The sequence below is a fragment of the Diabrotica virgifera genome, chromosome 6, assembly GCF_917563875.1.
Source record: "Diabrotica virgifera virgifera chromosome 6, PGI_DIABVI_V3a".
NCBI classification, from domain to species: domain Eukaryota; kingdom Metazoa; phylum Arthropoda; class Insecta; order Coleoptera; family Chrysomelidae; genus Diabrotica; species Diabrotica virgifera.
The window spans coordinates 246,174,631-247,254,279 of record NC_065448.1 but is presented as its reverse complement, the minus strand read 5'-3'; the positions used below and the strand labels follow the sequence as shown (position 1 = coordinate 247,254,279).

The 1,079,649-nt window shown below is 32.4% G+C and overlaps 2 protein-coding genes across 6 annotated transcripts; both read left to right on the top strand.

The window, feature by feature from the left end:
* The first annotated feature begins 113,329 nt into the window (after positions 1-113,329).
* LOC126887501 (gamma-sarcoglycan) lies at positions 113,330-876,172 on the top strand. 4 transcript variants are annotated; one of them, XM_050655124.1, is made up of 7 exons: positions 113,330-113,347; positions 252,409-252,657; positions 744,528-744,574; positions 840,067-840,295; positions 865,400-865,589; positions 868,338-868,530; positions 873,095-876,172. In XM_050655124.1, exons 2-7 carry the CDS (start codon positions 252,481-252,483, stop codon positions 873,399-873,401), a joined length of 1,143 nt encoding a protein of 380 aa, XP_050511081.1. In that variant the 5' UTR covers positions 113,330-113,347; positions 252,409-252,480; the 3' UTR covers positions 873,402-876,172. The 4 variants fall into 4 exon arrangements, with proteins under 4 accessions (XP_050511081.1, XP_050511080.1, XP_050511079.1 ...); XM_050655123.1 differs by lacking the exon at positions 113,330-113,347 and adding an exon at positions 221,289-221,398; XM_050655122.1 differs by lacking the exon at positions 113,330-113,347 and adding an exon at positions 221,300-221,519.
* Positions 876,173-913,202: 37,030 nt separating this feature from the next.
* LOC126887487 (calmodulin-like) lies at positions 913,203-928,259 on the top strand. Of its 2 annotated transcripts, none has more exons than XM_050655055.1 (3): positions 913,203-913,414; positions 922,101-922,258; positions 928,048-928,259. In XM_050655055.1, the coding sequence occupies exons 1-3, from the start codon at positions 913,347-913,349 to the stop codon at positions 928,212-928,214; spliced, it is 393 nt and encodes a 130-aa protein (XP_050511012.1). In that variant the 5' UTR covers positions 913,203-913,346; the 3' UTR covers positions 928,215-928,259. The 2 variants fall into 2 exon arrangements, with proteins under 2 accessions (XP_050511012.1, XP_050511014.1); XM_050655057.1 differs by having other exon boundaries at positions 913,209-913,419.
* The last annotated feature ends 151,390 nt before the right edge of the window (positions 928,260-1,079,649 follow it).

Here is a 1,079,649-nt window from a genome sequence, read left to right as displayed (position 1 = left end):
TTATTGATGCATATTTCCATTATACTGTGTTACGTGTCTCAGGCATGTTTACATATCTGGGGTTTCTCGAAATCTCTGTTCTTGATGTATGTTTTATGTTACTGCATTGCTGCACTGATGAAGCATAAGATGCAGAAATAGCTATCTGTAGATGGTGGTCTAACTCTGAATCAAATTAAAACAAAACTGCCTTTCCCCCTTGCTCTTCTTTACTCAGATTTTTGAGTACTCGAAACTGTCTTTTGGCACTTTTTCCTAGACGAAAAGGGAGTAGATACGTGGCCGTTGTCCTTTATACTTTCTTCTATATTCGTCGTCTCCGTTCTTATAAAGCCGGAGATTCAGGATGTAACCAGAAAGCAGTTTCTTTCGACGAAAAGTCTTGGATTTAAAATATTGTTTATCGTTTTATTTCAATTATTTTAATTGTTTTATTGCAGTAAACTTTGCATCTGGGTCTTTTCGTCGCCTTCCTAGTTTTATTAGGGATGTCGCTGTTTTGCGTCTCAAAGGTGGAATTACTGCATCGCGGTGATTTCCCTTAAAAATCCAGGATTGTTGATTTTTGTTTCAGAGTTGGGACTGCATAGCTACACTGATGAAGCATAAGATGCAGAATTAGCTATCTGTAGATGGTCTAATTAAAATTATCCAATTAAAACAAAACTGCCTTTCCCCCCTATGTTTTATGCTTGTGTATCCTGACACTTAGTGGTCTTGTAGTTTATTCCACATAAAAATTGCCGCATTCATAGGGTATTTTGTAGATGCCGTTTTTGGATCTTTCTTGTGTGTTGGTGGGTTTGGTTTTGGACATGATAGATCCTCGAGTGTTAGTTGTTTTGAATGTTGTGATGTACTTGTTTCCTCTCCTTTTCAATTTTTCTGATAAGCCCTTTACATAATATGGAATTGTTGTCACCTTTAAATCCATTCTTGTGCATATCTCTGGCGTTCTTGAGGTGTTTTGTTCTTTATTTTCTTCAAACTCGTGGAGTTCCTTGATTTGAAGAGATAACAGGCAGTTATTTTCGTCAAAACTTTTTTTTTGTTTTTTCTTCCTGAACGAATTTTCATTGGGCAGGTGCTTCGCGGTCTTCCATAAAGAGATTTGATTATTTCGTTCATGATGTTTAAGTTTTCGTTAATTAATATAAACATAATACTAAATTAGCTTCCAATGATATAGCTAGTGACTCCACTCCTGGTTTTGATATTGTTACGGAAGGTATTTGGCAATGTGTATTTCGATGTAATCTTAAACGAATTTCTGTTAACAAACAGCATAGGGAAACGCAACATTTATTAAACATTCAATTCCAGCAGAAAATTCTTAAACCAGCGTTTAATCTAAATCTCAACCATCACTCGATTTAGTATTAAGTACTTAAATGAGCTTTTCATGTGATAAAATTAATCATGAGCATTTTCTGTTATGACAGACATTAAGATCATACAAAATGATAAATGCAGCAGTTAACTGGAGTTATAATTGTGAGAAAACATCTAATTCCCACAAATGTTCTCGTAGATTATTACTTGAAAACATGATTAATGCAAATGGGTGCATGTCATTTATTCATTAATACGTACACCCTAGAGTAGAGTCAGCAGCAGTCCGAGTGAGCGGTGATAAAAGATACGAAAAATCCACTACCACTACGACGGATACGGAATAGGTCGCGAGTTCATTTTCTTTGTGTTCCCCGAAAATGAAAACAAATCGATTTGGTGTGTGCTTAGACGGAAACTTTGTTATTAAGTTTTTGTCTGTCTGGAAAATATTACACTATAGCCTGATCGAGGAACAATATGGCCCAATAAAAATAAATCAAGGATGAAAATTTGGAAGAAGGCAGATGAAGGTGTCTATTAACTAAAAAATTAGTTACAATTCTTTAAAATAGAGGGTATATTTAATTTAAAATCCTTTAAGCGGCTACACCGCACCGGGAAAGCAAACGTCAGGGCTGTTTCACATTATACGAATTTTGAACGTGCGAGGGTTTTCTTGTGCGGTAGTTTTGACGCACTTGCCCTTTTCTGTACATGAAAAACATAGATTGTAATTTTGTTCTGAAGCTATTTCCTCGTGGCATTTTTGTAATAAACTATTCTAAATGGGAAATAAGCCACTATTTAACTAAAAAAAAATGATTTTATTAACGTTTCAACATCCGATTTGGGTGTGAGGGTTTCTTTCACCAATTTCACCAAGTTAATTGGGATATTGAATTCTACTATGGACTTGTATAGTACGTTGCTGCCTATACTATCATAGGCACCTCTAAAATTCACAAACCAAATTGTGTATATCAATTCCATACTCATACGTTTTTCCAATGCTTGTCTTAGGAGGAATATTTGATTGATAGTTGACTTTTTCTTGCGAAATCCGCACCTGTATTTGCCTATTATGTTTTAACAGTATTCTGATAGTAGATCGTAAAGAATGTAGGCCAATATTTTGTAGACCATGTTTAGCAAGGTAATGGCTCTGTAGTTATAACAAACTGTTTGGCATCCTTTCCTGTGAATAGGTACAATTATACCTATGTTCCAGTCTTCTAGTAGTTTTACCTGCTTCCAAATCAGTTATATTGTTCGTTCGCTATAACTTTTCCCATGCGTCACGATTAATTTTCAAACAAATTAAGTCAAAACTTAAAGTGAAGCGTACGCCGATGTGTGTGGATAATATACAGTATACAAAATGTATATGCACATCGACGTTCGTTTCGCTTTATGTTTTGACTTAATTTGTTTGAAAATGAATCGTGACGCATGGGAACAGTTATAGCGGACGAACAATACTAGCCTACTTCTAGTCTAGATAATAGTTTTCTAAAAAATTTCATTTTTTTTCATTACTTTACGAAATTAGAGACCAATATATGTATATGTTACAGTTCAAGTTGATTCTCAGTTAGAGTTGACTCCAACTAGTTGGAGTCAACTCCAACTGAAACGACCAGTAAAAGTTGATTTTAAAAATTTAAATCAACTTTTACTAGTTGGAGTTGACTCTTCCTGGATCGATTCAGTAAATGTTGATTATACGAGAATCTCAAGTGCATTTTTGATGAGTGTGCGTTTCTTTGTTTTTACCGTTTCAACTACTTATTAGTATAGTCTGTAACGTCGCCCCCGTTAGGTAAATTATTCTGATTCGATTTTTTGCACAAACTTACTCAAAGAAATATGTACATCCGTATAACAATCCTTATAACAGATACACAGGGTGTCACGCGGTACCGCGGTCGAAAAATTGTTTAACCAATTTTTGTTAACCAAATTCACAAAAATAATTTTTATCTACTCTATCTCATATTATGTAAAATGTAAAGGTTTTATTGTGTAAAAATTGTAAATATAGATAGCAGTACATGAAGGGTTTAAAGTGTGTCTGAAGTAACAATGTATTTTAAATAGGTTTTACTTTTTCGCACTGTTTTTTAGCACACTTTCATATAATTAAACATCCTTAACTTTCGCCTTCGGGAGGAAATCAGACACGCCCCTGCAACGGCAACTGAAATGCTCACAAAACAGCCACCACGGAAGCAAAGATGGATGACAGAGGAAATATTGGATTGAATGGACGTCAAATAAAAAACAACAAATCTGTAGGAAACGATGAAATACCAGCTGAACTATTGAAGTTAATCAACGAGGAAAACTTAGACCTTCTTGGACTATTTAATAATGTTTACAATACAGGGACTATCCCTAAAATATGGCTTCAATCAGTCTTCATACCACTGCCTAAAAAGAAGAACGCCAAATTATGCCAGGACTTCCGCCTTATAAGTCTATTAAATAACATTCTGAAGCTTTTCTTGCGTATCATACAGAACAGAATATATTATAAAAAATGTGATGAGGTCACCGGTCAAGAACAATTTGGCTTCAGGAAAGGTATGGGGACAAGAGAAGCAATATTCTGTCTTTAAACTCTGGCACAAAGATACAAAGATCAGCAAGCAGACCTTTTTATCTGTTTCATAGATTTTGAGAAAGCGTTCGATAGGGTGAAGCACAAGACCTTGATAGAAAGATTGAGCGACATCGGAGTCGACAAAAGAGATTCTAAAATTATAGAGGCTATTTATTGGAATCAGACAGCAATCATAAAGACCAATGGTAATACGTCAAGGCCAATTGAAATACAACGAGGTGTTAGACAGGGTTGTGTGCTATCACCCATACTTTTAACGTCTACTCTGAGGTAATATTTGCGAACTCTTTATCGCACTCTTCAGAAGGAATCAGGATAAACGGGCAGAGAGTAAATAACATCCGGTATGCAGATGACACAGTATTAATGACTGATTCGGACCATAGTCTGCAGATACTGTTGGATAGGGTTACTGAGAGTTGTGAAAAAATGGGGATGAAGATCAATACTGCGAAAACCAAAGTTATAAGAATATCAAGGAACAAAAATTTACCTCTTCCAATAAATATGTGAAACACCAACAGCTTGAATACATAAGCCAGTACAAATATCTTGGTTGCTGGTTCAACAATCAACTTGACTATAAACAAGAAGTCAAGAGCGAGAATAGAGGTAGCAGGACAGAGGTTTATCAAAATGAAAAGCTTATTTTGTAACAGTAGCATTAATATCAGCCTTAGATGTCGTTTTCTGCATTGCTATGTGTGGTCAATACTTTTGTATGGAATACACCTGGACACAACACAACACTGATGAACAAGTTGGACGGCTTTGGACTCTGGCTTTATAGAAGAGACTTGAAAATACCTTGGACAACCCACACCACTAACGAATATGTTCTGAGGAGAATAGGTACAAATAGGGAACTGCTAAAAATCATTAAAGTCAGAAAAGTTAGCTACCTGGGACACATAATGAGAAAAAAAAGTACCGCTTCACGCAACTGATCATCCAGGGTAAGATTGAAGGAAAACGGGGTCCCGGTAGGCGCCAGATTTCATGGCTTAGAAATATCAGAGACTGGACCGGCCTTGATTCAACATCTTTGTTTAGAGCCGCATTGGACAGAGACAGATTTGCAAGTGTAGTCGCTAACCTCCACTAAAGGAGAAAGCACCGCAAGAAGAAGAACTTTCGCCTTGTCATGGTGATGACATGTGAGCAATAAATTACAAAAAAAGTTTTGACAGTTTTGTGGTTTGACAGAAGTTTGAATTTTTAAATGTCAAAATGATGCAATGGTGCATCTCACTCGCACTCACATTGATAGCTGCGTCAATACGCTCCTAGCGCTCATTGTTAATAATTAAAAATAACCGCTTAGTAATAAAATAATAACAAAAATTTCTTCAGTATCTTGTAGGGGAGTCGTTAAAATTCGTATGACAGTAATGACAGATGACTTTTGCATATTGTATACCTACCTAATTACTAAATCTGTAAAGTTTTGATTTATTTTGTATGAATATAATTGCGAAACACTACAGAATTTTACTTTTTGACATAAAATTTATTAATAATCAGATAAATTTTGTACAATATTTTTAATAATTAAAGTAAATAAATTTTAATTTCACTCAAATAAATAATCGATTGCTGCCGTTGACCACTTACATTCAATCTCGGTTAATTTGATTAATAATCGCGGCAGGTAAAGTAACATTCTTCTTTCAATACAACAAAGTGTTACTTTACTGCCGAAAATTAGGGCAAATAAGTACAATAATGGATCATTTTAGTGACGTTTGGCGATAAACAATGATTTTAAACAAATTCGCAAAAATAATTTTTTCACTTCGTACAAATTTTTTTAGAGCCTTTGGGCCTTTGTTCTCTAAAATTCACTGTTGTCGAGTTATTAGCGACTTAAATTTTGAAAAACGCCAAAATAACCATATTTTAGGTTTAATAACTCGGTCAAAGATAATTATTGTGAAAGTCGGGCGAGCGGCCGTGGAGTGACGGCATAATCGCTGGCCTCATACGCCAGTGCACGTGGGTTCGAGCCCTGCCAAAGACAAACCATTTTCTTTTCCAATAATGACACGAGCCGTCTCACCGTGCCTCGGAGAGAACGTTAAGCCGTCGGTCCCCCTGGGCTAGTGTACATCGACACTAGTTACTTAAAACAGGGTTAAAGATGTAATTGGCGCCGGAACTGTCCGAAAGGCAAAAATGCCATACGATATTATATATTATCAAAGTCAGAAACTAAAAAAAATCAAAGATTAAAGCTACCTCTATAAGATCCTGAAGAAATTTTTGTCATTATTTCATTAATAAGATATTATTTTTAATTATCAACAATGAGCGCTAAGCGTGTATTGAGGCGGCCGTCAATGTGAGTGCGAGTGAGATTCACCATTGGACGGCCGGAATGGTGAATCTCTTTAGCACTCACCATTGACGGCCGTCTAATACGCACTTGGCGCTCATTGTTAATAATTAAAGATAAAGCTTAGTAATAAAATAGTGACAAAAATTTCTGCTGGATCTTGTAGAGGGGGCTATAAACTTTGATTTGGTCACTTTCTGACTTTCATAATAATGGATTTTAACCGAGTTATTAAGCCTTGAAAATGGCTTTTTTGGCATTTTTAAAATTTTAAATCGCGTATAACTCGACAACAATCAATTTTAGAGAAAAATCACAAAATACCTTTTTTGGCTCAGAATAACCCAAATGATCTAAAAAAAATTGTTCGAAGTGAAAAAATTATTTTTGTGAATTTGTCTAAAAAAAATTGTTTAAACAATTTATCGATCAAGGTACTGCCCGGCACCCAGTAGATTTGTTATAAAGACTTCTTTTTGAGTAAGTTTGTGCAAAAAATTCGAATCGGAGTAATTTACCTAACGGGCGACGATACAGACTAGACTAATTTGAACATATTCAGTAACATTTAATTTCTAGAATCGGCTGTTTGTGTGAATCAGAATCAACTTTTACTAAACGGCATTGGGAAGAGTATACTTTTCCTAGATGGAGTCTACTTTTACTAGTAAATGTTGAATATATATCTTCATTTTATATTTATAATCAACTTTTACTGAAACCAGCCGTTAGAGTTGACTCCAACTAATTGGAGTCAACTCCAACTGGATAATCAACTTGAACTGTAACATATATAAAAACAAAATACATCCATTTTGCTTATAATTTTATTTTACAAAATAATAAACATATTCAACAATATTTCCAAATTTTCATCCTTGATTTATTTTTGTTTTGGTTTTGGCAACATTTTGTGTTCACTGATCGGGCTACTGTAAGTTGGTCGATTTTAAATGATCATAAATGTATTATCGATATGGAGGATAATACATTTTATGTTCTGGTTAGACCTCCTTAATATTTTATAATAAAGGGATCTATTATTTTGTTGAAAAGTAAAAACGCATAAGGAATAGATAGGATCATAATTGTAGGTATATCAGGATCAGGATATGATAACTTTATCACCAGGAAATGGAAACTAGTATTTTGTGAATTTAAATATTTAAATACACGCTATACGAAACTAATCATATTTTTCAAATATTTTAAAACTTTAAAATATGTCTTTTCTTTTTAGACAATTATTATTAAAAAAATCCCAGAGCCATACTCACCTACAGAGATGAGTAAGTTTACCAAAATGAAAATTTTTTTTACTCTTTTTGCTTCCAAAAAGCACAGTTAATTTTAATTTAATATATTTACGTTAACTCATTGTTACTAGATATTTTTCAATATTAGTTTGAAAGGAAGACATCCCAAATGTTCAAGTGCTTATTTCGGTTGTGCTACAGAATATTTCTCTAAACAGATATTTAAGTGTGAAGGACGCCTATCCTGATATTTTCATGTAACTATTCTGTTTAGTATCAATAAATTTTCATTAGTATCATTTAGTATCTTTCACACTAGTGTTTTTATCAAACTAAAGCAGCAATGATGCATAATATATTAAGTTAAGGTAGACTTCCGCACCAAGCGACCGAGACAGGAGACCGCGACAGGCGACAGATAGGCGAGGTCTCCCCACGACTGCTCTCAATGCAGTTATATCAGGGTAGTTCTGCAGCCCGCGACCGAGACCAGCGACCAACTATCGTCTATTCGCGACCTATCTGTCGCCTGTCGCGGTCTCCTGTCTCGGTCGCTTGGTGCGGAAGTCTACCTTTACAATCCACATTAAGCCAAAACCATCCACCCATCCACAGACAATAATATACTAACAGCACTACAGGCATTAGAGGCCCTTGGCTTCGATAGTCTTGACTAATTTCTTCCACTTTTTGCGGTCCTGTACTTGTCCTCTCCAGTCTCTTGTACCCATTTCTTCTAGATCAGTACGGACGGCATCAAACCACTTCCTTCGTGGTCTCCCTCTTCTTTTCTTCCCTTGTTCTCCTGCTGATAAAACTCTTAGGATGTTTCTTTCTTGTGGCATTCGTAAAACATGACCCAACCATCTAACTCTCTGTGCCTTGATTTTCTGAGTTATTTTAAGTTTCTTATATATTTCCATTAGCTCCTGGTTTTTTCTTCTGCGCCATTCCCCGTTAGCCTCCTTTATACCACCAAAAATTTTTCTCAATAGTTTTCTCTCCCAAATCTCTAGCTTTTTTCTTCTTTCTGGTTCATTGTCCAAGTTTCACAGGCATACAACACCGTTGGTGTCACTATTCTTTCATATGATCGGATCTTGTTTGCCCTGGACACGTTTTTTGCCTTGACAGTGCGTTTAATGAACCTACTGCTTTGTTACCTTTCAACAACCGTTTATCTATCTCTCTTTCTCTTCGTCTCCTCTATTTGTAACTGTTACTCCGAGGTACTTAAATTCAGTTACTTTCTCAAATTTATAATCTTTGTCATTTGCCATTAGAGTAATCCACTTACTTTCTTTAGCATTTTCTCCTCTCATTTCCATATACTTGGTTTTTCCTTGGTTTATAGTCGGGCCATATTTTTTTGCGTCTTCTTCAAATTGCTTGAACATTTTTTGAAGTTCTACTCTTGAACGTGCCAGAAACACCAGGTCATCTGCAAAACCTATACAAACTGTTGTCTTCTGTTAAGAATCGTGCCGCTTGTCTGGATATTGGTTCCTCTAATTATATTTTCTAGACAGAAAATAATAACAATAATAATACCCTTACTACTACTACTGGATTAAAACGTTCTCCGACGCCATCCTACTCCTAACCGCCATTTTTCTCTGTTTAACCATATTGGAGGGATTTCTCTTTCCTCTAAATCTTTCTCAATTCCCTTCCTCCAGCTTCTTCTCGACCTTCCTCTTTTCTTTCTCGCTTGTGGTGTCCACGTCCAAATCTGTTTAGGGATCATGCCATATGGCATTCTATGTACATAACCGTACCATATTCTCTCATTTGGTATCCCATCTCTTCTTGATTTGCTTGCTGCTCTTTTCCAGAACTCCATTTCTGTTCCTAGTAACATTTTCTCTGTTCTTTGTTTCATTGGATAAACTTCACTGCCATATGCAATTACACATTTAGGCATGGTATTATATACGAGCTGTTTGTTAGCTTTAGATATTGCTTAGTCCCACAGAATGCCGTTCATCATGGGTATGGCTTTTCTACCCTGCATGTTTCTGTCTTTTATAGCAGCATTGAGTGGTAAATAGAGTACAAGTGGTCTACTGTGGACCGCCCAGCTGTAAAGCCAGCTTGCTTCTCTGCTTCGTAATCTCTAGACATTTTCTATTTTGTTCTTAATAAATTCCCTATACATCCTACTTATTGTCCTGTTTACCGTCATTTCCTTATAATTTTTACACTGATCCTTGCCAGGGCCACCGAGAGGGATGAACGGGCCCGGTAAAAAGTGAAGGGCGGGCCCCTGGCAAAAAATGAAGAGCGAAAAAAATTGTTTAATTTTTATAGAAATAAAATTATTAATAAGAAATATTTTCAATATAAATTTTATTAAATTTTGATTATATTTATAATAGTGAAAATATTTATAATACAAGTGTTTTTCGAGTTTTCTGATCGACAAAAATGTCTCTAATTTTCGAAAAATCGCATGATTTTACTAAATCATTCTCAATTCACAACGTTGATAGGTAGCTAACCGATCCTGTTTCATTGTAGCTATCATTACCTCATAGCATTTTTATGCGAAAAAGAAACCTAAAGGATCTTTCTGCTTTGACTGTCAACGGTAATGTGCAAAATATTCTTAACGCAATAACGATTCAAATTTGAGATTTTTATTTTATTAAGCAATCTATTGGGGAAAGTTGAGATTCACCAATATTATCCGTGTATATCGCTCTCAAATAAAAAATTTCATCTATCAATTCTTCACTGATGTCTTCTTTATAAAACTCGCGCAATACATATATAATTTTTTTTTAATATTGTCTTCATCTTCATCTCAGAATAGCCATAAAATTTTAAAGAGCGAATGAATTTTATTTTCCGCATTAAATCTTGTGGTTAAATTGCTTATTATATGACAATATTAAATATTTCCCAGCGAAATATTGCGTTGCTGGTAACTACTTTGGATTCTTCAACATAGATTCTTCAGATTTTTTGTAATTCTTCTAAAAGCCCTGATATATTTTTAATCTCCATATCAATACCATAGTTTTATCTGACTGCACACTGCACTGTAGTACTTGACTCCTGTGATTTATTGCTGTTAAAATTTTAAACGAAATCGATAAAAGGTCATAATATTAAATATAGCCGAGTATTAATTAAACGCATTATGGACATGAGAAGGGAAGAGCAAAAAACTGGAAAAATTACGTCTTTGGTCTGGTCGACGCCGGGCCCCTTATATCGCCGGGCCCCGGTAAAATGTACCGGCTGTACCGCCCTCTTGGCGGCCCTGATCCTTGCTATCCTTTTGTGGATAGTTAACATGATAGATAATTTCCATTGTTTTGGTAATACGGCACCATTTAAGCAGTCTCGAAGGAGTTTTCCTGGAAAATGATAATAAAACCGGTGAAAAATTTGATTTCTTCGGTAGAAACATTGCCGAATTGGTTGAGCTGGCATTGAACGTTAAGGGCTAGGCATAATACTCTCTTCGCTATTCCTTCCTCAGATGCATTGCTATTCTGACATATATCCAATGTCGATTATTGCCAAATATGACACAAAGTGTATAAGTGTTATAATGAAAATCCAAAGACGTTTATTCAACAATAATTTACACTATTTTAGTAACTCAAACGATGCATATCTATTCAATTTATGCGTTCCACATTAAATAAGACGTTCAGCGTTCAGTGTTCAGTAATACTGTGAAACGTTCAAGAGATAATCTCGACAAAAAAGACGGCGTACAGTGTTAAAACGCGCACGTCTCTTCCAGCATCCCTGTGACTAAATTCCCAAATCCGATTACTTATGTTTATATTACTTCACAAGCATCTCAAGTGTCCCGCATAAAAAAGATACGCTTTTTTATAGCCGAGATTCAATTTCGAGATACCTTCTTTAAGTCGAGGTGAAGGAGACTCAATCCTGGTGTCTAAAAAAACCAAAACGTTATACCCAGAGAACCTATCCGTAACCAATAACATCGACTGCGGAAGAGCGAATCAGATTTATGGCTTATACCAGGGAAATGGGCAAAATATAACTCATATTTTCCTCAAAGAGCATTAAATCCAAAAGTGACTTCCTAAAATAAGTACGTAGATATGCTTGGGAAGGAGTGAACTGGTGGTGATAGTTCTCAAGACTTATTTTATTACTTAGTTTAAATCATAATATAATATAAAGTACAGTCCGTCTAATTTACTTACCGTTGCACGTCAAGTTGGCATTGTTGCCCAATTACAAAAAATTCTTGAATTCATTTTAAATCAAATACATCACATAATTTTTGCGGAAGTGGATTATACATTATACAGCAAAACAAATTAATATTCAATGTAAATAAATAAACATTTTAGAAATTGAAAACAAGAACTAAGTTATAATCTTACGTTACAGTACATAATAAAAACAGTAAATATAAAGAAACAAATACTTATACGCTCTGAGCTTCGCTGGTGTCGCTCCTAGCGGACTACTAATTCAACTTTCACCGGTAATTTTTAAATTTATTATTTAATTGTTATCGCTGAATATTTACAACGCAAAAAAGTAATTAAATTTTAATCGATTTTTTTAAGATTTTGCTAATCATTTTGACGTTCTTTTGATAAAATATGAATTTATTACTTCGGATACTTTCACAATTATCGTGTAGATGGCGCTAGATTAATTTATAATTACATATTACGGAACATTAAAAAAACTTAAATTCAGTATTTAAAACGTAAGTATATTTAAGGTAAAAATATATGCCACAGCTTTGACCAACTAATATTTTTTATAATTAATGTTTTTAATTTTAATTTTAAATTAATCACTTTGACATTTATGTCAAATTTCCGGTAAACGTTTACAGACTTGCCACTACTGGCGCTCGCGAATTTGTAAATATACCCTCTACGTACGAGCTCACAGCGTATAGTAAAGAATAAAAACAAATATGAAGTGTCATCACCGCAACTGTCAAATAAATGTTACCAATTTATGCCAAAATATCACCTTCGTTCGATTACAGTTAATGTGTGTTCCCAAATGGGCTTCATAAAAATGATTTTTGATCCATTTATACAAATTAAATTAAACATATTATTGTGTATTTCTTTAAGTTAACATTAATAGAAATCTTTAAGTATTATTTCTACGCGTACATAATAAAATATGTCTAGTTTCTGTAATGCCAATGTACTCGGCAAAATGATTCTAAAAAAGAACACACCTACCGCCTAAATATTTCGTGTTGGTATCATGTGACGTCACGGGTTATGACGCGGATGACGTGCAATGGTAAGTAAATTAGACGTATAGATAAAAGTATACATAAAATTTTTCTATTTTTATATAAAAAAGGAATAATGATATTTTTAAATCCAAATTAACGAACATTTTATAATATTTTATTAATAATCCGAATATATGAACACGTCATTATCATCACGTAGCGCTACAACCTAGGGTGGGTCTTGGCCTGTACAACTTTTTTAAAATTTGTTTGGTCTTTCATCAATCAAGGGCCAAATGGAATGTTCATTTTCCGGAGATCTGCTTGTATGTTATCTCTCCATCGCATTCTGGGACGTCCGACTGGTCTTTTGCCTGTGGAAATCTCCTCCCATACCAGTCTTACAAGTATCTAGTTATGAAGTCTGTGCACATGGCCTTCCCATCTTAGTCGCTGTGATTTAATTTCTTGGACAATATCGACGTCATTGTAGAGTGCTTTTAATTCGATATTGGTTTTGATCCTATGTGACTATGGTTTGTGATGTGGTGAGGTCCAAATATAGGCGTACCAGGGGGTGGTTTTGGGGGTTACACTCCCCCATTGGTATGTACTTTGAGCTCTATACGCTTAGGACTATTATGTGATGCTGACAAATCAAGCCCGTTTGAAGTTGTAACCCTCCCCCCTTAGGATCATCCTGGTTGCGCCGTTGGGTCCAAAAAGTGTTTTTCGTTCAAAACGTCCGAGATTTTCTTCGTTTGCTTTGGTCATGGTCCACGTTTCGCACCCATATATGTTAGTACAGGTCTGCCTGTGGATTTTGATCTTTGAACTTGTAAGATTTTTTGATTTTATAAGCTATCCAATGCGAATAGACAGCGATTTGCCGATTAGATTCTGTCTTTTATTTCTTCATAGTAACATCTTTTTCAGCTGTGATTACAGGCCCCCAGATACTTAAAACGTTGTACTCTTTCGAAATTGAAGTTGTTAACTGTCACAGTTTGTCCTATTCTGTCTCTTCGTGTCGCTCTATTTCATATATTTCGTCTTCTCTTTATGAATCTTTAGCCCTACTTCACTTGTTGCTCCTTCCACCTTGTTGAAAATGTCTTTTATGGATAGGACGGAGTCTCCAACGATATCAATGACATCTGCATATTTTAGTAATAGCTTGAGACCTTGAACCGATAGTAATTCTTATACAGGGTGTTTCATTGGGAAAGTAACATACGTTAACTGTAGAAAGAGGACACTCGGGCGGTGTCAAAAATACCACACTTAATGGGTCTTACTCAATTAATAACAAAGATACTGGGTGTTTTATCTATTTTGCCATTTTCTTAATTGGTTCATAACTTTTTAACCACACTGTATATTTATTTTATATTTGGCACGCAAATATCATTTAAGGTGTACAATAAATTAATTTATTTACAATTGTAAAAGATCCAGGTCCGGATTAAAAAATATTGAAAAAATATTCCGACTCCAAAACAACACCCTGTACATTAAATTTTTTTAAAATGTATTTTTCAGTTGAAAAGAGGATAAAATACTAAATTTAGTGGTATACTTTGAATTTTCGGCAAAATGATTTTTCTGGTAAAAAATTGAATTTGAATTCTGAAATTAAGTGAAATGCGAGAGCTCTAAGTAGAAAAAAATTGAAATATAGCTTACATCTTGTCATCCACACTGTATATTGATTTTATTTTTAACACGCGAATATTCTTTTAGGTGTCCAATCAATTAATTTATTTACAATTATAAAAAATCCAGGTCCGGATTAAAAAATATTGTGTAAATGTTCCGACCCAAAAAAACACCTTGTGTATTAAATTTTTTTAAAATGGATTTTGCATTTGAAAAGAGGATGAAAAACAAAATTAGTGGTATACTTTGAATTTTCGGCAAAATGATTTTTCTGATAAAATTTTGAATTTGAATTCTGAAATTATGTGAATTGCGAAGCTCAAAGTAAAATAAATTAAAATATGACTTACTTTTAATTAATACCATTATTTAATCTAAATTGGTAAAGTATTAACATTTGCACACATAACAATAATTTTTGATGAACCTCTCTGTGGCTCAGTGGTAAGAGCGCCTACCTTTGGATTGAAAGGTCTGAATGGTCGTGAGTTCGAATCTCACCAGGGTCAGAAATTTTTCGTTTATTATAAATTAATAAATGAAAATAGTTTATGTCCTTGTGAGATCGGTACTCACCGGAGGGACCGCAGACGTTCGGATACAATTAGCGTCTCTTTGCAAAGACAATGACGTTGCCTTTGCAAAGTAACAAGACACTTACTCAACACACACAGTACACATGACACTAGGTATCTAACTACAAAAATTTACCGTACCTACGTATAAAAACAATAATTTTTGATGGTGGTAATTTTGAATAAGTAGTTTAGTTTTGAATAGTTATTATGCTGGAAATTTTCGCTGTATCATAACTTTTAGCTATTTTGTCGATTAAAGTGATGTATTCTTTATTGACCCTTTATTATTTATTCATTATTTAAAGATGCATATTCGCCAAAAACTATTTTTCACACATAATAAAAAACACTAAAATATTAACATTTTACCAATTTAGATTAAATAATGGTATTAATTAAAATTAAGTCGCATTTTAATTTTTTCTACTTAGAGCTCTCGCAATTGACATAATTTCAGAATTCAAATTCAAAATTTTACCAGAAAAATCATTTTGCCGAAAATTCAAAGTATATCACTCATTTTGGTTTTCATCCTCTTTTCAAATGCAAAATCCATTTAAAAAAATTAATATGTGTTTTTTTGGGTCGGAACATTTACACAATATTTTTTAATCCAGACCTGGATTGTTTATAATTGTAAATAAATTAATTGATTGGACACCTAAAAGAATATTCGGGTGTTAAATATAAAATCAATATACAGTGTGTTTGACAAGTTGTAAGTTGTATTTCAATTTTTTTCTACTTAGAGCTCTCGCAATTCACTTAATTTCAGAATTCAAATTCAAAATTTCACCAGAAAAATCATTTTGTCGAAAATTCAAAGTACACCACTGAATTTAGTTTTTTATCCTCTTTTCAACTGAAAAATCCATTTTAAAAAAATTTAATGTACCGGGTGTCCCAATAAGAATGGCTCTCGGCCATATCTCAGGAACCTTTTATAGTAGAGCTTTGAAATAAAAATTTTTATAACAAAAGTTGCTTCAGGAAAAGCCTGGAAATTATTTTCATAATTGTGGGACCACCGCTAGAGGGCGTAATTGAATAACAAAAATTAAAAAATCTAAATTTTACAGAATTTTCCTAATGAAGGGGCACTGGAAATCTGATCGTCGTATTCTTCATAAAATTCTACGCATATTTGATTTGACAAGTTTAGGTCTACCTTTGGAAATAAGAGGTGGGGGTGAGTGGGAACCTTGTTATGAAAAACTGGCTGTGAGTCCGGTTCTGCTTAATCAAATTTTGCAAACTTGGTCTTGTTGAAGACAGATCTTTTTCGTCAATGTAAAAGTTATGATTTCGAACCAACTTACTGAGTAATATGCCAGCTAGAAGGCGTTATTTAATTTTTTTCAGAAATCTAGTGTTCCTTGGAAAATATTAAATACAAACATGCATTTTTAATACCATATTACAAAATTAGCCAAATTAGCAACAGAATAGCGAAAACCGCATGTTAATACCTTTTTTCTATCTCGAGATATCTTACAAAACGTGTAAATTTAAAAACATAACTGTTACTGTCACCGGTAAACGAAATAATTCATTAAAAGTAGTGTGCTATGGAGACAACAAAGAAACATTTTCCAGCTGTCAACGTATATTAGGTCTTTTCAACGCTTCTCATTTGTTTCGAGCCTCGTTCATATCTCGTATATTAATATTATACATGGATTATACGGCATATGACAGAGGCTCGAAACAAATGAGAAGCGTTGAAAAGCCCTATTACAAAGAAATAAAAACAACTATTTAGTGATGACATAAACGTTCAAATTTTTGCCCATCATTTTCGTTGCAAACATTTACTCTTTCAAGAGTAGATTGAACAGCAGTCTCAATTTCTGCTCTCGATATGCTTTGAATGGCGTTTAGTATTCTCTGGATAATGTATTCAAGAGTAGTGTATGATGGGCAACAATTTGAATATTTAGGTCGTCACTAAGTAGTTCTTTTTGTTCTGTGTTATATTTAATTTTAATAGTATTGTTTCTCTTTATATTGTTGTTTTAATTAATTATATTTTCATACGTTGACATCTGGAAAATGTTATTTTGTTTTTTTCCACAGCACACTACTTTTCATTAACTTAGTTTACCGGTGATGGTAACAGTTATGTATAAAATTTACACGTTTCTCGAGATATCTTGAGATAGACAAAAGGTATCGACATGCGGTTTTCGCTATTCTATTGCTAATTTAATCTAATTTTATAAAGTATGATTAAAAATGCATACTTGTATTTAATATTTTCCAAAGAAAACTAGATTTCTGAAAAAAATTAAATAACGCCTCCCAGCTGGCTTATTACTTATTAGGATGGTTCAAAACTATCACGCTTACATTGAAGAAAAAGATCTGTCTTCAACAAGACCCAGTTTTCAAAATTTGATTTAGCAGAACCGGACTTACAGCCATTTTTTCATAACAAGGTTCCCACTCACCCCCACCTCTTATTTGCAAAGGTAGAGTTAAACTTGTTAAATCAAATATGCGCAGAATTTGATGAAAAATACAATAATCGGATTTCCGGTGCCCCTTCATTGGGAAAATTTTGTAAAATTTAGATTTTTTTATTTTTGATATTCAATTACGCCCTCTAGCGGTGGACCCACAATTATGAAAATAATTTCCAGGCTTTTCCTGAGGCAACTTTTGTTATAAAATTTTTTATTTCAAAGCTCTACTATAAACCGTTCCTGAGATATGGCCGAGAGCCATTCTTATTGGGACACCCGGACATTGGGTACAGGGTGTTGTTTTGGGGTCGGAATATTTTCCCAATATTTTTTAATCCGGACCTGGATTTTTTACAATTGTAAATAAATTAGTTTATTGTACACCTTAAATGATATTTGCGTGCCAAGTATAAAATAAATATACAGTGTGGTTAAAAAGTTATGAACCAATTAAGAAAATGGCAAAATAGATAAAACATCCAGTATCTTTGTTATTAATGGAGTAAGACCCATTAAGTATGGTATTTTTGAGACCGCCTAAGTGTCCTCTTTCTACAGTTAACGTATGTTACTTTCCCAATGAAACACCCTGTATTAGGACTTAATTCAATGTACATGTCATAGTAACCTGAAAGTCAGAGAAGCGAAAGTAAAAGAAGCAATGGAGAGATGCGAAAAAATTGAGACTCTACAGTCTACAGTCGAAGTACGATAGTCACAATGTACATAGGAAAGTTAAACAACTCACAGGTGGACTAAGGCGGAAACAGAAAGGAAACCTAACTGATTCTGGTAGAAACATTAACTTAGACAAACAGAGTAAAATAAGAACGTGGAAAAGATACCTAGAAAACTATTTGAGGACCAAAGAGATAATATCTTTGAGCTAGAAGAAGAGTTAAAATGATGGACCAAAAATATTACAACAAGAAGTTTATTCTCCAATAACACAGCTAAAAGATGACAAAGCAGCAGGTACCGATAGTATAGTGTTATATAATTTTTATGGGAGAAATTAAGAGAATTCATTTTATGTCAAAGACCATGAGATCGTAAAGTTTCATCGCCCTGTATATAGCCAAAATTTGTAAATAAAATAATTAGTCGTAAGCAGTGTTTCGTGGTAAAGAGAAAAAGTGTAGTGATAAAGATTCTACGAACGGACTTAACAATTCAAAACAATGGAACTAAATTACGATCGGTTTTAGAAAGTGGATGTATTAGCGGTTGGAGTGAACAATAGAACGTTTCTAAATGGTTTCCTCGAAAGCAACGACGGTAAACAGATTTCTTTAATTTTAAAATAGAGGTTTTTTTTAGGATATAAGAAAGAAGTTAATTTTAATATCTCCTGGAAATTTGACAAGATGGAAAATTTGTATACAACATTATTTGTTCTTAAGAAATGAAAGTAGGGAGGATAATGTTAAGAGAATGCTTGTGATTGGCGCAAGAGACCGATGGAGGGAGAATAGAATGGTTGAGTCTGAGTTTGATGAGGGAAAATTTTTTACTGTGTAATTAAGATCTGAAAATCTTTCTAAAATTATTCCTAAGAATACTCCGTAAGAGAATTGATAAGCTGTGTGAAAGCTAAATTTACCCCAACCAGCTTGGATTCATAAATGCTGTTGGCACGAGAGAGACTTTGTTCTCAATACAAGTCCTATTCTAAAGATGCAGAAACGTCAATTGAGACGTATACGCATATCTGGTTGATTACGAGAAAGCGTTTGGTCAAGTACAGCACGGCAAGATGATGCAAATTCTAAAATAAACAGGAATTAACAACAAAGACGTGAAAATAATTAGAAACCTTTACTGGAATCTAACCACAAACCTCAGAGTTGAAGGTGAACACACCGAATATGTGAAAATCATTTGTGGAGTGAGTCAAGGCAGTATTTTGTCTCCTCTAATCTTTAATCTCTACTGTGAAAGAATCGAAGCTTTGTACGAAACTGAAAAAGGTATTCTAGTAAATGGGTACCGGCTAAACAATGTCAGGTAGCAGATGAATCCTTACGAAAAAATCACGTATTACAGTCAAAAATACGGACTAAATATAAACGTAAAGAAGGCAAAGCTTATAATCATTAGCAAAAAAAAAAGATAACAGAAGGTCAACTCTACATCAACCAAACCCCTGTATAAAGAGTGACGTAGTACAACTACCTTGGCACCATTATAAATGAAGAACGGATCAACACCAAGAGATAAGAGGGCGCATCGGAAAAGCTAGATTCACCTTCAATCGGATGGGGCTCTTCTTCAACAGCCACAACCTGTCTCTTGGCATCAAAGTAAGAATGCTGTGATGCTACGTCTTCTCTGCCCCTTTTTTATGATGTTGAATCGTGGATCTTGAATGAAGATATGCGCAGAAAATTTTAAGCAGTTGAAATGTGGCTATATCGAAGAATACCTAAAATCCCATGGACTGATCGGGTTACAAATGAGGAGGTCCTCAGAAGAATGAAGAAGAACCGAGAGGTATTGACCACCATCAATACAAACAAGTTAGAACCCTTTGGACACATTATGTGAAATTAATTCAGATATGCCCTCCTAAAAGGCATCCTGTAAGAAAATATTTGAAAAGGGATCTCCTGGAAGAAGAATAACATCCTGGTTAAAGAATCTCAGAAGCTGGTACAGTACAACATCTGTGTAGCTTTTCCGCGCTGCTGCTGATAAGATAAAGATTACCATGAGGATCGCCAATATTCGTCACGAATTAGCATATCGAGAAAAAGAATAGTATACCTACAATCCATTTTAAAACATAATATATTTAACTTATTGGAGCCTTAAAACTGTGCAACCAAAGATTGTTGTATAAACAATTATTGTAGGTGTATGGTGCTGTTTGACATGTGTTCGTGTAAAAAAGCATAGTGTATCGGTGACCTCATATATCTGCACATCTATAGGAACCAGAAGCACATTTTCTGTAAGATATACCACTACGTGATATACCACATTGAAGCACCATTCTTTAAAACGTTTATCAATACTCTTTTGGTTGCATTATCATCACGCTGGGTATCGGTCTTAAAGACAGGAAAATAAACTCATAGATCAGAGAAAAACAAAGGTGAACTACGTATCAAGACATGTTGCAAAACTTAATGGAACTTCGCCTTCCAAACTCTGCGGCAAAAAGATGAAAGATAGAATAAGCGAATTCTACACTGGCGACCATGAGAACCGAAAAGAAAAAGAGGAAGACCACAGATGAGACGGACGGACGACCTTAAGAAAACGGCAAGAAAGGACTGGCTGCAGATCGCCCAGAATAGAGACCAATGGAGATCAACAGAGGAGGTCTATGCCCAGGAATATGCGTTTAGGGTTGATTAGATAGATAGATAGATCATCACGCTGGTTTCAAAATCGTATCTCATGTCTTCTTTGATGGTATGAAGTAATTTTATCCTATTTACTTTCCCAAATTAGTGTATCAAGGACCGTTCTCTTACTTCTTACTGAGCCATCTTACTCCATCCGCGATACCTATCCTACTCACCCTACGCCTTCTATTTTATTGTGAGTAACGATATCTGGTTCCTGGTATAGTTGTAAAGTTGTGTTGGGTTCACTATACACCGTTGTTATTTATCTTCTTCTTCTTCTTTTTGTGTAGACATGACTCTGTCTGTTTTTCAATGTGCCTCTAGTAAGTTGTTATTCCATCTTTTTCGCGGTCTTTCCACTGATCGTCTTCCTATTGGGGAACCGTCTCCTCTTGCCGTCCTCACTACTTTATTGGTTGTCATTCGGTTTAAATGGTCGTTCCCTTCTACTCTTCTGTTTTCACCCAGTTATTAATATTATCCACCTTGTATCTCCTTCGTGTATCTGCACTTCTAGCTCTATCCCACGCACAGTGTCTTACCATCGATTTTTCGCAGTGTTTTCATCTTTGCTGTTTCTAGCATTCTTTTTGTCTTTTCTGTATCAGGTCGTGTTTCTGCCGAGTATGTCATTATTGGTCTGATGACTGTTTTGTAAATTCTGCCTCTCACTTCTTTTCCGATGTTTTTATTTCTCCATATTGTTTCATTCAGGACACCTTCAGCTCTGTTTGATTTATACACCTGATCTTCCACTTCTGATTCGAGCTTTCCGTAGCTAGATAGTGATTGTCATTTATCTTTTCGTAAATTATGGTCAGTCATTTATTCTTCACATATCAATATTAGGTTTTGATGAATTTTTGTTAGAGTGCAATTCACTGAGCTTTATAAGCAAGTTATTGCACATTAATCCTTGTATTACTGCCCACATCGACGAGTATCTTTGTTCTTTTAGACGACCAATTAAATAATTCGTTATTCTAGTAATTATGATCGGCTCTGTAATAATCTAATTAATTTGCTATTGGTCGTTTGACCGCGTATCCCAGATCCGTAAGAATTGCTCCCACCACTTTCTGAGCTTGACTCAAAACTATAAACTATGGACATTTTTAATGCATCCGTATCAGTTCTTCTTTAGACTCGATCACTAGGAGACTCTGAGCAAGTCTCGGTATATATATTCTTGTTTGTGAATTAGAATTAGCCTATAATTACACTTGTGAAATACATTCCATCTATTATACCTATCCAGAATGCAAATAGAACAGTAAAGCAAGAACTTCTTAGACATCCCTGGTAAATCGTGAAGCCATGCTTTCGGAATGACGGTGTAGCATCTGTTCTGATTCCCAATAATGTGCAGCGCAGAGAGGCAACCGGGAGAAATCATATTAAAATACCTAAAGTGTACCCCGAGGTGTATTTGCCGTCCACATACCTGCTTTATGTTCTGTTTCGGGGTCCAGGATCGATTCCTCCTGCTCCTGCTCCTGCTCCTGCTCCCGACGCGTCAACTTCGACACGACTAATTCAGTGACATTCTTTCCGGAAACTTATGCTCATACACAGCAGGAAAATACCCCGCAGTATGTGCCTTCTTGTGTCAAGGAATTTTCTTATAGCTGGATGTGAGCTAAAATAGAATAAAAAGGGATCTATAGAATGGATATTGAATTTTAAAATGTGACGGTCTTAAAATATATTTAATATATTTAATTACATAATATATGTATATTATGTAATTACATAATATATTATATCGTTCCGACAGTTCCGTAAGATTGATCCCATATAGAAAAAGTCCCTTGAAGAAAAAGAAGAAGTAGTCAAGCATTAGCATATTTGAGGTGTCATGGAGTAGCCCAGAAATGTCTAGTGACGTCTAGAACGTTAGAAAATCTATAAAAACATGTATAGATTACATAACACCATCTGGGGGACAAACAACCATATTGTAAACCTAACTAAAAGACTCATTATTGAGTCAATGGAAGCAGGATTTAATATAATTTTAGCTTGGATCCCAGGCCATACTGGAGTAAAGGGGAATACAGAGGCTGATAAATTGGCAAATATAGGCAAGACTTTAAATGTTCCTGCAGACATTAAAATAGATAAATTTAACTTTTTGCCTTTTATTAAACAAAAAATTGTAAATGAGTTTAAAGTTGAATGGATAAAGCAGTTTAAAACTAAAGAGAAATGGTATCAACAATGCCAAAGTGATTTTTCTATAAACCCTTGGTTCCACAAATTCACATTTGTGGATCGAAGGCGCTTGACATCAATTATTAGAATGCGAACGGGCCATTGTCACACACCAGACCATTTGTTTAAAATTAATTGTAGTGATACTCCTTTTTGTGAATGTGGACAAATAGGAAGTATAACTCATATGTTACTTGAATGCCCAATTAACAAAACAAATCAATTTGACCTGTATCAGGAACTTGTTAATATAGGAAGTCCAACCCCCATTTCAATACAAAATCTCCTAGATAATATTAATGACCAAACCTTAAGAAAGATCAATCAATTTTTAACAATATTTCAAATTAAAATATAAAATAAAAATAGTTATTTGAAAATCATATCACAATGAATTTAAAGAAGGGAATATGGAAAAATCCAGACCCTTTGAAAAGAGAATTCCCTTCCAGTTAGTCTAAATACGAGGACTGGCCAAGTACCTAAGAGGTGGAGGCCATGAAACTACAAGAAGAAGAAGAAGAAGAAAACATGTATCATTGACATTTCTAGAACAGTTGTATTTGAGTTTAGATACATAGATAGAAGGAATTTGACATAGATTATTGACGTATTACCATGTATTATATAGATAGAAGGCATTTGACAAATATAATAAGAATGAGAACAGGAAATTGTTACACAAGCTCACATCTATATACTTAGATTAAAAATAAAAGAACATCCTTACTGTGAATGCGGAAAAATTGAGGATCTAGACCACATTCTTCTACAGTGTCCAATAAGAGTATCCAAGCAGTTTAATCTGAGAACCGAACTTACAAAATTAGAAGTACCAAAGAATTCCAATGTTCAAAATATATTGCAACATCTTACTCATGAACAACTAGAGGCAGTGATTATTCATTTAAATATTAACAAAATGAATTTATGAATTTAAAATACTTCGACCCGCAGTTACGTCCCCCAATATTCCCCTGGTTACTTAGTAAATCAAGGCAACATTTTTAGGTTTTCATTTCAGTGTTGCAGCATTGCTTAGAGCAGGAGCGTCATTTGAAATTTTGTTTGGGGGGGGGGGGGGCAAGCACTATATATACAATACATTATATATGATTTTATGATGAATATTGATGTATTTTCTGTAAATTTCAGTCATTTTCAGGGCCAGGGGGGGGCAAATGCCCCCCCCTCTGGACGCCCAAATGACGCCCCTGGCTTAGAACAAGACGAGCTGCAATATAATCAAATGTACTGGCAGATGCACAAGTATGCAAGCCAAGAAAGAGAGTAAGAAGAAGAAGTATTTGAGTTTGAAGTTAAAAGTTGTCATTTATATAAAAGATATTGTGTAACATTTTAATTAGCTCTAGCTTCTGATCATTTTCTTTGATTATGTAAAGTAATGTTAAAATCAGTTAGGCCACTCTGGCTTTCATGACCTCAATTAACAATGAGATAAAGAATGCTAAAATTGGCTTTTTTAAAAAGTCATTAAAAAAATAAAAGAATAACGTTCGTCTTAAAATAATCCAAATTATTACAAAAAGCAGATGTGATGCAAAAAAGCAGTTTTTTATAATGGGTTTAAAAATTGATATAACCAGTTGAGTCCGCGAATCTTTACCCGTGCGTCATCATTTAAAGCATACGAAATAAGTCGATGATAAGCATAAGTAGGAAATTGAAATTTACTAAACGCAACAGCAAGTGACAGTAAGTGACTTGCTGTTGCGTTTAGTAAATTTCAATTTCCGACTTAGCATCGACTTATTTCGTATGCTTTAAATGATGACGCACGGGTAAAGATTCCCGGACTCAACTGTAAATAAATAGGTAGTCATGGAAAATCTTCTTTTTCATGGTTCTTACTGGCATCAGAATCATTACAACACGTTTCAGCTTGTGGGTATGAAATCGACCGTTTTCGAGAAAAGCCATCCGTCTATTATAACATGCGTCCACACACGTATATGTTAAGAAATGAAGCTATCTTTTAATTAATAATCACAGTTTAAAAAGGCCTTTTTATGAGGAAATAAACATAAATATTTTAGAATTACCTACTCAAGTGAAATTTGCTTTTTTATTGTAGAAAGGTATTATGTTTATCGCGGCACCATTTCTATGAATATTCAATCTTTGAAAACGTTTTCGGCTGCACGCACTTGTTCGCAGCAGCCACCCTTAATGGATCTTATGCGGTAAGTTCTCTTTGATGTTTTTTGATCAAGTAGAGTTGGCTAGAAGCTAAAATATCATTCAGAATTCAGAAGCTCTGCGGTAAAACATGGGGTACATCGGCATCCACACTCAGGTCTTCAGGCTTAGCTCTTGTTTATTCTGTAGCTGAATATTGTGCACCAATATGGTCAAAAATGCTCACGTTTAAAAGGTTGAAGACTAGCTAAATAACCTCATGGAATGATCGCTGAAGTAATCAAATTCACACCAACCCAATGGTACCAGTGCTGAGCGACATTCCACCACCACACCTTCGTCGACTAAATCTGCTAACCAAAGAATATAAAAAGATCCGTAGCAACAAGGTGCTGCCGATCCATAACAATAGAGAAGATGCAACCAAAAATCGACTGCGCTCCAGAAAATTTCCCATAAAAACTGCAGAATCTGCCGCAGTTATTGGGTTTAACATGACCACCAAATAGATCCATGAATAGTCGGAAGCTGAACTAAACATAATTATACCTTGCATAACAGATACATCTCCTGGATTTGACCAACCTAGTAATGCTTGGTGCACACTTAACTGCATCCAGTGAATTCCAAACTATCAAGCACATAACGGAGAAGTGCCACAAGCGAGCCTACGAGGGCAGTTCCTAAGATTTCCTGTGCGACGCCTGAGTCAATTAACTAAAATAACAATCTCAACGTTTGCCTATAAATTATTTATGATTAACTATTTTTCTATACAGTCAATTTTGATTTAACTTCTTTATTGTTTATTGTAACCTTCTAAATGTGTCGAAATGTGATACGCTAAATAAATAAATAATAAATGAACTTGTGGGTATGAAATCGACCTTTTTCGACAAAAGCCACCCGTCTACAGCCTGAGTCGTGACATACGTACATTTAAGAAATTAAGCTTTCTTTTAATTTATAATCACAGTTTAAAAAGGCCTTTTATGAGGAAATAAACATATTTTAAGGTTATTCCAGTGAACTTTGCTTTTTTTATTGTAGAAAGGACTTATGTTTATCGCGGCACCATTTTTATGAATATTCAATCCTTTGAAAAAGTTCTCGACTGCAAGCAAGAAGATCACTCTTTCCTGACTTGTTCGCAGCATCCACCCTTAATGGATCTTACGCGGTAAGTTCTCTTTGATGTTTTTTGATTAAGTTGTGTTGCCGGATTCGTAATTGAAATCGAAACTATGGCTCGGTTGGCAAATACGTAATCTGTATGCAAGGTGGGCGTCTCCGTTATCTGAAATACCTACCACGTTTTAGACTCAATGAGTGCGAATTCCCTATTTCACTAGAAGTGTCTATTACTCCAAATTGAGACATGCTTGGTGCCATTTTCAATTAGAATACTAGCGAAAAGCTTAGTATTTAAAGAACATGCCTACACTTGGTTGAGTGCATTATACTCAAAAACTGCCTGTCTTTTTAGGTAGGTAGTTGATTCTAGAATTAACCAGTAGGCAGCTTTAATACCTATTATACAGAGTCTGTTTTATACAGGGTGTTTCATTGGGAAACGGAAATACTTTGATGGTGAATACAGGTCACCGAGGCGGTTCTAGATGTACTATATTTTGTCTTACCGACTTGTATAACCGAGTTACAAGGTGTTTTATCGATTTTGCTCATTTCTTTTCTAAGCCATAACTTTAGATCCACCCTGTATATTTTTTTGATATTTGGTACACATATGTCTCATTCAAAACCCAAACGACCGACATACTAATCACTGGAAAAATCCAGGTCCGGATTAACAAAAAATTATAAAGTAATTGTGACCTTAAAACAACACCCTGTATATTGAAATTTTGAAAATCTGTTTTCATATTTGAAAAGAGCACAAAAAAACTAAGTTTATTGGTTCGCCTCAATTTTTCGGCCAGACAATTTTTTGACTTTAATTTTGAAATTATATTGATTTTTTTAAAGAACTCTGACATTAAAAAGCAGGTAATATTACTATCTTTTAATTATAAATTATAAAAGTTAATAAATAAATAGATACTCATTTTAAAAATAATCAATAATTATTTACTACATTGGAACGACCCAATTACTAACGACAAGAAAAATCCAGGTCCGGATTAACAAAAAAATATAAAGCAATTTTGACCTTGAACCAACACCCTGTATATTGAAATTTTGAAAATTTTTCTGCGCATTTTAAAAGAGCATAAAAACTGTGATTAAAGGTTCATTTTATTTTTTTTGCCCAGATGATTTAATTACATCAATTTTGAAATTATGTTGAAAATTTAAAGAACTCTGAGATTAAAAACCAGGTATTATTAACTTTTATTAATTTAATGTTAATGAATCAATACTCATTTTAAAAATACTTAATACTTATTTACTACGCTGGCTTCATGGATTCTCTGGATTTGAAGCTATATGCACATCATTAAAAATTAGAATTGCGAGAATTGGGATATTTTAATGATTTAGTAAAGAACTAAAAAAACAGCTCTATCTAATAAAAAAAAAATCGTTTAAACAATTCAATAATTTAACAGAAATTAAAAATATTTGAACTATAGCAGTTGCTCATAATGTCCGTCATTTTGTTAGATGCATTTCCTTGCTCGTTTTTAAAGATTTCGAATCGATTTTCTAATTACCTTAATTTTTTTTGGCAGCTTCTTGTCACCGTTACAGAATGAATCAATAGATATGATTTCAAAATTGCCGTAATTAAATTATCTGCGCAAAAATTTGACATGCACCTTTTAACCCAGTTGTTTATTCTCTTTTAAAATAAGCAAACAAATTTTCAAAATTTCAATATACAGAGTGTTGTTTCAAGGTCACAATTACTTTATATTTTTTTTGTTAATCAGGACCTGGATTTTTCTTGTGATTAGTAATTGGGTCGTTCCAATGTGGTAAATAAGTATTGATTATTTTTAAACTGAGTATTTATTCATTAACTTTAATAATTTATAACTAAAAGTTAATAATACCAGCTTTTTAATGTCAGAGTTCTTAAAAAATTCAATATAATTTCAAAATTAAAGTTATAAAATTGTCTGGCCGAAAAATTGAAGAGAACCAATAAATTGAGTTTTTCGTGCTCTTTTTAAATATGCAAACAGATTTTCAAAATTTCAATATACAGGGTATTGTTTTAAGTTCACAATTACTTTATAATTTTTTGTTAATCCGAACCTGGATTTTCCTCATGGTTATTATGTTGGTCGTTTGGGTTTTGAATGAGACATAGTGTACCAAATATCAAAAAACTATACAAGGTGGTTCCAAAGTTATGACTTAGGAAAGAAATGGGCAAAATCGATAAAACACCCTGTAACTCGGTTATAAAAGTAGGTTGGGCAAAAAATGTAGTATATCTAGAACCGACTCGGTGACCTCTATTCACGATTAAAGTGTTTCCGTTTCCCAATGAAACACCCTGTATATATAGAACGCATCAGTTATCTCGGAAACGGTTTGAACTATTTTTTTGTATAGGTTTGAGTGAGTAAAAGTCTTGTAATGCGGCTGATATCATGGTGGTATTTTTTATTGTAATCAGAGCTTCACTCTTTCTGAAAACCTAAAGAACTTTCTTATTTCAAATGGAAGACCCTCTATATTTTTGCGTTTTGAAATACTTAAGAAATACTGATTATTTTTATGTAATGTTCCATAATACATCAAAATGCCATAATATCGGAGTTATTGCTACATTTATTTAAACAGTATTTAAATCAACTTTTCGGCGCGGTCACATAATATTTTAGATTTTTTGGAGCATTCGAAATATAGAAAGGATCTCTTGTATTTTTTCTCTAAAGTTGATCGTTTTCGAGTCATAAACATATTAAAACTGAAAAAAAAATGAATGTGTGTGCTTTGTACGCACGTAAGAAGATATTTTTTTTATTATATAGGTAATTTAAACGAAGTAAATATACTTAACAGGTTATTTGTATTTTATTTAAAAATTAAACTAACTTTCTTATCTACCACTTTCAAAAATTTTTTATTAAAACAACCAAAAATAAAAAAAAATATGAATCGTCCAGGATTCGAACCCGCGTCCTTCCAATCTCGGAGCTAACGCCCTACCAACTACTCCAGCGAGGTCCTTGTAATTGACATGTAAGTTTCGGATATAATTACACAACACGGCGACAAAGTGTAAAAATGTTATGCTTATATATTTTATTATTTTACTACAGAGAAACACAAATCCAAAAACACAAGAATTATAATAAATAATACATTTACTAAAAACACTAATATATTCTTTTAATGACTTATTTGCACGGTTACAGATACATACATACCTATATTGAAAGATTAGCAATGAACTACATGCTGTCTGTGTGCGCAGGTGCGCAGATTTATGTACAATTTTACCCTCAATCGAATCGCCGCTAAAGAAGAATATCTTCAAAAATGAAAAACAACACCATCGTCATCATCATCATCAATGTCGTTCCAACTCCTCGTGAGTCTTTGTCGCGTTTACTATTACCTTCCATGTTTGCCGGTCCCATTGTCTTACCTCCATTTTCTCCAGATCTTCTCTAACTGCATCTTTCTTAAAAACACAAGTTAAAAATAAATTTCTTTGAAATTACAAAGTGTCTAAATTCAAGTTCAAACCTTCTTCTACCAGCTCTGGATAAAAATTTTTGGCATGTTTGTTCGGACTGCATTAACAACTAAAAAAAAAAAAATGTGCTTTCTTAAAAATAAATATACTTTAAACAGTTTGTTTTAATTTTTTTAAACACCAAACTAATTTTGTGCTTACCGCTTTCAAAAAAATAAAAAAAGGTATGGGATTGTTTCGGACTCGAACTCAAGACCTCTCGATCTCTGGCCGAATGCTATACCAAATACGCTACGAGGACTGTGTCTGTATCAGTTCGGACGTACCTAATGACACTTCACGGTAACAAACAGACAAGTATAATAAATATACAATAAAATGTTTTAATAATACTCATCTTACTCCTGAGGAAGACAAATCCAAAGACACAAAAATTATATAATAAATATATTTACTAAAAACACTAATATATTTAACACTAATATATATTATGGAGTGGAATCATGGACTTTAAATGTAGAGACAATGAGACGACTTAACGCCTTTGAAATGTGGACCTATAGAAGAATTATGAGAGTTTTCTGGGTAGATAGAGTTACGAACAATGAAATACTGAGAAGGATAGGTAAAGAGAAGGAAGTTGAACTTCCAATTAAAGGAAGAAAGCTACAGTATCTCGGACATGTGATGCGGGGCGAGAAGTATGGCATCCTACGACTCATAATGCAAGGAAAGATAGATGGCAAACGAAGCATCGGAAGAAGACGAATTTCATGGCTGAAGAACCTGAGAGAATGGTTTGGATGTAGCTCAAAACAACTATTTAGAGCTACTGCCTCAAAAATTAAAATAGCTATGATGATTGCCAACCTCCGTAGAGGAGAAGGCACCTGAAGAAGAAGACTAATATATTCTTTTCACACCTTTTCTTGAACTGATATATTTATAAATAACTTGAAAGATTCAGCAACTAAACGCCACACTGTCTGTGTGCGCACGCGCGCATTATTATGAAATTTTACTCTCAATCGCACCTAAAGAAGTATAACTTCAAAAATTCTCTAAACTCTCCTAGTCGACTGATTTAAATTTTTCAAAATGTGTTTAAAAGCTTTAGCCATTTTTATATAGGGTGTTTCATTGGGAATCGGAAATACTTGAATAGTGAATAGAGGTCACTGAGCCGGTTCTAGATATACACTTATTGCCTCACCGATTTTTATAACCGAGTTACAGGGTGTTTTATCGATTATGCACATCTTTCTGAATACATAACTTTAGAACCACTTGTATATTTTTTGATATTTGGTACACATACACATTTTGAACCCAAACCAACCAACTACTAATTACAAGAAAAATTCAGTTCCGGACTAAAAAAATTATAAATTCGTTGCGACCCTAAAACAACACCTTGTATATTGGAATTTTCAAAATCCGTTTGCATATTTGAAAAGAGCACAATAAACTAAGTTTAACGTTTTACTTCAACTTTTTGTCCAGACATTAATTTACTTTAATTTTGAAATTACATAAATATTGAAATTTTTAAGATGTCTGAGATTAAAATGCAGGTATCATTAACTTTTAATAATAAATTATTAAAGTTAATGAAAAATACTAATTTTAAAAATAGTCTGTACTCATTTACTACATTGGAACGACCCCTTTAGTAATCACAAGAAAAATACAAAAATAATTGTGAACTTGAAACAACACCGTGTATAATGAAATTTTCAAAATCCGTTCTCACATTTGAAAGGAGCACACAAAAACTGAGGTTATAGGTTCGCTTTTTTTTAAACTCTGAGAACTCTAAAAAAGTGATGCAATTGCACCCCCTTGCACCCCGATAACTGCGCCCATTTTTGCAAATATAATTATTTCAAAAATTATAAAGTATCTTGCATTAATTGACCTAAACATAACCCTTTAAATACAACCAAACATTTATATAGAGCGATTTTTCCAGCTTTCCAATTTCCCAAATAAACCAACCACCCCAATTACACCATTTCAATAAACATCCCTCTTGCGGTTTACCAGTCACTTCCATTCCGTTACCCCGTTTGATTCGAATAAATTTGCCAACAAAAACACTATTACCGCAGGTCTCGTACTGATGGCTGATAGCAATAGAAACTTGTGTTCTATGTTCAAAGGGTTTCTGCTCACTCTACTACCTCTACCTGCTACTTCAATTGCTGAATATAAAATAGTTGCAAACAGTTAGTATCCCAAGTATGTGTATGGGTCCGTATTGCTACTAGTTAAAGGCATATTATAAGATCAATTAGTAGGTAATAGGTATATTAAATAATATATTAACTGTTATATGTAGTTTAATTTTAGATCGCAGATCAAATATTATATACATACAGTGGCGTAGCTAGCATGGGTGACACCCGGGGCGGTAATCGATGGTGTCACCCCAAATCCAAAAAATTAAGATTGTGAAAATCAACGAAAATCCGATAAATGTATGTTTTGAATAATGGAAAAAAAAAAGAATGTGTGTGTACTTTTTACGCACGTAAGAAGATATTCTTCTATTATATAATAGGTAATTTAAACGAAGTAAATATACTTAAAAGGTTATTTGTACTTATTTTATTTAAAAATCAAACTAACTTTCTTATCTACCACTTTCAAAAAAGAAGAATATCTTCAAAAATTATATAATAATATACTTACAATCATAAAATCTATAAAAAAAAATAAAAAAAATAATAACTTGCTTGGGGCTTGAACCCACTTCAGGTCTACCGCGCCGTACGAAAGTTGACGGCATTTCAAACTGCACCACATTCGCGTATACGTCATGTGGGAATATACACAAACTAAACGTTTACACCATAGATTTATATGAATTTAATAAAATTATTAGTTTGATTTTTATCGAAATAAAATACAACAAAATATAGAGTAAGAAAACGATATATGAGATGAAGATTTGTAGAAAGTTTGTTCGTAATCAGATTATGTAAATTAAAGCATTGCCTACTAATAAGTAACTACATTATTTTGTTTACATTTTCCAAATAGATAGGTATTGAAACTATTAGGTATTTCCAACTGAAACATTTAGAATTACGTACCAGCGGCTTTTCAAAACTATTTAAAAAGTCACTATAATTCTAAATTTGATTTTATTTCTGTCCACACATCAATAAAAACTAATATTATACACTATTTTTGTTTACCGATAACCTCCATATTGAACAATTATTCACAGATCATTTCAAAATTTCAACACCCAATCAGAGCCCGTATAACCACTAATACCATACTGTCGGTGTGCGCATGCGCGCGGATCAATCAAATTTTACCCTCAATCGATTCGCCGCTAAAGAAGAATATCTTCAAAAATAAGAATTATGTATAGCTAACCAGGGAGCAGTCGCACTCACTTCTGTCACGTAATTAGTCGCGCGTAAGGAAAACATCTCACAATATAGATAGATTAAAATACGAATTTAAATCAAAGTTCTATTTTATAATATTTTTAGTTACTTACTTTGTTAAAAATATGTATTTATAATAATTTTAAAGCTAATTGGTTCTCACCAAAGGCATAAATTCCACAAAAAAAAAAAAATAAAAAAATAAAAATAATTTCAAAAAAAATTCCACGCATTACTAGGATCTCCCTCGAGGCACTTACGAGTGGAAAGCAATGTTGAAAATTTTTTTATCAAGTTATCACGGAAGAATAAAATGTGAGATTTTTTCTAATGGCGCGACTGCTCCCGGGTTAATGAAATTACACCGAGGGCATTTAGACTTGTTTGAGTTATTGTTGCTGGCAAGTAATTCTTGATTAATTTTAGTTACTGAAACTTCTCTCACATGAAGCAACCAATACAAAAATGGCCATAAACAATTTTATTGCGATCATTAAGTATGGGAGGGATTCCATGAAATCCCATTCCGCAATGAATTTTAAAAAATCTACAGATAACCATTTAGTTTAGAGGCTGTAATATGAGCCGCTTGTAGATAAATGTCTTCATAAATGCTTCTAGCAGGAAGCCTGCTTCTAATACTTCTTCATGGTAAAGGTCACAATATGTTGAAACAGCTAGTTTCAACTATTCACTGTTTGTGAAAAGAAAAGTGTGCGTCTGCACAACCTCGAAAAATGAAGCCACATCTTGAATGGACTTTGATCTGGTTTCGAGTTCAACATTGTATAGGTCAAAACATTTCAACATATCCTTTTGATTGTGAGTTGTGGCTTGAAGTGTGAGTTTTTCATATGTGAGTGGTCAAAAAATTGTTATAAACAATTTAATTCTTTATAAGGCTCAGGCTCATAAACTTAAAGAGATACAAAAAAAAGGTTTCGAATAAAATTTGTTCCTTAATAAAAAACGAAGAAAAAACGTTTACTTAACTCAAATCCAATAATTAGAACTCAAGATATTGTAAAATTAGTACACAATGCAAATTTCAAATTGCAAAATAAGTATTTTTCGAAGCTTTATCGATCGTAACTCGGCTTCTACGTAAGAAAATGAGCATTAGAGGGTCGAATTTTAAAGCTTAATTAATAGGTTTACAAAAACAGTTTGTAAAATTATTTTGTCTTCATTTGTTTTAAAGTTATACCCGTTTGAATTTTTAATTAAAAAAAAAATTTGACATTAATTTGTTTATAAGAATTTCAAGCAAATTTGAGCCATAAACATTTATACTTTAATTACCAATAATGATAGAAGAACTCAAAAGGAACAATTTGAGCTTATGAAAGTGTTCGTAAGTTTATTTTTGGCCAAGATATCGATATTTTAATGGGGCCCTATGAGGTGCAAGATCGGCTCACAGTCAAGTAATATCACGGTAAAGACACCGATCGACTGCTCTTGTGTTACATTATTTTGCTCAGGAGGACTTGCCTATTCTTAATATATAACATCAGCTGACTTTTTAGTTAAATTTCTGAAATATATTAATTTTTAATTTTTTTTTCTCATTTAGTACAAAAAATAGAAGACAAAGTAAATAGAATGAAAGGTTATACGAGGTACAGTATGATGATTTAATATAAGAATTGTAAAAAATTTTGTTAGGATCTTCAAAAATAAAAAATGAAGATAACGTTATAATTTCAAACGGGTATAACTTTAAAACAAATGAAGACGAAGTAATTTAACAAATTTTGTTTGGAAGTCTATTAATTATTATGCTTTAAAATGAGAGCTTCTAAGGATCATTTGCATGCGTAGAAGCCGAGTTATGATCGATAAAGCTTCGAAAAATACTTTTTTGCAATTTCCAATTTGCATTGTGCACTAATATTCCAATATCTTGAGTTCTAATTATTAGATTTGAGTTTAGTAAACGATTTTTTGTTCGTTTTTTATTAACAAACAAATTTTATTTGAAACATTTTTTTGTATCTCTTTTAGTTTATGAACCAGAGCCTTATAAACAATTAAATTGTTTATAAAAATTTTTCGACCACTTGGATCGAAATCCACCCTCAAAATTCGTAATCAGCAGCCAACAATCCATAAGAAACCGTTGAGTTTGTCCATTAGAATTGAAAAGGACACGGTGACCTCTGTTTGGCGCCTAGACTACAATACATCCAACGAAAATAGCCTTTTTGTTTTTTTTTCTTTAATAATAGCTTGTATTGTTGTAATGCTTCTAACAGGTGCATTATCGTATATCTGTGAACGGTACTTTACATATCTAAATAATCAATTTCAAGCTTCTTGACAATTTCGTTACTTAGATCAACTACATTTTTGCTTTTAACGTAAAAAATTGAAAAAATGCTCATTGACCTCGAGTTCTCTCGGTTTCGTGTGTTCACAAAATAATATCGAATTGTATTTTGATTGTAAAGTGAGTAAAGTTACAAATTACCGATTCATTATTTTGTGATCGTGTCTCCCGGGTGTCACCCCCGAACGGGTGACACCCTGGGCGGACCGCCCCCTCCGCCCCACCCTAGCTACGCCACTGTATACATAACAGATTTATTATCATTATCATTATTTCCAAATGAAAAACAAGGAAAAATTTGGGAAAATAATAAATATATTGAAAATTTGGATATACCATTACAGTTACAGTTAAAGCAATAATTAAATTATAGGGTCAAGAAAAGGCAAGTATCACTCATTTCAATAATGTGTGTTGCCACCATCGTCGTTCTGGATGACACCATTCGATTTGGCATAGAATCGATGACGTTTTGGATGTCTCTTTGGGGAAAAGTAGTCCATCTCTCAATGAGAGCTATTCGAAGCTCCTTACAGGTTGTTAGAGCAGGTATACAAGGTCCTACACGCTTTTTGAGAAGGCTCCATACATGCTCAATAGGATTAAAGTCTGGACTTTCAGAAGGCCAGTCCGTTCTTGAGATATAATTATCTGCTAAAGTTTTGCTTTAATAGAATAATTAAATAATATTAAAAAAAACTTTATTGGAACAAATTTTCAGGTAACACTTTTTCATTGGTTTGAAAATTTTAAAAACCATGAAGGTGTTACCAGGAAATTAGTCCCAATAAAGATTTGTTTTTAATATTACCTATTTAATTATTTTATTAAAGCAAAACTTTCGGTTTGCTTGTTAACCTATTTCATTCTTATTCTAATGTTAAAATATATCCTTTTAAATTAAAAATACAGAAATATCTCAATATGTCGACCTACATACTTTATTTAACATTGTGACAACTGCCCTTTAGAATTTTTTCAACCGTAAAAAACATCTTATTTATTATGAGATCTTATTTGAAACTGAATATGGCGCGGCGCAAAGAAAATAACGCATTGCATATACAAAAGAAATCTTTTCTTTAGTAACTTAAAAGACATCTTTCCAATTAAAATAATAAGATTTTCGATACGGCAATTTAGAATTTCAGCAAACAGAAATAATGACAAACCACCGCTATTCTTCAGGAGAGACTTTTTTTTATAGAACTCGTCAAGCATTTACGGTCTATAAGGCAGAAAATGTTAATATAAAACATAATTTATATTTTCTTGATTCAGGTTTTTTATTACATTTATAAATATAGACGCTGGAATTTTCAGATATTTTTATAACATGTCACTAAGCAATGATATACAGTATTGAAAATCTTTTTTCCAACTACCTCTACTGAAAGTATACTTTTCCGGACCTGATTGTAGAGAGCAAAGTTGTACTTTTCCTCCCTAGGGAGGAAAAGTAAAAGTGACATCATGGTATTTTATTCATGAAATATAACTTATTGACGCCATGTACAATATCTATTTTCTATTACGTAAGTATTTATACATTTTAACGTTTATTTATAAAACACCCTGTATTTTGCAGAATGGTCAAAAACCGTAAATTGTTATTTTGATTTAATAATGTTTACATTAATAATTTGACTTATGTTTGACAGTTGACAGTTATATTGTACTTACTTGTTAGTTTTAGTTCTAATAAATTTTGATGGTTAGTTACATAAATAAATTAAGTAAAAATGACTTATTTGAGGAAGGTGGAAAAACATATGTATAACATGGGAGTAAACTGCCTTTTCCTCCCTTGAATGATTACTGCTCTTGCCACGCGTCGGGCAGTAAATTTCATTCTCGGGAGGAAAAGTAGCACTTTCCTCCCTTGTTATACAAATAGATATTTCGGAACATAGGCGCTATCAATGCAATCAGTTAGATTCTTGATTTGCAATTAACTAGTGTACAGTAAGGGAAAAACTCTTACTGCATAATATAATATGTATCTAAAAAATGTATATAATTTAAGCAATTAGGTTGTTACAAAAATGTTGTTTCTACATACGCAAACAAAACGAAGGTTGATTGACGGAGTTTGTTTTGTGTAACCTCGCAGAGACTCACGTATCGTTTACTTTTCAAAGTCCGAATTATAAGAAGATATAAATAGCCCACAGAGGGATTAATATTGGCATTATAGTATTGTTATTATTCATATTAAGATTAAGATCGTTACTATGCTAGTTAGCAGTCATGTGAGAAGGGTGTCCTGAAGGACTACCCCGCGAAACAACATCTTAGTAACCTTATGTTGATGGATGTTGTAAATCATAAATAAAGTTATAAGTTAGAGTCAGTGTTTCAACTCGACATACCAACCTTGCAACGTATCATGGCAATCTACCAACTTAACATGGCGACCCTAGCCCTTTAAACCTGGGCAGCTGAGACGACAGGACGCTGAGAAGAAATAGTTATGGGAAATAGCCAAAACAAGGAGAAGGAGGAGCAAATATTTATAAACCAGGCGGGAAACAGCGGAGGCACCACAGCTACTAAAGAAAAGGGATACGATATATCTATCTATTCCAGAAATATTGGGAATAGTAGCGTTTGCCCTAGTATTCATATTCGTCGTATGGTTAATGTATTCGCTCTGAGCGTTAACAAAATGTCAAAGCAAAATCGACCGACCTGCTCATGGTGGCGGTTTTTTGAAATTTTATCAGGACGCTTTGTGTATGTTTAAATGAGACATTTAAAAAAATGCCGTGTCACGCTAGTGATATTATGTATTAATATAAACAGAAAATAAAAACGCACTTCATCTAATATAAATTCTTCTATTTCCAATATTGATTATCAGTTTGATTTTGTATACATAACCTCACTATCGCAGTTTATGTCAATAAATCTTTATTGACGAAAAAGAAAATATTTTTGTTGCACTATAAATTACAGTATAAATTAATAACTAATGAATTCTAACAATTGTATTCGGTTATTATCACTACAAAATAAAATATTCAAGTTTAATAAAATAATCCCATAAGACTCAATGTTAAAACGTAATGACAAAATCTGACAGCGTGTCACGTGACTGTAAATAGAGGGGAGACGCACGGAGCCAATAGACAATGGAGAAGACAGCTGGAACGACGGATTCGACGAGAGGTGACTAGATCAACGGAGCTGTTGAGAATGGATACCCAGTTTCCAGGAACAGCCACGAACCAATGAGAGGGATAAAAGACAAAAGTGAGTACATTGGTTTACCTTTTTATATGTGTATATTTAATCATTATACAGCTGGCTATATAGATTTAATTTTTTTTTTAATTTTATTATTATTAAACAACCTTTCGTTTCGTTTCGTTTGTTTAAATAAAAATTACAATCTCTAAAACTAAAAATAAAAGTATTTCATTGTTTTAAATACATAAGCTAAATGCATCTAAACATAAGACAGGTCATGAATTTTTTTTTGATTAATAAGCTAAACGATTATTTATTAATACTTCCTATTGCATAGTGAACTTAAACTGAATACGTGAATTATATTGCATAATTTCTACATTTTTGTTAGGTGCTACATCTATTTATAGGTTTTATTTTATTTACTTTGATGATATATACGGAAATATTTATGTATTAGTTGACCGATTAAAAAGACCATCGGGAAATATTTTATTTACATTCGAAGAAAAATTTCAATAAATTTTGGAGGAAATAAGACTAAGACTAATTTTGTAAATTTCAAGACAACGTCGCGATGTTTCATATTTAATTCATTTGTTCGACTACACCGAACTGAGATCTCTGATTTATAATTAATCAGTGCAAATTTCAATATAACGTCGAGATGTTTTAAAATTAATTCATTTGTTCGACTGTAATCCTTTTACCGCTGGGCATTACACGTTCGCGTGTCTTCGCAAGCAAACGATGCAATCCGGTGGGGCACCTCAATTCAGTGCAGTCGAACAAATGAATTAAATACGAAACATCGCGACGTTGTCTTGAAGTCTACACTGGTTAATTGAAAATCAAGGGTTTAACTTATTGCATTGAAAGTTCCTATGTCCCGAAAAAGGTTTCCAATACTGTATATGTAAATCATACAAAACTTGAGCAAGCTGATAAAATTGTTTACCTTGGACAGCAATTAAATTGTAACACAGAAAGTCACGGCGAAATTATATCTAGGATAGAGCAGGCCAGAGCCCCTTTTAGAAGGACGTTTAAGGTATTTTGTAACAGAGACCTAAAATTTGCATTGAGGATCCGTCTGTTGAGATGTTACGTGTTCTCGGTCTTACTTTGTGGTTTTGACTGCTGGACTGTGAATAAAATCGATCTATATCGCCTAAAAGGCGATTTAGGTTTAGGCGGAGGCTAAAGAAACCTACTTCTCTGAAAAATGCAAAGAAATAGAAGAACTGCAAAACAGATATGACAACTTCAATCTACATAAAAAAGTCAAAGAACTAGCCGGAATAGGAAATAGAAGAACCTCAAATATATTGCTCGACAAAAATGGAAATATTATAATTGAGACAAAACGAAAACTACGACAATGAAAAGAGTACATCGAGGAACTATTTCATGACCAGAGAGAAGCTAGTACATCCGTAGATAGCCAAACCGGAGATGTGGGCCCAGAGATAACCAAATCAGAGGTTAGTCAGGCAATAGACTCTATGAAAACTAATAAATCTTTTGGTCCAGATGAATTACTAGCTAGCTGATAAAGTTGGTCACCGCGAAAAACCTGGACATAATAGTAGAACTGTTTAACGCTATCTATACTACGGCAATCATCCCTAGAGAAATGTTGACATCAGCATTTGTGTGTTTGCCAAAGAAAGTGAATGCCAAAGAATGCAGTGACTACCGAATCATAAGCTTAATGTCACATACCTTGAAAATTCTGCTGAAAATTATCCACACCAGAATACACACTAAACTGGAGCTGGATATTAGTGACACTCATAATGGGTTCCGCAATGGTATGGGTACCAGAGAGGCATTATTCTCCTTCAACGTGCTGACACAGAGATGTTTGGATGTTAACCGTCCTCTTTACGTCTGTTTTATAGACTACAATAAGGTGTTTGATAATGTAAAATATGATCGACTCATGGAAATTCTGAAAACTAAAAACCTAGATGAAAGAGATTTGAGACTAATAACACACCTCTATTACAATCAGCAAGCAATAGTAAGAATTGAAAAAGAAACATCTGAAGAAATTAAAATAAACAGAGGAGTCAGGCAAGGCTGCATACTATCACCTCTATTATTTAACGCTTATTCTGAAGAGGTAATGCGAGAAACTCTGGAAGATGAAACAGTCGGCATAAGAGTAAATGTAGTCTTAGTTAACAACATCAGATATGCAGATGATACAGTAATTATAGCCGATAGTTTTACAAGACCTGCAAAGACTCATGAGTAAAATAGTAAGGTGTAGCAGGGAGTACGGACGCTCTCTCAATATCAAAAAGACGAAGTTTATGAAAATTAGTAAAAACAACCATAATACTAACGAAATCTTAATAGTAAAAGGCCAGCAGATTGAAAGAGTAAAAAAGTACACTTACCTAGGAACACTTAAAACAGAAAATAATGACTACCCTGCAGAAGTCAATGTCAGAATCGAAAAAGCACGTTCTAATATTATGAAAATGAAAAAGGTGCTATATAGCAAAGATTTAACATTAGCTCTTAAAGTACGCCTAACAAAATGTTACGTATAGAATGTACTATACTATGGAGTGGAATCATGGACGTTAAAGAAGAATAAGGTAAAGAGAAGGAAGTTGAACTTACAATTAAAGAAAGAAAACTACAGTATCTCTAGTAAGGCTAAAAGTTAAAGCCTGAAGAAAATAGTAAGGGTGTTGTTGAACTACAGTACTTTTATTAACATGGTTATAAAAATAATAACTAAAAAACTACCCGTACAGACCTTCTGGATAGCAATAACGGTATATATCTGGGTCGTAAACGCTTTGACGTTTCATGACAATCGGTAAAGTTGGTAGAGTGAAAATAACGTTATAATAATGTCATATCCTTATTAAGTAATATATAAAAACGACGACAATTTGATGCCCCGTTGAAGCCAAAATGAGGCGTTAAAGTGTTTTACCGCCCGTAATCCAAACATTTTACTGAGCTTTTCCTAACATAATTACCACACGATATCCTCTCTCTTTATAAGTGTTATGCTTGTGTAACTATTGCACTATTAAAGAAATTTATGAACTATGGAAGTCGGTCGAAGTTATATACGAGTAGAGGTAGAGAGACTAGTACTAGAAGATTTAATATGTCAGTGAAATTATGAATTGCTTTATTTCTCTCGGGGGAAATAGCACTCAGTGCTCATCAGTGTTGGCTCCAAACTAAATGGTTTACAACATAAGACTTTATTATAATTTATTACCATTGGCTATTCCTGTAGCTACCGACCGCAAATTAATTGGAGATTTTCCGCTTGTTCCATTTTAAAATGACGATGCTAGAATACAGTATATTGTAAAATGGGTTAAATATACAATTTATACTTCATTGTAATAGTTTGTGACGGGTAGCTCCATTAGACACCAGAGTAAAACACAGGTTTAATTTAAATACAAATATATTCTTATGAATCAACAATAAAATAAAAACAACAAAATAATATTTAATTCCCGGTATAGGTTCGAATAAGTCAAGACTCATGTGTGGTTATCTGTAACCAAAATAATTACGGTTAATAGATGTGAGAAACACGACGATTTATCAGTTATACACACATAAACTAGGATATATAGTTGGTGCAAGGATAGATATGGACCGCTCAATACGCGGTCGGAAATTAAGGGGTCAGCGATTTATAATTCCAAATGGCTGGACGGTTTGGTTTTTAATTTAATACGTAAAGAGTTTAAACTAGTTTAGTTCAGGAGCCTAGTTCAGGATTTACAAGACTATAATAAGACCAACAGCGATATAAGAATGAGTTATTCTTATATCGCTATTTAAGCTATTCAATCAGCCCACCTTTTCTACTCACATCATCAGGTTTGTTTGGTTGTTGGGTCTCTTGAGTTCCCAGTCTCTCAATAATAATTATCATTAATTGTCATAATTGTGATATTAAAATTTTTTCATCCACAACTTCAATTATCTATCCACCGTTCTTTTATTCTGTTTTACCTTTTAATTTTATTAAATAAACACATTTATAAAAAAATTTTCCCCATTCACTCAATAATTTTACTCAACACTTAACTTCATCTGACCTCACTTTATACATAGCTTAGATACTTTTATCCAATTTTATTGATTTTTATTTGCCCTAGATGTTATTTTACATAAAAGGACAGAATAAAGAAATTTGGACTAAGCTTTAAAACAACCTTTTCAGTCATTTAAATTGGTGTTGATGAATCCATCTATATCCTATTAACTACAAACAAGTTTTTTTTGCACTACACAACCCCTATTCACTTGTCTCATCTTCATGCAGCCTTTTTATCAACCATCATTTGTGTTGCTTCACAAATAGTAATTATCTAATTTTAACACAAACCACAAAACACGCCTCCTGTATTTTGGTTTGCCTATCTTTACTTCATCAATTTATATACACCTCATTGATGATATGGAATTTCAAATTCGCCCATTATTTTATATGTAAATCTTAGATCATTTATTCTCACTAAGTTCTTGTAAATTTATGTTAGCTGTTATCATTGCTTGTACCATAAATAATTTTAATTTGAGTAGTTGCTTAACCAACATTTCATAAAACTTCAATCATTGACAATTGTCGTCCTGACATCAGACAGATTCGCTTTTGAAGTCTCATCTCTTAGTTGCCTGCCACCTCTTATAACATAATGACCTAGTTACCTTTTGACCCACTTACCACGTGTGGGAGTCATATGTTGCCCTAGAGCCGTATCCTTAGGAATTTTATCCATCCTTTGGATTTTTCGATTTATTCATTTATATGAGACTTTTGTCTGTTTTTTGAAAGGCTTTGACCTTGTATTTTTTGGTTGGCTCATCATGTTCTTGTAAGTATAACCAAACTTTGCTTTTATCTTGGTCATCATTTTAACTTTAACATTTTGCTTTAATTAATATGGTTATACTTACTTTAGGTAACACTGCTGATGCTCTTGTTACAGAGCGAAAACGTTTTGTCTATATGTTTGTAGCCCTTTAGGGCTTTTTAAACTAATATACCTTTTACCAAGAGGAAAATTTTTTATTAAATTTCACTTATAATTAATGGTATACAGCCAACTACAAGAAGTTCTTCCTTGTGGATTTCGATATAAGAATGTGAGACGTGGATACTCAACCAAACAACAAAAGAAACAGTAAGAAGATGGGAAAGGAAAATACTCAAAAGAATATTAGGAGGAAAAAGAACAGATGAAGGGTATATAAGAAGGAAAAATGAGGAAGTTTATAATATTTACAAAGAACCACCAAATAAAATCAAGAAGGCTGCAGTGGCTGGGTCATATAGAAAGAATGAACAATGACAGAGTGGTCAAGAAAATAGGATGGAGAGTACCAGATTACAAATGAAATAGAGAAAGACCATGAAAGCGATGGAGAGAGGCAGTAGTAGCAGAACTAAAAGAAAAGAGAATAACAGACTGGAAAAAGCTGACAAATAACAGAAAGCTATGGAAAAGAACAACAAAGCTCTGGGCCTAAAAGGACTGTAAAAAAGCTACATATTCCTAAAGAGCCTGGTTGGTTTCCAAGCAATAATTCTTGGCCAGTCGAGTCTAAATATCAATTCTCCGTAGACTGACTTTTTTGTTACCGCGTGCGGCTTTTATATATTATTCGGTCAGCCTTCTCCTAGCTTTTGTTGGTAATAGTTTGGTAAGTTGAAGCACTAAGAAGGGGTAGACACATGAGATGTAAAAACAAGGAATATGTATCTATCTCGGTATAACAGAGAAAGTAGACTATAAACAACTGAAATAACATTTGCAAATAGAAAAATAAAAAAAAGTATCCTCGATTCAAACACATTCTCTTTCAATATATTTATACTAAAGGTATTAACAAAACATAGGATATTTCAGTGTGGTTTCAAAAGAACACTGTAAATTACTTTATGGATTCTAAATTCCGGAAAGAGAAGACTTTTTCCACTCTTGTATCTTGTCCCAGTGATAACGACTAGCTCAACAAAAATAGTACTGCGAAGCTCGATGATTCCGTCAATAGTGATTACCAAACGTTTTTTTTCCTTACGAACTAGTTTAAAATTCATAGTGACGTGTACATAAGTATCCGCGAAAAACAGACACACAAAACATCCCGGTTTTAACCGCGATAAACCACCGCGTGTGAAACTTGCCTATGTGATGATTATCGACGCGCGAGTGAAATAACAATTATATTGGTAAGCCTTTTTATAAACTGTATTTAGATATTGCTTGTGTAACATAATTACCTCTTCTAATTTATTTGAACCACACCTATAATATAGTCCACACAACTCTGAAATTCTCATAATAATTTCGCAAATGTACATGCCTTAATTATTATAAATGACCCTTTCTGTACATTTTAGTTCCAATTTACTTGTATATATCAAATAACATATAACAGTACATAGACCAAGACCAAAATATGTCAACAAAACCCCAACTCCTTTTAAAGTTTGCACAAAGTATTCAAAAAAGTGTAACAAATCATAAAAGAAACTCAATAAAAGAACATCATGGCAATGCATTTAGTTCCAAATCGCCTCTAGTGTATAAAAGTTGAATGATATTCCAGAAAATAACATTTGTAATGTACATCCTGCATGGAAAGGTAATGATGTGGCGAACTTAAATGTGTTTTCACAAGAATACTGTAAATTGCTTTATTGTATTCAAGCAGGTCTCCCAACTCCCTTAAGGTACATTTTACGAACAGTTATTATTATGTAATTTATTTTATATTTACGTATATCCAGAGTTCTGTTTTTTTTCTTTTTTGGCGGGATAAATAAGTGTCGGAAACTAGTCCGATATTAATGAGTAATTAGTGATAACACTATTCATGAATAAACAATTGATTATTCTACAATTATTAAAATAAATAACCAAATGTTTATAAACACGATATTCTACCCAAATCTATAGAATTAACCAAACATGCTCATGATTAGTAACGTAAGTGTATCAATTACTACAAATGAAGATATAGAACCTATATAGAGCTTAAGAAGACAGATGGCCTCAAAAATACCTAGAAAAATTAAATTGACTGTCTACAAAACACTAATAAGACCAATGCTAACATATGGTTCACAAACTTGGCCACTTATACAGAATGAACAAGAACTGCCAAAAAGTTTTGAGCAAAAAATCCTCAGAATATATGGAGGGATAAAAGCATAAAGTTTGGGCGCAAGCGTTACAACTTTGATTTGTATAGAAGTTTTGGAGAACCTGACGTTGTAAAATTTATTAAGGTAGAACGCCTTAGATGGATTGGGCATGTAATCAGGCGAAAGAAAGATGCCATAGCGGAAAAGTTTTCGACCGAATAAGACCGATAGGACAACGAGCAAGAGAAAGACCGAGACTTAGGTACCAAAACAATTTAGAGAACGATTTTAAATCTATTGGAAGATTGGAGAATGGCGAAGAGTTGCCACCGACAAGGGTAAATGGAGGATTGTTCTGAAGAAGGCTTTGGCTCATAAAGAGCTGTAACGCCACTGATGATGAAGATATAAAGCCATTTCTGTAAACCATCAGTATGACTTCCCAATTGATACCACACAACATGCCACAATTTACACCACGAATGATAACCCGAATATAACAAAAATATTTCCTTATCCTCCGTTGGTTATCCCAACATCAAACCCTCATACATCTTAAGTTATTCTTGTTGTTGCACTTCGCTTAAATAAATTTAGAAATACCAATTTGTTTACTACTATAACTTCAACTATGACCTTCAAAACTCCACGCTGGAAAAACTGGATTACTACTGATACCTGAAATGTCAATTCTCTATGTTTATATACATTTTCTGACATTCCAGATTTCACTATAGTCCAGAAAGCCACTGCGCATCCGCTAGGAAAAATATTCTAATTCGGATTTTTTGCACAATCTTCCTCAAAAAGGACCCCTTTTAACAAATTTGCATGTTGCCAGAACCAAAAGTGGGTCAAAAATTTTTTAAACGTTTTTTTTTGTTTTTTTCTTAAAATTATTATTTTTTGGATGGAACAAGGTTTTTTTTAGGTTTTTTGGATCATTCCAAACAGAAAAGGTCTTTAGTGCCTTTTCTCTAAAGTTGATAGTTTTTGACATATAAGCGATTAAAAATTGAAAAATAGCGAAACCAGCCATTTTTAACCTTTAAAAACTATGTAAAAAACTGAAAATTTGAATTTTGCCAAGGTAGGTAGATATTCTTCAAACATCTATTGATGAAATCCCGAAGAGTTTTTTGCATTACAACATTCAAAATTCCTTTGTTTTTTAATTGCTAATCAAGCGTGCGCGACACTATTTTCCACCGTTGCATGTGTATACAGTATGGTGCAAATGAATGGAATAAATTCGTTATTTCGTAAACGGGCGACTTTAAGGAAAAATCCCGAAACAGGTCGATTTTTATTTTTAAGTTATGATATTGTGGTATATATGGTATACTAGTGACGTCATCCATCTTGGCGTGATGACGTAACCGATGATTTTTTTAAATAAGAATAGGGGTAGTGTGCTAGCTCATTTGAAAGGTTCTTCAATTCTCTATTCAGTCATATAAACAATTACATAATTATTTATACAAGGTGTCCAAAAATTTTTTATTAAATTAAATTATTTGACAAAAAAAAAGAAATAGAAGGACACCCTGTATAACAATTATGTAAATGTTTATATTACTAAATAGAGAATTGAAGAACCTTTCAAATGAGCTAGCACACGACCCCTATTCTCATTTAAAAAATCATCGATTACGTCATCACGCCCAGATGGATGACGTCACAAGTATACCATATAAAATATGCCACAATATCATAACTTAAAAATCGACCTGTTTCGGGATTTGTCGTTATAATCGCCGCTTTACGAAATAACGAATTTATTCCTTTCATTTGCGCCATACTGTCAGTATAAAATAGTGTCCGCGCACGCTTGATTAGCAATTAAAAAACAAAGGAGTTTTGAATATTGTATTGCAAAAAACTCTTCGGGATTTCATCAATCGATGTTTAAAGAATATCTGTCTATCTTGGCAACATTCAAATTGTCAGTTTATCACATAGTTTTTAAGGGTTAAAAATGGCCGATTTCGCAATTTTTCAAATTTTAATCGCTTATATGTCAAAAGCAATCAACTTTAGAGAAATGTCACTAAAAACCTTTTCTGTTTGGAATAATCCAAGAAACCTAAAAAAACTTTGTACCATGCAAAAAAAATAATTTTAGGAAAAAAACAAAAAAAAACGTTAAAAAAATTTTTGACCCACTTTTGGACCTGGCAACATGCAAATTTGTTAAAAGGGGTCCTTTTTGAGTAAGATTGTGCGAAAATCCGAATCGGAATATTTTTCCTAGCGAATGCGCAGTGGCTTTCTGGACTATTAGACATTTCGACATCTCGAATATTCTCGAACCTTAATCCTTCTTCTTTTTCGTCAAGGGGATTGTTTTTCTATGTGGGATCAATCTTTCGGAACTGTCGTAACACTGCTTCCTCTTTTATAGTTTTGGCCTTAAATAATTGGTACATCAGGGATCGGTTGAAGCCAACAGGGTGGATCAGTTCCCTGGTACGGGCTAATCTCTCTATATGAACTACCTTGGGTGTGCTTCTAGCTGAAACCTGGGTGCGATAGATTAGATCCTTTTATTTTCTGCAGGATAAAGTCCTTTCTTACGTGTGGGATTGTATAACCATGCTGTAGCGTGCACATCGAGTCTGGACTTGGCTTTATCAAGTTGAAGCTTTAAACTTTTACGAGTAAATCCGTAGACTTTTTATATGTGGAATCAATTTTACACAACTGTCGAGGAAAATGAGAAGAGTAGGCAAGAAAAGTCCCATGGACTGATTGGGTCACAAATGAGAAGGTCCTTAGAAGAATGGGGAAGAACCGAGAGGTACTAACCACAAGGAAGGAATACTTTGGACACATTATGCGAAATGAATCCAGATATGGCCTCTTGCAAGCCACCTTGCAAGGAAATATATTTGGAAAGCGAGGTCCAGGCAGAAGAAAATCTTTCTGGTTAAAAGAACCTCAGAACCTGGTTTAACACAACATCTCTGCAGCTTTTCCGCGTTGCTGCAGATAAAGTGAAGATTGTCATGATGATCGCTAACATTCTCCAGGGATAGGCACATCAACAAGAATACAAGAAAAGAAAGAGAGAAAGAAGCAGAAGTAAGATCAACAGATACTTAAATTTTACTAGTGAGGGCCACTCTTTTCTGCCGAAATTAAGACGTTCATAAATTCGAATATCTTAAGGCGCATATTTGTACGAATAAGGTGTTCGCCATAGCAAAGTTTGCTGGTTCGATGGAAGTTTTCTTTTCTTACCGCACACAGCTTTTGAGGTACTCCTTGCTTCGAAGGACCAGTTGGGCAATCCAGCACCTGAAAGGTTTTCCCTTGACAAGGGATAGGGGTGAAAATTAAATTGGTAAATCAATATTGACTAATAAGAGCCAAAAATGTAAATTTATTAAATGGCATAATAACTTATAACACTGTGGTAAATATAAGCTAGAAGTTTTTAAGTTCATGGATGAGAACATTAATAGTTTATGCAATATTCAACCCTTGTTGGAGCGGTAAACTGTTTTCTATACACTCGCAAAAAGTGATGGCAACACCGCGACTTTGCATAATTTAGAAGTCAAATTTTAGATATATGTTTGATTCTTACTTACAAGAACATCATCTAATTATTGATAGAACAATCACCAGCTGCCAACAATACTGGCCACTGAACATAGGTAGTAGATAGTAGTTAAATGAAATATGACGAGAAATGAACTAACTGGTCGCAAGCTCTTGATGGCGAATCTTTCTTTTCGATAGTTGCTTGCCGACTACACAATTTATGAGAAACTTGTTGCTGTCTTTCGTTGTTGATCGTTCAGGGTCGAGAAGGGTCTTGTTTGAAGGGACTGATCCAAGGTTGGAAATATGGTGAATATTTAAATATAAGTTAGAAGTTTTTACAACGTATAAATACAATATTAACCTTACATTGAGAATAGTACTTAAATTACATGAATTAGGAATTTAGGATATTTACAAATTTTATGATAATTTTAATATTTTAAAAATTTCACTTCCTGTCTACCTGAAAAATTTGATTTTTTCTGAAGATATTAATACATTAAAAACAATTTACGAACATATCAAAAACTGTAAATATAAATTGTATCAATATAATTAATCCTGAATTTAAGTAATTTTGTTAAAACAAAACAGGCATGTTTGTTAAAACAAAACAAACATGTTTGTTTTGCTGTTATTTTTTTAACCCTGTAGATTTAAGTAATTATTGGTATATTATAATTGAAAAAAAAGGAGCAAGAAAAAAAAAGAAAAAAGAAGAGAAAAAAAAAACAAAAAAAAAGAGAAAAAAAAAACCAAAAAAAAAACAATTAATAAAAAAAAATTAAAAATTTAATAAAAAAAATATACAAAAAAAATAAATATATAAAAATAGCTATTTGTATAACAAGGGAGGAAAGTGCTACTTTTCCTCCCGAGAATGAAGTTTACTGCCCGACGCGTAGCGGAGGGCAGTAATCATTCAAGGGAGGAAAAGGCACTTTACTCCAATGTTATACATATGGTTTTTACACCTTCCTCAAATAACAAGTCATTTTTTCATTTTTACTTAATTTATTTATGTAACTAACCAACAAAATTTATTAGAACTAAAACTAACAAGTAGGTACAATATAACTGTCAACTGTCAAATATAATTGTATAATGCAGAGTGTTTTTAAATAAACGTTAAAGTGTATAGATACTTACGTAATAGAAAATAGATATTGTACAGGGCGTCAATAAGTTATATTTCATGAATGAAATACAATGACGTCACTTTTACTTTTCCTCCCTAGGGAGGAAAAATATTTTCCTCCCTAGGGGGACAAGTACAACTTTGCTCCCTACAATCAGGTCCGGAAAAGTATACTTTCGGTAGAGGTAGGGGGAAAAAATATTTACATCCAAAACAGTGTATTTTTTTAGATAGTAGTATGTTAGTTTTTTATGCACATATATGTATTTAGAGTTAGAAATACAGAAAAAATTCCTCTGATTGAAAAAAATCTTTCTTTTTAAAATAAAATGTTTGGCTAATTAGCTCATCCAAAGCCATCAAATTTACACACAAAAAAAGGAATTTAGGATTTTTTAATCGTTACATCATAGTAGGTATTACTTTTTTAACAGAATGGCAATATCTAGTGTCATGGATGAGGGATGGTCACACATTTGAAATTATAGCAATTTTCATTAATTCTACCTTACTAATCCTTTTAAATAAAAAAATTAACGATACGAAAAAAGTTCGTAATTTGAGTAAGCAGTATATTTATTTTTTGGTAAAACATTAATACTAAAATATGGATAAAATGCCATTAAATTTATGCAGTTAAAGCTCGTCGTTAAAGCTTTGGCTGCGGAAGTTAAAAAACAAAACTAATTAAAGTGCTAATTACCTGCAACACTGTTTCACCTTCTAATTGGTCGCAGAAGAACTACGAACACGACAAATGTCTAACGACATTTTCGTTTAGAGAAAAGATTCGTGTTCTGAATTTGCCGTGTTTATTTTTGAATTACCGGTTTCGGTGTGTTAGTGTTAGCATGTCGGTGGTTCAAGAGTTTAATGTGATCGGTTGGATAGGAGACTGCAAAACTAAATTAGTTTCGGCTATATTCTACCACATTTGATTTGAGAGTTTTCTCCTAAGCTGGGATCCAACGGAATGTGGCGTGGCACGCCTTGAGATATAGAAAATATGTAATAGAAGAGGATAAAAACTATAGACGGGAATCAACGCAACGTGAAATAGCGGTATTTTCCTCAAAATTTATAATGTACGATCCTTGGGTTAAGACGAGTTGATACGAAGTCGTCCATCGTTTGTCGGTAAATGCATACGGATCAAAGGAAGTCACAAGCTGATACATATCAACTCGACTAGGGACTGGTACGGTCAGTACAGTGGTAATTTTACTATGGAGAGGTCTAACGACGTTGTGTTGGCATTTTTATCACTGTATGAATTAACCAACTTACTAAAATTCTACCGCCAACACTGGTGGTGTACCTTAAATACTCCAGGGTGCAAGATTCCTCGGAATGGTTCGACCGAATTTATCAAAAACATTTATTAATTTCGCAGTAACGTGAGATGCCAAGCGTGCTCTCTTTTCTTTTCACTATTATATATTTTCTATCTCTCCTGCTGCGATGTTATTCCTTCTCTGTCCTTTTTTTGGTGTTAAATTGTGGACCTTGAACGAAGATATGTGCAGATAAGTGAGATGAGGTAAGTACACTCCTGGCCAAAAAATCGGGACACCTTAAAAATGGGTAACTTTTAATGTCTCGTATTTCCTAAACCTGTTGACTGATTTAAGTGATTTTTTCAATATTTTATAGCCTTATTCTTTGACAATATTATTGTAATAATACGGTTGCTAGACAGGTAAATTGTCATTGTATACCGGACCGATGATACTGTTTTTCTCTCAAACTTCACCACGCTCTGTGGAATATTCTAGCATTTATAAAATACTGAAATTAAAACCCAACTATAGCATCAGGTTTTCTTAACATTCTGTTTTTGATTCATTCGCTTATGTTGGATAATAAAAAAGTTAAGTACTTTAACAACTAGCCATGTTTTTCTACAATACAAGGTATTTTTAAATAAGTATGACAAACCTTAAGGTGATACAGTAGCGATCAACAGGTAGCCAAAACGCGTTCCAAGATTGCGGCTATAATTTTGAATATTTTTTCGAGATATTTGGCACACGTATTCGTAATATAATAAAGAATGGCGGTACAGAGCCCAATTTGAAAAATATATTAATATGTGGAAATTACTCTGTAATTAAATACAATATTAAAAAAACGAGCCTGTACCGCCATTAAGAAGAACAAAAAAATACACTTTCTTCAAATAAACTTTTTTATCCGATGCCTAGATTTTGTGTCATTTTGGAACTACTAATGAAATAAAAAATTTTAGTAGTTCCAAAATGACACAAAATTTAGGCATCGGATAAAAAAGTTTATTTGTAGAAAGTGTATTTTTTTGTTCTTCTTAATGGCGGTACAGGCTCGTTTTTTTAATATTGTATTTAATTACAGAGTAATTTCCACATACTAATATATTTTTCAAATTGGGCTCTGTACCGCCATTCTTTATTATATTACGAATACGTGTGCCAAATATCTCGAAAAAATATTCAAAATTACAGCCGCAATCTTGGAACGCGTTTTCGCTACCTGTTGATTGCTACTGTTTCCTCTTAAGGAGTAATTCTACATGAAAAAATAATGATAGTTTGCTTTATAAACGTATGTTCGAAAATGCTTTGTTTCCGAGATACGGGGTGTTGAATTTTTTCATACAAAATGACGATTTATGTATTGCTCTAAAATAGGTTGAGATATGTAAATGAAATTTGATGAGTTTTAAGTGGTAGTTATTGTGCATTCATTTTTTGACATACAACAAAGAATTTTATATTCACCATTGGCGCGCATACGGGTAATACCTATGGGTAATGGTCTGAATTTTTATTTAAAAAATTGGTGCGCTACTGAGATATTTCAAATCAAAATCATTTTTGAATTCCTCGTTAAATTTTTAACAAAAAAATTTTCCTGCCTTTTTTTCATAGGAGGCGCTGTTTAAAAAAAAAAAATATTTTAACGTTTATAACATAAATAAGTTTCTATGCATATGGAAACTACCTAGAATACTTTGTAAGCGTTAAGATGTTTTATTTTTTTGCATAAAAACTTCGCCTCCTATGAAAAAATGACAAGAATAATTTTTTTGTCGAAAATTGAACGGGGAATGCAAAAATGATTTTTGATTTGAAATATCTCAGTAGCGTACCAATTTTCTTTATAAAAATTCAGACCATTACCCGTACGGGTCACATTACCCGTATGTGCGTCAATGGTGAATATAAAATTCTTTGATGTATGTCAAAAATGAATGCGCAATAACTACCACTCAAAATTAACCAAATGTCATTTGCATATCTCAACCCGTTTTAGAGCAATACATAAATCGTCAATTTTTATGAAAAATTTCAACACCTCGTATCTCGGAAACAAAGCATTTTCGAACATACGTTTATAAAGCAAACTGTTATTATTTTTTCATGCAGAACTACCCCTTAAAGTTTGTCATACTTATTTAAAAACACCCTGTATTGATGAAAAACATGGCTAGTTGTTAAAGTACCTAACTTTTTTATTATCCAACATAAGCGAATGAATCAAAAAACAGAATGTTAAGAAAACATGAGGCTACAGTTGAGTTTTAATTTCAATATTTTATAAATGCTAGAATATTCCACAGGGCGTAATGACCTTTGAGAAAAAACACGTTTGATTGGTACACTTCGCGTAAAAAAAAACTGGTACAACTCTTATAACCGAAAATCGCGTTTTTCAAGTTGTGTAAGTTGATCTTGTCAAATGTGTCATTCTAATTTTTAGGGCAACGTTGCCAGTCGTCTCAATTAAGCACCCATACATTGATTCGTGTTTTATTATAATTTATGAAAATATTTCAATTCAAAAATAATGATAGTTAATAAATCTAGACATAACATCGAGAAGCGTGATTGGTTTCTCGTAAATTGTACTGTAAATACAAAAATCTATTGAGTAATGGGATACTATAATAAACACACGGGAAAAGTAAAAAAATTGATTTGAAATTAAAATACAATATGAATAACTTTTACAGTGAACAAGTGTGGAATTTAAATATATGTATTACAATTCGAAATTGCTGAAATATTAATATTTTGTCATAGCTTCATTATTATTAATCAATTTCTTGTAATCTTCTGGCCACTGAGAAATAAATTTAGTTATAAATTTTCATATTCGTCCAAGCTTTCCCAGGTTTCTTCAATGATGGTCAATTGGTAGTGATAAAAATAATACCTATCTAAAACCTTTATAAATTTTTTAATGTCATTTTTTTGTATTTAGGTTTAGTGCAATTCCGTTATCTGTTATGGCAACAACGAAGTGATTCACGAACTATTGTATCCAGTCTGAACACAGGTTTACATTGGGAAAAAAAAGGGTACCATTTTTTTATGGAGGCAAGTGTACATCCGGTAAACAATGACAATTTACCTGTAAAAAATGACAAAGCCATGAGACTGGATGGAATACCTACAGAACGAAAAGAAAGCTAGCGCGCAGCGCCAGTTGCGTTGCGCTCTAGCTTTCTTCCACTTTATCTACGATACTTCACGTTTTTAACAGCTGGCAACCCTAATTTGCACCTATTTTTTCATAGGCCACTTTAGATCATTGTATTAGAATAACTTAACTTTAATTTGATATAAAAAACATGCATCTACGTCATGCAAGATTTTTTTTTAAAATGAATTACTATTAGGGCAATTAAAACTATTTGCGGCCTCTTTTTGACTGGCAAAATGTTATCAATATATTCTTTTACTCTTAAGTTTATATAAACATGTGATTTTAATTAATTAACTCATGAACGTAATGATTCTGCAGTGGGATCTCATACTAATCTTGTGTGTGAAATTAGAACAAGATCCGCACACCTATGCATTTACCTACATATTATAATCTTAATTTGATACCTTGCCTTAAGTTTAAATACGGACGCCACTGAGCTTAATACTTAAATGAGATGATTTCATGCTTAGGTCCGGCGTGGCACAGTTGATGTAATCGTAAAACTGATGACAGAACTTGCAAGAAACTGACGTCATCTGGACTACATAGACATTTGCTCTTATTTCTGAGCATCTGAGAAGATAATTTGAGTTATTCCGCATCCTTGAAAATATTTGTATAAAGAACAATTTTGGGTGGATCTTGTTTAACTTGTTTTAGAGGAAGGATTTAAGATTATATTATTAAAAGCAAAGATGCTTAGCGTTATTAGTGATTTTACTTTCTGTTTAGCTGTAAAATGTTGATGAAAGATTTTATAATAAACATAACTTTAATATTAAGCAATTAAGTTGGCTAACTTGTTAATTTCCTGTTTCGTGACAATGATTTTATCACTTTAACAAATTATACAGGGTGTGCCAACGAAAACAGTCCACCTTGATATTTGGCAGTAGTTATTAGATCTTAAGGAAATTCCGAAACAAGTTGATTTTTATTTTTAATGTTGCAATTATTCGGCACATACTTTATCCTAGTGACTTCATCCGTCTGGACGTAATGACGTAATCGATAATATTTTTAAATGGGAATAGGGGTCGCGTAGTAGCTCATTTGAAAGGGTGTTCAATTCCCTATTCAGTAATATAAACAATAATATCATTATTTACACACAAGGACAATGTATGTAATTTAGTTAACCCAAAATCCATTGTACTGCTGTCAGAAAATAAAAACTAAGTTTATTTCACAAATAAACGCAAATTTTGCTTAAATTAAATCACAAACAGCCTCCCACCTACCTTTTTACAGTTTGAACATTAAAAACAGAAAATAAACAGAAAAGCAATGTTTATTTGGCAAATGAACATTTTTTTTATATTTTCTGATAGCAATGGAACTTATTTTGTGTTAAATAAATTACATACATTCTTCTTTTTGCGTCAATTAATTGAATTCAAAAATTATTTTTTTGGCCACCCTGTATAAATAATCATATTATTGTTTATATTACTGAATATAGAATTGAACACCCTCTTAAATGAGCTACCACACGACCCCTATTCTCATTTAAAAAATCATCGATTACGTCATCACACCTAGATGAATAACAAATTCGACCTATTTCGGCATTTTCTTAAAATATAATAAATACTGCCATATATCGAGGTGAACTCTTTCCTTTGGCCCACCGTGTACACGGAATATGGAATAAGAGTAATTTAGCAGTTATAAAAATATATTTTATCGCCAACCTTCACTAAAGTCATTCATTATTGTACTCATTTGTCCTCATTTGCGGCAGTAAAGTAACACTTTATTCTACTGAAAGAAGAATTTTACTTTATCTGCCGCGATTAATCAAATTAACCCAGATTGAATGTAAGTGGTCGATGGCAGTAATCGAATGCCGAGAATTTGAGTGAACTTAAAATTTATTTACTTTAATTATTAAAAATATTGTACACAATTTGCGTTATTATCAATTAAATTTATGTCAAAAGTGAAATTCTGTAGTATTTTGTAAATATATTTATATAATAGTTATTTAACCAATAGGTGTATTAATAAGGGCGATTAACAATTGAGATATTTCGAGATTGTTAATCGTCATTTTAATTCACGAGTTCGTTACAAAACTTTTCCGTCGACCGTACTTTTCAGAAATAAAGATATCAACAATATATCAACAATACAGATTCTGAATATCGTATTATTTTTCTCTCGTCACACCATGCAATAAATTCAGCGTATGTTTTTTCGTACAACACTCTGCTTTTTTCAGGCAGTAAACGTAAAGATATTTCATTTGCAGTTTCTGCCACTTCTGGTGGAGTTAAATTAAACTCTTCGTCAATATTCTTTTGATTTTTCAAATATACAGAATTTTAAACAATAAAGTAAATAATGACATACAATGACAGATAGTACTAACAGCAGCTACTTGATTTTAAATTTTTTAGTGGGAATATAAATAGGTATATGTTTGGTTGCCTACACTACAGATCACTGCCAATCACGAAGCGTTTAATTAATTTATGCAAGCAATGTATGTTGTGTGTTCATTAATAGAAAATCATTCATTAATAGGGGTCATTGATCAATGATTTTGAGGGTGTTAAAATTGATCATAAATGGACGGTCGACGGAAAAATAAATTAAAACTTTACCTATTTAATAGTTATTCAATATTGATAACTATCGATTAAAAATCGAAAGCGGCCATCTTGCAAAAGTTATCTGTCATCACTGTCACTGTCATGAAATTATTATGACGTCTAAAATTTAAAAAGTCCTTAAATTGTAAATTGCAAGTAGGTAAGTTTTAAGACCAATATCAAATTATTGTAGAAAGTGAAATTGTAGATAAAATATATTTTGGCGTTATCCAAGCTGTCAGGCTTTCAGTACATACTTCATTTTCCAGTTTTTCACTCAGGGATTATTAAAATTAAAGATGAAAATTTTATGAAATAATGAACATAATCAAATTAAAAAAAATGTCTAGTGTTATAATGAGATTTTAAAGAAGTTAAATAAACGATTCAATTTATTTTATAAATTTTATATTATTTTTAAATAATTACAGAGCCCAAACTCGTACGTAGACAACTTTAAGGTGCGAATCATCGGAATGCAAATTCCAAGTTGATTTCCAATCAAATTATGTTGGCGATAAAATTTTGTATGCACCACGTCAGTAAAGACTCTTTATCGAACTCGTCTGTTACTCCACTCGCTCGCTATGCTCGCTCTTCTCGTAATATCAAGACTCGTTCGATAAAGAGTCACTTTACTGACGGTACATAAATAACTATTATTATCTACTCTATGTCATATTTTGTATAAGTTTTTAGTTTGTGAAAACTGTCATTATAGATAGCAGTGCGTGAAGGATTTAAAGCGTGAGTGAAGTAATAATGTATTTTAAATGAGATTTACTTTTTCGCACTGTTTTTTTGGCACACTTTTATACAGGGTGTCCCGAAAAGATTGGTCATAAATTATACCAGGTCAGTATAATTGGTCATTAATTATACATTCTGGGGTCAAAAACAGTTCGATTGAACCTAACTTACCTTAGTAAAATGTGCTCATAAAAAAAGTTACAGCCCTTTGAAGTTACAAAATAAAAATGGATTTTTTTCAATATATCGAAAACTATTAGAGATTGTTTATTGAAAATAGACATGTATCATTGTTATGGCAGGAACATATTAAAACAAAATTATAGTGAAATTTGTCCATCTTATAAAAATTTTATGGGGGTTTTGTTCCCTTAAACCCCCCCAAACTTTTATGTACGTTCCAATTATTTCATTATTGTGGTACCATTAGTTAAACACAACGTTTTAAAAACTTTTTTGCCTCTTTTTTAATATATTTACATAAAATTTTTATGGGGGTTTTGTTCCTTTTAATCCCCCAAATGTTTGTGTACGTTCCAATGGAACTATTATTGTGGTACCATTAGTTAAACACAGTGTTTTTAAAACTTTTTTGTCTCTTAGTCTTTTTTTGATAAGTCACCTTTTATCGAGATGTTGCTTCTTTTTCAAAATATACCTAAAAATGTAAATTACCTATAAATAAATTTTCAGATTACTAACAGGTCTCTATAATCGTACTTAACCATATACAAAATATGTGGTGGATTCGACAAATACTCAAAATATCTCGATAAACGCTGGCTTATCGAAAAAGTACTAAGAGGCCAAAAAGTTTTAAAAACAATGTGTTTAACTAAAGGTGCCACAATAATAATTTAATTGGAACGTACACAAAAGTTTGGGGTGGTTTAAGGGAACAAAACCCCCATAAAATTTTTATGGGGTTCACAAATTTAATTTTATTTTTTTTTAAGATAAAGCTGCCACAAAAATGCCACATCTCCATTTTCAATAAAAAATCTTTTAAAAATTTTTAAATGTCAAAGTTCTAAAAATTGTAGAATAGAAATGAATTCCAGTGAAGAAGTGTTACGTTTTTTTTTTGTTTATCGTAGATAAAATATTGTATGAAACTGTTCGTGAAGTACTTTTTGCGAACTTACGCGATGTATAGCACTCGCCCCGCTAGCACTCTCTCCGCTGTCGCTCGTGCTCTAAACATTGCGTGCGTTCGCAAAAAGCATACTTCACGAACTGTTTCATAAATAACTATTTTATTTTTAAAATCAATTCTTAAAAAAAAATTGTGTCCCCTATAAAGTAGGGAGCTCACCGGGTCTAACAGCCTCACAAATGAAGAGATCCTCAGAAGAATGAAGAAGAACCGAGAGGTACTGACCACCATCAAATCTCGAAAGGTACAATAATTCGGATACAGTATGCAAAACGAATCCAAATATGAACTCTTACAAGCCATTTTGCACTGAAAAATATTTGGAAAGTGAAGTCCACGAGGAAGAAGAATATCCTAGAACTTCAGAAACTGGTTTAGCAAAATACCCGTGCAGCTTTTCCGCGCTGCTAAATATAAAATAAAGATTGCCGTGATGATCGCCCACATTCGTCATGGATAGGCACATCAAGAAGAAGACTTTTTATAATAGAACCTTGAATTTTGATGGAGGTGCCAATGTTAATTCTTACGGGACATTCACCAAATCATAGTCTTTGATCCCGTAAGCTAAGCACATAACATAATTATTACTACACTCTTTAGCCAACATAACAATAGGTAATTTGAATAAAATTTTAAATTAAAAGGAAGTAATTTTTGTCTTTCATTTGGCCCCTAGACGAATAAAATCGAGAGAAAATTAAAATTATAGCAGCCAGCTAAAACGTGCCCTCGTTGGTCGTGACGTCATATCATTATAATGTTTGAGGTCCGCGCCGTTAATTCATTACGTTAGATATTCGTTTACTCGTTGTAATCATTTTATGGCGTATCTCAGATTTATAAATCTTTAGATAGTTGCTGTGAACTATATATTTTATAATACTTAAGTGTTTTTGTTAAGACAATTTTTTTAAAAATGACCGAAGAGGATTTTTCTAAAGGGCAGTATGATAACTTACCCATTATGAACATAAATCTTGATTATTATATTTAGTTTATTTTAACTTTATACACTGACCGGGACGAAAAACGGGCACCCCAAAAAATGGGTCATTTTTGATGTCTCGTATCTCCTGAACCTGTTGTCCGATTTAAGTAATTTTTTTAACATGTTACAACCTTATTCTTTAACAATATCACTGTGATTGTTAGGTATTATTGTTACTAAACAGGTAAATTTTCATTGTATACCGGTTGTACGAATCAAACTGTGATTTTTTTCTCAGAGTTCGCAACAGCCTGTGAAATATTCTAGCATTTATAAAATACTAAAATTAAAACCCAACTATAGCCTCAGGTTTTCTTAATATTCCGTTTTTTGATTTATTCGCTTATGTTGGATAGTACAACAGTTAGGTACTTTAACAACTAGCCATGTTCTTCATCAGTACAGGGTCATTATAAATAAGTGCGACAAACTTTAAGGGGTAATTCTGCATTAAGAAATAATGAAAGTTTGCTTTATAATCGTATGTCCGCAAATTCTTTGTTTCCGAAATACGGGATGTTGAATATTTTTTTACAAACCGATGATTTCTTTATTGCTTTAAAAGCGGTTGTGATATGTAAATGAAATTTGATGGGTTTTAAGACGTAGTTATTGCACATTTTTGACATACAATTGAGAATGTTATATTCACCATTGGCGTGCATACGGGTCATATAATCGGTCGTATTACCCGTATGCACGCCAATGGTGAATATAACATTCTCAATTGTATGTCAAAAATGTGCAATAACTACGTCTTAAAACCCATCAAATTTCATTTGCATATCACAACCGCTTTTAAAGCAATAAAGAAATCATCAGTTTGTAAAAAAATATTCAACATCCCGTATCTCGGAAACGAAGCATTTGCGGACATATGTTTATCAAGCAAACGGTCATTATTTTTTCATGCTGAATTACCCCTTAAAGCTTGTCGTACTTATCTAGGAACATCCTATACTGATGAAGAACATGGCTAGTTATTAAGGTACCTAACTTTTGTATTACCCAACATAAGCGAATGAATAGAAAAGCAGAATGTTAAGAAAACCTGAGGCTATAGTTAAGTTTTAAATTTTAATATTTTATAAATGATAGAATATTTCACAGGGTGTTGCGAACTTTGAGAAAAAACATAGTTTGATTCGTACACCCGGTATATACTGACACTTTACATGTTTAGCAACAATGTTATTACAGCGATATTGTTAAAGAATAAGGCTATAACATACTAAAAAATTACCTAAATCGGGTTAAAGGTTTAGGAGATATGAGACACCAAATTGACCCATCTTATGTCTACAGTGAAGCGGTATTTCAAGAAGCGCTCTCAGATTCACTAGAAGGTATATCTATCAATGGAGAAGTTTTGAACAACTTACGTTTTGCAGACGATACAATAATAATAACGGATAAAAACAATGATTTACAGAACGTAATGCAACGCCTTAACAAACGCTGTCATGAGTACGGACTGAAGATGAATTTGAAGAAAACTAAATGCATGATCATGACTAAATCAGCACACGCAAACATCCAATTAACTATTGAAGATACTGTAATTGAGAGTGTGGATAACTAAAAATAATTAGGAACATGGATAACATCAAATGTAGACCAAACTAAAGAAATTAAAACACGTATTGAAATAGCACGTGCATCATTCATTAAACTTATAATGTTTCTTTGTTGTCGGGATATAACGTTAGAACTACGCCTAAGGATGCTTCGATATTACGTGTTCTCTACTCTTCTTTATGGCTTGGAAGAGTGGACATTGAAATAAGTCCATTTGAATAAGTTGGCCGCCTTTGAATTTTGGTGTTACAGAAGAATTCTACGAATATCATGAATTCAAAGAATGTCAAACCTGTTAGTAACTAGAAGGATACCAAATCAACCGGAAATAATTCTAACTATCAAAAAAAGAAAACTTGAGTACTTGGGACATGTGATGAGAAGGCAAAAATACTCATTATTAAAACTTATTATGCAAGGCAAAATCCGGGGAAAGCGAAATGTAGGAAGACGAAAAACATCCTGGCTTAAGAACTTACGGGAATGGTTCGAATGCAGTAGTGCAGAACTATTTAGAGCAGCAGACAACAGGGTCCGCATTGCCATGATGATTTCCAACCTTCGATAGGGGGCCGTTTAAGTATTACGTAACGCAGGTTGGGGGAAGGGGGGTCAAAAATCTTCGAAAATTCGTTACGTAATACGTGAACGCCCCATTACGGTGCGTTACATAGGGGGGAGGGGGGTCAAAAATCTTAAAAAATCGCGTTACGTAATACTTGAACGCCCCCTAGAAGATGGAACTTAAAGAAGAAGAAGAAGTAAAAGCAGTTCCAGAAAAATATTGTATAGGTAAATATAATTAAATCTGTAATCTACAGTCACAATCACTGAATAGTTTACACCTTTATTTTTATATTGTAATACTGTAAAATCACAGTGTCGTACGGATTTACTAAATGTCAAATTTCTTGTCAAAAATTTTAGTGCGTATTGAAAATAAAATGAGAAGTTATTAAAAGTGTCCAAATGCCGTTTATATCACGCGCAAAACAAAATTTTAACTCAATTTTATTTAAAAAAATGCCTTTCTATAGTTTCCGTTTTGTTAAATTTTGTAAAATAGATTTATTTTATTTTGATTTTTTAATTTTAATCAATCTATTCTGGGTCCGCCACTGGTAACGTCACTTTGACGTAAAAGGTGCGTTTAAACGTGGTAAAAATTCAAAAAATTGGCCACTGGATATTAAAGGGTGTAAACTATTCAGTATAGAATAGAATAGAAATATGCTTTATTGTCACTGAAAATTATACAAATTTTATGGACACAATATAAGTTAATAAAGTAAAGAAAAGAAAAAAAAACAAAATCGATATATTGCAACAATTAATAGAAATTGCAAAGTGAACATACAACAAAGTAAACTATAGACATACATAGGAACTAATAAGTTTAAGCTGCTGCATGTGACACCCAAATATAGATAAGTTTGGTTACTTGTACATTACTGTAATTTCTTTGTTAGTCATTAAGAAACTCTTCTACTGAATAATAATGGTCTTTTAGACAGATGTGCTTTTGTCATTTTACGGAACTTGGGGAAAGATGTTGCAGATTTGAGTTGTAAAGGAAGATGGTTGTATAGTTTTTTTGCGGAATATAATATAGATTTCTTTACTAACTCAGAGGACGGGATCGGTAAATAGACATCAAAAGTTGAATTTCTGGTGGAGTAGTCATGAAGAGGCCTTGCTGGAGAGACATGCATGTGTTTACGAATTAAGCAAACAGTTTCTAAAATATATATAGATGGAAGGGATAAAATTCCGTGATCTTTGAAGTAACTTCTGCAATGTGTTGTTCTTCTGAGGCCAAACAGATACCTTATTGCTCTTTTTTGTAGTTTAAAAATTACATCTAATTGGGCAGCTGTACTAGAACCCCAAAAAGGAAGACCATATCTAAGATGAGACTCGAACAAGGAAACATATGTTAGTTTAGAAGATGCTAAATTGAGTTCTTTCGAAGCATATCTTATACCATAGCAGGCTGAGGCGAGTTTCTTACTTAACAAATCGATATGAAGGGACCATTTAAGGTCACTGTCTAAAAAATATCAAGAAATTTTACAGAATCAACGGTAGAGATCTGGCTGTTATTAACAAGTAGGGGTTGAAGAGCACTTTTATAGGATAATGCTACTGTCTCATCAACGTTAAAAGAGAGTAAATTAGAGTCAGACCAGGTTTTTATCGTAAGCAAATCAGAAGTTATAGTTGCATGAAAAGATGCAATAGTAGAGTTGCTCCAAGTGATAATGGTATCATCAGCAAAAAAGAACGATTTTTCCATCGATTTTTAAATTATTGATGTCATTTATAAAGATAAGGAACAGTATAGCACCCAATAATGAACCTTGTGGTACTCCAGATACAATGTTTTTGAGACTAGAGTCAGTATCATTTGCTCTAACTACAGTATTTCTCATGATCATCTTTCAGTGCGTCACAGTTTTTCGATTTCTTTCTAACGCATTAAATTGTATGTGACAGAAAAAAATGCACGTCGGTGATTACATTTCGTCGGTGACATTTTTATAACATTTATTCTAGTTATTCTAGTTGTCGATAGATGGCGCCATAATAAAAAAATATTTATTTTAATTAGATAATAATATTAAAAATATAATCTGTATAATTTATAAGACTATACAAATCAAAGAAAATACCATCTTATAAATGCAAGAAACACTTTTGATTTGTTTTTATTCCAAATTGAAAATAAAATGTGACAACTGTCAGATTTAACTAAAATGTCATGTTAGAATAAATGTCATAAATGTGTATTATCACGGACTTACCCTTTTTCCTAACATTTGTTACGCACTGAAAAATGATCATGAGAAATACTTTAGCTGTTTCCTATTATTCAAGTAAGATTGTAACCAATTCGAAGAAATACCTCGAATTTCATAAAAATTTAGTTTTTTAATCAAAATGTCGTGATTTGCACAATCAAAAGCTTTGGCATAGTCACAGAAAACAGTGGTAGTATAAAGATTAGGCAGTGATTGTGACTGTACATCTATCAAAATATACCTACCAAAATTGAATCAGTCATTTTGAAAAGGGGTCATCTCCACTTTTTTTAATTTTACAGGAGAGGTAAAAAACTTTTATCCTTATGACTATTAGGAAAATAACTGTTTTTATGTATTTTTGGTTTTAATATTTACTGATGAATACTACACAAAGTGATGAATATTTTAAAAATATTTTTTTAAATTTTAAAAGATCTAAAAACGGCAATTTTTTCAAAAAGACATGACCCGTTTTCAAAATGAACAGATCACGTTGTAGAATGAGTATCTCTAGGAGATGACCCCTTTTCAAACTAAACTGATTTGCGGGGTATGCTGTACTTACGGTAATAATATTCAAAGTTGACCCGTTTTCATGTGGAATAGACGTGTCTATGAGTATTGAAAACAAATTCGACAGGTGGAAATGTCAAAAAAGTGGAGATGGTCCCTTTTCATAATGACCGATTCAATTATATTATTCAAAATACACTTAATTTATGATTTATTAAAAAAACTATTAAGTAGAAAACAGATATTAAATACTTACAGTAAAGTATTCCCATAAAGGAAGACGTTGAGAATTAATTGAATTTTTTTTATGTCTGTGATACCATTAGCTATTGCGTTTTAATGCGGGGAAAAGATAATTGAAAATATAAGAACATAATATTTAGCTGATAAAAAACTGGGAACTTAAAACAAAACAGAAAGTTAAGAAATGAATAAAATCAATAGAAATAGGAACAAAATATTTATTTAAATATAAATGAATAAACATGTGACGTTTATAATGTTACAAGCACCTAACACTAATTTCAATCTTTTTTAAAATTTTTATATTTTTTTATAAAGAAAGGAACAACATTTGTAGTTTTTATTATAGGTAGGTTATTTGATCGAATTTTAGAATGGCGCGAGATTATCTGTAGTCAATTTCCTCCAGCAACCTGAATATCAAAAACTATCTAACATAAAACAGTCCTTAGCTGCTGAACCATTACGATCGTGCCGATATATTTTATTCCGTAAGACGTAAGTCGAAATTGTATTTCAGTAATGTTCTATAGATTTATCTGTCAAAATTTTATTGCGGACTCCTAATTCCCCATTTCCATTTTACTCGTAAAATGGATTTCATGGGTTTAGTCGACCACCAACATTGATATACCAAGTAAATGTAGTTTGAGGGCTGCTTAGACTCTGATAGAGCAATTGTCCGGTTATGCAATTTAAGAGAATCTTGTTACAAAACTATTTTATTTAATAAGAATAAGAATATTTTCTTAAACTGGAGCTACTAAAATCGTTTTTATAGTGATATTACATAGAATAATGGGCAATCTTTCATGCATTAGATAACGCCAGGATAGACTCCCGATATAAAAAGCTCTTAGAAAACATTTACAAGAAAGCAACATTTAAAGTTAAAATAACTGAAAACTTAGAAACCAATGCAATAATAATGAGAAAAGGAGTCAGACCAGGCGACACGATATTACCCAAGTTATTTACGCTTGCTTTCGAGAATATTTTTAAAGATATGAAACAGGAACAAAAAGGTAGTAACATTGATGGATGCTACTTAAATTTCTTGCGATTTTCAGATAATATTGTCAAGGCTGGATTTACATATGGGCTGAATGGGCTATAGCTCAGGGCGACAGAATTCAGGGGGCGACACATTTTGGTACAAAAGTAAACAATGTCGGGGGAGGGCGGAAAATTGTGGATAGCCCAGGAGCGGCAAACCTTTAAATCCGGCTCTGGATATTGTACTAATTAGCACATCTGCACAAGAAATGTTAACAGATTCAAAATACGTATCGAAAAGGGGCAGGACTAAAAGTGAATATTGAGAACACTAAGATATGTTATCATTTTTCCTGTTTAAATGATTAATAAAGAAATTGGATAACTATTCTCAAGAACACGATTATCAGTTGAAATATGAGTAGTACACAGAGACTTTAATGTTGTTCTATTTTTAAAATTTCAAGTTTACTTGAGGCGCCAAAGATCCAGTTGAAATTTTGGTCTAGCGAAATTATACCTAATATAATTATTTACTGCAATTATTTAAGAATTTGCTTTTTTCGTTTTTGGTACCGAAACCTAGCATTGCATTTAAATGGCTTCTTCTCATTGTTTGATTTGCGTGTATAGAATAAATTGCTATGTAGAAATGCGATCAATGAGTGTCCCCGTTTAGGATTTTGTCCTCTTCAGGGTTTGTAGTGAATGTAAAATGTGGCCGCAAAAGCAAACAGTCCGAAAAACACACTGGGGCAAGTGTCGTGTCCTGGTGTTTCTGGTGTTCCTGGGTTATGCCGGACGGTGGTGTCCAGAAGGCTAAAAAGACGACAGAGAAGAAAGTTTGATGGAGTTGTTGTTGGTTCCATAGACATTTACGTGTACTGTCCGTGCTTTGATCTCGACCAGTTTCCCTAGAAACCCTTGTACAACGACAGGAGAACCTGCGTCCCTCGTCGGCGGTCAGGAGGTGGCTTTTGAGCGCAGCGTGGACAGTGAGCGTTCGAGTGATGAAAATAGTTGCGGCTATTTTCTTGGGACGAACAGGTATAATTGTGCAATGAAGTTGGGAAACCGCAAAAAACCAACTTCTCCCTGTTCGGGGTAGGGAAGAGGATGTGTTATAGGTGGGTACGGAAGGCTAACGGGGTAGCCTCGAGGATGTTTTCGTATTCTACTGGGAGTTCGTCAATGCATGTTTGCATTAGAGCAGACGGTAGATGAATCTTTTTGCGTTTGGGCTTTCGGTAGAATACGTGGCCGGAAGATGAACAGGAACATTTGAGAGATTCTTGTGTGTCGGAGGGGGGACCGTTGATTACTTTGATTGTGAAGTTCCTGTTCAGAGAGTTTATTCTTTCAGTGATTTTGGGGATGTTTGAGATGTTATGGATTTCGTTTGAGGGATACCTCCAGTTCTCGTAGTTGCATCTACGCAAGATTCTACGTTCCACTCGCAACAACCTCTCTTGTTTTGCTCTAGCGCAAAGAGAGTAGAGGCATGATTTGTACTCAATGACGGGTCGAATAAAGGTCTTGTAAGTGTGTATGAGAGTCTTCTTGTGTGTCTTGCCAATTCGTCCAGAGAGAGAGTTGAGAAGTCTGGCCCTGTTCCTTACCCTATCTAAAGTTGCCTTTAGATCTGCGTCCCAGTTAAGAGTCCTGGTGAACAGTACTCCCAAGTAGGTCGCAGTCGGGCTAACAACAAGCCTTTCTCCCAGAAATCTCAATGGATATTGGTCGTCTTCATTTTTTATGATTCTTTGTGACACAGAAGGGGCGCGAAACACAATTGTTGTTGTTTTGTTCGCGTTCAGCGTGACTCTCCACTTACAACACCAGTCCCCGACCACGTCCAACAGAGCCTGGGCTCTTCTGTGGATGAGTTGTGGGTTGTATCGAGAGGTTGTCGTGAGTAGAGCCGTGTCGTCTGCATAGAGAAACAGCCGAGTGCCTGGGATATTTTGGTTTGTGATATTGCTGTTGTAGATGATGTACAACAGAGGTGCTAGGACTGAACCCTGGGGAACTCCAGCTTGTGGAGTGAAGGGGGTAGACTTTTGATCGCTTACTTTCACTCTGACAGTTCGGTTGTGGAGGTATGAGTGTACAATTTTGGTAAATTGTAGTGGTAGCCCGATGTCCAGGAGTTTCCGAACAAGTCCGTCGTGTCAGACCTGATCGAAAGCCTTCTGCACATCCAGGAATGTGGCTATGGCGAATGAACCATCGTTGATGGTTTGAGTAACTTTAGTTGTGAGATCTATTAATGCATGTTGAGTAGATTTATCTGACTGGAATCCGTATTGGAATTTTGGTATGATGTTGTGGTTTTCGAGAAAGTTATTGAGCCTCTCTTTTAGGATTAGCTCAAGAACTTTACCCAGAGTGTTGATTAAAGGGATTGGTCTGTAGGATTCCACGTCGGTTGGGGGTTTGCCTTTTTTCAAAAGCATGATCGTATTGGCCACTTTCCAAGGAGTAGGGAAGTGGCTGTTTTTGAGACATGCATTGAATATTTTAGTTAGAAGAGGGATGATACTCTCTGGAAGTTTTTTGAGGCACCTTCGGTTGATGCCATCAGGTCCGGGAGCGCTGCTTTTACCTATTTGGCAAAAGCTCTCCATTTCACTGTTTGTGAGGGGGTCCATGATAGGATTTAAATGGCCAGTAGCGAAAGAATTTAACTCGTTTTGAGACCATTTTCGTATTGCCCCCCTTAACAATCAAAATGCCCACCTGCTGTGGGCCGTGGGCCTCACGTTATGAAACACTGTTCTAGACCTTTGCCGAATGTACTAGTAAATTATTTTTTACCTGATAAAGTTGGTTGTTTACTGTTGATGAATTTTCTGGACCTATTCGTTTAGGTGTATATAAAACGCGTTTGAATTAGTATAGGCAGTCAGTGTTGTATACTCTCGAGGTCGGTCTAACAAGTAAATTGTAATTTGAGATTATAAATAAATTAGATGTGTTTAGTTATTTCTTTTTAGTATTAGTAGTTTTGTGTTTGTAAATAAAATAATATGAATTAAGTCTTTTTATTTAAATAAATAAATCGTTTTTATTTAAAATAAATAAAGTCAAGTCGTGTAACACTTGTGTTACAAGTCTTTTAATTCATCATCAAGGGCTACTACATATTATATTCGTCTACCAGATAAAAACAAACGAATGTAATTATTGTCAAATTATCTTTTAATACAGTCAGATTATACAGTAAAGTAAAATTGACATGCTGCAATATGTATTAATATTTAGTAAATTAGCACATTATTAGTTAAAACTAGAAAAATATCTTTAATAAATATTTTTAATGCACCGTATTTTCTGGTAATTACTGGTTTGTTAATGACAGAAATTAAAATGTCTCATAGCGGGGAAATGGGATATAGTGAAAATGAAGAGCTAAGCGAATATTGCATGCATAATTTTGTGGTTTCATTTTGTTAATATTAGCTAAAGCGGTATATTGGTCATAATAAACTAAGCCTTTTAGTTGATAATTTTATATTAAAAATTAATTGTTACCTAACGACCTGGACGAGCGTTAAATATACCTACCTAAAAGTGGTTTATGTGAAAATTCCTGCTTTTTAATCCATTAAAGTTATTTTGGATAACAGCTTTGTGCTACGAAATTAATTTAAATTTTAAAGGTATACTGATAGATATAACGTTAAATATACTATGCGACAGAAGATATACAGGGTGTATCAAAAAAAGGTAACACCGTCTCTAGGATAGGTCAAAAACTGAAAAACAATTGAGGTTTGCTTAGTAAAAAAATTTAGTACGCCATCCGTTTTCAAGGTACAGGGCGTTGAAAAAAAAATTATACATTTTTTACGATTTTGCCGAAACTACTGACAACAATGTAATGAAATTTGGTGAATTTTAAGAGGTAGTTATTGCACATTTTTTGACATACAATTAAGAATTTTGTATTCATCATTGGTGCGCATATGGGTAATGTTCTGCATTTCTTAAAGAAAAGAAATGTTATGCCACTGAAATATTTCAAGCTAAAAATCATTTATGAATTCTTCGTTCAATTTGGCACAAAAAATCTTTCCTCCCTTTTTGCATACGACGCGCCGTTTTCATGTAAAAAATAAAATATCTTAACGCTTCCAAACTATTCCAATTAAGTGGATGATAAACCATCTGACACGGTCTTTAATTTCTTAGTACCCTTGGCTTTGTCCATAGACGTACTCAACGGCGATTTGAAAATCGGAAAATCTGAACGTTTGTGAACAATGTTGAATGCCGTTCTCTAATTTAAATGTGCTCTAGACTGTTCTAATCTTTGACCCCGACATCGTAAGACCAATGGTACACGCTTCAAAGGACGCTTTAGGGACGTTCCATACGTGGGTGCTACGTACTCGGTGTAACTGTTCAAATGGATACGGTATGTGCTCACCTACATACAGTTGAGTCCCTGATTCTTTACCCGTGCGTCATCATTTAAAGCATACGAAATACGTCGATGATAAGTCGGAAATTGAAATTTACTAAACGCAACAGCCAGTGGCAGTAAGTGACTTGCTGTTGCGTTTAGTAAATTTCAATTTCCGAATTATCATCGACTTATTTCGTATGCTTTAAATGATGACGCACGGGTAAATATTCAGGGACTCAACTGTATAAAGCGCAAATTGGTTGAATCGAAGAGGATGAGCGCCGAGCGGCGAGCATTAACGTATCCGCGGAGCTGCTACACCGATCATGGCGCACCCACGTATGGATACGTACCTTTAAATACCAAATCAAGTGTTTTTAAACGTCTTCGAATATTTCGAGGAGGAAAGAAGGCTACCAGAGGTATCTTGCGCTGTGGCAGTGTCCGTGCAGTAAAGAAGTCTTGCTTTTAGCAATTAGTGTAACATATCGGTCATCTCAAACCGGGCAATTCTATGCCAACTTGTTCTTTGTGGTTCAGCAATATTTCGGGTGTTCTGAAATGTAGACGTAAGTCTATGGGCCGGTTGTTCGAACGTTAATCAACAATGATCACTATCAAATATTTAATTACTGTCACCAACTGTCAATGTCACCTTTGATTGGGTTGCTGGAAACATAATTGATTATAATTATGAGATTAATTAATCAATTAACATAACAGTTATTAACATAATTGATTAACTAATTTCATAATTGTAATCAATAATTATGTTTTCAGCAACCCAATCAAAGTTGACATTGACAGTTTGTCACAGTAATTAAATATTTGATAATGATTATTTTTGATTAGCGTTCGAACAACCGGCCCTTACTAACACTTTGCGAAAGATTAAATATATTGTCAACTTCGAGTTATAGAGCACCATTTTGAAGCATCCCCACATCTCTGTTGGCTTCATCTTGTTCTTTATGACGAGGCACATTATTATGTGACTAAATCAGTTACGTGGTTTATGGTTCATACAGCGAGGCACAATTTTATTGAAGTATTATGTATTATTTATTAAATTAGCTATATTCCTAACTTACCGTCACAGTTTAGTATGTTGAATGTAGACAATTAACATTTATATTAGGTGTGTAATTGTATTCAAAAAGTGTGACCGTCTGCAATTTTAAACAGGCCTTAAAATTACTTTTTATTAGTTCTTTATATATTAAACTTTTTTTTTTTACTTTTAGAATAAATATTTTATGTAGATAGGCCATAGTGAAACTCAACCATAACGTCGATGCATTTTAATTGATTTGAGCGAGGAAATTACGTTATATTTAAAAAAGAACACAAATTTTTTTTATACTTGATTTACACTAAAAAAAGTAGAAAAATCACTAAATATTTCTTTTTGTCACAAGTAAGCAAAGTGAAGTGACCTTTAAGTCGCCTTCTATTCCAGCGGGCTTACACAGAGTATTAGTTCTGATAATATTACAAATATTCTTTAACTAGTAGGTAGATAATAAAACTGTACAAATTAATAATACTACTGAACCTAATATCATTGTAGCACGCTCTGGTAGGACTGAAGAAAGACCTTCCAGGTTTAGGGATTATGTTATCGTAAAGTGACATTTAATAAGAAGTTTAAGAACAGTGTGTCTGTAAGTTTCAACAGACGCATCCGGATTCCTGAGAAACGCCACTTGTCATGCAACCAGGAATACTTTAACTGAAACTTCTGAAATGTATAACATTTGTAATATAATTATTAGAGATTAGGCGACCTTTCAAATGAGGTATCCCATGAACTTGGTTTGTTACGCTGAATACACACACACACACACACATCGGTTTTTAACGGGCGATTTTTATAGCCCGTCCAAATTCCAATAGTGAACTACATGCGAGACCATTGGCTAGTTATTGCCACTTAATGCATTGGAGTGTAACGCCAATATCAAGTACGGTGGTCTACCTACTTTTGTCTGCCGTGCGAGTGTGAGCGTATCTACCAAGAGGTGGGAGTAATGGAACGACACAAACACAGAGGCGGCGGACATCATATGCTAGAGAGAGAAAGCTAAGCGCCGATAGAGAGAGATAGATAGACCACCGACCCGAACTGCTCCGCGTTACGCTATTTTTCGGAACTAGCCTAATCTACTTGTTATTATATCTATGCATTTCACACATTTTATGACGGTTCTCGCTTGTGGTTCACTATAGGAATTTGGACGGGCGATAAAAATCGCCCGTTAAAAATCGATGTGTGTGTATTTAGCGTTAGACGTAGCCTGCCACTGACGGTACTGCGGTGTCGTTCGACAAGATAGTCGATGATATCAATTCTGCAGTACTGCAGCAAACATGCCAGTATCTCTGTGATAAAATTGTAACGATTTTGTTGGATGCACGGTCACACACGATTAAAATTTTTGCCAATTAGTCGAGTTCCGGAAATAATAAGTTTTTTCTATTCTTTAGCGACATACTGTATACAAGCCAGACGTTTCTATAGTTTTTATAATTAAAGGATGTTATTAATTTATAAACTACATAAAAAACCTAATTGCTGTCTTGTCCCTTAATTGGTTTTAAATTTGCAAATCTCACATTACAGCGATTTAACTTGCAATTTAGGTCACTAGGTACACAGCGGTAATAATTCATCCCCGGAAAACATGAGGAACATATGTATTTTATGAAAGTTTGTACACTCCAAACTACTGTTGTATTCTTAAAACGTCTTACATTTGTACAAGAAATATTGTGTAGATGTTCTTATAATTCCACTTGTTAAATTTATGACTTCCTTGCTTTAGTGCAGCGGTTAAAAGGAAGCATCTTAAGTTTTACTAATACATTGCCGACAAATCCTTTGATACTCCCTTTGATGCATGCTTCTGATCAATATTAACGTTTTACTTGAATTACTACAAGGCTCTAAAGACAGTTATCGATTTCAGATTAAGTGTTAACTTTAATAAAGGTTTGACTTGTTTTTAAATTTTTACTTGAGATATTTCTAAATTATATAGGGTGAGGCAGATAACTGGCCTATTAGAAATATATCGAGAACTAAAGGCAATAGAATCATCAAAATTGGAATAAAGGGGTTTTGAAGGATAATCTATTATATTAAAATATTTTCATCTCTTTGCAACATCCGGTTATACCGGAAGTTGCTTATAACTTCGTTTTTTAAATGGGACACCCTGTATATTTTTACATTTTTGGATTCTCCTCAATATCTTCTTTTTTAAAATATGAGGTTTTATGATATTATACAGGGTATTTTAAAAGGTTTTTTTATTAATTTCGTAGCAATATTCACACCCTGTAGAATTGTAATAGTTTGACATTAAAAACTCTGCTTACTTTCAAGTGATTTTTAATATAGTATATTATTGTTAAGAATCATTAGTATAGCTAATTTAGAAATCTTAGTATACAGGGTTGGTCGAAACTCGGAATGAACTCCCAAACCAGGTAAAAACCCTAATGAAATATGCTCGTACAGACCCATCAGTCTCTTGCCAATCTTATCAAAAATATTTGAGAAACTTCTACTCAAGCGAATGTAGCCAATATTAACGGAAAAAAGCTCATACCACATCATCAGTTTGGCTTTAGAGCAAAACATGGCACAATAGAAAAAGTCCACAGAGTCGTTAAACAAATTAGCAATGACTTAGAAAAGAAAAGGTATTGTTCAGCCGCATTCATAGATATTAGCCAAGCTTTTGATAAGGTGTGGCATCCTGGACTATTGTATAAAATAAAAAAAGGTTTACCTCACAACTTCTATCCATTATTAAAATCAAACATAACTAACAGATTTTTCTTAGTAAAACAGCAGTCTGAATATACTAACATCTACCACATAGAATCTGGAGTACCACAGGGTAGTACCTTGGGTCCAATATTATATTTATTGTACACGGCAGACATTCCCACTACAGAACAAACAACAGTATCAACATTTGCTGATGATACAGCAATACTAGCCTCCCATCACAATCCTGCAGGAGCTACAAGAAACCTACAAACAAACTTGAACAAAATAGGACTATGGCTAAAAAAGTGGAAAATAAAAGCGAATGAATCCAAATCAATACACGTTACTTTCACGATGAAAAGAGATCAGTGTCCACCAGTGAAACTAAATAACAGCCAATTAGCACAAGCTGATAGTGTGAAATACTTAGGCATGCACCTAGACAAACGCCTCACATGGCGGACACATATATTCAACAAGCGAAAACAACTAGGACTTAGACTGCAACAACTATACTGGATTATCGGCAGGAAATCTAAACTGACCATTCAAAACAAAATACTTGTATATACATCAATTCTAAAACCAATGTGGACATATGGAATCCAGCTATGGGGCACAGCGTCACATTCAAACTTAGAAATACTTCAAATGTTCCAAAATAAGGTTTTAAGAATAATAGTTAATGCCCCCTGGTACGTGCCAATAGAAAGAGACTTAGAAATCCCCACCATCAAAAGTGAAATAAAACGACATAGTGAAAAATATCGGGATAGAGTGAATACGCATGTGAACCGCGCCGCCTAAAAAAATTTAAACCAACGGACCTGATAAGCAGGTTTAACTAAGTGTACTCAGAATAACAAACAAAAAACGGTTTTAAATAAATAGGTTAATTATGTAAAGGAAATAATTCACTGGAAATATTTCCTACATGTCCAATGTAAATATCCGATCATTTACTTATTTTCCTTTAATATTATAAATGATATGTGACAGATTGTAAATATACTGGGATTTAATAAAAAAAATATGAGGTTTTATGATATTATACAGGGTATTTTAAGAGATATTTACGTTTTTTTTATTAATTTCGTAGCAATATTCACACCCTGTAGAATTGTAATAGTTTGACATTAAAAACTCTGCTTACTTTCAAGTGATTTTTAATATAGTCTATTATTGTTAAGAATCATTAGTATAGCTAATTTTGAAATCTTAGTATACAGGGTTGGTCGAAACTCGGAATGAATATTTTCTGAGTTTTCTTAAATGGAACACCCTGTATTTTAGTATTGTAATGAAATATTTCATGGTACTTTTATTTTATAAGTATTCCCTATACCTAACTGCTTTAATGTGTGAGTTATTGGTGATTCAAGCTAAACATTAATTGCAACAAAAAATACGTAAAATTTTATTAGATTGGTCGTGAAAATATTCAGTCACAAATAATTTTTCAGAAATAAATACATATTAATCCAGACTCATCCTTAAAATTACCAATAATGGTTTAGCTATCAAAATACCTACGTAATTAAGATTGTTGGCGCGATTAACAATTAAGCACAAATTAAAGCACTTAGGTATAGGGAATGCTTAAAAAATAAAAAAGTACCATAAAATATCATTTCATTACAATACTAAAATACGGGGTGTTCCATTTAAGAAAACTCAGAAAATACTCATTCCGAGTTTCGACCAACCCTGTATACTAAAATTAAAAATTTAGCTATACTAATGATTCTTAACAATAGTAGACTATATTAAAAACCATTTGAACGTACAGTTGAGTCCGCGAGTCTTTACCCGTGCGTCATTAATACCTGGCAAGATAAAACACATACTTTTTATCTAGCATCATTCTCTTCCACGCATGAAACTCATGACAAACCAGCTGCCGTTTGTTATTAAGTAAAAACACATGTTATTTTTATGAACCATCTAGACTCAGTGCATTGAAAAGAGATAGGTACAAAAAAAGACGATTCGGTATGTTTTCATATTTTAAGCACAATTTGTTTGACGTTTCTGCTTTGTTTACTTTTGTGGCTGTCAGTCAGTTGAATTTTTTGCGGTTTTTGTCGAATTTTTGCGTTTTGAAGTTTCTTTATATTACACAAACAGTTGTTTTCACAACTAATTTTATATTGGGCTTTGAAATTTTAAGGTAAATAATTATATTTTGGCAATTAATATTTAAAACTTACAAAGCTAACGTCATTCACACAGTAAAGAAATGATTGTGTTTAGATTTCCGTCAAAGTGAATAAAATAACAAAAATAAAATATGTTATTGAATTTTTTTATAAATTGTTTATTTATTTATTAATCAATAATAATAAAAGAATTTATTAAGCTACTTCAAATATAGCTGTAATTCTGCACAAAAATTTTGAAGCAAAACTTACATTTGACATTCTATATATTTGATAACGTCAAATTTTATAATAAAACCCGTAATCGGAACAGTAACCACTTTCTGTCAGTTGTTGTTGCGTGAAATAGATTTCCGACTTATTTCGCATGCTTTAAATGATGACGCACGGGTAAAGACTCGCGGACTCAACTGTAAGTAGAGTTTTAGACGTCAAACTACTACAATTCTACAGGGTGTGAATATTGCTACGAAATTAATAAATAAACGTAATTATCTTTTAAAATAGCCTGTATAACATTACAAAATCTCATATTTTAAGAAAGAAGACATCGAAGAGAATCCAAAAATGTAAAAATATACAGTGTGTCCGATTTAAAAAACTAAGTTATAAGCAACTTTCTGTATAACCGGAAGTACCAAAGAGATGAAAATATTTTCATTAAACAGATGAGTCTCTAAACCCATTAATTCAAATTTCCATGATTCTGTTACCTTTAGTTCTCGAGATATTTCTAATAGGCCCTTTATCTGCCTCACCCTGTATAGAGTCATCGAAAAATATCGTATTTAAGAGAGGTAATCGAATATGCATTTCTTTTTTCACATTGGCGCCCAACGTGAGGCGCTAATGTGTGACGATGAACTACCCAGAGAAAATTGAAGTATTTACTTTTGTTAAATAATATTTCAATTAACTATGGGACCCATCTTTTATGCTTTGGTAGCTCTAAGTGTGAGAACGTATTGTCTTAATCAGAAACGTGAGCAATGAAGATTTAGATTGGGACACATAAAACAATAATTTATTTAACCATTTTTATTTTTCACTAAAATTATAAGTGATACTCAATGGGCAAATCTTGTCTACAACTTTACAAGGTAAATAAATACTTATGGTATTTATTTTATTTATTTGTGGCCTCTTTATGTTGGATTAGAGTTGACGTGGATGCTCTTTTGGCGTGGATGGTATAGTTGTTGATTTCAGACCTGGGTTTAGATGTTGGCCATCAGGTCTACTGCAGCTGGAGATGGTGAATGGCCGGCGATGTGGTTATGGAGGCTTCAGGAAGTTCTCCCGAAAGGAGAAGCGGTTAATTAATATGTATACCCAAAAACTAGAATACAAATTCTGTATTAGAAAGACGTTAAAATGGGTTAACTTGCTTGACATGTTTTCTTCAAAATCACAATCAAACAATTAGTTAAGTTTTGTAAGATTCCTACAAACATAATATAAGCGTTGATTGATAAATATAGAGGGGTATATCATCAACCAACGATAAAAGTATATAAAGTACTAAAAATTATACAGGGTGTCCCGAAAATATTGGTCATAAATTATACCACAGATTCTGGGGTCAAAAACAGGTTGATTGAACCTCACTTACCTATATACAATAGTGCACACAAAAAAGATACAGCTCTTTGAAGTTACAAAATGAAAATTAATTTTTTTTTCATATATTGAAAACTCTTAAGAGATTTTTCATTGAAAATGGACATGTGGCATTCTTATAGCAGCAGCATCTTAAATAAAAATTAAAGCGAAATTTGTGTACCCCATAATAATTTTATGGGGGTTCTGTTCCCTTAAACCCCCCAAACTTTTGTGTACATTCAAATTTAATTATTATTGTGGCACCATTAGTTAAACACACTGTTTTTAAAACATTTTTGCCTCTTAGGACTTTTTCGATAAGCCAGTGTTTATAGAGATATTTTGAATATTTATCAAATCCACTACATATTTGTATAATATGGTTAAGTACTATTATAGAGACCTGTTATAATCTGAAAATGTATTTAAAATTTACATTTTTAGTTATATTTTGAAAAAAAAACACATCTCGATAAAAGGTGACTTAACAAAAAAAGGCTAAGAGGCAAAAAGGTTTTAAAAACACTGTGTTTAACTAATGGCACCACAATAATCGTGCACGTTGGAACGTACACAAACATTTGGGGGGTTTAAAAGAACAAAACTCCCATAAAATTTTTATGTAAATATATTTAAAAAGAAGCAGCATCTCGATAAACACTCGCTTATCGAAAAAAGCGCCTATCGAAAAAAAAAATTCCACGAACACACGCCTGTTTTGGATTACTTCGACAACGAATATTTTACTGTGCAACATAAGAAGTACGAAAGTAAATGGCGCTAATAACTATTCCAATAAACAACAATGTAATTTGAAATTTATTTTCGTTTTTCTTATTTTGCACAGTAAAATATTCGTTGTCGAAGTAATCCAAAACAGGCGTATGTTCGTGGAATAGGGTATAAAACGTTGTGTTTCTAATGGTACCACAATAATGAATTAATTGGAACGTACACAAAAGTTTAGGAGGGGAGGTTTAAGGAATCAAAACCCCCATAAAATTTTGATGGGGTGAACAAATCTCACTATAATTTTGTTTTAAGATGATCCTGCCATAAGAATGATACATGTCCATTTTCAATAAAAAATCTCTAATAGTTTTCGATATATTGAAAAAATTGATTTTCATTTTGTAACTTCAAAGGGCTGTAACTTTTTTTATGAGCACATTTGTACAAAGGTAAGTTAGGTTCGATCGAACTATTTTTGACTCCAGAATGTGTGGTATAATTTATGACTATGACCAATCTTTTCGGGACACCCTGTATAATTAAAACGTATTTGCCTACAAAAAAGAAAGAGAGAGGGCGCCAACTAATTTTTAATGAAAATTAGTAAATATACAATAGCAGATGATGTTAAAAAATTAATAAACTATTATTTCAAAATACACTAATAAAGATGCGAACTTTATAACGTTACATTATTTTAATTCGCATTAGAAAAAGTATAAAAAGTAAGTATACGAGCTTTCAAGCTCTGATTCTCCCAGACCCAGACCGTTCCTGCTACAAACGACAAGGAAAATTAATTGAAACCCGTGACATTTTATTTGTGAAGTTCAATCATAAATTTGACACTGAATTATTCATAGATGTCGCGCAAAACGGAACATCTGCTTTTTTCTCATATGGATGGGAAGCTTAATATACAGTTAAATAAAAGATACGTTTCAAGTTTTTTGTTGTGAAGAAAACATTTAAAACATCTTAAAAACGAGTTTAAAAATATGTTGGAGTCTTTAAATCTTTTATAAATTCTTTTCCGAGTACTGTTTGAATAACAATCTGATTTTGGTTGTGACTTGGTACATTTTTTATGATAAAACAGTTTTTATCATTGAATACAATTTTCTTAGAGACAATAAATACTACGGCATTGAGAAAGGTGGGCTTATTAAGATTATTAACCTTTAATAATTGGAGGAGAACAAAAAGATCTCATATTGTCACGACATGACCACGATAAAGTACTGCTATGACCACAAATATCTATACTAAAATCCCAATAAACATGCAATAGGAATAAACAAACCAAGACACTTTGAATGCATAAATATTCAAGTGTATTGGTTTGTTTATTTCTAGTGAATCTTAATTGTGATTTTAGTATAGGTATCAATATTTCGCACGACGGAATTTAAACAGCATTAATCGCATTTAAACAGCATTTTATGGAACCACTCCATAAGCAAAGAAAATAGAAAGAGGATAAATATATGAGACTATAGAGAAAAGTATCATTCTCCACAGCTGTCAGGTATGAACACTGAAAGAAAGAACACCGGGAACGCTGAGAGCAACGAAAATGGATTTTTGGAGAAGAACAATAGGAAGATCTAGAAGAGAAAGGATTACCAACGAACACATTAGACCAATAATGGGAATCAAACGAACAGTCATTGATGATTTATTAACAAAACAACTTATCTGGTTCGGGCTTATACAAAGAATGGATGAACAACAAAGAATGGATACCAAAGGAAATACTGAAATGGCAACCAGAAGGAAAGAGGAAACGGGCTAGACCGAGAAAAAGTTGGAGTGAAGGAACAGCCAAAGAGCTGAAAGAAAGAAACATAGAAGATGACACATGTAACAACCGAACGAATTGGCGATTGGAAGTCGCAAAATGGAGGAAAACGTTATAAACCGACATATAATAGTAGTAGTATTCATAGATGGGAAGCTTAATATACAGTTAAATAAAAGATACTTTTCAAGTTTTTCGTTGTGGCGGAAACATTTAAAACGACTTAAAAACGAGTTTAAAAATATGTTGGAGTCTTTAAATGCTTTTTTCTACAACCGTGTTAAAAATGTAATTTTTAGCACTCCATACGAGCGTTAAAAATGCTACTTTAAGGCATTAGTGCTTTAAACATTTTTTAAGGCACTGCAGTTTGTATTGACCGTATAGACAATTTTAATGTTATGTCAAAAAAATATAAAAATGGAATGTCAGTCAAGTTCAAGTAAAAGTTTTTGTAGATATTGTCCTGTAATTACGTTTGTAGAAAAAATATTGTATGATATGTGTGTTAAAAAGTACATTTTTAAGGCACTTATGTGAATTGCAGAACTCGCTATCGCTCATTCTGCAAACTTTCACATGCGTGCCTTAAACGTGTACTTTTAACACTTATATCATAAATAACTATTACAAATCTCTTAAAAATTTTTTCCTGAGTATTGTTTGAATAAGAATCTGATTTTCTTTGTGACTTGATACATTTTTTATGATAAAATAGTTTTTATCATTGAATACAATTTTCTTAGAGACAATAAAAGCTACAACGTTGAAAAAAATGGACCTATTAAGGTTGTTAACCCTTATTAATCATTGGAGGACTATTTACCTATCTTGGAACGATAGTAAACCAACAATGGGATCACTCACAAAATGTAACATGTAGAATAGAGAAGGCTAGAAGTGCATGCAACAACATGGCCAAATTTTTTAGCCACAACCTTATCTGGAGATAAAAGTAAGGCTCCTACGATGTTATGTCTTCTCAATATTATACTAAGTACCGAGTTGAATCTTAGACACTCATTTAAGCGATGGAGAAAAAACTTGAAGCCTTCGAGACGTGGCTATACAGGCGAATCATATGAATATCATAAACTGACAAGATAACCAACAAGAATGTATTCGTACTACGAAGAATACGGAAAGAAATAGAAGTGATGTATACGAATAAAAGGAGAAAGTTAGAATATCTCGGACACATAATGAGAAACGGCCTTAAATACAGATTATTGAAAATAATCGTTCAAGGCAAAGTATTAGCAAACCGAGGAATTGGGAGAAGAATAATATTTATCATGGTTAAAAAACCTGAAAAAATGGTTCTCCACAACAATAACTAATCTATTTAAAGCATCAGTTTAATAAAATAATTATAGCCAGAATGATCGATAATATTCGAAACGACCAAAAGAAGAAGAATACTAATAAGAACCTAAAATAATGATTTTTTTGCACGATTGATCATTTTTGACTGTTTACCGTGACATATTTTACGTCAGTAGGTGACATTTACTAGCAACTCGACGGTAAGTAATCCAAATCGACGGTAAGTACTCCAACTCGACGGTAAGTAATTCACTTACCGTCGAGTTAAAAAATCTCTTAATTTTAATTTATTTTTTGAAAGAATAAAGAAAACGAACGAATTATTTATTAATAATGAAACTTATGGTACAATTTGTTAATTTTTCTCTTCAAATACGCGATCAAAGTTGAAAACTTGGAAATATCATTGCCATCATAAAGAAAAACGGTGGATTTAATCATTGAATATTCTGCCCAGAGGCTTTCAGGAGCTTTTAACTGCATATGTCTTTGAACGAAATATGCGAATAGAGTCTTTTCTTCGATTCTTAAATTCTTGCCTTCGCACCATTTTTTAAAACTTTGGTAGGTATTTTGATAACGGATTTTGGATTTTTCAGGCATAATTGCGGAACACCCTTCTTCCCAAGCCCGTTCAATTTCTTCAAATTCACTTTCGCTCATATTTTAATTTATAATAATCAAAATTGTACTTAAAATTATTGACAACTAAATAAAAACTCAATTCTCCATTGTTGTTATGCACCCTAGTTACTACCTAACAACCAAAGTATCTATCTTGATAAAATGAATGAAACTAGTCAATATGACGAAAATGTTTAATTTTATAATTTATAATGGTATCAATCGTGCAAAAAACGTTATAGCATGTCGAACGTTAAAAGTAACCGATCTTAGACAATAATTGGAGTCGTCGCTCCGCTCCTCCTCCAAACAATTGTCTTCGATCGGTATAAAACCCTTACCGTTCTTCATACTTAATATACTATTAATGATTCTTTTGAAAACCATTTAAGGTGATGGGTACGTAGTTTCGGCTCCAATGATGTTTAAATGGAATTCATTTTTTTCGAATCCTGAGAAAACTAATAAGTATTTTTGAAAAATTTAAACGCAGAATAAAATACTACGTTCTTACCGAGGGTCGAAAGTCCCTGAAAACTTCTGTAATGTTTATTTTAATAAGTTACAGGGGTGACAAACTAATAAAGAATGTAGTGTGATTTTAATTTCAAATATCTCATTCAAAAAAAACTTTTAATTTATTATAAGAAACTTTTGGCCCTCGATAATAATTTAGTCTTTCATTCTGCGTTTATTTTTTTTTAAATATTTTAGTTTTTTCAGGATTCGAAAAAAAAAATGGACACCATGTCCGTGGTGATATTTTCCAAATCGAACATTCGCTATCTTTGTCATAAAACGCACCGGGTCGAATAGAATATGGTGACAAGACAGTGACAATTTTAAATATTTGACATGGCATCGGGAATATTTTGAGTTGTAGATTAAATAATATTGATAGTGTATTTGATAAATAATTGATCGACGTGAACTTAATAAAAAGTTATTTATGGTTTATTATTTATGGAACATCCAAGCAGAGAATACAGCAGGATATATTCTGTGATCCAAGTACTTTGTTGTTAAAGATGTTAAAAATTGTAATCGTTCCATAGTAACAATATACTATTAAAAAATCACTTTATCACTTTTCCTCTTTTCTCGATTGAGTATAATTTTTTGTTGTACAGTATAGAAATTATTTCAATCACTGAATACATAATTAGTTAAAAAATTATCGGGTATATTATCACAAGAGAGTGAGAATAAATTGAAAATAATGCGACAATTTTTCGAAAATTTGTTGTCTGGCAATAGACACGAGAGCCCGCAGGGCTCGAGTAGCTATTGCCCAATGACAACAAATTTGAGTAAAAATGAAGCATTATTTTCTTATTTATTCTTACTGTCGTGTGATATTCGTAAGATTATTTTTTAATACGTATATTATGGATATTTTCTTAAATGTGACAGTTGTCAAAACTAGGAAACTGGTTGCCATTAAACAGAAACAATCTACTTAAAAAAATTCTATCGGTAATTTTCTACAGTAGACAATTCTGAGTATAATTTTAATCTGATTGGACAGAATTAAACACGTGATCAAATATCTTACTATACGATTGGAAGTTAAAATCATTAAAAAATAATCATATTAATTAACTGAATTAATGATGCCATTATACAAGTAACAGTTGTTAAAGAAGATTCAAAAGCCATCTTTTTAAAGTTAATGATGACATTTGTCAAGTAATGATTACATATCCATACCAGTGAGAATTTTACTACACGTAATTTGCCGTGTAAAGACAGAAAAAGTAGGGATAGCCGTAGAATATTTGCGCCCATGCCCTTAAGCAAATTAAATTGAAACTAATAGCAAAAACGCATTCACTGTAACATTTTAAGCAAATAATGTATAATAAATTTAAAGTGACCCTTATAATTTATTTAATTTCGCTATTTTTAAACTGGCAAACTAAATAACAAATATATTAGCACAAATTTTGCGTTCCGAATAAATGACGTTGTGGTCTTGTTGTTGAATAAACAATGAAGCCGCATATATGCGAAACATTCGAAAATAGAAGTATGTTCGCTTTTAGGTATTTATTTGAATAAGTTCATTTAGATATTGATAATGTTTATGTCATATAATTGCACGAATTTTGAAATTATGGTTAAGGGTGGATAAACTATTGTTCATTTTTTATTTGTAGTTGTTAGTAGAAACACTAAGTCAACAATTTGCAAAAGTGTGCTTTCATCGATTGTAACATGAATACACAAATTTACAACAAATTCTCACTGGGGTGCCCCAAGGGAGCGTACTATGACCCATCATCATCATCATCATCATCATCATCATCATCATCATCATCATCATCATCATCATCATCATCATCATCATCATCATCATCATCATCATCATCATCATCATCATCATCATCATCATCATCATCATCATCATCATCATCATCTTCATCATCATCATCATCATCCAGCCTTCTGCATCCAAAGTTGAACATATGCCTCCCCTAATTCCTTCCAGTTTTGTCGATCTTGGGCTTTCTGCAACCAATTCCCAGCAATCCTTTTGACGTCGTGTGTCCATCGTGTAGGTGGTCTACCTCTACTTCTTCTGTCTTCTCTTGGTCTCCACACTGTAATTTTTTAAATCCACCTCCCGTCCTTCATTCTGGCTACATGGCCCGCCCAATTCTACTTCAGCCATGTTACTCGCTCTATGACATCTGTGACGCCTGTCCTTCTTCTGATTTCTTCGTTTCTGACCCTGTCTCTGAGAGTCAGTCCAAGTAGTGACCGTTCCATTCTTCTTTGGGCCACTCTAAGTTTCGTTGCTGTAACCTGGGTTAACGATAATGTTTCGGCGCCGTAAGTCATGACTGGAAGCACACATTGGTTGATCGTCTTCCTTTTCATATATTTTGGCAAGTTGCTCTTGAAGATGTCTGATAGAGCTCCATATGCGGCACGTGCTAAGGTGATCCTTCTCTGTAATTCGGCAGTTTGATTGTACCTGGCAATTTGGATTTCATGCCCTAAGTATTTATATTTATGGACCAATGCTATTTCGTTGACGTCGACTTTTGGATTTTCGCTTGGAACCAGATTTGTCATGTATTTTGTTTTTCCAAAATTTATGTTTAAGCCAACTTTTTTACAGGCGGCATTTAACTCAGTAAGCATATAGGTCTGAATCACGCGTATGAAAAAAAAAAGAATGTGTGTGTACTTTGTACGCACGTAAGAAGTTATACTTCTATTATATGATTATATGATTATAAACGAAATTAATATACTTTTTATTTATATTTTATTTAAATATTAAATTAATTTATACTTACTACTTCTCAAACATTTTTATTAAAACAGTGCCAAAAATTAAAATAATAAAAAAATAAAACACACACAAACACACTAAAAATTCCACAAATGATTTCTGAACATTAATTGTCGGAAAATTTTTTAACTAAATACGTATTTTCTGAAAATAAAATTATATAATAAATATACTTACAATCATAAAATGTATAAAAAAAAATAAAAAAATAAAAGTTTCTATTGGGATTCGAACCAACTTACCACGCGGCTGGTATTTGCGTTGTATTGGGATCCTCTCGCATTAAAACTGCGCCACAGAGACAGCTTGTCATTATGTGCGAAGATCGTCTAACTAAACAGATTAACCTTTTGACATTTTTAACTTATGTAAATTAAATTATTTTGATTTTGAATTGAAATGATTTAGAATTGAAAAAATACAACAAAACATAGAGTAAGAAGACAATATATTATGTAAATATAAATATAAATTATGTAAATAAAAGTATTACATACTACTTATGTATTTTGGTAGGTTCAAGGTAGGTATCGGAGCCCGTATAACGACTAATAAATTTCGCAATCACTTGCGTCGTGCAAAGTGGCTATGTTCAAATATCATAACAAAATTTGATCAACTATTTATAAAACACTTACCAGTGAAAGATTCTTTAGCTTTGAATAAGCGAGATCTGCGGCACTCATACTAGGCACAGTTTGATGAGCTTTCACATTGGCATGAAACAATCATCTCTTCTATGTAAATAAGTCCAAAAATATAATATGAAAACTATTTAAAAAGGCAGTATAACCATTAACTAACTTTTTGTTTGTTGTTTCTCTTCCTACAAATTTTAAAACGCAACAAGCATACATTATAACCAAACGCAGTCCCACAGCTGTGCCACAGCTGCCATATTGGATAATTTTTGTCATGTCATTTGAACATCCAATCAGAACAAAGTTATAATGCGCATGCGCCCGGCCGCTAGGTTTTCCCATATAAAATTTCACCGTCATTACGCCCGTAAAGAAGTATAACTTCAAAAAGTTGATTAATAGCAAGCTGAAAATTTGTTAATAGCTTAAGGGTGTCTAGTCGGATAAACTTTGATACATGGGAACACTGCAACAGGGGCAGTTTTAATTGTGGAACAGGTTAAAAATTTGGAACGGTCACACCACGAAAACGGCACATTTATTTTGTCCGACAGAACAGACTTAAACTCTACGAACAGAGATTAAACTCTCATGCAAAAATCAGACTGCTATTTATCACCTGTCATAATTCCTGTCATTTGACATATTCCATATGTTCCACTCATTAAAACGCCCATTTGGTGATAAATAGCAGTCTGATTTTTGCATGAGAGTTTAATCTCTGTTCGAAGAGTTTAAGTCTGTTCTGTCGGACAAAATAAATGTGCCGTTTTCGTGGTCTGGTTCGTACAAATTCCTTTATGTTGTTTAAAAGTCTGTCTCCTCCAATCTTTACGGCTTTTATAATGATATTGTCTTCTCCCGGACCTTTATTTCTTTTCATTTTTCTCAATACGTTTTTGATTTCGTCTGTAGATACCCATATTATACCTTATATTCACTGCTGGCCTACCGACAGAAACAAATATCATCACAGCAACATTTGCGGATGATACGGCAATACCACAATCTAACTAAAATTATAAAATAGCCTCAGAAATTTTATGTAATAACTTAATAACAAACATTATCCGGGAAACATGTCCGACTGTATACCTAAACGGTAAAGTAATCCCTCAAGGGAATTAAGTCAAAAACCTAGGTATGTACATGGACAGAAGATTAAACTGGAAGAAGCATATATTTACTAAGCGAAAACAACTGGGTCATAAATTAGGGACTATGTTTTGCCCAGAGTAGATGGGCAACATAATAAGACAGGGGGACTCATTGAGCCCTTTGCTCTTCAATTTAACCATGGATGAAATCATCAAAAGTGTCAACAAAGGAACAGGATACAGAATAAAAAAAAATAAGTAAAAATACTCTGCTACGCAGACGACGCAACTCTGTTACTGATAGCTCAAGATGAAGATATTCTGCAAAGATAAGTCCAGAGTTTTAACATAAGAGCAAAATAATTAAATAGGTATGACAATTTCATATCAGAAAACTAAAACAATAGTAACCAGTAAAGGACCCATCAGCCGGACAATAGAAATGGATGGCATTCTTATTGAACAAGTAATGAAAAAAAAATACCTTGGTATTACACTGGACAAAGAAGTGAGAAATCAAGTACAAAAAGCAAATAGACTGGAAAATATACTGCCTTAATAACAATATATGGCAAAACCGACATATTAATACAGATACGAAGTCAATAATTTATAAAGCTAGTGTAGGACGTAGGACCAATAATGACATTTGTATTGGAAACAAGGCCATAAAACAAAAACTATTAGAAACGACACAAATGAAAGTTCCTACTGAGAAGAATTACAGAAAATACGCTGAGAAATCGAAAGAGGAGTGAAGAAGTTAGAACAACATGTAACGTACAGTGTATAAACGAATGCACCTATACTAAATTTGCAATCAAGATGCAGTAGAAATAAACAAACCAAGACACGTTAAATGCTACTAGGAGCACTCAATGTATAAACATTGTAAATTATGATTCGGGAGTGCTCCTAGTAGCATTTAAAGTGTCTTGGTTTGTTTATTTCTACTGCATATTGATTGCAAATAAGCATAAGTAGAAAAAAGAATGGAATAACCACATAAGCAGAATGACGGAGACAGGTGTGGTCAAAATAGCAAGATATAAACAACCAGTCAGCAGAAGAAGTACCTATCGAAAGACCACACAAAATATGGAGAGACGACCTTCCATAGAGGTATCAATCCGCCAATGAACAATCATAATTGCTTTTAAAAGAGGAAAAAGAAGAAAAAAAAAGGATTAATAACACAAGTCTATGTATTATTGTCCATAGAATATTTACATTGTTATATCTACTTAATGTAAAAATGTTCAATACCACGCAAAAATTGTATTATACCTATATCTTTGTATAAAGTCTCGTAGAATCTGGATCGCTTTCGTTGGTTCATCTCCAAGATTTTTTCTTATTATGGCTGATTGGTTCTAGTATAAATTTTGTATTATAATATGTCGGTCTTTATCATACATTATTATCCATACCGTGAACACTCTGAGTTCACGGCAATATTATCAGTAGTAATTGCACAAGAGCTCTAAAATTCTATATTAATTTTAGAGATAGAGTGCAATTTGTTGCAATTATTTCATGAATAAAACTGTTCAAAACCAAAATTTTATTGTAATTTATTTATGTAAGTACAAATTAGTACAATTAAACAAACAGTTGTTATAAATATTAATTTGACGGTTGAAAGTCATCACTTTTATAATTTTTAAAACATTAATTGCCATTAATGTCACTGAATGTATTTTTTCGTAGCAACGAAGGGCATCTGACGTAATATACTTGACGACGGGAAATTATCAAAAATTATCGATTTAATTTAGATTTATGTAGCTTTCTATTGGTCAGAATCTCCTATGAATGAAATAATCATTATCATTGCCGTCTTTGAAGGAACAATTATCGGAGAAAAAAGCAATAATAAAAATGTTATATCTAAGAATAAAACACTGAAAACGTTTGTTTTGTATACTTCCACAAAATTTATTATAACTGTGTGACTACAGCTGTTCGACAGAGTGCCTTTCTCAAGTGATTTAGTTTACAATGTATTTGACTTTTTAAAGTCTTTAACTGAAGAGGTTGAGGAGTGGGGACCTGTATGTCTCGAGTTGGTCATTCAGAATTATATCTGCATTTTTTAATTTATTAATTTCCCTAGATTCTAATAAAGTTAGCATAAGGCTATCCTTCCATAAAATAGATCCTATTCCATAGAATCTATGGAAATTAATAAATTAAAAAATACAGATATAATTCTGCATGACCAACTCGAGACAAACAGCTCCACACTCCTCAACCTCTTCAGTTAAAGACTTTAAAAAGGCAAACACATTGTAAACTAAATCACTTGAGAAAGGCACTCTGCCGAAACGGCTGTAGTCAGATAGTTATAATAAATTTTGTGAAAGTATAGAAAACAAACGTTTTCAGTGTTTTATTGTTAGATAAAATCAACTTCCATCAAGTAGCGGTCGAATCCATCAAATAAAAATGTTACACACTGTATTTTGATTTTGATGATATTTGTTCTACTTGCTCTTTATCTGGTGTTTGGTTTTAATTTAGCCAATTTAGTTAGTGAATTTTATTGCATTTTTTTATATATTTAATTATATGTTAAGTAAAAAGTGACAATATAATTAGTATAAGTATTCGTAATAAGATACGAAACTAATAAGGGCATCAAATTGTTAGGAATGACTTTTTTAATGTTCCAAGAGAGATATTTGCATAACATCGAATGTTGTCCCAGTTTTCCACCGCGAATGTCATTAAAATTCTAGTTCCCGTTAAATCTTTCATCACAAACGAACATCTATAGTGGTGCCATAACATTTTATGGATTTAATATTTCATAAAAGTTAACTTTAACATTAATGTCTCGGCCACTTTTCTTAACTTCGGCGTGTATAATGGTATATGAAGAGCTGAGCTAGGAGAGGAACAATCATCAAATTGTAATCAGAGAGCTCAGAAAGCGCAGTAAATCATAGTCGACGTCGAGGAAGAAAATGTCGGGCGACTCAGACCAGCTGTTGTCGAACAGGGAGTTGGAGGAGTTAGAGGAGGGGCGGGTGGAAGACGCATCTCGAGCGGGAAATGATATTATCTGCTTGCCTACTTTCGACAATGTTTTTATAATTCCCTTTATTTTAATTCCGACAATCATTTTTCCGACTTCAGAAATTAATTGTTCTGACTACTAGACAAAGAAATTTAAAGTTGTCTCAGATTTTTGAGCCTTCAGTTTTAAGATATATTAAAAATATTTCAACGTTTTATCGAAATTGTGATTTAAAAAACCATTTGAAAAAGAGCTGACTTTTTAGCTTATAGACATTTATAATAACTTTGACATTTTTTATGTCACGCGCTTAAAAGTAGGCTCACTAAGAATATTGTGAAAAAACCAGAGACACGTTAACAATAGACCAGGCTAAGGATATGCCACTCAATGCATCGGGGTGTAACGCCAATATCAAGTATAGTGGTCTAGCTATCTTTGTCTGTTGTGCGAGTGAGAGCGTATCTACCAAGAGGTGGGAGTAATGGAACGACACAGACACAGAGGCGGCGGCCATCATATGCTAGAGAGAGAAAGCCAAGCGCCGGTAGAGAGAGAGATAGATAGATCACCGACCCTAACTGCTCCGCGTTACGCTATTTTTTGGACCTGGTCTAATCTATGTGTTATTATATCTATGGAAAAAAACACTGTCTTTTAAAAAAGCTTTCTATATCAATAGAAACCAAGATAGCATTTTCTCAATGTTAATTAACATTTGTGATAAGCAGTGCTTCTAAGATGACAGACTCAGTAAAACACAGGTTAAAACAAAATAAATATATTCGGTGTAATTATTTACAGATCAAAAGGAAATAAAAATAAAACATAATTCTATTTGTCGCTGAGTCGTAGCGAAGTCCTCCCCCGGATAGACGTCTGTAAAAGAAGAGCAAAACTAACAATAATATGAAATATTTTTACACCTCCAGTGCCGGATTTAGAATCCTGAGGCCACTAGGCAACCCAAGCTATTAAGAAACCTAGGTTTCTAAGTTTTTAATAATTTTTATTATTGAAAATAAACTGTTTTCCCTACAAGTTTGAAGCTGGGCTACAAAATATTTGAACTGTGCTAGTTCATTTTCAAGTTCAGATTCAATATTATCAGGATAGTTTTGATGTAGTTTTGAAGCACACGTTTATTTGAGTATCACTCAATTTTGGAAAAACACAAAAGACCAAACACTGAGTTCATTGACCCGTACACTGTCAACCGACGACTCAGCTCAGTAATTAGAGTATAGTACTTAGAGAATGTTCAGAGTATTGTAGGTCGCAGGCCCTCTGCTCGTAATAAGCAAAATTATCTTTTTGGAATTTTAAGAACTCCAAAAGTGAATTTAGAAGCTGAACTGCAGTTTGAAGTTGAATCTCTTCTCTCCGCAATGATTTACCGACAGCGTTGATGCGTTCTAAAATTGTTACCCAAAACTCATTCACTATGAATGTTTCTTTTTTGACATTTCTTTCAACAAATACTGTTGAATAACAAATACCCTATGAACTGTTTCAGCTTGCTGAATAGTGTCTTCAGCAAGAGTAAGAAGAGCAGATTTGAAAGCGTTTTAACCTTTAGGCAAAGGTCTTATGGCATGTGCTGCTTGTTCTTATAAGGACTAGATCGTGGCGAATGAGATCGCTTAGTGGGTTTCATTTGCATCTGATCATAACTTCCCAACGGTTGGTAGAGGCTGAAAAAAAGTTGTACACAGACTGAACAAACACAAAATACGGTATTCTGTTTAAGGGAAAATACGTCAGCCAATCTCTTTTAATTTTTGTTCAACTGATTTGTTTTCGAAAAACCATAGATTGTATAAAAATCTTGTAATGCCTTCAAAATTTCTTTTCGACGTTGAAACACTTCCATCAAGGTTTTTACATTCTGAAGAGCTTTCCCAATCCAAAATGTCCTTACTTCTTTAGTTACTGTATTCTGTAATCCTAGGCCGTTTTCCGAATTTAGGACCCAATTTATCTTTAACTCAAATTTTTAACTTAGTTTCGGTTTCTGGTTCTTTAACTTCTTGAACTGGAATAGAACTGTCGTTCATGTTTTTTCATCTTCTTCAGTTAGGGAAGCTATGTTTCCGTCAGTTATTTCTATTCCATCACGTGTATTTTCATTGGTTGCTTCTTCACTAGCTATGGATTTCCGTGTGAAACTGAGTTTAAATAAGTTTTGCTTCTGTTTTGGATTTTTATTAAGGATCTTTTCTTTCTCCTGATTTTTCTTGTGTTTTTTTACTCACTTTCGATTCTTGTTTCCATCTGTAGTACTAGTCCTTCTACCAAAGGGCATTCATTAGCGATGTATTCCCACAGCATATGCTTTATATGTGAACAAAAGTATGCATTGTAATGTAGCTTTATACGTCCACCCTAACTTTTATGGTATTGCGCGATATTTGGATCTTTCAACATTTTTTCGTTTTGGTCCCCGCGAGGCCTCCTTTGAGTCCGAGGCCCCAAGGCAACTGCCTACTTTACCTAATGGTTAATCCGGCACTGTACACCTCAGTGCAGTGTAAGTTTGCAAAACAGTCAAGTGATTAAAATATATAAATTTATCGGGAGCTCGCTTTCTTCGCTTGCCGCCGTTTAATTATGAGCCGCAAATTACCTCAGCACGGTACACCTTGCTGCTCAAGTTGGCCTGCCTTAGCTTGCGAGATCACGTCACCACGGTGCCTCGGTACTCAGGTCTGCCTGCCTTATGGAAGCCCAGAACTCATGGAGGTTTTGTTTGGGCGTGGAATACTATTGCGTGTTAGAATTTTGAAGCCCTGTGTAGTCAAATATGCTCAAGTTTTAATAATATTTGGATTCCCCGATCTGGTTTTGTTCCAGCTTTTGTCCTGTTCCCATGGCCTAAGGTTTTCGTCATAAGAAGTCCCATCCGCCCACCTGCAGAATGAAAAGTTTTGATTATGTAGCGTGACAAGGTGTTTTTTTGAATAAGGTACAGTACAAATTATGTTTTTAAAAGAGATTTACTTTCAAGTGAATATGAAAATTGCAGTTGGTTTAAAGTTTAAAGTTTTGTGTACTGTAAGTCATGTAAAGGTTATAGTTTTTTTTATTTGTCATTCCTGTAGTCAAGTCGGTATTTTTTTGAGACTATGTTTTTTCCAAAAAATAGAAATAAAGTTTTGAGGTTTAAGTAAACATTTTAACAATGTACCCATTTTTATTTGTGTAAACCTTTTGAAAAATTATTAACTAGATTTCTAATAGAACTAAAATTGAGTTTTAGTATAAAAGAAAAAGGAAAATGGCATAGAAGCCAAGAATGAAGTTAAAAGTAGCCCGATTAGACCCAAAAGAGGAATTTCACATGAATGTCCCCCTATTTGGTATCCGTAAGTACAGTGATATGTACAGTAAGTACCCAATAGTTAATCGGAGGATTTTTTTCCAAACGGCGTCATATTTTAAACAGTAGGAAGGTCCTCCCATCTGTGTAAGTATCCTTTTCTTATTTGGTAATGGTAGTTAGTCTTCTTAAAACCCTCTCATCTCCCTAACGATTCCATGACCCGCCACCGAACAGCCCCTGAGCTGCCGTTCGCAAAGACTGTTTGAGTACCTGCTCCTTCTACTTTAGCCCCATTTCGACCCCCCAGTATTCATGTAGTTACTTATATCCCTGACCCCATCAGAGCAGATAATTTAAAACGCATCAATATCCGAAAATATAAAACTCCTATCGTAACAAACTTTCTGGATAGATGTTTCACATTTTCAGATTGTGTTAAATAGATGTCGCTACTGAGTCTAAAAGCAAAATATTTTGTATAATCTTGCTTACTGAGACACTTGTTTTCGTTTTAACTCTGAAATTATTGTATGTACAGATCTTCACTGTAAAACAATTTTATTTTACTCTGAAATAAAATGACTTTAGAGATACACAAAATCCACTACAGCAAAATATCAACAAGCACGACACTGCATTATATCCGTCACGACTGAAAGCCTCCACAACTGGTCAGACACATCATGATGACTACAGCTATTATGTTCGGATCGTGAATTTCGATCTTTTTTGATATTCTCCAACCCAACATAATATCCCATTGCCGTTTTCGGGACCGTCTTAGAGGCACAGATATGCACTTCATAAGATTGCGATAGGAGAAGAGGCTGAGGTGCAAGTGGATCGTTCTCAAGATATCGACAGTGGCAACGTTTTTACACTTATGGATATTCCACTCGGGTTTTAATATTTCTTTGAAAAATATTGAGCGAATAAAGGAAGTGGAAGGTACTTTGTAAAACGGCATGCTTCACGGATTTTATTGCGAACGATATTCCTTACCATGCGGTTTACGGCAATATTTATAATTTTTTATGTTGTGATCGATGCAGCATTGTTTTTATAGTCGTAAATTATTTTATGATATAATATCATAGGTTTTAACTTTCTTATAACTTACTAATGCAATTGTAGCCCAAGAAAATAAAATAAAATCAAATTGTAATTCCGTACAGGTTGGAATACATTTTTTATTAAAGTTTAGGTCAAAACAAAAGATATTTTCAAGAAACTATATGATTCATGTGAGGGGATCATTGTTTAAATAATTAAAAATTGGTAATTTTCGCACAAAACTTACCTTTTTAACTGCTGCGACAATTCTTGTTTTTATTAAGGATTTTACAATTTTTTCCTGCGAAGATGAAGACACAGTCTTTTACATGAGACTAAATTAAATTTGACCCTTAATTTATTTAAATGATTGTAAATCAAAATTAAAAAACAAATTTCTAATAAAATATTATTTGCAATATAAATAAGCCTTATAAAATATTTTGATTTGCACAAAAGTTGCGCTAAGATATCACTATAAATTGTCAAAAAAATTGGTTGATAAATATTGAGTAGTATATGAGATATTAATTTGTTTATAAAAAATTACCATTTTTTCAAATGCAAAAACGCGGTTGTTTCCGATAGAGTATACAAGTTTTTAAGGTCTCATTTTTTTACTTTTATGTATATTTTCGACAAATGTATTGACAAATTAAAATTTTAATTAAAAACCCCTTCAAAATGGCGTTTTAAAATTGGTGTAATTTGTTTAGAATTTGTTTTTTTAATAATATCACCGGGATTAAACATTTTGAAATTATTTTTCGATATTCGTGTTCCTGGTAGTTTTTGACACATTTACAAAAGAAAAAATTTTCTAGATCCATTTTTTGCCAAGCTTTTCTAGATAACTTTTCCAAGTTTAATAATTCATAATTTGTTTATTTATCAATATTAACATTTAAGTGCATGAGTACATCTATCAACCCTACTACTTAACAATGCCATTTATACATAGAGTTAAAATTTTAAAATATTTTAAAAAATAATGTTTTTCGTAGCGACCTTAACTGAAAACATTTTACATGAAGAGTGGTGCAGTAGTACTTTGCAATACCTTCGTTAATAATGGACCAATTTCAATGTTTTTTTTTAATTTATGGTAGCTTATACAAATAGTAACTTTGTACAGAGTAGACACAGTAAATTACACTTTTAACAATAAAAATATTCGTCAATTTGTTATAAACATTTTTTTCATTTTTGAAGTTATACTTCTTTACCGGCGATAGAGGGTGATTTTTTTATATGTTAAAACCTATCAGCCCGGCGCATGCGCAATATAACTTTGTTCTGATTGGATGTTCAAATGACATGTCAAAAATTATCCGATATGGCAGCTGTGGTTTGGAGGTAAAGGTAAAGGTAAACAAATGTATAATATATTAGTTTTATTGTTGTGAGGACAGAAACAAAAAAGTTTATAATATTGTAGTGACTTTTAAATAGTTTTTAAAAGCAACAGGTACGTAATAATTGTTAATGTATCATGGGTATAAATCTACCTATTTGATCTGCCAAAATACATAGTATGTAATACTTTTATTTATATAATTTGATTACCATCAAAATTTCTATCAATATTCACCTAATATATTGTTTTTTTACTCTATGTTTTGTTGTATTTTTTCAATTCTAAATCATTTCAATTCGAAATTAACATAATTTGATCAATTTTCAAAATATCAAAATATCATAAGTTTAATCCGTTTAGTTAGTCGATCTTCGTAAATAATGCACATAGTGTCCGTGGCTAAGCGGAGAAGGCGAATGAATTCCAATATCAACCGCTCTTATCAGCGCTGGTTCGAGTCCCAATAGAAACTTTCTTTTTTGTTTTTTTTTAATACATTTTATGATTGTAAGTATATTTATTATATAATTGTATTTTCAGAAAATACGTATTTAGTTAAAAAAATTTTCGACAATTAATGTTCAGCCATCATTTGTGGCTTGTTTAATGTGTTTGTGTGTGTTTTATTCTTTTATTATTTTAATTTTTGGCACTGTTCTAATAAAAATGTTTGAGAAGCAGTAAGTATAAATTAGTTTAATATTTAAACAAAATATAAATAAAAAGTATATTAATTTCGTTTAAATCATATAATAGAAGTATAACTTCTTACGTGCGTACAAAGTACACACACATTCTTTTTTTTTTCTCTAGATGTGATTGATATAAATAAAAATTGAAACAAAAGATTTTTTATAAAAAAAATAAAAAAATATTACTGAATTAGCATTAAAAATTTGTTAAAGACTTTTTTCTGTGTAGAATATTAAAATATATACAGTGTGAGCCAAAGAAAACAATCCACCTTAATATTTGGCAGTATTTATTAGATTTTAAGGAAATGACGAAATAGGTCGATTTTTGATCTAAGCGGGACATATTTTTACGGTACATACATCTGTCATTTGTCAACCCCTCCCTTCCACATCCCCACCCCTCATTTTTAAATAGGGAATAGGGATCGTGTGCTAGCTCATTTGAAAGGTTATTCAATTCTCTATTCAGTAATATTGACATTGACATAATTATTTATACAGGGTGTCCAAGAAAAATAATTTTGGATTAAATTAATTGACACAAAAAGAAGAATGTATGTAATTTATTTAACTCAAAATACATTCTACTACTGACAGAAAATAGAAAAAATCGTTAAAAATATTGAAATTGGCCCATTATTAACGGAGATATTGGAAACTACTCGTCCGCCAATTTTCAGACAAAAAGTTTTAATTTAAGATGCTACGAAAATCATCATTTTTCAAAATATTCTCCAATTTTTATTATGTGTATAAATGACATTGTTAAGTAGTAAGAATAATAGATGTACTCACGTACTTTTAAATGTCAATATTGATAAATAAACAAATTATGAATTTTTAAACTGGGAAAAGCTATCTCAACCAAAAATGCTTCTAGAAAATTTTTATGCTTTTGTGAATATGTCAAAAATTACCAAGAATACGAATATCGAAAAATAATTTCAAAATTTGTAATCCCGGCCATGTATTAAAAAAATAAATTTTAAACAAATTACACCAATTTTTAAACGCCATTTTGGAGGGGTGTTTAATTGAAATTTTGATTTGTCAATACATTTATCAAAAATATAAATAAAAGAAAAACAAACGAGATTTTAAAAACTTGTATACTCTATCGGCAAAAACCGCGTTTTTGCAATTTAAAATATGGTAATTTTTTATAAACAAACTTAATATTTCATAAACTACTCAATATTTATTAACCAATTTTTTTGTCAATTTATAGTAATATCATAGCGCAACTTTCTGTGCAAAATATAATATTTTATAGTGCTTATTTATATTGCAAATAATATTTTTTTGGAAATATGTTTTTCAATTTTAATTTACAATTATTTAAATAAATTAATGGTCAAAATTAATTTAGTAAGTCTCATATAAAAGACTGTTTCATCACCTTTGCAAAAATAAACTGTAAAATCCTTAATAAAAACACGAATTACCGCAGCAGCTAAAAAAATAAATTTTGGGCAAAAATTACCTATTTTGAAGTATTTAAACAATGATCCCCTCATATGAATCATATACTTTCTTGAAAATATCTTTTGCTTGGACCTAAACTTTGATAAAAAAATGATTCCAACCTGGACGGAATTACATTTTGATTTACATGTATTGTAATTTTATTTGATCGGTCTATTGGTGTTATAATTATTTTAACATCCTGCATTTGCCTTGAAAATTAACCAATCTTTATTTCTAATTAATTTCTAAAATACTCAATTCCGTAGCAGTAGATACTGCCGTTCTGTGTAGGATTAAACTTCTCGTTCGTCGATGCCGCTTAAAAATTCTCTGCTGGTCATTTTGTGCTAGTTCAGTTCCGTTTTGTGGTTGGAGGAATTTAGCCGTGTAAATATTATAGCCTTGAATTTCTTTTTTGATTGCGGTAATGAGTTTTCGTTTGTACTGTTATAAAAACATCGCCAACTGGATTAGAGCCTAGGCCTCATGTATTGAGGTTTTTCTTAAGGGTGTTTTAAGTTGTTATGCCTTTTCTGTATAATTTGGTGGATTTTCAGCTGTTACTGGTGATACTACATATATTGGAAATTTGAGCGACGAATGATCCCCGTTTGTATTGGAGAATTTGAGACTCCTCTCTGAGGACATCTTTGTATGGTTTGTTCCCGGCGTTCTATATCGAGGAGGACGTTCCGTAGGATTTGAGTTGGGTTTGGAATGCAATTTGCTTGGAGTTTTATGGTTTTTTCCCGGCGTTGTGCACAGTTTTTATGGTTGGTTTTTCACCTCTGGACGTATTTTGTTTAATAGTGACCCATAAACTGTAAATATTCTGATTTTTTTTGTTTGCGTTTGTGCTATTTAGTCTTCTTTAAGTACCGGATAGTATTACCATGGTAACAAGTGAATATCTGGCACCCCTACAGAATATTCCTCGGTGAATGAATTCATTTTTTTTAATATCTGAAAGAAGATACTCCCCTTGGAGATTCAGGGTTCTCAGCAAAAGTCCTAAAAATAAATTAGAGCTGGAGAGTCAATAGAACAAGTGATGGAGTTTAAAAATCTAAGCATCACAATATATAGCAATGGAAAGTTCGAAACAAAAGTGGAGGATCAAGTGATAGAGTAAACGGAGCCGCAGGTTGCCTAAATGAAGCCATATGGAGATATAAAAATATCGGAAAAGAAATGAAAGGTAGAATTTACAAAACCGTCATCAGGCCAGCAATGACATACGCAGCAGCAACACAACCTAACACAGAGAAAAACAAAAAGAATGCTAGATAAAGCAGCTATAAAAACCTTTTCTAAATATTGATGTGATGCAGGGCGAGAAGTATGGCATCCGGCGGATCATAATGCATGGAAAGATAGATGGAAGAGCAAGTATCGGGAGAAGAAGAATTTTATGGCTGACGAACCTGAGAGAATCGTTTGGATGCAGCTCAAAACAACCATTTAGAGCTACTGCCTCAAAAATTAAAATAGCTATTATGATTTCCAATCTCCGTAGAGGAGATGGCACCTAAAGAAGAAGTAGAATCTACGGTAAGACACTATGGGACAGAGCCAGAAGTACAGATATACGACGTAACTGCAAGGTGGAAAACATTAATAACTGGATAAGAAACAGAAGAGTAGAATCAACCATGGAACGACCATGGTCGACGATCAGTGGGAAGACCACGAAAACGATGGAACGACAACTTACTGAAGGCAGATTAAAAAAACATACAAAGTATATTTGAGAGAAAGAGAAAGTCGATTATTATTATTGAAATTCATTCATTGAAGTATCACACATTCTTTTCTGCAAAAATCAGAACGCCTCTCATATCACAACTCGCCAAAGTAGTTGTTTTTTAACAGATTTGCCTTGGCCTATATTATATCGCACCTTGAAAACCATAAGGCAGTAACTGCAAAAATCATAATATTGAGTTATGAGCATTTTAAGTTTTTGTAAAGTTAATTTTATTTACTGTAATTCCAAAAATTAAGCTGCAAACCTGGTATTTGGCACAATTGTCTTTAATTTTACATATTTTTATATGAATTAAAAAGTACGTAAAATTTCTCCCAGGAAATAGGTATTTTAGCACATACGGCCATATGGTTTTAAAAAATATATCAATTTTCGCACATGATACAGTAAAAATTCATATAAAATAACAGTTTTTTTATTGATTGTACTTATTTATTACAACTTTTTAGTGTTAACACTTAATCAAAGTCTTGCATATTATAATCTGTCGCTTATATAATGTCTGTCGGTTATAATTCGCTTTTCTTTTGGGGTAAACCCATCTGCAGTACGACGTTGTATATCAATTTGTTATAGTCTTGTCGCTTAATTCCAGTGTTGCAATCAAATCACTATGCAGCACTCTATGTTTTGTTGCATTCAAAGGATGTTTCCTTAGTAGATCTTGCTTTCATTTTACGAGCGTGGGTCACATTTTGCACATATTGTCATATAGATCTGGGGTTTTGTTCCAATTTTAGAACCGTAGAGCATCAACTACTGCAGATAATGCCTGATGGTATAAAAAGAAGAATCGATTTTTGACAAAAGCCATAGAGATGTATCTTTCTGGTGCCGAACTTAAATTTTTTTGCAGACTCTGCTATATAGCATTAAAAAATATATTTTTTTTCCTATTAGACTGCATTCAAAGGTCATTTCATGAAAAAATTGCAGATATTGCCATATGGTTTTCAAGGTGCGATATGTATTATTATCTGTATAATATGTGTATAATATGCAAGTAGCTAAAATCTCAACCCGCGTTATTTTTATTTTTTTTTCTGTGGCTCCATATTACCACAAAAACGACATCAAAGTAAAAGTGGGGAGAAACTGGCACCAAATAGCACAAAAGAGAGAAGAGTGGAGAACTCATGGGGAGGCCTTTGTACAAGAGTAGATGCAAACAGGGTGGAGGAGAAGAAGAAAAAAAGCTTCTTAAAATAAAATAATATACCCATCGTCCTTATATTATACTTCAAAGAAGCATTCCACGTGCCTTGTGGGGGGGGGGGGGGGGTTATGCGATGCCAAAGCGATGGCCACAAAAAGTTTCTCCATCATTTGGATTTATTGAGAATAATGTTACGCAAACATATTTTTAAAACACTTTTAACACATGGGTTTTTACCCATGTTTTTGGTGGATCTGCATGTAATTAGCCTGAATGAGGACTGATGATGATCTATGTAAATCGAAAACGTTTTGTGATTTAGAGATAGCCCTTTTATAAAGATTTTTCAATAAATTCATTGTGATTAATGGTATATATATATTAAAGTTTTTCCTTGAAGATTTTACAAAATATTTATGTAATCGTTATTGTCTAACTGAAATTAGTACAGGAACGCTAAGGATTAGTAATAATTCCTACTTCTGGCGAACACATGTTTTAATTCCAGCTAAAATTGCTTCTTATTTCCAGCCCAACAAATAAGTGGTTCTTATCTTCATCATGAAGTGCCATAATTCAACGTGGAAAGTGGAAAGACGCAAGCTACAAAAGCCGTGGAGAATATCACTATTGCCGTTCGAATTCACAAAAACAATAGACAAGTAGCTGTATATTACAGTAAATAGGAGGACACTTAAACAGTCCTCGCGGATTGAACGTTTCGAATCTTAAGGCCGAGACAAAAACTTCCCCTGCTAAAAGAGAGAAGACAAAGTATCTTTAATAGAACGGAGAATTAAGGTGGGGCGAAAGGAACATTTATTTTCTTTTAAATGTTAGAAACGGTACTCGAACGGTGAGTATAGTCATAAACAATAACGTCACGACTACTAATTATTATGATTTATGATTATTCCTTTTCATCAGAGATTCTGTTTATATATGTACACATTTTTATACAATAACAATGCCTGCCATTTCAATGTTACTTGAGGTTACTGAATCCGAGAGTTTATAATACAATATATTACTTGTGTTTTGTGCGATACTTCTTTTCAATTACTAAGGGTTAAATACCTTACTACACTTAGGGCCGGTTTTTCAGTGCTGGGTTAACCTATTTATTTTTTGTTCACCGAAATATTCATGTTTAATCAGTTTTTCAGTACTAGGTTAGAGCTTAAACTCGTTTAAGTTAACCACGATTTTAACCGATCCTCGTTAGATGGTTAACTCCGAATTTTGCGGTTACGCTTGCGCATTGGTGCAGTGAATGCATCATGCTTATTTTTTTGAGTACCTGCCTGATAGAAGGGATTAGTTGGGTTATGTTATTTTCTTTCATCGCGGGAAGTATTCTAATACCTCCTTATTATTATAAGGAAATTATTATTATTGAAATTATAAATTATTACCGTTATTATATACGAAGGAATTATAAGGAAATATATTAATATATAATTGTAACAGGTACCTAAGTTTACACTTACTGTAATAGGATTTAATGCATGATTCCTAGTAATATTTTAAAAAGAATATTTTATATATGTATACACAGCAAAATACTTAATTATTTACCAAAGAGTCTGACTTCTTATTTCTTGGTCAATCTGTTCAAATAGTGATAAGACCGTGGTCTTTGACGAACAAAATCGGAAGAAAAGTCTAAATCGTCCCAGTAATTCTAATTCTCTTCTGTTATGAAACCGAGGTAGACATTATGAACTAAACGAGTAGGGTCATTCCAAAGTGAGTCTTATCCATTTTTTATAAAAATTAAGTTGGCCCTAAATATCGCTGTAACATTGATTTTGACATACTATTATAACAAAATACTGTTGCAAATCGCTTCTTGTTCTATATAAAATAAGTCTAAATATTGCGTATCTTTCCAAAATGCGCGTTATCCACGAGCAGTGTCATCTCAAAGCGAACCTTATCCTTTCCAGCCAATGGCTGCCTCCGATTTTTAGCCACGTGATCGTTTTGACGTTTTAACTTGCGTGATTAGGTTAGGTTATTTTACTGTTTATTATTGAAAGAGTGTAAAGTCTTTATACTTAATTAGTGAAGTAAAACCTAATTATTGTTCTTACCGACAAAGTATGTGTTTAATATTTTAAACTGTTATGGAAGAATCACTTAAAGAAGTACTAAAAGGTTGTGGTAGAAAGAAGGTTTCTAATCCAAAACTGTGGGCAAAAATACAAAAAAAAATAACAGGTAAAGATGCTTTATTAATTTACTGTCAAATATGTGCTATAAATAACTAGTAATTCGATAAAACTCTTTATTTAAGTATTATTTTTTTCTGTATTGCTTATATCAATCCAATCGATCGTTTGTTTCAGATACGCAGCAAAAAAGGTTACTGCGAAAGTTATTTTCCAGAACCTGCTGAATTAAGGATTTAATAATTAAAAAATGTGTTTAGTGTTTTTGTTTTTTAGCTTATGTGACCATAACATTATTGTTATTTTAGCCAAAATCTGTTTTAGCTATAAGATTATTGTTTCGAATAAAAATATTCGTTCACACTACTTCCTTTGTCTACATTATTGTTATTTCAAAAAGCGTCTTATCCACTGCGTTGTTCCAAAGTGCGTCTTATCCAAATTTTATTTAGTTTTTTTGAGCTAATCACGCAAAAACGATTTGAAAAACCTTAACGTATACTAATGTTATGAATTATTAATGAACACTAAAAAGTTTCATACAAAAAGAACCATCGGATAATAAAAAAATGGTTTTTTCTAATTCTTCAACATTTTTCTCGAAGGGATAAGATTCACTTTGGAATGACCCTACTCAACAAAGATTCCGAACTTGATATTGCATTGCATTAATAATTTTTTTAAATTTGGTTATGAAATTGTCTTTTATTTATTTTTCTGCCAAATTGATCATTATTTCTCGAATTGCACATGCACACGTACAGTTACTGCTGCCAACAGAAGACAAAAGTGGTTAGCTAACCGAGATTTTCTTAACTTGATTTAAAGCACTGAAAGACGTTATGAGGGTTAAAATATTGGTTAAAATTTAAACTAGGTTAGCCAACCAAAATTTTAACCGCTCGTTCAAGTTCGGTATGTCCTTTTCAATTCCAAGCAATACCGCTCCATAGCACTATGCCACCACCAAAACTAACGCTATGTATGAGGTTACAACTGGCGTACCGTTCGTCAACTCTTCTGTAGACGAAGCTTCGTCAATTTCGCTTCCACATGGCGAACTGTATGCCAGCTGACCTCATACAGAGCGTTAGTTTTGGTGGTTGCTGCCACCAAAACTTTTGAACGTGCTAGAAATCCATGATTTCAAATTAGCAGACCACAAACTGAAAGTGCCCGAGAAAGCTGAGACAATAGGCATCTAAAAAACCGCATGGGTCATATTCTGCTACGTTTGCTCTATTCCGCACAACAAGCGCAACCGCAAGACCACTTCAGAGCAGTGTCTGTGGCTGTTTAAGTTAATCTGAAGGGGTTTCTACGCCGTTTCGTAACTGTCGACCAAACATGAATCTACTGGTATACACCAGAGACCAAGGAATAATCAAAACAGTAAACGGTACCCCGGCGAACATGTTCCGAGGGAGAACACTATCCTTCCAGCCGGAAAGGTGATGGTCACCATTTTCTGGGACGCACAAGGTGTAATCTACTACCTAGAAAATAGTAAAACAGTTACAGGGCCGAAATATTGACGATCTTCCACGCCGAATTACAGAAAAATTGACCTTATTTGAGGAAGAAAAAAGTGCCCTTCCACTATGACAACGCACCGGATCATACCTCCCCCGTCGCCGTCGCCCTAACGAAATTGGTCGAATTTGGCTACGACCTATTGCCCCATCCACCATATTCTCCGGATTTGACCGTGCGATTTCTTTTTGTTTCCAAACGTGAAAAAGGCAATCCCCGGGCAAAAATTTAAGTCAAATGAGGAGGTCATGACTGTCACGCAAGCCTCGCGAAACCGTATTTTCCAGATAAGCGAGCGGGAGATACCCCTAAAATGACCAGGTACTGACCACGGAGAGGTGAATGGCTAATTTTATTCATACTTTATATTTTTAAAGGTGCTGAAAACGAAAATAAGGTTTATTTTGAATTTCATGTGGGGAAACATTGTTAAAATCGCAATTTTAACCTAAAAATAAAAAAGAAATCACGTTTTCTTGCGTTTATCTCGCTACAACTCTGTTCAATTTTAACATCTTTTTCTGAAATTTTTACAGTATATATTTCTTACCTTTTTTAAGAAAATGGTACTTACTTCAAGCTTTCAGTCTTATTCTAATAAAAATTATGAATTTTTTAAAGTGAAAGATGCAGACTTGTGAATTGCAAAGTTTAATCGCCAAAGTTGAGCGACGAAGTTTGAAATTTAGCTTTTTAATCACATGTATGTTAAAGTATAGAGTACAAAGAAGTTTTTTGGAAAGTTTTAGATGAAAATGTTTCATAGAACAAAAAAATATGCAACTTTTATTATCGGCATTAGAAATCCCAATATAACGGTTATTTTTCGAAATACTGACCATATGTGGTGAATGGCTAATTTTGGTCTTAGATCATGTTTCTGATGGCGCTGAAAACGAAAATGAAATTTATTTTAAATTTTAGGTGGGGGAATATTGTCAAAATCGCAATTTTAGCATAAAAATAGAAAAAAGTGAAATCACGATTTTTTGCGTTTAACTCGCTACAACTCGGGTCGATTTTAATATTTTTTTCTAAGGTTTGTACACTATATGTTGCTCACTTTTTTGAAGACAACGGTATCTGTTTTAAGATTTTAGTCTTATTCCAGTAAAAGTTATGAATTTTTTAAAGTACAAGGTTCAGATTCGTGAATTACAAAGTTTCATCGCAAAAGTTGAGAGGCAAAATTAAAAATTTATATTATTAATCACGTTTATGTTAAAACATAGAGTACAAAGAAGTTTTCTGGAAGGTTTTAGTTACAAATGTTTATCAGAAAAAAAATGGCGTAACTTTTAATATAGACGTTATACATTCCCAAAATAACACTTATTTTTCGAGATACTGACCATGGGGGTGAATGGCTAATTTTGGTCTTATTTTATGTTTTCGATTGTGCTGACAATGAAAAAGTGGTTTATTTTGAATTTTATGTGAGGAAACATTGTCAAAATCGCAATTTTAACCTAACAATGAAAAAAAAGTGAAGCCACGAATTTTTACGTTTAACTCACTACAACTCTGTTCCATTTTAATATTTTGTTCTAAAATTGCTACAGCATATATTTCTCACCTTTTTAAAGACTATGAAAGTAACTGTAGTCTTTCAGTCTTTTTTTTATAAAAGTTATGAATTTTTAAAAATAAAAGTACATATTCGTGAATTGCAGAGTTAAATCGCAAAAATTAAGTGACAAAATTTAAAATTTATCTATTTAATTTCGTTCATGTTAAACCATAGAGTTCAAAGAAGTTTTATGGGGAGTTTTAGGTCTAGATGTGTTATAGAAAAAATATGGTGTAACTTTTAATTTTAAGAAAAACGTGGTTTAACTTTTTTTTATTTTTAGAGCAAAATTGCGATTTTGACAATATTCCCCCACCTAAAATTTAAAATAAATTTAATTTTCGTTTTTGTCACAGTCAAAAACATAATCTGAGACCAACATTAGCCATTCACCACCCTTGGTCAGTATCTCGAAGAATAAGCGTTATATTGGGGATTTCTAACGTCGACATTAAAAGTTGTACTATTTTTTTTCTATAAAACATTTTGATCTAAAACTTACCAGAAAACTTCTCTGTACTCTATACTTTAACATAAACGTGATTAGGAAGCTAAATTTTAAACTTCGTTACACAACTTTTGCGATTAAACTTTGCAATGCACAAATCCGCACCTTTTCCTTTGAAAAATGCATAACCTTTATCAGGATAAGAATAAGAGCTTGAAACAGGTACCGTTGTCTTCAAAAATGTTAGGGCTATATACTGTAAAAATTTCAGAAAAAAATATTAAAATGGAACAGAGTTTGCAGCGAGGTAAACGCAATAAAACGTGATTTATTTTTTTTTATTTTTAGGTTAAAATTGCGATTTTGACAATGTTCCCCCACATAAAATTCAAAATAAACTTCATTTCCGTGTTCAGCACCCTCGAAAATATAAAGTATGAATAAAATTAGCGATTCACCCCTCCGTGGTCAGTATCTCGAAAACTAAGCGCTTTTTTAAGGGTGTCCCGCTCATGTAAGATAAGTTAACGACGTTCTATACCTTCGTTGCGGTGTATGATCTCAGAGGAAAGGGGGGGAACTTATATGCAAGCGAAAGTTGGTAACAATGCATTTATAGCAGAATACTCAAATCATAAGTTTCAGTATTGAATACTTTATAAAAATAAATTATAATGAATTACGGAAATTACGGAATAAATTACGGAATTAATTATAATAAATAAATTAAAAATAAATGGTACGGTAAACAATCCTCATTTTTTAATATGTTATTCCTGACAAAAAAACCTTTAATTTAAGCACAAATAATTAAAAATCGTAAATTTGGGTCAAAAGTTATTAACTTTTTAAAAATTCCCATAAGAGCCCATGTGAAAACTTAACTTTGACCCTTAATACTAATTAAACGGCACGGTAAAACAATTTTTAAAAAATCATGTCTTAGTTTTTTGAAGTAAACTATGTATAACATACTAAAATTTCATGCAAATCCTTAATTGTTTACCGAAGGTGTAGAACGTCGTTAAAGTAGTTTGAGCATCGCTGTCGCATAGGGTCGGTTTTAGTCCTTTTCTACATAGTCTTCATATTTGATGGAGATCGGTTTATTTCTAACTTTAATCTGTTTTGGTATACTATTTTTGCTTTTGCAAAATTCTGGTCTGCAAATTCTCTGTTTCAGCGGAATGAAAATAAAAGACAGCTTATGTTTCATTTTTAAAATGAAATGAGCAAAAATATCCAAATACTGAAAGCAAAGTCAAAATATATAAAACAACAATAAGACCTATTATAACATATGCGGCTAAAACAAGATCAGACACAAATAGAACGTTACAAATGATTAGAACAGTTGAAATGAGAACAGAAGTATACAAGACAAAACTCTACGTGACAGAATAAGAAGTGAAGACATCAGACAAAACTGTGGAATACAGGACATATGAAGGTGGGTCAGACAGAGACGATGATATTGGAACAAACATATTAAAGAGAACTGAGGACAGCAGACTCGTTAAAAGTGCAAAAACGAATAACCCAGCAGGTAAAGACAACAGGGTAGACCACCAAAACAATGGCGAGAATGATGGACCTCATTGTCCGGGGAAGATTTAATGGCAATGAACAGGCAGTAGCTTACTAGCATGATGGATTAGGCTAGAAAGAAAAAAAAAAAGAAGAAGAAGAAGAAGAAGAAGAAGAAGAAGAAGAAGAGTAATTCCCTGATCAATACGATTATTAAGCAAGGTTGTTCTTACCTAACGTTTATACATTTGTTAAAGGTCATACCTACTAGTATAGAGCAAGAACCGTACAAAACTCCTTTAAAAAATAAATTGCAGTATTATCTCGATTTTATGAAAATAGGAATTTATAATAGTTATTGCAGTAGAATATTAGATTTTCTTTAGAATTAGAAGATAGATTAAGTGAAAAATGTCTCCCCGCCAATGGTACCCCTGAATGGAAAAGCTGTCGCATTATACGCAGTTAAATTTGTTTGGTGGGTAATAATACGGGCGACAGAGTAAAAAGGCCAGAAAATTCAAAAGAAACGAATTATTTTATTCAGAACTTTTTGAACTAAGTCGATCTGTTGACGTCACTTAGGGATCGAGGGGGATTCTTTACATTTTTTGTTTGAATGTGAAGTTGAAACTTATGTGTATGTTGCAAAAACTTTTAGTCTGACAATTTATTTGCGTGCTTTATCTACCGTTCGATGTATTTATTGAACTATAGGATTAACAAAAATTGGGTCAATACGACAGTTCATTAGAGATGCATCATTAGTAGGCACTTCTTCTTCTTGTAGTTCCATGACCGCTATCGATCGTTGGATATCCTGTTGGCCACCATATTTGACAACAGCTCTGAATACCGATGTAGTCGATTGTCCATACCATTGCCTTAGATTTTTCAGCCATAATGTTCTTCTTCTACAAAGACTAAATAAAAGTAAATAGAAAAAGACAAAATGAATGGGAAAATTCAACAAAATCTAGACGTTTATACAATTTTATACCAATATTAGAAAACATTCAAAATTATTTTAATCCAAAACAGGGATTAGTACACTTTTTAACAGGACATGGACCGTACCCAACATATTTGGAAAGATTTAACTTAAAAGATGATGCATATTGTGAATGTGGAGAACTAGGTACACCAGAATATATAGTGTTACATTGTGAAAATACTATAGAAAATGAAGAACATAGAGAAATGAGAAGAAGATTAGAAAGAATTGAAATAAAAGATATATTACAAAATGAAGAATATTTTGGAATATTAAACAATCTAACAGAAATAATATCTAAAAAACAACAAGAAATCTATAATAATAGAAGAAGGCAACAAATAATCCAACCCTGATGAAGTTGAGTAAGATAAAGTTAAAATAAATAAAATAAAATATAAATTCAAAAATAGATATTTACAATAATAATAATAATAATTCAATATAAAATCTATATAAATAAAAATAATAATTCAATAAATAATTCATTAAATTAAAAAAAGACTACCAACTCTATTCTGAAAATAGAGGGACTGTCTTTATAACTTAGAAGGGAGTTGATAGTACCAAAAATATTTTAACAAATGTATATTGTTTATTTAAATTTGTTAAATGTATTTGTTAAATGTAATTAATAGATTATGGCAAACTAATTAGTAAATTGTAAAAATAGATTAAGTAGTTTAGTAAAAAATGTAAAAAATTTAAAAAAATGTCTGTAATCCCATCAGAAAAAAACGACCTGGATTAGTCACTAGAGGCCAGGTCATATGTATAAACAATAAATAAATAAAAATAAATAAATCTACCAAGACTACGTTTATCTTTGATCTTTCCCTGAATGATCAGATATAAAAGATCACATTATGATGAACTAGCTGCTGGTATGAGCACATTGTGAAATGTTATGAAATAAGGAGTCTAATGCTCATAATCTTTTTGAAGGTTTTATTAACTACAGTTTGTGGGCGACCGGTTTCGACGTTTACAATTGGTACGCCATCATCAGGCCGTTAGAAACTGAAGAAAGCTAAAAAAATAATTTATTTATTTATTATTTATTTATTTTTTAGCTTTGTTCTGTTTCTAAGGGCTTGACGATGGCATACAAATTGTAAACGCCGAAACCGGTCGCCCACAAACTGAGTTAATAAAACCTTCAAAAAGATTATGAGCATTAGACTCCTTATTTCCTAACATTTTGCACCCTCAGTAATATAGAGCCACAATTCAAAAAAGTAGAATTTTGGGAAATCGCGTTTAAAGATTCTGATTTCCAACATTGCCGTTATTTTTTCAAATAACATGCTTATTATTTAAGTTATAAATGTGAAATTTGTCAGATTTGTTATTTGATAATTGCACTATAAATAGCAGTGAGAAAAATATTAATATAAATAAATTCCACTAACTACATGTAATTGAAAAAAATCAAAACAAAAATACAAAACAGAAAAAAAGAACTGTTTAGGTTTGATACCTTATATTATTAATGCGCTGTCGCTGTTTATGTAAAATAGCGATCTATTATGAATTAGACCCATTTATTTATTATATTTTGCATAATATAACGGCTCAACTAAAAACTGTATAATACAAAACTATATATTACAAAATGTTAAAACACAAATTCACCAGGATTTTCGTAATAGAAAGACCTGTTACTGATTGCTCCGTTGTAGCAGTAAAAACCAGAGGTGGCAAAGGAGAGTGAGAGAGAGGCACAAATATATTTACCGAACCATTCATGTTCTTTTTTCTCCCTCTGTAAATGTTAACCGGTAGAGAATTCCATTTTGTGCACTTATCATTTAAAATCACAGTTAACACAAATTTTGAGTTGAGCCCTTATATTACTGAGGGTGCGATTTGTAAAAGATCATATTTTTCAGTGTGTCTCATAATATGACCGAAGTTTTCCAGCTTGCTTTATTATACTGATTTATTATACTGACCAGTCTTGTCGTTTATTTCAGCCATCTAAGGACTTCCTCATTTATAACACTATCGACCCAGCTTATTTCTAGTAGTCGTCTGAAGAGACCCACATCTCAAAAGGCTGTCAAGCGTTGAAACATAGCCCCTGTAATATAGACTATTAAACAATAAGTATTTTTGGCCACCCTGTATATATCATCATGTTAATGTTTATATCACTGAATAGAGATTTAAATAGAATTATAAATGGGCTAGCACGCGAGCCCTTTTTCTATTTAAAAAAATCATCAATTACTTCATCACGCCCAGATGGATGATATATTGTATGCAAAAAATCATAATTCGCCCAAATCGCCCATTCTCGAAAAAATGAATATATCCCATAATTTTGCCCCTCACTATATATAAATAAAACAAAACTCTGTCGTTAAATGACAATTTCGTTAAACACATTTTAAAATAAGTTTTAAAATGTAAACCAAAAAATTGGCAATATTAAACGGTCTGAGGAAAAATGTTTATAGACTAAGAAAAGCCAGTTTTTTTTTATAAAAAAGATTAACGTCAGCACACGCAATTTCCTTTCAATATTAGTTGCGCTTTTAAAATATAGACGTTACAAATAAGCCCTAAATTTCGTTGGTGTTAAAATATACTTTTACACTTTAAAAATATACTATCTTTTCTTTTTTTTAGATTTTTATCCAAATGATTGCTATTCAACCTAGACCCCCGAACCATTTAGTGTAATGCTTTGTACAATATTTTTTCTCTGATCTTTAGCTCTTTATCTCTTCCTAAGTTAGGACGTTATTGATATAGATTGGATCGTCTCCTTTTATCTTTAGTTTTCTTTTTGTTAACCATTATTTTCTAATTTTCTTTATGATTTTTTGACTTTTACAACCTCTACCGTTAGACTGTTGTGGTCTAATGGTTTATTTTTTCCTTTTCCTATTTCACTATTTGGATTATTTTTCTTTGTCTTTTATTACTGTACCTTCTGAATCACTGAGTTCATGAATATTTTTGTTTATGAATATCTACTCATTTTTTATATTAGGTACTAATTTTTAATTATTGTATTACTGTATGTTCTAAGAAATCTTCTTTTTGTTACAGCATCCAGTACGGTATCGTTAATGTCGGGTCGTTATTATCGGTGAAGGTAAGAGTTTATTTATATCTGGTTAAGATATGGGATATAAAATGAAATACAAAATTATTGATATAATTTATTATTTAAGATCAAATATTGAAATATTATTAAAGGTATAGTGTAGGAAACAGAGGTTGAACCTTGCAAAATGGACACAAGTCCGGTTTTATTTTTTTTCCGTTATATCAAGGGGTACTTATTATAAGACTAACATTTTCTGAAAAAAATTCGCCCCGGAACCCCCTTTTTACCCCTTTAAATGGGGTAATTTGTGGTAACGTAGCCCTTCCTGTACCTTTCAAAAAAATTTTTTTTTATAGAAATATGAAGAGGACTATATTTTCTACGATTTATTTCCCGACAGCATATGTCTATCATCCACCGTTTAGCGGGGGTAGCACCCCAAAGTTGACAAGTTTTTAAAAAAGATGTTTTAAAAAAAATATATTTTTCCCTAACTCTAAAGGAAATTAAGAAAAAAGCCTGCGGCAATTATTCACAAATAAGTGACTGATTTTTTAGTATAGGTTTTACTTAAGGGTAATTGCCCTATTTTTAATTACAGGGTGTTACATTTTAAAAAACCCCTTTTTATACCATCTGAACAGTTTATGCTAGAGTAAAAAGACTTTCAACGATTACCCTTGTACTTGTGCTATTTAAAAATTTGTATAATGCACCCCCATTTTTTCCCCGGAACAACCCCAAAAAAAAGAAAATAAAGTGATTTTCTTGGAATCCTTCACACACAATGCCCTTTATTAATATGCTTCATATATCATTTTGTGCACGTTATTATTACCCATGCACGGACACCAAAAGCGATTTCGTAGTGCAACCCCTGTAGCAAAAAAAAAAATAAATAAAATGGGGGATTGAAATTTTTTTTTGTTTTTTGCTTTTTGATCCATATGGTCATATGCTTCATCAATAGTGCTTTTCAAAAATATACATGGTTATTGCAACATCCCTGCGGAAACCACCTCTATCCTTGAAAATATACTGCAGAAACTACCCCTATCCCTTGGCGAGGATGTTTTTACGATTTTCTCATCACCTATGCATTCTTTTTAAACAAAACTTATACAAGGTTAAAGACCACTATTTACTCTAAAAATTAGGTCCTATTCATTTTTTTCGTTTAAACAACCGTTACGGCACAGTGGCGCCGTAAACCTCATATATACTTTGGCGGGCTCCAGTTTTTGTTTTTTTTTTTCGTCATCTGTTCGTTTTATTGATAAAGTACTTATGTAAAATAAAACAACACAGTGTAACCTACAAATTAAGACCTATGCACATTTTACAATATTTGCGCCCCAAAGCCACAGTGGTGGCCCAAAATCAATTTTTGCATATTTTCGCCACCTACACGCATTTTATTGCATTAATGCTACTTTAATAGCACAATATTTATCCTTAAGTGGTCGCTAAGCAGTGGCGAATCCAGGGAGGGGTGATGGGGGTGGTCACCTCACCCCTCTCAAACCAAGTGATATTATATTCAAAGATTATAAAAATATTCATTTATTTTTTTAGAAATACTTATATTATATTATTATTTTTATAAGAATATCGTACTTTTTATGCTTTACCGACAGTGGAGGATCCAGCATCGTTAAGAGGGGGGTGCCAATTGGCTAAATTGTAGTGGCCGAACATTGGCTGAGAGTGGGTGAAGAAACATATTTTAATGTGAATGGTTATAGTTCAGTTTTTGTTTGTAGGGATAAAGAAGGTGGTGGTGTAGGGTTATTTGTTAAAAGCTGTTACGAGTACTCAGAAGTCTACAGATATAATAAAAAGTGTTCAATGTTATTTTTACAGATCGATAGAAGTATTATAGTGGGTGGAGTATATCGACCTCAAGATTTCTACTGCAATGAACTTTTTGATGCACTGGATACAGCACTAAACATATTTGTGAATAAAAAAATTCCAGTTTGGATACTAGGTGACTTTAACATAGACCTTATTCAAGAGAGTATCCCACAAAAATTAGTTTGTCAAACAATTGTGTCCAACGGTTTTAGTATATTAAATAAAACTAACCCTACCAGAATCACCAATCATTCGGCTACATGTATTGATTATGTGATGACAAACACTTTAAACTTTGATGCAACGTTATATATAGTAGATGAAGGTTTCGGTGATCATCAACTGCAGCTATTAAAGGTAAAAAACACATCATTTATAACCACTGACAAGTATTATACAGTAACAACTTTAAACAAACTGAAATTCAAAAATGAAATATACAGCTTGCAAAATCAGATTTGGAATGAACCTGATTCTTTATGTGATGAAATATTACGTGTTTATTTAAATAATCTTAATACAAAAACAATTAAAAATCGATTTCGACAAAAAAGTGCACCATGGTTTAATGTCACATTACATAACCTTGTTTTAAAAAGAGATTTTCATTATAGAAGGCATAGACAATTCCCTAATAGTAAGTTCTTACAAGATGTTTATAAGTCCGTGCAAAATGAACTACTGAAAGCAGTAGGCAAAGCAAAAAAAGACTATTTCACGAATAAATTATCCGATGCACAAGGCAATAGTAAAAAATTATGGGCAACTATCAATCACCTTATTCATAATGCCGAAAATACAAAAAAAACAATAACAATACATGAACTACACTATCAGAACTCGATATATAATAAATCTGAGGAGCTATCAAACCAATTAAACAAATATTTTTCACAAGTAGGAAAATCTCTGTCAAAAAACATAACACCTTCAACAAGCACTCCAATAAATGTATCACCAAAAGAATATATATTTGAATGGCAACAAGTCTTAGAAATTAATGTTCAAGAGGTTGTAAGAAAACTAAAAAAAGGCAAATCTCCTGGCTGGGATGGCTTTGGTGTTGATATTATCAGGGAGTTTGAAGAGGAGCTTCTACCGATTATAACTAAATTAGTTAACCTTTCTCTTGTCACTGGAACAATCCCGAGCTCTATGAAAATGGCAATAGTGATACCACTTTATAAGGGAGGAGACTCAAAACAGCCAGGAAGTTATCGGCCAATATCTCTCTTAACAGCTATGTCAAAGATATTAGAATCATGTGTAAATCTTCAAATCGTAAACTTCTTGAATACAACTGGTGCCTGGTTTAATCGACAATATGGTTTCAGACATAATTCCAGCACAGTGTCAGCAGCTACCGATTTGATTACAGATATATATAGTAACTTAGACAAAGGATTAAGCTGTGTATTTGTATCACTAGATTTACAAAAAGCTTTTGATACAGTTAACCATGAGTTACTTATCTCAGTGCTTGAACAATATGGTATAACTGGTATGTCCTTAGTATGGCTCAGGGATTATTTGACTGGCAGAATACAAAAAGTGCTCTGTAATAATGTACTTAGTACAGCAGAAGACATCACATGTGGAGTTCCTCAAGGGTCTATATTGGGACCAACATTGTTCCTTATTTATATAAACTCCATCTCCAATCTGCCTTTAAAATCAACGCTATTTTTATATGCTGATGATACGGGACTCTTGTATGCTGACAAAGATCCCAAAAAGCTAGAATATGTTGTAGAAAAAGATCTGACAGATATAGATGACTGGCTCAGATACCACAAGCTCTCACTCAATATGAATAAATGTAGTTACACAATAATTTCAAATATTGAAGAACACAGAGAGTTACAGTTAAATTTTGGAAAATTCAAATTCGTTAAAAAAAATGTTACCAAATACCTTGGCTTACACATAGATAATCGACTAACATGGGAACAGCATATATTGAACACGTGTCAAAAAATAGCTCCAGCAGTGGGTATGCTTGGAAGAATTGCTAAATTTATAAGTATCCCACAGCGTAAAATGATCTATCACTCTTTAATAAATTCACATTTGTCATATCTAACTATTGTTTGGGGTAATACAAATCAAAAACAGCTACATCCTCTCATGGTGTTACAGAACAAGGCTGTGAAATATATATTTCAACTGTCAAGACTTCATCCAACTGACGACCTGTACTATCAGAGAGGAATTCTAAACATTGAGTCGCTATACATTTTACAAGTTTGTATATTCATTCATCAAATTAAGCTTTCTCAAACACTTACAAATATTACTCTAAGACGTATAGAAGATGTGCATGACCATAATACCAGACAGGGAGGTAGTTTTCAAACCGTAAGAATGCGAACTACTGGTGCACAAAGAAGTATATACTCAAGTGGTCTGATTTTGTATAATAAGTTACCCACAAAGATCAAAGACTGCAGGCTAGAAAGATTTAAAACTGAATTAAAAGAGTTACTTCTTACTAACTACTACAACAGATAGCTTTAATTGAATATAATTCTATAACAATTTAATAATAAATAATAATTTAATCATTTACTTTAATACAATTTCTTTAATGAATCTATATAGGAAAACTTAACCTTCAGTGTAAAGTAGTCTAAAAAGTTTTATGTTATGTAATCTGTTACCATTATATTTATGTTTATTATGTTACCACAAAACCAGCATAGCTACGGCTCTTGGTTTTTTAATGTATTTTTTTTTGTATATTGTTATTACGTATTTTAATAAATGGAATAAAAAAAAAAAAAAAAAAATTTCTATAAAAATAAAAGAATATTTTTATAATCTTTGAATATAATATCACTGGGTTTGAGAGGGGGGGAGGTGATCACCCCGGCACCCCTCCCTGGATCTGCCACTGCTTAGCGACCACCTAAGGGTAAATATTCTGCTATTAACGTAGCATTAATGCAATAAAATGCGTGTAGGTGGCGAAAATATGCAAAAATTGATTTTGGGCCACCACTGTGGCTTTGGGGCGCAAAGATTGAAAAATGTGGGTAAGTCATAATTTGTAGGTTACACTGTGTTGATTTATTTTACATAAGTACTTTATCAATAAAACGAACAGATGACGAAAAAAAAAAATACAAAACTGGAACCCGCCAAAGCATATATGAGGTTTACGGCGCCACTGTGCCGTAACGGTTGCTTATACGAAAAAAGTGAATAGGGCCTAATTGTTAGAGTAAATAGTGGTCTTTAACCTTGTATAAGTTTTGTTTAAAAAGAATGCATAGGTAATGAGAAAATCGTAAAAATATCCTCGCCAAGGGATAGGGGTAGTTTCTGCAGTATATTTTTAAGGATAGGGGTAGTTTCCGCAGGGATGCTGCAATAACCATATATATTTTTGAAAAAAGGCATATTTTTGAAATTATTTTTGAAAGGTAGAAAGCAGGCCTCTTGGTTGAAGAATATCCGGGAGTGGACAGGAATAAAGAAAGCAGAACACCTATTTAGAATAGCTCGAGACAGAGACAGTTTCGCCATGTTAATCGCCAACGTCAAGGGGACTTGATAGGGCACGTTAAGAAGAAGAATTTTTGAAAAGCACTATTGATGAAGCATATGCCCATATGGATCAAAAAGCAAAAAACAAAAAAAAACATTCCAACCCCCCATTTTATTTATTTTTTTTTGGCTACAGGGGTTGCACTAGGAAATCGGTGTTGGTGTCCGTGCATGGGTAATAATAACGTGCACAAAATGATATATGACGCATATTAATAAAGGGCATTCTGTGTGAAGGATTCCAAGAAAATCACTTTATTTATTAATTCTTCTTTTTTTTTTGGGGGGGGGGGGGTTCCGGGAAAAATTGGGGTGCATTATACAAATTTGTAAATAGCACCAGTACATGGGTAATCGCTAAAAGTCTTTTTACTCTAGCATAAACGGTTCAGATGGTATAAAAAGGGTTTTTTTTTAAAATATAACACCCTGTAATTAAAAAAGGGCAATTACCCTTAAGTGAGACCTATACCAAAAAATCAATCAATTATTTGTGAATAATTGCCGCAGGATTACTTTTTTATTTCCGTTACAGTTAGGGAAAAATATATTTTTAAAAACATCTTTTTTAAAAACTTGTCAACTTTAGGGCGCCACCCTCGCTAAACGGTGGATGATAGAGAGATGGTGTTGGAAATAAATCGTAGAAAATATAGTCCTCTTCATATTCCTAAAAAATAAATTTTTTGTAAAAGGTACAGGAAGGGCTACGTTCCGCAAAAACCACAAATCACCCCCTTTAAAGGGGTGAAAAGGGGGGGTACCGGGGCGAAATTTTTTCAGAGAAAGTATAATAAGAGAACGTATAATAAGCACCCCTTGATATACCAGAAAAAAAATAAAACCGGACTTGTGTCCATTTTGCAAGGTTCAACCTTTGTTTCCTACACTAGTAGGGACCCCACAGTGTAAGAGTGAGGGCGAGATTTTGATAACTGTGAGATATAAGAGTGGATAATTGACGGTTTCCAAGTGATCAATAAGCGTAACTAATCTGTGAGTCTTTAGAGACCGGGGTAAGTTGTTAAAGGCTGATCCAGGTGCTACCAAAAAGTTGTCTAAAAGAGGGCTTTTGATATGAAGAAAGAAGGAAGACAAAACAAGATCAACGAAGAGGAGCAAGATGGAATTGCTCTAGTGTAATAAACTTACATTAACAGCAGCGCAAGTGCTGTAAATTTAAGAGGAATCATCAAAATCTCTTCTTTAGATTTCTTGATGGCCAACTAATAGCAACTGTTTGGTGATGGTATGAATATATGTCAGAATGAGTTGGTCGCCGCCGGGATCAGAAGATGCCTGGAGTGATTCACGCTAACACGAACTATGGTTGAGTAGCTAAATGATTAATGGATGTTGATACAGACCAGGAGAATAGGAGACGTAGTCGTACGTAAATTTTGGTCCAAAGGTAAGTTTTAGCATTCTTTTTATTGCGGTTAAGGTAGATCTTTTCAGTATCTCATTTAAAATATTTAATAGTTTTCATTATATTGGAAACAAAAGTTCTCAATATTTTTTTTGTTGCACAAAAGAATAATGGTAGTAGAGGAGTCCAAGCGGGGATTTTTGCAGTTACTCGAGCGCTTCAGATTATCACATGAAGAGAAATCTTGTACCCTCTAAATGTACCCCTACCATATATTGGTGACGTATACATGTGTATCCGCGAAAGATAGACAGATAAGACAATATATTCCGGTTTTAGCCCGATACACCACCGCGTGTGAAATCTGCGTGTTTGACGTTGATCGATGGGCGAATGAAAAAGTGACGTTGGTAAGATTTTTTATAAACTTATTGTGTTACTTAAATATTGTCTATATAACATAATTCCTCTCTCCCAATTTACCTTTAACCTCTAATATAGTCCACAGAGCTCTAAAATTATATTAGTAATTTCACATGTATATGCCTTACTTGTACACACGTTATACACTTTCATCCTACAGAAACGATCCGAACATCACCAACATTTTTTGGTTAATATTAACATAAACGATACGGTTTACTGAAAAACAGTTTGTTAAACTTTTGTTTATAAATTTCGAGTTAAAGCCTGCATTTTGCAGGCTTATACTTCTTTTTACGTCTAACATATCTCAAATCAAAGCAATTAAAGTTAATTTAGTAGCGGTATATATTCGAATTTTAAAAGTGTAGCGGTCTAATAAAATTAATTAAGCGTCGAGTCAGTACTTATAATGGTAGTTGCTTATCACGTCAGAACATATTAAACATGAACATGAACATGAACATTCAAAAGGTGGTAAGGTACATGCAACCGTGCTCAATTCGGTGGCTTTTCCAGTTTACGTTGATCGTTGCTTTGGCGTTGCTGTTGCCGTTGGAGTCGGCCGGTGTGAATGAAACGTCGTTCTGGCACGACATAATCTGATCACTTTACCGATTATGTACTTACAAGTTATTTTACCTTGGTTATTGCGATATTGAGTTTGAGTATGTAGAGAGCAGACTAGCGACAATATGAAAAGTGCGGATCGATAGAATTAGTTCCGAATTAACAAAAGGAGGGATTCAAATATTAACGATCCAAATTATCAGTAGCAATTGCACAAGAGCTCTAAAATTATCGAATTTTTCCCAAGTGACACTTTGACAGTTTTAATTTCACGGCCCGAAGGGGAGTGAAATTATGTCAAAGTGTCACGAGGGCAAAAAATCGATAATAATTTTAGAGATCGAGTGCAATTTGTTGCGATTATTTCATGAATAAAACTGTTCAAAACCAAAATTTTATTGTAATTTATTTATGTAAGTACAAATTAGTACAATTAAACACACAGTTGTTATAAATATTTGACGGTTGAAAGTCATCGCTTTTATAATTTTTAAAACATTAATTGTCATTAATGTCACTGAATGTATTTTTTCGTAGCAACGAAGGGCATCTGACGTAATACACTTGACGACGGGATATTATCAAAAATTATCAGTTAAATTTTTATTTCTGTAGCTTTCTATTGGTCAGAATCTCCTATGAATGAAATAATCATTATTACCAAATTATTAGGTATAATACATGGTATAAAATATATTACCAGTTATTCTACACATCTTATATTGTACACATACATATTTATTTTACCAGAGTTTTTTGGGCTTATGTTCATAAAAATGTTGTCTACGATCTTATTAAGTACATTTTATTCACTTTTTTCGAATTCTCGGCAGGATATCCATGCATTTTTTAAGAAATATTATTGACTAAAAAGCAATTTATTAAAAGATATACTGACATTTAAGAAGAACTTTGACTTACCAAGCATGTAAGAGTTCGTTGTGAACAAATACACAAATAAACGTCACAATTAAAAGCATGTTAACATAGGAGCAGACCCACTAAGTCATAACTTTTAAAATATACTTAATATGTCAAAATTAATATTATGATGTTAAATGGTATTTGATTTTTCATTTAAAAAATTAATTGCTTCCACATTATAGGTGTGCTGAAATTATTCTTTTGTTTATTTTAGATTAAACTCAAATATATTTTTTAAAATTTTTGACATCTTTATTATCATATGCATTTTTATTTTTTTTTTAATTTCTGTGGACTCCAGGAGCTCCCTCTTTTTTCTGTTGTGTTTACTTTTTAGGAATTTAGTTTTGTTAAAATAATATTTGTTTCTTTTCGGTTTCATGTTTTGTTAGGGATGTTGAATTTTTTTTTGGTCATGTTTGTGTCAACGTATTCTTAAGTTAGGTAGCCGGCTGGTTTGTCCAATACATACCCATCGTAATTTAAACAAAGAATTTCATATACAACATGAGATTTTTTTAATTCAAGTGTTTTCGTTTTTGGTTTTGTAAAATTCCTTTTCAAAAAATTGTACCCTTTATAAGCAACTACAATGTTATGTTTAGACAGGAGATTTGTAAGTTGTTCTTATAATCCTTTTATATATGGAAGAGGCATATAATTCTTCTTTACCTTATTATTTTTATTGTAATTATTCTTATTGTGAAAGGTATGTAACTAAACTTAAGGGGATGGGTACGTAATTTCTGCTCCAATGCTATTCAAATGGGATTCTTTTTTTCGAATCCTGAGAAAAATAATAAGTATTTTTGAAAAATTTAAACGCAGAATGAAAGATTACGTTATTAGCGAGGGCCGAAAGTCCCTGAGAACTTCTATAATATTTATTTTAATAAGTTACAGGGGTAAAAAACTAAGAGAAAATTTAGTGTGATTTTTAATTTCAAATATTTCATTCAAAATAAACTTTTTATTTATTCTAAGGGACTTTATTTCAAAAATATTTATTGGTTTTTTCACGATTTGAAAAAAATATGTACACAATGTCCGTGGTAATATTTTCCAAATCTATCTTTGTCATACAACACACTCAGTCGAATAGAATATTGTCAGCATATTGTCAGTCAGACCGTGACAATTTTAAATATTTGACATGGCATCGGGAATATTTTAAGTTGTTGATTAAATAATATTGATAGTGTATTTTTGATAAATAATTGATTTAAGACGTGAACTTAATACAAACTTATTTATTGTTTATTATTTATGGAAGATCCAAGCAGAGAATACACCAGGATATATTCAGTGATCCAAGTATTTTGTTGTTAAAGATGTTCAAAATTTTAAGCGTTTCATGGTAACAATATAATATTAAAAAATCACTTTATCACTTTTCCTCTTTTCTCGACTGATTATTAGTTTTTGTTGTACAGTAGATAAATTATTATAATCACTGAATACTTAGTTAGTTAAAAAATGATCATATTAATTAACTGAATTAATAATTAAGACAACTAATTATAGAAGTAACAGTTATCCAAGAACATTGAAAAGCCATCTTTAAAGTTAATGATGACATTGTCAAGTAAAGTTTACATATCCATACCAGTGAGAATTTTACTACACGTAATTTGCCGTGTGAAGACAGAAAAAGTAGGGATAGCCGTAAAATATTTATGAATTATATACCGATGGCCTTAAGGCTTTTACATTATTTTAAGCAGCTTACTTACATTAATTTTAAACTGATTGTTTTCATCAACCATCAACAAAAGGAGTGTTTTACAGACATGGTGTAATCTAAAATCTTTCAATACCGTAATTCTGATCACAATTTCAATAGTAGGAATTACATATTAGAACTGACGGGTGTGGAATGCATATCTTGAATTCCCCATGTCTATTATTTTTTCGTCCTATCGCCGTGTAAATATCAGAAGGCTGGGATAGAATTTTGGTTCCAACGTAAGAAGTATTTTGGTTTTCGGATCTTAGACTTCTCGTTGTTTTAAATAAATGTCGCTATTTGCAAACTATTTCGTGTTAATTTGCTTACTAGACAGTTGAGTTCAGTTTTGATTAAGATTACAAGAGGAATAAACGTACATAAACGGATGGTGGTTAGCTCTGAACACAGAATTTAGTAACAGAAGTAACAGAATTAAATTTTAACTGTCTTTCAATTTATATAAAGTCGGAAAAATGAAAGAATATCCATGAACAATCACATCAATCACTTTTGTATTTACTATCTTTTTCTATAAATAACAAACGTTTGTTATAGAAAAAGATAGCAAATACAAAATATCTGATTGATGTGATCGTTCATGGGTATTCTTTCATTTTTTCGACTGTCTAGTAGTGTTTAGAGAACTTAATATTTATTTTGTAAATATTGAGAATAAAATAGTGACCACTTTTTATTTCTTTTATTTCTAACATAGATATTCCATTAGTTCGGTCGATTTCATCAGCCACATTATTTTATTCCATTTTTGTTTTGTATTATTACAGCAAAATAAAGGTTTTTTTAATATTTAAAGCAGCTAATTCCTATTTTGTATAAAGCATAATACGGAGTACAAAGAGATACTGGGGTAAACTGAACTGTTGTTGAATGAAAAGCATCATCTCTTTCAATCGACTTACATGTGTTTTTAAAAGGTCTATATCTTTTGAAGTTATAAATATCTAGTAATGTCACAAAGCGAACAATACAGAAAACATGTTGTAAATACCTCACGTTAAAACAAAAGAAGAAGCAAAATATTATTAAAGTGTACACTAAATAGCTGAGAGAGCTTTTGGTAATCTCTTACATAAAAATCAATTTTAAAATTTGGTATTATCCTTTTTGTTGAAGGACACTGACTAAAGTCAAGTTCACAACATATCCAGAAATGGAACATGAGTCCATTATAGTGACTTTTCTGAGTGATTGTGGTAGGGAGCCCAAGCGGGGATTTTTGCAGTTACCCGAGCGCGTCAGATTATCATATGGGGAGAAATCTGGTACCCTGGTTTCTCCCCATATAATAATTCGGGTAAGGGGGCCCGAAAAAAAAATCTATCCTTAAAAATACTCGACATTGTCAGGTTAAGATAGGGTAAGCTAAGTACATGCAATAGAGTGTATATTCCAAAAATCTGACGATTTGAGCGTGGCGTAAGGAAATGGGTGACTCAAAAAGTTTCACAAAAAAAGCGAATATTTCGCGAAATGAATGTCAGATCGAAAAACTAAAAAATACGTCTTCAATATTTTAAATTTAAAATTTTAAATACACACCCCGCGATATTTCGCAAAATAACGTCAGATCGAATAAACTATAAAATACACTTTTAAATTTTTTTTCAAAAATCTATCGAATGGTACCGAACACGACCCATCACGGACGTGGTGTGGGGGGTTACTTTAAAATCTTAAATGGGACCCCCATATTTTTATTGCAGATGTGGATTCTTTACGTAAAAATAAGCAACTTTTATTCGAGACATTTTTTCGAATTTCCACTATAATCGGAAAAAACGAATGTTGGAAATGGAAAATTAAATTAAAAAATGGAATGCGCCCACTAAAATGGAAAATTTTACAACTTTTTTTGATTTTAGGACCTAATAATTCACAACCCAATAGGTCTCCATAACGCTCGAGTGACTTTTAGCATACTTCGCTCCCGTACCATTGGCTCTGTTTCCTTTTTTCCAGGGAGGTTGTTTTCGTTGCTTTGTGTTACCTTTGATCCCATGCTTTTTTTGCTTTATAATTTATTTAAACTACATTATTTGTTGTAACTTTTTTCACTTGAGTTGCTGAGGTGTGAATTTTCAAAATTTTATTATATATTAAAAATAAAATCATCAATGTTACAAAGGTAATGAGTCCTTATATGATTAGCCAAAATTACTTATTCTAGCTAAAATTCATTATTAGAAGATAAATATGTTTTAGCACCTGTTTTATTAAAAAATGGTTATCCTTCGTCGTTTATAAATAAGAAATTTTTGAAATTATACTTCTTTAGGCGCGATTAAGAGTGAATTTTTATTATTCTGCGCGCATGCGCACACAGACAGTATGTAGTTCGTTGCTAAATGTTTTAAGTTACATAATATGTATGTATTAGTCCAAAAAAGGTGTGGAAAGAATATATTAGTGTTTTTAGTAGATACATTTATTATAATTTTTGTGTCTTTGGATTTGTCTTCCTCGGAAATAAGATAGTAATATTAAAAGTATTTTTATACTTCACTTGATCTATTTGTCACTATGTCTGGAAATCTTGTAATCCGTAAAAACAAAGGGAGCATAGCTCAGTGGTAGAGCGTTCGAATGAAGATCAAGAGGTCCCCGGTTCGTATCCGTGTGTTTTCTATTTTTTTTTATTTTTGGTATTGTTTTAATAAACATTTTTGGAAAGTAGTAAGTAAAAATTAGTTTAATCTTTAAATAAAATACAAATAACCTGTTGAAAGTACATATATTTCTTTCGTCAAAATCATATTACAGAAGTATACTTTCTTACGTGCGTACAAAGTACACACATTCTTTTTTTTTAAGAATATACCAAGTAGAACAAAACAACATCCCCAAAAGGGGATCCTGTAAGTGTTTAGACACCGCGATAAATCCGAGTAATTTATCGATATCGATCGAATTCTTTCAATTTATTTTTGTGTGTAAACGGTACATCGCAGCGATTTATCGGAATTGTAGTTGGTATCGGATTGCATCAATTTATTGTAACGATAGAGTTGATTCAGTTTATAATCAATTGCAAAGATATATCGCAGCGTCTAAACGGCTTTAAAAAAATCAATAAATCGTAGCAATTTATCTTCACAATAAATTTCTCGCATTTATCGCGGCGTCCAAATGCCACTTTAGCGAAGCAATAAAGTATTAAAATAGGCCTTACCTTCGAAAAAAAAAAAAAAACGACAAGACGGATCTTAATAATTCTTATTGCATTCGATTCGTGAATGCGCCAGGAAACTTTGTGACCCAAAGCCATCATATTATAATATTAAAAAACTGCATACAAAAAATGCATTCTTAAAGTGCATCTCAAACAGACTATAAGAAAAATTCAGAACTCGACATTTATCGGCGAAAATTTTGTTACTCGGGGGTTTTTGAGGCCGCTGAAAACGAATATGACGTCAAAAGTGATCTCCGGAGTACCTGGTGCCCAGGGTACCTATTGTTTACCTCGTCTTATGGAGTTTCCGGCAAATTCATTAATAAATTAGTTAAAAATCATTACTCTGTGGTTTTTGGGATCGCTAACGACGCATATGACATCGGAAGTGATTTCTGGAATACCTGGTGCCAGGGTACCTACTATTTACCTCGGCTTGTGGAGTTTTCGGCAAAAAAAATTATTAAAACACCAGTCAAAAATAATTACTTGGGGGGGGTTTTTGGGGTCGCTAACGACGAATATGACATCGGAAGTGATCTACGGAGTACTTGGTACCCAGGGTACCTACTGCTTACCTCGTTTTATGGAGTTTTTGGCAAATTCATTAAAAAATTAGTCAAAATTCATTACTCAGGGGTTTTTGTGGTCTCTGACGACGAATATGACATCGGAAATGATCTCCGGAATACCTGGTGCCCAGAGTACCTACTGTTTACCTCGTCTTCTGGAGTTTTAGGCAAATTCATTAAACAATTAGTCAACAATTATTAGTCACGAGATAAACACCCTGGGTACTGGTACCCTCGGCACCACGTAGCAGAGACCGGGGCAGAACGGGATACTTAAGAAAGAAAACATCATAGAAAGAAAACTAAACTGTGTATTAAAAAATAACAAAGTCAGATAGAGACACTTGCTATTAAAGTTCATATAACTTACTTTATTTATAATCCAAATTGCTTAGTTATTTGGTTATAAGGAACTTAACTTATCAGTCCGAAATTCCCATGTATTTTATGTACGGGAATTCCCATGTATGGGAATGTATTTTAGTCAGGCTGGCAGAGTTCACAAATATGAGCACCTTCGTCTTTATCATCAACACCTATCCAGCCACTTATGGAGCCCATCCATGGCAGACACTACACACTACCCATCCTTCCGTTGACTTTAAATATAAGTATCCACAGTAAATGCAACCACAATCTTTCTCATCTTCTTCTGACGAGTCGGTGTCCATCTCGTGTTTCTCTTTAGTTTTCTTCGATTTTTTTTATTAGTTTCAGTTTTAGTTAGGTTCTTACAAAGTTTAAATGCTGTAAAGTAGTGGCAATATAGGATGGGATAGTCCCGTCTTTCCCCGACTGCTTTGCCCCAACAGACATTTTTCAAATAAAATTAGTCATTTCTAACGTAACAGATATAAAACGGTTCACAGTAACCAATATTAAAATTCATTAACGTATCTATCATATTTGAATGAAAAACGTGATAAAAGTTGCTTACTGACCTTATAGAATTTCTATAAATATCACTAAATTTTTTAAGAAAACAAAAGAAACCGGATTTTATGTCTGTAAAGAAGCACACTACGTGACTATAAAGTTTCTTTCTAATGAATGAAGTGAGCCAACCCACGTTAATTCGAATGGCGCTATTACCGATATTATGACGACTATAAGTTATGCACACCGATGCATTTCCCGTTCTGCCCCGAGCTTCGTTTTGCCCCGGTCTCCCCTACTCCCGATATCACTTTCGATATCATATTCGTCGTCAGAGACCCCAACAACCCCCGAGTAATGAATCTTGACTAATTTTTTAATGAATTTGCCGAAAACTCCAGAAAACGAGGTAAACAGTTGGTACTTTGGATACCGGGTACTCCGTAGATCACTTCCGATGTCATATTCGTCGTCAGCGTCCCAAAAACCTCCGAGTAATGATTTTTGGCTAATTTTTTAATGAATTTTCCGGAAATTCCAGAAAAAGTAGGTACCCTGGGCACCAGGTATTCCGTAGAACACTTCCGATGTCATATTCGTCGTTTTGACTAATTTTCTAAAAATTCTTTGCCGAAAACTCCACAAGACAAGGCAAACAGCAGATACCCTGGGTACCAGGTACTCCAGAAATCACTTACGATGTCATATCCGTCGTTAGCGACCCCAAATACCCCCCGAGTAATGATTTTTGACTAATTTTTTAATAAATTTGCCGAAAACTCCACAAGGCGAGGTAAACACTAGGTACCCTGGGCACCAGGTACTTCGGAGATCACTTTCGACGTCATATTCGTTTTTAGCGACCTCAAAAACCTCTCGAGTAACAAAATTGAACTCATTTCCGCCGATATTTGAGGAGTTCTGAATTTTTTTTATTGTCTGTTTGAGATGCACTTTAAGAATGCATTTTTGTATGCAGTTTTTCAATATTATATCATGACTAGGGGTCACAAAGTTTCCTGGCGCATTCACGAATCGAATACAAAAAGAAATATTAAGATCCGTCTTGTCCGTTTTTTTTTCGGAGGTTCAGTGCTTTATTGCTTCGACTACTTAGACGGCTCTTATTTCGTCTTACAACGAAATGATTATTTATTTTAATTTCTTACTTCTTGTTTTATATCTGGACATACCATTTTTTTACTTCCTTAAATTCCCGAGTTAACATAATGGCTACAATAAATACAGCACCCTAGGTAACAATTTGGTTTAATACAAAATTCCTACTATACCGACCGTTTATACGATGGGATGGCGTTTTAATATCAAAAAGAAAATGAAATAATGTAAAAGTCGTGCAGGCCTTATAAAATATGACACTTTAGGAAGAGTAAAGTACCGCGATATTTCTTAAATATTTGAATGTCTGGCTGTAACAAATTTTATTCTACATTCATTCTATTTTGTAATAACATCATTATAACGTACGAACTGGAGTGGTTGGGATGAAATATGGATTCGATATTTGTATACGGAGCCTCTTCCGTGGAGATAAATACTCTGGATTGTCGTTTAAAAAAATACGAGACATTTTACAATTTGGAGCAATAAAAGATTTGAATATATATATCTTCTTTTATAATGCGAATTTTAAAGCAGTAAATCTGGTTGAAAAAGAGAACGAAAAATTTTTGAAGCCACTTAATATCGACTAACAGTAACATTGCAACAGTTAATTTTACAAGATTTTTTAATAAATAAAAAAAAACATGAAATCCTTTATAAAAGGTATATTTGTTAAAATCTCTATACAGGGCTACATCATAAAACAAACAGAACTAGTTTTCAATCGGTTGACCGATCATCATTAGTGTTTTCTTGAATCGAACATGCTAACCACCAAAGTAAAAAATATTTGGGTACAAACTGTTTAAAATTAATTTGTCATAGTAGTCCATTCTTTCACGGTTTTTGCTCTAAATTTTAAAGAACCGCTTGGATTAACATGAAATTTTGCATACGTATAGCTTACATGTCAAAGAAAAAAGTGATATTGTGCCGATGTGTGCTTTTGCCCTGGGGGTGACTTTCACCCCCTATTGGGGGTGAAAAAATATATGTAAAAAATAAGTCCGGAAATGGGTAAACTGACTAATTTAAAGTAACTTTTGTTCCATAGAGCTTTTTCGCCAAGTCAACACTTTTCGAGTTATTTGCGAGTGAATATGTTCATTTTTCAACGAAATAACCACATTTTTAGACGTTTTTCGCAAATAATTCAAAAAGTAAGTATTTTGTCGAAAAAAACGTTCTTAGCAAAAATATAGCCTATCAAAAAGTAAAAAAATTGGTGGACGCGTTAGGTCTCTGGATCTCGTAGAACCAGGCTTATAGCCAATTAAAAATAGATTCATATTCACCAAATCTCAAATAGAATATTTCGACGTGAAATATCTAAAAAATTAAGCACTTTTTGGGGAAAACCCATTATAACTTTTTTAAAGTGTTTAAAAAAAGATTTATTTCTGATTTCACAAAAAGTTTCTAGCATTAAATTTAAGCAAGTTACGCTCAAAATAAAGTTGGTCCCTTTTGTTTTTGCAAAAAAAATCGGGAAGACCACCCCCTAATTAGCAACTTAAATGAAATTAATCGTTACCGCTCCACAAATTATTTTACTTATGTTGTGTTTATATGATCTGTAAGTTTCATCCATTCAAAGTGCTTATTTTTGAAAAAACTTGGTTTCAAAATAAAATTTTAAAAATTTAAAATTCGAAAAATATGCTTTTTTTTAAAATAACTTAAAAATTGTTAGAGATACCAAAGATCTCGAAAAACAAAAAAGTCAGATTTGCTTTTCTGAATATCATGTATTTTTTTGTTTTTCTGTTAGACAAAAATTGATTAATATTTGGTGTTTCTAAATTTGCATACATTCGTGATCAGTGACTCGTTCAACCCCTTTTAACTACAGCCCTTTCAATAATAAGGACTTTGAACCGATGAAACTTACAGATCATATAAACAATACATACACGAGTCAAGAAACTTGTGAAGTCGTAACGATTAAGTTCATTTCAGATACTAATTAGGGGGTGATTTTCTCGATTTTTTTCCCAAAACCAAAAGGGACTAACTTTATTTTGAGCGTAACTTGTTTAATTTTGATGCTAGAAATTTTTTTTATAAAGCAAAAATGAAACTTTTTTTAAACACTTTAAATAAGTTGTAATGAGTTTTCCCCGAAATGTGCTTCAATTTTGGTTATTTCACGTTAAAGTATTCCATTTGGAATTTGACGAATATGAACCTATATTTTATTAGCTATAACTCTGCTTCTACTAGGTGTAGAGACGTGGTATATACACCATTTTTTTAAATTTTTTACAGGCTATAATTTTACTACGAATGTTTTTTCGACAAAATACTTATAGACCAGGGCGCATCTGTAAAAATATTAGTACATTTGGACGTTGAGAGGTAACTCAAATTTTTTTGCAGAAATTGTTTGAAAATAAATCAAATAATAATATTTGAGTTATCCTCCCTCTCAAAAATGTCCGGAACATTGTTTAAATAATCAAAATGTCAAAAAATTAAGGAAAAATTCGATTTTTTTCTTGGTTTTTTTATTATAACTTTAAAAGTATTCATTTCCGAGAAAATTTGTACTAACATAAAAATTGCGTTATTAAATTTCCTACAATATAGAATTCGTTAAAGATTTAAAAAATAGTCACCCTTGTTGCAAAATAGCAATAATTGCGAAAAAACTATACAAAAACAAGTATTCGCATTTTACGTTTTTCAACCATTTATGCTACACTTAGAACCTTAATATTTCACTCAGAAAAACTTTATGATACAGTTAAACAATATTGTAAATTTTATTAAGATCGGTTTAATAGATTTTGCAAAATAAATTTTGCAATCCAGCTTTCGCAAAAAAAAATCATTTTTTCAAAATGTTACAGGACTGAAAGTAAAGCAGATAGCAATATGAATTTTTTTTGCGTATAGAAGTGTACTGTACCTTTCATTTGCAATTTTGCAAAATTAAAATTGATTAACACCACGGCGTCAGGAATTTTTTAAATAAACATTAATTATTGGTGCTACGCGCAGGACAGCGGATAGTTTGCTCTAATTGGGCATTCCAATGACCTTTGATAATGATTGATAACTTTAATTTTTATTACATTTCGATATAAATAAATAAATTTGTTTATTGCAAAATAAAAACGCATACTCTATCCTTTGAAATAACACTTTTATTAGCAAAAACTTTCTTTGTTCATATATTTTAACTTAGAGAATAAAAGTTTATTATTTTTAAACCTATGCAATTGTTTAAACAATATTTCACAAACAATAATAAATTAGTTTGGTTTTTGTGGAATTAAAATATTAAAATACAACAAAATATAGAGTAAGAAAATATTATATTAGATAAAGATTGGAAGAAATTTTGGTGGAAATCAACTTGTGTGAATCGAACACCACTGTCCTGCGCGTAGCACCAAAAATTAATGTTTATTTAAAAAATTTCCTGACGCTGTGGCAATTAATCGATTTTAATTTTGCAAATTGTAAATAAAAGTTACAGTACACTTCTATAATCAAAAAAAAATTTCAACTTGCTATCTGCTTTATTTTCAGTCCTGTAACATTTTGAAAAAATGAATTTTTTTGCGAAAGCTGGATTGCAAAATTTATTTTGCAAAATCTATTGAACCGATCGTAATGAATATTACAGTATTGTTTTACTGTATCATAAAGTTTTTCTGAGTGAAATATAAAGGTCCTAAGTTTAGCATAAATGGTTGAAAAACGTAAAATGAGAATACTTATTTTTGTATGGTTTTTTCGCAATTATTTCTATTTTGCAACTAGGGTGACTATTTTTTAAATTTTTAACCAATTATGTGTTGTAGGAAATTTAATTATGCAACTTTTTTGTTAGTACAACTTTTCTCGGAAATGAATACTTTTAAAGTTATAATCAAAAAACCAAGAAAAAAATCGAATTTTTCCTTCATTTTTTGACATTTTGATTATTTAAACAATGTTCCGGACCTTCTTGAGAGGGAGGATAACTCAATATTATTTGATTTATTTTCAAGCATTTTCTGCAAAAAAATTTGAGTCACCTCTCAACGTCCATCTCAAAACAGATGCGCCCTAGTCTATTACTATTTGAGTTATTTGCTAAAAACCGTCTAAAAGCGTGGTTATTTTGTTGAAAAAATGAACATATTCACTGCCAAATAACTCGAAATGTATTGACTTAGGGAGAAAACTCTATAGAACAAAAGTTTCTTAAAATTAGCCAGTTTATCCATTTCCAGACTTTCTTTGGACGAATATTTTTTCACCCCCAAGAGGGGGTGAAAACCACCCCCAGGGCAAAAGCACATATCGGCACAATATCACTTTTTTCTTTGACTTGTTAACTATGTGTATGCCAAATTTCATGTCAATCCAACCGGTTCTTTAAAATTTAGAGGTTTTGCAATATTTTACCGTTAAAGAATGGATATTTGAAATATCCCGTGTTTTACGCTCGAGGTAACATTGAGCTAAATTTGACTTGTTCCTGAACATGGTTTGTTTGATTTCATGGGTTTTTGTAATAAATGGTATACAACGAACTACAGGAAAAATTTTTCCCTCGTGGATTTTTTAATAAATAGTCACTACTAACATTTGATGAATTTACCTTCTAATATAATTCGGAGTTATTCATACAGTCTAGCAGACAAGAAGACAGCAAACAAGTTTAAAAACTACGTGGATAACTATCTAACAGAGCACACTGAACTTAGACCAAGCTTGGCAAAAGCTGAAAGAAGCACTCCTAAACGGTTGTAAACAAGCATGCGGAATAACAAGAAATAATGGAAGTAAGAAGTGTACAAACTGGTAAAACAATGAACTAAAAGCAGAAGGCAAGTTCAAGAAGATAGCTTGGAATAATTATCTAAGAATCGAAAAGTCTCCACAAACACCGAACCAGATAAGAGACAAAGAAAGATTTGTCCTAGATAAATAGAAGCAACATATCGAGGATCTACTGAACAGCCAAAGCGATGTAGACAGCAACCAAGAATATCCGGAAGAAGTAGAGCAAGAAGACCAAAATATAGGCGACATAGCTATAACAGAAATAAAAGAAATTATAGAAAACTTATCTTTGGTCTGGCGGCTGGATTTGATAAATTTACAGCGGAAATGCTAAAAAACATGGACGACAAGGGCATTGAAATAAGGCAGTTAGTGAACATGTTAAGTTTCAACCAATTATGAAGAAAATTGAAGAAGCTCAACCGAGGTGACATGATTAGAATGAATCAAGAGAGATCAAGAAGACGACGAAAAGACCCAGATGCAAAGTTTACTGAAATAAAACAATTAAAATAATTGAAATAAAACTAGAAACAATATTTTAAATCCAAGACTTCTCGCCGAAAGAAACTGCTTTCTGGTTACATCCTGAACCTCCGGCTTTATGAGCACGGAGACGACGAATATAGAAGAAAGTAGAAAGGACAACGGTCACGTATCAACTCCCTTTTCGTCTAGGAAAAATTGCCGAAAAACAATTTCGAGTACTAAAAAATCTGAGTAAAGGAGAACAAGGAGGAGAGGTAGTTTTGTTTTAATTTGATTCAAAGCTCGACCACCATCTACAGATAGCTATTTCTGCATTTTATGCTTCATCAGTGTAGCGCAGTCCCAACTCTGAAACAAAAATCAACAATCCTGACTTTTTAAGGGAAATCACCGCGATACAGTAAATCCACCTTTGAGACAAGAGATTTTTACCAGAGATGTCGCTGTTTTGCGTATCAAAGGTAGAATTACTTCATCGCGGCGATTTACCTTAAAAAGGCAGGATTGTTGATTTTTGTTTCAGATTTGGGACTGCATAGCTACACTGATGAAGCATACGATGCAGAAATAGCTATCTGTAGATGGTGGTCCAGCTCTGAATCGAATTAAAAGAAAACTGCCTTTCCCCCAAGAGAGATTAGTTAAATAAATATGGGAAGCGAGAAGACAAATTAAGAGACCATGGGGTATGTCAACGAAGACATGGGACAATAATGGAACCTCAATGCTAGAAACCAAGGGAGTCATCCAAGAAACTAAATCGATCGTTGGATATCATGTTGGATACCATATTCGCTATGGTGACTTTGTTGACAGCAACTTTCAATAACCTTGTTCGATTTTCCGTAACATTCTCTTAGATTTTTCAACCACGATCTTCTTATACCAGGACCACCTTTATCTTGGATCTTGCTCTGAATAACTAGATGTAAAATAATATATTTTCCAGGCTGTCTCATACTGTAACCTAAGTATTCCAGCTTGCGTCTCTTAATTTTATTAACCATTTGTGTTGGTTGATTCAGCCTTCTAAGGACTTGCTCATTTCTAACTCTGTCGAGCCAGCTTACTTTTAGTAGTTGTCTATATACCCACGTATCATGTTGCTCTGACCAACAAGGTTAACTTAGTATGGGTACCGGGACACAGGTGTAAAATGAAACAAACTGGCTAACGTCCGGACAAAACGGGGCTCATATATTCTGCCTGTGGGACCCGAACCTGTGATTGGGGTGCCCTTCAGTACTAGTCGGGTAAATCTCAAGAAGCTTCTTCTGTTGATGTTTGAGCAATCCTTGGCCATTTGTGGAGATTTGGAAACAGGCTAAGTTCCACATAGTTAGGCCATCCAAAAATCTCACAGCCCAACTTCTTGTAGACCGTAGAAGATGCTCGCTGGTGGTCAGTATACTCATCGGCCACTGTACATTCTGGCAGCATTCTCATCTGCTTGGATTGCCGGATGGCCCACGGTTCCATCTATGTGATGAGGAGGAGGAAGACTCCTCCCATGTCCTCTGGAGTTGCCCGGAGCAGCCGAGTCAGGTGCGGGAGTTGCATTTAAAGAGACTTTCGAGGCGGCAGGAGTAGCTCAAATTTGCAGCTCCTGCTGATTCTGACAGACATGGGAGTTTGGTGCAACCTGAGCTCCAGACCAGGTTATTATGGAACTGGTCCGTATGATAGGGATGATATAATGAACCCGCCTTAGGAGGTCTTAGTGTCTGAAGGGCCCACAAGTGGGTCCTACTCCGATGTGATATACCATACCATATCATACCCACATCTCAAAGGCTTCCAAGTGTTTAAGCAAAGCCGCACTTAGGTACAGTCCACGCTTCCGCTTTATACAGTAGGACTGGAACGAAATAGCAATATACCATGTGAACGCGAAGGTTATTAGTAAGATCGTAGCTGCAAAGTACGTTTCTCATTTTTACAAAGGTAGCTCGGGCTTGTTATATTCTGCTTTTAACTTCTGCGATCCAAATGGCAATTGTAGGTATGAAAATTGCTGTACGAAAGATTATTACGGATAAGCTGTCAAACCATCTCATCAGGTCCTTCAGACTTAAGTTCTATCGTCCTTTTACTGATCTGACGCCTGCACTTTCATCATTATCAGCCTCTCTTGATCCGCTGCTGGACATAGGCCTCCCCTGTTTGTCTTCAAAATGTTCTATCTTGTGTTTTCTATATTCAGCTTTTTGTTGCCTTTCGTAAGTCGTCTTGTCATCGTGTTGGTGGTCTTCCTCTGCTACACTTGTCGGCTCTTTGTCTCCATTCAACTAGTTTGCGACTCCATCTTCCGTCATTTATTCTGGCAACGCGTCCTGCCCACTTCCATTTTAAGTTATAGTTTTTTTTCAATGGCGTCTATGACTTTGGTCTTAACTCGTAGATCTTCGTTTCTAATCCTGTCTCGTAGAGTGGCCCCTATCAATTTATATCTTTTACCTCTCAAGACATGACACAAATATTGTATTTTCCTCTCTTTGGTCAGACATAGCATTTCTTTCTTTTTCTTTCGGATTTCTTTAGTATCCATGGAATTCTCAACATCTTTTTCCTGTTTCAGGGACCATTATCCAACTTTTACAAAACAAAAGCAAAACAGAAAAATTGTAACATCGGATTCTGAGCTCGAGACTAAGGTCTGATCTTATCAGACTTAATTCGCTTATCAATGTTAGTGGTGAATTATTGCTTATTGTGGTGGTGGCTTATTTAAATAAACATCTCAAAACACTTTTTTATTTATGTTAAATATTTTTTAAGTACTTTTTCTGAGCATTACATGCATTTACGTTATATTATATCATAACAAGAGATCTCTTCTCACAATCAAAAATAGTAACCCTAGGTATACATAAAGTTTATTATCTAATAACATTATAATGTAAGAGGTGAAGCTTCAGCTAGCAGCTTCAGCAGCGTTGATGCGTTCACGTAATATTAGACTGAGCGATAACAAAAATTAACAGCCATTTTTACGTCCCGTATTTCATGGGTTTAAATCCTTCTTATATCACATGAGCTTCTCAGAAGGAGGTATATTTTTGTTGGCTCTTAAGAAAAACGAGTGTTCGCCTAGATACGGGGATAGCAGCTTTAGTTGAAAGCAAACGCAGGATCTGGTCTTTTTTCTCTAAGTTAAAAGCCAACAATATTAGAGGGAATACGAAAGGCATTTTATATAAAGGTGTAATTGACAAAGTTGTAGGGCAACATCAAGAAATTGTTTTATGAGGTTTGCACAGTCTGTTATAAACTCATTTCTAATTACAAACTAAAGTTTTTTTATTCTTTTTTCCAAAACAACCAATCTCTAAAATAAACCAATTAATATTAGTACAAGATCCCACTGCAGAATCACTAGGTTCATAAGTTAAAGAAAATCACATTTTTATATAAATTTAAAAATAGGAGAATTTATTGATAACATATTGCCAGTCAAAAATTGGCCGCAAATAGTTTAAATTAATAGTAATTTATTTTTGGAACAAAATTTCGTTTATAACGTAGGTGCATATTTTTTTTGGATCAAATTTTAATTTTTTTAATACGATGATATAAGATTGCATGTGAAAAATTCTGCAAAATAGGGTTGCCAGCTGTTAAGAACGCCAGGTATCAGAGATAAAGTGAAAGAGAGCTAGCGCGCAATGCCATTGGTTTGACAAGATAGAGAAGCTTTAACAACTCACATTGTCAATCTTATCAAATCAGTGACGTTGCGCGCTAGCTTTCTTTCACTTTATCTCTAATACCTCGCGTTGTTAACAGCTGGAAATCTGCCGGAACTAAGAAAGAAACAGGAAAATAAAACTACTAGTGATAAAAATTCTACAAACAATAAAGGGGCCACACTTAATGATAGGATACGTAGCGAAGACAATTTAAAATAAGTGCAGGAGTATGTGCCTAAATACTAAGTGCAGGACGCTGTCAGATAAGAAAGAGCAAGGTGGCCAAAACACAAAAAACAGAATCAAGACATCCAGTCTGTGTGTTTCCAAAACGTTGGTATAATAGCTGGATATGGATATTAACGTTGCAAAAAGGCAGATTGAAGAAATGACAGCACCTCGTCCTATTGCAAGAAGAAGAAGAAGAAGAACAAGAAGCCAAACGATCACTAGTAGTTATAACTTAAAAATAAATATTAAAGTAAATTACACCATTCTAATAAATTTGATGACGATACTTTTTTTGATATTTTATAGAAATCTACAAACTAATGTATTAAACTATAAACGTAGTTCAGTCTTTTGTATGAATTACAGGTATTAAATTGGGTTTTCTAGCTTGCTTTTTGATTGATTATGAGCTCTAATAACTATATATTGGGTATTATATTGGGCAACTATATTGCCAAATTTTACGGTCAATATCCAAACATTATAAAGCGCCTGCGTATAAACATCATAAAGAGGAGAAAAACAGAATACTTCGGCCATATAATTAGGGGACCTAAATACCAGTTACTTCGCCATATAATACAAGGAAAGATACAGAGAAAGAGATGGATTGGTCGAAAGAAACTTTTATGGCTGCGTAATATTAGGCAATGGTGTGGTTCCAGCAGCTGATAGACAAAGGTTTCAGGAAATTGTAAATATGATGACGGCCAAAGTCTGAACACGGCATCTAAAGAAGAAGACGATTTATATATTTACTAAAATATACATTTAATTAATATACCAAAGGCATATTTATATAGGCGTATATAATATACCAAACAATCTTCTTCTTCTTATTTTTTTCCTTCTTTTTGTATAGACATGACTCTGTCTGTTTTTTCAATGTGCCTCTAGTAAGTTGTCGTTCCATCGTTTTCGTGGTCTTCCCACTGATCGTCTTCCTATTGCGGAACCGTCTCTCGCTGTCCTGATTACCCTATTTGTTGCTATTCGGCTTATGTGGTCATTCCATTCTATTCTTCTGTTTCTTACCCAGTTATTAATGTTATCCACCTTGCATCTCCGTCGCATATATGTACTTCTAGCTCTCTCCCATAGTCTTGCCATCGATTTTTCGAAGAGTTTTCATCTCCGCTGTTTCGAGCAACCTTTTTGTCCTCTCTGTGCCGGGTCGTGTTTCTGCCGTGTATGTCATTATTGGTCTGATGATTGTTTTTTAAATTCTGCTTTTCATTTCTTTTCCGATATTTTTATTTCTCCATATTGTGCCATTCAGGCAACCTGCGGCTCTGTTTGCTCTATTCACTTGATCTTACACTTCTGTTTCGAGCCTTCCATATCTAGATAGTGTGATGCCTAGGTATTTAAACTACATCACTTGTTCTATATTATCTGACCTTAAAAGCTCCAATTTACATATTATTGGATCTGCTGTTATAACCATGATTTCGTCTTTTTTGAGGAAATTATTATGTTACATTTTCTGGCAATTATGTTAAAACCAAACAATCTTTATGTTGTTCTGAAGCTATTTTCTTGTGGCATTTTGATAATCAAGTATATTCAAATGGGAAATAAGCCACAATTTTACCTAAAAATGATTTTATTAACGTTTCGACGCCCAAGTCGGGTGTCGTTGTCAAAATACAAAATAATACTAAATAAACAAAAATGTTGTTGCTTAGTAAAAAATTCTTCTAATAATTTATTTAATCTGACTCATTTATATCGGCAATTCAGACACGTATTATACATTTTAAAGTAGACGACTTTAAAATGATATTGCCAATATTAATGAGTTGCGTTCCTGGGACGACTTTACTAAAAGATAGTTCATTCGATTACATGAAATCAATCCCAACTCAAGAATATCCGCCATAAAAAATCATAGCATGTGATCTGTCTTTAAAAAGACAACCAAATGCAACGGTGGAAATGAATTTAAATAATAAAAATAAAAATATGGAATCTCTAACGCGAGAATTTCATTGCCACCGTTGCATTTGGTTGTCTTTTTAAAGACAGATCACATGCTATGATTTTTTATGGCGGATATTCTTGAGTTGGGATTGATTTCATGTAATCGAATGAACTATCTTTTAGTAAAGTCGTCCCAGGAACGCAACTCATCAATATTGGCAATATCATTTTAAAGTCGTCTACTGTAAAATGTATAATACGTGTCTGAATTGCCGATATAAATGAGTCAGATTAAATAAATTATTAGAAGAATTTTTTACTAAGCAACAACATTTTTGTTTATTTGGTATTATTTTGTATTTTGACAACGACACCCGACTTAAGCGTCGAAACGTTAATAAAATCATTTTTAGGTAAAATTGTGGCTTATTTCCCATTTGAATATACTTGATTACAAACAATCTTTGGTAACTATATTAAATTTTTTATACTTTTGACGATAGAATGTTGTCATGTAATCTTTTTACATTCAAGAGAATACACAATTTTCGCTTGAAGGTTAATTCTTTGGGGCTTTGTCGATACTTTATATAACTTTTTTTGAATCTGTGCCAAATACCGCGGCGGCGGCAATTTGATAAGAATGCATTCAGAGCTGAATCGTTTAACACTTTAATGTAAATAGGAGTAGATTAGAGCTAAATAGCCAGCATACATATACAGAATAGCTGTGGCTGGATAGCTAATCGCAAGGGGAAGCCTTTATGGTACGTCGCCGTGGGGTCTACGACGGTATTAGGAGACGACAGCGTCGCCGACATAGATCCAGAGTCGAACTTGGATAATATCGTTAGTGCAAACGGTTAAGACGAAATTATCTCTTAAGGTAATTCGTACTAATTCTTTTGTTAGATAGCAAGGTTTTTCCAGCTAAATTGGTCTGCAGAACACAATTTAGAATATAACAGGTTGGATGAAAAGTTCGTAGGCTGACACATAGATCGCACTACGGTATTAAATCTATATAATTTTTAGTCAAACCTAATAGTATGGTATAACTAGACCCAAACCCAGACATCCAAAGTGAAAGTTATCCTCCAACACCAAATTGTTCTATATGGTCCACATAATGTTCAAAAAAAAGTCACACCATTTTGAGCGTAGGGTTTGAGGGGGTGGGGGGGCGGAGAGGGGGAGAAATCGGTAAATTCGTAGTTTTTTAGGTTTTTTTGTCAATATTTCTAAAACTATACGATTTAGAATAAACAACCTTCTATACAAAAATGTTCTACATTAAATTTGAAATAAAAAAGGTCCTATGCATAATCCTTCTAAAATGAACGGTTTCAAAGTTACGGAGGTAGTATAGTATAATTGGTCCAAGAAAAGGCCTCACCTAAACATCCAAAGTAAGAGTTTCCTCCAACACCAAATTCTTCTATTTGGTCCACATACTGTTCAGTAAAAAGTTACACCATTTTGAGCGTCCGGTTTGGGGGGGGGGGGGGGAGATGGGGGAGAAGTCGGTAAATTAATAATTTTTTTAAGTTTTTCTTCAATATTTCTAAAACTATGCTTTAGCGTAAACAACTTTCTATACAAAAATGTTCTACATAAAATTTAAAACAAAAAAGGTCCTGTACATAATTGTTATAAAATCAACGGCTCCAGAGTTACGGAGGGTGAAAAGTGGAGGTTTTCGATACTTTTTATATTTTTGGAAAATTTCCTACTGATTTTCTTTAAGAGGATTGGGTTTTATAAATCAAATTTGCTATTTCGGTGGCCGATGGTATGTTAGTGATAACCCCTTAAAGAAACGTCAACCTCACCACCCAAAATCATCATCAATTGCCCAAAAAATATAAAATGTATCGAAAACCTCCACTTTTCACCCTCCGTAACTCTGGAACCGTTGATTTTATAACAATTATGTATAGGACCTTTTTTGTTTTAAATTTTATGTAGAACATTTTTCTATAGAATATTATTTACCCTCAAGCCTAGTTTTAGAAATATTGACGAAAAACGTAAAAAACTACTAATCTACCGACTTCTCCCCCCCCCCCCAAACCGGGCGCTCAAAACGGTGTAACTTTTTACTGAACCATATGTGGACCATATAGAACAATTTGGTGTTGGAGGAAAACTTTTATTTTTGATGTCTGGGTTAGGCCTTTTTTGGACCAATTATACTATACTACCTCTGTAACTTTGGAACCGTTCATTTTAGAAGGATTATGCATTGGACCTTTTTTATTTCAAATTTAATGTAGAACATTTTTGTATAGAAGTTTGTTCATGCTAAACCGCGTAGTCTTAGAAATATTGACGAAAAACGCAAAAAACTACGAATTTACCGATTTCTCCCCTCTCTCCCCCCCAAACCCGACGCTCAAAATAGTGTGACTTTTTTCTGAAGATTATGTGGATCATATAGAACAATTTGGTGTTGGAGGATAACTTTCACTTTGGATTTCTGGGTTATGCCATCTTTTGGATCAATCTTATCATACTATAACCTTCAAAAGATGTGTGTATAAATTTGACAGCTGTCGAACTATTAGTTTATGAGATATATCATTTTAAGTGAACCCACTTCTGTTAAATAGTTAAAAAAAATGGATAAAAAGGAATTTCGTGTCATAAAAAAGCATTGCTTTTTAAAGAAAAAAAAACTGTTGAAATCAAAGCTTGGCTTAATAAACATTATTCAAACTCAACAACAAAAAAAATCAACCATTGAGAAATGATTTGCTAAGTTTAAACGAGGTGAAATAAGTACTACAGACGATGCACGCAGTGGACGCTCCAAAGAGGCTGTTTTCGACGAAATTATCAAAAAAGTCCACAAAATAAAAGACAAAGCACCGTGTCACAAATCAATGAAAACGATGGCAAAATTGCTTTCGCAGCCACCGTATTCACCAGATACACACAATATATTACTCTGGGGTTTTGGGATTGCTAAACAAGAATACACCAGCAGATCAGACCCCGGTCCACCTGGTGCCCAAAAACAGTCCAAACTCCAGAAGATAACATTTAGCAGTGACCTTGGGCACCAGGTTGTCAGATCGTCAGTTTTGATGACGTATTCGTATTCAGCTACTCCAAACAATAACTAGTCTTCTATTTCTATGCTTTCAGAGTTATTTGCGAAAAACCGTCTAAAAACGTGGTAATTTTGTTTAAAAATGAACAAATTTACTCGAAAATAACTCGAAAAGTATTGACTTGGTAAAAAAACTCTATAGAACAAAAGTTGCTTAGAATTAGTCAGTTTATAGAATTCCGAACTTATTTTGGACATATAACTTTTCATCCCCGAGAAGGGGTCAAACTCACCCCCAGGGCAAAAGCACACATTGGCACAATATCATTTTTTTTGACTTGTTAGCTATGTGTATGCCAAATTTCATGTCAATCCAAGCGGTTCTTCAAAATTTAGAGGTTTTGCAATATTTTACCGTTAAAGAACGTACTATTTGGATGTATTTAAAATGCAATTTTCTATACTAGACTTTTTTTCTGACATTCTCCCGAATACAATGCAAAAAGTTACAAGCCTTTAGGTGCTTTATTTAAAAATCCATTTATTCGGCTGTTTTTATTGCTAAATATCCCGGTCTCTAGGTACTCAAATGGTCTTCATTTATTTCTTGAGTCAACATTGTATATGTCTTGTATATTATGTTTTAGTCCCGTTTTAGTATATTATGTTGTCCCGTAAGATATGCTTTTACTATAAAATAACACGTAGATTATTTTTCCATCTTTTACGGTTTTTATAGGACCTAAAATTTAGCTCAGAGTCCCGCTCTGGAATACATTTTCACGGTGGCACACCGCCTCTTATAAAAAGATGCAGCTCTCATAAAATATGTATTATCTTGAACAAAAATCTCCGACGTGCTGAAATATTCACGAGAGTTTGAAATGATAATACCGTGAACGTAGAAAACTGGACAGCTTGATCTTATACAGCGCCGCCCTGCGGTCGAATAACTTACTACCTTATTCGCTTGGTCTAACTTCAACGAGCGATCTTATCGTGCAATTTTTGAAAATGATGCCTTCTTATAACAGAGTGTAATTGAAAAACGACCTTCTCATTTCCGTTATTTAAGGGTTGTAATTTAGTGATTCTTTCAGGAATTTACAATTTTTACATATTTTCAGGAAAGGAGTTGAGAATAAATGTCTATAAGAGTAGTAATTCGTTGATTCATTTAAGGTATTTTTTGAAAAGGAAAAAACCATGCAAAAATGAATTTTGCTGAAAATAGTTCATACATTTATCATACAAAATAACCGTTCTTTACAATTACGTCTTAAAAATATATTTTTTAAACGGACACGCTTCAGATGTAGACACATCTTCTTATGGAGTAAGTGACTTCATATGCAGTCGTGCCCGTGAATGTGTTAAGATGGTCCATTTTGGAGTTCTAATCATAGATAAATTAACCTGTAGATTAAACTCTAGCTATGGACCGCTCTGTGCATCGAGATGTAACCAGTGTAACGCGGATATCAAGGACGCCATTGGTCAATATTATTTTGAGTGGTCTAGCTATCTTTGTCAGTCATATGAGCGGTATCGCTTAGTAAAAAGAGATAGATAGACCACCGATCGACTGCCGCGCGTTACGCTTTTTTGCTCAGTATGCCTTGTCTACGGTTAACATTTGTCTCTAGTTCGAATTCTCGATGAAGCGTTTTTGCATTTCGATTTTTATTTGACCAATGACTCGAGTAATATTGGCGTCCAATGCCTCAATCGTAGCCGGTTTATTCATGTAGACTTTGGACTTTAGGTATCCCCCATAGGAACAAGTCTAGAGGATATAGGAGGGCAATTCACTAGTCCCAAGCGTGAAATAAATTGTTCACCAAATCGTTCTTGTAGTAAAACCATCCTTACATGGGCTTCTATGGCAAGCAGCGTCTTTTTGTTGGAACCAAATGTCGTCGAGCTTCAATTTAAGTCATAAAAAAGACCGCATGATAACCGTTTCTATGTACAGTAATATTCTGACCGGCCTCTGTTTTAAAGAAATATGCACCGACGATTCTACTGGTCCATACATTACATCAAACAGTTGTTTTTTCTGAATGTAATGGCAACTTTTGAACCTTTTTGGCTTGTTCATCACCATGAGACTTTATAAGAAATTTGTTTCTAAGAAGTTTAGATCAGAAGATAATAGAAGTTCGTTTTGATGCAAATAACAACAGTACATACGAATATATTATAAGAGACAGTATGATATGATGAAAGCAGGTCTGGAAGTGCTAGGATAAATAAAAAAAGAATGTGTGTGTACTTTGTACGCACGTAAGAAGTTATACTTCTATTATATGATTTCAACGAAATCAATATTCTTTCAACAGGTTATTTGTATTTTATTTAAGGATTAAACTAATTTTTACTTACTACTTTCCAAAAATTTTTATTAAAACAATATCTACCAAAAATAAAAAAAAAAGTTAGATAACACACGGATTTGAACCGGGGATCTCTCGATCTCCGAACGAACGCTCTTCTACTGAGCTATACTCCCTTTGCTTTCACAGGTTACAAGATTTCTCATACATACTGACAAATTTAATAGTGAAGTATAAAAATACTTTAAAATTTAAAGTAAATATACTTACTATTATTACAAAATATTTTATTCCCGATGAAGACAAATCCCAAGACACAAAAATTATAATAAGTAATACATTTACTAAAAACACTAATAATATATTCTTTTAATGACTTATTTGCGCTGATACATACATAATTTGAAAGATTTAATTTGTTGATTTAATTTTTTTTGTTTTTTGAGCGGGCTGGTAGAAGGCTCAAATAGTGACGAAAAAAATTTAAAAAAATTTGTACAAGATAATTTTACCAATAGCAACTTTTTCAACTACAGGCGTCTTGAAATAAAAAAAAGAATGTGTGTGTACTTTGTACGCACGTAAGAAGTTATACTTCTACTACATATTATGTAATTTTTAAGACAATACCAAAAATTTAAAAAAATAAAAGAATAAAACGCACACAAACACATTGAAAAATGCCACAAAGAAAAAATGATTTCTGAACGATAATAATAATTGTTGGCAAAAATTTTAAATACGCATTTTCTGAAAAAAAAATTATATAACAAATATACTTACAATCATAAAATGCATAAAAAAATAAAAAAATAAAAACTTGCATCGGGAATCGAACCCGTGAATTTCGTGGCGCTTTGATTCGTAATCGAAGCCTAGACTCACTCGTCCAATTCCACATTATTTGTCATGTGGAAAAATAGGGTAACTGAACGTTTTACCGTTTGACAGTTGTTTTGAATATAATTAAATTATGTAGTTTAAATTTTGTGGAAGAAAATATTAAAATATAACAAAACAGTAAGAAAACAATATATAGGGTGAGGCAGATAAAGGGCCTATTAGAAATATCTAGAAAACTAAAGGCAACAGAATCAAGAAAATTGGAATAAAGGGGTTTTAAAGAGTGATCTATTTAATGAAAATATTTTCATCTATTTTCTACTTCCGGTTATACCGGAAGCTGCTTATAACTTGGTTTTTTTAAATGGGACACCCTGTATATTTTTACATTTTTGTATTCTCCTCGACGTCTCCTTTCTTAAAATATGAGGTTTTATATTATTATACAGGGTAGTTTACAAGATAATTACGTGTTTTTATTAATTTCGTAGCAACTTTCACACCCTGTAGAATTATAGTACTTTGACATAAAAAACTCTATTTACGTTCAGAGGATTTTTAATATAGTCTACTATTGTTAAACATTATTAATATAGCTATATATTGAATTTTAGTATACAGGGTTGGTCAAAACACGGAATGAATATTTTCTGAGTTTTCTTAAATGGCACACCCTGTATTTTAGTATTCTAATGAAATGATATTTCATGGTATTTTTATTTTATAAGTATTCCCTATACCTAACTGCTTTAATTTGTGAGTTATTGGTGATTCAAGCCAAACATTAATTGCAACAAAAAATACGTGAAATTTTATTAGGTTGGCCTTGAAAATATTCAGTCACAAATAATTTTTCGGAAATAAATACATATTAATCTAGACTGATCCTTAAAATTCCCAATAATGGTTGAGCTATCAAAATGCTTATGTAGTTAAGATTGTTGGCGCGATTAACAATTAAGCACAAATTAAAGCAGTTAGGTATAGGGAATGCTTAAGAAATAAAAAAAGTAACATAAATATCATTTCATTACAATACTAAAATACAGGGTGTTCCATTTAAGAAAACTCAGAAAATACTCATTACGAGTTTCGACCAACCCTGTATACTAAAATTCAACAATTAGCTATTCTAATAATTTATGACAATAGTAGACTATATTAAAAATCATTTGAACATAAATAAAGTTTTTGATGTTAAACTACTCCAATTCTACAGGGTGTTAAAGTTGCTACGAAATTAATAAAAAAACGTAATTATCTTTTAAACTACCATGTACAACAATACAAAACCCGATATTTTATGAAAGAAGACTTCGAGTAGAATCCAAAAATGTAAAAATATATAGGGTGTCCCATTTAAAAAAATGAAGTTATAAGCAACTTCCGGTATAACCGGAAGTAGCAAATAGATGAAAATATTTTCATTAAATAGATCACTCTTCAAAACCCCTTCATGCCAATTTTCATGAGTCTGTTGCCTTTAGTTCTCGAGATATTTCTAATAAATAGGCCCTTTATCTGCCTCACCCTTAGATGAAGATTGGTATAACTTTTGTTGGTAATCAAATTAAGTATGTAAATCAAAGCATTACATACCTACTAGATAAATAAATCTACGCCAAAAAATCATAATTTCAAAATAAAAATCGGACCTAATTTCGGATTTCTCTCTAAGATATCCATTCTTGAGAAAATAAATGTACAGTAGAGCGTCGATTATCCGAACGTCGATCAACCGAACGACCGCTTATTCGAACTATCGACTCCCGCGTCCCGCACTCGAATACCGAGCAAGCGTTAGTAATTGACGCTTAAAATATGTTCAATTTTCTTCAATATTGTATCCAAAAATAATTATGTTGTTGCAAAGACTGCACTTTTTTGTTTAGTTGCTAGTTGTCATTATCAAGATATAAATAAATATGTAGGTATATAAATATGGCTTTTATTCACTTGTGGATAAATATGTATGACTATAAATATGTATCAATATATTGTAGTTCGATTATCCGAACAAATCGGTTTTCCGAACACCTATGTCCCCCAATTAGTTCGGATAATCGACGCTCTACTGTATTTCAACCTAATCCAAATGTATAATTACAATATGATTATAATAAAAACTACTTACCAAATTAGAATGAGTTTTCCTTGTCCAAAATAGTCCAAAAGTCCAAAAATATAGGTATATGAAAACTATTTAAAAAGGCAGTATAACTAATAACTAACTTTTGTTTGTTGTTTCTTTTCACACAAATTTTAAAACTCAACAACCATTAATAATCTAACTACAGCTGTGCCACAGCCGCCATATTGAATAATTTTTGACATGTCATTTGAACATCCAATCAGAACAAAGTTATAATGCGCATGCGCCGGGATCATGGGTTTTAACATATAAAAATTCACCCTCATATCGCCGGTAAAGAAGTATAACTTCAAAAAAGTATAAAGACGACCCACTCTAATATAAATATGTAGACAATATTTTATTTTATTTTTCTATCCAAAATAAAAGCAGGGCCCTCGTATCCCAGAAAATTGTTCGCTAATGACGATATTAGTCTTTAATTAGCTAGTAAGTATTTAAGGAAATGTCCCTTTTAAAATGTGTGCCCTCTTTTTCTTGCCAAATAAATTCGATGGAATTTTCTAACCTTAAATTTGTTCGGTATTCACGTTTAAAACACCTCTTACAAATTTAATTTGACGTAGAAAATGTAATATTACCTACTTTGACCAAACTGTTCCTATTACACCACCATTCCTCTTTCCAACAATTTTATGAAATTGAAATTTACTGTCATATTATACCCCTAAATCTTACTACTCATAATGAAATTTAATATTGAAGAGTTGGCTTCCTGGAATTTTCTCCAGAGGGAAACTAAATAGGATTGTAAGAGGATTGTGATTAAGTGTATTTTCGATTGAAGTATTCCAAGACTCGATTTATTTCGAGAACATTGAAATTGCTCACTTGGTTGCCTCTATTTTAGTTGGTCTGTATTATTTAATTAGAATTGTTTCACTACAGGAATTTGCTAATATATTATACATAATATGTGCAATATTTTTATTTTTCGGGGGGAGTCCGCGAATATTACTTCTTCTTTCTCTGGTTCCTATCTGTTTCGGATGTTGGAAATCACATTGGCAATCATAACGTTGCTCGCTACGGCTCGAAACAGTTCCGTTGAAGTTTTCTTAAACCACGTTCTGAAATTTCGCAGTCATGATATTCTCCTTCTACCGGGTCATCGCTTACCTTTGACTGTACCTTGCAATAAGGACTGCAGTAGGAAGTAACGGTGCTGATTTCTCATAACGTGTCACAGATACTGCAATTTTATGCGTTTGATGGTAAACAAAATCTCCGATTCGTTCTTCATTCTTCCTAGATCTTCCTTGTTCGTGATCCTTGCTGTACATGATATTCTCAGCATTACTGTATAAGGCCACATCTCACAGAGTCTATTTTACTTCAAATCGGGCCCGAGGCACTACACAGTTTTCAGGCCCCTAAATATAATGTAATAATACTTTTTTTAAATGTATTAATTATTTAGTTTTATTAATAGTAATATAGTTCCACCAGAAATTTAAATTTTAATTAGGAATAAATAAAATTTATATTTAAACAATTGAAAATTCTTTGATTGTTTAAATACAAATTTTTAAACTTGAGTAAAATTTGAATAGGTATAGAGCACATTTGGTACATTATAGATAAACTAACAATAAAATTTGAATAACGTGCCAATTGATGAAATATATTCAGGAGATCGCTCATGTTGTTTAACAGTTTATAAACGTAACAATAAACACGGCTATATTTAGAACAACTGTACCTACACTAACTTCTCGCGAATAATTTTTCCCCATTAGCTTTCATTTTATAAAAAATCGCACTTTACAAATTTCTGGTTTTATTATCATCCAGTTGTGTAAATCATCCAGTTGTGTAAAACTTAATAGTTTAATAAATTGTTAATAGATGAATAGATTAGTTGAACTTAAGAAGCACAGGACTGAAAACTTATAGAAGCAATCAAGACCTTACAGAAATCAGTGCATTTTAAATAACAATTTTATTTTTTAAATAAAAAGTGCGTAGTATATTTGTTAATTAATTCTCTTGTTAATTCTACCTCTTGTTAATCCTTTGAAGTGGTGTCTAAAAATTTTGTTTATTGCTATTGATGCCGACAAGGCCATCTAATCTTATTGTTATTATTTATCATTTGCTGTTCGTGGAATGAAAAAATTTTAAAAATTTATTTTGTTATTGCAATAAAAAATTTTTGGTGATCTTACCGGGTCCCATTAAAATGCGGGCCCGAGGTAGGTGCCTCACGGGCCTAGTAGTAAAATAGGCCCTGCATCTCAAATACTTCAAGTTTTTAATAGTGGTGTCTGTAAGCGTCCATGCCTCGGCTCTGTAAAATAATACAGAGAAAACATAACATCTCAAATGTCTCATGTTTGTATCTAGGGATACGTTGTGGCTTTTGAAGATGGTGCTCGTTTTGTTGACGACCGTTCTTGCCTTTTCTATGCGGCACTTTATTTCCTGTATATTTCTCCAATGCTTATTTATAATAGTTCCCAGGTAACAATACTGTTTTAAACGCTCTATCTGCGTTCCATTAATGTATAGATGTATTGTTTATAGTTAAATTTTATATTTATATATGTTTTATTTTATATTTTATAGTTAAATTTTATATTTCATATTTAATTAATAGCAACTTGTCAAAAATATTACCTAATTTGGAATGGTCTATTCCTTAGAACATCAAATTCTATTCTGTAACTGGTGCACAAGGTCAAATATTTCGGTCCCAACAAAATTAATGGAAACGACAGTCAGATTCGCTTCTGTGTGGTTATACTACGGAGGATGAACACATCCGCAGATTTAGTCAACATCGTGAAGGGTCATAAGCTTCAGTACTTGGGGCATATAATGAGAAATCAAGGCAGATACGGGCTGCTCCAGTGCATTTTACAAGGTAAAATTGAAGGAAAATGGCTCCAGGACGAAGAAGAATATCCTGGCTTGCTAACCTGAGAGCATGGTATAGAAAGACCTCAACACAACTATTCCGTATAGCAACTAACAGAGTCATCTTAGCCAGAATGATCGCCAACGTTCGGAACGGACAGGTACCCTAAGAAGAAGAAGAAATGGTTATATATTCTTTGGCTCCGTTTATATTCTCCTGGCTGATAATAATTTGTTTAATTTTTTTAGGTATTAATATTTAGTCCGTACTGTTGACTGAACTGGTTGATTCTGTCCATTAGCCTCTGAAGTCCCTCTAAACTATCTGCTATCACCATGGTGTCGTCGGCATATCTAAAATTGTTTACTCTTTCTCCACGTAGGAGGATGTCTTCGTCTACTCTGTATAGAGCTTCGTTAGAAATTTTCTCTGAGTACATATTAAATATCAGCGGCAATAGGATACATCCCTGTCTAACTCCACGTATTATTTTTATATGATTTGTTAATTTTTATATATGCGTTCTGATTCTAGTAGAGTTCTGAAATTATTCTGAATGTTTGTCATTCAAGTCTGCTTCTCTTAAAATGTTAATTATCTTTTGGTGTTAAACTCCGTCAAATTCCTGTTCATAGTCGATCAAGCACGCGTATACGTCGCAGTTAACGTCCCTGCATCTTTGAATCAGGACATGTACTCCCTAAAGTGCCTCTCTGGTACGAATTGCATTAATGAACCCGGATTTTCTGTCCGATTTTGTTCCTCGCATTTGTTATAAATTCTTCCTTGGATGACTTTAAGAAACAGTTTCATACGGCTTATACATTACTTAACATTTATTAAAATTTTATAACATATTATTAACAGAGTTTGTTTTAATAGGTTATTCATTTATTTAATTGTTTATTGCTAATGTGCTAATTAAATACGTCAATCATATAGTGCGACATAGACTCACCATACAGTGCGACACGTGGCGTGTATAATATGTATAAGTCCGCCACAAAAGGCGCGGCCGCTTAATAGTCGAGTGGACGCGCATAATTAACAATTAAAAATAACGGTATATATTGAAATAAGCCTCGATTACTCATCAGAATTTTGAAATTAAATGTTTAAACTTCAATTTAGGTATTTGGTAGCCTCAAATATATTAATTTACATAAGAATTTTCGAGCTTCGAAAATACGCATTATCGCATCTTTCAGATTTTATATTGCTTATACCTCGAAAATGGTCAACTGTTAAGAAAAATGACAACAGACCTTTTTTGTTTAGAATGAACAAAAGCAATTTTTTACCAGATTGAAAACAATGGAAACCTTTTCGGGTTACACCATCCGAGGCTTATAAAAATGCAAGCCATACGGATGCTAAGACCAAAGGAAGATGAGGGAATTTTACAATTTACAATTCACATCCCATCTGCTCAGCGCGATAAATTTCCAGCGATAATGGTTCCCTTCTTACATCAAATAGAGATAGAGTAAATATATAAATTAAAAATGAATAAACATTTTCAATTTCGTGCAATCCGAAACTGCAGCCGTATCATATTCTAGTTCAATCAGAGAGTACAGCAAATATCTCTACCGGTTTCGCGGCTTTTTAGCCCCTTATCAGGAAATACATATGCTCTTCTCTCTGACCGAACCAGGTTAAAACTCTGCGTGCAGTCACGGATACCAACGAACGAAATGACAGAAATCTGTATGGCTTTCATTTTTAGAAGCCTCGGATGGTGTAACCAGAAAAAGTTTACATTGTTTTCAATCTGGTAGAACGTAGAATAATATTTTAAATATTGTTTTATGTGCTTTTAGATTGAAAACTTTATTAACATTTTAAAATTTGCGAATACTTGGTTAATGGCTATTTGTTATTCCTCATGGTGACCTCCTCACGAGGTAGGAATATGTACAGGTTTATTCACTATATTTTGACCCCCCTGTAAACTGCTTCATTTACAGAATTAGAAAAAACAATGTAAAATACAAAAGTTATTCGATGTTAAAATTATGGTTTTTTGACATATATATCGTACTAGTGGCGTCATCCATTTGGGTGTGATGACGTAATCGACTATTTTTTTAAATGGGAATAGGGGTCGAGTGCTAGCTTATTTGAAAGGTTATTTAATTCCCTATTCAGTAATATAAACATTAACGTGATTAATTATACAGGGTGTCAAATAATTGGCACAAAAGAAGAATGTATATAATTTATTTATTTTAAAACACATTTTACTGCTGCTAGAAAACAGAAATAAAAGTTTATTGCACAAATAAACCTTTATTTTTGCTTAAATTGAATGTTCAAACTGCCAAGTTGAACATTGAATTTAAGTAAAAAGTAATTTTTATTTGTTCAATAAACATTTATTTTTGTTTTCTGACAGTAGTAGAATGTATTTTGAATTAAATAAATTAAATTTACATTCTTCTTTTTGTGTCAATTAATTTAATTAAAATTTTTTTTTGGACACTCTGTATAATTAATCATGTTAATGTTGACATTACTGAATAGGGAATTGAATAACCTTTCAAATGAGCTAGCACTCGACCCCTATTCCCATTTTAAAAAAATAGTCGATTATTCTGTAAATAAAGTAGTTTACAGAGGGTTCAAAATATAGTGAAAAACCCTGTACAGTTCCTCATGAATCACCCTTTATAGTTAAATATTTTTTAAATTGTTTTAAGAACTGACTTGAATTTTGGATTAGCATTGTTATCTAATCTCATCCGTGAATATTAGTGTGTGCCGTTTATGAAAGGATGTCACAATATCCAAGCTATTTCCCTTAATCCTCTTAGCATGACTTATTCAAATGTTGAGCAATTCACGCCCATTCTGCGGAAATCTTAATTCATCCTTATAAATTCATCAGAAGAGAACTGAGAAGGCCCCTTCAGACACACTTTGGGGCATCTCTCTATTTCCCTTAGATTGTCTTTTTCCGTCACGTGGCTATATTGTTACGTATTTAAAATACAGCGATGTTTTATTCTGAGAACATATATTGAAATATAAAATTTCATTTTAATTTCAAGTTATTTTTGTGTATTTTGTGTCTTTTTTTTTTAGACGTGTTTAGTATTTCCAATATGCTCTATTGTCTGTTTTACTCTTGTTTGAGCTATCTATTCTCTTTCAAAGTCACAGTGTCGTGTATTTTGTTTATTTGTGTAGAGCTTGTTTGTAAGTATTTGGTCTTACATTTAGTTTACTCTCAAACATTATCACCAAACTCTGATTTTATGTATATGCATGTTATTTTAAATTAAAAATGATGTATCCTCAATAGGTTATTGACTTGATAATCGTGGTATTTCTTTCTATTGATTTCCTATTTTAATATGGGTAACCATATTAAAAGAAAAAAATACCTTCTCAGGTATAGAAAAATAGTTTCATTTCATTAGAGCCGCTCCTTTGATTTTTCTCTTGTAACCATCTGTTTCTTTTAGGACTGACTGTACTTGAATCATTCCACTTATTAGGCCTGGATACCGCGTAACAAAACAATTTTATTAATAGCAAGCTGAAAATTTGTTAATCGCTTAACGGTGTCTAGTCGAACAAAATTTGATGTATGGGAATACTGGAACAGGGAAAGTTTTAATTGTGGAACAGGTTACAGGTTTCAAACGTCAGACTACGAAAATGTCCCATATATTGTGTCGGACAGAACTTCCGATTGATTTGTTACCCTTTCATTAAACTCTCATGTCAAAATCAGACTGACATTTACCACCAACATAAATCCTGACATTTGACATGTTCTACGTGTCGGACTTATTAAAATGCCCAAAATATTTGTCGGACAAACATTTTTTCATATTGTATATAAAGTTTGCTATTGAATAAATTTAAAAAACAATCTGCTAGTTTTCACAATCACAAACTTGTCAGGATGACACGTTCCACAATTAAAATCACGTTCCACAATTAAAACTTCCCCTGTTCCAGTATTCCCATACATCACAGTTTGTCCGACTAGATACCGTTGAGCTATTAACAAAATTTCAGCTTGTTATTAATAAACTTTTTTTTGGTACGCGTTATCCAGGCCTATATGTTCATTGTGGCAAGTGTGTTTACATATCTGAGTTCTATTAAATTGCCTACTTTCAATATAATATTGATGTTCACATATTCTAACGTTTAATGGTCTTGATGTTTCACCTAAATAAAAATGTTCGCATTCACAAGATATTTTATAAATACAATTCTTTGTTCTTCCTTGTTCATTGTTAGGTTTAGTTTTAGATACAATAGATCTATATTTATTGGTTGAAGTGAATGTTGGCCTTCTTCTTCTTCTTCGTGCGACTAGGATTACTCCTGTTTGTCTGCCTCTTATTCTGTTTCAGTTGTTGTCGACTGTACATTGTCTTTCCACCTTTTCGGCGGCCTTCCAACGGGTCTTCTGCTGAAAATTTGTTGGTTTTACAGATGGTCGCTAATCTATCTGGCTCCATTCGGTTGACATGTTCGTTCCAGTTTTTCTTTATTGTTTTTATCCACTTGTCAATCTTTTGAATTTTGCATCGTATACTTCTGTTGCTTTGTATATCTCTTAATGATATGCCCGGTATTAATCTTAATACTTTCATTTCGATATTGGTGATTTGTTTTTCGTCTAAATGTATCGGTCCTTGTCTCCGCTGCATATGTTAGGATAAGTCTTACTGTCGCCTTGTATACTTTTATTGAATGTTGCTGAAATGTTGAATTTATTTCCTATCGTTTTAAGTTTGTCGGACAATAAAATAGCGATCGAGGTAAGACTCAACTAGTTCAAACTGGAGGACTGATCTGGCAAGCACTCAACTGGTCACTGAAAATTGCCTAGTGGCCAACTAGGCACAGGAGTCTATGGAGAAGCGATTTGAAGACACAACTGATTTGACCCGTAGAACTGATCTGACCAGAATCGGGCTTTAACGTATTGAGTTAAAGCTAATTTGTGTAGTGATTCAGAAGTGATGAATCGCTGGGGGTTTGTTACTCTCCGAACCGTGAATTGAACGGTTACACCCATCTTCATCCTGATGCTAACTGCCTGTCCTTTGAGATACTAAAGTAGCGTCTTATTTTTCACATCTAGTAAATATATTTATCGCCAACCGTCACTAAAGTCATTCATTATTGTACTCATTTGCGGCAGTAAAATAACACTTTATTGTACTGAAAGAAGAATTTTACTTTACCTGCCGCGATTAATCAAATTAACCGATATTGAATGTAAGTGATAGATGGCAGTAATCGAATGGCGAGTATTTGAGTAAACTTAAAATTTATTTACCTTAATTATTACAAATATTGTACACAATCGGCGATATTATCAATTAAGATTATGTCAAAAAGGAGGAGTCTGTAGTATTTTATAATTATATTCATATAAAATTAATTAAAACTTTACCAATTTAGTAATTAGTTAATATTAATAACTGTCGATTAAAAATCGAAAGCGGCCATCTTGCAAAAGTTATCTGTCATCACTGTCATGAAATTATGACGTCTAAAATTTAAAAAGTTTTTAAATTGTAAATTGTAAGTAAGTGTTAAAACCAATATCAAATTGTTGGCGATAAAATTTTGTATGCACCACGTCAGTAAAGTCTCATTATCGAACTCGTCTCTTATTCGCCTCGCTCGCTATGCTCGCTCTGCTCATAATATCAGACTCGTTTCATAAAGACTAACTTTACTGACTTGGTACATAAATAACTATTTTTTTTATTTACATATAGCCGCAGCCGCCTGTGGACCTCAATCAAACCTGCGCGGAGGATTAAATACTATTTTGGTATGTTGGGGTTGGGTTATAAAAATGTATTTTTATTTAAATTATACCTGTGTTTTACTGAGATAGAGTGTTGTCTGATAGAGCTACCCGTCACAAATTGGAATTAAAATGGGAATTAAACTTTCGTCTCTACATATAGTTTGCATTCCAAGAGGGAAACATCTTGTCCCATCTTCTTCTTGGAGTTATGCTATGCAAAAGGCCCGTTATTAGTCAACGGCTCCCCGGAAATTAGACTGTGAGATATGTGCGGCCTCGCTAGCCATGTTTCACAAGATATACGACATCGATAATGCCGAAGCTCAGTTTTAGAGACGTTCGTGAGCTTAATATCGTAGAATGACATCTCTCCTATAAATTATATAACAGCATAATAGATTTTAAGTCCTCTATGTATGTATGTGTGTGAGAGGAGAGTCGTTCAGCAATGTGGAATAGTCAGTGTCGGTATAAATAATTTTAGTGCTTACAGGGATCTAGCTACAGGTAGTTGGACCCTAAGTTCCTTACTTTTGCTGAAAAATATGATATTAAAAAGCAACTTACTAGATTGACGCCATTGAAAGATGTTACATTTATACAAAATACAAGCAACATTTACAAAAAGATGAATGAAATGAATGTTACTAAATCAAAAATATAAATAATACAAAAAATGGAAATATTTACATATAAAGAAATATGCTAAAAACTATTAAATGTTAAAATATTTTAAAATGTATGCATTCAGAAAGTTTTTAGAGGCAACTATGTCAATTTGTTGTCAATATTTTGACAGAAAAGGATAGATTATTGTGAGGTAGTATCTAGACTAAAATTATTATTGACATACAAGTTTTTGTCAGTTTCAAGAATAAACGAATATTTCCCTATTAATTGCTTAATATCTGTTCTTTTATTAATTGTCAGTTCATTTTGATAAATAAATGCCATTTCAAGAAAAGCTCTTTTGTGATAGTTCTTTACATTTGCTAAAATTTTTACAGACCCAAAGTTCATAGTATGGCTTTCATTCACACTGTCTGGATATAGTCTACAATCACTTTTATGAGAGGTAATACGAGTTTTAACGTCTAGTGGTTTGGCCAATTTATTATTTGTCACAATCAATACATGGTCCACTGTAAATTACATCAGACAACATCTCCTTTGGTGGTCTACCTTTCATCCTTGAAAATAGGTTATAATAGTTAACACTGGATTACTAGCTATTTTGATGTTTAACTTTTACAATTCGTGTGAGACTTTCGTGAGCTTAATATCTTAGAATGACATCTCATCCTATAAATTATATATCTGTGTAATTGTGTATACCTGCGTATAAATGAATGGAAACTACCCACGCCTAAAATTTGGGCACGGTATTTAAAGAAGAAGAACCCAAGAATAGGCCATCTGCTCAAACTAGCAGGTATGCATAACGCATACACTTAAAAATATATATAGCGGAAAATAACATATGGGTAACCGTTGGAAGGGGTTTTGGATGTACTTTGAGAACCCCCCCCCCCATTGGGATGTACTTTGAGATCTATAAGCTTAACACCATTATGAGTCTTCAAAGGTGTTGCTGACAAACCAGTTTGAAGTTGTAACTCGCTCCCCTCTTAGGATCTTCCTGTTTACGCCTTTGGAAAATAAGGTTGGTGGTTAAGGTACTGTGCGTTTTTGGTCCATGTTAAATAGTTCGTAAAAAACTATTTAATTTCTACATTTTGTATTTATAATATCAACGGTACTCGAACCGTAAGTATAAATAAATACAATGAATCATTAACGTGTACGTACAAACGTGTTACCAAATTATGAAGGCCATACTGAACTCTGTTTTGTTATTGTTGGCTTTATTTACACACATAGTTAAAAAGCAAAATTAATGAAAAAACGAAATATCCTTACACCTCACTCTAGTGTAAGATACAAAACAGTCACGCGATTAAAATAATAATAATTTATCGGAAGCTCGTTCACTTCAAGGCGGTCGTTTAATTATGAGCCTGCGAATCACTTCAACACGGTGCACCTCGCTGCACAAGTTGGCCTGCCTCGCTCACTTCGCTTGGCTGGTGTTGGAGTCCAGAGCTGTCGCTTCAAGACTGGAGAGTCTCCGTTCAGTGGCGTCCTTAAGTACCTCTCTACCTGGGCTGTTTCGGAGAAGTGGAAATGAGTGGGGTATCATGCTGCGCGGATGGTGGAACTCCCACGATTATTGCTGTCGGTGCGTGCTCGCGGTGTATCATTACAGTATGTGACAGGAGTATTTTATAAAATTCTTCTGTCACAGTGACAGTTGTCATACTCCTCAGACTCCAATATGTCTAAAGGTGGGAAACTATATAATGCAATATTAATTTATACGTTTATATCGATAATTTCCACCTCTAGTAGTTTCATCTCTTTTTACTTCAAAATGTTTTATGTTTTCCATTTTTTGAGTTATTTTGCCGGTTATTAGCGCGCTGATTACTGTATACTAATACTATATTATTCTTATTATAAGGAACGTCTTGCAGTCCTGGAATCTTGGATTATGAGCTGCTGCTACAAAGATATTTATTTACTTAAAATGCTTTGTCGACGTAGCTAAGCGGTAGTGTGCTTGGCTCGCGTGCCGGTGGTCCGGAGATCAAATCCTACCGCCGCGCCGGCAAGAACAACTAGACATTTTTAAAATGTTTATAGACCCCAGGTCGACTCAGCCTGAATAAAATGAGTACCTAGGGTAAAACCAGGGGTAATAGGCGGTTGAAGCGTAGCACTGGCCTTGTTAACTTCCATGTATACCGTAGGCCCTAGATATAGCAGATTACCCTGCTAAACTCCCAAAACCACGCGAGCGGTATAAAACGGGAGACTATTATTAATAAAATGCTTTGTAAGGGGTCGTGGAGTGCATATCAAAATATTGTATTTAATTATTACCGAGCCTACGTTACTCTAGTAGCAGTAATCTAATATAGATTATTGCTTTTTAGGATATGGGTCAGCATAAATAGTTGACGTAAACTTGATAGAATCCAATTTAAAGCTTTGAAAATTGGATTAGGGTTGATGAAAAGCACTCCAAATGAAGCCACAATGTTTCTAGTCTCTAAAATTCGACTCTCATTCCGCAGTGAATATCAGACAAGCAAACATTTCCTATGACACAAAATAATAATAATAACACAGAATAACAAAATTGCCGCTGCACAAAAATAATCACTCAAATAAGAAGCTGATTCTTTCTATATACATATGTACTTCTATATCTATCCGTAAACTTCTTAAAAGAGAATTCTTCATCACTTTATTTTTTATATTTTAGTCTAAAATTAAGTTGTAGAATAACTACTAGATTAGGCTTGTAACCTTCAGTGTCTTTCCTTATGTTTATATACCTACCTTACCGTGTGGTCGTGGTCTACCTAGTATTTGTTAAAAAAAAAATGCTCAGAACAATCCCTGAGCGAGAAAAGTGTGACCTTTGCCCTAATACCAAAATGCTTATTATGATTAATCTTCCAAAAAAAAAGGTTAGGTACGTTGAAAACATTGTTTGGTATCATAGAAATGGCTGTCGGTCTGATATAACCAGACACTAAAAATTAAGAGCAAAAAAGCTACACTTAATATTTCCTTCATTTCTGGCTGCATGGACTAATCCTATAAAGCAAAAAAAAATTAATTCAATGCAGAGTGTTTCAAAAAAAGGTAACACCGTCTTTAGGATAGCTAAAACACTGAAAAATAAATGGAGATAATTAGGACCTAACTTCAGGCTGTTGCTTTTTTCTGTCGGTGTGCGCGCGCATCGTAAAAATTCACTCAATATTTTTCCCAATTGCACCAAATGAAGCATAACTTCAAAAATATAGGTGGGTATATTATCAAAAATGAATAACCATTTTCAATTTCGTTGCAACACGAAATTACAGCCGCACCATCATTCCAGTTCAATCAGAGAGTGCAGCAAGTACCTCTACCGGTTTCGAAACTTATTAGTCTCTCATCAGGAGGCACATATTCTGCTCTCTCTGATCCAGCCAAAACAGACCCCGGCGTACAGTCACGGATTGCAACGAACGAAATGGCATATATGCCCTAGTGGCAACTGCTAGCAAAAGACTAAGTTTTCAATCTAATGGCATATAAAACAACATAACAAAACTTTCGTTTTGCAACGAAATTTAAAATGGTTATTTATTTTTGATTTACATGTTTACTTTGATTGGAGTACGAAGGGAACCATTCTCGTTGGAACTTTACCGCGTTGAGCAGATGGGACGCGAATTATAAATTGTAAAATTCCCTCATCTTCCTTAGTCTCAGCATCCGTTATGGCATGCCAATTGTAGAAGCTAGGAGGTGTTACCAGAGAAGGTTCATATTGTTTTCAGTATGGTGGGATGTAGAGTAACATTATGTTGTTTTATATGCCATTAGATTGAAAACTTAGTCTTTTGCTAGCAGTTGTCGCTAGGACATCTATGCCATTTCGTTGGTTGCAATCCGTGACTGCACGCCGGGGTTTGTTTTGGTTGGACCAGAGGTGCAAGCACCTCCACCGGTTTCGAAACTATTAGTATCTCATTAGGAGGCACATATGCTGCTCTCTCTGACCCAACTAGGACAAATCCCGGCGTGCAGTTACGTATTGCAACGAAAGAAATGGCAGGGATGACCTAGCGGCAACTGCTAGCAAAAAAACTAAGTTTTCAATCTAATAGCACATAAAACAACAACCAAAAATGTTATTCTACATCCTACCAGACTGAAAACAATGGGAACCTTCTCTGGTAACACATCCGAGGCTTCTACAATTTGCAAGCCATAACGGATGCTGAGACTAAGGAAGATGAGGGAATTTTACAATTTATAATTCACGTCCCATCTACTCAGCGCGGTAAATTTCCAACGAGAATGGTTCCCTTCGTACTCCAATCAGAGTAAACATGTTAATCAAAAATGAATAACCATTTTTAATTTCGTTGCAAAACGAAACTACAGCCGCATCATCATTCCAGTTCAATTAGATAGTGCAGCAAGCACCTCTACCGGTTTCGAAACTTGTTTACCGGTTGAGAAACTAATAAGTTTCGAAACCGGTAGAGGTGATTGCTGCACTCTCTGATTGAACTGGAATGATGATGCGGCTGTAGTTTCGTGTTGCAACGAAATTGAAAATGGTTATTCATTTTTGATTTATATGTTTACTCTGATTGGAGTACGAAGGGAATAATTCTGGTTGGAACTTTACCGCGCTGAGCAGATGGGATGTGAATTATAAATTGTAAAATTCCCTCATATTCCTTAGACTTAGCATCCGTTATGGCTTGCAAATTGTAGAAGCCTCGGAGGTGTTACCAGAGAAGGTTCCCACAATTTTATTTTTTTCAATTCCTTGGTTGAAAAAATCAAAGGAAAACGGTGCCTCATTACACACGTTAACTATTTTACACGAAATCCATAAATGAAACAAAAGTAAATTTCGGAGACTCATACAGCTACTTATTCCTAAAAGCTTCACCAATACTTCCATTTCTTTTGAATTGCGGAAAACTCCATCTCACTGAACGTTCAGCCTCACTGATACGTAAGTTATGAAAGATTTAGCAACTAACTTCAGACTGTTGCTTTTTTCTGTCGATGTGGGCGCGCATCGTAGCATCGTAAAAAACCACTCTCAATTTTTTTTTCTAATCATTCCATAACACGTATAGCTTCAAAAGTTTTAAAAATAAAATAAAAATTCCATTTTTATTCAGTTGCAATGCGAAGGCCAAACAATTTTATTTTTCACTTAGAATACGGAGCGCAGTCCAGCACTCTGAATCGACGATTTTCGACTCTTGTTGGAGTCTCATCGGAGAGAACGTAGGTCTGCTGCTCCATACTCGAAGTGACCAACACCGAAAGTTTATCCCGCACACCGCAACTGACGTAAATGGACTAGGTAACTAGCGTCATCTGGCAATTGAAATATGAAGTAGTTTGAATCCTAATAGCAATATTAATAATATTTAAAAATATTAAAATATTACTAAAAGATTTTTAAATTGAAAACTTATTGGTCCATTTTCTTGGTAACACCTAATAAGGGTTCTACAATTTGCAGGCCAGATGGATACTGAAGCGAAGAAGACAAGAGGGAATTCAAAAAATTACAATTCACGACCCTGTCTGTTCAGCTGGTAAATTCCAACAGAAAATGGACCTAGTTACTCAAAGAAGTAACGTCCAATATAAAAATAAAATAAAAATTCCATTTTTATTCAGTTGCAATGCGAAGGCAAACCAATCTTATTTTTCACTTAGAATACGGAGTACAGAAATGAACTCACGACGGGGTCGTGAATTGCAAGTTTTTTGAATTCGCTCTTGTTTTCTTCGCTTCAGCATCCATCTGGCTTGCAAATTTTAGAAGCCTTGAAGGTTTTACCAAGAAAATGGACCAATAAGTTTTCAATTTAAAAATCTTTTAGTAACATTTTAATATTTTTAAATATTATTAATATTGCTATTAGGATTCAAACTACTTCATATTTCAATTGCCAGATGACGCTAGTCACCTAGTCCATTCACGTCAGTTGCGGTGTGCGGGATAAACTCTCGGTGTTGGTCACTTAGAGTATGGAGCATCAAGCCTACGTTCTCTCCGATGAGACTCAAACAAGAGTCGAAAATCGTCGATTCAGAGTGCTGTACTTCGCATTGCAACTGAATAAAAATGGAATTTTTATTTTATTTTTATATTGGTCATTACTTCTTTGAGTAACTAGGTCCATTTTCTGTTGGAATTTACCAGCTGAACAGATGGGGTCGTGAATTGTAAGTTTTTTGAATTCCCTCTTGTCTTCTTCGCTTCAGCATCCATCTGGTTTGCAAATTTTAGAAGCCTTGGAGGTGTTACAACAAAGAAAATGGACCAATAAGTTTTCAATTTAAAATCTTTTAGTAATATTTTAATATTTTTAAATATTATTAATATTGCTATTAGGATTGAAAACTACTTCATCTTTCAAAAGTTTTAAATTTTAATATCTAAAAAGTTACTTGTAACTAAATTATCATTAAGACAAAAATTATCGAGAACTTTACAAGGCTGTTGCATAGCAATCCAGTCGACACTCGACATATTTTTTAATTTGTTACCTACACATACGCGACACCCTTTACAAAGCGCCTGCCACGCTAGGCCAGTTACGAAAGAAAAACTCTTTCTGTCTCAAAGAAGCGTCGTGTGCAGAACACCATCAACCACAATTTTATTTTTTTTCAGTTCCTTGGTGGAAAAAATCAAAGGAAAACGGTGTCGGTGTTGATCCCAAGTTGCAGTGGCATGATTGCAGCCGCTGTACGTGAAGCATTGTGAGTGGAAAGTGCATAGAGTCATTCCCAAACAAAGCGGCTACCATTGGGGCCACTAACGAGCGCCAGCAAGGCCCAAAAGACTTCAAAGAAGGTTTTATTAAAAACGGTCTCAAAGTAAGAATTTTCGTATCGGATATAATGCAAGAAGAATGAAAAATTTAAGTACGTTATTTATGCATTAGACTTTGCCGTGATTGTGCCCTCTCTCAAGATTTAATAAAACTGTAGTTTTGGTGCAATTATATAATTGGAGTTTTACGTCTCTGTTGTTTATTCGAAAATTTAATTTTAAAATATTTTTTAATATGCTTCATACCGACTAACGCTGACGAGGGCTTATTATTATTTCAACTTTTTATCACTGCTGGAACTTGTTTAAGAGGAAACAGTAGCGATCAACAGGTAGCAAAAACGCGTTCCAAGATTGCGGCTGTAATTTTGAATATTTTTTCGAGATATTTGGCACACGTGTTCGTAATATTATAAAGAATGGCGGTACAGAGCCCAATTTTAAAAATATATTAATTTGTGGAAATTACTCTGTAATTAAATACAATATTAAAAAAACGAGCCTGTACCGCCATTAAGAAGAACAAAAAAATACACTTTCTTCAAATAAACTTTTTTATCCGATGCCTAGATTTTGTGTCGTTTTGGAACTACTAAAATTTTTTATTTCATTAGTAGTTCCAAAATGACACAAAATCTAGGCATCGGATAAAAAATTTATTTGAAGAAAGTGTATTTCTTTGTTCTTCTTAATGGCGGTACAGGCTCGTTTTTTTAATATTGTATTTAATTACAGAGTAATTTCCACATATTAATATATTTTTCAAATTGGGCTCTGTGCCGCCATTCTTTATTATATTACGGATACGTGTGCCAAATATCTCGAAAAAATATTCAAAATTACAGCCGCAATCTTGGAACGCGTTTTTGCTACCTGTTGATCGCTACTGTTTCACCTTAATGAGGAGTTCAGTAAATGAGGGTATTTGGATCCGATTTCCGTCCTACTCATGTAAGATACATTTTTGTAGCATCTGAAAAAATAAATAGACTAGTTCTTTCAAAAATCTTCTAGTTGCAACACAAGGCGAGATATGGTAAGTGAAAGAACTTCTTTTTGTGAATGCCCAAATCGGTACATTCAATTTGAAATAACAGAAAAATGATCGATTTTACGGGTATATAATGCTATATACAAGAGACTTTCACAATGAGTACTATTAAATGTCGATTACATCCAAACTAAGCGGTGAAAAAAGATTGGTCACTCATATATTTTAAGAAAAAATGACCAGTATATTGAACTTGGCATCCATCACAATTTAAATACTGGTGGATGCGAGGTGGATGCGTTATTTCTATGTTCAAAAAGTTTGACTGTTTTATTTTTTTAAATGTACCTTTTTCTCCGTGTAACTCGAAAATGATAAGACATACGAAAAAAATGAGCATTATGAGGAGCATTACAGAGTCCTAATTGCATAATGTGTTAACGAGAATGGTTGCCTTGAGAATGGTTCCAACGAGAAGGGAACCATTCTCGTTGGAATTTTACCGCGCTGAGCAGATGGGACATGAATTATAAATTGTAAAATTTCCTCATCTTCCTTAGTATCAGCATCCGTTATGGCTTGCAAATTGTAGAAGCCTCGGAGGTGTTACCAGAGAATGTTCTTATTGTTTTCAGTCTGGTAGGATGCAAGATAACATTTTTGGATGTTGTTTTATGTGCTATTAGATTGAAAACTTAGTCTTTTGATAGCAGTTGCCGCTAGGGCATCCCTGACATTGCGTTCGTTGCAATCCGTGACTGCACGCCGGGGTTTGTTTTGATTGGATCAGAGAGAGCAGCATATGTGCCTCCTAATGAGAGACTAATAAGTTTAGAAACCGGTAGAGGTGCTTGCTGCACTCTCTGATTGAACTGGAATAATGATGCGGCTGTAGTTTCGTGTTGCAACGAAATTGAAAATGGTTATTCATGTTTGACTTTACTACCTTTAAATATCCTTTAGCAACTGACATGATGCATTCTTCCATCCAACATGCCGTTTCACTGTTGTCAGACTGGTTCCAGCGTCTGCAGAAGAGTTGCCGATGATCGACCTGTACATCAGTCAGTGACCTGTATTTTACTTATTACATACTTGTCAGGATATATATTATATACTATCAGGATCGCAAAAACACAGTTATTTTGAAGAATATTAGGTTCACTATAAATCGCAATTAATTGTAGTAAACACTTTCAAAACTTCTTTAAAATCTACATTATGAAAAAGAAACGAAAAAAAAAAAACAGTTCTAAACTATTCTTTACTATAAAAATAAATTTTATTAAAAAGTACGTTACTTTTGATGCATTCCAAAAAGTTATATAAATTTCAAAAAAATATTAAAATCATTGACGTAGAGTCACGCGAATTAATAAAGGCACCACGTCAAATTTTAATTTCGCTCGAGAAGTTCGTAACATTGATTCGGAGACTACTCTAATATTCAGCAGTAAGTGAGCGACGCTGCTTGAGGGGGGCGGCATGGGGAGGCTTCAGGCGGCCTGCCAGGTTGAAAGGCGGGCCTTAAAGGGCGCCAAAATCGGCGGGAATGGGGGAGAGCAAAGATGCTTCTGCATAGTTATGTGACACTTAGAGATATCAGCCGTGGAAAATATTTAATTAAGATTCAGCTAATGGCACGAAAATGAATGTTTGCTCCTCAAAAGAAAATACTGCTTAAATTACGTACCTTCCCAGACATCTATTAGTTTCTTCTTGTCAGGCACGTTTTACTACCTACCTGATTTAAGCCCACATTTACGAAATTCATCTTAGGTTAAATTTAACGTGCAGATATTTTTATGCTTTTAGAAAAAATTTTAGTAAAATAAAATTGTTGAATCTGTCTTCATTAAAATTCTTTTTCTTAACCCATTAAGGCTCATATTATTTTTTCACATTTCACATTTTTTTACACAATAAATATGTTGGTTAGAGTGGTTCAGAATAATTCGACACATTTTTTCCTTTTGCCCAATCATTGTTTCACTTTCTTGAGATGAAAAAAAAAAAATAAAATTTTGAAAGTTTCCCCAAAATAAGGACGCTTAACAATTTTGCATTATTTTTCGATTTCTTGACCAAAAGATTCATATTCTGCGAACGTTCGCTTCGCTGGTATCGCTAACTAGCGGATACTAATGTAACTTTTGCCGGAAATTGATTATTGAACTTTTATCGCGTAATATTTACAACGCAAAAAAGTAATTAAATTGTAATCGATTTTTTTAAGATTTTGCTAATCATTTTGATGTTCTACTGATGAAATATTAATATCTTACTTAGGATACTTTCACAATTATCGTGTAGATGGCGTTTAGATCAATAGATTAATTTATAATTATTGTTAGGCTCGGTATTTTTCTCTTTTATGAGATTGATGAGCAAATTCTTAATTTAATTAATTACTCAATTATCTAAATTACTGCTTATATAAAACAAAACCTTTAAATTAAATTTTCTAATAAACTTTATTCTCAGGGCTCTTTTATTTTTGATGCTTTACCTTTGGTTTGTGGCTTCTTGTATTAGTGGAGTCATTGAAGGTTTTCACCTCCGATTTCGTTATACCTCTATCGATTTTCGTGAAAATTGGTGAGTAATTAGAGGATACCTCAAGGAACAAAGGTAACATGATGCCAACTTGCGCTTTTACCCTGGGGGTGGATGCCACCCCTTCTCGGGGGTAAAAATTATTTTATTGAAAATAATACCATAAATCGATAGAGGGACAAATTATAAGCAAAATTTGTTATATAAAGTTATTAATATAAATCAAGACTTTTTGAGTTATTAAAGACTACAGATTTTATTTTTTCGTAAAAAATGCATGTTTTAAATCGGTTTTTCACGTATAACTCAAAAACTATAAGCTTTTACAAAATAGCTATTATTACTGAAATTGATGATAATAAAAAACTAAATACATTACTCACTTAAAGAACTAAACTAATGTTAGTTCAAAGTGAGTTATTGGCAATTGAATGTGTATTTTTTTCGACGAGTACTCAAATCTACGTATTCAAGCTTAAATAACGGGAAAACGATGCAATGTATAAAAAATACCTGCTAATCATTTGCCAACGTACTTCGGAAGACCTATTAAATGAGCTTCAGAACAAGTTAATAGCGTCAAAATTAAGCAAGTTATGATGAAAATAAAAGGACCCTTTTAAATTTTTTAGGAAAAAGTGAAAAATTAAACATACGCCATTTGCACAAAAATTAAAATTTATAGTAATCCTTACAAGAACTTGTTTATATTAGCATAAGTAATGATTTCAATAATTATGACCGGTTTAGAATGCATATTTTTGAAAAAAAGGATAATTTAAAAAAATTATAATTTTTAAAATTATTGTAATTTTCATATTCTTTTAATAATAACTTCAAAAATACTCAATATACGTAAAAAATGACATATATCTAAATTTTAGTTTTATCTATGTTAAACATTTTACCTGTTTTACTATTTCCATGGGGGTAAAAAATAACCGAGATAGAAACGTTTAAATCTTAAATTTTGCTGTGAAAACCATGCAACCGGGGCCATTTAAGGTTGATCTGAACCCCCCCAAAAAAAAATTTGAAGTTCAAAAATTTTGAAAAAATTTGAGAAGGTGTATGTGATTACTAGAAGTATTTTGACAAATTTTGAGCGAACTTCATGTTTTCGTTTTCGAAAAAACTCAAAAATACTCTTTTTTTACAAGTACAAAGCGGGAAAACCAAACATACAATTTTGTTAATTTTCTTACAGCATAAAGATATAATCCTAAGAAATACTTATGAATTTTTTGAAAATTTTTGATCTTACAGTTTTGCCATAATAGGAAAAAATAATATGTTTTGGCTTATAATAAAGCTACCGGCAAGAAATCGGACAAAATTTTAATAACAACATATATAAAACTGTAAGAGTGGAAAATATTTGCAATAAAATGTTGAATATTTTTTTCTAAACATATGAAAAATCTCGTTAAACAAGAATTATATCTTGAATTGCCGCTGTGAATTTGTGCCGCCATGAAGTGACTCCATCTACAACATCGGTAATATTTATGTTCGATAGATAGCAGTACCTTCTGCTAGAATCGCGTCAAACAGAACTTTATCCTAGCAGCGTTGCCATATCAATTACTTTGTACAACAAAACGTGTTATTGTATTATAGTTAGTAGGTAATATAATACAGATATATATACTACTATAACGTCTATTTATAACGCATCAACGTGACCTTCTGAAATTAATTTAACTACTTTTCTTGAAATATTGTCAGTCCCCTTGGCCGTATTAGATTTTGATATATTTAGGGCCGGTACTTTTTGTCTCGATTAAACCCGAGTTGGCTTTTTAATGTTTTTAAGTAACATAAAGTTGTCTTTTTTATTTGTATTTTTTCATGTATCTCTGAAGCTTTGACTATATTTTGAATTGGAGCATAAATAGTCTACTTTTGTCAAATAGTTTTTCGAATAACTACCATCCATGGTGTTTCTCTTTTGTCGCACTTATGTTTATTAAAGATTTTAATTGAAATCATTATTTTATCTTTAAAATTTTCATTGTTCATTACTTTTTGCATTTGTGGTGAGCTAAATTTAAAGGAAACCAATTGGACGATATTTAAATAGATATGGAGTAAGAGTACCTAAATAAATAACCACTTTTGAAATTAATTCAGGATAGGTTAAAAAATATTTTCACCTTCATATTAAAAATAAAAAAAGGATCAATATAAAAGAAATAATAACAATCAATTTTAAAAATCTTACATCTATATTGATTTCTTCTATGTACAAAAACAACAGAAATAAATAAATATTAGCGAAGACAAAAGAAAAAATTTGTTGACACTTAATAATATGTTAAATAAACGTATTGATTAGTCTGATGCAAGTAGAACTAGAACTGTTATATGGAGCTAATCTGGATCGGTATAAATTAGATGAGAAAGAAAAAAATCTAATAAACAGTTTCTTTGAGAGAAGAAAGAGAAAGAGTATAGAATATTAGAAAATGAAAACGGCGCGGCAGAATAATCATCGATAAAGAAGTAAAAAAGGAAACGCGATAACGATATCTGGAACAATTGTTTTATCTGATAAGACACGAAGAAAAGCCAGAAATTGCTATCAAAACTGTTTCTTTTAGCTGTAACCTTTCTGATGTTTTTGTGTCCAGCATGCCTACTACGATACGGTCTCGGATCAATTCCTCCTTCAGTTGCCCATAATTACAATGTTCTGCTAAGGTATGTAGGCTAGTAATAAATAAGTCAATGGTTTCACCTGGTTTTTGTACTGTAGAATTGAATTTGAAACGTTCATATATAATATTACGTCTAGGGATAAAATATTTGTCAAAAACCTTTAGAACTTCCTCGTAAGTATCTGGAATTTTTTGAAATTGTATCAAAATATCTTCGGATTCTTCTCCCATAAGGTACACTAGGATATCTATTTTTTGTTTTTCTGTCTTTTGGAGCTGCCCTGATACCGACATGTAGCGTTCCAGCCTCTTCCTCCATGCAGGCCAAATTGCTGGGGCCAAAAAATTGAATTTATCCGGAGGGTTAACATTCAATGGTGCTGGACTTACTATACCTTGAGTATTTGCATCAGGAGTAGTATTAGTAGACATTTTCAGTGTTACTTTATGTCGGGTATGATTTCAACCACAATTGACCACAATGCAGAATATTTTCTTGACCCTTAACGTTGCTTTGCTACTCTTGGCATGTGCTAGTGGTTAATGGGTAATATAGTTTTATACTTAAAATATACGTGCTGCACTCAACACCGCTGCCACCATGTTTAGTTGGGTTCTTTAATAATGACTATTAAGTACTCTTGATTAAGATATCTTTATTTAGTTTGATCATCTTACACCGCTTGTCCCGGTACCGGTTCCCCGGATCAGACCTAACCTAACTTAATCCTAATCCTTGTTCACCTATATGACATCTATATAGGCAACCAAAGATACACTAACAGAACAAAAACAAAAATATAGTAAAGCAATGTGGATTGTTTGTGTGCTTGGAAAAAGGTTATCGGTATTCAGCCCGAGAATATACACCTCTAGAGACAGCCAAATCCATAAAAACATGTAGCTTGTTAAGTGAATGTCCCTAAAGAAAACAATAACTTCTTCTTTAGCCTGTTTGCATCCACTCCTGGACAAAGGCCTCCCATGAGTTTTCCACTCTTCTCTGTTTTGTGCTCTTTGGTACCAGTTTCTCCCCACTTTTGCTTTGAAGTCATCTAACCATCGTTTTTGTGGTCTTCCTCTGCTACTACTATGCTCGCGTGGTCTCCAATGTACAATGTTCTCGTCCACCTTTCGTTGTTTTGCCGTGCCACGTGTCCTATCCAGTTCCATTTCATTTGCGCAATTCTTCCAGTTACATATTCCACCTTCGTCCTGTTTCGTACGTCCCATTTCAAATATATTCTCTCAGAGATACTCCTAACATAGCTCGTTCGATGGCCCTCTGTGTTCTTAATCTATTGGCTGATAACCCTGTAAGTGTCACGGTATCCACTCCATCAGTCATAACTGGTAGAATACAACTGTTGAATACCCTTTTTTCTAGGTTTATTGGTATATTTTTGTTTTTCAACACATCACTGAGTCTTGCAACTGCTGCCCAAGTAATTCGGATTCTTCTAGTGATCTCTGCCGTTTGATTCTGTTTGCCTAGCTTGATCGTGTGACTCTTCGACACGTTCGATCTGACTTCCATCTAAGTCGATTCTGATATTTTGATTTGTCATCACTTTTGTTTTATTTAAATTTATTTTTAAACCGCTTTTCTTCTCAGATTCCTGTTTAAGCATCTTTAGTATGTAGATTAGTTCTTCTGTATTGTTGCTTATGAGCACTATGTCATCGGCAAATCTTAGATGACTTAAAAATTTAAGTGACAATTTAACTTTTTCTTCTAAGACATAAGGCATCTTCTAATTCAATAGTAAATAATTCTATATTCTATATCTGGAATCAATCCTTGCGTTATTCATTCCGTCTAATACGGCCCAGAGTTCTATGGAATCGAATGCCCTATTGTAATCAACAAATGCTGAATGAAGAGGGTTATTGTATTCGTTACACTTTTCGAGAAATGTCCTTATTGTCTGTAGGAGTAGGTGTTCTACGGTACTATAACCTTTGCGATATCCCGCTTGTTCAACAGGCTGGTAACTATCGAATTTATCTGATAGTCTGTTGGTCATTATTGTGGTAAGCAGTTTGTACGGATGTGGTAACAGACTTATTGGTCTGTAATTTTCGAGTTTGTGTTTGCCTCCTTTATTTTGTAGTAGAAGTAGCTGCGCATTTTGCCAAGTGGTTGGAATAGCAATATCAAAGAGGCACTTCTTCATTAGGATTTTAACTGCTTCCAAGGTAGTTTGACCTCCATCTCTAATCATCTCTTTTGTTATTCCGTCGTCTCTATATTTTCCATTTTTCATTTGATTTAAGGCATTTATAACTTCCTCGTTAGTAATAAACCATACCATAATAATAACTTTAGTAATAAACTATACCATTTATACTACAGCCAACGATCAAATGTGTAATTTGGAGAAGTGTCAGAACAAATGGAGAAAAGGAGAGGGGCCAGGCAAGGTTACATACTGTCGCCGTTATTGTTTAGTTCTTATTCTGAAGAAATCACACAAGAAGCTTTGGTAAACGAGACAGTCGGCATAAAAGTAAATGGAAATTTAATTAATAACATTAGGTATACCGACGATACAGTCATAATATCAGACAACTTGGAAGACTTAGAAAGAATAATGAACAAAATATTAAGATATATGTAATGGAGAATACGGACTCTCCCTTAACCTCAAAAAACCAAAATTTATGAAAAATAGCAAGAACAACAATATAAATGAAATATTAACGGTAGGCGGCCAGCAGTCTGAGAGAGTAAAAAAATATACTTACTTGGGAACGATAATCACAGAAAATAACGATTAGACTGCAGAAATAAGAGAGAGAATTGAAAAAGCACGTGCCAACTTCGTGAAAATGAAAAAGATTTTATGCAGCAAAGATCTGATATTGGCCCTCAAAATAAGGCTAATTAAATGTTATGTACACAGTGTGCTTTACTATGGAACTGAATCATGGACATTAAATCGAAATGCAATAAATCGACGGTTCTCTTAGCAAGACAGAGACGAACTAGTTTTGGTGTTAGTGAAATAGTTTTCAGTATCTTTTCTGTTAAGTCATTTTTAATATCTTTATTATAACCTTTTTTGTCTTATTCTGAGGTATCTCATGAAACTGATTACGCAAAAAGATCTCATGGGAATATTTTTCTCAAGAAACGCGAGGTTTTCGCCTTGCTTAAACATATTTTGCGGAATTTAAAATCAAAATCCTGTTATTACATCTACAGGATGCATATAAAATATGATACATCCATGGCCGTCGTCCACATGTTTACAAAAAACATATTGTTTCCATAATCTATAAGCGCTAAAACAAATTTAGCAATTTCCCTATTCTACTTTGCAAAATTCATATAGTATCACAACACTTGATTATACATTTGAGGCATTCGCACTGTCCGTCAACGTGTTAAAAGGTTTATGTGTATAAACAAAATTTGTGCAATGTAATACACTTTTAGATGATTTGTCGACAGTGAATGGAAGAGGTCGTAAAATTTTATTACCATCTTTCAGTGTCAGTGTGAGATAAGATGAATTCCTTACTAACTGGAATATTTAGTTACGGAGAAACATAATATGTAATTAGTCTATGTTGTGAGGCCGCTCCCGTCTAAAAAAATTCTGATTTGGTTTCTTTGCGGATTCCTATTCAAAAATGTCCCCTTTAAATAAATCAGAAGAGTGCCAGCGAAATTTTTGGGCAAAAATTGTTAAAAAAAATGTTTCTAAACAAATTCACAAGATTACCATTTTTTGTCCAGGAAAATATTTTTTCTTGTTTTTTTGGTCATTCTAAGCAAGAAAAATATCTTGTCATTTTTTTCAAAAGTTGATAATTTTCGAGTTAGAGGTGAACTAAAATATGAAAAATGCGAAGATAGACATTTTCGAGGCGTAAAAACTCATATTTAAATTATTATATTTAAGGTTGGCAAGTCCTTAAAGTGAAGTTTAAACATTCATTTTTGAAATTCTGAGTAGTAATCGGGTCTAACTTCAATTTAGACCGTTGTTTTTTAATTGTTAATTATGCGCGTCGATCCGATTTTAATGCCAATGCAGCAGGGTCTATTTCAACAATCTCCTATTTTGCACTGTAACTCTTTAGGTTTTTTGGCTTCTTCTAAACAAAAAAGATATCTTCTCATTTTTCTGAGAAGTTAACAGTTTTCGAGTTACAAGGGATTTAAAATCTGAAGATTGCGAGAATACACGTCGCTTGCTGAGAACATTAGTGACGTAACTTCAAAAACGTAGTTTGTAGCGCCTTAACTGTATCATGTATGGATATTGCACGTAGAATATAATATGTTTTAATGTAATACCGCCACATGTTGCGAGTGCTAGGGGTATTTTACAGAAACGTTTGCACAATATTCCGAAGTATGGGAGAGTTGTAGAAGGAAGTAATAGGACAAACAATTTATGTTTTTATTTAACTATAAACAAATTAAGGAGAAGAGCATGCAAAATATTTTTATTAATACCCTTAATATTGGAGATCGATTTATTCGAACAAGTTGGGCTAAGTCAAAAGAGTATAACATCGTTCAGAAAGATAATAGAGGAAATCATCAAAACGCACAACTATAAACGAGAAACTTAAGGAAACCGTAAGAAAACACATAAATAGCTTTGAGCGCGTAGAGTCTCACTATTTAAGAGCTCAAACTCGTAGAGAATTCCTTGATGGATCATTAACCTTAGCTTAGATGTATAGATACTACAAAGAGTAACGAGAAGAAAAGCAGTTGCCATCTGTCAAAAGATGTACATATGAAACATTTTTTAACACAGAATGTAATATTTCTTTTTTAAACCGACGAAAGATCATTGCGCAACTTATGAGGTGTATAAACAATGCAATCAAGAAGAAAAATAAAAAGGCCAAGAACAATACACACGTCACATTCGTAGTAAAGAAAGAAGCCGAGAAGAAAAAGCAAAAAATATTACAAATCCTACATAAAAAATAATAAACTCATAGTAGCTTGCTTCGATTTGCAAGCAGTATTACCTACACATTGCGGAGATATTTCTACATTTTTTTATAAGTCCTGTCTCAATTGCTTTAATTTTACGATTTTCGAAGTAGCATCGCAAACAGTTCCTGCTGTTTTTGGTACGAGGCCGTTGCTATGCGAGGAGCAAATTAAATTGCAACATGCCTCTCTAGCTATCTATCTACTTTACCTGCAGGAAAAGATATTATTTTTTATTCCGACAACTGCGTTGGCAAGAATAAGAATAAGGCGGTTTTGGTGGTACTTATGTACTTATATGCAGTTACGCATGCTGAAATAAATAACATTACTCACAAATTTTTTACTGTTTGTCATACCCAAAATGAGGGTGATTCGATGCATGCAGTAATCGAGAAAGCAAAAACACAGTTTAACTCAATTCATGTCAGTGGCCACCTCTAATAAGTGCTGCAAAAAGAAAAACGGTAGGCCCTATAAAGGGAATGAAATGGACGCTGAAGACTTTTTGACTCCAAATACCTTTCAAAAATTTTTGGGCAAAAATTCACCAAAAATTCGGATAACGAGAAAGTAATATGGAATAATATAGAAATTCTTAAAGTAGAAAAGTGTTTTCCTACAAAATTTTTTTACAAAGTTAACTTTGACTATACAACCTATAAAACTATTGACCTTTCTACTCGTCATTTTTCTGATAATAATAATATTTTAGAGCAATATAACTCAAAACCAGCCTACGAAAAGCCTCCTACTGTAGGAGAGAAAACAAAAGAGCATTTACTGGAATTATGCAAAAAAAAATCTTATTGCAAATGTACATCAATCATTTTATTTCAATTTGTTGAGTTAATTTCACTTTGTTGTGATTTATAATATACAATAATTATAATTATTAGATAAATTTATCTAGTAAACTACCATTTATAACTTTGTCTGGTTTTTCATTGTTAATCTGTATAATCGTAGCAGTTATGGTTGATGAGTTATTTAAAAATATAATGCAATACCGCCATATCTTACAAATATTTATAATGGTTAAATATTGCTTGTTTTTCAAAAAAGATATCCATTCGTGTGCTATTGAATTACTAATATTCTAATATTCAATTACTTGTCTTAAAATATCTATTTTGTAGAAGAAGAAAACCGCAGTTGTATCGGTATTGAATGGGATGTGCGATATATTAAGATAAATGAGCTTTTAAGCTTCGAAAATGCGTATTTTCGCATTTTTCAGATTTTAAATCGCCCCTAACTCGAAAACTATCAACTTTTGAGAAAAATGACAAGATACCTTTCTTTCCAATTTCTGGCCAAAAATTTCGCCCTCAGATTTCCTTCCGCAAAGAAACCGAAACATAATTTTCTTTCAGACGGGAGCGGCCTCACAACATGGACTAAATGTTTCTTGCTATTAACATTGTTATTAGGCGTTGATAAAATTACTGTTTAAACAATTTGGCATCATAGCCAATTGAGCCGATGGGTGTAACGATAAAAAAGTGTTCAGGTTTCTACATATTACTGAGTCATCATGTAGAAATCTACAATTAAGTTGAAAATGTTACCACAATGGCATGCTACAGTAGAGCCATCTCTAGGATCAGAAACAAATTAATTGAGGGTTCATATCAACCTTAACCTTTTATTTTTAAAAAAGTAAGGGGTCTAAAAGATTAAATTTAATATGGTCAAATATTCCGTAAAACAGGACACTTTTAAACAGTTTTTAGACAAACCTGATATCTTAAAAATAAATGGAGGCATTAAAAAAACAATAACTTTTTTGGAAAAATTCTTAAAAGATAAATTTTGAAAAAATTTTGGTGCATAAATTTTAATGCTATGAACATGTTCGGGGGCTCATTTGATAGATATTTTTAAGTACTTTGAAAAATGTTTGATAAGTTTATGTTATAAAATGCATAATTTTCCCGTTATTTCAGCTTGAATGCTTAGCTTTTTTACTCGCCGAAAAAAATATATATTCAATTACCTATAACTCACTTTTATTTAACACTAAAAGGTTTTTCTAGTAAAAGGTTTATTTCATTTTTTATTAGCTTTAATTTTGGTAATATTAACTTTTTTGTAAAAACTTATAGTTTTTGAGTTATTGATGAAAAATCGGTTAAAAACATGCATTTTTCTCAAGAAAAATTAAAGTTTTTGATCTTCAATAACTCAAAAAGTTTTGATTTATTTTAATAACTTTATATAACCAATTTTGCTTAAAATTTGTCCCTCTATCGAATTATGGGGTTATTTTCAATAAAATAATTTTCACCCCCGAGAAGGGGTGGCATCCACCCCCAAGGTAAAAGCTCAAGTTGGCACCATGTCACCTTTGTTCCTTGAGATATCCTCTAACCACTCACCAATTTTCATGTAAATCTATGGAGGTTCAACGAAATCGGAGGTAATAGCTCATATCCACCTTCAGTGACTGCACTATATCTCTAGTTGCTTACTCCATCCAGGACAAAACAGGGAAATTAAACATACTCAATGTCATATAAATGTTAAAAATATTATTGGATATGGTAATTGAGTCAATACTCGCAATCTATAGTTTGTATTTTTTATTAGTTGTTATGTAATCATGGGGCAACCGGTTTCGAGTCTTACAATATATGACTCATCATCAGGCCCAGTACAAAAAGTCTTCTCTATACAAACTACAAGCTAAAAAACACAAGACGAGAGACATGTACACATATATATATATATAAAACATGAAAAACAACTTTGTCTTGGTTTCAATCACATACAATAAAGCCAAGCAACTGTTTAGTATTGAACTCAACAGTCCGTATCATGTAAAATGAGACATTATATCATTGGGAGCGACCAATCTGATGAAAAGTGCTTGGTATATAATTTGATATATATGCTACCATCAATCCTTAACTAGTCAAGGGTCGATGGAGTCTTGGTAAAATAGTATGCGATCAAAAGACATAATACAAATTTTCTTTAGTAAACGGTATCTACTTACATAACAGCCATAGAAACTGTTCCACAGCTAAAGATGTACCTGGAAGTCACCAGCCCCATAAGAAAAGTTGACCAATCAAACAGCCCTTAGTCTCTTATTGTTAGTTAGTTAAGTGCAATTTGGAACCGTTCAAGAAATTATTTTATACTGTAATAACACACACCACTTGGAACACAGTATAAAATAATTTCTTGAACGGTTCCAAATTGCACTTAACTAACTAACAATAAGAGACTAAGGGATGTTTGATTGGTCAACTTTTCTTATGGGGCTGGTGACTTCCAGGTACATCTTTAGCTGTGGAACAGTTTCTATGGCTGTTATGTAAGTAGATACCGTTTACTAAAGAAAATTTGTATTATGTCTTTTGATCGCATACTATTTTACCAAGACTCCATCGACCCTTGACTAGTTAAGGATTGATGGTAGCATATATATCAAATTATATACCAAGCACTTTTCATCAGATTGGTCGCTCCCAATGATATAATGTCTCATTTTACATGATACGGACTGTTGAGTTCAATACTAAACAGTTGCTTGGCTTTATTGTATGTGATTGAAACCAAGACAAAGTTGTTTTTCATGTTTTATATATATGTGTACATGTCTCTCGTTTTGTGTTTTTTAGCTTGTAGTTTGTATAGAGAAGACTTTTTGTACTGGGCCTGATGATGAGTCATATATTGTAAGACTCGAAACCGGTTGCCCCATGATTACATAACAACTAATAAAAAATACAAACTATAGATTGCGAGTATTGACTCAATTACCATATCCGATTGTATAATGGACTCGCATTGGCAACCCTTTCATCAGTTAAAAATATTATTTATCGCTAACCGTCACTAAAGTCATTCATTATTGTACTCATTTGACGCCATTTGCGGCAGTAAAGTAATACTTTATTGTACTGAAGGACGAATTTTACTTTACCTGCCGCTGTTAATCGAGATTGAATGTAAGTGGTCGATGGCAGTAATTGATTATTTATTTGAGTTAACTTACAATTTATTTACTTTAATTATTAAAAATATTGTACAAAATTTACGACATTGTTAATTAAATTTATGACAAAAAGAGAAATTCTGTAGTATAATTTGTAATTATATTCATATAAAATAAATCAAAACTTAACCGATTTAGTAATTATTAAATATTGATAACTATCGATTAAAAATTGAAAGCGGCCATCATGCAAAAGTTATCTGTCATCACTGTCATGCAATAATTATGATGTCTAAAATTTAAAAAAATCTTAAATTGTAAATTGTAAGTAAGTGTTAAAACCAATATCAAATTGTTGACGATTAAATTTTGTATGCACAACGTCAGTAAAGACTCTTTATTTATCGAACTCGTCTGTTATTCGCCTCGCTCGCTACGCTCGCTCTGCTCATAATATCAAACTCGTCCGATAAAGAGTAACTTTACTGACTTGGTACATAAATAACTTTTATTTATCCAATATACCATAAACATAAGATTTTAAAATATGCTAAAAATTTAGATTTGTTGGAACTATTTTTCATCTAATAAATTAAGCTTTAAATCTGACATCTCCTCTGTTTTAACAAAAAAATATTTAAATATGTCGTTATCTATTCTTACAAAATTTAATAAAATTTACTTTTCTCCTTTTGAATTGATTACTTATTTCTTCTTTAAAATTTGGAATGACTACTTATGTTATAGAACTGTTCAATACAAAAATTAAGCGTGGATATAAACAAACTCTCTCCATTTCACAAATGATTTGACTAACCTTTTTGATTCTTCTCTACCGGATTGCGTCTTCCTCGATTCTCCCACACGTACTCTTAGGATGTTGCGAAAGGCCCCTCTCGTCCAAACTGCTTCTCAAAACAAACAAACAGGACTCGCTCGAATTCTTGACTCAGTTTTCTCTCTGCTCGATATCTTGTCATCACTTATCATTATTTTCTAAAGTTTATATAGGCAATTGATTATGTACTATAGAAAGGAACTACAACGTTAACGGGGTTTTATTATTTCATATGGTCAATGAATCTCTATATATGAGAAAACCGCGGAGTGCTACCATTTAAAGGGGTGCGTTTTTGAGAAATGGGTGAATTAGTCCCTGGGCACAGGTTACATTAGGGTGAGTTCTATGCAATTTTGGTACAAACACGTTTACATAAAAATTGTTCCTGGTTAAATTTCCTGTCGAAATATGACTTTTTAAAGTCAAAGATACTTTTTTTTTACAAAAATATAATCAAAAAAAAAGCACGAAGGAACCGAAAAGAAAGAAATTTTGTTTTTTGTCCCATAACTTTTGTCCACGGGGATATGGGTATAGACATTGCTTTACAGAAAAAATCTTACATATTTTCTCTTTAAAATGATGTTTGGTAGAGGTCATTAGGATTTATCGAAATTTGATTTTTCAAAGTTCGCCACTCACAGCAATTTTGGGCAATTTTCCTTGTTATTTCGCAAATATTGTTCTGTAACTTTTTTTCTACGTAACTTTAGGCATATGCAATGGTATATGTAAGACGAATAAAAATCAATTACCTTTAAAATGTTCTACTTTATAATGTTGTACGACTTCTTTTAAAGAAGTTATCTTTTTCAAGACTTTATACTTTTAACGAGTATTTATATTTTTTACGATTATTTTTAATTTCCCATTATAACTTTTTTTTCTACTTTTAGGTATATATTACACAATAAAAAAGAAAGCTTATTCTGTTTACTTTAACATGGCGTATTATAAAAAATTCTAGGACTATTTTTGAATAAGATATGCTTTTTCAAAATGCTTGCAACGATTTTTGATTTTAGGATTATTTTTTAAATTCCTCAATATAATTTTTTATGTGATTGTGTGCTATGATTGAATCTTATTTTTTATGTAATACTTTGTATCCACTTGACTCGGCCGGGCAAACTTCAAAATATGGATTAATTGCAATATTTACTGTCAAAGCTCCTGCACTACAAGCTTTGCTTGAAAAAATAGCATGTAAATGTACCAAAGGATGTACAAAAAACTACGGTTGTAGGAAGATAGGAATTAGTTGTTCAATATTCTGCAAAGGGTGCATGTGCATGGGTACTAATTGTGGGAACTCTAAGATAACTGAAGTGTCAGAGGAACATATTGAAGCTAATACTAACGAAGAGATGGACTTTGATTTTGAAATTTTTTTAAATTTAAATATAGATGATACACCATTTTAAAGAACAGAAAGTAAACCCTCTTTATTGAGCAATATATCGTATATTCATGTACAAGAAAAAAAAGTTATAATGAGAAATTTCAAAAATAATCATAAAAAATGTAAAAAATATTATTTTTTATATTAGGTATTATACAATATACAATATATAATATAATATTATACAATATATACTATATAATATAATATTATATTATATATACTATATATAATGTAATATTCTTATATATTTAATATATAATATATTATATAAAAATATTATTTTATTTTTATATTATATTATAAAAAATCGTTAAAAGTATAAAATTTTGAAAAACCATAATCTCTTAAAAAAAAGTCGTACAACGTTATACAGTAGACCATTTTAAAGCTAATTGATTTCTATTCCTATTACGTGTACCATTGCATATACCTAAAGTTACGTAGAAAAAAGTTACAGAGCAATATTTGCGAAATAACAAGGAAAATTGCCCAAAATTGCTGTGAGAGGCGAACTTTGAAAAATCATATTTCGAAAACTATAAATCCCAATTACCTCTACTAAACAACATTTTAAAGAAGAAATATGTAGGTTTTTTTCTTTGTAAAGCGATGTCTACATCTATATCTTCGTGGACAAAAGTTATGGGACAAAAAACAAAATTTCTTTCTTATGGGTCTCTTTGTGCTTTTTCTTTTGAATATATTTTTGTAAAAAAAAGTACCATTGACTTTAAAAAGTGATATTTAGATAGGAAATTTAACCAGGAACAATTTTTATGTAGATATGTTTGTATATGCAGATATGATAAGCCAATGGCCTCTAAGGCCTGTATGGCTGTTATATATATGTTTGTACCAAAAGTGCATAGAACTCACCCTAATGTAACCTGTGCCCAGGGAATAATTTACCCATTTCTCAAAAACGCACCCCTTTAAATGGTAGCACTCCGCGGTTTTTTCATATATAGATGTCCATTGACCATATGAAATAATAAAACCCCATCATCTCATTGTTTGATTTGCGTGTATAGATTAAATGCTATGTGGAAATAATATCAATGAGAGTCCCCGTTTAGGATTTTGTCCTCTTCAGGGTTTGTAGTGAATGCATTGAGTTGAACAACGAAAAAGTGGCCGCAAAAGCAAACAGTCCGAAAAACACACTGGGGCATGTGTCGTATCCTGGTGTTCCTGGTGATCCTGGGTTATGCCGGACGGTGGTGTCCAGAAGGCCAAAAATACAACAGAGAAGAAAGTTTGATGGAGTTGTCGTTGGTTCCATAGACATTTACGTGTACTGTCCGTGCTTTGCCCTCGACCACCCCTCTAGAAACCATTGTACGCCAACTGGTAGAACCAGCGGCTCTCGTCGGCGGTCAAGGGGTGGCTTTTGAGTGCAGCGTGGACAGTGAGCGTTCGAGTGGTGAAAATAGTTGCGGCTATTTTCTTGGGAAGAACAGGTATAATTGTGCAATGAAGTTGGGAAACCGCAAAAAACCAACTTCTCCCTGTTCGGGATAAAACCCCGTTAACGTTGTAGTTCCTTTTAGCTATCTTATTTTGAATGTAATCAATAGTCTAATATTTTAGGTAGGATAGACGCTAAAATATTTTTTTGTATAAATCAAAAACATATTATGTAAACATCCGTAAAATATTCCTGTGGATATAAATTATGAAACAAAAAGGATTAAATTAAGTATTTACTTGTACCAGTAATTATTGTACCTTGTAATTATTATTATTATTATTTTGCCTTAACTCAAAGAAATGACTGTATTTCAAATCCCAAAATAAAATCAAGACTACAACGACAATCGCATCTGAATCAGATTTTAGGTAAAACAGCAAATAGAAGCAGGAAATAATTATTATGAAGTAATTACTAACATGAAAATATCCCCACAGATTATATTATGGGGGGGGGGCAAGAAGGAAAATGGAGAAGGGGAGCTCGTGAGGGCTTCGTTCTGAAAATTGGCATATAAATACGTTAGGAACATTTAATGTAAAATTAGAAGCACGGCTCACAGGGGAAATTGTGAAATTTGAATTCAACGTTGGAAAGTGATTTCCGTTTGGTCACGTGACATCTGCGTTTATGAACGAATATTACTTCTAGCGAGTCGTTTTTTAGGGTGCGTGATTAATGAATGCCGAACTTCGAGTTATTGTAGATATAATAGTTTGCTTATGATCGACGTTTTGCTGTCCGTTTTGGGTATTATGTTAACAGGAAATACAGTGTATGATCGAATATTTAAAGATCGTCGCAGAAAATTTGTTTTTTTTTTTATATAAAAATGGCAGATTGTAACCCTTACAAAGGTTATTGGCTAGCTCAGCCTGGCGAAGGTCCTGTGCTGTGCAACAATAAATCACTTTTCCAAGGATCTAAGGGAGGTTAATCAAAAAAATTCAAAAGTAACTTTACGTATTCGTTTATTGACCCAGGTGAAACAATCACATATGCATTATTGCTATTTTAATATACCGAAGAAAGACAATTGAGGATTATTAACAAAGGAAATTTATTGTCAAGGAACCTACTTTTTTCAGTAGCACTTTGCTAACGCGTTACTGCAAGAGGGCTACTTATCTTTTGCGTCCGTCGAGGGATCTTCGCTGCCGCCCTCAGATCTTGGAGGGACCTTGCAGGATGCGGGCCCTTGTTGCAGTTTGTGACAATAATATAATTTTATGACTGGGACTTCACCAGAGACAAAAAGATACAAAAACAAAAGAAAATATTAAGTATAATGGTATAAGTCGATAGGAAAACGGAAAAAAGGAAGGCTCAAAAACGAGATTATTGGATGACGTGTGATGAAACAAAGTTCAAAGAAAAATAAAGGCGAGGTGAAAACTATTTAAACAATGGTAAGAGGGTACGCGTACGTCGCGTCGGACAAATATGAAAACTATAGGTTAACCAAGATGGAAGCGAAAGCAGTAGTAGCAAACCAATCTCAGTATCTTGAGTCGTCAGACACTAACCTGCTCACTGAATACTGCACTACTACAGTACTACAATAATACAAGTAGTTCAATATTTCCCCAAAATACTAGCTTACAAGTTTGTCCACTGGTTATTCTTAAGAAAGCCACAAATATTTATAGTAAGGAGTTTATGAATACATTTTAAAAAACTTGAAGTATGTATTGACAGCGTTTGTGTCATTTTATTTATTAAACACATCTCCTTGAGGGAGTAGGCGCAAAATATTGTCCAATGCTATTTAAATGCATGAATTTTTTTCCAACCCTGAGAAAACTAGATTTTAAAAAAATTTAAACGAAGAATAAAAAATTACATTATTACCGAGGGTTGAAAGTCCCTGAAAACTTCTATAATGTTGATTTGAATAAGTTGCAGGGCTGAAAAAAAGAGAACATTTAGTGTGATTTTTAATTTCAAACATTTCATTCAAAAGAAACTTTCTGTTTATTCTAAGGTACTTTTGGCCCTCGGTAATAATGTAATCTTTCATTATTATGCGTTTAAATGTTTCAAAAATATTTATTAGTTTTCTCAGGATTCGAAAAAATTTAATGCATTTAAATAACATTGGGCACAGATTATGCGCCTACCCCCTTAACATACAGCCAAACATTTTATATCTTTTTATAAAAGTTTTATTCGAATTTATCTGAAATAAAAATAGAAAGTTATTTTTATTTTGCAATTGGTTTATACGATATCTATAATTTAAGTTGTGCTAGTTACAGCACTGAGGGCATTCTAATGCCTCAATGAAGTCACGAAACGCAAAAGGAATTTTTAAATGAATTTCAAAAGCATAAAGCCTTCTCGCAAGAAGGAAAACCCAATAATAAGAGAGCAAGAGCCAAAGAAAATACCAAGACCGATACGAAATAAGGCACAAGGCATCAAAGTATACTCTAAGTCTGCGGGAAAGGGAGAGACTCGTGGTTAGCGAAATGACAGGCTTATGTCCGATATAGTCAAATAAGGAGAAGAAGAGGACTCGATGTCTGTGAAATATCGTTGTTAAATTGGCGGAAAAGGCGGTCGGAGTTCAGTGGGACCTTCCTTTTCAATTTTCATAATTTTACGCTCTACAGACACGGTCACAACTCACGGAAAACAATTTAAAGGTATTTTTCGGAAAATAAGACAACTCTTTAATGGATATTCAACTGGTTTGTTATATTTAGTCTCAATTATTTAATCTTTAATTAATTTTACTTTAATTCAAAGTGCAGTATTAGCTTTTTAAACAAGCAAATAAGTAAAAAAAAATACATTATAATGTGTAATTGCCAATACACAATACAACTATGAAATAAGAAAAAAATATAAAACAGTTAAAATCCAAATTTAATATTAGATAATTTAGCTATTGTATATTCAAATAATAAAAATTATATTAATATTAACCGTTTATCATTGTGGTATGTCGCTATTTTGTATTTTTTATTTATGTACATTAAGCTAATTTTCCAAAATCATATTGTCACTTAATAGTTATTTATGATATAAGTGTTGAAAGTACAATTTTAAGGCACGCATGTGAAAGTTTGCAGAATGAGCGAATCGAATTCTGCAATTCACATGAGCGCCTTAAAAATGTACTTTTTAACAAGTACATTATACAATATTTTTTCTACAAACGTCTTATATATCAACAATTATAATTTACTCATTCTCAATTACAGGACAATATCTACAAAAACTTGACCTTGACTGACATTCCATTTTTATATTTTTCTTGACATTACATCAAAACTGCCTATACTGTCAATACGTAAATCATAACAACTATAAAATAACATCTTACTTTTATTGTTGTATATTCTAACAAATTTTAATAGTTTTTTTCTACAAACGTGTTAAAAATGCAATAATACAGTTTAAAATTAAAATTTAAAAAACCTTTTAAACCACCTTTTTCAAATTGCGCAAGTTTTACTATTAATATTAATGTTAATAAATGAAATATAAATATTTTGACGTTTCACAATTTGACAACTCACTTTTAACTGCAGTGCCTTAAAACTTTTAAAGCACTAGTGCTTCAAAGTAGCATTTTTAACGCTCCTATGGAGTGCTAAAAATTGCATTTTTAACACGGTTGTAGAAAAGAGTTATTTATGATGTAAGTGTTAAAAGTACAATTTTAAGGCACGCATGTAAAAGTTTGCAGAATGAGCGAAGAGAAAACCTATATAAAGATGATCAACGCCAAGAACCTGTTAACCAAATCTCTGACGAGGTGGAAGAAGAACTTGATATACTTGAAAATGAAGTACGGCTCGCGATCAGTAAGCTCAAATATAATAAAGCACCAGGTCCAGATATGATAACAGCCGAAATGCTCAAAGCCACAGAAGAAACTGGCGTAAAATTAGTTCATCTACTCTGTAACCAAATATGGCATTCTAAACAATGGCCTGAAGACTGGACAAAATCTACAATAACGACAATTCATAAAAAAGGCAGCTTCCATTAATGCGACAATTAGAGAACTATTTCTCTTATATCACATGCCAGTAAAAGAATGCTACATAATATAATCAATGAGAGACTAAAAACATTTCATCAAAGAGAAATTCGACAAGAGCAAACTGGATTTATTAAAGGTAGAGGTACTCGAGAACACCTGTTGAATATAAGATAGATAATCGAAAAATCTAGGGAATTCAATATTCCACTGTACATATGCTTTATATATTATCGTAAGGCGTTCGACAGGGTCAAGTGGAGACACTTATGGCGAATACTAAAAGAAGTAGGCGTACCTCAACACCTTATTTCGCTTATAACTGAACTATACGAACACACTACTGGATCAGTTAAAGTGCTTGACACGAATTTCATATAGAACGGGGTGTCAGACAGGGATGTATACTATCTCCACAATTATTCAATATATATATATATATATATATATATATATATATATATATATATATGGAGAGCATATTCTGAGAAAAGCACTTGAAGGATGGGAAAAAGGCATCTCAATAAATGGGCATAAAATAAACAACCTACGTTTCGCAGATGACACAGCCCTTCTTGCAAATAGTCAAGCAGATCTGATTGATCTTATACGTCTGGTTGAAAACGAAAGTCAAATATTTGGTCTGCAATTAAACATATCAAAGACAAAGATCATGATAGTAGATAGACTACATAACAATCATCCACACATAACCACAATTGATCGGTTTGAGGTTGTGAGCTCATACTTATATCTGGGATCATTAATCACAAACACAGGGTCACTACAGGAAGAAATAAAAAGTAGATATGATCTAGCAAACGTCGCCACAGCAAAAATGACCACAATATGGAAGGACTGTCAAATTTCAAGAGCGTTAAAGATGAGGTTGATCAACTGCTTAATATTCCCAATACTGACCTACGGATGTGAATCTTGGACCCTGAGAAATTCGGAAAGAAGAAAGATAGACGCCACTGAAATGTTCTGTTGGAGACGAATGCTACGAATTCCTTGGACCAACCATAGAACAAATAATTCAATTTTAAGAGAGCTAAAAGTTAGCCAACGACTCTCCAGTAAAGTCCATCTCCAATAATTAAAATACTTTGGACATGTTATGAGAGCCAACACAGAAAACATGGAAAAACTCATTATACAAGGAAAGGAGGAAGGCCGAAGATCACGAGGAAGATCCCTAACAAGATGGATCGATCAAATTACAGGAGTATGCAAAAGACCTATGCATGAGTTAAAAGAAATGACCAGATGCAGAGATCTTTGGAGACGGACAATACACTACAACACGTCGACCACTACACTACACCACTACACTCACGTCTCTGGAGTAATGTCGCGTGAGTAATGAACTATTACTCTCGGATATAGTAAAGGGCATTAATAGTGACAGGGCAAAAATAGTGAGTAATTATTAAATGGCCATAGAAAAAAATACCTATGAATATACTCTGAAACTATGTAGACTTTAATCGGCCATAAAGCAACCCTAACCCCTAGACAAGTGTTTTTTTTTCATTTAGTTAATTGTAATTATTAAACACTAATTTTCTTATTAACTTGAATGACAATACAAGACTTTACAACATTTTAATACAATATTTTATTTGATTAACATTTAGAAATAATAAACTGTCATGAAATTCGAGGATTTTAGTTTAGAGCGGTCAGTTGAGAGATGATAACACGAGATATGACACATTCTGCTCTCCCTTAAATGTCTTTGTATCGTCCGAATACGACAAGATTAAAGCACCATCAGTCGGAAAATAAGAAAACCCCATCGTTATCTAACGCCCGCAGGCTACCAACTTTGGCAGTGAATCTTCTCACTTGTCTTATTACAACAACTCAACTCGCCCAATACTGAGTCTGAGTATACCCGGAGTCCCGTAATGCTATGTTAGTGCGTACTTGGCACGTTATGCCGTATGATTAGACAGATTTATGCGCGGATTTCCGGCATTATGTCAAAGGAAGCGCTTGGAGGCCCGCTTTATGAAAGTCGTTTTGTCTTTAATGAGATTTTCCCTTGTCAGCAATTACAATAATTTCCTACTTATTACATAATTTACATATGTTCGCTCTGGGTAGATGACGCAAATTCTAGCCCGATGCTATTTTCTACCCGTGGTAGTTACATTTCCATTAAACTACTATCTTGTTGCAAGCAAGTTATTTCGAGTAATCTAAGGTACGAAACTTAGTTTGAAGATACTTTAAGTAAAATACGCGATTAAAAAAAGATAAAGTAACATATTTTAACAACTAAAATTAGTAAGATTCTGAAACGGTTGTCTTATTGCATGTCTTAATTAAATATTGTGTTTATTTGGGTATTGTGTGTTGCTTATGTATAGTATATGATTGAGTCTTGCATTTCTGTCTCTCTGTATCTGTAGAGTAGGGAGGGTGAGTCAAGTCCCACAGCACTTAGGCCAAAATTGACCCATTGTGCATCCTCCCAGGGGGTTATCGTCCATACCCAAGTAGCACCGAACGGCTTTATTAAGTATTTTAAGGATGCTTTAAAACTGTAGAATAAAACTAAAATTAAAACCACTTGGTTTTTAAGTAAACCTTAAGGTTGCAGTAAAACCGCTTTCAGCATAAAAGGGCCCACTCTGAAAGAGGTGAATAAAACCAAAAATAAAAACCTTCTTAAAACTTTGTTTTCTTAAGCAACTGGTTTTAAAGCTGCTGTGTTGGTCCTTTTAAAACCAAGTTAGAAGACATTTTGAGTGCAGGCAGTTTTATAGCAAACTTAAAAAGGTTTCTTAAATGGACACTTTTAAAGACAATTTACCATATTAAATGATTCTTTAAACCCATATAGGTACTCCGTATAGGCCAACAAATTTTTACATGAGTTATGATAAGTAGATACGTATTTGTAACCATAAAATAATAAAAAGTACTTGGTTATTTCCATAGGCCTAACCAGGGGGTGGTTTTGGGGGTTATAACCCCCCTTTTGGATGCACTTTGAGCTCTATACTCTTAAAACCATTATTATTCCATACTCCCCAGAGACCTTCAAGTAAATGTAACCCCCCCTTAGGATTATCCTAGTTACACCTCTGGTTATTTCGGACTGTCAACGTAGAAAAACACTTTATTGATAATGTTAACAAAAATAGGTCTAAATAACTCACGCGCACTACAATTTCTGACTTTTGGCGATTAAAAAATAAAAATACTTAATAAAGAAATTTAAATCCGAAAAATATTAATTTGAAAGAAAAATAATTTTATTTACAATTTTATTGTTTTAATGTTAAATAAATTAAATTTATGTCTTCAAGTCGCTTATTTATAATTTTTATGCAAGCCTTATATTGTAATCTATCATGGCGTTCAGCATCTCCAGAAAGCAATATGGCTGAAATCCAAATAAAACTATTTAGTCTATCGACAGCGAATTGTTAAGATCAAATGGTTTTATTTTATATCTTTCCAAGAGCATATCCTACATAAAAGCAAGGTTGCCTTGAAATTAAAACCGTTTAGTTTTAATGCTGCTGTCAATAATGCCACTAGGTTTTAATGTGAATCTAACCTAAAATAGAGGCGTCGTAGTGCTATGTGTGTTGTATTTTGAACGGCGTTCCGGCACTGGTTAAGAAAAGAAAAAAAAAATAGAGAATTTAGGTTTTGTAAATAAAATAGTTTGAATTAAGCAAATGCATATACATTTTAAAATATGCAAACGTAACTTGTATTAAAAAAAAATAGAGTAATATTTTACTTGTAAAAGAGTTAAGGAAAGTGCATTCCGGCACTGCTAATTTTGCCATGACACCACTGACTAGTTCGTTTATATTTTAAGTACTTGCGACTTATTTCTTCCATACTAACTGTTCTTTCACTTTTTACAACACACTACACCACTGCTTAACTATAAAACAAATGGCCGACCCTTTTGGACATGAAAGAAGAGGGGATGAGTTTATTTTTATTGTTTCTAACAAGAAGCATAGTCCAGTCTTTACAATAACCAAATTGATTTAGTTAAGAGCGTTTGGTTTTAATATAGCCTAATAATTGCTTTTAATAAAGCAATTTTAAAGAAAACTAAAAAATAGTTTTAAGGCATAGGTTTTACTGACATAATAGTCTTGAGATCAAGCAGTTTTAATAAAAGGTTTTATTAGTCATATTAGAAGAATCTTTAAAACTGCTATTAAACTAAAAGGTCACAAACTAGAATCTAATAAAACCAAACAGTCCGGAAGTTCTCCATAAAACTGATTAGCTTTAAAGTGAACTGAGAATAAACCATTTTAAAACTACAATAAAACAAATTACTATTAAGATTAATTAGTCTTATTTCATACTCTTATTAGATACTTTAAAACTAGTGACAAATGCTTAACAGTTTTAAAATTCTGGCAGTACATCTACAAGATAACTTCAAAACCATTATCATCTTATTTACCACAATAAAACCTTTATAAACCTTAAATAAAACAAAAATATTTTTATTGTGCTACTTGGGTAGTTCATTATCCATCCTGCCATTTCCAGGAAGGCGGACAAATCGCCAGGGGACATCTCCCCTATGTCGGCAGGTGTAGGCCAAGGCTCGCCGAACACATACTCTTGTATTGACCATAACTCCGGACATTCACATAGAGCATGCTCTACAGTTTCGTCATCTCGTTCACACTACCTGCACAGAGGTGTGTCTATTAGCCCCAGTGTGTGGAGGTGTTTTCTTAGTTGACAATGACCAGTTTAAAAAGCGTAGGTTTTTCCTGGTCATTCTCAAGTACTTTTCTGATGCTGACTTCCCAAGATTTCTTTGTGTTACCTTGGCAAGTCTACATCCTGGCCCTTCTTCCCATATTTTCACGGTTTGCTTGTGGGAGTGATATCTGGCAATTTCCCCGATTGTTGCCGTTGACCAGCCAAAAAGATCAGCAGGTCCTAAGAGTCTTAGAAATGCTGCCTTCCTAGCTAGTTGGTGAGCAATGCGATTGCTTTTATTTCCGTTGTGTCTTTTAACTCACCTCAAGATAAAGTTGTTACCATCCGAAGCTTGGGCTAGTGATTCATGACATTCTATTACTAGCCCTGATATGACACGTGGTCTATTCAGGGTTAGTAGCGCTTGTCTGCTGTCTGTGCAGATTATTATGATTTAACCGGCTACACCTTTCCGGGTTATCTCTTTTGCGGCTATGGAGATACCAGCCAGTTCAGTCTGAACTACGCTGGCATTTTTGCCCAGACCCCATTTTACACTAAGGTTCAGTGATCTGGAGTATATCCCGCATCCTGAGCTTTCTTCCATTTTGGTGCCATCGGTGTAGATGCAATAGGCAATTGCCACGATTGACTCACTATGTTGTCTTGTTTCGATTTGAGTCCTGCGTTTTACATTTTCCTATCAGCTATTGTTGGTATATTCGTGTTGTTCACTTCTTTAAGTATTAGCAACCAAAGCTTGCTGCATTCTACTGATGGATTTGCTACACATTTTTCTTCATTTAGCAGGACAAGAGCTGCTTCTTTGATTTTTCTCTTTTTCATGTCTGTTAACTTCATGATTATTCATGCATCTTTCCACTTTGATCTGTGTTTATTGTATCAGGTATGTTTGCATGTGTTTCCAGCTCATTTATTCTGACGCTTAATACTCTTGCAGTTTCTCCTACATAGAAAATTTTTGCACTCACATGGTGTTTTGTATATGCAGTTCTTTGACCTCTCCTGTGTGTTAGAGAGTTTGGTTTTGGGCAGAATAGATCAGAGTGTGTTGGTTGTTTTAAATATTGTTATGATCTTATATTTATTTACCACCGTTTTTAAATTTTCCGACAAGCCCTTTATATATGGCACTGTTGTCATCTTTAAGTCCTTTTTTTTTGGCATTGCTGGATTTAGTCCTGTCGCCAGGGGGGGTACAACGGCCTCGTTAATTCAGATGGACTTACTCAAGTTTTTTTTATGTATTTTGACCCGTAGAACACGAATTTTTTGGGTAACAGTTGATCCGGATGTCGATAAGATTGTTATAGACCAAGAACTTGAGGAATCAAATAACAGCGATTTTTGGCAAAACAAAACAATATTTTGTATTTTTTGGGCCATTTTAAGTAAAAAATATTTCTACAAGTTTTTTCGTAGGATGCACAGTTTTCGAGATAAACGCGGTTGAACTTTAAAAAAATCGAAAAATTGCAATTTTTGAACCCGAATAACTTTTGATTAAAAAATAAAATAGCAAGTCTGCTTACCGCATTTGAAAGTTTAAGTCAAATTATATCGGTTTTGATTATTTGCGTTGGTAAAAATTTATTTTTTTATTGTTTAACAAAGCTATAAACACGTAGGGTTTCCCGTGCTTTTACATGCGTTTTAACGCATGTAACGTAGAAATAGTCTTGATTGCACTAGTACCTATTCTACCTACTCGTTCGATTTTAAATGAGAAATCATAGAAACATCACTCACGCACTAGTTGTTTGTAGCTTTGTTTAACAATAACACAATAAATTTTTAGCAATGCAAATAATCAAAACCGACATAATTTGACTTGAACTTTCAAAGGCGCTAAGCAGAATTGCTATTTTATTTTTTAATCAAAAGTTATTCGGGTTTAAAAATTGCAGTTTTTCGATTTTTTGAAAGTTCAACCGCGCTTATCTCGAAAACTGTGCATCCTACTAAAAAACTTGTAGAAATATTTTTTGCTTAAAATGACCCAAAAAATACAAAATATTGTTTTGTTTTGCCAAAAATCGCTGTTATTTGATTCCTCAAGTTCTTGGTCTATAACAATCTTATCGACATCCGGATCAACTGTTACCCAAAAAATTCGGGTTCTACGGGTCAAAATACATAAAAAAAACTTGGGTAAGTCCATCTGAATTAACGAGGCCGTTGTACCCCCCCTGGCGACAGGACTAATTGTTTGTGTTGTGTTGTTTTCTTTTTTCTATGTGGTGGAATACCTTTTTTTATAAATGGCAATGGGTAGTGATTTTTTAGCAGATTTGTTAGCAGGTTTTTTCTTCTTGAAATGACTTTTAAGTCATACAATGATTTAATGATTCCTTTTTTGAGTGGAATTCCGTTGTGGTGTGAGCGGAAATTTAAATATCGGAGCAACATTCCTTTCCTCCAAATGACGTAAAATTAAACGTTGTAAAATCATTTCAAGTTATTAATAATTTATTTTATTTGAAAATGGTTACCTCTTTTTATTATTGAACGCTTTTATTTAGTTCAATAGTTTGCGTCAAATCTTTAGACGTTAATTTGAGTGCCTTTTCTCCAATGCAAATAAATGAAAATTTGCAGACGTATGCATTCGCGGGAACAATACACGAATAATCCATAAAAATTTTTTATGTTTCTTAATTGTTTAAATAGAAAAAAAACGATTTTAATGGAAAATGCTTAAATTCTCTTGTTTTTTACAATGTAAAAACTTGAAACTTTTACGTGTTGTAGCTAATGATATGAATTATAAATAGTTTCACTTTTTACGTTAATTGTTTACGTTATGCTTCATGAATAAACTATAAGTTTCAATTTTTTTGCCGATTCCGACTACTTTTCATGTTAGTACATCATATGTTTTATTTTAAGAAACATGACGATATATTTTAATGTTTGAAAAGTGTAAGACTAAAAAGTAAAAAATAAAAAATATGAAAATTTTTTTTTTAAGAAACGCTTTTCTTTAGTTACGAGTGACTAAAATTAAAAATATTATAAAAAAAATCAACTAAAAAGCAAAAAATAAAAAAAAATTGAAAAAATCGAACACATTCGGTAAAGAAAAGCGTGGTGCGAAAACCGTTTATTCGATAAAGACGCGCCACGCTTTTGTTTGACGAATGTGTTAGATTTTTTCATTTTTTTTTTATTTTTTGCTTTTTAGTTGATTTTTTTTATAATATTTTTAATTTTAGTCACTCGTAACTAAAGAAAAGCGTTTCTTAAAAAATGTTTTCATTAATGTTCATAAAAAATGTTCTTATTTTTTTATTAACGTTTATTATTAAATAAATACACAAACAATTTTTACCACAGCTCATTTTAAAGTTTTCCAATAAACTAACCGATTGTTTTTTTTTAGTTTTGACAAAACATAATGGTTTTAACTTACAGACAAAATTCTAAAAATCGGCAATTTTTCATTTAAGTTTTAAAAATATATAAATTTGAGTTAATGTCGCATTAATTATTTGAAGCTATAAATAAATTATTGCTGTTTTTTTACAATTTTGGATTTAATCAGTCTGTTCCAACGAAAATTTGACCCACCCAGAAACTCAAAAACCAAGAGCTTCTTCAATATTAAAAAAAAGACGTCAATATATAATGGGAGGGGGACGAATTTTCATGCCAAATTCATGCCCTTAATTGTGACCCCCTACTGTCCCGCATCAACCCCCACTTTTTTTTTTAAATAGCAATGTGGTCTAGTGGCACATCATTTGAAAGTTAATTTTTTCTCTACACGACACCCTATTTTGTTTAATTTGCGTTATAAGTTTGAAGATAACTTTAGACTTAACAAATTTATTATAAATTATTTAAATCCAAAATTATCTTTAAAGTTATTCCGAAAATAAAAAAAAATTAGATGATAGTGTAAAGAAAAAAAATACCTTTCAAATGATGTGCCACGCGAGTACATTTGCCATTTAAAAAAACTGGGGTTTTATATTTTATAATTAATTAGTTCCAAGTTGCTACTAATACCAGTTAAAACACATTTGATTCATACTTCTTTTGTCTAATTTGTGGCGGTAATTGTTTTATTAATTGATGAAAGATTTTTTGGAACAGAAAATTTCTGATACAACGAATCTCATTTTATAAAACCTTTGTGTAAACCTTAGTAAAATGTAATTTGTATGTTAATCAACAAAATTATATTAAATGTAACCCCTTTGTAAAAAAGTCAAGCAATTCAATTTAAAAAAAAAAAGAATATTTTAAGTATATTCTGGATTTCACCTCAAAAATGTGCTCGCTGCTTATAGTATAAATTCGATATGATCCTGAGGTCATTTTATCATATTTTCTTGGATTTCAGGACATTATTAATGTTCATGTCGTACTTTATCGAATGCTGTATTATCTATTTATTATTTATTTATGCAATTTCCCAAATATGAAAATTACTGAAATTACGGCATTTTAATTTAAAAGAAAATACCGCAACCCCTCTTCTTAAATATTTATTAGATTTGCCAATATCATTCGGAAAGCTCATATTTGAAAACAATTATTCGGAGGCGTCGAGATATTCGTTGTGTGTACACAGATCCAATAATTTGGTTTTTATCGGGTTAATCTTGAATCCGGCTGGTGGCAAAAAAGTGGAAGCTCATCCGCATCATTGGCAGTTTCCAAACGGCCCGATCACAGCGGCAGATTCAAAAGAGAGAGAATGGCTTACGCGCTAGCTTGAAAAATACTCAATTATGCCGGCTTTTGACTCCCCATTTTCGAACATCTACATACACATACACGTTGGTCCAATGAACTCTCTCTTCGGATTGGAAATTTGATGCTTCGATTCGATAAAAGTAATACATAGAAGAGTGAAATTGTTGATTTTCAGTTTGCCATGTTAGTTTTTATTAGAGAATTTACCGTTTATTCAGGCATCTTTAAATGCAGGGGCGCAACAGAGGCCCCCGCAGCGTGAAACTTGCGGGGGGCCCCATCTTGTCATCCGATATTATGTAAAAATCTGTTATTGTTACAGTCGAACCCGCTTATTAAAATATCTGTTAAAGGAATATCCCGGTTTAAGGAATATAAATTTGAGGACCCGAAACGTTTCTAGTAGCCATTAATGAATGGTTATTAGAATATCCCGGTTATAAGAATATTTTTGCTTGGCACGATGGCTATTCCAATAAGCGGGTTTGACTGTATATTATTTTACGTTGTGTGTTTAAAATTAAAATTGTTGATTTCTAAATAGACGTATTTGCCAAGTGAATCATCTCATAATATCTAGAAATTTAATCCCTTCCGGCCTACCAAAATTTTATGGTAACGACAATAAACTATAATGCTTTGTACGTGACGATTGAAAGATTTGAGAATTGCAATTTGCCGAAATGGGTTTTCCCTTTAATGTTTACCTACGTTTAGTATTTCGATACAATTACCCAGAGGCGTAACAGAGGCCCCCGCAACATGAAGCCCCAATATGTCAAGGGCCCCATCTTGTTGTCTAATATAATATGTAAAAATGTGTTTTTATATTATTTGCATACATACGTTTTTTAAGCAGTACAGTATTGAAAAATTGTCCACCCGAATTAATAAAATTGTAGATATATTCGCTGATAGCAGATAGTGCACGAAGAAAGTTGTTCATCTCGTAGAATAATACTAATGTAATCATTTAGTAATTTTTGTTCTATTTAATTCTACACCAATAAAGATGAAAAATGTAAGTCGTCATCAACAATGCATGAATACACCAATAACTTAGTAAATGACAGTTTTGGAGTGAAATTAGCAGCGTCACGACGGACGTATTTGCTTGACAATTTGGATTTAGGTTCTAGTTACACTCCACTTCAAAGTTGGATTTATGACGTTGATTGCTTTTTATCCGGGGGTGACACCCCTCCTTGGGGTGAAAAAAATACGTTTAAAATAAGTCCGGAAATGTATAAATTGACTAATTGTAAGCAACTATTGTTGTTCTATAGAGTTTCTTTATCTATGCTAATATTTTTCAAGTCATTTGCGAGTGAAAATGTTTATTAAAAAAAACAACGTTTTCAGACGGGGTTTTCTCAAATAACTCAAAAATAAGTATTTATCGAATTAAATATTAGATAAAGAAAAAATATTTGTAGCAAAAATATAGCTTATAAGTTTCAGAAAATGGTGTACTTATTCATGAAGTCTATCGACACAGTAAAAGCACAGTTGAAGCTCATGAAAAATTATTCTTATTTGTCCAATTTCAACCTGAAATAACCAAAAAATGAAGCAATTTTCGGGAAAAACTCTTAAAACTTTTTTTTAAATGTTTCAAAAAAAATCTTTATTTTTATTTTTTATAAAAGTTTCTGGCACCAAAACTATATGAGTTACGCTCAAAAAGTTGGCCCCTTTTTTGGTAAAAAAAAATCGTGAAAATCTGCCCCTATTTCGCACCCCAAATAAAATTTATCTTTAACGCTTTACTATTTACTTTAAATATTTATTGTTTGTATGATCTGTAAGTTTGACAGGTTCAAAGTTCTTATTTTTGAAAAAATTTAAAAGTTTTTTTATTTTGGAAAAGTGTCTTTTTTTTTCAAAATAACTTAAAAAGTATTAGTGATACGAAAAACCTCAAAGAGTAAAGAAATGTAGGTAGGTCTGGCTTTTATAAATATTTTGGCTTTATTTTGTTTTTCTGTAAGACAAAAATTGGTTGAGACATGGCTGTTTAAAATTTGCATATATGTACTCGTGATTAGTGACAAGGCCTTAAACTAGAACCCATTTAAAAATAAGCACTTTGAACCGGTAAAACTTACAGGTCGTAAAAAAGTTAGGTAATTTGTAAGGCGATAATGATTAGTTTCAGTTGGGGTGCTAAATAGTGGGACATTTTCACAATTTTTTACCAAAAAATGGGATTAAGTGTATTTTGAGCGTAACTGGCTTAGTTTTTATGCTAGAAACTTTTGTAAAAAATAAAGCTTCTTTTAAACACTTTAAAAGAATTCTAATGAGTTTCCCCGAACATTATTTCATTTTTTGGTTATTTCACGTTGAAATATTCAATTTGGAATTTGACGAATAAGAAAAGCTTTTCATGAGCTACAAGTTTTCTTTTACTGACTCGATAGACTTCATTTTTGTTTTACTTTTTTTTTATAAGCTAGATACATTTTTGCTGACAGTATTCTTTTCGATCGAATACTTACTCTTTGAACTATTTGCGAAAAATCGCCTAAAAACGTGTTTTTTTTTGTTGAACAATAAACATTTTTACTCATAAATAACTCGAAAAGTCTTGAGTTGACCACTTCGGTGGTGACACTGAAAATTACACGGTATCGCCATATTTTACGTTGATTTACTGGACTGTAACACATATAGGTATTTGCTACACATGTCGCATTGGGTAATTTTTTAAAGGGGGCCCCATTTTCAATTTTGCGCAGGGGCCCCGACGGAGTTTGTTACGCAACTGTTTAAATATAAGAGAAATGAATCCAGTGATTTATTTTTAAAAGTTTTTATATACTTCACTTGTTCTTTGTCTCTTTTTACTGTGTCCAGAAAAATCTTGTGATCGATTTTAAACATACTTTCCGACTAGACATATGAAATTTTCAAAATAGCTCAAAACTCAATGACAATGCATCATTCAACAGCTTTTACATGGATGCATTGAGTTTTTTAATTTGAAGCCATCTTAAATGCAAATACTTCAATGACATTTAGATCTCGTTGTAAATAAGTACGTTAGTCAATAGCGGATATAGCTCAGTGGTAGAGAGTTTGACTGCAAATCGAGAGGTCCCCGGTTCAAACCGGGGTTTTATATATTTTTAGTTTACTTTAATTAGATTATTAATATTTTACATCTTATTAGGTTAATATAATTGTTATGCTCTGTCTTTCTCTCTTTTATAAGATTGACGAGCAAATTCTAAATTTAATTAATTACTCAATTATTTTAATTACTGCTTATGTAAAACAAAACCAAATTTAAATTAACTTTTCTAATAAACTTTATTCTCAGAGCTATTTTATTTTTGATGCTTTACCTTTGGTTTGTGGCTTCTGGTATCTCTAGTTGCTTACTCCATCCAGGAAAAAAACAGGGAAATTAAACATACTCAATGTCATATAAATGTTAAAAATATTGTTTATTTATCCAATATACCATAAACATAGGATTTAAAAAATATGTTAAAATCTAAATTTGTTGCATCTATTTCTCATCTACTAAATTAAGCTTTAATTCTGATATCTCCTCTGTTTTAACAAAAAAAAAATTTAAATAAATCGTTATTTATTCTTACAAAATTTAATAAAGTTTATTTTTCTCTTTTTTTTTTGAATTGATTACTTATTTCTTCTTTAAAATTTGGAATGACTAATGTTATAGAACTGTTCAATACAAAAATTACGCAAATATGGTGTGAATATAAACAAACTCTCTCCGTTTCACAAATGATTTGACTAACCTTTTTGTTTCTTCTCCCACACGTACTTTTAGATGTTGCGAAAGGTCCCTCTCGTCCAAACTGCTTCACACACAAACAAACAGGACTCGCTCGAATTCTCGACTCAGTTTTCTCTCTGCTCGATATCTTGTGCAAATAGATACCAATCGGCTACTCGTTCTAGAGAAAAACAGGAATCTTCTTCGAGCACAGGAAAATTAACTTCTCAAACCGGTCAACGATTTCGTTTCAATTTGATTCTGCTCGCAAATGCCAATTTCACCACTTTACACTGACTTCTCACTTTTCAAAAAAAACTGGACTGCTGTCTCCAGATATTTTTTACACAGTGCCGCTTTTTTCTCTCCTCAAAATCAGACCCAACACTCTCATCCCTTCCATCCATAATTTTCCACCAATCACAAAACATCCTTTCTACCCAATACACCCATATTATCATTTCTTAAGAATCGATTTAATTTGTATACAACTTTCCAATTTGTTAAATTCTGGGAGACATCAAATTACTTTCGTTGCTAAACAAAAAGCCTTACATTCTAAACTCAATAAATTTGTTTACCACTTAACCTTCTTCGAATTTTTTTATAAAATATCTTATTGTCCATTGCAAAGCGAATTAAAACTGTATTGTCTAATCTGACCGCAACATTGTTTTAGTCCGTTCAAAAACCCATTAAGAAAAACCACCTTAACGATTTCACTTTTCCGCGAAAACACTGATTACCAACTAAATAATGCTATTACAATTTTTGGTCATATACAAGGCGATGAAAATCTATAATTTAGTGGTCCCTGATATAAATTTATTTACTAAATTGTTCCCAAAAAAAATTATAAAACAATAATATTAGCTATATTAAGGTATATCACAATTATTCTTTCGAAACATATATCATTAATTTTTACCCTTTTGAACATTTTCTTTAATTTATATGAGTTTAATATCGATTGCCAAATTCTTTTATACGATAGGAATAATTGAAACAACAAAACATATTGTGTTCTATAAATAATAAAAACGTCGTATTATAAAAAGCTCTGTTTTAAAAAAGTGTAATTATTTTTCTTTATCATATCACAGCATCAAGCGATTATTTATCGCACCAGTAACTAAAATCTTTATTATAAATAAGAAAATATGAAAAAAAATTTTTAAGAAACGCTTTTCTTTAGTTACGCGTGACTAAAATTAAAAATATTATAAAAAAATCAAATAAAAAGCAAAAAATAAAAAAAATTAATCTAACACATTCGTCAAAGAAAAGCGTGGCGCGTCTTCATCGAATAAACGGTTTTCGCCCCACGCTTTTCCTTAACGAATGTAATAGATTTTTTAATTTTTTTTAATTTTTTGCTTTTTAGTTGATTTTTTTATAATATTTTTAATTTTAGTCACGCGTAACTAACGAAAAGCGTTTCTTAAAAATTTTCTTTCATATTTTGTTATTTTTTACTTTTTAGTCTTACACTTTTCAAACATTAAAGTATATCGTCATATTTCTTAAAATATGTATAAAACATATGAAGTACTAACATGAAAAGTAGTCGGAATCGGCAAAAAATTTTAAACTTTATTGTTTATTTATGAAGCATAACGTAAACAATTAACGTAAAAAGTGAAATTATGTATAGTTCATATCATTAGCTACAATCCGTAAAAGTTTCAAGTTTTTACATTTTAAAAAACAAGAGAATTTAAGCAATTTCCATTAAAATCGTTTTTTTATTTAAACAATTAATAAACATAAAATATTTATTTTATTGATTATTCCTGTATTGTTCCCGCGAATGCATATGTCTGCAAATTTTCATTCATTTGAATTGGAGAAAAGGCGCTCAAATTAACGTCTAAAAATTTGACGCAAACTAGTGAACTAAATAAAAGCGTTTAAAAAACACAAAAATTATTGTCTGAAATTTTTAGAAATATAAACATTCCACTATAGTTTATGATCCCTTTGCAGAATCACGACTTTCATAGGCTGGTTAATTCAAACTATGTTTTTATATAAATTTAAGAATAGGAGACATTAATTACATCTTGCCAGTCAAAAAGTGGCCGCAAATAATTTTAATTAAATTAATAGTAATTAATTGTTGAAAATAAATTTTGTTATGACGTAGGTGCATGTATTTTTTATCAAATTAAAGCTATTTTTTTCTAATACGATGATATAAGGTTGCCTATAAAAAATGGCCGCAACTTAGGGTTGCCAGCAGTTGAAAACGGGAGTTATCCAAAACAAAGTGAAAGAAATCTAGCTCGCAATGCCACCGGTTTGACAATGTTTGAAGGAGAATAGTTCTTTTTTATTTTAGCTCTGATACCTCGCGTTTTTAACAGCTAACAACTCTCCCCATTTTCGAACATCTAATTACACATACACGTTGGTCGAATGAACTCTCTTAGGATTGGAAATTTGATGCTTCGATTCGATAAAAGTAATACATGGAAGAGTGAAATTGTTGATTTCCAATTTGCCATGTTAGTTTTTATTAGCGAATTTGCCAGTTATTCAGAAGTCTTTAGATGTAAGAGAAATGAATCCACTGATTTATTATTAAGATTGTTGAAATAAATTTGCATGCATAGACCTCGGCCCACTTAAAAATTTGGTCATTTTTGATGTCTTGAATTTTCTAAACTTGTTCGATTTAAGTGATTTTTGTAATATGTTATAGTCTTATTCTTTAACAATATCGCTATAATAATATTGCTGCTAACATGGTAAATTTTCATTGTATACGGGGTGTACAACTCAAACTGTATTTTTTTTCAAAGTTCGCATCACCCTGTAGAATATTTATGCATTTATAAAATACTGAAATTAAAACACAACTATAGCCTCAGGTTTTCTTAACATTCTGCTTTTTGATTCATTCGCTTATATTGGACCATAAAAAAGTTAGGTACTTTAACAATGAGCCATGTTTTTCATCAGTACAGGGTGTTTCTAAATAAGAGCGACAAACTTTAAGGGGTTTAAACTCTTACAAACTGACAATCTATTTATTGCTTTAAAACCGGTTGAGTTATGCAAATGCAATTTGGTGGATTTTAAGACGTGGTTATTGCACATTTTTTGACGTACAATTAAGAATTTAATATTCACCATTGGCGCGCAAACGGGTAATATGACCGATCATATTACTACTAATATACTACTAACTTTACCCAACTCCCTACCTAACTACAGCGATTATGCTCAGCCATCGCAGCGTGCAATTCAATCTCTTTGTCTATTGGATGTCACTCGCTGCCGGGGACACATCAAGCTCAGTACGTGAACCTTTCTTTCTGGGTTCAACTTCAATATTCTATCTCTCTGGTACTACAAGCCCAAGGGTTAATATTATTCTTTTGTGTATCAGCTTTGTGGCGACATACTTATATCAGTTGGACTTTTCTCTGGGTCCAACTATTATCTCAACCTATCTATGGGTTGCCGTTATCGCTGAACAAACGATTAAGATTCGTGCATGAACCAGTTAATCCGCGTGTGAAACCGGCATATGTGTTTGATCAAAACGCAAACAGTGAACAGTGACCGAACAGGACTGTGGGTGAAATTTTTTACGAACGTATTATCTGTATATCATAATTCCTCTCTAAATTTCCACTTGAACCAACAACCTAAAACATGAAATCCACACAACTGAAATTATGTAAATAAATTCATATTTTTAAACAATTTTTTAACAAACATTAAAATTTAAACAAATAAATAACCTAAAAAAATCTAGTTATCACATCTCAGAATTTTTCAGAATAATTTCTTTTCTTTTTTGAGAACGATTTCCGAAGTTGAAATCGAAACGTCACACACGGTAAATAAAATATATAACTTTCATTACACCAATAATTCTGGCTCAATCCAGTACTTAAGTAAAACTATTCAGTATTGTTAACAGAAAAATTAAAACATCCGTTGCGTAAAATTGTGTGTAGTTTCTCTATTATATCTCCCTTCAAGACGCTACCAAAGCCAGGAAGAAAAATCAACCCCCGTTTAATATAAAGTTATAACAAGTTTAGAGTCTCTGGGAACTAAACAGAAGTTGACACTGATATGGATATTTGATGGAGCTCTGCTGAGTACTATTAAATATTCAGAATACTTAAAAGGGTTGCCGATGTAGATCATACCAAGAGCATTCTGTTAATGTATGTTTAAACATTTTAGTTATGCTCAAGTTCTAACAAACTCGATTATTTTATATGCATATAGTTGTCGATACTTAATATAATCTGAGTGTTGCTTTAGCCACTGCGGATATGCTTAAAATTTAATTCTACTAAAATAGGGATTATGAGAGCTTCTTCACCCCTGATTTATTATACTGAATCCGCACCACCATAACGTAATTAATTATAGCAAGAAAAATGTATATGTAATAAAATTAGGCGAGCGGCACACCCCTAATTTGAGGCTTAGAAATCGAAAAAGCGACCATGATACTGCCGTGCTAAGCCCAAAGGCGGTAACTGATTTTTTATCGAAAATGAGATTTTTGTATTTTTAGGTAGAATAGGGTATTTAGTATATATTTATAAAGTCTTTGGAGTTGTAAAAGCATTATATTTTAAATAAAATTGCAATTTTGTTAGCGGTATCTACACTTTTCAGTTAAAATACTAAGCCATTTGGCGGTAAATGTTAAATACTATGGCGTTTTGACGGTATCTGCTACAGTTGCCGTCCATATACCTTAGCATATTGCACTTACCGCTAATCTACTTTAAAGAATGCTACGCCTACATTTAGAAACCGCCAAATCGCCTTAGTATTACGAAGTAAATTCGGCCTAACTTTACAAGGTTAAATTATTGTGTTAGTTAAAACAGTTTTGTTAGTAAAAGAAATAATTAGCGAGGATGATGAGAACTTTTCGAGATTATTATATCTATTGAAATGTATTTTCATTTTTGTTTATAGCGTTTCAAGGATTAACCAATCATGTTGTCCTAAACAATATGACTCTGCTCCAAGTGGATGATTTATATCTTGAATTAGGCAGTAAGAGATTTTCACATTTAAAAATATTCCTTTTTTTTTAATTAGGTTTTAAAAACTTAATAATATGTCCACACGCTGTCCACAAGCATTTTTAGAAAAAGAGACTTAAAATATTTTGTTTTTTTAGAAAATCAAGTAGAGTCGAGTAAGAGTTGTGAAACCACTGTAGACAATATTATAGAAAGGAGGATTCGAAACTGGTTTCTTAACTAGTAAACAGTGTTTCCGATTAGCTCTTAGTTTTTATCAAAATTAAGGTGGTTTTACTTGTTAGAAAATTATCAAAGTTGGTATAATAGTGTATTATATAGTGCTTAATCCGATTTTGGGATCAAACTGTAAGTTAGATCATCTTTATTACTATTTTTTAATCAACAAACAGTAAACAACGGTTATAAATACCAGTAACGAGGTAATTAAGTAGCTTAATTACTAATGAACCTGTCCAAGCACAAGGGCCGTAATCAGGCAACATAGGCCCAATATGCAGGAAATTTCAGAGGAGAGATCTTCTGAACTTCAAAATTCTCAAGATGTCATTAATCCATCCAATCAATCAAAATTATATTCAACCGCTCTGACTCAACCTAACAAAAAATTCGCAAGCAAAAACCAAGCCATTTTATTCAATTCACTTCCAAATACAAAAATTGAAGATTATTTAAATGCCATAGCAACTAAAGTCGATCCCAATAAAATTCTCGCCATTTCCAGGATTGTAAATGATCGTATTTGCGTATATTTTACTACTGAAGAAACAGTCACCGAATTTTTAAGAACAGATAATGGAACAATAGTAATCAATCAGGAACGTATCCAAGCCAGGAAGTTAGTCACACCAAGCGAAAAACTGATAATTTCTAATGTCCCCACATCAATACCTCACAGTATTATAGAGACTCAACTACAAAATTTTGCAATTCATCAAATAACTCCATTGGATTTTCTAAGAATAGGTACAACTAACTCTTTATTTAAGCATATCTTGAGTTTCCGACGCTATACTTACATTTCTCCTAAAAATCTGGAAAATATTCCTGAGTCTATATTAATTAACTATGAACAAATCAATTATCGAATTTATTTTTCACTTGAAAAACAGTCTTGTTACATTTGTAAAGAACAAGGTCATCTAGCCTCTCAGTGCAAAAAAAATACAAACACTCAAACATCTATCGAAAATTCATCACCTACTGCTCAACCAAATTATATCCAAAATTGCCACCCTATCATAACAGATGCTCAGCCAACTATCCATCCTTCACAATCTTCGCAACAATCCACCAGTCCACAATCAAAAGAAACAACCAATACTTCTCTATTTGATTCAAATCCCATTCAAACACCTATCCAGCCAGATAATGTTGAAATGAATAATCACAGTCAAAATCAACCTCCTACACCCTCTGACACTCAATCGTCTAAACGAGCGGTGTCAGAAATAACGTCTCCTTCAACATCAGTAGACCAGAACCCATTTAAAGAACCTCTGCGTAAATCTAAGAAAGCAAAAACTATTCCTGAAGATAATAAGACTTTAGCAGAAGATCTTATTAAATGCACTAGTTCTTTTTTCCAAGATAATTCTGACAACGGATATTTAACCCAGGAAGAACTAATTGATTTCTTTGAAAATGCATACGGCTCTGCAGATCCTCTCAGCATTGCAAAAACGTATACAGAAGATATCGAAGGACTACTCAATTTTTTAACTAAAATCCATCCAGCATTAACTCCCAAGTATCTGAAAAGTCGCTGTACAAGATTAAAAACTAAGATTAATAAACAGCTATTATTATCCGCTTTCTCTACTGATCACAGTGAATACAGCAGCGACGCCTCTGCTGAAATTTAATACAACATTCAACTGTATACTGCAATGGAACCTAAATGGGTATTACACCCATTTAGAAGAACTTAAATTAATTATAGCTAAGTTTAAACCATCTGTAATATGCCTACAAGAAACCCACTTCAAAGAAGATAACTGTCATAATTTAAGAAACTATACCCCGTATTATAAGAACAGAATAACTGCTAGCCATGCTAGTGGGGGAGTAGTAATATATGTCCATAACTCATTTAATACCGAAGTAATACGTTTAAGAACTGAGTTGGAGGCAACAGCAGTATCTATAAAAGGCCCCCACAAAGTCAATATATGTAATATTTATTTTCCTCCGAACTTAGACCCGTCCATAAAAGAAATAACTGAACTCTTCAATCAAATTCCAGAACCGCGTATTATATTAGGCGATTTTAATGCCCACAATATACTTTGGGGAGGTAAAAAAACAGATTCCTTGGGACGTAAAATCGAACAAATTGTTACAGATTCTAATATGAATATCCTTAACGATGGAAGAATCACAAGGTTCAATATTTCCACCGGCAATGGATCCCCAATAGATTTATCCCTCTGTGACCCTGTCTTACAACCAACTCTGTCGTGGGATGTGACATCCCATTTGCATGGAAGCGATCATTTTCCTATCCTAATTACGAACAATAACCATATCTCCTCATCAATTCCATCCAATAAATGGTGTCTGAAAAATGCAGATTGGTCTCTATATTCCTCTTTAATTTCACAAAAAATTTCTCAGTTGGTTCAGCCCTTTGATACAGACATTGATATTAACTCCAAAGTACTCCATCTCGTACAGTTTTTAACGTCAATAGCTCACGAGTCCATAGGTTATTCAAAATTTCCAAAAAAACGTGCTCCAGTCCCGTGGTGGAATTCCCACTGCGAAGCAGCAATTAAAGAGTCAAAAAAGGCGTTTTATAAATTAAGAAGGCACCCAACTTTAAATAACCAGCTAGAATTCAAAAGATTAAGGGCGTATTGTAGATACACCTTAAAGAAGAGTAAGAGAGAAGCCTGGAAAAATTATGTATCATCTTTAAATTCATCTACCCCGACTTCTGAGGTTTGGCAAATGATAAGCAGAATGTACGGGAAAAAATCATTTAACACCATTCATTACCTAGAACATCATAACCATATTTATTCAACTAAGCAAGAAATAGCCTCCGTACTAGCAAACGTATACCAACAACATAGCAGTGACGAAAATCTATCTACAAGTTTCCTAGCCCATAAAAATAAATTTAATAATGCATGTATAAATCTTGATGACCACAATAATTTACCTCTAAATGCCATATTTACGATGGATGAACTGTTAGAAACTTTAAACAAAGTTAAAGACACTAGCCCAGGGCCTGACAACATCCCTACGACATTTTTAAAAGCTATGCCAACGGAAGGAAAACAATATCTTTTGGATCTTTATAATTTCATTTGGACAAATAATATTTTCCCCATTGATTGGTACGATTCCATTATTGTACCAGTTCTTAAACAGGGCAAGAATAAATCGGACCCAGAGTCTTACCGACCAATCTCCCTAACATCTAATATGTGCAAAGTACTTGAAAAAATGGCAAGCAACCGACTAATGTGGTACCTAGAAGATCGACAGCTACTTAGCCCTATACAAAGTGGATTTAGAAAGTCCAGATCTACATTAGACAACATAGTGGATATTGAATCTGTAATTCATGAGTCATTTGGATGTGGTCAAGAATGTCTGGCTGTATTTTTTGATATAACGCGTGCATATGATACAATCTGGAGATCAGATATCATAAGAATCCTGTCAAGTTGGTTGATTAAAGGAAATATTATCAAGTTTATTAATAATTTTTTATATAGGCGAAACTTCAAAGTTCGAATAGACAACTTTCTTTCAGACTCTAAAATCCAATTAAACGGTATTCCTCAAGGGTCTACTCTTAGTGTTGCACTTTTCCTTATTGCCATCAATGACATCGCTAAGTCACTTAGCCCATTAGTCAAAGCCCGTCTATTTGCTGATGATCTTGTTATATTCTGTCGTGGTAAAAATATATCAACAATGACGACCCATATACAGCAAGCCATTTACAAACTAGAGAATTGGTCGAATACTACTGGCCTAGAATTTTCACCCACTAAAACGAAAGCAATGATCTTCAGTAAAACTCCAAAGAAACAAGTAAATCCACCGAAACTCTTCCTAAAAAATTTACCAATAAAGTATTCAGAATCGATCAACTTCTTGGGAGTAAAACTGGATAGCCGACTATCTTGGCAAAACCACATCCACTCTCTCCGTCTGTCAGTTCAAAACGGCCTTAACTTAATGAAAAGTATCTCTCATAAACAATGGGGTGCCGATTTCCAAACTCTTATGACTGTATACAAAACCCTAATTCGTTCAAAACTAGATTATGCTGCTGTTGCCTACAACTCAGCCAAAGGTTCACTATTGAAAGTGCTAGACACAGTTCATAATTCAGCAATTAGAATTGCACTGGGAGCACACTACACAAGCTCAGTTGAGTGTATGTATGTTGAATCAGGCGAACCATCCCTTCAACTCAGGAGAGAATACCTTAGCCTCATGTATGCCTTAAGAGTATCAACTAACCCACATGTACCTGTTTATAAAAACACATTTACAGATAGATTTCCATCGACATTTAATTGTGGGAAAAGATTGGATCCTCCGTTTTATCATCGAGTGAGAGCAACGTTACAGAGCTTAGACACAATAATCCCACACACTTACAATACTTTTAAAGTCAGCCAACACATATTACCATGGACAATTGCTCTTCCTGCTTGTAATACAAACCTATCTGCATTCAAGAAAGGTGACACACCAGCAAAAATCTTCAATCAGAGATTATTAGAGATATTAAATGGTTTTAATGATCACATCCATATTTATACCGATGCATCCAGATCTGCAAATGGAGTAGGAGCGGCTTTCACAACAGATAACTATAACAGTTCCTACCAGCTCCCTCCCCAAACCTCCATATTCTCAGCTGAACTCTTTGCTATCCTCCAGTCATTAAAGTTTGTTAACACACATGACATCAAATTCTCAATAATCATTAGCGATTCCCTAAGTGCATTAACGGCCTTGAGGCGGGTATACCCCAAACATCCTATCCTCCTCTTAATTAAGGCGGAACTCTTGATATGCCAACAAAATCAAAGATTAGTTCAGTTCCTCTGGGTACCATCACATTGCGAGATAAGTGGAAATGATAAAGCTGACACATTAGCAAAAAATGCGAGTGAGAATCCCTTAACAGACATCATAACTACTTGCGTTCATACTGATCTAAAGCAATATTTTAAAAACAAGATCATGACAAAATGGCAAACAAACTGGAACGAATCAAACTCTACATTAAGAACAATCAAACAAAGTATATCACCGTCGAAACATCCTACAAAGAGAAGAGACCAAGTGCTCATGTCCAGATTGCGACTTGGTCATACGAAGATCACCCACGACTTTTTATTAAAGAAGGAAGCCCCTCCGATGTGTTATGTGTGTGATAGTGAACTAACAGTGCAACATATAATAATAGACTGTCCCCTCTACGTTATAGAACGGCAACATCAGCAGTTACCAACTACAATTAAAGATTGTTTAAGTGAAAGTAATTCATGTAAGACTCTTAATTTTTTACGTACTATAGGACTCATTAACCAAATTTAATATACCTAAATTTTGTAATTTGATGTAAATACAGTTCATTGCTAATAACCCTTGTGGTTGAAGCAAATTGTAAATAATAAAAAAAAAATATTATAGAAAGATGACAATTTATTGTAAAGTAATTACAAGAGGTGAAAAAAAATTATGTTCAGCCTTTACAGGCGCAAGGTTTGTTTCATACTTAAAGTTTTCTGTAATTAACCCTTTGTTGGTCGTACATGGGATTAGCAGTCCCATTGATTGCATTTTTTTTGTTTAAATACAAGCTATTATCATTGTTTAACTAGACAATATCTAGTAGTCTAGTTATACAATGCTATTATAAATAGGTAAAAGACAATGTGATCATATTTTAATCATAACATATAAATAGTTTGTACAATACAACGATACAACTAATAAAATGTTAAAATTTGCCCTAATTACATTAAGTAATGGTATTTTAATACCCAATATGATATTGTGAAATACCCAATAATATAACAATGCATAATAATATTAGGGTAGGTGTCGGCTATCATAAAAATGTTAAAGCTCTATAATAACATGTCGTAAATAAATATAGCGAACCTTTGTCGCTAAGAATATAATGGCTGAAAATAGAAAGTGAAAAGTATGGTTTACAATCACATTCACAGTTCAAGAATTCTTTAAAACGCTTAACATCAGCAGATATCAATCTGAAGGGATTCTGTTTTTTCCTAGTATAAGTACAGTTTCGCCTAAAATATTAGACGCACTAAAAAGATTTTATAAAAAATGTTAATTATGAGGTAATACCATTGTAATACTAAATAGGTTTTTCGGTATGTACCAGACACAAGGTATGTTGTTCGGTTGTCTATTTAATTGTCTATATTGAATCACAAATGGAACATTATTATTAATGAACCAATATGTATTTATTGACTCTTGAAAGAAAACAGATATAACGACAACTAAATATTGTCAATTTGTTGTTGCCATATCGTGGCTCAACAAAATAATAACATTTAATAGTACTTTAATTCTTTCAATTTAATAAACTTTAATACACAGAAAAGCTTTTTATTTCATATCAATCACAACTGTAAACCACATACCGCTAATAGGCTTAGTATTATAGTAAGTTTTGATAAAACGTTTTAGCGGTATCTACCTCTTTTTATATAAAACTTTGTTTTAAAATATAATTAATGGTTCCCTTAATAAACTGGGGCATATATCCATGCACTAAATCTATCAGCTAGTCCATAAATCCCTAACGGGCCAAAATTGTAGCATTCAATTTTGAAATCGATTTTGCCACCATTTTTTCAAATGTTAGTTACCGCCTTTGGGCCTAGCACGGCAGGATAGGTGAATGGCAAATTTTAGTCATTCTTTATATTTTAGAGGTCGCTGAATCGAATACGAAGTTTATTTTTATCTAGAATTGGTGAAACAAATCAAATTTTATGCAAAAATGCGAAAAATCAATTTTGATGATTTTTCATATTTACCTCGCTGTACCTTTGGTCGCTGTAAATATTTCCTTTTGAAAATTTTAGTATGTCATCTTTAAAGAATTTTTATAACAATGAGATTTGTCATAAATGTTTAAACAAATTAAAAGAGAAGTTGTTAATTTTTAAAGAATTTGTCGTCAGGTTTCGTTAGTTTCATGTTTACTTAAAAAAGTTGGTCGACAAACTTTTTAGTTTATAATTTTAATCAACACAGCATTAAAATATAAGTCATGAGGAAGATTTCTGGAAAATTTCAAGTGAAACTATGCAATAGGAAAAAAGTTATGTGACTTTATAAATGAGTGGAACTCCCCCAAAAAACGCTCATTTCTCGAGATACTGACCACGGTGTGGTGAATGGCTAATTTTGATCATACTTTATGTTTTTGATGGTACTGAAAACGAAAATGAGGTCTATTTTGAATTTTAGATTGTCAAATTCGCAATTTTACCCTAAAAATTAAAAAAATGAAATATGTTTTTTTAATATTAAAAGTTGCACAATTTTTTTTCTATAAAAAATTTTGTTCTTTGTATTTTGTATGTTAATATAAACTTATAAATAATAACTATAAGACTAAAAAGCTAAATTTCAAATTTGGTCCCTCTACTTTTGCGATTAATCTTTGCAATTCAGGAATCTGCACCTTTTACTTTAAACAATTCAGAACTTTTATTATCATAAGACGGAAATATTGAAACAGGTCCCATTATCTTCAGAAAGGCAAGAGATATATACTATAAAATTTTTAGAAAATATTATTAAAACGGAATAGAGTTGTAGCGAGTTACACGCAAAAAACGTGATTTCATTTTATTTTTAGGGTAAAATTGCGATTTTGACAATGTTTTTCTGCGTAAAATTTAAAACAAACCTAATTTTCGTTTTCAGCACCATCAAAAACTTAAATTTTGATCAAAATTAGCCATTCACCGCACCGTGGTCATTATCTCGAGAAATAAGCGTTTTTTTGGAGTGTGCCGCTCATCTATAAAGTCATATAACTTTTTTCCCATGGCATATTTTGACATCATTTTTAACATTTTACTGCTTCATGAATTATGTTTTATTGCTGTGTTGGTTAAAATTATAAAATAAAAAGTTTGTCACTTAACTTCTTCAAGTAATATTGTTCTGAAGCTATTTCCTTGTGGCATTTTTATAATCAACTATTTTTAATGGGAAACAAGCCACAATTTTACCAAAAATGATTTTATTAACGTTTCGAAGCCCAAATCGGGTTTCGTTGTCAAAATACTACTAAAATAAACAAAAATGTTGTTGCTACGTAAAAAAATTCTTCTAATAATTTATTTAATCTGACTCATTTATATTGGCAATTCAGACGTATATTATACATTTTAAAGTAGAAGACTTTAAAATTATATCGCCAATATTTATGAGTTGCGTTCCTGGGACGACTTTACTAAAAGATAGTTCAGTCGATTACATAAAATCAATCCCAACTTAAGAATATCCGTCACAAAAAAATCATAGCATGTGATCTGTCTTTAAAAAGACAACCAAATGCAACGATGACAGTAAAATTCTGGCGTTAGAGATTCCATAGTAAATCACGAGGGAAAACCAGGAAAAAACCTCGTGATACTATCCCGACATCGTAAGTATTTGGTCTTACATTTAATTTACTTTCAAAAAACTAATACCAAATTCTGACTTTAATATGTTTCAATTATAAATAATATTAATAATACATAGATATACATTAAATATAACATATAACAAATAAAATATAACATTTGTACTCGATATGTTATTGACTTACTAATCGTGGTATTTTCTTTCCATTGACTTTCTCTTTTAGTATGGGTAACCACATCCAACTGCATTCTACCGAGGAATTTGCGACACAATTGGTTTTATTTAGCATAATTAGAGCCGCTTCTTTGATTTTTCTCTTTTTACTATCTGATTCTTTCAGGACTATACTTGAATCTCTCCACTGAACTCTATGTTCATTATCCCAGGCGTGTTGACATATTTGAGATCTATCAAATTCTCTATTTTTAATATAAGACTGATGTTCACTTATTCTAACGTTTAATGGTCTTGATGTTTCACCTAAATAAAATTGTTCGCATTCACAAGGTATTTTATAAATGCAATTCTTTGTTTTTACTTGTACATTGTTAGGTTTAGTTTTAGATAGAAATAAGAAATAAGAAACGTTAATAAAATCATTTTTGGTAAAATTGTGGCTTGTTTCCCATTAAAAAAGGTTGATTCTTCAAGTAAATAAGAAACTAACGAAATCTGAAAACAAAATGTTTAAAAATTAACAACTTCTCTCTTAATGAGTTCAAACATTTTGAACTAATATCATTGTTATCTAAATACTTCAAAGATGACAGAGTAATTTACAGCAACCAAAGATAGAGCGAGGTAAATACGAAAAATCATCAAAATTTATTTTTCGCATTTTTGCATAAAATTTAGTTTTTGAACATGTTCCACCAATTCTAGGTAAAAATAAACTTTACATTCGGATTCAGCGACCTCAAATACATAAAGAATAATCAAATTGGTCATTCACCTTAAAGTTGATTTTCGTGGTCGGTATAACGTAATTTTAGGGGTTGCTGCCGCTCGCCTAAATTGGTTAACATGCAAAGTGTTAATTGTTTACCATTAGTTACATTTAGACTTAACCTTTAGTGAAAAATCACAGATATTTAATACTTTAAATAAACTTGCGCGCATAGAAATCGGCCCACTTAAAAATTTGGTCATTTTAGATGTCTCGAATTTTCTAAACCTGTTGTCCGATTTAAATGTTTTTTTATTTATGTCATAGTCTTATTCTTTAAAAATACCACTGTAATAATACTGTCTAAGTAAATTTTCATTGTATACCGGGTGTACGAATCACACTTTCTTTTTTTCTCGAAGTTCGCATCACCCTGTGGAATATTCTAGCATTGATAAAATACTGAAATTAAAACCCAACTATAGACCAAGGTTTTCTTAATATTTTGTTTTTTGATTCATTTGCTTATGTTGGATAATAAAAAAGTTAGGTACTTTAACAACTAGCCATGTTCTTCATCAGTACAGGGTGTTTCTAAATAAGTGCGACAATTTTTAAGGAACAATTCTGCATGAAAAAATAATGGCAGTTTGCTTTATAATCGTATGTTTGCAAATGCTTCGTTTCCAAGATACGGGATGTTGAATTATTTCTTACAAACTGACAAATTATTTATTGCTTTAAAACCGGTTAAGACATGCAAATGAAATTTTGTTGGACGTTGGACTTAGTTTAGAAGGACGTTTTTATTGAACATTTTTGACATAAAATTAAAAATTTAATATTCACCATTGGCGTGCATACGGGTAATATGACCGATAATATTTTGGTGCACGTGATGCGGTCTAAGTTAATATTGGAACGCGGAAAGAGACGATTCTGAAAGTCCGTGCTAAAATCCCTGGAGAACCAATAAATAACAGTAACAAACGTAGGATACATAACAAAATTGTAAAAAGTATAATCACCTGTGAAGCATGGCAGATCATGGAACGACACAAGAGAAAATTTGAAGCAACGGAAATGGATTTCTGGAGACGCTCAGATGGGAAATTTGAGATTGGGAGAGTTAATAACAGTAAAATAACAGAAATCATAAAAGTAGATCATGCGATAGTAGAATATATTAACAACTAAGTTAGTATGCACAAGTCCAAATAATGCCAGAAAATCGACTTCCAAAACAAATCCTAATATGGCAACCTTATGGTAGAAGGAAAGGAGGAAGACTTCGCCTTAGTTGAAGATAGGCATAAATCGAGAAGTGAGAGATAAATACTTAGAGGAAAACCTATGGACGGACCCAAAAGTGGTCATACCATTTCTAGGTTCAATTATTACAGCAATGGAACGAATATGGAGGTTTGAAAGGTTCTAGGAGAGGAAGGGGTTGATATTTTGTGGAAAATGATGAGAAGAGTATATCAGGAAGAAATAATGCTCAATCCATGGTGAGAGAGTGTAATTTTCCATTGTATAAAGATAAAGGTGACCTTCAGGACTATACTGGACTGTCAGATAAAGAACAGATACAGAGCTATTTATGGATCTTGAGAAGTCGTACCACACAGTTCCTAACCAGGAGCTATGTAGAGGTGTGTGTGAGAAATGGGATCCACAGCAGTATGTAAGGCTGGTGAAAGATATGTAGAAGGGACCAACAAAGTAAGGACGTGAGTCAGATTGACCGAAAGTTTTCTAGTGATGGTTGATTTACATCAAGGCTCTTTACTAAATTAATCTTGTTATCGATGTACTCACAGAAAAGGTAAGGGAGCAGGCTCATTGGTCAATACTTTTTGGCGAACATATCGTATATTCGATGAGAAGTAATCATGTATCGTGAATAGTAAGGAACAGCGACCTCTGAAAAGGGAAACGTTGAGGAAGAAGAAGCAAATGAAAAGCAAAACACGTTAATTTCACAATCAGTCCATTAAAATGTTACATTTAGGTTGCATTTCTTAGAGGAGTCAATTTTATTTTTTTAATGTGTAGGGGGGTTCAGTAGAAAATTAAGTTCAAGTTTTTGGGGTCGCCACCCTTGTCCCCCGGCCGCCATATTTAAAAAAGGGGTGCAAGGGGTTTTCGCGCTGTATCTTCTAAACTAGCAATCCTACAGAAAAGTTAACGACACATAAAATGTAGCAAATGAAATTTTATACAATTTTATATCTATTACTTTTTATCATCAAGTGACCAACAAAAAAGTTGTAAACAAAAATAAGAGAAAATTTTGTAAGAAGTTTCCTTTTGGAAGTTATAACTTTTTCCGTTCATTTCACAATAAAATAACATCATAGCGATTTTGTAGAGGATTTTTCAATGAACAATTTTCGCTATAAAGTTGTTTAATTTTGGAGAACAAGCCTACGTTCTTTCCGATGAGGCTCCAATAAGAGCCGAAAATCGCGATTCAAGGGACTGGACTGCGCTCCGTATTCTAATTGAAAAGTAAGATTGTTTTGCCTTCGCATTGCAACTGAATTAAAAATAAAATTTTTATTTTATTTTTTGTTTAATTTTATTTATTATCTAGGTTTTACAGCACTCCAATCTTGACCAGATTCTCGAATTCTCATAGGAATACAATAAAAAAAAATACTTTTCTATCTATATATTAGTCGGGCGGCAGCAATCTTTATGCCGACCACAAAAATCAAATTTAAGGTGAATGACCAATTTTGGTCTATTTTTATGTTTTCGAGGTCGCTGAATCCGAATATGAAGTTTATTTTAGTCTAGATTTGGTGGAACATGTTCAAAAATCAAATTTTATACAAAAATGCCGAAAATCAATTTTGATGATTTTTCAAATTTACCTCGCTGTATCTTTGGTTTCTGTACATATTTCCTTTTGAAAATTTTACTGTTTAATCTCTGACGCCCGGTTCCACCAACGTGATCTAAGTAAAATCTTAGGTAAGTTTTGCTTAGTCAAAAAAATTTCTTAGTAAAAATTTGCGTTCCACCATACAAGTTTTTACTTAACTTAGCCAAGAAAAAACTTAAGTTATCAGAGATACCAACTTTGCAAAATTGTCAAAAATTCTTAACCTTTTGACTCGTTTTTAATGAAAAAACACCAAAAAAGAAGAAAATTTGTGTCATTTTTGACATTAATGTCATTAGACATAAGAAAATGTCATTTCAATATTTATTGTAAATTGTTATTAGGTATATGATTCTTGTCATCTTCTTGTGTATTTTGCGAAATTATTTGCTCATTTAAAATTAATCTAGTTGAGAATTATTAATTAGCTTAGCAATAATTTAGTTGCAAGTTTTAAAATATAACGGTTTAAAAATGTAGAGAGAGTTTTAAAAATTAAGGTATGTTAGTTCTGATTTGTCAGAGTATGGAAATACTTTATAAGAATAAGAAAAAAATTTAAAAAAAGAGTAAATTTTCTAATCAAAAAACGGGGAATTGGTTTCCTTGGTGTCCAAATACAAGGACATCATTGAAAATAAAAAAACCAATGGTGTGCATACCAAAGATAAAGAGACTACGTACACTACACTATATTATATTTACTATAAACTATTATATACTACTTTATACTATCTATTACGGTAGAATTTACAAAAAATAGGAATATATAAATGAAAATAAATCGCAAAAATGCGAGTTATCCTAACGTAAAATCAACAGCAGAAATTTAACCTCACTTATTTGTCAATATATGACAGAAGATGAATTTCAATGCATGCGTCAAGTTAAAATTTTTTACTTAAGTCGTCATAATAGGTGACTTAAGCTTAAGCAAAAATATTTGTTCTTAAGTAAATATTCTTCGTTGGTGGAACGAAACTGAACGGGACTTAAGTAAAAATTGTTTCTTAAGATCAAATTTTCACTTAAGTCACGTTGGTGGAACTGGGCGTGAAGTATGTAGATAACAATAGGATTTGTCCTAAATATTTAAACACATTAAAAAGGAGTTGTTAGTTTTTAAACATTTTGTCATCATATTTCGTTAGTTTCATGTTTACTTAAAAAAGTTGAGTGACAAACTTTTTAGTTTATAATTTTAACCAACACAACAATAAAACATAATTCATGAAGAAGTTTTTTGGAAAATTTTAAGTCAAAATATACAATAGGAAAAAAGTTATGTTACTTCATAAACAAGCGGCACACCTCAAAAAACGCTTATATCTCGAGATCCTGACCACGGTGTGGTGAATGGCTAATTTTGATCATACTTTATGATTTTGATAACAAAAATTCGTTTTTTGCTCTTCTTAAGAATTTTGCAATATGCGGTTGCGTCATTCTTCTTCTGAACCGGCGAATTTGTCCTCAAACAACTTCTTGGGCCGTTTCTATATATGCTTCGGGTTATAAGTTTTATAGTGGGGAGAAAGGTCAAAAACAGATTAATAATAGTATAGGAATGTTAAAATCATAATAAATTGTATGAATAAAAAATGTATATAGATAGATAAGTAAGCCTAACTTTTGTTTTTATTATATCCCTATGAGCATTCGAGAATCTGGTCAAGTTTGGAGCGCTGTAACACCTATATAAATAAATATAATTAAACAAATTTATAGTGGAAATTGTTCGCTGAAAACTCCTCTACAAAGTTGCTATAATGTTATTTCATTTTAAAATGAACTGACAAAAAGTTATAACCTCCAAAAGGAATCTTGTTAAAATTTTTTTACATATGTTTGTTTATATCTTTTTTGTTGGTTACTTGACGATAAAAAGTAATATAAATAAAATTGTAGAAAATTTAATTTGCTATATTTTATGTTTAATTAGATTTTCCGTAGGGTTGGTAGTTTACGAGATATAGCGCGAAACCATTTTGCACACCATTTCCAAGATAGCGGCCGGGGGACAAGGCTGGCGACCCCAAAAACTTGAACTTAAGCTTCTACTGATCCCCCCTGCACATTAAAGAAATAAAATTGACTCCTCTAACAAATGCACGGTACGGCTTAAAAAATGTAACATTTTAATGGGGTAAATAGAGTTATCCATTTTTAAATTCACTTTACATACAGTCTGTTCTATTGGTAATACGTTTTATTTGTAACAGAAAATCACCAGGACTTAGCTGCTGAAACATTAGCTTAAACAGAAACAACAACAGTTTTTTTGCAGTTTCATCTTTGATTATAAGCTCCTGATTATTTATGTGTAGCAAAAGAACACAAATTTATTTTCGTATCCAAAATTGGATTACTCCTACAACTCTTTTATTTTTACCTTATTTATCTTATTCATGAAAGCCACGATCAATTAACTCTTATAATAAATAACGCAAAGGGAAACTTTTCCCAACTTAAAAACTTGTCTTACCAAACAATTAAATTTTCTTAATCCATAAATTTGTCTCTGGTAATTCAAGAAGATAGTAATGAAAATATATTATCAGTCAAACCATCCAACAGAAAAAAATCTTTTGCGGTTTAGCGAGCAGCGTGTATTCTCCTTCGAGTTGACTGGTCAGTCCTGCTCATGCGCTTTTCCACGTTCAGCAGGAAAATATTTTGGTGCACGTGATGCGGTCTCAGTTTATATTGGAACGCGGAAAGAGGCGACTCTGAAAGTCCCTGCTGCTATCACGAAAGCACGTGAGCTTTTTGCGAGTCGGGATTTGAACAGTTTATGTCTTGATAAACAACTCAAAAGAGTAAGTTTATTTGAGCATTGTGTTTAAGGACGTGCAATATAACTATAAAAACATTATCACAGAAACTCTAAACATTAATAATTAAAAAATCGTTAATAAATTACTAATAGACACAAATAAGGTAAATATGGACCAAAAAAATGAAATAATTATTTATTGACACTTAAGATAAAATGGTTTATTTGAGAAAAGCGAAGTGAAATATACTTTTACATAATAAATTCTTCAACTAATTAGTCATTTATGGATTTATTTTTTAATAATTTCGGTTCTTTAATAGTAAAAGCTTTTTTAAAGTTAATTTTTTTTAAATACTTGCACTTTTATCACCTAGCTTCAAATTTTGTACTTGATTATATTTGCCAGTTAAGAACTTTATCAATTTCTTTAAGTAAAGTAGAAAAAACATGTTGTCAAATACTTTTATTCTCTAAAAAAACATTTATTCATCATAATCTGATACCAGGTCTAGTTCAGTTTTCTTCATCTTCCAAGGAAATATCCACTTCCAATTCTTAGGTTCTTAGATTCATGTTGAGGAAGTTAGATGACTGATGGAATTGCTGGAGTCTTTTCACCAATTTAGTTTGTCCCCCATCAACAGTGCTAAAGGAAAGTTCATTCGAGAGTGCATTCTTACAAATAAATATGCAAGAAATCTGATTTTCAAAATGACGCCATTGCATTTTAAATAAGCCCTTCACATTGTCGTTTATTAGCTCGTTTAAAGAAGCTATATTTTTAAAACCCATTTAGAGTGGAACCTCAATAAGTCCGGCCGCGGCCGATCCGGATTTTCGAAAATCCGGGTTAGCCGAAGTATATGATAAAAATTAATAAAATATGGTATACTTACAGATAAAGTCCAATATAATTGCAAAAACATGTAACACATATTTGTACAGTACTTCTAAACTACGTACAGTTGTACACAGTATTGTTTATTTCTTGGTAAAAAACTCAGTCAAAGTGAAAAAAATGATTGTTTGGTCTGATAAAAATCGGTCCAGGTTAGCTGGACTTCCGGGTTATCGGGGGCCGACTTAACGGGGTTCCACTGTACATCCATTTTGTTGATCCAGAACTTTTTACCAGATGGCTACAATATCCATTCAATTACTGGGAAAAATTAAATAAGATGTTTTTGTTTTTAATTTTTTTGACATGACATCAAACGTCTTGGTCACATTCCATAAAACAATGAACAGATACTGAAGTTTACAATCTATAGATTCAATTATTTGTGTATATATGTATTGCATGATTTCAAAATTTAATACTTAACATATTTATTTTGCCCCTGAATTTCCACTAAATGCTCTAATGTGTTTAATAATAGACGGCAAGATTAAAATGAACTTCAGAAGAAATAAAATTATCTCCGTAGTCCTTCTCAATGTCTCTTCTTCATGACATATTTTTGCTGTACTTTTAGCAAAGTCATGAATATGAAAATTATAGGTCCAAAATTATACCATACTTTGCTATTAGTTAATAGAGACATCAACAGGAGGCTTTAGAGATCGATTCAAATAGAGGCACTTTCTAAATAGATCCCAAAACATCAGCTTTTGCTTTATTTTTCGCTTGTCGAGCTTTATCTGCTTTTTAAGATGAACTTCTTTCTTACTGTTTTTCTTCTTCTCTAAAAGTGCCTATCATCTGGAGATGTTGGCGACCACATTGACCCATCTTATTCTATTTACGGCAGCTCGAAATAAATCAGTTGCTCTCCTCCCCTCAATCTTGCCTTGTAGAATCAACTGTAGCACTCGGTATTTATCGTTAAGCATAATGTGGCCGAAGTAAGCCAATTTTCTGTTCTTTACGGTGTTATATATTTCTTTGTCTTTTCTTCGCCTCTGGAGAATAGTTATATTAGTTGTGTGGTGTATATATGAGACCCTCAACATACGTCGGTAGCACCACATTTCAAACGCCTCTAACCGTCTTATGGCATCTTCTGTCAGGCTCCAGCTTTCAACTTCGTAGAGGACACTAAAGACGTAACATCTAAGAATTCTTATGAGTATATTGACACTTAAAGACAAGTTGCACAGAATTTTCCTAAGACTGTTAAAAGAGCTTCTGGCTTTTTCAATACGAGTTTTTATTTCGTAGCTATGATCCCAAGTATCCTTAATATTGCAGCCCAGATAGCATATTTTCTGTACTCCCTCTAGGGGTGTATTGTTTACGGTAATTTGGGCGTTTATGTTGGTGTTTTTACTAATGATCATTATTTTTGTCTTCTTACAATTTAGTTTTAGGCCGTATTTGTTACATGCTTTTACAACATTATCCATGATCCTTTGAAGCCCCTTCGCACTATCTGCCAGCAATACTGTATTGTCTGCATATCTAATATTATTATTTATAAGTTGTCCATTTACTGCAATACCATCTTATGATTCGTCCAAAGCCTCTCTAAAGATGCTTTCAGAGTATATGTTAAATAATGCTGGTGACAGTATGCAACCCTGTCTAACTCCTTTTTCGACTGTGAAGATTTCGGACAGTTCATATTCGAATCAAGCTGTTGCTTTTTGTTGGAGATATAAGTTTAAGACGAGTCTAATATCCTTACCATCGAGTCCTGATGTTTTTAGGATATCGATTAGTTTTCCATGTGCGACTTTATCAAATGCCTTCTCGAAATCTATGAAATTTGCATACACATCGCATATTGTTTTTGGCAACTGCAAACCTTGGGCTTCTGGTGTTTTGTGTTATCAAGCTAGTCACTTACTGCACATGTATCTGTATAAGAACTATGGAGCAGTATTTAAAAGAAGTTTAAAGCGGTTTATGAAACTATGACAATTTGATAGGTTGTATAATGACTTCTGAATTTTAGGTGTAACTTGATATGTTTTTTTCACTTTCTCTTTGCCACTAACTTTTAAGTGCCATCTGGTATTATGTTGTGCGCTTAACTCATTTCATATTATTTTGTCAGTTGTACCCCATAGCTTCTAATCCCCTTATTTATTATCACCTTTAATATATTCTTCTATGCTTTTTTTAACTATACTCCTATTTTTTAACAATCGTATAAAAATGGGTAAAACTTTTTCATATTTCAACATGTACGAAATTGCACACCAACTTTGAAATTAGATTTGCAAAGTTCTTTAAATCTGTAGAATTCGGTTAGATCTGTATGAGTAGGTACAATTTTTAGATTGTTGCGGTGATTGTTAGATTTTTTCATGGGTTTACCATGAGAATAGGTAACTAACTATTCAATTAGATCAGGAACGATCTGTTTTTAGGTGGATGTGAGAGGTGGCATTCGGATTTTTGCGGATTAAGTTAGGTGATAACTTCGGTAATAATAATTGACTTATGCTCCTTCTCAAATATGCCCGAAACATTAATAAAAAAATAAAATTTCAAAAATTTTTGTTTTTTCCTACTTTCTTTGCTTATAAATTTAAAACGATTCATTTTGGAACAAAGTCGTATAGGAATAAAACAAAGATAATTAAATTTTCTATCAGATACGATTAGTCAAAAACGTCTTAATTTAACACCCTTGCTTCAAAATAGCAATAAATATAAAATAAGGGGACAAAACAAGCCTGTCCTTATTCAATGTTTTTCCATCACTTAGGTTACACTTGGAACCTTCCTAATTTGCTTAGAAAATTTTTGTAATGTGCTAAAACCGTCCACCAAATTTCATTAAAATTGACTAGATTTTTCATAATAATTTTGCAATCTAAACTTTTTTTAAAAAATTAAATTTTTTTAAAATCTTACACACAAAAAAAAATAGAACATACAAAGATTTGTCAATTTTTTTACATGAAAAGAAGTACTCCACTTATCTAATGCACTTTACAGCATTGAAATCGGATTATTTAAGCAGCATCAGCAATGTTTTAAAGTTATGAACAATTTTTTGGCTTATAAACAAATTAGTGCTGTGTCCAGGAGGGGCTGATACGAGCTCCTTTATTTAGATAGGCTTACCCAAGATGTCGATAAGATTGTTATAAACAAATAACTTGAGGAATTACATAACATCGATTTCTCGCAAAATAAAACATTTTTTTTGTATTTCTTGGGTAATTCTAAGCAAAAAATGTCCTTATAAGTTTTTTCGTAGGATGCATAGTTTTCGAGATAAACGCGGTGGAACATTCAAAAAATCGAAAAATTGTAATTTTTGAAGGAGAATAACTTTTGATTAAAAAATAAAATAGCAATTCTGCTGTCAGCATTTGAAAGTTTATGTCAAATTTACCGGTTTTAATTATTTGCATTGCTAAAAATTAATTTTTTTATTATTAAACAAAGCTATTTTTTTATAAGCCTCACAAATTGTTTGTAATTTTAAAACATTGCTGAGGCCCCTTAAATAATCCGATTTTAATTCTGTAAAGTGTATTAGATAGGCAGAGCACCTCTTTATATGTAAAAAATTGGCCAAATTCTATATGGTCTACTTTTTGTTTAGTCTGTGTTTAGAAAGTGGTTTGTCTCAAGTTGGCCATTCAGAATTATATCTGTATTTCTTAATTTATTTATTTCCATATTTTGAATATGGACAGTTTGCAATTGGTCATTAAAAGCATGATTGTGAAGGTGAAAAGCGTACGCAGGATCCGTTTTGGGTTCTGCTATACGTTTGTGGAAATTTCGGCCAGTTCGACCGATGTAAGTTTTTGTACAATCATCGCATGTCAGTTTGTATACATCACAGTTTTTTTCTTTTCGCTCTTGTTGTTCTCAATTATATTTTTGCTAAGTAAAGTTGTTGTTTGTTCTAAAAGCTGGGGTTATTCCTTCCTTTTTTCTGTGTTTATCTATTTTTTATGTATTACCTACATTGTAATTGGGCAGAATGTACTGTTTTTTCTCTGGTGATGGAAAGACTAGTTTCAGATCTGTCTTATTTTTCTGACAATTTTTAAATCTAGAAAACTTGTGGACTGATTCAGTTCTGTTTTGCTTTGTAAATTCGTATTTCCCTAATTCGTATTTTTAGAGACCTATGCGTTTTAAATATCTTAATTTATCTTTATTAATATCAATGGAAATTAAAAAATTAAAAAATACAGCTGATATAACTCTGAATGACCAACTTGAGACAAGTTGCTCTCCTCTTCTCAACTTAAATCATAGCAATATTTTTATTACAATAATTTCATAATTATTATTCATTGATAGTTAAAGTTATATGTTATGTATCGATAGTCAATGTCACTTTAATTCAGTGACCTCTCTGTACTGTTTCACCGGGACAAACCCCGGCATGCAGTCACGGATTGCAACGAACGAAATGGCAGGGATACCCTAGCGGCAACTACTAGCAAAAAACTAATTTTTCTATCTAATAGCACATAAAACAACATCCAAAAATGTTACTCTACATCCTACCAGATTGAATATTTTTACAGTTTTTTGAAATTTTAACTGTTTACTTATTCAATTAGTAATTTTTCTTTCACTTAAACATTCAATAATATTTCAAACTTTTTTTATAGCAATCGCTAATTTGTAGAATTATTATAATTTATATTTGTTATTATGTTTTATAGTAATACCTACAAGAAGTTATATTAAAGGGGGTTTCATTTTCATATTTTTTGGTGTACCTTTCATATTCTCTATACAGTCAAACCCACTTATTGGAATAGCCTTTGTGCCAAGTAAAAGTATTCCTATAACCAGGCTATTCTAATAACCGATCATTGGTTGCTACTATATATGTTTCGGGACCTCAAATTTCTATTCCTTAAACCGGGATATTCCTTTAAGAGGTATTCTAATAAGCGGGTTCGACTGTATCTGCCTTTTTTATTTGGACCTATTAAACCTGTACACAATTCAGGATTACACTTTAAATATGCAAATATGCCCATAAAAATGTCTACATAAAAAAAAGAATGTACTGTACTTTGCACGCACGTAAGAAGTTATACTTCTATTATATGATTTCAACGAAATCAATATACTTTAAACAGTTTTTCTACTTTCCAAAATTTTTTATTAAAACAATACCAAAAATTAAAAAATAAAAGAATAAAACACACACAAACACATTGAAAAATGCCACAAATGGTTTCTGAACAATAATTGTTGCCAAAAATTTTAATTAAATACGTATTTTCTGAAAAAAATTATATAATAATATACTTACAATCATAAAATCTATAAAAAAAATAAAACAATAATAACTTGCTTGGGGCTTGAACCCACTTCACGTCTATCGCGCCGTACAAATGTCGAAGCGATTTCCCACTGCACCACCTTCGCGTACACGTCATGTGGGAATATACACAAACTAAACCTTTACACCATAAACTTTTTGACATTTTGTTTATTTATATGAATTTAATCAAATTATTAGTTTGATTTTTGTCGAATTAAAATACAACAAAATATAGAGTAAGAAAACAATATATTAGATTAAGATTTGTAGAAAGTTTGTTCATAATCAGATTATGTAAACTAAAGCATTGCCTACTAATAGGTATCTACCTACATTATTTTTTTTACATTTTCCAAATAGATAGGTATGAAGATAATTTTTTATTGGAATACAACTGAAACATTTAGAATTACGTACCTGCGGCTTTTCAAAACTATTTAAAAAGTCACTATAATTATAAATTTGTTTTTATTTCTGTCCTCACAACAATAAAAATTAATATATACAATATTTTTGTTTACCGATAACCTCCATATTGAACAATTATTGACAGATCATTTCAACACACAATCAGAGCCCGTATAACGACTAATACCATACGGTCGGTGTGCGCATGCGCGCAGATTAATAAAATTTCACCCTCAATGAAATCGTACCTAAAGAAGTATAACTTCAAAAACATTTAAAAAAGTGCACGAGTATTTATGTGATTGGAGGGAAGAGGCTCATTAAAATTGCAGGAATTCCAATAAAAGTTCGCTTAGAAATGTAATGACAAGGTTATACAACTTCAAGTTTATAATTATTACAATTCAACGAATGTTAGAGATAAGAATATGCACTCTATATGTTGGTTCTTGATCCTTTGATTTAATGCCACTTTTTAAAGAAATAGCATACATTTTTATGTGCACGAAGAATTAAATTTACTTCCTGCAATTTTTATGATTCCATCATCTGTAGGTATATTTAATTTTTATATCGTTTTTATTGTGAATAAATGGGATTTGTAGTTCAGTACAGTATTTAAATAATTTTATCTCCTTCGTAAGGATGTATTGGCGTCATGTAATTTGTTTAACTATTTCTGTCTAATTATCTTCCTGTGCGTGTTGTTTTGCTTCGGAGAATGAACAACCAGTCTTGTTCTTTATTTGGTTCGACCATCGTACTATTGATCTTCCTCTGGATCTTTTGCCCGCTACGTTGCCTTCAACTACAATTCGGTCCATGACTTCTCTTCTTCTAGTTATATATCCAAAATATCTTTTTGGTTGATAGTTGTGGTGATTCTAGTTTTATCTGAAGTTCTGTCAGTATGGAATTACTTGTGCGATGTTAAGTCCACGGTATACGCAACATTCTATGGTAGATCCATATTTCAAGTGCCATTATACGCTTCGAATCGGCTCTTTTGACGATCCAAGTTTCTGAAGTGTAGGTGGCGATATGAACCTCAGCGTTTCTCCACATTTTTGTGAGTTGTGCTGTTGCTGATCTGGCCATTGTGATGCGTTGACGGATCTTGCCTTTCATTTTCCACTGTTAGTGATAAGGGAGCCTAAGTAGTTAAATTGTCTGACCATTTCTTAACCTGTCATGTTTCTTATCTCTGTTTGGCTGTTTCTGATTATATCAATGATCATGACTTTGGTTTTCTGTATAGTTATTTTCAAAAAATATTCGGTACTCACCATGTCTAGCCTATTCATAAATTCACCCCATCTATTCACCCCTTCGTTCTTTGTTCCTTTCTTCCTTCTACCTTTCCACTCCTAATGTCTTTTTAATTATCGTTTTAATAATTATTATATTTATTGTTAGCTATGCTCTCGTTTCACTAAATACGTATTTTAATATGGTAGGCACTGGTGGAAGAACAGAAGTGGACTGGGTAACTGGTCCACGACTGAACCAGTTGTAGCCTTTTATCCACTAACTCAATGTATGTAATTTATTGTAAGAATGTACTATGTTATTGTGGATAATAAATGTATTATTATCAGATTTAGCCATACGGCTCACACTCCCTCTAAGGGGAAAATTGACTCATCCCAGATACCTACGGTATCAAAAGGATTGAGCTCTGGTGGGACTCTTTCCGTGTTATCGAGCCCTAGGTGACTTGGTATGCAGGTGTATCGCCCAAAAATTTTCGTACACATCTGGCCGTTGCGAGTAGTACTGCTTTCTGCATGGTCTTATAAAGGTGTTCATTAAGACCCAGCTTTTTTATGCTTTCGAGGAGGGTCTTCGGAATGACTCCAGTAGTAGACATAATCGGTATTGTCTGGGTACGTTGCATTCTCCATTGTCTCCGTATTTGAATTTCCAGATCTCTGTACTTGGCGATCTTTTCAGTAAATTTAGTACGTAGATTATTGTTGTTAGGAATCGCCACATCAATGAGGGTTGTTTGTCTCGTTAATTTATTGACTAATACGAGATCTGTTCTATTATGCGCCACTGTTTGGTCTGTGAGCACAGTGCGGTCCCAGTATAGCTTGTAGTTGCCATCCTCAAGTATGTATCCATCCTTGTATGTTGCCATCCTCAATGTATTATTATTATTATTAGTCATACTATAACTAAATCTAATAGTCTCACTACTCTTTCTGGGTCCCGTTGATGTCACATTTTCATTATAATCTCATAAACCTCTTACATTCCACCCTCTCCCCCATGGTTAACTATATCATATGACGGTTTGTTTTGTCGAATCCTTAGAGTTCTGAGTAGCCTGCAGGGTCCTTGGGAATTAGTCGCATGGATCTGAGCTTGTCTTTTACATCCCTTCCAGATTATGAGACAATTTTACACCTCTGTCACCCCCATTGTGATCTTTTATTGAACTTCCACATACTCTAACAACTCCCAATCATAGAATAACATCGATAATTTAAAATCAACATAAAATTTGCTTTTCTAGACCCTAGATGTTCACATGAAAGGGCTTAATAACGGTTATCAAGTTTTCGATCTAACGTGTAATGTGGTTTGCCTATCTTTCATTGCAAACATGCTAACTATTACATCAAGTTTATTTTCATTTTAACAGATTATTTACCAATGTGGGAGCGCCTGTTTTTATTGTTCGTATTTTAACAAACTTTACAATAAATTTCACAAAACTAACAGGGAAATTTTACCTTCCTGTGGAACTGTCATGTCATCATTCAGAAGTTCCGCTCTACCATAAAGTCATGATGTGAACAAGTCAAATACGAGCTCAATGGTACCTAGAGCATGAAACATTGGATATTATAAACATCGATGTTTAAATTCACATCTTATTTCTATGTTCCTCTTCTTCTTCTTAAGGTGCCGAGACCGCTTGTCGATCGTTGGCTCTCATGTTGTGCAGCATATTAACAATCATTGTCTTATTTACAGCCGCACGAAATAGTTCAGTGCTAGTTTTCCCAAACCATTGGCGTAGGTTTTTAAGCCAAGAAGTTGTACGGCGGCCCACACTTCTTTTTCCCATTATTTTACCTTGCATGACAAGGTGAAGTATGTCTATGTTCCTATGAGGGATTAATTGTAAAGGGTTTTTACCCAAATATTTTTTACTTTGGTGGTTAGCATGTTAGATTCAAGTGAGTATAACCTATAATTTTTAAGATCGCAGTCAAAATTTTAAATACTTTGAATTATTTTATCAGGTTATATACATTTTACTCAAAACACTGATGATGATCGGTCAACCGATTGAAAACTAGTTATATCTTTGATGTAGCCCTGTATAGGGATTTTAACAAATATACCTTTTATAAATGATTTTATGGTTTTTTGTAATAAATGGTATACAGCCAACTATAGGAAAATTTTTTTGAAGTTATACTTCTTTAGGCGCGATTTCATTGAGGGGGAAATTTTATTGATCTGCGAGCATGCGCACACCGACAGTATGGTATTAGTCGTTATACGGGCTCTGATTGGGTGTTGAAATAATCTGTCAATAATTGTTCAATATGGAGGTTATCGTTAAACAAAAATAATGTATATATATTAGTTTTTATTGTTGTGAGGACTGAAATAAAATCAAATTTATAATTATAGTGACTTTCTAAATAGTTTTGAAAAGCCGCAGGTACGTAATTCTAAATGTTTCAGTTGTATTCCAATAAAAAATTATCTTCATACCTATCTATTTGGAAAATTTAAAAAAATAATGTAGTTACCTATTAGTAGGCAATGCTTTAATTTACATAATCTGATTACGAACAAACTTTCTACAAATCTTCATCTAATATATCGTTTTCTTACTCTATATTTTGTTGTATTTTAATTCGACAAAAATCAAACTAATAATTTAATTCATATAAATAAACAAAATGTCAAAAAGTTTATGTGGTGTAAAAGTTTAGGTTGTGTATATTCCCACATGACGTATACGCGAATGTGGTGTAGTGGGAAATCGCTTCAACTGTCGTACGGCGCGGTAGACGTGAAGTGGGTTCAAGCTCGAAGCAAGTTGTTATTTTTTTTTTATAGATTTTATGATTGTAAGTATATTATTATATATTTTTTCAGAAAATACGTATTTAATTAAAATTTTTGGCAACAATTATTGTTCAGAAATCATTTGTGGCATTTTTCAATGTGTTTGTGTGTGTTTTATTCTTTAATTTTTTTAATTTTTGGTATTGTTTTAATAACAATTTTTGGAAAGTAGTAGAGAAACTGTTTAAAGTATATTGATTTCGTTGAAATCATATAATAGAAGTATAACTTCTTACGTGCTTACAAAGTACACACACATTCTTTATTTCCTCGTGGATTTTTATTCATAATTTGTTCCAGTTTTCTGGTGAATACCTAATATAACAGTGCCATCAGCATAACGTAGAATTTTGATTTTGTCTTCCTCCTACAGTTTCTCCACCCTGCCATTCCTCAAAAACTGACTCCTAATCTGTTCACCATATATGTATGTATTGAATATAATGGGGGTATTATACATCCCTGTTGAACTCCAGATTTTAATTTGAAGTTTTTTGAAACCACATTATTAACTCTTACATTAGCAGTATTATTATTTGTATACAGTTCTGGTAATACATATATTAGATGTTCTGACGTATCCATTTCTTAACTATATGCCACATTTTATCCTATTTTACGTTATCGAAGGCCTTGGAGTATTCAACAAAGCACAAAGATGTTCCTATGTTAAACTCTCGAGCTTTTTAATATTGTGTAATACATATTATATAAGAAATTACAAAAAAGAAATATGAATCAAATAATACGATAGTTCAGGTACCTACATTAAAGAAATATTAAAAAATATTTATAATAATAAACCCTCCGAAATTTAAAATGGCAAACTCTCCCATTTTCCTAGAAAAGACTGCGGAAGTTTAAAAACTCCTGCGGCCGTTCTAATACTGCCAAAGTAGAATGTGACCTCACACGGTGAAAATATTCTCGTGTTTTGATGTAGTTTAACTAGCCGTAAATCCACAGAATTTTTAGAGATAATTTTCTCTTTCGTGATCCCTAGTTTTATTGCTCTATTGTCTTTCTCTTTAATTTTTAAGTATATTTAAAATATACATATACAGTGTGCCTACGTAAGTTACAACCATATGGGAAACTTTTTTATTTTTAATTTTACGAAAAAAGATTATTATTCATAAAAAGTAACAAAATAGTACAAAGGAAAGATTTAACAGTAAACATTAATAAAATGGTATATAAAAGGTAACTGTTATTAAAATCCCTTAAAGAGCTAGATCACAGAATGTTTTCTGAATATTAATTCCATCACCAGTAATTTTTACAGGTCAAAGAGGTGATTGAGCCACCATGATACGCGGGAAAACCCTTTATATAACATATAGTTAAAGAATGTTTACATTATTGTATTAAAATTAAAGTGATGTTTAAAATATTCCTGGATTTAATATCAGACGTAACTTAAAATCATTTATAGACTATGTCATTCTTAAACAAAAAAGTCGACTGAAAACCACAGATGTGAGAGCATGTAGAGGACCAATTTGCGGCAGTGACAATAGAAAAAGAAACGCCGCAAGGTAATCATTCAAATGAACACCTCCAAAAAGTACGATACAATTTGAATAGTTTACACCAATAAAGTGTTAAAAACCTATATAAACGTAGACTGGAAGAAAAACTAATTGAAACGGAAGATAATACCAGAAATGTGAATCAGTCATACGAAAACATCAAAGAATGTATACACGCCGCTGCCTTAGAAGCACTAGGGCGATATGAAAAAACCGTACATCGAAAACCGTATTGGTGGGATCAAGATATTTCGCAGGAAATAACAAAGAAAAGAGAATTGTATCAAAAATATCTGAACACAAAAAACGTGGAAGACAGAATACATTATAAAACAATGCAAGCAAGGGTCAGAAGAAAAATATGTCAAAAGAAAAACGAATCCTGGAGAAAAAAGTGTACCATGCTAAATACACACATAGGCGGAAGCCAAAATTCAGAAAGTTGGACACTATTAAAAAATTTAAGAAACGACAGAAAGAAAGACATTATTCAGTCCATAGTACCACAAATTTGGGAAGGATACTTTGAAGATTTACTAACAGAGACAAGAGAGCCCTTCAAACTGATACAATCCAACGGTATACAAGGCGTCAGGTTGATAGGATCACCAATCAGAGTAAATGAAAGAGAAGTCGAAACCATATGCAAACAGTTGAAGAATGGCAAATCACCTGGCCCAGGAAATATAGCTCCGGAACTCATCAAATATGGACCTAAAGTTCTAATTAAGCGGCTAAGACAACTTTTCCAGCAATGCTTGAATAACCATGAAATACCTGAAGAATGGAAAGAGTCACATCTGAGCACTATCCACAAAAAGGGAGATAAATCACAACCTGAAAACTATAGAGGAATTGCAGTCACTAGTAGTATTAGCAGAATATCTGGAAAACTTATTAAAAATCGAATAGAAGAAGAATACCAAAATATGGAAGCTGAAGAACAGGCTGGTTTTCGCGCAGGTCGATCTACAATAGATCATGTTTTCTCCATTACTCAGATAATTGAAAAGAAAGTTACTCGTGGCCAAGAAGTCCATCTGATGTTTGTAGACCTTAGAAAAGCGTATGATAGTGTCCCGCTGGTTAAATTATGGGAGGCACTGGAGAAAACAAATGTAAATATAGAATTGGTTGAATCCGTAAAAACGTTGTACTACCAACAAACAACAAGAATTAAAACGGGAAATCTCATAACACCTGGATTCACAGTAACTAAAGGACTAAGGCAAGGATGCTGTATGTCACCAACACTATTCAAAATATACCTCGAAGCAGCACTCAACAAATGGAAGAAAAAATGTACGAATATGGGCATACCACTAACGGACTAAACTTTGTACACGCTGTGCTTTGCGGATGACCAGGTGATCATCGCACAGTACTCTGAAAATCTTAGTTACATGATGCGAAAACTATTAGAAAAGTTTACAGAGTGGGGCCCAGAAGCGAATATGGAAAAAACTAAATACATGAGTATGGGAGGAGACCAACATAGCCTCCGAGTAGAGGAAAATCAAGAAATAAAGTTATGTGAAGACTACAAATACCTGGGAGTGAAGATCACTCAAGACGGAAAATTAGATGCAGCTATTAAGGAACGAAATATACAGGGAAGGAAAAGCATATTCTTACTGAACAGCGTAATGTGGGATAAAAATATTTCTAAGGAAAATAATAAAAAAGAATATATAACACTATAATAAAAAGCATCACAACATATGGATGCGAAGTTTAGACCCTAAAAGACAGAACAGAGAAAATGCTTAGAGTCTTAGAGCAACAGAAATGGACTTTGGCGCCGTTCGGTGGGAATATCTAGACGCGACAGAATCACAAACGAGAGAGTCTGAGAAATCATGGGGGTTACACATACTATTGTTGACGACATCAGGACGAAACAACTTAGCTGGTACGGACACGTAAGGAGAATGCCGGAGAATAGAATACCAAGACAAATCCTCGAATGGCAACCAAGAGGAAGGCGCAGACCAGGAAGGCCTAGAAGAAATTAGAGAGAAGGAGTTGATAGAGAAATCAGGGACTGAGAACTCGAGGACGATTTATGAAATGACAGAACGAGATGGAGATTGGAAATCGGAAGAGGTCGAAGAACGTTGGAAATCAATATTATATATATATATATGTATATATATATATAAATCCTACTATCAATTTGGCATCGATACATTATGCATTTACCATCAATTTGGCATCGTCTTGCAAAGTGGCATCTGTATATCGATGCCACTTTACACTACCTTAATAACTTTTTTCCTGTACTTGTTAGCAGAAGTCTAATCAACTCTGTAGTTAGAGATTTGATTCCTTGATGTTACTTTAATATATCAGCTTTCTTTGTTTATTCCTTACTGACTTATATAAGTTTATTCCATAAAATGTTTGAGTTCAAAATGATGGCACAGTGAAAATATTATATACATTTAGTTCAGTGCTTTACCGTTTTGTCGCTGCCGCTATATACATGAAAACGTATATCCCACTTTCATTATCAATCATTTTGGCATCAGAAATTTGGCATCACTGTTGAATACAATATTATCCACAACGAAAAATAGGCAATTTGAGAATGTATATATTATTTTCATCAACAAATCATTCTGGCATCAAGTTGTTTTCACCCAATTTTGAAAAAATGTGAAAGCTTATAATCCAAGGATGGTACTAAAGGTGAGAAATTTGACCTAAACTATCTGTCCGTCGGTCTGTCCGACCGCGAATATAACTCTTACGTCATTATACCAGGTAGAATGACAAATGAGGTGTCAAATGAAAGCGTATAATCCAAGGATGGTACTAAAGGTGAGATATTTGACTTAAACTTTCTGTCCTTCGGTCTGTCCGACCGCAAATATAACTCCTCCGTCATTATACCAGGTAGAATGACAAATGAGGTGTCAAATGAAAGCTTATAATCCAAGGATGGTACTAAAGGTGAGAAATTTGACTTAGGCTGTCTGTCCGTCGGTCCGACCGACCGCGAATATAGCTCCTCCGTCATTATACCAGGTAGAATGACAAATGAGGTGTCAAATAGAAGCTTATAATCCAAGGATGGTACTAAAGGTGAGACATTTGACTTAGGCTGTCGGTCCGTCCGACCGCGAATATAACTCCTCCGTCATTATACCAGGTAGAATGACAAATGAGGTGTCAAATGAAAGCTTATAACCAAAGATGGTACTAAAGGTGAGAAATTTGACTTAGGCTGTCTGTCCGTCGCGTCGGTCAGTCCGACCCCGAATATAGCTCCTCCGTCATTATACCAGGTAGAATGACAAATGAGATGTCAAATGAAAGCTTATAATCGAAGTATGGTACTAAAGGTGAGACGTCGGTCCGTCCGACCGCGAATATAACTCCTCCGTCATTATACCAGGTAGAATGAAAAATGAGGTGTCAAAAGAAAGCTTATAATCCAAGGATGGTACTAAAAGTGAGAAATTTGACTTAGGCTGTCTGTCCGTCTGTCCGTCCGACCGCGAATATAGCTCCTCCGTCATTATACCAGGTAGAATGACAAATGAGATGTCAAATGAAAGCTTATAATCCAAGGATGGTATTAAAGGTGAGAAATTTAACTTGGGCTGTCTGTCCGTCGGTCCGTCCGACCGCGAATATAACTCCTCTACTATACCAGGTAGAATGACAAAAGAGGTGTCAAATGAAAGCTTATAATCCAAGGATGGTACTAAAGGTGAGAAATTTGACTTACGCTGTCTGACCGTCGGTCCGTCCGACCGCGAATATAGCTCCTCCGTCAATATACCAGGTAGAATGACAAATGAGGTGTCAAATGAAAGCTTATAATCCAAAGATGGTACTAAAGGTGAGAAATTTGACTTACGCTGTCTGACCGTCGGTCCGTCCGACCGCGAATATAGCTCCTCCGTCAATATACCAGGTAGAATGACAAATGAGGTGTCAAATGAAAGCTTATAATCCAAGGATGATACTAAAGGTGAAAAATTTGACCTAGGCTGTCTGTCCGTCGATCCCTCCGACCGCGAGTATAAATCCTCCGTCATTATACCAGGTATAATGGCAAATGAGGTGCCAAATGATAGCTTATAGTTCAAGCATGGTATTAAAGATGAAAAATTTTACCTAGGCTGTCTGTCCGTATGTCTGTCCATCCGCGAATACAACTCCTCCGTTATTAATACAGATAGAATGACAAATCGGGTGTCGAATGAAAGCTTTTAACTTAAGGATGGTATTATTAAAGATGAGAAATTTGACGTCGGAGTTCCGGTTTTAGAGTTGCAACCGTAAGTATTTACTATTTTAAAGTTGCCGAAAGAGAATAAGTGATATATTATTCAACGTGGCTTAGCAAGATGAGAACAAATGTAAAATTTTGGTTTTTACGTAATTTCCGCTTAAAAAGTTATAACCGGAAATGCCATTATTCGCGGTGTGCAAGTACTTGGAACGGATACGAGAAACGATCGTGCGCGAATAGCGGAGAAATATTGCAACTTTCTTAAATAATTCATATTGTCCATTGAAATTGTCAAATTGACGTACATTTCATACCTACTGTCATTGAAGAAGAAAAATTATATGTTGCTCTGCAATATTGATATTATATGCAATTATTATATGAAGGCAAATTAAATTAATTGTATTTTGCTTGCAGTACTGCATTTTAATAACTAATTTTATTTACTACATACAATTGTTTACGTTTTAATAACATAACCTGAATCTTATTTTTTCTTCTTATTATTTTTTTGGATTATGGCCTTGACAATTATCCAGTAACCAGGACTAATATAATTGGCCAATATAATTAAAAGTGCGAATAAAGTTGCAGAGCGTAGAAACCAGGTGTCGTTTTGCCGAACTTGCACGGTCCCAATAGACTCAGAAATAGTATACGAACACATAAATCGAAGCGTATTGAAAGGTTTGAATCTTTAGAGTTATTTCTGTGTAAACAGTTTAGTAAAAATGACTCAAAATTAGTAAATTTGTATATCAATCCACGCAAAGTTACACGAAGAATTCAAATATCGACTTCCAATTCTACTTTCGATTACTTTGGGTGAAAACCTAGGACTTACGAAGTCCAATTACTTGTTTTCTTTAAAAATAAGACATGTCATAAATATGCCTTAGGCATCATAGAAGACAATGACACAGAAAAATCAAACAAGCAGCAGGTCAAAAGGGCCTTAGTTATGTATCTTCGGTCCTATTGGTTCAATCGTGACGTACAGCGCCTGAAACGATGGGATTTAACTGGCAGAATACGATGGTGTAGACAAATGAAAATGACGGCATGTAATAACACTTTAAAATTGTAGAAATAAAATGGATTAACGCACATGGTATGACATATTATGTGAGAGTATTTAACAAATAGAATACGATTACATACGTCCAGTTTTTGACAAGCGACTTCTCTACATATGATAAACGCGAAAGGGCCCCAACGTTCACTGTTCGACATAGGCCTCCCGTTCACTGCATATACCCACTGCTTTCTGACGCTGTGACTTAAGAGGATAGGATTTAACGAATAAAACGACAAAGAAGACTAAACAAGGCAGATCACGGGAAAAACACAACTGTCCGTTTTATACTCCACAGGGAAGCATCAAATATTCAACGTAAGGATATATTATAGTATAACGGTATGATAAATCTTTTTCTTTTTTTTTTTTTTTCATTTAGTGCATTCCGTACGTTTTTTAAACATAATCAGGAGAAGTTGTTGAATTTCTGAAGTCTATAAAAGAATTTCTTAACAAACCTTTTTTTAATTGTGTTATGGATTATTTTTAAGAATGTGTTTAAAAGGTAGCTCACAGGCTTATTGTTCAATGGTCTTATCACTTTTAAACGCCTGTCTTTTTTGTAGGACTATTAATTGTGATTTCAAACATTCTAGCGGGACAATGCCTTTTGTGTAACTGAAATAAATATTGTTATCCATTTAATTTTTTTCCTCAATTAATTGAATGCCTCCTACTGGTGTTTGGTCTAAGCTTACCGCTTTTCCCCATTTAAGCTAAACTGCTCGTCAAAAGTTAGGGATATAGAAAATTATGCTCATTTTCATAGCTAATTTTTTCGAGAACAGATTAACGGATTCCACTAATTTTTTTTAATATTTTAGATTTTTCGTTAGTATTTACACAGTTGTGCAAAAGTTTACCCAAACTTTTTTTTGTACTTTTACCGAGTGGTATAAGTACAAAAAAGAAGTTTGAGTAAACCTCTTGTTAGGTATTAGTTACGTATCTTCACTCCCATTGGTCCAAACGTGTCGTACGGCGGCTCAAATGATAGGAATCAGTCAACAGAATACAATGACACAGAAAAATCAATTACAGTAAAATATTGAAAGGGCCTTAGTTACGTATATTCGCTGCTATTTTTCCAATCATGACGTACGGTGGCTAAAATGGTAGGAATTAACCAACAGAATACAATGACACCCAAATCCGGTGTCGGAAAGCTGGTCGAGAACACTTCGTCGACGGAAAATTGGTCGACAACAGTTGGTCGACAAACAGTTGGTCGAATGCACAATTCATCGAATGGACAATTCATCGACGAACATTTGATCGAATGGAATTTTCGTCGACAAACTGTTATTTATCTTTAGGATAAAGGGATTAATGGTGACAAACGACGGGTAACCGGAATATTGTATTATATATTTTTTTTTGGGTTTTGTTAATTTTGTACCTAAATCTTACCGGAGGTATTGCGCCTTTTATAAATGTGTAGTTGTGAATTAAGTTTTTGATAATAAAATCAAGAGGGTAAGAATCGCTTTACTTTTAAACTCTTCACTTTTGGCGCATCATGGACGGCTCGTTTTTAAAAGAATCGTTTTAATTTTTTTTTGTATAAACATGCTCTTTCATTCGTTTAAATGTTGCTTTTCAAATTTTCTAATATTTATAAACAAAGCCCCGGTGAATTTTTGAAAAAAGTGGCTAACTCGGGTTTTAAGGGTTGTAGGGCATTAAATTTTTGTTTCAGTTTCTATAAGAATACCAACATGTCGAATAAAAAAAATTAACTTCCTACGTGTTGTTGTTCTGAAGCTATTTTCTTGTGGCATTTTTGGAATTAACTAGTTTTGATGGGAAATAAGCCACAATTTTACTAAAAAAACTGATTTTATTAACGTTTCGACGCTCAAATCGGGTGTCGTTGTCAAAATAAAACCATTTTTTTTAGTAAAATTGTGGCTTATTTCCCATCAAAATTAGTTAATTCCCACATGTTAATGCGGTTGTTATTTTAATTGTTTATTCGCGAACTCAATCGACTATAGGTGGCAGTGCAGTTGCATGAAAATGGCCGATGTAATTGGGATAATGCATTTTGATATAATTAATATTTTTATTGATGTAATTAATTAATATAAATAAATCATTCATTAAATGAACACACCAGACAAGCATTCAATCGACATTGATATATAGGTTAACGTATGTTTTGTTTAAATCTTCATCCCAATTCCTCTAGTTCAAAATAAGCGGCAGCACCCTCGCTTGAGTTCGCGAATAAGCTTAAAATAACACTACTTTTTCAAAATTATTTTATAATTATTTATAATATTTATTATAAACTTTTTATTCAAGACTTGATCTAATTTGATAAATTGAACCTTTCTCTTTGGTTTGATGTCTTTAGAATTTATGTTGACCTAATAGTTTATGCATAATAACGCTGTAGATAGAAGCTTTTTGGGATAAACAATTTCAATTTTGCAATAACTATTAGGTAAAACTTCTTGAAATTTTAACGGCTGAATACTTCTAATATTGTTCCTTTACTTACGCGAAAATAAAGCTTTTAGTGTATTTTTAGAAAAGTTATTAATTATTTTCAAAAAATCGACTTTTGAAGCTATTTTCCCAATAACTAAGCAACAAATTAACAAAAAGAACTTTCCAAACACTCATTTTAAAGAATTTTCTATGCTCTTCAGTAAAATTGTATCACCTTTCCATACAGCATACCGGTCTCCACCTTTAATATTTACAATCAAATAGCGATCTTTAATTGTTTATATATTGTTTATAAGTTAAAAAGTACGTTTGATTTTTTGCATAATTTTTATATTGGATACTGTTGTAACTAAATTTACCCTAATGCCAGAAGCAGTTCTTAGATACCTGTATCAACGGATGTCACGAAAGAGGCCATTTATTTGCTAATTTCTCTGGTCTATCACACCCTTTCTTATCTGTGTTTACAATCCAAATCATTAAGCCACATAAAGAGGTAGGGCAATAAACTCACTATAGGTGTAGAAATGCTTTTACTACAAAATTTTAAAAGATAAGAGTTATAACGGAACAAGTATGCATACCTGCATTTTAAGACCCAGGTAGATTTTTGGGGATGACACAATGACACTAAAAGATGGCTTTGCCGATGATTGCATTCAATTGAGATGGTAAGTAGGTATGAATCACCTCTAGTTATATTTTAATGGCTTTGTAATTTAACTTCATGGGGTACGAAAGAATTAAGAAACTTTTAAGAATTTGAAAAAACATAGTTTTTGGGGGGTTTAGGTGTTTTACACAATTTTTGAATATCCCTAAAAACTCAGTTATTTCAAATTATATATACGTAACCTATAAAAAACCTTGAGTTAGTCTATTTTGAAGTATATAAAATGGAGAAAATCCCAAAAAACTACCGAAAAAACCAGTTTTCCGGATTTTTGAAGATGGCGCACCTTACGAATAAATCTGAAAAAAGTCAGAAATACAGATTTTGATAAAATTCACAAAACGCAAAAAAATTAGACATGCAGCCATCGCCAAAAAAAGTTATACGTACCTATTAAAAAAACAAAAAACATTGAGGTTATGTACACTCGACCTTCGGGTCCATAAAAATATATGTTTTGTAAAAGCCTCAGCTGTGCGTGTGAATTTTTTGTAATTTATAATTTAATTGCAAACCAACTTAAAAAAAAAATAAAATCGAAAAATTGACATTTTTTGATGTGGGGAAAGGGGAAGGGGGTGGTGGGCTAAAATTGCGGTGATTCTTAATTTTTTTAATCACATAGAACGTAAAAAAATAAAAAAAAATATTCAGGCTGTATCGACTTCAAAATAATACAGCATCATGCCAAAAGGGCCTTAGTTATGTATGTTCGGCCCTATTGATCCAATCGTGACGTACGTCGGCTGAAATGATAGGAACTAACCAATAGCATACAATGACATAGAGAAATCAAATACAGCCTCATGTCAAAAAGAATAGAATAAACAAAAATTTCTTTTGAATTAAATATTTGAAATAAAAAATCACACTAAATTTTCTTTTTTTTTTCACCCTTTCACTTATCAATATAAACATAAAAGTTTTTAGAGAGTTTCGCCCTCGGTTATAATGTAATCTTTCATTCTGCGTTTAAATTTTTCCAAAATTCTTATTAGTTTTCTCAGGATTCGAATAAACTGAATGCATTTAAATAGCATTGGTCATAATTTTGCGCCTACTCCCTCAAGGCTTAAAAAATGTAACATTTCAAAGGAATGGAGATATTTCAAAGATTCGCTGAGACTATAATTTTTATCTAATATACATATATCTGTAGTCCATCCACTCACGGTAAATATTGCAAAACCTCCGAATTTTAAACAACCGCTTGGATTGACATGAAATTGGGTATGCACATAGCTGACAGGTCAAAGAAAAAGTGATATTGTGCCGACGTGTGCTTTTGCCTTGGGAGTTAGTACAACCACTTTTATAATGTGAAAAGACATACATTCAAAATAAGTCCTAAAGTGGATAAACTGAGTAATTCTAAGCTAGTTTTTGTTCTATAGATTTTTTCTTAACATACTGTTTGAGTTATTTGCAAGTGAATATATTATGTTCGTTTTTCAACAAAAAAGTCACGTTTTTAGACGGTTTTAGAAAAAAACTCAAAAAGTATTTTAACGAAAAATATTCTTAGCAAAAATATAGCGTATAAAAAAGTGAAAACAATGGTGTATGTATGAAGTCTGTAGACCCTGTAAAAGTAGAGTTGTAGTTAAGAGGAAACAGTAGCGATCAACAGGTAGCGAAAACGCGTTCCAAGATTGCGGCTGTAATTTTGAATATTTTTTCGAGATATTTGGCACACGTATTCGTAATATAATAAAGAATGGCGGTACAGAGCCCAATTTGAAAAATATATGAATATGTGGAAATTACTCTGTAATTAAATACAATATTTAAAAAACGAGCCTGTACCGCCATTAAGAAGAACAAAAAAATACACTTTCTTCAAATGAACTTTTTTATCCGATGCCTAGATTTTGTGTCATTTTGGAACTACTAAAATTTTGTATTTCATTAGTAGTTCCAAAATGACACAAAATCTAGGCATCGGATAAAAAGTTTATTTGAAGAAAGTGTATTTTTTTGTTCTTCTTAATGGCGGTACAGGCTCGTTTTTTTAATATTATATTTAATTACAGAGTAATTTCCACATATTAATATATTTTTCAAATTCGGCTCTGTACCGCCATTCTTTATTATATTACGAATACGTGTGCCAAATATCTCGAAAAAATATTCAAAATTACAGCCGCAATCTTGGAACGCGTTTTGGCTACCTGTTGATCGCTACTGTATCACCTTAATGAAAAGCAGGTTCTACTTCGTCAAAATACAAATCGAATATTTTAACATGAAATAACCATAAAACGAAGCACTTTTCGGGAAAAACTCATGACTTACAACTGTTATAAAATGTCTAAAAAGTTTTATTTGTATTTTTATAAACGTTTCTAGCATCAAAAGTTAGTTAGCATCAAAATGAAGTCTCTTTTTTGTTAAAAAAATGTAAAAATCACCGCCTAATTTACTTATGTATTGTTTATGTGATATGTACATTTTTTACTCTTTGAGATATTTAGTATCACTAATGTTTAAGTTATTTTAAACCAAGGCATTTTTTTTCAAAATTAAAATTTTTTTATTTTAAAACCAATTTTTTTTAATAAGCATTTCTTGCCAATAAATCTTATAGATCATATAAACAGTATAATATAAGTAAATTAACTAGGGCGGTAACTATTAATTTCATATGGAATGCTAATTAGGTGGTGATTTTCACGATTTCTTTTAGCAAAAAAAGGGACATATTTTATTTAAAGCGTAACTTACTTTTGATGCTGATGGTGATAGAATAGATACTTTTTAAATAACAAAAATAAAACTTTTTTAAACACTTTAAAAAATTTGTGGCGAGTTTTCCCCGAAAAGTGCGTTATTTTTTGGATATTTTACGTTGAACTAGTCGATTTGGAATTCGACGAATAAGAACCAACTGTTGTTCAGCTCCAACTCTGTTTTTATTGTGTGTCCAGACTTCATACATACATAATTTTTTTTACTGTTTTATAAGCTTTATATTTGCTAAGAATAGTTTTTTCGATCAAATACTTACTTTTTGATTTATTTACGAAAAACCATCTAAAAACAAAAAATACAAGGAATTTAATTAGTTTATCCACTTACGGACATATTTTTACCTATATTTTTTCACACTCGAGAAGGGGGTGGTACTCATCCCCAGAAAAAAGCACACACTGGCACAATATCACTTTTTTCTTTGACATGTTAGCTATGCTTATGTCAAATTTCATGCCAATCCAAGCGATTTTGTAAAATCCAAAAACAGTGAGTAAATTGTCCAATGATATCTTTAAAAAAGACTAGTGCATTTTACAAAAACTTAGGTCAATAAATAATATGAAAACAGCGGAATATCAACCAATGTTGAATGTTTTTACAAAGTATTGTTTATTTTTCGCTACTCGAAGGGGACAACTATTAAACTGGTTTCTTCCACTTCCAGACAATTTTTTAACCGCATATGACATCAAAACCAGAATTAAAAAAATTCGGTTTCGACCTCTTAATACACGTAAATTGATCAAGTATATTTTTCTGTGACTATGTGTGTCACTTCCGGGTACACCATTTTAACCGGAAGTGGTGTAAAACTAAAAAAAGTATTTCTTTGTTCTCATTTTTCTAATGCGCGTCAAATTTCTAATCGCTAGTACCATCTATGGGTTATAATCTTTCATTCAACCTCTGTGATTATATCTGACAGACGGACGGACAGACAGGCATAAAACCGGACAGGCATAAATATTTGTTCTCGTCTTTCTAAGGCGCGTCGAGTAATACATAGTTTGTACTATTTCTGCGAATTTAGAACAATACTTCGGGTTGCAACTCTTTATCCTGAAGTCGGAGGCCAAATTTCTCACCTTTAGTACCATCTTTGGGTTATAAGCTTTCATTCCACATCTAATTTGTCATGTTTTAACCCGGCATCCGACAGGTGAACTTTTTTGCCACTAACAGACAGGTGGGATGTGACAAACCCCAGCATTGAAAGAGTTAAAGAATCTCAAAAAATATCTCTACGTTTAGATTAGTTAACAGAAACAGTAAAGATGCAGTAGAAATAAACAAACCAAGACACGTTAAATGATACTAGGAGCACTCCCGAATCATAATTTACAATGTGTAAACTTTGGAAATCATGACTTGGAATTTACAATGTATATACTGATGTGATCTTGATTATTGATATGAGATAATATTCTTATATGTCACTTAATTTAATCAATGTATTAATACTAATCTAATTAATTAACCAGATCACATATCAATATGTTTTCAATCTCAGGGCGAATTATAAATTAATTACTTACTTTCGTGGCTTCTGAATATTTCTTAATGGTTCCTAATCGGGATAGAAAAGAAAAGAGTAAAAAAAAAATACAAATATGGGTTACAATTATAATCAAAATATTTTTTATTTTATTCAAAAGGCAATCAATGCTTAATATTTGCTATTTCTTATTATTCTTAAACATAACATTTACAACTAGGAATTTTATTTCCTTTTGGTTTTCTATTGAAAGTTTTTATTAACATTTAACTATTAGGAGTTATTAGGGACAACTCTATTTAAGTTTGATGAAGCTTTTCTGATATTATTGATTATGTTATTCAATTTTTTATGTGGAATTTAATACGAAAAACCCATACATTCATGTCCAAACAAATGAGACTGACCTTTTCCTGGTGAACTGAAAATGTCCTCACACAAAACCCTTTCCTGCTATCCTTGGCTGCGATCAAACCTCGTCCTGGCTTCCAGTGATGTTCTCCTTTGAAAAACTAGCTCGAATAGCTCTCGTTCCTGCTTTTGTCGTGATGCTGTGTTCTACCTTTTTCGAAACTGCTATCAGCTACCGGGACACTCTGGGCTCAAGGAGGTTCTTTTACTCTCGACCTGGCCTACTTCTCGTTCCACGATAGATACTCCACACTCACGGAACTACCGGCTTTCTCACTCCTCGAACACTACCGTCTACTACTCGACTTCACTTCTCGACAGCTCAAAACATTCTGATCCCACTTTGTCATTCATTCACCTACTTTCTCAATATCCCTTCCAGATTCACAAATCAACCTTCCACCACCAACTCTCATTCTCAGTATTCCTCAAAAACCAATTTTTAATCTTTCTAAATATGCTTAATGGATTTCAAAAGAAAATATTTAATTCCCATTCTAAAATCACTTTCTACTATTTACAAATTTTAATGACCTATTCTCTCTTTCAAATGAGTCTTATTTAGCATAGGCTAATGATCGAAACCTTCCGCGAAAAACGATAATGAACTATCATCTATTTCACTGAGTTTTATTTAGCATAGGCTAATGATCGACCTTCCGAGAAGAACGATAATGGTACGCGTCATTCACTTTGTTTATTTTAAGCGCACTGTCCCGAGTTCCGTCTAATCACTTCTTAAAATTAAATATAACAATTTGTTGTATACAGGGTGTTCTAAATTTATATGCCCGTGGTTGAGAAAATTGAAAATATTTTATATTAAATTGAATCCTGTTTACAACCATCAAAATTTAATTTTCATATCAAATAGAAATATAACAATACATTGTAAATAATTATGATTCGGGAGTGCTCCTAGTAGCATTTAACGTGTCTTGGTTTGTTTATTTCTACTGAATCTGGATTTTAAATTTAGTATAAATTTCTACGTATTATGACTGTTTCTTGTTGAGAATAAAGAAAAAACTTCACCAATTATGGTTTCATTTCGAAAACAACGCACACATCTTATGGAAAATATAATGTCACTCAAATTCAATAAAATTTATACGAATAGATCCGTTTTAATTTACCGATCAAATCTTATCATTGCGCCAACTCTCTATTTTCAAAAATAAGAGCAGAAATTGATACAAATAAATCTGAAATCAAATGGGTAGGTACATAAGTTAGAGAGAGAAAAAATATTTTAAACTACCCAGATTTTCGGTACTCCATAAATCAGCGGATTAGTTTCACTAATCCGCTTAGGCCCAGCGGGATTTAAGCTCTTATGAATAGCACTCGGAGCAATAATGATTGTAACTTTAACACTTTTAACACTTTATGGACTCCAAAAATGTGATTTCGATAAACTTTAATTGCAATTTGCGCCGTAATTAATCATAATTAAGAGTTGGCGCAATGATAAGATTTGATCGGTAAATTAAAACGGATCTATTCGTATAAATTTTATTGAATTTGAGTGACATTATATTTTCCATAAGATGTGTGCGTTGTCCGTATTATGACTGTTTCTTGTTGAGAATAAAGAAAAAACTTTACCAATTATGGTTTCATTTCGAAAACAACATAAGTCCACAAACTTTAAAACATAATATCAAAAAAATAAGCAACATTTAAACTTTTTTGGTCTTTCAGATATAGGTCTGGATCCCGCGTATGAAAAAAAAGTTGATTAATAGCAAGCTGAAAATTTGTTAATAGCTTAAGGGTGTCTAGTCGGATAAACTTTGATATATGGGAACACTGGAACAGGGGCAGTTTTAATTTTGGAACAGGTTAAAAATTTGAAACGGTCACACCACGAAAACGGCACATGTATTTTGTCCGACAGAACAGACTTAAACTCTTCGAACAGAGATTAAACTCTCATGCAAAAATTAGACTGCTATTTATCACCAAATGGGCCTTTTAATGAGTAGAGCATGTAGAATATGTCAAATGACAGGAATTATGACAGGTGATAAATAGCAGTCTAATTTTTGCATGAGAGTTTAATCTCTATTCGGAGAGTTTAAGTCTGTTATGTCGGACAAAATAAATGTGCCGTTTTCGTGGTGTGACCGTTCCAAATTTTCAACCTGTTTCACAATTAAAACTGCCCCTGTTCCAGTGTTCCCATATATAAAAGTTTATCCGACTAAACACCCTTAAGCTATTAACAAATTTTCAGCTTGCTATTAATCAACTTTTTTTTCATACGCGGGATCCAGACCTAATAGATGCATTTATAACCCATAATACTTATATAAAATATAGTATTACTATCAGAATCTCTAACTACTAATGGAAAGATTTTTACGTTTCCTGAAAAATTTACACATTGTAACATACAGTGCTTCCATAAAGTAACGCATAATTTCATTATTTCGTAAACCGGCGACTTTAAGGAAAATTTTCGAAACAGGTCGATTTTTATTTTTAAATTACAATTTTTTGGCATATTACATATCATACTAGTGATGTCATCCATCTGGGCTTGATAACGTAATCGATGAATTTTTTAAATGAGAATAGGGGTCATGTGATAGCTCATTTGAAAGGGTATTTAATTCTCTATTTACTAATACAAACAATAACATAATTATATATACAGGGTGTCCAAAAAGAATTCTTTAATTAAATTAATTGAGACAAAAAGAAAAATGTATGTAACTTATTTAATTCAAAATTCGTTTTACTTTTGTCAGAAAATTAAATGTTAGAGCTGCCATCCACCTGCCTCTTGGAAGTTTAAGATTACGCTTAAGCGAAAATCAATATTTAGGTTTTAAATAAAACATTTTTATGTTTGCTGGCACCAATAAAATATATTTAGAATTAAACAAATTACATACATTCATCTTTTTATACCAATTAATTTAATTTAAATAACATTTTTTGGACACCCTGTATAAATAATTATATTAACAATTATATTATTGAATAGAGAATTACATACCCTTTCAAATGAGCTATTACATGCCCTTTATTCTTATTTAAAAAAATCAACGATTACGTCATCACGCCCAGATGGATGACGTCACTAGTATGATATGTATGCCAATAAATTGTAATTTAAAAATAAAAATCGACCTGTTTCGGTATTTTTCCTGAAAGTGTCCGGTTTGTGAAATAATGAATTTATGCGTTACTTTATGGACGCACTGTATATTGTTTCGCAATGACCCATTAAATTATTATAAATGCAATTAACCATTGACCATGTCATGAAAATGGCAATATAAAATTAATTTTTCAAATGTCAAACTTTAAAATTTGTTTTTGTTAACAAAAAAATAATTTAAATATCTATTATGAAATTCGTTACAAACAAAATCTGATATTTCAACTAAACGAAACAAAATACACAATAAAAGTGAATTATTAAACTCATTCAGGGACCCGTTCAGACAAAAGAGCCTACAACTGGTTTTTACCTGAGTGCGAGTGGAAGACTTGTAACGTGAAGCGATCGATATTATGTATCTAACTAGGTACTGTCTTTTCCGTAAAAATGTATATCTTGGCAACATCCTGTTGTTGCCAAAGTGATGTTTAAGCAATGTTTTTGACCTACGGGGGTCAAATTGTCGTTATAGTGTAAGGAATAAAATATATAAATAAATCGGATTACTGAAAATCCGACAACGGTGCCAAGCTTAAAGAAGTGTACTAAGCGAACATTCACGGATTATACCTAGAAAATGATAGCATTTCTAGGTGATGCCAAATGACTGCAACGTGAAAAGATGCCAATTTAATAGCGGGATGTATATATATATATATATTTAATATCACACTACCTCCTGGAGGAAGCTAAGATAGACTCGAGAGAGTAGGAGGCCTCTAGTAGTACAAAAACAGTTGTCCCTTTTCTTGGTGTTCTCTGTGACTTATCAAGAGACCCTCTAAAAATCAATAATGAAACCTTAAAAGGAGTGGTCGAAAAAGAACCGATAACTAAGAGACTGATGCTTTTTATAGCTTACGAGTTTAGAGTATATTCAACACTGTTGATTTTACCTGTCCAGTATCTCTATTCCCCAAACTGTTGAGAATGAGATGGCTGATGAATTTCGTAAATGGGTTCAGAAGAATGATTATACGGCCGCAGTATTTTTGAGAGTTCTTCGAAATGATAAGGTTTCGATTTTCTTTTAGCATCTAAGAGTCATGTATCGGAGACCACAATACTCCCTGCGACACGTGGGTTGCTTTTGTCCGGAGGATAGATCCTCACATCACGGACAGTAACTAGCAACTGAGTTACTAGTTTTACAGCACTATAAGACGCATTCTTATAATATTTCATAATGTTTTGCCGTTGAAGCTCCTATAGAAATAGAGAATAAATGGTCTCACTTTATACCAAATGTTATTTAATAAAAATATACAGTTAACTGTGTATAGACCTGGATCCCGCGTACCAAAAAAAGTTTATTAATGCAAGCTGAAAATTTGTTAATAGCTTAACGGTGTCTAGTCGGACAAAATTTGATCTACGGGAATATTGGCAGAGGGAAAGTTTTAATTGTAGTAAAGCCGGGTCCTGAAAGAAACATCCAAAAACAAACTCGACACATTCGAAAGGAAAGTACTGAGAAGAATACTAGGACCTGTGAGAGAAAACGGAATCTTCAGAAGTCGATACAACAACGAACTTTATCAACTTTATAAGGAAGCACCCCCGTCAGACTTCATTAGAATAAAAAGATTGCAATGGGCCGGACATGTGATAAGAATGGGAGAGGATATGCTACCAAAAAGATCACTGAATGCTAGAATGCAGGGAAAGAGACCGGTTGGAAAGTCAAGAAAGCGCTGGGAAGACACAGTAAACAGCGACGCATAAGCCCTTTTAGGAGTCCGTGTATGGAGAAGAGCAGCCACAGACAAGCAAGGGTGGAAGCAAAAAATAAAGGAGGCCAAGGCTCAACTTGGGCTGTAGTGCCGTAGAAGAAGAAGTTTCAATTGTGGAACAGGTAATAGGTTCCGTACGTCACACTACGAAAAGGTCCCATGTATTTTGTCGGACAGAATTTCCTATTGATTTTTTACCCTTCCATTAAACTCTCATGCAAAAATTAGACTGCTATATATCACCAGTCATAATTCCTGTCATTTGAGATGTTCTACGGGTCGGATTAAAATGCCCAATATACATTGTATTTGTATTTGTCAGATTGTATTGGTCGGACAAACATTCTTTCATATATAATATAAATTTTGCTATTGAATAAACTTAAAAACAACCTGCCAGTTTTCACAATCATAAACTTGTCAGGATGTCACTTGTTTCACAATTAAAATCACGTTCCACAATTAAAACTTCCCCTGTTACAGTGTTCCCATACATCAAAGTTTGTCCGACTAGACACCGTTAAGCTATTAATAAATTTTTCGCTTGCTATTATTAAACTTTTTTTTGGTACGCGGGTTCCAGGCCTAGTATAAATATGTTTATTATTTTATTATTATTCTAAAACTTTTTCACATATGACAGAAGCGTTACATTTACCAACTTTAAGGTGAAACAAAAGAATGTACTTATAAATGTAGAATTTCCAAATAAATATTTAAAATGATATCATCCACACCATTATTTTACTATGACTGCGACTATCTCATTTCTTGTTTCATATTTCAGATCTCGATGTGACAGATTATGTGAAGATACGAAAATAAACAATTGTATATATAGTATCTAGGTGTATATAAAATGTCGGCTGATGAGGATTTATTCTTGAACGGCACCGGCAAAACGAAAAGCATTTATCAACAATCCTCCACGGGCGAAAAACACGTCCTTTTTTATCCTACGAGTTCTCTACCATCCGTGGATACTGACGATCAGAAGGCCAATAGAGAGACGGCGACGAGAAGACAGCAAAAACAGGTAGATAGCCAATTATCTTAACTTATGTTATATCTACATTAATTAATACACAATTAACGGAATTCCTTAAAAACGGGACATGTTAGATGTCTCAAATTTCCTAAACCTGTTGTCCGATTTGAGTGATATTTTCAGTATGTTATAGCCTTATTATTTAAAAAGATCGATGTAATGATATTAGTCCATTCCTTAACGGCAAAATATTGCAAAACCTCTAAATTTTAAAGGACCGCTTGGATTGACATGAAATTTGGCATACACATAGCTAACAAATCAAAGAAAAAAAGTGATATTATGCCGATATGTGCTTTTGCCCTGGGGGTGGTTTTCACCCCCTCTTGGGGGTAAAAAATATTCGTCCAAATAAAGTCAGGAAATGGATAAACTGGCTAATTTTAAGTAACTTTTGTTCTATAGAGTTTTTTCACTAAGTCAATACTTTTCGAGTTATTTGGCAGTGAATATTTGGCATTTTTTCAACAAAATAACCACGCTTTTAGACGGTTTTTCGCAAATAACTCAAATAGTAAGTATTTTGACGAAAAAGCATTCTTAGCAAAAATATAGCCTATAAAAATTTTTAAACAATGGTGTATATATTACGTCTTTTTATTTAATAGAGCAGAGTTATAGCTAACGAAAAATAGGTTCATATTCGTCAAATTCCAAATGGAATACTTTAACGTGAAATAACCAAAAATGAAGGACATTTCGGGGAAAACTCATTACAACTTATTTAAAGTGTTTAAAAAAAGCTTCATTTTTGTTTTATAAAAAAAATTTCTAGCATCAAAATTAAACAAGTTACGCTTAAAATAAAGTTAGTCCCTTTTGGTTTTGGTAAAAAAATCGAGAAAATCACCCCCTAATTAGTATCTTAAATGAACTTAATCGTAACGACTTCAGAAGTTTCTTGACTCGTGTATATATTGTTTATATGATCTGTAAGTTTCATCGGTTCAAAGTCCTTATTATTGAAAGGGCTGTACTTAAAAGGGGTTGAACGAGTCACTGATCACGAATGTATGCAAATTTTGAAACACCAAATCTTGATCAATTTTTGTCTAACAGAAAAACAAAAAAATACTTACATGATATTCAGAAAAGCAAATCTGACTTTTTTTGTTTCTCAAGATTTTTGGTATCTCTAACAATTTTTAAGTTATTTTGAAAAAAAGCATATTTTTCAAAATTTAAATTTTTAAAAATTTTACTTTGAAACCAAATTTTTTCAAAAATAAGCACTTTGAATCGATGAAATTTACAGATCATATAAACACAATATAAGTAAAATAATTTGTGAAGCGGCAACGATTAATTTCATTTAAGTTGCTAATTATGGGGTGGTCTTCCCGATTTTTTTTGCAAAAACAAAAGGGACCAACTTTATTTTGAGCGTAACTTGCTTAAATTTAATGCTAGAAACTTTTTGTACAAACAAAAATAAAGCTTTTTTCAAATAATTTAAAAAAGTTATAATTGGTTTCCCCCAAAAAGTGCTTAATTTTTTGGATATTTCACGTCGAATATTCTATTTGAAATTTGGTGAATATGAATCTATTTTTCATTGGCTATAACTCTGGTTCTACGAGATCCAGAGACCTAACGCGTACATCATTTTTTTTTTACTTTTTTATAGGCTATATTTTTGCTAAGAACGTTTTTTTCGACAAAATACTTACTTTTTGAATTATTTGCGAAAAACCGTCTAAAAATGTGGTTATTTTGTTGAAAAATGAACATATTCACTCGCAAATAACTCGAAAAGTGTTGACTTGGCGAAAAAGCTCTATAGAACAAAAGTTACTTAAATTTAGTCAGTTTACCCATTTCCGGACTTGTTTTGGACATATATTTTTTCACCCCCAAGAGGGGGTGAAAGTCATCCCCAGGGCAAAAGCACACATCGGCACAATATCACTTTTTTTCTTTGACGTGTAAGCTATACGTATGCCAAATTTCATGTCAATCCAAGCGGTTCTTTAAAATTTAGAGCAAAAACCGTGAAACAATGGACTATATTGTTGCTAGACAGGTAAGTATCATTTTATACCAGGTGTAAGAATCATACTGTGTTTTTTCCTAAAAGTTCTGGACACCCTGTGGAATATTCTAGCATATATAAAATATTTAAATTAAAACTCATAGCTTTTGGCTTTCTTAATATTCTGTTTTTTGATTAATTTGCTTATGTTGGATAACAAAAGAGATATGTACTTTTATATTACAAATGAGGGATGCTATTAGGTCTTGATCAATATCTTTCCAAAACTTGAGAGCTACTATTTCTACCTCTTGTAGGTTCTAGGAGGTGGCAAACGCTGTCGTAGTCTTCTGCCAATTATGTCGCACAAATATTCGATCGGGTTAAGATCTGGACTATGCAATGGTCAATTCAAAGTCCGAAGATTTACCTGTTGTAAATATTCGATTACAGTTTGTGAACGTGAGGTCTTGCATTATCGTGAATTTGCAATAAATTGTTACCAATAAAAGGAGCCGACAGCATGGTAGCTAAGTCCTTCGCTATGTAAGATCACTGCTTGAACACACTCATCGCGGGTCAAATCCTTGTAACGCGTTCCATTTCCACCAAACAACAAAAAAAATATGGACTAACTGAAACTAATAAATCTACAAATTTTCACAACGAACCAGACACTTTTTTACTGTTAACAATTTGACATCTATTAAATTGGTAATTTCTCATTGCCTACTTTAGGCTTGTCTAATAAACTACGCAAAAGTTAGTATTTATGGATGAAAAACATGGCTAGTTGTTAACGTACCTAACTTTTTTATTATCCGAAGTAAGCAAATGAACTAAAAAAATATTAATAAAGTCTAGGACTACAATTGGGTTTTAATTTTAATATTTTATATGCTAGAATATTCCACAGGGTGTTCCGAACATTAAGGAAAAAACACAGTATGATTGTTACACCCGGTATAAAATGACATTTATCTGTCTAGCAATAATATTATTACATCGATTTTCTTAAACAATAAGGCTATAACATACTAAAAAATCACTCAAATCGGACAACAGGTTTCGGAAATTCGAGACATCTAACATGTAGAATTTTTAAAAGCAAACAACAGCGTATCATCAATATAACTTCGAGAGATAGTACCATACCTGTTTTCGTAAGGTCTGCGAAACTTTGGCAACAGTGGTACTCTTTGACAAAATCTAAGATCAATATTTTGACAATTTAACTCTTAGGCGCCCTAAATGGAAGTAATAGAAAACAATTTTGTTATTAGTAAATAAATATTTATAAAAATAAACCAAAATGGGTGAAAATTTTTAAATTTTATTTTTTATTAAACAAATCAACTACGAAATTAGATGTTTTTTTTAAATAACTCCGAAAATATAAATTTTAGAAAAAAACTGAAAACCATTGAAACATTCCGAAAATTTTACAAAAAAAGCCTATATAAAGAATTTTCTAAAATTAAATCTGTATCTTCTATAATTTTTTATTTATAACGCTAAAGTCACCCTTCTCACAAACATTGGCGCACTGTAAACTAACGTGCGGTGAAGTGCACGGTTGAGTTATTTTAATGTAATTCTTTAAATAATGGATCAAATGAAATTCTACAAATTGAACATGAAAGAAGAATAATTAAGCTATCTTATGGTTATAATAGAAAGAAAAAAAATATATGGGCATAATTACGGTGTGGGCGGAAAGTGAGCCTTACATGAACTTTGTTTAAAAATGATTTAAAAATGTGTAACTAATAAAATTTTTCTTATAAAACTCTCAATTTTACACACCCTATCTTTCACTTATCTTACTAAATGATGTTTTATTAAAAAAAATCTCAAAAATTTAATTCAAATAATATGACGTCTCAAATAATGTAATTTTTGAAATCTTCGTCGTTTTATAGGATTACCACCATTTTAAGACGGTATTACTAAAGTTTGAACAGATCTATTACAGTTTTATAACTGCTCTTTTAAATATTAGGAAGTAATCTTTAAAATGCACTAAATTATTTTACTTTAGAAATGAAATTCACTATTTTTTTAAGAAAATTAAGAAAGATAACGAAAATGTAATAAAAAAACCGAAAATTACCAGCTAAAAAAATGTTTATACAAAGTGATCAAAACTTTTTTCTGTAAAACTTACCTAAAATACATTTAATAATAAGCTTCAACAACAATAAATGCTCAGCAAAAAATTTTTTTTAGCTCTTATGCAGTACCCATGTCTGCGTAACTTGGAACCTATTGATAACTTTTTTATTATCAGTTTTACGAAAAAAAGTTATTCTTTATAAAATACTCTGCATCGTATATAATCTAAGATGCAATCATCAAATATCAAATTGAATTAATTTTATACCAGGTTTGTCAAAAAATATGAATTTCACTCAAGAGTAAACTACCTTTACATTTCACGATATCGAAAATTTTTGTCAAGAAAAGTTGTTTGGAATTAAAAAATTTATTTTAGTGTTCAATTATATCTTTTTAATTAAAATATTGCGAATAATAAAGGCACTTAACTTTTAAGAAAAATTCATATTTATTACATACCTCGTATAAAATTAAAAAAGTTTAATATCTGATAGTTGTCTCTTAGATTTTAGACCAGGGAGAGCATTTTATGAAGAATAACTTTTTTTCGTAAAAGTGATAATAAAATAGTTATCATAATTGTAATAAAATGATTATGAGTATCGGTAATTTGAGAAAAATTGAATTTTTTTAGATTAGAATGATATAATTGTATATTTAGACATAATTTCTAATTTCAAACAACTTTTCATAATAGCGTTTTTTGATATTCTGGGATATAAAGGTACTTTACTCTTTAACGAAATTCATATTTTTGACATAACTCGTATAAAATTGATAAAATTTGATATCTGATGATTGCGTTTTAGATTTTTGACTATCCAGAGCATTTTATTAAGAATACCTTTTTTTCGTAAAATTGATAATAAAAATTGATAATAATACCCACCTGGATGATTACTTAGCTCTCTGCCCAGGTATATGAAGCTTTGGGAACTCCGAAGGGTGATATCATTATTTGTATATTGGGTGTATTTTGTTCATTTTGGTTTCGTGTGGAATACCATGATTTTGGTTTTAGAGAAGCTAACGTCTAATCCCCGCCTCTGACTTTCGGCTGATAATCTGTTCTTCAATATTTTTAGTTGGTCTTTTTTTTCCGGTAATATTATGGTGTTATCGGCATATTTTACTTTGTTAATGATAATTCCATTGACTCTGGCACCTTCACGGCGATCTTAAATAGAAGCTCTGATTATAATATGTTCGGCATAAACATTAAATAATAGAGTGGATACAATGCACCCTTGACGCACTCCTAGTTCTATGTTTATTTATGTAACTGGTGTTCCACTGTCTATTCTAACGCATCCTATGTGATTTTAGTATATATTGCCTATGATAGCTATGCCTCTGTGTCCGTCCAACCCCAGCCCTACTTCTTTTAGCACCTCAATCAATTTTTCGTGTGTGATGCGGTCGAAGGCCGTTCTATAGAAAGTTGTAGACTTACTTTGTCAATAAAGGAGGAAAATATCCCAGAATGTCGTAGATATCTTTTGGGATGTCTTTCTACTTTTTTGACAAAATAAATCGCAATGCTATTATAATATTTTATTATACACCGTCGAAGTTTTTCCACTTTGTTCTATCTCTACAATGTCGTTTTTGGCTTATTTCAGATGTCATTAAAGATGCTCTGAGAGCGAAACTCCTTGGGCAAGAATTAACAAATAACTGTGTTCCATATCTGCTCTTTATTTGTAAAATTCATATATAGTATTTTTACTACAAAAGCGATATTACGTAGGTCAAAATTTTTGACGTACGAGAACTGTCAAAACATTAGAATGTGACTTTTCATTATTGCCCAATAGTGAAAAGTCACATTCTAATGTTTTGACAGTTCTCGTACGTCAAAAATTTTGACCTACGTAATATCGCTTTTGTAGTAAAAATACTATATTCGAACATTCAACCATATCTTATTAATAGTCCGTTCTTTAACGGTAAAATATTGCAAAATCTCTAAATTTTAAAGAACCGCTTGGATTGACATGAAATTTGGCATACGCATAGTTAACAAGTCAAAGAAAAAAAGTGATATTGTGCCGATATGTACTTTTGCCCTGGGGGTGGCTTTCATCCCCTTTTGGGGGTGAAAAAATATTCGTCGAAAGAAAGTCAGGAAATGGATAAACTGGCTAATTTTAAGTAACTTTTGTTCTATAGAGTTTTTTCACTAAGTCAATACTTTTCGAGTTATTTGGTAGTGAATATGTTCATTTTTTCAACAAAATAACCACGCTTTTAGACGGTTTTTCTCAAATAACTCAAATAGTAAGTATTTTGTTGAAAAACATTCTTAGCAAAAATATAGCCTGTAAAATTTCTTAAAAAATGGTGTATATATCACGTCTCTACACCTAGTAGAAGCAGAGTTATAGCTAATGAAAAATAAGTTCATATTCGTCAAATTCCAAATGGAATACTTTAACGTGAAATAACCAAAAATGAACCACATTTCGGGGAAAACTCATTACAACTTATTTAAAGTGTTTAAAAAAGCTTCATTTTTGTTTTATAAAAAAAATTTCTAGCATCAAAATTAAACAAGTTACGCTCAAAATAAAGTTAGGCCCTTTTGGTTTTGGTAAAAAAATCAAGAAAATCACCCCCTAATTAGTATCTTAAATGAACTTAATCGTTACGACTTCACAAGTTTCTTGACTCGTGTATATATTGTTTATATGATCTGTAAGTTTCATCGGTTCAAAGTCCTTATTATTGAAAGGGCTGTAGTTAAAAGGGGTTGAACGAGTCACTGATAACGAATGTATGCAAATTTAGAAACACCAAATCTTAATCAATTTTTGTCTAACAGAAAAACAAAAGAATACATGATATGCAGAAAAGTAAATCTGACTTTTTTTTGTTTTTCGAGATTTTTGATCTCTAACCCTTTTTAAGTTATTTTGAAAAAAACATATTTTTTAAAATTTAAATTTTACTTTAAAACCAAATTTTTTCAAAAATAAGCACTTTGAACCGATGAAACTTAGAGATCATATAAACACAACATAAGTAAAATAATTTGTGGAGCGGTAACGATTAATTTCATTTAAGTTGCTAATTAGGGGGTGGTCTTCCCGATTTTTTTTTTGCAAAAACAAAAGGGACCAACTTTATTTTGAGCGTAACTTGTTCAAATTTAATGCTAGAAACTTTTTGTAAAAACAGAAATAAAGCTTTTTTAAAACACTTTAAAAAAGTTATAATGGGTTTTCTCGAAAAAGTGCTTAATTTTTTTGGATATTTCACGTCGAAATATTCTAATTGAAATTTAGTGAATATGAATCTATATTTCATTGGCTATAACTCTGGTTCTACGAGATCCAGAGACCTAACGCGTACACCATTTTTTTTTACTTTTTTATAAGCTATATTTTTGCTAAGGACATTTTTTTCGACAAAATACTTACTTTTTGAGTTATTTGCGAAAAACCGTCTAAAAATGTGGTTATTTTGTTGAAAAATGAACATATTCACTCGCAAATAACTCGAAAAGTGTTGACTTGGCGAAAAAGCTCTATAGAACAAAAGTTACTTAAAATTAATCAGTTTACCCATTTCCGGACTTACTTTGGACATATATTTTTTCACCCCCAATAGGGGGTGAAAGTCACCCCAGGGCAAAAGCACACATCGGCACAATATCACTTTTTTTCTTTGACATGTAAGCTATACGTATGTCCAATCTCATGTCAATCCAAGCGGTTCTTTAAAATTTAGAGCAAAAACCGTGAAAGAATGGACTATAAACAAACATTAAACTTAAATAATTAACTTTTAAAAAATTTTACAATTGTGCAGTACATCAGTGTTGTAAATATCAGCTGAAAACTTTATAAGTCTTTGATCATTAAAAACTCATTATCGAGACATTTGAATATTCCCACAAAAACAGTAAAAACCGGATAATCAATTACTTATTAACAATAACAACTGTAAAGAGGAAACGGAACCGACTTTATAAATATTCAGACATTAAGGCGGGTTGACACGATCCAAGTTGCATCCAAGTGTACTTAGTCCAAGTCCACTTGGATGCAGCGCGCGCAATACTTGGATGCTACTTTGATCGTATGAGCTGGTTGACACGTTTCAAGTGTTCTTCATCTTCATCCAATACAAGTCCACCCTCCTAGTCTACTAGGACGCTGCGCGCGCAACGTGTGGAAGCTCCTTTGATCGTGTCACCACCCTTGTCCAAGTATATTTATATGAACAGGTTCTAGGTTCTATCCAAGTTACATCCAAGTCGACATTAGGACGGTGCCCAACTTTCTTCCAAGTAGCGTCAAAGTATAGTTACAATGGCGTGGCATCGAAAAATATAAAACGGGATATACGTAGAAGAAGAATAGAGGAATATAGAAGAATATATATCTAGAAGAATATAGAATAAAGCACCTAGAGACTTGCAGTTTTTTGCATTATGTTCAGGATGACGCCAGGAAAAAATTCTACTATTCAAAAATTAGTGGAAATGCATAATTGCACCGTAAAGTGCATAAAATTCATCCAAAATTGCATAAACATAAAAATAAAGTCAAAATCAGTATACTAAGGAGCAAAATTTATTATTTGGGAGGTTTTTGGGGTCACCGAATACGATTACGCCATCAGAACTGACACCCCGGATCATCCGATGCCCAACGTCACGGCAAGAGACGTCATCTTCTGGAGTTTCGAAGGTATTCGGCATTTAATTGATATAAATGGATTACTGAAAGGTTTTTGAGGTCGCTAAATACGAATATTCCATCAGAACCGACCCCTGGTGCACCTGATGCCAAGGATTACTACAAGGGACGTCATCTTCTGGAGTTTCGAGTGTCTTTGGTACTACATTGACTCAAATGGATTAATCATACGTTTTTAGCTTTGCTGAATACGAATACCCCATCAGAACAGACACTGGTGTACCTGGTGCCTAAGACACGTCATTATTCGCTAGTTATTTCTAAATGGTTTTAATATGTATCTTAATGTTCATTTTTACTACTTCACTTATCAAAGGATCCAATTAAGAATCCAAATTTTCCTTTTTTGCTTTCTTATTTCTTTTTTCTGGATCTCAAGATCATGTATTAACATATCATCAGTCAGCAACCACTTGAATGCCCTCCATAATTACTTTCGTCATCTTTGCAATGGTTATTTGTTATTTTATTTGGCGTCCAAGTTGACTTGGATTAAGTACACTTGGATGCAACTTGGATCGTGTCACCCCGCCTTTAGTTAACTTCTTTTTGTGTAGACATCATGACTCTGTTGGTTTTTCAATGTAGGTACCTCCAGTAAAATCATTTTGTTCCAATTTTTTGTCATTCGGCTAATGTGGTCGCTCCATTCTACTTTTCTGTTTCTTACCCATTTATTACTGTTCTCAATTCTCAACCTTGCATATCCGTCGTATATCTGTACATCTACCTCTGTTCCATAGTGTGTTACCATCGATTTTTTGAAGGGGTTTCATCCCTTCTGTTGATACCTACGTTTAATTTGTTATTCACACTATTATACCGCAAATGTAAATCGTTAAAATTTTAAATTTATAACATAAAATTAATGCAAGAGTGCTTTTATTAATTTTGCCAGCACAAAGGGTTTAATCGTTTATTACTAATTTTAGACGTCAAGGTTGTATTGATCTCGATTGCAAATATTATGCTATTATAAACCCTCTTGTGTTCATGTAGTCGACGTAGATAAATAAAGGTTTTAATTGACCGATTACTTAATTTTATATCCCTTATAAAAAAATAAACTTTTTTAATTCCTGGGTTTGTCGGCCTGTAATAAATAAAAAATTATATTATTGCTTAAGGGCATAGGCGCAAAATATCGTATGTCAAAATGTTCAATGCAATTGAAATCTATTCATTTTATTTGAATCCTGAGAAAACTAAAAGTATTTTTGAACAATTTAAACGCGGAATGAAAGACTGCATTATTACTGAGGGCCGAAAGTCTCTTATAATAACCAAAAAGTTTCTTTTGAATGAGATATTTGAAATTAAATGTCACACTAAATTTTCTCTGTTTTTCTTTCACCCCTGTAACTTATTAAAATAATCATTATAAAAGTTCTTAGGAACTTTCAGCCCTCAGTACTAATCTAATCTTTCATTCTGCGTTTAAATTTTGTCAAAAATATTTATTAGTTTTTTCGAGATTCCAAAAAAATGAATACATTTAAAACACATTGAACACTTTGACAGGCGACATTTTGCGCCTATACCTTTAAACGTTTAGGTTATTTGCCATTTTTAATATACACTTTAATAGTTATATAAACGCACTTGATATCTGACCCTAACACACAAGGTAGATGCATAACAATCTACGACTGGTTAAGGGTCGTATTAAAAGTATCTGCCGATGGCACATTCAAAAAACAAAGTCAATTTATTAAGTTGTGATTTACAGGGAAAAGATTTACAGGGTCCCGAAAAGATTGGTCATAATTATACCACAGATTCTGGGGTCAAAAATAGGTTGATTGAACCTCACCTACCTATTTACAATAGTGCGCACAAAAAAAGTTACAGCCCTTTGAAGTTACAAAATGAAAATATTTTTTTTTCATATATCGAAAACTCGATTATGAAAAAACTCGAAAATTATGGCAGCAGCATCTTAAATAAAAATTAAAGTGAAATTTGTGTAATGTATGGGGATTTTGTTCCCTTAAAGCCCCTCCCCAAATTTTTGTGTACGTTCCAATTTAATTATTAGTGTGGTACCATTAGTTAAACACACTGTTTTTAAAACATTTTTGCCTCTTAGGACTTTTTCGATAAGCTAATGTTTATCGAGATATTTTGAATATTTGTCGAATCCACCACATATTTGTATATGGTTAAGTACGATTATAGAGACCTGTTAATAATCTGAACATGTATTTATAATTTATATTTTTAGATATATTTTGAAAAAGAAGCCGCATCACGGTAAAAACGTGACTTATCAAAAAAATACTTAAAAGAGGCAAAAAAAATTTAAAACACTGTGTTTAACTAATGGTACCACAATAATAGTTTAATTGGAACGTCCAAAAACATTTGGGGGGTTTAAAGGAACAAAAAATCTCCTATAAAATTTATATGTAAATATATTAAAAGAGAAGCCGCATCTCTATAAAAACTTGCATATCGAAAAAATATTAACAGGAAAAAAAGTTTTAAAAACGTTGTGTTTAACTAATGGTACCACAATAATAAAACCCCCATAAAATTTTTATGTGGTAGACACATTTCACTATAATTTTGTTTTAGGATGTTCCTCTCATAAGAATGATACATGTTCATTTTCAATAAAAAATCTCTAATAGTTTTCGATATATTGAAAAAAATCGATTTTCATTTTGCAACTTCAAAGGGGTGTAATTTTTTTATGAGCACATTTGTACTAAAGTAAGTTAGGTTCAATCGAACTATTTTTGACTCCAGAATGTGTGGTATAATTTATGACAAATCATTTCGGAACACCCGCATATTGGAGAGATCATTGATATCGGTTTTGTTACTGATACGATTTTGATCTTTTATGCAAATCATCTCCAATATACATATTTTGTTGTAGTTCTGTTTTTTATAAAATCTCTACATTTTCAATGTAGATGTCGTTCAATGTCGTGTCTCTATCAAATGCTTTTTTGAAGTATAGCACATAAATATATCTTTCTCGTAGCATTTCTGAGCCAGGACTAGTAAATTGAACAGAGTAATAATTTTAAATAGATACTAATAGTAATTTTAGCTAGAGACTAAATTTAACTGTATATTTTAATATATCTTTTTATTGGTCTAAAATGTTTGGTTAATTTACTGAATGAACCGTTTTACTATTGTTCCAAAATACGATTTGATTATATGAATACACACAAAAGGGTAACTTTATTTCTAATATTCTTTCATCGTATATTTTCTAGTGGACATACACATACGGGATATCAGTTAAGCAAATGAAAAACTCTTTTTTGTAAAACCAATTCAATAGAGTGGTGTTTTGTTTATCTAACCATCAAAGGTACAATACAAATTAAATGCGTGTTTAGATAAAAATGAGAAAACATGTGTGATTGTTAATAGCAAAAGGTATTTTTTACATACATTAAATTTGTATATGCGGGGAACATTTTCAATAATTAAGTACCTACACATAATAGTCCAAGAGGCAGCGCTGAAAAATCTATTTGAATTTACTAAAGCTAGATTTTTTACAGTTGATTACTGTGATTGTGTAGAGAAACATACTGCGGTCGGTAAAGCGAAACGTAGAACAGGGGTTACTGAGAGGGTATCAAAGTTGCTTTCCTACGAAGGTAATTAAATCCATTTACTAAGGCTGAAAATCAGTCAGTCATTGGAAATGAAAAGCCATAACATTATTAAATAAAATGATGTTGGATAATCGAGTACAAATATAAAAATAAATAAGCAAAATCATTGGCTAATACTCGTAAAGTGAATGTGAATTTAGTTGGAAATATATAAAATGATGAAGGGTCATCATTCCATACATTTCTGTGCAACTATATACACCGGTGTTTCGGCCTATTTGGGCTTCGTCAGTATAGTGTAGCAAGTTAAAAAAGTTGTTTGTTAACTTGTAAAAGGATTACTACAGGAGCAAGGTTACCAATTTTGGTCAGGTTGTTAGAAGACCCGCAGTCGCAAGGTTACAACTAACATTGGCAAGGAGGTAAAGCTACCTGAGGAAATGAAAAGCCATAACATTATTAAATAAAATGATGTTGGATAATCGAGTACAAATATAAAAATAAATAAGCAAAATCATTGGCTAATACTCGTAAAGTGAATGTGAATTTAGTTGGAAATATATAAAATGATGAAGGGCCATCATCATTGCGACTGCGGGTCTTCTAACAACCTGACCAAAATTGGTAACCTTGCTCCTGTAGTAATCCTTTTACAAGTTAACAAACAACTTTTTTAACTTGCTACACTATACTGACGAAGCCCAAATAGGCCGAAACACCGGTGTATATAGTTGCACAGAAATGTATGGAATGATGACCCTTCATCATTTTATATATTTCCAACTAAATTCACATTCATTTTACGAGTATTAGCCAATGATTTTGCTTATTTATTTTTATATTTGTACTCGATTATCCAACATCATTTTATTTAATAATGTTATGGCTTTTCATTTCCTCAGGTAGCTTTACCTCCTTGGCAATGTTAGTTGTAGCCTTGCGACTGCGGGTCTTCTAACAACCTGACCAAAATTGGTAACCTTGCTCCTGTAGTAATCCTTTTACAAGTTAACAAACAACTTTTTTAACTTGCTACACTATACTGACGAAGCCCAAATAGGCCGAAACACCGGTGTATATAGTTGCACAGAAATGTATGAAATGATGACCCTTCATCATTTTATATATTTCCAACTAAATTCACATTCACTTTACGAGTATTAGCCAATGATTTTGCTTATTTATTTTTATATTTGTACTCGATTATCCAACATCATTTTATTTAATAATGTTACGGCTTTTCATTTCCTCAGGTAGCTTTACCTCCTTACCAGGGTGGTAGCAACCACCCTATGGTAAAAGTGCTTTTCGGCATCATATAGATTTTGATCCTTAGACTATCCACTACTTATTCTCAAATTTTCAAGCAAATCGATCTATTCTGTAAAAATTGCTAGGTGAAAAGCTTCGGTTCCCGGACTATATCCAATCCTACCAAATTTTATGTAGACCAGGGGAGAAAAATAAATATGAGCGATTTCAGGGTAAAAATCAATACAGATATTTTAAGGTGCTAAATGGTAGGATGGATATAGTTAATTAAAAATACAGAGGTACTCGTAAATCGACCTCATTTTTTTATAAAAAAATGCCAAAATCAGAAAATATGGTTTTTTGCCTATGGCATTTTTAGTACCATATTTACAGCAAAAGTTGTTTTACGAAAGTTGTGTATTATGAAAAAAACGATTAATTTGAATTTTTATAAGTTAAAATACATAAAGGATTAACCGAGATAATTACAAAAAACCACGTTTTTTGCACTATTTTGTAACTGTTAATAACTTTTACCAAAAGGGCCCTAAGGAAATTATTGTACCTTGATCACGAGGCAATTAAGTGCCTTTATTAGTTTACAAAATTTTAAGAAGATCTATTTGTTAGTTTACGAGTTATGTTAAATGTTTTTCCCAGACATCGAATGTTTAAACAAACATTGTTGCCCTAGGAGTATTTTCAGAGCTTTTTGGCAAAGTGCAATGAGTTCGTAAAGACTCAAGGTACTAAGAAAGTTAAAAAAAAAGAATATATTTGTTTTTTAAATGTTGTTAAACAAGTCGCTAAAAAATAGTGAGTTTTTTCCTTAAAAACAAGTAGAATATTTTTGTTATTTTTTCTAATAAATAATTATAATTAATTGTATCAAAAAGCTGCTAAAAAACACACATTAAAAAAGAAAAACTAACTTAAGTTATACTTTTTTTTTTAAATCACATCTTTATTGTTTATAAATATTAAGAGTTTAAATTTTTACAGAATGATAATAAATATCTACATTTTATATTTCACTTGATAAGTACGGAATATCTTCTATTTAAAATGAGTAATAACCATTTAAAGTGAAGTTACACACGCTGACTGAGCTGGGACCTTGTGATGGGGAAGATTGTCGGAGTCCAGTTTCGCGCGTCGAGATTTTACTATAGAAAGTTCAATTTGGAGCGCTTGAAAAATTTTACAATATCTCAGCTTCCAGAGAACGTAGAGCCTTCATTTTTTTTAATTGAAATAACTCGACGAATGAATAGCAACTAGCTAATTTTCATTTACCGGAAAAATCGGAAAATTCTGGAAAATGCACTTTCTTATTCAACATGCATTTACAACGTTAACACATATAACTTCATCAATATTGTCATGAAATATTATAAATTTGTGAATAAATATTAAAATAAAATTATAGTATATACCTTTTTATATACAGGGTGGTTCAGTTTATTCGCCTCGGTGTCTGTACGGAAAACTACTTGATTTAAAAAAAATTCTTCATAGAAATATACCGGGCTATTAACACTGCAATCTAAACATAATGTGAATTATACAGGGTACTTCAAAAAAGAGTGGTATATCAAAGATATATTTTTTTATGGAACACCCTATATCTGATGAAATTTTTAAATTGCCCTTAAAAAATAAGCTAGACTATACCTAAGTACAGGGTGATTTGATTTATTTCAATTTTTAGAAAAATGTAAAGATTGAGAAAAAAAAAATAAATATTTACAAATCCAAGAATCAGTGACAATTTTTTTCTTGTATCTTCTAGTCTAAGAGCTAGTGAACCTTTTGACTAACGGTCGTCCTGTAAGGCTAGAAATTTGTAGAGTGATAATTCATAGCACACCAAAGCTAAAAACCATGACCTGGCAGGCCTCAGCGGTGCACGTGTATCTACCAGGTGAATCGAAAAGTGCAAATTTAGGGGGTAAAATAAACTTTCTCCTGTAAGGTTTAAATTTAAGTATGTGTTTGAGTAAGTCATTTAAAAGAAATGTGTAAAATGACAGGCGATTCTGAAGAGCATAAGACCTTGCCAGGCGAGGGGAAAGATTAGGGGTTTTTCCTAAATTTATTTTTTTTGCATCGAACAAATTTTTTTTAAGTTTTTTGAATCATTCCAAACAGAAAAGGTCTTTGGTGATTTTTCTCTTAAGTTAATAGTTTTTGTTATATAAGCGATTGAAAATTTTGAAAATTGCGAAATCGACCATTTTTAACCCCAAATCGGATATTTATCTAAAAATCTCAAAGTTGCCAAGGTAGGTAGATATTCTTTAAACATTGATTGATGAAATCCCAAAGAGTTTTTTGCAATACAATATCGGAAACCCCTTTGTTTTTTAATTGCTAATCAAGCGGACGCTTCACTGTAGTATAAGTGAGGACGTTTGAGTTGGCATAAATTCATTATCTCGAGAATTGGCAAATTTCAAGAGCAATCTTCAGACAGGTCGATTTTTATTTTTAAATTAGGACTTTTTGGCATATATATAATACTAGTGACGTCATCCATCTGAGCGTGATGACGTAATCGATGATTTTTTTAAATGAGAGTAGGGGTTGTGTGATAGCTCATTTGAAAGGTTATTTAATTCTCTATTCACTAATATAAACAATAACATAATTATTTATACAGGGTGTACAAAAAAATTTTTTTTATTAAATTAACTTTGATTAAATTTGACAAATAGAAGAAAACATTTTTTTTGTACACCCTGTATAAATAATTATGTTAATGTTTATATTACTGAATAGAGAATTAAATAACCTTTCAAATGAGCTATCACACAACACCTACTCTTATTTAAAAAAATAATCGATTACGTCATCACGCCCAGATGGATGACGTCACTAGTATTATATATATACCAAAAAGTCCTAATTCAAAAATAAAAATCGACCTGTCTGAGGATTTCTCTTCAAATTTGCCCATTCTCGAGATAATGAATTTATGCAAGCTCAAACGTCCTCAATTATACTACAGTGTAGCGCCCGCTTGATTAGCAATTAAAAAAACAAAGCGGTTTTCGTTATTTTATTGCAAAAAACTCTTCGGGATTTCATCAATCAATGTTTAAGGAATATCTGCGTACCTTGCCAATATTGAAATTTTTAGATAAATGTCCGATTTGGGTTAAAAATGGCCGATTTCGCAATTTTCAAAATTTTCAATCGCTTATATAACAAAAACTATTAACTTAAGAGAAAAATAACTAAGGACCTTTTCTGTTTGGAATGATTCAAAAAGCCTAAAAAAAATTTGTTCGATGCAAAAAGAATAATTTTAATAAAAACCCCTAATCTTTCCCCTCGCCCGGCAAGGTCTTATGCTCTTCAGAATCGCCTGTCATTGTACACATTTCTTCTAAATGACTTACTCAAACACATACTTAAATTTAAACCTTACAGGAGAAAGTTTATTTTACCCCCTAAATTTGCACTTTTCGATTCACCTGGTAGATACACGTGCACCGCTGAGGCCTGCCAGGTCATGGTTTTTAGCTTTGGTGTGCTATGAATTATCACTCTACAAATTTTTAGCCTTACAGGACGACCGTTAGTCAAAAGGTTCACTAGCTCTTAGACTAACTATTCAGCATATTTAAACAGATGTTTATTGTAACAAAATTTATAATTACTTAATCGTACATTTTTAGATTTAAAAATTAGTTAAAAACAAAAACGTTCTCAAATTAAAAAAAAATTATGCGTAGATTATAATTATTCATCTTCGTTAATTCTACACAGTTTTTGTACAGGTTGAATAATTTCTTCCACATTGTCCATAATTTCTTGAAATAAATCAATTGTACCGAGCTTTGCATAAATTGCAAAGATGACACTGGCGAAAAAAGATGCTACAACCTTTTGACAGTTAATAAAGATGACGAAAGTGGAAGAAGATTTGTTTCAAAAAATTAGGGATACTGTTGAATAAATAAGAAATTAATGAACCTGTACATAAACTGTGTAGAATTAACGAAGATCAATAATTATAATCTATACACACATTTTTTTTTTTCAATTTGAAAAGGATTTTGTTTTCAATTAGTTTTTAAATCTAAAAATGTACTATTAAGTAATCATATATTTTGTTACAATAAACATCTGTTTAAAAATGCTGAATAGTCTATTATGAAGATCTAAGAAAAAATTTGTCACCGACTCTTAGATTTTGTTCTGAAGCTATTTTCTTGTGGCATTTTTATAATCAAGTACATTCAAATGGGAAATAAGCCACAATTTTACCTAAAAATGATTTTATTAACGTTTCGACGCCCAAGTCGGGTGTCGTTGTCAAAATACAAAATAATACTAATCAGTATTATTAGTCGGGTGTCGTTGTCAAAATACAAAATAATACTAATCAGTATTATTTTGTATTTTGACAACGACACCCGACTTGGGCGTCGAAACGTTAATAAAATCATTTTTAGGTAAAATTGTGGCTTATTTCCCATTTGAATGTACTTGACTCTTAGATTTGTAAGTATTTATTTTTGTCTAAAATTTTATATTTTTGTAAAAATTTAAATAAATCAAAATACCCTGTACTTAGGTATAGTCTAGCTTATTTTTCAAGGGCAATTTAAAAATTTCATCAGTTGTAGGATGTTGCATAAAATAAAAAAATATATCTTTGATATACCACTCTATTCTGTAGCACCCTGTACAATTCACATTATTTTTAGATTGTAGTATTAATTGCCCTGTATATGAAGAAATTTTTTAAATCAAGTCGTTTTCCGTACAAACACCGAGGCGAATAAAATGAACCACCCTGTATATAAATAGATATACACTATAATTATATTTTAATATTTATTTACAAATTTATAATATTTTATGAAAATATTTTTCAAAATATATTAGTGTTAACATTGTAAATGAATGTTGAATAAAAAAGTCCATATTCCAGAATTTTCAGATTTTTCCGGAAAATGAAAATGTGCTAGTTGTTATTCTTTCATCGAGTTAACCAAATTTAAAAAAAAATGAAGGCTCTACGTTCTCTGGAAGCTGAGATATTATAAAATGGTTCAAGCGCTTCAAATTGAACTTTCTATAGCAAAATCTCGACGCGCGGAACTGGACTCCGACAATCTTCCCAATCACATGGTCCCAGCTGAGTCAGCGTGAGTCATTTTAAAGGGTTATTACTCGTTTTAAATAGAAGATATTCCGTACTTATCAATTGCAATATAAAATGTAGATATCTATTATCACTCTGTAAAAATTTCAACTCTTAATATTTATAAACAATCGAGATGTGATTAAAAAAAAGTATAACTTGGCTATTATTGGTCCTAGAAAGTTGTTTTTATTTTTTATTATATATTTTTTTACCAGATTTTTGATACAACCAATTATAATTACTTATCAGAAAAAATAACAAAGATTTTGTAATTGTTTATAATGAAAAAACTCACCATTTTTCTATCGACCTGTTCAACGACAATTTAGAAACAAATATATTCTTTTTCAACTTTCTTAGTACTTTTAGTCTTTATCAACTCATTGCACTTTGCCAAAAAGCTCTGAAAATACTCCTAGGGCAACAATGATTGTTTAAACATTCGATGTCTGGGAAAAACATTTAACATAACTCGTAAACTGACAGACAGATCTTCTTGAAATTTTGTACACTAATAAAGGAACTTAATTTCCTCATGACCAAGGTATAATAAGTTCCTTACGACCTATTTGGTAAAAGTTATTAACATTTACAAAATAGTGCAAAAAACGTGGATTTTTGCAATTATCTCGGTTAATTCTTTATGGATTTTAACTTGTAAAAATTCAAAATAATCGTTTTTTATGATACACAAGTTTTGTAAAACAACTTTTGCTGTAAATATGATACTAAAAACGCTATAGGCAAAAAACAATATTTTCTGAATTTGGCATTTTTTTATAAAAAAAAATGAGGTCGATTTACGAGTACCTCTGTATGTATTTTTAATTATTATGACAATGTACAATAAATACAACATTATTTACAATTATTGAGATCATTTAATATGTCGTTATTGAATATCTACGATACCTGTGTTAAATTAAATTATACAGAATATATAATTATAAATTACAATGATAAAATATTAATATTGTAACCTTCAATACAATTTTTTTCTTTCTCTCTCCCCTTCCTTTTACCCTCTTAGGGTGCCCGATTTGGGCTAGCTATTTTAATTTCCATTTACTCATCTATTCCATTCTTTTCTATTCCCTGCTATTATTTTCAATTCCTCAAGTGATTTTTGTTTAGCTTTTCCCGCCTTCACCATTAGGGCAGTCAATGGGAGCAAGGATAGGATAATAACTCCAAATTCCATCCTACTGCATGGATTTTAATGAAATTTTGGGCCTAGTCTCTATTTATCTCCTAATTCAAAATCTGCCCTATGCCGATGTGTGCTGTTATCTTGGGGGTGGTTCCCACCCCTTCTCAGGGGTGGAAAGTTTTTTGGTTAAAATTACCACGGAATTCGCTAGAGAACCTAATTCTAAGCAAAAACTGTTCGATACTTTTTTTTTGAAAACTCGATACTTTTTGAGTTATTCGTGGTTGAAAATTGGCCATTTTCATTGAAACATAATACCTTTTCGAACGGTTTTTTGCGAATACCTTAAAAACTATGCATCCAACTAAAAAACTATATTAAACATTTTTGTAGGTTATAAAAAAAAACAAATAGACACTTGCCTTCATAAATCTTCTAGTTATAACACAAAAAGAGTTGTGGTAGGTGAAAATAGTTTGTTTTTTGGTACATTCTCAAATTGGTGTATTCAACTTGAAATTACAGAGAAACGGTCGATTTTGGTGTATAATGCTTCCAATACCTTTTGTAGTGATTGAAAAGACCTTTAAAATGAGCTATAGTAAAGGTCCATTACATTAAATCTAAGTGAGATATGCTGCAAACAAAATTGGTAACTAATGTATTTTAAGAAAAAATGAGAAGTAATTTTCACCCCCATCCACCAAAATGTAAATGCATCGTTTTCCTTTTAAAATACCTTTTATTATAGTGTTTTTTCTATGTTAAAGAAGTTGGACGGGTGTAAAAGGCATGGTTTTTGAAAAAATAAGATCAAATTATAGAGCGCATTTTTAAATTTTCTTAAAAATCTTTTTTTTCCATGTATCTTGAAAATCATAAAAGATACAGTAATGAATAATAATAAGGAAATTTTTGTCTGAAAAAACCCTACATTTTTGTTTGATACTTTTTTTTCGTATCACTTATCATTTTCGAGTTACATGGAAAAAAGGGAGATTTTTAAGAAAATTTAAAAATGCGCTCTATAATTTGATGTTATTTTTTTTTTCAAAAACCATGCATTTTGAACCCGTTCAACTTTTTAAACATAGAAATAACACTATAATAAAAGGTATTGTATAAGAAAAACGATGCATTTACATTTTGGTGAATGGGGGTTAAAATTACTTCTCATTTTTTCTTAAAATACATTAGTTATCAATTTTGTTTGCAGCATAATATCTCGCTTAGTTTTAATGTAATGGACTTTTACTATAGCTCATTTTAAAGGTCTTTTTAATCACTATAAAAGGTATTGTTGGCATTATACACCTAAAATCGACCGTTTCTCTGTAATTCCAAGTTGAATACACCAATTTGAGAATGTACCAAAAAACAAACTATTTTCACCTACCACATCTCTTTTTGTATTATAACTAGAAGATTTATGAAGGCAAGTGTCTCTTTGTTTTTTTATAACCTACAAAAATGTTTTAAATAGTTTTTTAGTTAGATGCACAGTTTTTAAGGTATTCGCAAAAAACCGTTCGAAAGGTATTATGTTTTAATGAAAATGGCCAATTTTCAACCACGAATAACTCAAAAAGTATTGAATTAAAAAAAAATTATCTAACAGTTTTTGCTTAGAATTAGGTTCTCTAGCGAATTCCGTAGCTATTTTAACCAAAACATTTTTCACCCACGAGAAGGGGTGGGAACCACCCCAAGATAAAAGCACAAATCGGCATAGGGTAGACTTTGTTTCTTGAGCTATTGCCTACTTACTGTGAAAATATCAAGTAAATCGATGTAGTATCTTTTTTTACGATGTTCTTTGCTTCATTGGCTTTTCTTGTAGTTCTGTTGGGTTGATATGGGCATCCTCATCAGATGCTCATACCAGTTTATTTGCCCCTTTTTTATTGTATTGTAAATAACGGAATGCCATTATAACATTAGTAGAAGAACAACAAGGTATTAAGTCGGGAAGATCATGCACCGACTCAATATTTATAATGAGGCAAGTTCAAGAAAAATCATTAGAATTCAACAAACGGGCATATTTATGTTTCGTGGATCCTAAGAGAGCATTTGACAGGGTAAAATTAAAGAACGTTATCCATTTGTTATACTCAAGAGAGGTACCTCTAAGAATAACTAAAACGATCGAAAACATCTACCAGAACAACACAATGCAAGTAAACGTAGAAGATGAACTCACTGACCCAATTGAAGCTGGCAATGGGATAAGACAGGGGGATTCCCTGTAAGTTCTGTATTGTTCCTAATGTTCCTTAGTTAATTCAATTTGGGAATTAAATCCAAAGCATTCTGTTGGAATTGCAGAATTGTTTTGGAATTTTATCTAGAAAAGCGGGCAGCAGGTGATGAATGTATCGCACCCTCAGTAATATAGAGGCACAATTCAAAATAGCAGATTGTTGGGAAATCGCGGTTAAAGATTCTGGTTTCCAATATTACAGCTATTTTTTTTTAAATAACATGCTTCTTATTTAAGTTATAAATGTGAAATTTGGCAGATTTGTTACTAGATAATTACACAATAAATAGCCATGATAAAAAATAATAATATAAATAAATTACATTAATTACATGTAATGGAAAAAATACTTTTAAGTTAGTCACATATACAAAAAAACATAAGAAACGCTTTAAGTTTGATCCCTTATATTAAGAATGCTCTGTTACTGTTTATGAAAAATAGCGATCTATTATGAATTATACCCATTTATTTATTATATTTTCTATAATATAACGGCTCAACTAAAAACTGTTCTACATGATACAAAATGTTAAAACACAAACTCACCAGGATATTCGTTATAGAAAGACATGTTACCGATTGCTACCTTGTAGCAGGAAAAACAAGAGGTGGGCGGGAGAGTAAGAGAGAGGCACAAATATAGTTACTGAACCGTTTAATGTTCTTTTTATCTCTCTGTCAGCGCTAACCGGTAGAGAATTTCATTTTGTGCCCATATCATTTAAAATCACAGTTTACACAAATTTTGAGTTAGGACCTTATATTACTGAGGGTGCGGTATATTGTACATTCTCCCATTTTCCGTTATTTATCGGTCTGTGTCTTTATAAATTTGAAAAAAACTCCGGCAATAGATAGTCTCTAATGATTTTGCATTCCTACCTATAGAGAATTTTCCTGCCCCTTTATTTACTTTAGTTTTTAAACTGTTATTTTAGTTACGCCAAAGAATTATATTCATCTATTTTTACAACAAATTTATTAAAAATGAACAATGCACGATACTTGGATATTACGCGCGAGAAAAACTAATATTTATAGCATGCCAAAACAAGTTAGATGAAAATTTTGATGATAAATGTTACCTCGCAAGTTTATTAATAAAGTAGTTTAAAAGTGGCGCTTTAGGGATCATTTAATGTGCTCTCCAGATGATTCCTGATGAAAACTTTACTTCCTCGGATGAAGGAAGCTAGCTAGTTCTTTTGGAAGTTTTAATAAGTTCAATATTTATTCCTTTTTGGTCGGTTTTATGCACAATGGTTAAAACAAACTCGTGTTTAAGAGATGCTCGCTGGTAATATTGCAGGAATAAATCAGTTTATCCTCAACTTAGGGCAGTGTTTAAAAAGTGAGCAGCTTGTTTTACACCACAGCAATTCTAACTTTTCTTTATTAATTTTGAATAATGTTTAGCCGAATTTTTACGCTATCTACCACATAAATTTTGTATAATGTTAATGCTCTAACAGAGGAAACCTTTGTAAGCGCAAATACACACCCCCAAATTTATATGGAATCACCATGTATTTCAAAGTAATATCTATTTCTTTTGAAAAAACTTGTTATTGTTGCGACGAATAATGGTTTGTATTGAAAATAAACAAATATATAAGACAATCGGATAGTACAGCTCGGTACGGTAGAGGTTATTTGCTTGAGTCGCAAATTAAACGAAAATAAATAAACTAACTTTTGCGTCCAAAAACGAAAATATGCCTGATGTGGGGTTATAGAACTTACAACGAGGAAATATTTATTGGTCTTGTGGAGAAAGTAATGTTCTCAGAGGGACATAGCTGTAGACCTAAGCGTAATAACAAAAGCGTTCTGTCCAAAACCTATGGTAGATAACAGGAACTAGGAAAGCTCAAAGATAAAGCAAGGGAAAGTAGCCAAAAGTAATAACAGCTCTCCACGATCGTTTAATTGTCCAATCAGCTGGAAAACAGCCAACCATTTCTCATCTGCAGCTCTAAAGGCAGCTTTCGGAAGCTACAGGTGTTACTGTTTCAGTTAAAACGATAAGAAAAAGAGTTCGTACCAAGAAGTATACAGCAGGAGACAGTTATGGGTTCCCGAGTTATCCAGGCAGCACAAGATTGATCGCCTAATTTAGTGTCTTCACCACCAAAACTGGAACATTGGGAATTGACAAAATGTGCTATTTAAAAAAAAACAGGATTTGTGTAAAATTAGATGATCCATGAAATCGTGTACTAAGAGGTCGAGGAAGACAAGCAAGAACGAAAACTGTCAGATCTGTTCACAAATATACAAGGGGAAGTGTAATGTTCTGGAGAGGAATTGTGATCCGTAAAAAAACTCCTTTAATTTTCATCTAATCAACTTTAACTGCTCACAGGTATATTAATAACCTGTAGTCAGTGGAGAGGTACAAAAGAAGAAAATATAATTTTATTGCATGATAATGGACCTCTACATACCATTAGAGTGACTACAGACATCATTGAAGCAGAAGGTATCCCTTGTTTCGAGTGGCCTGCTTGCTCACCCGAACTTAATCCTATAGAGTATTTGTGAGATATGCTTGAAAGAAAAATTAGAGCTCGCCGGGATAATCCACAAAACACCGCACGGTTAGTACAAGCTTCTCTTACAGGATGAGAAACCTACCACAACAAAATGTTGATAATTTGATTAGGAGCGTGCCCACGCAAACTGAAGCTTGCATAAGGACTAGAGGTAATAACACGGACTACCACAAAATACAAAAAAAAAATAAAAACAATTTTAACATTATTCGTTTTACATTGAAATTTTGTATGCTATTTACTTTAAAACAACTACTTTCAATTTGTTTGTTAAATACTTTATTGTTTTATTTAATTGTTATTTAGTTGTTATGAAATTGCTTTGAAATAAATATTGTTTGACTTTGTGTGTTTGTTTTTTAAAATTCGCACGAAATAGTAAGAAATATCAGATGAACCCATATTTTGGGTGTGTGTATTTTACGGCTATTCCTAGTTTTCTTTCTTTACACGGCAAATTACGTGTACGAAAATTCTCACTGGTATGGATTTGTAAACATTAGTTGACAATGACATTGTCATCATTAACTTAGAGATGGCTTTTGAATGTTCTTGGATAATTGCACCGAGAGAACAATTTCTTTTCTCCTAAAACACTGATTTCTTTGAGCTATCTTTCTTAAAAGTTACCATATCATATTAACTTAAACATACCACTTCAGATATAAAGAAACTGGTTTTTTAAGCACAACTCAATAATTTCTTACAGATAATTTCTTCAATACTAAGAAATGCATTAACGGTTACATTTTAATTTTCTTGTCCTAAAGTTTTTGTTTCTTAAATTGAAAACTACACATATTTTGCAGTAAAAGAAATATATGTTAAGTTAATCCATATTTATATTTGTGAACAATAAATTTTCTTGCAGTCAAATAAATATTTTAGACCACAAGAAATAATTCTTCAGAATTACCCTCTGTAGTAACTGTGGTTATTAAATAATAACTTTATCATTAATGCCGAAATGCTACTTGCAAAGAGATTTTCTTCCACAAAAGAATTGCGCAGTAACCATTATTCACTATATATTTGTGATTTAATCTCAGTGTTTGGCAAGATAAGATGGCGTGCATGGCATTAGTTCCTTTTCATAGATGGATTTTGGATTTGTTATTTGTTGGTTTTCTTTAAAATCTAAGGGATAGTTTGAAGGTACGTACATAGGTATATAAAAGTAAATTTATTACCTAATTTAAGATGTAATAATAATATTGTTGCATATCCGAATATGTAGTTCTAAAAGAATCATAAATAGTATCTTTATATTCATTTTAGATATCTATAATGATGGACAACTCTGAAAGAAAGAATCTTATTCTAACTGGGAAATAAGCCACAATTTAACTTAAAAAATGGATTTCATTGAAGTTTCGACTTCCATCTCGGAGAAAATAATAGAATATCCATAATATAAAGCTTCAGAACAATATTGAAAGGAGCTATTAACCAACTAGGGGCTTCTATAAATGGTAGAACTGTATACAGGTAAGTTCCTTTATAAAAATGTCTATACTTATGTATAAACTATAATATGTTTCTTGAATGTATCGTCTTCTATATACAATCCTACAATTCAAGGTTATATCAAATATGGCGTGTGCTATATTTTTCATAAAGAAATATTAGTTAGCCTAAAAGAAACATCTTAACGGTTAAGAACTTTTATTGCCGAAAACCGTAAATTAGTTAATATGTATTAAATGACTTAAGATGTAACATAATAATACTTTCCCGTAATAAAATTTCTTAATGATTAGGTTTGCTGTATCTTTTGGAATATATAAATAAATAAAATTACAATATATGTCTGCTTCAGTGTTTTACATTGGTTGTATTTTTCTTCTTGTTTTAGCTAAACAATGTCTATTGTGTGACTTAATATTATACAGATAAATAATTAATATTTCATATACAAAAAGAAAGAAATTAACAAAGATGCTAGGATAAATAAAGCCATGTTTGAACTAAATATGATTGATTATTATTTATTGAAATGCCAAGAAATGTTTTTGGATTGTAGACTGTTTTACTGATACCTACCGTTCTTATACCAAAAAATTAATAGTTTTTATGTGGGCCCGTGTATTTGTTCTTTTTTTGTATTTCCTTTTGTCAAAATAAGTATGTACTTATATCCTTATAAAATTTTTTTTATTAAAATAAGTTTACTCTTTCTACATAACGGTTTTGTTTTAGGTAATTGCTGATATACAAAGTGGTATTAACAAAAAGAAGGAACAATTAAGGAAGTTGGATTTGCCTCTTCATCCTTTTATTATTGTATAGAAGCCAGTGGTTTAAGAGTGGAGAAATTATTTGTATGTATTAATATCTAAAGTTTTACATCCTGTTTTTATTATCTAATAAAGAATAATTTTACCTTAACAGAATGATTTATTTCGCCATATGTAATAACACTTTATTTTTAAGAAATGTAACTTAATTCTAAATATACAATTATTTTTGCTAAATATATTTCTTAACATTAAATACATTAATTAATAATGGTAAGATAACAATATTCCTTACTAAGAAATATTATTTCTCAGAAAGAAGAGTTTTGTAATGCCAAGAAAATATATTCTTATGACAAGTATAATTTCTTTCTGACAAATTAGGTCTGGATCCCGCGTATGAAAAAAAAGTTGATTAATAGCAAGCTGAAAATTTGTTAATAGCTTAAGGGTGTCTAGTCGGATAAACTTTGATATATGGGAATACTGGAACAGGGGCAGTTTTAATTGTGGAACAGGTTAAAAATTTGGAACCGTCAGACTACGAAAACGGCACATTTATTTTGTCCGACAGAATAGACTTAAACTCTCCGAACAGAGATTAAACTCTCATGCAAAAATCAGACTGCTATTTATCACCTGTCATAATTCCTGTCATTTGACATATTCTACATGTTCCACTCATTAAAACGCCCATTTGGTGATAAATAGCAGTCTGATTTTTGAATGAGAGTTTAATCTCTGTTCGGAGAGTTTAAGTCTGTTCTGTCGGACAAAATACATGTGCCGTTTTCGTGGTCTGACCGTTCCAAATTTTTAACCTGTTCCACAATTAAAACTTCCCCTGTTCCAGTGTTCCCATATATCAAAGTTTGTCCGACTAGACACCCTTAAGCTATTAACAAATTTTCAGCTTGCTATTAATCAACTTTTTTTTCATACGCGGGATCCAGACCTAAATGGGTTTGCAGTTTGCAAGAAAGTGATAGTTCAATCATGTTTAAGATATATTTCTTTAGGTTAATTAAAATTTATTTGAAATATTTTAGAAAATTATATCTTACATACAAAGATATATTTCTTGGGCAATATGCCAAGTCGATCTTTCTTAAATATTAATAAAGTTTCTTTATGTCAAGAACTTTTTTCTCTCGGTGTGTGTAATTATATTATACCTGCAGCTCGGCGTTTGATAGATCAACAGCAGAGGACCGAATGCGCTTCCATATTCGCGCAACCCACGTACATACGAAGCTAGGACAAATAATCCCCGGACAAATAATCCCGGACAAAAAATCCCCACAAATTATCCCTGGACAAAAAATCCCCAGACAAAAAATCCCCACAAAAAATCCCCACAAATAATCCCCACAAATAATCCCCGGACAAATAATCCCCGGACAAAAAATCCCCACAAAAAATCCCGGACAAATAATCCCCACAATTTTTTTGGACAAAATATCCCCACAAATAATCCCGGACAAAAAATCCCCAAGAAATATTTGCTGCCGAATAGTTCTCTAAAAGTTTTCCCGTGAATGCAATCGACGCAAATGTTTTTCAGCCTCAGTGCATGAGAGTTATAGCAATCGCCATGAAACCTCTTTTCGGCACGAAAAAAGTGATAGCAATTAAAATTAAACATGAATTTTAATTTATCACAACATTGTGAGTTTTTTGGCTGTGGGAATTATATTGTAATAATTATTTGCTTAAATCTATTGCTCACTCTGGTTTGAATAACTTTGTTCAAAACATTGCCTACTCGTGATGATAACTGCTTGTCCTGAAAACGATAATCTTGGTTGTAATGCAAAAAAACCCTGTTCTTTTTTGTAAATTTAACGTCAAAAATATTTAGTCATCGTCATCATCATTGGCGTTATAACTCTTCAAGAGTCTTTGCCGCGTTTACTATTGCCTTCCATGTTTGTCGGTCATGTGCCACTATTTCCCATTGCCTAACTCGCATTTTCTCCACCACTTCTCTGACGGCATCTTTCCACCTTTTTCTAAGCCGTTCTACAGACCTTGCCTATCTGGCCTCTCCCCGAGCAGCTAATTTTAAAAGTTTCTTTATGGATGCACACAGATGCTTAATTACGTTTTTTTAAAAACCGGATATCCAATAGTTATGCCCAATTTGTTCCCAAAAGCACCAAAAAAGTCAAAATAATCGTTAAGTTTTGTATAGCTTCAGGGCTGCTTTATCCATTAGGCAATATAGGCAGTTGCCTAGGGCGGCACATTATGAGAGGGCGGCACAAATACTGTACAAAAAATATTTTTATATAAATATTATGGATCTGGGTTCTGTCATTAAAGAGTATGAAGCTCTTACAAATTACTTTACCGCAAGGAAGCCAAAAAATTGTGCCCAAATAAAACATATAAAGAAATAAGAAAGAGAAAAAGAAAAATTCGATTTGACGAGGGGGCCGATGATGAACTAAACTTTTCAGCTAATGATGAGATGAAAATCCACACATTCTATATTATAATCGACACTCTGATAAGAGACCTGAATAGACGTCTGGAATCTTATCGACTTATTTATCAACGTTTTCGTGTTATTAACAGATTTGAAAAAATTAAGCAATGAAGAAATTATTAAAGAAGCTAAAAATTCGGTACAAAATAAAGACGACCAAGATATAATTCATGCATGAATGCATTCCGAATGTATGTATTTGGATACCACAATAAAATCACCAATTGACATATCTTAATATTTAAAGAGAGTTAGTGCAGTCACTGAGGGTGGATAATATGAGCTATTACCTCCGATTTCGTTGAACCTCCATCGATTTGCATGAAAATTGGTGAGTGGTTAGAGGATATCTCAAGGAACAAAGGTGACATGGTGTCAACTTGCGCTTTTACCCTGGGGGTGGATGCCACCCCTTCTCGAGAGTGAAAATTATTTTATTAAAAATATCCCCAGAATTCGATATAGGGGCAAATTCTAAGCAAAATTTGTTACATAAAGTTATTAAAATAAATTAAAACTTTTTGAGTTATTAAAGATCAAAGATTTTAATTTTTTGTGAGAAAAATGCATGTTTTTAACCGATTTTTCATAAATAACTTAAAAACTATAAGATTTTACAAAAAGGTTATTACCTACTACCAAAATTGAATCTAATAAAAAATGAAATAAACTCCTTATTGAAAAGTCCTTTTAATGTTAACTAAAAGTGAGTTATAGGTGATTGAATGTATATTTTTTTTCGGCGTGTACCCAAATCTAAGTATTCAAGCTTAAATAACGGGAAAATGATGCATTTTATAACATAACCTTATTAAACATTAATTTGCCAAAGTACTTAGAAATATCAATTAAATGAGCCCCCGAACAAGTTGATAGCATTAAAATTTATGCACCAAATATTTTTCGAAATTTATCTTTTAAGAATTTTTCCAAAAAAGTTATTCTTTTTTTTAAATAACTCCGTTAATTTTTAAGATATCAGGTTTGCCTTAAGAGGATCGGAACGTATTTTCGGCTGCAATGCTATTCAAATGGGGATTCATTTTTTTCAAATCCTGAGAAAACTAATAAGTATTTTGGAAAAATTTAAACGCAGAATGAAAGATTACGTTATTAGCGAGGGCCGAAAGTCCCTGAGAACTTCTACAATGTTTATTTTAATAAGTTACAGGGGTGAAAAAACTAAGAGAAAATTTAGTGTGATTTTTAAATTCAAATATCTCATTCAAAATAAACTTTTTATTTATTCTAAGGGACTTTCGGCCCTCGGTAATAATTTAGTCTTTCATTCTGCGTTTAAATTTTTCAAAAATATTTATTGGTTTTTTCAGGATTTGAAAAAAATGAACACAATGCCGTGGTAATATTTTCCAAATCTGTCTTTGTCTTACAACGCACTCAACCAAATATAATATTGTCAGCATATATTGTCAGTCAGACACTGACAATCAGTGACAATTTTAAATATTTGACATTGCATCGGAAATATTTTTGATATTTTTGTATTTGATAAATAATTGATTTAAGACGTGAACTTAATAAAAAGTTATTTATTGTGTATTATTTGTGAAAGATCCAAGCAGAGAATACATCAGATATATCCTGTGATCCAAGTATTTTGTTGTTAGAGATGTTCAAAATTGTAAGCGTTCCAAAATAACAACATATTATTAAAAAATCACTTTAACACTTTTCCTCTTTTCTCGATTGATTATTAGTTTTTGTTGTACAAATAAATTATTACAATCACTGAAAACATAGTTAGTGAAAAAATTATCACATTTATTAACTGAATTAATAATTTGCAATTATAAAAATAACAGTTATCCAAGAACATTCAAAAGCCATCTCTTTAAATTAATTATGACATTTTCAAGTAGAATGACATTCTAGTAATGTTTACATATCCACACCAGTGTGAATTTTACTACACGTAATTTGCCGTGTAAAGACAGAAAAAGTAGGGATACACTTAAAATATTTGCGAATTATGTACCCATAGCCTTAACATCATTTGAAAGTTAATTTTATTGACTATTAAACCACGTTAAATTTAATCTTTTAAACCCCTTACTTTTTTAAAAATAAAAGGTTAAATGGCCCCGGTTAAATGGTTCTCTTAGCAAAATTTAAGCTTTAGACGTTTCTATCTCGTTTTACCCTATAGTTATATACCCTATAGTTTTATATAGTTATATAAAGTTAAAATATTTGATACAGAGAAAACTAAAATTTGGTTATACATAATATATCACTTTTTAAGTATATTGAGTACTTTTGGAGTTAATATCAAAATAAAATGAAAATTACGATGATTTTAAAAAATTTGATTTTTTTAAATTATACCTTTTTTTTAATATGCATTCTAAACCAGTCAAAATTGTTGAAATCATTATTTATGCTAATGTAAAGAAATTCTTCTACAGATAACTATAAATTAAAATTTTTGTGGAAATGGCGTATGTTTTATTTTTTATTTTTTCATAAAAAGTTCTAAAGGGTTCTCTTATTTTCATCATAACTTGCTTAATTGTGATGATATTGACCTCCACTGGAGCTCATTTGATAGGTACTCCGAAGTACTTTGACAAGTGTTTAGTAGGTATGTTTTATAAAATGCATCTGTTTCCCGTTATTTAAGCTTGAATACTTAGATTTGAGTACTCGTCGAAAACCAATATACATTAAATTAACCATAACTCACTTTGAATTACAATTAGTTTAGTTTTTTAAGCAAGGAGTGTATTCAACTTTTTATTGTCTTCAATTTTGATAATAATAACTTTTTTGTAAAAGCTTATAGTTATTGAGTTCTACGTGAAAAACAAATTTAAAATATGCATTTTTTTACGAAAAAATAAAATCTTTGATTTTTAATAACTCAAAAGTATTGATTTATATTAATAACTTTATATAACAAATTTTGCTTAGAATTTGTCTCTCTATCGATTTATGGAATTATTAATTAAAAATAATTTTCATCCTCGAGAAGGGGTGGCATTGACCACCACGGTAAAAGAGCAAGTTGGCATCATGTCACCTTTGTTCCTTGAAGTATTCTCTAACTACTCACCAATATCTACTCACGATATCGAAGGTGGAAACCTTCAGTGACTGCACTAAGTGGATTAAAAGATATTTTCCCTAATTTTGACATTGCTTTGCACATTTACTTAAGCATACCAGGTGCCAACGTGTCCGTTGAAAGGTCATTTTCGAAAATGTTAAGAATTAAAAATAATTTCTCATCAAGTATGATGCAAGAACGTTCAATTTGTCGATTTTGTCAAGAAAATTTTTTTTGAAAAGTCTTTTTTGAAAATAAGTCTCTGATGTGATCAAACTTGAATGACAATTTTTTTCTGTTATAGATATATACACATCGTAGTTTAAATTCATTTTTAGTGTTTTTGCAAATCTCTGCAATTTTTTTTCGGGCATGGTTGAAGGGCGGCTGCTAGAGAATTGCCTAGGGCGTCAATTGACCTAAACGCGGCCCTGTATAGCTTTCCTCGTGATGCGTGGCATTGGAATTAAAACATTACATAACAGCTTACGATAACAGCCTTACGAACAGCTAGGTCTGGTTTGATATTTGAATAAATTTTTTAAAGCTTTTTTATGGACGCACTCATATCCTTAATTACGTTTTTTTAAAACCGGCCATCGAATAGTAATGCCTACAAATTTGTTCCCAAAAGCACCAAAAAAGTCAAAAGGATCGAAAATCTGTATAACTTTCCTTGTGATGCGTGGTTCTGGCATTGGAATTGGTATTAGTGGAAATTTCAATGGTTTTGATACATACAAAATCTTACACTAATACGTTATCTACTCTCGTGCACTGAGGCTGAAAAACATTTGTGTCGATTGCATTCGGGGAAAAACTTTTAGAGAACTATTCGGCAGAAAATGTTTCTTGGGGATTTTTTGTCCGGGGATTTTTTGTGGGAATACTTGGTCCAAAAAATGTGTGGGGATTATTTGTCTGGGATTTTTTGTGGAGATTTTTTTCCGGGAGTTATTTGTCCAGGGATTATTTGTGGGGATTTTTGTCTGGAGATTTATTGTCCAGGGATAATTTGTGGGGGTTTTTGTCCGGGATTATTTGTCCGGGGATTATTTGTCCGATGATGGCTACCGACAGTGTATTTATGACGAGCAAGGAGAATCATGAAGATCTTCTATCAACTTCTAAAAGTTCTATCCTTCGTTCCACATAGTTTTCATTTCTACGTCTATCCTGATAACAACATTACAGTCTTTGTCCTTGAATCTTTTAGACACGCAGGTCTCACCATACTATTTTATACTTTTTCTTGCAGCCCTGATTTTTGGGACACAGAGTATCCCATTCATTCACTTTCTGTCAATTCAACCAGCCTATATCTAAGGTATTTAAAATATCCTACTCGTCCTAGATTTTCTGCAAGCAATTATGTGCCTCCAAATAGACAATATTTGATATCCAGTGAGCATATTCTCCTCTAGTCTCTTTAAGAAGTTATTTGTACATTTATATTGAAGCCCAAATTTAAAAATCTGAGTTTGCTAGTGAATGCTCGATGAATTTCAAAGTTTAGTCTGTTTAAGTATTCACTTACAACTTTTTTTACTAAGGATTTGTTTATATAACTAAGTTTTGGCTGTTTTTTCAGTAGTAAATATTATTTGTGGGATGTTAGATAAAGTTTATTTCTCTGAATGATATAATGCTCTCCAGGTTAATCCTTTTTCCAGATTCATTCCTATGTAACTAACGCCGTTAGAATTTTATTTTATTTACTGTAAATCAAGCATTTGTAAAAGCAAAAATAAATAATTACCTAAAATGATAATCATAAACAGCATAATCCTATCGAGATAGTTTTGACGGTTAATTCCAAAATAATTGAAATAAAACCGCAATAAGTTGTTCAAATTTAGCAATTTCCGTATCTGCAATTATTAATAATTAATATACCTATATAATATACATTTATTTTATAATATATTAATTAACTTAAATGATATTACTTCTAATAATACACATTTTATTATATTATTGACTAGTTTGCCATCACTACGAATTATACAGTGGTGAGTGCGCTTAGAACCGGAAAAATTACGCAAAAGGTGGAAAACAATATACGTTGTGAAATAAAAAGAGATGAAATTAGTAGAGGTGAGAAATTATAGAAACCTATAAATTTACATTACCACTATCGATAGTTTCCCACCTTTAGACGTTAGCTTAACAGTTAGTTGACGTCCATTAAAATTTTTTAAATTTCGCATAAAGTAAAAACTGATTGAAGGCAATAAAGCAATAGTGTAAATAAAATCAGAATACTTTTTAATCCAAAATTAAATTATTGATTAATAATACCTAATTTTTATTATGATTTGACACGTCGCATACACCCGTGTCAAGATGACATAGGGAATTACAATAAAATGTTTTTTACATTACATCAAAAGTATACCTACTAATTTACGGAGCAGAAACATGGAAGCAAAAAGAAAATATTTATAATTCAAAAACTGCAAACTTTTGTAAACAAATTTTTAAGAAAAATCCTGGAAATATACTGGCTCAACAAATTAAGTAATAGAGAACTATGGGAAAAACAAAGCATACTGACATATCTACCATAGTCAAGAAAAATAAAAATGGATTGGCCACACTTTGAGGAATATCACCGCAACATAACAAGACAAAACGTGAATACCAACCGACTGAGAAAGAAAGAGAGGAAGACCAGACAACAGTTGAAAAAAAAAAACAACGACAAGAGAACATGAAAAAAACTAAGACGGGCTGAAGTCAAAAACAGAGCAACAATAGAAGAGAATGGAAGGAACTAGTACAGAGTTTATCCAGAGAATAAAAACAAAAAAAGGTGCGCTGTCCCGGCCAGACATCAATCTTACACTTTTGGCCAAAAAACGCATAAGCGCCCAGTACTCCACAAGGAGGGACAGAACTAGAGAGAGACGGACAATAATTATGACTGAAGTTAACTAGCCACGTATAAGAATTAACATTATCTTCTACTATCAAAACTTAATATTATGTTTTCCATCTTTTGCGTTATTTTGCCGGTTCTTAGCACGCTAATCAATATATCCCTGTTTCTTTTAATATACTTAAATTTTTGCTTATATTTAGTAATAACGTTTATACAGGGTGTCCCACACTAATTTATCCAGGCTATATCTTTTAAACGAATAGAGATTTTCGAATGGGACAAAAACTGATATATTCTATTTTTAATACACTTTAATATGGCATAGAAAAAGTCACCCTCTAAATATTCATCCCTTAGTTACAACTCCTAACTTTAATTTTTTTAAAAGCACCCTGTACATTTTTTTATAGTTTTGGATGTGGTCTTCTATTATCTATTCAACAGATTTTTTAAAAATAAAATCGGTTCGTAAGTAATCAAGAAAATATCAGTTTATTTTTTATTTTTGTTATTTTAACCAGACTAATTTATCCAGGCTATATCTCTTAAACGAATAGAGATTTTCGAATCGGACAAAAACTGATATATTATGTATTCCATTTGTAATACACTTTAATATGGCTTAGAAAAAATCATCCCCTAAATAATCGCCCCTTAGTTACAACCTCTTTAAACTCAAACTTTATTTTTTTAATAGCACCCTGTATATTTTTTTATAGTTTTAGATGTGGTCTTTTATCGTTTATTCAACAGATTTTTTAAAAATAAAATCGGTTTCTAAATAGTCGAGAAAATATCAGTTTATTTTTTAGTTTTGTTAATTATGGTATAGCTATTAAAAATTAAAGTTAGGGGTTGTAACTAAGGGATGAATATTTAGGGGCTGATTTTTTCTACGCCATATTAAAGTGTATTGCAAATGGAATATATCAGTTTTTGTCTCATTTGAAAATCTCTATTAGTTTAAGACATATAGCCTGGATAAATTAGTCTGGGACACAGAACAAAAATAAAAAATAAACTAATATTTTCTTGATTATTTACAAACCCATATTATTTTTTGAAAAATCTGTTAAGTAGACGATAGAAGACCATCTCCAAAATTATAAAAAAATATACAGGTTGCTATTAAAACAAGAATGTGTGTGTACTTTGTACGCACGTAAGAAGTTATACTTCTACTACATATTATCTGATTTTTAAGACAATACCAAAAATTTAAAAAAATAAAAGAATAAAACGCACACAAACACATTGAAAAATGCCACAAAGAAAAAATGATTTCTGAACGATAATAATTGTTGGCAAAAATTTTAAATGCGCATTTTCTGAAAAAAAAAATTATATAATAAATATAATTTTATATATTTAAACAATCAAGACATGCATAAAAAAATAAAAAAATAAAACTTACATCGGGAATTGAACCCGTGAATTTCGTGGCGCTTTGATTCGTAATCGAAGCGTAGACTCACTCGTCCAATCCCACATTATTTATCATGTGGAAAAATACGGTAACTGAACGTTTTACTGTTTGACAGTTGTTTTGAAAATTAAATTATGTAGCTTAAATTTTGTGGAAGAAAATATAAAAATATAAGAAAACAGTAAGAAAACAATATATTAGATGAAGATTGGTAGAACTTTTGTTGGTAATCAAATTAAGTATGTAAATCAAAGCATTACATACCTACTAGATAAATAAATCTAAGCCAAAAAATCATTATTTAAAAATAAAAATCGAACCTAATTTGGGATTTCTCTCTAAAATCCGCATTCTTAAGAAAATAAATGTATGTATTTCAAGCTAATCCAAATGTATAATTACAATATGATTATAATAAAAACTAGTTACCAAATTAAAATGAGTTTTTCTTGTCCAAAATAGTCCAAAAGTCCAAAAATATAGGTATATGAAAACTATTTAAAAAGGCAGTATAACTATTAACTAACTTTTGTTTGTTGTTTCTTTTCACACAAATTTTAAAACGCAACAACCATAAATAATCTAACTACAGCTGTGCCACAGCCACCATATTGAATAATTTTTGACATGTCATTTGAACATCCAATCAGAACAAAGTTATAATGCGCATGCGCCCGGTCGCTAGGTTTTACCATATAAAAATTCACCCTCTATCACCGGTAAAGAAGTATAACTTCAAAAATTAAAGTTAAAGGTTCTAACTAAAAGATGAATATTTAGGGGATGATTTTTTCTACGCCATATTAAAGTGTATTACAAATGGAATAGACCAGTTTTTGTCCTATTCGAAAATCTCTATTCGTTTAAGAGATATAGCCTGGATAAATTAGTCTGGGACACAACATATAGTTTAGAGAAGAAGAAGAAGATTAAGAATTTTCTGCATTAATATAGGGTTATAATTGAGAAATAGTTTCACATACTCCAAATTATCAGAATATGAAATTCTCTTTTTCCGATTTAATTATTACCGAACAATGGCATAAGAAAATATAATACTTAAAATATAATATAACTCATTTATTTAAAACCGATATGAATTCTTAACACAAACATTTTTTCCCTCTCGTAAATTACCCAAATCTTCTGTAATTGTGACAGCCGTAGATTTCGTGCACCTGGCATTTTACCAGTTATTTCCACTCGAGCACCGTTTTCCAATGAAGAAAAACCGATTTTATTGCTGGATATACTACACATTCGCTGTTCAATTTCGTAGCCACAATTCTTTTATTAATCTGCCATAACGTTTGCGAACATATAAATATGGTTCAACGACGCCGCAGCCCGACGTATATAATTGTTTCAAAACTGGGCTTTTTATGAAAGTGTGGTTTGTATTAAAAAATGAAAACTGTTCCCTCTTGTCGCCCTTTCGATAAAAATAAAGTAATATATTTTTTTAAATATATGATGGATTCGAACATTACTTGATGGGAGTTCATTTGATCCAAAAATAAAAGACTGAAAACTTTTATTTTCAAATTTATTTAAAATTTATTACAAGTTAATGTCACTTTTTTAACTTAATTTCTGTAGATTCTACTTAAGGACTTTATTTTGAATACGGAGAATTTCAAATTGGTCATTAAAAGAATGATTAGGGTGTAGAAGGTAAAATGCGTCAGTAGAATATGTTTTTCTAGTACTTAAAGCCCTTTTATGTTCTGCTATACGATTGTTAAAGGTTCTACCAGTTTGACCGATGTAAGTTTTGGCGCAATCACCACATCTGTAAGTTTGTTTAGACAAAGTTGTTGTTTGCACTGAAACTTGGTGTTATTACTTTCTTTTTTATTGTTGTTCTCAAGCTATTTCCTTATGGCATTTTTATGATTAACTATTTAGATGGGAAATAAGCCACAATTAAATTTAAAAAATAATTTTATTAACGTTTCGACGCGCAAATCGGGTGTCGTTGTCAAAATACTACTAAATTAAACAAAATTGTTGTTGCTAAGTAAAAAAAAAATCTTCTAATAATTTATTTAATCTGTCTCATTTATATTGGCAATTCAGACATAATATATTATACATTTAATAGAAGACTTTAAAATGATATCGCCAATATTTGTGAGTTGCGTTGCTGGGACGATTTTACTAAAAGATAGTTCATTCGATTATATGAAATCAATCCCAACTCAAGAATATCCGTCACAAAAAAAATCATAGCATGTGATCTGTCTTTAAAAAGACAACCAAATGCAACGATGACAGTAAAATTCTCGCGTTAGAGATTCCATAGTAAATTTTCTTTTTTATGTTTGGCTATTTTATGCAGTTTTTTGTTTAAATTTTAATTTATTGTTTGTTCTTTGTATTCATAGAATTTAATATAATTAGAAAGCAACATTAAACAATGGATACATAAACAACATTTTACACTAAAAACTGTATAAAAAAGCTCTGATATTCGTCTTTCTACTAGTGAACATTAGTTTGGAATAAATTTTGTGGAAATATTGAAAACAGCAAATTTCAGTGGTTTATTGTTAGATAATATTTTTTTAATTTAGATCAAGGTTTATCGTCAACAAAGGCCATCGCGATGAGAAAACAACAAATGATTACAACATATTTAATCCAATTTGCAAATTCAATATGAAAATAGACAAATTAATGACACAAAATAATTGACAGTATTTGAAGCATTTATACCATCACTTTATCATAATAGGGCTTTTCATTCACAGTCATTTGTTCGAGCTTCTGTCATGTGTCACATAATAATAATATATCCACGTCATACGTTATTATATATACCTACCAATGATACAAACCAAAGACATATGACGTAGATATATTAATATTATGTGGCACATGACAGAAGCTCGAAACAAATGACAATCGATGAAAAGCTCTATAGTTTATCGAAACTGATGACGAATTTGATCGAGAGTATGTACAGCGCACAGATTCTATAGGTGCCGATGGGGGATGCATCTATGCGTAGTATTATAGTCAGTGTATGGGAGAGAAAGTATTAGAGTAGTGTATGAGAGAGAGTCAGTGTATGAGAGAGAGTCAGTGTATGAGAGAGAGAGTCAGTGTATGAGAGACAGTCAGTGTTGTTACGGTTTTTTAAACCGTATTCATTTATATGTGTTGGACTGAAAGATGTTTAAATGCTTTAAAACCCCCTGGTTACGCCTATGGTAGTGACTATAAAATCGTTAGTTTTGCAAAATGGGTCTGTTGAGTTGTTTTAGGAATGTCTGAGAACAAAGAACTGTGTGTATCTTTTTCTGGCTCACGGTCTTTGTGTAGGTTCTTGTCGCGTAACTGAGTCAACCATGGTGTACTTCGATGTTCGTTTGGGGATCGAATGACGTGGAGGCATGGAGGTAAGACGGATGATATTCCTATCATCCGTCTATCTTGGTTTTGGTATTGACGACAGCGCTCGGGATTGTAAAATTAAGCTGTGTTTGCTAATCCTTTTTCCATCGGTGAGAAAATACGGTCCAAGTTTATGAAAACTTATCGTCTGGAAGAGTTTTTGCCAGTGACGGATTTGGGCCCGTATATTTTGTAGTGCCGGTGGAAATTTTAGTTGATCTTCGAGCATAACCTCAACAACCCTTCTCTGTTGGCCACATAAAATCCTCAGGCCAACTTCCTGAGGACACACTTGGAGGTTTTAAAGCATTTAAACATCTTTCAGTCCAACACATATAAATGAATTGTAAAGGTTTAAAAAAACCGTAACAACACCACCCCACCTAAAAAAAAAGACTTTTGAAAGAAAGTTGAGAACATCATTGTGTTCAGACGTGTATAGGTGAACACTCACAATATGGGTATACACAATCAAACTGATACAACCTGAAGGACATATGGGTTCACCATTATCCATACATCATAAAAAAAACGGCGACTTATGACAGGTTGTTCTTCAACTCAGTACTGTCCAACATCAAACACCATCACACCTGCAGAGGGCTCAACCAGCACCAGTAACCAGCACCAGTAATAAACCCTAGTGGACATCTAGTACCAGAGTAAGCAAGGACAGAGAAAGTCAGTACCCTTAAAATGTCTTTTTTTTATATATACCATATTTTTTATACTCCATAGTGTGTCTGTACCTACCATTTTTGTACAGATCTAGGTCCTCCCTCTACCCTCATTGTACACCTGGATATAGCTATAACCAAGTAATTACAGGGTGTATATTGAATTGTACTTAGTTAATTCCACGGGTAGACTTACAGATCTAGGTATTTGACACTGGATGGTATCAATTATTCACATTATTTTGGTATAATAGTATACATATAGTATGGTACGGTACATATGAGTCTTGCTGAACGTAGGTACATTTTACTATTCAGGGTATAGTGTATATTTATATTGACCATATTCCTAGGTATTCAGTTGTATACATATGTGATAAGTTAGGGTTTTTAAGCCTTAACAGTACTTTATATTTATTTTATAGTTAATAGTTTCAATAGTCATTATACATGTTTTTATATTTTTGATTTAATTCTGTTATGTTTTATTCTATAGTTTATGTTAAATAAATATTCGTAGCTATGGGTTGTTTTAATGCTCAGAAATATCCGGATCACCTTCTACTAACCCATAATAAATTCTTGAGATGAGATAGAGAGATTAACTGAATTTTGTGTTATATATTGTGGAATATATTGATATTCATTTAATTTATTCAATAACATCTCTCGATCTTTATTTTTTGTAACAGTGTATGAGAGAGAGAGAGAGAGAGAGAGAGAGAGATAGAGAGAGAGAGAGAGAGAGATAGAGAGAGAGAGTCAGTGTATGAACCGAGCGATTCTCTCAATTCGCGCAGATGCCCCCACCGAGTTCCACCTGTCCGAGACAACACCGGCACACGGATATTTAAGAAGGTCGCAAGCAGAAATCAAGCAGTCCTGAACGACCGTTCTGGGCTCCATAACCAGCCAAGCGAAGTGAGCGAGGCCGGCTGACCTGAGTCGCGACGTGCATTGTTTTGAGGTGATTCGTAAACTTAGGCATTCCAACTCGAGACGAGACGCAAGGTGTACCGAAGTGAGGTAATTTTCGACTCGTAATTCAACGGAGGCAAGCGTAGTGAGCGAGCCCTGATAAATATATATTTGAATATCGCTGTTAATTTTGTTCTTCTGTTACAGACGCCCATCCGGAGGAGGACTTCGCTGGGACAAAATAGAATATTGAATTATTATTTTGACTTATTTTGTACATAATTTAGAATTAATAGATTTGCTTTGTTTTCAACCTGTGTTTTACTGAGTCTGTCGTCCATAAAAGAACTACCCGTTACAAATTTGGCGCCCGAGCAAAAGTTAGAAATACGCAAGTAAAAGTCGTTACTCGACGCCCGGATAATACCAAAAATGCCGACATATAAAGACACAGACTCAGTATCAGGTGCCACGACGGGTACGTCATGGATAAATCGTTTTTCCAAAGAGGAATTACAGCGCGACGCCGAAAGGTGCGGATTGGATTCCAAAGGAACCGTCGATGAGTTAAGGTTAAAACTCAGAACCTTTTATAAGGATCGCGGGGAAGCGACAGGAACAATTCCAAAAATCAATACTTCCAAGGAAGCCGAACCAGACACACTGACCCAAGAAATTTCATTAATCAGAAACCAATTACAAGACTTAAAAATGACAAAACAAATGAGGCAGTCAGATTTGCTAAATCAAGTACGGAGGTGGAACACACACTTCGACAAGAAACATTCGGATGCAGTAGACTTCATAGAGAGGATAGACGAATTAAACCTAGCCTACGAGGTCGATAAGCAAGATCTGCTAAAAGCATTACCAGAATTGTTAGGAGACCACGCATTATTATGGTACCGAAACAACAACAGAAATTGGGATTCATGGACGGACTTCATAATAGATTTTAAGAAAGCTTTCTATCCCAGAGAATATTTACTACAGCTAGAAGAGCAGATCAGAAACAGGAAGCAAAGGAAAAATGAACCAGTGGATAGATACATTACGGATATTCAAACATTAATCAGACGAGAAGGATATTTTTCAAGAAACCAAGAACTCGACAGGATATATAAAAATATGCTGCCAGAATATAAGCTTTATGCTCGCCGCCGGGATTTCGAACACTTGCCGGGATTGCAAGACTTGGCCCAAGAATACGAAACTTTGGAAGACGAAGGGACCCGAGAAAATCAAAATTTTCACGGAAATTGGAGACGTACAGACCCTACAGAATACGACGCCAAAAGGACATGCTTACGGTGCAAGATGCCAGGTCACTTCCGGATGAATTGTAAAAACCCATGGAAAAAGGTTTGCTCGCGATGCGGCAAAGAAGGGGTCTACAGTAGTGACTGCTGTTCCAGACGTCAGGAAACGAATAACAGACTGGAGAAACACGGAGTCGTCCCAGTCTGAGGAGCAAGATTCGACTCCGGTCGTTCTAGCCGTTACACAACAAGCAAGCAACGACATGCGACTCTTCGCATCACTGAAAATCGGACAAAGTTCCTACAAAGCATTAATTGACACAGGGACCACCAAAAATTACGCCGGAGATAGAATAGCGAAGATATTCAAACACTCCCTACATAGCTATAACGGAAGAACTAGACTAGCAAACGGATCTTCAATGGAGCTCAACCAGAAGTTAACAATTGACTGCGAGATCGATAATTTACAAACAAGACAAACATTTATAATAATGCCAGGGTTAACGGAAGATGCAATACTAGGAGTGGAATTCCTCAGGGAACATTCGATCGAACTTAAGTTCGATAGGGATACATCCAAACAGTACGAACAACATCAAGAGGAAACATGTAACACTTTAAAAGACTCCACTCAAAATACAGAGCTGGAAAGGTTCCTAAGAAAAGAACTTAGGCAACTCGAGAAATTAGCAGGTCCCACCAACTTAATAAAGCACGAAATAAAATTGAAGTCAGTGTATGAGAGAGAGAGAGTCAGTGTATGAGAGAGAGAGAGAGAGAGAGAGAGAGAGAGAGAGAGAGAGAGAGAGAGAGAGAGAGAGAGTCAGTGTATGAGAGAGAGAGAGTTGGTGTATGAGAGAGAGAGAGAGAGAGTCAGTGTATGAGAGAGATAATGCGGAATCCCAAGTGAGGATTTAATACCAGGGGTAGCGAGAGAATAGGTTGTCGAGGTATTAAGTAGGATGAAGAATTATAGGTTAATATGGTCTCATGGAATACCTGTGGAGATTTGGAAGGTTCTAGACGAAGAAGAGGCTGATATTTTGTAGCAAATGATGTGTAGATTATATATGAGGAAGAAACAAGGTACAATACATCGACAGAGAGAGTCTAACAGCATTATCATATTGTATATATATACAATGGACACGCCGGACTGTAAGAATTATAGAGGGGTAAAGTTAATATCGCAAACGATGAATATTTAGGAGAAAGATAGGCTATAAATTTATAGAACTATAAGGCGAGATATCGATATAAAAGAACGAAAGTGAAAAAAAAACAGGACTTTTTTAATTAAAGTTGTCAATTAATTCAAACCATATTTATCAAAAAATCGTAAATATTTTAGTATGTACTTGGAATAAAACCAGCAATCAAACTAAAATTAAAGTAGGATTATTAAACCTATTTTTTCTCAAGGTAAAATATATTAAGCTTAGCACACGTTATCTCGGAAAAATCAACTTTGTGGCACCCAAACAACGCTAATAGTCCTTGTATAGGTTTTCACGTGACAAATAATAATATTGCGTGCTCCAACTTTGCTCTGGTGCAAAATTTAAGGAAAAACATTTTTATTTCGCGATCTAAATAGCAGGTAGAGCAGCCCTTTCGTTAAAATTTAATTTAATGTTTCGAAACCGAACTCCAATTACTTCAAATTACCCTTTGGGTATGTACATTATTATTAAAATTATAACACGACCAGTTGATCGATATGCATAGGTGGTTTTTCAGATAAACAAATCTGCGTGAAATAATTAGTACACTATATATTAGGAAAATGGCTATTTTATGTAGGTACTTTCGTAAAACTACTTTTAATGAAAAAGAAAACATAAAAATAAAGCAGAACAAAGACTAGTAAACTAATAATTATTGTAATTTATGAGGGAGCTATACATGGTGGTGAATTGGAAAACGGGCCATAGGAAACTCAATGTAAAATTCTAAACTGTTGAATTCCTGCTTCCCTAATTATTCTACATCAAAAGACATGAGAAACTATTTGTAGAGGATTGAAATCTTTATTGAAAACAATTGTTAAAATTGTTCTACGAATTAAACACATTCCAAAATTTTGTAAAATATTATAAATTTTATCAAAGTATTTGCCAAATTTAGGCCACACACAGTACAAGAATGTGTATAAGGTTGCCTTCGGTTACAATGAAATTATTATACTAACAAAATTGTGAACTGTCAGTATTTCTATTTTATCGTTTTTATTGTTTAAAAAACAATAAAGTCGAAAAGATGTCCTCAGTTGAGGAGAAAGTAGTAATAATAAAGATGTTTTATTTAGTCAATAGTTTGCGTACTGTCAGAAATAGTAACGTGTGGCCTTACTTTTACGCACTTACTTAGGTATGGCAAATGTATTCTATTGTTCAAAATTTTGGACTCTGTTTAAATCTTAGAACAATTTTAACTTTTGTTTTTAATACAGATTTTAATCCCCTACAAAAATAGTTTTTCATGACTTTTGATGTAAAATAATTAGGGAAGCAGGAATTCAACAATTTAGAATTTTACATTGAGTTTCCTATGACCCGTTTTACAATTCACCACCCGGTATATGCTTTCTGTGGTTTTCCATGTTTGACTTCACCTTGAATAATTTTCATTTTTAGAGAAATAATTATTTTGACGATGTTTCGGGAAGGTCGCACTTGCCATTGTCAAATCAGGGAGTTCCGTTTCTCGGTGTAGCTTGAAGTAAATATTTTTTATTTTTGGAACATATAAAAGCAAAAGGAATCTATGAATGACCATTCTATGTGTATAAGGACCCTTCGTATTCAATTATTATAGTATACAGATTGATTGCTGAATTCAAACGTGGTAATGCAAGCTTTGAAGACGATACACGTCAAGAACGTCCATAAGTGGCGTCCACAAGTCGCATGAACCTTTTGCGGCAAGGGATAAGAGCTTGCGTCTCAGTGATACTCCCCCATAGATCCCTACCGGAAGGGCTTTGACGCCTAAATACCGGTATAGATACGTAAAATGTCTCTTCATTCCGAAAAATGCTTAAAGTGTCATCATAAGCCTTTCTTCAACAGGAATATTTTTTATCATATTTATGTCGGTTCTTTCAATATGTTCTTATAGATAACTATAAAACTCGAAGGTAACTTTGCACATTCTACAGTAATTAAAGTACTTTTCAGCGTCTGATTTTAATTCATTATTAATGTATATACATATAGTATTGACCAGTTAATAATCTGTCCGATGTAATCGCATGCATCCATAGTGATCGAGGTCTACGACGTTTACTTCGACGCCGTAATTGAAGCACTAAAAGGAAACTTTTCTCGTGTGAATCCATCATTGGACTGAACAAACTAAATATTTCTTCTCACTGATTACATTAAACTCCAAGCTCTTCCACAGGAGTCACTTTGCTTATCAGTCTATCTATTTCTGTCCACTTATCAGTTCATCTATTTCTGCATGTTATCATTTTCCCTCTACAAATATGACTGCAAAAGTAGTATTTTGTTACTTCCGCTTCTCAACGGAGAAGTCCTTTTCATTTTTGTTACTTTAGCTATTCTAGATAAACGTTCTTTTCCTTTGTCTACTTCTGTTGAAGTTTATCTTTCTCTTTACTTTATTCAGGTTCCAAGAGGAGTTGCGTTACACACAGGTTTCCTTACTCCAGACAACCATTGGTGGTAATTTTTCACTTTAAAATTGCTTGATGTTGAATAAAATAATTTAAATTGAAATCATCTGCCACTTTATGGTACCAACCTCACTTACAGCCACGAGTCAAGTGTCTATCATTCCTCTTTCGTCCAAAGAAGAGAACGTCAAACGACCACGGAACACGATTTAAACGTCAAGGAACGATTCAACAAGTATGTTCCGTAGACGCCGAAGTGTGACGTCACGTAAATGGTTATTTACGAGAAACTTGGAGAATTTAAAAGAGATTAACAAAAATAAATTATAAAAATAATTTAAGAGTTCAAAAATACTCTCGTAACGTATCAAACCGTTACAGCAGCCTTAGTCATCGGCCCTACAAAATTGCATGTCTAAGCCACTTTATGGTGCCACTTTATGGTGCCACTCAGTATCAGTGCAGAGTGGCTATTGTGTTTCTACACTTTCTAACATTGGTATTAAAGGTTAATTTAATAGCAAGTCATGAATAATGTATCCCCGATATGTTATTGATTTAATAATAATATTCTCATTAAATACAATTAAAACAATTAAAATGCAACAAGAAAATAAAAAATAAATAAACCATAATAAAATCTTGGAAGAATTCAAGATTTTATTCTTAAAAACGGAAAGAAATAAAAGGGCTATTTATGTATTGCCGCAAGTTACACATATTCGTTACTGTCGTAAGAAAAACTAATAATTTAAACCAAATATTACATTTACATCCGCTTCATATTCGTTTTTTCCTTGCTTATATCATAATCCCAACGATCGGTACAAGCTGTGCCACAGCCACTATATTACATCGTATTTTTCGGCAGTGGTGAGCGTGTCATTTGTATACAAGGGAATAGACTAGGGAGCAAAGTTAATCCCGATTTTCCGTTCACGTGTAATATAGGTATTTATAAATTGTTGAAAAACAAATATGAAAATTAATTTCTAATTTTAATCCAATTTTTTATCTGTTTTGTGTATTATCCCGTTGGCTCCCATATAATTCACCGCTGATACATCAGCTTCAGTCGCTTTTATACCGGCATAAATTTGTATAGACTTCTTTCTGGTACCAAGCAAACTGCTGCTATAAATTTATTCTCCGATTCATAGGTAAGGCGGGATGTGCTTGTGATCACCGGTGATTCACATGGTACATGAATGAACCAGAAGAGTATATTTTTCGTATTTTTCGCCTCGTACCCTTCTGATTTGTTTAAAGGGGCCATTTTTGAATAGGAATCCGCAAAGAAACCGAATCAGAAAATTTTTCATATCGAGGCGACCTCACAGCATGGACTAAATAGTTGCCCAAATGCTCCGGTGCTATGTTTGGAATGTTTTTAAAAAAGACACTAAGATAATATTTTTTTATCTGTTAAATATCTTATTTTTCTTTAACTTTTTATAATAAAATATCCAACAAACAATGCCTGACTGTTTTAATAATAGTCATCTTAATTTTGCAACCTGACTAAGATGAATCACCCCTGATGTCCATTTGTACGAAATGCTATTATATTCACTTACATTCCATCGTCATACTCTGTTTGCCCGATTTTATATACAAACGATATTAATAGTCATTTAAACTACAGTGCTAGTCAAAAGTCCGTACCCCCCCCTCTTATCTTTTGAACGGTTATACCTACAAAAGTGAAATTTGGAGGGAGGAAATAAACGGACATAAGCTTCTTAACTAGTCATGACAGGTGACGTAATAGTGAGAGACGACGATACAGAGCCACTGTGACCGATAATTTTAAATAGGACCTTATGGCAAGTGATACCTCGTTTAAACGGTATTTAAAATACCTATTCAGCCATACTAAAATTCAAATGTCCGCCTATGGTTTTTTTGTCAAAAAATTTGACGTTTTTCAATTTTCTAGTAGTTTTTACGTCAAATTCAACCTTTTTGACAAGTAATCATAGGCGGAATTTTGAATTTTTATTAATTAAATGCCAAACTACAATTTTATATTTATTTAATTTTTTCATCAAACTTAGCTTAAACTCAAACAAAATTAGTATAAATGAATAGGTATTTTCAATACCTTTCAAAGGAGTTATCACTTGTCATAAGGTCCCATTTAAAATTATCTGTCACAGTGGTGCTGTAAAGTCACCTGTCATAATTACATCACCTGTCATGACTAGTTAAGAAGCTTACATCCGTTTATTTGCTCTCTCCCAATTTCACTATTATAGGTATAACCGTTCAAAATATATGAGGGGGGGGGGGTACGGACTTTTGACTAGCACTGTATACTCAAACTAATATAATATATTCAATAATCAAACCAGTTTGTCCTGAAATCGGGTTTGGCCGGTAACATATATATACTCTTCAGTTAATTTTCGGACCATATAGTAAATCGTCATAATCTTGAGCCATTATTAATTATTGATGGTCTTCAAAGTTTAGTATATATACCATAGTGTTGGTGAGTAGTATCCCCATTGTTCCAATTTTTTTTCCATCATTTAAAATGTTCATTTTTCTAAAGCACTTTCTTGGTATATTTTGAATAAAGTGGGCTACGGGCAACATCATTGCTTCAATAACTTGGATGTTACAAATCCTTCTGTTATTTGTTTCCCTGTTGTGACGGGTAGTCCTTTCAAGACGACAGACTCAGTAAAACACAGGTTAAAACAAAATACGTATATTGAGTAGTAATTGCACAAGAGCTCTAAAATTATTGAATTTTTCCCGAGTGTCACTTTGACAGTTTTAATTTCACGACCCGAAGGCGAGTGAAATTATTTCAAAGTGTCACGAGGGCAAAAATTCTATATTAATTTTAGAGTTCGAGTTCAATTTGTTGCGACTGTTTCATGAATAAAACTGTTCAAAACCAAAATTTTATTGTAATTTATTTATGTAAGTGCAAATTAGTACAATTAAACACAAAGTTTTTATGAAAATTTGACGATTGAAAGTCATCACTTTTATAATTTTTAAAACATTAATTGTCATTAATGTCACTGAATATATTTTTTCGTAGCAACGAAGGGCATCTGACGTAATATACTTAACGACGGGCAATTATCAATTTAATTCAGATTTCTGTAGCTTTCTATTGGTCAGAATCTCCTATGAATGAAATCATCAATGTAATTATGTACAGGTCAATAAGAAATAAAAAAGATACAATTCTATTTGTCGTCGCGTTGCAGCGAAGTCCTCCCCCGGATAGACGTCTGTGAAAGAAAAGCAAAATTAATAACAATCCGAAATATTCTTACACCTCAGTGCAGTGTAAGTTGCAAAACAGTCACGCGATTAAAATATATAAATTTATCAGGAGCTCGCTCACTTCGCTTGCTACCGTTTAATTATGAGCCGCAAATTACCTCAACACTGTACACCTTGCTGCTCAAGTTGGCCTGCCTTAGCTTGCGAGAGCACGTCACTACGGTGACTCGCTACTCAGGTAGGCTTGCCTCGCTCACTTCGCTTGAAGAGTGGACTGGAGAATCTCGGTTCGATGGCCTCCTTAAGTATTCCTCTGCCTGTGCTGTTTCGGAGAAGTGGAAATGAATGGGGCTTCTGCGCGGATTGTGGAACTTGTACGGTTCTAACTGCCGCTGTCGGTGAGTGCTCGCGGCGTATCATTACATTGTTTTAATTTTTTGTTGATTATACAGTAAGCGCCACCCTACTAGATACATAGAAACATTGAGCTATTACAGTCCTGGACCCTTCACTTGTTGCAATGTTTATTTTTATGTCTAGTGACGTTTAGAACGTCATAAAATGTATAGAAGCTGAATACTAACATAGAAAGTTAACAAATAATAGATCAGCTGTATTAAATACAACCGATCTATTTTTGACGTTTATATGTAGTTGTCATTTTGTTAATGTGTTAAAAGTTTTAAAGTATTGTAATATTCTTGGTGGTTGAATAATAGTTATCTATGATATAAGTGTTAAAAGTACACGTTTAAGGCACGCATGTGAAAGTTTGCAGAATGAGCGAAAGCAAGTTCGGCAATTCACATGAGTGCCTTAAAAATGTCCTTTTTAACACGCATATCATACAATACTTTTTCTACAAAAACTTTTACTTGAACTTGACTGACATTCTATTTTTATATTTTTTTGACATTACATCAAAATTGCCTATACGGTCAATACGAACTGCAGTGCCTTAAAAATATTTTTTCTACAACCACTATTCAAAGTGCACTTTTCTGCACGGTTTTATGTTAGCAAACTTGATATTTTCTCACAGTATAAGATATTTGACATTAGTGTGCAGAAAAGTGACGTTTCTGTGCCGCAAAGTTCTTTTCTGCACAGTTGACTACCTCATTCTGAGTAACGTTATATTCTGTTTACATCCGTGGACTACCGCATTCTGAGTAACGTTATATTCTGTTTACATCCGTGGTTAAACTTTAGACAAATATATAACCTATAAGACAATTATTATATTTAACTATAGCATAGAAACTAAATTATGGATGTTACAACTGTTTTATTTTACAATTTTATTCTTATTAAACATTTTATAATTATCAAATAACCAATAAGGATTTAGCAACCTGTGCAAGAGACGTCGAATGAAGTAGGTTTTGTGTAAATCCGTGACTGCATAAATATAATGTCAATAATGTGTAATAATTGTTTAAATTTAAAAAAATTAAGGCAGTGCATTAATTTTTTAACTGATTTCTGTGCAATTTATTTAGGTATAAGGAATTTAAATTGATTAGTAGGTATTAATTAAATACAGTTTAAAATTGATCACATAGGTACCTATTATAATTAATCGTCGTTTGGAAATTGTGATTTTTATTTTTAGGAAAAACTGTGCTTGTAGAAAAAGTATAGTGTGAAACACGTGCAGAAAGGTAATTTCTCACTCGTTTGAATTGCGGCACTCGCTTGTGCTCGTACCGCAACTTTTCAAACTCGTGAGAAATTAGTACCTTTCTGCACTTGTTGCACAATATACTATTAAAGCACTGGTGTCTTAAAGTAGCATTTTTAACGCTCGTATGGAGTGCTAAAAATTGCATTTTTAACACGGTTGTAGAAAAAGTTATTTTAAGGCAGAGTAATAATACTATTAATTAATGTATTTTTTGTATGGAAAAACAATTATTTTGAACAGTTTCTAGACAGTAACATGACAGGGAAAAGACACATCTGAGAACCGGACCGGATTAGGCCATAAGCATAGCAATTAGATACCTACCCATGTATCTAGTAGGGTAGCGCTTACTGTATAATACCTTGACGGCTTTTGTTGATTCTATATTAATATTCATTCTTTCCATTAATTGGCACAGCTCCTTCAGTGGAGCACTATCGTAAGCTTTCCGTAGCTCGACGAACAACATATGAATTTCTTGATTCCGTGCCATCTTTTTTTCTATTATCTGGATATAACTTATTTGTACACTCCTGGTCAAAAAATCGGGACATTTTAAAAATGGGTCATTTTTGATGTCTCAAATTTCCTAAACCTGTTCGATTTAAGTGATTTTTTAAATCTGTTTTAGCCTTATTCTTTAACAATATTGCTGTAATAATATTGTTGCTAAACAAGTAAATTTTCATTGTATTCCGGGTGTACGAATCAAACTCTGTTTTTTATCAAAGTTTGCCACACCCTGTGGAATATTCTAGCATTTATAAAATACTGAAATTAAAACCTGACTATAGCCTCAGATTTTCTTAACATTCTGTTTTTTGATTTATTCGCTTATGTTAGATAATAAAAAAGTTAGGTACTTTAACAACTAGCCATGTTTTTCATCAATTTTAAATAACTATGACAACCTTTAAGGGGTAATTGTGCATGAAAAATAATGACAGTTTACTTTATAAACGTATTTTTGCAAATGCTTCATTTCCGAGATACTGGGAGTTGAAATTTTTCTTCCAAACTGACGATTTAGGTAATACTTTAAAAGAGGTTGAGATATGCAAATGAAATTTGGTGGGTTTGAAGGAAACGTTATTGCGCATTTTTTACATACAATTAAGAATTTTATATTCACCATTGGCGCGCATACAGGTAATATGACTCGTACGGGTAATCGTCTGATTTTTTTAAAGAAAAAATGAGTACACCACTGAGACATTTCAAATTAAAAATCATTTTTAAATTCATTATTCAATTTAAAACAAAAAATCTTTCTTGCCTTTTTTCATATGAGGCGACATTGTTATACAAAAGAAATAAAACGCCTAAAGTATTCGAGGTATTCCATATGCATAGAAACTTTCATATTTTAAATAAACATTCAGATGTTTTATTTTTTTGCATGAAAACGGCGCCTCATATGAAAAAAGATAACAAAGATTTTTTGTTACGAATTGAACGAGGAATTCAAAAATGATTTTTAATTTGAAATATCTCAGTGGAGTACTAATTTTTTCTATAACAAATTTAGAAAATTACCCGTACGGGTAATATTACCTTTATGCGCGCCAATGGTGAATGTAAAATTCTTAATTTTATGTCAAAAATTGCGCAATAACTATCTGTTCAAACCCATCAAATTTGATTTGCATATCTCAACCGGTTTTAGAGCAATACATAAATCGTCAGTTTGTAAGTAACATTTAACACCCCCTATCTCGGTAACGAAGCATTTGCGAACATACGTTTATAAATCAAACTGTCTTAATTTTTTCATGCAAAATTACCCCTTTAAGTTTGTCATACTTATTTAAAAACACCCTGTATTGATGAAAAAACATGGCTAGTTGTTAAAGTACCTAACTTTTTTTATTATCCACCATAAGCGAATGAATAAAAAAACAGAATGTTAAGAAAACCTGGGGCTGTAGTTGGGTTTTAATTTCAGTATTTTATAAATGTTAGAATATTCCACAAAGTGTGGGGAACTTTGAGAAAAAAACACAGTTTGATTGGTCCACCCGGTATACAATGGAAATTTACCTGTTTAGCAACAATATTATTACAGCGATATTTTTAAAGAATAAGGCTATAACATGTTAAAACATCACTTAAATCGGACAACAGGTTTAGGAAATTCGAGACATCAAAATGACCCATTTTTAAGGTGTCCCGGTTTTTTTGACCAGGAGTGTATATATATTTTAATTGTCTCTCTATTATACATATATAACGATAATATTTCAACAAATTTTGTACTTTTAAACAATTTTTTAAACGGTTGTAGTGTCAGCCTACGAGCGAGTCTCAGCTCAATTTTCGGTGTTTATAACTCATTCTGTATAGTTCCTGTAAATTAGTAGGCGCTACCCAATTTTCGCGACAGGCAGTTAACTGTACCTATATACTCGTACACCCTCGAAAGGTATAAAACTCCAGGTAACACGGAGAAGTTGAGGCTGAGTGCATAAATCAGCTGTCTTCATGCTGTTAATTTCATGTCTCCGCGTGTGAATAAGTTAAGCTGAGCTTAGTGTAATATAGTATGGGTTACATCAACCTGCCGCCTGCAAGTAATTACACTTTACAACGATATTAATGCTATTTCGTAAATATATTCCGTTAGATTTTCCTGAGACAAGCACAAGAGCGAATTATAAATAAGTATGTAATTACCAACGAAATAAAACTGAAATATCGTAAAGGTTTTTAAACAGTTCCATAATACAAGAAAATATACCAACACTCAAACAAATTTAAATTTCAACCATCAAACAAGTTATCAGTCGAAGTAGCACATAAAACAACAATAAATATCGTTCCCATACCACCAGATTGACAACAGGTGGAATACTTTCTTTGGTTACAACCTCCCGAGATTTTCAAAATTTATAAATCAAACAGGATGCCGAGGAAATTAAGATGAGAGAATTTTTAATAATTCACAACCTATCTGCTCAGCGTGGTAAAAGTTCCAACAAGAAAGATTCCTTAAGGTACTAGTACACTTTAGAAGATAAAAAATAAGCATTTTTTGAAGATTTTTTTTTCTCAGAACCTTTATTAGAAATGAACATAAAACTTTTTACATATTAATATCTAACTCTTAGAGGATACAAAAAATATATCTTTTTTCATTTATGCACATACACTAAAATTATTGTAGCGGGCGCCAAAGTCGAGGCCTTGAAAAAAAGTAGTTCCGACGGCGGACAGTTAATCTCAGGATTGGGATCTCTGAAACAAAAAAACCGTACGGCATTTGAAAAAGGAAGGTTTCTTACGTGGCAATTTACCACCGTTAGTGAAAAATTCAACAAAAAAAAAAAAGATTTTACGGAAATTTGAAAAATTTTTGCGAAAAAATCACCCTTTTTTCTTTAGTTTTTCATGGTTAAAAAATATTTATTTTTTATTTTTTGGTCAAATTGTCGTAAATTGTTACGTAAGAAACCTTCCTTTTTCAAATGCAGTACGATTTTTTTGCTTCAGATATCCCAATCCTGAGATAAACTGTTCGCCATCATTTTTCGAGGCCTCGACTTTTGCGCCCTCTACAATATTAGTGTACGTGCATAGATGAAATGGAATATATTTTTTGTACTCTCTAAGGGTTAGGTATTATTATTTAAAAAGTTTTATGTTCATTTCTAATAAACGTTCTAAGAAAAAAGTTCTTGAAAGAAATGATTATTTTTGGTCTTCTAAAGTGTACTAGTACCTAATACTCCTACAAAAGAGTAAATGAATTAAAAATGTATAAACATTTTCAATTTTTTTGCAACACAAAAATGCAGCAGCTGCATAATACTCTGGTTAAATCGGAGAGTGCAGGAAGAGTCTATACCGCTTTCGGAGGTCTTATCTCCCTCATCAGTAGTCCCATATCCTATTCTCTCCGATTTCTCCAGGTATCACACTTTGAGCTTTTGCAAGCTTTGAGGTATTATTATTTAAAAAGTTTTATGTTCATTTCTAATAAACGTTCTAAGAAAAAAGTTCTTGAAAAAAATGTTTTTTTTTTGTCTTCTAAAGTGTACTAGTACCTAATACTCCTACAAAAGAGTAAATGAATTAAAAATGTATAAACATTTTCAATTTCTTTGCAACACAAAAATGCAGCAGCTGCATAATACTGTGGTTGAATCGGAGAGTGCAGGAAGAGTCTATACCGCTTTCGGAGGTCTTATCTCCCTCATCAGTAGTCCCATATCCTATTCTCTCCGATTTCTCCAGGTATCACACTTTGAGCTTTTGCAGCTTTGAGCAAATGTCACGGATGAACTAGAGCCATCTACCGAAAAACAGGTTGTTTGTTGTTTGTTGTTTTTCGGTAGATGGCTCTAGTTCATCCGTGACATTACTTTCTTTGCAATTCGGAAAGGCCCAAAGTGTGATACCTGGAGAAATCGGAGAGAAGAGGATATGGGAATACTGATGAGGGAGAAAGGACCTTCGAAACTGGTATAGACTCTTCCTGCACTCTCCGATTTAACCAGAGTATTATGCAGCTGCTGCATTTTTGTGTTGCAAAGAAATTGAAAATGTTTATACATTTTTAAATTTAAAGGGCCTAGCCGGGTAAGATGATGAAAAGTGCCCCCAACTTGATTCGAATTCCATATAGGTCACCGTTTAGCATATATAGTGAAACTAACTTTCTGAAATTTTTAGCCCCCTAGGTGGTCATGTGACCCACCTAGAGCATAATTAGGCTTTTTATGTTTTTATTTTTTATCTCAGCCGCATCGAGAACTAGCGAAAAACTTTAAATAGAAAATTTGTAAGATTTAAAAAGTTCTGTGCGAAAAATTTTTTTTTTTTAATTTTTGGCGGGAAATTTAAATTTTAAAACGATTTTAAAATTTTAAATGAGTATAAATAAATAACTAACCGCATTTTTTCGGTTTTTTTTTTCGTTTTTTGATACAATTTTATACATTTTTTCAAAAAAGGTAACACTGTCACTGGAGCAGGTAAACAATTTAGAAAGAATTGGGGTTTGCTTAATAAAAATTTTTGTAACACCATCAATTTTCAAGATACAGGGCGTTGAAGAAAACAAAATTTTACACATTTTTTACGATTTGGCCGAAACTACTGGCAACATTGTAATAAAACTTAAGGTATTAAGTTTTTAAGGTTTTTAAGAGGTAGGTATTGTGCATGTTTTGACATACAATTAAGGATTTGATATTCATCATTGGCGCGCTTAGGGGTAATGGTCTGAACTTTTCAAACAAAAAAAGATAGTACGCCACTGACATATTTCAAATTAACAATCATTTTAAAATTCCACATTCAATTTGCGATAAAAAAACTATCTTATCATTTTTTTCATACGAATTGCCGTTTTGCTGCAAAAAATAAAATATCTTAACGCTTCCAAAGTATTCGAATTAGTTTTTATAATGGACGTACGAGTTTACGTATGTAGATGTAGAAACTACTAATATAAGTTCGAATACTTTGTAAGGGTTAAGATGTTTTATTTTTTGAATAAAAATGGCGCGTCGTATAAAAAAATAGGAAGATAGATTTTTTGTCACAAATTAAACGAGGAATTCAAAAAGGATTGTTAATTTGAAATATGTCAGTGGCGTACTATCTTTTTTCTTTAAAAAGTTTAGACTATTACCCGTATACGCGCCAATGATAAATATAAAATTCTTAATTGTATGTCAAAAAATGCACTACCTCTTAAAACTCGCCAAATTTTATTACAATGTTGCCAGTAGTTTCGGCAAAATCGTAAAAAATGTGTAAAATTTTGTTTTCTTCAACGCCCTGTATATTGAAAATGGATGGGATTACAAAAAATTTTTATTAAGCAAACGAATTATTTTTCAGTTTTTTACCTATTCTAGTGACGGTATTACCTTTTTTGAAAAATATGTATAAAATTGTATCAAAAAACGAAAACGAAAAACCGAAAAAATGCGGTTTTTTATTTTTAAAGGTGCGTTTCACCAATTTTAAAAATTTGAAAAAATTCAGGGTGAAATATTATGCAAAAATGCACGTTATATATTTGTTTCGTGAAAACGAATGTCTTAGTTATTTTTTTATACTCACTTAAAATTTTAAAATCGTTATAAAATTTAAACTTCCCGCCAAAAATTAAAAAAGAAAATTTTTTCGGACAGAACTTTTTAAAGCTTACAATTTTTTTATTTAAACTTTTTCGCTGGTTCTCGATGCGGCTGAGATAAAAAATAAAAACTTAAAAAGCCTAATAGGCTCTAGGTGGGTCACCTAGGGGGCTAAAAATTTCAGAAAGTTAGTTTCACTATATATGCTAAACGGTGACCTATATGGAATTCGAATCGAGTTGGGGGCACTTTTCATCATCTTACCCGGCTAGGCCCTTTCATTTTCTTTCTTTCCTCGCCTTTTCTTTCCCTTCCCAATTATTGAGAGTTTTAAACCCTCGTATAAGTACTATAATTATTAATTTCTATGCATTTGTGACGATATACTCTTATAGTCTACTCTAATATGAGGCCATAAGAGCCAGAGTGGCCTAACTGATTTTAGCATTACTTTACATAATCAAAGAAAATGTTCAGAAGCTATTAATGTCCGATTGTTTTAGTAATTGTATGTTGACCAATAATCGGTTCAGCAAAGAAAATAAAAAGAGGATATATGAGACTATAGTAAAAAGTATCACTTTATACAGCTGTGAGGTATGGCCACTGAAAGAAAGAACACTGGCAACGCTGAGAGCAACGAAAATTGATTTTTGGAGAAGAGCCGCAGGAAGATCTAGAAGAGAAGTGATTACAAACGAACGCATTAGAAAAATAATGGGAATCAAACGAACAATCACGGATAACAGAAAAACTTATCTGGTTCGGACATATACAAAGAATGGATGGACAACGAATACCAAAAGAAATATTAAAATGGCAACCAGAAGGAAAGAGAAAACGAGGTAGACCGAGAAAAAGTTGGAGCGAAGGAATAAATAAAGAGCTGAGAGAAAGGGTCATAGAAGAGGACCTATGGAATAACCAGACTAAGTGGCGATTGGAAGTCGGAAAACGGCGGAGAACCTTATAAACCGACAAGTAGTAGTAGTAGTAGTATGTTGACCAGTAATGATCAACATAAAACTACTAAAACAATCAGACATTGTTAACTTCTGATTTGCCAAGGGTGACGTGGAACATTTAAGAAAAATCGAACAACCGGCCGCTGCGCCACTGTCCAATCGGAACATGTTGACTATTTGTACTTGATTATTCTCGATGGCGACCGAGAAACAAACAGCCGAATTCGACCGACGCCGACGCCACTGCTCCTACATTCATTCCACACTTTAATTCTTGCAGCCGATAAGTGAGTTTTGTAAAAATTAGAGTTAGATTTAAAAGTGGAAGTTTTATATATAACTGCAGAAGAAAAGTGACGACCTAAGTGATTATATTCATTGGAACTAAAATGTATATTATGTACTTTTGTTGCTATTTTTTCCGTAAAATATGTCTTGCACTATTACAATTGGAAAATACCTTTCATTGTTGGCAATGTCTTGCTCTCCTTTATTTGGGACTTTTTTTTCATTCCAGAATAATAGAAAATTGGTTGAAATCTGGGTCTTTGAAAAGGAAATGTAGTGAACTCACTGAAGCATCTGAATCAACTGACTCAGTGACAACTAGCAGACAAGGAGAATATGCAAATATCCACGAGATCCATTCCAGTCCAGCACATCCAAGTTGTTCTCCCTCAATTCGTGGAAAGAATGTTCCGTACCAAAAAGAGATTCAGGAAAAAATAAGAAGGTATGATCCTTGCTATCTCACGTTATATGGCTTTATTCAAGTTGGCAACGAACAGGCTCCAGAAGGCCAATGCGTAAATTGTCACAAAATTGGTGCTAATGGATGCTTTGTTCCATCTAAATTAAAAAGACATTTGAAAAATAATCATCCTGGTTTAGCCGATAAGGCCGAAGAAACCTTCAAACGTCGAGCTTCACCTCTAGGGCAGGGTCATGCATGATGGAAAGAGTCTGCAGAAATGAAAACGAAAACGCCACTGAAGCATCATTTATTGTTGGTTTGTACATTGCAAAAGCTGGAAAACCCCATACCATCGCCAAGGAACTGATTAAACCTTGAGTGAAGGATTATTAAAACAGAAAAGATTAAAGTAACAGAACAAAAGATATATTTTAACAGATAAAAATAATATCTTGTGACTTTTTTGAAAACATTCCAAACATAGCGCCGGTGTATTTGGGCAACTATTAGTCCATGCTGTGAGGCCGCCCCGATATGAAACATTTTCTTATTCGGGTTCTTTGCCGATTTCTGTTCAAAAATGGCCCCTTTAAACAAATCAGAAGGGTAAAAGGGGAAAAATACGAAAACTGTACTCTTCTGGTTCATTCATATACCATGTGAATCACCGGTGATCAAAAGCAAACCCCGCCTAAAAGTTATTCCGGTATGATATTTAAGTCGTCCAGAGCGACACCTATGAATCGGAGAATAAATTTATAACCGCAGTGTGCTTGGTAAATACCAGGCAAAAGTCTATTTTATACCGGTGTAACAGCGACTGAAGCTGATGTATCACCGGTGATTGATATGGGAGCCAAAATGTTAAGACGTAATTATAAAGAATGTTTTTTCTTTGTATGACAATAAATATTTTCAAATAAAGTTCATTTTTTTTATTGTTTTTTTTTTTGAAAAAGTACCTCTAAATGAATCACCCTTTATTATTAAAAATAAAAATTAACTATTTAGATGGGAGACAAGCCATAAGTAAAGTGAAAAAATAATTTTATTAACGTTTTGACGCCCAAATCGGGTGTCGTTATCAAAATACAAAATACTATTAAATGAAACAAAACTGTTGTTGCTTAGTAAAAACTCTAATAATTTATTTATTCTGACTCATTTATATCGGCAATTCAGACATATATTATACATTTTAAAGTAGAAGACTTTAAAGTGATATTGCTAATATTTATGAGTTGCGTTCCTGGGACGACTTTACTGAAAGACAGTTCATTCGATTACATGAAATCAACCTCAACTCAAGAATATCCACCACATACAAATCATAGTATGTGATCTGTCTTTAAAAAGACAACCAAGTGCAACGGTGACAGTAAAATTCTCGCGTTAGAGATTCCATAGTAAATCATGAGAGAAAACCAGGAAAAAACCTCGTGATACTATCCCGACATCGTTAGTATTTGGTCTTACATTTAGTTTACTCTCAAAACAAATACCAAATCCTGACTTTAATATACAATATATATGTTGTTTAAATTATAAATAATATTAATAATACATAGATATACAGTGATGAGCGTGCTAATAACCGGAAAAATAGCGCAAAAGATGGAAAACATAATACATTGCGACACAAAAAGAGATGAAACAGTGGAGATGGAAATGATCGTTGTAAACGTATAAATTAACATTTCATTACCTAGTTTCCCACCTTTAGATATATCCGAGGAGGATGACAACTGTCACTATGACAATAGAATTTTATAAAATACTACCGTCACAGACATCTAAAGGTGGGAAACATCTAAAGGTGGGTTAATTTATACGTTTATAACGATCATTTCCACCTCCACTAGTTTCATCTCCTTTTGTTTCGCAATGTATATGTTTTCCATCTTTTGCGCTATTTTGCCGGTTATTAGCACGCTCATCACTGTATAAGTAATACTAAAATATAAAATATTTACTAACTCAATATGTTCTCTAATTTCGTTTTGATTATGTTTAAAGTTTTATCTAATGGCACATTTGTAAATAAACTGTTTTAACTTCAATGTCAAAACTTATTAAAATATTATTTGGATTAAATTCATTATTTGATATTTTGTTTAAAAAATGTTCTCTATTTTTTATAAATATGTCAATATTATTTGCAAATGGTTTTATAATATTTAATAAAAATTTTGATAGTTCACTACAAGGAGAAGTGATGGTATTACAAATGGGTCTAAGTGGTATATTCGCTTTATGAATTTTTTGCACTCTATAAAAATGTGGTGTCTTACTGTAATGAGGTGTCATTCATTTTCTTTGATAATATGTTCATTTTTAAATTTGAATAAAGTTCTATATATTTTGTTTTCCAGTGTCTTCGTTTGATCCTTCGTTAATTTGGTATAAGGCCCATTTGTAATTAGATCTGTAATTTTGTCCTAATATTGTATTTTATTCATATTATATTTTACCCATACTGAAAGCGGAAGTCAATAGAAAGAAAATACCACGAGTAGTAAGTCAATAACATATTTAGTTAGTAAACATTTTATATTTTAGTATTACTTATGTATCTGTGTATTATTAATATTATTTATAATTTAAACAACATATATATTGTATATTAAAGTCAGAATTTGGTACTAGTTTTAAGAGTAAATTAAATGTAAAACCAAATACTTACGATGTCGGGATAGTATCACGAGGTTTTTCCTGGTTTTCCCTCGTGATTTACTATGGAATCTCTAACGCGAGAATTTTACTGTCGCCGTTGCATTTGGTTGTCTTTTTAAAGACAGATCACATGCTATGATTTTTTTGTGGCGGATATTTTTGAGTTGGGGTTGATTTCATGTAATCGAATGAACTATCTTTCAATAAAGTCGTCCCATGAACGCAACTCATAAATATTGGCAATATCATTTTAAAGTTTTCTACTTTAAAATATATAATATATGTCTGAATTGCCGATATAAATGAGTCAGATTAAATAAATTATTAGAAGAATTTTTATTAAGCAGCAACATTTTTGTTTAATTTAGTAATATTTTGTATTTTAACGACACCCGATTCGGGCGTCGAAACGTTAATAAAATAATTTTTTTCAAGTTAATTGTGGCTTATTTCCCATCTAAATAGTTAATTATAAAAATGCCACATGGAAATAGCTTTAGAACAACATTAAAAATAAAAATAAATAATAAATTTTTTTTATTGAAAACTACAAAAGGTACCCAGTTACCTTTCTTTCCAGTCACATAAGGGTTAATATCTGTGTTATCTGATGCTATGACCAACGTGTTTACTATTTAATCACAATAATATTATTCGTGTAGTTATGTTTGATTATTGGATTAATTGATTTTATTCCTACGGCACACAAATTTTTCTAGAACATTAAAAATAATCACTCCTACGACATCCTTATTTGTATTCACGCTAAAGCAGGGCTTTGCGTTTCAATATACATCGACGTTCCCCATTTACCCATACTCGTTTATTCCCGATCTCATTATGCACGGCTCCATTTTAATAAAAGGGATAAATCCACATGGGACCAAATACACGATTTCTGAAGTATGTGTGTGTACAGAGCTCTATCTGATCCTAGTACGCGTATACCTTGGTTTCTATTATATGAAGCATATTTCAGGTGAATTATCTCTTTACTCATCGAGGAAATTTATGAAATTATAATAAATTACTCTGATTAACTCGGCTTTAACGTGAGGTTGAAACAACACAAATAGTTTGGAATAAATATAAATATCTAAAAAATTTATTGGAAATACTGAAACGAAATAGGCGATAGCCTACCTACCCCAGCTAATTGAAACAATATTCGAAAATATTACTCCAATCATCCAAGATAGCTATCGTTCACCCCAGCCTAAAGGCGCGTTTCCACGATACACTTTGGATGATCATCCCGGATGAATCATCCAAAGTGAAAAATAAATGAATCGTGTAAACTATTCATCATCATCATCATACAACCTCTTCTGTCCACTGCTGGACATAGGTCTCTCCCATTCTTCGCCACTCTTCACGGTTCTGTGCTTCTTGTTGCCATTTCTTGGATATTCGTTTAATGTCGTCCATCCAGCGTGTTGGTGGTCGTCCTCTGCTGCGTTTGTCTTCTCTTGGGCGCCAGTCAATTAGTTTTCTGGTCCATCGTGAGTCTTTCAGTCGCGCTATGTGACCTGCCCAATGTGTAAACTATTAATCATCGAAAATGATTATCCAAAATGAATATTGAACGAAGTTGAACCGAGTTCTACTTTTGTTCACTTTAGGGGATGCATCGCGGATGAATCATCCAAAGTGAACCATGTAAACATGCATTTGTTGCCGTGATTCATCGGCAGTGACTAATGAACGGCCGCAACAGGTCCACGTGGTTGTTTATTGTCGCATTTAAAGTGCGTAGTTGTTGTGTTTGTACGTTGTGTTTTGTTCTTAGATGGTTTTTTTAACATGGCTTGATCTTCTGTAGACCATTCCTTTAACAAACACGTTGATGCCCCCATTTTGTAGTGTCGAATTATCCACGGCGTTACCCACCAACGTCGTTTTTTTCTAATTTTTTGTTTTTCAAGTACATGTCTAAGTTCATTTAAAAGATATTCACTTATTATGCCAATTCCAGCACGTACAACTTCAGTCGGCGCCATTTGTAAGTGAACAGACTATTTCAGTCTTGGTGATCCATGTAAACGATAATTACTTTACTTTCATCGTCGTAATCACTTTAGATGATTCATCCGGGATGATCATCCAAAGTGTACCGTGAAAACGGGCCTTTAGCTCAGTCACTCAGGTGTGTGTTCGTCTTGTCCTAATCTTAGAAAAGAACTATTAACATTCGGAATGAAGCAAACAAAACAATATTTTTAACTAATCATGTTTATTGTTCATAAAAATATAATAAAAATGTGACTTATTAAGAGCGAACAGTAGCGATCAACAGGTAGCAGTAAACGCGTTCCAAGATTGCGGATCTAATTTTGAATATTTTGTCGAGGTATTTGGCACACATATTCGTAATATAATAAAGAATGGCGGTACAGAGCCCAATTTCAGAAATATGTTAGTATGTGGAAATTACTCTATAACTAAATAAAATATTGAAAAAGGAGCCTGTACCGCCATTAAGAAAGACAAAAAAATACACTTTCTTCAAACAAACTTTTTTATCCCGTGCCTAGATTTTTTATCCCGTGCCTAGATTTTGTGTCACATTGGAAGTACTAAAAATCGATTTTTTTATAACAAAAAATCGAACGCCACTGACTTGGCAACATTTCGCGCCTATGTGTATAAAAATTATTGTTTTTGATAGTATAAACGTCACTGTCAGTGTCGAATTACCCACGCACTGTTGCCTCAAAGTGCATAGTGCTCTCCCTATCAGGGAGCAGCATATGTGCCTCCTGATGAGAGACTAATAAGTTTCGAAACCGGTAGAGGTGCTTGCAGCACTCTCTGATTGGACTAGAATATGGTTCGGCTGTATTTTCGTTTGCAACGAAATTGAAAATGGTTATTCATCTTTTATTTACATTTACTCTGTGTGGAGTATGAAGGGAACCATTCTCGTTGGAACTTTACCGCGCTGAGCAGATGGGACGTGAATTGTAAATTGTAGAATTCCCTCATCTTCCTTAGTCTCAGCATCCGTATGGCTTGCAAATTGTAGAAGCCTCGGAGGTGTAACCAGAAAAGGTTCCCATTGTTTTCATTCTGGTGGGATGTAGAATAGCATTATGTTGTTTTATATGCCATTAGAGTGAAAACTTAGTCTTTTTAAATTTTAAATGTTTATAGCTCAAAGGGCGTAGCCGGGTAAGATGATGAAAAATGCCCCCAACTCGATTCGAATGCCATATAGGTCACCGTTTAGCATATATAGTGAAACTAACTTTCTGGAAATTTTTAGCCCCCTAGGTTGTCATGTGACCCACCTAGAGCCTAATTAGGCTTTTTATGTTTTTATTTTTTATCTCAGCCGCATCGAGAACTAGCGAAAAACTTTAAATAAAAAATTTGTAAGATTTAAAAAGTTCTGTGCGAAAATTTTTTTTTTAATTTTTGGCGGGAAATTTAAATTTTAGAACGATTTTAAAATTTTAAATGAGTATAAAAAAATAACTAAGACATTCGTTCTCACGAAAAAAATATATACCGTGTATTTTTGCATAATATTTCATCCTGAATTTTTTCAAATTTTTAAAATCGGTGAAACGCACCTTCAAAAATAAAAAACCGCATTTTTTCGGTTTTTTTTTTTTGGTTTTTTGATACAATTTTATACATATTTTTCAAAACAGGTAACACCGTCACTGAAGCAGGTAAAAAATTTAAAAATAATTGGGGTTTGCTTAATAAAATTTTTTTGTAACACCATCCATTTTCAAGTTGAAGAAAACAAAATTTTACACATTTTTTATGATTTTGCCGAAACTGCTGGCAACATTGTAATAAAACTTGGCGGGTTTTAAGAGGTAGTTATTGTGCATGTTTTGACATACAATTAAGGATTTGATATTCATCATTGGCGCGCTTAGGAGTAATGGTCTGAAATTTTCAAAGAAAAAAAGATAGTACGCCACTGACATATTTCAAATTAACAATCATTTTTAAATTCCTCATTCAATTTGAGATAAAAAACTATCTTATCATTTTTTCATACGAGGCGCCGTTTTGCTGCAAAAAATAAAATATCTTAACGCTTCCAAAGTATTCGAATTAGTTTTTATAATGGACGTACGAGTTTACGTATGTAGATGTAGAAACTACTAATAGAAGTTCGAATACTTTGTAAGGGTTAAGATGTTTTATTTTTTGAATAAAAATGGCGCGTCGTATGAAAACATAGGAAGATAGATTTTTGTCACAAATTAAACGAGGAATTCAAAAAGGATTGTTAATTTGAAATATGTCAGTGGCGTACTATCTTTTTTCTTTAAAAAGTTCAGACTATTACCCGTATACGCGCCAATGATAAATATAAAATTCTTAATTATATGTCAAAAAATGCACAACAACTACCTCTTAAAACTCGCCAAATTTTATTACAATGTTGCCAGTAGTTACGGCAAAATCGTAAAAAAAGTGTAAAATTTTGTTTTCTTCAACGCCCTGTATATTGAAAAAAGATGGGATTAAAAAAAATTTTTATTAAGCAAACCCCAATTATTTTTCAGTTTTTTACCTATTCTAGTGACGGTATTACCTTTTTTGAAAAATATGTACAAAATTATATCAAAAAACGAAAAAAAAAAACCGAAAAAATGCGGTTTTTTATTTTTAAAGGTGCGTTTCACCAATTTTAAAAATTTGAAAAAATTCAGGGTGAAATATTATGCAAAAATACACGTTATATATTTTTTTCGTGAAAACGAATGTCTTAGTTATTTTTTTATACTCATTTAAAATTTTAAAATCATTCCAAAATTTAATTTTCCCGCCAAAAATAAAAAAAAAAAATTTCGGACAGAACTTTTTAAAGATTACAACTTTTTTATTTAAAGTTTTTCGCTAGTTCTCGATGCGGCTGAGATAAAAAATAAAAACTTAAAAAGCCTAATTAGGCTCTAGGTGGGTCACATGACCACCTAGGGGGCTAAAAATTTCAGAAAGTTAGTTTCACTATATATGCTAAACGGTGACCTATATGGAATTCGAATCGAGTTGGGGGCACTTTTCATCATCTTACCCGGCTAGGCCCTTTGCTTGAAACCCTTATAAACAAATTAATGTACAATTTTTTTAAGAAAATTATAACTTGAAACGGGTATAACTTTAAAACAAATGAAGATAAAGTAATTTAACAAACTTTGTTTGCAACCCTATTAATTAAGCTTTAAAATGAGGCTCATGTGCATGCGTAGAAGCCGAATTACGATCGATAAAGTTTCGAAAAATACTTATGTTGCAATTTGCATTGTGCACTTATTTTACAATATCTTTAGTTCTAATTGTTGGATTTAAGTTTAGTAAACGTTTTTTCTTCGTTTTTTATTAAGAAACACATTTTATTTGAAACATCTTTTTATCTCTTATAGTTTAAACCAGAGCCCTATAAACAATTAAATTGTTTATAACAATTTTTTGACCACGCGGATCGAAATCTACCCTCGAAATTCGTAATCAGCAGCCAAAAATTTATAAGAAACCGTTGAGTCTGTCCATCAGAATTGAAAAGAACACGGTGACCTCTATTTGGCGCCTAGACTAAAAGATTTATTGAATATTTTTTTATATAAAATACAACGTAAAGAAAGTTTACCACAATCTTAGTTCGATTACACTTCCATCACTTATACCAACCAACCCGGTCCCCAGTGAATTTTCTGAAAGGTAAGGGCGAACTATTCCCGAGCTGAAATATCCTTCACTTAATTAAATAGTAATATAATCCAAACAGACGCATATTTGAAACACAACAAATCTCCCTAATTTCTCTGTTAACAGACAGCTCATGATATTACACTTTGCTATAATTCAGTATGAAGATAGGCATTCGCGAATTACCCTGGCTATATATTCAGCTAATTTTGGACATATATGTCACAAGAAGTTCCTCTTATGAAAGATTTACACAAGTTTAAATTATGTGAATACTTGCTAATGTTGGTGTTGTTTCATTTCATTTAAAGTTACGAATTAATGAGAAATTTTAAACAGTAAATAACACAAAAAAATAAAATGCAAAATCCCAATGGTTTGTGCTGCATAGTTTAAAAAAAATTCAATGTATTGTTATGATCTGCTTCTTATTAATTTTATATTAATTATTATTTATTTGATTAATTATTTAGTTGTCGCAAATCATACATAAAAAAATGAATAAAAAAATCTCAGGGTGTCTTTTTATAATATTAAAAAATGTCTAAATTATCTTACGTTATACTTATCTTCTCTCGTGGTTTCAGTATCTCTTAGTTGATCCTAATCGGGATAAAATAGGAAAAAGAAATAAAGCAAAAATATAAAATAAACATACAGAATTGTCTTTTATTTATCAAAATCAATACTCTAAAAATCTATCAAATCTAAAACCTGTGGACACAGATGTCCGAATAAAATTTTTACCACTTAAATTTATTATAGTTAAAAAAAAACAATTTATCGGTTTGTTCCCGATGACTTTGGTAAAATAAACTAAACAAAACAAATTTATGTATTCGCAAGATTAGCTATACTTCCTATTTACTTTTATTAGAAATATTGGAATTTTAATTCATATGCTTTTTACTCAAAATTTTAGTTTCCGAACATAAAAATATCTTTCACTTACTCTGATGTCTTCTCGTGACCCAAAAACAGCTCTCCCTCATTGACTATGTTAAAGGCTACTCATCAAAGCCCTCTCCGTTCTCCAGCTTCAAAACTATCAGCATACCAGCACCAATTCTCCAACGAGCCAAAGCCTCTTTTGACCAGTACTCGATTCACACAAACTCCAAAAATTCTCTGCTCTCCTTCTCACAATAATACAGAACCAAAGAGGTATTTCGTCTCAATTTGATCTGTCTCTCGTTCCACTTTTCAGCACTATTCTCCACTATCAAACAACCACTGGTACTTGCTAACTACTTATCCACGAAAACGTCGAACTGCTCCTCAGCGATGCCAAAAACATAATAACTTCTTTTTCAAACTCACTCAACATTCAAACCACTTTTCCCCTTCCAACTTGCCAAGAATCAGAAACATTTCTCTTTTCCATTCGACAAACAAACAGTTATTTTCAAAATTATTCCGACCATCCTAATTACTTTCGGGGAACCCTACAATATTTACTCGGGTTGAAACAAAGATATTAAAATTCCAAACTTTCTTTTAAACCATTTTTCTAGAAAATGATAATTACCTCTACCTGTGGATTCTATAGTTCCCGTAATAAACAATCTTTTTCCATTTTAAATCTAAATACATCATCATTTTCACTTTAATTATTCACAAAAGTCTTTAATGGTTCATCGGAAAGCTCATTAAAAAAGAAATCCACTTACATCCAAACTAAATTCTAATAAATATTTACAGATCAATATACAGGGTATATTAAATTTATGTGCCCTCGTTATTTAAAAAAATTTTAATTTAATTTTCATTTTGCCTTTGATTGATAAATTGAAAACACAATAGTATAAACTTCTAATGTACGATATCATATATTTATTATAAGTAATATTCTATTCAGAATACCAGCAAGCAAAGTTAGGATAGCAATGCTGATCGCCAACATCCAGAACGAATAGGCAATATTTTTTTAAAATATTTTTTTAAAGAAGTAAATGAAAAATATTTAACATGGAGAACAAGCCTACGTTCTTTCCGATGAGGCTCCAATAAGAGCCGAAAATCGCGATTCAAGGGACTGGACTGCGCTCCGTATTCTAATTGAAAAGTAAGATTGTTTTGCCTTCGCATTGCAACTGAATTAAAAATAAAATTTTTATTTTATTTTTATATTGGTCTTTACTCCTTCGAGTAACTAGGTCCATTTTCTGTTGGAATTTACCAGCTGAACAGACGGGGTCGTGAATTGTAAGTTTTTTAAATTCCCTCTTGTCATCTTCGCTTCAGCATCCATTTGGCTTGCAAATTTTAGAAGCCTTGGAGGTGTTACTAAGGAAATGGACCAATAAGTTTTCGATTTAAAATTTTTTTAAAAAAAATGCTATTAGGATCGAAAACTTTCAACTTCATTCCTCAGAAAAATATTTTTTTAAAGTTTCAATCAGAAGAGAATTGCAATCTGTATACCGATAGAACAATGACAAACTTACATAATTCTAACATAGTCTAACTATTTTTTTCTAAGCTCAAGTCTTACTCAGCAGTATTTCTTTATAGATCATTTAGCATTTACCCCAGCCTGTGGGTGAAAAAACGTGATATAATTCAGGAATTTTTGAAACCTACCAGGTGTTGTAAAGGATGATGGCAGGAATAACTTGTACTAAAATGTAACCAAAAATTTTGTGCGGTTTTTTATTTATGACGTTTTTCATTTGTTAAATTTGCAATTATTAAATATTTTTAATTTGGCAGCTTAGGATATTCATTTTAGAGAAACTCTTTTAAATAGAAAATTGTAGTACATTAAAAAACCTAAAATTTGAGCTATGGCAAGTTTAATTTTGTTAATACGTTATTGCAAAACAGCCTGCGAAAGGTCCAAAATGGCCGTTTTTTGCAATTGCATTATATATTGTAAAAATAACTTAAGACTTTGAAATGAAGATCTTTCAAAGCAAAAACCTAAAAAAAATTTGCAGGGCCCGATTGGTGAACTTGTTGCTTAGATATTATAATTTGTTGATCCCAAGGGGTCAAATGTCAAAGGCTACAACTTTTTAAAAAAAAATTGTGTTAATCCACGATCCAATCTCCTTCTAAAGACTTATATTTTCATATTCTGATGTACATAAATGCGTATAACATTTTTCAACCTCGTATTTTGAGTTTGAAAATAAGGGGGCAATTTTGGTTATAAACATTTAGAACTGAAGCCGGCCCTGTTGTACATCCTATGAGTTTCTCACTTGCAGTTTATTGTTGCTGAAGACAAAGAAAAGATTTAAAACAAAATTAATGTTGCTTACTTTTGATGCTATAAACATTTTTAAAAAACAGGTACCTCTACATATTTTTTTAAACATTTTAAAAGATTTTCTCCAAAAAGTGCCTGATTTTTTGGTTATTTCAAGTTGAAATAATTCATTTTGAAATATGACGGATATGAACCTATTTTTCATTAGCTAGAACTTTGTTTCTACTGGGTCTTGGGTTTTTCAATTTTTAATTTACTATATTTTTGATAACAATGTTTTTTCAATAAAATACTTTTTGAGTTATTTGTCAAAACCGCCTAAAAACGTGTTTTATTTTTTTGTTGAAAAATGAAGGTATTTACTCGAAAATAACTCAAATAGTAGGTATTAACTTGGTGCAAAATGCTATAGAACAAAAGGTACAAAAGGTACGTTTTATCCATTTCCGAATTTATTGTGAACATATATTTTCCCACTTATAAGGGGTGAAACTCAACCCCAGGACAAAAGCACACAGAGGCCCAATATCATTTTTATTCTTTGACATGTTATCTATGTGTTTGCCAAATTTCATGTCAATCCAAGGGGTGATGTAAAATTCAAAGCAAAAACCGTGATTCAATGTATTATAAGTTGCTAACCGTTGCTAAGGGCAACCGACACAATAAATTACATTCGTAACGACAAATAAATCTACACTACATTTTAAATATCATTTTTAATAACTAAATGTAATTTTAGGTTAAAATAATTTTATTTTAAGATAATATAAGTCTTTCTTTAGTCAATGAATGTGAAATAATTTCTGAATTGTTATAAATAAAGTCACTACGATAAAAGAAAAAAATATTATCTTGGCTTCAGTTGGTCGTAGAAAATTTTTATTTTGTTTTTTATTTTTATTTTGTCTTCAGCAACAATAACCTGCAAGTTAGAAACTCATAAGATGTACAGGGGCGGCTTCAGTTCTAAATGTTTATAACGAAATTTGCCCCCTTATTTTCAAACCCGAAATAAGAGTATATAAGTCTTTAGAAGGAGAGTGGATCTTGGATTAACTCTCTACGATTTTTTTTGAGAAAGTTATAACCTTGGACATTTGACCCCTTGGGATAAACAAGTTATAATATCTAAGTAACAAGTTCACCAATCGGGCTCTATAAATTTTCTTTTTATGTTTGGTATTAGAAGATCTTCATTTTAGAGCATTAAAAAATTCATAAAAGTTATTTTTGCAAGATATAATGCAATTAAAAAAAAGGGCCATTTTGGATATTTTGCCTGCTGTTTTGCAATAAGGTATAAACGAAATAAAACTTGCGATAGCTCAAATTGTAGGTTTTATAATTTACTACAATGTTCTATCTAAAAGGTTTTCTCTAAAATGAATATCCTGAGCTGCAAAATTAAAAATCTTTAAAAATTGCAAATTAAAGAAATGAAAACGTCACAAACAAAAAGCCGCACAAAATTTTTGGTTACATTTTAGTAGAAGTTATTCCTGCCATCGTCCTTTACAGCACCTGGTAGGTTTCAAAAATTCCTGAATTATATCCTGAATTAACAACCGCAAAGACTCCCGAGTAATCTGTTTGCATTAATGCAGTGCAGAAAACCCTCGGAACTTCAGATGACGTGCCTTAGCAGTAAATCTAGGCACCAGGTGCTTCGGTTGTCGCTTCAAAAACTCCCCGAGTTACAAAATCTGGCCCTTGTACACTTACTTTGATGTGTTTATGCACCTTTGGATGCATCTTATGCATTTTAAAATGCAACTATGCATTTCCACCCATTTTCTATTGTAGACTTTGTTCCTGACACCATCCTGAATATAATGCAAAAAGTTGCAAGTCTCTAGGTGCTGTATTTAAAAATCGATTTATTTTGTGCTAAATGCCCTGATCTATTAGTTTATACAGTGCACTGGAATAAGTGTTAACCCCCTTAATAACTTATTTATTTTTAGCACATAAGCAAAACGCTCGGACAGGTCAATTTTTAAAATAATCATAGTATAATATAGCATCATTGTTTCGAACTTTACGCGATCCCTCTTCAGGTGACAGGCATAATTTTGATTTTTTTTAATGGGAAAGTACATCGTGCGACAATTCATTTAAAAGCTTTTGAAATACTGATTACAAAAATGTATAATACTTTAATCCAATATGAGAGCGTAGGCGCGAAATTTCAGTCAAATTATTTTTAAATGCAATCATTTTTTTCGAATCCTGTGAAAACTAATAAGTATTTTTGAAAAATTTAAACGCAGAATGAAATATTAGAGTAATACAGAGGGTATAAAGTCCCTGAGAACTTCTATAATGGTTATGTTAATTACACACAGGGGTGAAAAAAAGAGAAAATATAGTCTAATTTTTAATTTCTAATATATCATTCAAAAGAAATTTTTTGTTTATTCTAAGAGAGTTACAGCCCTCCGTAATAATGTAATCTTTCATTCTGCGTTTAAATTTTTCAAAAATACTTATTAGTGTTATCAGGTTTCGAACAAAATGAATGCAGATAAAAAAAATTCGACCGGAATTTTGCACCTACGCTCTCAGATATAATTAAAGTACAGTAAGGTCTCTTTTTATGCGGATTTTTTTATGCGATTTTGAAGTTATGCGGTTTTTGTTTCATCCAAAAATTTCTATTATTAATAACTAGTATAATTAATAATAATTATTCCCATTAAGGTGTCATTATTCTGAGGTTTTGCAATTCGGGTATTCCCCTTGTTCCATGATGTAGCATGTAGCTATTACATCAATCTGAGTTTCGCATTGAAAGGTGTAATTATTTTGAAATTAAATTGAAATGTTTAAGTATTTAAGAGTTTAACGCTCGGTTTCTTAATCAGTTAAAGTGGACTTTAAATTTTAAGGTGGTACCTTTATCAATGCAATTATGGGTAAATGTCAACGTTAAAGTAAACTTTAGTTAATGTTCACTTTAACTTGATTATGAAACCGGGCGTAAATGTTGCTGATTTCAAGTTGCAGTATAACAAATAGCACATTTTGATTTCTGGATCGGAACATTTATTCAAGTTTCATAAAGTTTTATATTTCATTAGAAGAGGTTTTTGCAATCTCAATATCGTTAGTTTGTGTTTTTAGTTCCTTCTTTAAGATTTCATTTGGCTTAATGGAGAAAAAAAACATCAAACACATACAATTTTTGGTGGACAAACGTCCACCATTTTATGTGATTTTAGAAAACTACGGAACGTATTCCTACTTTTTCAATGGAAATAAAGTCTTTTCCGCATAAAACGAGACCTTACTGTATTATACATGCTTGTTGTCAGTATTGGAAAATATTTTAAATGAGGTGTCACATGATGTACATCTCTATTTAAAAAAATCAAGGTTATGCCTTTCATCTGAAGAGGGATCGCGTAAAGTTCGAAACGTTGATGCTATAATATACTATGATTATTTTAAAAATCGACCTGTCCGAGCGTTTTGATTATGTGCTAAAAATAAGTAAATTAATAAGGGGGGGGGTTATACTTATTCCAACGTACTCTATGAGAATATTATATCGCCTACTTACACTACGTGTACACTACTGCACTATGTGCGCCATACTAGCTCATATGATTTCGTTATATTGAGACGTCTTATCTGGTTTGTGTTGCAAATTAGCTGGTGGGCCTCAACATTAACATGACCATGGAACCTGTCTTCGTGGTTCCGGGCTAGTTCCGGTCTAAGGGTTTCGATCCCCAGATCTTTGAGGATGTTACCGTTGCTAATGAACCGAGGGGCATCCACGATGTTCCTTAGTTCCTTGTTCTGGAAGCGTTGAATTATTTGTACATTACTTTCGCTGGAACAACTCCATAGTTTTATTGCATAACTCCAAACAGGCTTGAGGATTTGATTGTAGAGTAGCAACTTATTATGAATTGATAATTTGGAGTCACGTCCAAGCAATCAATACATTTTTCTATACCTGATTACAAGCTCTTATCTTTTTTTTAAGGTATGCATTCAATTTGTGTCTTACATCAAGAGTGATACTCAGATATTTTGCAGTATTCTCGGGCCAGAGGCCCTCGTGTTTGTAAGATAGTCGCCCTCATGAATAAACATCCACATAATGCCCTTGGTATATACTTACATAAATAACTATTATAAAATTAAAAATAATTTTTGCAGTAAAGTATACTGCACTAATTGTTGTATATAGTTTCTCGTAAATATTCCAGAGTAAAATCATAATAAAACTTTCTTTTAGATGCTACCCTACCATTCACATAAAAATAATATAACGACAGACTTACATAAAATTTGTATATTGAGATAATTACCACCTTGAATTACCGGATAAGTACACTTTACGAGGTAAAAGCACTGGTGTTAATAAAGACATCACTGTATTTTAGTACCTTTATTACTTGCATAACTATTATTGATATGCCTATAATTTACAAATAAGCAGAAATAGTTAAAAATTTAAATGATGAAAGGGTTGCCAATGCGAATCCATTATACAATTGGATATAGTAATCGAGTCAATACTCATGAATCCTGGGATTCAATTATTTTATCCAATTGTTTAAAAATTTAAATTTCCAAATTATATTTATTGTTATAAAAATGTGATTACAATGATTATTTGTAATTTCGATATTATAGGTTTAAAATAATTATTAACAGGAATCTCTAGAAACACGACCTGACACAGAGAATACAACAATAATGCTAGGAACAGCAGAGATGACAAAACCCTTAGAAAAATCGATAGTAAGACACTATGAGACATAGCTAGATGTACGTATATACGACGGTGTTGCAAGGCGGAGGAATTTAGCACTGTGTAAGAAACAGAAGAACAAATCGAGTAGTAAGGACGGCGAGAGGGTTCCCCAATAGGAAGACGATCAGAGGAAAGACCACGAAAACAATGGAACGACAACTTACTAGAGGCACATTGAAAAAACAGACAGTCATGTCTATACAAAAAGAAGAAGAATAAGAAGAGACAGACTTATCGTGAAAATCATCAAAATAAACCACCTAAGGTGGATGGGGCACGTTATGCGGATGGATGAAAGTGATCCTGCTAAAATAACAATGTTAAATAGGCCGGTGCGGTACACAGAAGAAGAAGGGGGCAACCTAAACTGAAATATCTGGACGATGTACAGGAAGATTTAAGGAAAATTGGAGTAAGGAGATGGAGAATACAGAAACTCAACAGGGAAGGATGGAAGAATGTTTTGAGGCAAGCCAAGGCCATAGCCACCTTTACTTTACAAGCCATGAAGAGAAAAAGGCAACGTCGCCATTGATGACGTCCGTAGTCCGACTTTCGGACTACCGCTTTCGAAACTACGATTTTAAAGTACAAATTCTGGTAAAATTTATAGTATTTTTTGAGTCGAACAAGAAAATATTATTAATTAGAAGTTTGTACAAAATAATATTAAAAGAAATTCCTTGTAAGTAACGTTTATTATACAAAAAAAAAACAATAACAAGAATATAAACGGGATTCATTTTTTTTCGAATCCTAAGAAAACTAATAAGTATTTTTCAAAAATTTAAACTCGGAGTGAAAGATTACGTTAGGACCGAGGGCCCAAAGTACCTGAAAACTTCTATGTTTATTTTAATAAGTTACAGGGGTGAAAAACTAAGAAAATTTAGTGTGATTTTTAGTTTCAAATAAGTCATTAAAAAAACTTTTTATTCATTCTATGGGACTTTTGGCCCTCGGTAATAAAGTAATCTTTTATTTTGCGTTTAAATTTTTCAAAATTTATTAGTTTTCTCAGAATTCGAAAAAAATGATTACATTTAAAATACAGGTGTCAAAATTTTGCATTTTGTTCCTTTCCCCTTAAAGTTTGTCGCACTTATTTAGAAACACCCTGAATTGATAAAAAATCTAGTTGTTAAACATAAGCGAATTAATCAAAAAACAGAATGTTAAGAAAACCGGAGTGTATATAGTTATGCCCGGTACACCATAAAAATTTAACTGGTTAGCAACAATATTATTACAGCGGTATTGTTAAAAAATTAGGCTATAACATATTAAAAAAATCACTTAAATCTGCCAACAGGTTTAGGAAATATAACACATTAAAAATGACAAATTTTTTAAGTGGACGGATTTCTATATGCACGCAAGTTTATATAAAAATATATTTTATTGAACTGAAATCATCTTAATAACATACCTACTTACTAAGTAAGTGAAACCAGAAATATAATAATGAATGAACTTGACATTAAAAAAGCACCAGGATATGATCTTATCACAGGAAAAGTGCTTCAGGAATCAACACCCAAATGCTTTAAATTACTAACATATATCTTCAATGCCGTCCTCAAACTAGGGTACTACCCAAAGATCTGGAAAGTAGCACAAATAATAATGATCACTAAACCAGGCAAAAAATTAGAAGAAGTTACCTCTTATCGACCTATTAGCTTGCTACCAACTATCTCCAAAATTTTCGAGAAAATATACGTCAAAAAGCTGAAGTCGATAACAGAAATGATGCACTTAATTCCAGAATACCAATTTGGATTCCGAAACAAACATGGCACTATCGAACAAGTACATAGAATAGTTAACAAGATTAAAGATGACTTCCAACAAAAACGTTATTGTTCTGCTGCATTTATTGATATGTCACAAGCATTCGATAAAGTTTGGCATATTGGACTCTTCTACAAAATTAAGAAGCTACTTCCATATCCCCACTTCCTGTTACTAAAATCATACCTAACCAATAGACACTTCCTTGTCAGACAAAACCAAGAATACTCTTCTCTGAACGCCATAAAATCAGGGGTACCACAGGGCAGTGTACTCGGACCTATCCTGTATTTGTTGTACACAAGTGATCTTCCTACTACACCGATGGTTACAATAGCCACATTTGCGGACGATACAGCTTCTCTTTCTTCACACGAAGACCCAAAGATGGCATCAAGACAACTTCAAATCTGCCTTAACAAGATACAAAAATGGCTGTTAACGAACTAAAATCTACACATGTAACATTTACACTCCGTAAAGAAACTTGCCCACCAGTACAACTTAACAACAACAATTTACCTCAAGCCAAAGATGTAAAATACTTGGGAATCCACCTAGACAGAAGACTAACATGGCGAAAACATATTTTCACTAAACGCAAACAGTTAGGACTAAAACTAAGCCGTCTATATTGGATTATCGGCAGAAACTCGAAGTTGTCTCTAGAAAACAAACTACTGGTCTACAAAGCCATTATAAAGCCCATTTGGACCTACGGTATCCAGCTCTGGGGAGCAGCTTCTAATAGCAACCTAAATATAATACAGAGGTTCCAAAACAAGACGATAAGGCTGATTCTTGATGCTCCATACTACGTACCCAACTACGTGATCCAACGAGACTTAGCAGTTCCAACAGTGCAAGAGGTGATAAGTGAATATAGTGCAACATATCGTGAAAGAGTGTCTGAACATCCTAACGAGTTAGCCAAGCGGTTGTTTGAAGACTTACATGAACATGAAGAAAAAAGATTAAAAAAATTCAAACCAAGAGACTTAATTAATAGGTTTAAGTAATTAGGAATGTACATATCTTTGTAAATAATAACGTATTGTAAATATTAGAGGTAATGCCACAAAGTTAGCAATAGCTACATTATAAAACAGGGTGCTTAATGGAGCATCCTGTACATGTCATAATCATTTATCAACAAAGACGCTTATTGTCATTACTGATAGATTGCAGAATAAAGGAGTTAAAAAAAAATAACATAGCTTTTAATGTGCTTTATAATTGGTAGCACGAAATATTGTAAAATATTTCAGTTTCTCTGTAAATACAGTGAAAATTATTTAAAAGCAAATGAGAACTGTCAGAATTAATCGGTCTACCAATAGATGTTGCCAAGTTTCAACTTCATGGCTTGTTAAGTAAAGGTGGCTATGCCAAGGCTCACGAAGAGCAGTAGCGTCAACTGATGATGATTAGTATATGTGAATAAAACTTAATAATCTTACTTACACGCTTCAATTATTATTTGGTCTAATTCTGACCGAGACGCTACGTACATTTCGCGTAAACAATTGTTTTTCTAAGCGCCCCTAATAGAAAAGTCTCGATGAAGTTGTTTACTAAAATAATTTTTCTTTTGTTATTTTAAACCGTTTTCCCGAATGTTTGGGAAGTATTTATGTTTCTGTTAGTATAAAGAAGACGCGATTTTATATTAGAGGACAGTCTAATAAATCCGCGATATAGTCGAAGCAATAAAGCACTGAACCTCCGAAAAAAAAAAATGGACAAGACGGATCTTAATAATTTTTTTGCATTCGATTCGTGAATGCGCCAGGAAACTTTGTGACCCCGAGCCATGATACAATATTGAAAAACTGCATACAAAATAGTTATTTATGAAACAGTTCGTGAACTATGCTTTTGCGAACGCACGCGATTTTTAGAGCACGAGCGACAACGAAGCGAGTGCTATAAATCGCGTAAGTTCGTAAAAAGTACTTCACGCACAGTTTCATACAATATTTTATCTACGATAAACAAATAGAAAAAGCTGCAACTCTTCGTCACTGGAATTAATTTCTATTTTACAATTTTTAGAACTTTGACATTTAAAAACTATTCTAACTTCTTTCAAACCACTAAACTGTTAAAACTTTTGTTGTAATTCATTGCTCATAATGTCATCATCATGACAACGCGAAAGTTGAGGATTGTCACCATGACAACTCGAAAGTTACAAACAGTGCGAAAAAGTAAATCCTATTTAAAATACATTGTTACTTCACGCAAACTTTAAATCCCTCACGCACTGCTATCTATAATGACAGTTTTCACAAACTAAAAACTTATACATAATATGAAATAGAGTAGATAAAATGCATTCTTAAAGTGCATCTTAAACAGATAAAAAAATCTGAACTCGTCAATTATCGGCAAAAATGAGTTCAGTTTTGTTACTCAGGGGTTTTTGGGGTCGCTGAAAACGAATATGACGTCAAAAGTGATCTCCGGAGTACGTGGTGCCCAGGGTACCTACTGTGTACCTCGTCTTGTGGAGTTTTCGGCAAATTCCTTAAAAATTAGTCAAAAATCATTACTCGGGGGTTTTTGGGGCCGCTAACGACGAATATGACATCGGAAATAATTTCCGGAGTACCTGATGCACAGGGTACCTATTGTTTACCTCGTCTTGTGGAGTTTTCAGCAAAAAATTTATTAAAAAATTAGTCAAAAATAATTACTCGGGTGTTTTTAAGGTCGCTAACGACGAATACGATATCGGAAGCGATCTCCGGAATACCTTGTGCCCAGGGTACCTACTTCTTATGGAGTTTTCGGCAAATTCATTAAAAAATTAGCAAATAAGCATGATATAAAGAACTATCGTCCTATATCTATATTAAGCACCATTCCCAAACTGTTTGAAGCCATATTAACAGAACATCTATCATTAGTATTTAGGCACAAAATGGCGTCTCAACAATATGGATTTTGCAGTGGCAGATCTACAGAAGTCAACCTTCGATATTTTATTAGTTATACAGTGTGTCCACGGATGGGGTGCCCAAGAGGAAAAACTTTTTTTATTTTCAATTTTAGCGAAAAATGTCATTCTTGATAAAAAGTTTTGCTTGTTCTAAAACCCCATAGAACGAAATAAAATTTAAGTTTTTCAAATCCTGCTTAATTTTGTAGCCAATTTTATGTAAATCCCTATAAATTTTTGCACGAAGTTCCAAATCGCAACAATTTTCTAGTGTTGCCAAGCCACAATGTAGCTCAGTAACTGTCAACTCCGATAAATAATTTGCGAATTGTCATTTTTTTCGACATTGTTAAGCGTTCACTAAAGAATTTACCTTGTGATAAATTTCATTATTGAAATTATTGGATTGATAATTATTTAATTATTAAATAATTTGATGTTTCAAGAAGAACGGCAAAGTCTGGCTTCATAATCCAAAGAGGCAAAAGGGTTGATCTCCCAAGTTATTATTGATACAATTTCAAACATTGGTGCAAAAAATTTATAGGGATTTACATAAAATTGGCTACAAAATTTAGCAGGATTTGAAAAACTCGAATTTTATTTCGTTTTATGGGGTTTTAGAACAAGCAAAACTTTTTATCAAGAATGACATTTTTCGCTAAAACTGAAAATAAAAAAGTTTTTCCTCTTCGGCACTACATCCGTGGACACACTGTATAACACAAGCAATGGAGGCAGGTCATCAAGTTGATGCTATTTATACAGACTTATCAAAAGCATTTAACAGAGTTAATCATGAGCTCCTATTAACTAAACTTGAAAGTTTTGGTATCACTGGATCGTTACTAAAATAGTCTGCAGATTATAGTTCCACTAGAAAACAAATTGTACGTTTTAACAGTATTAAATCCAATGAAATTTCTGTAACTTCTGGCATGCCACAAGGATCCCACTTGGGACCTTTATTGTTTAATCTGTTTATTAATGATATAGTTAAAAGTTTTCACCATGGTGTGGTACTCCTATTTGCTGATGATTTAAAGGTATTTTCTGTAATAAGGTCAAGTGAAGATGCTGAAAAATTACAAGACGACTTGACTAAACTTCAAAGTTGGTGCATCAATAATGGTATGAAACTGAATACAAGTAAGTGTCATGTCATGCGTTTTTATCGAACTAATAACCCTTTACTATATGATTACAGTATTAATACATCTGTTCTTTCATCACAAACTGTAATCAAAGATCTTGGAATATGGCTAGATACCTCACTAAGTTTTCATGAGCACTTTAAAACCATCATTAACAAATCTTTGAGGCTTCTTGGATATATCAAACGAGTTACTTCTGATTTTACGTCCATCCAACCATTAAATATTCTATATTGTTCGTCGGTTAGACCTCATCTGGAATATTGCTCTTCGGTGTGGTCTCCCTATTATCAGTTGTATAGTGATAAAATTGAGAATGTGTAACATAAATTCCTTAGACATGTTGCGTTTAAAATTGGCCAGTATATGCATTATGATGATATTTTACAGATGCTAAATATTACTACAATAAAAAGCCGTCGATTACATCACGACTTAATTTTATTATTTAAGCTGGTTAACTCACAAATCGACTGCCCAGATATGTTAGCCAAAATTAATTTCGCAGTTCCCAACCGCCAGACAAGACAATTGGTTTTATTTTTTGTACCAATGCATAGAACAAATTATGCTCATTATTCGTTCTTATCTCGAAGCCAAAGAATTGCAAATCAATTTCAGGAACTCGACTTTTCCTCAAGCTTAAATAGATTCAATGCCGTATTGTCAAATATCACTTGACGACGGTTATTATCAGTTATTATCAGATGTAGGTACCTACTTTTTATGTTTATTATTTATTTTATTTGTCTGTGTACTTTATTGTTTAATTGTCTTGTAATTTTTAGCTTATAAATGTTTTATTTTGTTTTAAACCTTTAACAAGTTAAATGTATTTTTTAAATTATCGTACTTGTTTTGAAATTGTACCTACTTATTTTGTAAAATGGGTTCGCCCGTAAATAAATAAATAACTAAAAATCATTACTAAGAGTTTTTTGGGTCGCTGACGACGAATATGGCATCGGAAGTGCTCTACGGAGTACTTGGTACCCAGGGTATGTACTGTTTACCTCGTTTTCAGGAGTTGTTGGCAAATTTATTAAAAAATTAGTTAAAATTCGTTACTTTGGGGTTTTGGGGTCTCTGACGACGAATATGACATCGGAAGTGATCTCCAGTGTACCTGGTGCCCAGGGTACCTACTGTTTATCTCGTAACTAATGATGTTTGACTAATTTTTTAATGAATTTGCCGAAAACTCTAGAAAACGAGGTAAAGAGTAGGTACCCTGGGTACCAGGTACTCCGTAGATCACTTCCGATGCCATATTCGTAATCAGAGATCCAAAAACCCCCAAGTAAGGATTTTTGGCTAATTTTTTAATGACTTTGCCGAACAATCCATAAGAAGTAGGTACCCTGGGCACCAGGTATTCCAGAGATCGCTTCCGATGTCATATTCGTCGTTAGCGACCCCAAAAATCCCGAATAATTATTTTTGACTGATCTTTTAACACATTTTTTGCCCAAAACTCCACAAGAGAGCTAAACAGTAGGTACCCTGGGCACCAAGTACTCCGAAAATCACTTCCGATATCATATTCGTCATTAGCGGCCCCAAAACCCCCCGAGTAATAATTTTTGACTAATTTTTTAATGAATTTTAATGACGAGGTAAACAGTAGGTACCTTTGGCACCAGATACTCCGGAAATTACTTTTGACATCATATTCGTTTTCAGCGACCCCAAAAACGTCCCGAGTAACAAAATTGAACTCATTTCCGCCGATAATTGAAGAGTTCTGAATTTTTTAAGTTATACTTCTTTAGGCGCGATTGAGATTGAGGGTGAATTTATATTAATATGCGCGCATGCGGACACCGACAGTATGGTATTAGTCGTTATACGGGCTCTGATTGGGTGTTGAAATGATCTGTCAATAATAAATAATTGTTCAATATGAAGGAAAAGAAATGTATAATATATTAGTTTTATTGTTGTGAGGGCAGAAACAAAAAGTTTATAATTGTAGTGACTTTTAAATAGTTTTTAAAAGCAACAGGTACGTAATAATTGTAAATGTATCATAGGTACCTACCTATTTGAACCTACCAAAATACATAGTATGTAATACTTTTATTTACATAATTTGATTACCATCAAAATTTCTATCAATATTCACCTAATATATTGTTTTCTTACTCTATGTTTTGTTGTATTTTTCAATTCTAAATCATTTCAATTCAAAATCAAAATAATTTGATTTAATTCAAAAATGTCAAAAGTTTAATCAGTTTAGTTAGTCGATCTTCGCACATAATGACACATTATCTCCGTGGCGAAGCGTTTAAGGCGAATGAACTCCAATACTAACCGCACTGATAAGCTGGTTCGAACCCCAATAGAAACTTTTATTTTTTTTATTTTTTTTTATACATTTTATGATTGTAAGTATATTTATTATATAATTTTATTTTCAGAAAATACGTATATATTTAGTTAAAAAATTTTCCGACAATTAATGTTCAGAAATCATTTGTGGCATTTTTAATGTGTTTGTGTGTGTTTTATTCTTTTATTATTTTAATTTTTGGCACTAATAAACATGTTTGAGAAGTAGTAAGTATAAATTAGTTTAATATTTAAATAAAATATAAATAGAAAGTATATTAATTTCGTTTATAATCATATAATCATATAATAGAAGTATAACTTCTTACGTGCGTACAAAGTACACACACATTATTTTTTTATTGTCTGTTTAACATGCACTTTTTCAATATTATATCATGGCTCTGGTTCACGAAGTTTTCTGGCGCATTCACGAATCGAATGCAAAAAGAATTATTAAGATCCGTCTTGTCCTGTTTTTTTCGGAGGTAAGGCCGATTTTAATGCTTTATTGTTTCGTCTAATCAGGTAGGTATTGTTTTCAAACGTATGTTTAAGCGATGTTTTGGAAAAGATTTGTAAATAGATAGTTTTGTAACATATAATATAAATTAAAGACTTTAGGGCCGGTTGTTCGAAAACTAATCAACAATGATCATTATCAAACATTTAATTACTGTCACCAACTGTCAATGTCAACTTTGTTTGGGTTGCTGAAAACATAATATGAAATTACTTAATCAATTATGTTAATAATTGTTATGTTAATTGATTAACTAGTCTCATAATTTCAATCAATTATGTTTTCAGCAACCCAATAAAAGTTGACATTGACAGTTTTGGTGACAGTAATTAAATATTTGATAGTGATCATTGTTGATTAGCGTTCGAACAACCGGCCCTTGTTCTATATTTCTAATAAATTAGTGTTAAGCGTTTATTGTTTTTGTTAAGTTAGTGTTCGTAATAAAATGACATTAATTAAGTCTTTTTATTTAAGTATAAGTTAGTGTCTAAATATACATCAGTACAAATAAAGTAGAAAAGTCTGGATAATAAATTATTCTCGCGTAACAATAACTAGAAAATTATTTAAGATTTAAATAAATATTTTTTGTCGCCAACCGTCACTAAAGTCATTCATTATTGTACTCATTTGACGCCATTTGCGGCAGTAAAATAACACTTTATTTTACTGAAAGAAGAATTTTACTTTACCTGCCGCGAATAATCAAATTAACCAAGATTTAATGTAAGTGGTCGATGGCAGCTATCGAATGGCGAGTATTTGAGTGATTTTAAAATTTATTTATTTAATTTTTTAAAATATTGTACACAATTGGCGATATTATCAGTAAAATTTATGACAAAAAGGAAATGTCTGTAGTATTTTGTAATTATATTCATATAAAATAAATTAAAACTTTACCGATTTAGTAATTATTCAATATTGATAACTATCGATTAAAAATCGAAAGCGGCCATCTTGAAAAAGTTATCTGTCATCACTGTCATGAACTTATTATGTCTAAAATTTAAAAATTGTTAAATTTTAAATTGTAAGTAAGTGTTAAAACAAATATCAAATTGTTGGCGATAAAATTTTGTATGCACCACGTCAGTAAAAACTCTTTATCGAACTCGTCTGTTATTCGCCTCGCTCGGTAAGCTCGCTCTGCTCATAATATCAGACTCGTTCCATAAAGAGTAACTTTACTGACTTGGTACATAAATAACTATTTTTATAATTTATTTGTTTTTACTTTTTCTGAAAATAGTTGATAAGTATTTTTACATGTTCTATTTTATGTCGTACTTAAACATAAAGTTACTTTTAGAACACATTTACCAACGTTTACCATCCTCGATTAATGTACAACGATTGTTTAAATAGGAAAAAGTGTCAAGTGGAGAACGATAAATGGGAATATTATTCTTAAGTAGCAATTAAGGCCGGGTATAATTGCTGTCCCCAAAAGTCCTTTGATACGTTTGATATGAATTATCGTTTCATGATACTGCAAGAATTATAACCGGAATCGTGTCGGCCGAGATAATTACGATCTATCGATTTTTTTAAAATAGTTAAAAAATTCAACATAATAGACATGTTTCATTATTGCCGTGTATACATAGACTGATTAAAATTTCCTATTCATCTTTAAGTCATTCGTCATTAATTCGTTAACCGTTACAATTTATAGGGATTACACCTAACCATGGGGTTCAAAATACTATTCGTGAGTGAGGTGATTATTACCCTAAGTATGTCATTTGTAACGAGATTTAACTCATTATTCAGATCTTCTAAAAATCCCAAATGAATCCGTTAGATATTTACTTATAAATCAATAAATATCAAGTACACGTTTAATTTCGCAAGTAGAACACCTTGGGTGAAGTAAATAACTCATGCATGCATTTCTGAAGACCTCAGCAAGGTTGTTTATGATAACGAGAACCTTGACATAGTGATGAAAAAACATAGACATAAAACATATTTATTTACCCAACGATGTGTTGATAAATAAGGGAATATGAACATATTGGGGAGGTAGTCGAGTTTGGAGTTTGCTATCGTTTAGGTTTAGAGCAAAATGAGGTAATCATCTATCAGCTGAGTACACTTATATTAACTGAATAAACAGGATATGGGTATTTGAGTGTATTTCTGCTATCCAACCTCACGTGAGGGTAAACCAACCCCAAAAACCGCCATACGTTTATAGCTTGCTGCAGTCTTGACTATTTCTCATTTCTTCCTGTCCTTGCACTGAACCTCTTTAACATTAATTATTATATGTTCTTGTACATCATCCATTCATTTTTTTTCTAGACTTTTCTCTACATTTGGGCCATAATGGTGTCCAGTTAGTTATCCTTCAGCATATCTCAGTGTGGACGTCTCTGTGTATGGTCTATCTATTCTAAACCAAGAAATTTTATGTAGATATCTGATTATATTTTTTCCCTTTAAACACTGTACAAAAACACTGTACTACAAAATGTTAGTTCGAAATTGTCTTAACAAAAACACTCAAATATTAGTCAGAAATACAATATATAGTTCACAGCAACCATCTAAAGATTTATAAAACTGAATGTTGTTCTGAAGCTATTTCCTTGTGGCATTTTTATGATTAATTATTTATATGGGAAATAAGCCACAATTAAAATGAAAAAAATAATTTTATTAACGTTTCGACGCCCAAATCGGGTGCCGTTGTCAAAATACAAAATATTACTAAAATAAACTAAAGTGTTGTTGCTAAGCAAAAAAATTCTTCTAATAATTTATTTAATCTCACTCATTTATATTGGCAATTCAGACATATATTATACATTTTAAAGTAGAAGACTTTAAAATGATATTGCCAATATTTATGAGTTGCGTTCCTGGGACGACTTACTGAAAGATAGTTCATTCGATTACATGAAATTAACCCCAACTCAAGAATATCCGTCATAAAAAAATTATAGTATGTGATATGTCTTTAAAAAGACAACCAAATGCAACGACAGTAAAATTCTCGCGTTAGAGACTTCATAGTAAATCACAAGGGAAAACCAGGAAAAACCCTGTGATACTATCCCGACATCGTAAGTATTTGGTCTTACATTAATTTACTCTCAAAAAATAATACCAAATTCTGACTTGTAACATGTTTAAATTATAAATAATATTAATAATACTAGATATATAAGTAATACTAAAATATAAAATATGTACTAGCTCGATATTATTGACTTACTAATCTTGGTATTTTCTTTCTATTGACTTCCTCTTTCAGTATGGGTAACCACATCCTACTGCATTCTACCGAGGAATTTGCGACACAATTGGTTTCATTTAGCATAATTAGAGCCGCTTCTTTGATTTTTCTCTTTTTACTATCTGATTCTTTCAGGACTATACTTGAATCTCTCCACTGAACTCTATGTTCATTATCCCATGCGTGTTGACATATTTGAGATCTCTCAAATTCTCTATTTTTAATATAAGATTGATGTTCACTTATTCTAACGTCTAATGGTCTTGATGTCTCACCTAAATAAAATTGTTCGCATTCACAAGGTATTTTATAAATGCAATTCTTTGTTCTTTCTTGATCATTGTTAGGTTTAGTTTTAGATAGAATAGATCTCAATGTGTTTGTTGTTTTGAATGTTGTTGAAATGTTGAATTTATTTCCTATTGTTTTAAGTTTCTCGGATAGTCCTTTTATATATGGTATTGATATTTTCCTCGTATTATTTCTGGTGAATGTTGTAGGATCCCGTTCTAAGTTGTTCTGTTCCATTCGATCCAATCTTGACAATTCCTTATTTATAAACGATAAAGGATAATCATTTTTTAATAAAACAGATGTTAACAATTGTTTTTCTGCTAAAAAGGAATTTTCGTTAGAACAAGTAATTTTGGCTCTATCATATAAGGATTTAATGATTCCCTTTTTAACGTTGATGTTGTGATTTGACTTGTAATTGAGATATCTGTTGGTGTGTGTTGGTTTTCTATACACTTGAGTCTCATATCCAATATCCTTCTTTGAGATCAAAACATCGAGGAAAGGTAGGCTGTTATCTCCACCATATCTCGATATGGTGGAGATATGTAGATGATGTGTTTTCAATATGGCCTCATAGATCAGAATTGTTGGATACGTTCCTGAATATTATAAACGATCAAGAAGAGACAATAAAATTTACAATGGAAAAGGAATACAATAACAGCCTACTTTTCCTCGATGTTTTGATCTCAAAGAAGGATATTGGATATGAGACTCAAGTGTATAGAAAACCAACACACACCAACAGATATCTCAATTACAAGTCAAATCACAACATCAACGTTAAAAAGGGAATCATTAAATCCTTATATGATAGAGCCAAAATTACTTGTTCTAACGAAAATTCCTTTTTAGCAGAAAAACAATTGTTAACATCTGTTTTATTAAAAAATGATTATCCTTTATCGTTTATAAATAAGGAATTGTCAAGATTGGATCGAATGGAACAGAACAACTTAGAACGGGATCCTACAACATTCACCAGAAATAATACGAGGAAAATATCAATACCATATATAAAAGGACTATCCGAGAAACTTAAAACAATAGGAAATAAATTCAACATTTCAACAACATTCAAAACAACAAACACATTGAGATCTATTCTATCTAAAACTAAACCTAACAATGATCAAGAAAGAACAAAGAATTGCATTTATAAAATACCTTGTGAATGCGAACAATTTTATTTAGGTGAGACATCAAGACCATTAGACGTTAGAATAAGTGAACATCAATCTTATATTAAAAATAGAGAATTTGAGAGATCTCAAATATGTCAACACGCATGGGATAATGAACATAGAGTTCAGTGGAGAGATTCAAGTATAGTCCTGAAAGAATCAGATAGTAAAAAGAGAAAAATCAAAGAAGCGGCTCTAATTATGCTAAATGAAACCAATTGTGTCGCAAATTCCTCGGTAGAATGCAGTAGGATGTGGTTACCCATACTGAAAGAGGAAGTCAATAGAAAGAAAATACCAAGATTAGTAAGTCAATAATATCGAGCTAGTACATATTTTATATTTTAGTATTACTTATATATCTAGTATTATTAATATTATTTATAATTTAAACATGTTACAAGTCAGAATTTGGTATTATTTTTTGAGAGTAAATTAATGTAAGACCAAATACTTACGATGTCGGGATAGTATCACAGGGTTTTTCCTGGTTTTCCCTTGTGATTTACTATGAAGTCTCTAACGCGAGAATTTTACTGTCGTTGCATTTGGTTGTCTTTTTAAAGACATATCACATGCTATAATTTTTTTATGACGGATATTCTTGAGTTGGGGTTAATTTCATGTAATCGAATGAACTATCTTTCAGTAAGTCGTCCCAGGAACGCAACTCATAAATATTGGCAATATCATTTTAAAGTCTTCTACTTTAAAATGTATAATATATGTCTGAATTGCCAATATAAATGAGTGAGATTAAATAAATTATTAGAAGAATTTTTTTGCTTAGCAACAACACTTTAGTTTATTTTAGTAATATTTTGTATTTTGACAACGGCACCCGATTTGGGCGTCGAAACGTTAATAAAATTATTTTTTTCATTTTAATTGTGGCTTATTTCCCATATAAATAATTAATAAAACTGAATGTCAAAACGAATGCCAAACGTAGCTAATTAATATCGCGGATTTCAAATATTGTAATGATATGACGTCACGACCAATGCGGGCGCGTTTTGGGCTGGCTGCTATAATTGGGATTTTATCTCGATTTAAATCGTCTTTAGGTGCCAAACAAAAGACAAAAACAACTTTTTTTTTCTATGATATATATTTTAAATTATGTTCTGTTGTGATTTATTGCATTTTTTTCGAATTTAAAGTTTTATGCAAGTCCCCTATTGAAGCTGGATGTCTATTGACTTTAAGATAATAAAAAAATACATAGCCAGTGTAAGACCAATAATGACATATGCATCATTAACAAGACCCGATACAGCCACAACACAAAGACTACTGGAAACGGCAGAGATGAGAGTACTGAGAAGAATTACAGGAAATACACTGAGAGATCGAAAGAGGAGCGAAGATATTAGAAGACAATGTAACATACAGTGTATAAACGAATGGACACTAAATAGAAAAAAAGAATGGAACAACCACATAACCAGAATCGGGGAGACACGTGTGATCAAAATAGCACGAAATAAATCACCAATCGGTAGAAGAAGTATCGGCCGACCGCGCAAAAGATGAAGTGACAACCTTCCATAGAGGTATCAATCCGCCAATCAACAAGCAGAATTGCTTATAAAGAGGAAGAACAAGAAGAAGTAGAAGAAAAAAATACATAATTTTGACCTAAATTTGGAATCCGTAAAATCGATTTTGGAGAACCGAGGATACTACCAAATGATTTACAGTGACAATTAATAGTGTTTGTATTAATTATTGGTGATAAGGTCTTTGTACTATTTGGACACGTTCTCATAACATATCCCAAAGGTAACTTCACTCCGCAAATACCGACGCAAAGAGTCCTCATAATTATGTCATTTAGTTTTCACCAATTTTTAAATAAGTGGAAAATTGGAAATAGAGCTATGAAATTTCAATTCAATCTCAAAATTTCAAACTCATCCAAACAAACATGTTACAAGATAAGAGAAACTTTTTGTTAATATCGAGCTTTTACAAAATTTATTTGCATCATCAGGATGTGCTAAAATAATTTTTTTCAGTAAGTAATAGTTATTTATGTACCAAGTCAGTAAAGTAACTTTTTATCGAACGAGTCTGATATTACGAGAGGAGCGAGCGTAGCGAGCGAGGCGAGTAACAAACGAGTTCGATAAAGAGTCTTTACTGACGTGGTGCATAAAAAATTTGATCGCCAATATATATTTTTTTTAAATTTAATATCGTCCGAACCACTGGGGTTATAAACGACAACAATGGAAAATACATATAAAAATAAAAAGAGATTGTAATATTAAGTAAATACATATATGTACTAACAAAAAGACCTGAAAAATTTGTGATACAATTAAATGTCTTTTATTCCTATTTCCGTTAAAAACTGTATGATATTTTTGATATGTGTATTGTCTCTAAGAAGCTCAGATATGTCCCTGGGAAGGTTGAGTTTACTTCTCGTTTGCTGGTATATTTGACAATCGGTTAAGACATGTTTTATTGATATAAAATAATATTTGCAAACATAATTTGATACTGGTTTTAACACTTACTTGCAATTTACAATTTAAGAACTTTTTAAATTTTAGACGTCATAATAATTTCATGACAGCGATGACAGATAACTTGCAAGATGGCCGCTTTCGATTTTTAATCGATAGTTATCAATATTATCAAATACTACAGAATTTCACTTTTTGACATAAATTTAATTGATAATATCGCAAATTGCGTACAATATTTTTAATAATTAAAGTAAATAAATTGTAAGTCCACTCAAATACATTCGACTACTGCCATCGACCACTTACATTCAATCTCGATTAATCGCGGCAGGTAAAGTAAAATTCTTCTTTCAGTACAATAAAGTGTTACTTTACTGCCGCAAATGGCGGCAAATGAGTACAATAATGAATGACTTTAGTGACGGTTGGCGATAAAATAAATATTCAAGTTTCTTCTGCCTTTTGCAAGTAATACCATTTTGAAAAGAGATAAAAAATTAGTGAAAAAAGGCAATGACGCAATGACGCAGTTTCTTTTAGGATTCATCGCACCTTTTTCTTTAAGTCTTCTAATCGGAGATTGGATATCATCATCACTTTCCTTACTCTATCTATCGCTGTTCTGACGAGTTCTATTCAACTGCATTTAAACAGGTGCGGGAGCACGCCAAATAGAATTCTATTTTAGTGACGTCACGTTGCCTAGCAACCGTCGATTTTCCCATTACAAAATTCTATTTTGTGACGTCAGCAAAATAGAATTCTATTTGGCGTGCTCTGGGCCCCAGGTCCTTTAAATCTTTCATCATGACACTTTCTTTCTTCATATACTCATTCCTGCTCTTATTTTCCCCTCTTTTGTCATCCTTAGCGTATCATATCGCGGATATTGTAACATTTCCTTATTTTTATTGTGTTTATTATTGCATATTATTTGCCCATTTTCTCGCTATGCTTCCGTATTCTTTCCCTTCTGTGTCCATGCTATTCTAAGCATCCTTCTGTAGTACCACATTTTAAATGACTTTAGCTTATTTATGTGTGCTTTCTTCAATGTCCATCTTTCAAATCCATATTGTAGTATTGAAAACACGTAGCATTTCAGAACTCTTACTCTCAGTTCTAGTAAGTTCTTTGTTGCAGAGAATTGTTTTTATATTTACAAACGCATGTTTTGCTATTTCTATACTGGCCCTCCTTTCTGTTGTTTGATTATTATTTTCTGAAGTCCAGGTTTCCAGGTATTTATATTTATCAACCCTTTCAGCAGAGTTTGCCATAATCACAGTGTCGTCTGCATATATTATGTTGTAAATAGTTTTCCGTTAATTATTATTCATTCACTTTCAGATAGTAATGCTTTTTGAAAAATGGATTCACTAAATATGTACACTAGACATTAATGGAGGCATAATGCATCCCTGCCTAACTCCTCTTCTGATTTCAATTCCTGAACTGGGTGCATTATACAGGATGTCCCGAAAAGATAGGTTATAAATTATACCACAGATTATGAGGTCAAAAATAGGTTGATTGAATCTCACATACCTATATATACAAATAGAACACACAAAAAAAGTTACAGCCCTTTGAAATTACAAAATGAAAATCGATTTTTTTTTCATATAACGAAAACTCTTAGAGATTTTTTATTGAAAATGGACATGTGGCATTCTTACGACAGCAGCATCTTAAAAAAAATTAAAGTGAAATTTGTGCACCCCATAAAAATTTTATGGGGGTTTTGTTCCCTTAAACCACCCAAACTTTTGTGTACGTTCCAATTAAATTAATAATGTGGTACCATTAGTTAAACAAAATGTTTTTAAAACTTTTTTGCCTCCAAGTACTTTTTCGATGAGCCTGTGTTTATCGAGATATTTTGAATATTTGTCGAATTCACCACATATTTGTATAAATATGGTTAAGGACGATTATAGAGACCTGTTAGTTGATAATTTATAATTTACATTTTTATCAAAAACTTTTTTATCAAGACTTATCAAAAAAAGACTAAGAGACAAAAAGTTTTAAAAACACTGTGTTTAACTAATGGTACCACAATAATAGTTTAATTGGAACGTACACATACATTTGGGGGGTTTAAAGAAGCAAAATCCACAGAAAATTTTTATGTAAATAAATGAAAAAAGAAGCCGCACCTCGATAAAAACTAACTTATCGAAAATGACAAAAAAGTTTTAAAAACGTTGTGTTTAACTAATGGTACCACAATAATGAATTAATTTGAACGTAAACAAAAGTTTGGGGGGTTTAAGGGACAAAACCCCCATTAAATTTTTATGGGGTGGACAAATTTCACTATAATTTTGTTTTAAGATGTTTCTGACACAAGAATGATACATGTCCGTTTTCAATAAAAAATCTCTAATAGTTTTCGATATATTGAAAAAAATCGATTTTCATTTTGTAACTTCAAAGGGCTGTAACTTTCTTTATGAGCACATTTGTACTAAGGTAAGTTAGGTTCAATCGAACTATTTTTGACTCCAGAATGTGCGGTATAATATACCCCCGTATATTACAATTTGTGCACTTTTATTTCATTAAGAGTTTGTTATTATTTAGTTTGTTAAAAATGAGTTACAACTGTGGTATAATGCTTTTTTACTATTTATGCTTCATTGTGGTATTTTACTATTAATGCTTCATTTAAAGCACACCATTACGAACAACCTGTATAATAAACATATACGCCAATTGTGTTTACTTTAAAGTATATTGAATTGTTTTATCTAGTTTATTTATAAAAATAATCGATTAAATAATAAATTTAGCTTTAATTTGATATATTTAAATTCAGAATTACGTTTTAGTACAAAGCAAATAAAGTTCGTATATTTTATTTTAAATTAATTTTTATCAATAAATCTAATTTTACCATTCATTGTACGATTTATAACATTTTAAAATTTTGCGAATTAATTTTTAAACTAATGATTTACCAAGAAATATTTTCGATATATTATTTTATAGAATTATAATAATTATATGTAATAAATATATAGTGAGGTTCAAAATTATGGAATAAATTAATTTTTTCGAGGACACAAAGCTTTGGACAAAAATCCCGAGACAGGTCGATTTTCATTTTTAAATTATAATTTTTTGACAGATATGCCATAATAGTGACGTCATCCATTTGAGTGTGATCACATAATCGATAAATTATTTAAATGAGAATAGGGGTCGTGTGTTAGCTCATTTGAAAGATTATTCAATTTTCTCTCGGACTTTCAACCCTCGGTAATGACGAAACCTTTCATTATGTGTAAATTTTTTAAAAATACGTATTAGTTTTCTCAGGATTTGACAAAAATAAATGCATTTAAAACGCATCGGCGCGAAATTTTACGCCTACGCCCTTAATACGAGAAACACAAAAACTAACTACCGTGTTAATTAAAAACGAATTGAATGCAGGTATAAAGACAAATGATGCAATAAAGCTAGAAGAGAAGACACGCTTAGATAGGCAGACTAAATAAAGAAAAGCTGCAAGAAACCAACTGGTATGCAGAATAAAAAACTGAAACATATAAACGGCCACAGAATTTTAATATTCACAGACAATGATTTAACAAAACAGAAATTTCATCATGGAAAATAACACAACTACTTGTAAAGAATTAAGAAACGAAAAAAAAGTGAGATGCAAAATTAAAATTAACCAGGGAAAATGACAGAAAGGCAAGCAAAGGAAAAATATACAATGTCACAGTTGTTATAAAAAAATATTTCAAATATTTTCACTATTATAAATAATCATATACTTTAATATATTGTTAATTCAATTTAGTTGAATTTATTATTTTAATTTGTAACGTTTTTGATAAATTTTTTATTTGTACGAACAGTTAGTTTGTAGGGCTCGTAATACTGTGGATGGGATATAGTGCTCTAATACAAACAACAACATCATACAGCCCGAAAACAGCAGACAATTAAGAGATTAAATCTCTTTTAAAGGCTCAAATACTAATTATATTAGGTTATATATAGCTACACAGGGTGTCACAAAAATATTGTAATTTACTTTAGATATAAGCCACAATTTAACTTGAAAAATGATTTTATTGAAGCGAAATCCCTGTGATATATTAAAAAAACACCTATACAATCTGCAATTATATGGATTTGAAGCCTTGACAATTACGGACGTTACTAAAGAAGCAATTTCCAGCTTTAAGATGTGATGTTTTAGAAAAATGTGGAGTATATCGTGGATACAATACGTAATAAATACTGAAACATTCTTCTTCTTCAGGTGCCATCTCCGCTACGGAGGTTGGCAATCATCATAGCTATTTTAATTTTTGAGGCAGTAGCTCTAAATAGTTGATTTGAGCTGCATCCAAACCATTCTCTCAGGTTCTTCAGCCATGAAATTCTTCTTCTTCCGATGCTTCTTCTGCCATCTATCTTTCCTTGCATTATGAGTTGCAGGATGCCAGGTATGATATGAAAATCATTCTAGGAGAGGCTAATGCCAAAATAGGCAGAGAAGAAATATTAATGCCCACTATAGGCAAGCACAGTTTACATCCAGAGACTAACGAAAATGGATATTTCCTGGTAGATTTTGCCAAAGAAAAGAACATTTATAAGGGAACATGGAAATCTCCAGACGGCCGTACAGTCAACCAGATCGACCATGTTTTAATTGAGAAAAACGAAGAACACTGCATAACAAAGGTGAGAACATATAGAGGACCCGATATGGACTCAGACCATAATTTCGTCGGAATATGAATGAAACAATTAGTAACAACTCTTCGAAACAAAAAGAGATTAAAATACGAAAGAAACAAACCAATCAGATTACAGACAGAATGTGAGCAAACGTTGTATGGACAAATTATTAACAACAAATTAGAGAGCATAGTGGATGAAAGGAATGTAGAATGCATGTGGGGAATATTAAAAGATGTATTTAAAGAAGCAGCAAATATTTCCAGCACCAATGACAACACAAAGAAAAAACAATAAGAATGGTTTGATGAAGAATATGAACAATCATTGGAAGAACGGGCCAAGCTACGATTAAAAATGATAATTCAAGGAACAAAACAAGTGCAAGAAAATTACACTAAACAAAGAAATATAACCAAAAAAATACTATGAGAAAAAAAAAGGAAACATGAAGCTAAACTGCAAAATATAGAGGAAAGCTACAAAAATAATCAAATTAGGAACCTGTACCAAGGGATAAAAAATGAGAAACGAGAACACCAACCGAAAACTGTACATTATAAAGACAAAAATGGAGAAGTGATTATGGGTGAACCAGAGATATTAGAACGCTGGGAGCAGTAACTTGATGAGCTTCTAAATGGACCCGAAGAGACAGACGATAATAACGAGGAAACAGAGGATCTAGTAAATGAAATACAAAATCAATAGTGTGAAGAGCAGGCTCCGACTATAAGCGAAATTGAGAATATCGTCGATAAATTAACAATGAATAAAAGCCCAAGAAGCGACGGCATAACGGCTGAAATGATTAAATTTGGAGGAAATCAGTTAGTAGATAAAATCCATAAACTAATTAATAATATATGGGAACAAAAAATACTACCTGAGGAATGGACAGAAGCAATACTGTGTCCTAATCACAAAAAAGGAAATATGGCTGACTGTCAGAATTATCGAGGCATAGCGCTGCTAAACATAACGTATAAAATATTGGCTATGCATATTAAAAACAGATTAACAACGAAGGTTGATAAAAGCATAGGAGAATATCAATGTGGGTTCAGAAAAGGCAGAAGTACTGTGGATCAGGTCTTCACACTACGAGAAATACAGGCTGAAAGTTACGAATATAATAAAGTTACCATGGTTCTTTTCATTGACTTTAAACAGGCTTTCGGTCGAGTGAAAAGAAGCGAATTGTTCACATCATTGCAAGACATGGACGTTTCTAGAAAGATTGTTAGAATTATAAATTTAACTCTCCAAAGAACAATGAATAAAGTCGAGATAAACAATACTATAACAGAAAGCTTTGAGGTCAAACAAGGAATGCGGCAGGGTGATCCATTATCGTCTATAATGTTTAGCATATTACTAGAAAAGGTTCTACAGGAAGCAAACATTAATAGAACAGGTCTGATCTACCACAAAAAACATCAGTGCTTGGCATTCGCAGACGATTTGGTAATCTTGTCTAGGAGCAAAATAGAACTTATAGAAACAGTCATGAAACTCGAGGAGAGGGCAGCAACCAAAGAGAATTGTATATAAATGAAGCAAAAACAAAGTATATGGAATGGACCAATAAGCAATTCGTTCGGGAGCAATACATAACAATGACAACAGCGAAGAGAACACAGTATAAATTCGAAGAAGTTGAGAGATTTGAGTACTTAGGAACTATCTTCACAAGAGATCCTAACTGCGAAGAAGAAATACAAAAGAGAATTATGTCGGGCAACCGCGCTATATTTGCTCTTAATGGGTTGTTAAGAAGTAAAAATATATCACGAAGAGCAAAACTAAGAACTTACAAGACCGTATTAACGGCCGATAGTAACGTATGCTTCTGAAACATGGGTCACAACAAAAAAACACGAAGAGTTGTTATTAGTTTGGGACAGGAAAATACTGCGCAAACTCTTCGGTGGGAAAAACTTATATGGACAATGGGTAAGAAGAAAAAATAAGGAACTAACTGAGCTCTATCAGGATCCTAACATACTAGCAGTAATTAAGGAGCAAAGACTTAGATGGTTGGGCCATGTGCAGAGGACGATTCCATCTAGAATTCCCAGAATGGTACTATCTAGTGCATTGGTAGGGAAAAGGCGAAGAGAAAGACCGAGGTCATGATGGAGTAATGGAGTTAGAGAAGATATGAGAAGAATTAACGTAAGGAACTGGGAAAGAAAAGCGACTGACAAAAGGGAGTGGAAAAGAATAGTACATTAAGTCATGGGTCTACTAGGCTCGTAGTGCTTATATATTATTTATATTATTATATTGAAGAAACACCTATACAATCTGCAATTATATGGATTTGAAGCCTGGACAATTACGAACGCTACTAAAGAAGCAATTTCTAGCTTTGAGATGTGATGTTTTCGAATTATGTAATTTATTTAATTCAAAATACGTTTTCCTTTTGTCAGAAAACTGGAAAAAATGTTTATTACGTCAAAATAAACATTGAAACATTGATTTTTGCTTAAAGAATATGTTTAAACTGCAATGAGGCAGGTGGGTGGCAGCTTTAATATTGAATTTAAGTAAAAAAGAATATTTATTTGTCAAATAAACATTTTTTCCCAGTTTTCTAACAACAGGAAAACGTGAATTACATACATTACGTGAATTACATACAAATAATCTAATTAAAATTTTTTTTAACGTTTTGTATGAATAAATAGGTTAAGGTTTTTATTTTTGAATAGAGAATTGAATATCCTTTCAGTTGAGCTATCACGTGACCATATGCTCATTTAAAAAAATCATCGATTACGTCATCACGCCCAGATGGATGACGTCACTAGTAAAATATATATGCCAAAAAATCGTATTTTAAAAATAAAAATCGACCTCTTCCGGGATTTTTCCTCAAAGTCGCCTGTTTACGAAATAATGAATTTATGCTTTACTTTATGGACGCACTGTATATCGATTAACAGATAATATAACTAACAGAATTTTGGTTGATGAGGTTGAATAGTTCTGTACGGATTTCGTTATGCCCCGTTGCTGTTCTATCATATTTTTTACTGCGTTTTGATTTCTTTTAATACATCAGAAGGAGTTACATTCTTTGTTTATAGACTGTTGCTTCTATTGTTAGAAAACAAATACATATTCAGTCCATCTCTGTAGTGTATTTTAGAAAATTTTATACATAACTGGTACATAGCATCTACCAAAGCAAACATTTTGATTTCGTAACGTGACGGTTTGTTTGACGTGCATTTTCGGAATGAGCATCTGCCCCGAGAATAATACAACTGTTCACTGTTCATCTACCGTTAAATACTAGCTAGGGCTGTATGTTTGTCGAAAATTTAAAGCAAATTTTCAAAATACTCTTATGGTTGTAAATTTATCTATTTTTGTACTCTCGTGACTATTGTCTTGACTATAGAAATGCAATAATGTCAAAAGGAAAATCTTTGAGGAAACATAACTCGTCTAAAATTAATAACATATTAATTTTTTATATCTAGATACACAAATCTTCGAAATCTAAGTGACTATATTTAACTTGAGAAGAAAATATACCGGTATGGGAATATAACTTGAAAACAAGTTCATAACAAGTTTATGGAAAGTATTGGATAATCTAAAAATTATGCTAAAATAGCAGTTCCGTCAGTGGCGTAGAATTTAGGAATGTTCAACCATTCACTATCCCGTGTCGTACACCTCTGGTAATAGCCAGAAAGGATTTTTTAGCATAATTTAGTAGGGTGTATACTACCTACACTTTCTGCCAAGCATGAAAAGGGTATGTCTAATACATAGTTTTAATAATTGATGGATTCGACCGTTACTTGATGGAATTTCATTTTATCTAACAATAAAACACTGAAAACGTTTGTTTTCTATACTTTCACAAAATTTATCACAACTATGTGACTGCAGCTGTTTCGGCAGAGTGCCTTTCTCAAGTGATTTAGTTTACTATGGGTTTGCCTTTTTAAAGTCTTTAACTGAAGAGGTTAACATATTTTTAAAGTATAGCCCGATCAGGGAACAAAAAATTTTACGAAAACATCCAAAAAAATAAAGCAAGGATGAAAATTTGGGAATGGGTAGTATAAGACAATAGTAAATTGTCTTTTATTATATAAGAAAAAGTTTACAACTCTACATCCCCTCCATTTTACTAAAATTGGAGTGAAAAATACGGGGTGAAAAATGTTTTCTCGGTGGTGAAAAAATATACTTTCAAAATAATTCCGAAATTGTATAATATGACTAATTCTAAGTAACTTATGTTCCATAGAGTTTTTTTACTAAGTTAATACTTTTCGAGTTTTTGCGAATGAATATGTTCATTTTTTAACAAAAAAATGTTTTTGGACGGTTTTTCGCAGATAACTCAAAAAGTAAGTATTTTAGCCAAAAAAATATTATTAGCAAAAATATAGCTTATAAAAAACTGAAAAAAGTGGTATATGCATGAGGTCTGTAGACCTAGTAGAAGCAGAGTTCTAGCTAATGAAAATGAGGCTCTTCTTAGTCAAATTCGAAATCGAATATTTCAATTTGAAATAACCCAAAAACTGAGCTCTTTTCGGGGAAAATTCATTTCAACTTTTTTAAACTGTTTAAAAAAAGGTTTATTTTTTGTTTTTTAAAAACACTTCTAACATTAAAAGTAAGTGAGTTACGCTTAAAATATTGCTGGTCTTTTTTATTTTTTGCTAAAAAAATCGCGAAAATCACACCCTAATTGACTTTGCAAATAAAATTAATCGTTACCGCTTCACAAGTTACTTTACCTATGTATTGTTTATATTATCTATAAGTTTCATTGGTCAAAGTGCTCATTTAAAAAAAAATGGGTTTAAAAAACCTTTCTTTTTAATATTGAAAAAAATGGATTTTTTATGGAATTAACTTAAAAATTATTAGTAACACCAAAAATCACAAAAAACAATAAAATGTTCGTTTTGCTTTTCTGAATATTTTTGATTTTTTGTTTTCTTGTTAGACAAAAATTGGTTATGCTATGGCTGTTCAAAATTTGCCTAAACTCGTGATTATTTACTCGTTCAAGCCATTTTAACTACAGCTTTTTCAAAAATAAGCACTTTGAACCGATGAAACTTACAGATCATATAAATAATACGTAAGCAAATTAAGTTGTCAAGTGGTAATGATAAAATTTATTTGTGATGCTAATTAGAGGGTGATTTTCAAGATTTTTATTACCAAAAAATAAAAGGGGCCAACAATATTTTGAGCGTAACTCACTTACTTTTAAGGTTGATTTTTTTTTTTTAAAACGAAAATAAACCTTTTTTTAAAAATCCACGAGGAAAAATTTCCTGTAGTTGGCTGTATACCATTACAAAAACATAAAATCCTTTATAAAAGGTATATTTGTTAAAATCCCTATACAGGGCTACATCAAAGACAGAACTAGTTTTCGATCGGTTGACCGATCATCATCAGTGCAATCTTAGAATCTACATGCAAGCCACCAAAGTAAAAATAACAGGGTAAAAACCCTTTACAATTGATCCGTCATCGGAACATATGACAAAGATGTGAATTGTAATATGGATGATTAAGATAGCCAATGTTTTTCGCCCGAGGTACCAATGAGCTCTATCTGACAAGTTCACATCATGACAGTCATGATGTGAACTTGTCAGATAGAGCTCATTGTTACCTCGGGCGAAAAACATTGGATATCTTAATCATCCATATTATAATTCACATCTTTGTCATATGTTCCGATGACGGATCAATTGTAAAGGGTTTTTACCCTGTTATTTTTACTTTGGTGGCTTGCATGTAGATTCTAAGATTGCACTGATGATGATCGGTCAACCGATCGAAAACTAGTTCTGTCTTTGATGTAGCTCTGTATAGGGATTTTAACAAATATACCTTTTATAAAGGATTTTATGCTTTTTTTAAACACTTTAAAAAAGTTGAAATGAATTTTTCCCGAAGAGTGCTCCGTTTTTGGGTTATTTCACATTGAAATATTCGATTTGGAATTTGACGAAGAAGAACCTACTTTTCATTATCTACAAACCTGCTTCTAATGGGTCTACAGACCTCATACATACACAATTTTTTTCAATTTTTTATAGGCTATATTTTTGCTAAGAATATTTTTTTGAATTAAATACTTACTTTTTGAGTTATCTCCGAAAAAATGTCCAAAAACATGTTTTTTTTTTGTTAAAAATGAACATATTCACTCGCAAATAACTCGAAAAGTAATGACTTAGCAAAAAAACTCTATAGATAGAACAAAAGTTGTTTAGAATCAGTCATATTATCCAATTCCGGTCTTATTTTAAATGTATATCTTTCACCTTCGAGAGGGGGTATTTCCCTCCATTTTTGTAAAATGGAGGGGATGTAGAATTGTAAACTTTTTCTTATATAATAATAGACAATTTCAACTACCTACTCCCAAATTTTCATCCTTCCTTTATTGTTTTTTTTGGGGTCAGATTGTTCTTTGATCGGGCTAGTAGGGGTACAAATACTTCTTATAGTTTTAAATAAACAAAAATTATTTAAAAAAATAATACTTTTTCAAAAACAGATTAAAAATAGAGAAAATCGAAAAAACTTACACACAGATTTATCTAGAGTAGGAAAAAAGATAATTAATTAATAGTTAGTCTCAATTTTATTAAAAATTAAAATCGTTAAATTTTTAACTAATTCGGAAATAAAAAAGTAGTTTTGAATTATTCCAAATAATACTAATAGTATAATTAAAAGTTACGACTGGTGGCAAACCGACCGATCGAAAAACTTTGGATTTCCGCTCTATCAAGTTAATGCTCCATCTTTTAAGGGAAACTTTGGTTCACTAAATCAAACCGAAATTACCCGAATCATTATTTCTTTCACTTCTTCGCAATAAGTATTAATGCCGCTATTTATGAAAGTTTATAAAGAGAAAATCGGGAGAATCTGTTGGAGCGAGTTGCCAGCTCCCATGCAACTTAACAAACTTTTGATTTCATCTTGTTTCATTATGTCGAAACTAGTTATTTATAATTTAACTTAAATTCGGATACTCGAACACAACGACTTACTTTCCGAACTAAGTAGTTAATTAAGGAGAAATTTGTAGGTATTAAACGTGTGTTGGGAGTTGAAATACTGAATAAGTATTGATTAATTGCAGAAGGTAATCTACAGCGTATGATAGGACAGGTGATTTTGAAAATATTTGCAAAAAATTTGGAATATCTAAGGTAAAGTATCGCATAAGCACATATTGAAATTTCAGAGAGATTCAAATTAAATTCGTTTTACATGCAATCAAAACGTGATATTAGGAAACTAATTGTTAAACACTAGAAGATAGATGTTATCAGATAACAATAGATATTTGGAAGATAAAGTTTTTCAATCCTAATAGCAACATTAATAATATTGAAAAATATTAAAAATATTACTAAAAGATTTTTAAATTGAAAAATTATTGGTACATTTCCCTGGTGACACCTCCAAGGCTTCTACAATTTGCAAGCCAAATGGATGCTGCAGCGAAGACAAAAGTCACAACCCCCGTCTGCAGCTTGGTAAAGTTCCAACTGAAAATGCACCTAGTTACTCCACGGAGTAATACTACTATAAAATAAAAATGTATACCATTTTTATTAAGTTGCAATGCGAGGCCAAAAATATCTTAATTCTTTACTTAGATTAGAGAGCGCAACCAGCACTCTTACTCTTATCGACGATTTCACCTCTTGTTAGAGGCTCTTCAGAGAATGCACAGGTTGCTTTTCTCTAATCCAGTAAATTTTTCGACATATATTAGTCCCACACTTCCATTTTGGGCTTACAGCATCCATTTGGCTTACAAATTGTAGAAGCCTTGGAGGTGTCACCAGGGAAATGTACCAATAATTTTTCAATTTAAAAATCTTTTAGTAATATTTTTAACATTTTTCAATATTATTAATGTTGCTATTAGGATTGAAATACTTTATCTTTCAATTGCCAGATGACGCTAGTCACCTAATCCATTCACCTCAGTTGCAGTATGGGACTATGTCGAAAAATTTACTGGATTAGAAAAAAGCAACCTATGCATTCTATGAAGAGCCTCTAACAAGAGATGAAATCGTCGATAAGAGTGCTGGTTGCGCTCTCTAATCTAAGTAAAAATTAAGACATTTTTGGCCTCGTATTACAACTGAATAAAAATGGTATACATTTTTATTTAATGGATATTTGATTGATTGGTTCAACCGTTACTTGATGGAAGTTCATTTTATCTAACAATAAAACACTGAAAACGTTTGTTTTCTATACTTCCACAAAATTTATTATAACTATGTGACTACAGCTGTTTCAAATCCGATCACTGCATCTGAAATTTTGCACTTTCTTGAAAATTGCATAGATCAAGACTATTTTGAATTCAATAATCAAATATACACAAACAATAGTGCAGGACTTATTATGGGTAATCCTCTAAGCCCATTGCTATTAGATATATTTATGAACCTGCTTGAAACAATAATTTCTAAAGATCTTGTATTTAAACATTTCTTATATTGGTAGAGATACGTGGATGATATACTAGTATGCTTTACAAGAACTAACAGGCAACTTGACCAATTTCTATCATACATTAATTCACTTTATCATCATCATCAGCAGAACAGAATAAGTCCATAAACTTTCTAGATGTAACAATTACCAGACTACACAACAAACATGAGTTCTCCGTATATCATGAACCTATTCATACTGATACAACTATACACAATTCATCATCCCATCCTACACAACACAAATTAGCAGCCTAACATAGCATGATACATAGACTGACAGAAATTCCCATGTCAAAAAATAACTTCGAAATAGAACTGAACATCATTAAACAAATAGCAGTAAACAATGGCTATAACGAACAAACAATTAATAAAATTTTAAACCAAAAGCTCCATAAGAAGGCCCTGAAATTAGTCTATCCATTACCACAGAAAGAACCCAGTACTTTCTGCTCTATCACATATACTGGCAAGATAACAACAAAAATAGCCAGATACATAAAAAAGAAAGGAATAACACCAGCTTTTAGAACTAATAACAACTTAAGCAAATATATTAAGAACAATAAGATCCGAAAGAGAAAACAACTACAGAGTGGTGTCTACAAACTAACTTGTGGTGACTGTCCGAAAACTTACATCGGTCAAACTGGCAGAACCTTTGGCAAACGGATAGCAGAACACAAAAGGGCTTTCAACAATAGAAAAACAGACACTTCTACATACGCACTTCACCTTCTAGATCATAATCATTCTTTTAATTAAAAGTTTCAAATTCTGCATATTCAAAATAAAGGCCTTAAGCTATCTTTATTAGAATCTATGGAAATTAATAAATTAAAAAACACAGTTATAATAAATTTTGTGGAAGTATAGAAAACAAACGTTTTCAGTGTTTTATTGTTTCAGATATTTGCTATAATCATTTTAAAAAATTGACATAAAAGAAATTTTAAGTTTTATACCATCGGTTCTTATACAAGTTATTTTTTTCAGGTAATTAGCTGATACTTTTTTTTGAACTAAGACTGCAATCTTATCTGCAATATAATGCGTAAGTAGAGATTTTTTAACTTTAATAAAAATACATTCCACGTTTCTTTGTTAATAATAACTTCTTCAACATGGCCAAAATATTCAAGTTTGCGACTTTTAACTGTTCTGACGACTTCCGTACCTTTTCCCATCTGATGCAAAACAACTTCGTTACGAATCTACCCATCCAACTTATTCGTAGGACTCTCCGATACACCCAGATTTCAAAGGCTTCCAGTTTCTTGAGAAGTGTATCCGTTAAAGTCAAATCTTGGACACCATACAAAAACAGTACACGTAAAATGTCACTAATCTAATTTTCAGACTAAATAATATTGTAGCATTGAACATTTCATAATATAACTTACAATATTACATGATTTCCATACTACTACTGATGAATTTGTATGGTTGAATAGGGAATAGCTTAAAAAAATTAATTTTTACAACACTAAAAGAACGTATTGTATTTATACAGCGCAAACCCTTTAAAAGTGTTTCATTTACTCTTTGATGAAAAATATCGATAAGTAATTTCATGCGTTTATTCCAAACTTAAATAACAACGTCGCCGATTTTCCCATCCACCGTTTCCTAGTTCCATTCGGTGGAAATCAACAAACTTCCAATAAAACCAACCGACACAATAAAATGTTAGGCTCAGGTGTAGAATCCTTTTGATTTTATGCATTCCTCCACTACCACAAACAACCTTCTATGATTTGTTCCTTCGTAGCGATTTGATGTTCGCATTAGGCGCAATCTGCGGCAGCTGCCGCATGCCGCCTCCGGAATCAGATATGTACAGCCAAAAATGAATTACTAGATTTGAATGCCCAAAACTGCGACAGATTTCGAGAGATTTCAGTTATTTTATTACTACAATCCTAATAATTTACTGTGAAACTTGCTATTATTTGATTTAAAAAATAATACATATTATAAACAATTGGTTTTCACCTAACTTGATCGGAAGTGGAACTTAAAGTTATTTTTGCCAAATTTCCGGTCATAACTTTTTAACCGGAAATTACATCAAAACCGGAACTAAATAAATTCGAGCTCGACTTTTAAATACGCGTCGAGTGATATATCACGGATCAAAAACCATGGATGAAACCATTAGATATAGATAGTTTTCAGCAATGTATTTCAGACATACTTAGCAGTCCTGAGGCAGAAAGTAATATAAACGACTTACATAATAAATTAACAAATACCTTACTAGAAAGTCCAAACAAATTTTGTCCTAGAACTCAAAAAGAAGAGAAGATCAGCCAAAATACCAGGCAACTAATGCAGAAAAGAAGAGAAATGAGAAGCAACACGGTGTCATAAATATGTGTGTTGTTACTGCCTTCTGGTCCCAATTAATTAAAACTCTTATTTCTATTCAAATACATATATTTTTAGTTTACCATATCGATGACTAAATCATAATAACTTGTTTATAATCACGACCTATCTTAAACGTGGTTACTGCTAACTATTACAATAATCATAACAATAATAATAATAATGGTATCATATCATCGGGCGTTTACTTATATATTAGAATGAACTTTGCAACCTCACGCGTCGGCCTTGGTCAAGGGCGGACAATTTACTTTCAATAAAACATCTTTTGTACAGGGTGATATTATAATACCACAACGGAAACTAAAGGTAACGAACTACAAATATGAAATAAATAAAAATTCAAAGCTATTAGACAATTCCATTGAGAACAATAGAAGTATGAAAGTATTGAGAAGAAGACTAAGAACGGGGACAAGGCAGATAATAAAAATTATAGATAGAAATGGTCATCTTACAACCAACAGAAAGGAAAGCCTTAAAATAGTTGAAAACATCTACAAATTGCTGCACTCAAGCCAACAAAAAATAAATAGCAAATAAGATAGGGTACCAGAAATATTAACAAGGAAAAAGGGCATTGTCAACCAATGATCAGAACTGCTACCGGAAATCACAATAGTCGAAATAAAACTAGCCCTAAAAAAAGCTAAGAATAACAAATCTCCAGGCGAAGATTGTGTAGTTATTGATGCAATCAAAATCGGAGGCACTTGTCTTCTTAAGAAAATAAAAACCTTTTTTAACATGGTCCTTTTAGATAGTAATATATCCGACAAATGGCACAATGCTGAAGTAATTCTATTGTACAAAAAAGGAGATCCCCATGAATTAGAAAATAACAGACCTATAAGCCTTCTTAGTCACTTATACAAACACCTTACAGGAATAGTAACGAATCGTCTTGAGAAAAAACTTGATTTCTACCAACCAATGGAGCAAGCGTGATTTCGTACCGGAATTGGAACAAATGATCACCTTCTTCTTCTTTAGGTGCCGTGTCTGTATTTGTTGTAGACGTTGGCCGTCATCATATTTACAATTTCTTGAAATCTCTCTCTATCGGCTGCTGCGCGAAATAATTCTTCTACTGTGCAGCCACACCATTGTCTAATATTACGCAGCCATGAAAGTTTCTTTCGGCCAATCCACCTCTTTCCCTCCACTTTTCCTTGTATTATAAGGCGAAGCAGATGGTATTTAGGTCCTCTAATTATATGGCCGAAGTATTCTGTTTTTCTCCTCTTTATGATGCTTATGAGCAGACGTTCTGAATTCAGCATTTGAAGAACATCTTCATTGGAAGTGTGCGAAACCCACGATATCTTTAGGATTCGTCGATAGCACCACAATTAGATTGCTTCTATTTTGTTTAGCATTGTGGTTTTTAACGTCCATGTATAGGATAGACCACACATAACATTTCAGCACCTTCTTTCGAATATTCATCGACAGGTTTCTGTTACATAAAACTGGTTTCCAGGTCATAAAAGCCTTCCGTGATGTTTCGATCCTAGTTATTATCTCTTCATCAGAGTCACAATTTACATTTTACCAGCTGCCAAGGTACTTGAAATGATTTACCCGTTCTAACTCTTCTCCATCAAGAGAAAGCTGACCTTGATCTATATTAATCATTCCAACTGCCATCCAGTTTGTCTTGGAAATGTTGATTTTAAGACGTCTCTGATAACTTGCTGAAATGATCACCTACAGAGCATTAAAAGGGTAATAGAAAATCGACCACTCGTTTTGACTTTTGTAGATTCCAATTAAGCTTTTGAGAGAGGAGTCCTACAGGGCGATACCTTATCGCCTAAACTGTTTACCGCAGTACTAGAATATGCTTGTAAAAAACTTAACTGGGAAGAGCGAGGCCTGAATATTGACAATAGAAGATTAACCAATTTGAAATTCGCAGACGACATAGTTTTATTCTCTGACAACCTCAAGGAGATATCTACAATGCTACATGAACTTCAGTTAGTGTGTGCCAGTGTAGGTCTTAAAATAAGCATCTCCAAAACAAAATTCATAACAAACCTAGTATCTAGCGGAAATATCAATATTGGAGACAACGAAGTAGAACAACTGGAAAAATTCATATACCTTGGACACGAAATAAAGATCACAAGAGATAACCAAACATGCGAACTACAAAGAAGAATAAACCTAGCGTGGTGGACAGCCTATGGAAAACTCGAAGACATCTTTAAAAGCGATATACCAATTTCGTTAAAACGTAAAAAATTTGACCAATGTGTGTTGCCTGTGATGACTTATGGTGCCAAAACTTTGACATTGACAGCTACAACTTCTAAAACGCTGCAAATAGCCCAGAGGAAAATGGAAAGGTCAATGCTGAGTATATCGCTTCGTGACCGAGTTAGAAGTGAAGACTTAAGACGAAGAACAGGAGTTACCGATGTAATTTCCCGAATTGCCACCCTGAAATGGAACTAGGCCGGACACGTCGCCCGAATCAGTGATGGGAGGTGGACGAAGAGATTACTTGAGTGGAGGCCGAGATTAGACAAAAGAAGTAGAGGAAGACCACCTACTCGTTGGACTGACGATCTCAAGAAAATGCCAAGAAATTGGATGCAAAGTGCTCAAAATAGAGCACAATGGACAAAAAATGAGGGAGGCCTATGTCCAGTAGTGGACGAAAAGGGTTGGATGGTGATGATGATGGTAATATCACGTGTACTATTTCTGTGACTATAATGTGGCACATCCGATTCAAAAGTTTTAACCGGAAGTGATATAAAAACCAAAAGTATATATTAGACCTCTTGTTGCTAAGGCACGTCGAATAATAAATCGCTTGTATTATTTCGGCCACTTTAAAACAGTACTGCTGGCTGCAACTCTGGAACCGGAAGTCTGAGGTCAAATTTGTCAGCTATAATACCATCTTTGGGTTATAAGCTCTCATTCGACATCTCATTTGTAAGTATATCTGTTTTAATAACAGAGGATATATACTCGCGGTCTAAGACGGATGGAAAGACAGGCATAAAACCGGAAGTATATATTTGTTCTGGTTCTGCTAAGGAGCGCTGAATAATTTATCGCTTGTACTAATTCGGCGACTTTAAAATAGTACTTTCTGTCTGTGTTCGGTGTTCTCTCCAGGACACACGTAGAAATAAACTTTTAAGAGCAGCTATCTCTGTCAGAATTTCTGGTTGCTGACCTTCGCTCGTCGAAAAGATGACACTAGAAGAAGAAAATAGCTTATTTGCATTAAGAATATCACATAACTACATATTTAAAAGAACACACATTATTATTGTGCACTGTATTTTTTTATAATGTGAACATTTAGCATGTAAATAAAATATGTTATTATTACCAGATTATTCTTGTCTTATATAATAACCCTTTAAAACTAAAGTAAATAATATGCATGCTAGGACGTATATAAATTTTGAATATATTAAGTCTGCAGTCAATATAATACATAATCAGATTATGACCTAAAATATCACCCTGAAGATGTGATGACGAATATCAGAGGGATTATATTTAACCATTTTAGGATTGATAAAATGCATATCCCGTATAGTTGGCTTATGTCTATTATTCTAACAGTTATGACACATTTACTTTGTAATAATAATTATTACAATTTTATAGTATTAAATTTAGCTACAATAAAGTATTACAAATACGTCAGGTTGTTAATGTAATTGTTACGTAAAAACGTAAATCAACTTTATTAGAATTCATGTAGTTTTCTGCAACAAATTAGTAAATTAAAAAGTCATGAAAGCCATTTTAAATCTTTAAAAGTGTTTTGACAGATAGTTGACTGCAATTTCGTTTAAAACGCTTTGCTTGTTACTTGTAGACGAATATACTTCATTTGGGTGCTTTTTTGGCCTCAAATTGTTAATAATTTTAAAACATCCACCGATCTCACTGCAGGAAACATAGAGGTTTCAGTTATTCAGTCCATAAAGCTCAAAAAATTTGTCAGATAGCTGGACGGATCATAGTCCTGGAAATACCTTTTTACTCTGTAATATAACAAGGGTGTCACGGTTTTTTTTTTTTTTTGTTAAACCTCTACAATTCATTTATATGTGTTGGACTGAAAGATATTGAAATGCTTTAAAACCCCTGGTTACGCCTATGGTAGATCTTTTAAAACAGTTGCTTCGTTCGCAACAGGTTGTGTTCTGTTGAGTTGTTTTAGGAATGTCTGAGAACATAGAACTGTGTGTGTCTTTTTCTGGCTCACATGGCTTTTTGTGTAGGTTCTTGTCTCTTAACTGAGTCAACCATGGTGTACTTCGATGTTCGTTTGGGAATCGAATGACATTGAGGTAAGACGGATGACATTCGGTCTGTCCATCTTGGTTTTTGGTCTTGACGACAGTGCTCGGGGTGTTGGCTAATTCTTTTTCCATCGGTTAGAAAATACGGTCCAAGTTTGTGAAAACTTAGCGTCTGGAAGAGTTTTGCCAGTGACGGATTTGGGGCCGTATATTTTCTAGTGCCGGTGGAAATTGTGACCTGTTACGAGCATAACCTCAACAACCTTCTCTGTTGGCCGCAAAACAACCTCAGGCCAACTTCCTGGGGACACACTGGGGGGACAGTGGCTGTCCAAGTATCAGTACCCAGCATCAGTAACCAGCGCCAGTAACCAGCACCAGTAACCGACATCTAGTACCAGAGTAAGCAAGGACAGAGAAAGTCAGTACCCTAAAAATATCTTTCTTTTTATACATACCATATTTTTTTATACTCCATAGTGTGTCTGTACCTACCATCTTTGTACAGATCTAGGTCCTCCCCCTACCCTCATTGTACACCTGGATATAGCTATAACCAAGTAATTATAGGGTGTATATTAAATTGTATTTTGTTAATTCCACGGGTAGACCTAAGAAGTAGGTATTTGACACTAGAGGGTATAAATTATTATTCACATTATTTTTGTATAAGAATATACATATAGTATCCCTAATAGCACACGACGTCCTTTGGACGTCCAAAATAGGTCCATTTTTGGTCCTTACGTCCATGGACTATAATCGGACGTCCTTTGGACGTCCCATTTTGGACGTCCTTCGGAAGGAATAAATATGGACGTCCGACGTTGGACGTCCTTCGGACGGAATAAATATGGACGTCCTTTGGACGTCCGACGTTGAACGTCCTTTGGACGTCCATACTGGACGAAATACGGACGTTTTATGAACGCTTATATATTATATTGGACACATTATACCAATTACGGGATCAAATAGCAAAATAATTCAATAAAATATTAACTTACGCGTTAACTTTACTTTAGTGAAATACAGTCAAACCTGTCAGTAACGGCCACTAAAATGAAAGAACTATTGGCCGATATAGAAAGGTGGCCGTTATTGCCAGTTTTTGTAGTCTAGATATACAGTAAAACTTGTGTTACTGGCCACCTGATAAAATCGGCCACCTGTACTAACGGCCAGTTTAAATATTCCCCAAACCAATTATATCTAGACTACAAAAACTGGCAATACCGGTCACCTTTCTATATCGGCCAATAGCTTTTTCATTTTTAGTGGCCGTTACTGACAGGTTTTACTGTAATTGGTTTGGGGAATTTTTAAACTGACCGTTAGTACAGGTGGCCGGTGTTTGCAGGGGGCCGGTAACACAGGTTTTACTGTAGTTTAAATCGAAAAGATTAAATCTTAATTCAAAATTGTATATACAATTATTACAATTATAAACAAACTATATAGTTTAATATCCAAAAAATGTTTTTGATTTTATGTAATGTAATGAAAATCTTATTTGTAAATTATTGGTTACAATGTTTAACAATAGGAAATATTCAAGAATAAATAAAATAAAAGTTTAATCCTAACAACACAAAACATTCCAGAAATGTAGGTACTACCGTTCTATTCCGTGAACATCTATCTGATTAAATTATGGGTGGAAAGTTACCACAAGATATTCTATGAACATAGTACAATGTCTTCCTGGAGGGGTAAAATTTTCCATTACAAGATTTTAAGAGAGGCCATTTATTGTACTGTTCAATTTGCGTTCATTTTCAAATTTGCCGCGCGAGTATATGTAGCGTCTCGTGGTCATCACATTTCATTTTCATAACAACCGATAACCTAAAAATTTAGTAAAGTAAAAATTTTGATTGGAAAAAAATGCATCGATAAGGGGGTGTGGGAAATGGAAATTAGTGGCTTTTTTGCTGTACTGTCTGCTAGTTTTTGCTCTGGGCTGTGGCTAGATCTCTTGTTTAAACAATTTTGTAAGTATTATAAAATCCGTTTTCAATTTTCTTTATTCTTTATGAAACGAATCATTTATACATGCATATTATTACCTGTAAATAGGTACCTATTTCTTTTGATTTTTAATTGTAAAGAATAGAAAAATTACCGTTCATTTTAATTTTTTTTAGAATCAGCTGAAAGTGGCCTACAAAAAAAAACCAAGAAGGAAATGTATAGCCTTGTGGCTATGAAAGGCAAAAGAGAGATATAAAAAGTGTATTGGCTAGTTGGAAGAAAGTCCACATTGTCCATGCATAATAAGTTATTACTTTATCAACAATTATCAAGAAGATAGCAGGGTCAGGAGCATCAACTTCATAAGTTCAAGAATATCGAGGAAATCCAGCTCCTCGATACTACTGGGCAAACTAGAAGATTGAAGAGGACAAATCCTTTTGAACTAGTTTGAGTGATAGGTGATAGTGAAAAACGGAGCATAGTGCTTGTGTGCTGTGCCTGTGTATGTTAGAATAGTGCACGATCTTGTTAGATTAGATAAGAGACGCTATGGGGTAAGCTCTTCATTTTAAGAAACAGTAGTAATTTAGGTTAAATTAAAATTGCTCATTGGTCAGTTATGACCAGATTGTTTTTTTATGTTTGGCAAAAAGGACTTAAGTCAGAATTGCACATTGATAATGTTTTGATGATTTCTGGACCAGAAAAAAACTGTTGTAGATGTAAACTGTATGTACAGTAGAATCTACTACAGTACTGTAGAAATCATCAAAACATTATCGATGTGCAATTCTGACTTAAGCCCTTTTTCCCAAACATCAGAGAATTGTAATGTACAATAATTCTCCTATATCTGCTTTTTCATGAATTTTGTAGGAGACGAAAAACCATTTTTAGGATCATCTGCTTTCACATGTAAATTTTGACATGTTTTGTAGTAAATAGATAGTTGAATTTACTACAAAACATGTCAAAAAATATATGAAAACAGGAGGTGACTATAAAAAAAGTTTTTAGTCTCTCTTACAAAACTCATGAAAAAACAAATCGGAGGTATGTCACATCAGTGACTAAGAATGTCTAAAAAATATACTTTGATGTCCCAAGAACCAAATATAACCTACAGTCCATCTAATTTACTTACTGTTGCACGCCATTATCTACGCCAGAGATCTAAGTTGACATAGTTGCCAAAGTATAAAAAGATCCTGAATCCATTTTAAATCAAATATGTCACATAATTATTGTAAACGTGGATTATACAACAAAACAAATTAATATTCAATGTAAATAAGTAAAAACTTAAGAAATAGAGAACAAGAATTAAGTTATAATCTTTTAAGATTTGCAGTGCAAGAGTTTTTGCACTGCATTGTTAATAATTAAAAAACGGCTCCGAACTCTTGGCAAAAAGCCGGTAGGTTTCTTTGTATAAGTATGTCTACAACAACTAAAAAAGTTGTCAGATACCTCGATTATTCCAAGTCGTTATAAAATTAGGTGAAATTTATATTTTTATAGTAGAGGATCTTTTTATAGTAAAGTAAATAATAAAAACAGTAAATATAATAAATAAAACAGATACTTATAGTAAAGAATATAAACAAATATGAAGTGTCATCACCGTAACTGTCAAATAAATGTTACCAATTTATTCTAAAATGTCACCTTCGTTCGATTACAGTTACAGTGTGATCCGAACAAATCTGCTTCATAAAAACGCTTTATAATCCATTTATACAAATTAAATGAAACATATTATTGTGTATTTCTTTAGGTTAACATTAATAGAAATCTTCAAATATTATTTCTACGCGTATATAATAAAATATGTCTCATGGCTGTAATTCCAGTGTACTCAGCAAAGTGATTCTAAAAAAGAACACACCTACCGCCTAAATATTTCGTGTTGGTGTCATGCGACCTCACAGGCTACGACGCGGATGACGCGCAACAGTTAGTAAATTAGACGAAGTATGTAGATATATACAGGGTGTAACAAAAATACAGGTCATAAATTTAATCACATATTCTGGGACCAAAAATAGTTTGATTGGACCTAACTTACCTTAGTACAAATGTGCACACAAGAAAAGTTACAGCCCTTTGAAGTTATATATATATAATAGCACCAAGGGTCTTAGAGGCCCATGGCTTGAAAAGTTTGTTTTTTTTCTTCATTTTCACGTTTCTTTATGTACTGAGATCTTCTCTGGCTTGATATGTGATTTTTCTCCATTCCTTCCTGTTATTCATTTTTCTTTTCTGACCCTGTAGCACCATTTTTCCAAATCTTTTTCGACCTCTTGCTTCCATCTATTTTTCGGCCTTCCTCTTCTTTTTCTTGAAGCTGTAGTGTAGTTTAGTACCATTTTTGGAGTCCTCGTGTTTGGCATCCTTTCAATGTGACCTCGCCATCTAAGTCTCTGTGCCTTTATCACTCATTTGAAGTTACAAGATGAAGTGATTTTTTCCAATATATCGAAAACTATTAGAAATTTTTTATTGAAAATGGACATGTGGCATTATTATGGCAGCAGTATCTTACGAAAAAACTATAGTAAAATTTGGACACCCCATAAAAATTGTATGGGGGTTTTGTTCCTTTAAACCCCCCCCCCAAACTTTTGTGCACGTTTCAATTTAATTATTATTGTAGTACCATTTAAACACAACGTTTTAAAAACTTTTTTGCCTCTTATTGCTTTTTCGAAAAGTCAATTTTTATCGAAATATTTTGAATATTTGTCAAATCCACCACATATTTGTATATGGTTAAGTACAATTATGGAGACTTGGTAATAATATGCAGACTTATTTATGCTTTACATTTTTAGGGATATTTTGAACCATATTAAAAAAGAAGCCAGATCTCGATAAAATGTGCCTTATCGAAAAAATACAAAGAGGCAAAAAAGTTTTAAAAACATTCTGTTTAACTAATGGTACCTCAGTAATAGTTTAATTGGAACGTACACAAACATTTGGGGGGTTTAAAGGAACAAAACCCCCATAAAATTTTTATGTAGACATGTTAAAAAAGAAGTTGCAACTCGATAAAAACTGCCTTATCTGAAAAATACTAAGAAACAAAAATATTGAATTTAACTAATGGTACCACAATAATAAAATTGAATTGGAACATACACAAAAGTTTGGGAGGATCTAAGGGATCAAAACCCCCATAAAATTTTTATGGGGTGCACAAATTTCACCATAATTTTTCTTTAAGATATTCCTGCCATAATACTGCCACATGTCCATTTTCAATAAAAAATCGCTAATAGTTTTCGATATAATCGAAAAAATCGATTTTCATTTTGTAATTTCAAAGGGCTGTAACTTTTTTTATGTGCATATTTGTACTAAGTTAGGTTCATTCAAACTATTTTTGGTCCCAGAATATGTGATTTAATTTATGACGTGTATTTTTGTTACACCCTGTATATACAGCCGATTACGCACCACCTTAAAAATTGGGCATTTTTGATGTCTCGAATTTCCTAAACCTGTTGTTGCATCTAAGTGATTTTTTTATAATATTCTAGCCTAGGCCCTAGGCTATAGGTTAAGTACCTCCTTATGCTTGTCATGCACGGGGAGCTATACTGTAATATATATTATATCACATCGCACTCTATAGTAATGAGTGAGCCTGCACATATGGAACCATTTGTTTTCTGTCTGCAGGCTCACTCATTACTATAGAGAGCGATATGATATAATGTACATATATTACAGCATAGCTCCCTGTGCATGACAAGCTTAAGGAGGTAACCTATAGCCTAGGCTATAATATTATAAAAAAATCACTTAGATGAAACAACAGGTTTAGGAAATACGAGACATCAAAAATACCCCATATTTAAGGTGGTGCGTTAATTTCTTGGAGAAGTGTATTGTAATTTAATGTAAATAATGTAATATCCAATAATTGTAATTTAATATAAGATGTAATATAAGTTCCTTAAAAAATATATTTTTTATTTCCCACGACATTAGATGGATTTTCGGCAGCAAGACATTGGACCAAACTGGGACGTCCTATGAAGGCCCAATTGACGTCCACCGAACGTCCCTTCGGATGTTAAGTGGACCTCCATTGGGCGTTTGGCAACGTGGCATTTGGACCAAAATTGGACGTCCTGTTAAGGTCCAATTCACGTCCCCTAGAACGTCCGGTTAAGGTCCAATTTACTTCCGATTAAGGTCCAATTTACGTCCGATTAAGGTCCCATTTACGTCCGATTAAGGTCCAATTTACGTCCTATTAAGGTCCAATTTACGTCCGATTAAGGTCCAATTTACGTCCGATTAAGGTCCAATTTACGTCCGATTAAGGTCCCATTTACGTCCGATTAAGGTCCAATTTACGTCCTATTAAAGTCCAATTTACGTCCGGTTAAGGTCCAATTTACGTCCGATTAAGGTCCCATTTACGTCCCATTAAGGTCCAATTTACGTCCTATTAAGGTCCAATTTACGTCCGATTAAGGTCCAATTTATGTCCGATTAAGGTCCAATTTACGTCCGATTAAGGTCCAATTTATGTCCGATTAAGGTCCAATTTACGTCCGATTAAGGTCCAATTTACGTCCCCTAGGACGTCCGATCAAGGTCCAAATTACGTCCGATTAAGGTCCAATATACGTCCCCTCGTACCTTAGATGGACGTCCAATGGACGTTCGGTAGCGCGACATTTGGACCAAAATAGGACGTATAAAGGACGTTCCTCGGACGAAAACGGACGTCCAATGGACGTCCCTAAAGTCCGTGAAGGACGTCCAATGGACGTCCATTGGACGTCCTTGTGCTATTAGGGATGGTACGGTACATATCTGATTCTTGCTGAACGTGGGTAGATTTCATTAATCAGGTTATATTGTATGTGATAAGTTAGGGTTTTTTTTTTGAAGTTATAGCAATATTTTTTATTTAATATTTAGTTTCAATAGTCAATACATTTTCCATATATTTCTGAATCAATTTTCCACTTTCTGTTTTATTTTATAGTTTATGTTAAATAAATCTTTGTAGCTATTAGGTCGTTCTAATGCTCAGAAATAACCGGATCACCTTCTACTAACCCATAATAAATCCCTGAGATGAGATAGAGAGATTAACTGAATTTTGTATTGTATATCTATTGTGAAATATATTGATATTCATTTTACTTATTCAGTAACATCTCTCGATCTTTATTTTCTGTAACAAGGGTCTATCCTAGTGTAAAAGTACGAAATTCATATACTTTTTTGGGAATTTCTAAAATAAAAAGCAGGCACTGTACCAATTGTTTTGAAAATTTGCATGAGGATTTACTATAAAATTAAATACATGTAAAACAATTTTCATAAAAAAATATTGAAAATTAAACGATTTATGCGCCATCTACTGACGCCGTGAAAATAAAAACATAGCTCCACAGTGCAGTGATTGGGACTAATAGAGATCCTGAAACATAAAATTTCAAAGTTATTATTGAATTACAAGTTATTTTCTATACCATCAACTAGAAGTTTTTTGATCGGATATAAAATGTCAATTTGGCGATTTTTCCAAATTTTAATATTTTTCAAAAATTCTAGTTGATGGTATAGGAAAATTTCCATATTCATTTTGAAATTTTATGTTTCAGGATCTCTATTATTTCCAATCACTGCAGCAGTGGAGCCATGTATTTATTTTCACGGTGCCAGTAGATGGCGCATAAATCGTTTAATTTTCAATTTTATTGTATGAAACTTGTTTTACTTTACATGTATTTCTTTTTATCCTTAATGCTCATGCAAATTTTTAAAACAATTTGTACAGTACTTTTTATTTTAGAAATTATCAAAATAAGTATATGAATTTCGTACTTTTAACTAGGATAGCCCCTTAAAATTGTGGGAAGCATAATTCTTTCTATTTTAGGTGCATTTATGCGGCAATGCTAATAATAATTAACGCGATAAAGCATTATTATCCTTTGTCACTTTTTTCTTCCTTAACTCGGAAAATATCAACAGCACGAAGAAATTTACAAAAAAGAAATTGTAGGAATTCGTATTTGTAAATATTTCAGTTTCCTTCCATTTTAATCGAAAACGTGAATATGGATGTTCACAAAAATGGTTCTCCTTTAAAATCAACATGGCGGCTAACGCGGCGATGAGATTCAGTCGCGATTTAGAATTTACACTACTACTATTCACCCCTAAAGGTTAGAACAGTAACTTTTAAGGTAGTTTGCCATGCAAGGTCAAATGAAATTGCGACTGGACTAAGAAGATTACAGGAAAAACTGATTACTGAAGAAAGTTAGCAAAAATGTGTGCAAGGAATAGCTGAAAACAGAGTAGAAAAACTGGGAGCCAAAAAATAAAATTTTAAATAAATAAAACAATTAGCGATAGCGAAGGATCTTAAGAGGAAATAGTAGCGATCAACAGGTAGCAAAAACGCGTTCCAAGATTGCGGCTGTAATTTTGAATATCTTTTCGAGATATTTGGCACACGTATTCGTAATATAATAAAGAATGGCGGTACAGAGCCCAATTTGAAAAATATATTAATATGTGGAAGTTACTCTGTAATTAAATACAATATTAAAAAAACGAGCCTGTACCGCCATTAAGAAGAACAAAAAAGTACACTTTCTTCAAATAAACTATTTTATCCGAGGCCTAGATTTTGTGTCATTTTGGAACTACTCATGAAATAAAAAATTTTAGTAGTTCCAAAATGACACAAAATCTAGGCATCGGATAAAAAAGTTTATTTGAAGAAAGTGTATTTTTTTGTTCTTCTTAATGGCGGTACAGGCTCGTTTTTTTAATACTGTATTTAATTACAGAGTAATTTCCAGATATTAATATATTTTTCAAATTAGGCTCTGCACCGCCATTCTTTATTATATTACGAATGCGTGTGCCAAATATCTCGAAAAAATATTCAAAATTACAGCCGCAATCTTGGAACGCGTTTTTGCTACCTGTTGATCGCTACTGTATCACCCATACCAGAATATATGTAGAAAAAAATTAAGAACATAAAAAACATACAAGATTAAGACAGTGAAGTTATTACTACTTTTTTTATGAATACATATTTTATTTTGCCAAAGAAGCTACCAACCTCAATAATACTGGAATAATCACAATTCAACGGGCTAGCGATCTCAGACCCGTTTTCACAAAGTCAGTAAATGACGCCTGGCAAAACTTATAGCAACAGAGTAAAACAACTCTACATGAACTCCAACCATATATTGGTCATTTCTCCTTGGACTTTTTAACTAGAAGAGAAGCATCGATTATTAGAAGACTCCGAATTAACCACACCAAACTTACTCATGGTTTCTTGATGTCCTCAGAAACTCATCCAACTTGCCTCCATTGCAATGTTTTCCTGACTGTGAAACACATCCTCACCGACTGTAATTCATTCACCAGCCTGTATAGATAACTTGGCTACCTGATACTGTTAAAGAAATGCTCAACAACCCTACAGAGATCATGAAAACTATATCGTTTTTAAAAACCGCTCAGCTCTACAAGAAGATTTAATATCATAGACATTAGTTAAGTTATATTATTATTATATGTTTTCGTTATTTAATAATGTATCTAATAATGTTAGTGTTTTTGTACCAATGGCCATATAGTTGTCGAGGTACTTTATGTAAATAAAATTTTTTTTATTATTCTGTACCAATTATATAAATTACCAATTTAATGGTTCCGATACAGACAAAAACAATTTGTTGGGGTTATTAAAACATGCATTTTAAAAGTGGCTTTCTACCTGGAAGTTTAGTGTTAATAAAATAGTTTTAACTATAGGATTGTGATTAATTCCCGTTAGATTTTAATTACAAAAGGATGTCCTATCATAAATATTTTTGAATGGCTTCCAAATAAATAAAACTAGATAGGACAATTCAACGTTGGATATTTAAAATAATAAAATAATAGGTTAGGGAATATTTTAAAAATGTAGAGATTGCACTATTAAATATATATCTATAGTTATATTTATTTTTATTACTTTTAGGGCATTGCAACTGCTTCACCAGAAACTTTATTCTTTCCTTTTCGTTTAACACTGACAACGGAAGAGAAACGGAATGTTCATGCCAATTTTGAACAGAATAGAGCTGGCTATTACCTTTTTTCATGCTGGTAGAAGTTGGCCTTTATCGTTGGTAACAAAGATCGGAAGTGCCTGTATAGAACGATCAAAGAACAATCTGACTCCAAAAAAAAATAAAGGAAGGATAAAAATTTGGGAATAGTTAGTCGAAATTGTCTATTATTATATAAGAAAAAGTATACAATTCTACATCCCCTCCATTTTACAAAAACTCCCCCAATACCCCCCAATACTCCCCAATACCCCCCAATACTCCCCAATACTCCTCCAATACTCCCCAAATACCCCCCTCTCGAAGATGAAAAAAATACATTCAAAACAAGACCGGAATTGGATAAAATGACTAATTATAATCAAATTTTCTGCTATAGAGCTTTTTCAGTAAGTCAATACTTTTCGAGTTATTTGCGAGTGAATATGTTCATGTTTTACAAAATAAAACATGTTTTTGGACGGTTTTTCGGAGATAACTCAAAAAGTAAGTATTTTAGCGAAAAAAATATTCTTAGCAAAAATATAGCCCATCAAAAATTGAAAAAAATGGTGTATACATGAGGTCTGTAGACCTAGTTGAGGCAGAGTTGCAGCTAATGAAAAGTAGGTTCTTCTTCGTCAAATTCCAAATCGAATATTTCAGTGTAAAATAACCCAAAAACTGAGCACTTTTAGGGGAAAATTCATTTTAACTTTTTTAAAGTGTTTTAAAAAAGGTTTATTTTTGTTTAAAAAAAACTTTTAATATTAAAAGTAAGTGAATTATGCTCCAAATATTGTTGTTCCCTTTTATTTTTCGGTAAAAAAATCGCGAAAATACCCCCCTAATTAGCATCACATATACGTTTTAACATTACCTCTTCACAAGTTACTTTGTCTATGTATTATTTATATGATCTGTAAGTTTCATCGGTTCAAAGTGCTTCGTTCTGAAAAAACTGTAGTTAAAATGGCTTGCACGAGTAACTAATCACGAGTTTAGGCAAATTTTTAACAGCCATAGCATAACCAATTTTTGTCTAACAAGAAAACAAAAAATCAAAAATATTCAGAAAAGCAAAACGTACATTTTATTACTCGTTGAGATTTTTGGTATTCCTAATTGTTTTTAAGTTAATTCCATAAACAATTACTATTTTTTTCAAAATTAAAAAAAATGTTTTATTTTAAACCCATTTTTTTTCAAAACTGAGCACTTTGAACCAATGAAACTTATAGATAATATAAACAATACATAAGAAAAGTAACTTGTAAAGCGGGTAACGAATAATTTTATTTGAGAAGCTAATTAAGGGGTGATTTTCGCCACTTTTTTACGAAAAAATAAAAAGGACCTAAAAAAATAAACCTTTTTTTAAACACTTTAAAAAAGTTGTAATGAATTTTCCCCGAAAAGTGCTCCGTTTTTTGGTTATTTCACATTGAAATATTCGATTTGGAATTTGACGAAGAAGAACCTACATTTCATTAGCTGCAACTCTGCTTCTACTGGGTCTGCAGACCTCACGCATACACCTTTTTTTTTTAATTTTTTATAAGCTATATTTTTACTAAGAATGTTTCTTCGCTAAAATACTTACTTCTTGAGTTATCTCCGAAAAACCGCCCAAAAACATTTTTTTTTGGTTAAAAATGAACACATTCACTCGCAAATAACTCGAAAAGTATTGACTTAATAAAAAACTCTATAGAACAAAAGTTACTTAGAATTAGTAATTTTATCCAATTCCGGACTTATTTTGAACGTCTATTTTTTCACCCCCAAAAACAATTTTCAACTCGTATTTTCCAATTTTTGTAAAATGGAGGGGATGTAGAATTGTAAACTTTTTCTAATATAATAATACTAATAATAGGCAATTTCAACTACCTATTGCCAAATTTTCATCCTTCCTTTATTTTTTTGGAGGTTTTCGTAAAATTTTGCGTTACGTGATCGGGCTAGTATTATTGACGAATCGGAGGTGGATACTGTGTTATTCTGACCACTCCAAAAGAGACGAGCCATTTTTGTCATTGTTAGAATAAATTCACATCTTATGGTGACTGCTAAAATCACCCTAAGAATATGGCTGGGTGTGTGTAGGGATTAAGTACATGTGTAGGCCAGATGAGACGAGGGGGGTTGTAAATCTTAGCTATTGTGATATCGCCGAAAAGTTATCTCATGGATGTTGTTCTTGGTAAAAGTGGATATTAAGGCTGCATTTTCTATCTTTGTGCCTACGTATGTTTCTGTTTTAATAGATAGATATTCTGGGATTTTTCTTCTTGAGCTCAATTGGAATTCGTTTTCTAGTGTTCCTTATATTGCGATCACGTCAATATCGTTTTTTTAATGGCCTATGCAGAATTTGTCGTTTAACTCTACTTATGCTTTCTATGTTAAGTTGGAAGACTGTCAATTGGTCCTTAAAAGGTAAATTTTTGGCGGTGTCATCTGTAATGCCTTTTAATCCTGTGATTTTATTCGTGAAATGTGAAAGATTGTCTAGCGCCTCTTGTGCTAGTGGATTAGATTTGCATACACCCCTCAAAACCGTAAATAATTATAATAAAATTATATAGTGATGAGCGCGCTAATAAACGGCAACGATACGATCCTATTCATAATACCCCAACTCGCATACATATTAAGAAAAATAAATATATATGAAAGAATAGATTTAGAAATTTAATTAATGATGTCATGCTATTACATAGCTATAATATATATTATGTATAGTAGCATGACATCATTAATTAAATTTCTAAATATATTCTTCCATATATATTTATTTTTCTTAATATGTATGCGAGTTGGGGTGTTATGAATAGGATTGTATCCAACTTGGTGTCTATGCATTTTGACGTTGCGACCCTGACAGAAATTGTGAGGACATCTGGTGACTGTCTCAATTTGAATCAAACATATTTACCTATTAGGCTGACCAACTATCTCCCTATATAAACAATGTTTATACGTTTATAACGATTATTTCCATCACCACTGGTTTCATCTCTTTTTGTTTCGCAATATATTATGTTTTCCATCTTTTGCGCTATTTTGCCGATTATTAGCGCGCTCATCACTGTATATTCTCGTTTGTGAATTAGAATTACCTATAATTACACTTGTGAAATATATTCCATCTATTATACCTGGTTCGTGGTTTAAAATTACTGGAGAAAGGAGACTCTGAATTACCGTAGCACGTGATATTGGTGCTTCAAGAGGGGCTATTTATCAACTGAAACGTTGCAGCCGAACGTTCAGTTGATAAATAGCCCCTCTTGAAGCACCAATATCAGGTGCTACGGTAATTCAGAGTCTCCTTTCTTCAGTAATGTTAAAGCACGGACCTTCTCCTCTTTTCTGAGTTTCTTTCGACCCATATTTGTCAGTTCAATTTAGAATTTGACGATCTGAAAGTTTACGCGGTAAATGAGAAGAAGTTTAACACTAACTACTTGCACAAAGCCAACTGTTTACAGTGCAAACGCGCAGAATACTACAGATAATTGCCGTCGCAAGTACGCTATCCCCTTCCCCTACCCTGCCCTCCAAGCGCAGATAGAACGCATGCAAATTGTCTTCAAATTTGGTGATTTATTTGACAACGTAAAGATTTTTTTGCCGGCACTGTGTAGGTATACAGCATATACAGGTTAGTACACAGTTTTTTGTTATAAAAATGACCTTGGGTCGGTTTAAGAGATAATTGTAAGCAAAAATTAAAAGCTGCATAAAGATGAAGACACATCTTCTGAGTTATAAAACCCTCTGTATTTATTTTTGATTAGGAAAGCTAATCATCTATTGTTAGTTTTTTAATCAAGAGAAGTGATTCAAATTTTCCGTGCCGTAATGCTTGTTTCTAATTGGTCCAACCGCAGGCAAGTTTACTCCACTGTTATTAAATTTTGACACTAATGACATTTATGAAATTTTGGCACTTCTGTCATTTTATAGGTTAATTAAGTATATCGGCGATTGTGTTTTCTGCATTATTCCTTTAATTTTTAGATTTTTAGTTAAACTTTACTTTTATATAAAAATAGTTGTTTTTAGGACTTTTTAGCGATGTGCTAGTATAATATAATATGTATGGATGATCATCGAAAGCTGATATGATTAACGAAAAAAGAAGATGAATTTGTTGACTTTTCTAGTAACTTTCTTGGGTGTGAATCTATCTTTTTAGTTTACTCCTCTTGGTTAGAAAATCAACTATAGTTATTAATTTGTTAAATTAAATGCTAAATTATTATATTGTATATTATTACGTTATGGATACTATTTTATAGATCTGCGTCAATCAAAATATTTTTGACCCCTATTATTGACAAATAATTTAGTTAATGAATTATTTTAATGTAATAACGATTTTAATTCATGCAGTTATTTCGGCTAAATATTAAAATATGTTTTTGTTGCAAGTTTTTTTTTAATGCAAACAAATGATTAAAATTTGCATAAATATAGTTAGTCATTGTTTGTTCATCATTAATGTTCATTTCTAATTTACATTTTGTACAAATTTTCGTTTATAATGTTTAAAATTTTATTGCTTGCGTACAGGACACTAATAAATGGTTTATTTCTTTTAATTTTATTTAAAATGTTGTTTAGCCAATTGTTGGCAATTATAATCGATTTGGTTTATAGTTCGGTAGCTTAACTATTATTTTTTAATTATCACAAAATAATTTATTTAGCGAAGAGCTCTAAAATTACCGATGTATGTCCCAAGTGACACTTTCTTCTTCTTCAGGTGCCATATCCGCTACGGAGGTTGGCAATCATCATAGCTATTTTAATTTTTGAGGCAGTAGCTCTAAATAGTTGTGTTGAGCTGCATCCAAACCATTCTCTCAGGTTCTTCAGCCATGAAATTCGTCTTCTTCCGATGCTTCTTCTGCCATCTATCTTTTATTGCATTATGAGTCGCAGGATGCCATACTTGTCGCCCCGCATCACATGTCCGAGATACTGTAGTTTTGTTTCTTTAATTGTAAGTTCAACTTCTTTCTCTTTACCTATTTTCCACAGTAGGTACTTCGTTGTTCGTAACTCTATTCCACTCCATAGTATAGTACACTGTATACATAACATTTTATTAGGCGTACTTTAAGAGATAATGTTAAATCTTTGCTACATAGGACATTTTTTTGTGATTTTACTACTACTATAATACTCCGTGGCGTTACAACCCTTCGTGGGTTTTAGCCGACTTGATAACATGCATTCATTCTTCTCTGTCTTGAGCAATCTCTATATAATTCTCCACGCCCATAGCTTTCAGGTCCCCTACCATATTATCTCGCCACCGGAGTCGAGAGCGTCCGCTTGGTCTTCTTCCAGTTGGGACTTCCACCCACACCAGCCTTACTCTCCTTTGGTCAGAATGTCTTTTGAGGTGTACTGCCTATTGGAGTCTTCTGGACTTTATTTATTTTATGTTGGCGTCTGGGTAAAATTCTTCAAGCTCTTTGTTAGTTCTTATCCTATATTATGGTCCTGCTGCTTCATCAAGCACAGGCCCAAAGATCTTGCTTAGCATTTTTCTTCCAGTAGTCTCTCTTCTTTTGCCTTTGTTATTGTCCACGTTTCACTTTCATACGTCAGAGCTTTTCGTATTATCCTTTTATATACTTGTGTCTTTGTACGTCTTGTTAGTTGTTTCGATTTTATAAGATTTTGAAGGGCATAGAGAAATCTGTTACCGGTTTGTATGATATTGTTTATTTCTTGTGATCCGCTATTGTCTTTAGTTATCGTTGTTCCAAGATACTTAAATTCTTTAACGTGCTCAAAGTTAAAGTCACCGATGGGGATGTTTTGATCGATTCTGTCTCTGCTTTGGTTATTGCGGCTTATATACATATATTTCGTTTTATTTTCATTGATCAGGAGCCCCATCTTCTCTACTTTCTTCTCGAACCTGACGAAAGTCCCCTTCATCCTTAATTTTCTTCTTTTTAAAGTTCCCTCTCCTATCGGAGGTTGGATATCATAATGGCTATGGTCACTTTGTTGGCTGCTGCTCTGAATAGTTGTAATGAACTACAGTTAAACCATTCTCTAAGGTTCCTCAGCCAGGAGATGCGTCTTCTTTCTATGCTTCTTCTTCCTTGGATCATTCCTTGCATAATAATTCTCAGCAACTCATATTTTTCTCCTTTGATAATGGGACCCAAATATTCCAGTTATCTAGTTTTTATACTTTTCATAATTTCTAACTCCTTATTTAAACGTCGTAGCACTTCAACATTGGTAATCCTTTGAACCCACTGAATTTTCTATATTCTTCTGTAACACCACATTTCGAACGCTTCTGTCCTTCTTATGTGTTGTCTCTTCAATGTCCAAGCTTCCATTCCGTAATCCGTAATCTGGTGTTTCCTATTAAATCGATATCTTCTGCAAATGCCAACAGCAGGTTTGGTCCTTCTCGATGAAATACTGTAGTTGGTTTTTCGATTTGTGCATTTCTGATTATATGTTCCAGATCTAGGTTGAAGAGTTGTGATGTCCATTTTTTATTTTGAATGTCTCCGAGTATCGTTGTTTAACTATCACGTTACATCGTAACCGTTCCACACACATCCGTATCAAACTGACTATACTTTTTTTGGAAAGCCAAGTTCCTGCAACGCTGTCCACAATCTAGCCCTGCATACTCTATCAAATGCTTGTTTAAAATCTATGAATATCTGACGAAGCTCACGATCAAACTCTCAGCATTTTTAGATTATATCTGTTTTATTGTGAATATCTGGTCAATAGTAGAACAGCCCGGTCTAAATCCGCATTGATAATCCCCAACGATTTCTTCTGTGCATGTTTTGATTCTTTCTAGAAGGACGTTTTCAAGGACTTTGTAGCTGGTATTTAGGAGTGGTTCCCTGGTAGTTAGTACATTGCTTTTTGTTTCCGTTTTTGTGGTTTGGTTAAATAACCATTTCTTTCCATTCATCTGGCATTGTTTCTTCTCGCCAAATGCCTTGAATTAGCTTGTTTACAGAACTGTACAACGATTCTCCTCCGTGTTTTAAGCACTGCGTGTATACCATCGCTACCTGGTGCGAACAAGGATATACCTACTACAATAAAGACCAAACGAATACAAAAGAAGTAGTAAAAGACCACAGATGAGATGGGTTGATGAATTGAATAGGCGAGCTGGTCCCAGATGGATGAACTTAGCTCAGGACAGACACAAATGGAGACAAGAATGGGTAGCATATATCCCAAAATGGATAAAATGGGCTACATAGATAGGAAAACGAAAGACAAATACCGCACCACTTGACGGAGGGAATTTATCACAAATTTAATATCGCTGAATTTTTTATTTTTATATGTTTTTATTGGTCGAAATCTCTATGAATGAAATAATCGCTGAAAGTTTGATTTTTGTTGCTTTCTATTGGTCAAAATCTGTATAAATGAAATAATCACTTATAATTACACAAGAGCTCTAAAATTATCGATTTGTATCCCGAGTAGTGTTGCCCAAAATCGGTCTTGGTCTTGCAGTCTTGGTCTTGTTCTTGAGTTTTAGCAAGACCAAGACCGCCTTATTTTAGCAAGACCAAGACCAAGACTGACCGTGCAAGACTTGAGCAAGAACAAGACCAAGCCTGCGAGACTCTTGCGTCTTGCAGTTTGAGTGTCGTTTTATGGAATAATACAGGGTGTAACAAAAATACAGGTCATAAATTTAATCACATATTTTGGGATCAAAAATAGTTCGATTAAACCTAACTTACCTTAGTACAAATGTGCACATAAAAAAAGTTACAGCCCTTTGAAGTTACAAAATGAAAATCGATTTTTTCCAATATATCGAAAACTGTTGGTGATTTTTTATTCAAAATGAACATGTGGCATTTTTAAAGCAGTAGTATCTTAAGAAAAAATTATAGTGAAATTTAGACACCCGATAAAAATTTTATGGGGGTTTGGTTCCTTTAAACCCTTCCCAAACTTTTGTGTACGTTTCAATTTGATTATATTATTGTAGTACCATTAGTTAAACACAATGCTTTAAAAGCTTCTTTGCCTCTTGGTACTTTTTCGAAAAGTCAGTATTTGTCGAAATATTTTGCATATTACTTGTCAAATCCACCACACATTTGTATATGGCCACATATATGTTATGTTCATCTGTGATACGGTTAAGTGCGATTATGGAGACTTGATAATAATAGGAAAATTTATTTACGATTTACATATTTAGGTATATTTTAAACCATATTAAAAAAGAAGTCACATCTCGATACAATGTGCCTTATCGAAAAAATACACAGAAGCAAAAACGTTTTAAAAACACTGTGTTTAACTAATGGTATCGCAGTAATAGTTTAATTGGAACGTACACAACCATTTGGGAGGTTTAAAGGAACAAAACCCCCATAAAATCTGTACGTAAACATATTAGAAAAGAAGCCGCAACTCGATAAAAACTGCCTTGTCGAAAAAATACTAAGAACCAAAAAAGTTTTAAAAATATTGAATTTAACTAATAGTATCACAATAATAATTTAATTGGAACGTACACAAAAGTTTGGGTGGGTTTAAGGGAATAAAACCCCCATAACATTTTTATGGGGTGCACAAATTTCACTATAATTTTTCTTTAAGATATTCCTGCCATAAAAATGCCACATGTCCATTTTCAATAAAAAATCTCTAATAGTTTTCGATATATTGGAAAAAATCGATTTTCATTTTGTAACTTCAAAGTGCTGTAACTTTTTTATATGCATATTTGTACTAAGGTAAGTTAGGTTCATTAGAACTATTTTTGGTCTTAGAATAGGTGATTTAATTTATGACCTGTATTTTTGTTACACCCTGTATATTAGTTCGGGTATATGCTTAGAGACTATGAGATACAAAAAAGTATGTAACAAAAATTTGGAAAAATGGATTTATCCGCATTATGAACAATACGATGAACATACATACCGAATTAAAAATATGAACACTTATTTATTGGATACGTACTCAGAGGTCATAATAAATTATTATACAATGTAAAAATAAAATATTTCATTCTTTTCTAATATCAGACGACGCCTTCGCTCCGAAATTAATTACAATTGAGGAATTGTCTAGATTTTGAGAATAGCAACCTTTCATAAAATAATCTTCTTGTGTTGTGTGTATAACAATATCGCATTGAAACTTTTAAAGAAGTATGTCTCCTATAAGGTGATAAAAATATAATACGAATACCATATTCACTGTTACGGACTCAATTGTTTTTCCTTATCCATATCGTAAAGACTAAACATCCTACTTTTTGCAGGGTGTGCAATTAGATATTAGATCAATCGGCCCAACAAAATTTTTTGCTGAAAAAGCACTAGATAAGATAATGCCTGGCTACCATGTATAGTCCATTGGCGCACGGTAAAATGATAAAAAACCTTCAAATTTCAAAAAAAGAGATATTTATTATTATATAAAAAGAGATATTGGCCGATGTGTGATTTTGCCATTGTTTTTTTTTATTGTTAATGAAGAACTTATGAGAGGATGGGTGATCGGGCTGCATTAAAAACTAAAAAACAATGTTTTTTAAAATGAAATAAACAAATTACTTATCGACAACTGATAAATAAAGTTTAAACTTCAGTTTAGGCACTTCGAGGTTTCGAAAATAATATTTTTTTTCACCTACCTCTACCGAAAGTATACTTTTCCGGACCTGATTGTAGGGAGCAAAGTTGTGCTTTTCCTCCCTAGGGAGGAAAAGTAAAAGTAACGTCATATGCCATTCCTGAAATATAACTTATTGACGCCCTGTATAATATCTATTTTCTATTACGTAAGTATCTATACATTTTAACATTTATATATAAAACACTCTGTATTTTGCAGAATGGTAAAAAACAGTAAATTGTTATTTTGATTTAACAATGTTTACATTAATAATTTGACTTAAATTTGACAGTTGAGAGTTATATTGTATCTACTTGTTCGATTTAGTTCCAATAAATTTTGTTGGTTAGTTACATAAAATAAATTAAGTAAAAATGAAAAAATGACTTGTTATTTGAGGAAGGTGGGAAAACCATATGTATAACATGGGAGTAAAGTGCCTTTTCCACCCTTGGATGATTACTGCCCTCCACTACGCATCGGGCAGTAAACTTCATTATCGGGAGCAAAAGTAGCACTTTCCTCCCTTGTTATACAAATAGCTATTACTTGTAATTTTGAGCCTTGAACATCGTCATTTTTCGATTTTTTCCAGTTTTAAATTGTTTATAACTCGGAAACGAATAACTTTAGACAAAAACTACAAAAGACCTTTTTTTGTTCCATATAATTCAAAGAACCTAAAATAAGTCTGCCAGGGCTGAAACAATTGATTTTTATAATTTGTTTAATTTTTTTTTTAAATAAATATAGAAATAACTAATATATAAATTACGGCATTTCGGTATATAGGAAATATTACATGAAAATTAATTAGTAGTTATTATGGTTCAAAATGCAAAAATATACAGGGTGTTCTATTCGAAATACTAAAGTTCATTATATTTTCAAAAAAACGCAAGATCTGGTAACAATCTGTAATTACCACTATAATATCGGCCGCATTAGAAGACCTTTATTCACCAAATTCTATAAAAATCGTTCAAGTCGTTTCCGAGATATTTGAGGGGTTCCATACATAAATCTCACTCTGTATAAATGTTATATAATTAAACTGCGTGTATTACTTTGTATTAATTCTTGTTAAAAAAAAGTCAATCTTAAAATTTTCAACTAATAGCAAACAAAAATTTTCAACTAATAATAGTGTCAAAGCTATTGCGTACTGTGCTGTAATTTAATTTGTATTTTTTTTATTTTTTATTTGAATAAATGGCAAATTGTAGAACTCTTCTATTCCATTTCATTTCATATACCTAATGTGAGAGTCCATCAATCCCTTTCTAGACAGATAATGTTCTTTAAAATACAGTCTAGATAAGTTTATCTCATTTGTTTGATTTTTTGTGTTTTCATCATGTTTTAGCACATGTCAGGTTATTTAATGCAACGTTTATTAAGAAAAAGACTGACTCCCGTAGGACACTGTAGATAGCCCAGTTAGTTAGAGTATAGGCAAGGATAGTTTAGATCGTGGGTTCAAACCCACCTAATGTGAGTTGTTTATTAATAAATAGCAATATGCTAGTGGGTAACTGCGAGACTTGCAAGACTCTTGCTGCAAGACCAAGACCAAGACCAAGACTGGGAGTGCAATACCAAGACCAAGACCAAGACCAGGTGTACTGGTGCAAGACCAAGACCAAGACTGTCCAAGTCTCGTCTTGGTCTTGCATTTGGGCAACACTAATCCCGAGTGACACAGTATTAACGGTCTTAATACCTAATAGGTATACCGCCGTCTATACAAAATACAGAGCAAAAACTGAATTTGATAAACACAAATTGATCACTTTGCTAAAGTGAATATTAAATTATTGTACAACTTCATTGTGGCATTCGTAAATGTATTAAGTACAGTAGCATTGAATAACTAATTATAACATTATAACTAAATAATATAAGCTCCTCGCCTACTTTGCGGTGAACAAAATAAACTTCAATAGTGTTTTATTTGCTGAAAATAATTTCAGATCGATAGCCACTTGTAAACAGGTATTACGGTAAAATAATTGAAATTCAAAAATCGCTCGTCGATATTTATAACCGTACTAACAACTAAATCATGAATATATATTTGAAAAACCATTATTTGGGCGACGTTTTGATAACGTCACACTTGCCATTGTCAATTCAGGTAGTCACGATTCTGGCTGTTGCTGAAAGTAAACATTACTCTAGTTTTAGCCACATAATTGGAATAAGCCACAATATAATTAAGTTGCTGAGTGGACTTCAAATTAGTTAAATACAAAAGATTATTTCTCGAAATGTACTACATCAATAAAAACAAAAATGCAATCAATTATAAGACAGACACAAGCAAGTTAAACGACATCTCCTGCAATATTTTAAAATTCTGTGAAACTAAACATATGTGGTTCGAAAACATAACTATTTGACTTTAAGAGCTCATGTGCAAAAATAAAAGACCGAAATTAAATTATTACCACTGTAATAACGTCATGTGTGTTGCCGCTGACAGAATTAGCTTCACAAAATTGTAGCTAAATTTTGTAGTAAATCCCTGAAGAAAAAATATACTTTCAACGAAATATTGAATTCTGAAATAAATGTAGTTTAATTTCAAGCTACAGATCGCTGTCCTGATATTTTAATACTATTCTTTACTGTTTTACTACATTCTTGCAAGTTTGATAATTACAAATATGAATATATTTATTATAATGCATTCGTAAAGCTATTTTGGAACGACTCGTCAACTTCTTCCACGCCAGAAACTCTATACTTACTTTAAATAAAATATACTGTTATATAATTGAATATACTGCATACTATATGGAGAGTTGTGTCTTAGCTTCGTAACAAACGTTGCATGTCTCCATGATTTAATGGTTAACTTCCGGGAATCCATCATCTCCTGACGGATAAATTTACTAAGAGAATCCCTAGAGAAACATATAATACAAATTTCGGGTATTGTCCTTGTGCCGCCGCCGTCTTACGCCAAAGAGGAGTCGTCTGAGCAATCTGATGTCTCTTTCTCCCTTCGGGTTTGTCGTCTCCCGCAATAACGTTTTACGAAGTGGTTCTAAAAGAAAAATATAATTGTTCCTAACTAAGTTTTATTTTAGTTTGTATCGTGTTTCAAATGTAGGAGAAAGTTAGTAGAGAAAGAATAATGCAATTTAAAAAATTTTCCGGCTGTTCCTACCTCAATAGGGAACTTGACATTTTTTTTATTTAATTATATTTGTCTACATATAGAAACAACACGTACCAAATATCAACCCTCAAATCGGAATATTTAATTTACAATGAACATTTAAAGTTGTGATCGCCAGCTATCCAACACGTAAAGCGCAGCACGCTATGTGACGTCACGCTGCTCGTTTCAGGATAAGAGAACAAAGAACTGGCAACACTGGAAGATTGTTTGTATTTAAAATTGACAGTTATTTGAAGGTTAGATTTTTTCGTGTGTAATTTCTTTTTATCTGTGCTTTAATAATATTGGTAATAATAATGGAAGCAACACAAAAACAATATTACAAAAAATATTGTATACTTTCCATGTGTTCCAATACCACTTATATAACGCCCTGAATACTATTTATTCGCGGAGCTCAAGATCAAAAATGTCGTTTAAAATGGTCAAAGGCATGCAAAAGAAATGAGAAAGATATTCGCTGTGTCTAGGTACACGCTAACGTGTACGCAAATAAAAAAGTTAGGTACACGCTTAAACGTCATCAAGTCAATTACGTCATTATGTAGCGTGTACGGTTTTTTGGTACACGCTAATTTGAGCCGCGTGTATGCTAAATATGTATGTATGGTATTAAGTATCTGTGTAAGTATCGCGAATCGCGAGTGTCAGAGTGTGGTTAGAATTTGTCTAATCACGTTATGTTTACACTTTAATATTGATTTGTAAAGAGTTTTTAAATTAACTATGAAGTGTGGACAATTATTTAGTTCTTTTAATGAGTTTAACAACATTCTAAAACAGTATGAAAAAGATAAGGGACAAAAATTCAGAAGTAGCAGAAGTAATAAGATAAAATATACAGGACAATTGATTAGTGTGATAAAGCTCATTAGATCCGCTGCAGTAATAGATAGCAATAAAAGTTAGTAACAAAAATTGTAGCAAACTTTGAGCTTCATATTATAAAATTAGTTAGAATGTTACAGGGCGTTCGATAACATATAGTGGCAGACCAAACTTATGTTTTTTAAATGGAACACACTATATTTTATTTTATGTTCGAAATCTTCTTAACTTCTCCATCACAAAAATATAAAGGTTTATTATGTTATACAGGGTATTCACAAAGTTATAACCAATTTTCTATGAAAATCGTAACAAGTTCAACTCCCTGTATAAAGAAAAATAAAACAGCATTGGTTTATAAATTGGTATAATTAACTTATGTATAAGAATTATTTTAACAGTGTTTTGTACATGTCATGTCAACTAATTATTTATTTTGCCTACCTGAATACATACTTTTATATACACATTGATTTAATATTACAATAATTAAAAAATGAATAACCATTTTCAATTTCGTTGCAAAACGAAAATACAGCCGAACCATATTCCAGTCCAATCAGAGAGTGCTGCAAGCACCTCTACCGGTTTCGAAACTTATTAGTCTCTCATCAGGAGGCACATATGCTGCTCTCCCTGATCCAACCAAAACACACCCCAGCGTGCAGTCCCGAATTGCAACGAACGAAATGGCATAGATGCCCTAGCGGCAACTGCTAGCAAAAGACTAAGTTTTCACTCTAATGGCATACAACATATCCCACCAGAATGAAAACAATGGGAACCTTCTCTGGTTACACCTCCGAGGCTTCTACAATTTGCAAGCCATACGGATGCTGAGACTAAGGAAGATGAGGGAATTCTACAATTTACAATTCACGTCACATCTGCTCAGCGCGGTAAAGTTCCAACGAGACTGGTTCCCTTCATACTCCACACAGAGTAAATGTAAATAAAAAATGAATAACCATTTTCAATTTCGTTGCAAAACGAAAATACAGCCGAACCATATTCCAGTCCAATCAGAGAGTGCTGCAAGCACCTCTACCGGTTTCGAAACTTATTAGTCTCTCATCAGGAGGCACATATGCTGCTCTCCCTGATCCAACCAAAACACACCCCAGCGTGCAGTCCCGAATTGCAACGAACGAAATGGCATAGATGCCCTAGCGGCAACTGCTAGCAAAAGACTAAGTTTTCACTCTAATGGCATACAACATATCCCACCAGAATGAAAACAATGGGAACCTTCTCTGGTTACACCTCCGAGGCTTCTACAATTTGCAAGCCATACGGATGCTGAGACTAAGGAAGATGAGGGAATTCTACAATTTACAATTCACGTCACATCTGCTCAGCGCGGTAAAGTTCCAACGAGACTGGTTCCCTTCATACTCCACACAGAGTAAATGTAAATAAAAAATGAATAACCATTTTCAATTTCGTTGCAAAACGAAAATACAGCCGAACCATATTCCAGTCCAATCAGAGAGTGCTGCAAGCACCTCTACCGGTTTCGAAACTTATTAGTCTCTCATCAGGAGGCACATATGCTGCTCTCCCTGATCCAACCAAAACACACCCCAGCGTGCAGTCCCGAATTGCAACGAACGAAATGGCATAGATGCCCTAGCGGCAACTGCTAGCAAAAGACTAAGTTTTCACTCTAATGGCATACAACATATCCCACCAGAATGAAAATTCGTTCGTTGCAATTCGGGACTGCACGCTGGGGTGTGTTTTGGTTGGATCAGGGAGAGCAGCATATGTGCCTCCTGATGAGAGACTAATAAGTTTCGAAACCGGTAGAGGTGCTTGCAGCACTCTCTGATTGGACTGGAATATGGTTCGGCTGTATTTTCGTTTTGCAACGAAATTGAAAATGGTTATTCATTTTTTATTTACATTTACTCTGTGTGGAGTATGAAGGGAACCAGTCTCGTTGGAACTTTACCGCGCTGAGCAGATGTGACGTGAATTGTAAATTGTAGAATTCCCTCATCTTCCTTAGTCTCAGCATCCGTATGGCTTGCAAATTGTAGAAGCCTCGGAGGTGTAACCAGAGAAGGTTCCCATTGTTTTCATTCTGGTGGGATATGTTGTATGCCATTAGAGTGAAAACTTAGTCTTTTGCTAGCAGTTGCCGCTAGGGCATCTATGCCATTTCGTTCGTTGCAATTCGGGACTGCACGCTGGGGTGTGTTTTGGTTGGATCAGGGAGAGCAGCATATGTGCCTCCTGATGAGAGACTAATAAGTTTCGAAACCGGTAGAGGTGCTTGCAGCACTCTCTGATTGGACTGGAATATGGTTCGGCTGTATTTTCGTTTTGCAACGAAATTGAAAATGGTTATTCATTTTTTATTTACATTTACTCTGTGTGGAGTATGAAGGGAACCAGTCTCGTTGGAACTTTACCGCGCTGAGCAGATGTGACGTGAATTGTAAATTGTAGAATTCCCTCATCTTCCTTAGTCTCAGCATCCGTATGGCTTGCAAATTGTAGAAGCCTCGGAGGTGTAACCAGAGAAGGTTCCCATTGTTTTCATTCTGGTGGGATATGTTGTATGCCATTAGAGTGAAAACTTAGTCTTTTGCTAGCAGTTGCCGCTAGGGCATCTATGCCATTTCGTTCGTTGCAATTCGGGACTGCACGCTGGGGTGTGTTTTGGTTGGATCAGGGAGAGCAGCATATGTGCCTCCTGATGAGAGACTAATAAGTTTCGAAACCGGTAGAGGTGCTTGCAGCACTCTCTGATTGGACTGGAATATGGTTCGGCTGTATTTTCGTTTTGCAACGAAATTGAAAATGGTTATTCATTTTTTATTTACATTTACTCTGTGTGGAGTATGAAGGGAACCAGTCTCGTTGGAACTTTACCGCGCTGAGCAGATGTGACGTGAATTGTAAATTGTAGAATTCCCTCATCTTCCTTAGTCTCAGCATCCGTATGGCTTGCAAATTGTAGAAGCCTCGGAGGTGTAACCAGAGAAGGTTCCCATTGTTTTCATTCTGGTGGGATATGTTGTATGCCATTAGAGTGAAAACTTAGTCTTTTACAATAATTAAGTTTGAACATCTGAATAGTTCTGCTTCCCTTCCCCTAATAACAAATATTTTTCTATCAAACAAACACTAAACACATCAAAATAGCGTGTACCAAAATATACAGTCACTGTGCACGCTAAATAATAACATCACTTGCTTGATGAAGTTTAATTCGCGTGTACCTAACTTTTTTATTTGCGTACACGTTAGCGTGTACCTAGACACAGCGGTATCCGCTAGTATATATTCAGGTTAGCAAAATAAATAGCTATCGTTAACATGATATATACAAAATACTGCTAAAATAATTTTTATACGTAAGTTAATTATACCAGTTTATATTGGTGTTCATTTTTGCTGTGGTGTTTATTTTTATTTATACAGGGAGTTGAACTTGTTACGATTTTCTTAAAAAATTGGTTATAACTTTGTAAATACCCTGTATAACATAATAAACTTTTATATTTTTGTGATATGGAAGTTAAGAAGATTTCGAACATAAAATAAAATATAGGGTGTTCCATTTAAAAAACATAAGTTTCGTATCGAACGCCCTGTAACATTCTAACTAATTTTAGTAATTTTGTAATATGAAGCTCAAAGTTTGCTAAAATTTTGTTACTAACTTTTATTGCTATCTATTACTATAGCGAATCTACTGAGCTTTATCACACTAATCAATCACCCCGTATATTTTATCTTATTACTTCTGCTACCCTTAATCACGACTTTTTGTCTCTTATCTTATTCATACTGTTTTAGAATGTTGTTAAACTCATTAAAAGAACTAAATAATTGTCCATACTCCATAGTTAATTAACAAAAAAAACACTAAACAAGTACAAATAAGGAAACTCTTTACAAATTAATATTAAAGTGTAAACATAACGCGATTAGACAAATTCTAACCACACTCGCGATACTTACAGATACTTAATACCACAGCATACACGCGGCTCAAATTAGCGTGTACCAAAAAACCCAGTCATAGTACACGCTAAATAATGACGTCACTGACTTGATGACGTTTAAGCGTGTACCTAACTTTTTTATTTGCGTACACGTTAGCGTGTACCTAGACACAGCGAAAGATATTTCACAGAAGACATGTGAGGATCTTTTTAATGTGAGTATAAAAACCAGACTCTATTTTCATCTACATATCAGTTCAATAAGTACTTATTTTATGTTCACTTCTTTGCTACACAATGCAATAATAATATAATGCAATTATATGATACCTAATAAAATATATTATATTATTGTAATATACAATATACAGGGTGTCCCGAAAAGAATGGTCATAAATTATACCACACATTCTGGGGTCAAAAATAGTTCGGTTGAACCTAACTTACCTTAGTACAAATGTGCTCATAAAAAAAGTTACAGCCCTTTGAAGTTACAAAATGAAAATCGATTTTTTTCAATATATCGAAAACTCTCAAAGATTTTTTATTGAAAACGGGCATGTATCATTCTTATGACAGGCCCACCTTAAAACCAAATTATAGTGAAATTTGTCCACCCCATAAAAAATGTATGGGGATTTTGTTCCCTTGAACCCCCCCAAACTTTTGTGTACGTTCCAACTAATTCATTATTGTGGTACCGTTAGTTGAACACAACGTTTTTAAAACTTTTTTGCCTCTTAGTATTTTTTCGATAAGCCAGTTTTTATCGAGATGCGGCTACTTTTTGACTATATTTACATAAAAAAATTATGGGGGTTTTGTTCCTTTAAACCCCCCAAATGTTTGTGTACGTTCCAATTAAACTATTATTGTGGTACCATTAGTTAAACACAGTGTTTTTAAAACTTTTTTGTCTCTTAGTCTTTTTTTGACAAGTCAACTTTGATCGAGATATGGCTTCTTTTTCAAAATATACCAAAAAATTTAAGTTATAAATAAATTTTCAGATTATTAACAGGTGTCTATAATCATACTTAACCATATACAAATAGGTGGTGAATTCGACAAATATTCAAAATATCTCGATAAACACTGGCTTATCAAAAAAGTACTAAGAGGCAAAAAAGTTTTAAAAATATTGTGTTTAACTAATGGTGCCACAATAATAATTTACTTGGAACGTACATAAAAGTTTGGGGGGGTTTAAGGGAACAAAACCCCCATAAAATTTTTATGGGGTACACAAATTTCACTATTTTTTTTTAAGATGTTGGTACAATAAAGATTCCTCATGTCCATTTTCAATAAAAAAACCTCTAGGAGTTTTCGATATATTAAAAAAAATCGATTTTCATTTTGTAACTTCAAAGGGCTGTAACTTTTTTTGTGTGCACTATTGTATATAGGTAAGTGAGGTTTAATCGACCTATTTTTGGCCCCAGAATCTGTGGTATAATTTATGACCAATCTTTTCGGGACACCCTGTATAATAGGTATTTACTAGAGTAATTATTACAAAGAATCTTACGTTTTAAAAATAATTAGTATTAAAAATTCTTTAGGATTTTATGATTCCTGTGGAACCAAGTCTGACTTGAGTCCATACAGCCATGACGTGAACAAGTCAAAGGTTTGAAGGAGTGAAGGATTTCATGGTTTTTGTAATAAATGGTATACAACCAACTACAGGAAATTTTTTCCTCGTGGATTAGTTTAAAAGTTATTTAATTTGTTTATCCCAAACTCATTTCTTTTGCAACACTATAAGTCAGAAAATTATGAGGTTACAGTAATATTTCTGACAGTTTATGAAAGAAGAACATTCATACTATTAACTTAAAAAAAATGACAAAAAGTAATTTTAAACAGTGTAAAATTATTTTGCAAAACGTGTCGAATTTTTGCTTACTTATAAACAATTAGAATAACTTTTTAACCGTTACCCGCAGAAAAATTATTTTTTCATACTTAGAAAGACTGAATTTTTCACATTTAGAAAGAAAAACAATTGTCTTAGGAGAACTAGGGACTAAGTTAGCCCCCCTGTTTTATTGTTCACATGTCCTTGCAAAATAATTTTGCAATATTTAGAATTATTTTTTGTCATTTTTTAAATTAAATTAATAGTGTAAATCTTCTTCTTTCATAAGCTATCCAAAGTATTACTGTAACTTCATAATTTTCTAACTTATAGTGTTGCAAAAAAATTAATTTGGGATAAACAAATTAAATAACTTTTAAACTATTTGACCAATTGCTTTTGCAATTTAGGGTATGATTTAAGCACCCGAAGTCTCAGCATTTCATGTAATAAGAAGGTTTTAAGTTAATTTTTACATAAGTTATGAATATTTTGGAATTTTCTAAGCAACCAATACGCATAGATATATTCAGCGACCGCCATATTGAAACTTTTTATACGATTTGAGTTTCTTACTCTCAAAGGACATCGCACACATCTTATGGAAGATATAATGTCACTCAAATTCAATAAAATTTATAAGAATAGATTCGTTTTAAATTAACGGTCAAATCTTATCATTGCGCCAACTCTGTATTTTCAATAATTAGAGCAGAAATTGATATAAATAAATCTGAAATCAAATGGGTACGTACATAAGTTAGAGAGAGAAAAAATATTTTAAAATACCCAGATTATCGGTACTCCATAAATCAGCGGATTAGTTTTGTAACAAATAGAAGAAAACTTCTGTTGGAGTGAAAGTAAAAAGAAAGATATACTCCAACAGAAGTAAGGAAAAAAAAAGAAAGAAAAGAACTGGTATAAAAATGAAGAGAGAGTGGGGTGTGTAAAGAAAAGGGTGAAGTGACTTCTACGTTGAGAAGCCGCAATAGGGAAAATAAAAAATACTACTAAAGTGCAGTAGTACTGAAGAAAGGGGAATTAGAAGGGATAGAAGTAAAAGTGGGAAGAGACAGAGGCAAACTGAATAGAATTGGCTAGCAAGAGATGCAAGAAAACCACTTGACACTCAAGGATGGATACGGCTCGTTTGCATGCCTGTCGAAGAACAGTAGCTCTATATAGATAGTAATGATGACTAAAAGATGAAATAATAAAATAAGAGTAATGTACTGAAACTGAATGAAGATGGATAATTGTTAAAGACGAACAAGATAAATAAAACTAACTAATCCTGGGCGCCATGAAAATGATCTTCGATCATTTTCACAGGTACCTTATACTGCTGTCAAATAGTAAATATATTAAATCAGTACTAATCAACATAAAGGAGTAATAAAATAATTGATATACAAAATAAATAAATATTTATTAAAAATAACTGCTAGATCTTTGACAATCTCTGAGTTACATAAAGTGCATATCATGTGACTCTAAAATGACATAAGTTATACAAAAAGTTATATTTGAGATAATAATAATGTTACCTGTTACAAAACTTAAAGGTATAAGTACCTCTTACTAACATATAGGGTACAACTCACATGAGTCTTCTACCAAATGGTTATAGTACGCCCGCTACGTACAACTAAATGAAACTGACAAAGATGAAAATACTACAAATAAATAGGCCCAAGCCTCACTAAGAGAAAATACCATAATGAATAAATAAAGTTAAATATACAAATGAATAAAGTTATAGTAATGAAGTAATTAATACCGAAACGATGACCTAAATTAACCAAGAAAATGCAATGAACTAAAGTAACGACGAATTAACCGAACAATCGAAATAAAGCGAATAACAAGAAAATATTTGGGCAACAAGCAAGTAATATTACAAAATAAATTTAACCGAATTACATAAACCAATATCAAAGCAATAATAAAATATTAAAAACCTAATTTTCTCTAGGCTTATTCCTGTGCACAAGAAGTTACCGTAGATACAAAGTTCGGGAACCAAATACAATAATATACAAATATGTCATATTAAAAAGAAAACCAGAGGTAAACTAAATCTGGAAAAAAATTAATTAACATAGTGCATTAAATCAAATGTCTGAAATATAAAAACCAAAGTTACTTAATGCACAACACTAAATGTTCCCAAACGAGATTGTGGTTGCATCCTAGAAAATGAGCATCACGATGATGCGCCTCCATGCCCCCCGTAGGCCCAGGTGGCAGGACGAAAAGGAGCTGGAATGTTCCCCAAAAAGCTTGTTCCCAAAACCCCAATAGTGACTTGGCTGTGGTCGTGGCTGGAATCGACGCCTTCCAGGTGGTTGAAGGATTTACATGGGAGGTTCTAATATTTCTCCCCAAATGGCTAAAAAACATTCCCAGTTTTAGTTTATTTTTTTCACTCGAGCATGTGTGAATAAAAACAACAGAAGAAGTAATGAAGAAGAGGTTTTTAGAATGAACAGCAATAAAAAACATCAATTAGCAAGGCTTATCAGATGTAAGAAGATACTGTGTGTGACCTTGATGTAGTATTTAAATACAGAATATGATATTGAGAACAAAAGATTATAGGATAATTATATTGCCAGTGTGATATGAGCATAGCATTATATTTTTTTATTCACAATTTATGAAATATTGGGTGTGGACTAACTTTAAACTTTACTACCCCAAAAAATTACGACTATGAGAATTTTCTCCGAACACATATTACATACAGTGGAGTGATTAAGAGAAACCAAATTAAGAAAGAATATTTTAAAAGAAAATTTATGTAATATCCCCTAACCTTTATATGTTAAAAAGTTATTTACCGGATAGGTCAGTTGTTCATTTACTGTCCCTCTAGAAACTCTGGATGGATTCTGGGAAAACCACGGGATACCATTTTACTTCAGAGGGACTGCATTTTTTTTTCCAAATAGAATGGCTTAAGAAATGAAACCTTCCGCCATTATGGAACCAAGTTCGTCGACCGAATCCTAGCACACTTCACAGCCAAGTAACGGAAAACGGAAGATCGCTTTGTCAAATTTTCAGAACGATCAGAACGTCAACGACCACGGAACACGAATTAAATTCACCAACAGAGGCGTAGAATGTTCCGTATAGAATGTGACGTCACGTAAATATTTAAAAAAAATAATTAAAGCGCTAAAAATGATATTATAACGGGTGGACCGTTACAGTTTCACTAATCCGCTTAGGCCCAGCGGGGTTTAAGCTGTTTTGAATAGCAGTCAGAGCAATAATGATTGTAACTAACATTTTATGGACTTCAAAAATGTGATTTCGATAAACTTTAATTGCAATTTAGGCCGTAATTAATCATAATTAAGAGTTGGCGCAATGATAAGAATTGACCGTCATTTTAAAACAAATCTAATCGTATAATTTTTATTGAATTTGAGTGACATTATATTTTCCATAAGATGTGTGCGATGTCTTTTGTTTAAAATGCTTAACTTTTTGGTAATAGACGAAAAAAGCGAAAATTTACCGTTTTTCGATTTTCATTTGTTTATAACTATGTATATCATCAAAATTGGCTACAGAAAACATATAGGTTTCATACATCTATGGACACATAGATGTCCATACTACTCAAAAAATTTGGTTTCAACCTGGAGGGGGTTGTGTCACCAACAGGATAATTTTTTTCCTTATTTCTCTGAACTATAGGTCTTCCTACTGGCTGATGTCTCATCATATTTCCGCTTAGTGTTCTACTAGGTGTTCTGTCATTATAAATTCTTATAAGATGACCTGTCCAGCGCAATCTTTGTATTTTTGTACTTTTGTTATGGTATATTTCGCACAATTTGTGCATTTCTCTCACAAATTGTCCAAGTATTAGTTTTAGACAAGATCACTTAGTTAAAAAAGTAAAACGTATTAGGATAATAATATTAAAACCATTTGTATATATTTCTTTCTATCTGTCTTGATATTGCAATGTCTAACATAATCTATACTAAGACAGTAAATATAAATTCCCACCGTACTATACTTGAATTCTTTTTCTATTCAATCGCACGAAAATATCTTGAAATTCCCTGACATTTAAGAATAATAGAATATCCAACTTTCAGCGTACATGTTAGCATCTTGACAGCAGTAAAATGAAAAATTGGTGTTATCCCATTCGTCAACATAACTTTTAAAACTTTCGCAAGTTTGTGTTAGAAGAATACTTTTTTATGTTAAAAGAACATTTGCATAAATGGTTTGGCTGCAGCTCTGCTTAATATAAACATGTAAAATACCAGAAAGAAATATAAAGGAATATTTTTTTGATAAATATAAATATTATATTGTATAAAAGTTAAAACGTTTCTAACTTTAAATAGGTTAAGAACCTGTTCTTTAATCGCATGTTTCAGTTGAATGTCGTATTAGTGCGGCAGATTCGTGCAAATATTATAAGAATTGTGCATTTAATGATAGAAGCATATAATTTGGACCACAAAATTTGTACTATTTGTATTTAATACTACACATAAAGGTTCAAAACTAGATATAAGACCATCTCAGATTTTATCTTTTACAAAAAGGCGGGCATTCAAAATGACGACGATACATATATGACTAATAGCCCGATAACTTTTAAACGAAAAGACTGACTTCAACCAAATTTGGCATATGGGTTCTTTTTTTAATGTATAAGTTTGAGCTCCTGGACCAGAAGGATCGGTTTACCAAAAGTTGTGGTTTTCCTGAATATGTAAGAATATGTTGTTTTTTTTTTCAATTCTTTCACCCTGTATGTATTAATTTTTCAAAAATGTAATACCGGCATTAAAAACAGCGTAAAAATATTAGAAAATATTTTGAACTTTTTAGTTATGTTAATTACCTTTTAATAAATGCATAAAACTTATCTTCACATGTACCTATGTGCGGCAGATTCGTGCAAATATTATAAGAATTATTATGCATTTAGTGGTAGAAGCATATAATTTAGACCACATATACTACATATGCAAAGGTTCAAAATTAGATATGAGGCCATCTTAGATTTTGACTTTTACGAAAATGGCGGGCGTTCACAATGGCGACTATACATATGTGACTAATAGCACGATAACTTTTGAACGAAAAGTCCAGTTTCAACCAAATTGAGTATACAGGGTGTTAAATAATGCCCATGCACTTGGAAACACAAAAACGTGCATGTAGATATTGGCAAAGTAAAGAAAATTATGAAAAAAAATAATACAATTAATGGGAATAGAAATCACAACAAAAAGAGAATTAGAAGAAATATTAAATAGAAAATGGCAAAACGAATGGGATAATTCCCCTAAAGCAAGACTTCTCTATAATTTTATTCCAAATTTAAATAATATACCAAATTATTTTAACCCAAAAAAAGGATTAATCCATTTTCTTACAGGGCACGGTCCGTACCCTACATACCTACATAGATTTAACTTAAAAGACAATCAATATTGTGAATGTGGAGAAATAGGCACACCAGAACACATAGTATTTATTTGCGAAAGACAAACAAATACACAAGAACTACAAAGAATGAGAAGGGACCTTGTTGGCATAAATATAGTAAATATAATACAAAATGAAGAATTATTTAATACACTAAATAATTTAGCGGACATAATATCAAAGAAACAATTAGAATTATATAATAGTAGACGAAGAAGAAATCAAGTAAATAATATCCAACCTCTATGAATTTTAATAAGAAATTATACAAAAAAAATTAAAATTACATATAAAAATATAAAATAAAATATTGGAATAATTAAATAAATATTTATATAATAAATAATTAAAAATTAATATCAAATATAAAATAAAATAAATCAAAAATCAAAAAAAAAATATTAATCAAACAAAAAAAAATTAAACTAAAAACCTGAAATTTTAAAACTCAATGGTCTGAAGCTCACCGAAATACCATTGAGAATATCATAAAGTCGATTAGACCTGCTCTTAAAATTATTCGTGACTATTTTTAGATGAATAGTGCTGGCATTTCTCATCTGAGAATGAGAAATGGGAGCACTTTTATAAAAATTATATGTTAAAAAAAAGTAATAATTTATCTTTTGTTTATTAGTTTTTGTTTAGTTGCTGTTATTTGTTTATTAGAATTGTTTACAATTTGTAGTTTTCATAATTAGTAGTAGATTAGGGCTATTGTTAATTAGTCAAATAGAAAAAATTCTTAAAATAATAATATTGTAATAAACTACTGTAATCCCATCAGGAAACGATCTGGATTAGTCACAAGAGGCCAGGTCAATTGTATAGTACTATAAATAAATAAATAAATAAATAAATAAATAAAAATACAGGGTGTTAGTAAATAAGTATGAAAAATTTTAAGGGCTAATTCTACATGAAAAATTAATGCCAGTTTGCTCTATAAACATATCACAAATGCTTAGTTTCGAAGATACGGGGTGTTGAAATTTTTATTTCAAACTGCCAATTTATTTATTGCTCTAAGACCAGTTGAGCTATGAAAATGAAATTTGGTGAGTTTTAGGAGATAGTTATTACAAATTTTATGACATACAATTAAGAATTTTGTATTCATCATTGGCGCGCCTACGGGCAATGGTCTGAATTATTTTAAAGAAAAAAATAGTACGCCACTGAGATATTTCGAATTAGAAATTATTTTTGAATTCCACGTCTAATTTATGATAAAAAACTTTTCTTGCCTTTTTTTCATATGATGCACCGTTTTTATGCAGAAAAATAAAACATCTTGGCGCATATTTTTCATTTCTTAATACATCATCAAGAACTATACAATATAATAATACTAAACTAGAACAATAACAGAAAATATTACTAATACCATTTCAACTAGGTGCAAAGCTGCAAGAAATGTTTAAAATTATCTCTTTTACAGGTAACAGAAGAATTTTATATTCATCATTGGCGCGCGTACGGGTAATGGTCTGAATTTTTTGAAGAAAAAAATAGTACGCCACTGAGATATGTCAAACTAAAAATTATTTTTGAATTCCTCCTTCAATTGACGACAAAAAATCTTTCTTGTCTTTTTTTCATATGCGGCGCCGTTTTTATGCAAAAAATTAAACATCTTAACGTTTACAAAGTATTTGAACTAAGTTTCTATGCATACGGAAACTACCTCAAATACTTGGTAAGCGTTAAGATGTTTTATTTTTTTGTATAAAAACGGCGCCTCGTATGAAAAAAAGGAAAGAGAGATTTTTTGTCGTAAATTGAACGAGGAATTCAAAAATGATTTTTAGTTTGACATATCTCAGTGGCGTACTATTTTTTTCTTCAAAAATTCAGACCATTACCCGTACGCGCGCCAATGATGAATATAAAATTCTTCTGTTACCTGTAAAGGAGATAATTTTAAACATTTCTTGCAGCTTTGCATCTAGTTGAAATGGTATTAGTAATATTTTCTGTTATTGTTCTAATTTAGTATTATTATATTGTATAGTTCTTGATGATGTATTAAGAAATGAAAAATATGCGCCAAGATGTTTTATTTTTCTGCATAAAAACGGTGCATCATATGAAAAAAAGGCAAGAAAGGTTTTTTATCATAAATTAGACGTGAAATTTAAAAATAATTTCTAATTCGAAATATCTCAGTGGCGTACTATTTTTTTCTTTAAAATAATTCAGACCATTGCCCGTAGGCGCGCCAATGATGAATACAAAATTCTAACTTGTATGTCAAAAAATTTGCAATAACTACCTCCTAAAACTCACCAAATTTTATTTTCATAGCTCAACTGGTCTTAGAGCAATAAATAAATTGGCAGTTTGAAATAAAAATTTCAACACCCCGTATCTCCGAAACTAAGCATTTGCGGACATATGTTTATAGAGCAAACTGGTATTAATTTTTCATGTAGAATTAGCCCTTAAAATTTTTCATACTTATTTACTAACACCCTGTATAGGTTCTTTTTTGATGTATAAGATCGAGCTGTTGAACCGGAAGATCGGTTTACCAGAAGTTGTGCTTTTCCTGATTTTTTATGTAAAAATATGTTGTTTCTTTCTTCAATTCTTTCACCCTGTATATATTAATTTTTTCTATCTATCTATCAGCGAGGTTCCTACAGCCTCTGCCGCTTCTCGCATTTCGACCGCCATCGTTTTCTGTCCATCCATTCGTCTTCTTTGATGGCTCTATCTTTCATGATGTGCCGTACATTTTCTTCCCAGGCAACTGAAGGTCTTCCCCTTCTTCTTCTTTGGTGTGGTATGTAATTTAAAGCTTTCTTTGGCCATCTATCTTCATTCATTCGTTTCACGTGACCATACCACACTAGTTGTCTAGTTTCAATTTTATCTACACTGGAATATACAGTATGTGTCCTCCTTCTAATATCTTCATTCCTGATGTGATCTTTTTTAGATATACCACACGCTCTCCTTAGATAATCCATTTCTACTACTTCTATTCTTTTCCTATCTTTTTTTGTCATCTGCCAAACTTCTGCCCCATAAGTCATAATAGGCTCTACCAAGGTACGATAGATTGTCAATTTCGTTTCTTGCCTTATATCTTTAGACCACAGTAGAGAGCTCAGAATGTTTACTGCTTTTTTGCCCTGCTGCGTTCTCTTTTCGATGTCTCTTTTGGTAGTGCCTTCTTTAGATATTATAGATCCGAGATATTTAGATTCATTACATCTTTTCGTGGTTCTAATTTCTAACTCTGGATCTTCTTCATCATCCCCTATTTTAAGATACTCTGTCTTTGACATATTCATATTGAGGCCCCATTTTTCATATTCTTTCTTTAGTTTTCTAAACATGTAGTCCATGTCTTCCTCATCATTCGCTACGACTACCTGATCATCTGCAAAAAACAAAGTTGTTAGACATTTACCACTGCCTATGTCTATTCCCATTCCGGATACTTGTTTCCTCCACTGCTCTAGCGATGATTGAATATATATTTTAAATAAAGTCGGAGACAGACAACATCCTTGTTTAAGCCCCTTTGATATAGGGAATGATTCAGATATAAAGTTTCCTTCTTTAACGACACTTCTTGCATTTTTGTATATATTTGCGATAGCATCCACATACTCTCTACTGAGACCTACCTTCGTCAATGTTTGAAACAGTTTTTTCAAAGGTACCGTATCGTATGCCTTCTCCAAATCTACAAACAATAGGTGGGTAGATAGATTCCTTGCCTTCCGTTTTTCTATTACCTGCTGTAGAACGAATATATTATCAGTGCACGATCTTCCTGCACGAAATCCACTTTGTTCTTCCATGTCTTCGTATTCTGATTCTATTCTTTTCTTTATTATTCGACCGTACAACCTCCCTACTGAGCTGGTAACAGTTATTCCTCTATAATTAGAGCATATGAATTTATCCCCTTTCTTGAATACTGAGCTGATGTATCCAACATTCCAATCATCAGGGATATTTTGTCCTTTTAAGCATTTATTAAATAGTTGAACCAACATCTCATGTAATATGTTTGGTCCGTACTTTACCAACTCAATTGGGATGTCTCCAGGTCCTGCTGCTTTACCGTTTTTAGATCTTTTGAGGGCTTCGCTTAACTCTCCGGTTGTTATCTCAACTATTTGTGTATGTTCGGCTAGTTCTTCCATTTCGATCTCTTGGAATTTACATCTATCTTCTGTCAGTAAAATCTCATAATGGTGTTTCCACTGTTTAAGATCTATTAACTTTATGTTAGATTTTTCCTTTCCTTCCCTCTGGAGAGACTTTATTACCTTCCACGCTTGCCCAACTCTTGTTCCACCCATATACCTATCCACTTCTGCGCATTTTCGGTCCCACATCTCATTTTTACTTTTCACTACTTCTCTTTTTACATCTCGATTTAATGCTGCATATCTCTTGTGATCTTCCTCCTTTCTTGTTGACATCAATTTCTGATAAGCAGTTTTCTTCTTGTTTACTAACGTTTGCATATTCTCCGACCACCATTCTGTATTTTTTATTTCATGTTTGTATTTATACCCCAAAGCTTCACTTGCAGCCTCATGAATGTATTTTTTAATTTGCTGGTATAATTCTTGCGATGTTATATTTTCTCGTCCCACATTTTGTAATTTTGTGGCCAGTCGTAATTTATATAGAAATTTCGTTGAGTCTTCTTTCAAGCTTTCTAGGTTATATTTATGAGATCTTACTTCTTGTCCCTTTTCTATATTCTGTACCTGAGTATTATTGTTTTTGCGATAGTTAACTATCACGTTGGCCATAAGTAAACGATGATCGGATCCACATTCTGATCCACGGTATACCCTTACGTCAGTGGTTTTCAGCTGGGAAGTTTGACGTTGAATTACATAGTCGATTATCGAGCGCAGATTCCTAATTTTTAATTAAAATTAAATTTAAAATTAATTTTTTAAAAAGGTAATACTGGCGTTGAAAAAAGCGTAAAAATATTTTTTAGAAAATGTTTTGAACTTTTTAGTTATGTTAATTACCATTTAATAAATGCATAACGTATCTTCACATGTAGGTACCTAGGTGCGGCAAATTCGTGCAAATACTATTATAAGAATTATTGTACATTTAATGGTAGAAGCATATAATTTGGACCACACATACTACACATAGAAAGATTCGAATTTAAATATGAAGCCATCTCAGATTTTGTCTTTTACAAAAATGGCGGGCATGGCGGAATTCATCAAAATGAATCTGCCGCCCATAGGTAGATGTGAATATACGTTATGCATTTATTAAATGGTAATTAACATAACTAAAGAGTTTAAAATATTTTCTAAAAAATATTTTTACACTCTTTTCAATGGCGGTGTTTACCTTTTTGAAAAATTAATATATACAGGGTGAAAGAATTGAAGAAGAAAAAGCATATTTTTAGAAACAAAAAAGCTAAAGACACAACTTTTGGTAAACCGATCCTTTCGATTCAAGACCTCGATCTTATTCATCAAAAAAAGAACCTTGATGCAAAATTTGGCTGAAATCGGACTTATCGTTCAAAAGTTATCGTGCTATTAGTCATATATGTATAGTCGCCATTTTGAACGCTCTCCATTTTTGTAAAAGGAAACAAAACTGCGATGGCTTTATATCTAAATTTGACCCTTTATATGTGTAGTATATGTCGTCCAAATAATATGCTTCGACCATTAAATGTATAATAATTCTTATAATATTTGCACGAGTTTGCCGCACGTAGGTACATGCATTTATTAAATGGTCATTAACATACCTAAAAAGTTCCAAGTATTTCCTAAAAAATATTTTTACTCTCTTTCCAATGGCGGTATTAACTTTTTGGAAAATTTATACATACAGGCTGAAAGTATTGAAAAAAACAATATATCTTTACATAAAACAAGGAAAAATACACCTTTTAGATTCTTCCTGTTCAAGACCTCCATCTTATACAACAAAAAAGGAAATTACATATATACCAAATTTGGTTGAAATCTGACGTCTCGTTCAACAGTTATCGTGCTATTAGTCACATATGTATAGTCGCCAATTTGAATGCCCGCCATTTTTGTAAAAGGCAAAATCTGGGATGGTCTCATATTTAAGTTTGAACCTTAATATATGTAGTAGTGTGGTCCAAATTATATTATACTTCTATTATTAAATGCACAATTGTTTTACATATCGGCTCCACTATATTTATATGGAGTGAAATTACAAATGATTGTAGGTAATAAAAATTATATTTTTTCTATAACTGACATGAAATTTTATAATTTGCTACCTCTTGTTAGTTGCTGAAACCTCACATTTTTCCATGGGGTAAAAGCTATTTTTAACCCTCTCGCGTCTGAGCTGGGTAGGAAATTTTTCTTAATTACTCACACACTACACCTTACTCCTTTGAGCTGGAAAATTTATTTTATTATTTTATTCAATTTCTAGGATATCCAATTGCACTTTACATCGCATCAATAACACAAATAAAATTATGTAGTTCACAAAAGAAACATGGTCTTCACGATATCTCAACTAACTAAAGATCCCATCATCCATTCTCCCATAAGAAGTCTGTAATTATAGGTCTTGCTGATAAATCTATAAAACTAACAGATTCAAAATACAGATCAACCGGAATAAAAAAGCAAAAAACGCCCTGCTAAGTAATGCATATCCAAAACATCTAATCGAAACGGTATTTAAATCCAGACTAAACAAATTTTAAAACAACACCAATAACAACAAAATTAACAATACCAAGACTCCGTATACAACCCTTCAATGTATAAACGGTTTATCCGAACAACTAATGCACCTTGTAGCCAAACACAACATAACAGAGGCTCACAAAGACAACAATATTTTAAATAAAACTGAATAAACTTAGAATAAAGCTGAAAACAAAGACTTCAAAACTTAAAAAATCACATGTGGTTTATAAAACACCATGTACTAATTGTCAAGGTGTTTATATTGGGCAAACTAGTCAACTGCTTCAATCCAGAATTCGTTCCCACAAATACGACAAGAACAACACCACTGCCCTACAAAGCATGATAGCATAAATACTTCGGAAATATCAAGATTTTAAAAACCAAGAAAATCAAAAAGAAGAGGTAGGTGTAATAATCGATAAACATAAACAGAAACACGAACGTAATCCATAACAAAAAAAATACGAACAACCTAAATAAATATATTTCAATCTCAAGTAAATAATAAATATAACACCCTTTATGCAGATGTTTTGCCTTAAAAGAGGCAGAATGTTTATGTTCCCTTCAGAGTTGTGACTGCATAATCTTCACTGATGATGCATAAGGATGCTGAGATAGTTGCTATATGGAGATGGTAGTCCAACTCTGAATCGAATATAAACAAAACCTGCCTTGAACCCTTTTTAATCTTTTTCATTTTACTCAGTTTTTGAGTATTTAGAAACTGTCTTTCGGTCCTTTTCCTAGACGAGGAGAAGGTAAATGCGTGGCCTAAGTGTCCTCTATTTGCTTTCTCCTATTTTCGTCGTCTCTACGTGATTATATATTGTAAAATCCGGAGATATGGGATGCAGCCAGAAAGCAGTTTATTAACGAAAAGTCTTAGATTTAAAACATTGTTTATTATATTTTTATTTCAATTATTCTAATTGTTTAAAAAGTAGTAAACTTTGTATCTGGGGCTTTTCGTTGTTTTCCTCGTAATACGAGAGATGTCGCTGATTTGCGTCTCAAAAGGTGGGTTCATTGCATCGCGATGTTTTGCCTTAAAAGAGGCAGAATGTTTATGTTCCCTTCAGAGTTGTGACTGCATAATCTTCACTGATGATGCATAAGGATGCTGAAATAGTTGCTATATGGAGATGGTAGTCTAACTCTGAATCGAATATAAACAAAACCTGCCTTGAACCCTTTTTAATCTTAAATATAACACCATATTATAAAAAACTGTTAAAGTTGTAACATATCTCCACTTTGTAACCTTTTACAACAGCATAAATTTTCAATTTTTATTCTATATCTGTCCATTATTCTTAGTGTCTCGCTTTACGTACGGGTAAGTTTTTTATATTATGTTCTACAATACTATATTGTCTTCATTTGTATGTATATTTTTAGATTCTTGACAAAGGCAAGGATTACCTGCCGAAACGTTGATTTCTATTAATCTTGAACATTTCCTGACAAGAGTGGGATAACAACACGAAATTTGCTAAGCGGAAGTTTTTTGGGACGACAAATCTACATTCACCACCAGAGGGCGCCACATATGTCTTTCGGCGCTCATTCGTTAAATTTTTTTTATTACCCACTCTACACACTTTTTGAATCAAAACTTTTATTCTTTGAATATTTATACTTAAAAATGGTATACTACATTCATTTCGCTAAACTCAACCGTTTTCGAGATAAACGTATTTTAAATCTGCGATGCAACATAATTTTTTTGTACTATACCATTGTAGTTACACCCGAAAAATAAACTTGAAACAATAATAATTGTGTAAGATCTCATATTTATGTGACTGCATCACAAGTTCCATTTGAAAAGGAATTTGCGATACATTTTTGAAAATTATTATGGTTTTAAATTTATTTTTGGGTGTAACTACAATGATATTATGCAAAAAATTATGTTGTATCGCAGATTTAAAATGTGTTTATCTCGAAAACGGTTGAATTTAGCGAGATGAATGTAATATACTTACCGATTTTAACAGGGCCCCCGCTACCATATGTGCAAAGTGTGCAATGCACACGGGCGCCATCCTTTATAGGCGCCAAAACCCAGGGTCACAAATTGAAAAATAATTTGCAAAAAAAAATAAAAATTAATTTTAAAATAAAAGTTGAGAAATTAAAATAAATACACAAGAAACATATTTAAATTAAGTGACAGCTATCTTTTAAAACATTGTTTTGTTCTTGAAGAATGACTGACAGATCAGGATAATAAGGATAGGTATAGACTCCAATGATTTGTTTAATGCAATTAAGAAGTTAATTTCATTACCTGATGATACTGACCCCTTAAGTATTTTACAATATATATTTAAAAACAATTTAATCTTCAACCTTCCAAACGTAAGCACTTCACCAAGAATTCTTTTGACATTACCTGGATCTTTAGCTGCTGACGAGAGATATTTTTCAAAGTTAAAAAACATTTAGACAATGCCTCAAGAACAATTGTATGGACTAGCAACAACAGCAATTGAACAAGAAATTGTTGATGGTATAAATGTTAAGAGATGTAATTGATGAATTTGCAACAGCAATGTCTCAAAAAATATCGCTAATACAATAGTATTATATAATATAATATATAATATTATATAATATATAATACAATAATAATAATAATAATTTTTTATTTTTCTATTGTACCTATAGCCCAGTAAATGGACGTGAAATACGGCGATACCGTGTAATTTTCGGGGTGACCAACAAATTGCACGAAAATTTGGATGTAGGTTCTACCCTTATCCTCCACTTCAAAGTTGGACTTTGTCGTTGGTTGCTTTTGCTTGGGAGGTGAATAAAACCCCTTCTCGGTGGTGAAAAAATATAGGTTTAAAAGTTATTTGGTGAGTTATTTGCGAGTAACAATGTTTATTTCTCAACAAAAAAAAACATGTTATTAGACGGTTTTTTGTACATAACTCAAAAACTAAGTATTTTATCGAAAAATATTATTATCAAAAATGTAGCTTATAAAAAAAACGAAAAAAATGGTGTATTCATGAAGTCTATAGACCTAGTAAAAGCAAAATTGGAGCTGATGAGAAAAACGTTCTTATTTGTCAAATTCCAAATCGAATATTTCAACGTGAAATAACCAAAAAAATGAAGCACTTTCGGGAAAAACTCATTATGACTTCTAAACTTCAGTTTTTTGGTTTATTTCAAGCACCTATCGACCTACCTTCTAAAAAATAAATAAATACACATGAACTAAAATGCCTAAGGGGCGCCAAAATCCTTTTTTGCACTCAGGCGCCATCAACCCTTACGGGGGCCTTGGATTTTAAGTAAAAATATTAAGAGAATAAAAGTTTTGATTCAAAAAGTTTGTAGAGTGGGTAATAAAAAAATTGAACGTATTAAATGAGCGCTGAAAGGCGTATGTGGCGCCCTTTGGGTAATATAAAATTTTTGGTGTTAAATTTCTCGTCCCAAAAACCCCGCTTACCAAATCCCGTGTTGATATCCCCTGCCTGTCAGGAAATATTCAAGATAAATAAAATAAAAATTTAACTTTGACACCCTGTATTTCGGTTATTATCAACTTTCGGACTAAAGTAACAGCTTATATCAACCTATTTTAATCTCAGGAATCTGAGGTTAAGTTATGGCCCATTCGTTACCAAACACCCTGTATATGAGATAGATAAATGGATAGTTGGTTTAAAAGTATGTCAACTGAAATGATCTAAATTTCATTAATAGGAAAATTATGTCAGCTTACAAATTTAATGCAAACAATTTTAGTCGACATAGACCTGGATCCCTTTTAACAGATTTAATGAAATTCCATTTTAGTTGGACGGTATAATCTTCCCAAATACACTTAATTAATGGAATTATTTTGGATGTGATCACAGGATACATTTCAAATGTAACGCAATACCTCAACAAACTTGTTAAATAAACCTGATGACTGGTGATGGTGAATGGTTTAAATATTTGATTTTTTTAGAATAAACTACAAAGTACTCGGGCGTCAGTAATTTTAATTGAAAAGCCATGTCGAAGGCCCAATGTGTATCCACCTATTTGATTTAGCAACCCTAAAAAGTACCTGGTTTATATAAAGTTTTAATCAGAGTCACGTCAGGCGTTTTTGTCAAATTTCAAATTACACTCAACAATTAAAAACGACTGGATGACATTTAAACTGGAAATTTATATAGTTAAAAAGGTTTGCTATTTGTATTGTTTTTTACGAAAATAACCTGACGCGTAATGTTATTATATAAATAAAACGGAATAAATTATTAACTGCTCAAAACGATTGGAAAAAATACTCAAAATTATTTAGTAACAATGATTTTTATTCACAGGATATCCCAAAATAATATTGTTACAAGGGACAAAACGCAGTTACACATTTTTCATGAAAATTTATACAGTATATTTGACAAAGTTCATTAAAAACTTATCTTTTCAAAAATGTATAAGGGTGGTTCGCCAAAATAAGCGGCATATTGTGTAACTTGCTTTCCTCATAAGTCCTTTACATACTGTGTTTCAAATTGTGTTGCCAAAGTTAAGTTATACAATAGATGAATGTACGCCACTTAACATTAATTAAAAAAAAAGTATTTTTACAAGCATTCTATGCAATTTTATTGTCAAAATATCAACTCCGAGGCTGTAACCCACCTTGGTTTTTGATCTGTTTTATAGTATTACACACTGAAAAGTTACAAAAGTGCAGATTATTTTATCAATAATTAATTAAAAGCCCAATGTAATTAAATGTCCCAAATTGTGGAAGAAAGTGGACGAACATAATATCGTTAAGCGATAGAAAATTTATCAAGGTGTCTTAAGCTAAGCGTATGTTTTTATACAGTCAACACCGAAGCCTTCGTAAAAGCTTAATTTTTCTAATTTTTTAATTTGTTTTTCTTCTGAGTATGCGCTATAAAGTTTTTTTGACACACGATGAATAGAGCAGAATTATTTTTAATATTTTGTAGAAAGTAGAATTAAAAATGTATGAAATCATCAACACCGAAGCAATCAACTCCGAAGCCCAGTCGTTCCTAGGAGTTGACGAACGTGCCTCGGAGTTGTTTAAAGTGTGTGAATGGTCATTCTTAAACTAAAAAAATACAATTTAAATTTAGTCTGATATAGGAAAAGGGTTACTGGGTAAGCTGTCAAGATGTTTCGGTCGGTTTGGTAATTATCTTCTTTTTATAGAAAATGGCTCGTATACACTGGAGTACGACGGAAAAATGAAGGCGAAAGCCCCCAAAATCGTTAAATAAAGATTTTATGAAAGAAAGTAATTTTTTATGCAGCTATGCTTATTTCTGTAAGAATATACCATTTTGGGTAGTCTTCTCTAATGTTGATAAAAGAGACATCTGCTGTCTATGTAGGCACATTATGTGAAAACATGGAACTCATGTGTGAAAGCGGATAACAAATAATTATGTTGACATGGAGAAAATGGAGAAAAGACAGAAGAATGTGTAGAAAGGAAATGGCAAGATTGTGTTCAAAAGCAGATTAGATTTTTGAAGTTTAACGGAAAAGACACGGCTACATATTGAAAAGTTTTGTCAACACGAAGGCCAGTCTAAATCAACTCCGACGCAATTGATATTTTACCTATTTTTCATGTTTTTCTGTAGGACTTTATATCAAAATGGAAGTGTTTTGTATAGTTTTATTACATACCAGTTTTTATTTAATTGGTACGATGATAAATTTCAATTAACAGAGAATTACGTATTACGTCAACACCGTGGACACTTGTCAACTCCGAAGTCACAACATTTCCGTTTTTCGGAAAATATTTAAAAATGATCTCTGCTGGTATCATGGCTAAGTTGAATAGCTCATTTTATAAAAAATATATAAAAATGATCTAATTCTAAACAATGTTTTAAATTAAATTTCTCTACCTCGAAATTGCCGTCTATTTTGGCGAATCACCCATAAACATTCTCAATTTCTTTGCAACACGAAAATGCAGCAGCTGCATAATACTATGGTCAAATCTGAGAGTGCAGGAAGAGTCTACACCGGTTTCGTGGGTTGTTTCCCCCTCATCAGTAGTCCCATATCCTCCTCTCCCAGATTCTTCCACGTACCACACTTTGGGCCTTTCCGAATTGCAAAGAAAGAAATGTTACGGATGAACTAGGGCCATCTACCGAAAAACAAAGTAAGTTATCAATCGAAGTAGCCCAGAAAACGACAATAAATATCGTCCCCATACCACCAGATTGACAACAGGTGGAATACTCTCTTTGGTTACACCTCCTGAGATTTTCAAAATTTATAAATCATACAGGATGCCGAGAAAATTAAGATGAGAGAATTTTAAATAATTCACAACTCATCTGCTCAGCGTGGTAAAAGTTCCAACAAGAAAGATTCCTTAATACTAAACAAAAGAGTAAATGAATTAAAAATGTATAAACATTCTCAATTTCTTTGCACCACGAAAATGCAGCAGCTGCATAATACTATGGTCAAATATGAGAGTGCAGGAAGAGTCTATACCGGTTTAGGGGGTTGTTTCCCCCTCATCAGTAGTACCATATCCTCCTCAGCACCGGTTTCGGGGGTTGTTTCCCCCTCATGGTGTAGACTCTTCCTGCACTCTCATATTTGACCATAGTATTATGCAGCTGCTGCATTTTCGGGTTGCAAAGAAATTGAGAATGTTTATACATTTTTAATTCATTTACTCTTTTGTTTGAATATTAAGGAATCTTTCTTGTTGGAGCTTTTACCACGCTGAGCAGATGAGTTGTGAATTATTTAAAATTCTCTCATCTTAATTTCCTCGGATCCTGTATGATTTATAAATTTTGAAAATCTCAGGAGGTTGTAACCAAAGAAAGTATTCCACCTGTTGTCAATTTGGTGGTATGGGAACGATATGTATTGTTGTTTTCTGTGCTACTTCGATTGATAACTTACTTTATTTTGTTACCCATCTTTTCCTTTACCTATTTTTTTTTTCGTTTTTGTTGGCTTTTAAAGTATATCACTAATCCTCTACTACACAATATTTTTTAAATAAAACTTTAATTAACTTTTTTTAATAAATACAATGAACAAAAAGCAAAAGATGGTTGATATTTGGTTTCAGAATAGTGCATATGCGCATTTCTATTTCATAAATCTCGTCAGAGCACATCCGTAGAAGCAATGAACTGGAAACATATATCTCTCATCTTTCGGTGTAATTATTAAAATAATTACAAAAAGGTACTACTAGCACCATCTATGAATCATAAGTCAAAAACGTTGGAAACTAAAAATTAAACTAAAAACTATAAAATCCAATGAAGTAAACATCCACCCATGTAACTTTCACCATGAAAAAACAAACATGTCCGACTCTGAACAGAACATAGCTCCCACAAACCGATACTGTCAAGTACTTAAGAATCCACCTTGATATGAGATTAACTTGACAAAATCATATTTTCACAAAAAGAAAAAAACTAGGAAAAATATTCCGAAAAAATTACTGGATCATTGCTAGAAAATCTCAACTATCTTTGAAACAAACTACTCATATACAGAGAGGGGCAACATTATGGAGTGAATTAATTTTTTCGAGAATGGCAGCTTTTGGAGAAAAATCCCAAAACAGGTCGATTTTTATTTTTCAATTATGATTTTTTGGCATTTGTATCATACTAGTGACTTCGTCCATCTATCTATGACTACGTATATATGGAACAAATGAATTTATTCCATAATTTTGCTCCTCACTATATAAGGTCATACTAAAACCAGTGTGGACCTATGGTATCCAACTGTGGGAGACACGGGGGCAGCCACTAAAACAAACCTAGAAATACTGCAAAGATTCCAGAACAAAGCCCTTAGAACAGGAATTAGAATTAGAATTTGGTACAGCTAAGGGGCGAATGTCTATCTTGAAGCAAGATCTCAATGTGCCATAAAAATAGTAATATAATATTACAGAAAATATTCTTAGATACTAGAACCTCATCCAAACGAGTTAGCAAGCAACCTCACTAATGATCATAATGATGTACGGCGCTTAAAAAGATTTAAAATGACAGACCTTGCAAGAAGATTCGAATAACCTACGATATAGTCCTGTCGCCAGGGGGGGTACAACGGCCTCCTTAATTCAGATGGACTTACCCAAGTTTTTTTTATATATTTTGACCCGTAGAATACGAATTTTTTGGGTAACAGTTGATCCGGATGTCGATAAGATTGTTATAGACAAAGAACTTGAGGAATTACATAACAGTGATTTCTCGCAAAACAAAACATATTTTTGTATTTTTTGGGTCATTATAAGCAAAAAATATTCCTACAAGTTTTTTCGTAGAATGCATAGTTTTCGAGATAACCGCGGTTGAACTTTCAAAAAATCGAAAAATTGCAATTTTTGAACCCGAATAACTTTTGATTAAAAAATAAAGTAGCAATTCTGCTTACCGCATTTGAAAGTTTAAGTCAAATTATATCGGTTTTGATTATTTGCATTGCTACAAATTAATTTTTTTATTGTTAAACTAATCTATAAACACATAGGTTTCCCGTGCCTAATACTTGCGTTTTAACGCATGCTACGTAGAAATTGCCTCGCTTGCACTTGTAGCTACTCTACCTACTCGTTCGATTTTAAATGAGAAATCATAGAAAACATCACTCACATACTAGGTGTTTACTACAGTTTACAGCTTTGTTTAACAATAAAATAATAAATTTTTAGCAATGCAAATAATCAAAACCGATATAATTTGACTTCAACTTTCAAATGCGGTAAGCAGAATTGCTACTTTATTTTTTAATCAAAAGTTATTCGGGTTTAAAATTTACAATTTTTCGATTTTTTGAAAGTTCAACCGCGGTTATCTCGAAAACTATGCATTCTACGAAAAAACTTGTAGTAATATTTTTTGCTTAAAATGACCCAAAAAATACAAAAAGATGTTTTGTTTTGCGAGAAATCGCTGTTATGTAATTCCTCAAGTTCTTTGTCTATAACAATCTTATCGACATCCGGATCAACTGTTACCCAAAAAATTCGTATTCTGCGGGTCAAAATATATAAAAAAAACTTGAGTAAGTCCATCTGAATTAAGGAGGCCGTTGTACCCCCCCTGGCGACAGGACTAATAATTAAACTTGTTTTAACTTATTTTAATATAATTTATGTAAAGAGAGTGATCATCACTAGAGGGAGATGGATTTCACTTTACTGATAAAATTTTCAATGTTTAGTCAAATAATTTATCTATTGTTCTTAGTTTAGAACATTATTAAATATTAAATATTTTATATATTATTATGGCCATAATTTTTTACCTTAAAGACCGTTCACCTAAATTATGTTGCTATAATATATATCCGGAATCATGAACAGAATATGTTGCCATAGTTGTTGAGCCTCACGTACGTACAGTGATTTCTTGCGCCATATAAGACGAAAATGCTTACCAAGAAGGATTTTAAGCTTACGATATATCTCATTTGATAGAGATGGATTTCTAATAAAAACAAAAACGAAAGTCGAAGGAATATTTCAAGAATTTTAAAATGCGATATGGACTACCTCCGTACGGTAGGATACATGATACATTTTAAAATGTTTGAATAAAATACTGGCTACTAAGCATTTTTTAACAGATCGGTATATGAAATTTTAACAATATGTAGAACACGGCATTATGCAGAAAATAAATGTTTTGTTTTATTACTAATTAGTATGCTTGGAAGCATAATACAGTTATGGCGCAAATGAGTAGATGAAAAATTGAAAGTTAGAATACTGAAGGTATTCATTATTATTACCAGAGGTCGGATGTATAGACTATAGACAACTAAAACTGAGGAAAAAGGCGCCGATAAGGCAAATATTTTTATTGAAAAAGGCAAAAATCATAAGAAATAGGTGACATATGGCTTCTTCTTCTTCTTCTTCGTCTAGCCATTCTCGTCCTCATCTGAACATAAGCCTCTTCAAGTCTTCCTTTCCATTGCTTTTTGTTGTAGGCTACTTGTAGAAAATTTTTCCCGGCAGTTCGTTTCAGATTATCTGTCCATCTCATAGGAGGTCTGCCTCTGGGTCTTTTGTGTTGGTATGGTCTCCAGGTTAGAATTGTTCTGTGCCACTTGTTTAGATCGCTCCTAGCTACACGTCCAGCGTATTCAAATTTTAATTTTAATGATTTTTGTACCACATCGGTGACTTTGGTTTTCTGTCTTATCCATGTGTTTGTTTTCCTGTCCTTAAGTGATATGCCAAGCATTGCTCTTTCCATCGCGTGTTGAATGACTCTGAGTATGTTCATATTCTTTTTTGCGATTGTCCATGTTTGTGCCCCATGTGTTAATATCGGAATCGTTTCTTCAAAACTTTAGAAGATTTAGTTGAATTTGCTGATTTCTGAGTATATAGTTCAGTTTGCCGAATGCTGCCCATGCTAACTTTCTTCTTCTTTTCAGTTCTTCCGTTTGAATTTCCCTATTTAGTACTATATTTTTTTCTAAGTATATATCAACTTTTTCTATAACTTTGTCGTTTACTATTGTCACGCTTTCTTCGGAGTGCATGACTTTTGTTTTGTTTAATTTCATTTTCAGTCCTACTTTAGAAGATTCTGTGTGTAGTTCTGAAAGCATGGTTTGCAGTTCTTGTAGGTCAGTAGATAATATCAGGATTATGTCATCCGCAAATCATAGATTACTGAGGTAGAGGCCATTGATGTTTATTCCTTTATATTTCCAATTAAGATTTTTAAACACGTCCTCCAAAACTAAGGTGAATAGTTTGGGTGATAGAGTGTCTCCCTGTTTGACTCCCCTGTTTAATGGTACAGGGTTCGTGTATTCATTTTCATTTAGGTAGTATGTAGCTGTAGCTTGGTTCATAGTCTCTTTTATTAAGGTAATATATCTGCTGTATATTCTACAATTTTGCATTGCGTTTATTACGGCCATGTGTTCTATAGTGTCGAAAGCTTTTTCGTAGTCTACAAATGCTATAAAAACTGGAAACTTGTATTCGTTACATTTTTCTATTAATATTTTTTGTGGTTAACAGGGGATCGGAAGTTGAATAGCCTTTTCTAAAACCTGTCTGTTCATATGTTTGGTATTCATCTAATTTCCTTGTTAGACGGGTAGTTATGACTTTGGTGAGTATTTTAAACAGGTGTGACAGTAGACTGATGGGTCTGTAGTTTTCCAACTTTCTATTATCACCTATCTTGTGTAATAAGATTACTTTAGAGTTGTTCCAGCTCTTAGGAACTTTTCCCTGGTGTAAACAACTGTCTATAAGCTTAGTTACAATTGCAATGAGTTCCTTACCTCCTTCTAATATCATATCTGTGGTAATCCTATCTTCTCCTGCAGCTTTATTTCTCTTCATGTTTTCCAATGCTGTAGCTACCTCTGAAATTGTTACTTTTGGCATTATTTCCGATACAACATTTTTTATTAATTTCCGTGCTGGTCTCATTTCATCGTCTTGTTGATGTGTTCTGTAGAGTTCCGTGTAACATTTTTCTATTCGTTTCAGTATGTTTTCTCTAGTTGTGATTTAAGTTGTGAGACTTAGGTATAGCTAATATTGGCAAGTAACTTATTGTTAATTATACAAACACAAAACTTCATACAATTAACTTATCACAAATATATTTAGACAACATAACATTAGTAACATAATAAATTACTAACTAAATAAATATTGTAGTCTCTTTCCTTCTATAATATAAAAAATGACTGTATGATTTGTCTGATTGCATGGTGCCTCTGTCAATATGCAGGCGATTTGTTATTTTTCATTTCTAAAAGTGTCGTTTTCACGTGGTATGATGTTATTTCTGACATTAATTCTGGCTATTTAACAATCTTTCCATCTTTGTTTCTTCATCTGTCTTCTTTTACCTATTAGCTCTTCGGTATTTTGGCTTAGTTTTTCTGTATGGGTCACGATCGTCGGGCAGCACTCTATTTTTGTTTCGTTTAGTGCGTCAGTTATCCGATTGTTTGGTTGTTTAGTATCTTCTATTTCGTTTCGTTTATTAAGTTATGTTCTTGTTCTAGTTACTTCCACGTTTGACATTCTTTAAATCCATGATATTCGTAGGATTCTTCTGTGATACCAAAGGCGACCAACCTATTCAGATACATTTGTTTTAGTGTCCACACTTTCAAACGATAAAGAAGAGTAGAGAACACATAACAGAAGCATCCTTAGACGTAGTTTTAACCTTAGATCGAGACAACAAAGAAATGTTTTAAGTTTAATGAATGATGCACATACTATTTCAATATGTGTCTACAGTTTGGTCTACAGTCTTTAGTTTGGTCTACATTTGTTTTCCATGTTGCTATTTGTAGCTTTTTTTAATAGATTTGTAGTAACAATATCTTTAATGTTCAATTGGATGTTTGCATCTGCTGATTTTGTTATGATCATGCATTTATTATTTTTTAAATTTATCTTCAGTCCGTATTAAGTTATTTTTCTGCTTCTTCTTAGCCTTCTATCGTCCTTTTTTTTTTTTTTTTTTTTTTCGACAGCCGGAGCACTTGGTATCTATGGTCACATCATCTGGAATTTCGAGGTTTTTCGACACTAAATTTATGTAAACAGATTCCACGAGGAGTTTTTGAGGTTACTGAACACGAAAACGGCATCAGAATTGACCCACGGAGGACTTGGTGCTCACGATAACTGCTAAGGCACGCCATATTCTGGAGTTTCAAAGGTTTTGGGCATTGATTGCATGCAAATAGATTACTCGACGGATTTTGTGCTCGCTTGGACCTGTGGACCAAGGTCATTGCTAAATCATATTATTTTCTGGATTTTGAAGGGTTTTTGGGCATCAGGTACACCGGAGGTCGGATTTGATGGCATATTACTGTTTAACAACCGCAAAGACTCCCGAGTAATCTGTTTGCATTAATGCAGTGCAGAAAACCCTCGGAACTTCAGATGACGTGCCTTAGCAGTAAATCTAGGCACCAGGTGCTTCGGTTGTCGCTTCAAAAACTCCCCGAGTTACAAAATCTGGCCCTTGTACACTTAATTTGATGTGTTTATGCACCTTTGGATGCATCTTATGCATTTTAAAATGCAACTATGCATTTCCACCCATTTTCTATTCTGCCGTGCTAAGCCCAAAGGCGGTAACTGATTTTTTATCGAAAATGAGATTTTTGTATTTTTAGGTAGAATAGGGTATTTAGTATATATTTATAAAGTCTTTGGAGTTGTAAAAGCATTATATTTTAAATAAAATTGCAATTTTGTTAGCGGTATCTACACTTTTCAGTTAAAATACTAAGCCATTTGGCGGTAAATGTTAAATACTATGGCGTTTTGACGGTATCTGCTACAGTTGCCGTCCATATACCTTAGCATATTGCACTTACCGCTAATCTACTTTAAAGAATGCTACGCCTACATTTAGAAACCGCCAAATCGCCTTATTATTACGAAGTAGGTAAATTCGGCCTAACTTTACAAGGTTCAATTATTGTGTTAGTTAAAATAGTTGTGTTAGTAAAAGAAATAATTAGCGAGGATGATGAGAACTTTTCGAGATTATTATATCTATTGAAATGTATTTTCATTTTTGTTTATAGTGTTTCAAGGATTAACCAATTATTATGTTGTCCTAAACAATATGACTCTGCTCCAAGTGGATGATTTATAATATCTTGAATTAGGCAGTAAGAGATTTTCACATTTAAAAATATTCCTTTTTTTAATTAGGTTTTAAAAACTTAATAATATATCCACACGCTGTCCACAAGCATTTTTAGAAAAAGAGACTTAAAATATTTTGTTTTTTTAGAAAATCAAGTAGAGTCGAGTAAGAGTTGTGAAACACGAGGTGAAACCAATGAAGACAATATTATAGAAAGAGGACAATTTATTGTAAAGTAATTACAAGAGGTGAAAAAGAATTATGTTCATCCTGTACAGGCGCAAGGTTTGTTTCATACTTAAAGTTTTCTGTAATTAACCCTTTGTTGGTCGTACATGGGATTAGCAGTCCCATTGATTGCATTTTTTTTTGTTTAAATACAAGTTATTATCATTGTTTAACTAGACAATATCTAGTAGTCTAGTTATACAATGCTATTATAAATAGGTAAAAGACAATGTGATCATATTTTAATCATAACATATACATAACTAGTTTGTACAATACAACTAATAAAATGTTAAAATTTGCCCTAATTACATTAAGTAATGGTATTTTAATACCCAATATAATATTGTGAAATACCCAATAATATAACAATGCATAATAATATTAGAGTAGGTGTCGGCTATCATAAAAATGTTAAAGCTCTATAATAACATGTCGTAAATAAATAGCGAACCTTTGTCGCTAAGAATATAATGCTGAAAATAGAAAGTGAAAAGTATGGTTTACAATCACATTCACAGGTCAAGAAGTCTTTAAAACGCTTAACATCAGCAAATAACAATCTGAAGGGATTCTGTTTTTTCCTAGTATAAGTACAGTTTCGCCTAAATTATTAGACGCACTATAAAAGATTTTATAAAAAATGTTAATTATGAGGTAATACCATTGTAAAACTACATAGGTTTTTCGGTATATACCAGACACAAGGTATGTTGTTCGGTTGGCTATTTAATTGTCTATATTGAATCACAAATGGAACATTATTATTAATGAACCAATATGTATTTATTGACTCTTGAAAGAAAACAGATATAACGACAACTAAATATTGTCAATTTGTTGTTGTCATATCGTGGCTCAACAAAATAATAACATTTAATAGTACTTCAATTCTTTCAATTTAATAAACTTTAATACACAGAAAAGCTTTTTATTTCATATCAATCATAACTGTAAACCACATACCGCTAATAGGCTTAGTATTATAGTAAGTTTTGATAAAACGTTTTAGCGATATCTACCTCTTTTTATATAAAACTTTGTTTTAAAATATAATTAATGGTACCCTTAATAAACCGGGGCATATATCCATGCATTAAATCTATTAGCTAGTCCATAAATCCCTAACGGGCCAAAATTGTAGCATTCAATTTTGAAATCGATTTTGCCACCATTTTTTCAAATGTTAGTTACCGCCTTTGGGCCTAGCACGGTAGTATTATGGACTATGTTCCTGACACCATCCTGAATATAATGCAAAAAGTTGCATGTCTCTAGGTGCTGTATTTAAAAATCGATTTATTTTGTGCTGAATGCCCTGATCTATTAGTTTATACAGTGCACTGGAATAAGTGTTAACCCCCTTAATAACTTATTTATTATTTTTAGCACATAAGCAAAACAGGTCGATTTTTAAAATAATCATAGTATAATATAGCATCATTGTTTCGAACTTTACGGGATCCCTCTTCAGGTGACAGGCATAACTTTGATTTTTTTTAATGGGAAAGTACATCGTGCGACTCTTCATTTAAAAGCTTTTGAAATACTGATTACAAAAATGTATAATACTTTAATCCTATATGAGAGCGTAGGCGCGAAATTTCAGTCAAATTATTTTTAAATGAATTCTTTTTTTCGAATCTTGAGAAAACTAATAAGTATTTTTGAAAAATTTAAACGCAGAATGAAATATTAGAGTAATACAGAGGGTATAAAGTCCCTGAGAACTTCTATAATGGTTATTTTAATTACACACAGGGGTGAAAAAAAAAGAGAAAATATAGTCTAATTTTTAATTTCTAATATATCATTCAAAAGAAAATTTTTGTTTATTCTAAGAGAGTTACAGCCCTCCGTAATAATGTAATCTTTCATTCTGCGTTTAAATTTTTCAAAAATACTTATTAGTTTTATCAGGTTTCGAACAAAATTAATGCGGTTAAAAAAAATCGACCGGAATTTTGCACCTACGCTCTTAGATATAATTAAAGTACAGTAAGGTCTCTTTTTATGCAGATTTCATCCAAAAATTTCTATTATTAATAACTAGTATAATTAATATTAACTATTCCCATTAAGATGTCATTAATCTGAGGGTTTGCAATTCGGGTATTCCCCTTGTTCCATGATGTAGCATGTAGCTATTACATCAATCTGAGTTTCGTATAGAAAGGTGTAATTATTTTGAAATTAAATTTAAATGTTTAAGTATTTAAGAGTTTAACGCTCGGTTTCTTAATCAGTTAAAGTGGACTTTAAATTTTAAGGTGGTACCTTTATCAATGCAATTATGGGTGAATGTCAACGTTAAAGTAAACTTTAGTTAATGTTCACTTTAACTTGATTATGAAACCGGGCGTAAATGTTGCTGATTTCAAGTTGCAGTATAATAAATAGCACATTTTGATTTCTGGATCGAAACATTTATTTAAGTTTCATAAAATTTTATGTTCCATTAGAAGAGGTTTTTGCAATCTCAATATCGTTAGTTTGTGTCTTTAATTCCTTCTTTAAGATTTTATTTGGCTTAATGGAGAAAAAAACATCAAACACAAAATTTTTGGTGGACAAACGTCCACCATTTTATGTGATTTTAGAAAACTACGGCACGTATCTCTACTTTTTCAATGGAAATAAAGTCTTTTCCGCATAAAACGAGACCTTACTGTATTATACATGCTTGTTGTCAGTATTGGAAGATATTTTAAATGAGGTATCACATGATGTACATCTGTATTTAAAAAATCAAAGTTGTGCCTTTCATCTGAAGAGGGATCGCGTAAAGTTCGAAACATTGATGCTATAATATACTATGATTATTTTAAAAATCGACCTGTCCGAGCGTCTTGTTTATGTGCTAAAAATAAGTAAGTTAATAAGGGGGGGGTAATACTTATTCCAACGTACTGTATGAGAATATTATATCGCCTACTTACACTATGTGTACACTACCGCATTATGTGCGCTATACTAGCTCATATGATTTCGTTATATTGAGACATCTTATCTGGTTTGTGTTGCCAATTAGCTGGTGGGCCTCAACATTAACATGACGATGGAACCTGTCTTCGTGGTTCCAGGCTAGTTCCGGTCTAAGGGTTTCGATCCCCAGATCTTTGAGGATGTTACCGTTGCTAATGAACCGAGGGGCATCCATGATGTTCCTTAGTTCCTTGTTCTGGAAGCGTTGAATTATTTGTACATTACTTTCGCTGGAACAACTCCATAGTTTTATTGCATAACTCCAAACCGGCTTGAGGATTTGATTGTAGAGTAGCAACTTAGTATGAATTGATAATTTGGAGTCACGTCCAAGCAACCAATACATTTTTCTATACCTGATTACAAGCTCTTATCTTTTTTTAAGGTATGCATTCAATTTGTGTCTTACATCAAGAGTGATACTCAGATATTTTGCAGTATTCTCGGGCCAGAGGCCCTCGTGTTTGTAAGATAGTCGCCCTCATGAATAAACATCCATATAATGCCCTTGGTATATACTTACATAAATAACTATTATAAAAATGAAAATAATTTTTGCAGTAAAGTATATTGCACTAATTGTTGTATATAGTTTCTCGTAAATATTCCAGAGTAAAATCATAATAAAACTTGCTTTTAGATGCTACCCTACCATTCACATAAAAATAATATAACGACAGACTTACATAAAATTTGTATATTGAGATAATTACCACCTTGAATTACCGGATAAGTACACTTTACGAGGTAAAAGCACTGGTGTTAATAAAGACATCACTGTATTTTAGTACCTTTATTACTTACATAACTATTATTGATATGCCTATAATTTACAAATAAGCAGAAATAGTTAAAAATTTAAATAACCAAAGGGTTGCCAATGCGAGTCCATTATACAATTGGATATAGTAATCGAGTCAATACTCGCAATCTTAAGTTTGTATTTTGTTAGTTGTTATATAATCATGGGACTCAATTATTTTATCCAATTGTTTAAATATTTAAATTTCCAAATTATATTTATTATTATAAAAATGTGATTACAATGATTATTTGTAATTTCGATATTATAGGTTTAAAATTATTAACAGGAAACTCTAGAAACACGACCTGACACAGAGAATACAACAATAATGCTAGGAACAGCAGAGATGACAAAACCCTTCGAAAAATCGATAGTAAGACACTATGAGACATAGCTAGATGTACATATACGACGGTGATGCAAGGTGGAGGAATTTAGCACTGGGTAAGAAACAGAAGAACAAATCGAGGAGTAAGGACGGCGAGAGGGTTCCCCAATAGGAAGACGATCAGAGGAAAGACCACGAAAACAATGGAACGACAACTTACTAGAGGTACATCGAAAAGAAAAAACAGACAGAGTTATGTCTATACAAAAAGAAGAAGAATAAGAAGAGACAGACTTATCGTGAAAATCATCAAAATAAACCACCTAAGATGGATGGGGCACGTTATGTGGATGGATGAAAGTGATCCTGCTAAAATAACAATGTTAAATAGGCCGGTGCGGTACACAGAAGAAGAAGGGGGCAACCTAAACTGAAATATCTGGACGATGTACAGGAAGATTTAAGGAAAATTGGAGTAAGGGGATGGAGAATACATAAACTCAACAGGGAAGGATGGAAGAATGTTTTGAGGCAGGCCAAGGCTCACGAAGAGCAGCAGCGTCAACTGATGATGATTAGTATATGTGAATAAAACTTAATAATGTTACTTACACGCTTCAATTATTTGGTCTAATTCTGACCGAGAAGCTACGTACATTTCGCGTAAACAATTGTTTTTCTAAGCGCCCCTAATAGAAAAGTCTCAATGAAGTTGTTTACTAAAATAATTGTTCTTTTGTTATTTTAAATCGTTTTCCCGAGTGTTTGGGAAGTATTTATGTTTCTGTTAGTATAAATAAGACGCGATTTTATATTAGAGGACAGTCTAATAAATCCGCAATCTAGTCGAAGCAATAAAGTACTGAACCTCCGAAAAAAAAGAGGACAAGACGGATCTTAATAATTTTTTTGTATTCGATTCGTGAATGCGCCAGGAAACTTTGTGACCCCGAGCCATGATACAATATTGAAAAACTGCATACAAAATAGTTATTTATGAAACAGTTCGTGAAGTATGCTTTTTGCGAACGCACGCGATTTTTAGAGCACGAGCGACAACGGAGCGAGTGCTATAAATCGCGTAAGTTCGTAAAAAGTACTTCACGCACAGTTTCATACAATATTTTATCTACGATAAACAAATAGAAAAAGCTGCAACTCTTCGTCACTAGAATTAATTTCTATTTTACAATTTTTAGAACTTTGACATTTAAAAATTCTAACTACTTTCAAACCACTAAACTGTCAAAACTTTTGTTGTAATTCATTGCTCATATTGTCATCATCATGACAACGCGAAAGTTGAGGATTGTCACCATGACAACTCGAACGTTACAAACAGTGCGAAAAAGTAAATCCCATTTAAAATACATTGTTACTTCACGCAAACTCTAAATCCCTCACGCACTGCTATCTATAGTGACAGTTTTCACAAACTAAAAACTTATACATAATATGAAATAGAGTAGATAAAATGCATTCTTAAAGTGCATCTTAAACAGATAAAAAAATCTGAACTCGTCAATTATCGGCGGAAATGAGTTCAATTTTGTTACTCAGGGGTTTTTGGGGTCGCTGAAAACGAATATGACGTCAAAAGTGATCTCCGGAGTACATGGTGCCCAGGGTACCTACTGTGTACCTCGTCTTGTGGAGTTTTCGGCAAATTCCTTAAAAATTAGTCAAAAATCATTACTCGGGGGTTTTTGGGGCCGCTAACGACGAATATGACATCGGAAATAATTTCCGGAGTACCTGATGCACAGGGTACCTACTGTTTACCTCGTCTTGTGGAGTTTTCAGCAAAAAAATTATTAAAAAATCAGTCAAAAATAATTACTCGGGTGTTTTTAAGGTCGCTAACGACGAATACGATATCGGAAGCGATCTCCGGAATACCTGGTGCCCAGGGTACCTACTTCTTATGGAGTTTTCGGCAAATTCATTAAAAAATTAGCCAATAAGCATGATATAAAGAACTGTCGTCCTATATCTATATTAAGCACCATTCCCAAACCGTTTGAAGCCATATTAACAAAACATATATCATTAGTATTTAGGCACAAAATAGCGTCTCAACAATATGGATTTTGCGGTGGCAGATCTACAGAAGTCAACTTTCGATATTTTATTAGTTATATAATATAACACAAGCAATGGAGGCAGGTCATCAAGTTGATGCTATTTATGCAGACTTATCAAAAGCATTTAACAGAGTTAATCATGAGCTCCTATTAACTAAACTTGAAAGTTTTGGTATCACTGGATCGTTACTAAAATGGTTTGCAGATTATAGTTCCAATAGAAAACAAATTGTACCTTTTAACAGTATTAAATCCAATGAAATTTCTGTAATTTCTGGCGTGCCACAAGGATCCCACTTGGGACCTTTATTGTTTAATCTGTTTATTAATGATATAGTTAAAAGTTTTCACCATGGTGTGGTACTCCTATTTGCTGATGATTTAAAGGTATTTTCTGTAATAAGGTCAAGTGAAGATGCTGAAAAATTACAAGGCGACTTGACTAAACTTCAAAGTTGGTGCATCAATAATGGTATGAAACTGAATACAAGTAAGTGTCATGTCATGCGTTTTTATCGAACTAATAACCCTTTACTATATAATTACAGTATTAATACATCTGTTCTTTCATCACAAACTGTAATCAAAGATCTTGGAATATGGCTAGATACCTCACTAAGTTTTCATAAGCACTTTAAAACCATCATTAACAAATATTTGAGGCTTCTTGGATATATCAAACGAGTTACTTCTGATTTTACGTCCATCCAACCATTAAATACAGTAGGAAAAATGAAAGAATACCCATGAACGAACATATAAAACACGCTGTATTTTCCTGTCACCGTGCCACACAAAAAATTGGCCAGCGCACGTACATGTAATAATTATTGCTACATGTACTTGCACTGGACAATTTTCCTTGTGACACGGTGACAGGAAAATACAGCGTGTTTTATATGTTCGTTCATGGGTATTCTTTCATTTTTCCGACTGTATTCTATATTGTTCGTCGGTTAGACCTCATCTGGAATATTGCTCTTCGGTGTGGTTTCCCTATTATCAGTTGTATAGTGATAAAATTGAGAATGTGTAACATAAATTCCTTAGACATGTTGCGTTTAAACTTGGCCAGTATATGCATTATGATGATATTTTACAGATGCTAAATATTACTACAATAAAAAGCCGTCGATTACATCACGACTTAATTTTCTTATTTAAGCTTTTTAACTCACAAATCGACTGCCCAGATATGTTAGCCAAAATTAATTTCGCAGTTCCCAACCGCCAGACAAGACAATTGGTTTTATTTTTTGTACCAATGCATAGAACAAATTATGCTCATTATTCGTTCTTATCTCGAAGCCAAAGAATTGCAAATCAATTTCAGGAACTCGACTTTTCCTCAAGCTTAAATAGATTCAAGGCCGTATTGTCAAATATCACTTGACGACGGTTATTATCAGTTATTATCAGATGTACTTTTTATGTTTATTATTTATTTTATTTGTCTGTGTACTTTAATGTTTAATTGTCTTGTAATTTTTAGCTTATAAATGTTTTATTTTGTTTTAAACATTTAATAAGTTAAATGGATTTTTTTAAATTATCGTACTTGTTTTGAAATTTTACCTACTTATTTTGTAAAATGGGTTCGCTCGTAAATAAATAAATAACTAAAAATCATTACTAAGGGTTTTTTGGGTCGCTGACGACGAATATGACATCGGAAGTGCTCTACAGAGTACTTGGTACCCAGGGTACGTACTGTTTACCTCGTTTTCTGGAGTTGTTGGCAAATTCATTAAAAAATTAGTTAAAATTCGTTACTTTGGGGTTTTTGGGGTCTCTGACGACGAATATGACATCGGAAGTGATCTCCGTTGTACCTGGTGCCCAGGGTACCTACTGTTTATCTCGTAGCTAATGATGTTTGACTAATTTTTTAATGAATTTGCCGAAAACTCTAGAAAACGAGGTAAACAGTAGGTACCCTGGGTACCAGGTACTTCGTAGATCACTTCCAATGTCATATTCGTCGTCAGAAACCCAAAAACTCCCAAGTAATGATTTTTGGCTAACTTTTAATGCCTTTGCCGAAAGCTCCATAAGAAGTAGGTACCCTCGGCACCAGGTATTCCGGAGATCGCTTCCGATGTCATATTCGTCGTTAGAGACCCCACAAATCCCGATTAATTATTTTTGACTAATCTTTTAATACATTTTTTGCCCAAAACTCCACAAGAGAGTTAAACAGTAGGTACCCTGGGCACCAAGTACTCCGAAAATCACTTCCGAAATCATATTCGTCATTAGCGGCCCCAAAAAACCCTCCAAATAATGATTTTTGACTAATTTTTTAACGAATTTTAATGACGAGGTAAACAGTAGGTACTCTTGGCACCAGGTACTCCGGAGATTACTTTTGACACCATATTCGTTTTCAGCGACCCCAAAAACCCCCGAGTAACAAAATTGAACTCATTTCCGCCGATAATTGACGAGTTCTGAATTTTTTTTATTGTCTGTTTGAGATGCACTTTAAGACTGCATTTTTTGTATGCAGTTTTTCAATATTATATCATGGCTTCGGTTCACGAAGTTTCCTGACGTATTCACGAATCGAATGCAGAAAAGAATTATTAAGATCCGTCTTGTCCTGTTTTTTTCGGAGGTAAGGTCGATTTTAATGCTTTATTGTTTCGTCTAATCAGGTAGGTATTGTTTTCAAACGTATGTTTAAGCGATGTTTTGGAAATGATTTGTAAATAGATAGTTTTGTAACATATAATATAAATTAAAGACTTAAGGGCCGGTTGTTCGAAAGCTAATCAACAATAATCATTATCAAACATTTAATTACTGTCACCAACTGTCAATGTCAACTTTGTTTGGGTTGCTGAAAACATAATATGAAATTAAAGTTGACCAATAAAAGTTCACATTGACAGTTTTGGTGACAGTAATTAAATATTTGATAGTGATCATTGTTGATTAGCGTTCGAACAACCGGACCTTGTTCTAGTATTTCTAATAAATTAGTGTTAAGCGTTTATTGTTTTTGTAAAGTTAGTGTTCGTAATAAAATGACATCAATTAAGTCTTTTTATTTAAATATAAGTTAGTGTCTAAATATACATCAGTACAAATAAAGTAGAAAAGTCTGGATAATAAATTATTCTCGCGTAACAATAAATAGAAAATTATTTAAGATTTATATAAATAATTTTGTGGCAAACCGTCACTAAAGTCATTCATTATTATACTCATTTGTACTCATTTGTGGCAGTAAAGTAACACTTTATTGTACTGAAAGAAGAATTTTACTTTACCTGCCGCGAATAATCAAATCAACCGAAATTTAATGTAAGTGGTCGATGGCAGTTATCAAATGGCGAGTATTTGAGTGATTTTAAAATTTATTTACTTTAATTATTTAAAATATTGTACACAATTGGCGATATTATCAATAAAATTTATGACAAAAAGGAAATGTCTATAGTATTTTGTAATTATATTCATATAAAATAAATTAAAACTTTACCGATTTAGTAATTATTCAATATTGATAACTATCGATTAAAAATCGAAAGCGGCCATCTTGAAAAAGTTATCTGTCATCACTGTCATGAACTTATTATGTCTAAAATTTAAAAATTGTTAAATTTTAAATTGTAAGTAAGTGTTAAAACAAATATCAAATTGTTGGCGATAAAATTTTGTATGCACCACGTCAGTAAAGACTCTTTATCGAACTCGTCTGTTATTCGCCTCGCTCGGTAAGCTCGCTCTGCTCATAATATCAGACTCGTTCCATAAAGAGTAACTTTACTGACTTTGTACATAAATAAATATTTTTATAATAAATTTGTTTTTACTTTCTCTGAAAATATTTGATAAGAAGTATTTTTACATGTTCTATTTTATGTCGTACTTAAACATAAAGTTACTTTTAGAACACATTTACCAACGTTTACCATCCTCGATTAATATACAACGATTGTTTAAATAGGAAAAAGTGTCAAGTGGAGAACGATAAATGGGAATATTATTCTTAAGTAGCAATTAAGGCCGGGTATAATTGCTGTCCCCAAAAGTCCTTTGATACGTTTGATATGAATTATCGTTTCATGATACTGCAAGAATTATAACCGGAATCGTGTCGGCCGAGATAATTACGATCTATCGATTTTTTTAAAATAGTTAAAAAATTCAACATAATAGACATGTTTCATTATTGCCGTGTATATATAGACTGATTAAAATTTCCTATTCATCTTTAAGTCATTCGTCATTCATTCGTTAACCGTTACAATTTATAGGGATTACACCTAACCATGGGGTTCAAAATACTATTCGTGAGTGAGGTGATTATTACCCTAAGTATGTCATTTGTAACGAGATTTAACTCATTATTCAGATCTTCTAAAAATCCCAAATGAATCCGTTAGATATTTACTTATAAATCAATAAATATCAAGTACACGTTTAATTTCGCAAGTAGAACACTTTGAGTGAAGTAAATAACTCACGCATGCATTTCTGAAGACCTCAGCAAGGTTGTTTATGATAACGATAACCTTGACATAGTAATAAAAAAACATAGACATAAAACATATTTACCCAACGATGGGTTGATAAATAAGGGAACATGAATATATTGGGGAGGTAGTCGAGTTTAAAGCTTGCTATCGTTTAGGTTTAGAGCAAAATGAGATAATCATCTATCAGCTGAGTACACTTATATTAACTGAATAAACAAGATAATATGGGTATTTGAGTGTATTCCTGATATCCAACCTCACGTGAGGGTAAACCAACCCTAAAAACCACCATACGTTTATAGCTTGCTACAGTCTTGACTATTTCTCATTTCTTCCTGTCCTTGCACTGAACCTCCCGTCTTTAACATTAATTATTATATTATGTTCTTCTACATCATCCATTCATTTTTTTTCTAGACTTTTCTCTACACTTGGGCCATAATGGTGTCCAGTTAGTTATCCTTCAGCATATCTCAGTGTGGACGTCTCTGTGTATGATAAATCTATTCTAAACCAAGAGATTTTATGTAGATATCTGACTATATTTTTTCCCTTTAAACACTGTACAAAAACACTGTACTACAAAATGTTAGTTCGGAATTGTCTTAACAAAGACACTTAAATATTAGTCAGAAATATACAGGGTAAAGCAAATAAAGGCCCTATTAGAAATATCTCGAGAACTAAAGGCAACAGAATCATGAAAATTTGAATTAAGGGGTTTTGAAGAGTCGTCTATTTAATGAAAATATTTTGATCTATTTGCTACTTCCGGTTATACCGGAAGTTGCTTATAACTTCGTTTTTTTAAATAAGACACCCTGTATATTTTTACAATTTTGGATTCTCTTCGATGTCTTCTTTCTTAAAATATGAGGTTTTGTAATGTTATACAGGGTATTTTAAAAGATAAAATTACGTTTTTTTATTAATTTCGTAGCAATATTCACACCCTGTAGAATTGTAGTAGTTTGACATTTAAAACTCTACTTACGTTCAAATGATTTTTAATATAGTCTACTATTGTTAAGATTCATTAGTATAGCTAAATTTTTAATTTTAGTATACAGGGTTGGTCGAAACTCGTAATGAGTATTTTCTGAGTTTTCTTAAATAGAACACCCTGTATTTTAGTATTGTAATGAAATGATATTTTATGGTACTTTTTTATTTCTCAAGCATTCCCTATACCTAACTGCTTTAATTTGTGCTTAATTGTTAATCGCACCAACAATCTTAACTACGTAGGTATTTTGATAGCTAAACCATTATTGGTAATTTTAAGGATCAGTCTGGATTAATATGTATTTATTTCTGAAAAATTATTTGTAATTGAATTTTTTCACGGCCAACCTAATAAAATTTTACGTATTTTTTGTTGCAATTAATGTTTAGCTTGAATCACCAATAACTCACAAATTAAAGCAATTAGGTATAGGGAATACTTATAAAATAAAAAAGTAATATGAAATATCATTTAATTACAATATTAAATAGAGGGTGTTCCATTTAAGAAAACTCAGAAAATATTCATTTCGAGTTTCGACTAACCCTGTATACTAAAATTTCAAAATTAGCTATACTAATGATTCTTAACAATAGTAGACTATATTAAAAATCACTTGAACGTAAGCAGATTTTTTAATGTCAAACTATTACAATTCTACAGGGTGTGAATATTGCTACGAAATTAATAAAAAAACGTAAATATCTTTTAAACTACCCTGTATAATATTACAAAAGCTCATATTTTAAGAAAGAAGATATTGAGGAGAATCCAAAAATGTAAAAATATCCAGGGTGTCCTATTAAAAAAAAACGAAGTTATAAGCAACTTCTGGTATAACCGGAAGTTGCAAAGAAAGGCAAATATTTTCATTTAATAGATCATCTTTCAAAACCCCTTCAGTCCAATTTTCATGATTCTGTTGCCTTTAGTTCTCGAGATATTTCTAATAGGCCAGTTATCTGCCTCACCCTATATAGTTCACAGCAACCATCTAAAGATTTATAAAACTGAATGTCAAAACGAGTGCCAAACGTAGCTAATTAATATCGCGGATTTGAAATATTGTAATGATATGACGTCACAATCAATGCGGGCGCGTTTTGGGCTGGCTGCTATAATTGGGATTTTTATCTCGATTTAAATCGTTTTTAGGGGCCAAACAAAAGACAAAAACAACTTATTCTTTTCTTTGATATATATTTTAAATCATGTTCTGTTGTGATTTATTGCATTTTTTTCGAATTTAAAATTTTTTGTAAGTTCTCCATTGAAGCTGGATGTCTATTGACTTTAAGATAATAATAAAAAAATACATAGCCAGTGTAAGACCAATAATGACATATGCATCAGAAACAAGACCCGATACAGCCACGACACAAAGACTACTAGAAACGGCAGAGATGAGAAGAATTACAGGAAATACACTGAGAGATCGAAAGAGGAGCGAAGATATTAGAAGACAATGTAACGTACAGTGTATAAACGAATGGACACTAAATAGAAAAAAAGAATGGAACAACCACACAACCAGAATGGGGGAGACACGTGTGGTCAAAATAGCACGAGATAAATCACCAATCGGCAGAAGAAGTATCGGCCGACCGCGCAAAAGATGGAGTCACAACCTCCCATAGAGGTATCAATCCGCCAATGAACAAGCAGAATTGCTTATAAAGAGGAAGAAGAAGAAGAAGAAGAGGAAAAATATACATAATTTTGACCTAAATTTGGAATCCGGAAAATCGATTTTGGAGAACCGAGGATACTACCAAATGATTCACAATGACAACTAATAGTGTTTGTATTAATTATTGGTGATAAGGTCTTTGTACTATTTGGACACGTTCTCATAACATATCCCAAAGGTACATAACTTCACTCCGCAAATATCGTCGCAAAGAGTCCTCATAATGATGTCATTTAGTTTTCACCAATTTTTAAATAAGTGGAAAATTTCAAATAGAGCTATGAAATTTCAACTCAATCTCAAAATTTCAAACTCATCCAAACAAACATGTTACAAGATAAGAGAAACTTTTTGTTAATATCGAGCTTTTACAAAATTTATTTGCATCATCAGGATGTGCTAAAATAATTTTTTTCAGTAAATAATAGTTATTTATGAACTAAGTCAGTAAAGTGACTTTTTATCGAACGAGTGTGATATTACGAGAAGAGCGAGCGCAGCGAGCGAGGCGAGTAACAGACGAGTTCGATAAGGAGTCTTTACTGACGTGGTGCATACAAAATTTTATCGCCAATATATATTTTTTAATTTAATGTCGTCCGAACCACTGGGGTTATAAACGACAACAATGGAAAATACATATTAATATAAAAAGAGATTGTAATATTAATAAATACATATTATATGTACTAACAAAAAGTATACCTGAAAAATTTGTGATACAATTAAATGTATTTATTCCTATTTCCGTTATAAACTGTATGATATTGTTGATATGTGTATTGTCTCTAAGAAGCTCAGATATGTCCCTGGGAAGGTTGAGTTTACTTCTCGTTTGCTGGTATATTTGACAATCGGTTAAGATATGTTTTATTGATATAAAATAATATTTGCCAACATAATTTGATACTGGTTTTAACACTTACTTGCAATTTACAATTTAAGAATTTTTTAAATTTTAGACGTCATAATAATTTCATGACAGCGATGACAGATAACTTGCAAGATGGCCGCTTTCGATTTTTAATCGATAGTTATCAATATTATCAAATACAACAGAATTTCACTTTTTGACATAAATTTAATTGATAATATCGCAAATTGAGTACAATATTTTTAATAACTAAAGTAAATAAATTGTAAGTCCACTCAAATACTTGCCATTCGATTACTGCCATCGACCACTTACATTCAATCTCGGTTAATTTGATTATTCGCGGCAGGTAAAGTAAAATTCTTCTTTCAGTACAATAAAGTGTTACTTTACTGCCGCAAATGAGGACAAATGAGTACAATAATGAATGACTTTAGTGACTGTTGGCGATAAAATAAATATTCAAGTTTCTTCTGCCTTTTGCAAGTAATACCATTTTCAAAAGAGATAAAAAATTAGTGAAAAAAGGCAATGACGCAATGACGCAATTCCTTTTAGGATTCATCGCACCTTCTTCTTTAAGTCTTCTAATCGGAGATTGGATATCATCATCACTTTGCTTACTCTATCTATCGCTGTTCCGACTAGTTCTATTCAACTGCATTTAAACAGCCTTTAAATATTTCATCATGACACTTTCTTTCTTCATATACTCATTCCTGCTCTTATTTTTCCCTCTTTTTTCATCCTTAGCGTATCATATCGCAGATATTGTAACATTTTCTTATTTTTATTGTGTTTATTATGGCATATTATTTGCCCATTTTCTCGCTATGCTTCCGTATTCTTTCTCTTCTGTGTCCATGCTATTCTAAGCATCCTTCTGTAGTACCACATTTTAAATGACTTTAGCTTATTTATGTGTGCTTTCTTCAATGTCCATCTTTCAAATCCATATTGTAGTACTGAAAACACGTAGCATTTCAGAATTCTTACTCTAAGTTCTAGTAAGTTCTTTGTTGCAGATAATTGTTTTTATATTTACAAACGCATGTTTTGCTATTTCTATACTGGCCCTCCTTTCTGTTGTTTGATTATTATTTTCTGAAGTCCAGGTTTCCAGGTATTTATATTTATCAACCCTTTCAGCAGAGTTTGCCATAATCACGGTGTCGTCTGCATATCTTATGTTGTTAATAGTTTTCCGTTAATTATTATTCATTCACTTTCAGATAGTAATGCTTTTTGAAAAATGGATTCACTAAATAATATGTACACTAGAGATTAATGGAGGCATAATGCATCCCTGCCTAACTCCTCTTCTGATTTCAATTTCTGAACTGGGTGCATTATACAGGATGTCCCGAAAAGATTGGTTATAAATTAAACCACAGATTCTGAGGTCAAAAATAGCTTGATTGAACCTCACATACCTATATACAAATAGAGCACACAAAAAAAGTTACAACCCTTTGAAATTACAAAATGAAAATCGATTTTTTTTTCATATAACGAAAACTCTTAGAGATTTTTTATTGAAAATGGACATGTGGCATTCTTACGACAGCAGCATCTTAAAAAAAATTAAAGTGAAATTTGTGCACCCCATAAAAATTTTATGGGGGTTTTGTTCCCTTAAACCACCCAAACTTTTGTGTACGTTCCAATTAAATTAATAATGTGTCACCATTAGTTAAACAAAATGTTTTTAAAAGTTTTTTGCCTCCAAGTACTTTTTCGATGAGCATGTGTTTATCGACATATTTTGAATATTTGTCGAATTCACCACATATTTGTATAAATATGGTTAAGGACGATTATAGAGACCTGTTAGTTAATAATTTATAATTTACATTTGTGTCAAAAACTTTTTTATCAAGACTTATCACAAAAAGACTAAGAGACAAAAAGTTTTAAAAACACTGTGTTTAACTAATGGTACCACAATAATAGTTTAATTGGAACGTACACATACATTTGGGGGGTTTAAAGAAGCAAAACCCACAGAAAATTTTTATGTAAATAAATGAAAAAAGAAGCCGCATCTCGATAAAAACTAACTTATCGAAAATGACAAAAAAGTTTTAAAAACGTTGTGTTTAACTAATGGTACCACAATTATGAATTAAGTTGAACGTAAACAAAAGTTTGGGGGGTTTAAGGGAACAAAACCCCCATTAAATTTTTATGGGGTGGACAAATTTCACTATAATATTGTTTTAAGATGTTTCTGACACAAGAATGATATATGTCCGTTTTCAATAAAAAATCTCTAATAGTTTTCGATATATTGAAAAAAATCGATTTTCATTTTGTAACTTCAAAGAGCTGTAACTTTCTTTATGAGCACATTTGTACTAAGGTAAGTTAGGTTCAATCGAACTATTTTTGACCCCAAAATGTGCGGTATAATATACCCCCGTATATTACAATTTGTGCTCTTTTATTTCATTAAGAGTTTGTTATTATTTAGTTTGTTAAAAATGAGTTACAACTGTGGTATAATGCTTTTTTACTATTAATGCTTCATTGTGGTATTTTACTATTAATGCTTCATTTAAAGCACACCATTACGAACAACCTGTATAATAAACATGTACGCCAATTTTGTTCACTTTAAAGTTTATTGAATTGTTTTATCTAGTTTATTTATAAAAATAATCGATTAAATAATAAATTTAGCTTTAATTTGATATATTTAAATTCAGAATTACGTTTTAGTACAAAGCAAATAAAGTTCGTATATTTTATTTTAAATTAATTTTTATCAATAAATCTAATTTTACAATTCATTGTACGATTTGTAACATTTTAAAATTTTGCGAATTAATTTTTAAAATAATGATTTACCAAGAAATATTTTCGATATATTATTTTATAGAATTATAGTAATTATATGTAATAAATATATAGTGAGGTTCAAAATTATGGAATAAATTAATTTTTTCGAGGACACAAAACTTTGGACAAAAATCCCGAGCAGGTCGATTTTCATTTTTAAATTATAATTTTTTGACAGATATGCCATAATAGTGACGTCATCCATTTGAGTGTGATCACATAATCGATAAATTATTTAAATGAGAATAGGGGTCGTGTGTTAGCTCATTTATTGAAAGATTATTCAATTTTCTCTCGGACTTTCAACCCTCGGTAATAACGAAATCTTTCATTATGTGTAAATTTTTTAAAAATACGTATTAGTTTTCTCAGGATTTGACAAAAATAAATGCATTTAAAACGCATCGGCGCGAAATTTTACGCCTACGCCCTTAATACGAGAAACACAAAAACTAACTACCGTGTTAATTAAAAACGAATTGAATGCAGGTATAAAGACAAATGATGCAATAAAGCTAGAAGAGAAGACACGCTTAGATAGGCAGACTAAATAAAGAAAAGCTGCAAGAAACCAACTGGTATGCAGAATAAAAAACTGAAACATATAAACGCCCACAGAATTTTAATATTCACAGACAATGATTTAACACAACAGAAATTTCATCATGGAAAAATAACACAACTACTTGTAAAGAATTAAGAAACGAAAAAAAAGTGAGATGCAAAATTAAAATTAACCAGGGAAAATGACAGAAAGGCAAGCAAAGGAAAAATATACAATGTCACAGTTGTTATAAAAAAGTATTTCAAATATTTTCACTATTATAAATAATCATATGCTTTAATATATTGTTAATTCAATTTAGTTTAATTTATTATTTTAATTTGTGTTAGTAACGTTTTTGATAAATTTTTTATTTGTACGAACAGTTAGTTTGTAGGGCTCGTAATACTGTGGATGGAATATAGTGCTCTAATACAAACAACAGCATCATACAGCCCGAAAACAACAGACAATTAAGAGATTAAATCTCTTTTAAAGGCTCAAATACTAATTATATTAGGTTATATATAGCTACACAGGGTGTCACAAAAATATTGTAATTTACTTTAGATATAAGCCACAATTTAACTTGAAAAATGATTTTATTGAAGCGAAATCCCTGTGATATATTAAAAAAACACCTATACAATCTGCAATTATATGGATTTGAAGCCTTGACAATTACGGACGTTACTAAAGAAGCAATTTCCAGCTTTAAGATGTGATGTTTTCGAAAAATGTGGAGTATATCGTGGATACAATACGTAATAAATACTGAAAAATTCTTCTTCTTCAGGTGCCATCTCCGCTACGGAGGTTGGCAATCATCATAGCTATTTTAATTTTTGAGGCAGTAGCTCTAAATAGTTGATTTGAGCTGCATCCAAACCATTCTCTCAGGTTCTTCAGCCATGAAATTCTTCTTCTTCCGATGCTTCTTCTGCCATCTATCTTTCCTTGCATTATGAGTCGCAGGATGCCAGGTATGATATGAAGATCATTCTAGGAGAGGCTAATGCCAAAATAGGCAGAGAAGAAATATTAATGCCCACTATAGGCAAGCACAGTTTACATCAAGAGACTAACGAAAATGGATATTTCCTGGTAGAAAAAAACATTTATAAGGGAACATGGAAATCTCCAGACGGCCGTACAGTCAACCAGATCGACCATGTTTTAATTGAGAAAAACGAAGAACACTGCATAACAAAGGTGAGAACATATGGAGGACCCGATATGGACTCAGACCATAATTTGGTCGGAATATAAATGAAACAATTAGTACCAACTCTTCGAAACAAAAAGAGATTAAAATACGAAAGAAACAAAACCAATCCGATTACAGACAGAATGTAAGCAAACGTTGTATGGACAAATTATTAACAACAAATTAGAGAGCATAGTGGATGAAAGGAATGTAGAATGCATGTGGGGAATATTAAAAGATGTAATTAAAGAAGCAGCAAATATTTCCAGCACCAATGGCAACACAAAGAAAAAACAATAAGAATGGTTTGATGAAGAATGTGAACAATGATTGGAAGAACGGGCCAAGCTACGATTAAAAATGATAACTCAAGGAACAAAAGAAGTGCAGGAAAATTACACTAAACAAAGAAATAGAACCAAAAAAATACTACGAGAAAAAAAAGGAAACATTATGAAGCTAAACTGAAAAATATAGAGGAAAGCTACAAAAATAATCAAATTAGGAACCTGTACCAAGGGACAAAAAATGAGAAACGAGAACACCAACCGAAAACTGTACATTATAAAGACAAAAATGGAGAAGTGATTATGGGTGAACCAGAGATATTAGAACGCTGGAAGCAGTAATTTGGTGAGCTTCTAAATGGACCCGAAGAGACAGACGATAATAACGAGGAAACAGAGGATCTAGTAAATGAAATACAAAATCAATAGAGTGAAGAGCAGGCTCCGACTATAAGCGAAATTGAGAATATCGTCGATAAATTAAAAATGAATAAAAGCCCAGGAAGCGACGGTATAACGGCTGAAATGATTAAATTTGGATGAAATCAGTTAGTAGATAAAATCCATAAACTAATTAATAATATATGGGAACAAAAAATACTACCTGAGGAATGGATAGAAGCAATACTGTGTCCTAATCACAAAAAAGGAAATATGGCTGATTGTCAGAATTATCGAGGCATAGCGCTGCTAAACATAACGTATAAAATATTGGCTATGCATATTAAAAACAGATTAACAACGAAGGTTGATAAAAGCATAGGAGAATATCAATGTGGGTTCAGAAAAGGCAGAAGTACTGTGGATCAGGTCTTCACACTACGAGAAATACAGGCTGAAAGTTACGAATATAATAAAGTTACCATGGTTCTTTTCATTGACTTTAAACAGGCTTTCGGTCGAGTGAAAAGAAGCGAATTGTTCACAGCATTGCAAGACATGGACGTTTCTAGAAAGATTATTAGAATTATAAAATTAACTCTCCAAAGAACAATGAATAAAGTCGAGATAAACAATACTATAACAGAAAGCTTTGAGGTCAAACAAGGAATGCGGCAGGGTGATCCATTATCGTCTATAATGTTGGAAAAGAAAAGAATAAAGTGGAAAAGAATAGTACATTAAGTCATGGGTCTACTAGGCTCGTAGTGCTTGTATATTATTTATATTATTATATTGAAGAAACACCTATAAAATCTGCAATTATATGGATTTGAAGCCTGGACAATTACGAACGCTACTAAAGAAGCAATTTCTAGCTTTGAGATGTGATGTTTTCGAATTATGTAATTTATTTAATTCAAAATACGTTTTCCTTTTGTCAGAAAACTGGAAAAAATGTTTATTACGTCAAAATAAACATTGAAACATTGATTTTTGCTTAAAGAATATGTTTAAACTGCAATGAGGCAGGTGGGTGGCAGCTTTAATATTGAATTTAAGTAAAAAAGAATATTTATTTGTCAAATAAACATTTTCTCCCAGTTTTCTAACAACAGGAAAACGTGAATTACATACATTACGTGAATTTTTAAATTACATAAAATATATTCTTCTTTTTGTCTCAAATAATCTAATTAAATTTTTTTTAACGTTTTGTATGAATAAATAGGTTAAGGTTTTTATTTTTGAATAGAGAATTGAATATCCTTTCAATTGAGCTATCACGTGACCATATGCTCATTTAAAAAAATCATCGATTACGTCATCACGCCCAGATGGATGACGTCACTAGTAAAATATATATGCCAAAAAATCGTATTTTAAACATAAAAATCGACCTCTTTCGGGATTTTTCCTCAAAGTCGCCTGTTTACGAAATAATGAATTTATGCGTTACTTTATGGACGCACTGTATATCGATTAACAGATAATATAACTAACAGAATTTTGGTTGATGAGGTTGAATAGTTCTGTACGGATTTCGTTATGCCCCGTTGCTGTTCTATCATATTTTTTACTGCGTTTTGATTTCTTTTAATACATCAGAAGGAGTTACATTCTTTGTTTATAGACTGTTGCTTCTATTGTTAGAAAACAAATACATATTCAGTCCATCTCTGTAGTGTATTTTAGAAAATTTTATACATAACTGGTACATAGCATCTACCAAAGCAAACATTTTGATTTCGTAACGTGACGGTTTGTTTGACGTGCATTTTCGGAATGAGCATCGACCCCGAGAATAATACAACTGTTCACTGTTCATCTACCGTTAAATACTAGCTAGGGCTGTATGTTTGTCCGAAATTTAAAGCAAATTTTCAAAATATTCTTATGGTTGTAAATTTATCTATTTTTGTACTATCGTGACTATTGTCTTGACTATAGAAATGCAATAATGTCAAAAGGAAAATCTTTGAGGAAACATAACTCGTCTAAAATTAATAACATATTAATTTTTTATATCTAGATACACAAATCTTCGAAATCTAAGTGACTATATTTAACTTGAGAAGAAAATATACCGGTATGGGAATATAACTTGAAAACAAGTTCATAACAAGTTTATAGAAAGTATTGGATAATCTAAAAATTATGCTAAAATAGCAGTTCCGTCAGTGGCGTAGAATTTAGGAATGTTCAACCATTCACTATCCCGTGTCGTACGCCTCTGGTAATAGCCAGAAAGGATTTTTTAGCATAATTTAGTAGGGTGTATAGTACCTACACTTTCTGCCAAGCATGAAAAGGGTATGTCTAATACATAGTTTTAATAATTGATGGATTCGACCGTTACTTGATGGAAGTTCATTTTATCTAACAATAAAACACTGAAAACGTTTGTTTTCTATACTTTCACAAAATTTATTACAACTATGTGACTGTAGCTGTTTCGGCAGAGTGCCTTTCTCAAGTGATTTAGTTTACTATGGGTTTGCCTTTTTAAAGTCTTTAACTGAAGAGGTTAACCTTTTTTTAAAGTATAGCCCCATCAGGGAACACAAAATTTTACGGAAACCTCCAAAAAAAATAAAGGAAGGATGAAAATTTGGGAATGGGTAGTAAAAGACAATAGTAAATTGTCTTTTATTATATAAGAAAAAGTTTACAATTCTACATCCCCTCCATTTTACTAAAATTGGGAAATACGGGGTGAAAAATGTTTTCTCGGGGGTGAAAAAATATACTTTCAAAATAATTCCGAAATTGTATAATATGACTAATTCTAAGTAACTTATGTTCCATAGAGTTTTTTTACTAATTTAATACTTTTCGAGTTATTTGCGAATGAATATGTTCATTTTTTTAACAAAAAAAAAATGTTTTTGGACGGGTTTTCGCAGATAACTCAAAAAGTAAGTATTTCAGCCAAAAAAATATTATTAGCAAAAATATAGCTTATAAAAAACTGAAAAAAGTGGTATATGCATGAGGTCTGTAGACCTAGTAGAAGCAGAGTTCTAGCTAATGAAAATGAGGTTTTTCTTAGTCAAATTCGAAATCGAATATTTCAATTTGAAATAACCCAAAAACTGAGCTCTTTTCGGGGAAAATTCATTTCAACTTTTTTAAAGTGTTTAAAAAAGGTTTATTTTTGTTTTTTAAAAACACTTCTAACATTAAAAGTAAGTGAGTTACGCTCAACATATTGCTGCTCTTTTTTATTTTTTGCTAAAAAAATCGCGAAAATCACACCCTAATTGACTTTGCAAATAAAATTAATCGTTACCGCTTCACAAGTTACTTTATCTATGTATTGTTTATATTATCTATAAGTTTCATTGGTCAAAGTGCTCATTTAAAAAAAGGGTTTAAAAAACATTTTTTTTTAATTTTCAAAAAAATGGATTTTTTATGGAATTAACTTAAAAATTATTAGTAACACCAAAAATCACAAAAAACAATAAAATGTTCGTTTTGCTTTTCTGAATATTTTTGATGTTTTGTTTTCTTGTTAGACAAAAATTGATTATGCTATGGCTGTTCAAAATTTGCCTAAACTCGTGATTAGTTACTCGTTCAAGCCATTTTAACTACAGCTTTTTCAAAAATAAGCACTTTGAACCGATGAAACTTACAGATTATATAAATAATACATAAGGAAAATAAGTTGTCAAGCGGTAATGATAAAATTTATTTGTGATGCTAATTAGAGGGTGATTTTCAAGATTTTTTTTACCAAAAAATAAAAGGGGCCAACAATATTTGAGCGCAACTCACTTACTTTTAAGGTTGCAGTTTTTTAAAAAAACAAAAATAAACCTTTTTTTAAACACTTTAAAAAAGTTGAAATGAATTTTTCCCGAAGAGTGCTCCGTTTTTGGGTTATTTCACATTGAAATATTCGATTTGGAATTTGACGAAGAAGAACCTACTTTTCACTATCTACAACTCTGCTTCTAATGGGTCTACAGACCTCATACATACACTATTTTTTTCAATTTTTTATAGGTTATATTTTTGCTAAGAATATTTTTTTAAATTAAATACTTACTTTTTGAGTTATCTATGAAAAAATGTCCAAAAACATGTTTTTTTTGTTAAAAATGAACATATTCACTCGCAAATAACTCGAAAAGTAATGACAGCAAAAAAACTCTATAGATAGAACAAAAGTTGTTTAGAATCAGTCATATTATCCAATTCCGGTCTTATTTTAAATGTATATCTTTCACCTTCGAGAGGGGGTATTTCCCTCCATTTTTGTAAAATGGAGGGGATGTAGAATTGTAAACTTTTTCTTATATAATAATAGACAATTTCAACTATTTACTCCCAAATTTTCATCCTTCCTTTATTTTTTTTGGGGGTCAGATTGTTCTTTGATCGGGCTAGTAGGGGTACAAATACTTCTTAAAGTTTTAAATAAACAATAAATTATTTAAAAAAATAATACTTTTTCAAAAACAGATAAAAAAATAGAGAAAATCGAAAGAACTTACACACAGATTTATCTAGAGTAGGAAAAAAGATAATTAATTAATAGTTAGTCTCAATTTTATTAAAAATTAAAATCGTTAAATTTTTAACTAATTCGGAAATAAAAAACTAGTTTTGAATTATTCCAAATAATACTAATAGTATAATTAAAAGTTACGACTGGTGGCAAACCGACCGATCGAAAAACTTTGGATTTCCGCTCTATCAAGTTAATGCTCCATCTTTTAAAGGAAACTTTGGTTCACTAAATCAAACCGAAATTACCGGAATCATTATTTCTTTCACTTCTTCGCAATAAGTATTAATGCCGCTATTTATGAAAGTTTATAAAGAGAAAATCGGGAGAATCTGTTGGAGCGAGTTGCCAGCTCCCATGCAACTTAACAAACTTTTGATTTCATCTTGTTTCATTATGTCGAAACTAGTTATTTATAATTTAACTTAAATTCGGATACTCGAACACAACGACTTACTTTCCGAACTAAGTAGTTAATTAAGGAGAAATTTGTAGGTATTAAACGTGTGTTGGAAGTTGAAATACTGAATAAGTATTGATTAATTGCAGAAGGTAATCTACAGCGTATGATAGGACAGGTGATTTTGAAAATATTTGCAAACATTTTGGAATATCTAAGGTAAAGCATAAGCACATATTGAAATTTCAGAGAGATTCAAATTAAATTCGTTTTACATGCATTCAAAACGTGATATTAGGAAACTAATTGTTAAACACTAGAAGAAAAATGTTATCAGATAACAATAGATATTTGGAAGATAAAGTTTTTCAATCCTAATAGCAACATTAATAATATTGAAAAATATTAAAAATATTACTAAAAGATTTTTAAATTGAAAACTTATTGGTACATTTCCCTGGTCACACCTCCAAGGCTTCTACAATTTGCAAGCCAAATGGATGCTGCAGCGAAGACAAAAGTCACAACCCCCGTCTGCAGCTTGGTAAAGTTCCAACTGAAAATGCACCTAGTTACTCCACGGAGTAATACTACTATAAAATAAAAATGTATGCCATTTTTATCAAGTTGCAATGCGAGGCCAAAAATGTCTTAATTCTTTACTTAGATTAGAGAGCGCAACCAGCACTCTTACTCTTATCGACGATTTCACCTCTTGTTAGAGGCTCTTCAGAGAATGCACAGGTTGCTTTTCTCTAATCCAGTAAATTTTTCGACATATATTAGTCCCACACTTGTCTTCACTGCAGCATCCATTTGGCTTACAAATTGTAGAAGCCTTGGAGGTGTCACCAGGGAAATGTACCAATAAGTTTTCAATTTAAAAATCTTTTAGTAATATTTTTAACATTTTTCAATATTATTAATGTTGCTATTAGGATTGAAATACTTTATATTTCAATTGCCAGATGACGCTAGTCACCTAATCCATTCACCTCAGTTGCAGTGTGGGACTATGTCGAAAAATTTACTGGATTAGAAAAAAGCAACCTATGCATTCTATGAAGAGCCTCTAACAAGAGATGAAATCGTCGATAAGAGTGCTGGTTGCGCTCTCTAATCTAAGTAAAAATTAAGACATTTTTGGCCTCGCATTACAACTGAATAAAAATGGTATACATTTTTATTTAATAGATATTTGATTCATTGATTCGACCGTTACTTGATGGAAGTTCATTTTATCTAACAATAAAACACTGAAAAAGTTTATTTTCTATACTTCCACAAAATTTATTATAACTATGTGACTATTTTGAATTCAGTAATCAAATATACACAAACAACAGTGCAGGACTTATTATGGGTAAACCTCTAAGCCCATTGCTATTAGACATATTTATGAACCAGCTTGAAACAATAATTTCTAAATAACTTGTATTTAAACAGTTCTTATATTGGTAGAGATACGTGGATGATATACTAGTATGCTTTACAAGAACTAACAGGCAACTTGACCAATTTCTATCATACATTAATTCACTTCATCATCATCATCAACAGAACAGAATAAGTCCATAAACTTTCTAGATGTAACAATTACCAGACTACACAACAAACATGAGTTCTCCGTATATCATAAACCTATTCATACTGACACAACTATACACAATTCATCATCCCATCCTACACAACACAAATTAGCAGCCTAACATAGCATGATACATAGACTGACAGAAATTCCCATGTCAAAAAATAACTTCGAAATAGAACTGAACATCATTAAACAAATAGCAGTAAACAATGGCTATAACGAACAAACAATTAACAAAATTTTAAACCAAAAACTCCATAAGAAAGCCCTGAAATTCGTCTAACCACCACCGCAGAAAGAACCCAGTACCTTCTGCTCTATCACATATACTGGCAAGATAACAACAAAAATAGCCAGATACATAAAAAAGAAAGGAATAACACCAGCTTTCAGAACTAGTAACAACTTAAGCAAATATACTAAGAACAATAAGAGCCGAAAGAGAAAACAACTACAGAGTGGTGTCTACAAACTAACTTGTGGTGACTGTCCGAAAACTTACATCGGTCAAACTGGCAGAACCTTTGACAAACGGATAGCAGAACACAAAAGGGCTTTCAACAATAGAAAAACAGACACTTCTACATACGCACTTCACCTTTTAGATCATAATCATTCTTTTAATTAAGAGTTTCAAATTCTGCATATTTAAAATAAAGGCCTTAAGCTATCTTTATTAAAATCTATGGAAATTAATAAATTAAAAAACACAGTTATAATAAATTTTTTGGAAGTATAGAAAACAAACGTTTTCAGTGTTTTATTGTTAAATAGATATTTGCTATAATCATTTTAAAAAATTGACATAAAAGAAATTTTAAGTTTTATACCATCGGTTCTTATACAAGTTATTTTTTTCAGGTAATTAGCTGATACTTTTTTTTGAACTAAGACTGCAATCTTATCTGCAATATAATGCGTAAGTAGAGATTTTTTAACTTTAATAAAAATACATTCCACGTTTCTTTGTTAATAATAACTTCTTCAACATGGCCAAAATATTCAAGTTTGCGACTTTTAACTGTTCTGACAACTTCCGTACCTTTTCCCATCTGATGCAAAACAACTTCGTTACGAATCTACCCATCCAACTTATTCGTAGGACTCTCCGATACACCCAGATTTCAAAGGCTTCCAGTTTCTTGAGAAGTGTATCCGTTAAAGTCAAATCTTGGACACCATACAAAACAGTACACGTAAAATGTCACTAATCTAATTTTCAGACTCAATAATATTGTAGCATTGAACATTTCATAATATAACTTACCATATTACATGATTTCCATACTACTACTGATGAGTTTGTATGGTTGAATAGGGAATAGCTTAAAAAAATAATTTTTACAACACTAAAAGAACGTATTGTATTTATACAGCGCAAACCCTTTAAAAGTGTTTCATTTATTCTTTGATGAAAAATATCGATAAGTAATTTCATGCATTTATTCCAAACTTAAATAACAACGTCGCCGATTTTCCAATCCACCGTTTCCTAGTTCCATTCGGTGGAAATCAACAAACTTCCAATAAAACCAACCGACACAATAAAATGTTAGGCTCAGGTGTAGAATCCTTTTGATTTTATGCATTCCTCCACTACCACAAACAACCTTCTATGATTTGTTCCTTCGTAGCGATTTGATGTTCGCATTAGGCGCAATCTGCGGCAGCTGTTGCCTCCGGAATCAGATATGTACAGCCAAAAATGAATTACTAGATTTGAATGCCCAAAACTGCGACAGATTTCGAGAGATTTCAGTTATTTTATTACTACAATCCTAATAATTTACTGTGAAACTTGCTATTATTTGATTTAAAAAATAATACATATTATAAACCATTGGTTTTCACCTAACTTGATCGGAAGTGGAACTTAGTTATTTTTGCCAAATTTCCGGTCATAACTTTTTAACCGGAAATTACATCAAAACCGGAACTAAATAAATTCGAGCTCGACTTTTAAATACGCGTCGAGTTATATATCACGGATCAAAAACCATGGATGAAACCATTAGATATAGATAGTTTTCAGCAATGTATTTCAGATATACTTAGCAGTCCTGAAGCAGAAAGTAATATAAACGACTTACATAATAAATTAACAAATACCTTACTAGAAAGTCCAAACAAATTTTGTCCTAGAACTCAAAAAGAAGAGAAGATCAGCCAAAATACCAGGCAACTAATGCAGAAAAGAAGAGAAATGAGAAGCAACACGGTGTCATAAATATGTGTGTTGTTACTGCCTTCTGGTCCCAATTAATTAAAACTCTTATTTCTATTCAAATACATATATTTTTAGTTTACCATATCGATGACTAAATCATAATAACTTGTTTATAATCACGACCTATCTTAAACGTGGTTACTGCTAACTATTACAATAATCATAACAATAATAATAATAATGGTATCATATCATCGGGCGTTTACTTATATATTAAAATGAACTTTGCAACCTCACGCGTCGGCCTTGGTCAAGGGCGGACAATTTACTTTCAATAAAACATCTTTTGTACAGGGTGATATTATAATACCACAACGGAAACTAAAGGTAACGAACTACAAATATGAAATAAATAAAAATTCAAAGCTATTAGACAATTCCATTGAGAACAATAGAAGTATGAAAGTATTGAGAAGAAGACTAAGAACGGGGACAAGGCAGATAATAAAAATTAAAGATAGAAATGGTCATCTTACAACCAACAGAGAGGAAAGCCTTAAAATAGTTGAAAACATCTACAAATTGCTGCACTCAAGCCAACAAAAAATAAATAGCAAATAAGATAGAGTACCAGAAATATTAACAAGGAAAAAGGGCATTGTCAACCAATGATCAGAACTGCTACCGGAAATCACAATAGTCGAAATAAAACTAGCCCTAAAAAAAGCTAAGAATAACAAATCTCCAGGCGAAGATTGTGTAGTTATTGATGCAATCAAAATCGGAGGCACTTGTCTTCTTAAGAAAATAAAAACCTTTTTTAACATGGTCCTTTTAGATAGTAATATATCCGACAAATGGCACAATGCTGAAGTAATTCTATTGTACAAAAAAGGAGATCCCCATGAATTAGAAAATAACAGACCTATAAGCTTTCTTAGTCACTTATACAAACACCTTACAGGAATAGTAACGAATCGTCTTGAGAAAAAACTTGATTTCTACCAACCAATGGAGCAAGCGTGATTTCGTACCGGAATTGGAACAAATGATCACCTTCTTCTTCTTTAGGTGCCGTGTCTGTATTCAGACGTTGGCCGTCATCATATTTACAATTTCTTGAAATCTCTCTCTATCGGCTGCTGCGCGAAATAATTCTTCTACTGTGCAGCCACACCATTGTCTAATATTACGCAGCCATGAAAGTTTCTTTCGGCCAATCCACCTCTTTCCCTCCACTTTTCCTTGTATTATAAGGCGAAGCAGATGGTATTTAGGTCCTCTAATTATATGGCCGAAGTATTCTGTTTTTCTCCTCTTTATGATGCTTATGAGCAGACGTTCTGAATTCAGCATTTGAAGAACATCTTCATTGGAAGTGTGCGAAACCCACGATATCTTTAGGATTCGTCGATAGCACCACAATTAGATTGCTTCTATTTTGTTTAGCATTGTGGTTTTTAACGTCCATGTCTCACAACCATACAATAGGATAGACCACACATAACATTTCAGCACCTTTTTTCGAATATTAATCGACAGGTTTATGTTACATAAAACTGGTTTCCAGGTCATAAAAGCCTTCCGTGATGTTTCGATCCTAGTTATTATCTCTTCATCAGAGTCACAATTTACATTTAACCAGCTGCCAAGGTACTTGAAATGATTTACCCGTTCTAACTCCTCTCCATCAAGAGAAAGCTGACCTTGATCTATATTAATCATTCCAACTGCCATCCAGTTTGTCTTGGAAATGTTGATTTTAAGACGTCTCTGATAACTTGCTGAAATGATCACCTACAGAGCATTAAAAGGGTAATAGAAAATCGACCACTCGTTTTGACTTTTGTAGATTCCAATTAAGCTTTTGAGAGAGGAGTCCTACAGGGCGATACCTTATCGCCTAAACTGTTTACCGCAGTACTAGAATATGCTTGTAAAAAACTTAACTGGGAAGAGCGAGGCCTGAATATTGACAATAGAAGATTAACCAATTTGAAATTCGCAGACGACATAGTTTTATTCTCTGACAACCTCAAGGAGATATCTACAATGCTACATGAACTTCAGTTAGTGTGTGCCAGTGTAGGTCTTAAAATAAGCATCTCCAAAACAAAATTCATAACAAACCTAGTATCTAGCGGAAATATCAATATTGGAGACAACGAAGTAGAACAACTGGAAAAATTCATATACCTTGGACACGAAATAAAGATCACAAGAGATAACCAAACATGCGAACTACAAAGAAGAATAAACCTAGCGTGGTGGACAGCCTATGGAAAACTCGAAGACATCTTTAAAAGCGATATACCAATTTCGTTAAAACGTAAAAAATTTGACCAATGTGTGTTGCCTGTGATGACTTATGGTGCCAAAACTTTGACATTGACAGCTACAACTTCTAAAACGCTGCAAATAGCCCAGAGGAAAATGGAAAGGTCAATGCTGAGTATATCGCTTCGTGACCGAGTTAGAAGTGAAGACTTAAGACGAAGAACAGGAGTTACCGATGTAATTTCCCGAATTGCCACCCTGAAATGGAACTAGGCCGGACACGTCGCCCGAATCAGTGATGGGAGGTGGACGAAGAGATTACTTGAGTGGAGGCCGAGATTAGATAAAAGAAGTAGAGGAAGACCACCTACTCGTTGGACTGACGATCTCAAGAAAATGCCAAGAAATTGGATGCAAAGTGCTCAAAATAGAGCACAATGGACAAAAAATGAGGGAGGCCTATGTCCAGTAGTGGACGAAAAGGGTTGGATGGTGATGATGATGATAATATCACGTGTACTATTTCTGTGACTATAATGTGGCACATCCGATTCAAAAGTTTTAACCGGAAGTGATATAAAAACCAAAAGTATATATTAGACCTCTTGTTGCTAAGGCACGTCGAATAATAAATCGCTTGTATTATTTCGGCCACTTTAAAACAGTACTGCTGGCTGCAACTCTGGAACCGGAAGTCTGAGGTCAAATTTGTCAGCTATAATACCATCTTTGGGTTATAAGCTCTCATTCGACATCTCATTTGTAAGTATATCTGTTTTAATAACAGAGGATATATACTCGCGGTCTAAGACGGATGGAAAGACAGGCATAAAACCGGAAGTATATATTTGTTCTGGTTCTGCTAAGGAGCGCTGAATAATTTATCGCTTGTACTAATTCGGCGACTTTAAAATAGTACTTTCTGTCTGTGTTCGGTGTTCTCTCCAGGACACACGTAGAAATAAACTTTTAAGAGCAGCTATCTCTGTCAGAATTTCTGGTTGCTGACCTTCGCTCGTCGAAAAGATGACACTAGAAGAAGAAAATAGCTTATTTGCATTAAGAATATCACATAACTACATATTTAAAAGAACACACATTATTATTGTGCACTGTATTTTTTTATAATGTGAACATTTAGCATGTAAATATGTTATTATTAGCAGATTATTCTTGTCTTATATAATAACCCTTTAAAACTAAAGTAAATAATATGCATGCTAGGACGTATATAAATTTTGAATATATTAAGCCTGCAGTCAATATAATACATAATCAGATTATGACCTAAAATATCACCCTGAAGATGTGATGACGAATATCAGAGGGATTATATTTAACCATTTTAGAATTGATAAAATGCATATCCCGTATAGTTGGCTTATGTCTATTATTCTAACAGTTATGACACATTTACTTTGTAATAATAATTATTACAATTTTATAATATTAAATTTAGCTAGAATAAAGTATTACAAATACGTCAGGTTGTTAATGTAATTGTTACGTAAAAACGTAAATCAACTTTATTATCATTCATGTAGTTTTCTGCAACAAATTAGTAAATTAAAAAGTCATGAAAGCCATTTTAAATCTTTAAAAGTGTTTTGACAGATAGTTGACTGCAATTTTTGGTCTCAAATTGTTAATAATTTTAAAACATCCACCGATCTCACTGCAGGAAACATAGAGGTTTCAGTTATTCAGTCCATAAAGCTCAAAAAATTTGTCAGATAGCTGGACGGATCATAGTCCTGGAAATACCTTTTTACTCTGTAATATAACAAGGGTGTCACGGTTTTTTTTTTTGTTAAACCTCTACAATTCATTTATATGTGTTGGACTGAAAGATATTTAATTGCTTTAAAACCGCTGGTTACGCCTATGGTAGATCTTTTAAAACAGTTGCTTCGATCGCAACAGGTTGTGTTCTGTTGAGTTGTTTTAGGAATGTCTGAAAACATAGAACTGTGTGTGTCTTTTTCTGGCTCACGGTCTTTGTGTAGGTTCTTGTCTCGTAACTGAGTCAACCATGGTGTACTTCGATGTTCGTTTGGGGATCGAATGACATTGAGGTAAGACGGATGACATTCGGTCTGTCCATCTTGGTATTTGGTCTTGACGACAGTGCTCGGGGTGTTGGCTAATTCTTTTTCCATCGGTTAGAAAATACGGTCCAAGTTTGTGAAAACTTGGCGTCTGGAAGAGTTTTGCCAGTGACGGATTTGGGGCCGTATATTTTGTAGTGCCGGTGGAAATTGTGACCTGTTACGAGCATAACCTCAACAACCTTCTCTGTTGGCCGCATAACAACCTCAGGCCAACTTCCTGGGGACACACTTAAGGGACCAGTGGCTGTCCGCTGTCCAAGCACCAGTACCCAGCATCAGTAACCAGCGCCAGTAACCAGCATCAGTAACCAGCGCCAGTAACCAGCACCAGTAACCAGCCTAGTAATCGACATCTAGTACCAGAGTAAGCAAGGACAGAGAAAGTCAGTACCCTTAGAATATCTTACTCTGTTAATATCTGTTATGTTACTTACTCATTTTCTCTCATCTCCGCTTACAATAATAAAATAAAAAAAAAAAAAACACCATACATCCAATCACTCTGGTCTGTCATATATATCACTTTCCTTACTTAGTAACATTCTACACTTCTTTCTTTTTAGATTCTTAGACTTTACTTAACAATAGGATACTGCACACCTATATCCATTACGACCCATTCAGTCAAACTTCTTTCAGACTATATCATTTAAGTTTTATTGCATTCACTATTCTTCTTTTTCATCTATCTTTTCATTTCCATTCATATCAGGCAACTTCCAATATCCATTTATCCCAATTTAAAATAAATTTTTTCACATTTTTCATTTGTTTGATTTCAGTTGCAATCACATACGTTCATAAAGTTCTGCACTTAAATATATTTCATTTAGTTCAGTCTGTTCACTCCACTATCACCAATAGAAATCAATCTCATACTTTTCTATTTCATATACTCATTGAATTTAGATTCTTCTTTACATACTGACACCAACCCACAATTTGACCTATATTGGTAGCTCTCATTCTAATTATTTTATTCACTATTCTACGTTGGTAGACTATCAAGATACATTACTTCCAATTCATTCAGTCCTTTCAAAACTACATAAAGATGAATTAGACTTTATGTCACATAGTTTAATTTTATTATATTATTACATACTTTTATTCATTTCACAATACTATATACAATCATATCCTTCACACATATATCTACCTCACTAACAGTAATCTTTAGTTATTTAATTTTGTTAACAACTATTTTCCAACTTTTAACAGACATAATTATTCATTACAATAGTATAATAATCATGCCCCGCTAACTCTAATAAAAAACATGTAATCGTATTTATTTTCCTTCCGTTTAGTCAGAGGCGCTGATGTCGGCATTGTGATTGGTGGAACATGACTTTTGACAAATCCTGCGCTATCTGTGAATCTGTGTTCAGTGTTCGTGTTCGTTCGTTCGTTGTCGTTCAGTTATTTTATATGGTCGGTTATGTGATGTGTTTGGTGTTTGTGTTTAGTTTGTGTCACCATAAAAAGCTGATATTCAGTCGTGTTTTTTGATATTTTTGTTATTTCATAATCGAGTACCTTTTTAAAGGTAAGTTTTTCTGATTGTAGGTACTGTGTATCCAACAGTTTTAAAATACACATTTTATTTCGCGTTTTGTTGTTGGGTCTAATGGCCGATCAGCTGTTGTGTGCAGCCGATAAATTCAACAAGTAAACATATATTTAATCGAAATTAAATACTCATATTTCTATGTAAAATGTCACATTATTGTATAAATAAATAATTAAGAAACAAAAGTTGTTTGTGTTTTACCTTTATTGTCCACTTGAATAAAATAATATTAAATATTGGAAGTACAAGTACCGTATGGAGGCTATGGTGTACCTAGCGTGGAGGCTAGATAACGCTACCCTTCCTATCCAATCAACAGCAAGAACGTTTAAAATTTCACACCTATCATGTCGAAGCTACAGACCACTTATGTGGAGGCCAGATTTGTAGTATCCTTCCAATTTTCCAGGTGCTGACTGAAATACGTGACATATTTTTTGAAGGGTAAGATCGCATTCTACCAAATCACACAACACTTTTTTCTATGATAATAATAAATTTAACACAATAAATAGCCACCTTTTGTATATATACTGTTTTCTCGCAATATTCTACCGTTTACCTTCAACCTGTTGCCTGCTTGCCTTGTTAGGCAACCAACATTTCATCACATAAAAATACTCTTAAATTCTGGTTTTTTCGGCTTGTTTAGCTTTGTTTTCCCACGCAAGTCTAATTATCTTTTATTATGTAGTGTATTTCCTTGTTTCAACAAAATTCAACTTTCATCTCGTCATTTCACATCCGATGACGTCACAATTTAAACCATGTAATATATCTGCATTAAATTTAATGAATCTATAAGTTATTCTGAAATAGAGAGTTGCTAATTTAAACTTTACAGTAGATTTTATTATTCAAATAACTTAAATTATTTTTGCAGACAAACCTTCGCATTTTATTAAAATATCCAAAATCAAATGAAACTTTAACCAAAAATTGGCTTTATCTTGTCATGTCATGTCACCCTTGTCAAATTGTATATCCACTTCATAATTTCTCAGTTGGTCTGTGCCCATTGAATTGGCAAGTACCTAGCATCTTCGAGCAGGGAACCATGGCACCCTTTTAGCATGTGTTCCACTTTATCCATTAACATCGACTTGTAGTCATAACATTTTAACATATTACATTATGTAAACCATATATGATGATGTTAACACTATTTACAGTGTGCTAGTTTCAAAATACTCGGCAGGATGAAAGTATTCCCACATTTTTCATTTTAACAGTCACATTTTTAACCTTTTGCTTTAAACTAACGTGGAAATACTTCATTCTAGGCACTGAAGATGTTCTGTTTAGTACGAAAACGTTCTGCAATCGATGACATTTTATAGTTTTAAATAAACGATTTTATACCAGAATACATCTCGAAGTTTTTACTTCTGTATTGGTTTTTTAAACTATGGTATACAGCCAACTATTGGGATTTTCCCATTGATTTTTTTTAAAATATCTTTCTTTTTATACATACCATATTTTTTTTATACTACATAGTGTGTCTGTACCTACCATCTTTGTACAGATCTAGGTCCTCCCTCTACCCTCATTGTACACCTGGATATATCTATAACCAAGTAATTATAGGGTGTATATTAAATTGTACTTTGTTAATTCCACGGGTAGACCTACAGAAATAGGTATTTGACACTAGAGGGTATAAATTATTATTCATATTATTTTGGTATAAGAATATAAATATAGTATGGTACGGTACATTTCTGATTCTTGCTGAACGTGGGTAGATTTCATTAATCAGGTTATATTGTATGTGATAAGTTAGGGTTTTTTTGAAGTTATAGCAATACATTTTCCATATATTTCTGAATCAATTTTCCACTTTCTGTTTTATTTTATAGTTTATGTTAAATAAATCTTTGTAGCTATTAAGTCGTTTTAATGCTCAGAAATAACCGGATCACCTTCTACTAACCCATAATAAATCCCTGAGATGAGATAGAGAGATTAACTAATTTTGAATTGTATATCTATTGTGAAATATATTGGTATTCATTTTACTTATTCAGTAACATCTCTCGATCTTTATTTTCTGTAACAAGGGTCTATCCTAGTGTAAAAGTACGAAATTCATGTACTTTTTTGGGAATTTCGAAAATAAAAAGTAGGTACTGTACCAATTGTTCTGAAAATTTGCATGAGCATTTACTATAAAAATTAATACATGTAAGAAAATTTTCATAAAAAAATATTGAAAATTAAACGATTTATGCGCCATCTACTGACGCCGTGCAAATAAAAACATAGCTCCACTGCTGCAGTGATTGGGACTAATAGAGATCCTGAAACATAAAATTTCAAAGTTATTATTGAAATACAAGTTATTTTCTATACCATCAACTAGGAGTTTTTTGATCGGATATAAAATGTCAATTTGGCGATTTTTCCAAATTTTAATATTTTTCAAAAATTCTAGTTGATGGTATAGGAAAATTTCCATATTCACTTTGAAATCTTATGTTTCAGGATCTCTATTATTTCAAATCACTGCAGCAGTGGAGCCATGTATTTATTTTCACGGTGCCAGTAGATGGCGCATAAATCGTTTAATTTTCAATTTTATTGTATGAAACTTGTTTTACTTTACATGTATTTCTTTTTATCCTTAATGCTCATGCAAATTTTTAAAGCAATTGGTATTACAGTACTTTTTATTTTAGAAATTATCAAAATAAGTATATGAATTTCATACTTTTAACTAGGATAGCCCCTTAAAATTGTAGGAAGCATAATTCTTTCTATTTTAGGTGCATTTATGCTGCAATGCTAATAATAATTAACGCGATAAAGCATTATTATCCTTTGTCACTTTTTTCTTCCTTAACTCGGAAAATATCAACAGCACGAAGAAATTTACAAAAAAGAAATTGTAGGAATTCGTATTTGTAAATATTTCAGTTTCCTTCCATTTTAATCGAAGACGTGAATATGGATGTTCACAAAAATGGTTCTCCTTTAAAATCAACATGGCGGCTAACGCGGCGATGAGATTCAGTCGCGATTTAGAATTTACACTACTACTATTCACCCCTAAAGGTTAGAACAGTAACTTTTAAGGTAGTTTGCCATGCAAGGTCAAATGAAATTACGACTGGACTAAAAAGATTACAGGAAAAACTGATTACTGAAGAAAGTTAGCAAAAATGTGTGCAAGGAATAGCTGAAAACAGAGTAGAAAAACTGGGAGCCAAAAAAATAAAATCTTAAATAAATAAAACAATTAGCGAAGGATCTTAAATCATGGATCCTACGCCTAGATAAATACACACCAGAATATATGTAGAAAAAATTTAAGAACATAAAAAACATACAAGATTAAGACAGTGAAGTTATTAATACTTTTTTTATGAATACATATTTTATTTTGCCAAAGAAGCTACCAACCTCAATAATACTGGAATAATCACAATTCAACGGGCTAGCGATCTCAGACCCGTTTTCATAAAGTCAGTAAATGACGCCTGGCAAAACTTATAGCAACAGAGTAAAACAACTCTACATGAACTCCAACCATATATTGGTCATTTCTCCTTGGACTTTCTAACTAGAAGAGAAGCATCGATTATTAGAAGACTCCGCATTAACCACACCAAACTTACTCATGGTTTCTTGATGTCCTCAGAAACTCATCCAACTTGCCCCCATTGCAATGTTTTCCTGACTGTGAAACACATCCTCACCGACTGTAATTCATTCACCAGCCTGTATAGATAACTTGGCTACCTGATACTGTTAAAGAAATGCTCAACAACCCTACAGAGATCATGAAAACTATATCGTTTTTAAAAACCGCTCAGCTCTACAAGAAGATTTAATATCATAGACATTAGTTAAGTTATATTATTATTATATGTTTTCGTTATTTAATAATGTATCTAATAATGTTAGTGTTTTTGTACCAATGGCCATATAGTTGTCGAGGTACTTTATGTAAATAAAATTTTTTTTATTATTCTGTACCAATTATATAAATTACCAATTTAATGATTCCGATACAGACAAAAACAATTTGTTGGGGTTATTAAAACATGCATTTTAAAAGTGGCTTTCTACCTGGAAGTTTAGTGTTAATAAAATAGTTTTAACTATAGGATTGTGATTAATTACCGTTAGATTTTAATTACAAAAGGATGTCCTATCATAAATATTTTTGAATGGCTTCCAAATAAATAAAACTAGATAGGACGAATTCAACGTTGGATATTTAAAATAATAAAATAATAGGTTAGGGAATATTTTAAAAATGTAGAGATTGCACTATTAAATATATATCTATAGTTATATTTATTTTTATTACTTTTAGGGCATTGCAACTGCTTCACCAGAAACTTTATTCTTTCCTTTTCGTTTAACACTGACAACGGAAGAGAAACGGAATGTTCATGCCAATTTTGAACAGAATAGAGCTGGCTATTATCTTTTTTCATGCTGGTAGAAGTTGGCCTTTATCGTTGGTAACAAAGATCGGAAGTGCCTGTATAGAACGATCAAAGAACAATCTGACTCCAAAAAAAAAATAAAGGAAGGATAAAAATTTGGGAATAGTTAGTCGAAATTGTCTATTATTATATAAGAAAAAGTATACAATTCTACATCCCCTCCATTTTACAAAAACTCCCCCAATACCCCCCAATACTCCCCAATACCCCCCAATACTCCCCAATACTCCTCCAATACTCCCCAAATACCCCCCTCTCGAAGATGAAAAAAATACATTCAAAACAAGACCGGAATTGGATAAAATGACTAATTATAATCAAATTTTCTGCTATAGAGCTTTTTCAGTAAGTCAATACTTTTCGAGTTATTTGCGAGTGAATATGTTCATGTTTTACAAAATAAAACATGTTTTTGGACGGTTTTTCGGAGATAACTCAAAAAGTAAGTATTTTAGCGAAAAAAATATTCTTAGCAAAAATATAGCCCATCAAAAATTGAAAAAAATGGTGTATACATGAGGTCTGTAGACCTAGTTGAGGCAGAGTTGCAGCTAATGAAAAGTAGGTTCTTCTTCGTCAAATTCCAAATCGAATATTTCAGTGTAAAATAACCCAAAAACTGAGCACTTTTAGGGGAAAATTCATTTTAACTTTTTTAAAGTGTTTTAAAAAAGGTTTATTTTTGTTTAAAAAAAACTTGTAATATTAAAAGTAAGTGAATTATGCTCCAAATATTGTTGTTCCCTTTTATTTTTCGGTAAAAAAATCGCGAAAATACCCCCCTAATTAGCATCACATATACGTTTTAACATTACCTCTTCACAAGTTACTTTGTCTATGTATTATTTATATGATCTGTAAGTTTCATCGGTTCAAAGTGCTTCGTTCTGAAAAAACTGTAGTTAAAATGGCTTGCACGAGTAACTAATCACGAGTTTAGGTAAATTTTTAACAGCCATAGCATAACCAATTTTTGTCTAACAAGAAAACAAAAAATCAAAAATATTCAGAAAAGCAAAACGTACATTTTATTACTCGTTGAGATTTTTGGTATTCCTAATTGTTTTTAAGTTAATTCCATAAACAATTACTATTTTTTTCAAAATTAAAAAAAATGTTTTATTTTAAACCCATTTTTTTTCAAAACTGAGCACTTTGAACCAATGAAACTTATAGATAATATAAACAATACATAAAGAAGAAAAGTAACTTGTAAAGCGGTAACGAATAATTTTATTTGAGAAGCTAATTAAGGGGTGATTTTCGCCACTTTTTTACGAAAAAATAAAAAGGACCTAAAAAAATAAACCTTTTTTTAAACACTTTAAAAAAGTTGTAATGAATTTTCCCCGAAAAGTGCTCCGTTTTTTGGTTATTTCACATTGAAATATTCGATTTGGAATTTGACGAAGAAGAACCTACATTTCATTAGCTGCAACTCTGCTTCTACTGGGTCTGCAGACCTCACGCATACACCTTTTTTTTTCAATTTTTTATAAGCTATATTTTTACTAAGAATGTTTCTTCGCTAAAATACTTACTTCTTGAGTTATCTCCGAAAAACCGCCCAAAAACATTTTTTTTTGGTTAAAAATGAACACATTCACTCGCAAATAACTAGAAAAGTATTGACTTAATAAAAAACTCTATAGAACAAAAGTTACTTAGAATTAGTCATTTTATCCAATTCCGGACTTATTTTGAACGTCTATTTTTTCACCCCCAAAAAAAAATTTCAACTCGTATTTTCCAATTTTTGTAAAATGGAGGGGATGTAGAATTGTAAACTTTTTCTAATATAATAATAGACAATTTCAACTACCTATTGCCAAATTTTCATCCTTCCTTTATTTTTTTGGAGGTTTTCGTAAAATTTTGCGTTCCGTGATAGGGCTAGTATTCTTGACGAATCGGAGGTGGATACTGTGTTATTCTGACCACTCCAAAAGAGACGAGCCATTTTTGTCATTGTTAGAATAAATTCACATCTTATGGTGACTGCTAAAATCACCGTAAGAATATGGCTGGGTGTTTGTAGGGATTAAGTACATGTGTAGGCCAGATGAGACGAGGGGGGTTATAAATCTTAGCTATTGTGATATCGCCGAAAAGTTACCTCATGGATGTTGTTCTTGGTAAAAGTGGATATTAAGGCTGCATTTTCTACTTTGTGCCTACGTATGTTGCTGCATAGATAGGCTCTATTGTAGGTAGCACCCAATAGATAGATATTCTGGGATTTTTCTTCTTGAGCTCAATTGGAATTCGTTTTCTAGTGTTCCTTGTATTGCGATCACGTCAATATCGTTTTTTTAATGGCCTATGCAGAATTTGTCGTTTAACTCTACTTATGCTTTCTATGTTAAGTTGGAAGACTGTCAATTGGTCCTTAAAAGGTAAATTTTTGGCGGTGTCATCTGTAATGCCTTTTAATCCTGTGATTTTATTCGTGAAATGTGAAAGATTGTCTAGCGCCTCTTGTGCTAGTGGATTAGATTTGCATACACCCCTCAAAACCGTAAATAATTATAATAAAATTATATAGTGATGAGCGCGCTAATAAACGGCAACGATACGATCCTATTCATAACACCCCAACTCGCATACGTATTAAGAAAAATAAATATATATGAAAGAATAGATTTAGAAATTGAATTAATGATGTCATGCTATTACATAGCTATAATATATATTATGTATAGTAGCATGACATCATTAATTCAATTTCTAAATATATTCTTCCATATATATTTATTTTTCTTAATATGTATGCGAGTTGGGGTGTTATGAATAGGATTGTATCCAACTTGGTGTCTATGCATTTTGACGTTGCGACCCTGACAGAAATTGTGAGGACATCTGGTGACTGTCTCAATTTGAATCAAACATATTTACCTATTAGGCTGACCAACTATCTCCCTATATAAACAATGTTTATACGTTTATAACGATTATTTCTATCACCACTGGTTTCATCTCTTTTTGTTTCGCAATACATTATGTTTTCCATCTTTTGCGCTATTTTGCCGATTATTAGCGCGCTCATCACTGTATATTCTCGTTTGTGAATTAGAATTACCTATAATTACACTTGTGAAATATATTCCATCTATTATACCTGGTTCGTGGTTTAAAATTACTGGAGAAAGGAGACTCTGAATTACCGTAGCACGTGATATTGGTGCTTCAAGAGGGGCTATTTATCAACTGAAACGTTGCAGCCGAACGTTCAGTTGATAAATAGCCCCTCTTGAAGCACCAATATCACGTGCTACGGTAATTCAGAGTCTCCTTTCTTCAGTAATGTTAAAGCACGAACCTTCTCCTCTTTTCTGAGTTTCTTTCGACCCATATTTGTCAGTTCAATTTAGAATTTGACGATCTGAAAGTTTACGCGGTAAATGAGAAGAAGTTTAACACTAACTACTTGCACAAAGCCAACGTTTGCAGTGCAAACGCGCAGAATACTACAGATAATTGCCGTCGCAAGTACGCTATCCCCTTCCCCTACCCTGCCCTCCAAGCGCAGATAGAACGCATGCAAATTGTCTTCAAATTTGGTGATTTATTTGACAACGTAAAGATTTTTTTGCCGGCACTGTGTAGGTATACAGCATATACAGGTTAGTACCACGGTTCTTAGACATTACTACGGTAGCCTAAATCGACTAACCAATGAACATTAAGGGTGAGATTACGTCACGAGAGTTTACTGTCATTTGAATCGTAATATGATTTTTTTCGAATCCTGAGAAAACCAAGATTACATTATTACCGAGGGCGGAAAGCCCCTTAGAATAAACAAGCAGATTCTATTGAATGAAATATTTAAAATTAAATATCGCACTTCTCTTTTATGTTCAGCCCTGTAACTTATTAAAATAAACATTATAGACGTTTTCAGGGACTTTCAGCCCTCGGTAATAATGTAGTCTTTCATTCGGAGTTTATATTTTTCAAAAATATTTATTAGTTTTCTCAGGATTCGAAAAAAATGAGTACAATTAAAACACATTGAGAATTTTGACATGCGTCAAAATTTTGCATTAACTCAATGTAAAATTCTGAACTGTTGAATTCCAGCTTCCCTAATAATTATTGTACATCAAAAGGCATTAGAAACTATTTGTAGAGAATTGAAATCTGTATTGGAAATAACTGTTAAAATTGGTCTACGTAATTAAACATATTCCAAAATTTTGTAAAAATGTAATACATTTTAGTTTTCAGCCCAAACTTAGGCCACACACAATGCAATATTATTCACATTTTTGAACTGTCAATATTTTTATTTTATTATTTATTGTTTAAAAACAATACAGTTGATAAGATACCCTCAGTTGCGGAGAAAGGATTAATAATAAAGATTTTTTTATTCAGTCAATGGTGTGAGCACTGTCAGTTAAATAGTAACGTGTGGCCCTACTTTTACACGCATACCTATTGTGGCAAATGTATCATATTTTTCAAAATTTTGGAATGCATTTAAATCGTAGAACAATTTTAACTTTTGATTTTAATACAGATTTTAATTCTCTACAAGTATTCTCTCATGACTTTTGATGTAAAATAATTAGGGAACCAGGAATTCAACAACTCAGAATTTTACATTGAGTTTCCTATGGACCTTTTTACGATTCACCACCCGGTATAAGATAAAATGTGTACTATTTGTCTAATTATTTCATAATAACACAAATAATACACATATATACACAATAACACACATTCAATGATCGAAAATCATTTAAAAATATGGGAATGTAAACTCTTGTGACGTAAAGTCAAAAATATAAGTCTCCCCACCACCGTCGGACAAGACAACCGTAATAAAGTCTAATAACCGTGGGTTAGTACACAGTTTTTTGTTATAAAAATGACCTTCGGTCGGTTTAAGAGATAATTGTAAGCAAAAATTAAAAGCTGCATAAAGATGAAGACACATCTTCTGAGTTATAAAACCCTCTGTATTTATTTTTGATTAGGAAAGCTAATCATCGTATTGTTAGTTTTTTAATCAAGAGAAGTGATTCAAATTTTCCGTGCCGTAATGCTTGTTTCTAATTGGTCCAACCGCAGGCAAGTTTACTCCACTGTTATTAAATTTTGACACTAATGACATTTATGAAATTTTGGCACTTCTGTCATTTTATAGGTTAATTAAGTATATCGGCGATTGTGTTTTCTGCATTATTCCTTTAATTTTTAGATTTTTAGTTAAACTTTACTTTTATATAAAAATAGTTGTTTTAGGACTTTTTAGCGATGTGCTAGTATAATATAATATGTATGGATGATCATCGAAAGCTGATATGATTAACGAAAAAAGAAGATGAATTTGTTGACTTTTCTAGTAACTTTCTTGGGTGTGAATCTATCTTTTTAGTTTACTGCTCTTGGTTAGAAAATCAACTATAGTTATTAATTTGTTAAATTAAATGCTAAATTATTATATTGTATATTATTACGTTATGGATACTATTTTATAGATCTGCGTCAATCAAAATATTTTTGACCCCTATTATTGACAAATAATTTAGTTAATGAATTATTTTAATGTAATAACGATTTTAATTCATGCAGTTATTTCGGCTAAATATTAAAATATGTTTTTGTTGCAAGTTTTTTTTTAATGCAAACAAATGATTAAAATTTGCATAAATATAGTTAGTCATTGTTTGTTCATCATTAATGTTCATTTCTAATTTACATTTTGTACAAATTTTCGTTTATAATGTTTAAAATTTTATTGCTTGCGTACAGGACACTAATAAATAGTTTATTTCTTTTAATTTTATTTAAAATGTTGTTTAGCCAATTGTTGGCAATTATAATCGATTTGGTTTATAGTTCGGTAGCTTAACTATTATTTTTTAATTATCACAAAATAATTTATTTAGCAAAGAGCTCTAAAATTACCGATGTATGTCCCAAGTGACACTTTCTTCTTCTTCAGGTGCCATATCCGCTACGGAGGTTGGCAATCATCATAGCTATTTTAATTTTTGAGGCAGTAGCTCTAAATAGTTGTTTTGAGCTGCATCCAAACCATTCTCTCAGGTTCTTCAGCCATGAAATTCGTCTTCTTCCGATGCTTCTTCTGCCACCTATCTTTTATTGCATTATGAGTCGCAGGATGCCATACTTGTCGCCCCGCATCACATGTCCGAGATACTGTAGTTTTGTTTCTTTAATTGTAAGTTCAACTTCCTTCTCTTTACCTATTTTCCACAGTACTTCGTTGTTCGTAACTCTATTCCACTCCATAGTATAGTACACTGTATATATAACATTTTATTAGGCGTACTTTAAGAGCTAATGTTAAATCTTTGCTACATAGGACATTTTTTTGTGATTTTACTACTACTATAATACTCCGTGGCGTTACAACCCTTCGTGGGTTTTAGCCCACTTGATAACATGCATTCATTCTTCTCTGTCTTGAGCAATCTCTATATAATTCTCCACGCCCATAGCTTTCAGGTCCCCTACCATATTATCTCGCCACCGGAGTCGAGAGCGTCCGCTTGGTCTTCTTCCAGTTGGGACTTCCTCCCACACCAGCCTTACTCTCCTTTGGTCAGAATGTCTTTTGAGGTGTACTGCCTATTGGAGTCTTCTGGACTTTATTTCTTTTATGTTGGCGTCTGGGTAAAATTCTTCAAGCTCTTTGTTAGTTCTTATCCTATATTATGGTCCTGCTGCTTCATCAAGCACAGGCCCAAAGATCTTGCTTAGCATTTTTCTTCCAGTAGTCTCTCTTCTTTTGCCTTTGTTATTGTCCACGTTTCGCTTTCATACGTCAGAGCTTTTCGTATTATCCTTTTATATACTTGTGTCTTTGTACGTCTTGTTAGTTGTTTCGATTTTATAAGATTTTGAAGGGCATAGAGAAATCTGTTACCGGTTTGTATGATATTGTTTATTTCTTGTGATCCGCTATTGTCTTCAGTTATCGTTGTTCCAAGATACTTAAATTCTTTAACGTGCTTAAAGTTAAAGTCATCGATGGGGATGTTTTGATCGATTCTGTCTCTGCTTTGGTTATTGCGGCTTATATACATATATTTCGTTTTATTTTCATTGATCAGGAGCCCCATCTTCTCTACTTTCTTCTCGAACCTGACGAAAGTCCCCTTCATCCTTAATTTTCTTCTTTTTAAAATTCCCTCTCCTATCGGAGGTTGGATATCATAATGGCTATGGTCACTTTGTTGGCTGCTGCTCTGAATAGTTGTAATGAACTACAGTTAAACCATTCTCTAAGGTTCCTCAGCCAGGAGATGCGTCTTCTTTCTATGCTTCTTCTTCCTTGGATCATTCCTTGCATAATAATTCTCAGCAACTCATATTTTTCTCCTTTGATAATGGGACCCAAATATTCCAGTTTTCTAGTTTTTATACTTTTCATAATTTCTAACTCCTTATTTAAACGTCGTAGCACTTCAACATTGGTAATCCTTTGAACCCACTGAATTTTCTATATTCTTCTGTAACACCACATTTCGAACGCTTCTGTTCTTCTTATGTGTTGTCTCTTCAATGTCCAAGCTTCCATTCCGTAATCCGTAATCTGGTGTTTCCTATTAAATCGATATCTTCTGCAAATGCCAACAGCAGGTTTGGTCCTTCTCGATGAAATACTGTAGTTGGTTTTTCGATTTGTGCATTTCTGATTATATGTTCCAGATCTAGGTTGAAGAGTTGTGATGTCCATTTTTTATTTTGAATGTCTCCGAGTATCGTTGTTTAACTATCACGTTACATCGTAACCGTTCCACACACATCCGTATCAAACTGACTATACTTTTTTTGGAAAGCCAAGTTCCTGCAACGCTGTCCACAATCTAGCCCTGCATACTCTATCAAATGCTTGTTTAAAATCTATAAATATCTGACGAAGCTCACGATCAAACTCTCAGCATTTTTAGATTATCTGTTTTATTGTGAATATCTGGTCAATAGTAGAACAGCCCGGTCTAAATCCGCATTGATAATCCCCAACGATTTCTTCTGTGCATGTTTTGATTCTTTCTAGAAGGACGTTTTCAAGGACTTTGTAGTTGGTATTTAGGAGTGTTATTCCCTGGTAGTTAGTACATTGCTTTTTGTTTCCGTTTTTGTGGTTTGGTTAAATAACCATTTCTTTCCATTCATCTGGCATTGTTTCTTCTCGCCAAATGCCTTGAATTAGCTTGTATACAGAACTGTACAACGATTCTCCTTCGTGTTTTAAGCACTGCGTGTATACCATCGCTACCTGGTGCGAACAAGGATATACCTACTACAATAAAGACCAAACGAATACAAAAGAAGTAGTAAAAGACCACAGATGAGATAAGTTGATGAATTGAAGAGGCGAGCTGGTCCCAGATGGATGAACTTAGCTCAGGACAGACACAAATGGAGACAAGAATGGGTAGCATACATCCCAAAATGGATAAAATGAGCTACATAGATAGAAAAACGAAGGACATATACCGCACCACTTGACGGAGGGAATTTATCACAAATTTAATATCGCTGAATTTTTTATTTTTATATGTTTTTATTGGTCGAAATCTCTATGAATGAAATAATCGCTGAAAGTTTGATTTTTGTTGCTTTCTATTGGTCAAAATCTGTATGAATGAAATAATCACTTATAATTACACAAGAGCTCTAAAATAAACGATTTGTATCCCGAGTGACACAGTATTAACGGTCTTAATACCTAATAGGTATACCGCCGTCTATACAAAATACAGAGCAAAAACTGAATTTGATAAACACAAATTGATCACATTGCTAAAGTGAATATTAAATTATTGTACAACTTCATTGTGGCATTCGTAAATGTATTAAGTACAGTAGCATTGAATAACTAATTATAACATTATAACTAAATAATATAAGCTCCTCGCCTACTTTGCGGTGAACAAAATAAACTTCAATAGTGTTTTATTTGCTGAAAATAATTTCAGATCGATAGCCACTTGTAAACAGGTATTACGGTAAAATAATTGAAATTCAAAAATCGCTCGTCGATATTTATAACCGTACTAACAACTAAATCATGAATATATATTTGCAAAACCATTATTTGGGCGACCGACGTTTTGATAAGGTCACACTTGCCATTGTCAAGTCAGGTAGTCACGATTCTGGCTGTTGCTGAAAGTAAACATTACTCTAGTTTTAGCCACATAATTGGAATAAGCCACAATATAATTAAGTTGCTGAGTGGACTTCAAAATAGTTAAATACAACAGCAGATATAATTACAGCATGTTCTCGAAGCTTAAAGACTAGACACAGAATCTAAATAAGAGTCACCTCATTTACCAACTTTCTTGTCTCGAAGATGATGGACAGTATAGGGCAAACATCGCAGTGGTTAAAACAAAGGATGACGCATTTTTTGTGCAGTAGTATACCATTCTAACACAGTAAGCGACGCATTCGATTAATTATCTGATGCCAAGAAAATAATTGTAAAAAAGATTATTTCTCGAAATGTACTACATCAATAAAAACAAAAATGCAATCAATTATAAGACAGATACAAGCAAGTTAAACGACATCTCCTGCAATATTTTAAAATTCTGTGAAACTAAACATATGTGGTTCGAAAACATAACTATTTGACTTTAAGAGCTCATGTGCAAAAATAAAAGACCGAAATGAAATTATTACCACTGTAATAACGTCATGTGTGTTGCCGCTGACAGAATTAGCTTCACAAAATTGTAGCTAAATTTTGTAGTAAATCCCTGAAGAAAAAATATACTTTCAACGAAATATTGAATTCTGAAATAAATGTAGTTTAATTTCAAGCTACAGATCGCTGTCCTGATATTTTAATACTATTCTTTACTGTTTTACTACATTCTTGCAAGTTTGATAATTACAAATATGAATATATTTATTATAATGCATTCGTAAAGCTATTTTGGAACGACTCGTCAACTTCTTCCACGCCAGAAACTCTATACTTACTTTAAATAAAATATACTGTTATATAATTGAATATACTGCATACTATATGGAGAGTTGTGTCTTAGCTTCGTAACAAACGTTGCATGTCTCCATGATTTAATGGCCAACTTCCGGGAATCCATCATCTCCTGACGGATAAATTTACTAAGAGAATCCCTAGAGAAACATATAATACAAATTTCGGGTATTGTCCTTGTGCCGCCGCCGTCTTACGCCAAAGAGGAGTCGTCTGAGCAATCTGATGTCTCTTTCTCCCTTCGGGTTTGTCGTCTCCCGCAATAACGTTTTACGAAGTGGTTCTAAAAGAAAAATATAATTGTTCCTAACTAAGTTTTATTTTAGTTTGTATCGTGTTTCAAATGTAGGAGAAAGTTAGTAGAGAAAGAATAATGCAATTTAAAATTTTTTCCGGCTGTTCCTACCTCAATAGGGAACTTGACATTTTTTTTATTTAATTATATTTGTCTACATATAGAAACAACACATACCAAATATCAACCCTCAAATCGGAATATTTAATTTACAATGAACATTTAAAGTTGTGATCGCCAGCTATCCAACACGTAAAGCGCAGCACGCTATGTGACGTCACGCTGCTCGTTTCAGGATAAGAGAACAAAGAACTGGCAACACTGGAAGATTGTTTGTATTTAAAATTGACAGTTATTTGAAGGTTAGATTTTTTCGTGTGTAATTTCTTTTTATCTGTGCTTTAATAATATTGGTAATAATAATGGAAGCAACACAAAAATAATATTACAAAAAATATTGTATACTTTCCATGTGTTCCAATACCACTTATAAAACGCCCTGAATACTATTTATTCGCGTAACTCAAGATCAAAAACGTCGTTTAAAATGGTCAAAGGCATGCAAAAGAAATGAGAAAGATATTTCACAGAAGACATGTGAGGATCTTTTTAATGTGAGTATAAAAACCAGACTCTATTTTCATCTACATATCAGTTCAATAAGTACTTATTTTATGTTCACTTCTTTGCTACACAATGCAATAATAATATAATGCAATTATATGATACCTAATAAAATATATTATATTATTGTAATATACAATATATAATAGGTATTTACTAGAGTAATTATTACAAAGAATCTTAGGTTTTAAAAATAATTAGTATTAAAAATTCTTTAGGATTTTATGATTACTGTGGAAGCAAGTCTGACTTGAGTCCATACAGCCATGACGTGAACAAGTCAAAGGATTGAAGGAGTGAAGGATTTCATGGTTTTTGTAATAAATGGTATACAACCAACTACAGGAAATTTTTTCCTCGTGGATTAGTTTAAAAGTTATTTAATTTGTTTATCCCAAACTCATTTCTTTTGCAACACTATAAGTCAGAAAATTATGAGGTTACAGTAATATTTCTGACAGTTTATGAAAGAAGAACATTCATACTATTAACTTAATTAAAAAAAAAATGACAAAAAGTAATTTTAAACAGTGTAAAATTATTTTGCAAAAACGTGTCGAATTTTTGCTTACTTATAAACAATTAGAATAACTTTTTAACCGTTACCCGCAGAAAAATTATTTTTTCATACTTAGAAAGACTGAATTTTTCACATTTAGAAAGAAAAACAATTGTCTTAGGAGAACTAGGGTCTAAGTTAGCCCCCCCCCTTTTTATTGTTCACGTGTCCTTGCAAAATAATTTTGCAATATTTAGAATTATTTTTGGTCATTTTTTTAATTAAATTAATAGTGTAAATCTTCTTTCATAAGCTATCCAAAGTATTACTGTAACTTCATAATTTTTTAACTTATAGTGTTGCAAAAAAAATTAATTTAGGATAAATAAATTAAATAACTTTTAAACTGTTTGACCAATTGCTTTGCCATTTAGGGTATGATTTAAGCACCCGAAGTCTCAGCATTTCATGTTATAAGAAGGTTTTAAGTTAATTTTTACATAAGTTATGAATATTTTGGAATTTTCTAAGCAACCAATACGCATAGACATATTCAGCGAACGCCATATTGAAACTTTTTATACGATTTATTTCTTACTCTCAAATTTGTTTAAAATGCTTAACTTTTTGGTAATAGACGAAAAAAGCGAAAATTTACCGTTTTTCGATTTTCATTTGTTTATAACTATATCATCAAAATTGGCTACAGGAAACATATAGGTTTCATACATCTATGGACACATAGATGTCCATACTACTAAAAAAATTTGGTTTGGGCCTGGAGGGGGTTGTGTCACCAACAGGATAATTTTTTTCCTTATTTCTCTGAACTATTGGCCTTCCTACTGGCTGATGTCTCATCATATTTCCGCTTAGTGTTCTACTAGGTGTTCTGTCATTATAAATTCTTATAAGATGACCTGGCCAGCGCAATCTTTGTATTTTTGTACTTTTGTTATGGTATATTTCGCACAATTTGTGCATTTCTCTCACAAATTGCCCAAGTATTAGTTTTAGACAAGATCACTTAATTAAAAAAGTATAACGTATTAGGATAATAACATTAAAACCATTTGTATATATTTCTTTCTATCTGTCTTGATATTGCAATGCCTAACATAATCTATACTAAGACAGTAAATATAAATTCCCACCGTACTATACTTGAATTCTTTTTCTATTCAATCGCACGAAAATATCTTGAAATTCCCTGACATTTAAGAATAATAGAATATCCAACTTTCAGCGTACATGTTAGCATCTTGACAGCAGTAAAATGAAAAATTGGTGTTATCCCATTCGTCAACATAACTTTTAAAACTTTCGCAAGTTTGTGTTAGAAGAATACTTTTTTATGTTAAAAGAACATTTGCATAAATGGTTTGGCTGCAGCTCTGCTTAATATAAACATGTAAAGTATCAGAAAGAAATATAAAGGAATATTTTTTTGATAAATATAAATATTATATTGTATAAAAGTTAAAACGTTTCTAACTTTAAATAGGTTAAGAACCTGTTCTTTAATCGCATGTTTCAGTTGAATGTCGTATTAATGCGGCAGATTCGTGCAAATATTATAAGAATTGTGCATTTAATGATAGAAGCATATAATTTGGACCACAAATGAAGACCTTGGGACCAGAAGGGGACAAGCCACAATTTCGTCAAAAATGATTTAAAGTAGAAATCGTACACTTTGAGACCATATTAATGTCCCAAACAGAAAATTTCAGCAGTTTTCTCATAGATGGCGCCGCTGTAGTTAAGTCCCGTTGTGTCACTATTACTTTATATTGCAACAGAAGGAGACAAGCCACAGTAGAAATCAACATGGCGGCGGAACATTCCCGTGCATGTAAACGGAAAATATACTTTCCTAAGTTTGATTCTGAACACAGTGACCAAGATCCGTTTTTAAATAAAAGCGAAGATGACAAAGACTATACAGTATCCGGAAGTAGCAGCGATTGGGAAAATATAAACTCAGGAACAGGAAGTTTATTAAATGTGTGGCTTGTCCCCTTACGTTATATTTTTCAAACCTCAAAATATTAGGGTTGTTCTAAAGGTTTTTTGTGGCTTATTCCTTTTTAGTAAAATACCTATTTTACTGTAAGAAAATGAATAGGTTTATACCCCACAGACTTCTCGAGTTCTCTTATCAACTCCAGAAAAGAAGGTGCCTTCTAGACGGAGACACAAGGATACCCAACGACATAAAAAATTAAGAGCAAGACTAAAAAAAATCTAGTTTACGAATTTGTATATAAATACAAAAGGAAAGAAAATAGAACCAACAAAGTTAGGTGCACCTTGCGGTTGCAAAAAACAGTGTAGGCAGAAATTGGTATTTGCCAACAGATTCTACCAGATATTGAGAATAATGAACCACTGGAAGACATTGAACACTTGGACGACTTTTCAGATATTGAAAATTTTGACAACTGAATTATTTTATTGTTGCATTTTATGTTCATATTTTAGAATATAATTTTTTATACAAAAGGGGATAAGCCTCATATTTTTTCAAAAAATGTTCCAAAACTCAAAAACCGTTAAATAAACATCTGTGTTACTTTTATTGTGTATTTAATATCATATTTCCAAGCGATTATTGGCCTTACTATCAAGAAAAATTTAAAAATTGGATTTTAGGATTTGAAAATAAGTTTAAAATGATGTTTTTTCCAACATATTGTTTGGTGGCATGCCCCCTTCTGGTCCCAAGGTCTTCAAATACTACACATAAAGGTTCAAAACTAGATATAAGACCATCTCAGATTTTATCTTTTACAAAAAGCCGGGCATTCAAAATAGCGACGATACATATATGACTAATAGCCCGATAACTTTTAAACGAAAAGACTGACTTCAACCAAATTTGGCATATGGGTTCTTTTTTTAATGTATAAGTTTGAGCTCCTGGACCAGAAGGATCGGTTTACCAAAAGTTGTGTTTTTCCTGAATATGTAAGAATATGTTGTTTTTTTTTCAATTCTTTCACCCTGTATGTATTAATTTTTCAAAAAGGTAATACCGGCGTTGAAAAGAGCGTAAAAATATTTTTTAGGAAATATTTTGAACCTTTTAGTTATGTTAATTACCTTTTAATAAATGCATAAAACTTATCTTCACATGTACCTATGTGCGGCAGATTCCTGTAAATATTATAAGAATTATTATGCATTTAATGGTAGACGCATATAATTTGGACCACATATACTACATATGCAAAGGTTCAAAATTAGATATGAGCCCATCTCAGATTTTGACTTTTACGAAAATGGCGGGCGTTCACAATGGCGACTATACATATGTGACTAATAGCACGATAACTTTTGAACGAAAAGTCCAGTTTCAATCAAATTGAGTATATAGGTTCTTTTTTTGATGTATAAGATCGAGCTGTTGAACCGGAAGATCGGTTTACCGGAAATTGTGGTTTTCCTGATTTTTTATGTAAAAATATGTTGTTTCTTTCTTCAATTCTTTCACCCTGTATATATTAATTTTTTAAAAAGGTAATACTGGCGTTGAAAAAAGCGTAAAAATATATTTTAGAAAATGTTTTGAACTTTTTAGTTATACAGGGTGTTTCATTAATAATTGTCCATATAGTAACTGGAGAAACCTTAGCACAAAATACGAAGATTTAACCTAAAACACTTAAATAAAATGTGGTTCCTTACTGAGTTACAGGGTGTTTTACCTAAAAATTTAAAAAAAAATTTTTGCTCGGCATTTTAAAACTACTCGACGTATCCTTTTCATACTTGGCAGTAAGTATAGGTACTGTACAAACTACTAAATCATGTTAGACAAACGTTTATGGCTCTTACCAGAGGCGTACGACGGGGGAAAGTGAATGGTTAACCCTTTCCAAATTCTACGCCACTGGCGAAATTGCTATTTTAGTTTAATTTTTGGATTCTTCAATACATTCTATGAAAATAATATATTCTTCATTCGTAACGATAAAGTTATTAGTTTTCGAGATATTTGAAGTTAAAAATGAAACGACACGGTTATTTTGATCAGTGTATTGTGTCGCTTCATTTTTAATTTCAAATATCTCGAAAACTAATCATTTTATCGTTACGAATGAAGAGTATATTGTTTACATAAAAAGTATTGCAAAATCAAAAAATAACACTAAAATAGCAATTTCGTCAGTGGCGTAGAATTGGGGAAGGGTCAACCAGCCACTATCCCCTGTCGTACGCCTCTGGTAGTAGCTAGAAACGTTTATTTATCTTAGTTTAGTAGGGTGTACAGTACATACACTTTCTACCAAGTATGATAAGGATACTCCAAATAGTTTTAAAGTACTGGGTAAAAATAATTTTTAAATTTTAATCATATGAATCATATCATAAATTAATCAAAATAACTGTGCCGTTTCATATTTAACTTCAAATATCTCGAAAACTAATGGCTTTATCGTTACCAATGAAGAGTATATTATTTACGTAGAAAATATTGTAGAATCTAAAAATGGCACTAAAATAGTAATTCCTCCAGTGGCGTAGAATTTGAGAAGGGTCAACCATTCACCATCCCCTGTCGTACGCCTCTGGTAGTAGCTAGAAACGTTTGTTTACCATAATTTAGTAAGGTGTCTAGTAGTCCGCACTTTCTGCCAAGTATGAAAAGGATACGTCAAATAATTTTAAAATGCTGAGCAAAAATTGTTTTTAAATTTTTAGATAAAACACCCTGTAACTTAGTAAGCAACCACATTTTATTTAAGTGTTTTAGGTTAAATCTTCGTATTTTGTGCTAAGGTTTCTCCAGTTACTATATGGACAATTATTAATGAAACACCTTGTATTAATTACCATTTAATAAATGCCTAACGTATCTTCACATGTAGGTACCTAGGTGCGGCAAATTCGTGCAAATACTATTATAAGAATTATTGTACATTTAATGGTAGAAGCATATAATTTGGACCACACATACTATACATAGAAAGATTCGAATTTAAATATGAAGCCATCTCAGATTTTGTCTTTTACAAAAATGGCGGGCATGGCGGAATTCATCAAAATGAATCTGCCGCCCATAGGTAGATGTGAATATACGTTATGCATTTATTAAATGGTAATTAACATAACTAAAGAGTTTAAAATATTTTTACACTCTTTTCAATGGCGGTGTTTACCTTTTTGAAAAATTAATATATACAGGGTGAAAGAATTGAAAAAGAAAAAGCATATTTTTAGAAACAAAAAAGCTAAAAACACAACTTTTGGTAAACCGATCCTTTTGATTCAAGACCTCGATCTTATTCATCAAAAAAAGAACCTTGATGCAAAATTTGGCTGAAATCGGACTTATCGTTCAAAAGTTATCGTGCTATTAGTCATATATGTATAGTCGCCATTTTGAACGCTCTCCATTTTTGTAAAAGCGATGATAAAACTGCGATGGCTTTATATCTAAATTTGACCCTTTATATGTGTAGTATATGTCGTCCAAATAATATGCTTCTACCATTAAATGTACAATAATTCTTATAATATTTGCACGAGTTTGCCGCACGTAGGTACATGCATTTATTAAATGGTCATTAACATACCTAAAAAGTTCCAAGTATTTCCTAAAAAATATTTTTACTCTCTTTCCAATGGCGGTATTAACTTTTTGGAAAATTTATACATACAGGCTGAAAGTATTGAAAAAAACAATATATATTTACATAAAAACAAGGCAAAATACAACTTTTAGATTCTTCCTGTTCAAGACCTCCATCTTATACAACGAAAAGGGAAATTACATATATACCAAATTTGGTTGAAATCTGACGTCTCGTTCAACAGTTATCGTGCTATTAGTCACATATGTATAGTCGCCAATTTGAATGCCCGCCATTTTTGTAAAAGGCAAAATCTGGGATGGTCTCATATTTAAATTTGAACCTTAATATATGTAGTAATGTGGTCCAAATTATATTATACTTCTATTATTAAATGCACAATTGTTTTACATATCGGCTCCACTATATTTATATGGAGTGAAATTACAAATGATTGTAGGTAATAAAAATTATATTTTTTCTATAACTGACATGAAATTTTATAATTTGCTACCTCTTGTTAGTTGCTGAAACCTCACATTTTTTTACATGGGGTAAAAGCTATTTTTAACCCTCTCGCGTCTGAGCTGGGTAGGAAATTTTTCTTAATTACACACTACACCTCACTCCTTTGAGCTAGAAAATTTATTTTATTATTTTATTCAATTTCTAGGATATCCAATTGCACTTTACATACACTGTAGTTCACAAAAGAAACATGGTCTTCACGATATCTCAACTAACTAAAGATCCCATCATCCATTCTCCCATAAGGAGTCTGTAATTATAGGTCTTGCTGATAAATCTATAAAAGTAACAGATTCAAAATACAGATCAACCGGAATAAAAAAGCAAAAAACGCCCTGCTAAGTAATGCATATCCAAAACATCTAATCGAAACGGTATTTAAATCCAGACTAAACAAATTTTAAAACAACACCAATAACAACAAAATTAACAATACCAAGACTCCGTATACAACCCTTCAATGTATAAACGGTTTATCCGAACAACTAATGCACCTTGTAGCCAAACACAACATAACAGAGGCTCACAAAGACAACAATATTTTAAATAAAACTGAATAATCTTAAATAAAACTGAATAAACTTAGAATAAAGCTGAAAACAAAGACTCCAAAACTTAAAAAATCACATGTGGTTTATAAAACACCATGTACTAATTGTCAAGGTGTTTATATTGGGCAAACTAGTCAACTGCTTCAATCCAGAATTCGTTCCCACAAATACGACAAGAACAACACCACTGCCCTACAAAGCATGATAGCATAAATACTTCGGAAACATCAAGATTTTAAAAACCAAGAAAATCAAAAAGAAGAGGGAGGTATAATAATCGATAAACATAAACAGAAACACGAACGTAATCAATAACAAAAAAAATACGAACAACCTAAATAAATATATTTCAATCTCAAGTAAATAATAAATATAACACCATATTATAAAAAACTGTTAAAGTTGTAACATATCTCCACTTTGCAACCTTTTACAACAGCATAAATTTTCAATTTTTATTCTGTATCTGTCCATTATTGTTAGTGTCTCGCTTTACGTACGGGTAAGTTTTTTATATTATATTCTACAATACTATATTGTCTTAATTTGTATGTATATTTTTAGATTCTTGAGAAAGGCAAGGATTGCCTGCCGAAACGTTGATTTTTATTTATTCTTGAACATTTCCTGACAAGAGTGAGATAACAACACGAAATTTGCTAAGCGGAAGTTTTTTGGGACGACAAATCTACATTCACCACCAGAGGGCGCCACATATGTCTTTCGGCGCTCATTCGTTAAATTTTTTTTATTACCCACTCTACACACTTTTTGAATCAAAACTTTTATTCTTTGAATATTTATACTTAAAAATGGTATACTACATTCATTTCGCTAAACTCAACCGTTTTCGATATAAACGTATTTTAAATCTGCGATGCAACATAAGTTTTTTGCACAATACCATTGTAGTTACACCCGAAAAATAAACTTGAAACAATAATAATTGTGTAAGATCTCATATTTATGTGATTGCATCACAAATTCCATTTGAAAAGGAATTTGCGATACATTTTTGAAAATTATTATGGTTTTAAATTTATTTTTGGGTGTAACTACAATGATATTATGCAAAAAATTATGTTGTATCGCAGATTTAAAATGTGTTTATCTCGAAAACGGTTGAATTTAGCGAGATGAATGTAATATACTTACCGATTTTAACAGGGCCCCCGCTACCATATGTGCAAAGTGTGCAATGCACACGGGCGCCATCCTTTATAGGCGCCAAAACCCAGGGTCACAAATTGAAAAATAATTTGCAAAAAAAAATAAAAATTAATTTTAAAATAAAAGTTGAGAAATTAAAATAAATACACAAGAAACATATTTAAATTAAGTGACAGCTATCTTTTAAAACATTGTTTTGTTCTTGAAGAATGACTGACAGATCAGGATAATAAGGATAGGTATAGACTCCAATGATTTGTTTAATGCAATTAAGAAGTTAATTTCATTACCTGATGATACTGACCCCTTAAGTATTTTACAATATATATTTAAAAACAATTTAATCTTCAACCTTCCAAACGTAAGCACTTCACCAAGAATTCTTTTGACATTACCTGGATCTCTTTAGCTGCTGACGAGAGATATTTTTCAAAGTTAAAAAACATTTAGACAATGCCTCAAGAACAATTGTATGGACTAGCAACAACAGCAATTGAACAAGAAATTGTTGATGGTATAAATGTTAAGAGATGTAATTGATGAATTTGCAACAGCAATGTCTCAAAAAATATCGCTAATACAATAGTATTATATAATATAATATATAATATTATATAATATATAATACAATAATAATAATAATAATTTTTTATTTTTCTATTGTACCTATAGCCCAGTAAATGGACGTGAAATACGGCGATACCGTGTAATTTTCGGGGTGACCAACAAATTGCACGAAAATTTGGATGTAGGTTCTACCCTTATCCTCCACTTCAAAGTTGGACTTTGTCGTTGGTTGCTTTTGCTTGGGAGGTGAATAAAACCCCTTCTCGGTGGTGAAAAAATATAGGTTTAAAAGTTATTTGGTGAGTTATTTGCGAGTAACAATGTTTATTTCTCAACAAAAAAAAACATGTTATTAGACGGTTTTTTGTACATAACTCAAAAACTAAGTATTTTATCGAAAAATATTATTATCAAAAATGTAGCTTATAAAAAAAAACGAAAAAAATGGTGTATTCATGAAGTCTATAGACCTAGTAAAAGCAAAATTGGAGCTGATGAGAAAAACGTTCTTATTTGTCAAATTCCAAATCGAATATTTCAACGTGAAATAACCAAAAAAATGAAGCATTTTCGGGAAAAACTCATTATGACTTCTAAACTTCAGTTTTTTGCTTTATTTCAAGCACCTATCGACCTACCTTCTAAAAAATAAATAAATACACATGAACTAAAATGCCTAAGGGGCGCCAAAATCCTTTTTTGCACTCAGGCGCCATCAACCCTTACGGGGGCCTTGGATTTTAAGTAAAAATATTAAGAGAATAAAAGTTTTGATTCAAAAAGTTTGTAGAGTGGGTAATAAAAAAATTGAACGTATTAAATGAGCGCTGAAAGGCGTATGTGGCGCCCTCTGGGTAATATAAAATTTTTGGTGTTAAATTTCTCGTCCCAAAAACCCCGCTTACCAAATCCCGTGTTGATATCCCCTGCCTGTCAGGAAATATTCAAGATAAATAAAATAAAAATTTAACTTTGACACCCTGTATTTCGGTTATTATCAACTTTCGGACTAAAGTAACAGCTTATATCAACCTATTTTAATCTCAGGAATCTGAGGTTAAGTTATGGCCCATTCGTTACCAAACACCCTGTATATGAGATAGATAAATGGATAGTTGGTTTAAAAGTATGTCAACTGAAATGATCTAAATTTCATTAATAGGAAAATTATGTCAGCTTACAAATTTAATGCAAACAATTTTAGTCGACATAGACCTGGATCCCTTTTAACAGATTTAATGAAATTCCATTTTAGTTGGACGGTATAATCTTCCCAAATACACTTAATTAATGGAATTATTTTGGATGTGATCACAGGATACATTTCAAATGTAACGCAATACCTCAACAAACTTGTTAAATAAACCTGATGACTGGTGATGGTGAATGGTTTAAATATTTGATTTTTTTAGAATAAACTACAAAGTACTCGGGCGTCAGTAATTTTAATTGAAAAGCCATGTCGAAGGCCCAATGTGTATCCACCTATTTGATTTAGCAACCCTAAAAAGTACCTGGTTTATATAAAGTTTTAATCAGAGTCACGTCAGGCGTTTTTGTCAAATTTCAAATTACACTCAACAATTAAAAACGACTGGATGACATTTAAACTGGAAATTTATATAGTTAAAAAGGTTTGCTATTTGTATTGTTTTTTACGAAAATAACCTGACGCGTAATGTTATTATATAAATAAAACGGAATAAATTATTAACTGCCCAAAACGATTAGAAAAAATACTCAAAATTATTTAGTAACAATGCTTTTTATTCACAGGATATCCCAAAATAATATTGTTACAAGGGACAAAACGCAGTTACACATTTTTCATGAAAATTTATACAGTATATTTGACAAAGTTCATTAAAAACTTATCTTTTCAAAAATGTATAAACATTCTCAATTTCTTTGCAACACGAAAATGCAGCAGCTGCATAATACTATGGTCAAATCTGAGAGTGCAGGAAGAGTCTACACCGGTTTCGTGGGTTGTTTCCCCCTCATCAGTAGTCCCATATCCTCCCCTCCCAGATTCTTCCACGTACCACACTTTGGGCCTTTCCGAATTGCAAAGAAAGAAATGTCACGGATGAACTAGGGCCATCTACCGAAAAACAAAGTAAGTTATCAATCGAAGTAGCACAGAAAACGACAATAAATATCGTTCCCATACCACCAGATTGACAACAGGTGGAATACTCTTTTTGGTTACACCTCCTGAGATTTTCAAAATTTATAAATCATACAGGATGCCGAGAAAATTAAGATGAGAGAATTTTAAATAATTCACAACTCATCTGCTCAGCGTGGTAAAAGTTCCAACAAGAAAGATTCCTTAATACTAAACAAAAGAGTACACCGAGAGAAAAAAATTCTTGACATAAAGAAACTTTATTAATATTTAAGAAAGATCGACTTGGTATATTGCCTAAGAAATATATCTTTGTATGTAAGATATAATTTTCTAAAATATTTCAAATAAATTCTACTATAGCCAAAGAAATATATCTTAAACATGATTGAACTATCACTTTCTGGCAAACTTTAAACCCATTTATCAGAAAGAAATTACACTTGATGTTAATTAATTTTATTAGTCATAAAAATATATTTTCTACACATTAGAAAACTATTCTTTCTGAGCAATAATATTTCTTAGTAAGGAATATTATTATTTTACTATTAACAATTAATTTATTTAATGTTAAGAAATATATTTCGCAGAGATAAACGTATATTTAGAGTTAAGTTAATATTTCTTGAAAATAAAGTGATATTACATACGGCGAAATAAATCATTGTATTGAGGTAAAATCATTATTTATTAATAAAACAAGATATAAAACGTTATTATTACATACAAATATTTTCTCCACTCTTAAACCACTGGCTCCTACACAACAATAAAAGGATGGAGAGGCAAATCCAACTTCCTCAAATTTTCCTTCATTTGTTAATAGCACTTTGTATATCAGCAATTCACTAAAACAAAATCGTTATGAAGAAAGAGTAAACTTAATTTAATAAAATTTTTTTTATAAAGATATAGATATTTATTTTGACAAATTTAGGAAATACAAAAAAAAAACAAATACACGGCCCCACATAAGAACTATTAATACTAATAATAATCAATCATATTTAGTTCAAACATGGCATTATTTAACCTACACATCTTTGTTTATTTTTTCTTTTTGTTAATGAAATATTAATTATTTATCTGTATAATATTAAGTCACACAATAAACATTGTTTAGCTAAAACAAGAGGGAAAATACAACCAATGTAAAACATTGAAGCAGACATAATAATATGTAATTTTCTTAATTTTTATAATCTAAAAGAGATAGCATACCTAATCATTAAGAAATTTTATTACGTGAAAGTATTATTAGTTTACATCTAAGTCATTTAATACATATTAACTAATTCACGGTTTTCGGCAATAACATTTCTTAACCATAAACATATATTTCTTTTAGACTAACCGATTTCTTTATCTCAAATAAATTAACAGAAATAATCCTCAGCGTTGCACCCGCCATGTTTGATATAGCGTTGTATTGTATATTTTTATAGAAGACGATACATTCAAGAAACCTATTATGGTTGATACATAAGTATACACATTTTTAAAAAGGTACTTACATGTATGAAGTTCTACTATTTCTGGAAGGCCCCGCAGTTGGTTAATAACTCCTTTCTTAATATTGTTCTGAAGCTATATATTATATCATTCTGTCCCAGCTTTAAATTGTGGCATATTTCCCAGTTAGAATAATAAGCTCCTTTATTTCAGAGTCGTCCATCATTATACCTAAAAAGCATATAAAGATACTATTATGTTTCTTTTTTAACCATTCGGATACGCAACAATATTATTATTACATCTTAAATTACTCAATTTACTTTTATTTAATACCTATATATGTACGTACCTTCAAAATATCCGTTAATTTTTAAAGTACACCAATAAATCCAACATCCATCTATATGAACATGAACATATCACGCCATCTTGACAAACACTGACGACTAAATCATAAATAGTTAATCTGCGCAATTGTTTTGTGGAAGAAAATCTCTTTGCAAGTAACATTTCGGCATTAATGACAAAGTTTTTATTTTATAACCACAGTTACTACAGAGGGTATTTCTGAAGAATTATTTCTTGTGGTTTAAAATATTTATTTGATTGCAAGAAAATTTCTTGTTCACAAATATAAATATGGATTAACTTAACATTATATTTCTTATACTGCAAAATATTTATAGTTTTCAATTTAAGAAATAAAAACTTTAGTATAAGAAAATTAAATTTAACCATTAATGTATTTCTTAGTATTGAAGAAATTATCTGTAAGAAATTATTGAGTTGTGTTTAAAAAACTCGTTTCTTTATATGTGAACCGGTATGTTTAAGTTAATAGGATATGTTAACTTTTAAGAAATATTGCTCAAAGAAATCGGTGTTTTAGGAGAAAAGAAATTGTTCTCTCGGTGTAAATGAATTAAAAATGTATAAACATTCTCAATTTCTTTGCACCACGAAAATGCAGCAGCTGTATAATACTATGGTCAAATATGAGAGTGCAGGAAAAGTCTATACCGGTTTCGGGGGTTGTTTCCCCCTCATGGTGTAGACTCTTCCTGCACTCTCAGATTTGACCATAGTATTATGCAGCTGCTGCATTTTCGTGTTGCAAAGAAATTGAGAATGTTTATACATTTTTAATTAATTTACTATATTGTTTGAGTATCAAGGAATCTTTCTTGTTGGAGCTTTTACCACGCTGAGCAGATGAGTTGTGAATTATTTAAAATTCTCTCATCTTAATTTCCTCGGCATCCTGTACGATTTATAAATTTTGAAAATCTCAGGAGGTGTAACCAAAGAAAGTATTCCACCTGTTGTCAATCTGGTGGTATGGAGACGATATTTATTGTCGTTTTCTGTGCTACTTCGATTGATAACTTACTTTACTTTGTTACTTATCTTTTCCTTTACCTAATTTTTTTTTCGTTTTTGTTGGCTTTTAAAGTATATCACTAATCTTCTATTACACAATATTTTTTAAATAAAACTTTAATTAATTTTTTTTAATAAATACCAGTAACAAAAAGCAAAAGATGGTTGATATTTGGTTTCAGAATAGTGCATATGCGCATTTCTATTTCATAAATCTCGTCAGAGCACATTCGTAGAAGCAATGAACTGGAAACATATATCTCTCATCTTTCGGTGTAATTATTAAAATAATTACAAAAAGGTACTACTAGCACCATCTATGAATCATAAGTCAAAAACGTTGGAAACTAAAAATTTAACTAAAAACTATAAAATCCAATGAAGTAAACATCCACCCATGTAACTTTCACCATGAAAAAAACAAACATGTCCAACTCTGAACAGAACATAGCTCCCACAAACCGATACTGTCAAGTACTTAAGAATCCACCTTGATATGAGATTAACTTGACAAAATCACATTTTCACAAAAAGGAAAAGACTAGGAAAAATATTCCGAAAAAATTACTGGATCATTGGTAGAAAATCTCAACTATCTTTGAAACAAACTATTGATATACAGAGAGGGGCAACATTATGGAATGAATTAATTTTTTCGAGAATGGGAGCTTTTGGAGAAAAATCCCAAAACAGGTCGATTTTTATTTTTCAATTATGATTTTTTGTCATTTGTATCATACTAGTGACTTCGTCCATCTATCTTTGACTACGTATATATGGAACAAATGAATTTATTCCATAATTTTGCTCCTCACTATATAAGGTCATACTAAAACCAGTTTGGACCTATGGTATCCAACTGTGGGAGACACGGGGGCAGCCACTAAAACAAACCTAGAAATACTGCAAAGATTCCAGAACAAAGCCCTTAGAACAGGAATTAGAATTAGAATTTGGTACAGCTAAGGGGCGAATGTCTATCTTGAAGCAAGATCTCAATGTGCCATAAAAATAGTAATATAATATTACAGAAAATATTCTTAGATACTAGAACCTCATCCAAACGAGTTAGCAAGCAACCTCACTAATGATCATAATGATGTACGGCGCTTAAAAAGATTTAAAATAACAGACCTTGCAAGAAGATTCGAATAACCTACGATAATTAAACTTGTTTTAACTTATTTTAATATAATTTATGTAAAGAGAGTGATCATGACTAGAGGGAGATGGATTTCACTCTACTGATAAAATTTTCAATGTTTAGTCAAATAATTTATCTATTGTTCTTAGTTTAGAACATTATTAAATATTTTATATATTATTATGGCCATAATTTTTTACCTTAAAGACCGTTCACCTAAATTATGTTGCTATAATATATATCCGGAATCATGAACAGAATATGTTGCCATAGTTGTTGAGCCTCACGTACGTACAGTGATTTCTTGCGCCATATAAGACGAAAATGCTTACCAAGAAGGATTTTAAGCTTACGATATATCTCATTTGATAGAGATGGATCTCTAATAAAAACAAAAACGAAAGTCGAAGGAATATTTCAAGAATTTTAAAATGCGATATGGACTACCTCCGTACGGTAGGATACATGATACATTTTAAAATGTTTGAATAAAATACTGGCTACTAAGCATTTTTTAACAGATCGGTATATGAAATTTTAACAATATGTAGGACACGGCATTATGCAGAAAATAAATGTTTTGTTTTATTACTAATTAGTATGCTTGGAAGCATAACACAGTTATGGCGCAAATGAGTAGATGAAAAATTGAAAGTTAGAATACTGAAGGTATTCATTATTATTACCAGAGGTCGGATGTATAGACAACTAAAACTGAGGAAAAAGGCGCCGATAAGGCAAATATTTTTATTGAAAAAGGCAAAAATCATAAGATATAGGTGACATATGGCTTCTTCTTCTTCTTCTTCGTCTAGCCATTCTCGTCCTCATCTGAACATAAGCCTCTTCAAGTCTTCCTTTCCTTTTTGTTGTACGCTACTTTTAGAAAATTTTTCCCGGCAGTTCGTTTCAGATTATCTGTCCATCTCATAGGAGGTCTGCCTCTGGGTCTTTTGTGTTGGTATGGTCTCCAGGTTAGAATTGTGCTGTGCCACTTGTTTAGATCGCTCCTAGCTACACGTCCAGCGTATTCAAATTTTAATTTTAATGATTTTTGTACCACATCTGTGACTTTGGTTTTCTGTCTTATCCATGTGTTTGTTTTCCTGTCCTTAAGTGATATGCCAATCATTGCTCTTTCCATCGCGTGTTGAATGACTCTGAGTATGTTCATATTATTTTTTGCGATTGTCCATGTTTGTGCCCCATGTGTTAATATCGGAATAATGCATGCATCAAAAACTTTAGAAGATTTAGTTGACTTTGCTGATTTCTGAGTATATAGTTCAGTTTGCCGAATGCTGCCCATGCTAACTTTCTTCTTCTTTTCAGTTCTTCCGTTTGAATTTCCCTATTTAGTACTATTTTTTTTTCTAAGTATATATCAACTTTTTCTATAACTTTGTCGTTTACTATTGTCACGCTTTCTTCGGAGTGCATGACTTTTGTTTTGTTTAAATTCATTTTCAGTCCTACTTTAGAAGATTCTGTGTGTAGTTCTGAAAGCATGGTTTGCAGTTCTTGTAGGTCAGTAGATAATATCAGGATTATGTCATCCGCAAATCATAGATTACTGAGGTAGAGTCCATTGATGCTTATTCCTTTATATTTTCAATTAAGATTTTTAAACACGTCCTCCAAAACTAAGGTGAATAGTTTGGGTGATAGAGTGTCTCCCTGTTTGACTCCCCTGTTTAATGGTACAGGGTTCGTGTATTCATTTTCATTTAGGTAGTATGTAGCTGTAGCTTGGTTCATAGTCTCTTTTATTAAGGTAATATATCTGCTGTATATTCTACAATTTTGCATTGCGTTTATTACGGCCATGTGTTCTATAGTGTCGAAAGCTTTTTCGTAGTCTACAAATGCTATAAAAACTGGAAACTTGTATTCGTTACATTTTTCTATTAATATTTTTTGTGGTTAACAGGGGATCGGAAGTTGAATAGCCTTTTCTAAAACCTGTCTGTTCATATGTTTGGTATTCATCTAATTTCCTTGTTAGACGGGTAGTTATGACTTTGGTGAGTATTTTAAACAGGTGTGACAGTAGACTGATGGGTCTGTAGTTTTCCAACTTTCTATTATCACCTATCTTGTGTAATAAGATTACTTTAGAGTTGTTCCAGCTCTTAGGAACTTTTCCCTGGTGTAAACAACTGTCTATAAGCTTAGTTACAATTGCAATGAGTTCCTTACCTCCTTCTAATATCATATCTGTGGTAATCCTATCTTCTCCTGCAGCTTTATTTCTCTTCATGTTTTCCAATGCTGTAGCTACCTCTGAAATTGTTACTTTTGGCATTATTTCCGATACAACATTTTTTATTAATTTCCGTGCTGGTCTCATTTCATCGTCTTGTTGATGTGTTCTGTAGAGTTCCGTGTAACATTTTTCTATTCGTTTCAGTATGTTTTCTCTAGTTGTGATTTAAGTTGTGAGACTTAGGTATAGCTAATATTGGCAAGTAACTTATTGTTAATTATACAAACACAAAACTTCATACAATTAACTTATCACAAATATATTTAGACAACATAACATTAGTAACATAATAAATTACTAACTAAATAAATATTGTAGTCTCTTTCCTTCTATAATATAAAAAATGACTGTATGATTTGTCTGATTGCATGGTGCCTCTGTCAATATGCAGGCGATTTGTTATTTTTCATTTCTAAAAGTGTCGTTTTCACGTGGTATGATGTTATTTCTGACATTAATTCTGGCTATTTAACAATCTTTCCATCTTTGTTTCTTCATCTGTCTTCTTTTACCTATTAGCTCTTCGGTATTTTGGCTTAGTTTTTCTGTATGGGTCACGATCGTCGGGCAGCACTCTATTTTTGTTTCGTTTAGTGCGTCAGTTATCCGATTGTTTGGTTGTTTAGTATCTTCTATTTCGTTTCGTTTATTAAGTTATGTTCTTGTTCTAGTTACTTCCACGTTTGACATTCTTTAAATCCATGATATTCGTAGGATTCTTCTGTGATACCAAAGGCGACCAACCTATTCAGATACATTTGTTTTAGTGTCCACACTTTCAAACGATAAAGAAGAGTAGAGAACACATAACAGAAGCATCCTTAGACGTAGTTTTAACCTTAGATCGAGACAACAAAGAAATGTTTTAAGTTTAATGAATGATGCACATACTATTTCAATATGTGTCTACAGTTTGGTCTACAGTCTTTAGTTTGGTCTACATTTGTTTTCCATGTTGCTATTTGTAGCTTTTTTTAATAGATTTGTAGTAACAATATCTTTAATGTTCAATTGGATGTTTGCATCTGCTGATTTTGTTATGATCATGCATTTATTATTTTTTAAATTTATCTTCAGTCCGTATTAAGTTATTTTTCTGCTTCTTCTTAGCCTTCTATCGTCCTTGTATAGACATAGGCCTCTACCAACTTCTTCCATTGATCTCTCTCCTGAGCAGCATACTTCCAATTTGATCGGGCTTTTTATGTCATCTACCCATCTCATCTGTGGCCTTCACCTTGGTCATCTACCTTCGTAAGGTCTACAATGTTGTATTGTTGCAGTTTTTTGTTTTTGCCTAGCAGTGTGACCTGAGGAGCTCTATTTAAGTTTGACAATTTTTGTTGTTATATCCTCGACTTTTCTTTTTGATCTTACCCAGACGTCCCTCTTTTTATCTGACAGTCGTATGCTTAGCGTTGCTCTTTCCACTGCCCTTCCTGTTGTGGCTAATTTATTCATATTGACCTTGGTTAGGGTCCATGTTTGACATCCATATATCATGATACGAAGATTGCACTAGTTAAACACTTTGATTCTCAAGTATTGGGCTATTTTGCGGTTCTTAAGTATCTAACTAAGTTCTCCAAATCCTGCCCATGCTAGCCTTGCTCTTCTAGTGATTTCCGCACTTTGGTCCTCTTTGTCAAGTCTCCGAATCTGGCCTAGGTAGATATATTCATCGACTTCTATCTCACTGCCATTTATAGATAAACGTTGGGGTCGGCTGTGTTTTTCAGTATCAAGTCAGCTCGTTATAATACTAAAAGTTTGTATACTTTTTACGCGCGTAAGAAGTTATACTTCTTTAATATAATTTCAACGAAATAAATATACTTAACAGTTTATTTGTATTTTATTTAAATATTAAACTGACATAACAATACCAAAAATAATAAAAAGGATATGAATCGTCCGGATTCGAACCCAGGACCTCTTGATCTGTGGTCGAATACTCTACCAACGAAGCCATCATCGCTCTATTTACGTGACATCTCGAACATAATTACAAATTACGGTGACAAATAGATCAAGTGAAGTATAAATATGTTATAATAGATACTTATTATCTTACTCCCGACGAAGACAAATGCAAAGACACAAAAATTATCAGTAGTAATTGCACAAGAGCTCTGAAATTATTGAATTTTTCCCGAGTGACACTTTGACAGTTTTAATTATGTCAAAGTGTCACGAGAGCAAAAATTCTATATTAATTTCAGAGGTCGAGTGCAATTTGTTGCGATTATTTCATGAATAAAACTGTTCAAAACCAAAATTTTATTGTAATTTATTTATGTAAGTACCATTAAACACACAGTTTTTATAAATATTTGACGATTGAAAATCATCACTTTTATAATTTTTAAAACATTAATTGTCATTAATGTCACTGAATGTATTTTTTCGTAGCAACGAAGGGCATCTGACTAATATACTTAACGACGGGAGATTATCAAAAATTATCGATTTAATTCAGATTTCTGTAGCTGTCTATTGGTCAGAATCTCCTATGAATGAAATAATCATAAATAATGTATTTACTAAAAACACTAATATATTCTTTTCATACCTTATTTGCGCTGATACATACATATCTTGAAAGATTAGCAACGAACTCCATACTGTCTGTGTGCGCATGCGGCCAAAATAATAAAAATTCACTCTCAATCGCGCCTAAAGAAGTATATCTTAAAAAAAAAAACAAATTTAGAAGCGAAAATATAGATGAACTTTTGTAAATACATTTCCGAAAACCTGTCGTGCTACCGTGACTAAACTATTATGTGCGTGTACTTATAGATAGCAGATAGCAGGGTCGGGGTCGTGTATCAAAATCGTTCGTTGTATCTCGATGCAGGCACGTACGAATTCTCCTGAAATCTGGTAACGACGACTCGAAGAGTACAATTATGATTAATGCCGGAGATGTTTCAAAAATAACGTCTCATTAAAGTCTCACCCCTCGGCAAGGACCAAGAAATAGCGATTTATGAGTCGGGACTCACTTTGCAGCCTGTTCATAAATCAAGGAGCACCCTTACGTCCTCGACGAAGCTGACGTCTCACTTGTCACAACAACTACACATAAATAATAAGATTTTTTAAAATTTTCTTGGCGTCGTTTCTTTTAGTCAAGTAGCTTACTACTTAGTTAATGAAATTCGCCAAAGAGCTTTCAAAAAAGCTTGCGTCTGAAATAAAATATGCTAATTAGATTAAAAATATATTATTTCAATGAGAAAACTTAATAAAAAACCTCTTTTATAGAAAACGTAACTAGAAGAAGTAATATAAAATTCAAATGATTGCAGTGACTTTGATTGCTAATATGGCTTAAACATGAAAAGGATTCATTAATAAAAACATAAAAGAAAGTGAATATTTTAAAACACCCTCATTAAATTACTGTTTGAGTCAACCCTGATTATTCGGTCTAGTATCTAGTTGTATCCGTACAAAATTTACAGACATTTTTGAACTACAAATGAACATCCTCACTCTCATGGTGACCGCCGCTGGCGACAAACCTGCACAGATCACTCTCTCTACTCTTCACTATTGACAGAAGAAAATACACGTGTTGTTCGCTACTCTCTTTTGAGCTATGAGCAGGAGAAATTTGTTTGATATGGCGCTATCTCCAATTTTAAGTTTTAAGATGGAGGTAGAGGTTTTGCCTTTCCTTACTCCATTCTTGTATAATATATTGCTTACAATGGCTTCTAGGAATGTATTTATTTGCTGCAGAAATTACCGAGTATCTCATATTTTTTGTATACTAGTGCAATCCATCGCAAGATTTTATTAAGTTTGTTGGTAAAGGAGAGCCTTCTTCTCTTTAAGCTCCATCTTCTGTCGAAGGTTGGAAATCCTCAAGGCTAAGCGGACCCTGTTGACTGTTCTGATGGCTATTCGAACCATTTTCATAAGTTCTTAAGACAGGATATTCTTCGTCTTCCCACATTTCGCTTTCCTCGGATTTGGTCTTGCATAATAAGTTGCAATAATGAGTATTTTTGCCCTCTCATCACATATGTCCCAAGTCCTCAAGTTTTTGTCTTTTGATAGTTAATATTACTTCCGCTTGATTTCCTATCCTTCTAGTTACTTCCACGTTTGACATTTTTTGAATCCATGATATTCGTAGGATTCTTCTGTAACTGTAACACCAAAATTCAAAGGCGACCAACTTATTCTGATGGACTTGGTTTATTGCCCACGCTTCCAAGCCATAAAGAAAAGTAGAGAATACGTAACACCGAAACATCCTTAGGCGTAGTTCTAACCTTAGATCCCGACAACATAAAAACTTTTTAAGTTTAATGAATGATGCACGAGCTATTTCACGAAGAGCCACTTAGCATTATCATAGTTCCAGCGTGGTCTGGCAATCTACGGGATTTGCATACAAATAATAATTTAAAAGTAAATAGTTGGTTTTGCTTGTTTTCGATTCAGAGGGTTGCATAATCGCTGGCCAGCTTTTTCCACCATTTCAGGCTTCCTCAACAGCGCTAGCATGCACTCCTCTGAATCGAAAAATAGCTCAACCATCAATTTAAGAGGAACTAAAAAAATCATTGAATTTCCCATTGGGACACGATACAGCGACATCTCTAAACAGTGTCGCAAATTAAGGAGTCGCAGATTAAGGGCCAATTTCTCATATCGAGTTCAACTCCAGTTTAACCTGAACTTCTAGTAAACGTCAGTTTAAAGTCAAAATCGTCTTTCTCAATTCCCGTTCAACCGATGGCAGTTTAAACTTGAACGATGCTTGAACGGTGGAATTCGGCCGTTCAAAGATTTCAGAACTCAGTTCAGATGATTTCATGGACTACGCATGCGTTGTATTAACACGAAACGCTGTCATAATATAATTATATCCTATTTTATTATATTAAGCCTAACGATAAACGATAACATTATTTGTGTTTTTATAATATTTATTTATAATTATTAAAATGACTATTTGACTATAAATACTTAAATTTAACTTTATTCAAAAACAGCATAAAAAAGGTAGTTCAAAATGGCGACAGTTTTTTACCTTTTGCCATCTATTGGCATTTCTCGAAAGCTGTAGAACGAGCACTGACATGAACGCGCAATGAGAAATGCATTTCAAACAGAACCGGAGATCACCCGTGAACCCGGTTCAACTGAACCATAGATTAACGCAGGTATGAGAAATCGACCCTAAGGGTCGATTTCTCATACCTGCGTTAATCTATGGTTCAGTTGAACCAGGTTCACCCGTGATCTGTGTTAAAATCTTTATAATAATAAGGTCTAAAATAAGGTCTTTCGCCAATATTGTTAAAATTAAATTGTTAATATAAAAACATGTAGCAAGCAAGAGACTATAGTATGTATTAATAATTACCCCAGGAAGCAAATCATTTAAAAATCGAACAATTATTGGCCGCTGAAATGCTAAACGCATTTAAGTACATCATATAAATTCATATCTGTAATTAATAATTTACGTGTATACACTCTGTCCTGTCAATAAAACGAAATTAGGTTAGGATAACCTCTGGTTAAGAGCTTAACCATCACTCCAAGCTCTGGTTAAAAATTCTGTCGGTTAACCACAACTTCGCCGTTGACCTGATATTGTGAAACACATATTTCGGGGTAACTTCTGGTTATCTCTTAACCACAAGTTAACTTCGACTTGTGAAACCGGCCGTAAGGATGTACCAGAAAGAACTTTCAACACGAAGAGTCTCAGATTTAAATAACTATTTACCATTTCAATGGTGAATTCTCCATTTGAGACTCTTGAATTTGTTAAGAGATGTCGCTGTATCGCGTCCCAATGGTAAATTCAATGATTTTTGAAGTTCCCCTTAAATTGATGGTTGAGCTATTTTTCGATTCAGACGAGTGCATGCTAGCGCTGTTGAGGAAAACTGAAATGGTGGAAACAGCTGTCCAGCGATTATGCAACCCTCTGAATCGAAAACAAGCAAAACCATCTATTTACTTTTCTATATTTACTCAGATTTGAGTACTAGAAAGTTCCTCTTCTGTCCTTTTCCTAGACGAATGAAAACGGAATGTGATTGCAAGGAGTCCTTTTTGTTTTCTATATTCGTCGTCTGCGGTCTTATAAATTATAAAAGTCGTAGATTAACCCTCGTAAGGCGGTGCTTAGATTCTTACGTAAACAACGGTGCGGGGTGCATTTGCACCCCATCTGTGTATCAATTTTTTTATATTGTCGAAAATATTTGTACAAATAATCAATTTTTTTATATATGAACGTCGGGAAAATTAATTTGAAAGATAATTAGGACTTATTTATTAAAGTACGAAACATAACTTTACAAAAAAGTACTCATTTCTTCTTAAAAAAAATTATTATCGTCGCAAGACAAACACATGAAATTTTTCACAGAATGAGCAACACAAAGTTTTTACACACAATGCAGTTATACCGGAACTTTCAGTCTTTTTTCTCTGACATAAGTAACACCGATCTTGTCCCTTAGCCCTCTTAGCTCCAGGTGGAACATCAAAAATGTCCAATTCAGGATATTAAATTTTCATCATTTGCACCCAAAAGTCATTATTTCAAAAAAGCAAGTAAACACAAAGAGTTTTAAATGCTGTAATGGGTGGAGTACGTTTAGAATTGAATTTAATACGAATAAAAAAATGGACAAAAATCAAAAAAAATTATTAAAAAAGATGGGTGAGAAAAACAAGGCCTTACGAGGGTTAATGATGTACCAGAAAGAACTTTCAACACGAAGAGTATCAGATTTAAATAACTATTTACCATTTTAATGGTGAATTCTGCATTTGAGACTCTTCGAATACTAATTTATTTCAGCATACTTTTTCAATTTCAGAAATATAAAATTGAGCCATTCCTTTTAATTAATTGAAAATATTGAGAGGCAGTAAACTCTTGACAAATGACAAACTTGGCACACATAAATAACTGATTTTATTTACTAGCTTCAAACGTTTTCGTTCCAAGCTTCTCGACTAACACGATTTTTCAGATTTATCTCTTTTTCCAACTGCCCGTGTTTCATTCTTGAGGATAATTCTTGTATATTTATGTAAACAATTTCACGGTTGACATGATAACGAGTTTAAAGAACGGAAATGTACTAACTTTTAGATAATTTTGTCTTTCGCGAAGATTTATTGTAATAACCTTTTTATTTTTGAAGTTTCTGTTTATGGGACTCGATTAAGATTTTTTGGTTTTACTACTTGCTCAAAAATGTTTGGGTATAGGTACTGACCATTAGTATTAACGGTAATTTAACAGTACTACAATAGGCCACTTTAGTAGAAGACACTACATGTTTGTCACTTAATTTAAGTTACTGTAGCGATAAACTATCACAGAGAATTTTGAAATACTATTGTAAAATAATATTTCAATCAACTATGATAGTTATCGTTAATGCCAGCCTAGCTCAATCTATCAAGTTGTGAGTACGCCTTGTCTTAATCAATAATATGAATACTGAAAACATAGATGGGGCAAATAAAACAAACAATAATTTAACTAATCATTGTCTTGTGTTTGTGTGTCAAGCCAGTGATTAGGTGTCTTGGGTACACTATAGTCCGTCCCACCTTGAGTTTACAGTATATGGAACATATGCAATGCAGGCCTTATAAGTTTTTAGAGCGGGAATGCCGATTTTATCAAAAATAATTTGTAATCTATTACAAACATTAGAGAGATTAAATTAAAAATATTTTAGAAAAGCAATCTACAATTTTAGGATTCATAATATGCGTAATAACTATAGTATATCAAATATACTTAACGCAAACGAATCCTAAAATTGCAGATTGTCTTTCTAAAACAGTTTGTTCTAATTTAATCTCTCTAATGTTCGATTACAAATCCTTTTTGATAAAATCGGCATCACCGCGCTAAAAGCTCTCATAAGGACTGTATTGCCTATGTTCTCTATATTGTAAAGTCAAGGTGGGACGGACTCTAGTTGATTGCAGATCTGGGCTTGGATGTTGTGGCCTCTGGTCTAGTGTGCAGCTACAGTTGTTTGTTGGTGTTCAGTATGAATGGTGGTTGGATCCTAGTTGTATCGCCGGCGATGTTTGACGGTTTGTTATTGCATCCAAAAAAACTAGAATACATAAATTGTATAAGACACCAAGAAAATAGAAACCAAAGTGGTCTTGCTATTTTTCAAAAAATAACCGAAAAGTAGCAGAAGTCAAGGATAAAATAAAATTAATAGTAATAATTAAAAGTTAAATATTTTTTAGATTTCTACATGCATATGGATAAAGATAATATAAAAATATCGACCACGTGCTATGAAAAATAAAAAGTATAAAAAGTGAGGTTAAATAAAAAAAAATGAAATGAAGTGTTAAAAGAATTATGAAGATATGCTTAGAAAAAATTGTACAGTAGTATTTAAACACTTACCCCAATTAAGAACGTCTGTTTGAAATAAAATGAAGACTTTTGAAATAAAATATCCGGGCTTTATAACTATAGTATTTTTACTACAAAAGCGATATTACGTAGTATATTTTCCATTTTACAAAGGATTTCTTTCCAATTTTGTGATTGATGGTATACAGCCAACTACAGGAAAACCTTTTTCTTTTCCTTGTGGATTTTATTAGAATGTGACTTTTCATTATTGCCTTGTTTATTACCATAGAGTTATATATTAGCATAGAGAGAGTGTCATTCAGAGCTAAGTGACGACACCATCTTTTTTATTTGGATTAGTGCTGTTTCATTCTTACGCATAGTAAAGCTGCTACAGTTGTCCTCCTCTTCCGTGCCTATATTCACACTGAATGTCATCATAGATTTTCGATACAATGTGTTAGAAAGAGATGCAGCAAACCAGTCCATGAGATCTTGTCGTCAGGAAGCGCGGAAGGTAGGCTCCCTCTATGTTAATATATACCTCTATGTTTATTACAAACATCGCAATAATGAAAAGTCACATTCTAATGTTTTGACAGTTCTCTTACGTCAAAAATTTTGACCTACGTAATATCGCTTTTTTAGTAAAAATACTATAGAAAAATTATATAAAAATCATTAATGTTGAGTGGGACTGAACAAGGACTGGCAAATTGACTTGACAGAATTAGCAGGGGTCATGGAACATGTCTAGTCTTAGCATAGAACGATGATATGAAAATAGGAAATAACGAAAGAGGGCTCCAAACAAGTTTTTAACGAAAAACGAGTAAACAAATACAAGGAGATTGGTATTAATGAATTATCAAAGAAAATAGAATAAAATAGTTATTTAAAAATAAAATAATAACAATGTAACGTGTATAACATTACGCAGTAATATACGATGTCCAGGTGGTGAACGTGTTATTAGTCTATATCTGCAAATGGCGGTGAACAAAATTACCGAATGCATAAAAATTCAAAAACGCCATACATTGTGTAACAAATCCCTAAGTCTCGGTCCGCTGAGGAAAAAATCTGTACATCCAGAGTAAAAAGAGTGTACAAAGAATTGTAAAAAGCAAGTTTAAAATTCGAATTCAGCGGGTCAAAATACGCAAGACTGCATTATGAAACACCATGGACTTTGATATGCTACTAAACAACGCTGGCCTCTAAGATAGGTCTGATAGGCAGATTTATAAATTGGAAAAAAACTGAATGACTTGTACATGTACAATGTACTGTTATATTTCTATTTGATCTGAAAATTAAAATTTGATAATTATAAGCAGAATTCAATTTAATATAAAATATTTTCAATTTTCTCAACCACGGGCATATAAATTTAGAACAACCTGTATACAACAAATTGTTATATTTAATTTTAAGAAGTGATTAGAAGAAGCTTACGAAACTCGGGACAATGCGACTAGAATAAACAAAGTGAATGGCGCGCACCATTATCGTTGTTCGCGGAAGGTTCGATCATTAGCCTATGCTAAATAAGACTCAGTTGAAATAGATAATAGGTCATTATCGTTGTTCGCGGAAGGTTCGATCATTAGCCTATGCTAAATAAGACTCAGTTGAAATAGATAATAGGTCATTAAATTTTGTAAATAGTAGAAAGTAATTTTAGAATGGGAATTAACTATTTTTTTTTGAAATCCATTAAGCATATTTAGAAAGATTAAAAATTGGTTTTGAGGAATACTGCGAATGAGAGTTGGTGGTGGAAGGTTGATTTGTGAATCTGGAAGGGATATTTAGAAAGTAGGGGAATGAATGAAAAAGCTAGATCAGAATGTTTTGAGCTGTCGAGAGGTGAAGTCCAGTAGTAGACGGTAGTGTACGGAGAGTGAGAAAGCCGGTGTAGTTCCGTGAGTGTGGAGATCTATCGTGGAACGAGAGGTAGGCCAGGTTGAGAGTAAAGAACCTCCTTGAGCCAAGAGTGTCCCGGTAGCTGATTGCAGTTTCGAAAAAGGTAGAACACAGCATCACGACAGAAGCAGGAACGAGAGCTATACGAGCTAATCTTCAAAGGAGAACATTACTGAAAGCCAGGACGAGGTTTTGATCGCAGCCAAGGATAGCAGGAAACGGGTCTTGTGTGAAGACATTCTCAGTTCACCAGAAAAAGGTCAGTCTCATTTGTTTGGACATGAATGTATGGGTTTTTCGTATTAAATACCACATTATAAATTGAAGAACATAATCAATAATATCAGAAAAGCTTCATCAAACTTAAATAGAATTGTTGCTAATAAATCCTAATAGTTAAATGTTAATAAAAACTTTAAGAAATCTTTAAAAAATGTTTAAGAATAATAAGATCTAGCACATATTAAGCAGTGATTGCCATTTAAATAAAATAAACAATATTTTGATTATAATTGTAACCCATATGTGTGTATTATTTTACTCTTTTCTTTCCTATCCCGATTAGGAACCATTGAGAAATACTGAGAAGCCACGTAAGTAAGTAATTAATTTTATAATTCGCCCTGAGATTGAAAACATATTGATATGTGATCTGGTTAATTAATTAAATTATTATTAATGCATTGATTAAATTAAATGACAAATAAGAATATTATCTCATATCAATAATCGAGATCACATCAGTACATACTTCTAAAATACAGGTCACACTGGCAACATGTGTATGACAGTATGTAGTAAAATTAATAATGTGTAATTTTACACAATATCTACTTATTTTTTGAGAACATACAACTGTTGCCAGTTTGATCTAGATTTATAATGCCTCGTTCCCACGTAGCCAGGAAATGTTCTTGAGGGGGGCCCAAACACAACTCAAATTTTTTGTTAGAGTAGACGGTAAGGTATTGAAAAAATATTCAGAATAAATTTTAGATCCATATGCAAAATTTGAAAAAACCATCTTAATATTTTAAAAATTGCAATAACAAGTGTTTATTACTTTACTAAGATGTAACATCTATATGACGACAATCTCACCCTAGTAAAGTAAGTTGTTTTTAATAGCTGATTTCACCATTGTATCTTTAATATCATTTTAGCGTCCCTGATGATGTTAGTGACTACTACCGAAATATAGGATTGCGTAGAAAAGAGTACACCTGGTCTTCTATTCAACTGCAGACCCAATAATTTTTGGTTATTTGATATATCACCATCATCTAGCCTTATGCATTTAAAGTTGAACATAGGCCTCCCCTAATTTCTTCTAGTTCTGTCGGTCTTGGGCTTTTAGCAAAGAATTACCAGCATTCCTTTTAACGTTGTCTGTCCATCGTGTAGGTGGTCTACCTCTACTTCTTCTGTAATTACCACTTCTGTAATTACCTCCTTGTGTAATACCACACTGTAATTTTTTGGATCCACCACCGTTCTCCATTCTGGCTACATGGCCCGCCCAATTTCACTTCAGCTATGCTATTAGCTCTATGACATCTGTGATGATGATTTGATATCTATATATTTGGCTTTCGACGTTCCAATGACCGGAACAAAGAATCAATGAACTGAGTCTTTTGTTTCCCATCTTGTTTCTGGGTAAAGTTTTTACTTGCTTCATTGTTGAGAACGAAGATTCTACACTGGCCGTTGTGACAGGTAAAGTTGCCAAAATTGTAAGGAATTTGTCGATGTTTAGAGAACAAATCTTTATTACAATGTTCTAATAGTACGTAGAGAATTTCGGTATTTGGTTCCAAAGATGATATTGTATTACAGTTACACCATAACATACTATATTCAGCTTTTATTGCAGTAAGGGAAGTGTCGTGGGAGTAATAGGCATCCAAATTGTCTAGCAATCTTGCTTTTTGTGTAGAGGCAAATGCAGTTAAAAGAATTTGAAATGCTGATAGAATACTTTCGGTTTCGCTAAATCTGATTTTTAAATTGGATATAAGTTGATCCGTACACTGAATAAAAACAGAAATAATCCTGGTAAATAATACTAATAGTTACGTTCACTTCTTCAAAAATATTAATTATAACTTGGAGATAAATTTGCTGCCTTGGTACTAAATCCGGACCTTGGACCCTTCCCTTGGCTACGTGCCTGCCTCCAGGAAGTTCTGATGACTCTAAAAAGAAGAAACATTTATTTCAATTGATGGCAGTGGCCCCTGAATCGAATTGAATCTAAAGCTGTGTTTCCTTATTTCATTTTACTCATATTTGAGTACTAAGGAAAGGGAATTCTGTTGGATTTTTATCTACGTAAGCGAATATGTGATGAACGCAAATTGTAGATTCTTTCATATCCGCTATTTATCGGTCTGTTTACTTTATAAATTTTAAAAAGATCATACTATAAATTATCACCAATAGTCCATTCTTTTACGGTTTTTGCTCTAAATTTTAAAGAACCGGTTGGATTGGCATAAAATTTGGCATACGAATAGCTTACATGTCAAAGAAAAAAAGTGATATTGTGCCGATGTGTGCTTTTGCCCTGGGGGTGACTTTCACCCCCTATTGGGGGTGAAAAAATATAAATCCAAAATAAGTCCGGAAATGGATAAACTGACTAATTTTAAGTAACTTTTGTTCTATGGAGCTTTTCCGCCAAGTCAACACTTTTCGAGTTATTTGCGAGTGAATATGTTAATTTTTCAACAAAATAATACATTTTTAGACGGTTTTTCGCAAATAACTCAAAAAGTAAGTATTTTGCCGAAAAACGTTGTTAGCAAAAATATAGCCTGTAAAAAGTAAAAAAAAAAAATGGTGTACGCATTAGGTCTCTGAACCTCGTAAAACCATAGTTATAGCCAATGAAAAATAGATTCATATTCACCAAATTTCAAATAGAATACTTCGAAGTGAAATATCCAAAAAATTAAGCACTTTTTGGGGAAAACCCATTTTAACTTTTTTAAAGGGTTTAAAAAAGCTTTATTTGTGTTTTTATAAAAAGTTTCTAGCATTAAATTTAAGCAACTTACACTCAAAATAAAGTTGGTCCCTTTTGTTTTGTCAAAAAAATCGGAAAGTCCACCCCCTAATTAGCAACTTAAATGAAATTAATCGTTACCGCTCCACAAATTATTTTACTTATGTTGTGTTTATATGATCTGCAAGTTTCATCGATTCAAAGGGCTTATTTTGGAAAAAATTTGGTTTTAATGTAAAATTTTTAAAAATTTTAATTTTGAAAAATATGCTTTTTTCAAAATAACTTAAAAATTGATAGAGGTACCAAAATCTCAAAAAACAAAAAAAGTCAGCATTGCTTTTCTAAATATAATGTATTTTTTTGTTTTTCTGTTAGGCAAAAATTTATTAAGATTTGGTGTTTCTAAATTTGCATACATTCGTGATCAGTGAGTCGTTCAACCCCTTTTAACTACAACCCTTTCAAAAATAAGGACTTTGAACCGACGAAACTTACAGATCATATAAACAATACATACACGAGTCAAGAAACTTGTGAAGTCAAAATGATTAAGTTCATTTGAGATACTAATTAGGGGGTGATTTTGCCGATTTTTTTCCAAAAAAAGGGACTAACTTTATTTTGAGCGTAACTTGTTTACTTTTGATGCTAGAAATTTTTTTTATAAAACAAAACTTAAGATTTTCTAAAACACTTTAAATAAGTTTTAATGAGTTTTCCCCGAAATTTCATTTTTGGATATTTCACGTTAAAGTATTCCATTTGGAATTTGACGAATATGAACCTATTTTTAATTAGCTATAACTCTGCTTCTACTAGGTATAGAAACGTGATATATACACCATTTTTTTTAAATTTTTTACAGGCTATATTTTTGCTACGAATGTTTTTTCGACAAAATACTTAATATATGAGTTATTTGCAAAAAACTGTCTAAAAATGTGGTTATTTTGTTGAAAAAATGAACATATTCACTGGCAAATAACTCGAAAAGTATTGACTTAGTGAAAAAACTCTATATAACAAAAGTTGCTTAAAATTAGTCAGTCTATCAATTTCCGGACTTACTTTGGACGAATACTTTTTCACACCCAAGAGGGGGTGAAAACCACTATATCACTTTTTTTCTTTGACTTGTTAGCTATGTGTATGCCAAATTTCATGTCAATCCAAGCGGTTCTTTAAAATTTAGAGGTTTTGCAATATTTTACCTTTAAAGAAGTACCGTACTACAAGGCTTCTGTACTCCGACCCAATAGATAATTTTCTCTTTTGTATTTCGTTCAAATAATTTTATTGTTAGTATTCCTTTAACAACTCATTACAGATTAGTAGATTACCTTGTTATCTACGTAAAAATACTAAAATTATTATTACCTTTTATTTAGATAATTGTAATAATTATTGTAAATTCAATAGATTTAATAAAAATGTGTGTTACTTTCATTCAGAAATTTAATCACAGTTTATCAAATTCACCTTTAAATAATTTCTTTGGTCCTTCGAGCAATTATAAATCTTAGTTAAAAAAGAAAATTTTCCCGCTACAACTTCTGTAATCAAAAGCAGTAATATACGATGCCCAGGTGGTGCACCTATGTCTGCAAATGGCGGAGGACAAAATTACCGAAAGCACAAAAATTCAAAAACAAAGCCATAAATTGTGTATCAAGTCCCTCAGTCTCGGTCCGGCGAGGGAAATATCTGTACATCGAGAGAGTAAAAAGATCGCCGGCGGGAAATATTTTTGTAAACGCCATTAATTTCCATTAACGATACTGCAAGTGGCTCTGTACAAGTTGGATCATAAGTTAGACGGGAGGTTGGTTGGCACACTCAGAAACAGCTTCGAACTTACCGAGCGTTACGTGATTCTCAGACAAAGGTGCAGTGAACCATAAATTCTCAAGAGGGACTGGATTGCCCAACAGGTTAAAGATACAATTTAGCTCTAGAGCTACTAAAAGTTACAGTGGTGATAATCTAAAATGTATGTGAAATTGGACGTGAAATATACACACAACCAATCTTATATGAAATCATATTAGTACATTCTTTCACGGTTTTTGCTCTAAATTTTAAAGAACCGCTTGGATTGACATGAACTTTGGCATACGCATAGCTTACATGTCAAAGAAAAAAGTGATATTGTGCCGATGTGTGTTTTTGCCCTGGGGGTGACTTTCACCCCCTCGTGGGGGTGAAAAAATATAAGTCCAAAATAAGTCCGGAAATCGATAAACTGACTAATTTTAAGTAACTTTTGTTCTATAGAGCTTTTTCGCCAAGTCAACACTTTTCGAGTTATTTGCGAGTGAATATGTTCATTTTCCAACAAAATAATTACATTTTTAAACGGTTTTTTGCAAATAACTCAAAAAGTAAGTATTTTGTCGAAAAAAACGTTCTTAGCAAAAATATAGCCTGTAAAAAAGTAAAAAAAATGGTGTACGCGTTAGGTCTCTGGACCTCGTAAAACCAGAGTTATAGCCAATGAAAAATAGATTCATATTCACCAAATTTCAAATAGAATACTTCGAAGTCAAATATCCAAAAAATTAAGCACTTTTTGGGGAAAATCCATTACAACTTTTTAAAGTGTTTAAAAAGAGCTTTTTCTACGAACGTTTAATAATATGCTCATTATTCGCTATTTTTTCATAGATAATAGCACCCATTACTGTACCCGTGAGTAATAATTCATTACTCATGGGTTGAAGTTACTCACGGGTCATTACTCACGGGCTGAAGTTATATTTGAGTGGCGCATGCCACTTTTAATATTAATCGTATATAAACTGCAAATAAAATTACTTAAACTTGTTTATTTAATACAATAATTATTGTAATTTATACCAATAATTAACTTCGAAATATTTTTAAAGGAGTTTTAACTGTAACAATGTCAGTATATTTTTTACGTTTATATCTTGTTTACTAAAAATTTTGACGTTAATCATTTAATTTAGTGACAGTGACATTAGCGCATTTTGTTTATGTTAATTGGAATTTATAACTAATATTGTGTTTGTTTTTCAAGTTATATTGTGTTATATATGTTATAACATATTATGTATAGATATATTATATTATATTATTTATAGTTAAATGTAAATATACATTATAACTATATATATGAAATACGTCCACCGACAACAACCATTTGCTATTTATTAGATTCACTTACAGTAGGTACAAATTTAAGCTTATAATTTTTTGGAAACGAATAGAACTTATATTGACTATTTCTAGTTGTATTTTTACAATAAATAAGAATTAAGTAATAGTAGGCAACCAGTTATTCAGTCACGTACTAGGGGTAAATAGCATTTAGGTATTCTTGTAAATTATTATAATTTAAATCTCGAGTAGTTGATAATTAAATTTTTTACTAATTAAAATAAAAAAGGTCGTAGAAAAAGTATAGTATTCTACTCGCATGTAATGGCTATTACTCACTCTGATGAATTACGACACTCGCCTACGGCTCGTGTCGCAAACTTCATCTTCGTGAGTAATAGCCATCATTACATGCTCGTTTTATAATATACTATTTTATAATATAAATTTAAGCAAGTTACGCTCAAAACAAAGTTGGTCTCTTTTGTTTTGGCAAAAAAAATCGGGAATCCCACCCCCTAATTAGCAACTTAAATGAAATAAATCGTTACCGCTCCACAAATTATTTTACTTATGTTGTGTTTATATGATGTGTAAGTTTCATCGATTCAAAGTGCTTCTTTTTGAAAAAATTTGGTTTTAAAGAGAAATTTTAAAAAGTTTAATTTTGAAAAATATGATTTTTTTCAAAATAACTTAAAAATTATTAGAGATACCAAAAAACTCGAAGAATAAAAAAGTCAGCATTGCTTTTCTGAATATCATGTATTTTTTTGTTTTTCTGTTAAACAAAAATTGATTAAGATTTGGTGTTTCTAAATTTGCATACATTTGTGATCAGTGACTCGTTCAACCCCTTTTAACTACAGTCCTTTCAAAAATAAAGACTTTGAACCGATGAAACTTACAGATCATATAAAAAATACATACACGAATCAAGAAACTTGTGAAGTCGTAACGATTAAGTTCATTTGAGATACTAATTAGGAGGTGATTTTTCCGATTTTTTTACCAAAAAAAGGGACCAACTTTATTTTGAGCGTAACTTGTTTACTTTTGATGCTAGAATTTTTTTTATAAAACAAAAATGAAGCTTTTTTGAACACTTTAAGTAAGTCTTATTAAGTTTTCCCCGAAATGTGCTTCATTTTTGGTTATTTCACGTTAAAATATTCCATTTGGAATTTTACGCATATGAACCTATTTTTAATTAGCTATAACTCTGCTTCTACTAGGTATACAGACGTGGTATATACAACAGTTTTTTAAATTTTTTACAGGCTATATTTTTGCTAATGTTTTTGCTATGTTTTTTCGACGAAATATGTACTTACTATTTGAGTTATTTGCAAAAAACCATCTAAAAGCGTGGTTATTTTGTTGAAAAAATGAACTTATTCACTGGCAAATAACTCGAAAAATATTGACTTAATGAAAAAACTCTATAGAACAAAGGTTACTTAGAATTAGTCAATTTATCCATTTCCGGACTTACTTTGGACGAATATTTTTTCACCCCCAACAGGGGGTGAAAACCACCCCCGGGGCAAAAGCACATATCGGCACAATATCACTTTTTTTCTTTGACTTGTTAGCTATGTGTATGCCAAATTTCATGTCAATCCAAGCGGTTCTTTAAAATTTAGATGTTTTGTAATATTTTACCGTTAAAGAACGGACTATATGATATTTGTTATTATTTGAAGCAAATTTAAAAAACCAATATACGAAGTTAAATGCCATTTATTTTGAAGCCACTTAATCGCAAATACATAAAAATTCAGACAAGAATAACGTCTTGAAATAACAAATTGAAACCATTCGTTTTAAATCTGTCTAATACCATCTATTAAACAATGGATTTTATTGTCCTGTGTAAAGAAACGCTAATTCTTTCAAATATTATTATTGCATGTGTAGCCTACATTTATTTGTTTGCTACATGCTGTTAACTGTAAGTATTACTTATTTTATCTAATTTTAATAAAGTTTGAAGCGTGGAGCTTGACCTCGTAATTCATTTATAAAAGCATGTAATAGATCAGCGATGGAGACGAGTAATAGTTAGTAGTCAACAAAAGTCTAGCCAGAGGTCCTCACGCTTCATGTCATTTAAACCGGGTTAGTGTCAATAAAACGGTGAATATTGGGTTTGGTGGTTTTACTTACATCCAGAACTTCATCTCTTTCCTGTATAATCAGAACTTCATTTTGCTACTGATCAAAGATTCAATTTAAAGTCAATAGCATAAAAAATTTCAATGTGAAACGAATAATGGTTAGGATGTTCTTATTTATTTTTTTTAGTTGTCAGTGTTCCACCCCTAGCCCTCATTAAGCTTCAATTTGCGTGGGCATGCTAATAATGAAATTGTCAACATTTCGTTGTGTTAGGATGGTAGGATGTTCCATTCTTCAAGAGCAACATGCATAAGCCGTGCGCTGTTTTGTGGATTATCCTGGCGAGCTGCATTCTTTCTTTTAAGCATATCTCACAAATGCTCTGTAGGGTTAAGCTCGGTTGACAAAGCAAACCACTCCAGAACAGTGACATCTGCTTCAAGTTAGTCTAGAGTCACTCCGCTGGTATTTGGAGATGCATTATCATGCATGACAATGACATTTTCTCCTATTGCTCCTATTTCCATTAAAAAAAACTGCAAGTGGCTCTGTACAAGTTAGATCATAAGTTAGACGGAAGTTGGTTGGCACACAAGATTATATAATCAGAGGCAGTACAAAAATTTGAACAAATATTTAAAGCTAACTATTTTAATAAATTCTAGAATGATGTATAAAATCCAATACCAGAACCAGTACTTAGTCTGAAAAAAGAATATAACGAATTTGATTTAGATTTAGAAAACTGATAATGATAAATTACGATCTTAGAAGAATGAAATTAAAAAATACTTAAATTGAGCCTAGGTCAGAAGATTCTGAGAATATACATACTTGATTGGCAGAGAAGACACGAAAATATCTATCTATCTGTCACTATCGAAAATGGCCAAGGATTTTCTCGGAACGCCAGCAACATCTATATCTGCGGAAAGGCTATTTTCAAGAGCAGCTTTAACAATAACAAAGCCAAGAAATCGGCTAGGCGTTGACTCCATGAGAAGTGTTATCTGCCTTAATTCATGGCTTATCAATTCCAATTTAAAAATGTGCTAAATTTGATATTTAGAATAAAATCTAGTTTTTATTATTATGTAGTCAAGATATTTCAAGATTTCTTGTTTCCTTGACAATAAATCTTGGTATTATTATAAAATTTCCTGTCTTGTCTTGAAATCTAAAATTACTTCTTGTCTTGATCTTGTCTTGATCTTGTCTTGAAATCAAGACAAGATCAAGACAAGATCTTAAAATTTTCAAGAAGTTGGCGACCCCTAGTACGAATAGCAAGATATAAGTCACCAAATGGACGAAGAAGTATTGGCAGACCAAGAAAAAGATGGTGCGATAACTTAAATAATTTAGGAGGCTAATATTAAAGAAGAAACAGGCTTTCAAGCCTACATACAAGAAGGAAGAAGAAAACAAAAGTAAAATTGGAAATAATAACCAAGTGAAAAAATTATTATCACCTTACAGACCCCAATAAAAGAGATACCTATTATTTAAATTTTTAGGATCCTGTACATAAAAATTTATTCATTTACCTGAAAAATATTCTATTAAGATTAAAACTTATTCCAATAAACGAATATATTTATTAAGGAGTAAAACGTTTCGGGACCACAAATTTATATTCTATAAACCAGGATATTTCCATAACCGGTATTCTAATAAGCCGGTTCGACTATATCTCGAATTTAGTTTTTATACCTAATGTCAACTTAACTAATTCAACTTTAAATCAATATTATTTAATTTATATTTGCATTTATAGTTGAAGAGACGAGCATTCACCCTTCACCTATTTTAGTATTTCAAAAAGTTGCTTGCGCAAACTGACTTGCTCTGGTGCCAGAGATATAAATTAATGAAAACGTTTCCAACTGGAATTTATATTAAAATGCTAGAAATATCTACTGGTATTGTTTCTTTTGTTAAAATTAACTAGAAATTTTACTGTAAGTAGATATTTAATTGAAATACGGGAATGTTTCAAAGCTAGCAGCTGTTAAAACTTTTAACTTAACGGTCGATAGATTGTTGCTTGTTTCTAACGATATAGCTATAATACTCTTAGCAAATCAAACAATTCTAAGTAGTTTATATTTTTATTAAGTCTAATAAAGTTACTTTTTAAACAATATGATAGACAATAGATTTTAGACAATGTGATTATAACGTGATTTACGGCTTTGGACTTGAAGATTCTCATTCTTTTCTACATACAGTTAGTTTAGAAATTAGTAAAACCAAGTTACCATGTTTAGTGATATTAGCTCTAGCATCTTGAGAACATTCTTAGAGAATTGGCCAGACTTTATAAATATATGTATATACAGATGCATCTAAGACGTTAGTTGGCCCTGGATATGCCTTTTACATATCTGCTACTAAAACAGAAAAAATGTTTAAGTTAGACCATGATTTTTCTATCTTCAGTGCTGAAGCCATAGCAATTTATGAGGCCCTGCAATATTTTAAACAATCAGAAGATATATCTGAAACAATTATTTCCGATTCACTCTCTGTTTTTCTTGCTACTCAAACTATAGATTTTCCCAATAACAATTCAAATATTTATATCCTACTAATTAAGAAAATCCTTTTTGAAATTCATAAAAATAAAAGAAGAGTGAACTTTTTATGGGTTAAGGCTCATATAGGACTAATAGGCCAGGAACCGAAGCTTTTCACCTCGCAATTTTTACAGAATGGATCGATTTGCTTGAAAATTTGAGAGTAAGTAGTGGATAGTCCAAGGATCAAAATCTATATGATTCCGAAAGGGGCTTTTACCGTGGGGGTGGTTGTCACCCCATCTCGGGGTTGGAAATTTTTTATTATATTTTGACCGCAAAAGTTAATAAAAACGTTCATTCTAAGCAAAAAATGTTCTATACATTTTTTTGATAAAATTAATAGTTTTCGATTTATTCGCTATCGAAAGTGTTCGTTTTGTACCTATAGAAAAATTCAATGTTTTTCGATATACTCATATACGATTCACTCAATTCTTGCCGTAGAAAAAAAATTTTTCAAACCAATTTCTTGGAAATTAAATAGCCTACAATTTTATATTGAAACATTTTTTCGTATCTCTGATGCTAATCTTTCTATTCTGAAGAAAATGGAATTTTTTACCAAACTACAAAAATTTGTTAGTCGCTTTTAACACCAGTTTTTTAAAAACTAATCATTCTAAGGTAGTCACACTTCTAGAATCTATTAATAGTACATAAATAAATAAAAATTAATAAGGCCAATGACTAAAAACACCGCTAACTTACATTATTATGCTTCCAATTGGATTTCTCCTTTTTTTCTTCAAAAAATATATTGATTTTTTAACCGTAACTTTTTTATTTTTTATCTTAGAAAGTTTGTTAAAAAACAGTTTTGTAGGTGTTTATGAGGTCTATAAGTCTATTAATATTAAATGTTTTTAGAGACCTCATTCGCAAAAAGAGGTGACTTTGAAAGGGTTGGTAAAGGTGGTTTTTGCATGTTATTACAAGTTTTAATTGTCAATAGCTCACTCAATTTTTGCCGTAGAAAACATTTTTTTAGACCAGGTTCTTGGAAATTAAATAGGCTAAAATTTCATATGGAAACATTTTTTCGTATCTTTGATACTAATCTTGCTATTCTGAAGAAAATGCCATTTTTTTCCAAACTACAAAAATTCGTTATTCGATTTTAACTCCATTTTTTTTTAAACTAATCATTCTAAGCCGGTCAAACTTTTAGAACCTATTAATAATATTTAAATAAAAAAAGAGCAAATAAGGTGAATGACTAATTTTAATTAGGGTGGTGATTAGGGAGTTGCTTGCCATCACTTTTTCGCTGAAAAAAATAGGGACTGACATTCTATTCATTATAAGTCACTTAATTTTTGAGCTAGAGACTTTTTTTGATTTTAGGAGATAGATATTTTTAAGTACTTTAAATTAGTTTAAAGGAGTTGTCCTCGAAAAATGCGTAGTTTTCCCGGCTTTTGACTTTAAAACTACAATATTAACATTTGACGAAGAAGAGCCAACATATAATAAAGTATACCTAGATTAATATTGGTCATAAAGAACATTTTTAAAGAAATTGTTTTGTGTATTTTTTTAAAAGGAACATTTTTGTTAAGTAAAGTTATTTTAATAAAACGAAAACTTTTGGAGTTATTAGCAGAAAACTTATTAAAAACATTGATTTTTTCTATATAAAGCTAACACTTTCGATAGCGAATAAATCTAAAACTATCAATTTTATTAAAAAAATGTATAGAACGTTTTTTGCTTAGAATGAACGTTTTTAATAATTTTTGCGATTAAAATATAATAAAAAATTTCCACCTCCGAGATGGGGTGGCAACCACCCCCATGGTAAAAGCGCCTTTCGGCATGATATAGATTTTGATCCTTGGACTATCTACTACTAATTCTCAAATTTTCAAGTAAATCTATCCATTCTGTAAAAATTGCGAGGTTTTGTCCTATTTTAAGCTTAATTACTTGGACTATAACGTATAATGAATATGTTGATAGTTTGGCTAAGAAACCTAATGAGTATGACACTTCAAATAATCGTAAGTTTTGCATATCTGATTTAGTTAACACTATTAAGTATCGAGTTAAAAATCAAATCTCAGTATTCACTGATTCAACCTTCTGTTCCAAATATATATTTGTTTAAAAATTATGTAGTACCTCGAAGATATATAACAACATTAATTAGAATGAAGTTTGGACATGCATGTTTCCCTCTACATCTAGCAAGAATTAAAGTTTTTGATTCAAATCTTTGTACTGAATGTCAGAAAGTGGTGATTTGAATCACACTTTCTTTGAGTGCACAAAATACATTCCATACACCTACAATTTAATCGAAGGTTTAATAAAATGTAACGTTTTTCCACCTTTCAATATATCCTATATATTGTCTCTGAACAGCAAAAATTATCAGGATTAATAAATTTAGAGGTTAATTTTAGTTTCACAGATAAATTTCATTAAACAATCATTATGATTGTTTGATGAAATTTATCTGTGAAACTAAAATTAACCTCTAAATTTATTAATCCTGATAATTTGATATGTTATGTACATGTGAAAAAAGAAGAAGAAGAGGAAGAAGATGTATAATGGAAAAATGAGGTGAGCAACTTGGATAGTCCATAGCGGCCAGCTGCAGCTTTTGAACTCAGTAGAGAGCTGTGGAAAAGTTTGCTATGGAACTCTAAGGACCTCATTGCCTTCTTTATGTATGAATAGATACCAAAAAAGTTATGACTGGCTAACTGACACCCAAGTATATGCCATAAAACAAAAAAAATCTGTAGCACCTCTCCGGATGCTGGGAAGGAGTAAGTAAGCTTCATGAAGGTTCAAATGACTGATCTAAATGATGTTTTCTTAGACCTGAACTTACTCATTGTTATACTCTATCTTACTCAATTTTAAAATTTTTCCATCATTTGGTAGATATAAAGACCCACCAAAATCGCATGAGCTTTTTGCTTACAAGGAAAGGAAAGGAAAGCTTAAAGGAAACGTATTATTTTTTCTATAATTTCGGTTAGAAGACAATGAACCAAATCCCACTATATATATTTTATCTTCGTGTTTGTTTTTATTCGAATGTAAACTCAAAACGTAAATTTAACCGTGTCGGACCTATGGGCATTATAAATAAATTGTATATGTATAAATTTCGGACACAAACTCCGAAAGACTATTACAAGTTTTTCAGGGTAGCAGATGGTCGCACAAATCGCAGAAGTGTTGAAATTCGAAAAACTACTTGGTTTCGATGAATTATTTACATTTTCAGATGGGAGGCTTAGTAGAATGCATATTTTTGCTTGTTTTCTGCTTCCTGTGAAATGTACGTGGATAAAATATTATCTGAAAATGTTCCTGACCGTCGGATTATCAAAAAATATTGTTTTTATTTTTAATAAAGTGATCATATTGATATACAAAGATCTGAATTATTTGAACTTTATCAATAAATTGCAATTAATTTTGCCTATATTAGTCACATGTGCAATTTTCATTATTGATTAATTTCAATATACTGCCATTAATAAGGAAATAATGAATATACTCTTTGATTTATATTGTATTCGTTGATTTTTAGAAAGCATGTAATAGTTTATATAAAATAAATAAGAGTATAGGGGTGTTATTCACAAAGGACGGAAATAGCCACGAAGAAATAAACATCAGAATAATAATGAAAGTAAAAATATTACTAGATATAGAATAAAAAAAACCAAAAGGACGACGTCCTAGAGGAAATACAAAAGAAGCAAGATGAGTTACACTCGTGAAGAGAGCTACACGCGAGAGATGCCCAAAAAGGTTTAACAGTGGATGCCAAAGAAATTAAAGCCAAAAACAGCGACCAAGATGAAGGTAGTGAGACGATGTAGACAAAGTTATGGAAGAAAGATCATTAAAAAAGCAGACACGCAAGAGAGGAAACGTTGGCAAATAGGACAATTAGGATATCTTCTTCTTCTTCTTCCTTCTTATATGTAGGCGTAAAAGCCTGTTTCTTCTTCAATATTAGCCTTCTAAATTGGTTAAATTATCACACCATCTTTTTCTTGGTCTGACAATACTTCTTCGTCCATTTGGTGACTTATCTCGTGATATTCGTACTATCCTATCCTCTGCCATTCTACTAATCTGTTCATTCCACTTCTGTTTCCGTTTTGTCATTTATCCATTTATGTCTTCTACATTGCATGATCTTATGTTTTCGCTTCTCTCACTATCCAACAGACTTTTCCCTGATATTCGTCGAAGTATTTTCATCTCTGTTGTTTCTAGTAGTCGTCTCGTTTTAGATGTGTCAGGTCTTGTCTCTGCCGTCTATGTCAATATAGGTCTAATTGCTGCTTTATAGATTCTTGCTTTTGTGTCTTGCCTTAGGTGTTTGTTCTTCCAGATTGTGTCATTAAGAAATACCGCCGCTTTACTTGCTTTTAAGCTTGGTTGTCGTACTTCCTCTTCGACATATCCTTAACTTGTTACGTCTATTCCCAGATATCTAAATCTTGCTCTGAACTAGGATATCAAAGGGAGGAATTAGGAAGATGTACAAGAAACATACTTTGAAGAGCAATGCAAAAAGATTGAGGACCTTCAAAAAAATACGATCTATTTATACAAGAAAGTTAAAGAAATGTAAAGATATAAAACAAAATCTCACTGAAAAATTTCTGCATATACACGGGATTAAGATGGATGAGAAAGTATAATGCTAGGCAGAATACACCAACGAACTGTTCTATGATGAAAGAAGAGACCTGGAACACAGAAAAAGGGGGATCTGGAACACAGAGTATGGAAAAGGATATGGTCTAGCAATGAATATCAAGAAGACAAAATTTTTATAATATCGACACTCAAAGAAATAACGAAAAATTTTATTAACGAAAACAATATCAAACCAGCGGACAAATATGCATATCTTGAAACAATGATGAACTTCACAAATGATTCCCTTTAGGAAAAGTAAAAATAGGGAAAGCTATAGCAAATTTCATCACAATGTGCTCTGCACAAGAAATTTGAAATTCGAGTTAAGAGTCAGGTTGGCTAGGTGCTACGTTTTCTCGACTTTGTTTTATGAAATGGAAGCTTGGACTTTGAATGCGACATCAATGAAGAAACTGCAATCATTCAAGTTGTGGGTATATAGAAGAATTCTTAAAACATCGAGGACAGAACACAAAAGGTTCTACGAAGAATGATTAAAGAAATAGAAATTTTAAAAATACAATCAAAACAAGAAAAATGAAATATCTCGAATATACTACACGTGGAGAGAAATACAGTTTGCTCCAATTTATTATGCAGAGAAAGATCCAAGGAAAAAGAGGCATAGGGAGACGTAGCATAGCATGGTACTTAAAGAAGAAGACTGCAACTAAATAGATAAGCTAGGATTACAGCTTATATAATAGGATTGAGACCATATGAATCTCTATCTTATGGCCTGCAACAATTCCCAGCAATACTTTTGACGTCGTTTGTCCATCATGTAGGTGGTCTACCGCTATTTCTTCTGTTTGCTCGTGGTCTCCACATTGTAATTTTTTGGGTCCACCTTCCGTCCTTCATTCTGGCTACATGGCCCGCCCAATTCCATTTCAACCATGCTACTCGCTCTACGACATCTGTGACGCCTGTCCTTCTTCTGATTTCTTCGTTTCTGACCCTGTCTCTGAGAGTCAGTCCAAGTAGTGACCGTTCCATTCTTCTTTGGGCCACTCTAAGTTTCGTTGCTGTGGCCTGGGTTAACAATAATGTTTCAGCGCCGTAAGTCATGACTGGAAGTACACATTGGTCGAACGTCTCCCTTTTCAAATAATTAAGCATAATGCTCTTGAAGATGTCTGATAGAGCTCCATATGCGACCCATGATAAGGTGATCCTTTTTTGTAATTCGACAGTTTGATTGTCCTTGGCAATTTGGATTTCATGCCCTAAGTATTTATATTTATCGGCCAATGCTATTCCCTTGAAGCTATTTCGTGGCCTCGTTACAGGCTTGAAATAAACATGATACAGTCACATGAAATAGTAAATATCAAATAATTTAAAATATCTGACTTGTATAAATGTGTCAACCAGCCTTATTAGTGCTTTTTCTCATCAACATTTAACTATTTTCTATTCCATCTTGGTAGGTGTTATACATTATTTCTTCTAATGTAGTGTACAAATCATCCAAGATATTAAGTCACCTATACCAATATTTTAACCAAACTGTGTATATATTTTAACATAACGTACCCCATTATTCTTCGTGTCGCAGAAATTTTCCTAAATTCCAATTTTAAAATATACGATTCAGTATTGTAGAACTTTAAAGTTGTAAATCATCGTGAGAAGTAAAAAGGTGGAGAAAAGGATTTAATTCTGAAGTTTATTAGGGTCAGAATCAAGGAAGATTGGCCACGCGTTTTAATTTTGTTTATTGTGTAAATTCAGTGGGGCACGACGTAATTAAACTTGTTGAATCTTTCATTTCTAATTAAATCTCTGGTGTTGCTGTCCGACTCCTGTCTTCAAGACGAAAGTCAATACTTGGGACAAAACACAAACATCACCGTGAAAGCTGAACTTTTACAATACAATACGTCGCCGTCGTCAGAAGATCATCTTCATAATAGTTACTTTGTAAAATTTGCAAATGATTGTCAGTTTATATGCACTGTATTGTATATAGATTTGTATAACAAGGGAGCAAAGTGCTACTTTCCCTCCCGAGAATGAAGTTTACTGCCCGACACGTAGCAGAGGGCAGTAATCATTCAAGGAAGGAAAAGGCACTTTACTCCTATGTTATACATATGATTTTTCCACCTCCCTCAAAGAACATGTCATTTTTTCCTTTTTAAATAATGTATTTATGTAACTAACAAAATTTATTAGAGAACTAAAACTAACAAGTAGGTGCAGTATAACTGTCGACTATCAAATAAAAGTCAAATTTTTATTGTAAACATTGTTAAAAAAATTAACAATTTACTGTTTTTTATCATTCTGCAAAATACAGGGTGTTCTATAAATAAACATTAAAATGCATAGATACTTACGTAATAGAAAATAAAATATAATATACGGCATTAATATCAAACCGATTAAGTTATTTCATCGATGACATGCCATGACGTCACTCCCTAGGGAGTAAAATGTATACTTTGGGTAGAGGTAGGTGGAAATAGTAAATGGTATAATAAATGTATTGTACTTTCTAATTAGCCTCTATTTTTGATAACTGTATAATAATTTTAAAAGCGTACCTACCATCTATTATAGTTGACCATTATTAGTTGTTCCGTTTTTCCGCACATATTTTGTTATTATTGCTTATTAAGTATTTTTATTATTCTCTTTTATACTTAGTTTAATTAGCGTGTGTGTATGTTTTACTGTATGTATGCTTCTAACTACCACCATTCGGCTTGTATTCGCGGGGTGCAAGTACTCGGAAGGTATACGCGAAACGATTGTGCGCGAATAGCGGAGAAATATTGCAACTTTCTTAAATAATTCATATTGTCAATTGAAATTGTCAAATTGACGTACATTTCATACCTATTGTCATTTAAGAAGAAAAATTATATATTGCTTCACAATATTGATATGATATGCAATTATTATATAAAGGTAAATTTAATTAATTGTATTTTGCTTGCCGTACTGCATTTTAATAATTAATTTTATTTACTACATACAATTGTTTACGTTTTAATAACATAACCTAAATCTTATTTTTTCTTATTATTATTTTTTTTTGGACTATGGCCTTGACAATTATCCAGTAACCAGGACCATATGATTGGCCAATATAATAAAAGTGCGAATAAAAGTGCAGAGCGAAGAAACCAGGTGTCGCTATTCCGAACTTGCACGGTCCCAATCGGGACCGTACAAGTTGGGCAAAGCGACATCTATTTCTACGCTCTGCAACTTTATTCGCAATTTTAATTATATTAGTCCTGGTTATTGGATAATTGTAAAGGCCATAGTCCAAAAAAATAATAAGAAAACATAAGATTCAGGTTATGTTATTAAAACGTAAACAATTGTATGTAGTAAATAAAATTAGTTATTAAAATGCAGTACTGCAAGCAAAATACAATTAATTAAATTTACCTTTATATAATAATTGCATATCATATTCAATGACAGTAGATATGAAATGTACGTCAATTTGACAATTTCAATTGAAAATATGAATTATTTAAGAAAGTTGCAATATTTCTCCGCTATTCGCGCACGATCGTTTCTCAATTCCATTCCTAGTACTTGCGAATACCCATATGTCAGTAATCGTATAACCATCTCCATCACAGTGTTACGTATAACCTCGTGGGAGTAACATATAGTTCCGTATATCCGCCACAAGTGTGAGAAAAAAGAGCGAGATTCCAGACAATCCAGTACAATCGAAAAAGAACAGAAATACACATTATAAAGGTGGAATAACATTTAAATTTCCGAATAAGGTTCAACCACGAGTTGTATCAATATTACAAAGAAACTTATGTAAAAATACGAAGATTGCGCTGGGCAGGCCCAGATGAATGAAATACCATGACGTCACTTTTACTTTTCCTTCCTAGGGAGGAAAAGTACATACAACTTTGCTCCCTACAATCAAGTCCGGAAGAGTATACTTTCGGTAGAGGTAGGTGGAAAAATTCTTAAATGGTTTTAGATTTTTTTAAAGCTGTGATATTACATATTTTGTTTTTGTTTGCGGTATGCACTTTACATTTTACGAACTCAAAAAACCACGGTATATTCATAAATTATACTATTTATCATATTATACAATTATATTTCTATTTTATTTCTAATCTGTAAAAGTTTTGAAAAGTTCGAATATTATTAGGATTAATTGAAAATTAATGCATCAAATAGGCACAAGCAAATTCATTCATTCAGACCCAATGCGCCTTTTCCTGTTAGTTTTTGTCACACGTCTTCTGCAAGGTTAAAATATATTATTTGATTACCTACTTTATCCCAACCTTGTATAACAACTGATAGAACGAGTTACAAATAATAATGTGCAACTAAACAAAAATAAGTGCTTAATTTTCGAAACTTGTTTAGTTTAAAATAAAAACCTTTTCTTAATCTGAAACTTTTCTCCCTACACATACCAATAATTTTAACTTCCGAAACTTTCAAAATGGGCAATTTCCGCTGGAGCAAACTCCCCAGATGGCGGAATTCAACTAAATAATATTTTTTTGAGTGAATCAAATTTTAAAAGAAGCTAATGTCCTATACTTTTTATTTTGCTGCAAATCAATCATAAAAATTTTTGAATGGTTTTAGATTTTTTTAAAGCTGTGATATTACATATTTTGTTTTTGTTTCAGGTATGCACTTTACATTCTACGAACTCAAAAAACCATGGTATGTTCATAAATTATATTATTTATTATATTATACAATTATTATATTTATATTTTATTTCTAATCTGTAAAAGTTTTGAAAAGTTCGAATATTATTAGGATTAATTGAAAATTAATGCATCAAATAGGCACAAACAAATTCATTCATTCAGACCCAACGCGCCTTTTTCTGTAAGTTTTTGTCACACGTCTTTTGCAAGGTTAAAATATGTTATTTGGTTACCTACTTTATCCCAACCTTGTATAACAACTGATAGAACGAGTACCAAATAGTAATGTGCAACTCAAGAAAAATAAGTGCTTAATTTTCGAAACTTGTTTACTTTAAAATAAAAATCTTTTCTTAATCTGAAAATTTTCTCCCTACACATACCAATAATTTTAACTTCCGAAACTTTCAAAATGGGCAATTTCCGCTGGAGCAAACTCCCCAGATGGTGGAATTCAACTAAATAATATTTTTTGAGTGAATCCAATTTTAAAAGAAGCTTTCCTTGTCTTATTACCGCATCCCAAAGGTACAAAAACAACTATCAGGAACTTTCATCTGCGGCACACTCAGTGGAAGTGTAATTTTATGTTAAGTGATCTTGAGGGAAATTATACGCCATTCTCACCTCTGGTTCACACGTTAAGTATAAATAAAATTACAAGTCAAGCCCGCTTGTAAATTAGTACCTACGCTAAAAGTTAATTTGATTATATTGTAATTTGCTGAATGCAATCTGGACCACTCTACAGAGCTCGACCCTTTTTAACAATGAAATATGGCCATCTACTTTTGGTGTTCTCTCATTGTTTCTCTGAAAAACACCCGTTGTAATTGTACGTAGCATAACACGGTTAGAGTTAAATACATTTAGGAATATAAAGGTGGTTTTAGGATAGGATTATATTTTTGAATACATTTTTTTTAATTCAGTGATACTATCGGATAATGTAATTACTCTAATATTTATTACTGGGTTTTTGTTGATGTTAAAAAATATTTTTCATGTTCCCCGTTTTTGCAGACTGATTGAAAGTTATGTTTTTATGGATTAAAACTAGGAAAAAATACGTAATGCATATATGACGATACAAAACACAGTTTTTAATAAATTTTATAAAAATACTACAACAAAATGTAATGTTTTGAAAATATACATCAAAAATTTAATATAACAGAAAAATTTATTAACGTTTCGACGCCCAAGTCGGGTGTCGTTGTCAAAATACAAAATAATATTAAATTAAACAAAAAGGTTGTTCCTTAGTAAAAAATTCTTCTAATAATTTATTTAATCTGACTCATTTCTATTGGCAATTCAGACATGTAGAAGTCGGCATTTTAAAGTAGAAAACTTTAAAATGATATTGCCAATATTGATGAGTTGCGTTCCTGGGACGACTTTATTAAAAGATAGTTCATTTTAAAAAGTCAACCAAATGCAACGGTGGCAGTAAAATTCTCGCGCTAGTAATGTTTTGAAAATATACATCAAAAATTTAATATAACAGAAAAATGTTGAAGGTAAGGGCAATTTATTTATGTATTTATTTAGTGCTGCGTACATCGCAGATAAGTTTTGGCGTATAAGCAGTATAAGTAAAGATGATAATACATCACAAACATTAAATAACAAGAATTAATTTTTACAAGAATTTGAAAAAAAAAGACAAAAAGAAAAAGAGCCATTTTTATCATGTCAGATATGTTTACTACACCTCTTTTCTGAGCGTGTGCTGATCTACTCCAGACAGGGCATGCTTAATCGCCCATGGAAAAGCTGAGACCCTTGGCTGTAGTTAAGAGAAGTGTAGCGGAGTTTGTGAAGTATGTTATTACGGGAAGCTTCTTTCAGAGCGATCTTTTACAAGCGGTCTTTATAAGTAAGTGTTCTGGCTATCTTTACTCCTATGTATATGGGATGTTCAGCGTGTTCCAATGGGCGTGCGCTCCATCTGATCTTCAGCCTTTTTTTAGTCTCTCTTGGTCTGAGAAGAAGAAAGAAAACTTGTGTTTTGGTGGGATTAGGCTTTAGATAGTTCTTGTCATGGTAAAGTGTAAGATCTGCAGGTGCTGCCTCAAGTCCAGTTTCGACCACCTCAAAGGTTTTGTCCTACACGATCAAAGCAAGTTAGTCAGCATAAAGGAAGTGCTCAGTAGTTTCAATTATTAGTTGGTCGTTAGTGTATACATTAGATATCACCGGTGATAGCACATCACCCTGCGCTAAACCATTCTAGCGGTTCTGCCAACGGATTTTCTTCTCCTATAAAAAGACATAGAATATCCTGTTTTTAAGCACTGATTTTAAAATGCCTGTAGACTTTTGATCAGCTGGTCTTTGTGCTCTGAGATTTTCAAAGAGAAGTTTATGGCTGACTAGCTAATACGTTGTGGTTAGGTTATTAGTTTGTGTTGGTAACCCTGCTCTATGTATTCAGTGAGATGCATGACTTGCAGTCCTTTCCAATATGAACCCAGCATGTTCGGGAATCAGGCGAGATTCGGAAATTGACTTTGCCCTCACCAGTAGAGTTCTTTAGTAAAGTATTTCAAACTGGCCTACTAAAGGAATTGGTTTGTAAGTACTGTGCACGTAGACAGATTTTCCTGGTTTTAGTAGGACAATAACTTTTGCTTTTCTTCAGGTTTTCTTCCGACTGAAGAGATATACCTACCGATTAAGCAGTTCTAGAAACCAGAATTTCTTACGCGTGTCAAACTTCTTGATCTACTATAGGTGTTGTTTTTACAACAGAAAGGATAATGGAAAGAGTAATGTTGCTATATATGGAACATCGTGAGATACATAAAAGCCAGCAGACTAAAATGGTCAGGCCACGTGGTACGAAGTGATGACGATATACTGATTAGAAATGTTTTTTGGGAAAGGCCAGATGGTAGAAGATCGGCATAACTGCCTAGAAAAGGAGAAACGATGCAGTCAGCGAAGACCTGGAAAAGATTGAAGTGAGACCTTATGTAAGATAAACCGGGAGATATTAACAGAAGTTCAACCACGATTTTCTAAGTCCTGCCCTTTGCAATACTGGAAGGTCAGAGAAGGTACTTACAATTTGTGAAAAAATCCACGGGTTTCCTGTGACATTTTCCTGTGAAAATTAGATTTTCCATGAAAAGAAAAATTGGGAGTTGCGATGAATTTTTAAGTCCTACCATATCCATAGAATAACAGGATACTATCTATTTTATGAAGAAAATTTTTTGGGCAGGACGGTCGCAAAAGGACTAAGGGAGTATACATATATACAAACATGTAATGAAAATAATGAAATTTTCATAAAGCCTAATAAATTAATCATATTTATTTCAAAATGACCAAAAAAAAATGTTGGCATGACGTCACCTAATGTTTAACTGCACTTGTTTCTTGGAAAATTCTGTATAAAATTTTCACTCTGGTTCCGTGATTTTCTAAGTCATAAAATAAAATTTTGTTATAAAATAAATAATTTCAGTAGACATTATTCAAAATGGCAGGATGTTTAGTTACACCTTTTTTACTATATATAGTTAAAAAATTTGTAAGAAAATTCGTGGAAAATTACACGATTTTCTAAGTCATGCCATTTCTCACATATCTCAAGAAGGTTAATATAAATCTATTTTCAAAGAGGCAGGATGGTTGTATAGTTATTTCGTATAAAAAAATTAAATTGTGTGTCTGTAAAATTATTTCAGGGTGTTATACAAACATGTTCATATCACCACAATTTTCTGAGTCATACCATGTCGAGTATGCTTAAAAAACACTAATCTAAAACCCTTTACAACTTGGCAGGATAACCGCAAAGATGAATAATACAAAAAATTAATTTGTATATCATTAAAACAATCGTATCCTATTAAATATTATTTTCCTGAATAATGTATTGGAATTTTTACACACTTTTCAAATCTAATAGCAAACTGTAACATCTTTATTTCAAGTGATTAGATCATATTTTTATCTAAGTAAACGCAATAAAAGTAAATAAACAATTTTAACAATTTATTGGTTATAGTAGGGAATTTACCTACCCATTATATTATACAGGGTGTCCAGAAGCTCTCATAACAAAAGAAAACCGGAGATTGCTCAGATAATTTTAAGAAAATTTAACTCAATTCACCTAGTTCAAAAATGCTTCCGTAGAAAGCTAGAGCTCTTTAAGGGTGGCGTCTTGTAATTCATCATCGTCATAATTCAACCCGGATCTATCCAATGCTGGATATAGGTCTCCCTCAGTCTTCTCCATGCATTTCTGTCCTGTGCTGTCTGCATCAAGTTTCTGTCGATCCGTTTGATGTCATCAGACCATCTGGTTGGCGGACGACCTCTACTTCGATATGCTTCGTCTAGAAGAAGCATATCGAAGTCTTGTAATTAGTTTCTTTAAAATAGCTGCAGAACGCTTTTATCTGGAAAAACGAAAACTGGTAACAGGCGCTAAGTTGCCGCACTCAACTGGTTTTCCTGATATTGTAGGATTGTAGATATTGGCCTGATATTATTTCCTATATTTGATAGCAAAATGTACTAACACTAACAACACTAGAATAAATCGATTTTTAAATACAGCATCTATCTACTTGCAACTTTTTGCATTGTGTTCAGGATAACGTCAGGAAAAGGTGTACAATATAAAAATGGGTGGAAATTGCATTTTAGTGCATAACATGCATCCAAAAGTGCATAAACCTGTCAAAATCAGTGTATTAAGGGCAAAATTTTGTTATTTTGGAGGTTTATGGAGTTACGAATACGCAAGCAGAACCGACCTCCGAATCACCTAGTGCCCAGAGTTGCTGCTAAGGAACGTCATCTGGAGTTTCGTGGGATATCGGCAATAAATTAAAGAAAACAGATTATTCGAGGGTTTTTGGGATGGCCGAACACGAATATGACATTACAACCGACCCTCGGAGCACCTGCTGCCCAGGGTAACTGATCTCGAATTTAGAGAGTTTTTGGAGGTCGATTCTGATGGCGTATTCATGTTCAGCAACCACAAAACTCCTCGAGTAATCTACTTGCATCATTTTAGTGTCTGAAAGCCTCGAAATTTAAGAATATGGCGTGTATATTAGTCACCCCGAGCACTAGGTAAAGATCTGTTCTAATGTGACATTCTTTTTCAGAAACACCAAAAACCACCTGAGTAATCTGTCTGTATCAATTTACTGCTTAACAAATAAAAAGGTACCATAAAATATAATTTTATTATAATACTAAAATACAGGGTGTCCCATTTAAAAAAACTCAGAAAATACTCATTCCGAGTTTCAACCAACCCCGTATACTAAAATTAAACATTTTGGTATACTATTAATAACTGACAAGAGTAGACTATATTAAAAATCGTTTAAACATAAATTAATAGAAGTTTGGATATCAAATCACTAACAATATATATAGGGTGTGAATGTTCCTACAAAATTAACAAAAAAACGCAATTATATTTTAAACTACCTCGTATAATATTTCAAAACACTATATTTTATTAAAGAGAACATCGAGTAGAATCCAAAAATGTAAAAATAAACAGGGTATTCCATTTAAAAAAACATAAATTTGTGTCACCCTCTGAAAACGGGTAGCCCTGTATATTAGAAGATACTGTTAAATCATAGTCCTATCTGTGGCCCATGTTTTACCTAAATAACTTTTTTCGTATATCTTACGATAGACGAGTAATTGGACTTTGTCACACTAATGCCCCACCCTGTATACAAAATAACCATAAAACCATCCTGCCTCTTTGTAAATAGACTTATATTAAGATTCTTGAAACATGTGCAAAATGGCATGACTCAGAAAATCGTTGACTTTTTCACGAATTTTCTTACAAATCTAGGACTCCTGCCGTCTTACAAGAACCGTTTAACCTTCCTGCCGAGTACCGAAAAGGTATTGATTGTATTTGAGTATTATAACTTTTTAAAGGCAGGACTAAGAATATCACGGAATCAGGCTGTAAATTTTCCGCAGAATTTTGCAAGGGACAAGTATACTTAAACATTAGGAGACGTCATGCCAATTTTTTTTTTGATCATTTTGAAATAAAATGTTTAGTTTATTTAGTTGGCAGGACCTAGAAAATCATGAAAATTTCATTATTTTCCTTACATGTTTGCATACATATATACTCCGTTACCCCGTTTGCAACCCTCCGGCCCAAAAAATTTTCTTCATAAAATCGATAGTATCCTGTCTATCTACGTATATGGCAGGACTTAGAAATTCATCGCAAAACCCTATTTTTATTTTTTGGGAAAATCTAATTTTTACAGGAAAATGTCACAGGAAATTTGTGAATGTTTCCACAGATTGTAAGTACATCGTCTACCCTTCCAATATTGCAAAAGACAAGACTTAGAAAATCGTGGCTGAACTTCTGTATAATATCTCCCGGTCTAAGAGTAGCATAGGATCGGAACCAATGGAGGCAATAGTAAAAGCGGCAAAGACTTACGAAGAGTTGAAAAAGCCAAAGATGATGAATATGAATGTTAGGTAGGTATACGACTATCAGATAAAAAGAGGAATGACTGGATAAAAAAAAAGAAGATATTAAAAAAAATTCCCAAACTCAAATGGAGCCTTTATAGACAAAAATACCAATGGATGCCACATTTATAGACAAAAATAATAATACTGGAATAAATAATAAATAATAATAAATAAATATGGAGTTTATTCGTAGCAAATAAATTGTACATAACAAAATAATCTCAGTTTCTCACTGAAGTGAGATTGTATTAAATTTTGATTGTATTAAACACTAATTAATTTTAAAATTTACAAAAAGGAATCGAATAAATAAAGTCTTTTTCGTTCATTGGTCTCCAAATTTGGGCTCCTCTTCTTACTAATTTAGTTACTTTTAGATGTTGTTTATCGGACCTACGAAAATATCTCATAAAATTCAGGAAAGTATGGTAAAACATTTCCTATGGGATTCTTTTGGTGGAACTTCGTTTTCTAAGAGAATTATCATTACTTTTTGAATGTTTTTATCCATTTTTACAATAATTTTTACAATTTAAATACTTATATGTGACATTTCATGTATTACACTCATATATTATAATTTATATATGAATACCACAAAACAACATTGGAGACCTTATAAAGGTAGAGGAAGACTACAGCTGAGATGGGTAGACGATATAAAAAGAATAGTCGAAACAAATGGGAAATATGTTGCTCAGGATAGAGAACGATTCGGGGAGGCCTATGTCCAAAAATGGATGATAGAAGCCTAAGAAGTATTATTATTTTTTTTATAACGACTTTTATATTTTTCAAATACGTCTATTATTTTGAATTTAAATGTTTTTCGATGGCATTGCCAATTTTGCCAGTTCTATTCTGATAATAATCTGCGGTCCTATATTTTTTTTTGCTAAATTTAAAATGAAATATGAATTACAAATTTAATTAACTAAAGCTTAAGTTTATAACCTCAACCCTGATTCGTATTTTACGATCCAACAAGTAGAATACCTGTAAAATTCCCAAATACGTCTTCCAGTCATTTCGCTGTCTCGTCAACATTTTGTTCAAGCTGCGTGAAACGATGTTAGTAAAGTTGGTAAGTTTCTTATCCAAACTCATAAATGTATATCTTTTGCTTAACTATTATTCGTAGTATCGAGTTTCTCTATGTTTTGGCGGCTGCCGCCGAGAGCGAAATATTATTCTTTTAGTGCAGGCAAATTCCTCTAAATTTAAATTTACGCATTAATTAATATTAGTAACAAAAAGACGTCTAAAAAACCGAATATCTAAAGACTTCTAACGTTGGAAACAAAATTCTGGTGACAACCTGAACCCGAGCCATCTACATACGATTTACAAGGCAAACGGACAATAAATAAATAGACAGGGGGAATCTACAATATCCATTCCACAACATTTATCTAGGCAGATGTTCAACGAATTTTGATTTCTGGTAGGGGAGAGTTGGACAAAACCGGGTACCAGTCCAAAAACCGCCTGTATCTTGTGCTATGTTAGAGTAGCAAATGTTTGCTGCAGATTGAAATATTCTCAAATGACTTAAGTTTGATATGCCAATGTCAATTTTTGTAAATATTCCTAAATTTTTATTTTTTTAATTTTTATCAAATTCCACGAGGAAAATAAACTTCCTGTAGCTGGCTGTAATAAATAAATCACAAAAATACCAGGTTTTTTTGTAAAAGGTATATTTTAAAATACCCTAAATAAGGGTCAAAATACAAACCGTTTTCGGATTAAGAAATCCATCATCAGTGTTCTAAAAGCCAAAAAATTGCATGCCTGAGCCACCAAAATGTATTGGGTAAAAACCCTTTAAATGTAAACGATTTAGTTGTTTTACATATTTATATAAAATTCATTTGATGTCAAAGATATGCCTGGATGTTACCAGTGCAACACAGGACTCTTCCCACGTGGTTGGAATTTTCTTGGAGAAAACCTCACATATTGGATTTCAATGGCTAATTGCAGTTGGCAGTTAAAGGGTTTTTACCCAATACATTTTGGTGGCTCAGACATGCAATTTTTGGCTTTTAAACACTGATGATGGATTTCTTAAAACGTATTGTGACCGTCACTTAGGGTATTTTAAAATATTCCTTTTACAAAAAACCTGGTATTTTTTTTTTCAAAATATTGCAAAATACCCGGTTTTGTCCAACCGGTATGATAAAACCGGGTACCTAGTAACTTAATTACCATGTATACAGACTAATGGGCAAAAAATAAAATATTTATTGAAAGTATGTGAACAAAAATCGAAAATCTATGAACAGAAGTCACAAATAAAAACTTCATATACATCATCATAGGCACTACAGGCTTCATGAGCCCATTCGGTTCAAGACACACATAAAGCCTTCCTTCGCCTTAGAATTTGAAAATAGTTCATTGTAATATAGACACGCATCGTCATTATTATCATTCTTCTACACACTGTCAGAATCTGCAATGGGTAATTTCGGAACCAATTTTGTTTTTGGTGCAGCCATTTTTACTACGTTTCTCGTTTTTTTTTGTCCAGTTCATTTAGTATTATTTTTTTTACGACTGGAGTTTTTTTTAATTTTTGCCACCAGCTTTTTTACTAACTTGTTCAACAGAAGAAGCCTGTTGTAATTAACTAAAAGCAAAAAAAAAATCACTGCAGAAACTGGAAGTAACAACAGGTCTGATAAAAGCGGGTACCCGGTTTTGTCGATTTTCGAACTACCCGGTTTTGTCAAACTCGTAAAAAAGACATTAAATATTTTTTAAATTTCTAAGTTATGAAATAATATTCAAAATTTTTGGCCAAATTAAAGGTTACCGAAACAGGTCGACTTTTGATTTTAATTTATGATATTTGGCATATATATCATACTAGTGACGTCATCGGTCTGGACGTGATGACGTAATCGATGATTTTTAAGGGAGAATAGGGGTCGTGTACTAGCTCATTTGAAAGGTAATTCAATCCTCTATTCAATAATATAACATTAAGGCCATCGGTACAATATTTTATGGGTATCCCTACTTTTTCTGTCTTTACACGGCAAATTACGTTTAGTAAAATTCACACTGGTATGGATATGTAAACATTACTAGAATGTCATTCTACTTGAAAATGTCATCATTAATTTAAAGAGATGGCTTTTGAATATTCTTGGATAACTGTTATTTTATAATTGCAAATTATTAATTCAGTTAATAAATGTGATAATTTTTTCACTAAACATGTATTCAGTAGTGATTGTAATAATTTATATGTACAACAGAAACTAATACTCAATCGAGAAAACAGGAAAAGTGTTTAAGTGATTTTTTAATAATATATTGTTACTATGGAACGCTTAGATAAATTTTAAACATCTTTAACAACAAAATACTTGGATCACAGAATATATTATCCTGATGTATTCTCTGCTTGGATCTTCCACAAATAATACACAATAAATAACTTATTAAGTTCACGTCTTTATTTATCAAATAAATCAATCAATTATTTATCAAATAAACTATATATTAATATTATTTAATCAACAACTCAAAATATTCCCGATGCCATGTCAAATATTTAAAATTGTCACTGATTGTCACTGTCTGACTGACAGTATGCTGACAATATTCTATTCGACTGAGTGCGTTGTATGACAAAGATAGGTTTGGAAATATTACCACGGACATTGTGTTCATTTTTTTCGAATCCTGAAAAAACCAATAAATATTTTTGAAAAATTTAAACGCAGAATGAAAGACTATATTATTACCGAGGGCCGAAAGTCCCTTAGAATGGATAAGAAGTTTATTTTGAATGAGATATTTTAAATTAAATATCACACTAAATTTTCTCTTAGTTTTTCACCCCTGTAACGTATTAAAATAAACATAGAAGTTCTCAGGGACTTTCGGCCCTCGAAAATACCGTAATCTTTCATTCTGCGTTTAAATTTTTCAAAAATACTTATTAGTTTTCTCAGGATTAGAAAAAAAATCCCTATTTGAATAGTATTGCAACCGAAAATACGTACCCATCCTCTTAACATAATTTTTTAAACAGGGTGTTCTATTTTTTTATATTAAATTAATTAACACACAAAGACGAATGTGCGTAATTTATTTAATTAAAAATACATTTTACTGCTGTCATAAAACAGAAATAAATTTTTTTATTTGGCAAATAAACATTGCCTTTCGCTTAAATTAAATGTTCAAATTGTCAAGAGGCAGGTGGGTGTCAGCTTCTTTTTGTGTCAATCAATTTAATTAAAAAATTGTTTTTGAATACCCTGTATAAATAATTATGTTAATGTTTATATTACTGAATAGAGAATTGAATTGCCTTTCAAATGAGCTATCACACGATCCCTATTCTTATTGAAAAAAACATCGATTACGTCATCAGGTCCAGACGGATGACGTCACTAGTATGATATACATATATGCCAAAAAATCATAAATTAAAATCGACCTGTTTTGGTAATTTCTAATAATGTTGTTTATTTAGTTAATGATGAATTTATGCGTTACTTTATGGACGCACTGTATACGAGTATTTATATCTGTACTTATAAATAAATAAAAATAAAAAATATTTATTTGTTTTTTATTCATTGGCGTTATTTTTTTAATTTTTGTTTTATTTGTTTCTCGGGTTAGGGTCAAAAAACACATTCTTAAGTATGCTAGGTTTATTGCAATTTCGATATTTATATTTGAATACAGTAAATTAAAGTACACAATACTTACAATAATATTAATTGCAATAAAAACTTGGGCACCATAATTTAATAGATGTCTTATAATTTAATAGGTGCCTAAATCGATGAGGGTTTGTAGTGTAATAGTGTATTTCAAAGGCTAACCGATTTCGGCACTCTGGTGCCGTAGTATAGGAGCATTTCTAAATATGCTACCCGGTTTTATCAACCTACCCGGTTTTGTCCAACTCTCCCCTACTCAAAATGTGCGTAGAACTAAGGTAATGAAAGACAGTTAAGACTTAATTTTATTTTAGAGACCACCACCATCCGGTTACGTGCGTATCTTTCTCTTGGAATCGTCAGAAAAAATAATTTTCTAATAAAAATTCAAATACTTAAGATTCATACTCTCAAAGAATGGAACCACCTAGCAAGAGATAACCAGCAGATTAGCACAGACAAGAACATGTATTAAACAAGCGAACGGGGTATTGTGGGATAGACAGATTACCAGAAATACAAATAAGAGAATATTTAACACCCTGGTACGTAGTATAATGACTAGACTTAGGCAAATATGCAAATTGCATATTTTGCATATAATGCATAAAAAATTCAAAACTGTCAAATTTTGCATATTTTTATAAAAGTGAGCATAAAGTACATATAATTTGAACATTTGGTGTTAACTGTATATTTTTATATTCAAACTTACAGACAGCATGAAAATCACTTGGTATTCAAATTCTTGGTATAGTAACTAATAAAAGACAGCGGCTTATAGTTTTGTCACGTTTTGTCCTGGAATTAAGGGTTTGTGTTTGCCAGTTTATGTCTCTAGGTAAAAATTTTTATGTTGACCGTCAGTTTCACTTGGTTTCACTTTTTTTGTAAAATTGGAGGCGTAAACAACGTGTATTTCTAATTGTGAATAATTATTGTGCTTTGAAAATGCCGAAAATAAGCAATGTTTCAACTTGGATAAAACCTTACAAAGAGCTATCTATGGATATGGATAAAGTTTATTGCTCATGTTGTGGCAAAACCGTAAGTACATACGTATTATTTTTTATTTTATTTTAAAAATTTACACGGTGGTACAAACAAAGATTTTAAAATTGGAGATTATGTTTAAAAAAAGTACCGACACAAGGCTAGTTCGCAATAAATCGATGTATTTTTTTCTTTCAAGCATTTTTTAAATTCCTTGCGATAAAAAATAGGATACCTATTTAAAATTCAAATCACTCAATACAATCGTCTACTGAAAGGTCGCTAACGTTTTTTTTTTCTAACAATAGCATAGTTTCCTTTAATTTTGCTAAAAACAAAAACATATCATATATTGGACTTAATTAATTAAGTGCTTATGATTTATGCTCACAGTATTTTACCTTTAAATGTAAACAGAAAAGACCAAGAGCTTCTTGTAAATATTTGGGGGTTCTTCCTTCTTGCACAGTCATTTCTTGACATTTTCAAGATTACTACACCGATTTTTATTTGATTTAATTTAAATATTTTAATTGTTATGCAAAAACGGTTCATTTTAGTTTATTTCTACAATCTTAGATTTTAAAAATGGGTACAACTGTAGAATATTTATATTCTTTTTTAGATTTAATCCGAAAAAAAATTTCAAATAGATCAGCATGTCAGAACCACGAAACATTTAGCAAAAAAAGTAAAAACCACATCCGGTGAAAAATATCAACCTTCAATGTCCAAGTGCTTTCAGTCAAGTTCCAAAAAACAAACCGAACAAGAAACTTTTAACGAAGACTTGTGTCGTGCATTAGTATCTTATAATATACCGCTTTAAAAATTATATAATGAAAACTTTAGTTCTTTTTTAAAAAAATATTGCAAACAAAACATTCCCAGTGAACGAACTCTTAAAGAGAAATAATGTCAATTTGTTATACTCCTCAGTTATCCACAACATAAAAGCCGAAAAAGGTAATAATTACTTTTACATATGTGTGGACGAGACCACTGACTCGTCAGGAAGATACATTGTGCACTTATTGATTGGTGTACTTAGCGATGAAATCTTTCCAAAATCGTATTTAATTTTCTGTAAGCAAGTGGAAAAACCAACGCTCTAACTATATCACGGTTTCTACAAGAAGCATTAACAAACTTTTTTCTTCCTGTTGCTGTGCCTAATGATAAATTATTGCTTATTTTATCTGATGCCGCACCACATATGGTGAAAGCAGGACAAAATTTAAAAATATCTTATCCAAACTTAATACATGTCACTTGTTTAGCGCATTGAATAAACAGAGTTGCGGAGGAAGTAAGAAAAAAATTTCCACTAGTTAACAGTTTAATAGCGAGCGTCAAAAAGGTATTCCTGAAATCACCTGTAAGAATACACTGTTACAGAGATATGCTTCCTGCTGTTCCACTGCCACCGCAAGACATTTTAACACGTTGGGGAATATGGTTGGAAGCAGCTAATTTCTATGCTGCTCATTTTGTTGATTTAAAAAAATAATTAATCTTTTAACGGACGATAGTTGCTAATCTTTATTGGAAGCTAAGCAAGCCTTCCAAAAAAATATCCTCCAACAGCAACTGTCATTCAAAAAATCAAATTATAGTTTTGTCCAGAAAACTATAACTCGATTAGAATCCTCCAAATTATCATTGTTAGAGAGTACAGTTTTAATAAAAGAATCTGAGTCATTGTGTCAAAACGTTAAAGGTACTGTTGGAAAAGTACTTTTTTAAAAATTTAAAGTAACCATGGAAAAAATAGTGGTTTCCCAGTTCTTTCTGAAGTGGTTCAAGTACTAGCTGGGACATTTTCCGAACCACTTAATTTAGAACCATCTATTATAGTAAATTTGAAAAATGCCCAAGTTACATCAGTTGATGTCGAAAGAAGTTTTTCTATTTACAAATATATGTATTCAGATAGAAGCCATAAGTTTTTATTAGAAAATTTTTTGAAGATCATTTGATAATCTATTGTTACCACAATTCAAAATAATATTTATATGATAAAATAATTGTATATGTTATGTATTTATAATATTGTAAGTATTTTTGTAAATAAAAAAATATTGTAAATATTTTTTATTACATGCATATTTTCTAGATAAATATGCATATTTTGTATAAAATACTGCATATTTTTGCATAAAATACTGCATATTTATGCGCATATTTCATACTTTTTTATGTGCATATTTGCCTAAGTCTAATAATGACCTATGGAACAGAGAATTGGGTAATAAACAAACTAAACAGGTCCAAAATTACAGCAACTGAAATGAAGTTTATGAGAAGAAGCTATAGAGTAACAAGAATAGATCCCATTAGAAATGAGGAGATAAAACAAAGAATGTCGAAGAAAAACTTTTAATTTGGTATGGACATGTGAGAACAGCAGATTGTACAAGGTGGATATCCAAGATTTCGGATTGGAGCCCAATAGGACAGAGAAGAAGAGGTAGACCCGAAGATAATGGAGGAATGAAGTGGACGAGGTCATGGAAAGACGAGGCCTTAGAGACGGAGAATGGAAGAACAGAAACGACTGGAGACGTTGGTTGAAAGAAGGAAGGCAGCGACATGACAGCTGTAAAAATCCTTATATAGATAGATAATTTGCTAATAGACACAATAGTGATATCTATTTAAAACAACTAGAAATCTAAAGAATCTAAGATCTTGGTAGTCTCTGAAATAGATTAAATATGACTAAACCTTAACTGTGTTTTATTACACTCTTAGTTCTGCTCACATTTTAAGTACTAGGAATCAAAATTCGTTAGATTTTTATACAGATAAATTGACGGGTTGTAAAATGCCTATTGTAGATTCCCCATGTCTATTCATGTATCGTCTGTTTGCTTTGTAAATTGTAGAAGGCACGAAACTCAGGTTGTCCAGAATTTTGTTTCTAACATTAGAAATGTTTAGATATTCGGTTCTTGAGGGTGAAACAGCTAGCATAAATATAAATTGCGATACCATTAACAACATTAGATATGCAGATGGCACTATCATCAAAGCCGAAAAGATTGAGGATCTTCAGAGGCTGGTGACCTCTGTCAGTTGGCTGTCAGTTGCCATTAAGTCATTGTAATGTAAACAACTCAATTTGTGTCCCACGTGTTGGGAAATTCAATACCTTACCTAATAGTATAGTATAGTTGATCCAAAAGATGGCATAACCCAGACATCCAAAGTGAAAGTTATCCTTCAACACCAAATTGTTCTATATGGTCCAAACACTGTCTAGAAAAAAGGCACACCATTTTGAACGTCGGGTTTGGGTCCCTATGCATAATCTTTCTAAAATGAATGGTTCCAAAGTTACGGAGGTAGTATATTAAACCTGGTCCAAAAAAAGGCCTAACCCAAACATTCAAAGTAAAAGTTTTCATCCAACACCAAAATGTTCTATATGGTCCACATATTGTTCAGTAAAAAGTTACACCATTTTGAGCGTCCGGTTTGGGAGGGAGATGGGAGAGAAGCCGGTAAATTAGTAGTTTTTTTACGTTTTTCGTCAATATTTCTAAAACTATGCTTTAGCGTAAACAATGTTATATACAAAAATATTCTACATGAAATTTAAAACAAAAAATGTTCTATACATATTTGTTAAAAATCAACGGTTCCAGAGTTACAGAGGGTGAAAAGTCGAAGTTTTCGATACTTTTTATATTTTTTGGGCAATATTTATGATATAACTATACCAAAAACCGAGACATCCAAAGTGAAAGTTATCCTCCAACACCAAATTGTTCTATATGGTCCACATAATGTTCAGAAAAAAGTCACACCATTTTGAGCGTCGGGTTTGGGTGGGAGAGGGGGGAGAAATCGGTAAATATAAAAAGTATCGAAAACCTCCACTTTTCACCCTCTGTAACTCTGGAACCGTTAATTCTTTAACAATTATGTATAGAACCTTTTTTGTTTTAAATTTTATGTAGAACATTTTTCTATAGAATATTCCTTACGCTAAAGCATAGTTTTAGAAATATTGACGAAAAACTTAAAAAAACTACTAATTTACCGACTTCTCCCCCATCTGACCCCCCCCCCCCCAAACCGGACGCTAAAAATGGTGTAACTTTTTACTGAACAATATGTGGACCATATAGAACAATTTGGTGTTGAAGGAAAACTTTTACTTTGGATGTCTGGGTTAGGCCTTTTTTTGGACCAATTATACTATACTACCTCCGTAACTTTGGAACCGTTCATTTTAGAAGGGTTATGCATAGGGCCTTTTTTTATTTCAAATTTAATGTAGAACAATTTTGTGTAGACGGTTGTTCATGCTAGACCGCTTAGTTTTAGAAATATTGACGAAAAACTTAAAAAACTACGAATTTGCAAATTTCTCCCCCCTCTCCCCCCCAAACCCGACGCTCAAAATGGTGTGACTTTTTTCTGAACATTATGTGGACCATATAGAACAATTTGGTGTTGGAGGATAACTTTCACTTCGGATGTCTGGGTTTGGGTCTAACTATACCATACTATAAGGGCATTATTCTTGTTGCTATGTATCCATCCTAAGGCATTTTTTATTTAAGTATGCACCTCTAATGCATCCATATAATATTTAAAGGGTTTTTACCCGAATATTTCTTTGGTGGATCAGCTGGTATCCAATCTGTCTAACACTGATGATGATTTTTTATAAAATCGAAAACGTTTTGTTGTGATGTAGCTGTATGAAAACTTCAGAAAATATGAAAACTAAGTTGACCAAAAATTGATTTTAAAATAAAAATCGTTCCACAAGCTCTGCGCAAATCGCTTACCTGAAAATTGGTGTTCTTTAGGACTTGGTAAACTTGCAAACCCAAGGGTGACCCTTTTAATGGACTCCTTCCATGGAACTCACGATGCACGTGCGACGCCGACGGTACCGTCAAAAAATCACGTTAAGTGCGGAATTCGGGAGTACTTTCACCATTGAAGGTTTTAAGCGAAGACGTACCTTTTGTCCTAAAGGTACTCAACGGAGCATGTACATTTGGATACGATGCGCAAAGCGAATTTTGCACTTGTGGGTTAGTAAAAATTGACATTGATCATTTATTTAAATTAGAACACACACAAGGTTATTCTGCATCATTTTTACAGAGGCAGACCAAAGCAACTAAATATAATCACTAAATTATCAAAACTTATTCTACCCGAAAATAAATAAATATTAGAATGATAGTCAATATAAAATAAAGAAATAATAATTCCCGAGCAGTAGCCCTTAAAGTGATTTTTAATAAAAATTTTATACCTTTTACAAAGGATTTTTTCCAATTTCTATAAATCTGTTCGTATGGTCCACCAAGATATACCTAAATTCGAATTTTCTCGCACTAATCTGAGTCGGAGTTAGCTGTGGCATAGCGGAATCATCGGAGGCGGCATCGGCCTAAGCACCGAGATTACGCGGCGGTTAAGTCTAGTAAGTAATTTGATTGGACGCGCCGGCGGTTTGTTGGCTAATTATCGGCTCGCCTCGAGCATCTCTCAGATTTCATTAGCTTAATGTCGGTATAAAGTTATTTTAAGTGCGCTTTCCGAATGTGCATCGTTTATTGTTACATTGTCTTGTTTCGTTTCGCCGCCCCACCGCCACCGCCACCGCCCCGCCGCCAGTACTGGTGTCTGTATAATTTAGCAGTTTCTAGTCAATTTTATCTGCCTGCGGATGGAACAATAGCACACGCCATGTTGATTTCTATCTCAACGAGAACTAATTTGAGGATTAGCGTAAACTTTATCACGTTGCTAACCGCATCTGCTATGAAACTGAAGGAAAATATATTTTTGAGAAGAACATTCATACAATTAGTTGTTACAATTATTAATGTAGCACTCTCTGAAATAGATTTTTAGATTTGTTTCGTTGCGATAATGAGTTTTCGTTTTTCCTCTTATAGAAAAAACTTAGATAGGGTTTAATGTCTGTATCACAGACAAGGACAGGAACTATTCAGGACATAGGAAGAATGGAAGACAACCGCTTGACAAAGCGAATTCTCCAGTGGCGACCAAAGGCAAACAAAAGAAGTAGAGGCAGACCTCAAACAAGATGGACTGATGACATCTATTGAATGGCTGACCACGAATGGATGCAGAAATCAGCAAAGAGGATATGAATGGACACACCTAAGGGAGCCTTACATCCAACTATGGATGGAGTATCTGTTGATGATGAATGTTTGTAACTTAACTTTTCATGTAGGCCTTTTAAGTTGGCTCAATGTATTTTGTGGATTTTGGCTGCTACCAGATGTTAAAAGTTTGAGCGACGAATGCGTCTATTGAAGGTTCCTCTCTGAGGGCATTCTTGTGATTTCTGCCTGGTATTCCTGTATCAAGGACGTTTTATAGGATTTGGTTTGGGATGAAATTTGGATTTGTCTCGAGAATCTCTGAGCTTTTATTAGCTTAAGGGGCTATCCTAATGTAAAAGTATGAAATTCATATATACTCTGGGCTAATTAGCAAAATACAAGGAAAAGTTATTTACCAGCAATTGTATTGCTGGAATCGAATCTTATTATTGTATGTATTAATAATATAGGTATGCAAAGTCCGCAGATAGTGTGCTACTTTTTTTATAAACAAAATGGCACCCGAAAATCGTGTTTTTTTTCAATTTTTGCTCTATAACTCCAAAGATTTTAACTTTACACCAAAAACACTTGAATAAAAATTCACCGCAATTAAATTCTGCATAGAAACGTGTTTTTCCCGATTCACTTCGATGAAAACTTTCCCCGGAAAAAGCGGGTTTTTCCAACAAAATCTTTAATTTTCAACTAAAATTTTAGATAAGTAATTGTTAATCAATAATTAAATAACTTGGTAATGTAAAAGCCCTTTTTGTATAGATTATAATTCCAGAAGCTGATGGAAATTGAATCAACAGTTTAGCAACAATTGAATTGTTAATTAAAAATTTACGGTCACTATAATAACGACAATAATTATGATGATAAGAATAACTATGATTTTTTCATAAAATGACACTATACCTATCTAATGTACTTTATAGAATTGAAATTGGAATATCTATTTAAACGGCCTCAGGAATATTTAAAATTATAAACAGTTTTTTGGCTTATAAACAAATAGAATATCTCGGGAAATATTAAACTAAATTAAATTGAGAAAACGGTATTCAAAAAACAGCGGCAGGACGCTTCTTTTAAAAGAAAAAACGTTTTAATTATGATCAGTGGTTCCTGAGATACAACCGGTAAAAGTTGACCGGAATTTACTTCAAAGATATAAACAATAGGATCATAATTTTCAAACCATCACCTTTTTGTTTTTGTCCTCTTTCTCCACACCAATTTTCATAACTTTAAAATACTCATAACATATATTATTATAATAAACACTATCGATAATACGTGTGAAAATTGCCAAAAATAGCAAAATTACAATCAAAAATTAGGTTGGAGAAAATGTAACCTTCAAGGTTCAAAATCGGTATACGTTAAAAAATGCATTTTCTCGGCTTCCCATGCAGCAATTTACTTCATTCTTTTTTGTTCCCTAATGACTCGAGCAGAGCCATCGAACTAACGCATTATTAAATATCAAGCTTGCTTTTGTTTTGTTATAATAGACTAATTTATTTATAAGAACAGAAAACTACATATTTTTCCAGTTGTAGGTTTTTTTTTAGATAAACCTAGTTTTAAAGTTAAAAACATAAATATTCTCGTTTGACAGCTGTATAATTATTTAAACACTTTTTATTTAAACAAATTAAAATTTTGTGTTATAATAAATAAATTAATTTAGTATATTCAAATGGGAAATAAGCCACAATTTTACCTAAAAATGATTTAACGTTTCGACGCCCAAGTCGGGTGTCGTTGTCAAAATACAAAATAATACTAAATAAACAAAAATGTTGTTGCTTAGTAAAAAATTCTTCTAATAATTTATTTAATCTGACTCATTTATATCGGCAATTCAGACACATATTATACATTTTAAAGTAGACGACTTTAAAATGATATTGCCAATATTGATGAGTTGCGTTCCTGGGACGACTTTACTAAAAGATAGTTCATTCGATTACATGAAATCAATCCCAACTCAAGAATATCCGCCACAAAAAATCATAGCATGTGATCTGTCTTTAAAAAGACAACCAAATGCAACGGTGGCACTGAAATTCTTGCGTTAGAGATTCCATAGTAAATCACGAGGGAAAACCAGGAAAAACCTCGTGATACTATCCCGACATCGTAAGTATTTGGGTTTACATTTAGTTTACTCTCAAAACTAATACCAAATTCTGACTTGATATTTTAAATTTTAAATAATACTAAAATACTAAATATGTACTAACTCTATATGTTACTGATTTACTAATTGTGGTATTTTCTTTCTAGTGACTTCCTCCTTTAATATGGGTAACCACATCCTACTGCATTCTACCGAGGAATTTGCGACACAATTGGTTTCATTTAGCATAATTAGAGCCGCTTCTTTGATTTTTCTCTTTTTACTATCTGCTTCTTTTAGGACTATACTTGAATCTCTCCACTAAACTCTATGTTCATTATCCCATGCGTGTTGACATATTTGAGATCTATCAAATTCTCTATTTTTTATATAAGACTGATGTTCATTTAGTCTAACGTCTAATGGTCTTGACGTTTCACTTATATAAAATTGTTCGCATTCACAAGGTATTTTATAAATACAATTCTTTTTTCTTTCTTGGTCACTGTTAGGTTTAGTTTTAGATAGAATAGATCTCAATGTGTTTGTTGTTTTGAATGTTGTTGATATGTTGAATTTATTTCCTATTGTTTTAAGTTTCTCGGATAGTCCTTTTACATATGGTATTGATATTTTCCTCGTATTATTTCTTGTGAATGTTGTAGGATCCCGTTCTAAGTTGTTCTGTTCCATTCGATCCAATCTTGACAATTCCTTATTTATAAACGATATGGGATAATCATTTTTTAATAAAACATATGTTAACAATTGTTTTTCTTCTAAAAATGAATTTTCGTTAGAACAAGTAATTTTGGCTCTATCATATAAGGATTTAATGATTCCCTTTTTAACGTTGATGTTATGATTTGATTTGTAATTGAGATATCTGTTGGTGTGTGTTGGTTTTCTATACACTTGAGTCTCATATCCAGTATCCTTCTTTGAGACCAAAACATCGAGGAAAGGTAGGGTGTTATTGTATTCCTTTTCCATTGTAAACTTTATTGTCTCTTCTTGATCGTTTATAATATTCAGGAACGTATCCAACAATTCCGATCTATGAGGCCATATGGAAAACACATCATCTACATATCTCCACCATACTGTGGTTTTTAAATTTTGTTTAGAAATGATATTAGTTTCGAAATCCTCCATAAATATATTAGCCAATAATGGAGATAAAGAAGAGCCCATTGCGAGACCAAAATTTTGTTTATAGAATTCATTATTTAGTTGAAAATAGGTATTATTAGTACATAATGTCAATAACTCCATTATAGCTGATACATTTAGTCTTGTCCTAGTTGTTAATGTATTATCATTTTCTAATTTCGTTTTGATTATGTTTAAAGTTTTATCTAATGGCACATTTGTAAATAAACTGTTTATGTCAAAACTTACTAAAATATTATTTGGATTAAATTCAATATTTGGTAATTTGTTTAAAAAACATTGTGTATTTTTTATAAATGTGTCATTATTATTTGCAAATGGTTTTATAATATTTAATAAAAATTTTGATAGTTGACTACAAGGAGAATTGATGGTACTACAAATAGGTCTAAGTGGAATATTTGCTTTGTGAATTTTCGGTACTCCTTAAAAATGTGGTGTCTTACTGTAATGAGGTGTCATTAATTTTCTTTGATAGTACGTTAGGTCATTTTTAAATTTGAATAAAGTTCTATAGATTTTGTTTTCCAGTGTCTTCGTTGGATCCTTCGTTAATTTGGTATAAGGTCCATTTGTAATTGGATCTGTAATTTTGTCCATAGTAAATCGTGATTTACTATGGAATCTCTAACGCGAGAATTTCAGTGCCACCGTTGCATTTGGTTGTCTTTTTAAAGACAGATCACATGCTATGATTTTTTGTGGCGGATATTCTTGAGTTGGGATTGATTTCATGTAATCGAATGAACTATCTTTTAGTAAAGTCGTCCCAGGAACGCAACTCATCAATATTGGCAATATCATTTTAAAGTCGTCTACTTTAAAATGTATAATATGTGTCTGAATTGCCGATATAAATGAGTCAGATTAAATAAATTATTAGAAGAATTTTTTACTAAGCAACAACATTTTTGTTTATTTAGTATTATTTTGTATTTTGACAACGACACCCGACTTGGGCGTAAAATTGTGGCTTATTTCCCATTTGAATATACTTGATTATAAAAATGCCACAAGAATATAGATTCAGAACAATAAATTAATTTATTATAACAAAACAAAAGCAAGTTTGACATTTAGTAATGCGTTAGTTCGATGGCTCTACTAGAGTTACTTGGGAACAAAAAAAAAAAAACTTGGGAACACGCTAGTCAAATTCGACGTCGAAACACCCTTTGAACTGGTGATAAAAAACCAACAAATAGGTGAAGACGTTGAAGAAGATTTACTAGTATGGTACTCGGATGTATCTAGCATAGATGAAAGAACAGAGCGGGACCAATTTTAGGCTATCCAAAATTTTTGAAAACCCTTGGTTTATACCCTTGACTGAACAACGATATACATAGCTCTTCAAGTTTAACTCTTTAAGAGCATTTGCCCTCATTTTTTTGTAAGAATATTGTCCCTTTGAATTGTTAGCAGACCTCCGATCAAAAATACTAGTATCCGTCCGTCCTCACCGATTTTCCCATTTTTTAATAAACATTCTTCCGTCATAAGGTCTTAAATAAACTACTACAGTCCACAGAATGTAGATTTTAATGTAAAAGAATGAATAGAACTGTACTATATTTATTCTTATTAATTTTATTTAATGTCTATCAAATAAATATTAAACTTTAGGTGCATTTATCAAAGTTCTTTGTAAAAATAAATAAGCTCTATTGATTGCCTATAAGCAGGAGTAGTAATGACAAGTAATTAAATGGATATTAAAATAAGTCTTGCCATTATTTGTGTTCAAGAAAACTTATGCTTGCCTGGCTTCGTCATTTAATAGACAAATACGTCGCTACTTAGATTCTAATAAATAAACTATTAATTTTAACGACTAATGATATGATAATAATAATTTTATTCTACCACTGCAGACACTATTAAAAAATAGTTCATTTTGCAGATATTAAACCAAATCTGTGAGTGAATATCTTATTATTAATTAAATCATTAGAGTAACCAAAAAAAAAATAAACATAACCTTTTATTTGTACAGGATTTTGGCCACAAACTTCACAAAAAGTTGCCATCCTAAATACAACTCAGGTTTTGAATATGTCTTGTTTATTATCTGACGTGGTTAAATATCCACATGCAGAAATTCATTCTTTTAGACACAAATGAACTTAGACCTTAGTAAACAAACCTTAAAGATTTTGTACAAAAATATTTTCTCTTTCACTACGTTTAACTCAGAGTTTCTATTCTTGATTGTGCAAGTAAAGATATTTTAAAGAAAAATTTCCACTTAGGCACTTTAAAAGTCATTCATTTCCTCTTCATTTAATTCGATCTTTCTCTTGCAGATGCCGGCTTACAAGCGTGATAAATTTCATCGCTAATCCCCAAATTAGTTCTTGTCGTCTTCGAGATAAGAATCAAGCTTTCTCTCTACTTAAAAATAAACTAAATGGAAACTGTTTTTAAAATAAGCAGTTATTAAATATCTCGTGAACAACGAAATTGTTTTATATAGTTCGGAGATTCGTAATATTTTAGATTCTGTTTTTTCAAAGATAATTTTTACATCATGTACACTTTGAGTGGTTGAGCCTTGGATTCTAAATTTACAGTTACTAAAGTGTTACGGGGACCTATTGGGTTGTGAAAATTTGGACCTAAATCCAAAAAACAAAAGTTTTTCATTTCAGTGCGGGGGAGAGCAGGTTTCTCAATTTTCAAAAGTTTTTTTTTTCGATTACAGTCCCATCTATCCACAATTTGCAAAATGTCTCGAATAAACGTTACTTACTTTTACGTAAGGAATCCAACTCTGCAATAAAAATTAGGGGTTCCGATTTAAGGTGTTAATGTTACTCCCACCCCACCTCCATGGAGGGTCGTGTTTGATATCATTAGACAGATTTTTGAGAAATATTGAACAAGTATTTTTCGGTTTTTCGATCTGATGTTTATTTCGCGAAATATTCTCTTTTTTTTGTAAAACTTTGTGACTCACTCATTTCCTTACGCCCCGCTCAAACCGTCACATTTTTTTAAATATATACTGTTCTTCATATACTTAACTTACCTTGTCTAAATCAGACATTTTCTAGTTTTTTAGGGATATATTTTTTTACAGACTGCCCCCACCACACGCTCCTGTATTAAGTGTTCATATATGGTAGGGGTACGTTTATATGGTACAAGGTTTCTCCTCATATGATTTTCTGACGCGCTCGAGTGTCGCGCAAAATTCCCCCTTGGGCTCCCCTGCCATTAGAGAAAACGTTCAAAAATGTATTAATGTCAGACTGGTATATTATTTGACAAATAATAACAGCATTCCGAAGTCAGTTAAGTATGATATAATGCCCTAGGGCGTTATTTTGAAAAATAACGCCCTAGGGCATTAAATTTAAATAACTAGTTAAATACTGTTAAGTTGTCAAATAATAAGTAAAACTATGGTTACCACAATTACGTTACGACTATGCGTATCAGTTGCTGGTAAATGTACTTATTTGAAACTAATTAATTCAAAATTCATTCAAATTTTTTGCATATAAAGAATAATATAGTCGGACATTAAACATTGAAGGCATCACGGGTATTATAGATAATAACGGTCTCGGTCAACGTATATCCCTCGGGCCAAAGGCCCTCAGTATATACACCATTGACCTCAAGCGTTATTATCCTTATGCTTAATACCCTTGATACCTTACCTTACCTTAACCTTTAACTATTGTTATAAAAATCACAAAAGTCAACAGCGTAACGTCGAGTTTAATCAAATCCATTCTAACATCTTTCATAACAGAGTATGAAACTTACCGTCTCATATCATCATTAATAACGACTCATCGTAATGTTTCACAACCCAATTATAATTTCCAAACAAATTATGACGAACCTGAAACCGCTAAAAATTATTTTTAACCTAATATGTAATTGCGATAATAATGAATCTGATATCCTGACTTAATAATGAATTTAACATCCTTTTCGTGAACTAATAAAATACTAGTTCACGAAAAGGATATCAAAAAGAGATGGAGAAAGTACTTTGACAGCTTATTAAATGAAGAATTTGACAGACAGCCTGTAGAGTCAACGGAGACAGTAGCAGCAATGGTCACCAAAATAACAAACGAGGAAGTGGCTCAAGCGCTTCAAAAAACAAAGAAAGGAAAAGAGGTAGAACCCGATGATATTCCTGGGGAAGTGTGGAGAGCATTGGGAGAGACAGGAACAAGGTGGCTAGCAGGTTTATTTAATAGAATTATGGAAGTTGGACAAATGCCAGAAGAATGGAGAAGCAGTATACTAGTACCTGTCTACAAAAACAAGGGAGATATACAACAATGTACAAACTACAGGGCTATAAAACTGCTTAGCCACACCATGAAAATATAGGAAAGAGTAATTGATAGACGGATACGTGAGGAGACCGAAATATCCGAGAATCAGTTTGGCTTTATGCAGTAAAGAAACAAACGCTCCTATGGTATTCATTGATCTTGAGAAAGCATGTGATACAGTTCCTCGAGAGATTCTGTGGTGGGCACTCAATAAGAAAGGAGTCTCTGGTGAATATGTAAAGATTGTGAGGGATATGTATGAGGGAGTACCGACTAGTGTTAGGACAGGTGTGGGAGAGACTGATATATTTCATGTGCAGGTAGGATTGCACCAGGGCTCGGTGCTTAGTCCGTACTTATTCTCATTAGTTTTGGACCAGATAACAGCGAAACTACGAGATAACATTTCATGGTGCTTAATGTATGCTGATGATGTCGTGTTAGTAGGAAATAGTGAAAGATACTTAGAACAAAAACTGGAACAGTGGTGACAAGCTATGGAGGAAAAAGGTTTAAAAAGTAGGACAAAGACAGAGTATTTGCAATGTTCATTTAAAGATGGAGTTACTACAAATAACATGGTATCCTTGGATGGTGAACTGGAATTGTAAAAAGCAATAGTTTTAGGTACCTGGGATCGGTATTACAGAGTAATGGAGTAATAGATGGAGATGCATGCAGTAGAGTTAGGGCTGGATGGATGAAGTGGAAGGAAGCGAGTGGTGTGCTGTGTGACAGGAAAATTCCAATGAAATTGAAGTGAAAATTCTATAAAACATCCACAAGACCGGCTATGACGTATGGAACTGAATGTTGGGCAGTGAAAAAGAAAGAGGAACAACGAATGCATGTAGCGGAAATGAGAATGCTTAGATGGATGAGTGGAGTGACAAAAAAGGATAAAATTAAAAATGAGTATATTAGGGGAAGTCTAAGTGTGGCACCAATTGATACCAAAATGAGAGAGCATAGGTTGAGATGGTTTGGTCATGTTCAATGTCGAGACGCTAATCACCCAATACGAAGAGTTGCTGAAGTGCAGATTCCTGGAAGGAGTAGGAGAGGAAGACCAAAGAAGACGTGGGGGGAGACGATTAGGCAGGATATGTTGGTAAAGGGGATTAATATTGATATGACTCAAGATAGAATTGTATGGAGAAATGCAATTAGGGAAGCCGACCCCGCATAGGGATAAGGCAAAGACAATGATGAATTCCGATAATAATGAATATTTTAATGAACAACCTCCTTTCAGAAATTTATAGAACTGTAAAAATATTTCAAAACAATATTATTCTGAAACTACTTTATTGAGAATAAGCCAATGACTCTAATAAGGTCAAATTGCCCTTTCCTTGTCGGATCTTTGAAAGTCTTTGCGAAAACATATGTCTTTTAGGCACACACATTGAGAGGAAAGGAACATTTTGACGCCTGTCAAAATTTTCAATGTATTTTAAATGTAATCATTTTTTTTAATCCTGAGAAAACTAAGTAATAAGTATTTTTGAAAAATTTAAACGCAGAATGAAAGATTACTTTATTACCGAAAGCCGAAAGTCCCTTAGAATGAATAAAAAGTTTCTTTTGAATGAGATATTTGAAATTAGAAATCACACTACATTTTATGTTAGTTTTTCACCCCTGTAACTTATTAAAATAAACATTATAGTAGTTTTCAGGGACTTTCGGCCCTCGGTAATAACGTAATATTTCATTCTGCGTTTAAATTTTTCAAAAACACTTATTAGTTTTCTCAGGATTCGAAAAAAAATGAATCCCATTTAAATAGCATTGAAGCCGAAAGTTCGTACCCATCCCCTTAAAACTAAAACACTCTTGTCCGTACATATTTACACTCTTGACAGCGTTGCATTCAAAGATGGAGTTACATTTTTTATGAATTAAAAATATTTTAAATAGTTTTTCAAGGCTCATCATCATCATTAATTCTATTCGTTGCACTGGAACTCTTCTACGGTATTGCAAAGGGTGGAGAGAGATACAACTTTCTCCAACTCATTATGCAGGGAAATATTCAAGGGAAAAGAAGCATAGGGAGACACAGAATATCGTGGCTGCACAACCTGAAAGAATGGTACCGATGTACATCAAATGAACTTTTCAGAGCAGCCGTCTCCAAAGTCCGAATAGCTATGATGATTGCCGACCCCCGTCGCGGAGATGGCACTTGAAGAAGAGTGCTACATTGCCTCGTCTCTACGTTCGATAACAGGAGTTATCGAAATTAAGTTGATCACCCTCTATATTCAATTACCTAAACTATAGTATTTGTTAATGTTTCACATAAAATAATTATGTCATATTACTACTTCAACAATACCAAATCCTATGTTAATCCTAAAATTTATTTTAGGATATATTCAACCAATATAAAATATTCAAATTCCATTAATTAAATAATTTTTAAATTTTTGTCTTCTTTACGAATTATATTTGTTGGAAGGGATGTAAAATTTTATTGCAGGCTCCGACATACATAATAAACAACAGCACTGTTATATTCAGGAAAATAGAAGAAGATTCGCGCTGCTAAATTTTACTATCCGCTTTTGAGAGCTAGTGTATTGCACATTTTTATTTGTTTCCTGCAAAGAATACTTCCTGGTTAAATTGCAAAGGTAAGATTTTATTGTTTTTAACAAAAGAGTATGATGTATGTGTTAATTAAATTTTAGTTGGGTTTCAGAAACTTTATATCTATGCATTATGTACAGAAAAGGTTAACTGCGGAAGATAAATAAAAAATTTAATGGGACACATGTATTGTTAGAGAAAAAACTACACCTTATTTAAAATTTAAAAATAATTATATTCACAATAACACAACAATACAAAGATATGTAAGCAATAAACGTCAAACCAGAAGTCAGTATCTCAAAGTACCTCCGAAAAATTATTAAGTTATAACGATTTTTTGAAGTTATACTTCTTTAGGTGCGTTGGGAGTAAATGCATATGTGCGCGAATTCATCAAAAGTCTTGGACCTGGGCGCAGCTGAAGTGTTATACGTGCTCTGATTGGGTAATTACAATGACCTGTCAACAATTGTTCAATATGTCGGTTATTTTATTAATACGTCAATGGTTACGGGCATGGGTAAACAAATGTTGTGTATATTAGTTTTTATTGTTGTGAGGATACAGACAAAAGCAAGTTTATAATTGTAGTGACTTTTTAAATAGTTTTTACATAGGTACTTACCTATTTGTAAAATATGTACGTACCTATCTAGTAGATAATTGGATTTAGTAGGGATTTACAACAAAATTTCTACCAATTTTCATCTAATATATTGTTTTCTTACTCTATGCTTTGTTGCATTTTAATATTTTAATTCCACAAAAATCAAACGATGTAATTTGATTAGATTCAGAACTATCAAACAGTAAAACGTTCAGTTGACCTATTTTCCCATATGACGGATATGTGTAAATGGGTAAATGAGTAGAGGCTTCGATTACAAATCTAAGCACCCTAATATGTGTGGGTTCGATCCCCAATATATATATATATATATATATATATATATATATATATATATACATCCTACTATCAATTTGGCATCGATACATTATGCATTTACCATCGATTTGGCATCGTCTTGCAAAGTGGCATCTGTATATCGATGCCACTTTACACTACCTTAATAACTTTATTCCTGTACTTGCTACCAGAAGTCTAATCAGCTCGGTAGTTAGAGATTTGATTCCTTGATGTTACTTTAATATATCAGCTTTCCTTGTTTACCTCTTACTAAGTTATATAAGTTTATTCCATAAAATGTTGGAGTCCAAAATGATCGTACAGTGAAAATATTATATACATTTAGTTCAGTGTTTTACCGTTTTGTCGCTGCCGTTATATACATGAAAACGTATATCCCACTTTCATTATCAATCATTTTGGCATCAGAAATTTGGCATCACTGTTGAATACAATATTATTCACAACGAAAAATAGACAATTTGAGAATGTATATATTATTTTCATAAAGAAATCAGTCTGGCATCATGTTTTATTGTTTTCACCCAATTTTGAAAAAATGTGAAAACTTTGTATTATCCACGTCCGTCTGTCCGTCTGTCTGTAACCACAACTCCTCCGTCAATATACCAGCTAGAATGACAAATGAGGTATCAAATGAAAGCTGATAATCCAAGGATCGTACTAAAGGTGAGATATTTGACCTTGGCGGTCTGTCCGTCGGTCTTTACGACCGCGAATATAACTCCTCCATCATTATACCAGGTAGAATGACAAATGAGGTGTCAAATGAAAGCATATAATCCAAGGATGGTACTGACGGTGAGATATTTGACCTAGGCTGTTTTTCCGTCGGTCCCTCCGACCGCAAATATAACTCCTCCGTCATTATACCAGGTAGAATGACAAATGAGGTGTCAAAAGAAAGCTTATAATACAAGGATGGTACTAAAGTTGAGATATTTGACTTAGGCGGTCTGTGACTCGGTCCCTCCGACCGCGAATATAACTTATCCGTCATTATACCAGGTAGAATGACAAATGAGGTGTCAAATGAAAGCTGATAATCCTAGGATGGTACTAAAGGTGAGATATTTGACCTAGGCTGTCTTTCCGTCGGTCCCTCCGACCGCGAATATAACTCCTCCGTCATTATACCAGGTAGAATGACAAATGAGGTGTCAAAAGAAAGCTTATAATACAAGGATGGTACTAAAGGTGAGATATTTAACTTAGGCGATCTGTGCGCCGGTCCCTCCGACCGCCAATATAACTCCTCCATTATTATACCAGGTAGAATGACAAATGAGGTGTCAAATGAAAGCTTATATTCCAAGGATGGTAATAAAGGTGAGATATTTGACCTAGGCTGTCTTTCCGACGGTCCGTACGACCGGGAATATAACTCCTCCGTCATTATACCATGTAGAATGAGAAATGAGGTGTCAAATGAAGGCTGATATTCCAAGGATGGTACTAAAGGTGAGATATTTGACCTACATGGTCTGTCCGTCGGTCCGTCCGACCGCGAGTATAACTCCTCAATCATTATACCAGGTAGAATGATAAATGAGGTGTCAAATTAAAGCTTATAATCCAAGGATGGTACTAAAGGTGAGATATTTGGCCTAGGCAATCTTTCTGTCGGTCCGTACGACCGCGAATATAACTTCTCCGTCATTATACCAGGTAGAATGACAAATGAGGTGTCAAATGAAAGCTTATATTCCAAGGATGGTACTAAAGGTGAGATATTTGACCCAGGCTGTCTTTCTGTCGGTCCGTACGACCGCGCATATAACCCCTCCGTCGTTATACCAGGTAGAATGACAAATGAGGTGTCAAATGAAAGCTGATAATCCAATGATACTACTACAGGTGAGCGATTTGACCTAGGCTGTCTTTCCGCCGGTCCGTACGACCGCGACTATAACTTCTGCGTCTTTATACCAAGTAGAATGACAAATGATGTGTCAAATGAAAGCTGATAATCCAATGATGGTACTACAGGTGAGCGATTTGACCTAAGCTGTCTTTCCGCCGGTCCGTACGACCGCGACTATAACTTCTGCGTCTTTATACCAAGTAGAATGATAAATAAGGTGTCAAATGAAAGCTTATAATCCAAGGATGGTACTAAAAGTGAGATATTTGGCCTAGACAATCTTTCTGTCGGTCCGTACGACCGCGAATATAACTTCTCCGTCATTATACCAGGTAGAATGACAAATAAGGTGTCAAATGTAAGCTGGTAATACAAGGATGGTACTAAAGGTGAGATATTTGACCTAGGCGGTCTGTCGGTGGGTCCGTCCGACCGCGAATGTAACTCATCTATCATTATACCAGCTATAATAATAAATGAGGTGTCAAATGAAAGCTTATAATCCAAGGATGGTACTAAAGGTGAGATATTTGAGCTGGGTACTCTTTCTGTCGGTCCGTACGACCGCCAATATAACTCCTCCGCCATTATACCGGGTAGAATGACAAATGAGGTGTCAAATAAAAGCTTGTGGGTGAAAACCTAGGACTAAGGACTAGGACCAATTTAAAAATAGGGCATATCAGAGATATGCCTTAGACATCATAGAAGACAATGACACAGAAAAATCAAACAAGCAATATGTCAAAAGGGCCTTAGTTATGTATCTTCGGTCCTGTTGGTCCAATCGTGATGTATAGCACCTCAAATGATAGGATTTGACAAACAGAATACAATGAGAGAAAAATCAAATACAACCTCATGTCAAAAGGGCCTTAGTCGCGTATCTTCGGTCCTATAAGACCAATCGTGACGTACGGCATCTCAAATAATAGGACTTGACAAATAAAATACAATGACACAGAAAAATCAAATACAGCAACAAGTCAAAAGGGCCCTAGTTATGTATATCTAGTCCTATTGGTCCAATTGTGACGTACAGCAGCTCAAATGGTAGGGTTTAATGAACAGAATACAATGACACAGAAAAATCAAATACAGCAATATGTCAAAAGGGCCTTATTTACGTATCTTCGCTCCTATTGGTCCAATCGTGGCGTACAGCACCTAAAATAACTGGATTTGACTAATATAATACAATGACGTATGAAAATCAATTACAGCATCATGTCAAAAGGGCCTTAGTCTTGTATCTACGGTTCTATTGGTTCAATCGTGACGTACAGCGTCTGAAATGATGGGATTTAACTGGCAGAATAAGATGGTGTAGACAAATGAAAATGACGGCATGTAATAACACTTTAAAATTGTAGAAATAAAATGGATTAACACACATGGTATGACATATTAGGTGAGAGTATTTAACAAATAGAATACGATTACATACGTCCAGTTTTTGACAAGCGACTTCTCTACATATGATAAACGCGAAAGGGCCCCAACGTTCACTGCTCGACATAGGCCTCCCGTTCACTGCATATACCCACTGCTTTCTGACGCTGTGACTTGAGAGGATAGGATTTAACGAATAGAACGACAAAGAAGACTAAACAAGGCAGCTCACGGGAAAAACACAACTGTCCGTTTATACTCTACAGGGAAGCATCAAATATTCAACGTAAGAATATATTAGAGTATAAGGGTATGATAAATCTTTTTCTTCTTTTTTTCATTTAGTGCATTCCGTACGTTTTTTAAACATAATCAGGAGAAGTTGTTGAATTTCTGAAGTCTATAAAAGAATTTCTTAACAAACCTTTTTTTAATTGTGTTATGGATTATTTTTAAGAATGTGTTTAAAAGGCAGTTCGCAGGCTTATTGTTCAATGGTCTTATCACTTTCAAGCGCCTGTCTTTTTTGTAGGACTATTAATTGTTACTTGTGATTTCAACCATTCTAGCGGGGCAATGCCTTTTCTATAACTGAAATGAATATTGTTATCCATTTAATTTTTTTCCTCAATTAATTGAATGCCTCCTACTGGTGTTTGGTCTAAGCTTACCGCTTTTCCCCATTTAAGCTAAACTGCTCGTCAAAAGTTAGGGATATAGAAAATTATGCTCATTTTCATAGCTAATTTTTTCGAGAACAGATTAACGGATTCCACTATTTTTTTTAATATTTTAGATTTTTCTTTAGTATTTACACAGTTGTGCAAAGGTTTACACAAACTTCTTTTTTGTACTTATACCGAGTGGTAGGTATAAGTACAGAAAAGAAGTTTGAGTAAACCTCTTGATAGGTATTAGTTACGTATCTTCACTCCCATTGGTCCCAACGTGTCGTACGGCGGGTCAAATCATTGGAATCAGCCAACAGAATACAATGACTAGGGAGCGGATTTATATGCGATCAATTTTGATGAAATATTCGCATATATATGCGGTAAAAAATTACGAAATATGCGCAAGATATGCACAAAAATTCAAAAAATGCGCATTTCGGGAAACCACAAATTTTCTGTCTTATTTAGTAATCTTATTTATTATTTTTCAAATAAAATCATTTTTTATATATGCAATTTATTCACAGTTTTTACAAAAACTGCTACCAATAGTTACCTATTTAAAATAAAACAACAATATCACTATAAATATATCTTCGATTATAATTCACTACAATGTGTTTTTCCAAATTCTTTACGAGGAAACATATTCTTTGATCAGACAAAATATTTTTATAACTTGAAAAACTCCTTTTAACATCGATAATTGGTGCGTATTTAAAATAACTTGTTAATTTCCGTTAGAAAATCGTAAAACTTTGGCTAAAGGTGTAAATTCTCTTAACAATAGAGGATTTAAAAAATCACCAGAATTATAGGTAGGTACCTACCCTAATAGCACAAGGACGTCCAATGGACGTCCTTCACGGACTTTAGGGACGTCCATTGGACGTCCGTTTTCGTCCGAGGAACGTCCTTTATACGTCCTATTTTGGTCCAAATGTCGCGCTACCGAACGTCCATTGGACGTCCATCTAATGTCCGAGGGGACATATATTGGATCTTAATCGGACGTAAATTGGACCTTAATCGGACGTCCTAGGGGACGTAAATTGGACCCTAATCGGACGTAAATTGGACCTTAATCGGACGTAAATTGAACCTTAATCGGACGTAAATTGGACCTTAATCGGACGTAAATTGAACCTTAATCGGACGTAAATTGGACTTTAATCGGACGTAAATTGGACCTTAATCGGACGTAAATGGGACCTTAATTGGACGTAAATTGGACCTTAATCGGAGTAAATTGGATCTTAATCGGACGTCTTAGGGGACGTGAATTGGACCTTAACAGGACGTCCAATTTTGGTCCAAATTCCACGTTGCCAAACGCCCAATGGGGGTCCACCTAACGTCCGAAGGGACGTTCGGTGGACGTCAATTGGGCCTTCATAGGACGTCCCAGTTTGGTCCAATGTATTGCTGCCGATCATCCATCTAACGTCCTGGGAGGACGTTCGGTGGACGTCTAGAGACGATATTTATACCTGTGGAGAATGTATTGTGGGAAATAAAAAATATATTTTTTAAGGAACTTATATTACATCTTATATTAATTTACAATTATTGGATATTAGATTATTTACATTAAATTATAATTACATTTCTCCAAGAAATTAACGCACCACCTTAAAAATGGGCCATTTTTGATGTCTCGAATTTCCTAAAGCCATTGTCCCATCTAAGTGATTTTTTTAATAATATTATAGCCTAGGCTATATGGGCTACCTCCATAAGCTTGTCATGCACGGGGAGCTATACTGTAATAATATTATATCACATCGCTGAGGGAACTCTACATTACATATACTTTTCGAATCAAAACTTTTATTCTCTTAATATTATTACTTAAAAAATATATACTACATTCGTCTCGCTAAACTCGAAAAATAACTTATAAACCATAAAAATCTCCAAAAATATAAATGACATAAATGAGAATTGGCACAATTATTATTATGGTTTTAAGTTGATTTTTCGGATTTAACTACAATATTATGCAAAAAATTATGTTATATCGCAGATTTAAAATGGGTTTATCTCGAAAACAGTTATATTAAGTTTAGCGAGATGATTGTAGTACACTTTTTTTAAGTAAAAATATTAAGAGAATAAAAGTAGACTGGTACGCAGTCTGATTTTTGCATAAGAGTTTAATGAAATGGTAACAAATCAATTGGAAGTTCTGTCCGACAAAATACATGGAACGTTTTCGGTAGTCTGATGTTGCAAGTTTTTAACCTGTTCCACAATTAAAACTTCCCCGGTTCCAGTATTCCCGTACATCAAAGTTTGTCCGACTAGACACCGTGAAGCTATTAACAAATTTTCAGCTTGCTGTTAATCAACTTTTTTTATTACGCGGGATCCAGGTCTATAAATGAATACAATAAATAAGTAGGTAGGTACATATTATACACTTATTTATACGAGTACAATTAATAGTAGAGCTGGTTTTTGGGATGTTACAAGCAGCATTTGCATTTCCACAGAGATACTTATGACAGAAATAATAAAATACCGAGACGGACTATTATTATAATAATTTACAATAGGACCCGACGCCGACGACCGACGCTATAGGGACAGGTAAAATTTATGACTGAACAATGCACCGAGCATCGATACAAGCAATATGTACCGGTCGAAGGTTATTTTTTATTGTGCCAAATGGACGTATATAGTACCTACCTTTAAAAATCGAATACACAAATTAAAAGATATTTAACAACCATAAAGATTTGTCAAACTCTATCACCGACTTCATGAAAACAAGTATTACTACATTCTTTGATGGTTTTTGCGTAAATTTTAAACGATTGACATGAAATTTGGCATACGCATAGCTAACATGCCAAAGAAAAAAAGTGATATTGTGCCAATGTGTGCTATTGCCCTGGGGTGAGTTTCACTCTTTCCCTGGGGTGAAAAACGTTCAAAATAAGTCCGGACTTCGATAAACTGATTAATATTAAGCAACCTTTATTCCATACTTACAAAGTATGTGTACTTACAAATTAGTATGTGAATTTGGGGGGTGAGTTTCACCCCGAGGAGGGGTGATATACAAAATATAGATAGATATACAAAAGATATACAAAAATGTTTCAAAACATCGAAAAAATGTGGTAAAATGCAAATATACATATCATATTATGATAAAATTGCGATTTTGGCGATTTGCCTTTTTGGATAGAATGATGATGATGTTGATTAGGATAAAACTGCGAAGAATTTTTTTATCGAAATATAGTAAAAAATATGAAAAATATACCAAAAAGCTTGAAAAAATATGTAAGTATGTAAGGAAAAACATAAATAATTAAATAAACTTTTGACAACACAACACAAAAGTTTGAAACACTCACTATTTGGATTGGTTGTCCTGGCTTGTGATTTTCTTCTTTGCAGATGACGCTCACGGATCGATGTCAATGTCCAACGGACGTCCGAGCACGGACGTCCAATGGACGTCCAAAGGACGTTCATATTTATTCAACACGTAAGTACGTCCAACGTCGGACGTCCGAAGGACGTTCATTTATAGTCCATCCGCATTAGGACTAAAACTGGACCTATTTTGGGCACACGTACGCTCAACTTCAAAAAGATGCTCTCAATATTCATCTGTAGTAAGGATACATTGATAAAAATTATATTTTTGCTTATTAGAATTAACCACCAAACTTCTATCATCTTGGTAACGGGAATAATAAAACATTATAAAGTCCACTTTACATCAACAATAATTGAACAAGAAATTGACGACAAGTTATTCAAGGTCAAATTTGGCTTATACAAAACACAATTCTACTTCCAATTTTGCCGTGAATAAACAGAAAATAAAGAAATTTGACAAAATAAAACATATCCAATTGTTCTATTTCATCAAATTCCTTCATTTTCTTTTACAAATCATACATTTTGTACTCGTCAAATTTGGCCTTGAATAACTTATTTCAATTTCTTGTACAATTTATTGTTGATGTAGAGTGGACATAACGAATAATTTACCGATCAGATTTTCACACTTTACATAAAAACAAAAACATGTATTAGATATTAAACTACATATACAGTTTTGAATTAAATATGATTTATAATCTTTTCCATTTAAACTATTTTATTAACATAATTAAGTTAATATTTTATTAAATAATTTTGCTGTTTAATCCCCTTATTGGTAGAATATGTCCAATATGGACGATTGGAAAAGGTCCGTATTTCGTCCGAGTACGGACGTCCAAAGGACGTTCATATTTATTCCACCCGAAGGACGTCCAACACCGGACGTCCGAAGGACGTACATATTTAGTCCACCCGAAGGACGTCCAACGCCGGACGTCCAAAGGACGTACATATTTAGTCCACCTGAAGGACGTCCAACGCCGGACGTGCAAAGGACGTACATATTTAGTACACCCGAAGTACGTCCAGCGTCGGACGTCCAAAGGACGTCCGTTTATGGTCCATGGACGTTAGGACCAAAAATTGACCTATTTTGGACGTCCAAAGGACGTCGTGTGCTATTAGGGTATTAAATATAACAAAAGTATATAAAATTCGGATTTCCGGGTAAAACATCCTTCGTCATTTTAACATCCTACAATCATTTCATAACGGCGGCGTATTATCCTATAAGTACTTTGTGTAGAGATCGTTTATTTTCTAAGAAAAAATGAAAGGCGGTTAATGAGCTGTCTCTCTTGGTTCTCGAATTAATACAGACCACAGCCTGTGCGTGGAAATATTTTGTCGAATTAAAAAATTTAAATTTTGTTTTGGACTAATGAAATAAAACATTTTAGTAGTTCCAAAATGACACAAAATCTAGGCATCGGATAAAAAAGTTTATTTTAAGAAAGTGTATTTTTTTGTTCTTCTTAATGGCGGTACAGGCTCGTTTTTTTAATATTGTATTTAATTACAGAATAATTTTCAAATATTACCTAATATATTTTTCAAATTGGGCTCTGTACCGCCATTCTTTATTATATTACGGATACGTGTGCCAAATATCTTGAAAAAATATTCAAAATTACAGCCGCAATCTTGGAACGCGTTTTGGCTACCTGTTGATCGCTACTGTATCACCTTAAACAATTTTTTAAACAAATTCACAAAAATAATTTTTTCATTACGAACGATTTTTTAGATAAGTTGGGTTATTCTGAGCAAAAAAGGTATCTTGAGATTTTTCTCTAAAATTGATTTTTGTCTAGTTATATGGCCATTTTCGCATTTTTCAGGTTTTAAATCGCGTATAAATCGACAACAATCAATTTTAGAGAAAATTGACAAGAGACCTTTTTTGTTCAGAATGTCCAAAATTATCTAAAAAAAAATTGTTCAAAGTGAAAAAATTATTTTTGTGGATTTGTTTAAAAAATTGTTTAAACAATTTTTCGACCACGGCACCTTGTGAATATGTTATAAGGACCTCTTTTTGAGTAAGTTTGTGCAAAAAAATCGAATCGGAATAATTTCACTAACAGGGGCGACGATAAATCCGGGACTATAGCGCTAATTATTAATAATTAAAAATAACAGCTTTGTAATAAAATAATGACAAAAATCTCTTAAGGACCTTGAAGCAAGGGTTTGAAACTTGATCTGCTCACTTTTTAATTTCATAATAATAACTTTTAATCGAGTTATTAAGACTTAAAAATGGCCATTTTCGCATTTTTCAAATTTTTAATCGCATATAACTCGACAACAATCAATTTTAAACAAAAATGGCAAGACACCTTTTTTGCCCAGAATGACACAAGTTATCTAAAAAAAATTGTTCGAAATGAAAAAATTGTTTTTGTGAATTTGTTTCAAAAAAATTTTTTAAACAATTTTTCGACCAATGCACCGCCCGGCACCCTTTGGATATGTTATAAGGACCTCTTTTTGAGTAAGTTTGTGCAAAAAAATCGAATCGGAATAATTTCGCTAGCGGGGGCGACGATACTGCCCGGTCTACTTTTGATGCTGATGGTGATAGAATAGATACTTTTTATATAACAAAAATAAAACTTTTTTTAAACTCTTTAAAAAATTTGTGGCGGGTTTTCCCCGAAAAGTGCGTTATTTTTTGGACATTTTACGTTGAACTAGTCGATTTGGAATTTGACGAATAAGAACCAACTTTTGATTAGCTCCAACTCTGTTTTTATTCTGTGTCCAGACTTCATACATACATCATTTTTTTTACTGTTTTATAAGCTTTATATTTGCTAGGAATAGTTTTTCGATCAAATACTTACTTTTTGATTTATTTGCGAAAAACCATCTAAAAACAAAAGTTACAAGGAATTTAATTAGTTTATCCACTTACGGACTTATTTGGACCTATATTTTTTCACACTCGAGAAGGGGGTGGTACTCATCCCCAGAAAAAAAGCACACACTGGCACTCTGATGTTCATTTCGCGAAATATCGCAGGGTTCGTATTTAAAATTTTTAATTTACTCCTCACCCCTTTCCGTGGGGGTTCGTTTTTGGTATCATTCGATAGACTTTTGAAAAATATTGAACACGCATTTTTTAGTTTTTCGATCTGACGTTCATTTCGCGAAATATTCGCTTTTTTGTGAAACTTTGTGACTCGCCCATCATTTCTTCAGATTTGGGAACACTTAATAATCGGAGGGGGCCAAGTCAGGAGAGTAAGCCGCATGAGAAAGTAATTAGAACCCCAACTCGAATTTTTGCTACTGTCACAACGCTCTTGTGAGTCGATGTATTGTCTTAGGTCTTGAGAACACTTTTTTCTTCTGCTTATGGAGTCGTTTTTCATTCATCACATACCGGAACTCACCACATAAATTTTGAAGACCCTGACATCAAAACTGTATTAAATTATATGTGATCTAAGTAAGTTAATGAAAAGTCAGAATAGATAGAGTAGAACACTTATAAAAAAATTGTAACAAGCAATTGGACATCGTAAGTTCTAATTTTTCACAAAAAGTGACCGGAAGTTGAACCGGCAGTCGATATTTGAACCCTTCGTGTAACTTTCTGTCAGCTGATATGACGGATGAATTTTGTTCACCTACAGATATGGACGAACAGACAGGCATGAAACCGGAAGTATGTATTTGTTCTGGTCTTTCTTAGTCGTGTTGACCAATAGTTTGTACTATTTCGACGAATTTAAAACAGTACTTTCGGTTGCAACTCTGGAACAGGCAGTCCGAGGTCAAACTTCTCACATGTAATATCATATTTTGGTTATAGGCTTTCATTTGACACCTTATTTGTCATTCTTTCTGTCCTACTAATAGACGAGTTGTGTTTATTGACGGACAGACATGGATAATTCTAGGTTTTCACATTTAATGATAAAAACAATAATTATACAATTCAGTTAACCTGACTATATCATTGTGATAATGACTTCTTATCTAAAAGTGACAACGGCAATAATTGCCGTTGTAATAATTATTATTCCATTCACTCACGATAAAATATCGCAAAACCTCCAGATTTTAAAGAACCGCTTGGATTGACATAAAATTTGGCACACACGTAGCTAAAATGCCAAAGAAAAAAGTGAGATTATGCCGATATGTTCTCTTGTCCTGGATGTGACTTTCACCCCTTCTTGGAGGTGAAAAAACATACGTGCAAAATAAGTCCGGAAGTGGATAAACTGACTAATTCTAATTCTAAGCAAATTTTGTTCTATAAAAGTTTTAGGTCAATACTTTTCGAGGTATGTGCGAGTGAATATGTTTATTTTTCATAGAAAAACACGCTTTGGACGGATTTTCGCAAATAACTCAAAAAGTAAGTATGTACATATTTTATCGAAGAAAATATTCCTAGCAATAATATAGCTTATGAAAAAGAGGTGTCAGTATAAGGTCTGTAGACCCAGTAGAAGCAGGGTTGCAGCTAATGAAAAATAGGTTCTTATTCGTCAAATACCAAATCGAATATTTCAACGTAAAATAACCAAAAAAATAAAGCACTTTTCGGGAAACACTCATCATAACTCTTTTAAAGTGTTTAAAAAAAATTTTTTTTGGTGTTTTTAAAACAGTTTCTAGCGTGAAAAGTAAGCAAGTTACGCTGAAAATAAAATCGTTCCCTTTTTTTTTTGGCAAAAGAAAGTCATGAAAATTAATTGTTACCGCTTCACACGTTACTTTAGATAAATGTATTGTTTATACAGGGTGTCTCCGAAAATAGTGCGTTCCTTTAAGGTGTGGATATAATACACAAGTTAGAACAAAAAGGTGTTGTAACATTTTTTCCTAAAGTTAACCGTTTCAACAAAAATTACGTTGTTCTCCATAAGAGTAAATTTTTATTTTCATAAATTTATATGACCTGGCAACATGGCGTAGAAGAACCTGTGACTGTGAAATTTAATCTAATGGGACCCCTTGTTTATTTACTAATTGAGTATCAATTTGCATATCAAAATGTATTTTCGTTTTTTGGTCAAACGGCTGAATTTAGAATAAAATGTTATAAGACTTTTTTGCTCTACATTGTGCTTTCTATCTATACCTTTAAGGAACGCACTATTTTCGGGGAAACCCTGTATATGATCTGTAAGTTGCATTGGTTCAAAATGCTTATTTTTGAAAGGGGTTTTGTTGAAAGGCCTCGAACGAATCACTAGTCACGAGTATGTATATGCAAATTTTGAACAGCCATATCTTAACCAATTTTTGTCTTCCAGAAAATCAAAAAATTCCAAATATTTAAAAAAGCAACACCTACATTTTTTACTCTTTAAGATATTTGGTATCACTAATAATTTTTAAGTTATTTTGACAAAAGTCTTTTTTTCAAAATTAAAGATTTAAAAAAATTTACTTTAAAACCAAATTTTTCCACAAATAAGCACTTTGAACTGATGAAACTTACAAACACAAACAATACATAAAGTTACTTGTGAAGTGGTAACGATTAATTCCATTTGGGCTGTTAATTAGAGGGAGTTTTTAGAATATTTTTAACCAAAAAAAAAGGAACAACTGTATTTTGAGCGTAACCTGCTTACTCTTGCTGCTGGAAACTTAAAAAACAAATAAAAATAAACGTTTTCTTAAACACTTTAAGAAAGTTGTAATAAGTTTTCCCAGAAAAGTGTTTCATTTTTTTTATTTCACGTTAAAATATTCGATTTGGAATTTGAGATATAAGAGCTTATTTTTCACTATAGTCTGTTTTTAAACAAGAGGAGTCATTCAAATTTCCCGCGCCGTACACCTTGTTTGTAATTGGTACAACCTCAGGCAATTTTACTCATATCAAATTTTGACACTATTGGCATTTCATAGGTTAGTTTATTTATTTTATCAGCAATTTTTGTATTTTCTGCGTTCTTCCTTTTATTTTTAGATTTTTAGTCAAGATTACCGTCAAAGGCCGATATGATCAACCAAAAAAGAAGATTTATCTGATGATATTTCTAGTGACTTTCTTGGGTGTGAATCTGCCATTTAGTTTACCTACTCCTCTTGGTTTTAAAACAAAGCTTAGCAATAACTCTGCTTCTACTGGGTCTACAGACCTGACACATATACCATTTTTTCACTTTTTTATAAGCTATATTTACTATTTGCTAATTTTTTTTCAATAAAGTACCTACTTTTTGAGTTATTTGCGAAAAACCGTATAAAAACGTTTTTTTTTTTGTTGAAAAATGAACATATTCACTCGCAAATATCTCTAAAAGTATTGACTTAGTGAAAAACGCTATAAAATAGAAGTTGCTTAGAATTAGTCAGTTTATCCAATTCCGGACTTATTTGAACGTATTTGTTTTCATACCCTATAACCGACGAAACTCACCTCCAGATCAAAAGCACATATCGGCACAATATCACTTTTTTTCTTTAACATATTAGCTATAGGTACGTGTCCCAAATTTTATGTCAAACCAAGCGTTTCTTCAAAATTCTGACCAAAAACCCTAAGTAAATTAAACGAAAATATAAAATGAATTTTTCAAACAAATATTTTAAGTCGGTATGAGAAATTTTAATTTAACAGATGAAATCAAATAAACACAATTCAACTCGTAAAATATTTAGACCCTTGCTTGGTAATCCAGCTGAACAGGTAAAGAACCTACCTTTTATGTAGTTTATAATCTGAGAGGATGGAATATTTTACCAAAATATTCCATCCTCTAAGTTTACAATAGACCTTTTCTACCTGTCCTCAAAAGATCGGTATTTTTAACTCGTGGCAACGTCGAAAAGCGGCAAAATGATGGGAAATACACATTTTTATGTGGTGGAAGTCAAAATGGTTATGAAGTGTAAAAATTTTTGTATATAATTTAAATTTTTAAAATTAAAATTTTAGAAAACTGAGAACGATACAGGGCGTTAAAAAATGCACTCAACAAACATACACGAATTAAAATTCGAAAATGATAGTATTTCTTGGTGATGCCAAATGACTGCAACATGAAAAGATGACATAATGATAGCGGGATGTATATATATATATATATATATAAATGGGGTTGAAGTTTATTGGGTATCCAGCTGAATAAAACCAAGTGGTACTCTGTTTAACAAAAATATATATATATATATATATATATATATATATATATATATATATATATATATATATATATATATATATATATATATATATATATATATATATATATGATCGGTTTAGAACGTCTTGCAGCGTTGTCCGATTCCCAAATTCCATTACTTCCTATTTTGCCACAGGTCATCCCTGAGGTCTCGCGCGCTCATCGCTTTCCGGATGCCGGTGGTCCAATTAACTTTCGGTCTCCCTCGCTTCCGATGTTCAGGAGGTTGCCATTCCAGACATTGTTTTGGAAGTCTCTCGTCATTCATTCTGTTTACGTGTCCATACCAGATCAGTTGTCTTCTCTCTATATCTTTCATTATTGTTCCTTCTATTCCCATTCGATTTTTAATGTCTTCATTTCTGATATGTTCTTTTCTGGATATACGTAATGACCTTCTGATTGCATCCATTTCCACTACTTCAATTTTGTTTTTGTTTTTTTCTGTAAGCCCCCAAGTTTCAGCATCATATAATAAACTACTCTTAATCATAGTCTCGTAGATATTAAATTTTCTCTTATTCGATATTTGAGTACTCCTAAGATTATTATTGAGACATCGTATTGCTCTTTTTGCTTGTATAATTCTGGAAGTAATTTCTTTGTCATCAGTTCCAGTTTTATCAAATGTTACTCCTAGATATTTATAATCTTGGCAGGCTTTAATTTTTTGATTATTTTCCATAGTAAGATGAATATCCCCAATACAAATTTTTATTTTTTTTTATTTTTTTTATACATTTTATGATTGTAAGTTTATTTGTTATATAATTTTTTTTTTCAGAAAATGTGTATTTAGTTAAAATTTTTGCCAACAATTATTGTTCAGAAATCATATCTTTGTGGCATTTTTCAATGTGTTTGTGTGTGTTTTATTTTTTTTAATTTTTGGAAAGTAGTAAGTATTAAAAAAGTAGTTTTGGAGTATTATTTTAATAAAATTTTTTGGAAAGGAGTCAGTATTAAAATTTGTTTAATATTTAAACAAAATATAAATAAACTGTTTAAAATACATATATTGATTTCGTTGAAATTACATAATAGAAGTATAACTTCTTACGTGCGTACAAAGTACATACACACATTCTTTTTTTATTTTTTATGTCTCAACTTCAAATGGTTATTGGCGCAGTACAATTTAAAGTTTTACATTTACTTAGTACATTTGTAGAATATAAGTACAATGACAAATTGTTGATATCAGTTCCGTCACTTAATATTGTTTGTAAGGTGTCCTTGTATATCATAATTGTAGATATAAATTATATATTTTAGTACTGTAAGTAATAGCTGTAATAAATTAAAATAAATACTAATAAATTAATTGTTTAAAATAAAGTAAAGTAAATTTAGTTAAGATCATTTCCATGGTGAAAAATGATGATTTATTAAATTATATTTCCAATTTATATTTCCCTTCTTTTACCTCGCATTTCTGTACTTTTGTTATAAAAATCAATACTAAACATTCTAACTTACAAGATAACAAAAAACTTCTACATTATATTGCATAGCTTCGGGTATAAGATTCGTATCAAATTCACTACACACGTATATACCCACATCATGCTGAATACAGAATGTTTACAGTTTTATATCTTCGTCGATATCGCATTAATATTTATGCCCTTTCAGTCAATCCATTTTGTTTATAAAGATTTCAGGCAACTTGTTTGCTTTTTATAAAGTCCCATTAAACCAACAAATCGACGTTAATATTTTTGTCAAAACAACGGTTACTGGTAATGGAGTTATGATTGAACAGTTTGGATGAAGGGCATTATATTTTGGAAAAGTCTCTGTTTTATATAAAAATATGTGGCGCTATAAAATTTGTTTAACTTTTTATTTCGTTGTAAATAATATCGTTCTAAACAAAAAAAAAACAGATATTTCAAATTTGTAATTTTAATATTAACGGAATTAGAAACTTAGACACCCATCCCAAATGATATTGAATGGTATTAAATGCACTATGAGTAACTCAATTACTACAAAAAAGTAATTAATTCGACCAATCAAATAAAAAAATGTAAAATTTACGTATTTACTGTTTAATTGTTTATTTATTATTTATTATATACCGGGTGGTGAATCGTAAAACGAGCCATAGGAAACTCAATGTAAAATTCTAAACTGTTGAATTCCTGCTTCCCTAATTATTTTATATCAAAAGTCATGAGAGAATATTTGTCATGAGAGAATATATGAGAGTTGAAATCTGTATTAAAATTAAAAATTAAAATTATTGTTCTACGATCTAAACGCATTCTAAAATTTTGAAAAATATAGTATAGTATAGTGATCCAAAAGATGGCATAACCCAGACATCCAAAGTGAAAGTTATCCTTCAACACCAAATTGTTCTATATGGTCCACACAATGTCCTGAAAAAGTCACACCATTTTGAGCGTCGGATTTGGAGGGGAGAGGGGGGAGAAATCGGTAAATTCGTAGTTTTTTAAGTTTGTCGCCAATATTTCTAAAACTATGCTGTTTAGCATGAACAACCCTCTATACAAAATTATTTTACATTAAATTTTAAATAAAAAAGGTCCTATGCATAATCATATAAAATCAATGGTTCAAAAGTTACGGAGGTAGTATAATATAACTGGTCCAAAAAAAGGCCTAACCCAAACATCCAAAGTAAAAGTTTTCCTCCAACACCAAAATGTTCTACATGGTCCACATATTGTTCAGTAAAAAGTTACACCATTTTGAGCGTCCGGTTTGAGAGGGAGATTGGAGAGAAGCCGGTAAATTAGTAGTTTTTTTACATTTTTCGTCAATATTTCTAAAACTATGCTTTAGCGTAAACAATGTTATATACAAAAATATTCTACATGGAATTTAAAACAAAAAATGTTCGGTACATAATTGTTATAAAGTCAACGGTTCCAGAGTTACGGAGGGTGAAATGTCGAGGTTTTCGATACTTTTTATATTTTTTGGGCAATATTTATGATATAACTATACCAAAAACCCAGACATCCAAAGTGAAAGTTATCCTCCAACACCAAATTGTTCTATATGGTCCACATAATGTTCAGAAAAAAGTCAAACCATTTTGAGCGTCGGGTTTGGGGGGAGAGGGGGAGAAATCGGTAAATATAAAAAGTATCGAAAACCTCCACTTTTCACCCTCCGTAACTCTGGAACCGATGATTTTATAACAATTATGTATAGAACCTTTTTTGTTTTAAATTTTATGTAGAACATTTTTCTGTAGAACATTTCTTACGCTAAAGCATAGTTTTAGAAATATTGACGAAAAACGTAAAAAAAACTACTAATTTACCGACTTCTCCCCCATCTCCCCCCCCCCCAACCGGACCTTCAAAATGGTGTAACTTTTTACTGAATAATATGTGGACCATATAGAACAATTTGGTGTTAAAGGAAAACTTTTACTTTGGATGTCTGGGTTAGGCCTTTTTTTGGACCAATTATACTATACTACATCCGTAACTTTGGAACCGTTCATTTTAGAAGGGTTATACATAGGACCTTTTTTATTTCAAATTTAATGTAGAACAATTTTGTGTAGAGGGCTGTTCATGCTAAACCGATTAGTTTTAGAAATATTGACGAAAAACGTAAAAAACTACGAATTTGCAGATTTCTCCCCCATCTCCCCCCCCAAACCCGACGGTCAAAATGGTGTGACTTTTTTCTGAACATTATGTGGACCATATAGAACAATTTGGTGTTGGAGGATAACTTTCACTTTGGATGTCTGGGTTTGGGTCTAATTATACCATACTAATATAATACATTTGCCACAGTAGGTATGTGTGTAAAAGTTAGACCACACGTTACTAAATAATATTTAACTGACAGTGCTCACACCATTGACAATAAAAAAAACTTTATTATTAATACTTTCTCCTAATATCTTAATAACTGTATTGTTTTTAAATGATAAAAATCAAAATATTGACAGTTCAAAAATGTGAAAATAAAAACTTCACTGTGACACATTATTGCACTGTGTGTGGCCTAATTTTGGGCTGAAAAATTGAAAAAATGTATTACATTTTTACAAAATTTTGGAATATGTTTAATTCGTAGAACAATTTTAACAGTTGTTTTCAATACAGATTTCAATCCTCTACAAATAGTTTCTAACGTCTTTGAGCTATAGAAGGAGATCCATTGATCACTCTCTTTATCAAAATTAAATTAAAACAAGTTAAAACAAATTTAATTACTATAGGTTATTTGAATCTTATTGCTAGGTCTACTACATTGAATCTCTTTAAGCGTCGTACATCATCAAGATCATCAGTTAGGTTGCTTAGTAACACGTTTGGATGAGATTCTAGTCAATTGAAATATTTTTTTAATATTTTGTTATTACTGTTTTTATAGATTACTCTATTAAATAATTTGGTACATACCAAGAGGCATTAAAAAATCACAAAAATGTGGTACAAAAATCATTAAAATTTAAATGGAAATAAGCTGGACATGTAACTAGGAGCGATTTAAAAAATGACACAGTGCAATTCTAACCTGGAGACCATACCAACACAAAAGACCCAGAGGCAGACCTCCTATGAGATGGACAGATGATCTGAAACGAATTGCCGGGAAAAATTGGCTACAAGTAGCGTACAACAAAAAACAATGGAAAGGAAGACTTGAAGAGGCTTATGTTCAGATGTGGACGTGAATGGCTAAACGAAGAAGAAGAAGGGCATTTACCATTGTTCTAAGGACTTTTTCTGGAATTTCTGCAGTATTTCTAGGTTTGTTTGACTGGCAGTCCCCCACAGTTGGATACCATAGGCCCACTTTGGTTTTCATATGCCTTAATAATACATCAATACTTTGTTTTTAAGAGATAGTTGAAATTTACGACCAATGATCCAGTACATTTCTCGGAATTTTATACCTAGTTGTTTGATTTTTACGAAAATGTAGGTACTTTTGCCAAGCTAATTTCCTATCAAGATGAATTCTGATGAGTTACAGTTGGATATGTTTGCTTCTTTATGGTGACAGTAACATGGGTGGGTAAGGTAAAGTTTTCATCCTAATAGCAACATTAATCATATTAAAAAATATTAAAAATATTAGTAAAATATTTTTAAATGAAAATTTTTGGTACATTTCCTTGGTAACACCTCCATGGTTTCTACAATTTGCAAGCCAGTTGGATGCTGAAACGAAGAAGACAAGAGGGAATTCAAAAACTTACAATTCACGACCCCGTCTGTTCAGCTTTTTTCAGTTTTTATTTTATTTTTAGCATGGGTGGGTTTACTCTCATTCGCCTGTATCTTCCATTTTTTAAGGCAACGTTAGATATTGTTAAGGTCTTTTTGAAGGGTTCTGGATGCTGTGGTTGGATCGTGATGAGAAGCTAGTACAGCGGTACAATCAGGAAAAGTTGTACACCTTGTTCTGTTAGTCGGTAGGTCTGCAGTGTAGAGCAAGTACAAAATTAGTCCCAGGACACTTCCTTGTGGTACTCCGGATTTTATCTGGCTTTTGTATTTATTATACTGCTTGACTAGAAATTCTCGTTGGGAAATATAGCATTTTAGGATTTGATAGAAAGAAAGGGGAGGGTTTTTTCTTTAGCTTAAATAGGAGACCAGCATACCATATCTTGTCGAAACCCTGACCAATATCCAGGAATGCAGCAGAACAACAATACCTTTTATATTCTAAATCATTTCTGATGTTCCCTACTAGTCTATTGCGGCATCTAAAGCAAGGACATATATCTTCCATCGGTATTTTAAAAGATTAACTGTTTTAATGCCCCAATTTTTATGAACGAGTGAAAATCCTGTTAAGAAAGATATATCGCAGATTATTACAGAATGAGAGGAATATAATGAAAAGTCTCCCAGACCATAAAAATAAAATAGCATAATTCGGAGAAAATAAAGGCTAACAGATTCTCGGGAAGCAAAATCCCCGAAGTGGAAAGTATTTATTACAAGTGCCCCAATCTTTAGAACGCCCCAATGTAATCCGCTGCCAGATCCTCGAAATGGTTTAATGGCTAGCCGTAATCAATTTTGTCTTTTTAATTATTAAATTGAAAGTAAATACAATTATCCATGTTTAACTGTTTTGTTTCTTAAATTAGATCGGGCAAATTTTAGACAGGGAAGAAGCTAAAGGGCATGTTTTGGTTTGGACAGATATTTAAATATATTGTTTTCGCCCATTTTGAAATAGTTATTTTCCTAACTAGTGCGGAACGTAATACTTTCACGCACGAGACTGCCGTTGACCCGAACGACGCGATAGCGGAGTTCGGGCAAGCAGACTAGTGCGGGGAAGACACTTTCCGCATGAGTTAGGAACAATATTTCTTCTAGGGCCGTACGTTTGGAAAAATGCCACAAAAAATAGAGTTATATCAATTTTTATTTAGAAGTGAAAATACACAAATTAATTCTTTGACAAGGTTGTCAAAACCAAACTTTCAATATAATGGGTTACCACGACGACGATATTGGTTTCCATGACGACGATTCAAAACCATTGTAATTTTCTACTGGATCTGATTTTTAAATATTATGTCAAAATCATTTTAGTTCATTGAATAATCAGTAGTAATTGCACAAAAGCTCTGAAATTATTGAATTTTTCCCGAGTGACACTTTGACAGTTTTAATTTCACGAGCCTAAGGCGAGTGAAATAAATTATGTCAAAGTGTCACGAGAGCAAAAATTCTATATTAATTTCAGAGGTCGAGTGCAATTTGTTGCGATTATTTCATGAATAAAACTGTTCAAAACCAAAATTTTATTGTAATTTATTTATGTAAGTACCATTAAACACACAGTTTTTATAAATATTTGACGATTGAAAGTCATCACTTTTATAATTTTTAAAACATTAATTGTCATTAATGTCACTGAATGTATTTTTTCGTAGCAACGAAGGGCATCTGACGTAATATACTTATCGACGGGAGATTATCAAAAATTATCGATTTAATTCAGATTTCTGTAGCTTTCTATTGGTCAGAATCTCCTATGAATTAAATAATCGCGCTAATTTCATTAAAACATAAACACAATAAGATAAATTTGAAATAAATCAGTAAATAATATCCGAATATTAGTTTATTGCATGTATTATAATATATTTTTTCTATTCTCATATTATAATATATCAATTATGATGTCACTACCTGTATCATAATGAACTTCATTATGATACAGATTTTCATTAAAATACAGATTTTTAACCAATAAAATCACGATATGGCATTGGCGATAAAAGTGGTACACGCGCAGAGACCAATGGCGAGTTAAATACATACGCTTTGACAGTTCCCAATATGTAAACAAACCGTCAAACTGACAAACTACTCAATTTATTTGTGTTACAAAATTAATAAATTTGAATATATTTTTTGTTGTGAATGATCATAGAAAAAATAGTGTATACAACTTGCATTTAATTATCATTATGAAGCTCGTACTCTATACGAAACTCGCCGCATACGGCTCGTTTCGTATCCCTCATACTCGCTTCATAATGACCATCATTAAATGCTCGTTGCGTAATATACTAATAATGCCATATTACAAGGTATTTTACTTTCCCGCACGCCGTGCGGGATTTACTGTCACGCACGCCGTGCGGGATTTACTGTCACGCACGCCATGCGGGAAAGTGCAACTTTTGGAATCGAAATGCGTGCGTGAAAGACGCTCTTTTAGCACGACCGTAGAAAAAAATGTTTTTTCCACCTACCTCTACCGAAAGTATACTTTTCCAGACCTGATTATAGGGAGCAAAGTTGTACTTTTCCTCCCTAAGGAGGAAAAATAAAAGTGACGTTATGGTATTTCATTCATGAAATATAAAATATTGACGCCCTGCAAAATATCTATTTTCTATTACCTAAGTATCTATACATTTTAACGTTTATTTATAAAACACCCTATATTTTGCAGAATGGTACAAAACACTAAATTGTTATTCTGATTTAACAATGTTTACATTAATAATTTGACTTATACTTGACAGTTGACAGTTACATTGTACCTACTTGTTAGTTTCAGTTCTAATAAATTTTTTCTACAACCACTATTCAAAGTCCACTTTTCTGCACGGTTTTATGTTAGAAAACTTGATATTTTCTCACAGTATAAGATATTTGACATTAGTGTGCAAAAAAGTGACGTTTCTGTGCCGCAAAGTGACGTTTCTGTACCGCAAAGTTCTTTTCTGCACAGTTGACTACCTCATTCTGAGTAACGTTATATTCTGTTTACATCCGTGGTTAAACTTTAGACAAATATATAACCTGTAAGACAATTATTATATTTAACTATAGCATAGAAACTAAATTATGGATGTTACAACTGTTTTATTTTACAATTTTATTCTTATTAAACATTTTATAATTATCAAATAACCAATAAGGATTTAGCAACCTGTGCAAGAGACGTCGAATGAAGTAGGTTTTGTGTAAATCCGTGACTGCATAAATATAATGTCAATAATGTGTAATAATTGTTTAAATTTAAACAAATTAAGGCAGTGCATTAATTTTTTGTGCAATTTATTTCTGTGCAATTTATTTGGGTATAAGGAATTTCAATTGATTAGTAGGTATTAATTAAATACAGTTTAAAATTTATCACATAGGTACCTATTATAATTAATCGTCGTTTGGAAATTGTGATTTTTATTTTTAGGAAAAACTGTGCTTGTAGAAAAAGTATAGTGTGAAACACGTGCAGAAAGATAATTTCTCACTAGTTTGAATTGCGGCACTCGCTTGCGCTCGTACCGCAACTTTTCAAACTCGTGAGAAATTAGTACCTTTCTGCACTTGTTGCACAATATACTATTGTTGGTTAGTTACATAAATAAATTCAGTAAAATAAAAATGAAAAAATGACTTGTTATTTGAGAAAGGTGAAAAAACCATATGTATAAGATGGGAGTAAAGTGCCTTTTCCTCCCTTGAATGATTACTGCCCTCCGCTACGCGTCGGGCAGTAAACTTTATTCTCGGGAGGAAAAGTAGCACTTTCCTCTCTTGTTATACAAATAGCTATTAATTATCTATGTCTGTCTATCCGTGTGTAAACAAAACTCCTCCGTCATTAGACAAGATAGAATTACAAATGAGGTGTCCAATGAAAGCTTACACCCCCAAGATGAGCAATTTGACCTCGGACTTCCGTTTTCAGAGTTGCAATCAAAAAATTGTTTTAAAGTCACCGAAATAGTACAAGCGATATATTATTCGACGTGTCTTAGAAATACGGTTTTTATATCACATCCGGTAAAAATTTATAGTCGGGTTGGGCAAAAAAGATTGTAACTGACTATAAAATGACTATATATGTTCTAATCTCTCGTTCTCCTGTATTGTTACTGGTAATTGCTGTTCCTAGGTATTTGAATTCTTTGAACACCTCAAAATTATGATCGTTTATGGTAATATTTTGTCTTGATCGTTGTCGTTCTTTTCTTGACACGACCATGTATTTAATTTTTTCTTCGGATTATCAATGCTACCAATATTAATTAAATAAAATGAAAATGTAGTCATTAGGATATTCCATCCTTTGTATCGAAGCTGCACACAACACGGTAAGTGGGGACTCTCTATCAGCTTAATCGATTTCTTAATCCTTTCCTTAATATAGAACCAAACCCTGGATTATTACATCATATTAAAGCTGAACAATATAGAACTTTGCTAATTATTAACTGAACACTCTTAGTAATCTGTAAAGAGTGGTGTATAGCCGATGTAAAGTGAATAAATCATTAATACAAGATATAATTGATTGAAGGATCCTCTTTGTTCTCGTCCATTTCGAAATTTGGACATTTTTATATCGTTTTTATCATAGGTCGCATTTTATTTCGTTTATAAATAAAAAAAGGTGATTTTATACAAAATTAAATGAACTGTATTAACACAAATGTATTAGAAAAGAACATATTTATTGTAATTTACCCTTAAAAGGATGGGTACGTATTTTCGGCTGCAATGCTATTCAAATGGTGATTCATTTTTTCGAATACTGAAAAAACTAATAAGTATTTTTGAAAAAAAAAACAGACGCAGAATGAAAGATTACGTTATTAGCAAGGGCAGAAAGTCCCTGAGAAGTTCTATAATGTTTATTTTAATAAGTTACAGGGGTGAAAAGCTAAGAGAAAATTTAGTATAATTTTTAATTTCAAATATCTTATTCAAAATAAACTTTTTATTTATTCTAAGGGACTTTCAGTCCTCGGTAATAATTTAGTCTTTCATTCTGCGTTTAAATTTTTCAAAAACATTTATTGGTTTTTTCAGGATTCGAAAAAAATGAACACAATGTCCGTGGTCATATTTTCCAAATCTATCTTTGCCTTACAACGCACTCAGTCGAATATAATATTTTCAGCATATTGTCAGTCGGACAGTGACAATCAGTGACAATTTTAAATATTTAACATGGCATCGAGAATATTTTGAGTTGTTAATTAAATAATATTGATATACATATAGTGTATTTGATAAATAATTTATTTAAGACGTAAACTTAATAAAAAGTTATTTATTGTGTATTATTTGTGGAAGATCCAAGCGGAGAATACATCAGGATAATATATTCTGTGATCGAAATATTCTGTTGTTAAATATGTTCAAAATTGTAAGAGTTCCATAGTAACAATATATTATTAAAAAATCACTTTATCACTTTTCCTCTTTTCTCGATTGAGTATTAGTTTTTGTTGTACATTTGCAATTTTTTGATTCTCCAATACTTTCTATACCAATAGCATACTCTTTATTCGTAACGATAAAGCCATTAGTTTTCGAGGTAATTGAAGCTAAAAACGAAGGAGCATAATACATAAATCAAAATAAGTGTGCCTTTTCATTTTTAACTTCAAATATCTCGAAAACTAATGACTTTATCGTTACGAATGAAGAGTGTATTATTTGCATAGAAAGTATTGGAGAATCTTAAAATTATGCTAAAATAGTAGTTTCATCAGTGGCCTAGAATTTGGGAAGGGTCAACCATTTATTTTCCCCTATTGTACGCCTCTGGTAGTAGCCAGAAACGATTATTTAACATAATTTAGTAGGGTGTACAGGGCCAACACTTTCTGCCAAGTATTACACGGATATGTCAAATGATTTTAAAGTATTCTTTTTTTTTTTAATAATTTATTCTTTATTTAAAACTTTAAGAAGTATGTGTGCCCGGTACTATAAAACTATTTGTCATATCCGTACGGTACTTGGCATAACGTGTAGGTACTGTAAACCCTACTAAATTATGTTAAATAAGCGTTTCTTGCTACTACCAGAGGCGTACGACAGGGGAAAGTGAATGGTTGACCCTTCCCAAATTCTACGCCACTGATGAAACTGCTATATTAGCATAATTTTTAGATTCTCTAATACTTTCTGTGCAAATAATGTTCTCTTCATTCGTAGCGATAAAGTCATTAGTTTTCGACATATTTGAAATTAAAAATGAAAAGGCACACTCATTTTGATTAATGTATTATGCTCCTTCGTTTTTAGCTTCAAATATCTCGAAAACTAATGGCTTGATCGTTACGAATAAAGAGTATGTTATTTACATAGAAAGTATTGGAGAATAAAAAAATTGCACTAAAATAGCAATTCCGCCAGTGGCGTACAATTTGGGAAGGGTCAACCATTCACGTTCCCCCGTCGTACGCCTGTGGTAGTGGCCAGAAACGTTTGTTTAACATAATTTAGTAGATTGTACAATACCACTTACCAAATTTCGTGTTGTTGTCCCATGCCTCTTAGGAAATATTAAAAAATAATTAAAATAAAAGTTTAACTTTGATACCCTGTATTTAGGTTATTATCAACTTTTGTACTAAGGTAAGTTAGCTTGAATCGACCCTCAGGAATCTAAGGTTAAGCTATGACCCATTATTTACCAAACACCCTGTATATGTCTGCTTTTCGGTAGATTTTGCCTAGACGATTTGTATTTACTTAGTTTATATTTATTATATAAAAATATTTTATAGAAATAGTTGTAGTTCTCTAAATATATAAAGTGTAGGTGTTTCAGCTAGTATTAAAAAGTAAAGAAATTGCCTAAAGCTCTTTTGAGAGAAAAATAGCTGAGTTGGGTTATCTATAGTAGAAAAGGTATTAGATCCTAAAGGTATGTTTGGAATTAATTTCAAATTTAACCCTTTCAAAGTTATGCTAGTCCATTTGACCGTAATAATCTCATTTCGCTGGACCCTTTTTGAGTTGTGTTTCAGCAACAAACTTTATCAAAGTGAATAATGATTAACATACTCGTCCGGATGTTCAGTAATAAATACATTTACGTAATATAAGTCATATATTCCTTAAGTAACTGTTGATTTGAAAATATACAACAATATGTAAGGTTTAGGTAGGTTAAATAAATATTATTTGGATCGTATAAATAAATAAGAAAAATCCACGAGGAAAAAGTTTTTCTCTAGTTGGCTGTATACCATATATTACAAAAAACAAGTAAAATCTTTTATAAAAGGTATATTTATTAAAATTCCCTAAAAAGGGCTACATCACAGAACTAGTTTTCGATCGGATAACCGATCGTCATCAGTGCTGACAAGATGCTGATATGCTAACCACCAAAATACAAAATTATTCTGGTAAAAACCCTTTAAACTTGATTAGTCATGGAGACATTGATTATAATTGTGAAATTAAACATGGATGCACAAAATATCACATGTATTCTGCTCGAGGTACCATTTGAGCCCAAATTGAGTTGTTCACATGTTGAATAGATGGTCGCCACCATCTATTCAACATGTGAACAATGGACGATGTACTGTGGACAAGTAGTTTATACAGGGTGTAACGAAAATACAGGTCATAAATTTAATTACATATTCTTGGACCAAAAATAGTTCGATTGAACCTAACTTACCTTAGTACAAATGTGCACAAAAAAAAAGTTACAGCCCTTTGAAGTTACAAAATGAAAATCGATTTTTTCCAATATATCGAAAACTATTAGATATTTTTTATTGAAAATAGACATGTGGCATTCTTATGGCAGCAGTATCTTAAGAAAAAATTATAGTGAAATTTACACACCCCATAAAAAATGTATGGGGGTTTTGTTCCTTTAAACCCCCCCAAACTTTTGTCTACGTTCCAATTTAATTTTTATTGTACTACCATTAGTTAAACACAATGTTTTAAAAACTTTTTTGCCTCTTAGTACTTTTTCGAAAAGTAAGTTTTTATCAAGATATTTTGAATATTTTTCAAATCCACCACATTATTTGTATATGGTTATGTACGATTATGGAGACTTGGTAATAATATGAAAATTTATTTATGATTTATATTTTTAGGTATATTTTGAACCATATTTAAAAAGAAGCCACACCTCGATAAAAGGTGCCTTCTCGAAAAAATACAAAGAATCAAAAAAGTTTTAAAAATACCGTGTTTAACTAATGGTATCGCAGTAATACTTTAATTGGAACGTACACAACCATTTGGGGGGTTTAAAGGAACAAAACCCCCATAAAATGTTTATGTAAACATATTAAAAAAGAAGCCGCAACTCGATAACAACTGCCTTATCGAAAAAATACTAAGAGCCAAAGAAGTTTTAAAAATATTGAATTTAACTAATGGTACCACAAGAATAATTTAGTTGAAATGTACACAAGAGTTAGGGGGGGTTTAAGGGAACAAAATCCCCATAAAATTTTTATGGGGTGCACAAATTTCACTATAATTTTTCTTTAAAATATTTCTGCCATAAGAATGCCACATGTCCATTTCCAATAAAAAATCTCCAATAGTTTTCGATATATTCGAAAAAATCAATTTTCATTTTGTAACTTCAAAGGGCTGTAACTTTTTTTATGAGCATATTTGTACTAAAGTAAGTTAGGTTCAATCGAACTATTTTTGGTCCCAGAATATGTGATTTCATTTATGACCTGTATTTTTGTTACACCCTGTATAATTAGGTACTTTACAATTTGGAGATTTACAATGAGAGGCAGAGATTTACAGTGGTCTTGCGAAAAAAACTAAAGCCGAAGAAGGAATTTTGTTGTTAGTATACGGAAAATTTTTACATCTGCTATTATATGGCTCTGGATATATGCACGTGAGAACAACAGATACACAACCACAAGACAAAATTTCTATGAACACATTTATACTGTCATAAACAAGACCATGACGAACACATGAATAATATAAATGATTTTAATGCCCGTGTTGACAATGATGCTGCATATAAAACCTAAATATCACAAAAGAAACGTTTGGATCAGAGGAGTAACCAAAGTGAAAGACATGTGGCAAAACTAAATTATAAATTTGGAGGTTACACCATCCGACAAGTAGGTGAAAGATGGAATAAGCAGATGATCTAGTGGCGATCATGGGAACACAAGAGAGGAAGAGAAAGCTCTGATGAGATGGAGCGACGACTTCAAAAAGGATGCCGGATCCACTTAGATAACCACAATGCTGGATAGGAACCAGTGGAAAAGAGAAGGGGAGGCCTATGTTCAAAAATAGATAGATTAAGGCTCTAACATACAAGATAGATAGTTGACAACGATATAGTTTCATGAATCGTTACAGTATGGTATAAATGTATGGAATAAATTCGTTATTTCGTAAGCAGGCGATTTTAAGGAAAAATCTTAACACAGTAACGTCTAATGCCGTTAATTAACGCGTTATTTGACTAACGCGTTAGGTGTAGCCACGACTTAGCGCGCTAATTTTTTAATGCCATTATTAATGCCTTAAACGTTAGGCGATAGGTCGGGTGGCGGTTTCTTTCGACACTCCAAAGGAGTTAGGCTACGGCTCCACGGGCGAGAAATTGACGCTAGCAGTAGCAGTAAAATGAAGAGTGATAAATGAAACCAACAGCGATAATACTGGGCGGCTCCACGATGCTGTAAAAACTATCGCTCAAGATCGGTAAAAGACGCGTCGTCAAGGTCATGTCGTAGATGGATAAGTCCAGACCTATTTTTACAGTAATTTACAGGGGCGGAGGTAAACTGAGTCCCATAAATATATATCTAAATTAAGAAGGGTCAAAATATTTAGATGGTCAAATTGAATCCTGGGATTAATCCTTCTAATTACCTTTTAATAGCTTTTAATTTGTAAGTATTTTATTGGTTATGCATTTATGATAATCAAATATAAAATGTAATACATACAGTGCGCTCGAATAAGAGTTACCCCCTTATTAACTTATTTATTTTTAGCACATAAGCAAAACATTGGGACAGGTCGATTTTTAAAATAATCATAGTATATTATAGCATCAATGTTTCGAACTTTACGCGATGCCTCTTCAGGTGACAGGCATAACTTTGATTTTTTTAAATGGGAAAGTACATCATGTGACACCTCATTTAAAAGCTTTTGAAATACTGATTACAAAAATGGATAACCTATAGCCCATTCTTTACCAAACACCCTGAATATTATCTACCTTTAAGTAGATTTGACAAATATGCAAATTGGATATTTTCTATACAAATCAACTCAAAAATGTAAAATTTTGCATATTTTACAAAAGTGTGCCCATATAACTTTGATGTATAATGACATTTCAGTTGTAACTATAGATACTCATTAAATAAATCAACAAATAGCTCAAAATTCTCAATATTTAATTTTGTTTTAAAATCTAAAGATATTATAGTTTTGTCCTTAAATATAAGGGTAGAAAACGTAGAAAACCTACCAGTTTATACCTAGTAAGATAGTTTATACCAGTAAGATTAACACGTGCCGTTGCAATTGTTAAAAAAATAGTGCATCCATCGCAGGCCCTTTATCGCCGACCCTGCATGGAACCACTACAAACCAAGATGCGGCCAGATGCGGCGCTATGCATGTTGTAAATTGTCGTTCTCGTGGAGCCAAGATTTTACAGCTGTGCTGCTGCCGTAATTTTCCCGCTACTGCTAGCGTCAATTTCTCGCCCGTGGAGCCGTACGCTTACTCCATTACTTATCGCGTTGTTGTGGCTACACTTGCACTGTTCACAGTTCTACAGTTGAGTCCGCGAGTCTTTACCCGTGCGTCATCATTTAAAGCATACGAAATAAGTCGGAAATCTATTTCACGCAACAAGTGACACAAAGTGGCTGCTGTTCCGATTACGGGTTTTATTATAAAATTTGACGTTATCAAATATATAGAATGTGAAATGTAAGTTTTGCTTCAAAATTTTTATGCAGAATTACAGCTACATTTGAAGTAGCTTAATAAATTTTTTATTATTATTGAGTAATAAATAAATAAATAATTTATAAAAAAAATCAACAACATATTTTATTTTTGTTATTTTATCCACTTTTACGGAAACCTAAACACAATTATTTCTTTACTGTGTGAATGACGTTAGCTTTGTATGTTTTAAATATTAATTGCCAAAATATAATTATTTACCTTAAAAGTTCAAAGACCAATATAAAATTAGTTGTGAAAACAACTGTTTGTGTAATATAAAGAAACTTCAAAACGCAAAAATTCGACAAAAACCGCAAAAAATTCAGCTGACTGACAGCCACAAAATTAAACAAAGCAGAAACGTCAAACAAATTGTGCTTAAAATATGAAAACATACCGAATCGTCTTTTTTTGTACCTATCTCTTTTCAATGCACTGAGTCTAGATGGTTCATAAAAATAACATGTGTTTTTACTTAATAACAAACGGCAGCTGGTTTGTCATGAGTTTCATGCGTGGAAGAGAATGATGCTAGATAAAAAGTATGTGTTTTATCTCGCCAGGTATTAATGACGCACGGGTAAAGACTCGCGGACTCAACTGTAGCTTGCAGCACAGTAGAGTATAACTTGGTTTGTGAAATAGGTTATATACAGTCGGAAAAATGAAAGAATAGCCATGCACGATCACGTCAATCACTTATTTTGTATTTGCTGTCTTTTTCTATAAATAACAAACGTTTGTTATAGAAAAAGACAGCAAATACAAAATAAGTGATTGATGTGATCGTTCATGGGTATTCTTTCATTTTTCCTACTGCAGATACAATTCTATGAAAATGAAGTCGAGTAACGATAAAATACTTAACAATTAAATAACAATAAAATATTTAATAATTTTCGAAACAAAAACTTGTGGTCCAAGAGCTGTGAGACATTTTTGAGTAGGTATTTTAGGCAACCTGAAAATTTTTCAGGTGACTCTTCCATGATAACCTAATACAAAAATGCCGGTCTGGCTGGAGGGTAGCGGTTATTTTCCCCAAAAATCCCCCCCAAAGTTAAACAAAAGGGTAAAAATTGTTATTACAAAAAACATCATTGACGTGACTTTAAAGTAAATTTAAATATTCAAATATAAAGAAAATAAACAGGCCAGGCGATTTAAGGGCGATTTTAACTCTGCAAGATACTTGCATGGGCGCCCCAGGATTATTTTCAGGGGATGCATCTGAACTTCATAAGATTTCATCTGAATCTGTACATACTATTAACGAGTATAAAATATACAACTATACATGCATAGCTATGTACATTCCTTCCGGACAGGGAGGTGCAATTGATATTTTGACGGGGTATTTTTAAATATTAAAAATAAATATTCTAAAAAAGACAGGTTTTTTTGTTGGAATTTTCCAACTGCCAGGTGATTAAACAAATTACGCGTGCATATAAATGAAAAGCGCTATAGGTAAGCAGCAGTGTGAGAAAGATCGTATATCGATAGCTGTTTGCGTCCTCTGTTGTAGCTAGAAAAATCACGTGACCTTTAGATATCCATGTTGTTCTTTCTCGAAACGTTAGAGTAATTATTATATATTATAGTTTTCTAATTTTTCTTAATTAAAGGAGAAAAAAATACGTACTATACAATATATTTTGCAAATATGATAGAAAAAAGCCAAATTTATTATTATAAATATATAGGTAGAAAAGTATAAAATTATAAACTAAATTAATTATGTTTCCGAATCTTGTACTTCTTCTTCAAAATAAACATCTGAACTTAAATCTTCATTCTCTTCTTCTTCGTCAGACTCCCCTCGAGACTAAGATTCCTCTTCTACATGATCTGTAAATAGTTGTAATATGTATGTAGAATTATCTAAAAATTAATTAGTCATTAATTAGTTGAGTTGCTACGTATTCTCCGTCCATTTATACGGAGTAGAAGCCTGGACAATCATGGGTGCATCTGAAGAAAGACTTACCATTGTTGAGATGTGGAGTTATCGAATAATGTTAAATATATCATGGACACACGTAACAAACACGGAAACATTAAGAAAGATGAGAAAGGCAAAAGAAATACTCAACACTATGAAGGAAAGAAACATGACCTACTTTGGTCATATACTAAGAAATAAAAAACGTGATGTGATTGGTTATATAAGGAAAAGTATTGAGCATTGTATGTAAGCATGTGTTGAGTATTTCTTTTGCCTTTTTCATCTTTCTTGATGTTTCCTTGTTTGTTAAGTGTTGTGTCCATGATATTTTTTACATTATTCGATAACACCACATCTCAACAATGGCAAGTCTTTCTTCAGATGCGTCCGTGATTGTCCAGGCTTCGACTCCGTAAAAGAGGACAGAGAATACTATTTACAGAGGAGAATACTATTTACCGTAAAAGAGGACAACTATTTAGAGATCATGTAGAAGAGGAATCTGAGTCTCGAGGGGAGTCTGACGAAAAAGAAGAGAATGAACATTTAAGCTCAGATGAGGAGTTTGAAGAAGAAGTACAAGATTCGGACACAGAATTAATTTAGTTTAAAAGTTTTATACTTTTTACCTATATATTTATAATAATAAACTTTCTTTTTCTATCATATTTGCAAAATCTATTGTATAGTACGTATTATTTTCCTTTTATTAAGAAAAATTACTTAAAAAACTATAATATATATAATAATTATTCTAACGTTTCGAGGCACAACAACATGGATATCGCCAGGTCACGTGATTTTCTCGAGTGAAGGGACTCGCTCAGCTACAACAGAGGACGCAAACAGCTATGGGTATACGCTCTTTCTCACACTGCTACTTACCTATAGCGGTTTCATTTATATGCACAAGTAATTTGTTTGATCACATGGCAATTGGATAATTTCACCAAAAAACCTGTCTTTTTTAAAATATTTATTTTTAAAATTAAAAAATACCCTGTCAAAATAACAATTGCACCTCCCTGTCCGGAAGGAATGTACATAGCTATGCATGTCTAGTTGTATATTTTATACTCGTTAATAGTATGTACAGATTTAGATGACATCTTCTGAAGTTCAGATGCACCCCCGAAAGTAATCCTGGGGCGCCCATGCAAGTATCTTGCAGAGTTAAAATCGCCCTCAAATCGCCTGGTCTGTTTATTTTCTTTATATTTGAATATTTAAATTTACTATTAAGTCATATCAATGATATTTTTTGTAATAACAATTTTTACCCTTTTTTTTAATTTGGGGGGGATTTTTGGGGAAAATAACCGCTACCCTCCAGCCAGACCGGCATTTTTGTATTAGGCTATCATAGAAGAGTCACCTGAAAAATTTTCAGGTTGCCTAAAATACCTACTCAAAAATGTCTCACAGCTCTTATACTATTGGTTATGGGATCCCCGACAAAAACACATAAAAATCGTGGTGTTCATGATGACGCTTGGCGCCGAATTGTGGCAACATTATCTTTTCCAGCGACGGTGGAAGATTTATATTAGTGCAACTTTTCTCGGAAATGAATAATTTTAAAGTTATAATCAAAAAACGAAGAAAAAAATCGAATTTTTCCTTCATTTTCTGACATTTTGGTTATTTAAACAATGTTCTGGAACATTTTGAGTGGGAGGATAACTCAATTATTATTATATGAGTTAATTTCAAGCAATTTCTTAAAAAAAATATGAGTCACCTCTCAATATCCAATTGTACTAATATTTTTACAGATGAGCCATAGTCTATAAATAATAAAATAATAAATTCATAAAATAATAATTATCACTCACAAAATATAACAGCGTAGCAGCTTCGACTTCCATCTTGAAATTATTGGATTAAAAAACGCGTTTTCTGTTGACTACGCGCTAAAATAAGTGTGGCCAGTCACTTTAACGCGCAGTTTATTCCATCATTTTTGGTGTGTTAATTAATGCGATAATGGACATTAGACGTTAACGTTACTGTGCCCCCAACAATCCTAAAACAGGTCGATTTTTAACGTTAAATTATTATTTTTTCACATATATATCATACTAGTGACGTCATTCAACTGGTCGTGATGACGTAATCGATGATTTTTTAAAATGATAATAGGGGTCTTGTGCTAACTCATTTGAAAGGTTATTCAATTCTCGATTCAGTAATATAAACATTGACATAATTATTTATACAGTCTGTCAAAGAAAAATTATTTTGAATTAAATTAATTGACAGAAAAAGAATGTATGTAATTTAGTTTAATTTAAAATACATTATGCTGCTGTTAGAAGACAAAGAAAAAAGTTTATTTAATAAATAAACATCGCTTTTCGCTTAAATTCAATGTTCAAACTGCCAAGAGGCAGATGGGTGGCAGCTTGAACATTGAAATTAAGCGAAAACCAATGTTTATTTTTCAAAAACAATTTTTTCTATTTTCTGAATTAAAATAAAATTACATACATTCTTCTTTTTCTGTCAATTAATTTAATTCAAAATAATTTTTCTTTGACACCCTGTATAAATAATTATGTTTATGTTTTTATTACTGAATAGAGAATTGAATAGCCTTTCAAATGAACTAGTACACGACTCTTATTCTAATTTAAAAAAATCATTGATTACGTCATCACGCAAAATTTATTGACGTCATTAGTATGATATATATGTCAAAAAATCATAATTTAAAAATAGAAATCGACCTGTTTCAGGATTTTTCCTTAAAGTCGCTGGCTTACGAAATAACGAATTTATTCCCAACATTTGCACCATACTGTATAATAAAAATATAAATGAAATACGTATATTACACTAATTAACACTTTACACTAATTCAAATGGTTTTATTCGTTTGGGTCTTCTTTCCAACACTGTATTATCCAGGAGCTGGATGCTGTCGATATTTACATGCCAATAGAGCCGTTGTTCGTGACTACCTGCCATCTTCTTGATAACTTCATCGACATTTTCTATCTCAAGGTCCTTGCGGAGGTCGGAATTTCTGATATACCAAGGAGCATCAACGATGTTCCTTAACACTTTATTCTGGAATCACTGAACGATCTGGATATAACCCAGCCCCACAGTTGGCAACCATACATCCATTAAATAGTCTCAGTATTTGTTTGTATAGCAGTTGTTTGTTGTTTGTTATCTATAGACAGTGCTGAGTTTCTTTCCATCCGCCAATACATTTTTTTGTACCGGATTTTCTTCCTAGTTCTGTCCTTTTCTTTTTAATTAGGACTTTCCAGAATTCTTGCATCAATAATTCTGGTATTCTTTCGCTGGTATCACCTACTGGTAAGAAAGCAGTATCATCTGCAAATGTTGCTATATTATTATTCTCTAGTTCAGGTATGTCGTATGTGTATAACAGGTAGAGGACTGGACCTAATACGCTTCTTTGAGGAACTCCCGCTTTGATTTTTTTTAGATCTGTGTGCATGTCTTCTTGCTTAATTCTGAAATATTTGTGAGACTGCAAAATTTCTGAATATTGTTTAGGCATAACAATTTTAAGTTTGTAGATTAAAACTTCATGCCATACTTTGTCGAAGACCTTAGCTACGTCTATAAAAATTGTATAACATAATTTCTTTCTGCTAATGATTTTAATAATTTTTTAATTGTGTAAATCTGGGTACCTACATGTTTATTTCTAAAGCCAAATTGCTTATTTGGAATCATTTTTTCTCTTCTACTATTAGTGGTTTCTTATTTTAGCAAGAAACTAATATAAGAATAAATTGCCTTATCATAGAATTACCAAAATAACAAAAGCGGTTTTTAGTAACCTGTAAGAATAAGAACGAGCACCACCGGGGCGACATTTTTTATCTATAGTATAAAATTTATAGAGCAGAAATTGCCTTAAGAGCTTTTATTCCCGGTAATTTCTTATTTGTCATCCTGTTGCGTTCCGGTGGAAAAGTTTAATGTCCCGAAAAATAAAATCACATTCGACGCTAGATTCAACCCCGAAATGAATGCAAAAAACAAACCATTTATGTGACCGATATGACAGGAAAATAAATTAGCCCTTATCTGCTATAATAGTTCATATAAAATGATAAAAATTTTTTATAGATTGTCAATTTTACATCGAATTTGACTTATGGTAGGGGATACCAAGCGGGGATTTTTGCAGTTACTCGAGCGCGTCAGATTATTACATGGGGAGAAACCTTGCACCCTGAAAATGTACCTCTATCATATATTGGCTCTTAATACAGGGGAGTTCGTTAAGGGGGGCCGAAAAAAATCTATCCTTAGAAAAACTTAAAATCGTCAGATTAAGATAAGGTAAGTTAAGTACATGCAAAACAGTGTATATTTCAAAAATCTGACGTTTTGAGCGGGTCGTAAGGAAATGGGTGAGTCCCAAAGTTTCACAAGAAAAAAGCGAATATTTCGCGAAATGAGTGACAAATCGAAAAACTAAAAAGTACGTGCTCAATATTTTTTAAACATCTATCGATGATGAAAAGCATCTTTGAGGTATATCTTTCTTAAATTTCACCCATCGCCAGGGTTTAATATATAACACGCCAATGTAAGGCTTTTAGTCGGCATTTTAAGGGTTTAACTCATGTATTTTTGGTGGCTTAGTAAAGAGAGCTTGCTTAGAACACTGATGATGCTCTCTTTAGAGCGAAAACGTTCTGTTTTTTAGAGTGGCCCTTTATTGGGGTTTTAAATAAATATACCTCTTACACAGAAGATCTTTTTCTTCAATTTTTTTAAAATACTAATAAATAATCGTCTTTAAGGTGGAATTATGCAACAATACTAATATTGTTCGTCCGCTATAACTTTTCCCATGCGTCACGAGTCATTTTCCAACAAATTAAGTCAAAACATAAAGTGAGACGTACGCCGATGTGTATAGTATAAATAGTATATAGTATACAAAATGTATCTACATATCGACGTTCGTATCATTTTATGTTTTGACTTAATTTGTTTGAAAATGAATAGTGACGCATGAGAAAAGTTATATCGGACGAACAATATCTTCTTGTTCTTCTTCTTCAGGTCCCATATCCGCTATGGAGGTTGGCAATCATCAAAGCTATTTTAATTTTTAAGGCAGTAGCTCTAAATAGTTGTTTTGAGCTGCATCCAAACCATTCTCAGGTACTTCAGCCATGAAATTCGTCCTATTCCGATGCTTCTTCTGCCATCTATCTTTCCTTGCATTATGTGTCACAGGTTGCCATACTTCTCGCCCCGCATCACATGTCCGAGATACTGTAGTTTTCTTTGTTTAATTGTAAGTTCAACTTCCTTCTCTTTACCTATTATTTTCAGTACTTCGTTGTTCGTAACTCTATCTACCCAGGAATATCTCATAATTCTTCTATAGGTCCACATTTCAAAGACGTTAAGTCGTCTCATTGTCTCTACATTTAACGTCCATGATTCTCTACATTTAACGTCCTTGTTAGCAGGGGCTGTATGCAAAAAAGGATTTTGCCGCCCCTTAAGGCATTTTGGATCATGTTTTTTATTTATTTTTTGAAGGTAGGTAGGTGCTTGAAATAAACAAAAAAACTGAACTTTAGAAGTCATATTTATAGTCCATTCACTCAAGGTAAAATATTGTAAAACCTCCGAATTTTAAAGAACCGCTTGTATTAATATGACATTTGGCATACACATAGCTCACATGTTAGAAAAAAGTGATATTGTGCCGATGTGTGTTTTTGCCCTGAATGTGAGTGTCACCCCTTCTCGGGGATTACTAATTTTAAACAACTAACTTTTGTTCTATAAAGTTTTTTCACTAAGTCAATACATTTCTTTACTTTCAAGTAAGTTACGCTCAAAATAATGTTGGACCCTTTTTTTAGTAAAAAAAAATCGTGATAATCACCCCCTAATTAGTATCCCAAATGAAATTAATCTATACCACTTCACCACAAGTTACTTTACTTATGTATTGTCTATATGATCTGAAGTTTCATCGATTCAAAGTGCTTATTTTTGAAAAGGCTGTAGTTAAAAGGGATTGACGGAGTCAATAATCACGAGTGTATGCAAATTTTAAACAGCCATATCTTAACCATTTTTTGTCTTAAAGGAAAACAAAAAATCCAAAATATTCAGAAAAGCAAAACCTACATTTTTTACTGCTTGAGATTTTTGGTATAACTAATAATTTTTAAGTTATTTGGAAAAAAGGAATTTTTTCAAGATTAAAAAAATTTTCAAGATTAAAAAATTTTTATTTTAAAACCAAATTTTCTTAAATATGAGCATTTTAAACCGATGTAACTTACAGTTCATATAAAAAATACATAGTTCATAAACTAAATGGTAAAGCTGTAACGATTAATCTCATTTGGAATGCTAATTAGGGGATGATTTTTACGATTTTTTTACCAAAAATAGGTTGATTATTGCTTGTTCTTGTTGCTAGAAACTTTTTTAAAAATCCAACATAAACCTTTTTTTAAACACTTTAAAGAAGTTATAGTTAATGAGTTATTCCCGAAAAGTACTTAATTTTTTGTCTATTTCACGTTGAAATATTCAATTTGGAATTTGACGAATAAGAACCTACTTTCTACTTTTCATTAGCTACAACTTTGCTTCTACTGGGTTTGCAGACTTCATATATAATTTTTTTTTTCACTTTTTTGTAAGCTATATTTATGCTAAGAGTATTTTTTAGATAAAATAATTAATTTTTGAGTTATTTGCGAAAACCGTATAAAAACGGGTTTTTTTGGTCGAAAAATGGACGTATTGACTCGCAAATAACTCGGAAAGTATTGACTTAGTGAAAACCTCTATACAATAAAAGTTGCTTAGAATTAGTCAGTTTATCGAATTCCGGACTTTGATCATATGTTTTTTCACCCCCGAGAATACCCCCAGGTATTCTCGGCCGCATTCCCCTAAGAATACCCCTTTTAACCCCAGGGCAAAAGCACACATCGGCACAATATCACTTATTTTCTTGTTAGCTATGTGTATGACAAATTTCATGTCAATATAAGCGGTTCTTTAAAATTCACAGCAAAAACCGTGAGTAAATGGACTATTATTTGTAGACTAAAATATCAAAATTAAACAAACAAAATAAACGCATGACAAAATAAATTAAAATGCCTGACTTCTGACATGTTCTCGCAAGTGGGAATCGGCAGTAACTGGATGATATACTAATAAAATTTTGTGTGTGTTTATAATTAATCCTATTTAATTTCTCAACTTTTATTTTAAAATAAATTTTTGTTTTTTTTGTTTGTTTGTTTTTTTGCAATTTTTGACACCGGGTTTTGGCGCCCCTAAATGATGGCGCCCGTGTGCATTACACACTTTGCATATATGGTAGCGGGGGCCCTGCTTGTTAGGCGTGAAAACTTCCGTGTTTGTTTTTTTTTGTGTCCATGCTATTCTAAGAATCTTCCTTTTACACCATATTTCAAATGACTGTAGCTTATTTATGTGTTCTTGCTTCAATGTCCAGCTGGCAAGTTCATATTTCAGAATCGAACACACGGACACACAGCATCTCAGAGCTCTTACCCTCAGTTCTAATCTAAGGTCTTTGTTGTAGAGAATTGTTTTCATTTGTACAAATGCAGTTTTTATGTCTATTCTGACCCTTATTTCTGTTGTTTGATAATAATTTTCTGAAATCCAGGTTCCTAGGCATTTCTATTTATCAATCCTTTCCTTGGGTACATTTCCCGAATGTATATTTGTTTGTATAAATGTTTTGTTAGTTATTATCGTGTATTTGGCCTTTTCTTATATTCATTGTTAGTCCATATTTTTCACAGAAACTTTTTGTCTTGTTTAGTAGCAGTTAAAGGACACTCATAATCACGGTGTCATAGGCATATCTTGAATGTTTTTAATAGATCTACTGTTAATTATGTGCAACTTTAATTAGTTATAAGACATTTGTTTTATATGCTGCTGAAAACATTTCATGAAAAATAAAATAAAAACAAATAATTTATTTATAATAAATCGGCTTCATACGCTAATATTAAGTCCTTTTTTGTTTTATATAAAAGATAAACGTTACAAAATCGACCCTCTTTTATCAAAAAACTCTTTTGCCATGATTATAAGAACGCTTTCATTTTAAAACTGTATTTTCTTATAAAGTTAAGCTGCTTTGGTGATATATGATGATGGCATAAAAAACCGGGAGACTTCAAAGGGAACGGCTTGTTTATATGATACCCATAAATATGTAAACTCCTTTTTATATATATATCTGAGATTATTGTTCAAGTTCGTTTCATCTCTAATGGTTCATACAGTTTTTTGTGTTATACTTTTGCATAAACTTACTTTGAAAGTAAATTTTACAAAAACTGAGTAAAGATTTGACAAAAAAATACATAGCGGAGTGCATATAGATTTTCACTTTGGAAAAAATCAAACAAGATAGAACTTTTTGTAATTTCATTAAGAAATGTTTAATAAACAACATATCAAAAAGTTCTACTCGAGAAGTGGGTGCTTCATTTTTTATTAAACAAATGAACTACAAAATTATATGTTTTTTTAAATAACTCCGAAAATATAAATTTTAAAACTGACTTGACCATTGAAAAATTCAGAAAATTCTACAAAAAAATCCCTATATAAAGAATTTTCTAAAAGTAAATCTGTATCTTCTATAATTTTTTATTTATAACGCTAAAGTCGCCCTTCTCACAAACATTGGCGCACTGTAAACTAGCGTACGGCGAAGTGCACGGTTGAGTTATTTTAATGTAGTTCTTTAACTAATGGATCAAATTAAATTTTACAAATTAAACCAAAAAAAAGAATAATTAAGCTCTCTTATGGTTATAATAAAGAGAAATAAAATGGATGGGCATAAGTACGGTGGGGGCGGAAATTGAGCCTTACATGAATTTTGTTTAAAAATGATTTAAAAATGTGTAACTAATACAATTTTTCTTACAAAAGCCTCAATTTTGCCAAACTTACCTTTCAAGAATCGTACTAAATGATGTTTTATTCAAAAAAAATCTCAAAAATTTAATTCAAATGATATGATGTCTTAAAAAATGTAATTTTTGAAATCTTCGTAGTTTTATAGGATTACCACCAATTTAAGACGGTATTACTCAAGTTTGAACAGATCTATTACAGTTTTACATGTGCTTTTTTAAAGCTTAGAATGTAATATTTAAAATGCACTAAATTATTTTACATTAGAAATGAATTAGACTATTTCTTCTGAGAAAATTAAGAAAGATAACAAAAATGTAATACAAAAACCGAAAATTACCAGCTAAAAAAAATGTTTATATATAGTGATTAAAGCTTTTTTCTGTAAAACTTACCTAAAATACATTTAATAATAAACTTCAACAATAATAAATGTTCAGCAAAACAATTTTTTTAAGCTCTTATACAGTATGTCTGCGTAACTTGGAAACTATTGATAACTTTTTTATTATCAGTTTTGCGAAAAAAAGTTATTCCATATAAAATACTCTGCATCGTATATAATCTAAGATACAATCATCAAATATCAAATTTAATGAATTTTGTACGAGGTATGTCAAAAAATATGAATTTCACTCAAGAGTAAAGTATCGTTAAATTTCACAATATCGAAAATTGTTATTAAGAAAAGTTGTTTGGAAATAAAAAATTTGTTTTAGTGTTCAATTACATCCTTCTAATTAAAATATTGTGAATAATAAAGGCACTTAACTCTTTATATTTTTCAAGAAAAAATTCATATTTTTTACATACCTCGTATAAAATTAAAAAAGTTTAATATCTGATGGTTGTATCTTAGATTTTAGACCAGGGAGAGCATTTTATGAAGAATAACTTCTTTTCGTAAAAGTGATAATAAAATAGTTATCATAATTGTAATAAAATTATGAGTATCCGTAATTATGAGTAATCGTAATAAAATGATGATGAGTATCCGTAATTTGAGAAAAAATTGAAAAAGTTTTTCTATTAGAATAATGTAATTGTATATTTAAACATAGTTTTTAATTTCAAACAACTTTTAATAATAATATATTAATATTTAATTTGATATTCTAAAATATAAAGGTACTTTAACGAAATTCATATTTTTGACTTAACTCGTACAAAATTGATAACATTTGATATCTGATGGTTGAGTTTCAGATTTTTGACTATCCAGAGCATTTTATGAAGAATAAATTTTTTTCGTAAAATTGATGATAAAAAAGTTTTCCATGTGGATCCTAGCTACGCAGACATACTGTATAAGAGCTTCTGTGTAAGAATTTTCAAACTGCAATGCCATATTTGGATTCAGTATAATCAAAAACAAAATAGAAACATATTTGATCAAAGTAAAATGATGAATTTAACGATATTTTTAAAGTTATTAATACAAAACAATTGTTATTGTTTAAACAATTAATAAACAATTAGCGGCCAAATCTGCGAGTAGAACTTTTTACTTTAACATGTATATAAACTAACAAAAAAAGTTTTAGAAAAATATAAGCTTGTTTGAATTTTTCCGAAACAATGCATATTTTCGTTCTAATTGCACTGCCCTAATATTGAATAACAACATTCGTCTGACGATTCACGAAAGTCATATTTTGTAAAACTATACATTGGAAGGAGAAGGGGCAAAATTATGAAATAAATAAATTTTTTCAAGAATGGCCAGCTCTGGAAAAGATCGCAAAACAAGTTGATTTGTATTTCTAAATTATATTTTTTTGGATTATATCATACTAGTTATCCATAAAGACGCATAGACATCCCTACTTACTGATCAACAACTTAGGGTGGAAGAGTCGGTAAGTGGAAGGGTATCTTCTTGTCCTAGAAATAGAAGATCATTTCTAAAGAGGGGCGAACCAGAAATGGTTATCGGCAAGGAGATGCATAAACCAACGGCCAACGGGAAAAAATGCATTAAAGATTTAAAGAACGTCCCAAGTTAAACATCATAACTACTTTACTACTATCGGTTTACAGCGTTTACCGACGACTTCTGACTTTTAACCGCCATTCTTCTTTGTTTGACCATAGACCTAGGGGGATTTTTCTTTCCTCTAGGTCTTTTTCAATTCCCTCCCTCCAGACTCTTCTCGGCCTTCCTCTTTTACTTCTCCCTTGTAGTGTCCACGTTCAAATCTGTTTACAGTCGGAAAAATGAAAGAATACCCATGAACGAACATATAAAACACACTGTATTTTCCTGTCACCGTGTCACAAAGAAAATTGTCCAGTGCAAATACATGTAACAATAATTATTACATGTACTTGCGCTGGCCAATTTTTTGTGTGACACGGTGACATGAAAATACAGCGTGTTTTATATGTTCGTTCATGGGTATTCTTTCATTTTTCCTACTGTAGGGATCCTTACATCTGACATTCTCGAGACATGGCCATACCATATTAGTTGTTTTGTTTTTATGTCATCAAATATTTTATGCGTGACTCTCATCATTTCTTCTTGATTTGCTCGCTGCTCTTCTGAAGTCCATTACTGTTTCTATAAATATTTTCTCTGTTCTTTGTTTCATTTGCCAAACGTCACTGTCATTGCGTGATTACACTTTTCTTCTCCTTCTTCTTCTTTTTCTTCCTCTTTATAAGCAATTCTGCTTGTTCATTGGCGGATTGATACCTCTATGGAAGGTTGTTACTTCATCTTTTGCGCGGTCGGCTGATACTTCTTCTGCCGATTGGTGATTTATCTCGTGTTATTTTGACCACACGTCTCTCCCCCATTCTGGTTATGTGGTTGTTCCATTCTTTTTTTATATTTAGTGTCCATTCGTTTATACACTGTACGTTACATTGTCTTCTAATATCTTCGCTCCTCTTTCGATCTATCAGTGTATTTTCTGTAATTCTTCTCAGTACTCTCATATCTGCCGTTTCCAGTAGTTTTTGTGTTGTGGCTGTATCGGGTCTTGTTTCTGATGGATATGTCATTATTGGTCTTACACTGGCTTTATAAATTCTTGAATTCATCTCAGTGTTAATATGTCGGTTTCGCCATATAGTGTTATTAAGGCATCCTGCCAATCTATTTGCTTTCTGTACTTGATTTCTCACTTCTTTGTCTAGGTCTCCGTAACTTGGCAATGTAATTCCAATGTATTTTACTTCCATTACTTGTTCAATACTGATACCATCAATTTATATTTTGCATCTGATCGGTTCTTTACTGATTACTATTGTTTTAGTTTTCTGATATGAAGTTGTCATACCTAATCCATTCTTTTGCTCTTATATTAAAACTCTGGACTATTTGCAGACTATCTTCATCTTGGGCTATCAATATTGCGTCGTCTGCGTGGCAGAGTATTTTTACTTCTTTGTTTCCCATTTTATATCCTCTTCCTTTGTTGACGTATTTGATGATTTCATCCATAATTAAATTGAAAAGCATAGGACTCAATGAGTCTCCCTGTCTTATTCCGCTGCCTATATCTATAGGTTATGTAAGTTGTTCATCTATTCTGACTTCCATTTTGTTGTTTTGGTAGATGTTCTCAACAGTTTTTATGATATCTAGAGGGACTTCTCTATTATACAGAAGATGGATTACATCTTTGAGTCTTACTCTGTCAAATGCTTTCTTTAAGTCAATCAGACATAGAAATGCTGGTCTATTATTCTCTAGTGATTTCTCAGTAATTTGCTTTATGACGAATATTGCATCTGTACACGATCTTCCAGTACGAAGGCCCTGTTTTTTATCTGCTAAACTTATCCTCTGATTCATTACGTCTTGTAAGATTTTAGTTGTAAGTTTTAGGGTAGTATTTAACAAGTTGATACCTCTGTAGTTTTCTGGCTGCTTTTTATCTCCTTTTTTGAATAGTTGAATTAGTTCGCTCGTTCTTCATTCTTCCGGTATTTGATACGATTTTGTTATGATTGTTTATGATTTTGTTAATTAATGGTGTTAATTGTTCTGTCATTGCTGCTCCACAATATTTCAGTAATTCGTTTGGTATTCCATCCTTACCTGCAGCTTTTCTGTTCTTCAGCTGTTCGAGTGTTTTTCGTACTTCCTGTGCACTTATATTAACATCTTCATTTGTGGTAATTTCTGGTGTTTCGGGTTCCAGCATCATTTGTTCTTCCTCTGCATAAAGCTTTTTTAGATAGTCAATCCATGTATCCTTTTCTATGTGTTTTGGTTCTATTAGTTTCTTTACCTCCGTTCCTTGACCTCTTATAAAGCGCCATATTTCCTTTTGGATACCATAAAAATCATGTTTCATTTCTTTCGAAAAACATTCCCAGTGGTCACTTTTTATTCTTCTTAATACTGAATACGATTCGTTTCTTATAGTCTCATAATTATCGTATGCCTCTTGTGTTTTAGTTGACATGTATTTTAGGTAAGCTTTTTTCGTCTCTTTACATTTTTCCTTGACTTCTGTACAAAACCATGGAGTTCTTCGTCGTGGAAGCGATTTATTTTTATTAATGTTTCTTTCACCAAGAACTTCCTTGGCTGAGGCTAAGATATTGGACTTAATTTTTGCCCAGCTTTCTTCGACTCCGTCACTTTTTGTGATATACATGTTGCTGCTTTTTTTCGTTAGTCTTTTTCGGAATAGGTATCTTGTGGGGTCGTCCTGTAAGCTTTCGACTTTAATCTTGGTGGTGTATTCTGCTGTTTTGTTATCACATAGGTATATGTGTTTTCATTCTAATTTTGCACAATACCAATTTATGATCGCTTCCTATTTCTGCTGTTGTTAGTGCTCTTACATCCAAGATTAGAGACGGGTGTAACTCTCTATTCGACAGAATATAGTCTATCATAGATCTTTGTCCTCTAGTGTTTTCAAATGTGTATTTGTATTGTTTTTTGTAAGGGAAAAATGTATTGTTAATTCGTATTTCATTTTTGCTGTAGAGGTCCGTCAGAAGGTCTCCGTTTTCATTTCTGATATTTTCATTATATCGCTGTTTTATTCCCGGAACTGTGTCATTGCTAACCAGGGGGGATTAAAGTCACCCCATAATGATTATATTATATTTATCATTTGGGATCTTGTTTATTACAGTCTGAAGGTGTTCATAGAAGATTTCTCTTATGGTGGCATCCCTGTTGTTCTCAGGTGCATAGATCGCTATCACGTTCAGAGATTTGACATCCAGTTTGACTTTTACACTAACTACTCTTTTGGAGATATATCGGCACTCTTTCGGATTACACTTTTAAATATGATATTTCATACCTATGAGGTGTTTGTTAGCTTTAGATATTGTTTGGTCCCACAGAATGCCGTTCATCATGGATATAGCTGTTCTTTTTTCTTTTATAGCAGCATCGTGTACTCCATCTTGAGTTATATTCATGCCCAGGTACTTGTATTTATCACAGTGTATATTTCTACCCAATCGTTTAATATAATGACTGCTTTGTCCCTCAAATACACATGGCTTCAGTTTTCTCAATGTTGAATTCGAGAACCCATTGGTTATATTCTTCTACTAGCTTCCTCATCATATGTAACTCAAGTCGTCATGATCCTGAGCAATCAGTCTGGTCATCAGTGAAACATAAAATGTATAGTGTTATCTCGTCATTGAGAGGAATTCCCATGCCATTACATTTTACATTTATCGTCATAACTAAGAAAATCATGACCAAAGACTCTAATAATCATGAAATTAGGAGAAGAAGATCTGGCAAAGGAGGAAAATCATAAGATTTTAAGCTCTCCCCGGTCGTCAACGTACGAAAACCTTGCAAAGTAGCAACTAGGAATGTTGGAAGTTTACATTTAAGCTGAAAAGAAAAGAAAAGATGCTGATAAAGAAATGGAAAAGGTGAATATACAGATATTTTAGAAATCAGCGACGTCTCCTAGCCCAATTAAGGAAAGATGAAAATCAAAAATAAAACAATATTATTATTCAGGATGTCAAGATTTTATCGCAATGGCTGAAGAAGATAAAGTAGAATAATTTACAGGAGGATATGGTCTGGGAAAAAAATATTTTCGAAAACTTGTTACATGGGAGAAAAAATTTATAAATATTCTTTATATTATTTATTGACGACATGCATTATTCTTTTATTATTTATTTACGACATGCATCAGTCAGTGTACATACATAGTTATTAGCATCAATAGATATTAAGCAATACTTAAGGATACATTAGTTAAATTACCTAATATTTTCTATTATGTTTTACTAGTAATCATTAATCATTTCTTTTTACTTAGATATACAATTGTTGAGAGCAATTTAGACTTAGCTTCATAGAATCGATTAATCTTTTTTGAATTCTTATTTTGTTAAGCAGTCTAATTGATGTAAGGAAAGTAAGCATTAGACATCATTACGCTAACTGTTCTACTCTAGGCTGTCTACGTAGAATCTGAATAAAACGTATATAATCGATAATTTGATATAATAGTAGGGTAGGCAAGTATGCTAAATTTGCATTAACAATAGCGTCATGGAGTTCCAAAGATTAGGTTCTAATACAAAAAAGTTATGTTTTCCATTTTAGAGTGGATTTTCTATTTTTTAAATATTTTTCCATTTCCAAAAACCGTTTTCTCCGATTATAGCGCCGTCCATCCATAATTCGAGAAAATGTCTCAAATAAAAGTTATTTATTTTTACGTAAGTAATCCAAATGTGCAATAATAAAGGGGGTTACTATTTAAGATTTTAAAGTAACATACACCCATATCCGTGGGGGGTTACGTTAGGTGTCATTCGAGAGTTTTGAAAAATATTAAACACCTATTTTTCATTTTTTCGATCTAATTATCATTTCGCAAAATATCGCGGAGTTCCCATTTAAAATTTTAAAATTACCCCCCACCATCCTTCGTGGAAGGTAGTGTATGGTATCATTCTATAGGGTTTTGAACAATATTGAACATGCATTTTTCAGTTATCCGATCTGATGTTCATTTCGCGAAATATCGCGGGGTTTCTATTTAAAATTTTAAAGTTAATCCCCACCCCCCTCCGTTGGGGATTATGTTTAGTACTGTTTGATACATTTTTGAAAAATATTGAACACGTATTTTTCAGTTTTTTGATCTGACGTTCATTTCGCGAAATATCGCGGGGTTCCTATTTAAAATTTTAAAGCTAACCCCGACTCCCCTCTGTGGGGGGTCGAGTTTAGTATCGTTCCATAGATTTTTGAAAAATATTGAACATGTATTTTTCGATCTGATGTTCAGTTAGCGAAATATTCGCTTTTTTCTGTGAAATTTTGTGACTCGACCATTTTCTTACGCCCTTGAGTTTTTGAAGGAGAGATTTTCTTTTACGGACTGCCCCCAACGCACACCCCTGCATTTAGAGTCTATATTTATATGGAAGGGGTTCATTCACAAAGTACAAGGTTTCTACCCGTGTGATTTTCTGACGCGCTCGAGTAACGCGCAAAATCCCCGGTTGGTCTCCCCTACCATATGACTTGTAATTCTTAAAATTATACTATGAATAGTAATAATTTTATTAACTAATAATCTCCTTTTATTTGAATACATTTATTACAATAATCATGTAATGGGTCAAAAATAGAGGACCAATTAACTGATAAAATTGCAATAGAACGAGGAGTACGACAGGTCTGTATTTTATCTCCACTACTATTCAATATTTATTCTGAATGGGTATTTAAGGAAGCTTTAGACGGTTATGCGAAAGGAGTATGAATAAACGGTGAATGGTTGAATAACATTAGATATGCAGATGATACCATAGTTTTTGCCGATAATCTGAATAATTTACAGATATTAACAAATCGTATAACAGAAGTCAACAACGGATACGGACTAGCTCTTAACATAAAGAAGACCAAATTTATGACAATTAGTAAAAAACCAATACTAAACGCTCAACTTACAATCAACCAACAAAATATCGAAAGAGTTGAGCAATATACATATACATATCTGGGCACGAATTTAAATAGCCAATGGGACTACTCAACAGAAATTAAACAGCGAATAATAAAAGCGAAAGCAGCATACCTTAGAATGAGACCCATTTAGTCCAGAAAGCCACTGCGCATCCGCTAGGAAAAATATTCTAATTCGGATTTTTTGCACAAACTTACTCAAAAAGGACTCCTTTTAACAAATTTGCATGTTGCCAGGACCAAAAGTGGTCAAAAATTTTTTAAACGTTTTTTTTTGTTTTTTCCCTAAAATTGTTTTTTTTGCATGGAAAAGTTTTTTTTAGGTTTTTTGGATCATTCCAAATAGAAAAGATCTTTAGTGAGTTTTCTCTAAAAATGATAGTTTTTGACATATAAGCGATTAAAAATTAAAAAATTGAGAAATCGGACATTTTTAACCCTCAAAAACTATGTGAAAAACTGAAAATTTGAATGTTGCCAAGGTAGGTAGATATGCTCTAAACATCGATTGATGAAATCCCGAAGAGTTTTTTCCAATACAATATTCAAAACTCCTTTGTTTTTTAATTGCTAATCAAGCGTGCGCGACACTATTTTCCACCAACAGTATGGTGCAAATGAAAGGAATAAATTAGTTATTTCGTAAACCGGCGACTTTAAGGAAAAATCCCGAAAGAGGTCGATTTTTATTTTTAAGTTATGATATTGTGGCATATATGATATACTAGTGACGTCATCCATCTGGACGTGATGACGTAATCGATGATTCTTTTAAATAAGAATAGGGGTCGTGTGCTAGCTCATTTGAAAAGTTCTTCAATTCTCTATTCAGTAATATAAACATTTGCATAATTATTTATACAGGGTGTCCAAAATTTTTTTAATAAATTAAATTATTTGACAAAAAAGAAGTAGAACGACACCCTGTATAAATAATTATGTAAATGTTTACATAAATGAATAGAGAATTGAAGAACCTTTCAAATGAGCTACCACACGACCCCTATTATTATTTAAAAAAATCATCGATTTCGTCATCACGCCCAGACGGATGACGTCACTAGTATACCATATATGCCACAATATCATAACTTAAAAATAAAAATCGACCTGTTTCGGGATTTTTTCTTAAAGTCGCCGGTTTACGAAATAACGAATTTATTCATTTCATTTGCACCATACTGTCGGTGGAAAATAGTGTCGCGCACGCTTGATTAACAATTAAAAAACAAAGTAGTTTTAAATATTGTATGGCAAAAAACTCTTCGGGATTTCATCAATCGATGTTTAAAGAATATCTACCTTCCTTGGCAACGTTCAAATTTTCAGTCTTTCACATAGTTTTTGAGGGTTAAAAATGGCCGATTTCGCAATTTTTCAATTTTTAATCGCTTATATGTCAAAAACTATCATTTTTAGAGAAAAGCCACTAAAGACCTTTTCTATTTGGAATAATCCAAAAAACCCAAAAAAACTTTTTTCCATGCAAAAAAAATAATTTTAGGAAAAAAAACAAAAAAAAAAACGTTTAAAAAATTTTTGACCACCTTTTGATCCTGGCAACATGCAAATTTGTTAAAAGGAGTCCTTTTTGAGTAAGATTGTGCAAAAAATCCGAATTAGAATATTTTTCCTAGCGGATGCGCAGTGGCTTTCTGGACTAATTCTTAACAGTCGGAACACATCATTAAAAACAAAATACCGTCTGTTGAAATGATACATATTCACAGTGCTGCTCTACGAAATGGAAGCGTGGACACTAACTGCTGCATCTATGAATCGGCTCGAAGCTTTCGAAATGTGGTGTTACAGGCGCATCTTACTTATATCCTGGGTTGACCGAATTACTAATGTGGAAGTCCTGCGTAGAATGGGGAAAGAGTGTGAAATTCTCATAACCTTCACAACAACAAAAATTAGAATATCTAGGACATGTAATGAGAAATCAAGAACGTTACGGCATTCTCCAACTGATTCTCCAAGGGAAGGTAAAAGGTAAAAGGGGACCGGGAAGAAGACGCATCTCCTGGCTTCAAAATTTACAAAAGTGGTATAACACGACTAACACTGAACTGTTCCGCGCTGCGGTAAACAGGGTCAAGATAGCCATGCTGATCGCCAACATCCGGAACGTATAGGCACTTTAAGAAGAGCAGAAGAAGATGTAATGGGTAGGTATAGACTTTTCAAAACGATTTTGTTGAAGCGAAGTATTTATAGTAAATAACTCTATTTCACCTTGATCTTGATTCCCGTCTATGATTTTTATCTTTTTTTTAAAACATTATTTTCTATTTCCCAAGGCGTGCCACGCCATGCTCCGTTGGAATCCAGTTTTAGAAAGATGAGTTAAAATCGGCACTTAAATTGACTTATTTACCGATATCTGCTTTCAGAGAGACATACCAACAAACAAAAGCAAAGTGAAGTTCGAATACTGTTCATGCACAATAACAAAAATTAGACTATTGTTTCTCTTGCGATAAAATTGGCAACAGAGTAATAAAGTGCCTACAAGGGACTGAATGTTTTTACATTCATTACTTGTTTTCATTGTTCACGGAAGATTGATTAAATTTTTGATTTGTTTTGATTAGTGAACAAAACAAGATTACCGGTGTGTCCGCACGAATGGAAAGTACAAATTAGTGCAATAAATTGCTGAAAGCGACGATGAATGAATCATCTCTATGTAATGAACACGCTCTATGTATCAAAAAATATAATTTGAGCCTTCATATACAAGGTGTCCCGATAAGATTGGTCATAAATTATACCAGACATTCTGGAGTCAAAACTCCTTGAATTCTCTTGAACCTAACTTACCTTAGTACAAATTTGCTCATAAAAAAAGTTACAGCCCCTTGAAGTTACAAAATGAAAATCGATTTTCTTCAATATATCGAAAACTATCAAAGATTTTTCATTAAAAATGAACATGTATAATTCTCATGGGAGGAGCATCTTAAAAAAAAAGAATGTGTGTGTACTTTGTACGCACGTAAGAAGTTATACTTCTATTATATGATTATATGATTATATGATTATATGATTATAAACGAAATTAATATACTTTTTATTTATATTTTATTTAAATATTAAATTAATTTATACTTAATACTTCTCAAACATTTTTATTAAAACAGTGCCAAAAATTAAAATAATAAAAAAATAAAACACACACAAACACATTAAAAATGCCACAAATGATTTCTGAACATTAATTGTCGGAAAAATTTTTAACTAAATACGTATTTTCTGAAAATAAAATTATATAATAAATATACTTACAATCATAAAATGTATAAAAAAAAATAAAAAAATAAAAGTTTCTATTGGGATTCGAACCAACTTACCACGCGGCTGGTATTTGCGTTGTAACTGCACCACAGAGGCAGCTTGTGATTATGTGCGAAGATCGTCTAACTAAACAGATTAACCTTTTGACATTTTTAACTTATGTAAATCAAATTATTTTGATTTTGAATTGAAATGATTTAGAATTGAAAAAATACAACAAAACATAGGGTAAGAAGACAATATATTAGGTGAATATTGATATAAATTTTGATGGTAATCAAATTATGTAAAAAAAAGTATTACATACTACTTATGTATTTTGGTAGGTTCAAGGTAGGTATCGGAGCCCGTATAACGACTAATACATTTCGCAATCACTTGCGTCGAGCAAAGTGGCTATGTTCAAATATCATAACAAAATTTGATCAACTATTTATAAAACACTTACCAGTGAAAGATTCTTTAGCTTTGAATAAGCGAGATCTGCGGCACTCATACTAGGCACAGTTTGATGAGCTTTCACATTGGCATGCAACAATCATCTCTTCTATGTAAATAAGTCCAAAAATATAATATGAAAACTATTTAAAAAGGCAGTATAACCATTAACTAACTTTTTGTTTGTTGTTTCTCTTCCTACAAATTTTAAAACGCAACAAGCATACATTATAACCAAACACAGTCCCACAGCTGTGCCACAGCTGCCATATTGGATAATTTTTGTCATGTCATTTGAACATCCAATCAGAACAAAGTTATAATGCGCATGCGCCCGGTCGCTAGGTTTTCCCATATAAAATTTCACCGTCATTACGCCCGTAAAGAAGTATAACTTCAAAAAATTAAAGAGAAATTTGTGCGCCCCATAAACATTTTATGGGGGTTTTGTTCCCTTAAACCCCCCAAACTTTTGTGTAGATTTCAATTAATTCATTATTGTGGTAATACCAGTAGTTAAACACAACGTTTTTAAAACTTTTTTGCCACTTAGTATTTTTTCTATAAGCGAGTTTTTATCGAAATGCGGCTTCTTTTTTAATATATTTACATACAAATTTTATGGGGGTTTTGTTCCTTTAAACCCCCCAAATGTTTGTGTACGTTCCAATTAAACTATTACTGTGGAACCATTAGTTAAACACAGTGTTTTTAAAACTTTTTTGCCTTTTAATCTTTTTTGATAAGTCACCTTTTATCGAGATGTGGCTTCTTTTTCAAAATATACATAAAAATTTACATTATAAATAAATTTTCAGATTATAACGTTTCTCTATAATCGCACTTAACGATATACAAATATGTGGTGGATTTGACAAATATTCAAAATATCTCGATAAACACTGGCTTATCGAAAAAGTAATGAGGCAAAAAAGTTTTAAAAACACTGTGTTTAACTAATGGTGCCACAATATTTATTTAATTGGAACGTACACAAAAGTTTGGGGGGTTTAAGGGAACAGAACCCCCATAAAATTTTTATGGCGTGCACAAATTTCTCTTCAATTTTTTTTAAGATGTTGCTGCCATAGGAATGCCACATGCCCATTTTCAATAAAAAGTATCGAGTTTTTGATATATGAAAAAAAAATCGATTTTCATTTTGTAACTTCAAAGGGCTGTAACTTTTTTGTGTGCACTGTTTATATAGGTAAGTAAGGTTCAATCAACCTGTTTTTGACCCCAGAATCTGTGGTATAATTTATGACCAATCTTTTCGAGACACCCTGTATATGCTACTTGTTCTAAGAAATTATTAAAAAGATAAATTAAAATAACTGATAAAGTAAACTGTTGGATATTATTGAATACTTTCTTACTTTGTGTACTTAAAAATATTTTGTTTATAACGATGGTGGACCATTTAGCACACTAGATGGTTGAAACTTCGAAACGCAAACTTTTAGAAAGAAATGACACTTAAATAGTTGAAATCTTCTTAAAGACAATCCATAAGAGAATATACCAGCTGTGTGAAAGTCAAATTTCGCCCAACTAGTTCTGCTTCAAAGATGCTGTCGATACGATAGAGGCTTTGTTCTCAATACAATTCTTATTCCAGAGATGCAGAGGCGTCAATTGCGACGTATACGCATATCTGGTTGATTACGAGAAAGCGTTTGATCGAGTACAGAACGCGAAAATGATGCAAATACTTAAAGAAGCAGGAATTTATAACCAAGACGTGAAAATAATTAGAAACCTTTACTGGAACTAGACCGCAAACCTCAGAGTTGAAGGTGAACACACCGAATATTAGCCCAATAAATGACCGTTTTGGAGTATAATTTTCAGGGACAACTCCGAATTGCATGAAAATTTGGATTTAGGTTCTACTTACCCTCCACTTCAAAGTTGAATTTGTGCCGTTGCTTTTACTTGGGTGGTGACAGTCACCTCTCCTCGGGGGTGAAAAAAAGGGTGTTTAAAATAAGTCCGAAAATAGATAAATTTACTAATTCTTAGCATATTTCGTTCTATAGAGTTTTTTATCTAAGTCAATACTTTTCGAGTTATTTGCAATTGAAATTTTTATAATTCGGCAAAAAAAACACGTTTTCGGTCGGTTTTTCGCAAATAACACAAAAAGTAAATATTTTGTTGAAATAAATATTCTTAGCCAAAGAGTAGCATAAAAAACACGAAAAAAGTGGTGTCTTAATAAAGTTTATAAACCGAGTAAAAGAAAAGTTGTAGCTCATGAAAAATACGTTCTTATTCGCCTAATTCCAAATCGAATATTTCAACGCGAAGTCACCGAAAAATTAAGCAATTTTCGGAAAAAAGTTATTAACATTTTTTATAGTGTTTTAAAAAGCTTTATTTTTATTTTTTACAGTAGTTTCTAGCATCAAAAATAAACCAGTTACGCTGAAAAAAAATTGGCCCCTTTTCTTTTTGGTAAAAAATCGTGAAAATCTCTCTCTATTTAGCACTCTAAATAAAATTAATCGTTTAACCGCTTTTCCATTTACTTTAAGGTGATACAGTAGCGATCAACAGGTAGCAAAAACGCGTTCCAAGATTGCGGCTGTAATTTTGAATATTTTTTCGAGATATTTGGCACACGTATTCGTAATATAATAAAGAATGGCGGTACAGAGCCCAATTTGAAAAATATATTAATATGTGGAAATTACTCTGTAATTAAATACAATATTAAAAAAACGAGCCTGTACCGCCATTAAGAAGAGCAAAAAAATACACTTTCTTCAAATAAACTTTTTTATCCGATGCCTAGATTTTGTGTCATTTTGGAACTACTAAAATTTTTTATTTCATTAGTAGTTCCAAAATGACACAAAATCTAGGCCTCGAATTAAAAAGGTTATTTGAAGAAAGTGTATTTTTTTTGTTTTTCTTAATGGCGGTACAGGCTCGTTTTTTTAATATTGTATTTAATTACAGAGTAATTTCCACATATTAATTAATATATTTTTCAAATTGGGCTCTGTACCGCCATTCTTTATTATATTACGAATACGTGTGCCAAATATCTCGAAAAAATATTCAAAATTACAGCCGCAATCTTGGAACGCGTTTTCGCTACCTGTTGATCGCTACTGTTTCCTCTTAAATGTATGAGTATTGTTTATATTTTTATATGATCTGTAAGCTTAACCGGTTTGATGTGTCTATTAAAAAAAATAGTTGTATATTAAAAATTGTTTTTATTACGAAAAAATCCCTTTTGTCAAAATAATTTTAAGTGTTAGTGATACGAAAAATCTCAGAGTAAAATATGTAGGTTTTTGCTTTTATAAATATGATAGTTTCATTTTGTTTTTCTATAAGACAAAAATGGGTTAAGATATGGCCGTTCAAAATTTGCATACACTCGTGATTATTGATCGTTCGAGCCTTTCAACTACAACCCTTTCAAAAATAAACCGATGAAACTTACAGATCATATCAAAATAGATAAATAAAGTAAACTTTTTGTAAAGCGGTAACAATTAATTTTATTTGGGATGCTAAACACGGGGAGATTTTTACGATTTTTTTTACAAAAAAAGGGGCTATCATAATTTTGAGCGTAACTCGCTTATTTTTAATGCTAGAAAATTTTGTAAACAATTGGAATAAATCTTTTCTAAGCTACATTTTTGCTAAGAATACTTATTTCGATAAAGTATTTACTTTTTGAGTTATTTACGAAACTCCGCCTGAAAACGTAGTTTTTTTGTCGAAAAATAAACATTTTCAATTCCAAATAGCTCGAAAAATATTGACTTATATAAAAAACTCTATAGAAGAAAAGTTGCTTATAATTAGTCAATTTATCCATTTCTGGAATTATTTTAAACGCGCATTTTTTCACCCCAGACAAGGGGTGACTGTCACCCCCCAAGTAAAAGCAACCAACGGCATAAATTCAACTTTGAAGTGGAGGGTAAGTAGAACCTAAATCCAAATTTTCATGCAATTGTGAGTTGCCCCTGAAAACTACACAGTGTCGCCGTATTTCCCGTTCATTTACTGGGCTATATGTGAAATAATATGTGAAGTAAGTAGAGTTGCACAAGTTTGACTTGAATGTTTGAACTTGACTTCAGTTTGACTTAATTTCAAGTCAAACTCAAGTCAGTCCTTCCGACAAATAATTCAAGTCAAGTCAACCTGGTCAATCATACAGGTTTGAAAATTCAAACTGTTTGTCAAACTAGTTTGAAAGAGTTTGAAAAATAATTTATTTCGTAGATATACTATTTTGTTAAGATAGACATATTAGTTGTCAATTAATATAAGAAATTTAATATTACAATGAGTGCCATACTAAAGTAACTTGATACAGGGGCGATTATAGTCAAAATAAGGTCATAAATTTCTTGAAAATAATTCCTGTACGCTTAGAATTGCTTGCTGGCAAGTTTCGTTTTATCGATATCACTTTTTGAGTGTTATTACTAGATTAAAACAAAGAATTCGTTTGATGTTTTTTTTATCACAAAAAGTGTAATTTAATCTACTTTAACAAAAATTTATGTAGGAACAACAAAATATTATATTTTTGATAGAGTAGGGTTAATGAATTTTTTGCGAATTTGCAATTTCGTTTTAAAGAATTAGTTCACTATTTGTGATTTTATAAAGCTGTTCTTTTTATTTTTTACATAATACAAGTATGCACTTTGCAATTTTCATTGTTTCACGCGACATCATGTGCCGCAACATCAAATAAATGAGTATATTTGTTTTTCTTAATTAATACAGATTAATACTGCTTCGACTACAGATTGTTTTTCTTTTTTGCCGTGGGAATACCTTCAAAATCAGACTCAATTTGTTCTGGTACCTACTTATTCTGAGCCGAAAAGTATCTAGGTTCAGATATTATCTCACAAACACACACTTCAACACGAACGTAATAAACAAGCCAAGCATAGACGTCTAAATATAAACTAAAAACTAATTTGGGGAGTAGTAGAGTGCAGTTTCAGAGGTTCATCAAGTTAGCGGAAAAAAGTCAGAAGAACACAGTTCTTATTATACCGTAATTCAGTGTTAATAAAATGCAAATTAAATGTTCCAAGAAAAAATGTATTGCTCTTTTCATTAAAAAAGTTATCGCATGTTCTGCTAACTTGATTTCAAGCTAGCAGAACAGTAGTTCAATGATTGATAAATTATTTATAATTGAATACCAGAGTATTCTCTGACTTAAATGCAAATGAAATGTTCCAATAATAAATTTAATTAATAAGTTAATAAACCGTAACAGATTTACCAATATTTACCAAAATAAGATGCGATTTGAAACTCTATATAAATCCATATTTTTTATAGATCCATTCTCCTTCACTGCAAAATTGAAGTTTTTTTACCATTATTATTCGTAAATATTGCTTTAATAATATTGACCGTGTAAATGTGACCTTTCTGACAATTCAACAAAATTCAATTGTTATCAATTTTCAACGGTACCGACTGAAAAGTTTTCAATAATAATAAAATACAGTGACTTACAATGGCTAATACCGACTAGCAATAAAAAAAGGATTTCGGTACCACTATTATTAAGAATTTGTATGTTTTTATACAAATACCAGCTTCGCATGTGCTTAAAAAATTTAAGGATTAAAATTTAATGGTCACTCGTGTCAAATGTTTTATCAATTTCTGAACTGCTGTTCTGCTTGCTTGTAATCAAGTTAGCAGAACATGCGATAACTTTTTAAAAAACAGAGCAATAAATTTTTTCTTTTTTAACATTAAATTTGCATCTAATTCAGAGAATACTCTGTTATTCAATTATAAACTATTTATCAATTTTTGAGCTACTGCTCTGCTAGCTTGAAATCAAGTTAGCAGAACGTGCAATAACTTTTAAAAAGAAAGAGCAATACATTTTTTCTTGCAACATTACATTTGCATTTAATTCAGAGAATACTTTGGCATTCAATTATAAATGATTTATCAATTTTTGAACTACTGTTCTGCTAGCTTGATTATCAAGTTAGCAGAACATGCGATGACTTAAAAAAAAGAGCAATAAATTTTTTCCTTGAGCATTAAATTTGCATTTTATTTACACTGAATTATGGTATAAGAATAACTTGTGTTCTTCTGCTGACTTTGTTCGGCTAACTTGATGGACGCCAGATTCAGACCTATCCAAATAAATCAACATCCGTACGCTCTCAATTGGAATTGGAAATAAACACGTTGTATAATATGATATTTAAACTTCAAACTGTTTGAAGAAGTTTGATTTCAAGTCAAACCCTAAAGATATCGAAATCAAGTCAAGTCAAACTTTTTTACAAAAACGTTTGGTTTTCAAGTCAAGTCAAGTTTGTTGAATCAAATCAAACTAGTTTCACTTGATACATCTCTAGAAGTGAGGCAAGGCTGTATTTTATATCCTCTAATCTTCAATCTCTACTCTGAAAAAATATTTATCGAAGCTCTGCACGAAACTGAAAAAGGTATTCTACTAAACGGGTACCGCCGAAATAACATCAGGCATGCAAATGATACGATAGAATTTGCAAGCAACCTAGAAGACCTACAAGTCCTTATGAACAAAATCACGTATTATAGCCAACAGAAATATAAATGTAAAGAGGATACAGCTTATGATCATTGGCAAGAAAAAAATAACAGAAGGTCAACTCTACGTCAACCAAACCCGTGTAGAAAGAACTACTCACTAGAATTACCTCGGCTCTATAATAAATGAAGAATGGACCAACTATCAAGTCCATAAGAGCGCGCATCGTAAAAGTTACATAGATCCACCTTCAACCGCATGGGGGCCTTCTTCAAGAGTCACAATCCCTCTTGGCATAAAGGTAGGAATACTGCGATGCCAAGTCTTCTCTGTTCTTTTTATATTTGATGATTCCCATAAACCTTCAAAATTTGGGCTATACGGTGGTGAAAAAAGCCAAGTGATATTTTTTTAAACTCAAATTATGAATTTTATTTTTATAATTGTGTAAAAAGGGTTTAATAGACCATAACCCTTTACTAACGGGTCTAAAGGTCGAATTATATGAAATGCTAAAACTGATAATACAAGGAAAGATAAAAGAAGGAAGGAGAGTGGTTGAAAAATGTTTGAGACTGGTTCCTGGATGCACTCAATAGAACTCTTCAGAGCAGCGGTGGATAGGGAAAGGGATATTTGGAACAGTCAATATATAAAAACCAAAGTTGTAGTAAAAAAAAATTTTAAAAAGAAGAACGTGTCAAATCATTTATGTTAACGTATAGTTGTTATACCTAAGTGTTTTTAGGAATAGACTACAATGTTATATTATGTATAATAATAATTAATAATGTAGTAATAATATAATAATAGTTGATAGCTTCATAACAACGTTAACAATATAAATGATTTCATTCCTTCTTCTTCTTCGTATTCTTCTTCTTCTTCTTCTTCTTCTTCTTCTTCTTCTTCTTTTGTATAGACATGACTCTGTCTGATCTTTCAATGTGCCTCTAGTAAGTAGTTAGTTAGTTAGGAAAGTAGTTAGGGGGTTGTTTTCACTGAATTTTTCGTAGAGAAAAGCAGGTACCGACATTTTTTTGATTATAAATCGCTTAATTTTCATGCTAGAAACTTTTTATTATTATTTTTGAAAGGTCTAATTGTATTCTTGAAAAAGATTCTGTAAGTTTTCCTCGAAAAATGCAAATTTTTTCCCATTATTTGGCTTTGAATAATTCAAATTATGCATTTGACGAAAAAAGCTAACATTTAACATGGTGTATCTCGGTTTGTCCTGACCGACATGGTCAGGACACGTCGCAAGACAAAGAGACAACAGATGGACAAGGAAGATCTTAGAGTGGAGGCCAAGGGCGGACAAACGAAGTCGTGGAAGACCACCTACCAGATGGACCGACGATATCAAGAGAATAGCGACAAACTGGATTGCAGCTGCCCAGGACAGAGAAGGGTGGAGACATCTTGAGGAGGCCTATGTCCGACAGTGGACAAATTTGGCTGTATGATGATAATGATTTCGGTTTGTATTGGTCTTAAAGATATTATTGGAAAAGAATTTGGTTTTTGTTACTAAAAGATATAATTTTGATATTTACAATTTTTGAAGTTATACTTCTTTACGATCGAGGGTGAAATTTTATACTTGCCTGGCGCAAGCGCAGACAGACAGTATGTAGTTCGTTGCTAATCTTTCAAATTATGTACGTATCAGCGCAAGTAAGTCATTAAAAGAATATATTAGTGTTTTTAGTAAATGCATTATTTATTATAATTTTTTGTCTTTGGATTTGCCTTCCTCGGGAATAAAATATTTTATAATAATAGTAGGTAAGAATATTTACTTTAAATTTTAAAGTATTTTTATACCTCACTTATTATATTAAATTTGTCAGTATGTATGAGAAATCTTGTAAGCTGTCAAAGCAAAGGAAATTTAGCTCGGTGGTAGCGCGTTCGGCCGGAGATCGAGAGGTCCCTGGTTCAATTCAGTGTGTTATCTAACTTTTTTTTATTTTTAGTATTGTTTTAGTAAACAGTTTTGGAAAGTAGTAGGTAAAAATTACTATAATCTTTAAATACAAATAACCTGTTGAAAGTATATTTATTTCGTTGAAATCATATAATAGAAGTATAACTTCTTACGTGCGTACAAAGTACACACACACATTCTTTTTTGATTAAATGCATATTTTTCAAGGTATTCTCAAAAAATCCTCTAAAAAAGTCAATCTTTTCGTCGAAAAACTGTTATTTTCAAGCGCGAATAACTCGAAAAATATTAGTTTTACGAAGAAAATGTAAAAAACATTTTTTTTTTGAATTAGTTTTTCCATTGAATTAAATGGTTAAAATGTAATAAAAAATTTCCAACCCCCCGAGGTGGGTGGCAACCATCCCCAAGGTTTTATCGTATGATAGCGGCATGATATAGAAAATGATCCTTGGACTATTCCCTACCTTCTGTAAAAATTTCCATAAAAAAGTCAATCCATGCTGGATGAAAAAATTGCAAGCCAAAATCCTTCATTTCCTCAATCGACTATTGGGGCCGACCGACCGGCTCTGTCCCGTCATACAGCTGACAGACTATAATAACTTTTATTTATATTTAATTTAGAATGTGTGTACTGATTTTCAGCCTTAATAAATGAATTTAATTACCTTCGTAGGAGAGCAACTTTAATACCCTCTCAGTAACCCCTGTTCTACGTTTCACTTGACCGACCGCAGTATGTTTCTCTACACACTCACCGTAATCAACTGTAAAAAATCTAGTTTTAGTAAATTCAAAGATATTTTTCAGTGCTGCCTCTCCGTCTATTACTACTTTATTTGTTGGCATTTGGGCTTATTGGTCATTCCATTCTATTCTTCTGTTTCTTACCCAGTTATTAATGTTGTCCACCTTGCATCTCCGTCGTATATCTGTACTTCTAGCTCTGTCCCATAGAGTCTTATCATCGATTTTTCGAAGGGTTTTGATCTCAGCTGTTTCGAGCAATCTTTTTGTCCTCTCTGTGTCGGGTCGTGTTTCTGCCGCGTATGTCATTATTGGTCTGATGACTGTTTGTAAATTCTGCCTTTCATTTCTTTTCCGATATTTTTATTTCTCCATATTGTGTCATTCAGACAACCTGCGGCTCTGTTTGCTCTATTCATTTGAGCATTATTTTCATCCAATTTATTTAATTTCTTTTTTTTATTTCAGGTGAGCGCAAAATGGACAAAGATAAAGAAAACACACTTCGATAACTACCCTTCGTGGTAAGTACAAAAAAGTCGTAACGTAAAGGTTCTGAAATTATGTTATCATGGCATTTTGATACCATACGAGAGTACTAACTAGACGATAGTACTAAGAATCAGAGAACTCTATGCGATTCTCTACCTTTAAATTTAGATTTAAAAAGTGCAGATCTATAATACATAAAAATCGACAGTTGTTAGCATTTTTTATTTTTTAAAACAAAAGCCTGTATATTTTCAATCTCGACAAAAACTAATCCATATTCAATTAATAGTTGTATTATAAACATAGACGGTTGCGTTTTGCGTTTTGATTCAATTCGAGTCTCTTATAATCCTCTGACACGGGTTTCTGGATCGATCAGTACAAAGTACAAAATGATAGCGATTTAGACGGGTAAACTGTTGATGCATGATGCATTACTGGAAAAGATTCCTAGCATCGCCCAATAGCTTGGTTAACAACTTATAACAGCTAAATTATTTATTTATATAACAGCTTTTTTATTCCATAAACAATACTTTTTCTCTGGTGTATGCTTAAAAAAAACTAATAGTAAACTTCTGAGGTCTCATATTATAATGTTTTCTGTAATAACACCAATTTTATTTTTTTTTATGAACAGAAACGTAGATTTCTATTCACGAACGTTTATTTACTTTTATCTGAATTACTTGACAATATTTTCTGATCTGCCCCTACCCGCAGTGGCGTAGCTAGGGTGGGGCGGAGGGGGCGAATCGCCCCGGGTGTCACTCCCGAACGGGTCGCAAAGACCCGGTCGCAAAAGAATGAGATCGCAAACATCACAAAAGAATCAAAATACAATTCGATTTTATTTTGTGAACATACGAAACCGAGAAAAGTTGAGGCCAAAGTGGCATTTCTTGGATTTTTTTCGTTAAAAGGAGCAGCTGAAAGTAGCGAAATTCTCAAGAAGCTTGAAATTGATGGTATAAATTATTATGAAGTGCCGTTCACAGGGATACGATAATGCAGCTGTTATGAGCGGGGCACATTAATGACTAAAAGCTATTAAAGCAAAAGCAAAAAGGCCATTTTCGTTGGATGTACCATTTAATTAATTTATGTGGCCAGCACTCTTTTGCACAAAATTCGATTTGTGTAACATTTTTCGGAACTATAGAGGCAATTTTTTTTCTGCTAACACTAGCTGCTGGGAAGTGCTTATTAAACACAGCAAAGCATCTGTTACATGACTTTCCACAATGCGTTGAAATGCTCACTGTGCTGCAATTAAAGTACTGGCAGAACATTTTGATAATTTTGTTGCTGCAATTGACGAATTATATCATCAATAAGAAAATTTAGACACCAGTGCTGCACATAACCATATGCCCCTAGTGTGTAATTTCACATTTATTTGTTATATTTTCTTCTGGAATGATGTACTAAGACAAATAAATTTGTGTCAGATTGAATTGCAAAGTATAAAGGCATCATCATCCACCAAAATGGGTACAGTTTATATTGAAAAAAAACGTGGTCATATTATAGCTGAAGGAATAGATATTGCCACGAAAAATATGAGGACGACGACATTCCTACCAACAAACGAATTCAGGACTCGCACTTCGAGAGCCGAACTTAAATATAATTTGACCTGTTCAATATTGAACTTGAAACCAGATCAAAGTCCATTCATGACGTCGCTTCATTGTTCCAGGTTATGTAGACACACTTTGCTTTTTACGAACAGTGAACAGTTCAAATTAGATGTTTCAACATTTTGTGACTTTGACCATGAGGAGGTATCAGAATCAGACCTCCTGCTAGAAATACCAAGGCTCAGAAGACATTTACAAGTGGCCAATATTACAGCCTCTAAATGGCTAGCTGTAGATTTTTAAAACATTCATTGTGGAATTGGATTTTATGGAATCTCTCCCATACTTATTGGTCGCATTAAAATTGTTTATGACCATTTTTGTATCGGTTGCTTCATGTGAGAGAAATTTTAGTAAGCTTAAATTAATCAAGAATTACTTGCGACCAACAATGGCACAAACAAGTCTAAATAACCTTGGTGTATTAACTGTGACTCTTATTTTTTTTCATTATTCAAAAGATTCAAAACGTCTATTGGATTTCCGTTGATTTTAACAATTTCTATTTTTTGGATTTGGGGTGATACCATCGATTACCGGCCCGGGTGTCACCCATGCTACTACGTCACTGCCTACCCGGCATTGGAGCAACTCCTTTAAAAATGAACAATACCGTTACATTCTCAGAACATAAATTTCTCATCCCGCTGAAAACAAACCACGTAACCACTTTGACAAATGCATCAAGTATTAATAAAGAGAAAACAATGGAGTGAGAACAAAGTGTGCCCGACTGCAGCCACAATGCGATGACTTAGTTCGTATCTCTGTCATTTTAGGTCCTTTGACACGACGAAATGTTGATTACGAAAGGGACTCAATTCACGCTTAATTATCTTCTAGGTAAGTTCGACGAAAACTTTTTGGACTTTCCCCCGATGGAGTGAATGAGATGATTTCGGTTCATTGTTAGGCGACGACAACTTAAGTCGGACAAATATTTTTGAACATATACAATATTTTAAGCCTAAGGCTCGCTATTGTAGTAGATGTAAAATTCGAAAACGGGCTGGAAAATGGGATTTGTTCCCATTCATTATAATTTAGTTTTTTTATAAATGGGTTAAACATTTACCAGTAAATGGTAAGAGTTCTGAAGAAAAAAACAATCATCTTCTTCTTTATTTCAGAGTTTACGTATTCGTTGCCTGTTTCGGCAGTAAAACCTGTCTGCACAGACAGCAGACAAGCGCTACTAACTCTGAATTACCACGTGTCAAATCAGAGCTAGTATTAGGCAAATATGCAAATAAAAAGGTATGAAATATGCGCATAAATATGTACTATTTTACCCAAAAATATGCACGTTTATCTAGAAAATATGCATGTAATTAAAAAAAATATTTACAGTATTTTTTTATTTACAAACGTATTTACAATATCTCCACATGCTGTATTAATTAACATGTATATAGGTATTTTACTGGGCAGTGTCTATCTCGGCCCAAGAAACAGGTAGGTCTTTTAAAAATGTCCCAAGTCGGCGCAAAGATTAAAACTGCCCGATATAAAATATACCAGCTCGGCTCATGGGATATTAATTTTTACTATCAAATAATTTTATATCTCAATGGAAAAAATACATTTATATTAAATACATATTTACCACAATAGGTACATAGAACCTAAATTAGGTATAATTTCAAGATAATAACGTAATTGCTTTTGACTACATAAGCAGTGGCGTAGCAGTCAATAGCAGCAAACACTCAATATATCTCAAACATCTAACCAACTTTATCCTATGTATCAGTAGCGAAATCGATTCCACGGCCAAGATTTCCAACCAAGAAACCAACCAAATTCCAACCTGTTTCTTAAATTCGCAAAGAATCCAATATTTTCAATAATCTATAATTCATTTTGGGAATCTCTTAGAGCAGCTGAAGATAGTGACCAATGGAAAAAAATTGTTAAGAATATTGGAAAACATGACGATCCTCAGTAATGGGGAAACGACAGAAGAGAGATAATTCTAAGATAAAATTATTATTATAGCTACTAGAGGGGTACTAATAACTACCTCTTAATCCTCGAGCCGACCTGGAGGTTTTTAAAATGTACCTGGGATATCATATAGGACTAAAGGATTATATTGAGCCGAGATGGGAATACCCCATTTTACTAACTAAGCTAATTAATTAAATATTTAAGTATTTTAACAAATAAATAATTGATATTATTTCGAATTGTGGTAACAATAAATAATTATCAAATGCTGTTCAAAATTTTCTAACAAATACTTATGGCTTCCGATTACATAGAAAAACTTCTTTCGATATTAACTGATGTAATTGGGGCATTGTTAACGGCTTATTTTACAACAAAAGCGAAATGGGCCGTCAAAATAAACATTTTTACCTAGAGATATAAACTGGCTGATTTTGGAACCGTTGTAACCAAAACGTGACAAAACTGTGTACATATGATAAGCCGCTCGTTTATTAGTTTACATTCAGGTACCCAAAATTTGAATATGTACCAAGAGATTATAAAACAAAATTAAATATTGAGATTTCCAAGCTACTTGTTACAGTAATATAAAAATATGTGTATGCACTTTATGCACACTTATATAAAAGTATGCAAAATTGTAAATTTTTGCATGTTTTATGCATTATATGCAAAATATGCAATTTGCATATTTGCCTAAGTCTAGTCATGAGTCACTAGATCAAGCTTCGGATGGTAACAACATCGTCCTGAGGTGAGTTAAAGAAGGGACACAATGAATATAAAGGTAACCGCATTGCTGAACAGCTAGCTAAACAGGCAGCAGGTCTAAGACTCTTACGGCCTGATGATCTTTTTACCTGGTCAACTACAACAATCGCGGACATTGTCAAATGTCACTCCCATAGACAGACCGTAAAAAGATGGGAAGAAGAGTCAGGAAGTAGACTTGTCAAGGTAACACTAAGGAACCTTGTGAAGTCAGCATCAAAAAAGTATTTGAGAATGACCAGGAAAAACCTAAGCAAGTCAACTAAGCACACACTGAAGCTAGTAAACACACCTCTGTACAGGAAGTGTCAATATGTCGACGAAGCTGTCGAGTATGTCCTATGCGAATCTCTGGAGTTATCGTCAATATGAGAGTATGTGTTCAGCGTGCCCTGGCCTGCACCTGCCGACATAGGGGAGATGTTTAGAGCCAAACCAGACAGGCCACTCGGCAGCGCTACTTTGTGCGAGAAACTCTGTGTACTAATGAGCGAGAAAAAAAGTAAGCTTGTTCAAGTGATTAAAAACTTGCCGGCTAATAATCTTTAAAAAATGTGTGTTCGTCAAAGTCAGTGTTTGTAATCTCCATAGTTTCAAATATTTTATAAAATTTCAACCCTTTTGAAAAAATACCAATAAACTCCATAACTGGAATTAAGAAGAACCAGACAAAAGCAGATATATCACAGAAAGAAGCACATAAAAAATTAACCAGTACATCTGGTATCCCACAGCCGGAAAATAGTTTAATACAATTTTAAACAAAAAAAAAACACACACACAAATAGTAAGATTCCCATTACAACTGAGTGAACGAGGACCTGTTTGTAAGGGGATGATGACATTAAATATATTATGTAAACATGTTAACTTCCAGCCCTCTTTTAACTGATATCTTATCGTTTTGTTTTTTACAACAAACAATAAAACCTTTTTTTGGCAGAGGATGGGACCCCACTATTTATCATAAATAATCAAACAAGATTGTGAGTATTTGTTTTGTTCAGTTCAAAGATGGATTCATTTCTCGCCAGAATGTATAATAAAATGTAAATATAAATAGAGAAAATATTGCTTACTGGATTTATTCTTTTCGATAGAATTACCTTCGTTAAAATCAGGAACAAATAATTCAAAGTTCTCGTCCCACGCTTTTCCTTTCAATGCCCTATAACTACATATACCCTCGGGTTCTTCTACCCCATATAGCCATAGTTTTGGAATTCAATTAAAAATCTTTCGGAATCAAAATTCATTTTACGTGCTCACCGTGTAAACTCTCGTCAATATTTGTGGCAGCTACAAAAGTGGTCCGTCTGAATGGGTTTTGCCACTAGTGGACGCAACTAGCGTCCACAGGACTAGGCTGGCCACAGTCGCTCGTCTAGGGTGCGACGTCCACTTCACATAAGAACCCACGGCCAATCATCGGAAGCTGCTTTGTGGATCCACAAAGTAGCGCTGCAGAGTAGTCCGTCTGGTTTGTTACTATTGTTTCTACTTAACTATAGTCTTTCTTTGTTGACTCTGAAAACTACCCTAAAACTAACAACAAAAACTGTACTTGAACTAATGAACCAGAGAAGAAGTTTAGCAGATGAACAACAAGGTTTTCGCACTGGAAGGTCGTGTACACAACACAATTGCAATATTCGTAATAAAGAAAAGGGGTGTATGAGAGGTAAATGCAGAATAATGTGTTGAAGTGCTCATAAATAATTGTGTAGATTTGATGACTTGATTAAAAATTAGTGGGAAATTAGTGGGATATGATTAATTATATTAACTAAATAATTTGTGCCAGATTGAGTTTATTTTGGGTTAAATATAATAATAAATAATTAAATATTAGTAAAGTTGAGATTTATTTAGTTCGTAAACGTGATTTAGCAGTTTTATAAATCCAGATTTTGATTAAATATGTTTAATGAAGATAAAACAAATTTATGTGCTAATATTGTAATTTGTTACAGGTGAGTTAATGTTGAATACTAAATAAATTCTGCTTTCTGACACATGATTATTTATAGCTAAATACCCAATTAAATTAAATACTTTTATTTTCCTCCTGTTTAGTAACAAATTCGGTTGTGATTTATTAAAAAGCAATATTTTAATAAAGTAACTAATTTATTTATACGATTTGTTTTAAAACTTTGATGTTTGGGGGTGATTCCATTTACAACCACTCAAATTTGGATCCAAAAATATTTGAATCTTCGATTTGTTTGAAACTTATGCGGTGTATAGCTTCTGCGGACGTAAAAATAAGCTCGAGCTCGAGCATTTAAGCCCGAACAAAAATGCTTTGATTAGAGTAGTTTAGTTAGTAACTAAGTAATGTTAGTTTCTTGTAGTGATTTCCACAATTTTGTGAAAGGAATGCTGTCGTTGCTAATTTTTTTTTCAATTAGTTGTTTTAGACAGAAGACATTTTCTGTGCAAATCCTTCCAACGTGGAAACCAGCCTATTATTTTTCTTCTTGTTCTCTATACTCCATCTCAATGAAATTTTTAAGAATGCGTCCGTACACCCGGCTTTTATGGATGGAAGAAATATAAGCTACTTTCCATAAACTGGGTGGTGTGACACCGTTTATATATTTGTTCATACACCAAGTAAGTGCTACAAAGATTTTATCTGTGTCAAATTGTATTAATTCGGCGGAAATAATTTCTGGGCCTGGAGCTCTATCATTTTTTAGTTCAGTTACAGCTTTCTTCACGATATCAACTCCCACTACTGTCTCTCTGCCTTTAACGAATATTTCCGTTGGTGATTGTGTGGCATATTCTGCTCTAGTTTCTGTTAGAAAACTCTCGTAGTGTTCTTTCCACTTTTCTGTCGGTATGAACTGAATATAATTAGTACTTCTTTCTGTGTTCCTTATTTTGTTTAAAAGTTTCCATGTCTCTGAACACTTTCTTCCGCCTATGTAAGTGTTGATCTCTTGGCATTTTCTATCCCACATTTCCTTTTTGGCTGCTATTACTACTCTTCTTGTTGTTCTTCGAAAATCCAAATATTTGTCTTTGTCTACTTCATGTTTTTGTACTTATACGCTTTCTTTTTCTCCATTATTAGGTTTTTTATGTGTTCGGTCCACCAAAGCTTTTTACTAAACATTTTCCGAATATACTTCATAAAAATATGCCCTGACTGAGAATGTATGTGACCTTAACACTATTTGTTTATATTCTTGGAACGATTCAACCCGAAACGTTGAATATACATTTTCTGGCAATGGATAAAAACGTAAACTCCATTTTAAAGTAAAAATCTTGGAACGCCGCCGATAGATGTGATATAGCGAGCTGGTTCCCAAAATGATTTATAGCATAACATAAAAACACAGAATTCCAAACAGCGAAAAGTGTCTGAAAAAGTATTTTAACATAAATTCTCGGCTCTCCCTTTTTGCAATCACGGGAAAAGTACAGAGATAAGACGGTATAATACACCTTAACTGTAAATTTCCAGCTATATTTTTGCATCTATCGCGACCGAGGAATCTCACGGTGGTATCGAATCCCACAGAAAAATAAAACCACTGATATTGTCTTTCAAAAGTAATTACACCGAACGTTAAGTATTAATTAGTTAAAAAATTCATTATTAAACAAAAATTGTGTTTGAAACATGTTTTAATATAGATTCTTAGAGATATGATATAGATACTTTAAGGATTTATATTTCTAAAAATTATTCGAATATACCAGTCGTCAAAGATTTGATCTATAAAAATCATACGAACAAGCTGAATTTAGCTGAGAATCTGAATCTTGGGATTACAAAAAAATTCAAAAAAACGTTTGCCAATTCTACCTCTCGGCTTCCCTCTAAAATCCCTATGTAGGGGTGTAATGATATTATAACACTCTGTATAAAATATGTTTTTCTACAATCACTTGATAAAGAAGACTTTTTCGCTTGTCAATAGCAACGAAAAGTTGACGTTTACTGAGTACATACCGTCACTTTATCGCTCTAGCGCGTAAAGTTTGATTTTACGCACGTCGTCCGTATCAACCGTACAACCATACAATACAAACACATTGAACATTCAAACTGAAAGATATAAAATTAATGTTATGACATTATAATGACAGATATAAAACAGTTACAATAAAGTTGATGATTTAAAAATAGTTTCATTTTATTAAGTGATTGTAGAAAAAATGTTGTATGTATTACAAGCACAAAGTGACATTAGTGCTTTCGAGTAAGTATCTTACTTACTCTCAAGCAATAATGTATCACTTTTCGCTCTTAATACATAAATAACTATTTACGCTTAATTTCGAATAACTTATCGAAAATATCGATTTAACAAGAATCTGTACGCAATAGAAAAAAAAATTTTTCAAAGAAAAAATGTAAATTAGATAATTTTGAACAGAAATGTTAATAATCAGCAAATCAGCACTTTCTGTGTACAATGAACCATTTATGCGCACGAAATCCATCTTCTATCCATCGAACTCAATGTCATAAAGTTAAAAATGTTTAAGTTTTGCACCATTAATTCATTACATTTGATATTCGTTTACTTGTTGTAATCATTTTATATTGTTGTTCTGAAGCTATTTTCTTGTGGCATTTTTCTAATCAACTATTTTAAGTGTGAAATAAGCCACAATTTTACTAAAAAAATGATTTTATTAACGTTTCGACATCCATATCGGATGCCGTTGTCAAAATACAAAATATTGATAAATTAAACTAAAATGTTGTTGCCTAGTAAAAAATTTTTCTAATAATTTATTTAATCCGACTCATTTATATCGGCAATTCAGACATATATTATACATTTCAAAGTAAAAAACTTTAAAATGATATTGCCAATATTTATGAGTTGCGTTCTTGGGACGACTTTACTGAAAGATAGTTCATTCGATTACATGAAATCAATCCCAACTCAAGAATATCGGTCACAAAAAATTCATAGAATGTGATCTGTCTTTAAAAAGACAACCACATGCAATGGTGGCAGCAAAATTCTCGTGCTAGAGATCCCATAGTAAATCACGAGGGAAAACCAGGAAAAAATAATTAAAAAAACTAAAAAACTAAGTTTTAAATCTAATATCACATAAAACAACATCCAAAAATGTTACTCTACATCCTACCAGATTGAAGACAATGGGAACCTTCTCTGGTAACACCTCCGAGGCTTCTACAATTTGCAAGCCATAACGGATGCTGAGACTAAGGAAGATGAGGGAATTTTACAATTTTTATTTCACGAATTTGAAAATGGTTATTCATTTTTGAAAAAAGAATTGTATTTATAAAATACCTTGTGAATGCGAACAATTTTATTTAGGTGAAACATTAAGACCATTAAACATTAGAATAAGTGAACATCAGTCTTATATTGAAAATAAAGAATTTGATAGATCTCAAATATGTCAACACTCATGGGATAATGAACATAGAGTTCACTGGAGAGATTCAAGTATAGTCCTGAAAGAAACAGATAGTAAAAAGAGAAAACTCAAAGAAGCTGCTCTAATTATGCTAAATGAAACCAATTGTGTGGAAAATTCCTCGGTAGAATGCAGTAGGATGTGGTTACCCATACTAAAAGTGAAAGTCAATAGAAAAAACAATACCACGATTAGTGATTAGTAAGTTAATAACATATCAAGTTAGTAGATATTTTATATTTTAGTATTATTTATATATATCTACATATTATTAATTAAAATAACATGTATTGTTATGATATGCTTTTTATTAATTTTATATTAATTATTATTTATTTGATTAATTATTTAATTATCGCAAATCATACATAAAAATGAATGAAAAATCTCAGGGTGCCTTTTTATACTATTAAAAAAAATCCAAATTATCTCACGTTATACTTATCTTCTCTCGTGGGTTCAGTATCTCTTAGTTGATCCTAATCGGGATAAAATAGGGAAAAGAAATAAAGCCAAATATAAAATAAAAATACAGAATTGTCTTTTATTTATCAAAATCGATACTCTAAAATCTATCAAATCTAAAACATGTGGACACAGATGTCCGAATGAAATTTCTACCATTTAAATTTATTCTAGTTAAAAAATTTATTTATCGGTTTGTTCCCGATGACTTTGGTAAAACAAACTAAACAAAACAAATTTATGTATTCGCAAGATTACCTATATTTACTATTTACTTTTTGAAATATTGGAATTTTAATTCATATGCTTTTTACTCAAAAATTTAGTTTCCGAACATAAAAATCTCTTTCACATAAATTGACTGACCTTTTGCTTCACTCACTCTGATGTCTTCTCGTGACCCAAAACAGCTCTCCCTCGTTGACTATGTTAAAGGCTACTCATCAAAGCCCTCTCCGTTCTCCAGCTTCAAAACTATCAGCATACCAGCACCAATTCTCCAACAAGCCGGGCCTCTTTTGACACGTACTCGATTCAAACAAAACTCCAAAAATTCTCTGCTCTCCTTCTCACAATAATACAGAATCAAAGAGGTATTCCGTCTCAATTTGATCTGTCTCTCGTTCCACTTTTCAACACTATTCTCCACTATCAAACAGCCACTGGTACTTGCTAACTATCTATCCACGAAAACGTCGAACTGCTCTTCAGCGATGCCAAAAACATAATGACCTCTTTTTCAAACTCTCTCAATCATTCAAACTACCTTTCCCCTTCCAACTTGCCAAGAATCAGAAACAATCTTTTCCATTCGACAAACAACATTCATTTTCAAAATTATTCCGACCATCCTAATTACTTTCGGGGAAACTCTACAACATTTACTCGTGTTGAACAAAGATATTAAAATTTCAAACTTTCTTTTTAAACCACTTTCCCAGAAAGTGATAATTACATCTACCTGTGGATTCTATAGTTCTCGTAATAAACAATCTATTTTCATTTTAAATCTAAATATTTATTTTATTATTATTATTATTATTAACATTCAATAAGAATAGAGGATTAGAATCCTATTATACTCTAAAAGCTAAACAAATTTTGGTACTTAGCTGTTTTACACTTATGCTGATTTACATATAATTAAATTAAAAATACAATCAATTATTATCGAGTCTATTCTTAAAACTATTTGTACTAGGAGCCATAGCGACATAAGCCGGTAATGAATTCCAAGCATAAACAACCCTATTTGATAAAAAGTTTAACCTGATGTTGGTTCTGCAGAGTTCTCTTCTTAGCTTTCTGGGATGGCCTCTTAACCGCTCATCTGTATTTATTGTAAAGAAATTTCTGAGTGAAGAAGTTTCGTAATGAAATGAATTGAATGTTGTAATTAAGTCGCCTCTAAGTCTGCGGGCGGATAATGGAACTAAATCCATGATCCTTAAACGATCTTCATATGAGGGACGCACCAATGAATACGGGATCCGTGTTACTCGTCGCTGTACATTTTCCAGCATATTTACATCACGCTGAAGAACCGGACACCACACTGAATTAGCAAATTCTAATATAGGAATATAGGTCTCACATAAGTTTTATACAATTTTGCTAAGGTTCGACTGTCACAGGACGAAAAAACTTTACTAATAAGATATACCATGCGATTGGCTTTATTACACTGTTGCAACGTTTGAGGAGTCCAGGACAATTGTGAGTCTATTAACACGCCGAGATCAGAGTGACAATCGGTCTTTTTTAAAACGGTGCCGTTAATAAAATAATTTAACCGAGGGTTATTCTTGCCGAGATGAAGAACGACACATTTTTCTATATTAAGCGGTAGCAACCAGTCAGTACACCATCGAGAAATGCTGTCCAAGTCTTTTTGCAAACACTGAGAGTTTATTTTAGGATTGTTGTACAGCTTTGTGTCATCCGCATAAACCGAAAACTTTGATGAAATGATGTATTTTAGCTCCGATGTAAATATATTAAACAGTAGTGGCCCTAAAACAGATCCTTGGGGGACTCCACTTATCACGTCATATAGGGGGCTACTTGAAGACTGTATTCTTACTGAAAATTTTCTTTCACTTAAGAAGGCTGAAATCCAGTTTAACAGTTGCCCGCGAATTCCAATCCTGTTTAATTTTTTCAAAAGCCTTTCCCTTGGAACTTTATCGAAAGCCTTGCTTAAATCTAAGTAGATAATATCAATATCCTGTCCCATATCTACTTCGGCAGTCCAGTCATTTAGGCAACATAACAAGTTGGTAACAACCGATCTTCCACTGGTAAAGCCATGTTGTTCGTTCGGGATTATTTGATGCTGGTTCAAAAATATGTGTAAATTATCCACAATAATTAATTCCATAACTTTGGATATAACTGGAGTGAGACTAACAGGCCTATAATTTTTGGGGTCGAGTTTATCTCCTTTCTTAAAGATTGGTTTCACCCGTGCTTCTTTCCAAATAAGTGGCAGAGTAGCAGAGTGGAATGATTGTTCCATAAGCAAATGGAGTGGATATTTAAGAGCATTTGCACATGATTTCAAGAAAGTAGGAGAAAGATTATCTGGTCCTGGAGATTTGTTGGTGTCAAGTTCTTTAAGTTTTTTAAAAATATCATCAGGAGAAAATTCTACTGAGGTAATAGAACTATGATTTACGGGTTCATAATGTAAGTCTGGGAGCGGGCCATCAGGTTCTACAATAAAAGATCCGTAAAAGCTCCTAGCAAAAGTTGTAGCCACTTTCAAATCATCATTTGTAATATCACCTGAGTCTGTTTTTAATTGAGGAACAGAAACTTTTGTGTTTATGGAAGTTCTAATATACTTATAAAACTTCTTTGGATTATTGCTGTCTATAATATTTTTTTCATAGTTTCTCCTAGCATTGCAAATTTTTGTTTTCAATAGATTGGCAACTTTCCTATGCGTAACAAAATCATTCTCCAAACGTGATCTTTGATACTTTTGCCAAAGAGCTTTCTTTCTCTTAATCAGTCTTTGAATATCCCAATTAATCCAGGGTTTAGAAGGAAATGTAGTTATAAGTCTTGAGCTTGTATTCTTTTTTATGATGTTGCTACATTGTTCATGAAAAATATTCCAGTTTTCCTGTACATTTGGTAACGACAGGGCGGAAGCCCAGTCAACTAGTGACACATCATGATTAATACCTCTATAATCAATAAAATATCTTGATGAGTATAGTTTTTTTGGATCAGTAACAAGAATTAACTGCATTTGGAACTGAAGAATTGCATGATCGGATTTAGCAAAAGGGGGATAGTATTCTAGATTGTTTATTAAATCATTATCAGAAGTAATAATTAAATCCAAGATGGAGGGTTGCTGCCCAGAACGGAAACGAGTTGGTTCAGTAACGATTTGTTGGAGATGTGAATCTTGTACAAAATCAAGAAGAAGTCTAGATGAAGCATTTTGAGGTACAGGATGTGGCCATTTTAAATCTCTATGATTGAAGTCACCGGCAATAATTAGGTTTTTGTAAGTTGAAGCTAGAACGGATAAAAAATTAATAAGTTGAACATAATTATTATAAGCAGTATCAGGCGGTCTGTAAACACAGCAAATCGTAAAAGATAAGTGTTTATTATGAAAGAGAAGACATATTGCCTCGAAGCCAGGAATATTGGAAGGTAAAACAGTTACTGTAAATTGAGAAAAAACAGAATCTAACACATAAATGCATACTCCACCTCCAGTCGAAAGCCGTTCGTTGCGGAATATAGTATAACCTTGTACATCTATGATAGAATTAGGTATATGTGGTTTAAGCCAGGATTCTGTTATAAGCATAATAGCAGGCTTCTCTAAATCCATATAAGGAACAAATTCATTGAGTTTTGCCATTAAAGAATCAATATTAGTATAAGATATAGAGAAATTAAGAAAATTTGACTGTTTCAGTTTTTTGATGGTACAATAGAGGGGGTTCCTCTGATGAACTTTATAGTAATATCAGTCTCGCCTTTAGCCTTTCGATCATTTAGCTCCTTTCTCAACTGATCCAAATACTCCATTTGCTTAGGTGTTTTATCATCTCTAATAATAAATTTATCAAAACGGGTTCCCGTTAATGAGTTCTTGCGTTTAAGAATATCCTTTGCAATTGATGCATTGTTAAATGAAAGTTTCATTAATTTTGGTCTATTGGGTGAAGGTTTGCCAATTCTGGTTATGCTAACAGGAATATGTGGGGTTGAATTCCCACACACTACCCCCAAAATATCGGATGCTAATTCTTCATCATGCTTTTTACGTTGATCGATAGTGCCTGTACTTTCTGGAGCACCAACAATAATTATATTCTGAGCTCGCACCATCCTCTCAGTTGCCTCCGAAACAACTTCTTCAAAAGTTTGTGGTGACATCTTTTGGTTTGTAATTTGTGTGCTTAGATCATCAAACTTTTTATTTAATTCTGACATTTTAGTTTCAAACTCATTTTTAAAGCCTTCAAAAAAAGATTTTAATTGATCAAGATTACCAATATTTCCTGAACAATTATTACAAAGAATCTTAACGCTTCGTGATTTATTTCTAGTCATTCTAACATCTTCGGCGGATTGCATTCCAACACACTTCAAATGAACAGTAGATCGACATCCGTCACACATTGTTGTTGGCGTAGACCCTAAAGCTGATCGACAATTCTGGCAATCACTCATATTTAAAGCTGTTTGACCTTGGTAACGATAAACAATTATTGACTAACCTGTTTATACGGCAGAACAGCTTCCAGATATCTTCTAATTACTCGCTTAATTTATGTTGCACAGATTTTAATTTTTCACTAATATTACCACTATAATTAAACGATTAAATTGATGCCAATTAAACAATACAAAAATAACTATTTCCTTGCAAAAATAGCAAATAACTACGAGCGATTTTAAAAACGTTCTACACAGTACCGTGTTTGGTTATAGTCTATGTATATATCCTAGTCTATGTATAAATACATCGTCCTTTTCACTTTAATTATTCACAAAAGTCTTTAATGGTTCATCGGAAAGCTCATTAAAAAGAGAAATCCACTTACATCCAAACTAAATTCTAATAAATATTTACAGCTCAATATACAGGGTGTATCAAATTTATGTGCCCGCGTTATTTAAAAAAAAAAAATTTAATTTAATTTTTATTTTGCCTTTGATTGATAAAATTGAAAACACAATAGTATATTAAGGTAATAATTTGGTATTAGTTTTGAGAGTAAACTAAATGTAAGACCTAATAGGTACTTACGATGTCGGGATAGTATCACGAGGTTTTTTCCTGGTTTTCCCTCGTGGTTTACTATGGGATCTCTAACACGAGAATTTTACTGCCACCCTTGCATGTGGTGGTCTTTTTAAAGACAGATCACATGCTATGATTTTTTGTGAGCGATATTCTTGAGTTGGGATTGATTTCATGCAATCGAATGAACTATCGTTCAACTTACTTATCAGTAAAGTCGTCCCAAGAACGCAACTCATAAATATTGGCAATATCATTTTAAAGACTTTTACTTTAAAATGTATAATATATGTCTCAATTGCCGATATAAATCAGTCGGATTAAATAAATTATTAGAAGAATTTTTTACTAGGCAACAACATTTGTGTTTAATTTATCAATATTTTGTATTTTGACAACGGCATCCGATATGGACTTCGAAACGTTAATAAAATCATTTGTTTAGTAAAATTGTGGCTTATTTCCCATTTAAAATAGTTGATTATTTTATATTGTATCTCAGTTTTATAAATCATTAGATAGTTGCTGCGAACTATATATTTCATAGTATTTGAGTGTTTTTGCTAAGACAATTTTTTTAAAATGAACAAAGAGGGTTTTTCTAAAGGGCAGTCTGTTAGCTTACCCATTATGTTCAGAAACCTTTTTTAGTTAGTATGATTAGTTTATTTTAATTTTATAGTAAAAACAGTTCCAGAAAAATATTGTATAGTTAAATATAATTCAGTCTGTAATGTACATCTACTAGAATATACCAAACCTTAACCTTATATTTTCTTTTTGTTCAAAATACACTTAATTTATTAAAAAAACTATTAAGCACACAACAGACATTAAATACTTACATTAAAATTATTTTCACATACATGAAGAAGTTGAGAATGAACTAAAATGTCTTTAATGTCCTTCCAACATTATTAAATGCTGTTTCTTATCCACTGGTAATCTAATAAATAATATGAAATATTTATATATGTACCTACATCCATATGAAATATTGAAAATAAAATGATTTTCTGAACCAGTTACTGAAAATATTTACCATTACAAATTTCTTAGCTTTACCTATATTATTTGTAATAGCATAAACAATATTGTTTGCGATATATTTATTCCTTTGTCATTTCAGACGTGTTTGTTGAAAAAGCAAAAGCAAGAACCAAGTCCGAGATAACAGGATTCAAGTTTTTCTATTCGGTAAACCGCATCGCAATAGTAGGTAGTGCGTTTGCGAAAACAAAAGATCCCAGAAAAGCATCGACATAATTTACTTTAAGAAAAATAGCGTCTTGAAATATAAAGCTTCTTTCTTCTGAGTGGATTTGTGGAGAACTAAAAGCTAAAAATAATAAGTCTCTTTTCGAGACCTGCTACAAACCAAGTAAAAATGAGGTTATAGTAAACTCCATCTTCTTTTAATAAGTGCAATCTGCTTTCTGTGAACGAGACGTTACTTTCCTTCGAGAGAAATGTAGACATCTTCTGAATTAGTAATTTGTTAGGTTCTATTTTACGGTAGGCTTATATCTTGGTATAAATAGTGACACATAATACTGTTCTTTTGAAAAAGCAATTTGCGCATGTTAATAAAACTTTTTAAATTTTACAGTAAATAATAATTATTTCTGCAAAATCAGTTCTAAGAAGTACCGGGTGTCCCAATAAGAATGGCTCTCGGCCATATCTCAGGAACCGTTTATAGTACAGCTTTGAGAAACAACATTTATAACAAAAGTTGCCTCGAGAAAAGCCTGGAAATTATTTTCATAATTTTAGATTCACCGCTAGAGGGCGTAATTGAATATCAAAAATTAAAAAATCCAAATTTTACAAAATTTACCTAATGAAAGGGCAATGGAGATCCAATCATCGTATTCTTCATAAAATTCTGCGCAAATTTGATTTCACAAGTTTAAGTCTACCTTTGCAAATAAGAGGTGGGGGTGAGTGGGAACCTTCTCATGAAAAAATGGCTGTAAGTCCGGTTCTGCTAAATCGAATTTTGCATACTTCGTCTTGTTGAAATCAGCTCTTTTTCGTCAATGTGTCTTAGTTTCTAAATAGCCTAATAAGTAATAAGCAAGCTAGGAGGCGGTTTTTAAGTATTTTCAGAAATCTAGTTTTCTTTGGAAAATATCAAATACAAGTATGCATTTTTAATGCTGTATTACAAAATTAGACCAAATTAGAAACATAATACTGAAAACCACATGTCGATACCTTTTTTCTATCTCGAGATATCATAGGAAACGTGTAAATTTTAAACAACTGTTGATGTCACCGGTAAACGAAGTTAAGGAAAAGTAGTGTGCTATGGAAAAAACAAAGAAACATTTTCCAGATGTTAACGCATATAGTTAATTAAAACAACAATAAGACAAACAACACTATAAAATATAACAAAGAAATAAAAGCAACTACTTACTTAGTGACGACCTAAATGTTCAAATTGTTGCCCATTATTTTCGATGCAAGCACTTACTCTTTCAAGAGTAGATTGAACAGCAGTCTCAATTTCTGCTTTCGCAATGCTTTGAATGGCGTTTCGTATTCTCTAGATTCTAGATCATATTTTCTCGAGTAGTGGGCCTAGCAGCAAAAATAAGGTCTTTAATCCGTCTCCGTAAATAAAAGTCTAAAACAGTTAAATCTGTTGCTATTCAATCTACTCTTGAAAGAGTAAATGCTTGAATCGACAATGATGGGCAACAATTTGAACATTTGTGCAGTCACTAAGACTAAGTAAGTGGTTACTTTTATTTCTTTGTTATATTTTATAGTGTTGTTTGTCTTATTGTTGTTTTAATTAATTATATACGTTTACATCTGGAAAATGTTTATTTGTTTTTTCCATAGCACACTACTTTTCCTTAACCTCGTTTACCGGTGACAGTAACAGTTATGTTTAGAATTTACACATTTCTTAAGATATCTCGAAATAGAAAAAAGGTATCGACATGCGGTTTTCGGTATTATGTTGCAAATTTGGTCTAATTTTGTAATACAGGATTAAAAATGCATACTTGTATTTAATATTTTCCAAAGAAAACTAGATTTCTGAAAATACTTAAATAACGCCTCCTAGCTTGCATATTACTTAGTAAACTATTTCTAAAATAAGACACTTACATTGACGGAAAAGAGCTGATTTTAACAAGACCAAAAATGCAAAATTCGACTTAGCAGAACCGGACTTACAGCCATTTTTTCATAAGAAGGTTCCCACTAACCCCCACCTATTATTTGCAAAGGTAAACTTAAACTTGTGAAATCAAATATGCGCAGAATTTTATGAAGAATACGATGATTGGATTTACAGTGCCCTTTTCATTAGGTAAATTTTGTAACATTTTGATTTTTTATTTTTGATATTCAATTACACCCTCTATCGGTGAACCTACAATTATAAAAATAATTTCCAGGCTTTTTCCGAGGCAACTTTTGTTAAAAATATTTTTTTCTCAAAGCTGTACTATAAACGGTTCCTGAGATATGGCCAAGAGCCATTCTTATTGGGACACCCGGTACTTAAGGGGGTAGGGGGGTTGAATTTTTTTAACTATGGTAGACTTATTTTACTTTTAAATTAAATATACATATTCAGCACAATTCAAATAATATTCAAAAAAAATCCAAAGCCAAAATATTAAAAAAATCGCTAAGGGTGGCAAATTTTTACAGACACCTCAAAAAAATGGATTTTGCGGAGGATATTTTGCGTTACCTCGGGAAATGTCTAATGAAAATCTATGTAAAATTTCAGGTGGATCGGTTAAGCAGTTTTTTAGTTAAAATGTCCATCGCCTTTTTAAAAAGCAGTTTTGAGAAAAACGCTTTTAAGGTTTTGACAACTTTTATATTTAATTTCTTTTTTGTCTGTCAAATTGTACAGTGATGCACACTGGAATATGTTTTTGAATCGCGGAGTAATTTACAAAAAAGATGGGGAAAAGCTGTTAAATTTTTCTCACTACGGTCAAGCGCGTTGCAAAGCGAGTCGATGGTAGGGAAACATACTGTATTTTCGGTAATTTTACTCCAATCAATGTGTAATTTTCAGAGAGTATCCTTGAAGATATTGACTTTCATTTAACCTTCCGATGACCAACCTTTTTTTGTTACACGGATGACCAAGGGGGGGGGGGAAATGACCACAAGTCAAAAATGACAAAAAAAAAAAATGAAGTTTTCTATTTTTGTTTTATGGCATGCACTTATGTCATTCAGCCAGTCAGAACATGAGTATTAGTGTCATGTGTAGTGTGTATGTTGAGTAAGTCTTTTGTTACTTTGCAAAGTCGACGTCATTAGCGTAAAACTACTTGGAATTACACATAATAGACGGTATTTTACTAAACATCAACTTCAGAATATATTTTTTATTCGTAAAATATAGGGAATTTTTTTTATTTCAAAATCTGAGGATATCTAGAATGATATTAAAGTCAAATAAAAAAATAATGAGTTAAAAATTTAAAATACTTTTGAATTTATTAAAGAAAAACATACGCTGGGGTCACAATTTCCCCGTTTGGTCATCCGAAGGTTAAAATGATAAAATACATTTTAAAATGTTTAACCAACCAAAATAGGTAAATATTGTGCAAAACTTTGATGATGATGAATATAAAAATATTAACAAGAAAAGGTGAACTTTATGTTTTTCTCTCTGTTACGTCTAAACGGTATTGATCATTGCTCAAATTTCTTCGTAATTCTGAACTTCCTATTCCATCGCGTTTTTATATGAACCGTATAATTTCTTATTCAGATTAGGTATTAAATTTCTCTGTAATTTAGTTCTCCAGGTGTGAGTATGATTTATTCTTTGATAAATGACTTTGATATATTTTATATAATTATCCTAATTGCTCGTATAATTACGCAAATTTAATCTTTCCTTTCGACTGAAATAGTTTTCGACCAAGGCTTCTCATGTTTTTCTTGTTGATTTTCTGGTAAAACGTTTATAGTCGGATTTAATATAATTTACACTTATAACTTTATTATCAAAAAAATTTTTTTAGTGGTACCTGTTTCATTTGTTTGTAACTATGCTTAACATAAAATAGTTCTTAGTAGATGTAATATACATACTACGATTTGTCAGCCTCTACGAGATAGGTATACTGTTTAAATGCATCCAAATCACAGAAAGCTTTTCTGGACGGTTTAAATTGTTGAATATTTTGTATAGCGGAATGGATAGAAACTAATAATTAATAAATTGTTTTCTTTCATGGCCACCAAAGTAAATATGACCTTTATACTCTTACCACTTAGGTGCAAAAAATTATAGAGACCTTTGTTGGTCTTCGTGTTTAAATTTGTATTGACCTATCCGTATCTGACGATACCAAACGAGATCTAAATAACGTCATAATACAGTATCTTCTTCTTCTTATCAAATTAGGCAAACTCGAGTTTAAATTTAAGAAATGCTTAAATTTATTGGCAATTTAGGTATATTTTGAGGAAAAACATGTAAAACTCAGTATTATAAAAATTGGCATTAAGTATTGGGTAGTTAAAAAGAAAGAGAAACAACGAATGCATGTGACAAAAAATGAGAAAACTTAGACGGTAAAGTTCCAGTTTAAACAAATTTGCAGCATTCACCGCCTAAGTATATAGACGAATTTTGCGAATACCTTAAAATTCAAAATATAATTGATATTAGTAACGATAAGCCCATTCGTCAAACAGCTAGACGACTACCTGGAAGTAAATTGTTTTTTACTTTAAACTTGAAGGCTGAATATTGGCAGGTAGAAATGGACCCAGTTGATAAGGAAAAGACAGCCTGTGAACAGCCACAGAGTCTGGATTATAGAAATTCAAGGTTATGCCATTTGGACTTAATGCTCCTGCAACATTTGAGAGACTTATGGAAAATCGTAGAAACGTGCCTGGTGCATTTAGAGGATATAATCGTTTTGGACACATTTGTGTGTCCAGAACGTTTCTGACCCAGAAAGAGAGGAAGAAATATTGAGGATAGGATAGGATAGGAGTCCCACTAAACTTAGGTAATAATGAATTTAGAAAACTCGTGAACCACGAAGTAAGAGGGCTTTTGAATGGAGAAGACATCGTCAGATTTACCAAGGCACAGAGACTCAGATGGATGGACTCTGGAAAAAATCCAGAAGCCGTCATCAAAAAAATTTCAAAATGAAGATCTGTATCAGGCAGACCACGAGGAAGACCCAAAACTAGATGGGAGAACCAGATAGTCGAGGAGGACCTTAAGAAAATGGGAGTCAGAGAATGGGTAACCATAAGCAAAAACAGGAACGAATGGAGAAAAATTGTAGAAGATGCCAAGTCACACAACCAATTGTAAAACAAAAATATTAATGCGGATTGATTCACCGCCACAAACGAATCGGAAGAGCCCAAAGAGGGCGACAATCACTCCGTTAGGAGTGTGTATGCCATGATGATGATAAATAATCATTTTGGAGGAGACTTTTAAACATCCTTTTAATTCCATTTCTTGCATATATTCTGCAGATATTCTGCATATATCTACTGCACATATACTGCATTATACTCACCTATACTGTGTTCAAAAATCATCGATTATGTCATCACGTCCAGATGAATAAGGTTACTAGCATGGTATAACCCAAAAAAAAATCAAAACAAACATAAAAATTGACTTGTTTCGGAATCTACAATGTCGCCTATGCAAAAAAAAATATTACATTATGTCTAGTTTTTTTCACTATATTATTTTACCATATTATCACTATATTTTCATTATATTATACTATTAAGAGCAATTATGTTGTTCGTTGGTAAAACAGATGCCTCTGTGTACACGTAAAGTGCGCAATAAAATATGAAATTTAACAGCGGCAGCAGAGCTAGAGAATACACGAATAGGTAATAAAGCCAATACACAAAGGTGTACATAATTGGTTTCGTGTGTAATGTTGTAATGCAGAAAGATGAAAGGCATGGTAAAGGAAAGCCGCTATATAATATAGGACGTGATGAGATTTCCAAAGTCGAAAACCACTGAAAAATCTACCAAGAACATCTATTACATATAATTTCCTTACAATTTAATTAGTTTCCTATCTTTTTGGGACTTCTTGGGGAACGGGAGATTTTTATTCGGGTTAAAGATTTTCGTACTACAAAAGGGATTATAATTCAAATTTTAAATAAAACCTTTCTTAAGATCACAGGAATTGGGGTAAAATCGTGGAGGGGATTTGAATAATATTACTCGCAATATGCGGTGTATTAAACAGCTTAATAATTTTATTTTAATATGACAAAATATATTAAAATTTTTGAAAAACCATAATATAAAGCAACAAATAAAAAAATTTTAAAAACAAAATAAGTTATCAATCGAAGTAGCACAGAAAACGACAATATATATCGTTCCCATACCACCAGATTGACAACAGATGGAATACTTTCTTTGGTTACAACCTCCCGAGATTTTCAAAAATTATAAATCATACAGGGTGCTAAGGAAATTAAGATGAGGGAATTTTAAATAATTCACGTCCCATCTGCTTAGCGTGGTAAAAGTTCCAACAAGAAAAATTCCTTAGTACTCAACAAAAGAGTAAATGAATTAAAAATGTATAAACATTTTCAATTTCTTTGCAACACGAAAATGCAGCAGCTGCACAATAGTCTGGTTAAATCGGAGAGCGCAGGAAGAGTCTATACCGGTTTCGGAGGTTTTTTTCTTCCTCATCAGTAGTCCCATATCCTCTTCTCTCCGATTTCCCCAGGCATCACACTTTGGGCCTTTCCGAATTGCAAAGAACGAAATGCCGCGGATAAAATAGAGCCATCTAAAATGGCATCGAAAAACAAAATATTTTGTTCTGAAAGTTACAAGAAGCTAGAAACAACTATCTATAACTAGAAAGTTACTAGAAACAAAATATTTTGTTTTTCGGTAGATGGCTCTAGTTCTAGTTCATCCGCGGCATTTCATTCTTTACAATTCAGAAAGGCCCAAAGCATGGTACCTGGGGAAATCGGAGAGAAGAGGATATGGGACTACTGATGAGGAGGGAAAAAACCTCCGAAACCGGTATAGACTCTTCCTGCACTCTCCGATTTAACTAGAGTATAATGCTGCTGCATTTTCGGACTGCCATTAAGAAGAATAAAAAAAGAATGTGTGTGTACGTTGTACGCACGTAAGAAGTTATACTTCTATTATATGATTTCTTAAAAATAAATATACTTTAAAAAACAGTTTATTTTAACTTTTTTAAGCACCAAACTAATTTTTTGCACGATTGATCATTTTTGACTGTTTACCGTGACAGGTTTTACGTCAGTAGGTGACATTTACTAGCAACTCGACGGTAAGTAATCCAACTCGACGGTAAGTACTCCAACTCGACGGTAAGTAATTTACTTACCGTCGAGTTAAAAAATCTCTTAATTTTAATTTATTTTTGCAGAATTTTTAAATATGGAATTTTATCGTCTGGTTTATTAACGACTGTAAAAGTACGCTGGATGTTCGTTTTTGTATTGGGTACTTTTACAATCATTAAACCATCGGTTTGTTGGATGTCATTCATAGTAATATTATATAATTCCTCTCTTCTACAGGCACCAGATGTTCCCAATATCATTGCGACCTGCAAATTATGAAAAAATCTTCATTAGAGTATTTCTTTTACCTAAACTAGCTTATATTACCTTGTGAACTAGAAATTTTTCATCCGGTGCTTCCATCAGAAATTTTTCAAATTGCTCCCGTGTAAAAATGCTCGCTTTCTTAGGCCTTTATCCAACATCTTTTCTCTTCAAATACGCGATCAAAGTTGAAAACTTGGAAATATCAATGCCATCATAAAGAAAAACGGTGGATTTAATCATTGAATATTCTGCCCAGAGGCTTCCAGGAGCTTTCAACTGCATGTGTCTTTGAACGAAATATGCCAATAGAGTCTTTTCTTCGATTCTTAAATTCTTGCCTTCGCACCATTTTTTAAAACTTTGGTAGGTATTTTGATAACGGATTTTGGATTTTTCGGGAATAATTGAGGAACACCCTTCTTCCCAAGCCCGTTCAATTTCTTCAAATTCACTTTCGCTCATATTTTAATTTATAATAATCAAAATTGTACTTAAAATTATTGACAACTAAATAAAAACTCAATTCTCCATTGTTGTTATGCACCCTAGTTACTACCTAACAACCAAAGTATCTTATCTTGATAAAATGAATGAAACTAGTCAATATGACGAAAATGTTTAATTTTATAACTTATAATGGTACCAATCGTGCAAAAAACGTTATAAGCATGTCGAACGTTAAGGGTAACCGATCTCAGACAATAATTGGAGTCGTCGCTCCGCTCCTCCTCCAAACAATTGTCTTCGATCGGTATAAAACCCTTACCGTTCTCCATACTTAATATACTATTGTGCTTACCGCTTTCAAAAAAATAAAAAAAAAGTATAGGATTGCTCCGGATTCGAACTCAAGACCTCTCGATCTCTGGCCGAATGCTATACCAAATACGCTACGAGGACTATGTCTGTATCGGTTCGGACGTACCTAATGACAATTCACGGTAACAAACAGACAAAAGGGGAAGTATAATAAATATTCAATAAAATGTTTTAATAATACTCATCTTACTCCTGAGGAAGACAAATCCAAAGACACAAAAATTATAATAATAGTTATTTGTATAACAAGGGAGGAAAGTGCTATTTTTCCTCCCGAGAATGAAGTTTACTGCTCGACGCGTAGCGGAGGGCAGTAATCATTCAAGGGAGGAAAAGGCACTTTACTCCCATGTTATACATATGGTTTTTCCACCTTCCTCAAATAACAAGTAATATGTAACAAGTAATGTAAGTTTATGTAACTAACCAACAAAATTTATTAGAACTAAAACTAACAAGTAGGTACAATATAACTGTCAACTGTTAAATATAAGTCAAATAATTATTAATGTAAACATTGTTAAATCAAAATAACAATTTACTGTTTTTTACCATTCTGCAAAATAGATATAATAATAGAAAATAGATATTGTACAGGGCGTCAATAAGTTATATTTCATGAACCAAATATCATGACGTCACTTTTACTTTTCCTCCCTAGGGAGGAAAAATACTTCTCCTCCCTAGGGAGGAAAAGTACAACTTCGCTCCCTACAATCAGGTCCAGAAAAATATACTTTCGGTAGAGGTAGGTGGAAAATATATTTACTAAAAACACTAATATATTTTTTTCACAACTTTTCTTGCACTGATATATTTATACATAACTTAAGGCTATGGGTACATAATTCGCAAATATTTTACGTGTATCCCTACTTTTTCTGTCTTTACACGGCAAATTACGTGTAGTAAAATTCACACTGGTGTGGATATGTAAACATTACTAGAATGTCATTCTACTTGAAAATGTCATAATTAATTTAAAGAGATGGCTTTTGAATGTTCTTGGATAACTGTTATTTTTATAATTGCAAATTATTAATTCAGTTAATAAATGTGATAATTTTTTCACTAACTATGTTTTCAGTGATTGTAATAATTTATTTGTACAACAAAAACTAATAATCAATCGAGAAAAGAGGAAAAGTGTTAAAGTGATTTTTTAATAATATGTTGTTATTTTGGAACGCTTACAATTTTGAACATCTCTAACAACAAAATACTTGGATCACAGGATATATCTGATGTATTCTCTGCTTGGATCTTTCACAAATAATACAAAATAAATAACTTTTTATTAAGTTCACGTCTTAAATCAATTATTTATCAAATACACTATATATCAATAATATTTAATCAATTTCTCAAAATATTCCCGATGCAATGTCAAATATTTAAAATTGTCACTGATTGTCAGTGTCTGACTGACAATATATGCTGACAATATTATATTCGGTTGAGTGCGTTGTAAGACAAAGACAGATTTGGAAAATATTACCACGGCATTGTGTTCATTTTTTTCAAATCCTGAAAAAACCAATAAATATTTTTGAAAAATTTAAACGCAGAATGAAAGACTAAATTATTACCGAGGGCCGAAAGTCCCTTAGAATAAATAAAAAGTTTATTTTGAATGAGATATTTGAATTTAAAAATCACACTAAATTTTCTCTTAGTTTTTTCACCCCTGTAACTTATTAAAATAAACATTGTAGAAGTTCTCAGGGACTTTCGGCCCTCGCTAATAACGTAATCTTTCATTCTGCGTTTAAATTTTTCCAAAATACTTATTAGTTTTCTCAGGATTTGAAAAAAATGAATCCCCATTTGAATAGCATTGCAGCCGAAAATACGTTCCGATCCTCTTAAAAGATTAATGCCCGGTGGCACCAACAGATGTTAAGCTTAAGTCGAGAATATCATAAGAATTAATATAATATAATTATAATATATTACAATAAGAATACCATAATATAATAATAGATATAATTGCTAATCAGGTAAGAATCTAAAATTATGGTGCAACGTAAGTGATACTCAAGGAGACCCTATCTATAAGTAGAGCTTAGCTAAGCTGGAGCTTGAGATCTGTTGGTGCAACCAGGCATTAGCAACTAAACGCCATACTGTCTGTGTGCGCATGCGCGCAGTATTATGAAATTTTACTCTCAATCGCGCCTAAAGAAGTATAACTTCAAAAATTGGCTTTCTCCAAATAAACTTTTTTATCCCATGCCTAGATTTTGTGTCACATTGGATCTACTAAAAATAGATTTTCTATAACAAGAAATCGAACGTGACTGACTCGGCAAAATTTCGCGCCTATAAGTATATAAAAATTATTGTTTTTGATAGTATAAATATGTCACTGTCAGTGTCGAATTACCGATGCACTGTTGCCTCACTGTTGAAAGTTCGCAGAACTTTCGAAAAACAAAAATATTGATGACGCGATACTGTTTATTCTTAACATAAAATCTATGCTTCACTCGTGTTTTTCTAGTCTTTAACAGAAATAGTTTTACAAAATTTATTTAGAATACTCGAAAATAATTACCCAGAGAGTTATATTAATGGTACAACATTCTAAAAATACCGCTTTACGTAATTTTGCCAAGTTAACAGGGAAACGTTATCAACTCAATATACATAAATTTCTAGGTTTGTTTGAAACTGAAAAAATAAAACAATATTGACAAAAATGTATTAAAATCTTTTTTGCCTGATAGAATCCAGATTTCTAAGCATATTTTTTATGGTAAATCATAAATAAAAGCAGCTTATTATCTTTTTAAATATTAACCAAATAAAAAAAATTAAAGATATAAAAAAGAAGAATAAACGTATACTTTAACACCCTGCATCTCTTCTACGAAGCATTTCCGGATACATATTAATTGCATTTTTTAAGCAACGAAACTGAGCAGGGAACACCCTGTATTGATTATCTAAAGTACTTTGAAGGAGCTGATTACATTGATGTTATTATTGATTACATATACAATGCGACAAAAAATACGTTAGAGTACATAAAAAACATGTTTACAATAAAAATCTCTAACAAGAATTACAAATAAATGTAAGCAACAAACAATTGCAGAATCTGGACTCTGGTATACCACAAGTAAATTGCAAAGTGAAAGTTTTTGATTATTTTTGGAAAAGTACTATCACAGACAGATTTCGGACGTAAAACAAAACATAAAATTAAAATATGAATTAAATCAATCGAAATTGGATTAAAATATTTATTTAAATGTAAATTACTAAACATGTGACGTTTATGTTAAAATATTTTTGATTAAAAATATACGTCATTTTAGTTTAATAGTTATTAATTTTAATTGGTAGTCCAAGTAATGAAGCTTTTCACCTCGCAATTTTTACAGAATGGATCGATTTGCTTGAAAATTTAAGAATAGGTAGTGGATAGTCCAAGGATCAAAATATATATGATGCCGAAAGGCGCTTTTACCATGGGGGTGGTTGCCACCCCATCTCGGGGGTGGATATTTTTCATTATATTTTGACGGTAAAAGTTGATAAAAACGTTCATTCTAAGCAAAAAATGTTCCATACATTTTTTTGATAAAATTAATAGTTTTCGATTTATTCGCTTTCGAAAGTGTTAGTTTCATATCGAAAAATCAATATTTTTCGATATACAAATTTAAGATTCATTCAATTTTTGCCGTAGAAAAAATTTTTTCAAACCAAACTCTTGGGAATTAAATAACTTACAATTTCATATTTAAATATTTTTTTGTATCTCTGATGCTAATATTTCTATTCTGAAGAAAATGGCATTTTTTATTAAACTACAAAAATTCCTTATTCGCTTTTCATTCCAGTTTTTTAAAACTAATCATTTTAAGCCAGTAAAACTTCTAGAATATATTAGTAATACATAAATAAAGAAGAATGAATAAGGTCAATGACTAAAAACACCGCTAACTTACATTATTATGCTTCCAATTGGATTTCTCCTTTTTTTTTTAAAAAAAATATATTGCTTTTTTAACAGTAACTTTTTTTTTCCACGAGCGTGCAAAAATACCTACTTTTACGCACGCGTTTTAGTTTAGAAAGTTTTACTTTTCCGCACTCGTTTTACTTTTCCGCACGCATTTTACTTTTCCGCACGTGTTTAGATATTTTAATATGGCCTTAAAATAATTATAATACATGCAATAAACTAATATTTAGATCACAATAAAACACTGAAACCTTTTGTTTGCTATACTTCCACAAAATTTATTATTTATCACTATGTGACTACAGCTGTTTCGGCAGAGTGCCTTTCTCAAGTGATATAATTTACAATGTGTTTGCCTTTTTAAGTCTCTAACTGAAGAGGTTGAGTAGTGGGGAGCTGTTTGTCTCGAGTTGGTCATTCAGAATTATATCTGTATTTTTCAGTTTATTAATTTCCATAGATTCTAAAAAAGATAGCTTAAGGCCTTTATTTTGGATATGCAGAATTTGAAACTTTTCATTGAAAGAATGATTATGATCTAGAAGGTGAAGTGCGTATGTAGAAGTGTCTGTTTTTCTATTGTTGAAAGCCCTTTTGTGTTTTGCTATCCGTTTGTCAAAAGTTCTGCCAGTTTGACCGATGTACGTTTTCGGACAGTCACCACAAGTTAGTTTGTACACACCACTCTGTAGTTGCTGTCTCTTTCGGCTTTTATTGTTCTTAATATATTTGCTTAAGTTGTTGTTAGTTCTGAAAGCTGGTATTATTCCTTTCTTTTTTATGTATCTAGCTATTTTTGTTGTTATCTTGCCAGTATATGTGAGAGAGCAGAAGGTACTGGGTTCTTTCTGTGGTGGTGGATACACTAATTTCAGGGCTTTCTTATGGAGTTTTTGATTTAAAATTTTGTTAACTGTTTGTTCGTTATAGCCGTTGTTTACTGCTATTCGTTTAATGATGTTTAGTTCTATCTCGAAGTTATTTTTTGTCATGGGAATTTCTGTCAGTCTATGCATCATGCTATGGCAGGCTGCTAATTTGTGTTGTTTAGGATGGGATGATGAATTGTGTATAGTTGTGTCAGTATGGGTAGGTTTATGATATACGGAGAACTCATGTTTTTTGTGTAGTCTGGTAATCGTTACATCTAGAAAGTTTATGGAATTATTCTGTTCTGTTTCTATTGTAAACTCAATATTACTATGAAGTGAATTGATGTATGATAGAAATTGGTCAAGTTGTCTGTTAGTTCCTGTAACTCCATAAGAAAGCCCTGAAAATAGTGTATCCACCACCACAGAAAGAACCCAGTACCTTCTCCTCTCTCACATATACTGGCAAGGTAACAACAAAATAGCCAGGTACATAAAAAAAGAAAGGAATAATACCAGCTTTCAGAACTAACAACAACTTAAGCAAATATATTAAGAACAATAAAAGCCGAAAGAGACAGCAACTACAGAGAGGTATGTACAAACTAACTTGTGGCGACTGTCCGAAAACATACATCGGTCAAACTGGCAGAACTTTTGACAAACGGATAGCAGAACACAAAAGGGCTTTCAACAATAGAAAAACAGACACTTCTACATACGCACTTCACCTTCTAGATTATAATCATTCTTTCAATGAAGAGTTTCAAATTCTGCATATCCAAAATAAAGGCCTGTCTTTTTTAGAATCTATGGAAATGAATAAACTGAAAACTACAGATATAATTCTGAATGACCAACTCGAGACAAACAGCTCCCCACTCCTCAACCTCTTCAGTTAGAGACTTAAAAAGGCAAACACATTGTAAATTATATCACTTGAGAAAGGCACTCTGCCGAAACAGCTGTAGTCACATATTTGTAAATAATAAATTTTGTGGAAGTATAGAAAACAAAAGTTTTCAGTGTTTTATTATGAGATAAAACGAACTTCCATCAAGTAACGGTCGAATCCATCAATAATATTGAGATATTATTTACTATTTTATTTCAAAAGTATCTTATTGTGTTCCTGTTTTAATGAAATTAACGCGACAATTCGATGAAATAACATTATTTTGACATAATATTCGAAAGTCAAATCGGTAGACAATAACAGTCGTTTTGAATCATCGTCATGGAAACCAAGATGCCAAGATCGTCGTCATGCTAACTAATTATATTGAAAGTTTGGTTTTGACAACCTTGTCAAAGAATTAATTTGTGTATGTATTTTCAGTAGTGATTGCACAAGAGCTCTAAAATTATTGAATTTTTCCCGAGTGACACTTTGACAGTTTTAATTTCACGAGCCGAAGGCGAGTGAAATTATGTCAAAGTGTAACGAGAGCAAAAATTCTATATTAATTTTAGAGATCGAGTGCAATTTTTTACGATTATTTCATGAATAAAACTGTTCAAAACCAAAATTTTATTGTAATTTATTTATGTAAGTACAAATTAGTACTGTTAAACACACAGTTGGTATAAAATATTTTACGGTTGAAAGTCATCACTTTTATAACTTTTAAAACATTAATTGTCATTAATGTCACTGAATGTATTTTTTCGTAGCAACGGAGGGCATCTGACGTAATATACTTGACGACGGGATATTATCAAAAATTATCACCTTAATTTGCATTTCTGTAGCTTTCTATTGTCTGAAATAATCATATTAATTAAATTAATTGATTAAGATTTGGTCATTTTTTAAAGACTCGTAGAAAAAATATGGTTCCTAACTTTTGCAGAAAGTCCCTTTTCCGCACTCGACTTTGCCGAACTCCCGCTTCGCGTCGTTCGGCAAACTGCAGTCGCGTGCGGAAAAGTATGACTGTCTGCACTTGTTAGGAAAATAGCTATATTTTTTATGTTAGAAAGTTTGGTAAAAAATAATTTTGTAGGTTCTTATAAGATCTATAAGTCTATTAATATTAAATCTTTTTAAAATCCTCAATCGCAAAAAGAGGTAACTTGGAAAGGGTTGGTAAAGGTGGTTTTTGCATGTTAATACAAGATTTAATTGTCAATAGCTCACTTAATTTTTGCCGTAGAATAATTTTTTGCAAATCAGGTTCTTCGAAATTAAATAAGCTACAATTTCATATTTAACCATTTTTTGGCATCGCTGACACTAATCTATCTATTCTGAAGAAAAGGCCATTTTTTCCAGACTACAAAAATTTGTTATTCGTTTACAACTCCATTTTTTTAAAAACTAATCACTCTAAACCGGTCAAACTTCTAGAACCTATTAATAATACATAAATAAAGAAGGCCAAGTAAGGTCAATGACTAATTTTAATTAGGATGGTGATTAGGGGGTTGCTTTCGATCACTTTTTTGCTGAAAAAAATAGGGACTGACATTCTTTTCATTACAAGTCACTTAATTTTTGAGCTAGATACTTTTTTTATTTCCTGATATAGATATTTTTATATGCTTTAAATTAGTTTGAACAAGTTATCCTCGAAAAATGCATAGTTTTCCCGTTTTTTGACTTTGAATCTACAGCATTTAGCTGTAGCTTTGAATATTTAGCATTTGACGAAGAAGAGCTAACATATAATAAAGTATAGTTCGATTACTATTGGTCTTAAAGAAAATTAAAGAAAACAGTTTTGTTTATTTTTTCAAAAGGTACATTTTTGTTAAGTAAAGTTGTTTTGATAAAACGAAAATTTTTGGAGTTAGCAGAAAACTTATTAAAAACATTGATTTTTTCGATATAAAACTAACACTTTGGCTAGCGAATAAATCGAAAAATATTAATTTTATCAAAAAAATGTACAGAACGTTTTTTGCTTAGAATGAATGTTTTTACCCACTTTGGCGGTCAAATATAATAAATAATTTCCAGCCCCGAGATGGGGTGGCAACCACCCCCATGGGAAGAGCGCCTTTCGGCATCATATAGATTTTGATCTGTTTGGACTATGAACTACTTATTCTCAAATTTTCAAGCAAATCGATCCATTCTGTAAAAATTGCGAGGTTTTGTACTATTTTAAGCTTCATTACTTGGACTATGAAGGAAACCTTCTATACGAGAAGCAACTGCATGTGAAACCGCCATATGTGATGTTGATCAATGCGCTAGTGAAACTGTGAATTGGGTACGAGTTTTTATAAACATAATTAGATAATGTCTATATATCATAATTGCTCTCTACCCTTAAACCAAACACCTAATACAGTCGACACAACTGTTTCTATTTGTTTAAATTTTTTACGGTAAATAAGAAAAGTACATATTTTATATAAATATTTTTGATTAAAAATATACGTCATTTTCGTTTAATAATTAATTTTATTTCAAGAAAACCCTCCATTCATACCTCTTCCAAGCCAGGATAGGATGAGACTCCCAGACCATTCGCAAGGGAATCGTGATAAAAAAGCCGACCGGTGACTTAACCTCTTTTACTTTTATTCGCCATGATCTCTCTCTCCACTATAAACGAATAAATCTCTCATGATCCAAAAAGGAGGAATCGAGAGATACGTCATTTTATCTACAACTCAATATAGGATTGGCGCTGCTCCGGTCAATTTACGTTAAGCCTTATTCCGCTAATCCAGGAATTAATGCCCTTAGGTCCGACGATGCTAACCTTTGCCTATTGCTACTACTGTCCCTATTTACAGTGACGTATCCACATTATTTCTTGGGAAATTTTTAAGATTATTATTTTGCTTTCGTGTATTTATCGAAAAGTTAAAGGAAAATCACTCGAGGCATTAAAAATAATGGCGGAAAACAGAAAAAAATGGAAGAGATGGGTGAATGTAAATTAAAATACCGATCTAGACCGGGCAGTATCGTCGCCCCCGCTGGCCAAATTATTCCGATTCGATTTTTTTGCACAAACTTACTCAAAAAGAGGTCCTTATAACATATCCACAGGGTCCCGGGCGGTGCCGTGGTCGAAAAATTGTTTAAACAATTTTTTTTAAACAAATTCACAAAAATAATTTTTTCATTTCGAACAAAACTTTTTTAGATAAATTGGCTTATTCTGAGCAAAAAAGGTCTCTTGTTATTTTTTTTTAAATTGATTGTTGTCGAGTTATATGCGATAAAAAATTTGAAAAATGCGAAAATGGCCATTTTCAAGGCTTAATAACTCGATTAAACATTATTATTATGAAATTCAAAAAGTCACCAAATCAAGTTTCAAATCCTTTCTTCAAGGTCCTGAAGAGATTTTTGTCATTATTTTATTAGAAAGCTGTTATTTTTAATTATTAACAATTAGCGCTATAGTCCAGGATTTATCGTCGCCCCCGTTAGTGAAATTATTCTGATTCCATTTTTTTGCAGAAACTTACTAAAAACGAAGTCCTTATAACATATCCACAGGGTGCCGGGCGGTGACGTGGTCGAAAAATTGTTTAAACAATTTTTTTTAAACAAATTCACAAAAATAATTTTTTCACTTCGAACAATTTTTTTTAGATAATTTGGGATATTCTGAGCAAACAATGTCTCTTGTATTTTTTTTCTAAAATTGATTTTTGTCGAATTATACGCGATTTATAATTTGAAAAATGCGAAAATGGCCATATAACTCGGCAACAATCAATTTTAGAGAAAAATCACAAGAGACCTTTTTTGCTCAGAATAACCCAAATTATCTAAAAAAAATCGTTTGCAATAAAAAAACAAATTTTGTGAATTTGTTTAAAAAAAATTGTTTAAACAATTTTTCGACCACGGTACCCTGTGGATATGTTATAAGGACCTCTTTTTGAGTAAGTTTGTGCAAAAAAATCGAATCGGAATAATTTCGCTAGTGGGGGCGACGATACTGCCCGGTCTAATCCTGATAGGGGAGAAAGAAAGGGGATCCTGAGGGGGAGGGAAGGGGAGAAAGAAAGAAAGAATTTATCGGTGAATATGTTAAATATTTTAACAGAATACGGCACAAAATTATGAACTAAGTAGTACAGAATATATGGAGTGTTGAATCTCAAACTCATTCCTTAATTTGTAATCTCACATTAATCTTATTTTCCTATTTTTTTATACTTTCACTATGTATAATTGTAATAGATTTCCGTAACATAGTTTAATTACGAGTTTATTCAACTTCCTGCAGAACTGAATCAATTGCTAAATTCTGGTTCAATAACTTCCTCGTTCAAATTATATTTGTGTAAGCATCAAAGTGCAAAGGTTTAGTTACTATGGAAAGTCAATAACCTTTTTGAATTATTTTGTGGGCATTATAAATTAGGGGTCGGGCTTTTGTGGGTAGCAGTCTATTTAGAATATTTAACTTATCAACAACTCTAGTACGTAAATTATATAGTGTAAAATTACGTCGAGTTTAATTATAACATAGTAGCTGTCAATAAATCAATTTTGCTCCACAACGTATTCCACATCGTCGATCGATAAGTTCGGACATAGAGCATTCGAGTCATATTCGAATTGTACACGGAGTAACGAAATAACGGCCGAAGAATGGAAGAAGGGAATTATAGTGACAATCTTAAAACAAGGAGACCACAAAATATGTAAAAAATGCAGAGCAATTAATTTACTGAATGTATCGTATAAAGTAATCACTGGTAACATTAACCTTCCGATGACCAACCTTTTTTTGTTATACGGATGACCAACGGGGGTAAAAAATAACCCCACGTCAAAAACGACAATTGACAAAAAAAAATAAGTTATTTTAAGAAATAACATACTGTATTCGTAATTTTAATATTTGTCTTGTATCAATAAAGAATAAATAAGCATTAGTAAAACATATTTTAATCACAACTGAACCAAAACAGGAATCATCATTCTGAACATAGAACTAAAGAAATTTTAAAATATACACTAATTTACGTCGCCACAGGTTTAACAAACAACTTTTTTTCACTATTGGAATGTTTCTTACTAAGAATTCTTCATAATAGACGGTATTTACTTAATATAAAATTGGAACATGGGAGGCCAAGGGAGTTCGTCTTTGACCCCAAATTCAGAAAAAAAATTTTTCGTAAAATATATGGATTTTTTTTATTACAAATTATGAGGGTATCTAGAATGATATTAAAGTTAAATAAAAAAATAATTAGTTTAAAATTGAAAATATTTCTGAATTTATTAAATAAAAACATACGTTGGGGTCCAAATTTACCCCCTTGGTCATCCGAAGGTTAAAGACGGTCTAACAATATACAGTGAGCACGTAAATGTTGGAATAAATTAATTTTTTCATGAATGGGCGATTTTGGAAAAAATCCCGAAACCGGTCAATTTTTATTTTTAAATTACGACTTTTTGGCATATATATCATACTAGTGACGTCACCCATCTGGACGTGATGACGTCATCGATTATTTTTTTAAATGAGAATAGGGGTCGTGTGATAGCTCATTTGAAAGGTAATTCAATTCTCTATTCAGTAGTATAAACATTGACATAATTATTTATACATAAATGGGTGTCACAGGGGTGTCAAAAAAAGATTTTTTTGAATAAAATTTATTGACATAAAAAGAAGAATGTATGTAATTTATTTAATTCAAAATACATTTTACTGCTCTCAGAAAACAGAAAAAAGTGTTTATTTGAAAAATATTCATTGCTTTTCGCTTAAATTAAAAGTTCAAACTGTCAAGAGGCAGGTGGGTGGCTCCTTTAATATTGAATTTAAGCAAAAAACAATATTTATTTGTCAAATACATATTTTTTCCTGTTTTCTGATAGGAGTAAAATGTGTTTTGAATTAAATAAGTGTAATTTATTAATTTAGTCGTAATTTAATAATTAGACAAAAGACAAAAAGTCATAATGTTGTTCTGAAGCTATTTCCTTGTGGTATTTTTATAATTACGTATTTTTTATGGGAAATAAGCCACAATTTTACTAAAAAATTTTTACTTAGCAACAACATGTTTGTTTATTTTAATAGTATTTTGTATTTTGACAACGAAACCCGATTTGGGCTTCGAAACGTTAATAAATTCATTTTTTAGTAAAATTGTGGCTTATTTCCCATAAAAAATACGTAATTAAAAAGTCATAATTTAAAAATAAAAATTGACCTGTTTCGGAATTTATTTAAAAATTGCCTATTCATGAAAATATGAATTTATTGCAGCCTTTACGTGCTCGCTGTACACAGAACAGCCAGTTTTGTAGGGAGACCTATGAGATTACCAGTAGGGTTTAAGAAAAGGAAGATCCACGATACATGCATATCTATCCGCTACAATAAGTGATACAGAAAACATACGAGTACGACAGATAACCACATATACTTTTCCTAGACTTTAAACAGGAGTTTGATAAACTAAATAGAAAAAAATAATCCTAGACTTACAAGATAGTAAAATACCAAATAAAATTGTAAGAATGATGAAAATGACAATGCGAGATTCCTAAGCAACAATAGACACCGGAAGAGAGAGAACAAAAATAATTAAAATAAAAAATGGAGTAAGACGAGGAGATACGCTCTCAACGGTAGTATTTATTCTATCACTAGGCAAGATAATAAAAAGTTGTCAAACACAGGAACTGTAAATAATAATGCAGTAGGTACAATAATAGGATATACCGACAATATATTCATTGTAGCAACAGATAAAAGGGCATTAAAGGAAACCCTCCAAGAACTAGAAAACGTGACCAAACAGAGAGGACTGGAAATGCATGAAAATAAAACAAAACACATAAACGTAAGCAACAAAAAAAAAACACAATTAACAGAACTGACAATAGACTCATACAGCGTAGAAAAGGTTGAAAGGTTCAAATATTTGGGAGTATTAGTCAACAGAAGAAATGAAACCGTAGAAATGAAAAGATGAATTCAAGCGGGAACAAAACCGTTCTCCAAAAATAAAAAATGTTTAGAGATAAGAAGATAAGCCGAAACACAAAAATGAAAATCTACAAAACGATAATAAGATCAACAGTGATATATGTTTTAGAGACATTTACATTAACAGAAAGAGAAGAAGAACAACTGAAAGTTTTTGAAAGGAAAATTATGAGAAAAATACTGTGACAAAGAGAGAAAACGAAGACGATGCAAGACAATGGATCAATTACGAAATACAAGGTTGCAATATACAATATAAAAAAAATGAAGTCGCCAAGTGCCTAAATTGAAGTTTAAACATTGAATTTCAAGATTATGAATAGTAATCGGGGTTTATTTTAATTTATACCGTTGTTTTTTAATTGTTAACTATGTGCGTCTACTCGACGGCGCGCCGTCGTATCATCCGTATGCGCGCCGTATGCATCCGCAGACGCGTCTGCCGATGTGTAGAGGAGGCGAAAGGAGTAGAGGTCAGCGGACACATCCACAGATCTGGTGACGTCTGCTGATGAAACTGACAACGTGTGGAGGTGGGAGTAGACACGGGTTTTATATTTTGTTTTGTTAAGTGCGCATATCCAGTCACTATTCAAAATCAGATCTTTTAGAAAAAAAATCTGAATTAATTAGATTTGTGAACTAATTATATCAACGACATGTTTTTATGTCAACACGAAAGAATAGTTCTCATAATTTATAATAGATAAAATAAATGGTCAACAAAATATCGGTCGGATTTATCAAGAATGTATTATTCCAATAAATAATGCATTGTACCAAACTAAAGGTTATTGCTTTTATGCCTTCTAAAACATTTTATGGGCCGACTGTGGCTGTCCTACTCCGTTACTACATCTCTTCCAATAACTTTTCGGCTGACTTTCATTTTCTTATACTCTGGATTCCGTCTTATAAATAATAAATCAAAGTTATTTATGACCTTCCAATTATCAGTGATAAATGATAATAGTTTTTAGTTTGTTTAACATCGCAGTGTAATTGATAAATATAGAACAAAGGTACAGCGAATCTATTTCCTTATTTAGTAGTTTACAATTTATTCTGTTATACAGGGTGTCCCGAAAAGATTGGTCATAAATTATACCACACATTCTGGGGTCAAAAATAGTTCGATTGAACCTAACTTACCTTAGTACAAATGTGCTCACAAAAAAAGTTACAGCCCTTTGAAGTTACAAAATGAAAATCGATTTTTTTCAATATATCGAAAACTATTAGAGATTTTTTACTGAAAATGGACATGTATCATTCTTATGGTAGGACCATCTTAAAATAAAATTATAGTGAAATTTGTCCACCCCATAAAGAATTTATGGGGATTTTGTTCCCTTAAACCCCCCCTAAACTTTTGTGTACGTTCCAATTAATTCATTGTTGTGGTACCATTAGTTAAACACAACGTTTTTAAAACTTTTTTGCCTCTTAGTATTTTTTCGATAAGCCAGTTTTTATCGAGATGCGGCTTCTTTTTCAATATATTTACGTAAAAATTTTATGGGGGTTTTGTTCCTTTAAACCCCCCAAATGTTTGTGTACGTTCCAATTAAACTATTATTGTGGTACCATTAGTTAAACACAGTGTTTTTAAAACTTTTGCCTCTTAGTCTTTTGTTCATAAGTCACCTTTTATCGAGATGTAGCTTCTTTTTCAAAATATACCTAAAAATGTAAATTATAAATAAATTTTCAGATTATTAACAGGTCTCTAGAACCGTACTTAACCATATACAAATATGTGGTGGATTCGACAAATATTCAAAATATCTCGATAAACACTGGCTTATCGAAAAAGTACTAAGAGACAAAAAAGTTTTAAAAATAATGTGTTTAACTAATGGTGCCACAATAATAATTTAATTGGAACGTACACAAAAGTTTGGGGGGGTTTAAGGGAACAAAACCCCCATAAAATTTTTATGGGGTGCACAAATTTTACTTAAATTTTTTTTTAAGATGTTGCTGCCGTAAAAATGCCGCATGTCCATTTTCAATAAAAAATCGCTGAAAGTTTTCGATATATGAAAAAAAAATCGATTTTCAATTTGTAACTTCAAAGGGCTGTAACTTTTTTTGTGTGCACTATTGTATATAGGTAAGTGAGGTTCAATCAACCTATTTTTGACCCCAGAATCTGTGGTATAATTTATGACCAATCTTTTCGGGACACCCTGTATATAAGTGAACTATTTCACCTATAAAAAAAAAGAATGTGTGTGTAAATACTTTGTACGTTCATAAGAAGTTATACTTCTATTATATGATTTCAACGGTATTAATATACTTTTTTGCACGATTGATCATTTTTGACTGTTTACCGTGACATATTTTACGTCAGTAGGTGACATTTACTAGCAACTCGACGGTAAGTAATCCAACTCGACGGTAAGTACTCCAACTCGACGGTAAGTAATTCACTTACCGTCGAGTTAAAAAATCTCTTAATTTTAATTTATTTCTTGAAAGAATAAAGAAAACTAACGAATTATTTATTAATATTGAAACTTATGGTACAATTTGTTAAATTATTTAATGAAATCCCACTTGTTTGGGCTGTGGTTTCACTTCTAACAGAAACTCTTGCAGAATCGCATACATTAGTAGTATCCAACATTTTTTCTCTTCAAATACGCGATCAAAGTTGAAAACTTGGAAATATCAATGCCATCATAAAGAAAAACGGTGGATTTAATCATTGAATATTCTGCCCAGAGGCTTCCAGGAGCTTTCAACTGCATGTGTCTTTGAACGAAATATGCCAATAGAGTCTTTTCTTCGATTCTTAAATTCTTGCCTTCGCACCATTTTTTAAAACTTTGGTAGGTATTTTAATAATGGATTTTGGATTTTTCGGGAATAATTGCGGAACACCCTTCTTCCCAAGCCCGTTCAATTTCTTCAAATTCACTTTCGCTTATATTTTAATTTACAATAATCAAAATTGTACTTAAAATTATTGACAACTAAATAAAAACTCAATTCTCCATTGTTGTTATGCACCCTAGTTTCTACCTAACAACCAAAGTATCTATCTTAATAAAATGAATGAAACTAGTCAATATGACGAAAATGTTTAATTTTATAATTTATAATGGTATCAATCGTGCAAAAAACGTTATATGTATGTCGAACGTTAAGGGTAACCGATCTCCATACTTAATATACTATAAACAGTTTATATTTTATTTAAATATTAAACTCATAAAATGTATATATAAAAAAAGGAAAATTTGCATCGGGAATCGAACCCGCTTATGTTAGGGTGATTTGTTTGGAAATAAAAGAGCCTTAGCATTTATAGACGGTTCGCTAAACTCAGACACAACTGGCTAGTGATTTTAGTCGGTAATTTTTTTGTTTGTTCCCAATTTTGCCAAAATTGGCAAAATTGCCAAGTATTTAGTAATTATTAGTTATTTAGTAATTCTTTTTTTGCCAATTTCACCAAATTTATTGTATTAAACAATTATTGACAGGTCATTGTAATTCCCCAATCAGAGGACGTATAACGTTTAAGCTGCGCCTAGGACCAAGAGTTTTGATGAATTCGCGCACATAAACATTTACTCCCAACGCGCCTAAAGAATTATAACTGCACAAACAAAAAAGGAAATACATATCTACTAAATTTTTTCTAAAAGAGAAAGGAAGAAATCAATGTAGATTGAATAAATAGACACCTGCCGAAATTTGTAGCTGGATAATCTTCTGAGTAATTCCTCTTAAGGATTCATCTTCTGTCGAAGGTTGAATATCAGCATGACAATTTCTGTGTTATTTACAGCAGCTCTAAATAATTATTGGTTAAAGCTCAGACTAAACCATTCTTCTTACATCTCTTTTATCTTTTTTACGCTCCATAATCACACATAGGTACTTTAACACCTAGACATGTTCTTCATCAATACAGGGTGATTCTAAATAAGTGCGACAAACTTTATCGGATAATTCTGCATGAAAAAGTAATAACAGTTGGCTTTATAAACGTATGTCCGCAAATGTTTCGGTTTCGAGATACGGGATGATGAATTTTTTCTTACAAACTGACCATTTATTTTATTGTTTTAAAAGCGGTTGAGATATGCCAATGCAATTTGGTGGGTTTTAAGACAAAGGTTTTATTCAGTCATTTTTTGACATACAATTAAGAATTTAAAATTTACCATTAGCGCGCATACGTGTAATATGACCGATCATATTACCCGTATGCACGCTAATAGTGAATAAAAAATTCCTAATTTTATGTCAAAAAATCCGCAATAACTATCTCTTAAAACCTACCAAATTTTATTTGCTTATCTCAACTGGTTTTAAAGCAATAAAAAAATCGTCAGTTTGTAAGAAAAAATTCAACAACCCGTATTTAATAAACGAAACATTTGCGGACATACGTATATAAAGCCAACTATCATTATTGTTTCATGTAGAATTACCCCTTAGGCAAGCCGCACACCAAAGAAACATGAAACGAAAAACATGTTTCATGAAAAGAAAACACTGCTAAACAAATCTCAAAGTCCGCCTATTAATGAAACGAGTGTGATTCATGCTAATGACACATTTTTATTTTCGAAGAGTCTCATAAATGGCCGGACGTATATTTGTTTAGCAGTGGTTTATTTCCATGAAACGTAATTTACGTTTCATGTTTCTTTGATGTGCGGCCTGGCTTAAAGTTTGTCGCATTTATTTAAAAACACCGTGTATTGATAAAGAACGTGTCTAGTTGTTAAAGTACCTAACTTTTTTATTATCCAACATAAACGAATGAATAAAAAAAATAATGTTAAGAAAATTGAGGCTATAGTTGGGTTTTAATTTCAGTATTTTATAAATGCCAGAATATTCCACAGGGTGATGCGAACTTTGAGAAAAAACACAGTATGATTGATACACCCGGTATACAATGAAAATTTACATGTTTTGCAACAATATTATTACAATGGTATTGCTAAAGAACCAGGCTATAACATGTTAAAAAATCGCTTAAATCGGCCAACAAGTTTAGGAAATATGAGACATAAAAAATGACCAAATTTTTAAGTGGGCCGATTTCTATGCACGTAAGTTTATATACCGAAATTTGATGTAAAAACAGAAACACATGCTTAAACCCTGAAATGAAGAAGAAGGAGCAAATACGAAACTCAATTGTTTAATTTTTCAGTTCAAAAGAGCAAACATAATTAGACTTGATATTACATGCCATTCATTCTTAGTGTTAGTAGGTATTACTCAAAAATGTATTTTTTACTAAAGTTTAACTAAAACTTCTCCTTAGTTATAAATTTCAAAATCTAGTGCATATTTAACCCATCGCCTACTAACAGCTCATTCAAACCCCTCGGGGAGCACCAGCTCGGTCAAGTGAAACGGCCCAATTGGGAATTCTCGTCTGTGACATGCTATACGTAAACACTGGCTGTCTTTATATTATTTACTTAAAACTTATAGAAAGGAGAAATCAATTTTTATAAAATTCCGAAAGATATGTGTAAGATTAATATTGTCAACTTAACGATGTAAGTAAAATTACAAATTTAAAAAATTACAAAATAAACTATTACAAATTATGGAGAAGAGGCGGATGGTAAAAAACAAAAACCTAACAAGATACAAAGAACTCAACAGGGAAATTGAGAGAAAGATAAATGTAGCTAAGGAAAAGTGTATGAAAGAAAAAAGTAAAGAGATAGAAGATCTGCAAAGGAAGCATAAATGTAGAGAATTACACAACAAGGTTAACGAAGTCGCTGGAATATGGAGACCCAAACATTTATTTATATTATCAAACAAGAAAAACCAAATGGAATTAGACCCTGAAAAACAGAAAGAAATATGGGAACAATATCTTAAAGATTTGTTTGGTGATCAGAGAACCGAAGAGCCCCCACAAATAGATGCAGATGGAAAACTAAATATTCTAACCGAAGAAGTTATGCGGGCAATAAAAGACGCAAAGAACAACAAGGCACCCGGCGAAGATCTAACAACAGCCGAACGTCTTAAACACCTAAGTGACGATTCTGTCAGGAAATTAACCTACCTCTTTAACATTATATATGAACATGACACTCTACCACATGACTGGCTAACATCCACATGTTATGTAGCTCTTCCTAAAAAACAGAAAGCAAGGAAATGTGATGACCATCGGACTGTATCCCTAATGAGTCATAACAGGTGTATGTTCTCAAAAAACTTCTGATAGTGTGTAAAAAATGTTTTATTATCAGCTAAGTACTTTCAACACATAACGTGCCATCATCAGAGCTTCCTAAAAGGACATCTAAGATAAGATTTTTTTATATAAAAATGAGTGAAAAACTTACGTCCTCTTATAAAACCTTCATAGAAGAGCAATTGCTAAACGACACAATAAAAAACATGGATACTGGGCAAAAGCCACAGATATCGGGTATAACAACCCCTTAAAATGAATAAATCACATCTAAATTCTTTTATAAATTAAAAAGACAACATGGCTGAGTCAAACCATTTTGAGCCCACGTGAGCAGCTGGCTGAGGAAGACTGTCATTTATTAAAATGATAAAGAAGGTACCACAATCTTAAGCGACCTCTATATTCGTAAATAATAATTAAAATTAATTAAAAAATGAAAATGACTAAAAAGCCATGTATAGGTTAGATGAATTTTAAGTTAAGATACTAAATTTTTAAAGTTAAATTTTCAAAAATTACTAATATTAATATTGAAGTGAATATAAGTTATCAAAATTCTTCTAAAAACAAAACTGTTATAGTTTGACCAAGTGTAGAAGAAGTTAGATGAAATCAAACCTAGGAGAAATTTCATTTGATAAGCTCAGAGGTTGAAAGCTGTTATTTTATAAATTAACAATCCAATTAATTAATTCAGACAAATCTCAAATATTTTACTTGTTTACAAATATGTAATCAAAGAAACAAAACTCAAGAATACCTAAAGTAATGTTCAAAAAACTTTCATAAATTGTTGGGTAAACTTTATACTAAACCAAAATTATTAAAGAAATTTCTTAAAAATAGGATCAAATTTACAATTTAATTGAATCTGGTTGTTAACACAGTTTTGAGGGTTTTTTTTTCATTTCTCTACTTATTTCTAGACCTTCTAGTAGATTCATTTTGGTATAGTTATTATTAGGTATGCTATGTAGGATCCTACTATCTCTTTGTGGACTAAAGCTATGTTTCGATGCATGCAAATGATGACCAAAGCTAGATTTATCGATCTTTGACAGATGTTCTTTGAAACGAGTATCTAAAGGTCGCATCGTTCTACCCACGTAGGTCACAGGGCAGTCACCACATGACAATTTATAAATGCCACTCTTTGAAGTTTTTTTAATTTTGTCTTTAGTATGAGAAAAAATAGATTTGATGTTATCTTTACATTTAAATGAAAGCTTTAAGTTAGGAATTAGACCAGTAAGGATCTGTGAAAAAACGTCTATTTTTTGATGTGAAAGGCGGCATACGGATTTTTGCAGATAAAGTTAGGTGACACCTCCAGTAATAATAATTGACTTATGCTCCTTCTCAAATATGCCCGGAACATTAATAAAAAACTTAAAATATTTAAAAATTTCGAAAAACGTCGATATTTTTCTGCTTTCTTTGCTTATACAGTCGAACCCACTTATTAGAATACCGGTTATAGGAATATCCCGGTTTAAGGAATAGAAATTTTAGGTCCCGAAACGTTTCTACTATCCACAAATAATCGGTTATTAGAATATCCTGGTCATAGGAATACTTTTGTTTCCCACGAAGGCTATTCTAATAAGCGGGTTCGACTGTAACTTTAAAACGATTCATTTTGGAACAAAGTCGTAGAGAAATAAAATAAAGATAATTGAATTTTGTATGATATACGACTGGTCAAAAATGTCTTAACGTATTACCTTTTCTGCCATATAGCAATAAATACAAAATAAGGGGGCAAAATACGCCTGTTGTTTTCCAATGTTTTTAACCACTTTGGTGGCACTTAGAACCTTAGTAATTCACTTAGAAAATTCTTTGTAACATACTTAAACCGTGTACCAAATTTCATTAAAATCACCCTAATAGATTTTGCATAATAAATTTGCAATCTAAATGTTTTTAAAAAAGTTCAAATTTTTTAAAATCTTTCTGAACAAAAAGTAGACGATTTAGAAGTTGTCTAATTTTTTTACATATAAAGAGGTGCTCTACCTATCTAACACACTTTACAGAATTACAATCGGATTATTTAAGGGGTCTCAGCAATGTTTTAAACTTATAAAAAATTTTTTGGCTTATAAACAAATAGCTTTGTTTAATAATAAAAAAATTAATTTTTAGCAATGCAAATAATTAAAACCGGTTTAATTTGACTTAAACTTTCAAATGCAGTCAGCAGAATTGCTATTTTATTTTTTAATCAAAGTTATTCGCGTTCAAAAATTGCAATTTTTCGAATTTTTGAAAGTTCCACTGCGTTTATCTCGAAAACTATGCATCCTACGAAAAAACTTGTAAGAACATTTTTTGCTTAGAATTACCCAATAAATACAGAAAAATGTTTTATTTTGCGAAAAATCAATGTTATGTAATTCCTCAAAATCTTTGTTTATAACAATCTTATCGACATCCGGATCAACTCTTACCCAAAAAAATCGTTTTCTACGGGTCAAAACTATACATAAAAATCTTGGGTAAGCCCATCTAAATAAATGAGCCCGTAGCACCCCCTCCTGGCCACAGGACTAATTTGTTTATAAGCCAAAAAATTGTTTATAATTTTAAAACATTGCTGAGGCTGCTTAAACAGTCCGATTTTAATTATGTAAAGTGCATTAGATAGGGGGAGCGCTTCTTTATATGGTAAAAAATTGACAAATCTTTGTATGTTCTAGTTTTTGTTGTGCAAGATTATAAACAATTTTAATTTTTTAAAAAAAGTTTAGATTGCAAAATTATTATTCAAAATCTAGTAAGTCAATTTTAATTAAATTTGGTATACGGTTTTAGCACATTACAAAAATCTTCTAAGCGAATTAGGAAGGCTCCAAGTGTGACCTAAGTGATAGAAAATTATTGAATAAAGACAGGCTTGTTTTGCCCCCTTATTTTATATTTATTGCTATTTTGCAGCAAGGGTGATAAATTAAGACATTTTTAACCAATCGCATCTGATACAAAATTTAATTAGCTTTGTTTTATTTCTATACGACTTTGTTCCAAAATGAATCGTTTTAAAGTTATAAGCAAAAGAATTAGAAAAAAAAAACGAAATTTTTTGAAATTTTTAAATATTTTATTTTTTTTTATTACTGTTCTGGGCATATTTGAGCAGGAGCATAAATCAATTATTATTAACGAATTTATTACCTAACTTTATCCGCAAAAATCTGAATGATCTCTCACATCCACCTAAAAACAGATCCTTACTGGTCTAAATGTTATTTAAGATTTTGCTATATTGTCTGAAGGATAACCTATGTATGATATAGATCTATACGTAACTGCTGAATTGGAATTGCCCGGGGTCGCATTATAAGCTAGAGATCTGTTCCTTTTATTCCTTAATTTGTTGAGAATGTTATCAACCGATAGTGTGTATTTTTTACACACTATCAAAAGTTTTTTGAGAACATACACCTGTTTGCCGTTTTGACCTATTTAGAAGTGTGTAAAAATTTTACAGTCTTTTCCTATTCATTTAAGTATACACCATTGGTCAGCCAAAAGAGTCGACTCTGATTGGATTCTGTCAAAATGCTAAAATACATCGATTTTTCTTCCAAAGCGTATATCTTTTGACTATTTATACACACCGTTTAGTTTTTAATTAGATATACGGCCAATAAATGGCAACCCTGTTTCCCCGCTGCTCATCTAATGCACCTGATTCGCACCGATTCATTCGTCATTCTACGGTGGCAATGCGACTCATTGTAATAAGCAATGTGGCCGATTTTGGCGCTTCCTTCAGTGGACTCTGTTCGTTGTCCCAGACCATAGTGCAATAGTTAAAAAACAAAAAAATACTCCAAAAAATAATTATTGCGAACATTTATAAACACAAAATCACATAACACACAGATTTTCTTCCTATTGACTTCCTCTTTTAGTATGGGTAACCACATCCAACTGCATTCTACTGAGAAATTTGCGACACAATTGGTTTCATTTAGCATAATTAGAGCCGCTTCTTTGATTTTTCTCTTTTTACTATCTGTTTCTTGCAGGACTATACTTGAATCTCTCCATGGAACTCTATGTTCATTATCCCATGCGTATTGGCATATTTGAGATCTATCAAATTCTCTATTTTTAAAAAAATGAATGTATGTGCGAGTCCATACTATTGTAGTAAAGAAAAGAGAGACGTTCTCACAAACAATTTATTTTACAACTGACGACCGGTTTCGCTGTCTACAATATTCACAGCATCTTCAGGTCACGGTAAAAGTAAAATTAAATGTTTCCGGTATAAGGGAAGAATAGAGTAGTATTCAATATCATACTTTTTCTCTATATTATGCTAAAGGGAGAGATGGTAGAGGGACAGATTTGAATGTAATGCATCAACAAAACAAAATAATTGGCAGGATCTTGAGGGGATTAGTAAGGAAACACGACATTAAACCGTGAATACAAAAAAATTGTTAGTTATATATAAAGTGATGTTATTTTTATATTTTTAATTATAGTGTATATTTTAATTTAGTTGGGATGATTAGATGTTGTTCTGGATGTTCAAGAACTAATAGATGTAAGATTGGTTGTGCAATTTTCCTAAACCAGAATTGGTCAGTTGTGTATTAGTTGTGGTGTGATTGTGAAAATGTTTTAATTTGATTTGTTGGAGATATTGAAATTAAATTGAACAATAGTAATTAGGTAAAAATTTGCTAAAATTTTTTTAATATTAAAAGTGTCAAACAATAAAATCATTAATAAATAATTCAGAATTAAAGTCAAGTGTAAAGGTAACTGTACATGAAATTAAATTTATAGTAAATATAAAGTTATGATTATTTGTGCAGCAATGAGATTTTATGAGATATTACTAAAAAAGTTAGAAAACGGTAGAATTCTTATGTTATGCTATATTCTTCCCTTATACCGGAAGCATTTAATTTTACTTTTACCGTGACCTGAAGATGCTGTGAATATTGTAGACAGCGAAACCGGTCGTCAGTTGTAAAATAAATTGTTTGTGAGAACGTCTCTCTTTTCTTTACTACAATCTCTATTTTTAATCTAAGACTGATGTTCACTTATTCTAACGTTTAATGGTCTTGATGTTTCACCTAAATAAAATTGTTCGCATTCACAAGGTATTTTATAAATACAATTCTTTGTTCTTTCTTGTTCATTATTAGGTTTAGTTTTAGATAAAATAGGTCTCAATGTGTTTGTTGTTTTGAATGTTGTTGAAATGTTGAATTTATTTTCTATTGTTTTAAGTTTCTCGGATAGTCCTTTTATATAAATATGGTATTGATATTTTCCTCGTATTATTTCTTGTGAATGTTATAGGATCCCGTTCTAAGTTGTTCTGTTCCATTCATCCAATATTGACAATTTCCTATTTATAAACGATAAAGGATAATCATTTTTTAATAAAACAGATGTTACCAATTGTTTTCTTCTAAAAATGAATTTTCGTTAGAGCAAGTAATTTTGGTTCTATCATATAAGGGTTTAATCATTCCCTTTTTAACGTTGATGTTGAGATTTGATTTGTAATTGAGATATTTGCTGGTGTGTGTTGGTTTTCTATACGCTTGAGTCTCATATCCAGTATCACAATGTAAATTTATTCCACATTTGAAATTTAATAAGTTATTATCTTTACGACCTTTTTAAAACCCTTGTATTTCGTCCTCCATAACAGTTATGTAAACGTTTTATTTTCTTTTGGGGTGTTTTCTTAACAATTAGGAATATACGTTTTCACATTGAACTATAATGGGAATGCAAACTATAATCTACATCTGAAAAGCAAATAAAGGTCTCCATTAATCAATTTTTTATGTAAACAAAGAAATGGTAAACAAATACTGCTAATGATTATCAAATATTTGAAACCATATTATTCGTTTTTATATGTTGTGGTTTTATATCAAACACGAAGTACTCGTGTATTACGATAGTGTACATTTTAATGCGCAAACAAATACATAATAACGTATTCGTATTCTTTAATCTAATCCTATTTTTGCGTTGTAGAATATGTGTGAAAGTAAATTGTTTTGCATCTAGGGAAGTAAGATTATTCTCAGTCGATGGTCTGCATTACACGCTGTACGCTGCCTACGGTGTCTATTGGTTACCATGCGCATCGGCTAGTCAGTGCTCACTTCAATTTAAATGTGTTTTAGAATTACATACTCTTTTTTAATTATTTTCGGTTGTAAGATAGTTTTTGCCCTTTAAAGTTTATTAAAAGTGACGAAAATGAACAATTTTCCTACGACGTGACGTTGTACGCAGCCTACAGCGTCTATTGGAGACCACCGGCTAAGGCTTTTATTTTGTTCTATTGTATTAGTTGTTTTTTTTTTAGATTTAAAGTTCCTTATATCTATTCTAATAGCTTTTGAAATAGTTTTGTTTAAAATAATAGAAAAATGTATAGCATTTTTATTCAGTTGCAATGCGAAGGCAAAACTGTCTTATTGTTCACTTAGTACAGAGAGCGCAAACCAGCACTCTAAATCGACGATTTTCGACTCTAATTGGAGCCATCATCAGAGAGGCGTAGGTTTGCTGTTTTCTGCCCCAATTGAAGAAATTCCGAGAGCTTATCCCCGCATTGCAACTGACGTTTATGAAGTAGGTGTCTAGCAACATCTGGCAACTGAAACTCGAAGTTTTCAACTTAATAGAAATATTAAAAATATTAAAAATACTCCTAAAAGATATTTAATTGAAAACTTATTGGACCGTTTTGTTTAAATTACTTCGGCTGTGGTCTCCAATAAATGCCATATTTTACGTACAACGTCAAACTAGACTCACCGGCAACTTGACGTAGTTAACACAAAACATAGGCCGTAATTATCATTAAACATCACAGGTCGTGTCCAGAGTCAGCTGTGATCACCAATAAATGCCGTAGGTAGCGTACATCGTTTTGTCAATCGCAGCCACCAACATTCTGATCGTTTTCGTTAGCAGTCAAGTACAATATTTCAATTTGTTGATATAATAGTATACATTGCAATAGTTATTTTAAGTGATGACATAAATGAATTGCAATATCTTTTAAATGCCATTGACACAGTGGGAAGATAGTTTGGCCTAAACATAAACTCAAAAACAAAATACATGGTGTTTAGCCGTTTAACACATCAATATTCATGGTTTTATGTTGATGATCATATAATTCAAAGAAGTTTAAAATAGTTTTAAATATCTTGGTTGCCATATTACTGAACCCAAGTAGCAAAGCTTAAATGGAAGTTCGCCGGACACACCCTACGGCAGAAGGATGAAAGATGGACTAAGACGATTATACATTGGAGACCGTGGAACCACAAACGAAAAAGGGGAAGCCCACAGATGCGATGGTCTGAAGAAACACACTGGGTCAAAATGGATGCAAATTGCCCAAGATAGAGAGGCATGGAAGAAGGAAGAGGAGGCCTATATCCAAGGATGGATGTTTAGGGCTGATTAGAGATATTACTAAACGTTTAGATCCAGATAAAGAGATAAAATGTAGAATGGAGATAGCCCACACAACATTTTTAAAAATGAGGTAATTATAATGATAACATATATGATAACATAATGATAATAATTTTAATGATAACTTGCAAGTTCAACTTGGAAAGCGCGTGATTAAATGTTACATTTAGTCAGTCCTCTTATACGGTGTTAAAGCATGGACATTAAAAATATCCACCATTAATCGTTTGAAGGCTTTTGAAATAAGGCTGCACAGACGTACATTAAAAATATCATGGACGGCTATGCTGACAAATGCGGCAGTCCTTAAGAGAGCAAATGCCACTCGCGAGCTGCTTGATAATATCAAATGTAGATAGATGGCCTATTTTAGACACGTAGTAAGAGGAGACCGATATAATATTCTTCGACTTATTATAATGGGTAAAATCGAAGGACGCAGAGGAATTGGTAGAAAACAGGCCTCTTGGTTGAAGAATATCAGGGAGTGGACAGGAATAAAGAAAATAGAACAACTATTTAGAATAGCTCGAGACAGAGACAGTTTTGCCATGTTAATTGCCAACGTCAAGGGGACTTGATAGGGCACGTTAAGAAGAAGATACGTTGCAATGCTCGAAAATAATTACTAAAGACTACTTTGTGACACCTTCTGTGTTTTATTACCTATTGTTAAACCTAACATCTAAAATTTAACCAAGGCAACTGTATTTTGACAAAGCTTCATTTATTTTTAGCTTTGTTCAGTTTCTAAGGGCCTAATGATGGCGTACCAATTGTAAACGCCGAAACCGGTCGCCCATAAACTGTAGTTAATAAAACCCTCAAAAAAGATTATGAGCATTAGACTCCTTATTACCTAACACCTAACATTTCAACTACTAAAGACGTTGCTTCCAATATTTCAAGTCGCTCATAGCAGATAGTGCTTTCGATATCCAATAGAGACCGTATCCATTATTTATTGTATAAAGCATACATACGCAACCTACTGCGTGACAGGGTAGGCAGCGTACGGCGTTTCTTGGTGTCCACCGCCTGTGAAGCCGTGTACAGCAGCTTGATGCTACGTTTGGAGTGTGATAACAGACCGCAACTATTATTTATTGTATTAAAGTCATAAAGACTCGACCTAAGGCCTGGTTCTGTACGCAACCTACGGCATTTATTGGAGACCACAGTCTTAGCTCTGCAATGTTCGTTGTGTGTTTATCTTTTATTTCCCTTCGTTTTTGCGTTGGATTTCTGGTGCCTTCTGTTAGTTTTTCAGTTTTCCTTGTTTGATTTTGATTGTGGATAAGAATTACATTAAATACTTATGTCACTGCCTTTATTGTCTTTTCTGAGGTATTCTGTAATTAAGTATTACATGAGAGATTTGTTTACAACTAAATTTACAAATCGGCAAAATCGATCTGATATTAAACTATACAACTATACAAAACTAACTAAAATACAAAACTACACACAGGTGCAAAAAAATCGATCCACTGAAAATTTGGTCATTTTTGATGTCTCGAATTTCCTAAACCTGTTGTCCGATTTAAGTGATTTTTTTACCATGTTATAGCCTTATTCATTAGCAATATCGCTGTAATAATATTGTTGCTAGAAAGGTAAACTGTCATTGTATACTGGGTGTACGAATCAAACTGTTTTTTTTTCTCAAAGTTCGCATCACCCTGTGAAATTAAAACCTAACTATAGCCTCAGGTTTTCTTAACATTTTGTTTTTAGATTCATTCGCTTGTGTTGGATAATAAAAAATTTAGGTACTTTAACAACTGGCCATGTTCGTCATCAGTACAGGGTGTGTCGAAATAAGTGCGGCAAACTTTAAGGGGTAATTTTACACATGAAAATAATGACAGTTTGCTTGACAATCATATGACCGCAAACGCTTTGTTTCCGAGATACGGGATGTTCAATTTTTTTTAGAAACTGACGATTTATTTATTATTTTAAATCCAGTTGAGATATGCAATTCAAATTTTTTTGGGTATTAAGACGTAGTTATTGCACATTTTTTGACATACAATTAAGAATTTTATACTCACCATTGGCGTGTATACGAGTAATATGATCGGTCATAATACCCGTTTGCGCGCTAATGGTGAATATTAAATTCTTAATTGTTTGTCAAAAAATGTGCAATAACTACGTCTTAAAACCCATCAAATTTGATTTGTATATCTCAACTGGTTTTAAAGCAATAAATAAATCTTCAGTTTGTAAAAAAATTGAATATCCCGTATCTCGGAAACAAAGCGTTTGTGAACATATGATTATAAAGCTGAAAGTATCATTATTTTCATGTGTAAAATTACCCCTTAAAGTTTGCCGCACTTATTTCGAAACACCATGTACTGATGACGAACATGGCCAGTTGTTAAAGTACCTAACTTTTTTATTATCCAACATAAGCGAATGAATCTAAAAACAGAATGTTAAGAAAACCTGAGGCTATAGTTGGTTTTTAATTTCAGTATTTTATAAACGCTAGAATAATGCACAGGGTGATGCGCACTTTGAGAAAAAACACAGTTTGATTCGTACACCCCGTATATAATAACAGTTTACCTGTCTAGTAACAATATTATTACAGCGATATTGTTAATGAATAAGGCTTTAACATGGTAAAAAATCACGTAAATCGGAAAACAGGTTTAGAAAATTCGAGACATCAAAAATGACCCAATTTTCATTGGATCGATTTTTTTGCACCTGAGTGTAATTAACTGAAAACTGAAAAAAAAATGAACATCGATAAACTTTATTATTTACTGCAACCCAGTGATTTATCATAATTGTAATTATTGTAAGTTGCAAATTGCCTGATAAATCTATATTTGTTTTGCTATGAATATGTGCCAGCATTTATTTACATAAAATCAGAAAGTGTGCGCCTCAAAAGCTATTACAAATAATATTAAACTAAATAACCGACTATTGTTCTTGTGACACTTTTGATTAAATTTTGGTTGTTAGTCAAATACTTACTAGTTAAATATGCCAATGACAAATAAATTCCTGAGTTATTTCAGTAATTATTTTTTGAAGCAGTATGTCAACGAACAAGTATTAATTTTAAATAAATAAAATAAAAATTGAAAATAGTGTCGTAAAATGCAATACAGGGTGGTGAATTGGAAAACGGGCCATAGGAAACTCAATGTAAAATTCTAAACTATTGAATTCCTGCTTCCATAGTTATTCTACGTCAAAAGACATGGGAAACTATTTGTAGAGGATTGAAATCTTTATTGAAAATAATTGTTAGAATTGTTCTACGAATTGAACACATTCCAAAATTTTGTAAAATATAATAAACTTTATCAAAGTATTTGCCAAATTTAGGCCACACACAGTGCAAGAATGTGTATAAGGTTGCCTTCCGTCACAATGAAATTATTATATTAACAATATTTTGAACTGTCAGTATTTTTATTTTATCGCTTTTATTGTTTAAAAACCAATACAGTCGAAAAGATGTCCTCAGTTGAGGATAAAGTAGTAATAATAAAAATGTTTTATTCAGTCAACAGTTTGCGTACTGTCAGAAATAGTAACGTGTGGCCTTACTTTTACGGACTTACTTGGGTATGGCAAATGTATTCTATTTTTCATAATTTTGGACTCTGTTTAAATCGTAGAACAATTTTAACTTTTGTTTTTAATACAGATTTTAATCCTCTACAAATAGTTTCTCATGACTTTTGATGTAAAATAATTAGGGATGCAGGAATTCAACAATTTAGAATTTTATATTGAGTTTCCTATGGCCCGTTTTCCAATTCACCACCCGGTGTAGTATGTATAAAGAATATTATTTCAAAATCAGTTGCAATGTAAAGAGTCTAATATTATGATACGCACAGATTTTGATTTTCATAAAAAACTTTTAATAAAAGTTATGTGCTGTTCAGTCGACTAATGCGTGATGAAGTTATAGTTTACTCATAAATTGAAGAAATTCTCTTGCAATTAAATGTAGGAGAGAGAAAACAAGATCTACATTTAAAAAATGTTATATCTTCCCTATATTGTTTTACGGAGTTGAGTCGTGGACTCTCACAGATGCTACGTACAAGACTCTTTAAATGTGGTTTTATCTTCTGATCCTGAAGATGTTTTATGTTGGCCATATGCATAACCAGGACATCTTATTAAGAATGCAAAAAAACCACATCATTGTGTTGATCACAGTAAAAACAGCCAAAATCTAATGCCACTCCCATTATGAGGAAAAGCGAAATATATGGATTGCTGCAACTAATTTTATAGTGAAAAGTAGAAGGAAAACGAGGACCAGAAAACGATGACCAGAAAGGCGAAGGATTTTTTGTTTGTTTTCCCGAATTTGGCTTTTCAAACAAATTTGCTCGTAAAGGTATTACCATACACCCTTCATGATCCGGCACCTATAACAAAACACTTTGTTTTCTTTTACCAAGTTGTTGAGAACTTTACATTTTCTCATCAGTTTTGATTTGGTGAGTAGGATCTTTACGGCTAGAATAGTCTGTTATCTAAAAATATTGGTTCTCTTTTACTTTTGGGTCTTGATTCAAGATTTAATCAACGCAGGCCATCAAAACAAAAACTTAAGCATGGGACACAGTTGTATACTAACGGGCTGGTTATTATAATCACATGTGTGCTCCAAGCCTTCTGATCAGTACCTACTATAGATAAATCCATCAGTGAACCTTACTAAGTTTCTATTAATGTTTGAGACTTTATGTTCTCTAGTACTAATATACATGTGTTCATCTTCTCAGTGAAGATTAGTTCTGGTGTCATCAAAGTTCATCTTAAAGATGCATTACTTAAGAATAGTTCCAGTAATATTTATGTGGCTATCCAATACATAATTCAGCCTCAAAGTATTGTTTACTTTAAGACTCAGGCTGGTCATAAAGGTTACCACCGAATATAGCCATTTTTATAGCCTATAACCTATAAAAATGTCGTTCCTGTACTATTTAAGTCTTGTCATGTTCAGAAGCGTTAGTAGGATGGTAGGAGAGGTAACACAAGATTGTAAAACTGGGGTTTTCCACCAAAGTATTAAACCAACTGTTGGTCGTATAGCGATACGCTTTAATTACTATTTTTGCTAATTTTAATTTTAATATTTTTTCTCAAAAACGAAACAGCGTTAGTCATTCAAATACAAAATGTTAAGAGACATGGCTTGGCCCTGTCACATCTGTTTTTCGTCTATGCGGGCAACAAACTGCACCCTCATTAATTAAGTATTTTATCAGACAGTTATTGTGTCAACAGCTCGCTATCAATTCGAAATTGTTTTTCTTAAAACTGTTAAAGTAGACGCCAGACTTAGTGATTTATTTGCTCATCTGGTCAAGGGGAAAGGAACACAAACATTATCATCGTTTGTGGTTGTTTTCTTTAGTTACTACACAACACGTGAACGGTTGACACACACACACCGATTCGACCCTCTCCGAGAGACCTAAGGAAACACATTTTCGTTACAACAATAAAATTACCGTTTGTTTTATTATATTCAGTTTTTAATTAAATTCCGCACCACACCTATCGGAATAGTCGTATAACTTATGGCCCCAGTCAGTCTTAGCCGCCAGGTTTTACCTACAACTCGTTTGCAGTTCCAGGAAGGCCACGTAGTCCTGTTGGTAACGTTATTAATATGAGTGTTCCAATTGAGTTTGGAATCTATGGTGACCCCTAGATACTTGACCTCACTGATTCTTCATACTTATAACCATTTGGAAGGATTCAACTTTTTTCAGGCATCAACTCTGTATCTAGTGAATAAAAGGCAGATTGCAAGAAATTTTTCCCTACTATCCTGTATTCATAAAACCTAGATTCAGATTCCTTGACCGCTCAGCTCAACCGCTGAGTCACCTAATCAACGACTATATTCTATAGTTTTGGTGATAATGCATTCCCTACCTGACACCTTGTAGTTACCCTCACGATTATGGCACATTTATACATATCTCTGGATATTATTCTACACTGAAGCATCTGACTAATCCACTCACATGTTGTGTGGTTGATTTTCTTCCGTATGAGTGCATTACAGATTAGTCCAGAAAGCCACTGCGCATCCGCTAGGAAAAATATTCTGATTCGGATTTTTTGCACAATCTTACTCAAAAAGGACCCCTTTTAACAAATTTGTATGTTGCCAGGTCCAAAAATGGGTCAAACATTTTTTAAACGTTTTTTTTTTGTTTTTTCCTAAAATTATCTTTTTTGCATCGAAAAAAGTTTTTTTAGGTTTTTTTGGATCATTTCAAACAGAAAAGGTCTTTAGTGACTTTTCTCTAAAGCTGATAGTTTTTGATACATAAGCGATTAAAAATTAAAAAATTGCAAAATCGGCCATTTTTAACCATCAAAAACTATGTGAAAAACTGAAAATTTTAATATTGCGGTGGTAGGTAGATATTCTTTAATCACCGATTGATAAAATCCCGAAAAGTTTTTTGCAATACAAAATCGAAAACCCCTTGGTTCTTTAATTGCTAATCAAGCGGCCGCTACACTATTTTCAAACGTTGCATGTATACATTATAATAACATACAGTCGGAAAAATGAAAGAATACCCATGAACGAACATATAAAACACGCTGTATTTTCCTGTCACCGTGTCACAAAGAAAATTGTCCAGTGCAAGTACATGTAACAATAATTATTACATGTACTTGCGTTGGCCAATTTTTTGTGTGACACGGTGACAGGAAAATACAGCGTGTTTTATATGTTCGTCCATGGGTATTCTTTCATTTTTCCTACTGTATATGCGTTCACTGCGGAGACCAAAGGATGGTATCCTAGCCTAGAGCATGGTATCGTACTCTTCATATTCGTGAATTCTCGAATTTAAAATAATGCATTTATTTTACATAGCGATTGATAATACAGTTGCTATCGCCAGGTAAAACAAATACATTATTTTAAATGCGATAATTCACGAATATAATGGTAGGGGAGCCCAAGCGGGAATTTTTGCAATTACTCGAGCGCGTCAGATTATCATATGGGGAGCAACCTGGTACCCTGCAGATGTACCTCTACCATATATTGGCTCTTCACACAGGGGAGTTCGTTAAGGGGGGCCCGAAAAAAAAATCTATCCTTAAAAAAACTCGAAATTGTCAGATTAAGATAAGGTAAGTTAAGTACATGCAAAAGAGTGTACATTTCAAAAATCTGACGATTTAAACCGGGCGTAAGGAAATGGGTGGGTCCCAAAGTTTCACAAGAAAGAAGAGAATATTTCGCTAAATGAATGACAGATCAAAAAAACTAAAAAATATATGCAAAATATTTTTTAAAAATCTATCGAATGATACCAAACACGACTTCCCACGGAGAGGGGTGGGGGTAAATTTAATATTTTAAATACGAATCCCGCGATATTTTGCGAAATGAACATCAGATCGAAAAACTGTAAAATACACTTATTCAGTATTTTTGAAAAATCTATCGGACGGCATCTAACACGACCCCCTACGGAGGTGGGGTGGGGGGTTACTTTAAAATCTTAAATAGGAGCCCTCAATTTTTATTGCAGATCTCGATTTCTTAGGTAAAAATAAGTAACTTTTATTCGATACATTTTTTCGAATTATGGATAGATGGCTTTATAATCGGAAAAAACGATTGTTGGAAATGGAAAATTAAATTAAAAAATGGCAAGCGCCCAATATAGTCCTGTCGCCAGGGGGGGTACAACGGCCTCGTTAATTCAGATGGACTTACCCAAATTTTTTTTATGTATTTTGACCCGTAGAACACGAATTTTTTGGGTAACAGTTGATCCGGATGTCGATAAGATTGTTATAGACCAAGAACTTGAGGAATCAAATAACAGCGATTTTTGGCAAAACAAAACAATATTTTGTATTTTTTGGGTCATTTTAAGTAAAAAATATTTCTACAAGTTTTTTAGTAGGATGCACAGTTTTCGAGATAAACGCGGTTGAACTTTCAAAAAATCGAAAAACTGCAATTTTTAAACCCGAATAACTTTTGATTAAAAAATAAAATAGCAATTCTGCTTAGCGCCTTTGAAAGTTCAAGTCAAATTATGTCGGTTTTGATTATTTGCATTGCTAAAAATTTATTGTGTTATTGCTAAACAAAGCTACAAACAACTAGTGCGTGAGTGATGTTTCTATGATTTCTCATTTAAAATCGAACGAGTAGGTAGAATAGGTACTAGTGCAATCAAGACTATTTCTACGTTACATGCGTTAAAACGCATGTAAAAGCACGGGAAACCCTACGTGTTTATAGCTTTGTTAAACAATAAAAAAATAAATTTTTACCAATGCAAATAATCAAAACCGATATAATTTGACTTAAACTTTCAAATGCGGTAAGCAGACTTGCTATTTTATTTTTTAATCAAAAGTTATTCGGGTTCAAAAATTGCAATTTTTCGATTTTTTTAAAGTTCAACCGCGTTTATCTCGAAAACTGTGCATCCTACGAAAAAACTTGTAGAAATATTTTTTACTTAAAATGGCCCAAAAAATACAAAATATTGTTTTGTTTTGCCAAAAATCGCTGTTATTTGATTCCTCAAGTTCTTGGTCTATAACAATCTTATCGACATCCGGATCAACTGTTACCCAAAAAATTCGTGTTCTACGGGTCAAAATACATAAAAAAAACTTGAGTAAGTCCATCTGAATTAACGAGGCCGTTGTACCCCCCCTGGCGACAGGACTAATAAAATGGAAAACTTTACATAACTTTTTTTGGTTTTAGGACCTACTTTTCACAACCCAATAGGTCCCCAAAGCGCTCGAGTGACTGCACATTTAGCATACTTTGCTCCCCTACCATAAAGAGTACGATACCATGCTCTAGACTAGGATACCATCCTTTGGTTTCCGTAGTGAACGCACCATTAGTATATGTGCGAAAAAATATTCTGATTGAATTTTTTTTACCATCTTGCTTGAAAAGGTTCCCTATTAACAAATTTGCAAGTTGCCAGGATCAAAAATGGGTCAAAAATTTTTTTACACAATTTTTTTAAACTTAAAAAATGTTTTCCGATTATATTATAAAGGTGTAACGTAATTGTTGAAAATAGTGTCGCGCCCGCTTGATTAGAAATTAAAACCGAAGGGGTTTTCGATATCGTATTGCTAAAAAACTCTTTGGGATTTCATCAATCGAAGTTCATAGAATATCTACGTAATTTGGTAACATTAAAATTTTCGGTTTTTCACATAGCTTTTTAGGGTTAAAAATGACCGATTTTGCAATTTTTAAATTTTCGATCGCTTATATTATGTCGAAAACTATCACATTTAGAGAAAAGTCACTTAAGATTTTTTCTATATGAAATAATCCAAAAAATCTAAAAAAAATTGTCCAATGTAAAAAAAAATTTAGGAGAAAAACAAAAAAAAACGTTTAAAAATTTTTTTGACTGCTTTTTGATCCGGGCAACATGCAAATTTGTTAAAAAGGGACATTTTCAAGCAAGACGGTGAAAAAAAAATTGAATCAGAATATTTTTCCGCACATATTATGGTATATTTACGCATATTACATATACATGCAACGGTTGAAAATAGTGTCCCGCTCGCTTCATTAGCAATTAAAAACAAAGGGGATTTCGATATTATATTGCAAAAAACTCTTCGGGATTTCATCAATCGATGTTTAAAAAATATCTGGCTACCTTGGATACATTGAAATTATCAAATTTTCACAGAGTTTAAAATGGCCGATTTCTCAATTTTTCAATTTTTAATCGCTTATATGTCAAAAACTATTAACTTTAGAAAAAAGTAACTAAAGACCTTTTCTGTTTGGAATGATCAAAAAAAAACTAAAAAAAACTTTGTTCGATGCAAAAAAAATAATTTTAGGAAAAAAGAAAACAAAAAAAAAACGTTTAAAAAATTTTTGACCCACTTTTGGACCTGGCAACATGCAAATTTGTGAAAAGGGATCCTTTGCTAAAAGCAAAAAATCCGAATCAGAATATTTGTCCTAGCGGATGCGCAGCGGCTTTCTGGACTAGATTACAGTAAAGTGCAACAAAATAAATTGTACGGTTACAAGTGTAGCGGCTATTGTATCAAAATTTAATTTAATTAAAACCTATTTGTTTATGCAACCTGTATGCGTGACCCTATTCCTGTAGATTAATAAGTAAAAGTGTATCTGTTCTGTTCTTTAGGTATTGTTTTAACATTAATTTGTATTATTTCATTTGTTTCCTGTTCTTGCTTTTATTCATTTATTCCAAAACCACAGAGCAATTACTTCGATATCGATTCGAATTCGTGCCTCGTTTAACAATCTTTGCAATAAAAAGTAGCTCGTTGCATAATTAGGTAGTGCCTTTCCCTCTAAAACATATTAAAAGTAATTTATTAGCAGAATTTAATTCAATTACAGTCGATTTCAGCAACGATAAACTCCATAATCTATCGGCGATCTCGAAATGAATCCAGAACTAGTGTAATTTATGACATCCCTTTTTTGATGGGCGTTAATTCATGGAATTCGGTGGAAAATGTGGCAGGAGGAAGACAGAAGGAAGGTGGTAGATCCGAAAAGGCTGATCTGACTTGAACGAAAGCCGTAAATCCCGAACGTGCCACTGCCCTGGCCCGTGTTTGCTTGAAATGCATTATGCTAGCCAGACAGCGGCTATTGTAATTGTTTTGATTATACCTCGTATGCATAACGCTTTTGATTTATTTCGTTAGTTTGTTTCCGGGGGATTTGGTATATTGTACTAATACACGAATGATTTTTTTGTTTGTGTTGTGCGAAATCGTACAAAAAATTTAACACGGTATTTCCATTAATTACCGAGATTCGTATGTATAGTCACACATTACTTCTACTTCTTTCAGTACCCTGTCCAATTATTGAATGTTAATATGATGTTAATGATCATATTGGAAATAATAACTTTCTTTACGGCAGCTCTAAACAGATAAGCGGTGGTATTCCTAATAACACCAAACATTCCATGTATGTTCCTAGAATGTAAACACAGGACATTGAAAACATTCCTGGAATGTCCTCAAAAGCACAATAAGATCCCCTAAATGTCCCAGGAAAGTCCTCTGTCAGCATTTTAAATATTCCTTGAATGTCTTATTGAAACATTCCATGAATGTCTACGAATGTTCTTTGGACATTCACAGTATATTTTTTTTGGCATTCCCTGGATATAGTTGCTGATGTGACAGAATACCTCCGATTTTTTTTCATGAGTTTTGTAAGAGAGACTAAAAACTTTTTTTACAGTCACCTCCTGTTTTCATATCATATTTTTTGACATGTTTTGTAATAAATTTAACTATGTATTTACTAAAAAGATAAAAAAAGATCAAGGCAGGTTTTGTTTATATTTGATTCAGAGTTGGACCACCATCTCCATATAGCTATTTCAGCATCCTTATGCATCATCAGTGAAGTTTATGCAGTCACAACTCTCTCTCTCTATTTACTATAAAACATGTCAAAATTTACATGTGAAAACAGGAGATGACCCTAAAAATAGTTTTTCGTCTCCTACAAAATTCATGAAAAAGCAGATAGGAGGTATTGTCACATCACCGACAATACATCAGAAGTATATGTGGCCATACCAAATAATACATCCTTGATAAATATAAACATTTTTATTGCATAAAATATTGTCATATATTATTCCATAATCATCACTACGATGATGATTAATTGTATTGAATTTTACATTACAATTACAATCTGCTCATAACTAACCAATGAGCAATTTTGCTACTGTTCTACAACCTAAATTACTACTGTTCCTTCAAATGAAGAGCTGACCCCATAGCGTCTCTTATCTAATCTAACAAGATCGTGCACTATTCTAACATACACAGGCACACAAGCACTATGCTCTGCTTTTTACTATCACCTATCACTCAAAATAGTTCAAAAGGCTTTGTCCTCTTCAATCTTCTAGTTTGCCCAGTAGTATCGAGGAGCTAAATTTCCTCAATATTCTCATACTTATGAAGTTGTTGCTCGTGACATCCTGCCATCTTTTTGATGATTATATCCAGATTCCATTCCTAGGTCCTTATGGAGATCACTGTTTGTCACATACCAAGGAGCATCTACAATATTTCTCAGTATTTTGTTCTCGAATCTTTGTATAATTTTTATATTACTTGGTCTAGTACACCACCATAGTGGGCATCTATAAGTCCATACAGGTCTTAATATTTATTTATAAAGTAATAATCGACAATGTGGAGTTTCTTTTAACTAGCCAATACACTTTCAGCTGATCCTAAAAAAATTAAAATGAATGGTAATTTTTCTATTCTTTACAATTAAAAATCAAAAGAAATAGGTAATATTTACAGGTAATAATATGCATAAATAATTCGTTTCATAAAGAATAAAGAAAATTGAAAACGGATTTTATAATAATTACATAATTGTTTAAACAAAAGGGATCCAACCAGAGCAAAACTAACTGACAGAACAGCAAAAAAGCCACTAATTTCCATTTTCCCAATATTCTTTATCTATGGTTATCATGAAATGGAAATGTGATGACGATGACCACGCGACCCTACATAGATACACGCGCGGCAAATTTGAAAATGAACGCAAATTGAATAGTAAATAGCCTCTCTTAAAATATAGGACGTATACAGACGTATAGGACGTATATAAGGACGTAATATAGGTAGAATGTTCATAGAATGTCTTGTGGTAACATTCCACCAATAATTTAATCAGATGTTCACCGAATGTTCCTTGAATGTCCAGGACGTTAAACATTAATAGAACTTTGATAGTGCATTCCTGGAATGTTTTGTGTTGTTAGGGATCTTGACACTACTCTCGGAGATTTTTGGATCCAAGAGGTTCTTCTTCGGCCTGGGCTTCTTCTTCCGGCGATCTTGCCCTACACACGATTATGAGGTGTAGAAGGTTATATCTCTCTGTATGTCTCATTACAGGGCCGGAATATTGTATCTTTCGAATTTTTATTGTTTTTCTTATTTCCGTGTTCTTTTTTATTCGATATGTAACTATTTAATTTCTTATTCGATCGACCCAACTTATCCGCAATATTTGTCGATAGATTAACATTTCAAAAGCCTTCAATTTTTCCATTGGTGTCTCTGTAAGGGTCCAGCTCTACATGCCATACAGCAATGTGCAAAATATGTAAAAGCGTATTCATCTGATTTCAAGGTTTCATGTAACTCTGGCTTTCTCAATGAGAATTCCTAGTTATTTGTTTATATCGTAGTTATCCTTAACCTTGGCGCCCAAATAGGTAGTATTGTGGACTCTTTATAACTTTATTCCATACGCTATGATGTTCATTGGTTGTAATTTTGTTTTTCTGACAACCATGAGCTTTGTTTTATAAATTTAATATAAAGTTTTAGCCCATATTCATCACAAGTTTCGGTCACCCTGTTTACAAGTCGTTGCAATTTTTTTTCACTGGATGCAATCAGTACCGTGTTGTCTGCGTATATAAGATTGTTGACATTAACTCCGTTAATTGTAATGCCTGCATCTTCATTTAAGGCTTGTTTCAAAATAAATTAGGAATATATTAAATAGTATAGGCATAGGGGATAAAATACACCCTTGCCTCACCCCCGTCGTAATTCCACTGCTTTAAATTAGAGTTATCTGTACCTAATTAGGAAAGTGATCAATTTTATTTGGATATAAAAACAAAAAACTGTTGCCTATATCTTGAAAACCTTTTTGGTTTTCTTTAGGAAAGTTATATCATTCATTAATTTAAGGGTTTTCCACTTTTTTCTGTTTTCAAAAGTTTATTATTTATAGGACTCTGTATTCACTAGAACATTGACAACTACATTACCCATTTTATTTTGTCTAGCATATAAAAATATGCTATGGGTGTTTTGTTTTGGTCCACTTTCGTATATCATTAAGCTATAATTTTCATTGCCATTCCTGCCGTCGTCTATTATCGATATTTTCTTAATGATTAATTGTAGATTTAGTTTGCCTTTTCTCATTGGTTAATCGACTAAGCTTTTAATATAGCTCCATTAAGATCCCTTTTACAGTTTCACGTTTACTTATTAAAGTTTTCTTTCACTAAAATCTGAATTAGCTTGTTTTGTAGTATACTTAAACCCACAAAAATAATTTATTTATTTTTCAGTCAATTTTTTATTTTGATTTCAAAATGTACTGCTTTAAAGAAATATTCAAATACTTGACAATACTGCAGTGAATGTAAGGTTATCGATCTCGATCTGTTCCGCTTGAGGGTCAAAGAATATTCTTCGCGCTTGATTTAAAAAAATTAAAAATCTTTGGATTTCAAATTTACTAGTTAAATTTTAGATATACACATTATAATATTTTATACGTACGCGCAATTTATTAATACAAACTTATCTTTTTTAAAGCTATCGGTGGTCGCATTTTGTCTGCATAATTAAGTCAGAAGCTCCAAACTTCATTGCGTCCATTCTCAAACTAAATCCATTTAATGCAATAGGAAGTATCTAACGGAGGAAACATTTAAAGAGAATTATTTCTTTCGAAATTCAATTAGTCGGTTTGCTTTCGAACGGAAGGAATTTCTTGAGAAATTGGAAAGGAGCTAAGCGAACTAAATGCTATTTTACATTTGATAGGATTTGATCTCTAATTGGTAATACGTGAGAAATTAATCAAAAGATTGATTAGATTCAAACTAGTGCATTTGAAATGAAAGTTGGACAAACTTTTCGTATTTATTTATCGTCTTACTATAAGGAATTACTAAAAGAATATTTCGGCCATCACGGAACGTGATGAAACGTGATCATTTAGTTTTGAAAACAAAAACCGTAGATTATGCCTGGTTGGCGAAGCATTAGGGACATCAACATAAGAATTATCATTGACTCTACATTCCAGGTGGGTCTTGGCCTGTTTTAGAATCAGCTACCTACAGTTCTTCCACTCTAACTTTTCTCATGCGTCTAACAATTTATTTTCAAACAAGTGAAATGAAAAAATAAAGTGAAACGTACGTCGATGTGTATTGATACGTACTGTCAGAGTATCAGTGGTAATAGTTAGGAAATGGCTATTATTCTGTGAACGTATTTTATAAAGTTAATGGACCGTGATAGTCGTGACGTCAAATCAATATTGTCTACTCTGAAAAGATTTCCAAACAAAGCAAAAATTCATACATGGTGTTTGTTTTCGTTTTTATAATGGGAATATTACGCTTGTAGGATGTTTAATTTTTACAAAATGGTAATGTGTTGGGTACCCGTGATTGTAATTAATGCTCATAGTATATTTTCCACCATATTTCCAAATAGGACTGGTTAAAAACCTGAAAAAACGCGGTAAGTACTATGTAGTGTGTAAATCCTTGATTTTGTGTAAGGACATTTATAAAATTAAAAGCAATTTGATTGATATGACTAACAAAGATTCTGTCTTTAGAAAAAATGTGCAGATGATTGTTAAAACAAAATAAAATTATAAATGATTACACAAATCACGTGTATAAATTGGAAACCTTTTTGACGTTTTTACGTCACACTATCACAGTACATTTATTAAAGTGTTTAATCTTTTTTCACTATTGAGAAGATTGATTGACTCAACATTAAACATCTTGAACACCAAACAGACTATTACGAATATAAAGATAAAATTATAGAACGGTAATAAATCATAAAAAAAAGTCACAACAACAAAGTTACTATTGTTAAGAAGATTTAATATTACCTAAGGTTACAAAATACAAAACTCTCGAGTAAATTACATAAAAAACAGTTAATATTTTTAATATATATCAAACCTTTGGGGAAATAGTGATACAAATGCAAATTTTTCACTATTGAGTTATCAACACTACTGTGTTAATAATACTCGTCTTTGTCTGGGGACCCAAAAGTCAGAATTGCAACTTTTCCTTTATTTAACCTTAAGTACTAACACACCGTGTCTCAGACGGCATCGTTTGTTGAAAGTGGGATATTTCCATTCCTAGAAAAATTTGAAGGTCATCCGTTTATGACTTTTCAAGTTATGTTGTTATTTACTAGTATTGAATTCGGCAATTTGCTGCAGGTTGTTATTCGAAAGATATTTAGACTCAAAGTGTGATTTCCGTCTAATAGACGGGGTGTTAGTGTTTGTGCCCAGTTCGTCATTAAACATAATGTGCCCCAGTTCGTCAAAAAGTTCAAATAAGGGGATAAAGACTATGAGGAAACTCTTTTGAAATGACTTGATGAGGTAGAAGACGACGTAAGCGAAGTGGGATCAATTTGTGATGAAAATGTTGCCACTGACTACCATTGCTACACTGTACAAATTTTAGTGCCTGTCAGTTTTTTTTTGTTTTAATATTTTTTAAAATTTTTTTATTTTCATGTTTATTACTCTTTGTTTAACTCGATTATAAATTTTTATCAAGATTCTTTAATTTGTTTCATTTTTATCACACTTTTTTTCAGGAATAAAAAGTCGCACAGACAATCCTTCCATTCTTGTTATAATGTTTTGTATTTTAATAAATACAGAAAAACTAGATCAATTACTGTGTTTTTTAGATAAGTAATACTTTCAGTAAGTCATCGAAATATTTTTTTGCATTATAATATTTAACAAAAGAAAAATAACCAGTAAAATGTGAAACCCGTCTGTCAGGCGGTTAGTTAGTGTTTGCGCCATTGATTTAAGATGTTAGTACTTAAGGGTTAACTGAAATATTATATTTATTTTTTATAAATAAAAACTAAATTAGCTTTATTGATAAATAAATAAAACTTTATTGGATTTATAAACCCAATTAAAAATGCAAATAAAAATAAACTGTCACTGCCATTGAAAATTATAAACGTCAAAATTCATACGCTATCAAAGACGTTCTTTATTGTGTATCCTTGTTTAAGTTATTGTGATTTCTATGGAAAAGTGGCTTAATTTTGCGATACTAGTTTCTGTGAGTTAAAAAGGGACCTATAGTACCTATAAAAAGTAATTCGTGAATAATTTCATGCATGGTAAAAATTAGAGTGGATGTACTATACCACAGCATATTATGTACATAGATTAACAGAAATTCCAATGTCAAAAAATCATGTACAGGGCTATTCACTACATTTTGACCCCCTGTAAACTGCTTTATTTTAAAGTTATTCCTTAAAGTTAAAAAAATGTAAAATAAAAAAGGTATTCGATTTTTAAATTATGATTTTTTGAGATATATATGTCATACTAGTGACGTCATCCATCTGGGCGTGATGACGTTCTTCTTCTTAAGGTGCCTATCCGTTCCAGATGTTGGCGATCAGCATGGCTATCCTAACTTTGCTTTCTGCTATTCTGAATAGTCCGGTTGTCGATGTATTAAACCACTTTCTCAGGTTTTGGAGCCAAGATATTCTTCTTCTCCCTGGTCCTCACTTTCCAAATACCTTGCCTTGAAGAATGAGTTGCAGCAAGCCATATCTCTGTTCATTCCTCATAACATGGCCAAGATATTCTAGTTTGCGCTCTTTGATTGTGTTAATAATCTCGCATTCCTTGCCTATTCTACGTAGAATCTCAACATTAGTCACACGATCCACCCACGAAATTCTTAAAATTCGCCTGTAACACCACATCTCGAATGCCTCGAGTTTTCTCAAAGAAGCCTCGGAAAGTGATGACGTAATCGACTATTTTTTAAATGAGAATAGGGTTGTGTTCTAGCTTATTTGAAAGGTCATTCAATTCATTCATTCAGTAATATAAACATTAACATAATTATTTATACAGGGTGTCCAAATATTTTTTTTTGAATTAAATTAATTGGACAATTCGACGTAGATCTCAGGATCGAATTGTTTTGTAATGCCCCTTTGCCCGCTTCTTCTCGATCGACGTTGGTAAATAAATTTTTGAGTGTGGAGTAAAAATTATAGTTTTATTGACAGCTACGTATAATTACACTATATATGATGTTCAGGTAACTTTCTCTGATAGACTGCCTTTAATGACAGCTACTGATAATAATTACACTCGGCGTAACTTCTATCAACGACTTACGCACTTGTTAACGAGGTAACTATTTCAATTAGACTGCAACCCAAAATAGTCCCTTTGGTTAATTTATAATCTCGTCAAAATATATAATTCATCAATAAGTTGCATGACAACCTAACTACGGACTTTGCATGTTGAAAGAATGCAACTATAGTTTCTCTTCTTCTTAAGGTGCCGAGACCGCTTGTCGATCGTTGGCTCTCATGTTGCCCAGCATATTAACAATCATTGTCTTATTTACAGCCGCACGAAATAGTTCAGTGCTAGTTTTCCCAAACCATTGGCGTAGGTTTTTAAGCCAAGAAGTTGTACGGCGGCCCACACTTCTTTTTCCCATTATTTTACCTTGCATGACAAGGTGAAGTATGTCATATTTTTCTGGGTGACGCATTATATGACCAAAGTATTCCAATTTGCGCCTTTTAACTGTGTTCACTACTTCGCAAGTTTTATTCAAACGTTGCAAAACCCTTTCGTTTGTGACTCTTTCTACCCAACTGATCTTCAGAATACGGCGATAGACCCACATTTCAAATGCTTCTAGGTTTTTTAAAAGCGATTCTGTCAGTGTCCATGCTTCAACCCCGTAAAGTAGTACTGGGAATATATAACATCGGACCATTCTTATGCGAAGTTCCAAATTTACTGCACAGGATTTTCTTAAATTTCATAAAACTTGTTCTTGCTTTGGCAATTCTACTTTTTATTTCTGTACTAGGGTTCCAGGTTTCATTAATATGAGTACCCAGATATACAAGATTAGTTACTCGTTCAATTGAGTCATTACCGATTGTTACGTTATAGTTATTATTATTTACGGCTGCCTGTTTACCAATAACCATAAACTTTGTTTTTCTTGCGTTGAGTTTGAGTCCATATATCGCGCAGAATGCCACCATTCGGTTCAATAACGCTTGAAGATGTTCAATTGATCCAGTCAGCAACAAGGTGTCATCTGCGTATCTGATATTATTCATAAGCATACCATTAATGAGTATTCCCTCTTTTGCGTTTTCCAACACTTCATTTAAGATTGTTTCAGCGTAAAGATTAAACAACATTGGTGACAATATACAGCCTTGCCGAACTCCGCGCTTGATTTTTACTTCTTCAGAGCACTGATTCGCAACCCTAATACATGCAGCCTGGCCCCAATACAAATTTGCGATTATTCTAATGTCCCTACCGTCCAGACCGGTAGTTTTGAGAATATGTAGCATTTTTTCATGGCGAACTTTATCAAAGGCCTTTTCCAAATCAATCGCGCACATGAAAACGTCATGATTTACATCTCTGCATCTTTGAATTAAAACTTGGGTTGCGAATAGTGCATCACGCGTTCCAAGGCCACAGCGAAAACCGAATTGAGTACTTGAGATTCTTTCTTCAATTTTTCTATATGTTCTTTGATGAATTATTCTGAGAAACGTTTTTAATACATGACTCTATGAACTATAGTTTAACGGAAGCTATTGCAAAACTTATAAAGTTCAATTGGAAAATATATTATTTGGCAATTTATTAAGTTTGCAGGTTGAATGGACTCTAATTATTAAAATATTACTCGATGTTTCCCAATGTTTCAATTATACACGGTGAAACTATAAAAGTTTAGGAAGTTAAGAAAAAATGTGAGATTACAAATTAAGGGAGTAATTTGAGATTAAACATTAATTGACACAAAAAGAAGAATGTATATAATTTATTTAATTCAAAATATCTTCTACTGCTGTCAGAAAACAGAAATAAATGTTTATTGAACAAAAAATAAACAATACTTTTCACTTAAATTCAATGTTCAATCTGCCACTCATCTGTCTCTTGGCAGTTTGAATATTGCATTTAAGCAAAAAGTAATGTTTATTTGTGCAATAAACTTTTATTTCTGTTTTCTAACAGCAGTAGAAGATATTTTGAATTAAATAACTTACATGCATTTTTGTGTCAATTAATTTATTAAAAATTTTTTCTTGGATACCCTGTATAAATAACTATGTTAATGACTAAGTTTTCACTCTAATGGCACATAACATATCCCACCAGAATGAAAACAATGGGAACCTTCTCTGGTTACACCTCCGAGGCTTCTACAATTTGCAAGCCATACGGATGCTGAGACTAAGGAAGATGAGGGAATTCTACAATTTACAATTCACGTCACATCTGCTCAGCGCGGTAAAGTTCCAACGAGACTGGTTCCCTTCATACTCCACACAGAGTAAATGTAAATCAAAAATGAATAACCATTTTCAATTTCGTTGCAAAACGAAAACACAGCCGAACCATATTCCAGTCCAATCAGAGATTTGTTTTGGTTGGATCAGGGAGAGCAGCATATGTGCCTCTTGATGAGAGACTAATAAGTTTCGAAACCGGTAGAGGTGCTTGCAGCACTCTCTGATTGGACTGGAATATGGTTCGGCTGTGTTTTCGTTTTGCAACGAAATTGAAAATGGTTATTCATTTTTGATTTACATTTACTCTGTGTGGAGTATGAAGGGAACCAGTCTCGTTGGAACTTTACCGCGCTGAGCAGATGTGACGTGAATTGTAAATTGTAGAATTCCCTCATCTTCCTTAGTCTCAGCATCCGTATGGCTTGCAAATTGTAGAAGCCTCGGAGGTGTAACCAGAGAAGGTTCCCATTGTTTTCATTCTGGTGGGATATGTTATGTGCCATTAGAGTGAAAACTTAGACTTTTGCTAGCAGTTGCCGCTAGGGCATCTATGCCATTTCGTTCGTTGCAATTCGGGACTGCACGCTGGGGTTTGTTTTGGTTGGATCAGGGAGAGCAGCATATGTGCCTCCTGATGAGAGACTAATAAGTTTCGAAACCGGTAGAGGTGCTTGCAGCACTCTCTGATTGGACTGGAATATGGTTCGGCTGTGTTTTTGTTTTGCAACGAAATTGAAAATGGTTATTCATTTTCAACTATGTTAATGTTTATATTACTGAATAGAGAATTGAATAACCTTTTAAATGAACTAGCACACGACCCCTATTCCCATTTAAAAAAATAGTCGATTACGTCATCACGCCCAGATGGATGACGTCACTAGTATGACATAATATGTCAAAAAATAATAATTTAAAAATCGAATACCTTCTGCACTTTACATTTTTTTCTAATTCTGTAAATAAAGCAGTTTACAGATGGGTCAAAATATAGTGAATAACCCTATACACCCCAATATTAATTTAAAAGGTGAATTTTATATTTTAAATCATCCATCAGTCATTTAAAAAAAAAATCAGAAAATCCCGATAAAATTATGTTTATTTCACACTCATCAAAACTTTTTTCTACCGTGAAAAATTGTTTTTGCTGCCCTATAATTTCCACTAATAATGCGACGCATTTATTTCTGGTTAAAACATGTTATCACGCCATTAAAACGAATCCAACAATCTATTGTAATATTAGTTGCAAGTCTCCTTGTAGATATCATCACCGCACCGCAACAAAACTATCTCTATAGCGTTTAGCGGGGGATACATTTCCGTGAAGTTGTTAACATGTGAACCATCTTTGAATCTTTGCGGGTTGCTAGAATAATGCTAATTACATTTATACGAGGACGACCGCCACTGCCATAGGAAATTATCACCATTTTGTGGTCTTTGTTCAAACTAACTCGCTGAAACATAATATTAGGCTTAAAACGGGTATAGTTTTGGTATTTTCAGCCATTTCAACACGTTTTACGCAGATCTTTAACTCTATTTTAAAGACAGAGGTTATACGATAATATAATAGAGATAATACGATAATATAATACCAATTGAAATATCTAATAGATAGTACATAAAACTCAAAATCTTTAGTTTTTGTTGTTCCTCGTAATTTCTTTAAATATTCTTTGTTGTTCTTTGTATATCACTTTATCCTCAGGTTTCTTAGTGTTCAGTCATCTTTTGTACGCTTCCTGTTTCTTATTTGTTTGCTCTTCAAACTGTGTATTGCGTAGTGTAAGTACCGTAATTTCGGGTGACTTTAGCCTGCCAGGGTGACTTTGGCTCATTTTGGGAGAAATATATTTTAGTAACTAGGGCATTTGTACAATATATTATCAAGTAAATTTCATTATACCGTACCATCAGGCCCAATTGAACTTTAGAAAAATTTTAATAAAACACAGTAATATTTGTTATTATTACAAAAAAAAAAAGAATTTTTAAAATGTAGCCATTTCACATAAGATTTCTTGACTGTAAAAATTGGTTGGCAACCAATAATACTTCTAAGGGTAAGATTATTTGCATAGTTGCATATTGAAAATCTGCGAATTCTTAACCGCCTTGTATCATTATTTCAGTCTAAACATAGACAATAAGAAAGGTCGGGTTTTATTTGCAAAGTGCTACAGAATTTAACGGTTTTCGGGTGACTTTGGCCCAGTCTGTTGATTAACGGATTTTGGTCATTTGTTGGATCTATTTAAATTAGAGTAAGTAAAGGCTGATTTTAAATTTGAATTTAGCTTTGTAACAACTGCAGAGTTTATTATAGCACTAACGACATAGGTAACCTTTTTTAGATGCCCTCAAATTACAAATATGTTGCTAGTAGTAGGAGTTAGGGAAATTACACTGCAAACACAGCAGAAAGTGCTCTAAAAGCTATCAGAAGTAATGGTACAAGTAATGGTGCAAGTAGGTACTGAGTTCAGTGGTCATTTAACTTCCAGATTTAACAGGAAAGCTTACAAATCGTTTTTATTGTTCATTTTTTGTTAAGAAATGATGTTTTTTGTGAATCTAGGGTCCTATGTAGAGTTTCATGTCAGTTTTAGGTTTTTGTTTGAAATTTAAATAAATATTTTTTATACCTAACAAAATGATTTGTTTCTGATTCAGCTCGTAGGGTGGCTTCAGCCCAAACAAGAATATTCCCAGAGTTAAATGTAAAATATAGCTTGAGATAAAGTCACCCGACACCAGCGGGTGACTTTGCACAGTACATTTTTATTTTTTTTTTATGATAAAGTAAGGACTTTTTTATTTTTTAGTGTAATTTTTGTAAAAAAGTAGTTTAAGACTCAAATAGAAATAAATTAAGAAATATACTTTTATGTATTGAGAATACTGAAATCTACATTTAAACTTCGAAAGTGAGTCAAAGTCACCCGGAATTACGGTACTGGTCTCTTCGCTAGAGCTTCTTGGGCTGCGTTGTGAATACATTCCATTATATATGTTCGTATAACTGGTTGGTTTCAGCAGTTAGGTATTCCTCGAGTAGTTTTTTGTGTGTGTGTGTGTGTGTCTGAGTGTGTGAGAGGTCGGCAATCATCATAGCTATTCGGACTTTGGAGACGGCTGCTCTGAAAAGTTCGTTTGATGTACATCCGCACCATTCTCTTAGGTTGTCTCTTTGTCTCATTATTTATAAAAAACAATTAAAGAAGGAATTAAGTCTCTTTCTAAAAATATGCTCTGTATTTTCTCTCGGTTATGAGATTAATCAGCATCTTATTAATTCAATTAATTAATTAATTATTTTAATTGCTACTCATGGAAACAAAACCAACATTCAATAAAACTTTCCAATAAAAAATATTCTCAGGGCTAATTGAGGAGTTTGCTGTAAGAAGGATGCAGCTCCATATTTAGACCGTTTTGGGTGGACACTTATGACATAATTAAAAAAATTGCCGGATTGACTGGTATAAGAACGATGCAGATCCGATAATAAATAAAGGAATTATACGTCTTTATGGATCTGCCTCCTCAGTCATTTGGTGCAAGAAGGGTGCAGCTCCGGACCTGCATCCTTTCTGCACCAAACGATTGTGAATGTTCGGTGATTTTCGTGAATTGCAAGGTCATCTTGTGTTGGCCCTTGGCCGGCAGGGCAGCTGATTTGTTTTGACTTGTTTGTAGCTATCATTACTGCGTGGCTGTAAGGTAGATGAAGGAAGGATGTGTTTGCCCGTGTGTTTAGTGTTCTATTTTTTTTCTGAATTCTCTTATTTGCCACCAACCTGTTTCTTTTTACTGATTTTTTCTTATTTGCGTAATAGGAAAACCATAGTCGTTTGATTGTTGTAACCGAATAAAAGAGTTTTTGTTGGGAATTTGTTTTTTTTTCTCAAAAATGGTGACAAAGAAGCAATATTTCACATGTTTGGTGCAGGAAAGATGCAGGTCCAACTTTTTTTCAATTGTTTTTCTTATTTTTTCAAAAATTATCTACTTCAAAATAGTTACAAGTATTGACTAAATCTGTTTGTCATCGATTGATATTATGTCTTTCGGGTTAAAATAAAAACTTATATTAAAAAACAGTTTTTTTCAATTTCCCAACAATTACCAAATATGGAGCTGCACCCTTCTTACAGCAAACTCCTCAATTGATTTTAACCTTTAACTACACGCGCTGGCGTATTTTGAACGCCAGATATAAGAATTCTACTGCAAATATATTTAAAAATTTAATTTTTGACCTTGTTTATCTCTCTAACCTATCACTGGAATGTGCTTTACAATTTGGTTTTAGTTTCGTTATAATCGGCGTTCTGGAAAGATCGTAATTTACAGTTTATTATTTGTTGTTTCCGGTGGTGGACAATATACGCCACGATTATATTAATATAAGTAGTAATATAAGTACATATTTCAATTGTTTTTAGTCATTATGGCACAAAATATATTTTTCTTTATAAACATTACTTTTTCTCCTGTAAAATATCACATTTCAAAAATTTTTTTATTATTAATTTTATTTATCATGCAATCCAGTTATTCCATGATTCCAGTTATAAATCCCAATTGGCTTACTGAGAAGGAACTCCAAGTATTCACTGATGCCGAATAAGGTTTATAACAAACAACTAAGTGTATTTTTTCAAAAAAAAAACAAATCCCCTGTTTTTAAGTGAATTTTCTTGTGGCGTATAAAGTAAGCCACGCGTGTAGTTATGTCATAACTTGATGCGCGGGTAGTTAAAGGTTAATATATCACCTTTAGTTTGTGGCTTCTAGTATTTCTCGTTGCTTACTTTATCCAGGACAAAACAGGGAAAATAAACATACTCAAATTCATATAAATTTTATAAATATTGTTTATTTATATACTATACCATAAATATAAGATTCAAAATGTATGCTAAAACTTTATCATGTTGTAAAAATTTCTTATCTATTAAAAATAATCTTTAATTCTACTATCTCCTTTTTCTTTTAACAAAATTTCATTTAAATGATTCGTTAGACTGTTCTTATTATAGAAAAAAAAAAACAATATTTAATTTACCTTTTAAATAGATTACTTATATCTTCTATGAATTTATGAATGAATAACTTATGATGTAAAACTGTTAAATTGACAAAAAACAGATATGGTATGTAATATATAACAACTCTCTCCTTTTCACAAATAATCTGACTAGCCTTTTTTATCTTCTTTACTTCTCCTCATGGATTGTGTTGTCCTCGGTTCTCCCACACGTGCTCCTCGGATGCTGCTACGGTCTTTCTCTTTCAAACTGTTTCACAAATAAAAAAAACAGCACTCACTCGAAATCTCTCCTCTATTTAGTCTCCGACTCGATACAAACAATATCAATCTTTATAATTCCAAGATTTTTTCTCTCAGCTCGATATCTTGTGCAAAATTGATACAAACCGGCTACTCGTTCCAGACGGAAAACTGGAATTTATTCGGACACGAGGAGATTGTGCTTCTCGACTCGATCACGACTTCATCTCAACAGTAATCTGCTTACACGGCCACAAAATTCACCACTTTACATAAAACTACTAATTTTTAAACTGGACTGCCTCCTTCCGATCTTAATTCCACATTAAAACTTTTTTCCTCATCAATCTAAGAATCTACCACTCTATTTTCCCTCCATCAATCTCTTCGCCAATCACCAGCATTCTCTCTACACATTACATCCCTACTTTCATTTCTTAAGAACACATAGTGTTGTATACAAATTTTCTGTCTTGTCAAATGTCCAGGAGATATTAAAATTAATGTTTTTCTTACACTTCAGAAAAACCCTATATTCTAAAGCTAAACAAAATTGTTTATCGTCGGTTTCTTTCTAGGAAACCATTTAGAAACATTCTATTGTCTACTCCAACCGCGAGTACATTCACTTTCTAATCCGACCGTCTTTTAGTTCATTGTTTAATTTGTATAAGTCCGTTCGTAGAATCTTTACCACTAAACATTTCTTCTTTCCACGAAACACTGCTTACGGCTAAATCATATTATTTACAAATTTTGGCTATATAGGGTGAGGCAGATAACTGGCCTATTAGAAATATCTCGAGAACTAAAGGCAACAGACTCATGAAAATTGGAATAAAGCGGTTTTGAAGGATGATCTATTAAATGAAAATATTTTCATCTCTTTGCAACTTCCGGTTATACCGGAAGTTGCTTATAACTTCGTTTTTTTAATGGGACACCCTGTATATTTTTACATTTTTTGATTCTCTTCGATGTCTTCTTTCTTAAAATATAAGGTTTTGTAATATTATACAGGGCATTTTAAAAGATAATTACGTTTTTTTTATTAATTTCGTAGCAACATTCACACCCTGTAGAATTGTAGTAGTTTTACATCTAAAACTCTACTTACGTTCAAATGATTTTTAATGTACTCTACTATTGTTAAGAATCATTAGTATAGCTAAATTGTTAATTTTAGTATAGAGGGTTGGTCGAAACTCGGAATGAGTATTTTCTGAGTTTTCTTAAATGGAACACCCTGTATTTTTGTATTGTAGTGAAATGATATTTTATAGTACTTTTTTATTTCTTAAGCATTCCCTATACCTAACTGCTTTAATTTGTGAGTTATTGGTGATTCAAGCTAAACATTAATTGCAACAAAAAATACGTAAAATTTTATTAGGTTGGCCGTGAAAATACTCAATCCCAAATAATTTTTCAGAAATAAATACATATTAATCCAGACTGGCCCTTAAAATTACCAATAATGGTTTAGCTATCGAAATACCTTATTAGTTAAGATTGTTGGTGCGATTAACAATTAAGCACAAATTAAAGCAGTTAGGTATAGGGAATGCTTAAGAAATAAAAAAGTACCATAAAATATCATTTCATTACAATACTAAAATACAGGGTGTTCCATTTAAGAAAACTCAGAAAATACTCATTCCGAGTTTCGACCAACCCTCTATACTAAAAAGACCAACTATACTAAAATTAAAAATTTAGCTATACTAGTGATTCCTCACAATAGTAGAGTATATTAAAAATCATTTGAACGTAAGTAGAGTTTTAGATGTCAAACTACTACAATTCTACAGGGTATTAATTTTGCTACGAAATCAATAAAAAAACGTAATTATCTTTTAAAATACCCTGTATAATATTACGAAACCTCATATTTTAGGAAAGAAGACATCGAAGAGAATCTAAAAATGTAAAAATATACAGGGTATCCCATTTAAAAAAACGAAGTTATAAGCAACTTCCGGTATAACCGGAAGTTGCAAAGAGATGAAAATATTTTCATTTAATAGATCATCCTTCAAAACCCTTTTATTCAAATTTTCATGATTCTGTTGCCTTTAGTTCTCGAGATATTTCTAATAGGCCCTTTATCTACCTCACCCTGTATACAGGGCGATGAAAATTTACGATTTCGTGGTCTTTGACATAAAATTATTTCTCTAAATTTTCTCCATAAAAATTATTTAACAGTATACATACGCGTATATTATGTACTTATACATATACATACAGATATACATATATATTGATAATCTATATTTTCATTTGTGTGCTCCAGTTCTGATTTAACTTCCTGCGACGCTATAGATATATCCTTAGAGATGGCGCAAATAATTACAAAACTACAATATATACCCACTAATAACGATAACGTAACGTATTTATACATTAAGAAGCATACGGTTGATAACAGTCATTTTCCAAGTCATCATTGTCTCCTAAATCAGCGGGTTCGATAATGTTCCGAAGCCGTAATGAAATCATGTAAATTCACATCACCCACTGAAATCGCTCATGGAATAAATTAAAGTTAACATTTCTATGCCATCAGTAATTCATTGGGTTATGCTCCATATCAAAATGTATCTCGTTTACCATTTAGATTTTGTGTATAGTATATTCTCGAACGTACCTTTTGATAGAAGGGCAAACCCGAAGTTCGGCTAAGATTATTTTGGAACGGTGGTTACGACATTTACGGTTTTTCTATTTTACTCCGTGAAAATGTTAAATTCTTTTGATAGTACACACTTTTTTTAAGTATCTGAAATTTCGTTTATTGAATAAATCTCTTAATAATGTGACTGTCTATCTATAAGCCAAAGCGGCAACGTATACAGAAAAAATGTTTTAAGTCAAGCATTATAATATGTTATATAAAAAAATATAAACGAATAGTACCTATTTTAGTCCAGGGTAATAAGGTTTTTCCCATGACACTCGAGCAGCCAGGGTACTGAAGCGTTTTTTCGACAGGTAATACCTATAAGAGCAAATTGTAACTATTTCCTGCGTAGGATCTGGCGGCCATTTTTATTTATAAACAATTAAGTGTCAAAAATGTCATTTTTCCCTTTTTTTTTCAAATCAATGGAAAACAGTGAAACTTATGGTTTTTTTAGTACAAATATCTTTGAGATTATGGAAAAGCTTTAAAATGACGTATTACACAATTTGATATACTCATTTATTGTTAATATAATTGCGAAAAAAGTCGGAATTGCAAAAAAAATTAATTTGGCAATATCTATTGTAAAAATTGTTATACAGCTTTGAAATTTTTGTCATATAAGGGTTCTTTAGTTCTTAATATGTGATAAAAATTTGAAAGCGATTCATTCAATTGTTTAAATTTTATTCAAACTGTTTATCCCAGAGAGTAGTTTTTTTGCAATAACATAAGTCAGAAAAACATGACGTTAGAACCATTCCACAGGTGTCAAATGAAAGAGCATGAGCTATATTTTCAACTTGGTTTAAAAAAAGCGAATAAAAAATGCATTTATTAGTAATAAATAATTATGCAAAAGTATCGTAAATCTTTCCTTATAAACTTTTTATTTTGTTATATAAGAAATTATATATATTTGTTACATTTTTTTATAAATTAAGATATAAATAACATTACTTGGTAGTTGTGCACTTAAAAAAAGGGTAAAAAAGTAAATTTTTTTGGAAAAAGTTATCCAAAATTTTATAAGGAAAGATTTACGATACTATTGCATAATTATTTATTACTAATAAATGCATTTTTTATTCGCTTTTTGAAGTTATACTTCTTTACGCGCGATATGAGGGTGAATTTTTATATGTTAAAACCTGCGATCCCGGCGCATGCGCATTATAACTTTGTTCTGATTGGATGTTCAAATGACATGTCAAAAATTAACCAATATGGCAGCTGTAGCGCAGCTGTGGTTTGGACGGTTGACGGTTTGGTTATGTATGGTTGTTGCGTTTTAAAATTGGTGGGAAGAGAAACAACAAAGGTTAGTTAATAGTTATACTGCCTTTTTAAATAGTTTTCATATTATATTTTTGAAGTTATACTTCAAAATGTTTTAATTTATGTATGTATCAGTCCAGAAAAGGTTTGGAAAGAATATATTAGTGTTTTTAAATATTTTTTTCTACAAACGTGTTAAAAATGCAATTTTTAGGACTCCATAGGAGCGTTAAAAATGCTACTTTAAGGCACTAGTGCTTAAAAATTTTTAAGGCACTGCAGTTAAAAGTGAATTGTCAAATTGTGAAACGCCAAAATATTTATATTTCATTTATTAACATTAATATTAATAATACAACTTGCGCAATTTGAAAAAGGTGGTTTAAAAGGTTTTTTATTATAATTTTGTGTCTTTGGATTTGTCTTCCTTGGGCGCAAAATAATAAAACATCTATTTTTATATTTCACTTGTCACCATGATGTATAATTATGTATATCTGAAAGGTAACTAGCATGCGGCTTGATGGCCTTGTCGGTAGAGCATTGGACCAGAGATCAAAAAATCGCGAGATTGCGGGTTCAAATCCCGGACGATTCATATTTTTTTTTTTAATATTTGGCATTGTTAAGTTTTGGTTCATTTTTGGTAATTATTGTTAATTTTTTGTATTGTAACTGTTAAGTAGGTATATTTATTTCGTTGAAATTAATTATAATAGAAGTATAACTTCTTACGTGTGTACAAAGTACACACACATTCTTTTTTTTTAAACCAAGTTGAAAATATAGATCATGCTCTTTCATTTGACACCTGTGGAATGGTTCTAACGTCATGTTCTTCGGACTTAGATATTGCAAAAAAATGCTCTCTGGGATAAACAATTTGAATAAAATTTAAACAATTGTATGAATCGCTTTGAAATTTTTATCACATATTAAGCACCAAAGGACTCTCATTTGACAAAAATTTCAAACCTGTACACTAATTTTTACAACAGCGAAAATATTTTTTTTTTTGCAATTATGACCTTTTTTCGCAATTATATTAACAATAAATGAGTATATCAAACTTTGTAATACGACATTTTAAAGCTTTTTCCATAATATCAAAGATATTTGTACTAAGTTTCACTGTTCTCCATTGATTTGAAAAAAAGGGAAAAATGACATTTTTGACACTTAATTGTTTATAAATAAAAATGGCCGCCAGATCCTACGCAGGAAATAGTTACAATTTGTTCTTATAGGTCAAAAAAACGCTTCAGTACCCTGGCTGCTGAAGTGTCACGAACAGGGTATATTTTTGTCTTATTACCCTGGCCTATATACCCTAAGTTTTGCTGTGTGATCGCACAAGACGAAGATGACCTCAGATTTATGATGGGAAAACTGAAACAGGAATATACAATGGAATAAAGAATGGAATGGAAATAAACCTACAGGAATCTGGAAGCCTAACAACAGACATACAACATACAAAAATAAAACAACAGGAGATAGATGAAGATCAAAGGAATAGACAAGTACAAGTATTTAGGTTTCATAATATCAAACAAATTAACAACTGAAGAATATATAAACAATTGACTAGAAAGAACAAGAGACTGCATACGAACATTTAACCTGGTACTGTGGAATAAGAACAACAGTATAAGAACAAAAATAACGAAATGTAACACAATGACAAGAAGTACCCGGATTTGTGGGTGTGAATATTGAATAATAAATACGAAATAAAAGCAAAAGAAACAAAATCAAAAAAGAATAAGAGAAACAGGATTCCTAAGGAAAAGCTGCAGAGTAACAAAAAGAGATATAATATACAGCAGAGATTAAAAAAGGAATGGGAACCAACTCAGATATAGTAGACTACATAAAACAGAAGAGATTAACTTTACGGACAGGAGCCGACAACAAACGTTGGATAGACAGAATAACAGAGTGGAGACCGATAAGTAGAAGTAAGAGAGGCACACCTCTTTGAGAGATAATGTGGACGAAGCAATGGAAAGATGCAATCTGCAGCAAGGGGTCTGCCAAAACAAAAAGAATTGGAGAGAACGATTGAGTAAAGTAATGTAGTGATAGCTGCGGAAAGCCTTAGTATATATGGGAAAAAAGTCAAATTGTAAGTTTTTACCTCCAGCCCGTTACTTTCATTAAACTTCGTTATGTAGTAATCAACTATATTTTCTTTCTTGTTTAATATTATATTCTAAAGACGAATGCATGATTTCACTTTCAGTCAATAGTATTGACGATGATGAGAGTGTTGAACATTCTTCGTTTTGGAGGGAGTTCAATCGAGAAATTCTGAAGACATTTTTAGAAAATCTATTTCTAGTGCTTTTATCCAGGGAAATAAGAAATCTTTTGATTAGTATGGACATTATAATAATAACCCTATATGTTTCCTGCAGCCGATTTTGATGATATACATAGTTATAAACAAAAGAATATCAACAATCGGTAAATTTTCGCTTTTTTCGTATAATACTAAAAAGTGGAGCATTCTAAACAAATTTGAGACTAAGAAATTCATAAATTATATAAAAAACTTCAACATAACGTTCGCAGAATATGTCTATCGTTATTTGTTGCTTAGAAAATTGCCAAATAAATCATAAATTTTGAGATTTTATAAATGTTCATAACTTATGTAAAAATTAAGTTAGGACCTTTTTATTACACGGAATGCTGAGACTTCTTCTGCTTAAATTATATTTTAAATTTTAAAAAAATTGGTCAAAAGTTTCAAAGTTATTAAATTTGTTTATCCCAAATTCATTTTTTTTTGCAACACTATAAGTCAGAAAATTATGAGGTTACAGTAATACTTCGGTTATGAAGTAGATAGTTTATGAAAGAAGAACATTCATACTATTAACTTAATTAAAAAAATGACAAAAAGTAATTTTGAACAGTGTTAAATTATTTTGCAAAAACATGTCGATGTTTTGCTGACTTATAAACAATTAGAATAACTTTTAACCGTTACCCAAAGAAAAATTATTACTGAATAGTAAAATGAAGACGACTCTATTTCCTACTATTTATTTCCCGACAGTACATGTCTATCACCCACCGTTTAGCGGGGGTGGCGCTCCAAATTTGACAAATTTTTAAGAAAGATGTTTTAAAAAAAATGTTTTTCCCTAACTGTAATGAAAATTAAGAAGAAACCCTGCGGCAATTAATCACAAATAAGTGGCTGATTTTTTGATATAGGTTTCATTTAAGTGAAATTGCAATTTTTTTATTTACAGGGTGTTACATTTTAAAAAACCCCTTTTTATACCATCTGAACCGCCCATGCTTGAGTAAAACACTTTCAGCGATTATCCATGTACTAGTTTTATTTACAAATTTGTATAATGCACCACCATATTCTTCCCGGAACTACCCCAAAAAAGGAAAATTAATAAAGAAAATAATCAAAAATTGATTTTGGGCCACCACTGTGGTTTTAGGGTGCAAAGAAAATAAAATATGCATAGGTCACCATAATTTGTAGCAGACAGTGTGTTGTTTTATTTTCGATTAGTACGTTATCCATAACATGAATAGGTGAGGAAAAAAAATAAAAAATGGAGTAGGCCAAAGCACTTCTGAGGTTTACGGCGCCACTGTGGCGTAACGGTTGCTTATACGAAAAAAATGCATAAGACCTTATTTGTAGAGAAAATAGTGTTCTTTAATTCTGTATAAGTTTTGTTAAAAAAAAATGCATACTTAATGAGAAAATCGTCAAAACATGCTCTTCATAGGGGTAGGGGTAGTTTCTTCAGTTTATTTTCAAGGATAGGGGTAGTTTACGTGGACGATAACAAAGGCAAACGAAGAAAGACTATGTGTTTGGGAAAGAAAAATCCTAAGGAAGATCTTTGGTCCTGTGCTGGATGAAGCATCAGGACAATATAGGATAAGAACTAACAAAGAGCTCGAAGAACTTTACCCAGACGCCAACATCATAAAAGAAATAAAGTCCAGAAGACTCCAATGGGCGGGACACCTTAGAAGACATTCTGACCGAAGAACGGTAAGACTGGTGTGGGAGGAAGTCCCAACTGGAAGAAGACCACGCGGACGCCCTCAACTCCGGTGGCGAGATAATATAGCAGGAGATCTAAGCACTATGGGCGTGGAGAATTGGATGGAGGTTGCTCAAGACAGAAAAGAGTGGCGGCATGTTGTCGAATCGGCTAAAACCCACGAAGGGTTGCAACGCCACGGAGTAAGTAAGGGTAGTTTCAGCAGGGATGTTGCAATAATCATATATATTTATGAAACACCCTATTGATGGAGCATATATGTCCATATGGATCAAAAAGCAAAAAATATTTTTTTTTTCAATCCCCCCTTTATTTATTTTTTTTTTGGCTGCAGGGTTTGCATTAAGAAATCGCTTTTGTTGACCATGCATGGGTAATAAGAACGTGCACAAAATGATATATGAAGCATTTTAATAAATGACATGGTGTGCGAAGGATTCCGAGAGAATCACTTTCTTTATTAATTCTTTTTTTTTGGTGGTTCGTTAAAAAATGGGGGTGCATTATAGAAATTTGTAAATACCACCAGTACATATCGGTGAAAGATTTTTTACTCTAGCATAGGCGGTTCAGATGGTATAAAAAAGGGTATTTTAAAATGTAACACCCCGTAATTAAAAAATGGGCAATTCCCCTTAAATGAAACTTAAACCAAAAAATCAGCCACTTATTTGTGATTAATTTTCCTAGGGCTTCTTTTTAATTTTCATTATAGTTAGGAAATAAAACTTAAACCAAAAAATCAGTCACTTATTTGTGATTAATTTTCCTAGGGTTTCTTTTTAATTTTCATTATAGTTAGAGAAAATATTTTTTTAAAAAAATCTTTTTTAAAAAATTGTCAAGTTTAAGGCGCCACCCCCGCTAAACGCTGGGTGATAGACATATGCTGCCGGGAAATAAATAGTAGGAAATAAAGTCCTCTTCATTTTACTATTAAGTAAATTTTTTGCAAAACGTACAGGAAGGGTTACGTTTCTCAAAAACCACAAATTACCCCCGGAACTGGATGAAAAGGGGGTACCGGGGCGAAATTTTTTAAGAAAAAGTTATTTTCATAATAAGCACCCCTTGATATACCAGAAAAAATATAAAACTATTAGAAAAATTATTAGAAAAATAATGGTATTTAAACGATCAATCACGGATAACTTATCAATAGAAAAACTTACCTGCTTCAGACATGTACAAAGAATGAATAAATAAGGAATATCAAAAGAAATACTATAAGGCAACCAGAAGGAAAGAGAAAACAAGGTAGGAATAGACAGCGAGAGGAATAGACCAAGAACTGAGAGAAAGTAACATAAGCCATATTATGGAACAACCGGACGAAGTGGCGATGGGAAGTCGGAAAATGGCGGAGAACATTATAAACCAACATGTAGCAGTAATAATTAAATTTTTAATCATTTCAGTCATTAAGTTTTGTTTCTACTACCTCAAAGTCCATTTTCTTTAATATTATAGGAGCTCCATTTCAAATCACTCAATTTTGGAGCAAAAAAAATTTTGGACCTTCGATTTGTCTGAAAATTGGTATATAGCTTCTACGGGACGTAAAAATAATATATTTAAGGTCAAAAAATTTTCTTCTTCTTTTTTTCTCAAAATGTTATTTTATGCGATTTTACAGTGATTTGGTGTTTATTTATACAAATTTGCATTTTCTATCGTAAAGTATCAATGGAAAACATAATATTTTAATAGAAAGGACTCAAAAATGTCATTATATGGCATTATAACAAGTTACTTTGATTCAAAACAAGCTTTTGATCAAATTTTATAGTGTAGAAAACGTTAAAATACCGTTTTTTACATTTTTCTCCATTCCCAAAATACATCATAACCGATTTGGCTGAAAATTTGCCCACAGAGAAACAAATATAGGACTTTAAGTGGTGAGAAGGATTTGAATTATATCACAATACCAAAAAAGTTACATGCAATATTATAGTCAAAAATATAGGAGTCTACTGTAAGTACAATTAACTCGAAAATATCGACCTCACGACAAAAATTGTTAAAAAGAAATTGTAATAATTGTAAATACGATTTATTTGGAACAATTTCAGTTCCTACCATTTTTGTCGAAAATTTAAAAATGGCGGAGATATTGAGCAAAACAGGTTCTCCTTTAAAATCAAGATGGCTACTAACGTAACGGAGGAATTCATTCGTGATTTTAAATTTAGGCTACTATTGACTCCCCTAAAGATCAGAAAAATAAAATTTTGGGCAGCTCGGCATTCAAGGTCAAATGCTATCCCGACTGGACTAATATATACTTTTGAGTCTGATATTACTGCATGTAACTTTTTTGGTATTGCAATATAATTCAAAGCCTTCTAACCACTTAAAGTCCTATCTTTTGGCTATCTGTGGGCAAATTTTTAGCCAAATCGATGATAATGTATTTTGGGAATGGAGGAAAATGCAAAAAAACGGTATTTTAACGTTTTTTACACTATAAAATTTGATCAAAAACTTGTTTTGATTCAAAATAACTTGTTATAATGCCATATAATGACATTTTTGAGTCCTTTCTATTAAAATATTATGTTTTTCATCGATACTTTACGACAAAAAATGCAAATTTGTTTAAATAAACACCAAATCACTGTAAAATCGCATAAAATAACATTTTGAGAAAAAAAGAAGAAGAAGATTTTTTGACCTTAAATATCTTATTTTTACGTCCCGCAGAAGCTATATACCAATTTTCAGACAAATCGGAGATCCAAAATTTTTTGCCTGAGTGATTTGACATGGAATGTACCTATAACATGTTGAAATATTAGAAAATACCTCCATTAGGTTGTCGTGACCTGTCGTAACTGGTTTCCAAAGAGACCTTGTTGGAAACTAAATTTAGCCATTCTGTCGCTAGTTACCGTCACATCGTCAAATGATTAGGTAGACACAAAGGTGAAATCGTACAATTCAGAAACTTCACAATAACAAGACCATTAATCCTACTTTCCATGCCATGGAAAGGGCTACTTAAACATCAAAAGTTATTTACATTGCAAATTTCGATCATCGCCAATGGAGGCCTGCCAATGCCCCGATTAATATTTATCAAAACATTAATAAGGTATTTTATCTCTGGTGTTTTCAAATCAATTATTCCTAGTATATTGATTAGATGGGGTGCATTATGGTCACCAACTATGGATTTGGGTTAGGTTATTCGATTCAAAGGGAAGAAGGTCAAAGTATTATTGAATAAGTTCCTTTGTAGAAATATATATAAACCAAAACCGATTTGTTATACAATAGATAAAAATACGGAGAGCTAATATATTTTAGATTTCAAACTTAATATTATTTTTATAATAGCTCGATCAGTGAAACCAATAATTGAATGCTATGCTGGAACAACGTTGTAAACGCCAAATCACATTTTGTTGACAAATTGAAAAAAAAAAACACTTTATAATTGATTGTATTGAAAAAAAATATTTATGAACGTAATATGATAGACTGTAGGATGCATAACACTAATATCAACAAAAATAACCTTAGGTTATACAAAACAAGCATTTATGAACGTATATGCTATATTTTAGTAAAACAACGTGTTAAATCCCCGTCGGTTAAATCGTTGTTGTGTGGAAGTAAGGCGGTTAAAACGTTGTTTTAGAAATAAAAAATGAAGTACACATGAAATTAAGAAACGTGTTTTCCCTCTATTAATTTGGGTAATCACTGACTTGGTTATACTAACATCCATTTTAGCTCGAAATGACAAATTACACGATTGAAAACGTTGATTTACAAAACACGTGCAGAAAATTTTACGTGAAAGACGACCCACTTGAACACATACAAGGTTGTTACAGCGAAAGTTGAAGGTCGACTAATTTTCAAACTACCAAAATAGGCAAGTTAAACCAATTCCCACTATTTCTTTACCTATATCCATAATAAATACCTACTCTCGCTGAGCACCAAAGTTCGACCCATTCAATCCTTTATTCATTTTCCAAATGTTTACAAACTGGTCCCCCAGCGACCTGCATGTCCAGTCCGCTGTCGACTGATCATTCCCGCATTATAGACCGGCTGCTAACTAGTAGTGCTGTGTGCGTACGCTCATTAAAATACAAGGACAGTGACTACTAAGTAACTGATTGGTAACTAAAATTACCAACTGGTTTCTTTTTAGCAGCTGTGTGTGCGAATGGCCTTAAAGTCTCATATTAAGTGCGTTCGCGGGTACAGTTGACAAATTGTCGCCGACAATTTCTAACCTCACTTAATATAAATAATACCGTTAATAGATAAATATACAAGGTATATTTACTTTTAATTAATATTAATAACTAATTATTAAATTATACTAGGTAAATATACCTTGTATATTTATTTATTAACGATATTATTTATATCATTTTAAAGTGCGCATGCGTTTTGCTGCTAATTTGTCGCAGACTAGTCGTCGACAGGCACCCGCGAACGCACTTAATATTCCCCACAGTCAACAACACACTATTTTGCACATTTAGAACGTTGTTCCATGGAAAACCCACATATAAAAGTATTGGCGGTTACAACGCTGTTCCAGCATAGCATTCAATTGTCTTATACAGGGTGTAACAAAAATACAGGTCATAAATTTAATCACATATTCTGGGACCAAAAATAATTCGAATGAACCTAACTTACCTTAGTACAAATGTGCACATAAAAACAGTTACAGCCCTTTTAAGTTAAAAAATGAAAATCGATTTTTTCGAATGTATCGAAAACTATTGGAGATTTTTTATTGAAAATGGACATGTGGCATTCTTAGGGCAGTATAATCTTAAGAGAAAATTATAGTGAAATTTGTAAACCCCATAAAAATTTTATGGGGGTTTTGTTCCTTTAAACCCTACCAAACTTTTGTGTACGTTCCAATTAAATTATTATTGTAGTACCATTAGTTAAACACAATGTTTTTAAAACTTTTTTGCCTCTTAGTACTTTTTCGGAAAGTCAGTTTTTATCGAGATATTTCGAATATTTGTCAAATCCACCACATATTTGTATATGGTTAAGTACGATTATGGAGACTTGTAATAATATGAACATTTATTTATGATTTACATTTTTAGGGATATTTTGAACCATATTAAAAAAGAAGTCACATCTCGATAAAAGGTGCCTTTTCGAAAAAATACAAAGAGGCAAAAAAGTTTTAAAAACACTGAGTTTAACTAATGGTACCGCAGTAATATTTTAATTGGAACGTACACAAACATTTGGAGGGTTTAAAAGAACAAAACCCCCATAAAATTTTTATGTAAACATATTGAAAAATAAGCCTCAACTCGATAAAAACTGCCTTATCGAAAAAATACTAAATGGCAAAAAAGTTTTAATAATATTGAATTTAACTAATGGTACCACAAGAATAATTTAATTGAGACGTACACAAATGTTTGGGGGGGTTTAAGGGAACAAAATCCCCATAACATTTTTATGGGGTACACAAATTTCACTATAATTTTTTTTAAGATGTTCCTGCCATAAGAGTGCCACATGTCCATTTTCAATAAAAAATCTCCAATAGTTTTCGATATATTCGAAAAAATCGATTTTCATTTTGTAACTTCAAAGGGCTTTAACTTTTTTTATGTGCATATTTGTACTAAGGTAAGTTAGGTTCATTCGAACTATTTTTGGTCCCAGAATATGCGATTTAATTTATGACCTGTATTTTGGTTACACCCTGTATATATTATATCGGTTTCACAGCGTTCTACGCCTTTCCGTTCCTAATCGCCACTAATTTCTCTTGTGGCAGTCTTTCTCTCTTAAATTTCTTTTCGACATCGCCTTGGAGATACCCTTTATCCATCTAGTTTTCCTCGTTTTCATTTTTCTGTGGGTGCCCATTCTAACACTTTTTTGGGGATTCTGCTTTCCTCCATTCGTCTTACGTGTCTGTACCATACTATCTGTTGTCTTTCGATGTCATCTATGATTGTTCTTTCTACTTCCATTTGTTGTGTAATGTCGTCGTTTCTTATGTGTTCTAGTCTAGATCTTTTTGCTGACCTTCTATAAAAATCCATCTCAGTGGCTAGTAATTTATCTTTGTACTTGTTGGTTAATTGCCATACATCAGCTCCATAGCTTAACACTGGTTTGAATATTGTGTTGTTAATTCGTTTTTTATTTTCTGTTCTAATATTTTTTTTGCCACAGTACCGAATTCAGGGCTCCTATCACCTGTTTTTTCTTTACTATCCTTTCTTTAATATTTTTTTAGTTTCGTCCTTTACTGGTTAGTTTTATTCCCAGATATATGCATTCATTGCAGCTTGTAATTGTCTCCTGTTCCAGGTTCAGGTTCTCCGTTTGTTCTCTTCCTACGCAAAGATATTGTGTTTTTTTAATAATTGTCAAAACTCAAAAAATAAATAAATCAATGATGAAAATAAAAAAAATGAAAGCTTATTATTAAAGAATGTTTACAATTCTAAAGTACCACACAATTTGCAAAATTTTTACATTATTTGTTTATTTTTATATATTGGTCTGTATTTCTACATAAAAAAATGGGACTAAGCCACTAATAGATCTGGATCCCGCATAAGAAAAAAAGTTGATTAATGGCAAGCTGAAAAATACTTAATAGCTTAACGGTGTCTAGTCGGATAAACTTTGATATACGGGAACACTGGAACAGGGGAAGTTTTAATTTTGGAACAGTTTGGAGTTTAATGAAAGGGTAACAAATCAAATGTAGTAAGGAAACACAGACTTACTAACAATCATTTAATTATACTTTGATGACCGGTTTCGATCTCTACATTATTCAGATCATCTTCAGGTCGGCGTTACAAGTAGTTAAATGCTACAATTAAAGAAAACCAGAGTTAGAAAATTGTCTGGTTGCACAGATGCTAATAGAAAGCCAAATTTGAAAATTTTTGAAATAAAGGTTTGCAACTGTTGACATTTCAGAAATTCGATACATACAAATGCACACCTATGAGAAACAGATACTCATAAGCATGTATAAGCACATGGATGCATGCAGTTTATGACTATTTGTTGAGAAAAGGGTAAAACTGTAAAATATTAAAAAACTAATAATAGTTATTTATGTACCAAGTCAGTAAAGTTACTCTTTATAGAACGAGTCTGATATTATGAGCAGAGCGAGTGTAGCGAGCGAGGCGAATAACAGACGAGTTCGATAAAGAGTCTTTACTGACGTGGTGCATACAAAATTTTATCGCCAACAATTTGATATTGGTTTTATACCACTTACTTACAATTTAAAATTTTTTTAAATATTAGACGTAATAAAAGTTTTATGACAGTGATGACAGATGATTTTTTCGTGGTGGCCGCTTTCGATTTTTAATCGATATATAGTTATCAATATTGAATAATTACTAAATCGGTAAAGTTGTGATTTATTTTACATGAATATAATTACAAAATACTACAGAATTTCAGTTTTTGACATAAATTTAATTAACAATGTCGTAAATTTTGTACAATATTTTTAATAATTAAAGTAAATAAATTGTAAGTTAACTCAAATAAATAATCGATTACTGCCATCGACCACTTACATTCAATCTCGATTAATCGCGGCAGGTAAAATAAAATTCTTCTTTCAGTACAATAAAGTGTTACTTTACTGCCGCAAATGAGGGCAAAAATATTAATCAAAATTACATATGCTTCCAAAATTCAAAAAATAATAATAAATAGTAATATTGCTTTGATCCACTTACATGCCGATACAAGGGATGCGTTGCCAGTTCGTTGATAACATGATTATACGTCTAACTTATGCTAATTGGTTAGCTTGGAGAGGTACAGGGCAAACAGACATGTTACGTAGGTCAAAACATAGTGAATTTTTTTGAAATTTGAATAGATCCTGAAGGAAGATGTGTGCTGAGAAACTGAGAAACAGAGGATGTTGTGGTAGAAAGGAGGTAACAAATCAATTGGATGTTCTGTTGGACAAAATACATCTGACGTTTTCGTAGTCTGACGTTCCAAATTTTTAACCTGTTCCACAATTAAAACTTCCCCTGTTCCAGTGTTCTAATATATCAAAGTTTGTCCGACTAGACACCCTTAAGCTATTAATAAATTTTCAGCTTGCTATTAATCAACTTTTTTTTGGTACGCGGGATCCAGACCTATAATGGGACTAAGCCACAAGATTAGCTTATTCCCATAAAAACATAGAAAAGTCGATATGTTAGTCGATATCAAACGACTGATATCAAATGCATTATTTATTTCAAAATATGTATAGGTACCTACCCAACAATATTATTGCATTCCCACAATGATTATCAGTTTTGAAAATTTATTTAGAATAGATATAACACCTATTGTAAGCATATCTTTGATGTTCACATCAAAGAGATGTTTACATTGTTTGCCACACGTTTATACTTTATTATTGAATTACTGGAATTATAAAAGTCGTTTAGATAATCCACAAACAACATTACCTGACTGCCAGAATAACTTCTGTAACAAAGATTTAGACTTTAGGTATAAATACAAATAGGGTCCGACGGGTCCGTGTTGCCCCTTTACGTGTCAAAATTCTTTCGACGCAATAATTTCAAAAATGATAATGAATATTTTGAATTGCTCATGACTATGTTGAAGAAACATACTTCTAAATTCTAAACAAATTCAGTGATGCATAAAATTAAATAAAACTTTTTTTATCAGTTTATGATAAAAGCATTGGCGTCTCGGGCCCGTTAGACCCACCTTGCCCGGATAAGGGTTAAAACGGAATCTAGGCAATCAGTCACCTGCTAAGTTTCATAACTTTCAGCCCTGACCTACATAACATTTTTAACCAAGGTTAAAAGATATATAAAGATCCAAACTATCTCACTCTTATTCTTGCTACACGTAGGTGTTGATTAAAAAAGCCATTCTCAGAACTTAACTGTCAAACCTCGTATCAACCTAGTTTTATACCTGAATTATGAATTTATAATTAAAAATCTCTAAACAATAGAATATAAAGTAGGTATTTATCTCTATTTCAGAATATAAAATTAAAATAAATTTCAGAACAAACTTTATCATTAATTGTAAATGCAATATTCTAGACGCTTTGAATTTACGGTGAAGGTAATTTTTAAAATCTAAAAACAAAACAAAAAGAACAGAAATATTAATAATACCGTAATGCTTTTGGAGAAGTTATAAAATAAAATATATTAAAATAAAAATGTATACCAATTTTATTCAGTTGCAATGCGAAGCCAAAACTGTCTTAATTTTTACTTAGGTTAGAGAGCGCGGCCAGCATTCTTATCGACGATTTCACCTCTTGTTAGAAGCTCTTCAGAGAATGCATCTATCTCTACTCCAGGTAAAAATTTTCGACATTTATTAGTCCCCCCATTGCAACTGACGTGAAGGTAGTAGGTGCGTAGCGGCATCTGCTAAATGAAAGTCTAAGATTTTCAATCTAATAAAAATATTTATAAAATATTTTTAAAAGATATTTAATTGAGAAACTTTTTGAACCATTTTCCTGGTGACACCTCCATGGCTTCTAAAAATTACAAGTCAGATGGATGCTGCATTGAAGACAAGAAGAAATTCTAAAAAGCTGCAATTCACAACCCCGTCTACTGATTGGTAAAGTTCCAACGGAAAATGGATCTAGTTACTCTATAGGAGTAATACTAATATAAAATAAAAATGTATACCATTTTTATTCAGTTGCAATGCGAAGCCAAAACTGTCTTAAGTTTTACTTAGGTTAGAGAGCGCGGCCAGCACTCTTATGGACGATTTCACCTCTTGTTAGAAGCTCTTCAGAGAATGCATCTATCTCTACTCCAGGTAAAAATTTTCGACATTTATTAGTCCCCCATTGCAACTGACGTGAAGGTAGTAGGTGCGTAGCGGCATCTGCTAAATGAAAGTCTAAGATTTTCAACCTAATAAAAATATTTATAAAATATTTTTAAAAGATATTTAATTGAAAAACTTTTTGAACCATTTTCCTGGTGACACCTCCATGGCTTCTAAAAATTGCAAGCCAGATGGATGCTGCATTGAAGACAAGAGGGAATTCTAAAAAGTTGCAATTCACAACCCCGTCTACAGGTTGGTAAAGTTCCAACGGAAAACGGGCCTAGTTACTCTATAGGAGTAATACTAATATAAAATAAAAATGTATACCATTTTTATTCAGTTGCAATGCGAAGCCAAAACTGTCTTAAGGTTAGAGAGCGCGGTCAGCACTCTTATCGACGATTTCACCTCTTTTTAGAGGCTCTTCAGAGAATGCATAGGCTGCTATCTCTACCCCAGGTAAAAATTTTCGACCTTTATTAGTCCCCTCATTGCAACTGACGTGAAGGTGTATGTGGGTAGCGGCATCTGCTAAATGAAAGTCGTAAGTTTTTCAACCTAATAAAAATATTTTTAAAATACCTTCCTACATTCATTGCACCTACTACCTTATACTACTATTTTATAAATATTTTTATTAGGTTGAAAAACTTAGACTTTAAAATATATTATTTTCCACTTCCTCTTTTTCATGAATATTAAAGACTATGTAACTATGTATATCTGATAATTATATACATGTAGTGATCAAAGAATACTTTGACCCAAAAAATGAAATCAATGATGAAAATTTGAGAATACGTAGATGAAAGTTATTAAATAAAAAAAAATGGATTTCTAAGGTACCTACTTTCTTTTTCCAAAGTTTTTGATTTCACATGTATATTTCATCAAATAATGAAATTTTTTTTATATAAACCTATTATTGGCATGACTTTATCTTAAAAATTTGAAAAAACCGTTATTTTATACCTTTAGTAGCTTCCGGGGTCTCAGCTTCCTGAGCTCCCAGATCTCTTCACTGCATTACTACAGTAGTGACGTGATCAGTAAAGAGTGCAGTGAATTGTGCTGTGCAGACTAGTGCAGTACTACAGAGACCAGTGACCAGTACAGTGAAGAGACCTCTGGGCTCAGAAGACTAATCTCAGGGCTAAGAAGACTGAGCCCTCTTAAATCCTAAAGAAGAATAAACAACAATAATAAACTATTTACTATCAATAACATGCAGATTGAAAATGTGGAAAATTTTACGTATCTTGGAAAGTTGGAAATAATGTGATAACAGAAACCGGAGGTACAGCAGATGGTATTCGTATGAGGAAGTCTGGTCAGTATACGATAAAGACAAAGATCCACATATTCCAGTAAAATGTCGTGTCTATTCTATTCTACAGATGTGAAACCTGGAAAGTGACAAAAACCCTTATAGACAAGGCGGAAACGGCGGGTTCGTTGGGAAAAATATTCCCATGAGATATTTTTGCAAAATCACATTCGTGAGACATCCCAGAACAAGGTTCAAGGAGTCGCCCACGAGAAAACTGGGCCAATTTTTTTTTAACAATTTTTTTTAATCAAATTGCAAAAATCAATATTTTGGCCCGGACTAATTTTTTTTTTAGGTTTTTTGGACCGTTCTGGACAAAAAAGGTCTCTTATAATTTTTCTCTAAAGTTGATCTTTTTCGAGTTATAAGCAAGTTAAAATTTGAAAAACGCGAAAATGGCCATTTTTAAGGCTTAATAACTCGGTCAAAAATTATCATTTTGAAAGTCAGAAAGTGACTAAATCAAAGTTTAAAGTCGCCGTTACATGATCCTGAAGAAATCTGTGTTATTAATTTACTACTAAGCTGTTATTTTTAATTAATAACAATGAGTGGTTGTATCGTATTGACGCTGCTGTAAATGTGAGTGCGAGTAAGATGCACAATTACTGGACTGCTGGAATAGCTTCTCTCTCGCACTCAGCATTTACAGCCCCGCACACGTGCATGGCGCTTATTATTATTACTCAAAAATAACAGCTTAGTAATAAAATAATGACAAAAATTTCTTCAGGATCTTGTAGGGGGGGCTTCAAACTTTGATTTAGTCATATATTGACTTTCGTAATAATAACTTTTAACCGAGTTATTAAGCCTTGAAAATCGCTATTTTTCGTTTTTTTCAATTTTAAATTGCTTATAAGTCGAAAACGATCAACTTTACAGAAAAATTATAAGAGACCTTTTTTGTCCAGAATGGTCCAAAAAATTAAAGAAAAAATTTTTCGGGCCAAAAATATTGATTCTTGCAATTTGATTAAAAAAAAATTGTTAAAAAAAAATTGGCCCACTTTTTACTTGGGCGACTTCTTGAACCTTATTCTGGGATATCTGACGAATGTGATTATGCAAAAAAATCTCATGGGAATATTTTTCCCTTCGAACCCGCCGTTTTCGCCTTGTCTATTACAGGCAAACTGTAGGTCTTTTGTTGACAAATGCTTACGAAGAATTGTTCGTATTTTCTGACCTAACATAATCAGAAACGAAGATCTGCTATACCTATCTGACCGAATAAAAGAGGGTAGAAATGAAATAAAGTCCAGAAAGTGGGGTTGGATTGGTCGACACACTTCGAAAAGATGGCTCCAGTATTGCAAAGACTGCCCTTGACTGGAATTCCCTAGGAAAAAGAAAAAGAAGTCGCCCTGTATAAACTTGGAAACGAGACAAGGGTTCAATCATGGACAAGATAAGAAGTCAATGAAAGTTTTGGAATAAGATGAAGACCTTAGCGCAAAATAGAACTCCATGGCACGTTTTCAGTGAAGCTCTATGCTCCTCTTATAGCCCAGTCGGGATAGCTTGCATTACGAGCTGCCCCAAATTTTATTTTTTTAATCTTTAGGGAGGGTCAATATTAGTATAAATTTAAAATCTCGACTGAATTTGACTGTTGCGTTAGCCGCCATCTTGATTTTAAACGAGAACCGTTTTTTTAGATGTTTAGTTCGCGAAATATTCGACCGTTCCACTACTTTTGGGACACCCTATATAAGTGATAAAATGATCTAGTATATTATTCAACATTTCTTAAAAAAGATGCCTAATAATAAATTTGTTGATGGAAATTGGATTACACTTAGCATAATAAAAAAGGTATAAAAACTGTCACCGCTTAGAGAGTGAGCGTTTACCGTAACTCAGTCTCTGTATTTTTCTTTCCAGTTTTAAAAGTTCCAGTAAAGAGGTAAAAAGACCATTCGTCTTTTCCATTAAGTAGGTAAAAGTCAAAAGGATCAAGAAGTCAAGATTTAGCTGGAGAGGTGTATTTTTGAAATAATTAGAAAGCGGAGTTGTTCCTTTTTAACGACGTTGTAAAAAATGAATCGAGTTTTTTCTTTGTTACTTACTCAACGTTACTTGGATGTACAGCTATTTTTTGTTTTAAGAGGTATTTATGAACTTGGAATTTGACAAAATGAAGTCACTTTTTAGTTTTAATTACTGATTTTTAGATAAAATCTTTTAACCGACTTAAATGAGAAATAAATAGGTACATCTACCCCAATAAAATAATGCGTAAATTTAATATGGGATAAATTGGTGGACAAAGATGGATAAAGGGTGGACTGCCTGTCAATTATGCAAAGACAACATTTGTCAAACTTAAAAATTTCGTATTGGCTCGCAGTATCAAGGCTATAATGGTTCATTTTACTTTATAGGGCAAATGCGTAGCCACTTAAAGTTAGATTTTTGAGTCGCATTCATGAATTTGAAATGCGGACTTTACGAAGACTTTTATGAGTGCCATCTACCGCACATGCCGCAAATGAAATAATTTGAAAAACCGCAGGTTGCCAAACACTGTAAGAAAAGCAACAGCAGTGGCGGCTGGTGGGGTAAAATTTTGGGTAGGCCAAGCCAGCAAATTACATATAGCTATGTGTAATGAGTGGCGGATCCAGAGGCAGGGGTCACGGTGTCATGACCCCCCCCCCAAATATTTGAGAACCCACTTATCCTATTGGCGGTAAGACTAAAAGTGACCTTGCATCAGAGAAAAGTAATCACCCTCAAGATCCATGACTCCCAAAAAAATAGCCGCCAGTGTGTGTAATACATATTTTTTTTTGTGTGAGAGTGGGAATCTTCTAAAGACCGTACCAGATGAATCGTACCTGGCGTGTGTTGGATTCAGAGTAAACGGAGTACATCCGAAAGCAGTTCCCCCTCTGGGGGCCTTGTCTCCGGATGCGTCCGTGTTACAATGCCTACCAACTAAACCCACTCTCGGCTTACGCGCGTGGCACGTCTTTCCAGACCGTTCTCTCGCGCGCACAGCCGCTCTTTTTCTGTTCTTTCCTTTTTCTCTCTGTTGCTTATATTGCCCTTGTTTACCCCTGTCTCTCTCTTTCTATAATCAGTAGACAGTGATGAAAGCCGATTTTGCGTCATTATATTTCGAAGAGACACCGAGAAGAGATGACTTTATTCGCTTTAAAGTGGAGAAGGTTCTTTCAACTGAAGCGCTTGTTGCAGGTATTGTAGCAAGTAACCAAAATAACTTGCAGCTTTCAAGAAGAATTTCATTGGTTTCGTTGTCAAACATACTTTTAATTAGTTCTAACAAACTCTTATCGTGAAAATTTTCACGATGAATAGCAGAAAAAATCATCTCCAGTTCAGTTTTTAATAAGGATTTATTAAAAAGTAGTTCATATGTATCCATCAATGAGTCCAAAGCTTTTGTGGAAATTTAGCGCCATATTCTGTGTGAACATTTTATTATCGCCCAATTCCAGAAATAAATTCCGTTTATTTAAAAATATGTTACAATAATTATAGATTATGTTACAGTTACATATTTTTTTATCATAACTTAAAAGAAAATTTATATTACAATTCGATAATTACGTTACAAGTGGCAACGATGGTTGGCGAAGGCCCGATCGTCTGGTGCCTAAACAGCAAGCATAACACGACAATATAAAAATCGTTGTCCGGCAAGCGACTTAACTTCAAACGCTTTTTGTACGGAGATCTTATGTGAGCGGGGTCGGCCGGCTCCGAACGGGCCTATTAATGATATTTAAAATGCCTGGATACGATTCAATGCTTTCTGTGATAATAAACGGTAGTTGTTTTAACGGAAGCTAATGTACTGAGTGATTTAGTACATTTAAAAGTTATTTACATGCATTAACATAATTTTTGAATATATGTTTTTCAATTTTAAAGCTGTTAAAATTATTGGTTAGGCCCGGCCTATCCTGCCTACCCCCAAAAGCCGCCACTGAGCAACAGTGGCACTAATTGTCGCCTCCGAGATCATCCGTAGATGACCCATCTGCAACTTCAACTCTCTACTTGTTCTTGGTTTAACGAAGAAGTCAGTCGTCTCTTTGCTCCGCGGTAGCAGCCGCAATCCTATTCCCACATCCCGCGTGGGGAGTCAAGGTTTAATTTAAACACACTATTTGTTGCTTTTGTTGTTCAATAAGCGTTTCTTTTTAATGGCAAAGAAGTCGACTTTACTAAGTAACAAGCATCATGGCAGTTGCAGTCAGTTGTTTCTTGAGCTCCGAGCGATAAGCACGTAGGTGACCTTATAGCACAGACGTTGACGCGACCTGCCGATTAGCTACAGCTATCCGCTTGTCGCAAGTTCAGCGTGCTGGGTCATACAGCGTGACTCGTTCCGTCTTATAAAACAACCCGCGAATAGTATCGTACCAGCGAAAGCAAGAGAAAAAAGCGTTGTAATCTGCTACAAAGGTTGCGAAGACGTGTACGCTGTGATTTTTATCACGGCGTATACCGATCGGTGTGGTATTTGGCTCGAATCGAACAAGTGGATATTCCCGCCCAGGGCTTTTCCACTACCGGTATTTTTCCGTTCAGCGGCACACTGTTGTTAGCGTAGGTCGGTGGACTGCTCCGTAAGAAGGCACGTCCACTTAAGCCGTTTTGCGTTCAGCAGTTGGTCGTTTCGACGGGAATTGGCCGCGGTTCGGACTCAAATAGTATATCGCGAGAATACACACATCGTGGGACCCCACAGCCTAACAAAAACAGTTTGTACAGTCCGGTGGCCCTACCTAGCTATACATTGCACCACGTATAGCTGAACAGGTGTCTTCAATAAACTCCGACCTTCGAATAGCATCATGGAGACCCGATCACTAAGGTCCGCTTCAAAATTGCCCATCGACCCAAACAAACCACCCGACCCCCCAAATATAAACGACACGGACTCACAAAACAACGATAACGAAAACAACGAACTACCCACAAATGACAACGACTCCTTTAACGACATTGCAACACACGACGATTCACATTCTAGCACTATCAACACGTCTAACATAACTGAAACATCTCAATATAGTACACAACCTACAACAGACGAAGTAATTGACACGTTTCTCAACTCTTTAGACAAAATCTCGGACGACAAGCTGGACCTCCTGATATCAGCACTGCTGAGAGTTAGGGGTTCAGCTGGCCGTTCGACGTCAACAACAAACAATCAAGTAAACAATAACAACCAAATGCTAAATCAACCTACAACCAACCAACCTTCTATCAATACATCTAACAACAATCAAACAAACAACCAAATCACACACACAATAAACAAACAAACAACGCAACCCTTAAACATCCACTCAACACAACCTCTAAACAACCAATCAACACAACCATTAAACAATCAATCAACACATCCTTTTAACAACCACCCAACACAACATTTAAACAACCATCATCCAACCAATATTACTACCACTATACCACCTAGGCACCCACTAACCTCTCAACCTAACAACAACCAACCTACCTACGCCTCTGCTACCCGTCAAACAGCCTCTACATCCAGTAACGCTATCCCTCAACCTCATCCTAACTCCTTTGAATACATCTTCAATAACATCCCTGTGGAAAAGTGCAATCAGCGTGATTTCCACAGAATAATAAACACACAAGAAATCCTCCTAAATCAAATTATCCAATGCAGAGTCCTTCCAACACAGATAGCATACCTCACCACCAGAAATCCCATCAATCACGTCGAAATACAGCGCAAAGTGCGTGATAAATTCGGCGACTCCCAAATCACACTAACCCCCAAACACAGATTATCCAACCGCACTCAAACCACCTATAAACCAACCTTCATGATCGTCTTGAAAGGCATAGCTAATTACTATACTGACGATGAAGTTAAAGTCATCCTTTCCGACTTAGATGTTCCAGTGATCCGTCTCTGGCGCATCGTATCTCGGGAAGGAGTATACACCTCGTTTATTAAACTAATCACAGATAGTGAGGAAAAATATACAGAACTGCTGACAAGAGGCTTTTATCTTGACGGCATTTCTGTACGAGGTGAACTTCCCTTAAACTCTAATCCCATCCCACCCATACCTAAATACTGCAACAGGTGTGCTCGAAATGGACACACGATCCAGGAATGCACCCTGAAACAGTTCCGCTGTCCCACATGCGGTGAAGAACATCGTTCTTCAGCATGCACAAAACAAACCTCACCCAAATGTCCTAACTGTGACGGACTTCATGCGGCTTACTCGCCAAAGTGTCCGTTACGGAAAGAGGCCCCTCCCACTCTCCAAGAAACTCAGCCCATTACTACCCAAAAAAGAATCCCACCTTACACTTTCACCTCCGATATGCAAACCACACTTGAATTCATTTCCTTACTAATGGTAAACGTCCTCCCAGACCGAAGACAGTCGGTACTGGACTGCGCCAACAACCTCACCTGCTCTATGTTTGGACACACGAGTACTATCGTGGCCCATAACAATAGAGCTACAGTCACATACACCCCACAATTCATTTAAATGGACAGTACAATGGGTGCGGTTAACTGTCAGGGTGCCGGTAGGAAAAAACCGTTCATCAAAAACTTACTTGATACCCACAATATTCAAATACTTGCCCTCACCGACACCCAATTAAAAACCTCTCCATCTTATCCCGGCTATAGCACTCACCACCGTCCAAAATGCCGAATATCTCATGGTAACGGCTTCCTTATTAAATATGGTATACCCTTTTCCCCTCATACTATCCCTATTCAAGTAGGTATTACTGATGAAGATGTCTTGGCAGTTGACATACACCTAAACAACAACACGACGCTGACAATAGTCTCTTATTACAAACATCCACAACAAACACTCTCAGATACACTTCTGGAATATGTCTCTGGGCTGAGCAAGGCGATTATTCTGGGTGACTTTAACGCCAGAAACACACAGTTTGGTGATACGTTCACAAATGTGGCGGGTAACCTGCTGTCTGATTGTCTCCTTGAACTGCCCATTCACAGAATCAGAAACACCGAACCTACGTTATTTAATCACAATGGCACCTCTATCGTCGACCATGTCATATGCACGTATGACATGATAGACGTATTGGACGATGTTTGCATCATCGGTGATTCTATAACGTCGGACCACCTACCTATACTCATAAACGAAAACATATTAAATCCTAACCAACAGGCACATATACGAGTAATGAGAGACTATAAACATGCCGACTGGAACCTATATAGACACTATCTAAATCAGAATATTCCTCAGTTAGGCAATTTAAACACGCAAGCTGACATCGATAACGATATCACGGTCCTTCAAACACTGATAGGGCAAGCAATTGACCTATCAGTCCCCAATCGGGTTATAAACCCAAAGAGACCACCACTCCCTCAACACATAGTAAATCAAATCAAACACAAAAGACGTCTCCTACGTCAATTCCAACGAACACGCGATCCACTTCTCAAGGCAGAGTATAACCGTATCTCGGCTAGGGTCAAGCTAGAGGTGAAAAACATGCAAGCGTCACAATGGCGTGATGCCACCGCTGGCTTGGACTACCGTGATGGGGCTAGATTCTGGCATAAATTTAAAGTCCTAACTAAACAAAAACAAGCAAATCCATCTCATCTAGTCATAAATAATCAAATTATAAATTCAGACCAAGAGAAAGCCGAAGCTTTCAAGACACACCTCCAAAATACATTAGTCACGCCCCACGACCAGAGGTTCGATCAAGACTACTACGAGGTGGTCGAGAGAGATATAGTACGACTGCTCGCAACCCCATTCGATCCACGGTTTCGCCGTGAGCACCCGCTTACGGCACCCGTGAGTCAACAAACATTGGAGGATTACTGCCAAATTGGCAACTCCAATGCACCAGGTCCTGACAACATCAACAGGAACTGCGTAAGACACCTCCCACCGAGCGTCGCACAATATATGACGAACATTGTCAACGCCGCTCTAACTCTCTGCTACTTTCCAAAAGCTTGGAAAGTAGCACACACCATCATGCTCCCTAAAAAGGGCAAAATAAAGACAAATCTAAACTCTTACAGGCCGATTTCTCTACTAAGTGTTCTTGGTAAGGTCTTCGAAAGGATCCTTAAGGAGAGAATCGTTGACTTTACCACCGAAAACAATATCATTCCCTCTTACCAATTCGGCTTTAGAGAAGGTCTCTCCACAAAAACGGCGTTGACAGAAATCGTCACACACATAACTCAAACTCTCAACGACAAAAATCTAGCACTTGGCATATTCCTGGACGTACAGAAGGCCTTTGATCAGGTTTGGCACGCCGGCCTGACAAAGAAACTCTGGGACGTCGGCATGCCCATTCCTTTCATAAAACTCATTCACTCGTATCTCTCGGATCGCACCGTCATGGTTAAGATCAAAACTCTGCTGTCTACCTCTTTTACTCCATCAGCAGGAGTACCTCAAGGTTCCCTGTTGGCACCCATACTATACACAATATACAACAGCGACTTTCCTAACCCTAGAAACACCAATACACTAACATTACTATATGCGGACGACACTGCACTAATAACAACATCGAGAGATATTCACGTTTTGAATAGGTGTGCTCAAAATCACCTTAACACCGTCGAAAGATGGTGTGGAAGATGGCGAGTAACACTTAATCCAAACAAAACACAAACCATACTATTCAGACACCCAAACCTAAGCGCACACACTATACGTAATGCAGAAGAAAGAGTCGTTCTGGACCTGTGGGGCGAAAGATTACAACTTCGTGACCAGATTGAGTACCTAGGCGTCATTTTTGATAGAACGCTAAACTGGGACAGAGATCTGGCTGAAACCCGCAAAAGGGTGAAACGGAGGGTTAATCTGCTCAACAGTCTCTGTGGAAGATTCGGTCGGACGCATAAACACACACTAACGCACACATACAAAACATTCATACGGCCAGTAATCGAATACAAATCAAACATCTACACATTACTAAACAAACGAAACACAGAAAGATTACTGGCCACAGAACGCAGCATACTCCGCAAAATAAACTACAAACGAAGAGACTACCCATCTAGACTCATACATCATCTAGCAAGGATCCAGCCACTAAACGAGAGAATCTCCTCTCTGAGCAGGAGTTTTACTACAAAAATCATAAACAGCCAAAACATCAGAGCTCAAAACGTCCTTAAAACTACCTGCTCATCCTTTGGTAGTGTATTCACCAGAACACCCAAACGAAAACTCCCTCACTTACCAACAAAATTGCTGACTCTTGCCAGCACAGAAGACATCCCTGGTGAATATACCGATATCCTGGAGGCAACTCCACTTTATTTTAGAATCAACCGTTAGATAAATAACTCACTTAGAGTTTTGCCTCGGACAGGGAGAGTTCGGTTTTCTGTGGTTTCCCGTACTCATTTGCAAATTATACCTGTCTTTAGGGAGGATACAGCCACAGCTGCCCTCAACGCGAATTCAATCACTCTTAAATACTTAAATATCCAAACAGTCAAATTAAATTTCAATTTATAAAACTTAAATTCAAACTTTAAAACCTTATCATACACACAAAAATTTTTTCAACTTTCATTGAAACTTAAAATTTTGCACGTATTAATAATTTGTTTTAGATCAAAAATTCTGAAAAGAACCGTAGAACCAACTTTCTCCTCTGATTGCTCCGCCCAACAACAGCCTCCAAGCAGTGCACCACCACCACCAACGGCGCAGACTACCACCAGTGGTCCCAGTGGACATAAAACAACAGTGTCTAGATAAGACATGTCCTGAAGAGGTGTTAGATCACCTAAAACAGGACAAACACACACAAGAAAAAATAGAAAAAAACAGAAAGGCATCCAAACGACCCACAACGAGAGAGAGAAGTAACAAGAGACTTTCTCAGCACACACTACACATTACTCATTACTAATTACGTGGCTAAAGGTTTAAAACCAGGGCCAGAAATAAAAAAAAGTCTCATGAACTGACTTTGGATTATGTGAAAAAATAATAAATCATCATCAGTCATCTATTTAAAAAGAGACGACTGATGTAGAAGGACAAAATATGTCCCGAAAAGATTGGTCATAAATTATACCACACATTGTGGGGTCAAAAATAGTTCGATTGAACCTAACTTACCTCAGTACAAATGTGTTCATAAAAAAGTTACAGCCCTTTGAAATTACAAAATGAAAATCGAATTTTTTTATATCGAAAACTATTAGAGATTTTTTATTGACAATGGACACGTGTCTTTCTTATGACAGGAACATCTTAAAACAAAATTATAGTGAAATTTGCCAACCTATAAAAAATTTATGGGGGTTTTGTTCCTTTAAACCCCCCAAATTTTTGTGTTCGTTCCAATTAAACTATTATTGTGGTACCATCAGTTAAACACAGTGTTTTTAAAACTTTTTTGTCCCTAAGGGCCGGTTGTTCGAACGCTAATCAAAACTGATCATTATCAAATATTTAATTACAATTATATTTAATTAAGCGTACTTCTGACATATGTCGCATTTTGAGGTTATGTTGACTGATTTATTTTATTATTTTGGTTTTAATTTAAAATAAAACATAATTAAACTCGTTCTGATGTTAATTTCTTGTTTTTACTTAAAAATCAATAATAATAATAAGCAATTTTTAATAATTTAAGAGCTGCGGCTATATTTTAATTACTGTTTTACCTACAATCAATAACTGATTAGTGTTTTACATGTATTTTTCATGTCGCGATTTGATTCCCATCAAGAAAATTGATTACAATAAATGATTGATTATAATCAACTTCTTGATTAGCGTTCGAACAACCGGCCCTTAGTCTTTTTTTTGATAAGTTACCTTTTATCGAGATGTGGCTTCTTTTTTAAAATATACCTGAAAATGTAAATTACAAATAAATTTTCAGATTATTAACAGGTCTCTATAAATAATCGTACTTAACCATATACAAATGTGGTGGATTCGAAAAATATGCAAAATATCTCGATAAATACTGGCTTATCGAAAAAGTACTAAGAAGCAAAAAAGTTTTAAAATCATTGTATTAAACTAATGGTGCCACAATAATATTTATTTAATTGGAACGTACACAAAAGTTTGGGGGTTAAAGGGGTTAAAGAGGTTAGGTAGAGGAGTTAAAGAGGGGGTTAAAGGAACAAAACCCAATAAAATTTTTAGGTGTGCCCAAATTTTACTATAATTTTTTCTTAAGGTGATACTGCCATAAGAATGCCAAATTTTTATGGGGTGCACAAATTTCACTTTATTTTTTTTTAAATACTGTTGCCATGAGAAATCCACGTGTCTATTTTCAATAAAAAATCTCTAAATGTTTTCGATATATGAAAAAAAAAATCGATTTTCACTTTGTAACTTCAAAGGGCTGTAACTTTTTTTGTGTGCATTATTGTACATAGGTAAGTAAGATTCAATCAACCTATTTTTAATCACAGCATCTGTATTATAATTTATGACCAATCTTTTCGGGACACCCTTTATATTATAGTCCAAGTAATGAAGCTTAAAATAGGACAAAACCTCGCAATTTTTACAGAATGGATCGATTTGCTTGAAAATTTGAGAATAAGTAGTGGATAGTCTAAAGATCAAAATAGATATGATGTCGGAAGGCGCTTTTACCATGGGGGTGGTTGCACCCATGTCGGGGGTGGAAACTTTTTATTATATTTTGTCCGCAAAAGTTGGTAAAAACATTCATTCTAAGCAAAAAATGTTTTATACATTTTTTTGATAAAATTAATAGTTTTCGATTTATTCGCTATCGAAAGTGTTAGCTTTATATCGAAAAATTCAATGTTTTTAATCAGTTTTCTGCAAATAACTCAAAAAGTTTTCGTTTTACCAAAACAACTTTCCTTAACAAAAATGTACATACCTTGTGAAAAAAATCAACAAAACCGTTTTTTTAATTTTTCTTTAAGAATAATAATAGTCGAGCTATACTTTATTATTATACAGTGTGTCAATTTAAAAACTTACAATGGCTATATCTCACGAACAAAAGCTGATATCAAAAAATGCTTGAAACCGTTTCTAGGATACTAAGGGGGAACTAAAATGACATGAAAGAGAACTCACCCCCATCAACCCCCTAGGCCCCACCCATCACAACCAAAAAAGTTTAAATTGCAAACCCCTACTTGTGATGCATCATTGAAAAGGCTATAAAAAATGCTATCCAATGGTATAAATAATAATTATACAGGGTGAAGCAATAATGGTGAAACTTTTGCTTAAATGAAAAATTTACTAAGGTTTTGTTGAATTACAAATTGATTAAAAATGTTAATGAAGTAAATATTTAATGTGAATTCCGTTGTAAACAATAATTCAGCCTATTTTCAAATTCTGCACGAAATTTGGCAAATGTTCTAGTAATAGGGCGACATGCTTGAGTAATTCTTTCTCGCAATCCCCCAAGTGATGCAAGTTGAGTTTTATAAACAACTGATTTAAGATAACCCCATAGAAAAAAGTAATATACTATCCTACTATAAAAAGTACCATCCAATGGTATAAATAATAATTATACAGGGTGTTAATATCAGCTGGCTTACTATGACTTTTGTATTTGTAATGCTACCTCCCGGACTATTATTTTAAATGGTAAATGTCCGCTCGAACTTTTTTTTGTTGAATTAAAACTTAATTTGCTATTTTTGCCTTAAATCAGTTGTTTATAAAACTTAACTTTTGTCACTTGGGAAATTGCGAGAAATAATTACTCAAGCATGTCGCCCTATTACTAGAAAACATTTGCCAAATTTCGTGCAGAATTTGAAAATAGACTGTATTATTGTTTACAAAACAACGGAACCCACTTTGCACATTTACTTAATTGACATTTTTATCAAATTTGCAATTCAACAAAACCTCATTAAATTTTCTTCACCCTGTATAATTATTGTTTATACCATTGGATAGCATTTTTTATAGCCTTTTAAATGATGTATCACAAGTAGGGGTTTGCAATTTAAACTTTTTTGGTTGTGGTGGGTGGGGCCTAGGGGGTTGATGGGGGTGCGTTCTCTTTCATGTCATTTTAGTTCCCCCTTACTATCGTAGAAACGGTTCCAAGCATTTTTCGTTTTCAGCTTTTGTTCGTGAGATATAGCCATTGTAAGTTTTAAAATTGACACACTGTATGTTAGCTCTTCTTCGTCAAATGCTAAATATTGTAGTATCAAAGTCAAAACACGGGAAAACTATGCATTTTTCGAGGATCACTTGTTTAAACTATTTTAAAGTACATGTTTAAAAATATCTATCTCCAGAAACAAAAAACAAGTCTTTAGCTCAAAAATTAAGTGGCTTATAATGAATAGAATGTCAGTCCCTATTTTTTTCAGCGAAAAAGTGATGAGAAAGCAAACCCGTAATCACCACCCCAATTATAATTAGTCATTGACCTTATGTGGTCTTCGTTATTTATATATTATTAATGGGTTCTAGAAGTTTAACCGGCTTAGAATAATTAGTTTTTAAAAATATGAAGTCAAAAGCGAATAACGAATTGTTGGAGTTTGGTAAAAAATTTCCTTTTCTTTAGAATAGAAAGATTAGCATCAGAGAAACGAAAAAATGTTTAAATATGAAATTGTAGGTTATTTATTTCCCAAGAAATTGTTTTGAAAACATTTTTTCTGCTGTAAAAACTAAGTGAGCTATTGACCATTAAAACTGGTAATAACATGCAAAAACCACCTTTACCAACCCTTTCAAAGTCACCACTTTTTACGACTGAGGACTCTAAAAGGATTTAATAATAATAACCTTATAGACTTTGTAAAAACCTACAAAATCCTTTTTCACCAAACTTTTTAAGATAAAAATTAAAAAGGTTACGGTTAAAAAATCAATATATTTTTTTGAAAAGAAAAAAAAAAGGAGAAATCCAATAATTGGAAGCATAATAATGTAAGTTAACGGTGTTTTTAGTCATTGAACTTATTCATTCTTCTTTATTTATGTATTATTAATATATTCTAGAAGTTTGACTGGCTTAGAATTAGTTTTTAAAAAATTGGAGTTAAAAGCAAATAACGACTTTTTGTAGTTTGGTAAAAAAATGGTTATATGAAAAATGGTTTAATAAAAAACTGTAGGTTATTTAATTCCTAAGAACTTGGTTTCAAAAGAATTCTTCTACGGCAAAAAATGAGTGAATGGCAAATGAGTATATATCGAAAAACATTGATTTTTTGATAACAAACATTTTCATAGTGAATAAATCGAAAAGTATTAATTTTATCAAAAAAATGTATAGAACATTTTTTGCTTAGAATGAATATTTTTATCAATTTTTGCAGTCAAAATATAACAAAATATTTCCACCCCCGAGGTGGGGTGGCAATCACCCCCATGATAAAAGCGCATTTCAGCATCATATAGATTTTGATCCTTGGACTACATACTGCTTATTCACAAATTTTCAAGCAAATCGATCAATTCTGTAAAAATTGCGAGGTGAAAAGCTTCGGTTCCTGGACTATTATTACAGTTTGCTACTTTTTTGTCTTTTCCTCGCAGTTTAAAATTTCAAGAATATGTTTTACCTTCCGGTTCTCCTATTAAATTAGTAACTCTAATCCCCAACACTTAATTCGATTCAACATAGTTCTAGCTATTTGACGGAAAGTGTGAAATATATCGAACATTTTCGCAAAAAGTATTTATAACTAAGTGGCTAAGTGGCTCAGACTTGGTCCCGACGGCTTCAAACTTGTGGAACTTCTGACTTGTTATTTCGGTCAGTTAATTTTCAGGTTCTCGCTAATCCCGTTCGGTGTGCGGTAATTTATAGGATTTTCACTGTGAAAACTACGGACTCGCTTAATTTTATTAGTGCTAAAAATAAAATTCAATGTGTGAGTGTTTGGGAGGACGGAGAAAGAAAGAAAGATGAATTAAGGAGGTGTTTTTGTGTAAAAAGGTGTGTTGCTGCTTGTATTAATGGAATGACAACGAATAACCAGAAGTAGTGCATCCCATTCTAAAGAGTAACAACTTAAAATAATAAAATTTCACAGGAGAGCGAAAACAAAATACATATATGCTTTGATTTTTCCTAATATTTTTTTATTATAGTTGGTATACATTTAATTTTTATATCAATAATTTATCTGTTACAACTGGGCTAGAGTAAGATAGGAAATAGTTAATTTCCTAACAAGTGCAGAAAGTCATACTTTACCGCACGCGACTGCAGTTTGCCGAAGTTCGGCAAGCAGTCGAGTGCGGAAAAGAGACTTTCTGCAAGAGTTAGGAACAATATTTTTTCTACGAGTCTTTAAAAAATGACCAAATCTTAATCAATTAATTTAATTAATATGAAAATACATACACAAATTAATTCTTTGACAAGGTTGTCAAACTGTTCAAAACCAAAATTTTATTGTAATTTATTTATGTAAGTACAAATTAGTACAATTAAACACACAGTTGTCATAAATATTTGACGGTTGAAAGTCATTACTTTTATAATTTTTAAAACATTAATTGTCATTAATGTCACTGAATGTATTTTTTCATAGCAACGAAGGGCATCTGACGTAATATACTTGACGACCGGAAATTATAAAAAATTATCAATTTAATTTTTATTTCTCTAGCTTTCTATTGGTCAGAATCTCCTATGAATGAAATAATCAATATAATTAGTTAGCATGACGTCGATCTTGGTTTCCACGACGATGAGTCAAAACGACTGTTATTGTCTACCGATTTGACTTTCGAATATTATGTCAAAATAATTTTATTTTATCGAATTGTCGCGTTAATTTCATTAAAACAGGAACACAATAAGATACATTTGAAATAAAATAGTAAATAATATCTAAATATTAGTTTATTGCATGTATTATAATTATTTTAAGGCCATATTAAAATATCTAAACGCGTGCGGAAAAGTAAAACTTTCTAAACTAAAACGCGTGCGCGAAAGTAGACATTTTTGCACGCTCGTAGAAAAAATATTTTGTTAAAAGAAAATAACAACTAAGAAACGACATGTTAGTTCGATATACAATTTTTCCCCAGAAATTTGATTTATGACTATTTTTCCCGAAAGAAACGTCAAAACACATTGGTGTTGTATGGTCGCTTTTTAATTAATACTTTTTTAATGCGTTTCTCACCGGAAACTAGCCCACCGACTTGTCATAAGTTCGATGGATACTGCTTTTACCGAACCATGAGGTTTAATTTTTAATTATTGTGACATATCGGTTCACTCCATCTATTGAAAAATTTTTTAATTTGGCGGTATTATAGTTTTTTGAGGAAAAATATGAGGCATAATGGATTTTGTTGGTGAAATAAACACAAAAATGAAATTTTGTGAAATGAGTTTTCAAACACAATTTTGAACGGAATGTGAGAAATAAAGTAATTGTGAAAACACGATTATATTACCTACCAATTAAACACTTTTATTTTCAAGAAAGCTATATGCACTTACAATACTTCGATAGGATTGAGCTTTGTGCGTACTGTATGGATAGCTTTATGTACTTACAATATTTCGATAGGATTGAGAACCTATTAGCTAATTAATACTCTTTAACACAGTGTGCATTTAACTAAAGTTCTTCAATCACACATATGTTTTTCTTCAAGTCCCATCTCCGTGATGGAGGTCGACAATCAGCATAGCTATTCGGACTTCAGAGACGATTGCTCTGAAAAGTTCACTATTTGACGTACATCCATACTAGTCTCTCAGGTTGCGCAGCCACGATCCTTACGCTTGTTTTTCCTTGAATCATTCCCTGCATAATCAATTGGATTAAGTTGTATCCCTTTCGACGTGTAATATGTCCGAGATATTCCAATTTTCTTGTTTTGATGGTATTTATGATTTTCATTTCTTTATTCATCTTCCCCAGATCCTGTTTGTTTGTGATGTGTTCTGTCCGAATCCTTCTGCACATCCACGGCTCGAATGATTCCAGTTTTTCATTAGTGCCACATTCAACTTCCAAGCTTCCATTCCATTCATCTAACCTAACTCAGCTCCAACTTCAATCTCTTGTGTAGAGTACTCTTCTTATTTACTTTAAAATTACTCTATCCCTTTCTATTCTGATTTTGTTCGGTAACAAATACAAGACTCATAATATACATTCAATATAACAAGCCCATACTTATCGTTTGCGTTATGTTTTACAACGTGTATACACAAAAATAAAATAAACATACTTTACAACGTGCCAACAAAATTTTACCGGGCTGATATTTTGAACGACTATCGGCTGGAACAACTTTCTAACGTTCAGTTAATTATCTGGAAGAACATCTTGAAATATTTTGAATTTTAAAATATTTAAAATGTAGTGGAAGATTTAAAATAGGTTTTTTACTATAAATTTTCTGTAAACAAAGTTTATAACCTCAAAACCTGCATTTCAAAAACAACATTGTACGTTTTAGATAATATAAACACATACCAATATTTTTCCTTAATGTAAGAAGAATATAAAGTAGTTTTAGTATTTCAACAAACATTTCTCAAAGCAAAAACAATACGGTTGTCTTAACTGAAAATTGTTTAATTGAGGTTTTTTGAATTTAAATTTGAATTTGAAAAATAATTTATCAGTAAAAACTTTTACAAAAAAATCCATGAACACAAAATACAACATTTTTGAAACAATTAAAAGCAACTTTTAGTAAAATATTTTAATAATTTAATTACATCAGGTGTTGAAAATGAGTTAAGTGAATGAGTTATTTACACTACGAAGCATTTGTAAATTAACACTTCAAAATACACTTTGTATTCTATTTTTCATATCAGCCCTTGTTGTTGGAGGCATTTTATAACCTTTATTATAACATAATATACCTTTATATTTTTGTAATGGGGAAGTTAAGAAGATTTTGAATATAAGATAAAATATAGGGTCTTCCATTTAAAAAAACTAATTAATTTTAAAATGTGAAGTTCAAAGTTGGGTACAATTTTTGTTATTAACTTTTATTGCTATCTATTACTATAGCGGATACATTAAGCTTTACCCCACTAATCAATCACCCTGTAGAGAAAATGACTGAGAAAATTATTTATAGGTAGTAGGGAAGTGCATATAGATTTTCAATTCGGAAAAAATCAAACAAGATAGGACTTTTTGTAATTTCATTAAGAAATGTTTAATAAACAACATATCAAAAAGTTCTACTCGAGAAGTGGGTTTACCCGGGATAAAAATTATTCAACGCAGAGTCACCATTACGTATTCCTTTATGTATTCCTTTAATCTTTTTTTTTATAAAGTGAATAATGTCGGGATTTTAGAAAAACTTTACGAAAAATGTTCAAGTTATTCAAATGTTTAAGTTCATCAATGTTTTCCAACAATGTTTTTGTTTTCGTCAGCCTCAAAGTCCTAAAGCTTAAGCAGCAACTTTATGTATTAAGAATATATTAATTGTCACATATACTGGCTTTCAAAAGTCTTGCATGTATGTATGCAGACTAAAAATAAATATACGAAGTCCAACCGCAGCTGTAATGAAACTCTCTTTCCGGAGTAAATATTTTATAAATAGTGTTGGTTTATTTTATTTTGTAATTTTCGTCCCGCCCGCCAGAACGGAGCAGTGGTTTCTCCTCATTGCGGCCTATGAATTTGTTTCGTAATTTTCCCCGTTTTATGACCCACTCAGCAAAAAGAGGGTCCACAAATGCTCTGAAACATATTAAATTCATAATTTTCATCACTAGCTCATTCGCATCATTTCTGGTATAACATCGGCGTTTTTGTATTTTTCACTCAATTTTCACTGGCTATAAAATTAGTTTTGCGAATAGAAATGAATGTACAGGTCTAAAAATTACTTTATACTATTGAGCTAAATAATAAACAGTAATTGTCTGGTTTTAAGTAATCAAAGGCTGTTTACATTAAAACATGAATCCCTCTATACAGAATAAGTCGTAAGTAATGAGCCCAAGTCGATATGTACGTTCAGAGGCCAAAAGTTATTAGTGCAGTCACTGAAGGTGGATATTATTACCTCCGATTTCGTTGAACCTCCATCGATATGCTGGAAAATTGGTGAGTGGTTAGAGAATATACCAAGGAACAAAGTTGACATGGTGCGAACTTGCGCTTTTACCCTGGGGGTGGGTGCCACCCCTTCTCGAGGGTGAAAATTATTTCATTAAAAATAATCCCATAATTCGATAAAGGGACAAATTATAAGCAAAATTCGTTATATAAAGTTATTAAAATAAATCAAAACTTTTTGAGTTATTAAAGATCAAATATTTTAATGTTTAGTGAGAAAAATGCATGTTTTAATCGATTTTTCACAAATAACTCAAAAACTATAAGTTTTAACAAAAAAGTTATTATTACCAAAATTGAAGCTAATAATAATGAAATAAACCTCTTACTAAAAAATCTTTTAATGCTAACTGAAAATGAGTTATAGGTAATTGAATGTATAGTTTTTTCGGCGAGTACCCAAATATAAGTATTCAAGCTTAAATAACTGTAAAATGATGCATTTTATAACATAAACTTATTAAGCATTTGTCAAAATACTTAGAAATATCTATCAAATGAGTCCTAAAACAAGTTAATAGTATTAAAATTTATGCTCCAAACATTTTTCAAAATTTATCTTTTAAAATTTTTTCCAAAAAAATGTTATGTTTTTTTTTAATAACTCCGTTAATAATTAGGATATCATGTTCGTTTAAAATCCATTTGAAAGTAAATTCCAAAGAGAATTAAACGACGTCAAATTTAATCTTTTAAACCTCTTACTTTTTTAAAAATAAAAGGTTAAATGGCCCCGGTTACATGGTTCTCGTAGAAAAATTTAAGTTTTAAACGTTTCTATCTCGGTTATTTTTTACAAAACTTTTTTAAGAAAGGTAAAATATGTGATACAGAAAAACTAAACTTTGGATATATATCATTTTTTACGAATGTTGAGTATTTTTGGAGTTATTATCAAAAGAAAATGAAAATTACGATCATTTTAAAAATTCTGATTTTTTAAATTATACATTTTTTTTTTTCATTCTAAACCGGTCAAAATTGTTGATATCATTAAGTATTTATGCTAAAAAGAAATTATTGTAAGGAATACTATAAATTTTAATTTTTGTGGAAATGGCGTATTATGTTTTATTTTTCACTTTCTCCTAAAAAATTCGAAAGGGTTCTCTTATTTTCATCATAACTTGTTTAATTTTAATGCCTAATGTTTTTAATTTTAATGTTTAATTATTAACTTCTTCTGAAGCTCAAGTGATAGTTAATTCGCAGTGATTTGACAAGTGCAGGTACAGTAGGAAAAATAAAAGAATACCCATGAACGAACATATAAAACACGCTGTATTTTCCTGTCACCGTGTCATATAAAAAATTGGCCAGCGCAAGTACATGTAATAATTATTATTACATGTACTTGCGCTGGGCAATTTTCTTTGTGACACGGTGACAGGAAAATACAGCGTGTTTTATATGTTCGTTCATGGGTATTCTTTCATTTTTCCGACTGTATATTTTATAAAATGCATTGTTTTCTCGTTATTTAAGCTTGAATACTTAGATTTGAGTACTCGTCGAAAAAAATTTACATTAAATTTCCCATAACTCACTTTGACTTAACATTAGTTTAGTTTTTTAAGTGAGGAGTGTATTCAGTTTTTTATTATCTTCAATTTTGGTAAGAATAACTTATTTTAAAAAGCATATAGGTTTTGAGTTTCACGTGAAAAACAGTTTTAAAGCATGCATTTTTTTACGAAAAAATTAAATCTTTGATTCTCAATAACTCAAAAAGCATTGATTTATATTAATAAATTTATATGACAAATTTTCCTTAGAATTTGTCCTTATATCGATTTATGGTATTATTTTTGATAAAATAATTTTCACCCTCGACAAGGGGTGGCTTCCATCCCCAGGGTAAAAGCGCAAGTTGGCATCATATCACCTTTGTTCCTTGAGGTATCCTCTAATTACTCAACAATTTTCATGAAAATCAATGAAGGTTCAACGAAATCGGAGGTGAAAACCTTCAGTGACTCCACTATATGTATATACATCAGTGCTAGGACCGACAGTTATTCATTGTTCAGAACATTGGTGGAGAAAGACGGGTTTGCAATCTTTTGTGACGTCTTTCACCATCGTACAAAACAAGCGCTTCCAAATATAAGAAGAGCCTTTAATAGTAAAGAAACGGCTTAACTAGAAGCTTTCACAGGTCTCTCTCCGCTAGTATCATATATTTCGGCGGTACCCTTTATAATTATAACCATCTTGAGACTCAAAGCAAACAGTATTTGGAGGCCGAATTATGTATTGAACACAAACACTACTGAGACTATACTTGAAGGATCCATCTTTATGATGAACTCAGATATTAGGACACCAGAACTAATCTTCACTAAAAAGATTAACACAACTGTACCATCTAGAGAACAAGCTGTCCTAAATATTACTGGATACTTAATATGGTTCATTAATGTAATTAAAACTGCCCATGGTATTGGATCAGGAGTCTTTGGGCTAACATGTAACTATAATAAATAATATTACAACCTAGGCCAACATACAGCTACTTTTTTTCAGGCTGAAATTTTTGCTTTAATGGCCTGCATTGATGAAATCATAGATGGGGAGCCTAAAGCTAAGTCCCCCCTCCTCATAGACCCGCCACTGGTTCTTTTGAAAAATTATAGTAAATCGTAACTTCTACAATTTCAGTCCTTACACTTTTTGTCAAAAAGTTGAAAATGGCGGAGATATTGAACAAAAACCATTGCTATAAAATCAATCAGGTCTACGCTCGCGCCTTTACCGCATACGTACTACCTTAAATATTGATTTGATCAACAAAATGAAACAGATCAAATTTGTTCAAAATTTAATTCTATTTATTTTTGTATATGTTTAGCTTTGTTGTAAAACTAATAATAAACGAGATAATTCAATAAATCAATAATTATGCTCTAATTGTCACTATCCCCCTACCTCGAAAAATATTGACCGCATGAAAAACATTATAATAAACTAAATTATAGAAAATCGCATTTTCAAAAATTTCAGTTTCTACACTTTTTGTCGAAAAGTTAAAAATGGCGGAGATATTGAACAAAAACCGTTCTCGTTTAAAATCAAGATGGCAGCTAACGCAACGGTGGAATTCAGTCGAAATTTTAAATGTACACTACTATTAACCCCCTCTAAAGATTAGAAAAATAAAATTTGGGGCAGCTCCTAATGCAAGGTCAAATGCTATCCCTAATGGGCTACTAGCACATTGACATCGTTTGCTCATCATTTCTGGTATAACACCGCATCGGTTTTTTGTCTTTTTCACTACATTTTCACTGGCTATAAAATTAGTTTTGCGAATAGAAATAAATAATGTACAGGTCTGAAAATTACTTTATACTATTGAGCAAAATATAACTTGCCATAATTAACATATTTACGTTGTCGGGCTAAAGAAACGAGGCTGTAAATTTGTAAAAGAGATCGACAATCTTTTGTAATTTGTAATTAATTATAAGTACATTCAATTGAAAATTAAAAATTTATTCAACAAATTTAGGTGTTGTCCAACCTGAATTTTGAAAATTTTCAGAAACCGGTAGAATCGCTCAAACGAAGCAGTTAAAACCACTTTTAAGACTATTTTAATTTACGATTAAAGTCACTCAGCATAAATAAACAAGGTTGTGGGTATCATTAATTTGATGAGTAAGTACATTCTGGATATAAATGCAACTGTTTTTATTTAAAGCTGATACTAAAACCGTTGGAAACATTTGCCTGAGTATAAATAGGATTTTTTTTAAATTTAATCTTTTTTAATTCTATGTTCTGGTATGCACTTCAGTTTACTGAGTTTAAATAAACTTTTTTAGAATCTATTTGCAGTAAATAAATAATACACTTTATATGTGATATACCAACATAAAAAGGATATTTGTCTACTTCTTTTAAAGTAGATACAGTAATAAAGCTATTGAAAAAAAAACAGAATATTTGAATATACCTTAATCATGACACCTCAAAGGTTATGGTAGGGGAGCCCAAGCGGGGATTTTTGCAGTAACTCGAGCGCGTCAGATTATCATATGGGAAGAAACCTGGTACCCTGTAGATGTACCTCTACCATATATTGGCTCTAAACACAGGGGAGTTCGTTAAGGGGGGGCCGAAAAAAAAATGTATCCTTAGAAAAACTCGAAATCGTCAGATTAATATAAAGTAAGTTAACTGCATGCAAAGTAGTGTACATTAAAAATCTGACGATTTGGGCGGGGCGTAAGGAAATGGGTGAGTCACAAAGGTTCACAAGAAAAAAGCGAATATTTCGCGAAATGAACAATAAATCTAAAAACTAAAAAATACGTGCTCAATATTTATCAAAAATCTAACGAATGATACCAAACACGACTCCCCTCTCCGTGGGGGGTAAATTTTAAATTTTAAATACGAATCCCGCGATATTCCGCGAAATGAACATCAGATCGAAAAACTGAAAAATACAATTATTCAATATATTTCAAAAATCTATGGTATGGCACCAAACACAACCCCCACGGAGGTGGGGTGGGGGGTTACTTTAAAATTTTTAATAAGAGCCCCCATTTTTTATTGCAGATTCGGATTCCTTACGTAAAAAGAAGTCACTTTTAATTGAAACATTTTTTCGAATTATAAATAAATAAATAATCGGAAAAAACGATTGTTGGAAATGGAAAATTAAATTAAAAATGAAAAGTCCCCACTAAATTGGAAAACTTTGCTTAACTTTTTTTGGTTTTAGAACCTACTCTTCACTACCCAATAGGTCCCCAAAGCGCTCGAGTGACTGCACATTTGGCATACTTTCCTCCCCTACTATCATTAACAAGTAGTTTAATGTATACAGTCAAATGATTTGCAAGCATACCTATAATTATTTGAAAGACTCTTTCGAATTTTGTACGGCTGCCGTCACTAATAGTTTACACTTCAATTTTATATTGTAATACATACCTACTGAAAAACATACAAGCATTGAAGTAGGTTGGTCTCTAAAGGCAGGTTGCTGCAGATTTGAACGGGAGCTATCGTAGGAAAAATGAAAGATTGCCCATGAGCGATTATATTAAACACATCTTTTCTATGTTCCAGAAAATAATGAACTAGTACCAGTACTACTTATAAGAACAGCTTATATAAATATTACATGTACTTGCGTGGGCCAATTTCTTTTGTGACACGATGACAGAAAAATACAGCGTGTTTTATACAGCCTGTTCGTTCATGGGTAATCTTTAATTTTTCCTACTGTACATGTGTGTATAGAAAATCAGAAAAATACGGGATCATTTTCACTCTATAGCACGGCAGTGTGGACAGAATATATTCACAGGATGACTGAATATCTTCACAAAGCAACAAGATGAGTCGTCATTAGATTATCTGAGAGAATGTCCTTTTGCCACAACTCAAAAAGCTAGCGAAGAGACAGTTTTTCCGGGCAGGATATACACTGCGCCTAACAGAATTAAAGCAAATGAAATTGATAAAATGTGAAACAGCAAAGAAACCTTTTCTGACTGAGCATCACAAGAGGAGACGGGTTGCATTTTGTAATGAACTCATATAGGTACACTGAAGGTAACTTTTGATATAACGTTGCATTTTCCGGTGGTATTTTCAGAAAGTGGTAGACTCACTCAAACAAAGCAGCTAAAACAATTTTTAAGACTTTTGTAATCATTAAAAAAAAAGATGATCTATTGACGACTACTATTACTATTAACAATATTAAGTCTTCATTATAATATTAAAATAAACTTAAAAAAGCAAAATCCGTGTTCGTTACAAACCATCCAAAAGACAACGAGGCATTCAATATTAATAATATCGAGATAGAAAGGGCAGGCAAATACAAATAACTAGGAACATTGGTTAGTCAAAACGCAGAACAAACACAAGAGAGTAAAAGCCCTATAGAAACAGCAAGGGCAACATTTGTGAAAATTAAACATCTATTTTGTAGTAGAGACCTAAAAATGGCTCTAAGGATAAGGTTGTTGCGCTGTTACGTTTTTACAACTTTGCTCTACGGATCTGAGGCCTGGACATTGAAACAATAATTAGAGACTAAGAAATTGGAAGATTTTGAGCATTGGTATTTTCTATTTTATCCTTTAGTGTCTCCTTCTCATTCATTAGACCTCTAATTCGTTAATTTCTCACTTTATTCATTAGTACTAATCTGCAGCTTATTCTTCAAAACATCATTTCCATTGCACTTGTTCTGCGTTTAATTCTTTTATTTGTCACCTACGTCTCTGAGCCATATATAGTAAGCAGCTTTCCACTGTTGTCTTAAGAGGATGGGTACGTATTTCCGTATATTCAAATGGGGATTCATTTTTTTCGAATCCTGAGAAAACTAATAACTATTTTTGAAAAATTTAAACGCAGAATGAAAGATTACGTTATTAGCGAGGGCCGAAAGTCCCTGAGAACTTCTATAATGTTTATTTTAATAAGTTACAGGGGTGAAAAACTAAGAGAAAATTTAGTGTGATATTTAATTTAAAATATCTCATTCAAAATAAACTTTTTATTTATTCTAAAGAACTTTCTGCCCTCGGTAATAATATAATCTTTCATTCTGCGTTTAAACTTTTCAAAAATATTAATTGAGTTTTTCAGGATTCGAAAAAAATGAACACAATGTCCGTGGTAATATTTCCAAATCTATCTTTGTCATACAACTTACTCAGATATTGTCAGCATACTGTCAGTCAGACAGTGACAATCAGTGACAATTTTAAATATTTGACATGGCATCGGGAATATTTGGAGTTGTTGATTAAATAATATTGATATATAGTGTATTTGATAAATAATTGATTTAAGACGTGAACTTAATAAAAAGTTTATTTTTTGTGTATTATTTGTAGAAGACCCAAGCAGAGAATAAATCAGGATAATATATTCTGTGATCCAAGAATTTTGTTGTTAAAAATGTTCAAAATTATAAGCGTTCCATAGTAACAATATATTATTAAAAAATCACTTTTCTTTGAGTATTAGTTTTTGTTGTACATATAAATTATTACAATCACTGAATACATAGTTAGTGAAAAAATTATGACATTTATTAACTGAATTCATAATTTGCAATTATAAAAATAACAGTTATTCAAGAACATTCAAAAGCCATCTCTTTAAATTAATTTTACTACACGTAATTTGCCGTGTAAAGACAGAAAAAGTAGGGATACTCGTAAAATATTTGCGAATTATGTACCGATGGCCTTAAAGATTATTTGTATAAAGACTCCACGAGGACAATTATTTTCCTGTAGCTGGCTGTATACCATTAATCACAAAAAATTTATCAAAATCCTTTATAAAAGGTATATATTTATTAAAGTCTTTTAAAGGGCTACATCGAAGTCACAGAACGTTTTCGATTGAAAATATCATCATCAGTGCTTCTACCTAATATATTGTCGGTCCATACAATCGTGTATAATAATTGCCGGGTTCTTCTTTTCCTTTTTTATTTTATTTATTTTATTTGAGTTTGTTTCCAAGTATTTACATTAATTTGTATGTTTTGTGAAGTTGTCATTTATCTCCAGGACTTCTGCAGTGATGCCAATGCGCAATGCGCATGTATTGCATTTTATCATGGTATTTATGTTAATACACCAATTATGTTAAACCGACAATAAGTGTATTATTTTCAAAAAATTGATAGTGTCTTAAAATTATTTATTAAAATCAGCTAAGTACTTTCGACAATAGAACATGCCATCATCAGAGCTTCGTCCCACAGGTTATAAATGCCTAAAAGAAGAGTAACAATTATAGAAATACAACATATTAAAACCTTTTAAAAATTGGATACAAGGCTATGCCTCTGATATAGGGTGAAAAACCCTTTTAAATATTAAAATCTTTCACATCTGCTGTGATTAGACTACAATGGCTGCCACATAGTTACGGAATCACCTGTTACACTAGCATTTTATGTTCAATTAAATACACCAATTGACTATATTCTTTCAAAAAAGTGGTGTGAGTGTCATTCATCTTTAGAAATGCAACTTTAAAATGATTGTAAAAATAGAACCGCATAAATAAATTGTTTTTGTGAAATCATAAACAGATTTAATGCGGCTAATTTTTGATTGCAAAGTAAAGTGTATTGAAAGAACCAATTTTTGGAAACTTGCCAGCAATACAATAACCGTGATAATTTTCAAAATCTAAGAATAGATAAATATAACAGCCGGTAACAGTTTATTACTCATAAGATAAATCATATAAAGCTGTTCTAAGTGAGTAAGTCAATCATAAACTATAAAATTTAAGCAGTACATAAAAATTTACTACCCATATAATAATAAACCTACTAGTTTTCAAGTAAACATTCTTAAAATGAATACAATAAAGAAAAAATGTTTGATGTTACTTGATGGAAGTTCATTTTATCTAAAAATAAAACAGTGAAAACTTTTGTTTTCAATATTGCTACAAAATTTATTCTCACTACAGCTGTTTCGCCAGTGTGCCCTTCTCATGTGATGTACTATGTTACTATGTCCGTGGAGGAGTATTGGCCAAGTGACACTTAAGTTGGTCATTTAGAATTAATATGTATTTTTAAAAAACGAGGCGGACAAGAATTACAACGGAAAATATACGAGCCAATAACAAGGATTTGGGAAGAAGAAAGAATGCCCGAAGAATGGAAAACTGGATATATATTTCCGATTCTAAAAAACGGGACACTACAAAATGCAACAAGTATAGAGGAGGAACACTGTTACACAGTTGCTACAAAATATTGACAGCACTAATCAGACAAAAACTCTCAAAATACATTGAAACTAAAGTAGGAGACTACCAGCACGGATTTAGAGAGGGAAGGTCAACAATAAACGCAGTTCACATAATCACACAGTCAATTGAAAAATGTTACGAACATGATATCGACTTACACATCCTCTTCATAGATTTAAAGCAAGCCTTTGACAGCTTAACAAGACCGGACCTAATAGAAGACATGAAAAACCTAGATATACCAATGAAACTTATAAAACTTACCAAAATGACAATGGAAGGATCGACTGCAGCTATAGTTACAGATAACGATATCACCAAAAATATGGAAGTAGCAAGTGGAGTACGACAGGATGACTCTCTATCAACGTCATTATTTAATGTCTCAATAGATGGAACAATAAGAGGTACAAAAATATAAGGTACAATTATAGCATCGACGTCGCAACTTGTGGCGTATACTGACGACGTAGCATTAATTAGCAGAAACCTGAACAGTTTAAAGGAAGAATTTACGAACTTGTGAAAGGAAGCATGCAAAAGGGGTTTAGAAATAAATCAAAACCAAACAAAATACCTAATATGCTCTAGAAAAAATCCAGTTAATGTGACAAGTTTAAATATTGGTCAATATGAGTTTGAAAAGGTAGAACACTTTAAATATCTTGGAGTCTCAGTTAATGGAACTAATGACAGAAGCATCGTAATCAGTGAAATAATCCAGGCAGGAAGCAGAGCCTACTGGAAATACAATAACTTCCTCAAAGATAAGAAGCTTACTCAGAATACTAAACAGAAAATTTACAAAGCAGCAATTAGACCAGTAATCACATATGGTGCTGAATTAATGTGTCTGACCCAGAAAGAGAAAGAAAAATTAAGGATCCTAGAGAGGAAAATTATTCGGAGGATAGCAGGCCCACTAAACTTAGGTAATAATGAATTTAGAAAACTCATGAACCACGAAGTAAGAGGACTTCTGAAAGGAGAAGACATCGTCATGTTTATCAAGGCACAGAGACTTAGGTGGATGGGACCTATAGAAAGGAGAAATCCAGAAGCCGTCATCAAGAAAATTACCAAATAGAGACCTATATCAGGCACACCACGAGGAAGACCCAAAACTAGATGGGAGAACCAGATATGTAGTCGAGGACCTTAAGAAGATGGGAGTCAGAGAATGGGTAACCATAAGCAAAAACAGGAACGAACGAAGAAAAATTGTAGAAGATGCCAAGTCACACAACCAATTGTAAAACCAAAATGTTAATGCGGATTGATTCACCGCGACAAACGAATCGGAAGGGCTCAAAGAGGGCGGCAATCACTCCTCTAGGAGTGTGTTTTTGTGGATGCCATGATGATGTATTTTTTAATTTATTAATTTCCATAGATTCTAATTAAGATAGCTTAAGGTCTTTATTTTGAATATGGAGAATTTGAAATTCATCATTAAAAGACTATTATGATTTATAAGGTGTGTGCTTACATAAAATCTTTTTTCTATTACTAAATGCTCTTTTTGTGTCCTGCTATGTGTTTGTCAAAGTTTTTGCTAGTTTGATCGATGTAAGTCCGCCTTCAAAGCCACCACATGTCAGTTTCTCTACACCACTCTGTGATTTCTTTTTCTTTTGCTTGTTATTGTTCTTAAAGTATTTGCCAAAGTGGTTGTTTGTTATGAAAGCTGGTGTTATTCCTTTCTTTTATGCATTTGGCTATTTCTGTTAATATATTGCCTATATATTATGTAATAGAGCGGAAGATATTGAGTTTTTTATGTAGGTAGTCGTGGGAGACCAATTTCAGGGCTTTTTTATGCAGTTTGGTTTGTTGGTTGTACCAGTTGTTTACTACTACTTGCTTAATGATGTTTAATTCTATCTTGAAGTTATTTTTTGACATGGAAATTTCTGTCAATTTGTGTTATATGCTATGAATGGTAGGCTGCTAATATAAGAGATCTATAGGATAGGCTGATGAATTGTATATAAATAGTTGTGTCACTACGAATAGGTTTATAAACTATGATTTCGCAAAATGATTTACCAATATAATCTATTGGAGCAATTATATTATTTGTTGTATTTTACCAAATTTTATAAATTATCAGTGTTGACATTGTCTACACTAAAAAATAACTGAAACATTTCTATAGCTTTGATAAACCCAGATAGACTTATTTATAGAAAAGGGTTTTATTAAATTTAACTTTGAAATCATCTCACTTTTAACAAAATTATGAAACAGTTCATTTATAGAATTAATAGTAATATTTTACACCAAATTTTTAAGCCAGTGAACTAATTTCTGCATTGTTTTTGTAAATTTTTGTTCGTTTTTCATTAAAAATGTAATGTTAATATTGCACGGATCTCAAATGAAACAACCGTGTTGCAGGTATTTGCTTTTACACCGAAATATGTAAATAGGATTTTCTACAAAATATTTACATATTAATATGACAGTGCACCCGCAATATTGTGTGTTCCATGTTTGGCTTTTTTAATATTAGGTCTCGATTCGTATTGCTTTAATACTAAAATCTTATATAGAAATCCTCATTTTTATTGCAGATTTGGATTCTGTATCCAGAACCATAAAAATTTCCATCCCATCCCCACTCACCTCAGGGTTATCTTTGTAGTTAAGAGAAATAAGGAAAAATATCCTGTTGGTGACACAACCCCCTATAGGCCAAAACCAAATTTTTTGAGTAGTATAGACATTTATAATAATAACTTATATGTTTCCTGCAGCCGATTTTGATGATATACATAGTTATAAACAAATGAAGATCAAAAAACGGTAAATTTTCGCTCTTTTTGTCTATTACCACAAAGTTAAGCATTTTAAACAAATTTGAGAGTAAGAAACTCATAAATCGTATAAAAAACTTCAATACGGCGTTCGCTGAATACGTCTATCCGTATTGGTTGCTTAGAAAATTGCAAAATAATTAATAAATTTTGAGTTTTTATAAATATTCATAACTTATGTCAAAATTAACTTAGAACCTTCTTATTAGACAAAATGCTGAGACTTCTGGTGCTTAAATCATACCCTAAATTTTAAAGCAATTGGTCAAATAGTTTTCAAAAGTTATTTAATTTGTTTATCACAAATTATTTTTTTATGCAACACTATAAGTCAGAAAATGATGAAGTTACAGTGATACTTTGAAAAGTTTATGAAAGAAGAAAATGTACACTATTAATTTAATTGATAAAAAATAACAAAAAATAATTCTAAATATTGCAAAAATTATTTTGCAAGAACATGTGAAATAAAAATGAGGGGGGGGGGGGAACTTCGTCCCTAATTGTTCTAGGACAATTATTTTTCCTTCTAAATGTGTATAAAAATTTAGTCTTTCTAAATATGAAAAACTAATTTTTCTACCGGTAGCGGTTAGAAAGTTATTATAATTGTTTTTAAGAAAGCAAAAAATCGACATATTTTTGCAAAATAATTTTACACTGTTTAAAATTACTTTTTGTCATTTTTTTTAATTAAGTTAATACTATAAATGTTCTTCTTTCATAAACTATCCGAAGTATTACTGTAACCTCATTATTTTCTGACTTATAGTGTTGCAAAAAAAATAATTTGGGAAAAACAAATTAAATAACTTTTAAACTATTTGACCAATTGCTTTCAAATTTAGGTTGTGATTTAAGTATTAGAAGTCTCTGCATTCCGTGTGATAAAAAGGTTCTAAGTTAATTTTTATATAAGTTATGAATATTTATAAAAACTCAAAATTTATGATTTATTTTGCAATTTTCTAAGCAACGAATAAGGATAGACATATTCAGCGAACGTCATATTGAAGTTTTTTTATACTGTTTATAAGTTTCTTACTCTCAAATTTGTTTAAAATGCCTAACTTTTTGGTAATAGACGAATAAAGCGAAAATTTACCTTTTTTTTGATCTTAATTTGTTTATAACTATGTATATCATCAAAATCGGCTGCAGGAAACATATGTTATTATTATAGATGTCTATACTACTCAACAAATTTGGTTTCGGTCTGGAGGGGGATGTGTCACGAGAAAAATCTTATTTCTCTGGACTATTAATTAAGAAAAGTTACTAGTACATTTTAGAAGACCAAAAATAAGCATGTTTTCAAGTTTTTTTTTCTCAGAACCTTTATTAAAAATGAACATAAATCTTTTTACATATTAATATCTAACTCTTAGAGAATACAAAAAATATATCTTTTTTCATTTATGAACGTACACTATTATTGTAGAAGGCGCCAAAGTCGAGGCACCAAAAAAAGTAATTCCAATGGCGGACAGTTAATCTCAAGATTGGGATCTCTGAAATAAAAAAATCGTACGGCATTTGAAAAAGAAAGGTTTTTTACGTGACAATTTACCACCGCTAGTGAAAAATTCCGCAAAAAAATATTTTACGGAAATTTGAAAAATATATGTGAAAAAATCGCCAGTTTTTCATTGTTAAAAAATATTAATTTTTTATTTTTTGCCCAAATTGTGATAAATTGTCACGTAAGGAACCTACCTTTTTCAAATGCAGTACGATTTTTTTGTCAGATATCCCAATCCTGAGATTAACCGTCCGCCATCATTTTTGGAGGTCTCGACTTTTGCGCCCTCTACAATATTAGTGCACGTGCATAAATGAAAAAAGTGTTCATTTTTAATAAAGATTCTGAGAAAAAAATTCTTGAAATAAATAATTATTTATCTACTCTATGTCATATTATGTTTTTAGTTTGTGAAAACTGTCATTATAGATAGCAGTGCGTGAAGGATTTAAAGTGTGCGTGAAGTAACAATGTATTTTAAATGGGACTTACTTTTTCGCACTGTTTTTAACTTTCGCGTTGTCATGGTGATGACAATATGAGCAATGAATTACAACAAAACTTTTGACAGTTTTGTGGTTTAAAAATAGTTAGAATTTTTAAATGTCAAAGTTCTAAAAATTTTAGAATAAAAATGAATTCCAGTGACGAAAAGTTACAGCTTTTTTTATTTGTTTATCATAGATAAAATATTGTATGAAACTCTGCGTGAAGTACTTTTTGCGAACTTACGCAATTTATATACTCGCTCCGTTGTCTCTCGTGTCCTAAAAATCGCGTGCGTTCGCAAAAAGCATACTTCACGAACTGTTTCATAAATAACTATTTTGGTCTTCTAAAGTGTACTAGTACCTTAAAAAAATTAAACTAATTAAAATTATCTATATTTTGTAATGCAATTTGGCTTTAAAAAATACCTTGACTTTAAAAAGATAAGATTTTTCTTTAACCACCATTCTCATCATTTTTTTACTTATTTATTCGCGAATACTTTTGCTTTCGATCTTCGCCGCAAGGTATAGCCTGGTTTTCTCTCCACCAAAAGAATAAAGAAATTGGCTTGGTAAATATTTAAGTACATTCAGGGTACGTAAATAACGTATAAGGTTTCCACGGGTTGCAGGATTTTGCTCGCCAGCGCAAATCTGATATCCTGTTTAAGATTAAAATACAAGCGTTTAAATGCCCGAGTACCTATTGAGGATTTATCGCTATTATGAAGTGTATGTACAGAAGACTGATATATACATACAGAGCGCTGGGATAAGTGTTACCCCCCACCTCCATATTAACTTATTAATTTTTAGCACATAAGAAAACCGCTCGGACAGGTCGATTTTTAAAATAATCATGCTATATTATAGCATCAATGTTTCGAACTTTACGCAATCCCTCTTCAGGTGACAGGCATAACTTTGATTTTTTTGAATGAGAAAGTACATCATGTGACACCTCATTTAATGTATATTACCTGTGCAAAATTTCGGTGCAATGCTCTTTTTTTGAATCCTGAGAAAACTAATAAATTTTTTTGAAAAATTTAAACGCAGAATTAATGATTACATTATTACCGAGGGCCTAAAGTCCCTAAAAACTTATATAATGTTTATTTTAATAAGTTATAGGGGTAAAAACGAAGAGAAAATTTAGTATGCTTTTTAATTTCAAATATACACTCACCGGCACAAAAAACGGGCACCCCAAAAAATGGATTTAAGTAATTTTCTAATATGTTATAGCCTCATTCTTTATCAATATCGCTGTAATAATACTGTTGCTAGACAGATACATTGCCATTGTATACAGGGTGTACGAATCAAACTGTGTTTTTTTCTCAAATTTTGGAACACCCTGTGGAATGTTCTAGCTTATATAAAATACTGGAATTAAAACCAAACTATAGCCTTAGGTTTTCTTAACATTCTGTTTTTTGATTCATTCGCTTATGTTGGATAATAAAGAAGTTAGGCACTTTAACAACTACCCCTGTTTTTCGTCAATACAGGGTGTTTTTAAATAAGTACGGCAAATTTTAAGGGGTAATTCTGCATGATAAAATAATGACAGTTTGCTTTATAAACGTATGCCCGCAAATGCTTCGTTTCCGATATAGGGGGTGTTGAAATTGTTCTTACAAACTGACGATTTATTTATTGCTCTAAAACTGTTTGTGATATACAAACGAAATTTGGTAGATTTTAAGAGGTAATTATTGCGCATTTTTTGGCATACAAGTAACAATTTTATATTCACCATTGGCGTGCATACGGGATATATCTTAAATGTTTATACCCGTATGCACGCCAATAGTGAATATAAAATTCTTATTTGTATTCCAAAAAATGCGCAATAACTAGCTCTTAAAATTTGCATGATTTGATGAATTTGCAAATTGCAAAATAAGTACTTTTCGAAGCTTTACCCATCGTAACTCGGCTTATACGCATGCAAATGAGCCTTATAAGGTGTCCTTTTAAAGCTTAATTAAGAGGCTTCCAAACAAAGTTTGTTAAATTATTTGATCTTCATTTGTTTTAAAGTTATACCCGTTTGAAGTTATAATGTTCTTAAAAAAATTGTACATTGATTTGTTCATAAAGGTTTCAAGCAAACTTGACCTATAAACATTTATACTTTAATTAACAATAATGATAAAACAACTCAAAAGGAATAATTTGAGCTTACGAAAATGTTCGTAAGTTTATTTTTGGCTAAGATGTCGATATTTTAAAGGCGCGCTATGAGGCGCAAGATTGGCTCACAGTCAAGTAAGTATGTATTCTTCGACGCTTTATCGATCGTAACTCGGCTTCTACGCATGAAAATGAGCCAATATGTGATATACATATAAAAATGGATCGAGCTCTTTTGCAGCATCATCACTGCATATAAAACGAGCATTTATGATGTGGCGGCATACACACAATTGACGGGACTTGATGATGCTGCAAAAGAACTAGATCCACTTTATATGGATATCATATAGATAATTAGAGTCTAAAGCCTCAAAAAGTTTTAGTTTTACTGCCTACAAGAACAGACTTGTACTACCATGTAACTGTTAAATTTTCGCTAAGAAGTTATGCAGATGTAAAAAAGCTGATATTCCCTGTATATCTCTATGCAGATTTGCAGATGCATGAAACAAATGTTGGTAAAAATAGTATTAATAAATAATGTCAACTTACTTTTTAGTTATACTTCTGAAATATTAGTTTTTAATGTTTTTTTCTCATTTAGTGCAAAAAATAGAAGACAATGTAAATAGAATGAAAGGTGATCCGAGGTACAGTATTATCATTTAATTATAAGAATTATATGATAAAATTTTATTAGGATCTTCAAAAATGAAAAATGAAGATAACGTATCTATACATAGAAATTATAATTTGCATCGAGAAGTTAGCGCGTGAACCTTTACGCGGTGAGCCGATCTTGCGCCTCATAGCGCGTCATTAAAATATCGACATCTTGGCCAAAAATAAACTTATGAACATTTTCATAACATCAAATTGTTCCTTTTGAGTTTTTCTATCATTATTGTTTATTAAAGTATAAATGTTTGTAGTTCAAATTTGCTTGAAACCCTTATAAACAAATGAATATACAATATTTTTAAGAAAATTGTAACTTCAAACAGGTATAACTTTAAAACAAATGAAGATCAAGTAATTTAACAAACTTTGTTTGGAAGCCTGTTAATTAAGCTTTAAAATGACACCTTATAAGACTTATTTGCATGCGTAGAAGCCGAGTTACGGTCTATAAAGCTTCGAAAAATACTTATTTTGCAATTTGCAATTTGCATTGTGCACTAATTTTACAATATCTTGAGTTCTAATTGTTAGATTTAAGTTTAGTAAACGGTTTTTTCTTCGTTTTTTATTAAGGAACAAATTTTATTTGAAACATTTTTTTTATCTCTTTTAGTTTATGAGCCAGAGCCTTATAAAGAATTTATAAACAATTGAATTGTTTATAACAATTTTTTGACCACTCGGATCGAAATCCCCCCTCGAAATTCGTAATCGGCAGCCAAAAATCCATAAGAAACCGTTGAGTTTGTCCATCAGAATTGAATATGACACGGTGACCCCTCTGGTGCCTAGACTATATTCATTAGTAATTGAATGACCTCAGCAGTTAAAAAAGTAATTTTTTTGCAAAAATGACCCCTTTTTAATTATTTAAACAATGATCCCCTTGTATGATTTGGATACTTTTTTGAAAATATCTTTTGTACCCACCTAAACTTTGATATAAAATTTGTTTCAACCTGTACGAATTTACATTTTGATTTACATGTAGTGTAATTTTATTTTACTAGACTACAAGAGAAGAGAGAAGAAGTAGAGGTAGACCACCTACACGATGGACAGACGACGTCAAAATAATTGCTGGGAATTGGTTGCAGAAAGCCCAAGATCGAAAAAACTAGAAGAAATTAGGGGAGGCCTATGTTCAACTTTGGACGTTGAAGGCTGGATGATGATGATGACGATCTACTTAAGAATCGCGGTTAATTCCGCAGAAAGAAGCCTCTTATAAAAAAGAATACAAGTTCATTAAATGAATGGAAGAGCAAACGGTAACAGACACAGATGAACGAGTTGTACTTGCTAACCTTCAGAATATGTCGAAACAGTTGTACAAGCCGTCGACTAATTCGAAATTGCAAAGTATGTTGAGGATAAACAAAACGGTCGATTTAAAATCATTTGTGAAAATGCATGCATGCATGAAGGTGATTAGCAAGAATGCCATGTCCAAAAAGGCGTATGTATTCAAGGAAGACGATTTGCGGAAGTTTTTCACAGATGCACAGGACATAACGTATTTATTTTTGAAGGTGGTAGCCATTTGCGGAATCTTTCAATCTTGCAGATGATTTGAATTATGCTGAGAAATACACGGGACATGCGTTTTGACGTACGTCCGCCTGTCCGTCACAATTATGGCGAACGGTGGCATGACAATACAGTACCTAGCCAAATTATTAGGCCAAGCAAAGAAAAATTTACTATATGAAGTTATTTCTCTCATGATTATGAATATTTGAAAAAATAGCGTTTTGTTCCTTTTTTGTGAATATGTATTAACTTTAAGATGCGTATCCATTAGTTTGCTGCTCCGCGCTCCCTGCAACTGCTCTAATTGATACGGCATGCGCTCCTCTACATATAAACCGCCACCGATTGGAGCGCCGGGGCGGAGCGCGCATTGTTGCATGGTCCAGGAGCGCCAACGTATCCACTATGTGGATCAGTAGTTGCAGATGCGCGGAGCGGCGAACCTCATGAGTACGCACCTTTATATGTAAAGAAGCGCATGCCGTATCGATTGGAATAGTTGCAGCGAGCGCGGAGCAGCGAACCTAATGGATACGCACCTTAAGAGTTAATATTCACAAAAAAGGAACAAAACAATATTTTTCAAATATATTCATAATCGTGAGAGAAATAACTTCATATAGTAAATTTTTACTTGGTTGGCCTAATAATTTGGCCAGGTACTGTAGATCAAGTCCAACGACAAGTAGAATGGAAATCGTCAGCTGTGGAAATTGGTTAGAGTACGAGAGTTTTGCCAATGAGAAGAATGTTTCAATCATTATTGGGAGTACCATTAATGGAAGTACAACCTTATTGGCTTCCAAGAATGTTTTTAGTATTAATTTGAACAGCATTTCCTCTGATTTAAAAAACGATAGCATAAATATTTCAAATAATACTAACCGTATTTTTCACATTCATTTAAAATATTAGGATGTTCAAATATTTGAATAAAGCTTTTGAAACGGTTGTTAGTAATATTTTATTCATATTTTAATAATTTGAATTTACAAGGTCTGTACACCTATCTGTTGAGATCAATATTTAAAACTGTTGATGTTGTCCTGGTAACTTTTAAACACGAGCGTTTTTGAAAGTTGATTTTAGACACGCTGAGGCATACTTTAAAAAATAAGCAAAGTGGGGGTAATGGCGTAAGTAACATAACATTAATTTATTATATATGTCTATCATATAGAATAATTTATAGAATACAGCGTGGAGGGTACGCAATTTCTATGAAATTAAGTGTATTTTCCGCAAAACTTGGTTTTTAATCTGATTTTATTTTGTTGTTACAGATATCGGGCACTCAAAATTATAAGAATACATTTAACAGTATAATCGGGTAAGTAATTTTTTCTAAATTATAAGTTAAATTGTAATTAAATATAATCTCCATATCTCCAAAATCCTCCATTGTCGAAAGAAATGAGTATATTCCATAATTTTGCACATCACTGTATAGACACATTTTAATATCAACATCAAAGACAATACCCCACACACCCTTATCAAAGTACAATTGCATGTCACTAATGTCTATTTCTAGTTTGCAATGGATTCTGGAATTTATTTTATAATTATTTAGAAGTCTTTTAGCGTATGTAACGTGTGACCAATTTTTCGATAGTATTTGCATTCTTTTGAATGTGCTCCCTTGATACAGTGATGTGATCCCTTGTAGGTACATAAACGTCGATTTTTAAAATATTTGAAGGATTGTTGCACTCATAAACAAAAAAAACAAGAATGTGTGTGTACTTTGTACGCACGTAAGAAGTTATATTTCTATTATATGATTATATGATTATAAACGAAATTAATATACTTTTTATTTATATTTTATTTAAATATTAAACTAATTTATACTTACTACTTCTCAAACATTTTTATTAAAACAGTGCCAAAAATTAAAATAATAAAAGAATAAAACACACACAAACACATTAAAAATGCCACAAATGATTTCTGAACATTAATTGTCGGAAAATTTTTTAACTAAATACGTATTTTCTGAAAATAAAATTATATAATAAATATACTTACAATCATAAAATGTATAAAAAAAAATAAAAAAATAAAAGTTTCTATTGGGATTCGAACCAACTTACCACGCGGCTGGTATTTGCGTTGTATTGGGGTTCACTCGCATTAAAAGCTCCGCCACAGAGACAGTTTGTCATTATGTGCGAAGATCGACTAACTAAACGAATTAAACTTTCGACATTTTTAACTTATGTAAATCAAATTATTTTGATTTTGAATTGAAATGATTTAGAATTGAAAAAATACAACAAAACATAGAGTAAGAAAACAATATATTAGGTGAATATTGATAGAAATTTTGATGGTAATCAAATTATGTAAATAAAAGTATTACATACTACTTATGTATTTTGTTAGGTTCAAATAGGTAGGTATCGGAGCCCGTATAACGACTAATAAATTTCGCAATCACTTGCATCGTACAAAGTGGCTATGTTCAAATATCATAACAAAATTTGATCAACTATTTATAAAACACTTACCAGTGTAAGATTCTTTAGCTTTGAATAAGCGAGATCTGCGGCACTCATACTAGTCACAGTTTGATGGGCTTTCACATTGGCATGCAACAATCATCTCTTCTATGTAAATAAGTCCAAAAATATAATATGAAAACTATTTAAAAAGGCAGTATAACCATTAACTAACTTTTTGTTTGTTGTTTCTCTTCCTACAAATTTTAAAACGCAACAACCATACATTATAACCAAACCACAGTCCCACAGCTGTGCCACAGCTGCCATATTGGATAATTTTTTTCATGTCATTTGAACATCCAATCAGAACAAAGTTATAATGCGCATGCGCCCGGTCGCTAGGTTTTACCATATAAAAATTCACCGTCATTACGCCCGTAAAGAAGTATAACTTCAAAAATCTGTTTTTAGGTGGATGTGAGAGGTGGCATTCGGATTTTTGCGGAGAAAGTTAGGTGATAACTTCGTTAGTAATAATTAACTTATGCTCCTTCTCAGATAGGCCCGGAACATTAATAAAAAAAATAAAATATTTAAAAATTTTGTTTTTTTTTTTCTACTTTCTTTGCTTATAACTTTAAAACGATTTATTTTGTAACAAAGTCGTGTAGGAATAAAACAAAGATGATTAAATTTTCTATTAGATACGATTGGTTAAAAATGTTTTAATTTAACACCCTTGCTGCAAAATAGCAATAAATATAAAATAAGGGAGCAAAACAAGCCTGTCTTTATTCAATGTTTTTCCATCACTTAGGTTACACTCGGAACCTTTCTAATTCGCTTAGAAAATTTTTATAATGTACTAAAACCCTCCACCAAATTTTATTAAAATTGACTTACTAGATTTTGCATAATAATTTTGCAATATAAACTTTTTTTCAAAAATTAAAATTTTTTAAAATATTGCACAACAAAAACTAGAACATACAAAGATTTGTCAATTTTTTTACATGTAAAGAAGTACTACACCTATCTAATACACTTTACAGAATTGAAATCGGATTATTTAAGCAGCCTCAGCAATGTTTTAAAATTATAAACAATTTTTTGGCTTATAAACAAATTAGTCCTGTCTCCAGGAGGGGGTGCTACGGGCTTCTTTATTTAGATGGACTTACCCAAGTTTTTTTTATATATTTTGACCCATACAACACGAATTTTTTGGGTAACAGTTGATCCGGATGTCGATAAGATTGTTGTACACAAAGAACTTGAGGAATTACATAACATCGATTTTTCGCAAAATAAAACATTTTTTTGTATTTCTTTGGTAATTTTAAGCAAAAAATGTTCTTACAAGTGTTTTCGTAGGATGCATAGTTTTCGTGATAAACGCGGTGAAACATTCAAAAAATCGAAAAATTGCAATTTTTGAACGAGAATAACTTTTGATTAAAAAATAAAATAGCAATTCTGGTGACAGCATTTGAAAGTTTAAGGGCCGGTTGTTCGAACGCTAATCAACATTGATCACTATCAGATACTTATTTACTGTCACAACTGTCAATGTCAACTTTATTTGGGTTGCCGAAAACATAATTATTGATGACAATTATTAAATTAGTTAATCAATTATGTTAATAATTGTTATGTTAATTGACTAACTAATCTCATAATTATAATTAACTATGTTTTCAGCAACCCAACCAAAGTTGACATTGACAGTTGTGACAGTAATTAAATATTTGATAGTGATCAATGATGATTAGCGTTCGAACAACCGGTCCTCAGTCAAATTATACCGGTTTTAATTATTTGCATTGCTAAAAATTAATTTATCTATTATTAAACAAAGCTATTTGTTTATAAGCCAAAAAATTGTTTATAATTTTAAAACATTTCTGAGGCCCCTTAAATAATCCCATTTTAATTCTGTAAAGTGTATTAGATAGGTAGAGCACCTCCTTATATATAAAAAAATTAGCCAACTTCTAAATGGTCTACTTTTTGTCCAGAAAGATTTTAAAAAATTTGAACTTTTTTAAAAACATTTTAATTGCAAATTTATTATGCAAAATCTATTAGGTCGATTTTAATGAAATTTGGTAGACCATTTAAGTAAGTTATACGAATTTTCTAAGCGAATTACTAAGGTTCTAAGTACCACCAAAGTGGTTAAGAAACATTGAATAACAATAGGCGTATTTTGCCCACTTATTTTGTATTTATTGCTATATTGCAGAAAAGATAATACCTTAAGACATTTTTATCAGTCGTATGTCATACAAAATTCAATTATCTTTATTTTATTTCTCTACGACTTTGTTGCAAAACGAACGGTTTTAAAGTTATAAGCAAAGAAAGCAGAAAAATTTTTTTTTCGAAATTTTTAAATATTTTAATTTTTTTATTAATGTTCCGGGCATATTTCAGAAGGAGCATAAGTCAGTTATTATTACTGAAGGTGTAACCTAACTTTATCTGGAAAAATCCGAATGCCACCTCTCACATCCAAAAATACACGATTTTTTGACAGATTACCCCTGGTCGACAATCAGAATTTACCTTTCAGTTTTGGTATTTCACTACAATAATTTTTTAGTAGTTTTAGTAGTAGTTTTTTAGTAGTAGTTTTTAGCAAAACTTTATTTTTAAGTTTCTCTTTGAGTGTGAGGTGTTTTCCGTTCGTAAGGCAGTAACATAGAATTCTTAAGGATGTATTTTTCCCCTTTCTGATATCACATATTCTGAATAATTCAGAAAAGACAGACTTTTTACAATACACCGTAGGCACACCCACGTTTTGCATAAAAAGTATACTACAAAGATAAACATTTCCGATTTTTGTGTGACTACAAAATGGCAATTAAATATGAATATTGTGAAAGCAAGATGGAAGAATATATTTTCTGCCCCAGTTGTTTATTTGATGAAGCTGACAAATGTGATCCAACTCTCAATATCAATTATTTAAAAATGGGTGAATCGATACTCTTTAAAGATGTATGAGTTTATTCAGGAATAAATTGATGTTGATAAATCAATTGTGGCTAAACACTGAATTTGTGTTAATTAAAGTCAACGTAATTTGTGTGTGTCTATATGAAATGTCATTAATGGAAACTCTCAGAGTTAAAGTATTTAATATTAGTAATGCATGTATGTATATGTTTATCTATAAAACATTTTACTAATATAAAAATATTACCAGAGAAGGGCAGTTCTCGCCAGTGGCGCACACCCACACCCCCTACACGCGACACTATATATACACGAAATTTTCGATTTTCTAAATCTGATATTGAGTTGAAAATTGGGGAACTCCCATATTAAAGCTCAGGAAAAGACTCACCCATTTATATATCAACCATCCATTTCAGTCCAAGGGTGTGGATTTTACGGCCCTTCTTATTTAGGGTATGTTTTTCGTTCTCGTCCCCAAAACTCCCAAAAACTTCGAAAATTTAAGTCCGACGTTTGCGGCTTCTAATAGTACTGATTATTACCTTTTTAACGCATGTCTAATTTTAAAAATCGGTTATACCATTCAAAAGTTACCGAGCTCAGAAATATGACTAAATTTCTAGTTCAAAAAGGGAAAATATTTGTTGATATGTATGTATGTATGTGTGTGGAAAAGTTAAACCGTTCTGAATTATTTTTTCTGTGATTGAAGAGGGGGTCAGGGCCGATTTAGAACCGGTGTGGTTTGTGACTTTTGACCACCTATAAACCAGCTATATATAGGACTTGGTAGGTACAAAACGGCATATTTTTTGGGGATATCTTCGGTTCAAGAAGAGACAAAACCGCAAATACACCAAATCAACAGCGTTGAGTTAAGCTTTCAAATGGTGTGTAAGCCGTTAGGATCAGACATACACACGGCTCAGTATAGCCGAAAAACTGAAAAACTAAACTTTGAAAATTTTGGTTTTTCGATAACTGTTCAAAATATCAACCTACGAATTGCGCCAATAACTGAGCGTTTGTAGAAAGACTCTATGGTGTATACCTCATATCTGGGAAAATTCGAATTTTTAATTTATAGGCTTCATAGGTATGAAAATCTATTATCTATGGGAAAAAACGGTTTTTCAAGCTCAATAATTCCTGTAATAGCTTCAGTTATTATACTTGATCTTGGATGCATTAGATACTACTTGTCAATACGTTTCAAACTCATGTTTAGTGATCAAAATCGGTTAGGCCATTTAGAAGTTATTAAGCTACAAGAGTATAATCCAATTAACGATGATTCCCGAAATGGTTTATGTAGTTGTATTGGTTCCGACGCTAAATTTGATCTGGCAACGGGCAATCCGAGTTTATTTACCGGCCATCCCAATATTTTTTTTTAATCTATTTCAAATAGAAAAAAAAATCTAATGTCCATTCAATGGACACTATTATCTGGAAGGTAATGCTACAAAGGCGACCATTTATAAAGCTTAACGTGTAATCGAGAAACATTGCATTCAACTTCATACATGTAATTTATAAATAACTTTGAAAAACTCCTGATACATGAATAAAAAACCGCTAAACGCTGTAAAAATGAGTGGCGCATACAATATTCCAGCTACAAAAGATGTGATATGAATATTACGTGGCGCGAAAATGTATTTTCATTTTAATGCAAAACAAAATCTGGTTTTATTTTAAAAGATTTTTCCATAACATTTGCTAAATTTGATGTAAACGCGCCACAAAAGAGTTTCAAGATTCAAACTGTATCAAAGTTACTCTTTTGCGGCGCGTTTTTCCAGCCAACAGGAAGATGCGACGGTCCATTCCATTGGCATTGGCATCGGCATGGAGAGGAAGGCAAAAGGAAACATTCGAGTAATGATTAGAAAGATTACGAGACGTACCTGAGAAGGTACGTCCTTGCGGATAGACAGAACGATAATGGTGGTGAGATGAATTTCTAACTGAGCTATTTAGTTAGGCGATCAAAAAAACTTTTAACAAAATAACGATACTTCTAATGGCACGTTAAATGAATTAGAAAAATAACTACAACTTACCACAGAGTGGGCTTTTGTCACTACTCAATAAACTTAGATTAACATCACCAAGCACCATGATAGTAAACTATGAAATGTCATGAAATCGTGGGTGTTTGGTTATTTATAGCTTCAGCGATTAATCGAAGAGAAAAGAAAGTATTGCATCGTCATAATTACATCCAAATTTTTTTAATTACCGGAAGGGAGTAAAAAATAATGTGTCGTCTAGGCAATAAAAACTATATACTTGAAGGAAAAGTGGTTATGGGGTGTATGTACCTATGCACATATGCAAGTTAACGATATAAAACTCAATGTGTATATTCTTCGGGCTCAGCTGTAGATCTATCGCTTTTTAGTGAAACACCAAATGCAAGTAGATAAGTTATTTATGTAAACTGACACTAGGTTCCCGGGAGGGGTTACTTTACTGATACGCTTCGTATGAAATTTAAACTGAGACTTCTATGATGATGATACATGTTGAATGTATAAGATGACTCGAAGGAATGTATTTAAAGGCACATCTTGCCTCGTTGAGTTGACTCTAGTGAATGATTCTAATGAATGCTCTCTCTTAGCTGCAGGATAAATTGGGTCATAGCCCACACGACTTTCAAACAAAAGTTTTTATTTAGTCAGCAAAATTAGTGTCAAATGCCAAAAATATTGTTTATGATTTGCAACAATTAAACAAAATTAGTAGCCCGCATATGTGTAAATATAATAACGAATTGGTTCATCTGATTTACGGGGTGATAAATATATACTGTTTAATATCGGATATGAATGATGAATATTTGAGATTAAACACAAGGCTGTATACAAATCGGACTAATATTTTTAAATATAAGGAAAATTTAATGCTACAACGATAACATATTTTATAAGATATTTTTGCCTCAAGAAAAGTATCAAAAGTCACTTCCAGTTAAATTAAATTTAATACAGGCACTCCGAAAATTGTGTAGTTCACAAGATCAAACCAAATATTTCTCTTTTATGGAATAAAAATAATGTGATCGATGAAACTGCAAGCGAATCATATAATTTTTATAAGTATTTGTAAACAGGCCGAAATTTGGAAACGAAATTGGTTTGTTATCCCAGCCAGCAGAAAGATGCGACGGTCCATTCCATTGGCATCGGCATGGCATGGAGATGGAGAGGAAAGCAAAGGAAAACATTCGAGTAAGGATTAAAGAGATTACGAGACGTGCCTGAGCGACCCGCCACTATTTGCGCATCGATGTTTGCCGAGCAAGAAAAATATGGCTGGAGAGAGAGCTATTACTTTGAAATATTCATGTTCGTGTCTATGCGGGATATCCGATGGATGTAAAGTGGTTGTTCAGTAAATTCCGTAATGGGTGGATCGGTGAGAAGAACGAACGTTATGGACGCCTCTGACGCTGTTTTCTACACTCAACGAAATCCCGTGCGCGTGTCTACGCTTTCCATCATTTGCTGTCGTCACGCATCACTTTTTCCACTTTCCACATTTTTTGAATTTAAAAAAAATTGACGATTTACGCAGATTATCTGAATGAATTAGTTTGTGATCGTTAGTGTTTGAATATGTTATAGAGTAATCATAAATTAAGGGAAATAAAATATTTAAAGTTCAAAATTACATTTAAATATTATGTTGCATTATCAACAGAAATATGTAAAATTCAAAGAGGTGTAAGACAGGATTGTATACTGTAACTGTAGTAATGTTAGACACGCTGTATAAAATATGCTTAAACCTCACTCAAAGTCAATAATCGAAGTAAATATAAACTCGATTGCCGTGACCGAAGTAGTGTGTGATTTAGCAATAATTTAAACTGTATATAAGTAAACCTCTCGTGATATACAGGGTGTGACAAAAAAACGGGTCATAAATTTAATCGCATATTTTGGGACAAAAAATAGTTCGATTGAACCTAACTTACCTTAGTACAAATATTCACAGAAAAGAAGTTACAGCCCTTTGAAGTTACACGATAAAAATTGGATTTTTTCCGATATATGGAAAACTATTAGAGATTTTTTATTGAAAATGGGCACGTGGCATTTTTATGGCAGCATTATCTTAAAAAAATATAGTAAAATTTGGACTCCCCATAAACATTTTATGGGGGTTTTGTCCCTTTAAACCTCCCAAACTTTTGTGTACGTTCCAGTTAAATTATTATTGTGGTACCATCAGTTAAGCACAATGTTTTTAAAATTTTTCTGCCTCTTAGTACTTTTTCGAAAAGTCAGTTTTTATCGAGATAATTTGAATATTTGTCAAATCCACCACATATTTATATTTAAGTACTAGGGCATTCCGAAAAGTACTTAGCCCCTCCGCCCGGTGGCGCCACTATCGCAAATGCCGTGTACTGTGATTTAATGCGTTCTAGTAGACGGCCAATGTCAAAATGTATTGTTGTGATTGCGTGTGAAAGTCAGCGTGTCCGCAGATTTTAATAAAATGGAAAAAGAGCAATATCAGTCGGTGATTCGATTCTTGTTTTTGGAAGGGAAATCACGCAGCGAAATCAAAGAGCGCTTGGATGCTGTGTACGGTGACTCTTCCCCTTCGATGGCAACTGTCAAAAATTGGTTTAATGAGTTTCAACGTGGACGAACGTCGGTTTTTGATGAGCCACGCGTAGGTGCATCGAAACTGGCTACCACGGAGAATAACGTGACAAAAATCCATGATCTCGTATTGGCAGACCGTCACGTCACATTTACAATGATACTTACTATTTCTCAAATATTTTTATTAAAACAGTGCCAAAAGTTAAAATAATAAAAGAGTAAAACACACACAAACACATTGAAAAATGCCACAAATGATTTCTGAACAATAATTGTCGGAAAAATTTTTAACTAAATACTTACGTATTTTCTGAAAAAGAATGTGTGTGTACTTTGTACGCACGTAAGAAGTTATTCTTCTATTATATAATTTCAACGAAGTATATATACTTAACAGGTTATTTGTATTTTATTTAAATATTAAACTAACTTTCTTATCTACCACTTTCAAAATTTTTTTATTAAAACAACCAAAAATTAAAAAAAAATATGAATCGTCCAGGATTGGAACCCGCAACTTTCCAATCATTGGCCCAACGCTCTACCAACTACGCCACCGAGCTTTTAAGTGACACGTAAGTTTCGGATATAATTACACAACACGGTGACAAATAGACATATAAAAATGTTATACCTACATACAATACATAATATTTTATTATCTTACTACAGAGAAAGACAAATCCAAAAATTATAATATATAATACATTTACTAAAAACACTAATATATTCTTTTAATGACTTATTTGCGCTGATACAGATACATACATATCTATCTTGAAAGATTAGCAACCAACTATTACTGTCTGTGTGCGCATGCGCGCAGATTTATGAAATTTTACTCTCAATCGCGCCTAAAAAAGAGTAACTTAAAAAAAATTATATAATAAATATACTTACAATCATAAAATGTATAAAAAAAATAAAAAAAAAGAATGTGTGTGTACTTTGTACGCACGTAAGAAGTTATACTTGCATTATATGATTTCAACGAAATTAATATAAAAAAGATAAAAAAGATCTAATTAATATACTCTAAACAGTTTATTTATATTTTATTTAAATATTAAACTAATTTTAATACTTACTACTTCTCAAAAATTTTTATTAAAACGGTGCCAAAAATTAAGATAATAAAAGAATAAAACAACAACCACATTGAAAAATGCCACAAATGATTTCTGAACAATGTAGACATTTTTTTAACTAAATACGTATTTTCTGAAAAAAAAATTATATAATAACTTACAATCATAAAATGTATAAAAAAATAAAAGTTTCCATTGGGGTTCGAACCCGCTTATCATCGCAGTTAGTATTGAAATTCATTCACCTTAAACTTTTACCCACGGAGACCATGTGTCATCATGTGCGAAGATCAACTAACTAAACGGATTAAACTTTTGACGGTTCTGAATTTAACCAAATTATTTTGATTTTGAATTGAAATTATTTAGAATTGAAAGAAATATTAGAATACAACAAAACATAGAGTAAGAAAACAATATATTAGGTGAATATTGATAGAAATTTTGATGGTAATCAAATTATGTAAATCAAAGCATTACATACTATTTTAGTAGGCTCTTTTTAAATTTTCCAAATAGGTAGGTCCTACCTATGAAATTTTTTATTAGGATACTGAAACATTTACAATTATTACGTACCTGTCGCTTTTAAAAACTATTTAAAAAGTCACTACAATATTATAAACTTGCATTTTTCTCTGCCATCACAACAATAAAAACTAATATACACAACATTAATTTGTTTATCCAAAATTTTACTATCAATCGCGCCTAAAGAAGTATAACTTCCAAAACATTATTTTAAAGAGCAGGTATTTCCAAGAAAGTTACCTCCTAAGGTTTCCATCTACAATTCGTATAGTTTTGTTTTACAATATCGAAATGAAAAAAAGACGGTTTTCTTGCTTCAATGTTAATAAAAAAACCATAACTCAGTAAAAATTTCGACACCTATGAGATGGTACACCTATTCTATTGACTTCATGTAAATATTCCAGTTGAAAAATAGTGGCCAGTAATTTTCTGATTTCGATTCAGGAATTTATACTGGCATAGAAAAAAAAAGCAGGATATCCAAGAAAGGCAAGGGTTTAGATTAAACTAAACCTAACCTTTGCCATAACTTTTAATTATAACTTTACGTACCCAAACTTCTCTAGAAGCTACCAAACGCTTTCCTTGATTTGAAAACAAAAGATCTCTTAGAACATAGTTACTAAAACATATTATTAAGTTTTTAAGGAAATGCGGCCATTCCTTTCAAGTCGAAATGGTTTGATGTAAATGCCCATACCGAAGTAACCTATTATAATGCAAACCTGTTAACTCAATCTACGCATTCGAGCTCTCCATTTGAATCCCTGTGTGGCATAACTTTGAAATCTACAGTAATCCCATCTCACAAAGTTAATTTTATGCCTCTCTTTAGTAGTTTAATGTATTCAACTTGTAGTATCCATATGGCAATCCCTTTTTGTCATATTCTGTTACTCAAAATTTACACCTTAATTTAGGTCCGTATTAGGTATATTTGACACTATTTGATCTTAATTCAAAAATATTTCATATATTTTTTATAGACGAACTCAAAGAAAACCAAATTTTTACTCTTTAATGGTAGTTCAAATGCAGAGCTTAAATAAAATGAGGTATAAGTAAAAAAAGTTCACTTCTCCTTCTTTTTATTCTTCTTCTTCTTCTTCTTCTTCTTCTTCTTCAGTTTATTGGCCTCCACCTACTTGGGTATTTGGCCAGCTCATCGTCGCGGAATAAGGGAAAAATCCCTTATTCACTTACAATTTGGAGTTAGTACATTGTACAATTTGCTTCTTTTTCTTCATCTTCTTCTTGTTCTTCTTTAGTTAACTGGCAATTTTGGTTGGTGTGGGACAAACATGACAAGATAAAAAAATTTCACGCTAGGGGCAACTCTCTATCAATACACAATCTCCTTTTTCTTCTTTGATTTAGTAGAAATTTTGAGTTGGCATGGGACAAATACAACAACTAAACTTTTTTTTCAACGACATTAAACTTAAAAAAAAAAGTTCACAAAATGACATATTTGGGAACTGTCATAACGTCTTAACTAGTGAAATGCAAAATAGCAATGACTAAAACTACTTTTATGAAAATAACCTTATTTCAATACAAAGAGCGGTTAAGTGCAATGTTTGGTTTGTACTTTTGTATGGTGCAGAAGTGTGGACACGCAAAGTATCTACCATGAATAGAATTGAAGCATTTAAAATGTGGATAGACAGGCTGCTGAAGATACCTTGGACAGCAAGAAAAACTAATGTGAGAAAGTACTAAGGAGCTTCAACAAAGATAGAGAACTGTTAAAGACCGTTAAACACTGAAAAAATGTCTTATCAAAGACATATAATGAGAAGAAATCGATATAAAATATTACAACAACTGATCGTTAAATGCAAAATAAAAGGACGTAGAAGCGTAAGAATGAAATAAGTTACTTGGTTAAAAAAAACATTTGCATGACAATTATTCCATCTAGCACAATATCTAGTAGCTTTCGTAATGGCAATCCTCAACGTCGGATAATTCTGATATGGCACGTACAGAGGAACATAGATGAACAATATTATATAAGATTTAGTGATAGGAGTCGATAACAAAGCTAAAATTAAATTTATAACTGAAACAGTGGAAGGAGCTGGTATCTCCATAGCCGCAAAAAGGATAACCCAAAAAGCTATAGCCGGAAAACCATCAAAAACTACATGGGTAGCAGACAAGCGCTACTAACCCTGAATAAACCACGTGTCACAGCAAGATTAGTAATGGAATGGCATGAGCCACTTGCCCAAGCTTATATATACACCGTTCTTGGGCATCAACGCCCTTCGGTAGGGATTTATGGAGGAGTATCACCAAGCCGCAAGCCATTATCCCTTGCCGTACTGCTCCTCCATAGGCCGAACAGACGCCGCAGTATATTCCAGACCAAGTCGTAGACTCTATTGAGTTTTATACTACGGCGTTGGCCTTTTATTAATTTCATGACCTAGCTGACGCTCGAACCAGGCAGCGATCGCAAATCGCAAATCCACTAAACTTGTCGATCGACTGCGCCTCAGCTAACTGGACCGTCTAGATCGACACTTGCCCAAGCTTGTCGGATAGAAACAATAAAGCAACCCCTGGTGGGTTAAAGAACACAGTGGAAATAAAGGCAAACGAATTACTGACCAACTAACTAGAAATACGGTAGGCCTAAGACACTTAGGCGTCTGGTAATCTTTTTGGCTTGTCAACTACAACAATCGCGAAAATTGCCAGATGTCACTCCCACACGCAAACCTTAAAAATAAGGAAATAATAGCCAGTATTTAATCTTGCCAAGATAACAGTAAGGCACCTGGGATATTCAGTATCAACAAATATTTGGGAATACAGGAAAAACCTTCGTTTGACAGTTGGTTCTATTAACTAGTCATTGTCAACTAAACAAACACCTCCACAGATTAGAGCGAGTAGACACACTTCTGTGCAGGAAGTGTGAACGCGACAACGAAACTGTCGAGCATGTCTTATGTGAACGTCTTGACTTATCGTCACTACGAGAATACGCGCTTGGCGAGCCCTAGCCTACACCTGCCAACATAAGAAAGATATCCCCTGGTGACTTGTCCGCTTTCCTGGAAGTGCTAAGATGGACAATGAGCTAAGGATGACAGCTCCCTGGAAGGGTGCACAATGGGTCAATTAGTGGCCTAAGTGCTGTGGGCCAGTGTAACTAGCCCTCCCTACCCTACAGATATTATATGTTAATTAATATGTCCAATTAAATTTATAGTTCGTCTAATAATTAGTACATCCAGTATAAACAGGGTGTTCCGGACTAATTTATCCATAGTATATCTCTTAAACGAATGGAGATATTCGAACAGGAAAAAAACGGGTCTATTCCATTTGTAATACACTTAAATATGGCGTAGAAAAAATCATACCCTAAATATTCATCCCTTAGTTACAACCACTAACTTTAATTTTTTTAATAGAACCCTGTACATTTTTTTATAATTTTGGATGTAGTCTTGTATCGTCTATTCAACACTTTTTTTAAAAATAAAATCGGTCTGTAAATAATCAAGAAAATATCAGTTTATTTTTTATTTTTGTTATGTGTCCCAGAATAATTTAACCAAGCTATATCTCTTAAACTAACAGAGATTTTCGAATGGGACAAAAACTGATATATAGTGTGATACAATTGATCCAAATAATGGCATAACCCAGACATCCAAAAGTGAAAGTTATCCTCCAACACCAAATTGTTCTATATGGTCCACATAATGTTCAGGAAAAAGTCACACCATTTGGAGCGTCGGGTTTGGGGCGGGAAGGGGGGGGGGGTAAATTCGTAGTGCGTAAAGGATTATGCGTAGGACCTTTTTTATTTCAAATTTAGTGTAGAATATTTTTGTATAGAAGGTTGTTCATGCTAAACTGCATAGTTTTAGAAATATTGACGAAAAACTTAAAAAACTACGAATTTACCGCTTTCTCTCCCCTCTCCCCCCCCCCCCCAAACCCGACGCTCAAAATGGTGTGACTTTTTTCTGAACATTATGTGGACCATATAGACCAATTTGGTGTTGGAGGATAACTTTCACTTTGGATGTCTGTGTTTGGGTCTAGTTATACATTACTAATATTCCATTTGTAATACACTTTAATATGGCGTAAAAAATCATCCCCTAAATATTTATCCCTTAGTTACAACCCCTAACTTTAATTTTTAATAACTATACCATAATTAACAAAAATAAAAAATAAACTGATATTTTCTTAATTACTTACGAACCAATTTTATTTTAAAAAAATCTGTTGAATAGACGATAGAATACCACATTAGCCCAGTAAATGAACGGGAAATTCGGCGATACCGTGTAATTTTCAGGGGAAACTCCGAATTGCATGAAAATTTGGATTTAGGTCCTACTTACCCTCCCCTTCAAAGTTAAAATTGTGCCGTTGGTTGCTTTTACTTGGGGGGAGAAAAAACATACGTTCAAGATAAGACCGGAAATGGATAAATTGACTGATTTTAAGCAACTTTTGTTCTATAGAGTTTTTTTACGTAAGTCAACACTTTTCGAGTTATTTGCCATTGAAAATGTTGATTTTTCGACAAAAAAAACTACGTTTTCAAACGGTTTTTCGCAAATAACTCAAAAAGTAAATATTTTATCGAAAAAAATATCCTTAGCAAAAGTTTAGCTTATAAAAAACCCAAAAAAATGGTGTATCAGTAAAGTCTATCAATCAAATAAAAACAAAGTTGTAGCTCATGAAAAATATGTTCCTATTCGTCTAATTCCAAATCGAATATTTCAAGGTGAAATCACCGAATGATTAAGCACTTTTCGGGAAAAACGCATTTAAACTTTCTTAAAGTGTTTATAAAAAGCTTTGTTTTAATTGTTAATAAAAGTTTTAGCATTAAAAATAAGCGAATTACGCTCACAATAAAGTTGGCCCTCTTTTTTTTGTAAAAAATTATGAAAATCTCGCCGTGTTTAGCTCCCCAAATGAAATTAATCGCTACCGCTTTACAAACAATTTACTTACCTATCTATTTTTTATATGATCTGTCAGTATCACCGGTTTAAAGTGTTTACTTTTGAAAGGCTTATAATTGAGAAAACTTGAATGGGTCACTAATCACAAGTGTATGCAAATTTTGAACAGCCATATCTTAACTAATTTCTGTTTTATGGAGAAACAAAATAAACTAGCATATTTATAATAGAAAATCCTACAATTTTTTTACTCCTTAATATTTTTCTTATCACCAATACTTTTTAAGTTATTTTGAAATAATTAAATTTTTCAAAAATTTTTAGATTTTTTTTTTTACTTTAAAACCAAATGTTTTCAAAAATAAGCACTTCGAACCAATCAAACTTACAGATCATATAAACAATACACATACAGTTAAAACAGATGGTAAAGCCAAACGATTAATTTCATTTAGGGTGCTAAATAGAGGGAGGTGTTCACGATTTTTTTTACCAAAAAAAAGGGGCCAACTTTTTTTTTTCAGTGTAACTCGTTTATTTTTGATGCTGTAAACTTTTGTAAAAAACAAATAATAAGCTTTTTTTCGATGCTTTAAAAATGTTAATAAGGTTTTCCCGAAAAACGCTTCTTTCTTCGGTGATTTCGCGTTGAATTATTCGATTTGGAATTAGACGAATAAGAACGTATTTTTCATGAGCTACAACATTGCTTCTACTCAATTTGTAGACTTTACTGTACACCATTTTTTTCGTTTTTTTATATGTTACACTTTTGCTAAAAATATTTTTTTCGATAAAATATTTACTTTTTGATTTATTTAGGAAAAACGGTCTAAAAACGTAGTTTTTTTGTCGAAAAATCAACATTTTAAATCGCGAATAACTCGAAAAGTATTGACTTACCTAAAAAACTTTTTAGAACAAAAAGTGCTTAAAATAAGTCAATTTATCCATTTCCGACCTTATTTTAAACACATGTTTTTCACCCCCCGAGAAGGGGTAAATGTCACCCCTTAAGTAAAAACAACAAACGGCACAAATTAAACTTTGAAGTGGAGGGTAAGTAGAACCTAAATCAAAATTTTCATGCAATTCGGAGTTGCCCCTGGAAATTACACTCCAAAACTTTCATTTATTGGGCTACATCTAAAACTATAAAAAATATACAGGACGCTATTAAAAAAAGTAAAGTTAGGGGTTGTTACTAAGGGATGAATATTTAGGGAATGATTTTTTCTGCGTTATATTAAAGTGTATTACAAATGGAATAGACCAGTTTTTGTCCCATTCGAAAATCTCTATTCGTTTATAAGATATAGCCTGGATAAATTAGTCTGGGACACATCACAAAAATAAAAAATAAACTGATATTTTCTTGATTATTTACGAACCGATTTTATTTTTAAGAAATCTGTTGAATAGACGATACAAGACCACATCCAAAATTATAAAAAATGTACAGGGTGCTATTAAAAAAATTAAAGTTAGGGTTGTAACTAAGGGATGAATATTTTGGGAATGATTTTTTCTACGGCATATTAAAGTGTATTACAAATGGAATATATTAGTTTTTTTCCCTTTCCAAAATCTCTATTCGTTTAAGAGATGTAGCCTGGATAAATTAGTCTGGGACACCTTGTATACAACTACTTTGTATGTATGTTTAATTTCTCAGACAATCTTCCTTGCTCTTGGACAGTAAACACACAATTTAATTATTTTGTATGAAAATTTAAATGCAATGCTAGCATCAAATTAAAAGTAAAGTTCTGCATCCGCTGTTTGAAAATTATGATCAATAGTTCCTACATAACATACATTTTAATCACAAGTTGATCCAATACAGCTCTGCCAGCGTTAATCTCTTGATATACCGCATTTCACCTCTGCTAATCTCCTCCAAGGCATCCTTCTAAGTAGTATAAAACCTGAAAATAGATCCATCCCGGCCCCACGGACTCCGGAGTCAGGCCACAGGAACTAATTAGGGGCCACCGGACTTGCGGTTCAACATCAGAGTAGGCCGTGCTCGGTGCTCAGACCGGTCTATCCGAACCGACGACCTGTTACGGCAGGTTACACGACTACATGCTTTGACGCTGTACACGCTGTCATCGGACCAACTGCACAAGTTTCTAATCACTGTTCTTGACACTTTGTTGCTTACAAAGGGAGTTGAATTACGGGCGATCATTTTGTAACTACGTAAGATGGTGACATATTAACTAAACCCGTGGACATTCTGTTTCTACCCGAAGTTTAAAAATACTGCATAATACATTTATGTAGTTCACGACGTGTACTTTATTATGTTACCACAATAATTAAAATTTGTTTTAATAATTGAAGCGGTCAGAGCCACAGTGGCCTAAGCCACAAATTTAGCTATTTTAGATTAATATATCAATAAAATAGTCTAGGCGCCAGAGGGGTCACCGTGTCCTTTTCAGTTCTGATGGACAAACTCAACGGTTTCTTATGGATTTTTGGCTGCTGATTACGAATTTCGAGGGTGAATTTCAAACCGAGTGGTCAAAAAATTGTTATAAACAATTTAATTGTTTATAAGACTCTGGCTCATAAACCAAAAAAGATAAAAAAATGTTTCAAATAAAATTTGTTCTTTAATAAAAAACGTTTACTAAATTTAACCTTTAACTACCCGCGCATCAAGTTATAACATAACTACACGCGTGGCGTACTTTATACGCCACAAGAATAAACACTTAAAAACAGCGGATTTGTTTTTTTTTTGAAAAAATACACTTAGTTGTTTGTTATAAACCTTATTCGGCATTAGTGAATACTTGGAGTTCCTTCTCAGTAAGCCAATTTTGATTTATAACTGAAATCATGGAATAACTGGATTCCATGATAAATAAAATTACTAATAAAAAATTTTTGGAAATGTGATTTTTTTTACAGGAGAAAAAGCATTGTTTATAAAGAAAAATATATTTTGTGCCATAATGACTAAAAAACAATTGACATATGTACTTATATTACTACTTATATTAATATAATCGTTGCGTATATTGTCCACCACCGGAAACAACAAATAATAAACTATAAATTACGATCTTCCCAGAACGCCGATTATAACGAAACTAAAACCAAATTATAAAGCACATTCCAGTGATAGGTTAGAGAGATAAACACATAGGCGTAACCAGGATGATCCTAAGGGGGGGCTACAACTACCTTAAAGGGGTGGGGTTACAACTACTGGAAGGTCTCTGAAGGGTATGGTGTTAAGCGTATAGAGCTCAAAGTACATCCCAATGGGGGGGTTATAATCCCCAAAACCCCCTGGTTACGCCTATGGATAAACAAGGTCAAAAATTAAATTTTTAAATATATTTGCAGAAGAATTCTTATAACTGGCGTATAAAATACGCCAGCGCGTGTAGTTAAAGGTTAAATCTAACAATTAGAACTCAAGATATTGTAAAATTAGTGCACAATGCAAATTGCAAATTGGAAAATCAGTATTTTTCGAAGCTTTATCGATCGTAACTCGGCCTTTACGTACGAAAATGAGGCTTAGAAGGTTTCATTTTAAAGCCTAATTAATAGGCTTCCAAAAAAATTTGCTAAATTACTTTATCTTCATTTGTTTTAAAGTTATATGTGTTTGAAGTTATAATTTTCTTAAAAAAAATTGTACATTAATTTGTTTATAGGGTTTCAAGCAAATTTAAGCTATAAACATTTATACTTTAATTAACAATAATGATAGAAGAACTTAAAAGGAACAATTTGAGCTTATGATAATGTTCGTAAGTTTATTTTTGGCCATGATATCGATATTTAAATGCCTTTCAGATCAGATTCAGTACCACCATTTATCTGTAAAAATTGATTTAAGAACTTATGCAGATGACAAAACGATGAGATTTCCTGTAGTAAATAGTAAATATAATGAAAGGGAATACGAGGTACAATATGATAATTTATAAAAACTATATGATAAAATTTTATTAGGATCTTCAAAAATGAAAAATGAAGATAACGTATATATACATAGAAATTATAATTTGCATAGAGAAGTTAGCGCATGAACCTTTAGGCTGTGAGCCGATCTTGCGCCTCAGAACGCGCTATTAAAATATCGATATCTTGGCCAAAAATAAACTTGTTCCCTTTGAGTTCTTCTATTATTATTGTTAAATAAAGTGTAAATATTTATAGCTCAAATTTGCTTAAAACCCTTATAAAAAAATTAATGTACAATTGTTTTAAGAAAATTATAATTTCATACGAATATAACTTTAAAACATCCGAAGATAAAGTAATTTAACAAACTTTGTTTGAAAGTTAATTAATAAGTCTTTAAAGCGAAACCTTCTAAGGCTCATTTTCATGCGTAGAAGCCGAGTTACGATCGATAAAAATACTAATTTTGCAATTTGCAGTTTGAATTGTGCACTAATTTTACAATATCTTGAGTTACAATTGTTGGATTTAAGTTTAGTAAACGTTTTTTTTTCTTCGTTTTTTGTTAAGGAACAAATTTTATTTAAAACATTTTTTTATTTAAAAATAATAATAATAATAATAATAAATGATGGTTTTGCTTGTTTTCGATTCAGAGGGTTGCACACCAGCTAGACAGGCACTGTTTCTACCCTTTCAGGCGTCATCAGTAGCTTTCGAAAGTGTGCCCACCTCTGAACCGAAAAACAGCTCCACCATCATTTTAAAGGGAATCTGAAAAATAATTCAAATTTCCCATCAGACGCAATACAGCGACATCTACTAAAAAATTGAAGAATCTCAGATGCAGAATCCACCAATTTAATAAATTAAAATGGTAGATAGTATTTTAAAACTGAGATTTTTCGTGTTTGAAAGTTCTTACTGGTACATCCTTAATTTATTAAATTGGTGGATTCTGCATCTGAGATTCTTCAATTTTTTAGTAGATGTCGCTGTATCGCGTCTGATGGGAAATTTGAATTATTTTTCAGATTCCCTTTAAAATGATGGTGGAGCTGTTTTTCGGTTCAGAGGTGGGCACACTTTCAAAAGCTACTGATGACGCCTGTAAGGGTAGAAACAGTGCCTGTCTAGCTGGTGTGCAACCCTCTGAATCGAAAACAAGCAAAACCATCATTTATTATTTTTATTTCCTTTACTCGGATTTGAGTACTGAAAGTTCCTCTGCTGTCCGTTTTTCCTAGACGAATGAAAGCGAAATGTGATCGTTTCCCTTTCGTTTTCTATATTCGTCGTCTGCTGTCTCATTAATTGAAAAAGTCGCAGATTAAGGATGTACCAGTAAGAACTTTCAAACACGAAAAATCTCAGTTTTAAAATACTATCTACCATTTTAATTTATTAAATTGGTGGATTCTGCATCTGAGATTCTTCAATTTTTTTATTTTTTTAGTTTATGAGCCAGAGCCTTATAAATAATTAAATTGTTTATAACAATTTTTTGACCACTGGGATCGAAATCCACCCTCGCAATTTGTAATCAGCAGCCAAAACTCCATAAGAAACCGTTGAGTTTGTCCATCAGAATTGAAAAGAACACAGTGACCTCTATTTGGCGCTTAGACTAAAAGCAGCAACATTAAATATTCCGATTAATAAGTACAACCTACCTCTCTATCCAGCGCCATCCCATAAGCACAACGGAAATACGAATGCAAAGATTGCATTTATCTCAAAGCTTTGTTTTTTGGGGTTAGGTCACGGTTGCTCGGAGTGCCTTAATTTTAGTAAGGTTAATACTTTTTTAATTCCGATATTTCTAATATAGCATGGGGTTGTCGCGATAAATCTTAACTCAATTAAATTACCAAACTTAAGTTACTCTGATTAGTAGTCCTGTCGCCAGGGGGGGTACAACGGCCTCCTTAATTCAGATGGACTTACCCACGTTTTTTTTTATGTATTTTGACCCGTAGAACACGAATTTTTTGGGTAACAGTTGATCCGGATGTCGATAAGTTTGTTATAAACAAAGAACTTGAGGAATTACATAAAGCGGTTTTTCGCAAAACAAAACATTTTTTTGTATTTTTTGGTCGCTTCTCAGCAAAAAATAGTCCTACAAGTTTTTTCGTAGGATGCATAGTTTTCGAGATAAACGCGGTTGAACTTTCAAAAAATCGAAAAAGTGCAATTTTTGAACCCGAATAACTTTTGATTAAAAAATAAAATAGCAATTCTGCTTAGTGCATTTGAAAGTTCAAGCCAAATTCTATCGGTTTTGATTATTTGCATTGCTAAAAATTAAGTTTTTATTTGTTAAACAAAGCCATAAACACATAATGTTTCCCGTGCCCAATGCATGCGTTTTAATGTACGTGATCTACGTAGAAATTGTGTGTATGCGCGCCTACTCGTTCGATTTCAAATGATGGGAAATGCATTGAAAACATCATTCAATCACTATGTGTTTATAGCTTTGTTTAACAATAGAAAAATTAATTTTTAGCAATGAAGGTAATCAAAACCGATAGAATTTGACCTGAACTTTCAAATGCGGTAAGCAGAATTGCTATTTTATTTTTCAATCAAAAGTTATTTGGGTTCAAAAATTGCAATTTTTCGATTTTTTGAAAGTTCAACCGCGTTTATGTCGAAAACTATGCATCCTACGAAAAAACGTGTTTTGCTTAGAATGACCCAAAAAATACAAAACAATGTTTTGTTTTGCGAAAAATCGCTGTTATGTGATTCCTTAAGTTCTTTGTTTATAACAATCTTATCGACATCCGGATCGACTGTTACCCAAAAAATTCGTGTTCTACGGGTCAAAATACATAAAAAAAACTTGGGTAAGTCCATCTGAATTAACGAGGCCGTTGTACCCCCACTGGCGACAAGACTATACAGCTTTATTAATGAACTAGTGATTTTGCCCATAGCCACGAGACGGAGGATCCAATCAATTGTCAACTACAGTTGACTCCCTATAATTTTTTCCGACTTTCTCTAATTTTTCTGACCCCGTCTGATTTTTCCTGACTCCCTGTATTTTCTCATGATTCCCTCCTATTTTTCGACTCTCTCTCTCTCTCTAATTTTTCTTGACTTCCTCCTATTTTATCTTATCGTGGGAGCATTGCGCAAAAAAACTACTGAAATATTGTGGTGCAGCAATGACAATTACCAATTACAATAACAATTAACAAAATTAATTAACAAAATAATTATAAAACACAATAAAATACCGAAATAATGGAGAAAGATCGAACTACTTCTACTATTTAACGTATCAACGAGGTAATCGTATCAACTTATTAAATTCCACCCTAAAACTTACGACTAAAATTTTACAAGAACTAAAGAATCAGAAAATAGGGTTTGGCAGATGAAAATCAGGGTTTTCGTATTTAAAAACCCTGTACAGATGCAATATTCGTCTGAGCAAATTACTGAGAAATCACTTCAGTATAATAGACTAGCATTTATATGTCTGGTTAACTTAAAGAAATCATTTGACAGTGTAAGACTCAAAGATGTAATCCATCTTCTGTATAATAGCAAAGTTCAAAGTTCCCCTAGATATCATAAAAAGTATTGAAAATATACACCAAAACAACAAAATGGAGGTTAGAATAGATAGACCACTTAGAGAATCTATATACATAGGTAGCGGATAAGACACGAGAACTCATTGAGCTCCATGTACCTACTTCAATTTAATCATGGATTAAATCAGTAATAGCGTCAACAAAGGAAGTGAATACAGAACGAAAAAAAAGCAAAAATACGCAGACTGCGCAATATTGATAGCCGAAAATGAATATAATCTGCAAAGACTAGTCCATAGATTTAACATAAGAACAAAAGAATTTGTGCAATAAATATATTATACACGTCTCACTAAAATAATTAGTTACGCCCCTGTACCACTAATTTCTTAAAACTCAAGTAATATTTATGTAGACGTTTGTCTGGGAATATCAGGTTATTGTTGACACTTGCATTTCGTTTTTCGGTTTCAACTCCGACCCCTCGCCGCTACGGCAGATCGTCAAAAGTTACCAAACGGTAATCACCTCTGTTTAATCGACTCTCCCGCCATTTGTTGGAAAGGCCGCATCTGCCGGTCTTTTTGCTATTCGTTTTTTACCGCTTCATATTATTCAATTTTGTTCAGTATTACCAACGATAATTTATTTAGCATATTAGTGAGTGCCTTACAAGTATTATGGTTCTGCAAATGGATTATGGGATTCAATCAGAACTGTAATGTCGACGACAACAACAAGGAAGAAACTGTAAATGTTGAACTCTACATATGTGAACATAACTTATTAACCGTGGTACTATATGTATTTTGAACCATATACCTCTCATAGCAAATATTCTGTGTGCCATTTATGCAGATAACACCTTAAATCACATTTGAAATGTTGATCAATTCTCGCTCTTTGTGCATGGTCTCCAGCACACGCTCGTTGGATTCTGAGCACATGTGTGCTGTCCACGGGATTCTGAGCAGGCGATGGTAACACCACAACTCGAACATGAACTTGACATTGAACATGTAATGGAAATAAAATACCATGGAGTTACACTGTTCAGCTACCGAGACCTGCCAAAATAAGTACCAAAAGCAAATAGATTGGCAGGATGCTTTAATAACACTACATAACGAAACCGACATATTAACACTGAGAAGATGTCAAGAATTTATAAAGGCACTGTATGACCAATACTAGCATATGCATCAGAGCAAAGACCCAATACAGTCACAACACAAAGACTGTTGGAGAACTGTTGTATTCTCCAACCAAATAAATTCTATTTCACCAATAATATTTATACCACGACGCCGCTGACAAAAACCGTAAATAAATTTATTTACGCAGTGCCTGAAGAAATCTTCCAAGAAATTGTTAATTCCCGCCTTTCAAGGGCAAGCAGTCAGTCAGCTATCAACATTTGTTAAGAACGCAAGCAAAAACCTTTTTTCTACGCTTCTTCGAAGAGAATTCTTCACGCGGCAATTTGCAAAATAAAGCCGGTTAAGTGTAAAGATATGTGTTGTGGCGGTTTTGTGGTAACTGTTAACTCAAATGTTCATATATAAAATTCTATTTCTTGCCCTTTCAACTTCATTACAGTCATAGCAAAATAGCAAGTGTTTTAGTTACATAACCAATTCAACAGGCCAGAATTACAGCATCTTACGGTTCATTAAAAGTTTCTCCACTTAGTAATCGAAGGCTTAGCGGCACATTGAACTTACTGCAAGTGAAAACCGCTGGAAAAAGACACTGACAACTATTCAAGACTCTCCAAGGAGGGATGTTGAACACCGGCACCCCTCCAAAGACTATTGAAAACAGCAGGAGAGTAGTTAGAAAAATTACAGGAAATACGCTGAAAGAGATTGAAAGTGGATTTACGACATTATAAGAAAAGTTTACGTAAAAAAAGAATGGAATAACCACATAAGCGGAATGGGGGAAATCAAAGTAGCAAGAGATAAATCAACAATCGGTAGAAGAAGTATCGGTCGACTGCCCAAAAGATGGAGTGATAACCTTGCATAGAGTTATCAATTCTCCAATGAACAAGCATAATTACTTATAAAGAGGAAGAAGAAGAGCAAGAAGGAATTTAACCTAGCTGATATATCGGGGTCTTTAACCTAAACAAACTATTTACGTAAACCGACAATATTATTTTTGTAAAAGCTTTGGCACAAACGATTATTTATTTAGTCACCTCAGTACAATTGATCTACTCCCCTAAAAGCTACATGGAAAGGAAGCTCGCGGTTCGCTATTCTGCCCTGTCGACTGAAAACAAAAGTCGCAGTCGGGAGCGGGAGGAAAGTTAGCTATGGGAGCTTTAAGCTTTTTCTCGATGCTGCTGTGTGCCTCCTGCGATCCTGCGATCCCGTAATGTGACAAATATGCTGGGGGTCGCGAGAGCGGGACAAATTGGAATCATTTAACACGTTCAAGCACTAATTCCGCTTTTCTGAATTTATTTCGACGAATTAATAAAAGCATTTAGGGGACATTTTTAGAAAATTAATGCTAGGAAAAGAAATTTGGTGGAAATCTCCTATAAGAAAATACTACTGGAGGAATATAATAGGGGTATAGCAATTTGTAAATAAAGTATTCAACCTATTTAAAAAATATATCATTTTGAGAATAATTAGTAACACATATTTTGTTCAAGCCCTCATATTATGTTTTTGTGTGAGGGCGTTAACTTTAATACATTTTTCATGGCTCGGCAATATAGCGTTTTTAGGGCTAACGGTTTAAGCATAATACTTTAGTCAGTCAGAGTAACTTTAATTTCTTAGTGAAGAACAGTGCATTATAGGTCTGGATCCCTCGTATGAAAAAAAAGCTGATTAATAGCAAGCTGAAAATTTGTTAATAGCTTAAGGGTGTCTAGTCGGATAAACTTTGATATATGGGAACACTGGAACAGGGGCAGTTTTAATTGTGGAACAGGTTAAAAATTTGGAACGGTCACACCACGAAAACGGCACATTTATTTTGTCCGACAGAACAGACTTAAACTCTTCGAACAGAGATTAAACTCTCATGCAAAAATCAGACTGCTATTTATCACCAAATGGGCGTTTTAATGAGTGGAACATGTAGAATATGTCAAATGACAGGAATTATGACAGGTGATAAATAGCAGTCTGATTTTTGCATGAAAGTTAAATCTCTGTTCGGAGAGTTTACGTCTGTTCTGTCGGACAAAATAAATGTGCCGTTTTCGTGGTGTGACCGTTCCAAATTTTTAACCTGTTCCACAATTAAAACTGCCCCTGTTCCAGTATTCCCATATATCAAAGTTTATCCGACTAGACACCCCTAAGCTATTAACGAATTTTCAGCTTGCTATTAATCAACTTTTTTTTTCATACGCGGGATCCAGACCTATTAACGTCGTTCTGCAACATTGCTGTAACAAAGTGCGTTACCGTAGGGCTGCAGCATTGCTCATAAATCATCACGTGATAAGCAAATGCATTAGCGGAGAGCTTTTATTAATATATTAAACAATACCGTACTTGCCTTTCGATGGAAACTTTATCCTTTGATGCCGTAGATCCTAAAGAAAAATGGTTGTTGGTTACCAATTAGGTACCTTAGACTGTTTTAAAATCCATAACCAGCCCATTAGGATGCAATCCAAAATCAGCAGTGGGAGTATTCAGATGATAACAGATATGGCTGTGGAGAAATACAGAAATCTGAGCATATTTTTGTTTGTATGTATTGGAGGCAAGAATGCGCACTTCTTTTTGTGGAATATCCCACACGGATTTTTGGAAAGACCTTTTGCTCGACTTTGTAGAGTGAGCCAAAATTATGTTTTACACATTTAGTATTTAAAAGAATGTTTGATTTTACGATGAATATTATTATTTACTATTATCTCTGATTTAGCCATACGGCTCACACCCTTTGTAAGAAGAAAATTCACTCATCGCAGATACCTAAAGTATTAAAAGAACTGAGCTGTGGTGGGAATCTTTCCGTGTTATCGAGCCCTAGGTGACTTGATCTGCTGGAGTATCTACCAAAAATTTTCGTATGCATCTAGACCCAGCTTTTTATATTTTCTAGGAGGTTCTTCGAAATGACTCCAGTAGTAGAAAGAACAATGGGTACTGTCTGGGTTCTTTCCATTCTCCATTGTCTACGTATTTTAATTTCCAGATCTCTGTAGTTGGAGATATTTTCGTTTTATATACCTAATACGCACATTAATTGTTGTTAGGTAATGCCACATCAATTAGTCTTGTTTGTCTCGTAAAATTATTAACTCACATATGAGGTCTGGTCTAATATGTGCCGCTGTTTAATCTGTAAGCACAGTGCGATCTCGGTATAGCTTACTTGTAATTCTATTGATGGTATGGAAGATGGTTGATTTAGAGAAGTCCAAGTTTGACAGCTATCTCTTAATAAATGATCTTTCCTACTGAGTCATGCTGTTCCTTATATTCAGTTGCGGCAAATACCTGGCAGCCCTCAGTACGATTTTGCTTGGTTTTCTTGGGCTTGATATCCATGTCGACATTTGTCGTTTGGACCTGAAGGTCTGTGACAATATATTTCAGGTAATTTTTGGTTGATATAACCTAATCCTGAATGACGAGTAATGAATCTTCTATTTCACGGAACACCTTCCGTTATGTCAACCAATAGTTTGACGCTGTATTGTCGACATAATCTTGACTGACTTTATGAGTTGTCGCCCATTTAAAGATTTTTCCACCTATCTCTACCGAAAGTATACTTTTCCTGACCTGATTGTAGGGAGCAAAGTCGTACTTTTTCTCCCTAGGGAAGAAAAGTAAAAGTGACGTCATGGTATGTCATTGATGAAATAACTTATTGACGCCCTATGCAATATTCTATTATCTATTACGTAAGTATCTATACATTTTAACGTTTATTTATACAGCACCCTGTATTTTGCAGAATGGTGAAAACAGTACATTGTTATTTTGATTTAACAACGTTTACATTAATAATTTGACCTTTATTTGACAGTTGACAGTTATACTGTACCTACTTGATAGTTTTAGTTCTTTAATAAATTTTGTCATTTACATAAATAAATAATTTAAAAATTAAAAAATTACTTGATATTTGAGGAAGGTGGAAAAATCATATGTGTAACATGGGAGTAAAGCTCGAATGATTACTGCCCTCCGCTACGCGTCGGGCAGTAAACTTCATTCTCGGGAGGAAAAGTAGCACTTTCCTCCCTTGTTATACAAATAGCTATTCCCATACACGTGCGCATGTTTTCGTCCTGGTTTACGCGATAGATCAGATAAACGAGGAGCATATAAATAAAGTTGATGCCTTAAAAAAACAAATTGTTGATGCTGAAAAGGAAGCAGTTCAATCTGGAGAAAGTAATCGGGAAAAATGCGAATAGTCCTACAAATAAACAATATGGAACAACATATGTTAGAGCCTGAAGAAGTATCAGTTCCAAAGGATTATCGAATCAATCCTCAGCTAAATACTAATTTTGATGATCAAACCGTGGATGGCCAACCTCCTGATGAAGCAGCTAATCTCACTAGTGAGAATATAGAAATGAGTGTTTGTTCTGTGAATAGAGTACGGTTTCAGTATAGCTTGTAGTTGTATTTATAATATGGAAGATGGTGTGTTTAGAGTAATCTCTATCACTTGATGAAGGATATTTTCTATCAAGTCTAAGCTTTTTCCATCAATGTGTGCATTTTTTAGTCCTTAGAAAGGTGGTTTACACGTATTTTTGTTCCCTTAGTTGAAGCGCTTTTGTGTCATCTACTGCACAAATCGCGTGATGTAGAGTAGACGGTTCTGTAGAAGCCTGCTTCTGAAAATAAGTTCTTAAATTAGCAATCTGTTTTTCTAATTGCTCACATATATCCACAAATCCTTTTGTGCCTTTGTGAGGGCGTTTTCATTTGTCGCTCAAGATTCTCTATATCCGTTTTCGTCCACTTAACAATACTAAATGAATAGCTAAGCGCAGAACATACGTACGTGTTTAGTGCCTTAAATAAATTTCTAATGTTAAGCTGTGAACGAAGCAGCTATTTTACCCTTCGTATAAACTCAGTTTTTATCTCAGTTTTCATTTGCTTATGGTTAATTTTCAAAACAGCCCCGTTTGTTCTTAAAGTTTTTAACAAGTTGTTTTTAAGTTTATTCAATAGCCAACGTTATATAATATATGAAAAAATGTTTGTCCGACAAAAAGGTTGGGCATTTTAACGAGTCCGACACGTAGAACATGTCACATCACAGGAACTATGTTGGTGATGAATAGCAGTCTGATTTTTGCATGAGAGTTTAATGAAAGGTTAAAAAAGCAATTGGAAGTTCTGTCGGACAAAATGAATGGGAAATTTTCCTAGTCGGACATTCTAAACATGTAAGATATAGACAAAAATGTTGGTGATAAATAGCAAGCTAATTTTGATTTGTTTATGTAAAAATTATATTTTGTAACGCAAAAAATTATATGTCGGACAAAAAGTTTGGGCAAATCGAAGGAAATAAATAAAAAACATTTTTTCAGAATGACTTAGTCACATATTGATAAAGCTATTTTAGTTGTATATTATTATTTATATTGTCATATTTGCATGTGCATATATATACATGCACGCTCCAAAAACAGTGAGGTAAGTATCAATGCATGTATATATATTGCAAAACAATTATTTTTTTGGGTGGAGTTTGTTCTAGATATTCTCAAAATGACAATAAAAAATGTCAAAGAACATGTGAAAGCAATCTCTTAGGGTTTTCTAATTAGGCGCATCAGAAAGTACGGAAAATTTCCTACAAAAAACGTTGTATACATTTTTTTCCATACTCAAATCTTAACCCTGTAAACGACATTGAAAAATGTGAAGAGTCTAAAACTTCGGTGCTTATAAGAATAGACGTAAATATGACACATTATGCTTAGATGTATTAGAAGGCTGCATTTGTCAGTGTGACACTTTGTGCTATACAAAGTAGTATTTGAAAGTACATGGTCTCTGAGTTTCTGTTTGCCACGTGTGTTGGAAATTAAAATTTATATTAACTATATGGAGTGTTTTGTGTCTATTTTTGAGTGTCAACAGTTTAAATTTTAAGTCGCCAAATCAAAAGTGAAACCATTCAACGGAACATTTTTGAGTAATTTTCGAACATTTTACAAAGTTAGTAAAATACTTGGTCATCAATTCAATGAGGTTCAGTTGCCAGATAATTGTGAAAGTTCTATTGAATATCATTCTTCGTGCTATAATGCTTTACTTGATTGAAAAAGGGTACCTAAATAAATTATTACTAAAATTGTATAACGTAATTTTTCTCAACTTTCTACAAATGAAATAATAATGTAATTAATACGTCACATGGCAGGAAATAATTTGCTGCCAAAATAAATCGATTAGTTTAAATTTGAAATTACGATTGCAATTTATTATGAATTATTGTCAAAAGTGACAGTTTTTCTTAAATGGAAATGTATTCATAGACATAAAGGTAGACAGGGAATACAGTGCAAAAAGTCGATAGGTGGTCTATCTATCTCTTTTAACCAAGCGATCCCGCGCATGTGGCAGACAAAGATAGCTAGACCACTCAATCCATAATATAATTTGCCTGATCTACTATAAATGTATTACAGTGAGGTATCTAAATGATGTTGACATAAATCGAAAGATATCGATTGTAATTGATTGTAGGTACTTTTGACATAGAATAATCACCCCTTATTGAAATTTCAAAAATTATTTTTTTAAATTGTCCGACTACAAAATCTACCCCTTATTTTTTTCCGACAACAGTCATTCTTGGTAAGGAATAATTTACTTAATTAAATTTCGTCTTTGTCGGAAAGCTATTTATCACCAGCATTTTTGTCTATATCTTACCTGTTTAGAATGTCCGACTACGAAAACTTCCCATTAATTTTGTCGGACAGAACTTCCAATTGCTTTTTTAACCTTTCATTAAACTCTCATGCAAAAATCAGACTGCTATTCATCAACAACATAATTCCTGTGATGTGACATGTTCTACGTGTCGGACTCGTTAAAATGCCCAACATTTTTGTCGGACAAATATTTTCGCATATATTACATAACATTGGCAATCGAATAAACTTAAAAACAACTTGCTATTTTTCACAATCATAAACTTGTCAGGACGACATGTTTATCATGCTCCACAGTTAAAACTTCCCCTGTTCCAGTGTTCCCGTGCATCAAAGTTTGTCCGACTAGACACCGTTAAGCTATTAACAAATTTTCAGCTTGCTATTAATCAACTTTTCTTTCTTACGCGGGATCCAGGTCTATATACATAAATCTTATTTTAGATTTTTTTTAATATGTACTCATATAATTTTGCCACCAATTATAAAAACACGGATACTTGTAAATATAAAGAAAATACATACTCATTAAAAACGAATACGTCGATATTTTCAATTAGGGATGTTGTTGAAATCTTTTATATTTGCGAAAACCAACTGTAACGGGTCTTGAAGCATTCATCCTCTCATTAAATAAACATACTATGTAGCGCAGCGTAGGTAGCATTACGTTTCGTGTCGGTTCTAGAAAGCTTAGGAAACAACTTGGAATTATTGTACACGGCTAAACGTGACGCTTGTTTTCTTTTATTTTAGTTATAATGGTCAGATTCGTATTCGAAGGTAGAATTATAATTGCATTTATTTACGGGATTAGAATCCAACATTTGTGTGACGCAGGTATTAAAGGAAATTTTGATTTGATTCTAAATAGGGGAGTGCATATAGATTTTCACTTCGGAAAAAATCAAACAAGATAGAACTATTTGTAATTTCATTAAGAAATGTTTAATAAACAACATATCAAAAAGTTCTACTCGAGAAGTGCGTGCTTCATTTTTTATTAAACAAATGATCTGCGAAATTAGAAGTTTTTTTAAATAACTCCGAAAATATAAATTTTAGAAAAAAACTGACTTGACCGTTGAAAAATACAGGAAATTTTACAAAAAAATCTTACATAAAGAATTTTCTAAAATTAAATCTGTATCTTCTATAATTTTTTATTTATAACGCTAAAGTCACCCTTCTCAGAAACATTGGCGCACTGTAAACTAGCGTATGGCGAAGTGCACGGTTGAATTATTTTAATGGAATTCTTTAACTAATGGATCAAATGAAATTCTACAAATTGAACATGAAAGAAGAATAATTAAGCTATCTTATGGTTATAATAAAAAGAAATAAAATGCATGGGCATAAGTACGGTGGGGGCAGAAAATGAGCCTTACATGAATTTTGTTTAAAAATGATTTAAAAATGTGTAACTAATACAATTTTTCTTATATAACCCTCAATTTTGCACAACTTACCTTACAAACATCTTACTAAATGATGTTTCGTTCAAAAAAAATCTAAAAAATTTAATTCAAATGATATGTCGTCTCAAAAATGCAATTTTTGAAATCTTCGTAGTTTTATAGAATTACCACCACTTTAAGACGGTATTACTCAAGTTTGAATAGACATATTAGTTTTGTAAGTATTTTTTAAAGCTTAGGATGTAATCTTTAAAATACACTAAATTATTTTACTTTAGAAATAAAGTAGACTATTTCTTTTTGAGAAAATTAAGAAAGATATCACAAATGTAATACAAAAACCGAAAATTACCATCTAAAAAAATGTTTATAAAAAGTGATCAAAACTTTTTTCTGTAAAACTTACCTAAAATACATTTAATAATAAGCTTCAACAATAATAAATGTTCAGCAAAATTTTTTTTTTAGCTCTTATACATACAGTATGTCTGCGTAACTTGGAACCTATTTATAACTTTTTTATTATCAGTTTTACGAAAAAAAGTTATTCTTTATAAAATACTCTGCATCGTATATAATCTAAGATGCAATCATCAAATATCAAATTTAATTAATTTTATACGAGGTATGTAAAAAAATATGAATTTCACTCAAGAGTAAAGTACCGTTACATTTCACAATATCGAAAATTGTTATTAAGAAAAGTTGTTTGGAATTAAAAAATTTGTTTTAGTGTTCAATTACATCCTTCCAATTAAAATATTTTGAATAATAAAGGCACTTAACTCTTAAGAAAAATTCATATTTTTTACATAACTCGTATAAAATTAAAAAAGTTTGATATCTGATGGCTGTATCTTAAGATATTAGACCAGGAAGAGCATTTTATGAAGAATAACTTTTTTTCGTAAAAGTGATAATAAAGTAGTTATTATCATTGTAATAAAATGATGATGAGTATCCGGAATTTGAGAAAAAATTTAAATTTTTTTTCGATAAGAATGATGTAATTGTATATTTAAACATATTTTTTAATTTCAAACAACTTTTCATATTAGCATTTTTTGATATTCTGGAATATAAAAGTACTTGACTCTTTAACGAAATTCATATTTTTGACATAACTCGTATAAAATTGATAAAATTTGATATCTGATGGTTGAATTTTAGATTTTTGACTATCCAGAGCATTTTATGAAGAATAACTTTCGTAAAATTGATAATAAAAAAGTTTTCCATGTGGTTTCTAGCTAGGCAGACATACTGTATAAGAGCTTCTGTATAAGAATTTTCAAATTGCAATGCCATATTCGGATTCAGCATAATCAAAAGCAAAATAGAAACATATTTTTGATCAAAGCAAAGTGATGAATTTAACGATATTTTTAAAATTATTTATACAAAACAATTGTTATTGTTTAAACAATTAATAAGCAATTAGCGGCCAAATCTGGGAGTAGAACTTTTTACTTTAATATGTATATAAACTAACAAAAAAAGTTTTAGAAAAATGTAAGCTTGTTTGAATTTTTCCGAAACAATGCATGTTTTCGTTCTAATTGCACTCCCCTAAAATATTCATGAAAAAGAAATAAGAATCTTGCAGTTGGCTATACTCGTTCCTCCATTCATTCATTAAAAGAGTAGTCGCAAAACCTTCGTCAAATGCTACTTAAAAAACGCATATATTTATTACAAATCCTGAGAAAACTAATAAGAATTTTTGAAAAATTTAAACGCCAATGAAAGATTACAATATTTCTGTGGGCCATTCTAATTCCCTTAGAATAAACAAAAAGTTTCTTTTGAATGAAATTAAAGATCACACTAAATTTTCTCCTTTTTTCACCCCTGTAACTTATTGAAATAAATAGTATAGAAGTTTTCAGGGACTTTCGGCTCTCGGTAATAATAGGTTTGTTCTAGCAAACAGTCAAACTAGTCAGAAACCGTCAGCAAACAGTTGGTCAGTGAGATAACATAATACAGTCACCAGTGCTATCCCCTCTACTCGCGCTGGTCCACTATTCGCTGACGGTTTCAAACCGTTTGAAACTGATGCTAGAACAAACCTTTTGTAATCTTTCATTCTGTGTTTAAATTTTTCAAAAATACTTATTAGTTTTCTCAGGATTAGAAAAAAATGAATGCATCTAAATAGCATCGGACCAAAATTTGGCGCCTATCCACTTAATGGTAGTGTTGAGTACCTCCAAAAAGCACTTCATTGATCTGTAAGTCATCTTCCCTTTTTAGAATTGACTGTCCGACAAGCGCATTTACATCTTCTTCTTTCTTACTAGTCTAGCTAATGAGCTCTGCCAACACCATTTTTCAGAAAAAACTTCTTCCTCAGATTTTGCTTTTCCACTGGTCGCTTTTTCTTACTATTCTTCGCATCTCATTTCTGTGCATCGTAATTTCTTCATCTTAACCTTTCTCTCTTAAGTCCCTTGCCGCAGAGTCCTTCCATCTTCTGCTTGGTTTTACTCTACATGTTTGAATTTAATCAACCATCTTATCTTGGCAACAACGCTCATACCTCTTTCCCCTACATACATTCAAATATGTACATTCAAATCACCTCCAAGAAAACACTTTTCGTCTACACCTACAGGAATCTAGAGTATCTCCCAATTAAGGACAATCCAAAATGTTTCCCTTTCCTGTTCTTCACACCCCACTTGTGGGACATCTATGTTGTTCATGTTGGTATTACCTGCATTCAGTTGGACACTAATTATCCTATCACTTCTTCTGGTTACCCTTAGAAGATGTTCCTTCCATTTGTTAAAAATAATACCTACTCCATTTCTGACATGATCGTTCGAACTACTATATATTAACTTGTTATCTTGCTATTAACTATCTCCAAAATATCTCGACTTAATACCTCTTCAATGAGTTTCTTCTCCTCAGTATGGAATCGTTGAGCCCTCTTTCTTTACCTGTCATACTTAGACGTTAAACATTCCTTTGGACTGGCTTCTTTAGTCCGTTCCGTCCTCTAAGGAGTAGTTCTAGATTACTTTTTGAAGAGGTCGGACAAGGCCATAACTGCCGTTAACTCTTATTCCGTATTCGTTACTATCATGGTTTTAGCAAGGTTTTTACTGCCGGATGCCCTTCCTGACACAAACCCTCCTCCTTTATACCGCCTGGGACCGGCACGGATTAGTACTGAGCTACTAAATCTACTCAGCAACTACGGGGTGGATGTAAGACGGATCTAAACCCAGAGATTTACAACTAGGTGGATGTCAATCCAGCAACCCCATGTAAACATAACACTCTTTCTTTATATTATTATAAATAGTAATTTAAAAATAATTAAAAGAACTATTAAATAACTTTATCAGAAGAGTTTTCCCAGACTAAACACCAAACTTGCACAATATAAGCAACATCTTATTTATCTAATGGGCGGATGAATACTTCAAGAGCTATTATAGTTTGTGTTACAAGCATTTCGAGTTATAAGGGATGTCAGAGACACCCCCAATTGAATTTATCGACATCTTTCCCGCTAAGAAATCCATCCCCCATTGATCGTTGCCGTTAGGATCAGGATGCGAAAGAGGATGTGAGAACGTGTGTGTGTGTGTGAGTGATCAACTAAACGCGTTGCTGTCGATAGGCTCAACAGAAGCGTCTACTCAAGATGATCATGATTATTATAGAAAAACGGATAATTTTATTTGTCTCGATTATGTTTTGACGTCTTATTTCTATTTAGTCCAGTCAACCTTTAGTTGTTCTATTGGTGTAGTAAAGTATTGCAACGCGTTGTTTTGTCATTTTTCAAGCCCTATACATACAAGCACAATAATTAGTTTATTTAAACTATATATTGCAAATCAGATTGCAAACAAAAGTGTTAATATAAGATAAAGATATGTAAATTAATGACAACACCGGAAACATTTGTGCCATTCTCTAAAATGTCATTGAAGTTTAAAGTATTCCCTGATTAATGACATTTCAGCTACTTACATCTTCACTTCCTAAATCTTCTTTATAGGCCACACTTTACCGCCGAACACCAACGCTGGTCTCACCACACTCTTATACATTAGGGACGTTTGAGTTGGAATAAATTCATTATCTCGAGAATGGGCGAATTTGGAGAGAACGATTTTTGTTTTTAAATTATGACCTTTTGGCATATATATCATACTAGTGACGTCATCTATCTGGGCGTGATAACGTAATATATGTTTTTTTTTAATGAGAGTAGAGGTTGTGTGATAGCTCATAATTTGAAAGATTATTTAATTCTCTATTTAGTAATATGTGTACATTAACATAATTATTTATACAGGGTGTACAAAATTTTTTTTATTAAATTAATTTACACAAAAAGTAGAATATTTATTTTATTATTAATTTATTTAATTAAAAATCCATTTTACTGCTGTCAAAAAAACAGATAATAATGCTTATTTCACAAATAAACATTGCTCTTCGCTTAAATTCAATGTTTAAACTGCTAAGAGACAGGTGGGTGGCAGTTTTAACATTGAATTTAAGCGAAAAACAATGTTTATTTGTCAAACAAACATTTTTTCTGTTTTCTGACAGCACTCAAATGTATTTTGAAATAACAGAATTACATAAATTCTTCTCTTTGTCTTTTTATTCAAAAAAACAATTTTTTCAAAAAAAGAAGAAGAAAAACTATTTTATTCGAAAAAAGAATTTTTGGACACCCTGTATAAATACTTTTGTCAACGTTTATATTACTGAATAGAGCATTAAATAACCTTTAAAATGAGCTATCACACGACCCCTATTCTTTTTTAAAAAATCATCGATTACCTCATCACGTCCAGATGGATGACGTCACTAGTACGATATATATGCCGAAAAGTCATAATTAGAGAGCGGAATATATGCAAAGTGCATATAGATGCATATATCGCATATTTTCAGACAACAAACACAACATTGCATATTTAACCTAAACACGATTTATTTTGCATATTTTAAAAATAAATTACATAAAAGTTTAAAATTTTCCTCTCTTAGTTGGAATTTTATAACTTCGATATGAACGAGCTCGTTATTTATCTATCTATCGCTCATATGGACTTTCCCATTACTACCTGAATTTAACAATTATGGGTGTTCCCAGAAAAATATTATTTTAAAAGCGTAGCAAGTCGTAGGTACCTATCTGCTTTTAAGGGTTTAATAATTATTTTGTCAGTTTCTGGCCAACATTTGTTTAAAGTAAACGTTGTATCGTATTTAGTGTTTTTGAAGTGATTGGTATATATTAAATTTAAATATGTCTACCATTCAAAAAAGTGCTTGGATAAAGTGTTTTCCCGAGTTAAAGCTAAGTGGAGACAAAGTATTTTGCAAGGCCTGTTCCAAAATCGTAAGTTACACTCATTTTCACATTTCATTTTTTAAATGAGGAACCGACAAACAAAAGCATCATTTCCCACAAAAGAAATTTTTCTGGAAAGAGTGTTTTTATTCGACAAATTCGCTTTTACTTCTATAAAGACGGACATAGAGAGAAGCATCAAAATACAAAAATCCATCAAATTGTAGACAATTCCGCTTTTGTTCTTCAGCTTAAGTAACGTACTTTGTTCTTTAAGTAACGTACAAATTGCTAAAGAACTTATGTTCATAAAAGTTAATTTTAGTTTTTTACCAGATCTAATAAAGTCATTAGAACAAAGGAATTTACAATTAAGTGATTCGGTTAATCTTGTTAACACTTTTTCTGCTCATTGTCAAAAAATTCCCGGAAATACAGGGATTACAATTAGAAATAAATTAAAAAATGTTTTAGAAAAAAATGAGGGCTTCGATGGTTTGAGGAAAGTTGTACGTATTTTTGAAGGCAACTTTTCTGAAGATCTTACGACTTAATATATTGTTTTATTTTTGAGTATTTTTAATATGCATTTGCATATTTAGACAAATTTAGAAAAAATGCCTGCATATTTGTAGTAAAAGTAATGCATATATATATATATATATATATATATATATATATATATATATATATATATATATATATATATATATATATATATGAGCATATTTTGGTAATGTTGTGTTGCATATATTCTGCTCTCTAGTCATAATTTAAAAATAAAAATCGACCTATCCGGATTTCCCTCCAAATTCGCCCCCTTCTCAAAATAATGAATTTATTCCAACTCAAACGTCCTCACTGTACCTGATTTTCGATTACACAGTCCCCGCTCATTCACTTCCAGTATGATATCATCAGCAACGACCATTGCCAAGGAGACTCCTCTCTTATTCCTCTGTCAATATATTCAAAACAAGGTTAAACAGGTGGATACTCAGTGTAGAGCTATGATGCAAACCAACCGTCACTGGAAAACTTCTGGTTCATCCTACACAAGTCCTTACATGGGTGTACTCCCCGCCCCATGCATATTCTTCAGCCTTACGTACTTCTGTAGCCATTTCTGTCTCATACATCTCCATAGCTCTTGTCTAGGAGTTGTGTCATAGGCCTTCTTAAGATCTATACATACCAAATGTAGCTCTCTTTTGCCGTTTTCCTTCTTACTGGCACAAACCCAAACTGTTCTCCTATCGATCTCTCTCACTCCTTAAACTTTGCTCTAAAATTCTCTCCCAAATTTTCATTGTGTGTGACATTAACTTTATCCCGCTAGAGTTCTTACAGTCCCAAATGTCCCCTTTATCTTTATATAATGATCTCACACTCTTCCTGCCATCCAGTAAGTATAGTTTTATTTTCCTATAATCCCCGCTCTGTTTCCAAAAAGACTAATATCATCTAAAGATCAAGCAACTGTTAAACCTTGATTACACGTAACGAGTATTGTAGCGAGACAGTGTTTTCAACTGTGTATATGTAGTTCTTGAAAAATACCTTTAAAATGATCTGTATTAAAGGCCCATTATATTAAAACTAAGCGAGATATGCTGCAAACAAAATTGATAACTAATGTATTTAAAAAAAAATGAGAAGTAATTTTAACCCCCATCCACCAAAATGTAAATGCATCGTTTTCCTTCCACAATACCTTTTATTATAGTGTTATTTCTATCTTAAAAAAGTTAGACAGGTTTAAAATGAATGGTTTTTGAAAAAAAATATCAAATTAAAACGAGCAATTTTAAATTTTCTTAAAATTATTCCTTTTTCTCCATGTAACTTGAAAATGATAAGAGATACAGTAGTGAAAAAGAAAAAGAAAATTTTTATCTAAAAAAGTTCTACATTTTTGTTTGGTATGTTTTTTTGCGTATCTCTTATCTTTTTCGAGTTACATGGAGAAAAAGGAAGATTTTTAGGAAAATGTAAAAATGCGCTCCATAATTTGATCTTATTTTTTTCAAAAACCATTCATTTTAATCCAGTCCAACTCTTTGAACATAGAAATATTAAAGACTAAGTTTTTCAACCTAATAAAAATATTTGTAAAATACACGATTTTTAAAAGATTTTTAATTGAAAAACTTATTAGTCCATTTCCCTGGTGACACCTCCAAGGCTTCTACAATATGCAAGCCAAATGGATGCTGCAGTGAAGATAAAAGGGAAGGAATTCTACACTATGCAATTCACAATCCCCATCTGCAGCTTGGTAAAGTTTCAACGGAAAATGGACCTAGTTACTCTATAGGAGTAATACTAATATGTATAGTATACCATTTTTATTTAGAAATATTACTATAATAAAAAGTATTGTAGAAGGTAAACGATACATTTAAATTCTCATGGATGAGGGTTTAAATTTTACTTAAAATATACTTCTCATTTCTTCTTAAAATACATTCGTCATCAACTTTTTTGCAGAATATCTCGCTCAGTTTAAATGTAATCGGCATTTAATATCTCTCGTTTTAAAGGTCTTTTCAAGCACCACAAAAGTTATTAGTATCATTATACACCTAAAATCGCCAGTTTCTGTTATTTCAAGTTGAATACACCGATTTGAGCATGCTGCAAAAAAAAACAAACTCTTCTTACCTACCATATCCCTCTTTGTATTTTAAATAGAAGATTTATCAAGAAACGAATCTCTTTGATTTTTTATAACCTACAGAAATATTTTATATAGTTTATTGTTAGAAGCATAGTTTTTAAGGCATTCGCAAAAATCCGTCCGAAAAGGTGCCATTTTTCAATGAAAATTGCCAATTTTCAACCACGAATAACTCAAAAAGTATTGAGTTTTCAAAAAATAATTATAGAGCAGTTTTTGCTTAAAATTAGGTTCTCTAGCATCTTTCGTGGCTATTTTAACCAAAACATTTTATCCCTCGAGAGGGGGTGGGAGCCACCCCAAGATAAAAGCGCACATCAGCATAGGATAGACTTTGTTTCTTAAGCTATTCCCTACTTACTGTGAAAATATCAAGTAAATCGATGTAGTAGAATGGAATTCGGAAGCAAATACCTTCATTGACTGCCCTATGTACTTAACAACCAAGAATTACAATCCAAAACCAAAAAATTGGAGCAGTACACATTTTTATCCATTCTGTCTGCCTGTAATCTTGACACTTTTTCGTATATAGGCAATAAGTACTATTTTTAAAAATACAAAATGTATAGCAACTTTAGTTGGAAAATAAATTTTGAAATCGGGCCGTACACCGCTGAGTCCTGAGTAGAAAAGTCGTAAATGTTTACTACCCGATTTATGCCAAGGACGCCATCTTGAAGCGATATTAGTTTCATATTAAAGGATAAAATCACAATCGTTAGAACTTTTTAATGTATTTTTAATGTAAAAACATTACTTCGTATTTGAAAAAAAAAACTTTTTACTTAATTTAATGAACATCTTTAGTTAGAATCAGAAAATAAAACTAAGAAATTTCATGTTATAATATACCGCTACAATAAATCGCTTGAAACTAATTTTACTTAAGACATATTTTAATGTTTTGTAAAAAAAAAACAGTACAATTAATGGTAAATATTTCCTTCTCGAACTTTGAACACTGCTTGTTTTCCAAGCATCTTGGAATACTCTGAATCAAATCTTGAATATATGCTTGACGAAATACATTCACTTCTTCTTATTTAGCATTTATGCAGCACATCATTATGCTGCAATCTTCAACTTTCTCAGTGTCATAGGAAAGGAATTCTTTTTGGATTATGATATTTTAAAATGTCATGCTCGATCGGATTTAAGTTCGATTTATGTGGTGGTCAACAACTATAATTTTTCAGATTGAACCTCATCAAAGTAAACATTTATTAATTGTTATCGCGACATGAGGACCTGCGTTATCGCGCATTAGTACAAATTTTAAATATATAAAAAAGATGGAATTCAACCGAAGATACGTGTTTCTAACTCATTAGTCGTCATCAGTACGATATAACCAAGTTAGAATGAGCAGTAATTTAACTTGGGAAAGGATCCATTCTGGAGCAATGTTACCATTTGTGACAACAATATCAGAAGACCCTTCCTTTTAGGGTGATGACCAACACAATCACGGAGATAAAGCTACATGAGGAAAGTAAAGCCAAAACGTTATGTAATAAAGGATGTTGACTAAGCGAGTACAACTACTATAAATATAGATAAGGAAAAATCATGAAGGATTGTGTGGCTATACCGTACTGATGACGACTAAAGAGTGAGAAACACATATGTCGTCGGTTGCATTTCATATTTTTTATATATTTTAATTTTGTATTCACATTCAGATTGAGAGTTTTTTGCCAATGATTTTCCTTTCTATATTTACAGTTGTACTCTCTTATTCAACATTCTTTATATATTACATATATAAATGCGTAGGTATATTTATAGCGGTCCTTATTTAGGGAACGTGATAATAGTTTGCAATTAATATTGGCTGTAACAAATACCTCTACTCCTCAAGTACTTCTCCTAAGTGGCCATTAAACATTCTCGAACAGTTTAACACAATATAGATACATTTATTGTGCTGTTCAGGAATTAGAGGAGTTTACCAAAGTTAGTGAAATATGAATGGAATCTATTCTATATTTAGATTTTTTAGTAATGTCTAAAAACAAGGAAGTTTAAATAAATTTAGGCAATTAAACAAAAAAATCAAAACGTTCTTCTAATTAATTATGTAGGAGTAACGATTGTGTTGTCTCCTATATCTGCTCAATATGTTATATTGTAATAGTTGAAAGATGATTCGGGATATGAATATCTTCTAATTTCAAATTCCCTTTGGCTTCTCAAGCTATAGTATAATCAAACAAAATTAAAATACACGTTAATCAAATTGTAACTCGGTACAAGTTGGCACAAATTTTGTATCAAAGTTTACGGGAAAACAAACGATATTATCAAGAAACTACACTTGAGAGCAAAAAAATCGATTCACTCGCTGAATTGTACACGTTATATGTCTCGAATTTCCTAAACCTGTTCACTTAGTTGAAACTTTAAGGGCCAGTATTTCCAACCGTACTTAAGCCCAAGCTTAGGGCAAAAACATGCCGAAGATACTTTCCGTATCCTGTTTTGGCATTGACATCGCTGTAAACCACGATGGAAGGTCGCGAGAGTGAACAGGTGACACTTCCTTGGTATGTGCGATCTCATAAGAAAGTAAAGGTTTGTTTTGATATCGATGTAGCGTCCGCGATCGCGACCTACACCGCGCTCATCCATGTATCTTCGGCATGTTTTTACCCTTACTTTAAGCCTGAGCTTAAGCTAAGATGCCTGTATTTCCACTTCAATTTGAGGCTTAAGCGTAGGGTTTAACCAAATAATTTTAAGCTACCACGGGAGTTGGTTTAAACCTTTGCTTAGAATTTGTTTTCTGTTTTTTTGAGGTTATTTCTATAGATTAATAATTATAGAGTTATTTTGAAAACCAACTTTTGCGTAATAACGTTATTGTTTGATTATTAACGAGTATTAAAATTCTTACCCCTTTTGGAAGGTGGAGGCACTTGAAAATTGTTTATTTCTACAATGCTTGGTAAATTTATTTTACGAAAGTAACCTTACGTTCCAATTTGACATTTTAAGGAATATATCCAATAAACCAAATTACAAAGACGGAAATATTGCTTATGAAAAATAACAATAAAAAATATAACCAGAGAAAATATATACAATATACCACATGTACCATGTACATAAAATTAAGTAAGTATACAGGGTGAGGCAAATAAAGGGCCTATTAGAAATATTTCGAGAACTAAAGGCAACAGAGTCATGAAAATTGGAATAAAGAGGTTTTGAAGGATGATCTATTAAATGAAAATATTTTCATCTCTTTGCAACTTCCGGTTATACTGGAAGTTCCTTATAACTTCGTTTTTTTTAATGGGACACCCTGTATATTTTTACATTTTTGGATTCTCTTCGATGTCTTCTATCTTAAAATATGAGTTTTGTAATATTATACAGGGTATGTTAAAAGATAATTACGTTTTTTTATTAATTTCGTAGCAACATTCACACCGTGTAGAATTGTAGTAATTTGACATCTAAAACTCTACTTACGTTCAAATAATTTTTAATATACTCTACTATTGTTAAGAATCATTAGTATAGCTAAATTTTTTATTTTAGTATACAGGGTTGGTCGAAATTCGGAATGAGTATTTTCTGAGTTTTCTTAAATGGAACACCCTGTGTTTTAGTATTGTAATGAAATAATATTTTTGGGTACTTTTTTATTTCTTAAGCATTCCCTATACCTAACTGCTTTAATTTGTGATTAATTGTTAATCGCACCAACAATCTTAACTACGTAGGTATTTTGGTAGCTAAAACATTATTGGTAATTTTAAGGATCAGTCTGGATTAACATGTATTTATTTCTGAAAAATTATTCGGGATTGAGTATTTTCACGGCCAACCTAATAAAATTTTACGTATTTTTTGTTGCAATTAATGTTTAGTTTGAATCACCAATAACTCACAAATTAAAGCAGTTAGGTATAGGGAATGCTTAAGAAATAAAAAAGTACTATAACATATAATTTCATTACAATACAAAAATACAGGGTATTCCATTTAAGAAAACTCAGAAAATACTTATTCCGAGTTTCGACCAACTCTGTATACTAAAATTAAAAATTTAGCTATACTAATGATTCCTAACAATAGTAGAGTATATTAAAAATCATTTGAACGTAAGTAGAGTTTTAGATGTCAAACTACTACAATTCTACAGGGTGTGAATGTTGCTACGAAATTAATAAAAAAACGTAATTATCTTTTAAAATACCCTGTACAATATTACAAAACCTCATATTTTAAGAAAGAAGACATCGAAGAGAATCCAAAAATGTAAAAATATACAGGGTGTCCCATTTAAAAAAACGAAGTTATAAGCAACTTCCGGTATAACCGGAAGTTGCAAAGAGATGAAAATATTTTCATTAAATAGATCATCCTTCAAAACCCCTTTATTCCAATTTTCATCATTCTGTTGCCTTTAGTTCTCGAGATATTTCTAATAGGCCAGTTATCTGCCTCACCCTATATGATACAGATGATACAGTCAATGATACAGATACAGATGACAAGAAAAAAATAAATGTCAACAGTAGTAGTTTTTATCTCAGAACAGCTAGTTCTGGCATTTTGGCGGATTCAGAAGTACCAACCCAATTAACTTTACTTATAATTGAGGACCAGTTTAGTTAAGGAAATGATGAAAATACGGCACCCAGCTTAAGCTTCTCCTTAACTTTTGACACAAGTTTAGCTAAGCAGAAACTTAAATAGCTTTTGAAATACCGGCCCTAAATGATAAATCTACTAATTTTCAGACCAAACCAGACACTTTGTTGACTGTTAACAATTTGACATCCATTAAATTGTTAATTTCTCATAGCCTACTTTAAGCTTGTTCATTAAACTAAGCAGAAAATGAGGATTTATTGATGAACAACATCGCTAGTTGTTAACGTACCTAACTTTTATATTATCCAACAGAAGCAAATGAATCAAAAAAGAAAATATTAATCAAGCCTAAGGCTATAATTGTGTTAAACACATTATGATTGTTACACCCGATATAAAATGACATTTACCTGCCTAGCAATATTATTATTACAGCGATATTGTTAAAGAATATGGCTATAACATACTAAGAAAATCACTCAAATCCGACAAGTTTAGGAAATTCGAGACATCTAACGTGTACAATTCAGCGAGTCAGTCGATTTTTTTGCTCTCAAGTGTATTATGATTTATATAAGGGAATCATTGTTTAAATAATGAAAAATGGCGCATTTTTGCACAAAATTTACTTTTTTAACTGCTGTGGTAATTCATGTTTTCGGAAGGGGGAGACTTGTGCTGTAGCGCCATATGAGAGAGCGAGAGAGAAAACAGCTCACATATTTGGGTGTACAGATAATTGAGGACGGCAACGAGGAGGAAATACGAAAAGGGATAGTGCTTGATAACAAAGCCTACTTCTCCCTGTCGCAGGTATTTAGATCCAAAAACGTCCATAGCCAAGTAAATTTCAAAATATAAGTATAAAACTATCATACGGTCCACAGCAACATATATGTCGTAGAAACATGGATCAACGTTCACCCACGAGTTGTATCAATATTACACAGAACCGTCTATAGCAAATAATGCAAAAATACAAAGATTATACTATAGTCTAGTCGCAACATAGAGGATCTTGTGGACACTTTTAGTTCGCCGCGATTTGATGGTGGTATTATAGGTTTTTTGGGTCGCTGATTTCAATGGAAATGGTCTGGAAGCCCAAATGTGGTGCGTTTAATTGTTATTAACAGATTATGGGTGTTTTTCAGGAATTATTAGAAGCCCTGTAAATATATTGATAGTGTTAAAGTTTTCTCTGGTGTATTTTTGGTCGCTGAATCGAGTGCGGCTAGTCGCGATTACTCAAAATGTGTTCTTATTTTGTTAATAACAAAATAATTGTTTATTCGCCTAAAAGCTCGAAATGCGTTATCTACAGCAAGTTTGTAGTCTTTTTTATAGTGCTTTTATACGCTAAATCGATTATCACTAGTCGTGATAGCTTAACCCTTAACTGGTCCGGTACTGTAGCAGTAGCCTAACTGGTCCGGCGTCGTCTGCGAAACTACTGTTTTTAAGAAAGCCAAACAACACTCAAAAATAATTTTTTTATATAAATAAATGTTACAAACATACCTTGATATGTTTATATAAAATTGAACGTATTAGATTTGGGCGTTATTTGGGTTAAGAAAAAAATATTAAAATAAAACTGAAATCCGCACAAATATTTGTGAGAAAGTACACCTGGTTCCAAAAAAAACTGATACGACTCTTGACGCGTATTTTGTAGAAAATTGAGCAGTGTATTTTGAAGGATAAATACTTAATATTTACATACTGTCAATGTCACTGCCAAATTTAAAATTTGTCAGATAGCTTATTCTGTTCCACGGTTATTAGACTTTATTATTAATCTTTATTATTAATACTTTCTCCGCAACTGAGGGTATCTTATCAACTGGATTGTTTTTAAACAATAGATGATAAAATAAAAATATTGACAGTTCAAAAATGTGAACATTATTGCATTGTGTGTGGCCTAAGTTTGGGCTGAAAACTAAAATGTATTACATTTTTACAAAATTTTGGAATATGTTTAATTACGTAGACCAATTTTAACAGTTGTTTTCAATACAGATTTGAATCATCTACAAATAGTTTCTAATGTCTTTTGATGTCAAATAATTAGGGAAGCTGGAATTCAACAGTTTAGAATTTTACATTGAGTTAATGCAAAATTGTGACGCATGTCAAAATTCTCAATGTATTTTAATTGTATTCATTTTTTTTTTCGAATCCTGAGAAAGCTAATAAATATTTTTGAAAAATTTAAACTCAGAATGAAAGACTACATTATTACCAAGGGGTGAAAGTCCCTGAAAACTTCTATAATATTTATTTTAATAAGTTACAGGGCTGAAAATAAAAAAAAGTGTGATATTTAATTTCAAATATTTCATTCAATAGAAACTGCTTGTTTATTCTAAGGGGCTTTCCGCCCTCGGTAATAATGTAATCTTTCATCCTGCGTTTCAATTTTTCTAAAATACTTATTAGTTTTTTCATGAATCAGTTGTTTGTTGTTTGTTTATTTTATTATTTGTCTGTCATAATAAATATAATGTCAGATCAATCAAATACACTGCTCAACATGATGAAATCTTACTAAGAGTCGTATCAGTTTTTTTAGGAACCGGCTGTACATAGTTTTGTAAAGTAAATAAAAAAATATGAAAAACAACATGAAAAACAAAATGTATTGCTGGGATAGATGCTCAAACTGCACACTAAACAAAAAACTAGGTAAAATAAAAATCGATCAAAAATGTTTGTTTCCAGCATCAGTCAAACTTTACCTATTTTATATGCAATTTTTACATAGGTAGTGGTTTTGTACATCCCAAACAAACAGGCTTTTTGCAACGCAAGCACAGGTATTTTGTCATCCTGCGCTTTCTACAAGGACATAAACTGCAAATCTTGCGTTTTTCTAAAATAAGAACATCTTCTTGTTCTTCTTGAACTCCAAGTATGTATGAACACAAAAAAGTGACACCAACGGTCTGGCGTCGTCTGAGAAACTACTCTCAACCTAACTGTTGCGATAACTTTTTAGGAACTGAGAGAAACTTATCTCAAATACACCCACTTTTCAAGCTCCAATAGTTTAAGGATTAGATAGAACGACTTGCCTGTGGGCGGTGCCAATTTCCAATAAAAAATAATCAAAATTATTGAATCGTCTGTCAGACGACGCCGGACCAGTTAAGGGTTAAACCACGTTCCGATTTTATTATTAATAAATTATTGCAAAAATAACGGTTTATAGTACGTTTACTCACGGTTTTTGCTATAAATTTTAAACAACCACTTGGAACGACATGAAATTTGGCACGCACATAGCTAACTTGTCAAACAAAACAAGTGATATTGTGCCGATGTGTGCTTTTACCCTGGGGGTGAGTTTCATCCCGTTTTGGGGGTGAAAGAAGGAACCTTTAAAATAAGTCCGGAATTGGGTAAACTTCTTAATTCAAAGCAACGTTTGTTCTATACAGTTTTTTACTAAGTCAATATTTTCGAGTTATTTGCGGGTGAATGTGTTCATTTTTCAACAGAACAACCAAATAATTCGAAAAGTATTGACTTAGTGAAAAAACTGTATAGAACAAAAGTTGCTTAGAATTAATCACTTTATCCACTTCCGGACTTATTTTAAAGGTTTTTTTGCCCCCGAAAAGGAGTGAAACTCACCCCCAGGGTAAAAGCACACATCGGCACAATGTCACTTGTTTTGTTTGGCATCTTAGTTACGTGTATGCCAGCCAAAATTTACGGCAGACCTAATAAGCAAAGACAGGAAAACAGTCAAAGCCAAAGTCTGCTAACAGGGCACTGTAAGCTGAATAGGCACTTAAAGCTGATGGGATTGGCAGATGATGACCTGTGCAGATTCTGTCACCTCGTAGAAGAAACAGCAGAGCACATTTTATGTCATTGTGACAATCTGGCAAATGTGCGGTTATTTGCATTAGGAGAACAAAATCCAACGGCAAATAGCTACATGGAAGGTTCAGTCTCGAAGCTATTAGACTTTTTAAAACGGGTCAGGCTAGAGAACGTTATCTAGGACTAGAGGGCCACAATAGATCTGAAAAGGTCGCAGTGGAATAGGCCAGAAAGCCACCTCTCTAAATCTAATCTAATCTACGTGTATGCCAAATTTCATGTCAATCCAAGTGGTGTTTTTTAATTTGAAACTACTATGGGAAAGACTACAAACTTACTGTAGATAGCGCATTTCGAGCTTTTCGGCGAATAAACTATTATTTTGTTATAGACTTTGCTATAGACTCTGGTATAGACTCTTCCTGCACTCTCCGCTTTAACCAGAGTATTATGCAGCTGCTGCATTTTCGTTTTGCAAAGAAATTGAGAATGTTTATACATTTTTAATTCATTTACTCTTTTGAGTATTAAGGAATCTTTCTTGTTGGAGCTTTACTATGCTGAGTAGATGAGTTGTGAATTATTTAAAATTCTCTCATCTTAATTTTCTCGGCACCTGTATGACTTATAAATTGTAAAAGTCTCAGGAGGTGTAACCAAGTTGCGACTAACCTACTACATAGTAGATCGCTTAATGGAACTATGTTGGACGCTTGGAAGACTAGGAAGAGGTTTAAGATTTGGCGGTTTATATGTAGCCATGGTTAGAGGAATTTTGTCAAGCAAAATTCTAACTGGTGCCTCACATTCGTAAATTTTAAAAATACATGATTATCAAACTATTTGCTTGTGCAATTATTATACTTAGATAGACATAGAAGATATACGAATATATTTGTAGATTTCGCATTTGATTTTCCATTTTCGTAATAAACTATATTTCCTGGCAAAAGGAACAATTTATGGCAACTTATAATTTGTATAAAAACATTTATGGGGCACATAAAACCCTCCGGCACTGTGTTTATTATCACATCAACACCCTAAGGGTTGTTGATCACATGTCCGTTCCCAAATCAGTAGGGATTTCTCAAAAGAAACCTACTCTACAAATTTATTTTACTGTCACTAACATTTGGAGACCTCTTTTCTCTCCTTACTGGGATAAAACGAATCTTCGAAAGATATTTTTCGCAGCAGCGAAGTTCCGCGTGCCGTTTTCCAATATTTCTACTTTTTTACTTTTACGTTTCTAAGGGATATCCACTATTATTGACATTTAACAAGTTTTAATTTTTAAATTTTATTATCTCTTCGATTAGCTTAGGACTTAGGCAAACATTCAAATTAAAAAGCGTATGTTAAATATTACAAAATAGATTTAAGGCCATCGGTACATAATTCGCAAATATTTTACGGCTATCCCTACTTTTTCTGTCTTTGCACGGCAAATTACGTGTAGTAAAATTCACACTGGTATGGATATGTAAACATTACTAGAATGTCATTCTACTTGAAAATGTCATCATTAACTTAAAGAGATGGCTTTTGAATGTTCTTTGATAACTGTTAATTGTATAATTGCAAATTATTAATTCAGATAATAAATGTGATTATTTCATTCATAGGAGATTCTGACCAATAGAAAGCTACAGAAATCTAAATTAAATCGATAATTTTTGATAATTTCCCGTCGTCAATTATATTACGTAACAAATTGCACTCGATCTCTAAAATTAATATAGAATTTTTGCCCTCGTGACACTTTGACATAATTTCACTCGCCTTCGGCTCGTGAAATTAAAACTATCAAAGTGTCACTCGGGAAAAATTCAATAATTTTAGAGCTCTTGTGCAATTACTGTACAGTGATTGTAATAATTTATATGTACAACAAAAACTAATACTTAATTGAGAAAAAAGGAAAAGTGTTAAAGTGATTTTTTAATAATATATTGTTACTATAGAAAGCTTACAATTTTTAACATCTCAACAACAAAATACTTGGATCACAGAATATATTATCCTGATGTATTCTCTGCTTGGATCTTCCACAAATAATACATAATAAATAGCTTTTTATTAAGTTCACGTCTTAAATCAATTATTTATCAAATACACTATATATATCAATATTATTTAATCAACAACTCAAAATATTCCCGATGCCCTGTCAAATATTTAAAATTGTCGCTGTCTGACTGACAATATGCTGACAATATTATATTCGACTGAGTGCGTTGTAAGACAAAGATAGATTTGGAAAATATTACCACGGACATTGTGTTCATTTTTTTCTAATCCTGAAAAAACCAATAAATATTTAAAAAAAATTTAAACGCAGAATGAAAGACTAAATTATTACCGAGGGCCGAAAGTCCCTTAGAATAAATAGAAAGTTTATTTTAAATGAGATATTTGAAATTTAAAATCACACTAAATTTTCTCTTAGTTTTTCACCCCTGTAACTTTTAAAATAAACACAATAGAAGTTCTCAGGGAATTTAGGCCCTCGCTAATAACGTAATCTTTCATTCTGCGTTTAAATTTTTCAAAAATACTTATTAGTTTTCTCAGGATTCGAAAAAAATAAATCCCCATTTGAATAGCATTTCAGCCGAAAATACGTACCCACCCCCTTAAAAAAGTGCTGTGATTTTAAGGGCATAGGTGCAAAATGTCGCCCATCAAAATGTTGAATGTGTTTTAAATGTATTGATTTTTTTCGAATCCTGAGAAAACTAATAAATATTTTTGAAAAATTTAAACGCAGAATGAAAGATTCCGTTTTAACTATTTAGAATGGGAAATAAGCCACAATATTATTAAAAAATGATTTTTATTTTTGATAATAAACATCAAGACCATTAAACGTTAGAATAAGTGAACATCAATCTTATATTAAAAATAGAGAATTTGATAGATCTCAAATATGTCAACACGCATGGGATAATGAACATAGAGTTCAGTGGAGAGATTCAAGTATAGTCCTGAAAGAAACAGATAGTAAAAAGAGAAAAATCAAAGAAGCGGCTCTAATTATGCTAAACGAAACCAATTGTGTTGCAAATTCCTCGGTGGAATGCAGTAGGATGTGGATACCCATACTGAAAGAGGAAGTCGATAGAAAGAAAATACCACAATTAGTAAGTCAATAGTCGAGTTAGTACATATTTTATATTTTAGTATTACTTATATACCCATGTATTATTGATATTATTTATAATTTAAACAAAATTATAGTAAAGTCAGAATTTGGTATTAATTTTGAGAGTAAATTAAATGTAAGACCAAATACTTACGATGTCGGGATAGTATCACGAGGTTTTTCCTGGTTTTCCCTCGTGATTTACTATGAGATCTCTAACGCGAGAATTTTAATGTCACCGTTGCATGTCGTTGTCTTTTTAAAGACAGATCACATGCTATGATTTTTTTTGTGACGGATATTCTTGAGTTGGGGTTGATTTCATGTAATCGAATGAACTATCTTTCAGTAAAGTCGTCCCAGGAACGCAACTCATAAATATTGGCAATATCATTTTAAAGTCTTCTACTTTAAAATGTATCATATGTATCTGAATTGCCGATATAAATGAGTCAAATTAAATAAATTATTAGAAGAATTTTTTTACTAAGCAACAACATTTTTGTTTATATTAATAGTATTTTGTATTTTGACAACGGCACCCGATTTGGGCGTCGAAACGTTAATAAAAATCATTTTTTAATAATATTGTGGCTTATTTCCCATTCTAAATAGTTAAAATTGTAAAAATGCCACAAGAAAATAGCTTCAGAACAACAGAAAGATTCCGTCATTATTACTGAGGGCCGAAAGTCCCTGAACACTTCTATAATGTTTATTTTAATAAGTTACAGGGGTGAAAATAAACGATAAAATTTAGTGTGATTTTTAATTGCAAATATTTCATTCAAAAAAAAATTTATTTAATCTAAGGGACTTTGAGCCCTCGGTAATAACGTATTATTTCATTCTGCGTTTAAATTTTTCAAAAATACTTATTAGTTTTCTCAGAATTAAAAAAAATACACTTAAAAGGCATCGAAAATTTTGACAGGCTACATTTTGCGCCTTTCCCCTTAAGCTTATAAATATTTAAAATGAATCAGACGTATCAAAATGTAGGAAATTAATTTTTTTACTCGAAATTTTGTCATTTTTACCAGAGCTTCGTTTATAAATATTAAGAAATTTAAAAAACGCTATTTGGAAGAAAAACATTTTGAGGAAGTTTTAAGAAAAAAAGTTAAAACGGTTTTTTCAAAACTAGGTGCAGTTTAGGATGGGCCAACAATGCAGGGATTAAAAACGAAGCGAAAAATAGATTTTAAAAATAGATCTAATTTCAAATATTTCTTCAAAAGAAACGTTTTGATTATTCTCAGGGACTTTCGGCCCTAGGTAATAATGTAATCTTTCATTCTGCATTTAAATTTTTAAATAATATTAATTTGTTTTCTTAGGATTCGGAAGAAATATTAATTTTAAATAACATCAGACCAATATTTTGCGCCTATTACCTTAAGACTTCAAAGTAAATAGTTGAAATTTTTTCACTTTTATAATAATAATTAGGTGGATTAATCCAATATAATAATAAAATGTAAAGAGTTCGTCATGTCACAAAAAGAAATGACAAGAATTATTACCACTTTTTGTGTAGAATAATGGAAATGTCCGAACACAGAGTACCTACAAAATTAAATAATACAATTACGAAATTTCCATACGAGAGGAATAATTTCAGGAAATTGTGACTCACGTTTGTAATCATATAAAGTTTTGCAGTTTTAACAAAAGTGTAAGAGACGGTTTTCAAATTACGACGTTCTCTTTGAAAAAATCTAAACAGAAGAGGAAGCTAGTCAAGCTAAAGAATAAATGAAACTGTTTGCACCAGTTTTATGGCAAAGCTCTCTTTTAGTGAGTGCATTTTTTTATTTCATTGCACTTATAATTGTAAAGCAAGGAAACTACTTAATTATACACCTATTTTGCTTGAACTTTGGTCTTTTAATTATCCTTGACATTTAAATTTATACAGGGTAGAGGTATTGAATATTGTGTGTATGTATGCTCCTCAAACAGGTCTGGGTGAGAATGAAAGAAGAGCTTTCTATTAGCAATTAGGAGACGTACTGAGCGATATTCCAGCAGAGGAGAAAGTTATAATAGGAGGTGATTTCAATGCACATGTGGGCCAAGCCCAGACAGGATATGAAACAATACATGGGGATTAGGCTTTGGAACTAGAAATGAAGCTGGAGATGACATGCTTGAATTAGCAACAGCATTGGATATGGCGATTGTTAACACATTCTTTAAACATAGAGAAACTCAACTTATTACCTACAAAAGTGGACAACATCAATCCTAAATAGACTACTTCATGATAAGGAAAGAAGACATACGTGAATGCAAGGACTGCAAGGTAATAATAGTTAGTGAGACAGTAAGCCAACAACATAAGCTGCTTGTTCTGGACATCAAAGTAAAAAGAGGAACTAAACAAAAATATCGGAGAGGACCACAAAAAATCAAGTGGTGGATGCTCAGAGATGAGAAAGAAGGTCTATTCAGGGAAATAATAGTAGAAAAAATATGTTAGAACATGAAAGAAAGCCCTAACACAATTTTTGAAAAATGGCCAATATTATTAGAGAGACGGCTATTAAAATACTTGGGAAAACGTCAGGAAAGAAGTTTGAGGATAAAGAGACTAGGTGGTGGCCAAATGAAGTACAAGGAAAAATAAAAGAAAAGGGAAAATTATATAAAAAGTGGCAATAAACCAGATCGGACATAGATCTTCAAAACTATATGGTCGCCAGAAAGGTAGCGAAAGTAGCAGTAGTAGCAAAAGCTAAAGCAGAAGCGTATTCAAACCTATACGATCAACTTGATACCAGGGAAGGCGAAGCAAAGATATATAAAATAGCCAAACAGAGACCAAAGAAAACAAGAGATTTTAATCAGATAAAATGTATCCGAAATGGAGAAAGTATGAACAGTTTATTAAATGAAGAATTTGACAGAGCCTGTGGAGTTAACGGAGACAGTAACAGCAATGGTTACCAGAATAACAAACGAGGAAGTGGCTCAAGCGCTTCAAAAAAATAAAGAAAGGAAAAGCAGTCGGACCAAATGATATTCCTGGGGAAGTATGGAGAGCATTGGGAGAGACAGGAATAAGTTGGCTAGCAGGTCTATTTAATATAATTATGGAAGTTGGACAAATGTCAGACGAGTGGAGAAGCAGTATATTAGTACCTGTCTACAAAAACAAGGGAGACATACAACAGTGCACAAACTACAGGACTATAAAACTACTTAGTCACACCATGAAAATATGGGAGAGGGTAATTGATAGATATATACGTGAAAAAACCGAAATATCCGATAATCAATTTGGCTTTATGCAGGGCAGATCAACAACAGATGCAATTTTCATTGTAAGGCAACTGATGGAAAAATACAGGAATAAAGAGACCAATGCTCGTATGGTATTCATTGATCTTGAGAAAGCATATGATAGAGTTCCTCGAGAGATTCTGTGGTGGGCACTCAATAAGAAAGGAGTCCCTGGCGAATATGTAAAGATTGCGAGAGATATGTATCAGGGAGTAACGACTAGTGTTAGGACAGGTGTGGGAGAGACTGATAAATTCCATGTGAAAGTAGGATTGCACCAAGGCTCTGTGCTTAGTCCGTATTTATTCTCATTAGTTTTGGACCAGGTAACAGCGAAAATACAGGGTAGCATTCCATGGTGCCTAATGTATGCTGATGATATAGTGTTAGTAGGAAATAGTGAAAGAGACCTAGAATAAAAACTGGAACAGTGGAGACAAGCTCTGGAGGAAAAAGGTTTAAAACTTAGTAGGAACAAAACATAGTATTTGGAATGTTCCTTTTAAAGATGGAGTTACTACAAATAAAATGGTATCTTTGGATGGTGAAATGATTTTGAAAAGCAATAGTTTTAAGTACCTAGGATCGGTATTACAGAGTAATGGAGAAATATATGGAGATGCATGCAGAAGAATTAGGGCTGGATGGATGAAGTGGAAAGAAGCGAGTGGTATATTGTGTGACAGAAAAATTGTTCAGAGAGAGCATAGGTTAAGATGGTTTGATCATGTTTAACATCGAGATGTTAATCACCCAATACGAAGAATAGCTGGAGTGCAGATTCCTGGAAGGAGTAGGAGAGGAAGACCAAAGAAGACCTGGGGGGAGGCGATAAGGCAGGACATGTTGATAAAGGGGATTAACATTGATATGACCCAAGATAGAATTGTGTGGAGAAATGCAATCAGTGAAGCCGACCCCGCATAGGGATAAGGCAAAGATAATGATGATGATTTAAATTTATACAGGGTGAATACTAGCCTAAATAGGTTATTATTTAATAGACTAAATCTCAATCTATAGAGTTTAGAAATTTTTTTAAAACTAGAAAAAAATATCTTAAATAGTTTAAACATTTAGTTTTGTTTAAAACATAGAATGTAATAATAATTTCGATAAGAGTGATATATGTACTTCTTAAAAGGTATAGAAACTTCACATATATGTGTCCTGATGATCATGATGGCCTCTTAAGAATAATGGTAAAGTAACAAAAATAATCCCCCTTTATAAATTTGTATTATTGAAAATTTGTAAGTTATCACTACCGACCGTTTAGTACCCTTTCAGACTAAGACACCGCAGACACTGCAGCAAAGCATTGTTTTAAATGAACGACTACAGGCGAGCCACTTTAAGTGTCTGGCTGATTTTAGTGGCTCAACAATGCCTTGCTGCAATTGAACACCGGTGGCGGACACCGGTGTCAGACACCAGTGTCTTAATCTGAAAAGGTACTTAGTTCTAATTACATAACTCTGTAGTTCAGATAAATAACGAAAAAAAAATATCCTGTTGGTGACACAACCCCTCCAGACCAAAACCAAATTTTTTGAGTAGTATGGACATCTATAATAATAACCTATATGTTTCCTGCAGCCGATTTTGATGATATACATAGTTATAAACAAATGAAGATAAAAAACGGTAAATTCTCGCTTTTTTCGTCTATTACCAAAAAGTTAAGTATTTTAAACAAATTTGAGAGTGAGAAACTCATAAACCGTATAAAAATCTTCAATATGGGGTTCGCTAAATATGTCTATCCTTATTGGTTGTTTAGAAAATTGCAAAATAGGTAAATAATAAATTTTGAGTTTTTATAAATATTCATAACTTATGTAAAAATTAACGTAGAACGTTCTTATTACACTGAATACTGAGACTTCTAGTGCTTCAATCATACATAAATTTCAAAGCAATTGGTCAAATACTTTAAAAGTTAAGTATTTAATTTTTTTATCCCAAATAATTTTTTTTTGCAACGCTTTAAGTCAGAAAATGATGAAGTTACACTAATACTTTGGATAGTTTATGAAAGAAGAAGATTTATACTATTAGTTTAATGAAAAAAAAAGATAATTCTAAATACTGCAAAATTATTTTGCAAAAACATGTGAATTAAAAAGGGGGGGGCTAACTTCGTCCCTACTTGTCCTAGGACAATTGTTTTTCTTTTTGAATGTGTATAAAGATTCAGTATTTCCAAATATGAAAAAATAATTTTTCTACGGGTAACGGTTAAAAAGTTATTCTAATTGTTTATTGGGACCGTGCAAGTTCGGCAAAGTGACACCTGGTTTCTACGCTCAGCAACATTATTCGCACTTTTAATTATATTGGCCAATTATATTAGTCCTAGTTACTGGATAATTGTCAAGGTCATAGTCAAAAAATATAATAAGAAGAATAAATAAGATTCAGGTAATGTTATTAAAACGTAAACAATTGTATGTACTAAATAAAATTAGTTATTAAAATGTAGTACTGCAAGCAAAATACAATTAATTAAATTTACCTTTATACAATAATTGCATAATACAACCGCGCAATAAATTACCGCGAATAGGTAAGCAAGGAATCGACGTGTTTTTGCAAAATAATTTTACACTGTTTAAAGTTACTTTTGTTCATTTTTTTTAATTAAGTCAATGGTATAAATGTTTTTCTTCCATAAACTGTCAGAAGTCTTACTGTAACCTCATAATTTTCTGATTTATAGTGTTGCAAAAAAATTGATTTGGGATAAACAAATTAAATAACTTTTAAACTATTTGACCAATTGATTTGATTGCTTTGAAATTTAAAATATAATTTAAGCACCAGAAGTCTCAGCAACTCGTGTAATAAGAAGGTTCTAAGTTAATTTTTACATAAGTTATGAATATTTATAAAAACTCAAAATTTATGATTTATTTTGCAATTTTCTAAGCAACCAATAATGATAGACATATTCAGCGAACCCCATATTGAAATTTTTTTAGACGATTTATGAGTTTCTTACTATCAAATTTGTTTAAAATGCTTAACTTTTTGGTTATAGACGAAAAAAACGAAAATTTACCGTTTTTTGATCTTCATTTGTTTATAACTATGTATATCATCAAAATCGGCTGCAGGAAACATAAAGGTTATTATTATAGATGTCCATACTCTTCAAAAAATTTGGTTTCGGCCTGGAGGGGGATGTGTCACGAGAAAAAACTTATATCTCTGGACTACTGTAAATTTTGAAGGATTTAAATTTGAACTTGGTAAACTACTTAAAATTTATAATCTTCAGGTTCTTCAGTATGTTATTACTAGCGTAAATTTTGGGGGTTGCAGGGAATTAGTGTTTATAGATTAATTCGTATTGTTTTAATGTTTGAACTGGTTGTTTTTCATGTAGGGTCAATATTATATTTTACGATATACAACAGGCAAATAATTTAAGATTAAATCTAGAAATGGAATATAAATAAAAATCTAACTGTTGGAAACAAAACCAGAGTATATAACACCGTTGCAAAAAGCGAAATTCCTTATTCGAGGTGTGCAAGTACTTGGGGGGGATACGAGAAACGATCGGGCGCGAATAGCAGAGAAATCTTGCAAATTTCTTAAATAATTCATTCATTATCATCAGTAGCTCGACAACCCTTTTTGGGCCCTGGCTTGTTCTAGGATTTTCCGCCATTCTGTTCTGTTCCTTGCTTTGTTCTTCCAGTGGGTAATCTCAAGTGTTTTCAGATCTTGTTCCACTTGTTCCATGTATCTAAGTTTGGGCCTTCCCTTTGACCTTCTCCCTACTGGTGTTTACCTCATTAGATGTTTTGGTGTTTCGGTCTCCAACATCCATTCGACATGGCCCATCCAGCGCAGACGTCCGATCTTTATGGATGTTATGACGTCGGGTTCATTGTATGCTGCGTGTAGTTCAAAATTATATCTTCTACGCCATACGTCATTTTCTTTCACCACCTTATATATGTGTATGAGGATTTTTCATTCAAACGTACCTATTAATAAGTTCTCATCGCTTTTCGACAGTGTCCATGTCTCTGATCCATATATAAGGACCGGTTTTATCAGGGTTTTGTATATTTTGCATTAAATAATTCATTGTCAATTGAAATTGTCAAATTGACGTATATTTCATATCTATTGTCAATAAAGGAGAAAAATTATATGTTGCTCCACAATATTGATATTATGCAATTATTATATAAAAGTAAATTTAATTGTATTTTGCATGTAGTAGTGCATTTTAAAAATTAATTTTATTTACTACATACAATTGTTCACCTTTTAATAATATAACCTTAATATTACTTTTTCTTCTTATAATTTTTTTGGGCTATGGCCTTGACAACTGTCCAGTAACCAGGACCAATATGACTGGCCAATATAATTAAAAGTGCGAAAAATTTTGCCGAGCTATGAAACCAGCTGTCGCTTTTCCGAACTTAGATGGTCCCAATAGCTCAAATGTATGGATTCTTAGGGAAAAAATATAAATAGAAATGGACTTTGTAAGTCCTAGATTTCACCCAATGTTACCAGTAGTAGAACCGAAAGTTGCTATTTGAACTCTTGTAACTTTGCGTCGATTGATATACGATTTCACTAATTTTGAATCATTTTTACCAAACATCCGGTTATAACTTTTTAACTGTAAATGATATCAAAACCGAAACTAAATATTCGAGATCGACTTATCAATACGCGATGACTGATATATCACGTTTACCCTTTCTGCGACTATAATGTCGTACTTCCGGTTACAACTTTTTAACCGGAAGAGATATAAAAGCCGGAAGTATATATTGTTATGATTTAATTTTTATTACTTTAATATCAATTAATCTTTATTTGATTACTCCAATTAATTATTTAATCAATTATCCAATTGTCGCAAATCATACAAAAAATTAAGAAAATATCATCTCAGGGTGCCTTTTTATAATACAAAAAAAAAATCTAAATTATCTTATGTTATACTTATCTTCTCTCGTGGTTTCAGTATCTCTTAGTTGGTTCTAATCGGGAAAAATATTAAGAAAAGGAATTCAATAGAAATATAAAATAAGCATACAGAATTGTCTTTTATTATCAAAATCAATACTCTAAAAATCGATCCAATTTAAAACCTGTGGACACAACTGTCCGAATGAAATTTTTACCACTTAAATTTATTCTAGTAAAAAAAAAACAATTTATCGGTTTGTTCTCTATGACTTTGATAAAACAAGCTATACAAAAAAATTTAGGTATTCACAAAGTTACCTATACTTCCTATTTACTTTTTGAAATATTGGAATCTTAATTCATATGCTTTTACTCAAAATTTTAGTTTCCGAACATAAAAATATCTTTCACATAAATTGACTGACCTTTTGCTTCACGCACTCTGATGTCTTCTCTTGACCCAAAACAGCTCTCCCTCGTTTACTATGTTAGGCTACCCATCAAAGCCCTCTCCGTTCTCAAGCTTCAAATCTATCAGCATACCAGCACCAATTCTTCAACGAGCCAGGCCTTTCTTTAACCCGTACTCGATTCAAACAGACTCCAAAAATTCTCTCCTCTCCTTCTCACAATAATACAGAAGCAAAGAGGTATTTCGTCTCAATTTGATGTGTCTCTCGTTCCACTTTTCAGCTCTATTCTCCACTATCCAACAACCACTGGTACTTGCTATCTAACTATCCTCAGCGATGCCAATAACATACTAATCTTTTCTTTTTCAAACTGTCTCAACTTTCAAGCTTCTCTTTCCCATTCCAAAATTCCCTAGCCAATCAGAAACATTTATCTCTCCACCTTCCTCTCTTCTCATTAGAAAACAAACAATCATTCTTTCAAAAATATTCCTACCATCATAATAATTACTTTCGGGGAATTTTACAACATTTACTCGGGGTTAAACAAAAAAGAGATTAAAATTCCAAACTTTCCTTTAAAATATTTTTCTAGAAACTAATAATTACCGCTACCTGTAGATTCTACCTTTCCCGCAATAAACAATATTTTTACATTATAATCCTAAATAAATCTTCCTTTCACTTTAATTACTCACAAAAGTCTTTAAATCTTCATCGAAAAACTCATTAAAGGAGAAAGCCATTTACATGCTCGCTAACTTCTAATAAATATTTACAAATCAATATACAGGGTGGATCAAATTTATGTGCCCGTGTTATATAAAAAAATAAATTTTTTATTCTATCTTTGATTGATAGATTGATCCACAATAATATATTCTCTTCTTGTGAATTTGCGTCGCATAATATATCGCTTGTACTATTTTCGGTGACTATAAAACACCACTTCTGGTTGCAACTGTGGAACCGGAAGTCCGAGGTTATTTATTTTACGTTCACTACCATCCCTGAGATACAAGTTCTCGACTCCGCGCGAATTTTTATTTATATTAAGAAAAGTAAAACGTTTTTAACCAACTGACACCTATCTAAGATGATCGTCAGTGAATGTGCTAGGTCACGCTGTCATCAAACAATACACATCAAAAATACATATTACTAAAAACTATCTTATATACAGTCCTATTAGAGGTAAAACTCACTAAGTGCACTTTTTTGAGCTTTTGACATTTTTGACAGCACTGGAGAAGTCACCTGGGACTCTAACCCTTGTAAATTGCTGAGATAATTTATGGTACAATTCACTCAGTGCATTATTATGAATTTCAGTTTCAGGGCAAAACTAATTAAAACTTATTATTGCACTTGGTGAATTTTTCCTTACAATTTGAAGTGCAATATTGTGAATTTCGGTTTCAGGGTAAAACTCATTAAAACTTATTATTGCACTCAGTGAAGTTTTCTTTACAATCTGGAATGCCGAATCGGTACTTAGTGATCTTTCAAACAATACATTAGATAACATAAACTATAGTGGAGTCCGCGAATCTTTACCCGTGCGTCATCATTTGAAGCATAAGTCGTTGATAAGTCGGAAATTAAAATTTAAACTAATAGCTAAATGCAACAGCAAGTCATTTACTGTCACTTGCTGTTGCGTTTAGTAAATTTCAATTTCCGACTTATCAACGACTTATTTCGTATGCTTTAAATGATGACGCACGGGTAAAGGTTCGCGGCCTCAACTGTATTTTCCGATTAAGCAGGCGAGTTGTGTGTTATATTGTATTGTTAAAACTGTACATTATTTGTATGCATTATCTGTTCGGCGATTGATTAAAGAAATATGAGTTTAAATTTCTTTGTAACAGTGCTAGTTCTTACATAAAGGGTCACATAATCTATTTTGCGATTAAGCAGGCGGCTTTTGTGGCTGTCATAAATTCCGAAAGAATTGCATGTATTTTAAAATAACGAAACTTATTCTCTATTTTTTAAATAATAGACTGTTATTTTTGATAGTTCGCTAATTTTTAAGTCAGCGAAATTTTATGGAGACATATTCGTTAACTTCTCAATATTATCCAATAATTGGGTTCATGTAAAAACTCATCACGTACGAAGTGTAGTTAGTGAGTTTTACCTCTAATAGAATATCAATATCCAATAATTCTGTTCATGGAAAAATTCATCAAGTAATAAAATTGATCTAATATTGATTATAATAGCATAGTTCATGTGACGAAACATGGCTTAAAATATCTGTTTTTATTTACTACTGTTTCATTAAAAAAATTACAATATTCAAGTCAGGTGAATTTAAAAAGCAATTTGTACTTTTAAATCGCTTTTTCTCTACTTTCTGAAAAGTGTAGTTAGTGAGCTTTACTTCTAATAGGACGATATGTTACTGTAGGAACTAAAGATGTTCTCTCTGATGTTTTGGGCATTTTTTAACAATGTAAATAATTGCAAACAGTATTATTTGGGATCAAATATTCAGAACACGGATTATTATGAAAAATAAAAAAATAATAATTGCTTTGTGTATACATTTGGCAGTATATTAGGTTTTAATGTTAATTCTGTAATCCCAAGCAAACCTCAATTAGACTTGTTTGGTACACAAAAAACAAAGTAGACGCGAAACAAATTTTAAACCTTTGATGACGATTTCCATCTGTGTACGTGAATTGCAACACTAACTTAGAAATTGTGAATAGCATATTTTTATTATATTGACTTTAATATTTGTTAACTTTCAAGATTTTTTTCGTGTTATATCGTCTTGTTCCTCTTCAATTCTGTTCTTTACTATATATTTTTCAGTCTATTCTCTACAATTGTAGTACTGCCGAACCCACTTATTGAAATACCGGTTATAGGAATATCCCGGTTTAAGGAACAGAAATTTGAGGTCCCTAAACGGCTTTACTAGCCGATAATGACCGGTTATTAGAATATTCCGGTCATAAGAATACTTTTGCTTGGCACCAAGGCTATTCCAATAAGCGGGTTTGACATATAATTTTAAAAATTATAATTTGACAGACAAATAAATATATAATTTTGCATTCAGTTCTATGACCTTAATTATGGATAGGAGGGAACGTATTCGTTTCTAATTCCTCCAGTATTATCCCATGCTTCTTTTAGGATATGTAGTAGCTATATTTATTTCCCTCTGGTCCAACGTACTTATGTGTGGTCCATCCTATTTTATGGTTGTGAGACACAGACGTCAAAAGGACAATGCTAAACAAATTAGAAGCATTCGACCTTTTGTATTCCACAGGTCGAATGATGCATCGCACTTCCGACGATGTTCTTCAAATGATGAATTTAGAACGTCTGCTCATAAACATCATAAAGAGGAGAAAAACAGAATACTTCGACCATCAGCTTTCGGGGGAAAGAGATGGAGTGGTCGAAACAAACTTTCATGGCTGCGTAGTCTTAGACAATGGTGTGGTTTTAGTCTGGCAGATTATCGGAGAATAGGCCATTTTTGGCGAAAGTTATTTACCAGCAATTTTATTGCTGGAATCGAATCATATTATTATATATATTAATAATATAGGTATGCAAAGTGAGCAGATAGTGAGCTACTTTTTTTATAAACAAAATGGCGCCCGAAAACCGTGTTTTTTTTTCAATTTTTGCTCTATAACTCCAAAGATTTTAACTTTACACCAACAACACCCAAATAAAAATTCACAGTAATTAAATTCTGCATAGAGGCGTGATTTTCCCGATTTACTTCGTCGAAAATTTTCCCGGGAAAATGCGGGTTTTTCCAACAAAATCTTTAATTTTCAACTAAAATTTAAGATAAGTAATTGTTTATCAATAATTAAATAACTTCGTAATATAAAAGCTCTTTTGGTATAGATTATAATTCCAGAAGCAGATCGAAATTGAATGAACAGTTTAGGAACAATTGAATTGTTAATTAAAAATTTACGGTCGCTAGAATAACCACAATACGTCTTTTAAAAGAAGAAACGTTTAATTGTGATGAGTGGTTCCTGAGATACAACCGGTCAAAGTTGACCGGCATTTACGGCAAAGATATAAACAATAGGATCATAATTTACGAACCATCACCTTTTTATTTTTGTCCTCTTTCTCCACACCAATTTTTGTATCTTTAATAAATACTCATAAAAATTTTTATTTTTTGTTTAAATAAAGATTGTTTAAATAATTATACAGCTTTCAAATGAGAATATTTGTGTTTTTAACGTTAAAAGGTACACTTGTAGTAAGTTTATCTAAAAAAAGTATCCAACTGGAAAAAATATGTAGTTTTCTTTTCTTATAAATAAATTAATATATTATATCAAAACAAAAGAAACTTTGACATTTAATAATGCGTTAGTTAGATGACTCTACTCGAGTTACTTGGGAACAAAAAAGCATGATGAAAATTGCTCCATGGGAAGCCGAGAAAATGCATTTTTTTAATGTATACCGATTTTGAAATTTGAGATTACATTTTCTCCAACCTAATTTTTGATTGGAATTTTGCTATTTTCGGCAATATTCACTCGATGTGAATATCGATAGTTTTTATTATAATAATATATATGTTATGAGTATTTTGAATATATGAAAGTTGGTGTGGAGAATGAGGACAAAAATAAAAAGGTGATAGTTTGAAAATTATGATCCTATTGTTTATATATCTGCCGTAAATGCCGGTCAACTTTGACCGGTTGTATCTCAGGAACCACTTATCACAATTAAACGTTTTTTCTTTTAAAAGATGCGTACTGCCGCTTTTTTTCCAATACGTTTTCATAATTTAATTTAATATTTCTCGAAATATTATATTTGTTTATTAGCCAAAAAATTGTTTAGTTTATAATTTTAAAATATTCCTGAGGCCGCTTAAATAGTCCAATTTCAATTATGCAAAGTACATTAGATATGTACGGTGTCTTTTTATACAAAAATCATATTTATTCTTATGTATCGTAATTTTTGTGGCTATTATAGCGACCGTAAATTTTTAATTAACAATTCAATTGTTGCCAAACTTTTCATTCAATTTCTATTGGCTTCTGGAATTATAATCGATTCGAAAGGAGCTTTTATATTATCAAGTTATTTAATTATTGATAAACAATTACTTATCTAAAGTTTTAGTTGAAATTTAAAGATTTTGTTGGAATAACCCGCATTTTCCGGGGAAAATTTTCGTCGAAGTAAATCGGAAAAAACCCGTCTCTATGCAGAATTTAATTACGGTTAATTTTTATTTGAGTGTTTTTGGTGTAAATTTAAAATCTTTGGAGTTATAGAGCAATAATTGAAAAAAACACGATTTGAAAGTTTTTCGTTTTTGGAATGTGAAAAAAATTGAAAGAACTTTTCAACAAAAAACGAAGTATTTTACCGACATAAAGTAAGAGTAACTTTTAGTACTCGAATACCTCATAATTTAATAATCTAGTGTCAAAAATGCTCAAAAATTCAAGACAAAAAGTTATGCTATAAAATAACTGTTGACCTACCCAAAACGGACGCCTATGACCAGTACTAGAAATTCGCAATTATTGAAATCGATTTATCTCTGGAATATAAATAAATGTACCAGTTTTAGTCTTTCTAAACAGTTTTTTTTTAATTTTTTTTTATTCAAATGGCGAAAAATTTTCAAATGGATTTTTCTAGAAAACGGTTTGTCCTGCCGATTTAAAAGAAGAATACCTTTTAGTACTAGAATACTTTAGAATTTAATAATCCAGTGTCAGAAATGCACGAAAGTTAAAGATAAAAAAGTTATGCGATTAAATAACCGTTGCCCTACCCAAAACGGACGCCTATGATCGGTACTAGAAATTTGCAGTGGATGGATTAGATTTATATCTTGAAGATAAATACGCGTACCAATTTTTGTTTTTCTAAATATAAGCGTTCTGGAGGTATTTAAGAAAAACTAATTACAAGACGCCATCTTCAAAGAGCTCTAGCTCCCTTAGGAATCATTTTCGGACTAAGTGAATTGGGTTAAATTATCTTAAAATTATCTACAGAATCTCCTGTCTTCGTTTGTCGGTAGAGTTTCTGGACACCCTGTATAATCATAAGCTTCGATTCCAGTAATAAAATTGCTGGTAATAGTTATTTTTCTACAACCACTATTCAAAGTGCACTTTTCTGCACGGTTTTATGTTAGCAAACTTGATATTTTTGGTTTCTGTGCCGCAAAGTGACGTTTCTGTGCCGCAAAGTTCTTTTCTGCACAGTTGACTACCTCATTCTGAGTAACGTTATATTCTGTTTACATCCGTGGACTACCGCATTCTGAGTAACGTTATATTCTGTTTACATCCGTGGTTAAACTTTAGACAAATATATAACGTATAAGACAATTATTATATTTAACTATAGCATAGAAACTAAATTATGGATGTTACAACTGTTTTATTTTACAATTTTATTCTTATTAAACATTTTATAATTATCAAATAACCAATAAGGATTTAGCAACCTGTGCAAGAGACGTCGAATGAAATAGGTTTTGTGTAAATCCGTGACTGCATAAATATAATGTCAATAATGTGTAATAATTGTTTAAATTTAAACAAATTAAGGCAGTGCATTAATTTTTTAACTGATTTCTGTGCAATTTATTTAGGTATAAGGAATTTAAATTGATTAGTAGGTATTAATTAAATACAGTTTAAAATTTATCACATAGGTACCTATTATAATTAATCGTCGTTTGGAAATTGTGATTTTTATTTTTAGGAAAAACTGTGCTTGTAGAAAAAATATCGTGTGAAACACGTGCAGAAAGGTAATTTCTCACTCGTTTGAATTGCGGCACTCGCTTGCGCTCGTACCGCAACTTTTCAAACTCGTGAGAAATTAGTACCTTTCTGCACTTGTTGCACAATATACTATTTCCTAACTAGTGCGGAAAGTGATACTTTCACGCACAAGACTGCCGTTGACCCGAACGACGCGATAGCGGAGTTCGGGCAAGCAGTCGAGTGCGGGAAAGACACTTTCCGCATGAGTTAGGAACAATATTTTTTCTAGGGCCGTACGTTTGGAAACAAGCCACAAAAAATAGAGTTATATCAATTTTTATTTAGCAGTGAAAATACATAAATTAATTCTTTGACAAGGTTGTCAAAACCAAACTTTCAATATAATGGGTTACCACGACGACGATATTGGTTTCCATGACGACGATTCAAAACCATTGTAATTGTCTACTTATCCGACTTTTAAATATGATGTCAAAATAATTTTATTTCATCGAATTCTCGCGCTAATTTCATTAAAATATGAACACAATAAGATAAATTTGAAATAAATTAGTAAATAATACCTAAATATTAGTTTATTGCATGTATTATAATATGTTATAATGCCATATTACAAGGTATGTTACTTTCCCGCACGCCGTGCGGGAAAATTTACTTTCACGCACGCCGTGCGGGAAAGTGCAACTTTCGGAAACAAAATGCGTGCTTGAAAGTGGCTCTTTTAGCACGGCCGTAGAAAAATAACGTTTCCTTGTATTTTGCTAATTAGCCCAGAGTATTTCATAGTAGAATTATTTCGCGCAGAAGACGATAGAAAAAGGTTTCAGGAAATTAAAAACATGATGACTCTTGATCTTTGGACTACCTATAACTAATCTCACGTAATTTTATTGTTGTATCAATGACATGAAGCCGTTGTTATCCTAATATCCTATTTAACATACATCTTTCCATTTAATTTTTTCAATAGATTTGTTAAGTTTTTTACCCAGATTTTTTTTGAAGTTATACTTCTTTACGGGCGTAATGACGGTGAAATTTTATATGGTAAAACCTAGCGACCGGGCGCATGCGCATTATAACTTTGTTCTGATTGGATGTTCAAATGACATGACAAAAATTATCCAATATGGCAGCTGTGGGACTGTGGTTTGGTTATAATGTATGCTTGTTGCGTTTTAAAATTTGTAGGAAGAGAAACAACAAACAAAAATTTAGTTAATGGTTATACTGCCTTTTTAAATAGTTTTCATATTATATTTTTGGACTTATTTACATAGAAGAGATGATTGTTGCATGCCAATGTGAAAGCTTATCAAACTGTGACTAGTATGCCTGCCGCAGATCTCGCTTATTCAAAGCTAAAGAATCTTTCACTGGTAAGTGTTTTATAAATAGTTGATCAAATTTTGTTATGATATTTGAACATAGGCACTTTGCACGACGCAAGTGATTGCGAAATTTATTAGTCGTTATACGGGCTCCGATACCTACCTTGAACCTACCAAAATACATAAGTAGTATGTAATACTTTTATTTACATAATTTGATTACCATCAAAATGTATCAATATTCACCTAATATATTGTTTTCTTACTCTATGTTTTGTTGTATTTTTTCAATTCTAAATCATTTCAATTCAAAATCAAAATAATTTGATTTACATAAGTTAAAAATGTCAAAAGGTTAATCTGTTTAGTTAGACGATCTTCGCACATAATGACAAGCTGTCTCTGTGGCTAAGTTTTAATGCGAGTGAATCCCAATACAACGCAAATACCAGCCGCGTGGTAAGTTGGTTCGAATCCCAATAGAAACTTTTATTTTTTTATTTTTTTTTATACATTTTATGATTGTAAGTATATTTATTATATAATTTTATTTTCAGAAAGTACGTATTTAGTTAAAAAAATTTCCGACAATTAATGTTCAGAAATCATTTGTGGCATTTTAATAAAAATGTTTGAGAAGTAGTAAGTATAAATTAATTTAATATTTAAATAAAATATAAATAAAAAGTATATTAATTTCGTTTATAATCATATAATCATATAATAGAAGTATAACTTCTTACGTGCGTACAAAGTACACACACGTTCTTTTTTTTATTTGAAACAATAGGAAATCAAATGGAAAATTCAAATCTGTAAATAACTAAATTTATTTCTCTAAAATGTGGTTTCGTAGGAAAACGAGATAATATATTTAGGACTGTCATCGAAGGTTCTAATAGGTAATATGTTTGTGACCTTTCCACCCGTAACCCGTAATACCACAGTAGCGATGCCACTATTAGTCCCGTGTCAAGTATCAGGACCTCCGCCTTCTTCCAGTCAAGGAATCCCGGGTCATATTTCACTTAACCTGCGATAAATTCTTTCGCTTTATCGCTGCCGCACCGTCCAAGAAACGTAAAGCCATAATGACCTTATAAAATAGATACTAAATTATCTATATAACTCCCATATAACTCTACCTCGCCCAGTTAAAACATAACGTTAAGATAGACATCATGAAATGTAAGAAATAAATTGGAGGAAGTAAAATTACGGGGACTGATGGATTGGATTTTTATTTCGGCACATTGTAAATCACTGAAATATAGCCATCCTGATTCCTGATACATTTGATGGATGTTAAAAGAATATTTTTCAAATTGCTTAGCCAAATATCATAAGAACTTGCAAAGTATTCACACGTTCAAATTTACACGGAGTAATATGTAGAAGCAGGCAATTATAAGTGTAGGTCTATATTATTACGAGGTTTGTTAAATTGAAATCCATCTTTGGTCCAGAAAAAATTTCTGGCTGCTTTTTCTAGTTGGCTCACTGTCTGTATCGACTGGATGCTCTGTGGCTTGTAATGGCTGCGTTTTCTGGTTGGCTCAGTGGCTCTGTCGGCTGGATGCTCTGTAGATCGGGTCTCCCGGGTCCAGTGTCGTTTGGCTGTTAAAGGTGTTGTTAAGTGTGGACTGTAGTTGTAGGTCGATCTGTGGTTTGTCACTTCTTGTTAGAGATGTTGCCACATTGATGTTTACTTTTGCTCGAATAGGACCATGTATAATCTTGGAGCTCAACTGCAGGATCTATCGCCTTTAGTGGAACACCAAATTCAAGATGATAATTTATTTCTGTAAATGACACTAACTTCCCGGGATACTTAATGACACTACTTTACTGACCGCTTCGTATGATATTTGAACTGAGAATCATACATGCATATAGAAAATACATTCATATAGAAAATACATTCATGAATCAAATGAATGTATTTTAAAGTCACATCTTGACTCTATGAATTGGCTCGAAAGAATGATTCTAATGTATGCTCTTTCTTAGCTGCCCTAGTATTGGCAACAGCCCACGCGTCTAATTAACAAATGATTTTATTTAGTCAGCACAATTAATGTGCCCTAGTCAAAAATATTGTTTATGATTTGCAATAATTAAACTAATTAAATAGCCCGCACTTGTTTGCAATATAATAACAATTGCGTTAGTGTGATATACGGGGTGATAAAAAGATTGTTTAATATCGAATATGAAAATTGAATGTTTGAGATTAAACAGCTATGTTTGGTGTATACTTGTGTAAGGTGCAGAAGTGTGGACGCTAAAAATATCGATCATAAACAAAATTGAAGCATTGGAAATGCGGATTCATGGACGGATACTGAAGATACATTGGGCAGCAAGAAAAACTAATGAAGAAGTACTAAGAAGGGTCAACAAAGATAGAGAACTGTTAAAGACTGTTAAACACTGGAAAATGTTTTATCTGGGACACATAGTGAGGGAAAATCGATATAAAATATTACAACAGAACTGATCCTTAAAGGCAAAATAGGGGGCCGTAGAGGTGTAGGACGACAACAAGTTTCTTGGTTAAAAATATTCCTGAATGGACTCAGATATCAAATGCAGCACAATTATTAAATATAGCAGAAGATCGAGAAGCCTTCGCAATGGTGATCGCCATCGACTGATAATTCTGATGTGACACGTGAATAAGAAAAAATACTTCTTTGTCCAATAGAAAAAGATTAAGGCATTTTTCAGTGGCCCAAAGATATGAAAGTCAAATGCTGATAAGTCGGGCTATAGGGTGGATGCTCTAATATCCTCCATCTCTTTCATTGTATTTTACTACTATAGCAACAAGAGGCCGAACATTTTCTTGTTCTCATCTTATTGCCTGCTAGAGCTTATTCAAGGTTTCATTATACAAGCTTGGAGTAATATGCGCTCTAGGTTCATTAAACTCTACAAGCAAAAGTCCTTCATGGTTGACAAAAAAAATGTTCTATTACCTCACTTTGGCTCTATTTCGACGGATTGTTAATAACAAAGGCCACTTTTAAGTCACAGTACTTAAAAATTGCACTCAAATACAAATCATAGGAACTGATCCTAGGGACATTTACAAAGATAACTAATATTTTAGCTAAGTGATTACAATTGCTTTCAAGGCTAACCTGACCAAAGATGAGATTCAATTGGACAAGCATATATGGTATTGCCCAAGCGGGGATTTTTGCAGTTTAATCAAGATTGTCTAATTATTGTCAGATTATTACATGGGGAGAAACCTTGTACTCTGAAAATATACCTCTACCATATATTGGCTCTTAATACAGGGGAATTCGTTAAGGGGGGGGGGCGAAAAAAATCTATCTGTAGAAAAACTCGAAATTGTCAGATTAAGATAAGGTAAGTTAAGTACATGCAAAACAGTGTATATTTCAAAAATCTGACGATTTGAGTGTAAGGAAATGGGTGAGTCACAAAGTTTTACGAGGAAAAAGCGAATATTTCGCGAAATGAATGACATATCGAGAAACTAAAAAATACGTGCTCAATATTTTTCCAAAATCTATCGAATGTTACCAAACACGACTTCACATGGAGAGGGGTGGGGGTAAATTTAAAATTTTAAATACGAATCCCGCAATATATCGCGAAATGAACATCAGATCGAAAAACTGAAAAATACACTTATTCAATATTTTTGAAAAATCTATCGAATGGCACCAAGCACGACCTACTACGAAGGTGGGGTGGGGGGTTACTTTAAAATCTTAAGTGGGAGCCCCAATTTTTTATTGTAGATTTGGATTCCTTACGTAAAAATTAGTAACATTTTTTCGAATGATGGATAGGTGGCGCTATAATCGCAAAAAACGATTGTTGGAAATGGAAAATTTAATTAAAAAATGGAAAGTCCCCGACTAAAATGGAGAACTTTACTTAACTTTTTTTGGCTAATCTTCACAACCCAATAGGTCCCCATAACGCTCGAGTGACTGCACATTTAGCATACTTTGCTCCCCTACCAATATTTACAGGATGTGTAAAATGGGCATTTAAAAGTATTTGTTTCGAATAGGTAAAGGTATTATGTCGATATGGGACAGACATTTTTTTGAAAAAGACTGTATGACTTGTACACACTTCTAAGTAGGTCAAACCGGCAAACAGGTGTATGTTCTCAAAAAAATTGATAGTATGTAAAATTTTTTATTAATTAGCTAAGAACTTTCAGCACATAACGTGCCATCATCAGAGCCTCGTCCTATAGGTATAAATCCTTTATAGAAAAGCAATTGCTAAACAACATTAAAATGTATAAATACACAGATCTCGGATGTAAAAACCCTTTACAATTAATAAAATCACATCTAAATTCTTTTATATTTTTTAAAGACAATATTGCTGCGCTACACCATTGTAAAAGTAAGATATTTTTTTGCATACAGATTATAAAAGGAGTGTGTAATAAATCAATTTGTCTTCAGATTTTCACAGTTTAAAATTGTTACAGGAAAAACTAATAATCCATACGAATACCACCGAATTTTCACAAAATTATGGCCGTCAGAGAAGCGGAATAAAATAAGAATTGGCTATTGTTAATAAGGGTCAGCTATTGTTATGTATATTATTTTCTCGGTGTGCACGCACAGGAAAAAATCTTAAATTCACAACATTTTTAGCGACATACAATTGCATAGATATTAGAGAATTTATATTGCATAATATGTATACTTGTAAAGTGTAGAAGGCTAGGATTTAAGTGAAACCAGAATTTGTTTTTCAGCGTAAGAAATCTTTAGTTATCCGGATATTACCTATAAATACTAAATAAAGGGTATAGGGCGCACTGTTGTATTAAATCACAATATTAAATAATATATTATACAGTATGTTCCTGTCAGTTGTGTCCATATGGAAAACTTTTTTATTATTGATTTTACGAAAAAAAGTTATTCTTTTTAAAAAGTTCTGCATGGTCCAAAACTCAAGATTTAATCATCAGATATTAAATTTTATGAGTTTTATACGAGATGTGTCAAAAAGTTTGAATTTCACTGAAGAGTAAAATAGCTTTATTTTTCACAATATTGAAAATTGTTATTATGAAAAGTTGTTTGAAATTAAAAACTATATTCTAATATGCAATTATATCCTTCTAATTAAAAAAATTTTTTTTTGAAAAATTATGGATAACTTACATGATTTTCAGTTGTTTCAATTCTGATAACTCTTTTATTATTAATTTTACAAAAAAAGTGATTCTTAATAAAAAGTTCTGGATGGTCTAAAACCTAAAACACAACCATCTTATATCAAATTTTATCGATTTTATACGAGGCATGTCAAAAAAGATAAATTTAAATCCAAGGTAAAGTACTTTTATAGTTCAGAATATTTTAATTAGAAGGATGTAATTACATACTCCATAGGCTGAAAAACTCAACAACGTCTTTAAAAGCGATATACCAATTTTTTAAAACGTAAAACATTTTACCAATGTGTGTTTCCTGTGATGACTTATGGTGCCGAAACTTTGACATTGACAGCTACAACTTCTAAAATGCTGCAAATAGCCCAGAGGAAAATGTAAAGGTCAATGCTGAGTTTATCGCTTCGTGACCGAGTTAGAAATGAAGACTTAAGACGAAGAACAGGAGTTACCGATGTAATTTCCCGAATTGCCACCCTGAAATGGAATTGAGCCGGACACGTCACCCGAATCAGTGATCAGAGGTGGACGAAGAGATTACTTGAGTGGAGGCCGAGATTAGACAAAAGAACTAGAGGAAAACCACCTACTCGTTGGACTGACGATCTCAAAAAATGTCAAGAAATTGGATGCAAAGTGCTTAAAATAGAGCACAATGGACAAAAATGAGGGAGGCCTATGTCCAGCAGTGGACGCAAAGGGCTAAATGATGATGATGAATTACATACTGAAACATAATTTTTAATTCTAAATAACTTTTTATAATAAAAATTTTGGATATTGTGAAAAATAAACGTATTTTACTCTTGAGCGAAATTCATATTGTATTTTAGGTTTTGGACCATGCAGAACTTTTTATTAAGAATCACTTTTTTTCGTAAAATTAATAATATAAGAGTTATCTGAATTGAAATAACTGAAAATAATATAAGTTTTTCATAATTTTTCAAAAAAAAATTTTAATTAGAAGGATGTAATTGCATACTAGAATATAGTTTTTAATTTCAAACAACTGTACATAATAAAATTTTCAATATTGTGAAAAATAAAGCTACTTTACTCTTGAGTGAAATTCAAACTTTTTGACATACCTCGTATATTATTCAAAAATTTGATATTTGATGGTTAAATGTTACGTTTTGGACCATGCGGAGCTTTTTATGAAGAATCATTTTTTTTTCGTAAAATTAATAATAAAAAAGTTTTCCATATGGATACAACTTAGAGGGGCATACTGTATATGTTATAAAAACGTATTTATTCTATGCATCGGTCCTTTATCAAATAGCATCCTAGATCTCTTGACAAGTATATATCCATTCCCAATGCTATTTGCAAGTATAATCAGTCAAAGATATCAAACAGCCAACGTTTCCAACAAAATAAGAGAACATTCGCGAATACTAGGTAAAACATACACTGCAAATTAGCACAAATGCGGTAGAGAGTAATTACTCTCAGAATATAATTATTTTGTTAATACATGGAAAACCTGAATGTACCCAAGTTCGGAATGTCTCTCGCTTAATAATTAATGGGGTCGATGTGATTTGAAGAGTGTTATAGTAATAAAATTAAAACTTATATTAGAACATTTTTAAGTACAAATCAATATTAGCAAATATGGGTTATTATTCTAAAATTAAATTCTTATATCATCATCAACAACATCATCAACAGCTGTTCCATCAATCGTCGGATGTAAGCATCATTACATCTGGTTTAAGTCTTACGTCTTTACGTCTCTTACATTTTACATAAAGCTAAATCCACCTTCAACCGGATGGGGATTTTCAATAGCGACAACCCCTTTCTTGTTATAAAAGTAAGCACGACACGACGCCTAGGTCTTCTCTGTCCTTTTTATGGCGTTCGAATCATGGACCTTGAACTAAGCTATGGGCAGAAGGTTAGAAGCATTTGAGATGTGACTATATCGGATAGTTCTTAAAATCCCGTGACTGACCTGGTCACAAATGAGGAGATTTTCAGAAGAATGAAGAAGAACCGAAATGTACTGACCACCATCATATCTCGAAAGTTTTGACACATTATGAATCCAGATATGTCCTCCTTCAAGCCATTTTGCAAGGAAATATATTTGGAAAGCGAGGTCCAAGAAAAAGAAGAACTAACTGGTTGAAAACCTAAGAACCTGGTTCAACACAACATCTGTCAGCTTTTCCGTGCTGCTGAAGATACGCTAAAGATTGCCATGATGATCGCCAACGATAACTCACGATAACTCTCGTGAGTCACTTGAAGTTTGTGGACTATGCTGTTGTTAAAAGCCCATGTTTCAGTTCCATAAAGCTTACTTAAAAAAAGTTGGTTAATAGTTTAACGGTGTCTAGTCGGACAGACTTTGATGTACGGGAAGACTGGAACAGGGGAAGTTTTAATAATTGTGAAACAGTTCACATACAGGGTGCGCCAAACCTCTTGTTTTCTTTGATTACGGCTAAACTATGAGATATACAAAAAAATGTTTATAACAAAACTAATGTGTATCAAAGAGGTCTATAATTTAAATTTATTTTCAATTATACAGGGTGAGTCAGAACGACGGTATGAACCAAAGTTTTATTTTTTTAAATGGAACACCCTATATATTAAATCATTTTTGAATATACTGTTTAAAAATATGAAAAATTTGTATAAGGTCTTATAGGCCTAAAGTTAATAATTTTCGAAATCTTTACATTTTTATTGAGAAAAATGGTAATATTTATAGGGTTGTGGATTATGTTTCCAAGGAAATAAAAATTTAGGTGATAAATCAAAGTTTTTAAAATATAGTGTTATTTTTAAATAATTTAATATTTTTGACTTTTAGCCATAAAATATACAGTGTGATCACTATTTGCAAATACAAAATTTTCTCATTTTTTTTAAATGGGACACCCTATATATTAGTTTTGCGTTTTGTAGTAAATATTACAACCTTTCTTTTGGTATAAGGTTGTATGTACCTAGCATGTTTCGTTTTGTAGATATTTAAAAAAAACTATAGATTTCACGTTTTTGCGGATTTTTTATTTAAAATTTTTTTTGCAAAAAAATAATTATAATCTGGTTTTAGAAACATACACTAAAGTATAAAATATGAAAATAAAAACGTAATTAAAGATTAAAATAAATCGTATGCTAGTACAATTCAATTGAATTTAATAACTTTAAATTATTTTACAAAAAATATTTTACCATATTAATGAATGCATAAATTAGTTACTAAATTAAATAAACAACCAAATTTTAAATCAACCGTAGTAATTCTTCTACCGCAGCAACTTTCCTGTACCAAATTAATTGTTAGTTATATTGTATTTACGAGTAAGATCAGTTAATAACTTTTTAATTTACCTACATCTTGAGAACGTATAAAGTATGCTTTGAAACAAATGAACGTTATGGAAGTATATTAAGAAGTAAATAGTATCTATGTACCTACTCGTGTCACAAAAGCTGGTAATAATTTCTAATGGTTTCGCCCAAAACAAATGTCATATCCAAAAATTTTTCGGTTAAAAAATTAAAATTTAAAATATAAAAAATTGTTACAAAAATTTCAACTACAAAAGTATTACCAGCTTTTGTGACACCAGTAAATACTATTTATATTAATAAATAATTTGGCTGATACATTTAGTATTCAGCTATTTTAAAGCATACTTTATAATAATTTTTATATTCTCAAGATGTATGATGTATGTAAGTAAATTTAAAAGGTAAATTAAAAGTTTAACTAAATACAATTTAACTAACAATTAATGTGGTACAGGAAAGTTGCTGTAGTAAAAAAATTACTACGGTTGATTTAAAATTTGGTTGTTTATTTAATTTAGTAACTAATTTATGCATTCATTAAAATGGTAAAATATATTTTGTAAAATAATTTAAAGTTATTAAATTCAATTGAATTGTACTAGCAATTGTATTTATTTTAATCCTTAATTACGTTTTTATTTTCATATTTTATATTTTAGTGTATGTTTCTAAAACCAGATTATAATTATTTTTTTTGCAAAAAAATTTTTAAATAAAAAATCCGCAAAAACGTAAAATCTATAGTTTTTTTTAAAATATCTACAAAACGAAACATGCTAGGTACATACAACCTTATACCAAAAGAAAGGTTGCCATATTTACTACAAAATGCAAAACTAATATACAGGGTGTCCCATTTAAAAAAAAATAAGAAAATTTTGTATTTGCAAATAGTGATCACACTGTATATTTTATGGCTAAAAGTAAAAAATATTAAATTATTTAAAAATAACACTATATTTTAAAAATTTTGACCTCTGACTTAAATTTTTATTTCTTTGGAAACATAATCCACAACCCTATAAATATTACCATTTTTTTCAATAAAAATGTAAATATTTCAAAAATTATTAACTTTAGGCCTATAAGACCTTATACAAATTTTTCATATTTTTAAATAATATATTCGAAAATGATTTAATATACAGGGTGTTCCATTTAAAAAAATATAACTTTAGTTCATACCGTCGTTCTGACTCACCCTGTATAATCAAAAATAATTTTAGAATATAGACCTCTTTGATACACATTAGTTTTATTATAAACATTTTTTTGTATATCTCATAGTTTAGCCGTAATCAAAGAAGACCAGAGGTTTGGCGCACCCTGTATAATATGGAACGTCAGATTACGAAAACGGGTTTACATGGGGCGTTTTCGTAATCTGAAGTTCAGATTACGGGTATGCACTTTTAGTACAAACACGTCTACGGGAAAATTGTTCCAGGTTAAATTTACTATCAAAATATCACATCTTAAAGTCGAAAATATTTTTTTTTACAAAAATATACTCAAAACAATAACAAGAAAAAACACAAAAGAAAGCAATTTTGTTTTTTGTCCCATAACTTTTTTCCACAGAAATATAGGTGTAGGCATTGCTTCAGCTAAAAATAACTACCGTCCTTCCTCGTTATAATGACGTTTGGTAGAGGTCTCTAGGATTTAAAGTTTCCGAAATAGGATTTTTCAAAGTTCGCCGCTTACAGCATTTTTGGGCCGTTTTTCCCATTATTTCGCAAACATTGTTCTGTAACTTTTTTCTACGCATTTATAGGTATATTCAATGGTAAACTTAGTAGAAAGAGAAGTCAATTACCTTTAGAATGGTCTATTGTATAAGGTTGTACAACCATTTTTAAGCAAGTTACGCTTTTTCAAAATTTTATACTTTTATGATTTTTGACATTTTTTATGATTTTTGACATTTTTTATGATTATTTTTAGAATTTTTCATTATGACTTTTTTTCTTGTACATTCAGGTATATAAATTGTGAAATAAAACAAAAATATTTTCTCTACTTTAAAATGGTGTAATCCAAAAATTTCTAGAACTATCTTTAAACAAGATATCCGTAGGATATCCAAGGGTATTCGCAATTTGAGGAAAATTTTAAAATTTTTCATTTTTTTTTTCAATTAGAAGAATATAATGGCATATTATAACATAATTTTTAATTCCAAATAACTTTTCTTAATAACACTTTCGATATTTTGAAATATAAAGCTACTTTACTCTTGAGCCAAATTCATATTTTTTAACGTACACTTCGCGTCAAAAAAAACTGGTACAACTCTTATAACCGAAAATCGTGTTTTTCAAGTTGTGTAAGTTGATCTTGTCAAAGTGCCATTCTAATTTCTAGGGCAACGTTGCCAGTTCAACGAAAATATTATATCAAACTAGGTAAAAACGGGGCTGTGCGACAGACCGCATTTTTTAATATAGGTACTAAAAACTAAAACAATTGTGATTTTCCGTCATCTCAATTAAGTATCCATACATTAATTCGTGTTTTATTATAATTTATGAAAATATTTCAATTCAAAAATATTGATAGATAATACCTAAATCTTGACATGACTTTAAATTATTATGTTTAACGTCAAATCGAGAGGTGTGATTGGTTTCTCGTAAATTGTAGGACAAAATTGCATTAAGTTGTGTAGAATAAATAAAACACACTGGAAAAATTAAAAATTTAATTTGAAATTAATACAAAATGAATAACTTTTACAGTGAACAAGTGTGGAATTTAAATATAGATGTATTACAATTCGAAATATACATTGTAAACGTTATTTTTTTTGTATTTAGATTTAGTGCAATTCCGTTATCTGTGATGGCAACAACGACGTGATTCACGAACAATAATTGTCAGTCTGAACACAGGTTTACATTGGGAAAAAAAAGTGTACCAGTTTTATATGACGCGAAGTGTACCTCGTAGACTATTAACAAAATTTTATATCTGATGATTGCATTTTAGGTTTTGGACTATGCAGAAAATTTTATAAAGAATAACTTTTTTTCATAGAGTTAATAATAAAAAGTTTTCCTTATGGTTCCAGCTTAGTGGGACTTATTGCATGTGTATGTGACATTTTAAAAAAGCATATCTTGTTTAAAAATAGTCCTAGAGTTTTTTACAATGCACAGTTTTAACGTAAATAAAATAGGTTTTCTTTTTTATTGCACAATGTATATACCTAAATATACAATAAAAAAACTTGTAATAAGAAATTTAGAAATAATCGTAAAATATATCAAAAATTATTAAAAGTATTCAACTTTGAAAAATCATATCTTGCTTGAAAATAGTCACACAGAATTAAACGATAGACCATTTTAAAGATAATTGATATTTCTTCTAATTTTAACAGTACATATAGGTACCTAAAGCTGCGTATAAAAAAGTTACAGAACAATGTTTGCGAAGTAACAAGGAAAATGTCCCAAAATCGCTGAGTGGCGAATTAAAAAAAAATAGTGTGTGTGTGTGTGTACTTTGTACGCACGTAAGAAGTTATACTTCTATTATATGATTTCTTAAAAATTAATATACTTTAAACATTTTGTTTTAATTTTTTTTTAAACACCAAACTAATTTTGTGCTTACCGCTTTCAAAAAAATAAAAAAAAGTATAGGATTTCTCCGGATTCGAACTCAAGACCTCTCGATCTCTGGCCGAATGCTATACCAAATACGCTACGAGGACTGTGTTTATATCGTTCGGAGGTACCTAATGACAATTGGGCCTTGTTATGCAAAAAGCAACCAACCCACATTTTTGAGGAAAACAAGATAATGTCACATATCGATTTAAAAATGTGTATTCTACATTGTGTAAAAAGCAACCAAGCCATTCTAAATATTAAACCATGAAAAATACTACTCCAAATTATTTCTGTTTAATAATAGTTCATTTAAAATTTCGCATAAGACAACCAACCCACTTGGATTGTTTGTGTGTATCACTGGACTGAACATATTATTACATTGCACTGTCGAAAAGTACCAGCCAAGTGGGTTGATATTGTTATGCCGATTACGGTTCCTGGAATGTTGCATCTTATTGTTTTTACGTTGAGGTACTGACCAATATTAGTTAGTGCTTAAATATTAAAATATTTGTTGTGTTATATCTATTATATTATGAAGAAATCTTTAAATCTTTAATGCGAAAAATATGTTTAAATCAAGAACTGTTAAAATAATTAAAGCGGCTCGCGAAATTGCAGAAAATGGTAAGTTTTAGGATTAAGGTTATGTTTATCTTACTTTTTAAATATTATGGTTTTTTGTTTTGACTGATTATCGCATATTTTTTATTTGTATTGATATTATGTTTAATAGTAGAAATTCTACTCTATGGTATTACTGAGTAGACAGAAATTATTCGGTTTTATTCATGGATTTTGTGGGTTGGTTGGATTTTGCAGATTACATTTTATTAGATCTATTTCCAACAGCAAAAAGAAACCAACCCTCAATATGGCTATTTTTTTTGTAAAAAATTATTAGGATAATTTTGATACTACTATGATAAAATTGCTCTAAAATTAAACTATTGATTAGTGAAGTTATCATTTAAAAAAATACGACGGAAAATTAAATATGTAGAAAAACATAAAAAGTTAATTTTTTCTTAATTTACAAATTGAGGGTTGGTTGCTTTTTGTTTAACATGGCCCAATTCACGGTAATAAACAGGCAAGGTGAAGTATAATAAATATACAATAAAATATTTTAATAATACTTATCTTACTGCTGAGGAAGACAAATCCAAAGACACAAAAATTATAATAAATATATTCACTAAAAACACTAATATATTCTTTTCACACCTTTTCTTGCACTGATATATTTATACATAACTTGAAAGATTTAGCAACTAAATGCCATACTGTCTGTGTGCGCATGCGGCAGTATTATGAAATTTTGCTCTCAATCGCGCTTAAAGAAAAGTGTAACTTCAAAAATCATAAATTGGAAACTGTAAATCATAGGGACTTATACCAAACGTCACTTTAAAGAAAAAGGATGGAAGTTTTTTTTCTGTGAAGCAATGCCTATACCTATATCACCATTAAAAAAAGTTTTGGGATAAAAACAAAATTGCTATCTTTCGTGTTTTTTCTTGCATTTCTTTTGAAAATATTTTTGTAAAAAAAATATTTTTGACTTTTAAATGTGATATTTCTATAGTAAATTTAACCTGAAACAATTTTCCTGTAGACATGTTTGCACCAAATGTGAATAGAACTCACCCTAATTCACCCTGTGCCTAGGGACTAATTCACCTATGGTGACCTATGGTATTCACCTATGATAGTCCAGGATTACTAGGGCTATCTTCTCCCGGTAAGGGTGGTTAACCCTTATCCGAGGGGTGGAATGATTAATAGTCGTTTCACTGTTGAAGTTGTTTTATTATACTCGCATGAGTACAAGCTGGTAGCAACTTACGTAACGTCGTCTCGCGGAGTGTAGATGACACTATCTTTGTTTATGAATGAATATTTGGAATTGTTTATGATGACATTTAAATAACCAAAAGAAATTAGCGTAGATAATTAAAGGGTGTTTTTAAAAGATATCTAATGAGTACAGATGAATTCTTGTACACCTTTCCCTCCTAAGAATTTTCTGACTACGGGCAGAAAATTTTGCAAGTAGTGCTACCAACCCATGCTGTGTTGTAATCAGTACAAAAAATTTATTTTATATACAAACTTCCTAAAACTACGTAAATACATAAATAAAAATAAAAATGTTCGTTTAACAACATTGTTTCGTAACACATGTCACTCACTGTGTTTTCGGATTGTAAGCATATAATCTATTCTTATGTATTTCCTTGATTTTATTGTTTTCTATTCTGATTTTACAATTAACGTTATTTACTTCTGTTATTGTGAAAGGACCTACATAAAGACTATCAATCTTACCATTCTCTTCCCTTTTTACCAGGGTGGTATGCCGTTGAAAAGTTGTGCTCTATTTTTAATAGCTTTGTTAATTCCTGCATTACTTCGTTCTTATACTCTGTGCCTTGGTCTGTTCTTATTTGCTTCATGAGTCCGTATGTTGGTATGAAATGATGCTATTGTCTCTGCTTCTTTATTGCACACTGGTATGCTGACCGCGTCCATATTCTCAAAAACGCACCCCTTTAAATGGTAGCACTCTGCGGTTTTTTCATACTGAGAGGTCCATTGACTATATGAAACAATAAAACCCCGTTAACGTTGTAGTTCCTTTCTAAAATACATAATCAATAGCCTATATTCATAATTATGTAAATTCTAATATAAGAAATGTTTGAAGTTGTTTATTATCTTCGTAAATTGAATTTTCCTAGGATCCAGATTCTCGAGTTTATTCACTCGCTATTCAAAATAATAACAATTTTTCACAGTGTGATAAAGAATAACACATGGTGATATTACGTCTCTCAAGAAACATTATATAAACGTAAAAAACTCGTTGGAAGATGCAAAATGACTTGTCCGCTTCAGAAATATGACATGAATGTGTTGTTCAAAGAAATAAACCACATTCTGCTTTATCTATCCGTCTCTGTCTTGTAACGGAGTAATGTTATAAATTATGCTGTTGTCTTCGTCGGGCTTCTGATACGGGATATCCGTTGGGGAAATGAGAAATTTAGTATCCAACACCGGTGATATTTCAAAGTCCGAAACACTTTCCTACACAAATACATACAATGTCCATTCATTTGGCACAGGGTGACATCGTGAATCTACAAACATTTGTAGATACCTACTATTTATTACAAAACAGTCGGCTTCGTATTATTTAATAGATAGAAATAATTACGCAACACAGTAAACACGTACACATCCTTTACTTTATGAAGCTAACTAACTACTTGTATGATAACAAGATCATCTTTTGTTTTCAATAATTCCACAAGTTAATAGACCAGGGCGCATCTGTAAAAATAAAAGAACCTACATTTGGATGTTGAGAGGTGACTCATATTTTTTTGCAGAAAATGCTGCGAAATAACTTATATAATAATATTTGAGTTATCCCCCCACTTAAAAAGGTCCGGAACATTGTTTAAATAATCAAAATGTCGAAAAATGAAGGAAAAATTCGATTTTTTTCTGGATTTCTTGATTATAACTTTAAAAGTATTCATTTCCGAAAAAAGTAGCACTGATATAAAAGTTGCGTAATTAAAGGGCCTAGCCGGGTAAGATGATGAAAAGTGCCCCCAACTCGATTCGAATTCCATATAGGTCACCGTTTAGCATATATAGTGAAACTAACTTTCTGAAATTTTTAGCCCCCTAGGTGGTCATGTGACCCACCTAGAGCCTAATTAGGCTTTTTAAGTTTTTATTTTTTTATCTCAGCCGCATCGAGAACTAGCGAAAAACTTTAAATAAAAAATTTGTAAGATTTAAAAAGTTCTGTGCGAAAAAAATTTTTCTTTTAATTTTTGGCGTGAAATTTAAATTTTAGAACGATTTTAAAATTTTAAATGAGTATAAAAAATAATTAAGACATTCGTTTTCACGAAAAATATATAAAACGTGTATTTTTGCATAATATTTCACCCTGAATTTTTTCAAATTTTTAAAATTGGTGAAACGCACCTTCAAAAATAAAAAACCGCATTTTTTCGGTTTTTTTTTTCGTTTTTTGATACAATTTTATACATATTTTTCAAAAAAGGTAAAACCGTCACTGGAGCAGGTAAAAAATTTAAAAAGAATTGGGGTTTGCTTAATAAAAATGTTTTGTAACACCATCCATTTTCAAGATACAGGGCGTTGAAGAAAACAAAATTTTACACATTTTTTACGATTTTGCCGAAACTACTGGCAACATTGTAATAAAACTAAGCGGGTTTCAAGAGGTAGTTATTGTGCATGTTTTGACATACAATTAAGGATTTGATATTCATCATTGGCGCGCTTAGGGGTAATGCTCTGAAATTTTCAAAGAAAAAAAGATAGTACGCCACTGGCATATTTCAAATTAACAATCATTTTTAAATTCCTCATTCAATTTGCGATAAAAAAACTATCTTATCATTTTTTCATACGAGGCGCCGTTTTGGTTCAAAAAATAAAATATCTTAACGCTTCCAAAGTATTCGAATTAGTTTTTATAATGGACGTATGCACGAGCTTACGTATGTAGATGTAGAAACTACTAATAGAAGTTCGAATACTTTGTAAGGGTTAAGATGTTTTATTTTTTGAATAAAAATGGCGCGTCGTATGAAAAAATAGGAAGATAGATTTTTTGTCACAAATTAAACGAGGAATTCAAAAAGGATTGTTAATTTGAAATATGTCAGTGGCGTATTATCTTTTTTCTTTAAAACGTTCAGACTATTACCCGTATACGCGCCAATGATAAATATAAAATTCTTAATTGTATGTCAAAAAATGCACAACTACCTCTTAAAACTCGCCAAATTTTATTACAATGTTGCCAGTAGTTTCGGCAAAATCGTAAAAAATGTGTAAAATTTTGTTTTCTTCAACGCCCTGTATATTGAAAATGGATGGGATTACAAAAAATTTTTATTAAGTAAACCCCAATTATTTTTCAGTTTTTTACCTATTCTAGTGAAGGTATTACCTTTTTTGAAAAATATGTAAAAAATTGTATCAAAAAACGAAAAAAAAAAACCGAAAAAATGCGGTTTTTATTTTTAAAGGTGAGTTTCACCAATTTTAAAAATTTGAAAAAATTCAGGGTGAAATATTATGCAAAAATACACGTTATAATTTTTTTCGTGAAAACGAATGTCTTAGTTATTTTTTTATACTCATTTAAAATTTTAAAATCGTTCTAAAATTTAAATTTCCCGCCAAAAATTAAAAAAAAAATTTTCGCACAGAACTTTTTAAATTTTACAAATTTTTTATATAAAGTTTTTCGCTAGTTTTCGATGCGGCTGAGATAAAAAATAAAAACTTAAAAAACCTAATTAGGCTCTAGGTGGGTCACATGACCACCTAGGGGGCTAAAAATTTCAGAAAGTTAGTTTCACTATATATGCTAAACGGTGACCTATATGGAATTCGAATCGAGTTGGGGGCACTTTTCATCATCTTACCCGGCTAGACCCTTTCCTACAATATAGGATCAGCTAAAAATTTTAAAAATTGTCACCCTTGTTTCAAAATAGCAATAATTGCTATAAAAACATAAAAAAACAAGTATTCGCATTTTACATTTTCAACCATTTATGCTACACTTCAGGACCATCATATTTCACCCAGAAAAACTCTATGATTTAATAAAACGTCACTGTAAATTTTATTAAGATCGGTTTAATAGATTTTGCAAAATAAATTTTGCAATCCAACTTTCGCAAAAAAAATGATTTTTTCAAAATGTTGCAGGACTAAAAATAAAGCAGTTGAATTTGAATTTTTTTTACACATAGAAGAATACTTGTACATTTCACTTGTAATTTGCAAAATTAAAATCGGTTAACTACCACAGCGTCAGGAAGGTTTTTAAATAAACATTAATTTCGGTGCTACGCGCAGGACATCGGATACGTTTGCTCTGATTGGGCATTCCAATGATCTTTGATAATGATTGATAAATTTTAATTTTTAGTACATTTAGATATAAATAAATTTGTTTACTGCAAAGTAAAAACACATACTCTGTCCATTGAAATAACACTTTTTTTAGGAAAAACTTTCTCTTTGTTCATATATTTTAACTTAAATAATAAAAGTTTATTATTTTTAAACATACGCAATTGTTTAAACAATATTTCACAAACAATTATAAAATTAGTTTGATTTTTGTGGAATTAAAATATTAAAAAACAACAAAATATAGAGTAAGAAAATAATATATTAGATAAAGATTGGTAGAAATTTTGGTGGAAATCAACTTGTGTGAATCAAACACCGCTCTCCTGCGCGTAGCACCAAAAATTAATGTTTATTTAAGAAAATTCCTGACGCCGTGGTAGTTAACCCATTTTAATTTTGCAAATTACAAGTAGTGGAGTCACTGAAGGTTTTCACCTCCGGTTTCGTTGAACCTTTATCGATTTTCATGAAAATTGGTGAGTAGTTAGAAGATACTTCAAGGAATAAAGGTGACATTATGCCAACTTGCGCTTTTACCCTGGGGGTGGATGCCGTCCCTTCTCGTGGGTGAAATTTTTTTTAATAAAAAAATACCAGAAATCGATAGAGGGGCACCTTCTAAGCAAAATTTGTTATATAAAGTTACTAACATAAATCAATACTTTTTGAGTTATTAAATATCAAAAATTTTATTTTTTTTTTATAAAAAATGCATGTTTTAAAGCTGTTTTTCACGTATTACTCAAAAACTATAAGCTTTGGTAAAAAACTGTTATTACCAAAATTAAAGATAATAAAAAATTTAATACACTCCCCACTTAAATAACTAAACTAATGTTATTTCAAAGTGAGTTATGGGTAATTGAATGTATATTTTTTTCGACGAGTACTCAAATCCAAGTATTCAAGCTTACATAACGGGAAAACGATGCATTTTATAGAATATACTTGTAAACACAGGTCAAAGTACTTCGGAGTACTTATCAAATGAGCTCCAGTAGAAGTTATTAGCATCAAAACTAAGCAAGTTATGATGAAAATAAGAGTGAAAGAAAGTGAAAAATTAAACACGCCATTTCCACAAAAATTAAAATTTGTAGTAATCCTCACAAGAATTTCTTTAGGTTAGCATAGTTAATGATTTCAACAATTTTTACCGGTTTAGAATGCATATTTTTGAAAAAAAGGTACAATTTAAGAAAATCAGAGTTTTTAAAATTATCGTACTTTTCATTTTCTTTTGATAATAACTCCAAAAATACTCATTATACGTAAAAAATTATATATAACTAAACTTTAGTATTTTTTGTTTCAAATACTTTATTCATTTTACTATTTCCTTAGAGTAAAAAATAACCGAGATAGAAACGTTAAAAATTTCAATTTTGCTGCGAGAATCATGTAACCGGGGCCATTTAACCTTTTATTGTTAAAAAAGTGAGAGGTTTAAAAGACTCATTTTGACATTTTTTAATAACACTCAGAGTCAACTTTTAACTAGTTTTTAGGTGAACCTGATGTCATCGGTTGATAAAATCCCGAAGAGTTTTTTGCAATACAATATTCAAAACTCCTTTGTTTTTTAATTGCTAATCAAGCGTGCGCGACACTATTTTCCACCGACAGTATGGTGCAAATGAAAGGAATAAATTCGTTATTTCGTAAACCGGCGACTTTAAGAAAAAATCCCGAAACGGGTCGATTTTTATTTGTAAGTTGTGATATTGTGGCATATATGGTATACTAGTGACGTCATCCGTCTGGGCGTGATGGTAATCGATGATTTTTTTAAATGAGAATAGGGGTCGTGTGGAAGCTCATTTGAAAGATTCTTCAATTCTCTATTCAGTAATGTAAACATTTACATAATTATTTATACAGGGTGTCCTTCTACTTCTTTTTTTGTCAAATACTTTAATTTAATAAAAAAATTTTGGACACCCTGTATAAATAATTATATAAATGTTTGTATTACTGAATAGAGAATTAAAAAGCCTTTCAAATGAGCTAGCACACGACCCCTATTCTCATTTAAAAAAATCATCGATTACGTCATCACGTCCAGATGGATGACGTCACTAGTATACCATATATGCCACAATATCACAACTTAAAAATAAAAATCGACCTGTTTCGCGATTCTTCCTTAAAGTTGCCGGTTTAACCCTTAACTTGGCGCGCCTATAACCGCTGAGGGAAAAATGTTTTTGCTTACTGGATGTCATTTTTAGAGGGCTCCATTATCAGAGTCAATTACAGTTTTTTTTCTATTTTAAATTTTTTGACATTTTATTGACATTGTATCCCATAATATACACTACTAGGCGTACCGTACATTACAATGTACCTCGCAAGACACATTGCCAGGAACACTATAAAACAAGTACTGATGCCCATAGATACATTGCCAGGTTATTAAAAAAATACCTCCGTATCTAGAAAGATACATTGCCAAGATGTATATTTGTAGTTTGGACCAATATATTAAATATTATTGGGTCATTGAATTAAAGCAAAATTATCAAAATTCCACAAAATATAATGAAAACAATAAACAAATCTACAATAAATTGTTCCGCTAAAAATCTTTAGAATTTTCAAGACTTTTAGCGAAACATTTGTAGATTTGTTTAATGTTGTCATTTTATTTTGTGGAATTTTGTGTTACTTTAATAATTATGAATAGATGGCTTTTTGTGTAGGGGTTTCAACCATACACATAGTATTGTATTAATTAATATATAATCATGTACATTTATAAATTATAAATAAACTACAATGATGATCAAACATTTATTTTTAAAACTTAAATTCAAAACTTAAAATAAAACTTGGAACACTCAAAAAATAAAAGTAGAAAGTAATTATAAGTATAAAAAAATACAAAATTTAGTTATTATGAAAATCATAAAAACAATTACGGGATTCCGTCAAACATAATCTCGCCCTACATTTTGTACAACTCATTGCTGTTTGTCCTTTGCAACATTTCGGCATCGTCCTTTGGTTGTAAAAGTTGGAAAGTGTCCGAAAAGATCTCTTCTGACATCTTCTCCAGGTATATTCTACGAATATATGACGTGACTACGAATCTTCTTTTTCGATGTCATCGATAATGTCATCACGGCCAGATGGATGACGTCACTAGTATTATGCCAAAAAATCGTAATTTAAAAATAAAAATCGATATGTTTCGGGAATTTCAATGTTTATTTAGATAACATCTAATGAATTTATGCGTTACTTAGTTACTTTATAGTCGCACTGTATATACCTAATACGTAAAAAATAGAATTTGATAATATGATAACATACTGTAACATTTTTTTATACTAATACTTTCAAGAAATATTGACGGGACATACATATATGATTCATACATACAAGTTGGGACATACATACAAGCTTTTGGAGTAGATAAGAACATACGATAAATCATTACAACATAATATACCAAATGTTTTTATCACTTTTCTGTTAATTCTCTAATGGGCAAAGTAGCTAATAAGAAACAGTTAGTATTTGTCCGTATACCGGGTGATGTATCCAAAAAGATACTCATTCAATTTTCATCAGTACCTGCCAATGTATATTCAAGGATACTATCTAAATTGCCGCTAACCTGGCAATGTATTTTCAGAGATACTACTTTTCAAAGTGATCCTATCTGTTTGTTTATAAACAAATCCTTAATATTATTTTATACGATTGTTTGTTGCAGGCCTATTTATCTAGAACTATAGTTTACCAATTCATATAATAACTTAAAACATTTAAAAAATGAATTTACTTTCCGAATGACACAAACTAACACCTTTTTTGGAAGCCATTTTTAGCACGCTTACATAAAACGCTCTCTCATTGGTGGAAATCTCTGTGTATGACATTCAAATTAATTTATTGGTTAGGCGAATACTTTGTGGAGAGGGTACTTTTAAAATCTCGCGGCAACTTTACGTATATATAGAGAAATTAATTATAATAAACAACGTATCCTGGAGTACACACCGCCAAGTTAAGGGTTAAGAAATAACGAATTTATTCCTTTCATTTGCACCATACTGTCGGTGGAAAATAGTGTCGGGCACGCTTGATTAGCAATTAAAAAACAAATGAGTTTTGAATATTCTATTGCAAAAAACTCTTCGGGATTTCATCAATCGATGTTGAAAGAATATCTACCTATCTTGGCAACATTCAAATTTTCAGTTTTTCATATAGTTTTTGAGGGTTAAAAATGGCCGATTTCGCAATTTTTCAATTTTTAATCGCTTATATGTCAAAAACTATCATTTTTAGAGAAAAGTCACTAAAGACCTTTTCGGTTTGGAATGATCCAAAAAACCTAAAAAACTTTTTTCCATGCAAAAAAATAGTTTCAGGAAAAAAAAACAAAAAAAAAACGTTTAAAAAATTTTTGACCACCTTTTGGTCCTGGCAACATGCAAATTTGTTAAAAGGAGTCCTTTTTGAGTAAGATTGTGCAAAAAATCCGAATTAGAATATTTTTCCTAGCGGTTGCGCAGTGGCTTTCTGGATTAATAGAAATTTTGATGGTAATCAAATTATGTAAATAAAAGTATTACATACTATGTATTTTGGTAGGTTCAAATGATAGTTCAAATGATATTACATACTATGTATTTTGGTAGGTACCTATGATACATTTACAATTATTACGTACCTGTTGCTTTAAAAACTATTTAAAAATCACTACAATTATAAACTTTTTTGTTTTGCCATATTGGATAATTTTTGTCATGTCATTTGAACATCCAATCAGAACAAAGTTGTAATGCGACTGCGCCGGGATCAAAGGTTCTAATCCTATTAAAATTCACCCTCTATCACGCGTAAAGAAATATAACTTCAAAAACTTTCCATTTGCTATCTGCTTTATTTTAAGTCCTGCAACATTTAAAAAAAATAAATAATTTTTTTTTGCGAAAGCGGGATTTCAAAATTTATTTTACAAAATATATTAAACTGGTCTTAGTGAGATTTACGGTATTATTTTATTGTATCATAAAGTTTTTCTGGGTAATATATGAAGGTCCTAAGTGTAGCATAAATTTTTGAAAAACGTAAACTGCGAATACTTGTTTGTTTATGGCTTTTTCGCAATTATTGCTATTTTGCAACAAGGGTGACAATTTTTAAAATTTTTCACTAATCCTATATTGTAGGAAATTTAATTACGCAACTTTTATGTCAGTGCAACTTTTTTTGGAAGTGAACACTTTTAAAGTTATAATCAAAAAACAAAGAAAAAAATCGAATTTTTCCTTCATTTTTTCACATTTTGGTTATTTAAACAATGTTCCGGACCTTTTTGAGTGGGGATAATTCAAATATTATTATATGAGTTAATTCCAAAGAATTTCTGCAAAAAATATCAGCTCTATAACAAACGTTTGTTATTTATAGAAAAAGACAGCAAATACAAAATAAGTGATTGATGTAATCGTTCATGGGCATTCTTTCATTTTTCCGACTGTATTATTTCTCTAGTACTCTAGTACATGTTTTGCTGTAAAATTTTAAATTTCAAGCTGAGCAACAATTCTTTCTACTGCTGCGTTTCGTGCGTCATTCTTTTTATAACTTGCGTCAGAATCATTCCAGACTACAAGATCAGTTTCGTACAATTCTACAAATCTAATATACAGGGTGTCCCAGACTAATTTACCCACGCTATATCTCTTAAACGAATAGAGATTTTTGAATGGGACAAAAGGCGATATATTCTACTTGTAATACACTTTAATATGGCGTACAAAAAAAGCATCCCCTAAATAATCATCCCTTAGTTACAACCCCTAACTTTAATTTTGTTAATAGCACCCTGTACATTTTTTTATAGTTTCGGATGTGGTCTTCTATCGTCTATTCAACACAGTTTTTGAAAATAAAATCGGTTCGTAAATAACCAAGAAAATATCCGTTTAATTTTGTTAATTATGTGTCCCAGACTAATTTATCAAGGTTATATTTCATAAACGAATAGAGATTTTCGAATGGGACAAAAATGATCTATTACATTTGTAATACACTTTAATATAGCGTAGAAAAAAAATATCCCCTAAATATTCATCCCTTAGTTACAACCCCTATCTTTATTTTTTTAAATAGCATCCTGTAAGTTAGGAATGAATATTTAGGGGATGAATTTTTTCTACGCCATATGAAAGTGTATTACAAATGGAATATATCTGTTTTTGTGACATTCGAAAATCTCTATTCGTTTAAGAAATATAGCCTGGATAAATTAGTCTGGGACACACAATTTAACCAAAATAAACTGATAGTTTCTAGATTCTAGGTTATTTACGAACCGATTTTATTTTAAAAAAATGTGTTAAATAGACGATAAAAGACCACATCCAAAACTATAAAAAAATATACAGGGTGCTATTAAAAAAATTAAAGTTAGGGGTTGAAACTAAGGGATGATTATTTAGGGGATGATTTTTTTGTACGCCATATTAAAGTGTATTACAAGTAGAATATACATATTACTTTTTGTCCCATTCGAAAATCTCTATTCGTTTAAGAGATATAGCGTGGTTAAATTAGTCTGGGACACCCTGTATAACGGTCTCCCGTTCATTCAGATGCTCATTTTTGAGAGTAAAAGCACGTGCTTAATCAGATACAAACTCACTACAACTGTCTTTAGAGCGTGAAATATTTAACATGTTTAATATCTATCGTGGCGTGGCGTAGACCATTCGTGAGACAATCGTGCTGCACGAACATCCGTTTACATTAATCGTGTAGCACGGGCCAACTACGTAAGCATGAGCCACGTTCGTTATTCACTAGTAATGTCAACCCGCCTTTACGGTAGTGACATTTCTGACAGTTTGAATGCTATCGTATTGAAAAAAAAAAATGAAAAACACTACATTTTTGTACAGAATCATTTTTCCGCATCTCTTATCATTTTCGAGTTACATAATAGAAAATTTTTATAAAAGTTTAAAAACGCTCTATAGAATTTGATCTTAGTTTTTTAAAAACCATGAATTTTAAACCAGTCCAACTTCTTGAGCATGGAAATTACACTAAAATGAAAGGTACTGTAGAAGGAAAACGGTGTATTTAAATTCTGGTGGATGCGGTGTTAAATCTGTGCTTGGTTCTAAAAGGACCAATGTCAAAATCTTTACATTTGAGAAAACTGGAGTTGAAGTTTTTGTCGAAATAGTTATTTATGATATAAGTGTTAAAAGTACACGCTTAAGGCACGCATGTGAAAGTTTGCAGAATGAGCGATAGCGAGTTCTGCAATTCACATAAGTGCCTTAAAAATGTACTTTTTAACACGCATATCATACAATATTTTTTCTACAAACGTAATTACAGGACAATATCTACAAAAACTTTTACTTGAACTTGACTGACATTCCATTTTTATATTTTTTTGACATTACATCAAAATTGACTATAAGGTCAATATGAACTGCAGTGCCTTAAAATTTTTTTAAAGCACTAGTGCCTTAAAGTACTAGTAGAAAAGTGCTTTCTACGGTTGTAGAAAAATACTTTTATTTATAGTTTAAATGTAATGCAGACTGTACTTATCAAAATTTGCCCAGAGGATAATATAGTTGAACAGAATAAGATTGTGTTTGTATTTTTTTCTGGATTTAAAAATTTCGAAAAAAAAAGACGACATTGGCCCCTATTGCCTAATTTTTTATCTGTATTAATTTTCTTTTGAGACATTGGCCATTATAACTAGAACAATAATAAACATAGTGGCTTAATACTTATTAAACTTAAACTTATTATTATGTAGCAACATAGTTAATTGTAGACAACAATGACAGAAATTAAAATTAATAATAGGAAGATATAAACGGTAGTAAGAAAGACATAAAAATAAAATTATTATTAGTAAATTAATGAAAGAAAGTGTTTCAAGAAACTTTCGTTATTGTGAAAAATTACTTTCTTCACTAATAAATATTGCACTAAATAACAATGTCACTAATCCATAAAAGGGCCAATATCAAGTTTGGCCCTTTTAAGCGAAAATGATGTGAATTATTTCATTATGACATTGGCCACCATTACACTAATATTACGGCTTTCTGGTTGAATTTTACATTGGCCGTTTTAGCATATGAAAGTATGTATACATATAGCATATGAAAGTATGTATAACGATGTTTAGTGCACTGGTTTACTCAAAACAGCAAACAATTGATATTGGCCCTTTTAGCTCCAAGCTACAAAAATATACCGCTCATTTTTTCTTAAAATGTAGGAGCGATCAATTTTTTTGCACCGTATCACGCTTAGTCGACATCGACATTTTCGAAACGGAAGCATATTTTGGCATAGGGTAGACTTTATTTCTTGAGCTATTCCTTACTTACTGTCAAATTATCCAGTAATTTAATATATTAGGATAGAATTCGTAGCCAAATGCCCTCATTGATGCACTATTAATACTTACTAGGCAAACAAACTCTGCATATAAGGTATCTTAACAAAAATATGTGACTTAAATATCCATGCGAAATATTTGATTTAAATTTAGTATTTGCCTGAAATCTAGTTTCCAAAAATGCTCAGATTTTTAACGCACAAAATATTTCGTATAAAACTTGTTTCAGGCCAGGAAGTTTATTTACCTGTCTTAAAAAACCAAAAGAAATATTGCCATTCAAGTCTAATTCGGCTCCCACTCTTATAAAAATATGATACACTATTTATCAACAAGGAAAAGTAGAAGCTTACACCTTTATTATAATATCGCACATGTGCCGGTCTGATATCTTTTTGTTTTCTGTTCTTGTGCAAAGAAATTTGAAGTTAGATTGTATCATTAGATTCTGACAGTTTGACTGGTGTTTCAGGATGAAGAAAAGTGAAGGAGCGAGCACGGCCGACTGTGATACCCAAGAGTCTCGGGGGGGCCAAAGCCGACTCGATCCCGACTCACTAGATCCCAAATATAACTTTAGGATTGGAATATATGGCTGGAGAAAAAAGTGCTTGTACATCCTTATTTTAGTGTTGCTTATTATGGTGGTTGTAAATTTGGCTTTGACTCTTTGGGTACTCAAAGTTATGGAATTTTCCTCGGTAAGTTCGATTTTTTATATAAATTATTTTTGTTGTTCTGAAGCCATTTCCTTGTGGCATTTTTATAATCAACTATTTTCAATGGGAAATAAGCCACGATTTTACCAAAAAAATGATTTTATTAACGTTTCGAAGCCCAAATCGGGTTTCGTTGTCAAAATACAAAATACTACTACAATAAACAAAAATTTTGTTGCTAAGAAAAACATTCTTCTAATAATTTATTTAATCTAACTCATTTATATTGGCAATTCAGACGTATATTATTATTCGTATAAAGACGTATAAAGTAGAAGACTTTAAAATGATATCGCCAATATTTATGAGTTGCGTTGCTGGGACGACTTTACTAAAAGATAGTTCATTCGATTACATGAAATCAATCCCAACTCAAGAATATCCGTCACACAAAAATCATAGCATGTGATCTGTCTTTAAAAAGACAACCAAATGCAACGATGATAGTAAAATTCTCGCGTTAGAGGTTCCATAGTAAATCACGAGGGAAAACCAGGAAAAAAACCTCGTGATACTATCCCGACATCGTAAGTATTTGGTCTTACATTTAATTTACTTTCAAAAAACTAATACCAAATTCTGACTTTAATATGTTTAAATTATAAATAATATTAATAATATATAGATATACAATAAGTAATACTAAAATATAAAATTTGTACTAACTCGACATGTTATTGACTTACTAATCGTGGTATTTTCTTTCTATTGACTTCCTCTTTCAGTATGGGTAACCATATCCTACTGCATTGTACCTAGGAATTTGCGACCCAATTGGTCTCATTTAGCATAATTAGAGCCGCTTTTTTGATTTTTCTCTTTTTACTATCTGATTCTTTCAGAACTATACTTCAATCTGTCCACTGAACTCTGTTCATTATCCCATGCGTGTTGACATATTTGAGATCTATCATATTCTCTATTTTTAATATAAGACTGATGTTAACTTATTCTAACGTTTAATGGTCTTGTAGTCCAGGGTAATAAGGTTTTTTCCATAACAGCCAGGGTACTGAAGCGTTTTTTCGACAGGTAATACCTATAAGAGCAAATTGTAACTATTTCCTGCGTAGGATCTGGCGGCCATTTTTATTTATAAACAATTAAGTGTCAAAAAATGGCATTCTTCACTTTTTTTTTCAAATAAATGAAAAACAGGGAAACGGTTTTTAAGTACAAATATCTTCGAGATTATGGAAAAAGCTTTAAAATGACGTATTACAAAGTTTGATATACCGTAAAACGGGGTTACTTTGCACTGAGCGGGGTAACTTTGCACCGAACGTGTAAAAGTATATTTTGTGTAAATCTACGCTCAATTTTCTTTAGATATTTGTACTACGTTTAGAACACATAGGCAACATCGCAATACATCAGTAAGACGCGCGCGATTGTCCCTGCGGTCGTTAGTTATTCATCAGTAACGATTCGAATATCAACCTTAAAAATTTATTATTTTCTGGCTTTGCAAAATCATACAGTACAGACAGTCACAGCGGTCAAAAATTGGTAAGTACACATCTAATGATATATACCATAACCGATTGCGATTTTTAGTTGTTAAAATAACGGTTTTAAACGAGGATAGCAATAACAAAAAAAACATTGTTAACATGTGCACTTAAGACGTGAAATTGGGTATACTTTGCACCGCCAACTTGCAAGTGGTGCAAAGTATCCCCAGGAGTAAAAGTTAAATAGAAAAATTGTTTTAGGAAATGCCCAGACATTATAAAAGGAAACTGGGATCTCGCAAATATGCAGACTACACAGAAGAAGATCTGAAGGCATGTTTGTCAGCCATAAAAGATGGCATGAGCACAAGAGTTGCAGCTGAAACCTTTAAAATCCCAAGGAGAACTATATTTTATAAATTAAAAGGAGTACACGCTGGAAAACCAGGATACCCAACAATATTCTCGTACGAAGAGGAAAGGTGCTTCGTACAATGTATTCAGCGCCTTAGTGATGCTGGTTTTCCTGTTACTGGGATGGAATTGCGGCAAATAATAAAGAGCTATTTAAATCGCCAAGGAAAAAATATTACTCGCTTTAAGGATAATACTCCAGGTATCGATTGGGTCAAATCATTTTTAAGTCGCCATAAGGACCTTACTGCAAGGATAGCCTCAAACATTAAACGAAGCAGAGCAGCACTCAATGCAGACAAAATGACTGAATACATTGAAAATTTAAGACAAACTATAACTGGTGTGGAGCCACATGCTATTTTTAATTATGATGAGACTAACTTAACAGATGATCCCGAAAAAAAAAACGTATTAACTAAACGTGGGGTTAAATATCCTGAACGAATATGTAACTCTTCAAAAAGTAGCATTTCTCTTATGATGTATGGAAATGCAGCTGGTGAGCTACTACCTCCTTATGTGGTGTACAAATCCAAGAATTTGTGGGACACCGGGACTGAAAATGGCCCCTCTGGTAAACGTTATGCAAATACTGCCTCTGATTGGTTCGAATCACAGACATTTGCAAATTGGTTTAACACCATTCTATTGCCTAGGCTTAAAAAAATTCAGGGAAAGAAGGTCCTTTTTATTAGACAATTTGTCTTCTCATATTAATGTTGAAGTCCTGGATTTGTGTCGAAAACACAACATTCATTTTATATGTTTGCCTCCGAATAGGACCCCCGTTACACAATCGTTAGATGTTGCATTCTTTGCTCCAATGAAAAAGGCCTGGAGGGAAATTTTATCTCAATATAAGGAAACTCATGTAGGCAGTAGATCAAATGTACTTGAGAAACAGCATTTTCCAACGCTTTTACGGTCATTAATCGAAAAAATACAAAAGAATGGCGATCAGATATTAAAGTCCGGTTAAGAAATGCGGTATCGTTCCTTGTGATGTAACACCGCTCTTGGAGCGGTTAAAAACAACTAAGCGATCTAATGTGATAACTGATAGTGATTCAACAAATAATAAATCAAGTTCGTCGGATATCGAAAACACTTTCATTCAGTATTTAGAAGATAAAAGAAAGGAAGCCACAAAGTTTAAGACACAAGGGAAGAAAAAGAAAATAACTGTTCCGGCAGGACAAAGTATTGCCCATTCTGAAATTAGTTTAAAAGATCTAACTGAAGCATCTACTTCCACACCTCATAAAGCTGTTGAGCCAGAAATCGTAGATGATTCAGAGGAGAACAATGTTTTGGACGACCACTTTCCAGTAGGCAGGGATTCATCAGACGATGAAATAAATAAGGTGCAAGAGATGGAAGAAGAAAGCGAATTTAATGAAAAACTCGCCATTGGTGCCATAAAACCTCCCAAAAAAATTTCCAGACGAGGATTGTACATTGTTCCAGAATGCGACAAATTGTGGTGGGATTAGTTTCAAACTTCGTATTTTCACTATTGCCGTTATAATAAAGTTTATTCATTTAAAATGTAGCAATGTTTTTCCTTTTATGCTTCTTTCATAAATGTAGGTAGGTTTAAATTAAAAAAATTGGCCACTGAACATTTTTTTGCATTTAATTGGTGCAAAGTTTAAAATCCGGTAGGATTACTATGCACCACTAAGCATATTGTAGCCAAATATTATTAAAATATCGAGTGGTGCAAAGTATGACTCTTCTAGGGTATACTTTGCACCACTAATAAAACTAGGTTTTTCTTTTAATTATGCAATATACCTAAAAAATAGCTAAAATAAAAGCTATATTACGACCTGTTCAATAGATGTATATAATAAAAAGTTCAGATCTTCTTTCAAGTAACTTTATATCCACTCTAAGAAAAAAAAATAATAGTAAATGGTGCAAAGTAACCCCGTTTTACGGTACTCATTTATTGTTAATATAATTGCGAAAAAAGTCGGAATTGCAAAAAAAATTATTTTCGCAATAACTGTTGTAAAAATTAGTGTACAGCTTTAAAATTTTTGTCAAATAAGGGTTCTTTGATTCTTAATATGTGATAAAAATTTCTAAGCGATTCATTCAATTGTTTAAACTTTATTTAAATTGTTTATCCCAGAGAGCATTTTTTTGCAATAACATAAGTCAGAAGGAAATGACGTTAGAACCATTCCACAGGTGTCAAATGAAAGAGCATGAGCTATGTTTTCAACTTAGTTTAAAAAAGTGAATAAAAAATGCATTTATTAGTAATAAATAATTATGCAAAAGTATCGTAAATATTTTCTTATAAACTTTTTATTTTGTTACATAAGAAATTATACATATTTATTACAATTTTTTATCAATTATGATATAGATAACATTACTTGGTAGTTGTGTACATAAAACAGGGTAAAAAAGTTAATTTTTTTGGAAAAAGTTATTCAAAAAGTTTATAAAGAAAAATTGACGATACTCTTGCATAATTATTTATTACTAATAAATGCATTTTTTATTCACTTTTTTAAACCACGTTGAAAATGTTGTAGCTCATGCTCTTTCATTTGACACCTGTGGAAAGGTCATGGAGGACATTTTTTTCTGACTTATGTTATAGCAAAAAAATGCTCTATGGGATAAACAATTTGAATAAAATTTAAACAATTAAATGAATCGCTTTGATATTTTTATCACGTATTAAGCACCAAAGAACCCTCATTTTACAAAAATTTCAAAGCTGTACCACAGAATAAATAAAAACACAGAAGCGAATCTGACTGTCGTTTCCATTGATTTTGTAGGGATCGAAATATTTGACCTTGTGCACCAGTTACAGAATAGAACTTGATGTTCTAAGGATAGACCATTCCAAATTAGGTAATATTTTTGACAAGTTGTTATTAATTAAATATGAAATATAAAATTTAACTATAAAATATAAATAAAATATAAAATAAATATAAAATTTAACTATAAACAACTGTCACGTCAGTCGCAAAAGTGAGGTTGCACCAATTACGTTGACACATGCGCATGAAAATTGTGTTACCGTTTTCGTCAGGAGTTTCGCTTCTGTGTGGTTATTTATTCTGTGGATCTACACTAATTTTTACAACAGTTATTGAGAAAATATTTTTTTGCAATTCCGACCTTTTTTCGCAATTATATTAACAATAAATAAGTGTATCAAACTTTGTAATACGTCATTTTAAAGATTTTTTCATAATCTCGCAGATATTTGTACTAAAAAAATCATAAGTTTCACTGTTTTCCGCTGATTTGAAACAAAATGGAAAATGCCATTTTTTGACAGTTAATTGTTTATAAATAAAAATGGCCGCCAGATCCTACGCAGGAAATAGTTATAATTTGTTCGTATAGGTATTCCCTGTCGAAAAAATGCCTCAGTACCCTGGCTGCTGAAGTGTCACGAACAGGGTATATTTTTGTCTTATTACCCTGGCCTATTGATGTTTAACCTAAATAAAATTGTTCGCATTCACAAGGTATTTTATAAATGCAATTCTTTGTTCTTTCTTGTTCATTGTTAGGTTTAGTTTTAGATAGAATAGGTCTCAATGTGTTTGTTGTTTTGAATGTTGTTGAAATATTGAATTTATTTCCTATTATTTTAAGTTTCTCGGATAGTCCTTTTATATATGGTATTGATATTTTCCTCGTATTATTTCTTGTGAATGTTGTAGGATCCCGTTCTAAGTTGTTCTGTTCCATTCGATCCAATCTTAACAATTCCTTATTTATAAACGATAAAAGATAATCATTTTTTAATAAAACAAATGTTAACAATTGTTTTTCTTCTAAAAATGAATTTTCGTCAGAACAAGTCATTTTGGCTCAATCATATAAGGGTTTAATGATTTCCTTTTTAACGTTGATGTTGTGATTTAAATAATTTTTGTTACGTATTAAAAAGTGTACTTACTATAAAATAATGGAGAAGTATTCACTCGTGTAAAAAGTTGCACAGAGCAAAAATTTATTAAAAAATCCTTTATAAAAGGTATAAATTTATTAAAAACCTCTAAAAGGGCGACTTCTAAATCACAGAACGTTTTCGATCTACATATATCATCATCAATGTTGATACCCTTTAAATGTTAGCAAAATATGTTAGAATATTATTAAAAATTATTATTAAAAAATCCGTGATAGATAAAAATCCGTATAGATATGGCCTTTGGCATCCTATGATTCTCCACAAGGCACGTTAGTTGCTTGTTTGAAAGCACTTTAAAGTCCCTCACTTTATGGAAAACTTAACTTAACTTTTTTCGGTTTCAGGACCTACTCTTCACAACCCAATAGGTCCCCATAACGCTCGAGTAACTGCAAATTTAGCATACTTTTCTCCCCTACTATAAAAGGGTGTAAGCTATTTAATGACCATAACTGTAGATAACCTACAAAAATCAGGTTATAAAGTCTTCCCAAAATTTTTTAAAATCATTTTCTTTTTTTCTTTTGAGGACGACTTGTGGAGTGGAAATCGAAACATCAAAACATTAGTTAATTAAAAATATAATTTATCATTACGCCAATAATTGATAGCCCATATAATACAGTACTATAATCCTGATTTAATTATTCGCGCGCAAACCATATTATAACAGCTGTGTATATTTTCTTGAAACAAATTAAAAATACCAAACATTTTTTGCCTTTTTAATATGCAATTAAATTGTGTATAGTATATAAAAATTTAAAGCTATATTTACCACGTAGTTTTGAAAGTTTCAATTGAAGTTCGCTAACAATGGGGCTGTCCATTAATTAAAAACTCTCTGAGTTTTTGGTCCAGATAATGATTTGTTCAAGTAATGAATACATTTTATTTTTGCGCTGCAACCCTTATTGTGCGTCCTCTTTAAAAGATTTCTAATTATAAAAAAATTGAATCCTCTTTACTTGCTTCTACCCTTCGGTTAACTTCTTTATTCTAATACCTCGGGATATAATTAGCACATGAAACGAATTTCTTTGAACTTGGTGAAAAAATATCCATCCCGTTGGATGAGGCGGTTTCAGTATTTTTGTTTAAATCTTACTGTCGAGGAAGTGGCTTTTCACACAAAAGAAAAGGTCAAAAACAGTCATTTTGATACGGTATCGGGAATGTACAAATATCCTCAAAGATCAATTTTACAACAGAGGAACAAAGTGTAATTTAATTAAACCACAACTTTTGCAATAACTGATTTAGGAACTTAAAAAAGAACAAAAGGAAAAACGTTAAAATGGTAATAGGTTTTTCTACCGGAAGTATTTATCTTTGGTTTTAATTTTTATTTAAATGACTGTTGTACAGGGTAATAAAGGAATGTAGGTCAAACCGGCAAACAGATGTATGTTCTCAAAAAAATTGATAGTGGGAAATTTTTTTTTACTAATTAGCTAAGTATTTTCAGCACATTAAGTGCCATCGTAATGGAAAGAATTTAGATATGATTTTATTAATTTTAAGGGTTTTTTACCGGAGATCTGTGGCTTTGCCCAGTATCTATGCATTTTAATGTGTTGTTTGGCAATTGCTTTTCTATGAAGGATTTGTACCTATAGGACGAAGTTCTGATGATGGCACGTGATGTGCTGAAAGTACTTAGCTAATTAATAAAACATTTTTGTACACACTATCATAGTCCTGTCGCCAGGGGGGTACAACTGCCTCCTTAATTCAGAAGGACTTTTGGACCCAAGTTTTTTTTTATGTATTTTGACCCGCAGAACACGAATTTTTTGGGTAACAGTTGATCGGGATGTCGAAAAGATTGTTATAAATAAAGAACTTGAGGATTTACATAACAGCGATTCCTCGCAAAACAAAAGATTTTTTTGTATTCTTTGGGTGATCCTCAGCAAAAAATGCTCTTACAAGTTTTTCCGTAGGATGCACAGTTTTGGAGATAAACGCCGTTGAACTTTCACAAAATCGAAAAAGTGCAATTTTTGAACCCGAATAACTTTTAATTAAAAAACAAAATAGCAATTCTGCTTACTGCATTTGAAAGTTCAAGTCAAATTCTATCGGTTTTAATTATTTGCATTGCTAAAAATTAAGTTTTTATTTGTTAAACAAAGCCATAAACATATGGTGTTTCCCGTGCCCAATGCATGCGTTTTAATGTACGTAATATACGTAGAAATTGTATGTATGCGCGCCTACTCGTTCGATTTCAAATGAGAAATGCATTGAAAACATCATTCAGTCACTATGTGTTTATAGCTTTGTTTAATAATAAAAAAATTAATTTTTAGGAATGAAAGTAATCAATACCAATAGAATTTGACTTGAACTTTGAAATGCGGTAAGCAGCATTGCTATTTTATTTTTCAATCAAAAGTTATTCGGGTTCAAAAATTGCAATTTTTCGATTTTTTTTTAAAGTTCAACCGCGTTTACGTCGAAAACTATGCATTCTACGAAAAAACTGGTAAAAACATTTTTTGCTTAGAATGACCCAAAAAATACAAAAAATGTTTTGTTTTGCAAAAAATCGCTGTTATGTGATTCCTATAAGTTCTTTGTTTATAACAATCTTATCGACATCCGGATCGACTGTTACCTAAAAAATTCGTGTTCTACGGGTCAAAATACATAAAAAAAACTTGGGCAAGTCCATCTGAATTAAGGAGGCCGTTGTATCCCCCACTGGCGACAGGACTATTAATTTTTTGAGAACATACACCTGTTTGCCGTCATACAGGTGTATGCCGAACATACTTAGAAGTGTCTTACAGTCTTTTTCAATTTTTCAATTTAATAAAAGAATGACTTATTTGACAAATTTCGTTGTGTCTGTTATTATAGGAGATAATAAAAAACGTATTTAGAACAATAGGAGGTAGCTACGCTTCTTTTTCTGCTTTCTTGACTCTACAACTTTAAATGAGTCTTGGTCTCGTTTACTATTTTCCTCCATTTTTGCCCGTCTTGTGTAATAATCCCCCATGGTTGTATACCTATATTACGTAGATCAGTAGTTGCTGCATCCTTTCATATTTTCTTTGGGCGTTCAACTGACCTTCTGCTCTCGGGCATCTTCCAGAAGGTTGTATGTAGTAGCTCAGATTATCAGAACACATATCTGATAACCTGTGGTACTAGTCTTTTATCATTCGATTTAAGTAAATGTTCTTTCCATTTTATATTACATATTTGCCTTAATGTATCATACTACATTTTCGTCCCCATAGAGTGCTTGGAGTTCTTGGTTAAATCTTCGTATCCACTTTCATGATATCTGCTTATAATTTTGTTGTTTTATGCTGGTTCAGTTCTGTAAATTTCATGCCACACTTCCATAAGTTACCATTGCATGGGTGAATTATAGTCTTTATAACTTTGTTTTAGCTGGAATAATTCTAGTTGCTACATCTTTTTCGTAACTGTTTTCATTGTTATCACTACCCCAAGTATTTGAATTATTTAACGACTTCGAAATTGTATCCGTTTATTGAAATGTTTTGTCTAATTTATATGCGAGTGTAAGCAGTGTATGGAAACGCATGGTTTGCGTAGGCAACTATCTAGAAATTCTGTCAAAAATTTAAAAGTGAAAGAGCCCATAAGATGTGCCCATAGCTTCCATATTCTCCTTCCATTCCTATCTACTCCTGAATGTAAATCTCTCCCAATTGCTTACATTTTTCCTTATCTTTCCAATCCATTGTTTGAAAGCCACTGCTCTTCTGTCGGCTACTCATGTGTTTTGAAGTCTCTTAAACTTTCTTGTCGTCGTCCTTGGTCTCTTTTCTAGGATACTCCGTGTCTATCTTCTATTATCGTAATCTAGCCATTTGAACGGCCCAGCGCCATTTCATTTTTATAATTTCTTCCACAAAATCCTTGATCTTCGTTCTACGGTATTCAAGCTACAGTATAAGGGCTACGGTGTTCAAGCTCAAGATACCGAAAACCTTGTCATATGCATATGTTGTACACCTTTTTCTTCAAGTTTGTAGGAATGGAGGTGTTCTTCTAAAGATTTACGCTTGTTTACCGAAAGCTGTCGATGCTAGCTGTGCTCTTTTTTTAATTTTAGTACCTTCATTTATTTTTACCAGTTTATCTGTCCATAAAAGAGAACTTCCTTATGCTGCCAAAGTAGTTAAAGAACATCTACAACGAAAGATGTGAATGATATTAGAGCATCCGCGCTATGATTCATTATTTCACTGTACACCATCTTTGGACCACTAAAAAGGTGTAAATGTAGTCGTTTTCATTCGGATGAAAAAGTACCAAATTCTGTAAAAGTATTCTTCGAGACACAGACAGAAGAATTCTTTAAGCGGGGTATACATCAGTTGGTGATATGGGATATGTCCCTTAATTGTAGCGGTATTTACTTGAAGATATATTTGCCAATAAAAATTTTTTTAGATCAAAGATGAGTTTTATTTTAAACGAAATAGATCCAATTGTTAGAATAAAGTGTAAATAAAGCAAAAGACTAAGTTTTTCAACCTAATAAAAATATATTTGTAAAATAAAATATTTTTAAAAGATTTTTAATTGAAAAACTTATTAGTCCATTTCCTTGGTGACACCTCCAAGGCTTCTACAATATGCAAGCCAAATGGATGCTGCAGTGAAGACAAAAGGGAAGGAATTCTACACTATGCAATTCACAACCCCCGTCTGCAGCTTGGTAAAGTTCCAACGGAAAATGGACCTAGTTACTCTATAGGAGTAATACTAATATAAAAATAAAAATGTATACCATTTTTATTCAGTTGCAATGCTAAGCCAAAACCCTCTTAATTTTTACTTAGATTAGAGAGTGCAGCCAGCACTCTTATCGACGATTTCACCTCTTGTTAGAGGCTCTTCAGAGAATACATAGGCTGCTTTCTCTAATCCTGGTAAAAAAATTTCTACATATTAGTCCCCCATTGCAACTGACGTGAAGGTAGTAGGTACGTAGCGGCATCTGCTAAGTGAAAGACTATGTTTTTCAACCTAATAAAAATATATTTGTAAAATAAAATATTTTTAAAAGATTTTTAATTGAGAAACTTATTACGTCTGCAGTTTGGAACTTTACCGAGCTGCAGACGGGGGTTGTGACTTGCATAGTGTAGAATTCCTTCCCTTTTGTCTTCACTGCAGCATCCATTTGGCTTGCATATTGTAGAAGCCTTGGAGGTGTCACCAAGGAAATGGACTAATAAGTTTTTCAATTAAAAATCTTTTAAAAATATTTTATTTTACAAATATATTTTTATTAGGTTGAAAAACTTGGTCTTTCATTTAGCAGATGCCGCTACTACTACCTTCACGTCAGTTGCAATGGGGGACTAATATGTCGAAAAATTTTTAACAGGATTAGAGAAAGCAGCCTATGCATTCTCTGAAGAGCCTCTAACAAGAGGTGAAATCGTCGATAAGAGTACTGGCTGCACTCTCTAATCTAAGTAAAAATTAAGACGGTTTTGGCTTCGCATTGCAATTGAATAAAAATGGTATACAATTTTATTTTTGTAAATAAAGCATAAACTCGTGTAGCATCAGCCTTAGATGTCGGGTTCTGCATTGCTATCTATGGTCAATACTTTTGTATGGAGCGGAGGCCTGGACACTCAATATAACGCTAATGAATAAGTTAGAAGCTAGAAACTCTGGCATTATAGATGAATCTTGAAATACCTGGTGGAGACAACTCACAGCATCAACAAAAATGTTCTTAGGAGAAAAGGTAAGGAGAAAATTTGCTACCTGGGACACATAATGAGATATAAAAGGCACCGCTACGCGCAACTGATCACCCAGGGTACGATTGAAGGAAAACAGGGTCCCGGTAGGCACCAGATTTCATGGCTTAGAAATATTAGAGAGAAAGTACCGGCCTTCATTCAACATCTGTGTTTAGAGCTGTATTGGACAGAGACAGATTTGCCAGTGTAATCGCTAACCTCCACCAAAGGAGGCAGCACCACAAGAAGAAGAAGACTCGTGTAGCAAATAATTTATTGAATTCAATTGCACGCGTGAAATTGAACGCGTGGAGTTAGTTATAATAACTAAGATTTTTTTTAACTTTTGTGTTACACGAGGATCTATATTTCATTTTTCAATAAGCATTTCTATCGTGTCAAAATAATATCGGAAAGCTGGTCAAAAGTTGCGTTATCGCCTTGGATTTCCCGAGAGGTGGTAAGACCAACCGTTCAACTGTTCATATTATGAGCTCCCAAATCTAACGGGACGATTCAGGACCGGCTTTACAAATTGAAATTAGTGTTTTATTTTAAAATTCTAAAAAAAATTTACAAATAGGTAATATACGTACGGGTATGCACCAGCCTCCTTCACTTCTTCTTCTTCGGCTTAGGTACTCTAAAGTGCATAGTTGAAATGCACGACAAAATAAGCATATTAAGGACTAGAGTTTGTTACTGAGGGGTATTTGGAGTCGCTGAATACGACTACGTCATCAGCAATGACCTCCGGAGCACCCGGTGCACAGGATCACTGCTAAGGTACGTTATCTGGAGGGTCTAGTGTTATCGGCACTAAATTGATGCAAATAGATTACTTGGAGGTTTTTGGAGTTGCTGAACATGAATACGCTATCAGAACCGACCCTCAGAGCACCTAGTTTTTAGGGTCACGTCATGTTCTGAAGTTTCGATGGATTTCGGTACTAAATTGATGCAAATAGATTACAGGAGGTATTTTTGGGTTACTGAATACGAATACGCCATTACAACTGACACTGACATCCGGAGCAGCTGGTGTCCACGGACATTGCTAAGGCACGTCATCTTCTGAAGTTTCGAAGGTTTTCGCCCTTGAATGCATGCAAATAGACTAAAAGAGGATTTTTGGTGTCGCTGAATACGAATACGCTATCAGACCACCTGGTGGCCAAGATCACTGCTAAGCCATGTTATCTTCTGAAGTTTCGAGGGTTTTTGGACACCAGTTGCACCGGGGATCGGTTCGGATAGCGTATTCTTGTTCAGCGACTCCAAAAACCTCCCAAGTAATCTGTTTTCGTCAATTTAGTGCCAAAAACCCTTGAAACTTGAGATGCGGTTCCTTAGCAGTAAACCTGTGTAACGGGTGCTCCGGTGGTTCTGTTATTTGTTGGATTTAATTTTCCATTTCTATAGCCATTTCTGTAGCACATTAATATGATTCTTGTAGTTATTCGGTGGCCCTTATTGGGTCTGTGACTATCTTCTAAACTAGAAATTCTACAGAAAATTTAATTACACATAAACTGTAGCAAATTAAATTTTCTACAATTCTATATCTATTACTTTTTATCGTCAAGTGACCAACAAAAAAGTTATAAATAAAAATATGGAAAATATTCCTTTTGGAGAACTTTTTTCCGTTCATTTCACAATAAAATAATATTATAGCGATTTTGTAGAGGATTTCTCAATGAACAATTTTCGCTATAAAGTTGTTTAATTTTATTTATTATCTACGTTTTACAGCTCTCCAATCTTGACCAGATTCTCGAATTCTCATAGGAATACAATAAAAAAAAATACTTTTCTATCTACATATTAGTCGAGCGGCAGCAATCGTTATATGCCGACCACGAAAATCAAATTTAAGGTGAAGGACCAATTTTGGTCTATTTTTATGTTTTCGAGGTCGCTGAATCCGAATATAAAGCTTATTTTTATCTAGACTTGGTGGAACATGTTCAAAAATCAAATTTTATACAAAAATGCCGAAAATCAATTTTAATGATTTTTCAAATTTACCTCGCTGTATCTTTGGTCGCTGTAAATATTTCCTTTTGAAAATGTTTCTGTTTAATCTCTGAAGTATGTAGAAAGCAATGGGATTTGTCCTAAATATTTAAACACATTAAAAAAGAGTTGTTAGTTTTTTAACATTTTGTCATCATATTTTGTTAGTTTCATGTTTACTTGAAAAGTTGAGTGACAAACTTTTTAGTTTATAATTTTAACCAACACAACAATAAAATATAATTCAGGAATAAGTTTTTTGGAAAATTTTAAGTCAAAATATACAATAGGAAAAAAGTTATGTTACTTCATAAACAAACGGCACACCTCAAAAAACGCTTATATCTCGAGATCCTGACCACGGTGTGGTGAATGGCTACTTTTGATCATACTTTAAGATTTTGATAACAAAAATTCGTTTTTTGCCCTTCTTAAGGATTTTGCAATATGCGGTTGCGTCATTCTTCTTCTGAACCGGCGAATTTTTCCTCAAACAACTTCTTGGGCCGTTTCTATATATGCTTGGGTTATAAGTTTTATAGTGGGCAGAAAGGTCAAAAACAGATTAATAATAGCATAGGAATGTTAAAATCATAATACATTGTATGAATAAAAAATACATATAGATAGAAAAGTAAGCCTAACTTTTGTTTTTATTATATCCCTATGAGCATTCGAGAATCTGGTCAAGTTTGGGGCGCTGTAAAACCTATATAAATAAATAGAATTAAACAAATTTATAGTGGAAATTGTCCGCTGAAAAACCCTCTACAAAATTGCTATAATGTTATTTTATTTTAAAATGAACTGAAAAAAAGTTATAACATCCAAAAGGAAACTTGTTAAAAAAAATTTACATATTTTATTTTATCGTACTATATACGTAGTATAGTATTACTTTATCGTACTATATACGTAGTATAGTATAATAGATAAAGTTATAGGATCGTGCAAAAAATTTTTTTTCAGATTTCACTTTTTTTCGACGTTTTGAGTCCCCCTGAGTCTAAAAAGCAAATAAAAAAAACATGTCGGAAGTATGTACGTAAGTACGTACGTACGTACGTACGTATGTATGTCGCCACCGCCTAGCAAAAACTACTGGACCGATTTTGATGAAATTCGGTATGAGTAAGTTTAAGAGAATTTTGTCGAGAAACTAAGCTTTAAAAAAAACCTCTCAAAGGGGGGCCGAAATAGGGGGGTTATTTAGGGTCCATTTTTGCAAATTTTGACCGAAATGAATGAAATTCAACTCGAAGTAAGCTCATCGATAGGTAAATAAAAATGCGGAATTTGACACTTCCAAATTCAAAATGGCGGCCAACATGGCAGACCGACCACCAGACACATTTCCCTACCTATCTAAAAACTTGTTTAAGATAAGTTTAATTTGAAAAAGTCATTATATAGACTAAATATGGGGCTATAAGAAAAATATTATCGTTTTTCAGAAAAAGTTACGGGTTGCCTATATTTAAGGGGTCAAAATTTGACATAAATTTGAACTAGATTTTCTCAAAAATGGCTAGAAGGAATTTTTTTATTTTTTGATATATTCTTGATATCCTGTCGTTAAATTGAATATGACATTAGTCAGATTTCTTAACTCCCCATAGGAGGGGAGTTATGACTTTTTTATAAAAAAATTTTCGAGTGCTCGTAACTTCGTTCTTAATAGAAACTAAAATTTGAAATTTTGCAGACGTATATAGTATTTTATTATCTATTATCACAATGAATTCTACCAAAAATATGGCTTCCGGTTGAACCGGAAATGAATAAAGATCTTAATTTTTTAGATACGCCCTATATATTTTTACATCTTTTGAAACAATGCAAAATTATCTTTCTAGTGACATAAAATTCATTGCTGTAACTCAAAAACTCGAAAAAGTTACGGCAAATAGAAATTTTGCTATAATCTTATGTGTGTCCTCTCTCACGCGATCATAGCAGAGCATTATTGTAGGGCAGTCAATGAGGGTATTTGGCTCCGAATTCCATCCTACTACATTGATGTACTTGATATTTTCACAGTAAGTAGGGAATAGCTCAAAAAACAAAATCTACCCTATATACTATGGCGCTTTTATCTTGGAGCGGTTCCCACTTCTTCAAGGGGGTGGAAAATTTGTTGGTGAAAATAAGCACGGAAGTGGCTAAAGAACCTATTTCTAAGCAAAAACTGGTCTATACTTTTTTTTGAGAACTCAATACTTTTTGAGTTATGTGTAGTTGAAAATTGGCCATTCTCATTGAAAAATGACACCTTTTCAGACGGATTTTTTGTGAATACCTTTTGTAGTGTTTGAAAAGGCATTTACAACGGTCACCGTTAAATGTCGGTTACATACAAACTAAGCGAGATATGGTGCAAAAAAATATATGACTAATGTACTTTAAGGAAAAATGAAAAGTATATACATTTAACTCCCCACCACCATAATTTAAATGCATTGTTTTTCTTTTGCAACATCTTTTAATGTATTGTTGTTTCTACTTTCAAAAAGTTGAACGGGTTTAAAATGAATGATTTTTGTAAAAAATGTGATCAAATTATAGAATGAATTTTTAAATTTTCTTAAAAATTTTCCCTTTTCTCCATGTAATTCGAAAATAACAATATTTCACCCCTGAGAAGTGGTGGGAACCGCCCCCATGGTAAAAGCGCCATAGTATATAGGATAGACTTTGAATTAAGAGCAATCTCTTTGAATTAGGAGATTGGGCTACTCCCATGCAAATATTGTAAACTATTACTTTCTCAGGAAAATGAACTAATTTGAAATGAAAGTATGGCTATAATATTCTATTGATTTATGCAATAATCTATACATCTATAGTGTGTCCCCGAAATATGGCATCGAACATTTTCTCAAATGCAGGAATTAATGATGCGTAGAACCATAAAACACTTTCAAGTACAGAAGGTGTTTCTAAAATATCAAAATAACGAGTAATTTGGTTATTTTTATAGAATGCCAGTATCTGGTACCATAACGATAATAGATCGGTACTAGAAAGTTCTCGGGCGGCCCTTCCGTCCAGCGTTTTGTTTATATCTTTTTTGTTGGTCACTTGACGATAAAAAGTAATAGAAATAAAATTGTAGAAAATTTAATTTGCTACATTTTATGTTGAATTAGATTTTTTGTAGGGTTGGTAGTTTACGAGATATAGCGCGAAACCCCTTTGCAACCCATTCCCAAGATGGCGGCCGGGGGACAAGGGTGGCGACCCCAAAAACTTAAACTTGAGCTTCTACTGATCCCCTACACATTAAAGAAATAAAATTGACTCCTCTAACAAATGCAAGGTACGGCTTAAAAAATGTAACATTTCAATGGAGTATTAATACATACAATAATATTCATTCCATATCTAATATTTTGTTAAGTAACTTATAAGGTTTTGTTTAACTTTTGATGCAGTGCATTAGTCGAACCCGGATCTGCACAAAGAACATCCTATCCAATAGGTCTGAAAAACGTCCAGCAGGAATATATTTCACAATCGGCTAAATGTCAAATATTAGCTTTGGGGATTTGGCGGGCGGCGGGCCTCCGTCTACAAACGTGTGGTAAACCACGTAATTAAGTTAACCGGGGATTCGACCTCTGGCTATCACTTTGCCAACATGCTAACATCGATTATATTGTTCGATGGGGGAGGAAATGGACCTTCCTTTCGCTGCGAATATATTCTTTCGGGTTTGACGGGAACAACCTTCCTCCCTTCCTCGATCCGTGTTATATTTTAGTAAGGAAACGATGCGTCTTCTTGTATGAATCAATTTTGGATCGTTTTTGTGAGTTATGCACTGGAAGTTATATATTTATTTTTGAGTTTGGTGTTGATGTTTTTATGTCCTTTTAAATTGGTTGCCTCTAGTGTTTTGCTTCCGCAGTTGACAAAAAAAATAATCTGTGTTTCACAGTATATTATTTTTTTGTAAAAAATACTGGAGTAATTTTAACATTGTTTAAATTCTATTGTTTAACCCTCTTGTGACCAAGATAAGAATAGCTACAGTAAAATTGACAAAAAAAATGAATAAACAAAAAAAAGTTCACGCATACTCGTATTGCATATGCTCATATCGTCGGCTTAATAAAAATCCATAAGTCCAAAATAGTCTGTTTTCTTCTAATATAGTTTAATAGATTTTGCTAAAATTGTGAAAACGAAATCTGCGTAAGTCCTTTAATTTTGACAACCGTATGAAATCTGCAGAAGTCCTCTCTGGTTAGTGGCCAAACCGTTCAAACGTATATGTGCTTTTCTGGTCTTTATACAGTAAAAAGTAAACGGGTGAGCACCTATTGGAACCGTGCAAGTTCGGAAAAGCGACACCTATTTCTACACTCTGCAACTTTATTCACACTTTTAATTATATTAGCCAATTATATTAGTCCTGGTTGCTAGACAATTGTCAAGGCCGTAGCCCAAAAAAATTATAAGAAGAAAAAGTAATATTAAGGTTATATTATTAAAAGGTAAACAAATGTATTTACAGTCGGAAAATGAAAAAATACTTATGAACGATCAGATCAAGATATTTTGGATTTGCTGTCTTTTTCTATACGCTCTGAGCTTCGCTGGTGTCGCTCCTAGCGGTTACTAATTCAACTTTTACTGGTAATTTTTAAATTTATTATTTAATTGTTATCGCTTAATATTTACAACGCAAAAAAGTAATTAAATTGTAATCGATTTTTTTAAGATTTTTCTAATCATGTTGACGTTCTATTGATAAAATATCAATTTCTTACTTCGGATACTTTGACAGTAATCGTGTAGATGGCGCTAAGATTATAATAGATTATTTATAATTAGATATTACGGAACATTAAAAAAACTTAAATTCAGTATTTAAAACGTAAGTATATTTAAGGTAAAAATATATACCACAGCTTTGACCAACTAATATTGTTTATAATTAATGTTTTTAATTTTAATTTTAAATTAATCACTTTGACATTTATGTCAAATTTCCGGTAAACGTTTACAAACTTGTCACTACTGGCGTTCGCGAATTTGTAAATATCCCCTCTACGTACGAGCTCACAGCGTATAAAATAACAAACGAGAGAAATAGATTATTTAGGGCCGGTTGTTCGAACGCTAATCAGCATTGATCACTATCAAATACTTAATTACTGTCACAACTGTCAATGTCAACTTTGGTTGGGTTGCCGAAAACATAATTATCGATGACAATTATGAAATTAGTTAATCAATTATGTTAATAATTGTTATGTTAATTGACTAACTAATCTCATAATTATAATTAACTATGTTTTCAGCCACCCAACCAAAGTTGACATTGACAGTTGTGACAGTAATTAAATATTTGATAGTGATCAATGTTGATTAGCGTTCGAACAACCGGCCCTAAGTGTTGTCTACTAAGCAAAAACGTTATCCAGGATATACGCAGTTATATATTTATAATTGACAGAGTGAGACGGCGATCCAATTGTTCAACGTAATTATATAGGGCTTTTCATTCACAGTCATTTGTTTCGAGCTTCTGTCATATGTCGTATAATCCGTGTATATTAATATTATACACAGATTATACAATATATGACAGAAGCTCGAAACAAATGACAATCGATGAAAAGCCCTATTAATTTAGCAGAACATTTAAACTCACACTTGACCACTTCTGTACTTCTAATGTCATTCTTAGAAAAACATTCAACATCAGTAGAGACAATGATTGTATAAACTACTACTCGAGTAATCGTGCTGGTCAACTATAATCTGACAGATTCAATTTGTGTCACTTTGACAGTGAAACTGGGTTAGGTTCGGTAGAGTTTATAAATTTTAATAATCAGTCGTATTTACTTGAATAAACTCAGTTCTTTTAAAAGCTATTTTGATATTATATTGTATTTTTGGTTTGGTAAGTATGTATTTAATTAAAATAAGTCAATAAAATTTGTAAGTAATCATCTGTCAACATGGTTAACTTCTGTCTATGAGTTTGCCAAACGTGTACATATTACTCTGACTTTTCAATCATAGTGTATAAAATTACAGATTAGTATATTTTTACGAATGTACATTTATTTGCAGATAATGTCTGGAAAATGATCTGGATACCAACATGATCTGAATTCATTAAGAGGAAACAGTAGCGATCAACAGGTAGCGAAAACGCGTTCCAAGATTGCGGCTGTAATTTTCAATATTTTTTCGAGATATTCGGCACACGTATTCGTAATATAATAAAGAATGGCGGTACAGAGTCCAATTTGAAAAATATATTAATATATTGAAATTACTCTGTAATTAAATACAATATTAAAAAAACGAGCCTGTACCGCCATTAAGAAGAACAAAAAAATACACTTTCTTCAAATAAACTTTTTTATCCGATGCCTAGGTTTTGTGTCATTTTGGAACTACTCAAATTTTTTATTTCATTAGTAGTTCCAAAATGATACAAAATCTAGGCATCGGATAAAAAAGTTTATTTGAAGAAAGTGTATTTTTTTGTTTTTCTTAATGGCGGTACAGGCTCGTTTTTTTAATATTGGATTTAATTACAGAGTAATTTCCACATATTAATATATTTTTCAAATTGGGCTCTGTACCGCCATTCTTTATTATATTACGAATACGTGTGCCAAATATCTCGAAAAAATATTCAAAATTATAGCCGCAATCTTGGAACGCGTTTTGGCTACCTGTTGATCGCTACTGTATCACCTTAAGTTTACTTTCATTAAAGTCATTTAATGCAGCTGACATAAACGACATTTTTTAAATTCCTTTTACTATTTACGTCCGGCAACTTTAACATGGAGAAATTCATAATATTATATTTGCTTAATCATTATTTTTGTATTATTATTCTATATCAAATAATTAATTACGGCAATAAAAGTAACATTTATTACCAATAAATATATAGGTATTATCAGAAAAAGAATAACATCACAAAAATTTTTTGACATTATTTACGTTGCGAAAAATCGTACGGTGGGGTAGTAGTGACATCCGTTTTTTTACAGTATTAACTTAGTTTAGACGTTGTTTTGACTAGAAATTTTTGATTTGATTCGTATCCACATCATCGATGACGTATGGGTATCCTTTCATTTTTCCTACGTAGTAAATAAAATTAATTTTTATTGAGGAACATATAATTTTTTTTCTTCATTGACAGTAAATGTGAAATATACGTCAATTTGACAATTTCAATTGACAATGAATTATTGAAGAAAGTTGCAAGATTTCTCCCCTATTCGCGCACGATCATTTCTCGTATCCCCTCCAAGTAGTTGCACACGGCGAATAGGGTACAAGTTAAAATGACACAACATAATATTGTTTGATAATTAAATAAAATTATAGAAAACGAGAATTGAAATTGTTTAGGGACTTGTGCATTTTTCACAACATAATTATTTAGTTCTATACAAATGGAGTTATGCGCAGTTAGCTTTTTGTCTCTTCTGTAAAATCAGGTATTTCGGACTAATGCATTTTTCACATTAAACCGACGATATGTCATTTTCTAGATACGAAATCTAAATAGATTGTTTTGTTTTATGTTGATTTTAGGTAAACTTTGACAATTTTTACAAGACGGTGAGTCATTGTCACTCCTCATTAAAATTTAATGACGAGTGAAAATGAATTACCGGTTTGTAAAAATTGTTTGGCAAGCCGCACACTAACGAAACATGAAACGAAAAACATGAAACATGAAACGTAAAACACGTTTCATGGAAATTAAACACGGCTAAACAAATCTTGAAGTCCGCCTACCAATGAAACGAGTGCGAGTCATGCTCATAACACATTTTTATTTTCGGAAACTTTCATAAATGGCCGGACGTCTATTTGTTTAACAATGTTTTATTTCCATGAAACGTGATTTACGTTTCATGTTTCTTTGATGTGCGGCCTGCCTAAGAGTATAATAAAGATTCGTTCTTTCTAATAAATATGTAGTTGTAAACAAAATAATCTATAATAAAATCAAGTTAAAAAACTAAGGGCCGGTTGTTCGAACGCTAATCAACAATGATCACTATCAAATATTTAATTACTGTCACCAAAACTGTCAATGTCAACTTTTATTGGGTTGCTTAAAACATAATTGATTAAAATTATGAGATTAGTTAATCAATTAACATAATTATTAACATAATTGATTAAGTAATTTCATATTATATTTTCAGCAACCCAACCAAAGTTGACATTGACAGTTGTGACAGTAATTAAATATTTGATAGTGATCATTGTTGATTAGCTTTCGAACAACCGGCCCTAAGATTCTCTTTAGAAAAACAATGGGGTTCAATCTTACTACGGTATAAATATTACTATCTTTACCATGGCATTTAAGAGTTAGAAACCGCGATAAAAGGAAATATATTCAGAAATATTTTAGTTTTTGAATTCAATTGGATACGATACGTATACACGAGTCACATATTTATTCTAAAAAATAAAAATTAAATTAGTATTTCCATGGCGATTAAATTTTGAATATAATTGGAAAAAACTAATTTAAAAATTCTGTTATAGACTATCAAAGAAAATCTTTTTAGCCAACACTGGATTATCTTGTTAATAATGTGATAACGTGTAAAATACATAGTACTAGCTATGAGATATTATCTGTAAAAACATGTTCTGTTTGCTTTATAATAACTGGTAAGCGGAGTATAATATAGTCGGATAATTATTTATTTTGACACTGATGATTAAATTTAACACTACTATGCAACTAAGGCAATTTATTGTAGTGTCAGTATAGGCATTATATTGCACCTAGAATGTGATAGTATGAGTGATGGATTACTCGATAGAAGTTTATCTAACAATAACACATTGAAAAACTTTGTTGGAAAAAATGGATGGGATTACAAAAAATTTTTATTAAGAAACCCCAATTATTTTTCAGTTTTTTACCTATTCTAGTGACGGTATTACCTTTTTTGAAAAATATTTATAAAATTGTATCAAAAAACAAAAAAAAAACGAAAAAATGCGGTTTTTTATTTTTGAAGGTGCGTTTCACCAATTTTAAAAATTTGAAAAAATTCAGGGTGAAATATTATGAAAAAATACACGTTATATAGTTTTTTCGTGAAAACGAATGTCTTAGTTATTTTTTATACTCATTTAAAATTTTTAAATCGTTCTAAAATTTAAATTTCCCGCCAAAAATTAAAAAAAAAAATTTTTTCGCACAGAACTTTTTAAATTTTACAAATTTTTTATTTAAAGTTTTTCGCTAGTTCTCGATGCGGCTGAGATAAAAAATAAAAACATAAAAAGCCTAATTAGGCTCTAGGTGGGTCACATGACCACCTAGGGGGCTAAAAATTTCAGAAAGTTAGTTTCACTATATATGCTAAACGGTGACCTATATGGAATTCGAATCGAGTTGGGGGCACTTTTCATCATCTTACCCGGCTAGGCCCTTTATATTGAAAACAAATGAGGATAGGCAACGGTATGACATACCGCATGTGAGTGTCTACGTCCTGAAACATCCACAGTAGTTAAGAGTTAAATGGTGGTGGTAGCAGCCATGGTCCTGGCAATTGAAGTATGTACTAGAATCAAATCCAGATCTCTTCTTATAAGATTTTCTACATTTATTGAAATGCAGCATAGGTTGGTAGTTGCACAGAACTCATTTGTACCCTCTTTATTTTAGATTATTCTCGGAATTTTATTTTTATATCCCTTTGTATCAGTGCTTTTTGAGTTTTCTTTTGGTGTGAGCCTGTTGTTAATCCTCTGTATCCAACTTTTTAGTCTTTCCTTCATCGATGAGGAAGGCAGCCCACTCTAGTTTGTGCTAAATGTAATTTTATAGTAGTACGCACATGTTTCTGTAATATTTTATACTTTTGATAAATACAGGGTGTCCAGAAACTCTACCGACAAACGAAGACAGGAGATTTCTCAGATAATTTTAAGACAATTTAACTCAATTCACCTAGTCCGAAAATGCTTCCTAAGGGAGCTAGAGCTCTTTAAAAATGGCGCCATGTGATTAGTTTTTCTTAAATACCTCCAGAACGCTTCTATTTAGAAAAACGAAAATTTGTATACATATTTAGTTTCCATAAATGAATCGATTCCATTCATTGTGAATTTCTAGTACCGGTCATAGGCGTCCGTTTTGGGTAGGGCAATGGTTATTTTATGGCATAACTTTTTTGTCTTCAACTTTTAAGCATTTTTGATACTGGATTATTAAATTGTGAGGTATTCTAGTACTAAAGGATACTCTTACTTTAAGTCGGTAGGACACACCGTTTTCTAGAAAAATCGATTTGAAAATTTTTGGTTTTGGGAATTTGAAAAAAAAATTGAAAAAAATAAAAAAAAACAATGTATTTTACAAACTTAAAGCAAGAGCAACTTTTAGTAATCGAATATCTCATAATTGAATAATTTAGAGTCAAAAATACTTAAAAATTAAAGACAATAAAGTTATGCTATAAAATAACTGTTGACCTACCCAAAACGGACGCCTATGACCGTTTCTAGAAATTCGCCATTAATGAAATCAATTAATCTCTGGAATATAAATAGATGTACCAGTTTTCATCTTTCTAAATAGTTTTTTTTTAATCTTTTTTTTTAATTCAAAGAACGAAAAATTTTCAAATTGATTTTTCTAGAAAACGGTGTATCCTATCGACTTAAAGTAAGAGTACCTTTTAGTACTACAATACCTCACAATTTAATAATTCATAATCAAAAATGCTTAGAAATTAAGTACAAAAAAGTAGGCGATAAAATAACGATTGCCCTACCCAAAACGGACGCCTATGACCGGTAATAGAAATTCGCAATGGATGGAATCGATTCACTTTTGGAAAGTAAATAGGCATACTAATTTTCGTTTTTCTAAATAGAAGCGTTCTGGAGGTATTTAAGAAAAACTAATTACATGACGCCATCTTCAAAGAGCTCTACTAGCTCCCTTAGGAAGCATTTTCGGACTAGGTGAATTGGGTTAAATTGTCTTAAAAGTATCTGAGAAATCTCCTGTCTTCGTTTGTCGGTAGAGTTTCTGGACACCCTGTATAAAAATGAAATTTTTGGCGTTTTTGTTTTTATTTATTATTTTGCTTTCTGGCTATCTCGAAAATTTCTTGGCTTCTACTGACTTTTTAGTTTGATTGTGGGTCTTCTTACTGGCCTTTGGATCTTTTCTGTTGATGGTGTTTTTCTTTTTTTAAGTTAATTGGGATTAAACACTCTTCTATATGATATATAATAAACATATACATACATAATATTAAAGGTTACCTGTAGCTTTTAGAATTACTACTAAAATAGGTAGGTACTGTATAAAAACTTGACGCTTGTGCTTCTCCATTATTTTTTATATATTCTCTCAAACTTTTGATGTCGTTAGCAGTAATCAATGTGTACAAAAAAGAAACAAAAATACATTTTCAGTGTACCCTTTTGGTTTCAGGAGGGAATGGGTCAACTTAAAATTGTCTCAGGAGGACTGAAGTTAGAGGGAAAAACGTTCGTACTGGATAGTTTAATAGCAAGTAGTATAAAATCTAGGAGTTACCAGCCGATAGTTATAGAGTCCACAAGAAATTTGACACTTAGGTCAAGGCATAAAAATGGATACCTAGATAGTTCCATGATATTAGGTAAATATTTTTTTATTTTGTATTAATAATTTATTATTCATGTGGAAATCTCCAAGAGATCCCACTGCAGAATGACTACGCTTATAACTAAAGCTCGGATTATAGGCAAAATGCCTTTTTTGCCTATTTTGCCTATTATAATTGTTTTTTGCACTTTTTGCCTTTTTTCGTAAATTCCGCCTATTTGTGCCTTTTTTAAAATTTCACGGTACTACCAATGATATTATTCTATTACTAAACCATTCTATAATAAAATTTTGGGTCAATAATAAAATATCAATGGTTTGTTTATATAACAGATTTCTAGAAAAATGTACCTGATCGAGACTTGAGGGTTAACTATTTGGAAATCCCTAAGCTTTATTAGTTTATTATCAGTTGTACAGTCGGTTACTGTATCAGAGTTTAGTCACAAATTGCTATATCCTAGTTTAGTTTTGTTGCGTATACCGAAAAGCAAAGAACACGTTTTAAAACGTTTTAGACATTTGTGTGAAAGGATGACATCTAAATTAAGGCTATGGATCGCACCTTATTCGGAACGTTCTCTAGAAGGAGATGGAGCATTTTGTAAACCATGCGGAAAATCGGTAAGTTTTATTTTTTCTCTTTTTTTCTCGTCCCACAACATAACTAAATTCTAAAGCGGTTTTAGAATTCGAATTATTTTTTTTTAAGTTCTCAGATTTCAAGTAGAAAAAAGTACTTTATTGACTCTGTGGGATAGTTTAAGCAGTTAAAAAAAAAAGGAGGACGACGCATTTAAATTTGAGTTATGATGATTGCATCCAACATTCCTCAATATAAAGTTAATAACCCTAGTTTTAAATGCTTTTTCGAAAAACATCTTAATAAATCCTTACCGGACGAGAGTACATTGAGAAAACATACTGTGGAAAAATGTTATGTGGAATGTATTTCAAAAATTAAGCGGGAGTTAGAGGGCAATTTTTTATATTATCGTGGATGAAACGACAGATGTATGCGGCAGGTATATAGCTAATTTAATGATTGGAATTTTGAACGAAAACTTTGCGAGAAAACCTTATTTAGTTGCCGTTAAAGAATTGGAAAAAACAATAAATTTAACAATAAGTCGATTTATACAAGATAGTTTAACAAACCTCTCTTTATCCAACCCTGTACCAGTGAATAAAATAGTTTTAATGCTTTCAGATGCTGCGGCATATATGTTAAAAGCTGCTGTTTATTTAAAGATTTCTTATCTTAATTTAATTCATTGCACTTGTGTAGCCCACGGGGTAAATAGAATTGCTGAAGAAATAAGAAATCTGTTTCCGTTGGTAAATAATTTTATAAATTTTATGAAAAAAGTTTTTGTAAAGGCTCCGTTGAGGGTGCAAATATATAAAGAAAGACTTCCCGGTGTCCCTTTGCCACCTAAACCAGTAATTACAAGGTGGGGAACCTGGCTCGAAACAGTTTTTTTTACTTTGAACACTGCAATGAAATAGAATTAGTTATGTCAGAATTTGATGATGATATTTCCGAAGCCATTTGAGAAGCAAAAAATATATTAAAGAATCCCAAATTGAAACTGGAACTCGCTTATATCAATGACAATTATAAATTAATAGTTACCACAATTACCTTATTAGATAAACAAGAGATAAATTTATGTGAGTCAGTAAAATTAATAGATAATTTAAAGACGAAAATTAAATCGGCACCTGGAAGTAACGGTCAATTAATTTAAAAAAAAATGAAATATGTTTTCGACAAAAATGAAGGTTTTTCGTTTTTATCTAATGTTGTTAAAGTTTTGAATGGGACATTTTCCAAGGAATTACAAATTATGCCAGATTTATTATCCGTTATCCGCTCTGAAATATGCTAGAATTACATCTGTCGATGTCGAACGTTCGTTTTCAATGTACAAATTAATTTTAAGTGATCGAAGACATAGTTTTAAGACCGAAAATATTGAAAAATATTTAGTTGTTTCTATTAATGGTAAAATTTTAAGTGGTTACAATGTTTAATTATTAATTAACAGTTATTTAGTTACTAGTTTATTTATACTAATGTTATGATTATGATGTGTAAATATACCTGCCTTAAGTTAATATTACGCTAATTCACTTTGTACAATAAATAATAAGTTATATTCCTTTATTGCCTATATTTTGCCTAAATGTTAATATTCCTGCCTTTTTTAATAAGAATCTTTGCCTATATAGGCGCCTTTTTCTTCAATTTTTGTTGCCTATAAATCCGAGCTTTACTTATAACGTGGTTAATTAAAATCACATTTTTATAAAAACTAAAGAATAGGAGAATACATACATTGATAACAGGTTTCCAGTCAAAAAGTGTCTGCAAATAGTTTTAATCAAATTAATACTAATTCATTTTTTACACAAAATTTCGTTCATAACGTACGTACATGTAAAGTAAATATAATGTTTTTTCCTACTGGGATGATATAAGGTTACCTGTGAAGAAATGGACCTCAAATTAGGGTTGTTAGATGTTAAAAACGTGAGTTATAAGAGATAAAGTGAAAGAAAGCTAGCAAGCAACGCGTCTGGTTTGATAAGGTGACTGCTTTAACAACTCGCATTCGTCATCAAACATTTTCAAACTTGTCAAACCAGTGGCGTTGAGCGCTAGCTTTTTTACTTAATCTCTATATACATCTAGATATTCTTAGATATCTTTTATGTTGAGTTTTAATATAATATAATATGTCTATTCCATTTGGTATATCGTATACATTTGTTCCAGGAAATGAAAAATTAGAGTGCCTAACAAACAATTTTAAAATAACTGACGATCGAGGATCGTTGCTGTTTTCCGCTGATAGAAGGGAGGTTCTGGTGGGATCCGAAACTCTTCGAGTTGTTGGAGAGGGTGGAACCAGTTTCAGCGGATCTGTACAAACGACATTGGTTAGAGCCGATGCTGGCCATGAGCTAAGGTAAGCTTTTTAGAAAATTATTATTGATTTTGCGCACAACAAATATCATTATTTTATTATGTCTTATTGTTCATGCGTCTCGCGTGGATATTCCAGTTAGTTCTTCTTCTTCTTCTTTTGGCATCTAAACTCTGGATGGATATTTGGCTGTCCGGCTTTTTTCTTCCATTCAGATCTCTCTTATGCCCTTTTCCATTGAGTTAGATTCATAGTTTTCAGGTCTTTTTCCACGTCAGTAACTCAGTCTTTTTTTTATTTAACATATGAAAGGGACCACATTAAGTTCTTTAAACAAATATGGGTCCTTTGGTGGTGATCTAATTAACAAAGTCCGCAATTCAGACATATTAACCAATATGTCTGAATGTTCTCTTGTAACCCACAGTGCGTCCATAAAGTAACGCATAAATTCGTTATTTGTAAACCGGCGACTTTAAGGAAAAATCCCGAAACAGGTCGATTTTTATTTTTAAATTACGATTTTTTGGCGTATATATCATCCTCGTGACTTCATCCATCTGGGCGTGATGACGTAATCGATGTTTTTTTTAAATAGGAATAGGGGCCATGTGATAGCTCATTTGAGAGGGTATTTAATTCTCTATTCAATAATATAAACATTAACATAATTATTTATACAGGGTGTTCAAAAAACATTTTTTAAATTAAAATAAGTGAGAAAAAAAGAAGAATATATGTAATTTATTTTAAATCAAAATGCATTTTACTACTGTCAGTAAAGAGAAAAAAAAATGTATGTGACAAATAAACATTGATTTTCGTTTAAACGAAATGTTCAAACTGCCAAGAGACAGGTGGGTGGCAGCTTTAATATTGAATTTAAGCGAAAAACAATATTTATTTGTCAAATAAACATTTTTTCCTGTTTTATGACAACAGTAAAACGTATTTTGAATTAAATAAATTACAAACATTCTTCTTTTTGTCTCAATTATTTTAATTAAAAAAATGTTTTTTTGAACACCCTGTAAAAATAAATATGTTAATGTTTATATTAGTGAATAGAGAATTGAATACCCTTTCAAATGAGCTATCACATGACCCCTATTCTCATTTAAAAAATCATCGATTACGTCATCATGCCCAGATGGATGACGTCACTAGTATGATATATATGCCAAAAAATCGGAATTTAAAAATAAAAATCGACCTGTTTCGGGATTTTTCCTTAATATCGTCGGTTTACGAAATAATGAATTTATGCATTACTTTATGGACGCACTGTATACGAATTTATCATTATATGATAAAGCTGATAATTTTCGTAGTTGTTAAAAAATTTTTATAATGAATATATCTGGTAATGTTTATACATTAATTATTTATCTAGAAATATGTTTATTTGTGACAAATTGAAAATTCGTGTTTATATTTTATTTTTCCGATTCCGATTGTAAAATCTATATGTCACAATTATTATGTTCCAACTTTATGTGATATAAAGAGCTATTTTACTATAATAATTATTCGTTATAGTATTATTTACTTTTAGCATTATACAGGGTGTCTGGATCAAAACGAAAGGGGCATTATCAAAAATTGTGACATTTTTGAAAAAGTAAGGACCGGTTGTTCGAACGCTAATCAAAAATGGAATAAACTGATCATTATCAAATATTTAATTTCTGTCACCAACTGTCCATGTCAACTTTGTTTGGGTTGCTGAAAACATAATTGATTATAATTATGAGATTTATTAATCAATTATGTTAATAATTGTTATGTTAATTAATAATTAATGATTAATTAATCAATCAATTATGTTAATTACCATCATGATAATTAAAATAATTGATTACAATCAACTGATTGACGTACGAATGAGGAGTGTTGTTATTTGATTGTTGTTAAGGGGACCTAATTATAATCAACTTCTTGATTAGCGTTCGAACAACCGGCCCTTAGTGATTTTTGATAAAAGTGGGACACATTTTTCCGGTATTATTTTATTTTGACCCCCAAACCACTGTAAGACTAATCCCAATATAGAAAGTGGGGATTAAATGACATATCGTGTAATCGAATGGTGGGAGTTATTTTTACCTAGCAGGTTGAGGGGCGAATGTATGTAAAGTATGTCCAATTACTGGAAGACGTGATTAATCCTGCTTTTACTATTATTATTGATGAGTATTTGAGGTTTCAACAGGATGGTGTTTCTCCGCATTATGAAACTTTTCTCTTACTAATGAAATAAAAAATTTTAGTAGTTCCAAAATGACACAAAATCTAGGCATCGGATAAAAAAGTTTATTTGAAAAAAGTGGATTTTTTGTTCTTCTTAATGGCGGTACAGGCTCGGGTTTTTAATATTGTATTTAATTACAGAGTTATTTCCACATATTAATATATTTTTCAAATTGGGCTCTGTACCGCCATTCTTTATTATATTACGAATACGTGTGCCAAATATCTCGAAAAAATTTTCAAAATTACAGCCGCAATCTTGGAACGCGTATTTGCTACCTGTTGATCGCTACTGTTTCCTCTTAAGAAATCTTGACAAAATAGCCTAACATGCACATTGTTATGATCTAAATACTAAATCTAAAGACCCCAGATTAACCCGGCGTTGATATACCTTATTATTATAACCTGACCATTACAGAAAACTATTATATAACTCATATTTAATTGGTGGTTTTAGTTATATAAAATACAAGACTTTTATTACAGTTCAAGGATTGGTAAAAAAGGGAGAGTTACTCAAGGTTTAATGGATATATCGCCTGAAAACGATAAATATAATATAGTTGGTAGATTAAAAAAAATCCTTGTTTTGTTTAAGAAAAGTATGTATACAGTGATGAGTGCACTAATAACTGGCAAAATAACGCAAAATATGGAAAATATAATACGTCGTGAAATATAAAAAGAAGAAAGTAGCCTAGGTGGGAAATTATCAATAGAAAGCTATAAATTTACAATATATTGATAGTTTCCCACCTTTAACGCATATCAAACTCGCCGATCACTTAAATCGTTTTTTCTGTGAGACGGTTCATTCTAGCAAAAAAATGCTAATAAACATTTTTGTTCAACTTATCTTAGCTTCATGTCTTATTTGAAATATTATTATGGCATACAGATTCTCACTTAAACGATGTTTTCAGTAGTAATTACACGAGAGCTCTAAAATTATCGATTTGTATCCCGAGTGACATTTTGACAGTTTCAATTTCACGACCCGAAGGGGAGTGAAATTATGTTAAAGTGTCAGGAGGGCAAAACTAATCAAATAATTTTATAGAGCTCGAGAGTAATTTGGTAAGATTATTTTATGTAAAAAACTCTTTTTAAATAATTTTAACTAATATTTTATTGATATCTTCGCCTGAATATTTGCTGAAGCTATTGATGGTAAAACAAGTCGATAATTTTTCAGAACTCGAGAGTAATTTGGTAAGATTATTTCATGAATAAAACTCTCTTTAAATCATTTTAACTAATATTTTATTGATGTCTTCGCCTGAATATTTTTAAGCCTGTTTTGAATAAATCAGAAAATTATGAGATTATAGTAATACTTCGGACAGTTTATGAGAGAAGAACATAATAATATACTATTAACTTAATTAAAAAAAAAAATGACAAAGTAATTTTAAACAGCGTAAAATTATTTTCCCCAAAACATGTCGATTTTTTGTTTACTTATATATAATTAGAATAACTGTTTAACCGTTACCCGTAGAAAAATTATTTTTTTATATTTAGAAAGACTGAATTTTTATAAACACTTAGAAAGAAAACAATTGTCCTAGGACAATTAGGGACGAAGTTAGCCCCCCCTTTTTTTAATTCACATGTTCTTGCAAAATGATTTTGGAATATTTAGAATTATTTTTTGTCATTTTTTTTTAAATTACATTAATAGTGTAAAAATTCTTCTTTCATAAACTATCCAAAATATTACTGTAACTTCATCATTTTCTGACTTATAGTGTTGCAAAAAAAATTAACTTTGGATAAACAAATTAAATAACTTTTAAACTATTTGACCAGTTGCTTTGAAATTTACGGTATGATTTAAGCATTAGAAGTTTCAGAATTTTTTGTAATAAGAAGGTTCTAAGTTAATTTTTACATAAGTTATGAATATTTATATAAACTCAAAATATATTATTATTTTGCAATTTTCTAAGCAACCAATATGTCTAAGGATAGACATATTCAGGAAATGCCATATTGAAGTTTTTTATGCAATTTAGGAGATTCTTACTCTCAAATTTGTTTAAAATGCTTAACTTTTTGGTAATAAACGAAAAAAGCGAAAATTTACCTTTTTAAATCTTCATTTGTTAATAACTATGAATATCATCAAAATCGGCTGCAGGAAATATATAGGTTATTATAATAGATGTTCATACTACTCAAAAAAATTGGTTTTGGCCTGGAGGGTGTTGTGTCACCAACAGGATATTTTTTTCCTTATTTCTCTGAACTAATAGGAAAACCATTTTGATCTACTAAACTTGAGTTATTTATATATAAAATATATACAAAATTTAGAATAAGTGTTCTATTTTGATTTCTCTTGTTACAGATTAGAGTCTCCTACCAGATCATTGGAGATAAAAGCCGCGAAGGGGATCCACATGGAATCTCGAGGAGGCAAGATCCGAACGATCTCCCTCAACGATTTGACCCTTCATTCCGAAGTAGGGTCCATCAAATTAGAAACAAGTTCAATTCTAATGCCATTGCTACCAACAGCTAAGGTGATGTCACGAGCAGCGTCCAGTGACACATACGACATTTATCAGCTCTGTGTTTGCGAGAGCGGCAAACTATTCCTCGCTTCCCCCCATCTAGTGTGTGCTTCTGAAAATGACGATAGGTTGTGCCGATAATGTTGGTAATTAATTAGATATTTTTTCGTGTATACTTTTTGAGAAATACCAAAGAGCAATAATTTTTTAATAATTTTATATTATTAAAAATTTAATTTTGGTTTGTAGGAACTGATTAGAAGATTTTAAAAAAATTCGATATAAAATTTTGGTTTAATAATTTTGTTTATTTCGGTTTTGAATAGACAGGATATATTCAACTATTCTATTAATTTTTTTAATTTTTTTTACTTTTTATATACTGGGTGCAGCATAAGTGCGGGGAAGGATAATTACTCTTTTGTCGTAAAATATACGAAAAAAATTTATTTAGGTAAAAGTTGAGGAATCGATAGGACCATAATTTAAAATTATTTTTACATACACAGAATCACCCGTGTTGACAGGGTAAAACAAAATTATCTTTTTTAACGAAACACCCTGTATATTTTTACATTTTTGAAGGATTCTTTTCGATGTTTTCTTTCTTAAATATAAGATTTTCCAATTTTATATGAGGTAGTTTAAAAGATATTAATTTGTGTTAAGTGTTGGTCGAAACTCGAAATGAGTATTTTATGAGTTTTCTTAAATGGAACACACTATATTTTAGTACTGTGATGAATTTATATTTTAAGGTTCTTTTTTATTTCTTAAGCATTCTCTATAATACCTCATTTCTTTAATTTGTGAGTTATTCGTGATTCTTTAAGAAAAACAATTACGTGAAATTTTATTAGGTTGGCCGTGAAAATATTCAATAAAAAATTATGTTATTTTCATATTAACGTTTATATTTAAAAAAATACGTATTGAATTAACTAATTTTTAGTTGACTAATGCGTATACAGGGTGATTCATTAAGAATGCCGAATCTCTGAGTTATAGATTTTAGACCTCTAAAATATTAAGATTTAACCCAAATCACTTAAATAAATTGTGGCTCCTTACTGAGTTACACGGTGTTTTATTTAAAAACTATTTGTACCTAGTACTTTAAAATTATTTGACATATCCTTGCCATACTCGGCAGAAAGTGTAAGTTCTATACATTCTATTAAATTATGATAAATAAACGTTTCTGGCTACTACCAGAGGCGTACGACAGGAGACAGTGAATGGTTGACCCTTCCTAAATTCTACGCCTTTGGCGGAATTGCCATTCTAGTACAGTTTTTCGATTCTCCAATACTTTCTATGTAAATATTATACCCTTAACTCATAACGATAAAGTCATTAGTTTTCGAGATATTTGAAGTTAAACATGTAACGGCACATATTATATTTTGATTAATGTGTTATGCCGCGTAATTTTAAATTTCAAAAGTTGAAAATTCAAAATAACTGTGCCGTTACATATTTAACGTCAAATATCTAAAAAACTAATGGCTTTATCGTTACGAGTGAAGAGTATATTATTTACATAGGGAGTATTGGAGAATCAAAAAATTGTGATACTAGAATAGCAATTCCGCCAGTGGTGTAGAATTTGGGAAAGGTCGACCATTCACTGTCCCCTGTCGTACGCCTATGCTAGTAGCCAGAAACAACGTTTATTTAACATAGTTTCATAGGGTGTAGAGTACTTACACTTTCTGCCAAGTATGGCAAGGATATGGCAAATAGCTTTAAAGTACTGGGTACAAATATTTTTAAAATTTTTAAATAAAACACCCTGTAACTCAGTAAGGAGTCACATTTTATTTAAATGATTTAAGTTGAATCTTAATATTTTGAAGTTTAGAATCTACAACTTAGAGACTGGGCATCCTTAATGAATCACCCTGTATGTTGATTTAATACAATTTAATTAATTTAATGAAAATGGTTGGGTTATTATCTGGATTTTTCATTTCCTCGAATTAAAATGCTGAATGAAAGATTTCAAGATTTTCTACTCGTAAAAAAAATTGACTTTTATTACAAAAAAATAAGAGGTAACCATTTTTCTTTATCTTTACTTACTTAAAGAGACTTTGCAATAAGTTTCGCAACTAAAAAATATCAACAATAAGTAAACTAAAAAAATTCTCTGCTTTGATATCGTTACGAAGTAAAATATTTTTGTATTTGTTTTCTACTTTATTAAAGTAAGTAGATCGCAGCAATTAACTAATGGCACTAAAACAGACAAATATTCAGAAAGAACGTTCTTTGTGGATTAACATTTATTTTAGTCTATTACGAAAAAACAAAATATTTTAGTTATGAAATATGGTCAAAGGAAATAATAATGGGAGCAGAAAATAAATATTTTACCGACTCACAAGTCTATATTTATCATAGTTTGTAATTCATGTGAATAATGTTTGTATAATAAATTTTTATACAAGGTGTGTCAAAAGTATCGGGACAGTAAATATTTTTGAAAAATCTATCGAATGAGATCAAACTGTACTCCCCACTCCACTTATCTGTTATGTAACCACAAAGATTTTTTTATTCTAAAACTGGAAAAATAACCAATAACAGATTAAAATCAGTTCTATCTTTCTGTTTTATATTTTTTTTTGAAAAATTTAATATCCTGCCATATCTGTTTTTAGAAAATGCAATAAAGTGATCGCATTTAATTTTGTTAGAGCTTAAAATAAAGAAAATTTTCTTCGAAGTAAAAAGTATACATGAAAATTATTCGTGGTAGCCAATTACTGTTTTTACGTCATATATTTTATATATAAGTTTTTATTATATATATTATGCTGTATAAAAATACTAAGTATTATTTTGTATATAGATTTGTATTTCCTTTTGAGCTAAAAAATATTTTGAAAAATAAAATATAAATATAATATTATACTTGTTTTATTAGATTGTATTCTTTAAACCTACTTTTCGTTTTCACTCCTAGAGGAGTAGAGAAATATGGATTAAGTACGCCCAAGCATAAAGCGCCCTATATTCTGCATCATATTCTCTACATTGCTGAATGCAATGGAGAGCTGGACGCTTACAGAGACACTAATGAAAAAATTGGAGGCCTTTGAGATGTGGATATATCGACGAATATTACAAATAAGTTGTTGGCTTGATCGAATAAGAAATCAAGTAATTTTTTAACGAATGAAAAGGAGCACAGAAATAAGAGAAACAATAAAAATTCGAAAGTTACAATATTTCAGCAGTGTAATGAGACATCCACAGACTTATTATACAGGGTGCTCAGAAACTCTTCCAACAAATGAAGAGCGGAGATTCCTCAGCTAATTTGAAGATAATTTAACCCAATTCACCTAGTCCAAAAATGCTTCCTAAGGGAGCTAGAGCTCTTTGAACATGGCGTTTTGTAAATATATTTTTTTAAATATCTCCAGAACGCTTCCATTTAGAAAAACAAAAACTCGTAATTGTATTTATCTTCCAACATAAATCTATTCCACGAATTAGGAAATTCTAGTACCGGTCATAGGCGTCTTTTTTGGGTAGGAGAACGGTTATTTTATTACATGATTTTTTTTGTCTTTAACTGTTAAGCATTTCTGACACTGAGTTATTAATAATTGTGAGGTATTATACTACTAAAAGGTACTCTTGCTTTAAGTCGGTAGGATGCACCATTTTTTAGAAAAATTTTTCGTTTGTTGAATTTGAAAAAAAAATCACAAAAAAGCTAATTAGAAAAACGAAAACTGGTACGTTTATTTATCTTCTAGAGATAAATCGATTTTCTCAATTGCGAAATTCTATTACCGGTCATGTGTCCGTTTTGGGTATGGTAGTGGAGCCCAAGCGGGGATTTTTGCAGTTACTCGAGCGCGTTAGATTAGCATATGGGAGAGACCTGGTACCCTGCAGATGTACCTTTACCATATATTGGCTCTTAACACAGGGGAGTTCGTTAGAGGGGGTCCGAAAAAAAAATATATCCTTAAAAAAACTCGAAATTGTCAGATTAAGATAAGGTAAATTAAGTACATGCAAAAGAGTGAATTTGAGCCAGGCGTAAGGAATTGGGTGAGTCCCAAAATTTCACAAGAAAAAAGCGAATATTTTGCGAAATGAATGACAGACCGAAAAACTAAAAAATATGTGCTGAATATTTTTTAAAAATCTATCGAATGATACCAAACACGACTTCCCACGGAGAGGGGTGGGGGTAAATTTAATATTTTAAATACGAATTCCGCAATAATTCGCGAAATGAACATCAGATCGAAAAACTGTAAAATACACTTATTCAATATTTTTGAAAAATCTATAGAATGGCACCAAACACGACCTCCACGAAGGTGGGGTGGGGTGTTACTCTAAAATCTTAAATAGGAGTCCCCATTTTGTATTATGGACAAATAGAAATGGACAAATAGAAAAAATGGAAGAACATTTCAAAAATAACGAAATTAGAGGGGCTTACGAATACCTAAAAAAGATAAAAAGTGGGTATAAACCTCAAACAAGTCTATGTAAAGATGAAAGTGGGCAAATAATCAGTGACCAACAGAAAGTCACAGAAACCTGGAAGCATTATTTTCAGACACTACTTGGAACTCAAGTAGACATGGAAGATGAAATGGGTATGATCTACGTAGAAGAGAATGGAGTAGAAGCTCCAACCATAGAGGAAGTTTTCGAAGCCATTAAGGCCCAGAAAAACAATAAAGCTCCGGGAGTTGATGAAATACCAGCAGAACTATATAAGGTAGGTGGCGACCACCTAGCAAGTCACATCCACGCGCTCATCAGAGACGTATGGCAAGAAGAGAAAATACCCGACGACTGGAAGAAAAGTATAGTATGCCCGATCTATAAAAAAGGAGACAAACTCCAGTGCAAAAACTACCGTGGAATCTCTCTACTATGTACAGCATATAAAGTCCTCACGTATATTATAAACCAGCGGCTCCAACCACTAGCAGAAAATATTATTGGAGAGTATCAGACGGGCTTCCGACGGGGAAGATCGACACTGGATCAAATATTCACAGTAAAACAGATCTTGAGCAAAGCATGGGAACACGATATTGATGTTCACAACGTGTTTGTAGACTTCAAACAGGCATACGACTCAGTCAAAAGGAACAAACTATACTATATATTGGCTGAATTGGCAATACCACACAAGTTAATAAGACTCATTAAAGCCACAATGGATGAAACTCAGGCATGTGTACGAATACAAAACCACCGGACAGACTTTTTTAACATTTCGCAGGGACTAAAACAGGGAGATGGGCTGGCCCCAACATTGTTTAACCTGGCACTGGAGTATGCGGTTAGGCAAATGCAAACTGGACGAGGAAATCTACTGATCAACCGAACGGTTCAACTGGCCGCTTATGCTGATGATATTAATATTATGAGTAGAACATCAACAGGAGCACAGGAAACATATGCAGAGTTAAAAACACAAACAAAAATGCTAGGTCTGGAAATTAACACAGAAAAAACAAAAATAATGACTCAGACGAGAAGAAATATAGTCCCAGAAAACATTATACATGAAGATGACATTGAAACGGTTGAAAAGTTTACATACCTGGGAGTAGAAATATATGCCGACGGATCAGAAGATGGAGAAATAAGGAAGAGAATAACGCAGGCAAACAGAGCTTATTTTGCCCTCTCCCATATATTTCGGTCAAAAAGTGTCCACCGAAATACAAAGATGAGAATCTATAAAACCTTAATTCGACCAATAACATGCTATGGCAGTGAAGTCTGGGTGCTGAAAGAAACATCCAAAAACAAACTCGACACATTCGAAAGGAAAGTACTTAGGAGAATACTAGGACCTGTGAGGGAAAACGGAATCTTCAGAAGTCGATACAACAACGAGCTTTATCAACTTTATAAGGAAACGCCCCTGTCAGACTTCATTAGATTACAAAGATTGCAATGGGCCGGACATGTGATAAGAATGGGAGAGGATAGGCTACCAAAACGAGCACTGAATGCTAGAATGCAAGGAAAGAGACCGGTTGGGAAGCCACGAAAGCGCTGGGAAGACACAGTAAACAGCGACGCACAAGCCCTTTTAGGAGTCCGTGTATGGAGAAGAGCAGCCACAGACAGGCAAGGGTGGAGGCAAAAAATAAAGGAGGCCAAGGCTCAATTTGGGCTGTAGTGCCGTAGAAGAAGAAGAAGAAGATTTTGTATTATAGATTTGGATTCCTTACGTAAAATAAGTAACTTTTATTCGAAACATTTTTTCTATTTATGGATAGATGGCGTTATAATCGGAAAAAACGATTGTTGGAAATGGAAAATTAAATTAAAAAATGGCAAGCGCCCACTAAAATGGAAAACTTTACTTAACTTTTTTTGGTTTTAGGACCTACTCTTCACAACCCAATAGGTCTCCATAACGCTCGAGTGACTGCACATTTAGCATACTTTGCTCCCCTACTAGTAGGTCAACGGTTATTTTATAGCATAACTTTTTTGTATTTAATTTTTAATCATTTTTGACTCTTGATGATTAAGTGCTGTATTATTGTACTTATAGTTACTCTTGCTTTAAGTCGGTAAAATACACCTTTTATATTTGAAGTTTTTTTTCAAATTTTTTTAAAATTGAAAAAACGAAAAATTTTTAAAGTGATTTTTCTAGAAAATGGTGCATCCTACGGACTTAAAGTAAGAGTACCTTTTAGTACTAGAATACTTCACAATTTAATAATACAGTGTCAAAAATGCTTATAATTCAAACAAAAAAGTTATGCGATTAAATAACCGTTGCCCTACCCAAAACTTGATGAAATCGATTTATCTCTAGAATATAAATAAGCGTACCAGTTTTCGTTTTTCAAAATAGAAGCATTCTGGTGATATTTAAGAAAAACTTTTTCCAATACGCCATCTTCAACGAGCTCTAGATCCCTTAGTAAGGATTTTCGGACTAGGTGAATTGGGTTAAATTGTCTTACAATTATCTGAAGAATCTCCAGTCTTCGTGTCTCGGTAGAGTTTCTGGACACTCTGCATTCTACACCTCATAATACAGGGCGAGATCATCGGAATGAGAGGCCCAGGCCAAAGAACAACATCCTGGCTCCGAAATCTCCGGGAGTGATATCAACAGCCCACCGCCAATCTGTTCAGAGCTGCCGTAAACAAAGTTATTATTACCAATATGATCGCCAACCTTCGATAATTGGACAGAGTACTGAAAGAAGGGGAAGATAAAGTGTCCTCAACCACGATAATATTTCCCGTTGGTTGTGATAAAGAAGCCCCCAACTTCTATTAAGCGGATAAGTGTACCAATTTGTTAAAGAAATATGTAATAAGAAAAATTATTCATTTCCATTCAGAAATTTAACAAGAATGCTTACCATAAAAACTATATTGAAATCTGTAAAATGAAGGTTTTGGTTTCATTTTTTTTTTACTTTCATATTGTTAAATTCTTAAGAATTACCATAAACAGATTTGTCAAGTTCAGAGAATTAGGCTTGTCCTGAATAACTTCGAAAGTCCAAAACGCTTTTAAAAGATCAAATTTCGTTAAAGAATATCTAAATTATTGGATTTCAAAAGAGCGTTAGAAACGCAATACAATGGCTTAATGTATTACTGTAGACCTATTCTTCAAAATACTTCGTACCAGATTCCTGGACCACCGAGTAGTAATGGGTTTTGTCCTATGAAAAGGGCAGATCTTCGAAAAAAATCGTTATGCGACGGCAGATCTTCCCAATACGTTCTGAGAGAAACATCTCCAGTTAAGCGCGGTATAATCGTGCCTTAGCCGTCGTGATGTCGATCGACGCGTTCCATGCCAATTTAGGAATACCAATGAGCTTCGATATTTAATGTCTACCCGCCAGTTAATATATTTCAACAAAAGAGGTAAGTTTTTCTATATTTATTTCTATATTTATTTTATTGCTCGCGATTTCAATTAATTAATTAGCTAATTCCATTACGTCCAACTTTTAAACAGGTGTTTAAAATGACAAATGGCAAATAAGTTATTATCACCAAATAGCCGTCGAAGCACACGAGACTAAAAAAATGGACATCCAATAAGAATGTTTCATACGATCAGGCGCAAAAAATGAAACAAATAATTAGCAACAAAGTAAATATGAATAAGTTGAAATTGATTTTATAGTGAAAATTAATTTTTTTTAATCATTTGCCTAATTTGAAATGACAATGTATACAAAAATATAAATTTTTGATAAATTTGAGGTTAAAATATAAATAATTTTTTGGCGCGTTGCTGAGACGACTTTACTGGAGAGTGATATATTTTATTTTAATACATCAGATTTTACTTAAAAATACCTACCCGAAAAATAATGATAGCTACAGCATCAAACTAATAAGTACCATGGAGCAAGCTAAAGCTACATGAGTAAATAAGAACACCCAATAATAAAATAAATAATCAACTATTTGTAATGGGAAATAAGCCACAGTTTTACCAAAAAAATGATTTAATTAACGTTTCGAAGCCCAAATCGGGTTTCGTTGTCAAAATACAAAATACTACTAAAATAAATAAAAATGTTGTTGCTAAGTAAAAAAATTCTTCTAATAATTTATTTAATCTGACTCATTTATATTGCCAATTCAGACGTATATTATACATTTTAAAGTACAAGACTTTAAAATGATATCGCCAATATTTATGAGTTGCGTTCCTGGGGCGACTTTACTAAAAGATAGTTCATTCGATTACATGAAATTAATCCCAACTCAAGAATATCCGTCACAAAAAAATCATAGCATGTTATCTGTCTTTAAAAAGACAACCAAATGCAACGATGACAGTAAAATTCTCGCGTTAGAGATTCCATAGTAAATCACGAGGGAAAACCAGGAAAAAACCTCGTGATACTATTCCGACATCGTAAGTATTTGGTCTTACATTTAATTTACTTTCAAAAACTAATACCAAATTCTGACTTTAATATGTTTAAATTATAAATAATATTAATAATACATAGATATACAATAAGTAATACTAAAATATAAAGTTTGTACTAACTCCATATGTTATTGACTTACTAATCGTGGTATTTTCTTTCTATTGACTTCCTCTTTCAGTATGGGTAACCACATCCTACTACATTCTACCGAGGAATTTGCGACGCAATTGGTTTCATTTAGCATAATTAGAGCCGCCTCTTTGATTTTTCTCTTTTTACTATCTGATTCTTTCAGGACTATACTTGTATCTCTCCACTGAACCCTACGTTCATTATATCATGCGTGTTGACATATTTGAGATCTATAAAATTCTCTATTTTTAATATAAGACTGATGTTCACTTATTCTAACGTTTAATGGTCTTGATGTTTCACCTAAATAAAATTGTTCGCATTCACAAGGTATTTTATAAATGCAATTCTTTGTTCTTTCTTGTTCATTGTTAGGTTTAGTTTTAGATAGAATAGATCTCAATGTGTTTGTTGTTTTGAATGTTGTTGAAATGTTGTAAATAAAATTGTTCGCACTCACAAGGTATTTTATAAATGCAATTCTTTGTTTAGGTGAAACATCAAGACCATTAAACGTTAGAATAAGTGAACATAGGTCTTATATTAAAAATAGAGAATTTGACAGATCTCAAATATGTCAACAAGCATGGAATAATGAACATAGAGTTCAGTGGAGAGATACAAGTATAGCCCTGAAAGAATCAGATAGTAAAAAGAGAAAAATCAAAGAAGCGGCTCTAATTATGCTAAATGAAACCAATTGTGTCGCAAATTCCTCGGTAGAATGCAGTAGGATGTGGTTACCCATACTGAAAGACTAAGTCAATAGAAAGAAAATACCACGATTAGTAACTCAATAACATATCGAGTTAGTACAAATTTTATATTTTGGTATTACTTGTTGTATATCTATGTATTATTAATATTATTTATAATTTAAACATATTAAAGTCAGAATTTGGTATTAGTAATTTGAAAGTAAATTAAATGTAAGATCAAATACTTACGATGTCAGGATAGTATCTCGAGGTTTTTTCCTGGTTTTCCCTCGTGATTTACTATGGAATCTCTAACGCGAGAATTTTACTGTCATCGTTGTATTTGGTTGTCTTTTTAAAGACAGATCACATGCTATCATTTTTTTGTGACGGATATTCTTGAGTTGGGATTGATTTCATGTAATCGAATGAACTATCTTTTAGTAAAGTCGTCCCAGGAACGCAACTCATAAATATTGGCGATATCATTATTTCAAAGTCTTCTACTTTAAAATTTATAATATACGTCTGAATTGCCAATATAAATGAGTCAGATTAAATAAATTATTAGAAGAATTTTTTTACTTAGCATCAACATTTTTGTTTATTTTATTAGTATTTTGTATTTTGACAACGAAACTCGATTTGGGCTTCGAAACGTTAATAAAATAATTTTTTTGGTAAAATTTTGGCTTATTTCCCATTAAAAATAGTTGATTATAAAAATGCCACAAGGAAATAGCTTCAGAACAACAGTAAAATAAATATTTTTTTGTATTATCATATTTAAAGTCTATTTTACTTTTTATAACTTGGCTGCGCCGTACTAATGACGACCAACGAGCTAAAAATATGTACGAGTATCTAGAGCTGCCTTTTTCATTCTTATGTACATCCATTTTCCATCTATCCAATTGTCCATCTATTTTAATATTGTGCCTCTTGCATCCAATTCCTATGTCAACGCTTTAGATCATCAGTCCAACGTGTTGGTGGACGAACTCTGCTTCGGTAGACATCATCTCTTGGTCTTCACTCCAGTATCCGTTTTGTCCAGCTATTACCTGTCATTAGAGTCACTTGACCTGCCCTATCCATGTCAGTGTTGCTATTCTCTCTATTGTATCAGCTACTCCTGATCTTTGTCGTAGATGATGGTTTGGGATCTTGTCTCGTAGTGAAACGCTAAAAAGCTCCATGGAGCACGCTCCATCACCCTTTAACCTTCAGATGACCACTTTTTTTTGGTTACACGGATGACCAATGGGGGGGGGGGAATGACCCCAGGTCAAAAATGTCAAAAAAAAATTAAAAAAAAAATGAAGTTTTTTTTTGGCATGGACTTTATGTCATTCAGCCAGTCACAACATGGGTATTAGTGTCATGTGTAGTGTGTACGTTGAGTAAGTGTCTTGTTACTTTGCAAAGTCGACGTCATTAGCGTAAAACTACTTGGAACATAATAGATGGTATTTTACTAAACATCAACTTCAGAATATATTTTATATTCGTAAAATATGGGGAATTATTTTTATTTCAAAATATGAGGATATCTAGAATGATATTAAAGTCAAATAAAAAATAATAAGTTAAAAATTGAAAATACTTTTGAATTTATTAAAAAAAAACATACGCTGGGGTCACAATTTCCCCCGCTTGGTCATTCGAAGGTTAAGACACACGGATATTTTTCACTGTTCTCCTTGTCATGGTCAGCGTTTCCGCTCTGTAAGTCAACACTGGCAATACACACTGATTAAAAGTTTTTCTTTTAAGGCATATTGGTATAGATATCAGACAATTTAAAAATAAATCAAAACGGGAACTGGTGTACTTATGTTTTGAAAAAAACTGATAGTGTGTAAATAAATTTATTAAATCAACTAAGTACTTTCAGCATTTTAAATGCCATCATCAGAGCTATCGTTTCATAGTTTTAAATACCTCAAACGAAGAGAAATCCAAATGGTAGTTATTTTGAAAACACATTAAATGTGATTATTTTATATATATTTTTAGAGTTTTTCACCTGACCAGCGGTTTGATCCCTTGGTCACTTTTTAAAATTGGAATGTGTTTGTTCAATGATTTCTCTTCGTTTGAGGTATTTACAACTATGAGACGATAGATCAGATGATGGCATTTAACCCTGGAAGCTCACACTTGGGTGTGAGATACCCATCGCGACACTTAACTGCATGTAGCTTGCGCAGCTGCATTTCAATGGTAATGCTGATTTATGTAAATTCAGTCTCTAGTCTGCCAAGTACGGGTGTGTAGTTGCGGTCTCATTTAAGCAATATTTCCAATCACGAGAATTTATTGAAAACAGGCTAGGGTATGTAGCACCCATGTGTGAGGTTTGCGATCAAGTGTGCGTTCAAGTTAATGACCTAACAACACAACATCCCACAAATTTAGTAAAGAAAACTAGGTGTTATTTCTGCAAAGGCAAAGATGGAAAAGCAAAGCGTGCATGCTCGGCTTGCTATAAAGCATAATGCATGGAGCATAGATCCACACTGTCTTATGAATGTAGTTACTAAAATGAGTGAAACTGAAATACCTGGCTAAGAATGAATATGAGTTCTATAATCAAAAGGTGTTATATTTTAGTTAGAAAGACCATTTTGTTGTTAAATTAAATTAAAATATTTTGAATTATGTTTCCGGTTTTTTAGAAAATGTTTTTTAATTATTTTTAGGTATTTTTAATATTTTGTTCTTTTGTGTTACTACAATTAAGAGAGAGAAAATAAAATTATTGATTTAATTATTCGTATGTATTCAATAGTGATCAGAGGGTCTCTGGAAATCATAAAATATTTACTTTTTTTTTATTTCTTCACAAAAAATCATTGGGTATCTGACACCCATGTGTGCGGTTTATGTAAAAAAAATAGGTGTGATCTTCCAGGGTTAAAATGCCAAAAGTACTTAGCTGATTTAATAAATTTATTTACACACTATCAATTTTTTTGAAAACATACACCAGTTCCCGTTTTGATTTATATACACTGGCGGGCAAAAAATTTAGGTCACTAGATGAATTATACAGGTTTGATGCCTCGAATTTCTAAACCTGTTGTCCGATTTGAGTGATTTTTTTAGTATGTTTTAGTTTTATTATTTAAGAATCTCAATATGTTAATATTGTTGTTAGACAGGTAAATGTCATTTTATACCGGGTGTAACAATCATACTGTGTTTTTTCCTTAAAGTTCGGAACACTCTGTGGAATATTATAGCATAGATAAAATATTAAAATTAAAACTCGATTGTAGCCTTAGGTTTTTCTTAACATTTTCTTGATTGACTCATTGGCTTATGTTGGATATGGATAATAAAAAAGTTAGGTACTTTAACAACTAGCCACGTTCTTCATCAATACAGGGTGTTTCTAAATAAGTGCGACAAACTTTAAGGGGTGATTCTGGATGAAAAAATAATGACCGTTTGCTTTATAAACATATGTCCACAAACGCTTCATTTCCGAGATACGGGATGTTGAATTTTTTCTTACAAACTGACAGTTTATTTTTTGCTCTAAATCCGGTTGAGATATGCAAATGAAATTTGGTAGGTTTTAGGAGATAGTTATTGCGCATTTTTTGACATACAATTAAGAATTTTATATTCACCACTGGCGTGCGTACGGGATATATCTAAAATATTTATACCCGTATGCACGACAATGGTGAATAGAGAATTCTGATTTGTATGTCAAAAAATGCGCAATAACTACCTCTTAAAACCTACCAAATTTCATTTGCATATCTTAACCGAATTTAGAGCAACAAATAAACTGTCAGTTTGTAAGAAAAAATTCAACATCCCGCATCTCGGAAACGAAGCATTTGTGGACTTATCTTTATAAAGCAAACAGTCATTATTTTTTCATGCAGACTTACCCCATAAAGTTTGTCGCACCTATTAAGAAACACCCTGTATTGATGAAGTACGTGGCTAGTTGTTAAAGTACCTAACATTTTTATTATCCAACATATGCAAATGAATAAAAAAAGAAAATGTTAAGAAAGTCTAAGGTTACAATTGAGTTTTAATTTTAATATTTTATCTATGCTATAATATTCCACAGAGTGTTCCGAACTTTAAGGAAAAAACACAGTATGATTGTTACACCCGGTATAAAATGACATTTACCTGTAACAACAATATTAACATATTGAGATTCTTAAATAATAAAACTATAACATACTAAAAAATCACTCAAATCGGACAACAGGTTTAGAAATTCGAGGCATCAAACCTGTATAATCCATGTAGTGACCTCAATTTTTCGCCCGCCAGTGTAGAAGTGTGTTGTACAAGTCAAACAGTCTTTTTCTATTCATAATTTAAAAATATAGTTCAGCCTGCTGAAGGCTGCCCTTATTAGTTTATTATTTATATATATCGGGTGTTCTACAGCATTCGCCGTTTCCCGCATCCTATTCGCCATGCTTTTCGGTCACGAATATCTTCCTCGTTGAGTTGTCTACTGTTCATTGCTTTCTCTACGTCTTGTATCCATGTTCTCTTCGGTCTGCCTCTTTTTCTTCTCTCGGGTGGTACATACTGGATCATTTTCTTGGGCCATCTTGTTGGTCCCATTCTCTGGACATGCCCGTACCATATTAATCTTTTTTGTTCTATTCTGTCTATAATATCCTTTTCTACTTCCATTCTTTCTTTTATTTCTTCGTTTGGGATATGCTGCAGTTTAGATATTCTGCAGCTTCTTCTAAGCGCGTCCATTTCTAAAGCTTGAAGTCTTTTATTTTGTCGGTCTTTTACTTCCCACACTTCCGAGTTGTACAGGACAATTCCTTCCACGATAGTTTGGTAGATTTTTTTCTTTGTCTGATTTTGCAGTCCTGTACTCCACCAAATGCCATTTAGCTGTTTTATAGCTTTTCTTCCTTGGCTTATTCGATATTCTATATCTTGATCGCATGTGGAGTTTTTGTCAAAAATTGAACCTAGATATTTAAATTCATCACATCCTTTTATGCATTCCCCTTCTAATTCTAAGTCTTCAGTATCACCTCCGACTACAAGGTATTCAGTTTTCTCCATGCTCATTTCCAAACCCCATTTTTGGTACTCCTCTTTCAATTTTCTAATCATGTAACTGGCGTCATCTTTATCAGCAGCAATCACAACTTGGTCGTCAGCAAATAGCAACGTATACAAATAAGAATCTCCTACTGGTATCCCCATTGTTTGGCATTTCCTAGTCCAATATTTTAACACATGTGTAAGGTAAATTTTAAATAAAGTGGGCGACAGACAGCATCCCTGCAAAAGGCCTTTCGAAGTTTCAAAGGTATTTGAAAGTTTCGTTCCAATTTTAATTGCTGTTGTTGCATTAGCATAGAGATCTTTTATTGTTTGGATGTATTTTCTATTTAAAGTGGTTTGTTGTAATACCTCAAACATTTTTCCTCTGGGAACGGTATCGTATGCTTTTTTTAAGTCTACAAATACCATGTGAATTTCTAGATTTCTACCAGAACGTTTTTCTAGTAATTGCCTTATGCAGAAAATGTTATCTGTGCATGATCTACCTGCCCTAAATCCACTTTGTTCTTCGGAATCTTGCCACTCCTTTTCTATCCGTTTCTTTATTATTCGTCCGTACAGTCTTCCAACTGAGCTGGTCACACTAATGCCTCTGTAATTATTACAATTTTTTCTACCACCCTTTTTGTATATAGGGGTAGTTATGGAGTTTTTCCACTCAGAGGGCACGCCACTAGTTTATTATTTACCTGCAAAAAATCTTTGTAAAAAATATGTAATCGGAAATTTTAAACAAACGTTAACACATCGAATATAATAGAATAAAGCCGGTGTTAATTATATTATATCTATATCAAAAATTAAATTAAATTTATTACAATGAATGCCCAATTAATAAACCCACGTGAATGTTATCGAGAACGAGCAGATTTCAAAGCGATATGAAATAAATCATGAGTGAAAAATGTATTAAAAACAGGAAACCGTTACGACTGCGAATCCGCACAAAATTCCATATCACAATGAATTTTTAATGCATATTCTTGTTCTGTAAAATTGTACCAAGTGTAATGCCGAAGGGTATTCCCGTGTATATTTAATGCTAATACCTTGCTAAAAATTAAACGAAATTATAACTCACAAAAAGAGAAATATGAAAATCCTATCGGTTTTTTAAGGTAATGATTAGTTATATGCCTATAAGAAATAAGAATAATTTAACACCAAACCAAAACTGCTCGTTTTGCACAACTCAAAGAAAGCATAATTTCAATTATCTTGTTAAATTGACTCCAAAAATCCTATATTTTTTTCCAGGAAAACTGTCACATATATGATTTTTTTCAACTCCGCAATTTGGCGGTAGTATCATTATTCATTTGGCGGTAAAATGAATATTTTTATTCTGGAACAAAGATATTTTTGTGTTATACCTTGACGTTCAACGTGAAAGTATCAATATTTAACACAAAAACCGTTGTATTTCGAAAAGTATCCTAGGAATTTTTCGTTAACGTTTAAAAGACGGGCCAGTATTTTAAACGAAAAGTGACATAACCCAAATGTTGATTTTTTTTCTTTGTTAAATCCGATATCAGAATTTTTTGGTTGTGATTCTAACACAGTTAGAAACGTTCACTTATCCATACTTTTCGTTTTTAATTTATAAATTTTAGCTGTTGCCTTTTAAAACTTACAGTTAAATTAAGATCTAAAACATGAATTTTTGTCTTCCATGAAAAAAGTTGTTTTTTTGAGTTTCGACACTTTTCTTTCGGATAAGCGACATATGCTTAAGTTACGAAATAGTAGTGATGCGTGATGCGTTAATAATCTGCGTGGACAGTCTAGTACTATGTGCCTGATCATCTGTCTTGCAGTTCCTCAATCACCAGAAGGTGAGGAAAATTTATCCCATCTGTAGAGGGAGTCAGCGCATCTTCCACAGCTTTTTCTGATTCGATTAAGGCATGCCCAAATCTTACAGAGACGTTCAAATTCTCCAGGATTATCTATGATGTCCAGTAGACTATGATAAAACTGATATGTCTTAATTTATTATTCTTGTCTCCCCAGGCATTTAAGTCACTCTTGAGCGGATTTCAGGGGAAGTAACCTGGATCGGCGACGATTTTCAAGAATATCGGGGACTTAAAAACTATCAATAATTTTGTTGTATTTTTAACCAATGTATACTAATTATTTATTAGAATGTTTGTTTATTTATATTGTTTTTCTAGATTTAGTAAACAAGCGTAAATCTCACTCAGATGCTCAACGTCTGAGTTCTTATTTATTAAGTTATCAATTTGGATGATAAATTCCATCTCAAGGAAGAGTCTGTTGTTGAGGTTATTTCCCATTGCGAGGATCTTTGTTTCGTTATAGTTCATTTTGTACTGTTCGTCATGTATGTGTTTTGCAAGGGAGCATCTATCAGGGTATAGTCTACTGTCACTCTTATGGGAAGTGATACGATCTTTAAGATGTCGGTTCGTTTGGCCAATATACGGTTTGTTGCAACTTTCTCAACGAATGCAATAGACTATGTTCGATAACTCGTCTGTAAACAAAATAATTGTAAATTTTTAATTATTGTATTTTTGTCAATTTCGCAGAACACCTTGTAGCATTCTTTATAATAACGACCGACAACATTGCAATTCTAATCGGACATTTTCCATCCGAACCATATGATTTGTAAAGACTCGTCCTTACATGTATATATAGTTATATATTCGTACTGATAATCTCGAAACGTATTATGCCTTCGTGTCGTTTAGTGTCGTTTGTCGCTTTGTGCTATTCCATTGTGACTACAACGCTATATTTGCATATCGCGTCGTTTTAAAGCACAGAACATTACTGCCACTGCGACAACTCTTCGGTGGCTCCTCTTTTTGTTGATTATCGAAGATAAATAAAACTTATTTCATCTAGATAGATTTGAGGGTTTCAATGGAATGTTGCGGATTAATGTTTGGCTTTCCGCTTTCATTTGTTTCATATGACGGTGTTACTCTCTTAAGTCAAAATAATAACAAAATAGCTCTATAGGAAATAAAATATACAAGGATAAAACAAATAAAATAAAAATTTACAATCATCAATATCTACATCATACTCTAAATAATACTGAATGATATGAATGATTATCGAAAATAAAATTGAGTTTTTCACTTAACGCGCAAATATTCGATGGCTTAGTTAAAGCTCTAAATGACGTAACATGTGGATTGTTATAGTCAATATAGATTTTTTTATAACTTATGTTTGTCAAGGTTTTTTAAGACTTATTGAAAACAATGATGTTCATTGTTTTAAAGTAGCTATCATTGTTAAACAAAATTGTATTTTCCTCCACAATTCTTCATTTATTATGGTGTTGAGCCAACATATATTTAGAATTTTTTCTATGCATTTATTTACAAATACTGATTTTTCTTGAATTCCCTTGTATTACTGTTCATGTTCAACTCCCAATCATGTTATTCATGTCGTCTATTGTGTTTGATATTAAGCAAGTGTCGGCTGCATACTCCATATCTGCCAGTTTCTTACGAGGTGCCAGTTTCTCAGTGAAGGTAATTCCAAGATATTCCATTTTGTATTTCTATTGTTTTTTCCACTGTGTGATTAAGGCATATTTATATTAAAGAGAAGTGGTGACAGTATGCAACCTTGTTGTAAACCTACTTCTATTTCCATTTTATCTGCCATTTGCCCTTTATGTAATACTTGACATGTTTGATCATACATAATTTAGATTCATATGTCGACCGTAGGCGGTATTCTATTTAGATTTAAAATTTTCCATAGAACCGTATGTTTTATACTGTCAAGGGCTTTGACAAAGTCTATAAAAGTCATAATCAATGCTGCTTTTTTCTCTTTGGTTTCATCATTCTGGCATCTTCTTGTCTTTGAACATGTCCCAGTCATGAGAGTCTTTAACTTTTCACACGATCTTACAATATCATAGCCTTTCTCCTGATTCTCCATGTGCCTTCCACAGTGCCATGATGTATTCCTCTTGCATCGGGCCATATACTTTTCTCAGTACCTTTCTCTCGAATGTCCTGAGTTGGGCTTCATCTTTTTTATTATTACACTACATAGGTATCACAACCATAGGTTATCACGGATCTAATCAATGTTCTGTAGATAATCATTTTGGTTCGTTTATCTAATAATTTCGGGTCATACTACCTGCATGCGCGCCAATGGTAAATATAACATTCTTAATCTTGTTAAAAAAATGCGCAATAACTAACTCTTAAAACCTACCAAATTTTATTTGCATATTTCAACATTTCAATAAATAAATCCTTAGTTTGTAAGAAAAATTTTAACACCCCTATTGGGGAAAGGAAGCATTTACGGACATCCGTTTATAAAGCAAACTCTCATTATATTTTCACGCAGAATTACCCCTTCAAGTTTGTCATATTTATTTAAAAACACTCTGTATTTATGAAAAACCTGCTAGTTATTAAAGCATTTAAGTTTCTATGGTCCGACATAAGTGAATGAATTAACAAACAGAATGTTAAGAAGACCTGAGGCTATAGTAGGGTTTTAATTTCAGTATTTTATAAATGGTAGAATATTCCACAGTATGACGCGAACTTTGAGAAAAAACCCATTTTGCTTGGTAGGTACACCTGGTATACAATGACAATTATTTACCTGTCTAGCAACAGTATTGTTACAGTGATATTGTTAGAGAATAAGGAGATAACATATTAAAAAATCACTTAAATCGGACAACAGGTTTAGGAAATTCGAGACATCAAAAATGACCCATTTTTAAGGTGGTGCATTAATTTCTTGGACAAGTGTATACACGTAGTATATGTATAATTCTATGTTGTATTCGTAAGCTTGTTTGAAGTTATACTTCTTTAGGCGCGATATGAGGGTGAATTTTAATATGATTAAAACCTTCAATCTGGGCGCAGTGGCATTATAACTTTGTTCTGATTGGATGTTCAAATGACATGTCAAAAATTATTCAATATGGCGGCTGTGGCACAGCTGTGGTTTGATTATTTATGGTTGTTGCGTTTTGAAAGTTGTGGGAAAAGAAACAACAAACAAAAGTTAGTTAATAGTTATACTGCCTTTTTAAATAGTTTTCATATATATTTTTGGAATTTTGGACTATTTTGGACAAGGAAAACTCATTCTGATTTGGTAAGTAGTTTTTATTATAATCATATTGTAATTATACATTTGGATTAGGTTGAAATAAATTAGGTCCGATTTTTTTTTAAATTATGATTTTTTGGCGTAGATTTATTTATCTAGTAGGTATGTAATGCTTTGATTTACATACTTAATTTGATTACCAACAAAAGTTGTACCAATCTTCATCTAATATATTGTTTTCTTACTCTTTTGTTACATTTTAATATTTTCTTCCACAAAAATCAAACTACATAATTTGATTAAATTCAGAACAACTGTCAAACAGTAAAACGTTCAGTTACCCTATTTTTCCACATGACAAATAATGTGTAATTGGATGAGTGAGTCTAGGCTTCGATTACGAATCAAAGCGTCCCCAAATTCGCGGGTTCGAATCCCGATGCAAGTTTTTATTTTTTTATTTTTTTATGCATTTTATGATTGTAAGTATAATTTGTTATATAATTTTTTTTTCAGAAAATGCGTATTTAAAATGTTTGCCAACTATTATTATCGTTCAGAAATCATTTTTTCTTTGTGGCATTTTTCAATGTGTTTGTGTGTGTTTTATTCTTTTATTTTTTTTTAATTTTTGGTATTGTCTTAATAAAAATTTTTGGAATGCAGTAAGTATTAAAATTAGTTTAATATTTAAATAAAATATAAATAAACTGTTTAAAGTACATTATACCAATTTCGTTAAAATCACATAATATGTAATAGAAGTATAATTTCTTACGTGCGTACAAAGTACACACATATTCTTTTTTGTATCGTCTTATTACAAATATATTTTCTGGATAATTACATTCCTTATAACATTTAAACGTCGCAAAAACCCACTTTGCGCCTAACATAAAGTTCACAAATTATATGCATTATTCAAACAAACTGCTGATCGGGAAACAAAGTTCCAAAAAAGTCGAAATATAGTAAATACAGAGCATTTCCCAAAATAGTCCATTACCCCCTCAACGAGAAATAATCGCTCTGTATAACGACACTACAAATATTCTTCTTTTGACATCATAATCCTGGATGGGTCTTTGCTTGTCTGCTATGTCCTTTCATTCAGATCTCTCTTGTGTCGTTCTCCTCCATTATCTTATTATTCATGAATTTCAGGTCGTCTTCCACGTCATTCAACCATCTTTGTTCTGGACCTTCCTTTTTTCGTCTTCCTATTGACTTCAATTGTAATATTTTGTTTGCTGTTTTTGCATCTTCTTGTATCTTGACATGTCCCAGCCATTACGGTCTTTAACTTTTTACGAATCTTACAATATCATACTCTTCATTCAATTCTTTAACCACGTCGTTTCTCCTGATTCTCCATGTGCCGTCTTCCTCTTGCAATGGGTCATATACTTTTCTCAGTATGACTTTTTTTCTTTCGACTTTCCTGAGTTGGACTTCATTTTGTTTCGTTATTACACAGGTTCCACAACCATAAGTTACTACGGGTCTAATCAATGTTCTGTAGATAGTCATTTTGGTTCTGTTGTCTAATAATTTCAATGTCTTTTAGTAGCATAGTATGCACGATTCCCACCGGAAATCCGTGCATTAATTTCGTAACTTAAGGTGATACAGTAGCGATCAACAGGTAGCCAAAACGCGTTCCAAGATGGCGGCTGTAATTTTGAATATTTTTTCGAGTTATTTGGCACACGTATTCGTAATATAATAAACAATGGCGGTACAGAGCCCAATTTGAAAAATATATTAATATGTGGAAATTACTCTCTAATTAAATACAATATTAAAAAACGAGCCTGTACCGCCATTAAGAAGAACAAAAAATACACTTTCTTCAAATAAACTTTTTTATCCGATGCCTAGATTTTGTGTCATTTTGGAACTACTAATGAAATAAAAAATTTTAGTAGTTCCAAAATGACACAAAATCTAGGCATCGGATAAAAAAGTTTATTTGAAGAAAGATTTGTTCTTCTACAGGCTCGTTTTTTTTTTAAATATTGTATTTAATTATAGAGTAATTTCCACATATTAATATATTTTTCAAATTGGGCTCTGTACCGCCATTCTTTATTATATTACGAATACGTGTGCCAAATATCTCGAAAAAATATTCAAAATTACAGCCGCAATATTGGAACGCGTTTTCGCTACCTGTTGATCGCTATTGTTTCCTCTTAAGGCAGTGATTCTTTGCTCATTGCTTTTAGCAATGAGGGGGCGTGATAATAGCAAAAAAAAAACACCTAAAAAACTGACTAATTTACTAAAATCAAAGCAAAACAAAATTCTGACAAACAAAAAAATAAAATACCCATGAACAAGGAGCTATACATAGTTATGAGCACTGAATACTAAATCAACTAATTTAATGTAAATTAGTGACTTCCTTGGGCCTGTTTTGCAGAACAAAGCTTATCAAAACAGGGTGTAGTATTAGAAATAGACGCTCTCATTTCTTTCTCTATATTTAGCTGCGATCTATACTTGGTCTTTAAAGCAGCCATCGCGGAAAATCCTGTTTCGCAAAGGTAGGATGGTGAAAACGGTAATAGTATACGAAACGCTCTGGTTTTCAGTGCAGAAAACTCATCATTTACCCCTGCCCAAAATTCAAAGAGGGATCTAATATTAAACTGTTTCTTGATTTCGGCATTTGCTGTGAAGTCTATGAAGGTTTCTTCTTCTGTAGTAGAGAGCTCTTCGGGTGTAATTTGAAACGGATTCCCGACCCACTTGTTGCAGTTCCGCAATTTTCTTTTAACTTATGGCTCTCCCCGTATAGTTAAAATACTTTCTTGAAAACGTTGGTTGCTCTTAGATGTCGTAAAAAAGGGTCGGGTCTAATGGATGAACTGTTATGAACTATAAATATACGAACTTTTAATTATAACTCGGTTTATTACTATTGGGAACGTGTCGACATCACATCGGTCTAATTATGGTTAACTACGTCGCGGAACGAAAATAATGAAAAATTGGTAATAAACCAATATCGAAGAAGAGACCCCCCTAAAAATGTGTTTATTTAATCCCAGTTAGACGGGACTAAGCCACTAGTGTACAGTTCGTTGAGCGAAGAAGGTGTTCTTCCTTTGGTAGCAAGGGCTACCCTGCGTCCCATGACGGGATCCAGACATCATCGTTCCTGAGCTAGGAGGTGATGTCCTTGCCAATTACTATAGCAATCCTGCTGCATTGTACGTCCCTGAGAGGAGTTTTTTAAGGTACCAAAACAAGTTTTAAAGTACATTTTACGTTGCTGCGGTATCATCAGATACCCCTTTTTCTCCAAATAACTTTTAACGTCGCGAAGTGCGCGAATTTGCAAAGACATTGGGTCTTTAATCGTATAGACATTCATTTTAAACGTATCTCTATATTTTTCTGTGTAGTATCATATTATAATAATAATTATTGCATGTGTTTATTTAGCATTACACTTTATTGACATATATTATATCCATATATTGATTTTATGACTTTATTGATTTTAATAGGGTGCCTTTCTCGTAGTAAACGCTCATAATATAATAATTTCCTTTCATTATATTATACTCTGGTATCATTGACCTAACCGAATTTCAATATTGTTTTTGCCGTAATATTTTTACGACCATAAATTCTTCCTTTAAAAAGGGGCTGTTTATCGGTATCAGATTCGCTCCGGAGATTTAACGTCTTAGCTGTTTAGAATACTATTAATTATTGTTGTATTTCCTTTACGATATTTCTAACAGCTGATTTGGTAAGGTCAATGGCAATATTGTATCTATTAATTGGGTCAGTGGTTTTTCTGAACTTTTTATAATTGTATCTGTTTGTCTGTATTGTCAAAATATTTGTGTAAATTTGCAAGTAATTCGTCGTCTTAACATTAAATGATGTATTTTAGCTATTTCATTTGTTTCATTTTACTTGATCATAATTAGAATAAAACAGTCCATTTCAGTCCACTTCAGTCCGCTTCATATAATATTATATTAGTATACACTTTATTCGAAGGGGAAAAAACCAGCGAGTTCTAGACTGAATTTACATATCTACCCCCCTTCTGGTGGTCTCAAATGTGCATTTAGAGGCCATCGTCTGTGCAGAAAGCAACACCACTCATAACTATTAGGTAAGTATTAATTGGTCGTCGGCAAAAAAGTATCTTTTAAAATTTTTTGTCAGCAGCTAAATGATTTTCAATGGTTACAAAAAAACTTTCACGTGTTGTTCTTCAACCTGGTAAGTTTTAAAACATTCATCCACATTTTCAAATATTTCTAGGTTTTTTGCTTTAAATTTTTGCTCCACAATTTCAATTTTCTACAGAAAGCGTTAATTTTATCATTCGCATCAAATATATGTGTATTGGCCCCTTGAAGTTGTAAGTTCAAAATATTTAGTTTCTCGAATATATCAACCAAGTAACTCAATTTCATCAAAAATAAACCATCGTGAAACATCCTGGATTGTGGCCTCTTTTCTTCTTCTAGAAAAATGGCGATTCCATGTCTTAATTCAAAACACATTGTAAAAATTTCCCACGTAATAACCAGCTTGCTTCACAATAAAATAATAATGCTGAATGTACCGCATCCATGTCTTTGCAAAGTATCTACAGAAAAGATTCTAGTTTTCAAAGGTCTCATTTTTATGTAGATAATTAACAATTGTTACAACCATAGTTAGCACAATATTCAAGCCAGAGCTTCTCTGTTGATCATACAGTGTCTCTATTTTTGCTTCATTTATATAATCAGTTAACATAGCAAATAATGCAAGCGACTTTGCTATCAATTATATTGGTTTGCAGAAAAGTAGTTCTGCTACTGATCTGCCATCACAAAATCGAACGTAGGCAATAAAATGAGCATATTTATTGCTACTGTTGCCTCATCAAGCTGAATCAAAAACGGCTTTTCACGCAACTTCCTGATTAGCTGATCCTGTACATATTCAGCTATATCACCAATTCGGCGGGCAACAGTATCATTTGATAGAGGTATAAACTCCAATTTTTTAGCAAAATTATCTCTAAACACAGTTTCTACAATTTTGATTGCAGTTGGTAATATAAGATCTTCACCAATAGTGTTAGGCTTTTTAGACCTGGCTATTTAATATCAGACTTTATAAGAGGCAAGTAAAGCCATTTTATTCGCAGTCAAAGTTTTTATTAAAACTAATTTTTGCTTTTCACGTCATTTTAATTTTAACTCGAAGAATTCTCGGGGTTTGTTAATGTACTCACTACGAAGCGTTTCCCAATGTCTTTTTAGTTTATTAGGTTTCATGCTGCTCAAGCTATATTATTATTGCATAGATATATTGTTATTGAACGAGGGGGGCGCGGTGAAAATAATTATGGAAAATTGGGGCGCAAATGGTAAAACGTTGAGAAACGCTGTCTTAAGGAGTTCTTCTGATTGATTATATGCCCAGAAATATGAAGGCTTCCACACATTCAATAGTATAGTTGTCTATTACGATATTATTTTCATTGTCAGGTGTTCTTTTATACTTCATTTTTGTTTCGTTTATTTTAAGTTCTCTTCTTTGTGCTTCAGGATCAGTTTCCTTAAACGCTTCCATTAGTTGTTGATTGCTCCTACTAATGATAACTGCATCGTCTTCATATATGCAGTATTGTATTGATATGGCCGGTTAGGATTAGTTTTTCTGATGACTGGATCACAAGGAGCTTCCAGCATTTTGTTTTTGTTGCACTATCAAAAGCTATAATTTTTTTATAGTAAGTTCGTTCTTTTAGACTTCAAAAAAGTACTTTATTAAAATATAAATAATATAAGTGCACTCGTAATACCTATTAGGCAAGCATCATTACATTCCTAATAACATTTATACACCATAAAAAAACCACTTTACGCTTAACATGAAGTTCACAAGTTATATGCATTATTCAAACAAACTGCTGGTCGGGAAACAAAATTCCAAAAAAGTGGAAATATAGTAAATAAAGAGCATTTCCCAAAATAGTCCATTACCCTCTAAACGAGAAATAATCGCTCTGTATAACGACACTAGAAAAACGTAACCCCCTCGGCTTACAGCACAAATACGTGCATAAAAACAATAAACGTCTGTCTGCGGAAGAGATAAAAGAAAGAAAAGGACACATAAAAGAGAGGCTAGGATGCAAAAAGGGTTACAGTGCTGTATTGGGTATCGTTTAGTAGCTTTCGTATCAACGTCAGAATTGTTTTTGGTCAAATTAAGATGCGTATGTTTAGATCAGATACACACAATATAATAATATAAGTGCCATCATATTTTAAATATCTGAAACCATAGTAATAAAGTAAATTACATATTGTAGAAAAAAATCTCATATTCATTTTTAAATGCTATCAGATTTAAAATAGGTATTTATCTACTCTATGTCATAAAATGTATAAGTTTTTATTTTGTGAAAACTCTCATTATAGATAGCAGTGCGTGAAGGGTTTAAAGTGTGCGTGAAGTAACAATGTACTTTAAATGGGATTTACTTTTTCGCATACTTTCAATGGGTTTTTTTTGCACACTTTTATATAATCAAATATCCTTAACTTTTGCGTTGTCATGGTGATGATAATATGAGCAATGACTTACAACAAAATTTTTGACAGTTTTGTGGTTTGAAAGTAGTTAGGATTTTTAAATGTCAAAGTTCTAAAAATTGAAGAATAGAAATGAATTCCAGTGACGAAGAATTACAGTTTTTTTATTTGTTTATCGTAGATAAAATATTGTATGAAACTGTGCGTGAAGTACTTTTTGCGAACTTACGCGATGTATAGCGTGCGTTTGCAAAAAGCATACTTCACGAACTGTTTCATAAATAACTATTATGAAACAGTTCGTGAAGTATGTTTTTGCGAACGCACGCGATGTTTAGAGCACGAGCGACAGCGGAGCGAGTGCTATACATCGCGTAAGTTCGAAAAAAGTACTTAACGCACAGTTTATACAATATTTTATCTACGATAAACAAATAAAAAACTGTAACTCTTCGTATTAATTACTCGAATTAATTTATATTCCACAATTTTTAGAACTTTGATATTTAAAAATTCTAACTTCTTTCAAACCACAAAACTGTCAAAACTTTTGTCGTAATTTATTGCTCATTATGTCATCACCACGACAACGCGAAAGTTAAGGGTATTTGATTATATGAAAGTGTGTCAAAAACAGTACGAAAAAGTAGGTCCCATTTAAAATACATTGTTACTTCACGCACACTTTACTTTTCCCATTCTTAACCCTTTACCACTGACATGAGCATGGGCGTCCGCAGGATCAAAACTAGGGGAGGGCAGATTTGAGAAATAAAAAAATTGGTTAGATAAGCAATAATAAATATAAACGTCCATTGAGAGTCTTCAGAGAGGGTGAGGGTGAAGGGGTTTCCTACGAAAAGTTTTGAAAATAATGTTTTTGGAGCCAAAATTATTACTCAATGATTTCATACAAAAATGAAGCAAACTAAATATATATTAAATATTTAAAAAAAATTTAATGATTTTTACAAAAACCTAATGTAAATTTAATAAGTTTATTTCCTCCTGGATAAGCCGTCGATGTGTGAAGCAATTGTCTTTTTCTAAACACTATTATTTAAACAACAATTTACGCGGATCAATTGTAAATTCTTGTAAAACTTTCTCTACAAACTCTTTCTTTTTTGGTAATATTTGTTTTCGATGAATTCTCATTAGAGCTAACCCATTAAGGCTATCTTCGACCATTGAACGACCTCTCAAGTGCAAGGCAATGTTACGAGAATTTCCAGCAATTTTTTGTTAACGGATAAAAAGTAGTGGACGCTCGAACCAGTTCAAAAATTTCAAGGGTGTTGAAGATGTCTAACTCATTATTAAGGCGTTTTTTATTCCAATGTTCTACCCATACTTCTAGCTCTGCATCTTTTCCATTTATTTCATAGTGGTTTAAGGATTGTCTCAGTTGTTCTAATTTATGGCCATTTAAATTAATTTTTGAAAAATTCTTGGAATGCAGAAGACTCAGAGCGAAGGCTGGCGTATTTTCTTCGGAAACCGTGTCTCTAGAGACAATACGAAAGAATCATGGTCGCCTTCGGTATTTACTCAGGCGTATCAGCTGGATGATTGCTTCTATGCTGTTGCTTGTCTACAGTTCTAGGGGTAGATAATTCAAAACCGCATTCTTCGGCTACCTTATTGGCTTCATTCAATAAAGTGTTTGTTACATTCTCTGCGTTCTGTCTGTGTTTTTAAAATATCCATGATTTGACGAATATGTTCCGCTACCTTTAAAACATTAGTTTGCGCAGATTGTACGCGGTTGACTATAGGCTCTAGGTATTCGGAATATTTTGCAATCACAATGACAGCGACGATAAATCCTGACTTGCATGCTACATAATGCAACTGATAAGATGTTTTTCTAGTGACCAAATTTCCTTCAACTGATAGGGTTTGCAAGGCCTGTACAATTTCAATGAATTTTTTTCGAAAAACCCTAATTACCTTGTATTTCTCGAACCACCGTGTTTCGCAGAGGCTAGGGATATTTGCTATCATATTCCTTCTTAATTCTGATTCAGGGAAGAAATTGGTTGTAACTTTAATAGTTGCAATAGTATTTCGCACTTCATTTAAACTATTCAAATCGTTCACAACTAAATTTAATCTGTGTGACGCACAGTGGAAAAAAAAATTCGAATAGAAAGAAAATACGAATTCAGGGGTGGTTGCTGTTGTTTGCAGATTTAAAAAATATTAGGTAAATAAAATAATAGCAGATTTCAAATTTGCATTAAAGTTTTTTTAAGTTTATGTGGTTTTTTCATCCCAGCTAGAATGTAGATACAGAGTGGTTGCATTGAAAATCAAGATTAAGTTACACCTTTGTATTTTTCTATATTGCTTATTCACCAATTTTACACTCGCCTCGTCCTCTCTAGGGGGGGGGGCAGCTGCCCCCCTCTGCCCCACCGTGTGGACGCCCATGGACATGAGTAACCTCAGTGTATGGTAGCTGCCACCTCCAACCCGGAGCTGGCCGGTGCGTCGATGCTTCATTGTAATCACACTGGATTGAAATGTGATGACCTACAAGTCTGAGTGTGTAATTATGTACATAGATTGATTCCGTATAGCTGTTGTATACATATACTGTGTTGTGTATTGTATTATTCTACTATTGTTATTATGTTTTTGATGATAGTTATAAATACAATTTCATTTTCCTTTTGCAGACGTCCGCTTAGGTGGGGTTAAGATAGAATTATATTTTATTTTGTTATGTTTAATTTTAAACTGTATACAGCGTGTCTACTTGAGTTGGAAACATATGGGAAACTTTTTTATTATTAATTTTACGAAAAAAAGTTATTCTTTATAAAAAGTTCTGCATGCCCCAAAACCTAAGATTCAATCATCAGATATCAAATTTTCTGAATATTATACGAGGTATGTCAAAAAATATGAACTTCGTTCAAGAGTAAAGTACCTTTATTTCTCCCAATATCGAAAATGCTTATTCTGAAAAGTTGTTTGGAAATAAAAACTAAGCTCAAATATGCAACTACATGCTTCTAATTGGAAAAAAATATTTTCCAAATTTTTCTCAAATTTATTGATACTAACTTCGTTTTGATTCATTACACATACGATAACTCTTTTATTATTACTTTTACGAAAAAAAGGTACTCTTTATAAAAAGCTCTGTAGGTCATAAGGCCGAAGATGCAACCAACAGATATCACATTTTATTAATTTTATACGAGTTATGTCAAAAAATATGAATTTCACTCAAGAGTAAAGTACCTTTATTTTTCACAATATTGAAAACAGTTATTAAAAAAGTTGTTTAGAACTAAAAACTATGTGTCAATATGCAATTACATCCTTCTAATTGAAATACTGTGAAATATAAAGGTGCTATAATATTGAGCGAATTTCATATTTTTTGACACACCTCGTATAAAATTAATAAAAGTTGATATATCATGGTTGTGTCTTAGATTTTAGACCATGCAAAGCTTTTTACGAAGAATAAGTTTTTTTCGTAAAATGAATAATAAACGAGTTATCATATTTGTAATAATTAAAAACAATGTTGGGTATCCTTAAATTTGAGAAAAATTTTTTTTTCAATAAGAAGCATGTAATTGCATATTTGATCTTAGTTTTTAATTCCAAACAACTTTTTATCATAAGAATTTTCGATATTGAGAGAAATAAAGGTACCTTACCCTTGACCGAAATTCATATTTTTTGACATACCTCGTATAATATTCAGAAAATTTGATATCTGATGATTGAATCTTAGGTTTTGGGGCATGCAGAACTTTTTATAAAGAATAACTTTTTTTCGTAAAATTAATAATAAAAAAGTTTCCCATATGTTTCCAACTCAAGTAGACACGCTGTATAAAAATATCCTCAATATATTTATTTTATTTTAACCTGTGTTTTGCTGAGTCTGCTGACCTGACAGAACTACCCGTCACATCTATTATAGCAGGGCTTCCCAAACTTTTTCGTACTGTGACGCCCTTGGGATTTTGCTATTTTTTGCGACGCCCCTCAACCCAACCCCCAAAATAGCACTTACCAATTTTAGTACTAGCCTAGTAACAGGTTATAGTTATAACAAAAACACTATTTGAACATTTCTAATTTTTATTAGAAATTAATTGACACATTGAGAGAAATTGGCACAAAAATAAAAGGGGATATTAATTTATTTATGTAACTGGCTATTTAAGGTGAGGGGTGTGCTTGCTTTTTGAGCACAGCTTATGAAACCGGGGCTCCACTTTGGAAATTGCCACACTCATTTCTTTTTCTAAGTTTATGTTTTACCTTTAATTGTCACTGAAACTGCAGATAAGCCCTTTCGCACGAGTACGGTGTCGCAAATTGTAATAAAACCTTTAATGCAGCAGTGCTGATGGCATAATATTCATGAGAAACTGAGCTCCAAAATTCAAACAGTTTGTCCTTGTCGTCTCGAAACTTTACGATGGAATCACTGGACAATTCTGTGAGTTGTTCTTCTTCCTCTTTTGAAAGTGTCGATGGTGTGGATAAGTGGAAAGGGTTTCTGTCTGACCTAGATCATATTGTTCCAGATCTTCGGAAAAATATTTCTCAAAGTGTTCGCTTAATGATAACATGTGTTGTGTAAACACATTACAACGATTACTTACAAACATAAATATTGCTTGCAACAATTATGGCATAAACATTAATATCAAAAAAACCAAGTATATGGTCTTCAGTAAAATCATGACACAACCAGCACATATTAGTATAAATGGCATTCAAATTGAAAAAGTATCAAGTTATAAATACTTGGGAACTTTAATAAACGAAACTGGAGACTAAAGCAATGAAATAAAGAGACGTATCGAAATTGCCAGGGCCACCTTCATAAAGATGAGAAAATTCTTCTTCCACAGAGATATAAGTATCCCTCTACGATTAAGAATGCTAAGAGGCTACGTATTTAACACGCTATTATACGGTGTAGAGGCCTGGACTCTCAAACAGAACAACATAAAAAATATTGAAAGTTTCGAGATGTGGTGCTACCGTCGAATGCTAAAGATAAGTTGGGTTGACAGAATCACAAATCTTGAAGTAATACGAAGGATAGGAAGAGACCCAGAAATTTTGTTAACGATAAAACGAAGAAAACTCGAGTATTTGGGCCACCTGATGAGAGGTCATAAATACGCATTACTTCAAAATATAATGCAAGAAAAAATAGAAGGAAAACGGAATCCAGGCCGTAGAAGAATGTCGTGGATGCGGAATTTGAGAGAGTGGTTTGGCTGCAACACTAATGAACTTTTTAGGTCAGCTGAACAAAGTCAGGGCAGCCTTGATGATTTCCAATCTCCGATAGGAGTGGCACAAGAAGAAGAAGAAGAAGTGTAAACATATTTTTTAAAGAGGGATCGAGGATTTCTATCGATTTTTCTTAATACCTTGTAAAGCAGCAAAACAGTCAATTTCTTGATCTTCTAATTTTCTCTTCCATAAGAGCAACTTCTAAAATCCAGTAATTTTATCTGCCAATTGCAGGATAGAGTATTGAATCCCTTCAAAGACTTATTAAGATCAGTTAATTTGTTAAATATGTCACAGAGGTATGCTAATTTTATTATAAACTCTGAATTAATAAAATTTTGGGCATCATTATGTGATTCTGTATGTAGATACTTGTAAAATTCATTTCTTAATTCATATACACGTGCGAGTACGTTGCCTTTGGACAGCCAACGAGAGTTACAATAATAAATTAAAGAGGTGTGCTTGGCCTCCATTTCTTCACAAAGTTTATCGAAAAGACTTGATTTCACGGGTCACGTCTTAATGTAGTTCACTACTTTAATAATACTATTCATCACAACACTTAGTTCAGGTGTAATGTTCTTTACTGCTAAGGTCTCTCTATGTATGACACAATTTGCACTTGGAGCATTTGTTTTGATGAGAGCTCGTAGTCCTCCATACTGTCCAGACATAAATATATTTTCTATATTAAAAGTCCGCGCTGACGAGCGACGCCCCTGGGACAACGCCGCGACGCCCCAAGGCGTCGCGACGCACAGTTTGGGAAGCCCTGTATTATAGTCATTAGTTAAATAAATAATATACTGAATGAATTTTCTATTTTTTTTTTGATTTTTTGAATGCTGAACCCCTTAAAGAAAATAAATGTAACGTTTCAAGCTGAAACTCCAATTGAATGGTGGGCTAGTGTGGCCCTGAGGGCGTTGTAAGGTTGTTGTTAGAGTGGCCTTCAATCGTAGCAGTAGCAGAACTGCGGTAAACGTGACATGCTGGACCTGAATTTTAACGAAGAATCGAGAAACTTATGGGAGCGGAATCTGTTACTTGTTTATTTTAATTTTTTATGATATCCCCGATTTCACTTCAGGACCTTTTGCGGTGGACTGGAAAATCCAAACGGCGTATTCCATTACTTCTTGTACATCTGTTGAATGTTATTACTGTGCTTCCTCAAGGTTGGATATATTATACTTACGGTGTGTGTGAGTTTGATATTTTTGATTTTTTATGCTCCTTTAAAATTAATGAATGCTAATACAAATAATATTAAACGGTAAAAATATATTTTTATAGTTTTCACCCATTTTGAAAACATGTGAAGATCTTAAATTATCCATGCCTGTTTGTCCGTCTGTAAACACAACTCCACCAATTGACCAGATAGAATAACAAAGGAGGAGTTCAATGAGAGGCTCAAGGACGTTAATAAAGGTGAGAAATTTGACCTGACATTAAGTTTTAGAGTTACAACCAAGTACTTTTTAAAGTAGCCGACATAATACAAGCGATATATTATTCGACGCGCCTTAGAAAGACGAAAACAAATATATCCTTTTGGTTCCATGCCTGTCTGTCCGTGTATATAGCTCCTCCGTTATTAAAAATAATCGTACAATAGGGCTTTTCATTCACAGTCATTTGTTTCGAGCTTCTGTCAAGTGTCACATAATATTAATATATCTACGTCATACGTTATTGGTATATACAATGATACAAACCAAAGACGTATGACGTAGATATATAAATATTATGTGACACATGACAGAAGCTCGAAACAAATGACAATCGATGAAAAGCCCTATAACGAACGAAAAATTAGTCCAAATTCTAAAGACAAAAACCTAGACAAAAGAGACTTACGAATAATATCAAACCTTTATTGGAATGAAAGGGCACACATTGTACAAATAGATAACGATGAATCCAGTCCAGAAATTGAATCGTTTATTTCAGAAAGGGGTCAAGTGACTAATTTTGACAAAATAAGTTTTTGGTGAAATTTTTTAATTTAAACGTAAATACAGCTTTTGTTGCAGAAAGGAATCAATTGCTGCCATAGTGTTGCTTTGGCAGCGCAGAGAAATTAGCGTTTAGTGCAGAAAGGGACCATGCAACGCATGACTCCTTGCTTAAAAATTGTGTAACCACCAACTTTATTTCAAAAAGGGGCCAAGTGCAAAAAAATATTTATTTTTTTCTTAAACAAATTAACAAGATAAATTTTTGAAAAATACAATACTTTTTGACAAACACTACGGGTTATTAGTGAGAATTTTTATTTTATATAAATAAAATTTTTGTTGAATGTAAACACCAACTTTATTTCAGAAAGGGGCCAAGTGCAAAAAATTATTTATTTTTTTCTTAAACAAATTAACAAGATAAATTTTTGAAAAATACAATACTTTTTGACAAACACTACAGGTTATTAGTGAGAATTTTAATTTTATATAAATAAAATTTTTGTTGAATGTAAACACGTTGTTTTCGTTTTTCTCAAAAGCAGGTTTTTGTGACTTGACCCCTTTCGGAAATAAACGATTCAATTGAAAACGACAGCAGTTAGGCAGGGTTGTATTATATCTCTATTACTATTTAATGTAAATAGTGAAGCCATTTTTGAAGAAGCATTACCATCTCAAAGTTAAGGAATAATATATAAATAAATAATCATTTGAATAAACGGAAATATAAGACGACTCTTGTTTTGTTGTCCAACTTAATAATTATTTATTTATATTAGTCTTACTCTTATCTCACTATGCGGGACCATTTTTCGTTGGAATTTTACCGCACTGGGCAATACTGGGCATAGTCTAGGCGCCAGAGGGGTCACCGTGTCATATTCAGTTCTGATGGACAAACTCAACGGTTTCCTATGGATTTTTGGCTGCTGATTACGAATTTCGAGGGGGGATTTCGATCCGAGTGGTCAAAAAATTGTTATAAACAATTTAATTGTTTATAAATTGTTTATAAGGCTCTGGCTCATAAACTAAAAGAGGTAAAATGTTTCAAATAAAATTTGTTCCTTAATAAAAAACGAAGAAAAACCGTTTACTAAACTTAAATCTAACAATTAGAGCTCAAGATATTGTAAAATTAGTGCACAATGCAAATTGCAAATTGAAAAATAAGTATTTTTCGAAGCTTTATCGATCGTAACTCGGCTTCTACCCATGAAAATAAGTCTTAGAAGGCGTCGTTTTAAAGCTTAATTAACAGGCTTCTAAACAAAGTTTGTTAAATTACATCATCTTCATTTGTTTTAAAGTTATACCCGTTTGAAGTTACAATTTTCTTAAAAATATTGTACATTCATTTGTTTATAAGGGTTCTACGCAAATTTGAGCTATAAACATTTATACTTTAATGAAAAATAATGATAGAAAAACTCAAAAGGAACAATATGAGGTTACGAAAATGTTCATAAGTTTATTTTTGGCCAAGATGTCGATATTTGAATGGCGCGCGCTATGAGGCGCAAGATCGGCTCACCGCGTAAAGGTTCACGCGCTAACTTCTCGATGCAAATTATAATTTATATGTATACATACGTTATCTTCATTTTTCATTTTTGAAGATCCTAATAAAATTTTATCATATAATTCTTATAATTAAATCATCATACTGTACCTCGTATCACCTTTCATTATATTTACATTGTCTTCTATTTTTTGCACTAAATGAGAAAAAAAAACATTAAAAACTAATATTTCAGAAGTATAACTAAAAAGTAAGTTGATATTATTTATTAATACTATTTTTACAACCCTTTTTTTCATGCATCTGTAAATCTGCATAGAGATATACAGGGAATATCAGCTTTTTACATCTGCACAAGTTCTTAGCGAAATTTTAACAGTTACATGGTGGTACAAGTCTGTTCTTGTAGGCATTAAAACTAAAACTTTTTAAGGCTTCAGAGTCTAATTATCTATATGATATCCATATAAAGTGGATCTAGTTCTTTTGCAGCATCATCAAGTCCCGTCAATTGTGTGTATGCCGCCACATCATAAATGCTCCTTTTATATGCAGTGATGATGCTGCAAAAGAACTCGATCCATTTTTATATGGATATCACATATTGGCTCATTTTCATGCGTAGAAGCCGAGTTACGATCGATAAAGCGTCGAAGAATACATACTTACTTGACTGTGAGCCAATCTTGCGCCTCATAGCGCGCCATTAAAATATCGACATCTTAGCCAAAAATAAACTTACGAACATTTTCGTAAGCTCAAATTGTTCTTTTGAGTTGTTTTATCATTATTGTTAATTAAAGTATAAATGTTTATAGCTCAAGTTTGCTTGAAACCTTTATAAACAAATGAATGTACAATTTTTTAAAGAAAAATTATAACTTCAAACGGGTATAACTTTAAAACAAATGAAGATCAAATAATTTAACAAACTTTGTTTAAAAGCCTCTTAATTAAGCTTTAAAAGGTCACCTTATAAGGCTCATTTGCATGCGTAAAAGCCGAGTTACGATCGGTAAAGCTTCGAAAAATACTTATTTTGCAATTTGCAATTTGCATTGTGCACTAATTTTACAATATCTTGAGTTCTAATTGTCGGATTTAAGTTTAGTAAACAGTTGTTTCCTCGTTTATTATTAGGGAACAAATTTTATTTAAAACATTTTTTTTATCTCTTTTAGTTTATGAGCCAGAGCCTTACAAACAATTTGTAAACAATTAAATTGTTTATAACAATTTTTTGACCACTCGGATCGAAATCCCCCTCGAAATTCGTAATCAGCAGCCCAAAATCCATAAGAAACCGTTGAGTTTATCTATCAGAATTGAAAATGACACGGTGACCTCTATTTGGCGCCTAAACTAGCAGGCGAGAAGCGAAATGCAACGTTTGGATCTCCCTCAGCTTTATTTGCTCCGGCAATTGGTTGGTTTGCAAATTTTAGAAACCACGAAGGTGTTAAAAAAATTGGTAACAATTAAGTTTTGCTTTTAATGTTATTTTAATTTTGTTAAAGGCAAAACTTTCGCTTGAAGCAATAATAATTAACGGAAGATTTATTAACAACATAAGATATGAAGATGGCATCGTTGTTAGGACAAGCTTAGCTGAACAACTCCAATTACGACTAAATAAAAAAAAACAGTGTCTGTGAAAAATATGAATTAAAAATGAATATAAAACAGACCAAATACATAACAATAACTTAAAAAAACAAACATACAAACATACATTTGGGAAATGTACCGATAGAACGGGTTGACAAATACAAATACCTACAAAATACAAAATAAAAACAATTCTCTGCAACAAAGATCTTAGATTAGAACTGATAGTAAGAGCTCTGAGATGCTACGTGCTCTCGATACTGTAATATGGATTTGAAAGCTGGACATTGAAGCAAGAACACTTAAATAAGCTACAATTACTTGAGATGTGACGTTCTTAAGTTATTTCCGGTTAAAAGTTATGCCCTGAAGTTTGGCAAAATGACTCAAAATAATTGAAATCGTATATCAGTCGACGCAAAGTTAAACGAAGAGTTTAAATAACTACTTCTGGTTCTACTTCTGGTCAAGTTGGGAGAAAAACTAGAACTTGCGAAGTCCAATTGCTTGTATTTTTATTTTATTTTAAATAAAAAATTTCTTTTTTCTACTTTTCTGTCAATTTAAACTGATATGTAGGTATTAACTAGAATAATAAAATATCTGATGAATAAATACGCATGTGAAAGTTTGCAGAATGAGTGAAGCGAATTCTGCAATTCACATAAGTGCCTTAAAAATATACTTTTTAACACGTATATCATACAATATTTTTTCTACAAACGTCTTATATATCAACAATTATAATTTATTCATTGTCAATTACAGGACAATACCTACAAAAAATTTTACTTGAACTTGAATGACATCATTCCATTTTTATATTTTTCTTGACATTACATCAAACCTGCCTATACTGTCAATACGTAAATCATAACAACTACAGAATAACATCTTACTTTTATTGTTGTATATTCTAACAAATTTTAATAGCTTTTTTCTACAAACGTGTTAAAACTGCAATAATACAGTTTAAATTAAATTTTAAAAACCTTTTAAACCACCTTTTTCAAATTGCGCAAGTTGTACTATTAATATTAATGTTAATAAAAAATGAAATATAAATATCTTGACGTTTTACAATTTGACAATTCACTTTTAACTGCAGTGCCTTAAAAAATTTTTCCGTCGACTGTCCATTTATGATCAATTTTAACACCCTCAAAATCATTGATTAATGACCCCTATTAATGAATGATTTTATATTAATGAACGATTTCATTGTAGGCAACACAACATACATTGCATACATTAATTAAACGCTCTGTGATTGGCAGTGACCTGTGGTGTTGGCAACCAAACATATACCTATTTATATTCCCACTAAAAAATTTGATATCAAATAGCCGCTGTTAGTACTATCTGTCATTGTATGTCATTATTTATTTTATTGTTCAAAATTCTGTGTATTTGAAAAATCAAAAGATGGATATATTTTTATTTCTGAAAAGTACGGTCGACGGAAAAGTTTTGTAACGAATTCGTGAATTAAAATGGCGATTAACAATCTCGAACATTAACGCGCTCGCCCCGCTCACGCGTTAAAATATCTCAATTGTTAATCGCCCTTATTAATACACTTGTTGGTCAAATAACTATAAAGCACTAGTGCCTTAAAATAGCATTTTTAACGCTCGTATGGAGTGCTAAAAATTGCATTTTTAACACGGTTGTAGAAAAAATATTTTAAATAATAAACTAGATAATTAAATTTTGATAAAGTACAATGATTGCTAAAAACAAAGGTAAACATAATAAAAAATATTGTTTAATTGTTTGATTTGAGGCGGTATAACCCAAAAATTAGAGTTTAAACTTTTTATAGAATCATTCTTTCAACTATACGTCAATGTTGAAAAATATAAAAGCAATTTAGAAGTTTGCTGCAGAATGATTTTGATCGAATTTGAGGAAGCTTTTCACCCACTTGATACTTCTATTTCCTTGCTAAGGTTCTTTCAATTTTTAATACAGTTCTGAAAGTTTGAAAATTACATATAAAAGTTGGATAGTTACTTCCCAACTTCTTTGCACTTTCAAGTATTTGTACGCATTTCTCCAGTGGTCATTTATACTTAATTCCTTTCTAAAGAAAACAACAGCGGTTTAGCATCGCCTTTATGAAACTTTTTCAACATTTTAATGGTCCTGCAGTACTATAAATCAAAATATTTTTGTGTAAAGAGTGTAATAAAAAAATTCAAAGTAGCTTTAAAACTACAATTCTCCAAGAAATTAACGCACCACGTTAATTTTTGATGTCTCGAATTTCCTAAACCAGCTGTCCGATTTAAGTGATTTTTTTAATGTGTTATTCGCTTCTAGTAGGTTCTTTAAAGGTAAAATATTGTAAAACCTTTAAATTTTAAAGAACCGCTTGGATTGACATGAAATTTGGCATATACTTACAGTAAAGAACAAAAACAAATCTAAAGCGTCAATACCGCAACTGTCAAATAAATGTTACCAATATATGTCAAAATATCACCTTCGTTCGATTACAGTTACAGTGTGTTCCGAACAAATGTGCTTCATAAAAATGCTTTATAATCCATTAAATCAGTATATACAAATTAAATGAAACCTATTATTACTTCTTTAAGTTAACATTAATAGAAAGCTGCAAATATTATTTCTGCGCATATATAATAAACTATGTCTAGTGGCTTTAATTCCAGTGTACTTAGCAAAATGATTCTAAAAAAGAACACACCTAACGCCTAAATATTTCGTGTTGGTATCATGTGACGTCACGGGCTATGACGCGGATGACGTGCAACGGTAAGTATATTAGACGGAGTATATATGTAATCTTTATGTTGTTCTGAAGCTATTTTAATTTTATATATATTTATAATTTATATATACTATTTATAATTCTAAATAGTTAAAAATGTAATCTTTACTTTTGTTCCCTATCATCAAAGAATAAAGAATAAATAATGACACTACTAATTGAATTCTAGAAAGCAAGGAGTCGTATGAAAATACAGTAAAAGGCCACAATACGTCATGTCATGTGACAAAACTAATCTGACAAAAAAAACAAAAATTTGAAGTGTGATCAAGAAACTTAAATTTATTATTTTATGGGGGGCAAATATTCTAGAGAAAAAAATGTGATAAAGCTAACGTTTTACAAGGAGGAGTTGCAAGAATTAGAAGAATCATTTAATTTATTTGATGAAAATAAAGATATCAATAAAAGAGCTTGGACATTTAATGAAACGAATTGACATGCCAATGTCAAAGTAAGGTACCACACGAATTAAATAACTAAACCTAGTCTAAATTTTTAAAACTTATTTTTCCCAAAAATCGTAATTCCTGCCTTATTTTCCTTATTTAATTCTTTTCGATTATTTTTTCTTTTATTTGTCACCGAAACAGTTTTGGACAATTTTATCAGCAAATCAAATCAAAACTCATCTTAGATTCGATCTTGTGGGCAATAATACCAGATACTCTTTTAGACAATGTATTCGCGGTGTGCAAGTACTTGGAGGGGATACGAGAAACGATCATGCGCGAATAGCGGAGAAATATTGCAACTTTCTTAAATTATAATTCAATTGCGTTCGCGGATACAGTTGACAAATATACAAGGTATATTTACTTTTAATTAATATTAATAACTAAGTAATTATTAAATTATACTAGGTAAATATACCTTGTATATTTATCTATTAACGATATTATTTATATCATTTTAAAGTACGCATGCGATTTTTGAAAATTTATCCAATTTTCTGACAATTTCAGGTACCCGCGAACGCAACTATTAAGGCTATGTTTACATAATTCGCAAATATTTTACGTGTATCCCTACTTTTTCTGTCTTTACACGGCAAATTACGTGAAGTAAAATTCACACTGGTGTGGATATGTAAACATTACTAGAATGTCATTCTACTTGAAAATGTCATAATTAATTTAAAGAGATGGCTTTTGAATGTTCTTGGATAACTGTTATTTTTATAATTGCAAATTATTAATGCAGTTAATAAATGTGATAATTTTTTCACTAACTATGTTTTCAGTGATTGTAATAATTTATTTGTACAACAAAAACTAATAATCAATCGAGAAAAGAGGAAAAGTGTTAAAGTGATTTTTTAATAGTATGTTGTTATTTTGGAACGCTTACAATTTTGACCATCTCTAACAACAAAATACTTGGATCACAGGATATATCTGATGTATTCTCTGCTTGGATCTTCCACAAATAATACACAATAAATAACTTTTGTTCACATCTTAAATCAATTATTTATCAAATACACTATATATCAATAATATTTATAGCCTAATAAAATAAAAAAAAAGTCAATATGTAAATTCGTACAGGTTAAAACAAATTTTATATCAAAGTTTAGGTGGGTACAAAAGATATTTTCAAGAAAGTATCCAAATCATACAAGGGGATCATTATTTAAATAATTAAAAAGGGGTCATTTTTGCAAAAAAATTACTTTTTTAACTGTTGAGGTCATTCAATTACCAACGAAGGTCTATAGGATTTTTTTCTGCAAAGTTGAAGAGTAAATATTTCTCATAAGACTTACTAAATTAAATTTGACCCCCTATCTATTTAAATAATTATATATAAAACTTTAAAAACAAATTTGCAAAAAATTATTTTTAGCGTTTTAAATAAGCAATATAAAATATCTTATTTTACAGACTAAGTTTCGCTATGTTACCAGTGTCAAGCAAAAAAATTGGTCGAAAAATATTTAATAGTTTTTGAGATATTGAATTTGTTTATTAAATGTTACTATATTTTCAATTGCAAAAACGCGGTTGTTGCCAAAGAAATATTCATCTGCTTAAGATTTTAATATTTTTATTTGTATGTATATTTTCGATAAATGTATTGATAAATTCAAATTTCAGTTAAACTGCCCTAAAATGGCATTTGAAAATTATTCAAATTTGTTTATAATTTGTTTTTTTAATAACGTCGCGGGGATTAAGTATTTTGAAATGCCGTTTCGATCATTGGATTCTGGGATTTTTTACTAATTAAGAAAATTTTTTTGTCGTTTCTTCTTCTTCTTTTTCTTCTTGGAGTTATATTACTACGGGCCCTTTTAGGTTTAATTTTATTAAGAATGTCGAATCTCTGAGTTGTAGATTCTAGACCTAAAAATATTAAGATTTAACTAAAATCTTTTAAATAAAATGTGGCTACTTACTGAGTTACAGGGTGTTTTATTTAAAAATTTAAAAATTATTGTTACCAAGTACTTTAAAACAATTTGACGTATCCTTGTCATACTTGGCAGAAAGTGTGGCTATTATACACCCTATTAAACTGTGATTAATAAACGTTTCTAGCTAGTGCCAGAGACGTACGACAGGGGATAGTGAATGATTGACCCTTCCCAAATTCTACGCCACTGAGTGAATTACTATTGTAGCGAAATTTTTCGATTCTCCAATACTTTGTATGTAAATAACTTTATTGGTATTGATAAAGTCATCAGTTTGAGAGATATTGGAAGTTTAAAATGAATGAATGAATGAATCAAAATAACTATGCCGTTTCAATTTTAACGTCCAATATCTCGAAAACTAATGACTTAATCATTACCAGTAAAGAGTATATTATTTACATAGAAAGTATTGGAGAATCGAAAAATTTCGCTAAAATAGTAATTCCCTCAGTGGCGTAGAATTTGGGAAGGGTCAACCATTAACTGACCCCTGTCGTACGCCTCTGGTGGTAGCTAGAAACTTTTATTTATCACAATTTAGTAGACTGTATAGTACCCACACTTTCTGTAAAGTATGATAAGGATACGTCAAATAGTTTGAAAGTACTTGGTGAAAATAATTTTTAAATTTTTAAATAAAACACCCTGTACCTCAGTAAGTAGCCACATTTTATTTAAGTGATTTTAGACCAATCTTGATATTTTTAGGTCTGGAATCTACAACTTAGAGATTCGACATTCTTAATGAAACTTAACCCAAAAAGGGCCCGTAGTAATAGAATGCCAAGAAAAAAAAAAGAAGAGGAAAAAAAGACAAAAAAATTTGTTAATTAGTGAAAAATTCCCAGGAACCCATTTATCGAAACGGCATTTTAAAATATTTAATCATCGCGACGTTATTAAAACAACAAATTATAAACAAATTTGAATTATTTTCAAATGCAATTTTAGGGGGCAGTTTAATTGAAATTTAAATTTGTCAATACATTTATCGAAAATATACATAAAAATAAAAAGAATAAGATTTAATACAGGTGAATTTTTTTTTGGCAACAACCGCGTTTTTGCAATTGAAAATATAGTAACATTTAATAAACTAATTCAATATCTCAAAAAATATTAAATATTTTTCGACCATTTTTTTGCTTAATACTGATAACATAGCATAACTTATCCTGTAAAATAAGATATCTTATAGTGCTTATTTAAAACGCTAAAAATAATTTTTTGCAAATTTGTTTCTAAAGACTTATGTATAATTATTTAAATAAATAGGAGGTCAAATTTAATTTAGTAAGACTTATGTGAAAGATTTACCCTTCAACTTTACAGAAAACAATCCTATAGACCTTCATTAGTAATTGAATAAACTCAGCAGTTAAAAAAGTAATTTTTTTGCAAACATTACCCCTTTTTAATTATTTAAACAATGATCCCCTTGTATGATTTGGATACTTTCTTGAAAATATCTTTTGTACCCACCTAAACTTTGATATAAAATTTGTTTCAACCTGTACGAATTTACATTTTGATTTACATGTAGTGTAATTTTATTTTACTAGACTATTAATCAATTTCTCAAAATATTCCCGATGCAATGTCAAATATTTAAAATTGTCACTGATTGTCAGTGTCTGACTGACAATATATGCTGACAATATTATATTCGGTTGAGTGCATTGTAAGACAAAGACAGATTTGGAAAATATTACCACGGCATTGTGTTCATTTTTTTCAAATCCTGAAAAAACCAATAAATATTTTTGAAAAATTTAAACGCAGAATGAAAGACTAAATTATTACCGAGGGCCGAAAGTCCCTTAGAATAAATAAAAAGTTTATTTTGAATGAGATATTTGAAATTAAAATCACACTAAATTTTCTCTTAGTTTTTTCACCCCTGTAACTTATTAAAATAAACATTATAGAAGTTCTCAGCGACTTTCGGCCCTCGCTAATAACGTAATCTTTCATTCTGCGTTTAAATTTTTCAAAAATACTTATTAGTTTTCTCAGGATTCGAACAAAATGAATCCCCATTTGAATAGCATCGCAGCCGAAAATACGTACCGATCCTCTTAAGTGCGTTCGCGGGTGCCTGTCGGCGACTAGTCGGCGACAAATTAGCAGCAAAACGCATGTGCACTTTAAAATGATATAATTAATATCGTTAATAGATAAATATACGAGGTATATTTACCTAGTATAATTTAAAAATTAGTTATTAATATTAATTAAAAGTAAATATACCTTGTGTAATTTTAGCTAAACTTAACTTATAAATTAATCAATTCCCAACTTTGAATTAAAAAAATTAAGAAGATAAAGATATAAAAAGATATTAGACCTCCAAACGATAATAGTTTTAACCCTTATGTTATAATATTGCCTTTCCTGTAGGGACTGTCTGGCCCTATAAGAAGATGTTCCTACTTATATTTAAAAAAAATTGAGGCTTTAGCATATCGACCGTTAAGTACCAATACCTCCTATCTACATTTTTTTCAAAAATAAGTTTATCGCGCCATCTAACTGCAAAGCTTGTTACGCATCTTCTAACAAAATATCCTAACTGTATCTATTCTCAAAGTATTTAAAATAACATCATGGAAATATATCCTACCTTAATCAGCGTTTTTTATGCCGGAAATACCTTCTAACTGAATAGCAGAAATACCTTCTATCTACTCATTTGTGGTTGTTGTTTGTTAGTTGTACCGCCTATCAACAGTTTCCCGGTATTATTCGTTTTTTGTATCTTATTTAGTTCTTCTGCCGTACAATATTGTATTTACGTGTGTGTCTGGTGTTATCAAAAGGTAAGGAGTGTTTTACAACTAAAATTAACAGCCTAAGTAAGACTTTGTACAAAAAATAAATACCTAACCTCAATTTAACTCATGTTTTTGTGTGTTAAAGTTCTTATAAATTAATTTTAAGTTAAGATGATAGTTACATATTCAAGGCTTATAATACAGTTATAGTTAAAAATGTACACACAACCACCAAAGGGAGTTTTAGTAAATTGAAATGTAGATAGCAGATCTTTCCACAAAAATAATTAAAATTACTTAAGGTGTTCGTAGTACATAGGCGGCGCAAAAAACGGGCATATCGGATATTTTGTCATAATGAAAAGCTGTTTAAGAACAGAAAAATGCAGCTATTAATATTAAAGTACGTTTTAACTAACATTGGAAACAAAACATTTTGCTTTTATATGATAAATTATAATAAAGATTATTTTCGATCCCCTAATAGTTATATTTACGTAACAAGCAATGTTTAAAGCATTGAATTTTCAAGTAAAATCTCAAAGTAGTACCTAAATGCAAATTTTTTTACAGATGAATATCAATCAAGATCGACGTAGGAAAACACGGGCAGCTGAAATATTAGGATTGGCTTTGAAACTTGATGAAAACATTCCTTATGGCTGCACAAGTGAGTCTACTACTAGCGTTATTATTTCTGAAGGTTTAGAGCCCACAAGATCACAATCTAAAAATCTGAGCCAAGACGAACACTGTGTAAACTTAATTCATGAAACTACGACATTGATCCACAGTGTACTGTTACCAGATGGAAGTTCCTACATTCCGGAGACAAATGAAAATATTACTCCTCCTATTAGTACAAGCCAACAAGTTGGTAGTCTTGCCTTGTCTGACAATCAAGAAAGTAATCGTTCCTATCAAAATGTGTTTTCCTCCAACAATTTAGAAGACTCCCACTTCCAACAGTTAAACGAGGAACTTCATACTGAAAATGTAATTACAGAGAGAGCATCGACTCCAAGTACATCTTCAGCTCACGATTTTTCACCCAGTGAAAGTTCCTATAACCCAGAGTCTGATTCATCGGAGACTGAGAGCGAAGATAGGGTGTCTGAAGAAAATAGTGTGCCGGATTCTGAGCTGGTGCCAAGACAGGTTTATTTCGGAGAAATCAATGAAGAACGAAAAAGAAAAATTAAACCAGATAGTAAGACTTGGAAAAAAAATCGTAACAAAGAGTTAAGAATGCTTGGCAAAGATTACTTAGGTTATACAAATCCGAAAGAGGGAAAAATGTTACACAATACTCCCCGAAGCGCTCGCAAACTGGGTGAAGCATGCAAGTCTAAAAAATGTACAACAAGTAAAGTCAGGAATTGTGAAAAACTGACCGTGGAGATGCGACAAGATATATTTAATAATTTTTGGACAAACTTAAATTGGGAACAAAGGAAGATTTATATAAATGGATTAGTCTCCCGACAAACTACTGCTAGAAAAACTGTAGGGTGTGAGACAAGACGGGAAGGTACTTTCCAGTATTTTTTGCCTACAGCTGAGGGTAATTTGCGAGTTTGCAAGACATCCTTTTTAAATACATTTTCCCTAGGTTCTTTTACTGTACAATCTTGGGTCAAGAAGTCAGTTCATAAAACACTTCCATGTAATGAAGTCACCAATAGCAATCGAAAACGAGTTGTGCCAAGAGGAACGGCGACAAGAATCCAGATGCTACGTGAATTTTTTAAAAATATCCCAACACTTCCTTCTCATTATAATAGAAAAAATTCGAGAAAATTATTCATCGAGCCATATTACCGAAATAAAACAGAACTCTATAATTCCTATAAAATATGGTGCTCAAATAATAACGAAGAGAGTGCAAGCAGACATACTTTTGACAAGATATTTAAAGATTCAAATCTTTCTATTTATACCTTAAAAAAGGATATGTGTGACATCTGTGTCAGTTATAAAGAAGGAAATATTTCAGACGAAAAATATAAAGATCATATTCAACGTAAATCAAGAGCAAGAGCCGAGAAAGAACATGACAAGGAAAAAGCACAAGCTGGTGAATTTAATCTTCTTACAATGGATCTTGAAGCTGTCAAAGTGTGTCCTTATCTGACTGCAAGTGCCCTCTACTTCAAAACGAAGTTAAGTTGTCACAACTATACGGTCTACAATTTGGTCACTCATCATGCAACATGCTATTGGTTTGACGAAACTGCCAGTGACTTGACAGCAAGCACATTTGTTAACTTCCTTTTAGATTACTTGTCACAACACTGTCTCGCCAACAGGTTACCTATAGTAATATTTTCAGATGGCTGCACATACCAAAATCGGAATAACATTTTGTCTAACGCATTATCTGCCTTTTCTGTAAAATATCAGATAGTTATAACCCAAAAGTTTTTAGAACCGGGTCACACTCAAATGGAGTGTGACTCGGTCCACAGCGCTATCGAGACTAAATTGAAGCATCGTGAGATTCATCTTCCGAGCGATTATGCTTCTGCTACTAAGGAAGCAAGAAGTAAGCCATTTCCGTATGAAGTGAAATTGGTTGACTATCAATTTTTTAAAAATTACGCAAATGAGGACACATGGCGATACACTTCCATTAGGCCAGGTCGTAAAGTAGGAGATCCTGTTGTAACAGATCTGAGGGCTTTACTGTATACCATAGATGGAAAAATACAATATAAACTAAACTTTGATGATGAGTGGAGTGAGTTGCCCATAAGACCTAAAATTATTCCTGAACCGATTTATACTCCCTTGCATGACAAAGTGCTACCTATTAGTTCTACGAAGTACTCTCATTTACAACAATTGAAAACTGTGTTACCGCAAGACTGTCATACATTCTATGACTCACTATCTCAGAAGTCTTAATGTGTTGATATCATTAATAATAATAATAATAAAGTTTTTTGAGTTTAATTCATTTTTTAATTACATTTAAGACCTCCTATCTTCCATTAAACACATATATTTCAAGTAACAGAGAAAAACAATACCTCCTAACTGACAAACTGTCTTTTTCAAAAGCTCTTTCAAAATCAAATATGTGAGGTACGATAATCTTATACATAAAAAAGTAGAAAGTCCATATATTAAATTATTCTGATTGGCAGAGCAAAATTAAATAAGTTTTTTGCTTCTCCTGTAAAATTTACTTGTCGTTAGATAGAAGGTATTGGTACTTAACGGTCGATATATATTTGGAAATATTCGATTGCCCAGAGCAAGACAAGAGTATTTCCCTGGTGTAAGCTGGGCGAATTATCCCGAGGGATATAACCCAATAAAGGAAGAAGAAGAAGAAGATCTATTAACGGTATTATTTATATTATGTGAGGTTAGAAATGGTCGGCGACAATTTGTCCACTGTACCCGCGAACGCAACTATTGTCAATTGAAATTGTCATATTGACGTATATTTCATACCTACTGTCATTGAAGAACTAATTTTATTTGCTATAGTCGGTTCGCTAAACTCAGACACAACTGGCTAGTGATTTTATTAAATAATTTTGCCAATTTGCTAAAATTGGCAAAAAAAATAATTACTAAATAGTTAATAATTACTAAATAGTTCGTAATTTTGCCAATATTGGCAAAATTGGCCAAAAACAAAAAAATTACCTACTAAAATCACTAGCCAGTTTTGTCTGAGTTTAGTGAACCGACTATACATACAATTGTTTACCTTTTAATAACATAACCTGAATCTTATTTTTTCTTCTTATTATTTTTTTGGACTATGGCCTTGACAATTATCCAGTAACCACTAAGGGTAGTAATTATCCACTAATATAATTGGCCAATATAATTAAAAGTGCGAAAAATGTTGCTGAACGTAGAAACCAGGTGTCGCTTTGCCGAACTTGCACGGTCCCATAATATTTGTATGTCTTTATTTTTGTTAGACAAGAGCTTCAGGCTGTGTTTGATGAAGTAGACCTTGACAAGAATGGTGAGATCGATCTTGGAGAGTTTCTAATAATGATGAAAAAATACGAATTTAATATGGCTAAAGAAGATGAAATGAGACGCATGTTTAATGTATTTGATGTCAGAGGTCAAGGTTTGTGAAATTGTTTAATTTATGTTTCTCCTTCTTCTTCTTTTTCTTTTATACAGGATGTTAGTAAATAAGTATGAAAAATTTTAAGGGCTAATTCTACATGAAAAATTAATACCAGTTTGCTCCATAAACATATGTCCGCAAATGCTTAGTTTCGGAGATACGGGGTGTTGAAATTTTTATTTCAAACTGCCAATTTATTTATTGCTCCAAGACCAGTTGAGCTATGAAAAGGAAATTTGGTGAGTTTTAGGAGGTAGTTATTACGAATTTTTTGACATACAATTTAGAATTTTGTATTCATCATTGGCGCGCCTACGGGCAATGGTCTGAATTATTTTAAAGAAAAAAATAGTACGGCACTGAGATATTTCGAACTAGAAATTATTTTTAAATTCCACGTCTAATTTATGATAAAAAACCTCTCTTGCCTTTTTTTCATATGATGCACCGTTTTTATGCAGAAAAATAAAACATCTAGCGCGTATTTTTCATTTCTTAATACATCATCAAGAACTATCCAATATAATAATACTAAACTAGAACAATAACAGAAAATATTACTAATAAGATTTCAACTAGGTGCAAAGCTGCAAGAAATGTTTAAAATGATCTCCTTTACAGATAACAGAAAAATTTTATATTCATCATCGGCGCGCATACTGGCAATGGTCTGAATTTTTTGAAGAAAAAAATAGTACGCCACTGAGATATGTCAAACTAAAAATCATTTTTGAATTCCTCGTTCAATTTACGATAAAAATCTTTCTTTCCTTTTTTTCATACGAGGCGCCGCTTTTATACAAAAAAATAAAACATCTTAACGCTTACCAAGTATTTGAGGTAGTTTCCATATGCATAGAAACTAAGTTCAAATACTTTGTAAACGTTAAGATGTTTAATTTTTTTGCATAAAAACGACGCCGCATATGAAAAAAAGGCAAGAAAGATTTTTTGTCATCAATTGAACGAGGAATTCAAAAATGATTTTTAGTTTGACATATCTCAGTGGCGTACTATTTTTTTCTTAAAAAAATTCAGACCATTACCTGTACGCGCGCCAATGATGAATATAAAATTCTTCTGTTACCCGTAAAGGAGATCATTTCAAACATTTCTTGCAGCTTTGCACCTATTTGAAATGGTATTAGTAATATTTTCTGTTATTGTTCTAGTTTAATATTATTATATTGGATAGTTCTTGATGATGTATTAAGAAATGAAAAATATGCGCCAAGATGTTTTATTTTTCTGCATAAAAACGGTGCATCATATGAAAAAAAGGCAAGAGAGGTTTTTTATCATAAATTAGACGTAAAATTTAAAAATAATTTCTAATTCGAAATATCTCAGTGGCGTACTATTTTTTTCTTTAAAATAATTCAGACCATTGCCCGTAGGCGCGCCAATGATGAATACAAAATTCTTAATTGTATGTCATAAAATTTGTAATAACTGTCTCGTAAAACTCACTAAATTTCATTTTCATAGCTCAACTGGTCTTAGAGCAATAAATAAATTGGCAGTTTGTAGCAGATGGATTTCTACTACAATGTTTTATAAAAAATATCCATTAATTTTAATCCTATCCCAAGAAAAATATTTATTTTTCTAATATATTTTGTGAGTTAATATATCATTAAAAATTCTAAGCCGTCCCTGCTTATGAGTAATACTGTTTGTTTCGCAACATAGTAAAATCATAGGAAATTTCCTGTTTACTTGTATAAACATTTATTGTTCTGGAAGGATCCGTTGAAAAATCCCAGTATATTTCCCTTAAGTTTTGAGCGCTAAAAACCCTATGATATTATTGGTCAGAATTTTGAAAAATCGTTGAGTTCTCTCCGCCGATTGGTCAAATGTCAAACCGAAAGAATGATCGGCTTGAAGCGTAGGAGAATTTTGGGAAGAGAAGGTACGCGGTACGTACGCCGCTGAAAATAAAGGCAGTTCTGAAAGCATGTTTGAAGTATAAGCATCTTTTTGTGTAGAACTCAACAGACTCACAAAGAAACGCACTTTGCCGGCTTTAAAATGGTTTTCTTTTTATGGTAAAAGAAGTGAAGGACTGGCAGTTTGTCCAGTAAATGTCAAGGAATATTATTACAATAGTTTCACAACATTTACATGGATATATTCTTGTGAAACACTATTATTGTTATGCAGTTTGATTTGCCGGTAAAAAAGAAGTGCGTGGTTCCTGGTTCCTGTTTTTATGATGTTATGGTAACATTCCTGTATTGAAGTATCCCGATTATATTTGATTTGGTATCAATTTTATCCAGTGTCCTGTGGTTCAAAATTGAATGTCTCCCCTCCCAGCCCCGCTTAGAATGGAAAATTTTGGATAAGTGTTTGAACGTGTGACATGGATTTTTGTTTTAAGTTTTAGAATAGAAGAAAATGTAATGGCATAGAAGCCAATAAAGGTAAATGATAGCCCAGTATAACCCCAACGAGGAATCTAAGATGAATGTTCCCCCAGTTGGTTTCCAGTATAATAATAATATCGTATGGCATTTTTGCCGGGGAGATCCTTTCGGATAGTTCCAGCGCCAATTACATATTTAACCCTGTTTCAAGTAACTAGTGTCGATGTACACTAACCCAGGGGGACCGACGGCTTAACGTACTCTCCGAGGCACGGTGAGACGGCTCGTGTCATTATTGGAAATGAAAATGGTTTGTCTTTGGCAGGGATCGAACCCACGTCTACTGGCGTATGAGGCCAGCGTTTATGCCGTTACCCACGGCCGCTCTGGTTTCCAGTAAGTACTCGATATGAGAATTTGAGGATTTTTTCAAACGGCGTCCCAATTTGTTTAAATACTAGGAAAGTCCTCAAGTCTGTGTAAGTATCCTTTGCTTATTTGGTTATTAGTTAGTCTTCTTTAAACCCTCCTACCCCTCCCAACGAATCTACGACCCGCCACCGCACAAAAAATGAGCTGTCGTTCGCATGAAAGTTTGCGTGTCTGTTCCTTCTACTAGCCCCATTTCGACCCCCCAGTATCTTAGTAGATAGTCTTTCCTTGTCCCCATATGAGCAGACATTTAAAATGCTTCAAGTTTGAAATAAAAATTTCAACACCCCGTATCTCCGAAACTAAGCATTTACGGACATATGTTTATAGAGCAAACTGGCATTAATTTTTCATGTAGAATTAGTCATTAAAATTTTCCATACTTATTTACTAACACCCTGTATAGGCAGTACTACCTGTTTTTCTTCAACGGTGGCTTTCAGTCTGTCCCTAAATTGCCATTCCGACTTTTCATTGGGCGTCCTATACTTCTTCTGCCTAACGGTGGCTTGTTCCTGGCTATTCTTACTATATCCTTGATTCAGACATCCTGCTTATGTGTTGATTCTACTCTTCTTTTCTGTTCTTTACCCAAGTAAAAATCCTCACTTCTTACCCTGTCCTGTAGTTTTTTTCTAGCAATCCTTCTTTACGATCTTCATTTCGTCGGTCTCCAGATGTCTTTGTGTTTTGCTTGTATCTGGTCTTGTTTGGGCCGTGTCAGTCATAACTGATCTAATAACTGACTTATACAGGGTGAGTCAGATAACTAATCTAATAGGGCCTATTAGAAATATCTCGAGAACTAATGGCAACAGAATCATGAAATTTGGAATACAGGGGTTTTGAAGGATGATCTATTAAATGAAATTATTTTCATCTCTATGCAACTTCCGGTTATACCGGAAGTTGCTTATAACTTCGTTTTTTAAATGAGACACCCCGTATATTTTTACATTTTTGGATTCTTTTCGATGTCTTCTTTCTTAAAATATGGGATTTTGTAATATTTTGTAATATTATACAGGGTATTTTAAAAGATATTTACGTTTTTTTATTAATTTCGTAGCAATATTTACACCCTGTAGAATTGTAGTAGTTTGACAACTAACTCTACTTACGTTCAAATGATTTTTAATGTAGTCTACTATTGTTAAGAATCATTAGCATACCTATATTTTCAATTTTAGTATACAGGGTTGGTCGAAACTCGGAAGGAGTATTTTCTGAGTTTTCTTAAATGGAACACCCTGTATTTTAGTATTGTAATGAAATGATATTTTATGGTACTTTTTTATTTCTTAAGCACTCCCTATACCTAACTGCTTTAATTTGTGCTTAATTGTTAATCGCACCAACAATCTTATCTACGTAGGTATTTTGATAGCTAAACCATTATTGGTAATTTTAAGAATCGGTCTGGATTAATATGTATTTATTTCTGAAAAATTATTTATAATTGAATATTTTCACGGCCAACCTAATAAAATTTTACGTATTTTTTGTTGCAATTAATGTTTAGTTTGCATCACCAATAATTCACAAATTAAAGCAGTTAGGTATAGGGAATACTTATAAAATAAAAAAGTACTATGAAATATCATGTCATTACAATACTAAAATACAGGGTGTTCTATTTAAGAAAACTCAGAAAATATTCATTCCGAGTTTCGACCAACCCTGTATAGTAAAATTTCACAATAACAGACTATGTTAAAAATCACTTGAAGATAAGCAGAGTTTTTAGTGTCAAACTATTACAATTCTACAGGGTGTGAATGTTGCTACGAAATTAATAAAAAAACGTAAATATCTTTTAAAATACCCTGTATAATATTACAAAATCTCATATTTTAAGAAAGAAGATATTGAGGAGAATCCAAAAATGTAAAAATATATAGGGTGTCCCATTTAAAAAAACGAAGTTATAAGCAACTTCCGGCATAACCGGAAGTTGCAAAGAGATGAAAATATTTTCATTTAATAGACCATCCTTCAAAACCCCTTTGTGCCAATTTTCATGATTCTGTTGCCTTTAGTTCTCGAGATATTTCTAATAGGCCAGTTATCTGCCTCACCCTATATATTCGGGCCTTTGTTTCCTCTCTTAGGTGTTTGTTTTTCCAAATTGTGTCGTTTAGACAGCCGGTCGTTCTACTGGCTTTAATAATTTGGTCTATTACCTCTTGTTCGATATTGTTAAATATATTTTGGTATTTGAAAGTCATTACTTGTTGTATAATGTAATTGTCTAACTCCATTTTGCATCTTTTTGGTTCTTTGGCTATTACTAAGCTTTTTGTTTTTTGGGCCGATATTTTCATGTTCATTTCTTTTGCGTTAATGTTGAATTCGTGCAGTAATCTTTGTAGGTCGTCTTCGCACTAACACGATGTCATCAGCGTAATATTTTTATCTCTCTATCGCCCATTTTGTACCCTCTTTTTTTCTTTACTTGTTTTATTATTGCATCCAACATTATGTTAAACAGTAGAGGGCTTAGTGAATCTCCTTGCCTGATTCATGTATTTGCTTGCTAATTTATGTATAAAGTAAATATAATTCTAATGGTGTCATTGTCAATTTTTATTTACTAGTAAAATTGTTTTTCCTCTGACACTTGTTGTAGATCTGTCGATCTCCAGCTATCTCTCCATCTTTTTGGTGGTCTCGTCGGTGGACGCTTTTTAGCTGGTTTTCCTTCTAGCGCAATTGCTGTTAAGGGGACCTGCCAGTTTATTTGCTTTTTGTACTTGATTTCTTACTTCTTTGTTCAGTAGATGGACAGTGTAATTCCAAGGTATTTTATTTCCATTATTTGTTCAATGCTGATCCCATCAATTTCGATTTTAAATCTGATTAGTTATTTACTGACTACTATTGATTAAGTTTTCTGAGATGAAATTGTCATATTGTTTTTTTTTTTAATCTATTAGCTTACTTATTTACACAGTAGTTAGACAACAATAATCATAATTTTAGGTCAAATAACAGCAGCTGATCTTAAGGAGGCATTAAGCAAGGTAGGAGAACCTGCAACAGATGCAGAAGTTGAGGAAATGATGGTCGAAGCTGGAGTAGAACCAGATGGATATATTAGTTTTTATCATTTTAAAGAATTATGCGAAAGGCTTGGCTTAGTCGAATAATAGCTAAATTGAAAAAAAAAATAAATAAATTTGAAAACTTAAGAACTGTTTTGTGTTTAAAATATAAAAAAATACTTAGAGAAATGAACAACACTTTTAATTAAACATAATATTGTAGATGAACTGAAAAGTCTCAGGTACAGAATCCACCATTATAATAAAAATTAAAATGGTAAATAGTTATTTAAATCTGAAACTTTCCTTGTTGGAAATTCTTTCTGATGCGTCCTTAATCTGCGACTTTTACAATTTATAAGACAGCAGTCGACGAATGTAGAAAACAAAAAGGACTCTACAATATGCAGTCACATTCCGTTTTCGTTCGTCTAGGAAAAGGACAGAAAGATACTTGCTAGTACTCAAATCTGAGTGAAGATAGAAAAGTAAAAGAAGGTTTTGGCTGGCTTTCGATTCAGAGGGATGCACTATCCCGGGACAGTTATTTCTACCTAACAGGATTCCTCAGCAGAGCTAGAGTGCACACCTCTGAAGCGAAAACGAGCCAAGCCCATATATTTAGGTGAAATTTCAAAGATCATTTGAAATCCACATTGGGACCCAATTCAGCGACATCTCTTAAATGAACTGAAAAGTCCAGAACAGATACAGATACAGAATCCACCATTATAATAAAAATTAAAATGGTAAATATCTATTTAAATCTGAATTTTTTCTTGTTGGAAATTCTTTCTGGCACATCCTTAATCTGCGATTCTTACAATTTATAATACAGCAGACGGCGAATATAAAAAACAAAAAAGGACTATACTATACAGGGTGAGGCAAATAAAGGGCCTATTAGAAATATCTCGAGAAATAAAGGCAACAGAATCATGAAAATTGGAATAAAGGGGTTTTGAAGGATGATCTATTAAATAAAAATATTTTCATCTCTTTGCAACTTCCGGTTATACCGGAAGTTGCTTATAACTTCGTTTTTTTAAATGGGACACCCTGTATATTTTTACATTTTTGGATTCTCTTTGATGTCTTCTTTCGTAAAATATGAGATTTTGTAATATTATACAGGGTATTTTAAAAGATATTTACGTTTTTTTATTAATTTCGTAGCAAAATTAACACCCTGTAGAATTGTAGTAGTTTGACATCTAAAACTCTACTTACGTTCAAATGATTTCTAATATACTCTACTATTATTAAGAATCATTAGTATAGCTAAATTTTTAATATTAATATACAGGGTTGGTCAAAACTCGGAATGAGTATTTTCTGAGTTTTCTTAAATGGAACACCCTGTATTTTAGTATTGTAGTGAAATGATATTTTATGGTACTTTTTTATTTCTTAAGCATTCCCTATACCTAACTGCTTTAGTTTGTGCTTAATTGTTAATCGCACCAACAATCTTAACTACGTAGATATTTTGGTAGCTAAACCATTATTGGTAATTTTAAGGACCAGTCTGGATTAATATGTATTTATTTCTGAAAAATTATTTGGGATTGAGTATTTTCACGGCCAACCTTATAAAATTTTACGTATTTTTTGTTGCAATTAATATTTAGATTGAATCACCAACAACTCACAAATTGAAGCAGTTAGGTATAGGGAATGCTTAAGAAATAAAAAAGTACTATAAAATATCATTTCACTACAATACAAAAATACATGGTGTTCCATTTAAGAAAACTCAGAAAATACTCATTCCAAGTTTCGAACAACCCTGTATACTAAAATTAAAAATTTAGCTATACTAATGATTCTTAACAATAGTAGAGTATATTAAAAATCATTTGAACGTAAGTAGAGTTTTAGATGTCAAACTACTACAATTCTACAGGGTGTGAATATTGCTACAAAATTATTAAAAAAGCGTAATTATCTTTTAAAATACCCTGTATAATATTACAAAACCTCATATTTTAAGAAAGAAGACATCGAAGAGAATCCAAAAATGTAAAAATATACAGGGTGTCCCATTAAAAAAACGAAGTTATAAGCAACTTCCGGTATAACCGGAAGTTGCAAAGAGATAAAAATATTTTAATTTAATAGATCATCCTTCAAAACCCCTTTATTACAATTTTCATGATTCTGTTGCCTTTAGTTCTCGAGATATGTCTAATAGGCCAGTTATCTGCCTCACCGTATATACAAAGAACTCCTAAATGTTGTAAAAAAACAGAAGAACGAGCTATCTAGGACATATTATATGTATTTACAGAGGAGAAAGATACAACTTTTTACGACTCATAATGGGAGGGAAAGTGGAAGGAAGAACAGGTCCAGGAAGAGGAAAATGCTCCTGGCTGAAGAATACAAGAGACTGGACAGGCATGGACACACATTCGATACTAAGAACAGCTCAAGATAGAGAGCAAGTTGCTGTAGTTATAGCCAACTTTTAGTAATGGAGAAGGCACCCTAAAAAGAAGAACAAGTATTTTGAATATTTTTGACGTTTGTTTTTTTTTAAATATATTTTCAGATTCTACACTTAATCTTAATTCATCGTAACATCTCAATTTTAATTAAATAATGTTAAATTATTGTCAAAAAATATTTCATAACTATTAGGTCTGGACCCCGCGTACCAAAAAAAAGTTGATTAATAGCAAGCTGAAAATTTGTTAATAGCTTAAAGGTGTCTAGTCGGGCAAACTTTGATATATTGGAACACTGGAACAGGGGAAGTTTTAATTGTGGAACAGGTTAAAAATTTGGAAGGTTAGACTGCGAAAACGATAGATGTATTTTGTCCGACAGAACTTCCAATTGATTTGTTACCCTTTAATTATACTCTCATGCAAAAATCAGACTGCTATTACCTACCAACATGATTTCTGTCATTTGATATGTTCTTCGTGTTCCACTCATTAAAATGCCCAGTTGGTGATACACACCAGTCTGATTTTTGCATGAGAGTTTAATGAAAGGGCAACAAATCAATTGGAAGTTCTGTCCGACAAAATACATCTGACGTTTTCATAGTCTGACGTTCCAAATTTTTAACCTGTTCCACCATTAAAACTTCCCCCTTTCCAGTGTTCCCATATATAGATTTTCACGATATTCGATAAAAATATCGATATATATATATTGATATCATATCGAAAACCAATACGATACCGATAGAATACATACCTTAGCAATATTAATGTCGATACGATACTCATTATCTGAAATCAGTACGATACTCTTATATTGTCGATACGCTTGCCTCGATATTATTGAAAATATCGATATTGAAAAAAAAATAGACACCACAGTTGTTTGATTATATTTTGTGGAATAGGTACTTAGATCATAATTATTTGTTACATAAAAGTATAAGTGATCTGCAACCCAAGCAGCAGCTGTTATAATATTTAAGAAATATTACTTGAGTAAAAAGTTACTTGAGTGCATGAACTTGAAATTCTTGAGAGTGAGTAAATGTCTGTTACGATTACATTGTTTATATCTTGTGGTATTTGTGGCAATATTATGGAAGTAAGTGATGATGACTCAAAAATAATTTTTAACAAATACTGAATTGCGATTTATTCCGAATCTCCGGGGATTTCTCTATATTTTCAAAAGTAATTTTTAATCAATACATATTTAGTAAGTATTTGTCTACTGTCAAAGAAGCATTCAGCCATATTCAATCTTTATAAGAATATACATATAAATTATACGCAATATTCGTAATATTTTTAGAATAATTTCCATTTGAAAAGCATGCAAAAGTGGGCATAAAGGGCCTACACAGCTCAGATGTATAATCCTTTTTATGTCGATTTTTTATCGAGTATTGTATCGATATCGTATCGAAATCAATATCAATACGATATTTTTATAAGAAAGTATTGCCGATATCGATACTCGATACGATACTTCATTGGCGTAACCAATACAATACTCAATACTTAAAAAGCATCGATATTGTATCGTATTGTGAAGCTCGTCCCATATATCAAAGTCTGTCCGACTAGACACCGTTAAGCTATTAACAAATTTTCAGCTTGCTATTAATCAACTTTTTTTTTCTTATGCGGGATCCAGACCTATATTAGTCGATTTATATATTTCATTTTAGGCACTTATTTTGGCAAATGTAAACTCGGCATAATGGTATTCAATAAATGAAGCGTATCACATTTACTCAAAGATTAATTAGCTAATCAAATATGCGTACATCATTTAATAGATTGCAGCTGTATTCAAAGAGATACTGGGGTAATCCATTTGGGAGCAACTAGCCGATAGTAGCGCGACTTGTCATGATATACTTACTATCTATTAGTGATTTATTATGATTTCGATGTGCCTTGACCGCTCCACGTTGATTACGTAGCAATGTTGGATTCGAGCATTTATTTCTTTCCATGATTACCTCCACTTCCCGATTTACTTTAATCAATTCTCTTTTTATAGGACAGGGCGTGTAGAGAATAATTACAGAATGTTCAAATTAAGATTACTACCAAGATATAAAAGTTTGTAATATACAGGTGCACTTTGAAAAAATCCATCCAGGCAACTACAATGACATTTTTTGCTTTTTTTGCAATATGAAAAATGGAAAACAACTGTATTCAACAAAATATACGTAACTGGAAAAATACCCCAAAGCTGGTTAAAGTCGACCTTCGTAACTTTACCCAAAAATGTAAATGCCAAAACATGTGAAGCCTACAGAACACTAATGAGCCACTCAGTAAAAACTTTCTGAAAGTGATACACGGCAGAATATATAAAAAACGCTATATATGAAATACGCTTCTACGTAACGCTCCAGTCCAAGAACAGTCGGTGGAGGGACCAAAAAAATGGGCTACCACAGGGAAGTGTCCTCGCGCCGATTCTATACAACATATAAACCAACGACCAACCCATACACCAACAAACAAGGCAATTTATTTACGCTGATGATACAGCGGTGGCAGCTCAGGGAAGAACCTTCAATGAAGTCGAAGTGAAACTGACAGATGCCCTGGGAGACTTAGCTCTATACTATGATAAAAACCATCTGAAACCCAATCCCACAAAAACACAGGTATGTGCTTTCCACCTGAGAAACAAGCATGCCCGAAGGTCGCTGGAGGTGGAATGGCGTGGTCAGATGCTGGAACACAACAAGACGCCAAAATACCTTGGCGTCCGTCTGGATAGAACTCTGTCTTACCGATACCACTGTCAAGATGTCAAGAAGAAAGTAAGTGCCAGAAATAATATCATCCGCAAGCTAACTAATACAAAATGGGGAGCACAACCACACACTCTCCGCACTTCTGCCTTGGCATTATGTTTTTCGGCCGCGGAGTTTGGAGCACCAGTATGGGCAAACTCTACTCACGCAAAGAACGTCGACGTGGCTCTAAATGAAACGGTCCGTATAATATCGGGTTGCCTGAAACCGACACCTATCGAAGAGGTATACCCCATTGCTGGAATTGCTCCACCACCTATCAGGAGGAAGGTCACGTCAGAGTAGAACGGAAAAAGCAGGAGACGGACCGAAGACACCCCTTATATGACCACCAAACTCAGCCAAGCAGACTAAGATCTCGGAAAAGCTTCCTGAAAACATCAAGATCCATCCCCGAAGCGCCAGAGACGCGCCGAATACACCTATGGCAAGCGTCAGCTACCGCGACACATTTTCCTCCCTCGGAGGAAATGGCTGCTGGACACAATTTACCGTATCCGACTTGGAAAGCGCTAAACAGACTAAGAACCGGCGTTTCACGTTGTGCTAGTAACCTGAAAAAATGGGGATACCAGGAGGACGATACCTGCGACTGTGGCGCGGTTCAGACCAGCCGGCATCTACTATCATGCACAGAGATGAGAGAGACCTGCACAGAACAAGACTTAATTATAGCAAGTGACAGGGCCATCTATGTGGCCAACCATTGGAAATACAGAATTTAAAGTTGTTGGTGTTCCGGACACGGAAAGTAAGAAAGTATATAAAAAATGCGAAGAACAGATATCAAGTACGCAGTTTGGATTCTGCGATGCCTTAGGCGCCCGAGAGGCTCTATTCGCTGTCCAAGTGCTTATGCAAAGATGCAGGGATGTTGACTATGACGTGGTTATTTGTTTTATCGACTACAAAAAGGCGTTTGATAGAGTAAAACCTGATAAACTCATACATCTTGAAAGAAGCGGGAGTAGATGCTAGAGACTTTAGAATCATATATAATTTGTATTATAACCAAACTGCCAATATTAAAGTGGATGACCAATTGACAGAGGCAGTCTCCATAGATAGAGGAGTGAGGCAAGGATGCATCCTGTCCCCGGTGCTGTTTAATATATACTCTGAATGTATCTTCGAGCAAGCGCTGGGAGAACTACAGGAAGGCGTATTAGTCAACGGAGTGCGTCTGAACAACATTAGATATGCCGACGACGCTGTAGTTTTTGCAGACAGTCTAGATGGTTTGCAAAGAATAATGTCGCGCATATCAGATATAAGTAGAGAACACGGACTTGATCTCAATACGAAAAAAAAAAATCCTGGTAGTCAGTAAGCGCGAAATATTAACTACACAGATTTTGGTTAACCAACAACTAATTGACAGGGTCGACAGCTACACATACCTTGGTACCAACATAAACAGCCAGTGAGACCACTCAAGTGAAATAAAACAACGCATAGGAAAAGCGAGATCAGCGTTCATAATGATGAAGTCTCTTTTCAGAAGCCACGATTTACCTCTTGCTACCAAAATCTCTATCATCAGATGCTATGTATTTTCTACATTATTATACGGAGTAGAGGCCTGGACACTTTTCGAGGCTTCTTTGAGAAAACTCGAGGCATTCGAGTTGTGGTGTTATAAGCGCATTTTGAGAATTTCGTGGGTGGATCGTGTGACTAATGTTGAGGTTCTACGTAGAATAGGCAAGGAATGCGAGATTATTAACACAATCAAAGAGCGCAAACTAGAATATCTTGACCATGTTATGAGGAATGATCATACATATTATGGCTTGTTGCAACTCATTATTCAGCGCATGGTATTTGGAAAGAGAGGACCTGGGAGAAGAAGAATATCTTGGCTTCAAAACCTGAGAAAGTGGTTTAATACATCGACAACCGGACTATTCAGAATAGCAGCAAGCAAAGTTAGGATAGCCATGCTGATCGCCAACATCCGGAACGGATAGGCACCTTAAGAAGAAGAAGCAATATGAAATATTTGCGCACATATTTGTCCACAGGTGGATATTTTTTTGATCAAAAGTGAAACTGTTGCTTGGTGTAAACAAATATTTTATAACGATTATTATTCTTTTTGTTCTTGACTGGCTTTACAACTCGGAGTGAGCTTTCCAATCCACTTTTTACCGCATCCAATCCTGCATAAATCGGCTTAAACATCATCCCTACATCCTTTTCTGGGACGGCCTACTGATCTTCTATCATCTGGTCTCTCAAAAACACTGTCTTCCGCTTATCTTATCACATGGCCTACTCATCTTATCCGGTTAGCTTTCTGACGATGTTTTCAGTACCATAGAGAGTCACTAATCCAGCATTGCGGTACCTTTTCCACTCTAATATTAATTGATTCCTTTGAGAGCCAAATATCATTCTGAGAACCTTCCTTTCAAATACCAGCAGCTTATTTATTTTCCGCCGATGTCCATGTTTTGCTTCCAAATCTAACAACTGGACTAATAATTGACTTATAGTCGTAATTTAGATTGTCTTTTTAGCAGCTTAGATCTTAATAATGATGATAAGGAGTATAATGCTCTATTCCCTACAGCCATCCTTGCTGGGACCTCTTTTTCTATGTGGTTGTCATCTGTCATTACCTCCTCCAGATATTTAAACTCTTTTACTACTTCGAAGTTGTGGTCATTAATATTTATGTTGTGCCTAACCCTTAGTCTTGGATTTTTGGGTACTAGACTGTATTTGGCCTTTTTTTCATTTATTAGAAGACCCAGACTACCTGTTTAATCCTCGAATTATAAAAACATTTCCCTTACGCCTCTTCTACAATGAGGGACTGCATCTAGAGCATCAGCAAAGGCCAACAATAGTTTTGGTCCATCATTCGCAAATCCCCCAGTCATATGTCAGTTCAAGTGATATTTTATTTATTGCATATTTTATCTTCTTTATTTTTTGTTTATGTTCTTTATCTTTAGTTTTTCTTTTCCTTTTTTGCTTCTTTCCTATTCTTTCTTTTCTCTTCCTTCTCTCTTCTCTAATTCTATCTCTGCTTTCTCTTTTCATCTCCTTTTACTCTAGTTTTTTCCTTGTATGTTATAGCATGTTTTGTATCGTTTTAGGACAGTCAGTGGGGAAGGACCTTCTACATTCGACCTACACAGACTGCCCCATCTAAATGTCAGAATGGTTGTGTGGACGAGTAAGTGTGTAGAGATGAAAATAAGAAATGTTTTGAGTTAAATGACAGAAAGTACGAATCGGTGGATGAGAAAGCGTGCATAGATGAAAGTATGAATGACTGGAGTTGCTCGTAACTGCCAACTGACATTCTTTGGTTAGTTCCATCCTGGGATGAGGGCACCCCGGTCGACCTACCCGCGCACGGGTTGAGCTAGTGAGCTAGACGGTCGCTTCACCGGCCTGTCTGGTGCGGGGCCTGGGCGGGAGGAACGGCCGAGCGGCCAACCAATCCATGGAATGCACGCTGGAAGTGCCAGAGGGGAGCTATGAGTAAGGTCGACGGGTCAGATATGCTCGCTAAGAGCGGTTCCAGACCCGTCGGCTGGAGAAAGAGGAGGTGGGTTTAGTCAGTAGGCGGCTCGTGATACAGATAGGATGGGCCGAATCCGACACACCTGGGACACCTTCTCAGACGGTCTTAAGAAGACTCCCACCTTCCAAAAAAAAATGTAATGAAAATATTTTTAAAACCCTGTAGATGATAATGCTATTGACGAACTTACACAGCCATATTTCATTGCCTTTGAGAAAAGCATTTTGACGTAAATCAGTCTTTCTCTCTTCAACATGATAATCTGGGAGTATGTATCTTCAAAGTGCTTGGCAAATTAGTAATAATACAAAATAATTAACTTTTTCAAAAAAAAATTTGAATTTAAAAATAAATATTTAGTTACATGTAATGAAAATATTTTTAAAACCCTGTAGATGATAATGCTATTGACGAACTTACACAGCTCATATTTCATTGCCTTTGGGAAAAGCATTTTGACGTAAATCAGTCTTTTTCTCTTCAACATGATAATCTGGGATTATGTGGCTTCAAAGTGCTCGGTGACGGATTAACGGAACTTAACCTTGCTCCACTTCTAATTTTTACACGATTCACACAAAATTGTCGTTTAAAGGGTATTTGTACGATCGATATTGACTTTTATTTTAAAACTGAATGTAAAGTAATAAGTACGATTTTAGTACAACTGATCGGAATAAAAATTTTTGATTTAATTATAAATTATTAATTGGTCTTTCTGACCTCAGGATAATCTATACCACAATAATAATCTATTCCAGCGAGTAAAAGTATTATAGAATATAGAATAGAGAATAGAAATATGCTTTATTGTCATGAAAAATTGTACAATTTTATCGACAAAGCTTATAAAAAGTCAAGACAACAAAACAATAACAATCCAATTTACTAAAATTACATAAATCGTCAATATATTTACAATAATAACAATAATAATGAAGTTAAACAGAAGTAATCAATTGCAAAATTTAAGTAAATTGCAAATGCATAGTCTACCTAGTAATTAATAAGTTTAAAAGTTAAACTGCTGCATATGACACCCAAATATAGACAAAAAAAAAATGATAATAAAAATACTACTTGTGCAAAGGGTACTGTAATTTCTTAGTTATTGATTAAGAAAATCCTCTACTGAATAATATGGTCTTTCAGATAGGTAGGCTTTTGTCAGTTTACGGAATTTGGGGAAAGATGCTGCAGATTTAAGTTGTAGAGGGAGATGGTTGTAAAGTTTTTTTGCGGAATATAATATAGATTTCTTTACTAACTCAGAGGACGGGGTCGGCATATAGACGTCAAACGTAGAATTTCTCGTGAAGTAGTCATGATTAGGTCTTGGTGGAAAGACATGTAGATGTTTACGAATTAAGCAAACAGTTTCTAAAATATACAAAGATGGAAGGGTTAAAATTCTGTGATCTATGAAGTAACTTCTGCAATGTGTTGTTCTTCTGAGGCCAAACAGATGTCTAATTGCTCTTTTTTGTAATTTGAAAATAACATCGAATTGGGCAGCTGTACCAGAACCCCAAAAAGGAAGACCATAACGAAGATGTGACTCGAACAAAGAAAAATATGTTATTTTGGAAGATGCTAAATTGAGTTCATTCGAAACAGATCTTATAGCATAGCAAGCTGAGGATAGTTTCTTCCTTAACAAATCGATATGGTGGGACCATTTAAGGTTGCTGTCTAAAAAAATACCAAGAAATTTCACAGAATCAACGGTACTGATCTGGCTGTTATTAAGAGGTAAGGGTTGAAGGACTCCTTTATAAGACAATGCTACTGTTTTATCTACGTTAAACGAGAGTAAATTAGAGTCAGACCAGGTTTTTATTGTAAGTAGATCAGAAGTTATAGTAGCATGAAGAGTTGCAATATTTGAGTTGTTCCAAGTGATACTGGTATCATCACCAAAAAGAAATATTTTTCCATCGATTTTTAAACTAGTAATGTAAAGATAAGGAAAAGTAAAGGACCCAATACTGAACCTTGAGGTACCCCACATACAATGTTTTTGAGACTAGAGTCTGTATCATTTGCTCTAACCAGTTGTTTCCTATCATCCAAGTAAGATTGGAACCAATCTAAAGAAATACCTCGAATTCCGTAGAAATTTAGTTTTCTTATCAAAATGTTATGATTTACACAATCAAAAGCTTTGGCGTAGTCACAAAAAACGGTGGCAGTGTGAAGATTATTGTTCAGTGCTTGATAAACCTCATGTAGTACAGAAAAGATGGCATCAGTGGTGCATTTATTATTTAAAAAGCCGAACTGATTTTGTGATAAAATGTTGTTTTCAACTAGAAAGGACATAAGTCGGGCTTTTATGAGTCTCTCAATAATTTTGGAGAGTACCGGTAGTAGTGCAATAGGTCTATAATTGCAGGTATTAGATATTTCACCACCCTTATGAAGAGGAATAATGATGGCTGTCTTCAGGCACTCTGGAAATTTACCTTTCTCAAAGGAATCATTAATTAGTGAGATGAGGACTTCTAACACATTTTCTGGGACATTAGAAAAAATTTTTATCGATAGACCATCAGTACTACAGGAGGATTTGCTTTTAATACTATTGATTTTTTGGATCAGTTCAGATTTATCGACTGGTTTTATAAAGAATGAATTCGAGACCTTTCTTGAATTAGGGAGATAAGCAATGGGATCTTGTTGTGGCAAAATAGTTGATGTAATATTTTTACTCACATTAACAAAGTATTCATTTAGATTTTCAGGGTCTGGAAGGGAAATTGTTTTAGCAGTGTGGGTTTTATTTCGAAGATCGTTTATTATGGACCAAGTTTCTTTTGCAACACTTTTTGAGCTTCCCAAACGGTTATGGTAGTAGTCTTTTTTAGCTGATTTTATAAGTTTAAGATAGGTTTCCCTGTACTTGGTGATATATTCAGTGATAGAAACGTTGGTAGTAAATTTCCTGATATAGAGAAGAGAACGCATATTCTTGGAAGATATTCGGATACCTTTAGTAGTCCAGGGTTTGCGATGTTTTGGCTTAATTGCAATTAAAGGAAATGCTTTATTGAAGATACGGACAAGCTTATCCAAAAAAGCACTGAAATTATTATCCACGTCCATAGCAGGAAAGCGCCACTCAGAGGTTAAGCATAAATTTTGGAAATTACGAAAGTTCCGGGTGGAAAAAATCCTGCCTAAACGTCGGGTTTTCGAGGAGGGATCCTTTTGATCCTTTTGATGATCATTTTTCAGTGCGTAACAAATAATAGGAAAAAGGGTAAGTCCGTGATAATACACATTTATGACATTTATTCTAACATGACATTTTAGTTAAATCTGACAGTTGTCACATTTTATTTTAAATTTGGAATAAAAACAAATCAAATGTGTTTCTTGCATTTATAAAATGGTATTTTCTTTGATTTGTATAGTCTTATAAATTATACAGATTATATTTGTAATATTATCTAATTAAAAAAAATTATTTTTTTATTCTGGCGCCATCTATCGACAGCTAGAGAATAACTAGAATAAATGTTATAAAAATGTCACCGACGAAATGTAATCACCGACGTGCCTTTTTTTCTGTCACATACAATTTAATGCGTTAGAAAGAAATCGAAAAACTGTGACGCACTTAAAGATGATCATGAGAAATACTGTACGTGTTAACGAACAGCTGTCAGAGGAAATTGAAATTAGACGTGGGTTGAGACAGGGATGCGTATTAACGCCAATTCTTTTTAATGCCTACTTGGAAGAGATTCTAAAAAAGGCTCTTGAGAGTGGTGAAAATGTGGAAAATATAAATGGAGTGTCCATTAACAACATTAGATATGCAGATAATACTGTCGTCTTAGCCGAAAATTTTCAGAGACTGGTGAAGATTGTCAGAATTGGTGAAGAGAATACCGATGGATGGCCAAGATTAAGGTCCAGTAATAAACGTTAAGAAGACAAAATGTATGAGAGTATCCAAAACTCGAAGAAATAACGATAATCTTGTCATAAACGGAGCCAATGTCGAACGATTAGACCAATAGGTATATTTTGGAACAATGATCAACTCCACAAATAATTACTTTCAGGACATTAGAATTAGAATATAAAAGACTAAAGCAAATTTTAACAAAATGACCAAATACCCAGCCTACCTCTATATTTGGCTAGATACTAAATAATTTGTAGCGCCATCCCATAAATATAATGGAAATATGAATGCAAATATTACATTTTATCTACAAACGTTGTTTTTGGGCTTAGGGCATTGTTGCTCTGGTAGTCTCAATTAAGATACCTGTACAAAAAGAAAAAGAAAAACAAAAAAAAACAAAAAAAAAAAACAAAGTTTATGGTTATTAGTAAACAGGCAGCCGTAAATAATAATAACTATAACGTAACAATCGGTAATGACTCAATTGAACGAGTAAGTAATCTTGTATATCTGGGTACTCATATTAATGAAAGCTGGAACCCTAGTACAGAAATAAAAAGTAGAATTGCCAAAGCAAGAACAAGTTTTATGAAATTTAAGAAAATCCTGTGCAGTCATGATCTAAATTTGGAACTTCGCATAAGAATGGTCCGATGTTATATATTCCCAGTACTACTTTACGGGGTTGAAGCATGGACACTGACAGAATCGCTTTTAAAAAACCTAGAAGCATTTGAAATGTGGGTCTACCGCCGTATTCTGAAGATCAGTTGGGTAGAAAGAGTCACAAATGAAAGGGTTTTGCAACGTTTGAATAAAAGTTGCGAAGTAGTGAACACGGTTAAAAGGCGCAAATTGGAATACTTTGGTCATATAATGCGTCACCCAGAAAAATATGACATACTTCACCTTGTCATGCAAGGTAAAATAATGGGAAAAAGAAGTGTGGGCCGCCGTACAACTTCTTGGCTTAAAAACCTACGCCAATGGTTTGGGAAAACTAGCACTGAACTATTTCGTGCGGCTGTAAATAAGACAATGATTGTTAATATGCTACGCAACATGAGAGCCAACGATCGACAAGCGGTCTCGGCACCTTAAGAAGAAGACAAAAAGAAATAAATAAGAAATATCATTATGGGTGTCTAAGAGTGGTATAGTCGATTCGCTAATCTGAGACACAACTGTCTACACTACAATCACAATAAAGATGCACTAGAAATAAACAAGCACGAGGAGCACTCCCAAATCATGATTTAAGAGTGCTCCTCGAACATTCAACTTGTCTTGGTTTGCTTATTTCTATATAGTGCAGTTTTATTGTGATTGTAGTGTAGACAGTTGTGTCTCAGATTTAGTGGAGTCACCGAAGGTGGATATGAGCTATTACCTCCGATTTCGTTCAACCTCAATCGATTTGCATGAAAATTGGTGAGTAGTTAGAGAATATCACAAGAAACAAAGGTGACATGGTGCCAACTTGCGCTTTTACCCTGGGGGTGGATGCCACCTCTTCTCGGGGGTGAAATTTATTTTATTAAAAATAACCCCATAATTAGATAGCGGGACAAATTCTAAGAAAAATTTGTTATATAAAGTTATTAAAATAAAGCAAATCTTTTTGAGTTATTAAAGATCAAAAATTTTAATTTTTCCTAAGAAAAATGCATGTTTTTAATCGATTTTTCATAGATAACCCAAAAACTATAAGTTTTTACAAAAAAGTTATTATTACCAAAATTGAAGGTAATAAAAAATTAAATAAACTTTTTAAGGTGAAACAGTAGCGATCAACAGGTAGCGAAAACGCGTTCCAAGATTGCGGCTGTAATTTTGAATATTTTTTCGAGATATTTGGCACACGTATTCGTAATATAAGAAAGAATGGCGGTACAGAACCCAATTTGAAAAATATATTAATATGTGGAAATTACTCTGTATTTAAATACAATATTAAAAAAACGAGCCTGTACCGCCATTATGAAGAACAAAAAAATACACTTTCTTCAAGTAAACTTTTTTATCCGATGCCTAGATTTTGTGTCATTTTGGAACTACTAATGAAATAAAAAATTTTAGTAGTTCCAAAATGACACAAAATCTAGGCATCGGATAAAAAAGTTTTTTGAAGAGAGTGTATTTTTTTGTTCTTCTTAATGGCGGTACAGGCTCGTTTTTTTAATGTTGTATTTAATTACAGAGTAATTTCCACATATTAATGTATTTTTCAAATTGGGCTCTGTACCGCCATTGTTTATTATATTACGAATATGTGTGCCAAATACCTCGAAAAAATATTCAAAATTACAGCCGCAATCTTGGAACGAGTTTTTGCTACCTGTTGATCGCTACTGTTTCCTCTTAAAAAGAAAACCTTTTAATATTGACTAAAAGTGAGTTATATGTAATTGAATGCATATTTTTCTTGGCGAGTATCCAAATCTAAGTATTCAAGCTTAAATTACGGAAAAACGATGCATTTTATAACATAAACTTATTTAACATTTGTAAAAGTACTTAAAAGTATCTATCAAATGAGATAACGAACAAGTTAATAGCATAAAAATTTATGCTCCAACAATTTTTCAAACTTTATCTTTTAAAATTTTTTCCAAAAAATGTTATCGTTTTCTTTTAATACCTCCGTTAATTTTTAAGATATCAGGTTTACCTAAAAACGGTTTCAAAGGTAATTCCAAAGGCTATTAAAACGCGGTAAATTTAATCTTTTAGACCTCTTATTTTTTTTAAATCAAAGATTAAATGGCCACGGTTACATGGTTCTCGCAGCAAAATTTAAGTTTTAAACGTTTCTATCTCGGTTATTTTTCATCCCACAGAAATGGTAAACAAGGTATAATATTTGATATAGAAAAAACTAAAATTTGGTTAATTACGATTTTTTACGTATATTGGGTATTTTTATAGTTATTATCAAAAGAAAATTTAAATGACGATAATTTTAAAAATTCTGATTTTTTTAAATCATATTTTTTTTTCAAAAGTACGGATTCTAAACCGGTGAAATTTTTTAAAATCATTAGTTATGCTAATACACAGAAATTTTTGTAAGGATTACTATAACTTTTAATTTTTGTTGAAATGGCGTATGTTTTATTTTTCACTTTTTCCTAAAAAATTCGAAAGGGTTCTCTTAGTTTCAGTAACTTGCTTAATTTTGATGCTATTAACTTTTTCTTGAGCTCGTTTGTTAGGTATTGTAAAGTACTTTGATAAGTGTTAAGCAGGTATATTTTAAAAAATGTATCGTTATCCCGTTATTTAAGCTTGAATACTTAGATTTGAGTACTCGTCGAAAAAAATATACATTCAATTACCCATAACTCACTTTGAATTAACATTAGTTTAGTACTTTGAGTGAATAGTGTATTAAAATTTTTATTGTCTTTAATTTTGGTAAAAATTACTTTTTGTAAAAGCTAATAGTTTTTGAGTTATACGTGAAAAACAACTTTAAAACATGCATTTTTTTACGAAATAATAAAATCTTTGATCTTTAATAACTCAAAAAGTATTGATTTATGTTAATAACTTAATACAACAAATTTTGCTTAGAATTTGTCCCTCTATCGATTTGTGGTATTATTTTTAATAAAATAATTTTCACCACAGGAAAGGGGTGGCATCCACCCCCAGGGTAAAATCGCAAGGTGGAATCATGTCACCTTTGTTCCTTGAGGTATCCTCTAACTACTCACCAATTTTCATGAAAATCGATGGAGGTTCAACGAAATCGGAGGTGAAAACCTTCAGTGACTGCACTAATTAGCGAATCAACTTTGTGAGTTATACATCAATAAATATTATTTTATAAATTTTCCAAAGCCAAACATTTCTCCATAAAAATGTCGTACTATACCACAATATTTTATTTGTATTTAATATTATTCAGTACATTCATTGGTCACTTTTAGCCTCTGATCTCTTTCATCAGCACACTTGTTTGTATTTTTTGGTGGAGGTTCTTGACATTTGAGCCACCTTTATAATTGCGTAAAATTATTATGCGCTTCAAAGGCATTATAAATAAGTGAAGCACCATCAACGATTTTTTCTAATGATTGATTCAATTGTGCAGATGATACTACATTCCCAGCCATTGTGAATTAAAAACGGAAATAATAATTGAATTGGAGCTGTTTCAATATGGCGGATGCGCTTGGGCTAGGCGACGATCTTGCTCTTGTATTTCTCATTTCTCTTGCGCTAGAGTAAACTGTCTCTATTGTTAACCTTCCAGCACGAAATACCCGTGTTGAGCTGGCCCCCCACTTACAAAAATCAAAAAACAAATAGCCCTGATTTATGAGCTATTTATGAGCTCTCATATTCCGCAAACTAAAACTTTTGAGCTCGTTCCACTGAGCAGGAATTTGATACTTTAGTGGGGGGGCTGAGTCAGCCCCCCCCACTACTTAAAAATAGGAATATTGAATCGGTTTTTGCGGCAGAATTACGAGCTATTTATGAGCTCTTGAAATTATATAGTTTCGATTTTTTAGCTCATCCCCTTCACCCCCAAACAACCCTTTAATTGATTTAACTTACGAGAAAAATGCTGAGAAAACTTAAAATATATGGTGTTGCGGATATAATTCCTATAGCGTATATACTCTAAGAATAAACTATTAAATCACGTGTATTTCGATTATTGAGCTACAACCCCTTCGCAAGAAAACCACCCTATCTTCCCGGCTTAAGAGAAAGTTGTACTTGAAATGCATTAAATTAATTATTTGGCGACTACGTATCATTTAATAATTTATAAGGTTCCAAATTACGCGCATTTAAATCAGTAAATTGCAATTTATTTTGTATAGTGCAGTCACTGAAAGTAAAAATAAACGATTACCTTCAATTTCGGTGAACCTTCATCGATTTTTACGAAAATTGGTCAGTGGTTAGAGGATACCTCAAGAAACAAAGGTGGCATGGTACCACCTTGCGCCTTTACCCTGAGGGTGGATACCGCCCCTTCTCGGGGGTGAAAATTATTTTATAAAAAATAACTGCACAAATTATATAAAAGAACAAATTATAAGCAAAATTTATTATATAAAGTTATTAAAATAAGTCAATACTTTTTAAGTTATTAAAGATCAAAAATTTTAATTATTCGTGAAAAAAATGCATGCTGTGAAGCGGTTTTTCGTAAATCACTGAAAAACTGTAAGTTTTTACAAAAAAGTTAATAGTAGTTTTATTCGTATAGCTTATATTCTAAGAATAAACTCTTAAATCACGCGCCTTTCGATTATTGAGCTACAACCCCTTCGCAAGAAAACCATCCCATATTCCCGGCTTAAGAGAGAGTTGTACTTAAAATAACTTAAATTAATTATTTGGCGACTATATATCGTTTAATAATTTATGAGCTCGCTAAATATACGCATCTCAATTATTGAATTGCCATTTTCTTTCTATAGTGCAGTGACTGAAGGTAAAAATCAACTATGACCTTCGATTTCGGTAAATCTCCATTCATTTTCACGAAAATTGGTGAGCGGATTTTGATGCTATTAACTTTTTCTAGAGCTCATTCTTGATAGGTATTTCTAAGTACTTTGACAAGTATTTAGTACCTAAGTGTTATAAAATGCATCTCTTTCCCGTTATTTAAGCTTGAATCCTTAGATTTGAAGAGTCACAGAAAAAAATATACATTTAATTACCAATAACTAACTTTAAATTAACATTAAAGGGTTTTCAAGTAAGAAATTTATTATATTTTTATTAGCTTCAATTTTAGTGATAAACACTTTTTTGTAAAAACTTAAGTTTTTGAGTTATTTATGAAAAATCGCCTTAAAGCATGCATTTTCTTTCACAAAAATTAAAATATTTGATCTTTAATAATTCAAAAAGTATTGATTTATTTTAATCACATTTTATAACAAATTTTGCTTACAATTTGTCCCTCTCTCGATTTGTGGGGTTATTTTTAATAAAGTAATTTTCACCCCCGAGAAGGGGTGACATATACCCCAGGTTAAAACCTCAAATTGTTATTGTTAACTCGTGAAAATGAATGGAGATTTACCGAAATCGAAGGTCATAGTTGATTTTTACCTTCAGTGACTGCACTATAGAAAGAAAATAGCAATTCAATAATTGAGATGCGTATATTTTGCAAGCTCATAAATTATTAAACGATATGTATTCGCCAAATAATTAATTTAAATTATTTTAAGTAAAACTCTCTCTTAAGCCGGGAATATGGGATGGTTTTCTTGCGAAGGGGTTGTAGCTCTATAATCGAAAGGCGCGTGATTTATGAGTTTATTCTTAGAATATAAGTAAGCTATACGAATTAAACTACTATTAACTTTTTTGTAAAAATTTACAATTTTTCAGTGATTTACGAAAAATCGCTTCATAACATGCATTTTTTTCACGAATAATTAAAATTTTTAATCTTTAATAACTTAAAAAGTATTGACTTATTTTATTAACTTTATATAATAAATTTTACTTTTAATTTGTTCTTTTATTGATTTGTGCAGTTATTTTAAAAAAAATAATTTTCACCCCCGAGAAGGGGCGGTATGCACCCTCAGGGTAAAGGCGCAAGGTAGTATTATGTCACCTTTGTTTCTTGACGTATCCTCTATCCACTGACCAATTTTCGTGAAAATCGATAAAGGTTCACCGAAATTGAAGGTAATCGTTTATTTTTACTTTTAGTGACTGCACTATACAAAATAAATTGCAATTTACTGATCTAAATGCGCGTAATTTGGACGCTTATAAATTATTCAATGATATGTTGTCGCCAAATAATTAGTTTAATGCATTTTAAATACAACTTTCTCTTAAGCCGGGAAGATAGGGTGGTTTTCTTGCGAAGGGGTTGTAGCTCAATAATCGAAATGCACGTGATTTAATAGTTTATTCTTAGAGTATATAAGCTATAGGAATTATATCCTCAATACGATATATTTTAAGTTTTCTCAGCATTTTTCTCTTAAGTTAAATCAATTAAAGGGTTGTTTGGGGGTGAAGGGGATGAGCTCAAAAATCGAAACTATATACTTTCAAGAGCTCATAAATACCTCGTAATTCTGCCGCAAAAACCGATTCAATATTCCCATTTTTAAGTAGTGGGGGGCTGACTCAGCCCTCCCCACCAAAGTATCAAATTCCTGCTCAGTGGAACGAGCTCAAAATTTTTAGTTTGCGGAATATGAGAGCTCATAAATAGCTCATAAATCAGGGCTATTTGGTTTTTGATTTTTGCAAGTGGGGGGGGGGGGCAGCTCAACACGGGTGCACGAAATCCGCATTGGTAGTCACCTATAATGTCTTTCGAATACGGAATACTAACTAACCCCTAACGTAATACTAACCCCTAATGCAACATACGAGTATACTAAAAAATCCTCTGCAGGAACATAAATATGTCCTTGGAGTACCTATTTAAGTAACTTAATAATTTGACCATAACCAAGTTTCTAAATACACACACCGATTAAACACAGGGCGTTCTGTCCAAAACCTATGCCAGGTAACAGGAACTAGGAAAACTCAAAAATAAAGCAAGGGAAAGTCGCCGAAAAGTAATAACGGCTCGGCAGAATCGTTTAATTGTCCAATCAGCTGGAAGATACCCAACCATCTCTCATCTGCAGCTCCAAAGGCAGCTTTTGAAAGTTACAGGTGTAACTGTTTCAGTTGAAACGATCAGAAGAAGAGGTGATGCCAAGAAGTATACAGCACTAATGGGTTCCCGAGTTTCCCCGGCAGCACAAGATTGTTCGCCTAAATTGGTGTCTTCACCACAAAAACATTGGGAATTGACAAAATGTGCTATTTTCAGAAAATGTCAGGATTTGTGTAAAATCAGATGACCCACGAAATCCTGTACTTAGAGGTCGAGGAAAACAAGCAAGAACGAAAACTGTCAGATCTGTTCACAAATATAAGAGGGGAAGTGTAATGTTTTGGAGAGGAATTGTGATCCGTAAAAAAACTCCTTTAATTTTCATCCACTCAACTTTAACTGCTCATTAGTCCAGAAAGCCACTGCGCATCCGCTAGGAAAAATATTCTAATTCGGATTTTTTGCACAATCTTACTCAAAAAGGACTCCTTTTAACAAATTTGCATGTTGCCAGGACCAAAAGTTGGTCAAATATTTTTTAAACGTTTTTTTTTTTGTTTTTTTCCTAAAATTATTTTTTTTGCATGGAACAAAATATTTGTAAAAATAAAACTATGCTTATTTTTAATAAAACCACATTTCGATAATTTAGGGTATTTGTAGTTTTAGGAGGCATGACTCTATAATTGTAGTTTGTAGTTTGACTGACGTTTTGTAAATTATTTGATAGTTGTCAAAAACTCATAAGAAATAGCATTGTTCTTGATTCTCTTTTTTAGGTTTGTATTTTTAAGTTATTTTAGTTATATTAATGTTTTTAATCTATCTTGTACATATTGTAAATAAACTCTTTTTTAGATGAATTCATACAGCTATCTCTTACAAGAATAAGAGTATGAAACTACTCTTATATATTTTTAGGTTTTTTGGATCATTCCAAGCAGAAAAGATATTTAGTGACTTTTCTCTAAAGTTGACAGTTCTTGACATATTATAAGCGATTAAAAATTGAAAAATTGCGAAATCGGCCATTTTAAACCCTCAAAAACTATGTGAAAAACTGAAAATTTGAATGTTGCCAAGGTAGGTAGATATTCTTTAAACATCGATTGATGAAATCCCGAAGAGTCTTTTGCAAGACAATATTCAAAACTCCTTTGTTTTTTAATTGCTAATCAAGCGTGCGCGACACTATTTTCCACCGTTGCATGTGTATGAAGTATGGTGCAAATGAAAGGATTAAATTCGTTATTTCGTAAACCGGCTACTTTAACGAAAAATCCCGAAACAGGTCAATTTTTATTTTTAAGTTGTGATATTGTGACATATATGGTATACTAGTGACGTCATCCATCTGGGCGTGATGATGCAATCGATGATTTTTTTAAATAAGAATACGGGTCATGTGCTGGCTCATTTGAAAGGTTCTTCAATTCTCTATTCAGTAATATAAACATGTACATAATTATTTATACAGGGTATCCAAAAATTTTTATTAAATTAAATCATTTGGCAAATTGAAAAAAAAAATTAAATTATTGGACACCCTGTATAAATAATTATGTAAATGTTTATATTACTGAATAGAGAATTGAAGAACCTTTCAAATGAGCTAGCAAGCGACCCCTATTCTCGTTTAAAAAAATCATCCAGTACATCATCACGCCCAGATGGATGACGTCACTAGTATACCATATAGGTCACAATATCATAACTTAAAAATAAAAATCGACCTGTTTCGGGATTTTTCCTTAAAGTCGCCGGTTTACGAAATAACGAATTTATTCCTTTCATTTGCACCATAGTGCATACACATTTACACATGCAATGGTGGAAAATAGTGTCGCGCACGCTTGATTAGCAATTAAAAAACAAAGGAGTTTTGAATATTGTATTGCAAAAAACTCTTCGGGATTTCATCAATCGATGTTTAAAGAATATCTACATACCTTGGAAACATTCAAATTTTCAGTTTTTCATATAGTTTTTGAGGGTTAAAAATGACAAGAACTATCAACTTTAGAGAAAAGTCACTAAAGATCTTTTCTGCTTGGAATGGTCCAAAAAACCTAAAAAAAAATTTGTTCTATTCAAAAAAAAATAATTTTAGGAAAAAAACAAAAAAAAGTTTAAAAAATTTTTGACCAACTTTTGGTCCTGGCAACATGCAAATTTGTTAAAAGGGGTCCTTTTTGAGTAAGATTGTGCAAGAAATCCGAATTAGAATATTTTTCCGAGCGGATGCGCAGTGGCTTTCTGGACTACATAGGTATGTTGATAACCTGTAGTCACGCTCTGGAGAGGTGAAACAGGAGAATTTAATTTTATTGCATGATAATGGACCTCCACATACGAATAGAGTGACTGGAGACATCATTGAAGCAGAAGTCATCCCTTGTTTTTAGTGGCCTGCTTGCTCACCCGAGCTTATCCCTATCGAGTATATGTGGGATATGCTTAAAAGAAAAATTAGAGCTCGCCGGGATAATCCACAAAACACCGCACGGCTAGTATACAGGCTGCTCTTGAAGGATGGAGCAACCTACCACAACAAAATGTTAATAATTTTATTAGGAGCGCGCCCACGCAAACTGAAGCTTGCATAAGGACTAGAGGTGATAACACTTACTACCACAAAACACAAAAAAAAAAAGAATGTGTGTGTACTTTGTACGCACGTAGGAAGTTATACTTCTATTATATGATTTAAACGACATTAATATACTTTTTATTTATATTTTGTTTAAATATTAAACTAATTTATACTTACTACTTCTCAAACATTTTTATTAGAACAGTGCCAAAAATTAAAATAATAAAAGAATAAAACACACACAAACACATTAAACAAGCCACAAATGATGTCTGAACATTAATTGTCGAAAATTTTTTTAACTAAATACGTATTTTCTGAAAATACAATTATATAATAAATATACTTACAATCATAAAATGTATTAAAAAAAACAAAAAAGAAAGTTTCTATTGGGACTCGAACCCACGCTGATAAGAGCGGTTGGTATTGGAATTCATTCGCCTTCTCCGCTTAGCCATGGACACTATGTGTCATTATTTCCGAAGATCGACTAACTAAACGGATTAAACTTGTGATATTTTGATATTTTGAAAATTGATCAAATTATTTTAATTTTGAATTGAAATGATTTAGAATTGAAAAAATACAACAAAACATAGAGTAAAAAAACAATATATTAGGTGAATATTGATAGAAATTTTGATGGTAATCAAATTATATAAATAAAAGTATTACATACTATGTATTTTGGCAGATCAAACAGGTAGGTTTATACCCATGATACATTAACAATTATTACGTACCTGTTGCTTTTAAAAACTATTTAAAAGTCACTACAATATTATAAACTTTTTTGTTTCTGTCCTCACAACAATAAAACTAATATATTATACATTTGTTTACCTTTACCTCCAAACCACAGCTGCCATATCGGATAATTTTTGACATGTCATTTGAACATCCAATCAGAACAAAGCTTTAATGCGCATGCGCCGGGCTGATAGGTTTTAACATATAAAAAAATCACCCTCTATCGCCGGTAAAGAAGTATAACTTCAAAAATAAATAAAAACAATTTAAACAATATTCGTTTTACATTGAAATTTTGTATGCTATTGATTTTAAAACAACTACCTTCTAGACCTGGATCCCGCGTAAGAAAAAAAAAGTTGATTAAGAGCAAGCTGAAAATTTCTTAATAGCTTAACGGTGTCTAGTCGGACAAACTTTGATGCACGGGAACACTGGAACAGGGGAAGTTTTAATTGTGGAGCATGATAAACGTGTCGTCCTGACAAGTTTATGATTGTGAAAAATAGCAAGTTGTGTTTAAGTTTATTCAATAGCCAACGTTATATTATAATATATGAAAAATGTTGGTGATATAGCAGTCTGATTTTTGCATGAGCGTTTAATGAAAGGATAAAAAATCAATTGGAAGTGCTGTCCGACAAAATTAATGTTTTCGTAGTCCGACATTCTAAACATGTAAGATATAGACAAAAATGTTGGTGATAAATAACAAGCTAATTTTGATTTTGATATGTACAAATTATATAGGTCTGGATCCCGCGTATGAAAAAAAAAGTTGATTAATAGCAAGCTGAAAATTTGTTAATAGCTTAAGGGTGTCTAGTCGGATAAACTTTGATATATGGGAACACTGGAACAGGATGGAAAGGAATATGGAAGTTTTAATTGTGGAACAGGTTAAAAATTTGGAACGGTCACACCACGAAAACGGCACATTTATTTTGTAGGACATAACAGACTTAAACTCTCCAAACAGAGATTAAACTCTCATGTAAAAATCAGACTGCTATTTATCACCTGTCATAATTTCTGTCATTTGACATATTCTACATGTTCCACTCATTAAGATGCCCATTTGGTGATAAATAGCAGTCTGATTTTTGCATGAGAGTTTAATCTCTGTTCGGAGAGTTTAAGTCTGTTCTGTCGGACAAAATAAATGTGCCGTTTTCGTGGTGTGACCGTTCCAAATTTTTACCCTGTTCCACAATTAAAACTGCCCCTGTTCCAGTGTTCCCATATATCAAAGTTTATCCGACTAGACACCCTTAAGCTATTAACAAATTTTCAGCTTGCTATTAATCAACTTTTTTATTCATACGCGGGATCCAGACCTAATATTTTGTAACGCAAAAAGTTATATGTCTGACAAGAAGTTTGGGAAAATCGAAGGAAATGAATAAAAAATAATTTTTTCAGAATGACTTAGTCGCATATTGATAAAGCTATTTTAGTTTTATATTATTATTTATATTCACATACTTGCATTTACATATATATACCTATATACATGCACACTCCAAAAACAGTGAGGTAAGTATCAATGCATGTATATATTGCAAAAAAATATTTTTTTTGGGTGGAATTTGTTCTAGATATTCTCAAAATGATAATAAAAAGTGTCATAGAACATGTGAAAGGAATATCTTAGGGTTTTCTAATTAAGCGCAAAAGAAAGTATGGAAAATTTCCTACAAAAAATGTTATATTCATTTTTTTTTCATAATCATATCTTAACCCTGTAAACGATGTTGAAAAATGTGAAGAGTGTAAAAATTCGGTGCTTACAAGCATAGACGTAAATATGACACATGCTTAGAAGTATGGGTAGGTATGTATAAATAGAAGGCTGCATTTGTCTGTGTGACACTTTGTGCTACACAAAATACTATTTAAAAGTATACAGTCTTCGACGTTCTTTTTGTCTCGTGTGTTGGAAATTAAAATTTATATTAACTATGGAGTGTTTTTGTATCTATTTTTGAGTGTGAACAGTTTAAATTTGAAGCCACCAAACAGTTCGACGGAACATTTTTAAGTAATTGTCGAACATTTTACAAAGTTCGTAAAATACTTGGTCCTTAATTCAATGAGGATCAGTTGTTAGATAATTGTGAAAATTTTTCGTGCTATAATGCTTTTTGAGTTAAAACAAGGTTGATTGAAGAAGGGTACCTATATAAATTATTTATTAAAATTTTATATCGTAATTTTTTTCAAATTTCTACAAATGAAATATATAATGTAATATGTCACATGGGCAGAAATAATTTGCTGCCAAAATAAATCGATTAGTTTAAATTTGAAGTTACGATTCCAATTTATTACGAATTATTGTCAAAAGTGACAGTTTTAAACATCAATGTATTCATAGACATAAGGGTAGACAGGGAATACAGAACAAAAAGTCGATCGGTGATCCATCTATCTCTTTTAACCAAGCGATCCCGCGCATGTGACAGACAAAGATGGCTAGACCACTCAAACCATAGTATTGGCGTTACACCTCGATGCATATAGCGGTCCTTACTTTGCCTAATCTACTAGTTAGAATGTATTACGTATTACAGTGAGGTACCTAAATGATGTTGAGATAAATCGAAAGATATCGATTGTAATTGATTGTAGGTATTTTTGACATAGAATAATCACCCGTTATTGAAATTTCAAAAATTATTTTTTTAAATTGTCCGACTACGAAATCTACCCCTTATGTTTTTCCGACAACAGTCATTCTTTGTAAGGAATAATTTACTTAATTAAATTCCGTTTTTGTCGGAAAGCTATTTATCACCAGCATTTTTGTCTATATCTTACCTGTTTAGAATGTCCGACTACGAAAACTTCCCATTAATTTTGTCGGACAGAACTTCTAATTGATTTTTTAACCTTTCATTAAACTCTCATGCAAAAAGCAGACTGCTATTTATCACCAACATTTTTCCTGTGATGTGACATGTTCTACGTGTCGGACTCGTTAAAATGCCCAACATTTTTGTCGCACAAACATTTTTTCATATATTATATAACGTTGGCTATTGAATGAACCTAAAATCAACTTGCTATTTTTCACAATCATAAAATTGTCAGGACGACACGTTTTTCATACTCCACAATTAAAACTTCCCCTGTTCCAGTATTCCTGTTCATCAAAGTTTGTCCGACTAGACACCGTTAAGCTATTAACAAGTTTTCAGCTTGCTATTAATCAACTTTTTTTTCTTACGCGGGATCCAGGTCTATTCAATTTGTTTGTTAAATTTTCTTTTTTTTGAAACGTTTATTCAGCAATCTGTTAGTTATAAAAATTCTAACAATAAGCGTCTTTGGGGATTGAAATAAAAAAGAATTGACGTTAGAGAGGTCAGTCCAATGACTTGACCTCTAGTATGGAACAAACATGACATTCCGATAATATGCTACATACAAACATACATTTTACATTTACAAACAATACATATATCTAAAATAAAAACACAATTACGGTGAGGTATAAAACTTATTTATAAATAAGGTCCAGTGGATTTTTACGTTTTAGTCTGTGAGTTTGTTGACTATTATCAAGCAAGTTTATTGCCAGGGCATTTGGATGGCTTTCTAGGCGTTTTATGTACCGAACACTGCACTGAACTATCACTTCACTGATCGTAGGTACTTCTAGATCACAATAATTTCTTTGTTTGACACGAACCATGGGGCGTCTGTTATAGAGCGTAACACTTTGGATTGCAATCTTTCCATTATGGATATGTTGGATTTTGCTGCTGTACCCCATAGCTGGATCCCATAGGTCCAGACCGGTTTGAGTATTGTATTGTATACCAACAGTTTGTTACGTATAGACAACTTCGATGTTCTGCCCAGTATCCAATAATGTTTACGAAATTTTAAATTTAACTGTTGGCGCTTTTTCCATATATGTGTTCTCCATGTCAAAGTTTTGTCCAGGTGCATCCCAAGGTATTTAACGCTTTCGGCTTGTGGAATTGCTTTGTTATTTATTTCTATATTAGGCGATATTTTACATTTTGTAAATATGATATGTTGTGATTTTGATTCATTGATCTTTATTCGCCATTTCTTTGTCCACTTTTCAATGTTCCTAATATGCCTTTGAAGAGATTCGGTAGCTGTTCCGGGATTTTCATCTGTGACTAACATAGCTGTGTCATCTGCGAATGTTGTAGTCGTTACATTTTCGTTTGTTGGTATGTCGTGTGTAAATATTAAATATAATATAGGACCCAGAACACTACCTTGAGGGACTCCAGATCGTATAGGGTAGATTTTCGATGTATCTGCTTCATGCTTGACACAGTATGAAATATGATTTTAGTATAGTAAACATTGAATCAGGAACGTTCATTTTTATTTTGAAGAGCAACCCTTCATGCCAGACTTTATCAAAAGCCTGACTGACGTCTAGAAAAAGTGCAGAACAATACTTTTTTTCTTCAAAAGTTTTATTTACTATATCAACGACTCTATGAACTTGTTCTATTGTTGAATGCTTCTCTCTGAAACCAAACTGGTGATCCGGAAAAAGATTATTATCAGTTATTATCTTCATTAGCCTGGTCGCTAATAGCTTCTCAAATAGTTTAGCTAGTACCGGTAAGAGACTAATAGGACGATAAGAGGTATGTTCGTGAGGTGGTTTACCATGTTTATGGATCATTATTATATCAGCAATTTTCCATTGCGTTGGTACAATTTTCAGCCTTATTGCGACGTTGAATAGTTGTGTTATCATAATTACACCTTTATCTGGTAACTCTTTTAAGATAGTTCCTGTTATAAGGTCATAGCCAGGAGCTTTTTTGGTTTTTAATCTATATTGAATAGTATTTTTTACATCTCTTTTTGTTACTGGTTTCATTTGCTGACTTGGCTGTTGGATTGTTGCTAGATTTTCATAGATAGCCTCATCTTCTTCAGCACTGACAGAGGGCAGAGGTTGAAAAACTTCTTCAAGATATTTTCCAAATGCCTCTGCTTTCTCTTGATCTGTTCTCGACCATGAGCCATCTGGATTTCTTAATGCTGGAATATTTTTACTGGGTTGTTTTAATTTCCTGGTTGCCTTCCAAAGTGAATAATCGGTATCTGCTGTTGGTGTTAAATTTTGAAGATAATTTTCGATGTAGGAGTTTTTGTGCTGTAGTATTGTATTTTTCAGCTGTCTTGCGGCTCTATTGTAGTTCATTTTGTCTTGATGCTGCCTTGTGTTTTGCCATATCTTTCTTAGTCTCCTCTTCTCTTTAATTTGATTTCTTATATTAATAGGATTGTTCCTTTTATTCTGTGTATGTTTACATTTTGGAGTGGCATTCCAAACAGCTTCTTGGAGAAGTGTAGTAAATTCATATACTGCCAATTCAAGTTCATCTTTTATTTTGAGAGAAATATTAAGGTTTATTTTTTGATGTATTTCTTCCCTGAACTCATTCCAGTCAGTTTTATGATTGTGCAGTTTTGCTGGACGTTCCTTCTCAACAAATCTTGAATTTAGCGTCGCTATTACAGGGTTATGGTCTGAAGCAATTTCATAATTTGGTACAATATTTAGATAGCCTTCTCCAAAACCTTTGCTTACAAAGAAGTCAAGACAGTCCGGAAGTCTACCAGGGTCAGTAGGCCAGTAAGTAGGTGTGTAATTAGATAAGTTTTATTTAAATGTTTGTTAAATACATTATTGTTTTATTTAATTGTTATGTATTTGTTATTAAATTGCTTTAAAGTAAATATTGTTTGACTTCATGTGTTCGTTTTTTTAAGAGGAAACAGTAGCGATTAACAGGTAGCGAAAACGCGTTCCAAGAGTGTGGCTGTAATTTTGAATATTTTTTCGAGATATTTAGCACACGTATTCGTAATATAATAGAGAATGGCGGTACAGAGGCCAATTTGAAAAATATATTAATATGTGGAAATTACTCTGTACTTAAATACAATATTAAAAAAAAAAACGAGCCTGTACCGCCATTAAGAAGAACAAGAAAATACACTTTCTTCAAATTAACTTTTTTATCCGATGCTTAGATTTTGTGTCATTTTGGAACTACTAATGAAATAAAAATTTTTAGTAGTTCCAAAATGACACAAAATCTAGGCATCGGATAAAAAAGTATATTTGAAGAAAATGTATTTTTTTGTTCTTCTTAATGGCGGTATAGGCTCGTTTTTTAATATTGTATTTAATTACAGAGTAATTTCCACATATTAATATATTTTTAAATTGGGGCTCTTTACCGCCGTTCTTTATTATATTACGAATACGTGTGCCAAATATCTCGAAAGAATATTCAAAATTACAGCCGCAATCTTGGAACGGGTTTATGCTACCTGTTGATCGCTACTGTATCACCTCAAATGCGCACGAAATAATAAGAAATATCAGATGATTCCATATAAGTTTGGTTGTGTATATATGTTATAGTCAAAGCCCGAATTTCAGGCACTCCTAGGTTTGACTAGGCAATCCTCAGGTCTGACTGACGGTCTTAGTCAAAGTCCGAAATAAATTACAATTTCGGCCTTTGACTAGTCAAACCTAGGAGAGACTAAGTTGGTCAGGCAAAGGCCGAAATTTAATTTTATGAAATCGGGGTTTGACTAGTCAAACCCCGATCTAGCTTAAAATATTGTAATTTATTAGATTTGGTTTAATAAGACGTCATTTTTTAATTTTAATGTTTATTATTTTTATACGGTAATTAAAATAAAAAAAAATTAGTGTTTATTCTCACATGTTCAGACATTATGGCATTTAGATTTGCACAATACGTTAGACCTTTTTACACTTACATAATTTTGAAGAGCATTTCTTATTGCAGTAGCATTTTGTAAAGCCTTGTAATCCAAATTTAAAATATTTTGTACTAATTTCTCTTAGAGACAGCTTAACGTCTGAAACATCTTCGAAATTAAGAAAATTCTCTTAGCATTCTCTTATTTGATTTCTGGAAAAAAGTGTGTTTATTAGTCCGTATTTCATACCAACTCTATATAAACCGTCAATTGTTTGCCAAAATATTTCGAGCATCTCCTTTGGCTGTATCAAAGCTAGGGATCGGTATTGTTACAGTTTCTCCGATCAAAATTGGAGGAATTTTTTTTCATTTAATTGTTCCATATCATTAGCCTGGGCATAAAGACCTTCAATCGCCTTTCCATTATTTATTTTAATCTTTTCTGTGTGTGCACAACGCATGCATGTAACTTTTCTTTCAAAAGCTTCATAGTATGCACCAAGTGTGCTGTCAGCGTATACAACATGTACCACCTGACTACAAATTATGCACGTATGTGCGTCATAGCTCTCTTTTAACCGAAAACAATTGACGGTTTATTGGTTTATATAGAGTTGGTACGAAATAAGGAAAAATAAAACACTTTTTCAAAGATATCAAATAAGATAATAAAGAGAAATTTACTTAATTTCGAAGATGTTCCAGACATTAAGCTGTCTCTAAGGGAAATTAGTACAAAAGATTCTAAATTTGGAGGACAAGGCTTTATAAAATGCTACTGCAATAAGAAATGCTCTTCAAAATTATGTAAGTGTAAGAGGTCTAACGTATTGTGCAAATCTAAATGTCATAATGCCTCAACATGTGAGAATACACACTAATTTTTTTATTTTAATTACTACAATATAAATATAATAAATATTAAAATTAAAAAAAGACCTTTTATTAAACCTAATATAACAAATTATGACATTTTAATAATTGATCGGGGTTTGACTAGTCAAACCCCGATTTCATAAAATTAAATTTCGACCTTTGCCTGACCAACTTAGTCTCTCCTAGGTTTGACTAGTCAAAGTCCGAAACTCTAATTTATTTCGGGCTTTGACTAAGACCGTCAGTCAGACCTGAGGATTGCCTAGTCAAACTTAGGAGTGCCTGAAATTCGGGCTTTGACTATAACATATATAAAATCTCGTAGTAGTTTTTGTCCCTTCCGGGAGCATAAAGTTTATAAATTAAGTAAAAAATAGTAAGTCTACAAAACATTACCAAATGTATGACGCCATTGATATTTTTCAGCGAGTAGGTATCGTTTTTTTACGGAATATAAAAATATCAAGCTGATTTTAAAATCGTAAATACACCTGCCGCATTTTCTTTGTTAACTCAAATGAATATGCTGCAATATGGGCTGACATTTGAATAAACATGGGGTGGTGTATTTGTATTTTAAAACATTATGATTCGACCGAACAGAGATGGATAACATTCGGTGGAAACCATTTATCAAATCCCTCATTCAGTCAACGATAGGGATAGGGGGCTTTTAAATGGCACACAAAAACCTTTTTACCTAAATAGTTAGGCTGCTTATTAAACTTCACACTGTCCATTTATTACACGATTATAACAAGAGAAAAATTTTACTTTAATAGAATATTAAAATAATATCAAAATAAAACTATATTGAGACTACCTTTTTGGTAACACCTTCGTGGCTACTAAAGTTCAGAGAAAGTGATACATACATTTTTTGAAGATAACCTAAGAAGGTTTGAAACCGGTTAGGGTGTTTATGACGCACTCTGAACGAACTGAAATATAAAACGGCTTTTGGTGTCGTTTTGCAACGAAATGAATATTTACACTGCGGTGCAAAAAAAATCGATAAAATAAAAAATTGGTCATTTTGATATTACCATAGAAAAAAGTGCTGTGTGATTGGGTAGAATGCGACCTAACCCTTCAAAAAATATGTCACGTATTTCAGCACCTGGTTACTTGGAAGGATACTACAAATCTGGCCTCCACATAAGTGGTCTGTAGCTTCGACATGATAGGTGTGAAATTTTAAACGTTCTTGTTGTTGATTGGATAGGAAGGGTGCCATAATCTAGCCTCCATGCTAGGTACATAGCCTCCATACGGTACTTCCAATATTTAATATTTTATTCAAGTGGACAACAAAGGTAAAACACAAACAACTTTTGTTTCTTACTTATTTATTTATACAATAATGTGACATTTTACATAGAAATATGAGTATTTAATTTGGATTAAATAAATGTTTACTGTTCAATTTTTTCACGGTCTGCACACAACAGCTGAATGGAGCCATTAGACCTAACAACAAAACGCCAAATAAAGTGTGTATTTTAAAACTGTTGGATAAACAGTACCTACAATCAGAAAATCTCTACCTTACAATCAGAAAAACTTACCTTTAAAAAGGTACTCGATTACAAAATAACAAAAATATCAAAAAACACGACTGAATATCAGCTTTTTATGGTGACAGAAACACATCACATAACCGACCATATAAAATAACTGAACGACAACGAACGAACGAACACGAACACTGAAGACAGATTCACAGATAGCGCAGGATTTGTCAAAAGTCATGTTCCACCAATCACAATGCCGACATCAGCGCCTCTGACAAAATGGAAGGAAAATAAATACGATTACATGTTTTTTATTAGAGTGCGCGGGGCATGGATATTACCACTGTCACAGTTTGGAAACTACCACTGTCACAGTGACAGTTTTAGTTGCCATACTCCTGTGATATGTGTAAAGGTGAGAAACAATCAATATAATGTAAATGTATAAGTTAATAACATAACGCTAAATTTCCCAGCTCGATTAGTTTCATTTCTTTTCATCTCACAACTTATTAGCTTTTCCACCTTTTGCGCTATTTTACCGGTTATTAGCGCACGCATCGCTGTATACGCTGTGAGCTCGTACGTAGAGGGGATATTTAAAAATTCGCGAGCGCCAGTAGTTACAAGTCTGTAAACGTTTACTCGAAATTTGACATAAATATCAAAGTGGTTAATTTAAAATAAAAAATAAAAACATTAATTATAAAATACATTAGTTGGTCAAAGCTGTGGTATATATTTTTACCTTAAATATACTTACGTTTTAAATACTGAATTTAAGTTTTTTTAATGTTTCGGAATATGTAACTATAAATTAATCTATTACTCATAGCGCCATCTACACGATAATTGTGAAAATATCCGAAGTAAGAAATTAATATTTCATCAATAAAACGTCAAAATGATTAGCAAAATCTTAAAAAAATCGATTACAATTTAATTACTTTTTTGCGTTGTAAATATTAAGCGATAACAATTAAATAATAAATTTAAAAATTACCGGTGAAAGCTGCATTACTAATCCGCTAGGAGCGACACCAGTGAAGCTCAGAGCGTATACGCTATGAGCTCGTAGGTAGAGGGGATAATTAAGAATTCGCGAGCGCCAGTAGTAACAAGTCTGTAAGCTTTTACTGGAAATTTGACATAAATGTCCAAGTGATTAATTTAAAACATTGAAATTAAAAACATTCATAGGAAATAATATTAGTTGGTCAAAGCTGTGGTGTATATTTTTACCTTAAATATACTTACGTTTTAAATACTGAATTTAAGTTTTTTTAATGTTCCGTAATAAGTAATTATAAATTAATCTATTAATATAAGTGCCATCTACAGGATAATTGTGAAAGTATCCGAAGTAAGAAATTGATATTTCATTAAGAGTCGTTAAAATGATTAGCAAAATCTTTAAAAAATCAAATACAACTTAATTACTTTTTTGCGTTGTAAATATTAAGCGATAACAATTAAATAATAAATTTATAAAATTACCGGTGAAAGTTGCATTAGTAATCCACTAGAAGCGACACCAGCGAAGCTCAGAGTGTGTAGATAAATATTCCATGATAACCATATTATACGCTCTGAGCTTCGCTGGTGTCGCTCATAGCGGTTATTAATTCAACTTTTACCGGTAATTTTTAAATTTGTTATTTAATTGTTATCGCTTAATATTTACAACGCAAAAAAGTAATTAAATTGTAATCGATTTTTTTAAGATTTTTCTAATCATTTTGACGTTCTATTGATAAAATATCAATTTCTTACTTCGGATACTTTGACAATAATCGTGTAGATGGTGCTAAGATTATAATAGATTATTGATAATTAGATATTACGGAACATTAAAAAAACTTAAATTCAGTATTTAAAACGTAAGTATATTTAAGGTAAAAATATATACCACAGCTTTGACCAACTAATATTGTTTATAATTAATGTTTTTAATTTTAATTTTAAATTAATCACTTTGACATTTATGTCAAATTTCCAGTAAACGTTTACAGACTTGCCACTACTGGCGTTCGCGAATTTGTAAATATCCCTTCTACGTACGAGCTCACAGCGTATAGTAAACAAGCTGCCGCACTGAAGTGATCAATCAGCGACTTATTTACGGCAAATTATCTTGCCATTTGTCAAGCCAAATATAAAGTTTTGCATTAAAGGCTCGATAAAATCTTGATCGGAAATTAAGAGAGTGGATTGGTGACTTCATATAAAAGCAATTTGGTTGGCAGTGCATCAAAAGAAAAGTCGAGGGTTTGAGGGAAATGACATTTAGGCGAAAATTAGTTTTCCGGTGGGAAACTAATTTTGCTGAATGGGGATTAAAGTGCAATGGCAAAATAATATCTTAACGGTATTAGAATATAAATACACACACCGGCAAAATTAGCCGAACACGTTAAAAATGGGACATGTTTGATGTCCCGTATTTCATAAACCAGTGGTCCGATTTGAGTGATTCTTTTAGTATGTTTTAGCCTTATTATTTAAAAATATCGTTATAATAATATTGTTGCTAGACAGGTAAAAACCATTTTATACCGGGTGTATCAATCATACTGTGTTTTTTTCTTAAAGTTTAGAACACCCTGTGGAATATTCTAGCATATGTAAAATATTAGAATTAATACTAGATTGTAGACTTAGGCTTGCTTAATAATTTTCTTTTCGATTCATTTACTTATGTGAGATAATCAAAAAGTTATGTGCGTTAACAACTATCCATGTTTTTCATCAATAAATCCTCAAAGTAGGGGAGGAAAGTATACTAAATTTGCAGTTACTCGAGCTTTATGGGGACCTATTGGATTGTGAAGAGTATGTGCTAAAATCAGAAAAAGGTTAAGTTAAGTTTTCCATAAAGTGGGGGACTTTCCATTTTTTAATTTAATTTTCCATTTGAAACAATAATTTTTCTCCAATTATAGCGCTATTTATCCATAATTCGAAAAAATATGTCGAATAAAAGTTGCTTATTTTTACGTAAAGAATCCAAACCTGCAATAAAAATCTAATTTAAGATTTTAAATTAAATCCCCCACCCCACCTCCGTGGGGGCTCGTGACACCCACGGAGAGGGGTGGGGGGTAAATTAAAAATTATAAATACGAACCCTGCGATATTTTGCGAAATGAACATCAGATCGTAAAACTGCAAAATACATATTCAATATTTTTCAAAAATCTACCGAATGGCACCAAACACGACCCACACGGAGGTGGGGTGGAGGGTTACATTAAAATATTAAATAGGAGCCCCCAGTTTTTATTGCAGATTTGGATCCTTGACGTAAAAATAAGCAACTTTTATTCGCAACATTTTTCCCATTATGGATAAATAGCGCTATAATCGGAAAAAACAATTGGTGGAAATGGAAAATTAAATTGAAAATGAACAGTCTCACACTTTATGGAAAACTTAACTTAACTTTTTTTGGTTGTAGCACCAACTCTTCACAATCCACCCCAGGTCACAAGAACGCTCGAGTAATTGCAAATTTAGCATACTTTTCTCCCCTACTATGAGGATTTATTGATAAAAAACATGGCTAGTTGTTAAAGCACATAACTTTTTTATTTTCCAACATAAGCAAATGAATCAGAAAAGAAAATGTTAAGAAAGAATAATTCTACAATACAGTTTTACTTTTAATATTTTATATATGCTGGAATATTCCACAGGGTGTTCCGAACTTTAAGAAAAAAACACAGTATGCTTGTTACACCCGGTATAAAATGACATTTACCTGTCTAGCAACAATATTATTACAACGATATTTTTAAATAACAAGGCTATAACATACTAAAAGAGTCGCTCAAATCGGACCACTGGTTTATGAAATACGGGACATCAAACATGTCCCATTTTTAACGTGTTCGGCTAATTTTGCCGGTGTGTGTATGTTATTTCAATTGGCTAAAATATAAAATCTCAAAGTAATTTTTTACAATATTTGTACAAATGTAACATTTTAAATCAAATATTTTCAGTAGTAATTAAACGAGAGCTCCAAAATTATCGATTTGTATCCCGAGTGACAGTTTTAATTTTACAACCCGAAGGGGAGTGAAATTATGTCAAAGTGTCAAGAGAGCAAAACAAATCGATAATTAAAAGCTCGAGAGTAATTTGGTAAGATTATTTCATGAATATAACTATCTTTTTAAATCATTTTAACTAACAGCGTATTGATATCTTCGCCTGAATATTTGCTAAACCTCTTTCTTGTTGTTGTCTGTGACAAGTTGTAAAACATTGTCATTAATATCACTGAATGTATTTTTGCGTAGCAACGAACGGCATCTGACGTAAAATATTTGACGACGGGAAGTTATCAAAAATTATCAGTAGTAATTGCACAAGAGCTCTAAAATTATCGAATTTTTCCAGAGTGACACTTTGACAGTTTTAATTTCACGACCCGAAGGGGAGTGAAATTATATCAAAGTGTCACGAGGGCAAAAATTCGATAATAATTTTAGAGATCGAGTTCAATTTGCTGCGATTATTTCATGAATAAAACTGTTCAAAACCAAAATTTAATTGTAATTTATTTATGTAAGTACAAATTAGTACAATTAAACACACAGTGGTTATAAATATTTTACGGTTCAAATTCATCACTTTTATAATTTTTAAAACATTAATTAACCCCCTTAGTGGCTTAGTGGTAAGAGCGCCTACCTTTGGATCGAAAAATCCGAAAGGTCGTGAGTTCGAATCTCATCAGGGGCAGAAATTTTTCGTTTATTATAAATTAATGGATGAAAATAGTTTCTGTCCTTGTGGGATCGGTATTCATCGGAGAGACCGCAGACGTTCGGATACAATTAGCGTCTCTTTGCAAAGACAATGACGTCGACTTTGCAAAGTTACAAGACACTTACTTAACACACACACTACACATGGCACTAGGTACCTGACTAAAAATTTACCGTACTTACCATGTCAATGGCCATTAGTTGTCGAGGCATTAGCTAAATAAAAAAAACATTAATTGTCATTAATGTCACTGAATGCATTTTTTCGTAGCAATGAAGGGCATCTGACGTAATATACTTGACGACGGGATATTATCAAAAATTATCACTTTAATTTTTATTTCTGTTGATTTCTATTGGTCATCATCTCATATGAATGAAATAATCAGTAGTAATTGCACAAGAGCTCTAAAATTATCGAATTTTCCCGAGTGACACTTTGACAGTTTTAATTTCACGACCCGAAGGGGAGTGAAATTATGTCAAAGTGGCACGAGGGAAACAATTCGATAATAATTTTAGAGATCTAGTGTAATTTGCTGCGATTATTTCATAAATAAAACTGTTCAAAACCAAAATTTTATTGTAGGTAATTTATTTATGTAAGTACAAATTACTACAGCTGAACACACAGTTGTTATAAATATTTGACGGTTGAAAGTCATCACTTTTATAACTTTTAAAACAGTAATTTTCATTAATGTCACTGAATATATTTTTTCGTCGCAACGAAGGGCATCTGAGGTAATACACACACCGTCAAAATTAGCCGAACACCTTAAAAATGGGACATGTTTGATGTCTTGAATTTCCTAAACCACTGGTCTGATTTGAATGATTCTTTTAGTATGTTATAGCCTTATTATTATGAATATAGTTGTAATAATATTGTTGCTAGACAGGTAAATATCATTTTATACCGGGTGTACCAAGCATACTGTGTTTTTTTCTTAAAGTTTGGAACACCCTATGGAATATTCTAGCATATGTAAAATAATAAAATTAATACTCGATTGTAGACTTAGGCTTTCTTAACATTTTCCTTTTTGATTCATTTACTTATGTAGGATAATAAAAAAGTTATGTGCGTTAACAACTATCCATGTTTTTCATCAATATATCCTCATAGTAGGGGAGGAAAGTATACTAAATTTGCAGTTACTCGAGCGTTATGGGGACCTATTGGATTGTGAAGAGTATGTGCTAAAATCAGAAAAAGGTTAAGTTAAGTTTTCCATAAAGTGGGGGACTTTTCATTTTTTAATTTAATTTTCCATTTGAAACAATCATTTTTCTCCGATTATAGCGCTATCTATCCATAATTCGAAAAAATGTGTCGAATAAAAGTTGCTTATTTTTACGTAAAGAATCCAAATCTGAAATAAAAATTGGGGGCTCCTATTTAAGATTTTAAATTAAATCCCTCACCCCACCTTCGTGGAGGCTCGTGACACCCCACGGAGAGGGTTGGGGGTAAATTAAAATTTTTAAATACGAACCCTGCGATATTTCGCGAAATGAACATAAGATCGTAAAACTGCAAAATACACCTATTCAATATTTTTCAAAAATCCACCGAATAGCATCAAATACGACCCCCACGGAGGTGGAGTGGGGGGTTACTTTAAAATCTTAAATAGGAGCCCCAATTTTTATTGTAGATTTGGATCCTTGACGTAAAAATAAGCAACTTTTATTCGCAACATTTTTTCCAATTATGGATAGATATAGCCTATATTATTTCCTATAATCGGAAAAAACGATTGGTGGAAAATTAAATTAAAAAATGGAGAGCCTCACACTATATGGAAAACTTAACTTGTTTTAGTTTTAGCACCCACGCTTCACAATCCAATAGGTCCCCATAACGCTCGAGTAACTGCAGATTTAGCATACTTTCCTCCCCTACTATGAGGATTTATTGATAAAAAGCATGGATGTTAAAGCACAGAACTTTTTTATTTTCCAACATAAGCAAATGAATCAAAAAAGAAAATGTTAAGAAAGCCTAAGTCTACAATCGAGTTTTGATTTTAATATTTTATATTATATGCTAGAATATTCCACAGGGTGTTCCGAACTGTAAGAAAAAAACACAGTATGACTGTAACACCCGGTATAAAATGACATTTACCTGTCTAGCAACAATATTATTACATTGATATTCTTAACAAATAACGCTATAACATACTAAACGAATCACTCAAATCGGACAACAGGATTAGGAGATTCGAGACATCAAACATGTCCCATTTTTAAGGTGTTCGGCTAATTTTGCCGGTGTGTGTACATTTGACGACGGGATATTATCAAAAATTATCGGGTATAATATCACAAGAGAGTGAGAATAAATTGAAAATAATGCGACAGTTTTTCGAAAATTTGTTGTCTTGAGAGCCCCCTGCGGGCTCTCGTATCTATTGCCCAATGACAACAAATTTGAGTAAAAATTAAGTATTATTTTCTTATTTATTCTTACTGTCGTGTGATATTCGTAAGATTATTTTTTAATACGTATATTATGGATATTTTCTTAAATGTGACAGTTGTCAAAATTAGGAAACTGGTTACCATTAAACAGAAACAATCTACTTAAAAAAATGCTATCGGTAATTTTCTACAGTAGATAATTCTCAGTATAATTTTAATCTGATTGGACAGAATTAAACACGTGATCAAATATCTTACTATACTATACGATTGGAAGTTAAAATCATCAAAAAATAATCGCTGTAATCTTTATTCTTGTAGGTCTTTATTGGTCAGAATCTCTATGCACGGAATAATCTTTACAATAGTCACCTGGCTTAATGCTACTGAAATACCCTAACAATTTTGTTAATCTTGAAGCCAGCAGTTCGAAAGAGTAAAAATGTACACTTAACTAGGAACACTTAGTTAACAGAAAATAATGACTAGATACACTGCAGACATCAAGTTCAGAATCGAAAAAGCACGTTCTAATTTTATGAAATTAAAAAAGGTGCTATGTAGCAAAGATTTAACATTAGCTCTTCTAACAAAATGTTAAGTCGTTAAATCTAGAGGCAATGAGACGACTTAACGCCTTTGGAATGTGGACCTATAGAAGAATTATGAGGGTTTCCTTGGCAGATAGAGTTACGATCAATGAAGTACTGAGAAGAATAGTTGAAAAGAGAAGAAACTTAAATCTACAATTGAAACAAAGAAGCTACAGTATCTCGGACTTCAATATGGCGTTCGCTGAATATGTCTATCCTTATTTGTTTCTTAGAAAATTGCAAAATAAGTTATAAATTTTGAGATTTTATAAATGTTCATAACTTATGTAAAGAACCTTCTTATTACACGGAATGCTGAGACTTCTTGTGCTTAAATTATATTTTAACTTTCAAAGCAATTGGTCAAATAGTATAAAAGTTATTTAATTTGTTTATCCTAAATTCATTTTTTTTGCAACACTATAAGTCAGAAAATTATGAGGAACACTTCGGACAGTTTATGAAAGAAGAAAATTTGTACTATTAACTTATTTAAAAAGAAATGACAAAAAGTAATTTCAAACAGCGTAAAATTATATTCCAAAAACATGTCGATTTTTTGCTTACTTATAAAAAATTATAATAACTTTTTAACCGTTACCCGTAGAAAAATTATTTTTTTAATATTTAGAAAGACTGAATTTTTATACACCTTTAGAAAGAAAACCAATTGTCCTAGGACAATTAGGGACGAAGTTAGCCCCCCCTTTTTTAATTCAAATGTTCTTGCAAAATAATTTTGCAATATTTAGAATAATTTTTGTCATTTTTTAAATTAAATTAATAGTATAAATCTTCTACTTTCATAAATTATTCAAAGTATTACTGTAACTTCATCATTTTCTGACGTATAGTGTTGCAAAAAAAGAATTTGGGATAAATAAATTAAATAACTTTTAAACTATTTGACAAATTGCTTTAAAATTTAGGATATGATTTAAGCACCAGAAGTATCAGAATTTCGTCTAATAAGAAGGTTTTAATTAATGTTTACATAAGGTATGAATATTTATATAAACTCAAAATTTATTATTTATTTTGCCATTTTCTAAGCTACCAATACGGATAGACATATTTAGCGAACGCCATATCGAAGTATTTTATACGATTTATGAATTTCTTACTCTCAAATTTGTTTAAAATGCTTGACTTTTTGGTAATAGACAAAAAAAGCGAAAATTTACCGTTTTTTGATCTTTATTTGTTTATAATTACATATTATGTATATCATCAAAATCGGCTACAGGAAACATATGTCCATGCTACTCAAAAAATTTGGTTTCGGTCTGGAGGGGGTTGTGTCACCGACAGGATATTTTTTCCTTATTTCTCTGAACTATTTCCCATTGAGTTTCCTACGAAACGTTTAACGATTCACCACCCGGTATATTAAGTGGGTGTGTGGATCTTCCTGTATGTGAGACATATATTTTCGGTTGCAATCCCGTAGTCGTAGTAGAGATAATTCAGACTTTGAGAAGGGATTAGTAAAAAGTTTGGTAGTTATTCCTCATCCCATATAACTTTTAATATGGTTTTAATATAGTTTCAATTGCAGTTCGCATGTGTGCTTGGTGAAATCAATTTTGGTTTCCGCATCGCTCTAAGAACAGAATGTTACCCCACTTGGTGAAATTTCAGAAACTTACCGCAGCTTAGAGAACCTGATGGACGCATAAAAACTTCTACACCTCCCAATTTATGAACCTGAATTTCTCGAGTGTAGTACGTACTTCTTGTGAGAAATCTTATATGCTCTGGGCAAATTAGGATAAAACAAGGAAAAGTTATTTACCAGCTATTTTATTGCTGGAATCGAATCTCAAAATTCGTATTAGTATTAGTAACATAGGTATGCAAAGTCCACAGAAAGTGTGCTATTTTGTTTATAAACAAATTAGCGCTCCGAAATCTACTTTTTTTAATTATTGCTCGTAACTACGAATATTTTAACTTTAAACCAAAAACACCAAAAAAAAATTCACCGTAATTTAATTATGCACTGAGATATTTTTTCCGATTTCCTTCAACGAAAATTTTCTTCGGAAAATACGGGTGTTCCCAAAAAAATCTTTAATTTTTAACTAAAATTTTAGGGAAGTAATTATTTATTAATAATTAAATAGCCTGGTGGCATAAAAGCTTTTTTGTAGTAACTTATATTCCCGGAAGCCGGCGACAGTCTGACAAACACTTTAGCAACAATTAAATTGTAAATAAAAAATTACACCCGCAATAATAAGCATAACAATAATTATGATACACCAGCTTCGTTGACACCTTAACAATAGAAATTTCTTTAAGGCACTAAACACCTACGCATGTTCCGCGCTTATTTGGCATTGTTGAATGGACTAAAACGGATGTAGGAAATCTTCAGCGAAAAATTAGGAGACACCTTACAAAGCCACAAAATCACCTTCCTCAAGTGCTGTAGAAAGAACGACATTACCACGGAATTTAGGAGGAAGAGGACTTATGGATATAGGTGAGCAATTAGATAAACAAATTGCTAATTTACGAACTTATTTTCAGACGCAGGCTGAGACATCAACTCTACATCGCGCTCTCTGTGCCATAGATGATACAACACCGATCAAACTGAGGGAACCAGATTTGCGTATAGACCACCTTACAATGGATGAAAAAATGCGCAACTTAATGGGTATACCTCTATACGGACGACATTCCAATGAAGTCAGCCAAGACTATGTCGACAATATATCGTCGAACTATTGGTTGACATCAGGAAATATGTTCCCCGAAACCCCGAAACAGAAGGTTCATTACTAGTCATTCAGGATAGGTTATACCAACCAAAAATTACCTGAAATATATCGTCAAAAACCCTCAGGTCCAAAACGACAAATGCCGATATGGATGTCTAGCCCAAGAAACCATCCAACATCTTACAGGGGGCTGCCAGGCATTTACTGTAACTGAATTCAGGGAACGGCATGACTCAGTAGGAAAGATCTTGGACTTCCGCAAACGGACCATCTCCCATATTATCAGTACGTTCCTGAGAGTATGCTTGAGAATGACAACTACAAGCTATACTGGAACCGCACTGTATTCACAGATCAAACAGTGGCACATAATACACCACATCACGTACTAGCTAATAAAGTAACAAGACAAACAGCACTTATTGATGTGGCCATACCTAAAAACAATAATATACGTACTAAATTTACTGAAAAGATCGCCAAGTACAGAGATCTGGAAATTCAAATACGAAGACAATGGAGAGTGCAAAGTACCCAGACAATACCGATTATTATGTCTACTACTGGAGTCATTTCGAACAACCTCATCGAAAATATAAAAAAGCTGGGTCAAAATGAACATTTGCATAGTATAAGACCATGCAGAAAGCTGTACTACTCGCAACGGCCAGTTTTGCACGAAAATTTTGCCTGCATACCGAGTCACTTAGGGCTCGATAACACGGAAAAAGTCCCACCAGAACCCAATATTTTTGATACTTTAGGTACCTGGGATGAGTCAATTGTCTCCTTAGAAGGAGTGAGGGCCGTATGGCTAAATCTGGATAAATGATAAGCCAGAATAACTACGATTTTCCTAAAAAAAGGAAGTTCTTCTTTAATTCTTAATTTAATTTATACCAATAGTTGACGAGATATTCTATTTATTTATAAGCCCAAAAATTCTTTATAACTTTAAAATATTCCTGAGGTGGCTTAAATAGTCCAATTTCAATTCTGTAAAGTACGTTAGATAGGTACAGTGCCTTTTTATTCGAAAATCATGGTTATTCTGGTGTATCATATTTATTCTGGTTATTAATGCGAACGTACATTTTTATGATTGTCCCAAAAACAGAACATGGAAATGAAAGGTTAATGCTAGAACAAACTCAAATAGAAAAAGTAAAGACATACAAATGTCTGGGAACCTGGGTTGATGACAAAAAGACCAAAGCAAAGAAATTAAAGTCCGAATTGAAACTGTTTACGTTTAAATAAGGAGTTAGAAATTATGAACAGTATAAAAACAAGAAAACTGGAATATTTATGTCACATTACCAGGGGAGAAAAATACGAGTTGCTGAGAATTATTATACAAGGAAGGATCCAAGGAAGAAGAACCATAGGAAGAAGACGCATCTCCTGGCTGAGGAACCTTAGAGAATGGTTTAACTGTAGTTCATTACAACTGTTCAGAGCAGCAGCCAACAAAGTGACCAAAGCCATAATGATATCCAACCTCCGATAGAAGACGGAACTTTAAGAAGAAGAGGTACATTTTAAATTAATAATTTAATTGTTTCTAAACTATTTGTTAGATTGTCGCCGGCTTCTAAAAATCTATTACAAAAAACTTTCATGTTACCAAGCTATTTAATTATTGATTATTGATAAATAACTACTTCGCTAAAATTTTAGTTCAAAAATTAAAGAAAATATCTCTGTACAGAATTAAATTACGGTAAATTTTCATTTGGGTGTTTTTGGTTTAAAGTTAAAATCTTCGGAGTTACAGAGCAATAATTGAAAAAAAGATAATTTTGGAGCCTAATTTGTTAATAAACAAAACAGCACACTTGCTGCGGACTTTGTATACCTATTACTAATTTAATATATTTATGCAGTCTTTAGATTGGATTCCAGCAATAAAATAGCTGTAAATAACTTTTCCCAAAAATGGTATTTTTTTTTTCCATAATCTGCCCAGACTAAGTGTAGTAGGTACTTTTTGCGAGGAATCTCATACTCGAAAAGAAATATTATAATCTAACAGCTGCATATTGTTTTGGAAAACTTATCTAATAAAAAATTCGTTATGAGATCAAGAAGTTCTAACTTTTTAGAAGGCAAACATTATTAAAATCCTTTTCTGAGTAAGATACTTTCGACACTTTTTAATAATTCTTCCACGAAACTGCAAATTTTGCTAGAGTTGCACCAACTTCACGTAATATATTTGGGTATTTTTAATTAAGTTTGTTAACAGGAAAAGCGATGATTTAAATACTTTTTCAGAGTAACTACTAAATATGATGTTATAATATTTGCAATTTTTAAAGAATTTTTAAAATTAAGTCTTTTTAAACGATAAAGTTTACTACATATAACTATTCCTTATTCTTGTATATACTGTGTGTCACCATGAACTGTTACTGTAATATTAAGCGTATGAGATTTTAATTCAGATTCTAAGCGAAAAAAAAAACTAATAAAAATATTAATACAATATTGAGCAGGTGATGTATGTAGTGGGCAGTCCAATAAGTACTTAGCCTACAAAAGAAAAAGGAAAATTTTGGAAAAGTGGCAATTTATTTCTCTACATAGTCTCCTTCTAGCTCGATACATTTGACACAGCGATGCTCCAACTTCTTTAACCCGTCTGAAAAGTACCTTTTCTCGAGATCTGCAAATTAGGCTTCCGTGGCGGCGACGACCTCCTCATTCGACTTAAATTTCTGCCCAGCGAGTGTCTTTTTCAAGTTTGGAAACAAATAGAAGTCGCACGGGGCCAAATCTGGAGAATACGGTGGATGTGGCAACAGTTCGTAGCCCAATTCGACCAATTTGGCCATGGCGACGGCGGAGGTGTGAGCCGGTGCGTTGTCATGGTGCAAGAGCACCCTTTCTTTGCCAAATGGGGTCGTTTTTTTACTTTATCGTACTATATACGTAGTATAGTATAATAGATAAAGTTATAGGATCGTGCAAAAAAAAATTTTTTAGATTTCACTTTTTTTCGACGTTTTGAGTCCCCCTGAGTCTAAAAAAAGCAAATAAAAAAAACATCTCGGAAGTATGTACGTACGTACGTATGTACGTACGTATGTCGCCACCGCCCAGCAAAAACTACCGGACCGATTTTAATGAAATTCGATATAAGTAAGTTTAAGAGAATTTTGTCGAGAAACTAAGCTTTAAAAAAACCTCTCAAAGGGGGGCCGAAATAGGGGGGTTATTTAGGGCCCATTTTTGCAAATTTTGACCGAAATGAATGAAATTCAACTCAAAGTAAGCTCATCGATAGGTAAATAAAAATACGGAATTTTACATTTCCAAATTCAAAATGGCGGCCAACATGGCCGACCGCCCACCCGACACATTTCCCTACCTATCTAAAAGTTTGTTTAATATTAGTTTAATTTGAAAAAGCCGTTATATAGCCTAAATATGGGGCTATAAGAAGGATGTTATCGTTTTTCAGAAAAAGTTACGGGTTGCCTATATTTAAGGGGTCAAAATTTGACATAAATTTGAACTAGAGTTTCTCAAAATGGCTCCAAGAAATTTTTTTATTTTTTGATATACTTTTGATATCCTATCGGTAAATTGAATGACATTAGTCAGATTTCTTAACTCCCCATAGGAGGGGAGTTTTAAGTTTTTTATTAAAAAAATATTCGAGTGCTTGTAACTTCCTTCTTAAGAGAAACTAAAATTTGAAATTTTGCAGACATGTATGGTACTTTATTATCTATTATCAAAATAAATTTTAATAAAAATATCGCTTTCGGTTTTTATTCATAAAGATGAATAAAAAATCTTAATTTTTTTAGATACGCCCTATATATTTTTACATATTTTAAAGGAATGCAAAATTACTTTTCCAATGACATAAAACTTATTGCTGTAGCTATAATCGAAAGCAATAAAACTCGAAAAGTTACGGTAAATAGAAATTTTTCTATAATCTTATGTGTGTCCTCTCTCACGCGATCATAGCAGAGCATTATTGTAGGGCAGTCAATGAGGGTATTTGACTCCGAATTCCATCCTACTACATTGATATACTTGATATTTTCACAGTAAGTAGGGAATAGCTCAAGAAACAAAATCTATCCTCTATACTATGGCGCTTTTATCTTGGGGCGGTTCCCACTTCTTCAAGGGGGTGGAAAATTTGTTGGTCAAAATAAGCACGGAAGTGGCTAAAGAACCTATTTCTAAGCAAAAACTGGTTTATACTTTTTTTTGAGGACTCAATACTTTTTGAGTTATTGGCGTAGTTGAAAATTGGACATTTTCATTGAAAAATGACACCTTTTCGGACGGATTTTTTGTGAATACCTTAAAAACTATACATCGAACTAAAAACACTATATAAAACGTTTTTTAGATTATAAATAATAAAGAGATTCGTTTATACGTAAATGTTCTATTTATAATACAAAAAGAGATATGGTAGGTATAATAGTTTGTTTTTTGGTGCATGCTCAAATTGGTGTATTCAACTTGAAATAACAGAGGAAAGGTAGGCTTTAGGTGTATAATACTACCAACACCTTTTGTAGTGTTTGAAAAGTCCTTTAAAACGAGCACCGTTAAATGTCGGTTACATACAAATTAAGCGAGATATGGCGCAAAAAAATATATGACTAATGTACTTTAAGGAAAAATGAAAAGTATATACATTTAACTCTCCATCCACCATAATTTATATGCATTGTTTTTCTTTTGCAATACCTTTTAATATAGTGTTATTTCTACTTTCAAAAAGTTGAACGAGTTTAAAATGAATGGTTTTTGTAAAAAATGTGATCAAATTATAGAATGAATTTTTAAATTTTCTTAAAAATCTTTCTTTTTCTCCATGTAATTCGAAAATAAAAATATTTCACCCCTGAGAAGTGGTGGGAACCGCCCCCATGATAAAAGCGCCATAGTATATAGGATAGACTTTGATTTATGAGATTGGGCTACTCCTAAAATTTCATTAAAATCCATACAGTAGGATAGAATTGGGAGATAATATCTTGTTCTTAATCTCGCGCATTGACTGGCGTAATCGAAATAGAATGAAATGCAAATATTGTAAACTATTAATTTCTCCGAAAAATGAACTAATTTGAAATGAAAGTATGACTATAATATTCTATTAATTTATGCAATAATCTATAAATTTATAGTGTGTCCCCGAAATATGGCATCGAACATTTTCTCAAATGCAGGAATTAATGATGCGTAGAACCATAAAATACTTTTAACTACAGAAGGTGTTTCTAAAATATCAAAATAACGAGTAACTTTGTTATTTTTATAGAATGCCAGTATCTAGTACCATAACGATAATAGATCGGTACGATAAAGTTCTCGGGCGACCCTTCCGTCCAGCGTTTTCTTCAATTAGGCGTCGAATCGGCCCAATAATTCGGCATAATAGGGCCCTGTGATCGTTTTGCCCTTCTTCAAGTAGTCGATGTAGATCACACCTTGTGAATCCCAGAAATGCTGGCTATCACCTTTCCCGCCGATTGGACAGTCTTCGTCTTCTTCGGAGCACGTTCGCCTGGTGCTGTCCACTCTGTCGACTGTTCCTTGGTTTCTGGTGTATACCAGTGAATCCATGTTTCGTCGACGGTTATGAAACGACGTAAAACTCCTTTGTATCACACTTAAATAGCGTCAAACACTGCCCTGAAGTGGTCTCACGGTTGCGCTTATTGTCTGAAGTGAGCAAACGCAGCACCCATCGTGCCGACACCTTTCTCATGCCCAAAATTTCATGCAGGATATAACCTATGCGGCCTTTTGAGATGCCTACTATGTCAGATATCTCGCGCACCTTCAGTCGGCGGTCTGCCAATACAAGATCGTGGATTTTTGTCATGATATTCTCCGTTATTTATTCCGTTATAAATTTATTTATTTACTCCGTTATATATTCTCCGTATTTAGTGAAACCGTAATATACGTATAAACCATCTCTCGCACTCACCACTGTCTCGGCCTAGTAACAGTTTGCTGTCTTGTCACTATACTCGTTACATGTAATCAAGCCATGAAGGTGGAACACTATGTAATGTAATGTTAATGTATACATTTATATCAATAATTTCCACATTTCCGTGGTAGTCATTTTCGGGGCACCTACGCGTGGCTTATCAAAAACCGACGTTCGTCTATGTTGAAACTCATTAAACCAATTTTTGACAGTTGCGATCGAAGAAGAAGAGTCACTGTACACAGCATTCAAGCGCTCTTTGCTTTCGCTGCGTGATTTCCCTTCAAAAAACAAGAATCGAATCACCAACCGATATTGCTCTTTTCCCATTTCATTAAAATACGCGGACACGCTGACTTTCACAAGCAATCACAACAATACTATAATTTAGATTTGGCTGAAATTTTGACATTAACAGTACACGTCATTTGCGATTGTGACGCCATCCGGCGGAGAGGCTAGGTACTTATCGGACTGCCCTAGTATATGTTTCCAGTTAGCATGTCTAGTCTCTCCTATGCCTTCCACTTTCGCACAAAAGAAGCCAAGTGAAAACTACAAATTACATGGAATTGTAATACACTGGAACACACAAACCAACCCATATATCTTAGAGTAACTCTGGATCGGTTCCTCACCTACAAACAACATTACATAAAAACTAACAGGAAAGTAACAACTAGGAACAGTGTACTCAGAAAGCTAACTGTAAGTAAATGGGGTGCATCTCCTGGTGTGTTATCAACAACGGCACATGCACTCTGTTTTTCAACTGCTGAATATGAGTGCTCCGTTTGGGGCAGATCTGCCTACACCAAACAAGTTGGTACTGTGCAAATAAGACATGCAGGATAGTGACTGGATGCATGAAACCAATGCCACTCTCAAATGTATATAAAGCAGAGGTGTTGCAAAGCACATAGATAAAAATGAAACAAATCGCATACGAGCGGTATGCTCTATATAAATCTCGAACACCACGAAAAAGCTACTAAAATCCAGGAAAAGCTTCCTTGGAACAGTGTAAGATGAACTGGTTGATCATTTTCCTCTTACGCAAGTTCAATGGATCGGCTAAATTCTAGACTTTAAAACCCGGAGATCTATGAATAGGATTATAAAGGGGGTCGTCTTAGTAAAATCCAAGATGAACAAAGTGAACTGCGACTGTGGAGAAATACAGAATATGGAACATCTTCTTACATGCAGAAACTGTCCCCATCGGTATACCCTTGAAGACTTGTGGCTCGTCAACAAAGAAGAAACTGACGTAACCGATACTGGGCCCAAATTCTATGAATGGCATGTCCCGACCACAAACCATACATACTCATAGACGTTTCACGTAAATTGTCAAGGTCAAGACAGCAAATTAGTTATCATTCCAATCCAGAGATGTCGCTGTCAGTCAATTCTCTTGTCATATTTAACAACTGACAGTTGACAATTAAATTAATTATTGTTATTTACTTTTTATTCTACAGTTTGTTGCTTAATTATTTTATTATAGTGGTGTTACGTTTTTAATTAGATTTAATCACAATTTTAATCAACTGTATTAACCTCCTCTCCGTTTTTATGAGTAGAATTTTTAGTTTACATTGATCATCCCGTGTTGTGTTTCTCCACGTTTAAAAAACAATATAATAGATCCTGAAACAGTTTATTCCAATAGACAAGTGTGTCATCAACATTTCGGGCCTATATATTTTTGGAAGTTTGTTAAAGATTATAAGGTAATATTTATTTAAACAATCATCCTACAAGATTCTTTCAAAAATTTTCATTCAACTCAATATGTGCTTTCACGTGACACATGGCAGTAGTGTTTGGCATTTTGAAAACAAATTGGAACATTTGAAGTTTTCAGTAAAATATTGAATAAAACATTGAATTGACTTTGTGTTGTTTTAAGTTCCTGTGAAATTTCATCAAAAATCCCGCAAAATTTATAATTTGAAATTCCCACGTAACTAAATTTTGTCAATTTAGTTCCCATTCCAATCAAGAGATGGCGTTAATTCGATCCGAAAGATTAACATGGTCGTGAAACGTCTATGAGTATGTATGGTTTGTGGTCCCGACACAATGAATTAAGTAAGAATATAATTCCTTTCCTCACCTCTACAAAGTGTGGTGTTGATCCACACGGTTGAATCCCGAGCACCTAAGAACCTTTGCTGGAGATTAGGTAACCAACACTAATTGAAGGTAAAGAAAGTGCAGACGAGGAAGCTGGACATGGTCCTCTGAAAAGGGGGTTTTATACAAAGGGGGGTATAATAAAACGATTAACAAAACAAACGACAAACTCTACGGACAAAGGATATTCTATTAGGAATATGGAACGTATTAAGTTCGTACAAACCCGAAATCGCCACGAGACAGAGAAAACAACCAGAAGACCTGAAATATGATGTAGTAACAATTCAGGAAATGAGATAGACCGAGTCTGGAACAATGCGCATTAAGAAGTCATTAATATTGTCGTCTGGGTATAAATCTCGGCATGAAAAATAATGTAGCTTTCTAATAAATGAAATACTGGAACCAGAACTATTATAGTTTAAACCAGTAAAATAAATTAAAGGCAATATATACACAACATTCATCAGCCCAATATGGCATGCGCGGGAGAAACAGGACACAAAAAGGTCAAAAAGAATGCTAGAAGCAACAGAAATGGAAACCCTTCGAAAAAGGACGAGAACTAGGAGACTACGGGAAACCGCAGTCTTTCCGCAATCCCCAAGAGGAAACCGATCAGTGGTAAGATCACGAAAACGATGAAACAACTTAATGGAGTCATATTGAAAAAACAGATAGAGTCATGTCTATACAAAAAGCGGAAGAAGAAACCGAAATATATTACAAATTAAAAGTGCGAAAGAGTTAAAAAAAAAGGGTAGAAAACATTGTTTTACGCCGTGTTGATCTATAACACTATAAATAAGACACACTGTATAGGACGAAACAAATTTAAAAGACATCAGAGATCATCAAATCCGACAGTTGAGCCAATTACCGCAGTCTCAATATTCACATTCCGACCCGGACTCGAAGAAGCATCATTTATTATCGACAGACACCCTCCGCTATCCGTTAAATCTGCAAAGTGTCCCTATTTCGCCTTACTCAGGCCTACTCCCAAACACAAGCGCAACTCTCCAGACTCTCTCAGGATGTACGCTCCTCTCCACGGTCGCTTTAACTGCTGCGGTTACAAATATGTCACGCTCCACTGACTTCCCAACATTATGCTTTCTGATAGTTACTAATTGAATCTGGGTAACTCTGCCATGAACGTGTATTATATCTTGGCCACTTATCGCTAACTTGCATCTGTCCTTTCGCAAAGACAAACCGGAAAAATGAAAGCTTGGAAAAATGTTCGTCATCTAATTTTAAAAGTACAAGCAAGAAAATTACATACCTTTGATATAAATTACAAGAGAATTTTACTATGGAATCTTTAACACGAGAATTTTACTGTCACTGTTGCATTTGGTTGTCTTTTTAAAGACTGATCAGATGCTATGATTTTTTTGTGGCGGATATTCTTGGGTTAGGGTTGATTTCATGTAATCAAATGAACTATCTTTCAGTAAAGTCGTCCCAGGAACGCAACTCATAAATATTGGCAATATCATTTTAAAGTCTTCTACTTTAAAATGTATAATATATGTCTGAATTGCCGATATAAATGAGTCAGATTAAATAAATAATTAGAAGAATTTTTTACTAAGCAACAAGATTTTTGTTTAATTTAGTAATATTTTGTATTTTGACAACGACATCCGGTTAGGGCGTCTAAACGTTAACAAAATTAGTTTTTCAATTTAGTTGTGGCTTATTTCCTAATCAAAATAGTTAATTATAAAAATACCACAAGGAAATAGCTTCAGTACAACTTACAAGAGATAACAAGGAAAATTACAAAATATTATATTCACGTAAAAAATTGCGTAGACGCATATTATTTTACCGAAAAAGGAAAAAATTCTAGATCTATGTATTATACAAAATAAAAATGTTGGATACATTCAATATAACTAAGTAATACACTTAAAAATTTCTCTCATGAGATACTATGCATTTTCTACCTTATTATACGGAGGAGAGGCCCGGACACTCTCCAAAAAGTCCAGGCATTCGAAGTGTGGTATTACAGGTGCATTTTAAGAATTCGGTGGGTGAATCGTGTAACTAATGTTGAGGTCCTGCGTAGAATGGACAAGGAATGCGAGATAATTAACATCGTCAAAGAGCGCAAACTAAAACATATTGGCCAGGTTATGAGGAATGAACAAAGATATGGCTTGTTGCAACTCATTCAGGGTAAGGTATTTGGAAAGAGCAGACCAGGGAAAAGGAAAATATCTTCGCTTCAAAACCTGAGAAAGTGGTTCAATACATCGACAACCGGACTATTCCGAATAGCAACAAGCAAAGTTAGGATAGCCATGCTGCTCGCCAACATACGGAACGGTTAGACACCGTACGAAGAAGAATGCATTTGATATAAAAAGGAGGTTTTTGGTGACTGGAGAAGATGCTGTGGTCTGACCAGAAGAGATAGGGTATCAAATGATGAGATAGAAGAATGAAATTGTAAGAAGATGATCTGCAGTGTATAGGTCAAAGAAGTCTTATACGTAGATACATAAAATGATACGTAGAACAAAAAATATAACAATCATAAAAACAAGATGAAGACTGGGAAGATCGTGAAAAATGCCTACTGTTTAGAGGTAACCTTTCTGTTGATAATGACAACATTTATGGTGTTAATATTAATTTGTATTTTGCTGTAGCTCTACCTATTCTTCTTCTTTGTTTGGTTTTCGATTATGTAATCATTTACCCGATATATGTAAGTTTATACCAGGGATCAACTTTTTTTATTTGTTTTGTTTTTGGCTTTGGTTTAGAAAGGGATGAACTTTTGCATTGGGTACAGATAAAATTTGACTAATTTAACTATATATACAGGGTGTGCCGCAAAGATTTGTCATAAATTATACCACACATTCTGGGGTCAAAAATAGTTCGATTGAACTTAACTTACCTTAGTACAAATGTGCTCATAAAAAAAGTTACAGTCCTTTGAATTTACAAAATGAAAATCGATTTTTTTCAATATATCGGAAACTATTATAGATTTTTTATTGAAAATGGACATGTATCATTCTTATGGCAGGAACATCTTAAAACAAAATTAAAGTGAAATTTGTCCACCCCATGAAAAATTTATGGGGATTTTGTTCCCTTAACCCACCAAACTTTTGTGTACGTTCCAATTAATTCATTATTGTGGTATCATTAGTTATACACAACGTTTTTAAAACTTTTTTACCTCCTAGTATTTTTTTGATAAGCCAGTTTTTATCGAGATGCGGCTTCTCTTTCAATATATTTACGTAAAAATTGTATGAGGGTTTTGTTCCTTTAAACCCCACACATGTTTGTGTTCGTTCCAATTAAACTAAACTTACGTGCATAGAAATCGGCCCACCTAAAAATTTGGTCATTTTTGAAGTCTCGGATTTCCTAAACCTGTTGGCCGATTTAAGTGATTTTTTAATATATTATAGCTTTATTCTTCAACAATATCGCTGTAATAATATTGTTGCTAAACAGGTAAGTGTTATTTTATACCGGGTGTAGCAATAATAGTGTGTTTTTCCCTCAAAGTTCGGAACATCCTGTGGAATATTCTAACGTATATAAAACATCAAAGTTAAACCTCAACTGTAGCCTTAGGCTTTTTTAACATTTTTCTTTTTGATTCATTCACTTATGTTGGATAATAAAAAAGTTAGGGATTTTAACAACTAGCAACGTTCTTATGTAAGTGAGATTCAATCAACCTATTTTTGACCCCAAAATCTGTGGTATACTTTATGGCCAATCTTTTCGGGACACCCTGTATAATGGATTTCTACTGCTCTCGCTGCCTCTCAATGCCCAGCTTCCAATTGTTTCTATCGTAACACATATCTTCATGTAATTGCCTCGAATCCATTGCCTTCTGAATATTGTCCCTCCAGCTTCTTCGTGGTCGTCCTCTTTTTATACTCTACTAATTTAACTAACTTGGTAATAAATAAAAATAGACGGTTTCGTTTTGATTCAATTCGAGTCTCTTGCCATCCCCTGACACGTTTCTAGGTTTACCCGTTATCAAAGAGGCTTTACAAGGAGACTTGATAATGACCATAGGACAATAATAGCGTTCTGTGCTGGTGTAAATTTCTCCATTATGTGATTATAAAAAGTTTCCTTCATTATTAATCAATCTATTTATCTATCTAATTAGCCCTCTTCGGTACATCTTTGGACATAGGCCTCCCCAATCCTTTTCCGTTATTTTGTATTCCTATTTATCGATAACAGTAGGTATTTTATTTATATGGTGATCCACATTAATTAGAATTACGAATGTCAGCGATTGATGTGGTATTTATCCCACATTTTATATTTTCTTTGTTTAATTCCTGTAATGTGATCATTGAGTGATTAGTTGGTCTATATCACTCGGAGGGCGAAGTGCCCTTTCTTCGATCAAAAAAATATATGATCCCTTAAAGTAAATCTATTAACATCGACCTAGGGTCACTTCCATTTTACACTTTAATAATCATAAATATGTAAGATAGAGTTTTTATTAACCAAAGTGTGCTAGTTACAATTACAATTTTATTATTAGAATGTTTCAATGATGATGGTCTGACTAGAGCGAAAACGGTCTGGAGAATTGAATTTTGAGATCCATTGGGATGGAGAATCCATTTTGATGAATTATAAAGTTTTTAAATAATTTTATTATTTTAAACTCGAAGTTTTTTACTTCTTTGTAAGTTTTTTTTAAACTATGGTATACAGCCAACTACTGGGATTTTCTCATTTAATTATTTAAGTGTGTAGGAGTAAAATCTTGGTCCAATGATATTTAACACTAGAAGCACCAGAGCGGTCATTTTGAGTGCTTTCTATTTTTGACCCTCTGTATTACTTATTCCTAGTTGTTTTAGAAAGTTGATAATTTAGGACTTTTCCTAGATCTACTTGAGGATTATATTTTCTCCTTTACAGGTACTTAGTGTAATTACTTTTTAAGATGTGTTAATATATACCTAGAAGCACCAGGGCGGTCATTTTGACTGCTTTCTAGTCTTGACCCTCTGTATGACTACTTATTCATAGTTATTCTAGAAACTTAAAAATTTAGGACTTTGCTACATCTACTTAAGGATTACAAGTTCTATTTTGCAGGTAGGTACTTAGTGTAATTACTTGTTGAATATGTTGGTGCCTACCTAGAAAAAATGCGGTCCTTATTACGGAAGAGAAGTAGCAGATCTAAGCGATGATCAACAGATAAATTTGCACTTGCCTCGGAAATATGGAACTTATTTATAGAAAATTGTATATTTTGCTACACCTACAACTATGTAAAAAATTTGTGTGTAGGTATTGTACAAGCAAAATTAAACAATTTTGTTACTACATAAATTGTGCTTAAATAATTAAATAAATTATTTAAATTAACCAAATGTCTTTTGTTAGTAGGTATTAACTCAATATAGGTTTTTTTCAATGAAAAAACGATACGACAACGACTGGCGATATAAAATTCTAATACCCGTCATCTTGACCGCGTCGGTGCTTCTAGGTATGCAAAAATGTTGGTGCTTCTAGTGTTAAATGCATTCATTTTATTCGAATCCCGAGAAAACTAATAAAGACTTTTATTTAAACACATAATGAAAGATTACATTATTACCTTATTCTAAGGGATAAAGTCCCTTAGAATAAACAAAAATGTTTTTTGAATGAAATATTTGAAATTAAAAATCACACTAAATTTTCTCTTAGTTTTTCACCCCTGTAACTTATTAAAATAAACATTATAGAAGGTTTCAGGGACTTTAGGACTTCGGTAATAATGTAATCTTTCATTCTGCATTTAAATTTTTTTTAAATACTTATTAGTTTTCTCATGATTCGAAAAACATGAATGCAGTTAAATAGCGTTGGACCAAGATTATACGCCTATCCCCTTAATAGAATAATCTTTTGCAAAATTTTATTTTTTTCTGTAAAATAAGACGAAAACTATAAATAACGAAGTTGTGGATTTATTTATTTTTTATATTCAGTGGAACTAGACAATCTGTGGTAGTCGATCTCTTATCTAGACCGCTTCAACCCGAAACTTGAAACCCTCTGGAAGAAAACCACTAAACATGCATAACGCGTGGTGGTGTTGGAATCAATCAAGTCGATTTGAAAGGTTCAGCCTTTAAATCGAAAAACTTAATCTAAATGCTCTGACTTGTTGTGATATATATGCCCGGCCGCGAACGGTTTATTTCACACGTGTCAGATAATTCTAGGAGGGCCATAAACTAGCCAACTTTCCCTAATACTTTGTTATGCTGGTTAACAACAAGACGAATATTGACGTGGAAAAACATCCCTTATCTTGCGTTTGTCTTTAGATTTTAATATTATTCAAATTAAGTTTATCAGTGGAATATTATTTCTTCTATATTATAATATTATTTGTAATAAATACATTTTATGCAGCAAAGATTTGACATTGGCGCTCAAAATAAGGCTAATTAAATATTATGTACATAATGTGCTTTACAATGAGCTGAATCATTAGTCTGGGCTGATTATCGGAGAATGGGCCATTTTTGGGAAAAGTTATTTACCAGCAATTTTATTACTGGAATCGAATTATAAGATCCTATACATTAATAATATAGGTATGCAAAGTCCTCAGATAGTGTGCTACTTTTTTTATAAACAAAATGGCGCCCGAAAATCGTGTTTTTTTCAATTATTGCTCTAGAACTCCGAAGATTTTAACTTTACAACAAAAACACTCCAATAAAAATTCACCGTGATTAAATTTTGCATAGAGACGTGTTTTTCCCGATCTGCTCCGACAAAAATTTTCCTCGGAAAATGCGGGTTTTCCCAACAAAATCTTTAATTTTCAAATAAAGTTTTAGATAAGTAATTATTTACCAATAATTAAATAATTTGGTGACTTAAAAGCATTCTTGGTTTAAATTATAGTTCCAGAAGCTGGTGAAAATTAAACGAATATTTTAGCAACAATTCAATTGTTAATTAATAATTTACGGTCGCAATAATAACCAAAATAATTATGATACACTGATCAAACTTTGAAATCTTATAAATATGAGATGCCTATTTAACATTTTGTCGACAAAATATAAATTTTTTATTTTTTTGCATAATCTTTAAATATTAAAAAAAATAGTTATAAACAAATTAACGTTTCTCAGAAAGTTTTTATATTATAATTTTAAAAAATAGCTAAAATGCGCATTTCAAATATCTTGAAAATGAATGCTTTAAAACTTTTTTGCAACCATTTGCAAAAAAGTTATGAAACAGCAAAATAAACATACGATTACTACGGTGTTAATAATTTTTTTAAATTCTTTCAAAGCGTAGAAGTGAGATTAAAGTACTAGCTAATTATTTTTAAAACAATATCGATTATCAGCTTAATGGTTATATTTTAATTAAAGATTATAAATATATTTTTTTGTAATTTACACGCGCGAAAGTAGAATAATACAGTACCGTAGCTACCCGCCCACATACACAACTCGCGCGAGTTTAACCCTCTAACCAGCAAGCGTTCTTTAAAGAACTCGTCTTTGGAAATCTGAAAAACCTATACCTGAATATTATTATCGTTTAAACCTGTGTCGTTCCGTCTGTCAACAGGTGTTTAACATTTACTGAAAAGATTAATGCAATCCAAAATTTGGTTTGCATGCTGCTTTCAATATTGTTCAAAAAGGCAGTGTAGACGCATCGATAATTATTTGTCGAAACGACCACGTGTTGTATCAAATATAATTTGTATTCTGAATATCCAATCGACTTGGGAATTTTTTTAGTAAGTAACATAAATGTCTTTTATCAATAAAAATTACTAGTTGGATTACAGAAAAAAACAGTTGTAAAAAATGTTTGATAAAGTGAAGCGTTCTTTGAAGAACGCTTGCCGGTTCAAGGAAAAAAAATAGTGAACTTATTTTTGTTTTTTTTATTTAAGAAAGGGATTATTAGTTTGATTACAGAAAAAAACAGTTGTAAGAAATATTTGACAAAGTGAAGCGTTCTTTGAAGAACGCTTGCCTATATAATAAAAAATATATTATTACTGAAACCAACTTTTTTTTTTCTTAATCCGGCAAGTGTTCTTTAAAGAACGCTTCACCAACCAACTTTTTTATGCTTAATCCGGCAAGTGTTCTTTAAAGAACGCTTCACCTTTTTTACCAAGAAAGTGAGCCAATAAACTTTTTTAACTGTTTTATTGCTTTTTTTAGTTTCTTTTACCAATAATTGCCTAGAGAAAAATTCCCAACTTTCTATCTCTATTATTTCAGTTTTGCCTGCTAGAGGGTTAAGCGTGTCAGTCGCTTCGAGTGAACATTTTATCTCCGGCTCTGTATCAAGCCTACTTTCGCGCTAAAAGTTACAAAAAAAAGTATTTTTAATCTTTGATTAAAATATAACCATTGCACTAATTTTTGACATTCTTTGTGAGTAATTAGTTTGTACCATAGACTCACTTTTAAGCTTTGAAACAATTAAAACAAATTATAAACAATGGAGATATCGTATATTTATTTTGCTGTTTCCTAACTTTTTTGCAAATGGTTGGAAAATTTTTTTAAAGCATTCATTTTCAAGACCTATGAAATACGCATTTTAAGTATTTTTTAAAATTAGAATATAATAAACAATTTCTAAGAAATGTTAATTTGTTTATAACAATTTTTTTAAACATTTAAAGATTATGCTAAAAAATGAAAAATTTATATTTTGTCGAGAAAATATTAAATAGGCATCACACCTTTATAATCTTTCTAAGTTTGATCAATGTCTCATGATTATTTTGGTTGTTATTGCGACTGTAAATTGTTAATTAACAATTGAATTGTTGCTAAAATATTCGTTTCATTTTAACCGGCTTCTAAGTTTATAATCTATACCAAGAAAGCTTTTATTTCACCAAGCTAGATAATTATTGATAAATAATTACTGGCCCAAAAAATGTATTTGAAAATTCGAGATTTTGTTGGGAAAACCCACATTTTCCGAGGAAAATTTTTGTCAGAGCAAATCGGGAAAAACATGCCTCTATGTAGAATTAAATGGGGTGAATTTTTATTTGAGTATTTTTGGTGTAAAGTTAAAATCTTCGGAGTTATAGAGCAATAATTGAAAAAAATACGATTTGTCGGCGCCATTTTATTTATAAAAAAAGTAGCACACTATCTGTGGACTTTGCATACCTATATTAATAATATATAGGATCTTATAATTCGATTAAAGCAATAAAATTGCTGGTAAATAACTTTCTTTGTACTTTACTAATTAGACCAACGTATTATAACTATTTTTTTTTTCAAAATTTAAAGATTATGCAAAAAAAAAGAAAAAATTATATTTTGTCGATAAAATATTGAACAAGCATCTCATCTTTATAATCTTTATAAGTTTGATCAATGTATCATGATTATTTTGGTTATTATTGCGATCGTAAATTGTTAATTAACAATTGAATTGTTGTTAAATTATTCGTTTAATTTTCGCCGGCTTCTGGAATTACAATCTATACCAAGAAATCTTTGATGTCAATAAGTTATTTAATTATTGATTGATAATTACTTACCTAAAACTTTATTTGAAAATTATAGTTTTTGATAGGAAAACCCGCATTTTCCGAGGAAAACTTTCGTCAGAGCAAATCGGGAAAAACACATCTCTATGCATAATTTAATTGAGGTGAATTTTTATTTGGGTGTTTTTGTTGTAGAGTTAAAATCTTCGGAGTTATAGAGCAATAATTGAAAAAAATACGATTTGTCGGCGCCATTTTGTTTATAAAAAAAGTAGCACACTATCTGCGGACTTTGCATACCTATATTATTAATATATAGCATCTTATAATTCGATTTCAGCAATAAAATTGCTGGTAAATAACTTTTCCATGAATTTTGCTAATTAGCCCAGAGTACATGGACATTATACCGAAATGCAATAAATCGACTTATCCGTTTCAAATGTGGCCATTTAGAAGAGTGTAAAGGATTTCATGGGTAGATAGAGTCACGATTATAGATGGGTTACCGAGAATAGGCAGAGAGAGGGAAATGGAAAACACAATAAAATAAAGAAAATTGTAATATCTCGGACATGTGATGAGAGGCAAAAGATACAACATCTTGGGACGCATAATTCAAGGAAAAATAGAGGGTAGGTGAAGCATAGGAAGAAGGCGTATTTCCTGGTTGAAGAACCTGAGAGAATGAAGGACCTAAATAATGAGAATAAATAATCAAAATACTGACGGTAGATCTGGCAGATCAAATTATTATAGAGTAGCAATCCGTGGTAAGAAGTGGTATTTTCCCATAATAAGTCAAACAGTGGATCTAACACAAAAAATTCCAGGCATTTTCATAAATTTATTGATGGTGAAAACCTTGATTCAATTTACACAGTCACTCCTGATCTTCTTCTTCTTTGGTCATTAATTAGAGCTAGATCAGTACCAGTATTTTTGCCCGTTAATTTATTTTATTTCTCCTTTATGCTTTTTTTTTCTAATCTTTATTTTATAAAAATATATTGTTCTTATGTATTTAAATTTATTCTATATGTTTATATATTTTAGTGCCATTTAATTGAAACATTTGTTTAATTTAATTCAGCATCAAATTAGTGACTTAAATGTAAGAGTAGTCTAGGCTAAACTTCGCAAATTATTTTGTATGTATATTATTTTTGTTTCTAATAAAAACCTTTATTATTATTATTATTATTTATTTTGTAAAATTTCTTGGTATTTTTATAGATATCAACATTAGATGGTCATTTCATATCGATTTGTTAAGTAGTAAGAAACTAGCCTCAGCTTGCTATTTATAAGGTCTCTTTCGAAGGAAATCAACTGAGATTTACCATTTTTCAAAATAACATTTTTTTTCTTTGTTCGAGTCTTACCTTTGATATGGTCTTCCTTTTTGGGATTCTAGTACAGCTGTCCAAACTGATGTTAATTTTAAATTACAAGATCAATACGGTACCTCTTTATATATTTTAGTAACTGTTTGCTTTATTCGTAAACACCTACATGTCTTTCCAGCAAGACCTAATCACGACTACTCCACCAGAAATTCAACTTTTGATGTGTATTTACCGATCCCTTCCACCGTGTTAGTAAAGAAATCTATATTATATTCTGCAAAAAAAAAACTAAACAACCATCTCCCTCTATAAATTAAATATGCAACAGCTTTTCCTAAGTTCCGTAAAATGACAAATGCCTATCTATCTGAAAGACCATATTTTATTCAGCAGAAGAGTTTCTCAATGAATAACTAAGAATTATTACAGTATCTCTATGATAACATAGAATAGAAATATGCTTTATTGCCATGAAAAATTTAACAATTTTATAGAAAAAGCTTACAAGAATCATAAATAAGAGTAATAACAAATAACAAATATAATTTACTAAAATGATATAAATCGTCAATATAAATAAAACGTAATGAAGTGAAACAAAAAACTTATAGTTTGCAAAATTTAAAAAAATTGCCTAAAAAAAACCTATTGCAAAATTTAAAAAAATTTGCAAATCGCATAATCTATCTTAAGAAATTTAATGAGTTGAGTTAAGCTGCTGCACATGACACTCAAATATAGATTAAGATTCTACTTATAAATAAGAATACTGTACTTTCTTAGTTATTGGTTAAGAGACTCTGCTATTGAATAATATGGTCTTTCAGATAAATAGGCTTTAGTCATTTTGCGGAACTTGGGGAAAGATGTTGCAGATTTAAGTTGTAGAGGGAGATGGTTGTAAAGTTTTTTGCAGAATATAATATGAATTTTTTACTAACTCACTGAACGGGATCGGTAAATAGATGTCAAAAGTAGAATTTCTGATGGAATAGTCATGTCTAGTAGGTCTTGCTGGAAAGACATGTAGATGTTTACGAATTAAGCAAACAGTTTCTAAAATATATAAAAAAGGTAGTGTTAGTATCCTGTGATCTTTGAAGTAGCTTCTGCAATGTGTTGTTCTTCTGAGGCCAAACAGATATCTTATTGCTCTTTTTTGTAATTTAAAAATAACATCGGATTGGGCAGCCGTACCAGAACCCCAAAAAGGGAGACCATATCGAAGATGGGACTCGAAAAAGAAAAATATGTTATTTTGGAAGAGGCGCTAAATTCATTTCATTCGAAACAGATCTTATTGCAAAGCAAGCTGAGGATAGTTTCTTGCTTACCACATCAATATGAAGGGACCATTTAAGGTTGCTATCTAAAAAAATACCAAGAAATTTTACAGAATCAACGATACTGATCTGGCTGTTATGAAGGAGTAAGGGTTGCAGAGCTCCTTTATAGGATAATGCTACTGTTTTATCTACGTTAAAAGAGAGTAAATTTGAATCGGACCAGGATTTTATTGTGAGTAGATCAGAAGTTTTAGTAGCATGAATAGTAGCGATATTTGAGTTTCTCCAAGTGATACTGGTATCATCAGCAGAAATAAAAACTTTTTCCTCAATTTTTAAGCTAGTAATGTCAATATTAAAGATAAGGAAAAGTAGAGGACTCAATACTGAACCTTGTGGTACCCCACATATAACATTTTTGAGACTAGAGTCTGTATCATTTGCTCTAACCAGTTGTTTCCTATTATCCAAGTAAGATTGAAACCAGTTCGAAAAAATACCACGAATTTCATAGAAATCCAGTTTTTTTATCAAAATGTCGTGATTTACTCAATCAAAAACTTTGGCATAATCACAAAAAACAGTGCCAGTATGCAGATTATTGTTTAATGCTTGATAAACCTCATGTAGTAAAGAAAACATGGCATCTGTGGTACATTTTATTTAAAAAGCCAAACTGATTTTGTGATAAAATATTGTTACCAACGAGAAAGGACATAAGTCAGGCTTTTATGAATCTCTCAATAATTTTGGAGAGTACCGGTAGTAATGCAATAGGTCTATAATTACAGGCATTAGATTTTTCACCACCCTTATGAAGAGAAATAATGATGGCCGACTTTAGGCACTCTGGAAATTTACCTTTCTTAAAAGAATCATTAATTATAATAGAGAGATGAGGACTTCCAACACACTGTCTGGAATATTTGAGAAAATTTTTATGGATAGTCCATCGGTACTACAGGAAGATTTGCTTTTGATACTATTGATTGTTTTGATCAGTTCAGATTTATCAACCGGTCTTATCAAGAATGAATTCGAGATCTTTCTTGAATTACGGAGATAGGAAATGAGATCTTGTGACACAATAATTACACAATATAGTTGACATTATAGTTCACACAATACAAGTAGCTAAAGTATTTTTATCTGTATTTGTGTATTATAATATGCATCACCTTAAACTTATTAATTCCTAAGGTGTTAATATGAAACTTGTAATTTATTTAAACGTTGCAATAGATTGTTTTATGTTTTATTTCATTATCTTTTATTTTTAATATTGACGATTTATGTAATTTCAGTAAATTGTAATTTTTTTTGTTATTTTCTGACTTGTAAGCTTTTTCCACAAAATTCTACAATTTTCAGTGATATGTAATAATAAATTATAATTTTAATATTAATTTTATAAATATAAAGACACTTTATTTTATCCATTTAGAATAGAATAGAAATATGCTTTATTGTCACTGAAAATTATACAATTTTATGGACAAAGCTTAACATAGATTCACGAAAAAGATATACATAACAATAACAATAACAAATAAAATTTTATAAAATTAGATAAATCGTCAATAAAAAAATATATAAACAAGTTAAAAAAAGTGAAGTAAAAAAACAAAAACCAATATATTGCAAAATTACTATAAATTGCAAAATTGAACCTACAACATAATATAATAAAACACAAACAAAGGAACTAATAAGTTTAAGCTGCTGTATGTGACACCCAAATATAATATTTACTTCTACTTGATGATTATTAATTTTAACTAAGTCCACATTTAACTTATATAGAAGATGATAAACACTTAATGGCGAGTTTTGTGGATTAGTCTACTTCTGCCTTTAAGTGTCTTTGTCCCTCGGGAGTAGAACAATAGGGATGAGAAGTATTCCGATTATGTGGTCAAGTGGAAACTTTATCAAGTCACGTGGAAGTGCTTTTGATTCACTTGGGATAGAAATTTACGATAAAAATATGTAGATTGAAACGTTAAAATTAAATAAAATATTAAAATAGCATTGTATGTATAGGTACATGTAGTATATAATAATATACACACACTGAAACTGATATGGAATCGTCTGATATTTCTTATTATTTCACGCGAATTTAAGAAAACAAACACACGAAGTCAAAAAATATTTATTTTAAAGCAATTTAATAACAAATACATAACAATTAAATAAAACAATAAAGTATTTCGGTCAAAACGGCAAACAGATGTATGTTTTCAAAAAACTTTTGATAGTGTGTAAAAAATATATTTTTCCGCAAATCGCCAGGAAATTTTGACATTCCTGTCAAAATTTCTTGAAGAAAAAGTCAGGACTTCCTTACTGTAAGGAAATGTCATTTCCTTACTGTAAGGAAATGATATTTCCGTACAGTTGTTAGTGTTCTACATAAATGATAGAAAACACATTGCTATTAAAACCTTGTAAATTACCTTAATCATAAAATTTTCTTTATCTGAAGCTTCCTGGATAAATTTTTCAATTTCTTCCTTCGTTAAAATCTTAGATTTCTTTGCCCTATAACCTTGAGCTTGCCGTTTCAATAAAGAACGAAGTTTTGAGTATGTAGATATATCTACATTGTGTTTAAGTGCAAGGGTTGACTTCAGCATTGAATAATTGGCCCATAATGTTGAAGATTTCATCTTTAAACAAAGGTCTAGGAAGTATGCCATTACAACATTTTCTGAGAAAGAACTCATATTTTTACTCATGCGATAATCCATAAAACGTCTGTATGCATTTTCGTACTTTTCTCTTGATTTCTTTGGCAATAATTCTAATGAAGCAGTATTCACTGCCTCAACCAGCTCTGGAGGAGTCCCAGGAATGGAAATTTCATCATCACTTATCATTTTACTTTCGAGAACACCAGCAATTAAATTTATAAGCGTCAAGTTTGACAATTCAACCTCAATACGTTTCCATAGTAACCCAAGTAATTTTATTAGGAATTTCAAAGCACCATTTATTTGGGAATAAAATTATCGCGTTTTTTTTTAAATCAATCAATATCTGTCGAATTTTAAACGATTTGCGGAAAAATAGTATGTTTACCTCGTAGGAAAAGCCACATTCCTGGACTCTGTGTTGCTAAGTCTCGGCTTGCGCCTCGACTTAGCAATCTTCACAGTCGTCCAGGAATGTTAAGCTTTTCCTACCCGGTAAACAATGTACTATTATATCAGCTTATATATCAAGCTGATATAAAATATATTTTTTACACACTATCAAAAGTTTTTTGAAAACATACACCTGTTTGCCGTTTTGACCTATTCAGAAGTGTGTACAAGTCTTGCAGTCTTTTCCAATTTAATAAAGTATTTAACAAACAAATTGAAACTACTTGTTTTAAGTCAATAGCATAAAAAATTTCAATGCAAAACGAATAATGTTTAAATTATTTTTATTTTTTTTTTTTGTTTTTTTTTGTAGTCAGTGTTATCACTTCTAGACCTTATGCAAGCTTGTTTGCGTGGGTACGCTCCTAATCAAATAATCAACATTTTGTTGTGGTAGGTTGCTTCATTCTTCAAGAGCAGCTTGTACTAGCCTTGCGGTGTTTTGTTGATTATCTCGGCGAGCTCTAATTTTTCTTTTAAACATATCCCACAAATACTCTATAGGGTTAAGCTCGGGTGAGCAAGCAGGCCACTCCAAACAAGGGACACCTTCTGCTTTAATGATGGCTCTAGTCACTCTAATGGTATGTGGAGATCCATTATCATGCATGAAAATTAAATTTTCTCCTGTTGCACCTCTCCAGAATCTAACTATAGGTTATCAACATACCTGTGAGCAGTTAAAGTTTATTGGATGAAAATTATAGGAGTTTTTTACGGATCAAAATTCCTCTCCAAAACATTACACTTCCCCTTGTATATTTGTGAACAGATCTGACAGTTTTCGTTCTTGCTTGTCTTCCTCGACCTCTAAGTACACGATATCATGGGTCATCTGATTTTACACAAATCCTGACTTTTTCTGAAAATAGCACATTTTTTCAGTGCCGGTTTATGCACTGGGCGCTTGGGGCGGGCGCCCAGGGCCCGGGCCCCAGAGGGGCCCGTAGGGACCCGTTCATTTTATTAATAAAAAAGTAAACTCCGCTGAATAATCTACATATTTTTCAAAATAGAAAAAACGACGACGAAATTCGTGCGATTTCGAAATGGTCTGATTTTAAGACTGATAACTTTATAAAAACTACGAACTTTTAAACCAAAGAGTGATTCCTTAGAAAATTGTAAAAAAATGTGTCAAGATGAAGACAAAGCTTATTATAGAAGATTAAGTTAAAGCAACTTTTATAGAGGAAAACTCAAAGGAGGCAAAGAAAAGAGAGATTGGCTAATATACGACGCAAGTGCTAAATCTGTTTATTGTTACCCGTGCAAATTATTTTCAATTGAAAAAATAGTTTAACTGATTTTGGATGGACCCACTGGTGACATTTGAATAGTTTGCTCAAATCTCATGAAGAAAATAAATTTGATCTGAACTTTATGGTTATATTAATAACAAGATCATCAATAATTAAGTTACAGACGCTGCCTTGAAAGAGCAAGTAGAGAGCGGAGCTAACTATTGGATAAACGTCCTAAGAAGAGTTGTTGTCACTGCTAAATTACTTGCTTCTCAAGGACTAGCTTTCCGTTTATCAAATGACGATTTAACGAGTCGTCGTAAAGGAAATTATATACTAGGCTAAATTTTACTACTTCTCAGCTGAGCATTTACAACGGAATGCGAATAAATGAAAGGGTTCAGTTAGCTATTTGTCTCACCAAATTTGCAATGAGTTCTTGGAGGTAATAAAATCAAAACTCGTAGAAACTTTTGACGCTGTAAATGCTTTAGTTAAAAACTAGGGATCCATCAAACCTATTTTTTTCCAGTTAAGCAATAACAAAGACGAAAAATTAGCAATTAAAAATAAAGCCAAGACATTGCAGAATAAAATAGATACCTTTGAGACACCTCCATTAACAATGCTTTGGACAAAAACTTTGGAACGAGTTAATGCAACAAGCAAAACGTGAACATAAAGAACCTGTGGACTTGTGTCAATTGGAGTAGACTTAATAACACCTATTTTTAGATTTGCTGGAGACGTAAGAAATATGATAAGCGAAATTAAATACAAGCCAAAAATATTTTTTACGAAGACGACGGTATCTCAAACATTTCCTCTGTTCTCAAAGAACAAAGAAGGGAAAAACATTTTTCGATGAAGCAAGTGAAAGTGAAACAACTAAAGGGACAAGAAAGATTTGGAATTGAAGTATGTATTTAATGTAATAGCCAGTATAATAACTCAAGATCTTTTCAACAGAATTAAATGCTATAAAGATGTTACATCAGCTGTTAGATGTTTTTCTACGCTAGATAAAGAAGCAGTCAATTAATATTTTATGTGTGAAATATAAAAAAGATGTTGATGAGACCAAAGAGAACTTGCATAATGAAATTACTTTCTATAATATTATGCCAAAAGTTAAATAAACATTTATAAAATTTGGTGTCATCCAGGATGTAATGATTGTAAAGGCAACAATTCCCAATATTTTACCTTTACTGCAAGTTTATTTCACGATACCAACTTCTAATTCGTCAGGCAAGCGGTTTTTTTCTGCTTTAAAAAGAATATAAATACATTTAATGCCAAATTAGGCTCAAGAAAATCTAGACGCATATCACTATTGTATTATATAAAATGAAGACCTGGAGCAACTGAATTGTGATAGTAATATATGACAGATTGCTAATGCCTAGTCAAAAAAAAACGATTTAATTTTTGTCATAAGTATGTATTTTTAAAATATTTTTTTTGTTCGTCATGTGTTGTTTTGTGTAAATTTCTGTTTTTTATATGTATTTTTAAATGTATTTTTGGAATATATTTTACGTTTCCTAATCTTGTTGTTTGGTTTAAAAAAAAGTATGGATTTTACAATAAATACATGTGTTTTCTTTTTAAAAATCTGACAACGAATAGCAATTAAGGGGGCCCCTAAATATTCAGCGCCCAGGGCCCGAAGTTAGGTTAAATAGGCACTGCATTTTGTCAATTCCGAAAGTTCCAAATCCTGTGCTGCCTGGATAACTCGAGAACACATAACTGTCTCCTGCTGTACACTTCTTGGCACGAACTCTTCTTCTTATCGTTTGAACTGAAAGAGTTACACCTGTAGCTTTCAAAAGCTGCCTTTGGAGCTGAAGGTGAGAAATGGGTAGGTGTCTTCCAGCTGATTGAACAATTAAACGATCTTGACGATCCGTTATTACTTTTTGGCGACTTTCCCTTGCTTTATTTTTGAGCTTCCTAGTTCCTGTTACCTAGCATAGGCTTCGGACACAATGTCCTGTATTACGCCTAGGTCTACACAGCTATGTCCCACTGAGAACATTACTTATTACACACTGTACTATCTGATTGTCTTATCGATTTGTTTATTTTCAATAAAAACCCTTATTCTTCGCAACATTAACAAGTTTTTTCAAAAGGAATAAATATTTCTTTGAAATACATAGTGATTCCATATAAGTTTGGGTATGTGTGCTTAGTGACATCGGAAGTGTTAGACGCAGAAGGAATAATAATTCATAAAACGGGATCACTCCCAAAAGTTGGCTGTATACCATCTAGTTAAATAAAATTTAACGTTAAGTAAAACACTCCATGGTGTAGTTGGTATATTTTAATAAAAATTTAAAATTTTTAAAAATTCAAAAGGATTACGTTCAAAACGTTTTCGGACTTATCAGTCCATCATCCCTGTCCTTGCAAAATAGCCACATTGCTAAACACTGGTTAAGCTATATGTTCCAACTACATAGTAAAAAGTATAAAATAGTTTGGCTTAAAGTGGATGCCAATGGATTGCTTACAGCAACATGGTGCTCTACTAATTTACGTTAAAATATTTTTTGTTATTAGGTCTTCATTGAGCTACGTTTAGTCTGTCAATGATTTAAAAGCTCAATGACCCTTCCTTTTAAATCATTGACAGACTAAACGTAGCTCAATAAAGACCTAATAACAAAAAATATTTTAACGTAAAGCAGCAGAGCATCATGTTGCTGGACGTAATCCATTGACATCCACTTGAAGCCAATTTATACTTTTTACTATGAAGTTGGAATACACAGGGTGTCCCGAAAAGAATGGTCATAAATTATACCACGCATTCTGGGGTCAAAAATAGTTGGGTTGAACCTAACTTACCTTAGTACAAATGTGCTCATAAAACAAGTTGCAGCCCTTGAAGTTACAAAATAAAAAACGATTTTTTTCAATATATCGAAAACTCTCAGAGATTTTTTATTGAAAACGGTCATGTATCATTATTATGGCAGGATCACCTTAAAATAAAATTATAATGAAATTTGTCCACCCCATAAAAAATTTATGGGGATTTTGTTCCTTTAAAACCCCCCAAACTTTTGTGTACGTTCCAATTAATTCATTATTGTGGTACCATTAGTTGAACACAACGTTTTAAAACTTTTTTGCTTCTTAGTATTTTTTCGATAAGCCAGTTTTTATCGAGATGCGACTTCTTTTTTACTATATTTACATAAAAAATTTATGGGGGTTTTGTTCTTTTAAACCCCCCAAATGTTTGTGTACGTTCCAATTAAACTATTGTTGTGGTACCATTAGTTAAACACAGTGTTTTTAAAACTTTTTTGCCTCTTAGTCTTTTTTTGATAAGTCAACTTTTATCGAGATGTGGCTTCTTTTTCAAAATATACCAAAAAATTTAAGTTATAAATAAATTGTCGGATTACTAAAAGGTGTCTATAATCATACTTAACCATATACAAATATGTGGTGGATTCGAAAAACATTCAAAATATCTCGATAAACACTTACTGGCTTATCAAAAAAGTACAAAGAAGCAAAAAGTTTTAAAAATATTGTGTTTAACTAATGGTACCAGAATAATAATTTAATTGGAACAAAACCCCCATAAAATTTTTATGGGGTGCCCAAATTTCAATATATTTTTTTTAAGATGTTGCTGCGATAGAAATTCCTTATGTCCATTTTCAATAAAAAACCTCTAGGAGTTTTCGATATGTGAAAAAAAATCGATTGTTTTGTAATTCCAAAGGGCTGTAACTTTTTTTGTGTGCACTATTGTATATAGGTAAGTGAGGTTCAATCAACCTATTTTTGACCCCAGAAAATGTGGTATAATTTATGACCAATCTTTTCGGGACACCCTGTATAACTTCACCAGTGTTTGGCATTCTGGCTATTTTGCAAGGACAGGAAGTTCACTGATGATGAACTTTCTTAAATAATTTATTAATAATAATCTTCCTGTATTTGTTTTACTTGTTTTCCTGTTAGAAACTTGTTTGGCGCCCTCTTTCGTTATTCTCGATAGGCGTATCTCCGTATAAAACATCCAATCACTCTGTCATAATTCCGTTCCATGTCAAGATGTCCACCCCCCACAAACTAACTCTGTCAAGTCAGTCTCTTTCTACATAAAATAGATGCACTGCACTTTTTACTTTAATTTTTGGAAACTATCTAAAGTCCCGCCTGGCCTGCTAGCCTTATTTTCCGAAATACGTTTTTACATTAGGTTTTTTGGGAAAAAATACAAAATTGAAAAAGCTTCTCCTTCCGGCAGGATTTCCCGAACCTGACTGAAGTCTCCTATATCGCCGACGATGTAACCAGGACACACGTCGAAGATCTAACCAACTAAAACCCATAGGCCTGGTGGCCAACAACATCTACGTCCCCAAAGTCAGTTGCAGAATCAACAGCTAATACAGCAAGAATCTACAGACCGATATTAAGTGCCATAAGTATAATATGATCTGTTAGCTTTCGGCAAGGTCTTGTACACACCTTTGATTGGAGAATACATTACTTTGTTATGTCGTTAATGAAAAATAACCATAATTAGTTAAATTATTGTTTTATTTGCCCCCTATAAACTTTCGGAAAACGAGGAATTGGGAGAATAAGAATATCTTGATTAAATAACCTGAGGAAATAGTTCTCCACAAGAACTAATATATTTAAAGCATCAGTAATTAAAATAATTACAGCCAGAATGATCGCCAATGTGATCTTACAACCTAAGAGATTAAGCTAGGCTGGCGTAAACGATAACTATCATAGTTGATTGAAATATTATTTTACAATAGTATTTCAATTCTCTGTGGTAGTTTATCACTACACAAAAGGCGCCCAACGTGGGGCCGAGCTTTGGTGCAGATGTAAATTCGTACCACTGGATTTTATAACGTATATGCGATAAAATAACCGGTAACTTACCCAAAAGGATTTAAATAAATTCGCAGATTATGGAATCGAATAATGTCTGAAAGATAAATAGGCGTATCAGTTTTCGTTTTTCTATATAGAAGCTTTCTGGAAAAAGGTATTTAACACAATTGAAATGAGCCATCTTCAAAAAGCTCTAGCTCTAGATCCCTTCTGTTTAGAGATTTGATTTAAAACTTAATATTTTGAGCCCAGGAATCTACAGTTAAAATATTTACAATTATTAATGAAACACACTCTGTAGTTAAATCAGATCATGTCGTGTTAAAAATATAGAATATTAAACATAATATCATATTTAAGTACAATACTTCATACTTTCCCAAACATGCAGTACGTAAATCGTTCAGCTGGACATAGGGAATATACATTGAGATAACTGTGGCAACTGCGCTCTCTCGATGAAAAAATTGTTGTTAGCATTAAGGAGCATTAACATCAAAATTGACAATTCATTTCGGCTGACACAAGTAAACGTTAAAACATAGCAATATAGTAGCTAAGTATGTTTGACCTAATAAAAAATATTTTAAAAACTAAAGTAAAATTATTAACTCATTAATCATAACCTTTGTTTTTATTTTTTTTATGGACAGCCTTGCTTCCAAACCAACGAACTTTCTAAACTCACTTATTCTGTTCGTTCTAACAGCTCTATTGCACCAGAAACTCGTACTCGAACAGAAGATTCAACTAACTCAGGTTAGCGTAGTTGCCATAATTATCTCAATGTATATTCCCTATGTCCAGCTGAACGATTTACGTACTGTATATTTAAATTTAAAATTACACTTTAAGTTATATTAAATTCTAATTTAAACTTTCATTAGGTACAGTATTCTAACCGAAAACCTGCGAGTCGGTACATTTAACGATTCTATTTAGAAAGTATTGCCCCTACTGATAAACTAGAATGTTTGCGTGTTTATTACAGCGTTAGACAGGCCATGGCCAGTGGAAATTCCAATTCAGATCCAAAGGACTGGAATTCATTGGAGCCCTTCGGGCTTACAGACCACTTTTGCGGCCCTTGGGCTCTCATGTTTGTCATGTACGACATTATTGCTTAATTTACTTAATTAGGTTACAGACACTAAATATACTAAATGTTATGGCATATGTGAAAGTTTATCATACAAGGTACATGGGATGTGAATTGTGTATGAGGTGCATACTGTTAATTTCTTCCTTTGTATCCGGTAAACCGCTATTTCCGAAAATATGTTCAACAAGTATCCATGACAAAATTAATATATTACGAAAGCAGAGAAAACAAGTTATTAATTTTCAGTGGACGAGCAAAGCGAATGATATTATCCTAAAAAGTGTGTGTAAAATTAAGGCATGTGCATATTTATGTGCAATTATAAATATAAATTCAGTTATGTAGACTGTATATTTTTTGGTTGCTGGTTTAAGTGGAATTTAGACAGGGGTTATGATAAAACAGACGCTATTATAAGTTTATAAAAAGTCTTACCATATCATTGTTTCACCATTCACGATCCTATTACTTCACATATACCGGATTCACAGGCGGTTTAATTATTTCGTGCACGAGTTTTAATTGTTTTTAACGGATTAATAGTTATTTTATATAGGATTATTGTCGTACACTATTACAGAGAGCAAAAAGCGTTTGTTCAGCGATAATGGAACCCAGAAAAAGGTTTAAGAGATGTGTTGCCAACGAAAGCTAACAGCAGAGCGAACGTTACCCTTAAGCGAGTAGTACCAAAAGAAGGAATATCTTTTCAGTTCCCAAAATGTCTCAGCAAATTATCTATATTGGATAGAGATGAAATCTATGTTGGATATCCTAGGTACTGGTAGTCGGGGTGAGAATTGTTTAAAATTGAGAGAGAGAGAGAGAGAGAGAGAGAGAGAGAGAGAGAGAGATTTCACAAAATTGAGACTATTTTTTACTATGGAGGAAAGCTTTGACTTAAACGGTTCCCTGTACTAAGAGAGTTAATGAGAGACTAATAAGAGAAAAAATTAAAAAGGAAACTCCCAGTAGTTGGCTGTGTACCTATCATAGTTTAAAAAACACTTACAAAAAAAATAAAAACTTCGTGTGTAAAATGGTATAATATATTTCTTCTTCTTCTATATTTATTGTAGATCTGTCGATCTGTGAATTCCGACGTTGAAGTATTTTTTTGAGAGGTAGACTGCCAGCTATATCTCCATCTTTTTGGTGGTCTCCCCGGTGGACGCCTGCCAGCTGGTTTTCTTTCTAGGGCAATTGTTGTTAGTCTGTGCTCCTCTATTCCTTTTGCATGACTGAGCCATTCCTCTTCGACTTTGCCTACCCCATCTTACTACATTTTGCACGCCACATTGTTCCCTGATGATGTTGTTTCGTATTCTCTACCTTCTTGTCTTCCCTGCTCTTAGTGTCTTCATTTCGGCTGTGCGTAGCACGCTTTTGGTTTTATTAGTGTATTCTTTTGATTCAATACCATAGATCATAACAGGTCTGATGAAAGTTTTATAAATTCTACCTTTGCTGTCCATCCTTATATATGGGTTATTCCAGACAACATCTCCCAAACATCCGGATATGACTACGGTCTTGTTTATTTATCATCTTAGGTCTCTGGCTGGGTCATGATAACTTGATAAATTTACATCTAGATATTTGAATTGATTTAGCAGTTTCCCCTCTACCACGAGCTTGCATCTAATTGGATCTTTCGCAATGGTAATGCATTTTGTTTTTTGTGTGAGTATGTTCATGTTGAGTCGTCGACATGCTTGGTAGAATCGATAAAGTGTAGGTCATCCTCATCCTCTGCAAATAGGGCTGCATCATCCGCCGTGACCAGACACCTCGTAACGCGACAGTTCGTAACCGGACAGTTGGTAACGGACAATTTGTAACAGCGACAGTTCGTAATGGCCAAGTGTCGCCATTACGCAGCGACAGTTCGTAACTATACAAATTCGTAACGGACAATTCGTAACGTCCAAATTGAATTATTATGTTTATTTTTGTTAACGTGGAAACTAACTGTTATTACAGTTATAACTGAAATTATGTTTATCAATTTAACGAATCAGTACGGATAAACATGTTTAACACATTTTATATTTCGTGTTTCAGAATATTTACAAGTTTTGAACACAAACAAATATATTTAAATACATAGAAACTTTTAACATTATTTTTAAAATTTTATCGCTCTTATTGTTCCTTAAATTTGCATATACCTAGACAAAGGAACAATGAAGTACTTAATTCCTGAAATCTTTAATCTGACAACCGTCTTTAGACATTCCAAACTTTTTAAATAAACATTTTGTAAAGGAAAGATTATAATTAACTTCTATTATAATAAACATTGTGGCTGGTAATAGCTTTGGGGCATTCAATCAACGGTTATAGTTGATAAGAGGAATGACTTGAAATACTTTAATACTTGGTTCAACTACTTTTATTATATCTGAAACACGAAATATGAAATGCCTTAAAAATGTTTATCCTGATACTGATTCGTTAAATTGATAAACATAATTTCATTTATAACTGTAATAACAGTTATTTTCCACGTTAACAACAATAAACAGAATAATTCAATTTGGAGGTTACGAATTTGTACAGTTAGGAACTGTCGCCGTTACGAAGTGTCGCCATTACGAACTGTCGCTGTTACGAATTGTCCGTTACCAACTGTCCGGTTACGAACTGTCGCGTTACGAGATGTCATGGAACCATCATCCGCATAGCACACTATACGGATTCTACTGTGACCGAGTCTGTATCCTAGTTGGAGCGATTCGACATCTTCTATTATTTCATCCATTAGCATATTGAGTAGAAATGGGCTGAGACTGTCTTTCTGCCTGATTCCCGTTAGTGTTGATATGTTGGTCGTAGTGGTGTTATTTGTTTTAATTTTTGTTGTGTTGTTATTGTTCATTCGTTTTATGACTGTCACAATGTTTGCTGGTATCCTTTTTTGCTTTATTTTCTGTAATACATCGTTTAGTTTGACTCTGTTAAATGCTTTTGTTAGATCTATGAAGCAAATATATGGGGCTTCTTATATTCTATCGACTACTCTTTCACTTATTTTATGACAAATATTGCGTCCGTCGTCGACCTGTCTTTTCTGAATCCTTGCTGTTCTTCTCTGTTCTATATCTGTGATTCCAATTTATCCTTGAGTATGCCTGTGAACTGACAGACTGTTGACAGACTTAGAACATTATAGACCCATTAGCCTGCTAAACCACTTATACAAACTCTTTACAAAAATAGTGACATCAAGAGTAGAAAAGAAGCTAGATTTTTACCAGCCAAAAGAACAAGCTGGATTTCGATCAAACTTTGGGACAAACGACCATCTGCAGGCAGTCAAGTTACTAATTGAGAAGTCAATAGAATATAATAAACCCCTTGTCCTAGCATTCGTGGATTTTCATAAAGCCTTTGGCACAATAGAGCTGGATAGCATTTTAGAAGCTCTAAATGAATGCCGCATTGACTACCGTTACAGTACACTCATCTATAATATTTATAAAGAGGCAACAATGAGTGTTAAGTTACATGATAAAACCAAACAAATAAGCATAGAACGCGGCGTAAGACAAGGCGACACACTCTCGCCAAAACTATTCATAACTGTTCTGGAATATGCCTTTAAGATGCTCAACTGGGACAATAAAGGGATCAAAATAGATGGAGGAAAGTTAAATCATCTTCGTTTTGCAGATGACATAGTCCTTATAACTGATGACCTAGGAGAAGTAAAGAAAATGCTAAATGAGTTAGACGCTATCTGCTGGAAAATAGGCCTGAAAATGAACTTTTCTAAAACTAAATTTATGACTAATCTGATTCCTAGCGGGCAGCTGATTATACGCGAACAAGAAGTAGAACTAGTGGAAAAGTACATTTACTTGGGTCATGAAATTAGAATTGGCAGAGATAACCAAACATGCGAAATAAAAAGAAGATTAACTCTTGCTTGGACAGCCTACGGAGCTCTGAGAGACATATTTAGGAGCAGTATACCGATCGGTTTAAAAAGACAAGTGTTTGACCAATGTGTGCTACCGGTAATGACATATGGAGCAGAGATACTGACTCTAACCAAGGCAACAGCGTCGAAAATGCGGGTTGCTCAAAGGCGCATGGAAGGATCCATGCTGGGCGTAACTCTACGGGATAAAATAAGAAATGAAGATCTCAGACAAACAACCGGTATCGCAGATGTTGTAGAACGTATCACCAGGCTCAAATGGAACTGGGCAGGACACGTCGCCAGGCTGAAAGATTCAAGATGGGCACGAAAGCTGATGGAGTGGAGACCAAGAGAAGATAAACGAAGTAGAGGAAGGCCGCCTACACGATGGACAGATGATATCAGGCGGATTAGTAAAAACTGGCAAAAATCAGCACAAAACCGTGAAGTGTGGAAACAATTGGGGGAGACCTATGTCCAGCAGTGGACGTGAATCGGTTGGATGATGATGATGCCTGTGAATAACTTCATTGTCGTATTTAAGAGAGTTATTCATCTGTAGTTGTTTTGACGTGTTTTTTGTCCTTTCTTAAAAATCGGTATTGTGATACTGGTTTTTACAAGGATTACATTACTCGGATACAAGATTTTATGTTAAACAATGTTGCGAGACAATTAATGAGTTCCTGGCTGCCGTATTTTGTCAGTTCGTATAATATATTTAAAAACTTTAAATATATTATAAAGCTTTAAAAACATTTAAAAAATTCATCCAAATGACTTACAAATTCTCCAGAATGTTTACCAGTGAAATACTTTACTTCTAAATGAAACTAGTCTAATTTATGGTTAATAAAACCCTTATGTTACCTATTTATGATATTAAATTATAAAATTGGATTGACACTAGTTCGATGTTAATGGACTCACTTAAAGAAATAATAATATATAAATGTCTCCTCGAAAAAGTAAGGTGCACTTTGTCCTTTGATTGATAATGACCAAGTGCTCGGTAACGGAAGAATACACACTTTCATTTATCGGAGCAGTAGACACTGCCATTCTCTTCCGAGTTATAATTATCTTCTTTCATTTACGAATTTAGTCGTGTTTGAACCAACTCAGGTGTTATAAGTGTATTAAATAGTGTGATGTTACTGTCTTCTAGGTCGTAATTAATTAAAACTCTCTTCTTAGTTCAAATACATTATATTATTTACACTCAACTCCATCAATGACTAACCATAACAATCTGTTTACATATATCAGTAGCGACCTACCTTACATTAATTAAATACTGAGTACAGTAATCTTTCTCCACCGAGTTAATGTTTATATACACATTTAAATAATAACAAAGCATGACAATTCAATGTTACTTGCGGTTATTGATACAAGAACAGATACTACATGGATTAATGACTTTGAATGAGTTTTAAACATATTTTGTACAGGGTGATATTATAATACCACACCTTCCCGTTTTGTTAAAATTACATATTTTTAAAATAAGATTGATTGTCTATCATCGCCGTTTTTAAAAAAAAAAAGAAAGTCCTAAGAAGAGAAGAAGAATATCTGACGGTATATTCCTCTTTCCCTTTTACAAAATGTTTATGGTTACGTAATACTATTTTCAAAAATTAAATTTCCTAACTATCCTAACTAACTGGAACATGGTACGTTTCAGAGTTTTTTTTTTAATCCTAAAAATTGTTTATTATTATCACTAATTCACTTTCTGTTCCGTCTTGCTTTTTGAGTCTTTTCTCCATTCACAAAACAGTGTCCACATGAAAACAGTGACTAAACCTATCGGGATTTTTAATATAGTCTTTTAGTGCCTATATGCATCTCCTATAAGCAGGGGAATAATCTAATCTACCTAACTAAAAATCTCGTATCTAACTAAAAGTCCTAAGCTAAGCTAATACTACTCGAATAAGTAAAAAAAATGCATCCTTTACTCTATTAATAATTCCTATTTCAGTCTTCTTTTGATTTATTTATATATGTCTTACTAACTTTAAAATAATGTACCTATAATATAAATGTAATCTCTCTAAAAATTTCTAATATTTCTCTAAACTTCTAATAACTCTTTTGTAGCTATAATAAAGATTTAATCTCTGTTGCTAAATGTCTAAAAATTTCACTTTTTGTGTCCCTTTGCTTACTATCTACTAACACTATTGTAAGATATTGTCTATCCTTAATTCAAACACTTCCATTTTCCGCGAAAATTTAACCTGAATTCATTATATACAAAAAATAAGTTATTTATAATTTACGTTACTTTAGAGAAAAAAAATTTACAGCTTTAATTCTTAGACATATTTCAATGATTAGCTACTTATTTGCTTAGTATCTTCTTAATTTTGCTTCTTTTCTTGCAATTTTTATGTGTCTTCTTTCATTTTTCCCACATATTTTAATAAAAAAATTATCTTTTTTTCTCTTCTTCTTCTTGTCTGGTACTACAACTATATTTCTTCATTTTCTCCACATAATAACACTTCTACAGTGTACATAATTCATCTTCATATACATCTTTCATATAACAATCATATATCATTTATCTCATATATCATTTCATATAACATCATAATCATCACTTCATATACTAGCTCCGATACCTTCGTTTTACCTTAATAAAAGAGGTTTCACTCGGATGTCTTAGTTCTCCGCCAATATTAACCCGAATTTTCGCCCTGATCTGTACGCACCATTAAGGTGGTATAGTTAACTCAAAACACGAAATAGGTATTTTATGCGGTTCAAATTCTTCTAAAAATATCACAACCTCAATCTCTTGCTTTGAGGCCGTTGTTTATTCACGAATAATCATGAATAAAATAGGTACCCTTCAAAACACAGAGTGGGTCTCTAATAAGCGTTCAAGCTTCTATAAATCATTAGTACCTTCCTAATTTGACAAGAGCAGTGGGTTTCTTATTGTCTCTAGTTGCCTCATAATATTTAGCTTATAATATTGTTAGTTCTTCTTCTTATCTATATAGTCCTCCAGATTCTTTATCTCGACTCTTCAGGTCGGTTCGTTAAAAATATATCTCTTGCTTATAGCAATGTTTGTCTTAAAGCTCTTATATCAACGTATGTCATCACTAATCATTATTCATTAAAAAAATATCATTTATCACTCAAAAAAATATTAATTCAGGTTCATCTCATACAAAATTTAACACAAAATCGATGAAAATGTATCTATAGAATCAATAAATATCAATAATAAAAACAAAATCGCTAATAAAAATTCAATAATAGTATACATATTCGATACAAATTCAATTCAAAATTCAAAAACAGCCTATGCAAAAGTTAGATAAAAATATTCAAAATCAGTGCAAATCTCAAAATTCGATAGAATTTTTTTTGGAAAAAATTCGATATTCCATACAATATTTAAAAATAACCGTACTAAAAATCGAAATCGGATAGAGATTTTTCAAATAAATTCAATAAAGATTCAAAATTCAATAAAAATTCAATAATAGCATATATAATAAACTTCGATAAAAATATTCAATTCAAAAATCACTTCATATTTCAAAATTTATAGATATTCTTAAAAAAAATCGATACTTCATAAATTATTCAAAAATCAGAAAAGATAAATATTTAATTTCCAATAATAATATAAAACGAGGGAAGCATTTTTAATAAAGATAGACATTCTTACTTACATTTTATTTCCACTTTGTCTTTACACTGTCGCTCACTGGGTTGACCGTCTCACAATACGGGCAGTATTGGATCCTCGGTTCCTGGTCCATTTTCGCCGTCTCCGTTTCCAAGCTGGTGCCGCCATCTTTGTTCCTTACAGAAGATTCTCCACTAGTCTGCAGGATCGCCATGTATTAAATAGTGTGATGTTACTGTCTTCTAGGTCGTAATTAATTAAAACTCTCTTCTTAGTTCAAATACATTATATTATTTACACTCAACTCCATCAATGACTAACCATAACAATCTGTTTACATATATCAGTAGCGACCTACCTTACATTAATTAAATACTGAGTACAGTAATCTTTCTCCACCGAGTTAATGTTTATATACACATTTAAATAATAACAAAGCATGACAATTCAATGTTACTTGCGGTTATTGATACAAGAACAGATACTACATGGATTAATGACTTTGAATGAGTTTTAAACATATTTTGTACAGGGTGATATTATAATACCACATAGGTATTCTAGCTTTGAGATCCTTGTTTGGTTGCGATAATGAGTTTTCGCTTTTTCTCTTATAGGAAAAACGCCAAGTAGGTCGGCGTGGAATTTCCATGGATTAAGATTTTTTCTGTAGGTATGCATTTTAAGTTCCTATGTATTTTGTGGATGTATCAACGGGAGCAAAGAATGTATCTCTATTCGTTAATTTGAGTTTACAGTAAAATATTTTTACTTTAAAATCTTACCAAATAGTTTTTTAATTTGCTGGAGGATCTATGACCCTGTATTTACTCAAAATATGTGAGTAAACTCCTATACGGGCCCAATCTATCGCTAAAAAATTGTTTTCATTAGTTCTGCACGCATTGCACAGTCCACATGTACAGGTCCCACCGTATACTCATTTTGCACTATTTATCAAACTGTAAACTGGGTTAATTGAATTTTACGACGCTAGATGAAATAATAATAAGCGGATATTGACCAATTATACCGACTTAATTGGAGTTGTCACCAGCCGATATCGTTTAGAGTAATTAGATTTTTGTAGAGTCAATTAAAAATAATAATACTTTTTTTAGGGCAGCGAATGTTGTATCGTGATGATTTCTTGTACCTGGAAGAGATATTTCTAAACGAAGTTGAGTTTGACACATGTCATTGATAAAAAATATGAGTTGCAAACGCAATAATATTGATTGATGTTTTGCGAATCTGTCTCAAATATAGGACATTCATAAAAATCAGTTAACAAATTGCTATATTGTATTACAAATTATATTGTATTATTTACTTATTTGTAAAAATTGTACTTTTTAGGTACGTATCTTTTTTTACGTCGTCTATACGTCGTATTTTTTTCAGGTCCAGATAACAAAAGTATAAATTGAGTCGCAATAATTGTACCCTCTAAACTTAACGACTACGTAATTGGATATATTACTATTGATGACAGGATAATATCCCTTAAAATGAGAATATCCACCAATACCCTACACCTTGTCCAGGTATACGCTCCTACAACAGCTGCACAATAAGAAGACATCAACAGGTTCTATGGTCGTCTAGAAGAAACTGTTCGCGCCATTCCGAATCGTGAACTCGTCATAATTTTAGGAGATTTTAACGCCAAAGTGGGGTCATCAAATGAAAACATTGAAGGAGTGCTGGGCAAAAATGAACTGGGACAGAGAAATGAGAATGGCGACCGTCTAGTGGAGTTCTGGGTAGAACAACATCTTACAATTACAAACACGTTATATCAACATCATCCACGGAGATTATACACATGGCGCAGCCCAGATGGACGAACAAGGAATCAAATAGCCTACATCCTAATAAGATCAAGATGGAAGTCGTCGTCCATCAACTGTAAAACATATCCTGGCGCAGACTGTGGAAGCGATTATCAACTCCTGGTATTGAACGTTCGACTTCTTTTTAAAGTCCCCAAAAGAAGACCCCATAGAAAAGTCATGTCCCTAAATCCATCAAAATCAATGACTTCCAACAAAACCTAGAAGATGCTCTTTCTTTAGACCAAGTAGATAGTGACCCTGAGAGCACTTGGATCTATCTCAAAGATAAGGTAATCGAGGCTACAAAAAGACTGTGAGGCAGCGGTTTCCACTGGCCGTAAGCCATGGATATCCGATAATACGTGGACTGTGAATTAACGCAGAAAAGAACATAAAACTAGATAGGGAACAAACGATGAATACAGAGCGTTTTCGAGAGAAATCAGAAAACAGTGCCGCAAAGATAAAGCTGCTTACATCTCTCAAATATGCAGAGAGATAGAGGAATATGGCTGTCGAAATGAACCGAGGGACTTATTCCAGAAGATCAAACTCCTTACATGAGAATTTAAACCTTAAACGTGGTCTGTAATAGATAAGGAAGGTAATTTAAAGACCGATACTGATGAAATATTGAAAACATGGCGAAACTTCTGTGGCGAGCTATATAAAAATAACGAGGTATTAGCAGAAAATCAGTGGCCTTTTGACTACCCTCGAAAACCTACTGTCTTACTCGCTGAAGTCAAAGATGCAATTAAATCACTAAAGAGAAATAAATTTCCAGGCATTGATTTAATACCATGTGAAAAACTACAGTTACTAGGTGACAAAGGATTACATATCATTCATTCTATCTGTGTCGCTGTTTGGTATTCAGGAAAATGTCCATCTGGTTGGTGTACCTCAATTTATATCCCACTACACAAAAAAGGATCTACTGCCAGATGTGAAAACTACCGCACACTATCACTAATAATACATGCTAGTAAAATCTTGTTGCATATCATCAAAAACAGATTAAAAACCTATCTACATTACCAAATACCTCAGAAACAAGCGGGGTTTGTAAAGGGTAAAGGTACAAGGAAACAAATCCTGAATCTAAGACAACTCATTGAAAAGTCTAGAGAATTTCAAGTACCTATGATTATATGCTTCGTTGACTATCAAAAATCATTTGATTGTGTAAGCTGGATAAATCTGTGGTCAATTTTAATAGAAATGGGCGTACCAGTGCACCTGGTGATACTTAGTAAAAATCTGTACCAGTCTAATATAGCGACAGTACGACTAGATCAGAAGTTCTCAAACCAATTCAAGACCGAGAGAGGTGTTAGACATGGATGCGTGTTGTCACCTGACTTATTTAACATTTATGGTAAACATGTCATGAGGATGGTTTTAGAAGGATGGGCGCCGGCGGAGTAACAGTAGCTGGTAGGAAAATCTCCAATTTAAGATTTGCTGATGACACTACACTTATAGCAGCAAATGAGCAAGAAATGTTTGATCTTCTGCGAAGAGTTGAGCACGAAAGCAATAAAGTCGGTCTGAAAATCAATAAAGCTAAGACAAAAATAATGGTGGTCGAGAGATTTGACACTATTCAACTGACTAACATGTTACAGGAATACCAGATAGTAAAGACCTTTGTATGTCTCGGGTCTAGTATAACTAACGATGGTAACTGTAAAGCAGAAGTTCGGAGACGTATTGGTATGGCAAAAAATGCCATGAGTCGCCTAACTAAAGTTTGGAAAGACAGATCTATCTCTCAAAATATCAAGATGAGACTGGTAAATGCCCTTGTATTCTCCATATTTCTATACGGAGCAGAGACTTGTGACTCTTTTGTGAAGATTGATGCCTTTGAGATGTGGTGCTGGAGAAGAATGCTGCGCATACCTTGGACAGCTCGTAGGAAAAACGTTTCCATTCTAAACCAACTCAATATTAAAAAAAAGGCTGTTCAAAAGATGTCTGCAACGAATTCTGCAATTCTTTGGTCACGTGTTTCGCAGAGGTGATGACAGTTTAGAGAGATTAATTGTTTCTGGAAACGTTCCGGGGAGAAGATCAAGAGGACGATCACCAACTAGATGGTCTGACCAAATAAAACATTCAGCTGGAAACTCATTCTGCGAAGCTCTTAGCAGCTGAAGATAGAGAGAGACCAATGGAGAAACGTTGTTAGGAATATTGGAAGAAATCAAGATCCTCAGTAATGGGGAAACGAAAAGAGAGAGATATTTTTTTAGGCTACAGGTACTCATCCAGCGCAGCAGAGACATGAGCAAAGACGTTTATATTTATATACTTTAAATATTACGTAAAATCTTTCGATGATGTAAAGCACGAAAAGATAATTGAAGTACTCCATAAGATCAGAATCGACTAAAGAAGCGAACAATAGCGAGTCTCTATTGGAGTAAACAGCTGGAGAAACAGTCAAAGTGAAAGTAGGATCTACATTGACTAATAAAATTGAAATCAAGAAAAAGGTACAGCAAGGCTGTATCGTATTCTCTTTAACATAGACTCGCAAGAAGTATTTAAGACAGCGCTAGACTAAAGCTCGAAAAGTATTGACTTAGTGGAAAGACTGTATAGAACAAAAGTTGCTTAGAATTAATTAGTCTATCCACTTCCGGACTTATTTTAAAGGTGTCTTTTCTCACCCCCGAAAAGGGGTGAAACTTAACCCCAGGGTAAAACACACATCGGCACAATATCACTTGTTTTGTTTGACATGTTAGCCTCATGTGTACCAAATTTCATGTCAATCCAAATGGTTTTTTAAATTTTAGAGCAAAAACCGTGAGTAAACGTACTATAAACCGTTAATTTTGCAATAATTTATTAATAACAAAGTCGGAACGTGGTTTCAGCTATCACGACTAGTGGCACTCGATTTAGCATATAAAAATACTATGAAAATGTCTACAACATTGCTGTAGATAGCGTATTATTTTGAGCCTTTCGGCGATTAAACAATTATTTTGTTATTAACAAAATAAGAATATATTTTGAGTAATCGCGACTAGTCACATTCGATTCAGCGACCAAAAATACACCAGAGAAGATCTTAACACTATCAATTTATTTACAAGGTTTCTAATAATTCATGAAAAATACCTAATTTTACCATAATTTGTTAATAACAATTAAGTGCACCATATTTGGGCTTCCAGACCTTCCATTGTATTCAGCTACCCAAAAAATCTATAATACCACCATCAAATCACGGCGTGCTAGAATTTCCCAAGGGACCCCCTATGTTGCGACAATACTATTCTGTATAATTATATAATATCTACCTTTTCTGGCTGTGCAATGAATTTATGACTGTTTTCAGTTGATATGCAAACTTCTCGGTAAAATATTTTAATCTGTTTTAAATTTCTTTGTATTATCCGTAGATTTTTTGTATTTCAAATGAAAAGTAAACTGGGATTGTACCCAAGAATCGTATGGCGTAAATTTTAAGATCACAAAATGATCAGATATTGATACATACGAAAGATTATTGATCTGAGATAGAGACGAAAGTGGCGTTTTTTCAAAAATAAAACACAATCTCGTCTTTATATCTGACTGACCATATATATAGCATAAACTTTTGTAAACTTAAGAGAACGTTAGTCTCTAACGCATGTAAATCTGCATGGTCCGTTTGAACAACAATAATATAACTATTCAAACGTAATTTCATGTCAGCCACTATAAAGGATAATTGCAAGTGACGCCTTATTCCTTGGGGCTAAATATGTTTTGACTTTGTTCCAACGGCCAACAGACCAAACATTACTTTAAGCGAACTAGCTTACGTTACGAAATATAATATAAACTTGCTTATTGTCAGTAGAGCTACGTAAGCGCCCAGTCAACTATAGAAATTTTATTACATACCGAAACTATAAATATAGTTTATATTAAAACATACAGCTGTTCCAACAGATCTTTGTACATACATGGAATTATTCACGACTTACTTTTTATACTAGTTCTTTTGTTTACGCAAAGAAACTAGTATTGCAGAATTAAGCCGCTTGTCCACAGAAACCATAATATGTTAAACAAGGATAAGCGGTAGGTACGGCATGTCTTTGATACATTATTTACTAAGAATTTTGACATTTATCATTTTTAGTGATATTGGATTCGCCTGTATAGCCACATCTCGAAGACCTCAAGTTTTTTCTCCATCGCTTCAGTGAATGTCCTGGATTCAACTCCGTAGTATAAAATGATGAAATGGTTGCAAATGCAAGTCCATTATACTACTGGTTAAGGAAATGAGTCAATACTCGCAATCTTATAGTTTGTATGTTATTTATTAGTTGTTATACGATCATGGGGCAACCGGTTTCGAAGCTTACATTTTATGCTTCATCTTCAGGCCCAGTACATATAGTCTCACATATACATACAAACTACTAGCTAAAATTAATAAAAAGACAAAAATGTACATACATATAAAACATAAAAACAACTATGTCTAGGTTGTGACTAAAAACATACACTCAGGTGCAACAAAATCGATCCACTAAAAATTTGGTCATTTTTGAAGTTTCGAATTTCCTAAACCTGTTGTTGGATTTAACTGATTTTTTTTACCACGTTATAGTCTTATTCATTGACAATATCGCTGTAATAATATTGTTGCTTGACATCCAAACTGTCATTGTATACCGGGTGTACGAATCAAACTGTGCCTTTGTGTCAAAGTTCGCATCACCCTGTGGACTATTCTAGCATTTATAAAATACTGAAATTAAAACCTAACTATAGCCCCAGGTTTTCTTAACACTTTGTCTTTCGATTCATTCGCTTATATTGGATAATGAAAAAGTTAGGTACTTTAACAACTGGCCATGTTCGTCATCAGTACAGGGTGTGTCTAAATAAGTGTGACAAACTTTAGGGGGTAATTTTACATGAGAGAATATTCACAATTTGCTTTATATCATAATGTCCGCAAACGCTTCGATTCCGAGATAGGGGAAACCCGGGCACAATGGGGTACTTAAGGTTTAAATTAGGATTTAAAACACATCTGTAACTTTTAAGGTCTGGAAATAAGCCAAATACCATTGTTATAGTAGTAACTATTGATTAATATAACTTAAAGTTAAAAAAAGTAAAAGATTTTCTTATCATATAAAAAAACAAAAAATAATGTAAAGTACCCCATTATGCCCGTCATATAGGGTAAAATGGGGTACCAAATTAAAACCAAGAAAAAGTTATTGACAAAATTCGCATACAAGTACTGCTTCGTCATTCTCATCTTCTACACCTGCACATTAATTTTTAGCCCATTTAAGGCAACTGGATCAGCTTATCCATCCTTCTGTGGAACTTAAATAAAAGTTTCCGCAGAACCAGTCAGTGTCACTATCTTCGCCTTTTGAATCTGACTCTACTTTTTTAGTTTTATTCAATTGCGATTTCTTACTCGTCTGTGATTTGGTTGATCATCGGCTATCTTACTTGGTATGGTAAAAAGGGTAAAGACTACCAATAGGTACGGTAAAAAGGGTACCCCATTTTACCCTACCTATTGGTACCCCGTTTTGCCCAAAGAGCAGATTTAGAGATTATGACCTGTTTAAATTATTACAAGTTTTTATTTTTTAACATAATGACAAATGAATACTCTAGAACACATTCACTGTTAATTGGAAGTAATAATATTAAATAATAAATTGTTTTAGTAATAATAACGATGGATTATTTTTCGGCCGATATTATAACTTGGTTAACTAAAAACGCACATGTACTGTTTACAACAATCGACTAACAGTTAATTATATCTGCTATATGACAGAAGGCGTAAACAGGCGTCTATAATATAATTTCATTAACGTCATATATATCGAGGGAGTGATATTGAAAAAAAAGGGGGTACCCCGTTTTAGGCAGCTACCCCGTTTTGCCCGCCTTTCCCCTACGGGATATTCAAAATTTTTTTACAAACTGACGAGTTATTTATTGCTTTAAAACCAGTTGAGATATGCAAATCAAATTTGGTGGGTTTTAAGACGTAGTTATTGCACTTTTTTGACACACAATTAAGAATTTTATATTCACCATTTGCGCGCAAACGGGTATTATGACCCATAATATTACCCGTACGCACGCCAATGGTGAATATAAAATTCTTAATTGTATGTCAAAAATGAGCAATAACTACGTCTTAAAACCCACCAAATTTGATTTGCATGTCTCAACTGGTTTTAAAGCAATAAATAAATTGTCAGTTTGTAAAAAAATATTAAACATCCCGTATCCCGGAAACGAAGCGTTTGCGGACATATAATTATTACAAGTAAAATTTAATAAAAAACTTTGGTCTTGGTAAAAGGTATATTATTTTAAAAAGCCCTATAGGGCTACAAACATCGAACAGAACGTTTTCGCTCTAAAAAGAGCATCATCAGTGTTGCCTAAAATAAGTATAACCATATTAATTATCAAAATGTTGAATTTAAAGTGATGACCAAGGTAGAATCAAAGTTTGGTTATACTTACAAGAACATGGTGAGCCAACCAAAAAATACGAAGGTCAAAGCCTTTCAAAAATGGACTAAAAGTCACATCAAAATGCTAACATAGCAAATTCCAAAGGATGGATATAATCCCTAAGGATATGGCCCTAGGATAACATATGACTCCCACACGTTGTAAGTGGGTCAAAGGTAACAAATTAGGTCATTATGTTACAAGAGCTGACAGGCAACTAAGATATGAGATATCAAAAGCGAATCTGTCTGATGTCAAGACAACAATTGTCAATGGAACTTGAAGTATCATGAAAAATTGGTTACACAGCTACTAAATTTATAGTTGTTTATAGTACAAGCAATGATAACAGCTAACATCAGTGTGTTGGAATTATAAAAATAAAGAGTTAGTGAGAATAGATTATCTAGATGTAAAATAGAAGGGGGGAATTTGAGTACCCACAATCATCAATGGAGTGTACGTAAATTGATGAAGAAAGATAGGCAAAACAACATACAGATAATGTAATGTATGGTTTATGTTTTGAAATTAGATAATTTATATTTGTGAACCAACACAAATGATGGCTGAGAGGCTGGCTGAAAAACTAGAGACAAAATAGGGGTCGTGATATCAAATGCTGAAAAAGTTGTAAATGCAAAATCTTATTTATAAATTAATAAAATATAGATGGGTTCATCAACACAAATTTACAAGACTGAAAAGGTTGTATTACAAGCTTAGTCCAAATTTCTTTATTATGTCCTTTTATGTTAAATAACATCTAGGGCAAAGAAAAATTAAATACTTTTTAAAATAATATACCTTTTACCAAGACCAAAGTTTTTTATTAAATTTTACTTGTAATTAATGGTATACAGCCAGCTACAGGAAATTCTTCCTAGTGGATTTTTATATTGACGGTATGGTCAACTTGGCTCCCCAGTACATGCGATTAGCCACCAAAAGATGCATCCTTAAATTAGATATATGGTTCATCTCCCGATGCATTGACAACAAGGTTTTTCCTAAATTTTGTAAGGTGAAAACTCCAGGAAATGTTCCAATTAACCTTAAGAATACATTTCAGCTGAAAATTCTAAAGAAGGAGATTTGTAACCATTATAGTAAGATCAACTACATAAACTGTAAGCTCAAGGTAATATATGACTCATTATTAGATACTATTGGTTTTGACAATTTAAGTAGCTTTTTGAATGATGTTCAGGACAAATTGGACAATGTAACTTCTATTAAATTTAACAGACTCAAATCAAAACTTAATAATCTCATCAGAAACAAAGTCATTTTACACAATAATAACAGTAACACCACTTTTTCTAACTTTGTTTTTCACCCTAGACTAAAAAACCTATCTTCAGTTGTATTTAACAAGAAAGAAATTGATCTCTTAAATCTAGGCCTCAAATACTCCATCCCTAAGAAGGTTTCTGTAAAGGACCTTCAGAGTCTCTCCATTGAGCTAGATATCATAATACAAAACCTTTCTGTCCCTCTGAATCAAAAAACTTCTATCAGAAATTCATGTTTTAATACCATTAATAAATTCAAAAATAAACACAACTCATCATCTTCTTCAATTAACCTTTCCAATTCCCAATTTTCACTAAATCTATCTAACAATATATCTTCTATTAATCTCCCATCTTCTTCTCAAAATACATCATCTACAATTTCTTTCCCTAATTTTTCAGACAAGAAACGTTCTGATCATCTTAACACACTCAAATCCATTAAAAACAAAATTAAATCCAACAATCTGATCATCAGCAAGGCAGATAAAGGAAACTGCTTGGTCATTATGGACCACACACTCTATAATGACAAAGTCATTACCTTCCTCTCTAACAACAACTTCACACTGCTGTCTGAAGATCCCACTAAAAAGTTCATCAATAAACTTAAAGACAACTTGAAGCCTTTTACAGAATTTTTTTCAGAACAGTTTGCTCCTTATTATAAAATACCAAGTAACCCGTTGACACCTAGACTGTATGGTTTACCTAAGATACATAAAGAGGGCATTCCTATTCGTCCAGTTGTGAGCTTCATTAACACTCCTGTTTCTATTCTTTCCAAATTTATATTGAACCTCATTAATACTTTGACGAACTTCACCCCTCGTTTTTCAGTCAAAAACACTAGTCATCTAGTCAATAAACTCCAACAAATAAATCTTCGTCCTAACATTACTATGCTTTCATTTGATGTTAGCAATCTTTTCACTTCTGTCCCTAAACAAGAAACTATTAATCTGGTACACTCTCTTCTTAGAGCCAGTTCAATCACCATGTCTACTACAGATTCCATCATCCAATTATTACAATTTTGTCTAGCTCAAGACTTTTTTGTTTTCAATAACAAATTTTACAGACAACCTGATGGCTTAGCCATGGGTAGTTGCCTATCCCCTCTCTTAGCTGATATTTTCATGGATCATCTAGAATCCACACAGATCATGAAAAATCCGGAGATTCTACACTGGTTTCGTTATGTGGATGACTGATTGTTATTCATAGCCGGGAATTCTAATTTAGCTGATTCACTTCTTTCTAAAATCAACCAAATCCATCCTAATATTAAGTTCACCATGGAACTAGAATCATCCCAATCCATTAACTTTCTTGACCTCACTATCACCAGATTAAATGACCATTTCGATTTCAGTATCTATAGGAAACCAACACAGACGGACCATGTCATACCCCTATCATCTAATCACCCCATTTCACACAAATATTCAGCATTTCACAGTTTCATACACCGTTTAGAAACTACCCCTCTATCACAATCCAATTACAACAAAGAATTGAACATTCTCAAACAAATAGCCTTCAATAATGGTTACGAACCTAACATCATAGACAAGTTTATCCATAAGAGACAACTGAGAGTCTTGAGAGAGGCTGCGTTCCCCAGAGATTCGACCACCAAACCCATTTACACTTCCTTACCATATCATCATGAACGTTTGTCTGGAGATATTAGAGATATTATTAAAAGATCAGTTGATAACATTCAAATTTCATTTAAGGTATCAAGTAATTTAGGACAGTGCCTTTCCAACTCCAAAGACCCTATTAACTACATGAATCGTAGCGGTGTCTATAAATTGCAATGCTCTGATTGTGATGCCACATATATAGGGAGAACTTGTAGGTCACTTGCCTCCCGTTCACTTGAACATACTAAAAGAGAGAATACATCAACCTTCTCTCAACATCTTAAACAAAACAACCATACTCTCAATATCCCTGATAACGTATCCCTAATACATAACATTCCCGATAAAAACTTTCTGAGATTGGACCTATACGAGGATCTTGAAATAGTCAAAGAGAAACAGAGAAGTCCAAATTGTGTTAATCGCCATGTGTCTTTCAATCGTGACTTTCAACCGTTACATCGTCAACTTTTCTCATAAATTACATTATAAATCTGTTTCTTATATTACTTTATTTCTCCTAATTATTCGCATCTACCAATATTGTTCTATTTCTTTCTTTTCTCTTCTTATTCACACACATCCACATGTTCACTCAATTTTCGATAATCATCTAATCCTTTCTTCAAAAAAATTTTTCTTCTCTCAAACAAAGCAATTTCAACTATATCCACAACATCCATTTGTCACAACTTGTACACAACTATATCTATTCAATATATATCCCATTCTCTCCACATCATCTTTTCAAACCGTTTTTCGTTTAGTGTCCAATCATAACTATTTCATTCTAAACTAAATCAACCAATAATACTGTACAATATATCTTTCAAGTTTCACACATCTAGTAGTTATTCCATTTAGCCAACCTTTCATTCATCATTTGGTTTGTTTGGTTGCCTGGTCTCTGGAGTCCCCAGTCTCTCAATAATGTTAATTAGTCTCAATAGTGATGTCAAATTTACTTTATCTACCACAAACTCATCTATCTCAAATAAACACAATTTTTAATTTTCTCATATAGTCAATAATCTTACTCAACACTTATCTTCATCTGACCCCACTTTAGTTGTAGCTTAGACACTTTTATCCTAGTTATTAATTTTTCTTTGCCCTAGATGTTATTTAACATAAAAGGACATAATAAAGAAATTTGGACTAAGCTTGTAATACAACCTTTTCAGTCTTGTAAATTTGTGTTGATGAACCCATCTATATTTTATTAATTTATAAATAAGATTTTGCATTTACAACTTTTTCAGCATTTGATATCACGACCCCTATTTTGTCTCTAGTTTTTCAGCCAGCCTCTCAGCCATCATTTGTGTTGGTTCACAAATATAAATTATCTAATTTCAAAACATAAACCATACATTACATTATCTGTATGTTGTTTTGCCTATCTTTCTTCATCAATTTACGTACACTCCATTGATGATTGTGGGTACTCAAATTCCCCCCTTCTATTTTACATCTAGATAATCTATTCTCACTAACTCTTTATTTTTATAATTCCAACACACTGATGTTAGCTGTTATCATTGCTTGTACTATAAACAACTATAAATTTAGTAGCTGTGTAACCAATTTTTCATGATACTTCAAGTTCCATTGACAATTGTTGTCTTGACATCAGACAGATTCGCTTTTGATATCTCATATCTTAGTTGCCTGTCAGCTCTTGTAACATAATGACCTAATTTGTTACCTTTGACCCACTTACAACGTGTGGGAGTCATATGTTATCCTAGGGCCATATCCTTAGGGATTATATCCATCCTTTGGAATTTGCTATGTTAGCATTTTGATGTGACTTTTAGTCCATTTTTGAAAGGCTTTGACCTTCGTATTTTTTGGTTGGCTCACCATGTTCTTGTAAGTATAACCAAACTTTGATTCTACCTTGGTCATCACTTTAAATTCAACATTTTGATAATTAATATGGTTATACTTATTTTAGGCAACACTGATGATGCTCTTTTTAGAGCGAAAACGTTCTGTTCGATGTTTGTAGCCCTATAGGGCTTTTTAAAATAATATACCTTTTACCAAGACCAAAGTTTTTTATTAAATTTTACTTGTAATTAATGGTATACAGCCAGCTACAGGAAATTCTTCCTAGTGGATTTATATAATTATTAAGCAAACTGTCATTATTTTCATGGGTAAAACTACCCCTTAAAGTTTGCCGCACTTATTTCAAAAAAACCCTGTACTGCCGACGAACATGGCCAGTTGTTAAAGTACCTAACTTTTTTATTATTTAACGTTATGAAAACCTGAGGCTATAGTGAGGTTTTAATTTCAGTATTTTATAAGTGCTAGAATAGTCCGCAAGGTGATGCGAACTTTGAGAAAAGAACACAGTTTGATTCGTCCACTCAGTATACAATGACAGTTTGACTGTCTAGCAACAATATTATTACAGCGATATTGTCAATGAATAAGGCTATAACGTGGCAAAAAAATCACTCAAAATCGCACAACAGGTTTAGGAATTTCGAAACTTTCGAAAATGACCAAATTTTTAGTGGATTGATTTTTTTGCACCTGAGTGGTCTGATGGAAATTGCTTGGTACATAATTTAATATATACTACCATCAATCCTTAAGTGGTTAAGGGCTGATGGAGTCTATATAAGAGGGTATATTATTATGATCAAAATACATATAAAGTTTTTTGTAATAGGTATGTATTTACATATCAGTATATGGAACTCTTCTACAGCCAAAGATATTTTCGGAAGTCACCAGTCCCATCAAAAGGCAGACTAGTTTAATTCCAAATCTTGTGTTGTAGATGATAGATCTTTTTGTGACTACAGTTGTTTTTTGTTTCAAAACTTTTTTAAATGCAGTTGTTTAAAAAAGTAGTATAATATTGAGGACATATAACATAGTAGGATCCTTACTTTTATTTTCAGGTTAAGGTTGTGGCTTTTAAAGAGTTTGAGCATGTTGTTGATGCACTCCTACTCTTCTCTATTCTATATTTTACTTCTTGTGAGTGATCCCACTGCTCGTTTACTGTTGTTCCAAGATAGGTAAAGTGTTTTACTCCACCGGTGTATTCTTGATAAGCACTTGAACGTCTCTAATTTTATTTTTGCTGATGACCGAACATTTAATTTTTGATATGTTTACTTTAAGTCCAAAGTAGTCTTTCACTTACTTCATTTGTAACGATGTACTGACCTCCCGAGATAACAATTGAAGAAATTACTAGAGCAATAAATACCTCGAAAGACGGGAAAGCAGATGGACCTGATCAAATTCCTGTTGAGTTACTCAGATTGTTAGATGAAGAGGGAATTACGATACTCCAAAGATTTTTCAACCAAATCTATAAAAAAGGAAAATTCCCTGTCCAATGGCTTGTATCTACCTTTACTCCTTTGCCAAAAAATAACAACGCAACAATGTCAAGACCACCGACTGGTAAGTCTGATGAGCCATTCTTTAAAAATATTCCTCAAAGTTCTTCACTACAGAATCTCCACAAAATGCGCTAAGGTTATTGGTTGCTCACAATTTGGATTTCGAAAAGGCCTGGGTACCAGGGAAGTACTAGTTGCAAACCAAGTGCTAGCTCAGAACTGCTACGATCAAAGGAAATATGTAATGATGTGCTTTATAGATTATTAAAAGGCCTTTGATCGAGTACAACATCATAAACTCGTACATATACTAAAACAACTCGACATAAATCAAAAAGACATTCGTTGCATAGAAGCTCTTTACTGGAATCAAACAGCTGTCGTCAAGATGGATAATGAAACAACGCAAGCTCAAAAAATTCTCAGAGGTGTAAGACAGGGATGCATTCTCTCCCCACTACTGTTCAATTTATATTCAGAAAATATCTTCCAGGAAGCTCTTGAGGAATGCGAAAGCGGTATCAAAGTAAATGGTTCCTGGGTCAATAATATACGATATGCGGATGACTCGGTCTTAATAGAAGATAATATGGAAGACCTCCAAAACCTTTTTAATACAATTGGAGAGCATAGCGAGAACATGGGACTTAGCATCAACATAAAAAAGACGAAGTTCCTTATAATCAACCGTCAATTTTGTCAACATCAAAATGCAAGACTAGCATATAACAACCAAGATGTAGAGCGCGTAAGAAAGTTTAAGTACCTGGGAACCTGGCTATGTGAAGTGTGAAGACTGGATGTCGGATATGAAAATTAAATGTCAGATAGAAAGGGCCAGAAGTGCATTCATGAAATTCAGAAACGTCTTTACGAACTCTGACTTTGACCTAAACCTAAGACTAAGATTCACAAAATGCTATATATGGTCGGTGCTCCTATATGGCATGGAAGGATGGACTTAAAAAATAAACACAATGAATAAGCTAGAGGCATTTGAGATGTGGATCTATCGACGAATCCTTAAAGCTCCCTGGACCGCAAGAATAGCAAATGAAGAAATCCTGAGAAGAATTGGCACAGAACGACAACTGCTATGCACAATTAAACAGTGAAGAACGGCATACCTGGGGCACCTAATTAGAAATGAAAGATACCAAATTCGGCAAACCTTAAATGAAGGAAAGATCGAAGGAAGAAGGGGAGTGGACAGGAAAAAATGTCAAGTTTCCGTAATGTCAAACAATGGACAGGACTAAAAAACATAGGAGACCTAATACATACTGCAAGGGATAGAGAAAAATGGTCAAACGTGATCGCGAACATCCATTAGTGGATTGCATAAGAAGAAGAAGAAGACTGACCACCCGGCGTTCTAGACCAGCTAGTTAGCAGAGGACCAATCGCGTCTCTATACCAGCGCAGCCCTACTACGTGCCACCTCTCCGGTAAAACCAAGGAGTGATGGCTACCGAGGGTGTATTTAAGATGAGAAAGGAGAGTTGTGAAATCAGTTCGTCTCGGTGTACTGAACCGGGACGGACTCAAACGTAAGATATGTAATGGAGTAAATTGAAGAGTGAACTGTAGTGAAGAGTGTTATTTCTCATGTTCGGTTTGACGGTGAATAGTTTACAGAAGTATATGGTGAACATTCTCTGAATAAGATATTTCTTGTCTTGACAAAACAAATATGAAACAGTCAGTGTCATAGAAATAGACTTAACTATGAGAATATATTTTAAAATAGTCTTTAAATAGTAAGAATAAGAAAAAAAATGTTTAAACAAATACATCATACTTTCCCAAACAAATTTTAACATTTGTTTTCAATACAGATTTCAGTCCCCTACAAATAATATCTAATAAATTTTGGTGTAAAATAATCAGGAAAGCAGGAATTCAACAGTTCAGAATTTCCCATTGCGTTTCGTATGGCTCGTTCGACGTTTCTCCACACGGTATATGATATAAACATTTACGTTGGGTTTTCATTCTGTATAATTAAATGAAATTAAACATCAGCGCTTCATTGTATTTAGTGTCTTCTAGTTTTAAACTAAAAACATTTTTTTTGTTTTCTGAGTTTTACTAAGTCCATTACTGATCTCACGAAGAGAAATTGCCGTTAGAAGGTTGGCATAGTCCGAGCAAGAGAGTTTTCCTAAGCTCCCGTCTGTAGCTGAGTAAGTCTCTTGATTCGATTATGTGGCTTCTCCCATACGAAAACCAAACATAGAGCGCGATGCATGCACATCCATTGTTCTTACTCATTTGCATCTTATGTATGAGTAGCCCCGTACATTGTGTCCAACTCGATTCGTTGGATATGTGCCGAGATGTTCCTCGGAAAAGCGGATTAAGGAATGGCAAGGATCTGATCCTGTTGGTTCCACTCGATTATCATCTCCTGAATATTCTCGGCGAGATGAAATATCGGAAAATACAGATGGTTTCGTGGGATTCTTTAAGATATATACATATAGGTATATAAAATATGTTGAATTGTGAAATCGGTCGGGACCGAATGTTAAGTAGACCAGTTTAATTTAGATATAAAAATAAGGCGATATTAATATCACTGCAAATAAATAAGTATATCGACCATGGAGAAGAAAAACTGAGATTTTAGTTTAGTAGATTATTTTCATAGAAAACGTTTCGCGAAAATTCCTTATAGACAAGGAAGGATCTGTTTTTAGGTGGATGTGAGAGGTGGCATTCAGATTTTTGCGGATAAAGTTAGATGATAACTTCGTTAATAATAATTGACTTATGCTCCTTCTCCAATAAGCCCGGAACATTAATAAAAAAAAAATAAAATATTTAAAAATTTCAAAAAATTTCGTTTTTTTTGTCTATTTTCTTTGCTTATAACTTTAAAACGATTTATTTTGGAACAAAGTCGTATAGAAAAAAAAAAACAAAGATAATTAAATTTTTCATCAGATATGATTAGTTAAAAATGTCTTAATTTAACACCCTTGCTGCAAAATACCAATAAATATAAAATAAGGGGGCAAAACAAGTCTGTCCTTATTCAATGTTTTTCCATCACTTAGGTTACACTTGAAACCTTCCTAATTCGCTCAGAAAAATTTTTTAATATGGTAAAACCGTCCACCAAATTTCATTAAAATTGACTTACTAGATTTTGCATAATAATTTGGCAATCTAAACTTTTTTTAAAAAATTAAATTTTTTTAAAATCTTGCACAACAAAAACTAGAACATACAAATATTTGTCAATTTTTTACATATAAAGAAGCACTTCACCTATCTAATGCACTTTACAGAATTGAAATCGGATTATTTAAGCAGCCTCAGCAATGTTTTAAATTTATAAACAGTTTTTGGCTTATAAACAAATTGGTGCTGTGTCCAGGAGGGGGTGCTACGGGCTCCTTTATTTAGATGGACTTACCCAAGTTTTTTTATATATTTTGACCCGTAGAACACGAATTTTTTGGGTAACAATTGATCCGGATGTCGATAAGATTGTTATAAACAAAGAATTTGAGGAATTACATAACATCGATTTTTCGCAAAATAAAACATTTTTTTTGTATTTCTTGGGTAATTCTAAAAATCGAAAAATTGCAATTTTTGAACGAGAATAGCTTTTGATTAAAAAATAAAATAGCAATTCTGCTGACAGCATTTGAAAGTTTAAGTCAAAATATACCGGTTTTAATTATTTGCATTGCTAAAAATTAATTTTTTTCTTATTAAACAAAGCTATCTGTTTATAAGCCAAAAAATTGTTTATACTTTTTTAAAATATTGCTGAGGCCACTTTAACCCTTAAACGCCCAAGGGTGGGTAAAAAATATTCACCTAATGCGCATTCCCTTGTAACATACTTACTACGTGTTTAAAAATTTTCCAAAAATTATTTATTGTTAAAAAGACAGTCTTTTATCGGATTTTGAAAATAAAAGTAATAGCTTGAGTTAAATATGGGTGGGCATAAAGAGTACACCCTTGGTAAAACTTGTTACTAAAGGTTTCTATATAATTTCTCGTTGGTAGGAACATAATCCATATAATTATCGACGTATAATTACATAATCGACATATTATTCGCCAATGAGGAGGCTGAAAGGAAGAATATGGAGAAAATCGATAAATTTGAATTACTGGCTTTTACTGGTATGTTAATTTTGATGTACATTGTAATTTTGCTGTAAGGTTTGTAAATTGTTTATGTTAATATTTTACAAGATGCTGTGTTTATTAAGCATAAGATCCTTAAGTTTAATCCATTTCCAACAACTCTCAATAAATATATTAGCTATTTTCGAGGTGGACATTTTTTACCCACCCTTGGGAGTACATGGAACCTAAAAAGGTTGGGCGTTTAAGGGTTAATAAACCGATTTTAATTCTGTAAAGTGTATTAGACAGGTAGAACACCTCTTTATATGTAAAAAAATTACCCAACCTCTAAATGGTCTACTTTTTGTTCAGAAAGATTTTTAAAAATTTGAACTTTTTTAAACATTTAAATTGCAAATTTATTATGCAAAATCTATTAAGTCGATTTTAATGAAATTTGGTAGACCGTTTAAGTAAGTAATAAGCATTTTCTAAGCGAATTACTAAGGTTCGAAGTGTCACCAAAGTGGTTAAGAAACATTGAATAACAACAGGCGTATTTTGCCCCCTTATTTTGTATTTATTGCTATATTGCAGAAAAGGTACTACCTTAAGACATTTTTGGCCAGTCGTATATCATACAAAATTCAATTATGTTTATTTTTTGTTTTTCACGACTTGGTTCCAAAATGAATCGTTTTAAAGTTATAAGCAAAGAAAGCAGAAAAAAATCGATGTTTTTCGAAATTTTTAAATATTTTAATTTTTTTCTTAATGTTCGGGGCGTATTTAAGAAGGAGCAAGTCAATTATTATTACTGGGGGTATCACCTAACCTTATCTGCAAAAATCTGAATGCCACCTCTCACATCCAAAAATACACGTTTTTTTAGAGATTAGTCCTGGTCTATTAAGTTTCTGTTATTCTATGGGAACAGTTTAGTTATTTTGGATATGGACTATGTTCGATGAAATACAATACAAGATAATTTATTGATTGTAAGAGAGATTATTTTATTCTTTTCATTCCAAATACTTTTCTTATATGTTTTGATTTACAACCGCTGTACGCCTTATAGCTTATTTTACTATGCTATCTATATGGCTACATATTCTCTTTTTTGTATATTAAAAACGAGAATATGTAGCTTATTAAAAATGATCGGGATCAGGAAGAAATGCCGAAACAATGGAGTCAGGCTGTAATATATCCGATATTAAAAAGGGAGATAAATTTCAGTGTGAAAGTTACAGAGGAATCGCTTTGTTTGATGTAATTTATAAATTCATTGCCAAGGTTATAAACGAAAAATTAGACAGATATGTTAGTGTGGAGGTAACGAAGTATCAAGGTGGTTTTAAGAAAGGAAGATCTACCATCGATCAGATTTTCGTACTAAAGATGTTACAGAGCGGTACCTACGAACAACAACTAAACATGAAGCTCCTGTTTATAGCCTTCAAGCAGGCATATTATGATACAGTCGTAAGAAAACGTCTTTATTATGCAATTCGGTTAATTGGAATACCGAAGAAGTTGGTCAAACTAGTGAAAATAATACCGGAGAGAACAGAAAATCGAGTAGCACTGGTGGGTAGCCTCTCAGGAAAGTACGAAGGGATTTGAAGCAGGTAGACCCTCTGTCTCCTATCCTTTTCAATTATGTATTACAGGCAATATTCAAGGAAAGCGGAATCAGAACGCAAGGTACGATCCTTGACAGAAGAACTCTGGTACTTAAATATGCAGAGTTCATAGTATTGATAACAAGAACAGAAAGACAACTGCTAAGATGATTTAATATGTTTGAAAGAAACGGCAGTACGGTCTGACTATTAACGAATACAAAACAAAATTTATGGAAATGGAGATACAGTAAATAAAGAACAAGTTTTGTAAACAGTGAAAGAATTTGAATACCTAGGGGTGATTGTACCGGAGAACGGAGATGAGGTTCCAGAAATTAAAAAAAGAATTTTGAAGGGAAGGCGAGCGGTTGGAGCATTGTGCAAACTTTTAAAAAGTAGTTTTATCTGAAGAGCAGCAAAATTGCGGTTATATAGTACGGTGGTACAACCTACGCTACTGTATAGTAGTGAGTGTTGAGTTATGAATAAGAGAGAAGAAAATGCATTGGAAAGATGGGAACGAAGCGCGTTGAGGAAGATTTTGAAGAAGATTTTGAAGAATGGATGATATTTAATCCTATATCACCTAGTGACTGCAGCATTTCTGCTCGTATTGTATCAATTCCTGGGGATTTATTTCTCTTTAGCGACTTAAATGCATCTTTTAGATACTCAATATCTCCTCTTTTTCTTACATCGTTTCCACTTTCGGTATAAAACCACCGTTAAAATTGTTTCTAACTTCATCTTCAACAAATGTAGAACTCAAATTGAACCAAGGTGGCCGTGGTAACGTACATCAACACCTGACCAGCACGCATCATATGAACACTATACAAAAATGTATCACCCCTTTAACGCGCGTTAACAGCAAACGGTAGCGCGTCATCAATATTTTTGATTTTGGAAAGTTTCGCGAACTTTCAAGAGTGAGGCAACAGTGCGTCGGTAATTTGACAATGACAGTGACAATATACTATCAAAAACAATAATTTTTATACTCATAGGCGCGCTAAATGTTACCTAGTCATTCACGTTCGATTTCTTGTTATAGAAAATCGCTTTTCAGTAGATCCAATGTGACACAAAATCTAGGCATGGGATAAAAAAGTTTATTTGAAGAAAGTGTATTTTTTGTTCTTCTTAATGTCGGTAGAGGCTCCTTTTTGGAATATTTTATTTAGTTATAGAGTAATTTCCACATACTAACAGATTTCTCGGCTCTGTACCGATATTCTTTATTATACTACGACCAAATATGGTAACAAATATATGTGTACCAAATATCACGACAAAATATTCAAAATTACAGCCGCAATCTTGGACCGATTTGTTGCTACCTGTTGATTGCTACTGTTGCCTCTTAAGCGTTTGTCATGTGAACTTGCTCTACTGCACATTCTAGTTGATAGTTATTAGGTATTACTTAATAAAGTAAGTGGTTATACAAACCTGCCTCTTTGCACTGAAGTGAGGCTGTAAATCTCTGAGGATTCACTAGGATCTTTTCAAGTGTAACTTTTTTTTTTAATTTTTTTGCATGAGTTTCTTCCCAAAGAATTGATTTCGTTTTTCGTGTACGTTAGTGTTTAATTTTTCTTATATACTTCCATCAATTTTTCTAACACAGCATTGCGTTTTATTTTATTATGATAATCTTTTATAGAACTTTTGTAGGGCATTTAGCCAGACAAGATGATACCAGATGGTTAATCGCATCGTATAGTGGAGACCTAGGTAACATAACTGTGGTACTGTATGTATTTATGTACCTATGTATTATTGTGATCTACTTTGATTAATTAGTCAATTAATTATCTTATTAATCAAACAAATCAAACATAAATAAATTGTAAATCTCAGGGCTAAGTTATGCTATCAATACTTACTTTCGTGGCTTCAAAATATTTCTCAGTGGCTTCCTAATAGGAATAGATACTAGAGAATAAAATAATACACATATGAATTTCAATTAGAAATTATAAAAGTCGTTTATTTTATCAAACGGAAATAAATCTTTAATACTGCAAATTTTATTTATTTTTCTATCTTTATTTTATCTAACAATTATGAAAATACGAATCTTATTTCTTTTTGTCTCCATTTTTTTTTGAATATATAAGTATGAATCTCTATGCCTCTGCTATATAGGATTTTTTACCTGTTAAAAAATTTTTTATATAAAAATTTTTATTTTATCAATAAAAAAACAACTATAATGATTTATAAGTATCAAAATTGATTGAGGTTTGATGATTTTATAATAGTGAAATGTGTAGTTCAATATGCACTGTGGTATTTAATACGCAAAAACCATACATTCATGTCTCAACAAAAAATAAAACTGATCTTTTCTGATGATTCGACAATGTCTTCACACAAAACACATTTCCTTCTTTGCTGGTGTTGCGATCCAAAGAAACTCGTCCACGTTTTCCAATAATGTCCCTGCTCCTCTGTCAACTCGTTCTCCCTTTCCTCACTATGCCTCGCACAGTACTCGTTCCGGCTTTCTCCTGATTCAGTATTCCAACTTTTTGAAACACTTAAAACAAACACTGGATACTTTAGACTAAAGAAGTTATATCATCTCTCGACTTGGCCTATTACTCGTTTCATGATATGATGCTTGTCACTTTTCCAAAAACCAACCGGCGTTTTACTTTTCTTTGTACACTACCCTCAAAAATGGACTCTTCCTTTCGATCCAACAAAACAGACTGACTCTCTCTCCTCATTCATTCTCATCCTTGCAAATCGTTCCCTCCAGAATTAATTTTCGACCCAATCACAACAACTTTCAATCATGACGTATTTACCAAAAAACTCTTTTCTTTTTCTCTAAACATGTCTTTATGGATTTTCAAGAAAAAATAATATTCCGACTATTTTAATTCTATTTTCTACACTAATCATATTTTTATCTATGTTTAAGAATCTTAATACACAGGTATATTTTAATTATCTATTATGTACCGTGCGGCTAATGAATTACCTACCCGCATATCTTGAAAAACTTAATGACCTATTCTTTTGTTTAATAAAATATAATATCCGTGGTTTTGATAAACAGTTCAAAGAACACTTTCTTAAAACTAGCACCCTAATTGCTTACTTAAAATTAATTGTTCATGGGGCTAGTCAACACTTCTGCGAAAACACTTTTTTAAAAACTAGCTATAACTATTTTTACAAAATTTGTCTTATACAGGGTGTTCAAAATTTGTATGCTCGTGGTTGAGAAATATGAAAATTTTTATTTGAATTTGAATTTTAAATATAAATATAGTCTTTTATTTCTCATGTCAAATAGGAATATAACATATACAAACAATATGTTATATAATATTCTTTTCTGTTTTCTAATAACCAATTACTATTTTCCGCTATATTTTGTGTACAATGTAAACTGGGATTGATATACAAACAAAATCTTTTTGTATTCGTCGCGTAGCTCCGTAATTATTTGAACAGTATAGAATATTGTTTGTGAACACCTGATTATTTCAATTCATCGAACGTTGAGTGCCATTAAGGCTTCGGATTGCGTCCAATTAGATGAGGCGTCAACTTAGATTTTCATTCGAACCGCAAATAAAACCATAGCGGATTGTCGATATGAATTTGTGATGAACTTGTTTGAACACGTATGAGCGGAATCTCGAATGGATAGATATTAAGGTCTCTATTCAATAAAAATACCGATATACGTTCAATTTTAAAAACTGTTATAAGTATAAAACCTAAAAATTACTTTCAAATATAATAAGTTTCTAAAAGAAGTACAATATTACTGAACAGCATGAACATATACACAGGAACTTAATGAAATTATGGACGTTAGTAAAACCATAAATCCCAACAATGGCCGCTTTATTGATACTAATCCGTATTTTACTGACTTTTACCTACTACTTCATATTCTGACCTATTAAGTGTTTTTTATTAATGAATTACGTGGTCAAGCTCTACGCTTCAAGCCTTATTACAAACATGATTCAAAAAATAATTTTGACAGCTTAAATCAACAGCATGTCGCAAACAAAAATCAAATGTAAGTTACATATGCAAAAATAATATTGAGAAAATTAACGTTGTTGAAAAAGAACAAAATTAGCATGAAATTAGCGTTATAAAACGCCGGTTTGTACTTTGAAGGGAGTAGTAATCCAGTACTATTTTATACTTATAGTAAAGAATATAAACTAACTTAAATTTGGGAAATAACAAATTAAAAATCTGAGTTAATTAAAAATCATACTGAGTTGGACTGTGCCCATTGAACTGGCAAGTACCTAGCATTTTCGAGCAGGGAAGCATGTTGCCCTTTAGGCATGTATTCTATTGTATCTAACAACATCGACTTGTAGTCAACATATTCCATTAATATATAATATGTAAACCATATATTATGGGGTTACCACTTTAAATAGTGTGCTAGTTTCAAACTACTCTGCAGAATGCACTGAAGATGTTCTGAATTAGAACGAAAACGTTTTGCAATCCATTTGGATGACTTTTTAGATAGTCTTTTAATAAACGATTTTATACCAGAATACCATTTTGCAGTTTTTACTTCTGTATGAGTTTTTTAATATTTTAGTTCCCTTTGTGAACACACACACAAAAAAATCAAACTAATTTGATTAAATTCCGAACTGTCAAACAGTAAAATGTTCAGTTAGCCTACCTTCCCACATGACAAGTACGTGTAAGTGGTCAAGACGGGTGTGTGTAAGTGTATTTCATGTCTAAGCACGCGGGTTCGAATCCTAATGCAAGTTTTTATTTTTTTATTTTTTTTATACATTTTATGATTGTGAATATATTTGTTATATAATTTTTTTAAGAAAATGCGTATTTAGTTAAAATTTTTGCTAACAATTATTGTTCAGAAATCATTTCTTTGGTGCAATTTTCAATGTGGTTGTGTGTGTTTTATTCTTGTATTTTTTTAATTTTTGGTATTGTTTTAATAAAAATGTTTGGAACGTAGTAAGTATTAAATTTAGTTTAATATTTAAATAAAATATAAATAAACTGTTTAAAGTACATATTTTAATTTCGCTGGAATCATATAATAGAAGTACATATAACTTCTTACCTGCGTACTAAGTACACACACATTCTTTTTTATGTAAATATATTAAAAAAGAAGCCGCATCTCCAGAATTAATTGGAAGATACACAAAAGTTGGGGGGGGGGGGGGTTTAAGGGAACAAAACCCCCATAAAATTTTATATGGTGGGCAAATTTTATTATAATTTTGTTTTAAGGTGTTCCTGCCATAAGAATGATACATGTCCATTTTCAATAAAAAATCTCTAATAGTTTTAGATATATTGAAAAAAATCGATTTTCATTTTGGAACTTCAAAGGGCTGTAACTTTTTTTATGAGCACATTTGTACTAAGGTAAGTTAGGTTCACCCGAACTATTTTTGACCCCAGAATGTGTGGTATAATTTATGACCAATCTTTTCGGGACACCCTGTATAGTTAACATATTGTAAATTAACGTTTTGAGTAAAATTTTGTTTGTGCCAACATTTAGTAATTTTGTATTGTTCGTATCTGTGTAAATTTGTTTGTAATAATACCTTTAATTACAAAATTAATCAAGCAAAAATAACAACAGTAAGCAACAGAGCCATATAGGTACTAGGTTAACATTTCAGTAAATACTGCCATTTGGTAGTATTGTTGTACAATTTCACAGGACGCGGTCACTGTGCTAATTACGGAAACCAGACCCCGTGTCTAATTCGTCAATGGAGATATTGCATCTGTCTGGGAACCTATTTGCTATCTCAATTGACTTGAGCGCATTGAGCTTTACATACTCCTCCACAATATCACATCAATCATTTTCCCGATTATGTGTTAAATCTACTTACATATATACAGATATGCGATACTGCCTACGTTGATGATATGAGGGTAATTCAAACAGGTTATTGTTAAATTACACGGATCTGTAGCAAGCCACAGAAAGGTATATACATCATAGGTAGGTACAGAGTATATAAAACTATAGTTCAAGAAAATTATTCATTTACCCATAACAATAAACTATTACATATTGTTAAGGCATTATTAATAAAATATTGGTATATAATACCTTTCTTTCTTTTAAACATAATACAACTACGGATTATATTATAGATTAATGGTTATAGACCAGGACGCATCTGTAAAAATATTAGTACATTTGGATGTTGAGAGGTGACTCATATTTTTTTGCAGAAATTGCTTAAAAATAAGTCGTATAATAATATTTGATTTATCCTCTCACTCAAAAAGGTCCAGAAAATTGTTTAAATAATGAAAATGTCAAAAAATAAAGGAAAAATTCGAAATATTTTAAAAATTGTCACCCTTGTTGCAAAATAGCAATAATTGCGAAAAAATCTCAAAAAAAAACAAGTATTTACATTTTACGTTTTTCAACCTTTTATGATAAACTTAGGACTTGCATATTTTACCTAAAAAAACTTTATGATATAATAAAACAATACTGTAAATTTCATTAAGATCGATTTAATAGATTTTGCAAAATAAATTTTTCCAATCCAGCTTTCGCAAAAAAAAAAGAATGTGTGTACTTTGTACGCACGTAAGAAGTTATACTTCTATTATATGATTTCAACGAAATCAATATACTTTAAACAGTTTCTCTACTACTTTCCAAAAAGTTTTATTAACACAATACCAAAAATTAAAAAATAAAAGAATAAAACACACACAAACACATTGAAAAATGCCACAAATGATTTCTGAACAATAATTGTTGCCAAAAATTTTAATTAAATACGTATTTTCTGAAAAAAATTATATAATAATATACTTACAATCATAAAATCTATAAAAAAAAACTTAAAAAATGATATAACTTGCATTGGGCTTGAACCTACTTCCCGTGTATCACGCCGTACGAGAGTCGATGCGATTTCAAACTACACCAGCTTCGCGTATACGTCATGTGGGAATATACACAAACTGAACAACTTTTTGACATTTTGTTTATATGAATTTTTATTAGTTTGATTTCTGTCGAATTAAAATACAACAATATATAGAGTAAGAAAACGATACAGATGAAAATTTGTAGAAAGTTTGTTCGTAATCAGATTATGTAAATTAGAGCATTGCCTACTAGGGGTATACCATAGCAAGTACTAGGTAAGTACATTATTTTTTTTACATTTTCCAAATAGGTATGAAGATAATTTTTTATTGAAATACAACTGAAACATTTAGAATTACGTACCTGTGGCTTTTCAAAACTATTTAAAAAGTCACTATAATTATAAATTTGATTTTATTTCTGTCCTCACAACAATAAAAACTAATATATTATACAACATTTTTGTTTGCCGATAACCTCCATATTGAACAATTATTGACAGATAATTTCAACACCCAATCAGAGCCCGTATAAAGACTAATACCAAACTGTCGGTGTGCGCATGCGCGCAGATCAATATAAATTCACCCTCAATCTCAATCGCGCCTAAAGAAGTATAACTTCAAAAATTCAATTTTTCAAAGTGTTGCAGGACTAACAATAAAGCAGAAAGCAAATTGAATTTTTTTTTTTTCATATAGAAGAATACTGTACTTTTTATTAGCAATTTGCAAAATTAAAATCGGTTAACTACCACGGCGTCAGGAATTTTTTTATATAAACATTATTTTTTGGTGCTACGCGCAGGACAGCGGATAAGTTTGCTCTGATTGGGCATTCCAATGACCTTTGATAATGGTTGATAAATTTTAATTTCTGGTACATTTCGATATAAATAAATAAATTTGTTTATTTCAAAATAAAAAACATCCTTTGAAATTACACTTTCTTTAGCAAAAACTTTCTTTGTTCATATATTTTAACTTAGAAAATAAAAGTTTATTATTTTTAAATATATGCAGTTATTTAAACAATATTTCATAAAAAATAATCAAATTAGTTTGATTTTTGTGGAATTAAAATATTAAAATACAACAAAATATAGAGTAAAAACATAATATATTAGATAAAGATTGGAAGAAATTTTGGTGGAAATCAACTTGTGCGAATCGAACACGGATGTCCTGCGCGTAGCACTAAAAATTAATTTTTATTTAAAAAAATTCCCATCGCTGTGGTAGTTAACCGATTTAAATTTATCAAATTGCAAGTGAAAGGTACAGTATTCTTCTATATGTAAAAGAAATTCAACTTACTATCTGCCTTATTTTCAGTCCAGCAAAATTTTGAAAAAATGAATTTTTTTGCGAAAGCTGGATTGCAAAATATATTTTGCAATCCAATCTTAATAAAATTTACAGTATTGTTTTATTATGTCATAAAGTTTTTTGGGTTAAACATGAAGGTCCTAAGTGTAGCATAAATGGTTGAAAAACGTAAAATGCGAATATTTGTTTTCTATGGTTTTTTCGCAATTATTGCTATTTTGCAACAAGAGTGACAATTTTTAAAATTTTTTACCAATCCTGTATTAATTGTAGGAAATTTAGTTACGAAACTTTTATGTCAGAGCAAGTTATCTCGGAAGTGAATACTTTTAAAGTTATAATCAAAGAACGATTAAAAAAATTGAATTTTTCTTCATTTTTTTACATTTTGATTATTTAACCAATGTTCCGGATCTTTTTGAGTGGGAGGATAACTCAATTATTATTATATGAGTTAATTCCAAGCAATTTCTGCAAGAAAATATGAGTCACCTCTTAACGTCCATCTCAAAACAGATGCGCCCTGGACTATTAGGAGAAAAAGTAGCCTAGTAGAGCTAAAATAATATTGTCTATACTTTGACAACTATTTGAATACCCACATCTTATAAAAGGAATTCTGGAAGTAATATTGGAGAAAATAAAAGTATTAGAATCAGCTACCAAAATAACAAAATGGAAATCAGAGTATATGGAAGACTTACAGAACCTATTATAGACATAGAGAGCGGAATAAAATAAGGGACTCATTGGGCCCTATGCCCTTCAATTTAATCATAAATGAAATCATCAAAAGTATCAACAAAAAAATAGGATACAAAATTAAAAACAAATTAATAAAAATATTCTGTTACGTAGACGATGCACGATTGATAGCCTGCAAAGATAGTCCACAGATTTAACATAAGAGCAAAAGTATGACCATCTCACCTTAGAAAACCAACAAAACAATAGTAACCAGAAAAGAACCAATCAGATATAAAATAAAAATTGATGGAAATAAAATACCTTAGAATTATAATGACCACTTTTGGAGACCTGGACAAAGAAATGAGGAAGATCAAGTACAAAAAGCAAATAGACTGACAGTATGCCTTAGTAACAATATTTAGCAAAACCGATAACAACCGATATATTAACATTGAGATAAAGTCAAGAATTTTTTAAGCCAGTGTAAGAGCAATAATGACATAAGCATCAGAAACCCCGACACAGCCACAACACAACGACTAATGGTAACGACAGAGATGAAAATACAGGAGTTAAATTACAGGAGAAAATTACAGGAGGTACAAGAATTAAATTTTCTAAAAAAATATTCCGAAAATATTGTTAACAAACAAATTTAAAGAGGTTGATGTAATTCGCTGATAGGCTAACTTTTCCACATTTTGCTTCAACCACTGGATCACAAGCTTCTAAAGCTATCATTAGTAAAGCATCGAGAAGACTTTTGATCTGTATTGTAGTTAAATTAACATTACATGTAATCAGCAAGTCGCAAAAAAGCGGTTTAAATAAAATAATCTAGGCAAAAATTGCAGAGAGAAAGAGGCAAACAGATAATTTCGTTTAATTTGCGATGCCTAAATGGGACGATCAAAAGCAATTTGGCCTCAATCAAGTCTCTATACGAATAAAAGTCGATATACGCTAGTAGAATTTTGTGTGATGTACGACTTATACAAAATGTTAAATCGAATGGTAAGGATAAAATGTAGGTAATATAAAAACCTTCACAAATACATTAGTTTTTCATTTTTTTTGTTCAAAATGTGATCACTTACAATTATTATTTACTACATCGATAAGAAAGATAAATAAAAATTATGAAAAAATATTTTGAAGAAATGCTTTTCTTTAGTTACGAGTGACTAAAATTAAGCATATTATAAAAAAATCAACTAAAAGCAAAAAATTTTAAAAAAATCTAACACATTCGTCAAATAAAAGCGTGGCGCGTCTTCATAGAATAAACGGTTTTCGCACCACGCTTTTCTTTAACGAATGTGTTAGATTTTTTCATTTTTTTTTTTATTTTTTGCTTTTTATTTGATTTTTTTATAATATGTTTAATTTATTCATTCGTAACTAAAGAAAAGCGTTTCTTAAAAATATTTTTTTCATATTTTTTTATTTTTTACTTTTTAGTCTTAAAATTTTCAAACATTAAAATATATCGTCATGTTTATTACAATATGTATAAAACATATGATGTACAAACATGAAAAGAAGTCGGAATCGGCAAAAAAATTTGAAACTTAATTGTTTATTTATGAAGCCTTACGTAAACAATTAACGTAAAAAGTGAAATTATGTATAGTTCATATAATTAGCTACAATCTGTAAAAGCTTCAAGTTTCTTCATTGTAAAAAACAAGCGAATTTAAGCATTTTCCGTTAAAATCGTTTTTTATTTAAACAATTAATAAACAAAAATATTTTTTATTGACTATTCGTGTATTGTTCCCGCGAATGCATATGTCTGCAAATTTTTAGTCATTTGCATTGAAGAAAAGGCAGTCAAATTAACGTCCAAAGATTTGACCCAAACGATTGATCTAAAGAAGGACGTTTAATTAATTAATACACCAAAACGAATTCTAATGTCAATTGTAGTACAAAACGTCTCTACCGATGGTTTTTTAAGACTAATAAAAACACGAATTTTTTGAATTCGAGTTTTGGTTGAAGTTTTATTTCGTATCGTATTGAAATTTGACACGAATAAACGCCGATTTATATATAAACAAATATATGAGCGTTCAAAATTTGAAACTTTATTGTTTATTTATTAAGCATAACGTAAACAATTAACGCAAAAAGTGAAATTATGTATAGTTCATATAATTAGCTACAATCCGTAAAAGTTTAAGTTTCTACATCGTAAAAAACAAGAGAATTTAAGCGTTTTCCATTAAAATCTTTTTTTTTTAACAATTAATATACGAAAAATTTTTTTTTGACTTCGTGTATTGTTCCTGCGAATGCATATGTCTGCAAATTTTCATTAATTTGCATTGAAGAAAAGTCAGTCAAATTAACGTCTAAAGATTTGATGCAAAATATTGAAGTAAAAAAAGCGTTAAAAAAAAATTAATTACAAATATCCCTATATACAGGGTGTCCCAGACTAATTTAACCACGCTATATCTCTTAAACGAATGGAGATTTTCGAATGGGACAAAAAGTGGTCTATTCTACTTGTAATACACTTGAATATGGCGTAGAAAAAAATCATCCCCTAAATATTCATCCCTTAGTTACAACCCCTAACTTTAATTTTTTTAATAGCACCCTGTATATTTTTGTATGGTTTTGGATGTGGTCTTCTATCGTCTATTCAACACATTTTTTAAAAATAAAATCGGTTCGTAAATAACCAAGAAAATATCAGTTTAGCTTTGTTAATTATGTGTCCCAGATTAATTTATCCAGGCTATATTTCTTAAACGAATAGAGATTTTCGAATGGGACAAAAACTGATCTATTACATTTGTAATACACTTTAATATGGCGTGAAAAAAAATTATCCCCTAAATATTCATCCCTTAGTTACAACCCCTAACTTTAATTTTTTTAATAGCACCCTGTAAGTTAGGGATGAATATTTAGGGGATGAATTTTTTCTACGCCATATGAAAGTGTATTACCAATGGAATAGATCAGTTTTTGTCCCATTCGAAAATCTCTATTCGTTTGAGAAATATAGCCTGGATAAATTAGTCTGGGATACACAATTAACAAAAATAAACTGATAGTTTCTTGGTTATTTACGAACCGATTTTATTTTCAAAAAATGTGTTGAATAGACGATAAAAGACAACATCCAAAATTATAACAAAATATACAGGGTGCTATTTAAAAAATTAAAGTTAGGGGTTGTAACTAAGGGATGAATATTTAGGGGCTGATTTTTTTGTACGCCATATCAAAGTGTATTACAAGTAGAATATATCACTTTTATCCCATTCGAAAATCTCTATTCGTTTAAGAGATATAGCGTGGCTAAATTAGTCTGGGACACCCTGTATATGTCATTCATATGTTTTCAAAAGACATTCGATTACACGCAGCCTTCGATAGTAAAACATTCACTACATTAACAAAATAACTTAAAAACCTTCTTTTTAGCTTGTTTGCATCCACTTCTGGACAAACGCCTCTGCATGAGTTTCCCACTCTTCTCTGTTTTCTGCTATTTACTGCCAGTGTCTTCCTACTTTTGCTTTTATGTCGTCCGTCTACCATTTTCGTGGTCTTCCTTTACTACAAAATTGTGTTCGCGTTCTCTCCAATGTACCGGGTGTCCCAATAAGAATGGCTCTCGGTCATATCTCAGAAACCGTTTATAGTACAGTTTTGAGAGAAAAATATTTATAACAAAAGTTGCCTCGGTAAAAGCCTGAAAATTATTTTCATAATTGTAGGTCCACCGCTAGAGGGCGTACTTGAATATCAAAAATTTAAAAATCCAAATTTTACAAAATTTACCTATTGTAAAGGCACTGGAAATCCAATCATCGTATTCTTCATAAAATTCTGCGCATATTTGGTTTCACAAGTTTAAGTCTACCTTTGCAAATAAGAGGTGGGGGTGAGTGGGAACCTTCTTATGAAAAAATTGCTGTAAGTCCGGTTCTGCTAAATCGAATATTGCATAATTGGTCTTGTTGAAATAACTCTGTTTCTTCAATGTAAGTGTCTTATTTTCGATATAGCCTAATAAGTAATATGCAGGCTAGGTGGCGTTATTTAATTATTTTCAGAAATCTAGTTTTCTTTGGAAAATATTAAATACAAGTATGCATTTTTAATTCTGTATTACAAAATTAGACCAAATAATCAACATAATACCGAAAACCGCATGTCGATACCTTTTATCTATCTCGAGGTATCTTAAGAAATGTGTAAATTTTAAACCTAACTGTTACTGTCACCGGTAAACAAGGTTAAGGAAAAGTAGTGTGCTATGGAAAAAAGCAAATAAACATTTTCCAGATGTAAACGTATATAAATAATTAAAACAACAATAAGACAAACATCACTATAAAATATAACAAAGAAATAAAAGAAACTACTTACTTAGTCTTAGTGACTGCCTAAACGTTCAAATTGTTGCCCATCATTTTCGATACAAGCTTTAGCTTGAATAGCAATAGATTTAACTGTTTTAGACTTTTATTTATGGGGACGGATTAACCCTTAAACGCCTAAGGGTGGGTAAAAAATGTTCACCTAATGCGTATTCCTTGGTAACATATTTATTAAGTGTTTAAAAATTTTTAAAAAATTATTTATTGTTAAAAAGACAGCCCTTTATCGAATGTTAGTAGTTTGGTTCTACCGATATTTTTGAAAATAAAAGTAGCATCTTCAGTTAAATATGGGTGGGCATAAAAAGTACACCCTTGGTAAAACTGGTTACTAAAGGTTTCCATATAATTTCTCGTTGGTAGAAAGATAATCCATATAATTATCGACGTATAATTACATAATCTATATAATTATCCGCCAATGAGGAGGTTGAAAGGAAGAATGTGGAGAAAATCGACAAATCTGAATTACTGACTTTTACTGGTATGTTAATTTTGATGTATATTTTAATTTTGTTGTAAGGTTTGCAAATTGTTTATATTAATATTTTAGAAGATGTTGTGTTTATTAAGCATAAGATTCTTAAGTTTAATGCATTTCCAACAACTCTCAATAAATATATTAGCTATTTTCGAGGTGGACATTTTTTACCCACCCTTGGGCGTAAATGGAACCTAAAAACGGTTGGACGTTTAAGGGTTAAAGACCTTGTTTTTGCCGTTAGGCCCACTACTCGAGAAAACATGATCGAGAATCTAGAGATTACGAAACAATTTGAACATTTAGGTCGTCACTAAGTAGTTGGTTTTATTTCTCTGTTATATTTTATAGTGTTTTTTGTCTTATTGTTGTTTTAATTAGTTACATACGTTTACATCTGGAAAATGTTTCTTTGTTTTTTTCCATAGCACACTACTTTTCCTTAACTACGTTTACCGGTGACATTAACAGTTGTTTAAAATGTACACGTTTCTTAATATATCTCGAGATAGAAAAAAGGTATCGACATGCGGTTGTTGGTATTATGTTGATAATTTGGTCTTATTTTGTAATACAGAATTGAAAATGCATACTTGTATTTAATATTCTCTAAAGAAAACTAGATTTCCGAAAATAATTAAATAACGCCTACTAGCTAGCTTATTACCTATTAGGCTATTTTGAAAATAAGACTTTTACATTGACGAAAAAGAGCTGTTTTCAACAAGACCAAGTATGCAAAATTCGATTTAGCAGAACAGGACTTACAGCCATTTTTTCATAAGAAGGTTCCCACTCACCCCCACCTCTTATTTGCAAAGCTAGACTTAAACTTGTGAAATCAAATATGTTCAGATTTGATGAAGAATACGATGATTGGATTTCCAGTGCCCTTTCATTAGGTAAATTTTGTAAAATTTTGATTTTTTTATTTTTGATATTCAATTACGCCCTCTAACGGTGGACCTAAAATTACGAAAATAATTTTCAGACTTTTCCTGAGGCACCTTTTGTTATAAATATTTTTTACTCAAATAATGGCCGAGAGCCATTCTTATTGAGACACCCGGTACAGTTCTCCATATTTCGTTGTCTGGTCATGCCACGTGTACTATTTCTTTCAATTATTTCTTCCACCTTTATTTCTCTTCGCACGTACTCATTTTTTTATTATAAAATCCTGTATAAACGGTATATAAAAAAAACTTGCCGTCTCACTTCCAACGTGTGAACAAGTTATATCTACATCTCTGATGTTACCTAGGCCAAATTAGAAAATATTTTAAACATCCAGGCTTAAGCATTTTAAACCAATGTTCCCTTGACTGACTACTTTTACTGGGCTTTGACCAACATATTTTTGTATAATACTATCTTGGTGGTTAGCATGTACATTGCACGTAAGCACTGATGGTGACTGGTAAACCAGTCGAAAACTAGTTATGTGAATTTGATGTGGCCCTTTTGAGGGTTTTTTAAATATACCTTTTATACAGGATTTTACTGTTTTTTGTATTACATGGTATACAGCCAACTACAGGAAAAGTTTTTCCTTGTGGATTTTTTTTTATGTTCTCTGAGAACATAGCTCGTTTGATGACTCTCTATGGTTTTCTTAATCTATTGGCTGTTACTTCGTTAACTGATAACAAGTGTTACGGTCTCCATTTCATACCTCATAATTGGTAGGATACAACTATCTAATCTTATTAAAGCCTATTGGGACAAGTCACGCAGTCAGTCCGGTACTTTTGTCGATATGTAAACGTTGCATGACGATTAATAATCGTTTAATAAACGTAATTTTTTTTATATCCCGATAAATAATTTTATTATTTACATTTTAAACAAATTATATTATATAATATTTTTGCTATATTATATGTATATTGCAGATATAATTATGACTTTAATATTTTGCTGTAAATCTTTTGTAAAATCTGTAAATTTTAAAAATCTGTAAAACTCAGTCCTAAAGAATCTTTTATGGTATTACTTTTCAGCGAAAAACTTTAAATTGATACATTATTTAATGTAGTCTAAAGCATCTTAGCTACTTTAATAGGCAAAGGTCTTTTCTAAGTAGTACATAATTAATCAATTAAGAATAAATGCAAAGTCGGATAGATGCGACTTTCTAGTTCAATTAAAGATATCCTCCATCATTTAAAAGCTCAGAGAGTATTTTAAGTAGTCCTCTTACCCCAGAAGTAGTCTTTGATGTATCTAGTCCAGGTTGTGAGGCAGATCTCGTATGAAAAATTTAGGGATATTCAACACTATATCCCTACCTTCGACTCGCTTTGCAGCATCTTCGCGCCAGCGCGCTTGTGCTTAGTGAGAAACGGTCAACAGCTGTTCTCATTTTCTTTTGTAAATTACCCCGCGATTCAAAAAAATATTCCGGTGTGCATCACTTTATGATTTGACAGAAAAAAAAATTGAAAATAAAAGTTGACAATATTTTAAAAGCGTTTTTCTCAAAACTGCTTTTTTCAAAGCCTGTAGACATTGTAACTCAAAAACTACTTGACCAACTCACCTGGAATTTTATACATATTTCCTTTAGACATTCCTTGAGGTAACACTGTCGAGATATTTTTTTAATGCTTATATTTTGTTTAACAATAATAAATATGTTTATTTTCACCCTTTTTTCTGAAAAAAATTTCGTTGTTTTGAGTTCTGAGTGATACTAAAAAGTCAAAGATCATTAAAACTAAAAGAAACTTGACAGCGTTACCTCGAGCAACTCATAAGCTAATAAAATCTTTTTGATTTTTTTGTCTACCATGATCCAATGATAAATTCTGATGTCCACCGCAAAATTCATTGTTTTTTGAGGTTTCTCTAAAATTTCGCCACCGTTGGCTTATTTTTCAATAGTTTTTCTTGAATTTTTTTTAATATTCTTTGAATTATACGTAATATGCTTATTTAATTTAAAAATAAAATTATTTTCTCATACTTTAAAAAAAAATAATTTACAAAAATTGGCTTAAAATGTTGATTTCAACCCCTACGACCCCCCTCTAGAACACGATTTTGATACGCAACCCATGCTGGTCGTGTTTGTCTATGTATGAAATTTAATAAAAAAATGTTTCATCCAGCAAACAGATGTGTACATTTCGACCTTCTATTCGGATCCTGTACTATTATGAAAGGCTCCTGAATTTAGAACTAAGAGATATACTGTCTCCTAAGTGGCAAAGACACAGTGAAAACTATAAAAACTCAGCGACTAAGGTGGTATAGACACTTAAGAAGAATGGCAGAAGAAAAAGATGTAAGGAAAGTTACAATGTGGAATCGAAATATAACAAGGGCTAAAGGAAGGCAAAAAAAAAAGTAGAAGGACCAGTTATTGGAGGATATAAAATGACTGAAATTGCAAATGTGAAGACAAAAAATACAGGACCGGGACATATAGAGAAAAATAACAAAGGACGCCAAAGGGAACCCTAGATTAGACTAGTTAATTGGATAGAAGAAAGGATGTGGGGTGACTCACGATAATAAATTTGTAAATGGGCTCAATAAGAGCGGTTTCAACTGCGCACTGGGAGTATAGCCTGTATATAATTCTCAAAAAATCGAATTTTTCATACGAAGCAGTCTCAAAATAGGGATGGGGAAAAACCTACCGGTTTTAACCTAAAACCGGTTTTTTATTTCGCAATAACCGGTTTCACCGGTTGTTTTTTTTTGTCCCGGTTATAACCGGTTTTTTCTTTTTAAAGTAAAATCCGGTTATTAGATTTTGACGGTGATTAGGATTAGGTTAGGCATTATTTTGGATCCCAATTATAATTATTATTCTCAAGTAATTATTCCAAACAAAACCATAATTATTCCAAACAAAACCTATTTTTCACACTTGGACTCTTGATATTGAAAGTGGGTGAATGACTTTTTCTGATTACCAAAAATAATGTTCTGAATATGAATATCGAATTACCGATTACGAATACGAATCTCCAAGGATTTCCCTACGTTTTCAAAACGATAGACACATACAGGAAGTATTAAATGAGTTAAAATATACCTATTATGCAAATATACAAACGTGGTATTCTCCTTTTCATGACCATTTTTCAGTGCGTCACAAATTATAGAAAAAAGGTTAGTCCGCGATAATACACATTTATGGCATTTATTCTAACATGACATTTTAGTTAAATTTGACAGTTGTCACATTTTATTTTCAGTTTGGAATAAAAACAAATCACTTGTGTCTATTGCATTTATAAAATGGTATTCTCTTTGATTTGTATAGTCTTATAAATTGTACAGATTATATTGATAATATTATTATTTTATTTAATAAATAATTCCTTTTTGATTATGGCGCCATCTATCGACAACTAGAATAACTAGAAGAAATGTTATAAATGTCTGTAATCACCGACGTGCCTTTTTCTGTCACATACAATTTAATGCGTTAGAGAGAATTCGAAAAACTGTTACGCACTGAAAACTGGTCATGAAAAGGACTATAAAAGAAATACATACATGATAATTTTTTTTGATGGTAGGAAAAATAAAAGATAAATTGCATTATCCAATTTATTTTTAAGTAAAATGTGTATGTTGATATTTATTATTTTTTTTAAATCCCATTTGAAAAAGTGTGAATATTATATTTAATAATTATCAATAAATATACTATAAATATAATAAAATAATAAATAAATACAATAAGTAATAGAATGAAATGGTTTTATTAACAATTGTGTTTTTCTACGGCCGTGATAAAAGAGCCACTTTCACGCACGCATTTCGTTTCCGAAAGTTGCACTTTCCCGCACGGCGTGCGTGAAAGTAAATTTTCCAGCACGGCGTGCGGGAAAGTAAAATACCTTGTAATATGGCAATATAATATATTATAATACATGCAATACACCAATATTTAAATATTATTTACTAATTTAATTCAAACTTATCTTATTGTGTTCGTGTTTTAATGAAATTAGCGCGATTATTTCATTCATAGGAGATTCTGACCAATAGAAAGCTACAGAAATCTGAATTAAATCGATAATTTTTGATAATCTCCCGTCGTTAAGTATATTACGTCAGATGCCCTTCGTTGCTACGAAAAAATACATTCAGTGACATTAATGACAATTATGTTTTAAAAATTATAAAAGTGATGACTTTCAATCGTCAAATATTTATAAAAACTGTGTGTTTAATGGTACTTACATAAATAAATTACAATAAAATTTTGGTTTTGAACAGTTTTATTCATGAAATAATCGCAACAAATTGCACTCGACCTCTGAAATTAATATAGAATTTTTGCTCTCGTGACACTTTGACATAATTTTACTCGCCTTCGGCTCGTGAAATTAAAACTGTCAAAGTGTCACTCGGGAAAATTTCAATAATTTCAGAGCTCTTGTGCAATTACTACTGATAATTCGATGACATAAAATTATTTTGACATAATATTTAAAAGTCAGATCAGTAGAAAATTACAATGCTTTTGAATCGTCGTCATGGAAACCAATATCGTCGTCTTGGTAACCCATTATATTGAAAGTTTGGTTTTGACAACCTTGCCAAAGAATTAATTTGTGTATTTTTACTGCTAAATAAAAATTGATATAACTCTATTTTTTGTGGCTTTTTTCCAAACGTACGGCCCTAGAAAAAATATTGTTCCTAACTCATGCGGAAAGTGTCTTCCCCGCACTCGACTACTTGCGCGAACTCCGCTATCGCGTCGTTCGGGTCAACGGTAGTCTCGTGCGTGAAAGTATCACTTTCCGCACTTGTTAGGAAAAATAACTATTTTACACAATATGCAGGAAAGAATTTAGTATGCGATTTTAATGAAAGAAACAGAGAGAGACGTATTTAATTCGACACAGAAGATATAAGAAGACTAGGGGTACAAACGTGCCAAAGAAACATGAATGTGCGCTATTGAACTTTTGTGCTAATGTGAACTATTTATTTATATTGATATTGATGTTCTTTCGAAAGTACTAATTTTGATCATATTGATATCGAGTATCGAGTCGAGTGGAGTATCGCAAACTAAAGTGCATTGTAAATGTAACATTTGTAACAAATGTAACCTATTGGATTAAAAAAACAGAAAAACGGTTTTTGGAAAAACCGGTTTTGTTTGGCTGGTTATAACCGCCAGGTTAAACCGTAAGCAAAAAAAAGGTATAACCGAAAACCGGTGTTTTGTCAAAACACCGTTCAGTCATCCCTATCTCACAACAAGAACTAATCTCAGTCTTTTGCCATAGTCGTAGCGTAAACTTTGGGTCAATTAAAATCAAAAACTTTCGGCCAACGCTCATAAAAAGTGATTTTCAATTCTCTTTAATGTCTTTGGTTTGCTTAAGTGGAAATGTAGAAAATGACGGCCATATGTATGCAGATGACCGGGAAAGACTTTTCTTTTGTCTTTCTGAATCTACTTACTTTAAATTAAGGAGAATTAGTTGCGAAATTGCAGCAGTATAAAATTATTCTGGGGAGATTTCGTTGAGATACTCTCTTTCTGAGAACTACGGAGAAAATAAAAAGTTGAGCCTGCTTAAATTTGATGACGAAATTTCAATCTGCGGGGAACTTAGAGTTTCTCAATGATTTTAGTTTTATTACAATTGCTTAAATGACTCTTTTAATTATACAGAGTGCGCTTAATATTTCTGTTTTATTTTAAGCCACGCATATTTTCAATCCCTTAAATCAGCGGTTCTCAATCTTTTTGAGTGATGTACTACCTACAGTTATTTCTATTATTTTTGGTACCACCTATATTTTTAAATTGTATTATCAATACTTACTAAGTACATACTACTATTTTAATTTTTTCTATGTTTTGTGTACCACCGCCAATAATGATATGTACCACCAGTGGTACATGTACCACAGATTGAGAACCTCTGCCTTAAATCATCCCTTTTTCACAAAATCTTTTTTAATTATTCTTGTGTGAGCATAATAAAATACAAAATAAATTATTGATGGATTCGACCGTTACTTGATGGAAATTCATTTTATCCAACAATAAAACACTGAAAACGTTTGTTTTCTATACTTCCACAAAATTTATTACAACTATGTGACTACAGCTGTTTCAGCAGAGTGTCTTTCTCAAGTGATTTATATTACTATGGGTTTGTCTTTTTAAAGTCTTTAACTTAAGAGGTTGAGGAGTGGGGAGCTGTTTGCCTCGAGTTGGTCATTTAAAATTATATCTGTATTTTTCAATTTATTAATTTCCATAGATTTTAATAAATATAGCTTTAGGCCTTTATTTTGAATATGCAGAATTTGAAATTATTCATTAAAATATTGATCATGATCTAGAAGGTGAAGTGCGTATGTAGAAGTGTCTGTTTTTCTATTGTTGAAAGCCCTTTTGTGTTCTGCTATCCGTTTGTCAAAGGTTGTGCCAGTTTGACCGATGTAAGTTTTCGGACAGTCACCACAAGTTAGTTTGTAAACACCACTCTGTAGTTGTTTTCTCTTTCGGCTCTTATTGTTCTTAATATATTTGCTTAAGTTGTTATTAGTTCTGAATGCTGGTGTTATTCCTTTTTTTTATGTATCTGGCTATTTTTGTCAATATCTTGCCAGTATATGTGAAAGAGCAGAAGGTACTGGGTTCTTTTTGTGGTAGTGGATAGACTAATTTCAGGGCTTAAAAAAAACTCCATAAGAAAGCCCTGAAATTACTCTATGCACCACCACAGAAAGAACCCAGTATCTTCTGCTCTATCACATATACTGGCAAGATATCAACAAAAATAGCCATATACATAAAAAAAGAAAGGAATAACACCAACTTTCATGATTAATAACAACTTACGCAAATATATTAAGAACAATAAAAGCCGAAAGAGAAAACAACTACAGAGTGGTGTTTACAAACTAACTTGTGGTGACTGTCCGAAAACTTACATCGGTCAAACTGACAGAATCTTTGACAAACGGATAGCAGAACACAAAAGGGCTTTCAACAATAGAAAAACAGACACTTCTACATACGCACATCACCTTCTAGATCATAATCATTCTTTTAATGAACAGTTTCAAATTCAGCATATTCAAAATAAAGGCCTTAAGCTGTCTTTAATTAGTATTTATGGAAATTAATAAATTAAAAAATACAGATTTAATTCTGAATGACCAACTCGAGATAAACAGTTCCCCACTCCTCAACCTCTTCAGTTAAAGATTTTAAAAAGACAAACCGATAGTAATCTAAATTACTTGAGAAATGCACTCTGCCGAAACAGCTGTAGTCACATAGTTGTAATAAATTCTGTGGAAGTATAGAAAACAAACGCTTTCAGTGTTTTATTGTTAGACAAAATAAATTAAAGATCGGTGGTGACCTTTTAAGTATTTAAACAATAATTTATAAGGTAGGTCTCCTAAGTTTTTCCGAGGTTTGACGACTTAATAAAGTTTTCTATGACCTTAATCATGTTATTGTTTGTGAACTCGTTTTACTCATTTTATCTCTTTTTCTACGGGGTCCTGGTGAAGCTACTCAATCTGTTGTGAACACACAAAATGAAGTATTTTGTGTCATACCATCTGTAGATGTTGATGATTAGGTAATATGGTTTAAGAGCAAACAGTAGCGAGCAACAGGTAGCAAAAACGGGTTTCAAGATTGCGGCTGTAATTTTGAATATTTTTTCGAGATATTTGGCACACGTATTCGTAATATAATAAAGAATGGCGGTACAGAGCCCAATTTGAAAAATATATTAGTATGTGGAAATTACTCTGTAATTAAATAGAATATTAAAAAAACGAGCCTGTACCGCCATTAAGAAGAACAAAAAAATACACTTTCTTCAAATAAATTTTTTTATCCGATGCCTAGGTTTTGTGTCATTTTGGAACTACTAATTAAATAAAAAATTATAGTAGTTTCAAAATGACACAAAATCTTGGCATCGGATAAAAAAATTTATTTAAAAATGTGTATTTTTTTGTTCTTCTTAATGTCGGTACAGACTCGTTTTTTTAATATTGTATTTAATTGCAGAGTAATTTCCACATAATAATATATTTTTCATATTTAGCTTTGTACCGTCATTCTCTATTTTATTACGAATACGTGTGCCAAATATCTCGAAAAAATATTCAAAATTACAGCCGCAATCTTGGAACGCGTTTTTGCTACCTGTTGCTCGCTACTGTTCCCTCTTAAGTGTTATTCTCATTTATCCTTCCACCTAGCATTTTTGTAGTTTCTCCCATAAGATCCCAGAATTTTTTTCCAAGAATAATTACTCTTTTTTTGAGTGAGATTTCCGGAGTGGAAATCTAACCATCAAACGGTAGTTAATAAAAGTGTAATTTCCATTAACCTTCCGTGATTAACATTCGGTCTGTGAGACGGACCACTTAGAGTTTTTACGATTATACACAAATTGTTCGTTATGTATCTTCGCCGCCATCAGTAGCTGCCTGATTCAGGTGCCTGTTTTTAGTGTTGAAGTTTGAGTCTTTAGTGTCAAGTAATTATGCAATTATCGGCAAATTTTGTCTCAGAGACCGATGTTGGACGTGACATACTCGATGAAAAAATATTTATATTAACGAAATAACGTGCGAACAAGTGCTGATAATTTAGTAACACAATTGCCAAAAGTAATAGGTGAAGCTAGGTAAAAAAAACGACAGTGGAAAATTTGAGCTTATTTTTCAAAAATGAGATGATATATAAATGTTTTTATTTTCTTTGTTATTTTGCTAATGTTTCAGAGGCTTAATAAATTAAAAATAGGTATCATTCTTGTTTAATTTCACTCCTTCAAGGAGTAACACAACCCTACGCTTGAAAGTGAGTCAATGGAAACATTTTTTATGTCGGTCCCTGAGACGGATGTTAGTTTTAATGTTCAGAAAACCTATATACGAAGCAATTAAGCATTAAACCTAGGAATTTTGTGCAGTAAGATGAATCTTAATGCAACCTTTTGCATTCGATTAGAGAGAGTATCAGGTAACTTTGTAAACTAAATTCATCTATGGCAAAAATTTTTGTGCATAAGAAAATGCATTTTAAAATTGCATCTCGAAGAGGTGAAAATGAAAAATTTAGAACTCGGGAAATATTGATGGAAATGAGTTGAATTTTTATAATCGGTGGTTTTGGAGGTCTCTGAATACAAATTTCATATCGGCGATGGTCTCCAAGGTACCTGGTGCTCACGGTGGAACTCGTCGCCTAGAGTTTTATGTTATAATCATTAAAAATCAATCAATATCCATTACTCGGGGAGTTTTTGGGGTCGCCGGCCACGAATTTAATGTTGGCGATGGTCTCCAAGATACTTGGTGCCCAGAGTGGAACTCGTCGCCTGGAGTTTTATGTTATAATCATTCAAAATCAGTCAATAACCATTACGCTGAAGGTTTTGGGGGTAGCTGAACAAGAATTTCATGTGGTCGATTGTCTTCAGTACCTGGTGCCCAGGGTGGAGCTCGTCGTCTGGAATATTATGTTATAATTATTCCAAATCATTTAAAACCATTGCGCGGGGGTTTTGGGGGTCGCTGAGCATGAATTTCATGTCGGCGATGGTCCCCAATTTACCTGGTGCCCAGGATGGAACTCGTGGTCTAGAGTTTTATGTGATAATCATTCAAAATCAGTTAATATTCATTACTCGGGTGGTCTTGGTGGTTGCTAAGCACGAATTTCATGACGGCGATGGTCTCCGAGGAACATGGTGCCCTGGAATTGTGTAAGGTATATTATTTATATTAAATTGTTTATTTAAATTATACGAGAAAAATATGATATCTAAAAAATTGAAAACAATTTCTTTGAAAAATAATCCAGCAATTTTATTTAATTTAGAAATTAAATTTAAAAAATTACATTATATTTTATCATAAGAATTTTCTTCTTCTTCTATATCTTACTCTGCGTATTCAGATAATTCTGGTTGTGTATAATTTTCAATATTTATGCAGTTACATCCACCACAATATTTGCATGCCAAGTTGCAAACCAAGCCATGCTTTCTGAAATAACACGAGGTATTGCAATCATTTTGCAACTGCAAAAAATCAAATTTATTACATTCGGAGGACCAGGAGGCTGTGTCATCTTAACGGGAGCATAAGAGTTTTCTTTCAGTTCCCATCCCCAATCAACAGGAGTCAAATCTCCTTCTCCATACAACCAATATTGTACTTGCGAATATATTCTTTTCAGATGCTGTGTGAGTGCATCTACCGTTGAAAAAAGTCTGCGAGATTATCACCGACATGAAATTCGTACTAAAACCCCCGAGTAATGTTTATTGACTGATTTTGAATAATTATAACATAAAACTCCAGGCGACGAGTTGCACCCTGGAAACCAGGTACCTTGGAGACCACCGCCAACATTAAATTGTGCTTAGCGAGTCCAAAAACCCCCCGAGTAATGGTTATTGACTGATTTTGAATGGTTATAACATAAAACGCTAGGCAACGAGTTCAAACTCTTGGCACCAGATACCTTGGGCACCATCGCCGACATGAAATTCGTACTCAGGGACCCCCAAACCCTCAGGGTAAAAGTTTTTGACTAATTTTGAATAACTATAACTAAAAACTCCTGGCGACGAGTTCCACTTTGGGCACCAGGTATCTTGGAGACCATCGCCGACATTAAATTCGTGGTCAGCGACCCCCAAAACCGCCGTTTAATGGATATTAACTGATTTTTAATTATTATAATATAAAACTCCAGGCGACGAGTTCTACACTGGGCACCAGGTACCTTGGAGACCATATCCGACATAAAATTCGTACTCAGCGACCCCCAAAACCCCCAGGGTAATAGTTTTTGGCTGATTTTGGATAATTATAACTAACTATATAAAAACTCTAGGCGACAAGCTCCATCCTGGGCACCAGGTATCTTTTAGACCATTGCCAATCTTAAATTCGTGGCCAGCCACCTCAAAAACTCCCCGAGTAATGGATATTGACTGATTTTTAATGATTAAAACATAAAACTCTAGGCGACAAGTTCCACCGTGAGCAGCAGGTACCTTGAACACCATCGCCGATATGAAATTCGTGCTCAGCGATCCCCAAAACCCCCGATTATAAAAATTCAAGTCATGTCCATCAATATTTTCCGAGTTCTAAATTTTTTATTTTCACCTCTTCGAGATGCACTTTTAAAATGCATTTTCTTATGCACAAAAATTTTTGCCATAGATGAATTTAGTTCACAAAGTTGCCTGACTCTTTAATTGAAGCAAAAAGTTCCATGACGATTCATCTTACTGCACAAAATACCTAGGTTTAGGGCTTTTCAGTGCTTCGTTGCTTTGTCTACTATGTTAGTTGCGGAAGGTTAAGTACACCAATAACACTGGTCAACATGGAAAAATGAACAGACACTCTGATGGGTGTTCTTAACTAATTTTGGGTCGCTGAACTCGAATATGACCTCCGTTTTTTTCCATCACCCTCCATTTTTCCGCTCCCCCCTATTCTTGCCAAAATAGTGGTGAAATAGGTAAATTTCGTTTAATTTGCTCATTTCGCCGCGATAAATGCCAACTTATAGATTAAAATTACAGTAAAATAATGATTAAGATTATGCCCAACGATAAACATAATTGGGGATCCGAGGGGGCGAAAAAAGGGGAAGAAAGGGGTATTTTTCTGAAAAAAACGTAAAAAATTAGCATTTTTCAGTATTTTTTTTGGAAAAAAAGCGACATTACAGGCCTTTTGCCATTTTTTACACCTTCCCACTACCCCTTTGCACCTTCCTATCTCTCTTTTTCACCCCCCTTCTCTCTTTTACACTACTTGAATTCGCAAGCAAGCACCTGTCAGTTGCAGTGAGCGTGTTGTTCGAGACAGACTGTCTCGAAGTTTCTAAAAGTGAGGTGTTTGCGTTTAGCACACGTGTTTTTTTTCTGTGCTTCAAGTACATTTATTTGTAAAGTTTTTGGAGTTACAATGCCGCGTTTTTGTAAGAATGATGTGAATTCTTTCTGTTATATTTGTGGAGAAGTAACTTTTAAGAATCAAAGGAGACCTTTAAATAAGATGGTTCGAAAAGCTTATGAGCATTATTTCGGTTGCAAAGTCGGGGATCAAGACAAGCCATGGGCCCCAAAATTATGTTGCAATAGTTGTTACACTAATTTAAGTTCGTGGTTACGTGGGAAATCACGTCCGATGTCCTTCGCTGTACCAATGGTCTGGCGTGAGCCCACTTCTCATGCCGAGGACTGTTATTTTTGTATGACGAAAATATCTGGATTTTCGCGAAAATCGATACGTACCATCACTTATCCGAATATTCCTTCGAGAATTAGACCCGTGGAACATAGTAATATGCTGCCTGTTCCCATACCACCCGTAAACTACACCCTAGATGATGAAGAATCAGCAACTGAACAGAATGCGTCACCACTGGAAGAGGAGACCTCACATGGGAGCCAAGATGGAGACACGCCTAACGGTTCGAACGAACCACAACTTTTTACTCAGGAGGAATTGAACGACTTAGTTCGCGATTTAGACCTGCCTAAAATAAAAGCTGAGCTTCTTGGTTCACGACTTCAGCAGAAAAATCTCCTGCAGAAAGATGTCAATATTACGTCTTTCAGAAAAAGAAATTCCGCCTTTATTTCTTTTGTCTCGCGAGATGATGATGATGAAGATTTAATTAGCTGTAACAACATTGCAGGACTAATGACTGAGCTAAAAATACCATACGTATCTGAAAACTGGAGACTTTTCATTGATTCCTCAAAAACTAGTTTAAAAGCGGTTTTACTTAATAATGGAAATGATCAACCATCGGTCCCTGTTGCCTATGCAACCAGTATGAAGGAAACATATGACAATCTAAGAAAAATTTTGGAAAAAATTAGTTACGATCATCATCAATGGAATGTTTGTGCTGACCTCAAAGTAGTGGCAATATTAACTGGATTGCAAGCTGGATGCACTAAATTTTGTTGCTCTCTTTGTGAATGGGACAGCCGTGCTAAAGATCAACATTATGTGCGAAAAGACTGGCCCTTGCGCGTGAATGATATTCCCGGTTGTAAAAACATCGCTTTTGGTGCCTTAGTAGACAAAAAAAAATCATTATACCTCCACTTCACATTAAGCTGGGCCTTTTTAAACAATTCGTTAAGGCTCTAAATAGGGATGGTAGAGGATTCTTATACCTGAAGCAAAAATTTCCGCATATAAGTGATGCCAAAATCAAAGAAGGCGTATTTGTGGGACCCCAGATTAAACAGTTATTTGATGACGATGCTTTCTCCAACAGTTTGTCAAGAAAAGAGAAAAGAGCCTGGGAATTTTTTGTTTTTGTTTGTCGCAATTTTCTTGGAAACAAAAGGTCAGATGACTATCAACAACGAATTGATGAGCTACTTAAATCTTACAAGGCTTTAGGTTGCAATTGGGTTGCATTGAAAGTCCATTTTCTCCACTCCCACCTGAGTTTTTTCCCGGAAAATTATGGAGCCGTTTCGGACGAGCATGGTGAAAGATTTCATCAGCAGATTGCCCAAATGGAGAAGAGATACGCTGGAAAATGGAACCCTAGTATGTTGGACTCAAATTCGAGAAACACCGGAGGACGCTTACAAAAGGAGAAAAATTTCCAAGTAGATGCAGGTATGTTTTTTTTTCAGACTTTTTGATTGCTTAGCCTTATGATTAATTTCAATACTTTTTCTCCCCCTCCACCTTGTCTAATCATATTTTTGTCATAATTCTCAGATACAATCAAAACCACATAAGAGTTTGTTTCAAATAAATAGGTAACTTCTTTTTTTTTGTACATCCATATTTATGTTTTTTTTTCTTGTTGAAGAACGAGGGGGCTTTAAGGGGGGGAGGGTGAAAAAGAGAGATATGATGATGCAAGGCGGTTCAAGGGGGGTATTGAGAAGGTGTAAAAATGGCAAAAGGCCTGTAATGTCGCTTTTTTTCCAAAAAAAATACTGAAAAATGCTGATTTTTTACGTTTTTTTCAGAAAAATACCCCTTTCTTCCCCTTTTTTCGCCCCCTCGGATCCCCAATTATGTTTATCGTTGAGCATAATCTTAATCATTATTTTACTGTAATTTTAATCTATAAGTTGGCATTTATCGCGGCGAAATGAGCAAATTAAACGAAATTTACCTATTTCACCACTATTTTGGCAAGAATAGGGGGGAGCGGAAAAATTGAGGGTGATGGAAAAAAACGGAGGTCATATTCGAGTTCAGCGACCCAAAATTAGTAAAGAACACCCATCAGAGTGTCTGTTCATTTTTTTTTCAATTTTTTTTGTTGACCAGTGTAATCGTAGCTTCACCCGATATAAATTTAATACTTAAATTTAAACATGGCACAAAAAAACGGTTTCAGAACCTTATTACATATTCTTGTATGCTTTTAAACTTCCTTGTAGACTTCTTCTGGACCCTGTACTTTCTGTTTCGGGACTTTTTTTTATCTTAATAAGTGCCTTTAAGGAATTCTGTGCGGCGGATTACCTGTCGAGCGTTATTCCTGGTCACAAGCGGTCTTAAACCGATTTCAGAAGTAATATTTTCTCAAATCGAACAATGAATGTAATACCTTTGTGAAAACAATTCTCCGTAGAAAATATAACTGCTTCTACGCCTGACTACTCGACCATATCAACATGTGAAAATAGTTTGCTTTGCTCATAAGCTGAATTTAATATATTTTTTCACAAAAGAATTTAGAGATTTGGTGGGTAAAGTATTTGTTTCTATCTAGTTTTTAGCAGGAAATACACAAAGACAAGAATATAATAAGCATTGTCCTGAAACTATTTGCTTGTGGAATCTAAATATAATTTACTATAGTTACTGTAAATTAATCATAAGTTTAGTTTAGAATAAGTTTATTTTGACATTTCGATTTCCACTTCGGAATGTTTGAACGAGTTCCGAAGTGGAAATCTTGTAACAATATAACTACCCACCAGTGACGGTTCATCCACTGGGCGCTTGGCACTGGGCGTAACGGAGGGGCCCGTTCCTTTTAATTATAAAAAATAAAGTCGCTAATGCCCGGTTGCACCAACAGATCTTAAGCTTAAGTCGAGGATATCATAAGAATTAATATAATATAATTATAATATATTACAAAAAAAGAATGTGTGTGTACTTTGTACGCACGTAAGAAGTTATACTTCTATTATATGATTATATGATTATAAACGAAATTAATATACTTTTTATTTATATTTTATTTAAATATTAAATTAATTTATACTTACTACTTCTCAAACATTTTTATTAAAACAGTGCCAAAAATTAAAATAATAAAAAAATAAAACACACACAAACACATTAAAAATGCCACAAATGATTTCTGAACATTAATTGTCGGAAATTTTTTTAACTAAATACGTATTTTCTGAAACTAAAATTATATAATAAATATACTTACAATCATAAAATGTATAAAAAAAATAAAAAAATAAAAGTTTCTATTGGGATTCGAACCAACTTACCACGCGGCTGGTATTTGCGTTGTATTGGGATTCACTCGCATTAAAACTTCGCCACAGAGACAGCTTGTCATTATGTGCGAAGATCGTCTAACTAAACAGATTAACCTTTTGACATTTTTAACTTATGTAAATCAAATTATTTTGATTTTGAATTGAAATGATTTAGAATTGAAAAAATACAACAAAACATAGAGTAAGAAGACAATATATTAGGTAAATATTGATAGAAATTTTGATGGTAATCAAATTATGTAAATAAAAGTATTACATACTACTTATGTATTTTGGTAGGTTCAAGGTAGGTATCGGAGCCCGTATAACGACTAATAAATTTCGCAATCACTTGCGTCGTGCAAAGTGGCTATGTTCAAATATCATAACAAAATTTGATCAACTATTTATAAAACATTTACCAGTGAAAAATTCTTTAGCTTTGAATAAGCGAGATCTTCGGCACTCATACTAGGCACAGTTTGATGAGCTTTCACATTGGCATGCAACAATCATCTCTTCTATGTAAATAAGTCCAAAAATATAATATGAAAACTATTTAAAAAGGCAGTATAACCATTAACTAACTTTTTGTTTGTTGTTTCTCTTCCTACAAATTTTAAAACGCAACAAGCATACATTATAACCAAACCGCACAGTCCCACAGCTGTGCGACAGCTGCCATATTTAATAATTTTTGTCATGTCATTTGAACATCCAATCAGAACAAAGTTATAATGCGCATGCGCCCGGTCGCTAGGTTTTCCCATATAAAATTTCACCGTCATTACGCCCGTAAAGAAGTATAACTTCAATAAGAATAGCAGAATATAATAATAGATATAATTGATAATAAGGTACGAATCTAAAATTATCGTGCAACGTAAGTGATACTCAAGGAGGCCCTATCTAAAAGTAGAGCTTAGCTAAGCTGGAGCTTAAGATCTGTTGGTGCAACCAGGCATTAATAATTTACATATTCTCCGAAAACAATCTCATACTCAGATACGGCAGTACACTGCAAACGCCTTTGTTCTATTGTTACATCTCTTCACGCTTATACACAATGCCGCAGCCTGGCCCTATAGGGGCCCCGTGTCAGTGTTTATAGTGGGGCCCTTTTCCAAAAACTACAGAAAGTTGTCAGATTTCGCCATGTTATTGATTAAAACTACTTAGGAAGTTGGTAAAAGCTGTGTAGGTTATTTATTAATCAATGGTCATGTCTCGAATTGTATCCAAAATAATCGCACAAACGGAGTTTTTTTAGTTTCTAATAATTTCATTTTGAATTGTCGGGATTAAATAATAATTTATCTCACTTTTAGGCTTTAAAATAAGTTCTTTTAAAATAGGAACAAAATAAGTCCTTTAAAATAGTTAAACGCAAGACAAAAATAAAAATACGTAAATATAATTTATAGATAAAAAATAGATTATTCTAGAAAATGCTAATACTCAAACAATAGGTACACACTCTTTCAAACATTTAAAAGTAAAGCGATTACAGAAATTGCAATTTGGCATTATACAGTGACCTCTCAGGCTAGCACTCCACTTGCGATTTGTAGTCACAGCGACAAAAAAATCGCTGTCGCAGAAATCTAGAGTCTAGAAAATTAGTCGCTGTTTTCAGAATCGCAAATTGAATGCTACAAGGATGTAACGTCAGCTTTTAGATGTTTTTTTTTTAATCTAGAAATAAAAAAGAAGTGAAGACGTCAATTAATACTTTATGCGAGAAACATAAAAACGATGTTGATGAAACCAAAGAGACTTGCATAATGAAATTACCCATTTTGTAACGTTATGCCAAAATTTGAATAAAAACCATACAATTTATGAAAAATTTTATTCTTCCAGGATGTAAAAGCAACTTTTTCCAATATTTTAACTTTATTGCAAATTTATTTGACGATACCAATTTCTAATGCGTCAGGCGAGCGGTCTTTTTCGGCTTTAAAAAAAGTAAAAACGCATTTAAGATCAAATTTGGGTCAAAAAAAAAACCTAGACGCATTATCACTATTAATTGTATATAGAGAATGAAGAACTGGAGAAACTGAATTGTGATAATATTATATGGCAGTTTGTGAATGCCAAGTCAAGAAAAAAAGTGATCTAATTTTTGTCTTTATGTATTTTTTAGAATATGTTTTTTTGCTTGTCATGTGTTGTTTTGTGAAACTTTCTGTTTTTTGTCTATGTTTTTAAATGTATTTTTGGGATTATTTTTTACGTTTGCTATTCTTCTTGCTTGTTTAAAACAATATTTTATGGATTTTACAATAAACCTTTATAGTTAATGCATGTGTTTTCTTGTTAAAAAACTGACAACGAATATCAATGAAGGCGAAGGGGGCCCCTAGACCTCCAGCGCACAGGGCCCGAAGTTAGGTTAAACCGGCCCTACTACCCACACAAAGTTAGCCAATATAACAATAAAACTCCAACTAACGTTGTGAGACGATTATTTCGGCTTCGTCTAGCTCAGTCTCTTAGGTATAGGTACGTCTTTTCTTAATTGAAAAAGCGAACAATGAATCTTGGAAGTGACAAATAAAACATGAATTTAACTAACCATATTTATTTTACATTAAACAAATAGAATGAAATTTTACTATTAATAAAGCAAATCCTTATAAAATTTAAATATTCATAACTTACTAAACTATTGCTTATCTCATCTGTATACAGGGTGTTCCCGAAAAAAGTGCGTTCCTTTAAGCTATGGATATAATACATAATTTAATACAAAAAAAGTCCTATAACATTTTTTTTCTAGTGTTAACCGTTTCCAAAGTGTGCAAAGTTTTTTTCACTTCGACTTTATGTGTTACTTTAGGTCTTTAGGTAGACGTTTTTGTTAAGTGATGTTTCAATACTAAATGTCACAAAGAATAATCATAGTATTTTTCTATATAAAACTTCCTTTAACTAATTTTATTTTAAAATGGTCAACTTATTTAAAGAATTACGAACCAAAAATCCTAAGAAAACATTATCTTTAAAAGACATTAAAATTAATGGGGTGTGTATGGTAATTGCCAGAAAAAAGTATGAAAATCTAATGTATCTTATTCGATCCAATGCAATTATTAAAAATCACAGTGAATTTTACATTAACTTACATTCCACGTTATTATTCTTGTTTCTATAAACAAGGTTTTTCTATCACTGATAATAATCATTTTAAGATTCTTTTTTGTTATTAGTAAGAAAAATATTGTTGTGTTCATTATAGTGCATATATTTAGTGCGCATAAAAACATGATTAAAAAATTAAAAAATAAAAACATTTATTTTATGAACTCTTTATGCCACTACTTACGACCGACCATCTTTGCCAAAATACTATAAAACTTGAATTCAATACTGGCATATGTATATCAAAGTTCTCGAAATTTATGCACTAGAAAAAATGTAATATCCAACCCTGCATTGTCCAGTATTTGGTTTCTTTTGTCCACCTCTTATCTATAAATTGTAATTTTGAATGGTATTTTATGATGTCATGAAACTTCATGGTCAATTATCCCATAACTTCATTTTTGTGGTTCTGCCACTATAAAACTCAGTGAACGATATGTTTAAAACAAAATTATAATTTAAAATTATAAAAAATATAGAGCACCTATAATTGTCTACTCATAATGTTGGGCAGTGTATTACAATTCGGTGCAAACAAGAAGGATCATTGCATAAATATAAATCAAACATCAGAGAATGATTTTCTCCCTCCCACAAACTTGTCACTCTATCTATTCCTTTTGCCGACTACACACACAAATTTGCCCAGGGTCTATTTTGTATGGCAATGTAATGATAATTCGCGTACATAAAGCTTATTTGTAGTAGGATTCAGGTGGGTACAAACACCGTTTCGATATTGCTCAAATCCTCATTGTTGTGTGCGTTGTTCATTAGAGACAAAGTACAAAAACAGAATTGTACTTGAAATGCTCTGAGGTGTGAATGAATGCGATGCTATATCTATTTTATATCATCGTATCAGTTCTCGGAAGCTTTTAATGAGAACGAACTGTTTTAAAAAATTATCGATATTATCTCGTGCTTCCAGTAAAAGCAAATTACTACTAATTAGAGACTGGAGTATAGACCAAGAGGCAGCGCTGAAAAATCTCTTTGAATTTACTAAAGCTAGATTTTTCACAGTTGATTACTGTGAGTGTGTAGAGAAACACACAGTATCAAAGCATAAAAGTATCAAAGTATAGTAAAAAGTATCAAAGTGTCTTTCCTACGAAGGTAATTAAATCCATTTACTAAGGCTGAAAATCAGTACACACATTGTAAATTAAACATAAATTAAAGTTATTATAGTCGGTCAGCTGTATGACGGGATAGAGCTGGTCGGTCGGCCCCAATAGTCGATTGAGGAAATGAAGCATTTTGGCTCGCAATTTTTTCGTCCAGCATGGATTAACTTGAAATTTTCACAAAAGGTAGGGAATATTCCAAGGATGATTTTCTATATCATACCGCTATCATACGCTAAAATCTTGGGTGTGGTTGCCACCCCATCTCGGGAGTGGGAATCTTTTATTACATTTTAACCATGTAGTTCGACGAAAAGAGTGATTCTAAGCAAAAAATATTTTTTACATTTTCTTCGTAAAACTAATATTTTTCGAGTTATTCCCAGTTGAAAATAACAGTTTTTCGACGAAAACATCGACGTTTTTAGAGGGTTTTTTGAGAATACCTAGAAAAATATTCTATATATTTTTGGAGATAAAAAGTTTCTTTACAAATAATTTTGTAGGATTTTTAAAGAGCTATAAGGCTGTGTAAATTAAATTCCGTAAGATCCCTTAGTTTTTAATTGGGGCGGGTTAAAAGGCTCGAATAAGGAGGTGTTTGCTGGTAAATAGAGGTTTTAAACAGCTATATCTGGCCAAATGTTCAATGTAATGAAAATCTGTGCACAGGTTAATTTTAGTCATTAAATAGGCTACAATTTAGTAGTTTATAATTTTTTTCCTATCTACAGTATTTTCGGAGATATTTTGAAGTAAAAAGTGAAAAACACCAAATTGCAAAAAAAAAACAATTTGTTTAACTCGAATTTTTCCAAAATTAGGCATTTTAAATAGGTCAAACTCCATGAGTGTATTAATAATATAAATTTAAAAGGAACTACCGAAAGGTGAAGACTAACTTTGAATTAGGAAGGTAGTTAGGGGTTGTTTTCACTGATTTTTTTCGTAGAGAAAAGCAGGTACCCACATTTTTTTTGATTATAAGTCGCTTAATTTTTATGCTAGAAACTCTTTATTATTTTTTTAAAGGTCTAATTATATACTTGAAAAAATTATTTAAGTTTTCCTCGAAAATGCAAATTTTTCCCATTATTTGGCTTTGAATATTTCAAATTATGCATTTGACGAAAAAAGCTAACTTTTAACATGCCGTATATCGGTTTGTATTGGTCTTAAAGATATTATTGGAAAAGAATTTGGTTTGTGTTACTAAAAGATACAATTTTGATATCTAAAGTTTTTTGATCAAATGCATATTTTTCGAGGTATTCTCAAAAAACCCTCTAAAAGTCAATTTTTTCGTCGAAAAACTGTTATTTTCAAGCGCGAATAACTCAAAAAATATTAGTTTTACGAAGAAAATGTAAAAAACATTTTTTTCTTAGAATCACCTTTTCTATTGAATTACATGGTTAAAATGTAATTAAAAATTACCACCCCCGAGATGAGGTGGCAACCACCCCCAAGGTTTTAGCGTATGATAACGGCATGATATAGGAAATGATCCTTGGACCATTCCCTACCTTCTGTGAAAATTTCAAGTAAATCCATGCTGGACGAAAAAATTGCGAGCCAAAATGCTTCATTTCCTCAATCGATTATTGGGGCCGACCGGCCGGCTCTGTCCCGTCATACAGCTGACCGACTATAATAACTTTTATTTTTATTTAAATTAGGATGTGTGTACTGATTTTCAACCTTAGTAAATGGATTTAATTACCTTCGTAGGAAAGCAACTTTGATACCCTCTCAGTAACCACCCCTGTTCTACGTTTCGCTTGACCGACCGCAGTATGTTTCTCTACACACTCACAGTAATCAACTGTGAAAAATCAAGCTTTAGTGAGTTTAAAAAGATTTTTCAGCGCTGCCTCTCCGTCTAGTACAGAGGTTCCCAAACTATTTTTTCTCGTAGACCCCTTTAAAAAATATACTGGTTTCGGTGGACCCCCTGCTGCTATATTTTTACCATACTTCCAATGAAAAACATTGGGGGGGGGGGGTAAAAATAAGACATTGAAGGTCTTTTTCGTCTACTTTTCTTTTCTCAAAATATCATTTTAAGCGATTTTACAGTGATTTGGAATCTATTAAAACAAATTTGCATTTTTTATCGTAAATTATCAATAATTGAAAAAATTGTGTTTTAATAAATATAAGGGTTATCCAAAATGTGATTATTAGGCATTATAACAAGTATTTTGTTTTAAAACAAGTTGTTCATCAAACTTTATCGTAGAAAACGATAAAATACTGTTTTTCCATTTTCCTCCATTCTCAAAATACATGTTCTTCTATTTGGCTGAAAATTTGCCCACACATAGCCAAAACACAGGACTTATGTGTATAATGGTTAAAAGAATTTGTATAGTTTTACAATACAAGAAAAGTTACATGCAATAAAGAGTCAAAATTATATAGTACAGTCGGGTTAGCATTTGATCTTGCATGCCGAGCTACCTAAGCAAGATTCTATTTTTCTAATCTTAAGGGGGTCAATAGTAGTGTAAATTTAAAATCTAGAATAAAGGACAACCGTTTTTGATCAATATCTCCGCCATATTTAACGTTTCGACAACAAGTGTAAAAACTGAAGTTGTGGAAAATATGATTTCGTATAATTTATTCTATTATAAATTTTTTGTGCCGTCGATATTTTCCGAGTTATGGGAGAAAGAGTGACAGTTACAGCATAATTATTGAATTATCTCGTTTATTATTAGTTTTATAACAAAAATGTACCTATACAAAAATGGAGAGAATTAAATTTTATACAATTTTGATCTGTCTCATGTTTTTGCTAAAATCAATATTTCAGGTAGTACGTATGCGGTAAAGGCGCGAGCATAAGCCCTGATTAATATGATAGCAGTGGTTTTTGTTCAATATCTCCGCAATTCTCAACTTTTCGACAAAAATGGTAGGAATTGAAATTGATCCAAATAAATTGTGTTTACAATAATTATTATAATTTCCTTAACCATTTTTTTCGTATGGCGGATATGTTCCGAATTAATTGTACTTACAGTAGACGCCTACATATATTTTTGACTCTGATATTATTCCACGTATTTTTTTTTTGTATTGTAAAACGATACAAATCCTTTTAACCACTTAAAGTCCTGTGTTTTGGCTATCTGTGGGCAAATTTTCAGTCAAATCGAAAGACATGTGTTTTGGAAATGGAGGAAAATGTAAAAAACGGTATTTTAACGTTTTCTACACTAAAATTTGATCAAAAACTTGTCTTTAATCAAAATAACTTGTTATGATGCATTATAATAATATTTTTGGGTCATTACTCTTAAAATATTATTTTTTCCATTGATATTTTACAATAAAAAAATGCAAATTTGTTTAAATAAATACCAAATCGCTATAAACCCCCGTTGAATCCCTCGTGAACCCCTGGGGGTCCACCTGGACCACTTTGGGAATCACTGGTCTAGTACCTAGTTTCATTATAGTCCGGTGTAAAGATTTCAAGGATTTGGTATTCCTATGACTACTAATGATAGAAAGTTTTCATAAATGAAAATGAAACTAAAAGCTGCGAAAATTTGTATTTTATTTTTCACAAAATTAGTAGTGAAATTCACCAAGATATTTTGTTATCCACTCAAATTTCTCAAGTACAGTAAGATAAATATTTTTATTGTTGGTCTTGAAAATCTCTCAAAAGAAGAGATTAGAAAATATATTATTAGAGACCTCCGTGGGGTGTCGTGTTTGGTGTCATTCGATAGATTTTTCAAACATACTGAATACGTGTATGCTGCAGTTTTTCGAACTGATGTTCATTTCGCGAAATATCGCGGGGTTCCTGTTAAATTTACCCCCCACCCCACTCCGTGTGGTCGTGATCCAATATATGTTAGGGGTACAATTACAGGGTACAAGGTTTCTACCCATGTGATAATCTGACGCGCTCGAGTAACTGCACAAATCCCTACTTGGGCTCCCCTACCATAATTAAGGATAAAATAAATTAATTATTATAATGGGGTGTCCAAGCGGGGATTTTTGCAGTTACTCCAGCGCGTCAGATTATCATATGGGGAGAAACATGGTACCCTGCAGATGTATTCTTTGAGTCACAATATAAGCAATTTTGTCGGACGCTGATAATACCTCTACCATCACATTGGCTCTTAACACAGCGAAATTCATTAAGGCGGACCCGAAAAAAAAACATATATCCTTAAAAATTCTCGAAATTGTCAGATTAAGATAAGGTAAGTTAAGTACGCTGAACACAGTTTGGTTTTCGAAATGCAGTGGGTACAAGAGAGGCTCTATTTAGTATACAAGTGCTATTTCAACGTTGTAGAGACGTAAATTGCGATATTTATGCATGTTTCATTGATTACCATAAAGCGTTTGATACCGTAAAGCACGACAAGCTGATGGAGATATTAACCAATATTGGAATTAACACTTGTGACTTAAGAATTATCAGCAATCTGTACTGGAATCAAACATCCTCTATCCGGACAGAGGCAGGAGAATTCGACGATATCAAAATCAAACGTGGGGTCCGTCAGGGATATATACTATCCGCCCTGCTGTTTAACATCTACTCTGAGGAAATCTTTCAAGAAGCAGTGGATGATGTTGAAGCCGGAATTAGAATTAACGGAGAATGTATCAATAACATAAGATACGCAGACGACACTGTGGTATTCGCTGACAGTTCTGAAGCCCTACAGGAGTTAATGAACAGAATCGCGGAGGTCAGTCAGAGATACGGACTTTCACTAAACACTAAGAAAACAAAATGTATGATTATCTCTAAGAACAAACAGCAATTTGGACGACTCAGTGTAAATGGTCAACAAATAGAAAGAGTAAAGACATATACCTACCTTGGTACGAACGTCAACGAAAATTGGGACCGTTCTATAGAAATCAAATGTAGGATAGTGAAAGCAAGATCTGAATTTAAAAAAATGGCAAAATTGTTCAAATGTCATGATTTGTCGGTACCCATAAAAGTCAGATTACTACGATGTTATATCTTCCCTATACTGTTGTACGGAGTTGAGTCGTGGACTCTCTCAGATGCCACCTGCAAGAAAATTGAGGCTTTTGAGATGTGGCTTTATCGTCGAATCCTGAAGATATCTTATACCGACCACATTACTAATGAGGGTGTTTTGCTGAGAATGCAAAAAGAAAAAGAGCTGTTAATCAAAATAAAAACAGCCAAAATCGAATACCTCGGTCACATCATGAGGAACAGTGAAAGATATGGACTGCTGCAACTGGTCTTACAGGGAAAAGTAGAGGGAAAGCGAGGACCAGGAAGGCGAAGGATTTCGTGGCTGAAAAATCTACGTACGTGGTTCAACACGACCACTACAAATCTTTTCAGAGCAGCAGTGTGCAAAGTACAGATTGCCGTGATGGTCGCCAACATCCGAAATGGATAGGCACTACAAGAAGAAGAAGTTAAGTACATGCAAGAGAGTGTATATTTAAAAAATCTGACGATTTGAGCGGGACGTAAGGAAATGGGTGAGTCAAAAATTTCACAAAAAAATCGAATATTTCGCGAAATAAACGTCAGTCGAAAAACTAAAAAATACGTCTTCAATATTTTTCAAAAATCTATTGAATTGTACTAAACATGACACTCCACTGAGAGGGGTTAATTTAAAATTTTAAATACAAACCTCGCGATATTTCGCAAAATGAACATCAGATCGAAAAACTGCAAAATACACTTTCAAAATGTTTTTGAAAAATCTATCGAATGGTACCAAACACGACACCCACCGACGTGGGGTGGGGGTTACTTTAACCTTCGGATGAACAAGGGGGTTAATTTTGACCCCAATGAACGTTGTTATTTAATAAATTCAGAAATTTTTTCAATTTTAAACTCACTATTTCTTTATTTGACTTTAATATCATTCTAGATACCCTCATATTTTGTAATAAAAAAATTCCCTATATTTTAGGAAAAAAAAAATTCTGAATTTGGGGTCAAAGATGAACTCCCTTGGCCTTCCATGTTCCAAATTTATATTAAGTAAATACCGTCTATTATGTGGAATTGTTTGTAAGAAACATTCCAATATTGAAAAAAATTGTTTAAACCCGTGGCGACGTAAATTAATGTCTATTTTAAAATTTCTTTAGTTCTATGTTCAGAATGATGATTCCTGTTTTTGTTTAGTTGTAACTTAAAATATCTTTTACTAACGTTTTTTTATAACTAATTGATAAAATAGTAACATTAAAATTACGAATACATTATTTTATTTCTTAAAAAATGAATTTTTTTGTCAATTGTAATTTTTAACTGTGGGTCATTTGGGTCATTTTTGACCCTCGTTGGTCATCCGTGTAACAAAAAAAGGTTGGTCATCGGAAGGTTAAAATCTTAAATGGAACACCCAAATTTTTATTGCAGATTTGGATTCTTTACGGAGACAGGTCGTTTTTGAATTACGGATAGATGACGCTATAATTGGAAAAAAGATTGTTGGAAATGGAAAATTTAATTAAAAAAGTGGAAAGTCCCCACTAAAATGGAAAATTTTATTTAACTTTTTTGGTTTAAGCACCTAATAATCACAACCCAATAGGTCCCCATAACGCTCGAATGACTGCAAATTTAGCATACTTTGCTCCTCTACCATAATATAACACTAGAAAAAGAGTCTTTTATATTTTTTTAAGTGCAGCTCGATTTTTACAAACAAGAAATAAACCTTATTGTGTTATACGAATGCATGTGTTACTGCAATCTGTTTTAATTTGCAAAATAAAAATAAAACAACTTGCAAACAACTCCATCTCATAGATACCGTTCGGCGTACAAGATAAATATTAAAAGCTATTCTTCTTCCTTTTCAAAGAAAAACGTTCATAAACAAACGTGGCTCTCGTTAACGAAGTCACAAATCAAAAAATAATTATCCTACAAGTTGACTTAAGTGAGAATAATGTCAAGAAATAAAAATTTGTTTTCATTTAGCCAAAACTCTTTGCGAAATTGAGATTATATTATAATATGTTGCCTTTGGTTGTGCCGACATTAAGCCATTGTTGATTTAGTAGGTTCATGTATCAGTATTGCATCTAGCAATATTAACTTAATAAGTAATTAGTAAATAATTTTTAACGATACGGTCATACATATTATGGCCAGTAATGAAAAATACAAGTATACGAATAAATGTTAACACATACCTAGATCTTCACGATACGACACAATATCGATACTTTTTATGTATTGAGATTTGTATTGGTTACGCCAATGAAGTATCGTATCGAGTATCGATATCGAGAATACGTTCTTATAAAAATATCCTATTCATATTGATTTCGATACGATATCGATACAATACTCGATAAAATATCGACTTAAAAAGGATTACACATCTGAGCAAATGCATGCTTGGAAAATGGACATTATTCTAAAAATATTACGAATATTTCCTATAACTTGTATGTATATTATGGCTGAATGCTTATTTGAAAGTCGACAAATCCTTACTAGTCGAGGAAATGAAGCATTTTGGCTCGCAATTTTTTAGTCCAGCATGGATTTTCTTGAAATTTTTACAGAAGATAGGGAATAGTCCAAGGATTATTGTCTATATCATGCCGCTGTACTCTAAAACCTTGGGGGTGGTTGCCACCCCATCTCGGGGGCGGGAATTTTTTATTACATTTTAACCATGTAAATCGATGTAAAAAGTAATTCCAAGAAAAAAATGTTTTTTACATTTTCTTCGTAAAACTAATATTTTTCGAGTTATTCGCGCTTGAAGAGTAACAGTTTTTCGATGAAAAAATCGACTAGAGAGTACCTCGAAAAATATGCGTTTAGTCAAAAAAACTGTGGATATCAAAATGGTATCTGTAAGTAACACAAACCAATTTTTTTTTGTAATATCTTTAAGACCAATACAAACCGAGGTACGGCATGTTAAAAATTAGGTTTTTTCCTCAAAGGCATAATTTGAAATATTCAAAGTAAAATAACGGAAAAACTTTGCATTTTTAGAGGAAAACTTAAATAATCTTTTTTCAACTATACAGTTAGACCTTTTAAAAAATAATAATAAAAAGTTTCTAGCCTGAAAATTAAGCGACTTATGATCAAAAAAAGGTCGGTACCTGCTTTTCTCTATGAAAAAATCAGTGAAAACAACCCCCTACCTACCCTCTTAATTAAAAATTGGTCTTCACCTTTCTATAATTCCTTTTATATTTGTATTATTAATACATCCAAGAAGTTTGACTTATTTAAAAGGCCTAATTTTAGAAAAATTGGAGTTTAAAGAAACATTAATTTTTTGGAGTTTCCTATTTTTCACTTTTTACTTCAAAATATCTCCGAAAATACTGGGGATACGAAAAAAATGATAAATTACTAAATTGTACCTTTTGTAATAACTAAAATTCCCTTGTGTATAGATTTTCATTGCAGTGAACAGTTAGTGAGATATAGCTGTTTAAAACCTCTATTTACCAGCAAACACCCCCTTATTCGAGCCCTTTAAACTCACCCTAATTAAAAACTAAGGGATCTTACAAAATTAAGTTTACACAGTCTTATAACTCTTCAGAAATCCTACAAAGTTATTTTTGAAAAAACTTTTTATCGCCAAAAATGAAGGAGCTATTTGTATAAAACGATTTTTTTTTTCGAAAAATTCGGAGTCCGCTTATGGATAATTTTCAATGTATGTATGTATAATACCACAGAACCGGTTCGTATACTGGAAGATGACTAAAAAACTATTTGTATTTGTATTTGTACATATTTGTAAATTCGTATTTTTGTGTAAAATGTTTTTATAATTCTTTAATTCTACTTTTTTCTGTATAAATCTATTAAAATATCTACTTATAAAAACTGTAATGTTATTAAGGGTGGTTTTTAAGGGTTGAAATATTATGATATTATATCCTAAAGTATAAAACAATCATTAATTAACCAATCAAAACCAAATTTTACCCATATTAAAGTTTACAATGTTTTTATATAATTTTTGACAATAAGGGGTAGTTTACACCCCTAAAAATAATCAACTCCCTTAAGCATGATATAGAATATGACGTACACGGTGAGATGATCCTAATCCCAAATTTTTATGTAAATCGATGCAAGCCGAAATTATTCTTTTAGGATAGGTAAATTTTTAATATATAGCTCCAACAAGGGTGGTTTTAAGGGTTGAAATATTATAATAGCATATCTTAAAGCATAAAACAATCATTATGTAACTAATAAGAACCAAATGTTGACAATATTAAAGTTTAAAATGTTATTTTATAATTTTTTACAATTAGGGGTAGTTTTCACCCTTAAAAAACCAAAAGCGTACAACGGCTCAATATAGAAAATGAACTAGAGGGTGTAATGAGCCTAATTCCAAATTTTTGTACAAATCGATGCTGGACGAAAAAATTGCGAGGTTTTGCCGTTTTTTTAGCTTCATTTCCTCGACTATACTAATTCTGTATTGTTTAAAATCTACTTTTGAAAATATAGGGAAATCCCCGAAGATTCGGAATAGATCGCAATTTAGTATTTGTTAAAAATTATTTTTGCGTTATCATCACTCACTTTCATAATATTGCCACAAATGTCACATGGCATAAACTATAAACAGTGTAATCATAACAGACATTTACTCACTCTCAAGAATTTCAAGTTCATGCACTCAAGTGTAAAATATTATAACAGCTGCTGCTTGGGTTGCAGATCACTTATACTTTTATGTAATAAATAATTATGATCTAAAAACCTATTCCACAAAATATAATCAAACAACTGTGATGTTTTATTTTTTTTTTCTCGATATTGATATTTTCAATAATATCGAGGCAAGCGTATCGACAATACAAGAGTACCTATTCTAATGATTTCAGATAATGAGTATCGTATCGACATTAATATTGCTCAGGTATGTATTGTATCGGTATCGTATTGGTTTTCTATACCATATCAATACTATACCGATATTTTTATCGAATATCGTGAAACTCTACACATACCAGAGATTCTTTTATTTTAAGTGAAGTAAACAAACTTCTTTTATGTATTTATTAAACAATAAGCTGAGCATTCGAGCATTATCATAACGAAAACTTTGTTTACGGTTAGCAACTATTATTTCTATATTACTATACGGTGGCCAACGACTCTCCAGTAAAGTCCATCTTCAACAATTAAAATACTTTGGACATGTTATGAGAGCCAACACAGAAAACATGGAAAGACTCATTATACAAGGAAAGGTGGAAGGCCGAAGATCACGAGGAAGATCCCCAACAAGATGGATCGATCAAATTACAGGGATATGCAAAAGACCTATGCATGAGTTAAAATAAATGACCAGAGACAGAGATCTTTGGAGACGGACAAGGACAATACACGACATCACGTCGACCACTACACTCCCTCCGGGGGGTCAGGATTGAAGAGAGAATCACCACTGTAGACTGCGATAATAACCGGCAAAATAACGCCAAAGACGGAAAACATAATACGTTGTGTAATAAAAAGATATGAAACTAGTACTTACTTACTTAAGCCTCCCTCTTGTACCTTACGGTGTCGAGGTAAGTGGAGAAATGAGACGTCTCCATGCCTTTCGATCGGTAGCTAGTCTTTCTGCTTCTCTCCACCCAATATTCCTTTTTTCGCAAGCCTTTCCAATATTTACATTCCACGTTCTTGCTGGCCTGCCTCTTCGTCGTTTGTTGTCAGATGCCGCTTTTCATACCCTCTTTACAGTTCTACCTTCACTCATTCTCGCCATATGTCCGAACCACGATAACTGTTTCGTTTCAAGTCTGTCTAAGGTCCTTCCAACACCGCACATTTCACGTATGTCTTCGTTTCTTATACGATCACGTCTGGTCACCCCGGATACCGCACGTAAATATCACATTTCGCATGCTTGAATTTTACTACAGATGTTGTCCTTCACTGTCCACGTTTCACTACCGTAGAGTAGCACCGGCTCGTATACGGTTTGAAATACTTTAATTTTTGTTTTCAGGCTTACTTCTTTCTTCCTAATAAAACTTTTATTTAGTGCATAGTATAATTTTGTTGCACTCATTACCCTGCTGTTTATTTCTGGTTCTATATTTCCTTGCCCATTCATTGTTGATCCTAGATACTTGAACTCCTCAACTTGTGTAATGGTCTCATTATTCAACTTAACATTTATATTTTCTTGTGTTTTCGATATTACTAAAGCTTCTGTTTTTTCAATATTTATTTTCATCCCAAATTTCTTAAAGGCTTCATTCCAAACATTCACATTCACTTGTAAGTCTTTTTCTGATTTTGCCACAATTACCAGGTCATCGGCATATATCAACTCTGACACGTAAACTTGTTGAAGTTTATACACCCCAACCCTAGTTCTTTTTACCTTACCCCTGCCTTCTTTTGCAATTCCGTCCATTAAAGTGATGAATAACAAAGGACTCAGAACACCACCTTGTCTTACACCTGTCCTTGTATAGAATTCTAGAGATGAGCAATTGTTCGTTCTTACATTATTACGTGTACATTTATATATACTCTTTATTGCTTGGATTAACTTCGGTTTCACATTTCTACGGTTTAATATTTCCCAGATCTTGTTACGTGGCGCCCGATCAAATGCTTTCTCCAAGTCCACAAAACAGAGAAACAACTTACTGTTATGCTCTAGGGCTTTTTCTGATAACTGTCTCACCGTGAATATGAGATCGGTTGTACCTCGTCCTGGCCTAAAGCCGCATTGGCTGTCATCCAGTGTGGCCTCGATATTTTCTCGCAGCTTTTTCTCTAGTATTATTTCGTAGATTTTACTAGCAACTACCAACAGTGATATTCCTCTATAGTTAGAACACTTATGTTGATCGCCTTTTTTGTGCAATGGTAGAATAGTTGCAAGCGTCCAATCTCTAGGTATGCATCCGGTATGCCAACAGCTCCTTATGATCTTCCATAATAATTGTAATCCTTCTCCTTCCATATATTTAATTAGCTCAGCCTTAATATTATCGTGTCCTGCAGCCTTGCCATTTTTTAATTTTAAAATTGCTTCCCTGTATTCTTCGTATGTTATGTCATCATCATCTTGTTGTTCATTTAAATTGTACTCCTCCCTATCATTCTCTATTTCGTTGTTGTCTCCCATTAATAACTCCATAAAATGTTCTCGCCATCTTTCGGTAATCTCTTCATTTTTTAATAATATGGTACCATCTTTGTCCTCCAAACCTGTTACTCCGTTTGATTTCTTTTGTCTTAGATTTTTTAAAGTCCTATAAAGCAAATTCGCATTACCCTTACTATCACTTTCCATTTTATTTCCAAATTCTTCCCATTGATGATTCTTAGCTTCTTTAATTTTATTTTTAACCAGTATTCTCTGTTCCTTATATTCTTGATAATTACTTTCACTTTTATTGCTTATATACTTTTTCCACAATTTTTTCTTCTTCGAAACTTCCAATTTTATGTCATTATTCCACCAAGCTGTACCTTTCAGATATCTTCCTTTCGTTACACCACATACTTTACTCCCGGTTGCATACACCAGCTCCTTAAAAATATTCCATAATATTTCTATATCCTCCTCATTTTTCCAATTTGTTTTTCGTATTTCTTGATTTAATTTACGATAGTATTCTTTCCTAATATTTTCCGAGTGCAGTTTGTATACTTTAATACTTGGTTGTTCGTAGCGATTTTTTTCATTTTTAATATTAAATGTCTGTTCTCTCCTTGTCTTTACTTTAGTTTCAACGAGAAAATGATCCGAGCTGATCGCATAGCCTCTTTTAACACGAACGTCCGCTATTTAATTTTTATATCTGTTCTGTACTAATACTAGGTCAATAACGGATTTTTCGTTCCGCGAATCCATCACTCGTGTGTATTTATGAATCTCCTTGTGTTGAAAAAATGTGTTACTAACTTGCATATCATTCATGATGCAAAACTCGATGACTCTTTGTCCATTATTATTCCTGACCATTTCTCCATATGGTCCTATAGGGTAGTCATATTCATTGCTTGACCCTACTCGCCCATTAAAATCGCCTACTATTATGACCTTATGATTTATTTGGTCCATTTCGTCCTGCAATTGTTCCCAGAAGCTATCTTTGAGTTCCTTGGCTTCATTTTCCGATGGTCCATACCCAACAATGAAACTAGTATACGTGTGAAATTATCAACCGAATCCTAAAAATTTACATTATATTGATAGTTTCCCACCTTTAGATGTATCGGAGTTAAACTGTTATACGAGAATTTAATAAAATTCTCCTGTCACAGTTGCCAAACTTCTCTGATACGTCTAAAGATGGAAAACTATCAATATAATGTAAAGTCTGTTTCTGTTTTCCGCCATTTGCATTATTTTGCCAGTTCTAAGTGCAATTATCACTGTATAATGTATATGCAAAAATATATACATAACCGGAATATAATATATATGTTACGGTTAGTATGATTAATTGGAAATTATTAATAATTACCGGTTGCTATTAATACAAATCGAATAGCTAGGTAAAAGTAATAAATATGCCAGAATTAATCACATCGACCGGTAATTATTAATAAATCCCGGATTAGAACGGTAAATATGATAAATTGCAATACCGCTAAGTGCGTAGAAGTTTGCGGAGTGTAGAGCGGTTTATTAGTCACTGTGACATTGTGACATACCCAAGTTAAATACGGCGCATAGCGCATACCACATTGTTAGTCAATAGTCAATCTGTAGTCGGAAGCGGCCACTGTGTAATACACTATTTAATGTATTGAATACATAAGGTTAAAGTAGGAATAAAAACATCCTTACCTCTTGGTACTTTATCCGAAATCAGAAGAAGATTTAGAAGCGACAATAGCAGATCATTCTGATGACGCTGATGATGAAGCAAAGCACCCTGGTTATATGGAACTCAACAGTTCAACCGAGGATTGCCAGATATGCGATTATTGAAGATACAATTAACACAAACAGTCCAATCGAACATAATGCGTGTGCGATAATTGCTGTCAATGAGGAAGACAATGCCAGTATTGGCGTTAAAGAAAATGAGGGAGACGACGAAGATGGCACTGCAATTGACAAAACTTCAAAAGAAATTTCAGAAGACTCCGCATTTTACTAAACAGTTAATTGTAAAAGAATCTGACAGAAAGCTAAATCATTCTGATAACAGATTTCCTGTTAAAAAAGTAGGCCAAAGTGTTAGACCGCGAATTCCAGAAATTGATAGAGCTAAAGCCGATAGGCGAAACATTATTGCCATTATTATTTCTGTTATAGATGAAAAGCTATACAAGCTAGGCAATAAGCATGGTATTTTAAACCAACTTCATGCAAGAAACGAATTTACCACTTGCAAGGAAACACTTATTTCAGTCAATGAAGCGCCTCATACTGAAATAAGTCTCAGTGAATGCGTTCGTAAAGATTCGAATTTAGGCAGTTAAGGATTCTGCCATTGCAATTGTAGTGGCCAATGCAATTTAAAATGCTACAAACGCAAAAAAAAGCGTTTTTTGTAATTCTAAGTGCCACAATAGCCTTTCCTATAAAAACAAGTAATTATATTCTAGTAACTTAAAGCCTAATGTGTATGAGTTTGTTTTCACTTATAGTCCATTCTTTCACGGTTTTTGCTCTAAATTTTAAAGAACCGCTTGGTTTGACATGAAATTTGGCATACGTATAGCTTATATGCCAAAGAAAAAAGTGATATTGTGCCAATGTGTGCTTTTGCCCTGGGGGTGACTTTCACCCCCTCTTGGGGGTGAAATAATATATGTCCAAAATAAGTCCGGAAATGGGTAAACTGACTAATTTTAAGTAACTTTTGTTCTATAGAG

Bases quoted from the DNA above. Each gene is read 5' to 3' on its own strand.
- LOC126887501 (XM_050655124.1), top strand. From the start codon at position 252,481: ATGTCGGCTGATGAGGATTTATTCTTGAACGGCACCGGCAAAACGAAA. The intron at 252,658-744,527 runs GTAGATAGCCAA...TTGTTGTTACAG, and splicing joins CGAGAAGACAGCAAAAACAG to ATATCGGGCACTCAAAATTA. The intron at 865,590-868,337 runs GTAAATATTTTT...CATTTGTTCCAG, and splicing joins AGATAGTTCCATGATATTAG to GAAATGAAAAATTAGAGTGC.
- LOC126887487 (XM_050655055.1), top strand. From the start codon at position 913,347: ATGAAAATAAAGATATCAATAAAAGAGCTTGGACATTTAATGAAACGA. The intron at 913,415-922,100 runs GTAAGGTACCAC...TATTTTTGTTAG, and splicing joins ATTGACATGCCAATGTCAAA to ACAAGAGCTTCAGGCTGTGT. The intron at 922,259-928,047 runs GTTTGTGAAATT...TCATAATTTTAG, and splicing joins ATTTGATGTCAGAGGTCAAG to GTCAAATAACAGCAGCTGAT.